This window comes from Pleurodeles waltl, chromosome 4_2 (assembly GCF_031143425.1).
Source record: "Pleurodeles waltl isolate 20211129_DDA chromosome 4_2, aPleWal1.hap1.20221129, whole genome shotgun sequence".
NCBI classification, from domain to species: domain Eukaryota; kingdom Metazoa; phylum Chordata; class Amphibia; order Caudata; family Salamandridae; genus Pleurodeles; species Pleurodeles waltl.
This window is the reverse complement of record NC_090443.1, coordinates 611,268,476-612,421,908: the sequence shown is the minus strand read 5'-3', so window position 1 is coordinate 612,421,908 and position 1,153,433 is coordinate 611,268,476. Positions and strand designations below refer to the sequence as shown.

Genomic DNA, 1,153,433 nt, shown 5'->3' with positions numbered 1-1,153,433 from the left:
GTGTCCACTACCACTGACCCCAGGTCCCTATTGTTGTTGGGGTGGTGGGTTAGCCTGGGTTCCGTGTAGTGGTGGACACACAGCTGATTGACGTGTCCTGGGGACAGAGGTATGGGCCCACTGGGTGGGTGCTGTGCTGGTGTTTCCAGAGGGGGGAAGCTCTGTAGTGGCCTGTGACTGTATCAGGGGAACCGACTGTCCTGAGGTCCCCAATGGGTCAGGCTGGTCATCTAGATCCAGTTGGACAGAGGTGCTGTCATCACTGTGGGCCTCTTCTGTTGGTGGTGTGGACATGTGTGCACCCTCCTGTCCGGTGACGTTGGGTAGGGGTCCTGCAGGGGTATGAAAGGATGGTTATTACATCTGTGTGTGTCATGGTGTGCAATGGGTGGGTGACCGTGTACCCCAGTGTTTGCATTTATTTGTGGGACCTCGTGTGATGATGGTTTAGGGGGGTGTTTGGGTATGTGCAGTGTGCATGCTTTAGTGATGGGAGTCCATGCTTTGTTGTTGCATGCAGGGCTTGGTGTTGGGATGGGTGGTTTGTGATGTTGGGACATTTGTGAGGAGTTGGAGTGCTGGGGGTGAGGGGTATGTGCTGGCATGCAGGTAGGGTGGGGGATGTAATAGTTAAGATTTGTCTTACCAGAGTCCATTCTTCCACCTACTCTTGCGAGGCCCTCAGGATGCAGAATCGCCAAGACCTGCTCCTCCCATGTTGTTAGTTGTGGGGGAGGAGGTGGGGGTCCGCCGCCAGTCCGCTGAACCGCCAGGTGGTGTCTTGAGACGACGGAACGCACCTTCCCCCGCAGGTCGTTCCACCTCTTGCTGATGTCCTCCCAATTTCTTGGGTGCTGTCCCACTGCGTTGACCCTGTCCACTATTCTTCGCCATAGCTCCATCTTCCTTGCAATGGAAGTGTGCTGCACCTGTGATCCGAATAGCTGTGGCTCTACCCGGACGATTTCCTCCACCATGACCCTGAGTTCCTCCTCCGAGAACCTGGGGTGTCTTTGCCGTGCCATGGGGTGGTGTAGGTGATGTGTGGGGTGGAGTGTGGGGTGATAAGTGTGCTGATATGTAGTGGGGTGTTGTGTGAGGTGCGTGGAAGTTCTGTGGGTGATGGTGTTGTGTGCCTGTGGATGCTAGTGTTCTTGCTGGTGCTGTCTCTCTCTGGCTTTTGTTCGTGAATTGTTGTCATAAGGGTTTGTGGGTGATGTGGGTGTGTGTTTTATATTGTATTGGGTGTGTGGGAGTGGTGTATGTATGTGTATCAGGTGTGTGTATTTGGAATTGTCCAATGTGGCTGTGTTTTGCAAATGTGTGTGTATTTTGAGCGCGGTGGTGTGTACCACCAATGGAATACCGCGGTTGAAAGACCGCCGCGTGGATTTGTGGGTCGTGATAGTGTGGGCGTATTTCTGTTGGCGTGACGGTGGAGGTTTTGTTTTCGCCAGTTTATCACTGACCTTTGGTATGGCGGACTTGTGTGGGTGTCTAGATTTTGGCAGATTCCGAACTGTGGGTCATAATAGCTGTGGCGGAATTCCGCGGCCACGGCGGTGTGTTGGCGGTCTTCTGCACAGCTCCTTGGTTTAACGCCAATGTTGTAATGAGGGCCTATATGACTTGTAGAAAGCCACACTTTATCACCTGGTTGATACTGAGGTCCCTCACAATGTTTCTTGTTGTTATGCTTTTTTGTATTTTTGTTTGGCTTTTTCTAAATGCTGTTGAATCAATTTCTGGGTTTGGTGAAGGTGTTGAATGGTTTACGACACAGCTGGTGTAAGAGAACTTTCTTGAGGGATCGTGATGGGCAAGGTGTTAGGATGATAGCCAAACAAGCCAAAAAAGGGTGTAACACCAGTGGAGGTGTGAAATGAGTTATTGTAGGCTAACTCAGCTAACCAGAGCATTGATGTCCAACAATGAAGTGCTTTCTCAGCGTAAGCATGCAGATATTGCTTCAATGCCTGATTTAGTCTCTCAGTTTGACCATCTGTTTGAGGATGATGGCTAGTAGATAGTGTGGCCGTGACTTGAAGTGTTCTGCACCATGTTTTCCAGAAATTGGAGGCAAATTGCGACCCTCGATCGGAGAGAATCCTTTTTGGCAGCCCGTGATAACGGACCACTTTATTCAGTAAGATGGTTGCTAGTTTGCTGGAGATGGGCAATTTCTTACATGCAATGAAATGTCCATATTTCACAAGGCTATCTAATACCACAAGGTTTACTGAATGTTGTTGAACCACTGGTAGTCCTGTAATGAAGTCTAAAGAGATGTGTTCCCAAGGTCGACATGGAGTTGGGAGCGGATGCAACAACCCTTTCGGTTTTGAATGACTTGTCTTGATGCGAGCACAGACTTCGCAGTTGTTTACCATTATTTTCATGTCTTTCTTCAGAGTAGGCCACCAAAGGTAGCGTTGGACTAATTCAAGAGTTTTAGGAGTACCTGGATGACCTGCCGTAGGTATAACATGCAACCAATGAAATACTAACTTGCAAAGCTTGATAGTGAGCACGAACAAGCGAGCGTCATGGAAAGGTAGTCCTTGCTTGATTGATCTTTTGGGATCTGCTTGAGCCCATGTCTGCCATTTCTCAATGGTGAAGGAATTACGGATGTCTTCAAAGAAATCTTCAGTTTTTATGATGCATAAGACTTTGTCTGGAGCAATGATAGCTCTGGAGGGTTGGACTGTAGGCAACGTGGTAGACTCTTGGCGGAACAAGGCGTCTGCTTTGCGATTGTCTTTACCAGGATGGAAAGTTACAACAGAATCAAATTCGGCAAAAAACAACATCCAGCATAATTGCAGAGGAGTCAAAAGTCTGGCTGAACTCATGAACTGGGATTGCGATGATCAGTATATACAGTGACAGTGTACTTGGCACCCAACAAATGATGTCTCCATTCTTTAAAGGCGTCACGAATCGCCAGAAGCTCTTTTTCAGCAATGACATAGTTCTGTTCAGCTTCGTTCAGCTTTCGAGACATGTAAGCTACAGGATGAAGTTGGCCAGTGTCTTTGCTTCGTTGTGACAAGACTGCACCAATTGCCACATCTGAGGCATTGGCTTCCACTATGAATGGACGATCCACATCAGGGTGAGTCAAGACTGGGTCAGTGGGAAAAGCTTCTTTCAAAGTTGAAAAGGCTTGATCAGCTTCTGGGGACCATACAAATTTTTCTTTCTTTCTCAATAACTCAGTGATTGGGGCCACTGTTTGAGAGAAATGGTTTATAAACCTGCGGTAAAAGTTTGCAAACCCCAAGAAACATTGTACATCTCGAACAGTCTTTGGAGTGGGCCAATCAGATATAGCTTGTACTTTCTTTTCTGCCATAACCATACCTTGAGGGGTAAGGATAACCCCTAAAAACTCAACTGTGGTATCATGAAACTCACACTTGGTTAGTTTGCAATATAAATGGTGCTTTCGAAGGGCTGCGAGAATTTTCTTGACATGTTGCACATGTTCGTTTTCATTGTCAGAGTAGATCAAAATGTCATAGTTTTAGGCTATTTCAAATATGTTGAGATACTCTCTAAGAACGTCATTCATGAAAAATTGAAATGCTGCTGCAGCATTACACAGACCAAAAGGCGTAACGGTGTATTCAAAGAGACCATATCTTGTCTTGAACGCCGTTTTCCATTTGTTGCGTGCTCTGTATACTTCGTACTTCGTACTTGTACATTGTACATTCTGACTAAATGATAAGCACCTTGTAGATCGAGCTTAGTGTAGATTTTAGCTTTCTTTACTTGTTCCAGCAAGGCAGGAATCAGGGGCGAGGGGTATTTATTCTTGATGGTGACCTTGTTCAAACCCCTATAGTCAATACAAGGTTGAAGATCTCCATTCGCCTTAGGAACAAAAAACAAAGGAGAGGCTGCAGGAGACTTAGAAGGGCGGATAAACCATTCTCCACGAACTGATCTAGATCCTTTCGTAAATATTGATTTTCATGTTCTGACAGGGCGTATACACGACAGCTGGGGAGTATTGCACCTAGGATTAGTTCAATTTGACAGTCATAAGATCTATGTGGAGGCAAGGTTTCTGCTTCTTTTTCATCGAATACATCTTCATAGGATGAATATTGTCTGGGCAACTTTATTTCTTTCTCCGCTGCAGTGGCTATGTAAGAGTTGCAATCTTTGGTTACTTGAGACGTCTGGAAGCATTTTTCTTTACAAAGAGCTGAAGAGAACCTGACCTTCCGTTCTGCCCAATTAATCTCAGGATTGTGATGAGTTAACCAGGGTAAGCCAAGGATAATTCCATACTGAGGAGAATGGATCATGTCAAGGATGAGTTTCTCTTTATGTTTGGTTCTTTGGTTCTTCCCCTCACAGATCACTGACAAGGGGACAGTCTGAAGAGTTACTGGGTCTCCAGTCAAGAGCTTTCCATCTACTGCTTGTATTATTTCTGGAGTCTTCTTCTCGATACATGGGATCCCCCATGCGCGGACCAATTGGGCGTCAACAAAGTTCCCGGTAGTTCCAGAATCTACGAGGGCCTTCTTCAAATAGTTCTTTTTCTTTACTTGAACCTTTATGCCCAGTTTGAGATGTCTAGACTGTGAAGGGTCCACGGTGACACCGAAGAGCAAACCTTCTTTACATCTTGGGTGATTTAGTTTTCCGGCTCGACTTGTGCATTGGCTGCAAGTTTCTGGACAGGACCTTGTTTGCTCTTTGGTTTGATTGGACATTCTTTGGTGAAATGACCCTTGCGCCCGCAATAAAGACATTGTCCATTCTTTCTACATAGGTCCTTTTTGTCTTTGGTCAAAGGCCTCCTGATTGTTCTGATTTCCATAGATTCTGGAGTTCTTTCTTTCTGGGTTCTTGATTCTCTATTATCGTGAACACTCCAGGAATATTTCTCAGTTTTTTTGCGTGTTCCCTTTCTTTCTGCTAAACGATGATCCAGTCTCAAAATGAGGTTTATTAGATCTTGACAGTCTGTAGGCTGAGGGTCTATTTGAGCAAGAATGTCTTTCAACTCCTCCTTGAGTCCTTTGTAGAACAAGGCTGCTTGCTTTTCTTCAGGCCAGGATGTCTCGGCTACCAGCCGGTTAAAGTTAACTAAGTAGGACACTAAATCCTGGTTACCTTGTCGCAAGTCTAATAATTCATGATCTGCCGACAATGTCACAGTTCTACGATTAAATACTCGTTCAAACTCACGAACAAAATTTCTCTAATTGTAAAGCAGGGGACTGTCTTTACGCACAAGAGGAATTGCCCAGGTAGCTGCGTCCCCAGTCAGGTATGATAACAAGAAAGCCACTCTGGATTGGGCATCAGGGAAAGTGTGTGGTCAGCAGGTAAAATGTAATTCCACTTGAACCAGGAAAGATTGCGCTTTCAAAGGATCACATGAGAAACGTTCTGGAGGAGCTAGGGGAATGGCCGAATGAACATTGAGGGAAATGTTCGTAGGAGGATTACCTCCAGAAGCCGGAGAAGAAGGACCAGGACAAGACACACCTAAAGGATTTTGTTCGTTCTTCTCTACCTTTTCCTGTAACTGAATCACTTTCTCAGCTAAGCTGGCTGCTATATCTATTGATGACACTACCTCTGCTTGGAGCTGCGTGATAACCTTGACTAGCTCGTCCAATGTGGCCATGCTGAGAACACACGCAAACCAGGAGGATAATTAATTTGTGGGCTCACTATTCTGTCAGGGAGACCAGATCCTTGTGGTCTGCACACGTTTTCAACATGTCCACCACTAGACAGCTCCAAGACTCTGATAGATAAATCACAGAGACTGAGAGAGTCCAGGCAGGGGAAAAGGGGATTAGGATGGGAAAAGCTGGGAAGGAGACCTGTAGGAAACAAAAGGTTAAAACACACAATATCAAGATTTATATCACATCGACATTTACTAGACTATGATTCTAAGCATTGTCAAACTGTAACCATGGATAACTTAAGAAAGGACTAATAACTAGGCCTCAAGACGTCTGGTTACCTGGGAAGGAATCAAGAATGATTAATACAACTTCTCAATGAACCTTTTCATGAAATGTTATACATTGACTAGGAATAGAAGAACCTTCTAGAATTATGTTTTCAAAATCAAACATGGCCTTTTTGCATGAGGACAGAAATAATCTGAACGTTTCCTGGAACACAATAGGAATTGTATTAAGGACTTATTATGCACATATAGTGTAACATCTAGAATTTTAACACTTAGGGGTCATTATGACCCTGGCGGAAGGCGGAGAAGCAGCGGTAAGACCGCCAACAGGCTGGCGGTCTCCCTTCATGGAATTATGACCATGGCGGTTACCGCCATGGTCATCCGCCGGTTCTCCGTTCCGCCTGCCAGGGCGGAGACGACCGCCGGGCTGGAGACCTGGGTCTCCAGCCCGGCGGCCGTCACCATACCGCTGGCGGTATTTGGACCCGGCTTACCGCCATGGATTTCCAGCGGTTTGAACCGCCATGAAATCCATGGCGGTAAGCACTATCAGTGCCAGGGAATCCCTTCCCTGGCACTGATAGGGGTCTCCCCCACCCCCCACCCCATCCCGACTCCCTCCCCTACCCCCCCACCACCCCTGCCACCCCCCAAAGGTGGCAGGGCCCCCCTCCCCACCCCGACCCCCAACATCACTTCACCCATTCCCACACGACACGCACGCAGGCACCACCTACATACTTACACGCACACACACCGACATACTGTACATGCCAACATCCACACGCACAGTCAGACACGCACACCCACATTCAAACATACATGCACACATCCATACAGACATACCCACAGACATACACGCACTCATTCCCATACCCACAGACATACCCCGCAAGCATACACGCACTCACACACCCCCTCTGCATACAGACGCACACCCCCATGCACCCACACAACACAACACCCCCCACCCCCTCCCCTCACAGACGATCGACTTACCTGGTCCGACGATCCTCCGGGAGGGGACGGGAGCCATGGGTGCAGCTCCGCCGACACCACACCACCAACAGAACACCGCCACGGCGAATCACAGGACGTGATTCGCTGGGTGGTGTTCTGTTGGCGTGGCGGTGGAGCAACCTCCACTTCCCCACCGCCCGCCAGTATGGCTGTTGGCGGCCCTCCGTCCGTAAAGGAACGGAGAGCTGCCAACGGTCATAATAGGCCAAGCGCCAAACCGCCTGCACTGGCAGTCTTCCGCACTGCAGCCCCTCGGCGGTCTTTACAAAAGACCGGCGAGGTCAAAATGACCCCCTTAGTTTTAAATGCAGAAAAATGAATCACGCACATTGCTGATTTCAACAAGAATATGCAAATGCCATGGAATGATCGCGCACACTGCAAACGATCTGAAACATCAAGTTTTAAATGCGGGAATGAATCGCGCATCTTGCCGATTCGAATGCCACCATGTAAATGCCAAGAAATGGTCACGCACAATAATTATCAAGAGTTAAATGTACGGAATGAATCACGCATCTTGCCGATTCTAATGTCACCATGTAAATGCCAAGAAATGCTTGCGCACAATGAGTATCAAGAATTAAACACAAGGAAATGAATTGCGCGTCTTGCCGATTCGAATACCACCATGTAAATGCCAAGAAATGGTAGCACACAATGAGTATCAAGAATTAATTGCAAGGAAATGAATTGCGCGTCTTGCTGATTCGAATGCCACCATGTAAATGCCAAGAAATGGTAGCGCACAATGAGTATCAAGAGTTAAGCACAAGGAAAGAATCGCGCGTCTTGCCGATTCGAATGCCAATATGCAAATGTCTAGAAATGGTCGCACACACTTTTGCCGAGTCAAATGCCAAAAATGAATCGCGCATCTTGCGGATTCGAATATCAACATGTAAATGCCAGAAACCAAGAGCACATTCACACGCACAAGGCAAAATCTTCCAATATGAAAATTAGGCCCAAGAACTCAAATGCCTTCGAAAATGGGATCGGGGGCCCAGCAGGACCTCCGTCTTACCACCCTGATCAAGGGTCACCAATACAATGAAGGGCAAGGCCTGGAAGATCAAGGCAGGCCTCTGGAACAGGAGCTCAGGAAATTGCTGCTGCTCTGCACCGGGACCTTTGAATAATGAGCACGTGGAGCTGGGCTGGCTCCCTTATATAGAGTCTGGCCCAGCCCAGTCATGCTGCAGAGAAAGCTTCTAGAAGGCCCTGGAAAGGGACCACACCCTTACACACTCTGAAAGCCTGCAGCAATGCATTGCAATTGAACAGTATTTACAAGCACCTTGAATATAAGTCTTCAGGATGAAACTCTGCAATGCAAAAGGTTAAACAACAGCATAGCAACATAATGCATGAATTACGATATTTCATAGGAGTTGGGTTTTTGCATCCCTGTCGCCCGTAGAGAGCGCACTGCCTTGATGTTGATACGTGCCCTACAATGTCTAAAAATCCTACTCCTTCGCAAAAGGACTTGCATTTTTCGACCTCATAGCTCTAGACGAAGAATCTCGGTTAGAGATTCAATGATGGATATACCATTTAGATGCCTGGAACGGCAGAACCATCTTCCCCTCTGTGCCCGATCTTGTGTTAGAATCAGATGCAAGCCTCACGGACTGAGGTGCCCGCTGTGGACCAATATTGACTGGCAGTATATGGTCCACAGAGGAGTCCAAATTGCACATAAACTGTTTAGAGATGCTTGCAGGTTCCTTTGCGATTCAAAGTTTCACAAAAAACTAAGTTCAGTGTTCTATCCTGCTTCGCATGAACGTTTCGGCGGTCCGGTACATAAAACACCTTGGAGGAACCAGATCAAAGCCTTTGGCCCTTCAAGCGAAAAGCCTTTGGGAATTCTGCCTCTCCCACCAATTTTCTCACCTTGCAGAATATCTCCCGGGTTCCCAAAATTCGATAGCAGACTGGCACTCCCGCCATCTCAAGGATACCAGCGACTGGAAACTTCATCCGTCTGTTTTTCAAATGCTCCTGAACAAGTGGGGTCCTTTTCACATAGATCTCTTTGCCTCTTGACTCAATTCCCATCTTCCACTCTTCTTCAGTTGGCACCCAGATCCTCTCACAATGGCAACAGATGCATTTTTGTTCAGGATTGGTCCCAATCACTCAACTATGCTTTCCCTCCATTCATTTTATTCAACAGAACTTTAGCACAAGTCAGATGTCAAAAAGCCTCTCTGGTCATCGTAGTTCCCTTCTGGCAGTCTCAGGTTTGGTTTCCTCCTCTTCTCAAATTATCCTCGGACTTCCCGCTCCTTCTCCCAGTTTTCCCGTCCCTCCTTCTAGACCCGTCTGGATCTCCCCACAATCTTGTTCTCAGCAATTCATTAACTCTTTCAGCTTGGAGGGTCTTGGGTCGCCTCGACAAACCACTCTTATTTTGGCAGAGGATTTAGAACTCATTAGTAACGCCTGGCTCCAGGCACAAAGAAAGCCTATAGATCAGCCTGGTCTCTTTGGACAGGCTGGTGTGTGGGAAAATGTATCAATCCCTTTTCAACAGATTTAAACTTAAGCATTAACTTCTTGGCTGCCCAAGCCAGTTCAGGTGAATCTTACAGAACTATAAATCTCTATAGATCTGCTATCTCCATGCATCACCAACATATTAACGGCAAACCTGTAGGAGAACATCCTTTAATGTGTCGCCTTCTAAAGGGAGTAAAATTGTCCAAGCCTCTGGCTTCCAAATACTCTTACCTATGGGACGTATCTCTTGTTCTAAATTTGTTTCTTACATGGCCGGACAATCCGGATCTTTCCCTAAAAATGCTTTCTGCTAAATTAACCATGTTGTTGTGCTTAATTTCCATTAAACGTGTGTCTGATGTTAAATCTGTAGATGTTTTTTCCCGTGAATTCTGCACAAAAACCAACCTACATTCAGTTTTCTATCCCTTTTTTCCTGACAAACCAAAACTCTGTGTGGGGCTCTGTCTAAAAGAATACGAAAAGGGAACTCTCAACCTCAGAATGTCCTCTCTCCACCAACTTTTGATTTCCTATCGTAAGCCCCATAAACCTGTCTCTTCCACCACGTTAGCTTGTTGGGTCAAATGGGTTATGTCCCTAGCGCATATAGATGTTTCCACTTTTGGGGCCCATTCTTCCAGAGGAGCCATGGCTTCTAAAGCCTTTTCAATAGGCTCCAGTTTAGAGGACATTCTCAGGTCGGCCCATTGGTCTAATGATAATGTTTTTAGAACGTTTTACTGTAAACCTGTTAAAACTGCAACTTCTTTGGTAATTGATAAGCTTTAAACTTGCATAATAGGAGCCTCCGGTCTTGTCATAAAATGTAGATTTTCCTAGTAATTTATGAAGGAAAGTCTTAATTTTTTTAAAGACACGGGGCGAGTATTATCCCACTGCTATTTCTACTAATATGTATCCTTTTCTCCCTCCCAGCGACTCCAGCATTGTCTTCTTCATCAGGATGATGCCAACCTTTCTTTGTCCTCCCCATTGTGTTCCGGACCACAGAATCCTCGGATTCCTTTCCATCAACACTTTTGTCTTCCTGCAAGTTACGCCTGGATTGTTTCCTGTTGTCAAGACTTTTTCTCTTTCATCCTTGCTTTGGCAATTATTGGATCAATCTTTCCTTTGTTTCGTGACTCTATTTGACCTGCCCACTCAAGAAAAGAGGGCTGCTTGCAGTCAAGGGTGTAGTCTATGGTACTCGGTGTCATTCTATTGGTGCAGTACTTGCCTATGTTTTTGTTCCCATTGGCTAGCCTGTTGCTGAGCCTTTTGGGAACTGTAGTTCTTGACTGCTGCTATTCTAATAAAGTAAGAAAAGAATGCATAATACTCGCTGCCGTGTCTTTAATAAAATTAAGACTTTCCTTCATAAATTACTACTAAAATCTAAATTTTCCATCATGTTTTCACAGTGATGGACCACAAGGAAACCAATGTAGTGCCGTGAGGCACTATCCTTTCTTCCCTCTTTACAGACCAGGACACTCCTTTACCCCTTCTCTTACCTCCTTTCTCCATCTGTTACTTTGGCTTTCACTCTTCCCTCTCTTCCTCTGTCACTTCCTTGCTCTCTACTTTGATTCACATCTTCCTATTTATGTTCTCTGCCCCAGCCTACTGCCATCCCTCCCTCCTACTCACAATTGCATTTCTCCTCATCCTTTCCACTTTCTATCCTTTCTTTATTCTCTATCTTCTCCCTCTTTTCTTCATCTTGCTCTGCTTCACCAGTTCTTTTCCTTCCTCCTGTTAACTTCTCTCTTTTTTCTCCCTCTCAGTCATCCCCTTTTTTTCTCTGCCCCATGCCTCATGTCCTCACTCAGTTCCAAACTCCCATGGGCCCCAAGCCTTGCCTTTCTCTCTTCTCCCTTGTCCCCCTGCTTCTGTCTTATAAATTCCCTCATTCATTCTTCCTCTCTCATTTTATTTCTACCCTCCTTTACTTCACTCCTTCCATGCTCTCTCACTGTCCTCACTCTTCCAGGTGTCTCTACCTTGTTCCTTCTAGCTCTGCTCTATATCCAACTTCTCCACCCTTTTCTTCATCCCCCAATCTCTCTTCCCCTCAGCTCTCATTTATCATCTTTGCCTCTTTAATTACTCTACTTTCTCTCTACTCATTTCACCCTGATGATATAGGGGTTTATTCCAACTTTGGAGGAGGTGTTAATCCGTCCCAAAAGTGACGGAAAAGTGACGGATTTACCACCAGCCGTATTACGAGGCCATTATATCCTATATATCCTATGGAACTCGTAATAAGGCTGGTGGTATATCTGTCACTTTACCATCACTTTTGGGACGGATTAACACTCCTCCAAAGTTGGAATAACCCCCATAATGTCCATTTGGATATGACCATGAGACCTGCTACTGGTGTTCTAGCTCCACAGAGTGTGAGTTGGGGCTGGGAAGAGGCATTGAACATGTCCAGGGGAGTGACTGAGCAGCATAAATACTATATATGAAGTACAGCGCCTGCTGTCAAACACAAGGGAAGGACCAGAACCAAAGGCATAAATCATGACACTGCAGAGAGCTGGCTGAGCCAGCATAAAGCTGAGCTCACTGTAGCCCATCCAAGGCATGAGGAGGGAAAGATACTGAGTGGCTGGGATGAGGATGGGTAGGCAGCTTGGAGTCTTGTGACTGCATAGCATTGAAGTATAAAGTGAGCCTGGCTTGTTTGCTCACTTGTAGATCATGATATCTTCTTAGAGCTGATTGCATACAGATCTGAGCATCAGGTGAAATGCGTTCCTGACCGCTTCTTGCAGAACTATAACCTTCAGAACGTTTATAATTCTGCAGTTGTTTAAAAAAAATGTTTTAATTTGCTAAAAAGCAACACTTCACTTTTTAAAATGTGAAACATGTAGTAATACAAAATATATTTTCCAAAGAGCCAATTTACCTTGGGTGGAGAGCAGTGACACTCTCAGTATGGACTCTTTGCTGTCCAGGTAGGCTATAGATGAAGGCTTAGCTTAGCTGCTCTCAGGACAGAGAAGACTTCAGAACCACTTGAGTAGACTGTAGCTCCTTTTGCAGTCTGGTGGCCACTTGCAGGGTGTCTGTAGTGGAGAAAGAGGAGGACAATAACCATTCTTTAACATCTGTGCCAAGACCTGGAAGGAACCCATAGGCTTGTCCGTTCCGAAATCACCTGTCGCTTTCACCAGCAACAGAGAAAGAGAGCGTAGGGGTGTTAGCCTTGGAAAAGCTCTTCAGTATAAGGTTTAACTCTCAGCCTACTTTGGTCAGCTGTGTTAGTCCTTAATTTGCATGACAATATTAAACATTGCGGTAATGTGGTGACATTACTGAAAATGTGTTACCCTAACAAAGAATCCTTGGCACGTGGCAGGGATAAACTATATTGACAATGCAAAGTATGTCTTCGGCCCTGCCCCTGCTGTCGCAATGGGCAGTTTTAAAACTGCAAATTTGACCTGGTAAAATAAACCTTTTGCCTGACTTAAGCCTTCCCTTTTAATGCTTATACGTTACCTTTAAGATAAGTCCTAAATGCCACAGAGCAGTGAGCATGGTATTTAAAAAGTAGGATATATGTACTTAACCATTATATGTTCTGGCAGCAAAACATCTACAAAGTCATTTCTTACTGTGGCAAGGCTAGCCCTCCCATAGAAAAGCCCTGAATCATATTTTAACAAATTATAATGCATAACTTTCATTTCAGAATGGCTAGAATAATGATTATAGGACTCAAATTATTATTGAAAATCCAATCTAAGGGCCAAGATAGATTTTACACTACATTTTGGAAAGCCACTTTTAGAAAGTTGGCATTTTGCTGCCTCAGCCAAATGTGCATTTCTGCCAGTGTTCAATGTCACCTGACTGTTAATGACTTTCCAGTAGTGACGTGTACTGCCCCCAGACTGTTGTCAAAAAGCCTTAAATATGGAGAGAGGTTTCCCACTGACAGGAAATCCTCAGATTCTCCAGCTCCTCCTATCCAGGTTTTGGGGGTTCTTCAAAGTTGGCGACACCCGCGCAATCTGCAGACTTCTTTATGGAGAGTTTCCTGGAAGCGGAGGGCTCTCAAAATGGCGTCCACTGAGAGTCAAGGTTGCCGCTCTAGTGTTGCGGCTGGAGGAGCTCTTGTGGAAAGCTGAATGATGTGAAGTGCGCACACAGCCTCTGAAGGGGCGCACTTCTCTGAGGAGATTTCAGAGACAGAAGCCTTTCTGGAGAAGTTGTGCATTTGTTTTCCTGACTCAATTGTTGCAGTCGCGCAAGTATTCTGAGAGAGAGAGAGAGAGAATGAATTCTTAAGAGTTCTGGTTTCAAGCCATAGAAACCTTTACTTCCTAGAGCATCTGTATTAGTCATGAGAAAATAGTAAAGAGCAGGAACAACAGTATTTTCAAGAACATTTGTTTTCTGTCATATTAAAAATAGTGAAGAGCAGTTATTTCCTAGAACATTCGTTTAGTCCTGAGAAAAGAGTACAGAGCAGGAAGAATAGTTATTTCAAGTATACTCATTTTTCTGTCATATGCAAAAGGTGAAGAGCAGTAATTCCTAGAACATCTGTTTTAGCCATTTTCAATAACATTAGTTTTAGCCATGAGAAAACTGTAAAGAACAGGAAGAGCAGTTATTTCAAGAACATTTGTTTTCTGTCATGTGAAAATTGTGAAGAACAGGTTTTCTCCTACAATACTTGTTTTCAATCAAATCCAGTGTGCTGAAGAAGAGGAAAAGAATATGAAAACAGAAGTTGTATAATCTCATACCAAAAAACTTCACAAGTAAAATGTCATTGAAAGTTTTATCATGAAGTGGAAACACAGAAGAGAAGCTAACGCCTCTGTACACTGGGGTAGGTCACACTAAAGGTTACCTTTTATAAAGTAAAGATTAATCCTATTTAAAAGGAATAGAGAAGGTAGGAATTAGTGAGAAAGAGTATTGGTGTTTTGCTTTATCGTACAGCCCAAGTAACATAACCGCTGAGTCCTCAAAAACAACAGACGAAGTGATAGATAAGTGCAGAATAGAGGACGAGGCAGTGTCTTCTTTCATCCGCAACCCCTTTCCCCTCTAAGAGTTTTTTAGTCTCAAGATAAGAATATCGTTGGGGACTGAGAACGTTAGAGAGGCATTGGGTTCAAGGCGTCATTCTGCTCCTCTGAAGATTTGAAATAGATACCGGTTGTGACACCCGGCAACATGCTGGCCATCTGAGCTGTGCTCAGGAACTTAATTTTATTGCAAGACTGAAGGCTCCTATTATGCTTCCTTTTCTTGCTTTAATTTAAATAGCAGCCAAGAAAAAAATGAGAACTACATATCCCCTGAACCTTTGAAAGAAATCAGTCATTTATAAAGTCATAAAGGAACGACCAATAGGAAGATCGTATGCACAATAACTGTCTTAATTGCGAGCAACAATCCCTCTTTTCTTGCTGCTCGCAGTCAAGATAAGTTATATATTTTTCATGTGTGTACTTCTATATTTATTTAGTTGTGGTGTTTGTGTTGACATTTGCTTAACTGTTTCATGAATCCTTTCATTAAACGCGATGTCCGTTGGACGCACAATCGTTTCCCTTTTTTTGTTATTTTATGAGGTGAACGTTTGTCTCTCTTTCTCTCACCATTTGAGGTGGCGCACCCCACTCGCCTGCCGCTTGCTGCCTGGAGCCTTTGGTTTTGACGATGCTTCTTGGTAGCGCGACTCCGATCGTTTCTCTGGTCTTCATCCTGTTCTCCCTCAGGGCAGAGTCAGCCTGGTGTGTCCCGCCCATTATTCAGCCTCTTTGGTGGTTTTGGGAGTGCCTTTGGGCTAGTACACTCCCCTTGCCCAGTCTATATCTTTAACCCCTTCTTAACTGCTGTATGCTTTTAGGGTAGTTTTATTTATTTATTTTTCCCTTTTGTTGATGCTTAATAATTAAGCTAATATGGGGATTTTTATTTGTGAGCTTTCCAGCCCTTTTGACTATTTTAAATATTTGTAAGGATGTCTAAGGACAGCTCTGAGGCGATTAATGATGACGATATTCAAGATTTTAGTGCTAATTTAAACACATTTATTCAGGACTCTGTCCAGCAAGCTGCTTCAGCTTCCATGTTACAGGTGTAAAAAAAATTGGAAATTTCTTTTAAAAAATTGGCTTCCCAAGATTATAATATTTCTGATTTAAATAAAGGGAAGAAGTGTACCTTTTGTAAGGGTCAATCTATTTCTTTCACGGAAGGTTCTTCCCAGCTTTCTGGTCCTTCCCTCGTAAGGAAGCTAATAAGGTGGAAAAGGGTCCCTCGCAACTTAACATTACCCAGTTGAGGGACACGGATGATGATATGGAGTTTGATGATGTGGATGACAATAATGACCAGGATTCTGACAATCTCTGGCAAGGGTCTCTAGAGAACAGGCACAAAATTTCTCCATCTGATTTGGATAACTCACCCAATAATGCTAATTTCACTGTTCTTGATTGTATGGGGGAATGATGTTTGATCCTACCTCAATACATTACCCGAATTCTTCAGAATGGTTCCTGTAGGAAGTTGGCTCTGTATGCACTATTTCAAAGTAAGGAATAGTATGCACAGAGTCCAAGGGTTCCCCTTTAGAGGTAAGATAGTGGCAAAAAGAGATAATTCTAATGCTCTATTTTGTGGTAGTGTGGTCGAGCAGTAGGCTTATCAAAGGAGTAGTGTTAAGCATTTGTTGTACACACACAAGCAATAAATGAGAAACACACACTCAGAGACAATTCCAGGCCAATAGATTTTTGTATAGAAAAATATATTTTCTTAGTTTATTTTAAGAACCACAGGTTCAAGATTTACATGTAATACTTCAAATGAAAGGTATTGCAGGTAGGTACTTGAGGAACTTTGAATTAGCAAAACAGCATATACAGTTTTCACATAAATCACATATAGCTATTTTAAAACTAGACACTGCAATTTTCAACAGTTCCTGGGGGGAAGTAAGAGTTTGTTAGTTTTCGCAGGTAAGTAAACCACCTACGGGGTTCAAGTTTGGGTCCAAGGTAGCCCACCGTTGGGGGTTCAGAGCAACCCCAAAGTTACCACACCAGCAGCTCAGGGCCGGTCAGGTGCAGAGGTCAAATTGGTGCCCAAAACGCATAGGCTTTAATGGAGAAGGGGATGCCCCGGTTCCAGTCTGCTAGCAGGTAAGTACCCGCGTCTTCGGAGGGCAGACCAATGGGGGTTTTGTAGGGCACCGGGGGGGACACAAGTCCACACAGAAAGTACACCCTCAGCGGCACGGGGGCAGCCAGGTGCAGTGTGCAAACAAGCGTCAGGTTTGTAATGGAAAGCAATAGGAGACCAAGGGGTCTCTTCAGCAATGCAGGCAGGCAAGGGGGGGGCTCCTCGGGGTAGCCACCACCTGGGAAAGGGAGAGGGCCACCTGGGGGTCGCTCCTGCACTGGAGGTCGGATCCTTCAGGTCCTGGGGGCTGCGGGTGCAGTGTCCCTACCAGGCGTCGGGTTCTTAGAAGCAGGCAGTCGCGGTCAGGAGGAGCCTCGGGATTCCCTCTGCAGGCGTCGCTGTGGGGGCTCAGGGGGGGCAACTCTGGCTACTCACGGCCTCGCAGTCGCCGGGGAGTCCTCCCTGAAGTGATTGTTCTCCACAAGTCGAGCCGGGGGCGTCGGGTGTAGAGTGCCAAGTCTCACGCTTCCGGCGGGAAACACGAGTTGTTTCAAAGTTGCTTCTTTGTTGCAAAGTTGCAGTCTTTGGTGAACAGAGCCGCTGTCCTCTGTAGTTCTTGGTCCTTCTAGATGCAGGGCAGTCCTCTGAGGCTTCAGAGGTCGCTGGTCCCTGTGGAAAGCATCGCTGGAGCAGTGTCTTTAGAAGTGGGGAGACAGGCCGGTAGAGCTGGGGCCAAAGCAGTTGCTGTCTCTGTCTTCTCTGCAGGGTTTTTCAGCTTAGCAGTCCTCTTCTTCTTAGGTTGCAGGAATCTGAGTTCCTAGGTTCTGGGGAGCCCTTAAATACTAAATTTAAGGGCGTGTTTAGGTCTGGGGGTTAGTAGCCAATGGCTACTAGCCCTGAGGGTGGGTCCCCCCTCTTTGTGCCTCCTCCCTGAGGTGAGGGGGGCACAGCCCTAATCCTATTGGGGGAATCCTCCATCTGCAAGATGGAGAATTTCTAAAAGTTAGAGTCACCTCCTCTCAGGACACCTTAGGGGCTGTCCTGACTGGCCAGTGACTCCTCCTTGTTTTTCTCATTATCTCCTCCGGCCTTGCCGCCAAAAGTGGGGCCGTGGCCGGAGGGGGCGGGCAATTCCACTAGCTGGAGTGCCCTGGGGTGCTGTAACAAAGGGGGTGAGCCTTTGAGGCTCACCGCCAGGTGTTACAGTTCCTGCAGGGGGAGGTGTGAAGCACCTCCATCCAGTACAGGCTTTGTTACTAGCCACAGAGTGACAAAGGCACTCTCCCCATGTGGCCAGCAACATGTCTGGTGCGTGGCAGGCTGCTAAAACTAGTCAGCCTACACGGATAGTCGGTTAAGGTTTCAGGGGGCACCTCTAAGGTGCCCTCTGGGGTGTATGTTACAATAAAATGTACACTGGCATCAGTGTGCATTTATTGTGCTGAGAAGTTTGATACCAAACTTCACAGTTTTCAGTGTAGCCATTATGGTGCTGTGGAGTTCGTGCATGACAGACTCCCAGACCATATACTCTTATGGCTATCCTGCACTTACAATGTCTAAGGTTTTGCTTAGACACTGTCGGGGCATAGTGCTCATGCACTTATGCCCTCACCTATGGTATAGTGCACCCTGCCTTAGGGCTGTAAGGCCTGCTAGAGGGGTGACTTACCTATACTTCATAGGCAGTGTGAGGTTGAAATGGCACCCTGAGGGGATTGCCATGTCGACTTAGTCGTTTTATCCCCACTAGCACACACAAGCTGGCAAGCAGTGTGTCTGTGCTGAGTGAGGGGTCCCCAGGGTGGCATAAGACATGCTGCAGCCCTTAGAGAACTTCCCTGGCATCAGGGCCCTTGGTACTAGGGGTACCAGTTACAAGGGACTTACCTGGATGCCAGGGTGTGCCAATTGTGGAAACAAAAGTACGGGTTAGGGAAAGAACACTGGTGCTGGGGCCTGGTTAGCAGGCCTCAGCACACTTTCAAATCAAAACTTAGCATCAGCAAAGGCAAAAAGTCAGTGGGTAACCATGCCAAGGAGGCATTTCCTTACAGTTCCCATATGACCATGTGGCTGATTATGTCTCGCTCCATCTGACACATTCATTGGATAAATCCACTAGAAACAAATTACATTGTGAATGTCCCCATTTCTCTCTTTCTCACAATATTACTTCCACTCCTGCTATTGATCCAAAAATGTTTGTATTTTTCTCTAAGTATGGTAAGGACTCTAAAAAAGGGGTGGATAGGGCCTCGTCAGTTTGTCAAGACAGGCTTTTGGTTTTAGTAGGTCCTCTGACTAGAATCCTTGATTTAGTAGAGGAGACTATGCCGGAAGGTTCACAAATAGATCCTGAAGTCTTATCTAGCTGGGCCTAAAGGGTGATATGCATTTTGGGCAATTCGAAGACCGCCATTTCTCAAGAGAGGTGTAAAAGTCTTTTGTTAAAGATGGACCTTAAGTTGGGCAGTTTGGCTACCAGGGAGGAAGGACAACAAGACAATGGATTCCTTTGTAAGGACTCTTTTATTAAAGAGCTGAGCAAATATGTATCTACTTTTGCCACTCTGGACAAAGCTCAGTTCTCCTTGAAAAAGATCCTCAATTCCAGAGTTCTTGGCAGGGCTGGTTAAGGGAGGAGCCGCTTCACCGGCCGTTATGCCTTCCGTGCTGGCAGGTACTTCAGAGGCTCCTCTTCCTGCGCTCATGAATACAAACCTCAGTTCTACCCCCAAAGGGGAAGAAGGTTCAGGAGCAGAGGTTTCCCTCAAAGAGGAGGACAGGTCTCAGGTAAGAAGTTTCAATTTTGGCCCTCTTCCTGTGGGAGGACGTTTGTCACACTTTCTTCCAAGTTTGGTACCAAATTACTGCAGATCCATGGGTTCTTCAAACAGTTCAAGGGTATTGCATAGACCTTTATCAGACCCCTTGTCAAACTCATCCTCCACCTCCTTTGAGATTTTCCCAAGAGCAAACCTGCTTAATCAGTCTGGAGATTCTTTCTTTGATTTTGAAGAATGTGAAAGAGAAAGCAGGTTTTCATCCATCGGGTTTTCTCAGTACCATTTTTCTGGTGCAAAAGAAAAACAAAAAATGTCATCCAGTGATCAATCTAAAAATGTTCAACAATTATGTAGTTTGCAATCATTTCAAAATGGAAACCATTCTCCATCTCAGAGACATTCTGCTGGAGGGCGATTGGTTGGTTTGCTTTGATCTCCAAGGCGCTTATTTCGCTATTCCTGTCCATCCACTCCACAGGAAATTCCTACAATTTCAATGGGAAGATTCAATCTTCCAATTCATAGCTCTTCCATTCAGGCCCGTTTCCGCACCCCAGTGCTTCACGAAAGGTAAGGAAACCAGTAGTGGCTCATCTAAGAGCACAAGGAATAGGATTGATCATTTATTTAGATGATTTTCTCATTATGGCCCAGAACAAAGATAGCCTATTGTGTCATTTGCACATTTGTCTTCATCTTTTGCCTTCCCTAGGTTTTCTAGTCACAATGGAGAAGTCTTCTCTTATTCCTTCAACTCCGATAGAATTTCTGGGGTTTCTTATAGATACCAAAACAACATCTTTGCCTCTCCCTCAGCATAAAGTAAATCGAATAAAACATGAACTTCAGCAAGTCTTCAATCTTTCTGTTCTTTCGCTTCGTCCCTTGCAAGAATCGTAGGTCTCTTGGCCTCTTCTATCCAGGCTATATTTCCAGGTCCCTTACTTTACAGAACCCTTCAGAGGCTGAAGATTCACCATCTTTGCAAAGATCTTCTTTATTTGGACATAATCCATTTAGACCGGGAGTCTCGGGCAGAACTACAGTGGTAGCTCGATCATTTGGATGCCTGGAATGGAAGAGCAACTTTCTCTTCGGCCCCAGACCTAGTATTAGAATCTGATGCAAGTCGGACAGGTTGGGGCGCAGGATGTGGCAACATCTCGACTGGGGGTGTATGGTCGGAGTCCGCACTGCACATCAATTGTTTAGAGATGCTTACAGTCTCCTTTGTACTGCAGAATTTCGCAAAGGACAAGGTAAGCTGTTCTATTCTTCTAAAGATGGACAATATCTCTGCGGTAAAATACATCAATCATCTTGGAGGAATTAAATCAAAACCTCTAGCGGATTTAGCCAAGAGTTTTTGGGAGTTTTGCCTCCTACGGAAACTGTCGGTCTGAGCACAATATCTTCCAGGAAAACTGAACACTATAGCGGACTGGTGCTCCCAACATCTAAAAGACTCCAGCGACTGGCGTCTTCACCCTTCGGTATTCAACAACCTTTCTTTGAAATTCGGTGTCAGGACAGTGGATCTGTTCACCTCTGAATTGAATTCTCACCTTTCCAAGTTTTACAACTGGAGACCAGATCCTCAAGCTCTTGCAACAGACACTTTTCTCCAAGATTGGTCTCTTCATCTGAACTATGCCTTTCCTCCTTTCATGATGATAGCCAGGGTCTTAGCCCAGGTTTGTCATCAACGAGCTTCCCTGGTTCTATTATCTCCCTTTTGGCAAACTCAGCCTTGGTTCCCTTCGGTTCTGGAGTTGTCAATCGATTTTCCAGTTTTAATTCCACCCTTTCCAAGTCTTCTTCTCAACCCGGAAGGTCGGTCTCACAACATGATTCTCAATCATTCACTAACTTTGGTAGCATGGAAAATTTCGGGGCAGCCTGGAGAATCCCTGGAATTTCAGAAGAAGCTGCCCAGTACATCCGCCACTCTTGGGCTCCGGGAACAATGAAAGCTTATAAGTCCGCCCGGCTGGTCTGGTGTATCTGGTGTTTGGACAGGAACTCAAATCCTTTTTAAGTCAATTTAACTTTAAGCACTAATTTTTTATCTGCTTTGGCTTCCCAAGGTAAGGCATACAGAACAGTAAATATTTATAGGTCTGCTATTTCTGCGCAGCATATTGAAGTGAATGGAAAACCTGTTGGTGAACATCCTTTGGTATGTCGTCTTTTGAAGGGAGTAAGATTTTCTAATCCTCCTGCTTGTAAATATAATCATTTGTGGGATGTTAATTTAATTTTGAATTTGGTTATATTTGGATAATGAATTTCTTTCTCTTAAATGCCTTTCAGCAAATAACATTGCTAGGTTTAGTTTCATTGAAACATGTATCTGATGTTAAGGCTTTAGATGTATCCTCAGCGCAGTTTTCTCCTACTGGTGTGTCTTTCAGAATTCATAGAAGAACGAAAACAAATCTGTCCATGGTTCATTATCCGTACTTTCCTTCACATCCTAAACTCTGTGTTGGAAACTGTTTGAAAGTGTATATGGTAAAAACTGCGGATTTAATTATGTCCTCCTCTCCCCAGTTGTTGATTTCCTTTTTGAAGCCTTTTAAACCTGTTTCTCCTCCTACGCTGGCTCTTTGGGATAAGTGGATTATGTCCCTCACGGGTATTGACACTAGTTCTTTTGGAGCACATTCCGCCAGGGGTGCTATGGCTTCTAAGGCCTTCTGGGAGGGTGCTCGCTTGGAGGACATTCTTAGATCGGCAGACTGGCCTAATGTTTCTACTTTTAGAACTTTTTTTTGTAAACCAATTTCAAATGCTTCTGATTCTGTTATTAATATGCTTTAAACAAGCATAATAGGAGCCTTCGGTCTTGTAAAAAAATTCAGATTTTCCTAACTTTAATGAAGGAAAGTCTATATTTTATTAAAGACACTGAGGCGAGTATTATCCCACCGCTTCTTGACAACCCTCCCTTTTTCTATTTCAGTGCCAGTTTCAACTGCACCACCTAATTCATCATAAGGACGTCTGTTCCACCACCATGCTCATTCCTCAAGATGTCTCTGCATCTTCGCCTCTACATGGCTGCCGTTATCTTCCCTCCTGTTGTCCTTTGGAACAGCTGAACGTGGTTTCTCCTTCAGTATTGGACGTTGCAAAATACTTTTTTAAGCTGTTACTGGAGGTTTCTATTGTGTTTGTTATTATTCCATTGTTCCGTTCTCCTTGACACGCTCTCGCAAGCAAACAGGGCTTGTTGCTCGCAGTTAAGACAGTTATTGTGCATACGATCTTCCTACTGGTCGTTCCTTTGTGACTTCATATATGACTTTTCTTTCAAAGGTTCATGGGATATGTAGTTCTCATTTTTTTCTTGGCTGCTATTTAAATAAAGCAAGAAAAGAAAGCATAATACTCACTTCTATGTCTTTAATAAAATCTAGACTTTCCTTCACTAAAGATAGGAAAATCTGAATTCAACTTCGAAAGGTGCCAAGTCTGTCACAAACAGAGGCAACTAACACATAGGCTTACCCCTTCATTGTCCTGACAGTCAACTGGGCACCAACCCCAGAAGGTGGAAGGTGGGCCCTCTGAACCTGAATGACCACAAGGGAGGGTTTGCCTTTTATGCTAGCCACATCTTAGGGTGGGTACAGGGAACTCTGTACAAGGTAAGAAAGAGTGTACCATTGTGGTTTTACATAAAGAGGGGCACTGTGGGATTGATAACAGCAAAACACACAGGGCCTGATTTATGAAAAGTTAGCGCTGCCTTTGCGTCACTTTGACGCAAGGCGCAAATGACGCAAATGTGGCGCTAACTTTTCGTAAATCAGGCCCATAATATGTAAAGTGAAATTAGGTGTGGGTCACCCCTGAGAACATTTACCCCATTGGTTAGGGAGTGGCTATGAGTTTTCCCTGCCCACAGGCTGGCAGTGGGGGATACTACCTTGTTTAGTTGTCTGTGATACTGGTGTTTAAGTGGGTCTTGTTTGAAAATTATAGAAAAAATGTGTATATCCTACAGATGATTACAGTGACTTATATTTAAATAATTTTGTGGAATAGGTGCATTGTCAATACAATAATAATTGATGTATTATTGTTAAATAAAATATATTGAATTTATCCCTCAAAGGTCAATGTTGTTTGCAATACTTATAAGCTGGCACGACTCATAAATATGGCAATCCCAGTACTCCTTTAGAACACTTATGGACCTGTGGAAGACAGAAAGACGGCACCTGTGAACCTGTTGAACTTGTGGAGAGAAACAACAAGTGCTGGTCCTGCTCCAACTTGCACCAAAGACATTAGAGCAGCTATTTAGATATCCTCCTGTTAACCTCCAGGAACAAAAAGCTGCAAGATGCCCAAACCTTTGCTGAGCCCAGCTTACCAGTTTTACCTGGATTTGTCCTGGACCCTACTGGTGCCTTCTGGGAAATTGAATGCCTAAAAGGTCCTGTACCCTGCACTGGTGTTAGAGTGGACTATTTCCCCCTCCAAAGGGACTACTACTGGAGAACCAATGTCAAACTGTCAGTCAGACTCAACTTGCTGGAATGCCCCACGTAAAGAATGCTGACTTCCACAAAAGTTTCTAAGTTTAAATGTTGAGGGCTTCCCCAGAGCCAAAGTCGAGCAGCATCCTGACAATGATGATGCCTTTTTTGGCCCTGATTTCGGACTTTGCCCACTCAGCACTTTCGCGCCCTCAACATCCAGAGCCTTGAACTTGCCACTGGTGCCAAGGCTTCACCTAAATCCTGCACGTCAACTGGTCTGGTCAATGACTCCCTCTTCAGATTCAGCTTGCACTTAGACATGCAGACAACCTCATTGATGGGTACTTTTCTCCAGAAAAATGACTAAGCCATAAGGTAAACTTTCGACTGGGACAAACCTGGTCCCTTAATCGGACCCGCGCTCATTGTAGTCCAACTTATCTTTAGAATTTGACCCATTCCATTGCAACCAGATTTCTGGTGTTCGTACTTTGTGTTTTTTGGCTCTAGAATCATCTACAATTTACAAAAATTATATCTCTGGTTACCTACATCATATTTTTGTCATTTTGGTGTCTGTTCATTTAAATGATCTCTATTTTTATAAATTGGAGTGAGATTTTTATTGTGTTGTGTTTTCTACATTTTAACTGGTCTGGTATAAATGTTTTACACATTTCTCCTAAGTTAGGCCTGTCTGCTCTGTGCTACAGCTACCAGGGGTTGAGCTCATGTTTAAATTATTCAGACATAATTGACCTAGCAAGGAATAGTGCCAGTATTACTTGAGGAAGGTTACTACCAAGTTCAACTAATAATCAATTTTCTTACAGGAACCACTTTTTATTTTTGATTCAGCACTCTAGGAGAGTACATGTGTTTTCTAACTGTCTCCCTTGTGTTCTGATCTCATTTTAGTGTCTTTCTGTGATAAATGTGCAGCACATCCAAAAAATCAGGACGGATATTGCCAATAATGCACCTGACCCATCTGTTCAGTAGTGCTTTAATTGATCTAATATTGCACATATTGGTAAACCCCAACATTTGGCTTCATAACTGTCCTCATTTAAAGAAGCCTCTCAATAAATTGATGAATGTAAGTCTGGTTGACATTTAGGTCTCAAGATCATCAAGTATATTGTTCTTAACATCGCAGTTCTTTACTTGTCAATTGAGGTCTAGCTGGATCAGCTTTAACAAGGTAAACCCTTACTAAAAAAAATCTAACATGGATCCACACGATGTGGCTTGCTGAAAGCTGTTGAAGTTCATCTCACAAGTTGTTCTGAATCAAACAATCTTGTTCATTATTCTGGAATTTGATTCCCTCCCCGCAAAAGCACTGAACCCACTTTACTAGCTGTGCAAGATGAATTTGTTGAGAGCTGCAGATCATACTTCTACTTCTGTTTTGATTCTTCTTGATGTATGCACTGCTTTCTGTTAGACTTGGAATCTTTGGAGTAGTCTCCCCTAACTTTTTTGCCTCTGTTCCCAGGTTGTTGATGTATGCTGGACTCTGTTTTTTCTGTTTATGTTACTCTGGGCACTTTACCACTGCTATCCAGTGCTAAAGTGCAAGTGCTTCTATATAAAATGTTTATGTAATTGGCTTTTCATGATCGGCATATTTGGTTTATTAGTAAATCCCTAGCATTGAGCACTAGAAGTGCACAGGGCCTTTAAATCAAATGCTACTAGTGGGCCTGCAGCACTGGTTATGCCACCCACATTAGTAGCCCTGTAAACATGGCTCAGACCTGCCACTGCAGTGTTTGTAAGTGCAGGTTTAAACTAAAAATTCGGTTTGGCAAGTGTACCTACTTGCCAGACCTAAACCTTCCCTTTTTATACATGTAAAGCAGCCCTAAGGTAGGCCCTAGGTAGCCCCATGGGCAGGGTGCAGTGTATGTAAAAGGTGGGACATGTACTTAAGTGTTTTACATGTCCCAACAGTGAAATACTGCCAAATGTGGTTTTCACTGTTGCAAGTCCTAACTCTCTCATAGGCTAACATGAGGGCTCCCATTAAATATAATTAAAATGTAGATTCCTTTTGGGAGCAGATAGACATGTAGGCTTTAGGGTCTCTGAGCTCACAAGTTAAAAATACACCTTTTAGTGAAGTTGTTTTTTAGATTGTGTGTTAGAAAATGTCACTTTTAAAAAGTAGGCATTTTCTTGCTTAAACCCTTCTGTGACTGTGTGTTTTGTGGATTCCCTGTCTGGATCAGTTTGACAGTTGGGCTGCTTGCACCTCTCTCTAGACAGTGACACAAAGGGGGCTGGGATGTAGCCTGCATATTCTGATGAGCCATCTGTGCTGGAGGGGAAGGGAGGAGTGGTCACTCACACCTAGCTGGGCTGTGCCTGCCCTCGAACAATGCAGTTTTCCAACCTCCTGGTGTGTGGCTGGGGCCTAGTCCAGACATGAAAGGATCTTACAGACACTTGAGACTTTACTTTGAAGTGGGGCTGCTTCAAAGGCAGAAAGGGGTATAAGAAGAGCATCCCAAAACCCCTAAAAGCAGATTACCTCAAGGATACAAGAGGAACCTCTGTCTGGAGAAAAGCTGAAGAGCTGAGGAGAAGAGCTGGTCTGGTCTGTGACTGTGCTGGGTTGGGCTATCCTGCAGTTGCTGCTTCTGCCTGTGCAAGGGGACAGAGACTGGACTTTGTTGCATTCCTGCTTGAAAAGTGACTCCAAAGGCTCAGAGTAAAGCTTGCCTGCAATTTTGAAGCCTCAGGGACAGCAAAGGCTTCACCAACCAGACCTGAGCCTACTTGCTGTAGATTCTAGCTTGCCAGAGGGTGCCATCCCAGTTCCCGGACCCCTGGAAGTGAATTCCTGGTGAAAAACCAGTCTACCAAGGTCGGACGACGCCATGCGACTTTGCAAAGGACGCCGCTGCCCAGAGCCTCAATGACGCATGACCCGAGGCTGTGGACCTTGTTGAGTGCTAATCCGATGACCCTGTGAGCTGACACTGCTACCTCAGAACCGCAACGCCACCTGCCCCGAGGTCATGGACCTCCTAGAAGTCCAACAGCTCTGTAGGCCTCGCGTCACTGCAATCTCTGATCCTGCCTGACTTCGCTGACACCGGTCATAAGTCCAATGTTCGTGACAATCCAATGCCTTCGAAGTTCCTGCAGCCCTGTGTCTTTAATAAAATCTAGACTTTCCTTCACTAAAGATAGGAAAATCTGAATTCAACTTCGAAAGGTGCCAAGTCTGTTACAAACAGAGGCAACTAACACATAGGCTTACCCCTTCATTGTCCTGACAGTCAACTGGGCACCAACACCAGAAGGTGGAAGGTGGGCCCTCTGAACCTGAATGACCACAAGGGAGGGTTTACCTTTTATGCTAGCCACATCTTAGGGTGGGTACAGGGAACTCTGTACAAGGTAAGAAAGAGTGTACCATTGTGGTTTTACATAAAGAGGGGCACTGTGGGATTGATTACAGCAAAACACACAGGGCCTGATTTATGAAAAGTTAGCGCTGCCTTTGCGTCACTTTGACGCAAAGGCGCAAATGACGCAAATGTGGCGCTAACTTTTCGTAAATCAGGCCCATAATATGTAAAGTGAAATTAGGTGTGGGTCACCCCTGAGAACATTTACCCCATTGGTTAGGGAGTGGCTATGAGTTTTCCCTGCCCACAGGCTGGCAGTGGGGGATACTACCTTGTTTAGTTGTCTGTGATACTGGTGTTTAAGTGGGTCTTGTTTGAAAATTATAGAAAAAATTTGTATATCCTACAGAGTCTGATGATTACAGTGACTTATATTTAAATAATTTTGTGGAATAGGTGCATCGTCAATACAATAATAATTGATGTATTATTGTTAAATAAAATATATTGAATTTATCCCTCAAAGGTCAATGTTGTTTGCAATACTTATAGGCTGGCACGACTCATAAATATGGCAATCCCAGTACACCTTTAGAACACTTATGGACCTGTGGAAGACAGAAAGACGGCACCTGTGAACCTGTTGAACTTGTGGAGAGAAACAACAAGTGCTGGCCCTGCTCCAACTTGCACCAAAGACATTAGAGCAGCTATTTAGATATCCTCCTGTTAACCTCCAGGAACAAAAAGCTGCAAGAAGCCCAAATCTTTGCTGAGCCCAGCTTACCAGTTTTACCTGGATTTGTCCTGGACCCTACTGGTGCCTTCTGGGAAATTGAATGCCTAAAAGGTCCTGTACCCTGCACTGGTGTTAGAGTGGACTATTTCCCCCTCCAAAGGGACTACTACTGGAGAACCAATGTCGAACTGTCAGTCAGACTCAACTTGCTGGAATGCCCCACGTAAAGAATGCTGACTTCCACAAAAGTTTCTAAGTTTAAATGTTGAGGGCTTCCCCAGAGCCAAAGTCGAGCAGCATCCTAACAATGATGATGCCTTTTTTGGCCCTGATTTCGGACTTTGCCCACTCTGCATTTTCCCGCCCTCAACATCCAGAGCCTTGAACTTGCCACTGGTGCCAAGGCTTCACCTAAATCCTGCACGTCAACTGGTCTGGTCAATGACTCCCTCTTCAGATTCAGCTTGCACTTAGACATGCAGACAACCTCATTGATGAGTACTTTTCTCCAGAAAAAGTACTAAGCCATAAGGTAAACTTTCGACTGGGACAAACCTGGTCCCTGTATCGGACCCGCGCTCATTGTAGTCCAACTTATCTTTAGAATTTGACCCATTCTATTGCAACCAGATTTCTGGTGTTCGTACTTTGTGTTTTTTGGCTCTAGAATCATCTACAATTTACAAAAATTATATCTCTGGTTACCTACATCATATTTTTGTCATTTTGGTGTCTGTTCATTTAAATGATCTCTATTTTTATAAATTGGAGTGAGATTTTTATTGTGTTGTGTTTTCTACATATTAACTGGTCTGATATAAATGTTTTACACATTTCTCCTAAGTTAGGCCTGTCTGCTCTGTGCTACAGCTACCAGGGGTTGAGCTCATGTTTAAATTATTCAGACATAATTGACCTAGCAAGGAATAGTGCCAGTATTACTTGAGGAAGGTTACTACCCAGTTCAACTAATAATCAATTTTCTTACAGGAACCACTTTTTATTTTTGCTTCAGCACTCTAGGAGAGTACATGTGTTTTCTAACTGTCTCCCTTGTGTGCTGATCTCATTTTAGTGTCTTTCTGTGATAAATGTGCAGCACATCCAAAAAATCAGGACGGATATTGCCAATAATGCACCTGACCCATCTGTTCAGTAGTGCTTTAATTGATCTAATATTGCACATATTGGTAAACCCCAACATTTGGCTTCATAACTGTCCTCATTTAAAGAAGCCTCTCAATAAATTGATGAATGTAAGTCTGGTTGACATTTAGGTCTCAAGATCATCAAGTATATTGTTCTTAACATCGCAGTTTTTTACTTGTCAATTGAGGTCTAGCTGGATCAGCTTTAACAAGGTAAACCCTTACTAAAAAAAATCTAACATGGATCCACATGATGTGGCTTGCTGAAAGCTGTTGAAGTTCATCTCACAAGTTGTTCTGAATCAAACAATCTTGTTCATTATTCTGGAATTTGATTCCCTCCCCGCAAAAGCACTGAACCCACTTTACTAGCTGTGCAAGATGAATTTGTTGAGAGCTGCAGATCATACTTCTACTTCTGTTTTGATTCTTCTTGATGTATGCACTGCTTTCTGTTAGACTTGGAATCCTTGGAGTGGTCTCCCCTAACTTATTTGCCTCTGTTCCCAGGTTGTTGATGTATGCTGGACTCTGTTTTTGCTGTTTATGTTACTCTGGGCACTTTACCACTGCTATCCAGTGCTAAAGTGCAAGTGCTTCTATATAAAATGTTTATGTAATTAGCTTTCCATGATCAGCATATTTGGTTTATTAGTAAATCCCTAGCATTGCGCACTAGAAGTGCACAGGGCCTGTAAATCAAATGCTACTAGTGGGCCTGCAGCACTGGTTATGCCACCCACATTAGTAGCCCTGTAAACATGGCTCAGACCTGCCACTGCAGTGTTTGTAAGTGCAGGTTTAAACTAAAAATTCGGTTTGGCAAGTGTACCTACTTGCCAGACCTAAACCTTCCCTTTTTATACATGTAAAGCAGCCCTAAGGTAGGCCCTAGGTAGCCCCATGGGCAGGGTGCAGTGTATGTAAAAGGTGGGACATGTACTTAAGTGTTTTACATGTCCCAACAGTGAAATACTGCCAAATGTGGTTTTCACTGTTGCAAGTCCTAACTCTCTCATAGGCTAACATGAGGGCTGCCATTAAATATAATTAAAATGTAGATTCCTTTTGGGAGCAGATAGACATGTGGGCTTTAGGGTCTCTGAGTTCACAAGTTAAACATACACCTTTTAGTGAAGTTGTTTTTTAGATTGTGTGTTAGAAAATGTCACTTTTAAAAAGTAGGCATTTTCTTGCTTAAACCCTTCTGTGACTGTGTGTTTTGTGGATTCGCTGTCTGGGTCAGTTTGACAGTTGGGCTGCTTGCACCTCTCTCTAGACAGTGACACAAAGGGGGCTGGGATGTAGCCTGCATATTCTGATGAGCCACCTGTGCTGGAGGGGAAGGGAGGAGTGGTCACTCACACCTAGCTGGGCTGTGCCTGCCCTCGCACAATGCAGTTTTCCAACCTCCTGGTGTGTGGCTGGGGCCTAGTCCAGACATGAAAGGATCTTACAGACACTTGAGACTTTACTTTGAAGTGGGGCTACTTCAAAGGCAGAAAGGGGTATAAGAAGAGCATCCCAAAACCCCTAAAAGCAGATTACCTCAAGGATACAATAGGAACCTCTGTCTGGAGAAAAGCTGAAGAGCTGAGGAGAAGAGCTGGTCTGGTCTGTGACTGTGCTGGGTTGGGCTATCCTGCAGTTGCTGCTTCTGCCTGTGCAAGGGGACAGAGACTGGACATTGTTGCATTCCTGCTTGAAAAGTGACTCCAAAGGCTCGGAGTAAAGCTTGCCTGCTATTTTGAAGCCTCAGGGACAGCAAAGGCTTCACCAACCAGACCTGAGCCTACTTGCTGTAGATTCTAGCTTGCCAGAGGGTGCCATCCCAGTTCCCGGACCCCTGGAAGTGAATTCCTGGTGAAAAACCAGTCTACCAAGGTCGGACGACGGCATGCGACTTTGCAAAGGACGCCACTGCCCAGAGCCTCAATGACGCATGACCCAAGGCTGTGGACCTTGTTGAGTGCTAATCCGATAACCCTGTGAGCTGACACTGCTACCTCAGAACCGCGACGCCACCTGCCCCGAGGCCATGGACCTCCTAGAAGTCCAACAGCTCCGTAGGCCTCGCGTCGCTGCAATCTCTGATCCTGCCTGACTTCGCTGACACCGGTCATAAGTCCAATGTTCGTGACAATCCAATGCCTTCGAAGTTCCTGCAGCCCTGTGTCTTTAATAAAATCTAGACTTTCCTTCACTAAAGATAGGAAAATCTGAATTCAACTTCGAAAGGTGCCAAGTCTGTTACAAACAGAGGCAACTAACACATAGGCTTACCCCTTCATTGTCCTGACAGTCAACTGGGCACCAACACCAGAAGGTGGAAGGTGGGCCCTCTGAACCTGAATGACCACAAGGGAGGGTTTACCTTTTATGCTAGCCACATCTTAGGGTGGGTACAGGGAACTCTGTACAAGGTAAGAAAGAGTGTACCTTTGTGGTTTTACATAAAGAGGGGCACTGTGGGATTGATTACAGCAAAACACACAGGGCCTGATTTATGAAAAGTTAGCGCTGCATTTGCGTCACTTTGACGCAAAGGCGCAAATGACGCAAATGTGGCGCTAACTTTTCGTAAATCAGGCCCATAATATGTAAAGTGAAATTAGGTGTGGGTCACCCCTGAGAACATTTACCCCATTGGTTAGGGAGTGGCTATGAGTTTTCCCTGCCCACAGGCTGGCAGTGGGGGATACTACCTTGTTTAGTTGTCTGTGATACTGGTGTTTAAGTGGGTCTATTTTGAAAATTATAGAAAAAATTTGTATATCCTACAGAGTCTGATGATTACAGTGACTTATATTTAAATAATTTTGTGGAATAGGTGCATCGTCAATACAATAATAATTGATGTATTATTGTTAAATAAAATATATTGAATTTATCCCTCAAAGGTCAATGTTGTTTGCAATACTTATAGGCTGGCACGACTCATAAATATGGCAATCCCAGTACACCTTTAGAACACTTATGGACCTGTGGAAGACAGAAAGATGGCACCTGTGAACCTGTTGAACTTGTGGAGAGAAACAACAAGTGCTGGCCCTGCTCCAACTTGCACCAAAGACATTAGAGCAGCTATTTAGATATCCTCCTGTTAACCTCCAGGAACAAAAAGCTGCAAGAAGCCCAAATCTTTGCTGAGCCCAGCTTACCAGTTTTACCTGGATTTGTCCTGGACCCTACTGGTGCCTTCTGGGAAATTGAATGCCTAAAAGGTCCTGTACCCTGCACTGGTGTTAGAGTGGACTATTTCCCCCTCCAAAGGGACTACTACTGGAGAACCAATGTCGAACTGTCAGTCAGACTCAACTTGCTGGAATGCCCCACGTAAAGAATGCTGACTTCCACAAAAGTTTCTAAGTTTAAATGTTGAGGGCTTCCCCAGAGCCAAAGTCGAGCAGCATCCTAACAATGATGATGCCTTTTTTGGCCCTGATTTCGGACTTTGCCCACTCAGCATTTTCCCGCCCTCAACATCCAGAGCCTTGAACTTGCCACTGGTGCCAAGGCTTCACCTAAATCCTACACGTCAACTGGTCTGGTCAATGACTCCCTCTTCAGATTCAGCTTGCACTTAGACATGCAGACAACCTCATTGATGAGTACTTTTCTCCAGAAAAATTACTAAGCCATAAGGTAAACTTTCGACTGTGACAAACCTGGTCCCTGTATCGGACCCGCGCTCATTGTAGTCCAACTTATCTTTAGAATTTGACCCATTCTATTGCAACCAGATTTCTGGTGTTCGTACTTTGTGTTTTTTGGCTCTAGAATCATCTACAATTTACAAAAATTATATCTCTGGTTACCTACATCATATTTTTGTCATTTTGGTGTCTGTTCATTTAAATGATCTCTATTTTTATAAATTGGAGTGAGATTTTTATTGTGTTGTGTTTTCTACATATTAACTGGTCTGGTATAAATGTTTTACACATTTCTCCTAAGTTAGGCCTGTCTGCTCTGTGCTACAGCTACCAGGGGTTGAGCTCATGTTTAAATTATTCAGACATAATTGACCTAGCAAGGAATAGTGCCAGTATTACTTGAGGAAGGTTACTACCCAGTTCAACTAATAATCAATTTTCTTACAGGAACCACTTTTTATTTTTGCTTCAGCACTCTAGGAGAGTACATGTGTTTTCTAACTGTCTCCCTTGTGTGCTGATCTCATTTTAGTGTCTTTCTGTGATAAATGTGCAGCACATCCAAAAAATCAGGACGGATATTGCCAATAATGCACCTGACCCATCTGTTCAGTAGTGCTTTAATTGATCTAATATTGCACATATTGGTAAACCCCAACATTTGGCTTCATAACTGTCCTCATTTAAAGATGCCTCTCAATAAATTGATGAATGTAAGTCTGGTTGACATTTAGGTCTCAAGATCATCAAGTATATTGTTCTTAACATCGCAGATTTTTACTTGTCAATTGAGGTCTAGCTGGATCAGCTTTAACAAGGTAAACCCTTACTAAAAAAAATCTAACATGGATCCATACGATGTGGCTTGCTGAAAGCTGTTGAAGTTCATCTCACAAGTTGTTCTGAATCAAACAATCTTGTTCATTATTCTGGAATTTGATTCCCTCCCCGCAAAAGCACTGAACCCACTTTACTAGCTGTGCAAGATGAATTTGTTGAGAGCTGCAGATCATACTTCTACTTCTGTTTTGATTCTTCTTGATGTATGCACTGCTTTCTGTTAGACTTGGAATCCTTGGAGTGGTCTCCCCTAACTTATTTGCCTCTGTTCCCAGGTTGTTGATGTATGCTGGACTCTGTTTTTGCTGTTTATGTTACTCTGGGCACTTTACCACTGCTATCCAGTGCTAAAGTGCAAGTGCTTCTATATAAAATGTTTATGTAATTGGCTTTCCATGATCAGCATATTTGGTTTATTAGTAAATCCCTAGCATTGCGCACTAGAAGTGCACAGGGCCTGTAAATCAAATGCTACTAGTGGGCCTGCAGCACTGGTTATGCCACCCACATTAGTAGCCCTGTAAACATGGCTCAGACCTGCCACTGCAGTGTTTGTAAGCGCAGGTTTAAACTAAAAATTCGGTTTGGCAAGTGTACCTACTTGCCAGACCTAAACCTTCCCTTTTTATACATGTAAAGCAGCCCTAAGGTAGGCCCTAGGTAGCCCCATGGGCAGGGTGCAGTGTATGTAAAAGGTGGGACATGTACTTAAGTGTTTTACATGTCCCAACAGTGAAATACTGCCAAATGTGGTTTTCACTGTTGCAAGTCCTAACTCTCTCATAGGCTAACATGAGGGCTGCCATTAAATATAATTAAAATGTAGATTCCTTTTGGGAGCAGATAGACATGTGGGCTTTAGGGTCTCTGAGTTCACAAGTTAAACATACACCTTTTAGTGAAGTTGTTTTTTAGATTGTGTGTTAGAAAATGTCACTTTTAAAAAGTAGGCATTTTCTTGCTTAAACCCTTCTGTGACTGTGTGTTTTGTGGATTCCCTGTCTGGGTCAGTTTGACAGTTGGGCTGCTTGCACCTCTCTCTAGACAGTGACACAAAGGGGGCTGGGATGTAGCCTGCATATTCTGATGAGCCATCTGTGCTGGAGGGGAAGGGAGGAGTGGTCACTCACACCTAGCTGGGCTGTGCCTACCCTCGCACAATGCAGTTTTCCAACCTCCTGGTGTGTGGCTGGGGCCTAGTCCAGACATGAAAGGATCTTACAGACACTTGAGACTTTACTTTGAAGTGGGGCTACTTCAAAGGCAGAAAGGGGTATAAGAAGAGCATCCCAAAACCCCTAAAAGCAGATTACCTCAAGGATACAAGAGGAACCTCTGTCTGGAGAAAAGCTGAAGAGCTGAGGAGAAGAGCTGGTCTGGTCTGTGACTGTGCTGGGTTGGGCTATCCTGCAGTTGCTGCTTCTGCCTGTGCAAGGGGACAGAGACTGGACTTTGTTGCATTCCTGCTTGAAAAGTGACTCCAAAGGCTCGGAGTAAAGCTTGCCTGCTATTTTGAAGCCTCAGGGACAGCAAAGGCTTCACCAACCAGACCTGAGCCTACTTGCTGTAGATTCTAGCTTGCCAGAGGGTGCCATCCCAGACCCCTGGAAGTGAATTCCTGGTGAAAAACCAGTCTACCAAGGTCGGACGACGCCATGCGACTTTGCAAAGGACGCCACTGCCCAGAGCCTCAATGACGCATGACCCGAGGCTGTGGACCTTGTTGAGTGCTAATCCGATGACCCTGTGAGCTGACACTGCTACCTCAGAACCGCGACGCCACCTGCCCCGAGGCCATGGACCTCCTAGAAGTCCAACAGCTCTGTAGGCCTCGCGTCGCTGCAATCTCTGATCCTGCCTGACTTCGCTGACACCGGTCATAAGTCCAATGTTCGTGACAATCCAATGCCTTCGAAGTTCCTGCAGACCTGTGATGTCATCGCAACCGTGTAAGGTTGTCCCAAAGCATTGTAACTCCACCAGACTTCACATCTGCTGCAAACCAAGGGACCGACTTCACATCCGACACTGCTTCACCTCCACAGCCCTGTAGAGAGGACACGATGCCGCTGCGCGACGCTGCAGTCCGTCTGCCCAGAGGCACCGGAACAGATGCTGCATCAGACCCAGCGAAGCCGCTCTCCTCAACTCCGTGCACCGGCTTGTTTCCTACTTGTTCTGAAGGTACTGTACCAGAGGTTTGACCGACTCCGTGAACGGCACCATTGGCATCGTATTGTGGGAAACAACTCCGTTACTACTCCGTATTTTACCAACTTGCAGTGTTTTCACCTCAAATCACTGTTTTCTTGCTTCTAAGTGCTAAATATGTATTTTTAACTGTGTATTATGGATTTGTATCATATTTGGTCTTGTTTATTTAGATAGAATATTTAATATTTTTCTAAACCTGTGTTGTGTCATTTTGTAGTGGTTCACTGTATTACTATTTGTGTTTGTACAAATACTTCACACATTGTCTCTGAGTTAAGCCTGGCTGCCCGTGCCAAGCTACCAAGGGGGTGAGCGGGGGTTAAGTGAGTGTGATTCTCCTTTACCCTGACTAGAGTGAGGGTCCTTGCTTGGACAGGGGGTAACCTGACTCCCAACCAAAGACCCCATTCCTAACACTTTCCATACAGTGGATCGTAAGTTGGCATTGCAATGCATTACTTTACAGCTATCTTGGAAAATCATAAGCAATGAGTAATAGATTGTGTTTCCACTATCTCTAAAAGCAGAAGGCGTCCATCAAGGGTTGGTTCTATTTAATTTATTATTTAATATCTACATCAGTGTTTAGTACATGTTATAATAAAGTATGGTTGTTTCGTATAATATTATAGAGATAACACAGAATTGATCTTGAAATCTTTTGGAACTGATGGTTCTTTGAATCTCCTTCTAGAATGTCTTCAAAACATAAAATCTTGGATGGATCGCTATGGTCTTAAGATTAATATGCATAAAAAACCAAGGTACACATTTTAGGCAATGATTTATTAGTATGGCATTCTGCCAACCGACCTTACAATTTGGGTTTCCATCCTGAACTCCAGAAACTGGTAAAGAGCTTGGGGATAAAAATGTACACAAGACTGAAGCTGGAATCACAAATCTTGGAGATGGTTCCACTACCTTCGTGTTGAGACTATTCTGGGGTTACTACCATAAGGTGCTACAAGGTTAGCAGTATCCACCACTATCAGTGCTAGGTTTGATTATTGTAATGCCATTTACTTGGGTACTCCCCCATATCAAATGAAATGCGTTCAACTGGTTCAAAACCAAGCTGCGTGTTATGTTCGGAAGGTTACCTGATTCTCAGAAGCAACACCTCTCCTAGCCAAACTACACTGGCTTTTGATTCTTAAAAGAGTGCTTTATAAATCCTTCTGTACTGCTCATAAATGCTCATTTGGTGATGTTTCAGACTTTCTTGAAACCAGGCTGATCCCATATACTACTGATAAATCCTTAAAATCTTCTTCAACCAATCATCTTTGAATTACTAGAGTTAAGAAAGGCCTTAAAGGTGGAAGGGCCTTCTCAATACTGGCCCCTACATTTTGGAACCCATTATCTCTAGAGTTAGGGCAGATTCACTTTCGTTTGTCTCTTGGGAAGAAGGTTAAAACTCTTCAGTTTTCTAGCTAAATGTCCTTCAATGACACAGAAGGCAAATGGGTCATTCCACATTTATCCAAACAAAAACAAGAATGTTTCATTGTGAACATATATGCGCCCACCTCCCGCTCCTCCTTATTCTGGTTCAATCAAATTAAAAGACTTAATGAAAACCCAAACAGCTCTAATTGACTATTAGGAGGGAACTTCAGCCTTCCTATGGGCCTACTGTTACATAGATTGTGCCTCTGCAAACTTAGACCAGGGAAATACCACAAGCAAATGAAAAACCTATGCTTGTCACATAACTTTACAGACATATGAAAGCTATTCAACTCCACAGGTAGCAACTTCACTTTTTACTCCCACTTACATAGCTCACACTTAAGGATCGATTACATTCCAACTAACCAAACAATTATCCTTTCCTGCTCCATTCCCAGGATTGAACCCATCATTATCTCAGACCATGCCTGTGTTTAATTAGACATTACAATATCCAACATCCAAAAGCCAGATAGACTATGGCGTCTCAATGAGACACTGCTAAATGACCCTATCTGCAATCATTAATTACTTCAAATAAAACGTCCCTTAAGGGATCTCTCCAGAAAGCCAGTAACACAACAATCAAGAGCAGAATGATCAGTATCATGAGCAACAAAAATAACACAGCCAACAGAAAACTTGAAGAACCAGAGTTAAACAACTTGAGCATCTTTTATTCTTCGATCACTCCTCCGAAATGATCAACAAACTGAAAGCCCCCCCAAAAAAATACAAGAAAATAATAAGCAAGAGAGCTCACATATGGCTGAACATCAACATAGCAAAAAAGTTATATGAATTCAACAAAGCTGGGAAATTCCTAGCCAACTACCCAGAGGTCAGAAGCCAGAACTCCTTGATAATTGCAGTCAAGGAAACAGAAACTGAAACTTAAAATATAGCCAGCTGCTTTGCACAATACTATAAAGGTTTATACAGTCCTGATTGGCAACCAGACATTAAGGATTGCGTAAAATACCTTCAAAATAACAAACTCCCTTCAATTAAAGAGGAAAACAAGACTTCTTTGAACAAACCGCTCAAAATACTACAACTAGATAAGGTGATCAAAACGCTAAAAATAAAGAAAGCACTGGGGCCTGACGGCGTCATAGGCAGTTTTTATAAAACCTTCTAACCACAACTTACACCGCACTTAAAACCCACTTTGATTATTACTCCCATAAAAGCAAAACAGGTCCAAACTTGTCAGAGACCATAGTAACAGCTATACACAAAGACAACAAATATATATTAGGTACCAAGAACTATATGCCAATATCCCTACATAATGTAGATTGTAAAATCTATGCAAAAGTCCTATATATAAGAATGGAAAAAGTACTCCCCTTATCTAATACATCACTCCCAAACTGGCTTCATAAAAGGAAAACTTTCCTCAGATAATACTAGACTCTTTGCACACATCCTAGAAAAAGGCCTTTTGCTCCATTCCCCGGTGAAGGCCGTGGACACCAAAAAGGCTTTTGACAAAGTTTCTTGGCCTTTCCTAAGATTGGCAATCCACACATCCAATCTAGGGACATCATTTGAGTGAATGGTATTCGTTCTATATGACAACCTATTAAATGGTTCCTTACCTGAGAGATTAAAACTATCCAAGGCACTAGGCAAGGCTGTCCCTCTTCCTTTTACCCTTTCTACTAGCAATCAAGCCCCTCCTAACTAAATTACATCACAACACTATCATAAAAGGCATTCAGTTTAGCTCCAATCTCTACAAGATTGCATCATATGCTGACGATGTCCTCATCTTCTCTGAAGATGCAGACACAGCCATACCCAAAATCCTAAACCTGATTAATGCCTATGCTAAAGCCTCGGCTTATGCATTGAAAGAAGACAAAACAGAGGTCTTCTGCTTAAATACACTCTGCACTCCTGCAATTCTCTGCAATAGTAACCTCAAATGGCAATACCATCACCAGGGCCTAAAAGTTTGTAAAACACTGGCCTGCTCTCATACACATATTGAAAACACCCTTCTTAAAAAAGTACAGGACCTCATCAACACATGGCAACTCAAACACATGACCCGGTGGGGCAGAATGGATTGCCCTAAAATGCGCTGCAGGTAAACTTCAAAATAAGAATGTTCCCTTTACAGCTTTCTGCTACCTTTTTTAAACTACTGAACAAAATTATCATCCAATTTATTTGGTGCAGTAATAGACCCAGATCCTTAAACAAGGTTCTATTACTGGACAAAGAGAAAGGGGGAATCAGCCTCCCCAGCTTCAGCAAACTCTAAATGGCATTCATACTCAAACAATCTATAATTTGGATACATCCAAACCTGTTGCTCCCCCCACCTATCTGGGTAGGCATGGAGGGAAGACTCTTCTTTCCATTCACCCTACCACCCCAGCTGCTATTTCAATGAAACACTTTAAGTCCCTACACTCCTCAAATATAATCAGAGGCACAATACTGGCAGTTAAACACTAAGGGGGACATTACGATGTAGCGTCCGTACCGCCAACAGGCTGGCGGTACGGAGGCCCTTACTATGACCGCGGCGCTACCGCCGGGGCCGGCGGTTTCCCGCCGTTTTAGCCCTGGCGGTGATAATCCGCCAGGGCAGCGCTGCCCTGGGGATTATGACACCCCTACCGCCAGCCTGTTTCTGGCGGTTTGCACCACCAGGAAGAGGCTGGCGGTAAGGGGTGTCCTGGGGCCCCTGGGGGGCCATGCACTGCCCATGCCACTGGCATGCGCAGTGCAGGGGCCCCCCTAACAGGGCCCCGGCCAGCTTTTCACTGTCTGCACAGCAGACAGTGAAAAGCGCGACGGGTGCAACTCCACCCGTCGCACGGCCGCAATACCGCCGGCTCCATTAGGAGCCGGCTCCTATGTTGCGGCCTCATCCCCGCTGGGCCGGCGGGAATGTCGTAATGGGGGCCGCGGGAGTGCGGCCGCATTGGCGGCCGCACGGCGGTTACCTCTTTTGCCCGCCAATGTCGTAATGACCCCCTAAGACAGTAAATGCATTGTCAAACTAAAACACTCTTCCTATGCCTCACTATGGCATATCCCACTAATAAAAATTCATGGTAAATCTCTCCACTGGCACACCTGGTCATCACATGATATTTTGGCCCAGATTTATGTTTGCCTTGCGCCATAACACGCCGCATTAATGTCATTTTTTTTACCCCAATGTGGCTTTGAAAGGGCAAAAACTCTACACCATATTCACAAAGTGGCACATTGCTTGCATTGTGCCACTTTGTAACCCCTTGCGCCACATTATGCCTGCGCCAGGCATAATGGATGAAAGGTGGGCGTTCCGGCCCTCGAGGGGCTGTAAAAATGGCAAAAAGGAATCTATGAGATTCCTTTGCGTCATCTTTAACAGCATGTTTTAATGCCTGCTAAGTGCAGGTGTTAAAAAGAGGCTCAACCTTTGTGTTTAATGGACCTCTGTTTGCTTTGCAGGATTAGCGTCTTGATTTTTGACACTAGTCCTGCAAAGTGTCGGACTAGCATCAACAATTATGATGCTAGTCCACCTGGCTACCGCCATGGTGTGTCTTATTTTAAATACAGCGCACACATGGTGGCGTTAGGGGTGGCGCTAATGGGAGCAAGAAAAGTGGCACTGCAATAGGTGCAGCACCACTTTTCATAAATCTGGGCTTTATACATTAAGGATGTGATCTATAGAGCCAATCCAATTCCCTTCTCACTCTTACAAAAAGTCTTTAACATTCTGGACAAGAAATTTTACAACTTCCTCAACTCAGAGTTGTGATTAATCAAAATCAATCCTACCTTACTCCAAAAAATCCAAGCATTCTAAAGAAACTAGGTTTAGTCACATCTCAAGAACACCCTCCCAACTTCAAATAAAAGTCTCATAAACAGGTGGTCCTGCCTTAAAGAAGGATATACCCATCTAGATGAGAAACACTGGTCCCACATTTGGAAATGTGACTAAGCTCAAAATCTCCCACCATCTCACAGGATAAATACTGGTTGTTACATATATCCTGCTGAACCCCAAAGTCTTTAGATTGGGTCTATTAAATTTAGACAAATGCTGGAACTGCGTAACCGAGGTCGAAGACCTCAAACACCTACCATTTTCTTGCCCTGTGCTCCACTCATGCTGGGAATATATCAACAAAGCCATTAACAATATGCTTTACTATCTGGTACCTTTGGACAAAGTTCTCACATGCGTCGACCCCTGGGTTCTTCCTAACCATCCCCACTTAACAAAGTAGAACACACTCCTACTATTTAACCTATTACTCACATTAGGAGTCAAAATAGTAATTTACAATTGGAAAGACTTCAAATCTATCTCTTAACACATTTGGTGGGCCTCTGTATGGTTTTTCAGAAGCCCAGACATCATTATCCTCAATCTAAACTTCCATCACAGCAGATCCAGACTGCTTTGGTTACCTCCGGACGCTTACCTGCAGACCATCACACCCCCGATACGGGTTCTTGGCCGAACGCCACTTAACTGCTTTTGGGTTCTAGGGTTATTCCTCCCCCACCTCCTCAATCTCTACTCTCTGACTATTCCTCTTCTTATCTTAGAATTTCCTCTTCAGTCTTTTCTTCTTTCACACTGGAAATATATCACCACCATCTCATAGGAGCTGACCATAGCAACTATATCATCCAATGAATTGTGCTGATTTGATCTTCAACGTCTTCAAAATATCATCTATGTAATCTGCAAATGTTTTTTATTGGCTTCTCATATAACATGTGTAATACCACTGTACTTTGTTTGCTTCTCGTATCCTTTCCTTTAGTGCATATCTGTAATGTTTTCACATGAAAATGCTTAAATAAATGTTTTTAAAAATGGGGAGATTAAGGCCCTCATTATGACCCTGGCAGTAAATCCCACTTACCGCCACGCTGACGGCCGCTAACTTACCGCGGCGGATATGCGTTCACCATATTATGACACACAAACACCAATCTGACAAAATTCTGCCACAGAGACAAATCCGCCAGACCAAAGGTCAGTGCTAAACTGGCGGTGTTAAAACCCACACCGTTACGCCAACAGAACAAAGCCCACCACATCACCACAGCAGACATTCAACGGCGGTAAACCATTGACAGTACATACCGCCGCAGTGACAATGGACACCCACAGACAAAACAACACCGCATTGGACAATTCAAACAACACACATCTGACACCCATACACACACCACACCACTATAAAACACGCACCCACATTACACACAACCCTTTACGATTACAAATCATTGGCACAAGACTGACACCAAGACCACTGACACAACTACATACACATACCACATACACCCACACATCCCTCACACACCCCACTTCACACACCCAAACAAATTATCCAACACACCCTCACCAACACACATCACATAACAGCCATGGCACCACAAAGGCAACCCTGTTTCACTGAGGAGGAGTTAAGGGTCATGGTGGAGGAAATCGTCAGGGAGGACAGGAGGAGGGAGCCGACTCTCCAGGAAGCGCTCTCTGAGATCCTGGGAGCCCATCAACATTCCCAGGACACGATGGGCCAGTTCCTAGACAATGTGCAGGAGAACAGGCGTCTGCAGGAGGGACAGTATCAGGGGATCAGGGAGGGCTTGCAGGCCATCAACAACACCCTGATCTACATTGCAGGGGTGCTGGCAGACATGGCCAACATTGTGAGGGAGGCAGTGTCACACCAGTGGGCCCCTGCCACTAGCCAGTCATCTGAACAGTCGTCCACTCCCGCTGCCGCTAGTGGCCTGGAGGCCCCACCACAGGACTCACAAGCCACCAGCACCCCTCCCCCTGCAGAAGGTGAACCACCCTGCACGCGTTCCCAGCGATCCAGACAGAAGTCAAAGACACTTGCCAAGACCCCCGCCAGGAAATGAGACTCTCCTGATTGTCCCCCTTGTGTCCCACTCAGTCACCCTGTCCACCTTGAACTGCCATTGCTCCCCTTTCTATGTCCCCTTGGACATGCACATGTGCTACAAACAGACTGGAACAATACCCTGGACTTTCCTCCATCATCATCCCATTCCATTGCACTTCCCCCTCTATATATTAGCACTACAATAAACACCCTTGAATAAAAATCAATTTCGAGTATGTCATGTATTTCAAATATGTATTGATTGAAACAGGTATAACCATTGCAAATCAACTGTACATAGAATGAGCATAGAAGCAATGACCTGTAGCTGGCTGCTGTGATCACACTAGGAGTATTTGTCAAATCAACAACATCTGCAAAATTAATATCCAGAGGTAACAGTAAGTGGGCATAGAAGTGGGAAATACCAGCATTCCTATGCCACACAGAGTACAACCAAAGTCATTGGAATGTAAAGTTGCACTGTCTCACCTCTGTGTCATTGGAAGTACTGACGGATTAGAGATGTTCTGTTGTCCACATCCTCATCCTTTGCCTCCTCATCCTCACTGGCTCCAGTCTCCTCCTCCTGCCGAAAAGGGACATGCCGTCTGTGGGCCAGGTTGAGCCAACATGCAGCATGCCACCACTATCTAGCAGACCTTCTTGAGGGAGTAGCACAGGGATCCACCCATCAGATGGAGGCACCGGAACCTGGCCTTCAGGAGGCCAAAGGTCGTTTCAATTATCCTTCTGGTTCACCCATGTGCCTCATTATAACGTTCTTCTGCCCTTGTCATGGAATTCCTCACAGGGCATTCCTCACAGGGGTCAGCAGCCATGATAGGTTTGGGTAACCAGAGTCACCCACAAATATTGAGAGACAACATTTAGCCACACACTATCTCATATGGCCAACACCATAGGAATACACCAACTTATACTGGGTGGGAACCAGGGCTCACCTATTAGCCACACCCTGTGCCTCTGTAGTTGGGCCATCACATTTGGGATCCTGCTATTCCTCAGGACAAAGGCATCCTGCACCGACCCTGGATACTTTGCATTGACGTGGGAGATATACTAGTCCACAAAGCACACCATCTGCACATTCATAGAGTGGAAACTCATACGATTCCTGAACACCTGTTCATTCTGGCGGGCGGGGGGGGCAAATGCAATATGTGTTTCATCAGTTGCCCCTATTATATTGGGGATATGTTCCATTACATAAAACCCGGCCTTCAGAGTGGCCAAATCCTCAACCTGGGGGAATGCAATGTAGCTGCACATGTGTTTTATCAGGGCAGACAACACTCTTGTCAGCACTATTGAGGACATTGGCTGTGGCATTCCTGCTGCCAAGCCCACTGTCCTTTGGAAAGAACCAGTTGCCAGGAAATGGAGAACTGATAGCACTTACACAAGAGGGGAGATCCCAGTGGGCTGACGGATAGCAGATATCAGATCAGGGTCCAATTGGGCACACAGTCTGTGATTGTGGCCCTGCCCAGTCTATAGTTGAGGTTAATGTGCCAGTCCTCCAGTGTGGCCGAGTCCACTAGGGGTCTGTACACTGGGGTATGTCTCTATCTCCTATTCTTCTGCAGTGGTAGGTATCTAAGGGACAAAAGAGTGAGGAGGCTGTCACAAACTGAACAATGGAGCCACAACAGTAGTCCGCAATCTGTAAACATGGTATGGGACAGTGGGATTTGTCATGTATGTGCCTATCTCTCCTGTGAGGCAGCATTATTCCATAGGCCTGCCCCCCCCCCCGAAATGGCGTCCACCTGTCCTGTGTGGAGGGACAGGTGGAAGTGAGGTAATGCCGCTGACATTGTGCACCATGGCGGGAGGCGGTCGGGAAACGCCATGCAATTCCTTATTGGGTAATATTGGGACCTATGAGGTACAGTGGGCAATGGTGATCTATGCCGGCGGTGACTGTATGCACCGCTGCGGACGGGACCACCATTTTCTATCATATTCCTCACTTGCTTGCTGACCTTACATAGGAGAGGACCTACACTGCATGTGCTGCTGTGACCTGTGTCTGGAACCTACCACGCCCTGTGTGACCGGGGAAAGGGTCCCAGCCTTCACTTCAGAGGAATTAGAGAGACTGGTGGATGGGGTCCTACCCCAGTACGGACTGCTGTATGGGCCTTCAGACCAACAGGTGAGTACACTGTGGGCAAGATGCATGTGGCATGAATGTATGGAGGTGTGTGTGAAGGCATCGTGTAAGGGGAAGGAATGTCCTCTTGGCTGGGTACACGTTGAGTGCTGGGCTATGTGTGTGCCAATAGTGATAGAAATTGGTATGGTGGGTAATTCATGTTACAGGCTGGACTGTTTGTCTAATGGTGTTCGCCTGTCTGAATTGCTTCTGCAGGTCAACGCCCATCAAAACAAGGGTATATGGCGTGCCATCACCAAGGAGGTGCGGACCCTGGGGATCTATGTATGGCAGAGCACCCACTGTCGCAATCAGTGGGAGTACCTGAGACGCTGGCCACGGAAGACTGCGGAGGCCCAACTGGGGATGGCCTCCCAACGAGAAAGGGCTGCCCCCCTGATGGCCCACATACTGGTGGTGGCCTATTCAGAGCTGGATGGGCGCTTAAGGGCATCACAGCAGCCACAAGAGGGTGAGTACAGTGGCCATTATTGAAGGAAATGGCTGGAGGGGTGATATCTGGATGGTGGGTGTGTGTCAGTGGGTGCCCCTAGGCCAGGCCAGACATCGCATCGTAGGTCCTCTGGTGGCTAAGGGTCTGAAGGGGAAATACTGCCATCCTAGCTTGTTAGCATCCACTACTGGTCAGGGATGCGTCGGTCCCAGGTGTGCTGCAGTTGGCGGTGTGTGCTCCTCCTCATGCCTTGGTGGCTAGCAGTATCACTGGTATTGCAATGCATAGTGTGTAGGCCTGTCCCCTGTGTGTGAGGGTGCTGTGTACACCAACGGTGGTGTTGGTGCAGTCATTGACCCAGTGTATCCTTTGTCTCTCTCACCCCCATTCTTGTTTTGTCATGCTGTCCTTATGTGCATTAGCATCATCTGGCAGAGGAGCAGAGGCACTTGTGACGGAGGGAGCTACATCCCACAGGACCCAGGAGGCAGAGTCCACCAACGCTGAAGGCACCAGTGGGACAGAGGGCGAGGAAAGCACCACGGCAGAGACTGAAGGGGACAATACAGACTGAGATACCTCCTCCGATGGGAGCTCCCTGGTGGTGGTGGACACCTCTGTGACCACCCCATCTTCAGGTACAGCCGCCACCCCCGTACCAGCACCGCCCTCCCAGCAGCTCCTCAGTTAGTTGCCCGTGCCCACTCACCCAGGAGGGAGGGCATCTCCTTCACTTCAGGTCAGCCCTGAGTGAGGACGCTATTGACCTCCTGAGATCCATCTCTGTAGGGCAATCAACCATTGTGAATACCATCCAGGGGCTGGCAGCCCAGATGCAGCAATCTAATGCTTTCCTGAAGGGCATTCACAATGGATTGGCAGCCCAACAGAGATCGATCCAGGCTCTGGCCTCCTCTCTGGCAGCCTTTGTCCCTGTTTCAAATGCCCCCCCTCCAACTTCCACTTCCCAGTCCCATTCTCCTCAACCCCAACCCATCCCAAGCACAGAGCCAGATGAGCATGCACACAGGACAAGACCCAAGAGTGTCACAGGCAAACACAAGCACCACACTTCATCCAACAGGCACTCACACACACACCATTCAGTTGCAGACCCAGCAACATCCACTGTTTCCACTGTCTCCTCCTCCTCCTCCTCGTCCTCCTCCTCCTCCACTTCCCACCCAGTTATGTCCACACACACACCTGCATGCACTACATCATCATCCACTACCAGCATCATCACCACACCAATCAGAACACACAACTCACTGGCAGACACAACCACGTCTTCCATGCACACATCCCCTGTGTCCTCTCCCACTGTGTCTGTCTCCCCCTCCTAAAGTATACAAACACAAGCAATCAGACACCCAATAGCCATCCACCTCACAACAGCATACAACCCATGCACCTGCACCCAAATCCAGCAGACAAACACCTCCAACAACCACACCCTCATCCTCCACTCCCATTACTTCTCCTTCTTCCTGCCCCAATGTCCCTAAAAAGCTTTTCCTTTCCCAGATTGGCCTCTTCCCTACCCCTCCCCCCATCCTGCACGTATGGGCAGGATATCAAGGACCCAGCCAAGCACCTCAGCCAAACAGTCCCCCGGGCACAGTTTCATGAGCACCTACTCGTGGGAGAAAGGATTCCAGGCCACAAATACTGAAGGGGAAGGAGCCTGCACCAGCCAGCAAGAAGGGGAAGGAGCCTGCACCAGACAGCAAGAAGGGAAGGAGCCTGCACCAGCCAGCAAGAAGGAAAAGGAGCCTGCACCAGGCAGCAATAAGGGGAAGGGGCCTGCGCCAACAGCTGTCACAGAGCCCCCACTGCTAGCCGTGGCTGTGCAGCCATCAGTGAGTGCAGGGGCTGAGCAGGAGTCTCCCACAACCACCACCACAGTGCAGCTGTCGGAGGGTGCAGGGGCTGAGCAGGAGCCTCCCACAACCACCTCCACAGTGCACTCATTGGAGGGTGCAGGGGGTGAGCAGGAGCCTCCCACAACCACCACCACAGTGCAGTCGTCAGAGGGTGCAGGGACTGAGCAGGTGCCTCACACAACCACCACCACAGTGCAGCCATCGGAGGGTGCAGGGGCTGAGCAGGAGCCTCCCACAACCACCTCCACAGTGCACCCATCGGAGGGTGCAGGGGCTGAGCAGGAGCCTCACACAACCACCACCACAGTGCAGCCTTCGGAGGGAGCAGGGGCTGAGCAGAAGCCTACCACAACCACATTGCAACCGTCACCGCCGCTGGAAGCCTCCATGGGCTGCTGCATGGCCTGCCACCACCAGACCCAGTGGGCAAGACACTCATTCGAGAGACAGTGGCCTTGCACTCCCCAGGACCAAGCACAGGGCATGTTTCCCCCTCCAGAACCAGTGGGCAAGTCACCCACTCAAGAGACTGGCCCATCACTCCCTAGGACCAAGCACAGGGCATGTGGGCAAGTCACCCACTCTAGAGACTGTGGCCTTGCCCCCCCCCTGACCAAGCACAGGGCATGTTTCCCTCTCCAGAACCAGTGGGCAAGTCACCCACTCAAGAAACGGTGGCCTTGCACTCACCAGGACCAAGCACAGGGCATTCTGCCCTTTCCAGAACCAATGGTACTGTTTCTGCATCCGGCTGAGGTGCCCCCCTACTCCTGAGGTGTCTGCCTATTTGCCAGCTGATGCCCCTGCAGTTTTCTCTCCGTATTGTGCAGGGGTCGAGTGTGGCCTTGGACTTTGCTTTGTGGCCATGTGCCCCCTGCGACCTGTGGACTGGGCAGTGTCCCTTTTTTGTACATTTGTACAAATCTGTTGCATTGCCAAATCGATTTTTTTATTTTTGATGTTGATCTTATTACAGTCACTTTAGTCAATTCCTGTTGTCCTTGCATTTTTCAGCCAATTTTCAAGGATAAATTGTTTTCTTGTGCAGCTGGTTGTGTGTATGGTGTGTGTGTGTGGGGTGTGTGTTGTGCGTGTGTGTGTGTCACTGTCGTTTTCCTCCCCCCTTCCCTTGTGCTAGGTGGCTCTACTCACTGTTGTCATCGTTGGTGTTCGTGGTGGAGCATGACGTAGAAGATCATTAGAAAGTCTTGCAGTTCTGGTTCCCTGGTGGCGTGGTTCTTTCCTGTGTCTCCAATGGTGAGTCCTTTGATATCTGAGCTCTGTTCCCACCAGGCTTTTGATGGCGTTGGTACCGACCCGGAAAAGGTGGTGGTTTGCCATGTCATATTATGGTGGGTGGTACTTTGTCTTCCCTCTGGCTGTTAAAGGCTACTGCTGTGGTGACTGATGTTTCCGCCCTGGCAGTCGGTGTGGTACACTGGCTGCCTCTCAGAGATATCACCGCCATAGTCATAATTTGGCGGTAGCTACCGCCAGCCTGTTGGCGGTATTACCGCCACTTTATCACCAACTGCCAGGGTCGTAATGAGGGCCTAAGTGATTTGCCAGAAGACACAGTATGTTGAAAATGCAGTGCTTGGAAACATTTTCTATTGGGGGACAATGTTGCCTTTCTTCCCCCTCAGTCTTACTGGGAGAAGAGGGGAAGTTGTACGTGCAGAGTGCAGTTTGAGTTAGCTATATTATAATACAAATCTTCAAATAGGGCCAACCACCCCTGGGTTTACTGTCCTGGAACCCCTCAAATGACAGCATGATCGCAGCCTCTCGCCTAGAGCCATCAGATCACATACAGACTTTCTGGATGCAAACTATTATGAAGGCATTTCATTAGCTTTTCTGGGGAAAAAAACCCCAAAAATTCATTTTTTGCAAGCCTGATTCAAACTCAGTTCCTAGGTGCAAAAGACGGCAGTGCTGCCATTACACCACAACGTCTCTGCAACTTTTTACAGGCCTCTGACATTAAGAGAGCAAGCAGCAAGTGTAGAAGCTGCAATGAGTGGAGCTTGCCTGGCCCGAATATGGCCGTGCTTTGAGCGAGCTCCTTCTGCTGCGTACATTATCCAGCATGATCCTCGGTCATCTGCTACTGTGAATCTCCCCAACTGCTTACAAGGCCTGCTGTGATTGCTGCTTGCCCCCACTGATGCCAGAATAAACCGCACTCAGGACCCTGCTCCAGGCTGCAGCTGTCTGCTGTACAGCAGTGCTCCAGTGCAAGCTAAGGGGCCTGCTGCGGAGGATTACCTGGCCAGAGGTGGACTCTGGGATAGCTCGGGGCTCTGAGGTCTTGGGGGGAGCCCTGCTGCCCTGCTGTGGTACCTCGGAGGTTGAGCGATGCACCGATCTGTGGAGGTGACCCCACCCGCATGGACTGCTTTCGGAGCTGTGTGACTCCTGGCTGCTTCACATGCTGGGAATCACACTGATGAGGGTTATCATACTGTGGAGACAGTGTGGCGTAATAGCCTGAGCTGCCACCTTTGGTGCTGGGGGGAACCAGGTTTGAGTATCGGCGTTGGCTCAATATCCTGTGATTCTGGCCAAAACCACTTAATCTCCCTGTGTCTAAAAATCAGCGCCTTGAGACCCTCACCGGTGATTTGCCACTCTTTATAAATCTGGGATTGATGTATGTATTCCGAGTCATGAGGGCGGCCCTTGTGTTGAGGACCATTACCTGGATGCTGGAGAGTAGATGAGCGAGCACCCGGGGGCCACAGATATCCAAGGTGGACAAGCAGCATAGGGCCTTATGCGCCACAGAGTATTTTGCTGCAGGTGGGCTGCAACAGCACAGTCTGTCAAGGCCTGCTAGTCTGCAACCACACATGGGCGCTCTTCTACAGAGGTGCAGAAATGGCCAACACATTGCTTATATACCTTGCCTCCAATCTAGCATTAATTGAGGAGCTCATTTGCTGCTGGATATAGTGGAGCTGCCCCCTTGCTTTTACATGGCGACATAGCTCCATGGGCCCCCATGAACTGACCCTCAATGGGTGGGTTATGAGCCTCCATCACTTGTGATGCCATGTGGGCAACTGCACATAAGGCCTGTGCTGAGTCATGATTTTTCTTGTGCGCCTCAAGCTGAGTGAGTCTGGCCTTGGAGCTTAGTGAAGCTCTTTCAGCTGCCCCCCCCCCCCACTCTGCCCTGCACAGACTAAAACTTTTCCTCCAGCTGTGACTTGAGCTACATCTGCCACAATGGATAAATCTGATAAAGCACATCCAAAGCTGCAGTTGAACCTGCGGAATACACCATGGCAATGCAAGGAAGGTGTGGGAGCACCTCAGTAGGAACCCGACACAACTGACCCGAGATGGGGGGTGAGCTATGCCAGATTTTAACAGCCATGCAGCACAGCCTCACCAAGATTGACAGGAAGATAGGTGCCTTCAGGTATCACATGGACAGAATGTCGGAACGTATCGACAAGTACATGGAGAGCCTGGACTTGGTGGAAAGTCGGGTCTCAGAGGTCAAGGATGAGCAAGTCTTGGCTGAGAGTGATGGGAAGCAGCCTGGAAAGATGCTACTAACACTGCAAGCAAAAACTGAATATTTAGAAGCCAGCTCCCCGTAATCTCTGCATCGTGGGTCTGGCAGAATCTACCAATGTCAGGAATATGGATACCTTTGTGTAATGCCTTCCCATAGAGCTGCTCGGTGAGATACCTTTTCTGACATGTTTGTGGTGGAGCATACCCATCGGTCCCTGGCACCTAGACCAGTGCTGGGGCCTGGGCCTCAAATGATTATAGCTAAACTGCTCAATTATCGAGACTGGGATGCAGCACTCCGCCGATCCCGGGAACTGCAAACACGAAGGCACAGAACTTTCTTTTTCCAGATTTTACAGCTCATGTGGAGGATGCACAGAGACAGTTCCTGAGAGCCAAGCATAAATTGCAGGAATTGAAAATTGACAATGCCATGCTATATCTGGCAGCTAGTGTGCAAAAGTGAAAGGGAAAATGAACAACTTCACTGACCCTAAACTCCTACAAGTATTCCTCAGGCAGTCAAATGGACAACGATGATCAACAAGGTCAGAGGATAGTGAGCCTGGGTCTTCCCAAGACCTTGAGGGATTAGACATCCAAATGTTGTCTACAATGCTGCTTGAGTATTTGCCTGCTATGTTACAAGCAAAGTTATGTTTATTTATCTGACGCCATTTTTATTTTTGTTTAATAGTCATCGTGTTCAATCATTTTTATGGAGCTGAATCGTAGATAGAGGTATCTCACTATGCTGTGATATTGTTGATCGAACGGCTCCCCACTTAGTGTGTTCTGAGAGCTTGTTCTGTCGCTGGATGGCAGGGCGTTGGTGGAATTCATACTGGCAATGTGGTTGTGACACGCATCCAGATCCTTATGAATTAAAAGTGAAGTTTAATGCATAAGTTTGTATATTGTGCAAATGACTAATTGCACACTTCGGATGTGCCCCCCATGACTTTTGGTTGTGGGGGTGATCGGCAGGCAATATCTCTCCCATGTGTATACCACATTGTTTCTCTGTAGGTCTTATGCTAGGGTCTTCTGGAGAGAGTGGGGTGGGTTGCAAATTGCTATGCACATGGTTGGGGAGCTTAGTGTGAGTGATGGGTGGGTTCAGATGAGTCAGTTCAACTAGACGGCATTACCAAGTTTTCACACTGTTGTGTGGCTCATGGCACGGCTCTTATTTGTTCATGGTAAGGAAGAGATAGGGCTGACAGCAGGCCGGACACTACTGCAGATGTAGGGTGACCATTATTGTTGGACTTTCTCACCTGGAACATCAGGGGTTTAAATGACACTAGAAAAATCTGCAAGGTGGTATTGTACTTGCAACGCCATAACACTGACTTTTCTATATTGCAAGAAACTCACTTAGCCCCTAGTAGTGTGTTATTAACACAGAGGCGGAGGAGGGGCACTTGCTATGCAGCTGGTTTCACTGTGCATGCTTGTGGGGTTCTGATCTGAACCAGGTGTTACTCTGTATACAAGATGTCCAGGTGGACCTGGATGGCAGCTTTGCGGTGGCCCATTGCCATAAAGAGCACTTCTCAATAGCTCTGGTCATAGTATATGGCCCCAACTATGACTACCTGCAATTTTACCACACACTGCAGCCTAAATTAGCCCAACACGATAATCTCCCTCCGATCGGGAGGTGTTGATTTCAATTGCGTCTTTTTGCCCAACCTTGACCACTACTGGGACACATTTAGGTGGCCCTCAGCTGTGGCCCACGCCATAGCTGTAGTGAAAGAGCAGTGTTGCCTGGTGGACGTGTGGCACCTCAGTGATCCCTGTTACTATCACTACTCAACAGTCTATGACATACATACATATATAGATTACTGGCTTGTGTTTCGCAGCTTGCTGTTGAAGATCTAACAATGTGACAACATACCAGGCATGTTCTCTGACCACTCCCCAGTACTGTTGGCCCTGGAACCTGGGGGTCAAAGGTGCCGGGCTCTGATGGGATGATGGCGTCCCTCTATTCAGCCTACCAGGACAGACATGCCACACTTGGTTAGACTCTTGGAAGAGATGGCGAGAGATGGGCAGATCTCCCCAATGATGCATGAGGCCTTTCTGGTCACTTTACTCAAAAAGGGTAAGCCAGCTGATCACTGCTCATCCTATTGGCCACAAAGTTTTGGCTAACCGATTGGCACCTTTGCTGCCAGGCATTGTTGGCCCTGAGCAGTCTGGCTTCATACCTGGCCATCTTTCTTATGCAATCTTCACACTTTTTTTGGTGCAATCACAAGCATTGACCCTGATGGGTGCTACTGCAATTTTCTTAGACGCAGAGAAGGCATTTGATTCAGTTGAGTGGGGATATATGCTACCAGTGCTGCGTTGCATGCGGTTGGGAGATGTCTACTTAAAACTGGTCCAGGTTCTCTATACTGGCCCCATGTCAACTCCAATACGAATTGCAAGAGGCATGTATCAGGGTTGTCTCTTCTCTCCTTTGCTGTATTTGCTCATAGCTGAGCTGCTGGCCTGTGCACTGCAGGATGCCATGCTCATCGGGGCATCTGTTTCACCCATTATAATCTAAATGTATCTACGTATGCTGATGATACACTCCTGTATGTTTGAAATCCTGAGCATAAAATGTTGCCAGTCCTTAGGGAGGTTGTCATTTTGGTGGGCATTCTGGTGTAAAACTCAATTGGGAAAAATCACTTTTATTCCCTATGACTACTGTTGCAACCTCAGTACTGTTGGAATACCTATTTAAGTGAAGGAAAGACCCAGTGTGGTGTCTGAGCATTCACATATGCACTGGCCCGGAAGGGATGATGCTGGAGAATCATGGGAAGGTGGTACAGTGCCTCACTGAGGACATAGACCACTGAATTTGTCTCCCTCTCACTGTATGCAGCCACACAGTGCTAATGAAAATTATAGTACTCCCTTGTTTCTTTTTCTTGTTCGCAAACATCCCTATGCTCTTCCCCGGCTTGGTTTTCCAGACCCTGCAAGCCCAGATGATATGCCTGGCAGGGACCAGTAAGCAGCCCTCAGTTCATTAGACATGCTCACAAGCTGTATGAGTTGGGAGGGCTTAATGCCCCAGATTTTGAAGTTTATTATAGGGTTGTGCAGTGCATGTTTGCTTACTTCTGGCTGCATGGCCTGGAGGACTTGCCACATCTGTGGCTGGAGTGAGATGCTGCACTTCTGCTATCACTTCCTCAATTCTTATTTAGTAAACCTATTCAGCACTATCATGCGGTTGACCCCATTAGCACCATGCAATGCCTCTGGAAGAAACCTGCAGACTCCCAGGCTGGGGCATTGCTCTACTCTCTACGGCTCACTGTGGAGTAGTGTACTTGGTTTCCAGTAGGGCAGGAGCGAGCAGCCATGGTGGCGGTCTGGGACTTGTCATACAGTGTGTGGGTGGTTTCTTTGACAATGGGGTTCTCCGCAACTGGCCACAGATCAGTGCTCAGTGTGACACGCCATCGGAACTCACGCAGTTCCATTATTACAGAGCTTGACACACATTGTGGGCCTTGTTGGGTGACACGTTGGTGGAACCAGTGGAGATGCTAACTCCTACTTACTCACTGCAGGTGACGTCACTGCAGAAAGTGGTTGCAACATTATATGCCTACTAACAGGAAGCCCAACGACCCTGAGGCATCAAGGCACGCCATCAATGGCAGGAGGATTTAAGTGAAGTTATCACTGGTAAAAAATGGGTTAACTGTTGCTCTGTGCTTCGTACTGTCTCTCTAAATGGGCACCATTGTCTAGTGCATTTCAAGTATCTTAAATGGGTATATTACACCGCGGTCAAATTGTTTTGTTACGGCCTCCTGCCATGTCTCCCACTGCCCATGCTGCAGCGTGGATGACACAGGTTTTGTGTATGTGGCATGGAGCTGTCCTGTTGTGCAGGGCTTTTGACAAGCAATATTTCTAGAGCTGCGTGAGATTACCAAAGAGACAGTAAACTACACTCTGCTGGTGGCGCTGCTGGGCTATGATTGGTGGGATGTGCTGAAGTGCTGTTGGTGGCTTATGGCATTGGGGCTACTGATAGCAAGAGGAAGGATAGCAAAGTGTTGCATGAAAGGCCCCCTTGCAACTGTACAGGAGTGGCATATTGTAACGCCCAATCGTTAGCTTTTAATGGCCCAATGCCACCCTGCATCCACCCCAAAGATAAATGGGGCCCATATCAGGAGTACTTGATGCGTGCACAGAAAGACACTGACATGACTGAGGAAGTGTGTAGAGATGAATCATAGACACTGCGTAGCATTCATAATTCTTTGTCAGTCAAGAGTTGCTCTGTCTGCGAGATGTGTGCTGTGGCGATGAGATGTACTGAATGGGATTCGTTGACTACTGTGTGGGCCACTGCAAGTGGGGAAGTTATATATTTGAACTACATTTGAGCAAAGCCTATGCACCTGTGTTGGAAAGGCCCATTACATATTTTCAATATACCACACTGTACTATCTGCATCATCTGTATTGCACACCAGTCTGTTATGTGCTCATCATGACTATGTTCATGTATACTTTAACTCGCCAGTGCTTAACAACATTAGTTACTGGCTGTTTGGTTGCTAAGCAAACTGAAAATAAAGTTTTTCAAAAAAAGTGTAGAAGCTGCAAGCTCTGTAACCTGCAGCATACCCCGCATGCCTGTGGCCAAACAGCTGCTCTTCTGCCCTGCCTTGCAAAAGCGCCACCACTGCTTCTCGTACTTCGCCAAGAAAGTGAAAGTTTTTCCGTCACTCATCATCATATTTATGTGTGGTTGAGAAATGAACTCTTGGTGACGAGCGCGATTTGTGAGTGTGTGTGTGCACTAAAGGAAGGCCATGTCCAGGTTGCTAAAATACGTACAAACCAATGGGTATCTTGGTTAATGTGAATGGCCTATTGGAAAGAAAGAAAAGCAAGACCTTTTTTTAACTTTTCTAATCAACTTAAAGATGATGTCATTATCGCCCAGGAAAACCAGTTGCCTTTAATTATCAGTAAATTTGGGTTCATAAGAACATCTGCTCTAAATCTAACACCAATAGGAGAGGGGCTGCTGATACTAAAAGGAAAATAGGATTTTTTAAATTTTGAGATCCTACCTGTAGGAAACTGGGGTTTTGTTGCTGTAGTCCCCCCACTTCTTTCTTGGTATTTGATGTGACTTTGACTGGAATGCACTGGGTTCCAGCTAACCAAGTACCCAATGCCAGTGTTCTTCCCCCAAAACAAGGTAACTGGTCAATTGTTCCACAATTTGCAAGATCTTTAGCACCTCTGTAAGTCCCTACTAAGTGGTTCCCCTGTTGTCTAGGGCATAAGTACTAAAGAGGGCCCCTAAGAGCGGCATCGTATCTTGTGCCACCCCAAGGGGCCCAGCACCAAATTCATGCAGACTGCACAAGGTACTCTAAAAAGTGAAAACACGACATGGCACATACCTTGTGTGCCATGTCCCCTAACACTGCACTGAATATTTGTAAGTCACCCCTACAGCAGGCCTTACAGCCCTAAGGTAGAGTGCATTATATTACATGAACAGAAATGCCCATGTGCTGGCCAGGTCAATTACTGACAGGGAAGCCATTTTAAGGTATTTACTGGGCACTGGTCAAAACGAGTTTCTCAGCTACATATTGGCTTCACTGAAGCCTATGGTGTTTGGTTTCACTGATTCCAGTGATGGATTTAGTAATACATGCACTCAGATGGTACCTTAGAGATATCCCTTGAAAACCGACCAACTACTAGTGTGCTGGCTGACTGGAACTGACAAGTCTGCCGCCACAGACAGGTTTCTGACCACCTGGAGGGAGAGCCTATGCTCTCTGAGGTGGACACAATGCCTGCTATGGCTGGAGGTATTGTCACCTCCTCCAAGCAGGATGACTGGTAATCAGCATATCAAGGTAGGAGGCTTTAAAAGCCTCCACCTCCTTCGATATGTGACCCTGGCTTCTCCTAGACAGGGGAAATGCCCTCCAACCACCCAGGGCCCATTTGGCACCAGGACAGGTGGTAAAATTAGCTAGCAATCAGGAGGTGTGTTCTCCTTCAGGCTAGTACCACCCCTAGGGTGGGATACCTGAAGTACACACGGCTAGACAGGAGACATCCACCACCTTGGTTTTTGGTGGGATTAGGCCCTCTGGGACCAGGGTTATGACGACAGGAAGTGGTCAGATAGAGGGTGCAGTCACCCTAAAGGTAGATAGCTGATTGGCTACTACTTGTCACTCCCTGTAATGCCCATAAATACAGTATTTAGGTGCTACCCCTGATGCCAGGAACTGAGATTTGTTGGATCAAAGAAGAAGAAGGACACTGAAGAGCAGCAAAAAGCAAGAACTGAGGAGCAGCAACTGACTTGTCCCCAATCCTGCCGGCCTGCCTGCTGCCCTGACTATTGCGCCAAAGTTGTCTCATCCTGTAACTGCTCTGCCTCTAAAAGCCTGGGTGGACTGCCAGCACTTTGAGGAACAACCAACATCTCCCGTAGAGTAGCGGAGCTACTACCCTTCAACCTGCAGGCACCCAAAAAGAACCATTTGAGTCTCGGACGGCGAAAACCCAACACCCAAAAGCACCACAGCACCGAGCCTTCCAGCCTGAGTAGAAGTGGACGAATGTGCCAACAAGGTCCTGAGACCCTCCAGAACTGAACCCCACCTTGGGTTTGGCCAGACTCGTCCCCCAGTCGCCACCTGCAACCTCTTCTGTGCAGGATCCAATATCCACGAGGAGTCTTCACCAGACAAAGACCCACTTCACACGCGCCCCCCAGCCCAAGTTTCTGTGGAATGATTGTGTGCTCACATGCCCAAGACCCTCAAGAATTGAGCTCCCCTTTGGGTTTGGTCACATTGGTCACCCAGTCCCCACTTGCAGCCCATTTTCCCCAGGAAAGTTTCCCATTAAAGTGAATGGGACACCTGCCCCTGTAAATCACCCCTGCACCTGGACACCTCAGTGCCTCTTGTAGTGACCTGTTATTGCTGCATGAGACCTTGCCTTTTACTTAACTTACGTCTGGAAGAACAGTCCTGTAAGTCATTGCCAAGTACCTGTATGTAGTATCTGTTCCTTCCCCATACAAAAACTTGAGAGCATCCAACACTGAAAAGCACCCCTGCACCTGAATGCCCGGTGCCTCCCGAGGTGACCTGTTGCTGCTGCTTTGGACCTTCTCCCATACTTACCTTAACTCCAGAAGAACGGTCCTGTAAGTCATTGCCAACTACCAGTATGCAGTATCTGTTCCTTCCCCGTAGGATAACATTAGGACATCAGATGCTAAAAGGCACCTCTGCACCCGGATGCCCCATTGCCTCCCGAACTGATTTGTTGGTGCTGCTTTGGACCTTGCCCCATACTTACCTTAACACCAGAACAACAGTCCTATAAGTCGTTGCTAAGTGCCCAAATGCAGTGTATGTTCCTTTTCCCACACAATAACCTTACCGCTCCAGATATTGCACTGTGTGAACTTTCAAAACCTATAAAAATTAATATCTCGAAAAGTACTTACCTCATTCCAATGGTCTTGGTATCTAAATTCTTATAAAAGTCTGTATTATTTTTAAAAATCGGTGTCAAATTTCTTTAGGTAGTGTGTATCACTTACTCCCTTTCTGTGTGCAATAAATGCCCAGGACTATCCTCTGATAAGCCTACCTACCCATCCCTACTACCCACACTTCCACAAAAGAGAGCACACAATGTATCATTTGTGCCTCTGTCAGCCAGTGGGGGTTTGCCTGAACTCTTTACACAGTGTACCTCGTTTTGGTCTACTATATAAAGAGCCAGCTTCCTACACTGCCAGTATATATGAGGTAGGTGACTGACAATACATATGTTTAAGTCATCCTAGAAATTTAATGTAAGCCTATTATTGTGGTTCAATAACATATGACTCCAGGTCATTGAAGGAACTGATACTGGAACTTGCTTGATTTCCTTCTCATGTAGTTTTGCAAAGAATCTTCAAAGCATCTATAAATGAGGTAGAATGACTTTCAAATACCAGTTCACGTAAAAGCATCTGCAGATAGTAGAGAATGTACAAAGAGATGCATGTTCTTCAGCAGAGTATATACTTGTCAACATAGTCACCTAGGTGTACTGGTAATGACCTTCCCACCCTCATACTGTTCAATTACTCCCCTATTCTATTAACATTCATTTTAGGTTCAGCGAGCCAATCCAAACCAGTGAAGGGTGCACTTGTCCTTTTGAGTGAATCTGTTTTTTCAAAGGGATATATGCTGGAGTTGGGTTCCACCCATTAAGTGTGCCTATTTAGTTTTTTGCTTTTTGTATCACCTGGCTTTGGACTTTTTACTGCGGGTGAGCTCACAGTACATGTGTCTCACCCACGGTAATCACATGGCAAATGAACTGCTCATGCTTCCACCAGTGTCTGCCTTTTAAGATAAGGTCAGTGCGGTGCAGCAAAGGGCACTTGGCTGGTTACACATAACATGTGTGTACACACATGTTTACTCTTGTGCAGGATGCACATTTGAGACTGTTGTTGCGTGCAGTCCAGGATCTGCTCAAAGGTAGCCAGGAGCAGGGGGATAGAAGGTTTAGATTTTGACCTGGGCTTGCCCTATACTTACCTTAACTCCAGAAGAGTTAAGGTAAGGGCTAGGCTTTATAATGTTAGTATACACTAATAGGGGAAGTGAGTGTGGTTTACTGTTTTTTCTATAGTGACACTTGATTGTGCACATAGGGAGGAAATTCCGTTAGAATGCAGTTTTGTTTCCCTTTGGCCTACAGGCTACAGTGATGTACCGAAATGGTATTTAACGCGTACGAGAAAATCAAATCTGCAAGTATCAAAAAGAAATCTGTACAAACTTATGGGTCATCTAGAATTGTCATATTTCTCTGGCTGAGCTCAGAATCAGAACTCAGGCCATTTGTTACCCTGCTGTACCAGGTTAATTACATTTCTCTCCAGCAGCAGGAACAAAGGCCTCCCCACACAAAGGGAGCAAATACCACTGCATCACTCAACTCCTGAGGAGGAAAAGGGCAGGTGGAAGGATCAACCAATCAGCTGTTACACTATACCAGGAATGGGCCTGCCCATGCCCACTGAACTAACGAGGGAGTCCAGTCCTCCGGAGCTACCAGAAGAGAGGACTCCCCTTTGAATATTTGGTGGGGTAGACCTTGGAAGTGATGTCAGCAAGTGGTTGTGCTGAGGCCCCCTTAGAGGATGTAACTAGTGACTCCTGGATGATGTCATCTTGAACTGTCATGGAATGCTGTGTAGAAGGGTTGTGATAGGGTTGGAGAGGTGACGTGGCACCCGAGAACTGACCAGGGATGCCTGGATTCTGGAAACGTCCGCTCCTCTTTAAAAACTCTTGCCAGGAGCGTGGCCAAGAGCGTCAAGATGGCTGTCACACTCTAAGAGTGGTCCGAACCCCTCCGTCATCCACTCTCATCCTCACAGAAATTGGGGCCCTCTATCACCACTTACTGTGGCGCAAAAGTCCCAGGGGCGGCCCACCATGATCTTAGATTCTAGCAGCTGCTCTGATGTGCCATAAGTGATCTGAGGCCCACCCAGCACCCACTCGCAAAATGACGGCGCTCTGAGGGAGAGGTCCCTTCACCAGCCACGGCAGAGGACAGAGACGGAGGTCTGCCGCAATGTGATACAACTAAATGCCTGGAGCCGCTGGTTGTGAGGTAGGATGTGTGACCGGCTCACAGCCCCATGAGAAGATGCTCGATCTGAATCTGCCTGCCTCGCCAAGTGGGCTGGCGGTGTTGCGGGGGCCCTCATCACACGAGCGAACTCCATTGACTCTAAGGCAACTCCTGACAGGAGCAGCAGCTGCAGCAACTCTTGCTGTGGCTGGGGTGCCCTGCCCTGCTCTTGTGTGCACAACAGTTCAGCTCGATTTCGGAGCAGGACTGTGCCATCAATACCATCCATCAGAGTCTGGGCTTAAAAGCCCTGAACTGAACCGCCAGGCGCCGGCTTGCTCCTAGCCCCATGGTTTAAGCTCGGAGGAGGTGCCACCTGGCCCATGCCACCTGGCTCTTGCCGCTGTATTGGGGCCCTCCATTGTGCTCCATGATGTTTTAGAGATGATCGACATGGGACTGTGCTAGGGACAGGGCCCTTCTCCATGTCTGATCTCTGTGTCTGCGGCCGCAATAAGAAGTTCTTTTCTCATCATAAAGGGCCCTGGCTGGCAATGGTGATGTTGCCAGGGCCCAACTGACTGACCTGAGTCTGCCTGGGCTCCCTGAAACCCCTGGTGATTAATCTTAAACCTGGGAACGAGGACACCATCTACATGAGTCATACCAGAGAGAGGGCCCTTAAGAGCCACTGTAGTCCATACCTATTCGAGGGAGGACTCCTCGCCCATTGTGAGCTCCTGATACTGTCACTCTCCTGACACCCGTTAAGGCTCATGAAAACACCATCCCACAGGGACCCATTTCCTTGCCTCCAACCCTGCTCAAGCAGAAGGGACAACATGCTGGCCCACTCAGATGACTCTCTGATTCAGACCCTAAAGACACCTCGTGTGGACCTGCATCCTGGACCCTGTGGGGCTAACATATTGGCCAGAGGATCAACAACTCGACTGGTAACACCTACCTCAACGCAATCATCCACGACTTGCAACATTACCCATATACTGCAGGATCTAGTACATCACATCGGCCAATCTGCTTGGACCTTACATGTAAAATGCCTGAATCCAGAGTTGTGAATCTCATCTCCTTCATTTGTCCTCAATATGCCTTGTGAATAGATGTCCTTCCAGTTGTCAGACTGAGATCCCTGGGTCTGGCTGCTTGTGTGCCTTTGTCACCACGATAAGCAGGTCAGACTCCCCGCAATAACCACGTGCACCAACCCACCTCCAGCAGCCATGAGCAAGGATAAGTACAGCCATCCAAAGACCTTGCAGACTCACAGTCACTAAACTACTATAGCACACAGCCAAGTTTTACCACTATATGAGGCAGAAAACGATTCTTAATTAAATAATCTGCGTTTCGTGGGAATACCTGAAAAGACGAAGCTTCTATAGGCAGCAGCCTTCCTAGAAACTTTGACTAAATCCTGGATTCCGGCAGACCGACTCTCCCCATCGTTTGCTGTCGATCAGGCACACCAGGCTCTGACACACAGGCCACCTCAAGGTGCACTCCACAGACCAATAATTGCACACATCCTTAAGATAGAGATGCCGTGCTGCAAGAGGCCCGTTCTTACCCAAACCTGTCATACCAGGAGAACAAAGTGCTCATCTTTCCAGATTATCAGTCATAGTGTCACTCTTATGCAGAGGTCAAGCAGATACTCTGCTCACTCAACCTCTCCTACAGACTGAAGTTTCCGGCCCGGCTTAGAGTAATTTTTTTTAAATGCCAGAGGTTGCTTGGACTTGGCTCACTGCCAAATTACCACTTTATACAATATACAATGACTTATGCTTCAACCTCTGCCCTGGGATGTGAGGGATCACACAGACAGGACATAGATCCAAAAACAAAGAGACAAAGTACTTGTTCGTACAAGAGGCACAGTGACAAGCGAGTGGCCTCTCCATCACATGCATCAGTGGACCAGTACTGCTGTGTTTTTTTATGAGGTTGTAGGTACAGCTATGCAAGAAATGCCACTCACCCAAGCCCTGTTTCCACACTCACAATGCCACTTACTAGACACTTTACCATTCCTCCTAATTGTTCCATGACATTTTGGTGTGTGGATTATGCACCCGCCCATGTCTACGCTCGCCACCACACACTACTATGGCCTTTCCTTACCTTAGCCTAGACCCCATGCTGATACTCTCCTGGAATGTCAATGAGCTCTTGGTTAGGGTGAAGCACACGGCGGTCCTAAAATAATCCTATAATTTCCTTACCGACACCCTGTTGCTCCAGAAGACCCACTTGCTGGGGAATCACTGTCCCTTTTTGGCAACAGAGTTTTGCATGCAGGGTTTACACGGGGTTCCTGGGGAGTAGCAATTCTCTTTCATCTTTGTTTTCCACTAATGGTGGCAAAGGAAATCAGAGACCCTCAAGGCTGCTTCCTGGCCCTCATGGGAGGGTACACAAATAATCTTATCTCTCTATGCACCCTCGGCAGCCCTGGACATCCTCTTAAATGACCTCTCTTCCACACTCATGGGCCTTCAAGAGGGACTGACAATAATTGGCAGTGACTTTAATGCAGTCCTGGCACCTGACCAGGACACCACTGGGATCCTATCTGCTGGTCACTGACTGGGTGCTACTTGCCTTTCGGACTGGGCCTCTAGGTTTGGGCTTTGTGAGGTATGGAAGACATGGAGCCCCTGACATCTCCAATACATCCACACTTCTGCGGCCCATCATAAGCACTCTCCCAGAGATCTCTTCCAGATTGCCGTGCCTTCACCCAAGTCCAAATCCTTTTGTGCGCATATCGGATGATGCCCCCCCTTCTTCATATTGGATCACCTACCAATGCTCTGCACCCCGTGTGGTTTCTCCAGGATGACGCCTATCGGCTACCGTTGGGCAAAGAAATACTAATCTACTTTCTGCTGAACGATGGCTCAGTCCAGTTGGCTGGTACATGATGGACTGCTGGCAAGGCTACTATTAGGGGATATGCAAAGAGTTACTCAGAGACAAGAACCGTGCACAATCCAAGCATGTCTCCCAGCTGGAGGCCCAAGCCCTTCATCTTGAGAGAGGGCTGACTTCGGGTGAACGAGATGACATGTCCTGGTGACTTGGGCTCATATATGAGGAAATCCGTCACATGTCACTTGAAACGGTAAGACAAATGTGGAGAGCTTCAACTGCCAGAATCTATGGTTGGGGAGACAAAAATAGTAAACTCCTTTACTGGCTCACCCCTGGTCTCCTAGTGAACAGAATAATATCCAACATAAAGGATGCCTAAGGTCTCACTCAAAACACCATTCGAGGTATAGTCCAGACAGTTGCAGTCTACTACTGCCCCATTTATCCAACGGCCCCACCGAAGAAACATGATCTAGACAACCCGCTCCACGAAGAGGTGCCTCTCCCGAGACTCTCCCAGGCTGAATCCCAACTATTAGATCAAATGCTCTTAACAGAGAAGATGGGCACAGCGATCTATGCTGATCAGTGCTGATCTGGAAAGGCACCGGGCCATGGCGAGTTCCTCATATAATATTACTCCATATTCAGAGACGTACTGACACCCTGACTTTATGCCTTACACCAAGAGGTGGCCAAGAACGGTGCCTTCCCCACCAAGATAGGCATGGCCACGACTACAGTCATTCTGAAAATGCAAGCCCCGTCAGCCTTGTCCTCTGACTTCCGTCCGATCTCACTCATTTACACCGAGGTGAAGATCTATGCCATGATTCTGGCCTCCCGCCTAAGACAGGCAATTAAAACACTCATCCACTCGGATTAGCGTGGCTTTAGCCCCAATAGAAGCACAAGACACTTCCTTCAATGGCTCCATGTTGCACTAGCTCACCGCCACCTCCTAACTCCCAACCTGCTTTTACTGCTTTAAGACTTTGAAAAGGCCTTTGACACATTGGACTGGGGATGTTTGGAGCAAGTGCTGTTGTAAAGAGGCTTTGGGCTGTGTTTTCACTGACTTGTCTGTGTGCTCTACTCTAATCCTTCAGCCCGAGTCCAGGTCAATGAAGTCCTATCAGACACATTCCCCATTAGATGCGTGATGAGATAGGGCTGCCCCCTTCCCACCTTCTCTTTGAAAATGGTGATCAAACCAGTGGCTCGACTTATCAGATGAAACACACAGATACGGGGTGGCACTGGGATAACACTCAAGAAGACTGCACTGCGCTTTATGCGCACAAAGTCCTACTATAACTGTCTGACCCCATGACGATGGGCCCTCACTGTCTCCAGATTCTCCATACCTTTGGCGAAGCATCAGGGCTGCGGGTAAACCCAGACAAATCAGTTTTCGTACTGCTGAACGAGTCCAGTGATTGTGCAGCATGGCAATCTGAAATTCCTATTTGTCATCTCAGTTTTCGATACCTAAGAGTCTGGGTCGCAGTCCTTTCAGAGCTCACCTGGTCCCTCAACTTTAATTCTTTGACCGGGACAGCAATGGAAGACCTCACATTGAATGTAATAGGGAGGATATCCCTATATAAAATGTTGATGTTTCCTAGATTGTTATATGCCTCTCAGAACCTCCCAATTAATTTGCCACACCATTGGTTCCAGACCCTGGATAGGCTTACCACTTCATTTCTTCTGAGCAACTCTAGGCCTCGTTTGGCTTCGGTCCTCTGCCAACGAGCTCCCTACGATGGGGGCAACAAACCTTTACTTCTAAGCGTCCCAACTCCTGGTGATAAATGACTGGTTCTCTAGGGGCTGGACTGACCCAAATTATCAGATGGAACTTGCATCCCTAGGGTTTTCCCACATTATGGCAATGTAATATGGCTCCCCAATACCCGTCACCCTACCAGAAGTGACTCAGACAATTTTTCTGACCTGGAGAGCTGCTCTCTTACAAATACCCTGGGAGGCTACACACACACTTAAGACCCTACTGTGGCAGGACACCTGGTTGAGGGAGGTAGCTACATTGGAAGGCTTCCAGAAATGGGACCTCATAGGCATCACATAATTAGAGATATATGTTCTGGATCCCATGTACGCTCCTTTCAGGAACTTCAAGACACCTACTTCCTGTGACCCACGCAGTTCTACAAATACCTGCAACTCCAACACACACCCATCTCCCATGTCCCAGTAAGGAACCCATATGAGAGTTCAGCCCAATAGAGGCCAATGTTCTGATGGGTGCACTGGAGAAGGGAGGAATTGGGCCTGTTGGAGGACGATGATTGGCACGATACACTTATGGCCCCTCAGGCCCTGACCGTATCATCCAGATTGAGATTAGCACAAACTTACTAGCTACACTGCGCCTATCTTACTCCTGTCAGACTACACTGCACGGGGCTTCTCCCCAGCCCTAAATGCCCGAATTGCTTAGAATCCCAAGCTGACTTTTACCGTATGGGATAGTTTTGTGCTGTAATCCATAACAACTGGATGGACATAGTGAGGGAGCTCACTCAGGTCCTGGGGTGGGAGGTCCCAGAACCTCTACTGGGGTATTCAAGGGTTCTAGGGGCTTTGGAGCAGTCAAGGCACTCCTGGGCACCACTACGATGGCAGCCAACATGATATCACAGTCAAATTGAAAAGCCCCAGTCATCCATCTTTGACACAGTGGAACAGGGGCCTAGATTGGTGTGCGATGCAGGAGAAGTCTGTATATGAAGCAAGAGACTGTTCGTCAAAGCATGAGCGAGTTTGGGGTAAATGGTTGTGTCAAGTGGGATGAAGCAAGCAACATAGGTGGGGCCTATGCTTTTCGGGTACCTTGCGATACTAAGTAGTGTCATGAATGTACAATATACACCATTAGGCATCAAGAAAGATGATCTAAATGTACTTTGTAGTGCTTGCGGTGAAGTCTGTACCACTGTTGTTGCCAATAATAAATTCAATAAAGTTGATTATCAAAAGAAATGGGGGTGACTTTCCAGTGGTTGTTTTTTTTCAGCACTTCACTGCTGAAACCAGTAGCTGCTATGAACACCTGGGAGGAGGAACCCCTGATGCCCAACAAAGGACTAAGTACTTTGCCCAGTTGACCTTAGCACAAGTGGGTCTCCCCAAGAGCTAGTGAGGCTAGCCACGTACACTCCCTGAGGGTCACTTGGAGAAAAGCCCTAGACTTCTGCACCTGGAGACAAAGACCAGGAGGATGCAGGCACAGGGAGCCAAGAGAACCAGCTCCCTGTTGATTACTGTCACAGGGTCCTTTCCTCTGGATCTGCACGTCCCTGGACAAAAGGCCCACCTCCCGGCATCATCAACTCAGAAAGCTATTATAGCAGAGTTATGATGAAGCCAGTCGGGATGAAGGGAATTAGGGAAGGGAACAGCAGGGAGAGAGATCTGAAAAGTAAAGGTTAGAACAAATATGCATTTACTCATTTATCAACTCTTGACTAAATGCGTCTCCGATATATCAGGTGGAGATCTCTTCTGAAATGAGGGCAAAGCCCCTTCTTTGAAACATGGAACAAAAGTAAAACACGACCTCAGAATCAAGAGATGGCAAGAACTTTGAACTATGATCATACACAGAATATCAATCTTGTAATATCTATGTATTCACAACATAAACCTTTGATCATGACTTAGAAAATCTCAAAGAATTAAATATGCTTTTCACATCTTAAGCTTTTCAAAGAACAATGAAAACTATGATTTGCTTATCTCCAGAAATACCTTCACATTCACAACAATAAATGGCAAACGTTTTTACTCATTGAACTTACAGTGCTTTACTTAATAATACCAGGAAGCGCTTTTACTCAAGTAACTGGAATCACTTAGATTGTTATGCCAAGAACCTTTTTCTCCTGTGAATTGAAGCGCTTACATCTGTGAACTGAAGCACCTGAATCATCATGCCAAAAGTGCTTTACATCTATGAACTGAAGCGCCTGACTTATCATGCCAAGAGCGCTTTACATCTAAGAACTGAAGCGCCTGAATTGTCGTGTCAAGAGCGCTTTACATCTAAGAACAGAAGCGCCTAAATTGTCGTACAAGGAGTGCTTTACATCTGTGAACGGAACCGCCTTGAATTGCTGTGCACAAAATCGCTTTACATCTGTTAACTGAAATGCTTTGCATTACTCTGCCAAAAGAGCGCTTTACATCTGTGAACCGAAACACCTTGAATTACTGTGCACAAAAGCGCGTTACACCTGTGAACTGAAACCCTTTGAATTACTGTGCCAAAAGAGGGCTTCACATCTGTGAACGGAAACACCTTGAATTACTGTGCACAAAAGTGCATTACATCTGTGAACTGAAACGCTTTCAAGTACTGTGCCAAAAGAGCGCTTTACATCTGTGAACGGAAACGCCTTGAATTGCTGTGCACAAAAGCGCGTTACATCTGTGAACTGACACGCTTTGAATTACTGTGCCAAAAGAGCGCTTTACCTCTTGGAAGTAATAACTTCCTCCAAACTGGGATTCAGCAAGGCCTTACCACTACGAGTACGACCTACTCATTTTTTAATGCACCAGGGACTTTGATTAGATGACACTCTGCCATTCAGGAACTCTGCTCTTCTCCAGAGAAACCCCCACGAGGTCTGGCTGCATTGAAGTCTTCAAAATAGTGAGCAATGTGCTTGGGTGTGGCTGGGCATTTATAGGCCTGCCACACCCCAAGATGGCTGCTGCCTCTAAAAACATGGGAATTGTAGTCCCTTCACAGAATAGCATTGATAAGTGCCTCTTGTCCACCAATGCCCTGAACCTGCAGCTCTATGAGTTTTGCCACAGGGCAGACAACGCTGATGGTCACCTTTGGAACAAGAGGGGATGACAAGTGATGCGCATAAAGCGCCGCAGAGTCACGCAGCGGAATTTCGGGTGAGACCTGGACCGCGCCTGGCCTTATTCCTGACAATTACACTGCTTTGGAGGTGAGGAGGTCTGGTGGCTAGAAATTACAACCAAAACTACACAGATCCCATGATCTTTTACATTTTCCCAATGGGGCCAGAGTTATGGTATTTTGAAGATTGGCTACCTTTGACCTATTATACTAAACAGAGCATATGGAGCTCAGCTGCATTTCCTACAGATACTCATGGAGTGGGGCAGGGTGCAGGGGTTGGTGCAGCATTGATTTGTTTAATTATTCCAGGGATGGAGCACACTTAGGGCCCCCTCCCCATTTCCACTTTCATCTTAAGGGCCCTCATCTCTCCAGGGGCCAGGGCAAAGAATGGAGGAGCACTGTCATGCTTTCCTGAGAGGAGGTGGGACCTGGGATCCCAACACCAAGCCCCAGCAAGGGTCAGCTTGACATCTGCTCCCCGTCTCTGGGGGAGCAGAGTGGCTACCAGAGATGAAATCTCCTTGTATGCAGGAGTTGGAAGGGGAGAAGAACTGCTGGCTCCCATGGGCAGGGGAGGGGATGCTGTCTATGCAGGGAGCTGGCATGGACTGCCAGGTGTGGTGTCCCTGAGCTCCCCACGCCAGGAAGTATGTGGGGTGCCCAGGTGAGACCAGGCACCCCCAAGATAGAAAAAAACAAAAGTAAACAAAGACATGCTGGCCTCCAGCAGAGCGGGAGACTTATTGGTATAATATTCGCTGCTTCTTGAGAGAAGTGCCTCATTATGCCTCAGGAGAGGCACATCTGCATGTTGGTTTTATTCTTGTGGTGGCCCAAGGAAGACAGCCTCCACCCCAACAAAACTCAAACATATTGAAGGGGGGGCTGTAAGAGGTACAGCAGCCCCTCTGAAGCCATTTTAAAGGTACTGACCCTATATATATGTGGGGTCAAGAAATCCTTTTTAATGCACTCCCAAAGATGGATCTTTTACTCAACAGGTGTGAATGCGGTACCCTCTGGAGGCTTGTTCTAGGGCTGCATTTACGGTGGCCTAAAATTGTTTACAAAAAGTTTATGTGTACAATGCTCTCTAGAAGCTCAGTTTATGGTTGCTTCTTCTGTAATCAAAAAGAAGTGCCCTCCAGGAGATTTTTTTATGATTGCATTTTCATGGTTGAGAAGTTTATGTAAAATACACAGACACGTGTTTTGCTCGTTTTAGATGCTTTGTTCATAAATTATGATAGGGATTCCTAAGCATGTCAGCCTAAGATGGCTGACCAAACTAACATGCGCACCTAGGGGCATATTTATGAACCCCTAGTGCCACCAGAGTGTCACTTTTTGTGACGCTCCGGTGGCGCTATGCCCTGCGTCGTATTTACAAGGTGGCGGTAAGCCACTTTAGGTGACTTAACGCAACCTTCTCAATATGACCACTTCAGACGCAGCCCTTTGCCTGTAAGGGGCGTGAAATGTGTGTTGCTGTGGGCGTGCCACAGCAACACCCATTGCATTTTGACGTTCCTCAGATTTACGAGTTTTTGCAAACCTTACACAGCGCCAAAATCTAACGCCATCCCAGGGGTGGCATTAGCAAGGCGCAACGAGGAGGAATACTTTTATTCCTCTTCATTTTTTTTCTGCAGCACGTATAGAAAGAGCAAAATGGCAGACATGATTCTTTATGTATGGTAAGGTGTCCCTTCCTGCATGTAAACAATCATTTCAAAATGACGCTTTGGCATTTCTGTGTGAGCTGCATTCTGCAGCACACACAGAAGTGCCAAATTGCCATTAGTGATTGCTTATGTGCAGAAAAGGAAACCTTCCCACACATAAACATGAATCCTAAGGAGATAAACTCCTGTAAGCATCAGCAGCATTGGAGCCAGTATTTCATATGAATTATTGTCACGCGTTCCAGGAATACAAAGAGTGTTTGCTTTTTTAATATCCATAGAACGCATATTGTTTATTATCTGATAAATGATACACGTTCTATGGAGATTAAAAAAACAAACACTTCTTGTGGCCCTGGCAAGCCTGGCAATAATTCATATGAAATACTGGCCCCAATGCTGCTGATGCTTACAGGAGATAAACTCCTGTAAGCATCAGCAACATTGGGGCCAGTATTTCATATGAATTATTGTCAGGCCTGCCAAGGGTACAAAGAGTGTTTGTTTTTTAAATATCCATGACAGAGGTGAGAGGTTCCGTGCCAGGTGCTGCTGCTGGCTTCTCACAAGGCCTGGATGTACTTCATAGCCACCCTGTGGCTTGCTGGAAGCAAGGAGCCATGGGTGTAGCTTAGTCAGTAGGACTGGAGGAGGGTGAACTTCAGATTTACCCACAATCACACTGGCATATAATGTTAAAAAACATTATATGACAAGCAGGGCACATGAAAGGGGCTTAAGAGGCATTGGAAAGGGAGAGGTATCCAAATTGGTAGGAATACTAAGTGAAAGAAACACAATACCTGTTCTCATCTATGAAATAATGATTATTTTTGGTCTTTCGAAACAGAGACGAGAGTGTATATTTGTCGGTGTGTGTGCATAAATGCCAGGTGAAATCCTAAAGACACCTTACCATATCCTACTGAAAGGAACTGTACCCATCTAGTCTTCAGAAAATACATTTATTGGGGGGGTGATAGATCCCAAACACCCCCCTGAAGCTATACCCTAGTGAGGAGCTGGTGATAGCGCTTGGAGAAGAGGCCAAGGCTTCCTGCAGGTGGCAATGCGCAGGTTGCTTGGCCTTTAGTAGCTCACGATGATTTTCACTGACCAGAAGTAGCACTCACTATAGAAAAGGCTGGAGACCCCTGTTTTAGTATTTTCAACATCATTTTTTGCGGCAGGCCCACCAGGCCTACATTTTTTCTGTGGAACCTATTTTTCAGAGTCATTGAAAGGAACCAAGTCGGAGGGTCCTTGGTAGTCTGGGGTTACTGGGTCCCAGTTGGAAAAACTGGGGTCTTTCACCATTGATGTCCTGGCCCCCCTTACTGTGGACCCCCTATCTGGAAACAAAGCACCCCTTTTCAACACTTTACTCTCAGGATAACAATGTAGTTTGAACTAACTCACTGTAGGTGCTGCGGGCTAGCAAACAAGATCTCAGCAATGCAGTAATGCAATGCAATGCTTTGTTGCCTCCATTACATGTACTGCTAAATACTAATCACAAATTAACAAATATGTGCAGAATGCCAGGTGGAAATCCACGTGGTAACAACTCCTGAAGGACTCCACTGACAACTGGATGCACACAGTAAATAAAGGTCTGTCGGGTCAGGTAACCCCTTAAATCTCCCCTGGGCATCTGTGCTGGAGGCACCTGCAGATCAGCAAGCGCTGGAACCCAAACACACAATGGGGCCCATTAACAAGTAAGTGGTGCCTCATAGATGATGCGCCACTTTTCTTGCGCCCCATACCGACACCTAACAACATCATGGTTGCACCGTATTTACAACACAATAGCGTCAACATTTTTTATGCTATTGTGACACTTTGCTACACTAGCATCAAACATTTTGACGCTAGTGCAGCAAAGCACAGGGAGGCCTATTGAACATAATGGGTGCTTCATTTTAATACCTGCTCTGCATTAAAAATGACGCAAAAAATGGCACAGTGAAATCTTGTAAATTTCACTGCGCCATTTGTTTGGGCCTCCCAGCACCGGAACGCCCTCCTTGCATACATTATGCCTGGAGCAGGTGTAATGTGCAAGGGTTCACAAAGTGGCGCAATTCAAGCATTGTGCCACTTTGTAAATATGACACGTCGGAAATGCCTACCTATTGCCACATTAGCAATGGCTTGTAAATATGCAGCCATATTCTCCCATGTGCCTAACACAACACAAGAAGTATGTTTAATGAAAGTTAGGCCTACTTTCTTTCCAAGTCTGTCACCACAATAATTAAAGGGAGAATAATGAATCAAGCATAGTGCAGAACACCTCAGGACCACTTTTCAATGGCATAGCATACTACATGCAGTGATTTACTATCAAACATACACATCTTTAAAATGTCCAGTGTTAGAAATGGGGTCTTTGGTTGACAGTCAGGTTACCCCCTGTTCAAGCAAGGACCCTCACTCTAGTTAGGATAAAAGAGAATCACCCTCAGCTAACCCCTGCTTACCCCCTTGGTAGCTTGGCAGAGCAGTAGGCTTAACCTCAGAGTGCTGGGCGTAAAGTATTTGTACCAACACACACAGTAACTTAATGAAAACACTACAAAATGACACAACACCAGTTTAGAAAAATAGGAAATATTTATCTAGACAAAACAAGACCAAAACGACAAAAATCCAACATACACAAGTCAAGTTATGATTTTTTTAAGGTTTAAAATAAAAAGAGTCTTTAGGTAGTTGTAACACCACACTAGCGCTGCTAGCGTGAAAATGTACCTGGTTTGCGGCAAAAATAACCCCGCACGGGCGGTGTGCGTCGAAAATAACCCGGCACGGGTATATGCGTCGAAAACAGCTCGGCTCGGCGAGGCGCGTCGAAAAAGCCAGCCACGCGACGGTCCGAAGTCCCGCGGCGCTGGTTGCGATCTCTCAGCCTTCGTCAGCGATGCTGCGCGTCGTTTCTCCTGCTCCGGGCGTCGATTCTCCGGTCGCGTCTCCAGCGGCGTCGTTTCTCAGCTGCGGAGCCGGCGTCGCGTCGTTTTCTCAGCCGCGATCGGATTTGCGTCGATCTTTTCTCCGCACGGTGCGCGGTGCGTGTATTTTTGTCCTTAGGCTGCCAGCCTCTCCTTTCAGGGTCCCAGGAACTGGAAGGGCACCACAGAGCAGAGTAGGGGTCTCTCCAGAGACTCCAGATGCTGGCAGGAAGAAGTCTTTGCTATCCCTGAGACTTCAACAACAGGAGGCAAGCTCTACATCAAGCCCTTGGAGATTTCTTCTTCAAGATGGAAGGCACACAAAGTCCAGTCTTTGCCCTCTTACTCTGGCAGAAGCAGCACTGCAGGAAAGCTCCACAAAGCACAGTCACAGGCAGGGCAGCACTTGTTCCTCAGCGATCAGCTCTTCTCCAGGCAGAGGTTCCCCTTGATTCCAGAAGTGTTTCTAAAGTTTGTAAGTTTGGGTGCCCTTCTTATACCCATTTTAGTCTTTGAAGTCACCTTCCTTCAAAGGGGACTCACACCTTCTTGTGAAATCCTGCCTTGCCCAGGCAAGGCCTCAGACACACACCAGGGGGTTGGAGACAGCATTGTCAGAGGCAGACACAGTCCTTTCAGATGAGAGTGACCACTCCACCCCTCCCTCCTAGCAGAGATGGCTAATCAGGAAATGCAGATCACACCCCAGCTCCCTTTGTGTCACTGTCTGGTGTGAGGTGAAAAACAACCCAACTGTCAACTGACCCAGACAGGGAATCCACAAACAAGGCAGAGTCACAGAATGGTTTAAGCAAGAAAATGCTCACTTTCTAAAAGTGGCATTTTCAAACGCACAATCTCAAAATCAACTTTACTAAAAGATGCATTTTTAAATTGTGAGTTCAGGGATCCCAAACTCCACCTGTCCATCTCTTCTCTAGGGGAATCTACACTTTAATCATATTTAAAGGTAGCCCCCATATTATCCTATGAGAGAGACAGACCTTGCAACAGTGAAAACGAAATTGGCAGTATTTCACTGTCAGGACATATAAACCACATTACTATATGTCCTACCTTATCCATACACCGCACCCTGCCCTTGGGGCTACCTAGGGCCTACCTTAGGGGTGCCTTACATGTAAGGAAAGGGAAGGTTTAGGCCTGGCAAGTGGGTACACTTGCCAAGTCGAATTTACAGTGTAAGAATACACATACAGACACTGCAGTGGCAGGTCTGAGACATGATTACAGAGCTACTTATGTGGGTGGCACAACCAGTGCTGCAGGCCCACTAGTAGCATTTGATTTACAGGCCCTGGCACCTCTAGTGCACCTTACTAGGGACTTACTAGTAAATCAAATATGCCAATCATGGATAAACCACTTACATATAATTTAAACAGGAGAGCATATGCACTTTAGCACTGGTTAGCAGTGGTAAAGTGCTCAGAGTTGAAAAGCCAACAGCAACATGTCAGAAAAATATAGGAGGCAGGAGGCAAAAAAGTCTGGGGATGACCCTGCAAAAGCAAAAGTCCAACACGACCCCCTACCAGCCTAAAGCCAGGGGAGAACAATCAATACCTTGATGTACTTCCCTGATTGGGGCGATAGAACAGGGACCCAGGCCCACAACAGCAGGGGCATGTTCCAGTTCTACGCCTTCCTGACTCCAGTTGGATCCCTCTGTCCATACTCTCAGGGCCCACTAAGCTAACCCATGGGGAACCCTTCTCCACATCTACAGACACCATCTGTGCAACACCTAACTTTACTTTGCTCACAGATGTATTGTAATGGGCAGATAGTACCACCAGGGCCAACACAGTGGTGTTGCCCACTCCACCCCCGGGGTGTGACTCTCGTCCTCCCCCCCCCAGGGGCAACTCTGTCCACCAGGACAGCAAGCCACAGTGGCCCCAGACAACTGTCAGGGATGAGAGCCCGACCTCAGGCCTCTCTAACCACTGTGACTGTGGAGAGTGGGGGGTGGTAGCCCCAGGTGCCTGGCACCCTTTGACCACTCTCTCTTCCACCAGGTCAGGGATGTTAACCTGACCCTGGTCCTCCCCTCTGGGGCTCTGTACCCTCCCCGCAGAAGCGGCACCCCCAGAGTCAAAAACTGTCAGGGTGCTTGTAGAAGCAGTCCTGCACAATTCTTCCATCAGTGCAGGGATGTTAACCGGCAACTGATCCTCCAACCTGGGGTCTGTACCTTCAGGTTGGACCAGGGCCAGGGGTGAGGCTTCCCTCCCCCTGCCCTCTCTTCTGGGGTCCTGAACCACCCAACTAGGAGCGGCCCCCCCAGAAGACAACAGGGTAGGGGCACTGTTAGCAGTAGCCCCTTCCTCCAGGTCAGGGGGGACACCCTTAACCTGGCCTCCCAATCCGGGGCCTGTACCCACAGACTGGATCACTGCCTGGCAACCCCGGACTTCCTGGGGGGCATACTTACCCCCTACCAGGTCAGAGTTTACCCTCTGAACCTGGTCATCCAACCCAGGGTCACCACCCTGCGGTTGAACCATTGCCTGGCACACCAGGACTTCCAGGGGAGCACACCTACCCGCTACCAGATCAGAGCTTACCCCCTGAATCTGGCAATCCAACCCAGAGTCACTACCCTGCGGTTGAACCACTGCCTGGCGCACCAGGACTTCCTGGGGGGCACACCTACCCCCCACAAGGGAAACACTTTCCCCAAGGGCCATACAAGAGTCTGGCTGGCGCAGGTCTCCTGACCTCTGCCCATCTGACAGAGTCTGGATTCCCCCCAGCCCAGAAATGGTCTCACCAAGGTCATTCCTGGGGGGCTCTGCACTCAGAGCTGACCCCTGACCCTCCAGGTTCTCCACTGGGGTCCGCAACCCCCTCTCAACCCTCTGTCTGGACTTCTGCAACCCCTCACTAGGAGTGGTACTGCCAGACACCAGAACTGGTGGGACGCTGGCTACAGCCGCCCCCCCAAGTTCTCCTGACACTGTGGGGTCTCCCTCAACAGATGGCCCTATGGTACAGGCTAGGCTCCCCTCCTGGGGTTCCCGCAGGGAACCCTCCAGGACCTGGGACCGGATCTCGGGCACCTTGGGCCTCAACCCATCCCCATTCCCTCTCCTCTGAGACTGGACATGGGGTCCCTCACCCATCCCACTACACAGGGACCTACCTGGGACACTACAATCCTTCCCTACCTCACCTGGTTGGGAACTACCTAGACCACTCCTCTCAGGAGCACCCCCAAATGCCTCTTCAGACTCTCTGGTACTCACCCAGAAGTCTGCCTCCATTGTAAGCTCCCTGGGGTCAGAGAACTCACACTCCACCTGGTGTTGGCATAGCTCTGGAAAATAAGGACTAGACATATGCTCTCCAGCAATTACATCACTCAGCCCCTCACATGAATTAACCAAAGTACCCTTCACCCAACCATCCAGTGACTCTGCCTTGAAAAAGCACCCCACATCACCCTCCTGAGACTGGTGAGACAGTACCTGACTGTCCCTGACACTCAACCCACACTCTTCTGGGATGTTTTCACACTCCATAACCAGGACTTCTACTTGGGGGGAACCCCTCTCCCTGTCACTCTCACCTAGAGTCAGTAGAGTGTCCCTCCCACCAGTAGGAATATGACTCCCCATGCCAGTTCCCCAATCCACCTCAGGGACCCTGTGCATCACTGGAGCTACCTCATACCCCTGAACCTCCTGGCGTGTGTTAACTCCCTCCTTCAAGTAGGGCACCACATCTCTGGGCATGTGCACTTCTGCAGCATCACTGGATATACAATTGTTGCTGCCACCATTCCAGCTGGACTCAGCCCTCATGACTTCCAGCTCTTTCAATTTAAGCTCGTAAGCATAAATCATTTTTTTAATCTCTAAGTTCCTCCTCCTTTCTTCCAGCTCCCAATCGAGCTTTTTCTGTTCCACCTCAAGGGTCAGCTTTCTCTGTTCCACCTCTAGACTGAGCCTTTTCAGCTCCAACTGGTACTCCCTCTCTGCCTGTCTGTCCTGTAACTCTCCAGGTGTCAGACTCTTGGAGGACACACTGCTACCTGCCCTGGAGATTCTCCCCTGAGACATAGCAGGCCCACCCACTACATCAGTGTGAGTGACTTGCAACTCCTCTTCCCCCTCTGGCTCCTCATCTGTGTGCCCCTCAGCTGCTTTGGCTGTCACCCAGGCCCTCAGCGCCTTTTGCAGCTCATCCTTCCTGGATGAGCTCTCAATGGGACAGCCAACATTCCTACAAAACTGCTTCAACTGAGCCACCTTGTAGCTCTCCAATTTCTCCAAATCAAAAGCAGTTTCAGCTAGGGCATCTCCAGACTGAGACATGATGAGAGGTTAAAAAGAAAATATGCACAGTTCCAAAAACAGAAAAGCAAGTTCTCAAATGAAGTTTCAGCAAAGTCAATCACGGGATCAGCGAAAAAAAAGGAACTGAATGCAGAGAAAAACAGTCCAAGTAAAAAACAAAAATCACAAGACTAGTAGTATGTGGTCACGTAGTGGTCTGAGATCAAAACAGTAGTGTACACTTAATCACTGTATGTCAAGTACAAATACAAGTCCAAATCCCGACCGCTGGTCACCAATGTTAGAAATGGGGTCTTTGGTTGACAGTCAGGTTACCCCCTGTTCAAGCAAGGACCCTCACTCTAGTTAGGATAAAAGAGAATCACCCTCAGCTAACCCCTGCTTACCCCCTTGGTAGCTTGGCAGAGCAGTAGGCTTAACCTCAGAGTGCTGGGCGTAAAGTATTTGTACCAACACACACAGTAACTTAATGAAAACACTACAAAATGACACAACACCAGTTTAGAAAAATAGGAAATATTTATCTAGACAAAACAAGACCAAAACGACAAAAATCCAACATACACAAGTCAAGTTATGATTTTTTTAAGGTTTAAAATAAAAAGAGTCTTTAGGTAGTTGTAACACCACACTAGCGCTGCTAGCGTGAAAATGTACCTGGTTTGCGGCAAAAATAACCCCGCACGGGCGGTGTGCGTCGAAAATAACCCGGCACGGGTATATGCGTCGAAAACAGCTCGGCTCGGCGAGGCGCGTCGAAAAAGCCAGCCACGCGACGGTCCGAAGTCCCGCGGCGCTGGTTGCGATCTCTCAGCCTTCGTCAGCGATGCTGCGCGTCGTTTCTCCTGCTCCGGGCGTCGATTCTCCGGTCGCGTCTCCAGCGGCGTCGTTTCTCAGCTGCGGAGCCGGCGTCGCGTCGTTTTCTCAGCCGCGATCGGATTCGCGTCGATCTTTTCTCCGCACGGTGCGCGGTGCGTGTATTTTTGTCCTTAGGCTGCCAGCCTCTCCTTTCAGGGTCCCAGGAACTGGAAGGGCACCACAGAGCAGAGTAGGGGTCTCTCCAGAGACTCCAGATGCTGGCAGGAAGAAGTCTTTGCTATCCCTGAGACTTCAACAACAGGAGGCAAGCTCTACATCAAGCCCTTGGAGATTTCTTCTTCAAGATGGAAGGCACACAAAGTCCAGTCTTTGCCCTCTTACTCTGGCAGAAGCAGCACTGCAGGAAAGCTCCACAAAGCACAGTCACAGGCAGGGCAGCACTTGTTCCTCAGCGATCAGCTCTTCTCCAGGCAGAGGTTCCCCTTGATTCCAGAAGTGTTTCTAAAGTTTGTAAGTTTGGGTGCCCTTCTTATACCCATTTTAGTCTTTGAAGTCACCTTCCTTCAAAGGGGACTCACACCTTCTTGTGAAATCCTGCCTTGCCCAGGCAAGGCCTCAGACACACACCAGGGGGTTGGAGACAGCATTGTCAGAGGCAGACACAGTCCTTTCAGATGAGAGTGACCACTCCACCCCTCCCTCCTAGCAGAGATGGCTAATCAGGAAATGCAGATCACACCCCAGCTCCCTTTGTGTCACTGTCTGGTGTGAGGTGAAAAACAACCCAACTGTCAACTGACCCAGACAGGGAATCCACAAACAAGGCAGAGTCACAGAATGGTTTAAGCAAGAAAATGCTCACTTTCTAAAAGTGGCATTTTCAAACGCACAATCTCAAAATCAACTTTACTAAAAGATGCATTTTTAAATTGTGAGTTCAGGGATCCCAAACTCCACCTGTCCATCTCTTCTCTAGGGGAATCTACACTTTAATCATATTTAAAGGTAGCCCCCATATTATCCTATGAGAGAGACAGACCTTGCAACAGTGAAAACGAAATTGGCAGTATTTCACTGTCAGGACATATAAACCACATTACTATATGTCCTACCTTATCCATACACCGCACCCTGCCCTTGGGGCTACCTAGGGCCTACCTTAGGGGTGCCTTACATGTAAGGAAAGGGAAGGTTTAGGCCTGGCAAGTGGGTACACTTGCCAAGTCGAATTTACAGTGTAAGAATACACATACAGACACTGCAGTGGCAGGTCTGAGACATGATTACAGAGCTACTTATGTGGGTGGCACAACCAGTGCTGCAGGCCCACTAGTAGCATTTGATTTACAGGCCCTGGCACCTCTAGTGCACCTTACTAGGGACTTACTAGTAAATCAAATATGCCAATCATGGATAAACCACTTACATATAATTTAAACAGGAGAGCATATGCACTTTAGCACTGGTTAGCAGTGGTAAAGTGCTCAGAGTTGAAAAGCCAACAGCAACATGTCAGAAAAATATAGGAGGCAGGAGGCAAAAAAGTCTGGGGATGACCCTGCAAAAGCAAAAGTCCAACATCCAGTATTTCTTTTCTCTCTGTGACAGTCTTTCTGCTGTAACCGCAGGACCTCATATAAAGGGTCATACTTTCTAGACCATTGAGGCAAAAGTATCATCTCTGAGTGAACCTATGAGCTAGAGAAGTATCTTCCAGACTCCATCATTTCGTCCCCAGGAGACTTGGGAAGACAAATCAAAATACACTGGGTGTTCCTATGGGGTCCTGCCATTCTCCTGGCAGACCCCAAAGCCAAATAAAATTGTTGCTGTGCCCCAACCCTTCCCTGTGTTTAAAGAACAAAGGGGCCCAGTAAACCTGGGACCTGGGTGATACAATAATACAAGGAACAATGGTCCCGTAAGTGGAAAGTGGAAATCTCAACTTCCTGGATTATAAAACATAACCACTTAATGATTGGACTTAAATGAAAAGCAAAGCAGTTTTATTCAATTAGTCGACATTAAAATCAAAAGAGAAATCCATAAAGCTTTTTCATTTGAAGTCTTTTAAAGATAAAGTGGTGCTCCTAACAATGCAACGGCGCAGTGAACGTGAAATGAGTGACTGTGGAGTGTGCAAGTGCTATACAGTGTATGTACATGACTAGTGGCTGTTAAGGATGTAGTGATGTTCAATACACACTCTAGAGCAAAGTGATAAGCTCCAAATCACATAAAAACAGTACACTATTATTGTGTCAACGTTTTGACCCCATACAGTTATTTGTGAAGGGTCATCATCAAGGCAAAGAAATACAGATAGGAAGCACCTAGGAAGGAGAAACCACATGTCTGTTGGCCTACGGCGTGTAAAAATACATGAACTGTGTGGTGGGTGGATTACATTACCTACTCAAAGGATGGTACTCCTGTGATGGATGTCTATTAGTTCAAAGCACAGAAGATCTATCACAAGGCTAGACAGATAGGTGTACAAAAGCATAGATGGATAATATGTAATTGAGTAATTGTGTAATGGCAAGTAGGGGCTCACCTAAACATTGCATCACCTACAAAATGTTTAGACTCTGCATGGATTCTTTGCAATGTGCCAGTCATGCATAAAGAAGGTGGAAAGTAGGCAAGATTCTCCCTTGTAGCTCTGAAATAAAGGGGCATGAATGAAACAGACTTGAGTAGAAAGACTTCTATCCAAGTCTATAAGTGTGCAAACAACATATTAGAAAGGACCAACATGTAGTGTATTATTATCATTATTATTATGAGTAGCAGTAGTGGTAGTATTTAGTAATTTATTATTAGTGGTAATAATAATAAAAATACAACTACTAATGATAATAACAGTGATAATAATAGTCGTAGTACCCTACGTGGGATCCCCCTGAATTACATTGGGGACAATAGGTGATGCATGGATTATGCCCACTTAATGTGATTAAACCGAAAACACATGATGAGGACGATGAAAGACCCCTAGGAAGGACCACAGTTTGGTTTGTTCTGTTATTGGTTTGTAATACAGTTAGATTCATATGGGCTGCCGTCAACTTCTAGCTTTCGAGAAGTACAAAGCCAAAAGACAAACGTAGTATTCAATGTTTTATGATACTATACGGTCTCCTACGATAGGATACGTGACTTAAACATCTCTGATCTTTGTGCTAATGAAGGCACAAACAGACCAGAATGCAGATAAAAATTATGTTTTTGTATGAATATGCACTGTGCTGTACTGTACTTCCTCACTGATAAGGCCAATAAAAATATGTTAAAAAAAAATAGTAATTGTCATAGTACCAGTAGTAGGTTGTTATAAGGAGACCACGTCCACTCTTCAGTGCCAGACTTTATTTTTCATCTCTACTGCTCCATCTTTGAAGCTCTCCACACGGCCTTCTCTTCATGACAAAACCTCACCAACATTCTACTGTCAACTCCTGTCTCTGTCAACTGTCGGAATGTTCCATTCTACAGGGGAAATGGGAGGTGGGACATACTACATTCTATAATAAAACCTACCAAACACTTTCCATAGACAAACATACTTACAGAGGAATATTCCCAGCATTATTTACACTTTCAGAGTCTTGCAGTGGTAGCAGTATTAACAGAGGAAAAGTAGAAGCAGTCATAATACATGTATTATTGTTATTGCTGGTGTTAGATATAATGGTGATGCTAATAAGAATTGTTGATATGTTGTGTTTTTTGTCGTCACACAGTAAAATCCATATTCTAGCCTGAAAACGCAATGGTTATGGATTTAGAAGTCATTACTGTTGTATGAACCGGACTCAGAATGAAAAGTATGCTGGGACACTGATACTACTGTAAGAACTTATTTTGGTCGCTAGAAATGGGGTGCAGGGTCATTCCATCGTCATGGTCATGGACTCATCACTGGCTGTCCATGGCCCATGGTCTGGACTATTGCTTGGTGTAGGCCTAGACCATATCATATTGTAGCAAACTCTAGAAGATAAAGGTGTATTTCTTACACATCTATGGAGGTAAGAAGAACGGTAATCTTATGACCAGATTCTGGAATATCAGAGTAACTTGATAAATACGACACCACCGTACTACGTAGTGACAAAGTGGCGGTTAAGACACAAACTTTATATGTCTCCCACGGTTCCAACATACTAGGACATCATCACAGGAGAATAAAGTGTGTTATACTTCCCACCTCTGATTTACAAGAGCAACCATCAGTATCAAACTTCGTATGTCTTGTTTAATGTAATAAGGATAAAAAATATTTAATCGTGTAAAAAATAAAATCTGAGGAGTACTAGTAAATCTGGGGGTTTCAATACTATTTCTCAAAGTTTGTCCCCAGTGTCAGATCCGTGCCAAACTCAAATCAGTTTTCTAGCTCAGTTAAGTATAATTTTAGGTGTTGATTAAGCTTGGGCACAACCTGCGTAATTTGTTATTTCATTATTACTCAAAATCACAGCAAACGTGATGCAGGATTATATGTAATTCAGCGAGAAACATAACCTAGCATTTCGCGCTGTTTTTTTGTGTGAAATGTAGCCTTGCACCCATTATGGTCTCAAGGATGCAACTGATTTTAGCAAATGCTAGGAAAATAATGCTAAATACAACAGAACACCAAGAACCAACAGCTGCTCCTGTTCACTAAGCCCATTGTTCCTGTGCTCCTGAGGTAGGATTTGTATGCAAAATTACCGATAATTATGCAAACAGGTGCAATTGTATAATTTTCGATAATTTGGCATCAAAAGAGTATTACAAATGTATGGAAAGAACTCTGATTACTCCGGCATAATTAAACATTCTCCCAGGCCTATTTATTCTTAATGATTACAGTTTTTATGTTTCAGCATATAACTTTGCAATTGTAGGAACTACGAGGATAAGACATATATACATAACCCACCACGCAAAACAAATCTTAACAGCAACACTAGAAACAGGGGCAGCACACGTGCAAATATGTTCAGAACTCAAAAGATCATCTCAGGGACTCACTCCAGCTCCCCTAGGATAATATTCATGTTTTATTACATTTTAAATGTAGCAGAAAAAGTATAAAACGTGTATTTTTGGCCTAATGCATTTCAGCTGGCTCGCATGCCTCTCTATCAAAGGAATACTGGCGCTATTTCCTCATCTATATTTAATTAATTAGAATTAAATTGATATCAGGTGCAGTGGAAAGTGAACTTCTATTATGGTCCACTGAAAAACTTGAAATAGATTTAGCTAATAGATACAGTATTTTATACTATGGCTTATTACTTAATGGCAGGGCCTGTTTCCTGAGATTAAGGTCACACCAAATGGGCAATACAAACCCATACTTAAATTCATATGGGAGAAGAAATCAAAGTCTAATGGGAGTCTTAGAGATATGTTCATCAGTCCCAGCAACCAGCCTGGAAACCTTTTCTTCTTTTTCTTAATGTTTTGACACTGTGATTATGATCTACACATCTGAAAAGGAGGATCATGGTGTTATCTCTAAGCTTGTAAAAGATGAGGTGGTGGCATTTCTGCTTTTAATAGCAATTTAATGTTTTATTTGTTATTATCAGTGGCATTCTGATAAGAGTTATCTTCGCATACCTTTTTGTCCACGTGGCCAAGAAGCGTGTGTTTGTGGCCTTGGGGTGTGTGCGTGTGTGTCTGTCTTTGTAGTTGTATGAGTTTTTGTGTTTGTTTCTATGTGTAAGAGCAATGAAATAGAAGGAAAGAGAAAGAAAGTGAGAGACAGAGTATGGGAGGCAGATACATATAACTAGTGGACAGGGTTTAATGTACTTCAGTTTCAAATGCCAACAATGGCAGATTGTGGGTGACATCTCTGCAACGTTGTAGGTCTGCAGGTTTGGGGCTTAGTACACAGGATTCAGTCAGGCTTGCACGAGACTGCCCTCCAGTGTTAAAGTGGTAGGGTGTAGTTTGATTTTCTGGCTGGCAGAGCTCAGCATACTTTAATGCTGGTAAAGGCAGATTGTGGGCCATATCACACAATAGGAATAATTAGCAAAATGGGACCAATAGCCTAGGATTCATCAAGGCTAGCCTGAAACATTGTGGTCATTCCCAATGTGGGTGGGGGGGTAAGTCTGTTTTTTCCTGGCGTGCAGGTCTTTTATTTTCTAATGCTGATAAAGGCAGATTGTGGGTCATTTCTTTGCAATGGAAGGGTCAGCAGGATGGGGTCCAATGCACATGAATCAGCAATGCTAGTCAGAAACATTATAACCAGCCTAAAGTGGTGGGGAGGGTAATTTGTTTTGTCAAGGTAAGCAGGATGTGTCATACTTTCATATTCAAACGTCAATAAAACCAGATTACGGTTATTTATCTGCAGTGGGAAGGGTCAGCAGGATGGTACCACCAGGAATCAGCAAAGTTAGCCCAAGACAGTGCAACCAGCCTTAATATGGGAGAGTGAAATCTGATATTTACTGTCTGGCAGGGCACAGCATACTTTCATCTTTTAACACAGATAAAGGCAGATTGCAGGTTGTCTCTGCACAATACAATGGGTCAACAGGACAGCATAAATTCCCTGGTATCCAGCAAGACTATCCCAGACATTGCAGTCACTTTAAGGTGGTAGAAGGTAGTTTGATATTCCTGGATGGCAGTGCTCTGCATTCTTTTATCTTCAAATGATGATAAGGGCAGATAGCAGGATGAAACTTCACAATGTGAGGGGGCAGCAGAGTATAGCCAAATACAGAAAAATTAGTGATGCTAGTCCAAGACATATTTACCAGCCCGAAAGTAGAAAGGGGGAGTCTAATTCTTCCCTACAATGTGCCTATAGGCCCAAGACCAGAGTTTCAGAATGAACAAGGCAGGCAAAGACTCTTCTCTCCCAGTACTCTCCCAGAGAAGATCTAAGCTGCAGCATTGAGTAAATTCAACACACTAGGCAGGCTGCAACCGGCATTCAGAGAGGTTAAATTAGGAGCTGTCCCAGACAGGAATTTAAACTTATTGGCTACTAATATTTCAGTTCAAAGACCCCTTGCCAGTAGTGACAGCAGAGAAACTGGAGGGGGAGGTTACTGGGAAGAGACCAGACATAGGAGATTAGACAGGAAGTTAACTTGTGGAGACATATATAAAAAGTAATTTTCACAAGGCTGAAAGGTCAGAGAAAAGCTGAGCTAATAATTAGCAAATGGAGAACTAACGAATGGGTGCCATGTTGCTGTCATAGCCAAAACAATGGAAACAGGGTAAGTCTGCTTTTACCACATTGTCTCGCTTACCCTGAAATTTCATTCAATACTATAAAGCGAACATTCAGTGAGGAAATTATATAGGGACTCCTTCCTTATGTGAACCATAAAGAACACAGATCTCAGAGATATAAGAAAAGTATTAGATGTGCAGGGGGGGCTGAGGACAACAGGGTAACATAAGCCAGGCCAATTCGCTCTTGCGCTGTCAGGACAAGATACCAAATGCTTCATCTTTCAGCTTGACATGTGCAGGGTTCCAGTCTGGCTGGAATCTGAGCCAAGACCCTACTAGAACTTACCCGGCCAGTGCTTGTCCACATTTGAGAGCCTTTGGGGGTTTGAGATGAGTTTAGAGCATGAACCTGAAATGTTTCTGGGTTCCTCTGGTCCTAGCCCGAGTATGTAGAATCTGTGGGCACTAACGTTTGTTTACTTTCCGCTCATGTTGACAGCCTTGATTGCTCCTCCACTTCCTACTTAAGGTGTATTTTCTCAGCAGTATACAGTATCACAACTTTTAAGATAGATGGACGAATAAATAATGAAATACATATTAAATGGTGCATTCCAGGTGCTTGTGTCATCAATTTCCATTCCTGTCCTTTTGGTGTCCTTTTACTTATTCAGCAGTATTCAACTGCCTGGTGCATGTTGTTGCCATATGAATTACCAGGCCTCCTCCGATTACCAACATTTTGGGTGTAAATGTTCACAGCATCACCTTGCCCTGTGGCTCAGCTGATCAGTTATTTTTATAATTGTAATTTCCATATCTATCTCTCACATACCCTCACCTATCACACAACCTGGCACTACATCCCATGACATTATAATTGCTTCTCAGTGGTCATAACACATGACATGAAAACACTTCCCACAAAAGCTCAAAACAAAAACAAGACCCTTCCAGCCACACACCCTACATGATGTAGATTGCATTATGTTTGGGTGAACACTTCAGAGCCCCACACAGAGGTGGTACAGGATCTACAAATTCAACGATACAATACAATAAATGGTGGTGACTGTGCCCTAGAAGACTGATGAAGCTGTCTGTGAATGAGCTTGCAGTCACCGGCCATATTCTATTAATAAACACAGGCATTAGCTTCATTCTATATGCAGATGAAAATGATCTGTTCATATCTGTCCTCAATAAATTGAGGCCTATAACATACATGTCTCAAACTACAAAATTACTCTAACCTAGAATGCCATAAAACATCAAACGAAAATGAAGGATCTTTCGGAAATAAACCAAGGGAAGACCAATTCAGTTTATGAAAAAGGGGGACATTTAAAAATATAACAACATACCATAATGTATTAATTACATTCAGCACCTCTCAGAATCCATGTCTTGAAGAGTCTGTAAATAAAAACGTCAGTTGCTGTGCCAAAACACTCCAAGTTCGAAAACCTGGACACAGGTGAAGATATGCATGTAATTATTCAGTGAGGTGAATGGACTAATATTACTGTAGGCAGAGACATTTTGGGCCTGACTAAAAGCAACATTACATGAAGGAGAACTTTAGAAAAAGAGAAACAGTCACCTGCAGTTCTGTAAATGCATACATCGTTCACAGTTCTGCCCTCAGTATCAGGGCACCCATTACCTCCTCAACCTTTATCTACTACCAATACTTACTCAAATGAGTTGTTCAACCTCTATCCAGGCATCATGTGACCTACCTTGAGCCAATCATAATTTTTTAGCACTAGAAACCCCCCAAACCTCTCGCACCAATCTGGTGAATAAAAGAGGATGGAGTCCACAACACATCCTGTCTCATCTGCTCTCAATGTGTTCTCCGCCGTTGTCTGCAGGCTTCCTCTCCTGGCCAAGGGACTCCTTCCGCTTTGTGAATGATAGCAAAAAAAAAATTCAAAGGCAGGCCGTCTCTTAAAAAATTTCAAGAAAAATTTTGTTTTTTCCTTTTTAAACGCATCCCATTTTCCTTTAAGGAAAACAGACTGCATTTTTAAAAAGTGCTTTATTTAAAAGCAATCACAGGCATGGTGGGTCTGCTGAGCCCAGCAGGCCACCGTCCCTGTGATTTCTGTGATTTCTGTGATTCCTAATGGGTCGCAAATTGCGACCTGCCTCATTAATATTAATGAGGTAGGTCAACTTGTGACCCATTAGGAAACGCTAAATAAAACTTATGGAGATTCACACATTCAAATAGCGATTAAGTAATCACAATTTAGACTAATGATACATATGGCCCTTTGTTTCCCACATAACGAGCTCCAGATAGGACCTACAGGAAATAGCTCATACAAAACTTGAGAGGGAAAGCAATTTGTTCCAAGTCTTAAATGGTGCAAAGTGAAAAAACTTTGCTAAAATCATTTGCACTCAAATTGTCTCTTTGAGCACCCCTCTAATATGAGGCCTATTGCATTTAGAAATATATGGAGCTCTGACAACCACTGCCAATAAATGAATAAATATAAAGGTATCTTGACTAACCACAATGTGTATATGCAGCTTGCACACATATTACATCTATAAATCTGTATATTCTTCAAAAATTGTCTGAAGTAGCTGATCAACCTCATTGCAGGAGTCCCTGACAGTTTCTGCAGAATAGCCTGTCCATCTCTTTTACACAGCTGTCCAGGAGATGGATTGCGTGATCGTCATCACCGTTTAACACAGCGATAATGATTTAAAGGGAAATCCATTTTGGAAATGTCATAAAATCAGTCATAAAGTGAGAAATGGCTTTGAAGGTCCTGTCTTCAATGTGTTAGGGAAGCTTCCAGGCAATGTTCTTCGCCCTCAAGATTTCTTTTTTCCTGTTGCACACCTTAAATCACGAGCTTAATTGAAGGCCGTTAAACATGATTGCATTTCTGGCTACTGAAAAAGGTAGCAGCATGCCAGCTAAAATAAATGGGTGGTGGCATTCTGTTTTCAAACTGCTGGTTGATGTCATGCGTGATTGAGTGCACACCACCTGGCTGTTGAGCTTGCCCAGAAAACAGGCTGTGTGCACGCTGTGTGTACAGTGTCTGTGAAATGCAGCTCAATGTACAATAAGCTACATCGTCTCCTGTTAGCAGGGACAGCTTACGCCTGCTGGATTTTCCAAAAAGGGAAAATAAAATGAATGAGAATAACGTACACTACGTTAATATCATTTTATTTTTCCTTGCAGTAAAGGAGGAGGCCTATGCACCACAATAGGTGTGCATGTCTGCTTGGCCGGCTTTGTAGGGCCGGCCAAACAGACATGCGCACTTTGCATGTTTTCCACCCGGCTGTATTGCACAGCCAAGTGGAAAACATGTCCAGGCTCCCATTCCCAGGTTGAGCGGTGAAACAAGCCGCTCAGACCAATCACGATGCTGCTGTTGCTGGTGACAGTAGCTTTGTGCTTGGCTGGGAGCCTGTGCAGCCAAAAGGAGGAAGAGGATGGAGGGGAGACGAACGTGGGGAGATTGATGCGTCTCCCCTCGAAGGTAAGTGTTTTGGTTTTTTTTAAGCACCCCCGTTCAGTGGCAGGCACCACTGCCTATTAGACCATTGACTAACAGCATGGACAATAATTTTTGCTAGAAAGTGAAAGGTAGCTTTGTATGACATTATTAAGAAAGTCAAGGCCTGATTTATTTTTTGAGGTAACTGCTTCTAGCAACTATTTCTGCCAAGTAGTACACATACAACAGTCTGTTGACAGTGCACGCATCACACTTAGGTGTAGTTATTATTTAACTTTTCAGTCACTACTTATTCTATGAGTAAAATTCAATAGCTTATCGGTAACGATGTGTATATTCACAAAGTCGAAATAGCTCTGTGACTTAAGCCGTACCTTCATTTTTTTGGTGGTAATTAAATGTCAAATTTCTACATTTTTAGCGTAAAACCAATTTTTTTTTAAAAACTGATTTTTTTACCCCGTTGTTGCGACCCTGATGCAGGAGTTATGGTCGCAGCAGCATTTGCTTTTAAGCTTTAAAAGCAAATATGATGTGATCTTCCGTCTGAATAGCATCCTCCCGCCGTCCCTCCTCGCTCTTCCGTGTTTGGAAGTCGCAACACGGGGAGAGGGAGAGGTGGGAGCACAAGGCAGTAACACGCTCCTCCACCTGCACAACGACTCAAGTTCCGGAGGCACCGGCACTGACTGCATTGCGCCAGTGGGGACTTTAAAAAAAACAATAAACAGGAGAGAGAAAAATTCAATGCCTATTGGCATTTCCTGAAAAAAAGGGTTCCAGGCAAAATGAGCACCCATAAGTCTTTGTAGGCTCCTGAATTTTTTTCATATGAGCAAAAGTGGTGCCCCAGGAAGGACGTGGCATCACCAGGAATCTGCAACGACTCAGGTAGTTGTTAGAAGAGCAGAGACCACACAGGCGCCCCACATTTTATTTTAGTTGGTACCCTAAGTCAAGGGTGACATGGGAAGTGTTCTTTTTGGTGAGTTTCCTCTAGGTTGTGGCTTTTGTTTTAAGTTTTTGGTATTTTGGGATCTTAGTTACTGTTCTGCTTTCCCTCTTATCTCATAACTGAGCTTACAGAACCTCTCTGGAATGCACTTCTGAGTTTAAAGAAGACATTTATTGTGATTAATTCCCCACCCACAAGTTCCTGAGAGACAAAATTAGTAAATTGGAAGCACACCTTCAAAAAAGTAGTCGCAGCAATGAAAGAAAAATATATCAAAGTACTTCTCAGTTGCAATGTACACATCAAATATAGGTGAAGACATTTATTATAGCATAACTTCAAAGCAAAGCATAAAAGTCAAAATTCATCACCGTATGGGCAAGGCGGTAGGGCCTATATTCAGCTTTATCTTTCTGGGGTCTGCAAGTTGATGACTCCGGTCAACTGCGAGAAAGAGATTCTCTACCCAAACAGGAGGCAGGCAACTGACGTCTAGTTCCTGTCTGAAGTCAAGCAGATTTAATCTAACTCACTGTAGCCCAGAGTCATCCTTAAAAGCAAACTCAGTGTGAGAGCCCAAGAACCTTGGAGAGTGGCCAATTCTCCCGAGCCCCCGCTCTCAGACTGGATTGCGAGGTAAACACAAAATCTACGTGCTCTAATCAGCTAAGGTCTGGTGTGAAGAAAACAGCTTGGTCCATCTTGTGGAAAAACTCAGCTTGATAAAACACAGCTCGGAAAAACACAGCTCATCTGCAATGTCTAAACTGCAATATCTAACCCCACGTTAAAGCCAATAGGCAGCTAACCTAAATATCAAATGTAATGTCTAATGTCATGTCAAAGCCAATAGGCAGCTAAACTGAATACAGAATGTAATGACTAATGCCATGTCAAAGCCAATAGGCAGCTAAACTGAATATCAAATGTAATGTCTAATATCATGTCAAAGCCAACAGGCAGTTAAACTGAATACAGAATATAATGTCTAATGCCATGTCAAAGCCAATAGGCAGCTAAACTGAACAGAACATATAATGTGCCACTGGTGAACATTGAGCAACTAATATGCGCAGTGGTGAAACACAAAGACATTGGTCAAACACAATTAATAGCATCACATTCCACCCTATGACCAGTGAATTTTTGTTTCACATCAAACAAAAACAAAAACATCAATACAAAAAACATTATAAGCAAATCAGATTTGAATGATCAAAGCAATCACTGTAAAGCAATGAAAGTGGATTAACATATTGATCTCATAACCTTTCACATCAGATACATCTACACAGAACAGTGTCTCTAAAATAGCAATTTGATGTAGCATGAGTTCTACTCATGTAAAGGTGCACGGTCCACCTGAAAGGTTTGCTGGCGAAAGTCAGAGTTCCACACGAAAAAACACAGACAGTTAACTGTTAAGGTTGCTTAGTTCCAGTGGAAGAATGTAATCAAACAAGTTGAACTTGAACTGAAGGCGCCATTTGCGCAAAATGGATCCATGGGGTCTGTACTTTACTCAAGCAGGTTCAGGTTGGGGGTTCGGTCCCTTCCCCAACCCCACACCCACACACCCGAAGGGAGACCACACAGCACACTCATGGTCAGTGGCAAAACGTGGTAGGATCTGCAAAAGAAAAAAGTATAACTTTACTTGCAAATAACATTTGTCATCTGAAATGTGCCCTTCCTCTTCCTTTCCCTGTTTTATAATCAGCAGGATGTTTTTGGGGCCCTTTGTTATGATTTTTGCAGGTTCTGGAGGGTCATCACCCACACCTCAGCACTGAGGTTTTTATCTGCTGCACCACAGCTTCCGTTTCCTTGCACTGTCAGAAGGGCTGGGACAGACTCCTTCTTTACCAAACCTCCATTCACTGCACGTTTGACAAGTTGGGCCATTCTGTCTCCAATTTGTATGAATGAATCAGATTCTTTTCTAGTTATCAGCATAATTTTAATTTCTCCTTGGTAATCTGCAGCAATCATTCCCCCTAAAACCTGATCAATTTGCCACATCTGTCCTGGTAACTTTCCTCTCCCCAACTGCTCTGTGACTGTTTGTGGGAAAGATCTCTCTTGTGCGTGCTGCACAGTTTTTTTTAAATCTAGGGGAATATGCATCTCTCTAATCTCTGCCCACCTGTAAGTGGATTTTTCTCCCAGATGTCCACATTTCTGGTGCACCCACTTAGCCATCCCCACTAAGTCAGAATTCTGGGTGGACACTTCAGACTCTGAATTTTTCTCTATAACATCTGCAAGGGAATTGAACCAGTTATGTACAAGCCATGTGGAAAACCAAACGGCGAAACCATTGGCAGTGAACCAAGAATCAGTGTAAAAATTACGCATCTCAAGCAGCTCTTGCTTTAAAGTCTGACACACATTGTACAACGCTGTTCCTTCTCCTGTGCTAGAAAACCACTTTTCAGTCCATGAATCATTAGTCAAACAAACATGCTTTTTATCCTCAGGCGACACAAATTCAAATGGCGCACTCAATTTCACTGTTGACTCTTTTACCTGTGGTACTCCCTGCACCCTCGCCACATCCTGAAAAGGGGCTTGTGACACCTGTTCATGTAGGGCTGCAGTGACTCTAGCCCTGTCTTGCATGTACCAAATCCAGTGTATGATACTAGCTTCCTGTACCCGTCCTAAACTGTGAGATTTAGGTGAACTCATCACCCACTGCATGCTTGATATTTCCGTTTCCATACTCCAAAGTTCCAGGGGCACTCTTATCCTCCCCTGTTCCTGATTTACATGCAAATCAGTGTTTCCCTCTTGCACTGCACAGAAACCTAAAGTCTGAATTATTTAATTTGCCAAACTAAAAGCGCGCAGCTGCTTATATTTTTTCCTAGTGACTTTATACCAAAGTGTTAGGATTTCACTCAGATGAGGGCTATACTGTTTCCAAAAATCAAACAAGCTAATGAAACTCGGTGTAGTGCAAACAGTAAGAAACTCTAAAATCTTTTGTTTTACTTGTGCCAATAACTGCACATTTTGCGACGGTACCTCTGCCATGTCCGAATTAATTTTTCTTTGCAGAAGCGGTCTGTAAATAACATTCTGAGCTCTTTTCTCAGTGTTATCAGTTAAGGAATGCACCTCAACTGTCAAAAACTGAGGGGTATTTTGTTCCATGCTAGGCTCACACGGCGGCTCAGACTGGCTCAATGCTGTCTTAACCCCCTCATTACTGGAATGGGAAAAGCCAGATTCTTCTAAAACAGCAGTTTTATAGATTTCAGCATTATCTTGCATTAATGTGTTCTGGCTAATTTGCTCACGCAAATTCCTATTTTCATGTCCCAAATGCCTACATCTCTCCTGCATTTTTCTGTAAGCAGATAAAAGTATCCAAACCCTTCTGTCAAGAACAAAAGGAACATTATTTCTTTCAAAAGGCACATTTTCTAAATATGCTTTATCACAGCAAGAAAACATGTTTCTCACAGCACCAGCAGGCAGTTTAACTTCACATGCATTTTCAAACATGGTCTGCCGTGCTTCTGTGATTCTCTAAACAACAACAAAAAATTACACTTTTAAACCGTGCACTTCCAATTTCCAATTTGACTCCCAAAACTGCTGACTATGCCATAATGTTCTGCTTTCCCTCTTATCTTATAACCAAGCTTACAGAACCTCTCTGGAATGCACTTCTGAGTTTAAAGAAGACATTTATTGTTATTAATTCCCCACCCACAAGTTCCTGAGAGACGAAATTAGTAGATTGGAAGCACACGTTCAAAAGCAGTCGCAGCAATGAAAGCAAAATATATCAGAGTTCTTCTCAGTTGCAATGTACACAGCAAATATATGTGAAGACATTTATTATAGCATAACTTCAAAGCAAAGCATAAAAAGTCAAAATTCATCACCGTATGGGCAAGGCGGTAGGGCCTATATTCAGCTTCATCTTTCTGGGGTCTGCAAGTTGATGACTCCGGTCAACTGCGAGAAAGAGATTCTCTACCCAAACAGGAGGCAGGCAACTGACGTCTAGTTCCTGTCTGAAGTCAAGCAGATTTAATCTAACTCACTGTAGCCCAGAGTCATCCTTAAAAGCAAACTCAGTGTGAGAGCCCAAGAACCTTGGAGAGTGGCCAATTCTCCTGAGCCCCCGCTCTCAGACTGGATTGTGAGGTAAACACAAAATCTACGTGCTCCTATCAGCTAAGGTGTGAAGAAAACAGCTTGGTCCATCTTGTGGAAAAACACAGCTCATCTGCAATGTCTCAACTGCAATGTCTAACCCCACGTTAAAGCCAATAGGCAGCTAACCTAAATATCAAATGTAATGTCTAATGTCATGTCAAAGCCAATAGGCAGCTAAACTGAATACAGAATGTAATGGCTAATGCCATGTCAAAGCCAATAGGCAACTAAGCTGAATATCAAATGTAATGTCTAATATAATGTCAAAGCCAATAGGCAGCTAAACTGAATACAGAATGCAATGTCTAATGCCATGTCAAAGCCAATAGGCAGCTAAACTGAACAAAACATATAGGGGGTCATTCCTACATTGGCGGGCGGCGGTCGCCGCCCGCCAAGCGGGAACCACCGAATGACCGCACCACGGTCAAAAGACCGCAGCGGCTATTCTGGCTTTCCCGCTGGGCCGGCGGGTGACCGCCAGAAGGCCGCCCGCCGGCCCAGCGGGAAACCCCCTTCTACGAGGATGCCGGCTCCGAATGGAGCCGGCGGAGTCGAAGGGGTGCGACGGGTGCAGTGGCACCCGTCGCGATTTTCAGTGTCTGCAAAGCAGACACTGAAAATCTTTATGGGGCCCCCAGGGGCCCCACGACACCCGTTACCGCCATCCTGTTCCTGGCGGTGAAAACTGCCAGGAACAGGATGGCGGTAAGGGGGTCAGAATCCCCATGGCGGCGCTGCAAGCAGCGCCGCCATGGAGGATTCCCTGGGGCAGGGGAAAACCGGCGGGAAACCGGCGGGAAACCGCCGGTTTCCCTTTTCTGACCGCAGCTTTACTGCCGCGGTCAGAATTGCCCCGGAAGCACCGCCAGCCTGTTGGCGGTGCTTCCTCCGTCCCCGGCCCTGGTGGTCCATGACCGCCAGGGTCGGAATGACCCCCATAATGTGCTACTGGTGAACATTGAGCAACTAATATGCGCAGTGGTGAAACACAAAGTCATTGGTCAAACACAATTATTAGCATCACAGGTACTAGTTCTTGTGATTGGGTTGCAGCCTGATTAAAAGCAAAATAAATTCTCATGTAATTTCTATTTATTGAACACAAAAAATATGCTACATGAATATTGATGATAGTAAATCATTGTGTATATAACTTACATGTCAGTACCATTTTCAAGTGTTTCAAATTGACTTGCAGTGTGTTTGGTGTTTCTACTTTACCTTTAATTAACGTGATGAATCGCTGTTAAAGTCAGTCGTCCTGCTTTTTTATTACATTTACTCATGTTGTTTTAGGGATACCCGGGGTGCATAGTGTTTTTATGGCTCAGGGCTTGCTGGTGTGCAGATCGTTAGAGATATCTTCAGTGCCGGGGGCAGGGTACATTTAGATGTGTACTTGATGTGTGGAACCCTTCTTTAGTGTCCCCCTCTTGATTGTGGGGCCCTTTAGAGTGTTTCACCAAGGATATTTGCACCTGCGTATGGTGTGTCTATTTGTTACGTTGTGCATAGTACACAGTTGTATTTATAACAATGCATACTTCTTTCCTTTATATAAGAAAAAGACCCTGATTGTATTGTGAATTATTGAGTGTTGTTTATTGCATAGCTGGATTCTGGGCCTCTAGTCCAAAGCACTTTCTCTGACTTAGCCTTGGACATTTCCTCCCTGCTACCCTGAGAGGCAAGTGCTAAAATGGAATACTCAGGGCCTGATTTATGAAAAGTTAGTGCCGCTTTGGTATAAAAAAATGACATAAAGACGGGGCTAACTTTGCATAAATCAGGCCCTTAGTTCCCAGGTGGGGATTCCGCAGTATGGGGGCCTGGTTACAGGTGGAGAAAGACTCCTGTTTTTTCTACTGGGTCCCAATACCCCTTTCTGCCCTGTGATTCTCTGGCCCATATTGAAATTACAGTTGCTCATTTCTGTTCTTCATTATTAGTTTTGAAGTTGATGAAGATACCAGGAATTCCATATCAGCACAGAGAGATCTTTTGAACCGGAAAGCCACTTTGATGTTTACACATTTCCAGGGGGATATTGAGAGCAAACCACAGAAGATGAGTCAAGTTATTTGTCATGTATTGTATTTTTCACAACATATTCACACAACATACAGTCCAACTACCTCAAGATAATATATAAGGGGCAGGTTTACTAACATTTTGGGCTGCATTTGCATCACAATAGTGATACAAACCAACTCAAAATGTTTACTTCCAAGGGCTTCCCACTGTTTGCATCACTTTGCAACAGGGGCATTCCATTGGTATAGGGGCATTCCCATGCAACTACACATGATTTTTTATGGAAAGGCCATCATGCCAACAATAGAAGCCAGTGTGTTTTGCCAAAAAATACCACTTCTTTGAGGTTGGCATTACGTTGAAAAATGCTTTTATTTTTCTGAACCATTCCAACTTGGCATGTGTGCTGCACTGTACAGCACACCTCCAAAGTGGGAAAGTTTTAATCTTTTTCTGGATAGAGTACTGAAAGGGTATAATCCAGTACAAAACCTATGCTAGATGTGAGGCAGACCCATTTCTTTAAGGTGCAAAAATGTGTGTGTGGTACCAGACAGCCTGATTGTGTTAGGGAGAGAGCAGGACAGTGTAATATCTCACTAGATATGGCGCTGTCCTGTTCTCTCCCTCTCATGCAACACAGCACTGTAATTTTGATTGCTGTTCTGCACTCATGACAATTTTCTAAATCTTCCCCAAACAATTTTAAACTGTATTGAATAGTTGGAACAGTTCACTTTTACTCATTTCCATGTGTGTTTATTACTACACATATTGGTGCTCAAAGTGCAAATTGTTTGATAAACTGGACAACCTGTCAATCAAATAGACCTCCTGTGTAGCTCCTGGGAGGACGTTCACACCTCAGTCACACCTCATTCACGTCAAGTACCAGCTGACCAGCTGCCAGGGGCTAGTTCTAATTTCTCTCCGAAAGGCTCAAGCAGAGAAAGGTAATTGACCTGTAACATTAATTTAAAATCAAACTTCACCTTTGAATTTTATGTTTGATCACTATTAAATATGGTGGTTTAACTATTTTTCTAGTTGGTCCTATTCCCAAGATAGTTATTTTACTATGGTAATCTGCACTCTGGTTTTCTACATAGGACAATTAGGCCTGCCAAGTGAAAAAGCCTTTGAGTCCTTGAAACTGTAAGAAATAGTAACATTAATTTTCTACATTTTTGTAAGCTGCCTTATGAGCTACAGTATTCAAAAGGGAGGTATTTACCTCTCAAAAATAGTTATTTTGACAGATCATGCTGCAGCAGTAACACTACACAAGGTGGGCCTGTAGCCACGTTTTCAGTGCCTCTGTAGCGGATGGCTGAATAGGTTCTGGAGTCCACAAGTGGCTTGTAGCCTTCCAGGCCGTTGTATTTTTCCACTGTTTGAAATTGGGTCTTTGGTTGGCAGTCAGGTTACCCCTTGTCCAAGCAAGGATCCTCACTCTAGTCAGGGTAAGTCACACACAATCCAAATTATCCTGTGCCCACCCTCTGGTACCTTGGCACTGAACAGTCAGGGTTAACTTAGAAGGCAATGTGTAAAGTATTTGTGCAACAAACCATACAATACCACACTATAACACCACAAAAATACACCACACAGTGTTTAGAAAAATGTATAATATTTATCTGAATAAATGCAGGTCAAAACAATTAAAGATGAAATAAGCAAATGTAGGGCTATCACTAAAAGTGATATAAAATGTCTTAGAGTTAAAGAATTAGTGTAAAAGCAATCAAAAGTGTCTTAATTTCTCCTAGAAACAACAAGTGTCTCTTACAGGGCAAAGTACCTGGTTTGCGTTGAAAAATCCTCGCAAGGGACCGCAGAGAATGAGATGCGTGAAAAACTGTGAGCGTGCATCCGTTTCGCCCCTTCGTGCATGGACTTGCGTCGTTATGTTCCACGTGGGAAAGACGTTGCATCGATTTCTGGCACACGGACTTGGATCCTCTTCTGGTTGCAGGGTTTTCAGATGCCCCGGGGACGATGCATGGAATCCTGGGTTTGCGGAGCAAAGTCACAGCGGCTGCGTCGATTCCTGTAGGCGATGCATGGAATTTTCTCCAGCACGGCAGGTGCTGTGTCGATTCCTCTCAGGAAGTCTGGTGGCGTCGTTCTGAGTCGGCTTGTGTCAATCCAGTAGGGCTGTGCGTTGAAGTTCTGGTCACATCACTGGCGCTGCATCGATCTTCTGTCACGAAGTTGGGCTTCGTCGTCCCGGACTCGGCGTGCAGTGAAATTTTCACCACGGACACGCTGTGCGTCGTTCTTGGCAGGCGGTGCATCGAATTTTCACCGCACGGGGATTTCAGCTGCAGGAGAGAAGTCTTTTTGGTCCTGAGACTTCAGGGAACAGGAGGCAAGCTCTATCCAAGCCCTTGGAGAGCACTTTTGCAGCAAAGCAAGACAGCAGGGCAACAGCAAGCCAGCAGTCCTCTTCAGAAGGCAGTCCAGTGAGTCCTTTAGGCAACCAGGAAGTTCTTCTTGTCAGGGTGCAGGTTCTGGTTCAGGTTTCTTCTCCAGGAAGTGTCTGAGGTGGTAGGGCAGAGGCCCTGTTTCTATATCGAAATGTACCTTTGAAGTGGTGGAGACTTCAAAGAGTGGCTTAGAAATGCATCAGGTCCCCTTTCAGTTCAATCCTGTCTGCCAGTAGGGGGTGTGGCAGTCCTTTGTGTGAGAGCAGGCCCTCCACCCTCCCAGCCCAGGAAGACCCATTCAAAATGCAGATGTATAAGATAAGTGAGGCTGAGTATCCTGTGGTTGGGGTGTGTCTGAGTGAATGCACAAGGAGCTGTCAACTAAACCCAGCCAGATTTAAGTGCAGAGAAATGCTCACTTTCTAAAAGTGGCATTTCTAAAATAGTAATATTAAATCCAACTTCACCAGTCAGCAGGATTCTGTATTACCATTCTGGCCATACTAAATATGACCTTCCTACTCCTTTCAGATTAACAGCTACAACTCAAACAATGTATGAGGGCAGCCCCAATGTTAGCCTATGAAGGGAGCAGGCCTCACAGTAGGGTAAAAACTAATTTAGGAGTTTTACACTACCAGGACATGTAAACTACACAGGTACATGTCCTGCCTTTTACCTACACAGCACCCCGCCCTAGGGGTTACCTAGGGCACACCTTAGACTTATATGTAGAAAAAGGGGAGTTTTAGGCTTGGCAAGTACTTTTAAATGCCAAGTCGAATTGGCAGTGAAACTGCACATACAGGCCTTGCAATAGCAGGCCTGAGACAAGGTTAAGGGGCTACTGAAGTGGGTGACACAATCAGTGCTGCAGGCCCACTAGTAGCTTTTAATCTTCAGGCCCTGGGCACATATAGTGCACTCTACTAGGGACTTATAAGTAAATTAAATAGCCCAATTGGGTGTGATCCAATGTTACCATGTTTAAAGGGAGAGAGCATATGCACTTTAGCACTGGTTAGCAGTGGTAAGGTGTGCAGAGCATAAAAAACAGAAAAAACAGTATCTCAAAAGTGGAGGGAGGCAGGCAAAAAGTTAGGGGTGACCATCCTAAGGCTGTCAGGTCTAACATCCACCATATGTTATGGCCTTACCGAAAAGTACAATGTGCCAATCAGGTTTTAAGCCAATTTTAAGATGTTATAAGGCTCGCATACAGTGGACAGCAGTGTCCCAATGCTAGGGATGAAGATTACCAGGAGGTGAGTCCCAAAAAAAATAAAAGACTGGGGGAGAACACTTAAAAAGAGGTTACTTTGCAAAAGTCACCTTTTCTACATCAATGGCTACAGTCATCGACATTTAGCTCTTGAACATTAATGTCTTGATCCAGGTGTAGAACTTTGGAATCCCTTTGTCTTGTTTCTTTTTCCACAGCATAGCCTATTGTATATTTACATTCATGTTTTGGGTTGCTGGTTGACTAAGGTGTGAACCCTAGTCAAGCAACAACCAAAATCCTCATCAGGATGAGCTTTGAGCCAACCCTAAATTACACTGTGCTCAACCCTCTGGTAGCTTGGCACAGAGCAGCCAGACTCAATGTAGAGACCATGTGTAAAGTTTTGTGCAACACTTCAAACAGCAATAATGTGAAAGACCACAAAAGAGAACCTTGAAGCTCAATAAAATCCCTGTCACCTGCCATGATGGTTCCATCATGTTTCCCATCATCTTAAACATCTACTTGGAGCCTGTTAGCAATTGAGTTTCTAGAAGGCAGAGGTATGTACCCTGTGCCAGCAGGAGCCAGAATCCTAGTCAGGGCAAATCACAAACATATCTTGGGTTTTTCTGTGCTCACCCTCGAGTACCTTGGCAGAAAGCAGTCAGGCTTAATTTAAAAGACAATGTGTAAAGTATTTGTTCAACACTTCAAACAGTAAAACAGTTAAAACACCCCACAAAAATCCATACATGTTAGGAAAATATACCTGTCTTTAAGAAATTAAATAAGGCCAACACAACCAAAATCCAATCAGTAGAACCAGAGATATGAAATTTTAAAGATTTCAGGGAAAATGGCACCAAAAAAGCACAAAGTGTAAACTCTGATTATCTGGTCGTGCCGGGCTGAGACAAGTCACAAGCTCAGGCCGACCACGATTGAGCATGAGCAGGCTACAGGGACCCAGTTAAGCCAGCTGAACAGAATACCTGAAATCCTGGTTTATGGAGTATTGCGAGGAATGTTGAGAGGATCTGTGATGAAGCGATGCGTTGATCCTGAGATGCAGCAACACTGTGATGCAAGGGCCTGCATCATCATCATCGAGGGTCCTGTCAATGGGGCTTGTATTGCAAAGTCCGGCATCAAGAATGTGGTGCACAGTCAGGGACGATGTCTTGGTTCATAGGAGCTGTGAGGCTGCAATGAGGAGTCTGGCATTGTTGTCAAGGCTGCCTTTGATGAGGAATGTGAGGGCTTGTGCCAAGGATGCACCATGCAGAGGTGGTTCAGAAGGCATTGCAGGCTGTGGCAGTGATGTGAATCTTTGTGATGGGTCCAATCCACACAGCAGCAGAGATGCATAGGATTTGCTCTGGGATGTGCTGCTCTGCAGAGAAGATGCAGTGGTTCTAGATCCAAAGTGGCTGGCTTAGCACATCAACCCTACTGCCAAGGGTGCAAGACTGGGGTGCGCCACTTGGCAGGGAAGAGTCACAGATGGCAGGGTTCAGGGTCAGATGTAAGGTTGTTGGAAGCCTGTTATGTCCCTGAGGCTTTAAATCACAAGGCAAGCCAACTAGCGCTTGGAGCCACTCTGGGTACTGGGTTCAAGAGATGCAGGTCCAGTCCTTCTCACCCAGGTAAGAGGGCAGCAGACAGCAGCTCAGCAATCCTTCAGCGCAGCAGTCCAGCAGAGTGGCAGTCCTTTCAGCAGCACAACAGTCACTCTTCCTGGCTGAGTATCCACAGGTCCAGAAGTCGAATCCAGAGTTGATGTCTGAGGTCCAGTATTTATATTTAGTCATGCCATTGAAGTGGGTAGAAATGTCTAGAGGCATGCCTTTGAAGTGCAGAGGTGCCATTTCTTCGTGGTCCTGGCTCCAGACTAATTACACGGGGTATGCAGCCCTTTGTGTGGAAGCAGCACACAGCCTAGCCAAGTGTAAGTGGGACTGTGCCCAGTACTGCCCTCCCATCCTGCCAGCCACGGCCCATCCAGTCACACCTATGTTCCCCATTTTGGGTCACTGTGTAGGAGGAATTCACAAAACCCAACTGCCTACCACACCCAGTCATATGACCCAGAGACAGACTAGGCACCAAGGGGGTCATTCTGACCCCGGCGGGCGGCGGTCGCCGCCCGCCTGGCGGGAACCGCCATTTGACCGCTCTGCGGTCAAAAGACCGCTGGCGGCATTCCGACCTTCCCGCTGGGCCAGCGGGCGCTAACAATGTTAGCGCCCGCCGGCCCAGCGGGAAGGGGGCCTACAACATTGAAGCCGGCTCCGAATGGAGCCGGCGGTGTTGCAGGTGTGCGACGGGTGCAGTTGCACCCAACGCGCTTTTCACTGTCTGCTAGGCAGACAGTGAAAAGCAGGCTGAGGCCCTGTTAGGGGGCCCCTGCACTGCCCATGCCAGTGGCAGGGGCCCCCAGGGGCCCCAGGACACCTGTTCCCGCCAGCCTCTTCATGGCGGTGTAAACCGCCAGAAACAGGCTGGTGGTAAGGGGGTCAGAATCCCCTGGGCAGCGCTGCTTGCAGCGCTGCCCTGGCGGATTTGCCCAGCCGGGGGAAATCCGGCGGGAAACCGCCGGCCCGGTTTTCTGACCGCGGCTTTACCGCCGCGGTCAGAATGGGCAGGGAAGCACCACCAGCCTGTTGGCGGTGCTTCCTCCATTCGCGGCCCTGGCGGTCTTTGACCAGGGTCGGAATGACCCCCCAAATGTCTAAGGCAAGAAAATGCTAACTTTCTAAAAGTGGCATTTTAAAAATTGTAATTTAAAATCCAAATTCACCAAAAGTTAGGATTTTAAATTCCAGTTCCAGAGACACCAAACATGCACAGGGTTACCTGTTCCCATTTCCAAATTATACTTATAAAATGTGATAAAGTAACTCCCATGTTATTCTATGGGCAGCAAAAATGAAGTCAGCAAAAACGGTAGGTCTGAAGGGAAAATGTTAGAGGGAAAACCACACCAAGGATGACAGGTTTAACACTATGCATATGATATGCAAACATATGACAACATATGGAAATGTCCATGCCATATGCATATGATAACATATGAACAACATATGCATAAAATATGCATATGGCTTTATTAGAGAGGATGGTACATTCTAATTTTATTGTGAGAAGCACATACATGCCAACACTCTAGCTTTGGGTTGGAGATTTCACCTACACTAACAATTCAACTACACCTCTTCAGCATCAATACAACTAAAGCTGAGTTTGGAGATTGTGTGCAGTGAAATTTTGTCACACAATCAAAAAAGTTGAATGGGTTGCAAAACTAAACAACTTGACAAAACCTACATACAGGCCTCAATACACTTGTACATTTCATCTAGAGTTGTGGTAGCAGATCTTCCAAATTTTCATCAAAACTTGTCAATGGACGTTTAAACATGAGCAGAATATTTCAAATGCACTAAAGCTAGTTCTGTGGGTCAAGAGCCCCTTTCACGATCTCTGTCTCAGGGCGAACAATATCTTTACTATAAGCAATCTTGACAGAGAGAGAGAGATTGGCAGCAACATTTTTAATGTTGACACCTGCCTATTGGACCTCAGCTGTTTTCCTGCACTGAATAATTATATATTTCAGAAAAAATATATAATAGCGCACATTTAAAAGAATATGGTGTGTCTTACAAGGAATACATGCTTATTGCTATAGACTGCTAGTTTCTGGAAAGCATTATTCGTTTCATAGGAAACTGTGCCTTGTTTTGTCCTCCTCACATCGCTACTACCACATTTTTTCCCACAACCTCCAGTTGCCCTTCTATGAAAGTTTCATGAAATTGGTCTTTGACTTTCAAATTTGCTGTGCAGGTATTCTGTTTGCCTTTTTTTTTTTTACACACGGGCATAACTTGTATAAAAAAGTGTTATGAGATACCAGAAAGAGAATAGTTTGATCAGAAAATGTCTCAAAGTGAGACATTTCCTGAACAGACCTACCACTTTTTGCTAAGAATTATGCAAAATTGCATAAACCAAAATTTTGAGAAATTTTATGAATTCTGAATGCAGTCAAATTCAGGAACCTCATAAACTGCAAGGCCATAATTAAAATATCACACACGCCTACACTTGTACTAAACTTTATACAATTTAGTCATTTGCAGTCCGGTAATATATTTCACCTGTTTTGTTTCCTGATTTGTGAATACAATTTTTGTATAACAATTTAAAGATCTTTAGTATGTCTTTCAAAAATGTTATTAGGTAACAAAAGTGTTTGTGTGTTTCAAGTTATCTACAATTCTCCAAGATCCCAATTGTTCTCTCTTTTGCTGGCCTCAATAATAGGTTCTGCCGTTGTCACTTTCTCAGTATTTAATTTGTACCATGGGTTGATGGTAGGGACCATTTGCACTTATTTTATGAGATTAGAATTGTTTACTGAACCCCCTACTCTAACACAGTTACGGTCTTTATCTCTCTTCGGCCTAGATTTAACTACATTTTTTGTAGTGTCTGTGTCACAAAAGGGATGCAAACCTGGCCTATAGGGCTGTGGTGGGATTTACTTACCAGCACAAATCATGATTTGTAGTGGAAAGTTATTTAAAATAGGGGTTTTCAAACTACGGCCACATCTGGCTCTTTACAAGATTTTATCCGGCCCTCTATTGTTTTCCAAATCTTCAGATTCCGATGTTTAAAGGCAAACATATATCCAATTCCTTTGACAGCCCGTAGGCAGCAGCAGAGATTCTTTAATCTTCTCGGTTGTAAATTTTGGACCTGCAATGTCGGGTATCCCAGATCTTCGAACAAAGCAGGTTCCTTGTACAGATAATACACATTGTAGGAAACTCCAGTTGCCAGGATTGTGTAGAAAGGTGCAGACTGAATTTATTTTTGTTCCATTTTTTATCAATGGCTGCAGTTTATTTTGAATTTCTTTGCTTTGTTTTACTGAAGTTCCTATATGGAGTATGTTTATTTTTCTTATTGTTGACTACAAAACTGGACAAATTCATGTAAATTTGTAAATTTGCAGTATTTAAAAATGAATAGCCTGTTTTTCTTATCTACAGTTAAGTAATTGATTTTTTTGTAGGGGCAGTTGCTAACAGTTAGCATTTTGACTCATTACGCATCATTTCTCAGTTTAGGCATAGCATTGTTTCAAATTGTCACATTTCTTTTTTGTTCTGAAGCATATAATGCTGATTACAAAAAAGATCCAAGTTAACCTTATTCAATCATTTAAATTGTAATCATTCATTTATAAAACTGTTTTTTTTTGTATTTGTAAAATATACAATGGCCCTTTTACTGAAAAGTTTGGAGACCCTGATCTAAAGTAATGCAAAATAGCAGTATGTAATAGTTTGTGCTACTTGGTATCAAGGGAGCACACCGTGGGTGATAGATTAGGTGCCATGCACCCACCTATGAGTATACATGCAAAATTCTATCTCCTAAGATTGGTAGTCAAGGATTTGCACAAAAAAGTGCACCTATTTGAGAAAGGCTTAACAGTAGAGCAATTTTTAAAAGTCTTCCCATATTTGCAACGATGCATGTCTTCTGCAATGTACAGCACACAAACAAGGTGGGGAAAGTTTAAAAGCATATTTTTTGTGGTTGGAAGGGTGTCCTTTCAGTTCAAAAACTATGCTTGACAGAGCAGTCTTACCCTTGCACAATGTGTACACAACAACTGTGTGCACTGGTGCATGGCAGCCTAAAGTGAACCACTGCTGTTTTTTTTCTCACCCTTTGATGCACTGCATTGCTCCAAAACATATTACATTGCCACTTTGTTTACAAAGCAGCAGGAAATCATCTTTCATTTCACAAATGTATATAACAATAGACAAAGTGCCCCAAATACAATAGTTCACTATTCAGTGTATTAAAACACATTTTCTATTTCCACAATAGAAAGGGGTAGTGGTGTATGCAGGGGCTCACATGAAGTCCTGAAACCTTGGATTTGGTTTCATTCAATGAGCAGCCACAGGCTCCTTGGAGTAACCCTCCCCAAAAGATCTTTCCTCTTTAGGCTGAACATGGAAAATAATGCACCAATGACGTAGAGCTGCTCTCAGTGATCCTAGGCCTCAATATTCACAGGCAAATGCAGGTATCAGATTATTTTGTCTCTTGGATTGGAAATGATACCCTTCCTATGGGGGCATCATGTTATTTATGTGCTCTGCGACTGAACGGCAATTCACTGAGGGCATGTCCAGCAAGTTTTTAGTTAGGGGCAGTGTTCCTCACCAAGCCTTGTTTCTGGGACATTCTCAAAGAATAGTCTATGGAAAATCCCTGGTCTACTCTCCATGCTCTTTCACTTCTTAGAAATGCATGGAGTTTGCATGAATAGTATGGCTCAATGAATCCATCAAGGGAGAGATTCTGCAATCAGGGATGCTCCAGATCCCAGCCGAAGATCAGGAATACTGCTGAAACACATGCTCTTTACTTCAACACCTGCGACGAAACCCCAAGCTCATCAAAGCCCTCCCAAAGCTGGTATGTATGGGGTATTGTACCAGAAGACGATGAACAAATTATAGGCTGACAGAAATTGTGTGTGACCCCATAGGATTCAGCAATTGAAAATCTACATTCAATTAGATATTATTTTTCTGAACAATATTTTTTTCAACAATAGTTTTGCTAGCAATATTCTGACATACAACCAATTATGGACATCCACTCTCTTGTGAGGCACAGCCCCAACTCTCTGTCACACAACAGTCCAGGGGCACAAAGACAATGTGAGGAATCCAGGTAAGACTATTTATTATTATTCACGTGATGTGCCCAGGGGTCAGGCTTACATATCATTCCTGCCTTACATGAAGATCCTCAAAGCCAGCCTAGGTTACTGGCACGCAGAAAATACTTAGCCTGCCATCTCAAGCCACTAGTTTCTTCCTGGCCCCGCCTGAGCTAGGATCATGGTCAATTCTTTCTTACCCTCTATCCATCTTCATTGCTTCCAAAACACATCTGCTTCAGATCAACCATGCAGATCCACTTCAAACATTTTCCTGTTAGCTTACTTCTACTTAATGGATCCTTAAGCCTCTCCCATCATTCTGGGGGACTATAATCTTTGGCCACTGATTATTTGCCTAACTCTGTCCTCTTTGGAACCCAGTTCAGTGACTGGTTCTGGGCTTCCACCCCCTTGTCCCTCCACCTCCCTCATTCTATTGTACCACTTCAACACGTTTGCTATCCTTTTCTCTTCACCTCTTATTGAGGTCTTCCAATTGCTTTTTTGTCTTAAAGAGAGGATGCTCATACTAAGATCCTCCAATTAGACTTAGTCAAGCACATTCATTTAAAGCCATGTATATTGTAGACATCATTAAGGCTAGGCCACTTGTTTTCCAGGCCCAGAATCCAGACATTTATCTGCACAGGTGGTTCTCCCTGCTCCATATATTATGGCCACCAACTCATGCAGTTGGGTCTGAGAATGAACAACACAGATAGCCCCCTCCTTCCAGTATTTCGTGTCTCAGTTTGCTCCCTCTCATCTAACCTCACCTCTAGAACAGCATTAATGTTTTTCAAACAAGGACACCAAGAGAAAGAGTGTCAATATTGCTTGTTTCACTCCTTGGATCAATGGCTTAACTTTTGTTGGCCCCCTACAGCATCTACATGTTTACTGTTTGAAAGGTTTCCCAGGTTGCATTACAAGCTGCTTAGCTGGGTGACCTTTCTATTACACCTTCCCTGATGCCTTCCATATGAGTCTAAGATCCTAAGACCTGGTCTCTAGTGTAGCGACACGCCGAGGCAGTGCCATGTCTCAGGTATGGCACATGAATATGAAGTACAAATTAGCAGTGTACCAGGATATCTTGATGAAAATCCTGTGACTACACACATAATGTTGAAGATAGGTATATAATTTTTTTCTATTTTCAATAATATTGTTGTGAAAAAAGTGCACAAAATTATTGTCATATTAAATACAGTTTACATTAATATTGTAATGTGTTTATAAATGTAAATTTTTACATGGGGATGTATTTTTAAATGTTATTTTTTGCCTTTGTACCAACTAAGTGTATACTTCTTTTTCTGGGTTCGGGCATATTAAGTAGTTGTGGTTGGGTAGTATTTTATTTTTAAATTATAATATAATGTATATTTCAGTTCTATTTTTTGTTTAATTTAATTGTTTTAAATGTAATTGTATTATATTTAATGATTATAATATATATATTTTTTTTTATATTTTGGAGTATTTTCGGAAGTATTTTTACAGGCTATAGGCTTCATTGGGGTATAGACTAATGTTAGAATAATTTGAATGGTCTGTTTTTGGAGCATTTAAGTATTGTTAACATGTTTGTCAGTCATTTTTTTAATGTTTCCATTGTATGTATATTTTGGGATACATTTGTTAGGAGTTTAAGTTTCAGTTTCTTTATTTTATTATCATATTTTATTTATATGGTATATTGATTGATACATGTTAGTTTCAACATTACATCTTTGTCCTGCTTTTCTTTTCTTAGGGTAGATTTATTCCTGGCTGACATTGTTCGTGTGTGAGTATTTGCGTGTCAGTGGTGCTGTACTACCTGTTTTGTCCTGGCAGCATGTGAGGTTGTGTGCAGTGCATTTGTCCCCCAGTGATGGGCGGGTGTTGTATGATGGGCATGTGTATGTTGGGGACATGTTGTTGTGATGGTATTGAGTAGTGTTTGTGTTGAGATGTGTTTGTTGCAGTGTTGTGTGCCTTTGTGTGCTTGGACTGTGTGTATGAGCATGTGTGGTGAATGGTATGTCAGATACATTGTGATGTGTGTTTGTGGGGTATGTCAAATGCTGCGTCATATGGTTGTGTGATAGTTTGTGTTTGTTCCCTGTTGGTGGTACGTTATGTTTTATGTGTGATTTGTCAATGGGTAGTGTCTGTTGTGGGTGCTTGCCAATGCTTCACTAGTTTTGCAGTTGTGGTGTTGTAGAGTCGTTTGGTGGTGTTGTGTGTTGTTGTGTGTGACTGTGCCGGTGCTTTGGTTCTGGGGCTAGGTGTGTGTTTTTGACATGTGTGTGTGTGATGGCCGTATTGTGTGTACTGTGTACGTGCGGGTGTGTATGTGGCTGTCTGTGAGTGCGTGTGTCAGTGTGAGGGTATGTGTGTGTGCACCCTCACCACCCGTTCCTGATTGGTATGTTGTGTGTGCGCAAGTTCTTTGACATTTTACAACATTGACAAGTAAGTGTGTGTAGTCACGGTTGCTGTCCTCATCGTCGCAGATTCCAAAGTCGTTGGGAGAGCAGGAGCAGCTGGAAGACATATATTTCTGGTTCCATTGCTGCTCCGGACGATTGTGGCTTTCTGAAGGTGTCTCTCCTTTTAAATAGTTAGTTTCCGCCTGGGTTTATGTGGTGGTGCATCCACGGTGGAAACCTTGGCGGTGTGAAGCATTGTAACCTGTCTGGGGGAAACACGGTCTCCTCCTTCCTGCAGGAGGCGACTGTCGTCTGTGGTAGCCTGACCATAGTGGCGGTGCCAGTGGTGGCTTAGCTGTATGCTGTTGTGAATACCACCATGGTCATAATTTGATGATCTTCTCCGCCAGTCTGTTGACGGTATGACCACCACCGACAATATGGCGGGCCTAAGACCGCCAGATTCGTAAAGAGGCCTCAAGTGTATTCCTTGTGGAGGCAGAGGTAACTGCCATGCTGTGAGAAGTGGTTTTCTCGAGCTCTCTGCTTCTCCCAGAGTTTGCTAACTATTCTTCCTACCTGGGCCCCTCTCCTTGTTGCACAGGGTGATCTGTTCCATACTGAGGAGCAGATGCTAAAGTCTGTGGCAACCCCCTATGCCATGATCTTCAAAATGGTGGCAGTAAGCTGAAGTGAGCCTCTAAGCTACTGGAGGGGTGATTGTGGTACTTACGAGGCATCCACGTGGGAGCTGCAGCTCATCTAGGACTTGCACTACACCAGAGGTAGCCTTTGAACCCCTACCATCTGCCTGATGGGTGCCATTAGTGGCATGCAGCAAAGATGTGAGTGAGGGTGCGGCCTGGGAAATGCTGCATAGGACTCACGGTTACAATGAGAGGGCATCTTGGTGCCTCCTGTGTCTTTCTGCTCTCCGACTATCAATTGTTGTCCAGACAGGGGCTGGAGTTGCCTTTGCTATGGAGAAGGAACCCTCTGCCTAACCTCATTGACTGTCAACCTGTGGTGCCACGTGGCATGCACACACTCCTGGGTCCAGTCCATCTTCCCTCTGGAAAGAGGCAGGCAGTAGTCTGCTGGATGGGTCCCCCCTGCCGCATGGCAATAAAGGGATAGTCCGCATCCTATCCTACGTGATTGTGGGGTGCTGGTGATTGCCTCTCCCCTTTGGACTCTTACCCCTCTCATAGGGTGTTGGATCTAGGGGCTGAGATATGCATGGATGGTCTTGTCTGTGTGTCTGCTTGCCCGCTGGGATCCTCTGGATGCCTGATATGCCTTCCTTTACAGTGTCCCTATACCCTGATTGCTACACTTACTCTCCCTCTAGGCAGAACTAACCTTTTTCTCTCTTCCTTCTATTTTTGCTCTCCTGCGCAATGTGGTGCACTCACTAGCTCAAAGAAGGGTCCCCTTTGCTCCCCCTGGCTGAGGAGACCACTTCAGACCCACAATCCTACCCAATGACTGCTGACTCGAGCCCCGCAGCCAGAGACAAACAGGATGTAATCCTGGCTGCTAAAGACTCCACAAGTTAGGTTCAGGAGAGCAAACCTGATTCCTTGGTGGTGGAATTTGGCCTAATGCAAGACGATCAATGGAAAATGGCTGACCAGGTGTACACAGTGAAAACTGCAGTGTCAGATGTGGAAAAAGTCACTAACGAGTATGCATGTACACTCTCCAATTTGTCCGAACACATTAAAGTCCTCGAAAACAAGATTGAGGATCAAGAGTGCATTGATTGATGCAACAATATTAAACTTGGTGGTCTACCAGAGAATATCGAAAGGGGCTCGGATTGCTTTTCTTGAGTGGTTGCCTCCAAAGTCTTGTCCAGGTTCTACACCCTTGAAAGAGTGCACAGGGTGCCAGCCTTCTCCCCTGCAATTGGTGTACCACCACAGCCACTAGTGGCCTCCTTCTGTATTTTTTAAACAGGGATTTCCTGCTATGGCAAGCACAAGTTGTGGGCCCTTTCCTGTTGGTGAATGCAAAGGTCTCAATATTCCCTCACTATACAACAGATGTAGAGTGGCACAGGACATCTTTCCTTGCTGTGAAAAAAGACTGTATGAACTATCTATCCCCTATGCTATCTTGTTTCCAGGAAGACTGTGGGTACAGCTTGATGGCAAGTCCACTATCTTTGACACTCTCACTCAGGCCTGAAACTAGCTTAACACTTATGATGCCCAAAGTCATCTTTAGCAGCTGCAGACACCCCGCTCGCCCAAGGAGGTGCAAACAAACGTATTCTAAGCAAAACAGGTGCATTTGCCCCACACAACAACAGGTCTAGACTAGTAAAGCTCATGTCCTAGCTACGGTCACTTGTTCGGGCCACTGCTGAGAGTAAAGGGTACAGGGCTTTCTCTGGAGATTCTTCTTCTTCTGGTATTGAGAGTGTCTCAAGCTCTGTCTTCACTGTTCTGCATAACCTATGACTAGGACTGCTAGCATATCATTTAGTGATTTTGCCCCTCTTCTAGGACTCCTGGGGAAACTAGTTCTTCAGGATTATCTTTGTGCATGTTTGCTATATAGGGCCATGTTGGCCATCTATCCTTCGAGATGATTATTGCCCTTGATTGGAGGCTTTGAAATGGGAAGGTTCGATCTGTGCATCAGGAGTTTCTTCCTCCCCTCTTTTCACCTTTGGTTGACCAGTACTCTGTGACCTTACTGAAGGTATGAATTTATGCTACTACTTATTTAGCATTTGCTAGAGGGATTTTGATATGGGTACTGCCTAATACTCCCTTTTATCACAAATGGAGAATATTGATCAATATTGTTGCTATATTGTACTAGGAGGGTGCGCTTGATGGTAGTGGCATCGCTTCCATAAATATGTACTCCCAAAAACTGATCAACCAATTTATTTGTCTAATTCTTGTACATCACATCACTACAGTGCTACACTATCCACTACTTGTTGGTAGGGCTTCAACTGTATTGCTGATGTCTGTCTGGGTAGATCACATCCCCTCTGCCCACCTTCCTGATATACAAGAGTGCTTGTCACCTCTGCATTGCAGAGTTGGTTTTCATTGTATCCTGGAGGGCCCACAACCCTTGGGGTGCTGCTTACTTGTATTATTCAGATATGCATCACCTGTCTGTCCATCTCAATAAATTGTTCTGCTATATACAAATGCACAAAGGGGTAACCCAAACTGAACCATAATCCACTAATGCTAATGTGAACATGGTATATTACCTGACCCTACATCCCAACCTGGAAGCTAAATATTGTCGCCCTGGATGACGAGGTCTTTATATCTGACCTAGAGAACTCAATCCACAACAACGGCTTCCTCCCATCTGGTGGAGTGGGAGGCATTCAAACGGGTTAGGCAGAGTCACAGCATTACTTAAATGGATGGGGTCCATACTCAATTACACATTGAGATAACTCTGTAGGATGACCTTTTAACTGAGCTGGAATTGCTTAGCACTGGTGCCTCAGCCTCTCTAGAATGCCTGCGGGTGGAAAGGGAAAAACCTTTTGAATTAATAGAATGGCTCAAAATTGATGACGACTTATATTGCCAAGGCTCATGATGAGCGCAACACAACCAGGAGGTTATTGGCTTGGCTGGCTAAACCTGACAGCCGGAGCTCCCAAATCCTCCAGATGCATGACACCAGCAACCAGCTAGTGTATATGCAAACTGGCATTAATGTGATTTTCTTATCATAGTACTCCCAACTCAATGCACAATAGGAGCACCCAGGCTCTTCACAACTATGTCATAGCCGCTGGGATGAACAGACTGCCCCTGTCACTGGTGACTTTCCTGGGAGGGTTGATTACGATCCAACAGGTAAAGGGAGCCATCAAGGTGCTGGCCAGGGAGAAGGTACTGATGGTCTGCTATCAAGTACTACTCGACCTATGTTGATGCCCTTGCTCCACTATTAACTACATTGTTCAATGATGCTGGACCCTCTGATTGCCTCCCTTCAATGCTATGTGAGACCTTACTTGTTACTCCCTTGAAGAGGGATAAGGCTGTTGATCGAATGACCTCCTATAGATTCCTTTCAGTGACTGATATGGATATAAGATACTGAGTAAAATCTTGGATAATAGACTGTCCTCCCATATACCTAACCTTGTTTATGAGTACCAATCAAGCTTTGTACCTAAACCTAGCATGAAACCTAATATTCAACAAGTACTGCAAGCTCCGCTGGCTGATTATCAAAGGCACTTATGATCTCTGTAGATATCCAGAAGGCTTTTGATTCTTTGAGATGGGTCTTTATCTCTGGATGGTCAGCATTGGGCTGAGTAGTGGATTCTTTGGCTGGACACATTTGATATACAAGATGACAATGGCTTGTGCAAAGACCAGTAATGTTAATTCAGACCCATGCTAAATAGAGAGGGGCACACAATAGGGTTGCTCTCTCTTGCCAGGACTTTCGCCCATGGCTATGAAGCTGCAGGATCTCATGGTTTATGCAGGGCAACACTTTCAGGGTCATCCGATCGATGCCCCCCCTACCAATTTAGCTTTATGCAGGCAACCTCCTGATTTTCCTCAGATGTGGAGTCACCTTTCAGAGTGTTAGAGGACTTTGGTTACACTCAGGGTTCTGAGTGATCTGGGACAAATTCAGTGCATTCCCACTACATATCTCAACAACATGGGCACCTCTCCCTGAAACAGGTTGTGATCTTCACTGAGGACTGGTCACTTTTCAATACCTTGGAATCAGTGTATTCCACACTGATAAAGAGATGCTGGCAGCACTCACTTTCTTGTGCCAATCTGTACAGTTTTGGCTGATCCCCCACTGTCTGTGATGGGCAGGCTTGCACCGATGAACATTTATTCCACCACTCTTTACTTTTATGCTCTCCTCCTGATTCTTATTCTCAAGTCCTACTTTAAGGAGATCAATAGCCTGTTGGTTAATTCCATCTAGGAGGTGGATCTTCCGGGGATCACTCTGACCAAGTTATGGCTTCCAGCGAACGAAGGTGGCTTAGCAGTACCGGATATGGAGCTGTGCTATCTTTCTGTGCAGGTGAAGGGGGAAGCCTTCTGGAGAGATAGGCGATGGAGCGGCCTACCCTACTGGTCCCTACTGGTCTTATTGCTGTCACCAGAACCCCAGCAATATGCATGCAGGGCTGGGCTTCTACTCTGTACTCTTTGATGTGCATAGGCTCGTGAACTTCAATGCAGAGGGGGAAAATATCCTTGTTTGATAGACCTCCCTCTATCAGCTCTATCACATATTCCTCACAAATGCAAATGGTCTGGCTTGCATGATTGGGAACAGAGGGGTATAACTACATCTGGAGACTGATATGCAAATGGGCAGATGTAGAGTTTTAAGAACCTGATGGACAAAATGCTTTCCCCTTCGCAATAATTTTTTCGTGCAGGGATGGCTGCAATTTGACAAGCATGGGAAGATGATGGTCAGCAACCTCTGGAACACAGTTGCATGAAAGACATTTCCACTATGGCTGGGCAAATACAGGTGATTACTCACCTTTATAGGTCAGTTCTTTCCCAAGCCAAGGGAAGCTATCTGGCCTCCGTGAGTGATGTGCATCTGATATGGGCACGGCGCTCATGAATGACGACCGGACTAATGTCCTGACCTATTTCCCCTTGAATGTCCTGTAATTCCTGATTCAAGTTGATTCAGTGTTATTACTAGCATAGAGTGTAACTGACCCCAAAATGAATTAGTTGCATGTTCCCAGGGCCACAGGCATCCTGCCCCCAGTGCGGGTTAGAAGGAATTGACTTCTATCATATGTGAGACTGCTCATTTTCCACATCTTACTGAGATACTGTACTCAACCTCATTGACACTTGCAGGGGTCAGAACTTGGATAAGACCCCAGAAGTATGCTTGCTAGGGTATTACCTAAGCCTTTAGCTAAGCTAGTTACTATCAGATCCCCAACTTAGCCCTTGTCCTAGCTCTGTGTCAATTATCCATGTTTTGGAAGTCCCCTACAGGCCCCACATTGCAGGGTTGGAGATGTGAATTGTCAAAATGGACTGAATGTGAAAGAGCTATGCTGACACTAATACAGAGGGGTTGAAGCAGCCCTGAGCATGTGCAGGTGTGGGATTTGACACTACAGGATTGTCCGCTCATTGATGAGGGAATACAATTGCTCTTCCTCTCAGATGAGGAATCATCTGACGAGTAACATAACAGCAGACCCTGGTCCTGAGGCCTCAGTTCGCTGGCTGCACTGGCCCAGTATCATGTTGCTGGGCTGAAGATATGCCTTGTGTACTCTCAGGCCCAAATCTCATCCCTGCCCTCTGCACAACAGTGTTATAATATCCTACTATGGAATAACACCTAACATGCAATTTGATGATGATGATTATTTTGTTTATTGTTTGACTACTTTATTTTCCCCATTCTCCACACATCTGATCCAGGCTTTTTGTCATACTTAGCCCTCATACCCTATTTGCACAAAAAGGCACTATAGTATTGTCTCCTTTTTATTGCCACAACTGAGCAGCATTTATTTATGCAATGTACTATTTAATTGATGCCAGATTCAACTTTTCTACTGTGGGCTTACATATTCCGGATGATGTTCCTATTGCACTGATGTAGAATATGCCTAAAAGCTTAATTAAAACTGTTAAAAAAAGACTAAGGGCCTTAGAACTCAGCAGTTGGGCTACTCCGTCATAACAGCAATCCCATCTGCCGAAATCTAAATCCCATTCTATCCAATGGGATTTATATTTCAGCAGAAGAGATATCCATCACTGTTGTGATGGAATAACTCATCTGCCAAGTTCTAAATCAGGCACTACGTTTATTCCATGCAATTCAATAGTAGATTCTCCTTTTGTGAAGTTATATGGGTTAGTTGGTTTGAACTTTTTGCATCTGAAAATTATGTAAACCTACATTAAAAAGAGGTAGAGGGATATGTATAGATACACAGAGATATAACATTTGATTTTGCTTTTATAATTAGATAAAGATATATTTGATATATATATGCACTTAAAGAACTAACGGTTACAGGGACGTTATAGTCAGGCTCACATTTTAAACGTACAAAACCGTAGAAATTCACTTGTTATATATAATTTCACCATAAGTCTACATGAAATTCCTCATCTTGATTGTGTCAATGAGGGGATTTTGTTCTGTATTTTATGATATATTTTGATTCTAACTGCCATAGAATTTGTGTTGGGCTCCTTCCCTTATTGGTTTCACTTGTAGCTCAACACCTCAGAATGTTCGGGGATGTTGCATCTCCACCATGAGCTGTATTATAGTGTTTTGCTATGGGATGTTTAATGTCTTTATTCTAATATCCTGTGGGTGTTAAAAAATTCGTTTTTGGAGCTGACACTTTGTACTCCCTATGTATAACAGGTCACAAGGACATTTTAGTATGTAAACCACATAAGTACTTTTGCAGGTGATCCTCTTCGTGATTTCATATGCTCTTCCTTTGATCTTCTACTTTTTTAATGAAGTCCCATGCTCTCCAGCTTTGCACTTCACACAGTCCTAAAAGTTGCCACTTTCTTTTGATCCTAGTCTTGATTTCATTTTATCTTGCTGTTTTGTTGAAAGAAGTGGATGGTAGTCAACATTCTGTATAAAGACAGTGCTCTTTTGAATGTTGGTTTGGGAAAGGGGCCAATTCTCTCAGTGAAGTCATAATCATGCCTTATTAGATGACAATGTTTCTTTGTGATCTTTCTTATGGAGTTCACTTCATGGCCAATCTCATGTTTTCACTTTTTTCAGTATTCTTTTGCTTCACAATATTTATTTCATTTATTAACTCCATCCTTGTTATCAATTGTGTACATTCTTCTGCTTGCTTTAATACCTTAAGGGGGATATTCTTGCTATAGAAACCTTCTCATTTTCTAAAAATTGCTTTCTAGTTCCGTTTCTGTTGAGCAATTCCTTTTTATTCTTAGCGTTTATCCATATGGGATACTCCATTTCAACTTCTAGTCATGATGGCTTGACACATGGATTTTGCAGTGTGCTGTGCCAGTAATCAACCACTTATGAGTGAATATTTATGTGTGTGTGCATATATCAATAGGGATTGTTCAGCTTTTTGACTCTTTTTAACTTTGCATCCAGTTGATGAATGTGTGTGAAACTTTGCAGACCAGCTGTCTTGGTTTCATTTTGGGAGGACAGAAAGTTTTGCAGCGTTTAGTCAAGGGGGTGCAAAGTGAAAATGGGGGTCCCCATACAGGCTTCAAATCCAATGCATTTTCCATGGACCTTTGCATTTCACATGGCACAAAAAACTTCAGTTGGATTTTTATTACATTTGGCAGTATTACATACTAGAAGATGTAGATGATTTTGTAGGGGCACTGTAGGTAAGAGGCATAAGTAAATGCTAAGTTATGAGGTTTTTCAACCTAGTGATATCCTGTAGCACAATACTACTAAACGTAGCAAGGAAGTTCAAAAAACAAAGTAGACTTCATATGTAAAGCTTCAGATTTACTACATGAACAACTGAAAGACCCATCTATGGTCACATTCTCATGGAAACCTGGAAACAAATACATAACTAATAGAATACATCTTACTCTACATACATTTTGCATGCTCCCTGGCTCACAAAATAAAACTGTGCCCAACAAGACAAACAAAAACCTTCTTCCTTATGTACTACTGTGCAACAAAGTGGAAAAAGTGACCTACCAGTAAGCTACACAGACTACTATATGGAGGAAATGATAATTGGCCATTAGGAAAAATATAATAATCCTCATTTTTATAACAATGATTGGCTTTCATTCAATTAGGCTTCATATTTAGCACAACCCTACAAACAGCAAAGAAGCCCAAAAAATAAGCTAGACTTCATATGTAAAGTTTCAGAATTACTACATGAACAAATAAGAGACACATTTATGGTCACATGATTATGTAAACCAATAAATAATTACATAACAAATACATCAGTGAAAAGAAAGAAATCACATTAAATCTGATTTCTAGTCTGTATTTATAGTTCATATTCCCAAAGATAGGAATTCATCTTCTATTATCTCCCTAATAACTTTCCACCAACCCCATGAATCACCACAAAACTTTACAGAGCTATAGCATTTTCTACATTTTGAGGCAATGTACATTTTTGTGGTGAATCGTTAAGGGGCTGGAAAGATAAAAGGGGGTCCCAAAACATATTTTTTGACCAATGCATTTTCCATAGACTATTGTATTTGATGCAGCTCAAAAACAGCTAAATGGATGTATATGAAATTTGGCAGAATTATACAGTATGGTACAGATGTGATGCTTTTGGGTACTGCAGTTAAGTAGGGTAAGTGTATTTAAGTTATATAGCATTTCAACATAGGGATATCTGTCACTGCGGTTCTTTAGCAGAATGTCACTACATTTTGTGAAACTATTGTGGTACATGGCCATAAAATGTATTTAAAAAATATATAAATACATTTCCCTACCTATTCATGCTTTAATATATGGTGATGGGTAGCAGGAAATGTATTTATATTTACATCCAAGGCCCTAACCCTGAACTCAGCCAAAGTGTAGCAAAAACAATATGGCTCCCTTTTCATTCTCAAAAAACAGTTGTTACTTAATTATATATTGGCTTGTCATCACAATGTCCCATGGTATAATGCAAAGATTTAATGGTATATCATGTCTCAAAATATAACTAAGGCCAAGCTGTATTACTGGAGTAGGATACCCCTGCGTCACTCATGGTGTTGCATGGGCAATGCAGTACTTAATTCAAATTTACAAAAGAACACAAGTCCGCCATGTGTTGCCCTGTGTTGATTGGTAAATCTGGGGAAATGCAAGGAAGCACAATTTGCTATTTTGCATTATTCTGTACACCACAACCTCCACTGCTGCTAAATTTCACATACATTCTTATGGCATGCCACTGTAGCTTCTCCACTATACGCTATTCTACTTTATGCCTCTCCACTATAGGAGACTCTACTCTATGCCACTTCACTCTATGCTATTGCACTGCACACAACACCACTGTATGCCACTTCAGTCTATGTCACTCCACTGTACGCCACTCTACTAGACATTACTCATCTATACGGTATTCCACTGTATGCCATTCTACTGTATGCCACGCCACTCTACAACTCTCCACAGTACCTTATTCGACTGTATGCCACTCCACCGTATGCAACACCACTCTACTCCACTACAGTGTATGGCAATCCACTCTATGCCACTTCATTCTACAGTATTCAATTGGACCCCACTCCAATGTAGACCACTCCACTGTATGCTATTACACTCTGCCCCACACCACTGTATGTTATCCCAGTCTACTGTGCTTTATTATATGCCACTCTACTGTACACTACTCCACTATATACTATTACACTCTACGCCACTACACTGTACAACACTCCACTCTGTGCCACTCCACTCTACGCTGTTACACTGTACACAACTCCACTCTATGCTGGTGCACTCTATACTATTACACTGCATGCAGCGCTAGTCTACACCTCTTCAATGTACACCATTCCACTGTATGCAACTCTGCTATATACTACTTCAGTATATGCTATTCCACTGTATGCCACTCCACTAAATGCTACTCTACTCCATACCACTCCAGTGTATGGCATCCGACTCTAAGTCACTTCATTCTACGTTATTTGATTGGACCCCACTCCAATGTAAGCCACTCCACTGTACGCCACTCCAGCCTATGCTACTCAATGTATACTATTACACTGTGTGCCACTCCACAGTATGCGACTCCTCTCTACGCCACTCCAGTGTACTACTATACTCTATACCACTCTACTAGATTCTACTCCACTCTATATGCGTACTCTCCCCTGTCCAAATTTGCACTCAACTCTATGACTGTACACTCTAATGTACAACACTCTACTCTACAACAGTTTCCAACACTGTTCGACACAGCACTCCACTCTATTGTATGAAACGCCACTCCAATTAACAGTTTCTCCAGCTCTATGCTACGCCACTTCAATGAATGCCATTCGACTCTATGCCAATCCACTGTACCTTTCTCCACTCTATGCCACTCCACTGTATACCACTCCACTCTGTGCTATCTCACTCTATGCTGCTCTACTTTTCTCCATTCTGCTACTCGCTCTACTGTGCACGATTCCACTGTATGCTACTCCACTTTACGGTAATCCAGTCTATGCCACTTTAGTGTAGTCCACTCGACTCTATGTTGCTCCATTGTATGACACTCTTCTCCACTCTATATAACTCCACTCGATAAAAGTCTACCACACTTCATGGCACTCTACAACATTCTACACTGCACTGTCCATCTCTGCACTACGCTCTATGCTCATACACTCTAATGTACAACACTCTATTCCACTATATAAAACTTTTCTATCAGAAATAGCACTCCACTCTACTTACAGTTTACTATCTATGCTACACCAGTGCACTCCACTTCATGACACTCTACTCTATAAAACACCAATAGACTCTATTGTACTTTACTCCACGCTACGTTACATCACTTCACTTTACTCTTATCCACTGAACAAGAATTTACCTCACACAATGCTGCTACACAACAATCCACTCTATGTAGCTCTACTGCTTCACAGACTACTGTACTCTATGCAACTCCACTCTACAATACTCTACTACACTTTACTCCTGTGTAAACCCATTCAGTCCACTGTACAAGAATGTATTATACTGTATGTGAATGTACAACACTCTATTCCAATCTATTTTATGATACTCTAGTCTACTTTGTACCACTGTATGAAACTCTTTGTATGCCACTGTACCTCAATTTACTCCACTCTGAACAAAAACTACACTCTACTCCATTACTCCACTGTTAGACCTGGCAGCTTTTGGTGTGTCTCCCCTGTCTTTTTGCCTTCTGACCTCCTGTTTTTATGCAATACTGGACTCTGTTTTTGCTGGTTTATTGTCTCTGCACACTTTACCACTGCTGATCAGTGCTAAAGTGCAAGTGCTCCCTGTGTAAATTATACTGGTGATTGGTTTATCCGTGATTGGCATAATTGATTTACTAGCAAGTCCCTAGTAAAGTGCAATATGTGTGCCTAGGGCCTGTAAATCAAATGCTACTAGGGGGCCTGCAGCACTGATTGTGCCACCCCCATGAGTAGCCCTGTAAACATGTCTAAGACCTGCCACCGCAGTGTCTGTGTGTGCAGTCTTGCACTGCCAATTCGACTGGGCAAGTGTGCTCACATGCCAGGCCCAAATCTTCCCTTTTTATACATATAAGGCACCCCTAAGGTAGGCCCTAGGTAGCCCCAAGGGCAGGGTGAAGTGCATGTTAAAGGTAGGACATGTACTGGTGTGTCTTACATGTACTAATAGTGAAATACTGTCAAATTTGGTTCTCACTGTTGCAAGGCCTATCCCTCTCATAGGTTAACATGGGGGCTACCTTTAAATATTCTTAAAGTGCATGGGGTTTAGGGTCTCTGGATTCACAATATTTAAAAATACATATTTTAGTGAAGTTAGCTTTTAGATTGTTAGTTTGACAATGCCAATTTTAGAAAGTAGGCATTTTCTTGCTTAAACCATTCTGTGTCTCTGCCTGTTTGTGGATTCCCCATCTGGGTCAGTTTGACAGCTGGGCTGTTGTGAATTCCCTCTAAACAGTGACATAAAGGGGGGCTGGGGTGTAGCCCAAATATCCAGTTGAGCCATCTGATCTAGAGAGGAGGGAGGAGTGGTCACTCACACCTGAAAGGGCTGTGCCTGCCCTCGCACAATGCAGAATCCAAATCCCTGGTGTGTCTCTGGGGCCTGGTCTGGACAAGGAAGGATCTTACAAATACTTGAGACTGTGCTTTGAAGTTTGCCAACTTCAAAGGCAGAAAGGGGTAAAAGCATTGGGCCCAAAACCCCAGACTTTTAGAATTTTTCTGGAATCAAGAGGAACCTCTGCCAAGGAGAAGAGCTGGAGAGCTGGAGGAGGAGTACTGTCCCTTTGCTGCGCTGCTTTGTTGGATTGGCCTGCAGTTGCTGCTTCTGCCTTCAAAGAGAGCAAAGGGTGAACTGCTGCTTGAGAAAGTTCTCCAAGATCTTGGAGTAGAGCCTGCCTCCTGTTGGAAGTCTCTAGGACACCAAAGACTTCAGTTTCCTCGACCTACAGCACTGGGAACGGTGTGTTCTGTGCTGTAAGAGAAGAAAAAACACTGTCAACGCCATCAATGAAGCTGCTGGCCCACGCATTGACCTGCCAATGCTGCATGGAGCCACACTGCCCCACTTCGTTCTGTGACCCTGGTCTTACTGACGCCGTCATCGGACGACTTCACCATGCCACTGCTCACACCGCGACCTGTAGGCCCTGCACTCCGGTGTTTGACTTTTTTTTGCTTATGCAGGGTCATTCCCAATCTTTTTGTCTCCTGCCTCCTATTTTTTCTGACCTGTTGCTGTTGGTTTTTGAACTCTGAGCACTTTACCACTGCTAACCAGTGCTAAAGTGCATGTGCTTTCTGTGTAAATTGTATTGTTGATTGGTTTATCCATGATTGGCATATTTGATTTACTAGTAAGTCCCTAGTAAAATGTACTGGAGGTGCCAGGGCCTGTAAATCAAATGCTACTGGTGGGCCTGCAGCACTGGTTGTGCCACACACATAAGTAGCTCTGTAATCATGCCCCAGACCTGCCATTGCAGTGTCTGTGTGTGCAGTTTTAACTGTAAATTCGACTTGGCAAGTGTACCCACTTGCCTGGCCTAAACCTTCCCTTTTCTTACATGCCAGACACCCCTAAGGTAGGCCCTAGGTAACCCCAAGGGCAGTGTACCGTGTACGGTTAAGGTAGGACATATATTAATGTTTTAAATGTCCTGACAGTGAAATATTGCTAAATTCGTTTTTCGCAAGGCCTGTCTCTCTCATAGGTTAACATGGGGGCTACCTTTAAATGTGATTAAAGTGTAGATTCCCTTTGGGAGTGGATATACATGTGGAGTTTGGTGTCTCTGAGCTCACAATTTAAAAATACATCTTTTAGTAAAGTTGATTTTAAGATTGAGCGTTTGAAAATGCCACTTTTAGAAAGTGAGCATTTGCTTGCTTACACCCTTTCCGTGACTCTGTCTGTTTGTGGATTCCCTGTCTGGGTCAGTTTGACAGTTGGGCTGGTTGCACCTTACACTAGACAGTGACACAAAAGGAGCTGGGGCGTAGCCTGCTTATCCTGATGAGCCATCTGTGCTAGGAGGGAGGGGAGAAGTGGTCACTCACACCTGAAAGGGCTGTGCCTGCCCTCACACAATGCAGTCTCCAGCCCCCTGGTGAGTGTCTGGGGCCTGGCTTGGGCAAGGCAGGATTTTACATTCACAAGTGACTTTGCTTTGAAGTAGGCCTACTTCAAAGGAGAAATTGGGTATAAGAAGGGCACCCAAAACTACAGATTTTAGAACACTTCTGGAAACAAGAGGAACCTCTGCCTGGAGAAGAGCTGAAGAGCTGAGGAGGAGTGCTGCCTTGCCTGTGACTGTGTTTTGTGGAGCTATCCTGCAGTTGCTACTTCTGCGAGAGTAAGATGGCAAAGACTGGACTTTGTGTGACTTCCATCTTGTGAAGAAATCTCCAAGGGCTGTTGTTTGAAGTCTCAGGGACAGCAAAGACTTCTCTCTGCTAGCACCAGGAGTCTCTGGAGAGACTCCTGCTCTGACAAGTGGTGCCCTATCCAGTCCCAGGGCCCTTGAAAGGAAAAGCTGGTGAAAATTCAAGGAAATTGACTTCGGATGGCTCCGGATCAACGCCGCTGCTGAATCCGGTGATGCTGCCTGCAACGCAACGACCTTCGAAGGCTCGACACCGCTGCAGCCACGCCGAAGTCCGCAACTCCGTGGAAGTCGCCGCACTACATCGTGACCGACGCTGCTCAAAGTGCACGGATTCAATGTTTCGCACAGACACCGCGATCCCCGACTTCGCGCATCAGCTTGTTTTCACTGTTCACCAAAGGTACTGTACCTGGGGGTCCGTGTGACTCCGTGGCCGGTGACGCTTGTGTCAAAGGGTTGGGAACGACTCTGTCACAATGCCGTGTTGACACCTCATCGAAGCATTTTGTTTTTCTAAGCGCTATTTTTTTTTATTTAATCTTTAAAAATTCATAACTTAACTTGTGTATTGTGGATTTTTGTCGTTTTGGTCGTGTTTTTTTAGATAAATATTTCCTATTTTTCTAAACTGGTGCTGTGTCATTTTGTAGTGTTTTCATTAAGTTACTGTGTGTGTTGGTACAAATACTTTATACTTAGCACTCTGAAGTTAAGCCTACTGCTCTGCCAAGCTACCAAGGGGGTAACCAGGGGTTAGCTGAGGGTGATTCTCTTGTGCCCTTACTAGAGTGAGGGTCCTTGCTTAAACAGGGTGTAACTGTCAATCAAAGACCCCATTTCCAACATCCGGCATCATCTGCTCTCACCGTAGCTGGGCCATCCCCGACCCCAGAGCTCCTGCTGACACCAGCGTGGCTGCCTGTACGGTGGAACATGGACACCGCTTGTGAGGAACACAAAGCATCATCCTATCCTGCACCGCAGCCATGGTCCACCGATGGCAGCACCATCGACTCCAGTATCGTCAACAGACATCCCTGTCTACACCGCAACCCGTAGACGCTGCCCGGAGCCGTCCCATACTGCACCGCCACCTTGGACCTACCGATGACAGTGATTCAGCAATGATGATGCCGCTGCCTGCACAGTGAGCTGGTGACATTGCACGTCGCACTGCCCCGCTTCACCCCACACCCCTGGTCTCACTGATGCCACTGGACGCCATCACCGAGCCGCTGCCTGCACCATGACCTGTGGGCACCACACATCGCATCATCCCCGCTTTGCATCGCAGCCCCAATGCCATCCACACCACCACTCCTGACTTCATCAGCCCAGAGTTTGATCCACAATGCATGTGACTTCAAGGGCCCGATGACCAGTGCACTGACTCTGGAACGAACACCAGCAACGCCGCTCTCCAGAGATCACCGTGAGGATCACGGCACCCTGCCAATCCAAAGGTACTGTTTGTGGGACTTCCCGACACCGTAGCTGGCCTGCAGCGCTGCGGCCTGCCTGAACAGTTGGTTCTGTTGATCACATCGCAGTGATAGCCCCGGGTGGAGCTAATGACTTCAAGGAATTGTATTCTTAAGTTAAATCTTGAAAAAGCCACATCTCTAGCACTGTATGTTCTTGTTTTGGTCTTGTTTTACACAGATAAGTATTGGCTATTTTCTAAAACTGGTGTGGTGTTCTTTTTTAGTGTTTTTGCTGTATTACTGTGTGTTATGTGCAAATGCTTTCCACATTGCTTCTGTGATAAGCCTGACTACTCATGCCAAGCTACCAAGGGGCTGAGCAGGGGTTATCTGAGCAGGTATCTCTCTTTTCCTGACTAGAGTGAGGGTCCATACTTGGACACAGTGCAAACCGACTGCCAACTAGTAACCCCATATCTAACATCCACTGTACACAACTCCACTCTACTCTGGGCTATGCTATTGTGCTCTGGAACATTGTATGCCAATCTACTCTACCACACTCTACAACACTCTGCTGTACATCACTCCACTCTACAAAAATCAACTAGACTGTATGCCAATGTCACTCTACTCTACTGTAGTCTACATCACTTTGCATTTGTGTACAACACCCCACTAAACTCTCCTGTACAACATGCTACTCCAATAAATTACACTTTACTCCACTGTATGCTAAGCCACTCCACTCTACTGCACTCCACACCACTACAGTGTACAACATGCACTCCAGTCCCTCACACTTCACTCTACAGTATCCCACTTTAGTGTACTCCACGCCACTATCATTCACTCTACTACACTTTATCACACTCTATGCCATTGTACTATGCTCCACTTCACACCCCTGCACTGTCTGACACTGTACTCCACTGTACAATACTACTCTGCACAAGACTGGCTGCCATTCTACTGCATGACACTACACTCTACTTTATTTGATAAAATATAAGAAGTCAAAAATAGGTATCAAGGAAACCTTTGTATTTCCAAAATGGGCACAAAATAAGGTGTTGAGAAGCAGTGGTTATTTGCACATCTCTGAATTCCAGGGTCCCCATACTAGCATGTGAATTACAGAGCATTTCTCAAAAAGACGTCTTTTTTACACACTGTCTTACATTTGGAAGGAAAAAATGTAGAGAAAGACAAGGGGCAATAACACTTGCTCTTCTATTCTGTGTTCCCCCAAGTCTCCTGATAAAAATGGGTCCTCACTTGTGTGGGTAGGCCTAATGCTCGCGACAGGAGACGCAACATGGACACATCAGAATTTTACATTGAAATCTGATGTGTTTTTTGGAAAGTGCCTAGCTGTGGATTTTGGTCTCTAGCTCAGCCAGCACCTAGGGAAATCTAGCAAACCTATACTTTTTTAAAAACTAGACACCTAGGGGAATTCAGAATGGGATGACCTGTGGGGCTCTCACAAGGTGCTCTTACCCAGAATCCTTTGCAAACCTCAAAATGTGGCAAAAAAACACTTTTTCCTCACATTTCGGTGAGGGAAAGTTCTGGAATCTGAGGGGAGCCACAAACTACCCTCTACCCAGCGTTTGCCCAAGTTTCCCGATACAAATGGTACCTCACGTGTGTGGGTAGACCCAGTGCCCGCATTAGGAAATGGCCCCAAACACAACGTGGACACATCACATTTCCCAAAGAAAACTGACCTGTTTTTTGCAAAGTGCCTAGCTGTGGATTTTGGCCTCTAGCTCAGCCGCTATCTGGTGAAACCTAGCAAATACATAAATTTTTTAAAACTAGACACCTAGGGAAATTCAGAATGGGATGACTTGTGGGGCTCTCACCAAGTTCTGTTACCCAGAATCCTTTGCAAACCTCCAAACTTGGCAAAAACAACACTTCTTCCTCACATTTCGGTGCTGGAAAGTTTTGGAATCTGAGGGGATCCACAAACTTCCTTCTACCGAGCGTTCCCCCAAGTCTCCCGATAAAAATTGTACCTCACTTGTGTGGGTAGGCCTAGTGTCCACAACAGGAAATGCCCCAAAACATTACATGGACACAACAAAAATATCAAATACAAAACTACCTTTTTTTGCGGGGCACCTGCGTTTTTGGTCCTGGTCTCAACAGCCATCTAGGGAAACCTACCAAACACAGACATTTCTGAAAACTAGACACCCGGGGAAGCCCAAGGAGGTGTGACTTGTGTGGATCCCCCAGAGTATTCTTACCCAGAATGCTCAGCAAACCACAAATTTAGCTAACAAATCACATTTTTTCCCACATTTCTATGTGGGATCACCGCACTGGCACAAATTTCCTAGCACCCAACATTCCTTCAGTCTCCCGATAAAAATTATATCTCACTTGTGTAGGTTGGCTAAGTGCCTGTGCCATGGAAGAGACAATCACCGCCTCAGGGCCAAAAACTGAAGGACAGGCCAAGCACAAGTACTGACTTTGAGAGGTCCAAAGCAGTGATCTTGCGCCAGTTACGGGACCCTCTACAGCACAACCAACAGTCCCTTCACCAGCAGTCACCACAACACTAAGCCTAAGGACTGATTTTGAACAGCAGGCCGTGAAGGACAATGCGGAGGTGAATGTTGAGGCTGGCTGCCATTGAACAGCAGGTGGCCACACTAATGGACATGGTAAAGAACTTGCAGCAAATTGTGGACCGGATTGATTCCTAAATTTAGGACTGCCTCGGACTTGCTGCCCCTACCCAGTTCCTGTTTAATTTAAGTATAATATTTTAGCATAGTTAGGGATAGTTTTTAGAATAGGGACAGGTTAGTTTAGATTTAGTGCTTTTGTAGCTTTTAATGTTTTATGGTTGTTAGTTGGGGATATAGGTGGGTAGGTCAATTAGTGGGTGGGGGTTCAATGTTTAAGTTGTATAAAAAAAATAAAAACCAATGTAAAAAAATGTAAATCTATGGATTGGTGTAGTGTAAGTTTGTCTTGTGTCCTAATATGCATTATGGGATGAGGGTGTTGTTTAATATGTCTGATGTGGTATAAAATTAGAGTTGGATAAGTTAAGGTTAGGTAGGTTAAGTTAGGTTAGGTGTACGTTAAGGTAGCATAGGTTAGTTAATCTAGGGTTAGTTTAGCCACAATTTACTTAGGATTTCCTAGCTAGTGGAGGTTAATTTTAGGTTAGCTTTTAAGGAGTTGTTAGAAATGTTTTTTTTAGTTTGCAAAGGTATACACCCTTGTCCAAGTAGGGGCAACAATCCTACTCAATGTAGTCACGCACAATCTAAATTATCCTGTGCCCACCCTCTGGTGGCCTGGCACTGAGTAGTCAGGCTTAACGTAGAAGGCAATATGTAAAGTATATGTGCAATAAATCATGCAATAACATAGTGAGAACACAGCAAGAAGACAGGACAAAAATATAGGATATTTATCTGAGTAACTTAAGGTCAAAACGATCAGGATATGTTAATCACAAGTTGAAATATCACTTTTGAAATGATAAGTAGTCTTTAGTTCTGAAAAGCAATAATTGTCTCTTGCAAGCATAAAGTGCCTGGTTTGTGTCAAAATTACACGCATGAAGGCTGCAGTGGAGGAGATGCATGGAAAAAGGTAGGTGTGCGTCAGATTTCCAGGTGCACACAGATGATGCGTTGTTTCTTTTCCACGTGGCAAGGGCTTTGCGCTGAATTCCAGTGCACAGGCTTGAAACCTCTTTGCGATGGGGGGTCTTTTGATGCCCACGGACGGTGTGTGGAAATTCTGGGCATGCAGGACAAAGTCCTGCATGTTCCATCAGCTGTTCCATCGATGTTCCACAGCTGTTCCATCGATCCGGTGGGTGATGAGGCAAAATTTCTGTCACACGGCTTGCGCTGCATCGATTCCTCTTGCAGGAAGTCGAGCTGCGTCATTCTGGCTGGGCAATGTGTCGATCCGGTGGGCTGTGCATCAAAGTTCCTGTTGCAACATTGGCACTGTGTAGGTCTCCAATCGGGGAGCCTGGCTGCGTCATTCCAGTTCAGCGATGCAGTGATTTTCTCACCTCTGGACAGGCTGTGCATGGATCCTGGCAGGCTGTGTGTCAATATTCACCACACAAGGAGTTTCTTTGCAGAGATGAAGTATTTTTGGCCCTGAGACTTCAGGAAACAGCAGGCAAGCTCAATCCAAGCCCTTGAAGAGCACTTCTCAGCAGAGCCAGAGGCCAGCAAGGCAGCAGGGCAACATCAAGGCAGCAGTCCTTCACAGCAAAGCAGTTCAGGTGAGTCCTTTGGGCAGCCAGGCAGCTTCTCTTGGCAAGTTGCAGTTTCTGGTACAGAATGTCTGTCTCAAGAAGTGTCTAATTTGGTAGGGTCAGGGACCCAGTTTAAATACCAAAAAGTGCCTTTGAAGTGGGGGAGACGTCAAAGAGTGGTTTTGAAGTGCACAAGGTCCCCTTTGAGTCTGTCAGGGTCCCAGTACGGGTTTGGCAGTCCTTTGTGTGGAGGCTGGACACTGTCCTTTGAAATGTACGTGTCAGGCCCAACTCCTTTCCAGCCCAGGAAGACCCATTCAGTATGCAAATGTGTGCAGGTATGACTGAACATCCTCTGTTGGTGGTTGTCTGGGTGAAATGTACAAAGGAGCTGTCAACCAGCCCAGCCCAGACATGGATTGGAGACAGTCTGTAAGGCACAGAAGGATGTAAGTGCAGAGAAATGCTAACTTTCTAAAAGTAGCATTTCTAAAATAGTAATAGAAAATCCAACCTCACCAGTCAGCAGGATTTTGTATTACCATTCTGGCCATACTAAATATGACCTGTTTACCCCTTTCTAATCAGAATCTACCACTCAAACTGTTTATGAGGGTAGCCTTAAAGTTAGCCTATGAAAGGAGCAGGCCTCACAGCAATTGGAAAATGAATTTAGGAGTTTTTCACAATCAGGACATATAAAACACAGAGATATATGTCCTGGCTTTTACCCACATAGCACCCTGCCCTCTGGGTTACCTAGGGCCTACCTTAGGGGTGACTTATATGTAGAAAAAGCAGGGTTTAAGGCTTGGCAAGTATTTTTAAATGTCAAGTCGAAGTAGCAATGAAACTGCCCACAAAGGCAATGCAATGGCAGGCCAGAAACATGGTTAAGGGGCAATTTATGTGGGTGGTACAATCAGTGCTGCAGGCCCACTAGTAGCATTTAATTTACAGGCCCTGGGCACATGCAGTGCACTTTTCGAGGGGCTTACAAATAAATTAAATATGCCAATTGGGTATGAGCCAATATCACCATGTTTTAAGGGAGAGAGCATATGCACTTTAGCACTGGTTAGCAGTGGTAAAGTGCGCAGAGTCCTAAAACCAGCAATAACAGTGTCAAAAAGTGGAGGGAGGCAGGCAAAAAGTTGTGGGTGACCACCCTAAGACTGTCAAGTCTAACAGGTGTCAAAAGTGTTTATAATAAAAATCTTTTAATCACTTTCTCAACTGTTCCCTTATTAACTATGTGGCAGTTGTCATATGTGCTTTTGCTAGATTAAGCACATGATGTGTGTTTCCCAGGCAGTGCTCGAATACATGGGTAACTAGGTAATCGAGTCACTTAAGGGATCATCCAATGTGATTGTGCCTTGAAAGTGACATTCTTGCTGTGATCGGCCACCTACCCAACACAGGTATTCACCTACTGTTATACTGTGTGTGTAAGTGATGCTACATGTTCTGTATGAACAAATAAGTGATGCAATTGTGAGTAATCAAGGATGTGTTGAGTCACACACTGTTGACTTACACACTCTCCCTTGAACCAATGTATTGTCACATCAGTGTTGATTGCTGGATAGTATCCATGAAAATGTCCCCCGTCTGGGCTGTAATATCATTCGGTCTTACACTGACTGATTGTTAATTGTAGAACTTCATGCATGTGACCTTGTGTAACTACTTGCTAGTTCAGATGTACAAAAGGTTCACATATACTTTTGCCTTTGGCCTGTGCTGATTTTGACATGGGTCTATTGAACACAATTCCATTTTGAGAATATGGTGGGTCTATTGGGTCATCACATCTACCATGGTCTACTCTGCCCATTCAGGAACAGACATACAACAAGCTGGATCCAGTAAGTGATTTTATTTACAGGTGAACCTAGGAGCAAGGTGCAAGTGGCAGTCCTTGGTTTAACAACCCCAAAATTGTTTGTGAGCCACAGGATATCCAGACAGAGTTCATGGGGAAAACATTGCATTGGACATGTGGAGGAGAGAAGTGTTCAGTGAGGAAGAGAAGGAGCAAATTGCTAATAGAGAAGATATGCCACATTTACAGTGCATAAATGGGTGAGATCAACACCTGGGATAGCAAATTGAGGACAGTACCAGTTGGAAAGTACACTGGCATGGTCATCAGCACTGGGAAAAGGAGGAACTGGCAATTTGGTGTAGAGAAATGCTACAGGGCAGTTTTACGTTAGAAAGAGGTGAAGTCCACTTCTTCCTCCTCTGATGTGTGTGGTGCTTCCCGTGAGGGGGGTGTTGTAGATGTCTGAGATGATGGAGGCACACAGACATCAAGGGCTGAAGACGTGGAGCCCGGTCCACAGAACCATTTCTCTGTACCAACAAGTAATGCAGTACTGCACCAAGAAGGGCCTGTTTGTTTCCCAGCAAAGCATCAATGTCACTGTGGTAGGCACCTATTGTGCTGATGTATGTGCCCTGCTTCCACTCCATGGACTCCAGGATGTTATGGATTGCCCCCAGCTGTTTGGCAACCTCGCTGGTGCCACTTTGGCAGGGCAGTTGTTTGTGCCTCTGCCTCATGACACCAGCGATGTCAGCCGCAAACTTTTCGAGTCCACAAAAGCTGAGGGTAGGTGGTGCTTCTTAAAGTGGCCTAGGTATCCTTATTGGGACTGAGGCACCTGTAGACAGCCTCTAGGGTGCCGCCTTGGTCTCCATACCCACCACACCACATTCTCCATCTCTGCTGGACTCCTACCACATGATGTTGGAATTCTACTTGGGGTCCTCGGAGTCCAGGGCTGGGGATGGGCCGGCAGGTGGTATTTGTTGGGTGATGGCTGGATCCTCTAGAGACCCTGCAATGCTATCTACCCTTCCTGCAACCTAAGATGGTGTGTCAAAGCAGGCCAGGATTTGTCAGAGGGTGTCCTGGTCAAGGGCTGGCATGCCATATCGTCATCCCGAACAGGCAGCTGCTCAGGAGGTGCGGTGCATCCTCTGCAATGAGAGAGAGAAATGCTAATGTTGTTCTATGTAGATGTTGACATGAGTAATCTGATTGATAATCTGACTTGCTAATATTTGACTTTTGATACAACATTGGGCGTAGGATGTCTGTTACACAAAGGTATAGTCCAAGTTGCACTGTTGTTGCCTTCCATATGGCAGTATCTCTGCATTCTTCATACAACCACAGTGTGACAAGGCAGACATTTTGTCTCATGGCACATATTGCAACATAGTTACACAGGTCGCTGGGCCTGCCACTCCTGGATCTAAGATATGCATTCAGGGCCACATCAGCCTAGCTAGTATTTTTCATAATGCCTGTGGTGATTGTGTTTTAACATATCAACACCACTACTGTTCAGATTGCACCTAATCCCCCGGGTGCCTGCATTCCCTGCAGCCAGTATTCAGTCCACTGCTCCTGTGTAGGTGATGTGGGTCCAGCCATGAATTTGTAATGATCATTCTATCTGGTTTCACACTGTACACTATGGCACTCTATATTGTTGTGTTGTCTTGCATGCACATTGTGCATTCATGTGGCCTTGGGTTGACTTTGTAACACATATCTTGCATAACTCTACACACCAAACAACCTTGCTACACTTCAGGAATACGTGAGGGCATGTACTTACCATGTAGTTCCTATTTCTGTCTACTCATTTGATTTGATTGGATACACTTTTGGCTTCATCATTGTGGACAGTGGGCACTGTACCAAATCTGAGGGTATGGGCCCTGTCACATTAGGTAGGTTGCTAGCACTGACACTCACCCCAGTTGATAATTGCTAGAGTTGTGAATCTCCATCTTATGACATATCCTTTGACTCAGGCCTGCTCACTTGTATATGTACATGCCTTCTCTGCCACTCCTCATTTGCGCCAGTGACTCACCTTAATGCCACCCCATGATGTAACCCAGATCATACATTGACTCTCATGTGCCTACAACACCAACAATATGTGTGACCATATACAATGTACTGACATGTCTGGCTGTTATTGAGGGCTATGGGTCAAGCTGTATCCCACACGGTAGTAGAGCTGGAATTGGTGACATTTATCTACCCTGATTTGCAACATGACCGGGCATATCCACCTCAGTCTCCAACCATCGCTGAATCCTGCCCTTTGTGGTGGTAGACTAGTTTTTGATTTCCTTTTCCTTACACCTCCCCAGGAAAGGCATAATGAGGCAAAATATATTTTTTTCTCCTTGTTTTCCCTCTTTCAATGTGTGCGGCATTCTCCAACACACATAGGAAGAGAACAAAGCCTAACATGATTGTTTTTGTGCAGGAAGGTGTCCTTCCTGCACAGGGACAAACCTGTCTGTAACGCTGGTATCCTTGTAACATGGTGCAAGGGTGCTTGCATTGGCGATAGGCAGCCCAATGTGCACCAGTGCAGAGGGATCTTGTAGGTTCCTCCTCTTCACATGTGGCACAGGGAAGTCCAGAAAGGTTAATTGCAGTGCTGCCCTGTGCCACTTACGTTTAGATTGCCCCCCTGTTTTATTTTAAGTTGTATTGAGGGACTTATAGTTCTAGGGACTCATGTTGTGCATTCCACTCACTTGCCAGTGTTCAAAGGTGGACTTGAACTGGTGCTGCACTTCACAAATGTAATGGAGAAACGTGATAGAGCATGACTGTTCTGTGCGAACCACACACCTGAATTCCAGGCATTCCGATGGGGCGATGACAATTCCCACATCCCGGTAAGGACTAACATGACCGCGATGAAGAGTACATTGCCATCTAGCAAGTCCTTAAGGGGAAGAGGGTTTTGTGAACAGAAAAAGAGAAAATACCAGCTTCTGCTTGGTGGACTGCAGAATCGGACTGCTGGAAGCTAGACTGTGTGTCATGTTGAGTGTCAGGACTTCTGATTTCTCAAAATACTGGGTTCTTGTTTTTTTAGGATTCGAAGCTGCAAAAGAATGACTTAATTTATACTTTAAACTTGCAAAAACTATTGTACATTGCATAATGTCAGTTATTGTTGACATATTGTGCGTATGTTTCTATAAGGCTGAAAAAGTCTCTTCCTCTTTTTTACAATACTTTCAGAGTCTCTGATGCAATGTCTATACTCAAAAACAACCAACTTGACTAAAGGGCTTCTTTGTGTTCTGGCGTACTCTCTTGCCAATAATAGTTCTGATAAACTTGCTCTATTTCCAATCTCCTAATTCTCAGGGGAGTGCCTGTTACAGGAAAGATGTCTTTCCTTAATGTCTGTTTAGCAGTATCTTGGATTCCCACCCAAATGATAAATCATGCTACTTCTTATTGTCATAAATTATTTAAAAGACAGCTCTGTTTTCCTCATCTTTCTTTACCTTGAAATTAAGTTACTTGTTTGAAAATTTCAAAAGAACCCCAACTGGTTTTTTTCACCTTTCTTATTTTCTCTCTTTTGCAGGAAATCACCAGCATAAGACGGAAGAAGAGAGCTGGGACTCCGCAGGAAGCAGACCGGAGGGTGAGGAAAACTGGAACTCAACTGGATGCAGGCTAGAGAACAAGGAACCTGACTTGGACTGGAACTCAACTGGAGGTAGGCTGGAGGATAAGGAACTCAACTTGACTGGAAACAGGAGAGCAGAACAATAGGTACAAAGCCAAGCAAGGCCTCACACTCACAAGCATCCTCAAATAATAAAATGTGCACATGCGCCTTTTGGCAGTTGATTGCTTGTTAAGGGCACAGTGGAGCGCTGGGCCATAGCTAGCTGCACTGCACCACATGAACTTTTTGCCCATTTTACCCTTGTTAATAATTACCCTGTGCTTGTCTCTCTTGTGCTGCACCGTCGTGTCCTGGTACTCCAGCCATCAACTCATCTGGGATTACAGTTAACAGTTACCACCTGCTCCTCCAAGACATCCATCTCCTCATGGGATGCTGGGCTTCCTCCTCTGGTCTGCCTTGATGCCTTCATCTTGTTGGCCAGTTTCTCCTTAGTCCAGCACTTATAATCATGCCAGCACTCCTTACAGTCAGTGATGGTCCTCTTTGTATGTCCCACACTGTTGGCCTTCTCCACTATGGACTGCCAAGTGGCCTCTTTTCTCCCTAGTGGCAATTTAAAGATGACAAAGAGCTGATGTTGGTGCTCTGTTACCTCAGTGATCAAGATATAATTCTCCTCCTCCCTGAAATTTCACTTCCTCTTCCCCTGGGAGTCTGCTTGGACATCATGACTGGTGCTGGGGTTGTAGTCTTGCTTCTGCTACCTGCTCACTGCTCCATGGCTGTCGTCTGTAAAATGGGCCATTTTTTTCAAATGAAGCACCATTTTTTGTACTTTTGTTTGGAAATTCTGCACTCAAAAGTCATGCATGGCCAGCTAGTATCACTTTACATGCCACTAGTTAGCACTGTGTCACTTTTGCAACAGAAACATCAAATTTCCGTATGACATGGCGCACACAGATGTGTCATTTTTTTCATGCAGCCAGGATCCTTGTGCCATGGTGTGCTGTACTGTAAATATGACGCAACCATGGTATAGGATTCTGTCATACCAGCGCACAAGTTATTTTGATGCATTGCTGCTGTAACACAACGATCCATCAGTTCTTCTAAACAAAAGTCCTGATTCTCAAGTTGACAGAGATGTGCATTCTGCCCAAGTAGGAACCATAGTCCTAGTCAGGGTAAGCCAGTTACACACCATAAATTTACCTGTGCTCACCCTCTGGTAGCTTGGCACAGAACAGGCAGGCTTAACCTAAGAGGCAATGGGTAAACTATTTGTGCAACACCTCAAACAGCAACACACTGAAAACACCACAAAAGAATCCACACTAAGCTAGGAAAATAGATTATATTTTTATAAGTAAAAGAAGACTAAAACAATAAAAATCCAATACATAGAAGTCAAGCTATGAATTGTTCTAGAATATCTGCAAATGTAGTGCTTAAAAGCTTCTCTGATCAAAGTAGTCTGGGGTAAATCTGAAAGTTGAGGCCGACCTCGATGGAGCGAGGTTGGCTCCAGGGATCAACTGTGTCCTGCTGAATAAATGTACCTGGTGGATGGAGGATATGTTGACATCAAAGGCTTGATGCTAGGAGTAGAGAAGGGGATGTGCAGGCGATGCATCTGTTCCGATTCATGCATCATTGGTGAACCATTGCTGAGGAAAGTGATGTGTCATTGTCGATCCACGCTGCTGGTGATGCAAAGGCGATGTGTTGGGCCTGGAGGTGATACAGTGATACTAAGTCATGCAGTTGGTGCTGCGATGTTCTCATCCTAAGCGGCAGTTGCGATGCGTTAAGGAGAGATGCAGCAGTTCCAATTAGTGGAGTAATGGTGAGGCATGCATTTTTGTATAAACAGCTGCAAAACCCACTTCCAAGAGCCCAGGACTTGACTAGCTGTGCTTGGCCGGGCAGGATCACAGTTGCAGAGGCCCTAGGCTTTAGCAGGGGTGAGTGAAGTCTTCGATGTCCCTGTGACTTCAGAACAGGAAGCCAGCCATCAAGCCCTTATAGTCACTCTGGGTTCAAGTGACATGGGTCCGGTTCTTCCTCAGCAGGGCAGAGGGCAGCAGGACAGCACAGCAGAAAAGCAGTTCTTCCAGAACAGCTGTTCTGAGTGGCAGTCCTTGTAGCAGCACAGCAGTCCTTCTTCCTGGCAGAGTTCTTCGCAGGTCCAGAGGTGTACTGATTTGGTAGGATCAGAGGCCCAGTTCTTACACCCAGTTGTGCCTTTAAAGTGGGGGCGACTTCAAAGGACAGTCTTTGAAGTGCACAGAGTTTCTTTCTTCCTGCCCTGGCTCCAGACTCACAACAGGGGGTTAAGCGTCCCTTTGTGTGGGAGCAGGACACTACCTATTCAGGTACAGGCGTCAGCTCCTCCCTCCCAGCCTATCCAGGATGACCCATCAACATGCAGATGGCCACTCAGTCACACCTACCCTTCATCTGTGTGAGGCTGTCTAGAAGAAATGCAGGAAACCAGCTGTCACCCCACCCCAGTTGTGCATTTGAGAAAGGCTGTAGGAACCCAGATCTAGGAGCAAACAAAATGCCAACTTTCTAAAAATGGTATTGTCAAAATTGTAATAATAAATCCAACTTTACCATTAAAGAGGATTTGTCATTACAATTCCATAGGTACTAACCATGATAAACGCTAATCTTTCTCAAGTAAGAATTCTAGATTATTTCATGTAATAAGAAATCCCCAATGTTAACCTTTGAGAGAGGTAGGCCTCACAGCAGGGAAAAAACTAATTTTAGAGCTTTTCACTACCAGGGCATGTAAAACTTGAAAGTGCATGTCCTATCTTTTAGTTACATGGCACCCTATCCTATGGGTTACCTAAGGCCTACCTTAGGGGTGACATATATGTAATGAAAAGGGAGTTTAAGGCTTGACAAGAGGTTTTAAATGGCAAGTCAGCATGGCAGAGTACACTGCCCACATAGGCTCTGCAATGGCAAGCCTGAGACATGTTTAAGGGCTACTTGGGAGAGTGACACAAGCAGTGCTGCAATCCCCCTAGTAGCATTTAATTTACAGGCCCTGGGAACATGTAGTGCACTGTACCAGGGACTTACAGGTCAATTAAAAGTACCAATTGTGAATATATCATTCAAACCATGTTTTAGGGAAGAAGCACTTTAGCACTGGTTAGCAGGCAGAAGGTTTGTGGGAAGACCACCCTAAGGTTGACAGGTCTAAAAGTCACACCTAGGGGAGGCCCTAAATGCCCTTAGGGCAGACTGCATGGCTTGTAAAAAGAAGGACAAGAATAATTTATGTTTTACATGTCTTGGCAGTGAAAACCTTCAAAAGTTAGCTTTCACTGTAGCAAGACCGGTGGTTCGATACGAAATCAATGGGTTACCTTATAGCAGCTTATAATGCCCAATTTCATTTTGGGAGCAGCTAGAAAAATTATAAAATGATCCAAAGACTTTTTTGTAATAGTAATTTAAAATCCAGCATAATGGTCAAGTCAGAGTTTATATTGCTATCTTTGAAATGACAGTTTTATAAAATTTTAATTTTCCTGCCTAAGCCAAAAGGACATTTCTGCCAGTGTCCGGTATCACTTGACAGCTGCTGGCTCCCCTGTATTAAGATATGGATTGCTCCCAGACAGTGGACAAAGAGCTTGAGTGTGGGGAGCTGTTTTTATTGCTTGGGCAGGATGGCTTAGAAATTGTGCTGAGCCCCTTCCTGAGCTTCAACTGATGCCTAGCCTGTCACTAGTAGATGTAGATCACATCTAGGCCTGCCCTCCCTATTGTCCTAGTAAGCCAGGCTCAATACTCAGTGGAGGAGGAGCTGCCCACAGAAGCACTTTTGAGTGACCAGAGGGGAGAATGTTCCCATATCCAAGGCCACACCTCTAGGGTGGGCCCAGAAGCTCTGCAGAAGGAAATAAAGGTTATACCATCATGGTTATAAGTAGAGGGAGGCACTATGGGAACGTTTGCAGTAGGGCACACAGGAACTGCTGCAAAAGTGGGTAGGTTTACCCCCCAAACCTTTTCTCTATTGGTCAGGCAGAGGCCAAGATTCACCCCCATGCACAGGCTAGTGTCAGGCATAAAAGTGGCACCCCTGGGTATCTACTGGACCTGCGGAAGAGCAGAAGAGGGACTGCATCCTGCTGTTGAGACCCATAAGGAGAGCCGTAAGGGTTGGACCTGCTTCCACATGTACTTTGCCACAGATCCCACTATGTTCTTTATTACAGCAGCAAATCTGATTCAGTGTCTCTGAGGCTGACAGGCTTCAGACGACATTGAACCCTCTTCAGCTACAGCCTGCAGCCTTGTCTCACTAAGGAAATCTGACTTCTAGAAAAGAGTCTAAGTTCAAAGGTAGAAACCTTCTCCGGGACTGACACTGAGCAGCATCCGATCAGTGCTGACTGTTTTGTGGGAACAGACTCTTCACTTTTCCCACTCTGAGCTTTTCCCACCTTTACTCAGACCTTGTCCCTTAACAACCCATCATCAAGTCTATTTTCAGATCCAGTCTGTACCTCTGCCCCACTGAGGACTCTACCTAATCAAAAAGTTTCTAAGTGCGAATGTAACTCTTGGATCAAACCATCCTGGTTTTTATCTGACCAGAGTTCCATCGTGGGGAGCCCTAGAACATACCTTTGTCCTGGTCTTGAACAACCAGTTGCCTGCAGTTGGTGCTTTGTGCTTTTTGGTGCTATTTTGTATAAACGTTTGAAAATTCATATCTGCAGATCCCCTTATTGGATCATTATTGTTTTACTGTCATTTTCTTCATTACAATATTCTCTGTTATTATCAATTACAGTTGGATTGTCTTTGTATTCTGTTTCTGACTTTTTAAACTCTTTTGGCACTTCTAATTGACTACACAGTTTCCTAACTTAAGCCTATCTGATCTGTGCTATAACTACAAGGCTCTAAGCTCAAGTTTAAAATGCTGAAACCTTTCCTGGACCTTAACACAATAGTGACATTAAAAACACCCACCCCACCTAATATTCCAGACACAGCCCTTTCTTTATACATTAGTTGTATATGGACATTCCTATTGTAAATACTCTGAAGGCAATTCACAAAGAAATATAAGAGTATGTGAAAGAATACTGATGAGTATTCCAAAACCCCTTTGTAAGCAGGCCCCATTCTGTTGAAAACAATATTTGGGGTTTTCTACATATTTGTCTTTGATATTGTTGTTTTACCAATATCTTCAGTTGAGATTTGCATTGCTGATATTTTATTTTTTTACACAGGGTGTATTAGAAATCAATATTTTTGTAGCTGAAACAATTGTTTTATCCTGATAATTATGTGGTTAATACTGTGACAAGTAAACATAGAAAAAACATGGGAAGCGACCAGAACAAAGAGTATGTTTCAATGTAACATGGGCCGCGATTTAAGGACCAATACTTTATTAATTACCAGTTTGCAGTTTTTACCCACTTTCAAATTGCAAATTGCCTAAACTGTGTGTACTTGGAGGAGCTAGGTTTGTTTAGCGAGTCATTAAGATTTGGTATGCCAAATTAGGAAATCGGAATTTGAAACCCGCAAGTAGTTGTAAATGGCGACTGGCACAGTTACTGATGACATTTTACATATGGATAGTGCCGAAACAGTAGACCTTAGAAAAACTGGAGAACAGTGAAGAGGACAAATGGGCCTATTGCAAGCACTATAGCAAAACAGAAAGCAAGAAACCAAATGAAAAGGATAACCCTGCCAGCAAGAGAAAAGGGAGATTACTGATCTTGAACTTGAAGTATTTGTGGAAGATTCTGTGCATGGACACTGTCTGGTAGAGTCCTGCTAAACCAAATATGGAAATTCGTGTAGCAGAGAATAAGAGCTACACGTGTTTCCAACAAACCATTGATGAAATTCGGAAATCTTATACAACCTGTATTAACGTACCTAGGACAGGTTAGGAAACATGGAGAAAATGCTCGAACAGATAATGGATCGAACAAAAGTTCACTCCGCCCTCACACCTCAGCAGAGAGCTCCTTGAGAGCACATTGATACCGAAGACACTTGTAAGAATGTCCTCACAAAGTCACATTGACAGTTGACTGACCCTCCTATTGATTGTTTAAATCACCACATCTCTCAGGACCAGACCCAACAGTGGGTTACATGTACTAATATTAGAAATAGTGATTTCCTAATTGTGACTTCCTGCAAATCGCTATTAGGAAATCCTTATAACTAAAGTATGAACCTCTTTAGAGTTTCATTTGTGATTCCAAATGGGTTGCAAATAGACATACCTCATGAATATTAATGAAGTCAAAATTAGCGACCCATTATGAATCGCAGCCGTCCCATGGGTGATGGCCTGCTGGGGTCAGCAAACCACCATGCCTGCCATTGCTTTTAAATAAAGCAATCTTTATTTTTTAAATGCAGCCCACTTTCCTTATAGGAAAATGGGACGTGTTGAAAGAGAAGTAAATTAACCTTTGAAGTTTCATTTTTTAAGAGAAGGGCATGCTCTAAAAAAAATATTTTACCAACCATTTTCAAAGGGGAAGGGCCCCCCCTTACTATTTGTGGATGGGTTACCACCAACTTTGAGTTAGTGGTGAAGTGCAAATGTTTTGCGACTGGTTTTCACTCCCAAAAAATGTGTACAGACCATTCTGATTTGGTATTAGGAATGGAGGCCCCTTCCAAATACTGAATTGCAAAACCCAAATTGCAATTTGGTAACAAGTTACCGAATAACAATTGGGGCTTTGTACATCCCAAAAAGCATTTTAATGGTTGCAAATGACCCAATTCTAAGAAGATGTATGTGATCATCTGCAACTGTTGAAGAACCAGTCTCCATTTACAACTACATACCATTAGCAAATTCCAATTTCCTAACTTGGCATAGCAAATCATACTGACTCTCTATACAAATCTATATTCTCCAAGCACATGCAGTTTAGCAATTTGCAGTGTGCAAGTGCGGAAAAGTACTTTGTACATCTGCCCAGTATTTTCAAAGTGTTGGAAACCCTAACACGGTGCACACCTTTATAGTCCATATAAAGTTGTGCTCTTGCAACTGGTGCACTACACAAATTGCATCATCTTCCCTGTAGTAGAAATGTTTTTTACCCCATAAAAAGCAGTAATGTGCAAGGAACATGTGTGTTTCCACAGAGAGATTGCTTCTGAGACCCATGTTCTATTTGCATAATATACCATTAAAATGTTGTGGGTCAAAAATACACAAATGGATGCACGTCTTATGGCATGTTTATAGAAGCACAGGTTTCACATAACATGGAAACCAGTGCCTCTGACATGCCGCATAGAACATTCCTCATCTACAAGACACTAGTTGTCTAATTATCGATGATGAGGATAAAATGCAGATACAAGATAATAGGACAGAGACTACATAGTCAGGTGGAGATCAACTAGTAGCTCCTTGTTGATGATAAAGGTGACAATGTAATGCTCAACTGGAGGCAGCAAAGCTCCAAGTGCAGCAGAGAATAAAATCAAAGTGGTTTTCGGGCAAGATGGTTTGTGAAGTCAAAACAACGTGTTTAGTAGATTTGACAAACATGCAGTATCACTGACGTGTCAGGCTGTATCATCTCTAATGACTAATATAGGCACAGTCTAAGACAAAGATGCATTACCAATGGTGCACTGATAGATTGATACAGAACGCTAGTCATTCTGTCAACCGATTGCCCGCTTTTGTCACTATCTATGCAGATGCACAGTCAACCTTCAAGAACAATTGGTGCCCACAGTGGTAATGTGTGCAGTGACAATAACATGGGAAAAGCTGAATATGACTGATTCTTCCGTCAGGGTTGTTCTGCCAGTAATGGAGAGCGAAGAGGCCTCCAGCGTAAGTATTATTTCTGTGGTGTAACGTGCAGTAGAATGACACACAAGAGACCGCAGTGGGGAAGTCAAGTGCCCGCTACAAGCTTCAACAGTGAGAGGTCTAATGCAGGCGGAGGGGGAAGGACATAGATCATTTCTATAACTTCTTGATGGCTATAACAAATTTAAGTTGATTGTCTTTGCAAGTTTATTTGTACTTTCTGTCCATTTTCCCACCTAGTACAGGTCCCCATTACCTTTTTATTTTGTTTTTATCACTTTGAATGAACACGAAAATTACACGAACACTGTACTTCCATTACTGAACAACATATTTTACCCAACTTAGAAGTAATTGTTGCTTATGTCAGTCTGGGGAACCCTGCTTTTGCAGCTCTCACTGCATTCTGTTCAGGGGTGGGCAAGGGCTAGAGTCTTCACCACCTGAACAGCCATCACCCATTTCAAAAGGTAGAAGGATAACGTTGTGCACTTGGCAGTGACTATGTAACCGGTCTCTTGGCCCCAATGCAAGGACCTTCCAGGTTTTGTGCAATCAGCAGGCTCTCCTACCCAGAGTTCCAAATATGCAAGTCACCACTGATCAGGCTTGTTTTTGTGCTGCCTTGTATCTGCGTTCTCTTGCATCTAAGGGTTCGCGTAGATTGTCAGTATCCATGGTTGTATGGCATATGCACTGTCACCTAAATTTGTTGTATGGTACATAAATATTCTTTACTTCTGGAGTCACTGAAATACAGCCATCACCTTGGCCTACTCGTGATAAACAAACATAAAATGTTGCATTGTGAAACATATAGGAGTTGTGTTCTTACTGGATAACAAGGCATCACGTTTGAGGTAATGTACTATGAATTGCAAACTACTTAGATGTTGAGGATGTGATGTCTCCTCCTGTTCTTGTGTATGTACTCAGTGTCAGTGGCTATATCAGTATGTAGGTCCCGTCCATGCAGCCTATGCCATTTAAATAAATGACAACCACATATAATATGACGTTTGGGTCCTGCAATTCTATTGGTGAACTGGAAAAGGCAATGATAGTGATTTGATTCTGAGTGAAAATGCCTTTGGGAACATATTGGTTGCTCTTGACAATGTACTCTGGTACATGCTTCCACCCCGTTGGTAACTTGCAAAGGCAAGAAGGTGTACTGCAAAACCTGCACCTGTGCTGAAGCCTGACTGCTTCAGGTTTTTATGCCTAGTATTTGCTGTTACTCGTGTACATTTAATATGACTTGCCTGCAGATCTTATACCTCGCACCCACGCCCTCTTCCTATTGGCCATAAAAACATACTTTTTCATGATATATTCTCCATTCACCTCATTTTCCTGTCTGGGCTCCAAAAACTATAATTCATTGTGAATCACATAGAAGGCGACAATCCCTCCACCACCAGAACCAGCTTCCACAGATGTATGACAAGTGTCGCTGATTGGATGAAGAACAGCTTCCTGCAGCTAAACACAGACAAGATGGAAGTTCTGATCTTTGGCAACAGCAGCAACACATGGAACTCCTCGTGGCCATCAGACCTAGGACTCACATCCACTTCCTCCGACCACGCCAGAAACCTTGGAATCACCATTGACAATAAGCTCACCATAAAATCACAGTTCAACACCGTCTCCTCCCCCTGCTTCCCCACTTTGCACATTGTACATAAGATCTTCAAGTGGCTACCTCTATACACGCACTGTGACACATGCCCTTATCACCAGCCAATTGGACTACGGCCACACCCTCTACGTAAGAATCGCTGTGCACCTCCTACAGAAACTTCAGACCATGCTGAACGCTGCAGCCAGACTGATCCTCAGCCTCCCCGACGAGCCACATCACACCCCACCTCAGGCAACTCCACTGGCTCACTGTACAGAAGAGATGCCAATTCAAGCTGCTAACCCACGCACACAAGGCTCTACACAACCAAGGACCAGCTTACATTAACCACCACCTGAACTTCCACCAACCGAAGAGAAGACTACGCTATGCCTCCCTTTGACTTGCCCATACTCCCCGCATCTACCGAAGCAGAAGTAGAGGATGCTCCTACTCATGCTGCAGCAAAAACCTGGAACAGCCTCCCCACACACCTCCGGAATATCACCTCACTTCCAGAATTCCGAATGGCCCTCAAGACCTGGCTGTTTGAATAAGCCTACGGGACCTGCAAGCACCTGGATACCCTACTGGGTGATTAGCCGTGCTTTATAAATCCTGATTTATTGAGTGTCAGTGTAAAACTCGGTGTTGGATTTTTGGTGTTCATTTACAGTTTGCACTTACAGTTTACTTATAAGTATCGTCTGCATCCGCTTAGCTTAATGGTAATTTGCAATTTTTCTCCCTTTTTGTTACGATTATTTCACTTGCTATTTGTAAATCTGTAATGAACATTACAACTATGTTTCTCAATTTGCATATTTCACCTATTTCTGATTAAGATTCTGTGACAATTTTGAGAATTCTTCTCTTCTGTTTCATACAGCAGTGCGTGCTGTTTTTGAAGTTGCGATTGATTTGCGAATCGCTAATGCTACATAATGGCCCATGGTACCCAGATTTGCTTGAAACCGTGGTAAATAAGGCTGTCAAAGTTAATGATGATTAGTTGGAACAATTGTTTATGGACATGTCTGTGTTAGGCTATATGACTTTAACAAAACATATGAATTTGTGTTAATGAAATGCCTTATAAAATACAGATGACATATACTATGTGTTTTATTCTATAGCTACTTAATGGGTTGACACTGAACTAGCGTTAGTATAAAGTCAATATGCGTTGATGAATGCGTGTAATTGAAAGGCACATATATGGTTTATGAGTGCTTGAATACTGTAGTCAATTATTTCCTGTGAAATCATCTGAACGAATAAATAGAATTAAAACTGAACTCTCATTAAATGCTAAAAAAAAGTATCCAGTTTATCGTATAAGGTTGAATGGATGCAGCAGTATTACATATCAGTCTGAAGATCACCAGATATTTTTCAGTGGTGTTCTTTTTACGTAACAAGAACAATTCGAAAAACCTAACTTAACAGGGACCGAGAAAACCTGTGATGTTATATTGCTCTCTGGCGGTCAAAAATCAAACATGCATGCCTAGTGCTGATTTAGAGTCTGTCGAAGAACAAGACTTGGCATTATTAAATCTATTGCTCGATTTAACATTTACATTGAACCAAAAGTATTTACCGGTGAATTTGTCTGTGCAGATGGTTTCTGAAGGTGGTAGGTTTGTCAGCCACATAAACACTGTTATAATTTGTGATGAGTTTATAAATGATGATGGTAATGATAATGATGATGTAGCTGGTTCTGAAGATGTTGCATACCGTTGGAGTTCACTCAGGGTTGGGTTGCTGTGGTCATGTTTCTTCAGGCCCTTGATGAGGCATACTGTAAAATGTAGGATACCCTTAAAGGGGGCCAGTGTTGAGTCTGGTAGACTGGGGCACAGGGTGTTGCAAATATCCAGGTATGAAAATACAAGGGTTTGACCAGCAGTTCGAAAGATAATACCTTGAAGGAATGATTTAACTTTCTCCAATAGAGAGAGCTGGTATGAGTCTGTCATGTTGTTCTTAACAGTGTGTTCTTTGAGAGTGATGTGTGTTCACAGGATCTGAATCTGAGTGACCTGAGTTGGGCTTGAATCCTCCTAGGTTTGTGTCATTGAATCAGGTTTAGGCTAATTGTTGCTAGCTGTTGCTTGTTGTTCTTGATGGACAGTAGGAAGTCTGCTTTGTTGGGGTTGACCTTAATATAGTACAGGACAAATAGGCTACAATGAGTTCTAAGGAGTGTTTGTGGTGTTTGATGGCTGGACCAGAAGAGACTTTCATGCAGAGCTCTGTATTGTTTGTGTATTGATACATTTTGTTGCTGTTTTCTTTGAGCGGTCACAGGGGCTCTGTCAGTCCTGACAGCCTTATGATGGTCTTCCTCCCAACGTTTTGCTTGCCTCCTCCTCTTTTCTGACCTCGTTTTTTCTGGCTTTAGGGTTCTGTGCACTTTGCCACTGCTATCCAGTGCTAAAGTGTTTGTGCTCTCTCCCTTAAATATGGTAACTTGGCTTAACCCCAGTTGGCATAGTGAATTTATTTATAGGTCCCTAGTAAAATGCACTACCTGTGTCCATGGGCTGTAAATTAAATGCTACTTGTGGACCTGCAGCACTGGTTGTGCCACCCACTTAAGGAGCCCTCTAACCATGTTCCGGGGCTGCTATTGCAGATCTTGTGTTTGAGGGTTTACACTGCATTGACAAACTGGCAAAATAATGATTTTGCCAGGCACAAAGCTTCCCTTTTTATACATATAAGTCACCCGTAATGTAGGCCCTGGACAACCCAGAGGACAGAGTGCAATGTATCTAAAAAGCAGGACATGTACTTTTAAGTTTTACATGTCCTGGTAATGAAAAACTCCCAAAGTTATTTTTCAGTACAGCAAGGCCTAGCTCTCCTATAGGATAAAATCGGGATTGCCTATTACATCTTCTAAGTGTACATCGCAATCTGGAAGTGATAAGTTTGTCACATTTGGCGTCTCTAGACTCACAATTCAAAATCACAACTTATGGTGAAATTGGATTTGAAATTGCAGTTATGAAAATGCCACAATTAGAAAGTTGGCATTTTCTTACTTTAGCCATTTGGTGCCTGCTGCCTGTCTCCAATACACATCTGGGGTGGGGTGACAGCCAGGCTTGTCCATTCCCTTTAAACACCCACAAACAAAGTGAGCTTAGGTGTAACTCATGACCATCACCAGCCTGATGGGCATCGTGGGCAGGATGAAAGCAAGGGGGTGACACTTACACCTGAATAGGCAGTGTTCTGTCCCCACACAAAGGGATGCATACCCCCTGTAGTGAGCCTGGAGCCAGGACAAGAAGGGAGGAACTAGGCACACTTCTATGACCTTTCTTTGAATCCTCCACCACTTCAAAGGCACAAAACTGGTTTTAAGTACTGTACCTCTGACACCACCAATACAGTACACCTCTGGACCTGTCGATACTCTGCCAGGAAGAAGGACTGTTGTCCGATTACAAGGACTGCCACTGTGCTACTCTACTGGGCTCCTGCCTTGCTGTGCTGACCTGCTGCCCTCTTGTATGGGAGTGAGAAGGACTGGATCTGCACCTCAATTTTACGTTTATTGTTTAGAAATTCATATCTTGACTTCTACCTATTGGACATTTGACATTTTGGTCTTGTTTTATTTATTAAATTAAGCTCTGTTTTGCTAACCTGGTGTGGATTATTCCTATGTGGTGGTTTCACTGTTTTACTGCTTGAAGTGTTGCACTAATACTTTACATTTAAGTTAAGCCCGGCTGCTCTGTGCCAAGATACCAGAGACTGCACACAGGTTAACCTAGGGTGTGTTTGTGACTTACCCTGACTAAGATTGTGGTTCCTGCTTGCAGTGGGTACACATTTCTGCCAACCAGAAACCCAATTTCTAGCAGGCTCCATGTACAATTTGAAGGTTATAGGAGCCATGATGGAACTGTTGTAGACTTGGCAGATGATAAGGATCTTATGGGGCATGAACGTGTTCATGTGAACCACCTACAGTCAGTTGGATATGTAGGTGGTGATGCAGTGAAAGACAATACAAGTGGATCCCATTCAAAATATCAGCGAGTGGATGAGTGTGAGAAGATCAACTGTGTCAAAGATAACTGAGAGATCTGACAATATCATGAGTTATCTTTTTCCGTGGACCTTATGACTTTGTCTACGATTTGTAATACAGCCAGCTCCTTGCTGCAGCATTTTCTTCAGTCTCATTTATAGTCATGCAGGAGATGTTTGCCATTGATATCAGACCCAACCGGACATTCCTTGTTACAAGTGTCAGTCACATTTTGGATCAAGCCATTTAACAGCCATTGAGATTTGTAAGTGTCAGTCATGACACATGAAGCTGTTCCTGTATACTGCCCTCTCTTTTGTAAAGCAGGTGTCGGTTTGAAAGGAGAGCCTGTACTATTTCATCTGTACCCAGCAGAGGTGCCTCCTTCTTGTCCTTAATCTGCATATGTCTGCTGGCCATTCAAGCTTGTGTGTGCAGCTTCTCCACTGACCTGTGAAATTCCTCAGAACTGCCTCTTGTGCTGTAGAGACACCACATATAAGTGTCTCTATTGGGAAATGTAAAACCACTACTCATTATGGGAGGCTGTGTTTTACTGATACCACATTCAGTTAAAAGCTATGGGAATTACCTAACAATAGACTGTCATACGATTTGTTCACAAACCTACAGCAGCGCTAATAAAAACACTGCATTTTTTCTCAAGAAACCTTTTTTTGTCTCCAAACAAAGCAACATCCTCTCAACACTCAGCACACAATAGGGCCCAGATGTGGGGCTGCTCTAGCAAGTAAGATCTTTTCTATGTGGGGTTTTGCGAAAGATAATCACATGAACTCCAGTGGATACCTGAGGACAGTGCTCAAATGAATATGGAAATGTAGTCAGGGTATTTTTGTCAGTAATATTTTGGAAAGGTGGATACTAGTTAATTCATGCAGACTAAAGTATGCCTAGAAAGCCTACTTAAGTGTTTGCTGCTTACTGAGAAATGGGATTTCCGGACTATGTGGCTTTTTCGTGTAGTTCATGCATGCCTGCTGACAGTGAATGCTTGCATGCAATAAATTGAAGTGTGCTAATGTGCGGAAGTAATCTCTGATGCTTACATACTAAGGCCCATATGTATACTTTTTTAGCGCCGCATTTGCGTCCTTTTTTTACGCAAAAGTGGCACAAACTTACAAAATACAATTATGGCCCATATTTATACTTTTTTAGCGCCTCATTTGCATCATTTTTTGATGAAAAAGCGGCGCAAACTTACAAATACTTGAAATGACATAAATGTGGCACTAAAAAAGCATAAATACGGGCCTCAATGCAGTAATTTGCGGTATATAACCTCTTTCAACTTGGGCCTAAGGTCCATCCTGACACTGCCTTCCTTGAAAACGTATATAATTTTGAGATTGTTTTATTATATATTTAGTAAAAACACATTTCGGTACAGGTCTGCTCTGTTCTTTATTCTTTGTGGTTAAAGGCGTTAAATATGCTATCCTCTGGCTGTTAGATGTGTGCCATGAATCGCCATACAATTCACTTTCTAGCCCTGACAAATCTTCAGTAAACTGGATTGGAGATCTTGTTACTGGGGCCATGTCGTCAGGACACGTGAAAAAGAAGCAAGAGCTAGGGATACGCAGTCTGCCCTCTCCGACGCTGAACACACTTCCTGCATGGGGAAGGACATGAAGTGAGGGGTCAAAGGTAACAGACTAGCATAAGGAATATAAGGATGGGGACAAGCTCCCCCAAAGGCAGATGAATAAGTAAGGGTTTTGGCAATATTGAGCAACTTGCTTAGTCAGTGTCTTTCTTTAATGGGACTTTCAGCCTTGTTTTTCAGGCAACAGAGTTCTGAGATGTCCACATGGACAGATAGCTTATCTCAATGTGCCAAATTATTCCCAAAGCTGGGTCCCAAAAAAGTATTTCACCAGCATGAACTTCAGGTGAGCTTTGTTATAGTAGGACTTTCACTAATCTTTTGGATTTATTCCACTGTAAAGGGCTTTGGGCCAGATGTAGCAAACACTAGCGAGTCGCAAATGGCCCGATTCTCTATTTGCGACCTCGCAAAATCCGAAATGGGATGCAAAAATCCCATTTCCGAAGTGCAAATAGTGATGCAAGTCATTACCGACTTGCAAAATTTGCGATCTGTTTTTGCGACCCGCAAATAGGAAGTCGCAAATTGCGAGCGCAAACCATATGCAAAAGCCAGTCGCAAATTGCGATAAGTCGCAAAAAAACCATTTTGCATATTCAGATTACCACTGATTCAGAGCAGGTGGTAACCAGAACCAAAGTATAAAAGGAGACCCAGAAGGCATCTGGGTTACTCAGAATGGCTGAACTGTACGTGATAGCATGGAGGAGGAGAGTCCAGGCCGCCCAGCAGAGGAGGAGGAGGCAGAGACAGGAGAGCATATACCGAACCAGGCATACACTGTTTCAACAAACTGAGGAGGAGATTTATGACAAATATAGACTGAGCAGTGCAGCAATTTAAGAACTAATTGAACTACTTAATCCTCAGCTTGAACGACAGACAATGCCCAGCAGCGCCATCCCTACACATGTGCAAGTGCTATGCTCTCTGCACCTCTTGGCCTCGGGTAGCTATCAGGGGGTGATTGCCGTAGAAGGTGGGGTATCCCACAGTTCACTCTCACGATTCTTCAGATCATTCCTAGATGCCATACTCACACACATGTCCAGATATATATACCTACCCAGGAATGTGGCAGAAATGAACAGCACCAAGTTGGAATTCTACAGAATTGCCAACTTCCCCCATGTAATAGGGTGTGTGGACGGGACACATATACAAATCTGCCCTCCTGCAAATCTGGAATATGTGTTCCGCAATAGGAAATGTACGCACTCACTAATCACCAGGTAGTATGTGATGCACATAATGTCATTACTGACATTGTAGCTAAATTTCCAGGGAGTACACATGACTCATACATATTCAGGCACAGTGGGATACACCAACGCCTAGAACGTGGGGAGTTTGGAGACGGATATCTATTAGGTATTGCTGAATACACCCTGAAGCCTTACATACAGGTCACTGTGGAAACCATTCATGCCCTGCTAAAATTGCTTATTTTTCTCAAACAGGTGACAGTGCATATGCTCTGAGACCATGGATACTTACCCTGTACCTAACACCTGGCAATGAGAACGCGAGGCGATATAAAAGTGCCCATCGGCGGACCAGAACTATCATTGAGAGGACATTTGGCTTGTTAAAGGCAAGATTCAGGTGCCTCCACAAAAGTGGAGGTGCACTCCAGTATGCCCCAGAAACAGCATGCAAGATTGTCGCCGCCTGTGCAATCCTAAACAACATTGCCACCAGACGTGGGCTACATCTCACCCCTGAAGACACAGACACGGAGGATGAGGAGCAAGAGCTACCACACCGACAGCCTGGGGATAGAAGCATCGCAAATCAAGGCAGACAGAGACGGAACCACATTGCAACCCAATACTTTGGCAGGTACGTGGCAACTGTCACCACACTCACTGATGTCAGACACACATAGCCCAGTTGTGTAGTGAAACAAACAAAACCTTTTTATTGCTAAACTATATGGGAAAAGAAAAGTGCTGTCTGTCACAGTCTGTAATTGTCCAAATGTAATGAAGACACATTATAAGTCATGTGCCTCATGTACAGTGCTGTATGGTGGCTCACACCCTCCTCCTTGAGCGGCCAGCATGGCTCATCCCTGGTGGGTCCCCTGACCTCTGCCATGCACTACCACTCCGTAGCACACGGGACTCACTGGTAGACATGCGACTGATGGTTGACCCCTCCTCGCTGTCCTGAGGGGTCTCCCCTGTGCCCCTTGCAGCCTGCCTACATTCCATCAGGTCCACCGCATGGCTGATGCGGCCAAGTCCTCGCGCCACATCCCCAGCAAAGTGCCCAAGTTCCACCTGTAGGCTGACTGTCCATCTTGAGAGGCCTGTAGTATTGGTTGCAAGACGCCCAATGGATGCAGCCAGGTGGTCAAAACGTGCCGCTGTGTGGCGCTCCCTGTGCCTTGCATGTCCTCGGTCTGCCACTAGTTCAAACACCAGATGGCGGATGGCCTGTGTCAAATCCCCCAAATGTTCATTCATCCTTGTGAACTGACTGTTCACATCCGCCAGCCAATTGGTCATGCTGCTCTGCATCCTGTTGAGGGTTCTTGTGATTGTCCTTAATTGTCTATTTTGCAGGCGCTGACCATGGATGAGGGATGTCTCCAAGCCCGCGGAGCCTGCTTCCCCTACCTCTTCCTGGGGCACTGACTGAACTCTGCGCTGGCGTCTACGCATTCGTCCAGCTGCTGGCTCTGATTGCCTCTCTGTGGGGCTGGGCCCTGCGGTTGTGTCAGCTGCCCCCATGTCCTGTGCTTGTTCCTCTATGGACCCTGGTGGTGTCCTGCTGGGCCCAGCAATTTCAGCAGCAGCCTCCTGCAGTGTCTCTGGCCCATGCTCTCCTCCCTGCCTGGTGTCGCTGCTGGGGGTGTCTTGTGGGAGACCTGTGGGACATAGGGGATACACTGTCAGTCTCTCACATCTGTTTTATGCCTCATAATAAACATTTGCCTGTATTCTGACTACTGTACTACATTTCCATAATGCACTATTCTAGAGGTTGCTAGACTGGAATGGAGCTAGTCTGGTGGTGCCTGCTGCTGTGTACTGGGAGAGTGTGTATACTGCATTTGTGGGTGTCAAAGCATATCTCTTGGTACTCACTTTTGGATGTCCCTTGCACTGAACTGTCCACTTCTCCCATGCCAATGACGGCCTCTGGCTCCAGGGTCTGCTCAACCATGCTTTCCATGGCTGTGGGTGGTGGGACAGTGGATGGGCCTCCTTCGGTGTCTCTCATCTCCCTCATGCACTCTGCAACCCTCTCCTTCGTACTGGAGCGCAGGTCATACCACAGTTTCCTAATTTCCTCAAGGGTGCGGTGGCTCACCCCTATGGCATTTATCTTTTCCTGGATCTGCTGCCATATCATTTTCTTTTGAGTGTCTGGGACACTCATGGCTGCCTTCCCAAAAAGTTAATCGTGGTGCAGGCAGCATTCTTCAGTCAGCACCTCCAGCTCTTTATCAGAAAACGTCACCTTCCTTCTCCTGCCAGCACTGCCTGTCTCCTCCATTGTTGCAGCAGCTCCTCTCTCCTGGGTGTGGCACAGCAGTTTAGAAATGGTGTGGTCCTCCCTCCTCTCAGGTGTATTTGATGACTTCCTGGTTCTGATGTCATCACCAAGAGCCATGAAGTGGATTTCCAAACTGTTGTGCAGCACCTGTAGGCAATTTGCGAGTCAGTCGCAATTTGCGACTCCCTTCTTGCAATTTGCGACCTCGCTTCTAGCGAGGTCGCAAATTGCGGTGCGACACCTATGCGACTCGCAAATTGGTATCGCAATTATTTCTTGAATTTGATTTTGCGAGTCGGAAATAGCGATTCGCATTGAGTCGCTATTTCCGATTCGCAATTTTTTACCTACCTACATCTGGCCCTTTGTTTCAGTGACTCATCCTTAGAGGAAATCACCCATAATGCAATCATGAAAATAGCAGGACCAGTCCTGCACGCCATGAGCTCTACTTGAGGCTAACCTGAATATTGACCAGAAAGATCTGAAATGCATAAGCACAGTCTAAAAGTCTTTGACAACTGCTTTTCTGACAGGAGCATGCGCCCAAATATTGAGAAGATCAGAGCACTAAACCACATGTCAGACTCAAGCAATGTATGGGCAATTTTAGAAATTGCACATCCTGCTTACGATAGGTCAAGCACTACGTAACAGTATTCACCCATTATAACAAATGAGGTTACGAGTTGAGATAGGTAAAATCCTACTTAAGCAGCAAACAAAACATTGTCAGCGAGAATTTTCAAGCAACCTCAAATTAACCTGTGCTACACCCTCCGTATCTTGTCATAAAAGCAGTCAGGCTCAACTCAGACGCAAGGTGCAATTTCATACATTAACAAAGTGCAACACAAGACAAATCCTACACTAATTAAAAAAAATAGACTACAATTTAATAAATAATATAAGTTCCCAGAGATATTCAGTTTTAAAGATTTATGTGAAAATAGCTCAAAAAAGCAAAAAGCGCCAACTGTGGACATCTGGTTGTGCTGGACCAGGACAAACTCACAAATTCAGGCTGACTGCATTGGACTGTGAGCCAGCTACAGGGATTCAGTTAGGCCCACTGAACAAGATTACCTTAAATCCTGGTTGTGTAGTGATGCGGAGTCCCATATTGAGGATGCATCGGTGATTCCTAGGAACTGCAAGGTTGTGATGCAAGGTCCTGCCTTGTCATTAAGGATGCCGTCGACGAGAGGCTTGCAATGCGGAGCCCTTCATCCAGATACGTCACACAATGGCTGATTCCTGGAAGGCTGTGAGCAGTGATGCGTTGGAAACAAATCATACAGCCGTCCCTATGCCTAGTTTGGTGAGGTGATGCATCGTGCAGAAGCTCAAATTCAAAATTTCTGGTCAGTGATGTATTGCGCTGTGGTTCCAATGAGTCAGTTCTGCTGGGGCTGGTAGAGCACCTTCACGCCCACTTCAAAGGGTTCAGGACTGCAGTGGCACTACTAGGGAGGGTAGGACTCACTGCTTGCAGAGTCCAAATGCTGGGCGAAAGAGGGAGGAAACCTGTTCTGTCCCTGAGGCTTTGATCAGGAGGCCAGACAACTAGCCCCTGGAGTCATCCTGGTGGTACTGGGTTCAAGATGCTAGCCCAGTCCTTCACCTAGGCAGGAGGGCAGCAGGGCAACAGGACAGCAGGGCAACACAGCATGCCCAGGCCCCAGACACATACCAGGGGGTTGGAGACTGCATTGTATGAGGGCAGGCACACCCCTTTCAGGTGTGAGTGACCACTCCTCTCCTTCCTCCTAGCACAGATGGCTCATCAGGATATGCAGGTTACCCCCAGCTCCCTTTGTGTCACTGTCTAGAAAGGGGGGCACACAGCCTAACTGTCAAACTAACCCAGACAGGGAATCCACAAACAAGCAGAGTCACAGAATGGTTTAAGCAAGAAAATGCCTACTTTCTAAACGTGGCATTTCCAAACACACAGTCTAAAAACCAACTTCACTAAAAGATGTATTTTTACATTGTGAGCTCAGAGACCCTAAACTCCATATTTCTATCTGCTCCCTAAGGGAATCTGAACTTTAATAATATTTAAAGGCAGCCCCATGTTAACCTATGAGACAGATAGGCCTTGCATCAGTGAAAACTGACTTTGGGAGTATTTCACTGTTAGGACATGTAAAACACATAAGTACATGTCCCACCTTTAAAATACACTGCACCCTGCCCATGGGGCTACCTAGTGCCTACCTTAGGGATGCCTTACATGTATAAAAAGGGATGGTTTAGGCCTGGCAAGTGGGTACAATTGCCAAGTCAAATTGGCAGTTTAAACCTGCACACACAGACACTGCAGAGGTAGGTCTGAGTAATGTTTACAGGGCTACTAAAGTGGGTGGCAAAACCAGTGCTGCAGGCCCTGGGCACCTCTAGTGCACTGTACTAGGGACTTACCAGTATATAAAATATGCCAATCATGGAAATCTAATTACACATACATTTTACATAGGGGCACTTGCACTTTAGCACTGGATAGCAGTGGTAAAGTGCCCAGAGTAACAAAAACAGTAAAAACAGAGTCCAGCACACATCAACAACCCGGGAAACAGAGGCACAAAGTTAGGGGAGACCACGCCAAGGATGACAAGTCAACATGTGTCCCCCCCAGCTGAAAGTGGGGAGCAACTACCCAAACTCATAGGAGTTCTCATCACCAAGGCGGAATAAATCTGGACAGACCATCAGCATTGGCGTGTTCTGTGTCAGGGCGGCATTCCACCGTAGGGAAATGGACCATCTCAACAGTTTTGGATTCTCACCCCTCATCTGCATTAACCATCTGAGGGTTCTGTGGTCGGTCTGAACCCGGAAGTGAGTCCCAAACAAGTAGGGTCTTAGCTTCTTCAGCACCTAGACCACAGCAAAAGATTCACGCTCTATGGCACTCCACCTACGTTCCCTGGGAAATAACCTCCTGCTAATGAAGGCTACAGGTTGATCCAGGCCCTCTTCATTAAGCTGTGAGAGTACTGCTTCTATACCATGCTCTGAGGCATCTGTTTGCACAACAAACTCCTTGGAGTAGTCAGGTGCCTTCAGCACAGGTGCTGTGCACATGGCAGCCTTCAGGGCATCAAAAGCGGTCTGGCAAGCCTTGCTACAGATTACCTTCTTTGGTTGCTTCTTGGAAGTCAACTCATTCAAGGGGGCAACAATGGTGCCACATCCCTTGACAAACCTCCTGTAATAGCCAGTGAGGCCCAAAAAGGCTTTCACCTCAATCTGGGTCTTGGGAGGCTCCCAAGACAGAATGGTGTCAATCTTTGGCTGCAGAGGTGCCATCTGGCCACTCCCCACCTGGTGTCCCAAACACCACTGAACCCTATTTGGCACTTGCTCGCCTTAATAGAGAGCCCTTCCTTTTGCAGGGCCTCCAACACTCTGCAGAGGTGCTCCCAAGTGATACTGAATACTGCAATGTCATCCAGGTATGCTGCACTGAAGTCATCCAGCCCAGTCAACACCTGGTTGACCAATCTCTGGAATGTGGCACGGGCATTTTTTTTTTCAAATGGTATCACCTTAAACTGAAATTGTCCATCTGGGGTACAAAATGCTGACCTCTCCTTGCCCCCCTCAGTTAGAGCAATCTGCCAACACCCAGACATCACATCAAACTTGCTGAGGTATTGGGCAGCTCCCAACCGATCTACGAGCTCATCAGCTCAGGGGATGGGGTGCGCGTCAGTTTTAGTAACCGCATTGAGATCCTGGTAGTCCACACAGAGTCAGAGTTCTGGGGTGGCACCAGGAGCAGCAGCCTTTGGGACCAGGACCACAGGGCTGGCCCAAGGACTGCTAGAAAACTCAATCACCCTTAGGGCTAACATCTTAGACACCTCATCTTTGATGCTAGCCCTGACCTTATCAGTCACCCTGTAAACCTTCTGTTTAATGGGTGGACTGTACCCAGTGTCCACATCATGGGTACACAGGTGTGTGACCCCTGGGATCAGGGAGAGCAGGGAGGCAAACTGAGCCAATACCTGGTAACAGTCCCTCTGCTGTTCTGAGGTCAGGGAGGGGTAGAGGTTCACTCCCTCCACGGACCTATCTTTCTCTCCAGCAGACAGGAGGTCAGGAAAGGGCTCACTTTCTTCCTCCACTCCATCGTCTGTTGCTAGGAGCATGGACAATTCAGTCTGCTCAAAGTGTGGCTTGAGACGGTTCACATCCAGGACCCTTAAGGGGTTCTTGGGAGTCCGCAAGTCTACCAGGTAGGTGACCTCACTCTTGCGCTCCACCACCTCAAATGGCCCAGTCCACTTGTCCTGGAGTGCCCTAGGCTCTGCTGGTGCCATCACCCACAATTTGTGCCCAGGCTGAAACTCGAGCAGAGTAGCATTGTGGTCATACCACTGTTTCATGTCTGCCTGGCTTGCTTCCAGGTTCTCTTGGGCAAGAGATCTGAAGTGGGCACTCTGGTTTCTGACAGGCCCATGATCATGCCTTTTAAGGTGTGGTTGAATCTCTCAACCAGACCATTGCTTTGGGGGTGGTAAGGAGTGGTGAACTTGTACGTTACCCCACACTCCTGCCACAGGGACTTCATATACGTGGATAGGAAGTTGGTACTCCTATCAGATACCACTTCCTTGGGGAACCCCATGCGGGTAAAAACCCCCATCAATGCACGACCCACCACAGGGGAAGTTTTTGACCGCAGAGGAATGGCTACTGGGTCCTGGGCGGCATGGTCCACCAACACCAGGATGAACCTGTTGTCCATGGCTGTCTTGGGATCCAGAGGAACCACAATGTCAATACCGACCCTCTCAAAGGGGGTACTAACCACTGGAAAAGGTTGTAGGGGAGCCTTACCTTTCCCCCCACTCTTGGCACCCGCCTGACAAATCTGGCAAGACCTGCAATGAACATCTGAGTGCCTGCACATTAGGGGCCAGTAAAAGTGGGTGACAAGCCATTCAAAGCTCTTGCCCTGCCCCAAATGTCTAGCTAAAGACACATCATGAGCAAACATCAAAGACACATCATGAGCCAGATCCTGGCTCCTTGCCAGCCGTCTGGTCTGCAGCCTGCTGCCGCAAACCCACTAGAGTAGGGCATGTCTTCTGTGCCTCACAGAATGCCTCCCTGGTGGGACCCCCTTCCTGCTGCCACAGCGACAGCTCAGGGACCTCACCCAGTTCAGCCATCTGTTCCCTTGTAGGATCTGGGGCGTCACCCTCAGGCTCCACCTCCTCCCAGACCGTGGGAACTTCTGGGGCTGGTTTCCCGTGGCCCCTGCCCTTCCTCTTTTTGGCATTCCCCTGGGCCATTGTTTCAGGCTCCAGAGGCTCTTGACCACCCTGACGGGCTGCCATTGACCTGGTGGATACGCATACCCACCCAGGCAGACCCAACATATCCAAGTGTGACCTGTGTTCCACCTCCTTCCGAGGGGAGTCCTCCAGGTCATTGCCAAGCAAACAATCCACAGGCATGGTTGGACTCACAGCTACCTTCAAGGTATTTGAGACCTTCCCCCATTCAAAGGGAACCTGAGCCACTATGCACAGGCTCTCTGAGTTGTCCACTGCAACTTCTCGGTGAAGTACCTGGGGATCTATCTGCTCTTCAGACACCAGGTGACTCCTCACTGTAGTCACACTGGCTCCTGTGTCTCTCACAGCCTCCACCCTCTGTCCATTTATGGTCACCCACTGCCTGTACTTTTTAGTGTTCTCCGGCACTAGGGTTCTCTGGACCATCTCACTGTCCCCTAGTGAGACAAGGGTCATCTTAGCTGCCTCCCACCCACCTGGAACCAACTCCTCCCCAAGCGCTACGCTAGCCAAACCCTGGGACTGCGCACCAGTGGGTGCCAGTGTACTCTTGGGGGTTTTGGGGTCCCCCTCACATGACCCAGCTGGTCACATGCATAATAACACTTATGTGAGGGACCACCTTCCACAGCTTTCACTTTGGAGAACCATGGCTTCTTTTCTCTGGGGGCTGGGAATCCTTACCATGGGAAATAGGTTGGGGTCCGTTAGAGAACTCCCCCTGTTTACCCTTACCCCCCCTTTCTTCTGAGAGGGACCTTGCCCACTCTTGGCGTGGTCTCTCCCATACCTCTTCTGGACCCTGGTGCTCTCCCAGCGGTCCGCTTCCTGTGGAAGCTTCCAGGGGTCAGTCAGCTTGATGTCAACTAGGTGCTGGTGCAGCGCTGGAAAACATAGACTGTACAAGTGCTCCCAAGCAATTAAATTGTAAATCCCCTCATACGTTGTTACCTTACTGCCCTTCCCCCAACCACCCAGTGACCTGCACAAAGAACACATTCCAACCATGTTTGGGATTCCTTCTTCTTATAGGACCTAAACTAGTCCTTGTACTGCTCCAGGGTGAAACCATACCTTGTGATCCGGGCATCCTTCATGATAGGGTAGGTGAGCCCCTGCGGATCCCCTAAGGATGTCAGGGTGCCCCTTCCCTCTACCTCGCTGTGCTTCCACAGACCTGCCCTCAATGAGCTTTAGGGACCAGATTCATATGCAGAGCAGACTCATACCCCTTAAACCGCAACAGAAGAGGAAGAGAGACTTCCTTTTTTAAGTAGGCCTACTTCAAAGGCAGAAAGGGGTATAAGAAGAGCACCCAAAAGCCCTGAAAATTAGATCACTTCTGGAATCAAGAGGAGTCTTTGACAAGGAGAAGGGGTGAAGAGCTGAGGAGAAGTGCTTCCCCTGCCTGTGACTGTGCTTTGTTGGGATATCCTTCAGTTGCTACTTCTGCATGTGAAAGGGGACAAAGACTGCACTTTGTGGTATATTCCTTCTTGAGAACAATCTCCAAGAGCTTGGACTGAGCTGTTCTTTAGTCACAGGGCCATCAAAGACTACCCCTAGCAGCACCTGGACTCTCTGCTAAGACTCCTGCCCTGACAAGTGGTTGCCCTATCCAGTCTCTGGGGTCTTGAAAGGAGAAGCTGGTGAAAATCCAAGAAAACCAACTTCGGATGATTCTGGACCGACGCCGCTGCCGAATCCCATGACTCAACCTGCAGCCGACACCGTGGTCCTTGCTGGAGTGCTATGACCTTCGCAAGCCCAACAACGCTGCAGCCCAGCCGAAGTCCATGACCCTATCAAAGTTGCAGCACCACACCATGCCCGACTCCGCCCGAAGTGCGTGGATTCAACGCTTCACACCGACACCACCTCACCTCCACCTTCAGCCCGCAGCACCAGAACCGACGCCGCCTCAGATTCAGTGATGCTGCGATCCCCGACTTCGTGCACCGACTTGTTCTCACAGTTTACTAAGGTACTGTACCTGGGGGTCTGTATGACTCCGTACCCTGCGCCATTGGCGTCGGATTGTTGGGAACGACTCCGTCATGACGCCATGTTATCACCTCATCAAAGCATTTTGTGTTTCGAAGCGTTATTTTTCTGTTTCATATTTAAAAGTTCATAACTTGGCTGGTGTATGTCGGATTTTTGTCATTGTGGTCTTGTTTTGTTTAGATGAATATTGGATATTTTTCTAAACCTGTGTTGAGTCATTTTGTGGTATTTTTACTATATTACTGTGTGTGTTGGTACAAATACTATACACCTGGTCTCTCAAGTTAAGCCTACCTGCTCGTGCCAAGCTACCAAGGGGGTAAGCGGGGATTAACCAAGAGTGATTCTCCTTTTCCCTGACTAGAGTGAGGGTCCTTGCTTGGACAGGGGGTAGCCTGACAGCCAACCAAAGACCCCATTTCTAACACTGGTGATCAGCCGTTGGGATTGGACTTGTTTTGTACTTGACATACAGTAATTAAGTGCACACCGTTTTTATTGCAGACCATTACGTGACCGCATACTACTTGTCTTTGTGATTTTGTATTTTCTCTTTTTGGATTTTTCCCTGCTTCCATATTTTTGGTGATTTCCTTTGTTGATTTTTGAACTTCTCATTGGGAACTCTCTGTTCTTTTTGGGACTTTGCATCTGTGAGTGAGCCTTACCAACATGCCTCAATCTGGGGATGCACCAGCTGTGTCTACAAAGGCTGTTTTTGAGTTGGGGAAGCTAGAGAGTTACACAGTTGCTCCACTGAAATTGTTTTGTAAGGATCTTGCCTGCCCCATCAGGAGCTCCACCAGGAAGGAGGAGCTAGAAAAGGCATTGAGGGCCTGGTTGGCAGCCAAGGAGGCTGGGGGGCACACAGAGGAGGAGGAGGAGGGTGAGGAGGTGCAGAGAGTTCATAATGGTGTAGTGGATGTACCTGTTACGCCTGGGGCGGGTCTCCAGGATAGATAGCAGTCTGTCATCAAGAGGTCTGACTACTGAAGAGTTGCAGGACAGACAGGAAGAGAGGGCTCACCAGTTGGAGTTAGAGAAGCTGAGGATGACCTTAGAACAGAAAAGGGTAATCTTTGCTTATGAGCTAAGATTGAGGAATCTGGAAGTCATGAGGGCTGAGTCCAGCTTAAATGGTGGCAGCAAAAATGTTATGTTCAGTACTGATGAAGAAGTGCACGTGCCCAGAGACTTGGTGCCCAACTTGAAGGAGAGTGTTTACACACACCAGGAGGTTCAGAGGTATGAGGTAGTTCCAGTGGTGCGCAGGGTCCCTGAGGTGTATTGGGGAACTGGCATGGGGAGTCATTTCCTTGTAGTGGGAGGGACTCTCTACTGGCTCTAGGTGAGAGTGACAGGGAGAGGGGTTCACCCCAGGTAGAAGTCTTAGTTGAGGAGTGTGGAGACACCCCAGAAGGGTGTGGGCTGAGTGTCAGGGACAGTCAGGTGCTGTCTCACCAGTCTCCGGAGGGTGATGTAGGGTATTTTGTTAAGGCTCAGTCACTGGATGGTTGTGTGAAGGGTAGCTTGGCTAACTCATGTGAGGGGCTGTGTGATGTAATTGCTGGAGAGCATATGTCCAGTCCTTGTTTTCCAGAGGTATGCCAACACCAGGTGAAGGGTGAGTTCTCTGACCCCAGGGAACTTTCATGGGAAGCAGACCTCTGGGTGAGTACCAGAGAGTCTGAAGAGGCATTTGTGGGTGTTTCTGAAGGGAGTGGCTTAGGTATTTCCCAACCAAGCGAGGTGGGAAAGGCTTGCAGTGTCCCAGGTAGGTCCCAGTGTAGTGGGATGGGTGAGGGACCCCATGTTCTGTCTCAGAGGAGAGGGAATGTGGGTGGACTGAGTATCAGGGCGCTCGAGATCCGGTCCCAGGTTCTGGAGGGTTCCATGAGTGTATCCCAGGAGGAGAGCCTAACCTGCGCCGTAGGTCCATCTGCTGAAGGAGACCCCAGAGTGTCAGGAGAACTTGGGGTGATGACGGTAGCAAGTGTCCCACCAGTTCTGGTGTCTGGACGTACCACTCCTAGTGAGGGGGGTGCAGAAGTCCAGACAGAGGATTGAGAGGGGGTTGCGGGCTCCAGTGGAGAACCTTGAGGGTCAGGGGTCAGCTCTGAGGTCAGGGCTCCTCAGGAATGACCTTGGTGATACCACTTCTGGGCTGGGGGAATTCAGGCTCTGCCAGGTGGGCAGAGGTCAGGAGACCTCTGCCAACCAGACTCTAACACAGCCCTGAGGGAAAGTGTTTCCTATGTGGGGGGTTGGTGTGCTCTCCAGGAAGTCCTGGCTTGCCAGGCAGTGGTCCAGCCTGAGGGTACAGACCCTAGGCTTGAGGGTCAGGTGCAGGGGGTAAACTCTGACCTGATGGGGATGTGGTTTTCCCAATCAACCCTCCCAGTGTGACTTCTAGGGGTATTCTCTATGGTGGGGGGTGCAGAACCCTGGGAGTAGGGACAGTTCAGTTCTATCCAAGGGAACAGACCCTGGATTAAAAAGCCAGGTTCAGTGTTTCCCCCCTGACCTGGAGAAAGGGGTTACTGCTAACAGTGCCCCTACCATGTTGTATTCTCGGAGGGTGCAGGACCCCAGAAGAGAGTCCCCAGGAATGTCTCTTATGTTTAAGGAAAAACATTGAAAGACGTCATTCAATAATTTTTTTAATACAAATTCTTCAAGTAACATTATGTAATAGCAATCAATCTTTACAATACTCTAGCCAGCACATGTGCCCTATAGTTTTGAAAGATGAGCAATATTACAACTGTGTGGTAAAAAGAACATTATTTTTGAGCTATCCACTTGACAATATTTGTTCTTTTTTCTCAAGACGCTTAAGATTTTTCTGGGCACCGCGAAATTTGTCATTTTTCATGCAGTAGTTGTATCTTCTATCACTAAATCAGTTCAATTACCTTATATCAAAACATTCTACCCGTTTCTGTTTCTTGTTGCATTAGTCTCAATGCAGCTCAGCGTTTTATAATATGCAATGGAAAATGCTTAATAGCATTCAGCATATGAATTGTCTCCTCAGTAAGGCATGCGGCTTGTATCATAATCCACATACCTTACTAAACCAACCCTGGGCTCCTCCAATGGTGAAAAGCTGATAGGCTGGCCATATATAAATTATACAGTTTGCCTGCAATGATTCCTCTGTACCAAAATGCTTGTAAAAGAACACTCCATGTCAGTTTTCAGACACAAAAAGAATGACAGAAATTACAAACAGACTTCACAGAAAGTGCGATAGGCCGACAGTCAATAAGTCTTTTACTTAAGGCTTCCTATCATGTCCTACAAGGTATCTTTAAGATATTAAGGAGACACTTCAACCCTCGCATGACTGCATGCTTCATCATATGTGTCTCTTCTCATCTGGGTAGGTGAAAACCTCCAAAATGGGTTCAGCCAAATTTGAGAAAAACTTTGGGGTCCCATGATATAGCATTTTTCTGGATATTAGCGCAGGGTTCTAGTTACGAATTACTACGGATAAAACCAAGATTTCTCCTTACTCAATGGGTAGCCATGTCATCATTTAAAAATGACTCGATGTCTACAGAAACATAATGGTTTTACAACCACAGTTATTATTTCCTACATGTTTCAGCCGAAGTCATACTATCCATGTGGGTCACTCGGCTTTCTTCATGGCTATAAACTCCCCGCCGGTAAACCCCTCACCCTAAAAGAGTCTAGAGAATAAGGAGATGTAAGACTCCCCTATTTGTTCTTCATGATTTGTTTAGAAACCTATGGTATTCCGAATCCAGTCTCATTGGTTCAGAGTAAAAGGGCATTTCCATGTAGTCACACTTTCGCCGAGAGTACAATGCCTCTTGAGCATCTATATTTGATTTGCTCTGCTGTGCTGGATCCAGCCTGTGGTATAGTAAAAAAAAACTCCTTCCTAATTAGGTGAATTAAAAAATAGGGAAGATTGGTGGGATTCTATCCTTATAGCAGGCATTGGAAATGTGTAAATTAAAAAGGATAACGTTCAGGGTACAGCTAAAGTAAAGTGCTTAATTTGAACACAAATTGTTTAGCAATTATCTGTTTTATGGACTGCAACTGTTTCAATTGTAATGTTACATAAACACAAAAAAACTGTTAACATATGTTAAAAATGTATGGGATAAGGTACGTTATAAAGGTGTTGAAAGTTACCAAGATATTCTGTTATCTAAAAGATGAATGAGGTCCCATGTTGAGCTCTCTCATAAGGTTACAGAACTGCAAAGTGATTTGCAACATTGTTTTAGGTCTCTCTATAAACAGCCGTCTGGGAGACGATGTGTTACTAATACCTTAAAAAATACATGTAGAACTAGAACAATAAGAGTGCCTTTTGGTCCTCCCACTTCAGCCATTGGCTTACATAGATTTTTCATGGCATACCATTGTCTGCAAAGGCTGTCCATCAAGGTCATGTCATGTTGTGAATTGTTACATTGTTCAATTTGTGTTTCCATAGGTGATGGTCCTCAAGAATACATTTTGTTAGACTGCAGGGGCAGTATGGTGTGTAGCTTGTAATTTGGTGTGATTGATTGTTTTTTGATGTATTTACTTTTTTCTCATATTAACATGTTAATTTCTGGTTTTTGACTTTTTGATTTTGTTCCTGTCCTTATTGCAAGCTAAGAGTATTGACTAATAACGCCTGCAAGTACAATTGTTTTACTTTGTCGTCTTAATAAATGGTTGTTGGATTTACAGCTATTTTTCTTAACAAAGACGTGCACTGCATGCACATTAACTTTCTTACAGCTGTACTGAAAATTCTGGCCCACTGTCAACAGAATATGTGTGCAATATTTTGGTACTTATGCCACTTAAGGTCATTGCTTAGAATGCAAATTTCATCTTCTGACTCATTTTTATAACTCTCTTTTTTGAAGTTACAGCTGAAATCTGCTCATGAAGTCCGTTCAACAAAATTTCCCTACTCCCAGTTTCCATATTGTTGTAGGCCAATACGTTGCAGCATTATGAGACTTTCTTTCTAGGACGACTGGAATTAACACACAATTATTATCAAAAACGTCTCCTAACAAAAAGCCAGACCTAATAGATTTGACAGTGTGTCTTTAAGAAAAGCTAGCCAATGTTTGTCATATAAGGCATAAAGTTATTTTATTCCCTATAACACATTGCAAACTATCACCCTTGGAAATTCTTAATCTCCTGTTTGTTGTAACCAAAGAGAAATTCTTGCCGCATAGAATGTATAACTATGAAAATAAGCACATCTGTAAGCAGGTATTCATTTCTTGTAAAAATATTACATGCCATGAGGTACATTAGTACGAAAGGTACGATTTTGCTCTAAAATGTGTTGATAACATGCAAGTGGTTTGCTGCTGCCCTGAACTAAACTACAGGAGTGCAATAAATACATGTTTTCCAAACAGCTAAAGAATATGCATGTTTAGGAAAGTAACCTCAGAACGAAGGGCCATAAAATGCTATCCTTTCCCAGTGTTTAATTTGTAAATAAAAAGAAGCCGGCGCCCAAAGCTCTCCTCTGAAACACGTGGCTGTTGCTGTTAAATGTGCAAGCACGGAATACTTAGGCACCGTAATCCTGAAGCCATTGCAGGCCTTTAGTCCATTTACAGCCACTCCCTGCCCTTCATCTCACTCTTGCAGCTTTCTGCTTTCTCCCTTTACGTCGCTTTTTCGTTATTCTCTTCCTACGTCTTTCTCGTAAGTCTTTGCTTGTATTAAATGCCTGAGGCAGAAAAATAGGTACCATCCCTCAAAAATAAGTGCCATTACCCCACGCCAGAAACCACTGACTCAAATTAAGCACTGCCCTTTCCTCGTTTAAAACAGCAGCTTATGTTATCCTCAGAAAGTTATTTTCACAGGTGTATTAGTTGTAGCAGCAGGAACTGGGATGTAGCAATTCAACATTGATCACTATGTAGAGTGGAAAAATGGAAATTTTGAAACTGCACGATAAACGAAGTCATGGTATTTGAAATTGTGAATACATTTGGCATAACATAATTATTTAACAAAAGTGTCCAGGCGTATCACAATTTTAAAAGTGTGGCGTATTTATTTGACACCAAGAATGTTGTCTACCACGGTTGTGGGTTACTTAACCTGTTGGTTAGAAGTACAAATTAATTTTTGCAACATTCTGTTCCCTTTGCAATGAATGCAAACTTTCCTAGTTTATGTTCACCCTAATTAAGACATGTTTCAGCACTAAGAAATCATTTTCACTGCCCATCAGGGTAATTTTCACTCTAAACAAAGCCAACCGAGGTAGAAAATAAGAGTAGCATATACCTTGGTAAATATATCTTTTGCAAAGCATTTCAAAACGACAAATTTTGCATATTTTTTCTCTCACATTTCAAGATGTTGCTATGCAAGTTGTAATTGCACGCCAAAAGAGCACTAATGGCTTATTATTGTTCAATACGGTAACTGTGACAAAAATTGTTGCAACATCTTAATCAACGTTCTCACATTAGAGGCACATCGAAAAACTTCTTAGCCAAAGTAAAGTTTCAATATTTTCCTTTGAACTTGAAAAAGTTGAGTAAACTTTGCCTGCACATACATAATTTAAACCACGCTGCTGCTCTTGTATAAGATTCCGTGTTGCCTTTGTGTGGGATATATATTTAAAGTTACTAGATCCCGTGAATGCCATGTTATTTTTAAATAGTGACCATACACCTGGGGTCTGATGTGCAACATGTTTTTGCATTTGAAAAGCCTGTGATTCACAAAATTACACCCTTTGCAACTGTAAAAGCAGAAGTGGCAACGCACTGAAGGTACTTTGTAATTTAGAAATGTGTTTTTGATTCATAAAGTGCGCTTTGAGATTCGTTCTGAATCACAACGATGAGTGGGCACAAACGGGACACACTCCCTATTTATCACAAAATCACGATGATATTTATCAATGCTTTGGGGCAGCAGTTGCAGACTCAAAACATTGACAGGTTACCAGTACCAGTTAATAAGATGGCAACCCATTATATTCTCAAAGCGCAATCTCTCTTCATGGGACAGCTTTCACAGTGTGAATGGTAGCTGGCAGCCTTCAGAGGACCGGAAAGTGGTCCATGATTTCCACCAGTCCCCCAACCCTCGACGTCATCCCCTGTATGTTGCCTACGATTTCAAAGCAGCTTCTAATCATTAAAGGGCCAGAGTATGCTATTTTTAAAAAGTCCACACGCAGAGAATGAGAATGCAGACTAGAGGTCTCCTGTCCCAAGGAGGCTCCTATCCCTGCATTCATATTTCGCAAAATATTTCTGCGGCATCGTTATTAATGAGGCTTACTTCGAATGTGAATTTTGTTATATTACTGATTAGTAGATCAGTTGTATCGCAAAATTAAAGGCGAGGCATACACCTGTCAATGTTGGTTTGCAACCTGCATTACTTAATTGCTATATGTTAAATTATTTATGCATGCAAACCAACGCAGCCATTTACCTCAAAGCTGATCTTGGACAATGGAAGGAACCTTTTTGGCAAAAATGCGTAATTTTCATGAAAACTATGCAAATTTCAGCACTCTTTGTGAAATGTATGCCCCTCGTATCTCACATTAAGGCCCATATTTATACTTTTTTAGCGCTGCATTTGCGTCATTTTTTGTGATGCAAAAGTGATGCAATCTTGCAAAATACAATTGTATTTTGTAAGTTTGCCCCATTTTTGTGTCAAAAAGTGGAGTAAATGCGGCGCTTAAAAAGTATAAATATGGACCTAAATTTGCAGTCAAACATATAAAAGCCATATATGATATCAGCAGGAGACTGGTTTGACGCAAAAAGGTTTTGGTGTTCCAGTAAGACATGTCCTGCTCAAACTAGTGTCCAGCAGTTAAAAAGACTCAGGATTTCCCGCCCACAAACCAACATGAAAACCTGCTAAATTCAAACAGTACAAAGTACTCACATTTTTCCAAGATTTCTCTCCAGTACTTAAAATTGTGCCACTGCATGATTTGAAGAACAATCTCATTTATTAGTTGAACTGAATAATTTCAATGGTAAGGCAAGTAAAACAAATTAATTAAAATGTTTACTACCATTTGTTGTAAAAATAAAAGGGCATATTTATTATTTTTTCATGCAATGCAGCACGGCAAGAGAACTTGCTGTGCTGTATTGTTTGAAAGAGAGAAAGCAGAAATGCTCTATATGTACAAAAATATGGAACATGTTTGCTCTCTCCTTGCAGTAGTGCACTGTGTGCTGCCGAGCACCACCGCAGGAATCCTTGCACTATTGTGCAATGGCGCCTGTGTTATAAACAGGTTGGTTTTGTGCAAGAAGGGACACTTTCCCGCACAAAAAATCCAAACAGGCATATTCCTCTTTCTATGGGTGCTGCGAAATTCAACACACGTGGAAAGAAGTATTACAAGCAAAAAAACGTTTCTCCTTGTTATGCCTCTTTCATCTAAGCACACCATTTTGGTGCAAACCCAGGTTTACAAGTCTTTGTAAAACAGAGTTGCATCAAAATTCATGGGTAAATGCATGAGAACACCCATGCTCCACCCATGAAAGGCCTACCCACCACAAAGTATTGCAAGGCAGAGCTGGTAGCTTATTTGCATTACTTAGTATTCAATAAACCACGCAAAGTGCTTTATCATGGCTTAGTAAAATGCTAAAAATGATTTTGCAGTGGGCCTCAACACAAAAGTGGCACAACCTGATGCAAAATAATAGTAAATCTGGGCCAAAGCACTTACCTTGACCATGATCTTATAAATATTTTGTTTTATTCATACCAAGGGTTAGTAGCACAGGGCCTCTAGGCCACCTTGTTACCTCATGCTGAAAGGCCCCGTACAATAACAGACAAACTAGAAGAAAAAATATAGCATATGCAGTCCATGGCCCATATTTACAAGCAGCCTGCCCCACTGGTGCATCACTTTTTTTGACACAGTGGCGGTGCCAGCTGCTTACCCATATCTACAAGGCCATTTAAAGCCATTCTGCATGGCTTTTCATGGCTTTGTAGATATGGAGTAAGGCAATGCAGCGCAAGTCGCTGCATTGCCTTACTTTGCATCAGGGAGGCGTTTCCATGGGTGTTTCAAGGGTGTTCCAACGCAACATCCATAGATTTTTCTGCATTCATAGATTACAAGTTTTTGTAAACCTGGGAATGCATGAAAAGCATATGCCAGCCCAGGGTGACGTTAGAGTGATGCAATTGGGAGAAATATCTTAATTCCTCCCTGTTTTTTCCTTTTTGTGTGTGAGCTGCAATCTGCAGCATACATAGGTGTAAAATGTCTCCATTGATTGTTTTTATGCAGGAAGTTGTGCCTTCCTGCACAAACATATTCATCCCCGCAACGCAGGCTCCCTTGAACCCTGGCACAAGGGTGTCTGCATTGGCGCTAGGCAGCTAATTTTGCACCAGTGAAGGGGAGAACAAAAGGATGTGCTGTACTGTATATACAGCGCATCCATGTGTTCTGGAAATCACACAGCTCAACACAGCAAGATTGCTTGCTGCCCGCACTGTGCCATTTCCTTGTAAATAAGCCCTGTGTTCTTTTAAAAGTAGCACAAGCTGAGGCACAGTGATGCTAATAGATGTGTGTTTGTGTGTGTTTTTCTACATTAAGCAGGCAGTGGACTTCGGAGTAGGTAGATTTACTATTTCTCCTCCAGTGTAAGAGACAATACTGAAACAGCTGGGTTTTCTGCAAATTACATATACCAATATAAGGTCAAAATATGTACTAAAACTCTTCTATTAGAAAATAATAAATTATAGTACATTGAACATATTAACAGAATATTCAAAATCAAAAATATAAAATCAATAAAATGTTAAAAAAAATATTTACAAAATATTATTTCAATTAAAAACCAAAATATACATTTAAGTCAACAATGTAATTTAAGAAATGTAATGTAACAAGTGAACGATTAACATATTTAATATAATTAATAATGCATTAATTATTTATTTACTGCAAATAAATACCTACCATTATAATTCAATTACGTTTAATTTAATTATCTTCCCATTCAATTACCCTAGAAACTCATGCCGGCAGTGAAATATAACATACTGTTAATAATATTATCATTAAAATATACATTAAAATTAAAATAATAAAAAACATAAACAGACAATTAGAAATTTAACATATTTAATAATAAATAAAATAATTTACAATAAATCTATATCATCCATGAATTCTAAATTAATTATAATTTCATTATGTCCCCACCCTATTTCTTTGCAACCCCAACAACCTGCTACTAAATTAAAACATACTATTATTAATAATAAAATAAAAATACACATTACATAAAAAAAAAAAAAACATGTAAACTAACAAACATTTTTTTTTTTATATATCTTTTATTATTTTTTTATAGCAGATATACAATACAAGCAATTGTCTCACAACATTACAGGATCATATCTATCTGGTTAATGTAACTTAGAAACAACCAAACCCCCCCAGTTGCACACCTATCGAAACATTTGTTACATTCATTACATTCAGTAATTATTTCCTTCTGCTTTGCTCAGATTATTATATTTTTGTTGCAGCTCGAGGAGGCCCTGTTTGTGGCCATTGTGGTGCTCCGGTTCCTATTTAATCGTGCCACGGGGATGGTTGAGTGCATTCTCACATATGTACGGAGTAGGTAGATGGAAGATATATCTGGTTCTTGTCCATTACCTTCCCCTATGCTCTGTCAATATTGCCCTTGTTCTAATTAGCCGCAGGTTTGATAGGTGTGGGGGATTACGCCCGTTGACTACTTTCTTGTCCTGATGGGCTCCCATTATATTATTTCTAATAGGGGTCCTGTTGTATTCGTCTTATGAGTTCTGCGGCCCCTTTCATGGAGGTTTATTATCGTTTTTTGTCTCAAGCTTAGTTACTAGTGTTTCCCAGATGTCGCACCCCGTGTGTGTCTGGCCATCCCGTGCCAGTTTTTTAAGCACCTGGAGCTCTGTGCGGGCCCAACGAAGTGTGAGGGTATGCCAGGACTTCTGGTCAGGGGCATTTGGCACTTTCCAGTGCATTGCTATCAATCTTTTATACATCACGTAGGACAGGTCTACAAACTTGTACAAGTGTCTGTGTTTTTTTGCTCCGGACCTCACACCCAGCAAACAAGATCTGGGGTCCCTTGTCAGCTGAAGCCCCGTCCATGCTGAAGTCTCCTTCACCACCTTTTCCCATTCTGTTTGCACCTGTGGACAGTCCCAGACCATATGGTAAAAGTGAGCCGATGGTTTCAGGCATCTGGGGCACGTCGGGGCCGTTCCCGGATACATCCGCTTTAATCTGGCCGGTGACAGGTACGTTTGGTGTATAAGGTTGAACTGGGTGTAACGGAATCTGGGGTTCCTTGAAACAGCCCGTGCATAAGACAGTGCTTTCGGCCAGTCTTCTAAGGGGATCGGGACAGGGAGGACAGAGTTCCATCTCTCCCTGGCCCTCTCCAAATAGGGTACCAGGAGTTTACTGAGTGTCTTGTACAAGTTTGATATTGCTTAGGTTTGTGCGTCGCCTTGCAGAATATGATATATTATGGGAGAAGTCTCTGGTTCTAAGGCACCTGCTCCCCATATTTTTTTAATTGCATGGCATATTGCGTAATATGCTAAGAATTGGCCAGAGTTCACTGCAGTGAGGGCCTGGATGGCTTCGAACGACATTAGTTTACCGTCCTCGAAACAGTCTCCCACTATCTGTACCCCTGCTTCTGACCATATCAAAACTAACAAACAAATAATAGAAGTAATGCTTAACTAAATAACTAATTTAAAAAATAATAACCAATACATTTAAATTAATTATAATTTAACTAACTTCCCATTCTATCACTATACAAACCCCAAAACCTGGCTCTAAATGTAAAATGCTAAATATATTTAAAAATAAATTACAAAAACCTAGAACTTACAAACTATAATTTTCAAAACAAATAACAATTACTCTAACACTATTCCTACCCAAATCTTATATATTAATTAAAGCATAATGAATTAATTAAAAAACAATGTTTTTTGTAACTATATTAATGAAAGCGATAAATATTTTTACATTTCTTACTACAAAATTAATATCCTTGACAAGGATATTCCATGTCACTATATTTCTGTACAATATTGTTTTAATGATATTTCCGCATCACAATATTTAGAACTCACTATTTTGTCCAAATACCGACAAGTGGTAACATATATTAACCCAGAGCAATGCTGTTACCTGGAAGGATCCAGTAGCATAAGAATGTAATGCAGGGAAATATTTTATTGTAAGTAGCATTAATCTTCCTATCCCTTTATGTACTTGTGTTAGAAATGGGGTCGTTGGCTGGCATTCAGGTTACCCACTGTCCAAGCAAGGACCCTCACTCTAGTCAGGGCAAAGGAGAAACACAACTGGTTAACCCCCACTCACCCCCTTGGTAGCTTGGCACAAGCAGGTAGGCTTAACTCAGAAGCAAAGTGTAAAGTATTTGTACCAACACACACATTAATACAGTGAAACACTACAAAACGGACACCACACCAGTTTAGATAAATAGGCAATATTTATCTAAATCAAACAAGACCAAACTGACAAAAATACAGCATACACAAGTTAAAATATGAATATTCAAAAGACGGAGGCCCTCATTAGGAGTTTGGCGGTCAGTGGACCACTGCGGTGGAGATGGCGGTTGCACCACCACGGGACTGGCAGTATAGACCACCATATTATAAGTACTGGAAAGGCACCTGCAGAACATAGCCAAGGACTTCTGGGGAGGTCTAACCGCTGCAAAACCCATTGCGGAAACTAACAACATAAAAGGAAGCACCCACCTTCTGGAACACAGGCATGTCCGTAGGCGCCATGGCATGTGAATTGCAAGTCTTTCCAATGCTCTTGCTGGCCATTGACATCCAGGACCAGCGATGCCAACATAGACACCAGCCGTAAGTACTCCATCCTAGCACACACTGTAGAGACAGACATTAGTACACACGCACAAACGCACAGTCACCATACATACATACACAAGGAAAGCCAGGACAAGCTATGTAGCACCAACACCAACAATGCCTTTGTAGATAAATATTATTTGAAATATCAACATTTCAATAAAATTACTATATACAAGATGCCACAAGGGCCATTGTCTCATAGTCCAAATGTCCCGGGCACTCTGGGCATGTGAGGACTGCCCAACTTGACTCCTGACTGCAATGTGCAGACCTCCACATGGCAGGGGCATCAATGGGGCATGCAGTCACCTCAGGGATTGGGGGGTGGGCGGTGTGATCAGGGTTTGGATAGTGGGTCCTTCCTCTTCTTATCATGCTTTTCCCCCTTACTGTCATGCTGTCGGGGGCACCTTGGCCTTGCCCCTCTTTCCTGCCTTCTTAGGTGTGACGGTGGTGGAGGCCACCACAGCAGGGGACCCAGATAGAGTGCCACCAGGGCTGGAGGTGGGAGGGGCAGGTGTGCCTGTTGTGGCAGCACTGCAGACTGCTGACTGTGATGCATTTCTCAGCCCAGAGGAGGACAGGGAGGTGGAAGGCAGGGCTCTGGGAAGGGTAGCAGGGCATTTGGGGGGAACATGGACTGGACCAGGAGACAGGAACAGGGAAAACTCATGCAGGAATCTCTTTTTAGGGGCAGCGGGCAGGTCATGTGTTAGGCATTTGGGAGTGGAGGGAGAGGGAATGGTTGATAGGTGTGTACGTGGATCTGGTGTGGGTGCTGGTGTGCATGAAATGTGTGTGCTGGGTGTGTGTTGTGTGGATGAGTGTGGGTGCAAAACATGTACTGGGAAGAGGAGCGGAGGAGACACAGGGAGATGGTAGGGGGATGTGTGAGTGAATGTTGGGGTGGTATGTGCAGCTAGGGTGGATGTGCTGCATGTGGTTGTGTTGACTGTTGTGGTGCATGTGGATGTGGTGTATGGGGGCTCATCTGTTGTGATAATGGTGACAGCCACAGGATATGTGTCTGGACCTAGGACTGATGATGTGGTGTCTGCATGTGTGAGTGGCGAGGTGACTGTGAAGGGGGAGCAGGTGGGGATGTCAGAGTAGGTAGTGGATGTTGGCATGTGCGTCTGAATGGTGGGTGTGTGCATGGCGGTGGTGGAGTCTGTGGTGCATGTGAATGTCCTTGCGCCCTGGGTCTGTTGGTGGGGATGCATGCTGGTATGAAAGTGTGCTTTGGATGGGAAATGGGAGAGGGACGTGGGAGTGGGAACAGGTAGTTGGGGGGGCAGAAGAAGAAGGAACAGTGGCTGCCGTCAATGAGGAGGCCAGAGCCTGAAATGATCTCTGATGGGCAGACAGGGCACTGTGAATGCCTTCCAGGAACGCATTGGACTATTCCATCTGAGATGCCAGTCCCTGGATGGCATTCATGATAGTTGTCAGCCTAACAGAGATGGACCTCAGGAGGTCAATAGCCTCCTCATCATTGAGGGCAGCAGGGCTGACTAGGACAGGGGCAGAGGTGCCTGCGGCAAAGGAGATGCCCACCCTTCTGGGTGAGCGGGCACAGGCAATTGGTTGGGGAGCTACAGGGAGCTGGGTGCTGGTAAGGGGGTGGCAGACAAGGATGGTGTAGGCATAGGGCCTGAAGGATCCTCCACCAGCAGGGAGTCACCATCGGAGGAAGAATCTGATAATGCTGTAGATGTTCCTTTCTCTCCCGTGGTGCTCCACTCATCCTCCGTCCCACTGGTCCCCTCGGCTCCGCTGGTATCAGCCTCCTGGGTCCCATGGGATGCCGCTTCCCAACTTGGTGGTGCCCCTTCTCCTTCGCCAGATGATGCTGTTGCACAGAAAAACAGAGGAGCAGAGTGAGGGAGGGTGGGACAGTGAGAGACAGGGTGGGAGGAAGAGAAACAGGGAGTAAGTGGTCAATGCCACAACAACAGCCACATACTAGACACTAGAACATACTCCAGTGCCATGTCATTACATGTCCTGCCTTCACACACACATTCCACTGCAATGACATCCCATGTGTGCCACCTCAGTCATGCTCATGAGTTACACACATGCTGACACACATTCAGTCCTGTACAGGATGAAAGTCATCCCCTGAACAGATGCACATTTCAACCTTTCGGTTGTCCTCACAGCCCACAGCCAGGTCCTTCCACAAGTCAATCATCCTCGTCCCAAGGCCCCCATCCACATTCGTACCACTCACAGACAGTACAATCATAGTGCACTCACCTGCTGCCCTGGTGCCCCATACAACTGCGCATACAGGGGTAGGACACCCTCCACAAGTTTCTCAAGTTCCTCCTGTGTGAAGGATGGGGCCCTATCCACTGCAGCACGTGGCATCCTGCCTACCAGTGGCAGAACACAGCAGCACATGCAGTGGAGGTCTTTTCAGCATGAGTTCCAGGAGTCAAGTGAACATAAGCACATGAAATGGCGGTCATGGCCACCGTGGACATTACCATCACCGCCGGCGGTGATTGTCATTGGCTCATATCTCCCATAGGCAACCATGTTAACCAGTGAGGAGTTGCATGGCGGTTACGACCACCTACCACCATGAGGTCCTATGCCAGTGGAATTCGCTCACTTCCATCTGTCCTGTGCATGCAGGACAGGCGGCTGCCATTTTACTACTACAATGTGTACAGAGGGGGTTTAGGAGGTGCATCATGGATGTTTAATAGTGGCCTGCGCACAGCTCTGCTGTGTCCATACAGTTCTTCATGCACAAAATGATTGCCACTCCCTCCTATTCCCAGGTATGGTGGAAGAATGATGGTGAGTAATGCTCCTGTCTACAGGCCCCTGGTCGATCTTGCCACCCTTGAAGAGAGGCACATCGTCAAGTGCTATCAGCTCAACTGTCAGACCATCATGGATCTTTTGAGGCTGTTGGAGCCGGATCTGCGGCCTGGAATTTGTCATCCAAATGCCATCACACCAACAGTACAGGTGTTGGCAGTCCTCCACTTCTTTCCTTCAGGGTCCTCCCAAATTATAGTGGGCTCGGCTGCCGGAATGTCCCAGACCATATTCAGTAACGTCTTGAAGAATATCCTATGTTCCCTACTGAAACATTTTGGCAGCCATATCAGGTTCCCCCAACATGACGATCTGCCCACTGTGAAAGCAGCATTCTTCGTGATCGGGGCTATTGATGGGACCCACATTGCCCTGGTGCCACCCAGGAGGAGTGAACAGGTGTTTAGGAATCGTAAAAACTTCTACTCAACCAATGTTCAGGTGGTATGTCTCACAGACCTCTACATCACTCAAGTGAGTGCCCAGTTCCCAGAATCAGTGCATGATGCCTACATACTGCGGAACAGCAGCATCCCATACCTGATGGCACCATTGCAAAAGGATCGTGCCTGGCTTATCAGTATGTATCATGTCATATGTGTGCCTCTGTATTCTGCACACTTTACACCACCTTTCAGATTTCCATACAGTTATCAATATGCCTATTACATCTGTGCACATAGGTGACTCTGGTTATTCCAACCTGCCATGGCCACTGACACCTCTCAGGTACCTGACTACAGCAGCAGAATGAGGCCCAGGGTAGTACTCGACGGGTAATTGAGCGCACCTTCGGAGTGCTGAAAGCCAGATTCTCGTGCCTGCACCTTACTGGAGGGGCCCTGCTGTACAGACCAGCAAAAGTGTGCCAGATCTTTGTAGCATGCTGCATGTTGCACAATTTGTCTATCAGACGTCATATCCCATTACTGGATGCTGAGGAGGGTGCAGCTGTGCCAGTGGCTGATGAAGGGGACATGGGGAGTGATGAGGAGGATGATGACGAGATGCAGCTCATTCCAGAGCAGAGCTGATACAACAGTACTTCCACTGACATAAAGGTATGTGTCAGAGCCATGCTATTTCACCAGTGGCATTGTCTGCCATGTGCAGGGCTGCTACCAGGGTTGTGTATTCAATGTGGGTGTAGTGTGTACACATTACATTAGATGTGATGCTGTAAACTGTATCACAGAACTTGTATGTAATTGCTCCCCCTGCTGGCACTGTTACATTAATTGGTAGGACAAGGGTCTTCCTGGTACATATGTGATGGCTGTACATAATGTACTCATGGTAGATAAAGACGTAGCCAGAAACTGTGCTCAAAGGTGTTTAATTTTATGATACAAATACGAGGGCTGATGAGTGGGCTTTTGGCAAGTGGGATCATCAGAGTACTTAGCCCACCTGTGGGGAGTCGTTGTCCAGTTTGATGTCTATGTGAAAAAGGTGTTATGACAATGGACAGTCCACAGGGTGTCGCTGTGACACACAAGGTGATATGTTCTGCAGTGGCTCACTTGCTGGCGGTGGTCTTGGTCTTGGCATCAGTGGAGGCTGTATGTCTAGTTGGATGTTCTCGCTTGCGTGGGTGCTCCTCAGCTACAGGGGAAGGGGTGCTGGTGTCATGTTTGTCCTGTGGCAGGGCCTTCATTCCACTTGTTGTGGCTGACATAGAGGGCTCAAATGTGATCTGGAATATGGTAGGGGCCTGCTATTGGGAGGTGGACTGACAGTGGATTGTGGTACGTTCCGACAGCACCCTTGCTATGGTGGTCATGGTAGCATTATGGGTCTGCCATTGCTGCATGGCCTCCTGATGGTTCTCCCTCTGTAGCCTCCTGGTAGTGAGGGTCTGGGCCATGGTGTCCTGGGTTTGGTGGTATGCACCCAGGACCTGGTTGAAGGCCTCCTGGCCAGTCTGATGTTGTTGCTTCCCCCACCCTTGGACAACAGATCCCCTCCCACTAGCCCTGCCCCCTGTGCCTGTACCCCTGCCGCAATGTGCCCACTCCCAGTAGCACCAAGGCCTTCATTGTCTGGGGCAGGTGCCCTTGACTCAGGCCCCTGTACTGTGGGGCACACCTCTTACTGAATGGTCACTGAGGCACAGGTTTGGGGAGGAGGGGCAAGCTGTTGTGTAGTAGCCACACAGGAGGGTGAGTCAGGGGTGTCTAGGTTGGGGCTGCTGGAGGTGGACTGGCCAGTCACCCAAGATGGCCCAGGCATTTTGTCGTCCTCCAGACACCCACCGGGGCCTTCATCCTTGGAGGGTTGTCTGACCCTGGCATCTTCTGCTGAATGGCAGTAGCAGGGTTCGCTGTGGATTTAAAGGGTCAGAGTTATTAGATGGACATTTCATTGTAGTATAATGGTGTGCCGCTTTCAGTGCGTGGATTTGTTACCCAGGGATGGCAATGACATTTGCAGCAATGCTGACACTGCATGGTGAATGGCCTTTGGGCCATGCTTGTCATGTCAATTTTAGTTGTGGGTTTGCTTACTGACATTGCTATAATTGCCATTGTTAGTGGGGTGGTGTTGGCTAGTAGTCTGGGTGGGCTGTGGGATGCATGTCCATGCAGGTGCACCATTGTGATTTGTGAGTGTGACTCGGATGCCTAGTGATGGATTGTGGGAGTGGTAGTTGAGGAGAGAGTGAAGGTTTAGCATGCATTGTGCGGGGTGGGAGTGGGGATGGTGGGAGAGGGGTAGTGTGGCATGCAGAGTAGGAAGGTGGGGTGATAGTGAGGGTACATTCTTGTGGCTTGTGATATGATAGGGAGTGGTAGGTGCTTGGGAGGCATGCAGGACTGAAGTGGTTAGTGCTCAGGGGGTGTAGGTTCCTTACCAATATCAATCCCTCCAGGGATTCCTGTCAGGCCCGCTGGATGCATGATGTCCAAGACCTTCTCCTCCCAGGTTGTCAGGTCAAGGGGAGGAGGTGGGGGTCCACCACCAGTCTTGTTGAGGGCGATGTTGTGCCTGGACACCATGAAATGGACATTCCCCGTGAGGTTGTTCCACATCTTTCTGATATCCTCCTTTGTGCATGGGTAGCTGCCAACTGCGTTCACGCTGTCGACGATCCTCTGCCCTAGCTCAGTTTTCCTGGCCATTGATGTTTGCTGTACTTATGCTCCCATCAGTTGTGGCTCAACTCTGACGATCTCATCCACCATGACCCGCAACTCATTGTCAGTGAAGTGTGGGGGCTTATGGTGTGACATGCTGTGGGGGTGCGTGCAAAGTGTAGATTCTTGCTCCTTGTGCAGTGGTTCGTGGGTCATATATCTTTGGCTTGTGGTGAAATTCACAAGGGTTTGCGGGGTGTGAGGGAGTATGTATCTTAGTGCGGTGAACAGGTGTGTGTGATGTGTGTATACAGTATGTTTCAGGTGTGGGGTAATCGGGCTGTCCAATCTGGTGTTGCCTTCTATTGGAGGTGATTTTCTAGCCCACTGCGGTGCGCACTGCCAATGGTTTACAGCCGTGCATGTTCTGCTGTGCTGAATTGTGACTCATAATATGGTGGGCAGAATGGTGTTGGTGTGGTGGGGCCGGCGGACGGATAGTGGCTCTTTTGCCGTCAGTGGCATTGGCATTGTCAGATTTCTGGCTGTGTTTCATCGGCTTGGTGTTTGTGTCTCGTAATACGGTGGACACTGTACCGCCAACATTGGCTGGATGGTGACAGGATTTTGCATGAAGGTCTTGCCCGAAGACCGCCAAACTCGTAATGAGGGCCTGAGTCTTACTACATAGAAAACAATGGAAATGTTGATTTTGCACAAAGTTCCTGGTTAGCCTCAAAAATAAAGCTGCACGGGTGAGCGTGTGTCAGAAAAGGCAGCGATGAGTCGATTCCTTCCTCACAAGGGGGGGGCCATGCATTGTTTCTTCTCTGGCCGGATCAGCGATGCGTCGTTTTTCTCCCTCGCAAGAGAGTGATGCGTTGATTTTCGGACGGGACACCTCAGATCTGCGCAGAGTTGGATTGACTTTGACTCCCAGGGACGATGTGTGGAAAGTCCTGTTGCATGGTGTTAGAAAACCAGGATGCGTGGGCTTTGCGTTGTTATCAGCAGTTGCAAGAGGGTGTTGCACATCGTGTCTCCAGCCGTGATGCATCGATCTCCCAGCCGCGATGCAGGTGGAGCATCGATTTTAGCCGTAAAGCCAGTGACGCATCGTTTATCAGCCGCATTGCTGATGGTACATCCAAAATGTTCTGTGCGTGGATTTTCAGCTCTTGTCTGCCAACTTCACCTTTCAAGGGTCCAGGGACTGGATAGAGTGCCACTTTGCAGGGCAGGAGACTCAGCAGAGAATTCAGATGGTAGCAGAAGAAGTCCTTGATGGTCCTGAGACTTCAAAACAGGAGGCAAGCTCAACTCAAGCCCTTGAAGATTCTTCACAAGCAGGAATATACCACAAAGTCCAGTCTTTGTCCCCTTTCACAGGCAGAAGCAGCAACTGCAGGATAGCCCAACAAAGCACAGTCACTGCCAGGAGCAGCACTCCTCCTCAGCTCTTTTCCTTGGCACAGGTTCCTCTTCGTTCCAGCAGTGATCTAATTTTCAAGGGGTTTGAGTTCAATACTTATACCCCTTTCTGTCTCTGAAGTAGGCCTACTTCAAAGGACAGTCTCTGTTGTTCACAATATCCTGCCTTGCCCAGGCCATGCCCCAGACACACACCAGCGGGTTGGAGACTGCATTGTGAGAGGGCAGACACAGCCCATTCCAGTGTAAGTGACCGCTTCTCCCTCCACTCTAGCACAGATGGCTCATCAGGATATGCAGGCTACACCCCAGCTCCCTTTGTATCACTGTCTAGAGGGGATTCACAAAAAGCCCAACTATCAAACTGACAAAGACAGGGAATCCACAAACTGGCAGAGTCACAGAATAGTTTAAGCACGAAAATGCCTACTTTCTAAAAGTGAAATTTCCAAACTAACAATCTAAAAACCAACTTTACCAAAAGATGTATTTCTAAATTGTGAGTTCAGACAGCCCAAACCCCATATTTCTATCTGCTCTCAAAGGGAATCTGCACTTTAATAATATTTAAAGGCAGCCCCCATGGTAACCTATGATAGAGATAGGCCCTGCAGCAGTGAAGACTGAATTTAGCAGTATTTTACTGTTAGGACATGTAACACACATCAGTACATGTCCCACCTTTAACATACACTGCACCCCGCCCATGGGGCTATCTAGGGCTTACCTTAGGGGTGCTTTACATGTATGAAAAAGGAACGTTTAGGCCTGGCAAGTGGGTACACTTGCCAAGTAAAATTAGCATTTTAAAACTGCACACACAGACACTGCAGTGGCAGGTCTGAGCCATGTTTACAGGGCTTCTTATGTGGGTGGCACAACCAGTGCTACAGGCCCACTAGTAGCAATTGATTTACAGGCCTTGGGCACCTCTAGTGCACTTTAGTAGAGGATTACTAGTAAATCAAATATGCCAATCATGGATAAGCCAATCACACATACATTTGACATAGGAGCACTTTACCACTGGTTAGCAGTGGTAAAGTTCCCAGAGTTTCCAAAATAGCAAAAACAGAGTCCAGCACACATCAACAACCTGGGAAGCAGAGGCAAAAAGTTAGGGGAGACGACGAAGTCTAACAAATTGCAAGTACTGATGTCTGTTTTCCAGTAGATAATTGGTGCTGCCATAGCTAAGCTGTACATGCTTATGATATGCTGTGTTCATATTGACACCAGGCAAGGTGTGGGCCAGTACGCTAGAGGTGCTCCCCTGTACTTTCTTCTTTCGTTCTCTGTGTGACATCCTCTCATGCATGATGTTCTGCAAAGTCCAGCAATAGCTACATTGGGCACACCAGCAGAAAGTGCACTATGGCTGCCTGCATCTAGCAGTTTCTTTTATGCAATTGGTGTCAATTATCCAATGGACAGGCATCAGGTCAACTGCAAACAGAGAGGCAAATATTGTCAAACTAGCCCTATTTTGCATCAAGTGGAGCAAACTTCACCCGTCTTGAAGGAGGTTTTGGTGAGTATTTCCCTCAAGAATATTTTTTTAAGTAATCAATGCTCTGTGTGCCCATACCACTCCTGCAGCCCTTGAAATTCATCTCTTACTACCCTGCATCACATCTAGGAATCCTCCCAGTACCCTTGTGGTGGCCCCGCCAGCTTGTCTGTGTGGTCCCCTCTCTCCTTTCTATGACATTGGCCACCAGGCTGCTCTGTCTGCTCTGACCCTCTAGAGACCCACGAGGCTGTGACTGAAGAACCCCCAACTGCCCTGCCGGCACCTGCCTCCTTTCTGTGTGTGTTCTCTGCCTCTCCTGCAGCTGCTGTTTGTGGCCCTCTTCCGATCTGCAACAACTATGTGTCTCACCTCTCTTCCCTGCAGTTTATATGCTTTCTACTGTCCCAGCAGCCCTTCTGTGGACCCCCGCTACCCTTGGGGGCATCACTGTGGCCCCAACCTTCTGCAGCCATTGTGTGCATCCCTACCTGCACTTCTGCGTCCTGTTCCCTGCAGTGCACCTGGTTGCCCCTGTCCCATCCAGACCCTGTGCGCAGCACTGACGCTCCCCTGATGCCCTGTGTGTTCCTACCTTCTGCCCCCTTGCATCTTCTCCGTCTTCCCCCTCTGCCTTCTATGTGTTCCCTGCCTCTCCAGCCACACTGTAGGTAGCCGAGCCACCCCTCCTAACTTCCAAGGAGGGCAAGATATACTAAGATCCCCTCTGGTGAACCATTTTTTAGTATGTTCGTATGTTTACAAATATTTGGGAGATATTTAAAAAAAGAAAGCATATGGGGAAATGGGTTTATTACATATCTGGCTTGGAATGGGCCATTAGAAGATGTTTGACTCTCTACTTTGTCAAATGGAAAGGGGGCTTCCTCAATAATTCCTACCCGCGTTTCCTAAGGGTGAACGTAGTATGCGCCATACTCCCTAGCACTGACCAAGAGGAGGTCGAGGTGCTAATCCCTTTTCCCTTCGCCATGCCCAAGGTTGAGTGGAGGTTAAAAAGGCCGATAGCAGATAACCTGTCACTCCTACACCCTGTTTCTCAATTGAGAATGCAGTTCGGGAGTGATTACCAGCTAAACCACTCCTCTATGGGCCGCACAATGCACAACAGGTCACCTGTCACCTGCCCCTACACCCTGTTCTTGGAAAACAGGGCACAGTGGCACGTGGACGGTGACCTCTCCAACATTGCTCAGCAACATGGTGCAAGCCGTGGAGAAGCAGGTCAGGATCACAGTACAACTGCGCCTGCAATTTGTTCCCAATCAAGGGCCGGGGTGAAGGATGGATGACAGGTGACGTAATTAAGTTGCTACCCAATTTGTGTCTTATTCCTAATTGGGAACACGGTGCAGCGCAGGTGGTATCGCACCTTCGTGCCTGTTTTTTTGCTGCACTTGGACAAACTAAGGTGAAGGGGGCAGCATTTCTGCCTCCGTTTGACGCTAGGAAAGGGGAGGGGCAACAGAGGCATTTATCTCCTCACCCTACAGAGAGGTTTTTGTTAACCACCCCTGCACCAGAGGTAAGGCAAGGGAGGGTATGCTTAACATTCTTTGGGACACGAGCTTTCCCCCCATCTCCCCGTGATGGAGTCACGGAGGTTAGCGTTACCTCCCCACTAATTGTTTTGACAAGGAGAGAGGGGTTGAGGCACACGCCTCGGCTGCCGAAGCTACCTCAGTGCAAGTAAAACATTCTCTCCACCCTTGGGCAAGACAAGACGGCACGGACTGCATGTGCCCTGTTCAGTCCTTAGACAGGGCCAAGAAAGGAATTTGACTCCTCCTGCCCTTGTGCAAGGCAGACAGGCAGTCATTGTCCTCGATCCTGGTCTGGGTGTTGCAGTGAAATGCTTCGTTTTGATTTGTCTCCCCCAGAATCGTCAAACAGGCTTGAGTAGATATTCAAATTGTACTCGGTCACCCATTTATGAATCACGCAGAATCTGCCCTCCTGCTTGCAGCTTTCTTTTTATTTTGATTTTTTCCGTTGTCTTTTGTTCTCCATATGCTTATATATAAGCAGAAAAGCATGTATATGTGCATACAAATTACCGAATGAATGTCAATGTAAAGCCATGCCCCGAGAGAAATAACGTCGGTTTTAATGTTCGGTTCTGGACAAAACGCACATCACTCTTCCTATGTCATTCAAGAGCTCTTCAACCAGCTTTGCTGATAATACTGTCATGCTAAATATGGCATCCTCCATTGAATCCTGCCCAAGTACTTCTCAAAAATCTAAGCAATGGGGCTGGAGGTCAGTCATACTCAACGAGGTCAGTGCTGCTCATTGCAATGGGCAACTCCTTTGCATTCAGGGGTTCCTAACTATGCTTAGGCTGTTGCAAGGAATGATGAACGTGGTTCAGTTTATTATTACAGATTCAGGCCTCAGGCTTTGTAGGGATCAAACTGGTGCTAAAATGCAGGTGCCAACTTTGCCACATTTTGAAAAGCACAGTTTCTGCACTTTCCCAGTATGTGTGACATCAGAATCCACACTGGGAGCATGTAAAGCACCAATGTCAGATCAGAACCACGCTTTTTATGCAAAGCCCCATTGACATGCCCACATCCAAATAGCTCAGAGATGAGCAGTACCATTTTCAAGGCAGAAACCAGATTTCACTGGTATGTAATGCACAACTGCAAAGTAAACTCCCACGTTGCCTGCGTTCTACAGCATCAGTTGGGATCGCGCTTCAATCCACAACATTCATATATAAACAGGGCTGTCCGAATAGAATTCGTATCACACAGGTATAAGCTCCCATGAATGCCATACCGAAAAATCTAATTACCTAACTTTATCCAAACCTCATTTTAGAGAAAGCACCATTATCAATCTGCTCGTTCCCCCACCTGACGAGCTCTCCCTCTCTCTTCTCATCACCCTCCTCCTTATCAGCAGCAGGGTAACGACAGATGTCAGAGGCAGTGCTTAATTTGTCAAAGAAAGTGTAGGTGCACGAAGATCTGCTCAGAAGCCAGTGCCTCGTGCATTGAATATCACGGCTGATAGTATTAAACCACCCCATTCCTATTTAATGTACTAATAGACACCCCTTTTCGCTTTTTCTCACTCGTTCAGATTTAAACGTTCTCCCTCTGTGACGGGTTTTCCGTCGTCCTATTCCTGTGTCTTTCTTATTTGTGCGTTTCCCCTCTCCTGCTCTCCTAATTATTTGATGCAAAATAATAAGTGCCGGCCCCCAAAAATGAGTACCGGGGCCACCGACTCAAATTAAGCACTGCAGCGGCTCAACGAATGGATCTGCACATACTTGGAGCTACAGGGGTTGCCCAACCACGAATAATTGGATTGGAAGCTACAGAGAACAGACAGAAGCCCCTGCATGTGTTTCCACTCTAATGTTCTGTTTTATCTCCTGTTGCGAGGTGCATCAGAACATCTGCTCTCGCCTCCCACTGTGGTCACCTACAGATGAAATATATATGCACATAGACATGAATGTGAACTGAAGGCCCGTTCTACATGTTGCTTTTTTCAGTCCAGAAGAAAACGGTGCTACCGTGAGTTCCGGTAACAAGCGGACGACTCAACCAAGCGGAAGGACTGGCAGGGGACGTATCTAGAAAGGGATGCTCCTTAGTTTCACGGATGATCACAGCAGCCCATCCAATTCTGAAAGAAGTGCCCTCCCTAGACTGCAGACTACTGTGGAAATGCCGGAGTGCCCATGTGGCCATTCTAAACATGCTCTTCTGGTGTTTTTCGGAGGTATCTGTAGGAATTCTTTGATCCGATTTTGGATATTTCCCTCTTTCTAGAAATCATTTTGTAATTTTGTTACTGATTTTTACCAGGACTATGTATGTATAAGATGCTATTTGTACAGTACAAACCTATCTCAAGAGAGATACCACACTGAGCTGGTCAGAGCACGTGGCCTCCTAGAAGAGATTATTTTTGGGGAGGGTCAGCCTTAGACTGGCAGGTCAGAGGCAGTTACCCTTGAAAAGGTAACGCTATTTTTTACATCAAGCTTAATAATAATGTCAGTGTCCTTGACAGTGTCAGACTTTCATTATTTTCAATGTTTTTTGAGTCAAACTCTGGAGTTATTTAACTCATTTCGTTCATAATGCTGTCGGTACATCTAATTCTGCAGCCTTTTACTGCATGCAGCCATTTTAAATAAAGGTATTGGATGAATTGTTATTCTACCCTTTGTCAGTTCTGCTTTCTTGGTATATGGAAGTGGATAGTTATTACACTACATTGCAAGCTACCGATCCTGATCCACTGGCCACATAATGACCAGGATTCTTCAATATCAGCTCGGTACTCGGCACTATATTTGGCCTAATTATGTGCATTCCTTTTCTTTAAATGATTAATGGGATAGATAAGAGGCTGGCGAGAGGCCCGCAAAGCTTCCTGGGTAGCAGAGTCGACTGCCTCTATTCTCAAGGTGGAAAACTGCCTGCCATATTTAGTGGCAACCAACTATGGATACAGCAGACAAACTGCGAGTTTGGGGAATCTAGACCACTGCTTAAATAGTGTATTTCTGAACGAAATACGCAAGAGATAGACATCTTCATAATTACATATGACACTGTAATGCTCTTAACTCTTCCAGGGAATGTCGGCTATAGGAGCTGTGCAGGTTTAACTGTTGTGGTAAGCATGCACGTGTTTTACGCAAGTCACAGGATGTATGAGTATATTCGGTGAGAAATAATTTACTAGCGGAACTGAAGTTCTTTCTTTAAAGAACGCGTCAGCTAAGGCAACGGGTCATCTTTAATCAGCGTAACTACTTAACTGGCAGGAAGCAGGTGAATTTAATCATTCTGCGACCCAGGCATGCTTAACTCCGGCTTTTGTCTGGCCTGCGCAGGTCTCAAGGGGCTGCAAATACTCCCAAGGTTTCACTTCTCAATGCATTCCCTTGACAGACACAATTTCGGTTTCGTATTTTAAATTATCAGGCAGGAGCAATTGCTGACCCTGACTCTTCAAACCCATATTACTCTCCCCACAGTTTCTTAATCCTCCCGAGGCCGCCATCTTGATGAATTCCAAACCCCTCATTGTCCTCTTGCATTATCCCTTCAGCTCCTGTCACATTATTTCATATTTTTCAATCATCCTATCTCCTTGGACAGTTCAGCCCCCTCCATACATTGCTTATCTGTTATACACCTGTGGGATCACCAAGGTGATTCAGATTTGTGGAAACTCATCCCACAGACAGCTGAAGAAAAAAAGGGCTTCTCCCTGGCTTGACAAACTAGTCATACATATGGAACATGCAGCCTGGCCTCCGCTGCATGCTAATGGCCACTACTGCGGGCGACGGGTTTGTGTGCCAACACTTGAAAACTCCGTATTTGTGCCACAGAAGTAGACAGAGGTGGAAACAGAAGGACTGACACTTAAAAAAGGCAGCATAGTTGAATAAATCTGCAATGTGAAAGCGAGGAGGTTGCTTTAAGCATATGTTTGTGAAAATAAAAAATGGTGATATTTCAAGGATTCAGCCATTTCAATTTTATCTTATATATTTTTTGAGGCGGTGCAGAGAGAGAGAGAGAGAGAGGAAGGAGCTGCATAGTAAAGAGTGAGAACTGTTAACCTTCCCCTTCAGGAATATGGCCACTTTTCCATAATTTTGGTTGAAAGGCATGTGTCCATTTACATTTGTAAGACCTTTACTTTGAAGACCAAGGAATGCCTTGTTTGCTTACCAGAAATCTTCAAATCCTACTTCTCCTGGTCACAGTCCTTACTCAGAAGGTGAGAAGGTGAGACCCTACTCCGAGACAGGCACTTGCTATCAACTTTGAAATATTCTTGCCACTGTCACCCATCATCAGTGCCATAAAAGGTGACTGGCATCCAAGACTTCTCTGTATGTCAAAAGTCTCAAACTTATGTCCCTCTACCTTATTCCAGTCCATCTCAATGAGGTTCACCAAAGTAGTCCTTCTTTGTATCCGGTTGTCCTTAATCAGACTACAAACACTGAGATACCAACAACTGCTATACATACTTACAACATCCGTGCTATCTCCGACTTGCAGGCAAATTTCAACTCCATGTGCAGGAACCCTGTGGGGTGAGTGCTATCCACCAATTGGCAGTAAAGTCTCATAAAAACAATTGCAGTTGCTCAACTATTTGCCCTCTAAATACTGCGAAGGTCATGCTCTGACTTTTTGTCAAAGATACTGACATACCCATTGTGGAGCATCTTTGAATACTAAAGGTTATATGGACATGAGCTTGAGGAACATGCACTGAGGCATGGACCCACTCTCTAACTTAGAAAGACAAAATAGGCTTTGATGTTCTGACCGAATGTGTAATACAACTCCTTTATTTTCAAAACCTCATTGCTGGACCTGGGCCTTCCTGCAGCGTCACCCAAGATTAGGAAGTTAATCGAAGGAAATTCTGTATCAGAGCCATCTCAATGGACTTCCTTTGCTGAACCCATTTTTGTTGGCTTATAAACCTCTGTGCAGTTTTTCCGTGCTAAGCAGAGGTAAAGTGCTCGTGCTCACTCCCTAAAACTTGTTAAAATTGCCCTACAGCAGAATTCTATATTTAATTTACTTGAATGTCCCTATATATGGTACTACATGTACCCAGGGCCTATAAATTAAATGCTACTAGTCGGCTCCAGAGCTCATTGTGCCACAAACTAATGTAGCCTTTTTAAAACATGTCTTAGGCCTGCCACTTCAGCCTGTATGTAGTGCTGTTTTAAATTGCCTATTTGACCTGCCAAAATAAATTTCTTGCTAGGCCTAAACATTCCTTTTTAAAACTTATAAGGCACCTCTAAGGTAGGTCCTAACCACCCCTAGGCCAGGGTGAATAGTTTAAAAAAAGTAGAACATGTGGGTTTAAGTTTTATATGTCCTGGCACACAAAAACTCCTGAAGTCGTTTTTCACTGTGGTAACGCCTGCCTTTCCCATATACTAACACTGGGGTACCATCCACAATGATCAATCAATGCAAAGTTTAAACGCAAAGTTTTTGTCATATTCACTACTTCAGCGGCATCTGCCTTGAAGGGAGCTTAGGAAATACCTGCAGGACTTTTGCCTGACCGCTGCTGCTGGGGGTCTACAATCCCTACAAGTCATATCTCTTTGCAAGAGCCCAGTAGGAGGGGCTTGATGCCACACAGCACTAGGGAATGGGGTCCTGCAGGACGCTTAACTGACTGCTCCAGCTGGGGGACTTCAGTCCCCTCAAGTCATCTCTCTCTGCAAGAGCCCAGGTGGAGGGGCTCAGTGCTGCAACAGCACTAAACAGCGCCTGTGGACCCAAGGAGCGTGTGTGGGATTCGCCTGGGCACATGCCCAAGTGAAGAGAGCGTCAAAAGCTAGCCTATCTTTGCCCATCATCACTTGGAAGAGGCAGGGCTAGCCCCCGAGCCCCCCAACTTGGTTCTGATACAGAATTGTCTTCGATTAACTTCCTAATATCAAGGTAGGCCCCTACATTTTTAATTTATTCTGTTTAAATCATGGGGAAAAGAAAGGCTGTATCCACAAAGGAAAGAATAGGTGATTCTTCTGTGCCAAAATCATCTTTTGCAAATTATTTGACTACTGTAATGGGAGTGATCTTATCTGTACTTGAAAATGTGGAGGAAACGATTGATGCTGCACAGCAGAAAGCACACAATCCATCATTGGAATCTCAGGTTATTATCCTTAATATGGAGGAACATTATCAGAATGCCTCAACCTGTAGTGAAAGAGCCTCACAGGGAGAAAGACTGGGATACAACTGACTAACGACAACTGCCCAATGAGCAAAGACCTTCCATCTCATGTTTTAGAGCAGAAATTGAGTACATCCCGGGGGGCAATATTTCAATGCTAGCTAGCCTACCACATTTAAAGAAGAGAAATGAGGTAAAGACCAGACCCCAGAGAAAGCTAGCAACTTAACAGTGTTTGTCCATATCGGCCGGAGGTAACCAAAGCTGCTGCAGGGTGCAACTCCTAGAAGGAAGAAAGCTGGGAAATGAAAGAAATGGCTAACAAAAGAAAAGATACTCATAAGTATATCACAGACTTTACAATCGTTTTTTCATGAAAACAGAATCATTAATAAATGACTTTTACAACAAAATGGTAGCAAGATCATGGCCCTTTTAAGGCAATCCCTGGCACAAGTAAACTCACTACCAATACTCTTGAATCATAAACACAATAGTGACACTGGTGGTGTTGACAAACTGGCCAATATAACCCCATTAGTTCCTGCAATGCCACGTTAGGGTCTAGAAGTACACAATGTTGATACAAACACAGTAGAGGAAACTCAAGTAAACCCTATGCCTGCCTCTCAAATAGGAGGTGTGGACAATCAAAAGGAAGTAATGCAAAAAAAGGGATTTTGTCCACCTCCTCCTAATATAAAGGCAGAAAACCTTAAATATCGCGAACATATGGAGTCCTTACTGTTGCCGCAGAGTGCATCTCTTATGTAATTGTGTTAGAAAATGTACCACCAGTTTTAACCCCTTAGCTGCTGGGCCTTTTCCCCCCCAGTGCTGAGCCCTTTTTTGGCTATTTGGGGTAGTTCGCTCTTAGGCCTTCATAACTTTTTGTCCACATAAGCTATCCACGCCATATTTGCGTCCTTTTTTTCCAACATCCTAGGGATTCTAATGGTACCCAGAGTTTGTGGTTTCCCCTGGAGGAGACCAAGAAAATGGCCAAAATACAGTGAAAATTTCGTTTTTTCCCAAAAAATGGGAAAAAGGGCTGCCGAAGAAGGCTTGTGGTTTTTTCCCTGAAAATGCCATCATCAAAGGGTTTGTGGTGCTGAAATCACTATCTTCCCACCTTTCAGGAACGGGCAGACTTGAATCATAAAACCACATTTTCCAACACAAATTTGGCATTTTACTGGGACATACCCCATTTTTACTATTTTTGGTGCTTTCAACCTCCTTCCAGTTAGTGACAGGAATGGGTGTGAAACCAATGCTGGATCCCGGAAAGCTAAACATTTCTGAAAACTAGACAAAATTCTGAATTCAGCAAGGGGTCATTTGTGTAGATCCTACAAGGTTTTCCTACAGAAAATAACAGCTGAAATAAAACAATATTGAAATTGAGCTGAAAACAACAGCCATTTTTCTTTATGTTTTACTCTGTAACATTTTCCTGCGATGTCAGATTTCCGAAAGCAATATACAGTTTTGTCTGCTGGACTCTTCTGGTTGCGTGGATATAAAGGGCTTGTAGGTTCATCAAGAACCCTAGGTACCCAGAGCCAATAAATGAGCTGCACCCTGCAGTTGGTTTTCATTCTATACTGGGTATACAGCAATTCATTTGCTGAAATATGAAGAGTGAAAAAGAGGTATCAAGAAAACCTTTGCATTTCCAAAATGGGATCAAGATAAGGTTTTGAGGAGCAGTGGTTATTTGCACATCTCTGAATTCCGAGGTGCCCATACTAGCATGTGAATTGCAGGGCATTTCTCAAATAGACGTCTTTTTTACACACTCTCTTATATTTGAAAGGAAAAAATGTAGAGAAAGATAAGGGGCAATAACACTTGTTTTGCTATTCTATGTTCCCCCAAGTCTCCCGATAAAAATGATACCTCACTTGTGTGGGTAGGCCTAGTGCCCGCAACAGGAAATGCCCCAAAACACAATGTGGACACATCCCATTTTTTGACAAAATACAGAGCTGTTTTTGCAAAGTGCCTACCTGTAGATTTTGGCCTCTAGCTCAGCCGGCACATAGGGAAACCTACCAAACCTGTGCATTTTTGAAAACTAGAGACCTAGGGGAATCCAAGATGGGGTGACTCGTGGGGCTCTGACCAGGTTCTGTTACCCAGAATCCTTTGCAAACCTCAAAAAGTGGCTAAAAAAACAAGTCTTCCTCACATTTCGGTGACATAAAGTTCTGGAATCTGAGAGGAGCCACAAATTTCCTTCCACCCAGCGTTCCCCCAAGTCTCCCGATAAAAATGATACCTCACTTGTGTGGGTAGGCCTAGTGCCCGCGACAGGAAATGCCCCAAAACACAATGTGGACACATCCCATTTTTTGACAAAATACAGAGCTGTTTTTGCAAAGTGCCTACCTGTAGATTTTGGCCTCTAGCTCAGCCGGCACATAGGGAAACCTACCAAACCTGTGCATTTTTGAAAACTAGAGACCTAGTGGAATCCAAGATGGGGTGACTCGTGGGGCTCTGACCAGGTTCTGTTACCCAGAATCCTTTGCAAACCTCAAAAAGTGGCTAAAAAAACAAGTCTTCCTCACATTTCGGTGACATAAAGTTCTGGAATCTGAGAGGAGCCACAAATTTCCTTCCACCCAGCGTTCCCCCAAGTCTCCCGATAAAAATTATACCTCACTTGTGTGGGTAGCGCCCGCGACAGGAAATGCCCCAAAACACAACGTGGACACATCCCATTTTTTGACAAAATACAGAGCTGTTTTTTGCAAAGTGCCTACCTGTAGATGTTGGCCTCTAGCTCAGCCGGCACCTAGGGAAACCTACCAAACCTATGCATTTTTGAAAACTAGAGACATAGGGGAATCCAAGATGGGGTGACTCGTGGGGCTCTGACCAGGTTCTGTTACCCAGAATCCTTTGCAAACCTCAAAAAGTGGCTAAAAAACACAAGTTTTCCTCACATTTCGGTGACAGAAAGTTCTGGAATCTGAGAGGAGCCACAAATTTCCTTCCACCCAGCGTTCCCCCAAGTCTCCCGATAAAAATGATACCTCACTTGTGTGGGTAGGCCTAGCGCCCGCGACAGGAAATGCCCCAAAACACAATGTGGACACATCCCATTTTTTGACAAAATACAGAGCTGTTTTTGCAAAGTGCCTACCTGTAGATTTTGGCCTCTAGCTCAGCCGGCACATAGGGAAACCTACCAAACCTGTGCATTTTTGAAAACTAGAGACCTAGGGGAATCCAAGATGGGGTGACTCGTGGGGCTCTGACCAGGTTCTGTTACCCAGAATCCTTTGCAAACCTCAAAAAGTGGCTAAAAAAACAAGTCTTCCTCACATTTCGGTGACATAAAGTTCTGGAATCTGAGAGGAGCCACAAATTTCCTTCCACCCAGCGTTCCCCCAAGTCTCCCGATAAAAATGATACCTCACTTGTGTGGGTAGGCCTAGTGCCCGCGACAGGAAATGCCCCAAAACACAATGTGGACACATCCCATTTTTTGACAAAATACAGAGCTGTTTTTGCAAAGTGCCTACCTGTAGATTTTGGCCTCTAGCTCAGCCGGCACATAGGGAAACCTACCAAACCTGTGCATTTTTGAAAACTAGAGACCTAGGGGAATCCAAGATGGGGTGACTCGTGGGGCTCTGACCAGGTTCTGTTACCCAGAATCCTTTGCAAACCTCAAAAAGTGGCTAAAAAAACAAGTCTTCCTCACATTTCGGTGACATAAAGTTCTGGAATCTGAGAGGAGCCACAAATTTCCTTCCACCCAGCGTTCCCCCAAGTCTCCCGATAAAAATTATACCTCACTTGTGTGGGTAGGCCTAGCGCCCGCGACAGGAAATGCCCCAAAACACAACGTGGACACATCCCATTTTTTGACAAAATACAGAGCTGTTTTTTGCAAAGTGCCTACCTGTAGATTTTGGCCTCTAGCTCAGCCGGCACCTAGGGAAACCTACCAAACCTATGCATTTTTGAAAACTAGAGACATAGGGGAATCCAAGATGGGGTGACTCGTGGGGCTCTGACCAGGTTCTGTTACCCAGAATCCTTTGCAAACCTCAAAAAGTGGCTAAAAAACACAAGTTTTCCTCACATTTCGGTGACAGAAAGTTCTGGAATCTGAGAGGAGCCACAAATTTCCTTCCACCCAGCGTTCCCCCAAGTCTCCCGATAAAAATGATACCTCACTTGTGTGGGTAGGCCTAGCGCCCGCGACAGGAAATGCCCCAAAACACAACGTGGACACATCCCATTTTTTTACAAAATACAGAGCTGTTGTTTGCAAAGTGCCTACCTGTAGATTTTGGCCTCTAGCTCAGCCAGCACCTAGGGAAACCTACCAAACCTGTGCATTTTTGAAAACTAGAGACCTAGGGGAATCCAAGATGGGGTGATTTGTGGGGCTCTGACCAGGTTCTGTTACCCAGAATCCTTTGCAAACCTCAAAAAGTGGCTAAAAAAACAAGTTTTCCTCACATTTCGGTGACAGAAAGTTCTGGAATCTGAGAGGAGCCACAAATTTCCTTCCACCCAGCGTTCCCCCAAGTCACCCGATAAAAATGATACCTCACTTGTGTGGGTAGCACCTGCGACAGGAAATGCCCCAAAACACAACGTGGACACATCCCATTTTTTGACAAAATACAGAGCTGTTTTTTGCAAAGTGCCTACCTGTAGATTTTGACCTCTAGCTCAGCCGGCACAGACTCGTGGGGCTCTGACCAGGTTCTGTTACCCAGAATCCTTTGCAAACCTCAAAAAGTGGCTAAAAAAACAAGTTTTCCTCACATTTCGGTGACAGAAAGTTCTGGAATCTGAGAGGAGCCACAAATTTCCTTCCAGCCAGCGTTCCCCCAAGTCTCCCGATAAAAATGATACCTCACTTGTGTGGCTAGGCCTAGCGCCCGCGACAGGAAATGCCCCAAAACACAAAGTGGACACATCCCATTTTTTGACAAAATACAGAGCTGTTTTTTGCAAAGTGCCTACCTGTAGATTTTGCCCTCTAGCTCAGCCGGCACATAGGGAAACCTACTAAACCTGTGCATTTTTGAAAACTAGAGACCTAGGGGAATGTAAGATGGGGTGACTTGTGGGGCCCTGACCAGGTTCTGTTACCCAGAATCCTTTGCAAACCTCAAAAAGTGGCTAAAAAAACAAGTTTTCCTCACATTTCGGTGACAGAAAGTTCTGGAATCTGAGAGGAGCCACAAATTTCCTTCCACCCAGAGTTCCCCCAAGTCTCCCGATAAATATGATACCTCACTTGTGTGGGTAGGCCTAGTGCCCGCGACAGGAATAGATCACACAACGGTCAATGTTGGTCCTTACGTGAGGCAGCTGTTGACCCTGGGGTGATCCATTCCTGAGGCAGGCACTAGGTGTAGGCACTCAAGTGGGGTAGTGTTTTTATCAGGACAGGTGAGGAGTCACTGGGTGGTAGGAATTTTGTGGATCCCAGCATATTCCTGTAGTTTGTGTGACAGAAATGCGAGAAAAATAGAGTTTTTATTCACCTTTTCAGCTTTGCAGGGTATTCTGGGTAATGTCTAGTTTCCAGAAATGTTTGGGTTTAGTGTGTTTCTCTATATGGCCGCCGAATCCAGGACCAAAAACACAGGTGCCTGCCTTACAAAACCAGTTTGTTTTGCCATGGATAATTTTGATGTCTCCACAATACGATTTGGGTGGTGGAATTTGGGGCCGAACTAAATTGGGGAGCTCCCAAGAGAGCACTCTCTCTCTCTCTGCTTGCCGCCGCATTCACCTGCTCTCTGGGTTGGGCTAACCCACTATTACCCAGTTGCACAAACAGCTTGTGAAGGGACAGCAGGACTGTCCTCATCACCTTCCTCATAATGTACTGGAAGAGGAGTTATCGAATGGGACTCCTCCGACTGAAAAATCACTCCCAGAGCCTGCGCCATTGTCCTATCCCTCAGATGCTGTCTCAGTATCTGATATCTCAGTCTCTGATCCTATGTCAGAGCGGTCCTCTATAACCCGAGTGCAGGCAGCAGTCATCCATCAAGATGCCATCTCTGCTATTGGCTAAACTGTTGCTCTAAAACACTAGCCTACGTAGACAGTCACAAAATTAGTGGTGTGTGTGAGATACGTGCAACAGTAGAGGCCACCTTACCTGCGCTTCTTCCCTCAATCAGCACGTTATTTCAAGACACTCAAAAAACACCTTGTCACATACCATTCGTCACAGTCTTTAGCACCTCCTGCGCCCAGTCCAACAATCATTATTGGTGCTCCCACTCCCTCCTCCTAGGATTCCCTTATTACCACTCAGCAAAAGTGCCCTTCATCTCTCCATAGCCGCCCTCCACCCTGCACATACATTTCATTGGTATTATAGCGCAGGTAATGGCTGACTTTACTAATGTACTCAGCTATTTACATAAAATACAGATTTGCTCTTTGCAGTAGGCATATAAACCTTCTGCACTTCTTTATGGCACTAAAACTGCCACTAGACAAGTCTGACCCTTTTCCCCCCAGGGAAACCACACACATATTGACAAAAGTGATATATATATGACAGCCAACCACCTGAAACTCAACTCAAGCAAAACCAAAATAATCCTCTTTGGCCCACACAAAAGCACCTGGTACCCCTCATGGTGGCCCACCATGCTAGGCCCTGCATCCACCCCCGCCAACCATGCACGCAACCTCGGCATCATCCTAGACTCCTCCCTCTCGATGACCCAACAAATCAACGCTCTCACCTCCTCATGCTTCAACACACTCCGCATACTGAAAAAAACATTCAAATGGATCCCCACAGAGACCAGAAAAACTGTCACTCACGCACTCATCAGCAGCAGACTTTATTACGGAAACGCCCTCTACGCCGGCACCACTCTAAAACTCAAGCGCAAACTGCACGCATCCAGAACTCAGCAGCACGACTCATCCTTGACCTCCCCGGACACATCTCTCCACACCTCAAATCCCTCCACTGGCTCCCCATTGACAAAAGGATCACCTTCAAGGAAACCTGAAAGTGTTACCTGGCCCCCAATCGCTGCTACCGGGGGCCAGGAAACACTTTCAGGAAGGCCTCGTAAGAAAGGGGAGAGTCTCCCCTTTCTTATGAGGCCTTCCCGAACGTGGGAAGGCCGTTTTCCCCATCGAAGCAGGAAGCGGCCGCAAGGGATGGGGAAAACACCTTTGAGGCGAGGCGCGCTGATGTCACAAAGGGGTGGGTGGGGGGCGGGGGGGAGACACGGAAGCTTCAGTGTCTCCCGGGGAAAGGTAAAAAAAATAAAAAAATCCTCGGGTGCGTCGCACCCGAGGATTTATTAATACCCTTCCTGGTGTCGGCCACTGGTCGTGACCCGCACCAGGGAGGGTGTGTGGGCGTCGTCCAGTGGCCGACGCCCGCACCAAAAAGGTTAAAGTGGGTCAGAAGAGAATTATCAGGCTTTAAAATGCAAGGCTGGTCATTGGTTACGGTTCAAAGCGGCTCACCATGATGACTTGCATAATGAGATCCTCCTTAGACGCAGTGTAGGATGGGTAGGACAAACTAGCAAAAAACCAAAAGATGACTGTGTTGTGATAAATGTCAGAAACGCAAAGCTTGTTTATCACTTACTACAAAGGCTAAGGGCCTATTGCGATTCGGTAATTGCGATTTTTAAGAATTCCCAATTACCGACTCGCAATGGGCCATGTATCACATTTGCGATTCGGTAATTGCGATTTCTTAAAAATTGCAAATGCAATTACCGAATCGCAAATTGCAATACTGGCCCCATTCGCAGCTATGGGCCTGTTGGCCCATAGCTGCGAATTTTTTGCATTTCGCAAATTGCGATTTCTGAAACAGAAATCGCAATTTGGGAAAAGCAAAGGGCCAGGGTGCTGGGGGCCTAAGGCCCCCTCTCCTGCACCCCATTTTTTTTTTTGCACATGTAAAGTACACACATGCCAAAAGGGCATGTGTGCTTTACATATCTAATTTAAAAATGCAGTTGTACTGCATTTTTTAATTTTGCACCAGGTTACCACCTGGTTGCAGGTCATGGTATTTTGCAAGTGCAAAATACCATTCTGCGAAAAATCGCAATTTGCGATTTTTTGCAGAATTGCCGTGCGACCTGGATTTTGCGAATCGTAAATTGCGATTCGCAAAATCCAGGTCGCAACGCCGAAAATCGCAATTTTTTGGTCTGCGAATGCAGTTGATGCATTGCAGACCCCGATTTTGCACTCGCAAACGGCCGATTTCGCTGTTTGCGAGTGCAAAATCAGATGATACATCTGGCCCTAAATTACCTGGCAAAAAATAAGAGGGCATACAGACGCATGCTGTAAGGAAATGGCTCCCTGTTGCAATTACCCCCCACTTTTTGCCTGATACTGATGCTGACTTGACTGAGAAGTGTGCTGGGACCCTGCTAACCAGGCCCCAGCACCAGTGTTCTTTCACCTAAAATGTACCATTGTCTCCACAATTGGCACAACCCTGGCACCCAGGTAAGTCCCTTGTAACTGGCACCCCTGGTACAAAGGGCCCTGATGCCAGGGAAGGTCTCTAAGGGCTGCAGCATGTCTTATGCCACCCTAGGGACCCCTCACTCAGCACAGACACACTGCTTGCCAGCTTGTGTGTGCTGGTGGGGAGAAAATTACTAAGTCAACATGGCCATCCCCTCAGGGTGCCAGGCCAACCTCACACTGCCTGTGGCATAGGTAAGTCACCCCTCTAGCAGGCCTTACAGCCCTAAGGCAGGGTGCACTATACCACAGGTGAGGGCATAGGTACATGAGCACTATGCCCCTACAGTGTCTAAGCAAAACCTTAGACATTGTAAGTGCAGGGCAGCCATAAGAGTATATGGTCTGGGAGTTTGTCAAAAACGAACTCCACAGCTCCATAATGGCTACACTGAATACTGGGAAGTTTGGTATCAAACTTCTCAGAATAATAAACCCACACTGATGCCAGTGTTGGATTTATTAAAAAAATGTACACAGAGGGCATCTTAGAGATGCCCCCTGTATTTTACCCAATTGTTCAGTGCAGGACTGACTGGTCTGTGCCAGCCTGTTGCTGAGAGAAGAGTTTCTGACCCCATGTGGTGAGAGCCTTTGTGCTCTCTGAAGACAGAAACAAAGCCTGCTCAGGGTGGAGGTGCTTCACACCTCCCCCCAGCAGGAACTGTAACACCTAGCAGCGAGCCTCAAAGGCTCAGGCTTCGTGTTACAATGCCCCAGGGCACTCCAGCTAGCGGAGATGCCCGCCCCCTGGACACTGCCCCCACTTTTGGCAGCAAGTCCAGGGGAGATATTGAGAAAAGCAAGGAGGAGTCACCCACCAGTCAGGACAGCCCCTAAGGTGTCCTGAGCTGAGGTGACCCCTGCCTTTAGAAATCCTCCATCTTGATTTTGGAGGATTCCCCCAATAGGAATAGGGATGTGCCCCCCTCCCCTCAGGGAGGAGGCACAAAGAGGGTGTAGCCACCCTCAAGGACAGTAGCCATTGGCTACTGCCCTCCCAGACCTAAACACACCCCTAAATTCAGTATTTAGGGGCACTCCAGAACCTAGGAAACTAGATTCCTGCAACCTGAAGACGAATAAGGACTGCTGACCTCAAAGCCCTGCAGAGAAGACGGAGACACCAACTGCTTTGGCCCCAGCCCTACCGGCCTGTCTCCCCACTTCAAGAAAAACAGCGACGCGTCCCCCAGGGTCCAGCGACCTCTGAAGCCTCAGAGGACTACCCTGCATCTAAAAGGAGCAAGAATTCCCAAGGACAGCGGCCCTGTTCCACAAAGACTGCAACTTTGCAACAAAGAAGCAACTTTTAAAGACCACACGTTTCCTGCCGAAAGCATGAGACTTTCCACTCTGCACCCGACGCCCCCGGCTCGACCTGTGGAGAAACAACACTACAGGGAGGACTCCCCGGCGACTGCAACCCTGTGAGTAGCCAGAGTTGCCCCCCCTGAGCCCCCCCAGCGATGCCTGCAGAGGGAATCCAGAGGCTCCCCCTGACCGCTTCTAAGAACCCGACGCCTGGTAAAGACACTGCACCCGCAGCCCCCAGGACCTGAAGGATCTGACCTCCAGTGCAGAAGCGACCCCAGGTGGCCCTCTCCCTTGCCCAGGTGGTGGCTACCCCTAGGAGCCCCCCCCCCTTGCCTGCCTGCTTCGCTGAAGAGACATCCAATACCGACTTCTGTTTCCAGCGCGACTCCGTGTGGTCTATAGAAACCAAACCCAATTCTTCGACCACCCGGCCACAGCTTGGACCTGGTTGACAGAGGAGATCCAGCTGGGCCTCGGCAAAGACAATGCTAGCCCCTGCAAGGTTTGCAGTCGAACCGATCGGGGGAGCAACGGCCCGACCGTCGCCGTCGCACACGATCTCAGCGACGCAAGGCACCGCGCAGATCTCCTTCTCAATCGCCTTCTAGAGCCCACCGGACAGAACCACAGAACCCACACTCGGACCTGGGTCCTGGGGGCTCTGAGGAAAGCCCTGACATGCCGGGTGGGGAACGGACCCATTCCGGGCCTCTGGAAGATGCGGACTTACCCCGCAGCCCGGTGCTGCGATACAGCAGACAAAGAAACCATCTGGTGAAGGCCACTACTGGGTCGACGGGGTTTATGTCAAAATAAACTTACCAACATTTATTGTAATTTTAGACTTAATCCGTAAAATGGAGGGGTCCATCACTACCGCTACCCTATCAGTTTTTAGTTCACCTCACCAGTTTTAGAAGGGAGGTACAATATATGGGCGACAGATGCTTCTGGGGGGAAGTATGGGGTGGGGTGGGAGTTGGGGGGCAAGGGAGTTTAGGCCTGGTTCCAAGGGCCGCTGTTACCACGTTTAGGTCACCAAAATGTTAAATTTTCAGGTCTAGCAGACAGAGCAGAAAATCTAGGGACTCCACTGGCTTTGGAGAGGCACACACCCCACAGAGACAGGGACCAAATAAAGGCTCTCCAATATACCCAGGTCCAATAAAAGGCAGCCCAAGCGGCCATGATGAGCACCTCTTACATACCCACCCCCCATGAACCAGACACAAATCATCTCATGGAACGTTAATGGCCTCCTGGATAAAATAAAACGCACTGCCGTATTTACTTACATACACAGACACAAACCGAACGTACTCCTATTGCAAGAAACTCATCTCCTGGGAAACAATTGTCCTTTCCTAGCCCGTAGGGGCTTTGACAGGGTATACCATGCCGGGTTCACGCACGGTTCAAGAGGGGTAGCCATATTGCTTCACTGGTCGTTCCCCATGACAAACATACAGGTACGTAGGGACCAACTCGGACGCTATATAGCCATTACAGGTAAAATTGAAGGGACAACGATTAATATGGTCAGCGTTTAAGTCCCCCCCACATTAGTCCGCAGAACTCTGGAAGACCTCTCCCAGCTACTCTTGGATCTGCCTCCAGGACTCACGATGATGGGAGGAGACTTTAACGCCACCCCAGACCCAACAGCGGGTGTGGCCGGCCCAATCTCCGCACATAGACACACGGCGGCGACGGGGCTCAGGGGTTGGTTTTCAGCGACGGGGCTCTGCGACGCTTGTCGAATATGGCACCCAAGGCGGCATCAATTCACCCACACATCAGCCGCTCATGGTTCACAATCCAGGATAGACCTGGTTCTGCTCCCGAGCACAGACTGCATAGCCCTCTCCCACATTGAAATATTGACAAGGGGTATCTCCGACCATGCCCCACTCCGATTCATTGTAGGTCACACACAATCTCAGATCCGCCCAATGTGGCGGTTAAACACATGGTACCTCCAAGACCAAAACCACATGAAGCAGATACGCAAAAAAATACAGGAATACTTTGAGCTAAACTAGGGGTCGGTGACATCCGCGGGCACTTTATGGGCGGCGGCTAAAGCGGTGCTGAGGGGCAGGGCCAAAAGCCTGGTATGGAGCCAGGAGCGCACGCGGGCTCAACATATCGAACAGCTGGAGCTCCGGGCTAAGGTCCTTGAAAACGAAAATTAAATAAGCCCGAACAACAAGACAATGCAACAACTGCTCTTAATCCGTGAGGACATAAGAGACCAATCCCTAGAGGCAGCTAAGCACTTATGGAGGGCAAGCACGGCAAAACTCTACGGGTGGGGGGTCAAAACCGGGAAAATGCTGCACTGCCTGGTATCTCACCTCCAGGCCTCTAGGATTGTCCCCGAAATTCGGGATGCAGGAGACAACCTTGTCGTGAATCACACAGAAATCGCAAATGCCTTTGCCACGTATTACCGAACACTATATCAGGCGTCAGGACGGGTCGACATGGGCTCGGCCAGCCAGTTGGAGGAAATCCCCCTCTCACGGTTGTTGGGGTCAGAAGCGCGGGCCCTGGATGAACCCATTGACGTGGAAGAAATCCAAGCGGCCACTTCGGCATTAGGCACTGGGAAAATCCTGGGACCCGACGGCCTCCCCTCAGAATACTACAAGATCTTCAGAGAAGAATTAACACCACACCTACTGAACCTCTTTATGGACGTAGACAACAATGGTATTTTCCCCAGGGAACTAGACACTGCCATCATTGTAGTGCTCCCTAAGACCCAGCCCCCCTCAACACACTGTGCGGACTACAGGCCAATCTCACTGATCAATACCGAAATTAAAATCTTTGCAACCATCCTTGCCGCCCGTCTCAAAAGGGTTCTGCCACAACTGATACACCCAGATCAATGTGGATTCATGGCTACTCACAGTACTCAGCATTGCATCTGTCAGTTACACATAGCATTAGCTGAACGTGGCCGCTTAACCAGAGACCTTGCCCTTTTACTCATTGATTTCGAAAAGGCCTTTGACTCGGTCAATTGGGGGTTTCTCCATTTGGTACTCTGACGCGCAGGCCTCGGCCTGAGATTTTGTCACCTGGTTCAAGCACTATACATCAACCCTACTACCCAGGTACAGGTTAACGGGACCCTGTCCTCAACTCTAGAGGTTCATCGGGGCACACGGCAGGGCTGTCCTCTGTCTCCCTTTCTGTTTACCCTGGCAATTGAACCTCTGGCCCAGGTGATCAGATCGGACTCAATATATCACGGTTGGCACTGGAGCCACTCCCAGGAAGATAGAATAGCGCTTTATGCCGATGATGTCCTGCTGTACATGGAAGAGTCCAGCATAATGGGCCCAAGATGCCTCAGTCTGTGAAGACGTTACGAACTGGCATCAGGACTAAAGATGAACCCCGCCAAATCAATACTAATCCCGCTTGCACACTCCCGGGACTGCTTTGATTGGCAAGATAAGATACCACTGCGCAGGCTAAGCTTCAAATACCTGGGTACCTGGCTGTCTCTGCTGCCGGAATTAACCTGGGCCAAAAACCTGACACTGTTGTTGTCACGCATCAAAGCAGACATGGCAGACTCTGCCACTAAACATAATGGGTCGAGTGGCTCTATATAAAATGATGATACTCCTGAGGCTCTTATACACCTTTCAAAATTTCCCTCTACTCATCCCCCGCTTCTGGTTTAAAGCTCTTGAAAGTGCCACATGGTTGTTTCTCTGGAGAGGTGCCAGACATTGAGTGGCGGCCCAACACTGCCGATGAGGGATATATGATGGAGGCTTGGGTGCCCCGGACCTCCACCTGTATTATCTGGCCTACCAACTAATAGTGATCCACGATTGGTTTAATGGGGGGTCAGGAGACCCAGCTTACCGGGTGAAACTGGAACTCCTGGGATTCCCACGCCTTCTAGACATAATGTATGGGAGTCCCCTACCCCAAGGAATGGGGGAGGTTACCAGGGCGGTTTTTCTGGCATGGCGTGCTGCCCTAACATTCACCCACTGGAACGCCATTGTTACCCGTCAGACACCACTCTGTGTCTGTGTATCTGTGGAGAGGGAAATGGCTAAGTGCGACTGCGGCATTGGAGGGATTTATGGAATGGGATTTGGTGGGCATCTCCCTGGTGGGAGATGTGTGGTCAGGGGAAAATATGAAATCCTTCCAAGACTTGAGGAGGACTTCCAACTAGCCCAGACACAATTCTTCAGATATCTCCAACTCAGACACGCTTTAAGAACCCACATACCAACAATAGGCTCTCTGCCAGAGTTTAACCCAGTAGAGGCCAAACTACTCATGGGAAACTTGGGTGGGAAGGGTGTCTCCCAAATCTACAAAACGTTGATAAATAATGCTCCTGGAGATTTGAACCCCATTAGATCTAGATGGGAGTTATGGGTGGGCGCCATAGAAGACACAGAATGGAAAGAAGCCATGATGGCACCCAGGTCATTGGCGGTGTCGGCTATTACCTACACAGCGCATACTTATCTCCTGCCAGGCTACACCACGCAGGCCTTCGACCCTCTGCCCAGTGCCCACGATGCTTGACCGTGTCTGCTGATTTTTTCCATATGGTCTGGTCCTGTTGAGTGATACAGCCCTACTGGGGCTCAGTGCTCCACAAACTGGGGAAAGTCTTGGGTTTTGAAATACAAAGATCTGCAAAACTGGTCCTACTGGGAGTGATGGAGGACATGGCGGAAGCACGGGCTCACCAGGCTCTGGTGGCCACAGCCCTGTTGATCGCCAAGAGAGATATACCCGCGACCTGGATCTCCCCCGAGGGCCCATCACTTCAAAAATGGAGAAAAGGGGTCGACTGGTGCGCAACCCAAGAAAAAGTGGTCTACGAATCTAGGGGTAGCTCTGGAAATTTGAAAGGATATGGGGGAGATGGATAGATTTGCTGCCATAATAAGAGACAAATGGCTGACTAAGTTGGCTACACCAGAACTATTGCTGTGGCCCATCCTCTGGCCTAGATCTTTATTCCCGCACTGCGATTGTTCGGATCCCATAACTGTCTTTGATATCTATTACAATGCCATATTGAAATGTAAATGCGCTCTGCTCGTTACACCTGTTCCTTTTTTGTATCCCTTATATTCCCTTTTTGCTATGTCTTCTTAAAAACAATAAAATATGTTTATAAAAAAAAAACTACCTTAGATGAGAGGAAAAATTAAATACAGTGTAAAGCCTGGAATTACCTCTCAGGGGGGAGGGAGGGCAAGAGATAATACTAAATTCTGGGAGGTAGTTAACCGTGCTTTGCCCCAAAGGTTGAGCCCATAACTACAGTGGGCGTAGGGTATCCCATTTCTCTACAATCTTCCAATGAGAAAGTAGGGGGTCCGTTGTACTGTTTTAGATAGTGGGTTGCATATGATTCTGCAAAATTCACTCAGCTCATCTAACCTGATAGCAGTTCAGGAGGTGGCTTTAGCTATTCAAAAGTGCTTCCCTGCGAAGGCACCCAGGCCAGATGGTGCAGCAATTGATATCTATAAAACCAATATCAATTTATGAGCCAGAGTGCTAACAAATGTCATATGAACCACTGTAACATGCCCCATCCCTAACACCTGGAGCTAAGGCATTCTTTTTCCCATCTTCAAAAAAGGAGATAGATCATCACCATCTTGGTATAGACTAATTTCCCGCTAGACTCCAGTGACAAGATTATGGGTTGTGTCCTTCTGTTGTGCTTGGAAACCTAGGCTGAAGAAAATAACATTTTGACAGTGGTGCAGACCAGGAAAAGGAACTGTTGAACAGTGCCTCAATATTTATCTTATAGCTGGGAAATATGTCATGGCTAAGGGCGGATGCCATACATCGGGCCTTTATGGACCTTTTGAGTGCCTTCTATCCAGTAAATTCCTCAAAGCTGTGGGCCCAAATGGGATAGGGGGTGTGGAAAAGGAGTTGCTCATCCTAATAGGATATTTGCTCCATGACACAACGGTCCCCTAGGTGGCACCTCCCAAATTAGAACTATCCAGTGTGTGAGACAGGGGACCATTCTGGCTCCTTTCTTATTCTTATTCAGTACAACTTAGATCAATAACCATTTAGTGGATAAGGGGAAGGACATACCCAAATGGGAACCCAGTTTATTCCCATTCTACTCTACGTGGATGACCTGGTGCTCATTGCCTGTACAGCAAGAGGCCTACAGGGCCTACTGGATTCCTTTTTAACTTATATGGAAGAGCAGGATCTGAGAGTAAACCTCTCGAAGTCATATATTATGACCTGTAGGCATGAAAATACCAAGACTAAGGGCTGCATTACATGTTCAGTGGATGGGAAGACCCATCCACAGAACTTCCGACAGGGAGGTTGCTGCCTTACCTGCGACATTGCGCTGGACCTATTGTGACTTTTCTGCTCCGCTGACGGGCGGAAACCAAGGTTTTCCCCCATCAGCCCCGCAGGAAAGCGGCGACAGCATTGTCACCAGCTCGTAATCGAGCCGGTGGCAATGCTGCCGCCCGCAGGGGACACCAGCACCCTTGTAACGTGCACTGTCTGCACAGGCAGGGGGACCCCTGCACTGCCCATGGGCATGGGCAGTGGGCAGTGCAGCATCCCCCATGTGGCCCCCTGCACCTGTTCTCCACCAGCCTATTTATGGTGCTGAAACTGCCATGAAAAGGCTGGCAGAGAACCAGGTTGTAATCAGCAGGGCGACAGTAGTACCCTGGCAGTCAGACCACGAGGGTCATCATATGGTGGTTGGACCACCACAGCAGCAGCGGTCATGTCTAGTGACCGCCAGACTCGCGGTGAGGCCCTAAGTCTTTCTACATAGGGGCCATACAGCTAGAAAAGACAAAAACGTTTAATTATTTGCTGAACTTTTTTATTTCCTTTTTTAGTTGAAATGCACTTTTAACTTTAGGACTGCAACATTTTAGCAGAAATATTGAAGCCATTTTTAGGTTTGCACATAGATTACAGAATAAACCAGTTAAAGAGATAATCAATTTCTACAAAAGTAAATGCATCCCAGCATGAGTTTATGGTGGAGGCTTATGGGATTAAACAAAGTGGGAGCTCTTCAACGTGCTGAAAATTGTTTTACTCTCAGATTACTCTCAGTTACCAGGGGCACCACCACTTTAATTTGTCATGAGGAACTGGGGTTAACATATCTGGAAGATACAATTGGGCTAGCACCATTGAGGCTATGGATTAAGAGCTGGGGCAAACCAAAGGTGGGTCTGATCAGAACTTTTATTGCTGATCGCTTAACACCATAAAGTGGAGGAGATTACTTAGTTCACATATTTAAGGAAAACATTTGCGGTGATAGGTAACCCACAACGAATAACTCTCAACCAGAAACAGAAACAGTTAAAGAGTGCAGAAGAGTTTTAAATAATAATGATGAAAATTAATGTATTTAACATGTAGAATTAAATATGTAAGCCTTAAACATTTTAAACACAAATGTGACCAGTAAGCTTTCATAGCCACAAGTGTTTAGCTAAAACTGTTGTTGAATGCATGTGTCTTTCTTTTACCCTGACCTAGGTCAGGAACGTGAGATATAAAACTTTCACTAACACAAATATGCTGAGACAAAAGATTTAATAAAGAATTATTATACTTCAGCTTTCTCGTAGACAGTTTTCCTAGAATACACTACTGTATTAAAATGTTTAGTTTGATTTCCATAGAATGTTTCTTCATGGACAAGTTTTGTCAATTGAAGCTTATGGACAAAGAATGGTCTCATATAGTAATGTAGAGACCTAACCATGAACTATTTTTTATCTTGTAGTAGGCTAATAGTGGGAAACATATTCCAGCTAACTAAATGTTTTATAAATGTTGCCTTTTTGAAGTTTTCATGTTTCAAGTCATTCTGTTTAGATTGCTTAGACAATGGAAGCTGTTCCCATGATGATACCGCAGTCTGATTGGATGAGTTGCTGAGAGATGGCAACAAGTTGTAGTGAAAAAATTATAAGAAAAACTATAAAAGTGGATGTTCCCAGAGTAGACTCAGAACTCTCACTTTCCAGACTCTGCGCAGAGCCTTTTGCTGAGACGCTTCTTTATTTCTGGGAGACCCTTTATTTCCCATGCAGGAATCTATGCTGCTCTAGGACTCTACTGAGTTTCTTGAACCTCTCTTTATGAGAAGTTCTCCTTATGATCAGCAAGTTATACTAAAAGCTTCATGCTTTTAAATCTTGAATTTAGAGCAGTTTATGGGTTTTGACTTATGCCTTTCACTCATTCTCCTTAGCTTTAGAATAGGGATCAACTTACATAGCATGCACCTTTTGTTCTGTATTGTATTGTCAATTTGATTGATCAATAAAGACATTCTTACTTAGAATCTTAATAAAGCTTGGAAACTCACACCAACTCTCATCATTGACTCCCAGAGATTGGATTTGTAACTGTGTTGAATGAATTAGTTTGATTTGCAGTTCCTGATTAATTCTTACTTATGGCAAAGATCTTTGTGGTGCTAAAGGTTTACAGATGGCCAAAATTCAAACATTTTTGGCAAAAAACTGCTCTGAGAACCTAGAAGAGACCGGCACCAACCTGCTTTTCTATTCATCCAAGGTGCATAGTCAGTCAGCCTGATTTTGCAGCAGTTCCTCCCACATTCTTCTCGGCAGCAACAAATCATATTCAGTGGGCCTTCACAGAAGGGGTATCCTGCCTTTTGGAGCCCTCCTTGGCTCCATACTCTAGCCTCTTTCCACTGGAGATTTTTAATTTCCACAAAAGAGACTAAGGGGCATATTTATGAGTCCATTGCACTGCCGTTGTATCACATTTTATGATGCAACAGCGGCACAAACCTCCAAATCATCTCTATGAGGCCACACAAAGCTACTTTGTGTGGCTATGAATGGCCTTGTAAATATAGAGTAAGGCAAGGCAGCGCAAATTACTGCATTGCCTTACTTTGCACAAGGAAGGTGTTCCATGAGTGTTGCCATGGGTATTCCCATGCAACACCCATGGATTTTGACAAATCCCAGATTTACCAACCACGGTAAACCTGAGGATGTGCCACAACCCTATGCCTCCCAAGGTGAGGCGCAGCAAGGAGAAATATCTTTATTTCTCCTCGTTTTTTCCTCTTTCTATGTGTACTGCATGCAGCACACATAGAAACAGGAAAAAGCCTTCCAGGATTGTTTTTATGAAGGAAGGAGTGCCTTCCTGAACATAATCAATCCTGTATGCAATACAGACACCCTTGCACCATGGTGCAAGGATTCTGGGATGGCGCTAGGTAGCCAAAATGGCACCAGTGCAGTGGGAAATGACAGGAATGTGCCTTATTGTGTAAATACAGTGCATTCCTGCTCTTTATCTTTGACACAAGGCAGCACAGCAAGGTGACGTGCTGAGCTGCCCTACCCCAAAAGCCCATAAAGTTTGCCCTAAGTGTGAACATGGAAATCATCACTGCAATTTCATCCAGTGGCTCCCCTATGACAATGCCCCTCCATGGATACTGCCTGCAGCCTTGCACCACTGAACTTCTACTTTTTCAGAATATTTTTGTTGAAATTTGTTCTAAGTTTGAAGATAAGTGCCTACCGAGCCCAATTCACTTTCTGTATCTGACTTGCACTCCATTGCGATTGGCCATATTTTTAGACTTTGACCCAATCTCTTGTGGCTAGATGCCCGTAGGTTAGTGGTTTGTTCTTTTGGGGTATAGTTTTCACCTTAAATTTAAAAATGCATGCCTTCAGGTTGTCAGTTTCTCATTGCTCTTCCGAAAAGATGGGGCAACATTTTTGTCTTGCTTGATACCAGCAAGAATCTTTAAGTCTGGCCCATGTCCCCTGCTCTCTAATTACCAGGCATCCCACAACAAGGGCATGCACAGACTAATGCATTCATTGCAGGAATCTGGATTTGACTCCATCATTGAAGGTTGGAATGCTGGAGGGTCCACTCAGCCTTTCATTGTCCTGATACTCAGCACATGATACTCAAAGACCAAGATTCCTTTTAAAAATACACGTTATTTTATATTCCATAATTCTCATTTCAGCTTCTCCATATTTTGAGTGAGGAATTCTGATGGTATTAAGGCTGCAAGCACGGATTAAGGAAAAACTAAATGTGGGAGGTGCTAAATGAATACCAAGAATCTGTAAAAAAAAAAGAGGAAATAAGGCACGAGTGTTGTTGAATACAATAAAACCAATAAGAAATTTGAATTGAAATAAATACAAGGATTGGCTGTTCCTGAAGTAAGATCAGTGACAGCGAAAAAAGGAGACTCCAACCTGCCCATAAGCCTTTCATTAGATGCACGGCCAAGATAGTAGATCACACGCTCACCTGTTTGGTGTAAACGGACACTCAGCAGCAGCTCTGGTTCCAAATCAGTATGACAGCCATCACACTTCAGTACCACACATCCTCCCCTTCACAAGAAAACTCAAACAACAAATAAATATGAACCTATAAGCCCAACAATATGTGGTTACATCATAAATATGGACTGTGAACCAAATCAGAACTAACAGGAAAATAGAAGTCCTGTCTAGGACACAGAGGCCCAGATTTACAAAGTTCTGGATCAGGTTTGCACTACCTTTTTTAATACAGACCTGATGCAGAATCAAGCTTTGGATGTACTAATTAACGCAAAAGGCAATCTGTGTTGGTTTGTAACAGAAAGTAACACAATGCAGCACAATGGTCTGCCTTGTGTTATTTTGCATCTCTGCATGAGTGCATGGGTGTTCCTTTGCATCCTCCCATGGATTCTGACACAAATCTATATCTACAAAGACTTTAGACATGGATTCATGCCGAAATCCTGCACCTACATAAGGCTGGCTTAAAAAGTAGAGATATATTTCTCCTCATGTCTTCCTCTTTGCGTGTGTTCTGCATTATGGAAGTGCTTTAAAGTCTATGCAATAGTTTTCAACCATAGTTTTTGAGCAGAATGGGACCTGTTACTGCATAAAAACTACTCACATCAAAGCACAGATACTTTTACAATATGGTGCAAATTTGCCTGCATTGGAACATAGCTACATAAAGGGGCATATTTATACTCTGTTTGCACCGAATTAGTGTCATTTTTTTTAACTCTAATTCGGTGCAAAACTAACTCCATATTTATACTTTGGTGCTAGACCCCTCTAGCACCAAATTTATGGAGTTAAAGTCATTTTTTGAAAGTGGAGACCTACTTTGCCTTAATGAGATGCAAAGTAGGCGTTCCCGTGCAAAAAATGACTCTATGGCCTTAACGCCATATTTAGGGGCATATTTATACTCTGCGTCATATTTATACTCTGTTTGCACCGAATTAGTGTCATTTTTTTTTACTCTAGTTCGGTGCAAAACTAACTCCATATTTATACTTTGGTGCTAGACCCATCTAGCAACAAGGCCCTGATTTAAACTTTTTTTGCACCGCATTAACGTCATTTTATGACGCAAAAGTGGCGGAAACTTACAAAATATTGGCCCTTATTTATACTTTTTGCTGCAAAACTGCACTAACTCAGTTTTGCACCAAAAAGTTTAGCACCGGCTTGCACCATTTCTGTGCACCAGCCGGGCACCATATTTATGGAATGGTGCAAGCCGGTGCAAATGGTAGGCTAGAGTTTTAAAAAATGACTTTAGTCGGGTGGGGCTGGCAGTATAGAAGAAGAGGATTTAGCACCAAAAATGGCTTTAGGTAGGTTAGAGTAAAAAAAAATTACTCTAACCAGATTAGCGTCATTTTATGGTGCTAAAACTACCATGCCTCATGACTCCTGCCTTAGAAAAGGCAGGAGTCATGCCCACCACCCGAGTGGCCAGCACAGAGGACAGGGGTCCCCTGGGCATGGCCATTGCACCCTGTGCCATGTATGGGGGCCCATTTCAGGGCCCCCAATGGCACTTTCAAAAATAAAATGCACTTACCTGTACTTACCTGGGATGGGGTCCCCCATCCTCGCAGTCCCTCTAGTGTGGGTGGGGGTGCCCCTAGGGCCTAGGGAGGGCACCTCTGGGCTTATTACATGGTGTTCCACCATGGAAATAGGGCCACAGGTCCCCTAACGCCTGCCCTGACCCAGGTCTTAAAAAATGGGGCAAAGCAAGCTTTGCCCCATTTTTTGACCCCTCCTCCCTCCCTTGCACCATTTTTACATGGGAGTATAAATATGGTGTTAAGGCCATAGAGTCATTTTTTTGCACGGGAACGCCTACCTTGCATCTCATTAAGGCAAGGTAGATTTCCACTTCCAAAAAATGACTTTAACTCCATAAATTTGGCGCTAGACGGGTCTAGCACCAAAGTATAAATATGGAGTTAGTTTTGCACTCAATTTGAGTGAAAAAGAAATGACGCTAATTCAGTTCACACAGAGTATAAATATGCCCCTTAGCGTCAACAAAATGATGCTAATCTGGTCAGAATAATTTATTTTGACTCAAACCTGCCTAATGTCATTTTTTTTTAAGCTAGCCTACCCTTTGCACCGGCTTGCACCATTCCATAAATATGGTGCCCAGCTGGTGCTAAAAAATGGTGCAAGCCGGTGCAAAACTTTTTGGGGCAAAACTGCCTTAGTGCAGTTTTGCACCAAAAAGTATAAATAAGGCCCAAAGTGTGCCAGCGTAAGGAGAGACCAGAGCAGCATCATTTCTTTGTAGATATGGCATACTTCTGCTTTCCTCAGTTCACACAAAGCAGCTGGAAAGGCTTGTGCTACAATAGAGACTTAACAAATCCGAATTGCCTGGTGATTTATCTTTACAGCTGTTTCGGAAGAAACCTGCATGGAGAATTCCCCTGCAATTTTAGCCAACCTCCGGAGATGCCACAACTGGCCACTTTTGATCCTAACACCATTATCCATAGTTGCCTATGTGCGCAGAGGGATATGGAGTTTTTTCTAAACCTTTCCTTCTCGGATGGACTCCTTGACCATGGGGTCATATGCAAAAAGAATGTTTGCGTTCAGAAACTGCCCAAACGGGCCATTTCCAACCTCAAAAATCCTTTTAAATATGTTCAAAATGCAAATTGTGATTCTGTAACATGCTACTTTATCACAATTTGGGTTTGTGATTTGGTATTTGACAGGGAGGGTGTTTTGGGTATCCCTGCCAAATACCAAATTCGAATGGGATCTAATAATGTTTTGCAACTGAATTCTGGTCTCAAAACATTAATACTTTACCTACTTCTTGAAGGAGGTGGTAAGCCCTTCACAAATGGGAAGGGATGCCAATGAGACCCCTTCCTCTCAAGAACGGAAAAAAATGTTTTTTTTTTAGCAGGCAGTGGCACCATGGATGACAGACTCTTATACAATGAAACTTCAACGTTTCATTTTCTAATTTTAAATGCATCCCGTTTTCCTCAAAGGAAAACAGGACACATTTTTTAAATAAGATTGCTCTATTAAAAAGCAATCACACACATGGTTGCCTGCTAACCCGAGTAGGCCACCATCCCTGTGAAGCCTATCTTCCTAATGGATCACAAACTGCAACCTGCCTCAATAATATTCATGAGGTAGGTCGATATGATGCCTACTTGGAATCACTATTTGAAAGATATAAGTTTTCTTATATCAGGAATTGTGATTTCCTAATTGGGATTTACTAAGATTCACAATTAGGAAATCACAATTCTAGATTTTTGTTCATCTGCCCCCCTAGTCTCAAACTGCTAACCTAAATGTTTCTAAATTCCGATTGCAAGAAGCAACACACCTTTCTAATCTGTGCTTGAAGTTGCTTTCAGCAGAGACTAATTTCTCTGAATGTTAGACTGTGCTGTAATTAATTTGGCAGTAGAGTGTGCTGTGATCATCCAATAAGGCCAGAACCCAGATCCAGCCTTTCTCCCCCACATCAGCTCAAAAAGACAATTTGCCACTAGAAACATGAGGCGCATGCCCGCAGCATGCAACAAACATGCTCACCTTTATCCTGCTTGCTAAGATACATATCTTCAAAAGAACACACTCCACAAGCACATAATTGAATCTCTCTACCTTGGCATTACTTGAGGCTGGTACAGTGGGATCTGCAAGTGCCTAACACTAAAACCCTTCAGGAATGTGCATAGAAACTGAGGAATGAATTGGACAGTATTGTTCATAACAACGACTTCAAGCATATCTTCCTTGACAAACACATTGTGCACAGAGCCCACAACACTATCCGCTTTGGGTTCACGTCAAAAAGTAACTTCAACCTACTGGACATGTGGTTAATCACTGCCATTGCCCTATGTTCCCTGGGCGCTCTTGGTGCCACCAGTGCTCTCTGCACAGTGGGCTGGGTGAGGGCTTATGTCCCCTTGCCCCTATAGCCCATTGTATCCCTGGTGGCCCTGGCAGGGCCTTATACTGTTTATAATCCCCAGCGGCCTCTGGGCTGTGCCACGTTCATAGTTGTGCCGTCGAATTACAGGTGCCACTTACGTACTGTTTTCGCCTGTCTCCCCGAGGCTGGCTGCTGTGACCACTATAAAAACCCTGGGCCGGCACCAATAACTTCTCCCCAAGGTCTACCACGCACTCCAGTGTTTGCTGCGTGCTGCCCTTAATTGCAGCATCAGGTGCGCACCTGTGCCGGCAACCATCAAGGGTTGGGCACGGTATTCAGACGACCACCCAAAGACTGGTGGTTGCTTGGCCCCGCCTCCCTTGTGAGAAAACAGATCTCTCCATTAGCCTTCAACTTGAACCATCAGATGATTGCAGGACTCCTGTTCAACTTACCTTCCTCCTGAGATCCCACAACATTTCCAGTAATGCCCAAAGACTGCATTGCGCTTGAGCTAAGGAACAGCTTTTGAGTAATACTGAAAGAATGTGCATTCCTCCACAGCAATTAGTGTGCCAGAGAGAATGGTAAGACATTATACAGAAACTGATATATGTATTTTCATGAAATTACCTGTGTCTTATTACTGCTGCTGGATTGGCTTCCCAACATTTGGAATGGACACTATTCAAAGTCTTGCAAGGGATATTATTATTATTGTTTGTCTAATTGGAATATAAGGATTGTGTAAATTATGCAAAAGAATGACATTGAAAAGGTCAAAGAATAATCAGAGGAGGGAAAAAAAGAAAAGGGAAAAATTGCACAGAGAAAATGCGAAGAGGAAGCAAAAGTATGAAGGGATTGATTTGACAGAATTTTAGCTGATGCAAAAATTTGTGTGTGGTAGTTAGTGTGATGACACATTTATTCATCAGAGGAGGGATTGCTAGCACAGGTGTTTTAATAAAATTATTAATGAGTGTTCATGTATTCTGAAAAATGGATTTGTGTAGAAAATATAATAACGTAGAAAATAAAGCATGCATTTGAAAATGTGATTCCGAAGAGTGGTCGCCAATGTTCACAAAGTGTGGTTACTAGTGAATTAATATTGTGAAATGTTGAATATATGTTTGACTAATGTAGTAGTATGTCATATTAAGGGTTATGCATTATGCTCTAGCTTTATTACTTGTAGCCCTTAACTTAGCGACTGTCTTGGCCTAGTTTGCCAGGCCTCATGTAAAAGCTGTATTTCTTAACACTTAATAAATGGCTGTCCTAGAGAGTTAAGCTGTGATTTTATTTTGCCTTTTTTAAATGTGCTCACAACAGATGTTTTCTCGTGAGAACCGACTGCTAGAAGATGCTGTTCTTGTTAATGTAACATTTTGTATGTAATACATGCAAGACTGACTTTATCAGGAGAAGAACAATGGAGATACTGACTGGAGTGGAAGCTGCAACAATATTGTTACCTGACAAGCCGGATGATGAGGACATTGGCAGACAACCAATCAACGAAATGTGAACGGAGTAATAGTAGAATTCATAGATTTGGGATTTTAGTTTTATTGGACAAGGTGTGAACATGCGATTAATTGACCAATAAGGATTTGGGAAGTAGTTTTAATGGTTTTAATTTAACGATGCTGCGATGAGAGAAGACAGCTCATTGCCCTGACTCTGCTTGCTGATCCACACTGAGGATGGGTATTATGAAATTAGAATGTTGATTATTATGCATATTTGCTTTTTCTTTTCTAGGTACCAACTGCACTGTTTTGATAGAGCCATAATTAGATGTTTTCCAAATTTGTGTTACTAAATTGTTTTGCATGAAGCCCAACATGCTGATGCTAATCGAATGTTAGTTAAGGATTCTCACTAATGAAATTATGCTAATAGGGAATAATGCTTGATGAATTTCTCTGCTAAACTTAAATGTACGTAATTACTTTGACGCAGTTGACTTTGGCATTGATTTGCACCGTAACTTTAGAATGTGTTGTAGTTTAAGCTTTGATTAGATTATGTTGCTTCCGCCACTTTGGACAGCCAGGATTGTTTCTGTATGTGTTTCATTTGATTTTGAGATTAATCTACATGACCTTAGCATTGTTAATATAAGGAAATAAATATTCTAACTTTTACTAAAAGTTGTGGTTATTTATGACTGAAAGGTCATGGTGCGTGATAATTACTGACTCCATTGATTATTATTGTTATTGATTGTTGGTGATTATTGATATTGTGTATTGGTTACTGATTATTGATTATGTACTGGAGCTATGGTAAGAACATCTTAATTTCGAGACAAAAGGTTCATCGACCTATTCACGTCCCCTTGTAAGTTTACTTATTAAGGTCAGATGCGCTAACAATATATGTGGCTGATCAGTGAACATTGCGGTGTCATTTTGAGTGAAAGTATATCAGTGAAACCAAGAGTGCTGAATACTCGATGAAGGGATTATTATAATGGTTGTTCGGATCTTCTATGCAGCAATAGAGTACCTTGTTTGTAAGTTAGCGTTCATATGTACCACTGTATGCGAAAAGCCAGAAGTGGTAATCAGGTTGTAACACCCTTTCATTCTCTTGTAGTTCACTTCACCATATCGCCCAGCAAATCCCATGTGTAGAGATTCAGTTGACCGGGCACTCTGTGGTGACGTAGCAGATCTGTAGCTGACCAAAAGATGCAAGTCTCTCTTTTTATTGTTTTCTCCAATTCCCCTGTTAGCTTCTGGGGCAGTGTCTGATTTGCGGTTTCATTTCCCTGATCAGGCACAAACCTTGGAGAGATAGGAGGTCCATCATGGTCTCTGCAGAAAGGACCATGTGAGTGGCATGACAATAATGACAGGCAGCTGTACTGGCAAGATGTGAAAAGATCTTAGAAAGTCCTGACCCACTTTTTGCCAAATCCTGTCCTATCAGATGCTTAGCAATGCCAGCACACTCCACGCATGCACCACTAAATAGTTCATCTTCCATGTGTGGCCACCAGAGATGTTTTAAGGGATTGCCAAAGTGCGCTATTGCCCATGGAGCTTTATTTGCTGCTCCCTGGGAAGGTGATTGCTCTCTTTATCACCTCAGTTTAATTCTCTATCTCAATTTCTACCCTCTCTATTGTAATAATAAGTATTTTTGGGGCACAGGCCAGACCTATATGAGCTGTTTTGTTTGAGTCAATTTCTGAAAAAATAGCAGTTTAATATTGTTGGACATTACACTAGCTTTATTGCACAAAATGAGTAATACAATTTAAAATAATTTCAAATGGGGGCCCCAAAACATAACTTGCTCAGGGTCCCAAAAATCCTTAAGACAACACTGGTGGCCACCAATACTCTTCCCTGATTCTCCCCTGTTAAGAGTGCACCCTACATTCCCATCATGAGTGCTTTTTAGTGTTCCTTCCATGCAAACGTCTGGGAAGTATTAACTTGTCACAGTGAAAGAGTAACCCATTCACCTCAAAAAGTCATCAGCAGACTTCTAAAAAAAGGCAGCAAGATAGAATTGAGCATTTGATCCTTGGCCAACTACCAAACATGAACCTCAAACTGCTTGCAAAGTGTAGTACTTAGACCACCTTTCCTTTGGGGTTTGCTTTCACATACCACAATATTGACCTCACATTCTGAAATGGTGCACTCTTCAGTGCCATCAATGTTCTCAACACCATCATCAGCATTGTGGAGTCTGAAAGGGTAGTCAGCTTGAACATTATGTCCACCAGTGATGCATTCAATACTGAAATTATACTCCAAACGTTTTATTGACAGCCCATAATTGTTCTAGTCTTTGCTCCTGGAAGTATGTCAACTGAAGGCTTGTAGTCCGCTTTAATTACAAACTATGGGCCAGATGTAGGAAACAAAATGTTTGCGACTTGCAATTTGCAAGTAGGTGCGACTCGCAAATTGCGACTCGCAAATAGAAATGCAGGTACAATGTCAGTGTTGAAATAGCGACTCGCACCCGGAGTCGCAACGCAGAGAGCGAGTCCGCTGATTGCGAGGTCGCTTTTTGCGACCGTGCAAAAAACGAACTCGCAATTTGCGAGTGGGTGTCGCAAATTGCGTGTACCTTGTAAATTGCTAACAGGTGCTACAGAACACTCCAGAAACCACTCCAGAACACTCTGATGAATGCTGTCAGCACTATGACGAATTATTTGGGAAGGCAGCCCTCAATGTGCCAGAAGCCACCAATAGACAACTGTGGCAGGAGATCCAGGAGAAAATCAACTCCCTGGGGGTGAGCCACAGGAGTGTTGACGAAATAAAAAAAAGGTGGTATGACCTCCGCTCCCGGACCAAGGAGAGGGTGGCTGAAAGGCTCCGGGAGATGAGAGGCGCAGGAGGGGGACCATCTTCAGTACCACCACCCACACCCCTGGAAGAAAGGGTGGAGGAGACCCTGGAGCAGGAGGCAGTATCAGGATTTGGAGACCTAGACACCTCAGAGCCCACCACATCAACCGGTGAGTACCATGTGATATGCCTGTACCCCTATCAATGCCATACCCCCACCCACCATGTAGACAGGGGCATGCTCAACCAAGATAGCTCCATTTCAGGGTAGCAAACACCAGAATGATGCATTATGGGAAATGTAGTCAAGTAGGCAGTTCATGGGCAATTGTTTATTAGGAAGTGTGCAACAGATAGTAGACACTGACAGTCTGTTCCCCATGTCCCACAGGTCTCCCACAAGACACCACCACAAACCACAGCAGCCAGCCCCATGAAGACAGCTCAGGAGCCGCCAGCACTCCCACCTGCACGGCCAACATCATCCCTGAAATGTCCACACCTGCTGCAACTGTGTCCCAGGAGGCTGCGCCAGCAACAGGCAGGAGTGATACAGTTGAACACACAGGGCAGCCACCGCTGCACAGGCAACGCAGGTACAGGAGATCAGGGCTGCAGGCTGCGTCCGGCCGTCAACCTCCCAGCAACAGTGAGGCACAGCTGCTGCATGGTCAGCGCCTGCAAAATAACATATTAGGGAGGATTAGTGGTGTGCTGCACCGCTTTGTCTGCAATAACGAGGCCAGCATGCAGCGTCTTAACTCCAGAATCGACATGATTGCCAAAAACACTGGGGACCTTGCCCTGTCCATGAGGGATCTGGCGGCAGGACTACTGGCCCAGGCCGAGGGTGGGTGGCGCAGGGACCATCAGCTCCTACAAAGACTAGATAGGATGGCCACATCCATCGGCAGACTGGCTGTGAACACCACAGGCCTGTCGAGGAGGACAGTTGGCCTCCAGGTCGAAATGGGCCATTTTGCTGGAGATGTGGCTAGGGGCCTGGGACGTATCACACACGTGATAGACTTAATGGAGGCACAGCATCTGTCCAGGGGCACAGGGGAAACACCCCAGGACAGTGAGGAGGGCTCTACAGTGAGCAGTGTCTCTGCCACTGACACTAAGGTGCTCCGGAGTACCAGGCAGAGCACAGCAGAAGCACCAGGGACCAGCCAGGCTGGCAGGAGCCGCAAAAGGACATAGACATTACCCTGGCCCTGTTGATGTGGCACATGACATCAATGTGCCCCATGCATGGTTTGCATTTACATGTCCATGAACAGTCATTATTTGTAAATAGTTCTATTTCTGCACAAATTAAATAGTTTTTTTGTTCCACTTAACAAATGGAGTTTTTGGTCATTAGGTGAGTATAGTTGGAGTTAACACGTACCTTCCAAAGTATTGTGTTGCGATGTGTTCCCGTCTCAGTCTGCCTTGATTAGCTATACTCCGATCCCCATGATGGCGATGTGGTTGCTCTTGTTCTTCATCATCAGGATCTGGGTCTGCAGGGGTGAGAGGTAGCCCACGTCGGGTGGCTATGATGTGGAAGATGGCGCATGCAACCACAATTTTGAATGCTGTAATGGGGGTATACTGGAGGGCACCTCCACTGCGGTGGAGGCATCTGAATCTTGCTTTCAGGAGTCCAAAGGTGCGTTCGATAAGGTTCCTGGTCCTCTTATGTGCATTGTTGTATCGCCTCTCACATTCATTGCTGGGTGTTAAAAACGGAGTCATAATCCATGGCCTTAGAGCATATGCACTGTCACCTGCTGGGCACAAACATTACACTGTTAGAAAGTTCTGGTTGGTGTGCACAGTGACCTGTCTGTATGTCTGCAAGGTGTATGCAGCTCTACCTAGGAGGTATCCGTCTCCAAACTCCCCACGTTCCAGGCGTTGATGTATCCCACTGTGCCTAAAAATGTAGGAGTCATGGGTACTGCCTGGAAACTTAGCTACAGTGTCAGTGATGACATAATGGGCGTCACAAACAACATGTATATTCAGTGAGTGGGTACACTTTCTGTTGCGGAAAAGATGTTCCAGGTTTGCAGGGGGGCATATTTGAATATATGTCGCATCTACACATCCTATGACATGGGGAAAGTTGGCAATGCGGTAAAAGTCCAGCTTGGTGCTGTTAATTTCTGCCTCATTCCTTGGTAGGTATATGAAGTGAGACATGTGTGTGAGTAAGGCATCTAGGAAGGCCCTGAGGAACCTTGACACTGCACTTTGAGATACCCCACCTGCCACAGCAATGACCCCCTGATAGCTCCCTGAGGCCAAGAGGTGCAGTGAGCATAGCACTTGCACATGCGTAGGGATGGCGCAGCCACGCAGAGTCTGGTGTTCTAGCTGTGGTTTTAGTAAATCAATTAATTCTAGTATGGCAGTGCTGCTAAGGCGATATTTGTCATAGATCTCTTCCTCAGTTTGCTGAAAAAGAGTCTGCCTTGTTCTATATATCTTCTCCTGTCTGTGGCCCCTTCTCCTCCTCAGCTGGGCGGCGTGGACTCTCCTCCTCACTGCTATCAGGTATATCTCCGCCATCTTGAGTAACCCAGATGCCTTCTGGGTCTCCTTTTATACTTTGGTTATGGTTACCACCTGCTCTGAGTTAGTGGTAAATTGCAAGTGCAAACTATGCTTTTTGCGACTAGTCGCAATTTGCGAGTTGCAATTGCATAAGGTTTGCGACTTGCTATTTGCGGGTCGCAAAATGGGGTCGCAAATTTTGCGAGTCGCTAACGGCTCACATCGCTTTTTGGAAGTCGGAAATGGGGTTTTTGCATCCCATTTCCGATTTTGCACAGTCGCAAATAGCGATTCGGGCCATTTGCGACTCGCAAAACTTTGCTACATCTGGCCCTATCTTCCTTATGCATATAATCTCAATTTCTCCACACCTCATACACAAGCCATAATTTCTTCCTCAATAACGTAGTATGTGCACTCAACAGGCTTTGGAGTTCTTGAAACAAATCCTGCCATGAACATCTTATGATGCTCAACTTGTGACAAAGCCACACTTTTGCATTCCAAGTAATATGGCTAATTATTTTTTTTCTGAAAGAGATTGTAGAGCACAGACTTCAGAGATCATTTATTTTTAATTTTGTTAAATGCCTCATTACATTCACCCTTTTCTTTAACAGTGCTGTATGTGTGCATGTGGCCTTCCAAAGTGTGAACCTAGCCAAAAGGCAGCAGAGTGCTGTACATGGTCAAAGAAAAGTCAATGAGTGACAGGAGAGGTTTGTAAACTGTTAATGCATTTTGATGTATTGTTCTTTTGTGAGGCATGTTTTCAATGTTTCCTAAATTGGAGTAGCATTGGAGCTGTCTTAATAGATAAGGGGATCTCGTTCCAGATCCTGGACGCATAGATAGAAAAGTCCTGCTGCCTTGATTTTTCTTGTTTACTGTTAGATTGCACTCCTGTGTGTCTTGGCACCATTGACGGTGAGCTGATCTGCAAGATGAGCCAGTGTGTTGGTAATGATGGCTTTGAAAATGACAACGTTGATTTTGAAGATGATGACGGAAGGCAAATAGAGTGAATGAGATCTCATCAGGATGGGGCGATTTGATCATATTTCTTCAGGCCCCAGATGAGAGATGTTCAGCTCTGTGTATAATGCACTTAAGGGTTGCAAGTATGCAGTGTGAGAAGCCATGAAGCAGAGTATTACCACCATGCATGCATGACGTTGTTTTCTGGAAACAAATAGTTTAACTCTCTTTAGAATAGAGAGCTGGTACCAGGCCACCTTTGGTTTTGACAATGTATTATTTGAGGGTGAGGTTGGTGACCAGGTTGATCCAAGCAACTTGCATTCAGTGAGATATGGGGGTTCGAAGCCATCAAGTTTCATGTCATTGAGGCAGGTTTCCCAGTTTCATGTTTGCAAATAACTGGTATTCTACCATGATTGGACTGACATTCAGGAAGGCACTGGACATCCAGGTTTTGATGATGTGCAGGCAATGTTTTAAGTGTTAGATGTCTGAAGCAGAGGAGACTTTCAAATGGAGTTGTGCATCAACAACACACAGGTGAATTTTGATGCAATTATCCATCAGTAGAGCACAAAGCAGCTCCATGATCAGGTTGAAGATGATAGGGGAATGGAATGGAACACTGGGAGACTCCACAGTTGATATGATTTTTTGGGACATGGAGGTGCCCATGTGTACAAACAGGTGCTGGTTGGAAAGGTAGGAGGATAAGTAGTGATGTACATTGCTAGCGGTTGCCATTCAAGACTCTAGCATGCATATGATGTTGGGGGATGCCCATATAGAAGGAAGCTGAGAAGTCCTGTAATTTTGAGAGGAAGAGGACATCTTCATGTGCACTCAGGAAAGCATCATCTACAATGTGTAAGATAGCTGTCTCTGTGATCTAAAACTTTCAGTCAAATTGGCAAAGTCCCTCAACCATTCTGAATTAAAACTCACAATTGTGAGAAAATACCTGAATTGATCCCTGTCTTAGTATGGCAGGGCATTCACAGTAAAACCCACTAACCCTGCTTGGGTTTGACACCACAATTAATTAGTAACATTCACTTGGTCCTAAAATGGCTTTCATCCTGTTTAGAGTAATTCCCCTTTCTTGCAAATCCCCGAACACTCTTTCAATGGCTGCATCACTTTGCTGTAAAGTTTCACCGAAGAATAGTATATCAATATGGAAGACACTCTTGGAATGCACTAGAGTATTTTAGACATGACCTTTCTAAAAGGAGATGCAGCTGAAGCTAAACCTGCATAACTAATAGGTGCCACTGGGTATAATGAAGGTGGTGTAATGTCTTAAGTCAGGTTCCAAAACTAGAACAAGGCTTCATTCAAACTCCTCAGGTCAACATAGACACGCAACTCACCTGATTTCTTGCAGGCCAAAATAAGCATGGACAACCATGGGTTCAATTACATCTTCACTCAACATTTCTGGAATCTGCCTGTGGAGATCTTTTCATACACTAAAACATACATTACTTAAGTTGTGCTTGACAGGGGAACAATTGGTCTTAACCCTGATATCATGTCTATATCCTTCAATACTACCTAAGCTGTTACTAAAAGCATCATATGTATTTAAAATGCATACAACACAAGGGCTCAGGCTTTATTTTCTCAAAGGCTTGAACTTATCCACTAGAGCAATTCTAAAAAAAGAATGTTCTTTGCGAAGCACCAGGCCCTTACCAAGTCACAATTAAGGTGACATAAACAACCTTGGTGCTGGAAAGTGAACCACTGCTGTAGCTTTGCAGTGCTTTGCATTGCCTTAGTAATGCCATTGCTGTCTCAAAGCCTTGATAAATCTTGGCCTAGTTGCCTTCTATATGAGCACAGATGCACACAGCGTACACCATTCCAGAAGCAGTGCTGAACCCTGCTCAGCACATCTCCCACAGAGTCCACCAACTTTGTGTTGAATGAACTCTCACAAACCAGAACTGTGGACACGTCATTCATCTCACAATAGAGGGAGATGATATCACAACACAGGTGCACAAGATGGGGGAGAGACACAGTCAAGACATAAAATGTCCTCTTAGAACCAACTCATAAGCAAATCATAAAGAACCAGACATTGCAACACAATAACATTAGTATATACAACTATTTAGTATTCAACCGCCCACATTTCTAAAGAAGACAAGACCATCCATAAAATGGTATACATTTAGGCAACTCTACAACTAGCACAGACAGAAAGCAAAAACATTGTCAACCTAATATGCTTTGCAATGTGCCATCTGATAGAATGGTGCATCACTAAGTGGGTCAAATGCCTGGATCCCGACATAAAACTGCCCATTTATAGATCAGGTTTTACTCTGCATTTCAGTGCCCTGCAACCTCTGATGAAGTGCTGAAGCTGCCAAACAACCACCCTGTAACTGGGAGTCACATCTTGCATTTACTGTTATTTCAGCCTAGGACTGCAACACATCGCCCCAAACACAACTCCCTTAATGGTCTCATGACCGGCAGCAGATTGTTAATGGCTCCGTACTGCTATGGGGGAAGCATAGTTTTATGACATTCCAATGCATCATGAACATCACTTTGTCTCACTATATATAAATCCCTGCTTCACTGGCAACTCACTGCAGTCTTGAGTCTCAGTTAGCCCCTGCTTCTTTTCTTAAGTAAATGGAACACTAATTAGGCAGCATCATTCAATTTAATACAAAACAGCTTCAACTTCTGCCTTCCTGATGCAAATGTTGTTTCTGCTCTCCTTGGGTACCTGATGATACAGTTGTGTTGGAATACTACAAACTTGTTTTAAAGGTCCTTAAGGCTCGCACCTTACAGTCCATGAAATACCTATTATTTCTTTTACACAGCAAAATCATGGACAAAATTAATTTCATTCCTCTAGCATTGAAAGATACGTGACACAGACATATTTGAATGGGCAAGGGCCCATATTTATAGGACAATGACAGAGTGCGACACTGTGCCCAAATTGGCAGCAACGCGCTCCATCATTTTCACATTTCCGTGCTATATTTAGGTGCCAGTGCCATTGTGCAAGGATGTCTGTGTTGAGGGGTATGATTGTTTATGTGCAGGAAGGGACACCTTCCCGCACATAAACAATCACCAATGGCGATTTGGCACTTCTGTGTGTGCTGTAGAATGTAGCACACACAGAAGTGCCAAAGCGTAATTTTGAAAGGATTGTTTACACCTTCCCGCACATAAACAATTATGTCTGGCATTTTGCTCTTTCTATGCTTGCTGCAGACTGCAGCACACATATTAAAAGCAACAAATTAGGAGGATTAAATGTATTCCTCCTCATTGTGCCTTGCTAATGCCAACCCTTGGGTGGCATTAGATTTTGGCGCTGCTTCAGGTTTACAAAAACTTGTAAATCTGAGGCAGCGTCAAAATGCAATGGGAGTTGCTGTGGCACTCCCACAGCAACACCCATTGCAAGTCCCTTCCACGCAAAGGGCTGCGTGTGAATGGGTTGTATTTACAAGGTGGCATTGAGCCACAAAAAGTGGCTTAACACCATCTTGTAAATACTGCACAGGGCATAGCACCACCGGAGAGTCACAAAAAGTGACCCCAATGTATCTTCAGTGAGTTCTCTCTTAAATCCAGTTCACTACACATTCCACGGGGAGCAGTGTTGACCCTTGCTCAGTCCTACTCACAGTTAGCCCTCCAGCTCTCTCCAGAAGGATTCCTCACAACTCAGGGCACAGAGAATAACAAGAGGTAACATACAGTTATTGCACCAGTTGCACATGAGATGAGCAGGTTTCATGTCCATGGCTTGGTCAGCATGACTGGCTCAGGGGCAACCTATTTTTAGGTATTGCCTGGACAATTCAGGCACTCTCCTGCAAGTCTATTATAATAAAAAAAACTCAAAAAGGGCTTAGAGCCCAGCCACTGCTTATCATTAGTTGGCTTCTTAGTCACTCTCATTTCCTTGCTCTTCATTGGTCAGCACATCCAGCCGTCTATCCCTCTTTCTTTTTTGTCTCTTCAATTGAGCCTTGCCCAAGTACAGATTGGTGTCTTTACTGGTGTTCTTCCACTGCTCATGCACCGATTAAGGTACTTTGGGGCATATTTAAGAGCTCCTAGTGACACCGGAGCGTCACTTTTTGTGATTGTGATGGTGGCTCTAGGCACTGCTCCATCTTTACAAGGAGGTGTAATGCAACTTTTTTGTGGCATTATGCCTCCTTGTAAATTTGGGCCACTCCAATGCAGTTTTCTGTATCAGAGGGGTGTGCAATAGGTGTTGCAGTGGGCGTTCCACCCACTGCTTTTGACGCTGCCTCAGATTTACAAGTTGTCGTATGTAGGAAAGTCCTCCTTTTTGCCCTCGTCACTTCCAAACTTTTTGAACAGATACTGGTGGTTACTGACCCTTGGCTGTGCCCTGGATACTGCTTACCAGTCCAAGGGCCGGTGCTCTGTGTAAAGTGGATATGCAAATTAGGTTAATTATAATTGGCAATAATAACCTTCCTATAAGTCCCTAGTATATGGTAGTGCATGTAGGTTTAGGGAACCCAGCATAGGTAGTGCACCCGGAGGAACTCCCTGTTTGCTACAGGTGAAAAATTGCCAACCAGAGACTCCTGTACCAACTCCTGAAGAAACTGACCAGCTGACCACTGTCCAGTGGCCAATTTGGAGTTTGCATAGGTGCATTCTGGGAGTTGTAGTCCGCACCCTCAAGGAGCATCTCAGAGCCTCTGCAACCTTGGGGTGAGCTGTGGACCTCAAAAGGACCTTAAAAGAACATCTGGGAGAAGATCCAGAAGTTTGGAGACGTTTGGAGAACTATTCTGGAAAAAGCTCCAGAAAGGGACCGACCCACAGTGGCAACTCTAACTGGCTTGCCTCAACCGCGATCTGGCCTGACTTGAGGGTATGTCCCAGTGAACAAAATCTCTGAAATAGTGGCTATGTCCGAATGTAGAAAGTTGACCAGGACCTCCAAGGCAGTGTATCCGAAGAGGGCTCCAAGGACGTTAGATCAAGATTCAGGTTTGCCCCAGTTGAAGGATTTTCATCTCAGAAAATCATCTAAGTCCGAATGTAGAAATCTCCACTGAAGGCTCCTGCGATGCTTAGCCGACGAAGAGGTCCAGGAGGTCGGACTGGACTGGCAACTTGGTCCCACTGAAGAAAATCTTCAGGAAAACGACTACATCCAAAGGTAAACAGGGCTCCATCGCGGTCGGCCTTGAACTTTGACTTTGCCCCAGTTGTGGTGCAACCAGATGACCAGATTGGAGCTATTAGTTTCTAAGTGCTAAAAAGCATTAATTCTTTAAAAATTCATATCTCCGGTTCCCTTTACCCAATTTTATTAGTTTTGGTGTTGTTTTAAGGCAACCTCGTAAACCTGAGGCAGCGCCAAAAACTAATGCCAATCTAGGGGTGGCGTTAGCATGGCAAAACGAGGAGGAATGCTTTTATTCCTCCTCGTTTTTTGCTTTTTCTATATGTGCTGCATTCTGCACATATAGAAGTGCCAAATCGCCTTTATAGATTGTTAGGGACACCTTCCCACACATAAACAATCTATCCTGCGTTGGTGCTAGGCAGCTTAATTCAGTGCAGGGGGAAATGCAGGGCTGCACCGTATTCCTCTAAATATGGCGCACCTCTGCATTTCTAAAGTGGCGCAACGCAGCTCTGCTATTTTTGGCACAGCACCGTGCTGCGCCACTTTAACATAAATCTGGGCCTTTATTTTATTTTTTTGTTCTACTCTAATGCTTTCTTGACATTAGCTTGCTCCGGTTTGTCTTATTCCGTTCTCTTGCTGGTTTAGATTAGACACACATCATACTCTGATGAGCTTCAAGCTATTTGCACTCAGGCATTTTACAAGTACTGCTGTCCTGAATAAAATGTTTGCTGTACGCCAACCTCCCCCCCCCCCCCCCCATTCCCACAAAAAAAATGAAAAATGTTGTTGCCTCTTGGTTTCAAATTTCTTAAGCATACTTTCCTGCAACCTTACCAATTTGCTTGTATGTGTTTCTGGTATATATCAGAGGGCAGCCTCTGCACATTAAGTGCCCTTTGCAGGCATCTCAGGGCTAATTACTTCCTCCAAGATATTTGCTACCAGGGCAGAAGAGGTCCTGTAGTTTCTTTGGGAGACAGCATAAATGTATTTAACAATTGGTGTTTCTCCAAAGTGCACACCATATGTTTGTGCAACGAGACACCCCGTTGAGCTGTGCTGGTTTATTTTACAGCTCTTGATCACGTGTTCTCTCTATATTGATATAACTGTGGTGAACAGGACTGCAACCCCCAAAATGCATTGAATTGTTAAATGAATTCTTATGACTGGAGCAATGTGTTTCTATTGACTAGGAATCATCTGGTAACCTTATTTATATGGAAACTGCTCACTCCCAAAATACCACCTGGGAACCTTTGCAAGTAGGCCCTGATCATGAGTTTAGATGTTATTTATCGTACATAATAAATAATTATGCCACGGGTACGTTATTTATTGTGTGCGATAAACACCTATCATGAGGTTGTGTAGAATAACGTGCAGATTTTTATGTTTAATGCACTAAACTCTGCATGGTACGGTAAATACCATACACTTTTCCTTGTTGAATTTCAGCAGGTTTAAACTGCCAAAGTTCAACGACACCTGAAGGTTTTTTCTTCATTCAATAATTATCAGATGTGTTAAATACAGTAAAACTTCTAATTCTGACCCATGCTTAAACAGGGTTTATGCATGGGTCAGAATTTACCGGCACGCTCGTAATCAGGGTCATAAAGTTGAAATTATTAATTGTGAATCTGAACTCCGCCAGACGTCACACGTGAATCTGCACCAGCACACCTGGCGGTGAGTGGGTCCATACTTACAAAGAGGATTCCCTGTGAATCTACACTTACTTGACATCACCTGGGTATCACCTGTTCAGTTGCCTATTCATTTGTAGGAGTGAAGGCTCTGATGTCCCATACCATGATAGCATTTAGAAGAACCCCTCCCAAAGACTGAACGTCAAAGGACCCCTTTCCCTTCCCTCTGACCTGCTGGTAACTGAATACTGAGCTCACAAGCTTTCCTCTGAAGAGTGCGCACAGGGACATCATTCAGACTTCCAACGCCACCATTAATTAGGATTTCATAGCTGACCTTCTAAATGCGCATCCATAATCAAATCTAAGTGGGCTGTATTTATCAGGTGCAAAAACAAGTAATTATGAGGGAAAGGCCACATAGTAGAATCAGATAAATTCAAGTAGTCATACATATACTTCTCTTTTGGCGCTCCAGGATTGTTCAAGATCATTTGAAACCTGATTCTTTAAAGTATGATTCTGCATCGTTTCAGACCTGTCAAATGACCCAATATCTCAATGAGACAGTCTTTTTATTCAGTTCCTGCCTGATATTTATTGTGTGAACCATGTGCCCGCATGGTGAAATTTATGTGAAATTGAATACATTTTATGGAACTCGAAATTCACATATTTCACCTGTGTGATTAAAATTAGGCAAGGGTCAAACTCCAGTTCTACCTATTATTTAGATGACTGGTTTGTAACTATGGAATGAGCACCCTGCATAAAAAGCTGAGATTACCTCAGTTGATTAGAGTGATGGCATCAACTTCTGTTGTTTTTCTACAACCACTGACAGTTAGAAAGAGGTGGGGCTTTCAGTGACATTAGAGTGACTGCTTCCAACACCATTGTTGTCCACATGCTGTTGATTATTTGCAGCTATCAGTTGCCCTTCACCTTATTTTGTAGTTAATTGTCCACCACACAATTACTGTCCAACTTTAGAGTTAAGGGCACCTAAGTAGAGTAGAGTAGGGGTGCTCCATCAATGTTACATTACCTAAGTCACCTAAGGAAGCTACGGGTGAAGGTGTGTTATGTAGTCAGTTAGTGTGAATTTTTGGAGCACATTGTCTCAAATATACTACTAAAGAGTCATTTACAGACAGCACATTTTTCTTTGAACTGGCCACTAAAACTCTATTGTGTGCAAATGACAATGTGTGGAAATTCGGTTTCAGTGCATAATTATCATCTGCACATCAATAAGTAAAGTGTCTTGGTCTAATTTGATCTTATTAAAATGTTTGCTACTATCAGACTTACAAAAATACTTTGTTCGTACTTTCTTAACTGCTTATATATTTTGAAATATTTGTGCTGTCCATTTGAAGGTATTCAAATGTTGTTTTAGAAAAAAATTGATATCATACAGTCTTTCCTTTCACGCTCCCTGTACTCCAGCAAGATTGCCACATGGCTAATTTTATGAGAATGGAAAATATATACTCCTCTTCATGTTAAACGCAGTATTTGACACAGCAAATGTGGCAAGATATAGACATTTAAAGGCATCTTTATTACTCACTCATCATCTGAACTCCAGTATAGTTATTTCTGGGATGCTGAAGCACCTTAGCATCCCTACAGCCAGCGCCTGATGAAACAGTAGCAGTTTAAAGCCCCAGGAAAGGGCATTGTCAGCTATAAACAGCATAAACAGTGGACAATTCTTCAGTAATGCTGTGCAGCTCCAACAGCTTTGAGTCTAGCATATGTCTGCATAAGGGACGTAAGGCCATTAAAGGCGCATGGACATGTGCACTTATACCTAACATGGTTTATTGTTTCCGAGTGCCCACAAACCAGCTTCATAAGCACCTTCACTAATTGGCTGTGAATGCAAATCACCAGCAAATTGGATGAAATGCAATCTGTAAACAAAATACAGCCATCTCCTAATCTCAAAAGTCACCTACTGACGCTGAACTTTTTTAATTCACGGTTCTTCGAGAAAATGCAGCTTTCTCATCAATATAGTCTCACTGGGACCATTCCCTTTGGTGCAATGTTCAGATTCGATAGTTTGCCATTGGGACCACTAGCAATTGAGTTATATGGGACAAATCCTAAATCTTCCAATGTCAACTTTGTATGTCATTAGATTTTTTATTCCTCCCTCTCTTCTTCCTCTGGGGTACAGCATTCTCGATTGATGCAGCTTAGTTAAGTGTTTTTAGACTTTTCATTCCAGACTTCCACTTTCACAATTTAAATTTGATTTGTAAGTACTTATCTTGTGGAAATGAGTTTTAGATAAGGAATAACATCCACCAGACACAAATATGCTTTGCTTAAATAAAGGCGAGCAAAGTAAAACACTGGTCAGTCAACAGAAACTAGACTGTTCCGGAGATATTGTTTTTCTCTTAATGGACACTAAAAACCAGGTAAACAATGGACAAATATTTTAGGATTATATCCCATTAGTGAAATATGGTTTTACCAAATTCGACACTGTGGAAGTGTCACATGATTTACATATAACAAATGGATGCTCACAAATGACAAACAGATGTGTCCTTTTTAAATACAACGCTGTAAATTTCCAAAGGGTTTCCAACTAGTACAGTGAATTTTCATATCTCTGAAATAGCAGTAATGATTTTTGTGAGGCTTACGTGAGAGGAGGTGGAGTTCAGCAGTAAAATTAACGTACAACCTAGGTTTCAGCCCCAACTTCCTCAGTTTATCAAACCGTGTGACCCTTGGCATTACACGTTATATCCATGCGGCTCAGTTCTCTTTTGAATAGTATGTTCTAAGCGCTGGAAGATGCCAAGCTTCATCTGCACTAGAATATGCCTGAATTCAAATTGTCCCAAGGTAGACTTTCTGATGCTCCCTGATGTGACTAGCTGGTCTCTTATACAATGGTTCCCTCGCTCTACCAGTATTTCATGGACAAATGTAATAATTTTCTTCTGAGCCGGATGTTGTCCGCTCCTTTTTGCAGTCCTGGTGTAGTTGAAAGGAGTACATGGTTACTGCAATCATCCTGCTCTTAGGGGACTATACACAATAAATGCACTTTTCCTCACAAATTAGATGTACCATTGTGCCGCACTGGCTTTCGCTGACTCCACTGCTTCTATTCAGTCCTGGGCAAAATGTAAATTATGCCGGCAATACTTGCTGAATTTTTCATTACGCTTGTTACTTGAAATGCTCGAAATTATGCAGTTACATCACTTTGCATAATTAAGAGCCATTAACTGAAAACATGTACATTGCATGCGCCATTTGTAATAAGAAATGTACCATAAACGCACGGGAACGGTAGAACACAAACAGCTGTTGTTTGCAATACTTTTGCTTTTACCCTGTTTTTTAAGCCAAATACGCCCCCTACATGAAAAATTGATAAAGTTGCAGCTGAAGTATAGCTCAAAATGATGGCTTTGCCTTTCAAATAATTGCGCGTAATTCACAAATGTTTCCGATATTTGTTGTAATTACACAAAAGCAAGCTGCAAAAATGTCACACACCCCTACTTCTGTCCCTAACCAACTTATTGCTGGTTGCTCTTCTGTGTTTTGACCCTAATTTCAAGAAGCCTGTAACATAAGTTGTTTTTCCAGTAAGAGCAGTTGCTGGTCTAATATAGAATTATAACTTATCTGATATAACGTAATTATTATGGACTGTTCATGATAATGAGGCTCTGTATACACAGACCATAAACAATTTCTGAGCAAACTATGCCCCAGCCCTTAGCTCGTTTATGCAGATTGGCGCCAAGGAATATCAACCACATTGCTACAGCAACAGGCGTACACTGTAAAGGGGCTGCTGCTCATCTATTTTGGCGATTCAAAACAGTTTGTGAAAACCCTTTAAGATCTAGATAGGTGTCGTTGACATCAATTACACTTTCGAGTATTTATGTAGGTATCCTGTAGATGGAGCCAAAGTCACACTGATATTGCAATTGGCCCTTCAAAATTAACTTGCTGGTTAAAGAAGTATGGTACTCCGGGGGGTAGTCTATAAAACACCCAAAATAAGACTGGTCCCGAAACTTGAGATACTGTGTGGTCTTTTTAATTCTCTCTGGTAAAATGAACGGTATCACAGTCTGCACCATAGACAATCGTTCCTACAATATTCCACTGTGAAAAGTTAAACTATTCCTACATCTGAGGTTTTAGTTTTGCATGCGGTCTAAAAATGAGCAACTATGTAAACGTCTTCGAAATATACATTTGAAAAATACTTCAAAATACTGTGCATGGTTTTGATTATAATAATTTGTTTTATATGGCGCTTCACACCGCACTTCAGTCATTTCTACGGTCTGTATCTCTGCAACACCAGCAGTATCATAACCTCTTTAAACAGATGCTTGGGGTAGCTTATAAAGGAGTTTTTAATCTGCTTCAAATATATTAGGCTTTAGGGAAAGTGGTAGAGTAGTACTCCCCGCCCTCCACCCCTCCCCAATCAAAGATAAAGTGTGGAGATGGATTCAGTGCTTTAAGTGGGCAGGTGCTGTCAGGTACTGAGTGCATGCACTTTTTTAATTAGAAGGGGAGAGTGCCTGCACTTCTCAGCACTGTTGTAATACATCACAATGGATGAGTACTGGCACTTCTCAGGAGCAAACAGGTACTCTAAACAGAGAGTACCTGCACTTCTGTATTTCCATTTAAAGCACTTGTCAAGGATTGACAAATGAATAGTGAGTTACAGCCCTGCATCAGTCGTTGGATCTTTGAGCCTGGAAAACAATGCATGTTGTATTTTAGATAGCTTTTTTTCCGCACTTCTGCCATTTCTAACAGCTGTAAATTCGCAACACCTAAGTTATAACTTCCTTAAGCAAAAGATTAGTATGATTTCTAAGGGTATTTTTAAAATTTTGGGCCAGATTTAAGAACCCCCAAGTGCCACCTTGCACCACATTTGCGTTATTTGTTTTAACTCAAATGTGGCGTTAAGGTGGCATTACCCCCACGCCATATTTAAAAAGTGGGGCAATGCATGCATTGCGCCACTTTATAACCCCTTGCGCCACGTTATGGCTGCACCAGGCATAATGTATGCAAGGGTGGGCGTTCTGGCGCTAGGAGTCCCGAAAAAGTGGCTTAATGAAATTTAACAGATTTCACTGCGCCATTTTTTCTGTCATTTTTAACCTCTGCTCAGAGCAGGCATTAAAATGAAGCACCCATTTAAATCAATGGGCCTCCTTGCACTTTGCTACACTAGCGTCAACATTTTTGATACTAGTGCAGCAAAGCACCATAATAGCATCAAAAATGTTGATGCTATTGTTCTAACTATTGCCATGGTGCGCAGTATGTTAAATACGGCATAACCAGGGTGTCTTTAGGTGCCAGTAATGGGGGAAGAGTGGGCAGAAAAAGTGATGCATCGGATCTGATGTACCACTCTTTCATAAATCTGGGCCTTAATTTATTTCAAAGATATTGGTAAGTGTTGGTAGAATAATGGGAGAAATGCTACATGAAAGAAGTACTAAAGGAAGTAGACTCTGATCTCCCACTACAAAAAAAGATAAAGTGGGGAAGTGCACTGAAGTTTTGCAATCCGACATGTGTAGCACAAATTCTACGTCACAGCTTAGTGTGAGTGACGAGACTGACTTGGAGTATGAAGAGCAATGTACTTAAGGGAGAGATTTTCTGTTAAAATGAAATGATTTTTTGTGTTTGGCCGAGATATGTTAAAATATTACTAATTTCAACTGATTGAAAACAAGCTGTGGAAATCTGGCAGCTCACTGATTGAAAACAAGCTGTGGCAATTTGGCAGCTTACTGGATGCCTTGGAAATGTGGGGTTGTGTACTTGAAATATTAACTGTTCATATAACAACCAACATAAACTGAATTATGTCCTTGAAAAACAAATGCTATTACAATTAGGTCACTGTAAAATGTTTGTTATGCTGGTGTAATCTTGCATAAAATCCGGCATTTCGTGTTGTGCTAGTTTTGTTAAATTCCTAAAATTACACACTGAGCCTGGTCTTTTAGTTAAAGACAGCAAGGCACAAGTCCTGAAAAAAGAAGTGGGGAGGCTAAACAGGTTAAGCAAAGTGTAAGTGACATCATGACAAGTGACATCACAGTGCGGCAACACAGGAGTGGCCACAAAAAGTGGCATCACAATCCATGACCTCACTGGAAGTGGCATCACTTAAAGTGACATCAGAGGTTAATACCTCACACATATGTTTAGCAGGTCTATCATGAGTACATTTAGGAGCATTACAGGATTTAACAAATGAAATGTTGTGTTCAGATTGTGCCAAAAGAAGCGATGCAACCCTGAGGCACAATGTGGGCCTCAATGTATACATTTATTTAAAAAAAACTTTGCCACAAAGAAATTGGCAACAAGGAGAAACATGGAAGTAGATTTGTTCTGTTCAACTGAGCGCAAAGTCTGCATTTTAAAAAATATCGTAGGGAATGAAGGCACCTGCTGCAGAAATCACTGTGGGGGTGATTCCAACATTGGCGGGCGGCGGAGGCCGCCTGCCAATGTTCCCCCGACAAAATACCGCTCCGCGGTCACAAGACCGCTGAGGGTATTTTGAGATTTGCCCTGGGCTGGCGGGCGGCCGCCAAAAGGCCGCCCGCCAGCCCAGGGCAAATCTACCTTCCCACGAGGACGCCGGCTCCGAATGGAGCCGGCGTAGTGGGAAGGTGCAACGGGTGCAGTTGCACCCGTCGCGTATTTCAGTGTCTGCTTTGCAGACACTGAAATACTTTGTGGGGCCCTCTTACGGGGGCCCCTGCAGTGCCCATGCCATTGGCATGGGCACTGCAGGGGCCCCCAGGGGCCCCAGCGGCACCCCCTACCGCCATCCTGTTCCTGGCGGGAGACCCGCCAGGAACAGGATGGCGGTAGGGGGTGTCAGAATCCCCATGGCGGCGGAGCGCGCTCCGCCGCCATGGAGGATTCTCCCGAGCAGCGGAAAGTCGGCGGGAGACCGCCGACTTTCCGTTTCTGACCGCGGCTGAACCGCCGCGGTCAGAATGCTCGACGGAGCACCGCCAGCCTGTTGGCGGTTCTCCCGTGGTCGGTGACCCTGGCGGTCACCGACCGCCAGGGTCAGAATGACCCCCTGTGTGTCCAGTAAATCTCAGGGATCAATAGTAATGGGTAAGATACCGCTAGAGGTTAATGCATTCCCTGGAGAGATGTGTGTTTTGTCTAGTACCAGATTTAAATCAAAGTAACATAGACGGTTATTGTGTCCACTGCAAAGCACATCATCTAACATGCAGATGACAGATTTTGATTCTATGTAGCTAGTTAAATGGGTTACTGCTTTTAACACAGAAATCCTTTTGTTGCTTGCTGTTTTTAAATTGTAACCCTTCTTATGCAGCATAGTGAGCTATGATGGAGATGTGGTCCTGCACCTCGTAATCCTCACTGTCTTATGTACACATTCAAATGACTAATTGTCATTGTATAATGTGTACATGTGATGTAAAGCACTCTGACACCCTGCAATGGCATGAGTAGCACTATAAATTAAATTAAATAGTGATATTTAAATTGTTATTTGTGTAAATACTGGGACACACCAACACACCTGGCATTCTTACAGTGAATGCACATTTCTTAAATACAAGGATTGAGCAGAGTCAGAACCATGCCTCCCTTAAATACTTGTGAAATAATACTACACTGGTTGCTTTTACTTCCCCTCCATTGCATTTGCTTATAGGTGTGAGGCTTCAGATAGATCCCAGCCACGGCAGTCGAACAAAGGGAGGTCAAATGGCTCCTTAACTTCGGTCTTTGTTTTGGGCCTTTGAGCCTTGCTTGATTTAAACTTAAAGTAACAAAGCCCCCTATCCGCCAGCAGGTTGCTGCTCAGAAAGGAAAGCAGGCAGCTTGTAGCGGATGCTGAATTTATCCCAGTGTAAGACAATTACACAGGGATGAGTTCAGCATTATAGAGTGGACGGAGGGTGTCCACCGCGAAAAAATAGTAGGTGGGCGTCGTCTACCCGCGTATACCCCAACTTGTGACCTGAAAGACTGTTTGCCCAAAAATTCTATCAGGGGAGCATTTGCACGTCTAGAACGTGAGCACCTTGTGTTCATGACACTGCGTCCTGTTGTCCAAACTGGCAACATTTCACACTAAAGTCCTATGACCTTTGCAGGCTGCAGACCTTAAAAGATTAAAGGCTGAGTAAAACTGCTGACTTGCAGGTCTCTGTGCAGGCAGTCATTCTAAAGACCTATCTTAGCGGACTCCTATTAGTTGACTGAGAATAGGAGGGCTGTGTCATTTGGAGATGGCCAAGATCACGAAGCTTCTAGTGACGACTTCCATCAAGCTTCTCTTGAATATATTTTTGGTGTGATGCTTAAAAATGAAGAAGGATGAGCCGAAATGAAATCCCCACTTCCCAGTGCCTGAATGTTTTTCGGTATCTGCCTGCAACACCAAACCTTAAACATTCGCTACATGCCCAGCGACATTTCGTTGTGGTATGTCGTATTACAAAACAAGAAAGCAAACGACTGTTTTTTTTGTTTATTTAAATAACCACTGCTACCATTTTTATGTAAGGCATCAGACCAGGGAAAAAAATGAATGCCATCATGATCGGATAAGATCCAGGCTCATTCAGGGACGTCACTTTGGGGTCGCAGCTGCTACCGTCAGCTTCCCCTTGCGACCTCTGGCACTGGCTTTGCCATCCCTGGCATCAGGGGTGGCAAAATCAGTGCCAGTAACACAGTGGCAGCTCGTAGTTATGGACGGCTGTGGCCCCACTCTTTTTGCTTTCTCTCAGTTTTTTCTATTACACTAACAGTGAATAATGTTTCATTATTCATCATGAGTGTAATAAAAAATGGAGTTCGATTAGCTGGAATATGACCTTCCCCGGAAACTAAGGTAAGTACAATAAATGCTTTTAAATGTATGTTGTGTGCGTGGTTGGGGGAATGCGATTATGTGAGAGAGAGAGAGAGTGTGTTTTAGTGTGCATGTGTATATATAGGCATGTGAGGGTGAGTGAAATTGAAGATCAAAGGGTATGTGATGTGACCTCCGCTACGCTGACGTCCACGGGGTCATGGTGTGTGATACCGAGGGGCATTGAACGTAGGACTTGTAGAGGTCGGTGTCCTCTCATGGGTGGTCCGTGGAGCTTCCTGACCCCATAGTCCCTCCTCCTCTGCTCCCCACTGACATTGTCACTTGTTATGATCTGGGGACTGAGCGACATTATTGGTAAAATAAGATTTCACTTCTGGGCAGCCATTCTGTGTTTTTATTTCCATGAAGGGAGCGAGACATGGGCTAATATTTGAGGACCGTAGACTGCCGAAATCCAAACAGAGACATGCAGAGTCCTTTGTGCTCAAATGACCAGCGCTCTGGCGGCTGCAGAGATCCAAGAGCCTAGTATGTCGAAGTGGGCACTGACCTGGGGCTAAGCTCTCGCGACCCTTCTCAATTCTAAATTAGACCCTGGTGACTATACCCTGAAGTCCGGTCTCCCGATCATCCAGCCGAAAGTGTTTAAACATGAGGAAAGTCACCTATAAGACTCCTTCTTATTTGAAATGACGCAGTTCTTTTTGCTTTCAGCAGCAACATTGGAACCCTTTACGTGAACAACACCATTTGCTGCCTTAATGTACCACTGGACAATAAAGTAGGACCGGCTACTAAAGAAAGTGCCACTAGAGGGCAGTCGCAGATTGGTGTAGACCCAACAGGACACCTGGCGAATCTTTAGGCGGTCTTATTTGCTCTCCTATGACTCTATGAGGCCCTTGCTTTCTGCGTAATGCGATCCAACGTCTAGAGGAAATTAAAAAGCATTGCTGGTCTGGCAGTAATGTGGCAACACATGTAATACACATTCATTCGCACATACTGTTTACCTATAATGCATGCACAAATGTTGTTTGTCACATTTAATCCTGCCTTATTAGCCTTACAAAAGCTGGGAGGAAGTAGCACGGGATTGCTATCTTTTGTAGTGCATATCACATATAAAGAAATGAATGTGACACACAGTGGGATGATTGAGTGTACTTTTCAGGTGTAAAATGCAGTTGCGACTCACAGGAGGGAAAAGGGGCAGGGTGGCACATGGTGGGGGGACATGCGAACAATTTATATAATATATATTTTTTTAACTTGCCTTTATTGCCGCGCCTCTCCAATCCGCTCTGATCCTTCACTGCAGGCACATGCTCCCAGCCTGCCCTGCGTCCAATCCGCAGGCAGCATGAAAGCAGCATTAGGATTGGACAGAGCGCCCATCCAGGGAGAGATTAATTTTCTGAAGTCATTCTTAATGTTGTGTGAGACACACATGGGACATGGAGCCATGAAAGCATGAGATAAAAGGAGTGAATCTCTTTTTTCCAATTACATCTTTCTGTTTACATTGTTTATAGCTCGTATTCTTTTTTATCTCCTGGCTGGATGTTGTCCTTCATATTATTGAATACTAGGGCTTAGATTACGAGTGGCCCAGAAAATTCTGATATGTGCAGTAACTCCTGTTAACACATATGTCAGAACTGTAAGTCCTCCAACAAAACTCTGCACAACACCCCCCACACACACACACAATTTTCCCCAGTTACTTTTCAGCAAGTCAAATTTATTGATCTTTACAGGAGAGTTGGAAACCTGGGGCTGTATTACACAAAGTGTCCTGGGGTGCAACAGGTGTGTGCACCCACTTTGTGTGACCCAAGGCACTTTGGTATTACAGAAGGGGCCATGGAGGTGGAGTTACAAAAGGTGTGCCATGGCGCAAACAGGGAAAGTGCACCCTGTGAGTAATATGGCCCCTAGTGTCAAGAGCAGAATGTCTTATTGCATTGAAATGGCCTACTACCTCAGGAACCAACACCAAACACAAGTTTGAAACTGGGAATCTAGTACAAGAAAAGAAATTTCAGCAGAAAAGAAAAAACTGGTGAGCAGAAAATCCTTCCAGCTGATAGACTAAGTAGCAAGACAAAGAGCAAGAACAACAGGAGCTGGAAAAAGTGGAAAAATCGAAAGAGTTCAGCAGGTGAGCAATCCAGCAAGACAATTTACAGTGCAACTGTACCAAAAACGGGTCCTCTTTTCATAGTCCCAAACATGATGTGATGGTATTTAATAGCAGTTCGGGCATCTTTACATATATCTATATAAATCTATAATTTAAATATCGAGCTACAGAAATATCAGAAAGGAGATATCACAATACAATATACAATATAATTGTCAATAATATTGATTTTTTTGGTAAGTAATATTGTTGTCAAGAGTATCTTTGTTGTCTATATCGTTTTCAATAATATAGTTGTAAAAATTATTGATTTTCAATTATCGTTATATGTTTAAGTTCATGTTCGTTATATGTTTTATGCCATTATTTTTGTATAATTGTTAAAAATAATTTTAAATATAGTATTTTTTCATTTAATTTGTGATAGTTATTTATAGTGGGTAGCTGGTTGCTAGGTTTGCAGGGGTATTGGGTGGGAAGTTAATTAAGTATAATTAATTAACAATTAATGATTCATTTATTATTAATATGGTAATTGATTCATAATTATGTAAGTTGGGTAATAATTATATTTTTAAATTATATCATTATTGCAATTAATTATTCCTTTATTTTTAATTATGTAATTGATTATTAACTAAGTAAATTGTGCAACAAATATATTTTTTAATAATATCTTAGATGTGGGCATCTGTTAGTTTTGCGTCGGATTTGCGTTAAAAAAAACGACGCAAATCCGGCGCAAACAGAGTATAAATATGCCCCTAAATATATATATATATATATATATATATATATATATATATATATATATATATATGAGTCACAGTCCTGCTCGATATAGACCTCTGCTCCCTTAGAGGGGTGGGCTGCACGACCAGACGAGCACACTGGTCAAAACATCAGCAGACCTCAACTTCATAAATAGCACCCACTCAGGCAAGGATATGGTAATCAAGGAAAGATTTTATTTTCCTTTGTGGCGCATTTCCCTGTACCGACGGCCTTGCTCACACAATCATTTTGCTGTGCACATCTCGTGAAATACACCGATCTCCTACATAGGCAGTGATGACGGACTAACATTAAAAACCAGTCCACACTCTGCCCTTTCGCGGGTGCCATCTTTGTATATACCTCGTTCAGTTGTATTGTATAGCTCAAGATACTCGGGCTCTCAGTCCTACTCCACCCTGTTAATTTTTTACTTTCATCTGCAAAAAATAATTTTTGACATTCATCTGCAAAAAAATCATACTCAATTCACTTATCAGCATTTCAAAATGCCCTTAACTAATACAGCAATGATTTACTGGACAACCTGTTTCGGGATCATGGACATATATTTGTAACATACCGATCTTAATGTGTATTCCTACCCCCTACGAGCCAATTGTCCAAATAATAAAATGCATATTTATACAATCCATTCTTAGTATGCCAGGAATCAGTTTTACATGCACCCAATGTATCATTTAAAGATTTCTAAGGGGGATGCTCAGTTTCTTAAATGTACATATGGAAATCAATATCCATAAATAGATTCAACCTCAGTGCTCCTAATGCTACCCTTATATATATTTTCATTCAGATGAACAGCCAGTTTCCCCACTGTTATATTCTTCTGTGTTGTCCGACATCTATCCTGATATACCAAGTGCTATGTAATTGCCCCACACCCAACGTGATTAGAAGGATAAAAGTAAAACATACAAATTAAAATCTACCTTACTACAAGGAAAGCATCAAAACATCTGAAATCAATTAATTCAAGGAACAGTGCCTATCCACGGCATGATTTTAAATGGATACCTTGATGTCTATCGTTTGCTAATACAAATGTGCACTAAGTCGTTCATCAAGATTGAGTCTACTTGGCATAAGGGTCTGCAGATCTATAATTAATTCAGATTCTCTTTTACGCAACTGCGCAACCCGGTTATATATATATATACCTAGTAGCTGTCACCACTAGGTAGTTAGGTAGTTATAGTTAGGACCATGTTTCCATAGAAAAATCGTTTTTTGTCTTGCCTATATCTTTGGCACAGTTTGACGAATCTTCACAAAATTTTCCAAAAAAGTGTGCCGGTGATTCTTGTTGCACACAGAAAGATCAGGGTGATCCATCAAGCAGGGGCTGAGAACAAGGGGGGGTCAAAAAAGTTGTGTTTCACATGTTAATTCCCATAGGACCTTTAGACATAATTACAGCCTGAACCACTGGACGGAATTGCACCAAATTAGTCAGAAAGCTAGCTTTCGGTACTTAGATTGTGCTTTCTCTGTTGGTCTAAATCCTTTCAGTAGTTTTTGAAATATTAAAGGGAGACCAAATATGTATATCTTTGGCTATGACATCTTCTTGAAGATTAAGAGCTATGGCATGGCAAATGCAGATCTCTCTGATTGGCTGCCAACACTTCAAACCAGGAAGTGTTCGGAGCCATTTTAAGACTCGCTTCAGTTGAGCCCCACAAACAAAAGGTAAAAAAAGGAAAAGGGGCCAGGGTAGGGACACCCTGACACCTAAGCTCTGGTGGTAGAGACCGAGAGGGACCCCACCCAGGGCTAAAAAACATTTTACTTTTTTTTTTTGCCGTGAATTCAGAAAATTTGTGAATTAATCGCAAAACGATTTTAGAAAACCAAGCACGGGCACCCACTCTTGTTTCTGTGAGGCCCTCATTTAGGCCAGTCCCAAGGGCATTCAGATTTTAATGTGGGGGGGCACCCGGCCCCCCCACAGCCCTGGGTGCCACCACTCCCCCAGAGCTTCAAACAATTGCAGCCAACCCTTGCTGCACACAGCCAAAGAGCATGCGCAGCTCAGGGTTGTGTGGGTATAGGTGTTGGCCGCAGGGCCTGGCCACAGGCCACAGCCTGGGGTTGGGTTGTCATATGGGTTGCCCACAGGGCCTGGCCGAAGGCCGTGCACGGTGTTGTTTGGATTAATGTATAGTAATGAAAATTATTTTACGTAAAAAAAACCAAAGAAATTCACTGAAAAAAATCTAAGTTTACAGTAATGTTATAGTTAGTAAAATTGAATGGCCTCCTCCACAGCCCAGGGGACCACCACCTCCCAGGGCTATAATGAACTTTGCAGCTGCAGCCAAGCCACAGCAAACACTTCTATTTTTGACAGCGGGACCTGTCAAACAGGTCCCACTGTCAAAAACGGAAGCTTTCATCTCTGTCCCCTGCACGCCTGCAGGGAACAGAGGTGAAATGCTTCAGCAAGCAGGGAGCTGCTGTTAAAAGATTGCTGAAGCAATGGAACTATGGGGTAAGCCTTGAGGCATACCCTGCTGTGCCAGATAGCCCTTAAAGGGTATTTTGCTAAATTAAAAAAAAAAAAAAATGTAGGGACCCCTGCAGAACCCTTGAGGGATCCCTCGCGGTCCCAGATAGCCCATAAAGGGCTAAAAAAGAGGAAGAAAACAAAGCAGGAGCTCATGGTGAAGGTCGCAGCCTAAAAAAACTTGTTACCTCTCTCCCTCGTACTTTCTCTCTCGCTCTGTCTCTCTTTTAATCAATTGCTCTCACTCACAGACCCACTCAAGCACTCATGCACCCACTCACAGATCCACTCAGACTCCCATTCACCCACTCACGGACCCACTCAGAATCTCACACACCCACTCAGAGCCCCAATGACACCCTCATGCACCCACTCACAGACCCACGCATAAACTGATGCACACACTGACGCACCCACTGAAACACTGATGTTCGCACTCTCACATCCAGACACTTTCATAGCCACTTTCACCCTGATAACCCTCTTACACCTATTCTCACCCCCAAACAGGCCTTGGCCAACTCCTGCTGCACATGCCCAAAGGTCGGTGCACAACATGGAGTTGGGTGGTCAAGGGGGGTGTTGGCCACAGGGTCTGGCTGAAGGCCAGGTCTTGCAGGCAACCTTTGCTGTGCGTGGGTGAGGGCCATGCATGGTGCAAGTTTGTGTGCTTATGAGGGGTTGGCCTCACCAGGCCCTGTGACCAACCTCCGCTGAGCACGTCCAAAGGCCATGCGCGGGAGTGGTTAGATTAACGTATAGTAATGAAAATTACTATACGTTAAAAAAAAAAAAAAATTCACTGAAAAAAACAAAGGTTAGAGGGATGTTATTGTTAGGAAACAGAATTTAAAAAAAACATAGAAATTCATTCAAAAAACCAAAGGTTACGGGGACGTTATAGTTAGGCTCACATTTTAAACATACAACAGCACTGAAATTCACCAGTTATAGTTAGAGTTACCTCAAGTAGCTATAACTCCTCCCCTAAGGTCCTAAGGTAACTATAACTCGTGTGGCTGGTTGAGAACAAGTGGAAAGGGTTACAGGGGGGCCCCAGCACTGTTCATGCCTGTAGCATGGGTAGTGCAGGGGTCCCCCTGCCCAGCATTCGTAATGTACACTGTCTGGTGAGCAGACAGTGCGTATTACGAGGGTGTTCGTGCCCTCTGCGGTTTCCGTCCATCAGCCCAGCAGGAAAGTAATAATGGGGCCAGCAGGTAGGTCGTCACTACAGTGGTGGCCACTCTCTCGGGTGTTTGGAGGATGGGTGTTCCTGTCTGCCAAACTGGTAATCAGTCAATTACAAATAATGCAAAGAAAGGTAACAGTGAAAACAGTCTAGTTTACACATGTCTTGTTATGCTGGAGTACAGATGGACACCATCTTAGCCATGTGAAATTTACCGGACCTCATCTCGATATTAGCAACAAGATCTCCAGGATTGCAGACATGAACAAATTGTTATGAAAAAATAAAATATATCATGAAAAATAATTGAATAACCTGATATAAATAATCAGCAACTTGTATGTCACGCTGCCCCACAACTCTATATTGACCGAGGAAAGAAATGGGGACCATTTCAAAATGTGGTAAAAAATTAAATATGCCATCACAAACACACAGGGCCTAGACCGTCAGGGTCACGGTCGCTGTCAGACTGCCACCTGTGACATTATGACCGTGGCAGAGCAGGCACGGTCCAACCGCCGACACCGCCAGACTACTGCCTGGCGGTCCCGGTGGTCCCGGCGGTTGTAATCCGTCAGGGCAGCGCTGCAAGCAGCGCTGCCCCGGGGATTAAGATTCCCCATCTGCCAGCCTGTCCATGGTGGTTGGCTGGCAGAATCGGGGACTCGGGGGGCCCCTGGGGGACCTGCACTGCCCCCATGCACAGCCCCAGCACACATTCCACTGCCCAAATTACAGGCCGTGGAATGTGCGACGGGTGCTGCTGCACCCGCCGCACCACCACATTGCAGCCGGCTCCATTAGGAGCCGGCTGCAATGTTAAAGCCTTGCAGTGAACTTCTTGGCCTGATGGCGGGAAAAGTTAGGTTGTCAGCCTCTGCCGCCCGCCAAACTCATAATGAGGCCCATAGTTAATTCCAAATAGTTCTGAGCTATTTTTACCCAACTTCTTAAATGTTACTCTCTTTGATGGATGTACAGAGAGACTGATATACCAGCACTTGGCATCCTGTGGTAACTGTCTACCAACTTTAGTTGCACATCAAAACACATTTTCAACTATAGTGATATTAATAAATGTAATCCTTTGGCATCCGTCTCACACTTTATTGTAACACGAATATCTCATGTGCTACTTAATTAATTTACTCCAGATCATAAGCATGGAATATTGTAAATACAATTCTAGTTTGATGCCGTGTGGTGCCATTCCACTCAACAGATTTCGCTGCACTAGAAAAAAAATATTCCTCCTGGAGCTGAAAAGGAAAACGCATCTTTTTCCCTTTAACTCTTACCCCAGCAGGGACGGCTCCTCCACTAGGTTGGAGGAGCGTTGCCCCCCACCGCCAGAAGCAGCAGCTTCAGTCCCTTTAATACAAACTATGTTTATTATAATTTTGTATTAAAAGGGGTGGTGCTACCGACAGTGATGAGCATAGAGGGGAGTGCACTGTGCACTTCCCTCAGAGCGCATGTATGTTTGGCCGGCCGTCTCGGGCCAGCCAAACACACATGCGCAGTGTGCTCTCTCAAGCCCGGCACTGTGTTGCCTGGCTGGAGACAGCATGCACAGGTTTCCAGTCTGCCTGGGAGCGCCCTGGCTGGGCGCTCCCAGCAAATCCTAATGTTGGTCTGAGAACTATGAGGATTGGCCGCAGGGCAGGTTGAGCATGTGCCTGCTGCAGTTGACTCGAGGATGGAGGAGCGGAGCAGTGCGCCGCAGAGCGGAATTAAGGTACTTTAAAAAAAAATTTTAGTCTATTTTATTTCTCCCCCCATGTGCTGTGCTGCACCGCGCCTTTTCTCTCCCACAAGCCGCCACTGCCCCCAGACAGTATGAAAATTGACTTACTGAAAATTAGCTTAATGAACCAACTGTGGTTCTAATATCGCACTTATTTTTCAAATAGTACTAAAATTACCAGCAAAGCAAAAAAAGAGTTTTCAGTGGTGAGTGAGAATTCACTCTACCACAGAGGTACTAAAACAACTCCATATAAATATAATTTTTTCCATCGTTAATCATTTTTATAGTTGCAACGTACACAGGATCATCCTTTATATTTCATGCTCCATATAATCTTTAGTAGACATTTGCTCCTTATAGTTTTATATTTAGAAAATGTCTCATTCTTTATGTGTAAACTAAGTTATCTTCTTTACCGTGTCTGCCTATTTCCAAATACTGTTACTGCTGTTTGTTTGTTCTTCCTCCGGAATTACTGCTTGCGAATGTTGTTTGACCTATCGTAATGCATCCTCCCCACAAAACTGTATTTGGTTGTTTAAACTTCCAAGAGCTATTCTTGATTTGGTACACAGTGCTTCAAAAGCAAACATATGATTCATGTGGGAGTCTCCTCTTCTGTTCGGAGGCATAACAAGTATTCTTGACTATGTATTTGTTTTATGGAGAAGCTTACCTCTCAAGGCTTGATTACATTAAAGGAACGAAAAATATATACAGATTTTTGTGACATGTTCTTGATAAATATTATTTGTACCATACAAAATGCACATGACATCAGGTCGGTTTTATGGAATGTATAACCTCTATCATAGAGCACAGGATCTGTGTAATTTAACCTTAAATGGTCGAGGTGAGGTTGGAAGAGAGAGGCTGGAAGTCTACTATGGAAACAATAATTACCTGCCTCAAGATCTGCCTCATCTTATTGTTTTTCCATAGAACTCAGATATTATGAAAAAAATCTTGGATGTATCAGTTAATTTGCCATTTTACTCTTACCTCAAATATCATGCCCTATGCAGTGGGCACATACCATGGCCCAGGCCCAGCCTTGAACCGAGGTAAAAGAAGAAATGTTTTTATTTACAATTTGACATAACTGTCACCTTGATAAGTCAAATGCTCCTTGCTGCCCCCATGCAGAGCTGCAATTGCAGATGTGGGTGGGAGGGGTGAAAAGGGATTCCAATACGCTGAACCATGCCGGGTCCGCCATTCTCACCCAAAAAATGTAAACTATGAACAAACTTGGAATGAAACTGAACAAGGAGCATCCAGGTTATGGCCACTGAAGGATGTACTATGTAATGTATCCTTTTAGGGGGGAGGGGTATTAAAGATGCACAATGTTTATGTTTCCATGGGAGGAAACAACAGAGGAAAGCCTGTCCTAGTAGCTCTTGAACAGGTTGTTTTGTTAATTAGATAATATATAAATGGCTGTACCCATCATATCATATTCGTTTGTGGTGATTGAAATATACCTCCTGTAAAAGACATGTGAGAAAGTGCCACTCAGGGAGATTATTCTCTATGGGAGATCCAGAAAAGAGATATGTGCCGGGGTGGGGAGAGGGAGCAATAGCAGTCGGGGGAAGTTTTGATGATAAGTGGGTTGTGCTTCCTGAATAGTAGAACTCGCTTGGATGTTCCAACAAGTAAGATCCATATTGCAGACAAAATAACAAGCTCATGGATTATATCTTGATTAACAATGGGATTTGGACAGTTTCTGTCAACATGAGAATAATGCTGCATCTTGAAAGCTATATAACCACTAAGGGTGTGGGGTAGTAGGGGTTGAGGGTGGAACTGAGTCAGTGTTCCCTCAATAGGCGGTATCACTTGGGTCGCCTTGAGATACGGAATAGAGAAAGCATGGGTGGAGAGTATCCCAGGGATGGAAGGCTGTGTTGTCCTATGGGGAGAGGGGGGGAGTTCCCTTACGGACTAGGTGGTCTCACACACATAATAGTGTCTTGCTTCATCATTTGACCACCTAGCCCCACCCAAGTAAGATGGTACTACTTGGGTGGACTCAACCTCTTGGTTAAAAGAACCAGAGGGAGTGCTGAAATTAAACTGACTGGATAAATTACAGGGATCCAGATGAGGTGGAGATAAAATTACCATCCATGTCACCAGTTGCTACTAGTTAAATTTTAATGGGGGTGCATGTAGGTAGGGTTAAAAACAGGGGAGGAGGCTCCTTTGAGAATAATGTCTCTTAGGGTCTAAAAAGGAATACGTATGAACAACATGTTTCTGCCCTCTCAAAGTGCTGGTGGGTCAGGGGCATTCGTCAGGGTCTAGGATCCCGGAGCACTAACAATAAGTGAAGTGCTCAAAGTGAATATTAAAGGGCATACCTGAACAGTTGGTTCATGGTATGGTAGGTCTGTAATGGCTAATAGATAAACCACAAATTAATAAGAGTGAGAGGTGGCACACCACAGCACACAACACAGCATAAAAAAGTGACAAAGTATGGGAAAAAAACACTCACCCACACATGCATTAATGACTTACCCCGGAGTCAGGGGTGGGTGGCCTCTGGTCTGGCTTGTGCCGGGGAGGGGTATTCCCTTGTAGTCACACTCTAAGGAGATGAAGAGTTTGGGGGGGGAAGACGAGAAAAAGCAAAAAGAAAAAGAAACAAAGGAAAAAAGGAAAAAAGAAGAAAAAGAGGGAGAGAAGAAAAGAAAGAAAAAACGAAGAGAAAAATAGAAAAGGAGAAAGAAGAAAAGATGCTAGTAAAGGGGGGAGAAAAGCAAGATGAAAAAAGAAAAAGAAAAGAGAAAGAGAAAAGAAAAGAGATATAAGGAAATGGAGACAACAGGAAAGGAGGGCTGTTGTCCAGAGGAGTTGTCTCTGGAACAGGGTAGAGAAGAAGTCCAAAATGCCATGTAGGCTTAAACTTACCACTCCAAAGGGATTACCGAGGAGAGTACCTACATGCCGGTGCCAGGCCGCTCTGGTATCGAGTGGAGGGCTGGCCTGGTATTTATGGTGATGCGGAAGGACATAGCCAATGAATGCGAGGCAAAAGGCGGCAAGCAATTAACATGTTAATTAAGCAAACGAGGTACAGATGTGGCTTGCCCCGAAGGATAACGTGCGTCCTGCGTAGAGGAAAACACCGGCGCTCTGGATGTCAACCAGAGAGGGGGGCGCGGCCGGGTGCCTGAAAGTGAGGCGCCGGGAGCGGTACGGAGTGAGCCACGCCGTGCTGCTGAACTCGTGGGTAATGGAGTCCCACGGTTAGGGAGGGCCGCGTCCAAGGGACGGACGAGTGGCCCACATTACCAAACAAGCGCTCCGACAACGTCCTGGCTGGAGGACGTGGTCGGGCGCCTCACGATGACGCGCCGCAAGTAGTGCGGCGCGCAAAGCTGGGCCGCGGGACTCTGGGAAAGAAAGTGCTGCGGTTGTAGCCCAGCACCCTGCGTGAGCCGTGGTGGATGTGCCGCGGATTGCCAGAAGGGGGGAGGAAGGGAAGGGGGTTGTTAAATTAAAAAAAAAAAAAGTAAAAAGAAGGGGGGACAAAAGGGAGAGAAAAAGAAAAAGGAAGGAATCCCAGATTTAAAGACAAAAAGAGGTTCTTTGGATGCTGCCAAAGGATGGGATAGTTATCTGCTGGATAGAGATCAAGATCATGCGAAGTATATCTCGGTAAGGATATACTTTTAATAAAGCTATTAGCCTAAGGTTGACCACTGGATATTGTCATTAAGTCCCATGGTATCGGTCCGCAGCCTTCATATCCATCTCTGTTCATATAGTAAGAGTTTCTGTTTGGTATTGGTCGTTGTAGGTTTTAGTTGGTCCAATACCACCCATTGCATGTGGTCTGGATGGTGATTGTTGGTGACGTAGTGTTCTGTGAGTCTCATGGCATCTCTTTTGCAGTGAATGGTCCTCCTGTGTTCGCAGATGCGTGTACCCACTCTTTTTGTTGTCATCCCAATGTATTTTTGACCGCAAGGGAATGTGATCATATAGATGACATTTTTGCTATTGCAGTTTGTTAGTTGTCTTAGTTCCCATGGTGTTCGTAGGCCCAAGTCTATTGTAAGTTTTTTTTTGGTGAAGGCACATACACTGCAGTTGCCACATGGAAAGTGTCCCTTGGGGGAAGGGAGATCCCAGAGGGTCTTTTGTCTGCTTCCAGCCGGGATCGCCCGTGGGCGGGTATGTACGATCATATCCCAGATGCTATTGGCCTTTCTGTAGGCGTTCATAGGTACCTGAAAGGGGAGACCTCCAGAGGTAAGGATTTTCCAGTCCTCGTTTATTATTTTTTTGATCATATTGGACCCTGGGTTAAAAGTGGTCACACAGATCAGTGGGTCTCACTTGTTGGTTCTGGTGCTGGGTTGGAGAAGCGTTTCCCTAGGGCTGACGCTGGCTCGTTTGTCGGCTCTCCTAAGAAGGTGGTCTGGGTACCCTCTTGCTCGGAGTTTGTTCGTGAGTTGCTGTGCATGTCTTTTGTAGTCCATTACTTAAGTACAGTTCCGCCGGAGGCGGAGGAACTGGCCCACTGGGAGGTTCTCCCTAAGAGAGCGTGGGTGGAAACTCTGGAACTGAAGGAGGGTGTTTCGGTCAGTAGGTTTGTAATATACCTCTGTTACGAGGGAGCTGTTCCTTTCGGTTATTAGAAGATCGAGAAAGGAGACCGCTGGGTCTCCCAGGGTGGCTGTGAATCTCAGGAAAGGGTTTAGGGTATTTAACCATGTGATGAATGTAGTCGCTTCTTCCCTTGTGCCTTTCCAAATAATCAAGATATCATCAATATATCTTTTCCATAACTTGATGTGATTGACATAAGGGTTATCTTCTGTGAGTACCATTTCTTTTTCGAAATGGTCCAAATATAGGCATGCCAGGCTCGGTGCGAAGGTACTCCCCATTGAGGTACCCTGGATCTGTAGGAAGAAATTCTTGTCGAACTCAAAGAGTTAACTAGTAGCAACTGGTGACATGTATGGTAATTTTATCTCCACCTCATCTGGATCCCTGTAATTTATCCAGTCAGTTTAATTTCAGCACTCCCTCTGGTTCTTTTAACCAAGAGGTTGAGTCCGCCCAAATAGTACAATCTTACTTGGGTGGGGCTAGGTGGTCAAATGATGAAGCAAGACACTATTATGTGTGTGAGACCACCTAGTCTGTAAGGGAACTCCCCCCCTCCCCCGTAGGACAACACAGCCTTCCATCCCTGGGATAGTCTCCACCCATGCTTTCTCTATTCCGTATCTCAAGGCGTCCCAAGTGATACCGCCTATTGAGGGAACACTGACTCAGTTCCACCCTCAACCCCTACTACCCCACACCCTTAGTGGTTATATAGATTTCTCTTGGGAGGTGGTGTGGGATAGCAACACTCCCAGTACTCTCTTTTCGTGTTCTATGCATCTTGAAAGCTGCCCAGATCTACTTATTGCACTTTTTCAACTTATTAACCCAAGTTATGGTAGGAGAGTGATCATCCAATGTCGACTAGAAACTTTATGCTAAGAGGGTAGTCAAGTGGAGATTGAGAGCAGACAGCTATGATAGCCTTTCTCATCTATAAAGCTATGAAAGACAATGATCTGGAAGACATGCTTTCTGCCAAGAGAAGGGTTTTGATTTGTATGACCAAATAATTTTGAAAAGTGGCATTGTTCCATATTAAGGTAAATTCTCATAAGGGATCTGTATGGAACAATTATAGCTGTGAGTGGTTTGACATTAATGTTGGACAGGTAAGCTGTCCTGAGCCCCAGCAGGATTTTATACATCCACTAATGCAGTTTATTAAATTATGTATGTGTGCATGTATGTATTCTTGTATTTATGTATGTATGTATGTGGTGTTTCTATAGCATGAGCCTAGCCAAAAGGCAGCTTAAAGTCAATGAGTAATAAGAGATGAAGCTGAGCGAGCTGTGGACAGTTAATGCTTTAGTAGTGTTCTTTAAGGAGGTGAGTCTCCAACTCAATGCTAAATTGGAGCAGCGTTGAAGAAATCCTGATGGATACTAGGATAATGTACTAGATCCTAGGTGCATAGATGGCAAAAGCCTTTTGTCTTGTTTTTCAGGGTCGAGCTTCTGAGTGCATGTTCTAGCACATGCGTCTCACTAGTGAGACTCTGTTGTAAACAGTAAATGGCTTGGAGCCCTCCGGTCACCACCATTTGTTGGCTTACATAACACTCTTCTTTACAGCTTCATAATTCGTCCACTTCAGGCATGGCATCATTTCTGTTCCTCTCTGTGACACAGGGACCAAGCACTGATTGATTCAACTTAATCAGTGCCCATCCGCTGCTCCTGATGTGGTCAAGGTACTATTTTGTTCTTTTTAACTTCTAGTGCCCTGCAAACAGAATGCTTGTGACTGGCAAAAATGTGCCAGCAGGACAAACAAAACTGCAAAGTTTTTTTATTTTGTTATAGCTAACTTTCTTTTATTTTAGCAAGTCGTCTTTTTTCACTCCTCACTCATGTTTTATTTTGTTTTTGCTTGTGGGCGCTCTTCTCAAAAGATTATTTTGTTCGAAATATTGCAATTGCTTCTTTATTATGTGTATTATGTGTAATTTCTGTCTGAAATGATGCTTTAACACACCATCGTGCAGTACACTCCAATCCACCCCACTGCAATCTGCCCAGTCTACCCACTTTACCCCACACCAATCCACCCCACTCCACTCCAAACCACTCACCCCAATCCAGTCCAACCCAGCCCACTCCAATTTTCCCAAACCACTCCAATCTAATCTGCCCCACTCCAATGCACCCCTTTCTAATCCAAAACAATCTGCTGCACTCCAGTTCAAAACAATCTGCCCCACTCCAATCCAAAACAATACACCCCACTCCAATCCTAAACAATATGTCCCACTCCCATCTACCCCACTCCGATCTTCTCCACTCCAATACAAAACAATCTGCCCCACTCAAATCTTCCCCAATCCAAAACAGTCTGCACCATTGCAATCTGCTGCACTCCAATCCAAAACAATCTGCCCCACTCCAATCTGCCCCACTGCAATCCAAAACAATCTGCCCCACTCTAATCCAAAACAATACACCCCACCCCACTCCAATCCAAAATAATGTCCCACTCCCATTTACCCCACTCCAGTCTGCCCCACTCCAATACAAAACAATATGTCCCACTCCAATCCACCCCACTCCATCCCCAATTCACCCAACCCTAATCCACGCCACCACATCTAATCCACCCCACTCCCACCCTAATGCAATGTGCCCCACTACAATCCAAACAATCTGCCCCACTATAATCTGCCTCACTCCAGTCTGTCCCATTCTAACCCCAAAATATCTGCCCCACTCCAATCTGCCCCACTCCAAAACAATCTGCCCCACTCTAATGGAAAACAGTTTGCCCCACTCCAATCCAAAACAATCTGCTCCACTCCAATCTGCCCAACTTTAATACAAAACAACCTTCCCCACTCCAACCTGCACCTCTCCACTCTGCCTCACTCCAATCCGAAACAACCCACTCAAATCCAAAACAATCTGCTCTATTCCAATCTGCCCCACTTTAATTTAAAACAACCTTCCCCACTCCAACCTGCACCTCTCCACCCTACCCCACTCCAATCCCAAACAGCCCACTTCAGTCCAAAACAATCTGCCCCACTCCAATCCACCTCACCCCACCACAATCCAGTCCACCCCACTCAAACTAAATTCACCCCAATCCAATCCACCACATTCCACCCCACTACAATCCAGTCCCCCCACGTCGCTCCAGTCCACCCCTTCTAATCCAATCTATATCAATATAGCCCAGTCCAATCTACCATAATCCAATCCAATACATCTCACCCCAATCCAATACACCCTACTACAGTCCAATCCACCCCAATTCACTCAAGTCCAATCCATCCCATTACTGTCCAATCCACTCCACTCCACTCCAGTCCAATCCACCCTACTCCCATCCATCCCACTCCACCCTACTCCAATCTAACCCACTCTACTCTAATCCAACCCACCAGACTCCAAATCAACCCTCTCCAATCAAACCTACCCCACTCTAGTCCATCCCAACCCACTCCAATCAAACCCACCTTACTCCAATCCATTCCACCTACACTGCCCCAGTTCATCCCATTCCAATATAATACATATTAATCCACCCTACTGCAGTCCAATCCACCCCACTCCAAGCCACCTTAATCTACCCCACTTCAATTCAGTCCACCGTTCTCCAATTAATACAAACCACACCAATCCAGTCCACCTCACCCCACCCCACACCAACCTACTCCACTCCAATCCAATCCAATCCAATCTATCCCACTCATTTCTATTCCACCACAATCCACTCCACTCCAATCCACCTACTCCAATCCAAAACAACATGTCCCACTCCCATCTACCCCACTCCAATCTGCTCCACTCCAATACAAAACAATCTGCCCCACCCCATGCAATCCATCTCAGTCCCCATCTCAGTCCAATCCACCCCACCCCACCCAATCAACCCATCCCACTCCAATCCACTACACCCCAATCCAGTCCACCCTTCCAATTCACTCCACTCCACCCCATTTCAATCCAATCCACCCCACTCCACACTAATCTAGCCCACCCCGTCCCAGTTAAATCCACTGCAAACCCATCTAATCCTGCCCACTCGTTCCAATCCACTCCACTCCAATCCACCTCACTCTAACCCATTCAATCCCAATCCAATCTGCCCCACCCAATTCCAGTTGTCCAACCCACTTCACTCCAGCCTGTCCACCCCACCACACTCCAATCCACCTTACCTCAATTCAATCCACCAAACTCAAATCCACTGTAATCCAATCCAACACACCCTGCTCCATTTCAAACCACCCCACCCCATTCCAATCTACCCCACTCACTCAATCCACCACATTCTACTCAAATCCATCCATTCTATCCCAATCCAATCTACCCCACTCGAATCCATTCAGCCCACACCACTCCAATTCATCCAGGACACCCCACTCCAATCCAACCACTCCAATGTAATCAATCCCACTCAAATCCAATCCACTCCAATCCAATCCACCCCAATTCATCCACCCACTCCAATCTACCCCACTCAAATCCAGTGAATCCAATCCACCCCACTGCAGTCCAATCCACTGCACTTCAGTCCAATCTAATCCACCCCACTCCAATCCACCCCACCTCAATACAATCCACCTCACCCCAGCCATATCACTCCCGTCCAAACCACCAAACCCCAATCCAGTCTAATCCACCCCACTCAAATCCACCCCAGTCCCATCCACCTCATCCTGTTTCACTCAACCCTACTCCAATCAACTCCACCCACATCAATCCACCCCACTGCACTCTATCCACCCAACTCAACCCAATCATCCCACTCCACACTATTCCACCCCACTCCACTCTACAACACTCTCTGTCACTAAACCACTGAACTCTACTCCCATACTCAACTCTACAGCACTCTACTCCTCCTACTCCATTTTACGACATTCCAACAAATCCACTCTATGACAGTCTACTCCCCCAATCCACTCTGACACTCCATGCCACTAACTTTTAGCAATTCTGAACAACAGCCACACATGGCAAAACACATTGTTAAATCCAATAGCTCTTGTATAACTACCATAGTTGGTGGACTTGTCTGCAAAATAAGCGGGGGTGCTGGTTATGCTGGCTTTGCGAATGATGCAGCTAGTTTTGAAGATGGTGCAGGCTGGCAAGAGGAAGCTAATTGAGTTCCATTATTGTGAGGCCCTGGGTGAGACGTACTGCAGCATGTGGGGTGCCCATAAAGGGTGCCAGTGTAAAATCTGAGAGGCAATAAATTGGGCATTACTGCCATCCAGATATGAGAGTACAAGTGTTTCAGCCACGGTCACTTTCTGGAATAAATGGTTTAACTTTCTTTAGAAGAGAGAGCTGTTACCAAGTTGTCTTTTTTTTGGCAATGTGTTACTTTAGGGAGAGGGTGGTGTGTAAGGTGAATCCACGTGAATCGGCAGAGTTGAGGTTTGAAACTATCAAGGTTCATGTCATTGAGCCAGGTTTGTATTGTAGAGTGTTTGTTGTTCTTCGCAAATAATAAGAATTCTGTCTTGTTTGGACTGAGCTTCAGATAGACGCCAGATATTTAGGTCTGAGTGATGTCCAGGTAGGGCGTGAGGCACTGGATGTCTGAAAAAGAGAAGGCTTTGAATTAGAGTTGTGTATCATTGCTATATTGGTGAATTTTGATACCGTAATCTGTGAGTAGATCACCAAGCGACTCCATGCAATGCTGAAGATGACAAGGGACAGTTTGGATCCCTGGGGTGCTCGACATGGCACAGGGATATTCTGTGACCTGGATGTGCCAATGTGAACAAACTGGTGTTGGTTGGAAATGTAGAAGAAGACCTAGTGAAGGACATTGCAGGTGAATCCAATTTGTGATGGGAGGGTGTGTATAAATGTGGGATGGTTGACTGTGGGACTGCTGCAAGGTCTAGCAATACCAGGAGGCAGGGGTCATCTGAATTTGTGGTCGAGGGCAATTTATACAATATGTAAGGCGGTAGGCTTCATGTTGCAGCATGATTTGAAGCCAGATTGGTAGTCATGCAATAGATAGTTAGAAGTGATGTAATCTTGGAGTTGAACATAGACTGCTTTTTCAATGATCTTACTGAAGAATGACAGGCGAGTGATGTGTTGGTATTTGGCAACATCATCAAGGTGTAGTATACGCTTCTTTGGGAGTGGAAGGATCTGGCCTGTCTCCATAACTTTTGAGAAGATTCCTTGAGTGATAGACACATTAACAATAATAAGTGGGGTTAATATTTAATTTCCAAAGACAGCTTTGATAAAGGACAAATGGTAAGACATCATCTTCATAAGAAGTGGCTTTTAAGGGACTAGAGTACGTAGCCACATATGGGAGAGTCATAACTTTGACAGTTCACCATTGTGGAATTCTACAGAAAGGGATGGGTGTAAGAGATGAAGCAGGCTTGGGCCCGTATTTATACTTTTTGACGCTAAACTGCGCTAACGCAGTTTAGCGTCAAAAAATTTAGCGCCGTCTAACGCCATTCTGAAGCGCCATGCGGGCGCCGTATTTATGGAATGGCGTTAGCCGGCGCAAGCAGACCGGCGCTGCCTGGTGTGCGTGGAAAAAAACCACGTAGACCAGGCAGCGCCGGCGTTGGGCAAAAATGACGTTAGGGCGTCTTAAAATGGGGCAAGTCAGGTTGAGGCAAAAAAATCGTCTTAACCCGACTTGCGCCATTTTTTAACGACGCCCATCCCCCATCAACATGACTCCTATCATTGTAAAGATAGGAGTCATGCCCCCTTGCCCAATGGCCATGCCCAGGGGACTTATGTCCCCTGGGCATGGTCATTGGGCATAGTGGCATGTAGGGGGGCACAAATCAGGCCCCCCTATGCCCAAAAAAATTATTAAAAAAATAAAATAAAATACTTACCTGAACTTACCTGAATGTCCCTGGGGTGGGTCCCTCCGTCCTTGGGTGTCCTCCTGGGGTGGGCAAGGGTGGCAGGGGGGGTCCCTGGGGGCAGGGGAGGGCACTCTGGGCTCATTTTGAGCCCACTTGTCCCTTAACGCCATGCCTGACCCAGGCGTTAAAAAGCGGCGCAAATGCGCCGTTTTTGGCCACGCCCACTCCCGGGTGTCATTTTTGCCCGGGAGTATAAATACCACGTAAAGGCCTGGGAGTCATTTTTTAAGACGGGAACGCCTCCCTTGCATATCATTAACGCAAGGAAGGGGTTCACGCTAAAAAATGACGCCCACTCCGGGCACTTTGGCGCCCGAAGCGTCTAACGCCATAGTATAAATATGGCGTTAGTTTGCGTTAGTTTAGCGTCGAATTTGCGTCGAAAAAAACGACGCAAATTCGGCGCAACCAGAGTATAAATACGGCCCTTGGTATCATCAACGTGCTGCCAGATGTTCTGTATTTCTTGGCTGAAGAAGAGGTTGTTAGCATTGCAGTTTTGTGTGGAGTGAAGAATAGGTGGGTTTGGCAGTGGGTTGATGCAGTGCATGATTATCTTCTGTTGGTGGCTTCATTGATGGTAATGGTGTGGTACTTTGTTTTGGCTGATGTAATGAGTTTTCTTTGCATTACATCGAGGGCCTTCAATATCATGAGTTCCCCAGGAGTTCTCTTTTTCTTCCATTTACTTCCCCGTTTATGAATGGATCATATATTGTCAGCAAGCTCTTTAGAATACTATGGTGCTAAACACGTTGGCTTGCAACTGAATGCTGTAACTGGGGAATGGACATTCACATAGCTTTACAAAACATTTATGAAGTTGTTTAGAAAGGTGTAGGCATTGGACATGCTGTTGATAGGGTGATAGATGAGTTCCAATATTAGGTTGTCTATGTAGAAATATTTGAAGGATTTGAAGGTTTGGTTCGGTCTTTTCTGTGGACCTTGATTTCTTGGCATTAAGCTGAGCAGGGCGATAGGGATGGTAGAGTGGTCTATCCAGTACATCTGTATGGGTGGTTTGCATTGGATTGTTGGTAATGCTGACAAGACAAGGTTAAGGATGTTGCCTTTGGTGTTTTTTGGATGTGTTACATGCTGCATGACACTGAGGGCCTCATTTAGAAAAATCTAATAATGTGCACATCCCCCAACGACGCCACAGATGTGCTGTATTTACAATACAGAGCTCCATGCCTTACGTTTTCATAGATGTGTTAGATATTCTGATGCATCTGTTGGTGCTAAGTTCAGGCATTGCAACTCCAGCAATGCAAAGAGTCTCCCATAGGAAAAGCCCTGTGTTAATTTTACACCTGCCTTGAGCAGGTGGTAAAAGTTAGACGCAGTGGAGTCGCAGAATGACACACTGAAATGTTGTAAATTGTACCCCTACCCTTCATACATTATACCTGATGCAGGCATAATGTGATGCAGGGCTTTACAAACTGACGCTTTGGGCCCAATGCATCAGTTTGTAAATATGGAGAGTGTAGTGCACTGCCAGAGCTACTGCTGTGTCAAAACAAAGAAATGACACACCGGTGGGGCAAAGGGCTTGTAAATGATGCCCTAAATGTATTGATGAGGTTGAAAAGGGTGCCTCTTGTCTTATTGAGCTTGCATTGTCTGAGAAGTTGAAGTCACCTAAGAGGTTGGTGTGGCCATGTCAGATGAATGATGTGGTGAGGAGATCTGAGAAATCATCGTTGAAGTCCTGCCTAGGAGGCCTGTAGATGACATGAGATGGAGTAGCTGTCTAAGTTGCAGAGAGAGGGAAATGCTATGTCAGCTGCTCCATGGAGTTGAGTGTTATTTGCTTGCCTAGTGTGCAGGACCAAGAGGTCTTATGGATGACAGAGACGCCTCCTCCTTTCTTAAGTACACTGTCCACACAATGGATGCTGTTGCCTGTGGGAAGAAGAACAGTTAGGATGTGAGCCATCTTTCAAGGGAACAAGAGGCCATCAAGTTTGTGATAGGTGATGAGGTCTGAAATATCTGGAGTATGCAGTACTGGAGAGTGGTCATTAGTTAGCATGAGTTGGAATTTGAATTCTGTAGTTTAAAGATGTGTGGTTAGTGAGATTTGTATGAGGCTGGGACTGGGTGTTGTGAAAAAGTGTATGTGAGTATCTAGAAAGTCTATGCTTGAATGTCATTGTGGGGATTGGCAGTATGGGGTACAGAGTGGGGCACATGATTATAATCTCACTTTGTAAGTTTCAGTGTGACAAGGTTTCTGGTCCAAGGATCATCTATGCCCTAATAAGCTCAAAAAGACAATGCCCTTGTCTATGTCCACCCTTTGCTGAGGGTGCCTGAAAGATGGGGCACACTGAAGAGTTGATTTAAATAGGGAAAAGTAGGAACTTATGTCACTTCCTGTGCCAGTGGGTGAGCGGGAAATCCAGTGATGTCACTTCCTGTGTAGATGGGTGGTGGGAAATTCAGTGATATTATTTGCTGTGCTGATAGATTATGAGAAATGCAGTTTTGTCACTTCCTATAAAGATGGATGATGGGAATTTATGACAGGATTATAAAAATATTATTCTTCAGAAGAAAAGCAAATGCAATAGAATTTATGGGACAACTAGAATTTTGTTGCTGAGTAAAACTCCCAGAGATTTTGGGAGCTTGTCTCGTGGGATTATCCTTGCTTTCCTAACTGTCAGGAATCATGCATAGGAGCATGGGGTGAACTAGCCATTTCACATGGTTGCATACAGCGAATCCAGGAGAATTAGTGGCATATTTGTCATGGTTCTGCATCACCCTTGTGTCAGATTTGCCCTGCATGGCTTGATAAATCTGGAGTAATGCAATGCAGCGCAAATTGCTGCCTTGTGTTACTCTGCCCCAGAGAGATGTTCCACTGGTGGAGCGTGGGTGTTCCCACACATCCACCCATGGATTTTGGCACATTCCCAGATTTACCAACACTGGTAAACCTGGGAACACATCAAAATGCTATGCATGCCAAAGGGAGGCACAATGAGGAGAAATATATTTATTTCTACTCTTTGCTTCCTCTTTCTAAGTATGCTGCAGTTTGCAGCACACTTAGAAAGAGGAACCTGCTTCTGAGGATTCTTTTGTGCAGTGAGGTGTCCCTTCCTGCACAAAAATAATCCTTCTTGCAAAACAGGCAACTTTGCCCCTTTGGTGCAAGGTTGCCTGCATTGGTGCTAGGCAGCACATTGTGCACCAGCACAAAGAAAGGACAGAAATGCAACATATCATGTTAAATATGGTACATTTCTGCCCTTTCCCTTTCATGCAGCACAACTCACCAAAGTGGCTTGCTGGGTTGAGCTGCATGAAACAATGATAAATTTGCCCTTTGGGTTTTCCAGAAGATTTGAATTTGGCCCAAGATGAGGTGAATGAGATGGCAAGTCCTGCCATTTTAGTTCCACGGGTCAAACTTCCTATTAAGAGCCAAAAGCCAAATATAGCAACTGGTACCACCTCAAGCTGCAGGATCTGTTTAGAGTTGAGTTGAAAATATGGGCACCAGCTCTGAAGATTTTCTGTGTTGCATTGGCAACTCTAATTATACCTAGCACTTGGCAGTCAGTTACAATTGCCCTGATATAGAAAAAGGGTATCAAACCAAACCTGACTATTATAAACCAATTTACTTGCAGAATTATACTGATAAGATCTATAGTCGAGTATATCTAAACCATATCCAGAGTTGGGTAGAATTCGAAACCATGCTGTCTGATATCTAGGCTGGATTCAGGAAGGATGTTAAACGTTGCATCCTTGGTGTGGTTTTCCCCCTAACTTTTTCAGACCTCCTGTTTTGCTGACTTCTTTTTTGCTGACCTTAGGAGTCTGCACACTTTCCAACTGCTAACCACCTAACCAGTGCTAAAGTGATTGTTCTCTATCCTTAAAATATGGTAGAACTGGTTTTACACCCATTTGGTATATATAATGTACCTGTAAGTCCCTAGTAAAGTGTCTCTACCTGTGCCTATGGCCTGTAAATTAAACACTACTAGTGGGCCTACAGCACTGATTGTGCCACCCACTTAAGAAGCCCTTAAACCTGTTCCAGGCCTGCCATTGCAGCCTGTGTGTGCAGTTTTAAACTGCCAGTTCAGCCTTGCAATGCCTTTTGCCCAGCCCAAACATTCACTTTTAATACATATACATCACGCCTAGAGCAGGTTCTGGACAGCCCAGAAGTCATGGTTCAACGTATTGAAAAAGTAGGACAAATGCTTTTACATTTCACATGTTCTGGTAGTGAAAAACTCTTAACTTCATTGTTCACTACTGAAAAGCCTACCTCTCCCATTGAATGACGCTGGAGTTACATTATTACATTTAATAATCTGTAATTTTCAAATGGGAGCAGGTAAGCAGTTCATTATTGGTGTTTTAGGAATTGCAACGAAGAATCCTAACTTATGCTGAAGTTGAACATAAAATTATATCTTTGAAAATGCCATTTTTAGAAAATTGTCATTTTTCTGCCTTAGTCATTTGGTGGCTGCAGCCTGTCTCTGGGTGACATAACTGGCTGTAGTTGACAGTTGGGCTTAGTGTATTCCTCCTAAACAGCCACATCAGTAGGGAAGTTAGGTGTGACAGGATGGGCCATCACTGGTAAGATGGGAGGGAGAAGCTGGGCACAGCCCCACTTACACTTGAATAGGCTGTGTCCTGCCTCCACACAAATGTCTGCATACCCCTCTGTGGTTGGTCTGGAGCGAGCGCAGGGAGGGCAGGGCACCTGTGTACTTCAAAGGCATGCCTCTAGATGTGTCTCCCCACTTCAAAGGCACAACTGGGTTTAAATACTGGACCTCACACACCAACTCATCAGTACATTTTTGGACATATGGATACTCTGCCAGAAGGAAGGACTGCTGTGCTGCTGAAAGGACTGCCACCCTGCTCGACTGCTGCTCTGAAATAACTGCTGCACTGCTGTGATGACCTGCTGCAGGATGTGCTCTTTCCTCGACCTGCATTTGTTGAACCCAGGACCACCAGAGTGACTCCACTGGCTAGTTTTCTGGGCTGCTGACTTGGGTCTCTGGGACAGAGGGCTCCAAGAACCTCATCCCCAACACCTGGACACTGCCGTCTGTGAGTCTACCTTACCAAGTGGTACCACACCAGTCCTGGACACTTGAAAGTGCTTTGCCCGCCTCTGTGGCTCCAGCTTAACCAATGCATCTCCTCTTCTATGCTACATAAGCCTGAGCAGAACAGAAACATCACTGCTGCGTGGATTGGACCCATCTGAAAAACCTTTATCGCTTTCGCAAGCTCTTTGGACCTGCTGCCGAACAATGCATCCTCGGCACAGACCCTCATATACCTCATCGACGGCAGCCTCAATAATGACAAACTCTGCATCACAGCCTTGCAGTTCCTCGGAACCGAGGCATCGCTCGACTGCACAATGCATCTTTGACACCAGACTCAGCATTGCAAGCCTTTGTCAATGGGATCCTTAACTACAGCACAGGACCTTGTATTGCAGACTTGCTACACCTCAGAACGAATGCATCAGTTCGGCTGCATGATGCATCTTCAACATGGATCCTCACATTGCTCTCCAAACCCCGATTTAGGGTACTTTGTTCAGGGGGCCTAACTGGGCCCCTGTACCCGGCCCATGCACCATCGCAGTTGGCCGGGACTTTGTCCAGGTCCGACACAACTAGATATCTACAGTTGGCACTTTGAGCTTTTTGGCACTATTTTCACTAAAATCTATAAAATTGTGCACCTCTGGTTCTACTGATTGGATTTTTTACCTCTTTAGTCTTATTTTGTTCATTAAATAAATCTATATTTTTCTAATTTGGTGTGGGATCCTTTTTGTGTGGTGTGTGGTGTTTTTCACTTTATTACTGTTTGAAGTGTTTCACAAATTCTTTACACATTGTCTCTACGTTAAACCTGACTGTTCTGTGCCAAGCTACCAGGGGGTTGAGCACAGGTGGATTTAGGGTTGGATTGTGCAACAATCCTGACAATGATTGTGGCTGCTGTTTGACCAGGGTTCACACCCCAGACAATCAACAACCCAATTTCTTACAAAGGGAATTGCGTGGAATAGGGTTTGCAATTATATCTGATTTTCATGGAACATGTCAACTTCAAAATAGTTTTGCTATACATGACTTTCGTAGATTTAAAATCAGCTTTCAATCTGGTTGCTAGAAATCATTCTTGGCTTGCATTGTCAGCAGGGCCTAAGAATAGGAGCAATAAAAAGCATCCACTTGGATATAACTGTTATGTCCGGTATGGCCCATGTCGGCAGTGCTCTAGGAATTTTTCCATTGAAGACAGGTATGTGCCATGGTTGTGTCTTTGTCCCTCACCCTCCCCCCAATTATCCCTCTTTTTTTAATGATGTTGGCATTTATGTGGGTGGATTAAACCTCAATACTCCCAAGCTTTACAATTAGAAAATTCTGGTATTCTGTTACAGTTGAATTAATTGTGTCTATGCACTACCTAATCAGAGGTTTCACAGAGTACTGCAGCAAAAACCAACTGATGATAAATGTTTCTAAAACACACATCATTATTAATAACCCAGTGTGCAACCTAAAACCTAAGTTGCTGGAGCAAGTTGACTTAGCTTTACCCTTTGACACTAAGGCCCAGATATGTGAAAATATGGGGCAAGGCAGTGCAGCAAGTCACCTTACTGCACTGCCCTGCATCACAGGTAAAGGGTAGGAATGCACTGTATTTCACCAATAAAGCGCATATCAGTCCTTTCCCTCTGCGCTGGTGCCCTTTTGACAGCCTAGCGCAAATGGAGGCACCTTTGCACAATGGAGCAAGGGTGCCTGCGGTGCATGCAGCATTGGTTTTGTGCAGGAAGGGACACCTTCCTACACAAAATCAATCCTGAGAGGCTTTCTCCTCTTTCTATGTGTGTTGCAGAAAGAGGAAAAAACAAGGAGAAATAAAAATATTTCTCCTTTTTATGCCTCTCCTGGGAAGGCGTATCTTTTTGGCACATTCCCAGGTTTACTAGGTTTGGTAAATCTGATAATGTGTCAAAAACCATGGGAGTTGTGTGGGAACGCCCAGGAAACACCGATGGAATGCCTCCTTTTGTGCAGAATAATGCAACGCAGTGGTTTGTGTGGCTTCAAAAATATGACTAAAAGGTTTGCGCCACACATGTACCACGTTGTGTGGTGCAAGCATGGTGCAACCCTCTATTAAATATGTCCCTAAGTTTACATGGGTTGAGCATGGCTTTATATTCGAGGCAAACCATCACAGCTCTGTTAAAATGCAAGTAGAACAAGTTAAATTAGCCAGTAAGCATATTACAAGTGTACAGAATGAAACCAGTAGCGGCATTTATTTATGGGATGAAATTTTGGGGCCATACAGATGTACAGTACTACAGAAAATGAAGAATAATTATGTGAGATTGCCTCTGTGCTTGGGATGGGATGCCCCCATGGGGTCCTTGCACTTTGAATTGGACATCAAACCCATTTCTGATGTAACTGCCTGTTGTGTTACACTAGGTTAGGTCCACACACATGGAATCCCCGATTTGGATCCCTGTTGAAGTGGCATTTCACACGGTGGTAGTTACAAATTGCTGACAAAAACACTCCAAGGATACTATCTCTTGGCTAACTCTGAGAAAATCACATTCGTATTAAAAGAAATGTGATTAAGCTAACCAAAAAGGATTCCTGGCCCCTCAAAGCCAGGGTAGCCAAAATTGACAGAATGGTGCTTGGTTACCTTATCTGCAAGAACAATCCTGATTTCTAAAAGTACTTATATAGGAATGCCCTGAAGCACAGCACACTTTGTACACTACATTTTTGCTCGCATATTGCCAATGAAAGCGTATAAACCCAAATGGGTCAAAGCAGGTGTTTTAAATGATCATTGGGATTGTAGTCTGGTGGGCAGAGAGACTACTTTTCGCTTTATGCTCTCCTTCTCCAAGATAAGATTTGTTTGTAGGTAATGGCTAGCCCCAATGTTTAAGTGTTATAGTGGACCAAAGTATACTTTTGCACTGGCATTGTGCCAGAAGACTGACCAATCAATCAATCAATGATCTGTTGTGTGATGGCTTGTTATAGTCGGGCTACTAGTAGTCATAAGCAAAAGTAATAGTTTTCCTTCTTTCTTTCCTAGTTGTAGAAACAGTACATTTATTTGTGTGTATTTCGACCGCATTTACCAAAAGTTGATTGTGGGTCTTGATGCTTAACAGGGGCCCTTTTTCACATAGGGCGCACTTTCTCTGTTTGCGCCACTGTGCACCTTAAAACAGGTGTGCAGGTGCAAACAGACAACGTGTGCTATATTACATTGAACGTGCTCTGCGCTCCCCCAGAGTAGCGCATTAAAGTGATAAATGGAGCGGCTTTGAAGCAGCCACTATGTGTTTCACTCTGCAGGCGGCAACCTACTTGCACTTGCACTTTTAAGGGAATTAGAGATCCCCTTGCAGGCGGGTGCAGTGACTGTACCTGACTGCAAGGGGATGTCTAGGAGGGTCCATAGGACCCCCTTTAACCCTTCCAGTGGGCTGCCATCAGGGTGCGCACTGACAGTGAACCACCTTATAGGGGGCGCACTGTCAGTGTGCCGCCTGACAGCTTCTTTGTCTCTGAACCCACATCTATTATGCAGCGCAGGTGCAGAGGCAAAGGGATTCTCTCATTTGCATGGGGCCACACCCCCATTCAAATGAGGGAACACCTCTGGTGATAGCACTATCGCTATATGTGCGCCAGCACTTTCTGAATTACAGAAAGGGCCGTACAAGCATCTGTGGCCCTTTCTGTAATACTAAAGTCCCCCAGGGGTGCACAAAATGGGCACACATGCCAGTTGCGCCCCCGGGGCACATTGTATAATACAGCCCCAGGTTTCATCATCCTTTTGTTCTTTCTTCATGTTTATTGTGAGATGTTGTTGTTGTTACGTTATCAAAAGTTAAATGTTTTAGATAGCAAAGACTGTTGTAAGCAAACTCCTGTTTTATTGATGTGACATATTTTAGAAACTTTTTAAATGTTTGTCAATATATGTATTAATATGGCTCAAGCTGACAACAAGCATTTGCAATGCAATGGGTCTCGCGTTTGCTCGAGTTAGAGCTATCAGCGTTGTAAATTCCTAACTGGGCTTTTCTTGCCACATAAATTGAAAAAGAAAAGTAAAACAGTCGACAGAAGCAAGCCGACTCAAAGCGTCACAGCGACAATGAGTGTGAGCGCGAAAGTCATTGGTTCCCTGCGTGAATGTCTAGAAAGGATCGTGTCTGGGATAAACGGCAAACCGAAACCGGAGGAGGGGACATCACACGTGTGCGGAGCGTGATGTAGTGTGATGGCCAATTAGTTAAATCGCCTGGGAGGGACATTTCACAAAACGCACTAATAAAAATGAAGCATTTAAGACAAGCACAACAAAAAATGAATAGCAAGAGTGGGCATGGTCAAAAGCCCACAGAGAGATTACAACAGGCTAGCACGCTTGTGCGCTCAACGCTAAAAATGAAGAGTACCACTAAGGTCTATACATTAAACCTAAACTAAATATGTCACCTGCTGATTCCACTCTCTTTTAAACTCTTATTTTACTATTTATTGCTTGCTTTTCGATTGTGTTAAAAGGCCAGTTTAATACTGTGGCTCCCTTGTCCCTCGTAAAACGTGCAGAGTGCCCTTTTTCCTGCCTGTGACCCAGTGGAGCCACAAAATGGGCACTTTGCACGTTTTGAGGTTCGCCCAACTATTTTCCTTCTCTTACAAATAACCCTCATCACAGTTTTCGTTTGTTAGCAAGAGTAACACATAGTTTACCACCATGCAGGACGCAGCTCAGATAGTCTGGTTTAAAGGCAGCATGTTTAACCTCCCACCGAAATGACTTTACGAACCGATTCCGGCGCTAGCTCTGACAGGGGGGTCACATGTGAAGCAGACATTAGGTCATTCAGTCAGAGGAAATGCTATTCATGGCAGAAGAATGGCATTGTTCAAATTCTATTGTTTTTTATCTGCAATCGATTGCTTACTTTGTCATATTTGTTTCCTCCCAGACAAAAACATAAATGTTGTCAGCCTTTCAGTGATGAGTAATACTATGATGAACGAGAAGCATGCTGTAGATCTTTGCAGCTGCATTCGATTACTCCTTTTTTTGGGTTCATTTCCATTTCCACATTTCCAATGAAAACAACGGGTTAGCCCTGGATCATCGAGCAGAGTTTATCTCTGTGCTAAATCTCTACATGCACATTCAGATTCTTTCATTGCTCATCTGTTATTGTGTCAGATATGTGAAGGGAGCAGGGGGGAGTGGAAGGCTAGGTCGGAAGCTGCAAAGACCAGTAACTGTTTAATTCAGAAAGAGGCCTCACTCTCCCGCATGGGTAGCCATTTCTGCCTGGCAGAGCTCCTACTAAACCTTCACACCCTATGTGCGGGTCACTTAAGCCATGTAATGTTCCTACAAAGAGTGCAAGTCAGTGCTGGAGGTGGAAAAAATTGGGGGACCAGATGTGGCAACGAAAAGAGTGTTGAGTCACGAGCGATGGAGAAACAACAAAAATGGCAAAAAAGACAAATGTTGTAATATGTCTATTCAGTCTGAAAAATGCTTTGTTTTAAAACGCCTGCTGCAGAGATATTTGTGTGCCCATCAATTTTCGAGAAATGTTCTTCTTCCCTAGAGAGAAGTGACGCTCACTTCTATTTTTAACATTATTTTATATGTGCTGTTTCAGGGTACGAGTTGACTTCTAATACAAAGTGCTTTATGCATCTAACTTCATCTGAAGTGCCCAAAAAGCAGCGTCAATAAAGCGAAATTATATTTATGATTCACAGAATCTTGCCCTCATACATATGATTTGTTTTGAAGGGAATTCTGCCAGCAAGGAGGAATTTCAATTTGAGAAGATTTTTTCCAGGGGCAAGTTTATGTAGCATTCCAGGGTTCGGAACCTTAGACTGTTCATCTATAAAATGGGGTGGACACCCACAAACTCGCAGGTTTATGGTTTTTTTCGCTAACATATTCACATAGTGTACCACCATAAAGGCATTTGCAGATTCACTCCTCTCATGAGCAGAGGTAAGTCTGTTTCAAGGTGGGGTTGGAGGGAACACGCTAAAGTTTACATAGGTGTAGTTGAAGGGACTTCTTCATGGCGAAAACTTGGGGTATATTTAATATATTTGATGCAGGGAAGTGCTGCCCTGTATCAAAAGAAAAGGGCAGGAATGTGCTGTACCTATAAGATACAGCACATTCTTGTCCTCTTCCACTGTGCTGGCACACAATTGGCTGCATTGTGCCACTGCAGGCACCCTTGCACCATCCCTTGCACCAAGGTTCAAGGGTGTCTGCATTGTAGAAATAATTGTTTTTGTGCAGGAAGGGGAACCTTTCTGCACAGAAACAATCAGTGGAGGTGTTGTCCTCCTATGTGTGCTGCAGAATGCAGCACTTTTAGAAAGAGGAAAAAAAGGAAAGAAATAAAGTTATTTTTCATCGTTACACCTCCCCTGGGAAGGCGTAGGCTTTTGATGCATTCCTAGGATCACAAATCCTTGTAAATCTGGGAATGTGTCAAAACCCGTTGGTGTAGCGTGGGAACACCCACCGCAAAGCCCATGGAAAGACTTTTTGACGCACAGTAATGCAACACAGCGACTTGCATTGCCTTACTCCATATCTACAAGGCCATGAAAAATCGTGCAGAGTGGTTTTGCATGGCCTTGTAGTTATGCAGCCGCAGGGTCTGCAGCCTGTGCCGCTGTTGTATCACAAAAAGTGATGCACCAGCGGCAGAAGCAGCTTGTACATATGCCCATTGGTTTCTGTTAGAAACTGGGTCTCTAGCTAGTAGAGTTATGCCTCCTGTCCAAGGAGGGAACACAATTCTAGTCAGGATAAGACAGCTACACACTATAAATTAACTTCTGCTCACACTCTAGTAGCTTGGCACAGAGCAGGCAGGTATAACTTAGGAAGCAATGTGTAAAGTATTTGTGTAACACTTAAAACAGTACAACAGTGGAAAACACCACACTCAATTGATCCACATCAGGTTAGAAAAATAGAGCTTAATTTAGTGATCAAAAACAAGACCAAAATGACAAAAATCCAATAAGCAGAAGTTGAGAAATGAATTTTTAAAGAATATCTGCAAATATGCAGCTTAAAAGCATAAAGTGGCAACTGATGCTATCTGGCCACACTAGACCAGGTGAAATCTGAAAAGTCAGGCCCACCGGGAAGAAGCATGGGCCAGAAACAAGGACCAACCTTGTCCCGACGAAATTAGTACCTTGGTTCAGGGTTGAATCAATGTTGAGGAGCAATGCGAGGATCAGTGGTGTCAATGCATTGTCATTGATCCTGGTGATGTAGATGATGCATCAGTTCTGAGCTGCACAATTGGAGATGTGTCAATGTTGAGCCCCTTAGATGCAGGTGATGCATCGTCGTCGGGTCACGCAGTCAGCAATGCAATGTCTCCTGTGGTGGTGTTAAAGGGGATGTGTCGGTTCCGATTGGCAAAACAACAGTGGGGCATGGATTTTGATAGGAAACAGCTAAGAACCCCCTTTCAAGGGCCCAGGGATGGATTGGCACCACTTGGCAGGACAGGATTCACAGAATACAGAGTTCAGAAGTTGCAGCTCAGTAGTTGGAAGTCTTTGATGTCCCTTAGACTTCAGAACAGGAGGGAAACCAGCAAGCCCTTGGAGTCACTTTGGTTCTGGGTATGTAGAGATGCAGGTCCAGTCCTTCTCACTCCCAGACAAGGAGGGCAGCAGGCAACAGGGTAGGCATAGCATAACAGGAGTCTTGCTAATTCTGGCAGAGTCCATCAGAGTGGCAGTCCCTTCAGCAGCACAGCAGTCCTTCTACATGCCAGAATGTCCTCAGGTCCAGAAGTGTACTGATTTGATGGTGTCTGAGGTCCAGTACTTATACCCAGTTATGCCTTGGGGAGACTTCAAAGAGAGTCCATTGAAGTGCATAAAGTCCCAGCTCCTTCCTGCCCTAGTCCAGACACACTACAGGGAGTTATGCAGGCCTTTGTGTGGGCGCAGGACACAGCTCATTCACATGTAAATGTTAGCTCGTCCCTCCAATCTTACCCAGGATGGTCCATCAACATGCAGATTGCCACTCAGTCACACCTAAGCTCCCGTTGTGTGTGGTTGTCTAGAGGGAATGCACAAAAGCCCAGCTGTCACCCACCCAGACGTGTATTCAGAGACAGGCAGAAGGCACTAAATGAAATTTAATTAAGAAAATCCCAACTTTCTAAAAGTGGCATTTTCAGAATTACAATTTAAAATCTGACCTCACCATAAATTGTGATTTCAGAGACAGCAAACGGGGGGGTTCCTTCTCTTCCCAATCAGAAATTACACTTATAAAAGGTAATAAGGTAAATCCCAATGTTGTCCTATGTTGAAACAGGCATTGCAGCAATGAAAAAATAATTTAAGACTTGTGCAGTACCTGGATATGTAAACATAAAAGTACATGTCCAACTTTATAGATACACTGCACACTGCCCTTGGGGTGACCTATATGTATTAAAAGGTAAGATTTGGGCATGGCAAGAGAGTTAATTTGCCAGGTCGACATGGCAGTTTAAAACTGCACACACAGGCTCTGCAATGGCAGGCCTGAGCCATGTTTGAAGGGCCAATGCAGTGGGTGGCACACTCAGTGCTGCAAGCCCACTAGTAGCATCTAATATACAGGTCCTGGGAACAGGTAGTGCACTTTACTAGGGACCTATAAGTAAATTAAATATGCCAATTGTGGATTAAGCCATTGTTATCATGTTTTATCGAAAGAGCACATACATTTTACCACTGGTCAGACTCCTAAAGCCAGCAAAAACAAGGTCAGCAAAACAGCAGATCAAAGGGCAAAAGGTTTAGGACAAACCACACCAAGGAAGCGAAGTCTAAGTATCCCTCAGGAGATTAAAAAAAATTAAAGTGCAAACATACTTTTACGTTCCATTTCCATATAAATAAATATACACAGTTAAGTTCTTGTGTGTTTGAAGGGTTACACAAATACGTTCCCTTGGTTATCTGTAATTGTTGCAGATTCTTGGATTAGCACAGGTATTTATTGAGAAATCCAAAAAGTCAGAAATTAACTCAAGAAAAGATCAAATTATTGTAATTAGAGTCTACCTGTACTTTCCAGCAGGACTTCAATGCAATTAGTGGGAGTGCATTGCTACTTGTAGAGGGGCCATTAGAGCTTTTAATGAGAGAATATGAATATGTAGCAGCAGGATATACATTTTTTACCGGGTGAGCATTGGTGATCCTTAAAAGCTCTCCAATACTTTTAATTGGTGAGTAGTGATACTTCTCAAACAGGACTGTGATGTTTTAATAGAAAACACTAATAGTCAACAAGAATGTATACTTTTAATCTGCAATAGCTGGTAGTTCTGAACAAGACTGCAATGCTGATATTTGGAGCATCCTAGTGCTTCCGTGAGGAATTGAACACTTTTAATGGAGTTGTACATGCACTTCTCAGAAGGACTGCAATTGATTTAATGGGAGGATATGTGTACTTCCCAGCGGACCTCTAATATCTGCTATTGAGCAACTACAAGTACTTTTCATCAGGACTTCATTAATTTTAATGGCAAAGGGAATGTGACTGACACCTCCCGACAGGACAGCAATGCATTTAATGGAGACTTGTAATACTTCTCTACATGACTCCAATTCCTTTATTAGGTAAATGTTAATCATAATCATCAGGGTTTCATTATTTGTAACAGGAGAGTATTGGCACTTAGCTACCACGTGCTAGTACCTTTGGTTAAAGAGTGCTTGTACTTCTCTATGGTCCTCAATGTTTGAAAAGGAAGAGTGCTGGTAATGGGGTACCAATCTTTAAATTAAAGAATAGTCATACTTTTTAGTGGTACTTCAATTCTTATATAAGGATATTAAAGCACTGGCATTCCTCAGCAGGATTCAATGGGTCATATTCACAAACTGCACTACAGTGCAAAATGTCACAAATTTAGTATAAATGTATTCTAGGCAAGCAGTGGAGTAAGCCTATCACCACACGTGGCCACTTGCAGTTATTGCAACACACTCCCATGGGAAATAATGGAGAAAGGGATGTAAAATAACACCACATGGGAAATAGGGTTAAAATAATAACATTATTTAAATGTTTTAAGTTTATATAGTCATAGTTTATAATTATTAGTTCAATTAAATAACAACATTAACTTATAGATTTTGTGAATTAATAACATTAGTTAAACTTTTTAAGTTTATATAGTCATAGTTTATAATTGTTAGTGCAATTAAATAACAACATTAACTTATAGATTTTGTGAATTAAAAAATTAAAAATCATTGACATTATTAAACATAGCATTTGATTAAATGTACTAAATATGAATTAAGAAATAAAAAATGCTAGGAAGGGTGGATTTTGTGTCTCAAAGTTAATACATTTCAAATATTTAACTATTTAACAAACTTTAGTTTTAGAGAACTATGTGCTGTAACATTTTACTTTGTTAGTTCTCCGTTAAAATATGAATTTTAAATTATTTTACAATTATATTTTACATTGAATAATTCTAAATAATTTTTAAAAATAAACCTTATTAAGTTTCACTATATTTCTCCATATGGCAATCTCCGCCTGATACGAGAGATCTCCACCTACAGGAAAAATGCTACTGATAGGAAATGTATACTTTAAATTCATTTGTGTTTGTCACTGTCTCCTGAAAATAGGTGGTGGAGACAGGTACATCTACACTTAGATGTACAACTGATGTAAATGTACAATCTGAAATGGTGACTATGGAAAAAGTGTAGACTTACACCAAGGTGTAGTAATAAATATACATGTAAGTAAATATAGATGTGCCTATTTACCTTTGTGTATAGGCTGCAATATGCTTACTGGGGAAATAGTAATACCAATGGTGAAACAAGGTTGCTGTGCACCCCAATGCAAGCAAGAACAGACATTTGCAATGCAATAGGTCTCACATTCACTTGAGTTGGAGCTATTGGTATTGTGAATGCATAACTGGACTATTTTTACCACATTAATTGGTCAACCCTGCCACAGAATGTGGTCTTTTCAGCCAAATAATTCCTGTGGCCCTGCATAGAACTAAAGGACTAGTAGGCCTACTGAAATATTTTTTAAACAAGGCCCTTATAACACTAACTACTCCCAGGTGCAAAACATTAACTTGGCAGTTGGTATAGGCGACATTGCCTGCGGGGTAGTGAGTAAATAATTGTACTCCAAGAATGCATGCTTACTGGATCACTGTCCATTTACTGCAGTCTGGGGAGTTGAACAAAATGCCCATGATTTTTCACATGCTTGAAGAGAGCCACCTCACATGACATTAATGATCCTCGATCAGTCTTGTACTGAAATATTAGTTATAAAATATTGACAATTGTACAGCATAATCAACTGTAAGCTTTTCTCAAGGTTAGTTTTAGAAATACACACACAGCTCAAGTTTCAAAGACTCAAACATGTGTAGTTCATCTAGTCAGGTTTCTGCTTTGTATTTGCAGCTTGTGTCACGTTATAAAAATAGAACTACAAGTTCCAGAATGCAGAAAAAAACGAAATCAGTAAATCACGCATCCAACTAAGGAGTTGAACAACTCTATGAATACAACTCCAAGGACTGGTTTCCAGCTTGTATCACATTATAAAAATAAAACTAGAAGTCCTAGAATGAATATGTGTGCTGCAAAGAACAGATACTAAGAAGATCAGAGTGCTTATATTGTAAAAATGTCAAAATAATTGATGAATGTTCATTTTGGAGATAGAACGTACTTTTGTCTAGTAGAAGTTTAGACTCATTATAAGTGTGAGAAATGGGGTCTCTGGTTGGCGGTCAGTTTGCACTCTGTACAAGCAAAGACCCTCACTCTAGTCAGGGCAAGGGAGATAGTCACTTAAGATAACCCCTGCTTACCCCAAGGTAGTTTGGCACAAGCAGGCAGGCTTATCTCAAAGGCAATGTGTAAACACACACAGTAACACAATGAAAACACTATAAAATAGCTCAACACCAGGTTAGAGAAATAGCCAATATTTATCTGAGTACAAGACCAAAGCAACAGAAATCCAACATACACAAGCAAAGTTATGAATTTTTTAAAGATTAAACTTCAATATAGCGCTTGGAAAACAAATGTTTAGAATTGGTGATATCACGACATCATGACAGATTAGTTCCCAACAATCTGACACTAATGACGCCAGTCACGGAGTCACACGGAACCCCAGGTAAAGTACCTTGTGAAAACAAGGAAACAAGCCAGTGAATGGAAGGCGTTGCTGGATCCAGTGAGGCGCTAGTTTCGGTGCTGTGGAGTGATGGAATGGAGGCGTCAGTGCGAGGCATCAGGTCCTTTCTGTGGAGCTGTGGAGGTGAGGCAGCTTTGGTGCAAAGAATTGGATCCGTGCACTTCCATTGGGGTCGATATCCAGCGGTCATGGTGTAGTGCTGTGAAGTCGGGGATCATGGATGTCAGTGAGCCGGCTCTTTGGGACTTCACTGAGTCATGGACTTCAGCAAGGCTGTGGCGGGCTTGCGGGGTCATCACACTCCAGCCAAGACCACGGCTTCAGTTGCAGGTGGCGTCACGGGATCTGGCAGAAGCGTCAGTCCGGAGTGGTCTGAAGACGGTACACCTGGTTCGTCTTGGTTTTTCACCAGCTTCTCCTTTCAGGGGCCCACGGACTGGATTAGACACCACTTGGCAGGGTAGGAGTCTCAGCAGAGAGTCCAGGTGCTGGCAGAGGAAGTCTTTGATGGCCCTGAGATTCAGGACACGGGGCAAGCTCAATCCAAGCACTTGGAGACACTTCACAAGCAGGAATAACACAAAGTCCAGTCTGTCATCTTTCAGGCAGAAGCAGCAACTGCAGGCCAACCCATCAAAGCACAGTCACAGGCAAAGGGGCAGTACTCCTCTTCCAGCTCTTCAGCTCTTCTCCTTGGCAGAGGTTCCTCGAGTCCAGTAGTAATCTAAAGTCTGGGGTTTTGGGTCCAATACTTACAGCCCTTTCTGCCTTTGAAGCTTGCCCAACTTCAAAGAAAAGTCTCTGTTGTTTACAGGATCCTGCCTTGCCCAGGCCTAGCTCCACACACACACCAAGGGGTTGGAGACTACATTGTGTGAGGGCAAGCACAGCCCTTTCAGGTGTAAGTGACCAATCCTCCCTCCACTCTAGCTCAGATGGCCCATCAGGATGCACAGGCTAGACCCCAGCTCCCTTCGTGTTACTGTCTAGAGGACATGCCCAAACAGCCCACCTGTCAGTCTGACCCAGACAAGGAATCCACAAACAGGCTGACTCACAGAATGGTTTAAGCAAGAAAAGGCCTACTTTCTAAAAGTGGAATTTTCAAACTAACAATCTAAAAACAAACTTCACTAAAAGATGTATTTTTAAATTGTGAGTTCAGAGACTCCAAGCTCTACATTTGGATCTGCTCTCAAAGGGAAACTGCAGCTAAAGGTTATTTAAAGGCAGCACCCATGTTAACTTATGAGAGAGATAGGCCTTGCAGCAGGAAAAAAACACATTTGGCAGTATTTCACTGTTAGGACATGTAAAACCACACGAGCAGGTTGAATTGGCAGATTAAAAACTGCCCACACAGACACTGCAGTGGCAAGTCTGAGCCATGTTTTCATAGCTACTCATGTGGGTGGCACAATCAGTGCTGCAGGCCCACTATTAGCATTTGATTTACAGGCCCTGGGCACCTCTAGTGCACTTTACAAGGGATTTACTAGTAAATCAAATATACCAATCATGGAAAAGCCAATTACACATACAATTTACCCAGAGAGCACTTGCTTGTTAGCACTAGGCAGCAGAGGTAAAGTGTCCAGAGTACCAAAAACAGCAAAAACAGAGACCAGCACACAGTTAAAACATGTAAAGTAGAGGCAAAAAGGACAGGGGAAACTACGCCAAGGATGACAGGTCTAACAATAAGGTAGCGCAGAGGGTTTATGTTCTTTCCGGAGACAGAACGTACTTTTGTTTAGTGGAAGCTTGGACTCATTATAAGGTAGTGCTGAGGGTTAATTTGACTGCTGCAAAGAGTGTGTGCTAGGCATCACAAAGTGCATATAATGTAAAATGTCAAAATAACTCTGGAAATTTAAGTTCTTCCTGGAGAGAGAACATACTTTTGTCTAGCGGAAGCTTGGAGTTATCTTAGGGTAGTGCAGTGGGTTAACTCATAGGGTGCCCAGGACGAGCTGGTTGCCCGGTGCTGAGGACGAGACCAGCTCGTCCTGCTATGGGCCATCAGGGAGAGCGCTAGCGCTTCCCCCAAGGGCCAAGCGCTCTCCTCCCCTGAGCAGAGATGGAAGGTGAATCGCTTCCCCTTCCACCCCATCCCCCTGACCTCCTCCCATGGCGTCTAATGACGTCAGTGCACAATCGCGCACTGACCTCATCAAAGGCCTTCTCCTCCACACTGGAAGCTAAACTTCCAGCACGGATCGGAAGAGAAATGCAAAAGCATTTCTTTTCCGATCACATGTAGGGGACAGGAGAGGCATGAAAGGAGAGGAAAAGTCTTTCCTCTCCTTTCATGTCTCTCTCAGCATTTCTGCTGCCCGATCACAATGCGATCAGGCAGTAGAAATGTCACTAGACACTAGGGAATTTTTTTTATTTTGTATTTACTCATAAGGGGAGCGGCCCCTTGCGCAAGGCCTGCACCACAGGGGGCAATTTATTTTATGAACCCCTAGACACCCGGGATCTTTTTGTTTGTTTTTATATGTGGGGAGCGACCCCTTAGGCAAGGGTCACTCCCCTGGGGGGCAAATTAATTCTAGGCCGTTTCTGTCCCCCTTGCAGATACAGCTTATTTTTATTAGGCCATCTGCCCCCCAACGGGGGCAGAAACCACTAGACACCAGGGATATTTTTTTGTCAGTTTCACATGAGGGGAGCGACCCATTAGGCAAGAGTCACTCCCCTGAGGAGGCAAATTTATTTTAAGCCATTTCTGCCCCACTTGGGGGCAGATCACCCCATTGTAATTAGGCCAATCTGCCCCCGGGGGGGCAGAAATCTCTAGGCCCCAGGGATTTTTTTATTTCATTTTTTTTATATGTGGGGAGCAACCCCCTAGGCAAGGGTCGCTCCCCTGGTAGCAAAATTATCTTTAGGCTATTTCTGTTCCCCTTGGGGGCAGATCAGCCTATTTTTATTAGGCCAATCTGCCCCCAAAGGGGGCAGACACCACTAGACACCAGGGATTTTTATTTTTTGCATCAAATTCACACAAGGGGATCAACCCCTTAGGCAAGGGTCGTTCCCCTGGGGGGGGGGGGGGAATTTATTTTAGGCCATTTCCGCCCTTCCTTGGGGGCAGATCAGCCTATTTTTATTAGGCCGATCTGTCCCCAAGAGGGACAGAAACCACTCGGCACCAGGGGTTGGTGTGTGTATGTTTGTGTTTTGCTTGGAAGGGCAGCCCCTTGGGCAAGGGTCGCTCCCCATGGGGGCACATTACTGTTGGCCATATGTGCCAGCCTTGGGGGGCAGATAGGCCTATTTTTGGAAGGCCCATCTGCCCCCAAGGGGATCAGAAAGCACAACAGAGACCAGGGAAGATTTTGTTTTTCAAAATAAAAGGGTGTGGGTATGGCAATACCCCAAATAAATGGGCCAAAGTTGTTCTGCCCACCTGTGGGCAGATGGGGCAAATACCCCTGATCCACACCCCGGGTGGGGCAGTAAGTCTACTAGATGCCAGGGAATTACAAAAATATATATAATGTGGTGGTGGCTAACAACCAGTATGGGCATGGTCATGCCCACACCCCAGCTAAAGGGGGGTAACAGTCTTTCAGCATACCCCCGCACACTAAAACATCTTATCTCATGGCAAGCAAGAGAATATTTGATTATTTTGGGTTTTGGTTTTACACTTGGGCCATGAGAGCTTGGCTAACTCTCAAAATCATCCCACTTGGAATGGTGAGGGCTGCACTTTTTGGACTTTGGGACGCTGCCATGTAGAAAAATCCACAAGACCTAGACACATCTGAAAACTAAACATCTGGGTGAGTCCAGGGTGGTGTGCTTCACATGCACTCTGCACCATTTTCTTACCCACAATGCCCTGCAAACCTCCAACTTTGCTGGAAATCACATATTTTTCCCACATTTTTGTGATGGAACCTTCCGGAATCTGCAGTAATCCACAAAATTCCTACCACCCAGCATTGTCTCATCTATACTGATAAAAATTCTGCACCACTTGTCAGCCTAAAAATGCTTTTTTTTAAAAACTGCCATTTTGGACCCGCTTTGGTTCCCTCTCAATTTTGTCATGTTTTTGGCTCTTCTCTGTCACAGGCACTTAGCCCACCTACACAAGTGAAGTATCATTTTTACCGGGAGACTGAGGGGAATGTTGGGTGGTAGGAAATGTGTCCGGTGCTGTGATCCCACACAGAAATGTGGGAAAAATTTGTTTTTTTTAGCTAAATTTGAGGTTTGCTGAGGATTCTGGGTAAGAAAACACTGGGGGATTCACGCAAGTCACACCTCTCTGGACTCCCTCGGGTGTCTAGTTTTCAGAAATGTCAGGGCTTGGTAGGTTTCCCTGTATGGCTGCTGAGCCCAGGACCAAAAACGCAGGTGCCCTTCCCCCAAAAGAAGGTAGTTTTGTATTTGATCATTTTGATGTGTCCAGATAGTATTTTGGGGCATTTCCTTTTGTGGGCACTAGACCTACCCATACCAGTAAGGTACCATTTTTATCTGGAGACTTAGGGTAATGCTGGGTGGAAGGAAATTTGGGGTCCTCTCAGATTGCAGAACTTTCTGTCACCAAAATGTGAGGAAAAAGTGTTTTTTGTTGGCCAAATTTTGAGGTTTGCAAAGGATTCTGGGTAACAGAACTTGGTGAGAGCCCCACAAGTCACCCCATCCTGGATTCCCCTAGGTGTCTAGTTTTAAAAAATACACAGGTTTGGTAGGTTTCCCTGGGTGCTGGCTAAGCTAGAGGCCAAAACCCACAGCTTGGGTCTTTACAAAAAACAGCTCTGTTTTCGTTGGGAAAATGTGATGTGTCCATGTTGTGTTTTGGTGATTTCCTGTCGCGAGCACTAGGCCTACCCACACAAGTGAGATACCATTTTTATTGGGAGACTTGGGGGAACTCTGGATGGAAGGAAATTAGTGGCTCCTCTCAGATTCCAGAACTTTCTGTCACCGAAATGTGAGGAAAAAGTGGTTTTTTTTGGCCAACTTTTGAGGTTTGCTAAGGATTCTGGGTAACAGAACCTGGTGAGAGTCCCACAAGACACCCCATCTTGGATTCCCCTAGGTGTCTAGTTTACAAAAATGCACAGGTTTGGTAGGTTTCCCTAGGTGCCGGCTGAGCTAGGGGCCAAAATCCACAGCTACACACTTTGCAAAAAACGGCTCTTTGGGAAAATGTGATGTGTCCACATTGTGTTTTGGGGCATTCCCTGTCGTGGGCGCTAGGCCTACCCACAACAAGTGAGGTACCATTTTCATCGGGAGACTTAGAGAAACACTGGGTGGAAGGAAATTTGTGGCTCTTCTCAGATTCCGGAACTTTCTGCCACCGAAATATGAGGAAAAAGTGTTTTTGGTAAACTTTTGAGGTTTGCAAAAGATTCTGGGTAACAGAACCTGGTGAGAGCCCCACAGGTCACCCCATCTTGGATTCCCCTAGATGTCTAGTTTTCAAAAATGAACAGGTTTGGTAGGTTTCCCTAGGTGCTGACTGAGCTAGAGATCAAAATCCATTGCTAGGCACTTTCCAAAAAACACATCAGTTTTCAGTGTAAAAATGTGATATGTCCATGTTGCGTTTCCTGTCGCGGCCGTTAGTCCTACCCACGTAAGTGAGGTGCCATTTTTATCGGGAGACTTGGGGGAACACAGAATAGTAGAAAAAGAGTTCTTGACCCTTGTCTTTCTCTACATTTTTTCCTTCCAATTGTAAGACAGTGTGTAAAAAAAGACGTCTATTTGAGAAATGCCCTGTGATTCACATGCTAGTATGGGGACCCCAGAATTCAGAGAAGTGCAGATAACCACTGCTTCTCAACACCTTATCTTGTGCCCATTTTGGAAACAGAAAGGTTTTCTTGATACCTATATTTCACTCTTTATATTTCACCAAATGAATTGCTGTATACACCTTATAGAATGAAAACCCATTGCCGGGTGCAGCTCGTTTATTGGCTCTGGGTATGTAGAGTTCATGAAAAACCTACAATCCCTATATATCCCCACAACCATAAGAGTCCAGCAGACTTAACGGTATACTGCTTTCACAAATCTGACATTGCAAGAAAAAGTTACAGAGTAAAACGTGGAGAAAAATGTCTGTTATTTTCAGCTCAATTTCAATATTTTTTTTATTTTAGCTGTTATCTTCTGTATGAAAACCTTGTAGCATCTACACAAAGGACCCCAAGCTGAATTCAGAATTTTGTCTTCTTTTCAGAAATGTTTTGCTTTCCGGGATCCAACACTGGTTTCACACCCATTTCTGTCACTAAATGGAAGGAGGCTAAAAGTAAAAGTAAAAGTAAAAAATAATAAAAATGGGGTATGTCCCAGTACAATGCCAAAATTGTGTTGAAAAATGTGGTTTTCTGATTCAAGTCTGCCTGTTCCTGAAAGCTGGGAAGATGGTTATTTTAGCACTACAAACCCTTTGTTGATGCCATTTTCAGTTAAAAAACCACAAGCCTTCCTCTGCAGCCCTTTTTTCCCATTTAAAAAAAAAAGCTATATCTTTATTTTGGCTAATTTCTTGGTCTCCTTCAGGGGAACCCACAAACTCTGGGTGTGGCTAGATTCCCTAGGATGTGGGAAAAAAGGCAACAAATTTGTAGTGGGTAGCTTATGTGGACAAAATGTTATGAGGGCCTAAGCGCGAACTGGCCCAAATAGCCAAAAAAGGCCTGGCACCTGAGGGGGAAAAGGCCTGGCAGCGAAGGGGTTAATATACCAGTTGCAAAGAACCTATACTAAGTAGATCAGAGTGCATATAATATAAAAACAATACCACAATCGAGTTTGCGCTGTGAGCCCCATTGCAGCCACGGAGCACAGACAAAATATGCAATTATTCCCGTTGCAGGGTTGGTGTCCAAGGCAGTAACAAAACTGTCCCAAGGCAGGGCAAACATAAAACATTTACCAATGACATCAAGTGATTGTTGAAAGGCAAGCCCACAAACAAATGAAAGTGATGGGTGTGAGGTGGGTGTGTTTAAAAGCCCACAATACTTACAACAGGTCAAAGCGCTTGCGCTGCAAGGGATTGCTTTCTTTGCAGGTTTTCATAAGGAATTAATTCTCACTACTGCACATTAGAGTGGGATATACTTACTATACTATTGACAATGTATGATATTACTCCACGGTCCCTCACTGCAACACCATAATTACTTTAACATTGCTTTCACCACATCACTTTGAAGAACACTGAGCAAGGCAAAACATACCTGTGACTACTTAAAATGTTTGAGCGATTTTCATCTTCCCACAACAAAGTCTTGCTCAGCGTGGCACTGCCTTTAGGCAAACTGAGCTACGTGGGGATTCGCACTTTATAATATTAAATTCACTTAAAAAGAACTGAGCCAGTCTGAGCACTTCATGCTGTACAGCATTTAGGGCCACATGTACAAAGCATTTTTCTTGTCGCAAATGAACCAATTAACAGAATCGGTGCATTTGCGACTAGAACTTGTTACCGAATCACAATTTGGGTTTTGCAATTCGGTATTAGGAAGGGGTGTTTCCAAGGCGTCCCTTCCTACTACAGAATCTAAACGGTATGACCGTGAATGCGGTTGCAAAACAATCACAGTTAGCACCAATTTCAAATTAGTGCTAACCCATTCCCAAAGGGGAAGCGGTCCCAAGGGTTCACATGGAATTGCACTAAGGAAATCGCAATACCAAATATTCGTACATGTGGCCCTTAGTGCTTTGGATCAGTGATGAGAGTATTTTAAATCAACACCTAAATGTATTCATTCAAGGACAGTGAACAGCATCCACATTAATGGGCAGGTTTCCTTCTCAAACGAGTATACTAATTACATGTTCGTTATATATACACATCCCACTAGCCTCCATTTTAAGATTCATGACATCAGAGTTTAAAAAGATACAACGCATTCAGGATTGTTGCTCTCTGAGCACCTTCTTAAAAACAACTGCTGCTTTGACAACACTGGATTGTAAACATGAACCTGCATGAAGAGTGAGACTAAGGACCTGATTTAGATCCTGGTGGAGGGGAATACTCCATCACAAACGTGATAGATATCCCATCAGCTATATTACGATCCCATTATATCCTATGAGGATTGTGATAGGGCAGACGGAATATCCGTCATGTATGTGACGGAGTATTCCATCCGCCAGGATATAAATCAGGCCCTAAATCTGTTCAAGGAGATTGAAGCACTCATCGTTGACTTCCTTTTTTGATTACATTTGTCATGTATAGGGCGATTATTTTCAACTAAAGACAAAAACCTGCCCACAGTCCATATTTGTAAATGAGGAGAGGAGAGGAGAGGAGAAGAGCTAGAAAAGAAAAGAAATACATAGACACAGAAACATGTTTTTCCAGGGGCACCGGGTGCAGCACTTAATAGCAGTGCAAGTGTTCTTCATATAAAAAGAGGTGTGTTGCATGCATGAGCAGGACACAAAAGCAGTAGATCGGACAGCAGCAGTGCAACAAGTATGGCACATGGCTCAGCAGCCAGTACAAGCTTCCCTCAAAAACAAAACCTTTCTCCTACTAACATAACCGAGGCAGAACTGCACTCTACCAGTGCTTAATTTGAGCCCGTGGTTGCCAGTGTGGGCCTCTGCACTCATGTTTGGGGACTGCATTTGTTTTTCCTCCTCAGGAAAAACACACAAACAGGAAAAAAGGAAGAAGATAAAGATGGTCAAAACTTCACAAAGGGTGAAAGCAAGAACCTGAGGAAGTGAGGGAAAGGGGAGGAAGTGTCTGGTGGTGGATTAAAGATCAATGAGGTGGACTCATGACTATGCAGAACCTTAGCCCGTGGTGCACTGACATTTAATACCACAGGCCTCAGGCTTTTGAGGAGAGCATTGGGCAACGGTTCTCATTCTTCTATAAATTAAGCACTGCTCATATTCTGCACAGAGGACTTATGGAACAGGCAGTTCCTATGCAAGCTTTGCTTACTTGCAGTTAAAGGTAAATTTCTGCAGTCACTGGGCTGATTCCGTCAAAGACTGACCAAGCATAGCCCAAATAGCTACCAGTAAGTTTTATTCACTCACAGAGCAGGTGTAGCAAAGGCAGTGGTAACACAAAGAACTGGTGTAGTACAGGTATCAGCACAAGCTTCATACACATGCACAAACACACAATAAAGCATAGGCAGGCGGTGGTGCGAGCTTACCCCTTAGAGACAGCAGGTAGTCAACACTACTCTCTTAGATGTGCTGCTTTAATACTTTAAAGAGCCCGTAGGCTGACAGTCACGCCCCACAAGTCATGTATCATACCAGATCACTTCCAGCCAGTGGTTCTGGAACAATTTTCAGAATGGAGGTGCTCCCACACAAGACATAGGGATTGTGAAAAATGCAAGTGTCACACAAAGAACAAATGAGCCATGCTGATTCAGCAGGAGAATGGTAAAGATGAGGTATGTAGCTGGTGGTGCATTTTGGAGCACACTCACAAATATTCTACTAAAGCATGGTGTGGTAGTGTACTGTCTTTTACAGGCAGAACAATTTTTCATTCAAATGGACACAAAATGTGCACAGAAGTACAGATTTACTGGTGCACAGATGATAGGGTATGAAAATCGGGTTTCAATTAATATTTATCATTTCTGCATCACTGATTTGTTTTGATCCTATTAAAAGGTTTCCATCTCACTTCAGAAGTACAAAAAAGTGCTTTATTTGTGTTCTGTTTTCTGCAAACATATTTTGAAACATTTGTACAGTCTATTCGCAGGTATTTACGTTTTGTGTAGAAAAATACATCATGCAGCCTTTCCTTTCACACTCCTTGTACTCCAGCAACAGTTTCACATTGTTCACTTTAAAAAAATCCTCTCATTTTGTAGTCATAGAATGAAACGTAATCACCAGTATCCATGTTAATGGAAAAAACAGCAATTTGACAGAAAACATAGCCTGACATTGGATCTCCGTCTTCAAGCAAAGCAAAGGGGAAAAATAAAGACAACATTTAAAGGAATCTTCATTCCTCCCTTACCTTCTGAACTCAAGCGTCATTGTTTCTGTTGCTTGCTGCAGCATCCGACCCCTACACACCCACCCCCACCACCAGCACTCTTACTTCCAGCTATGCTTCCAGCAGAAAATACAGCACTACAAATATGCTAACAAGAGATACTGCACTGCAGTGCAGTGGCCGTACATAATTCGCTCAGGCGCGCCCGTGGTACAATACAGTGCTGTGCAAGCATTCCTCGTACACAGAGCGGACAGACCGAAGCACTCAACCATATTTATACTTTTTTAGCGCTACATTTGCGTCATTTTCTGACGCAAAAGCGACGCAAACATACATCAGTGCGTGACTCACTCTCACACCCACTAAGGCACAGAGAGCAGGAGAGCGCGCATCCCTACCACATAAAAGAAATACACCTGTGTCAGTGCAAACTCTTGTTACACGTACATAGTAACGCCTGCCCGCAGATATACAGAAAGTAACTCCTGTGCCTGCCCCAAGTGGGTCTCATTCATATGATCCCATCTGCAGCCTCAAAAATCATTTACAGGAGAAAAAAAAAGATACTGACTTTGTAAAAGTTAATGTTAGTTTATGTGCACTGTGCAATAGAAACCCTTTATATGCGGCTATGGTAGTCAAGGAGATGGATGGATAGGTGAAGTTTGGTGGACGACGGACGGATGGATGCATTATTTAACGAATGACTGAATGGGCGCATTTATGAATAGTTTGGATGGATGGAAAGCCAGACATAGATGCAGAGACAGGTAGAGAAACAGGTGAACGGGCAGACAGACTAACACGGAGCGATGCCATCACACAAATTGATAAGCAACCAACCAGATATACAGATCGATGAACACGCACAGGTTCTTTGGTATTGAAATAGAGTATGAAAATGTTCCTTTCAAACACTGTAGACATGAGATATTACGCAAACATGCTCCTTAAAACATTGCTATATGTAGCAGGACTGACCACGTGCAACCGACTTCCACCACCCCCCTGGCTACGGTAAATTCCAAGATGAGGGAAATGTGTTACCTATGAGGACCCGGCTTGGTGAGCGTCGATCCACATGTACAGACAGTCATCATAAGGCAGCGCAGAGGGTTAATATGCCTGCTGCAAATAATATGTACTAACCAGACAAGGGTGCATATAATGTAAAAATGATACCGCCGATCGAGTTTGGAGTGTGAGCGCCATGGCAACCACGAAGCACAGACAAAACAAACAAGCATTTGCAATGCACTAGGGTCATGCATTTGTCAGAGTTACAGTTGTTCACAGTTGTAAACTCCCAACCGGATTATTCTTGCATTAAAAAAAAACAGCGCAATCGCGCTGCTACAGTTCACACTAATAATACCTATCGGCAAAAGTGCAATTAACTGAGTGACAAGGTCGATAGTATGCAAAGCGCTGGACTTCTGCCCAGCGAGATTGCGCTACGAAAACAGAGAAAAAGTAGTCCACAAACCCAGCGAGCCTCGCATGTTTTCTGTACTTGGTCGTTGCGCTCGAGGAGGGCTAACCACCGGAAAAGGCATGATGTATGCGTGCCTTCCACTAATCAAAAGAAGCGGATTTTAACAGGCAAGCCAACTTGCCAATGAAAAACACTGACGTGACGTCGACAGGGCTCCGAGCCCTTTTCTAATACCTAAAGCGTCTCGCTAGCGATACGCATGCGCAACCCTAAAAAGTAGTTTGCCCACGCTGAAGTATATATAGACAATCATGCAATTATCCCTTTAGAGGGTTGGTGTCCAAGGCGGTAACCAAAACCCCACAAGGCGGGACAATGTAAATCATTTCCCAATGCCATCAAGTGATTTTTGAAAGGCAAGCCGACGAACGAGTGAAAGTGACAGGCATGAGGTGGGCGTGTTAAAAGCCCATAATACTTACAACAGGTCAAAAATTGTTCCACGTTTGGTGTTAAAAGACACAAATGACTGGGACGAAAAGGACCCCTCACACCCGATACCCTGTATCACTAGACCTGGATAGCTAAGCCCGCAATGCTTTTCAGAAACAGTCAATACTTCTGAAGTGAGAGCACATGCAGTTTATAGCACATCTTAAAACGTGTAATAGCAGAATACTGATACTTCTCTGTAGGTTTTCAAAAATGTAGTGGGAGATTACTGGTACTTTTCAGCACGCCATTAATATTGGTGCTTCTCAATAGAGGTTAAATGCTGTTATGGGGCAGTACTGCAACCAGTACTATTAAATTGGGTAACAGTAACATGTTATAAACGGTTCCTAGAAAAGACAAAGGTTTGAAACATTATTTAAAAATTACAACCTAATTCAAAAGTATTGCAGTGTTCCTGCACTTCTGTTGGTTTTTTTTCATTCCAACCACTGGATTACGCATGCAGAGTGCGATATTTATTACTCCCTATACATTTTGACATATCTGTGACTGAAATGTATCAGATGCAACGAATAGCAAAAGATGAGGCATAATATCTACATTTTAATGTTTTACGCACCAAAATATGCATGTTCCTGTATTTACCAGGCATGTTTACCCTGGTAAATTGCACGGCTGTGGTGCTTGCTTCAAAAATCATAATAATTATGCTATGTGCAGTAATGTACTGAAGTGGCTATTAAGAAATGCATTATCAATTTCCGAAGCTTTGTCTGTGATTACAGAACATTTTTTAGAGCCTTCTGTCTTCCGTTGACTAGGATTCCGTTGATGTCGTATTGGTTCATGGATTCACCATTGTGGAATTTTGCTTCTTGTCCGTTAAACTCCATCAGAATTAATTCTGGGATGTGGCGGCTGGTAAGGTGGAAGCAGTCTGCATTGCTAAAATAATTGGAACATAAAGTAAAGTTAGGCCTCGTTGGTCCATGTGGGAGTGTGAATTTCGGACTGCACGTTTACACCATAGAGTCAACATGCCCGCGACAAAAGATTCTCCGTCCTGCCAGATTCCTGCCTCCGCATGCGCAAAACCACTTTTCCAGCTCGAGGTGATTGATGCCATGATAATGATCACGCGGCCCCACAGATGTCGTGGTGTGATTTCCTTAAGACGTCAGAGGAAGGGCCTGGAAGGAAAACAGATGAAAGCCAATCGTTGTGGGAAAGAGCCAAGTGCTGGAGAAACCAACTGCTCCTAAGCAGGAAGCAGGGCTGATACAGATACCGCACAATATCCAGTTTGCCGGTCATGTAATTCTCACGCTAACTGTCCTTATAGCAGTTGCTTCTTTTTGATATGTCACACACTCTTTTTTTGTCATTTATTCCCTAATTGCACGTGCCACTGGCTGATAAGCATTGATAAAGCCAGCAATTCTGGTCTTGATAAGCATACATTAATCTAAATTTCTTTGTTCAAACATATATAGAATGTTAAAACTGGCAAACAAAAATAACAAGCATTTTTAATGCAACAGGTCTCGCATTTGTTCGAGTTAGAGCTATTAGCGTTGTAAAGAAAAAAAAACACAGCGCAATTGTGCTATGTAAAATGCAGCGCGATCGCGCTGCGTGGAAAATAATCAGATAAAGTAGTCTGGACTCCAGGCTGAAAACATCGAGCCTCGTATGTTTTTGGTACTTTACTGGTGCTGTGTAGGTGGGCTAAACACTGGAAAAGGCATGACGTATGATGCCTTTCACAAATGAAAGCAAGCGGATTTTAAAAGGCAAGCCCAAGAACCAATGTACGTGACTGATGTGACATGGGTGTGGTTTCAAGCCCAAAGAGAGATTACAGAATGGACAGAGCACTTTGTGCTAATAATAAAGGAGTGACTCAGCAGCCCTAGCACATTAGCCCTGGTACTAAGGTGCACTGCTTACAGGAAGCTGTGCTCATGTGAAGAGGCAAAATGTTATCTAGCACAAGAGAACCAGTGGAAGAAGTAGGGTGACCCATCAGCCTATGGAGTGCATGCGTGCTATGGAGGGTGGAAGCAAAATGGTTAGAACAATTGTTTAAAAGGGCTGAACGATAGTCCATTTAGCTATGTCGAAAGGTGTGGATTTTTATTATTCTTTTTTTATTTGTAAAACATGAAGCTGACAACACAACTAGTGCTGTCCCCACATCAGACCTAAAAGCAAGCATTAGCAAGGGCAACGTGTCTCACTTAAGCCAAAGCTATTGGCTTTGCCAATGACTTTTAGACACGTGTACAAAAGTGTGAATGTGCAGCATAGCTAAAACTAGTGTTCAGCGACAGCTGCTGCAAATCTCAAGTGGAGGGGCGGGGGAACGGAGACAGAGGGGGGAAAAAAAAAGTTACCTTACCGCCATGTCCATCTCCTGCCGCCTCACGTTCCTCTTCCCTCCATGTGTTGTCCCAGCATTTGCTGGGACACCAGCACAGACTCCCCAGCAATCCTGGTGCTGCTTTCATGCCAAACATTGCATGAAAGCAGTGCCAGGACTGATCTGAGCAGCAGTCACTGCCGCTCAGTTACAGCCCTGGGGTCTGTGCAGTTTCTCCAGCCAGGCTGTGTACACAGCAGGGCTGGAGAAACCTAAGTGTGCATGTGTGTTTGGCCAGCCTCAAGAGGCCAGCCAAGCATACTTGCACACTTAGGCCTATATTTATCCTTTTTGCCACCAAACTGCGCTAACGCAGTTCTGTGTCAAAAAGTTTAGCGCTGGCTTGCTTAATTTACTAACGCCAGCTTGGCTCTGTATTTATTGAATGGCGCAAGCCGGCGCTAAACCTGGGCCAGCGTCTTAGAAGAAGATACTAGCCGGGTGGGGCAGTAGGGAAAGAGAGGGGTTGTGCACCAGAAAATGAAGCTAGCCTGGTTAGAGGCACAAAATTGCCTCCAACCAGACTAGCACCATTTCCTGGCGCACAAACACCAAAAACATGACTCCTGTCTTAGGCAAGACCGGAGTCATGGCCACAACCCCAATGGCCAGCATAGGGGACAAGTGTCCCCTGGGCATGGCCATTGCACGCTGTGCCATGCAAGGGGTCCCAAGTTAGGGCCACCAATGGCAAAAAAAAATACTTACCAGGGCTTACCTGGGAGGAGGTCCCCCATCCTCCGGTGTCACTCTGGTGGGAGTGCAGGTGTTCCTGGGGCTTGGGGAGGGCACGGTAGACCCATTCCAGGGTGTTTCACCATGGAAATGGGCCCACAGGTCCCCTAATGCCTAGTCTGACCCAGCCTTTAAATAATGGCGCAAAGCAAGCTTAGCACCATTATTTAGCCCCCTACTTCCACCCATGTGTCATTTTAGCATGGAGGATAAATATGGGGCTATGGGGATAGCACCATTTTTTAGATGGAAATGCCTACCTTGCATCTCATTGACGCAAGGTAGGTGCACGCATCCTAAAAATGGTGCAAACGCCTATCTTTTCACGTTAGACATGTCTAACGTCAAAATATAAATATGGAGTTAGGTTTGTGCCAAAATTGTGTAAAAAAAATGTCGCAAATTTGGTACAACAGGAGTAGAAATATGGGCCTCTGTGCACTGTCCCCTTCTCCCCCCTCCCACATCCCATGGTCCTGCCCCGCCCCTCCCGTACTGCTGGCTGAGCCAGCAGATGAGACAAGAAACAACAGTGGAACTTTCGTTTCATTTTTTATCTCCGAGCTCTGGGCCGGGGGTGGTGGGGAGAGGGGGTGGCATTTCTTGGACATAGTAAAGGAGCCATCCCTGATAGTGTTTAAAAAAAAGTGCTGGACGCATCATAGCACTTTTTTCTAACTTTCATTTTAGCCATGCTGCATAGCCACTCTGCAGCTCAACATGCCTAAAAGACATTGGCAAAGCCAAGAGCTTTTGCATCTGCAAGACCTGTTGGCTTTGTCGATGATTGTTTTTCATCTCGGTCTGAGAGAGAAGTGACCTGTTGCATGGTACATGTCTCTCTTTTACATGTATAAAGATAATTCAGTTAAGACATTACTGAACACTAACAGGAAGCTACCTTGGGTAGCAAGTGTAAAAATAAAAAAAAATTCACTGCAAATTAGTATATATTTCATGCTCCCTGTATTTTGTCAAAATGGCTTGTTGCTGTTCTGATAAAAAACAAATTACCCCATTTAACATCTTCTCTTTTCTGAAATGAAAATATTGGCAATATTGCTCGCTTCTGGGATAAACAGTTTTTGATAGTGAAAGGGTTTTGCCTCTCCTTAACTTCAGTTGCACTAAGTAAGTGTCTGGGGGTCACGTGACTGCTGGATGTGCCAGGGTACGCAGCTGGTTTTGTGTGCCAAGTGGGGCAGATGGGAATGGCATGAAAGGGTGGGAGGGAAAAGGGATGGTTAAAAAAAAAAGTGATATGACTAGCTAGTGGTGGCCATGTCACAATGTTTTTTTTTTTTCTTATGGCCGTGGGGAGGGGAGCACAGACAACGGGAGAGTGGGGACTAAGAAGCAACACAGACAAGGGTTGGGTGGGAGTGGGTGAAGAAGCAAAACAGGTAGGCGATGGGAGGGAAAGAAGCAACAGGGGTGAGAGGGTAAGAACCAACGTGAAGAGGAAGAATGAACAAAAAAAGTACCTGAAACACAGCAAGTAGTGGATGGACAGGGAAAGGGCACTAATTAAATTAAGTCAATCAGCACTTTGTCCATGCTCCAAACAAAAGAATACGATAAGACATCAGCCAGCGCTGGCCAATTAGGAGCCAGAAAATAAGGGTGACAATGAAGCCAACAACGATAAGCAGTGGACAAGCTTTCATCATAGACATCATTTGGGCATCACCAGGGGTAGCACTTGCGACCCCTGACCCCCTGGTACTGCCCTTGCGACCCATGGCCTCAAAGGAGGAAAAGGCACCACCAGAAACTGAAAAACAGGGACAGTTTGCTGTCCAAAATGCTCCTGCGTTGCAGAAAACAACTGCTGTTTGGGGTAGCACTGTTTGAGATTGTTACAGTTACGTCTTGCAACTGTTACATTCAGCCTGGGCAGCCAAGGTGTCTCCTGCCAACACAGTCCCTATTAGGGGCTCTCAGGCCCTGGGCCGCCTCAAGCATGTATAAATTTGCCTTCAACTGATGTTTTTCAGTATTGGTGTTGATATTCCACTCTGGATTGCACAGAAGAAAGAGTTGTGTCATAAAGTTTTCCATTGCTGCCCAAACATTTGTTTTTCTTGTGGGCAACCTGCTGCAATGAAACTCATTCCTGTACACAGCCTTAGTGAGTTATTGCAATATATTTTCTAACATTCACACCATAAAATGACTCAATTCAGTGCAAAAGGTTTATTTGAAATGTGTTCTTTACCGCAAAACATATTTCCTGCTGCAAAGAGCCTGAAAGTAATGGAAAGCAGTGTCATGCATTGTTTTTCTTTATTTTTCTTCAAGGGAATGTACCACAGTTGATAAGTGGGCACTCCCATGGAACCATCCATGTTTTTTTTATGGAAAACCCTATTTGAGTAAAAAAAGTAGACAAGGCTTTGCCTCAAAAAATAATGTTGTTTTAAACACTTGTGTTATGGAGTGCAGCACACATCCAAAGTGAGAAAAGTTTTAAAGTTTGTCTAGGCATGGTATTTTGTACTGGAAGGGTACACTTCCAGTACAAAACATATACATGCCAGACACCAGTGTGTGTGTCTCATTAGGCAGGCTAATTGTGCACCAGCACAGCATAAAGAGCAGGACAGGCCACATCTTATTAGATATGGCACTTTGTTGTTCTTTCTCTCTCATACAACACAGCACAACAACTTTGATTGCTGCACTGCATTGCGAGACATTTTAGTAACTATTCCCCTATGTTCTTAAAATACCATATTTCAGATTATTTTAGTCACTTCACTTTTATTCAAGGTGGTTCTCGTTCTTGGCATATGAGCTACAAAGATAAAAAGAAATGTAATTCAAATTTCGGGTGAAAGAGAGAAATAGAATATTTAGAGACTCACAAAATTGTTCAGGCTGTAGGTCAGTGTGAGTGTGCAGGGAATAGGACACACTCATAGAGCTCTTGGTGAGGTGTATGATTATAGGTCTCACTGTTGCTGCTAGTTGCTGCATGTTAGGGTTGAGGAGTATGATAGAGTGACCCATCAATGCAAAAGCAGTGCATAGGGGCTGCATGTCAGGATTGAGGTGAACAACATAGCAGCATGTTGGTCCCAACACAGGAAGAGAAATGGGTGAAGGTGGTCTAAGATGTGTTGTAGCACTGGTTTGATCCAGTACAGGTTGCCGGTTAGTAATGAAGAATCTCCCAGTACTGGTATACCAGGGAGTGGGTATACATGTCAGGACTAAGGTGTATGGAATATCTGGGTGTGTGTACCTGCACAGAAAATGCAGTAGGTGGGGATGCTACAGGTAATGATTTAGATGTTTGGCAGAAGCACATGTGGTCCTGGTACTTAAGCATCAGTGCATGGACGCTGTAAGTCAGCTCTGTAGTGTATGTGAGAGCTGAATGTGGACCCGACTACTGAAGTACAGTGGTGTAATATGTTAAAGATTAAATATTAAAAAATGAGGCACATGAGCAAACACTAATGTATTCTAATATTTTATTATCAAGGCATTCATCCTTCACAGTCTGGTTACTAACCTCTGTATTAAAAAAGGCTGAATATTGAGGAAGGGGAACTGATGCTGTCAGGCAGCGTTACACCACCCTCTCTATCTTTCACAGCATTTAAAATATATGTTATCTGATGGAAACCTCTGTAATCTGAGATCTGAACGTCTAAGATTGGTTTCATTTTATGGCTACAGCTACTATATGGCTACTTATATTAAGCTGTGAGATAGGAAAATTTGGTATCCAGAGGACCAAGGGCCCAATGAACAACGCAATTATGCAGTCGCAAAAGGTGAATTTCGTCTTTTGCGACCGCACAGTGGCCTTTCTGAATGTACAATCCCTACTTTGCAAGACGACATGCAAATACTGACTCGCAAAATAGGGATTGCGTCTCGCAATTAGGAAGGGGCTTGTCAAAGACGTCCCTCCCTAATTGCGAGTTGCAGTGGGATGTTTGTTTTGTGACCGCAATTGCAGTTACCACCAATTTATAACTGGTAGTAACTCATTCACAAAGAGGAAGGTGTCCTCATTGGACACCTTCCCCTTTATGAATGGATGTGAAAATATTTTTTTAGAGCAGGCAGTGGTCCCATGGAGAAAAAATGTCTGTTTTTTGTTTGAAATTCATCCAGTTTTCCTTTCAGGATAAAGGCTGCATTTAAAAAAAGCTGCTTTATTTAAAAAGCAGTCACAGTCACAGTGGTCTGTTGTCTCCAGCAGCCCACCATCCATGTGAGTGCAGCCATTCCCAGTGGGATAGAAAATTGCAGCCTTCCTCATGAATATTAATGAGGTAGGTCATTTGAGACCCCATTGGGAATTGCAAACTGTGTGAGTTTCACTGTTGTGCATTTTTGGTTTTGCGACTCATAATTTTCAACTCGGAAATGAGTTGCAAATTGATAGTCACAAAACTCAAGATCATACATCTGACCCGTAGTCTGCTGCCCAAAGTTCAGCCTGTAACACGTTTAACCTAAGAAATAGGCTTGCTGTCTTTAGTCTCCAAAATCTGCTTTCTCTTATGGACGCATCTGCTGTCCAAAGTCCTCCAGATCTCGGGACAGTAAAGGGGGAACTTGTTCTCTTGCTGGAACACTCTTGGTAAAGCCTGGGCCTGAGCATTTGAAACTATATTTGGACATTTGAACCAATGTATGAATGTTTAATGACTGTGCCTAGGCATTACAGGCTACAACTGGTTATATGTAGTTGTACGTGTGCATGCAGTTGGTATAGTGATGTATGTGATGGCTGACCCGGGGCAAAGTCTGGCATCCCATTAACTGATATATGGTTCCAAACTCAAATACAGTTTTACAAGCTTTCATAACTTTCTAGTGTTTTTTATTGACCTTGCACTTCTAATTTCCTTTGCTGTCTTCAAGAGCAAGGTCATGTGACATTATTCCTTGTGGTAACAAGGGGGGGATGAGACTTCTGATGTTACTTATTGTGATGTCATAGTGGTAAAAGGTCATGTGATATCGCTTTCACTACCCTGGCATTTTGATTAATCAACGCCTATGGCTTCAAGCCTTATGGTAGACAATGCATCTCACATCCCATTCACCTCTAAATGCCTGCATCTCTCCTAATGTGCTCTGCAAATATTGCACAGAATGTGGCTCACACTGAGTACTTAGGGCGTACCCTGTCTGACCATAATCCCTTATTTCTCATATGGAAGCCAACTGAGGACAGGCCCCCTATACCGCTGTGGAGACTGGGCCCAGCTGCATTGGAGGACCAAGCATATCGGGAGACACTCCGCTCCTATCTTGCGGATCACATTACTATTAATATAGGATCTGAATCGTCCAGAAGTGTGAAGTGGGAAACACTTAAGGTTGCAGTAAGAGGTCACTGCATGAGTCAGACAGTTGGGATTAAACACACGCTGGAGCGGGAGTTAATAGAGCTAGAAAAGATCATTCATGTAGAGGAAAGGGAGTGGAGCAATACCGGAGTGTAACAGACTTAAGGAGGCGAGGATCTCACATGCCCGGACTGAGGAGCAATTGAGGTGCCTTAGTGTGCAGAGATATTTGGCTTCGGTTCAGGCAGAGGAGGGCAGGTCGGGGAGGATGCTGGCATAGTTGGTTAGGCCGGGGTGGGAAGGGACGCCTATTGTGAGTGTGCGTGATATGAGAGGGGAGCACAGATCTACACCCAAAGATGTTAATGGAGCCTTCAGAGAGTATTATACCATTCTTTGTAGACAACCAGATACATTGAGGACTGAACAGTTCCAGGCTTATTTACAACCATTGCCGCTGATTGCTTAGACAGATGAGGAAAGGGACAGTCTGGGTGGCACGGTGACATTAGAGGAGGTCCAAGAAGCCATAATGCAACTAGCAGCGGGGAAGAACCCGGGTACGGATGGGCTCCCAATGGATTTCTATAAGAAGTACTCTGCACTTTTGGCTCCACAACTAGTTGAAATGTATGCAGAGGCATTCCAACTGGGTCTTCTACCTGATTCTCTGAGAGAGGCTCTGGTGGTCCCCTTACCCAAGTGGGACACCAGTGATGTCTTAGTGACAGACTTTCGACCGTTGACCATGTTGAATTGTGACTTTAAAATTCTAAGTAAACTCATAGCCAATAGACTCCTTCGATATGTCCCCAGTTTAATACACATAGATCAAAATGGATTTATCCCAGCATGAAACACCTCCCTGAACCTGAGATGCCTGTTTCCCCTTTTACATATGCCAAGAAATGAGAAACCCACCAAGGCGACACCATTGGCAATAGACTTTGGAAAGGCCTTCGAATCATTAAGGTGGGACTATTTGCGAACAGTGATGCTTCGAATGGGGTTGGGTGAAGGCTGGGTGCGTTGGGTAGACTTACTGTATGCGACCCCACTGGCAAAAGTGAGGACGGGCAGATCGGTCTCCAAGGCATACCCTGTACACAGGGGCATTAGGCAGGGATGCCCGCTGTCCCCATTATTATTTGCCCTGGCTATTGAGCCACTGGCGGCCCGGCTCCAATGGGAGAGTAGAGGCCGGGGAGTGGAGTGGGGACAGACTGAACACATTATCTCGCTTTACGCAGACGACGTTTTAATATATCTGAGAGGTGGCGAGACTGGACTGCCCTGTGCCCTGGGTGAGTTGGACAATTTTGGAGATCTCCCAGGACTCCACTTGAATAGGGGTAAGACCTTTGTCTTTCCCCTGACAGCGGATGGGGGGCGACCCTCCTCGTGCCCAGAGGGTATAGTGTGGGCCCTGCACACCTTCAAGTACCTGGGCATACAGGTGTTTCATGACTTGAGGCATCTCCGCAAGGGCAACATAGGCAGGGTGCTACGCTTGCTCCGTTCATCTGTGGGATTTTAGAGGTCATTGAGATTGACCATTTCGGCTAGGATATCCTTATCTAAGATGATCATGCTCCCACGCCTCCTCTATTTCTTTACTAATTTCTGGTATCTGTGCCCTCGACATGGTTTCATGAGTTAAACGCACTACTTAGGGACCTTACATGGGATGGAGGCTGCAGACGTACCTCACTCCCTGTTTTTTGCAGACCGGCACTTATGGGAGGCCTGAGTGTTCCAGATTTCGAACTCTACTATCTGGCATGTCAGTTGCAGTGGATCATTAGGTGGTTTACAGGGAAGGGTCACCTGGATAGGTGCACCGTCGGTGGGGTGAAGGATAGAGATTGGATATTGACACGTATGATTGCTCGAGGAGGGGCACACAGGGAGGAAAATATCCTCATGAAGGTTGCAACAGATTGCTGGAAGCGCTGCTCACGGCGGGTGGGAGTGGGAGTGCCTTACTCTCCGGCCCTGCCCTTATCGGTGTTAGTGCAGGACCCTGCGGATAGGTCATTGATAGGCTGTGGACTGGGAACCTGGGCGAGAGCTGGCATGGAGACCCTAGGTTATTTCTTCCACAATGGAGTATTGAGGTCTTTTACTGACATGACTGATAAGAATAGTGAACTGGGTGGACAGTTCTTGTCCTATCAATACTTGTCACACTGTATTAAGAAACATTGGGGTACAATCAATGCAGAACCTGATACACACAAGATCTTGCACCACCTCTTGACATCGGATGAGGACACTCACCTGGTTACTAAGTTGTACAAGACTCAAGTCGAGTGCACGATGGTTCCCTTACAATCGCTAAGGGAGAGATGGGAAAAAACGCTGGGGGGAGACTTGACGGAGATGGAGTGGAGGAGAGTACTTGCATATCCAAGAATGGTATCACGAAACACACGATTACGGTACATACAATATAATTACTTACACAGGATGTACCTCACTCCGCACAGGTTGAACATTATCTATGGGGGCGATCTTAGAAAATGTCCCAGTTGTAGTGAGCCAGATGCAGACCTGGATCATATGCTATGGCTCTGCCCGGGATTCCAGCGGGCCTAGGAAGTGGTACTACACAACTTAGAAGCACTACTGGGTGTCAGTTTGACCCTGGCCCCCTCAGTCTGCCTGATGGGCCTCTACTCAGGGGTACCTACTAGGACGGTCACTGCCCGGTTCTTAGATTTGGCATTAGTGCTTTATAGGAGACAAATTGCCTTTGGGTGGAGGTCGCCTGGGTGTCCTCATTTGGAGGCCTGGAGACGGAATGTTATGACGTGGTATAGGGCTGAACTACAAGTTCTGAGGCGCGAGGAGCTGAAGGGTATGCGCCGGAAGACCATCGCCCCCCTCTGGAAGGAGATCCTAGACAGGTGGGAACACACAGAACGTGAAAGGGGAACCCCTCCGAGGATAACCTGAGTGCCTATGGCCTAGGTAAGTGGGTGAAGGCACGCATAGTGAGGTAACACTACTGACCACTGGCTGATTATGCGGATCTTGACCATGTACTGTGAGTACAAAGGAGAGAGTGACAGATAACACCTAGAAAAAGCTGACCCTGTCCGGGACTGACTAAGATGGAACTTTAGCGTCCTAAATCCCACAATAAGAAACAACCCCTGATCAACTGGAAATCGGTGTGGTCGGTAATAATACAGAACCACGCGGACCGGGCCCCATTAGTTCTCCCCTCATACAGTAGACAATCAATACCCTTTAATCACCATTGTGTAAATAGTTCTGATTGGTGTTAGATAGAAACTTTTACACAATAAATGTATATGGAATATTCAATGTTAAAATGTTCCAGGGACGTTCAGAATCTAAGCTCGACTCCATAAATAGACACAAAACCTTGAAAGTACTTGAATGTTATAATGTTTGACATGATTGAACAACATTTCAAATTATGAATATTATATCTGTGTTGACAATGTATGCAAGTATAATATTAATAAAAATATATTTTTAAAAAAAATGCCTGCATCTCTCCATAGTACCTTTCATAGAGTTACCACACCACTCCATATATCCGGGTCTTGCACTTCATTTAGCAACGTAACACATTCTGTGCAATGGCATAGCGGAACAGGATAGGGCCCCCATAGAAGGAGGCCTTGTTGCGCCACTGATTCTGAGAGCTCCAGTCCTGATTCATTTCTATGCACTTGTGGCACAAACAAGACCCTGAGTCCAGTGGTCAGCAAGGCCAAACAACCTTATGCCGTCCATCACACTCATCCAGACCGGTGCTGAGCCATCAACTGGATTCTGGGTCTTGCAGTTATAAACTTGCATTATTAACATGGGCCTGCAATTCAGACTATCTGAGCAGGGCTGGCAGAAAACGCTCCTGGTGACCCGCTGACTTTGGCAATCCTCCACTATTGCCGTCAGTGTTTTTAGACAAACCCAGGTTTGTCTGTGCGTCACGTGCGCATTTCATGCAATCAAGAGCTACGGAAGTGAGCGAGGATGAAATCACAACTTCCTCGTGCGCCGATGGAAGGAGAGACATTCCTGCATTTTAATTCCTTTGTCTTCGGGGCATTTTTGGTATTTCCTTCAGGAAACCGTAGGTTATGACCTCGGGCCTTCCTCGGGGAGCAGGCTTCTCTTTCCCACAGTCCTACTTACAAAGGAATGGCACACTGCACTCTGCAAAAGGTAATGCTAGCGGATTAGTAGGTCGCGGGCCTCTGAGACCTGAAACACTAGTCTGCTAGGCAGCAGGGAGGGCAAGATGGCGAACATAAAAGTGCAGTATTATGACAGCTTCACGTGAACGTGTGCAAAAGAGGCAAATCTGCTGACCCTTGCACACAATGCCACCCATTCTGTCACTCTCATAATAGGGTTTTTAAACTAAAATAAAACTGAAAAACAACACCTGTCTAAAATTCCAATTCCCAGTGATTGCAAACTGTTTTTGCTTTAGCCAATTATGGCAAATGTGTTTATAACATAGCACGAAATGTATTTAGAGAGTAACAAAAAGCAGGAGAATTTCATCAGATTAAAAGAAATCTATGAACTCAAACTCCATAACCCTTCAAGACACAGCTGGAACCGCGAGCAATTATGGAAATTGGCTTTGGTGATCTCTGAATGGTTGGTAGCTATCTAAAATTATTGTTGAAAAGGTAGGACCCCTTTACATTTAAACAGATTGCAATGAATACATGTTAAACATTGGATACAACTTACAAGTGTAAAATCTCGTCCTTTCTAAGGATGCCTGCCACCCATTCAATTTAAACTAGTAGCTCGCACATGGTTCTCCTGTTAACTCAACCTGCGTAGTTAGTTATCTCAACCTGTGTAAGAAAAAGGCTTGCAAATACATTTTCCACAAAATACATATTTGTTTCAATTATAAAAGCCGCCAGAGAGTTTGGCAAACTCCCAACCGGGTGGCCACCGCCTTCGTGGCTACCACCCCAACAGAGTTATTAAGAGTTTCCCACTAGGTCGGCGGGCGAAAACCTCAGTTTTCGCCTGCCGGCCTAGCGGGAAACAGGGGAACAGTGGCCATGCTGTAAGACTGCAGGGTGCACCAGCACCCTCGGAGTGTGCACTGTCATGGTGCCAGGCAGATGGGCCCCTGCACTGCATGAGCATGAGCAGTGCAGGGCCCCCGCTGTGCCCCGCTTCACCTGTTCTCCACCAGCCTTTTCATGGCAGTGTTACCACCATGAAAAGGCTGGCGGAGAACAAGGCCGTAATCTGCAGGGTAGCGCTGTCCTGGCAGATTACGATCTCCACGACTGCTACACTGCCAGAATCCTGGTGGTGCTGGTGCTTCGCTAGCGGTCTCAGCACTGAGGTTTTAATGTGGTGGTCAGATCGCCACAATAGCAGTGGTCCTGACAGCCACTGAGAGTGTGGCGGTCTGAAGACTGCCTCACTTGTAATGAAGCCCTATATTTTTCTGTGATGAACATTACTTAAAAAGAATTGTGATGTAATTTTATAGAGCTAAAAATTAGAAGGCATATGTTTGGTTTCTGAGCAATAACAGCAGGGGTTGGGTTCAAGCTACAAAATTAAGATGCTGGAAGGTTGCAATGGGATATGACATGTTAAGAGATTTAAGGGCAGAACAGTAGATAACCTCAACTGCTTCACATCTAACGTTTGCATTGTATGCTTACAACTGACGTAAGGCCTTCACATCCCGCAGGCATGTGGTGTTTCATCAGAGATTTACCTTGTGAAATAGGAAGTTAAATGAACTGCCTAATCGGTGCCCTGTTCACAGCTTAACAGGGTAAGCTGTGTTTTCCTGTTTACTAAAGAGCACTGCAGACCACAGGTTGTGTGTACACTCTCGATGCAACCACATACCAATTTGTAGATGCTCACGAACCACACTCATACAATGGCATACTCTCAAAAACTACATACACACATTTTTATCTCAGCCGGAGTTCTAGATCACCCAAAATCCACAACCGGTAGTTCAATTAAAAATACAAAAATCAGTTTATTAAGGTTTAAAAGTCAATAATACTGTGTGCAAATTGAAGAGTACAAGTAAGGAACATTTAAATACTATTTTATAAACTAGAAAAAAAAACTCATTTTAATTGCACTCAAAATACGGCTACAAAGGCAGTTATGCTTCTAGAAAAATGCATCCCTCTTCTTCATCAACAAACTGCGCATTAAAGATCCACCCTGAACACCAAAGTCTCTGCCGCCTGCTCTCCTTATGCATTGTGGGCATAGAGTTTGTCACATTATGAATCATGTTCATCTAGGCAGAGGCGTAAAGGGAGGTTCCACAGGTTTAAATAGGCAGCATTAAATAGAGTATTAACACTGACTCTGCAGCAAATACATTCAGAGAATATAAACAGTACTGATGACAGGAAATTACAAAATGCATTGACGTCGCTGAAATGCTGAACGACCGCCTGAAACACAAATAATAGTATAAGTGCTGAAAACTGTGTTACAATGTGTTAAGGCAAGTGCATTAATAGGCCATCACAACTACTAATTTATTGCTTTCCCTTGTCTAGAACGTCAGTTTTTCATTTGTGTTTCCACATCCCACCTATGGGAGACTTTAAATGCCTGTTTAGCAAACCAGTGTTAATAACAGCTTGAAATAACATTGCTTAATCATTTCTTCCCCCTAGCAGACCTGCTCTTAGCAGAAAATAATGCCAAATCTAAGGGCACTGTCATTTATGCAACACAGCTGTCCACAGTCGCCTTGAGACACCGTTTGGAAGCAAACACCACGGACCTTACAAGCTGCTAAATACTTAGGGCCTAGTTCACAAAACTTTCTTGCAGGAGTAGGTGTAATGTGTTCCTAAAAATTCAGGATTATGTCAGAAGTAAGTCAAGAGAAAGTCACACGTAGAGAAATATAATTGAACTCAGCATACAAAATGAAACTACTTCAAATTCCTAGAAAGGCAGTGAGACACCTCATCTCTCACACAATATCCATCTGACATCCATTTCCCAGATTTCATGGAAAGTTTCCTCAGTAATGTATGGGATGCATTTTCAATATTTTGGGGCTATTTCTCAAAGATTTTCAGGGCTCACCTTTGACTTACACCAGGAAAAAGGCAGAACGGATGCATCTGTAAAGTATGCAGTATTCACAAAAGTACAATGATAAGGGTAAGTATTTTTTACATGGGCATATTGTGCACAACATATGCCTTCATTAAGCACTCTTCGTTTCCATAGTGGCATGCCAAAGTGGTCGTTCAGAGAGGAGTGTCAGTGGATGAACATAGAAAGTGCAATGCAGATGTAATTGCCACCCGCAAAGGTGTAATTTACAACCACACAGAGTTGGTTTTTAGTGAAGCTGAATGAACACAACCTGGAAAAAAGGACTGACACCCTGGAAAAAAGGACTGACACGTGTCAGTCCTTTTTTCCAGGTTGGGTGAAAGAAGAGTGCCATTTTAAAAAAGGGTGTTTAAAATGAAATAGGGCGTTGTGAAAGTTTCCCATTTTTTTAACACTAAGGGGCAGATTTAAGAAAAGTGGTGCTGCACCAAGTGCAGTGCCACTTTCCTTGCGCCCCTTAGCACCCCCCTTCTGCCACCATGTGTGTGCCGTATTTAAAATATGGTGCACCATGGAGAAGAGTAGGGGGCAATAGTGTTTTTTTTTTACGCTATTGATGTACTCTGAAGGAGTAGCACCAAAACGTTGACACTACTCCTGCATTATAAATAATGGTATGCCCCCTTTTAATGCCTGCTCTGAGCAGGCGTTATAGGGGCTGAAAAAAATGTCACAAGGAAATCTTTTAAATTTCCTTGCGCAATTTTTTCAGTCCCCCTAATGGGTAAACACCCCCTGCAAACATTATGCCTGGGGCAGGCATAATGTGGCGCAAGGGTTTACAAAGTGGAGCAATGCATGCATTGCACCACTTTGTAAATATGGCGCGGAGAAAAGGCTACTTTAGCGCTGCCTTAGCATAAAATAAATTACGCTCTGACGGTGCTAAGGTGGAGCTAGGAGCACTTAAATAAACCCCTTAGCTTGCAAAGTTGATGCACTGCATAAGCTAGGTACTTGTACTACTAGGAAATCGATATACATACCTCGTGTATGCTATGAGTAAATCATTCAGTTTTTCAAGTACATGACAAAATTAGGTATTGGTGAAATGGAAAGTTTGTCTGAAAGTTGGGTTCGACCAGTTTCATCAAAGATGGCATTTAAGATTGCCCAGCTCACTACAGTTGCATTTGGTGGAGCTGGGGCAGACCATCGAAATTCTTTCATCCGGACTACCCTTTCCGCTGTGAACTCTTGGACATAAGAAATAATTTTGAGCACAGCTGTAGTTGTACAGAGCTCGGCCATACTAACTGATGCTATTTCACTGCGCCTCGGGGCTGCCCTTGGCACTGGGGGGCAGTCGGTGAGCAGCCATCCCGCTAACCGATGTTCCGCCATTTGGAGGCAGGGTTCTCTGGTAGCTAAAACTTGCACTGGTGAACGAACTGCTGAGTAGCCACCATTTAACCACTGCTGCTCACGGCTCTGAGTGGCACCTGAAACCTCTTCAAAGTACTGTGCAAGGATGTTTTCTATCTCATTTTTGTGAACTTTGCAAATTCGAACTCCACTAAATGTTTAACATTTTAAATGATTACACAAAGTTGTGAGATGAAAGGTACTGCAACTTTGCACACAAAACGCTTACTTTATGCAAGCTTTGCAGGGAATGTACGTGAATACCCGGAAAGGCAGAAACTACACATTTTTGTGCTAAGTTATACAATACATACTTTACAGCTACATCAGGACTTTTGTAAATCACCTCTCAGTTGTCAAAGTGGAGTAAGTGCTGTTGGACAAATGGAGAGTGGAGGCACATGGAAGAAAGAGACGGTGAGGTACATGAGAGGAAGAGACACATTGAGAGGCACAGTGGCATAGGGCCTCCTTACAGTTTGGCGGACAGGTTACTCCACCAAAACTTGACCGACATCCTATCCACCTTATTGAAGCACCATAGGATATAGTGCACTTGTAATAAGGTGCGCAGGATATCTGGCACATTCGTGACAGAGAAACCCATCCACCAACCTTCAAGTCAGGCCCATTTAATGCATTTGTTATGCCATGCATGCTACCTGAAACCAGTCTTGGCTTTTTAGCCTGTGGCACTTTACTTGGTGGGGCTCATAATATTCAGAATGGGAATAACGAAACTACATGTCACAGGATGCAAAAGTGGAACTCACCAAAAAGATACACTGTTTCAGGGTATCATACATGACATGGGACCATAAAGCAGTTATGAGTGTGCAAAGGAGCCAACGTTTTTTGATGCTGACTCCAAAATGTCCATAAATGGACATAAACCCTAGGAACTACCAGAGATGCAGAACATAAATTTCAGCTGAAATGTGCCCCATATTGGAGTTGATTAAAATAACTATTCCTATGCATTTATCATACGGGTGTGTCACTTTTCAGGCCCTTTGCAGCTGAGTCCAAACCAATCTGTTATTTTTTACATAGTGCACTATTTAGAAATGTGCCCGCAAATGTTTTCCATTTGGGGCCAACTCAATCACTGGAGGGAATTCCCACCAATCATAACGCATGAGCCATTGAATGAGCAATCATATGGATAACTTTCACAGCTTCTGTTATCGACACTGTTGGTGGTTAAACACTGAGCAGTTAATCTGAACAATCCATAGCGAGCAGTGATTGCCAAAGTTTCTAATGGCGCCAAAGCTGCCCACAACCCATTTCCAAGCATATGGCATCTGAGCCATTGTGTGGCAACCACTAAGTAAAGTTTATCATATGTCTGTTACTCCAGCATAGTCTTAGGACTCTGTACCTCTAAGCTTGGGTCAGTATAAAACTGATGCTGGTTTCTATGGCAAAACGCCACAGTCTTCCAAAACAAAAACATACTGTCAGCCACTGTCCTCCATTTCACATCCCTTGTCCTGGAAGAGGCACTGCATACCACTAAAAGCCATGCAGATTCATACTTCTTCCTTGGTGCATGTCTGAAAGGTTTCTCAGAGCAAATTGTCCCCAGCCAGGACACTCTGTACTTCTCTGTGAACTTTATCCTTTCCATACTGATGTATCCATCCTTAACATGGATGCTATGTGTCCTGATACAGGCTAATATAGCATTCCTAGTTTAAGCTGGTGGTTTTTCTCAGAGCATGCCAAAAAACACTCTTCAGATGTTTCAAGAGGATGAGGTCATATTGCCAGATGACATAATAGTCTCATGGTGTCCCCCCTCCTCCTTCTGCGGATGGGAAGAGTTGTCCGATTTAGTCCGACTGAACTCAACCCCTGTGATGATGGGCCTCTTGAATTTTGGCCCAGAGGTTAGGGCCGAGCAGTCACAGGAGACCATCTTGATGAAGGCCCTCCGCATCTCCTTGTTAGTCAGTGTGTAGATGATAGGGTTGGTGGCAGAGTTCAGCACCGCCACAGCCAAGAAGTATTCCGCTTTGAACAGGACACTGCAGGTCTTCACCTTGCAACCCACATCCAACAGGAGCAAGATGAAAAGGGGCGACCAGCATATGATGAAAGCGCTCAGGACGATTATCACAGTTTTTAACAGGGCAAGGGACTTCTCTGAGCTGCTGCTGGACTTGACAGAGTTTTTCCTAAATGTAAGACTGCGGCTCCTAGTCCTTACCATGTGATAGATTCTGGCGTACAGAATGACGATGGACATGAGCAGCACGCTAAATACGGTGGTGCAGGCCAGGAGGTAATGCTTGTGGTAGAGCGGGAGCACAGTGGAGCAATAATGTAGGGCATTGATGCAGTTCCAGCCCATGATGGGAAGCCCACCAAGAATCAAGGCGACTATCCAACACGCGCTGATCAGAAGGAAGGATCTGCAGCTGTTGCTTCCGTTGTGGAGCTTCATTTTCAGCATAGTGATGTACCTCTCAATGGCAATTGCAAGGAGGCTAAAGACTGAAGCCGAAAGGGCTACAAACATGCTGCCTTCTCTTATCAACCACTGGGCAGGCGTCAGATTGTATGTGTTGTGCCCAGACAGCAAGATGTTGGCAGTGTAAACCGCACCAGCCAGAAGGTCCGAGAGCGCCAGGTTCCCCATGAAGTAGTACATGGGCCGGTGGAACTTCTTGGTTCTCCAGATGGTGAGTAGGACTAGCACGTTCTCCAAGATGATGAAGGCGCAGACGAGAATGAAAAGCACAGATGTCGCCTTCACCCCACTTTCTTGGCTGTTCTGCTTCAGTTTGCCCGTGTAGTTGTAATGCGTGGTGATGATGTCATAGTTGGTGTAGTCGCTGAGGAGGTTGGGGACAACTCTCACGGGTGGCACGTTTGTGGGCGCCATAGGTCCGGCGGTTCTCCAATCAAGCCACAAGGGGGCTCCTTCGAGCCACTGGTTCCACTGTACCGTTGCCTGGATGAGCCGAGCTGCAGGGGGGAATGCTTCCAAAGAGCTATCCCTCTTCCCGCTCTGAAACGACATGAAATTATTATGAGGACACGGGTGGAAAGGAAGATTGAAAATGCATTCAGTACAAAGCTGTTACATGCATCCCCATACCCCAAGCGTGAGGTTTACATGTATTGCCCTTCATGCGTACATGTCACGCTTCGGAAATTTGCGATATATGTAACATGACGCGCCGTCATTCATAAAATACTGCCCCATGGATACACAATTCGGATTTACAGTATCATCTGAAATCGCCGTGGTTATTTTTGTGAGAAAAATAGTAAAATCATAAATTCCCAGGAGTTGACTTTGCGATAGCATCACGTAAATGCGGCCCCTGCCACCAATCAGCATGACCTGTCGTCCCAACAAACACACCGAGTGCACAGTATTGCGCGAAATAATAATTCTGTCTCAACCCGCACCTCGAACCGACAATGCAACAAACATACGGGAAAGTTGTTGCAGCTGCAGCGTCCGAGTTTCACAGAAGTTCTGCAAGAGACGTTCGTTTCGTTACCAGAAGCCCACAAAGGAGGCGCGCCCTGTGCGGCTGTGTGAGACACACGCATAACAACCTTGAACTAGAAAGCCAGTCGCCCCTGCGGGAACCCAGGCCAGGTTTGCAATAACCTCACAGACGAGGAATTGTACCTGCCAACAACGAAACCACCAGACCTGCCCGCACCACATAAATGGCAGGTGTGGCCGTGCATAATTATGAGGCTTAAGGCGGCTTTTAAAGTCACCCCTAGGTCTAATGCAAGTGCAACATGTCCTGTGCGAAGGGTGAATTAAACACAAAGTTGTTCGACAACTACTTCCAACGCGAAACAAATCAACATTTACCGACAAAAAAAGAGGCTGCGACTGAAGTGCAGAAAGACCTCCGGGTCGGACTGGCTTGTCAGACAACCTTGGCAGTGCCAGAGGGGCTGCTATAAAAAGGTCTCTGTGTTTGTCGTTTGCTGTAGGTAGATTTGTACAGTCGATGTCCCTGATATTACCATAGCCTTTGCCTACAGCAACCACAGATGCATGCAGTATTATGACAAATTGCAAAACCTATACGGCGTGTTTCCAAGTTAAAAACTGCCCTGATTTGCAAAATGTGGGCCACGTTTCGCTTAGTTGTCTGATGCACCAATGGGGCTACATTTATTTTAGTGCTCAGGCTTTTTTTCTGTTCCATTCGACCCTGGCAGAGCTCTTACAGCATGCCACCCCCTTTCCACCCCATGTTTATTGCCCTCGGGTGCCTCACCTCGCTGTGCCGGGGATGCTCTTGGATGTTGCTCAGTTAGTTACCAAGGCTGCTTGCCTCACTGAGCCGGTTTCTGTCTGGGATGCGCTCAGAAGCTGCCGGTAGGGGTTGAAGTGCTGCTCATCAGATTGTCCGCGCTCCTCTCAGGCGCCTGAGCTCGAAGTGCTGGTCCTATCAGAAGATGCTCTTAGCAAACTGCCAGTAGGATGCACTTCGTAGCGTCGCTCCACACGGGAGATGCTCCCACGAGCTACCGGTAGATGCGCAGACTGGTCCAGGGAGCATCACCCCTCTGCACCGGTCCTTCCTGTAGATGCTGTCAGAGGCTGCCTGGGAGGTACCCGCTCTCTGCTGTCCTCGCAGTCCAGCCAGCTCTGATGCCTCTGCAGCAGGATGGGCTACACTTTACAAACACGTTTCCTCCCGGACTGGGGCGCTCCACCCTCCAGCTTCAGTTCATATCTCTCTGCCCCTTGTTTAACCTCGCAACGTCCTCTGCTTAAAAGAGAACTTACTGCTGCTGAAGTGACGCGTAAACGGAGTCTTTTAGGTGCTTGTGTGTTGAGGAGCTGGTCGTGGTCCACGGCTACTTGTGTGGGTTGGACGCTCCAACGTCAGTTGGCAACGATGCCAGCCGAGTTGCTCCTGTACTGCCCCTGCTGCGCGCACACACAGACGGCTGGAAGTTTGCTAAAGCACTGACATGGAAAGGGAGCCTGAGGAGTTTCTATACAGCGAGAAATCTCGGCTCCCCTCTCTGTCCCCGTAGCCCCTCCCTTCTCTTTCCCATTCAGTGCTCAGCAGCAGTGATTCATGTGGGAAACCAAGACAAAGGGGCTGGGGCCCGGAGACATTTTGTGGTTTTGCCCCCAATGATCCATGGGAGCCGCGGGAAGTTTTAACCCTCGCCTGGATGCCGAAGAGCGTTCACACATTACGCCCACACGACTCCTAACTCCACTGCACATAGACACAGGCTAAATCCAGGGATCACTGTCAAGATTACAGGCGACGAGGATTTGAAATTAGATTGAGGGTGTCAACGCTTTCCAGTGTTTTCTGTCCTGGGCACACGTTGTGTTAGTCCGGCCAGATGCGTAACACAGACCTGTGTTGCAGCATAGCCTGCCACCTACGCTTCAGGGCCCAGGGACACCATCTCCTGGGACCAGCGTAATTTTGTTGGGGTGGGGGGGATGCTTGGAGACCCTCTCCCCTATCCCCCAGAGCGCATGTGTAGTGTCCCAGTTACCCCTTTCCCTGGACACTGTGGTTCCTCGCCCGAGGAGTGCAGGCATACCCTGCCCGCACTCTCACTGGGAAGGGAATTCCTCCCCTCTAGGTAGGAGCAGTAAAAAATGCTGCCCCCCACCCACCACGAGGCAGGAGCAAAGGATTGGTGCCGGCTCCCACCTGCATCTAATATGTTACAGGGTGGGGAGCTGGCTGGTCAGTGTGGGCCTTGGGCCCTTGGGCCTTTGATTAAAAAATAAATGTGTCCTTGGGCCTTAGATTAAAAAAAAAAAAAATGAAAAGCATGTTGACAGCTCCTAAGCAGCCAATGAGCTAAGAATAGTAAACATATACTTACCTATATATACTTAACTTCACAATATTTCCAAAATTTCACTAGCTGCTATTTTGGCTATGATATTATTATTGTTACTCTGATTATTCATCACAGGACGCCCTTCCTACAAATTTGAATGATTTCCCTGTTTTTTGATCTATACACTAGGGATAGGAATATGTTCATATTCTACCAGTAAACCGTTTTCATTTTTCCTGCTCTTTTCTTTCCAATATGGGCTGTTCTTCCTTTAGTTTCTATTAGGTTTCCCAGTTTATCATGGGGATTTTTAGATAGAGTGTTTCATCATTTCTGCTTCCTGTTTTCTCATAATATTAGGGCTGAAGTTTGGTCGGAGGGTGCATCACAGCACAGTTGTGTTTCTTTGGCAGTCCTTTGCTCTCTTCCCCTGCTGTTTGCTAGTTCTTGTGCTAGGTGATAAATCTTCTGGAAATCTTTCGTGCACTCTGGATTCCTCCATTTGCTTTTTGGAGTTCTTCATCTTGCAAGGAGGATTTTTTATGCCTCTATGTTTTTCTACTTGTTAGACCTGGCATCCTTGGTGTGGTCTCCCCTAAACATTTTGACTTCTTATCCTTTTTATTGACTTCGTTTTTGCTGGTTTTAGGACTCTGGACACTTTACCACTGCTGCACAGTGTTAAAGTGCACAAGCTCTTCCCAAAACAAGTTATTATTGCCTTATCCACAATTGAAATATTTAATTAATTATAAGCCGGTAGTAAAGTGCACTACATGTGCAGAGGACCTGTAAATTAAAGGCTACTAGTGGGTCTGCAGCACTGATTGTGTCACCCACGTAATTAGCCCTTTAAGCATGACTCAGGCCTGCCACTGTAGAGCCTGTATGTGCCGTCTTAGAACTGCCATGTTGGCATGGCAAGTTAACCTTCTTGCCAGGTCCATACCTTCCATTTTAATACACATAAGTCACCTATAGGGAAGACCGGGACAGCCGCAAGTGCAGGGTGCAGTGTTGGACATGTACTTTTAAGTTTTACTGTCCAGGTAGAGAAAAACTGTTAAATTTGTTTTTCACTACTGCAAGACCTGTCTCTCTCATTGATTAACATTGGGCTTGCCTTCTTGCATTTTTAAGTGTACTTTTCAATTGGGAAGAGATGGGAGCCCAAAGTTTGGTGTCTCCAGAATTAAAATTTAAATTCACAAATTATGGTAAAGTCAAATTTTAAATTGTAATTCTGAAAATGGCACCCTTATAAAGTTGGCATTTTCTTCCTTTAAATCATCTAGTGCCTTCTTCCTGTCTTTGAATACATGTCTGGATGGGTGGCAGTTGGGCTCTTGTGCATTCCCACCAGACAGCCACACACAAAGGGAGCTTAGTTGTGACTGAGTGGCCATCTGCATGGCCATGGCCCATCGTGGGCAGGATGGTAAGGAGGAGCTGACACTTACACCTGAATGGGCTGGGTCTGAGCCCTCACAAAGAGCTGCATAACCCCCTGTAGTCTATCTGGAGCTAGGGCATGAAGTACAGAGACTTTGTGCACTTCAAAGGCTTCTCTTTGAAAAGTACCCCACATCAAAGGCACCACTGTGTATAAGAACTGGACTTCTGATCCTACCAAATCAGTATTTTTCTGGACCTGAAGACATTCTGTCTGGAAGAAGGGCTGCTGCACTGCTGAAGGGACTGCAACTCTGCTGGAACTTTGCTGGATTTTGCTTGACTCCTGCTTTGTTGTGCCTGCCCTATTGCATGCTGCTCTCCTTGACTGAGAGTGAGAAGGACTAAACCCGCATCCCTACATCCCCAGAACCAAAGTGACTCCAAGGGTTTCCTGGCTTGCCTCCTGTTCTGAAGTCTCAGTTACATCAAGTACTTCACTCCACTTTGCTACAGCTTCTGGACTTTGCCAACTGTGAGTCCTACCCTGCCATGAGGTGCCAATTCAGTCCTGCGCCCTTGGAAGTGGGTTCTGCAGCTGTTCTCAACAGAAATCAATGCATCGCTGTCACTGCACCATTTGGAACTACTGCATCTCTCCTCAATGCCGGGGCATCACGCAGTCACTGAGGACAACAGCATTTCATCACCAACTGCATGGCTCAGAACTGGCGCATCACCTTCAGCCCGATGCATTGCCTTCGCACCGCCCGCTGCGTGGCTTGATGACAATGCATCACCTTCATTGCAAAGGGTTCGATGCTGCACGGCTGCTTGAGGACATCACATTGACAACTGACACATCCCTGACTACACGGAACGGAACCAACACATTGCCTTTGCATCGTCCCCCTCTGCTCCTCGCATTGAATCTTTGATGTCGGCTCAACCCTCATACAAGGTACAGCAGGACAAGGTTGGTCCTTGTAGCCAGCCCTCGCTCCATGACAGTCAGCCTGAACATTTGGAATTACACTGGTCTGATGCAACCAGATAGCTCCGATTGGCGCTTTAATCTTCTAAGCACTATATTTGCAGATATTCTTCAAAAATTTAAATCTCCACTTCTACTTATTAGATTTTTGTAATTTTGGTCTTGATTTATTCATAAAAATATAATATATTTTTCTAACATGACGTGGAGCCTTTTTGTGGTGCTTTCACTCTGTTACTGTCTTAAGTGTTCCAAAAATATTTTACACAATGCCTCCTAAGTTAAGCCTATCTGCTCTGTGCCAAGCTACCAGAGGGTGAGCACAAGATTATTTATGGTGTGTAACTGACTTACCCTGAGGATTGTGGTTCCTGCTTGGACAGGGTGCATACCTCTGCTAACCAGAAACCCAGTTTCTAACATTACTGAAGACTGAGACGGTTTCTAATGGGCACCTTTTACCATATGTACCACCTGTGTGATTACATGGCTGTTTCAGGAATTAGTCACCTGTACCTCAGACTGTCCAAGTTGTCAGCTCTGAAAATTAACTCAGCATCCAGGTTTGAATAGAGCCCTTTGATGAAGCACAGCACTTCTGTGTGGGTGTGGGTGAGGGCTTTTGCGCTAAGAAAGGATTACTTTTTAAACAAATGAATGCATAGAATTACCCCATCCTTCCCATCTGCACTTGGAGTACTTGTTCTATATAGTTGTGGTTCAGTGTAGGAAAGTCCTCCTTTTTGCCCTGTTCACCCCCACACTTTTTGGACAGGTACTGGTGGTTACTGACTCTTGGCTGTGCCCTGGGTACTGCTTACCAGTCCCAGGGCCAGTGCTCTGTGTAAAGTGGATATGCAAATTAAGCTAATTATAATTGGCAAAGTTACCTACCTATAAGTCCATAGTATATGGTCAGGCATGGAGGTTTAGGGACCCCAGCATAGGTAGTGGCCCCATAGGTGCACTGCTGAGGTGCCCAGTGTCATTTTAAAGGCAGGCCTGCCTTGCTGGCTGCTTTTAAATTAAAATTACATGAAAATTCGACTTTGGAATTAAAAGTAGTTCCAAAGTCTTAAACTACCTTATTTTTACATATAAATCACCCCTAAGGTGTGCCCTGGGTGCCATGTAACTATAAGCAGGGACCTTATAAAAATAGTTTTATAAGCCCTGGTGAGGTAAAACAGGCAAATTCGTTTTCCCTCATTGTAGTGAATGGCCTCCATAGGCTAGAATGGAGAGACTTTATTTTAATTTTAAAAGTCCCCTTAAGTAACAGATACCAAGAGTTTGGTATCAAATTAATTGTTATAATAAATCCCTCAACTTCCAGTTGTTGGATTTAATATAACTTGCTCAGGTAAAGAGTTTTAAACTTTACCTGAAAAGTTGCCAACTTCAGCCCTGTAGTGTTTTTGCTGCTGTGCTCTGAATGGCCAGCCTCTGGCAGCCTGGCCAGGCTGCCTTGATGAGGTGTGAAGTGGCCTGGCTTCACACTAAGAGATGTGCCTGTGGGAGGAGATCTCCCCTCCGCAGATGGTGAGGCAGGAAGGGGGAGGGCTGCCAAACTGGTCTTCAAAGGCAGAGAAGGACATTCATTTGGAGCAACCCCCCAGCAATACCCCTACATCATGCAAACCCAGACAATTAGGTGCCCCCTTGATTAGATTAGGAGAAGGCAGGAGAAGGTTGTGTTTAGGATTTTTAGCCACACCAGTGGGTGGGCTCAGCCAGATGTAACCTCCAAAAATCACTTTCAGCCATGATGGATTTTTGAGGAATGTTGCTCCCCGGGATTTATTTTTGCCACACTTCCCAGGAAGTGGTCATCACAGGGGTAAGGACCCTGGACCTGATTCGAGAACCAGGACCCCCCTGTTTTTCACCCAGGAGCAGGGATAAAACTGACAGACCTGCACCCACACCTCAGATCCCCATCAGATTCCAACAAGGAAGAACCACAGGAGAAGAAGGACTGCCCTGCTGGACCCCTGGCCTGCACCTGGACCCTGCAATCTGAAGGACTGCACCAGCTGCACACTTGGGCTTCACCACAAGAAGGACTTTGCCTGGCTTCAACTGGTTCAAGGAGGAACTCCCTGTTTGCTACAGGTGAAAAATTGCTAACCAGAGTGCCCTGCACCAACTCCTTAAGAAACCAACCAGCTGACCACTGTCCAGTGGCCAAAACGGAGTTTGCGCCAGGTGCATTCATTGAGTTGTAGTCCACACCCCCAAGGATCATCTCAGAGCCTCTGGAACCTTAGGGTGAGCTGTGGACCCCAAAAGAACCTTAAAGGAACACCTGGGAGAAGATCCAGAAGTTTGGAGAACTTTTGAAAAAAAGGTCCATAGAGGGACCGAACCGCCGCGGCAACTCTAGCCGGCTTGCCTCATCCGTAACCCAGCCTGACTTGCAGGTTTGTCCCAGTGAAGAAAATCTCCAAAAGAGAGACTAAGTCCGAACGTAGGAAGTTGACCGGGACCACCCAGCCAACGTATCCGAGGAGGGCCCCAAGGACGTCGGATCAGAATCCAGGTTTGCCCCGGTCAAAGGATTTTCACCTTGAAAAAACGACTAAGTCCAAAGGTAAAAATCTCCACTGAGGGTTCCTGCGACGCGTATCCGGAGAAGAGTTCCAGGAGGTCGGATTGGACTGGCAGGTTCATCCCGCTGAAGAAAATCTTCAGAAAAACGACTAAGTCCGAAGGTAAACTTTTGACCGGGGCCTCCCGTGGAATGTAGCCGAGCCGGGCTCCATCGCGGTTGTCCTTAAACTTTGACTTTGCCCCTGTCGAGGTGCGACCAGATGACCAGATTGGTGCTTTTTGTTTCTAGGCGCTAGAAAACAATAATTCCTTAGAAATTCATATCTCCGGTTCCCCTTATTCTATTTTATTCGTTTTTGTGTCATTTTAAAGATGAAAATATAATCTATCTTTATAAATTGGTTTTTGATTTTTTAAACTGTTTCCTGTGTTTTATTTATTTACTGTTTTGTGATATTTGAATGCTTTACACTTTGTCTCCTAAGTTAAGCCTTGTCGCTCGTTGCCAAGCTACCAAGGTACTATTGGGTTTAATTTACTGAGACTTAACTGGATCTAAGTGGAGATTAGTGGCCTATTGCTAAGTGTAGGTATGTACCTGCCCTTACCAATAACCAATTTTCCAACATTCAGGGAGGGTGTTCTCTGGGTTTATTCCTCCCCTCTCTCTACATATTACAATATTGTTGTGAGTGACTCTCATATAGAGCCATTAGCATGAATAATTGTATTCTAAATCCAGTAAATCACTGCTAAGATGCATCAGCAGTGGGCAACAAAACTGTTACCCACTGCTGTTTTACCATAAAAGTATTCCAGGCTGCTCAGGCTGGGTTATGTGTGATCCTGTCAGTGTTGGAGAAGAGGGAGGGAACAGAAGGTATAGAGCAGTGGTTCCCAACCTGTGGTCCAGGGACCCCTAGTGGTCTGCAAAGCCTCCATAGGGGTTTGCAACTACTAAGAAAATTAAATAGTATTAACAGATTAGGTCCCCAGCTTTCAATAACAACTCAGTTGGGGTTCCCCACATTCCAATAAAGATTCAGTGGGAGTCTCTGGGCTCCAGTAATGAGAAAGTCGGGATCCACAGAAGTCAAAAGGTTGGGAACCACTGGTATGGTGGGTGTGGAGCTGGGGGGGGCGAGGGCCAGGGAGTGGGTGGCTGAAGGCCAGGTATTTCTCACATCTGGGATAGGGAGGAGAGTCTAGGTAATGGATTGCTTCTTCATTAATCTTCTGCCCCTGCATAGCAGTCGAAAGCAAGGACAGATGACTTTGTGGGCCACAATTATAGAAGGGTAAAAAACGAACTATGGGATGTCCCCTCTGTGAAAAACAATCACTGTTGCTCAGTGCTGAAAATTGAAAAATTAAAGTGCCGGTTCTCTGTATCAGAGTACCTGCTTGTTTCTAAGAAGTGACGGTACTCTCCAATTGAAAGTGTTACTTTTTTCTTGAGATGTGCCGGTACTCTCCCTCTCAAAATAAAAAAGTGCCGGTACTCAGTACCGTACAGTACCGGCCCATTTAAAACACTGCTGTTGCTGATCTAAAATTCTATACATTGTAGCATGCTATGCTTGTGCTTGCTATTCTTACAATCGTCATAGGTTGCTTTGTTTGTAAGCCCTACTATACATGCCGCTCATTACGTGCTTTTTTTTATATAAATCCTCCTTCGAAAAGTAGTGACAAAAATGGTAATGTTAACAATTCACTAAAAGAATAAATGTATCATATAAACTAATCAATCTCGGCCGCTAGTGCTGTATTGTAAACCTTTTCAAATTAGTTAAGAAAGGGTATGCATGACTGTGACTCTTTTTATCTCTGTTCATTTTCAAGCGTCTTCTGATATATATGGCAAAATCATCTGTTGGAGTTTTAAATCAGTCCTTGTGTGCACACATATTACTACGGAAATTCGTACTCCTGTAGTTTAAATGGGATTAACTAATGTCCTAGGGCATTCAAACTACTATTTCAAAAACGGATATTAACAATTTAAAGCTATCGTTTTGTTTTTCTCGATTCTCTCTCACTTTTTTTTAAGTAAGAGTATATATAAAGACGGGTAAATGGTATTCAAAGCTGATATTGTCACTCATGACCTATGCTCTGAAGTGGTATTTGCTAATGGAGCAGTGCTCATTAAGTTGCACTCAAATGAGTCAAAACGTGAAAATTCAGACAGTGTTTGTTGTACCGAGTTACATTTTTGTTTTCAACATGAAATTTTGGATGCAGCCTTTATTTGTGGCCATTTCTTAATGAGAATGTGATTAGAACCATACTGGCAACTCGTATTTGGAACAATACATATTACTAGATTGTTTTACTGGTATCACAGAGGCACAATGACACTTGTTGCAAACTTGAAATAAATCAATTAAGGGAATCAAAGATTACTCCAAAAAACACTTTCGATGTGTGCCAGTAAAATGCTCACAATAACTTTTGCTCCAGTCCAAATTGTTAGAAAGATATACAGTAAACGTGCCATAAAGACACCAAATTGCCAAATATACTCTTTTTAGTTCGAGCCTCCTAGACAGTGCATGCACAGTCTGCTGCAAGGCATATTGTGGGTCACGAAGAACATAGAGGGGATTCGAGCCTGCCCATTGCGTACCAGAGGTTTGCTTTCCTTGTCACTTTCATTTGTCTTATTTGTATTCGTGTCCCAGTTTGTCAGTCATGTATTTGTCCCTTCCCGTAAAGCATTGCTCGGTCACATTGTCTGGCATCGCTGCTTCCACTGCTTGCTTTTCAAGCACTACTTTTTATTTTTGTGTGAAGCACTCCATTAGAGTGCATGTATTTTTCGAGCCATCTCCCTCAGATACAACTCCCCCTGCACTCAGTGTTACTCTCTGTAGCCCAACAGCTTCTCCTCACCTCCTCCCTCTTGCGCTCATTCCTATTCTTCTCCCCATTCTCGCCCCATCCTTGCCCTCCATATTGCTTTTCCCCTACCTGAGAGTTGCTTTTGCTGTTATCCCCCATTTCTTGCTTGCCCTCTCCAACCCTTCCCCCTTTTGTTTTCATGACCCCTCCTGTGTTGCTTCGTTGTTTGCGTCCCACCCTCCTCCATGTTGCATTGCTCTACCCCCACTCTCCCTGTGTTGCTTCCACTCCCCTTGCTTTTCCTCTTTAAAAAATGCATTTGTACATTTCATTTTCCTTTTTGTAATTGATCCAACTTGTATCAATAGGTAAAAAGCATTCATTGTGCTCATGCCTAGAAAATGGCATTAGTGGCCACATCAAAGGCTTTTTTTGTTTGTTTACTTTAGCCACGCTTCACAGCGTGGGTGGATGCATGCAGACCTATTGGTTTCGCTAGTGCTTGTTTGTGGTTTATTGCCAATCTGTCCACCATTTTGCAGCAATATGGTACCATTAAGAAATCCTCAGTCCACACATGGAAGGGTTTATTGTATGTATATCTGTAACATATAATCAGTGGATCAGTACTTCGGCGAGGATTTAATTTTTTTCATAAACCTCATTGGTTAATGTTATTGGTAGTCAGTGAACTTGCACACTCTGCTCATGGACCTACCCAGTTCTGACTGGCTGATAGCACCTGAGATTTATCCTTCCATGTGCCATTTTGGATACACAGATGCTGAAAGTAGAGTGCAGGTGGTGGCAAGAAAAAGTTTTTACTGGGGTTCAGTGAAGCAATCCAAGACACATATGTACAAATAATAGAGGTACATTTGATACACTAACAGATACAGAAGTGTGTATTTCCTACACTAACATATCAGATTATTTGTTAAGGAATTTACAAACCCAGGGTGACCATGTGGTGATCACACTTACATATATTCTGAATACTTTATATGTGTAACTGTCACTGGATTCTGTCACAGCAGAGCATCAACAGCCCACATTGGCGTCTATGCTCTAGGTAAGTACATAGTGCTATGTCTGCTAAACAGGAGATAGGATCAGCAACCTGGATTATTACATGTAAGGTAGATCATCGTTGTCAGTGGAACTAGTTAGTAGGTAATACTACCATTTGGAGCATCTTGGTGGCCTCTCAAGTTACTCTTATTTGACACTAGTAGATCCTCTTCACCTAACAATCATACATGGGGATGTGAAAGGTCCTTCTGATCATATAAACCTGGCACTGTGGTAGGAAACAATATACCCTTGTTCTTTAGGTGTGCACAATACCATGTTTTCTTTACCAAATTAACAAAGCTACATGATCACAAAATAATATTTCTTCCTACTGTAGTACACTCTCTTTCATCAGCCTCCATGTTTTACACGTCAACCCACATCTATCAAGGGTTAGAAAATAACTTGAGGCTTACTCTGCTTTCACTCTGCTTCAGACCTGTCTGTAAAGGGCGCAGGCTGGTATAATTTCACAGCCTGCCGCCCGAGTGTCTCAGGAGCCGCAATAAAATACACACACACGCGCTCTGTAGTTCGAGCGCAGAAAAGACCTCGCGGCCCCACCTCCATTTATTTTTAAGCCCCTCGCTCCGGACTCCGTACTTCGTCACGGAGTGGGGCAGTGCACACAAGCAGCTCCCGGGAGGCTCCTTACAGCCCCCTCCCTGGTTTTAGTACTTCACAACCAACACCAGAACAAAATACAAATCACCCAAATCAAGTAGCGAAGACAGAGACGGAGAGAGAAAGAGAGAGAGAGAGAGAGAAAGAGAGAGAGAGAAAAAAAAGGATATATATATATATATATACAACAGTCCTCTTCAGCACAGGAAGTCCTTCTGCCGCTGGCTGGGATGGGGGTTCGGCCGCAAGTGGTACCTGGTCCGTCCATCTCGGGGCTCAGACCTCCCTGCAGGCTGCTCATCAGGGGAGCCGACTCTTACCGGGACATCGCGGCCCAACTCCTCGGTTCTTCGCGACTCTTCTGTCGACCGACCTGACTGTCAACCATCCCCGGTTATAAACTCTCCGCATTCTTCCTCCTCTCCGTCTCCTGTGCCAACACCCCGTTCCGAGGGCACCACCTTCCGGAACCACAATACATTCCTTGTCACCTGCCGTCCTCCTCTCGTAGCAGTCACCATGGTCCCTACGATGCTCTCCACTCTCCAAACATCGGGCTCGACCGGGGTGCGAAACTTCCATCCGGGGTGGCGGTCCTTCAGAATGACTGTGTCTCCGACGTGCAGGTCGGGCGCTTTGCCCTTCTGTTAGCGCTGGCTTTAGCATTAGTCACTCCTCTTTTCTCCTGCGTCCTGGATATGTCCAAGGCAGACGAAAGCCAGCCTCCACCCGCTGGTACACAGTCTCTGGGTGGCGAGCTGAAAAGCAAAGTCGCCGGGCACACCCCGTGGTGCTGTGGGGGGGTTTGATGGTAGGCCCTAAGGAAAGGGTGGAGACAAAGCTAGGGGTTCTCTTGCTGGCTCACACCTATTCGCAGGGCGCGATTCAATGTCCTCATGAAGCACTCAACGTCTCCATTCGCCTGAGGCCATTACGGGGTGATTCTTCTATGCGTTATGGCCAGTGAGCGCAAGTAATCATGGAACTCCTGACCATGGAAAGGGGGTCCATTGTCGGTTCGTATCTCATCCGGCAAACCCAACAATGCGAACGTCTTCTCCAGAACAGGGGCGGACGTGTTCGAACGCCGTCGACACCATCAACTCTGCCACGGGGAATCGGGTACACGTGTCGACCATCATAGCCATCAGACGCCCATCCAGGAAACTGCCAAAATCTAGGCTGATTCTGGACCAGGGACGAGTGCTGGGTGGCTCTGTCACGACAGGGGCAGGGACATTTTCCTGAGCGGTGATGGCACATGGATGACACTTGCCTATGACATCGTCCACCATGGTGTCCATTCCTGGGAACCACACCTTACTTCGCAGGCACGCCTTCATCTTCACGGTTCCTTGATGGCCTTGGTGCGCCAGATCCACCACTCGACCTTGTAGGCTACGGGGTATCACCAACCATTGCCCTCTTAGGAGAAGACCCTCAGGACTCACCAAGAGTTCCAGCCTCACTTTCCACAGTTATTGCATCGCTCTCCTCATATCTGTGTCAGACACCGATTGTTTGTCCAGGAAACGTTTCCAGGAGCGAGTGTGTAGGGCCTCCTTCACCCGGCTTATGAGGGCGTCTCCAGCTGAGGCGTCGGCAATTTCGCCTACCGTGAGAGCCGTAGGGCAGGCCATATCCACCATCATGCTTACGAAACTCTCTACCCACAAAGGATGTTGCGACAGATAGTCTGCGGGATTGTTAACTCCGTGGCGGTATACCACTTTGAACTGATACGACTGCAGACTCTCGATGCATGGAGGAGAAAGCCTGGTGGAGCCTGCAAAGAGGGATACCAATGGCTTGTGATCGGTGACGACTCTGAACTTGTTTCTGCAGAGATATAAGTGGAAATGCTGACAGGCCCACCTAATGGCTAACGCCTCTCTTTCGATTTGTGCGTACCGAGCTTCCGTGTTCGTGAGGGCTCGGCTGGCGTAAGCGACCGGCGTCCACTGCTGGTGCCTCTGTTTCTGCAGCAGCACTGCACCTAGTCCAACGGGGCTGGCATCTACTACCACTTCAGTTCTCCTCTGTGGGTGAAAATAAGCCATCATTGCAGTGTCTAGTAGGGCTGCCTTGACGGCCCGGAAAGCTTTGTCCTCTTCCGGACCCCACTCTCACGGAATGTTGGTCTTCGTGAGTCGCCGGAGGGGATCAGAGAGCATGGCAAGATTGGGGATGAACCTCCCGCAGTAGGTCGCCATCCAGAGGAAGCTCCTGACCTCTGTGGCGTTGCGGGGTATTGACGCTCCTCTTATGGCTTCCACCTTCTTGGGGTCGACTCTCAGCCCCTCCCTCGAGAAAATGTAGGCAAAAAAATCAACGGAGTTGCAGTAGAAGGCACATTTGTTTCTATTCAGCGTTAGCCCTGCCTCTGACAATCATCAGAGAGTGTCTCGCAGGTGCTTATGATGGTCTTCCAGAGAGCTGGAGAAAATCAAAATGTCATCACTTAAATTGATAACGCCTGGCCAGACAGAGTCTCTCAGATGGCGTTCTGGAAAATCACGCCCGCTGATGATACTCCAAAACCTAAACGTCTGTACCGGCAGAGCCCCACATGTGTTGAAAAGGTGGTAATATTGCTGCTCTCCGGGGTTAGCTCTATTTGGTGGTATTCTGAGTTCAAATCTAGCTTGGAGAACCATTGTGCTCCGTTCAAGTCCGCTATGATGTCATCCATAGTGGGTGTGATGTGGCGCTCCTGTTTGATGGCACTGTTGGTGAGGTGCATGTCCACACAGACATGAATGGCTCCGGGTTGTTTGGGTTTTGAGGCGATGACCAGAGGTGAAACCCATGGCGTGGGCCCGCTCACTTTCTCTATTACCCCTAGCTCTTCAAGGGTCCTCAGTTCATGTTCCACCTGAGGCCTCAGGTGAAATGGCACCCTCCGATGTCTCAAGGCCGTGGGGTGAACAGCGTAAATGAAACTGCTTGCCTTTCAGCTTCCCCAGTCCGCAGAAGAGGTCTGGGAATTCTTCTGGAACCACTTCTGCATGTGAATCGTGCACCTGGTGGGCGAAGAACACCAGCTCCAGATCTTCTGCCATGTGACACCCTTGGAGTGTGCCCTTTTTTCCTTCTGCCACGTGGAATTTTGCTCGTGAGGCATGTCCGTCACTGCTGACCGTGACTTCTATTGCTCCTCTGAGTGGAAGCAGCTCCACGCCACCATACACGTATATCTTAGTGCGCCATGGTTTAAGCTCTGGTGGAGGAGATAATCTGTTGTATTGCTCGATGTCCATAAGGATCACCTTCAAGCTCCTGATCCACGCACACAAAGCACTGCACAACACCGGACCCACCTACCTCAACAACCGACTCAGCTTCCACACCCCCACCCGAAGCCTCCGCTCAGCCAACCTCGCCCTCGCCACAGTCCCCCGCATCCGAAAAACCACCGCCGGCGGCAGATCCTTCTCCTACCTCGCCGCCAAGACCTGGAACACTCTCCCCACCATCCTACGACAGACCCAGGACCTGCTGGCCTTCAGAAGACTCCTCAAGACCTGGCTCTTCGACCAGTAGCACCCCCCCTCCCCAGCGCCTTGAGACCCTTGCGGGTATGTAGCGCGCTTTACAAATGCAGTGATTGATTGATTGACCGATGCTCCAGTGTCAATGAGTGCTGATATAGGTGTGTCGTTGACAGTTATGGTGCACATGGGAGGAGGCTGCCGCCTCTGATCCTGTCTGTCAGCAAAAGAGACCACAAATATTTCCTCTTTGTCCTCATCAACATAATGGGTGGTGTCCGGGCGTTGGTCCGCCGCTGCCACGGTTTCCGCCGGTCCGTCATCCAGCGCCAACCGCTTTACCATGGCCCTTCGCGCAGGAGTGGTTCCAGTACGAGGTCGCCCGCCTCGGCAGACCTTGGCGAAGTGGTTGGGTTTGCCACATCTGGAGAAGTTCTTGCCTCTTGCCGGGCACGCACCTGGCGTGCGGTGTTCACCGCCGCAATTGCCGCACCCCTTTTCCTCCATCCGGGCCTGCTGAGCCTGACGGGGTGAGCTATGGCAATGGGAGACGGCGGCCACCTGGTCCTCTTTTACAGGGTCCAGTTTGGCTGAGCGTGGAGCGATGGATGACCGTGCCAGGGCAGCAGTCATGTCTTTAGCATGGCTGCTAGATAGTTCATGCGATCGCGCTAGGATGAGGATGTCATCCAGCGAGATACCTGGCTGTCGTAGGATCAGCTTTCTCAGCGCTGAGGAACGACATCCCTGGATTATCTGCGACCGGATTTCTTTGTGTTGATTGATGCCTGTGCAGGTACTTGCCAGCTTGCGCAGACGCACGTAGAACATGTCTACCGACTCGGTGTCGGTCTGCTGGGCTTGCAGCAACTTGAATTTTTCGTAACCAGGGTTGCGCTGCGGGTCAAAGTACTTATTGAGTGCTACTACCGCTGTGTCAAAGTTGTCGTCATCCCCAGTGTCTGGCAGCGTTTCGAACATATCATAGAGCTCATCTTCCCCGAAGTGCAGCATCATAGACCGTTGCACTGCACCATCTGTCTCACGTGTGGTTCAGAAGTAGTGTCGTAGCCTTCCAAGCCAATGGTGCCATCGGGGCACAGCTGTGGTGGGGTCCGTCAGCTGGCTGAATGATGGCAGTGCCGTGACGGATGAGTGGGATCCATGGTGGTGGACTGGGCGGTGGGCGTTGGCATCTGGCGGGGAGCTCATGACCACGCTTGGGAATTAGCCGCAGTTCCCTTCGTGTGCCTGGTGTGGATGAGGAGTGGAGCGACGAGTGTAAGGGTACCTCCTTCCCTCGTCCTGAGGGATGCAGCTTCTTGGGCAGCGTAGGCACCCCACCTCAAGTCCACTGACTGGGGGTGACAGCCTTCATGTCTTGCTCCAGCACAGTCTGCCCCTGACAGCAGGACAGCCTCTGGTCAAACCACTCTGCAGGGCTGGCAGTGGGAGGGTCAGGTACGGGTCCTTGCACTCCAGCACACGGTGACAGGCAAACTGAGAGGAGGGGGGGCAGACTCACTCTTTGCTGTGCCGTGGAGATGAGTGTGTCCTCCAGTCTCTTCAAGGGAGAAGCAGCCAGGACACCCAGCAGACTGCGCCAGATACGTGCGTTGTGGAGGGCCTAGAGATCTCCTGAGGCCTGCCGGCCTGGTTCCTGCATTGGGTCCGAGGCCACTGGGACCGTGGAGCAGGATAAAGGAAAAAAAGTTCTGCTCCGGTGAAGTGGGCGCAGGCGAGCGCAGCGCATGGGCACCGCCTCTTCGCCAAATGTAGAGGGCGTAGGCCGGTATAATTTCGCGGCCTGCCACCCGCGTGTCTCAGGAGCCGCAATAAAATACACACACATGCGCTCTGTAGATCGAGCGCAGAAAAGATCTTGCGGCCCGCCTCTGTTTATTTTTAAGCCCGGTAGGCTCCTTACACTGTCAACTTCGACAAAAATCTCACTGTGTGAGGAAGGGGTGGGGCCTTGAATGGGGCTGGCCCTAGTGCCAAGAACCACCTAAGAGGCACTTTTACCCCCAACCTGGCCCCATGCCCCCTCCTCTAAAAAAGAAACAAAAACTTGCTGAAGCTTTTGCCAATGTCCTCAGGCCTTTTCATACCCACTGACGAACGTCCGAAGTTGAAAGACTCTGAAAAGTGGCTGAAAACCACTGTTTACATTGGTTTTCAGATCGTTTTCCTTGCCACCGTGTGATATCAGCTACTCAACGGATGACCGGGTGATGGAAGTGGCACCGTGGAGTTGGCAGGTCTGCTGCTTTGGATTTTAACATGGATTTGCTTCCTCCCGCCCACTCCTCAGCAAAGGGTCTATTAAACGTGAGCCATTTGTTCTAATTATCTTGCAGGTCCTGCGAGGGCCCCTACCGACGAGCCCAGGCAGCCTGTGGGCATGATGCCTTTCTGTATTGAGGCGATTTCCCCATATCTCATTTTTCTTTGATTTGCCCTTTCTTGAACCTGGGTCAAACTTTTAATAGCCCAAATATGACAGGAGTGGGCCTTTCCTAGTACAACATATTTTCTATGTCTCAAACTGTGTTTCTGTGAGATTAATATATTTTGTGTCCGAAGACCCAATGTGTGTTTGTCACTTCAAAATCTGTACAGATCATTGGGGCGATGGGCTGCTCTGCAGCCCTACTATTTTCCCCTTAAATGCCATCCTAGGGCATGCAGTACTCTGTAGGGCAAGGAAGTATTACACTTTTCAAGTTTGGTTGTACCTGTTAGTGAGAAAAAACCTATTTACAATTCTGGGTTCTGTAGAGTTTCCTGTTTCTCCCTCCCATGCTGAACATGTCACTATGATTCCCTGGAGCTTCTTGGGCACACCCCAGGATTTATTCACCCTTCATTTGTCCACCCTACCTGCAACCAGCCACCAGTCAGCTACTGGGAGCCCATTGAAGCAGTAGCGCATGGAAGATACAGGAAGTTCATCGAAAATCTTGGTTTCTGTGGTCTGCCTCTCACCAGTGGTGATTTCCAGCAAGAAGTGAGCGGCACAGTTGGGTCCCACATGACACTCTGAAGAATGGACCCATATTAACCTAGGGGTGTGAGGGGCCCCAGATATAGATTAAAACTTGTGCTACCTGTGGCATGATTCTGAATGAAGGTCCCTCCTCAGGCACCTGACAGGTAGACCATCCAGATTTCCTTCTCTCCACTTCTCCAAACGAAAACTACCTGGATCTCTCTCCATGAATCATTACTAATCATACTAAACATCACGTTGTGATATTACAAGCTCACCAACCTGTGATTCTGGGTAAAATTACAGCTGTAACAACCATTGCTCTATATAATGCAAATTACAGCAATAGCCCTTTTGATTCTTCAAACTGCACCCCCTCACACGTGCAAGGAGTAACTCCTAAGCCCCACACAAGCTGCAGTATACACTAGACCACCAGTACTAACCAAGGGTTAAATGTGCTATCTGTGGATGCCTTCCATGGACTCTGCAGGAAGTGAGGGATTATTTTTTACCATTACAGTGATCAAAATCAATATATGTTCATAGGCAGTCTGCAGACATCAAAGAAATATATACAAAATTTGATTACAAAATCCCAAAATTAACTCCAAATAGCTTACATTAAGGAACGTAATGGTTGAGATCTATGTAACATCGTAAAAAGACTGACTTTACTTGAATAGTTATGTTTATTGCTGTCTCTGGAACCATAACTCACTCACATCACACACTCCAATAAAGAGAATCTTATATTTGGAGTTGTTGGGGTGGAGTGTCAGGCTATCGCCTAAGTTCTCAAGGATTCATTTTCATCAAGGGCAGGGTTGTGCCTGTCACCACTTAGACATATGACTCCCTCTGGATGTCTAGTGGAAAGGGCTACATTCTGCTCAACACCACTTTGTGGTCTCAAGCACAGGTTGTCTCATTATAACTGGGTTAAGATTTGACCAGAATTACATTTTGAGGAACTCATTTTGGTTCCTAAACGTGCCTGAAATTTTTCAGGTTATGGCCATAATCTCACAAGATTTGAAGAACCATGGGATTTTGTGGCCATCGTGGGCAGAACACTGTTTTTTAAGGGCGCTCCACCCTTTCCACCCACTAGTCACTGTTGTTGCTGCACTGGGATAGCAGCGCACTGAAGAACTTCTTGAAGGTTGATATTTCAGCTTGAAAAAGAGGGTTACATCCAGGGAGGAAAAGACATCCAAGTTCTGGAATTGCTTTTATGCGGAAGGCTATTGTTTGGTGGGTCTGGTGATTGGAAGTTGGATTTCTGGTGATTGGCGCAAAGACGCCCGTATTTATACTTTTTTTGTGCCGCATTTGCGTCTATTTTTGACGCAAAAACGGCGCAAACTTGCAAAATGCCATTGTATTTTGTAGGTTTGCGCCGTTTTGCGCCAAAAAGCGGCACAAATGCGGCACTAAAAAAAGTATAAATACGGGCCAAGAAGTCTTGAGGAGAAAGTAAGACACTTTGCTATTCTTGGAAGAAAGTTTGGGTTTGCAGACGCTGTCTTGTTGGCAGCCCACAAAGGACATGTAAGAAAGGCAATTTCCTAATTGGACGATCACTGTTTATTGTTATTTTTTAAGATCGTTGAGAAAACTGAATTTGTCTCTGCACATTGACTGCATTGTAGACATTGGCAGAAAGGAGAAAATATATAGTTGGAGGTTTGATGTAAGGCATCTATTGGAAAGAATAACATTCTTATTTCCAAGAATCCTAAGGCTATTCTTATGACAGATTAAGGGTCTGATTTAGAGTTTGGCGAAGGAGGTACCTCGTTACAACAGTAACAGATATCCTGTCTGTCAAAATCTATATCCCTTTATTTCCTACAGGATTTAGATTTCGTCAGACAGGCTGTCCGTCACCGTTGTGGAAAGTAAACCATCTGCCAATCTCTAAATCAGGCCCTAAATCTGAAAAATGAGGCCTATAAAGGAATGTCATATCAGAAACAGAGATTTTTTACTAATTGTTGGGGTTAAAATTGCAAATTTTGAAGATCAAGAATAACTATTGTTAGTAATGACAGGGGTTCATCTCATCCTTCGCCCCCATTACTCGCATTGCCTTCCAAGGAGTAAGATATGTAAGATGGATCCTATTACTATCAGTCAACCTCATTAAGGGTACTGACAGGAATGGTCTCTTTTTATGTGCTCAAACGTTATATAACCAAAAGATTTCGTAATGTGATCTCCCTATCAATAGGATCTCGTGCTGTCCATACTTTAAACCCCACACTCTGAGCTTTGCAGTGGTTTGACATTTTGGAACTATTTTGTGCCTACCACTTTAAGGTTAGGGTGATGTGAACTTTAATTCTGCTCCCTTGTAAGCATCTACATCCTGACATATTAACAGGGCACCTGAGCAGAATATCTTTCCTCAGTGCCTCACTGGCCTCCATTTCTAAAACTCTAGAAAAAGTTCAGGTACGTTTGGCAGCCTCTCTTCAAACTTGTTTTGGAAATTTGCAGGCAAGGATAACCCTATTGCCATCACACACTCCAGTGGAATAAATTCCACTGGGGATCACATGCTTGGTTTCCCAGAATAATCCATTTGGAGCAGGCTTCTCCTCTGTCCCTATTCCCACTCTATCAGTTGCAAAATGAGAACACAAATTCCTCAGTGTTTGGCCTACCCCCTGTACCTTTGGTATGTCCAGAATGCTACAGGAGGGATGGGAAGACGTTCCAGGAGTTTTTGACTCCAATACAGTCACACTTTTCGTCCTCCGCTACCCCTTCTTGATAATGTTAATAAGGTTGACTTTTAATTTCTTGTCAATCTGGAAAGGCAGCTTCTTGTGTAATTTATTTTGTTCAAGTAATTAATCCTGTCCTTTACAATCGGCCTGCTTTTTTTAGCTGATTTCAGCCATATTTTATATCGAAAACTTGTTATTCAATCTATTGATAGTGAATTCATGGAAAGAAAATAAGAAAATCAAGATATTTTGACCTATCAGACTTATTTTAATTGACTGGTGATAGAATTGGGGCAGCTGGAAGGAAAAGGGGCTTTATTGTTCTACCATGGACTGAGGAATGATTTGAAGGATGCTGGTTCTGACACTGAACAACAGCCACAAAATTGTGTAGCACTAATAGATCTGGTATTATGTTTGGATCACCACAATTTTTTTAGAAAGGAAAGAGGATAATCGTCAAAGTGACCTTTGTTTCCGAGACCCAAAGTCTGAGCAAGAAAATGAGGAGGAACTCACACAGATTGATAAATATATTAAAGGACCACTAACAAAAGAGGAAAAGAGGACTAGAGGAAAAATAATCTGTATTTATTTAGCAAAAAGTCATTAGGGCATTTTGTTAAAGAATGCCCTACTAAACCTAATACAACTCCTTCTGGAAACGAAAAGCACCCAGCACTAGAGGGAGGGACTGCCAGAAATAAACATAGGGGCAACTTTATCATTCTTGATGCAATGCTATGTTGCATAAGAATTATTTGCGCTGTTTTGCTGCATTTCCCTGCACCATGGATACGCCGTATTTATGATACAGTGCACCATCGTGCAGAGTCCCGAGATGCATAAAAAACCGTGACTCAAAGTAATTGAGAAAGGCGCAAAGTGCTGTAACATGACTGGTACCTACGTGATGCAAAGTTGATTTGCATGCTGTAAAACACCTTATTTGCTGCAAATCAGCAGTGTGTCATATAGGAGTTGATAGAAATGGGGTCTTTAGTTCGCAGTCAGGTTACCCACTGCCCTAAAAAGGACCCTCTAGTAAGGGTAAAGGAGAATCACACTCCGGTAACCCCCGCACACCCCCTTGGTAGCCTGGCACGAGCAGGCAGGCTTAACTCAGAAGCCTTGTGTAAACTATTTGTACCAATACACACAGTAATACAGTGATAACAGCACAAAATGGACACCACACCAGTTTAGAAAAATAAGAAATATTTATCTAAATCAAACAAGAACAAAATGCTTCTAACATACAGAAGTCAAGATATGAACTTTCAAAAGAATAAGGCCCTCATTACAACCTTGGCGGTCGGTGATGAAGTGTCCAAACTGTCCCCTCCAGTCTCCGCCATGGTGCTCCCCTCGCCCTCCATCCTACTGGTGCCATCAGCGTCAGTGGACTCAGCAGCCTGGGTCCTGTGGGATGCAGCTCCCTCCCTCGCCGGTGCCTCTGCTCCTGCGCCAGATGATGCTAATGCACATAAGGACAGGATGACAAAACAAAAAGGGGGAAAGAGACAAAGGAAACACTTGGTCAGTGGCTGCACCAACACCACCGTTGGCATACACAGCAACCTCACACACAGTGAACACAGGCCTATGCACTATGCGTTGCACTACCAGTAAAAATGCTAGGCACTAGGGCATGGGGAGGGACACATACCGCCAACTGCAGCATACCTGGGACCCACACAACCCTGGACAATAGTGGATGCCTACTAGCTAGGTAGGAAGAACATCACCCCTGAACCCTGCCCAACATGGGATCTACTCTGCAATGTCAGGCCTGACCTAGGGGCACCCACAGACACACATCCCCCACCCGGATACCACCCTACCATGCGTAAGTTGTAATAATGGGCACTGTACTCACCCCTTGTGGCTGCTGTGATGCCCTTAAGCGCCCCTCCAGCTCCGGATAGGCAACTGCCAGTATGCAGACCATCAGGGGGGTCAGGGTTCGACGGGCACCCCTTCCTCATTGGGAGGCCATCCCCAGAGGGCCTCCGCTGTCTTCCGTTCCCAGTGTCTCAGGTCCTCCCACCATTTCCGACAGTGGGTGCTCCGCCTGCAGTAGACCCCAAGGTGCGCACGTACTTGGCGATGGCATGCCATATACCCTTAATTTGATGGGCACTGACCTGCAGAGAAAATACAAACAGGGAAAGGTATTACTCAGACCTTCCTGCCTGTTACACTCATGGCCCACCATACCCCTTCACAGACATGGCCTAGCACACAAGCTGCACGTCGCCCAAGGGACATACACCAACCTCCCTCTACACGAGGCCTTCCAAACACCACTCCATGCATTCATGCCCCATGCATCATGCTCACAGTGTACTCAACTGTTGGTCTGGAGGCCCTTACATCAGTCGGTACCGGGGTAGGACCCCATCCACCAGTTGCTCCAACTCCGCCGAGGTAAAGGCAGGGGTCCTTTCCCCAGTCACACGAGCCATGGTAGGTTCCAGACACAGGTCACAGCAGCACATGCAGTGTAGTTCCTCTCCTGTTGAAGGTTAGGTTGCAAGTGAGAGAACAGATAGAAAATGGTGGTCACTTCCGCGGCGGTGCATACCGTCACCACCAGCGTATATCACCATTGGCCACTGTACCCCACAAGGGCCAAAATTATCGAATGAGGCATTGCAGGCTGGTTCATGACCGCCTCCCGCAACGGCGCACAACATCAGCGGAATTACCTCACTTCCACCTGTCCATTCACACAGGACAGGCAGATGCCATTTCAGTGGGGGGGTGCAGGCCCTGGATTAAAACTGCATTACAGTTCACAATTGTACAATCTGGGCAAATGCAACAAATGCATTTCAAAATTACATCATGAATTGTACTGTTGTGGCTCCAATGTACAGTTTATGGCTGGCTCCTCACTCTTTTGCCCCCTAGATTGCAACCGCTGCAGATGAATAGAAAATGGAGACATACCCCCTTGTACAGACCTCTGGTAGACTTGGCAACAATGGAGGACAGGCACATTATCCTCACCTACAGACTTGACAGGCCACTATAACGGAGCTGTGTGCCCAACTGGATCCTGACCTGATATCTGATATCCGTCACCCCACTGGGAACCCCCCTCTTGTGCAAGTCCTATCAGTGCTCCATTTCCTGGCAACTGGTTGTTTTCAAGTGACAGTGGGATTGGCAGCAGGAATGTCACAGCCAATGTTATCAATTGTGCTGGCCAGAGTGTTGTCTGCACTGATTAAACACATGTGCAGCTACATTGTTTTCCCACCAAGTGGATGTTTGGCCACAGTGAAGGCTGACTTCTATGCAATGGGACATATCCCCAACATAATTGGGGCGATTGATGGAACACATATTGCATTTGCCCCCCCCCCCACCCCTGGCAAAATAAATATGTCTACAGATATCGAAAAAGTTTTCATTCAATGAATGTGCAGATGGTGTGCCTGGCAGACCTGTACATCTCCCACATCAATGCAAAGTATCCTGGGTCTGTGCATGTGTTAAGTGCCTGCAAGTCCTCCCTGATCCCCTGGTACTGTCCCTCCTGCAGCTGGCTGTTCTCCTGCACGTTGGCCAGAATCTGGCCCAGCATATCCTGGGAATGTTGGCATGCTCCCAGGATCTCAGTGAGTGCCCCCTGGAGAGTCGGTTCCCTGGGTCTGTCCTCCCCTGGCACACAGCAGTTCTCCCAGTTTCCCTGTTGTCTCTGTCCCCTGAACTGTGTGCCCACTGCCACTGACCCCAGGTCCTTGATTCTCTTGGGTGTCGGGGGGTGCCCTGGGGTCCCTGTAGTGGTGGACACTGCTGATTGACGTGTCCTGGGGACAGAGGTGTGGGTATGCTGGGTGGGTGCCGTGGTGGTGTTTCCAGAGGGGGGAGGCTCTGTGGTGGTGTGTGACTGTGCCTGGGTAACCGACTGTCTGGAGGTCCCTGATGGGCCAGGTTGCTGAGTCGCTGTCATCACTGTGGGCCTCTTCTGTGGGGGGACTGGTAAGTGCAGGCACCTCTTGTCCAGTGACATTAGCTGGGATACCTGTGGGGATGTAAATGGAGTGTTATTGTTTCTGTGTGTGACATATGGTGCATGGATGGCTTCCCCTGTTTGGTTGTATTTGCCCTGGCAGCTTTAACTTGTGTGAGCTGGTATGTGGTGGGCTAGCTGATTCTCTCCAGTGTGCATGCTTTAGTGATAGGTGTCCATGCAGGTCTGTGAGTGGTGTCCATGCATTGGTGGTACATGCAGGGCTTGGCATTGGGATGGGTGAGATGTGATGGTGGGGTGTGTGTGTAGTGGCGGGAGTGAGGGTGGGGGTATGTGATGGCATGCAGGTACGGGGTATATAGTAGTATAGAGTATAGAGTTGACTTACCAGAGTCCAGTCCTCCTGCTACTCCTGCCAGGCCCTCAGGATGCATGATTGCCAAGACTTGCTCCTCCCATGTAGTTAGTTGTGGGGGAGGAGGTGAGGGTCCACCACCAGTCCTCTGTACAGCTAGTTGGTGTCTTGCTGAACCTTCCCCGTAGGTTGTTCCACCTCTTCCTGATGTTGTCCCTTGTTCTGGGGTGCTGTCCCATGGCGTTGACCCTGTCCACGATCCTCCCCATAGCTCCATCTTCCTAGCAATAGATATCTTTTGCACCTGTGCTCCAAATAGCTGTCACTCTACCCAGATGATTTCCTCCACCATGACCCTCAGCTCCTCCTCAGAGAATCTGGGGTGTCGTTGTGGTGTCATGGGTGTTGTGTGAGTAGTGTGGGTGAGGGTGAGTAGGGTGATGTGTTGGGGTGTGTGCTGTGAGGAATCCCAGGACAGGTGGGTGGGTGGTGTATAGGTGATGGTGGTATGTGGCTCTGGTTGTGTGAGTGGTCTTGCTGTCCCTCTCTGGTGGCAATTATTTGTATTCATAAAGGGATGTGGGTAATGTGGGTGTGTGTTTTATAGGGGTGTGGGTGTAGTGTGTGCATGGATGTCAGGTGTGTGTAGTTTGAATTGTCCAATGTCGTGCTGTTTTGTTTGAGTATGTGTATTTTGAGCGCATCAGTATGTACCGCCAATGGTTTACCGCCATTGAATGTCCGCCATGGTGATTTGTGGGTCATAATGTGGTGGGTGTTGTTCTGTTGGCGTAACGGTGTGGGTTTGGATACCGCCAGCTAATCACTGACCCTTGGTGTGGCGGACTTGTATCTGTGGCAGAATAGTGACGGATTGGTGTGTGTGTCATAATATGGCGAACAGATATCCACCGCGGTGGCAGTATGTTGATGGCAGTCAGCATGGTAAGTGGGATTTACCACCAATGTCATAATGAGGGCCTAAGAGTCCTAATACATAGAAACAGTGAGAACGTTGACTTTGCACATAGTACCTCGTTAGCATAAAAATTAAAGCTGTATAGGTGAGCGTATGTTGGAAAAGTCAGTGATGCGTCGATTTCTTCCTCGCAATGGAGGTCGTGCATCGTTTCTTCTCCGGTCGGGTCGTCGTTTCTTCTCCCTCGCAAGAGAGTGATGTGTCAATTTTCAGCCGGGGCACCTCGGATCCGTGCAGAGTCAGGTTGATTTTGATGCCCAGGGTCAATGCGTAGAAAATCCTGTCAGAGGTTTGCGTCGTTATCAGCAGCCACAAACGGGTGTTGCACGTCATTTCTCGAGCCGCAATGCAGGTGGAGCATCAAAAATTTCCCCACACAGCATTCTGTGCATGGATTTTCAGCTCTTGTCTGCGAGTTTCACCTTTCAAGTGCCCAGGGACTAGATAGGACACCACTTGTAGGAAGGGCAGAAGTCTGAGCAGAGAGTCCAGATGTTAACAGAGGAAGTCTTTGATGGCCCTGAGACTTCAAAACAGGAGGCAAGCTCAGTTCAAGCAGTTGAAGATTCTTCACAAGCAGGAATATGCCACAAAGTCCTGTCTTTGTCCCCATTCACAGGCATAAGCAGAAACTGCAGGATAGCCCAACAAAGCACAGTCACAGGCAGGGGCAGCACTCCTCCTCAGCTCTTCTCCTTGGATGAGGTTCCTCTTGAATCCAGAAGTGATCTACTTTTCAGGAATTTTGGGTCTAATACTTACACCCCTTTCTAAGGAAACTCCCTGTAGCTCACAAGATCATTCCTTGCCCATGCCAGGTCCCAGAGACACACCAGGGGTTTGAAGACTGCATTGTGTGAGGGCAGACACAGCTCTTTCAGGTGTGAGTGACCACTCCTCCCTCCCGTCCTAGCACAGATGGCTCAGCAGGATAAGCAGGTTGCACCCCAGCCCACTATGTGTCACTATCTAGAGAAGAGATGCAAACAGCCTAACTGTCAAACTGACCCAGAAAGGGAATCCACAAACAGGCAGAGTCACAGAATAGTTTAAGCAAGACAATGCCTACTTTCTAAAAGTGGCATTTTCAAACTAACAATCTAAAAAACAACTTCACTAAAATATGTTTTTTTTAAATTCTGAGTTCAGAGACCCTAAACTCCACATTTCTATCTGTTCTCAAAGGGAATTTGCACTTTAATAATATTTAAAGGCAGCCCCGTGTTAACCTATGAGAGAGATAGGCCTTGCAACAGTGAAGACTGAATTTAGCAGTATTTCACTGTTAAGACATGTAACACACATCAGTACATGTCCCACCTCTAACATACACTGCACCAAGCCCATGGGACTACCAAGGGCCTACCTTAGGGGTGCCTTATATGTATAAAAAGGCAAGTGTGTACACTTGCCAAGTCGAATTGGCAGTTTAAAACTGCACACACAGACACTGCAGAGGCATGTCTGAGCCATGTTTACAGGGCTACTCATGTGGGTGACACAACCAGTGCTGCAGGCCCTCTAGTAACATTTGAGTTACAGGCCCCGGGCACCTCTAGTGCACTTTACTAGTGACTTACTAGTAAATCCAATATGCCAATCATGGATAAGCCAATTTACACACACATTTTGCATAGGAACACTTGCACTTTAGCACTGGTTAGCAGTGGTAAAGTGCCCAGAGTATCAAAAACAGCAAAAACAGAGTCCAATACACATCAACAACCTGGGAACCAGAGGCAAAAAGTTAGGGGAGACTACACCAAGGATGCCAAGTTTAACAGGGGTGCACTGTGTTGCTGCAATGTTTGAAAAAGCAAACAGAACAATGCAATGTACACAACCAATACCAACCAAAATATAAAAGCATGGAAGGAGCCTCAGTATACCAGGAGGGCAACAACTCGAACCCTGAAGACCTAACAACATCCCTTGGGAAAATGAAGAGGAAGTCAAACTTTAATTAGGAGGAGAGCCACATCCTTCTCAGTGAGGTGACAAAGAACAAATTGCCTTTAGAAAGAATGATGCAATCTGTCAATTCATAGTGGACAAGATAAACTGCATTGCACAAACAAGGACAGTACTGGAGTGTAAGTAGAGGTGGCATGACTAAGAAACTGACCAAGAACCTAAAGGCAGCTATAAGGACCAGAGGAGGACCCGAAGTCCAGGAATAGTTAGCTTCACTGGAGGAGCAGGTGGTATCCCTCATTCCAACAGAGTTGGTTGCTGGAGTGGAAGGGCAGGACAGTGCTGATGTAGAGGACCAGAAAGAAGTAGAAGCTGAGTGAAAAACAAGGGCCCATATTTATGAAACTATCATGCAGCCCCATATTTAACTGCATCCTGCAAGTAACTTTCCTTACCTTGGGAAGTAGCAATTTTACTAGCCCAGTGCTAATGCAGGCCCCCTTGCATGATGACCCAAATGTGATTGTGCTGGGGATAGACAACAAAAAGACTAATTTAAGTCTATGCAGTGTGGCCTTGTAGAGGGTCAACTTGTCACTCGAGAGGGTATCCAGGTGCTGAGTAGGTGCTTGCTATGAAAGTGGGATCAGTTGAACAGCCAGCTGTAAAGTCTCTTGCGCAAATCCATAATTAACACAGCTGTTCTGATGTGCTGATGGAGGTTGTTCCAGGTATAGGGGGCCATGTACAAGAATGTCCTACCTCCTGACTTGCCTCTATATAGATTGGGGGTGTGGGTGAGTGCAAATGATGGAGAAAACAGGTTCATGATTGGTTGGTGGAAGTATAGATGGTGGAGAGGTAGGTAGGACACTGGTATTGTAGTGCTTAGTAGGTGTGCATAAGCATCTTGAACTGGCAGTGTTTCTGAATGGGGAGGCATTGAATTTTAATGAGGTGAGGTATTATGTGCATGCAGCGAGGAAGGTTAAGTACTTGTATGGTGGTGATGTTTTGGATGGTTTGCATCTAGTGTAGCAGGTGTGCAGATATGCTGTAGCCCAGTCTCCATGTGATGAAGGTCTGGGTGATGGTTTTACAAGCTGGAGTGTAAGAAAAGATGGAAAATATGCAAGGAAAATATGTGAAAGAACATGGAGTTGACTGTAGTGATTTGATGTCTCATGGTGAGGTTAGCGTCCAGCATGATGGACATGTTTCTGGGGTCATTGGAGGGTGAGGCAGTTGGACATAGTCATGTGGGCAACCATGTGGAGTTCCAAGGTGAGTTAATGTTGCAGAGTATCCTCATTTCTGTCTTGTGAGGTGGAGTATGAGCTAGTTATCTCACATTTAATTAACCATGTTGGTTGATAATATAATGTATTAACTATTGGTGGTGTTGGTGTCTCCTGAGAGGAATTGGACAATATCAGTGTCATCGGTGTAAAAGATAAGGTAGTGTCCCAGGGTCTGAATAATGACTGCAAGAGGAGTCCTTTATAAGCTGAAGAGAGCAGTATTGAGTAAAGAGCCTTACAGAACTCCGCAGATGAGGACCTTGGGTTCTGAGGTGAACAGACGGAGGTTGACTCGCTGCGGGCTTCCGATTATGGAGGAGAATATCCACTTGAGAGTTGTTCCTTGGATTCTGGTATTGTGGAGTTTGGACATGACTGTGTGTGTGCAGGGAAACTACGGGATTCCCCTGAAAAATGTAAAAAATGGCACATGCATGTCCTTCCTCTTTCATGCAGTGCAACAAGGTGGCATGCTGTGTAGTGTTGTGTGCATGTTTGTAAAACATGACCTCTAGGGTGCTTAAATGCACAAACGGTGATCAAGACAGTACAGCAAGGCAGCTTTCTGTGTTGTGCTGCGTAAAAGATAGAGTGCCAGACTGTATGAGGCATAACATTATATGGTGCCTTACATCTCTTGGCTAGCGCTGGGCCACAAACTGATGGCTAGAGCAAATGCAGACACCCTTGCTACATGGTGCAAGAGTTTCTGCCATGGTGCTAGGCTGCACAATTTGCGTCTGTGCAGGCAGAGAGCAGAAATGCACTTTATAAAGGTAAATGTGGGCCATATCTGCCCCCTCTCTTTCAGGCAGGGCAGCTGTGAAAATAACAGAAATATGCCCCCTAATGAATAATGAGGTTGTGCGATCAATTAACATTTATTGCCATGTGAAAAGTAATAATAGTACAACATGGGCATATTCACTTGTAGAAGCATATGTTCCACATAGTCCTGTGTACTTGAAAGTGAAGAAATCAATGATGTCATATCCAATTATGGAATCTCTGTAACATAGCGCTATTTCATTCCAAAGGGACAACCAACATCTCCTGGAGATCAGCCTGTCTGTGATGCATAACCTGTTGACATCACCATCCTGCCCACATAGATGAAGACACCTTTCAACAGCTCCTGGACACTTTTGAAGCATCTCCTCCAGTTTTGGCAAGAGAAGACGGCGTTGCTCGGTCTTCAGATGAACCAATACAGACTGGACATGGAATCATCAACCTACCATATAACAAATGAGGACCCTAATGACCCCCAAGTTACATTTCAATGGAGTGTGGTAGGAGTCCAGCAGCGAATGGCTGATGAAGTCAGTTTGGGGATGGAGACCATAGCAGGCACTCTTGAAAGAGTATGTAGGTGTCTTAGCCCCAGAAAGGGGTTGACAGAAGCAATCATAGACACCTACTCTTGGTTCCTTGGGATTGATGACTCCCTAGCTGACATCACTGGTGTCATGATGCAGAAGGAAATTAAACACCCACATTCTACATTTGACCCAAGTAATGTTGTCATACATCTAGGAACCATGAATTCATCCATCCTGTCCTTGGAAAAAACCCTTGCCAGGGACTACCATTGCTGGCATTCACAAATGTAATTGGAAACATAAGTATTACATCTTCTGTGTCTGATGTTTGTGTTTCATCGGTCTCCCATTACAACACCACAACTTCCAGAAGAAGCAGAACCCTCATCAGAGGAGGAAGATGTCTAGTTCTCTTGTTTCCGAACCAGAACTTCTCAATAAGCATTTGTGAATGCCCCTTGACCAGTTTTATGATCTTTCCAGTGTAGGACATCATGCCACCTTCTTTGGAACTCACTACAGTACTCTATGTTTGTGCAGCTGTTGATTTTGTCCACCTGTTCTCATAAAAATCTGCAACATTAGCTAATGCCAATTTGTTCCTCCACACTTTACTCATGTAACACATGTAAATGTGAAGTCACAATTCTAGCTACATGTATTTGGAAGCACTAAACCTTGTAATTTGGCACTATGGCCCTCATTACGACCCTGGGGTCCCAATGACAATGTGATGGTCTTTCTACCACATTACGACAGCGGCAGTAGCTCTGTGGTTGGACCGTCAGTTTTCCTCCCCAGGATGGTCTGGCAATGCTGGCAGTCCTAATCCTTCAGGGCAGTGCTGCAAGCAGGATGGGGATTACGACCCCCATGTGCCCCAGCAGTTACATGGCTGTACCCGCATGTAAAGGCTGGCAGAGCCGGGGTGAAGGGTGCCCCAGGGGAGTCCCTATACAGCCTATGCACTTAGCGTAGGCAGTGCAGGGCCGCCCTGGCCAGCCCCATCGCAAAGTTCGCCGTCTTCTTTGCACACGGTGAACTTTGCAACAGGTGCTGGTGCATCCAGTGCACTACAGCTTTGCTGCCAGCTCTATTATGAGCCGGTGACAATGCTGTAGGCCGTTTCCCACTGGGCCCGCTCCACCCGATGACCCAGCGAGAAACTGGTAATGGGCCTGGCGGGGGACAGCCACACTGGAGGCAACTTACCCAGCTGGACTTCCACGGATGGGCTTTTCTGTTGGCTGAAGTCATAATGACCCCCTATGTGTTAATTATAAATATGTATACTCTTCACATGATGTAATGTGAAATTTTCAACCTGGTTAATAATAAAAAATTAAAAAACCCAGTTGAATCTCAAGAGTCTTCATACATAATGTACAAAAATACTGAAAACGTCTATTAAACTGAAGAAGAGGAATCCAATGTTAATAGCACATGCTGTCTTTGTATGTGCAACTACAACAATGACATCAACTGCAATGGTATAATGAGCAATGTGTAGTATCCCAATGGAACGTCAGAGTGAATCAACAAGCAAGATCTTCTGGATGGACACAGAGTGGGATTATTTCAAAGTACACAAATACCTACCACATATGAAAGGATGTGTGAGGTACGTGGCCCCAAAACAGTGTTCCACTGATCCATATAAATGCTGCTAAGTAAAAAGCCCAACATCATGATATAATCTGAATTCCTGACTGCTCACACAAAACGTTAACTACAATACATTACTCTGGATAGTTGTACCATTACTAGCCTGATATCCATGCTGATATTGCTCATGTATTTGCATTGTACTTGTGCCACACAAGGATGAAGAATGGCAATGCAATACCTTGACTGAGAGTTACTAAGACATGCAAGGGTACCTTGTGTCGCCCTGTGTATCATAGTAAATATAGAGTAATGCAACACAGGCCAAAATAGCAGACCTATGTTATACTCTGTCCCAAGGCAGGCATCATATAAGTTGAGTGTGAGTGCATCCTCACATCGACATAATAAATCATTCACAAACACAAAATTTACATAAGTGCCATATCAGGGAACCTGTACCAATGCTACATCTCCCCAAGGGAGGGCAAATTAGGAGATACGTGGTCAAAACCTCTTCCTGTGTGCTCTTTCGACATGAGCTGCATGATGCAGCACAATTAGCACGAAGTAAATGCCAATGTGGTCTTGTTTTGTCCAGGCTGGTGTGACTTCCTGTGCAAAAAATAATCCAGCCAACATCACAGACCCCCTTGCACTAGAGTGCAAGGGTGTCTGTGTTGGAACTAGGCAGCAGTTTGTGTCCCAGCGCATGCAGGGAGCAGGAATCTATAGTATCATGCCAAATCCAACACTTACCCGCTCTCTCCCTTTCATGCATGGTGCTACAGTGAGGAGACTACTTGTGTTGTGCTGTGTGTCAAATCAAATAGTGAGCCCACTTCAAGTGCCTAAAGTATGGAAGTGGGGCCATATATTATTCTAATGTTAGGAAGACCTACATGGCATGGCAACATTTTCCTACAATGTACTCAGGACTATTCAAACATCATGTACTCACCAGGAACATGTGACAAGTAAGTAAAATTCACTAGAAGAACAATGATTAATTAATTTAAATGGAAAACGTTAATATCTAAAAACACGAACTAACCCTAACTACCATACACTATCATTCAAACTATTCTATACTACCTAATCCAACACTTACCCTATCTTAACCACTATTAACACAAGTCAAACTTGAACCCACCCTCCTTTAAACACATAGATCAGTAAAATACACATATAAACTACACCCTAAACACATATTACCTACACATATAAGCCTAAACAAATATATTATTTGAAATTGTTTAAAAGATTTGTATACATTTTTTTTGTAATACAAAACATTGACATCCCACCCACTAAAAAGCTTACCATAATAAAAATGTTCTAAAAACATACTACATACAACATCACACTTACCTATAACTAACCAATACTATTCCTAAACCTACACTAAATACTAATTGTGAGCACTTAAAATACTAACTCTAAATGTAGAAAAAAACAGGGAAGGGATGTCCAGAAGGAGAGTCTTTGGCTCAGATTTGTGTGGAAATGTTCTGGAGTGCCTCCTGGTACTTCAACAATATCACACTCTGTCTTTTCTGTTCCTTTGCCATCCTGGCAGTTCTCTGGTCCATATGTTCCAACCATTTGACAAAGGTAACCTACATTTTGCTTGATGCAGTACCTCCTTTTTTCCTTTGCCCTGTAGCTTCCGGCTGCTGTCCAGCTGAGGGTCCAGGGGTGGGCTGAGACCTGCTTTGCAGCTGAGTGGCCTCCTGAGCTGTTTTTGTGGGGGTGTCTTCTTAGACTGGACCTGGTTGGTTTTCCCGATATGCCTGCTGCTTTCTCCTTCTCATAGGTACCCATCTCCTAGGCCCCATCTTACAGAATGCATGTGCCGTTTTTCGTATGCGGCCATAAACAACCTTCAGGAGATTACGAAATATGGTTTTAGACTAGGTTTCAGTACCAAAACAGCTTTGATCACTGTCTCGGAAGAGATTAAAGATATAAAAGCTAATGGAGGCAAAGCGACAGTGATTTTCCTTGATCTTTCTGCTGCATTTGACATGGTTTGCCACTCAGTACTGCTAAACCTCTTGTCAGACATCGGTATTTTGGGACTTGCACTTAAACTTATTGCCTACTTTCTAAACAAAAGGGAACATTCTGTGGCATTTGGGGATTAACGCTCAAAATCGTTTTCTCTTCCACGCCTGTGTCCCCAAGGGACATATCTTAGTCCCACCCTATTAATTATTTATGTGGCCTTTTTGGTTACATTATTCCAGTCTTTTGGCTTTGCCAGGGTTGCCTATGCCGATGATACCTAGATAGTTGTTTCCATCCCGAGCAATGTAGATGAAGCTGCTGACAGGTTTAGTATTTGCATGAAGGCAATAGTCACCTGGATGACCTCCAAATGTCTGAAACTCAGACAGGATAAAGGTCTTGATTTTGGGGAGAGAGTCGACCTTCTGGGGCCACTCAAGGTGGCCTCAGAATTTAGGACCTGTTCCAACATGGGCTTCCAAGGTAAGACACCTTGAGGTTATATTTGATTCTGACATATTCTTTGGAGCATGTGAATAAGGTTACATCATTCGTTTTTTTACAGCTCAAGATCTTAAAGAAGGTGCTACCTTTTAACTCATTTGAGCAGCAAGAATCAGCAATCATTACATTGGTTATGTCAAAGATTCATTATTGTAATACCTTATATTTAGGCATTCACCACGGGGTGCTTAAAAAGTTACAGGCACTACAGAATGCAGCTACACAGCTTTTAATGAAGGTACCTAAGTATATGTCAGTATCAAATGTCTTAAGAGATCCACATTGGTTTCCTGTGAAGAAGCGGGTTGCTTTTAAGGCACTTTGCCTGGCCCACAAGGATCTCTATAGGAGCAAACCCAGCTACTTGGCAAGAAAATTTAAATGGCATCGACCAAACCGAAATTTGTGATCGACAGCAGCCGGTTTTGTGCTGACCTCCAGGATAAATAAAGCCTTCTGGGGAGGACATAGGTGTGTCCATTCTGTCAGTCAATTATGGAATAAAATGCAACCTCATCTTAGAAAACAACCAAGTGTTCTCAACTTTTGTAAACTGTTCAAATTCTGGTTGTTTACATACTCCCCTAAATGGTTCGCCCAGCCAGTAAGGAGTGTTTCCAGTTTGCCTAGGTATTTCTGTGCTTTAGAAATTCTGCTCATTGATTCGTTCATTCATACTGTTCCCTTCTCAAGGCTACAGTTTTTGCCATGTCTGTTGTTGTATGTACATCACGTATTACAAAATCTAGCTGACATTATTATGAAATTATAAGTGCCAGTCCATACATACACCTAATACTGGTATAGAGAAATGTTCAATATACTATCTTTACAATGACATTATGAATTACAATGTCAATCTAACCAGATTAAGGTTAGTGTAGGTGTATAAAATTCTCTTTAGTCACAATATACAACCACATATTCCACTCATACCAGGGATCCCCACTCATACTGCTGTTTCAATGGAAAAATAATACCAATGGCCCAGATGTGTAAAACTTTGGTGGTGTTGTTGCATCATGTAAGGGGGGGCAAGGTCAAGGCAAAACCTAAGTGAGATGTGTTAAGGAAAGCAGGAGCAGCTTGTGTGGATCTGCACGTCTTGAGTAATCTGGAGTTTACGCAAGGCAGTGCAAATTGCTGATTTGCCTTACTCTGCAGCATGGCGCCATTCCATAGGTGTGTGTCTCACTGCATCAACACATTTATTTTGACAGCCTCACAGTTTTAGCAGCTGGAAACAAGTCAAAATGCATCAAGTCCACAGGTGGAATTAAACAAGGAGAAAAAAATCACATTTTGCATTGTTGTTACCTCATTCTCCCTGTGCTGCATTCTACAGTACGCGATGAAAGGTCTCTCAGCAGTGTGTTTGTGCCAGCAGGTGGCCCAAAAACGATTTAGCCTATAACGCAGCCCCCCCTTACAACATGTTGCAAGGGTGTCCCCATTGGCGCTAGGCAGGCAAAAGTATGCCACCACGAGGAAAGGACAGCATTGTGCTGTATAGTGGAATCACTGTGCATTCCTACCCTTTCACGCAGTGCAGCACTGCATGAAAAGCTTGAGATAAATGCCACATATGCCACATAGGATAGATACTGAGGATAGATACTGCCCATGAGGCTGGCATTGTTTTGCCAACATATGGGAAATCTAAGGCATATATCCTTCTGGCCAAACTTAGGAAAATTACTTTGTATCCATGCTGGGAGACCTACTGGAGCTGCATTGGTTTTTCAAAACTGATATTGCCAATCTGTGCTTTATCAGATACATTCATAACTGAGATATGCAGACTGCCATCATGGTACATGTGCTAGGACACAGCACAAGTTCCCTGCCATGAAGACATCTACCCTCACAGTATGCATAAGACTAGCTGAGAGTTATTGTTTTGAAGTAAACTTTGGATCCATACATAAATCTGCCCTACATCCATGCAGCCTCCAGGGCATCAGTGTAATAGGGCCACTGCCACTCCATTCTACGTTGGACTGACATGTACACCTCTGATGAAGGGTCAGACACCCCCGAGACAGGATTACAACAGCTATACCTGGAGTAAGTGGTAGTAGAGAGGAAATGTTTGCATGACATAGAAAAGTCTCACAGCCCTGCAGCAACACATGGTGGGTTATATCCAAGAAATAACTAAAGTTGGGATGTTACTGGCACATTTCCAGCATCTTTCTGCAATGATTGCTATGTGTTGACTAACCCGGTGACACTGTAATGAAGGTCTATATAAAGTATAGTTAGGTAGGACACAAATCATCCTCATACTTCAAGTGGGGTACGGCAGAAATACTTACCAACACCTATATTGGCACACCATTCACATTAACATGGCTCCTTGTTTATTTGATAGTATGTCAGAACATGTGATGTTGTGTTTGCTCAATAAATCAGAGTAATTTATTGCCCAGGTGGGGAATATCTCACCGTACACATTACACTGTTACTGCTATAATGGATCACACACACTTACAAAACTACAACCATGTTGTCATGGTACTTAGGCCCTCATTACAACCCTGGCAGTCGATGATAAAGCTGCAGTAATACCGCCAACAGGCTGCAACTAACAAAAATAGAATTATGACCACGGCGGAAACCGCTCACACAGACAGCCACTTTAACACACCATCCGCCACGGTGGTAACAACAAGCACCCCAGCAGTAACCACTAACAACCAGGCGGAAGACAATGCACCGCCCACTGTATTAAGACAGGACTATCCGCCACCTTTTCCGGGGCAGTACCAAGGACATCAAAAGCACGGCAGAAACAGAATACAGAAGTCAAAGGACTCACCTCTGGAGACTCAGGGAACAAACCACGATGCCATAGAGCCCGAGTTGCACATCTTCCCCATGCTTGTATACCTTTTCCTGCATTACGAACATCAGCACCTGCGAAGATGACCACGATGAGTACTGCTGCCTAGCACACAAGGAGGTGGGGTGAAAGAGAGTGACACACACAGGCAACATGCAACACCCACAACCCCAACACCATACACACAACCAAATGCACTAACATTAACATTACATATCCACCCTGTAACCCTCAGGAATAATGCAAGGACAAAAGGAATTGATTAAAGTGAGTGTAATAAGACAAAATAGTAGAAATACGTGCATCAAATTAAAAATATATATACATATTTACAAATGGAGGGACACTACCCAGGCCTCTATGTCTGTGGGCCATAGGGCCACTAAACATAGAGCAAGACCCCACCTCACCCATGTAACAATATGGAGAGAACAATGCAGGGGCATCAGGTTAAAAGTACACAGGCACCTCAGGGGGACGGAGAATGGGAGTGCACCTCAGCTGGAAGATGGTACAATGCAACTGGTCCTGGAGGGGGCTACATGCCCTGTACGATTTCCTGGGGAGTGCAAAGCCACAGTCTCTCAAGTGGGTGGTTTGCCCACTGCTTGGTCCTGGGGAGTGTAAAGCCACAGACTCTCAAGTGGGTGGTTTGCCCACTGCTTGGTCCTGGGGAGTGCAAAGCCACAGTCTCTCTAGTGGATGGCTTCTTCCATTGGTTCTGGAGGGGGCCTTGTGCCCTGTGATGCAGCACTTGGGGAGTGCAAGGCCACAGTCTCTTACCTGGGTGCCACACCCACAGGATTTGCAGGGTCCAGGGTGCACTACAGCCCATGGAGGCAGGACTACACACTGCCCGCCGACAGTGACAACTGCTCAGTGGTGGCAGTGGCGGCGCTGGTGTCCAGGCTGGCAGTGGTGGGGGGAGGCTCCTGCCCATCCCCTTCAGCCTCGGGCGGCTTCACGGTGGTGCTGGTGGGGATGCTGGCTGTGGTGGGGGGAGGCTCCAGCCCAGCCCATGCAGCCTCGGACGGCTGCCCACTGGGGCTGCTGCTGCTGGCAGTGGTGCTGGTGGCAGTGCTGGCTGTGGTGGGGGAAGCTCCAGCCCATCCCCTGCAGCCTCGGACAGCTGAACTACCATGGTTGGTGGTGGGGGCTTAGTATCAGTCCCAGCACCAGGCCTCCTGTCCTTCCCGCCTGCTGGTGCAAGCCCCTTACCCTTCTCTTTGGCAGCTGGTGGTGCCTCCTTGCCCTTCCTTGACGCACCTGGTGCAGGCACACTTTCAGTGCTGCTGCCTGGTTCCCTGGAGCCTTTGCCACCTGCAGTAGCTGTTAACACTACTGTGGCCCTGGACTGGGTGGCTGAGGTGCTCACCTGGGTTCTGACCACCCTGGCTCGACGTGAAGGACGGGGGGAGGAGTAGGTGGAAAGGAAAAGCTTCTTAGGGACATTGGGGCGGGAAGAGAGCGAAGGTTTTGGAGTGGAGGAAGAGGGAGTGGTTGTAGGAGGTGTCTGTCAGCTGAGTTTGGGTGCAGGTGCATGGGCTGGATGCTGTTGTGAAGTGGATGGCTGTTGGGAGTCTGAGTGCTTGCGTGTGGGTACTTTGGGAGGAGGAGGCACAGACACACTGGGAGAGGACACAGAGGATGTGTGGGTGGTGACTGCCAGTGAGGGGTGTGTAGTGATAGGCATGATGGTGATGGAGGTAGTGGATAAGGATGTAGTGCATGCAGGTGTGAGTGGAGACGCTACTGGGAAGGAGGTGGACGACGAGGAGGAGGGGGACACAGTGGAGGTAGTGGATGTTGGTATGTCTACATCTGGATGGTGTTTGTGTGTGTGCCTGTGGGATGATCTGTGGTGCTTGCGTTTGCCTGAGCCATTCCTGTGTGTTGTCTGGTGTGCATGCTGGTCTGCCTGTGTGCTTGGGATAGGTTGGGGTTGAGGGGAATGGGACTGAGTAGAGGAAGTTGGAGGGGGGAGGCTAGAAAGAGGGACAATGGCTGCCATCAGAGAAGAGGATTGATTTCTATCGGGCCGCCATGCTAGAGTGAATGCCCTCCAGAAATTCATTAGTTTGTTGCAAATGGGCTGCCAGCCCCTGGATGGCATTCACAATGGCTGACTGCCCAACAGAGATGGATCGCAGGATGTCAATAGCCTCCTCAATCAGGGCAGCAGGGCTAACTGGGGCAGAGCCTGAGGTGCCTGGGGCGAAGGACCCTCCTGGGTGAGCGGGCACGGGAAACACGCTGAGGGGCTGCTGGGAGGGCAGTGCTGGTATGGGGATGGCAGATGTACCTGTAGTTGGGGTGGGCACAGAGGTATCCGCCACCACCAGGGAGCTTCCATCGGAGGAGGAATCACTGTCAGAACTGTCCCCTCCTGTCTCCGTCACGGTGCTCCTCTCGCCCTCCGTCCCACCGGTGCCATCACCGTCTGTGGATTCGGCCTCATGGGCCCTGTGGGATGCAGCTCCCTCTGTCGCCGGTGCCTCTGCTCCTCCGCCAGATGATGCTAATGCACATAAGGACAGGGTGACAAAACAAAAAGGAGGGGAGGAGACAAAGGATACACTTGGTCAATTGCAGCAATAACACCACCGTTGACGTACACAACACACACACAAGGAACAGCCCTATGCACTAGGCAATGCACCAACACTCATAATGCTAGTTACCAGCCCATGGACAGGGATACCTAACACCAATTGCAGCATACCTGAGACCCACAGACCCCTACCCAGTAGTGGAATCCTACTAGCTAGGTAGGAAGTGGTGTACATCAGACCCATCCCCACCCGTAGACCACCCCACCACGTGCAAGTAGTATATTGGGAAACTGTACTCACCCCCTTGTGGCTGCTGTGATGCCCTCAAGCACCCATCCAGCTCCAGATAGGCCACTGCCAGTATGCAGGCCATAAGCGGGCTCATGGTTTGACGGCCTCCTCTTCCTCGTTGGGAGGCCATCCCCAGCTGGGCCTCTGTCGTCTTCCTTTCGCAGCGTCTCGGGTCCTCCCATCGTTTGCGACAGTGGGTGCTCTGCCTACCATAGACCCCCAGGGTCTGCACGTCCTTAGCAATGGCACGTCATATACCCATTTTCTGATGGGCGTGGACCTGCAGAAAAATACACATAGAAAAAAGGTATCAGTCACACTGTCCGGCCTGTTACACTCATGTCCCACCATAGCCCTCACATCTGAGATTGCCCACCGTACCTGCAGCACGCTGCCCAGGGCCCTTCCACCAACCCCCCCCCCACACGAGGCCCTCACACACAGCACTCCATGCATTCATGCCCCATGCACTGTGCTCACAGTGTACTCACTTGTTGGTCTGGAGGCCCATACAGCATTCGGTACTGGGGTAGGACCCCATCCACCAGTCTCTCCAACTCCGCAGCGGTGAAAGCAGGGGCCCTTTCCCCAGTGACACGAGCCATGGTCGGTTCCAGACACAGATCACAGCAGCACTTGCAGTGTAGGTCCTCTCCTGTTGAAGGTCAGGTAGCAAGTGAGTGAGCAGATAGAAAATGGCAGTCACGTCCATAGCGGTGCATACCGCCACCGCCGGTGTACATCACCATTGGCCACTGTAACTCATAGGGCCCAATGACAACCAATGAGGAGTTGCACGGCGGTACTTGACCGCCTCCCGCAACGGCGCACAAAGTCAGCGGCATTACCTCATTTCCACATGTCCATCCACACAGGACAGGCAGACGCCATTTTGGGGAGGGGGCAGGCAATGGCACCTAACTGCGTCACAGTACACATAGGCATCATTTGAGCCTATTCAACAATATACTGTTACAGTCACAACATGCAATGCAGTGTAGTGTTTGGAAATGTGGAATATTGACCAGCTGCTCCCCCTAGATTACAAACGCCGCAAATGAATAGGAGATGGAGACATCCCCCCATGTACTGGTGGACTTGGCAACAATGGAGGACAGGCACATTATCCTCACCTATAGACTGGACAGGGCCACAATCACAGAGCTGTGTGCCCAATTGGAGCCTGACCTGATATCTGCTCTCTGTCAGCCCACTGGGATCTCCCCTCTTGTGCAAGTCATATCTGTGTTACATTTCTTGGCAGCTGGCTCCTTCCAAGTGACAGTGGGCTTGGCAGCAGGAATGTCACAGCCATTGTTTTCAATAGTGCTGACAAGAGTGTTGTCTGCCCTGATTAAGCACTTGTGCAGCTACATCATTTTCCCCCAGGTGGAGGATTTGGCCACAGTGAAAGCTGACTTCTAAGCAATGGGACATATCCCCAACATAATTTGGGCTATTGATGGTACACATATTGCATGTATCACCTCCTAGAGAAATGAACAGGTGTTCAGAAATTGAAGGAGCTTTCACTCCATGAATGTGCAGATAGTGTGCCTGGCGGACCAGTACATCTCCCCTGTGAATGCAAAGTATCCTGGGTCTGTGCATGATGCCTTTATCCTGAGGAATAGCAGCATCCTATATGTGATGGCTCAACTCCAGAGGCACTGGGTGTGGCTCATAGGTGAGGCCTGGTTCCCACCCAGTGGATGTTGGTGTATGGGCATGGTGTTGGCCATAAGGGTTAGTGTGTGTCTAACAGGTATCCCTCAATATTTGCACATGACTTTGGTTACCCCAACCTCTCATGGCTACTGACCCCAGTGAGGTATGCCAGGGCAAGAGCAGCGGAACGTTACAATGAAGCACATGGGTGGACAAGAAGGATTATCGAGAGGACCTTTGGCCTCCTGAAGGCCAGGTTTTGTTGCCACCATCTAACTGGTGGATCCCTGTACTACTCACCCAAGAAGGTCTGCCAGATAATCGTGGCATGCTTCATGTTGAATTACCTTGCCTTGAGACACCAGGTGCCTTTTCTGCAGGAGGATGAGGCTGGAGATGGGCGTGTGGCATCAGTGGACCCTGTGGACAGAGAAGATGAGGAGGCAGAGGATGAGGATGAGAACAGAACAGCAATAATACGACAGTACTTCCAGTGTCACACAGGTAAGACACTGTAACTTCACTTTACATTGACAGTTTTGTGTTGGACATTGTACATGGCAGGCAGATTCTTCCAATTCTATGACCACTTACTTTACCCTTTGGCATCTCTATTTTCAGATATCTGCGCCCCACTCTGGCACCTGGTGTGTTGACTGCAGCCCGCTACAGGTCATTCCTATGTATACATTCCTGTACAGTTGTATTGCAGTGTTTATTGCTTGTTAAACAAATACCTAGTTCAATCATTTGACAGACTCCATACTTGTATTTTTTTAAATGGTGTTCATTTAAGTGCCAATAAGTAGAGGGGTATGTGCAGTGGGCTGGGGTGATGGTGGAGGAAAGTCCAGGATAGAGTCCAGTCTATTTGAATCACAGCTGCATTGTCCAAGGGGGCATAGGAAGTAGATCAATGGCAGTTCAAGGTGGACAGGGTGACAGAGTGGGACACAAGGGTGACAATCAGGGGAGCTCGATTTCCTGGCAGTGGTCTTGGCAATGTTCTCTGGCTTCTGCCTGGATCGCAGGGACTGTTTGTGGGATGGTTCTCCTTCTGCAGGGGAGGGGTGCTGGTGGCCTGTTGTTCCTGTGGCAGGGCCTCCTGTCCACTAGCGGCAGCGGAGGTGGAGGGCTGTTCATCGGTGTGGCTAGTGTCAGGAGCCTGGTGGTGTGCTACTGCCTCCCTCATGCTGTTGGCCATGTCTGCCAGCACCCCTGCAATGGTGACCAGGGTGGTGTGGATGTCCTTCAGGTCCTCCCTGATCCCCAGGGACTGTCCCTCCTGCAGCTGCTGGGTCTCCTGCAACTTGTCCAGTATCTGGCCCATCATCTCCTGGGAATGGTGGTATGCTCCCAGGATGTAAGGGAGTGCCTCCTAGAGAGTCGGTTCCCTGGGCCTTTCCTCCCCCTGTCTCACAGCAGTCCTCCCAGCTTCCATGTTGTCCTGTACCTCTGTCCCCTGAACCGTGTGCCCACTGCCACTGACCCCAGGTCCCTGATCGTCTTGTGTTTGTGGGGTGTCCTGGGGTCCCTGTAGTGGTGGACACACTGCTGATTGACGTTTCCTGGGGACAGAGGTATGGGCCCACTGGGTGGGTGCTATGCTGGTGTTCCCTGAGGGGGGAGGCTCTGCAGTTGTATGGGACTGTGCCTGGGTTAACCGACTGTCAAGGGTTCCCTGTTCGGCCAGGTTGGTCATCCAGATCCAGGTGTCCAGAGCTGCTGTCATCATTGTGGGCCTCTTCTGTGGGGGGACTTGATGTTGCTGGCACATCCTCTCCAGTGACATTGGGTGGGGGACCTGTGGGGTTGTAAATGCAGTGTTTTGTTACTGCGTGTGACATCTTGTGCATGGGTGTGTTGCCCTCTATGGTTGTGATTGCCCTGACAGCTTGTGTGAGTAATGATTTTGTGGGCTAGGTGATTCTCTATAATGTGCATGCTTTAGTGATTTGTGTCCATGCAGGTCTGTGATGGGGGTCCGTGCATTGGTGTTACATGCAGGGCTTGGTATTGGGATGGGTGGGTTGTGATGGTAGGGTGTATGTGAGGTGGTGGAATGTTGGGGGTGAGGGTAGGGTTGGGGGTATGTGATCGCATGACATGCAGGTAGGGGGGTGAAAGTAGTAAAGAGTTGAATTACCAGAGTCCTGTCCTCCTGCTACTCCTGCGAGGCCCTCAGGATGCATGATTGCCAAGATTTGCTCATCCCATGTTGTTAGTTGTGGGGAAGGAGGTGAGGGTCTACCGCCAGTCCTCTGTACTGCTAGCTAGTATCTAGCTATCACGGAAGGCACCTTTCCCCGTAGGTCATTCCACCTATTCCTGATATCATCCCTTGTTCTGGGGTGCTGTCCCACGGTGTTGACCCTGTCCACGATTCTCGTCATAGCTCCATCTTCCTAGCAATGAATGTCTGCTGCACCTGTGATCCGAATAGCTGTGGCTCTACCCTGATGATTTTCTCCACCATGACCCTTAGCTCCTCCTCTGAGATCCTGGGGTGTCTTTGTGGTGCCATAGGTGTAGTGTGAGTGGTGTGTGTGAGAGTGTGTGGGGTGATGTGTTGGGGTGTGTGCTGTAAGGTGCATGGATGGTGTATGGGTGATGGTGTTATGTGGCTCTGGTTCTGTGGGTGCTCTTGGTGTCTCTCTCAGTTGTCAATTTTCTTTCATCATAAAGGGTTGTGGGTAGTGTTGGTGTGTGTTTTATAGTGGTGTGGGTGTGGTGTGTGTATGTGTGTCAGGTGTGTGTAGTTTGAATTGTCCAATGTAGTGTTGTTTTGTATGTGTGTGTGTATTTTGAGCACAGCGGTATGTACCACCAATGGTTTACTGCGGTTGAATGTTCGCTGTGGTGATTCGTGAGTCATAATGCTGTGGACGTAGTTCTGTTGGCGCAACGGTGTCGGTTTTGCTACCGCCAGTTTATCACTGACCTTTGGGATGCTGGACTTGTGTGTGTGGCTGTCTAATGACGGATTCCTATGTGTGTGTCCTAATATGGGTAGCGGTAATCCACCCCGCTGGTGGTATGTTGGCAGCAGTCAGCATGGCAGTAAGCAGGACTTACCGCCAATGACATAATGAGGGCCTTAAATTCTGGATCAGTGTCCCTGAAGCTATCAATTTCACCTTACGAAAAAGGGCAATGTGCTCTTGCAAAACAAGTATGGTAAAATTGAATTAAAAATAGAGGAACAACACACAGTTCTAAATCTAAACTAAGCACTTTGACATACCAGTGTAATGGCACATTTAGACACCCTTTGACACATATATATTAATTTTCACACCATGGAACAAAGCTAGCCACCTTGCGGGCAGATCTGCCTGAAGGTGAAAGGCCAGAAATGTCTAACATCATTTGGCAAAATCATGCCCCATGCAGGTGCTGTTGTAAGAACTGACTGCTGTGCAGCTTCTTAATAGGCCCCTTTACAACACGACCCAATGCTGCCAGCATTGGCACTAGGCAGCCAAAAGTAAGACAGTGCTAGTGAAGGACAGAAATGCACAGTATTATGTTAATTATGGGGCATTCATGCCCTTTCCTTTCAAGCAGCGCAGCACAGCAATGTGACTTGCTGCGCTTCATGAGATACTGATTAATGTGCCCCTTAGTACATAAATGCTAGCCTTGCCACACAGACATAGCTTATATCTTGTGCAGAGTGGTAATTATATGTATTGTGAATCTAGCCATAGGGGCAAATTTAGCTACATGTTGTTATTTTTTTGTGTCACAAAAGTGAGGTAAAACAGCTCAAAATAAAAAATAATTCCAATTTTACCTACCAGCCCAAACCGTCTTCAGAGCAGGAGATTGCTAAATAGTAACCCTCATTTGGGCAAAGAGCTGCTTTGTATTACTTAGTGTCAAACATGCTAGCTCTCTGTAACACAACACAGCATTTATGCCTGATGAGGTGCTTTGGGTGACAGTTTGACACCTCTGGCACCTGGTGTCACTCTGCCTTGCCTTGTGTGTCACAAGGCATCCACACATCGCACCTAAACGCTGCTGTGAATTTGTACCTTAACTAAGTTATATACATTACTACATGCTGATAGTAAATTAATACATACCTACGGGACCTCCAATCTCCAGTTCCAGCAGGTGCTGCACATCGACTTCACGTGAGATTACGTCCTCCCATCTATGTGTCAGCTGTCACACCGAGCGCTCTTCAGGAGCTACCTTCAACATGTGCCACCGCAACTGCTACCATCGATCCTTCAGATCCTTGGCTTGGTAGCCTTGGCTGAGCCTTCATCCAGCAGCAAGCATCCTTAGCAAGTAGTGCACAATCAGCCAAACCAGTACACCTACTTTTCTCTCTGTAAAATTACATCCTCTTCCCTTTCTAGATATAGCCACAATGGCACAAGCCCTATCAATAATTATCCCTACAAAAAAAAAAACTTAGATCCCTAACTGTACCTAAGTAAATACTAACCTCAAAATATATTAACACCCAATATTACTGAGACAATGACAAATACAAACACAACACTTAGGCACAAGAACTACACAAGAAATACTTTACAGGGACAGAGCAGACACAGAATTCACCAGAAAAAGCCAAATTCCACCAAACACTCTAAGAACTCCTCACACCAAAGAACAGACACTAACAGAAAGTGGAAGTAACATTTACAATTCCTGGTATGCAGCCACACCCATTGCATCATTTCCTGGGGGTGATAGGTTGTCGTATTTTGCGTCTATTTTTCTTACGCATTACTAAACAAATGTACATTGGGTGACAACCTACTCTCTCCTAAAGAAAGCAAAGGTGATGTTATACCTATGTACCTATGCAGTGGCCTATAAATAGGGCACCCGGTTTTATGGTATTTATTTTTTTAAGCATTTGTCTGTAGTTATCCATATTAATTTTTTTACCATTTTTTCTGTATTTATCCATATTTAGTTTGTGTTTTGCTGATAAATAAAGTTGTAAAATTGTACATTTCCGTATGTTTTGAACGGATAGTTGTGTGCTGATACGTTTTAGCTATTTAAGCGGACAAATATTACATAACAGTACACTCACTGGTAGATATTAGCATTCTACCACAAATGTATATTAACATATGTCAGTATTTAAAGAAATTTCACCCTGTTTTGTAATTTCCCATGATATCCATCTGCTCAGGTGTTAGCCTATAATTGATGAAAGACAACACAGACAGCCACTTAAAAGAAGCCCAATTTTCTGTATTTAGCACCCGTCCCCAGCACATTAGTTTCTGTCTGTAGTTATCCGTAAAAATCTGAAAAAATTGTAAACTGGGAGCCCTAACTATATAGTATGACGCAAATAGCCATACAACACGTGTTTCCTATACAATGGTCTATATAGTGTAACGCAAATACCTACTCAGAAGCCTTCTGCAGCAATGCAAAGGGCCACACAGTAGCCCAAGTACAGCAATGCAAAGGGCCACATAGTAGCCCAACTACAGCAACACAAAGAGCCAACTCATATATTAATGATGTCTGATTTACCATCACATTGAAGAATCCAATAATATGCTTTGGTGTTATTCAGCAATATAGTTTAGCAGCAATGGGATACATTGTGATGTATATGGGTATGGCTACATATTGCATATGTACATGTGTGATTGCTTTGAAATGCACACAAAGAGCCATATGCTTGATCCATACCTGCAGCACAAAACAGCAAATCACCTTGATAGCCTGTGCTGTGTGAAAGGGCCAGAATGCTCCATATTCCTCCTTATATGTCGCATTCCTGTCCTTTCTTTGGGCTGGTACAGGTTTTACTACCTTCCACCAACACAGCCACCCTTCCCTTATGTTGCAAGGGTGCCTGCCTGGAAGGCAGGTTTTTATTTGGCACAAGAAGGTACACCTTCCAGCACATTCACAAACCCTCTGGGACATGTTCCCATTTGTGAGTGTGCTACTGAATGCAGCTCACTTAGAAAGTGCAGGCAAGGTGGAGAGAATGCAATGTTATCTACATGCACCTTTGGGGAGGAGTTGTACAACTAGGATGCAATGTTTGTCAATCTGGTGATGGGTTTGAATCCATGGGTGGATGCATGGTAACCGCCACACTCCACCTTTCGCACACCCCTCTGCTGCTGAGTAACACAAGTGTGCTTTTTATGCATACTTCGGTTCCTCTATTTTCTTCAAGCCACTCAAGGCCACATAAGGTGCCTTGGCAAGGCTTTACAAACCTCATTGAGTTTTGTGATTGCCCTTGTGTGGATCACCTGCGACACAACACTTAATGAATATGCCCCAAAGTGTTGCCATCCTTTGTGCACAAGTGTATCCATCATTCACAGGTATTCATTTATCTAACCATTTCATGGTCTACAAATGTTTCTGGTGTTACAGATGCTATTCTGACAATGCATGCATATGTGTAATACCTCACAATCTGCACACAGTTAACACTTTGAAACAGTTTTTTGACTCAGGGGCTAAGGATATTTCCAAACATGTATGTTCACCTTTCACAGCCCTTGTACACTCACACATAGGTATATGGTTCTTGATCACTGTAAGGTTAACATTAGCTTCCATCACCTCATGTAGCACAGGTTGACATCACAACATCCACAAAGACCAGCCTTTCTATGTTGAGGGCTCAAAGATACGCCCCCTTGGCTTAGTTGTATTGTTTAGGTATTATTTGAAACTGAACATCATAGATTCTGTGACTTTAACATGTCTCAATGAAAAGTTCAGCTGAGGTCTATGGCATGAAACAACATAGATTGATGTGAACTTCTATGAGCCATAAAATAGGATCAGGATGTGTGAAATTTATCATAATTGAGTAAGATAGATTCATCTATTAAATATCAGATGCCTTTGCACTTATACATAATTCAGGACTGTTTGTAATAAGTGGTCAAACTGCTGATGATCTACCTGTATGGTGGTATATGCAAGTTCTCCAAATATGACTTGTTGCCAAACCAAAGACTGCAATGGTATTGGTTTTGTCTTCTGAGCTCCCCGACTTCCTTATCACTCAGATTACATGTCATACCAATGCTCGTGTCTCAACCTTTTTAGTTCAGTGTGATTACCATTATACAAATTGCCATTGATTGTTATTCAGTTGGTATCTATGAAATGTTTATGTATCACTTTGTACACATACATGTCTTGTGACTTCACTGATTATTAGTGTCTTTGCATGATATAGTTGTAGTGGTACTTAGTGGTACTTTGTTCATTTCAAGTAAATGTGATGAGTATTTTCCCACTAATGTACTGGTGCACTATACATTGCCCTCAGACCTTAGTGTGGTATCCATCACTTTATCACCTTCAACATGGATACGTACAGATGAATGCACACACATCTACATTACTCAGTAGGTGACAGGCCTTGTCATCTAGTATCTTTGTGACAATTGCTACAGTACACAGCTGATTGTTGCTTATCTCTATCTGAGTGGGACATTGTTAGACCTGACAGCCTTAGGGTGGTCAACCTCAACTTTTTGCCTGCCTCCCACACTTTTTGACACTGTTTTTGCTGGTTTTAGGACTCTGCACACTTTACCACTGCTAACCAGTGCTAAAGTGCATTTGCTCTCTTCCTTAAAACATGGTGACATTGGCTCATACCCAATTGGCTTATTTAATTTACTTATAAGTCCCTAGTAAAGTGCATTACATGTGTCCAGGGCCTGTAGCTTAAATGCTACTAGTGGGCCTGCAGCACTGACTGTGCCACCCACATAAGTAGCCCCCTAACCATGGCTCGGACCTGCCATTGCGAACACTGTGTGTGCAGTGTCACTGCCAATTCGATGTGGCAGTTAAAAGTACTCGCCAAGTCTTAAGTTCCCCTTTTTCTATATATAAGTCACCCCTAAGGTAGGCCCTAGGTAACCCATAGGCCAGGGTGCTATGTAAGTAAACGTCAGGACATGAACATGTGTGTTCCATATGTACTGGTAGTGTAATCCTCCTAAATTCATTTTACACTGCTGCGAGGCCTGCTCCTTTCATAGACTAACATTTAAACTACCCTCATTGTTTGAGTGGTATATTCAGACCTGAAAGGAGTAAATAGGTCATATTTAGTATGGCCAGAATGGTAATACAAAATCCAGCTGACTGGTGAAGGTGGATTCAATATTACTATTTTAGAAATGCCACTTTTAGAAAGTGAGCATTTCTCTGCAGTTAATTCCTCCTGTGCCTTACAATCCAAGTCTGGCTGGGTTATTTGACAGCTCCCTTGTGCATTTCACTCAGACAGCGCCAAACACAGGATGCTCACTCACACCTGCACACATTTGCATATTGAATGGGTCTCCCTGAGCTGGGAGGGTGAAGGACCTGACAATTACATGTCAAAGGACAGTGGCCTACCTTCACACAATGAACTGCCAAACCCCCTACTGGGACCTTGGCAGACAGGAACTGGAAGGGGATCTTGTGCACTTCTAAGCCAATCTTTGAATTCTCCCCCACTTAAAGGCACATTTGGGTATTTAAACAGAGTCCCTGACCCAACCAACTCAGACACTTCCTGGGAAAGAAACTCTGCACCAGAACCTGCAACCTGCCAAGAGAAGCTGCCTGGCTGCCCAAAGGGCTCACCTGACTGATTTGCTGTAAAGGACTGTTGCCTTGCTGGCCTCTGGCTCTGCTGAGAAGTGCTCTCCAAGGGCTTGGATTGAGCTTGCCTCCTGTTTCCTGAAATCTCAGGGCCAAAAAGACTTTCATCTCTACAAAGAACTCCTTGTGTAGCAAAAATCAATGCACAACCTGTCAGAATTGACACACAGCCTGCCCACGGTGAGAAAATCACTGCACGCTGAACCGGAATGACGCAGCCTAGCTCCCCATCGTCCACGTGGATCGACACAGCTCCTGTGACTTTGTCCAGCATGCCCAGGATTTCTCTGCATCGTCCCCAGGGCATCCAAATACCCTGGAAACCAAAGAGGACCTAAGCCTGCGCACTAGAAATCAACGCAAAGCCCTTGCTGCGTAAAAAAGAATCAACACATCGTCTGTGGGCGCCTGGAAAAACCAACGCACACCTCTCCGTTTTCCACGCATCTCCTCCTCTTGTGCAGATAATTTAGACACAAACCATGTACTTTGTGTATGCAAGAGACACGTTGCTTTTTAAGAACTTAAGACTATTCTTAATGATATGAAAGTGATATTTTCAAATAGAGATGATCAAATCTTACTTGTTTTGACCTTAAATTAATCAGATAAATATCTTATATATTTCTAAACCTGTTCGGTGTCTTTTTGTGGTGTTCCACTGTGTTATTGCAGGATTTATTGCACAAATACTTTACACATTGCCTTCAAAGTTAAGCCTGACTGCTCAGTGCCAAGCTACCAGAGGGTGGGCACAGGATAATTTGGATTGTGTGTGACTTACCCTGACTAGAGTGAGGGTCCTTGCTTGGACGGGTGGGGTAACCTGGCTGCCAACCAAAGACCCCATTCCTAACGGACATGATTTTCTACGAGTGTCATATGTTTGATAGAACACATGGGGACTTATTTTAGAGACATGTCACCCTTTGACAAAGTTCTAGTCATAACACAGTCATTTTACATTGTGGAGTTAAATGATGCAAATGGCTCTTCTATGTTGACGAGTTGACAGCTGAACAGTCATAGAGATGTTATGGGATTATATTTTTTAGATCCATACACTGAGGGTCACATATTTATGTTGGCTCATATGTATGGCCATTCCAATCAGTATTTGTTGATAGTGGATCTGATGTCACACATATGTAATTCATTACTTAAAAATATTGGCTGTTCAAATTAGCATGGCAGGTCGCATATTTGTCTGATACGTCTTCATATCTTTTTGATGAATGTGACAGTGATTAGGTCAACATTTGCAAACAAAATTAAATGATGCAAAAGTGAAGATTTTTTTGATGTATGAAAATTGATTTATTTTTACTACCAAAAAATCATGGCTGAGTGACTATTGTTTTTACAAAGTATATGACAAAAGTGGCAACATTTGTTCCCAACTCAGACAACCTGTCGTCGGGTGCTCTATGTCTGAATCAGATTCATCATTCTCTTCATCTTCAGGTTGGATTGCATTCTCAATGTCTAATGGCACATTTGTTTTAAGACAGATGTTATGCCATATTGCACACACTTAAATAATGTTGCAGACTATAGAAGGCGAGTACAGAAGTCTAGCACGTGATTTTCAAGGCATTAAAAACAGGACTTTTGTAGCCCAAACATTCGCTACACAACATTTTGAGTTTTGCTCGAATGATATTTTATCTGCCAATGCGTCTAGGGATTTGGATACGAGGTCATGATCCAAGGATGCAAACCGTATCCTTGGTCACCTGAAAAGAGGAAAAATAAACATTCAATGAAATGTCTCATTGTTACTTAGACCTAACTAACAATGTGTATTATGTATGCAGGCAGTATAATACACATTTCTTTACTTTTAACTCATATGTGTTAGGTACTATTGAACACTGCTTTACACATGTATGTCCAACATATGTGGATCACTGTGCATTGTACATAGTGTAAGACATACAACATATCAACATGATAACTTTCATGTTTAGCCAGATTACTGTGATAAGTAAGTTAGAATATTTGTATCAGCTACATGAGAATTTCACTCAATATGGTTGCTATGTATTCAACTTAGAATCAGAATATCTTGCATATATTTTGAGCTGAGTAGGTAGTGAAAGTGGTAACAATTTTGACACACACATACTTTTGTACTTTTTTCACCTATGAAATCCTTGCTTGGCTGCATAACAGTTGGACAGCCTTAGATTAGTTTACATAAGTGTGCATGGCTAGTTGCTTAGTAAATGTAACCATTACTCAACATATAACATGGATATTTAAAATTGGGTTTCTTCATGCATCAGCTAATGCTTTTTGCAAAGATAGTTGTCTTGCTGAACTTAGAATGACACATAGATATTGCAATGTTGCCCTTTTTTGTATGAGACAAAATTATGTTGTGTTGAAGCACGACAGGGCCCACGCACAGCCTCCATTTTAGACTGCACATTTTAGCTTGGCATTGTTTTCTGATGGTGAACTTTTACATGCTTTTACACTCATGTAAAAATGTATGGGGAAGGCATTGTATGTGGAGCATTTTCCTTGTAAGCGAGGTTGCCAGGCAGTCTGTAAACTCTGTCCAAGGCTAGGCACACAGAATGAGATGGTCTTGTATCTTGATTGACAGCTCCATACTTGCAGACATATCATCGCATCAGCTCCACAACTCTGGCACAGTTCGATATGAGCAGTGCTTTCATTATAAAAATTACCTCTGTGCTACATTTGGCAGTGGAGCACTTCTGCTGGGATTATCCTGGAAATCGCTGCACTGTGACTGGGATGCAGCCCTGCTGACTCTGACCTCCATCCTGCATAGAATAATAGTCTGCACTAAACCAGACCGACTCTCTGGCTTTCCAGTACTTTTTACCCAGGTAGAGGGGTTAAGCTATCCCAATTGATCTGGCAGGGGGTACTCACACTATGGCCCTCATTATGACCCTGGCGGTGTTGCACCGCCAGGGCCAACGGGGCGGGAGCACCGCCGACAGGCCGGCGGTGCTCCCTTGGGCATTCTGACCGCGGCGCTTTGGCCGCGGTCAGAAATGGAAAACCGGCGGTCTCCCGCCGGTTTTCCGTTGCCCATTTGAATCCCCCATGGCGGCGCAGCTCGCTGCGCCGCCATGGGGGATTCTGACACCCCCTACCGCCATCCTGTTCCTGGCGGTAGGGGGTGTCGCGGGGCCCCTGGGGGCCCCTGCAGTGCCCATGCCAATGGCATGGGCACTGCAGGGGCCCCCGTAAGAGGGCCCTGCTAGTATTTCACTGTCTGCATAGCAGACAGTGAAATACGCGACGGGTGCAGTAGCACCCGTCGCACCTTCCCACTCCGCCGGCTCGATTACGAGCCGGCTTCATGGTGGGAAGGTCGTTTTCCCCTGGGCTGGCGGGCGGCCTTTCGGCGGCCGCCCGCCAGCCCAGGGGAAAAGTCAAAATACCCGCCGCGGTCTTGCGACCGCGGTACGGTATTTTGACGGCGGGACTTTGGCGGGCGGCCTCCGCCGCCCGCCAAGGTCCGAATGAGGGCCTATGTTCTCAATAATGTAAGTTTTAACAGATAGGAGTGCACCAACAGTCATGTTATAATGGTTGAAATATTGACATTTATCTCACTATTTTTATAATGCTGATTACCATGCTTTGTTTCATTTGCCTAATAATCACAACTCATACTTTCTATGCAAGAATACCATTGTTGCACTAAATGTTTGAAAATACATTTTTGTATCTCTCTTGTGTCTTTCCTTGGGCATGCAAAGTGACAATGAAGGAGTAGAATTGTTTCCACAATTGCCTTGGGAATCCGAGTAATCATGTTTGGGATTACAGATACCTTCTGGTACCCGGGTTAGTTTAGGGGTTTAGATGGGGCACTGTGAGCTAGCTAGGAATTGTGTCAACATTTCCTGATAGTGTAGATGGACCATATCTGTATTCACAATTTTCTGTTCACCTGATACACAGTCCTACTTATTCGTAGGAACTGTATGACAATGTGGAAATAAGTGACTTTGTACTACAGACCTGCACACAACACTTTCTGTATTAACATGCATAGATATATAAGATTTTGCCTCATTTGTGAATCTGTACTTATATGTTTTGATTCGTACACCATTTCTTTAACATGAGACAGTTCAATTTTTTATTGTGATACCTTACCTTGGTCACATTTTCATCTAGGTTATTTCCTAGTGTATAACATCTTTCATAGGTTATTTATTCATTGTGTCAGTATTACACCAGTGGACTGGGATGCAAGAAATGTAGCCAACTTGAGGCATTAAATTGTTCATCTGTCACATTAATGAAGTATGTCAATGTGTTTTTGTTTAAAATCTATGTGTATATTTGGAACTTGAATGTTGAAATGTCTGGGACATAGCTGCACTTTGATCTTTTGGTATCACATATGTACCTAGAGTACAAATTTAAACATGATAACATACTCCGCTTTCAGACATACATAGAACTTTGATGTCATTTTTCAATTTTCTCTCCTGGTACTTGGTCCAGCCTACAGGCATACTGCCATGCGTGACACATATGCTTAGGATCACAAGATTAATTCACCACAGTTATTGTATAAATTTACAATTAATCCAGACTTGCAACACCACTGCACATGCACAATTCTCAAACTGTTCTAATCTTTATCACTTGTTCTTAGATTGAAAATAATCGTGAACCACGTGATTTGTCAGTTGACTTTAACATTGCAGAAATTGTGGTTCTGTCCACTCACACAGTGTGACATGACACAATACTTCTCACTGTGGAATATTTCGTACTAACATTGCAGAATAAGCAAGGGAATCACACAATGGGATATCTAAGGCTACATGTTAGAGTAAGATACTACCTCTATGTGCACTGACACAAATCCAGATACCAACACAGAGACAACTCACACCTTACAACTTATTTGTTGATATATTGAATAGTTCTGTTTTCCCTACCAATGAGAATGTCATTCTTATATCTGCCATTCTAAAACTGCTCATTGATGGTACTGTGTTGAAAGATGTATGCATCACATGCACTTCCTGAAAATTTTGTAAAGATATTGATGAACATTCCATGGTGGCCCACTATTGCCTGAACATTTATCGAATAGTTGTGCTCGCGGTTTCTGTACAGGTGCGTTGTGGCTGCAGGGAGCACAAACTGCACATGTGTGCAATCAATTGCACCAAACACAGGAGGGAATCCAGCAAGGTTGTAGAAACCTTGCTTAGCCCCCATCTGATGTTGGGTAGTTTTTGTGAAGAGAAGATAATGGGTGTGAGTTTTATGATGGCATCCGACACAGATGGGAGATAGGCAGAAATTGCTCTCAGTGAAATGCCAGCCAATCTAGCCAATTTGATTTGGGAGGATTCTGAGGCTAACATGTGTAGGACAGACATCAATTTTACGTGCGCTGGGATGGCATTGGTCCTTGCATTTGCTGGCTGGAGACTTGGCACTATCTTCTCCAACAATTCCATGGTGGACTCCCTCCTCAGTTTGTAAAATTCTATGACCACCTCCTCCCTGAGGTCAGTGAAGGATATGTGCTTAAGGAAAACATGTTCCTTCCTTCTCCACTGACTACGTGGTTGTCTCTTAGCTGCTACCCATTGCAGTACAATGACCTCCGTGGCATAGTTGAGCTTGCCAAAGTGTACTGTGATGATGAGTTTTTTTAACTACAGCCACTACATCATTTCCTATGCCAGTGTTGCTGTTGTGCAGCACATTGACACATTTCTATTGTTGCATTACACTATGCCATTATGTGTGACACAGTGATATGATGATAAGTACCACTGGGTTACGTTTGCGTAGGATTTTCCACAGGAATGCCTACACTGCACATATTATTTCCTGCGTGACACAGCTGGGTTCAGTGCAGCAGTTGCACCATGCAATTTTCAGAGAATGACACATTTGAGCTCTTGCATCGTTTGTTAAATTTGGCTTTTAATCACCCTTGAGGCCCACCATGTGTACCAAGGCTGATGCAAGCCGTTGATAAATATGCCCCCTAGTTTTCAGTGGTCATGAATAACCTTATCTCCTCTGCAATCCGTGAGTAGTCTCTGTATGGGCTGAATGTGCACTCATAGTTGAACCAGCTGAAGTGATTGTAAAGCCCTGAGGCAGGTAAGAGTATGTCTTTTGCCAAGTAGTCAAAGACCACGCCCCAGAAATTCTCACATTTCTTATCATTCCATTGCAGGGCATATGTAATTTTCTCCATCCTCGACAAAAGCCAGTCTTTGTGGTACCAGTCATTCAGATGAGGGATTTGCTACTGTTTCCATTTCTCTAAATGTGCTTTTTTGGTGCCAGCAATAGGGAATCCCTGAGTTGAGAATGGTTCAGCCGTTCCCCCCATCTTGTGCCTGGCATCCACGTCAATATAAAATCTGCAGGTTCTTTGGGAATGGGAGCTACCAAAATTAATTATATACTCTGGTGTTCCTGTTCCTGAAATGCATGAGCTTTGTGCATTCCCTTAATATAAATCTTTCACCCTTCCCAGCAGCCAGGGAAATGTGCTCTCCTTATTTTGTGAAGGCGACTTGCAGGCCAGTGCCAAAGTAATGTGCTTGTAGCCTTCCTTCCTTTAACTTGTCTGACTCCTTAATAAGCAGCTCATGATAGAGCTAACGATTGATAACGTGAGGAAGACATACCCCGCTCCTTTTTCAGCTAAGTTGGTATGTGCTCATGTAAGTTGTGTGTCTATACTGCATCAATTTGCAAGTTTTAGATATCTGATGAGTATCTTCAGTGATTTTTTGGAGTAGCTTCTCAAATGCTGTAAATAGGCAAGTTGACACCTCTTTAATTTCTTCTGCATTATGCAGGGGCAATTCTGTAGGTATTGGAGCCTTTCTGTCTGTGGGCATCTGTAGTCCTTCGTTATTAGTCCCAATGTTCTAATCTGACCATATTTGTGGGTTGTCAAAAGAGGGTTGTGAAGAGCAATAAATGCCTAGTCAAGCCCCAGGATTCACCAATTGCATTACTGATCTGAACAGTCACAACTGTGACCAGTTCAACCATTCTATTAAGTAGCACACGTATGCTGGACAGTAATAGCTCCTAATGTGAGCTATGTCTGCTCCCAAATGAGATGGACTGCCATCCTGAAGGCTAGCCTAATTTTCTTATCTCCCTCTGTGAAATCAATGCAAGCTTTCTGTAATTGTATCATAATATGAGGGTCTTCAGAGATTGGGGTATAAATCACGAAAAGCATCCTTGATAGGATTGTCATTTTGATATGTGCCAAGATAGGGTTTTATTGTGCCAGCTGTAGAGTTGCCTTCTTAACTCCATTAGTAATGGGTGAAAGTCTGCCTCATGAATATTCTTGAGTGTGTTTTCCAGGCTTATTCCCAAGTAGGAGATAGATGACTAGTTCCTGAGAAACTGTTAATGGGCCTTCATCCCGTTCTTATCTTGCTTCATTATGTGGAGCCCTAGTAATGCTGACTTCAACATATTTCATTAAATCCAATTCTCTTTCCAGACTGAGCATGTTCCCCCTGGAATGGGGGCAATGATTGTTGGGAATCGGTCATCATCACTAGAATGTCATCTGTAAATAGCAAGAGTTTTATATGCAGGTCCATCTAGTCTTCAATGCGCCCCAAATAAAGAAGTCTCATACCATGATGATTCATTGTTTGCTTAAATAATTTGTGTCTGTGGAAGGAGAGAAATAAATGTTGCACAGCAAATTATACACTGCTTATGGAAAGGACAGGGTAAGGGGAAAATTAAATGAATGGGTACTGTTAGAGTTCATCCAAGGCCCTCAAAGAATCCAGTTTCATCAAGGCCAAGTTTTTTTTCTCCTTTACCACATATATAATTGACTCCCTCTGGTTGTCAGAAGGCAGAGTCCTTCTTTTTCTCAAGGCCAGGTTGTGGCCTCAAACATGTGCTGTCACATTTTAGCTGGGTTAAAGTCAGGACCACTGGAATCGTGCGGTAGGGGAGGGCCGAATTATGGGGCAGGGTAGAGTAAATTATGCAGCTAGAAAAGGCAAATTATGAGGCATAAAGCAGCACATTTTACTTCATTATTTTGTTATTTTTACACATGTTAACTCCGTCTGGGCATTGATTGCACCTCATTAGTGTTGTAAATTCCCCTTTTTGGCTAATCACCCCCCCACTTCTTGATGCTCTTGCTTTTGGCCTGTTGGTGTACTGAGGCCTGCTAACCAGACCTCAGTACCGGTGCTCTTTATCTTAAAATTGTACAGAGACGATTACCAATCCAATTGGAAAGGACTTTACCACCCCTGTAAGGCCCTAGTATATGGCACCAGTGGTTCGCAGGGCAGGGATAGTAAAGTGGTATCCAGGGCTGCAGCCCTGATTGTGCCACCCTGTCTGACCAGAGTAAAAGTAAACCTGCAGAACTGCCATGCCAGCCTGCATGGGCAGCTAGCTTGCTCAAGTTTGACCCTGCCCACACCACATGCAGGCAGAGTCCATTCACTGCCATAACCCAGGTCAGTCACCGCTAAGGCAGGCCTCCTATAGCCCAGGAGGCAGGGAGCTCTGTGTTACGAGTGTGGACATATATACACGAGGATATATGGCCCTGTGGCAGCATTTGAAACTTAATGCTATTGCAAGTGACTGGCGGTCCATAGGATAAAATGGGTTGACACCCGGGCAGTCTCCAGATGTCAAGCTCCATGATGCCTGACCAATTCCCCCATGTTTGGTATCAAACAGTCTTTTTAACCCTGAGCGTGTATTTTGTGCTCAGGATTAACGAGCATGTACCCTGTTGGCATCCTTAGAGGATGCCCACCAAGATACCAGCTTTCTCCTGCCTTGGCGGGCTTTCCTGAGCCATTTGCCACCAAGGCAAGAGTCTGCCCTCCTGCTGGATGTGCTAACGCTTCCTCAGGACAGAGACAAAGGACCTGGACAGGAAGGAGGTCACACCTCCTCCCTGCCAGGAAGGCCGGTGTTTATAGTAATCTCTTGTCCAGCACACGAGGACAAAGCCCTTCCCGTCCTGACCACACTGGCAGGTGAGAAAATTAGCTATTCAGGAGCTGTACACCACCCAAAGACTAGCCACACCTTTAAGGTGGGCTAGAGGGTCTGTACAGCCGAAGAAGGGCTCATGTTGGCAAATCCTAGGAATAGTGTTTTCTGCGTAGAAAAGTGACATACTCCCACAGAAAGTTGTAACTTCAGGGATGGGCTAGCCACAGGGACCAGTAGTCCATTGGCCTCCATCTCCCACACCCTTAACACCCCATAAGCCAGCACTTATGGGGCTCCTCTGGCACCAGATCTTCAGTTCTAACTTTGAAATCAAGAAGAGGCACAAAGAAGGCGCCATCACCAACAACAGGAATTCAGATTGTGTGATGAACGTGTGCCTGTGGTGAAAACTTGTTGCTCCCAGCAAGAGGGACTGCAGTGGATGCCAGAAACCTAAAGCAGACTCCCCTGACTGTTGGTACCAGTCACCTGCAACCTGCAGAAGTAATGGTGTGCTGGGTCCCCAGAAGTGCAACCCGTCGAACCCCTCAGGAATGAACCTAAAGAAAATCATAGATCTGCACCCTGGGAGTTGTAGTGAGGATCTCACCAAGGTTTGAGCCGCTACCCCCTTACGGATGACCTCCAGCCAACAAAGTTACAGTGGACTACTTTTGCCGCTGCCAAGGCTTGTTTGTCACCAGCGAGTTGACTGACAGCTTCTTGGACATCACCGACTCCAGAGCAGTTCCCCAGCATAGTGACCAACATCAGCAACAACCCCACTCATGAGAATCTGCATCTTGAAGGCAGCATCTTTGAGAAGAGCAGCAAAGCATTATTGGTGGGACCAGTCCCCATGATTGACAGCTGCAAGGCCACCTCTGCACCAGGAGCCGCTGGACATGGTGGCTACATTCTAGCTAGTGAATCCAGGGCCTGGGACTCCAAAGGCCTCTACTTCCCTAGGGTAGAGTGTGAGTCCGGAAGTGTGCGTTTGCCAAGTGCTGCATTTTCACAGCGCCAGTAACAAGGACAGCCAGAGCACCTCTGCGCTCAGACTACCTGGGCAGGGTAACTAGGAACTGACTGTTGAGTCTTGGTCTAGGGACCCACAAGATTTTAACTCCAAGTGGGTTCCCCGTAGCTCACCCTACAAGTGACTGCACACTAAGTTTTCCCCACTGACTTCACTGAGAGTCGTTTGACCATTAAAAGTACTCTAGTTTTCAATGCTTTAAAAATTTGCATCTCCAGTTGTATGTAAGATAAAAAGCTCATTTTGGTGTCTAAATTAAGATAAAGAATATGCTTTACTTTTCGAAATTGTTGTCGAATTTCTTTTGAGTCGTGCCATTTACATATAGTCCATGTAGTTGTTGTGAGATGCTTTACACATGTTCCTCTAAGTAGCCTGACTGCTCTTTGCCACTCTACCAGGACTGAGCTAAGGTTTACTAGTGTGAACTCGAGGTCCACTTCTGGGTAACGCGCTAGTATTACCTGGTAAGTCTCCCCAGTCATACCACATAATACTGCCACCTTGCTACAATTAGTACCAGTGTAACACTTAAATGTAGCAATAAGCAATAGAAAGATGACCAGTCAACCCTTCTTAGTAACTTTTCAACCATTTGAGTTAGAAAGATTTGTTTTGTTAAAATCTGCAGTTTATACAGTGGATGTTGGAGTATGTGGCAAATGCGTCAAATCTATAACTATGCGAAAATCTCTGCAGCTGCACAATTGCATAATTCCAGTAACCCTGGTTAAAGTTTACCCATCGCTGCACCTTAACAAAATAATTTTGGTTTCCCTAAAATAAGCCAAAATCTTGTGAGACACATGCATTTTTGTGAGATTCAGAGAACCATGAGATTTAGCAGCCATCTAGGGTGGAGCCAGCGTGTGGCATGAATTGGAATCGAGGCAGTATCCGGAAACATGGTTTTCGTCAAAAGAAAAAGGTGATAACTCCAAAGGGAGACACTGGAATTTTATGAATGGGGTGAGCTTAATATTAGATTGAACCTACATCCCATAGTAACCACATGTAGAGGAACAATCTGGGATGCCAGGATAAGTGGGCCGAGTGATCCCCTAATTGGCTGAGGCATTTAAGAAAACATCCAAGTTGGAGTGTCACCCTATGAACATGGCATTAATACCACATCTTTGATGTCTTTAATGTTTTCAGAGGAGAATATTCTGTTGTCCTGAAGAAGGTGGTGATAAGCTGTGAAAGCCACCAAAACTCATCGACCTATATGTGATACTGAATCAGTTGGATAGCATACTATAATTAGACAGAAATATTGATACAACTGTCATGTAGCATGCATAACAACTGTTTGGATCAGTAATATTGTGATTGACAATTGTGTGTAGTCTTACGTGGTTCTCCCATTTTTAGATAGTTGTGGGATTTGTTTTTTTAATAACACTTTATGAAAGTACAACTTGCGTTGTTCTGGGTTGGTTGTTGGCATTGGATTTTATCAAATCCGAATAATTTGTGTGCAATAATTGTACTGATTTATCAATGTTATTGAGTTGCATAAACTGCAAAATTAAAGGAAGTGTTTTCATACCAAAAATTCACAAAAGTGTGATCCTGATAGGGTTTTGGGCCTGCTCCATGTATTACTGTGTGGTATTGTAAGCATGTACAGTATGCATGTATGTGGAAAGAGTGATATGGTACATGTGATTATAGTGTGCACCCTTGATTATGGATGGGTAAGATACGGACAGACCCAGGGCACCAGTCTTCAGAGGGGCTTGTGAAACTACATGTAGTATGGAAATGCATAATCCTGTGAATCAGTGTAAAATACTTTTCATAATTTTTTAACATGCAGCAGGTGCTATTTTTAGCACTCCATCTGCCCCCTTCTTGCACTCTCATCTCCGTCTCACTCCCTGTCACCACAAACCAGTAACGCTCTCCGCTCGAAAACAACGTGGCTCCTTTAAAAATACATCATGCCTCAAAATTACACAAAAAAAACATTTTAAAACTCTTGTTTCATGTCTGCATTAAAATTGTAATTCTATTTTAAATCCGCAACATCTTCAAGAAAGGCTTTAAATTCAACAACTTCTATTTCAACAAAATGGCATCTAAGGATGTGTGACTTTTGTTTTCAATACAAGATGTTAAGACTCTGGTTGGTTGATCATTAGGATGCTAGGGAAAACTGCAGGTGATCACCAGGCAGTTATCTGACAGAAAGCTGCTGGTGTTGAAATTGTATGTTTCACTCTGCATTCCAGAATGTTGTACTGAAATGAATGAGAACGATATTTGAGAACTTATAGAAAAGGAGTCCTCATTTTAGCTTTGTAGTGCACTAACCACAATTTCTATGACAATAACCTTAATTTTGCTCATTTCAGAATGAAATGCTTTAGGTTGCATAGATTAGATCCCATCATGATGGCTTTTGGCATGCCACAGGTTTGTCATAAAAACAGAATGTCAGTGCTTTAGGTGTTGACTAGAACATTGTTTGAAGCTGCAGTCGAACACTGGAGACTCAACTGGTTATTTGCTGTCGAACGTACACGTTTTCCTCAGAATATCAGACTTTATTCTCACATGGATGAGGACGATATTGTGAAATTACAGAAACTGTGCTTTCATTTTAGCTTCTGCACACCTCCCATAGTCTCTATGATAAAATCATTAAAGAAAACAGTTTTATCTCAAATATGGTTCATCAAATCCCAGCAGGGTATCAGCATTTTTCACAGGGTAAAATCAACTTCAAACATTTCACAATTAAAAGAATCAGAATGACATATATTGTGACTAAGGTGGTCATTATGACATTGGTGGTGACTGTTAAAGTGGCGGTAATACCGCCAACAGGCTGGCTGTAATTACCGCCAACTTATGACCATGGTAGTAATACCTTCCATAGACAGCCAATGTACCACATCAACCGCCAGGGTGTTAACACCACTGACCACGGTGGTAGCCATCAACAGACAGGCGGAAGACAAGGTACCGCCCACCATATTATGACATAGCAAACGGCCAGGATTTCCGGGGTGATAACAACACCGTCAAAAGCCTGGCGGAAACATAACACAGAAAACAAAAGACTCACCAACAAGTACACAGAGGACTCCACCGCCGCCATTGTTCCGGAACTTCAAGTCTTCCTGATGCTCTTCTACGCCATGGCCCTCCTGCAACACCAACGAAGATGGTGAGTACAGCCACCTACCACACAAGGGAGGGAGGGAGGAAAAGGAGAGTGACACACACACACACGCACAACACACACCATTCACACACACACCATACACAGAACCAGCTGCAGAGTTAAACCAATGTCACAGGACACACGTTAAAATGAAACAAGGACCACAATGATAATCAACAAACACTGTAATTTGATGCCAACAGCCACAATATTGTCCATTCTAATACAAATGCAAGCGACAATGTCCAGAATGGGCCAATGGCCAGTCCAAAGTACAAAAGGGCCACAGGGCACAGTCCATGGCCGAACCCAGTCCAAAGTACAAAAGGGCCACAGGTCACAGTCCATGGCCGAACTTGACTCCTGACACAGTCCAGAATCCACTATTCAGGTCATCATTTTGGAAATGGGCAGGCACCTCAGGCGGAAGGGGGAGGGGCGGGGGGCACCTCAGCTGAAGTGGGGAACTTGCCCACTGGTTCTGGAGGGGGCTCCATGCCCATTTGTCTTTGGTAGGGAGTGCAAGGCCACAGTCTCTGAAGTGGGGAATTTGCCTACTGGTTCTGGAGGGAGCTCCATGTCCATTTGTCTTTGGTGGGGAGTACAAGGCCACAGTCTCTGAAGTTGGGAACTTGCCCACTGGTTCTGGAGGGGGCTCCTTGTACAACAGTCCCTGGACGGTGGCCTACATGCCCTCTGCTGGAGATTAGGGCTGTTGTGCCTCTGCTGGAGGTGAGGGCTCCTGTGCCTCAGCTGAAGGTGAGGGCTGCTATGCCTGTACTGGAGGTGAGGGCTGCTGTGCCTGTACTGGAGGTGAGGGCTCCTGTGCCTCAGCTGGAGGTGACGGCTGCTGTGCCTGTGCTGGAGGTGAGGGATCCTTTCCCTCTGCTGGAGGTGAGGGCTGCTGTGCCTGTGCTTGAGATGGGGGCTCCTTGCCTTCTGCTGGACATGAGGGCTGCTGTGCCTGTGCTGAAGGTGAGGGCTCCTGTGCCTCAGCTGGAGGTGAGGGCTGCTGTGCCTGTGTTGGAGGTGGGGGCTCCTTGCCCTGTGCTGGTGGAGTGGACCTCTTGCCTTTCATAGGTGGGTGAGTGAGCTTCTTGCCTTTCATTGGTGATTGAGTGGGCCTCTTGCCTTTCATTGGTGGTTGAGTGGGAACCTTCCCTTTCATTGGTGGTTGAGTGGGAACCTTTCCTTTCTTTGCTGGTGGAGGGGGATCCATGTGTCCCCTCTTGTGACGGGCCCCCTTGGCCTTTGACATGTCACTTGTGTCCTTGCCTCCAGGACTAGGAGTTTCCTTCACTGTCCCCGTTTCCTGTCCCTTACTTTTCACCACCCTAGTCCTCCTTTCTGAGCTGGAGATGTGCCCTCAGTAGGAGTGGCAGTCGTCACACTCCGGGGCCCCTTTGTGCCATCAGCTGATGATTTGATGGGAGCAGTGGCAGACTGTTTGGCTGAGGTGCTGGGCTGGGTCATTGGGACCCTGCTCTTATGGGCAGGACGGGGAGTGGAGGGGAAGGGAAGAGGTCAAGTTGGGCAAGGAAAAGCTTTTCCTCCGTTGGGGCGGGATATGGGAGGAGGGATGGGAGGGGAGGTTGAGGGAGTGGTTGTCAGAGGTGTATGTCTGCTGGACTTGGGTACAGATGCATGGACAGTGTGCGTGTGAGGTGGATGTCTGTTGGGTGTCTGAGTGCGTCCGTTTGTGTCTCTTAGGGGGGCAGACAGGGTGAGAGAGGACAAAGGGGACTCATGGATTGATGTTGTGGAGGTGTCTGCAAGTGAGGTGTGTGTGCTGCTTGATATGGTGATGGTGGTGGTGGCTCTTGATGTAGTGCATGCAGGTGCTGGCTGTTGATGTAGTGCATGCAGATGTGAGTGTGGATGTTACTGTGAGGGAGGAGACAGTGGAGGCAGTGGATGTGGTTGTGTGTGCAACTGTCTGTTGTTTGTGTGAGTGCTTGTGGCCTGAAGTGTGCTGCCTGTGTTTGAATGTGTTACTCATGTGTGATATTGTGTGTGCATGCTTGTCTGCTTGTCTGTATCTGTGCCTGGGATGGGTTGGGCTTGAGGAGACTGGGACTGGGAAGTGGTAGTTAGAGGGGGGATGGTAGTAACAGGGACACTGGCTGCCATCAGAGAGGAGACCAGAGCTTGAAACGATCTCTATAGGGCCGCCAACCCAGAGTGGATGCCCTCCACGTATGCATTGCACTGCTGCATCTGGTATGCCAGTCCCTGGATAGCATTCACAATGGTTGACTGCACTACAGAGATGGATCTCAGGAGGTCAATAGCCTCCTCACTGAGGGCAGCAGGGCTCACTGGGGCAGGGCCGAGGTGCTTGGGGTGAAGGAGATGCCCACCCTCCTGAGTGAGCAAGCACGGGCAACTCAATGGGGGCTACTGGGAGGGTGGTGCTGGTACTGGGTGACGGCTGTAACTGTAGCTGGGGTGGTTCCAGAGGTGTCTACCACCACAGGGAGCTTCCATTGGAGCAGGAATCAGAGTCAATGTTGTCACCTCCTGTCTCTGCCATGTTGCCCCCCTCGCCCTCCGTCCCACTGGTCCCCTCTGCGTCGGTGGGTCCTGTGGGATGCAGCTCCCTCAGTCGCCGGTGCCCCTCCTCCTCCGCCAGATGGTACTAATGTACACAAGGGCAGGATGACAGAAGAAAAGGGAGGGGGCAGAGAAAGGGAGCACTGGGTCAATTACAGAATACAAAATACAAAGATACAAAAGGGTAGTAGGGGTGATTGCAGCCGCACTTCTAGGTAGTACATCAATGATTAATAACAGATATATGAGATGAAGCAAAGTCTGGTGCAGCTTGGCCCAGTGCCCTACTACCCAGGAGGCACAATCACGGGTATCCAAGTACCCAAGGACAAAATTGAAACAAATTGGCCACAGCACGTGCGTGCTGTGGCCAATTTGTTTCAATTGGGTCAATTACAGCACCAACACCACAGTTGCCATACACATTACGGTCACACACGGAGATCAGGATTGAGCACTATGCATCGCACTGGCATTCCATTGGCTAGGTGCCACAGCAAGATGAGAGCCAACCACCGCGAACTGCACCCCTCCTAGCACCCACTAAGCCCTGTCTGACATGGAATGCAACCTAGCTAGGTTACTAGATTTTGCTATACACCCATTTACCTTGAGCTGGATCATGCAGCAATGGCTGAGCTGGCATTAAGGGGCACCCACTAACTGAAACCCACCACAAGGATCCCATGCCACCCAACAATTGTTGTTATGCTCACTGTACTCACCCCATTGTGGCTGCTGTGCTGTCCTCAAGTGCTTATCCAGCTCTGGGTAGGCCACCACCAGTGTGCGGGCCTTTAAGGGGGGCTGGTTCTGACGGTCTTCCGGGCCTGGCATCGCAGGTCCTCCCACCTTTTCCTACAGTGGGTGCTCCGCCTGCTATAGACCCCCAGGGGCCACATGTCCTTGGAGATGGCATGCCACAATCCCTTCTTCTGATGGGTGCTGACCTGCAGAGGTAATTCAGACAGGAGGACACCATTCACCATACAATCCAGTCTCTCACACATATGGCCCACAAATACCATTTCCATTCCATTGGCAAACAAATCACCTGGAGCCCTGCATGTACCCTACCACCAGACATACCCCCCACCCAACTCACACACTGCTAGGACACACATTTCCATGCAACCTTGTCACATGCATCGTGCCCATGGTGTAGTCACCTGTTGGTCTGGAGGCCCATACAGCTGTTCATACAGGCCCATCCACCAGGCACTCTAACTCCTCCGAAGAGAAGGCAGGGGCCCTTTCCCCGGTCACACGGATCTTGGCAGGATCCAGAAACAGGTCACAGCAGCACACGCAGTGGAGGTGTTGTCCTGTGGAATGTGAGAAATCAAGTGAGGTATTAGACAGAAAATGGCGGTCACATCCACGGCGGTGTACCATAGAGCCCCATTTTAGCCAATGAGGAATAGCACAGTGGTGGAAGACCGCCTTTTGCCATGACGTCCAACGCCTGCGGAGTTACCTCACTTCCCCCTGTCCATACTTACAGGATAGGCGGTTGCCATTTTATGGAGGTGGACACATTCAGAAATTAGAAACTGCGTCATTGCTGAAAATTGCACATACATTGCCATTCACATTTTCCGATTACATACATGATCTATGTACACTGAGGTGGTAGTTCCATTGTTCAATTTGTGACACCCTACTCAGTTTTGTGTCCCTTAAAAACCTACCACTGTGGAAGAATAGGAGGAGGAGACAAGACCCTGTGTATAGAGCCATTGTGGACTTGGCTACACTGGAGGACAGGCACATTATACTCACCTGTAGATTGGACAGGGCCACAATCACAGAGCTGGGTGCACAATTGGAGTCTGATCTGATATCAGCTATCTGTCACCCCACTGGGATTCCACCTCTTGTGCAAGTTGTATCAGTGCTTAATTTCCTGGCAACTGATTCTTTCCAAGTGACAGTGGGCTTGGCAGCAGGAATGTCACAGCCAGTGTTCTCAATCGTGTTGGCAAGGGTTTTGTCTGCCTTGGCCAAACACATGTGCACCTGCATCGCTTTCCTCTAAACTGAAGATTTGGATACTGTGTAGGCTGGATTCTATGCAAGGGAATATATACCAAATATTATTGGGGTGATTGACGGAACACATATTGGGGGTTATTACAACTTTGGAGGAGGTGTTAATCCGTCCCAAATGTGACAGATGTACCACCAGCCGTATTACGAGTTCCATAGGATATAATGGACTCGTAATACGGCTGGTGGTATATCCGTCACTTTACCGTCACTTTTGGGACGGATTAACACCTCCTCCAAAGTTGTAATAACCCCCATTGTGTTTGTCCCCCACCCCAGCACAATGAACAGGTGTTCAGGAATAGGAAGAGTTTCCACTCACTCAATGTGCAAATGGTGTGCCTGGTGGACCAGTACATCTCCCACGTCACTCCCACGTCACTGCCAAGTATCCTGGGTCAGTGCATGATGCCTTCATCCTGAGGAATAGCAGCATCCCAAATGTGATGGCACAACTACAGAGGCACAGGGTGTGGCTAATAGGTGAGCCAGAGTCCCCACCCAATGTATGTCAGTGTATGCCTCCAGGAGTCAGCCCGACTACCATTGTGTAAGGCTAATGTTTGGCCCTCAATACTTGCTGGTGACTCTGGCTACCCAAACCTATCATGGCTCCTGACCCCTGTGAGGAATGCCAGAACAGGGGCTGAGAAGCGGTATAATGATGTACATGGGTGAACCAGGCGGATCATAGAACGTACCTTCGGCCTCCTGAAGGCCTGGTTCAGATGCCTCCATCTGACAGGTGGATCACTCTGCCTCTCCCCTGAGAAGGTTTGTCAGATAGTAGTAGCATGCTGCATTTTGCCCAACCTGGCCCTAATATGAGGAGGAGGAGATTGGAAATGCCCCTGTGGCAGCAGTGGATCCTGAGGACAGTGAAGATGAGGAGGCAGAGGATGAAAATTGTGGACAACAGAACATCAGTTATATGTCAGTACTTCCAATGACACACAGGTGAGACAGTGGAACTGACTATTCCTCTGATTATTTATGTTTTCAGTGTGGCTGTGGCAGGATGGCATTAACTTCCTTTGCATCTTAACTGATTGTCACCTATGCCTTCTCATTTTGCAGATGTTGGTGTTATAACAACTGTGTGCGATGTGATGACTACAGACAGCTACAGCTCATTATTTGTATGCTATCAGAGATCAGGTCATTTTCACAAGATGTAACTGTTACCATATATGCACATTTTCATCACATAAAGTACCATCACTCAAGTTGTGTTCAAGGGTGTTTATTGTAGTGAAATTTATAGACGGACTAGAGCAATGGAATGGGGTGATGGTAGAGGTCAGTCCAGGGTATTGGTCCAGTCTGTTTGTAGCACAGGTCCAGTGTCCAAGGGGCCATAGGAAGGGGAGAAAAGGCAGGTCAAAGTGGACAAGATGACACAGTGGGACACAATGGGGACATTCAGGAGGGTCTCATTTCTTGGCGGTGGTTTTGGTCTTGGCACATGTCTCTGGCATCTGTCTGGGTTCTAGGGAATGTTTGCGGAATGGTTCACCTTCTGCAGGGGAAGGGGTGCTGGTGGCCTGTGGGTCCTGTGGCAAGGCCTCCTGTTCACTAGCTGCAGCAGATGTGGTGGGCTGTTCAGTTGACTGGCTAGCGGAAGGGGCCCGCTGGTTTGCTGTATATTCCCTCATTATGTTGGCCATATCAGCCAGCACCCCTTCTATGGAGACCATGTTGGTGTTGAGTGTCTGCAAATCTTCCCTGATCTCCTGATGGTGTACCTCCTTTGGCCGCTTGTTCTCCTGTAAGATGTCAAGAATCTGGCCCATCTTGTACCTGGATTGTTGGTAAGTTCCCAGGACTATAGTGAGTGCCTCCAGGACAGTCGGTTCCCAGAGCCTGTCCTCCCTCTGGTGCACAGCTGTCCTCCCAGTGTCCCTATTCCCCTGTGCCTGTGTCCCCTGATTGGTGTGCCCACTGACACTGACCCCAGGATCCTCATTGTCTTGCCTGTGAGGTGTGCACTGGAGTCCCTGTACAGATGGGCAACCTGCTGATTGACCTGTCCTTGGGACAGAAGTGTGGGGACGTTTGGTGGGTGCTGTGGTGTTGGATACTGAGGGAGGAGGCTCTGTGGTGGGCTGGGAGTGGGCTGGGGTGGCCGACTGCCCATTGGTCCCTGATGGGCCAGGAAGTTCATCCAGAGTTACTGTCATCACTAGGGGGCATCTTCTGGTAAGGGCCTGGAGAGCTGTGGCACCTCCTCGCTGCTGGGATTAGCTGGGGCACCTGCGGGAAGTAAGTGATGTATTATGCTTCATGTCTGTTACATTATCTACATCCCTAGCTTCCTCTACATTTTTGCTGTTGCCCTGCCTCCTTTGTTTCTGTCTGGTTATGGATTGTAGGATTGTTAGTTCTTCATGCTGTGCATGCATAGTTGGTGGGTGTACATGCAGGGCTGGGAGGGCTGTACATGCAGTGGGTATGGCATGGAGGGCTTGACATTAGGGTTAGTCATATGTTTAGGTGCACTGTATGGGGTGGAGTGTTGGGAGTGAGGGCGAGGGGGTGAAATGGCATGCAGGTCTGGGGTGGGTGATAGTTCGTAACTTTTGACTCACCAGTGTCCAGTCCTCCGGCTACTCCAGTGAGTCCCTCAGGATGCAGTATTGCCAAGAGTTGCTCCTCCCATGCTGTCATCTGTGGGAAAAGGGAGCTGGTGCCTTGCTGCCATGGAACATACCTTCCCCCGTAGGTCGTTCCACTTTTTCCTGATGTTGTCCCTTGTTCTTGGATGCTGTCTCACGGCGTTCACCTGGTCCACAATTCTCCGCCATAGCTCCAGCATCCTTGCTATGGATATTTGCTGTACCTGTGCTCCAGACAGCTGTGTCTGTACCCTGACTAGTACCTCCACGATGACCCACAACTCCTCATCCATGAAACAGGGTGCCTTTGTGGGGACATAGGTGCTGTGTAGTGTGTTGTGCAGTGGGTGTTGAATGATGTGGTGGGGTGTGGGATGCATGACGGATGGCTGGGTGTTGGTGGTGTGTGTAGTTGTGTCTGTGATTAACGTGTCTGTCTCTTGGCTATTTTTCGTGTTCGTAAAGGGTTGTGGGTAATATGGGTGTGTGTTTTATAGTGCTGTGGGTGGGTGTGGTGTGTGTATTAGTGTCAGGTGTGTGTTTTTGGTAGCTGCCAATGTTGTGTTGTATTGTTTTTGGGTGGCTATTCTGACTGTGACAGTGTGTACCGCCAATGGTTTAACGCTGTTGAATGTGCGCCATGGTGATTCGTGGGTCATAATATGGAAAGCGCTGTTTTGCTGGCGTGAGGGTGTGGGTGTTCGTACCAACACTCTACCACTTACCTTTGATCTGGTGGATTTGTGTTTGTGACAGTATTCTGTCGGTTTAGTGTGTGTGTCATAATATGGTGAACGGATGGTCGCCTTCGTGACGGTATGTTGGCGGCCGTCACCGCAGAGGTAAGCGGGATTTACCGCCAACGTCATAACGAGGGCCTAAATCTGTTATAATTCTTTATATATGCTTCTTTTGTAACCCTCAAAAACAGGCTTTCCCCTTATGCATTTTAATGAGGACCATGTCACTGAGTCCTCTAATGGCTACCACAACGTTAGCCATGTTCATACATGAAACATTTTAGAGCAGGAAAGTGGAGAATTTGAGACAACAATTGAGGTAATGTATTTTCCTCATTGACTTATAAAATATAGTCATTTTGGGCTTGAAAAACAGGAGTCTCCAGCTGCCTGAATCAGGTCTATTGGCATGTATGCAAGTTGTGACCAGCCCATCAAGGCGGGGGGGGTCTCTTTGGGACCACCCCACATGCACCTTGGGTCAGGTTGTACTCACCATGACCCTTATTTCTTTACACTAATTTTCAGGACACAGGAACCATGTCACTGAGTCCTGCCCTGGCTGCTACAACACGTTGCTTAGGTTGTGACCAGACAATCAGGATTCACTAGTCACATTTAAAGTGGCCAATCAAAGCATATCTGGATACTAACAGTTTAGATATATTTAACTTTTTAACCCGGTTGTGCCCAACCAATCCCCTTTTAAATGCTAGTTTCTCAAAAACTGGGGAAAACGGATTTAAAACAAATCACAAAAAACTGACTTTCTGAACAAAGTTCTAACTTTTTGCCAAATTCGGTGTAAGTCCATTAGGCTGTCTTTCCTGTAGTTGTGACAGACGGTTCCCATGGGAATTAACATGGGAAAATTTCAATTAGGATTCCCTACTTTGCAGTAGCCCTTGCTTTTATAGAAAATTCTGAAATATATAAATTATCCTGATTAGGAAAGAGTTCAGTTCACCACGTCTGATCACCTTAAAGTCAATCCTTCTAGCAGGAAGATACACAAATCCTTCTACAATGCTGATTTGGAAATATCTATGATGCCCCAGTGGATTCAGCCTGTTTCTACTACCATCAAATCTACGAGCAATGTTCCTACAGAAAAATATATTTAGCCAGTAATTTATTTAATCGAATTGTGATAAATCAATTAGTATCTATCGTTATTCGATACTGCATCTTCATTACATAAAAACTATATCAATCAGTGTCCAACAGTTCAATATATAAAAAGTAAAAATAAAATGCACAACAACGCATGAGAAAGTTCAACTCTTAAGATGTTCTCAGATGGAGTCATCATCTTAGTCAAGGTGTACTGAAAATCCTCCATATTTAATCCTCCTGGGAATTTGGATTGCAAGTCAATAATATATCTTGATTCCAACTTTAGTAGCTATTTTTTCCTACTTACGACATCTCTCCATCTGCTGTTTTTCCTGCTTACAACATCCCTCCATCTTTTCTATCCTATCAATAGCAACGATTGGCAATATTTAAGTACTCTTATCATTGGAGTCCAGAAAATGCCTAGACACCTTTCTTGAAGCCCTCAGTTGCGCTATTATTATCTTGCTTGCCTTAAACATGGCTTGAGCATCTCAGAACATATAAATAGTAATTCAAGGCACAGCTCATATATTTCCTAATTCTCCTTCATTGGCTCAATTGGCTTGTAGGTAACATGTATTCAAATACATTTGCACTATGTGTGCATGCCATGCATCTACTCTACTGAATTTTCAAAGCTGGATGTCTTATTCAGCCAGGTTTCTGGTATATGTTTCCCTTGGTAAATATGTACCAAGTGAGGCTATTTCTTTAAAGTTAGTCAAACTCTTTGGTCAGCTAATATACCAATTACATTGTCACCTTTCACCACCCTACCTCCTAGGCAAGAATGTTTCTATTGAAAACTCCAGCTCAGAGTACTTTGAAACAATGAAAAACGTTGCCTGGGGGTCATGCTTTTAAGGCACCCTGAAACTTGGGGCAAGTTTGTCAAATCATTCCTGGTGGCCTGCTGCACTCTCCATGACACATAAATAAATTTTTGCAAAATATACAAATACACCTGAGTATGAGGCCCTCCTCCTCGGTAGCTGTTCAGCCCTACTTCATGGCTTTGTGCTGTGTTCATTTTCTGTTTTTATAGGGGTATTCAGGCCTCCCCACCAGGTCACCCACACTTGCAGGAGAGCCTGAAGTCTCCTGTGACACTACAGAACCCTGAATTTAGCAGGAGATGGCATCTTGTGTGTACTGCTACCACCAGTGCTGTCCCCAACATTCGGGAACATGAGTGAGTATTTTGCCCGGCCCTGCATCATGAATGGGAGATTTGTGAGTAGGTCGCACCCTGCTTTTTGACTCACTGGCTTCCTTTCTCTCATGGGTGAGGTCTTTGGCACATAGTGGGTTCGCACCAGGCCCCACTTCTTTGTTCTGGGTCCTGGGATTCTCTATTGCTGTGCCAGCCACCAGGTAGATGGATACCCACAGGGACAGAAATCTGAACAGGGAGGGGTCCCCACACTTGCACTCTTCCCAAAATGGGATACATAAAATCGACGTTGTGCTGACTCCTGGGGCCTCACACATCACAGGGGTAGTGTTAGAAACAGCAGCAAAGCACAACATGCTCTGTTTCTCATTGTCTTAGGGTGTCAAAGGTAAACGGTTTCCAATTGCATTACTCTGGCCTCGAACAGGCAATTATGTTGATATTTGCCTCATTTTGCTCATGGTGGTAAACTCCTAAGCTCTAACGAGGAAAATGTGTGCAAAGCTGGGTCTTCTGGCTTTCTGCAGCAGCCATCTACCCTCTGCCTGCTTCTGGGTGCTCCCCTCGTGCTGGTGAAGACATCTTGAGCAATGGTTTGACAACCAGCCAGCAGAGCACCCTCCTGCCTGCTCTCTGCAGTCAGATAGCCTCCTGGCTTTCTGGAAGGGAACCCAGAGGCTTTGGAGGCCATGTTTTCCCCCACTTGTCCTCAGAGGACAAAATGGGGCCAGTGCCACTGGTCCTGAAGAGATCACTGTAGTTATGGGGGTGAGCTGGTGACAAAGTCTTTACTGAATCTCAGAGGGCATCAGGTGGCTCCTCTTTCCAAGTGGTCATTCTTCTGCTGTTTTCATTGCCAAGGTCTAGTTTCTTTTTTCTTGTCTCTCTCTTGTGCAAGGGTTTTATAAGTGGGAGTGGAAAGTTCTAGATGCCAGGCAACCCTGTCCAATCCTAAGATGTCACTTAATCCCTCCACCTCTGTTCCAACCATCCTGCACAGCATTCTGGGACAATCCAAAATAGCACAGTCAATTTTTCTCTGAACGGAGAAATGAGTACAACAGCTCCACCCCTATCTGCCATCAGTGCCAGATCCCTTTCCATCAAAACTTCAAAGGTGAGTCCCTCCTGTGTTGACTCCAGATGTCTTAGCTTCCTCTTTTGCTCACTGAAACAGGGCTCACCAAGCTCAGGTTCTGTGTGACAGCTAATTATCAGATGCAGATTTCTCCGACCCCCGCCCCTTCCTCTCCCAGGAACTAGATCAATCACTGATAAATGCTCCCTTTGTATGGTGAGGCACTTGTTCCTTCTGCTGGGGAGCAAATAATTAACTTAGCTAGGCAGGTGAGACAAAGACATGGAATCCAATTATGAGCTGAGCCAGAGAAATTGGACAGTTCTTGCCATTTCATAAGATGTATATGTGAAGTATTGGAGACAGTCAAATCAAACTCGGATGGCAAGTTTTATCCCAGTTTGACACCTTGCTAGAATGTGTAGACCTATGTGGAGTGAAACTGCACTTTAATGCAGGTTTCTCTTTGGGTAGAATACTATGAAAGCTCTACAAACATTCCAGTAAACTCTACTGACCTATCTATAAATTCCCATTAATATTATGAGGCCTATCCTGGGCCAGCAAAAATCCTGACAAAGTGCCTTCTGCGCAAGGTTACGTGGGTGCACCTACTGGACTGCGCACTATTGCAATCTCACATGTGCAGTGTGCACACATGTTCATATATGCAGCCTCACGTCCCTAACCCTTACTACATCACAAGGCCTTAACATTAAATGTGGAAAGTGGTAATCACACTCAGTCCAATTTCTGTGAAATTATCATGAGTGAGACTCAGGTAGTGAGACTTACCCACAGTAAAAATCAAAAAATTGGGCGGAACCCTCTGTGTGTGTGTGTTGGATAGCCATCTTGATCTTAAAAGGTCACTCTATGGTATGCTTTTTTTCAGTGGCAGGATGGTGACTGGATGCATGTAAAAGGCTATTTCCAACAATTTTTTGCAGTATTGAAATTAAACTTTGCAAATTCTTTCATATCACCGACCAAGATAAATATATGTATTGTCAATGTAGTTAATCCATAATGGGATGTGTTTAAACAATTGTTCATTAGTGTCAGTCCACACCCCCTACTTCTCCAATCAGCCCATGAACACATTTGCATACCTGAGGCCAAATTAGGTGCCCATGGAAGTCCCAGAGGTTTGTCTAAAATGCTCTTCCTCAAACGTGTATATTTTCATGTAAGTAGAATGTAATGAATTGTAACAACACTGAATTGTGAGAGTAGTGACTAATTGGGCTTCTTTTAAGGAAGTGATTGTATGCAACAAACCCTAATTATGTTTGATTGTTGTATATAAGGAATTTACATCCAATGTAGTTATTATGGGGGTCATTATGACCCCGGCGGTTGGTGGTAACATGGCTGAAGCCGACCCACCAATGTAGCACTTTGACTGAGATATCTATCTCCAGCCTGGCGGCCATCACTGTACTGCCTGCAGGATTATGACCCTGCCTTCCACCATGGTTTTTGTGGCTTCCTTACTGCCACGAAAAACCATGGCTGTAGGCACTATCAGTGACAGGAAATTCCTTCCCTGTCATTGATAGGGGTCTTCCCCCTCCCTCTTCAGAGACCCCCCACCCACCCTTCCTCTCCAACCCCCCTACATTCACACCCCTTCTCACACACACATGTACACACACCCATATACACATGCATCCACGCATACCTACATCCTTTCACACACACATCCGCACACACATACATACATACACGCAGACAAGCATTCACACAACACAACATACACGTACTCACACATCCATACATGTACACACATTCAAAACAAAACACACACCCACATACACGCACGCACAAACATTCACACACACAACGCCCCCCTCCCCTGTCAGAGCACCCACTTACCTGTGTTCAGGGGGTTCTCTGGCAGGAGACGGAATGGGGCGCTGCTGCCAGCAGCAGCGTCCGCCAGCCGAACACCGCCAGGCCGTATTATTGGTCATAATACGGCTGGCGGCGGTCTACTGGCGTAGCGCTGTTGCTGGCAGCAGCGCCACCTTACCGCCATCCACCGACATGGCCACAGCTGGATTTACACCATCCTTTCCGGCTGTGGTCATAATATGGTGGACAGCTGGTAGCCGCGTGACGGTCTTCTGATGGCCGTCACTGCAGCGGTAGGTGGTTTTTACCGCCAATGTTGTAATGAGGGTCTATATGTCTGGATTCTCACTCTATGTCCTGAATAATTTAAAAAACATCTGTAGTACCCCTAGAATATGAAAGTAGTGACACAACAAAGGGAAAGATGAAATTATGAAGGTAAAGGAGTGTGTTTTCTAGTAGCCACCCGCTGGAGGGTCTCCTAGGTGGGCTATTTGTGTTTCTGTGGATCTTGAATAATAATTAAAAACTTGGGTCCACATTTACTAACATTTTGGTGGTCATTACAACCCTGGCGGTCGGTGTTAAAGCGACGGTAAAACCGCCAACAGGCAAAACTATTTACATTTATACCATATACAATTATATACACCAAGAACACAAGTCCAAGGGATTCCACCATCATAGTCCGTGGATCACTGGGCCCAAAAGACATGGGCGAGGCCCACACTCAATACCAGACTCCAAACAGAGAGAACACTGCAGGGGCATCAGTTAGAAATAAAACAGGCACCTCAGGGGGAAGGGAAGGAGGGGCACCTCAGCCAGTTGAGTGCACGACGCCAGATCCACAAGGGGGCTCCATGTCCACTGTTCAATCCTGGGGAGTGCAAAGACACAGTCTCACAAGTCTCTACAGTGGGTGGTTTGCCCACTGTTCAATCCTGGGGAGTGCAAAGCCACAGTTTCACAAGTCTCTACAGTGGGGGGTTTGCCCACTGCTCAATCCTGGGGAGTGCAAAGCCACAGTCTCACAAGTCTCTACAGTGGGTGGTTTGCCCACTGTTCAATCCTGGGGAGTGCAAAGCCACAGTCTCTCAACTCTCTCCAGTGGGTAGTTTGCCCACTACATTATCCTGGGGAGTGCAAAGCCACAGTCTCTCAAGTCTCTCCAGTGGGTGGTTTGCCCACTGCTTTATCCTGGGGAGTGCAAAGCCACAGTCTCTCAAGTCTCTCCAGTAGGTGGTTTGCCCACTGCTTTATCCTGGGGAGTGCAAAGTCACAGTCTCTCAAGTGGATGCCTTTCTCCACTGGTTCTGGAGGGGGCTTTCTGCCCAGAGTGCTTCATCCTGCCAAGGACTGAGGTAGTGGATGCCTTTCTCCACTAGTTCTGGAAGGGGCTTTGTGCCCAGAGTGCATCATCCTGCCAAGGACTGAGGTAGTGGATGCCTTTCTCCACTGGTTCTGGAGGGGGCTTTGTGCCCAAAGTGCTTCATCCTGCCTGTGGCGGACTCAGTAGCATCAGAATCATTGGCGCTCACTGGCCTGCGGTGCTGCTGGCGGCGGTGTCCTGGGCAGCGGTTCAGCTGGTGGCGGTGTCCTGGGCAGCGGTTCAGCTGCTGGCGGTACTGTCTTGGGCAGCGGTTCAGCTGCTGGCGGTCCTGTCTTTGGCAGCGGGGCTGCTGCTGGCGGTCCTGTCTTTGGCAGCGGGGCTGCTGGCGGTCGTCTCCTGGGCAGCGGGGCTACTGCTGGCGGTCCTGTCTTTGGCAGCGGGGCTGCTGGCGGTTGTCTCCTGGGCAGCGGGGCTGCTGGCAGTCTTGACCGCCGTGCTAATCTTCCCAGACCTGCCGGTTTTACTGTGCCCCTTCCCTACCTTGAATGGTGTTGCAGCTGTCTCCACACTCCCAACTGTACACCTGGGAGCGGCTTTGGTGGCTGATTTCTTTCCCCTCTCCCGCCAGGCACTGTCCAACTTTTTATGCTTGACAGGTGGGGGACTGTCCGTGCTGTGGCTCCTTGCCACACTGGCTGCCCTGCTGCCTGGTGCACTCCATAATCCAGCGACTACTGGCACCACTGGTCCCGATGTTGTGGATGAGGTGCTAGGTTGGGACCTGGAGAGTCGGGCCCTAGGAGACTGAAGGGGTGGGGGAGGTGAGGGAAAGAGGTCAAGGTTGGACAGGAAAAGTTTCTTAGGAACACTGGGACGGGTAGCTAGAGGGGGTTTGGGAGTGGAGGAAGAGGTTGTGGCTGTAGGAGATGTACGTTTGGTGACTTTGGGTGAAGGTGCATGGGCTGGAGGCTGTCATGAGGTGGAAGGCTGTTGGGTGGGTGTGTGGCTGCGTTTGTGTACCTTGGGAGGTTGCCTCACAGACACATTGGGAGAGGACACGGGATGAGTGAATGGTAGTGGGGGGGTGACTGCACGTGAGCGGAGTGTGGTGGTGTGTGTGCTGGTGATGGACGTAGTGGCTGAGGATGTAATGCATGCAGGTGTGAGTGGAGACGAGACTGGGAGGGAGGAGACGAGGAGGAGGGGGACACTGTCGAGGCTGTGGATGTTGTTGTGTCTGCATGTGTGTGATGCTTGCGTGAGTCCCTGTGGGATGTGTGGTGCTTATGTTTGCCAGAGCTTCCCTTGTGTGTTGAGGTGTGTGCATGCTGGTCTGATGGTGTGCTTGGGATAGGCTGAGGTACAGGGGTGTGGGTCTGGGTGGAGGAAGTTGGAGGGGGGAGGCTAGAGACAGGGACAATGGCTGCCATCAGTGCTGCCTGACCAGAGTGAACGCCCTCCATGTATGCATTGGTTTGTTGCAACTGCCTCTCTACACCCTGGATGGCATTCAAAATGGTAGACTGCCCATCAGTGAGGGACCTGAGGAGGTCAATGGCCTCCTCACTGAGGGCAGCAGGGGTGACTGGGGCAGGGGCGAAGGTGATGCCCACCCTCCTGAGTGAGCGGGCAAGGGGGAAACGCTGAGGGGCTGCTGGGAGGGCAGTGCTGGTAGGGGGGTGGCGGCTGTACCTGTAGATGCGGAGGGCACAGATGGGGCAGCCACCGCTAGGGAGCTCCCATCAGAGGAGGAGTCCGTATCGCTGGTGTCAGCCCCTGTCCCCGCCGTGGAGCTCCCCTCACCCTCCGTCCCACTGGTGTATTCAGACTCCGTAGTGTCACCCTCCAGGGCCATGTGGGATGCAGCTCCCTCCTGCTCCGGTGCCACTGCTCCTCCGCCTGATGATGCTAATGCACACAAGAACAGGGAGACCACAAAAAGGGGGGGAGACAGAAGAAAGACATGTTCAGTGCATGCAATACCACTACCGTTGGCGGACACGACAGACACAGAAGCCCCCTGCGCTACGCGCGCACTTGGGGTCCACTATTCAATCCCTGGGACATGGCTTACAAGGCTATGGCCGATTTCTGCACACATGGATGTCACAGGAGCCTGAGTAGGTGTAGTTGGCACTGTACACAGGTGGGGTGGGGTGCCACAGGGCCTCCCTGAAGAAGGGAATTTAACTTCCAAACTCGCCCTGGCCTAGAGGAACCCACAGCCCACCTCCCCCAACCAGACACATACAATGTGCGCTGAATCAGCAGAATGAGAGTGTACTCACCACCTTGTTGCTGCTGTGATGCCCTCAAGCGCCCATCCAACTCCGGGTACACCACCGCCAGGATCCTGAACATCAGGGGGATCATGGTGCGACAGATACCCCTCCCACGTTGGGAGGCCATCCCCATCTGGGCCTCCGCCGTCTTCTTGCTCCAGCAGCGAATGTCCTCCCATCTTTTCCGACAGTGGGTGCTCCGTCTGTGGTAGACCCCCAGGGTCCGGACTTCCTTCGCGATGGCACGCCTGATGTCCTTCTTCTGGTGAGCGCTGACCTACAGGAATTGTACAGGGGAAAAAGAGAAGTAATTATCAACTGCACCGTCACAGTCATTGGCCCGCATCCCTACCCTTGCCATGAGGCACATGCACTCACCGTCGTTTCATGAACGCCTCATTCTCACCCCCCCCATCTTCCATCCACACCACTCCACACAGGCATTACCCATACAGCATGCTCACAGTGTACTTACGTGTTTGTCTGGAGGACCGTAGAGTAAGGTGTACTGGGGGAGGACCCCATCCACGAGTTTCTCCAACTCCTCCGTGCTGAAGGCAGGGGCCCTTTCCCCAGACACACGAGCCATTGTCTCGTACAGACTGAGGTCACAGCAGCACTTGCAGTGTAGGTCCTCTCCTGTCGTAGATCAGGTATCGAGTGATTGAACAGAGAGTAAATGGCGGTCACATCTGCTGCGGTGCGTACCGTCACCGCCGGCGTACATCGTCCTTAGCTCCTGGGACCCATAGGGTCCCATGTTAACCAATGCAGAATTGCGCCACGGTCTTCGACTGCCTACCGCGACGGTGTACAACGCCAGCGAAGTTACCTCATATTGCCTTGTCCCACCTTACAGGTCAGGCAGCCGCCATTTCAGGGGCCCACATGGCATTATTTTTGACTGCGTCACACATACCTAGTCCTTGCCTAAACACTCATACAGGCAAATTTTGATTTATGAGTATTTTCAGAGTAAGCTGTGTTTACGTACCTCAGAGTTGGTTGACCCTGTGCTCGCTGTTCTCCTGTTCTCCTCCATAGGCACCGTCCGCTGGGGCATGTGAGGAGATGGCGGCATCCTCCGGTGTACAGACCGCTGTTGGACCTGTCAACAATGGAGGAAAGACATGTGATCATCACCTACAGGTTTGATCGTGCCACAATCCAGGAACTGTGTGCCCAGTTGGAGCCAGACCTGATGTCAGCTATCCGCCATCCCACAGGAATCCCCCCTCAAGTGCAGTCAGTACTCCATTTCCTAGCAAATGGGTCTTTTCAAACAACAGTGGCCATAGCATCAGGGATGTCCCAGCCTATGTTTTCTAACGTGCTGTCCAGAGTGTTGTCTGCCCTGCTGAAACACATGCACAGCTACATCGTTTTCCCTCAGGTGGAGGATTTGCCTACAGTGAAAGGTGACTTCTATGCCCTGGGACATATCCCCAACATCATAGGTGCCATTGATGGGACACATGTGGCCTTGGTATCCCCCCGCAGGAGTGAACAGGTGTACAGAAACCGGAAGAGTTACCATTCCATCAATGTGCAGATGGTGTGTTTGGCAGACCAGCACATCTCCCATGTTAATGCAAAATTCCCTGGCTCAGTGCATGACGCTTACATCCTGCGGAATAGCAGCATCCCTTATGTGATGGGGCAACTACAGAGGCACCGGGTGTGGCTATTAGGTGAGGACATGGACCCAATACAGTGTGACTAGGTGTCTGGGTCTGGGGATGTCCCTAAAAGTTAGTGTGTGTCTAACAGTTGTCCCTCGCCATTTGCAGGTGTCTCTGGTTACCCCAACCTGTCATGGCTACTGACCCCAGTGCGGAATCCCAGGACAAGGGCAGAGGAATGCTACAATGAGGCCCATGGGTGAACTAGGAGGATTATAGAGCGGACCTTCGGCCTCCTGAAGGCCAGTTTCCGGTGCCTCCAATATGACAGGTGGTTCCCTAGTCTACTCACCAAGGAAGGTATGCCAGATCATCGTGGCCTGCTGTATGCTTCACAACTTGGCTTTGCGACAACAGGTACCTTTTCTGCAGGAAGATCGTCCAGATGGAGGTGTTGTGGCAGCTGTGGAGCCTGTGGACAGTGAAGACGAGGAAGCAGAAGAAGAGGACATCGAATACAGGAACATGGTGATCCTGCAATACTTCCAGTGAGACAGGTAAGAAGACAACACTGCCTGCTACATATAATTTAAATCTAATACCTCTCTAATGTCTGTCTTTTTCACCCAGTGTATGGTCTCGGAGTTGTCACTTTCCCTTACGATTTCACAGATGTGGGTCCCACTGTGTGACATCTGCCTTGTTTCCAAATGGACTATAGCTTTGTGACATACGTATGTTGACATTACATTTGAAAGAGCATTTTGGCACTGTAATTGCTAATACACTATTTCGAAATTACAGACAGACTCCAGATTGTTTTGTGCTTTAAGGGAGTTTATTTAAGTGCTCAATATTGGAGGGGGTTGTAAAATGGTGAAGGGTGATGGTGGAGGAATGTCCATGGCAGAGTCCAGTCTATTAGTCTCACAGGTGAATTGTCCAAAGGGGCATAGGAAGTGGAGCTGGGGCAGTTTAAGGATGGACAGGGTGACAAGGTGGGACAAATGGATGACAATCAGGGTGGTCTCATTTCTTGGCGGGGGTCTTGGCATCGTTCTCTGTCTTTTTTCTGGATCTCAGGGACCGTTTGCTGGGTGGTTCTCCCTCTGCAGGGGATGGGGTGCTGGTGTTGTGGTCCTGTGGCGGTGCATCCTGTCCACTAGCGCCGGCAGAGGTGGTGGGCAGTTCATCGTCCAGGCTAGTGTCAGGGGCCCCTTGTTGTGCCACAGTGTCCCTCCTGGTGTTGACGAGTTCCTTCAGTACCCCTACATTGGTGCCCAGGGTGGAATTGATGGATTTGAGTTCCTCCCTGAAGCCCAAATACTGTTCCTCCTGCAGCCGCTGGGTCTCCTGAAACTTGGCCAGTACCGTTGCCATCGTCTCCTGGGAATGGTGGTAGGCTCCCATGATGTTGGAGAGGGCCTCGTGGAGAGTGGGTTCCCTGGGCCTGTCCTCCCCCTGTCGCACAGCAGCCCTCCCAGTTCCCCTCTGGTCCTGGGCCTCTGTCCCCTGAACCGTGTGCCCACTGCCACTGCCCCCAGGTCCCTGTTGTTGTTGGGGTGGTGGGTTAGCCTGGGTTCCCTATAGTGGTGGACACACTGCTGCTTGACGTGTCCTGGGGACAGAGGTATGGGCCCGCTCGGTGGGTGCTGTGCTGGTGTTTCCAGAGGGGGGAAGCCCTGTAGTGGCTTGTGCCAGTGTGAGGGGAACCGACTGTCCTGAGGTCCCAGATGGGCCGGGCTGGTCGTCTAGATCCAGTTGGACAGAGCTGCTGTCATCACTGTGGGCCTCTTCTGTGGGTGGAGTGGACACGTCTGGACCCTCCTGTCCAGTGACATTGGGTAGGGGTCCTGCAGGGGTGTAAAAGCATGATTATTGCATCTGTGTGTGCCATGGTGTGCAATGGGTGGGTGACCGTGTACCCCAGTGCTTGCATTCCTGTGTAGGACCTTGTGTGATGATGGTTTAGGGGGATGTATGGGTATGTGCAGTGGCCATGCTTTGGTGATGGGTGTCCATGCTTTGGTGTTGCATGCAGGGCTTGGTGTTGGGATGTGTGGTTTGTGATATTGGGACATTTGAGGACTTGGAGTGATGGGGGTGAGGGCGAGGGTGGGGGTATGTGATAGCATGCAGGTAGGGTGGGGGATGTAATAGTTAAGATTTGACTTACCAGAGTCCATTCCTCCATCTACTCCTGCGAGGCCCTCAGGATGCACAATAGCCAAGACCTGCTCCTCCCATGTTGTTAGTTGTGGGGGAGGAGGTGGGGGTCCACTGCCAGTCCTCTGTACCGCAATGTGGTGTCTGGAGACCATGGAACGCACCTTCCCCCGTAGGTCGTTCCACCTCTTCCTGATGTCATCCCTAGTTCTTGGGTGCTGTCCCACTGCATTGACCCTGTCCACGATTCTTCACCATAGCTCCACCTTCCTAGCTATGGAGGTGTGCTGCACCTGTGATCCGAATAGATGTGGCTCTACCCGGATGATTTCCTCCACCATGACCCTGAGCTCCTCCTCAGAGAACCTGGGGTGTCTTTGCGGTGCCATGGGGTGGTGTGGGTGATGTGTGGGGTGGTGTGTGTTGTGATGTGTGGGTTAATATTTAGTGGTGTGTTGTGTGAGGTGCAGGGATGTTATGAGGGTGATGGTGTTGAGTGCCTGTGGATGCTCGTTTGTAGATGGTGGTGTCTCTCTCTGGCCTTCAGTCGCAACTGTTGTCATAGGGATTTGTGGGTGATGTGGGTGTGTGTCTTATATTGTATTGGGTGTGTGGGAGTGGTGTATTATGTGTATCAGGTGTGTGTATTTCGAATTGTCCAATGTGGTAGTGTTTTGTAAATGTGTGTGTAAATGGGTGTGTGCCGCCAATGGAATACACCGGTTAAAAGACCTGCGCGTGGATTCGTGGGTCATGATACTGTAGTGTGGGTGTATTCCTGTTGGCGTGACAGTTTATCACTGACCTTTGGTGTGGCAGACTTGTGTGGGTGTCTAGATTTTGGCAGATTCCGGGCTTTGTGTCATAATGACCGTGGCGGAATTGTGTTGGCGGTCTTCTGCAGGGCGGTAAGCAGATTTTACCGCCAATGTTGTAATGACCCCCTTTGTGTCTTGGTTGCACCACATTTGTGGTGTAGCAATGATGCAAAATGCAAATAGGTATTAACAAAGCCATGCAAAGGATGATTTTAGGTGCATTACTAGCCTCTGTCAAAAATGTAACATCTACTTGCGCTGCCTTGCTTTTCATTTTGTTCTGGGAAACATTCCATTGGTAGAGCATGAGCTTCCCTATGTATCCACCCATGGAGTTCACACAATCCCAGATTTAGAAAGGTTTGTAAATCTAGGATTGCGTGAAATCATTACAGCTCCCAGAGAACGTCATAACAAGGGGTAAAATCTTTTTTTCTCCTCATTATTTCCTCTTTCTATGTGTGCTACAATCTGAAGACCACATAGAAAAAGAAAAATGCCTCAAGGGATTGTTTTTGTTCAGAAAGGTATCCCTTACCGCACAAATTAATTCTCCTTGTAATACAGGCACCCTATCTTCATGCACTAGGCTGCCTGAAGCGCAGAAAGTTGCCATATCTACTAAGATGTGCACACTTCTGCTCTCTCATAGTGCTGGTGCACTTCTTAGTTCTCACCCTTTCAAGCAACGCGGCGCAGCAAGTTGCATGAAAGGTTGGTAAACCTGTTTCTTAGAGTTCTGGGTTTCTCAGTTTTCAGAAAGCAATATATGAGAATGTCATGTTCAGAATTCTTAAGTTTTTCCTTACCAGGTCTTAAGTTGTGCATCCAGCCCTCTTTGTTTTCTTTTAGTTGTGGGTATCTCAATTTTGCCTTTGTGACAAGACAGCCAAAATACCAGTGACAAAATACAAAGAAAAAAAGGACTAGCATAACTGTTTAAATTTGATAGTGAGAAACGTGGGACACATCATGCAAAGGATAACTAATATGTGTGGACTATAGCTGTCATGGTGACATAGCGTTCGGGGGGGGGGGGGGGGTGGCATGTAGACACACTTAAAGACGAGGAAATCATGTGAAAGCTGTTTCGAAGAATGAAAAGCATCAGAAGCCTAAACACACACAACTAAACTTCAAGTCTTCTACAAGTATATAGGGACAATTCACAAGCAATCCAGTCTATCCTTGAGAGAAGCAGACAGAGGCACAAGGTTAAAGTGAACCAGAGGCAATAAGAAGGACAATTGAAACAATTACTGCAGTTCCCACCTATCCAGTATGGGAAAGCCTAGTAGTTAAAGAGTGATAAATTATCTATTCTCCTATCAAACATAATGCGCTCTATCCTACAGTAAATAGGTTGACAGTTTGAGTACAGACCCCCTTTTGGCACAAGCCTCTAAAACTGACAGTCTTCCCTATCTGCCTGCAAAGTCCCACCACCACACCCAGTTGGAGAAGTCAGAAGCCATAAGTTCACGTTGGGGAAATGACAATTAAAATGTTCAACTAAAACAATTACAGTGAAAAATCTACTTCTGTTCTTAGCAGTCCAATACCACCAACTCACATGGTTTTCAAAAGTGGACTGCTTACTTTACTTTTTGCCCAGCCCAAATTAATTGAATTTGATATTCATATATATATGTTACGTCTTCCCTGGATCTTTTTGTCGAATTTGTGGATTTATTTCCTTTTTGTATTCTAACATTCACTTTACATAATTTTCAATGTTCCTTTCGATCACAAAAGGGTGTGAGGATAGCAAATACACACATTGAACTCCACAGCGTGATGTGCCACTTCCTGCCTATCCTTAGCCCATTACCATGAACACCGGAACCTGAGCTTTTGTATAGTCTACACGAAAAAGCTCAGTTTGGGATATTATTTGCTTTTACCAGAAACCATCATTCATAATGACATTTAGGCAGGTCATGATTAACATGAGAACTTTACATCTTCTTGCATACCTAGACCTTATCCATGCTAACTCTCCTTAATTTTTAGTCTAACTATTGTGATGTATCATGCATTTGTTTCTATTTAGCCCCTTCATTGCTACCTGCCTCAAATATTTGAAAGCCTTTGTGCAATATTCCGATTCTTAATCCTGTTCTAAATCTCACCAAGGTATAGCCTGTAAATCCAGTTTTCATTAGACTCTGTGTACATTGCTAACTAAAGCACTTCCGTCCAAGAGGCCGAAACATGCCTAATTAAAGATGCCATCTAGTGTAGAGGAAAAAATCTATTATTTTCCCCCAGTCCTGCATGTCTAACAATCATCAACAGCAGTCATTCCAGAAAGTTACTTTGATGATATTGGTGGGCGTTTGGAGTTGTATTGTGACATAATTCAAAATAAGTCTCATTCAAACATTTAAAAAGCACACTGGTGGAGCATTATGTAGTGTGGGTGTTAGTCTTCACCATGTAATACTCTCACAATACCCCAGAGATGGTCATTGGATTCACACTAGTAAATCCTTACTTACTTAGAGGAACATTAATTAAGCATTTCACAGCGCAAATATGGACAATATGTAATTGACACGACTCTAAAGAAAAGTGACACCAGTTTATAGAAATATATCTTATTTTTATATACATTTAAACATCAAAATGAACAGTATAGGTCCAGTAGAACCAGAGATACTGATTTTAGAAGAAACAGAAAATCACTGCAGAAATGGCATTTAAAATTGAGTTGAAGTCAATGGCAAAAATGGCAGGTGTTGCAAAAATGCAATTAAATGATGAGTTGCATGGAACACTTGGAGGGTTAAGTTAGTGCAGTCCCTGAGACCAGATCATGACAGTCAGTTCACTTCTACCAGGTCTGTGGGGTCTGGGTGCAGAGTTGTCCTGGCAGTCCGTGTGGCTGAACGGTGCTCGCACTGGTGCTAATTTACCACTGGCAAAACGGTACTGACAAGGATATGCAAAATCTCAGCTGGGGCTGGGTTGCAGATGTCGAATGCAGGTTGCACGCTATGACCAGCACCTCATAGTCAACTGAAGGAGTTAGTTACCAGGCTGGCAACCAACAAGCCTTGGCAGTAGAAAAGGTGCAGGAATCCTTTGGGAAGTGACTGGGGTCCAAGGGATTGATGCAGCAGCCAGAAACCTGGAAGTAGGCTGGACTATGACTCCCAGAAGACACCGGATCACCTGGTTTTCGACGATCCCACGGTGGACCCGATGGCTGGTAAAACTTTGGATTCTGCAGTCGTTTTTACCTCCAGTTTGCAGGGCACTGGTGCCACCAGTCCAGCGGAGACTGATGGGGCTTCAGGCTTTCCCAGGTGTCCCTCTGGTTGGGAGTGATGAGTTTCAACTCAGACGAAGATTGATCATGTAGTTCCCAGTCTGTTGCCTCAGGGACAGAATGTCCCTCTTTTGCTTTGAAGCAGTGGGGAGAGCCCAGTTATCGGTGATGCTGAGCATCTTCTGGTCCTTCATTGAAGTTGGACAATCAGATCTGAGGTTCTGGTGTCAGGGGTGACCCTTACATCCTGGATTTAGGGGAGTAAGGGGTGTGGAGACTAGTGGCCAATGGGCAGCTATCTCCTACAGCTAATCCCCTCCTGAGGTGACCACATTGGGTGGGCCAGGTAACCTTTAGCTACCTGGAACCCTCTATCCTGCCACTTGTAAGATAGCAGATGCTAACATTTAGTGCACAGACCGGGCTGCTCACCCTAGAGAAGTGGTCAGCCTGCTAGCGGGTGCACAGTCCTGCATACCTAATATCCCACCTGTTCAAGAGCAAATGTGCCCGGGCAGGGATGTTTTCTCACTGGATAGCAGCACTGATGGCTATCAGGGGCTGTGGAGCCTTTGAAGTGGCTCTCTTCACTACCTCTGCTGGGTGTGAGAGGTGTGACCTCCTTCTTGCCTTAGTCTGTTGCTTTGACCTCTGGAGCATCCAGGCTGCCTGGCAGGAGGACAAAAAGGAGTGTGGCAAACAGGTGGGCAACCTCTAGTGTGCCACCTGGGTGCATCCCAGCTGTCCCTCAAACACATGATTTGTGTTAGGGGAGAGAAGACAAGTTGTTTGACACCAAACTTGACATATCTTAGGTGGTATCATAATGGAGCTAAGTCCCGTGTTATCCTATGGAACAGCCTGCACTTATAGTGTACCTTAATGGAAAGGATGCTACAGAGACATAGAAGCTTGTGCTTATATGTCTGTACCTTAATTATAATGCACCCTGCCTCCTGGGTCGCAGAGGCCAACCTTAGAGGTGTCTGACATATATGTATGGCAGTGCATAGGACTGTGTCATTCATGGTGAGGGCACAGTCAAATTTGAGCCATGTGCACTGCTCTGACAGTCTGCAATGGCAGGTCTGCCGCCAGAACTTTGGGAAAGGTCGCTCAGGGAGCACACACTTGTGATACAGCTCTGAGGACCCCCTATACCACCTATGCCCTGGGTACCTTGGGGACCATCTACTAGCACCTTCTAAGAGGGTAAAGTCTTGCCAATCAGGTAATAAACAAGTTGACATAACAATGCTTGAATTTGATTGCCCACTTCTTCCATGACAGGATAACAACAATATACAGCAATTCCAAACCGAACCCACATCTACGGACTTCCTCGACAGATACGCTACCACTGTAATCGACACGGACCACATACTGACCAACTGGAACATCCTCTCCACCCAGGACATGACCTCCACCATGAAATTCACCCACTCATAATCTCCCAAAGACCCATGCCCACACAACATCTTCAACCTTGGAAACCAAAGGATCGGCCAGGAACTCACCACCCTATTCAACACCTCTATCAACACCACAACATTTCCCGAAGTCTTGAAACATGCTGAAGTCAGACCACTACTCAAAAAACCCTTGCTGACCCCAGAGAGCCCAAAAACTACAGTTGAATCTCCCTGCTACTCATTCCCAGCAAAGGTACTGGAAAAGATCATCAATAAGCAACTTAAGACATACCTGGAGCAGAAACAACTATCGATGCCTCCCAATCTGGCTTCCACAGCAATCAGTACACCGAACCTGCCCTGATCACAGCCACTGACGACATCCAAACCCTCCTCAACAGAGGACAAGCAGCAGCTTTGTTCCTCCTCAACCTCTCAGCAGCCTTCAACACCATATCCCACCACATGCTGATCGAAAGGCTCCACAACTTTGGCATCCAAGGGGATGCACTTGGATGGATCACCTCCTTCCTCACCAGAATAACCCAGGAAATCTACTTCCTACCTTTAATCTCTGAACCTAAAGAGATCACCTGCAGTGTCACCCATGGCTCATCCATCAGCCCCTCGCTCTTCAACACATATTTGATCCCACTGTCCAACATCGCCAAATCCCATGGTCTCAACAAAATGTCCTACGCAGAAGACACCCAACTCATCCTCATACTCACCGACAACCCCTCCACCCCCAGAACCAGCTTCCACAGATGCATGACGAGCGTCGCTGATTGGATGGAGAACAACTGCCTGCAGCTGAACATAGATAATACGGAAGTACTGAACTTTGGCAACAGTAGCAACACATGGAATGATACCTGATGGCCATCAGACCTAAGACCCACTCCCTCCGACCACACAAGAAACCTCAGCATCATTATTGACAACAAGCTCACCATGAAAACACAAATCAACGCCATCTCCTCTGCCTGCTTCCTCGTCTTGTGCATGCTACATAAGATCTTCAAGTGGATACTTGAACACACGAGACGCACCATGACAAAGGCGCTCATCACAAGCCGACTGGACTACAGCAACCTCCTCTACCTAGGAATTTCCACGCACCCCCTACAGACCATACAGAACGCTGCACCCAGACTCATCCTCGGCCTTCCCTGACGAACCCACATCACACCTCACCTCAGGCAATTCCACTGGCTACCCGTACAGAAGAGATGCCAAATCAAGCTGCTGGCCCACGCACACAATGCTCTACACAACCAAATACTCATGTACATTAACCAATGCTTGAATTTCCACCAACCCTCAAGAAGACTATGCTCTGCCTCCCTTTAACTTGCCCATACTCCCCACATCTACCGAAACAGAAGTGGTGAATGCTCCTTGTGAGGAAATGCCTCCTTAGCATGGTTACCCCCTGACTTTTTGCCTTTTCTTATGCTAAGTTATGATTTGAAAGTGTGCTGGGACCCTGCTAACCAGGCCGCAGCACCAGTGTTCTTTCCCTAAACTGTACCTTTGTCTCCACAATTAGCACAACCCTCGCACTCAGGTAAGTCCCTTGTAACTGGTACCCCTGGTACCAAGGGCCCTGATGCCAGGGAAGGTATCTAAGGGCTGCAGCATGTCTTATGCCACCCTGGGGACCCCTCACTCAGCACATACACACTGCTTCACAGCTTGTGTGTGCTGATGGGGAGAAAATGACTTAGTCGACATGGCACTCCCCTCAGAGTGCCATGCCAACCTCACACTGCCTGTGGCATACAGCCCTAAGGCAGGGTGCACTATACCACAGGTGAGGGCATAAGTGCATGAGCACTATGCCCCTACAGTGTCTAAGCCAAACCTTAGACATTGTAAGTGCAGGGTAGCCATAAAAGTATATGGTCTGGGAGTCTGTCAAACACGAACTCCACAGCACCATAATGGCTACACTGAGAACTGGGAAGTTTGGTATCAAACTTCTCAGCACAATAAATGCGCACTGATGCCAGTGTGCACTTTATTGAAAAATACACACAGAGGGCATCTTAGAGATGCCCCCTGAAAACATACCCGACTTCCAGTGTAGGCTGACTAGTTTTTGCCAGCCTGCCACACACCAGACATGTTGCTGGCCACATGGGGAAAGGGCCTTTTTCACTCTGTGGCCAGGAACAAAGCCTGTACTGGGTGGATGTGCTTCTCACCTCCCCCTGCAGGAACTGTAACACCTGGCGGTGAGCCTCAAAGGCTCACCCCCTTTGTTACAGCGCCACAGGGCATCCCAGTTAGTGGAGATGCCCACCCCTCCGGCCACTGCCCCCACCTTTGGCAGCAAGGCTGGAGGAGATAATGAGAAAAACAAGGAGGAGTCACCCCCCCAGTCAGGACAGCCCCTAAGGTGTCCTGAGCTGAGGTGACTCTTGCTTTTAGAAATCTTCCATCTTGTAGAAGGAGGATTCCCCCAATAGGAATAGGGATGTGCCCCCCTCCCCACAAGGAGGAGGCACAAAGAGGGTGTAGCCACCCTCAAGGAGAGTAGCCATTGGCTACTGCCCTCCCAGACCTAAACACACCGCTAAATTTAGTATTTAGGGGCCCCCAGAACCTAGGAAACTAGATTCCTGCAACCTAAAGAAGAAGAAGGACTGCTGACCTTTTCTCACTGGCTGATCTTAAGTTAATTTATGAGCTGCACAAGACAATGTTTTTTTTATAAACAAAAAGTAATATCAGAAAATTTGTCATGTACACATTTGAAAGTGTACTGCCTATCTCTGTGGAAGCGCAGGAGTGCAGCTGCTGTTGTAAATAGGAAACCCCCAGCCCGTGCTCACATCAGTCTCTCTCAGTGATCTGGTTTCTGAACGACCACACCTCCACAAATGACTCAGATAACGGGTCTCGCCTACTGCCGCTCGTGCCTAGGGCGCCTCCAGTTGCTTCAGAAGCCATCTTTTGCATAAGCATCCGTTAATGAAAAGACCGGCCAACGGCAAAACTCCAACACTCACTTGGCGCACACACACACACACCTGCAAGTGGCATGGAAATAGCCACAGCCTTAGACATGGCTTGTCATGCATGGTGTCAAGGGCTTGCATGGATGCCCTATCAGTGCTGGAAAGGGTCGGACTGGGGCAAAAAGTAGGCCTGGGCACTGAAATAAAAGTGTCCCCATTAATGAATTAGAAAGCTAAGCTAGCATGTTTGCAAACTGAGGCAGTTTTGAACTTGTAAAGACATGCAGTGTAAGTGTTTTGCAAGTTAAGGAAGACTGAATGGATTTTTACTTACTGCAGGGAACACTTTTTTCATCAGGGAAATAAATCAACTGTAAACATCTGCCCAGCTGACCATAAAACAGACCCACAAAAAAAAAACAGGCCGCACACTGACCTGTGAGAACAGCCTATCAGGCACTGCCTATGTACCGGCCTTTCTGGCAGTATGATACTACCAGACTGACCAAAGTACAAAAGTCAATTTGCATCAAATAGATAAAAGCTTCTCTACTGCAATGATCGGATGATTACCTGTTCGTTCACTGCAATGGAAGCGCTTCTTTTATTTACTATTGGAAGTCTATGCAATGGAATGCAAGGAGTTTGTGTGATGAATTCACCACGTACTTCCTGCTGATGAGTCAATTTCTTGAAAGAGTATTCAGTTGGATTCCACCTATGGTGCATATTCACCACGATTCTACAATGTGAAAAGTTCAGAATTCACTAGAACAGGGGTCTCCAACCTTTTCTGTGAAAAGAGCTACTTGTACTCAATGAAAATCATCCTGACCTATTAGTATTATTAGTGTTGTATTAATAACCACACCAGACAAAATTACAATATGGCACCTTATGCAAGATTACCATCAGGGGTCACCTCACTGCAGGTTTACTAGCAATGAACACTTCAATGCACCAGGAAGTGTAGCAAGAAACAATGTAAACAAGGCTTTCTCAATTTGCAATGCATGTAGAAAGGTGATACATAGCAGTCACAGCTGCAGTGACTCTAGCCCCCAGCAAATAATACTAGTAATGACTCTTCCCTAATGTTACATGGTTTATCACTTAAATATCAGCTTTAAAAATAATTTGGAAATTCAACTATGTTTCTCCAAACATCAGCTTATGAGGTATGAAAACTATGCATATTTTTATTCTCAGTTGCAAACATTTCAATTTTGGTATGCATATATAAATTCCAGGAAGCTAAACTACAAATTGAGTAGACTAGACTGAACACAGGAGAACTACTTACAGGTAGGTGGAGAGCTACTAGTATCTCACGAGCTACTCATTGGAGAAGTCTGTGGGGCATAACCTTAGCATGCCACAACTGGAAGGAGGTTAATCCTTGCCACCACTTTGATGTCGATATTAAGAATGTCAACCATATTTCTCTGGATACTGGTATGAAACCATGCAAACACAGCAAACGGCTCTTCGGTTCAGTACAGCACGTGCCTGCAATAGTGGCAATAGTGGCCATCTGAAATTACATGCTAATCTAGTTGTTTCAAAAATAAATGCAACAGAAAGTATTCTACAACTATTAAATACGATCATTCACGCACAAAACTACCCTACGGTGCTGACAATTGGTTGTTAAGCACTGGAGAATTTTGGAAACCTGTCACATGTAACACTAGTGTCTCAGTCAACCAAGCCAAAATCAAAGCAGTTCCGCTTCTTGTGTAAATTAAATTACCAAGCAAGAACAGTGACCAAGTGTGTAAAAGGAATGCAAAACAGGCACAACAGCATGAGTATCGACTCAGCAGTGTGTCAGGAGTTAAGGAAGAGAGACCATGCACATCCTGCACCACAAGTTTGATCCTTTGTCATAAACTTAAGCTCCTCAGCGCCTTCTATTTTCAACTCGTTGTTTGATGAAGGACAAGGAGTGGAAACTACTGACAAAAAAACACAACTCTTAGAAATCTGTTTACTGGGCTTTCCTTCCCCTGTCATTATGGCCATGAAACGAAGAATAGCAGGGACAGTGCCAGGGATACCAAAGGGAAAAGCAACTGCTAGGACTGGCTATCCCTAGATGACGTCCAAACATGACAGCGATTGAGGAAAAATATAGTCATGATGCCTGTTTGTTGCCTCATAAGGGTGAATGTGTATCGTGTACCAAAGGCTGAACCTACCTCATGGAGGTCGATATACACAGACGCGCACGTGGGATTCTTAAAACAGAACGTAACATCGTTTCTTCTCATTGTCAAAAACAGAAGCTTGTGTTTTCATTTGCACTGTAGGCGGGGCCATTGCCCTTGAGGTGATTTCACAGAGGGCAGGTCTTACAGTCTGGAGGTGGCTGCAGGTAGATGCTTGTGATGGTGTTCAAGTGTGTGAAATTAGACACCATGGCCATACTAGAGCTATGATGCTACACATGGACGTTTTGGGATCAGAGTGCAAAGTTCCAGCAATGGCTGACAGAACCAGCCAAGACTCCTACAAAGAGAGTTTTGTGTGGTGCTGCTCACTCAAATGAAGCAGAATTGAGCCTCTACCCGAAAATCGCCTGAAAATTAAAAATGGGGGAGGTGGTTACAGGTGGCCATTAGAGGCTAAGCCTGCACACTAGAGGTAGCTTCACACACAGACTCGTGTCTGAAGGTTGTACACTGACACTTATGAGGAGTGCCAAAATGAACAATAAGGTAAGTTTACACTATGACTCCACACAGTGGCATGCATGAGTCTGTTCCTACACAAGCACTGTATTATATATAGCCGTATGCATCATTGAGTTAGCAGTCAACAGAGGCTTGCAAGAATCGTGTCACACACATGCTCTGGAGGCTCACCCTGAATGTGGCCAACAAAAAGCCTTAAGGAAGTTTGGTCATATATGTGCACAAGCATGCACTGTACTGTACTGTTGAGGTGGCAACACAATATGCTTGGGAGTCTGATTAGACATTTCCCCCAAAGGAGGATGGTTTTGCACCTTAGAGATTGCAAAAATACTCTTATGAAAGACGTGGAACACATGCATAAAAAGTTGCCTTTGCATCCAGAGGGTGGCTACAAATCGAGATTTTTGGTGTCTGGTCACATATTTACAAGAAATTCTTCATGGGTGAGGCAACACACAACATGTCATCCATACCTTAGTGACATTGAATTATCTGCTTCAGATGGAGATGTCTTTGCATTCCCCATGTAATTGTCTTCCTTCTCTAGTGTTAGGCTACTCCCTGCTCCCTCTAGGCATGTTACCGCTTCCAGTGTCTTATGTTGTGTTATGCTATGCTTATTTGTAAGGCACATATGTCACCTGGATATTCTGGCTTCTATAGAAGGGGATGTGCAGCCTTGTTTGAGACCTATTGGAAGAGCCTTTCTTTCAGTTTCTTGTGGAATTCTAAGATGGAGCTGGTACCTCTAATAAAGTAGGGGAGATCATTCCTTGTTTTGGGGGACAGGTAGGTAAAGATATGGCCCCAGACTCTGGTTCAGTGGATGCAGGGGACATGAACGATGAGAAGGCTGACCGAGCAGAGGTGTTTGGTTAGAGTATGAAACTGAATGTGGCTGTTGACGTATGCTGGGCGTTGATTGTGTAGTGTCTTGTAGGTAAATGTGAGGAGTATGAAGAGGGCAAGTTTGGGCATAGGGAACCGGTGGAGGCGATTGAGGACTGGATATGTGTGTGGTGTGGTTGTTTCAGAGTGAGTCTCACTGCTGTGTTCTGTATGGCTTGCAGCCTCTTGTTGAGTTGATCAATGGTGCGATATAGAGGATGCTGCTGTAGCTCAATATGTTGACGATTAGGGCTTGTGTGATGAATTTTCGGTTGTCCAACAGGAGCAGTCTAAAGACTTTCTTGACGAACTTGAGGGAGAAGAAGCAGGTGAATGCAACTGTGTTGATTTGGTTTGACATTGAGATTTTATTATTGATCATGGTCCCCAGGTTCCTGGCTGAGTTGGATGGGATGGGTATCAGTCCTAGCTCGGAGGGCCAAGAAGACAAGGACCAGGGAGAGGCACCTTATTCCACAATCACTTCCATCTTGTCGATGGTGAGGTTTAAGCAGTTGCTATTCATCTAATTTACAACCTCAGACATGCAGCCAATTAAGTTCACTTGGTTGTTCAAGCGATCTTCGAGATCGAGAGAATGAGCAGGGTATTGTCAAAGTAAGACATGATGCTGAGCCTGTCAGCCTGGATGATGCTGGCTAGCTAGGTCATGTAGATGTTGAAAAGCATAAGGCTGAGTGAAGTGCCTTGAGGAACACTGAAGATCAGGTTGGAGGCAATGAATAAGAAGCTAAACTTAATGCTGTGGTACATCCTGAGAAGGAGTCAACCCATCGGAGAGCTGAAACATGGACTCTGGTCTTGTGTAGGCTTTGGAGGAGGTTGGGGTGTGAGACGTTGTCAAATGCAGCAAAGTGATCACATAGTATGAGTGCCGCTATGTCTTCCTTATCCATAATAAGACTCATGTCATCAGTGGCAGTGATGAGGGCAGTTTCAGTGCTGTGGTTTGGTCTGAAGCCAGACTGGGATGGGTCTAAAAGGCTGCTGGTATTGAGGTTGTCAATCAGTTGGTAGTTGATAAGGTTTAGTAGAGGACAAAGGAGATGGGTCTGTAGTTAATAAATATCCATGGGACCGCTGTGGGATTCTTGAGGCATGGAGACATGGTGGCATACTTCCAGGCATCTGGGGAGGTGATGGTGATAGTCACTGAAGATTGGTGTGAGGTCTGAGCAGATGGGGCACGGTCCTTTGGTGAAGATAGAATGAGGGCAGAGATCTGACGGGGCTCCCTAATGGATGGAGCAGATTGTGTTGGCAGTTTCCAGTTGGGAGATAGGTGGTGTTAGACTTTGCTTTTTCTGCAGGGTCATCTCCAAACATTTTGCCTTCTCCCTTCTGTTTTGCAGACTTTGTTTTTGCTGGCCTTAGGACTCTGTACACTTTACCATTGCTAACTAGTAAAAAAGTGCTAATGCTCTGTGCTTCAAACATGGTAGAACTAGCTAATACCCAATTGGCATAGTTAATGTACCTATAAATCCATACTAAAGTGCCACTACCTGTGCCCAGGACCTGTAAATCAAATGCTACCAGTGGATCTGCAGCACTGATTGTGCCACCTTCTTAAATAGCCCTTTAAACATGTCTTAGGTCTGCTGTTGCAGCCTGTGTGTGCAGTTTTAAACTGCCATTTAGACCTGGCAAAATAATCCTTTTGCCAGGCCCAAATCTTCTTTTTTAATACATAAATGTCACCCCTAGAGTAGGCCCTGATACAGTCCAGAAGGCAGAGTCAAGTGTATTTAAAAAGTTGGGCATTGTACTTTTAGGTTTTACATGTCCTGATAGTGAAAAACTCTTACATTTGTTTTTCACTACTGCAAGGCCAACCTCTCTCACACGATAACATTGACGTTACCCTATCACATTTAATAAGCTGTAACTTTGAAATTGAAACAAGTACACAGTTCTGCTTGGTGTCTTTGGAATTGTAAAGAAAAATCCTTTCTTACGGTAAAGTCAGATTTAAAATTACAATTTTAAAAAATCCAGTTTTAGAAAGTTGGCATTTTCCTGCCTTGGCCATGTACTGCATGCAGCCTGTCTCTTGGTCACAACACTGGGTGCAACTGACAGTTGGACTTTGTGTATTCATCCTAGACAGCCATACACAATAGGGCGCTTACGTTTTCCTGGGTGGGCCATCACTTGCAGTATGGGAGGCCGGACCTGGGCACAGCCCTACTTACACTTGAATAGGTTGTGTCCTGCCTCCATGCAGAGGGCTTTACACTCCCTGTAGTTTGTTTGGAGCCAGGGCAGGGGAGACAGGATACCTGCGCACTTCAAAGGGAAACCTCTAGAAGCTTCTCCCATTTCAAAGAGGAAGCTGATATAAGTATTGGACCTCAACTACCAACTCTTCAGTACACTTCTGGACCTGTGGAGATTGTGCAAGGAAGAGGAATGCTGTGCTGTTGAAAGGACTGCCTCTCTGCTGGACTGCTGCTCTGCTGAACTACTGCCCTGCAAGCAGCACCACCGTGAAGATCAGGTATGCCCACTCGCAATGGCAACATGATTTGTGTGCTACAGCAACGACCATCAGTGATGCCAGGCCTGCTCTTCGTGCTACATAAAAAAAATTCTGCAATGCTTCTCCGTTCTTTGCAGCCTCCTCAACCATAAATAGGAATCTTTGCGTAGGACTGAGAAGTAAACTTTTCAACAGGACCCACGGTCGACCTGAATGTGAGAAAGTAGCCTCTTTCTAGCATGGTTAGCCCCACTTTTGGCCTGTTTGTGAGTGTGTGTCAGTGTGTTTTTACTGTGTCACTGGGATTCTGCTAACCAGGACCCAGTGCTCATAGATAAAAACCTATATGTCAGTGTGTTTTGCCTGTCGCACTGGGATCCTGCTAACCAGGACCCCAGTGCTCATAGTTTGTGGCCTAATGTGTGTGTTGTCAGTAGTGCTTAACTGTGTCACTGAGGCTCTGCTAACCAGAACCTCAGTGCTAATGCTCTCTCTGCTTTTAAATTTATCACTGTAGACTAGTGACTGCACTTACCAATTTCATTTGGCACAATGGACCCCCCTTATAAGTCCCAGTATATGGTACCTAGGTATCCAGGGCATTGGGGTTCCAGGAGATCTTTATGGGCTGCAGCATTTCTTTTGCCACCCATAAGGAGCTCAGGCAAACCCTTTCACAGAACTGCCACTGCAGCCTGCGTGAAATAGTGCACACATTATTTCACAGCCATTTTCACTGCACTTAAATAACTTATAAGTCACCTATATGTCTAACCTTCAGTTAATGAAGGCTAGGTGCAAATTTACTAAGTATGAGGGCACCCTTGCACTAGCAAAGGTGCCCCCACATAGTTCAGGGCCAATTCCCAGGACTTTGTGAGTGCGGGGATGCCATTACACACATGAACTACATAGAGGTCAATACCTATATGTAGCTTCACAATGGTAACTCTGAATATGGCCATGTAAGGTGTCTAAGATCATGGATTTGTCCCCCCATTCCAAATCTGGTATTGGGGAGCCAATTCCATACATCCTGGGGGCTGCACCATAGACCCCGCAGTACTGCCAAACCTGCTCTCTGAGGCTTGCACTGCAGCTACAGCTGCTGCCCCCTCACAGACAGGGTTCTGCCCTCCTGGGGTCTGAGCAGCTCAGTCCCAGGAAGGCAGAACAAAGCATTTCCTTTGGGAGGAGGGTGTTACACCCTCTCCCTTTGGAAATAGGTGTAACAGGCTGGGGAGGGGCAGCCTCCCCCAGCCTCTGGAAATGCTTTCAAGGGCACAGATGGTGCCCTCCATGCATAAGCCAGTCTACAGCGGTTCAGAAACTCCTAGTACCTGTTCTGGCACGAAACTGGACAAAGGAAAGGGGAGTGACACTCCCCTGTCCATCACCACCCCAGGGGTGGTGCCCATAGCTCTTCCAGTGTGTCCCAGACTTCAGCCATCTTGTTTTCCAAGGTGTGGGGACACTCTGGTGGCCTCTGAATGGCCAATGCCAGCAGGTGACATCAGAGACCACTCCTGATAGGTCCATACCTGATAAGGTAGCCAATTCCCCTCTCAGGGCTATTTAGGGTCTCTCCTGTGGGTTTCTCTTCAGATTCTACTTGCAAGTTTCCAGCAGGAATCCTCTGCAACTACTACTTCATCCTCGGATCGACCGCAGACTGCTCCAGGAACCACTGTAACAGTAACAAAGTATCCACAAGGGCTACTTTTCCTCTGCAACTTCAGCTCCAACCAGCAACTGCTAGAGTTTCCATGTTGTGCACACTCTGGGGACTCCCTGTCTTCACCCTGCACCAGAATGACCAAAGAAATCTCCCATGGAGTGACAGAGTCACTTCCCTGCTCACATATGCACCTTCTAAGTCAACAATCGGTTCTCTTGGACTCCTCTCCTGGTGACGAACGTGCTCCTTGGAACACAGGTGGTGGACCCCTTTGACACAGACTGTCCTAAGGTCCTGCCGTCCCAATTTGGAGGAGATAAGAGCTTGCCTTCCCCGAGTATGACAGTACCCCTGTGCACCACGTCTTCTTCACCTCCTGAGGCCTCTGTACACTATTTGCAAAATTCCTTTTTGCACAGCCTGACCCAGGTCCCCAGCACTCTATTCTGCGTTGCTCAACTCACTGAGTTTACCTCCGGCGGCGTGGGACCCTCCTTTGTAGTGCTGCACCAACTGCATTTTGCACCTCCTTTGTCCCTGTGTCCTGGGACTCCTGTGGGTGCTGTCTGGTTGACTGAGGGCTCTCTAAAGTGCTGAGAGCCCCCTCTTCCTCCTCACATAGAGTTGAGGCCCCCAGGTCCCTCCTGGCCCCAGAAAGTGCCACTTTGACGCAAAACGCGACTTTGCCGAAACCAAGGCTTGTTGGATGAATCCAGCTCCAAAACTCACCTGCATCCAACATCTCTTCATGGGACATCGATTGCATCATGCAGGAACCCGCTGACAACTTCCTTGGGTGCATTTCTGCAGTCTTCGTCCAAATGGGGAGTCTTCTTTTGCACCCTCTTGTGGGTTGGCAGGGGCTCCTGTCTGTCCTGCAACTTCTTCCTACTTCTGGACTTTGCCTCCTTCTTTGCAGGTCTTCAGGTCCAGGAATCCACCATTTGTTGTTTGCAGTATTGCTTGGTTCTTGCAATAACTCTAATCACGACTTGTAGTGTGTCCTAAAGAAACTTGCAGTACTTTACTCCTACTTTCCTGGGCTCTCGGGTGGGGTAATTTACTTACCTGTGCTGCATTCTTACTCTCCCAGCGATCCTCTACACACTACACTTGTCTAGGGGGGAATTTGTGACTTGCATTCCACTTTCTTAGTATATGGTTTGTGTTGCCCCTAGACCTATTTTCTCCCATTGCATTCTATAGCATTTACTATTTTTTGCACTGTCCTATGTCTAATTACTTACCTTATTTGGTGTCTAGTGTATATATTGTGTATAATACTTACCTCCAGAAGGAGTATTGCCTCTAAGATATTTTTGGCCTTGTGTCACCCAAATAAACTACCTTTATTTTTGGTAACACTGAGTATTGCCTTTATTTGTGTATAAGTCCTGTGTCACTATAGGTGGTATTGCAGGAGCTTTGCTTGTCTCCTAGTTCAGCCTAAGCTGCTCTGCTATAGCTACCTCTATCAGCCTAAGCTGCTAGAATACTACTACATTTCACTAATAAGGGATAACTGGACCTGGTGTAAGGTGTAAGTACCCAAGGTACCCACTACAAACCAGGCCAGCCTCCTACACTGAACATGTGACTTTCTCCCTTTCTCACACGACCAGATAGCCGCGAGTGGGGCTTTGGGCATTTTGGCACTATTTTCATTTAAATCTTTAAATCTGCATATCTCCAGTTCTACAGATCGGATTTTTGTGGTTTTGGTTTTGATTATTTATTACATTTTGCACTATATTTCTAAATTGGTGTGGGATTATGCTGGAGAGGGTGGGGTGTGCCTTGTAAGTGGTGTGTCTGGCAGAGTATGGATATGTGTGAGATTGGGATTGGGGCTGGTGAAAGCAGGTTTGGGGATGTTCAGGAGGAGGTCCGAGGGTGTAGGGTGAGGGAGGTGTGAGGTACGCAGCAAGGGGTGCAACATGTGTATGTGCAGTACAGAGTGGGGGTGGGGTGAGAGAACATGGGTTTGGGCATGGACACAGAAGGCCAGAGGGTGCAGAATAGGCTGATACAGGAGAATCATCAAGAACACAGGAGAACGCACCTTCGGTGTAAGTGGGGGATGCCTGGGTACAACTCTAAAAACAACAAAGTGATGAAAGGAAAGCTGAAATCAATCCCAACCACTTGAAATCACTCTGGGCCACATCCCAGTTCATTTTTGTTCACCCAGCATCCCACCTCAGTTTGGACACAACCATATACAAATTAGTCTTGACCCTTTTCCCCATGGTAACAGTCCAGCCCAAACTGCCAGGCCTGGTCCTCACTGATGCAGAATATAAGCAACCCAAGACTGGCTTTGCCCTTGTTATGGACTCTTCAGCCACATATAGCTTGGTTTGAGTGGCACACTGAGCCCAGGATCCACATCTGGGCACTCCCAGTGCACTTAGGGCGTCAAATGCAAAAACAACACAATGATGGATGGAATGCTTGAATTATTCAAAGACACTGGCAATCACTCAGTGCTGCATTCCAATCCATAATTTGTAGCCCGCCATCCCACATCATTTTGGACCCAGCCATATGTTTGACCCTGTACCTCATCGGAACAGTCCAGGCCAAAGACCCAGTCAGGCACTCACCTACTCACAGACCTACTCAGACTCTCGCACACCCACTCACAGACCCACACAGACATTGACGCATCACTAAGACACTGATGCACCCACTCTGACACCCAGACAGACATTCTCACAGTCACTCGTAACCCCAGATAGAACCTCACACACCTATTCCCACACCCAGACAGGCTGTGACCAACTGCCACCGCACACGGCCAAAGGACCATTACAATTGGAGGAGGGACATGCATGGCACAAGATTGGGTGCTGATAGGGGGTTGGCCTCAGGTCCTGGCCACAAGCCATGCTCTGCGGCCACCCACCACCATGCATGGCCAAAGCCTGTGCACAGCAGTGGTTGGATTAATGTATTGTAATTAAAATTACTAAACATAAAAAAATATATAGAAATTCACTGAAAAAAAACAAAGGTTACAGGGACGTTAATGTTAGGAAACAGAATTTTTTAAAAACATGAAAATTCACTTTAATAAAACAAAGGTTACAGAGACATTATAGTTAGGCTCATATTTTAAACATCCAAAACCATAGAAATTCACCTGTTATAGTTATCTCAAGTAGCGATACCTCATGCCCTAAGATAACTATAACTCGAGCCCTTGCCATGCACTGCTAATTACCCCACAAATTACGACACTCATGACACCTTTGATAACATCATTAATAATATCAGTGTAATATTTTCAGTAAAATATTTGACAAAAAAACTGTGCATGGGGAGGGTGCGAGTTATAGTTAGCTTTTATTTTATATATATATATATATACATATATATATATATAGATATATATATTTGTTTTTAATAAAGAGCCCTTACGGGCTTCCTGGCATGGGCTACCAATGCTTCAGTAAGCAGGGTGTTGCTTTGACAGCACCTCCGTGCTTCTTGAAGCATTTCATCTCTGTGTGCAGGGGACAGAGATGAAAGCTTTGGATTTGACAGCGGGACCTTCTTTACAAAAACCTGAAGTATTTGCTGCGCTGCCCCCCTCCAATGAGTACATAGCCCAGGGTTTGGTGGACCCCAGGGTGCGGGGGTCCCAAAGGGACTCCCTTTCTTATTTTAAATATTTGCCCATGGGGGTGGGGGTCCTCAGGCAGCCAGGAGCCCACCCCCCCCGAGCTTTTTTCCACATAAGTCCCTGGGACTTGGCCTACCTGCGCTTTGTTTTTATTTGTTTTATTTTAGGGCAGGTTTGCGGATCCACCATGACTCTGGCAGTAAAACAAAATGCTTTTTAGCCCTAGGGTATCCTTTTGGGACCCCACACCAAGAGCTAAGGGGTCAGGGTGTTTGTACCCTGGCCCCTTTTCTTTATTTTTAACTTTTTTTTCAGGTATCGGCTTCATCATCTCTCCCACGCTTTCCGCGAGCGACACCCACTCCCCAGCCTTCAGATTTTAATTAGCTCCCTCTCACGCATTATAAATCGTAAGCATTGACTGGACTCATCTGCAGGTTGTCATGTGGCCAAGCAAGTGCATGTGGGCTCGCTGCATGGCAGGGGCGGATCCTGAGCAGATACCCCTGAGGGGTCGTGTTGGACCTGGCTTTTTGACAGGGACATCCCCAAACTTTTTGCCTCTTTCCTCCTATTTTTTCTGACCTGTTGTTGTTGGCTTTTGACCTCTGGGCACTTTACCACTGCTAACCAGTGCTAAAGTGCATATGCTCTCTGTGAAAATTGTACTATTGATTGGTTTATCCATGATTGGCTATTTAATTTACTTATAAGTCCCTAGTAGAGTGCACTATATGTGCCTTGGGCCTGTAGATTAAATGCTACTAATGTGCCTGCACACTAGTTGTGCCACCCACTTCAGTAGCCTCTTAACCTTGTCTCAGGCCTGCCGTTGCAAGGCCTGTGTGTGCAGTTTCACTGCCACTTCGACTTGGCATTTAAAAGTACTTGCCAAGCCTAGAACTCCCCTTTTTCTACATATAAGTCACCCCTAATGTGTGCCCTAGGTAACCCCTAGAGCAGGGTGCTGAGTGGGTAAAAGGCAGGACATATACCTGTGTAGTTATATGTCCTGGTAGTGTAAAACTCCTAAATTCGTTTTTACACTACTGTGAGGCCTGTTCCCTTCATAGGCTAACATTGGGGCCGCCCTCATACACTGTTGAAGTGGCAGCTGGTGATCTGAAAGGAGCAGGAAGGTCATATTTAGTATGGCCAGAATGGTAATATAAAATCCTGCTGACTGGTGAAGTCGGATTTGATATTACTATTCTAGAAATGCCACTTTTAGAAAGTGAGCATTTCTTTGCACTTAAATCTTTCTGTGCCCTTCAATCCACGTCTGGCTAGGTTTAGTTGACAGCTCCTTGTGCATTCACTCAGACACACCCCAAACACGGGGTACTCAGCCTCACTTGCATACATCTGCATTTTGAATGGGTCTTCCTGGGCTGGGAGGGTGGAGGGCCTGCCCTCACACAAAGGACTGCCACACCCCCTACTGGGACTCTGGCAGACAGGATTGAACTGAAAGGGGGCTTGGTGCATTTCTTAGACACTCTTTGAAGTCACCCCCACTTCAAAGGCACAACTTAGTATAAAACAGGGCCTCTGCCTTACCTCATCAGACACTTGCTGGCGAAGAAACCTGAACCAGAAACTACATCCTGCCAAGAAGAACTGCCTGGCTGCTCAAAGGACTCACCTGTCTGCTTTTCTACAAAGGACTGCTGCCTTGCTGTTGGCCTGCTGCCTTGTTGAACTCTTGTCTAGCTGTAAAAGTGCTCTCCAAGGGCTTGGATAGAGCTTGCCTCCTGTTCCCTGAAGTCTCAGGACCAAAAAGACTTCTCTTTTTCACTTGGACGCTTCGTGCGTCGAAATTTTCAACGCACAGCTTGTTCCGCGGCGAGAAAAACGCCGCACACCGACGCTGATCGACGCGACGCCTTTGGGACGACCGGAACTTCGACGCACGGCCTCGCAAGGACAACGCCGCCCGACTTCCAAGGAGAAATCGCGGCAACGCCTGCCATGAGAGTGGAATTCCGACGCACAGCCCCGCGGAACGACGCGCAGCCGGAAAACAAGCAGGAGAATCCACGCACAGATCCGGGACATCTGGTAATCCCCGCGATCCACAGAAAGAGACTGTTCGCGTGCCGGAAAACAAATCTCTTCTTCTGCGGCCCTTTGCAGAGATTTTCCACCAGAAACCAGGTACTTTGTGCTTGAAAGAGACTTTGTTTGCTTTTTAAAGACTTAAGACACGGTATTTCACTTCTTAGTGATATCTTTACAAATTCATATTGCAACTTTGATCGTTTTGACCTGCAAATACCCAGATAAATATTATATATTTTTCTAAACACTGTGTGGTGTATTTTTGTGGTGTTATATTATGGCGTTATATGATTTATTGCACAAATGCTTTACACATTGCCTGCTAAGTTAAGCCTGACTGCTCGTGCCAAGCTACCAGAGGGTGGGCACAGGCTAATTTTGGATTGTGTGTGACTTACCCTGACTAGAGTGAGGGTCTTGCTTGGACAGAGGGCAACCTGACTGCCAACCAAAAACCCAATTTCTAACAGGTCGGATGCCAACCACTGAGCCATCATGGCGGTTGGTTGGATTAGGCAAACGCTCAAATGGCACGTGCCAGCCTCTCAGCGCAGAAGTGGGACTCAAAGTTCTGGCAGATCACCTCAATTCTCCATAAAGCCCGCCAATTCCCTGTGCTTTTTCAGTGGTACTGGGCCCTGGCCCAGTCACAACTACACCAGTGTGCACCAATGCTGCCCTGTAACGTCTTCTTTTTCCCACTGCTGCAACCCATCTACAGGTCTCCCAACTCACCTCAGGTCTGATGCACAGAAGCTGTTCCAGCTATTCTAATATGGATATCCACAATGCTCTATTTATTCAGCTCAATTCTACTATGCAGAGTCATGATACTTGAGTACCAATCAAGAGCTTTGCGATTGCGCCTTACTATTGCACTGCATTTCTCTGCTATTCCCTTACCCATCCTAACACATCCCTCCACCAGTGCTTCTCAGCCCTATTGCATTGCACCTATTTGAAATTCCAGTGTTCATACCTATATCTAATCCGCTAGTTCTCTTCAGTCCTGCCTCCAACATTTCAGCCACTTCAATACCAGGACCAATGGACACCTCATCTACCCTAATGCACCTCAATTCTGATGTTCTGCATGGCTTTCTTCTGTACTGTCCCCTCATACACACCTGCCTAAATATGTCTGTGCTTCAACACTGCCTGTGTTCCTTTATCAAGATCCACACACTGCTCTCCCAGTGCAGCTCGTGCTGTACTGGGACCTATGAACATGTTTGCCATCAATCCCACTGTCAACTGGATTACACAATCACCAAGTTGGTCTTTACCACCAAGCTCTGCGGTTCCAGTGATCAGGGTTAATGTTGAAGGATAAGAAAGGTTAAGGGGAGGGGGTCCAGCCAGCATCCCATGCCTGCTTCGCCTACATAGGATCCCTCAGGGTGGAATGGGAGAACAGCAACACCTGGGCTCCATGGCTAAGGTACAGTAAAATCACAGAGCAGCGATATTCTCAATATCAAATAAATTCCTCCCAGAGAAAAAGAGGTGGGAAGAGAGATGATGAGGGGAGGGAGACTGAAGGAGAACAAGGAATAAGGGAGTGAATCTGAGTTAAAAAAGGAGAGGGACAAAAGAGACAAGGGGAAGAGGTGGATGCGTACGGAAGGAGGGAGATAGTTGTTTCAGACACAGGAGGGGATGATGAGGTTAGAAAAGGAGGAAAAAGGTGGTTTTCAGCATGAGAGCAGCTGAAGGATTGGTTGGAGCAGGCTAACCCAGTGCTCATTTTGAGGCTAGGGGCCTCTACCTGTAATCCCCCGGCTGTTTTACAGCACTGGGATTTCTGTGTCTGAAGTGCGCATGTCAGATAGGCCAGCTATAGAGAGCCGGCCAATTAAAAGGTCCGTCGGGTGAGGGGAACAGAGTGGCAAAGGAGGGCGAGAGTGAGCGGTGGGAAATGGGGAACAGGTACGTGAAAGGCATGACAGGTATTGAAAGGAGGCAAAAAAAGAGACAGAGCACACACAAGAAAAAAGCGGCAAGAGTCGAAGAGAAAAGAGCATGAAAAAAGGGAATAAACAAACAGTGCCAAAAACTGAGAAAGAGCAAAACAGAGAAAAGTGAGAAAGACTGACAAAATGGGAAAGTTTGCAAAACAGGACAATAGGAGATAAGAGTGAAGCAGGGAGAAAGTGATGCAGTGAGTAAAGGGGCAAAAGTGAGATGAGGAAGTGAAAAAAAAGAGAGAAAGGTGGGAAAGCCAGATTCATCAAAGCGTCAGAAGGGAGAGTGAGAGAAAAAGTCACAAAGCAGATGGAGGCTAGGGGACCTCAGCAAAGTGGAGTCCAACAGGGCCAAGCCTCGTCAGAGAACCAGGCACTTGACCAGCAGGTGAGGCAGCAGGGTAGGTAAGGTTAACAGGCAGGGCTGGGCAACACTTTATAACCAGGTGTGCATTTCTTCCAGTTGTTGTCTTAATTTGTGTGTTTTTTTCCCTATGCAATTTCTCTTTGATCTCTTCCTGGTCTTCCATGTCCTGGAGAGAGTGTTTCTGGTTCCTTTGTTTGTTTGTGTCTGACCTTAAGTGAAAAATGCTGCATCGGAAGCTGGTGCGGATGTCTGGGTAATAGGTAAAATTCTCACCATAACAGTGTAGATAGATAATGGGCACAGGAGCCCTGGATCTCCACCCTATTAATACTTAGTTGTCCTGGTACTCTTAATCAGAAGTTCTTGACTTGTTGCATTACTTCCTTCATTTTGTGTAGTACTGCCCTACTGTCTATGAGAGGATATGTGAGATATACATCAGTAGAAACCCGCTTACAATGCAGTGGTGAGGCAGGAAAAAATGTGAAGAGCTTGTGTGTATCAAGGAGTAGGTAGAAGGCTGGAGAGGTAAAGGAGGTTGAATGAGTTGAGGGAGAGAAAGAGAAGAGAAATGAAGTTTAAAAGGGAGAGAAAGATGGAAGGAAAGAGGCTGTAACATATAATGGAGTGTGTATAGGTGTGCTCAATAGGGGCAATGCGTTTGGGTGGGTATGGGTGTAACAAGTATGATGCTATATGTTTGGAGTTCATGCAAGAGTACAGTGTTGTGCACTTTCTTTGAGTGTGCATGAAGAGGGGACCATCTGTGCATACTATTTAGGCAGAAGGTGTTTGGGTGTCTGTGTGTAGTAAGTGTGACTATGCATGTCAGAGAATGTTTAGTGGGACCAGTCTGTTTTGGAGTAACTGTATGTACTGAGGGCTACATTTATCAAGGTTTTGTGTCACCCTTGCCCCACGCAAGAGGGCGCAACAGTGAATCACAACCTAAGTGAGATTTATGAAGCCAAGCAGGCCACCTTGAGTGGCCCTACATGGCTTGATAAATCTGGAGTGACACAAGGCAGTGCAAATTGCTGCCTTGCATTACTCTGCCCCAGGGTTGTGTTCCATGGGTGGATCATGGGTGTTCCCACGCATCCAACCATGGATTTTGGCTCAGTCCCAGATTTACCATTAGTGGTAGACCTGGTTATGCATGAAAATGCTATGCCTCCCCTGGTGATGCATAATGAGGAGAAAAGTTTCTCCTTGTTAATTCCTCATATTAGGTGTGCTGCATTCTGTAGCACACATAGAAAGAGGAAAATGCCTTTGGGGATTGTTTTTATGCAGGACATTGTCTCTTCCTGCACAAAAAAACAATGCTGCCTACAATGCAGGTACCCCTGCACCATGATGTAAGGTTGCCTGCATTGGGGCTGGGCATTCAAAAGTGTGCCAGCTTCAGAAAAAGACAGGAATGCACCATATAATGTTAAATATAATGCATTCCTGCCCTTTCTCTTTCACGCAGCACAGTGCAACAAGCTGGCTTGATGCACTGATTTGTGTACAAAAATGATAAATCTGGGCCACAGTATGGTGCTATCTGGTGATTGTGTCTGTGACATGGTACAACTATTTATCTGTTGTAACATATCACATTTACAGACTCAGCATTTTGGGTGTCTCGTTTATATAAATCAATGTACGTTATTCCCAGTGGAAAATATTCCACTGAAGTGGGCACAATGTATTAGCCTTTCACCAGACCAGTGAGAGTGTTTTCTATTGCCCAGTGACACAACATTCTGAGTGCGTGTGGAGAATCATTCCCTATGTTAATTTCAATTTCTTATGCCCATAAGGTATTTGGGTCCAGCTTAACAAACATTTTGTGCAAAGTAGCAGGACAAGTGAAGATACTGTGCTGTGTCGCTTAAAAGGGAGAGAGCCAAATGGCACCATATTTTCAAAGAAATAGTGCAGCTCTATTCTCTCCCAGTGCTGGCACACTTTTGGGCTGCATAGAGCCAACGCAGGCACTGTTGCTCCATGGTGCAATGGCTCCTGTGTAATGGGCAATAATATTTTGTGCACCATGGAGTACCCAAACAAGCATTTCCAAAGATGATAGATCTAGGTTTAATATGCCAACATGCTGTTGGCATACTTAAGCAATTTGAAGAGGCTCATTGACTTTGGCAATGCTTGTTTGTTTCACTGTTAACACAAATTAATGGTCAGATCACTGACACTTCGCAAATCCGAGGTTATTTCAACAGTGTACCCACACTTCAGAAGAATCAGAGATAGGTTGAATGAAATGTTATGTTGTAATATTCTGTAGAACAGTTTTTAAGGAATAGGAGATGTGTATCACATGTCACCTCTCTCATGGCTTCCAAATCCCTAATCCCTGCCCCAGCGCCATGCCAGCAGTTGTTATAAAAACCTTCCATCAGACTGCTCAGGGGACCACAAACTTGACTTTGCAGAGCAGATTCTCTTATCCCATTCCTGATCTGGGGGCACAAGATCAGTCGTTCAGCAGCATTTTGCCTCGAGATTTTTTTTATAACTTGCTCTAGTGCCTTTTTTTACAGGTTGCCCATGTTCTTAAATCAACTGCCACGTGATTTCAGGGTTGATATTAAAAATTGTATTCCATATTGAACGTCTCAGGGAAATGTACTAGAATTCTCTTCTCTGCCTGCCAACATTATTATGGTAAGACTATAGTAATTGTACGCACTTATGCAATGTACACACAGTTTACTGGCCTATAGTTTTAGAGCTTTTTAAAATTTATGAATTTGGGTAACAAATATTGGTGGTCATTACAACCCTGGCGGACGGTGTTAAAGTGACGGTAAGACCGCCAACAGGCCGGCGGTAAAAATTTTGGAATTACGACCGTGGCGGAAACCACCAACAAAGACAGCCACTTTAACACTCCGACCGCCACGGCGGTACAAACAAACAGCGCGGCGGTCACCGCCAACAGTCAGGCGGAGGACAATGTACCGCCCACACTATTATGACAGGCCAATCCGCCACCTTTTCCGGGGCGGATACACCGCGGATAAAAACACGGCGGAAACAGGAATTTTGAAGGGAAAACGCTCACCTATACACACTCCACAAGGAACGAGGACACCATGGACCCGGAACTCCAAATCCTACCAGTGATAGTCTTCCTGCTCCTGTACCAGGAGCACCAACGCCGGGGGTGAAGACCACGGTGAGTACTGCACCTACGACACAGGGGAGGAGGGAGGCAAAAAACAGGGACACACACACGCAACACCCCCACCCCCACCCTCACCCACTACAACACACACACTAATACATATCTATACATTATAGTTACACACCCCAAACCCCCCGGAAGAATGCAAAGACAAAAGGAAATGAGTGTAACCATTGTAATATATCAAAATGCAGTACGCAAAAATATACATATATACACTATCAACAAAATATACACCAAGAATAGTAGTCCAGGTATTGCACCACTCATAGTCCGTGGACCACTGGGCCCAAAATGCATGGGCTAGGCCCACACACAATACCAGATCAAAACAGAGCGAACACTGCAGGGGCATCAGATAGCAATACAACAGGCACCTCAGGGGTAAGGGAACGGGGGCACCTCAGCCGGATTAGTACACAACGCCAGATCAACGAGGGGGCTCCATGCCCATTGATGAATCCTGGGGAGTGCAAAGCCACAGTCTCTCAAGTCTCTCCAGTGGGTGGTTTGCCCACTGCATTATCCTGGGGAGTGCAAAGCCACAGTCTCTCAAGTCTCTACAGTGGGTGGTTTGCCCACTGTTCAATCCTGGGGAGTGCAAAACTACAGTCTCTCAAGTCTCTCCAGTGGGTGGTTTGCCCACTGCATTATCCCGGGGAGTGCAGAGCCACAGTCTCTCAAGTCTCTACAGTGGGTGGTTTGCCCACTGTTCAATCCTGGGGAGTGCAAAGCCACAGTCTCACAAGTGGATGACAGTCTCCACTGGTTCTGGAGGGGGACTGGTGCCCAGAGTGCTTCATTCTGTGAAGGACAGAGGTAGTGGATGCATGTCTCCACTGGTTCTGGAGGGGGACTGGTGCCCAGAGTGCTTCATCCTGTGAAGGACAGAGGTAGTGGATGGATGTCTCCACTGGTTCTGGAGGGGACTGGTACCCAGAGTGCTTCATCCTGTGAAGGACAGAGGTAGTGGATGCAAGTGTCCACTGGTTCTGGAGGGGGACTGGTGCCCAGAGTGCTTCATCCTGTTAAGGACAGAGGTAGTGGATGCAAGTCTCCACTGGTTCTGGAGGGGGACTGGTGCCCAAAGTGCTTCATCCTGTGAAGGACAGAGGTAGTGGATGCATGTCTCCACTGGTTCTGGAGGGGGACTGGTGCCCAGAGTGCATCACGCACCACATCACGGTCCCAGTTGCGTCAGTGCCCCTGCCGCTCATGGGCGAGCGGTGCTTGAGTTGGCGGTGCCTTGTTCAGCGGTGCTTGAGTTGGCGGTGCCCTGTTCAGCGGTGTTTGTGTTGGCGGTGCCCTGTTCAGCGGTGCTTGAGTTGGCGGTGCTCTGTTCAGCGGTGCTTGAGTTGGCAGTGCCTTGTTCAGCGGTGCTTGAATTGGCGGTGCCCTGTTCAGCGGTGCTTGAGTTGGCAGTGCCCTGTTCAGCGGTGCTTGATTTGAGTTGGCGGTGCCCTGTTCAGCGGTGCTTGAGTTGGCGGTGCCTTGTTCAGCGGTGCTTGAGTTGGTGGTCCTTCATTGCCCAGCTGGGCTGGGGCTGGTGGTCCTTCATTGGGCAGCTGGGCTGAGGCTGGCGGGGCTCTCCTGGGCAGCTGGGCTGTGGCTGGCGGGCCCTCCTGGGCAGCGAGGATGGGGCTGGCAGTGGCCTCCTGTGCAGCGAGGATGGGGCTGGCGGTGGCCTCCTAGGCAGCGTGGATGGGGCTGGCGGGGCCCTCCTGGGCAGCGAGGACGGGGCTGGCGGTGGCCTCCTGTGCAGCGAGGATGGGGCTGGCAGGGCCCTCCTGGGCAGCGGGGATGATGGCGGGCTTCTCCGCCGTGCTGCTCCTCCCAGACTTGCCGGGTTTCTTGTGCCCCTTCCCCACCTTGGGAGGAGTCACAGCTGAGTCCACACTCCCACCGGGACCCCTGGGAGCGGCTTGGGTAGCTGGAGTCTTCCCCCTCTCCCGCCGGGCACTGGCCAACTTTTGGTGCTTCACAGGGGGGGGACTGCCGGTGCTGTGGCTCCGTGCCACACTGGCTGTCCTGGTGGCCGGTGCACTCCACATACCTGTGACAACAGGCACCACTGGTCCCAGAGATGTTGTGGCTGAGGTGCTACTTCGGGACCTATGAGTTGGACAGGGGTGGGGGGGGGGAATAGGTCAAGGCTGGCCAGGAAAAGTTTTTGGGACATACTGGGACGGGTAGCTGGAGGGGGTTTGGGAGTGGAGGAAGAGGTGGTGGTTGTAGGAGGTGTACGTTTAGTGGCTTTGGGTGCAGGTGCATGTGCTGGAGGCTGTCGTGAGGTGGATGGCTGTTGGGTGGGTGTGTGCCTGCGTTTGAGTATCTTGGGAGGGGGCGTCACAGACACACTGGGAGAGGACACAGGGGACGTGTGTATGGTAGTGGGGGTGGTGACTGCACGTGAGCAGGGTGTGCTGGTGAGGGACGTAGGGGCTGTAGAGGTAGTGCATGCAGGTGTGAGTGTAGACGAGACTGGGAGGGAGGAGGGAGATGACAAGGAGGGGGACACAGTGGAGGCAGTGGATGTTGGTGTGTCTGTATGTGTGTGATGCTTGCGTGAGTGCCTGTGGGATGTGTGGTGCTTATGTTTGCCTGAGCTTCCCTTGTGTGGTGAGGTGTGTGCAGGCTGGTCTGATGGTGTGCTTGGGATAGGCAGAGGTACAGGGGATTGGGTCTGGGTCTGGGTGGAGGAAGTTGGAGGGGGGAGGCTTGACATAGGGACAATGGCTGCCATCAGTGCTGAGGCCAGAGTTTGAAAGGCTCAGTGAAGGGCCGCCTGACCAAAATGAATGCCCTCCAGGAATGCATGTTTGTTGCAACTGCCTTTCTACACCCTGGATGGCATTCAAAATGGTAGACTGCCCAACAGTGAGTGACCTGAGGAGGTCAATGGCCTCCTCACTGAGGGCAGCAGGGGTGACTGGGGCAGGGCGTGAGGTGCCTGGGGCGAAGGTGATGCCCACCCTCCTGGGTGAGCGGGCACGGGGCGAAGGCTGAGGGGCTGCTGGGAGGGCGGTGCTGGTAGGGGGGGTGGCGGCTGTACCTGTGGATGCGGGGGCACAGATGTTGCCGCCACCACAAGGGAGCTCCCATCAGAGGACGAGTCCGTGTCGCTGGTTTCAGCTCCTGTCCCCGCCGTGGTGCTCCCCTCGCCCTCCGTCCCACTGGTGTATTCTGAGTCCGTAGTGTGGCCCTCCATGGCCATGTGGGATGCAGCTCCCTCGTGCTCCGGTGCCACTGCTCCTCCGCCTGATGATGCTAATGCACACAAGAACAGGGAGACCACAAAAAAGGGGGGGAAACAGAAGAAAGACATGTTGAGTGCATGGATTACCGCTACCGTTGGTGGACAAGACAGACACAGAAGCCCCCTGCACTACATCGCGCTCTTGGGCTCTACAGTGCAATTCATGGGAAATGGCCTACAAGGCTATGGACGACATCTGCACACATAGATGACACAGGTGCGTGAATAGCTGTACTAGGCACTCTACAGAGGTGGGGTGGGGGCCACAGGGCCATGCCTTACGGAGGTGCCTAGACTACGGAACTCGCCCTGGCCTAGGGAAACCCACAGCCCTCCTTCCCCACCCAGACACCTCCACTGCGCGCAAAGTCAGCTGACTGAGAGTGTACTCACCCCCTTGTGTCTGCTGTGATGCCCTCAAGCGCCCATCCAACTCCGGGTAGGCCACCGCCAGGATCCTGAACATCAGGGGGGTCATGGTTCGACGGGCATCCCTCCCACATTGGGAGGCCATCCCCAGCTGAGCCTCCGCCGTCTTCTTGCTCTAGCGGCGAATGTCCTCCCATCATTTCCGGCAGTGGGTGCTCCGTCTGTGGTGGACCCCCAGGGTCCGGACGTCCTTGGCGATGGCACGCCAAATATCCTTCTTCTGGTGGGCGCTGACCTACATGAAATGTACAGGGGAAGAAGAGAAGTCATTACCAACTGCGCCGTCATTGTGAGTGGCCCCCATCCCTACCCTTGCCATGTGGCACATGCACCCACCGTCTTTCATACACGCAGAACTCTGCCCTCTTCCTTCTTACAACCAGCCCTCTCCACACAGGCATAGCCCATACAACATGCTCCCTGTGTACTTACCTGTTGGTCTGGAGGCCCTTAGAGTAGCGTGTACTGGGGGAGGACCCCATCGACGAGCTTCTCCAACTCCTCCGATGTGAAGGCAGGGGACCTTTCCCCAGACACATGAGCCATTGTCTCTTCCAGACCGAGGTCACAGCAGCACTTGCAGTGTAGGTCCTCTCCTGTCGAAGATCAGGTATCGAGTGATTATACAGATAGAAAATGGCGGTCACGTCCGCGGCGGTGCGTACCATCACCGCCGGCGTACATCGTCATTGGCTCCTGGGACCCATAGGGTCCAATGTTAACCAATGCAGCATTGCGCCGTGGTCTTCGACCGCCTACTGCAACGGTGTACAACGCCAGCGCACATCCCATTGTCCCACTTTAGAGGTTAGGCAGCCGCCATTTCAGGGGCCCACATGGCCTAATTTCCAAATGCGTCACACATACCTAGGCCTAGTCTCACCACACATACAGGCCACATTTTGTGTATGATTGGTGTTCTGTGTAGACTGTGGGTACATACCTCTGAGTTGTTTGACTCTGTGGTCGCTGTTGTCCTTCATAGGCACCATCCGCTGGGACATGTGAGGAGATGGCAGAATCCTTCAGTGTACCGACCGCTGGTGGACCTGTCGACAATGGAGGAAAGAAATTTGATTATCACCTACAGGTTTGACCGTGCCACAATCCAGGAACTGTGTACACAGTTGGAGCCTGACCTGATTTCAGCAATCCGCCCTCCCACAGGAATCCCCCCTCAAGTGCAGGTGCTATCAGTGCTCCATTTCCTTGCAAGTGGGTCTTTTCAAACAACAGTGGCCATGGCATCACGGATGTCCCAGTCTATGTTTCCCAACATGTTGTCCAGAGTGTTGTCTGCCCTGCTGAAACACAGGCGAGCTACATCGTTTTCCCTCAGGTGGAGGATTTGCCTACAGTGAAAGGTGACTTCTATCCCCTTGGACATATCCCCAACATCATAGGTGCCATTGATGGGACACATGTGGCTTTGGTCCCCCCCCACAGGAGTGAACAGGTGTACAGAAACCAGAAGAGTTATCATTCCATGAATGTACAGATGGTATGTTTGGTAGACCAGTACATCTCCCATGTGAATGCCATGTTCCCTGGCTCAGTGCATGACGCCTACATCCTGCGGAATAGCAGCATCCCTTATGTGATGGGTAAACTCCAGAGGCACCGTGTGTGGCTATTAGGTGACTCTGGTTACCCCAACCTGTCATGGCTACTGACCCCAGTGAGGAATCCCAGGACAAGGGCAGAGGAACGCTACAATGAGGCACATGGGCGAACTAGGAGGGTGATCGAGCGGACCTTCTGCCTCCTGAAGGCCAGGTTCAGGTGTCTGCATATGACAGGTGGATCCCTATTCTGCTCACCAAAGAAGGTGTGCCAGATCATCGTGGCCTGCTGTATGCTTCACAACTTGGCTTTGCGACGACAGGTGCCTTTTTTGCAGGAGGATGGTCCAGATGGTGGTGTTGTTGCAGCTGTGGAGCCTGTGGACAGTGATGAGGAGGAAGCAGAGGAAGAAGACATACAGAACAGGGACTCAGTGATCCAGCAATATTTCCAGTGAAACACAGGTGAGAATACATTCCTGCCTACTACATGTACTTTTACACTTCTACCTCTATCCTGTATGTCGTTTTCACCCAGTGTATGGTCACTGAGTTGTCACTTTCCCTTACGGTTTCACAGTTGTGGGTCCCAACGTTTCTCATCTGCTTAGATTCCTCATGGACTAGAGCTGTGTGACATTACTATTCAAGATCATTTTGTCACTGTAATTGCAAATACACTATTTCGAAATCACAAACAGACTCGAGATCTTTTGGTGCTTTAGGTGTGTTTATTTCAATACAAAATATTGGAGGGGTAAGTTAAATGGTGAGGGGTGATGGCGGAGGAGTGTCCATGGCAGAGTCCAGTCTATTAGTCTCACAGGTGCATTGTCTATATGGGCATAGGAAGTGGAGCTGGGGCAGTTTCAATATGGACAGGGTGATAAAGTGGGACAGGGGGATGACAATCAGGGTGGTCTCATTTCTTGGTGGGGGTCTTGGCATTGTGCTCTGTCTTGTTCCTGGATCTCAGGGACCGTTTGCGGGGTGGTTCTCCGTCTGCAGGGGGTGGGGTGCTGGTGTGGTGGTCCTGTGGCTGTGCCTCCTGTCCACTAGCGCCGGCGGAGGTGGTGGGCAGTTTATCATCCATGCTAGTGTCAGGGGCCCCTTGTAGTGCCACAGTGTCCCTCCTGGTGTTGAGTACTTCCTTCAGCACCCCTACGATGGTGCCCAGGGTGGATCTGATGGTTCTGAGTTCCTCCCTGAACGCCAAATACTGTTCCTCCTGCATCCGCTGGGTCTCCTGAAACTTGGCCAGTACCATTGCCATCGTCTCCTGGGAGTGGTGGTAGGTTCCCATGATGGAGGAGAGGGCCTCGTGGAGAGTGGTTTCCCTTGGCCTGTCCGCCCCCTGTCGCACAGCAGCCCTCCCAGTTCCCCTGTGTTCCTGGGCCTCCGTCCCCTGGACCGTGTGCCCACTGCCCCCAGGTCCCTGTTGTTGTTGGGGTGGTGGGTTATCCTGGGTTCCCTGTAGTGGTGGACACACAGCTGTTTGACGTGTCCTGGGGATGGAGGTATGGGCCCGCTGGGTGGGTGCTGTGCTGGTGGTTCCTGAGGGGGGAAGGTCTGTGGTGGCCTGTGCCTGTGTGAGGGGAACCGACTGTCCCGAGGCCCCCGATGGTCCGGGCTGGTCATCTAGATCCAGATGGACAGAGGTGCTGTCACCACTGTGGACCTCTTCTGGGGGTGGAGTGGACATGTCTGGACCCTCCTGTCTGGTGACGTTGGCTAGTGGTCCTGCAGGGGTGGAAAGGCATGATTATTGCATCTGTGTGTGTCATGGTGTGCAATGGGTGGGTGACCGTGTACCCCAGTGCTGGCATTCCTGTGTGTGAGCTTGTGTGATGATGGTTTAGGGGGGTGTATGGGTATGTGCAGTGGGCATGCTTTAGTGATGGGTGTCCATGCGTTGTTGTTGCATGCAGGGCTTGGTGTTGGGATGTGTGGTTTGTGATATTGGTACATTTGTGAGGAGTTGGAGTGATAGGGGTGAGGGCGAGGGTGGGGGTATGTGATGGCATGCAGGTAGGGTGGGGGTTGTAATAGTTAAGATGTGACTTACCAGAGTCCATTCCTCCACCGACTCCTGCGAGGCCCTCAGGATGCAGAATCGCCAAGACCTGCTCCTCCCATGTTGTTAGTTGTGGGTGAGGAGGTGGGGGTCCGCCGCCAGTCCGCTGAACCGCCTGGTGGTGTCTTGAGACCACGGAACGCACTTACCCCCGTAGGACGTTCCACCTTTTCCTGATGTCCTCCCGATTTCTTGGGTGTTGTCCCACTGCGTTGACCCTGTCGACTATTCTTTACCATAGCTCCATCTTCCTTGCAATGGAGGTGTGCTGCACCTGGGATCCAAATAGCTGTGGCTCTACCCGGATGATTTCCTCCACCATGACCCTGAGCTCCTCCTCCGAGAACCTGGGGTGTCTTTGCCGTGCCATGGGGTGGTGTAGGTGAAGTGTGGGGTGGAGTGTGTGGTGATATGTAGTGGTGTGTTGTGTGAGGTGCGTGGAAGTTGTGAGGGTGATGGTGTTGTGTGCCTGTGGATGCTAGTTTGTTGATGGTGGTGTCTCTCTCTGGCCTTCGGTCGTGAATTGTGGTCGTAGGGGTTTGTGGGTGATGTGGGTGTGTGTTTTATATTGTATTGGGTGTGTGGGAGTGGTGTGTGTATGTGTATCAGGTGTGTGTATTTCAAATTGTCCAATGTGGCTGTGTTTTGTAAGAGTGTGTGTATTTTGAGCGCAGCGGTGTGTACCGCCAATGGAATACCGCGGTTGAAAGACCGCTCAGTGGATTCGTGTGTCGTGATATTGTGGGCGTATTTCTGTTGGCGTGACGGTGTCAGTTTTGTTATCGCCAGTTTATCACTGACCTTTGGTGTGGCGGACTTGTGTGGGTGTCTGAATTTTGGCGGATTCCGAGATGTGGGTCATAATAGCTGTGGCGGAAATCTGCTGCGGTGTGTCGGAGGTCTTCTGCACGGCGGTAAGCGGCTTTTACCGCCAATGTTGTAATGACCCCCATTGTGTGTAAATTAGTAATATTATGATGACTAGTATTTGGAATTTATGAATTAAAGATGTATTTAAAACAAGTTATTAGAAATGCTTAGAAGAATGATTAATAATGCAGTTTAGTTATTTGCGTGAAAACACCTTTTTATTAATAAGTATTGGCAAAGTCAATAGGTTTCCCCTATGCAAACTATTGGCTTTGTCAATGTGGTTAACCATGCTGCTCAGCTGTTTGGATGGCCATATCATTGCTGGTTTTTGTTTAATTGCTGGTGGGATGCCAGACTGAGAGGCATCTTGGAGAGTGGGCGTGCAACACCGTATTGTGCAAGGAAGTACGACAGACTACAATGTGCAAATGGATGAGCAACAAAATAATTAGAGGGGTTTTCTGGAAAGAAATGCAGTGTTGGGGCAATGTTAAAGTGCAGACTAGAACACTAACAGAATATTAGCCCAACAGTTCAGGTCTTATATATACAAGCATGTATGCCACAGAGGTAGCTTTTAGAGCTGTGGCTATTTGGAATGTATCACCCAGAAAGTAAAAGAAATAAAGGAAAACAAGTAGCCTGGTGCAATGTCTTGAACAGCTGGTTTCATGTTTAGAGCAGCCTGCTGGAGGTTGTGAGCACTTCCAGAATGTACTTCATGCCCCACACAGTGAAAGTGAAAACAAAGTACCATGGGAATCAACTTGGTTAGTGGACGGAGAATGGCAGTGGACAGAAGGAGTACTTGGTCCAGGTTCGAACCGATGGCATGGATGGAAGAATGGCAAAGCAGCAGAAAGTGAAACCAAAAGACATGCTGGCCAATTAAGAACATGGAAATGAGATCGCCGTTGGGCTAAGCCAATGGTAAGTCCAGGTAAGTAAAGGGCTGGTTCCAAGCCCCTTTTAAGAATTAGTTTTTTCTATTCACTAAAGATTTTGCAAGCACAGCACGCAAAAATGGATGCAATTTCTAGTGTTCTGTTCATCAATCAATCAATCAATCAATTAATTTGTAAAGCGCGCTACATACCCGTGAGGGTTGCAAGGCGCTGGGGGGTGAGGGGTGCTGCTACTGCTCGAAGAGCCAAGTCTTGGGTAGTTTTCTGAAGGAAAGAAGGTCCTGGGTCTGTCGTAGATCCGGCGGAAGGGTGTTCCAGGTCTTGGCGGCGAGGTAAGAGAATGATCTGCTGCCGGAAGATTTGCGTCGAATGCGGGGGACGGAGGCGAGGGCGAGGTTAGCGGAGCGGAGATGCCGGGTGGGGGTGTAGAAGCTGAGTCTGTTGTTCAGGTATGATGGTCCAGTGTTGTGGAGTGGCTTGTGTGCCTGGGTGAGGAGCTTGAAGGTGATCCTCTTGTTGACGGGGAGCCAGTGAAGGTCTCTTAGGTGGGGGGTGATGTGGCAGTGACGAGGGATGTTGAGGATGAGTCGGGCGGAGGCGTTTTGGATGCATTGGAGGCGTTGGAGGAGTTTGGATGAGATACCGGTCTAGAGGGCATTGCCGTAGTCGAGTCTGTTGCTGACGAGGGCCTGGGTTACTGTTTTTCTTCTGGCTTCTTTCTGCTCATTCCTTCTCACAATCAATGTCCCCCTGCAAGACTTCTCTCCTCACAGTTTCCAGTGATGTGGTTATCTGATTTTTTTCTTCTAGAGAGCCAGTATTGTGAATTAAGCTTTCCATCATGTTTCTGATGTACCTCTTTCCTTGAAGGCCATTTGCGCCCGAAGTGCGGATATCGGGTTGCCTGCACAGTAATGTATAGATTTGTGTTAGAGAATGTTTCATATTAGGATTTGCATCTCCGGGCTTCTGTTGCTGTGGAAGATTTTTATTATTCTTAAAAGTAGAATAGTGCTGTAGACTTATGTGTGATTGCCCATTTTCCTGTTTCTTTAAAATATACTGTGGATGGGATAATCATGATTTGCTAAATCTGCAGTTTTTCTCATTGTTTATGCTTAAAAATTATATAAAAATCCCTGATTTTATGTGGGTGAGGTGACTTTTACTTTTCCTCCTGGAACTCTTTCAGTCTTGGGTTTATTTCTTCCATAGACCTCTGTTCACATCGGGGAGACTTTAAAGCTCCTCATACCTTTGTAATATTATCCTTTGAAAATGCTGTTAGCATTCTTTATTTGAACATGACAAATCTGAATTCTGACATTGTACTTTTGTATCTGAGCCTTGATGACAGGCATAGATTTATTTATACTGCCTAACTTAAGTTTGTACTAAATCTCTTAACTTCCCATTGATCTAGAACTCAGTTCTTGACTGGTCCCAGTGACTATTTTGATCTTACTCTACATTCAAAGGCCAAATGTTGTGTCTCTTATAGCTGGATCAAGAATGCTGGAGCCGGATCACCAGAGGTAATTTTGGGGAAACAAACTTTTGGTGTTAGAAATGGGGTCTTTGGTTGGCAGTCAGGTTACCACCTGTCCAAGCAAGGAGCCTCACTCTAGTAAGGGTAAAGGAGAATCACCCTCAGTTAACCCCTGCTCACCCCCTTGGTAGCTTGGCATGAGCAGGCAGGCTTAACTCCAGAAGCAAAGTGTAAAGTATTTGTACAAACACGCACAGCTACTCAGTGAAAACACTACAAAATGACACAACACAGGTTTAGAACAATAGGTATTATTTATCTAAACAAAACAAGACCAAAATGACAAAAATCCAACATACACAATTCATTATATGAATTTTCAAAAGAATAAGGCCCATATTTATACTTTTTTAGCGCCACATTTGCGTCATTTTTTGATGCAAAAGCGGCACAAACCTGCAAAATACAATTGTATTTTGTAAGTTTGCACCGGTTGTGCGTTAAAAGCGGCGCAAATGCGGCATTACAAAAGTATAAAAATGGGACTAGGGGTTCTAGCCCCTCATTATGACATTGGCGGGGAGTGATAAAGTGGTGGTAATACTGCCAACAGGCTGGCGGTAATTACCCCCAAATTATGACCATGGCGGTGATAACTCCCATAGACAGCCAAAGTACCACACCAACCGCCAGGGCAGAAACAACACTCAGCACGGTGGTAGCCGTCAACAGCTAGGCGGAGGACAAAGTACCGCCCACCATATTTTGACTCTGCAATCTGCCACCTTTTCCGGGGCGGTACCAACGCCATCAAAAGCCTGGCGGAAACGCATCACATAAGAGAAAGGACTCACCATCGGAGACACAGGGAAGAACGCCGCCGCTATAGAATTCGAGCTGCAAGTTTTCCCGATGATCTTCTACGTTATGCTCTAGCTGGGACACCAACGCCAACGAAGATGACGACGGCAAGTACAGCTGCCTAGCACACAAGGGAGAGAGGGAGGAAAACGAGAGTGACACACACACACACACTACACACACCAGACACACACACACCATACACACAACCAGCTGCACATGAAAAACAAATTGTCTCCGAAACACGTCAGAATAATGCAAGGACAACAGGAATGGATGACAGTGATTGTATTCAAATCAACATCTAAATAACTTAATCAATTTGATAATGAAACAGATATGTACACATGTACACAAAGGAACACTGCCCAGTCCAATGTTCAAAGGGCCCACATGGCCACAGGGCACAGACTAAGGCCCAACTTGAATCCTGACTTCATCCGGATAGTGCACTGCAGGGGCATCAGTAGGCAGGCACCTCAGGGTGAGGTGGGGCACCTCAGCTGGATGCAGGAACAAGCCCACTGGCTCTGGATGGGGCAACTTGCCCATTGTTCTTTCCTGAGGAGTTCAAGGCCACCGTCTCTGGAGTGGGTGACTTTCCCACTGCTTCTGGATTTGGCAACTTGCCCATTGCTCTTTCCTGGGGAGTTCAAGGCCACAGTCCCTCAGGTGGGTGACTTTCCAAATTGGTTCTAGATGGGGCAACCTGCCCATTGCTCTTTCCTGGGGAGTCCAAGGCCACAGTCTCTGGAGTGGGTGACTTTCCCACTGGTTCTGGATGGGACAACTTGCCCATTGCTCTTTCCTGGGGAGTTCAAGGCCATAGTCTCTCAGGTGGGTGAGTTTCCACTGGTTCTGGATGGGGCAACTTGCCCATTGCTCTTTCCGGCGGAGTGCAAGGCCACAGTCTCTCAGGTGGGTGACTTTCCCACTGGTTCTGGAGGGGGCAACTCGTACAGCAGCCCCTGGAGGGTGGCCTACATGGCGACCACTGGCGGTGATGGCTGCAGTGTGTTGGCGGATGGAGGTACCTCCTAGGCAGCCTCTGAAGGTGATGATGGCCGCAGTGTCATGGTGGGTGGTGGTGCCTCCTGGTCAGCCTCTGCAGGTGGTGATGGCTGCAGTGTCGTGGTGGATGGCGGTGCCTCCTGGGCAGTCTCTGCAGGTGGTGATGGCTGCAGCGTTGTGGTGGATGGAGGAGCCTCCTCTGCAGCCTCTGCAGTTCCTGATGTCTGCAACTCATCAGCTGACGGTGGAGGCCCTTGTGACAGCTGGTGGTGGTGGAGGTGTCACCCTGACAGCCTCCGCTGGAGGAGAGGGCTTCGTCTCCTCTATTACATGGGGCATGGATCCCATACCCTTCCTGGAAGGGGTGGATAGCTTCTTCCCCTTCCTAGATTCAGGTTCAGGCTCCTTCCTCTTCTTGCCTGGTGGTGCAAGCTCCTTCCCCTTCTTGCATGGAGGTGCAGGTTCCTTCCCCTTCTTGTCTGGAGGTGCAGCCTCCTTCCCCTTCTTCGATGGAGGTGTGATATCCTTTCTACCACAAGTAGGTGGTACTACCACTGTCCCGTGGACTGTTTGGCTGAGGTGCTGGGCTGGGTCTCTGGTACCCTGCTCATACGGGCTGGACGAATGGGAGGAGGAGGGAAGAGGTCAAGTTGGGAAAGGGAAAGCTTTTTAGGGACATTGGGGCAGTAGGAGTGATGGAAGTGGAGGTTGAGGAAGTGGTTGTAGGGTGTCTGCTGGATTTGGATGCAGGTGCATGGGCTGTATGCAGATGTGAGGTGGATGGCTGTTGGGTGTGTGAGTACTTGCATTTATGTCCTTTGTGGGGGACAGACAGGGTGGGAGAGGACAAAAGGGACGCATGCATAGCTGTTGTGGAGGTGTCTGGCAGTGAGGTGTGTGTTTTGCTTGGTGTGGTGATGCTGGATGTTGATATAGTGCATGCAGGTGTGGGTGTGGACGTGACTGGGAGGAGGTGGAAGAGAAGGGGGAGACAGTGGAGGCAGTGGATGTTGTCATGTCTGCAACTGTATGGTGTTTGCATGAGTGCTTGTGTGAGTAAGTGTGGTGCTTGTGTTTGCCTGTGACACTCTTGGGTGTTGTCTTGTGTGCATGATCATCTGTATGTGTGCCTGGGATGGGTTGGGGTTGAGGCGAATGGGACTGGGAAGTAGAAGGTAGAGGTGGGACGGTAGAAACAGGGACAATGGCTGCCATCAGAGAGAAGGCCAGAGCCTGAAACGATCTCTGTTGGGCCGCCAATCCACAGTGAATGCCCTCCAGGAATGCATTGCATTGCTGCATCTGGGATGCCAGCCCCTGGATGGCATTCACAATGGTTGATTGCCCTACAGAGATGGATTTCAGGAGGTCAATAGCCTCCTCACTCAGGGCAGCAGGGCGCACTGGGGCAGGGCCTGAGGTGCCTGGGGCGAAGTAGATGCCCACCCTCCTGGGTGAGCGGGAACGGGCAACTCACTGAGGGGCTGCTGGGAGGGTGGTGCTGGTACGGGGGTGCCTGCAGCTGGGGTGGTCACAGATGTGTCTGCTCCCATCGGAGGGGGTATCTGAGTCTGTGTTATCTCCTCCAGACTTCACCATGGTGCTTCCCTCGCCCTCTGTCCCACTGGTTCCCTCGGCGTCGGTGGACTCTGCCTCCAGGGTCCTGTGGGATGCAGCTCCCTCTGTTGCCGGTGCCCCTGCTCCTCCACCAGATGATGCTAATGCACACAAGGACAGAATGACAAAACAAGAAGGGGGGAGGGAGACAAAAGATACACTGGGTCAGTGACTGCATCAACACCACTATTGGCATACACATTACCGTCACACACAGGGAACAGGCTTAAGCACTATGCATTGCACTACTAGTGATATGGCTAGTCACTAAGGCAAGATGAGGAGCACATAGAGCCAACTGCAGCACTCCTGGGACCCACGATGCCCTGGCTGAAATGGACTGCTAACAAGCTAGGTTACCTGTATTTGCCATACACACATTACCCTTCAGATGACCCACGCTGCAATGTCTGGCCTGGCCTTAGGGGCACCCACTAACACACATCCACCACCCGGATACCTCCCCACCAGCCAAAATGTGTAATGATACCCACTGTACTCACCCCCTTGTGGCTGCTGTGATTCCCTCAAGCGCCCATCCAGCTCAGGGTAGGCCACCACCAGTATGCAGGCCATCAGGGGGGTCAGGGTCCGACGGGCACCCCTTCCTCGTTGGGAGGCCATCCACAGATGGGCCCCCACGGTCTTCTGTGCACAGCTCCTCTCACTCTTTCCAATAGTGGGTGCTCCGCCTCCCATAGACCCCCAGGGTCCGCATGTCCTTGGCGATGGCACACCATATTCTCGTCTTTTGATGGCCACTGACATGTAGAGGCAATACAGACAGGAGAACACCATTAACCAAACAGTCTAGCCTGTCACACAAATGGCCCACCATACCCTTTTCCATCACCATTGGCACACACACAGCTCAGCGCACACCATGTACACTGCCACAAGACATTCCCCCCCACCGCTACTTACACAGTGCTTGCACACACATCTCCCTGCATCCATCCCATATGCATCCTGCCCAAAGTGTACTCACCTGTTGGTCTGGAGGCCCATACAGCTGTGCGTAGTGGAGTAGGACCCCATCCACCAGTCGCCCCAACACCTCCGAAGTGAAAGCTGGGGCCTTTTCCCCAGTCACACAGTCCATGGTAGGTTCCAGACACAGGTCACAGCAGCACACACAGTGTAGTTGTTCTCTTGTTGAAGGTCAGGAAACAAGTGAGGAATCAGATAGAAAATGGTGGTCACATCCGCGGCGGTGTACACCGTCACCGCCGGCACAGATCCCCATTGCCCACTGTACTCCATAGAGCCTCATATTATCCAATGACGAATTGCACGGCAGTGCAAGACCGCCTACCGCCACGATGCCCAATGTCGGAGAAATTACCTCACTTCCACCTGTCCCTAAATACAGGACAGGTGGTTGCCATTTCAGGATGGGGAAACAGGCATATCAACAATTACTGTGTCACAGATTAGATTGGCACATACTTCGCCATTAACACCGTCCCAATACATAAGTACACCATGTTGACTGCAGTTGTGGTTTTGTTGTTCCACTTTTGACAGCCTACTCACTCTTGTGTCCCTTAGATACCTACCATTGCGGATGAATAGGAGGTGGAGACATTGCCCATGTACAGACCCTTGGTGGACTTAGCTACACTGGAGGACAGGCACATTATACTCACCTATAGGCTGGACAGGACCACAGTCACAGAGCTGTGCGCCCAGTTGGAGCCTGACCTGATCTCATCTATCCATCATCTAACTGGGATCCCCCTCTTGTGCAAGTGCTATCAGTGCTCCATTTCCTGGCAACATGTTCTTTCCAAGTGACAGTGGGCTTGGCAGCAGGAATGTCACAGCCAATGTTCTCAATCGTGCTGGCAAGAGTGTTATCTGCCCTGATAAAACACTTGTGCAGCTACATTGCTTTCCCCCAATTGGAAGATTTGGCCACTGCGAAGGCTGGATTCTAAGCAATGGGACATATCCCCAATATTATTGGGGTGATTGACGGTACACATATTGCATTTGGCCCCCCCGCCAGAATGAACAGGTGTACAGGAATCGTAAGAGTTTCCATTCACTGAATGTGAAAATGGTGTGCCTAGCGGACCAGTACATCTCCCATGTCAATGCTAAGTATCCTGGGTCGGTGCATGATGCCTTTGTTCTGAGGAATAGCAGCATCCCAAATATGATCGTGCAACTTCAGAGGCACTGGGTGTGGCTAATAGGTGAGCCTTGGTCCCCACCCACTGTATGTCAGTGTATGCCTCCGTTGTTGACCACATAGGATTATGGGTGGCTAAATGTTTCCCCTCAATACTTGCAGGTTACTCTGGCTACCCAAACCTATCATGGCTGCTGACCCCTGTGAGGAATGCCAGGACAAGGGCTAAAGAACGTTATAATGAGGCACATGGGCGAACCAGACGGATCATCGAGAGGACCTTCGGCCTCTTGAAGGCCAGGTTCAGGGGCCTCCATCTGACAGGGGGATCCCTGTGCTACTCACCCGAGAAGGTCTACCAGATAGTAGTGGCATACTGCATGTTGCACAACCTGGCCCTCAGACACCATGTTCCCTTTCTGCAAGAGGAAGAGACAGGAGATGCCCCTGTGGCAGCAGTAGACCCTGATGACAGTGAGGATGAAGAGGCTGAGGATGAGGATGAGAACAGAACATCAGTTAACCATCAATACTTCCAATGACACACAGGTGAGACTGTGCAACTGCGCATTTCTATGACTTTTGGTGTATTCTGTGTGGCTGTGGCACGATGGTATTAACCCCTTGAGGGCCAAGGAGGTAATGGTTACGTCCGTGGCTGCACCTTTCGGGTGCCACGTACGTCACCATTACATCCGATTACCTGCCCTCAGGGGAAGCGCTAGCGCTCCCCCTAAGGGCAGCCCCCCACCCCACAGGTCAGGGCTGGAAGGGGAATCGCTTCCCCTTCCACCCCCGAGCCCCCCAGTGACATCTGATGACATCAGCACGCAAGAGTGTCCTGACCTCATCAGAGGTCACCTCCCATTGCGCTGGCAGCATGCGGAAGAGAGCATTTCTCTTCAGCTCAAGAGGAGGGGGCCTGCAGAGGCATTAAAGGAAAGGAAAGGCCTTTACTTTCATGTCTCTGCAAGCATGTCTCCTGGACGATCGCAATGCGATCGGGCAGCAGAAATGCCCACTAGACACCAGGGATTTAGTTTTTCTTTGAAATGGACATTAGGGGGGCGGCCCCTTGGGTAAAGGCCGCTCCCCAGGGAGCCAAATACTTTTTAGGCCATTTCTGCCCTCCTGGGGGCAGATTGGCCTGATATAATTAGGCCGATCTGCCCCCGGGGGGGGAGAGAAACACCCTGGACACCAGAGATTTAAAAGAAATTCCCATTTTTGTGTGGGAAGCGACCCCTTAGGCAAGGGTCACTCCCTGGGGGGCCAAATTGTGTTTAGGCCATTTCTGCCCCGGGGGAGGGGGGCAGAAACCACTAGACACCAGGGAATTTTTTCTTTTATTATCCTTACACATAAGGGGAGCGGAAGCTTGGGCAAATAATTTTTAGGTCATTTCTTCCCCCCCCCCCTCGGGGGCAGAAAACCCCTAGACACCAGGGATACATTTTTTTTTCTTTTCATTTATGTGTGGGCATCGACCCCTTAGGCAAGGGTCGCTCCCTGTGTGGCTAAATTGTTTTTAGGGCATTTCTGCTCCCCCGGGGGCTGATCAGCCTAATATAATTAGGTTGATCTGCCCCGGGTCGCAGAAATCACTAGGCACCAGGGAGTTTTTTTTAAAATTATCCTATCGCATAAGGGGAGCGGCCCCTTGGGCAAGGGCCGCTCCCCCCGAGGGGCCAAAATATTTTTCGTCCATTTCTGACTCCCGGGGCAGATCAACCTAATATAATTAGGCCGATCTGCCCCAAGGGGGGCAGAAAACCCCTAGACACCAGGGATAATTTTTTTTTTCATGTGTGGGGAGCGACCCCTTAGGCAAGGGTCACACTTTTGGGGACCAATTTTGTTTTTAGGCCATTTCTGCCGCCGGGTGGGGGCAGAAACCACCAGACACCAGGGATGTTTTTTTTCTTATGATCCTTACACATAAGGGGAGCGGACCCTTGGGCAAGGGCCGCTCCCCAGGGGGCAAAATATTTTTAGGCCATTTCTGACCCCCGGGGGCAGATCAACCTAATATAATTAGACCGATCTGCCCCCAAGGGGGCAGAAAACCCCTAGACACCAGGGATAAAAAAAAATTCATGTGTGGGGAGTGAACCCTTAGGCAAGGGTCACTCTCTGGGGGACCAAATTGTTTTTAGGCCATTTCTGCCCCCGGGGGCAGAAAACCCCAAGACACCAGGGATACATTTTTTTTTTTTTTTTATATGTGGGGAGCAACCCCTTAGGCAAGGGTCGCTCCCCAGGGGCCAAATTATTTTTAGACCATTTCTAATTATATTAGGCCAATCTACCCCGGGGGGGGGGGTGGGCAGAAGCCACTAGACACCAGGGATTTTTTTTTTTTTTATACTAACGCATATGGGGAGCGGCCCTTTGGGCAAGGGCGGCTCTGTCGGGGGCAAAATATTTTTGGGCGTTTTCTGCCCCCCTTGGAGGCAGATCGGCCCAATATAATTACGCCTATCTACCTCTAGGGGGGCAGAAACCTTGAGACACCAAGGATACATGTATATTTTTATTTACTTTATGTTTTTATGTATGGGGAGTAACCCCCTAGGCAAGGTTCGCTCCCCTGGGGCCCAAATTGTATTTAGGCCATTTCTCCCCCCCTTTAGGCCAATCTTCCCCAAAGGGGGCAGAAACCACTAGACACCAGGGATTGGTGTGTGTGTAGGTGTGCGTTTTGTTTGGGGGGCCGCCCCTTGGGCAAGGGACGCTCCCCATGGGGCACATTACTGTTGGCCATATCTGCCCCCCTTGGGGGAAGATTGACCTATTTTTTGGAAGCTCCATCTGCCACCAAGAGGGGCAGAAAGCCCACCAGGGAAGATTTATTTTTCAAAATAAGAGGGTGGGCGTATGGACATATCCCCACCCCAAATAAATGGGGCCAAAGTTATTCTGCCCACCAGAGGGCAGATGGGGCAATTCCCCCCCGTTCCACACCCCGGGGCGGGGGCAGAAAGTCTACTAGATGGCATGGAATAAATAAATAAAAAAATAGTGGGGTAGAGGCTACCAGCCAGTTTGGGCCTGGGTATGCCCCCACCCCAACTGAAGGGGGTAACAGTCTTTCAGCTCTCCCCCGCACACTAAAACATCTTATCCCACAGCAAGCAAGAGGAAATTTGATTATTTTGGGTTTTGGTTTTACATTTGGGCCAGGAGACCTTGGTAACTCCCAAATCGTCCCACTTGGAATGGTGAGGGCTGCACTTTTTTGTCTTTGGAACGCTGCATGTAGAAAAATCCACAAGACCCAGACACATCTGAAAACTAAACATCTGGTTGACTCCAGGGTGGTGTGCTTCACATGCACCTGCACCATTTTCTTACCCACAATGCCCTGCAAACCTCCAACTTTGCTGGAAATCACACATTTTTCCCACATTTTTGTTATGCAACCTTCCGGAATCTGCAGGAATCCACAAAATTCCTTCCACCCAACATTTTCTCATCTATACCGATAAAACTTCTGCTGCACTTGTCAACCTAAAAATGTTTTTTTTCAAACTGCCCTTCGACCTGCTTTGTTTCCCCCTCAATTTTGACATGTTTTTGGCTCTTCCCTGTCACAGGCACTTGGCCCACTTACACAAGTGAGGTATCATTTTTACCGGGAGACTGAGGGGAACGTTGGGTGGTAGGAAATTTGTCCCGGTGCGGAGATCCCACTCAGAAATGTGGGGAAAAAATAATTTTTTCGCTAAATTTGAGGTTTGCTGAGGATTCTGGGTAAGAAATCAATGGGGGATCCACGCAAGTCACACCTCCCTAGACTCCATCGGGTGTCTAGTTTTCAGAAATGTCTGGGCTTGGTAGGTTTCCCTAGATGGCTGCTGAGCTCAGGACCAAAAACGCAGGTCCCCCCCTCAAAAAAAAACAGGTAGTTTTGCATTTGATAATTTTGATGTGTCCAGATAGTGTTTTGGGGCATTTCCTTTCGCGAGCATTAGGCCTAACCACACAAGTGAGGTACCATTTTTATTAGGAGACTTGGGGGAATGCTGGGTGGAAGGAAATTTGTGGCTCCTCTCAGATTCCAGAACTTTCTGTCACCGAAATGATAGGAAAAAGTGTTTTTTGGCCAAATTTTGAGGTTTGCAAAGGATTCTGGGTAACAGAACCTGGTCAAAGCCCCACAAGTCACCCCATCTTGGATTCCCCGAGGGGTCTAGTTTTAAAAGATGTGCAGGTTTGCTATGTTTCCCTAGGTGCCAGCTGAGCTAGAGACCAAAATCTATAGCTAGGCACTTTGCAAAATAAATGTCAGATTTTAATGTAAAAATGTGATGTGTCCATGTTGCGTTTCCTGTCGCGAGCATTAGGCCTACCCACGCAAGTGAGATACCATTTTTATCGGGAGACTTTGGGAAACACAGAATAGTAAAAACAAGTGTTATTGCCCCTTGACTTTCTCTACATTTTTTCCTTCCAAATGTGAGACAGTGTGTAAAAAAGACGTCTATTTGAGAAATGCCCTCTAATTCACATGCTAGTATGGGCACCCCGGAATTCAGAGATGTGCAAATAACCACTGCTTCTCATCACCTTATCTTGTGCCCATTTTAGAAATACAAAGGTTTTCTTGATACCTATTTTTCACTTTTTATATTTCAGCAAATGAATTGCTGTATACCCGGTATAGAATGAAAACCCATTGCAAGGTGCAGCTCATTTATTGGCTCTGGGTACCTAGGGTTCTTGATGAACCTACAAGCCCTAAATATCCCCGCAACCAGAAGAGTCCAACAGACATAACAGTATATTGCTTTCAAAAATCTGATATCGCAGGAAAAAGTTACAGAGTAAAAAGTGGAGAAAAATTGCTGTTTTTTTCACCTCAATTTCAATATTGTTTATTTCAACTGTTATTTTCTGTAGGAAACACATGAGGATCTACACAAATTACCCTGTGCTAAATTCAGAATTCTGTCTACTTTTCAGAAATGTTTAGCTTTCTGGGATCCAGCATTGGTTTCACACCCATTTCTGTCACTAAGTGGAAGGAGGCTGAAAGCACAAAAAATAGTAAAAATGGGGTATGTCCCAATAAAATGCCAAAATGGTGTTGAAAAATTGGCTTTTCTGATTCAAGTCTACCTGTGCCTGAAAGCCAGGAAGTTGGTGATTTTAGCACCGAAAAATCCTTTGTTAATACCATTTTCAGGTAAAAAGTCGCAAGCCTTCTTCTGCAGCCGTTTTTTCTGTTTTCTTTTTACTACTCCATTTTAAAAACCACAACCTTCTACTACAGACTTTTTTCCCATTTTTTTTAAAAAAACTAATTTTTTGCAGTATTTTGGCTAGTTTCTTGGTCTCCTTCAGGGGAACCCACAAAGTCTGGGTACCTCTAAAATCTCTAAAATAAAAAAAGGATGCAAATTTGGCACCTGAGGGGGAAAAGGCCTGGCAGCGAAGGGGTTAAGTTCCTTTCACCTCTACTTACTGTCACCTATGGTTTGTCATTTTACAGATGTTGGTGATAAAACAACTTTGTACTGATGTGCTGACTACAGCCAGCTACTGGTCATTATTTCTGTGTTCTCACAATGTACAATTCATTTGCAATGGATGTAACTGTTTCCATAAATACACATTTTCAACACAAAAAATACTAGTAGTCATGTTGTGTTCAAGGGTGTTTATTGTAGTGCTAAGAAATTGAGGGTAAAGTGCAACGGAATTGGGTGATGACGGAGGAAAGTCCAGGGTTTTGTTCCAGTCTGTTTTTTAGCACAGGTTCAGTGTCCAAGGGGCCACAGGAAGGGGAGCAATGTCAGTTCAAAGTGGACAAGGTGACTGAGTGGGACACAAGAGGGACAATCAGGAGAGTCTCATTTCCTGGCAGGGGTCTTGGCAAGTGTCTCTGGCTTCTGTCTGGGTCGCAGGGAATGTTTGCGGGGTGGTTCACCTTCTGCAGGGGGAGGGATGCTGGTGGCCTGTGGGTCCTGTGGTGGGGCCTCCTGCCCACTAGCAGCAGCGGAAGTGGAGGGCTGGTCAATCGACTGGCTAGTGGTAGGGGCCCGCTAGTGTGCTGTTGCCTCCCTCATGTACCCCTGCGATGGAGATCAGGGTGGTGATAATGGCCTGCAAGTCGTCATTGATCCCCTGATACCGCCCCTCCTGCAGCTGCCTGTTCTCCTGCATGTTGTCAATGTTCTGGCCCATCGTGTCCTGGGAATGTTGGTAGGCTCCCAGGATCTCGGAGAGTGCCTCCTGGAAAGTCCCTGGTCCTGTCCTCTCTCTGGCACACAGCAGTCCTCCCAGTGTCCCTGTTGGCCTGTGCCTCTGTCCCTTGAACGGTGTACCCACTGCCACTGACCCCAGGTCCCTGATTGTCTTGGGTAGGAGGTGTGGTCTGCAGTGCCTGTACAGGTGGGCACACTGCTGATTGACGTGTCCTGGGGACAGAGGTGTGGGTACGCTGGGTGGGTGCTGTGGTGTTGGATCCTGATGGGGATGCTCTGTGGTGGTCTGTAAGTGGGCTGGGGTGACCAACTATCCAGTGGTCCCTGATGGACCAGAGTTGTTGGTCCAGATCCTCAAGTCCAGAGTTACTGTCATCAGTGGGGTCATCTTCTGTTGGGGGACTGGATATTCGTGGCACCTCCTCTCCGCTGAGATTGGCTGGGGCACCTGTGGGTATGTAAGATATGTATTATGCTTCATGCCTGTGACATATGGTACATCCATATCCTCCCCTCTATGGTTGCTTTTTCCCTGCCACCTTTGCTTGTGTGTAGTGATGTATTGTGTGATTGTTAGTTTCCCTATGCTGTGCATGCTTTAGTGATGGGTGTCCATGCAGGGTTGGAAGGGCTGTCCATGCATTGGTATGGCATGCAGGGCTTGGCATTGGGGTTAGTGATATGTGTAGGTGGAGTGATGGGAGTGAGGTTGAGGGGGTGAGATGGCATGCAGGTATGGGGATGATAAGTGTTAAATGTTGACTTACCACTGTCCAGTCCTCCGGCTACTCCAGAGAGTCCCTCAGGATGCAGTATTGCCAAGACATGCTCCTCCCGTGCTGTGGGCTATGGGGGAGGAGGTGGGGGTCCATTGCTAGTCCTCTGTATGACGAGCTGGTGCCTTGCTGCTATGGAATGTACCTTCCCTCTTAGGCCATTCCACCTCTTCCTGATGTCGTCCCTTGTTCTTGGATGCTGTCCCACGGCGTTCACCGTCCAAGATTCCCCACCATAGTTCCATCTTCCTTGCAATGGATATTTGCTGTACCTGTGCTCCAAAGAGCTGTGGCTCTATCCTGACAATTTCCTCCACCATGGCCCTTAACTCCTCCTCAGTGAAACGGGGGTGCTATTGTGGGGACATGAGTGTTGTGTGGTGTGTGTTTGGTGAGAGTGTGTTGAGTAATGTGGTGGGGTGTGTGAGGGACACACTGTGGGTGTGTGTTTTATAGTGCTGTGGGTGGGTGTGGTGTGTGTATGGGTGTCAGGTGAGTGTTTTTGGTATTGTTTTGCATGTTGGTGTCCAGTCTGAGCACGACAGTATGTACCACCAATGGTTTACTGCCGTTGAATGTCTGCCGTGGTGATTCGTGGGTCATAATGTGGTGGGCGTTATGGGTGTTGGAACCGCCACTTTTGCACTGACCTTTGTGCTGGCGGATTTGTGTATGTGGCAGTATTCTGTCAGATTGGTGTGTGTGTGTCATAATATGGCGAACAGATATTCGCCACCGCAGCGGTATGTTGACGGCCATCAGCGTGGTGGTAGGTGGCATTTACTCCCAATTACATAATGAGGGCCTTAATCCTTAGAAAACAGTGAGAATGTTGTTATTTCACAAAAGTACCTGGTTAGATTCGAAATAAAACAGCATGGGCAAGTGTGCGTCGAAAAACGCCAGCGTTACATCCACCGGCAAGCTATGGGGGTTTCATCGTTAACAGCGGCTGCTGCGGGTGTTGCTTGTTTCTCCAGCCGCGTTGCATCGATCTTCCAGCCGCGATGCAGGTGGAGCATCGATTTTAACCACGAGGCCGGTGGCGTGTTGTTTTTCAGCTGCAAGGTGGGTGGTGCGTTGAAAGTTTCCCCGCACAGTGGTCTTTGCGTGGATTCCTGTCTTGTTCCACCAGCTCCACCTTTAAAGGGCCAAGAGACAGGTTAGGGCACCACTTGGCAGGCAGGACTCTCAGCAGAAAGCTCATGTGCTGGTGGAGAAAAGTTTTTGTTGTCCATGAGACTTCAACAACAGGAGGCAAGCTCAGTTTCAAGCTCTTGGAGATTCTTCACCAGTGGGAACACCCCTTCCTATTTGCGAGTCACATTCCCATTTTGAGAGTCGGTAACCAGGTTACCGACTTGCAAAATGGGAATGAGCATCCCAAATGTGCGTTTTGTATGGCGCAAACAGCGAAATTCGCTGTTTGCACCATGCAAAACGCTTGCTACATCTGGCCCTTACTCTTTAGCAATGGGCAGCAGTGGTAGTGTTCAGAGCAAACAAAAACAGCAAAAACAGAGTCCAGCACACAGAAGCAACCTGGGAAGTGGAGGCAAAAATTTAGGGGAGACCATGCCAAGGATGTCAAGTCTAACACGTGCCCCCCCATCTTAAAGTGGGGAGCAACTACCCAACCTAATGGGCGTTCTCATCACTAATGCAGAAGAATCTGGACAAACCATCAGCATTGGCGTGGTCGGTGCCACCGTAAAGACCATTCCCTGTAGAGAGATGGACCACCCTAACAATTTGGGATTCTCCCCCCTCATCTGCATTAGCCATCTGAGTGGCCTGTGGTCAGTCTGAACCCGGAATTGAGTCCCAAACAAGTAGGGTCTTACCTTCTTCTTAGCTGCCCCGACCACAGCAAAAGCTTCACGCAAAATTGCACTCCACCTACGTAGAGGACTTACTCTTAAATCAAACATGCCAATCATGGATAAGACAATATACACATGCAATTTATACAGGGAACACATACACTTTAGCACTGGTCAGCAGTGATAAAGTGTCCAGATCAAACAAAAAAGAGCAAAAACAGAATCCAGCACACAGAAGCAACCTGGGAAGTAGAGGCAAAAAGTTAGGGGAGACCATGCCAAGGATGCCAAGTCTAACAATTGGAGTTCAGTGATTTATTGCTGTAAGGAAATGCCTCCTTGGCATGATTACCCCCTAACTTTTTGCCTTTGCTGATGCTAAGCTATGATTTGAAAGTGTGCTGGGACCCTGCTAACCAGGCCCCAGGACCAGTGTTCTTTCCCTAAACTGTACCTTTGTCTCCACAATTGGCACAACCCTGGCACTGAGGTAAGTCCCTTGTAACTGGTACCCCTGGTACCAAGGGCCCTGATGCCAGGGAAGGTCTCTAAGGGCTGCAGCATGTCTTATGCCACCCTATGGACCCCTCACTCAGCACAAGCCTCACAGCTTGTGTGTGCTGGTGGGGAGAAAATGACTAAGTCGACCTGGCACTCCCCTCAGAGTGCCATGCCAACCTCACACTGCCTGTGGCATAGGTAAGTCACCCTTCTAGCAGGCCTTACAGCTCTAAGGCAGGGTGCACTATACCACAGGTGAGGGCATATGTGCATGAGCACTATGCCCCTACAATGTCTAAGCAAAACCTTAGACATTGTAAGTGCAGGGTAGACATAAGAGTATATGGTTTGGGAGTTTGTCAAACACGAACTCCACAGTTCCATAATGGCTACACTGAAAACTAGGAAGTTTGGTATCAAACTTCTCAGAACAATTAATGCACACTGATGCCAGTGTGCAATTTATTTTAAAATACACCCAAAGGGCATCTTAGAGATGTCCTCTGAATACATACTCGACTTCTAGTGTAGGCTGACCAGTTCCTGCCAGCCTGCCACACACCAGACATGTTGCTGGCCACATGGGGGGAGTGCTTTTGTCACTCTGTGGCCAGGAACAAAGCCTGTACTGGGTGGAGGTGTTTCTCACCTCCCCCTGCAGGAACTGTAACACTTGACGGTGAGCCTCAAAGGCTCACCCCTTTTGTTACAGCGCCCCAGGGCATCCCAGCTAGTGGAGATGCCCGCCCCTCCGGCCACTGCCCCCACTTTTGGCGGCAAGGCTGGATGAGATAATGAGAAAAACAAGGAGGAGTCACCCACCAGTCAGGACAGCCCAATAGGTGTCCTGAGCTGAGGTGACCCCTGCCTTGAGAAATCCTCCATCTTGAGTTTGGAGGATTCCCCCAATATGATTAGGGATGTGCCCCCCCCCCCCACAGGGAGGAGGCACAAAGGGGGTGTAGCCACCCTCAAGGACAGTAGCCATTGGCTACTGCCCTCCCAGACCTAAACACACCCCTACATTCAGTATTTAGGGGCTCCCCAGATCCCAGGAAATTAGATTCCTGCAACCTGAAGAAAGAAGGACTGCTTACCTACAAGCCTGCAGAGAAGGAGGAAGACAACAACTGATTTGGCCCCAGACCTACCGGCCTGTCTTCAACTGCGAAAACCTGCTCCAGCAACGCATCCGATAGGGACCAGTGACCTCTGAAGCCTCAGAGGACTGCCCTGGACTACAGGACCAAGAAACTCCTGTGAACAGTGGCCCTGTTCAAAACCAGCTAGTTCTTTGCAACAAAGAAGCAACTTCCAAGGACTTCACGTTTCCCGCTTGAAGCGTGAGACTCTACACTCTGCACCCAACGCCCCCGGCTCACCTGCAGAAAACCAACACCTCAGGGAGGACTCCCCGGCGACTGCGAGCCCGTAAGTAACCAGAGACGACCCCCACCTGAGCCCCCACAGTGACGCCTGCAGAGAGAATCCAGAGGCTCCCCCCTGATTGCGACTGCCTGTAACAAGGGACCCGATGCCTGGAACCAACAGTGCGCCCGCAGCCCCCAGGACCTGACGGAACCGAACTTTGATGCAGGAGTGACCCCCAGGCGACCCTCTGCCTTGCCCAGGTGGTGGCTGTCCCGAGAAGCCCCCGTGCCTGCCTGCACCTCTAGAGTGACCCCCTGGTCCCTCCATTGAAACCTACCTGAAACCCGACGCCTGCTTTGCTCACTGCACCCAGCCGCCCCTGTGCCACTGAGGGTGTACTTTGTGTGCCTTCTCATGTCCCCCCACCCCCGGTGCTCTACAAAACCCCCCTGGTCTGCCTCCCGAGGACACAAGTACTTACCTGCTGGCAGACTGGAACCGGAGCACCCCTGTTCCCCATAGGCACCTATGTGTTTTGGGCACCTCTTTGACCTCTGCACCTGACCGGCCCTGAGCTGCTGGTGTGGTGACTTTGGGGTTGCCTTGAACCCCCAACGGTGGGCTGCCTATGCCCCAGGACTGAGACTTGTAAGTGTTTTATTTACCTCCTAATCTAACCTTTACTTACCTCCTCCATGAACTGTTTATTTTTTGCAGTGTCTACTTTGAAAATATCTCATTGCCATTTTTACAAAGACTGTACATGATATTTTTTTATTCAAAGTTCCTAAAGTATCTAAGTGAAGTACCTTACATTTAAAGTATTAACTGTAAATCTTGAACCTGTGGTTCTTAAAATAAACTAAGAAAATATATTTTTCAATATAAAAACCTATTGGCCTGGAGTAAGTCTTTGAGTGTGTGTTCCTCATTTATTGCCTGTGTGTGTACAACAAATGCTTAACACTACCCTCTGATAAGCCTACTGCTCGACCACACTACCACAAAATAGAGCATTAGAATGATCTACTTTTGCCACTATCTTACCTCTAAGGGGAACCCTTGGACTCTGTGCACACTATTTCTTACTTTAAATATTATATACAGAGCCAACTTCCTACAATTGCCATTCAGGCTCCCACATTAGCAATAGTTCCAAAACAAGTGACTCCAACATCCCTGTGCATTTAAATGTCATTGCTTTGCAATATTGCCTCTTTCATGTTCTTGTAGTTATCAACTTGTAAAGGTGGTAAATATTGCATGATCTTCTGATCTCTACCTGTTAGGTTTGGTCTCAGTAAGATCAGCCATTGCTTAGTTGGTGCTGGCTTGCTTTTATGACTCCCTCAAACACTGTCAGCTAGTGTGTGATATCACCAATCCTCTCAGCTTGTTCTTAATTAGTTTTGGAGGTGGTTGGGGACCTCCAGCTATCTCAAGTCACGAGCTATCAACTTCACTAGCTACTCCAGGAGGTCCTTCTCACACCAGATAAACATGGACAGAAACAGCATATGCAGTGACATGATTTGTCATTGAGACCGCCTCATCCAAAGCTCTTTCCCTCCTGGCACTGCCTTTAAACAATAGCCTACGGAAACAATATACATCTGTTGAAGTCATCCATTCAGCAAACCACTGTGGGTGGGGAAATTACCTTCAACTTAGTCTTATTTTCTTTTCAGCAAATGTTACACGGAAGATGCAGGGATGCTTTGACCTTCTATATGGAATCCACAGATTTTTGCTTTTATGAAACTGAGGGCCATATTTATAACAAAGTAAAGCAGGGCCGAAATACAAGTGACCTCTGCCCTGCACCACAGGGAAAGGGCAGAAATGCACCGTATTCATGAACTACGCTGCATTTCTGTCCTTTCCCCCTGTGCTGGTGCACAATTTATTCCCTAGTTCCATTGCAGGCACCCTTGCACCATGGTGCAAGGGAGTCTATGTTGCACGCAGGATTGCTTTTGTGCAGGAAGGTATACCTTCCTGCACAAAAACAATCCATGGAGGCATTTTTCCTCTTTCTATTCTCATATAGTAAGAGGAAAAAACAAGGAGAAACAAAGTTATTTTTCCTTTTGTGCCTGTCTTGGGGAGGTGTAAGATTTTGACGCATTTGGAGGTTTACTTTGCTTTGTAAATCTGGGAATGCTTCAAAACTGATGGTGTTGCATGGGAAAACTCACAGCAACGCGCATGGAATGCACCCCTGATGCAGTGTAAGGCAATGTACCGACTTCCATTATGTTGCCTTATACCATATCTACAAGGTCATGAAAAGCCACACAAAGTGGCTTTGTGTGACCTGTAGATAGGAGTCTGCACTCTGCACCGCCAGCTCGTCAAAAAAAGTGATGCACTGGCAGCACAAGGGGCTTATAAATATGCTCTTGAGTTACTGCTATGGCCTTGCGCTGTGGGTACTGGGAGCTCCCTAAACACTTTCCAGTGCATGTGATCTGCCTATTAAAGGCGATGAAGTTGGCTGGCATCTGTGTTTTTTGTGGTCCTCTTTGGAAGGTTTTTGGTAAGGACACAAACTAGCAGTAACTTACAAACTTCCTTTCTCTGCTAATGCGTTTTGTCTGGCATGTTTAAAAATTCAGTAATATTTAAACATGTATTTGTTTTACTAAACTGGTTTAACATCAGGTGTTGTTTTGATGATACTTAAATACGTGAGTCAAATTTCTTTGAGAGAAGACCTGCTGTTTTGTGTCACGGCTACTAGGCATGTGCCCAGGTTTTCTCACCAAACTGCAATTAGCTAGCAAATTAATTAATTACTAAATTGTTTGGGAGTACATGTACTGCTTTCTTCACTTGATATACCAGGATCTCAAAGACCATCATTGTACATTTTGAAAATGCAAGGCATTTGATATCAAATTTCAAATGTTAAAGATATTTCAATTAGTAAGAAGAATATAAACTGCAAGAAACTCAAATTTACTTGACTGCTATGCCAAGACTGGGATGGCACTTGGGCCACCAAGATATCTGCAATAATACATGCGAAATAACTCCATCCTCCCAATTAATTCACATCTGCATTTAGCAGGGAGTAAGTAGAATGAAAGGAGCGCACAGCACGAAGAATAAAAGCAGCCCAGGACTGCTAACAAAAGTATTCCCCTCTAAGCTAAATGCAAACACAGAACTATGTCACTGCAGATGAATCTTACGTAAACAAACTTTGGCAAAGAGGTCTTACCTTTATTTTTATTTGTTTGCAGTTTTATATAGAGCAGGCACGGCCCAGAGGTACTGGAGTGCTTTACATGAGCAGCAGTTACATTACACAAAGCCAGATAAGACCACAGCACACAAAACATACATGGTTACAAACACAAATGTGAAGTCTGATGTGAGAGGCCCATTGGTGAATAGTATAGAACTCTTCTTTGTGTTCCAAAAAGATTTTTATTTGGATCAATAGTTGGATTAATTATAGTCAATGTATAGTAGTAGCCTTTGGAAATTGTATGTATTCAAGCACAGCCAACACGTGTTTTGTCACACAGTGACTTTTTCAAGGCTGTAAAAGACTTAGGGGCCTGATTACGACTTCGGCTGAGGGATTACTCCATCCCAAATGTGACGGGTATCCCGCCCGTCGTATTACGAGTTCCATAGGAAATAATGGACTCGTAATTCGGCGGGCACGATATCCGTCACATTTGGGACGAAGTAATCCCCTCCGCCGAAGTCATAATCAGGCCCATAGTATACATAAGTTTTAACTTAGTGTCAGTACACAGAAAATAGAAATGAAAAAAGGAAAAAGTGTTATAAATTTATCAAAATCCTTTTAGATATGAGAGGGCTCAGACATGACAGAGGTGACTAGATGTGTGGTAGTGGAATGATGAACTGTGAATTATAGTGTATGTGGAGAAAGGTAGAGAAAGTAAAGGAGTAAAGTAACTCAAAATGTCAGTGTTGTATAGTGTAGGAAGGTCCTCCTTTTTGCCCTGGTCACCCCCAAACTTTTTGGACAGGTACTGGTGGTTACTGGCAGGCGGGTTGGGAGCACACTGCCTCACATCCCAGTCGAGTTCGCCCCTTTGCATCCTGGTAAATGCAGTTCAAATTTAACGCTTACTTGAAAGTGTCCGTAGTTTTTCACTAAAGTTAGTGCAGTCATTGCTGTTCATCTCTATACACGTGTTTCAGGGTAATTGCCCTTCATCAGTAGAGAGTAGAAAGCATCAAAAAATATCTGGGGTTGCTGGAAATGCTGCCAAAATCGTCTCAGGTCTAGTACCACTCACAGGTGCGTCTCCAGAGCTCGTCAGCTCAGTGGCTCAAGGGAGCCTTTTAACAGGAAGGCGGGTTGGGAGCACACTGCCTCACATCCCAGTCGAATTCGCCCCTTTGCATCCTGGTAAATGCAGTTCAAATTTAACGCTTACTTGAAAGTGTCCGTAGTTTTTCACTAAAGTTAGTGCAGTCATTGCTGTTCATCTCTATACACGTGTTTCAGGGTAATTGCCCTTCATCAGTAGAGAGTAGAAAGCATCCAAAAATATCTGGGGTTGCTGGAAATGCTGCCAAAATCGTCTCAGGTCTAGTACCACTCACAGGCTCACAGGTGCGTCTCCAGAGCTCGTCAGCTCAGTGGCTCAAGGGAGCCTTTTAACAGGAAGGCGGGTTGGGAGCACACTGCCTCACATCCCAGTCGAGTTCGCCCCTTTGCATCCTGGTAAATGCAGTTCAAATTTAACGCTTACTTGAAAGTGTCCGTAGTTTTTCACTAAAGTTAGGGCAGTCATTGCTGTTCATCTCTATACACGTGTTTCAGGGTAATTGCCCTTCATCAATAGAGAGTAGAAAGCATGAAAAAATATCTGGGGTTGCTGGAAATGCTGCCAAAATCGTCTCAGGTCTAGTACCACTCACAGGCGCGTCTCCAGAGCTCATCAGCTCAGTGGCTCAAGGGAGCCTTTTAACAGGAAGGCGGGTTGGGACCACATTGCCTCACATCCCAGTCGAGTTCGCCCCTTTGCATCCTGGTAAATGCAGATCAAATTTAACGCTTACTTGAAAGTGTCCGTAGTTTTTCACTAAAGTTAGTGCAGTCATTGCTGTTCATCTCTATACACGTGTTTCAGGGTAATTGCCCTTCATCAGTAGAGAGTAGAAAGCATCAAAAAATATCTGGGGTTGCTGGAAATGCTGCCAAAATCGTCTCAGGTCTAGTACCACTCACAGGCTCACAGGTGCCTTTCCAGAGCTCGTCAGCTCAGTGGCTCAAGGGAGCCTTTTAACAGGAAGGCGGGTTGGGAGCACACTGCCTCACATCCCAGTCGAGTTCGCCCCTTTGCATCCTAGTAAATGCAGTTCAAATTTAACGCTTACTTGAAAGTGTCCGTAGTTTTTCACTAAAGTTAGTGCAGTCATTGCTGTTCATCTCTATACACGTGTTTCAGGGTAATTGCCCTTCATCAGTAGAGAGTAGAAAGCATGAAAAAATGTCTGGGGTTGCTGGAAATGCTGCCAAAATCATCTAAGGTCTAGTACCACTCACAGGCTCACAGGTGCGTCTCCAGAGCTCGTCAGCTCAGTGGCTCAAGGGAGCCTTTTAACAGGAAGGCGGGATGGGAGCACACTGCCTCACATCCCAGTCGAGTTCGCCCCTTTGCATCCTGGTAAATGCAGTTCAAATTTAACGCTTACTTGAAAGTGTCCGTAGTTTTTCACTAAAGTTAGTGCAGTCATTGCTGTTCATCTCTATACACGTGTTTCAGGGTAATTGCCCTTCATCAGTAGAGAGTAGAAAGCATGAAAAAATATCTGGGGTTGCTGGAAATGCTGCCAAAATCGTCTCAGGTCTAGTACCACTCACAGGCTCACAGGTGCGTCTCCAGAGCTCGTCAGCTCAGTGGCTCAAGGGAGCCTTTTAACAGGAAGGCGGGTTGGGAGCACACTGCCTCACATCCCAGTCGAGTTCGCCCCTTTGCATCCTGGTAAATGCAGTTCAAATTTAACGCTTACTTGAAAGTGTCCGTAGTTTTTCACTAAAGTTAGTGCAGTCATTGCTGTTCATCTCTATACACGTGTTTCAGGGTAATTGCCCTTCATCAGTAGAGAGTAGAAAGCATCAAAAAATATCTGGGGTTGCTGGAAATGCTGCCAAAATCGTCCCAGGTCTAGTACCACTCACAGGCTCACAGGTGCGTCTCCAGAGCTCGTCAGCTCAGTGGCTCAAGGGAGCCTTTTAACAGGAAGGCGGGTTAGGAGCACACTGCCTCACATCCCAGTCGAGTTCGCCCCTTTGCATCCTGGTAAATGCAGTTCAAATTTAACGCTTACTTGAAAGTGTCCGTAGTTTTTCACTAAAGTTAGTGCAGTCATTGCTGTTCATCTCTATGCACGTGTTTCAGGGTAATTGCCCTTCATCAGTAGACAGTAGAAAGCATCAAAAAATATCTGGGGTTGCTGGAAATGCTGCCAAAATCGTCTCAGGTCTAGTACCACTCACAGGCTCTCAGGTGAGCCTCCAGAGCTCGTCAGCTCAGTGGCTCAAGGGAGCCTTTTAACAGGAAGGCGGGTTGGGAGCACACTGCCTCACATCCCAGTCGAGTTCGTCCCTTTGCATCCTGGTAAATGCAGTTCAAATTTAACGCTTACTTGAAAGTGTCCGTAGTTTTTCACTAAAGTTAGTGCAGTCATTGCTGTTCATCTCTATACACGTGTTTCAGGGTAATTGCCCTTCATCAGTAGAGAGTAGAAAGCATCAAAAAATATCTGGGGTTGCTGGAAATGCTGCCAAAATCGTCTCAGGTCTAGTACCACTCACAGGCTCACAGGTGCGTCTCCAGAGCTCGTCAGCTCAGTGGCTCAAGGGAGCCTTTTAACAGGAAGGCGGGTGGTTACTGACTCTTGGCTGTGCCCTGGGTACTGCTTACCAGTCGCAGGGCCAGTGCTCTTTGTAAAGTGGATATGCAAATTAGGCTAATAATAATTGACAAAATTGACCTACCTATAAGTCCCTAGTATATGGTAGTGCATGGAGGTTTAGGGACCCCAGCATAGGTAGTGCCCCCATAGGTGCACTGCTGGGGTGCCCAGTGTCATTTTAAAGGCAGGCCTGCCTTGCTGGCTGCTTTTAAATTAAAGTTACATGCAAATTCGACTTTGGAATTAAAAGTAGTTCCAAAGTCTTAAACTACCTTATTTTTACATATAAGTCACCCCCTAAGGTGTGCCCTATGTGCCCCTAGGGCTGGGTGCCATGTAACTATAAGCAAGGACCTTATAAAATTAGTTTTATAAGCCCTGGTGAGGTAAAACAGCCAAATTTGTTTTTCCCTCATTGTAGTGAATGGCCTCCATAGGCTAGAATGGGGAGACTTTATTTTAATTTTAAAAGTCCTCTTAAGTAACAGATACCAGAAGTCTGGTATCAAATTAATTGTTATAATAAATCCCACAACTTCCAGGTGTTGGATTTAATATAACTTGTTCAGGTAAAGAGTTTTAAACGTTACCTGAAAAGTTGCCAACTTCAGCCCTGCAGTGTTTTTGCTGCTGTGCTCTAATTGGCCAGCCTCTGGCAGCCTGGCCAGGCTGCCTTGATGAGGTGTGAAGAGGTCTGGCTACACACAAAGAGATGTGCCTGGGGGAGGAGATCCCCCCTCAGCAGATGGTGAAGCAGGAAGGGGGAGGGCTGCCAAACTGGTCTTCAAAGGCAGGGAAGGACATTTGGAGCAACCCAGCAACACCCTCACATCCTTCAAACCCAGACAATTAGGTGCCCCCTTGATTAGATTAGGAGAAGGCAGGAGACGGGTGTGTTTAGGATTTTTTGCCACACCAGTGGGGGGCTCAGCCAGATGTAACCTCCAAAAATCACTTTCAGCCATGATGGATTTTTGAGGAATGTTGCTCCCTGGGATTGATTTTTGCCACACTTCCCAGGAAGTGGTCATCACAGGGGGAAGGACCCTGCACCTGATTGGAGAACCAGGGCCCCCTTGTTTTTCACCTTGGAGCAAGGATAAAACTGGCAGACCTGCACCCACAAATCCGATCCCTATTAGATTCCAACAAGGAAGAGCTACAGGAGAAGAAGGACTGCCCTGCTGGACCCCTGACCTGCACCTGGACACTGCACTCTGGAGGACTGCACCAGCTGCACACTTGGGCTTCACCACTAAAAAGGACTTTACCTGTCTTCTACTCCCTGTTTTCTACAGGTACAAAGGAGCTGCCCAGAGTCCCCTGCATCAAGTCCTGCAAGCAGAGCCCTGCTGACCAGCGTCCAGTGGCCATTTGAGGATTCTGACCAGGTGCATTCTGGGAATTGTAGTCCTAACTCCCAAGGAGCAACTTAGAGCTTCTGGAACGTTGGATCAAGTTGTGGACACTTCAAGGACACAAAAAGGACCTCTGGAAGAAGATCCAGAAGTTTGGAGACGTTTGGAGCAACTCCATAAGTTGAAGAGGTGCATTGTGGGAGTTGTAGTCCCAGACCCCAAGATGCACACCAGAGCCTCTGAACCCTTGGCTGGTGCTGTGGACCACTTTCCTGAATCAAACACTTCTGAAAGTAAGTGTGACAGTGTTACCTCGTGGGTGGCCTGAACTCTGGACTTTGTTCCTTTCCAGTGTGATCTTTTGTAACCCTTTGAGCGCTAGTTGCTTCTATGCGCTAGAAAGCATTAAATCTTTAAAAATTCATATCTCCGGTTCCCCTTATCTGATATTATTCGTTTTGGTGTCATTTTAAAGATAAAAATAGAAATCAATTTTTATAAATTGATTTCGGATTTTCAAACTGTTTCATGTGTTTTATTTAATTACTGTTTTGTGATATTTGAATGCTTTACGCTTTGTCTCCTAAATTAAGCCTTGTTGCTCGTTGCCAAGCTACCAAGGGTTGAGCTAGGTTTAATTTACTGAGACCTAACTGGACCTAAGTGGAGGTTAGTCGCCTATTGCTAAGTGTAGGTTCTTACCAATAACTTATTTTCCAACATATAGCTAGAGACACCCAAGGTGTTCAGAGGGAGCAACAAAAAATAAGATGGATGTGGATAGCTGAAGTACCCAAGTGTGTGGAAACAACTATCACGCGTGGAAGTAGAGAAGCATCCAATAATTGGAACCTACCTAGACTGGAGATGAAATAGCAATATGCCCAACTAGAAATATGGTGTGAGGAAGCTGTAACAGGAACAGAGAGAAAAGCAAAACCAAATAAGATGGAAAAATGTTGATGTGTAACACCTGTGATAAGGTACACAAAGGTAGATAGCTACTAGAATACGTACCTGTATCCAAGTTGGGCGAGCGAGGAAGTATGCTGGTCGGGTAACACAGAGCAAAAGTAACCGTGGGCCTGAATAAACCGTGTGTAAAAAGAGAGTCATCAAAGAGCGAGGGATTGAGGGACCTTACAGAAAGCCACATTTTTAGGCACAGAAAGACTAAGAAGAATATTTATCATATTTATTCATCATCCTTGGTGGCACAATTGTGATGCAAAACCTAGATGAGATTTGCCATGCAAGGCCACCTTGTCAGGCCCTGCAGGGAGGCGTTCCATGGGTGAAGAGCGAGTATTTCCATGCATCCACCCACGGATGTTGGCACATTCCCAGTTTTACCATGAGTGGAAGACCTGGGAATGCTTCAAAATGCTTCGCCTTCCAAGAGAAAATGTAATGAGGAGAAACATCTTTATTTCTCCTTGTTTTTTCTTAGAAAGAGGAAAAAACCTCAAAGGATTGTTTTTATGCAGGAAGGTGCCTTTTCCACCAAAAAAACATTCCTGCCAGCAACGCTGGGACCATTACATCATGGTGCAAAGGTGCCTGCATTGTTGCTAGGCAGCCAAAAGTGTGCAAGCAAAAGGAAAGAACAGGACTGTGCCATATCTTGTTAGATATGGCACATTCCTGTCCTGTCGTTTTCATGCAGCACAGCAAGGTGTCTTGCTCCATTGTGTTGTGTGAAAGATGTCCATAAGTGATTTGCTCAGGATCACATGACGTTGATCTGATGCTGTGATTTGAACCAGGTTCCCCAATTCCAAAATTAGCAGCTTTAGCTGTGGCGCCAGATACTCTACTCTATAAATTTTGAGAGCTAATTGCATTATCAACGCTTGCTTGGACAAGCTTGCAAACGCAAATGTCAAACCACATTTAGCAATTTTTTAATGGGTTTCCCTCTTACAAGAAACCCATTCCCATAATGGCTGCCCTATGTAATGATGCATGTGTAATGACATGAGTTAGGGCACATGTGCGCCGTGATGAGGACAGCACTCTTTGGGTGGTATTTTACAAAATCTTTTTGCACAAAAGCACATTTGAAGGAAGAAGAAGCCCAGCAGCAAATTGAAGTACCTGGCCCTATAACAGACAGGATAGAAAGGGTGTTACAGCAACGGTACCATTGGTGGAGGAAAGTAAAAGCTGCCAAATGGCCAGACCGAAGGGAGAAATGGAGGATTAGGGGATCTATTTATAGAAATAAAATAAACAGAAAAGGCTAGGCATGGAAAGCAGTGAGTAAGTGAGGGGTGAGGGGACGGAACACAGGGAGCAAGGAGAAGAGCAACAGAAGCAGAACAGAGATGAGCAAGAAAACACATTCACTGACATCCTATGGAGTGCTTAAAAGAAAATTAAAAAGTTGCTGCCTGAATGCAAGCAATTCCAAGAGTGGAAGGGTGCATGTCAACCAATCACAACACTGGACAACAGAAATGCTCCTGAGAGATGCAATTGAATCAAGAGGAAACATTTGAGATAGACAAAAGAATTAGCAAACAATCGGCAAGAGGTCCCAACTGGAGCACCCAAAAACTTTAAAATGTTGGGGTCTGTGAGGGGAAGCCTATGACTTCCATACTCCCACTAACTCACAGTCAGCACCCACCCTAGGTGCCTTCGGGAGGCGACAATTCTTTTTTTAAATTTTAGTTGGTGCCCTGGTCCCACCCAGGCCAACAACAACACTGAGAGCTCTTTAGTGCTACAGGGGGTGGGGCGTCCTAGGTGCAGGCAGGAGCGGACTGTATTAGTTTGCTACCGCCCTACTGGAGCAGCTTTTGCTTCAGCTCACATCAGGTGGGAGCAAACCTATGTCCTATGTGCCCGGGTGAGTGTGGGTAGAGAGTTAGATTTCTGTACCCTGCCCGAGGTTTCCCCGGCATGGAACAACACCCTGTAATGGGGGATGAGGGCCCCAGGACAGTGGCTGGATTTGGGCCCAGTGGGGCCATTTTATGGCTCTGGGAGGGGGGCTCAATTCCCCCTCCCCAATAAATATCTCAACTTGCCTCAAGGGAGGGGTCCCCATACCCATCAAAAGGCACCGGGAGGCTGCATGCCCCTGCCCCTTTATAACATTATAATTTACTGTGGCCTGAGGGATGGGTCCCAAAGGCCATTATATGTCTCAGGGAAGTGGGCTGCACGCCCCCTCCCCCTTTTTGATATAAATACATTTATGGAGGCCCTGGGGGATGGGGTACTCAGGGCCATTACATGGCTCATAGAAGAGGGCCATATAATCCCATCCCCTTACAATCATGTTGTGTGACGCTCCTCTCCCTCCAGGCCCTGGCCTTCCCAGGGAACTGAAATTGAAAAGTTTTTTTAAAGGTTTACCACAGTACCACAGGACATTTTTGGCCACAGGATGAGTCCTTCTGGGACCTCTAGAAGCCTTCTTCCCCAAAAAAGGTGTAGGAGATTAGGGTATATCTACACTTATATGGTATATATTTTTTATTTTAGGACACAGGGATTCAGTCTCCGACTCCTCAGATGGTTGTCACACATCTTTGTTGTTGTGAGGCAACTAATCAATTCTTATCCTTTGATCTGCCGGACCCACAGTACTATCGAGGCCTGATATATCTATACATTTTAAACATTGATTTCTCAAAAACTACTAAATTGATTTACAGCGAATCACACAAACCATGCATTCTTGGTAAGGATCTAGTGGGTGCCAAATTTGGTGTCGTTCCATTTAGCCATTCTAGCTATAGAGCTGGTTAATTTTCCTATGGAAATTGCATGGGGACAACACAATATAAGACCCACCCTCCTTTTTTCATGCCCCTGCTTGACAGATCACCCCAAAATATTTCAGGAAGGAGATGAGGTAAACGAATCCTTTTTATAGAAATTTTAGTGAAGATTCACCGAGCAGCACTAAAGTTATTAGCAAACTAAAAAAAAAAAAAATCCTATGGAAACACAGTCCCAGCTATAAATACACAGTCCCATTAGTTAGCCAGGGTCCCCCGGACAGTGTTTTCAAAAAAGGTATTGAACCCCCAGTCAGGGACAACAAACTCCCTTCTGGCCTCGGTGTGAGAAGCTGAGACTTTGCTTGGCTATACAAAAGTGCTAATGAATGCAAAAAAAGCTCTTAAAAACCCTGGTGTGGAATGTGCCACAACACCGGAACTCCATTGCTCAGTCTGTATTGCTATTGCACTGCACATGCCCTTACCAGGAGGAGGGGCTGAGGCTTTTCCTTGATGCGACATAAGTGCTTTTGCTTACCCCTGGCACGGCAAACCCAGGTACATGCCTGGGGAACTGTGCCAGTTGGAGGCTGGGCTGGGCTGGGCCAACCTTCTAGGCCCTGTGCTTCATTTCGCAGACTGGTTTGAACGTTCCTTAGTAGATTGTGATGGGCAAATGGAAGCTAAATGGCAGGGAAGACAAGTCACCCACTTCTGCGAATAGCATTGCCACTTTCCTCAGTAATAGAATGCAGTCAATAATAAGGAAATTTCAGTTGTTGAGGGCAGACTGGAGGCCACACAGTGCTCAGCCTCTGATTTACAAAAGCCACTTATTGTCTTGAGTGTACACAAAAGAAAAGAGTGGGAGAATCCATGTGTATCTTTAAAACCCCCAAGTCCCCCATAGAAAATCTTCCACTGCCTATTAAGAAGAAAAGAGATATGCAGGACAGCACTGATCCTATCGTTTTTCACTTCACGTTGGGAAATTGTGTTCTAACTTTAAATGTACTCTCAAATCCAATATGGTTCTGTCATCCGCTTGATAAGGCTACAATTGACAAGCTGCACTCTGCAATATTTGCTCTCGAAGAGCTTGTGAAAGAATCTATTCAACTTCATTTAAACAGGATCTCTGAGGTGGAAGCTATAGTAGCTGTCTAAGGCTGTCAGTGACCGTAAGCCTTTCGCACACTCCAGAAAGGTGGACACTAATGCGCCAAAACAATGGCCGCCACATGCTTAGTCATCAAAGGATGCAATTGTCAACTTCATTGGAAGGTGGCTGCTTTTGCGGTGGAGGAGCCACCAACTCTCTTGTCATTAAATAAGGTCCTAAAGCCCCAGCAAACTTTGCGCTGGAACGTTGAAGTTTACTCACCTATGCACAACTTGCCTGTTCTGATCTCCCACCACAGGCAATGCCTTATGCACTGGTTTTGGCGAATGTACCCACCTTGGCTCCTCCATATAGTGAGAGTGGGGTAGACCTTAAAAATAAATGATTGCATTGGATGGGTAAAACTGCGGGAAACACCAACATTCATGCGCTAGATCTTATAACAGCCTGTACAGTCCACTGGATTGGGAGAGGGCATAAAACACATGCGACGATTGTGTTATTCTGAATTTCAGGTCTCTGACACTGGTGGAAGGGTTGTTATCTTGTTTGAATGAACCTGGTTTTAGGTCTTCTGAGATTACTGTGTCGTCATTAGGGTTCTTTTATAAATCCGGGGAGGAATAGTACCTAAAAGATGGGATGATAGTCCTAAAACATCCCACAAGGCTCCGGGAAGTGCCTCTGGCATTCCCCTAACAAATCGTTTTACACCTCTTAATGCTCTTGAAGGACTGAATAACTTAATAAGGATTCTCTGAATTATGAATTTGATACAGGGTGTACTCTTTTCTTGAGTCAATTAGCATCTTATAAAGATACAGAGGTTTCTTCAAGCCAAACTCACTGTGCAATAACGGGTGGCTCCTTGTATTCCCCTGGGTATTGTGGTGTATATTGTGGTGTATTTGGTTGTACCTCCCCGAACCCTGATAACGCGTCCAGCCCTTATAAATTACCTGTACCTGGACACGTTGGAGGTCGGTGAATCTTTTAACCGAGTCGGGCTCTCCTCATCCTCAATAGTCGAGTCACTCAGATCAATAATCAATAACTGTTATAATCGGTTATCAGCACTCACTTAATAGATCAATATAACACATCAGAAATCAATAACAGTTGGTATTTCGGCGCACCATGACCTTTCAGTCATGAATAACCACACCAGTTTATTAAAAGTTAGTGAATTTATTTCCCTATATTAACAAAGCTAGCACGATATATATATGTCTCAAAACCAATTGATATGTATATGAACATTACTAGCTGTCCATAACGGCGGAAGAAACGCAATCTCCGTAAAATCTGAATAATGATACACTCTGTTATAGCAATGCAAATCACCAATGTGACTAACTGTATTTGACTAATTGCATACATTCGGTCAGCATAACAAGATTTCAATTCTTCATGATACATTGAATGAATACCTCGACTAACCTCTAATTAGCATTGGCATGTGGGACTTCATGCAAAACGAATTTAGTCAACACAAATTTGGAAAAGTTCTAGCTAGGATCCTATCAAAATAGCAGTTGGTACCTAAAAGGAAAAAAAACACAATGCATAATACATTTATCCTTTCATATTTACCAAATACAATCAGCATTCAAGAAAAGTCTTCGTCCTTCAGGTACCGGTTGATCAGCATGGGGCAAGTTTCAAAAGGGGGCAAAGTTAAGGGCAAGCTTCCTTGCAACGGCAAGGAGAATAGGGCAAAGTTACTGCATGGGCAAGACAGGGCAAATCAAAGTTAAAGTCTCTAGGGGGAGAATTCTTAAGTCTCTTTCTCTCAGATAGAGAAAAGGGCATCAGGATGTCGTCCAAAATGGAGTCTGGCATCAGGCTTCAAACTGGCATCGAGGAAAATGGCTGACTTCTCTTTGTCCGGTGGGTTTAAGTAAGAAACATTCCAAATTCTGTAGGGTCTTCCATTGGAGGGTTCATAGGTTGGCTTCAAATTGTCCAATCAAAAATTGTCTTTTACTAGCGCCCATTTATGCATACACTGTCCTTGGCGCCTTGGAACACAAATTGTATCATGGTTTGCCAATTATTTTACTATCTGTACCTTCATTGTCCGCACCTGCAGAGACTGACCTTGTATCAAAGGGGATGTAACCGGCCTAGCACGAAACCTTGGAGATAAGTGTACCAGCCAGTTTCTACTGGAAAAATACAACTTCAAGCAAGAATATATTTCATTAATTCAAGGAAGAAAAGAATCACGCAGTTAGAATTTGAAACCAAGCAACTAGGCCAAAGCCTGTACTAAATTTAAGCTAAGCAAAACAGTTTTCAAACAAGAAATCATAGCATACATTTGCGATTATGACGGATTCATACATTTTTAATACTTCATGATTAATAATGCTCGTTTATAATGATGGCGAACTGCCCCGAGGGCACAATTTCCCTTGTACATTATTTATTTGACTTAAAATCACACTTCAATATATATGTCGGTTACACAGTATACATGAATATATGTCGAACCCTCTTTTTCTGCGTCATCAACCCTCACGCGTCTAAGGGCAGAAGAGAGTTACTGAGTTTTTCCATTTTGCAGTAAAGCGTCCTTATGACGTATGACGTACCTTATGACGTATTAACATTGTGTAATTCCCGGACAAATTATCTATCCTGGAATATATCTGTTATAAAAAAGCAAACTCCACAATCCAAAACGGCATAGTGTGGTGGATGAATATTGTATTATTTGGCTCCAGGAAACGTGGGCAACAAAGATAGTAGATATAAATGGGTTTAAGACATGTTTCACCTCAGCACTTTCATCCCCGGTGGGCAGAGCCAAGGGTGGTTTGTCTACTTTTGTCCCCATTTATTTCCTTGAGCAAACTCACTTCCCGCCACTTTCAGGTGGTCACTCAGAGTACCCAAAGACTGCACACACTCTCTTTTTTATAACAATCTGCTCTGTTCGAATAGAGGGGATCTAATACATTGGTTAGATCATGAATTAGAGATTTGGGATCTAAGCATGGTGCAAAAAGTTATACGGTATGGGGAGAGGACTTTAATACACATGTATGTTCTTTACCTGCTGGAGGTCTGTGGACTTCAGGACTTCAATGGCTCTGCTCAATCACACTTTACTCGTGATTTGTATGGTGAGGCATTCTGTTTGGTGTTTTTGAAAAATGGTTTTGTTTCTGCAACTGAAACCTGTCCTATTCCCCTGGAATTTGAGTATACCTTTTCAAATAGAGGCGCGGAGATAACCATTGATTTCAATTTTGAGAACACAAAGTATATGTATGTTTTTTGAGTAATTTCAAAACACACACACAACATGTGAACACAATCCCCTCGGTGGAGCTTTTGCCCTCGATCGGGGAGAGTTAGCCACATAACCACAGATCATGTGACAGCTATTGACGGTGCAGGAGTGAATGGGGTGAACATTAAGTGGTGTAGGGCCAGCCCTGGGGTATTCGTGGCTCTTTGAATCAGGAGAAAAATGTTAGCTTCTAGATTTGTTTAGATGATAACGCTACTTATTTCAGTATTATCACCACGTTCATTCATATTTCCTAACATATTAAAGACAAATTGACGAGCTAGGGGTAAGTTGCTGCCCCAGGATAGGTTGGATAGTAACTGTACTAGGGCACAGAGAGCACTGAAAACCGCTGTAAATAATTCCATGAGAGGTAAAAGTGATATTTCCTTACTGAGACAGGAATACAGCGCTCTCCTAAAAGAAAGGAGAAAGGCTATTAAAGAAGAAGACTGGGAAGCTCTTGTGAAAGATAGACACTTACATTACAATGCGGCCTTCTGGGGAAGACTTTTCTTTAAGGATGTGTGTGCTCCTAGCTTACAGATCGCAAGTTGTCCTGGTGAATGGGTACACTATTTTAGTAATATTTACTGCCCACCCCCAACCCCGTAGACGACTTGGGCTGTTTTGTTGGAAACAGGAATGATACCACCAACTTAATACTAAGCATTATTCCCAGACTTTTCCTTAGAAGAATAGACCAATGTAATGAATATGAGACAAGGGGGGGAAGACCACAGGTCCTGATAGACCTTTTAAAGTGAAACTTGAATTCATGGAGCCCACTCCTTATGAATGTCCTGAGATCGATCTGCAGATGTATATAATGGATACCTGGTCAAAGTCTCTATTTGCACCTATATTTAAGAAAGGCAACAAAGGGGACTCCGGATGTGATTGCCCCACCTCCTAGTTAGATTCTCTCATTAAGGTGACTGGCAGAATCATGTAGGACAAATTACAAATTACAGTCACGGACAGACCAACAACACATACTTTCTAACATTCAATATGGTTTCCATAAAGGAGTTTGCACCATCGACAAATGCTCCAGTTTGCAGCTATCAATTGGAAAGTACAACAAACGTAAAGAGGCTACCTTTATTTTCTATTGACTTATCAAATGCATTTGACCTTGTCAACCTCTCTAAATTGTGACATTTGATGGGAGAGATGAGGTTTGATACTACTATAGTTTCTTTTCTTTGGGAAATGTTTTCAGGAACCACAGCTACAGGAGTGCGGCTTGCGGTGCTTTCTAGGGGCGGGACACGGCGGCGTGCAGGGGATGGAATTAATGAAAAAAAAACACTTACCTGGATTGTCACCGCCGCTGCCGCCATCACCACGCCGCTCCTTTAGCTCCTCTGCTGCAGGCACAGGCACAGGCTCCCAGCCTGCCCTGCGGCCAATCCTCACGTTGCTTAGAGCAGCCAGCCAGGGTGTTCCCAGGTGCCTGTGCCTGCTCTCTCCAGCCCAGCAACACAGTGGCGGGCTGGAGAGAGCCCTGTGCGCAGACGGCCGGCCAAACATACATGCGCATTAAGGGAAGTGCACAGTGGACTCCCCTCAGTGCTTGTCACAGTCTGTGGCCACGCCCCTTTTACTACAAAACGATAATAAACTTTGTTTATTATCGTTTTGTAGTAAAAGGTTTGCAGCTGCTGCTGCTGCTGGCGAGGGGCAACGCCTGCACAGCTAAGCTGAGAGAGAGCAGGTATGGAGCCTTTTTCTGTCGAGTTAGGCATCAGAAGGGGAAACAGGCAGGGGTGCTTCCTTTCTCCTTTTCAATTCACAATGTACATCGTGTTCTTTCTCATATTTAGGTGTTCTACTTGTTGTCAAGGGGTCATGGAGACAATTGCTTACAGCTAGGAGTCAGTAATACGAGAAAGCAGTAGCGTTCTTTTTTTGCTTTTCTTCAAAGCTTGGTATGAAAGTCCCTCGGTATATGAGAGTCATTTATTCTTCAAATTGCATTTCGAAGGCAATGTATTGGGCCAGTGTTTGGGCCTATACAAACCTAAAACCTCTGGAATCTGTAGAAAATAGTTGCCTGAGAAGATTGTTGGTGGTCCCACCCTCTTGTGCTAAATCTGTTTAACATAGAGAACTTGGTTTACCCTACCTTGTCGACTTAGTAAGGATCGTCCTACTTTTGTTGTGGCATCCGTTATAGACACAAGGGGAAACCTAATTCAACAGACTCATTCTGAAAGACTGTATGCCTTTAGACCGCTCTTTGGATATCCCCTGACTCAAATCTAAAAGTACACAACGTTACAGGCTGAATCTCCCACAATTTTTTACTGATCCTAAATCTTTGTAGGATTTGAGCTGAGGTGACTAAGACATTACGCCTTGCACATTTTGCAGATGAGAGACTGATAGATGACCGCACCAAATACAGTGTCCAAGAACATTTAGCTACTTTGGATGGGCTGCAGCCGTATCTCGAGTTTTTGACAAATAGTCACCGCATATTTCTTTTAACATGAATTGGACTAATTCTGGTTTCCCTATTGGTCATGTTTCAAAGACAAAATGATTGGGATATAATTTTAATTCCTTGCCCATGTGATAGGTCTTCAAAACAGAGTACCCTGCATGTTTTATGTTTCTGTAAATTCTTTGACATGGATAGAAGGACATATATCAAGCCTTTTCTAAAAAGGTATAGTTGTTTGAGGCATTACATAGAGGCTATGGGGGTTATGCAGCAACTGGGTACTCTTGAAGTTTGTACTGTGGTTCTGTCTTTTCTATTTCTGGCCTTGAAAACCCAAACTAATATTTCGGAGCTTTAATATCATAGGTTTTAGATTATGTCTAGGTTTTATATTATGTATTTTTATGTACATTTTAAGAATGCTTTTTAGGATGCTGTCATTTTTAACGTCTATTGGAGTTACTGCTGGTTTTAACAGCTCCTTTTTTTGAGTTGAATTAACAATAAAAGGCCAAATATGTAACCCAGTAAAGTCAATATAGTGTCAATGTAGTCTTCACACTATTGACATTTTGGCCTATCTCTGTCCCGTGCAGTAGGCCCACACAAACATGTGAGGTACTGTTTTTATCTGAAGATGTGTGGGAACACTGGATTGTAGGTTTTGCCATTTGCCTGAACAGCTGGAATTTTCTGCTACAGAAAATTAAAAACATGGTGTTTTTTGCCTTTAGTTTGAAATTTGCAGGGCATTCTGTATAATACAAATAAGTATACAAAACATATCACCATGGATTCCCTTGTTACTCTAGTTTTCAGAAATATCTGGGGTTGGTAGGTTCCTGTGACTGCCAGCCAACCCTGAACCCAAATACTGCAGGCAACCCCAATGGAATCATACTCATCAAAACCATTCATCTGTGTGTAGAGCAGTGGTGGGGCTCATACACTATGGGGGAGGAGCATTGCCCCCCGCCAGCAGCAGGGGCTGCAAACCTTTTACTACAAAACAATAATAAACTATGTTTATTGTTTTGTAGTAAAAGGGTGGGGCATTGGGAATGACAGCAATGAGGGGTAGTGCTCTGCACTACCCCTCATTGTGCATGTATGCTTGGCCGGCCATCTCAGGCACTGTGTTGCCGGGCTGGAGAGAGCCTGCAGCCTCAGGACTGGCCACGGGGCAGGTTGGGAGCCTGTGCCTCCTTTGAGTAAGAAGGAGCGGCGGTACAGAGCTAAAGTAAGCTTTTTTTTTTCTTTTTTTATTGTACTAATATTAACCCTCCCCACCCACCCCTGCACCTCCGCGCACCGCCCCACCCTCTGCAACCCCAGCAAACCGTGACTGGTATAGAGTATAGATCTCAGCTTAAACCCATGCAAATCCCACCCTTGTCTAGTAACCATATACTCAAAAAACTTAGAGGAAAACAGATTTGGGTCACATGTTGGAAAAAATCTGTTCCTATGTGTGGAAAACTGAAGAAAACTACCATGTTTTGAGAAAAGAAATATTGAAAATATGACAAATGTCTTGATCAGTGTGCTGTCCAGGCCATCCAGTCAGGGCCTGGGCAGCCCGATACCCAGTACTAAAAATGTTATCTCTACATATTAAAAATATAATGTTGCTGTATGTTTACCTACAGTCCATGAGTGAGACCTGCAACATAAAACAGGAACCTTAAACCGGAATTTCTCTTCTAATTTCCAAAATATGCTGCCCCCAGTTTATTGACTAGGAGCACCAGGAACCCACAGAAAATCCATACTTACTTGGCACTCCCATACTAAGGAAATCTAGAGGAAGAAAAATGGGGGTGAAGTCTTGGCAGAGATATGTTTCTTCATGAGGAAGTCCGAAGGAAAACACCAAGTGTTTGAAAAAAGGCAAAAAATCTAACGTGTCAAGTTCAGCATGATGTCCCGCCCAGCCACTCATGGTGAGAAAGGTCTGGCACTCATTGATAGAACCACACACAAGAAAGGAAAGCGGAAAAGCCAACAAAAATTGAGTTATATACTCTATTTTAGGAAACCGGAGTATTTTTTAGAGAAATTGCCCTCACCCTCTTAATAGTGGCATGTTTCGTCATACGACATGCTCCAACACCTCCGCTCAGACCAACACTTAGAATGAAGCAAAGTGTGTTCTGTGGAGTCAATGCATCAGTTATACAAGGGATCCACTGTGCAGACTAAATTTAAAACTGTCTAAGAGAGTACCCTCTCCAATGTTATTCTAGGTCCCTCTTGACAGGATTAAAAACTCTTGTTTGGGGTGAACTCGGGGAGTTAGTGCCCTGTCCCTCTCTCTACTCTAATTAATATGATTCAGTCCTGGTATCCCCACTCTTGGTCGTTTAGCCTTTGTCAAGATTTAGATCCTTTACCTCATTTTTGTATACCCCCTCTTTCTCACTTACTTAGTGGAGATGGATATGCAATATATAGCTATACTCACCCCTTCTTTTAACACCTTGGATCTTCCAGTAACTTCCTGAGCTTCAATTTGTTCTTTCCAAATCCACGGTAGGAATGGGAGCATTGCCTCTATAGTCCAACATTTGTCAAGGGTCTGACACCACCCAACACAGTCACTCGCTACCCTCTGATGGCTTTGTGAGTGTACCCATTGAAAGAAACCTTAAGATATGGGAGTAATAGTTTATGTCATATTATTTGGGACGATTGCAAGGATAAATCATACAGAATACGTGATATTGCATTCACACATATGTATATAATTTGGTTTATGCCCATACTGAGGATTTTATATAGTGCCTTTCTTTTTTCTTATGTTTGTTGAGCACTTTTGACTTTTCACTATGGTGGGTATTAGATATTATATTGTGTTCTTTGCTACTCTCTTTAAATAGTGTTTTGAGAATAGAGTTATTTCGTTAAGCATGCTTCCACATGGCGTGGGATGATTTTCGGGTGTTCATCTCTTGAGATGGAAATTGCCAATCGGCAGTTGTCAGAAGGAATTGGACCATTATTGCAAATTTCTGCATTCAGCCACAATTGGAATGATGTGATATAGTCCACTATGCGAGGATATGTCTTATTACCGATTAGGATGCTTAGCCATTCGGCAACTGATGTATTAGGTTTTTAGACAAAAATGTTTTGTAACAATTATGTGAATTTTTAGAATTAACTTGTGGTCTGATTACATTTTGGACAATAATTTGTCAAACAATTTTGTTATGAATTTATCACCTGATATAATTAATTTATCCAGTATTACTGCCACTTTTGTTGTTATGTTTTCACTTTGGTTAAACCCTGAGAAGGACATGTTAATAGTCCTTTTACTGTGTTGATGATGACATATTATATTTAAAGGAAGTGGGGTACTTTTCACTGTTGTGGCCTTGAAAAAGACTATTCCTGTCGAAAAGCGTCAGCCTCTGCAATAAACTATTACGGCAATTGATATCTCAGAGTGCAAGCTTTCTTCTGTTTGGATCTTCAATGCAGCAATATTTGCATCTTTAGTGGGTCCCGTGTCAGTGGCACTGATCCCAGTAGGTGGATGTAATAGAGAGTTTGCAGGAAGTAGCCAATGAAACCTTAAAATATGTATATGTTAAAAAGATATGGTTTTGGTATGTTTCCATACATTAATTGGCTGATATCTGTGAACAAAGACAATTACCCTAAACCAGGATTTTGCTTTCACATGGTTTTCTCTTTTCCAAAATGCGCTACACCACGGTCCATATTTACTAACATTCGATGCAAGTCAGTGAAGCAATTAGAGTTGCTGCTCTGCCTTGAGTGAATTCGAGAGAGAAACAATGTGCAATATCTATTAAGATGTATAACATTTTTTCTTTCCCCCAGCCCTGGTGCATTTTTGGCTGCCATGCGCCAGTGCACAAACATTTGCACCACAGTACAAGGATGTGTGTGTTCTCTAAAACATATGTTCGGTACCGGAAGAGGACCCTTCTATTATAAAAACTGTCCTTTAAGAATTTTCCAACTTTTTATTTGTGCCATACAATGCAGCACACATGCAAATTTGGAAAAATAATGAGAAATGAGAACATTTCTCCTCTTTATGCCTGACTCAAAAAGGCATACTGTTTTGTAGCAATTGAGTGGTAGCATGGGAAAGCCCATGTACTACCAATGGGATACTCCCTTGACGCAAAGTAGCAAATAACACAACTTTGCATTACTTTGGGATACCTTCCAGTGCAAATCCTGTTTGTGTTGGGTAGTATATCCCATTTCAACACTTTGCACTGAGATTGCGTAACAAAAGTGATGCAAACCCATATCAAAGAGTTAGTAAATCTGATCCCCAGTTTATTGCCGGGGGTCATCTTAAACCCAAACAAATCCTTAAACGTCTGACATCCCATGCTCAAGTGATGCAAAGGAATACATTTGGGGGTCAAGCCTCAACATGGATATATTCACATGCCAGGGAGACTTTAACAAGTTTTTCGATAAAGAATGTTAAAATTCTGAAAAGTGTCATGTTCAGCGAGATTTTGAAGCCAGACAATTAGGACGAGAGAAGTCTGGAATCCAGTGATAGAAATTCTAGGATATGCAGATGTTGTAAATATAGGATTGCTTCCATGAAACTCCAGGGTAATATCTGTGAGGGGTTCAAGTCTTGGCAAGGATATTTTTCTGCATGGTTTTGCCAGCCAAGATGGCGGGGGCAAACTGACAAAGCTCCGGGACGTTACCCCATTAATCCACCTTTAATCCGACACTGGGCGGCTGAGGGGTTGCTACACACCAAAGTGTGGATGAGCGGAGTCCACCGGGAACTGGCTGTGCTGCTCATGAAGCCGGAGGAAGCAGCATGGACGCCGTCTGAGCTGCCGACGTGTGAGGTGCTGTGGGAGGCGCAGCCTGACCCGAGGGATCTGCATGTGCGAAGCCCACCCGGGGGCACCTACGAAGACGTGAGGGGGAACGGCTAGCTGCAGTGACCTGGGCAATGTGGTTAGTGTAGGAGCGGGGCAGGGGCCTTGCAGCGGCGACGGCCTGTTTGATCCTGGTGGCCATTATTTCTACTCCCCCCACCAGCAGCTGGACGCGTGCCTAAAGTAAGGGCCGACACTGGGCCCGATGGAAAACACGGCTGTATAGGGACCTGAGGATACTGGGCCGGACTGCGCTCCGGTCTGCTAATCCCCCCTGCAACTAACCCAGATCCATGAAAGCAACGGACTGCAGCCAAGACCATGCAGTGGGGTAATTACACAACAGGATCCCTGAGATTCTGGCCACCGCGGGGGGTTGTTCGCGCTGCTGCGCCTTGTCCCACAGGCTGAACATGCAAGCAGGTCCTCCTGCAGCCCTTTCAGGCTGTGCCTCGCCGACGATTGCGGCTTTGGCACCTACACTGATGCACGCTACACCCTCGGTCCTCGCAACGGAAGGGATGGGCCTCCTTCGCTCTGGGGCAGGAGCTAAGATACAGATGCCGAGGACTGAGGCCTTGCATCCCGACAGTCATCATTTGGATGCTGTGCTGGCAGCTGTGGAGTGGATAGGCACTTCCCTGGACCAGGCTTGGACCTCGCTGGAGGGCTAGATCGACAAGGTGGCCGGTGATCTCACTCTGCTTCATGCGGACCATCGCAAGTTAGCAGACAAAACTCGCTCGCTAGAAGGCCAGTTGCATGAATAGGCGCCCAAGACAGATCAACTGGAGACCTCACTACAGATGGCACTCGACCGGATAGAGATGCTGGAATACCGTGCAGAAGACGCAGAAGGGTGCACCAGGAGGAATAATATCCATGTTATAGGCCTCCCGGAGGGCATGGAGGGCCCAGACACGGTCACCTACACCGAAACATAGCTTCAGGGGCTGGTCCCAGAGGGTTCGCTGACACCTTTCTTCTCCGTTGAGTGTGCTCACAGGGTCCCTACAAGGGCCCGACTGCTGGGCGTGCTGCCGCACCCCTTCTTGCTCAGCCTGTTGTACTACGCAGACAGAGATATTATCTTGCGTGCAGTGAGATCGCTCCCGACAATCCAAGTGGATAATGCCCAAGTTATATTCTTCCCAGACGACACCATCACCATACAGAAAGAACGTAACTCCTTTTTGTCTGTGAAACGCAAGCTACGTGCCCTTAACTTGACATGCTCCCTCCTCTTTCCCGCCAGGCTGCGAGTAGTAGCCGGCGGTAAAACACACTTCTTTGACACTCCGGAAGCGCCCTGGGAATGGCTGAAATTCACAGACCTGATCAGTCAGCGGGACACTGAATCAGAAAGACCAGCGACACGGGGCCGGCCAACCCGCAAATGGCCAAGTCGCAAACAGCGTGTGATTCCCCCAAAAGAAGTAAGCCATGCTCCTGATTTAGAACAGATTGTACAGGAGCGTCTTTCTGCATTGCAAACTGCAGCTGCTATCAGCGTTCCATCAGTCACCTCAGATGTAGACGCAGAGCTAACAGACTCTAATGGCAATGATGGATCCTCCCTTGAAACACACTTTGAGGTGGGGTCCTCCCCCCTCCCTGTAGTGACACCGCAGACGGCGGATGACCTTATCTGAACTTACTAGGTTGGCACACACGTCATTTAATCTGTCACTCCTTTGCAGTAATATTATGCGTGGTGACTGGAGGACTGAATCTTGCTGCATACCGGTTCTGCTTTTAAACAATCTCATTGTTTTGCCTCTGATCTAGCCGGTAGCTCTGCACCTTCGTCGCTTTCCTTAGCCAACAGCTGGTGTTCAATTAGTACTCTATCCCTTGTCCACTATGCTAAATGTTCTGCACTAAACCCATCGGCCGCCCACGCCTATGCTGTGTTGGAGGCTCTGTCCTAGAATTCATTTAACACCACTCACCCCGCCACTCTACTCCTCCACTTGTGGGTACTATTTTCTCACACTTGTTATGCCGAATAGGTGAATTGATTTGTTTGGGCAGACACTGGTTGTCCCTCTGATATAATGGTATTTTATCATGTTATTTTTATACTAGTTGTTGGTTTTAAGTTGCATTTGTTTGTTTCAGAACAGAGCCCGGATTTACCCTTCCTTCCTCCCCGTGGGTGTCCCATTATCGGTCACGTGGAGTCCCACATTTCTAGAAGTGGGGCTTTGGGGCCCTATCGAGCTACTGATACATTATGAATCCCACTACCATCCTCACATGGAATATGTGAGGCATACACATGCCAGCACGCAGATACTCTATATATTCATATCTTAAGAGACACTCGATTCATATAGCGTTTCTGTAGGAGACTCACGTAGCACAGCCAGAAATCACCAGGCTACAGCGACATTGGTGTGGCCAGCTCTTTGCGACAAATTACTACTCCTATGCCAGAGGGGCCCTTGTGTGGCAGAAGACCACACCATTGACGCGCAAGGGCGCTATGTTCTAGTACGCGATCGCCTAGCTGGCTGTGCAATTGTATTGGGGTCCATCTACGCTCCAAATACAGACCAGGCCTCCTTTTTCCGTACGTTATCTGGCCCCCTCTCTCGTTGGAGTGATCTTCCTTAGCTGATAGGGGGTGATTTTAACAGCATACTGGCTCCTAATCTGAACAGTTCTTTCCCACCATTGTCCACTGCGCCTGCCGTAGCAGCTGCACCCGCGATACGTAGCTGGCTCCAAAACTGCCAATTATTAGACGGATGGCGCCAATGTAATGCTAACACCAGGGTCTATTTGTTCTTTTCAGCCCCGCACCAGTTACATGTCCGCCTTGACAGAATATTATGCACAGCTAACCTGACCCCCGCAGTACTGAGGACTGACTATTTAGGCCGCACTCATTCAGATCACAGCCCACAGCTTATGCAATTGGGATGGGGCAACTCCCCTCCAGTTATTCCCACCTGGCGGCTCCGCCTGGAGCTGTTAGAGGATACAGTATTCCGGACATCACTAGATAGGACAATTCCTGTATATTCCGAACATAATAATGGCACGGCATCCTCTGATCTAGTTGAATGGGAAGCATTCAAAGTCTTCCTCAGAGGACACTTCATGGGCACGCAATGGAATCTGCGCAAATCCACTGAGCACGATCTGATTCGAGTGGAGAGATCCCTGATGCATCATGAACAAAATGCTGCCCAACACTCCTCAGGGACTTACCGACTGTTGACCACCCGAGCAGAACATTCATCTCTGTTAGAAAGAATGTGCTGCCTCATTTATACAGCTCACTCAGCACGCACACATACAGCTCACTCAGCACGCACACATGCCACAGTTTACCGGTCAGGCAAGCTGCTGGCCTGACTAATCCGTCAAGAACAAGATCACCTTCCTATCATGGAACTCCACTCAGCAATGGGGGATGTGCTCCACACCCCCCATGGAATCCATTCCGAGCTCACACAATATTATACGACACTTTACCACTCCTCTGCGGCAACGGATTTGGCAGACTACGACGAACTCTTCTCCCTGACCACTCTACCCCAGCTGACAGATGACCAGTGGGGGGAACTGGAGGTCCCCCTGACACTATCTGAGGTACAAGATAGTATACGTGCCTTGGCCGCAGTCAAAACCCCAGGTCCTGATGGCCTTCCATCTGACTTTTATAAGTTGTTCTCTGCAGTGCTCACGCCTCGCCTTCTCCGTCTCTATGAGGGGGCATTACAGACAGCGTCTTTGCCTACACCGCAATGAGAGGCACTACTGGTATCGCTCCCTAAACCTGGAATGGACCTGTCCGAGTTGGGCTCCTATAGACCACTGGTGATGCTCAATACTGACTACAAAATCCTGGCCAAAGCCTTGGCATTGCGACTGATGCCCCTGGTTCCTCAACTGGTTCACTCTGACCAGAACAGCTTTGTACCAGCTTGTGACACCTCTCACAACATCAGGCGCTTATTCAGAGTCATTAGGTATTCGACAGAAGTCTGGCCTCGCGCAGTGTGTCTGGTGCTCAATCTGGAGAAGGACTTTGACTCTTTGGAATGGCCCTACCTGTTCGAATCACTGCAACGATTTGGCCTCAGGCCCCATTTTCTGCGTATGGTGAGACTGTTGTATACCCAGTCCCAATACAGGGTCAAAATCGGCACAATCATCTCTGAGCCGGTTGAAGTGGGAAGGGGTACCAGGCTGGGTTGTCCCCACTCCCCGCTACTGTTTTCTCTGGTGATGGAGCCCTTGGCATCCCACTAGGTGACGGCCAACACACCATATCTCTATATGCAAAGGATCTTCTTTTGTACCTTAAAGACATTGATAACGTCCCCACTGAAATCGCGGTCGTACTGCAATGATTTGCTACACTTTCTGGCTTACGTGTTAACTGGGCAAAATCATGCCTCTTCCCCTTTAACCCTGACCTGCCAGACCCGTGCCTGTGACTTTCCGGGGTTTGTATTCCCTGGCAGCCGTTCCGATATCTGGGTATCCACATATTTCACAAGGAAGACGACCTTCATGATGGAAACCTCAGAAGAGCAGTGTCATCTATCCGTACCCAGATGAACTTTTTGCAAACGCTACCACTATCAGTAACAGGAAGAATTGCCCTTGCGAAGATGGTAGTGCTCCCACACTTATTATATTACTCCTCCAACTTACCCTACTATGTCCCGGCCAGTTTTTATTAGAGAGCTGGAATCCAGAATACAGGAGTTTATCCGGAACAAAGGCCGTTGCAGGGTGGTGTTGAAGCTCTACTCACCTTTGACTCAGGGTGGCCTATCGGTGCCAATTATGGAACAATACTACCTGGCCTCCCAGCTTCAATGGGTGATGTGGTGGCTGTCTGGCCTTCAGCTATTTGACACAGCAACCAAATCGCTACCCTCGATGCTCCCCGAGGTCCTGCACCTCTTTCACCTCCTCACGAAAGCGAGGACATCTGTAGAACTTCTTCTGTGTGTGGCTCATCATTGCTACCGCAGGTGTCTGCACCTCAAACACACGACCATGCCTTATGCTCCAGCACTGGCATTACTGAGTACACAACATGGTTCACAGCTCACAACCACTGTTGAACTGGAACCCTGGCACGCAGCCGATTTATACACACTGGGCGATCTCTATAGTGTGAGCAAACTCACTCCATTTGATGTACTGACAGGTGAAACAGGCCTACCCGCAAGGCAGTTTCTGTTGAACAATTCCCTGATAGCAACACTGTTGCGTCAGTGGGGGGATATGGCAACTGAGCCCCTAACACACTTACTAGTACAATACATACAGGTTATGGGACGAGGCAAACACCTGATACGGTGGTTCACTGACGCACTCAGAACACACACAATACATGCCTGCACTGCTCTGCGCACCAGCTGGGAAGGTGACTTAGCTGGGCCCTTTACTGATAAAGCATAGGGTGCAGCATTATCCAGCCACACTAACATCCCCCGCAACTTGAGATTCCGCCTTATTCAGTTTTATATTTTCCACAGAGCTTACCTCATGTCAGCCAACATCAATAAGTACTTCTGCACGTGGATGCTGCTTGCCCCCAATGTAGGATGATAGGAGTGGACATCCTCCACATGCTGTGGTCTTGTCCCTCTTTATACATTTATTGGCAAGGATTAATGACATGCCTATCGACATGCACGTCACGCCCCTTGTTACCCACTTGGGAATCCTGTATCCTGGGTGAGTTCCCGAGAGAGAAGAGACATAAAGCCTCCACGAGATTTATAGACCTTGGTCTCTTGACAGCCAAGTGCTTAATCACTAGGAGATGGAAGGCCACCAAACCTCCATCCATTAAGGCATGTGAGAGTTCTTTCCTGGTATGGGCGGAGGCTGAGGGAGTAGCACTAAGACAGGAGGATGCTCTGGGCTTGCGTAAATATCCCCTATCTGCCAGCTGGGACACGATGCTGATTCGACTGCGTGAACCGGAACATGGTGCGGACATGGCGGATGCAGACGCTCACAATACAGAGTTGGTGCTTGAATAAGCAGCTCATGCTCCAGGTTTGACAGCTGAGCCCTTAGTGGTGTACTCACCTGCATGTGTTGCTTCTGGTCTGGGAAGGCTCCATACAGGTTACATTGGTGGCGGACCCTGAGACCAGGTGGAGTGGCACCTATGCAGACACAGTGGAGGGCCTCTTGGGCAATGGGATGAGGGGAGTTTTAGCTGGACTCCGAGTTTGTTAAATGTTTTAATAATTTAATTGTTTTGTAAATTGTCAATGTTGAATCCTCATATTTTTTAGCGGTTATCCGTATACGTCGATCATTGCATAGATGCCCCAAGTGGACTTGTAAATTGTGGGAATATATTCGCCAGGTGGGAGATACCGAATTCACCCCCAATTCCGACCTCGCTGTAATCGTAGTTCATGTAAATTCCGACTGTGATTTGCCTATATCCGCTGATATGACACACCTGAACTGTGAATGTTGTTCCGACAGTTATATGCACTGTATCCAAAGGCTTCGAAACTGAATCCACACTCTGTAGTTATACTGTGATTTCTAACGCCAAGCCCACATGGAGAAAAAAGTTTCAAATGGACATTTTTTTTGCTTGAATCTTTTTATTATTATTCATAATAAAAAGATTCAAGCAAAAAAAAGTCCATTCTCTGTAGAGATATGGACCGCGTAACCTAAAAAAATGATTTTTTTTTTGCATGTGGGAGACTGAAAGGAAGAACCACATTAAAAAATGCAATATTGCCAAAAATGTGACATGCGTCAAGTTCTGACTATTTTACTGCCCACCAAGTAAGGGCAAAAGAGATTTGGCTTCCACCAATAGATTCCATCAGTCATCCACATCTAGAAAATATATAGGTTTTATACTTTCCATATAGTCCTGAGTCTGATATTTGTCATCAAATGAACAGTGTACCATAAACAGTGATACCTCTAAAATCTCATGATGTACGCTAACATTACATAATTGATTGTGAAGACTCTGTTCCCAAACAAAGACAACATGTTTCATATTCCTCAACTCCAGAAATGCAGCGCAACATTTCATTGATTAACGTTCCAGGATATATGTTTTTCCACCTGAGAAGTGCAACAAAATATTAAGCACGTTTGTTAAAAAAAAATGAAAGTATCGTAACCTATTTTATCATATCTTCAGGCTGCAATGAGATTTTAACGGTATTAATACATAGTGCTGCATAAAATGATAAAAAATACCATATAGTTTCTGTAGGTGCACCAAGAATAAAGCTCCGGCACAGAGGTGCAAATACACCTCGTCAGTGAAAGTGTTACACAAGTCACCCCTAAATGTGCTATGTAAGTTGTCATAACGAGATGTGCACTGTATAAAACGGGACATACTAAATATTAAAAATACATTTATTTTCACAAGAGTGAATCTTGTCAAAAGCGGTTTGTCAATGTGTGGGGAAAAGCGAGATTTCACTGAGGAGGCCTAATTGCGTCTGAAAGCCTATTTTTACAATTCAGCCTTGGATGATAGTGGAAGGGGGATTTTAATATTATTTTCCACTTTTATGTAAAATCTAATTAAATATTGAAGTACCTGTGGTGGAAAAGTGTGTTTTAAAAAGTACACCTTGTGCTGATTAAAAGCCAAACACAACGAAACCATTTCTGTGGGCTGCCATTCTTTCAGCGACTGTAATTAGTATCACAATAAGGTGTGAAGTGTTCGTTTGACAGAGAATAATGCAGTCACTTCCAAAGCCAGGAAACCTGCTAAGCTCCTCTTTTACAAGAATATCCTAATGGGATATAAGTAATAGAAGCATTTTCATCCGCAGAGACCTCTCAGAGATTGGTCGTTGCCGACAGGAGGGGAACTGTCTCCAGATTAGTGAGAGGGGCTAAACTTTCATTTTCATTTGGGTCGATCTGGGAGAAGACTCAGAGCTCCAGAGAGCGGAGCCTTACTAGAGGCATGTTAAATGAGGGACTCTGGGAAGGTTTAGAACTAAGGTGAAAGAGTAAGTTCTGAAAAAAGAGGGCTGAGTTTTGGTGAGAATTCAACCAGGATCGTGCCTACGAAATTTTCTAATCATTGGCTAGTGCACAGGATATAATATAATCTCACCGCCACCACCTCAGGGCATTGAAGGACCTGGAAGAACATCTGATGGAAAAATAACACTACTTGACTACTGAGGAAAAAGCCTCATTGACACCTGACCTCAGACGACACCTAAGGACTCACATTCTTTTCCTAGAGACATATGGTTGGCCCCCTATTTTACTGCTTTAAGGACACCAAAATGCACAGAACGGCCATCAAGAAGATCCACCTGGCCATTTGTGAGAGGAGTGCACTGGACCTTCAGAAAGGTCTGGGTGGAGATAGATCTGATGCCTGGAAGCCTTCCCTGGTTGCCTAGGGACTTAGGAGAAACCTGCGTGGACTTTGCCAGTATCAGGCTATGTATGGCTTAGTCATTTTGTTTTCTTTCTAGAGGAACACAGTAAGGCTCCAGGAGGAAGGCACAACCTGCTTGAATACATATTAGGAAGAAGTATAGTAAGTTGGACACTTATGATCTCAATAGGGAACACTCAATGAGTCAGCATAGTATGGTGGGGAGGAAAAGTGTGGATCAATAAAGAACAGGAACTGAAAACCAGAATAAACAGGTATGGTTAGTTACATACTAGAGGCAGTAATCGATACTTGAAGGTAGTGGCAAGAAAGATGAAAGAAATATGAGCCTAAACCACATGCAAAACAAGTGCCAAGCCTTTTCTGAGACACGCTGCAAATGGAATACAATTAACAGAGTGGTCTCAGAAATGCCAGAGCCAAGTTAATGCAACATGAACAAATAATTGAAGATGTCAAAAAATTGATTAGAACAACCAAGAAAGGGAACAAAGCTGCCAGAATTACCTTCACACCAGGAAGACAAAGCAGGCCCCAAGAGAACAGAATTTAGGAATATATTGAGCCTGTAGGGTAATTTCCAACATTATGCAGAGAGTTGAAAACACAATTATGGAAAGTTGAGGGCAAGGGAACAGAGTAACTTAGATACTTGATGGAAAAGCAGAAAGGAAAAGATGGAAAGAGACTTAAAAGGTAGCTCGTGTGGTGGAGGGTGCAGACTGAGATTCTGTTCTGGTAATGCAGCATCCACGGGTGCAAGCAGAGAGATGAAGAGATCAAAATATAAATTTGAACAACTCGAGCAATGCCAGCCCTGCACCCAAAGCAGAATACCCCTCTAAGGTAGTTGTTAAATCCTCTTCACAAAGACAGAAAGCAAGTACCAGAATGCAATATAGAAAGAGGATTGGTTTTGTTGAGACAGAAAACCTCGTAAAAGAAAGAAAAGATGATAAGATGGAAAGAGGGAATTGAACAGGTGTGGATAGTAAAATCCTAAGAAGAAAAAATAAAATAAAATCAAAGCAACGATAGTAGGACATTAAAAAACTATTAACGTCCAAGCAATAAAATAATGTATTAACTAACAAGTACTGAAAAGGGACAGAATGGATTGCATAGCAGATACTGATCTGAACATCTTACAATCAATCTATGGCCTAGGCATCAGGACACAGATGGAGCCTGGCTTGGGCCATCTGATTCAGAACATAGAACCGTGTTCACCCAGCCATGAGAAAGCACTCTAGAGCCTTGCTCAATTCAATGCTGCTTTTAAAGCTACCTATTACTCCTACTTACCATTTACAAAAGTCTTTCCGATGTTTAATTGTATGCTCTCTGATGCCCCCTCAGTGTGGTAACACCAAGGTGCAGTTAATTTTGCTCTTAAAAAAAATAGACATTAGAGATAGGTACCGGCTGGTTTTGCACTATCATATTAAATGCAAAGGTAATCAACAACAGAGAAAGCAAATTAGAGTCTGGTGAAGCTGGGCAGTAAATGGAATATAAAACACTTTGAAAGTTACAGAACGATGATCATGGAACAAGGCTTGAATGTATGGCTGAGCCTACTAGTCTGCAGCAGTCAAAATGAATTCAGCTCACAAGCTGCCTTGTGTGAAATCCAAAGGTTGTAACTATGCAGGGGACTGTCCACAAGGGAAATGACTTATGCTCAGTTATAGCTGCTCACAAGAACCGAGAGCTCTTCAAAACTCGGTGCTTTTAAAAGGTGGCTGGACCGCCTTTGGGTTTAGGGAGACTAAATCTGTTCATAAACTGGTAGGACTGCACTATCCGTGTTAAATTTGTCTTATTTATTTATTTATTTATTTATTTATTGTTAAGGTATCTAGATATTAGTGGTGACATACTGCTGTGAATTATCTACTGATTTTACTTACTGATTTGCTGTGTGGTGGCTTGGAAGGACATTTCTGCTATGAAAGGTGACAGGTTTTACATACTAGCACGACCACTTCAACAATGCAGGCAATGAACTACTCTATTTTCATTGCTATTTTTTAAAACCTTGTGGGGAGGGGGTGGGGGTATTCAATGACCCAACGTAAATTTAAACCTACAAAAAATGCAATTAAGCTGCTGTCTATTCATGGAATTAAGTATGTTTGGATTCCAGAAGTCAGGGACCATATCAGAACCCTGAATCCCGTGGCACGGGGGCCCAACCCACAGTAGACCCCCATTCAGGCAAAGATCTATAAATATCTGTCAGATAGGAGACTCTCATCACATTCTGCATGAGGGTCCCATGAGGTTGCATTATATCACTGTCAGAACCGTGCTCTCAGGGTGCCTTAGTGTTGCTTTTTTCACGGTGGCTTTTTAGTGGAAAGGACTAAAGGAGTGAGCATGAAAGTATGCCGTTAATTAATCGAAATAGGCTGTCTGCAAAAAATGATATTTTATGCTGAATCGAAATCGCAAAAGTTTCATGTATGAAACCATGTCAGCATTAGTTTTTTCTTTTTTTTAAGGAAAGACAATGGTTGTCTACAAATACTTAGAGAGACAAAACTATTCTTTGATAGTCAAAAGTATGAAGCAAATGCTACAGGGCATTTGGGCACGAGACATAATTGCTGCATTTTATCTTAGTGAAATATCGAAGCAATTTATCAGTTACGAGCAAAGCCACAATAAAGTAAAACAAGTTAAATTCTAATCGTTGTTGACTTTATTTGAAACGAGGCAATGGCAAAAACAGAGGTGCACTCTAGATTTTTTCTGTGGAACTTCAAATGTTTGCAATGACATTTGAGAGACATGTACAGAAGGTATTTCAATCAAACATGAATTATACATCTGGTGGCGTCGAAAACGAATGTTCCACCTACAGAATAAAATGCGCGGGAAACAGCAGGCGCGAGATTATTTCGTTCAGCAGTCAAACCATGAGCTCATTCCAGACATTAACATTATCAACTCATATTGCAGCATCTTCCAAATATAACATAGCGTCTCGGGGGAGAACTGTAACAATGAACTCCGCCTGGAACTAGGCAGGCAGATTATTTCCACAGGAAACGGAGACGGTGCAAAAAATGAGCATATGTATGCACACAATGACTTCTGGGCGTGCAGGCAAATGACACGAACGTCTGCCTTTCAGTGCTACAAATAATTCCTTCAAAGATCACGCTGTTGAAGGCACTTTGGCAATTCCAATATTGATTAATAAAACAATTTGCTGTCCAGTATATATTTCCTGCAATGGCTGGTCATTCCTTTAGAAACGAATCTACTTGGTAATAAAATCAGTATAAAAATGCTGAAAGACCCATTAATGTTTGCAAAATCAAACCAAGGGCGGATGGTGAGCCCTAATGTACATTTTCTATCGTAGTACTAAACTACCCATTCCACAAAGGGTAACTAAGATGAATTAGTTTTCGATTGATGTTCATAGAATCTAAACAATCCATATCTTTCTTCTTTAGATAAAAGTTGAAGACCTGCAGGAAAAAAAACATGTTGTTCATTAATAATGTACAAGTCAAAAATTATATCAAATTGAGTTTCAGGTTTGTAACAAATGCATTTGACCTAGCACAAAAGTTTAATTTTTAGCGAAACATCCCATTTCACACATCCTGAATGTTTTTTCACATAAAATAATGGAAATAGAAGCCCAAGGTTGAAAGGACACCACGAATTAGAATTGGTTGTACTACTGAATGTTATCCCGCAAAATATTGTGGTATGAGAATATCGAGGACAGTATACGGAGAACAAAATATCGAAAGGTGAGTGCATAGAGAGAAGTATAGATTTACTATCACTAAGATTTACTATTCTTAACTCCACATGTAAGAACCTTGAAGGTAAAGTATATATATATATATATATATATATATATATATACACACACATACATATTAATCACATAGTCACTCCACGAACAGACGAATCCCAGTCTTCCTCGGATTTTCGTCACATGTATGACACCGGCACCACCAATTCGAGTCCAAAAAGTATTCTTTAATTCACTACATAAAGTATAAAGTGCTAAGTGCAATTCCAAAATCAATGGCGACGCGTTTCGGCCTGAGCCTTCAACTGGCCATAGAGTTAGTGTAACAAGAGTGTATTTAAATCATGTGACCACCCCCATACACCAATTAAAATCCATTCCCTGCTAGATCGCTAACTATTTCACTATGTCAATGCCTTTCATTGACTTTTCTATTTATTATCTTTCCTTCTTCCTTTCTTTTGTTTTAATGTAGTTGAGGAGTTTAAAACAGTCATAATGATTTATAATAATTTATGATGTATGATATATATATATATATATATATCCTACTGGTGATAGTAGATAGTTATAGTTAGTTAGTTTTACCTATAACTTTAGCGCTGTTTGGCAAATATTTCTGAAATGTTCAAAACTAGTTTGCCACTCAGTTCAGCTGCCATGTTTAAAGTTTCGGAGTGACTCGTCAAGCAGGGCCAAGAAAAAAGAGGGTTCCCAAAATATTTTTTTCCCCTTGCAATTTCGAATAGTGACTTTGGAAATGACTACAGCTTGAACCATTGAATGGATTTACACCAAATTTTGCAGAAAGCTAGATCTTGGTCCAGAAATATCTCTTTTTGTGATTAGGTGAAAATCCATTCAGTTGTTTTGAAATTATTAAAGAAAACCTATTTTTGCATAACTAGGGAAGATCCCAAGCCAAAAGCAAGACCCAAATTGTCTGGCCTCAACCTGAGAGAAAAGTTGCGGCCTCAATTTTATTTGTCGGCTTAGCCAGGTGGGGCACGGAAAGTGACATAAGGGGTCAGGATAGAGGTATCCTGAACTTATAGGACAGATGGAGGGGTCACTAAGGGACCACTACTAGGTAAGAAATGTGCCAATTTCTTTTTTTTTTATGGGGGGGCAAACAAGGATTGACAGATCCACTACGGTGCTCAGCAAGGCCCCCAGTCACCACGGATTCACAGATCCTCTGCCCCAGACGGGATCTCTCTGCAACCCCGCCACCTGGCCTAATGGGACAGGGTATTCCCAACCCTGCCCCCTATGTCTTTTTTTGCATTTTGTTTTTGGACTTAAGACTGAGTCCCGAATCCTAAGATGGCTGTCACCACTTCCTGTTGATATGGTGGCAACCAATCACATCTCAGCAGGAGATCTGTTGGCTTTTCAGATTCTCTATGACATCATGAAATATACAACATTTTTTAGAATTAATTGCTCAACAACCACTGAACTGATTTACACCAAATCACACAAAGTACTATTTATGGACCAAGTTCTAGCTTTCTGCCAAATGTGCTGTAAATCCATTCAGTGGTTTGGGCTGTAGCTGTGTCTAAGGTTCCTATGGCAAAATGAATGAGGAAAATGTGTTTGGAAACACCCTTTTTTCTCAGCCCCGCTTAACAGATTATCCCAAAACTTTCCATGCACAATCTAGACAAAATGATCACTCTTTTGAAAAGTTTTTGGGAGATTTGTCAGACGGCATAAAAGTTATTAGATGGGTCACCAGGGTCTAATGAGGCTCGGGGAGGGAGCTGAGTGTCTCCCCCCCTCCCCTTAATCTTAGTGTTGTTTGGTAGGTGCCACCTGTGGCACCCACCTATAATTTAGGGATGTCTTGGGGGATGGGGTGCCTGGGGCATAATAGGGCTGGGGGAGGCGGGCTGCATGTTGCCCTCCCCTTGATATATATGTTTTGACCCCGGGGGATGGGGTCCTCTGGGCCTTATTCCAACACTACACCATGCACACCAAAGGCAGAGCATAAAGTGAGGTTGGCTGACTTTGGGTGGGTTGCGCACAGGGCCTGGCTACAGCCCAGGCTTTGTTTCCAAACCCTGCTGCCTAGTTTCACATATGTGGAGTTAGGAGAGAATATCTAGGCTTACCTGTCAATATTTTATTTTCAATATATTGTCCTCAATAGTGTTCCATCGATATTCTGGTGTCAATATTCAGGGTATATGACGTAAGAATTGACAGACTTTTGCCAGATGCATTTAGAATAATTTCATTACACTTAGTAGATTAATTGCATAGTGGACCCCAGGAAACTAATTTCAAACAACCTGAACTTTACAGTTGGTGTCCAGTAGCCCTTATTTGCCCTGTGACCATGTGAACGGTGCCTGAGACAGTCACAAAGCCTGCAATACACAAAGTCACAGGCTTTTTTAAAACTATAAAATAATAAGCTGCAATGCACAAAAAGCACCTTGTGAGTTGGAAAAATCTTCCCAGCTTCAAAATTGTCTTTTGTGATTCGTTATGATTTGAAAAAAGAAGGGGAAGGTGAAAGGACCATCAATGTTGTCAATGGCGTCTGCTAGCTTCGGGAGGAGCATGCAAAGGAGAATACTGCTGTCCATGTCACTTTCTGTCTGACTTTTTTTATTAAACGCATTCCCTTTCATTAAAGGGACAAGAGTCCCCTATTAAACTAGTGTCTGAATGCAGGAAATATGAATTCAGGAATAGAGGTCTGCTGACCTTCACAGGCCTCCATTTATTTATCTGCATCCATTCACAAGGTTTTGACAAATGTCTCCTGCATCATACATATAAATGAGGCAGACGATGATGTGCCTGCCAGCAAAATGGCATTTTCTGATGTTGCTCATTAGTACCCGAGCTGCATCGGAAAATAAATCTCAGAACACAAACCAGTCGGTGTGCAAAATACACCAACTGGATTGGGACCATGGCTTTCTTAATTAGCTTGCTGACCAATGGCATTTGTTTACCTCCTTCTGTGAGTTGCCTGGCACATCAGGCATATAGGGTGGCAGCAGGACTGCAGAATTCAGCAGTGGATGAAGGATGTCAGACATTTGGTTCTTCTGCATTTGTCAAACAAACGTCATTAATTCAATGAAAGAGTGGTGGATAAACCTTTTAAACTTCCAAGATGTTAGTCTGTCCATAGAATGTTATCTGGTGTTCCCAATCTAAGATGAAGTACAGTTTTTTTCCTTTGATGTCAGGTGCTTATTGAACATATATAAGGAGGACTTCCATTGATGGATTTGTGACAGTGTGTTCACAGAGCCCTGATTTTTCATAATATTCTTCATACCTTTGCTACAATTTTAATCCGTAATTTTTGCTTCTAGGATTTGGTACTTCTAGTGGGTTCTACTTATGGATATGATGCGTGACCTTTTCTCTTCTCTGGTGTCAGCGGGGGATTGGTGTCTATTTATTTTAGTATTCATATTCCAGGGCTACAAAATAGGCACCATTCACTATGTTTATCCTACTTACAGGGACCCTTTTGAGGAGTCACTTAACACCTTTCAAATTCACTTTTCTGGGCAGCATGGCACCATGGCTAATAGAAGGAGTTGACCTGCACTTGGGAAGATAAGAAGGGAACTCAACAGTGCTCTCAGAGTCCAGTCCATGACCGTCATTCTATTTTGTAGGGCACAGGTCAATGGGTACTCTGTGAGGGTATTCTGTTTCTTATTGTGTCATGGGAGACTTTTCTGTGGTTTCCAAGGGAGGGTAGCTCTCTGCATTATAGTATGTGTCTTGCTCTTACAGTCCTTCTGTATCGATCTTCTGAATGTGTATGCTTTTGCTTTGCATACTCTACACCATTGTTTGACTGCACTGCTATTTAAACTATTTGCTTCTTTCGTGGGCAGTCATATTAAAGCCTTGATAGATCTCTCCTGTAGATTCTTTATCAATTAATGGATGTTTTCTTCTCTGACAGTTAAATAACTGATTGTATCGGAACTCACTGACTTGCTTTCTTAGAGGTTGTTTTTCATTTACCTAAACATTCAGATACAACACAAAGCATCATTTTCATTTTTTTCTACTTGCATGGGGTACTCTTCTGCTTCTGTTCAGTTAAAAGGGCAGCAGTGGAATTACTTTAGACCTGTGAACATGTATACACTCCTTTGTATATAACAGTTACTTAATATTCATGCCTGATCGATCTACTCTAGGTTGGTTCCTGGGTCTTCCTGTGGTTCTGTTTGTTGACACTGTCTGGAGCTTGGAGCGCTCTGTATACAGGTAATGACGGGTCTTAGAGAACATTGACTTGGTTTTTATTTATGTTATTGCTTAGTCCTTTAATTGAGATGTCCTTACTCTCCACAGTCCGTGGTACCTACTGTCCTCTGACCTACCTCTAGTTTTGAGATTCATAAGGGTCCTAGCAGTACTTACAGACTACTGGCATCCAGACCACAGATTTAGCGAACTCCAGTTTTGTTTATAGGATCTAATCGTGTTAGAGCCTGGTGGATATAAGTTAGAATTATGTATTATCATTTGCTCCGCAGCTTCATGTATCTTTACTCAAACCAGCTGTCTAGATGGGGTAGACAGTAGGTTGATGGAAAACACAATGCAACAACTGACTCGATGGCTGGCAAGTCTAGCAGTAGACATTCAGGCTTGCTGCCATTTTATTAGATCTCATAAACCCGATACAAACCAGACTTGACCAAGATCCTGGTGTGCGTCCTGCAAATGCACCCCTGGTAGTGACATTGCACCACTGACTGAACTTGCTGTGGTGTATAACATTCCTTTGTCTGAGTTGCTTTATGAGAACCCCTAAGTCTGTAGCATTTCAAATCCAATACTTTTTGCATTTTTTCATTAACCTTCACCATTTTCTCACATGATTGTTGCATTTTGTGGTCAAACGTCATCTTTTTCCACAGAACACCCAAAAGTGATATTCATAATTACGAATCTATGTGGGGATAAATTATCATGGACCAATTTGTATTTGTGCCAGTTTCATACCGTTTTACAAAACTACTCTGCCTTTAGTTAGGAACTGAAACACAAATGTGAAGATTAATATGTCAGACAAACCTTGAGAGTGAACTACCTCATATTAAACAAGGAGTTACAGAGTTTGTTTCCTCCGTTGCACATTTTCACCGAATAACATTTGAAGTTTATTGTTCAAAACAATGGCAAATTATTGTGTTTCAATATGGGTTTTGTGATGAATGAATTACCAGATGCATTGACTCAGGTTAATTGGGCCCTCATGACTACTTCTAGTTTAATAGTGCTCATTACTCCAGTTTAATCACCATATGCAAGAAATAAGGTATAGGGCATCCAATGTTCTCCACCTTCAGACTCTTAATCCTATACTTGTGATGCTTCACCAACTCCAGTAGAATCCATGGAATTGAATGGAATAAGAAGACCCTTATCACCTGAAGAAAGAATTCACCGTAAGAGTGATCGCAATTTGTACTACTGTGGGAAGAAAGAATATTGTATGGGGCACTGTTATATTTTCACATCTGGAAATAAGGAAGCTCCGAAATAATATGAATGTTTCTGGAAATCATACCGTTTATTCCTGTATCTCCAATGATTATTTGCCAGTGGCTTCACATTTCTTCACTATTACACAGATAACCGGGATAGGGTGTGACTTGAAGGTTGAAGCTTCTGTTGAGTCTGGATCCACTGGAAATTATTCTTTTCAGGATGAAAGACCAGTCCAAAGCAATCCGTTTTGTGGATTGATCTCTGCTCACTTCAGGTTGACCTTTGGTAATCTGATTGTAGACTGGGACAAAACAACCCTAACTCTCCAAGAACTTTTCAAGTCACTCTATAATCATTTGGAATTAGTGCAAGAGGAGAAATAAGTGGTTGACATTACTGCATTGACCTATTAATGGATGAACCCATTCCCAATGGCAAATGTTATTGGCTATGGCCCGAAGATCAGGTATGCAAGAAATACATTGAAGAGAATTTGGAAAAGAGATTCATGCAGTGACGTGCTTCACCAGATGGAACTCCTCTGTTTTCATAAAAGATGGGGGCTCTTCATCTTAGTACTGTCATGATCTCAATCACATAACCATGAAAAATAAATATCCCTTAACTTGGTTTTTTCACTTGACAGATGAAGTAGGTGATACCTCCATTTTCTGCAAGTTAAAGTCAGAAGAGGACTATAATTTGGTGAGAATATGGCCTGGAGACAAGTGGAATATGGCTTTTTAAACTAGATATGGACACTGTGTGTATACAGTAATGCTCTTCGGTCTATGCAACTCTTCAGCACCCTTCCAGCATCGGCTAAATGATATCTTCAAGGACATTGCTGGTATCTATGTGGTGATATATCTAGATGAAAAATGAAATTTTGGTGTACTCGCATTCGTATGAGGGTCATATTTTTCATGTTCAGAGGGCTTAAAAGGTTTACTAATACATCAACCAAATGCCAAACTGGAAAATTCTCTTGGGACAAATTGAGTTTTGGGGATATGGTATCTCCCAACAGAGTTCCTGTAGATGCTTTAAAGGTGCAAATATTTTAGATTGACTTTATCCTGCAACCTTGAAGGAGCTACAACAATTTCTAGGTTTCTCAAACTTTTTCAGACAATTCATTGTGAACTAATTTCAGCTGCTTAAGCCTCACACCCACATCATTAAAAAATAAATATCACTTGCTTGGAATGAGGAGACTCAGAAGGTATTCGACGCTCTAAAAATGACCTTTTGAACTGCAACAGTATTAATTCAATCTAGCTCAGGAAAACCTTTGATTTAGAGACTCATGCTTCCAATACCATCTTGGAGCAATTCAATGTCAGTGAAATGAAGAAGGGGTTCTACATCTATTGCTTATCATTCTTGGACCATGTTAATTGCAGGATGTAACTTCACCACAAACTATACATTGTACTTGAGAAAGAGTCACCAGCAATAATCAAAGGATTCCTCTACTGGCACCATTAGTTGAAATGATCATCACTGCCTGCTCAAATCATCATATAATATACGAATTTGACCTTTTTGAAAGCAGGTAGACGTCTGAGTCCAAGTCATGCCCAGTGGTTGCTATTTTCTGGTCATTTCGACTGTTACATCTTTTCCTTACCAGGCTCTCAACATGGCAATGGTGTTGCCTTGTCACGTCTACAGGCAATTACGTATGTACCTGAACCATTACCTACTCTTCAGCTGAGGAAAATGGCACCAACAATTCAAAGCCATCAGAAGAATCCTGGAATTCTTTTAATGTTGGGTTTTGTGGCAATCCAGAAGAAAGAAAATTGAAGATTTTGTCAAGAACTGATATACTTGTGCTCGGCAAGGGGCTGCTTGTAACAAGTCTAGTGGATTATTTCGTTATCTGGAAACCCTATTGTGCTTCGTTAAATCTAACAATCAATATCATCACTAATCATCCTTTGGCAAATAAATACATTGTAATCTTGTTTGTAATGGAAACACATAATAAAATGAGTCAGTGTGCTCCTTTAACCAAAATTCCCAAAGCCACCTACCTAATCCTGTTGTTCCTACATAACAGCTATCAACTCCATGGATTGCCAGAGCTGACAATTAAAGACACGAGGTCTTAGTTTGCAGTGAAGTTGTGAAAAGATTTGTCCTAACATGTAGGCATCCAGATTCAACTACTTCCACCCACAAGGTAATCGGCAGATAGAGTGAATCAAAAATACATTAGAGCAATATTTATCCTCTTACATCTCTACTACCAAAGCTGACTATGTTGATCTAGTATTGCTAGCAGAATCACTCGCAGCAATACAGTTCATTCGTCCACCAAAGTTTCACCCTTCTATGGTAACTACGGAGGCATCCATCTATGTCACCAGAACGATTACATTGCCATGCTACATATGAAGAACCTGCAGCTCAAGGGCTTCAAGGTCGTGAGGCAGAAATGTCTCAAGAAGTTTTAGCACAAATAAATCACTGGATTTGCAGTCTCTGCTGCCGTGTGTGGATGGTCTTTGCTTTTATGGTTGAGTTGTTTTTTCTGTAAGTGAAACCCGAGCTTGCTCCCTTCGTTGCTGTCCCATCTCCTTGGCATGGAACGACTCACAAGCCAACTGGATAGGGTGAACCGGCGTCCCAGATCTGCACGGACAGTCCTATTTTTTGACCAGCTGTCCTGGCAGATGTCGGGAAATTTAGCTCATGTCCAGGTTTTTAGAGAGGTCCCGTGAAAATAATGGGAGGTGATTTATTTTGTTCTCCGAAGCAGAGTTAGTTATCAAGGGTCATCAGAAAGCAATGTAATTAACAGGCATTATACTGGCCCTACAAATTGCATTTTAGTGATGTTCTCAGTGCCTCTGCTGTAATTCTATGCTGATAAGTGCTGTCATTCTGCGAGCTCGGTTGAAGTAAAATTGTAGTCCTCCTATTTTTATAAAATGTCCCGGCTTTTGGCTCTCAAATTCTGGTAGCCCTATAAATGGACAGGTGAAAAAGAATTCAGTTTTATACATTCAATGTTATGTTACTTTAATTTATGTTATATGAACCTACCGACTGCATTGATACCAGTGTGTGACCTCGTGTTCCTGCCTGGAGCTGTGGTAAAAGCACAATGGGTGTTTGTATAGGGAACAGGAAGGTTTCTAATTATTTCCTGGTCTGTCTAGAATCATAAATAGAACAGAAAGGAAGTCGTAATTACGAAAGGAAGCGCTATTCTGAGGTATTTGAGCATCTCAGCTTTGATCGAGGTGTAATGTCCTTACCTACTAGTGTAGTGAAAAGCGTTTGCATTAAGAATTGGAGTGCGGGGCTCAGCTGCCTTTTGAAAACCAAATCCTGCCTTGTTAATTGAGCCATTAACTGCAGTGGAGTATATGTACTTCACTCCCAGGCGCGTCTGCCGCATCAATCACAGCAACAACTATGTAATTTGAAAGAAGACATCATATACTCTTATTCATCTTTCCCAGCTGCCTTGCTTAGGACAAGATCACACAATGTTCATGGTTGAAACAGTCATGATACTGGACCGCCAGCATGAGTTAGAGATCCACAGACAAACATACTTAAGCAAGTCTGGGATAGGTTACCATCAAAATGATTTTATGTACCTGAAGAGAAGGCTTTTGGCTTTTAAATACTATTTCCATACAACCATAAAAATAATATATTAAAAAACATATAATGAACCCCTAAGTCAAAGGATAGCGCCCAGCTATCACCTTCATCCACTCTGAGATATCGGCAGGTCTAAAAAAACTAAATTAAGGGCGGACATCATCGAATAATAAATAATAAAAGAGTGCTGAACAGGACCTCCGCTCCCAGAAGCATTTATTTATTTTTGAGAAAAGGCTGAACGTAAGCTATTATCCTTTTCAATAAGATTGCAGTTAGTTACTTTGATCATGTTAGTTGTTTTCTATGTACAAACGCCCATCCATCTGCTAGCACATCCTCCAACCATCTAACGTGATCATGTTTAGATTCCTGACAGATCCAAGTTACAGAAGTTTGGTGTATGGGTTACATGTTACAAAATACAGAATTACTGCCTGACATACATATTGAACTAGATATAATTTACCAATACAATGCCTTCAGGAGTAGATTATCCATTACTATCACTAATAGTGGGATATCTCCGTAGACAATACTTAGGACACAATAGATTTGTCAGACGGTATTCTGGCACCACACCATGTATCCAAGGAAGCTAAGATGTTTTGATCCCTTTGCATGAGCGATCAATGCCAGAATCAAAGTGTTAGATCAGTTACTGTGCTATGGTGGCTCAGCGTTCATGTTCTCCAAGGTGCACTAACTTCACCTGAAACATATTTTTAAAGATGAATCAAGGAACTAAGCTTCAAGTCCTATTATACTAGTCTTTATCATGCTACTCCTCCCTGACAATCTCTCCTGAGGTGCAAACATGATTAAAGTCAACTTGTTTAGCCTAGGCATCTTATCTTTCCAACTAAAAGTATGAATCAGTAAAGCTACTTTTATTGAGAAGGCCTGAAAAGACACACAAACTAAACAATCCCACTTAAACAATGTTACTCACATATCAGAATTACTCAGAAAGCCCTTTAATGTATTTCCACACAGGGGGAAAATGATTTCACACTGGTCAGGGCCGGACTGGGAGTCAAAGACAGCTCTCTATCGCTCTCTTTCCATCCATTCTCTGTCTCTTCCATTATTCTTCCTCGTTGTCTCTCTCCCACTTTTTCTCTCCCTCAATTTCTCTCTCTTTTGAAGGCCTGCCGCCCAGTACTGCATCTGCCCACTAGTTTCTCAGCAGGGATAGATAACAGAAGGCATCAGTGGGTAATCTGTTTCCCACTCTTCACAATGGTTAAGGGCAAGTAGAGAGCTGACAGATACGGACTCTCAGACTTTCTACTGAGCTACCTTTCACAGAGTTAGTGGTGAGTAATGAACAAGTGTTGAGTCCTTTCCCAATGTTGTAAATGTTTCATGAATACACGTCTCTCAGTATGACCAACTTTGTTTAATTAGCAGTTCTATAGATATCCAATAACCAAAAGAGCCAACATGTTCTGATCACAGCACCTTTGCTGTGATGTTATTCCTGTGCTATTTATTGACAGCTGCCCGCAAAACTGTAGCAAGCAATGAGTGGGTAGACGTAGACTCAAAGATTTTCTAATGAGAACAATTGTTCTGCAGAGGTGCTGTAAGCCAGTGCAGCATGACCAGAGTGCCTTCACAGTGATCTTCCTGTGTTACGTATTGATGGCCAGCTCCAGAGATTTTTTTTTTTTAACAATACGCTTGCATGTCGTTAGGTGGCGTCGGGCGAGTCCACGGGCCTCGTTGGCATCTCAGTCACTGTGATGACGTCAGGAGTAGTACATAGACGCCGCCTCAGCGCAGTGACATCAGTTTACTTTTCATAACTTTCCATGATAAAGCACAGAGCCGTGAAGAACACTGAAATTGGCGCGCCAGAGCTAAGGCCCTGAATGGGGAAGCCCTGTCCCTAGAAATCAGATTGCAAGTGGGGAGCATGGGTGGGTCGGTAAGGAATCTGCAACTAGAATATGTCTCTACCAGATATATCGTTCCCGAAGGTAAGTAACTTGTACATCTGATAGAGAGTTCTAGTTGCAGATTACTTACCTTAGAATAGATACCCAAGCAATGCCATCCTCGGAGGTGGGCTGTGAAGCAAGATGATACTAAAAAGTCCTGCAGGACGGAACAACCAAAGTAGCCGTCCCTACGGACCTGACTGTCCAGGCAGTAATGTTTAGTAAACGTGGGCAGGGATGCCCACGTTGCTGTCTGGCAGATATCCAGGACAGGAACTCTGCGTGCTAACGCTGTGGAAGCAGCAGTTGCTCGGGTGGAATGAGCTTCTTTGCCAAAGCGTAGAACATCTTGATGCAAAGAAGGACCCACCGTGAGATGGTACGATTTTGCACTGCCTTCCCTTTCTTTGCAAGCACATATCCAACAAAGAGTTGATCCTCCACCCGGAAATCTTTAGTACGATTGAGATAGAACGCCAATGCTCTTTTTGGATCCAGGTGGTGGAGTCTCTCCTCCTCATGAGAAGGATGTGGAGGTGCTTAAAAAGTAGGCAAAGTGATGGACTGGTCTACATGAAAATGTGTAACTACTTTGGGAAGGAATGAGGCCCTAGTGCATAACACCACTTTGTCAGGGTGCACAGACAAAAATGGGGGCTTAGAAGTTCACTTACTCTGCGAGCAGAAGTAATGGCAAAAAGAAAAACAGTTTTGAAAGTAAGGAGCCGTAAGGGACAATTGTGCAACAGCTCAAAGGGAGCACACATTAAGGAAGTAAGGACAAGATTGAGGTTCCACTGAGGCATGATAAACGGAGTAGGAGGAAATAAATTGGTGAAACCCTTAAGGAATCTACTAACAGTAGGAGACTTAAAGAGTGAAGAATGATCAGGCAACCTAAGAAAGGCTAAGATAGCTGATAAATAGCCTTTAAGGGTGCCCAAAACAGAGCCCTGCTGGGCCAAAGAAAGAATGAACAAAATAACCTCAGATAGGGAGCAGAGAGGGGATCAACAGATTTGTTGGTACACCATGCCACAAATTTATGCCGACAGGCATATATCGTTTTGGTGGAGGGATGCCTGGCTGCCAAGTTTACATAACAGACTTTGGGTGGAAGGTCAAAAGCTGTCAACTGCCGCTGCTCAATCTCCATGCATGTAGGCGGAGATTGGACAGGTTCGGGTGGAGAACCGTCCCCTGTTGCTGAGACAGAAGATCCTCCTGAAGGGGCAGTCAGAGTGGAGGATTGGTGTCCATGCTCATTAGCTCTGGATACCATATTCTCCGCGCCCAGTCCGGAGAAACTAGATGACTTGGGCCTGGTCGTTCTTGATCTTCTTGAGAACTCTGGACAGAAGTGGTATAGGCGGAAATGCGTAAAGGAGGCCGGAGGTCCACTTGAGATGAAAAGTGTTGCTGAGCAAGTGCCGCCTTAGAAGCTTCAATGCGCAAAACAGCTGATATTGCACGTTCTCTGCGGAGGCTAACAGATCTAACCAAAGCTCTCCCCACTGCTGAAAGAGACGTTGCTTCACCTCTGGATGGAGACGCCATTCGTGATCGGCTATGCATCAACAGCTGAGTTCATCAGCTCTAGCGTTCAGAGAGCCCGCCAGATGTTGAACCACCAGGGTGATGTCCTGATGTGCCAGCCATGTCCAGAGGTGCAGCGCCTCCTGACAAAGGGTCCAGGACCCTACTCCACCCGGTTTGTTGCAGTACCACTTGGCGGTAGTGTTGTCCGTGAACACTTGCACCACTTTCCCTTTGAGAGAAGAAATAAATGCTTTTAGTGCAAGCCTGATCGCCACGGAGCTCCAAAAGATTGATATGGGGACCAGATTCTGCCGGAGACCAGAGGCCTCTAATCTACACCTCTCCCATGTGGCTCCCCATCCCAGAAGTGACGCGTCCATCACTATGGACAGATCTGGTTGTGGAAGGGAGAGGGATCTGCTGTTGACTCAATAATGATTTGAAAGCCACCACTGCAAGTCTTTCGCAGTCCTCTCTGAGATCTAGACCATGTCAGAGAGATTTCCCTGATGCTGCGCCCACTGGAACTTCAAGTCCCACTGCAGAGCCCACATATACCATCTAGCATGTGTCACTAGCAGGATGCAGGAGGCCATGAGGCCTAGCAGCCTCAGAGTCATTCTCACTGAAACACAAGCTAGAGGCTGAAAGATCGGAATCATAGCCTGAATATCTTAGACTCGCTTTTCGGGAGGATAAGCCCAAAACTGCACTGTGCTCCGATGAAAGGGAGCGTCTGAGAGGGAGTCAGGTGTGATTTTGACATGTTTATAGTTAACCCCAGCGTGTGCAGGAGGTTTGCCGTAGTCTGAAGGTAGGAGATGACTTTCTGGGGCGAGTCCGCCTTCAACAGCCAGTCGTCGAGGTAAGGAAAGACTGAAACCACCAACCTGCGCAGATGAGCTGCAACTACCGCCATCACTTTCGTGAACACCTGAGGGGCACTGGTAAGTCCAAAGGGGAGCGGAGTAAAAGGAAAGAAGTGTCCTGCAAGTCCAACGTTACCATCCAGTCTCCTGGGTCCAAGGAAGACGGGACCTGAGTCAGGGTGTGCATTCAGAAAATCTCCTTCTTGAGGAAGAGATTGAGGGCCCGAAGGTCTAGGATAGGACGTGAGCCCTTGTCTTTTTTGGGCATCAGAAAGTAGCAGGAATAACAACTCTTGGCCAAGAGGGCTGCGAATTCCTGGCAGAGAAGTGCCAAATGATCCTCCGGTATACAGTTGTATGATGGAGGCATGGCTGATGGGGCAGTCTCGAAGGGGAGCAAGTAGCCCCTCTGAACGATCTGCAAAACCCACCTGTCCATAGTGAAGGATTCCCAGTGGGGCAGGTGATGGTGAATCCTGCCGGCTACTGGTCTCGAGTGGGGGGAAAGAACTAGGAGAGTTTGGAGGCTGCAGCAGGGGCAGGGGTAGACTGGGCAGACCTCTGGTTCCCTGTACCATGTAAATATTTATATAACTTAACTTTGATTATCGTGTTGTTTTGTTGTTGTACATACATAAGTAATAAACATAGGTTTTTGTATTTCATTTATCTTGATTTTTTGGTTGTTTTACATTGTAAATAACAGTGAACATTAGCTGTAGCTCATTCTTCTTTCTTGTATCCCTGTACCATGGCCACGTGGCAGCTCACGTCCCCGGCCACCCATGGGCAGAACCACATGTGTGGTGCAGTGGCTGGGAAAGAGACGCAACAGGGAGACCCTTCCATGTCCACGAAAGGGGTGAAAGGCGGACTGTTGGGGACGAGGGGCAGACAAAAGGCAGAGGGACCAAGCAGTAGCCCGGGACTCCTTGAACCTCTCAAGCACTGAGTCCATCTTGTCTCCAAAGGGACGGGTGCCATCAAAGGATATGTTCCTAATGGTCTGTTGGACATCCCGTGAGAAACAAGATGTTCTTAAACAGGCGTGGTGCCTCAAGGCCACTGTCATCACAACTGATCTACTCAGAGAGTCGGTCGTGTCCAGCCTACCTCAGATAGTGAACTTTGCCTTGTCTCTCTCATCAGTGACAGCTTGGGAGACGATACCATGGGCCTCCGCCGGTATTTGTGGCAAGACTTGCACAACTGTATCCCTCAGAGAGTGAGTATAATGGCCCAAAAAGCATGCGGTGTTCTCTGACAACTGCGCTAGACTGGAGGAAGAAAACATTTTCTTTCCAAATAGGTCCAGTCTTTTTGATGCAGAAAGGAATGTGCCAGAGGAAGAGGATGTCTGGATAACAAGGCCCTCAGATGTGGGGTGCTGGGACAGGAATTTAGGGTCTTTTGGGGCAGGCCAATGGCGGCGTGTGATTGTGCTGTTCACAGGAGCCCCTGTGTTGTGTCTGGAACAAACACCCAAAAGGACATCAGTGAGGGCTTCATTGAATGGAAGGAGAGGCTCTGGAGTGCAAGCCTCTGGTTGAAGCACCTCTTGCAGGAGATTAGACCTAACCTGAACAGTAAGCAGCTCAAGGCTGAGGATCTCAGCCACCCTACTGACCACCATAGAATAAGTAGCTCCCTCCGCCGTAGCCACGGTAGGAGGAGACAGCATGCCAGCGCCTGGAGAGGTATCCAGACCACTGGCCTTGCCCAACTCCTGTTACCAGTCCATGTTAGGATCATCCTGGTATTCATAAGGGTCCAGGGACCCCTCCAATCCTTCCCCGTATTCATATCCGTAAGAATAAGGGTCAGAATCCAACCTGGGGTGAATAGACCCCATTTAAGGAGGAGGCAGCTTTGGCCTGGCGCCATTCTGACTTTGAGTCATTGGGGATCAGGACTGGGTCAAGGTCGATAGTGGGCACCAACGACGTCGAGAGCGTTGAAAGTCAAACGGGTGCCGGGGAAAGTCTTGATGATACAACTGGTGTCGGTACAGATCCGGGAGCGGATCCGGAGGGGACCTTGGTGGCGCGGAAACCAAAGACCCTCCAACTGAACTCCCCTGAGCCCTAAGGTGCCCAAAAATGAGGCGCATGGCCTCATAGAATTACTTTAATTGGGCAGGGGTCACTCCAGCTCCCAGAAACTTGGGGAGGCGCAGAGCGGACCCAAAAGTATGCTCTGAGGATGGAGGCCTAGAGCATTGATGCTCCTCCTGCATCGCATCAGCCGAGTGACAGGGTGAAGTTGAAGGATGACACGATTTCTTCGACTTCTTCTTCTGCTTACCTTGACCCAAAGATTTAGAGGATGACGAATGGTGGTGGTGCAGCGAATGGTCTCAAGACCTTCCTCTCGAGCGAGAGCAGGAGTTATGCAGAGTCGAGCGCTAGGCCGTCATAAGCTTAAGGGACTGCTCCCTCAAGGCCTTCGGGTGCATGGCCCGGCACTCTGAGCATGACTTCAGGTCGTGGCCGTGCTCCAGACACCCCACAAACATACCTGATGTGGATCTGTCACCGATATCATGCGGTGACAGTCCTCGCAAGGTTTGAATCCAGTCTTCAGGGACATCTAGATGCACCAAAACGTCACCAAAAACACGACAAAAAGGTCAAAGCAGTCAAAAAATGACTAGGGTAGCTCTCTCCATGTCAGTTTTGTCACAGAAAGAAAAGAACTGAAGTCACTGCACTGAAGCGGGGTCTATGTACTACTCCCAATGTCATCACGGCGACTACAATGCCAATGACGCTCGTGGAGTGGACAGACGCCACATAATGACGTGCAAGGGTATTGCTCAAAGAACAATCTCCGAATCCAATCGGACGCCTGGGGAAAATTCTAAGGTAAGGAATCTGCTACTAGAAGTCTCTATCAGATCTATGTTTATTATTGTTTTATTGTTAAAGGGGTTGGTGCAATGGGGTGTGACAGGGATGGAGGGGGAGTGCTGTGGTGCACATTTGTGTTTGGCTGGCTATCTTGGACCAGCCAAACACACATGCGCACTGGGCTCTCTCCAACCTGGCACTGTGTTGCCCATTTGGAGAGACCAGGCAGAGGCTCAGGAACACCAAGTCAGAGCGCTCTGGCCAATCCAAATGCTGCTTCCATGCTGCCAATCAACATAAGAGTAGATTAACCGCAAGGCAGGCTGGGTGCTTGTTTTACAAAAGGCAATGATGGTCTAGGTCATGCACATTCCATTGTCTTACAAAAGTCCCAAAATTAAGACAGTCATATGCTACAACACACCTGTTGCCCTGATGTGAATAATCTAACCAGAATAAATTCTGCTAGAACTAATAACACAAAGTAGCAGAGCACTCTAGTTAAACATATATTGCTAACCAAGGGTCAGGAGCATATAGAATGTACACATTTTATTGTCAATTAAATATACATACAAATTAAATCAAAATACACTTTTGTAGTTAGGTCTATAGAATTACATCAATCAACACAAGATCAATTTTAACAACAAATTAGTTTAACGTGATACATAGTTCTTGGAATAATTGATGATTTATCCCAATAAAAATGTAAAAGCTCTGATCTGTATTGATGTCCTTTATCAAGTAGACAGTTCAGCCAAAACGTGTTTCATCCCTTATGAGAGACTTCTTCAAGGCAAAAAAGTACCACACAAAATTCTTTCAAAGATAGCAACAATGGATAAGGGTCCTGATAACATCCTCCTCCAAGGTGAGTATTTTAGAACAACTCCAAGTTGCGACGTATATAAGTCAAAAGCCGCCATAAGAATGGTGAAAAAGTTTGAAATTCGAGGAACAAGAGAAGATTGTATCCCAGATCAGTAACAGTCAATTCGGTAAGACATTCAAAATCCTATTCAGCAAGAAGTTCTACTTAATAAAGTGAGATGTAATTTGGTACGAGATGAAGAACCTTGATAAGTCTTCTGGCTAAAAGCTTAGTGAAACCGGAGTGTCGCTTGGCTAAGACGGCACCTTACATGGGTTTGGAGCCTGTGCCTGCAGTGGAAGCTGAAGACTGTTGTGGCGGGGAATCAGGTAAGTGTTTTCAAAAAATAATTTTTATTTTTTTCTCTTTTCCTCTAATCCCCCCACCGCCTGCCGCCCCACCCCTTTTCTGCACCGTGAGCCACTCCTGTTCAAAACTACACATCAAAATACACATTCCTAACTATTACCTACCTTTTTGGTATTAAAATCACTTACTAGGGACCAGGACCAACTTAATACTATTAAAGATGTGGCTAGTAATATTCTTTTGGCATGGCATCAAGAAGGCCATTAATAGGTTTCTGGGTGCTTCACAAGCATGAGATAAATCCCACCTCTCAATTGAGTTCGAGACATTTGAGGGAATGACTTGCAGCAGACTTTGTTCAGAAGAGAGGGTTTTACAGTCACTATAGGAATTATCCCACAGGCCCAATGATAGAGGTCCACCATTTCTATATACGTTATCGAGAAAATTAATCAGTGGTATAAAGCAGAATGTAAAATGCAGACCACATGCCTCTCACTTGAGAAAAGTCTATCCAAGAAGTGACCTGCAAAAGTTAATGTGCATGTGGTTTGTTATTAAAATCCAGATGACGTCTGCAGAGCATTAAGGATTGAACTCTCCAATTAGGCTTTTACATCGAATTTAATTTAGACATTTTTCACATCACAAGACCATAAGGAGTGACATGCATCTTAAGACCAGAGCAAAGAAAAACATTAGATATATTAGATAGGTCAATTGAACCTCTGGCCCTCGGGAATTTCACTATACATACATTTAAACAATGTATTCCTAGAATGTCAGGAGTGTAACAACTTCTATTCCTATTAACTTATAAACAACTTTATGTACATTCTAAAACTCAGATGCCAAACTTATTATTTAGAGAGAACTGTAACAGCATATAATGCTCACATGACATTGGCCCTCATTACGAGTGTGGTGGTCTTAAGACTGCCACACTCACAGTTGCGTCCTACCACTACGGGGTCAGCGGAAAAGACCACCGTATTATGAAGCCAAACCGCCACAATGCTGCCAGTACCACCAGGGCGGTCGGAACGCCGGGCCGGAGGTGAACAGCCGTGAGACCACCAGCAGTATTTTGACCCAGCAGACCGCCAGGCTTTCTCCATTCCTGTTGCCGGCACCCTCCCCCCCATGTCCACACACATGCACTCACCCTTCCCCACACATACATGCATGCTCCCTCCCCCCACTTCCACGCACTTGCAAATACCCTCCTCCACTTCCATGCACATGCACACACCCTCCCTCCACTTCCACGAACATGCAAGCACCCTCCCCCCACTTCTACACACCCTCCCTACCCAACCGCACACAACCATACACACACACCCCACTCGCACTCACACATAAGCACTCCCCCACCCCTCCACATCCATTCACGCACTCCCTCACCACATCCATTCACACACTCCACCCACCGCATCCATTCACGCTATCCCCCCTCCGCATTCATGCACACGCACTCCCCCACTCCGCATTCATGCACACGCACTCCCCCTCCACATTCATGCCCACACCCAGACACCGCATCCATTCATGCACCCAGACACCCCCATTTGCACACATACATGCACACACCACACACATGCACCCAACACCCCCCCTTTTGGGAGGGGATGGGTCCTGGCCTTTTCCACCGCCAGCACCGCACCGCCAACAGGACTCCACCATGCCGTAGTATGTATTGTAATATGGTGGGCGGAGTCTTGTTGGCATGGTGTCAGACTGAATCCAGAAGATTTTTCATGAGTAGTGCCCACGCGCTGGTAGGTGGAGTCGTTCAGATCCATGTGCATCGTCAGCAGCATCCACCCCAGATGTGATTGCCTGCTCTACCTATATAGACACCATCCAGATGCGCTTTCTTTTAACAACTTTCCACACCAGAACTGCAGAGCCATAAAGAACTCTGACCACTAGTATGGAAAACTAGGTCCCTGAAAGGGTAATAGCCCTGTCCCTAAAAATCCATTTGCCGAGTGAGGAGGATGGGTGGGCCGGTAAAGAATCTGCAGCTAGGTATAGTTTCTACCAGACAAGGCGTTACCAAAGGTAAGTAATTTGTTCATCTGATAGAGACTTCTAGCTGCAGGATCCTTACCTAAGAATACATACCCAAACAATACAATCCCCAGAGGTAGGTCTGTGGACCAATTTCAGACGAGGAAGTCCTATACGACCCAGCGGGCAAAATGCTCGTCATGACGGATCAAGGGCCCAGGTAGTAATATTTGGTAAACGTGTGCAGTCTGGCAGATATCCAGGCCTGGAACTCCACGTGCTAACACAGTGGTCGCAGCTTTGTCTCTAGTGGAATGAGCACATAAGCCCTCAGGGGGTTGCTTGTTGGCCAATAAATAGCAGATTTTAATGCAGAGCACAACCCATCTGGAGATAGCCCTTTTTTGCACAGCATGATCCTTTCTAGTTCTGACATACCGCAGGAAGAGTTCATCGTCCACCAAGAAATTCCCGTGTGCGGTGAAGGTAGAACAACAGCTCTCGTTTGGGGTCCTGACAAAGGAGACGCTCCTCAACCTTTGAAGGGTGAGGTGAAACGTAGAAAGTAGGCAAAGTGATGGATGGACCTACATGTAAGGGTGTGACCACCTTTGGAAGAATGGAAGCCCATGTGCGAAGCACCATTTTCTCAGGATGAATAAATAGATAGGGCAGCTTAGATAATAAGGCCTGTAGCTCACTAACTCACCGGGCAGATGTTATTGCCATGAGGAAAGCCGTTTTGATGTTGAGCAACCGCAGGAGAGAATTGTGAAGCACCCCTAAGGGAGCACACATCAAGAATGTGAGAATCAGACTTAAGTCCCACTAAAGTATGTTAAAGGGAGAAGGGGGAAAAAAATGAACTTTCAAGAAACTATGTACTATAAGAGATTTGAAAACAGAGGGTTGATCAGGTAATCTAAGAAAAACAGATAGCAGAAAGTTAACCCTTAAGAGTACCCAGAACAGAGCCCCGTTGGTCAAGCAATAGAATGAAGACTAGAACATTTCTGTCAGAACACAAGGCCACAATTTATTTCCAACGTCAGGCATATTCTGCCTTGGTGGAGGAATGCCTGGCTGCCAAGATGACAATGCAGACTTCAGGGGGAAGGTCAAAGGATTTCAACTGCTGCTTAATCTCCACGCAAGAAGGTGGGGACTGGAGAGGTTTGGATGGAGAACCCTACCCTGCTGCTGCAACAGAACATCCTCCCAAAGGGGCAGCCTGATCAGAGGATTGATTGCCAATCTCAGTAGCTTAGGATACCATACTCTCTGTACCCAGTCCGGAGCCACCAGAATAACTTGGATTCAGTTGTTCTTGATCTTTTTCAGAACTCTGGGCAGAAGTGGTATGGGTGGAAACACGTACAGGAGGCCTGAGCTCCACTAGAGATGAAAAGCGTCTCTGTGCGAGTGCCGCCTTGGAACCTCCTGTGCACAAAACTGCTGACATTGCGCATTCTTGGCAGCGGTAAACAGATCTAACCAAGGCTCTTCCCACTGCTGAAAGAGACCTTGCACTGCCATTAGTGATCTGCTAGGCATCTTCGACTGAGTTTGTCTGCCCTGGTGTTCAGAGAACCTGCCAGGTGTTTAATTACCAGGGATATGTCCTGATGTTCCAGCTATGTTCAGAGATGCAAAGTCTCTTGACAAAGGGTCCACAACCCCACCCTGCCCTGTTTGATACAGTACCACATGTTGGTGGTGTTGTCCGTGAACACCTGAACAAGCCTTCCCTTGAAGGAGGGTAGGAAGGATTTCTGTGCCAGTTAGGTCACTTGGAGCTCCAGCACGTTGATGTGGAGTCCAGATTCCACTGGAGACCAGAGTCCCCTGATCTCCACCTCTCCCAGATGACATCTCCATCCCAGAAATGGTGCATCTGTCACTACTGTGAGGTCTGGTTGGGGAAGGGTGAGGGATCTGCCCCTGACCGAGTCACGGTTCATTAGCCACCACTGCAGATCTTTTGCAGTTTCCTCTGAGATTTGGACCATATCGGAGAGATTCCCTGATGCTGTGTCCATTGAAACTTCAGGCCCCATTGTACATCCCACATATGCCAATGTGCATTTGTCAACATCAGGATACAGGAGGCCATGAATTTCAACAGCCTCAGAGTCTGAGTCACTGAAATCCAGGAAAGAGGCTGAAACATCGGCATCATAGCCTGAATATCTTGTACTTGCAGCTTGGGAGGAGAAGCCCAAAACTGCACTGTATCCAAAAACGTTCAGATGAAAGGGAGCGTCTGAGAGGGAGTCATGTGTGACTTCAGCATGTTTATAGTGAACCCCAGTGAGTGCAGGAGGCTCACTGTAGTTTGGAGGTGGGAGATGACTGCCTGAGGTGAGCCGGCCATCAAAAGCCAGTATTTGAGACAGGGGAAGACTGATAACTGTGATTTTCACAGATGAGCCGCAAACACCACCATCATACTTTGGTGAACACCCGAGGGGTGCTGGTCAGGCCAAAAGGGGGCACAGCAAACTTGAAATGCTTGTGGCGGACCGTTAACTGCAGGTAATGTCTGTGGGCAGATAGGAAGAAGATATGAAAATATGCATCCTGCAAGTCCAATGCTACCAACCAGTCTCCGGGGTCTAGGGCAGAAAGATCCTGAGCCAAGGTAATCATCTTGAATTTCTACTTACTGAGGAAGTAGTTGAGGGGCCGCAGCTCTAGGGTAGCATGAAGGCCGCCGTCCTACTTCGGCACCAATATTTAGAGGGGACAGCAACCACGACCTACTTCTGGCATTGGGACCCTCTCTATGGCTCCTTGGGCCAAGAGAGCTGCAGCTTCCTTGTAGAGAAGAAAAAGATGATCCTCATTCAGCCAGCCTTGAGATTGTGGCATGAGGGGAGGGGCAGATAGGAAAGGAAGGGAGTAGCCCTTTCAGGCTGTCTGCAAAATCCACCTGCCCGATGTTATGGAGTGCCAGTGGGGCAGGTGATGACATATCCTGCTACCAACTGGGTGCTCGTGATGCTACAGGGGCAGATTAGAAGGGCTTAGAGGCTGCAGCTGTGGGGGCAGTGGACTGACCCACCTTCTGATGAACGAGGTTTGTGTATACTGCACCTTAGGCTGTGCAGGGGAGAACGTACGGCACAGTGGCTGGGTGGGAACTGGCATGGTTGGAAGCCCCTTCGATAGTCATTAAAGGGGCAGAAAGCAGCCTAGGGTCTGAATGGGTCTAAAGCTAAGCCCTAGGACTGGGCCGCAGCCCGACTGTCCTTAAATCTCTCGAACATCAAGCCCACCTTGTCTCCAAAAAGATGGGAGCCATCAATGGGCATGTCCATCAAAGAAAACATGCTATCACCTGAAAAGCCAGTAGTCCTTAGCCAGGCATGGTGCCTTAGGGCCACTATTGATGAAACCTCTCTGCCTATTGAGTCGGTCATGTCAAGTTCACAGAAAATAGAGAACTTTATTTCATTCCTCCCATCTGCTACTCATTGGGAGAGCACAGCCCAGGACTCCTCCAGAACTGTAGGCATCACTTAGGCAACCGTGTCCCATGGAGCATGAGAGTAGCAGCCTAAAAGACATGCGATGTTGACAGACTGCAATGCCAGGCTAGTAAAAGAACACATCTTCTTCTCACGTGTCTCCAGCTTCTTGGATTCCCTATCCGGAGGAGCAGTAAGGACTGCACCAGTGTTTGCATGTGTGGTGGAAGCCTGGATCACCAAGCTCTCAGGGGTAGTATGCTGAATGAGGAAACTTGGGTCCACCAGAGTGAGGCAGTGGCAATGGGCAATTGTCTTATTCACACAAACCCCTATATTGGGTTTGACCAGGTACCCAAAAGGACATCTATGGGGGCCTCATTAAATAGAAGGAGCGGCTCAGATAGGGAGACTCCTGGCTGAAGCACCTCTGTCAGGACATTTATCTTGACTGCCACCAAGGGCAACTGAAGGTCAAGGACCTCTGCAGCCCTCTGCACCACCATCACAAAAGATGCTCCCTCCTCCATAACCACAGTAGCGGGAGAAAGCATACCAGTATCCGGGGAAGTAACCAGGCCACTAGCTTTGCCAAGTTCCACACACCAGTCCATATCTTTCATATAAGGCTGGACTTCTTCAGGGTCCAGTGACCCCCTCCCATTGCTTCTGAGACCAAGCCCATAAGAATAGGGCTCAGCATCAGATCTAGGAGGCAAGGTTCCCAATGATCTAGTGTGATACCTGGGTAAGCAATCTGCAGCTAGAAGTCTCTCAGATATGCTTGTGCAGAAGTCTTATACCAGCTATTACAAGCCCTAAGCCCCTTCGTTGTCTTCAATGGAGAGCCCACTATTCCAATGTTATAATTTCCTATATAAACTTACCATCATTATGCTACTCAATATTCGAGATTTGCTATTTTGACAGGATGAGATTTAAAACTTAGCAAATGAGAATGCACCCTTTGGTGTGTCTTTTTAAACATATCTTTATATTGTAATGTTCATCTTTCAATTTACAGACTTTAAGTAGAATCCACCAAGAAAAAATAATTCAACAGTCATACCTGTACAAAGATGTAAAGCAATTTCCTGGGGAGATGCAGTGGAGAAGTGTGGCTCAATGGTTAGAGCGGCAGACCCTGAAGCAGAGATCTGGCTCAAGACCAGGGTTCAAGTCCCGCTTCGGCAGGTCTTGGGCTCAATTCCCCTTGACCAGATCATTCTCGCCTCAGTGCCTAATCTAATTCATGGGTCCCACTCTGCAACTCTGGGCAATAGCTTGCTTAATCTCCACAACGGCCCCAACAGCGCTTGGATGCCTGGCTTCACCCTGGGGGTGCTCAGGAGTGGGCGCCTCACAGGGAAAAGCAAAAACAACAAGTGATGGACGGAATGCTGAACATTGTCAAACACTCACCCCCAGTCACAGATCTGGGTTTAATCCATCGTTTTTTTGCTCACCATGCCACCCCAGTTTGGACCCAGCCATATGCAAATCAGTCTTGACCCTGTTCCTCATGGGAACAGTCCAGCCCGAACTGCCAAGCCAGGTCCTCACTGGACCGGAAACAAGCATCCTGGGACCGGTTTCGGGGTTTCACCCCTCATCAGCCAGCCTAGCTTGAATCCAGTGGCATGGGAAGCACGGGACCCACGTCTGGGCATACCCTTCCCACTTAGGGCGACAAAGCAAAAACAACAAGTGATGGACGGAATGCTGAACATTGTCAAACACTCACCCCCAGTCACAGATCTGGGTTTAATCCATCGTTTTTTTGCTCACCATGCCACCCCAGTTTGGACCCAGCCATATGCAAATCAGTCTTGACCCTGTTCCTCATGGGAACAGTCCAGCCCCGAACTGCCAAGCCAGGTCCTCACTGGACCGGAAACAAGCATCCTGGGACCGGTTTCGGGGTTTCACCCCTCATCAGCCAGGCTAGCTTGAATCCAGTGGCCTCACAGGGAAAAGCCAGGAGGGGTTCCATAGCGGTATGAGTACAGCGCCTTGAGACCCTAACGGGTGAGTAGTGCGCTATACAAGTGCTAATTTACATTTACATTTACATTTTACACTCTACAGGACTGAGGTAAAAAAATATAGGAGGGATCTGATGGGTTCAATTTTAATGGCAGACCTGAACATATTAAGTATTCAAAACGGGATCTTAAATATGACATGTAAGATTATCTTTCTGTCTACAATTATCACTTGGAAAATATAAACTTGTATATAGGCTTTCAAATGAAAATCAATTGTCATCCTAAAAAAACAGGCAATGCTTAATTTGTTCATGGGCTCCATTTTTGGAATCCCCCCCCCCCCACCACCACCACTGGCACTGCCAAATACCAAGGCTACATCACTTTGATTCCACCTCCTATGTGTTTCTTTCACCATCCTATACATGCAGTCCCTTGAGCTCAGTCTTGCAGGTTCTTTTTCATCAATGGGTTTTCCCTTTGTCCCCCTTTTTCTATTTTTCTCTTCCTCCTCCTTTCTCCCATTTCTGCCTTTCATGCTCATGCCAGATGACAAAATATCCTTGGAAGGAAATGCCTCCTTGGCATGGTTACCCCCTGACTTTTTGCCTTTGCTGATGCTAAGTTATGACTTGAATGTGTGCTGGGACCCTGCTAACCAGGCCCCAGCACCAGTGTTCTTTCCCTAAACTGTACCTTGGCACCTAGGTAAGTCCCTTGTAACTGGTACCCCTGGTACCAAGGGCCCTGATGCCAGGGAAGGTCGCTAAGGGCTGCAGCATGTCTTATGCCACCCTAGAGACCCCTAACACAGCTCATGCACACTGCTTCTCAGCTGGTGTGTGCTGGTGGGGAGAAAAAGACTAAGTCGACATGGCACTCCCCTCAGAGTGCCATGCCAACCTCACACTGCCTGTGGCAAAGGCAACTCACCCCTCTAGCAGGCCTTACAGCCCTAGGGTGCACTATACCACAGGTGAGGGCACAAGGTGAGGGCACAATTGCATGAGCACTTTGCCCCTACAGTGTCTAAGCAAAACCTTAGACATTGTAAGTGCAGGGTAGCCACAAGAGTATATGGCCTGGGAGTTTGGCAAACACGAACTCCACAGCACCATAATGACTACACTGAAAACTGGGAAGTTTGGTATTAAACTTCTCAGCACAATAAATGCACACTGATGCCAGTGTGCAATTTACTATAAAATACCCCCTGAGGGCATCCTAGAGATGCCCCCTGAAAACATACCCGACTTCCAGTGTAGGCTGACTAGTTTTTGCCAGCATGCCACACACCAGACATGTTGCTGGCCACATGGGGCAAATGCCTGTGTCACTCTGTGGCCTAGAACAAAGCCTGTACTGGGTGGAGGTGCTTCTCACCTCCCCCTGCAGGAACTGTAACACTTGGCGGTGAGCCTCAAAGACTCACCCCCTTTGTTACAGCGCTACAGGGCATCCCAGCTAGTGGAGATGCCCGCACCTCCGGCCACTGCCCCCACTTTTGGCGGCAAGGCTGGGGGAGATAATTAGAAAAACAAGGAGGAGTCATTCACCAGACAGGCCACCCTCTAAGGCGTCCTGAGCTGAGGTGACTCTTACTTTTAGAAATCCTCCATCTTGTGGATGGAGGATTCCCCCAATAGGATTAGGGATGTGCCCCCTCCCACAGGGAGGAGGCACAGAGAGGGTGTAGCCACCCTCAAGGACAGTAGCCATTGGCTACTGCCCTCCCAGACCTAAACACACCCCTAAATTCAGTATTTAGGGGCCCCCAGAACTGAGGAAGAAAGATTCCTGCAACCTAAAGAAGAAGAAGGACTGCTGACCTGAAGTCCTCCAGTGATTTGGCCCCAGCCCCACCGGCCTGTCTCCCTACTTCGACGAAAACTGCAACGGCGACGCATCCAACAGGGACCAGAGACCTCTGAATACTCAGAGGACTGCCCTGCACCCAAAGGACCAAGAAGCTCCCATGAACAGTGGCTCTGTTCAAAATCCTGCAACTTCTTGCAACAAAGAAACAACTTAAAGGACTTCACGTTTCCCGCTGGAAGCGTGAGACTTTCTACTCTGCACCCGACGCCCCCGGCTCGACCTGCGGAAAACCAACACTACAGGGAGGACTCCCCAGTGACTGCGAGCCCGTGAGTAGCCAGAGTTGACCCCCCCTGAGCCCCCACAGCGACGCCTGCCGAGGAAATCAAGAGGCTCCCCCTGACCGCGACTGCCTGTAACAAGGGACCCGACGCCTGGAACCAACAGTGCACCCGCAGCCCCCCGGACCTGAAGGAACCGAACTCCAGTGCAGGAGCAACCCCTCTGCCTAGCCCAGGTGGTGGCTACCCCGAGGAGCCCCCCTCCCGTGCCTGCCTGCATCGTTGAAGAGACCCCGGGTCTCCCCATTGCTTTCAATACAAAACCCGACGCCTGTTTGCACTCGGCTCCTGTGCCGCTGAGGGTGTACCTTCTGTGCCTGCTTGTGTCCCCCCCGGTGCCCTACAAAACCCCCCTGGTCTGCCCTCTGAGGACACGGGTACTTACCTGCTGGCAGACTGTAACCGGGGCACCCCTGTTCTCCATTGAAGCCTATGTGTTTTGGGCACTTCTTTGACCTCTGCACCTGAATGGCCCTGAGCTGCTGGTGTGGTAACTTTGGGGTTGCCTTGAACCCCCAACGGTGGGCTACCTTGGACCCAACTTTGAACCCTGTAAGTGTTTTACTTACCTGTGAACTTAACAATTACTTACCTCCCCAGGAACTGTTGATTTTTGCACTGTGTCCACTTTTGAAAAATAGCTTATTGCCATTTTTGTCAAAACTATACATGATATTGTGATTATTAAAAGTTCCTAGAATACCTGAGTGAAATACCTTTCAATTGAAGTATTACTTGTAAATCCTGAACCTGTGGTTCTTAAAATAAACTAAGAAAATATATTTTTCAATATAAAAACCTATTGGCCTGGAGTAAGTCTTTGAGTGTGTGTTCCTCATTTATAACACTACCCTCTGATAAGCCTACTGCTCGACCACACTACCACAAAATATAGCATTATAATTATCTCTTTTTGCCACTATCTTACCTCTAAGGGGAACCCTTGGACTCTGTGCACACGATTTCTTACTTTGAAATAGTATATACAGAGCCAACTTCCTACAATCCTGGTCCACAAAAATGGGCCACTTTATATGTAACCACTGGCACAAATTAAGAATGGAGTGAATCAAATATTAAGTATTCTAATCATGTAGCACAAGTGGAAAATTGTAGGAGTATCAACTTTACAAACATTATAAGGACACTTTGGACTCTAACAGTGCTGTCTATAATATTTATAATCTTCTAGACACTAAAGGAAAGATTTATGAAAGACTGACTGCAAAGTCACAAAATGTGATGCAAAATGTTGCAAAACTTTGCACTGGAAAAGTTGCCAATAATCAATGCAAGTAGCGCTCCATGCTGGTTAGTATTACTGTGTGTCAAGAGTATGTTCCTTGGGTGGAACATAGGCATTCCAATGCAGGCACCCACAGGTTTTGAGGCAAATCCGTCTCTGTTAACAATAGTAGACAAGAATTTGAGCTACAAAAAATGCCTCCTCGATGCAGGTATTAAAAATTAAAAAAGAGAGATAATTGTATTTCTCCTAACTGTTCCTACATTCCATGAATACTGTACTGTACAGCACACATCTAATGTGGCAAAACCTTGACAGTTATTCTGAGTATAGATTTGTTTACTTTCCCAGTACAAACCCTTTGCTAAATATAACATACACACCCTTGCACTGTGGTGCATGGGTGTGAGCATGGAGCAAGGCAGTTTGAAAGAGTGCAATTACAGGGGGAGAGGAAAAACAGTGCCATATCTTTGTACATATGCACTGTCGTGCTTGCTCATGCAAAACAGCACACCAATTTTAGTTGATGTGCTGCTCTGCGTTGTGTGACATATTTGTAAATCTGACCCCATGTTAGTAAACTTGTGTCCATGGTGGTGTGTAATCAGGCATGCTATAAACGTGTCGACTAAAAAATCTAATTTCACAGTAGTCTTCCTCGTCGCGGATTGATACAATTTAATTTGATAGTCGTACATGAAACTCTATACAGTGCTAAAAATGACTGGTAGGCCACCGGGATCCTTCAGCCTTTGTTTTTAGGAGTAAGGGTCAACATTAAGATATGTACAGTAATCTATGAGTTTTAGTATAATCGTAGATTTTATGGCACATGTCCTCCTCACCCTTAAAGTTAATTTACGTTCAATCCCTTCACACCCTCAGGCGTGCCCTTCTCACCAGACCACAATCTCACCACACATCCGGCCTTGCACATCTACATTTCTCATGATAGAAAAGTAGTAAATGACTGCATTTGGTGGTGATGGGTTCCTGCTGAGGGGCAGGGCATGGAAGGTGAAAATGTTGCTTGCAGAAGGAGAAATTAAAAATGTCTGGAGCTGTGCTGAGTGGCCTCAACAAAAAGAAACAAGCATTTGCAATACAATCGGTCTCACATTTGCTCGAGTTAGAACTATTAGCATTATAAACTCCTAACTGGACTTTTCTTGCCACATAACTTGAAAATCAAAAGTAAAACGCTTGCACATAAGCTTGCCGATTCACAGGGCCAGGGCAGCCATGAGCATCAGCAAAAAGGAAAGACACAAAAGGAAAAAAGAAACTCGCTCGAAGTCAAACTTATTGGCAAAAGTGCAATTAGCCATGTAACACGGTCGATGGCCAAGGCGGTAAAAAACACCTCCCCAAGGAAGGACAAACGTAAACCATTTACCAATGTCATCAAAGGATTTTTGAAGGTCAAGCACACGAAGGAGTGATAGTGATGGGCGTGAGGTGGGCGTGGTTAAAAGCCCAAATACAAACCAACACTAGGAAAAGCAGCGCATGCGCACTGCTATGTTCGACCTAAAAATGGCTTATAATTTGTTGTTTCCAGTCACCTTTTATGGATACTTGGAGGTCACACACTTTGAATTTCTGTAGATCACTCTTTGCACATCAAGGAAGAATTGCAAGGGTCGTGTGAATGGCACATAGCCACAGAAGCTGTGCCTTGAACTTTCAGTGTTTTCGAACCCACAAAGATTTGAAAAAATAAGAACCAGAAGTCGCCTGAAGGGCTCCCTCCACACTTGCAGAAAAGCAGACTTTAATTAAGGAGCCTGGAGCTCCACTATGACTGTGATCACAAGTAATACGGCTTTAGAGACTGTGCAAAATACACACAGGACATGCTTTAAAGATGGATGAAAGGGTGTTCATGATCTGCAGATTTTCACAATTCACTGGATTGTTTATTGAAAAAACGTGGTGTACATGTAATAGAAAGGAGGCCGTATTTTAAAATGGCTTAATTTGTGTATATTCTAGTGATGAGCATGCTTCCGATGATCACAATTCTTGTTTTCACATAGAAAAGCTCCATCTTCTGGTATACATACCAACAGTAACGTATTTATATGCTTTCACTGACTCACTATGAAAGTGTATAGACAGAGGGATCGAACAGTTCTGATGAAGTCCATCGACCCAGAGTGGCGTATTAAGGTTGATAGAAACATGTTGACATACAATGGGGCAATGGAAGGGTGATAATGCCCAGAGGCCATCTATTTACGTTTTTAATCCTGTCCGGGGAACCCCAAAATAAAAGATCATAATTGATTGGGTATCCCCAAGACAGTTGTAATCACTGAGAATCAGATCCCCTTCTTGAATATAGAGCTTCAAATATTCGTATCAAGCTCCACCTCTATTGATGATGACACCAGGAGGGTAGAAGCATGCCTAATGATGAAGTTTGCCACGAAAGTGAGTGAGGGCATTTGTTCCTTAATGAATTTTACTAGAAGGTAAATAAGAATCTCTTTCGCAATCTTTATGTGTGAGACATTGGAAACTGGGAATTATTGGATGATTCGTTACCGCTCTCCTCCCTCTGTGTTGTATTGACATTCAAACAAATGCAACTTCCAGAAAAATATCAATGTGTTGGGGGTGCTGCTCATAATTTGTTTTAATGCAATGTTTACAACCAGAACATTTTGGTAAAGTGTCAAGGCTAGAATCAGATGTCAAGTATTCTAAATCATGGATATAGCCTTCCCGCAGGACTGAATCTAGTGATGGCGATTGAGTGGTGCTGCACTAAATTCAAGTGCTAGCATAAATCAGTGCAATTAGCCTTGCACTGGCTGTCCCATCCAATTACAAATACCACCCGTGTAACTACCTACTTACAAAACTTTTGAACTTTGACTCTCAAAACCTCCTTTCATCCATTGATTGGTCTCCTTCCTTGGCAAGGTTCAGTTTCCCTGAATAAGTAGTCTTTCTCCCAGTTCTCTTCAAAGTTTCGCATGTTCCAGCACACATTCCCCTTCCCCTTCAATTACACCAGCATGGACCTCAATATGAGTACCCCCTTATGCGTGCCATAAGTTGTGAACTCTAAAACAGCCAGGAACTCCAGAGGCTTGCGAAGTTAATGGCACTTATTCCCACAGTGCATAGTGAGATCTGCTGGATCATCACTGGAATGCAGGACTCATGCTCCTTAGCAGACATGAGGTGACATGTGCTCAAGAACTTCATGTCTGCATTCCTAGAAGGTCAGCAACCTTCAAAAGAATTCCCACAACAAAGCAGGTCTCCCTTAGACATGCCTCCTGCGACAATTGCCCGGAATATCTGTAAAAGGCAGATATTATCTTTACTGTTCTGTCCCCTGTGCATGTGATTGTGATCCCAATTGGGATTGTAATGACATTACAGTCAGGGGGTGAAAACATAAATTGCATGGTGTGCAGCCCACTGGAATGAGATCTGCTGACAAAATGAGAACATCAGAGGTGTGTTTTACAGAAAATCCCTGCAGTTGTACAAAGTGGTGCTGAAGGCAGACAACAACGCACAGCCGAAGTTGGCTTTACAAGGAAAACACCTGGGGAAGAGTGAGGGCAACTGGACCACATTGCCCTTTGACTAGGCTCATGGTATAGAAATACTATATGAATGCATACATACATTATCAGTACCTTGGTAAACAGCTAGCTAGGAATGTTGCATTCTAACAATTGGGTGCACAGACACTTCATTCCCAAATGTTAATCACACGTTCTGTGCTCATCTGCCTATCACCAATGGGTAATGCACTGCTAGTAGAAATGTTATTTCCAACCAGCAGTTATCTTTCTCCATTTTGCAACGTGGGTCCTGGTAACCTCACATTACATATACATTACTAAAACCCAATCTAAGTCATAGATCCATCCAGTCTGCATATTCTCTGGAAAGGGACTAGTACTGCCTTGGGGATGTTGGCTAATATAGTAGGATAAATTTCTGTGCCCCCCCCCTGTCGTTTGGCAAGTGTTTATGACGAAGCGTTGTCTTTGATTCCCATAGCCATGTGTGCAGCTATCATCAGCAGCTATGTAATCTCTTTTTTATACCCAGGTACATGGTGCTCTTCCTTCCTCAAGAACATCATCATTTGTCTCAGAAAGGTGGAAACATTTTCCAAACAGGTTTGCCTTAGGTCTCTTTCCATCTACAAATATTAACCTATCTTGGTGCCATGAGTGCGGTATCAAAGCAGCAGCCCGCTCAATATACTGTAAACGGCTGCAGCCTTGTTCTTAAACGGTGGCACTCAAAACCAGTCGTCTCGTTAACTGTATTAGCAGTGTATTGTCAGTTACTTACAGGTGATATGTAGCTGAAGCGCCAAAAACATGGATAACCTAAACTTACTGGACATTATCAGCCTCATTCCTTCTTCCTCAGCTACAACTCTAGTATTGAGCCAACTCTAAAGCTGAAAGGACGTATGGGGAGAGAGGCTCAGATACAGTTGAAGAAAGAGCACAGGGAAAGGAGAGCAAGTGCATGTAGCGGCATCCCTAGCTTCTTTGATGTACATCACTGTCACATTTAAAGCCCACTCATTGTTTGCATCTTTGGATGTCTACATTTTAAAGTGTTTTCTTCTTACGATAACTGTTAAAGCTATATATCGATAAGGGAAAACATACCAGCCCGGACATTAAATGCTAGTTATTGCAAGTGATTTCACAATGTTTTTAATAAGGGATCTGAATAGAGCCCCAGAGCTCTTGTTTTCCTTTGGCATGCTTTGAACAAGGCACACAGCACTGATAAACGAAAGTGACTAGCTGTACCTAAATATTTGCAAGTGCAGATTGCCTTTGGATTACATAAAAAAGACTCAGAGAATTCAATATTTACATAACCATATTAAGTTGCCGTATTGTAATGCAGGAAGCTCAACCTCTCTCATCACAAGTATCTCTTTTGCAACTTGGTTCTTGTTATTTTGCTTTTCTTGTTATAAACAGGACTACAAGTACCAGAGTGCAATGTACCAACTACTGACACCTAAAAAGGAAAAATTTGATGTCACTGTGTAAGATCTAATGGATGACGTCTTGTACACATATGCAGCATGGAAGCCTTTTCCTTCATTGTTTCCACAAAGTATGTTTGTGTTTTCATACTAGAATAACAGGAACATTCAGCATCACTGCAATTTTACTTTTCGTAGGTTTTTAAACTAAAATCCTTCTCTCAAGTATAACAAGGTAGTTCGTGTTTCCCGGGCCACTGAGCTTATACTGTATGACAGAACCAAATTATGCAGCAGGGCTGACTAAATTATGCGGCAAGAAAAGGCAAGTTACGCAATGTAATGTGGCACATTTTGTGATAATATTACTTGATAATTTTGTCATTTTTCAACAGGTCAACCTTGCCTTGCCTGGGCAAATGGCTGACCTCACTTGTAACAGTTTAACACACAGAAGAAAGCAACAGAAAGGTGACCAGTCAACTTTTGCATAGGTCCTTCCACTGCATGACAACACTTGTCACTGAGATTTAATAACTTTTGATCCCTTTGAGCAAGAAGCATTTTTTTGTTCAAATCTGTTCAAAGCAGATGAGGAGTTATGTGGTAAATGCAGTCCATAATAATGCAGAAAACAACACAGCAGCAGACTTGCATAATTCCTGTGCCCCTGTTTATAACTCAAAAAAGCAATTACCCATATCTCCCATGGTTGTTTCGGCCATTCCATACATCTGCATTTTTATTCTCTAACATGTTTAAAATACCACTAGCCAAACTATCAGTGGTGTCCCTAGAAGTGAATATTAGGGCGGAACACATTCAGTCACAAATAAACTGGTCCTACACCTGGGCACTCAAAACAAGGCATTAAATGGAAAGGGGATCTGCCAGTCTCAGAATCGGAGGCCCACAAGTTTATGGTAGATTAACTCGCTCTGCCAAAGTATAAATAACCCTCTTAATTTTCACCTTTTAGTGGCTAGATTTAATTTGCACATCCCTTACAAATCTACTCCCTTATTTAAGCAGCAGTTCTGGGAACAACCACTGAATCCCTAATGTTGTTTGTTAATAAAAACAATAATAAGATTATAATAAAACATATTAACACAACTCGGACCTGTTTCACAAAGGTAACATGTGTAGTAAAGTTACAAGTGCTGAGTCTACACACTTGGGGCAGTCTCCGTACTGCAGTGCGGTGAATCCTTCCCGTGTGTGGAGACTCCGCCCCAAGTGCAAAGACTCAATAACTTTACTATACGTAAGTTGCCTTTGTGAATCAGGCCTATGGTTTTTAATGTGTGAGTTCATCCTACAAAATAATTTTTTTTCTCTTTGAAGCTCAACTTTTCATGGAAACTCCTGCTGATGTCATGTGCATGCAGAAGGCAAAGGTGAAGTACTTCTATTAGGTGGTTGGCAACTGTGAGTGAATGGGCACTGTGGGGGTCCCCTCACCTTTCCGTGAGGGGGACCGCTAAGTTTTTGTTATGCCACTGCCTTTGCTTTATCTGGTGTTAACTCACCTGCTCCATGAAGTTTTGGTCTGCTTAGCTCTGGTACTCCTTTGTTTGGTTCTCCTGGATTTAGACTTCTTGTGGTAGTATGTATCTATGTATGTATGAATGTATGTTTGTATATATGTATGTATTTTTATGCTATTTCTATTGGGCAAACCTAGCCAAAAGGCATCTAAGCACTGTATATGTTCAAAGGCTAGCTGAAAGTCAGCGAGTAATGGAAGAGGAAGCAACTTTGTGGAAGATTAATGCATTGTGCTGAGCATTCTTTAAAGAGTTGAGCCTTCAACTTTTTTCTAAATTTGGGTGGTCTTGATAGATACAGGGATGTTGTTCCAGGTTCTGATAGATGGAAAAGGCCTGTTGTCTATTTTTTCTTTTTTTGCACTCCTTTGTCTGCAGTATGATGATGTTCCAGTTGCAAGTGTGCCAAGAACCACCAGAAATTGTGTGCTTCCCTTCAAGATAAGGGGGCGCTGGTTGTGACGGCTTTGTAAATGATGTAGCTGTTTTTGAAGATGGTGAGGGAAGGAAACGGGGGCCAATAGAGTTCCATCAAGGATAGGGAGATGTGATCATATTTCTTCAGGCCCTTATGAGACATGCTGGGCCTATGTGATACCCTTAGGGGATGCCAATGTAAAGTCTGGGAGGCTACAGAGTAGGGCAATACTAACATTCAGATGCGAGAGTACAAGGGCTTGAACAGCAGTTCTGCTGTTGCTTTCTGCAAAAAACTGTTTGACTTTCATTAGGAGAAAGCACTGGTGCCAAGCATTCTTTGTCTTTTTGGTAATGTTTTCCTTAAAGGAGAGATTGGTGTCTATTGTGAATCCAAGTGATTTGGCATTAGGTGAGAGTTGGGGTTCAAAGCCATCAAGATTCATGTAATTTAGCTAGATTTTTACTGTATCTTGTTTGTTGTTCTTGGCAAATAATAGGAATTCTGTCTTGGCTGGGTTAGGCTTCAGATAGGCGGAGGACATCTAGTTCCAGGTGATGTGCAAGCAGTGCTCAAGGAGATGGATGTTTGAAGGAGAAGAGGCTTTCAAGTAGAGTTGAGTATCATCAGCATATTGATGAATCTTGATGCTGTTGTCTGTAAGTAGAGGACTGTGTGGCTGCATGTAAAGGTTAAAAAAGACAGGAGACAATATGCAACCCTGGGGGACTCCAAATGTGAAAGTGATATTTTGTAGCTTGCCTTAGTTTACCTAGCCCCCTGGTCCTCCTGATCCTAGTTCTACTTGTCCTCCATGTACAATGGTTTACCTGGTCTGCCTTGTTCTTGGTCCTCTGACCCTGATACCCTCTGCCCTTATCCTCCTAATAGTGGCTCTCGTGAGTCTGGTCTTTTTTGTCCTGGTCCCCGGCATGGTAGAGCCCTGGCCATGGTCGTTCTACTTCCTGAGATGTCCTGGTCTATGTAGCCCTTGTTATGGTGGTTTTGGGTCTTCCTGAGTCTGACCCTTAAAGACATTTTAGTCCTGGTCCAACTGGGCCTGGACTTCCTAGTCCTTACTATTCCTCCTGGACCTGCTCATCTGGACCTCTTGGACATTCTTGCTGTGTGCCTTCTTGGTCAAGGTCTTACCAGCACTGGTCCTTCTGCTTCTGGTTTCTTTTCCCTCATTGATTTAATATCTATGTTCCTGGTCCTCCTGTTCCGAATCCTGCTTTCACATGATGCATGGGTACTGGTCCTCTTGGATCTGCTACGTCTTGGCTTAATCCTTCTTGTTCCTCTTGTCGGTGCGCTCATATGTTCCTAGGCCTCCTCGACTTGCTGGTCCAGGGCTTTTTGGTCCTCCTTCCTGTGGTCCTTCTGTTCTTTCTGGTCGTGGTCCTCTGAGTCCTGATCCCCCGTTCCAAATCCTAATATTCCTTCCCACCCTAATCTGGGTATTCCTAATGCCTTGCACTGATCCACCTTGTCCGTTTGCTCACGGTCCACTCTAGCCTTAGTCATCCTGGTACTTGTAGATTAAGTCTGGTCTCATGACTCTGATAAAGGAAGCAACCAATATGAAGTGCAGAATGACTCATGCCCTCAAATGTTATTCAAAAGGATGGTCATGAAATTAAAAACATTTTTAAAAACGTAAAATGTTTAATTCTCACAAGTGAAGAAAATGTTTCTCCTACATGTCTTAATAAGTACTCTTTACTCTTTGTAGACATACATTTAAAGAGGCATATCTAGACTCCAAGACTTCAGAACCAAACATCTGTTTAATGTTAACTGTACTCTTGAAGCAGACATTGGATATCTAAATGTTATTTTAATTTTATACCACACTTAGCTTAATTCATGCATTTACTTTTGCATATACTGCTTACATGTGTATAAGCACTTACTTTCAAATACTTCACACACTTTCCTGCACCCCAGTTGCAAGATGAACACCACAATGCTATAGCTTGGAGTCCCTTTTTATCCGTAAATAAAAAGTTTCTTCACACCTTTTGTCCTATCACCGGTCAAACAGTACATAAACTCTGCTATTTAGCTAGTGGCCAGACAAATAGTGGTTTCATATATTGATCCAGCAGCTGGCTAAATAGCAGAGGTTTTGTTCTATTTTGCCACCACTGGATGATCAAAAATGATGTACTATTTAGCCAGCAACCGGATAAATAGCCACTTCCATGTTAACTGTGACCCTTTTTCTGAAAATGTGAGCATAATTTAATGTTGTTAGTATGATGCAGGCTTAAATTAGCAGAAAATGGGATATCAAATTCACCATTGTTCAATGGGGAGGGGCAAGAAATGTGTAAAGACGTGCCATGAATATCCTTAAAATTACACCGAGTACTAAGCAAACATTCGAGTTATGTATTATTTTAATTAGTTATCTTCCAGTTTGGACATTTGAGTTGCTGAACGCATCACAAGCAGCAAAACTGAACTATGCAGATAGCAGTAGAAAGCAGACACGCAAGATCAAAAACCATCATTTTCCGAAAGTCAAACAGGAAGCTGCTTGGCAAGCGACCCACTGTTGAGAACCCCACCCTTCCACCTTCTGTTTACCTCTTCGGCTTTCCTGAGCTATTGTTTCGAATTCGCGGCCATGCCCTCACTGATGACTGGGTTGTATAACAAACGTGGCAGAGTGGATGCTCATTCGATGCAGGGGAGACGTGCACTGCGAAGAAAGGGCTTTGGCTTTAAAAGCTCTGGAGATAATTCTTCCACAAGAACACGTGGCGTGTGTGCACTAAGACAACGTTAGCGATGGTAAACGTGTATGGCCTCCGGTCACTCGGAGGCCTATTCTACAGCGTCAGTCTCTGTCAGCGGCACGGCCTGTGCACTTTGGAGAATGGGGGATCATTTCTCAAATCTTGCAGCTTCCTTCACACATTTTCTCACAAACTCGAGGATTTATCTACACATAAAAACATTAGATGGAAAATTTTAATAGCATAAAAGCATAGCTAGAGGCTTTGAATTTCCGAGTTCACCTCGGTCAGGTTTCTGGAGCTGAAGTCTCCGCTCCACACTTCACATATAGTGTGCTCTTTATCCGCTCCCATTTCCACTCTTCTCGGCCCCTCTTACGACCACCTTCATACTCCAGTTTGGTGTCTGTGTACGCAAACCTCTAAAGACTGACAACGCATAGGCTCATTTAGAGGTAAGGGGGAAAAGAAGGTGAAGTGGTGTTTGTTAGTCGGAAATGGCACCAGTGTATCTGGGGTGCATGAATATTGAAGTATTTGGACATGATCGCCAGGACTGTGCTAACATTTGCAGACTATTTGATGAAACATAAGGTGAGGCACGTGGAAACACCATGTGTATCACTGTTTTGCAGATACTAAAACTGCTCATGGGCAAAAACACAGGAAACGAGACCTGCACTCAAGAGGCCTCAAGAGATCACAAAAGAGGAAGGGCTTCGATATGTGAACCTTCCCAGCCCCTGATTCTTCAACCATGGACAGCTGCCTATTCAACCACGCACCACTGATGGGAGACATGGCAGGCAGAGAAAGCAAAGCCAGTTGATGTTGTTGGAGTGTGACCTTTAAAATTAATACTAACATGAAAGCTTGCAATATAATGTGTAATGAAGCTGCATCGAAAAATAGTGTACACGTTTGAAATGTGCCCACGGGGAGTGGCCTCCAATGTATATGATGATTAATGAAACTGACTAATGATGAATTAACAATGTACTAATGCAAGACTTTGTATTAGCATTAAGGGTTGTATTAGGGTTTTGCTAAATTACTCATTAGGCCTTAGTTAGCGAGGGTCTGGGCCTAGCTGCCTGGTCTCATATTAACTGAGTTTTCTAACGTGCAATGTGCTACTTTCCTGAAGGACATGAAGCTGTACTTTTCCAGAAGCTAGAGATGTGTGTGTAGCCGTAGTAAATTCTTTCTCATGGGACCCGACTTGCTCAAGGAGACATTCTTGCCGAATGTAACAGTGTAATTCGCAACAGGTGCAAGGCCGCCTTGACTACGGGAAGACAATAGAACAACTGACTGGAGCGTAAAGTGTAACTTTTCTTACCTGACATTCCACCCATTGAAGACGTCAATCACAGGAGTCAATAGACTGCATGAGAACTGTGTTTTGTGGAAAATTCTAGTAAGGTGCGTGGAGAATTATTGGACAGAGATAATGATGCACCAAAATTTATCCAGTAAGAAATTAAGGACTAGTTCGACAGTTTTGATATAACGGCGTGACCCGAGGAGAAAATGATTCATTCTTAGCCATTCTTCATCATCCCTTGCCATTCTGAGAGACTTTGGGGGTCATTACAACCTCAGCGGTCTTTTAACAAGACCGCAGAGGGACCGCCGTGCGGAAGACTGCCACTAGTGGCAGTTTGCCGCTCGGTGTATTATGACTGTTGGTTGCCCTCCATCGTTTTTCCGACGGTGAGCCGCCAACAGCCATACTGACGGGCGGCGGGGAAGTGGAGGTTGCTCCACCTCCACCACCACGCCAACAGAACACCGCCCAGCGAATCACGTCCTGTGATTCGGCACGGCGGTGTTCTGTTGGCGGTGTGGTGTCGGCGGAGCTTCCCCCATGGCTCCCGTCCCCTCCCGGAGGATCGACGGAACAGGTAAGTCGATCGTCCGTTAGGGGAGGAGGTGTGGGGGAGTGTTGTGTTTTGTGTGGGTGCATGGGGGTGTGCATCTGTGTATGTAGAGGGGGTGTGTGAGTGCGTGTATGCCTTCGGGGGTGTTGCGTGTTTTGGGAATGAGTGCGTGTATGTCTGTAGGTATGTCTGTATGGATGTGTGCGTGTATGTTTGAATGTTGGTGTGCGTGCCTGTGTGTGTGGATGTTGGCATGTATGTCGGTGTGTGTGCATGTATGTGTGTTGGTGGTGCCTGCGTGCGTGCGCAGTGTGTATGTGTAAGGTAATGTCGGGGGTCAGGGTGGGGAGGGGGGTCCTGCCACCTTTGGGGGGTGGCAGGGGTGGTGGGGGGTGTAGGGGAGGGAGTCGGGGTAGGGGTGGGGGAGACCCCTATCAGTGCCAGGGAAGGAATTCCCTGGCACTGATAGTGCTTACCGCCATGGATTTCATGGCGGTTAATACTGCTGGAAATCCACGGCGGTAGGCCGGGTCAAAATACCGGCACAGTATTGTCACGGCCGCCGGGCTGGAGACCCAGGTCTCCAGCCCAGCGGGCGGAATGGAGAAGCGGCGGATGACCATGGCGGTCATAATACTCAAAAAAAGACCGCCAGCCTGTTGGCGGTCTTACCGCCGCTTTAACACCGTCCGCCAGGCTTGTAATGACCCCCTTTAGCCGTCTGATACTTTAAACCAGCCTCATCTTACTTTTTGTCCGATATACACTTCACCTCCTTATGAGGGAAGAGCCTTTTTCCTTATCTATGCCCTACTGAGACTTGCCTGTCCTATCTTTTCTAGTGGTGAATCGACTGATGTCCTGAGGACGAAGACTGATGCTGTTTGCTGGCTCATTGAGATGGGTAACTATCTGATGATAATTGAAATTGTCTGTTTGCCTTTACTTTCTAGGTACCAACTGCTCTTTTGATAGAGGCCAAAGCTAGATGTTTTCCAAATTTGTGTTGCCAAATTGTTTTGCATGAAGCCCAACATGCTAATGCTAATTCGAAGTTAGTTAAGGAATGCACTAACATCGGATGCAAATAGACAAATGATCGAATTCTTGCTTTGTTGATTAATGTACTAATGATGCTCTGCTAAAGTTGATTCATATTAACGTTGTGCTTTTTTCTAATGTTCATGATCTATGCTTTGAAAAAGTTTTGCTCTGATAGCCAAGTTATAATGGTTTTGATGTGCTTGTTGTTGAAACTCATAAATATGATTCTATATTGTAACTATTAGGGAATAAATATCCTAACACATATTAGATTTGTGTAGTTATTCATGGCTGAAAGGTCAGGGTGCGTCTATTGTACATATTGATAGGGTTATTGACATATTGATTGTGATGCCAAAAGATATCTCGTTCTGGGAAGTTTCCAAACGTGGTCAAAAGGTTCAGTGGCCTAGACGTGTCTCCTTGTAAGTTTACTTAACAAGGTTCTGACGCGTTATCAATGTTCATCGAGGATATTTTCAAGAAGAGGAGGATTTCAGGAACAAAACACAAATAGTTAAAAAATATTCTGCACAGGGTTACTGCAACGACATTTTCCCATCCTCACATGACAACCTCATGAAGTGGCAAAGGATCTTACCAGGCTGGTGTGAAGCAGATTAGCAAAACACAGGTTACAATGGATCACTGAGGAGTGAAATTGCATTTAGAACAAACTAACATTGAAAGTAAAAAATATTTGGCCACTCCTCCCCTTTTAATTTTGTCCACGCTGAAGGATGTGCACGAAACCTGAAATGTCAAAACACTGGGAATCATGCAACTTGAATACACAGTTTTGTGCAGATCCATGAAATGGTGGCAAATTTAGAAGCAAACCAAGAAAACCTTTTCCTATGAAAGAAAATCTTAACCACAACCGCACAGTGGTTACCTCCACTTAAATCTAAGACTGAATTCTGGTGGTCTCCTCAGTGGTGGCTGCCACTGAAAGAGGGCGGCGGGGGGATAAAAAAAAAGAATTAAAAAACCACTTACCTGTTTCCTCCTGAGTTGGGTTTGTCTCCTCTGTCCTCCTCGTCCAGAAAGTGAACAGGTTCCCAGACTCCCCTCAGCCAATCATGAAGCTGTTGTCACCAGCATGACAGCAGCATCGTGATTGGTGAGAGTGTCCTGCTTCGGCGCTCACAGAGCGAGTGAAGGCCTGTGCAATACAGCCAGGAGGAGAAATGCAAAGTGTGCATGTGTGTTTGGCCATCCGAACACGGCCGCCCAAGCACACATGCGCACCTTTGATACACAAACCACTCCTCCCTCCAGCCCTGTCCTGCCCTAACCTGGCTCAGCTGAAAAATAAAACGGTAGTAACACTCCGTTAATATAATTTTATTTTTCCTTCTGTTGAAAGCAGTGGGGTGACGCTCCTCTGCCTTAGCGGAGGAGCCGCCCCTTGGTCTCCTGACCACTACCACCCCTTATAGTTGAGCACTTCTGTGGCGGACATGCCCACTCACCATACCTTACATTAGACCCGCACAGCGAGCAAGAGAGCCCAGCTGAAGACATTTTCTTCTCACTATCCCAGAGGTGCACAACTGACTGCATTGTTCCTCCTTTCATCTTGTAGACTTGCCCATGGGACCTCCTGCCTGATTCTGTTCCATTGTCCTATATATGCATGGATGCTGTAGCTTTCTAATTCTCCTCACAAACTGCCCTACTTGTACCAGGAGCCTGTAAGTTGTGCTGGAAGGTGATGCAGTTTGCAATTGTCACATAGACATGGATGTTCTTATGTCCTCCTCTTTCCCATACCAAACAGTCCCATTTATACCCAGAAGCCTCAAACAGTGCTGGAGGTCTGTACTGAAGAGAAGATCCATGTCTACATCATAAAACCTGGCCCAGCCCCAGCGATCCCATTCACGTTTGGTGGGTCCTGCTTTATCTCACTCCGCTTCCAAACCGCCTTGATCACATCGCATAGATGACAAGCAGTCCTGGAGGACTAATAATAGGTGGAGGAGAAATTCAACAGTCCTGGCCACACCAAAAACAATAAAATCATGTTGGGCGGATGATTTGGTCATTCGGCCCATCGCAAGACACACATGAAATTGCACTTCTAGAGCTGCAACGGTAGCCATTTTTCTGCAGATGTCCCTTGACTCTCTAACTACTTCTTCCTCTCATGGCCCACCCACCCCTCTTTCTTCCACTCTCCAAGTCACCATATATACGGACAGTACACATAACTTGTGGTATTGCTACCATTTGCAAGCTTCACAGAGTGCAAGGAACACTCTCATGAGCTGCACATGGAGATGGTATTCTGACAGTGAGGTGAGAGAGTCCAGTTACAAAATTCACTAACCTCTTCATGGTGTGACGAAGGTCAAAGCCACGACCTTGAACTAAGAAGCAGACATTTGGATGAGCTTAATGCATGTTTTCATTATGCAATGCATGACGTTGCAAATCTGTTGTGTATATAAATATTGAAATTTGCACAAGTACAACTGCTCACAGAGATAGTTGAACTGTCTACTGATATTTTATCCACTTCCTTTATGGAAGTTCCACTATCTAGATACAAACGGTCTACCGTAACAGTACTATGAGAAAGGAAGAGCCATTAGCCACCACTGGACTGGCAACAGACTGCAATTACAACCTACTGCGTGTGAGCTAATGGAGATTTTGTTTGTAAAGAGCTACAAACACTGATATGAGATTCATCGGAAATGTTTGCACGTCTTCATATTACGGTTCATTTTCTGATCAGAGACAACCATAAAAATACATAATTCATCCACATTCACTACATAATCACTTTAAAGGAAAACGTATCATCAGAATTTTTCTAGAGGTGATCTTCCTGAGATATACAATTGCTCAGTACCGGCCAGTTTGGGAGCCCATCTGCTACTCTCCTCAGTGTGCTGAGTTTAATAGGGCATGAGAGTGTCCTGTAGATCCGGAGAGGCCAGATTTGTGCCTGCTTTTCAGGACTTCCACATGAGACACATTGCACACAGCTATTGTAAACATGGAGACGAGATAACTGCCTTTAGCTGGCTAACAACATCAAATTTATCTTCAAATTTTCCAAACTAATGACCTTTCAATATCGTACACATTCTAAAACAAGAGGGAACATACAGCGACATTTACATATGCATTACACACTGTTTATGATGTCAAACCTCACAAATCAAGTCAAGTATTTTTGTGGAGTATGTGGAAGTAAACTACAAACTAGTTAGACTGAACGTTGAATGTTAAACGGGGTTTATTTATGTCCCTCATACCCTGTAAGCCGTATTCACGTATGTTAAGCAAGTTTGGAATGATAGCAACTCATTTAAAGGTACGTGGTACGTCAAATGTGGGAATTGTGTGGTTATGGGTGTTAGAGGATAGGGTAAAACATTCATTTTAACAGAGATCCAACAAGTGGTAATTGCACCTTTTAGTAAGCCATTTTACAGGGCCGAGAACATCATAAAAAAAATCAAGATTCCTTTGTAAAAAAAAAAAAAAACATTTCTAAGATCAAAGTAAATTGTCTGTTATCAGGTGTCTCAGCGAAAGCGTGCATCCAGATTTTCTCCATCTAACACTTGGTCGTCTTACTCTGTCGTGACATGCAGACGTTACTCCATGCATTAAAAGAACCTTGATTGAGTTGTCTTTATTTCTGAGTAAAAGGAGAGTTGGTTTTGTCTTTCTCATCAAAGAGAGCAAGTGGCCAGACATGCATTCAATTTCGCGTTTGGAATTTGGGAAAATCCAGATATTGCATTTAATTTACCATAAATATATTTAACCTTCGACTGGTATTTGTCTGTTAGTTACGGACTTAAATGGCGTACACACAAAAAAAACTGAACCATTCGAAACAGGTGGGAGAAGAACCATCATAGTTCAGACCATTATATTGCAATTTTATCTCTAGAGCAGTGGTTCTCAACCTGTAGTCTGTGGACCCTTAAGGGATCTGGAGGCCTGCTCAAGGGAACTGCAACTGTTTACAAAATTAAGGCCCTCATTCTGACCCTGGCGGTTTGTAACCGCCAGGGCAGAGGGCAGAGGAAGCACCGCCAACAGGCTGGTGGTGCTTCCGGGGCAATTCTGACCGCGGCGGTAAAGCCGCGGTCATAAAAGGGGAACCGGCGGTTTCCCGCCGGTTTTCCTCTGCCCCAGGATATCCTCCATGGCGGCGCTGCATGCAGCGCCGCCATGGGGATTCCGACCCCCTTCCCGCCAGCCTGTTCCTGGCGGTTTACACCGTCAGGAAGAGGCTGGCGGGAACGGGTGTCGTGGGGCCCCTGGGGGCCCCTGCAGTGGCCATGCCACTGGCATGGGCACTGCAGGGGCCCCCTAACAGGGCCCCATTAAGATTTTCAGTGTCTGCCTAGCAGACACTGAAAATCGCGACGGGTGCCACTGCACCCGTCGCACACCAGCAACTCCGCTGGCTCCATTCGGAGCCGGCTTCATTGTTGCTGGGGCTTTCCCGCTGGGCGGGCGGGCGGGCGGCCTTTTGGCAGTTGCCCGCCCGACCAGCGGGAAAGTCAGAATGACCGCCGCGGTCATTTGACCGCGGTGCGGTCTTCTGGTGGTCTCCGCCCGGCGCCCGCCGGGGTCGGAATGATCCCCTAAATATTAGAAAATGAATAAAGTATATACATAAAAGGCAAAATGTAAAATAAGTTTTAAAACATTCTGTGAATGTGAATGAGTTTTAAATTGGATGCTAAACATTAATAAGTTGGTATCATTAGGTTGAATTGTGAGACTAATGGAAGTACAGAAAACAAAATGTAATATGGCTGCTTGGCTGTCTCAACTGAAGCACTGGTAGTTCTTGACAAAACACCGGAGCATGCATTTACAGCTAAAAAAGGCAAAGTGAATAAGTGACATGCTAGAGTCTAGCACTTCAACTTGTAGAAATTAAACTAAATTTCGAAAAGCAACAACATTCCCATTGAAATTTACATTTTAACTTTGTATTTTAGTTTTTGTGTAAATTAAAGTGTACAATAATTTGTAAATTTGTTCGATCTAGACTTGTTTCCGTATTTCTCTGTATTGTTTTGAGGTTCAAAGTTTAGACATTTCTTGGGCTGGAATCCCGGGCTTCAAGTAGTGATTCAGTGGGCTCCCCAGAAGGCAAAGGGTTGAGAACCGCTGCTCTAGAGCCTTCTATCATATGTTGCATATGCACTAGTTGTATAGTTTAAGTGATGGTTCTGACTCATTATTAAAGACTGGTGGTTTTCCTGTGTTCGCTATTTGTAAGCTGATTGATGTTCCTACAGACGAAGCTTCTTAATTGAAATTTAGTAGCTGCGCCCCAGGACTTATGGTAGGAGCGATGTACCATCTTTGTTTGCCATTTACATTGCATTTATCATTTCATCCCCTTGGTGGGCCATGGGATATTCTGTCAAGTCTCTAGTGTCCTACTTTCCCCCCTATTCCTACCTCTGAACTGTCTTCTTCCACAATGTTAATGAAGGGGGAGATTTGCCCTTCCATCTCATCATTGTAACCGTTTTAGATATAAATAAGGTTAAATCAAGAGTTTATCTTCGACTTTGTGGGTTTTACTAGGTTTAAATAGCCCCAGGAAGGCGTTTTTCTATTTTGCAGGTGGTCTCTCATTCCATAACTGCTGTTAGTGTTAGTGGCACCATTCCAATAGCTGTCTAACTTGGGACAGTCCTACATCTTGTGCATAAAATTAGCCTGCACTTCCTGGCTTTACAGACCATTCAAGAATGCTCCATTAAGTTTGCTAGATCCTGGCCCTGTTCAGCAGATTTCAATAAACATAGTTAAACCTAGCAATGACAGAAAGTTTATGTAGGTACACCAGGATTGTTTTCCCTTGTTTTCAATGCAATACCCAACCTAATTCAGCTTTCCATTTTCCTCCACGGTCAATTAATGATATTCCTGTTTGAATTTGAATGGATATGTTGCCCTGGCGGAGTAATCTTCTGCCATCCTCCATGGTGTGCAGGGCTTGCTTCAATGTATGTGTCTGAGACTAGGTCCTTGTTAGTGATGAACCAGTTTGCGCTCATCTGTCTTACCAGCCTCAGTAGGTTAAAAATTGACTATCATGTAGAACACAATTTTCAGTCAACCTCTTGAGGCAAGTTAACCTACCATCTAATAATAGGTTGATCACCATCTTGATGCCCCCATCCTCCCAATGAATCAAGTTTTTCCTAGCACTGTGGCTGCTAACATCAAGAATACCAAGTAGTGGGGTCGCAGGTGCATTGGGCAAAACTTGTTTTGTGATATGTAAGCAATATTTAAGATAATCTGAAGCTACCTGCACCAGTCAGGGTAGCCCCCTCTTGTATAGGGTCTAGTGGGAGAAAGATTATTTAGTTGATCCTATTAACCCTATCTTCTTCAGTGTCCAGAGAGTCACTGAGTGCTCCATTGCAACTATGCAGCCAGATAATACTGACCAAAGTCAAGTGCGCCCAACCTGCCTTCTTCTACAGTATTAACTTTGCCACTGCCAATCTGCACGTTCTGGTATTTCATATTAATTCACCCACGAGTGTGTCTAATTCTTTAAAGATCCTCCTATACATCAGGAGTGGGAGGTTCAAGAAATAGCAGGGCAGTCGAGGGAGCATTACCATTTTCCTGATTGTTACTTTTCCTGCAATTTTTATGGGTAAGGTTTTCTAGAATGCTATACAGGATCTCAAAGTACTTACTACTTTAGCTAAATTACCCACTAGTGTATTCTCCTGTGTGGTACACTGTGACCCCTAAATAATGGAATGTTGAGCGCTTCCATGTAATGGCTCCCACACCCAGCTCCAATCTCTGTTCCAGTATACCCTGATTAATGGAAAACATGCATGCGTTTGGCCAGTTTACTCCCAAACTGCGCACTTTTCTGAATCCAGGAAGATCCTGTCTAATCCAGGTTGTCAGCGCTGACATCTTCAATGAATAAAAGCAATTCTTCTGCATACTGACCTTACCTCTTCTGACAAGTGCATCTTGCACATCGAATTGAGCAGCGATATGCTTGCCCACTGCTCTAGCTGATATTTTCATTAATTAAAATTGTAGCTACTTAATCATTTGCTCACCAAAGCTCAACTCACCGAGGACCCTGATCTAATGTTACCAATTCAGAGTATCAAATGTTTTCTCAAGATTGAGCATTAAGCAGATTGAGTGTGGCCAGAGATAAGTGGGGCTCCCATTATCCCATTATGCGATATTAGTGCCTGATATTCTCATTGCTGAATATTAAGGCTTCTCAGAAGGTGGGAGACAGCTCTTCTAAGATGCGGCAAAGATTAAAATGACGTTATAGTTAAGTATGGTAAGATTTTAACTTAAACAGAAATTCACTAAAACAACAAAGTTAGTTGAGGTTATTGCTAGGTTTTGAAATGAGGTAAGAACTTAAGTTAAAAAAACTGATATTCACTTGTTATAACTTAGTGAACTAACATTAAACTTGTGCCCCCATCATGTACTGCTTATGATCTCACATATTACATCACTCATGACATGATAAATGTCATCATTGATCACATAGGACATCTCAACAGTAGAAGTGTAGAATGGAGTGTTGTAGACTGGAATACCGTAGAGTGAAGTGTTGTTGAGTGCAGCTGAGTAGAGTGTAGTGGGGTAGACTCTAATGGGTACAGCTTTATAGTGTACTGTGGACTGGTGTAGAGTAGACTGGTGTACAGTGGAATAGAGTAGAGTGGCGTGGCATACAGTGGAGTAGCGTACAGTGGAGTGCTGTTGCCCAGAATATCATTGAGTGTTACTGATGTACAGTCTAGTGACAGAGTGGAGCGGTATATATTGGAATAGTGTAGAGTAGAGTGGCATAGAGTTGAGTGTCATACAGTGGAATGGTGTGGACTGCAGTACAGTAGAGTGAACTGACCTATAGTACAGTAGCACGGAGTGCAATGCCATACAACTGAGTGATGCACAGTGTAACAGCATGCTGTGAATTGTAGCAGAGTAGAGCAGCATACTGAGGAGGGACGTAAAGTGCACAGTGCAGTGGTGTACACTGAAGTGGCATACAGTGGACCCCACCATGCACTTTTTTTTCAATAATTTGTCTTCTGTTTCATTTATATTTTTATTGATGTTATAAAGGTTGTCATGAGGGCTGTACTATTCGGGGTAATTAGCAGTGCATGGCATGGCGCGAGTTATTGCTACTTTAGGCTGTGAGTTATAGTTACTTGAAATAACTCCAACTATAAGTGCTGAATTTTTCTAGTTTTGTGCAAGTAAATTCAGAACCTAACTATAATGTTTTCATAACCTTTGTTTTTTTAAAGTGAATTTCAATTTTTTTAAATTCTATTTACCAACTATAACGTCCCTATAACCTTTGTTTTTTCAGTGAATTTCTATGTTTTTTTTTTAATGTAAAGTCATTTTCATTACTATACATTAATCCAATTACTGTGTGTGGGTCTGTGAGTGGGTCTGTGAGTGGGTATGCAAGTGTCTGAGTGTGTCTGTGAGTGGGTGCGTGAGTCTCTGAGTAGGTCTGTGACTGGGTGCATGAATGTCTGAGTGAGTGTTTGAGTGCATCTGTGAGTGGGTGTGGGAGTGTCTGTGTGGGTGTGTTAGTAGCTGGGTGAGTAACTTTGTCACAAAGGAACCTCACCTGCCCTTTTATCCAACAAGATTCCACAGCTTTGCACACACTATCTACCCAAGTGGAGTTCTTTCTGCCTCCTTGGTTAAATGTCCTGTATGTATTCTACACTACAACTGTGTAATGGAGCACAAGGAAATGTAACCAGTGACCTTGTGTGCGTTTTGGCAACATAATTGTTCCTGTTGCCTGTTTCTCTAGAATTCTGTGGTAACATGAATCCTCCTATAAAGAGGCCAAATATAAACGTGGCAGGTGCCCCAGATGAACTTCCTCTTCTTGAGAGGACAAATGATCCTAACTCCTGTGCTTGGGGCAGGCAAAGCGAATGTGTTTACGCAGCAATTCCATATTGAAAATGATCTGAAATCCTTCATGGAGGTGAATGCATAGTTGATCTATTGGAGCACAATCTGTGTGGGACTGTGAATAGTGGGTTCTTTCTAGTCCTTTCCTGGGGATTGGGGGATCATGCGGCCCCCCTTTCCTGGCCCAGCTCTATTCAATGAGGGTGTGCTGTGTGGCCCCCTACCCCAGCCTATTTCGGCCCTCGGGACCCCATCCTTTGGGGCCCACCTCAATTAAATGGAAGAGGAGGCTGTGTGGCCCCCCTACCCAGGCTCATTTTGGACATTTTAGATCCACGGGCCCCATTCCCCAGGTCCTGGCCTTATAATATATTTTATTTTTTTGGGGAGGGGGTCTGCATGGCCCTAATCCCCTGGCAGATTTCCACCCTGTGGGCACCATCCTCCGAGGTCTGGCCTTAACATATATATTTTCTGGGGGGGACTGTGGCCGCGTGGCACCCTAGGCCATTCTCGGCCCTGAGGACCTCATCTCCCAGGGCCCAGCCATCTCTCCTGAGTGCCCACTAAGGCACCCACTATGCAATGGGACCCCAGGGGAGCCTGAAGACCCTGTGGTACCGCTGGCTCCCCACCTCCTGTGGGAGCTGGCATTGCGGTCACAGACAGGGAGCTTCTGAACATGCAGCTCCCTGTCTGTGAGAGCAACTTTCCTCTGTTTCCCTGCACGCATGTCTGCAGGCAGGGAAATAGAGGAAATCTCTGCTACCAGCAAGCAAGAGCTGTTTAACAGCTCTCACTTGCTGGGAGCAGACATGTTGATCTGATTAGGTGAGAGCTGTCAATGCTCCGCCAAGTCAGAGCAAACAGCTATGTCCCAGGGGTGGGCACCCCAGGACAGAGCAGAAGTTGGCCCTGTGGGATGGGGGACCGTGGGTCATTATTGACTCCACAAGAGGGGGCCAGGTGCATCTCACCAACCTCAAACTTTGCCCTAGGGAAGTGGTGGTCCCAGGGGCTGGGGGTTCACAACAGACACACTTCATTATCTTATTTCAGCCACAGGGAGGTGGCGGTTACCGGGGCTGTGGTGAGGCCATGTGCTACCCACACCCCCTTAATTGTACTAACTTACCTCAGGGTGGTAGTAGTGCCTGGGACTGCAGGAGGACGCGCGGACCATAGAAAAAGCATTTTTTGTATTTGCTTATAACTTTGGTGCTGTTTGACGAATCTCCACAAAATTTTCAAAGTAGTACGCCAGTCGATTTATCTGCTGCGTGGGAAGTTTCAGGGTGATTTGTCAAAAGGGGCCAAGAAAAAGAGGGGGTCTCAAAACGTGTTTTCCCTATGCAATTCCCTTTGGGATTTTAGACATGACTACAGCATGAACCATTGGACGGAATAACACCAAATTCAAAAGAAAGCTAGCTCTAGGTCTGGAAAGTGTACTTTTTGTTATTTGGTGTAAACCTTTTCAGTAGTTTTGGAGTTATTAAAGGAAAAAATATATAGATATCTAGGGATGCAGACCCTTTGTGGAACCACTAGCAGAGGAGCCGCGTATCCAGGGGAAAAGCAAGGGCCTGATTGGCTGGCTGCAACCTGAGAGGAAAGTTGAGGCTGCCATTTTCTTTTTCGCATCTGGCCCGTGGAGGAAAAAACACAATAAACTGTGAATAAGACCGAGAGATCGAAACGTGTTGGTGGTGTCGTTTTACACTTTTTGGATAAAGAAATAAATTCTCCTGGAGTGCAGTGAGTCAATTGCTTGACAATTGTTTGTTTTTGAGATAGCAGAGGAACGGTCCTTTCCTCACGTGTGCACCCGTGAATTTGTGCGCCACAAGGTGGACCACCATTTGATAGAGTATATATATATATATACATAGAGAGAGAGAGAGAGAGAGAGAGAGAGAGAGAGAGAGAGAGAGAGAGAGAGAGAGAGAGAAGTATGCTCAAACCTGCATACACAGCTTCATTCATCCACATCTTCCTCCATATTTCTTTAAATAATTCTTTATAAAATTTCTCACAGATCCTCTCTGAACAAACACACATCACTGTTACTAACCATTTTCTTACAGATTCACAATCTTCTAAAATATAGTGAAAAAGCTTTTTAAGTGAACAATCCACAACAACCAACATACTTTGTTTTCTTTCCTTCAATGTCAGCACACAAAGAAAAAACTAACAGGAAAAACTATATTTTATTCCCCAAAATATGGCTACAGTAAAAACATTTAATAACTTTCTATGTAAACCAAATTTAAAATGGCTGCCTCTTACATCACAGAACGATGGAAGCCCAAGGAGTTCAAAGCTTTTACCCTACTGAGAAAATCAAGCTTGTGCTGTCCAGTGTGTGTCGTGTGACTTCACAACATCGCTACCAAGCGTGTGCTGCCCCATGCGTGTCTTAATTTACATAATGCTACTAATATCTGAATAAAACCACCTATACAATCAACTATTTAAATAATATGATAATTGAATGCATGCTGATTGCATAACATTGCAATCACATTTTTCAATTGTAAATACACAGCAGACAAGCGAGCCACTCGCCTCTGAGCACAGAACATATCTCAGCCGGTGCACACCTCACTGAAGACCACACATGCAATTGTCAAAACTCAACCGATGCGCGCCTCACTAAAGACCGCACACGTAACTGTCAACGAAACGAACAAAATTCAGCTGTTACGCATCTCTCCAAAAATGCCAGTTTCAGATTAAAATATTCAGTCCGTTCAGCATACACCACAGGCAAGAAAACACAATGCGCATTCTTCGATTACTTAAAATATAACTTTTCCAAATAATAAAATAAACCCATACTTGTTATACTATGATAAAAATACGGCACAAGTAACTCTCATAAATACGTTCAATCAACAAATACGCCTTATACATCAATATAAATGAATACCTAAGTAGAAAGGATTAACCCTCTGAGTTCTTATGCGGTGAGCAGCAACAAAAAAGGAAGATGGCTGCCATGGGATGGGATATGGGATTAAAATGTTGTTTAGATTTTTGTTTTGAGTTCTAAATGTGAAAGTTCTACTTGCTGCTGTCAGTGGTAATAAAGAGGACATGCATAATATTGGCTTCCGGGCCGTGCCATATAATTGAGAACTGTTTTGAGTCCTGCCTTTTCTCTTTTTCTTCTCCCAGCTACATCAGATGCTCTTTATTCATTGACTCTCCTCTTAGTCACACCCTTAACCACATAGGGTTATTGCACCGTAGCCCATTATGGAAGCACAGTTCAGACAGGAGTACAACAGAGGAGTCCTGCAAGGGCTTGCAATGCTTCTAATGTAATCCTTGGTTCCCAAATCGATGGATGAATGTTTTATTTTGGGTGTGGACCAGGAGCTGTTTTAAATTCTTGGAAGGTTAAGCTATCCCCCCCCAATGGCCACTTTGGATATCCTGTCATAACTGTTTTATGACTAGCAAGACTACGCTTCCCTGTCCATTAACACCTAGTGATATTTTAGTTGAAGTGAATTAAATTTGCACGTATACATTATGGTTACATTGGAAAATTAGTTTTAACTTTACATTATAAAACCCCCTTGAAATTCAGTGAAAGAAACAAAGATTATAGTGATTTTATAGTTAGGTGTACAAAAAAAGACCTAAACTTACATAAAAATCCCTACAAATTCACAGTTGGACTTTGTAGGAAGCCGGCTCTCTATATACTATCTCAAAGTGAGAGATAGTGTGCAGAGTCCAGGGGTGCCCCAGGAGTCTTGACAGAGGCAATAATAGATAATAGTGATGCTCTATTTGTGGTAGTGTGGTCAAGCAATTAGGCTTATCAGATGGTAGTGTTAAGCATTTGTTGTACACACACAGGCAATAAATGAGAACACACATTCAAAGACTTAACTCCAGGCAAATGGGTTTTTATATAGAAAAATATTATTTTCTTCATTTATTCTAGAACCACAAGATTCACAATTCAAGTAAGTACATAAATTGCAAGTTACTTGGCATAGGTAAATATAGAACTTTGAATGAAAACATTAATGTACACAGTTTGGTGTAAAATGGCAATAAGCTATTTTAAAAGTGGACACTGCAAAATTCAACAGTTCCTGGGGGAGATAAGTTAAGGTTAGTTTATCAGGTAAGTAAAGCACTTACAAGTTCAGTCTCTGGGGCACAGGAAGCCCACCGTTGGGTATTCAAGTTAATCCCAAACACCCAGCACCAGCAACACAGGACCGGTCAGGTGCAGAGGTCAGAGAGGGGCCCAAATAAAATAGGCGCGTATGGAGACTAGGGATGCTCTAGTTCCAGTCTTCTAGCAGGTAAGTACCTGCATCCTTGGGGAGCAGACCAGGGGGGTTTTGTAGAGCACTGGGGGGTCCCAAATAGGCACACAAAATACATCCTCAGTGGCACTTGGGCATCCGGGTGCAGTGTGTGAACAAGATGTCCGGTTTTGTGTTGAAATCAATGGAGGGACCCGAGGGTCACTCTGGCGATTCAGGCAAGGCACAGGGGGGTTTCTCGGGCCAGCCACTGACTGGGCGAAGATGAGGGTCGTCTGCTGGTCACTCCTGCACCGGTAGTTGGTTCCTCTCTGGCCTGGGGGCTGCAGGTGCAGTGCTTCTTGCAGGCGTCGGGTTCTTTGTTACCGGGCAGTCGCGGTCAGGGGGATCCTCTGGATTCTCTCTGCAGGCATCGCCGTGGGGCGCAGGGAGGTCGTCTCAGGATGGACACATCATGGGAGCCACGTGGGGGTCCTCTCTGTGGTGTTGGTTTCTCTGGACACGGGCCAGGGGCATCGGGTGCAGAGTGTCGGGGACTCACGCTTCAGGAGTGAGGTGAGAGTCCCTTTAAAAATAGTTTATTCTTTGTTACTTTGGACAGAGCCACTGTCTACAGGAGTTTCTTGGTCCTTTGGGTTTGCAGGACAGTCCTCTAAGTCGGAAGAGGTCGCTGGCCCTGCTGGATGTGTAGCTGTTGCAGGTTCTTTGAATCTGGAGGCAGGCCGTTAGGGTTGGGGCCAAGGCAGCTGTTGTCTCTCCTTCTTCTCTGCAGGGTTTTCAGGTCATCATTCTTCTTGTTAGGGTCACCAGGAATCTGGGTTCAGGGTTGCCCCTAAATACTAAATTTAGGGGTATGTTAGTGCTAGAGGGCAGTAGCCAATGGCTACACTACCTGAGGCTGGCTACACCCTGCTTGTGCCTACTCCCTTTGGGGAGGGGGAACACATACCTATTCCTATTGGGCTAAATCCTCCAAAACAAGATAGAGGATTTTCCACAGAGGGGGTCACTTCAGCTCTGGTCACCTTAGGGGTGGACCTGGCTGAGGGGGTGACTCCTCCTTCTTTTTCTCGTTATCTCCCGGACTTGTCACCAAAAGTGGGGGCTGTTTTCTGGTTAGCGGGCATCTCCACTAGCTGGAGTTCCCTGGGGCATTGTAACACAAAGCCTGAGCCTTTGAGGGTCACTGCTAGGTGTTACAGTTCCTGCAGGAAGAGGTGTGAAGCACCTCCACCCAGTGCAGGCTTTGTTTATGGCCCCAGAGAGCACAAAGGCTCTCACCCCAGGGGGTCAGAAGCTCATCTCTCAGTGGAAGGCTGGCAGAGACCAGTCAGTCCTGCACTGAATGATTGGGTAAAATACAGGGGGCATCTCTAAGATGCCCTCTGTTTGCATTTTTTTTTATAAATCCAGCACTGGCATCAGTGTGGGTTTATTATTCTGAGAAGTTTGATACCAAACGTCCCAGTATTCAGTGTAGCCTTTATGGAACTGTGGACTTCGTTTTGGCAAACTCCCAGACCATATGCTTAATATGGCCACACTGTACTTACAATGTCTAAGAATGGACTTAGACACTGTAGGGGCATATTGCTCATGCAGCTGTGCCCTCATCTGTGGCATAGTGCACCCTGCCTTAGGGCTTTAAGGCCTGCTAGTGGGGTGACTTACCTATGCCACAGACAGTATTGTGTGTGCATGGCATCCTGAGGGGGATGCCATGTTGACTTTGTCATTTTCTCCCCACCAACACACACAATCTGCAATGGCAGTGTGCATGTGTTAGGTGAGGGGTCCCTTAGGGTGGCCTAACACATGCTGCAGCACTTAGGGACCTTCTTTGGTCACAGGGCCTTTGGTACCAGTGGTACCTTTTACAAGGGACATGTGCCAGGGGTGTGTCAATTGTGGAAACAAAGGTACATTTTTAGTGAAAGAACACTTGTGCTGGTGCCTGGTTAGCAGGATCCCAGCACACGTCTTAGTCATGTCAGCAGCAATATCAGGCAAAAAGTGTGTGTGGGGGGGTGAGGTACTGCAACAAGGAGCCATTTTCCAACAGACTTGTCCCTCTCTGCAGGGTCACCGCCAACTTTTAAACTTCACCCTTCTGTCTTCTTAACCTACTTTCTGTTGGCTTTTAGAACTTTGCATTTTATCACTACTAATCAGTTCTAAAGTGAGGTGTGTGTGCTCTCTCCTTTAAACATGGTAAAACTGGCTTATACCCAATTGTCAGGTTTAATGTACTTGTAAGTCCCTATTAAAGTGGTACTACATGTACCCAGGGACTATAAATTAAATGCTACTAGTGGGCCTGCAGCACGTATTGTGCCACACACTTAAGCAGCCTTTTTAAACCTATCTCAGGCCTGCTATGGCAGCCTGTGTGTACAGTTCCAAACTGCCAAAGTAAACCTTTTGCAAGGCCTTAACCTTCCTTTTTAATACACAAGTCACCCCAGGGCATGACCAAATCAGCCCATAGGACAGCAGGGTGTATTGTACTCAAAAGGTTGGGCACATACCTTTAAATTTCACATGTCCTGGTAGTGAAAATCTGTCAAATTCATGTTTCACTACTGCATGGACTACCTCTCCTATAGTATAACATTGGGTTACCTTATTACATGTAATAAGTGCTAATCTTTGATTGGTAGCAAACAGTAAAGTCAAGTTTGGTGCCTGAGAAATTGGAATGTAAACTCCTTTTTAATGGTAAAGTTGGAATTGAGTCACAATTCTGAAAATTGCACTTTTGGAAATGCATTGAAGATCCTGTTAGTTAGATAAGGCACTGCCTGAAATTAAGAACGCTTTTAGGAAAGATAGTCATTTTATCAAATTCATCCGTACTGCTAACATAAACAAAATGGAAGGGCATTCCATGCTCTAAATTGCGTACGTATTTTGTTTCACCATATATTTAATCTATATTTTCAATGCCCAGTATCAAATTATGTTTAAGGGGCACTGTTATCACAATGTTTAATTCCACTAGGAAACATGTCTGCACCAGACATTATCATTTTCACCAGTGTTTTGCTGATTCATTTTGTATACAGCCAAAGCTCTAAATTCCAAGGTCAGTTCCAGGGTTTTCTGCTCATTGACTAAGTCGAGTCAAATACAAGGCCAAATCATCAGCATCTAAATTTATTTTTGCCATTCGCTGCCCGGAATATGGCTCTGTATTCTAGTCCAGACCACAGAGTATTTGAGGAGGTGTTGGAAAAGTAATATTTACCAACATGATAGTTAATCACTCTATTTGTGCATTTTGGGTAGTTACATTGGAGCATGCCAAAGGTGGGCAGAAGGCTTTCTTGTGGGCTTTTGCTGGCTCATGCACGTTTAACTGTGGCAGTGTCAGCGGGTGTAATTTAGTCCTGTGTGAGACTTCTCAGAAGAAGAGCTGAAGACAAACCTAAAACTGCCATCTTTGAGTCGTGTGGAAGTGTCAGGATATTCTACCATTTTGTGTGGCTGGGTGATGTTCCTCGATGTGTGATGTAACAAGTTGCATGTCACTAGGTGGAGTTTGAGATTAGTTTGCAATCGGCATCCTTCCTAGTCAACGTTTTGGGAAGTAGGGAAGAATCTACGAGGTATATTACAGAATCAATAAATCAGTAGATTTGTAGAGCTCTTCCTGTCACCTGCGGGAGTATCCAGGTGCTGGCAGGGTCCATTTGATTAGACACAAGGCCAAGTATTCAGGAACTTTTGAAACTCTGGGAGAGAAGGCGAGATCCACAGATGCAAGCGTAACTCGTTCCATGTCTTCGGTGCTAGGTAGGAGAAGGAGCGATTTCCACATCTGATAGGTCAGATGCAGTGGGTGAGGGTTAAAGAAAGGGAAGCTGAGGTGTCTGGTGGGCTGATGAAAGTTCAGGCGGTGGTTCAAGTAGGCGTGTGCACAGCTGTGTAGGGTCTTGTATGCATGGGTCAGAGCTTGAACTGGAATCTTTTCTGTACAGGGAACCAATGGAGTTCCCTGAGGTAGAGGTTGATGTGGGTTCATCTAGTGAGATGGTCTGTAGTTGTCAGAGGAGGTGAACTGCAATCCCTGCATAGAGTGTTGCTGTAGTCCAGTTAACTGGAGATGAGGGCCTGGGTGATGGTGCATCTTGAGCTTTGGGGTAGCCATTTGAATATCTTACGAAGCATGCACAGAATGAAGAAGCAGGAGGAGGAGCTAGAGTTGACCTGAGTCATTACAGTTAGCTTGTTGTCCAGAATGAGCCTAGGTTCCTACCATGGTCACTTCAGACAGGAGTAGGTCCAGGTTCTGAGGGCCACCAGGATGTGTTCCATGGGGAGCTTCTGTTTCCGAAGATCAGTACCTTTGTCTTGTCCGTGTTGAGGTTCAGGCAATCTAAACATCTAGTCAGCAACAGACACAATTTGACTACCTTGCTTTCTATCATATTACCTGCACAAAAAGCCTCAGCAAATGTGGCCTATGCCACTGGGCTTTATTGGCAGTGAGTTGTGGTAGATTATGTTTATATTTAATTAGGATGTTCTGTCTCACTTGCTTAGTAAGATATTGACTGATCTGAGGTAGAGGGGTGTTAGATCCCTCAGACACGATTTTTATGAGACTGGTGTTGGCTGTGCATAGATATCTAGTGTTTAATGCTGTGACGCTGATTTGAAGTAAGATTTAGTAGTTGAGTTGCGTGATGAATACCATGGGGTGGTGCATGGTGTGGAGTGGTTGAGGGTCATTTATAAGTATCATATCATGACAAAGATGCATACTTATGAAGAGCACATTCACACAGAAGAATATCTTGGCCCTGAATAACAGATGTTTACCAAACTCAATCATGCTCATTTTATCGACTTTGGACTGATAAATGCCACAGTTTTCTGCAGAGGGCAAATTGGTCCACTGAGCCACCAGACCAGTCTGTCAAGGGTTAATATGTAGCTGTTAAGCAGGAAGAGGAAAACTAAGGAAACATAGTCTAACATAATTACTGCTCTATAAATTGCACCCAAAACATTGGTGTAACGCATAACCAGAAGTGATACTGCACGCCCGTTATATATTTTCCTCATTACATGATGTGTTTAATAAATCAAGAGAAAGATTTGTACAGGGCATAATAATGAGACTGAAATGTATCTAATGTATTGAGTATGTAGTAGACCAAGGTGGGATCGGGTGTAGTATGTTGTTGCGTATGTCGTGGAGCAAGGCGGGATCGAGTGTAATATGTTATTGAGTACGTAGTAAAGTAAGGTGGGAAAGCGAGGTGTAACTAGGTGTAGTATCTTTTTGAACATGTAATAAAGCCCTGTGGGATTATAAGGTGAGGGTATTGATGGTGGCGTACAAAGATGTGCAATGTTTCAGACTTTCATGCTGCTCGTTTCTCTGTAAATCCTTCATGCTCTGTCAGTGTCACACTGTTCCCTGTGTCTCAATAAAAGTGTGTTATGTATGTCGTGGGCAGCAACATTTAAAAAAAGCATTTGCAAAACAATAGGTCTTGCATTACGTCAAGTTAGAGCTATTAGCGTTTTAAACTTCTAATCAGACTTTTCTTGCCACATTAAGTGAAAAAAAAATTCACATGTAAAACACAGCGCAATCGCGCTGCAAAATAAAGAGAAAAAGTAGTCCAGAAACCATATGGAAAACATGGAGCCTCGTATGTTTCCAGTAGTTTACCAGTGCTCTCGAGGAGGGCTAAACACCGGGAAAGGCGGTACGTATGCATGCCTTTCACAAATGAAAAAAATCTGATTTTAAAAGGCAAGTCCACGGACCAATTAAAGTGACTGACGTAACGTGGGCATGGTAGAGAAACGGAGCGTTTGCGCTCGCCCCTAATAAGAGCACCTAGTCTTTTGGTTTTGAACCACAACGGAATAAGTGTTACAAGGTTTGTTACAACAAACTTGAGTCTATACATGTAAAGGACAAGCGTGCTTGTAATGTTTATTCCTTATTCAAGTTTTAAATTATCTAGGTGACAGTAAATGGTGCCTCCAAAATGTGAGAATATGGTTAACATAGTTTAAACAGTACATATTCATTTGGGATTTTCTAAATAACACAGTTTATGATAGCGATATTGTCTGTTTTGAGCTGAAGTTAGCTCAGCTCCTTCCTTTGGAAGGAAAACTATCCAGTACCCGAGGACGAGGCTGAAGCCTTCTCTCTGGTAAGCATGGGACAGCAGATTGAACCTAGCTTTTGGGGAGCCTTTTACTCTCCTGGGGACAGAGCTCAGATTAAAGTAACTTTTTCCTGATGCTTGACAGTTAGCTGCACACCTCTGGTCATGAAAAAAGAAAAGGGTCACCAGCCGAGCCACAGAGTCTCATGTTGAAACAAGCAAGTGCCTCGAGACAGGTGCTTTGTCCAAAAATCAGAGGGACTAGGAAAGCTAGTGCCCCTGCGTTATGATAACCACTGCACTAGACACTTTTATTCAGTGATGTGCAAAAAATCCTAAGATCGCCGTTCTGAGTTTCTCTATAAAGCTGCTGATTGTTTTCTTGCATAAAATTGAAAACACATTAAAGCCGTATGCAAATATTTATATTAGATGAGCCATTTTATCAGATGGGCTATCAGCACATGGGCAAACCTCATGCATACGTGCATAACTGTTAGACCTGACAGCCTTAGGGTTGTCACCCCTAACTTTTTGCCTGACTCCCTCCACTTTTTGGATACTGTTTTTGCTGGGTTTAAGACTCTGCACACTAACCAGTGCTAAGGCACATATGCTATCTCCCTTTAAACATGATAACATTGGATCATACCCAATTGGATTATTTAGTTTACTTATACGTCCCTAATAAAGTGCAGTATATGTGCCCAGGGCTTGTAGATTAAATGCTACCAGTGGGCCTGCAGCACTGATTGAGCCACCCACGTAAGTAGCTCCTTAACCATGTCTCAGGCCTGCCATTGCAAGGCCTGTGTGTGCAGTTCCACTGCAAATTCGACTTGGCATTTAAAAGTACGTGCCAAGCCTAAAACTCCCCTTTTTATCATTACAGGACACCCCTAAGGTAAGCCCTATGTAATCCATAGGGCAGGGTGCTGTGTAGGCAAAAGGCAGGACATGTACCTGTGTAGTTTACATGTCCTGGTAGTGTAAAACCCCTAAATTTGTTTTTACACTGCTGTGAGGCCTGCTCCCTTCGTAGGCTAACATTGGGGCTACCCTCTTATACTGTTTGAGTGGTAGCTGGTGACCTGAAAGGTGTAGGAAGGTCATATTTAGTATGCCCAGAATGGTAATACAAAATCCTGCTGACTGGTGAAGTTGGATTATTATTACCATTTTAGAAATGCCACTTTTAGAAAGTGAGCTTTTCTTTGCACTTAAATCCTGCTGTGCCTTACAATCCACGTCTGGCTAGGTTCAGTTGATAGCTCCCTTGTGCATTCACTCAGACAACCCCCAAACACAGGATGCTCAACCTCACTTGCATACATCTGCATTTTGAATGGGTCTTCCTGGGCTGGGAGGGTGGAGGGCCTGACACTTACATGTCAAAGGACAGTAGCCTAGTCTCACACAAAGGACTGCCACACACCCTACTGGGACCCTGGCAGACAGGATTGAACTGAAAGGGGACCTTGTGCACTTCTAAGCCACTCTTTGAAGTCTCCCCCACTTCAAAGGCACATTTGGGTATTTAAACAGGGCCTCTGCCCCTACCAACTCAGACACTTCCTGGAGAAGAGAACCTGAACTAGAACCTGCAACCTGACAAGAAGAACTGCCTGGCTGCCCAAAGAACTCACCTGACTGCTTTCTGTGAAGTACTGATGCCTTGATGTTGCCCTGCTGCCTTGATGCTCTCTGGCTTTGCTGAGAAGTGGTCTCCAAGGGCTTGAATAGAGCTTGCCTCCTGTTCCCTGAAGTCTCAGGACGGAAAAGACTTCATTCATGCAAGAAGAACTCCCTGTGCGGCAAAAACCGACGCACAGCCTGCCAGAAACGATGCACAGCCTGCATCGCGGTGAAAGATTCATCGCACGCCAAACCAGAACGACGCAGCCCGACTTCGCAATGAGAAGATCGATGCAGCACCATCATAGCGACCGGAAATTAAACGCATGGCCCACTGGATCGACGCGCAGCCGAGCCAGAATGACGCAGCGCCTCCCGTGCGGTAGAAATTTCCAAGCAACGCCCACCGATCAACGCAGCTCCTGTGACTTCGACCTGTCATCGCCGGATTTCAACGCATCATCCCCCGGGTGTCCGAAAAACCCCGCAACCTGAAGAGGATCCAGGACCGAGCTCCAGAAATCAATGCAATGGCGTCCTTGGGTGGAAAATTAATGATGCATCGCCATGTGTGGCCCGTGAAATCAACGCACACCTCCCTGTTTTCCACACATCTCCTCCTCTGCGGTTCTTTGTGGAGATTTTGAACGCAAACCAGGTACCTTGTGCTTGCAAGAGACATTTATTGCTTTCAAGAGACTAAAGACACTTTATATCATTTTTACATTGATAGTCCAAAATATACTTATTGCATTTTAATCGTTTTGACCTGCATTTATTCAGATAAATATTATTTATTTTTCTAAACACTGTGTGGTGTATTTTTGTGGTGCTCTACTGTGTTATTGCATGATTTATTGCGCAAATACTTTACACATTGCCTTCTAAGTTAAGCCTGACTGCTCAGTGCCATGCTACCAGAGGGTGGGCATGGGATAATTTGGATTGTGTGTGAGTTACCCTGACTAGAGTGAGGGTCCTTGCATGGACAGGAGGTAACCTGACTGCCAACCAAAGACCCCATTTCTAACAATAACCAAAACTCAATTCCAAGCCCTGTAAAGCAGCTAACGCTAATTACGAAGAACGGGCACACCGAGGGCACTCTTGCAGCTGCATTGTTACTCCCCAAATTTGCAGTAGCGGCCATTTAGTTGCCAGAGCACGCCACAGACGGCACCAAGCAGGCTCCAGATCGTTGAAAATAATTTAGACCTCCTTTTATCTAGTGGAGCTTTTCTTTCACATTGCCTCGTGTTTTGCAGTGGACAATCCAGAGATAATAGCTGGCTAGCATTTTACTGCATCTCATTTTATGGCATGTGATAAGATCACATGGTAAAACTCACATATGGTTATATTGCTAATGGTCCTAACTCATGCAGTAAAACCACCTTTGGATTCAGAATAGACTGATACAATTTTAACTGCCATTTCAGCTCGACCAATGTGGTAACCGAATGGATCAGAGCAGGGATATAAGTGTCTGAGCTAACTCAAGAGAGTTATGTTTTATTGATCTCATTTTTGAACTGCCATGTCTAAAACACCAGACCTACTTCAAAGTATTTCTTTATACCTTCTGCAGGGCTCCCGCTGGTGCTGTTCGAGTTCATTGATCCTGTTTGAAAACCAACAGCCAGAAAACAAGGCTCCAGGGAACTTTGTTTTTAAGAACCAAAAATGAGAAGAACAGACTAGGAGAAACACAGTGCAGAGGTCGGCAGCTGCACATTTTGCTGTTGCCTTCTGAGTGCCTTCTGCTGTCTGGAGCACTTTCCTTAGCTCAAGGGCTCAGGTTTCACCAATCAAACATGCTCTGGAGATTGTCTTTGGCTTGGTAACCTTTGCATGATCTGAGCTCCATGTTATCTTCAGGTTCTCATGGTAACTATTTTCCACAAGACTAACAACTTTGTTTTTGTGTTAATTGGTAAAGCTGTTCCAGTTTTAAAGAAGCTACTTAAGCCTGCAACAACATCTAATGTTTAAAAGAACTTCATTGGCTTCCGGTAAAAGGAAGGGTAGTCTTTACGGCTGTTTGTGTAACCCATAAGACCTTGTATGGTACTACATCCACCAGCTTGGTTGGAAAAATAAGGTGGTATCAACATCAGAGAAAACGTAGGTCTTCTGCTGTATCATCTGTTGTAGTTCCCAGGATAAGTCTCACTTCTTGGGATGGTCACAGTTTTGTGCATACCACCTGTTTTCTGCGGAACAGAATGCCAACATTCCTAAAAACGCAATCCAAGTTTGTCATTTTTCGCAAGCAACTGAAAACCTGGTTGTTTCCTGCTTAATTCAGGGGCATGCCCCCCTGCTGTTTCTTCTCAGAGGCCGTCCTCGGATTTCTATCGTCAAGACACCTAGGGGTATTACTGTGTTTAATAAATTAAATCGCAAAGTCATCAATTGGGAGTACGTGGTCAGATTTGCCCAAAAACCAAATGTGCAGTAGGTGCATTTGCTAATAAAATTTGAATATATTACCTCTTTTTACAGAATTAAAACTTGCGTTCCATTAGTGCACTTGTCTATAGGCTTAGCATCTAAGCTAAACTGACCTTCTCAAGTTTAGCTTAAAGGGGTAAGTAGTTCACTTAGCTATGGTAGGCGGACCGCCAACCAGCTGCAGTGCCAAAGTCCCAGCTTCTGCCAGCTCAGTGCACATCTGCCCAATGTATCTAGAGCTCCCTGCCGAAAGTACAGGGCATTTTTGCCAGAACTAGATCAGAGAACCTTTGGCAAAAGTGCAGACATATTGTCTGCCACTTCATGGTGGTCCCTTAGAATTGTTATTATTTCGCACAACACTCCAGCAAATAGAGCGCATCCTTCTGTGAAACAAAATAGCAATAGCCAAGAATTTTGGGAGTTTTCCCGAGGACGTGATGATTTTCCCTAAATGGGACAGTCATGACTTCCTTGGTGGATGCAGGTAGGAAAAATAAGCATCACAGTCTTTGAGCTGAATAGGGAGGGACTTTAATATGTTCTAATGTCTTCACCCAGTGGCTTTAGGAAGGGGCATAGCTTTTTCAGTAAGATTGAGGGAGTGTGAGCTTCAGATTTCCCAACAATCATGCCAGCATATTTTGTTAAAATACATTATGAGAAGCAGACCACGAGAGCAAGGCTTAAGAGAAAGTAGAATGAGAGAGGAGTGCGTATTGTTAGAGGTATTTAAAACACAATTGTTTTTAAACTAATCAAGTTGCAAGGCAGAGACAAGAGAGAACAAGCATTTGCAATGCAACAGGTCTTGCATTTCTCCGAGTTAGAGCTATTAGCAGTTGTAAACTCCCAACCAGATTTTTCTTGCCACATTGAATGGAAAACAAGAGCGCGATCGCGCTGCTACAGTTCACTCGTAGTGAAACCTATCGGCAAAAGTGCAATTACCTACGTAACCGGCAAAAGTGAAATTAACTATGTAATAGGGTCGATGTTATGCAAAGCACTCGACTTCTGCCAAGCGAGATAGCGCTGCGAACAAAAGATAAAAAGTAGTCCACAAACCTGACAGGAAACAGCGAGCAGCGCACGTTTTCAGTACTTGGTCGCTGCGCTCGAGGAGGGCTAACCACTGGAAAAGGCATGACGTATGCGTGTCTTCCACTAATGAAAGCAAGCAGATTTTAACAGGCAAGCCCACGAACCAACAATGAAAGACACTGACTTGACTTGAACAGGGCTCCGAGCCCTTTTCTAACTGCTAAAGTGCCTCGCAAGCGAAACGCATGTGCGAGCGCATGCAACGCAGGCTCGACCCTAAAAAGTGTGGCTGTTTTTGTTTGTGTGTGCATCTAAACATGCAGGGTGAAATCCGACACACACCTCACCATAATCAACTGAAAGCACCTGTGCACAACTATTTACTATAGACTACTTTTTTTAGGTGGTTGTAACACCCCAAACCCTTCCCCTCCTTTAAAGCTATGCTCTAGGCTATGGGTGTGTCACAGCACAGCCAGTGGCTAAAGCTCTACAGTAAGGAATCCAGTAGTTCCCCTCACTCTACATGAGGCACAAGATACAGTGTGTGGTGAAACTGAACATTCTCCAATTTACACCAGGTGTCCCAAGTCACAACATTCTAATTGAAGTGCTTTATTCGAATTATTGTGTACATCTGTGTGAGAACTTTTAGTTTACACAACAGTTGCTCCAAATCAGAAAAGGTCTAATCAGAAAATATGTGTATATGGAATTACTAAGTGGGATGTGAATTTGAAACAACCATTGACAAAGCCAACAGGTCTTCCCTTATTAGTCTATGCAGCATCTGTAGAAAGCAAAATGCATTTTGTCAATATTTTGTATTATATGCACAAAATAAAAAAGGAAGGCACACTGGCATGATCCCATTGTTCCCTTCTTACACATTCATGCCCCTACTGAAGCAGAGAGGAAGCAGTACATGAGGGAGAGAGTAACATGGGGTGGGAATAAGCACATTAGGTATAGAGAGTGCAGCACACAAGGGAGAGAGCAACTAGGAGCTTGGCTATTTGACCGGAGGACGCACACAAGGGGGAGTGCGAGAAAACACACAAACTCTCATAGTGTGCTATACTAAAAAGAAAAATAGTAGTTCCTTAAAAGGGAGCAATTTAAGGATACAAGTCTACCAATCAAAAGAATTGTAAGGGGGTTATGATCAAAGGGCACACCAAGCACAAGAAGAGGAAAGCAAGTCATCGAATAATCAAGCAAATGAGAGTGACAATAAAGCTAACCAATGATAAGGAATGGGAGGGATGTCAGCCCGGTGTAGGCTCTTGGTAAGCCTACAAAATGACTAAAACAATCAAATTATAGATCATTGCCTCAATATAGGAGGTTAACCCTCTATGCCAGGCTCCTTATATCCCACGTCACTATTTCCCAAACTTCTTCCACAAACGCAAACGAGCAGTGTGTCAGCTAGGTATTCCAATTCTTTTACCCTATTTTATTCTCCAGCTTTATATTTGGAAAGTGCTAACTGGGAAGTGCTGATGTGTGACATTTGCACATAACAATGTCTTTGTTTTCATTGCAGTCTCCTCTTTGCGGGTGATGCGTTTTATTAGCAAATAACTTACATATGTCAACGACATAATGACGAAGACAACGTGGGTCATTCCATAATGTTTTTGAAACTTGATTCAAGAAAGAAGCTTAGGTCCAGATGTACGACTATTTGTTTTGTAACTCGCAATTAGCGATTTCTTTGCTAATTGAAAATTGAGAAGTCGCAAAACAAAATGTACAACAGCGTCTGAGACACTGTTAGCAATTCCCAGATGGGTCGCAAGGGACCTGCCTCATTAATATCCATAAGGTGGGTCACAATTTGCGACCTATTTGGGAATGGCTGCACTCACAGGGATGGTGGCCTGCTGGGGTCAGCAGACCACCATGTCTGTGAGTACTTTTTAAATATAGCAGGTTTTATTTTTTTTAATACGGCCTGTTTTCCTTAAGGGAAAACAGGATTAATTTCAAAAATAAAAATTAAACGTTTCAGTTTAATTGTTTCAGAGTAGGCAGTGGTCCGTGGGAGCACTGCCTGCTCTGAAAAAATGTTTGCACCCCCATTCACAAAGGGGAAGGGATCCCTTCCCATTTGCAAATTGGTTAACACCAATTTAAAATTGGTGTCAACCGCGATTGTCACAGTCACAAAACAATCCTACATCCCCCCCCAGTGAGTCGCAATTAGGAAGGGTCGCCCTCGGGATGCCCTGTCCTAATTGTGAGTCGCAAACCCTGTTTTGTGAGTTGGTAATTGCATACTGACTCGCAAAATAAGTATTTGTACATAGAGAAACACTTTTTTTTGGTTGCAAATGAACCTATTCGCGAGCAACAAAAAGCCACATACATTTGGCCCTTAGGGCCTCATAACGAACCTGGCAGTCACAAGACTGCCTGGTAACGGATGGCGGTCGGACTGTCGCCAAATGACGCAGTCCGAGTGCCATATTTCAACCTTGGCGGTTGGGCTGCCAGGGGACCGCTAGCTCCGCCAGGATCAGAGATCCCCACGGTCTGGAGGAGGTGGCGGTCCTAATCCACCATGGCAGCGCTGCAGGCAGTGCTGCCCTGGGGATTACAATCCCTTTCCCCGCCAGCGGTTTCATGGCGGTACCACCCCCATGACACTTCTGGCAGAGACAGGTGCGTGGGTACCTAGGGGGGCCACTGCACTGCCCCTGCACTGCCCATGCGCAGGGATAGTGCATGGGCCCACCTGGCCAGCACCATCGCAATGTTCACTGTCCCACTGACCTAGGGGAAACTCTTAATGGGTCTGGCGAGGAGGTAGCCAGTGTGTGGGCAACCTCCACCATCAGAAGTTCGGGGGACGGTAAAAACTGTCTGCCAAACTCCTTATCAGGACCTAAGTGTTTACAATTAGAATAAAAGGTAGAGTGCTCAATGAGTATTTGCAGGTTAAAGATTAACTGGAACATTTTGATCCAAATTCACAGACATCTTTTGAAAAAGTGAAACTCTACTCCTGTAGGTTTGCTCATGCATTTGGTGGACATTTTCAGCTTTTTGAAGATTTACAAAAGTCATCTGACCTATTTAGCAAAATCTGCAAATCTTATGAAATTTCTTGAGAGCTCTTCCTAAATAATACTTTCTAAATGAAATTGCCTATTAGGGAGATAATCTGAATGAGAGGCGTACTGGAGATGTGCTTGATATGTGACATTGTTTTCTTTTTTCCTACAAAGAGAAAATGGCTTTCCCTCTCTTCACAATGTGATAAGATATGGCAGTGTTGTGTTTCTTTTCCACACTGAAAAGAACACTCACATCTATTCTTGAAGTTTTTGAGATGCTCCTAAAGTCAAATTCAAAAATTCAAATTCAAATTCAAATAGGCTTTATTCGATTCTTTGATAAAATCATAAAAGATATACAAATTGAATAACAAATAAAACAAAATTAAAAACCCATAGAAAGACATAATACTTTGATATGTACAATGGTGCCATAATAAACCAGTTCATACCGGATCACATTTAGCCTAATGCAACAAGATCATTACAGACGGATAACAATTTCCTCTGATTTAACACATATGGTAAATTCATAGACATGATACAGCAAATCAAGGTCTAGGGTAGGTACTGTAGGAACATGTATGCTCAATGATATTGTACATGTTTACGCAGGCAGGGTACTAGAATTCTCTGTCTCAATCCTTTATAAAATTGACAAAATAAAACTGTGTGCATGCTAGTTGGAGCTGATATGTTGTCACAGGGGCATTTGGTAAGTGTTTTAAACCAATCATTGACATTAGGAAAGGTAATCAACTGGTGAAATATATCCAGCCTAAATATGGTTAAAAGAACTCTGTGTCTTGGGTTCAGTACAAATTTGACAGAAGGCTGAATCTGATAAGTAATCAATATCCTCTGATTTTTTAGAACACTAGGTTTTATCAGCTCTGTGGTCAATCTGAGATCGTCAAACAAGGAGAGGCAGGTCTCTTTCAGATTGTTCCTACTAGTCAACATCATGGTCTCAGGGGAGTTAAAGTACTCAGGGTGTTCCAGGTCCGAGCACAGGTTTTTGACATAATTCAACCAAGTGGTTTGTAAATAGAAGGTTGAATTAAGACAATCTCTAATGATATCACAGTTGAGAGTGGTGGCATCCGAGGTCCATACTTTAGGCCAAAGAAGGATTGGCTGGGATAAAAGGAAACACCCAGTTCTGAATGGCAAATTACCAGTGAGCTGCTTTGAGCAACAGACAATAGCTTCCAAAGATTTTTTTTTCACCACTTGTAGAGGTTGGCAGTCAGAATAACTCCACATCCCAGCCCATATACAAAGGATGACAGTCACTTCGCTCAATAAATGGTTAACATTTCCCTAAGTGTCTTCCTCCCTAGTTTATTCACCAAGTTTGAGAGTCTAGTAATGGCCTTCATAAAGTGTTGCTTTCTGCTGGAAATCGCCGGTTCCCAAGTTCCAGCTTTGTTGAACAAGATACCCAGATATGAAAAGGTGGTAGTGAAGTTAAGTTTAGTGCCCCCAATCATAATGTCCGGGCATTTAACATGCCTCCTGGAACAATTCATAATAAACATTTTCCCTATGTTGTCTAAGAACCCTACTTTCTCCATGTAAGCTACAAAGCAAAATAAAATCCTCTGGAAGGCCAAGGGGAGCGTGCCATTAAGATTACATTGTACACGTACAAGAAAGTCGGAATCAGACGATGACCGATTTGGGGGAAGTCCATGCAGTTCTTTGATAGAACTTTACCTAGATTGTTAATGTATAAGGTAAACAGGAAAGGAGTGAGTATGCCCCCCTGTCTAACACCCCTCTCCACCCCAAATGAGTTAGTACATTCATCCCCATTCCATATTGGACCCTAGCCCTACTCTGTGGACTCACCTCCCTCAAAATACTGAATAATGGGCGAGTCCACACCAACCTTCATCATAATTGTACACAATTTATCATGCAAGACACAATCAAATGCGCTGGATAAATTGACAAAAGCTAAAAATAAACTGATCCCCTTAATATAGGGCTCAAATTGAGTCCTTGTTCAATTGTCCCAAGCCCACTGTGGGAGCCATATTGTAAGTCTGAAAGAATCCCATGATTTACAGCCTAATCTTCTAATCTGTCACCAAAATAATATAGCCAGCTACTTTCACCAGGGAATCAAGCAATGAGATTGGGCGGTACCAGGATGGTGAAGAGCAATCTCCCTTCTTGAAGATTGGAACAATAAGGGACTCTGAACATGTACTCAGGAAACGAACAGTACAAGATGCTCCCAGAACTTGAGTGAACAGGGGCCCCAGAGTGGACCTAGAGCCTTCCCTCTTTACTAGCCATGAGAGCTCGATTAACCTCCTCCAAAGAAAATGTAAGAGTGGAAAGGCTGCTAGGAAGTTCTGTTGTAGCAGCAGCATTGGAAGAGAATAATTTTTCTGCTGAATTATTATTTTGGTTTGAATAGATGTTGGGAAAATGGTTCACCCACTCAAGATCTGCTATGGCAACCTCCAAACTAGGGGTGGACTAATTTCTCAGAAAGGGGCAATTAATCACAGTCCAGAAGGCTGCATCATAATTTCAAATAGCTTCAAGTAGGGCCTCCCATACTTCATCCTTAAGGGCTAGTTTCCTCACCTTAAGGGCTAGTTTCTTCACCTTAAGGGCAGACTTCTACTCACGCCTCCTGGCCTGCATTTCCTGTGGACATCTGGGAGTTTTATGTAGGGCTTCTTTAAGGCATTTGTGGGCCATGGTACAGGTTGAATCAAACCACCCTTGTCGAGCCCGAAGAGGGTGTTGCCTCCAAGCAGATGTCCTTCCTTGATCGCCTTTGTAACATGCATGTCAATTCACTAGAATGCCAGGTGAAGCTGAAGTGACATCACACGCCCTTTGACCTTCACTTTGACTCATACACACATGCTTACACACACACGCTCACATAAACACAGTCTCACCCACAAGCACGCACACAACAAACATTTAAAAAGCATTTTTAACACTTACCTCAGCTGCAAGGGAAGGTCATATTCCTGCTAACTGAACTCAGTTTTATTCACTAATAGTGGATATATATATATATCCAAATTTCCTCTTGATTATACGAAAGCCGGGACACCTCCAAAATGTTGACGATATAAATTAAATTTTATTAGGAAGAAAAAACTCCCCTTGAAAATTTCAATTTTGTTTTAAACGTATACTTTGTTAGGTTCAGTTGCTGTGTTGAAAGTTTCGGGGTGATCCGTCAAGTGGGGGCAGAGAAAAAGGGGAGGTCCTAAAACACTTTTTCACCATTTTTATGTCAATGGGATGTTTCAAATTTTTGAACATGACTACAGCTCGAACCACTGGAATTACACCAAATTCGGCAGAAAGCTAGCTCTTGGTATAGAAATCATGATTTTTGTGATTTGGTGAAATCACTTCAGTAGTTTTGGAGAATACAATTAGAGTTTTAAAAATATAGATATATAGGGACACGGATTCTCCACGGATCCAGCTCTCCCCGTGCTGATATCTGATTGGCTGCCAACACTTAAACCAGGAAGTGTTGTCAGCTATCTTGGGACTCGGCTTCAGCCGAGTTCCAGAAAAAAAGTGTAAAAAAAAAGAAAGAAAAGGGACCAGGGTAGGAACTCTCTGACCCCTTAGCTCTGGTGCTGGAGCCCCGCCAGAGCTAAAAAGGTTTATTTAAAAAAAAGAGAAATGTTTGGAAAAATCTGTGGATCTGGATAGGGGGATTTTTCCAACATATTGAAAAGAAAATAGGTGATTTCCTACCCTTTTCTTTTACTGAAGTCCCTTGGTGGGTCAGCTCCCATGGGCATGCCAAAAATAAGAAGGGGGCGCACAGGGCCCCCCTCCTGGACTTACAGAAGCCTCGGGGATGGCCACCTTCCTGTGGCAGTTATTAGACTGCATGGGGGGGGCTCCCCGTGCCCTGGGAATCACCACCTCCACATGGCAAAATGCTTTTGTTAATGTACGGGGGTAATATCTGCGGTAATTAGCAGTGCGTGGCAAGGGCGCATGTTATAGTTACCTTAGGGTGCGGGCTATGGTTACTAACTATAACGTCCATATAACCTTTGGTTTTTTTAAGTGAATTTCTATGTTTTTTTTTATCCTATTTCCTAACTATAACCTCCCTCTAGCCTTTGTTTTTTTCAGTGAATTTCTATATTTTTTTTAACATGAAGTAATTTGAATTACTATACATGAATCAAACCACTGCTGCACCCTGCGAGGCGGGGGTTGGCTGCAAGGCCTGGCCTGTCATAGGTACTGCTGGACCATGAAAGTTTCTATACCCATCAAAATGTACAGGATCTATGGTCCAGGTTTCCTGTAAGCATAGAATCTGGAAATGAGCAACGAAATCAATCTACAACGTTAACCTTCTAGCGTAATTCTGCCACATTCCAGAAAAGTAATCTGCAGGTTGAAGTTGGAGTACTTTCCTCAAGGCATATATTAGGGATAAGACAATCAGACCACTTATCGGCGGGTACAAGCAGGGGGGAACTTGACCTATCAGGAGACACTACTGGTGTTAATGCGGGTAAACGCGATGCCCCTCCATTCACATCGTCATTACTACCGGGAGTGTAAACCAAGTTATGAATGGTGGGAAATGGGATCTGACTGATGAATTGATAAATGAGATAATAGATACCCTCCATACGTTGTGGCACTGTCATGTCTAGCAGTAGCAGTTTGATATACTTTTAGCAGTCAGTCAACCCTATCTAGCAATGCTAATCTTTTAAAGCGATTATGTGTTGGGATGGCAAAATGTGAGGGAGTGGAATAGGCAAGGGAAGAGGGTGGATTAACATGGGTATTATGTATACCAGTGGATAAATGTGGTTGATATAAAAAGTAGAGCGGGAGAACTGATATTTGATGTGGTACATTATGGAAGAACTAGATCTATTCAAGATAGAATGCAAAAGTCTAGAAGATTTAAAGTGAGAACACTACAATTGCCCAGTAACTTTTCTTGGTGCTTTACCCACCCTTTGCACCTTTCTTGCCATTTTGAAATCATCAAACAATGCCCCGGTCAGGCCAGTTTTATTGCCCAACCAGTTTAGGGACTTGTTTTTTTGCAATGATTCCCAGCTAGAATGAGTACATTAGCCAGAATTACAACAGATGGTGTTGCTTCGGGGGTTAAGTCCAACACAACACTTGTTCTTTCCACCACTCCCTGAGTTGTCTCACGCTTTAAAAATGGCATGGCCAGTAGGTTGACATAAATGGCTGGGATTAGATGAACGTTGGTTGTCTTTGACCATAGCCAAGGATAAAGTGTCACTGCTATGTTGCCGATTGTGTGCTGTATAACACTGAGGCTGGCATTGGATTGCATTATGGGACAAGTGACCACAGGATGTAAGGAGACAGTGGTAGTCACAGAGGGCAGAAATCCAGTGCTAGACAAAGAATGTGCAATTATAGGGGAATCGTGAGATTTCAGCAAATCCAGACCGCTCAAAGTGATATTCTCAACCTGGGTTAGTCTGGTGACAATGGCATCCAAACAGGCCTTGACCGAGGATTCCAACGCTTGAAACATAGTGCACAATCTTTTGAGTGCTCCCAAAGTTGGCCTGGGGTTTGTTGCTCTAGGTTTATTAGGAATTAGTATGCAAGATCTTGCAGGCACCTTAGATTTACAAGAAGCCACATCCCCCCTTGATTGATTACTCTTCGTTACACATGAAGAAGGTTCCGGCATTCATTAGGGGTGGTCGTAATCTAGAGTCAAGTGGGTCAGATTGGGATATATGAGCTGACTTGATATGTGAAGATAATGTGCAGGCATTTGCCCCTTCTGCAACTGCGGTCCCTGGAGATATTGCAGGGTCATTGCATGCAGTGTTTAATTTGTAAATAAAAAACGTGGCGGTGCCCAAAGCCCTCCTCTTAAACACGCTGCTGCTCCAATTAAATGTGCAAACAGGGAATACTTAGGCAGCGTAATCCTGAAGCCATCTCGGGCCTCTTCAATCCATTTAAAGCCAGTTCTTGCCACTTCACTCACTCTTGCAGCCTTCTGCCTTCTCCCATTGTGACGATTTTTTGTTTTTTTTCCTCCACCATCTTTCCCAGATGTGTATTTTGCTCAAAGTAAATGCCATAGGCAAAAAATAAGTGCCGGACCTCAAAATAAGTGCCGTAGGGTGACCACCTGGCATTGAGGCAAAATCTGGACAGGACTGTAAAATATTCAGGACAATGGGTCAAAATTCAGGACAAAAATTCAAGAACAAACACCAGTGTTACAGACACACGCGAGAGGCCATGCCTCACCATGTTGTCAGTGCATTCATTTACTCTTTTTTAACACAGCACTACTTATTCACTGTGGTCTTTTTGTGATTGCCTCCTGGTATGCTACATTCAGGTGTCATATTATGTCCTTGTTCAGTAGTAAATTAATGCCCTTCAGTACTGCGGCAAGGCCATCACCCATACCCAAATCTACCCAATCTTTCTTGAAGAGAAAGTAACAGCAACATTTTGATTATGTTTCTGAACATTGTAAGACCCCTGGCAAACAGGTTGGGAAACATTAAGGTAATTAACCTTATGCTAATTTAAACAAATTGAACAAAAACATCTTGGTTGTACCAACCGCCCATGGACTTTCAACATAAAAAAAAATTTAAGAGGTAGGGCAGATGGTGTGGGCAACAGTCTCACACCTAATGTCAGGATGAGAGGTACCCACAACTTGTCTGTAGTCTCAGAGCACTAGAGTGTATGTCTGTGACTCTACATTTATCTCAGAAATGGGAGCCCAGACTACCAATCAAAGATAATAAAAGAGGAGGATAAAATTGAGATCAAATGGGAGATCCACGGCAAGTGATTCAAAGGGTTGTTCCTAAGAACTGGATAAATAAGGAAGAGAAGAACAAGGTGGGACAATTCCTAAAATCAGACAAGATGGGTCCACCAAGACTATCGGAAGGTATTGGGTACCTGGTGAGTTGTCTCTGCAAACAGGAGAGAAACAGAAGCGGCTCTGTCAAGTGGTTGAACAAGCAACCACCATCCACCTTGGCAAAGTCTTCTGGTGCAATGGTCTGCTGTTCGTGCTTGTGAAGGGTGAGCAGAGGCCAGACCCCTTGCAAGGTTGTGCAAGGCAATTGCCCGCTTTGTCTATGTCTTTAAATGGTTTTGAAATTGAGCAAAAGCCAAACTAGTGATCTGGGTTATCCATAAGTGTCAAGTACACATACAATCTTCAAAATATTTGGGATGTAAATTGCACAAACAAAATGTAAACATTTTAAAATGTAATAAGTGTTTCTTTAACATATGACACTGTTTTCCCCCTTTTATACAATTAGATCTCAGATTGAACTGGGAACCAGTTACCTTTTGATACCTAGTGATTAATATCTACCATTCTCCCACTGATTTCCAGGATGGAAATCTCGGCAGAGCGTCACGGTCCCTCCAAGCCCAGTTTGCTTTTTGGTCTTCTCTTCTGCTTTCTGTAGAGGGCCACATGGAACTAGAGAAGATGGTGTGCTACCCCAATGACGGTATTATTTTGCAAACCTTCCCCTGCTCGTCCTTCATTCCTTCTTCAGACATGTCACATATCTGATTTGGTCACAGCAGCGCCGTCGGGTAGCTCTTTCCACTCTAAAGCTACTGGTGGATTAGGTCTTCTGGACTTAGAATTCTATTATTCAGCTGCACAGGTCCAATGGGTGGCTCGCAGGCTTTCTGCCCACCTCCCTGCATGAGATGGGATTTACCAGTAAAGACTTTTAAGGAAGGCTTACTGCGCTGCTCATTGTTTCCTACTGACCATTCTACGGATCACCATTCAGGGTTATCATGCACAGCTTTCTCTTGCCTTGCTAGAACCTGTAAACTCACTGACACAAAGAAACCCTGTGCTCCTGCACTACCTTTGCTAAAGCTTCCCACTCACACAGGACGGCTGTGCTCAGAGCAAGCCCATCAGTGGCATGCTATAGGTATCTTAAAATTGGGGGATTTGTTTCTGGACGGCAAGCTACTAAATTTCAAAACCCTTGTGGCAGACTACCATCTTCGCCCCGGTCAACTCCTTACTTACAACCACCTTAAATAATAAATAAATGCCCTATTTCATGTCTGCCACCTAGCACTAGTGTGCCAGAAGCTCTACACCATAGGAACTGGTGGCAAACTCATAGAATGGGTGTACAGACCTTTCCTGCAACATGGAAACCACTCCAGGTCTTCTCGTCGTACTACCTGGGCGATTGATTTGGCCAAACCTCTGCAAGATAGAGACTGGACTAAAATACTGGACTTTCCCCACAAAGTATCCCACCGCTATCACTTTAAGTGCATTCATAGTGCTTCCTTGTGAATTAATGCCACACATTGCTTGCCATTGACCTTGTGGTTTGTAACTCACATTTTGTTGCTTTCAATTTGCTGGCTTTATTTGTTTTAGGCTATGCAGCTTGAGTTCGTCCCTTCCCTTGTCAAAACCTTATTTATTGTATCCTTCCGAGTGCTCCCTTGATGTAAACAGGCCTGTAAATCTTGTTCTTATCTCATCACATTTGCTGTGCATTCAAAGAACAAAGTCAAATGTCACGATCTGTATTCAATGGGAACTTAGTGTTTACTTTTCATTCTCTGACTTCAAAGTGAGAGGATTTATGCAACAATCTTGCTGGATACTGGGGTTGGGAAAGAGTTTTTTCTGTCACAGGACAACATCTAAATAAACTTCTGAATATATCAGAATTAGGAGTACAAATGAAGCATATTTTTAATTCTGAACTGTACTGGAAACAAATACCTTTATATGATTAAAACAAATCATTGCATTAAGTGATGCAATTGTCACACATCATCGTCTGTGCACAGTATAGTTTGGTTTGAAAAACTGTATATTTTTGCAAGTGTAATGGTCATTTCAATCAAAAATGTGTTGTCTGTAATGGCAGTGTGTTACCACACCATGCATACTCCATTCTACTCTGCTCTGCACCACTCCACACCACTGCACCCTACTCTGTATCACTCTACTTTACACCACTCCATGCCACTGCACTGGAGTCTTCTCCATTCTGAACCACTCCACATTATGCCACTGCACTCTATGCTATTTCACACTATGCCTCTCTATTCTACTCTGTACCACTCTACACTATACCAATGCACTTTACGCCTCTCTACACCACGGCGCTCTCTTCCTATACACGCTATACCACTCCAGTATTGGCAACACCAATCTAGTCCGCACAAATCCACTCTATGCCACTCTGCAACACTGCACTGTACGCCACTGCACTCTAAGCTAATACACTCTATGCTAGCGCACTTTACTCTGTAACATTCAACTCTATGCCCCTGCACTCTACATCAATACACTGTATGTCACTCAAATCTACTCTGCACCTCTGCACTCTACACCACTTTGTTCTATGCCATCACACTCTCTGCCACTCTATGCAACTCCACTCTACCCTGCACCTCTCTACTCTAAGCCACTTCACTCTACTGTGAAACAACCTACTTTATGCCACTGCAATCTGTGCCACTGCACTCTACCCTGCACCTCTCCACTCTATTCAACTGCACTCTACTCTGAAACAATCTATTCTACGCCACTGCACTCTATGCCACTCTGACCACTGCACTCTGGTTCAATGCACTCTATACCACTGCACGCTGACACTCTACTCTTGAACACTGCACTGGTCGCGACTTTACTCTACACCATTCTACTCTGTACTACTACATTCTGCACCAATACACTCTATTCCAATGCACTCTATGCCACTCTACTCTACTCTGCTCTGTGCCACTGCACTCTACAGCAGTGCACTCTAAACAACTGCACTGTATGCCACTGCCCTTTACTCTGCACCACTGTACTCTCAACTGTTCTCTGTACCACTCTACACTACTGCACTAACACTCTACTCTGCAACACTGCACTCTACACCACTGTACTCTGTACTACTGCATTCTATGCCACTGCAGTCTAGGCACTATACTCTACTCTGCACTGCACCACTCTACTCTGCACCATTCTACACCACTGCACTCTATGCCACGAGTCTACTCTGCAATCTATGAAACTGCACCACTCTGCATTCCTGCACTCTCTGCCACTCAATTGTGTGCCACTCTACTCCACTGCACTTTATGCTACGCTACCCCATGCCACTCTATGACACTGCACTCTGTGCCAATGCACTCTAAACAACTGCACTGTACGCCACTGCCCTCTACTCTGCACCACTGTACTCTGTGCCACTGCCTTCTGTGCCACTCTACTCTACATCACGGCACTGACACTCCACTCCACTCTGCAACATTGTACTCTCTGCCACTGTATTGTACACCAATCTACTCTGTACTACTGCATTCTGCGCCACTACACTCTACATCACTCCACTCTACGTGACTGCACTCTACAGCACTATATTGTACTCCGCACTTCACCACTCTACACTACTGCACTCTGCCACATGAGTCTACTCTGCACTCTGTGCCACTGCACCACTCTACACTACTGCACTCTTTGCTACTATATTGTATGACACTCTACTCCTTTGCACTCTACGCCACTTTACTCTGTCCCACGCCACTGCACTCTAAACCACAGCACTTTACGCCACTGCACTCTAAACAACTGAACTGTACTCCACTGCACTGTACTCTGCACCACTGGGCTCTACGCCACTGCTCCTATGCCACTCTTCTCCACTCCACACCACTATGCCACTAACTTTTAGCCATGCTGAACAGCAGCCCATGGGGACCCCTTCCCGTTTGCGAATGATTTACCATCCACTTCAAGTGGATGGTAACTGCTAGTTGATTTGCGACCGCTTTCGCGGACACAAATCAACTCTACATTGCGGTGCGACTCGCAAATAGGAAGGGCACACTCCTTCCTATTTGCGAGTCTGAAACACATTTTGCGAGTCGGAACCGACTTGCAAAATGTGTTTCTGCATCGCGTAAGGGCTTTTGCGCCTCGCAAACGGCGTTTTTCACGGTTTGCGAGGCGCAAAAGCCTTCCTACATCTGGCCCTCAGTGTGTTCAGTGTTTATAAGTTACTAACGCAAAACAGACATGTTGTTTAGACGTCCAAAAAATTTGATTAAAGGCTGTGATCCAAGCCTCCAGAAACAGACAGCAGTTCACACATCAATGTTCTTAACATTTTCCAATCTAAAATCAAAAAGAGCTTTCCATCAAAGTTACATGTTACACGGCTATACACACACACATACACACACACACACTCCCATATATATATATAGATATATATATATATATATATATATATATATATATATATATATATATATATATATAGATAGATATATATATATACTGTATATATAGTGTAAAGAGCTTCCATGCCAATGAAAACAAACGGCCATCGTTATCGAGCTTCACCAAGCTGCACTGCAATCAACAGAAACCATTCATCAAAGTCACTTTGCTCTTAACATCTCGTGAAAAACAGGAAAATAAAAGATATGAATGTGTTTTCCTGTTAAAGAAAACAAAGGGCAAGAAGTGTGCCATAGCTGATATAGAAAACACCGTTGTAGAGAATACATATTTTCAGTCAGTATCACGAAGAATGCTGGCTTTCCTAGCTGCAGGGGGCACCAACTCCTATAGGAAAACCAGCAAAGGTGTACAAAGCTATTACATATCTTTAGAATTATCTTTATTTGTGGAAGAGAAGAAAAGTAAGACAAACATTGTGAGTTTCATTTGCACTGAGCAACAGGTATGCACTGGGGCATCTTTACTGGATAAACACTATGCAATTAGGTACGTAGCTGTCAAATAGAGCTGTTGCTAACAACATAGAGTAGCATCATCACCGGTGGTCCTGATCTACAAGACTGCCCCCCACCCTCCTCTGTTAAAGGCACAACTGGCATGTCCCAGTCAGCCCCGAGGATTGGGACCTCTTCTCTCTACCCCTGCTTTCTAACAGGCAGAATAACCCAGTCGCATTGTCACAGTGGATTGGGCACTGCTTTCAAACCCATGGAACCCCTAAACTCCAAAACTAGCACCGTGAACACAGAGAGTTACTAGTGTTGCTGCAACCTAAAAGAAACAAATAAGACCCATAAATGCAAAGAGTATTCTACAAACCAAATCTGCAACACCTAGAATCGGTACATAACAGTGAATCATAAATTAAAATAAGCATGCTTGCCTAATAGTCTTACATTGTTAATGTGTGCCATTATGACACTATAGTTATGGTTGCCCTGTATTCAAATGGAGAAAGTGCTATTCTTCAAACTAATACATTAAAATAAAAAACAACTAGGTAAAATGATGAATTTTGTCAACTTCTCTCAAATTGTTTGTATTTTGAAAATAAGTTCAAGTCATGTTTAAAAAAACAGAGAATCACATAATTACAGACCTATGCTCAATTTCATATTTTTTAAGTTTGAATTCAGGGGGTGTTCTTTTCCAATTTAGGGGAGTCAGTCCCCGAGTCCTAAAATGGATGCCAAGCATTTTTGTGGATGTGAGGCAGTCAATCAGATCTTTTCTTTTTGATCTGCTGGTCCAACAGTACTACCATGGCCTGATATCTCTAAACATTTTGAGTCTTAATTTCTATAAAACTATTGAAAGGATTTACACCACATCACAAAAAACACATTTTGTGGGTAAAAATCTAGCTTTTTGACAAATTTGGTAAGTTTCTTTCAGCCAGTTTTGCAGCAGGGCTGTTCAATTTTCCTATGGGAAATTGCATGGGCAAAACACATTTTGGGACTCTCCTTTTTCATGACCCTGCTTGACAGATCACCCCGAAACTTTCCAGGAAGGAACTGAGGTGGATGACCCTTTTGTGTTTGGAAAGTTCAGGTGAGATATGTCAAACATCACCAAAGTTATATGTAAGCCACAAATCCATGTTTTCATTTTTTTTTAATAGATAAGTGTTTTGGTACTACAAATTAACAGCTTTGCAGTCAGCGTAAACAAATATCTCTCTTGGCGTTTCCTTACTGGATGAATATACAAATAAAAAACCTCATTAGCTCCACTAAACTCCAATTTCCCATTCCTAAAGAATACATTTAACTGTAGGAAGAAGTTCACTTCAGTGATATTTGACAGGTTACAACTGTAAACATATTCCTCTTTCAAAATAAAGGGACCCTGCAAGCAGGAAGTAGGATTAAAATTAGACAGTTAATTCCTTTTGCAATAATAAAACACTCAAAAATAAGGATACCTGCTTACTCGTCTGGAAATATCCAACCAAGCTATAAAGTAACAGTGCATTGCTACAATTTAACTCATCTCTCCTTTGGAGAAAACATGTCAATGCTTTTTACAGAAGGTACGTATATTACATTAAGTGAGCCAATGCAATAAAGTGGCAGTTCTCACATAACACAATTAATGTGGTTTTCCCAAGAGGAGAGAATGGAGTGCGGAGTACAGGAAGCCTTCAAGTTGTCCTCTGGAAAAATCTGCTCAATACTAAATCCAGCTAGCGCACAGAACTGGGAGAGGAAAATCTACTTTCCCCTTTCAGAGAGCAAAGAGCAAGGAGTGTTCCCAGTAGAAGTGCTGCTGAAGTCCTTCCTTATTTCCGTATGCTCCCTTTAGTCTCTTGCAAGTTGGCGCTGCCCCTAAAATAGCAGTCACAACGCACTACCATTACTTCACACAAGCCTTCTTGGTCTTACCTCCACTTTGGGATCCCCAGAAGACTCTCACTGCCAAAGGGAGATAGTGGTGTGAGGGGGGCTAAAGACAGGCAGCTGGGTGTTGGGGGCATGACCACAGCACATAACACATAAAGGGGGGCAATAAGGGAGATCAAATAGGCGGGAAGTGTCTCTCAGTTGGTTTTCCCAGAGTACGGCGCTGCCAGAATTACCTAGTCCTCAAACTAAAGTTGCGTTTGTCTAGAGACTTGCTCTTGTCTGGGCCTCTTATCAGAAGAAGAGAATAAAGGGTTTTAGCAAGGACATCTCCAAGAACATGTGCAGACTATGACCAGGACTAATATGCTAATCGCTTGTGATGAGTGTTCCTATACCATTCCAGATGCCATGATTCCTCCCATATTGCACATATGCACAAGCAAGAGTAGCAACAACAGTGCAAATCCATGCACTCACATAAACTGGACACTCTGGCAAGATTAGACTAAACAAAACATGCACACGTCCCTTTGCTGAAATCTCAAACACTCATTCAGGCACAAACATTTGAAGTTGTTATTGGATTAGATATTACTTATGTAATCTCTAGTTTCCTAAGGACTACAGCTAAAGGTTTACTGGCCAAGTCACTCTAATACGAAACCCCAATAATTCATATATATACAATCAATGTCAATATGCAGTGACTGCTCTTAAACACGTTTATTACAGTTTACTGGAGAGTAACAAACCAGTTTTAAGAAAAGTCTCAAACCTTGTTGTCTACAAAATATTGGTTGGGTCCCACGAAACATGGCGCCCATCATGCATTCCATTTATCATTGCCACATCCTCTTCGGTTAGCGTGAAACTGAACACCTATGAGAACGTATGTGCGGTGTGTTAGTAAATGTCCACAAAATACATCCGTCTAAGCAAATATTAAACAAACATTCATATGGCACAGACAAAAGTGCTACCCTTTCTGGTACCTCTTTCTAGAGATAACAAATTCATGTACCTAGGTTTGCATTTACTTTTCTGTATTTCTATCTAAACAGTAACTAACCATTCCACAGTTATCACACCTTGTATGTAGTCAGTGACATAAACATTAATGTTTTGTTTATAGGTAAATACTGTTCCTCAAATTAATTTAGGTGAAGCTTCAGAAGTCCTCAGATGATAATATATATTTAAATGGTTCATTTGATTTCTTCTTAGATATAAGTTCACTGTGATGCCAGGTTCGCCAATCGATGAACTTCTAGAGCCAGGCCTCTGTCAAGCATGTTGGAAACTGCACGCCCCTGATGTGCCATGCCCTCCAAGAGTTTGAGTGTCCAAAGGTGATTACTCCCACGTGGCATATGTAAGCAAACCTGCAGTTCTGTCAACCATGGCACCCCCACTTCAACGACCAAAGCAGATTAAAAGATTGTGCTTCAATAAAGAATGGCTACACCAGAAATAAATGTTTTAAGTGTGTTAACGCTGAAATTTTACTAATGAATATTCATGTGTTCTGAATGTTGATTCTGCATAGAAAATGAGTTAATGTAGAAAATAAATACACAAGTTTGAAATTGTGCCTACTTGAGTGAGCACAAATAATCACAAAGTGTACGTATTAACAGCTTATTAATGTAAAATGTTGAGCCTATATTTGGTTTAATGTAGTAATATATCATTAATGGTTATGTATTATGTATTTACTTTACTAATCATAGGCCTTAATTTAGCGAGGTCTTGGGACTAGTTACATGGCCTCATGTCAAGTTGCAATGCTTAGACAAATTATAAAATGTCCGCTTTCATTGGACTAAACGTAAACGGACGATTCTTTCGCGCATGTCTGCCCCTGGCTGCCTGACCTGAACATGAAGAGTGTCTGTCAGGCTGACCTTTGCTCAGCCTGACCAGCACTCTTCCTGAGGGGCAAAAGGTGGGGGGCGTGGCCCCTCTGCTCTAAAGGAAGGGCTGCGCCTGACAAATGCACTTGGTATTGTATTGTAGCCCAAATCCAGTTGAAAAGAAATTAATTCAATAACAGACAGAATTTGAAATAAGCAGGCAATGAATGGCAGAATGTGCATGGGAAGTTTTGTTTTAAAGTAGAAAGAACATTCATTGTTTACAGTGCTTCACATTTATGTGGAAAGCTGTTCTCTGTAGTTTCGAATCACCTTTGCTGGCTTGGTGGAGATGCCCATGAATTCTGACCAACATTGCGAGCCTGACAGATGTGACCTAGACTATGTCATAAGAATTTCTGACTTGCTTATATTCAATTTGGGCAAACTCACCAACTACTACCCAGGCAAACGTGTTTAGATGAACTCCTCATCACTTGCTCTTTCTGCAATGAATGCATGCTTCCCTTAATGGAGAAGTGCTGCTTTCTCTCGCTCTCAACACTGTCACCAGTCCAGTCATACTCAATAACTCTCTATCTTCCTTCCTCCACATACAGTCTCTGCATCTCTCCCTAACACATCCGGACATGTTATGTGTAATGGACAGCAACAGTAAACACCAGAGCGTTCACAACTCTGCTACCCCTGGATGTATTTCACATTAAAAAAAACAGCTGACATGCTTTTTAAATACAATACTGATAATTAAAGTTTGGACATTCAAGCAACTGGTATCACCTAACATTTATTAAACCACACAGAAGATTTACTCAGAATCTCCATATTGACTATAACAATCATAACTCAGAAGTGGATTTTTCATTTCGGCCATAGGAAACAACAAACATCATTAAACATGTAAAACTGAATATGCAGATGTATCCCCCTCTATATGATCTGTGCGCTCAAAATGAAAATGTAGTCTAGATATTTGTTGCTGGCTCATCTCCTTCTCTTTTATGGGATCCTCCATTGCTCCTTGCACCATCCATCACTCCCCATTTGCATATCCCACCTCACGCCACCCATCCCCTCGCTAAAAAAAATAGATATACAGCTTTCTCATCCTCTTTGCAATCTGCCAGGTCAAATGAAAGCAGAGTCAAGATTGTTTTTGTCAGTGGCTCCTCTCCTCCTTCCATCCCATACTCATCCTTCTCCTTGCACTTCCTATCCCCTTCACCTCTTCATTCAATACATATTCCACCCACTCCTCATTCACCTATCCCTTTCTCTCTCATCCTTCCTTCCAGCCTGTGCTCATCCTCCCTGTACCTTTTGTTTGGTTACGTGCTCATTATCTTATTCCCTTTCCTTGCTCCACGTGTCTGCCTCCCTTCGCCCATCTGATCCCCTTTGCCTTTCCCTTCACACTAGAGAACTAGTGCCTTTCACATTACAGACTACATAATAAGCAATAAGTTACAAACATAGGTAGACTTATATTCTTTTACATAATTATTAGGCTCATTAATCATTTATATTTTTAATTGAGCAAGGTACTGTTATGTGAAATGTGAAAACATGGCACAACAGCAGACAGCACTAGAAAGCATCACACACCTATATGTGGTGAAAGAACAGTGCAGTCCACAAACCCGTGTTAAGGAGAGAAAGGTGAAGTGTTCACTTGAAAGTAGAATGCATGATCAGCAAGTTCATAGTTAAAGGAAAACATGTATTTATGAGCCTGAAGGAATTTATGGCCTTAGCACACGTACACTTCTGTTATCCTAATTAAACAAGAATGCAAATGAAGGTGTTTGAAGAATAGAAGCAGGAGACTGAATGAGTAAAAGGGTACACAACATCTAATAAAAGGTCTTGGGAGCAGAACGATAAAGCATATATACAAATACACATGTATTCAGACATAGAGAATGGCTAGTTTGTTAAGCAATGTTAGACCCACAATAAAGGATATGTAGTGAATTAGGTTAAAGTTTAGGGTTATAGGGTCACATGTGGCATGATGTTTTTCCATAACTAATGTGTAACTATGACATGATTCATTGTTTAACGTTTTGCAATAAAGTATTGTCTGACTCTGTATAAAAGAAGCTGCCAGTGAAGCAGCAAATTAAGACCGGCTGCTTATAAGTGTGGACTTGCTACTCTCCCTGTCACAACAGTAAAGAGCTGTTTTTACATTGCCAAGAGAAGACTGTCCTTTTCTTTACCTTTAAGTTACCCTGCAACAGTACTCTCGAAAGTGCTCTGTTTTATTCATTCATGTGAGACACTATCCTAGATGATACTGCTGAGTTGCTCAACCCAAAGAAATGAACAGATTTCTCAGTTTATTTACTTTCCTTTGGTATCCAATCCAGAGAAGCAAGGCAACTGTTAGACCTGTCACCCCTAGGGTGGTCTTTTCCCAAACATTTTGCCTGCTGTGCTTCACTTGTGCTGATCTGTTTTTGTTGTCCTTAGGACCTTGGGCACTTTACCACTGCTAACTAGTACTAAAGCTTATGTCCTCACTCCCCTAAAACACAGTAATAATGGTATATGCACAATTGGTACATGTATTTGTCTTATAAGTCTCTAGTAAAGTGCACTATATGTGCCCAGAGCCTGAAAATTAAATGCTACCAGTAGGCCTGCAGCACTGATTGTGTCACCCACATAAGCAGCCCTTGAAACATGTCTCAGGTGTATACAGTTTAACTGTCATGTTGGCTTGGCATTTAAAACCCTTGCCAAGCCTTAGACTCCCCTTCTGTTACACATAAGTCACCCCTAAAGTAAGCCCTAGGTAGCTAATAGGGCACAGTGCTATTTAATTAAAAAGCCGGGCATATACTTCTAAGTTTTACGTTTCCTGGTATTGAAAAACTCTCAAATTTGCTTTATCCTACTGTGAGACCTACCCCTCTCATGAGATAACACATTTGATCCCTTTTTTCATTTATTAAAGTGTTATTCCTGATTGGGATGTTCTTTTTTGATAGTTCATTAGCACAGAGATGTTTTTCATAACAGGAACCAATGTACTGAGGAAGGCCATCTGACCCTAAGAGGCAATGTTCACTGGCCGCAACATGTTGACACAGCAGCATATTTGAGGGGTGATTGAGTAATGATTCCCCAGTATCACCATCACAGTAGTTTTTAATCCAATCCAGAGTTTCCAGGAATAAAATTACATGCGGAGACTTATGAGGTAGTTTTAACTGTTTTGTGTTCTACAAAGTTGGTCCCTGTGTGTTTGTGTTATATTGCCACAATTCACCTTCCTTTTTGCTCCATCCCTGACATTGGCATCGCAGGGATGTTGTGGCAAAGCCCAATGATAAAGCATGCCACGATAAGTGGGTGAGGGCAATTTTTAAACAAACCCAGCTTTGCCTTATGTTTAGGTAGAACCAGAATGGTTTGTGTGATGTCTACCTTAGATCCTTGTCCTATTTAGCGGTTTGTGTCTAGAGTTTTGAGAGGACAGACAAGGACCTTGACCTCTCTCCCCTTTTGTAGTGTTGAACTCATATTTGCACTCCTTCATATATTATGAGTGATGTATTTTTTCCTGAATAAGCCTTTAATGAAATAGTCATTAAACCACCCTGATTGGCCATGTTAAATACTCTGCTAGCCAGGAGCTAGATCAAAGCCTTCCCCAGACAAACATCCCATTGGAAGAGGATTACCCTGCTCCTAAGAGAGGAAGAAAGTAAGGACAAAATTGGTATGGGTTAATTACTTCACACTTACTAATAAGCCTGAGCATGCTCTTTCCCAGAGAAACCAAGGGATGTAGCCAGACCTCTACCACGACTCACAGAAGGAGTTCCCTTTTTTAAATTTTGAAGGAAGGGGCCTGATTGCAGTGTCAGTCAGGGGCTTAGGCAATAGCTCTTGTACAGTTGTAACTGACAATTTTGTTAATTTCGTTATCTTAGAAAATCCCAAGATGCTTTGTAGAGGAGTGGATCTGAGGTGTAGCGATGATGTGGCAACTTTGCATTGGGCAGGCCTTCGCGCCTTCTAGGAATCTCCAGCTCCACTTCTAGACCTCTGAACAAGCGGAGAACTCGGAGACACATTGGGACTATATAGGAAGAGGTAGGAAGGACCCTGCATAAACAATCCCCAGTCTGCAATGATGGGACCCTCTGTACTTGTACTTCCCTGGATTCTGTTGGATCACTGTCTCCGGTCCGTTGGACTACAATGAATTAAATACGGAGGCTAATAGAAAACAAAGGTACATTAGGGGAATAGAAAAAGCATGTTAAAAGTGAGTAATTAACTTAAGCATTCAAACATATGTCTCCTGCACTATCACATCCCACATCAATGAGATTGTTACTGCATATGGCATTACTGTAGTCTAAATATATTTGGCTAAAAATGTAGGTCTGTAGTGAAAATTATTAGGGGTGGGTGGAGCTCATCAAGTTACATTAAATAATTCATAAGATTCCACGGAGTTCTGCCAACAGGTAGAAAATATGCTTGCTAAGCTGCTCATGCTGCAATTTAGAGCAGTTTGAACAACGCAGAGAAATCAGCATGAACGGCAACATGCGATGCACAAGAGCGTGCAGCCATTTGAGTTGATTTTGCTGGCGCACAAGTAGAAAACCTACTTGAGAGGCAGCAAATCTACTCGAGAAGCAGCATTTTGACCATGACGGTCCATATGAGAAAATGACATTAGGGGACACCAAATCTCACTCGTGATTCCTCGGGAGCCTCACAGGAAAGAAATTCTACAACGCAGTGATTGACGGAATTTGGCCGAAATGCTGCATCACCAAATTCCACAAGCGAGCGGATTCAATCATTCCACCCACCTCTGCAAATTATATAGGGTGTGATAACCAACACTTCAACCCCTGAGACACTCCTATTCAAGGCTTTAAGCATATGACTCAATGCTTAAGGATGAAAGATTTTGGAGCATTTTGCAGAGCTCATTTAGACAAAAGTTCATAACAGTCAGTACATAGACATTGTTCCTTGATAAATCCTATCACAGCTCTGAATGTTTCTATGAAGCATTAATCACAACTACTGGCCAGTTGAGATTTTCATAGCTATCCATAGTTAGCCTATGTTCTGAAGACATAATTCTGAATGTCGCCACCATTTTTAAAGCACCTTGTGCACACCTGCAGTTGATATCCTCAGTATGCATCTACATTGAACAACTGAATCTCAATTCACTTAGGACCCTAAACTGGCATAGAAATCCAGTGTCCCTTGTTAATGAAAACACTGAGCAGACTGACAAGAGCTTTTCTAAAACAGCATAGAACTGACATGGCTGACAAAGGTACAGTCCGGAACTGTGAGCATAGTTGAAGTAAGACTCATTTCATTCTAGACATGACCAGAGTTATGGGAGAGGGCAGTTAAGGTAGGAATGTCAACAACATTAGACTAACTTTAGGATTGTGAAAGACTGCAACACGTGTCTGGAGAGTAGGAATGGCACTGTACTGAGGCCAAATAATGCATCATTAAAGTAGACAGTCATTTATAGGTACAACTTACCTCCCAATCTATAGGGGGAAGACTGGGACAAGTGGGCCATGAGTTTGCTATGCAGATGCACTCAGACTGACCAAATCCTATTCTGACAGGACATTTATAATCTATACTAGATCTGATACAATATGACCGTGCCAGGACTTCACACCATCACACCAAAGCCCCAGGCTCCTGATAAAGCTACTACTACAACAAATCCAGCCACCAACAACTAAATTATACAAAGTGCCTAAGGACAACAAAGCCAAAGAAGAACTCAACCACTGCAGTGGCCATTTACAATGTTGCTTACAAAGAAGATCTATAAAATGTGATGAAGTGAGGGCCCATGAGCACCTATTCAGTCCTGTAACTTCAGCAATGCTCCTTCTCAAAAAGAACCTTATCAGCCAGCCCCACTGAACCCAACTCCACTGAAACCCAAGGGATCCTAAACATTGAAGACATTGAATACTTCCTACTGGTCAACTGTCAACCCACTCTAAACTTTGCCTGTTCTTTCCTCTTGTGTGATAGAAAGCATCCCAAAAATGAGAGGTTTAAGGACACTTTACTAGTTGCAGTGGCCATGACTGTACTAAACCACCCAACCTATAAATCCTTGTAAACCTCAACACTTGGTTTGACAAAAGATATTTAATAACACCCGCAACCATCACATCCAATCTCATCTTCCAGCAACTTGTATCTGGTCCAGCTCACTCTGCAGAGCACACAATGGATACCATATTTACACTTTGGGAAAAGTGTGAGTTCATCTAGAGTGACCACTACATCATTACCTTTAATTCAATATACCAATCAATAAGAAAATCTCAAAGACATTGTTAGCCATCAAAAGTAATTCTGCATGCAGAAAATGGAAAAACAGAGCCTACAACGCCACTAACACAACAAGACATCATTTCTCCATCTGTATTATTGATGCTGAATGCCCAACAAAAGAATTCCACAAGGTACTAGCAGAATTCTGCAATCAAGCATCCACTACATAACCATAAGCCATTTGTAAAAACAACTAAAAAATCTGAAAGATAGAGAACTATTTTAAAGACAAAATACCTAATCATTCTCCTAGTCATGAAAGAACCACCGGAAAGATGAACACCACCTGCAATCTCTCGCTGCCTTCAACACTCTCTCCAATATAGAATTCTATAACATTATCAATGCAATCAGACCATCAGAGTCACCTTCTGACTCAGTCCCCCAAATATCTTCAGAGATACTCTTCAGATAGCTTGTGCAGGGGAAGTAGCCAGAATTATACAAGTTCTTGGGACCAGAATATTTCCAACAGAGTTGAAAACCTTTAACATGAGACTGCAACTCAAGAAGAAAAAAACTAGACCCATCCAACCCCATAATCTGCAGGCCAATATCTAACTGTATGCACCTAGGTAAATTCATGGTAAGAGCAGTTTTAACTCAACTCTCCAATTTTGCTTAACACAATAACTTGATGTTAATCTGGATTCAGAATGGAGAAAGGCACAGAGTCAGCCCTCATTTCCACTTGAGATGTCTAGAAATTCACAGAGGACAAGTAAGGAATGGCTTCCTTACTGCTTAGTGATGTATAGGCGACATTTGGAATTGTCCATCATCAAAGGCTTCTTCAAAGATTTTTATCAATCTGGAATACATGAAAATAATCCACAACAGACTGCCTCCTACCTCAAAGATATACAGAGAGGGCATTCTTTCCACATTTCATGTTCATCATTCACACTAACTTTGTGGCGTTCCTCAGGTGTCCATCATTTCTCCTTTCCTGGGCACCGTTTACCAGACCATGATGAGATCATTCAGTCTTGTATGTAACAACTATGCAGATGATACACAAAGCATTCTAAAAGGGTTTCACAGAAGACCCCAATGTGCCAAGGCTTGATGACTGCCTCCACCCCATAGATGCTGGATGATGAGGAGCTGCCTAAAGCTCATCACTGCAAAGACAGAGACAGGAGGACTATGGCCCAAGGAACTTAATGTCCTGTCTGCTACGTCAAGATAGGTGAGGAACCTAGAGATAACCATAAACTCAAATGTGCCTGTGATACCATATGCCAACAATGTCAAAGCAGCATCTTCTAGACATTGCAAACATTGCAACACACGTTCCCATACCTTGGATGCTAAAACAAAAACTACAGACAATTGTAGGAGGCTGACCCTCTATGTAGTATGCAAAGTTAGGCACGCTGTACAGGAGGTCCAGGCAACCACACGTTGGTTTACAGAGGTAAAATCTAAATCAACCACACATTCGAAGGAATAACTCAAGACCAATTTATAAAAATACTTCAAATTGCTATATAATTTTTAAGACCAAGAATATAAAAATTGGTTAAGTAGTTTTTGAGATATGGATTTTTGTAGTTTAAGAAAAATATTCTTTTGTGAGTAATTATGCACCATAGGAAACAAAGTAAAGTCACCTTTAAAAATACATATAAAATCACACAGTTGCTTTAACAAGTTCTTCTTTTGCAGGTTGGCTGAGGTCATTGGTGGGCACACTATTCCAGCTAGAGAAGTTTGGGCGGCTCCTGGTTCCGACGGGAGCAGTGGTGAAAGGTCTCTGGAGATGGTGTAAGGCAACTGTGGGGGACCTCCTGGAAAAGGTCTGTGCAGATAAGTTTAGAGGTGGTTTCTTGGGGTCCCTTTCAAGTGTTGAGGTCGCAGGGGGTGAGGGACCCTTAGGGCACAGCAGGTTGTTCATAGCAGGGTGCAGGGCAGCCGGGTGCAGAGCAAATTGGTGAGCTGTGCGCAAAGATGCCCCTTGGATCTGGAGGTAAGTCATTTCAAGGGTATTTTGCAGGACAATGGGGGCACTCTGGCAGGATGTCTAGGGTACTCCTGAAGTTCCTAGACTGGGGCTTCCTCCTGGTACTTTTTCAGCTCCAGCTGGGCTGGTTTTTCCGATGTCAGATGACCAGTACCCAGGGTATTGGTACGGTTCGGCCATTGGAGGGCACAGTGCCACAAAACTTGCCACACTTGCAGGGTATGTCCCCGTGGTCATTAGTATGTTCAGGTCTGGCTGCGACTTTCGGTTCGGGAGTTACCAGACAGTCAGTGAAGTGACCCTCACTGGGTTACTGGTTTCTTCTTTGTTGCAGAGTGGTATCTCTACTCTGGAGGGAATTCTTGGGTGATTGATGAAGCCTGGAGGTCCTCTGGGGTTCTTGAGGTCAGTCCAGTTGTCAAGCAGTTCTTCAGCAGCGACTGCCGGGTCCTGGGTGCAACATGCAGGGTTTGGCACCTTTTCTTTGTGCAGCAGGTACACAGTTCTTGAGCACTGGATCTTCTTTGTGCTTGTGTTCTTTATGGCCTTTGAATCTGCTTACTTAGTCTAGGGATGCCCCTAAATACTGAATTTAGTGGGCTTTTTAGGGGGAACCTGGTAGTGTCCAATGGGACACCTACCTTTGGGTGGCTACACCTACTACAGTGACCACTTCCTATGGGAAGGGTCACTTCCCTATCCCAGATTGGCTATTTTGCTTCCATCTTAGATGGAGGAAAATTAAATGGAGTGCCCTCCTCACAGGCAACACCTTAGGGGTGGTACATGCCAGGTGGGGCCACTCCTCCTACCCTTTGTGTGGTTTCCCATCTTTGCTCCCGCCAAAAGTGGGGGTTTGCAAAGGGAGTGGCCATCTGCTGCTAGCAGCAGGCCTGGGGGTCAAGTTTCTAAGGCAGCAAGCCCTTTGAAGCTCACCAGCAGTGCACATTCCTGAGGGAGGGGGTGTTAGCACCTCCACCCAAGAAGGGCATTGTTCTGATACCCAGAGAGCAGGAGCTCTCACCCCAGGAGTTCAGACTTGTGTCTGGAGGTGGCAGACTGGTTGGGACCTATCAGCAACCATGCCAGGGTAGTTAGCCTTTGCACTGGGCATCTCTAAGGTGACGCCTGGGTACATTTAGGGATAAATCCAATATTGGTACCCGTTTGGATTTATCACTCTGAATTGTTTGATACCAAACAACCCAGGGTTCAAAGTGGCCATCAGGTAGATGAGAAACTCGGGTTGACCAGTGTCCAGCACATGTATTAAAATGGCTGCCATGTTCACTCACTACGTCCCAGGTTTGGCAAGGACACGAGGCATATTGCTCATGCAGCTACACCCTCACTTATAATATTGTGCATACAGCCTTAGGGCTGGAAGACCTGACAGAGGTGTGGCTTATCCATAGTGTATGCAGTGTATGGTGGTCAGGGCACACAGGTAGTGTGCCAGGTCAAGTTTGTGTTTTAGGTTTGCACCGGGACACTCAGCCTATAATGGCAGTGCTGGGTGCATCTAGATGCGTGGCCCTAGAGGGTGACGCAAACAGTGGTGCTTCCCTCAGGGGCCTACCCTTAGTACCCCATGCCCTGGGCACCTAAGTACCTTTTACGAGGGACCTATAGTGGTAGCTAAAAGCGTTTCCAGTTACCTTTACAATGTTTTAGGGATAGAACACTGGTACTGGTAATCTGGTTAGCAGGATCCCAGTGCACTCCAATCCAAGTTGCATTCAGAAGCCAGGCAAAAAGTGTGGAAGGGGCACTGCAACAAAGTGCCAGTTTCCAACAGCAATACTTGGACTTATGATCTCCAAGCTTGGCTATGCCATTAATTCAGAGTTTGAAAATCAATTGTGAAATAACTTTTAATATCTTTTCCAGCATTTTCCCAGGCAAATACTGAATTAAATATTGTAGTCACACATAGGCCTGTTCTATGGAAAATGTAGCTGAATTTGTTCAGTGAAATAGAGTTTAGGCCTTCAGTCCGTGTGAGTGCACACTTTTTAAATGAGCATTGCGCCAATGTTTTATATATTAGGCACCCTGCCTCGTGTAATTTCAAGGCACAATGTGGGAATGACTTAAAAATAATAAAAAATAGGGTTTCCTGCATGGTGAAGACACTTTTCCTCGATGTGTTACTGCAGTGGCTTTAAACTGCAGCCCAGCCAGTGCGCTGTGGTGCCCAGGACAGACGTGCACTTTTGTCTGTGGATGGTGTAAATACACACTGCCACCCACGTATGGCATTTAACCTTTCATGACATAGGTGCTTGTTATGAATTATCTACAATGGACCTGTAGGAACATAAACAAAAAGTAGAGAGTTCCAAAGCACAGTAGGTGTTTTGAGGGGAAGTTCAGGTGCTTTGCAACTTTTTTTTTATCAATGGTTAAGTGCAGTGTGTTCTAAAGCCAACAAAATGAGAAAAGAAAAAAGAGTGGGCCACAACAAAAACAAGCAATGACAAATCCAATAGGTTGGGTCGCACCATGCTGGTGCAGTGGTTGCAATGGTTAATTATTTATATTTAAATTTTTTATTCCACGTTTATGCTGCAAAAAGAAATAAAGAAGAAAACAGGATGCCACCTACATGTGACCACCACCCGAATGCCATAAAAAAGCTAAATTCAAACAAAAAAACACCGATGTTGCTATTTTACTAGTGTATATATATGTATATATATATATATATATATATATATATATATATATATATATATATATATAAAAACAGCGAGCCTTTCAGTTGTACCATCCTATTATTTCTTGCGACGGCAACAAAAAGACACCATCACCCAACCAAGCCCTCAAACTGCAGGTAGCTACAGCGTTACCAAAACACTTTCTAACACCAACTTTAGAAAGGAGATAGGAAATAATCCACTATCAACCTGGCACCTGAGGTAGAGGCAAAAAAGCCATTTTTTAGAGGCAATATTGAAAATTAACATTAAGGAATCATACTTTGAAAGAGCACTGTCAATGAAAAGAAAGGAATTATTTGTAAGCATATGTGAACAATGTCTAGACGTTTCATGCAGTCACTCAAAGTGAAAGGAGCCAATTGATAAAGTGGGCTGATCGACTGCCCCGTGGTCTATGATGTTGTGGGTGATAGCAAAATGTGATTGACATTTCAACAGACATATGGATGAAAGCTGTTAACGAAAAGCCTATCTTTGTATGTATACTATCTATGTTTTTGGAAAACAATAGACTGACAAGACAGCTAAAGATCTCTTAAAGGCCAGCCCTATTAATGTAATTTCCTACCCGAGTGCTTATCGTCAAATCTACGTACAGCGAGGTAGCAAAGGCCCCTGAAGTGCAGGGTGCGCCCAAGGTCCAGAGGGCCCCTTCAACACAGCACCCTCTATGTTCTTTGTGGGGGAAGGGGGTCTCCAGTTTCGTTACGCTACTGTCTACCTATTGGATGTCCCATAAAGGCATTGAAAAAAGGAGCACATTACCACTGTCTAGCAAGGCAGCTGTATGAATTCCCGCTCTATTTCTCCACATCTGTTACCTCCATCAGATCCATACTATCTCATGCTGGACGACATCCTACCACAGCAAGAACAGGAAATCAGACTGAGAACATCATAAAAAAGTGAAAATTACCAGCACAACAAAGAGACCTGCTGAACTAATCAGAGCTGGCTGAACAGCACGAACTATAATAATGCGCACCTATCTCACTTCCTCACCCATCACACCAGCAACCACTGCGTCCCATAAGTTAATAACCGTACCTCAATGGTCGTTATGCATGAAATGGAAAACACTTCCCACACAGGATCCGAGCAAAGACAACACCTTTTCAACCACACAATCCAAACTGTGTAGTGTGCTATGTACGTGGGTAGGAACTGCTGCGCCCCACATAGGGCAGTAATCAATGTAACTGCTACAATAAAATATTAGACATGCAACTTAAGCAGCCAACTTGAGGTGCAGTCACAAGAGGGTACCAGATTACATTCATAGGCCTCAGGCATGGTCCGAGGAGGCAACATGTATTTGGCCTAGGGCTCAATTGATTCTTGTACTGGAGCACTTTTGGAAGAAGAGAAAAATATGAGCCAAACCACTCCAGGATTTAAATTCCTAGAGCAATGCTGTTGTACGAATTACTGGTATTTAAGTGGTTTATGCGGAAAGTCTCAATGTACGCTTGGGCATGCCATAGCAAAGGAATATGAAAATCAAATCTCACCTCACAATTTTGCTCTATCCGTTTGGGTTTCGTAGATTTTGGAATAGTAACAACCCCATTCTGAAAAAAAACATAATACAAATGTGTCATAGTAATTCATATATTTTAAATTGCAATACATCTAAAGAACATTAGTTACAAAGTATCTATAATGCACTCATCTGTCCCAAAAGTTAATTTTACTTCCACATTTTGAGACATTTTCATCATTAATATTTTATTTAACAAACCATGGCGTAAAGGGCATGTTTTTGAAACTGATGTTTCATACAAGGGGCTTTCTGTATATCGGGAAATTGTGGCCCCCGCTCGCCAAGCATTATTCCTAAAAGTGTTGATGCTAACAACAGTATTGGTTGATAAATCCAAAACCCCTTTCGTGAACCTCCTACTCTTTGTTGCATATGTTGGCTTGCTCTGCATAGGATATTACAGTGAAGGTCAACACTGCCAATTGAAGGTTCTGTTCTTTCTGTTTTCCTGTTTATGTTAAAAACAGTAGCACCACGCTTGACGTCTAGAAAAGCCCCGCACACTCCAGTTGAGTGCCTGCGACGTAAGTGAGTAGAGATTGTTTATATGCGTCACTCTATTGGAATGTTCCCTTGGTTTCCCTGAGAAGCTGTGAAACTCTTTCTGGCGACATTTCCATCAAATTTAGGAAAATGCATCATATAATTAAAATAATGGGCCAAGCTAACTTTATTAAATACACGTAGGGTGGCAAAATCAAAGAAATAGGTCAACAAAAGGCTCAGGCTTTTCAACGCAAGTGTTCCATCGTTCACACCCAGCCTTTCCTACGCCCATCCTCGCGTAACTACACATGGGCCCTGGTGTGCTGTTCCTCTATGCGCTGCAACACCGTTAACTCGGCGCGTCCCGCTAAATTCGAGGCAGCGGTTGCAGGAGGGAGGCATCGGCGCTCATTTTTGGCGACTGGCACTTAATTTTCAGATATTTAGCAAGTGAGGGAAAATCACACAAAGCAGAAAGACACAGGAAGGGAAATATGTGAACACCGTCACAAAGCGAGAAATCATGAACCTACAAGAGTGACAAGGGAGACAGGAGTGTCTGGCAGTGGGTCGAAGAGGCAGAAGGTGGATTTAAGACTAGCAGCCTCGGTATCCAGCGCACCCACATGTAATTGCACCAGACGCGAGCTTCGGCACCAGCACGCAGTATTTTACAAATTAAGCACAGGGCACGCTCTGCACGGACTGGGGCAGCCTGTCCAATTATTCCCAAAATTGCACTGTCCTCAGCGGAGGCGTAAACTCAGGCCTGCACTGAGAACACTTTACTGAAAGGCAGGGCTCTAGTTTGAAACCACTTCTCCGCCTTCTACAGGAAGACCGGCCTCCTTTGGAGAAGGAGGTGCCTCGTGGGGTCCCTCTGACTCCTGCACTTCCCTCCATAGGGGGCCCTCAGGGTGCACTGACTGTGCGCCTATGTGACGCGCAGTCAGTGGGCCTCCAGAAGGCTTCTTTACATCTGCGTCCCCCCATGTAATATAAAGCGGCACAAAGGCAAGATTTCCTCGTTTGCATGATGCCACATTCCCATGCACATGAGGTGAAACATATTATGGTTGTGATCTGGGGATTATCATAACATAAAATCCATCCGCAGTGTTAAATAATAGCTGTTCTTAAGGTACCACCCAGCCTCAGACAGTGAAATACATAATCTGGTAAAACAATAATCAAATATAAAGTTACATATGTCGGGTCTTTTAACTTTCATATCAGGTATTAATGAACTCACTCTCTTTTGTTCCAATAGCTTTCTTCATACATGTAGCATTGCCCACTGTCTCGTATTACTCTTTATGCAAGGCATGCAGGCAGCAGAATACAGGGAGTGCAGAATTATTAGGCAAGTTGTATTTTTGAGGATTCATTTTATTATTGAACAACAACCATGTTCTCAATGAACCCAAAAAACTCATTAATATCAAAGCTGAATATTTTTGGAAGTAGTTTCTAGTTTGTTTTTAGTTTTAGCTATGTTAGGGGGATATCTGTGTGTGCAGGTGACTATTACTGTGCATAATTATTAGGCAACTTAACAAAAAAATATATATACCCATTTCAATTATTTATTATTACCAGTGAAACCAATATAACATCTCAACATTCACAAATATACATTTCTGACATTCAAAAACAAAACAAAAACAAATCAGTGACCAATATAGCCACCTTTCTTTGCAAGGACACTCAAAAGCCTGCCATCCATGGATTCTGTCAGTGTTTTGATCTGTTCACCATCAACATTGCGTGCAGCAGCAACCACAGCCTCCCAGACACTGTTCAGAGAGGTGTACTGTTTCCCCTCCTTGTAAATCTCACATTTGATGATGGACCACAGGTTCTCAATGGGGTTCAGATCAGGTGAACAAGGAGGCCATGTCATTAGATTTCCTTCTTTTATACCCTTTCTTGCCAGCCACGCTGTGGAGTACTTGGACGCGTGTGATGGAGCATTGTCCTGCATGAAAATCATGTTTTTCTTGAAGGATGCAGACTTCTTCCTGTACCACTGCTTGAAGAAGGTGTCTTCCAGGAACTGGCAGTAGGACTGGGAGTTGAGCTTGACTCCATCCTCAACCCGAAAAGGCCCCACAAGCTCATCTTTGATGATACCAGCCCAAACCAGTACTCCACCTCCACCTTGCTGGCGTCTGAGTCGGACTGGAGCTCTCTGCCCTTTACCAATCCAGCCACGGGCCCATCCATCTGGCCCATCAAGACTCACTCTCATTTCATCAGTCCATAAAACCTTAGAAAAATCAGTCTTGAGATATTTCTTGGCCCAGTCTTGACGTTTCAGCTTGTGTGTCTTCTTCAGTGGTGGTCTTCTTTCAGCCTTTCTTACCTTGGCCATGTCTCTGAGTATTGCACACCTTGTGCTTTTGGGCACTCCAGTGATGTTGCAGCTCTGAAATATGGCCAAACTGGTGGCAAGTGGCATCGTGGCAGCTGCACGCTTGACTTTTCTCAGTTCATGGGCAGTTATTTTGCGCCTTGGTTTTTCCACACGCTTCTTGCGACCCTGTTGACTATTTTGAATGAAACGCTTGATTGTTCGATGATCACGCTTCAGAAGCTTTGCAATTTTAAGAGTGCTGCATCCCTCTGCAAGATATCTCACTATTTTTGACTTTTCTGAGCCTGTCAAGTCCTTCTTTTGACCCATTTTGCCAAAGGAAAGGAAGTTGCCTAATAATTATGCACACCTGATATAGGGTGTTGATGTCATTAGACCACACCCCTTCTCATTACAGAGATGCACATCACCTAATATGCTTAATTGGTAGTAGGCTTTCGAGCCCATACAGCTTGGAGTAAGACAACATGCATAAAGAGGATGATGTGGTCAAAATACTCATTTGCCTAATAATTCTGCACTCCCTGTACATTGTCCCTGAATTGTACATATTGCACTGCAAAGATCACTTACTTGAATGCTCCACCGGATACAGATTTGTGCTGGGGTTTTGTTGTACTTCTTGGCTAACTGAATGATAACAGGATGAGTCAGAGCTTCCCCCTTGGCTAATGGGCAATAGCCTTCAAAAACAATATTATTTTTTCGACAGTAGTCCAATAGCTCTTGGGGTCTTTGGAACGGATGGTATTCAGCCTGGAATAAAGGATAATAAACCATATCAGCATCTACATTATATGAACAGCCTGTACAATGTTACGTTTACTTTGGAACAAATAGTTTTCTTTACATTTCACTATAAATTAAATACGTGATGTACCTTTCTCTTCTGTTTCAGTTAGTTTAGTAATTTTCCATTCTGTCCTAAAGAAGTTTCAAAGACTCATGCAGCCACCAATTTGAAATATTAAACAGATTAGGATTTGTGCAACAACAATTCAGCAAAATGTATTTAATAAACTCATATGCTTCCCTTAGCCCTTTCGCTGCAAGGCCTTTTCCCCTCCTGTGCAAAGCCTTTTTCTTGGCTATTTGGGGTAGTTTGCGCTTAGGCACTCATATCATTTTGTCCAGATAAGCTATCATGCCAAATGTGCATCCTTTTTTTTCAACATCCTAGGGATTCTAACTGTACCAAGAGTTTCTGGGTTCCCCTGGAGGAGACCAAGAAATTAGCCAAAATACAGCTAAAATGTAGGTTTTTGGGGAAAAATGGGAGAAAGTGCTGTCTAAGAAAGCACATGTTTTTTTCCTGCGAATGGCAAGGGTTTGTGGTGCTAAAATCACCATCTTCCCAGCTTTCAAGAACTTACTTGAATCAGAAAAACACATTTTCAACACAGTTTTGGCAGTTCACTGGGATATAACCCATTTTTACTCTTTTTTGTGCTTTCAGCCTCCTTCCAGTTAGTGACAGAAATGGGTATGAAACCAATGGTGGATCCCAGACAGCTAAACATTTCTGAAAAGTAGATACAATTTTGAATTCAGCAAGCATTCATATATGTAGATCCTTCAAGGTTTTCATTTAGAAAGTAACAGTTGGCATAAATAATATTGAAATTGAGTTGAAAAAAACCCAGCCATTTCCGTCTACGTTTTCTTTAATAACTTTTCCCAGCTATGGCAGATTTTTTTAATCGATATACCATTACGCCTGCCGGACCCTTCTGGTTATGGGGATATAGGTTCATCAAGAACCCAAGGTACCTAGAGCCAATAAATGAACTGCACCTTGCAGTGGGTTTTCATTGTATACTGGATATCCAGCAATTAATTTGGTAAAATATAAAGAGTGAAAAATAGGTATCAAGGAAACCTTTGTATTTCCAAAATGGGCACAAGATAAGGAGTTTAGAAGCAGTGGATATTTGCACATTTCTGATTTCAGTGGTCCCCATACTAGCATGTAAATCACATGGCATTTCTCAAAATGACTTCTTTCTTAGATGGAAAGGAAGGAAAAAGACAATTGGGAATTACACTTGTTCTTCTATTCTATTACCCCGTGTCTCCCAATAAAAATGTTACCTCAATCATGGGGGTAGACCTAGTGCCAGCGACAGGAAATGCCACAAAACACAAAGTGGACACATCACATTTTCCTAAAGAAAAAGGGCGCATTTCTTGCAAAGTGCCTACCTGTGGATTTTGGCCCATAGCTCAGCTGGCAACTAGGAAAACTCAGCAAACGTGCATTTTTGAAAATTAGACACCTAGGGGAATTCAGGATGGGATGACATATAGGGCTCTCAATGGATTCTGTCATCCAGAATCCTTTGCAAACCTCAGAATCTGGCTAAAAACACCTTTCCTCAAATTTCAAAGCTGCAAAGTTCTGGAATCTGAGAAGAGCTACAAACTTCCTTCCACCCAGCATACCCCATGTCTCGTGATAAAAAGCCTTTCCTTTCATGCTTCTCTGACCCCCCCTCCAAAGGAGAAACTAATCAATTTCTCCTAAGGATGCTCTGGAGGCATAGGTTCCTGTGCGTCTGGGCCATTTCTGATGATGTCAGAGGTCACGGAGGGGGGTTCGAGGGTGGCAGCAGAAGCACTTCCGCTGCCATCCCTGCCCAGGGGGTGGGTGGGGGTATGGTGGCCATTGCGGGTCACAGCCAGGACGTAATGGTTACGTCTGTGGCACAGAAGCACTGTACCACTGTCTGTAACCATTATGTCTTTGGCACACAAAGGGTTAAATAATCATTCAAATTACGATTGTTCATTTGTAACAAAAAAACTAAAATATTGCAAGATAACAGTGCATCAATCATGGACGTCATTTAGGGGTCGCCAGAGACCATAGTTGTGGCCCCTAGCTTGCCCTGTGCTACCCCTGTCACTGCCTTTGTGACCTCTGCCTTCAGAGGGAGCAAATTAAGTGTCAGGAGCACAGCGGCAGCTCGTCCTTATGGACGCTGGTTGGGGCTCCACTCTCTTTGTGTTTTAAATTTTTTATTACACAAATAGTAAATAAAAACACATTTTTTACTTTTAGGTTAACAAAAATGGAGTACAATTAGCCAGAATGTGCCCTTCCATGGCATTTGAGGTAAGTAAAAATGCTTTTAAATGTACGTTGTGTGCTTATGAGAGAGGGAGTATGTAAGTGTGTAGTTGTGTATTTGTATAAGTATGTGCGTGTGTGTGAGTGAAACTGGAGGTCAAAGCATATGCAAGGTCACTTCCTCTACCCTGGCATTTCAGGGAACTGACATCCATATTGCCAATGACACAAGGAGCATTGACTACTTCCAATATAGATAGACATTTAAGCCTCCTTCACCCAGTGATCTTTTTCCAAAGTCATTTTGCAATTCAAGGCACCTCTTTCGGCTCTCCAGTGAAAATCACTCAATAAGATACTGGCAAAATCATAAGTCTGTGAATTAGACTTCAACACAATGTGGTCATGTCATATAAAATCCTGTTTTCTACTACACTATCCAAACCCTCTGCTAAAAGAACTCAAACACAACAATGCTCACATGAAATTTTTCTCAACAAGTCCTACCACATTATTCTTCTCACTCTTATTCGCTACCTACCACCTTAACCAGTTTGCACCTCAGCGTAATAGTCACCTAACCCACCTCAAACCTGAAATACTATCACAGCACACTACTAGCACTATCTTCTCTTGCTTATAACTCACACAACCTTTTCACTTACTTCTTCCACCCCTTGCAAAGCATCACAATAACATAATCGTTAAAGATTTAGGCCACCTGCAGCTGCTTAAAAGGATTCATAAATTGCTCTATAGAACATACTTCCCACACTTCTGCTGAGTGCCCTCTCAACCCCACCTCATTTGAAAGATGGTTCTCTAGTTTAAAATACAACACATTTAGGTACAACATATTCAAATTGTGCACCTTACACTATCAAACTGTGTTAAAGGTTGTGGTGAGCAGGCATTTGTTGTGTTATGGGGGCATAAGAAAACCTTATTATTGCACAATGGAAGCTGTGGTTCTCTGCTGGGGAGTCAGCGGTGCCTTGGATCTCAGATGTGGTTGTTGACCTCGTTCGGAGAGGTCCACAAGACAGTCAGAGGCTTTGGAGCCACAAATGTGGTAACTGAAGTTATTCCCTGTGGTGTCATAGGGCCTGTTCCAATATGGCTGTGCAAGCTGGGACAAGTAAACCCATTCAACACTAGACGCTCAGGCTAATAAGGACAAGAGATGAAAGTTTTCTCAGGGAGGGATTGTTGGGGGGTAAGAGACTCAGAACTCAACGGTAAGCCAACAGGCACAATATTTCACTATCAATGTCAGTGTTTGTCTTAACTAAAAGAGAAGTAGTTTATTAAAACAAAAAAATACACACAGTGGTGGGACTTAAGCTGCAGGTTTCTGCAAAGTCACTAGAGGTCTTAGGGCAGTTCTACAGTTCTAACACCAACACAGGGATCTTGTAGCAATGAAAACATGGTAGATATGAATCTGGAACAGGTGCAAGCTCATAATTAGGCATGGACAAGCAGCGATTCTGATTGGTAACTCATAGGCCAATTTGTTATGTTGCTTGAGCAGAAATAGTTAATGTTGGCAAAAGTTATTCTCCCTAATCTTTCTGAGTTAAAGACATGGGGGGTCATTCCAATGTTGGCGGGCGGCGGAGGCCGCCCGCCAGAATTCCCCCCTCCGAAATACCGCGCCGCGGTCAAAAGACCACGGCGGGTATTACAAGTTTTCCCCTGGGCTGGCGGGCGGTTGCTGAAAAACCGCCCGCCAGCCCAGGGGAAAACGACCTTCCCACGAGGATGCCGGCTCGTAATCGAGCCGGCGGAGTGGGAAGGTGCGACGGGTGCAGTGGCACCCGTCGCGTATTTCAGTGTCTGCAAGGCAGACACTGAAATACTTTGCGGGGCCCTCTTATGGGGGCCCCTGCCGTGCCCATGCCATTGGCATGGGCACGGCAGGGGCCCCCAGGGGCCCCGCGACCCCCCCTACCGCCATCCTGTTCATGGCGGCTTTCCCGCCATGAACAGGATGGCGGTAGGGGGGTCGGAATCCTCATGGCTGCGGAGCGCGCTCCGCAGCCATGGAGGATTCACACAAGCAGCGGAAAGTCGGCGGGAGACCGCTGACTTTCCGCTTCTGACCGCGGCTGAACCGCCACGGTCAGAATGCTCGTTGGAGCACCGCCAGCCTGTTGGCGGTGCTCCCGTGGTCGGTGGCCCTGGCGGCCACCGGCCGCCAGGGTCAGAATGACCCTCATGGTCTCCTAGCCCTACACTTCAGGCCTGATGTTATCTGTTCGCTGAGATGTGGTTCAACACTTGGTGGTGTGCCCTTCGCAGTCGCATATCATCTTCTTAGCTAGTGCCTGCAGGAACAGTGTAATGTCCATGCCTCTTGGACATTGCCACCTGGGAAGAACAGCATGGCGGTTTCTTTAGTGGCACACTTCTTTGGCAGATGTGGATACCAAGCAATTGGGGGGTCCTCTGGCTAAGGTGGTGTTGCTGAGCCTCTGAGAACTCACAGCACAGAAGGGGCAATGATAGAACAGATACCTCTAGTAATATTGCAATAGGCATGAAGGATTCACTTTCCACCAAGATCAGCAGGCCTCAGGTGATGTCTCCTCTTTGAGACAGGCTGTCAGGCAGTCATCAGCCTTTCCTTGGGGATTTCCCTGAAACCTTTTGCTTTTTCCTCCCACTTTTTTTGCTGACTCTCTTTGCGTGGCCTTAAGACTTTGGGCACTTTCCCACTGTCCTTTAAGGAGAAAGTGCATGCGCCCTTCCTACACATGCCAGAAGGGGGTGCTTACGTGATTGGTTCAGGGGCCGTACCCAGAAGTGTCCTGTAAAAAGGTACCCAACATACCTGTGGAGGGTACTGCAGTGGCTACTAAAGAGATGTTGCATTGAGTGTGCCACCCACCATAATAGCCTGTAAAGCATGTATCTGCCTGACAATGCAGGCCTGTGGAGGCGCAGTTGCACTGGTGCTCAGACTGGCACTTTTAATTTCGTTGCCAGTCCTGAGTGAGCCCTCCACTACCCCTAGAGCACCCCTTGAAGGGAGAGGCAGGTGGAAGATGGAAGGCTGGACAGATACACATGGGTGCCCCTTTCTCTGGTAGTGAAGAACCCCCACATGGGTTTTCCCTACCTTGCGGATCAGCTCTTCCCATAGGGTTTTGCTGATTGTCTTGCCTTTGGCCTTAGGGCCATGGGCACTTTCCCACTGTAAGAACCGTATGAAAGTGCATGCACATTTCCTACATATGTTAGGAAGTGGCACTGGCCAGTGTATGCTTGAGTGCCCACTGGTGTTCCAAATATGTGTTGAGTCTGTCATAGCAGGCTTGCACCAATGGTGTTCTCAAACATGTCCTCCCTGCCAATGCAAGCCTGTGTGTGGGCAAGGGCAACTATGCCCAGAGAGTGAAGAATACCCATGTGTTTTTACTACCTCTGAGAGCTGCTCTGTACATAGTTTAACATGGGAGAAGTTTACAATTACTCCTAGCTGCAATAGAGGATTGTAGTGGAACAGCCTCATAATGTTTCCCGTCTTTACGTTTGTCCTGACAAACCCCTTTCTATGGTAAAGATGGTTCTGTCAATAATAACTTCCAAAAAGTGGGCATTTCTATGCTCTAAAATGCTTTTGTGTGCCTTTGGCTCTAATCCACACTGGAGGCTGGGGGAGCACATCTGTGCATTCCCTAGCAACAGCTATAAACTGTGGGCACACAACTGGAATGACAGACCTCTGCCATTTGAGGGCCTGGCGGGATCAATTGGAGGGAGAGTTTTTGACACTTGGCCTCTTGGGCCAGATCGTGCCCCCACTAATGATTAAGATCTGCATTCCATGGCCTCATTTAGGGAAGACATCTGTGGTTCAAAGGGAAACCTTCTGAACCTACCCCAACTTCAAAGGCACACTACAGTATAATTACTGGTGCCACACTGCAACAAACTAGAGATAAGCTTGTGGGGGATGCAAGACCGGAGATACTGGACTCTGTGGTGCACACTGCTAGAGGAATCTGTTGTGTACAAGAGTATTTCCTGCCCTTGGAAGGGACTGTGCACCCTTCCTGATTCGTGGTGGCCTGTACAGATTGCCTGCTACTGTGTGGCACCAAAGTGTGCCCTCCGAGGGCTTGTTGGCTTGCTCCCTTGACTCTGATGGAGGTCTCAGGGACATCAAAGGCCTCCTGTGAGGGACCTACACCTTCAACCTGTGACATCTGGAAAGCAATGCCCTCCTAAGTGCCCACATCGTCTGCTGGATTCCACTGGGTAGCAGCGGTGTAAGTGAGGAATGAAGTATTGTGCCTGGAGACCGGATTGCCTGGTGCGGAGCCCTCAAATTACTGCCCGCATTCAAGGAGTGTGGCCCTTCATCATGTGGCCTTGACAATCATAAGCATCATGTTGGTGGTGAGCAGATTCACCAGTTGCAGGACCCTGAATGGCCCGCTTCGTCAATCCTGCCGCACTTGTCTTGTGCTATACGCTGGCTGCATTCTCATTGCGTGTAGTGTCCGATTGACTGGTTGCAACCCTTGGAGGTGGGGTGTACCTGTAGCAGTGCCGCGTTCTACCTCACGAGGCACCGCTGAACTTGTGCCTCTTTGTGACAAGAATTGTCTGGCAACTAAAGTCATCGCACACCAAACATTGTGCCTCATTCCAGGGAGGTACGGCATTGGTAACTCTTCATGTGTGACTGGAATTGTCTTGTGCGACTCAAGACATCGCGCACCAGCTGCTGTGCCTCAGTCCAGGAAGGTACTGGATTGGTAACTCTTTGTGTGTGACAGGAATTGTCTGGTGTGACTCAATTATTCACGAACCAGATGTAGTGCCTCAGTCCATGAAGATAGGGAATTGGTAACACTCCAAGGGTGACCGGAATTGTCTGATGTGACTCAGGTCATCACACACCAGACATTGTGCCTCATTCCTGGGAGGTATGGAATTGGTAACTCTTCATGTGTGACCGGCATTGTCTGTTGTGACTCAAGTCAATGTGTACCAGACGGTGTGCCTCAGTCGAGAAAGCTACAAAATTGATAACTCGTCAAGGGTGACTGGAATTGTCTGGTGCGACTCAGATCATAAGACACCAGATGCTGTGCCTCATTCCAGGGAGGTACAGGGTTAGTAACTCTTTGTGTGTGACCGGATCTGTCTGGTGCAACTCAAGTCGTTGCACACCAGACGCTGTGCCTCATTTCAGGGAGGTATGAAACTGGTGGCTCTTCGTGTGTAATCAGGGGTTGAGTGTCACATTTAAGCAAAATTGTACACATGTAGGGTCAGTAGACACCGCATTCTACCCGAACCAGGACTAAACCCATGGACCGCAATGTACACTTGGTTTACTCCTCCTGGTCACAGAATGTGTTATGGACTTCAAAATCATCATGGACAGGCCTAAGACTCAGCACACATATGGGTTTAGCATGTTACCTGGGCCAGAGATGAAAATATGATACCAGTTTCACATGTAGTCTAGCCACTCAGAGCAGGATTACACAACTCTTTCCCACACGGTATCAGGCAATTTTCAGACGACCAAGACTGGTCAAGATTGGTCTTCAAAAAAACACTGTACCTTTAATAAGACTTGAGGCACGCAAGCATTTTGTTCTGTTCTCCTGTTTGTACACTTATTTTATTTTGTTCTGGCACTCTTAGTTGCTGAAGAAGACCTTAATATTACACCCTGGGAGCTGTGGTTCACAGTTTGGAATTCCACTGGAGACCAGAGGCTGAGTTATGCCTTCAATGCTGAAGGCAAGCTTGAAAGCACATTTTGCACCACTCACCCGTACCTCAATTAAAAAAAAACAGATAGCCTGCAGAAAAATAATGCAATTGTTTAAGACATATAGGTTTATTTTGCATTCACATATTTGCACATAGTTCACAGTTTCAAACACCATGCTGCGGGGGACTAGAGCTGGTTGAGGCCTTGAATCCCTCCATTGTATCAGGCACAGTTTGCACTGACAACTAACAACATGATAAAAGGATGGTTAAATGATGTGAGGCAACATCTCTGATTGTGCATGGCGTGCTAAGGCAGTTTGGTTATTGGGCTGGTATTATTCTAATCATTTTAATTCATAATGGAAGCATGCTGTAAAAGGAAAATTACAACATGTTTTCTTTATAAAACTGAAGTTATAAGCCAAGCTAAATATATACTAGTTGGGATTTCCAAAAAGCTTAAATGTATAAGTTTGCTGCTGCTATAAAATCAAGTTTGGATGAACGTCTAAATAAAGAAAAGCTCAGTTGTAACCTCTAAAATGTATCTGCCCATTAAGTACAATTAATGACCATTAATACATCTAAGGAATTGATATATTTTGATCTTCAGATGTTCAAACATAAAATGCCATCAAACATAATCATATAAAGGGGACTGAAGATTGCTCTGCTTTTGGGAGAATTTTAGTTTCACCACAAACCTGTCCTAAAGCATATATGGAATCCTCTTTGCATAGTTCAATGTTGAAATATTCCTTTGGTTACTTAATTGATATGAAAAATGAAACTTCACTGAATATACCTTCAAACTCTTTTCAATCCAATTTCAAGGAAGCACAAGGTTATAAAAGAATCAAAAGGACGATAATTTGGATGAGAGCAATCAGCATTCACTGGATTAACTGACAAATTTGCCAAGAGTACTGACTGATCTTATTAAGAGTTGTCAGTCTAGTATATGAAGACAGAAGAAGGAAGCTGCCATGATAAGCATATAACTGATGGTTTCCTCTGATTACAAATCTGGGGATCTGATAACTTTTACATCACTCCCTAAAGTAGATAAAAGTCAAGCAAAGTTATTTTCTCCCCTCGTTTCAGACCTGGCTCGCAAAAGTAATTCAGTTTGGCGGAAACCAACGGAAAAAGGAAACACCAATCCACTGATTTATATTTCTCGTAAAGCCATGTTAATTTATCATTAGACTTAAAGAAAGCGTCTATGTTATCATAGGATAACAATGTTTTACTAATTATGCAAGGATAACCCTTCTGGCGAAGAAAACTAAACTAAGGGATGCGTCTAATGAAGCAATTAGCAACACAGAAGTATCAAGGTGGGCCATGAAGACTCCCGTTCCTCAAAATAAAATATCTATGTATCAAAGGTAACTCAAAACAATAATGTATTAATATAATCACAAGCATCTTAAAGTTGTTTCTTAGTAGAAAAGAGCTAAATACTGAACAGTATGAATCAGCAGCCATCACCTCTAACGCAGATTGTGATAACACAAAACGCAAAGGAGAGTTTAAGTGATGTTGGTGAGTTATTTAGGTCAAGATTAAAGAACAGAACTTTAAGTATTTGGTTTATGTTCATGGATGAACAAATTGAGGAAATTAAGACTATTTAATCATCATAAATTACTATATTTTCCTGAATTTCTACATGAAAAATAATTTCTAGTCATGATTTAAAATGTGTAGGATATGTGTCTTCTGGTGATCAGGAATTGATCTGAACATTCTCTAAAGCTGTAAGTTCTGTGATAACAAGTGCCACTGAATTGTTTAAAAAGGGTAGAAGTATGGCGGAACCACACATGCATTTAACCATGTGTTGAAGCAGATATGCTAAATAGAAATTATTAATGAATGTTTATTTGTTTTGACTACTAAGAAAATGATAGAAAAAGTGAATGTACAGAAATTTATGTGCACGTTTGAAAATGTGCCCACAGAGAGTCACAGCCAGTTTATATTAACTTGTACTAAAATGATAAAAAATGTGTGAAATAATGAAAATGTGCAATAATAACAAAGTAATATGACATATTAAGATGTATAACCTATGTTTTGTATTATATTGTAGAGTTAACTTAGCCTAAGTTGTGGCCTAGTTGCCAGGCCTCATGCAGAAAAGTACTGGTGCACTGTAGAGAAGCTGGTGCATTGAACTAACCTTGACCACTTGTGTTAATAAAATCTGCTTAACTAGAATTTTCTGCAATGTACCAACGGACAGGAGATGATGGAACTAGACATGTAACAATTTTGGTCTAAGACAGACTCAATGTACTTTCCCAGGACTCGAACAATAGAGACAGTGACCGGAGAAGAAGATACAACATGTTCGATACCTGATGAGCCGGATGATGAGGACATCGTACAGTGAACCAATCAACAAACTGAGAACGGCGTAATACTAGAATTCATAGATTTGTTAAATTAAACTTATTGGTTAGAGTAATAACTGGTGATTGACTGACCAATTAGGAAGAAGGGGGATGGACTGTAAAACTCTAATAAAAAGTCATGACAAGGGGTGAAAACATCAGAACTGTTGGGGAGAGACCGCTGCCGAAATTGATGCGAGATTCTGTCATTGGGCTCATGCTCTGGAGAGCCTGATGCATTACTGATCGATTGATGACCTGAAGATAAAGACTGACTTTGTTGCTTGTTGCTGATCCATTCTGAGGATAGGTAGCTATGACAATGTGCCTTTTCTTTCTAGGTACCAACTGCGCTGTTTATAGTTTATTATCTTAGCTAGATGCTTTCCAAATTCATGTTCTAAATTGTTTTCGCATGAAGTCCCACATGCTAATGCTAATCTGGGTTAGGTTAGGTTTCCTTTGTATGACGTTGACAGTGACAAATGATTGACAAATTGATTTCTGAACTCTGCTATTAATGTCGATATATTCATCTTTGTTGATTTATGCTGAAGCATTAGAGCATATGTTTTTTTCAAGTTCTGATTAGATTATGTTATTGGTGGTCACTAATGAGCTAACTTTGAGCTGATTGAATAAAGTTTGATCGAACATGATGAATTGTAACAAATAGGGAATTAAAATTGTTAAAACATTTGTTGAATTGTGGTTATTCATGAAATGTTGATATAGTGTCTAATATTTAATGTTTCTCTTAGTGATTATTGATTGGTTATATTGAATATTGATAACATTGGTCACTACATGGCTAGGATACTCCATGCGATCCAAAAGGTTCATCGGCCTATACGAGTCCCCTTGTAAGTTCACTTACTAAGGACCAGGCCCGCTAGCACAGGCATGCCTTTACATAGCGGTCAGTACAACACATGTGTCATTACTGTTAGCGCGTCATTACCATACATGAATTTACAATGAAGGTTTTTACCACACATTTGCCTTTATCACGAAAATTTCATTGTAAAGGCATGGTTGGTAAAGGCATAAGCATGATAAAAAGTAAAGTGGTAACTATAAGTATTATATATATATATATATATATATATATATATATATATATATATATATATATAGAGAGAGAGAGATTATATATATATATATATATAGAGAGAGAGAGATTATATATCAGAGTGGTGCTCGCTAATAGGTAGTTATACTTAGGACCTAGTTTCTATAGAAAAAGCTGTTTTTTCTTGCGTATATCTTTATCGCGGCCTGATGAATCTTCACAAAATTGTTCAAAACAATTTGACAATCATGTGAGCTGCTGTCTGGAATGTTTCAGGTCCATCAATCAGAGACTGAGATAAAGGAAGTGTTGGCACCACTTCACTGGGGCACAACAGTAGTGACCTATGGGGTGGCACCCCCACCTCCCCCCCACATCCCCTGGGACCACAACCTCCCAGGGGCCCAGATTTAGTTGTGTGCGGGAGGGTGAGTGGCCCACCTGCAGCTCCTCCGTGGACCACCACCTTCCCTGGGCTAAAATACCATGAGGGGGTAGGGTCTGTAACGAACACCACCTTCCTGGGGCAATACACATTGGAGGGCGGCTGCGCGGACTCCCTCAATAAGCCAATGAGGGGTGTGTGAAATTTAGAGTGTTTTCAATGTTAATTCCAATAGACAGAATTAGACGGAATTGGGCAGAAAAGTAGCCCTTGGTCCAGAAAGAGCCCTTTTTGTTATTTGGTGTACATCCATTCAGCAGTTTTTGCGACCTGTCTCGTGCTGAGATCTGATTGGCTGCCAACACTTCAAACCGAGTCCCAGAAAAATAATAATAAAATGTACTAAAGGGGCCAGGGTATAAACACCCTGACCCCTTAGCTCTGTTGCTGAGGTCCCAAAGGGACTCCCCCTGGGCTAAAAAGCATTCTTTAAACATTTTGTTTTACTGCAGAATCAAATCCACTCCTGAGCTTGTTTTGAAAAAAGCCCCAGTGTGGGCCAGGTCCCTAGTGCTCACTTTTCTTTTTATAAGGGGGGACTCCTGGCCCCTCCACAGCCTGAAGACCACCACCTCCCTGTGGTAAATAATAAAAAACTAGCAGGAGGGCCATGCAGCACCCAGCACCTGGGGGACCACTACCCCATGGGGTAAAAATGCTTTTGATAAGTGGGGGAGGCCTGATGGCTTCCCCCGTGCCCTAGGGATCACCACCTCCCCAGTGCACATACTAAATAATGTAAAGCGGGTCCGTTTCAGACCACATTAGCCCCAGGGTTCACAACCTCCCTGGGGCTATGTGCACGTTGGGGGGGAGGAGGGGTACTTGTGGAGCCACAGATGGACCTGGATTCAGCAGTCCCCCAGGGTCGGCTCCTGCTATGTCCTGGGTTGCCCACCCCCAGGACACAGCTGTTTGCTGTGGTTTGGACACAGCTTTGGAAAGCTCCGTTGTTTGACAGCAGGACCTGTCAAGCAGGTCTCGCAGCCAAACAGTGGAGCTTTCATCTCTGTCCCCTGCACGTGTGCAGGGAACAGATATAAAATGCTTCAGCAAGCAGGAAGGTGCTGTTAAAAGCAGCTCCTTGCTTGCTGAAGCAATGGCACCACTAGTGAAGCCTTGCGGCTTATTCCGTGGAGCCAGATAGCCTGTAAAGCGCGTTTGGTTAAAATTAAAAAAAATATATATAAATAAATATTTAGAGACCTCGGGGGAGCCCTTGAGAGCTCCATCGCAGCCCCAGATAGCACACAAAGGGCTAAAAAGTTAAAAAAGGGAAAGCAGTAGCTCAGTGTGGAGGTCAAAGACCTTTACACTGAACATTCAGGGTTCGAGTCCAGCTGGACTCGCTCCCTTTCTTTTTTTTTTTTTTAGTACAAATTATTTAAATTATTAAAAATGACAGATATGTTTTTTTTATTTCAAATTGTACAGAAATATCACATTCTAAGAATATCATGCATCAAAGCCTAAAAAACTCACTATCCCTCTCTCACTTTCTATCTCTGTCTCTCTTTCAATCAATTTCTTCCACTCACATACCCAGTCAGACACTCAGGCACCCACTCACAGACCCACTCAGGTCCTTGTGCACCCACTCACAGCTCCACTCAGACTCTCACACACCCACTCAGAGATGGACTTACAGCCTCATGCACCCACTCACAGACCCACACACACACTAATGCACCCAGTAAAACACTGATGTACATACTTTCACACCCAGACAGAAACTCTCACCCCCAGATAGCCTTCTTACACCTATTCTCACACCAAGGGAGACCACAGCCAACTCCTGCCACGCACACCAAAAGGGCCGTATACAGCATGGGGTCGGGTGGTTAAGGGAGATTGGCCGCAGGGGGTGGCTGCAGGCTAGGTCTTGTGGGCAACCTTTGCTGCTCATGGGTGAAGGCCATGCATGGTGCAAGGTTGAGTGCTTATAGGGGGCTAAGCTTCTGTAGCCAACCGCCGCCACACACGGCCAAAGGTCATGCATGGCAGTGGTTGGATTAACGTATACTAATGAAAATTACAAAAAAAATAGAAATTCACTGAAAAAAACAAAGGTTACAGGGACATTATAGTTAGGCTCACATTTTAAATGGTCAAAACCATAGAAATTCACCAGCTACAGTTAGTTACCTCAAGTAACTATAACTCGTGCCCTAAGGTAACTATAACTTGCGCACTCGCTATGCATTGCTAATTACCCCCACACATTATATTACTCATGACATCTTTGATAATATCATTGATAATGTAATATCTGCAATAACATTTTTTGTGAAAAAAATGTACTTGGTGGGGGGTGCAAGTTATAGTTGTTTTAGGGTACGAGTTATATTTACTTAAGGTAACTAACTATAACTGGTGAATTTCTATGGTGTCGCACGTTTAAAATGTGAGCCTAACATCGCTATAGCCTTTGTTTTTTTAAAGTCAGTGTAAATATGTATACAAAAAATCACCTTGCCTTCCAAAAACGCATACCCACCCTAAACCCTAAAAATACCCATACCTACCCTTAACACCCCTTACAATCCAAAAACCCATGCCCACCCTAAAACCTAAAAACCCTTAACACCCAAAAAACTATACCTGCCCAAAAATCCATACCCACCCTAAAACCGCCATACCACCAAAAAACCCATACCCACCCTAAAACCTAAAAATGCCCTTCCCACCCAAAAACCCATACCCACCATAAAACCTAAAAATGCCCTTACCACCCAAAAACCTATAATCCCTACACCGTAAAAACCGCATATACATATTTATGTATGTATATAAAACCTACTGGCGGACACCAGTAGATAGTTATAGCTTGGATCGTTTTTTTCCATAGACAGAGCGTATTTTTTGTTTTGCCAATAATTTTGGCACTACTTGATTAATCTTCACAAAATTTTCAAAACGGATACTTTGGTCAGTTCAGCTGCTGTTTGAAAGTTTTGGGGTGATCAATCCAGCGGGGCCAGGAAAATGGGGGGTGGGGTTTCAAAACACTTTTACCCTATTTTATGTCAATAGAATGTTTCACATTTTTGAATGGGACACCAGCCTGAACCACAAAACAGAATGACAGCAAATTTGGCAGGAAGCTAGCTCTTGTTCCAGAAAGCACAGTTTTTGTAATTTGGTGCAAATCCCTTTAGTAGTTTTGGTGAAATTAGAGTTTAGAATACAGAGATATAGTGACGTGGATCCTCCACAGTCCCAACTGCCCCGCGCTTATATCTGATTGGCTGCCAACGCTCCAACCAGGAAGTGTTAGCAACCATCTGGGGGACTCGGCTTCAGATGAGTCCCACAAAAAAAAGTTTAAAAAATGACATCCTAACCCTTAAGTTCTGGTGCTAGGGTCCAAGAGGGATCCCCGTCAGGGTTAAAAAGCATTTTTTTAAATTAAAAAAAGGGATTTTCTTACCCTTTTCCTTTCCTGAAGCCCCCGGGTGGGCCAGGTCCCAGGAACATGGCAAAATAAGGATTGGGGTGCACCAGCCCCCTCCTCCTGGGCTTGCTGAAGCCTCAGGGACAGCCTATTCACAGGGGAGATTGTCAGATTGCATGCGGGGGGTGTGCAGCCCGTGCACCCCTGGGGACTGCCACCTCCCTCGGGCCAATGTAAAGTGATATGCGGTGGCGGCAACCCCCCTCCCTGCAGCCCCTGGGACTTCCACCTCCCAGAGGCTAATGTTTAATTAAATGTGGGGGGCCAACTGCTCCCCCCGCAGCCTCAGGGACCACCACCTCCCTGAGGCACAACAGTAGTGACATGCGGGGGCGCCCACACTCCTCCCCCCGCAGCCCCGGGGACCACAACCTCCCAGGGGCACAGATTTAGTTGTCTGCGGGAGAGTGAGTGGCCCACCTGCAGCTCCTCCGGGGACCAACACCTTCCCTTGGTTAAAATACAATGAGGGGGTAGGGTCTGTTACGAACACCACCTCCCTGGGGCAATACACATTGGAGGGTGGCTGCACGGCCTCCCTCAAGGAGCCAATGATGGCCCTGGGGACTGCTAACCCCAAGGCCTCCTGTTATGTCCCGGGGTACCACCAAGCAAAAGCAAACAAAGTTACAAAGTAACTATAACTCGTGCCCTAAGGTATCTATAACTCGTGCCGCAGTCATGCACAGTTTTCACATCGATAATTTTGCTGCAAATGTTACAGTGATAATATCAATGTCATAGAAAATGCATGAGTGATGTAAAATCTGGGGTAATTAGGAGCGTATTTACTTGAAAAAGCTAACTATAACAGTTGAATTTCTATTTGTTTTGTGCGTGTAAAATCGGAACCTAACTATAACATCCCTGTAACCTTTGGTTATTAAATGAATTTCTAAGGTTTTTTAATTCTATTTCCTGACTATAATGGCCCTGTAACCTATGTTTTTTCAGTGAATATATCTATATATACATATATAACAATTAAGGGCTTGTTTTGACATTCAACTCTGTTGTCCATGGTTTTGGCACCAACCACATTTCCAGACACAGTGTGGGAATCCTCCATAACATTAGGTTTGCACACAACCTGCCACTTTCCACCCTCACCAAACTCTGACATTTTGGTGATGTGGTAACATTTGATACACTCCTCTCACTCTAAACTGAACTTTTGACCTTATAAAGACGGTCTACAGAGAAATCTATTTTTTGTTCAATGCAGAGCATCGTATCCAGAATTGATCTTCTCATAAAACTTGATGATCCTTTCCTGAATGCCAAATCAACTCTCAGGCAATTTGTCAAATTTGTCTTGAAGCAAACTGGTCATCAGTTTGTTCACTGGCAAGTAATCCCTCAATAGCACATAAAGCCATACCCCATAGCGGCATGCACAGTATTATGGCAACTCCAAACCTTTTTCTTAACTGCTTCCTGAATAATCAAACCCCATGATAAAGTCGACTAAATAGGTTAGTTCTCCATAGTTTGACTCTCAAAAACAGAGAAGAAGCCAAACAGAGTTCCACAGCTCAGATATCTGGTCAACTGTAGGCAGCAGAAACCTTAAACACAAGCTACAGGCAAATGCACAAGGCACATGCTGAACATTCTATAACCACAAGAATAAATGTATAAAAGATATCACACCTGTTCACCTTCATAACTCCTGAATTGACTTAACTGCAAATTTGTTTCTTAGAGACAAATCAGTGCTGGATTCATGTCCTTCGCCCTCCTGGGTATATGTCCTGCAACCTCACGCCCTAGGGAAAGAGAGCAATCGTACTGTTCCTTACCAAACCAGGCTGGGCAATCTTCTCCCTTAAATTGGTCTACAGACCTCCAGTGGTCTTGCTAGAAGAAACTATCTCAGTAATATTTTGCCAGTGTAAATTTTATCCTGATCTCCAAAGGCTCATTTACCTCCCTCGCACCAACACCTAATGCACAATTTTACAAAGTGACCATTGAAATCACGGTACAATTTTAAAAACAATTTTCAGGCCAAGAACATACCAGAATACACGTGATAATAAATATCAACTTTACAATCTATATACGAGAACTTTAATGAATTACACGTGTCATAGTTCACACAATGAACTAAGCTCTTTGAACATATAACCATTACTCTTCCCCACAAATGCACCTTGTAGTTTAAGAACATAGGGTGAATTTAAAAAATAAAACGAAAAATATGCAAATTATGCTTCAGTCGAAACCAAACATAAAATGAAGAACATTTATCATAGAGCCCCTCTGTGAAAGCAATGCAGGGTTGAAAACATTAAATACCTAACAAAGGATAATGAAAAAGATATGATACATTAGACTAGGTTGGAGTGTCAAACGTGTCTGGTGAAAGTTCCAGCTGGCTTTTTACAATTATCTTACTTTGGATATAAATGTAGCTTAAAGTTTCAGGGCATTCAACTAGACTAGTGGGAGAAAGTGGGAGACCAAAGACCTCCTTACCTTCAGGAAACTTCTCAAGACCTGGCTGTTCAAGCAGTAGCAGCATCACCCCCACCACCTTCTCAGCGCCTTGAGACCCTCACAGGTGAGTTGTGCGCTTTACAAATTCCTGATTGATTGATTGATTGATTGGTTGAAGTAGAATTCTGCTAGTCAATTAACAGAATCTAGTAGAAACCATTTATAACCTTTTAAGGAGAGTGCTTAACTGTGTTGCAATAACTGCCTGACCCACACATATGTTTATAAGTTAGGGTAATCAATTAGTATTAGTGAGACTAGGATTGAAAATCCTAGACTGATTTAAATCAAATATCTTTTAATCATAAACTATCCAAGAATATTGGAAAAAATACAAATGCATCAGTTCCTATACTGTGTTTCTACCTTGAGACACACAAATGTATGCTATTGTTGGCGATCCACTATCATACTATAGTCATAGCCCGTAAAGGAAATATATATTTGAAGCAAGACACATTCTCTGAACAATAAAGCCAAATGGAAAAACAAACAAATCAAACACTTGGCACACTGCATCTGCAGCTGTTCAATCCCATGGGTATCAATGGTGTGATGTGATGCAGAGCTTCCTCTTGTTTCTCAGTGTCTTTTGCAGCTCTACAGAAGTAAGAATGTCATATTTGTTACCAATGAAGGCTTTGGCAAAATTATATTAGTGTGTGTCCCACAGTTTTAAAGTAGAGCAAGACTGAATATATGAGACCCCCGATGCCCTTCCCTTTCTCACCCAGGTATGCCTGCTGACTTATAGCTGAGAATGCTTTCTACCTTTGCAATCTTTTTTTACTGCTTAAGTGCGAAGGCTTCATGACTATGCATCTTCATTCTTTCATCAGAACTTTTCATTCTGGTTTCTGAAACTGACCCCTTACTGTACTATTGAAGAAACTGACCAGGGTTTGGTGGGAGATACTGGGGATGCAGAAACTATGTTAACAGCCGGTTTTGCTACACCAACTGCTGACCACTATGAGCTTTCTTTCTGAAAAGGGGAAAAACTTCTCAAACACGGATTTACCAGTTGATTTAGGGGGCAATTTTCAATAATTTCAGCAAAAAACAGACATTTTTTACATGCTGTGAGCAAGCAGAAGTTGTCAGAGGGAATGGTAGCGGAGAGGAGAAGAAACAGAGGTGCATAACTTGCTTTTGCCTGTCTGGCAGTGCTTAATTTGTGCTTTTTGTTTCCGGTGTTGAGCACCGGCACTTATTTGTGAGGCTTATTCTTATGCCTCAAGCATTTGCTGCGAGCAAAAGACACATATGGGAAAGACGGAAGAAGAAAAAACTAAAAAGCGTCATAAAGGGAGAAAGTAGAAAGTTGCAGGATGAGCTGAAGGGGCAGGCGTGGCCGTAAATGGATTGAAGAGGCCCGAGATGGCTTCAGGATTACGCTGCCTCAGTATTCAGTGCTGGCAGATTTAATTACAGCAGTTTCGTGTTTAAGAGAAGGGCTTTGAGCACCGGCACCTTTTTATTTACAAATTAAGCACTGCTGTCTGGGGAAGCAATAACTACTCCCCCAGGCTGCTGCAAGATGTGGATGTGGGGTGGGCAATGCTGTTGCCCGCAGCACCTACCCTGTTGCAACCATGACAGGTCCAGTCCAAGACCCCACACCCTGGGTGAAATACTCCCCCTCAAAATAAGGCTTTTAGTGTTTATTTAGGGGTTGGAGCCGCGGGAGAAACATCATTAAATCGTGATTCTCCTGCCATGCCAAATGCACACATTCCTTGTTCTATTTAGAATTCGGGAAATCACTGGGTAACTGCTGATAACTTAATTGCAGCAGTGTGTCCTCTACAGGACCACTGGGCCCCAGTGAGGGCCAGTCTGCTCTATTTAGAGCAGAAACGACCACCACTCATTTTATCGGCACATGCCCATTATTTGAAGGAAGGCGGACACAGAGGAAGAACTAGAGCAATGGACCCCACACACAGGAAAAAAGCTTTCCGCGTATTGGGGCCGTTTTTATTTTGGTTCTGAAGAAAAAATAACTCATTCTTTGTTTCTTCAAAACAAAAACAACATTTGCTGGGTGGGCATTTTCCACACAGTACCCACTAACCAAGCTTCACTGCTATTAAAGGATCACCATACCAGCAGTTCCCTTTGCAGCATTAAAATCCCCTCCAGCCAGACAGGAATTTCTAAATATGATGTCCTCAACAATGAATGTATTATGACCTCCGCCCTCCTGGTGGAACGGTGGATAACTGCCACAGGTTAAATAAGGCTCTACTTTTATTAGTCTTCATTTTAACTGCAGCAAAGGTGCGCATCATAGAAATGAAGAAAATGGGCATTTTGAGCATGTATATCTGTTCTCAGAAGTGGAGTTGGTGGAGGGTAGCAATAGCCTTAAATTCCTATATGCTTCTGTCAGCCAATAACTGTTAACTGCCTGTTATCTTTATTGGTCCACAAATGGGGGTGGGCAGTTAACAGTGGATGATACTCTGAACATGAGCTTCAGTAGCTCTAGCGCTGACAGCTCACTATGGTACCAAAGAGAACTAGGTGTAAATGAAGGTGAAATGTTCTTTGCAATTTACTCTTAACTTTTCTCCTGTGTACAAACAGCCCTTATTTATTTAAACACACACTTTCTCTGCTGCCACATGGCTCACAATGCTAATTATAGGCCATTGGTAAACTGGGCTGCATTTGAGAATAATGATACTAAGAATTAACCTGGGTTCCTGGAAGACTTTGCAATAATAAAGCACTGTTTTGTTCCTAGAATTGTGAGTAACATGCTAATGACTTTTAGCATGGCACTAGTGAATAATGCTGATTTGAACATAGGAATTTTGGGAGCTCCACTGAAGACAATGAAGTGGCTCAGGGACAATAATGCATGGTACAGATGTTGTAGTTCAACATTCCACTCCTGTCCTTTGGTTTCTCCCTTTTGAATCTACAACATTCTACCCTTAATGGGTGCAATGTTACTATAAAATTATAGCCCTTCCACCTCAGGCAACACAGGTATACAGGTTGTTATAGGCTCTCACCATCGTTAAAGATTAAACTGTTATTGCCCTATGCAGCGCCATGTGATGCGGTTTGAAAACACTGGACCGATGGGAGCTGCACTGATGATAATGACGTGTCTACAGTAAGGACCAATAACGGCTAGTAGAGACCATCTGCTTCTCCCTTTTTAACTTACATTCTACCTTCTGTGGATGGAATGCTCTAATAACATTACAGCTCTTCTGCCTCATGCTGTATGTGCAGTTAAAACCACTCACCCTTGCAAAATGCCCTCTCCAGCAGTTAGTCCAGGGCTCTTAGCAACCCTCATTGCCTTTGGGAGAGGGCTATAATGAGTGACCATTATGAGACTGGAATGCTGACAACTCCATTGATGGCAATACAGTGGTAGAGTGTCAGTAATGCCTGCGCCAACATTCCAGTGTTTGTCTTTCTGTTTCTTCCTTTTTAATCTGGAAAATTATATCCTCTTTGGGTGTTCTAGTAGCATTACAACCCTTCAGACTGGGCTATACTGGTCGCAAGTGCCATACCCTCATTATAGGCCCTCACAAACTCAGGTTCAGGGCTTTTAACAACTGTTATAGCACTCAGCAGTGAGCTATAATGCCATGTTACTACGATATGTTGACTGCAGAGATCAAAATTCTTAGATTGCTGACACTAACTCCTGTTGTTTACCTGAATTCTAGGGTAAGGGACATGAATCAAATTAAGATTGTTGGCCTGCTTATTTGACCATGCTGGTGGTGATGAAGGGGTAGATTTGATGAAGCAGAAAAAGAAAGACTAACAAATGTTCATATATCATGTAACAAAATCGTATAAGGTAGTGTGATTTTAGCAAAGAAAAATAATGTATGTGGGAAAATGTGCCCACGAGGTAGTACGCCATTATTATAAACGAGCTTAATTAATCATGAAGAATTGACAATGAAGTAATCCGTCATAATTGCAGATGTATTCCATGATTTTTTTGTTGAAACTGTTTTATGCTTAGCTTAAATTTAGCAGAGGCTTTGGCTTAGTTGCCTGGTCTCAAATTTAACTGCGTGGCTTTCACTTGTATTAACAAAAACGTATTTTAACTTTAAGGTTGTATTTTTCCAGTAGAAATGACTAATACACTTATCTCAAGGTTTCGTGCTAGGCAAGTTTCATCCCCTTTGAAGCAAGGTCAGTTTCTGCAGGTGCAGACAATAAAGACACTGATACTGAAAATAATTGGCAAACTTTGTTGCTACTTGCGTTCCAAGGCTCCAAGGACACCTTATGCATAAATGAGTACTAAGAGAAAGACACTATTCATTGGTCAAAATGAAGCCACCCTATGAACCCTCCAATGGAAGACCCTGAAGAATTTGGAACGTTTCTTACTTAAACCCACCGGACAAAAAGAAGTCAGCCATTTTCTTTGATGCCATTTTGAAGCCAGATTCAAGACGCCATTTTAAGTGACACTTTGATGCCTTTTCTCTGTCGCAGAGATAGAGACTTTAAGAATTCTCACCCTAGAGACCTTAACTTTAATTTTGCCCCGTCTTGTCCATGCAGTAAAATTTACCCCATTCTCCTTTCTGCCGCAAGGAAACTTGCTTTAACTTTGCCCCTTTGAAATCTGCCCCATGCTGATCAAACCGGTACCTGAAGGACGAAGACTTTTCCTTGAATGCTGATTGTATTTGGTAATTATGAAAGGATAATTGTATTATGCATTGTGTTTTCCTTCTTAGGTACCAACTGCTTATTTTGACAGAGCCCAAGCTAGAAGTTTTCTAAATTTATGTTGATTAAATTCGTTTTGCATGAAGTCCCACATGCCAATGCTAATTAGAGGTTAGTTGAGGTATTCATCTGCTGCACCATGTTGAATTGAAATCTTGTTATGCTGACCAATGTATGCAATTAGTCAAATTCAGTTACTTGTATTAGTGATTTGCATTGCTATAACCAAGTGCATTATTATCCTGATTTTGCGTAGATTGCGTTTCTTCCATCGCTATCGACAACTAGTAATGTTCGTATACATATATCATTTGATTTTGAGACTTACTTATATTGTGCTAGCTTTGTTAATATAGGGAAATAAACTCATTAACATTTAATAAACAGGTGTGGTTATTCATGACTGAAAGTTCATGGTGTGTCTAATTACTGATTTTCTGTTTAACAAATTCGTTGTTTGATTATTGAGTATTGGGTATTTATTATAAATGGTTATTGATGATAGATTTGAGGGATCCGACTATTCTTGGATGAGGAGAACCCAATTCGGTTAAAAGGTTCACCGCCCTTCAGCGTGTCCAAGTACGAGAAATTTATAAAGACTGGACACGCTATCAGGAGATGGTAGCAGAGATTGATGGTTTCGCCCTTTGGGACCCCATCCGAACAATAGACGGATTCAAGTTAGAATTTTCTTTGATAAAACAAGTTGGAGAGATGATGATGCCCTAAATCCCCAATGACTTTCCCGGAATCTCGGAGCTTGCGAATGGAGGAAATGGAGGTGTGAGAATGTTTTCAGCAGTTCTAGTGACAGCATGAGTGAAGTTAGAGTTTCGCGCTTGCACAGCTTATGCCGCAGATGAATTGTGAAGTTTGTGAGGATTTTAGGGGGTTACGAACTCCAATCAAAATTATTTTTTAGATGAGTGATACTCCAAAGTGTAGGGAAGTCATTGAACTTCATATGTGTGTAGCGCTTTGTGCAGAAAAATTGTCCACGTGGTTGTTGATGTTGAAACGGGCCCTGCGAGGTCAAGAGACTCCAGAGTATGTTGAAAAGTGTATGAGACACTTGATTGATGTTGTAATTTGTTCGGTTTAGTAGGTTGATCAGGGCGTGGTCAACAAGTCAGTACGAATGTTGAGGAATAAAAGAAAAACATTTTCGACTTTGAGATTTGACGAATTCTAAGGCGCGCTAGAATAGTTCATTGATCAGTTGAGAGTAAAGTTTGCGGGTCAAATTTTGCTTGCGAAAGTGGGAAACCGAGAAAGATGGAATAACTGTCGAGGCTAGTGAAAAATCCCTAAGGTTTATGAAGCGATTGTATTACCCTCCCTGTAATAAACCGACAGATTTGCTTTCTTCTTTTTGGTTAGTGTTCGCGGTATATTGCAGAAATTAGTTTTGAGTGAAGCTGAATGAAGGAGGACAAGCTGCGAGACTTTGTCAGCTGCAGTGTGCAGGTGTGACGTCACTAGGAGCCGCGCTGCGATAGGTTGATTGGTGAAAAGGGTCGCGCACGGTTTGGACGCAGTCCGTGAAGCGCAATTGGTGGGGAAAGGCAAGCGAAGAGTATTCCGGGAATTAAAGTCACTTATTGATTACATTTTTTTAAAGAAAATAAAAGACGGAAAGATGAAATTTTTCAAAGCACTTAAGAATGCCTTGAGGGGAGATGTATATATTAAAGCAAATGTAGGAGAAGAAACACCACCTGAGGGTACACCAGCTTACATCATGATTGAAGAAAAGGGTGTCGCACCATGTCTTTGGTTAAAGCAATGGTGCAAATTAACAGAAAAGCATGGAAGTGTAGCGTTCCCTATCCACGGGTCGTTTAATCTAAGAGTTTTGGAGAATCTAAGATTTCCGCTATACGACATGAAAGTACCTCCAAGACCAGCACAGTTTGAAGCACTAGGAATTTGGGAGCAAATGGCTAGAAGGCAACTACAAAAGAAATTTGAAACAAGAGTGAGAAAAGTAGAAAAGACACTAGCGGATGCTAGATGGGATAGTACTCAAAAGGTCTGGAGATCAGATATATTGCAGGGAATGAAATTGTTTCCAGCAATTACTGACGAAGCAGAGACGGAGGGAAGGAAAGCTACCTATAAAACAAACAGGAGTCAGTCCAGAGATAGAGAAAACATTAGAAATTTGGAAAGGTCAGACGAATCAGACGATGAGGAGTTCATTCTGCAATTGCTAAATGACCGCCCGCCACCATATGTGGAAAGCGAAAATGGCCCAAGCACTAGTACTGCCCCTCCAGAACCAATACAGGGTACAGTAACACCGAACTTGAAAATATTGCAGAGGCGAAGTAGTCCTGATATGCCTTTTACACCGGAAATACCACAAGTTCAGAGAATATATCGCGACGTGCCTAAATTGAAACCTGTCAATGATTATCAGCCCCAGGTTGAGAGGCGCTATTATGACGAGCATAATTTGGAAATTACTTCTAATTTAATGGCGCAGGGAGGACAGAGTTACCAAAGACCGACATTGATTCAAGCCGAATCAACACAAATTTTGATGCCTCAAAAGCAGATGCAAGAAGTGCCGAAATACATTCAAATAGCTGAAAACCAGTTAGACATGCCAGCAATGATGAACCATAATGTGGGAATTAACATGCCACAGAATTCGGGGAACAGACAGAATCCGGATGCAATATCTTTGCCTATCACTGTAGGTCCGCCAGTGCCATTGTATATACAGGCAATGCCGAATGTATGCGACCAAAGGGTAATGACACAAAATGAGACAGGAAGGAGATGCATAGAAAATACTCAAGAAACGACTCCGGTAGCAACACTGCCAAATAGATCGGGGTCCTTGTTGGAATTTAGTCCAATTCCAGCTTGTGCTCCGTCAACTGTGGTAAGGTCAAGTCCACCACTAATAGTACCGCTAACTTAAAAAACAGAAATGTTACAGAAACCATCAGTAGCAGTAGACGTAAATGCCACATTAATGGGACTGAACGCACAACAGTTAACACAATGGTTGAACAGCCTGAACTCCCCACAGAGTACACCCAGCGGGAAGGGAGAAGAATATTTGAATAAAATAAGATTGGGCATGGAAGCAGATGAACTAGTAGAGGGAACGATGGGTCTGAACAGGTTAGAATCATACACAGAAGAAGAGGTGAGATACATTTGCCCTAGAATCACAAGGGAAGTAAGCAGCATACATAGGAGGTTACAAGAAATTGCAGATAGATACAAAGTAGACATAGCTAAAACCAAACAAAGCAAAAGTTACAGGTTAGACTTTGGGACAAATGATTTTGAACACATGAGGTCTGCAGGAATGGAAACACACCTTAAAGAGATACTGCAAAGGGCGCAGGTTTGGAGATGTCTAGACAAGTGGGAGAGCAGGTGGGTTAAGAAAAAGGATAAGAAGAAAGAAAGTACCCCAGATCGGAATGAGAAAGCACAACAGAATGATGATCTTATAACGATGTTACCAATGAGACAAAGAGCAGGGGGAAAGCTTGTCCATGTACCATGGCACAGGTGTGATATTCAATCCTTTACGGATGACTTCCCTAAATTAAGAGAGAAACCGATCGAATGGTACCAACAAGATAGATTTGTGAAACTCGCAAAATGTCTTTGGGAAGACCTGAATACTCTATTTGAAATTGTAGTTCCGGCAGATTTGTGGGAAGATTGTGAAAGGGCTGTAGGTTGGCCAACAAGTGAACCAGCAAGAGATAGTGACACAGGTGCACCATCGCCTACGGTAATGAATTTATACCATAAGGTGATTGAGCATTTAAGAACAAAAGTTGCGTTGAAAAATGTGGATTGGCAGAGAATTGACAGAACAGCACAAGAAATTAAAGAGTTGATACATGCATACTATGAGAGATTGTTAAAAGCATTTAAAAATTATAGTGGCACGGAAACGATTGAGGCAAAGGACATGCTCCATTTTGTGTTCAGATTCGTGGAAGGATTGAGACCCGAAATCAGCCAGATGATTAAAATGCATTTGATTTGTTGGCAGTCAAAATCGATCGATGAGGTGTTGAACTATGCAAAATACTGCAGTGATGAGATTGAGACAAAACAGAAAAGGTTGAAAGAAAAAGTGATGGTGATGCAGATTAGAGCAGCTCAGACAGGTTTGCAAGGTTTGCAAGGTTTCCAACAACAGTTGCCGCAGCAGCAACAGCAGGGAAATGCTATGTTTCAGCCACAAATGAGAGGCAGAGGCCGAGGAGGTTTTGTGAATAATGGTCCTGATTTAAATACTGTCGTGATTCCAAATGGTATACAGGCAATGCAGAAGGTGATGCCATGTCACACATGTGGAATCGTCGGGCATTGGAAACGAGAGTGCCCAATGTTGGTGCAGGAAGGTGTAGGTCAGCGAAACAATGATGTCAATACTTTTCAGAATATGAGAGGACCGAAATTGAGAGGTCCAAATCCAAATTTCCAAAATAATGTGAATCAGATGCAGGGTCTACAACCCATACAACCACAGCAGGAGCAAATGCCCTGTGTACAAATGGTACAATCGCAGCCAATGCAACAGCAGTTTCCTATGGAACCTAATCAGCAAATGCAAATACCCTTAGCACCAATGAATCAGCAACAAGTAATGCTTCCTCAACAGGTCACGGGTCAAGGAATGAATCAAAATGACACAGTACACCAATTCCCGTTACACAGTGAGAATGGAATAAACAATGTTTGGGAGTGTGAAAGTTCAGATGAGGAGGGAAATTGTATGCTTGCAGCATCTTTGGAAGTTGATCAAAAGGGACCGTATGTGGAAGGAAGAGTTATGGGTCACAGCATTTCATTTTTGGTAGACACAGGACCTACACGCTCTACAGTCAGAAGTATCGAAGTACCAAATTTGCCACTTTCATGGAGAACAGTTCAAGTAGTGGGAGTATCAAATAGGTATCTGACAAACCCAATCACAGATCCAGTGCAAGTCAGAATTGGTAACTTTCAAGGGTCACATAAATTTGTGGTGTGTGACTCAAGTCCGATATCCCTGTTAGGGAGAGATTTATTGTGCAAATTGGGATGCTCGATTATGTGCTCAAATTATGGAATTAAAATTCAGACAAACAGTGATGAGGAAGAAGAGGACAGTTTAGGAGGGGACGAAGTGGAAACTGTCGATGAAGAGTATCCCCTGATTACTCTTTATCCAATGTTCACTGAAGCAGATATTCCTGCTGAGTTTCAGGAAACAGTTGAGGAAGAAGTGTGGGATATGACAGGGAAAGAAGTAGGATTGGTTAAAGGAGCAGAACCAGTGAAGGTGACTGTAAAACCCAATGTAAATTTTCCTCAGACTCCACAATACCATATGTCACAAGACACTCTCATGAGAGTCGCCCAACTCATTGATGAGTTTGTGAAACAGGGAGTACTGAAAGAAGTACTAAGTAGTCCATGCAATTCACCAATCATGGGACTAATAAAACCAAGTGGAAAGGTCCGGATTGTTCAAGATTTGAGAAAAATAAATGACATAATAGTCAAATGTTGTCCAGTAGTACCAAATCCAACTGTGATAATGTTTCAAATTCCCTGTGATGCAGAGTGGTTCTCAGTCATCGACTTGTCACAAGCATTCTTTTCTGTGCCTCTTCATGAGGACAGCCAATTTCTCTTTTGCTTCAAATTCTTAGACAGAGTCTACAGTTGGTGTCGAATTCCTCAAGGGTTTTCGGAGTCACCATCAATTTTCAATCAGATTCTAAAGAAAGATTTGGAATCATTGGAATTACCTTTTGAATCAACCTTAGTACAGTATATTGACGATTTACTGATCGCATCCAAGACAGAAAATGACTGCACGGTTGACACTATTGCCTTATTGAACCATTTGGGAAGGAATGGACACAAAGGCGGTCATTCCGACCCACCGCCAGGGCCGGGGTCCGCGGGAGCACCGCCAACAGGCTGGCGGTGCTCCTTTGGGCATTCTGACCGCGGCGGTACAGCCGCGGCCAGAAACGGAAAGTCGGCGGTGTACCGCCGACTTTCCGCTGCCCAGGGGAATCCTCCATGGCGGCGCAGCTTGCTGCGCCGCCATGGGGATTCCGACCCCCATACCGCCATCCTGTTCCTGGCGGTTTCGGCCGCCAGGAACAGGATGGCGGTATGGGGTGTCGTGGGGCCCCTGGGGGCCCCTACAGTGCCCATGCCAATGGCATGGGCACTGCAGGGGCCCCCGTAAGAGGGCCCCACTTAGAATTTCAGTGTCTGCTTAGCAGACACTGAAATTCGCGACGGGTGCTACTGCACCCGTCGCACCCCTTCCACTCCGCCGGCTCCATTCGGAGCCGGCTTCCTCGTGGAAGGGTGTTTCCCGCTGGGCTGGCGGGCGGTCGCCCACCAGCCCAGCGGGAAACCCAGAATGACCGCCGCGGTCTTTTGACCGCGGTGCGGTCTTCTGGCGGTTCCCGCTTGGCGGCTTACAATTCTGCCAGAAGAAAGTGAAATATTTGGGTCACCAAATAGAGAAAGGGTCGAGAAGAATCATGAAAGAAAGGATAACAAGTGTACTTCAAATGAGTCCACCCAAGACGAGAAAAGAGGTGAGAAAGTTTTTGGGAATGGTAAGCTACTGCCGCCAATGGATTCCCAATTTCTCAACTCTAGCCAAACCTTTACTGAAACTGACCCAGAAAGATGCGCTGGATGAAATAGTGTTGAAAAGAGATGAAATGGACGCTTTTATTGAATTAAAGGAATGCATGTGCAGAGCTCCAGCTTTAGGTATGCCTGATTACACGAAGCCGTTCACATTGTTTTGTCATGAACGTGATGCATGTTCCTTGTCTGTCTTTACTCAAGCCCATGGTGGCATAAACAGACCAGTAGCGTATTTTTCAGCTACTTTGGATCCAGTCGCAGCAGCCTTACCAGGATGCTTGCGTGCTGTAGCAGCAGTTGGTATAAGCCTAAATCAGAGTGAAGGGATAGTGATGGGACATCCTTTAACAGTCATGGTCCCTCACTCAGTCGAAATACTTTTGACACGTTCCCGAACACAGCACATGACCGATGCTAGGCTTACAAGTTACGAGACAATAATTTTGGGATCACCCAATGTGCAGCTGAAAAGGTGCACTACGTTGAATCCAGCAACTTTGTTTCCCAGTGAAAATGTCGAAATTGAGAACGCCGAAGACATCGAGCACGATTGTCTTCAGGTGACTGAATTTTGCACAAAACCAAGACCTGATATCAAAGACACCCGATTGGAAGAAAATTATCAAATTATTTTTGTTGATGGTTCATGTTTAAGAGATGCACTAGGAATATTGAAAGCAGGATATGCTGTATGTACAATAACCGGTGTTCTGGAAGCATCTTGGCTTCAGGGAGTTTACTCTGCACAAGTGGTGGAACTAGTAGCCCTTACTAGAGCTTGCCAACTTTCCGCATTAATGAAGGTCACCATTTACACTGACAGTCAGTACGGATTCGGAATAGTGCATGATTTTGGACAATTGTGGTCACAGAGAGGCTTCATGACCTCTTCAGGATCACCTAGTGAAAAATGGTGAAAGAATAAGAGAATTGTTGCATGCCATCCAGTTGCCAGGAGAAGTAGCAGTGGGAAAATACAGTGCACACTCGAAATCACAAGATTTTGTTTCTTTGGGAAACGGATATGCAGATCAAGTCGCAAGGTTTTGCGCATTGAACTGTATATTGCTCAGAGACGAATGGAACTTGATAAATGAGCCAGAACTTGAACCAAGTGAAGCCTTTGCTCTAAAGGTTGTAGATACAATTGAAGAATTGAAATTCCTACAAAATAATGTCAGTAAGGATGAGAGACTCTCATGGAGCAAATTACAATGCGTAAAGAAACCAGATGATTTGTGGGTTTCAAGTGAAGGGAGATTGGTTCTGCCAGGCAGTCTTTTGACGCAATTAGCCAGGTTGTATCATGGACAAGCCCACCTTGGATGGGATGCCATGATTAGAATATTCAAAATTGATTGGTTTAATCCCAAATTCCGTCAAGTTGCTGAGGCAGTTTGCCATTATTGCGTCATTTGCCAACAAATAAACGCAGGGAAGGGGACAGTAGTAAATTTGAGCCACTTTGGAAGAGCAGGTGGGCCATTCACCAGGATGCAAATGGATTTCATCGAGATGCCTATGCATGCAGGCTTGAAATATGTGTTGGTGATTGTGTGTATGTTTTGTCACTGGATTGAAGCATACCCTACACGCAGAAATGACAGTCTCACAGTCGCAAAACTACTCTTGAGAGAACTAATACCACGTTTCGGATTCCCGATCTCTTTAGAATCAGATAGGGGAAGTCACTTCAATAACGAAGTAATCAAATTGTTGTGTGCAGCACTGAACATTGAACAACAATTGCATTGTAGCTACCGCTCTGAAGCATCAGGACTAGTGGAGCAAATGAATGGCACATTGAAATCGAGGATGGCGAAAATATGCGCATCCACAAGCTTGAAATGGCCTGACGCGTTGCCCTTGGTGTTACTGTCAATGAGAAACACACCTGATAGAAAAACTGGACTATCACCGCATGAAATCCTCATGGGCAGAGCCATAAGACTTCCAGCAGTTCCTGCAAATGCTCTTGTAAATTTTACAGATGATGTGGTATTGGACTACTGCAAAGGTCTGGCTGATGTGGTCCACTCTTTTTCTCACCAGGTGGAGGCAACCACCTTGCCACCGATCCAAGGTCCAGGACACGCCCTGAAAGCAGGTGACTGGGTTGTGATAAAGAAGCATGTGAGCAAGTCGTGTCTGGAACCCCGTTGGAAAGGACCTTTCCAAGTGATTCTGACAACTACCACCGCTGTAAAGTGTGCGGGAGTTCCCAACTGGATTCACGCCAGTCACACGGAAAGGGTGACGTGTCCCACAGAAGAGGAAATTGAAGCGCTGAAATTACCAGCAACTGACAGGAAAGTACCAGGCACTGAGACAGAACAAAGAGAGCCTGAAAGCGAACAAGCAGAAATCGAGACATAAGAAATATTTTCTGAGGAAGACGCAGTCGATCCTTTTGAGGACAACAGAGAAGAAGCCTCAGGAAGTGACAAAGATCCTGGAGGTGACAAAGATCCTATCTCAGGTGAAGAAGCAGGGGAGACTGATAAGAGGAGGGCTTTCCCAGAAGCAGACGATACAGGAAAAGAAGGAGAAACCCTGATTGACCTCCTTGGGGAAGGAGACTAGACAGGGCAGAGTGAAATTGTTCAAATTCTTCCAGAACCGGTTGCAGGTCCATCAGGTGAAAATAGCGTGAAACGAAGACAAAGCATATCGCCAGTGAAGTCAAAGACTAAAGAATCATTAAAAGAAAATGAAGGGCCAAAGTTGAAGGAGAAAAGAAAAGAAGTGTCTATCGTAATAACAACACCGAATGAAGAAAAAGACACAGCCAAAGAACAAGACATTAGCGAAAGAGAATCAAAAGGAGATGCAAAATTGAAAAGGAAAAGAATACAGAGCAGAAGATAGTCTGGTCCAGAGTGGGCATACACAGCCACTAACGATTGGTCAGACAAATTTCTATCTCTCAGTCTTGAAAACGAAGAAGCAGAACAACACTTTGGTACTTGAAAAGTGAAACTTTATGAACATTACCGAATAAGACATTGACAACCTGATTGACTTTGAACCGGATAAGACATTGATAACTTGATTGACTTTGAAACCAATTTTGAGACAAAGCTGCCAATCTGATAAGAGACTAAGCTGCTAAAAGAAAACCGTGTGAACATTGAACTCGTTCAGGTTTATATATCTATATATATCTGCAAAATCTGATTTAATAAAGTGTCTTCAACTTTCTGATTCTATATAGATCATGCCAGGCAGTACTACAAAGGGACATAAAATGAAATGTTGTAAATACATGTTTATAGGTCTAATAACTGCATGTGTACTAATAATTATAGCAATAGTTCTTGGACTGCATGGAGAGAGTGAGAGAGACGCAAATGATGCTTCTACTTCTAAAACTACTACTGAATTAACTCCTTTGCAGAAACTCGAACAGGACGAGAAATACTTACACGACAAGAAAGAACTCTCTTCCAACGTCTTCTATCGCTTGCTGAATGAGTATGTTGAGACAATGGATGCGAAAGATTGTGATGTGTGCACACAAATACCAACCTCAGTAATAGAAGGAGTGACATATCATAGCATGCCTCTTACGTATGGAATATCATGTAGCTTGTTACTGACCAGATTTTATGGCCAGGAGTCTATTCAATGCTTCTATTCCAATCATGATGTCATGTTTTCATATGTCCCCATAATAGAGTACTTAAGTAAAGTAGCAAGAGATTATTATATAAAAATAGTAAGGGGTTTCTTTGAACCACTATCACCTTTTTCCACAGCTCAAGCTCATAGAGAAAACCTTACATGCTTGCTTTCATCGGTAGAGAAAAGCTTTTTAGATCACACTGAAGATAGAAGGAAAGTGGTAAAGGAGAAATTCGAAAAGGAATTACACAAAAGGACATCTGTAGATAAATATGCTTTTGCCACAATAAAGACACAAGGGAAATTAGCTTTAGATGCAATACACGTAGGAAAGTTTTGCATATATAGACCTAAATCATATTATGACACAATCTTTGTGGGAACGAGTGAATGTAAACACGTGTTTTTGTTTCAGGCTAAATGGACGTTCATGTTAAATGGCCTAGATCCAGCTACTCCAGGAGTATAATATATTTGTGGACTCAATGCCTATTATCGCCTGCCAAAAGGATGGTATGGGAGATGTTACTTGGGAATAGTATTTCCAAAGATTTTTCAACTAGACGACTTAAAGACATTTCCAAAGCTGTCTGAATTACATCGCATTCAGAAAAGAGAGACAGTTTCTGGTGTGGTAGGTGATATATTTGGAGCAATGATTCCTTCTGTAGGAGTTATACTGAATTCAATTAAGATACGAAAGTTGTCTACTATTGTGGATAACATGCTGACAAAGTTCTCAGGAGCCATGATCCTGATTGATGCTGAACTTGCTGCAGAAAGAGCTATGACTCTTCAAAACCAGCTTGCTTTAGACATTCTTTTAGCAAAGAATGGCGGCGTTTGCAAAATGCTTAGTGCACGTCACTGTTGTTCTTATATACCGGACAACAGTGGGCAAATTAGTAAAATGCTTACAAATTTAACTAACGAGAGTGCAGATTTGAAAGAATTGAAAGAACCAGGAGTATGGGAAAAGGTTGGAAAGGATTTGCTTCCGTGGGATATTGGCTCAGCAACATTTGGAACGGAATATTACTAAAAATAGTAAAAGGAATATTAATAATATTAATTTGCTTATTAGGTATTTGGGGAATATGGAAAGCTATTAATATACTGAAATCAAGAAGCAAAAGGAAAAGAGAAGAGAAAGAACAAAATAAAATAGTAGAAATATACAGGGAAAAATCAAAGGGAACAAAAAGGAAGAGGGAATTGACTGAAGTGCCAAATTACTAAAACAGAATTTTAATGAAATAAAATTTGTGATGGAAGATTTAATGTGATGACATAATTAGTCATTAGAGGAGGGATTGATGAAGCAGAAAAAGAAAGCCTAACAAATGTTCATATATCATGTAACAAAATCGTATAAGGTAGTGTGATTTTAGCAAAGAAAAATAATGTATGTGGGAAAATGTGCCCACGAGGTAGCTCGCCATTATTATAAACAAGCTTAATTAATCATGAAGAATTGACAATGTAGTAATCCGTCATAATTGCAGATGTATTCCATGATTTTCTTGTTGAAACTGTTTTATGCTTAGCTTAAATTTAGCAGAGGTTTTGGCCTAGTTGCCTGGTCTCAAATTTAACTGCGTGGTTTTCACTTGTATTAACAAAAACTTATTTTAACTTTAAGGTTGTATTTTTCCAGTAGAAATGACTAATGCACTTATCTCAAGGTTTCGTGCTAGGCAAGTTTCATCCCCTTTGAAGCAAGGTCAGTTTATACAGGTGCAGACAATAAAGACACTGATACAGAAAATAATTGGCAAACTTTGTTGCTACTTGTGTTCCAAGGCTCCAAGGACACCTTATGCATAAATGAGTACTAAGAGAAAGACACTATTCATTGGTCAAAATTAAGCCACCCTATGAACCCTCCAATGGAAGACCCTGAAGAATTTGGAACGTTTCTTACTTAAACCCACCGGACAAAGAGAAGTCAGCCATTTTGTTTGATGCCATTTTGAAGACAGATTCAAGACGCCATTTTAAGTGACACTTTGATGCCTTTTCTCTGTCGCAGAGAAAGAGACTTTAAGAATTCTCACCCTAGAGACTTTAATTTTGCCCCGTCTTGTCCATGCAGTAAAATTTACCCCATTCTCCTTGCTGCCGCAAGGAAACTTGCTTTAACTTTGCCCCTTTGAAATCTGACCCATGCTGATCGAACTGGTACCTGAAGGACGAAGACTTTTCCTTGAATGCTGACTGTATTTGGTAATTATGAAAGGATAATTGTATTATGCATTGTGTTTTCCTTCTTAGGTACCAACTGCTTATTTTGACAGAGCCCAAGCTAGAAGTTTTCTAAATTTATGTTGATTAAATTCGTTTTGCATGAAGCCCCACATGCCAATGCTAATTAGAGGTTAGTTGAGGTATTCATTTGCTGCACCATGTTGAATTGAAATCTTGTTATGCTGACCAATGTATGCAATTAGTCAAATTCAGTTACTTGTATTAGTGATTTGCATTGCTATAACCGAGTGCATTATTATCCAGATTCTGCGTAGATTGCGTTTCTTCCGTCGCTATCGACAGCTAGTAATGTTCGTATACATATATCATTTGATTTTGAGACTTACTTATATTGTGCTAGCTCTTTGTTAATATGGGGAAATAAACTCATTAACATTTAATAAACAGGTGTGGTTATTCATGACTGAAAGGTCATGGTGTGTCTAATTACTGATTTTCTGTTTAACAAATTCGTTGTTTGATTATTAATTGAGTACTGGGTATTGATTATAAATGGTTATTGATGATAGATTTGAGGGATCCGACTATTCTTGGATGAGGAGAACCTAACTCGGTTAAAAGGTTCACCGACCTCCAGCGTGTCCAAGTACAAGAAATTTATAAAGACTGGACGCGCTATCAGATTCAATGACTGAGTAATACAATTCTGAAAAGTACTAGTAGCCTTAGAGATCACAAACTGTCAAATAATAACATAAATTGGATTATCTTTTCTTCATTCATCCTTACTGTAAGCCAGGGTCCATAACTGAGGGATAGTCACTCTCCCGAGGGCACTAATTCTTAATTAACAGTCATAATGGACTGCTGAGTCTGCAACAATGTTTAGCCTGTGTTAGGTGACATTACAGGGAAAAGTGGTAAGAACCTTATTGCCTACAAGACATTTAATATTAGCAACAGTAAATTGCCCTTCTCGTCATTAAGCACCCTTGGCTCAGGGCCATGATTGCAAGGCAGGCAATCAGCAGCGGTAAACACCTGAGCAGAAAACAATAGCACATAAGTATTGCCCTGAGCCAACTCTCTGTCCCTCACAGTGGCCAAAGGCACAATAATAGAGCAAAATAAATAGTGGATTTAACTGAGTCCGAGTTCAGGATTCTTGAGTGTACCAGCTCTGTCACTATTCACTTCTCCTGTTCTTTTACAAAGCCACTTGCATGTTGTGAGAGGTGTCCTGTTTTCAGGTTCTCCAGATGCATTTACTTGGTTGTAATTTGTGTTTTTTAACTTTTGGAATATACTTCACGGAAGGATTAAGGGTGGGCTCTCACACCTGCCCCTATAAGCCTTTGTCTTTACTGTCCGTGAACCCCTTTGCAAAAACATGCAAAATAATCAAATTATGAGTCAATGCCGATGCAATATTGTTGATATGTTAGTAAAATAAATGTAAAAGGTCTTATTTACAATTTGTAGGATGCAGAATGTCAGCTCCATTTGGCCATGGCATGAAAGTTAACCTCAGCTGGGCTATCCGGCCAACTATGCGACCAGGCTAGTGGAGTCAACTCTGCACTTGTAACCCTACTTGTGCTGGTGGATTCACTGTGGCAGTTGTACCCTCAATTGAGTGGGCGCAGGCAGTCCCAACTTATGCAACTCCGGCAGCTTCAGCTCCAATTGGTCCGACTTATATAGTTGCAGCCATTATTGGGCCAATCTCCTCACAAAGGTTTGAAGAAGTTCCTACCAGATACTTTGGCCAAGACACTAGAGGGACCTTCTGCAGCATGGGTCCTTCCTGGCTTGGCTTTCAAGTAGTCTACTTCCTCTCAGTGTCCCTCAATCACTGTACCCTGCTGGCTTCTCCTCCCAGACAGTCTCTCCTCCTGCAAGCCTTGGCAGACTCCATGCCTCTTTCAGCAGCCATGCAGGCTTTCTAGCAATAAGGCAGACCCTCAGCTCTTCCACTAGAAAGTGCAGTCTTAAGATTATATCCCCTCACATCTGAGAGACTGACTGCCAGGAAGGCCCCAGCCCTGGACATGCAAAAGTTATTCAAGTACTTTAGAAAGTTTGGAACTGGGACAAAGTGCGGTAATTTGGGTCTCACATTTATAAAGATTTTACAGACAGATGATCTGGATCCACTGTCTTCAAATTCAGAACCAGTTTTTAATGGTTCTCGTTACATAACGTCTTTCTCAGGCTGCTCTCCAGACAGCCTTTGTAAAGAAAGATGTTTCTCACACTAGGGCTATCTCCAAAGAGCACCCACAACAAAGGCACAGTGAAACGTGGAGTAGGTGCACCTGGCTTTTATCAGCCTTTCTGAAGCAGTACTCGGGGTAGATAAAGCAGTAGGCCTGACATACAAACGTTTTCACCAAAATGAACAGAAACTGCAGTGACACACTTTTTCTCTACCATCAACCAAATGGCAGTGCTCAGGAAGAACTAATCAGCAGCCCCTTGGTAACAAAAAAAAATTCATTTCTTAAAACAGCTTTGTTTCCATTCCCCTCACTTCAGTGTCTGGATCTCCACCTTCCAGCCACAAGAATGCAGGCAATATGTGTATATTATCTGGGGAAGCTGTCCTCAATTTTCATTGTGTGCTGTGCCAAACAAGGGGTATCCAAAATTGATTTCCTAGGCATCAGTACTCAGATTTACTCACACTTAAGGCCTTATTACTGAACATGTGCTACATGCCTGCTGTACATGCATACACACTCCACATTCACATAGGATGCCAGGGCTAAATTCTGGGCATACATATAACATCTGAAATTTGTACAAGAGGGGCGTTTATAATCTCACACTCAGTAAAATTGAAAAAAAAAGGTCTGGTCACACTATCAACCTCAAAACATGATATGCTGTCACCATCATTTAATGTTTAATACCTTCGAAAGAGACAATACTCCTCTGTCCAATATGAAGGCAGGCTTGGTGCACACCACCAGGCCACGGACCTAGCACAGGCAGGGACCGGCTAGGGCACTGCACACATGCTACATCAGCATGATGCTAGACCGGACATAAAAGTCAGGATACCAGTGTTACACATAATCTGGCACTCAGGGAAGGGAGACATGCCTTTAAATTATGCAGGGGGCATTCTCATACCAACACAGGACACCTGCCAAAAAGCAGTGGACTTTCAACCAATCACATTTAGACCATATATGGCATCAATGCACTCTTAATTGGTCAGACGGACCATCTGCAAAATGTTTGGTGTAAGTACCACATCCATCAAACTTTAAATTAGGCCTAAGTATTTAGTATTGTTGATAGGTGGAGATGTAAACATTGGATGAAGTAATATCTGTAGACGTAAGAATTTAATTGTGTGATTAATAAAAACCACTACAATGCAATGATTTATAATGATAAACACAAATGCAGGCATAGGAAGGTTTAGAAGAAATCATAGAAGTAATTCACCAGTCGAACCTTTAGTGATGCAAATTTACAATTATGTCAGTCATGCATTGAACTTGCTAAACTAACAACAGAATTTGCCTTGATTATAAATGACAATCAAACCTTCACTGAGTCACAGACGAAAGTACAATAGTGCCACACATAAGAGTTTTCAGAAACTATTACAACAAAATCAAATAATTAAATAATATTTTCCAAGAAACTGCAAGTCATAGGCTCCCTAATTGTATGGGTACACGTACATCTTAAAGATGGTTGAAGCAGTATAATAAAATTGATTCTTAACTCTAGCCTAGGAGAGGGATCCAAAATAAGCAAGCTACTTCTGATCGAGTTGCACATATCGTACAGCAGCTGCGTGCAAACATGCTATTGTTCAGGACAGCATAGGGGCTCTGGGTTGGCGAGAAGGCAAAAGTGCATATTACTGTATTTTTGGTTTGAATAAAGGAATCAACAAATAGTTCTGGTTGTTATTCTCCACAAGTACAACGTGGGTGTATGATGGCTTCTTAGTGGAAATCTGGATAATTCACAGTGAGTCTCTGAAAACAATAGTCTAATGCAACTAAAACCAAAAAGAAAAATCACCAAATAATGATTCCAAAATTGGGCTGCTGGTAGGTAGAGGAATCAATCTCTGCTCATAAAATTGACTTACAAATTGCTAGTGAAAACTTCTATTTTTAGTATGATCCCTGCATGTCCACTGCAAGTAACAGCATCTCACACTCCAAACGAATTTGGTTTTGAGGAGCAAGACTGATTTAATCGAATTCACTGTCGGAGAAGAGCAGATAACAGCGTGTGAGCACAACTGTTTATCAGCAATGGAAGGAATGTGGCTTTAATTACCTTATTCAGTGAAGCAAAGATAGGACAAGAAAGCATATTCACCCACCTACTCACGACAAATGATAGGGCAGAAACCGTAGATGTTTTTGTATGTGGCTAGAATTTGTGATTGACCATCCTTATAATGCAGAATTCCAAGTAAGACAGACACCAACTCGGCTTTCTATGAGCCAATGAAACAGGTAAAATCAACAGGTCTTATTAACGAAGGGAAGCATCTCAGTTTTAGAAATGGTCATCTGAAAATCATTAGCACAGGTATAACTCAACAGCAATTCAAAGGAATCTTACAATTTTTATCAGAATGACCTAGGAATGCAGTATCATCCCCAAAGATCATGGATTGAATCACACTTTTACCAAAGTTTGGGGATGGCAGAATCTAATATCCTCCATTGTATGGCAAATATCAGCAGCATAAAGAAAGGAGTGAGGAGTGGCGAGTACACACACGCTGGAGGGATTAAACCCTCATCTGCCTAACTTACTCCAAAGTAAAGCAATATTTATGCCATGAAATGTGCAGTAAAATCAAATAAATACTCCTAAATATATGTTCTTTGGGTTTCCAGTTAGCATCAACAAATTAAAAGCATTGTTAATGTTTTAATCTTCAACGTTGTCTGATGTGAGTTGTGTTTGGTATCAAGAAGGATTATCGTACAATAATTGTGTGGCTTAGCAGAATTGCCCTTCTTAAAAACTAGATGAGGAATAAAGCCCTTCTATGAGTCAGGAATAACACCAAGCCCGTGTTGACTAAAGGTATGAACAAGGGGACCTCAACAGTAGGATCACTTTTATTAGACATTGGGACATCACTGGGCCTAGGCCTAAATGTGGCCTGGCTCTTTTCATGAGGTTCACTAGAGCATCAATATCAATATCAACCGATGAATCGTCTGATATCAAAAAGATGTGTGTAGACAGTGTCTATGTTGCAAAGAGAGTAAGGATGTGCTGTTCCTAACAAGTTATGGACACAATTTATTCTATTCCGATATTGATATACTACCTTGGGCGTTTATGAAACACCAGAAACATTTTCATTGCTGAATTTAGAAATCTTCAAAAATTCCAGCCATTTTCTTTCCAGTCACTCCCCTTTTGTCAGCCCTACTGTTTTCTTATTGTTCACCTAGTGTTCAGTATCGGCTGGTGATCTTTAAGAGTGGCGGGGCATAATACTGGCCAGCAGTTCACCCCATTTTTTCAAAATATACCTGACTCACACTCCTTCTCACATTTACTCTCTGCCCCCTCACTCAAACTCATATTCTCACTCTCATTCACTCCCACTACCTGTAAGTCTCTCTCACACACACACACACACTGATACTCACTGGTTCTCTTTCTCATTTACTAGCCCACTTACACACACTCACTGACTGAGCCCAGGTGCAGCTGCACCTGCTGCACCATTCATAACTACATCCCTGACTTCCACTTCTTCTCACGACAAATCAATCACTCAGTCTAACACACTCAAACTCCTTCACTCACTCCCATGTACTTACTTCCAACTATTCATATCTCAAAGTCAGATTCTCACTCATCGACACTCCCAAACACACTCACAACACTTTCACTCAATTCCTTCACACTCAATCGGTCACAAACATGCTCACATACATATATACATTGACAAATATATTTTTTTTTACTTACCTTGCTCACCAAACAGGCAACCCGGAGGCTTCATGGCAGCAGCGGAGTAGGAATATGGTGCTGGGCATTGGAACCAGCAAGCAATGATTCCCAACGAGGTGTTAGATGGAATAATAAGGGAAGATTTGAAAAGGGGGAGATCCATCTCAAACCCTCTTCCAGCTTCTTGACAGGACTAGAAGCACAGCCTTGTGAGAAGCTTGGATAGTGCTTGGTATCCTGCCCCTTTTGTCCTCTCTGGCTTTTCATTGGCTTCAGAGATGCACTGATGTGATGCCTGAGGTATGCATAGTATGCCTGCTAAATAAAAATGGATTATGAGGAGAACTATGCCCCTTATACATGTGCACTTCAGGGTGTACAGCAGCATCTGGGTGGTAAACCAGGAACAGCATATCTCATTGTATGCAGATGACCTCCTTCTTTTCCTATGAGACACAAAGGGGGCTCTGTCGGGGGCTGGCTGACTCCTGAATCACTTCAGTGATCTGTAAGGGCTACAAATAAATTGGAAAAAACCTGCGTATTCCCGGCAAAATCCCCACGGACCCCACCGCCACATTTGGGACCTCTACGGTGGGAGGCCCAGTGCCTCTCATATCTAGGGACACGCATAGACCACAAGCCGGAAGACATGATGGGGGAAAGCTACACGAGGTCTGCGTACAAGCTTAGAATTTTGGGGCACACTTCCGCTCTCTGTGGCGGGCTGGGTGAAACTTCTGAAATGTGGCTCTGCCATGATTGCTTTATTATTTTGTGGTACTGCTGATATGGATTCCCCCCTCGTGACTTACTGACCTCAGCTCAATGACAACGGGATATCTGTGAGGCACGGGCCATCGATGGCTTGCACCTGCTAAACTCCAAAGACCGGTGATGAAGGGGGGAAGGCCATCCCAGATGTTGGAACATATTACATAGCCGCACAGCTGCAGTGGCTAACTCAATGGATAGCGGTACGTTTATCGCCCAACAACAGGCGTTCTGCGACTCCCCTGACATTGAATGAGTTGGCTGGTGTCATTCTTCGACCGGGGACCGGGTTCCAGGAGGGACACCAGAGGTTCTAGAGGCCTGAGGATGATGGGATAGATGTCTTCCTACAAATAAGATTAAAATGCCATATTCCCCTCACAACCCAATGAGGTTCTTGCTGGCATTACCCCACAAAAGAGACTGGCGGAGATTCCACAAGTGGTTTGCAGCGGGGACAACCACAATGGGAGTTCTGTTTGGGGTGGGCACCATCCTGCCAGTTGCAGACTTTCACGAGTCATACTCTTTAACTCCCAGACATTTCCTCCTACACAGAGCAGTGACCGCTATTATATGCCAGTGTTGGAAACGAGGCTTGGTGGAACCACCCCCCTGCCGGAGGTACGGCAATATTTGGTAGTGGCAAGTGGAAAACACAAGCCAGTTACTTGTCTGTATAGGAGGCAGAGACAGGAGTTAAACCCACCGCTACTCACTCTCAAGACAAAATGGGAGGAGGAGCTGCGTAACCCCAGTGATACAGACGGGGAACATATCCTAGAATGAGTTCCCAGAGTGTCCCACAATGCTCGCTTTAAGTTAATTAACCTCTATATACTACACAGGGCCTACCTTACACCGGCAGGATCAGTCGGTACATTGGGGACTTGGAGGCAAAGTGCCCCTTCTGTGGAGAGCTGCAAGCGGAATTCCTACAAATGTTCTGGACCTGCCGCCACTTAGTAGATTATTGGGACAGAATCACTGATATGATGGCCTTGGTCACAGACCGAGCGATCCCCTGTATCCTGGGCCATTGCCTTCTTCATTGGTTTCCCCATACCTCCAAAACTAAAATAACAAGTCAGTTTCTGGACTTGGCATACATCATAGCCAAGAGGGAAATCAGTTGATTATGGAAGAACACCAGGGATCGCACTTATGAGGGCTGGAAACGGGAGATGCTGAAGTGGGTGGGATACGAGGGAGTGATTAAAAGGCAGGAGACTCAAAGACGACATTGAGCCCGTCTCCCCTTAAATATTTCCCCCCGACTCGAACAGTGCAGAGACCACCAAAGGCTTGATAGTGCACAAGGACCGTAATAGTTCACAATAGGAGCAACATTTGGATAAGACAAGAGCGAACCAATTTACTTCCTCATATGTACCACTGCCAAACAGCTGCGAAAGGAGGGCACGAGGGAGCAGTGCAGGGGGGGCAATGCAGTAAGGGGAGCATATGTTGTAGACATACATGATGGACAGAAACCACAAGAGGAAGGTAGGAGAGGAAGCATCCAATCGCACACACTCCCCATCTAAATGGAGGAGTGATTAAGGAAGATGATTATGAATGTACTGCTTATAATTAAATGAAAATTAATTTTAAAAAATGTGTTAAAAAAATACATGTGCATTACAGACATCCAGCTACAGAGTGCTGTGTTTTACCAGCAATTTGTAGCTGGATCATGCCTCCTCCACCGGCTTCTCCTCCTCCACCTGTAATCAGGAGCCTGGAGACGAGGCAGAGAGGGCTAAGACAGACCCTTGTGTGTTCAAGAATGCTGTTAAATTGAAAAATGAGCAGGACCTCACAGGAGGCAAGGAGGCTGCACTATGAAGCCCCTGATAAGGACCCAACGCTGCTAGATATTGCTGATTTTTGAATGATCAACAACATATGGGAGGTTTTTAGCAATGTTACAAAGATAATATTGTGCATTTGTTTTTTTTCCCCAGCAGTAATGGTGAAACCCTCATTTTAACATGCATCTATACCACTGTAGATCATATGCACCTTACTAAGTGCATTCCATTTCTACAGGCTACCAATCAGAATGCATCATACAAATCATTAAATGACAACAAGCAAACACATACTTCTAGGCTGTTTCAAAAAGTCAATTATGGACAATACCTCACGCCCTAAAGTTTAGAAAACATAGAACTAATCTGCAGATAAAGTTAACTTGAGTCGGAAAATTATGAATATTTGTGTATGATACTAAAAGTGGCCATAGGCATAGTCACCTAGCTATATACAAACAACTGAGTTCTGCACACAAAAATATCAACCAAACTCCAGTCTTGCTTTCCAAGAGATATTCTGGCTTTCTAAAAATCTCTATTGTTGGCTCAAGTCGCTAGATTGATAAAAGAAAAGACCATAGCAAATTTCAAGGATAGGAAGATGGTTATGGGCAGTCATATTAAACATATTCTTCATGGTGGGCTAATGAGTTATAACACTGGAAGTTTAAATGAAAACGTGAAAATGTTTTGGGTGAAAGAGTCTACAGTATTTTGGTCATGCTGTGAAGAGTCTTGTTTAAGCAGCAGCAGAAAGTAGACAATGCTTGACAAATACTAGGACATTTTTAACAACTGTATAGTATGAGGCTCCTATAGTGATAAACTGTGAAGGGGATGGAGTGTAGCACTAGAAGAACAGGATAACTAATTTGGGTTGTTTGTTAACTCAAACGCTTTTAAGGGCTATTTGTACTATAGTACTTCTCCACTTTCATTAATTGTTCATCTTTGTGTTTAACATATGCTCTTAATAGAAATGGATATAAGAAATTGATTCATTCTCAGACTTGTATTCCACTGAATAATTTGAAGACATTTCCTAATGGTTCAGCCCTATGTGAAATGGCCCGTTAATGTCCTATTCTTCAACAGTGCAGGTAAAGATACCAAAGATTGAACTCATGTCAGCAATTTTATTTCCCAAATGTCTGCTAGATGCTATTAAAATAATCCTGTTAATAATAGGTCTGGAAATGCAGGGCTTTAATACCTGTAAGTAGTGATCACCAAGGACCGTCACTGAAATCTTAAATCAACTTTTTGACCTAAAATATCTTGATGTAGTAAAATCCTCGAATCACACCCAATTCCCTTTCTCTGATCAAGTATGCAGCAAATGATATGTTGTTAAAATGATTCAATACCCTATTCAAATCCAAAAGCTTTGTAGAATAATTGATAAAGATGTCATCAAAGTCACCAAAGTGGCTGGATTAATGAAAACTAATCGACAATTTAACGTGGATTATCCTATTTGATGGAGAGAGTGAACATTTACGTCTAGCCTTTAAAATATTTTATTGCCACATTATTATGCAAATTGACTACCCTTTTGTGGTAACCAAATGGTGATAGAAAATGTTACAATATTCTATACTGAAGAATTAATGTATATGTTTTGGAAGTCAGTACTAAGGATGGATCGGGTATGTCAAGTCTACGAATCCTAATAACAAGGGGCTGCACAGTGGTGGAAGGTTTAGAGGGCATAATGCATAAAGATATTCTTTGAAATGATATGGCTTTGTAACCAAAAAGGTCAGGACTGGGGTCAGTGTCCATAATGACCTGGAGTTAGGTGGACCCCTTATGGGACATCCCAAGTTAGCTTCATGTTTGAGAACAACTTCTTTTTAGATGTAGAGCAGAAATCTAGCCACAAACACAAGTAAATCATTGGTATAGCAATAAGTATATTTTATACAGAACTATTGATTCTGTAATTAAGCATTTTAGCACAACAACAAAATAAATTAAGCATTGCAGATGTGCCCTTTAAATTTATAACCATGGTGTATTTGTTAAGAGAGACAAATGAGTACATTTTATCAGTTCTCAGTTATCAAAAACCTGCACAGCGCTAATTTATCATGTGGAAAAGTGCTGATACAGTACAAAGATTGAACTGAAACAAATCTATCCGCAGGTTCAATAGTTTCATAAATTGAAGAGTATCACACACATACAAATCTTAAGCCTTTGTATTTTAAACAGATGATGATCTATTTGTGAATGCAGATCGGATTAGGAGACATTTTACTACAAATAGCAGGAACTAACCTTGTAGAAAGTCTTCCCATGGGTTTTAGACTAATCAGCAACCTCACCAGTTTAAATTATACCTTAAAAGAATTGTTCCTCATGAGCGGTCTCTGAATTGTTTAGCTTATTATCCAAAGCGTACTTCATGGTCTCTTATCCCCTCAGTCCTATGTCTTTCCTGCTTACCCCATTGTCTTTTCCTTCCTTCTGGTCATCTTGATGCCCCGCTCTCTGATTAATTTTTTATCTCCTAAGCTGTTTACTGAGTGGCTACGATCACCTCTCCTTGCTATATCTCTCTGTGCCGGCTTACTGTGCATGTACACTGACCCCTGGCACTTGTTGTGTGTTACAAAAATAAAATATTTCAATTAAATCGGGAGGGGAATCTATTATTTTCTGAAGGCTACAGTAATTTTAGTATTGGATTACCTTCCAGATAGTGCACCCTTTCCATAAATTAGAAGGTTGCCCATTGAAGCCTAACCCTAAATATATCCGCTTCCCATTTTGTAGATACCTTTTTCCCTTTGTACATGTCACAGTTCTCCACATAATATTATTTCACAGCTGAACACCTTCATAGAGAAACAGTGTCACCCTGTTTTCTTTCATAGTTTGTTATGGGACCCATCTACCCCTTGTCAGGAGAAACAAAATCCTGAATACACTTATCATTGTAGGTTCTTCAAAATTCACTCAACTGCCGGTTTCATGGTTTGCTGGTGCAGACAGTTGCTGTATACACCTGTGTATGTTGTCAGTCTTTAATCTAGGGAACCCCTCAAAGATCTTTGAAACGGGGTCCAGTGGGTCACTTAAACTCCCTGGTGATGCAGACCACATCCTGGTTGGTGTTCATTTTCCCATTTTTCATCTTAATACAATGGCGACCTGCCTGCAGAATGTAGCTTGATTGAACAAGAATGAGGTCAAGTAGAACACATTACTTTTTATTGAATATGTCAAGCTTTTCAAGTTGTGAAGAATTCACATGTCTATCGTGTCTAAATGTTAGAAACAGCCTAACTGTTTGGCATATATACAGTTATACGTTGTTCTACCGCTGCGCTGGGGCTGACAGTACATATGGGGCGCTTTGTAATTTTCAATTAGTGAAAATATACACAATGCAATGCCATATTGCAGGCATGAAAGGTCAGATAATGGCACATCTGTATTATGTATTTGTGTGGTGCTACTACTGCAAACCCGGTGTTGTTGAGGACATTTTGCCATTACTTCAGCCGATAAAAAGTGTGTTTTATACGCACACCCAGTTTTTACCATTGCCGCCTATGTCATTCACTGAAAACCCTGGGCCACTCGGATTCCGATTAAGGGACTAGGCTGGACACCAGCTGCAGTCTATATCTCAACCCATTCTCCCCAGACATCGGCTACAATGTAAATGTGGGCATCATCTCTGACTGTTCCACCCGCAGGTCAATCACATTAATTCAAACCACTATTAACCTTTTGTCATAGTACAGCTAATCTTCATATTTGGGTAAACTAGAAACTAGAGTAAAACGCGAAAGGCTTGCCTTCTTGAGCTAGAACTGTGCCATGTTCATATGCAAAAAATGAGGAAGTTAGAGATACGTTCGTTTGTGTCACTGAGACCTCATAGTTAAAAACTTGGAAACTTAAATATCACAGATAAAATTTAAATGGGCATTATTGAAATGACTACGCACTTGAGCATTTAAGTAAACGGAGGAAAAGATGACAACAGCACACGAAAGCCATAAAATATTTTCCACCATAATAGGGGAAAATGAACATTTCCTGTGGAATCTCTGTAGGACATCGTGTGTGTGCTGTGAAACAATAGGCTGGCTTGTGTTCAATGTATACCAAGAACCACTGTATCTCGAGGAGGCTGGGCTGAGTCACTCAGTGCCTTCTATGATCAAAATATGTGGAAAGAGTGAGGACAAGGTTCAAGAAGCAGACACATCCGTGTCTGTAACCTCTGAGATTTCTGTAACCTCCGAGAAATCTTGATCTCAGAAAATAATGTATGCTTACGTGCTTAGACGCTCTCAAAAGAGATTTTTTTTAATGGAACACTACACAGGCACTTCAGAAACACAAACAGAATACAGAATACAGAATTCATCATCCACATAAAACGTGGACAAAAGATTACAAAAATGTAATTGTAGATCAAACTATCTATTGACAATGTGGCATATGAGAAGAATAGCTTGCGTCTTACATCTGGTGAATTGTTCAGGTTTTTTTTAAAACAACAACGACAATATACTGACATTGTCCAATTTACTTTAAAGGCTCATCAGCAGCAGCATAAATTTTTTATAGCGCTAAACACATTACTGAGGTATCGAAGCACTTCACAGACTTCCAGATAAAATTGCGATGTACTAGAAAATCCGTTGGGTCAGTTTAGGAGAGATCGATCCACAGTTTGGTAGTATTTGTTTTGATTGATCCTCAACCAATTGCATCCTCTTTACTTTTGGTATTTTAAGCAGCTTTTATCATAGTGCACTATACTAGATAGTGAACATAATTTCAGTGAGTTGCAAACTCATTCTGGTCCTCACTGGTAACCAGAGTAGTGACCTGAGAAACGGAAATGTATGAATTCAGTAGAGATGTTAGCTTGCTGCTGTGTCCTACCTCACCTGTATTAAGCACGTCTGCTCCTAAAACACTGCTACCATTAACAAACTGCAGAGTTGTTGTCTACTATGATACGATTGCTCAAACTGCTTTGTGTTTCCTGAGAGCTGGAACGGAGTACAGCATTGTGAGCTGAGCACAGTGGAATTTCCATGTGGATTAAACTCCACTAGATCATGAGTGGGCCGCTGTTCCTGATTTCTTGGGTGTAGGAACAGCCGGCCCGATTTTACCGTGGGCAGAGATGCATTGTAGCCCAGACCCATTCTCTGGCCCTCACCGACACTCAGAAAAACATATGCGGGGCATTTATTGGTTGACCTTGCCAGCCAACCTTCTCCCATAACCTGGGCATAGATCGTCAAATTCAGCGAAATTATAGGTATGGATTGGTTTCAAAGGCCACGTTTGTGTTCCAACATCACCAGCTTCTCTCCTTCTAGACTGTGAAGGCTACACAACTCCTAAAGAAATGTACTTGTACAATACTCCTAAAAATTTCATCAGTTCCATGACCTACTATCATCCACAGTAACAATTCATACATTGCAAGAACGTCTAAGGATTAGTTAAACACAAGTGGTCCCCTCTCTTGAAATCACAAAGCAATGCTTAAAACAATTTGCTACTGCTCCCACAGTGACAAAGCATTTCAGTAGTTGATGACAGCATGAAAAAAGAACTGAAATTTATTACTAACGAGAAAAAGATAGAACACAGACTTCACAGGAGATACCAAAACATTAAAAGGAAAAAAATACAGAATCACTGGTATTTGATAAGCAACAGGATGGGAATGAGGTCTGACAGTCGTAGATAGCATTTCGAGAGCACACTGAGCAGAAACACCAAAGGGGACTGCAGCATGCAGACGAAGTTGAGACAAAGGGCAGAAATTCAAGGGACAGAGGTGCAGATGAGTAATGCGCCGAAGGTTCAAGTACAAGAGACGGCTCTTAAGAAGTGCCACTGGGGGATATTGACAATTTTTGTGGAGAAGGGCTTCTTTTTTTATCATCAGACTTTGAGCGTGCAAGAACATATTCAGAAAAGGGAGAAAGAACCACGAAAAGCAATATTGAAAAACAGTAAAAATGAGAGAAGCTAGGGATAAAAAATAATTTGCAAGAGTGAGATAGGAAGTTAAAATGTTGGGTGATGAAGAAACAAACTTGTGAACGAAACTGTAGGAGGCCACTTTGATATTTAGCCTCTCTGGCACTTGGCAGAACCATGTTCAGACCCCCAAAAGAAATATTCAGGCTCCCAAGATAAACGTTTGGTCCCTGTATTTATTTTCTTGTAAATTAAGCACTGACTAGAGGCACTGGACTGTGAAAAGCAGGGTAATAGAGGTACTATGAACTGAACAACTAGAATCCCAGAGTCCTAGGTAACTAAATAGGTAAAAGTGGCAAGAGCAGAGCTGGGAGAAGAAAGCACATATTTGAAAAAGGCATAATATTTACCAGAGTGAGCCAGTACCACTTCTATTTAGCAAACATCTTGCGTTCTGTCAGCTGTAGATCTGCTTTCTCAATTAGGAGTGTGGCCCTAAGTGTCCACTATAAAACTTGCAGAAACCGAACTGGCGTAAGGTATCATACACGACATGAGACCGTTCCACATCCCTGTACAAATAGTGAAGACATCAGAATTCACCCAGGCAACGCAATAAAGGCCCAACCGCGAACATGTCAGAAGGCGTGCACAAATGGAGAGCAAGAGGCCCCGAAATATCTGCTAAGGGCATTCCTTCCAAAGGAAACGCCCTGTGCAAGACCATGCTGAGAGCATTGACATGGAGAGCCACATGTGACACACTTGACGTGAAATTAGAGCTGCTCCTTTGTTTTTTTGTCTTTCTTTTTTATCATTTCGGTGGGCATAATGTGGGATTAACAGCAAACGCGTGCTTTCCCCCTAGTGACACACAGGCCTCGAGCTTCTCTAAGACAATCAGAACATTTATTATAAAGACTTTGCAAAGTCTTTGGCTGCTCGAAGGATTCTGACAGTATCTGTGTGAGTGAAGGAGGGGTTAACATCAGGAAAAGGAGCCAGGAGAAGGTGATTTAAACAGAACTGGTCAGTTGAAGTTGTGGTCTGGTCTCTGCATTCCTAGGGGAACAGTCAGTCAATCAGTTTCCATATTAGATCGAGTTCGACCTGATATGAAGATTGATGAACTGTACCCCTCTGACCACAGTGACCAGATAATCCCTTCCTGTCTCCTTTTCTCTCCCACATTATGCCCATCGAAATAAGAAAACTTTAAATAAAGATAGGGAAAAAACTACCTTTAGAATGACAGCCTTGGGCACCTAAGGGAGCGGGAAGCGATCCAGGGAAGCGCTGTGTGCTCTCCTGTTGTCCTACTAGATTATATCACTTTTTCTTTTTGGTTTTCTGTTAAATTGCAGTCTTTGTCCCCAAAAGGGACAGGGGCTGCAACTTTTTGCATTTTGCAAATGTCAGTAAAGGCATGGAAGTCTGCTGATCCGCACTACAGGATGCTCAGAACAATTCACTTAATATTCCGAATTAATGTGGTTCCGTGTCCCTGATGCTCTTATATTTACCATCAGCATACAGCAATCTGGACTGACAAATTTTGCTTGAACACTTGAAAACTGCTCCCAGGGTGTTCAATACACCAAAACATTGTTGGACCTGGCCCTCCCAGTAGGGTCACTCCCAGATTGTTTCCTTCCATTACTGACCTAATTTTTGTTGGCCTTAGGACTCTGTGCACTTTACCACTGCTAACCAAGGCTAAAATGCTTATGCTCATTCCTTAATACATTGTAAAATTGGTCTATGCCTAATTGGTACCTTTAATTTAATTGTAAATTACACTACATGTAGCTAATGCCTGTAAATGGAATGTGTTAGAACTGTCAGCCTTAGGATGGTCTTCCCTCTAACTTTTTGCCTTCCTCCTCCATTTTTGCCGATCTCGATTTTGCTGGCCTGGGGACTCTGCAAACGTTACCACGCTAACCAGTGATAAAGTACATGTGCTCGCTCCATAAAACATGGTAACTTTGGCTTATCCCCAATTGGCATATTTAATTTACTTATAAATCCCTTGTAAAGTGGTACAACATCTACCCAGGGTCTCTAAATTAAATGCTACTAGTTTGCCTGAAGCACTTCTTGTGCCACCCACTTAAGTAGTCTTGCAAACATGTCTCAGGGCTGCCAGTGCAGCCTCTGTATGCAGTTATTAAACTGCCATTTGTACTTGGCAAAATAAACCTTTAACAAGGCCCAAATTTTACTTTTTAATACATCCAATCCACTCCTAGAATAGGCCCTGGACAGCCCAGAGGGCAGGGAGCAGTGTATTTGAAAAGCAGGGTAATGCACTTTCTAATTTTACATGTACTGGTAGTGAAACACTCTCAAATTCGTTTTCCACTACTTCAAGGACTACCCCACACCATACCATTGGCTAACATTGAAGTTACCTTATTACATCTAATAAGTGACAATTTCCGAATGGGAGCAGGTCAACAGTTCATGTTGGTGTCCTTGAAGCGTAATGAAAAATCCTCTCTCAGGGTGAAGTCATATTTTAAAATACAATTTGGAAAATGGCTCTTTTAGAAAGTTGGTATTTAGTGCCTGCAGCCTGTCTCTGCATTACGTGACCAGGTGTAGCTGACAGCTGGACTTTGTGCATCCTAGACTGCCACACACAATAGAGAGCTTGGTTGGGCCTGGATGGGCCATCACTAGCAGGCTGGTCACATCCCTCCTTACACTTGAATAGGCTGTGTCCTGCTTTCACATAAAGGGCAACATACCCTTGTAGTTAGTCAAGAGTTAGAACAGTGAGGGCAGGATGCCTAGGGACTTCAACAAGAAACCTCCAAATGTTTCTTTCATTTCAAATAAGGCACAGGTATACATTCTGAACGCCAGACACCAACTCTTCAGTACACTTATAGACCTGTGGATATTCTACCAGGAAGAAGGTCTGCTGTGCTGCTGAAAGGACTAACACTCTTCCAGAATGCTGCTCTGATGGGCTGGTGCCCTGATGTGCTGTCCCGCTGCCCTGCTGTGCTGACCTTCTGCCCTTTTGCCTGAGTGAGATAGACTGGACTTGCATTTGTTTTAAAAACAGGACCCTAAAGTGACTCCAAGGGCTAGTTGGCTGGCATCCTGACTAGAGCCTCACGGACAGAAGGCTCCAACATCTTTGAACCCGGCAACTGGCCTATGACAGCTGTGAGTCCTACTCTGCCAAGTGGTGCCACCCCAGTCCTAGGCCCCTGGAATAGCACAAAAGGTGCTCTGCCAGCCCATCTGTGGACCCGGCAGAACCAACACATCTGCTCTGCTGAGGGACACAATCCTGAGCAGAACTGACCCATCGCCTCTACTGTGAGGGTTCTCCGGACGCAAAGCACTCCACAGCAACCTCAAAGCCCACATACGAACTGCTGCATGTGCGAAGCCTCCCTGAGGCATCGCAAATCCCCAGTGGAAAGCTGCCTTGACGATAATGCAGGTTCTCACATCGTAGCCCCACAGCCCTTCTGAACATCATGTCTTCTCAGTGATAAACTCCTAAAGATGTAGTTCACTCTTATAAAGCTATCCCTTCTACAAGCTAACACTAGGTTACTTTATTACAATTAATAGAATGCTTACTTCGAATTAGAGGCAGGTAAAGAAATACTTCTAGGACTCTTTTGAATTGTAATTTCAACTTCTCGTTAATGATAAAATCAGATTTTATATCACAATGCTAGAAATATTTTGAAAGTTGCCATTTCTCTGCCCAAATCAACAGTGCCTTTCTGCCAGTAACAGTCTCCCCTGTGATGGGTTGTAGATTCTTTCCAGACATGGAGACAAAGGGACATATGTGAGGATAAGATGGGCCATCCTGGCAAAATAGATGGAGAAGTACCTAGTCCTATTACGTTTCAAATGGCTTTGTCTGCAGCACACACAAAGGAACCTGACAGCAGGCCTACCCTTGCTTTTGTCACCCTGACAGTTAGAAGCCAGCCCTAGGAAGGATAGGAGAACTGAGCAGAACTAGTTTGGGAGGGAGCCGGAGATTGTTCCCACACACAAAGCCTGGCACTGGGGATAAAAGGTTGCACTGTCAGACCCCACATCAGATCACTCCTGGACCTGTAGAAGATTCAGAAGAAGGACTGCCCTGCTGTTAAAAGAACTGCCTTGTTGGCCTGCTGTCTGAAGAAGGAAGATTGTACCTGCTCCTTTGGGCCCAGGACCACCAGAGTGGTTCCCATGGCTAGCTGGTTAGCCTCCTGTATGAGCTACAGGAACACAACAAGCTTCCAGAGGCCTCCCTGCAACTGCCTAGCTGACCAGCTGCAATTAGGCATGGCTGGACCTGCCTGAGCTGTTGGGCAGGCCCTACTGGGCTGAGTCCTGATCCTCAAGAGGTGCTTCCCAGGTCCTCGACCCATTGTTGGCATCAAGGTGTACTCCTTCTGATGGAAAGGAGAAAATCCTCACGTTTGGACTCTTCGTGACCATGAACAAGCCACCACGTGCCAAGACTCTGCCACCTGTGATGACTGCCAACTCAAAGACCCAGCAAAACATGCTCTTTACGCTAATGGTGACCGTCCACGGTGACTGTCCACAATGACAAACAGGAGACCTTCATTTCGCGCTACAGTGACGACAACCTGCAGGGACCACCAACTCAAAGCTCTGGTGTCTATTGACTCTTTGCGCTACAGCGACGACCCTCTGTGATGCTTGACCTGCTCATCAAGTCTAAATCCTCCTTCTAGTGGCCTCCTGCAATTGGAACGGAACTGGTTGTGTTGGACTTAAGCTACCTTAACATAATTTTTCAACAGGATTGGCCTGGTCCCTGTATCAGGCCGTGCTCGATAAGATTTTTGTCATTCTGCCATTTTATTTTTTTAAATGTACTAAATGTTTCTAAATTGGTTTGTTATTTTCTTTGTGTTGTGTTTTTACTTTATTACTGTTTGTGTGCTGCTGAAGTACTCCACGCATTGCCTTAAGTTGAACCTGACTACTTTGGGCCAAGCTTCCCCAGGGTTAAGCGCAGGTCAATTTAGGGACTTTTGTGGTTCACCCTAACAAAGATTGTTGTTACTTCTTCCATTGTCCTCAATCAATAACCCAACTTCTTAGAATTGGCTTTTCTCAATTTCCACTACTAGGTCAGTGAAGTTCAGGATGAGAGACAATGGAAGCCATCTTCATGTCGCGTCCTGCAATTTCTTGATTTTAAGCAACCTAATTTGGGTGTCTGACAAGCAAAAAAGGATGCTTCTGATCAGGGACTTTATTGAAGAAATGAGTGAATTATCTGTTGTTATGAAGTTATACACCAAGCTGTGCAATTAAAGCACAATTGGTGAATGCTATTTAATGTATACATATTTCTATGTAATAAAACATGGTAAGCTGTTACATGACACTGATTTGTATGTCTGGGATCTGCTAGCTGCAATGAATGTATTTTGTATTAATGAATCAAAACTGAAACACTTGATAATTTAGGCAGATGGTTATTAATAGCATGGTTTCCCTTAAGTAGCCAGATCAGTCTGTCTCTGAAAACTTTCACATTTACTGCACACCCTCCCGTTTCTAGAGGCAACCCTTGCGCATCAGTGGTTGGAAGGTCGATGCCTGTCAGCAGGGTTGGCTTTAGTACTGGTGGTGTCCAGTGTGACAATCTTTGTTGGTGCCCGCCGTCCCCCAAAACCACCTTCTCCATGAAAGTCCTCACTTCCATGCTCCACAGTGGCATTCATTTCTCCGTAGCCCCCTCTGTCACACATATTTAAGTTGTTTTATAGCACTACTCATACCAGTGTAGGGAGTCCTAGCACTTTACATCACACACACATTATACAGAGCTAATGAATCATACATGTGTAAGTCAGTCTTTAGCAAATGTTACATAAAACAATAAGGATTGCAAGTTCTAGGAGTTACATGTCACTAATTCTGGTAGGCAGTATATTTTATGAGTGTTTGGTCTAGAGGAGCACAAACTCAGGATTTTAAAACGTACCACAGTTGGTGGGGTCGGCGTTACTAATAAGAATGGGTTTCTACCCATGAACCCTTTTAAGCAACATTAGGATAATAAAAAAACATAACATTTTAACCTATATTACGCAGTTTGAATGTGGCTCTTTGATGACAGTTAATAGCTCACTGTGCTAGATTAGGGCTGTAACTTATGAACTGCAAGTAACCAAAGGAGCTCTATGACAAAAACAGTAACTCACTGAGCTATCTACATAAAATACAGACTAGGAGTTCAGGCGGCTGGTGAGCCTTAATCCAGATAAACCATGGAAGGAAGTTTATTCTGAATTGTGGATGCAGGGGATATCATCTACACATCCACGGCTTCTATGTATATGGCGAGCGGCCTTCCAATTAAATACTGCCCCTTTCTGCCCCGTCCCACTCAACAGGAAGCGAGATATGTGCCTAAGCCAACAGGACCCAATGTTGGGGCGTGTTGGAGCTTCAGTAAGGGTTTTTGCTCGAGACACCCATGTAAGTTTAAGCACAAGTATTCAAAATGTTGGTGAAGGCACCCCATGATGCAGTGTTTCACACTCGCCAGTCCCACGGAATAATGGAGGGCAGCCAGAGGAAGGGGACAGCAGGGTCCAGCTGGGCCAAAAGTGTCCTACACCTATTAAATTGGAGGGTTTGCTCACATAGCTCACGGTCCACCCAGTCAGGAAGGCAGCTTTGAGGTTGGAATGGGGTTTCCAAGAGGGTTTTTGTGTTGGTTACCAGAGCCCTAGAGGACATAGGTAGGCGGGCAATTTACGACCATCAAAGTAAGTCTCTGAAGTGGTGGCTGCAAACTTGTGGTAGGAAGTGTAAGAAGGGAGTTTTGTAGGCTCATTTTTTTAATGGCCGACTTCATTATATCCACGCTGGGGATAGTGCCTAATAAGGGAGATGGGGAGTTCAGAATGATAGTCTATTTGTCGTGCCCAGAAGAAGTTTCAGTCAATGATTTAATTGCTGTGGAAAACACCAAAGTGGTATATGCATCAGTGGATTACGTTATTAGTTTAGTGAGGAAGTGTGGGCAGAGCTAGCAAAATGCAACATCAAATCTGACTTTGCCTGTTGCCTATACATCCAGATGATTTTCCATTGTTAGACATGCAATTTGGAGCTGCTATTTACATGGCCATTTTGTGTGCATTGTTTGAGGTTTTCAGCACATTTTTGCAGTGGGTATTCTCTAAGAAGAGTGGGCATTGGGAGGAGTCCCATTATTTGGATGAGTTTTTTGTTCACTGGCAGGAAGGATTCTGGTGATTGCCTTAGGGCTCTGGGACAATTTAAGACATTGGCAGGTGACCTGAGAGTTCTGCTGGCTCTGGAAAAGACAGAAGGCCACAGTGAGGTTTTCACATTTGTGGCTATTGAGCTGGACATAGACTTGTTGATGGAACTGTTGCCTTAGGCAAAGGTATAGGACATTTGACAGGTCTTAACTGAGGTGATTGGTGCATGGAGGATTGAGTTGGGGATGGTGCAGAAGTTGTTGGGGTTCTTGCATTTTGCATGCAGAGTGATTGGGGTGGACAGATGTTTTGCAGGAAGTTGGGCATGGCGATGTTAGGGGCTGTGTCATCACATTACTGAGTGAGGATTTCTTTGGCAGTGAGGGCTGACCTTTGTGTGTGAAGACCGTTTTGGAAGATTTCAATGGAGTGTCTATATTGTTTCTGGAGGAAAATATGGTTTGGCAGGTACAGATTTTTCAGATTTTTGGTATGGAAGTAGGTGTGCGGAAAAGTAGCTGCCACATTAGTTGCAGCAGGGATGGAATATTGCCTTTCTGGAATTGTTTCAGTTACTGGTGGCCTTGATAGTGTTCGGAGGGATATTGGCAAACAGAACAATGATGTTTAATGTGGACAACATGACAGTAGTGGAGTTGGTGAAAAGAAAGAGTGAGAGATTTGAGAGTTTTGCGATTGTTGAGACAGTTTATGCTGGCTTGTTCGCGTCTGAACAATGATATAGCAGATTCATTATCTCATTTGCAATGGCACTGCTTCTGTAGATTGGCACAAGGAGCTGAGGCAGTAAGAGGCCATTGCCTGTAGACATTTGGTCATGGGAGGAAAGAGAGTAATTGGTCTGGTTGAGAGTTTGAGGTACGCCCTCTGAATGCAATGATACAGGATCACGCTGAAATTGAGAGAGAGTGTTACATTTTGTTATGTTGTTAATTGAAAAATGTTTATTGCCCATGACCATTGCTGGAAAGTTAGCAGCATTTTCTTTTTATGGGAAATTGTATTGGGTTTTGACCCGATCAGGGATGAGATTTTGGGGAGAATTTTGAAGGGGTGGGGCAGGGTACTAGGGGGCCTGTTACAGGAGGCTATTATGATTGATTGGTTGCTTTTACAATGATTTTGAGGTCGCTGTGTACAGGTTATGTATGATTTGGATGTTATTTGGTGCTTTTTGAGTGTCTGAACTGTTAGGGTCGGCCCAGGAATCAGCGGTGCAACATGGTGAGATACATTTGTAGCAGGGATGAATGGGAAATTGGCTGAGAGAGTCCAAGATGAATCAGGCAGGGAAGGGCAAGTGGGTATGGTTTCATGGAAAAGATAGTCTTGAGGTGTGCTCAGTGAATGAGTGGTGCAGGTTTTAGTCTTGGCCCGTGTAGGAGGATGACTCTCTATGTAGTGTGCAAAGCTAGGGACACAGTGCAGAGAGTTTAGGAAACCACATGTTGGTTTACAGAGGTAAAAACTAAACCACCTAATGCTCTAATTTGTATGGTAGCTTGGTTGGGCATTTAGACTAATCTTGGAGAAGTGCAAAGCATTTGTTGTACTCATAGTATCAAGCAATGGGACCACAAACTCAAAAGAATAACTTGAGACCACTTTGCTACAATACTTCAGATTTCTATACATATTTTAAGACCAAGATGATCAAAATCAGGTAAGTACTTTTTAAGTTATGATTTTTGAGGTTTTAATAAAAATTGCCTGTGCGTAAGTACGCACCATAGGAATCGATGGAGAAAATACTTTGAAAATGCATATAAAATCAGACAATGCATGCATTTAGCAATGTCTCCTATTGCAGGTATGTCGAGGTCATCAGTGGGCACTATGGACCAGCTGGAGAAGTTCGGGCGGCTCCCAATTTGGGCAAGAGCAGTTGCAGAAAGTCGTTGGAGCTGGTGCTAGGCCACTCGGGGGGACCACTTGGAAAAGCGCTGCACAGGTGGACTTAAAGGTAAGTCCGGTGGGTCGCCTTGGAATGTCAAGGTCGCAAGGGGTGGGGGAACCTTACGGCACAGCTGGATCTTCGGTGCAAGGTGGCCGGGTGCAGAGCAAATCGGTGAGTCAGGAGCTGTGTGCAAGGGTGCCCTTGGAAGCAGGAGGTAGGTCTCTTTGAAGGTCGTTTGCAGGTCAGCAGGGGCACTCTGGTGGGAGTTCCTAGTGCTTTCTGAAGTCCTCCGACTGGGGCTTCCTCCTGGTCCTTTTACAGTCCAGAACAGGCTGTACTTCTTGGTGTCCGGCGTGGGGTGACCAGTATCTAGGGCTATTGCACGGTTTGGCCACTGCTGGGTGCAGTGTCACCAGACTTGGCATACTTGCAGGGTTTGTCCTCACGGTCCATTGGATGGAGTTTGGTCCAGCTGAGGCATCCTGTTCCTTGGTCAGCAGCCGGTCAGTGAAGTGGCCTTAACTGGGTCTTTGGTCTTAGGTTGCAGGAGAATGATGCCTTCACTCTGGAGGGAGGCCCTCTGTCTGAGGGTTTGTAGAGTCCATCCAGTGTCCAAGCAACCCCTCAGCGCTGATTGTCAAGTCCTGGGTGCAGCATGCAGGTTTTGGAGCCTATTCTTTGTTCAGCAGGACTTCAGTTCTCGAGCCTTCAGTCTTCTTTGTTGCTGGTCTTCTTTTGTCCTTGGAATCTAATTTCTTGGTCTAGGGATGCCCACTAAATAATTGTTTTAGTGGGCTTTTTGGGGATTACCTGGTAGTGACCAATGGGTCATTTACCGTAGGGTGGTTACACCCACTAAGTGACCACTTCCTGTGGCCAGAGGTCACTTCCCTACACTTGATTGGCTATTTTCCTTCCATTCAAGATGGAGAGAGGTAACGTCCCTTGCAACACCTTAGGGGTGGTGCAAGCAGAGGATGGCTATTCCTCCTTTCCTCTGTGTGGTTTCCCACCGTTGCTCTGACCAAAAGTGGGGGTTTGCAAAGGGGCAGCAATCCACTACTAGCAGCAGGCTCGGGGGTTGAGTTTCAAGGGTGGTAAACCCTTTGAACCTTGCTAGCAGGGCAGTGCACATTCCTGATGGAGGGGGTGTTTGCACCTCCACACAGGAAGGGCTTTGCACCTCTAAGATGACCCCTGGGTGCATTTTGTAATAAATCCAATACTGATACCCATTTGGATTTCTCATTCTGAGTTGTTTGATACCAAACAGTCCAGGATTCAGGGTAGTCACCATGTAGCTGTGAAACTCATACTGACCAGTGTCCAGCACATGCATTAAAATGGCTACCCTGTTCACTTACTATGTCCCAGGTTTGTCAGCAACACAGTAAGAGCATATTGCTCATGCATCTATGCCCACACTTACAGTATAGAGCACCATGCCTTAGGGCTGGAAGGCCTGCCAGAGAGGTGACTTACCTATAGTGCGTGCATTGTGTAGTGGACAGGGCACACAGGCTGTGTGCCATGTTGAGTTTGCATTTTAAGAATGCATCAGAACATTGAGCCTGCAATAGCAGTACTGGGTGCTTCCGGATGCATGGCCCTAGAGGGTGGCACAATCTGTGCTGCTGCCCTGAGGGGCCTACCCTTAGAACCCCGTGCCCTGGGTACCTAAATATCATTTTCTAGGGACTTATAGTGGAAGCTGAAGGTGTTGCCAACTGTGCCAATGCAACACAACAGTTTTAGGGAAAGATATCTGGCCCAGGGAAAATGGTTAGTAGGAGCCCTGGCAACTAACAACTTTGAGAACTCATCAATTACCAGGCAAAAAGTGGGGGCTAACCATGACACAAGAGGCCTTTTCTCACAGCCCAGGCACAGATACAAGGCTATATTTCTTTATGAAAGAGGAGGTAGGGTTACTGTATTTCAGTTGTTGGCAATTTTGCAAATAGCATTGCATAAGCTAGGTAGGAGTCCGTCCAGTTTTGGGACACACTCCTTTAGGATTGGGGCAGCGACTGCAGCAGTGCATTTGTGGTGGGATTCGAGACTGATAAGACAGGTAGGTAGGTAGGTAGGTGGAGGTCAAGATGTTATCAGTGCTATGTGCGAAAATAAGGGGTTTCTGCATGACAGACGGTGTGGGAGAGTGCAGCCAATTCTAATTCCTTCTTTTTTACCAGAGAAGATGCATGAGTGGTCCTGGAAGGAGCAAGCTGGTGACATGGACTGTTGGACATTCTTTAGTGCACTGGGCAGTGAAGTATGAGGACCAGCAGATGTATGGACAAAGCATGAGACTGCCCAGCAGCAGGCATGAGGTGTTATGGTGGGGAAAAAGTGGGATGCACAGGGGGAATTTATTGGTGAGATTGGTGTGGAACAAGAAAATTTGGTGCAGGAGGATGTATCTATGAATTCTTTAAAACGCAGCAAATGCGGGCAGTAAAACGCCCTATGGGGTTTTCCTGGATGGCAGTATTTTGGGGAGCGGAGAGTCGCATGTGAGTGTTTCCATTCCTTGGAGGGAGGGGTGAAGGGAGCACGACGAAGGTAGACGGTGTGCAGGATTCTTCGAACAAGTCAAAGAGTTTATATTGGAGGATGTTTGGTAGGGGAAGTAAAAGAGAGATTGGGGAATGGAAGGAGGTCAGTGAGTTAAAGGGGAAAGAATGAAGCAAGGTATGGGGGCATTGGGGTGAAAGCCTGGTGAGAAGTGAGAAGGGTTCGGTGAAGAAGGGAATGACAAATTAAAGAGGTTTTGATGTAATGTTAACTGTTGTGTTAAGGTTGATTAACAGTTTTGCAACCCTGTCCTAATAAATGACCTTTTACGCTACATGGTGGTATGGTGTGTGATTATTTCATGATCATTTGTGAGCCACACATCCTATGATCGCAGTGTTTCACATGAAGCCCCCCCTCTTGTAGACAACCCATGGACAGCGATACAGCAATGGAACTGATGAGTGGAGGCATCCTCTTGAATCCAAATGTTAAAAGACCCAAGCAATGTTTTTACAACATTGACTACAGTTCACAAGCAGTTGTAGTCACAACTTAGGGACACTTAGACCAAACATGGTCACCATGAGGATAAACTATATTCATATTCAGGGCACTCCACGTATTTATTAACTGCACTGTAAAATCACTTTTCAAACATAAAACAAATCAAACACACAGCTTGCGGGGGGATCATCATTTCCAATTTGTGATTTGCGTGTGTTGTCACACAGTAAACGGCATCTGCAAGCAACATCAGTACTATATGAGATCTAATGGTTGTCAGAAATTTTATTTACAGATTGCAGATGAATGACCTATAAGGAACACTTCTGACATCATTAAGACTCAATCACTATGCAGGTTGAGATTACAGTTCATTTACTTTTTGCACTTTCCAGCAGAGAGGGTGCCTCGTCCTGATTAATGCTACTGACACCTCCTAGTATGATTGTTTAAGGCAGAAATATGTTGACCTCCACAAGTGGACACAGTTATTCAGCACATTATTTTTAACCATACCACTGGCCGACACAATAAAATATAACACACCCACACACATACTTTCCCCTCTGCACAGCATCATCACACCCAAATAACCTTTTATAGGTTGACACACATACATTCACACCCCAACAGAAAACAAACCCTCCTAAAGCTCCCTCTAGGTTCAGTGGGTATCAGCTTGCACATTGATCACCTAGGTTGGTGCCAGGAAGGGCCAGAGGATGAAGCATGCCACCTATTAGGTGGGTGAAGGTCTTTGTCCTAAAACACTGAAGTACCCCATCATACTCACTGAAGCTATATTTCCGTTCAAGTGGCATTCAGGTCTTGCACGTTATGATATCTAAGGACATTGAACTGAGTGTCCCTATAAATTCTGCAGACCATAATGTGTTTTGATGGCTACAAATACAATAGACATACAGAAAAAAAACGTCCACATGTAGAAACATGAATATTCACATTGCTGTATTTTCGTGAAAACAACGTAGGGTAACTGACAAAGGCACTAATGGAAATGTGGTGCAGTACTATAGCAGTAATAATTCCCTTTCACTTTCTGGAGATCACGTCTGAAAGGAGAAGGTAGGGAAAATTGTGAGAAGTGAGGAAGCTGATGAAGCTGTGGTGCAGTGCCCTGAGTCGCAATAGCAGTGCTCTGTGCCAATCATGGCCCCAAATGAGGCATGGAGGAGATAGCAAGTGAACTGTTGTGTGGTTGTTTCACTCTGAACTCCCACTGTGTGACTCCATGTTGGCTCTTCAGTCTTAGGACTAGAAAAGGTGGAGCAGGGAGTCAATTTAGAAGCACAGGTCAATGAAAGGATGTGAAGCACCTAACCTTAGGACACAACCTAAGCATGTGTACTGAGGGAAAAATAAAGAGCATAAAGAATACTGTTGACAATCTCCTTCCTCAGACCCAGCAGGGTAAAATATAAGATAAACAACTGTTCTTTGGAAAACTGAGCACAATCAAAAATATGTGCAACAGAATCTTTATACGCCCACTAATGATGTAGGAACCTTCTATGAACAATCATCTCAACTAAAGACAACTCCAACCGGAAGTCACATATACTTACCCACCCTGGCTGGTAGTTCTGTAAATGGTGAGGCAACAACTAACTCTGCTAGCCAGTGTAGGTGTGTCAATCCTCTGGTCTGCCTATCATCATCATCATCCTAAAACAAGAAATACAAGGCAAGTGGCAACTACTGTGAGTCAGCGTCTATGAAAAGAAGCCCCTGAGGTATCTAAGCCCATGTCTAGAAACTCACCCACAGGTTGATAGACCTTACTGGTGGCTCACTGTATCACCCACTTACAACCAAGAAACTAAAGGTCCAGGTCCAGGTTCACCTATCCATGCCCTTCATCTTGGTGTGACTCATATCAACAGACTCCTCAACACAGAAATCCTCAAAGAGTCTCTCCACACATGCGGCCTTTTGCCAGGCAATCCAGCCCTTCGGAGCTCTTGGTTTGGTCCATCCTCTCAGGCTCGGTGTGCTAAGCTATCAGGGACCCTATAGGATGATGCCAGGTCCAAAAATGCTAGCCTTTGAAGGGCAGAGACCCACTTAACTGCCTTCTGGTCAAACTCTATGAACATTGCCTCATACACTTTACAGGCACATGTGTCTTTTACAAATCAAATGGATTCTTCACAATCTAGAATGCAAATAGCATTGCATCTATGAAACTTATTTTCAACCTGAAGTGCAAATGTTTAATCATTCTTCTATAGGTACCATTGAAACTGCTAATGCTGCCTTTTGGCATCATGTTTATTGCTCCAAATATGGCCACTGCCATTTCTTCTATAATAAACTAATTTGAAGACGCATTGACATCAGAGTAGTCATGATCAGTTTTAAATTGTAATCAGATCACATTCTCTAGAATGAAATCTCTTCTATCTCGTCACATATGATCTGGAGAGTTAACCTGAGCTAACCTGAGCCCTTTGGGATCCTTTATCTATGAAACTAACCATTTCTTTGGTCTGCTTCCCCATCTTTGTATTGACAGCTTTCCTTATCTGGTATCAAATAAAAGGCGCTCTGGACCCTCTGCCTATATTTATGAGGCCAAGCTGCACCATATAATTTTGTTCATGGAGTTCACACAGACTAGATCAATACAATTCACAAGACCTTAACAACGTGTCCAATTATTGATTTCCTTCTCAACTCCCCTTTCTAGCAAATTGTTACAAAGGGTAGTTTTCTCTTAGTTGTATATTCGTGTCAGAAAAAACAATCTTCCACCCAATGCAAGCAGGCTTTCACCCCAGGTGTGGTATATTAATGATAATTTTGTCCGTTCTTGACAAACTTTGCAGCTGTGCAAACTAAGATGTTTTAGTGGCCCTAATTTCTGCACATTTTGGTGGTATTGACCAACAGATTCTTTCGTAAAGACTGGCTGGTCTTAATATCAAGGACCTGGCCCTGACATGGTTGGAAGATTTCTTGAGGAACAGAGCTCAACCAGTTATTCTATCTCGCTCTAACTCCTGTAATCTCTCATGTGCAGCATCCTAAAAGGCTCCATCTTGTCACCTCTACTTTTTGATATTTACATACTTTGCCTGGCACATCTTATTCAATCGTTCAAGTTCGATCAATTTATGTATGCTCATGACACAAATTATATTAAAAATCTCGGATAAGAATAACAGCTGTACAGCAAATTTGCATGTTTTTTTGGCAACAGTGGAAAAGTTAATGTCTTTCAGCCAACTCAAGTTAAATGGTGAGAAGACTGGGATTTAGCTTTCTTTTTTATAACCACCATTTAGGCCACCGTCCCTTGGCAACAACCTGATCCCTGTCTTTTGTGTGAAACTTTCAGATTCCTCTATTACTTTGGCAAATCAAATCAGCCCAGCAGCCAGCTCATACTTTTCCGAACTTTGCACCATAAACCAGATTCTTTCCATGAAGTACAAACCCTAAATACCTTTATTTCTTCATGTTTTGATTATTGTAATACTGTCTATTGTAATCTCCTGCAGTCTTCCCTGAGAAAGCTTCAGACGGTGCAAAACCATACTACCAGGCTAGGGCTAGGGCTCCGGAGAAGTGATCATATTTCTCCAGTTCTCACCTCCTTGAACTTGCTCCTCGTTAAAAAACAGATTTTGTTTTAATCACTTTGTTTAGTGCACACAGCTTAAAAAAGTTACATTTACTCTATAATTCAATTGGTACATCCCCAGACGTTCCATAAGATCCAGAGGCTTGTGCTTCTTTAAAGTTCACAGATTTTGCTGACAGGCCTCAGGAAGCAGTGGCTATTTGGTGGCTCCGTCTTTTAATGGAACTCTCTTCCATCAGCATCAGAGCCCTGCCTGCTGAAGTTTAGGAAAGCCTTAAGCTCTTTCCCCACCTTACTGGGAATTTAATAAACCTTTTTGTGAAGAAATGCTTCTTTTTGTATAATCACTCCCATGTTTTTGGCCCGATGCTGCTGGTTTTTTGACTCCGATAGAGCACTTAGTCCAGCTAAGCGGGCCTCGGTGCCAGCCCTTTGGACCTTAAAAAGGTACATGTCTAATTGGCTTACCCACAATTGTCATTAGTTAACTTACTTATAAGTCAGTTGTACATGGTACCCGGGGTGCCCAGGACCTGTATTTTAATTGTCTCTCGTGATATGCAGCACTAATGTGTCACCCCCAAATGTAACAAAGTAAAGCATAACTCCCAGTCTGCCAATGCCGGCTGGCAGGGTAATTTTTAAACTGCTAAAGCGACTTTTCCATTTAAACCAAAGGCCAGACCTTCCTTTAATATTTATAAACCACCCCTAAAGCAGGCCTTCTCAGCTCTAAAGGCAGCGTGCATTATATTAAGAAGATGGTCCTGTGTTTTGTTAACTTTACATGTCCTGATAGTAAAAACTCTGTAATGTCATTTTACTACGGAAAGGCTAGTAGCCACATTGGTAAGAATAGGGTTACATGCTGAAAACCCATCAGTACTGACTTCTAAATGGGACTACTGAAGTTGGTACTTCAAGCTATCAAAGAAACATTACATTAAAACCAACCTGCTGCTAAAGTCGAATTTAATGAAACTTTTGTACAAAGGCAACTTTAGAAAGTTCAAACACAAAAATTATGACTAACCCAAAACCTGGAGTCGCAGTAGATTACGAAGCTTTATTGCAGTATTAAAAAGCAATGATTTATTGTTTCTTTGAAAATTCATACCTCTGGAACACTTTGGTGGACTTTTTTCATTGAGGTGTCCATTTAATTGCTGTTGGATTTTTATTGTGCTGTTTCTTAATCAACTGTTTTGATACTTCTTAGTGCTTAACACTTGTTCTTCTGAGAAAGCTTGACTGTTCTGAGTCCCAGCTACTGAGGAATGAGCTGAGGTTTTTCAAACAAACCTGACTGGACCCGATATGGAACTGTGACTTAACTACACAGTGAGGTCACACAACCACACCATCTAATAAACCGCTTTCCTCACACATATACTCAAAGATATTCATTTTTGCAAGTATTTAGTCCTATAGATACCAGTTAGGTAAATGCAACACTCGATGAAAACCTAACTTATACCTGTAGCTATCCAATATCCAGATTGATGGGTTCTCCATCAGCTTGCCATCATTCTTCCTTCCTGGAGAATATACAAATTAACTCATTCCCAGGCCTCCTTGCTCAAAGCTCGCCTGAGCTCAGCTACATAATCACCCGCTGCAGTCACAAGTCTTACATATGCACGCTAACACAAGCATGTGATTGCTGCAACTGGTAAGACAGTAGTGCCTTTGGCTGCCCGCAGGACTGGTGATCATCTTTGATTTGTTGAGAGCTTAAGACTAGACTAATCCTGCCAACTGAATTACACTTGTTTGTTTAGTTTGTTTTTTTGTTCATAAAGTACCAGATATTACAAACAATTAACATCTTCAAGGTGCAATAGTGAAGACCTCCAAATCACTACTACTAACAAAATAAACAACACCACGCCCTCAGAACATCATCTAATAAGCCATTAACATGCATCATATGCACAATCAACAAACTTTAGTCAAAAAGTAAGACTTCAAGATGTGTTTATAATAAAAAGGAAGTGATGTCTCACAAATATGATTGATTGATTAATTGTAAATTTATAAAGTGTGCTGCTACCCAAGATCAGGCATCCTGGAACTGAACTTCAAGAAATGAACACTGATACAACCTAACTAAAGATATGCATGTTTATTTAAATCCCCTGGCATGATTAGTTGATTCGTAGTGACTGCCAGACAGGTGACAAAATCTGAAATGGCATTACGACAAGAACAAATGTAATGTAAATATTGGCATTTATAATAAGCTCTGCTATCAAGAATTCATAGTTGTGAAAATCTGGAGGGGTGCAGAGGTTCAAACTGATTTCTTCTGTAAAATAATCACTACATCTCCACCCCTGGGGTCAGGGTGTTCTTGTTTTAGGATGTCTAGCAGTATGGCGTGTGCTAAGGCCGGATTATACGTTTCTGTTACCCAAGTCTCATTGATAAAGGCTGTGTCTATGTTACAGTCAGTCAAAAGCTTGTAGACCTCAGTTATGTGTGGCCACGCATTCAGCAGTACGCATTTCACAGGGGTTACAATGGGTCTCGAGTAAGAGGCACGGGGCATGGTCATTGGACCACCCAATAGGGGACCAAGGCACTTAAGCCTTTCCAAACTTGAGCAAGGATACCTGTTTAGAGAAAATAAACGACTTCTGAAGTAAGTTAAAGGTAATGCCCTGCCTAAAGGAAAAGTGGCAGAATCCTGTGCCTATCTGGTGTGCAGACGGGCACTGATGGACTTAATATATCTTTTTCTATGCAACTAGGCACATCTAAATCAGACACCTAGAGCACTTACGTCACTGCTACCCCCATTATAGCTGCTTCCTACCTACCAAGGTGTTGTCTTTCGGCTGCTAAGTGTGGCTCTATTGTTCTTCTTACAATCAATATAAGAAGAGAAAGCCAGACACACTTCAAAAAAATTAATAAACATAGCGCCTTCAACCGTTTACCGAACTCAATCAATCAATCAGGCGTAATTTGTACAGCGCAGCTTGTCACTCAAGTGGGTATCCAGGCACTTGCTGCAGGTGTTTATTAAAAAAATCAGGTTTTCAGTCCCTTTCTGAAGTGAATCAGCGAGGGTGCAGTGCAGAGGTGGAGGGCTTTCCAGGCATTGGCAGCAAGGTGGGAGAAGGAGCATCCTCTGATGTGGCAGTGATGTATGTGTGGTATCTTTGCAAGGGCAGTGTGTGCCGAGCAGAGGTTCCTGGTGGGTTGGTGAAGGTGGTGGTTTAGGTAGGCAGGTCCTTGGTTATGAAGGACTTTGTAGGCATGGGTCAGGAGCTTGAAGTGGCATCTTTTCTGGATCGGGAGCCAATGGAGGTCCTTCAGGTGCTGGTGATGTGGGTTCTCTTGGGCAGGTTGAGGATCAGTCTGTCAGCTGCTTTCTGGATCATCTGGAGTCTTTACATGACTTCGGTGGTGGTGCCTCCATAGAGTGCATTGCCATAGTCCAATCCGCTGGTGATGAGGGCCTGCGTCACTGTCTTTGTTGTGCCCATGAGCGGCCACTTAAAGGTCTTGTGGAGCATGCAGAACATGTGGAAGCAGGCTGAGGAAACAGCGTTGACCTAGCATTTCATGGAGAGTTCACTGTCAAGAATGGTGCAGAGGTTGCGGGTGTGATCTTTCGGTGTGGGGTTGGGTCAGAGCTCTGCTTGCCACCAAGAGTCATTCCAGAGGGTTCAATGTCTTCTGAAAATCAGAACCTCTGTTTTCTCTGTGTTGAGCGTCAGGCAGTTGTCCTTCATCCAGGCAGATACATTCTTCATACAGCTGTGGAAGTTGGTCTTCATCTTGGTGGGGTCTGTTGAGAGCGAGGACGAGCTGCATTTCATCGGGGTAGGAGATGATGTTGTGGAATCTCACAATGTCTTCAATTGGTATGTAGATGTTGGGCTTATAGAGGAGCCTTGGGGGACGCCGCAGATGGTGTGCTTGACCTGTGAGGTGAAGGGGGAGGCAGACTCTCTGGATGTGTTCCATGAGGAAGGATGTCATCTGTCTGAGCACATCATCTGTGACCCTAAACTGGCATAGTCGGTTGATCCGTGTGTGGTGGGAGACGGTGTCGAAAGTGGCGGAGAGGTTGAGCAGAATCAGCGCAACTGCTTCTCCTCTGTCAAGCAGGGCACGGATGTTGTCTGTTGTAGCGATCAGAGCTGCCTCGGTGCTGTGATTGGCTCTGAAGCCTGATTGAGAGGTGTCTAGTTGGTTGTTTCTCTCAGGTGTTTGGTGAGTTTGAGGTTGGTGGCCTTCTCCAGGACTTTGGTAGGGAATGAGAGCAGAGAGATAGAGCAGTAGCTCTGGAGCTCACTAGAGTCTGCAGAGGGCTTCTTGAGGAGGGGTCTGATCTCTGCGTGTTTTCAGGCATCTGGAAAAGTGGTCATGGTTAAAGAGCCATTGATGATGGTGTGAGCTGGTGTCTAATCTCGTTTTTTCTGAGGTTGACGATGCTATGGGGGGAGGGGGCCATGGGTGCTCTTGAGTGGATGGAACTCATGAGTGTGATCGTGTTCAGTGTGCCGAGTTGTCCCCATGCAGTGAGTGGCTGGTCGTCAGTGGAGGTTGAGGGGATGCTGGGGAGAGTGGAGGGTTGGGGATTGAAGACACCGTAGATGGTTTCTATCTTGTTGTGGAAGTGGTCGTCGAGGGAATCACAGAGTTCTTGGACGTGGGGATGGAGTTTTCGATGGGTGTTGAACAAGCAAACTCTTTGATGATGGTGAACAGTTCTTTGGTTTGGTTGGTGCTGATCTCAATCCGGTAGATCAGGGCATCTTTTTTGTGTGGCTTTGATCTGGCAGTGGTAGTTGTTGAGGGCCATTTTAAAGGGGGCTCAGTCGGTGTGGTTCTTGCTGGAGTACCATCTTGTCTCCAGTTGTTTGCACCTGCGTTTTGATTTGTTGAGTTCTGAGGTGTACCATCTGGCATTTTTGGTGGTTGTATGGATCTTGACTAGTACGGTAGGGGCGACCAGGTCAGCGGCGCTGATGATCCAGTCGTTAAAGTTCTGTAGTGCCTGATCCAGGTTGGTGGTGACGTTGGGCTGTGAGGTGCTGAGGGAGTCAGTCCATTGCTGCTTAGTGACCTTGGTCCAGCTGCGGGAGTGGGTGCTGTGGCAGAAAGGGTCAGTGCCGGGGGTATCCGGCGCGGATGAAGTGTACGAAGTAGTGGTCTGACCAGGTGAGTTCCGTGGTGTGACTGTAGCTGATTCTGTTGCTGGATGTGAAGATGGGGTCCTGCGTGTGTCCTGCTTTGTGTGTGGGGCACATGACCAGCTGCTTGAGGCCGATGTTGTCCAGTCGGTCAATGGAGTTAGTGTTGGTGGGGTCATCCAGGTGGTAATTGAGGTCTCCCAGAAAATGTAGTGTTCGGATTCAATGGCGAGCAGGGTGATGAATTCAGTGATGTAGTCGCTGTGGTTGTTTCTTGGTCCTGCTGGTCTGTATGCAAGAGTGCCTTTGATGGAGGTGGTGGTGTTCTAGGTGTGGAGCTGGAAGTTCATGTGCTCCATGATGGTTGTGGTTTTGTCATTGGTGATGGTGCAGGAGATTGATTCCTTGTGTATGAAGGCAATGCCACCTCTGTGCCTGTTGGTGCTGTCACGGTGTTTCATTTCGTAGCCGGGGTGTTGCTGTGGCGATGTCCAGGGCTGAGACAGCGGCCAGGTCTCTGTGATGAAGGTTACATCAGGGATAAGGGTGGAGATGGTATTCCAGACTTCAGTTCCGTGTTTGCAGAGCGATCTGGCATTGAACAGGATGCACCTGAGTTAGTTGAAGGCCGTCTCAGCGAGGCATTGGTGGCAGTGATGAGGGTCAGTTGCGGGGTGGAGGAGTATCAGCAGTGGGTGCAGGTGAATGGTTCCATTGTATTGCGGGGTGATGCGAGGCAGCAGTTGTTGTTGCATGCGGAGTTGAGATGTCACACAGCCCATCATTTCCCTCACCAAAGACCCGGACACGGCCAAATGGAACTTTCATGCAGGAGTGGAAGCGGTCGCCACCTGGATGAGAGAAAGCTGCCCCAAGCTCAACTCCAACAAGAGAGAGCTCATAATCTTCAGAAACTCCACCTGAGCTTGGGATGACTCCAGGTGGCCCACATCCCTCGGCGGCCCCCTACACCAACTGAGCACGCCCGCAACTTAGGAATCATCCTCGACTCTTCCTTATCCATGACTCACAAGGTAAATTCTATCGCCTCCTTCTGCTGGCACACACTCTGTATACTTCGGAAGGTCTACTGATGGATCACAGCAGACTGTTGCAGGACAGTCACCCACACCTTAGTCACGAGCAAGCTCGACTACAGCAAAGCCTTCTACGCCGGCACCTCAACTAGGAACATCAAAAAAAATTCAACTTATCCAGAACACCACCACCACACTCATTCTGGACCTCCCCTGCCGGAAACACATCTCCCAACACCTCAGGACCCTCCACTGGCTACCAGTCGACAAGCGAATCACCTTCAAGCTTCTCACCCACACGTACAAGGCCATAGACAATGCAGGAAAAGCCTACCTGAACCACCTTGTCTCCTTCCACACCCACGCCAGATCCCTCCGCTCCGCCCAGATGGCCCTGGCCACTGTCCCTCGCATCCGCAAGACAACCACCAGAGGACGATCTTTCACCTACATTGCAGCAAAGAGCTGGAACAACCTCCCCCTGCACCTCATACAAAGCCCGTCACTCACCATCTTCAAGAAGAACCTCAAAAATGTGGCTCTTTGGATGAGGCCCCTCCCCTCCCCCAGCGCCTTGAGACCCTCACGGGTGAGTAGCCTCACTCTGCAAATATTGATTGGTTGACTGAAAGCACAGAGATCTGCAGAGGACTATCTGTGGGGGTTCCTGGTGCTGGGCACAGTCCAGGTGCAGACTAGCACATATGGGCTTGCCTTTGGCAGTTACACAGCGGCCTCCATAAGTAGTCCTGGGAGGTGGGAGCGGCTAGCAGGAAGGCGGGATGGTGGCTGGCGTGGGAGGGAAAAAACCAGCGGGAAAAAATGGACAAAGTACAAGTAACAACAGGGAACAGCAAGGAAGAAAATCAGAGTGAGGCAACTAGGGGTCCAGAAAAATGAGATGATAATTACACTTCACAAAAAACACTTTACAAAAAAACAATTACCGTAACAGCAATTACACAAGGTGGTGAGTCAGTCCACATGGACCACAGGATCGAACCGGAGGCCTTATGTGCTGCAGCAAATACGAGGAGCAAGGCAGAGAAAGAAAGCAGGGGAGAGCACTGAAACTGGTATCAGAAGCCACCCCTCTACAACTAAACTGACAGCTAAAAAATTCAAGCAGATATTAGGATGGCAGCACTTAAGTTTTTTTTTTTTTTTTTTTTTTTTAAGTTTTATTAAACTGATTTTAAGAATTAAATCTTCAAAGCAGCAGCAATTCGTTTCAGCACATACAGTCTGCAATCAATCAGTTAGTTTCTAGGCAGATCATTTCAAAGTTCAACACCCACAGTTTTACGTCCTCCCCTTCCCCTGTTCCCACTTTTGAGTGAAGACATTTTTGGCAAATTTGAGTGTGACCTAGAAGGTAGCTGCATCATCTGGGCACTGATGACAGCTTTCACATGAGCGCAACTCTAATGTGGATTAATTTGGCTTTGTCACAGCACTTTCCTGGCAGTTCAGGTTTCTGTGTTATTTTTTAACATTAATACCCCTTCCCTCTAAGTAATTGCGTACTTATCATTGGAGTAGTCACAAAAAAAAACTAACATCACATTACAGACTTAATATTACATTTTACAAAATCTTAGGTTTCTGGAAAACTTTTGCCTTCTTATTGCCCAGCAAATTTTACTTGCTTTTCCCATCCACTGTAGGTTTCATGTTATTGTGTCAATTATTGTAAGTGCCTTAAATATATATCCATTAATATTCCTCTGAGGCAATCCCCTCTCAATTCTGCATATGTTCTGCATTTGGATGTGCTTTAATGTTATGATTCGACAATTCATGTGAGACTTTTAGTCAGGTCTCAATACAATTTTGACTGATGCTATTACATGCCCCTAATGGTAAGGTAGTGCTCAGTGGAAATACCTTCCACCATCATATTAGCAAAGTAGATATATGGTGGTGGTAACGTGTAACAAGAATAATTGTATATATTTAATTAAATTGATGGCATTTGAATTACAGCAAGACCCCAGCACAACACCATAGTACAATAACAAACCACAATGACAGCAATACAGTACAACAAAACAACATAACTCAACAACAACACATATCAATACAACACAGGACAAAAAGAACAACACAGTGGAAACATAAAAACTAAACTCAACAATACAACATAGTACTAGAACACAACATACCAACACAATACAATGATACACAAATACAAAATAGCACAGCAGCACACATTTTCATTTGTGTTGGGTTGGTGTTTGTGTTGTGGTTGTACTTATATTCTGTTTTGTTGTGTTGCTTCCTGACACATTACTGTGTTGTGGCAAAAGTCCTTATTGTGGTATATGGTATGCTCAGCAGAGTGGGGAAAATGACATCACACTTTTTGATTTTTGATGACACCAAAGGTTGACACGACACCCTGCCACTCCCTTTAACTATCAAAAGCCTCCTAAATCGAGCAGAAGGTCTAAGGTAAGGACAGGAAATAGAAACAATTACATTAAAATATTGTGCCCTAGAGTCCTGTTTACATTATCTATTCTTTCCTCCCCACCCATGATAATCCCAGCCCCCGATATACCTCCATAAAAAAACTGTTGCATGGGAATTTTTATTTTTGATTTGTGTTTTGAGAATTCATTTAACTTGGGTAGACATAGCTGATCCGGGCTGAATTCTTCTGGATGACATTTTGTTTTAAATGGCGGACGTGTTGCAGTGATGATGTAATATTTCAGGAACCATGAGGCCACTATACTTACATTTTTCTGTCAAACATATGGTTTTGGGGGTCACGTAGCATATAGAGACAGAAAATAACTCCTCAGAGCAACCCTTCTGCCATTTTCCAAAACGGTGGCCATAATAAAGGAAGAAGAGTCATATATAGAAATGAAACAAATACTAAAGTTTTTTAATTCTTCTGTGTATACACCAAACAATGTTTATGATCTGAATATTTTTAAAAAATGTATCTCTCCCCTGTTTTAGACACATTTTCATAGTTGACTATTTGTTTCGGCAATTGCTTATGGTACATTTGCAGAATGTTGAACATTTGAGTGGAGCATATTGACAGGTACATTTTTTTGTAGCACAGGTTTTAGCAAGTGCATGTAAGTGTAAGTTCGGTGGGTAGAGGCTTTAAAACTTTTGTAGGTTTTAGCATTTTCAATAGCTTCCCAACCAAATTCACACTGATCTTTCTCTACATATGTGTGATCTGAAACATTTACAATCTTCTGCTCAAGTAGAACTCTTTTTTAATGTGTCCATGCACAGAATATGACGTCGGTGGAAGGTCACTTAGAGGAACTGATCTCTTGAACTCACTGTACCGAAGATCCTCAAATGTGTGACAGTCAGAACTCATTTTTCACACACGCACAAGGTATTTTTCTGCATCTCTAAAGTTTCTTCTTCTGTCTCAGCAAATCCTTTTAGAAACTTCAAAGGTTCAGCAGTTAAAGCTCCAAGCTTTGTTCCAAGTTTGCTCATAGTGTCATCACCCATAAGAATATGTGCCTTCATGAGAACACTGGGCATCTCTGGGTCTAGTTTCTTGTCCAGAATATGAAGTGGGATTAAGTGTCTCTTCTCATCTGTTCCATAACGTATCCATAACTCTGACAATTCTTGACTTATGAACATTGCAACAATAACATCTGTGTCACATGACAGTACATGACTCAATTGGAACCATTTAGAACAGCCTACTCAAAATGCGGCACAACACGAAGGTCAGCTTCCTCCAATTTGCTGTTAAGTTCTTGAACAATATGACCCATACCTTCTGAATATATCTCTGCAGGCAGTAGCTCCTCATTGACAATCATTGCACTTGCAATAATTGGAAATTCACTGTTCACTGATGCAGCAATGTTTTGGTGAGTTAACATCTCCAAGTTCATCTTGTTTGATGTTGATGACCACAATTTATCAAGTTGCACAGGTATAGGTGTTGAATGTTTGATGCAGGCAAGGTCAATTGTTCCACTTGTAGACATTCATCTGACTCTCTCACTTTCTTTGATAGATAGTTCAAGATAACTGTCAAAGACAGACATTCATCTGACTCTCTCACATTCTTTGATAGATAGTTCAAGATAACTGTCAAAGACAATGTGCAGTTCTTGCAAGGTGCACACTGACTTTGATATCTGTAAACTAGTCTGAATACCATCTCCGAAGTTTTGCATGGATGAGATCTTGACCATTCGCAATTGTTACATACAGTCCACAACAACAGCAGTTTTCAATGAGGACACCTTTTCAAATTGAAATTCTTCAGGTGAAAGTTTTTTTGGGATCTCCTGTATTAGTTTAAGCTTCACTGGTTTGGTTGAAGCGCCTCCAACAAATAATGGGGGTCATTCTGACCCTGGCAGTCGGTGATAAAGCGGCGGCCAACCCGCCAACAGGCAGGCGGTCAAAAAAATGGAATTCTGACCCTGGCGGGAACCGCCAACACAGCCCGCCACTTTAACACTCCGACCGCCACGGCGGAACAGACAAACAGCGCGGCGGTCCCCGCCAACAGGCAGGCGGCAGACAATGTACCACCCACCCTATCACAACTCACCAATCCGCCACCTTTTCCGGGGCGGGAGCCCCGCTGATAAAAATACGGCGGAAACAGACTACGAATGGGAAAACGCTCACCTATACACACTCCACGAGGAAGGAGGACAGCATGGAACCCGAATTACACATCCTACCAGCTATTGTCTACCTGCTCATCTACCAGGAGTACGAACGCCGGCGCAGACGACAACGGTGAGTACTGCACCTACGACACAGGCGAGGGGGGGAGGAGGAAAGCTTACGGGCACACACATGCGCCATACACCCACCCCCCCACCACAACTACCTACACCCCAATGCCGAGCAACAAGTCAGAGTGACACCACACAAACCCCCCGGAATAATGCAAAGACACAATTAAAATGATCTATAAAATATATGTAGAAATAGCTCCATTGAAGGTATGGGAAATATGCCATATAAAAGATACAAAAATAAGGAATGAACATATTCAACAATATATACATAGGCAAAAAGTCCTGCACATTCAGTCAAAGTTCCATAGTCCGTGGGCCAATGTGCACAAACACATGGGCAAAGCCCACACAGGAGACCAGATACCATTGGAGAGAACACTGCTGGGGCATCAGATGATAAAACTACAGGCACCTCAGGGGGAAGGGAAGGGGGGGCACCTCAGCCACATGAGTCCACAACGCCAGATCCACGAGGGGCCTCCATGCCCACTGTCCCATCCTGGGGAGTGCAAAGCCACAGTCTCACAAGTCTCTACAGTGGGTGGCTTGCCCACTGTGCCATCCTGGGGAGTGCAAAGCCACAGTCTCTCAAGTCTCTACAGTGGGTGGCTTGCCCACTGTTCCATCCTGGGAAGTGCCAAGCCACAGTCCATCAGATGGATTACCGACTCCACTGTTAATGGAGGAGGCATGGTGCCCAGAGTGCTTCGTGAAGCCCTGCTCGACACAGAACCGGCACTGTCAATGGGCCAGCGGTGCTTGAGACGGCGTTGCCCAGCGGAGCGGTGCTTGACAGGAAGGGCCCAGCGGAGCGGTGCTTGAGATGAAGGGCCCAGCGGAGCGGTGCTTGAGACGGGGGTGGCCAGCGGAGCGGTGCTTGAGACGGCGGTGGCCAGCGGAGCGGTGCTTGAGATGAAGGCCCCAGCGGAGCGGTGCTTGAGATGAAGGGCCCAGCGGAGCGGTGCTTGAGATGAAGGGCCCGGCGGAGCGGTGCTTGACAGGAAGGGCCCAGCGGAGCGGTGCTTGAGATGAAGGGCCCAGCGGAGCGGTGCTTGAGATGAAGGCCCCAGCGGAGCGGTGCTTGAGATGAAGGCCCCAGCGGAGCGGTGCTTGAGATGAAGGGCCCAGAGGAGCGGTGCTTGACAGGAAGGACCCAGCGGAGCGGTGCTTGAGATGAAGGGCCCAGCGGAGTGGTGCTTGAGATGAAGGGCCCAGCGGAGCGGTGCTTGACAGGAAGGGCCCAGCGGAGCGGTGCTTGAGATGAAGGGCCCAGCGGAGCTTGAGATGAAGGGCCCAGCGGAGCGGTGCTTGAGATGAAGGCCCCAGCGGAGCGGTGCTTGAGATGAAGGGCCCAGCGGAGCGGTGCTTGAGATGAAGGGCCCAGCGGAGCGGTGCTTGAGATGAAGGGCCCAGCGGAGCGGTGCTTGACAGGAAGGGCCCAGCGGAGAGGTGCTTGAGATGAAGGGCCCAGCGGAGCGGTGCTTGACAGGAAGGGCCCAGCGGAGCGGTGCTTGAGATGAAGGGCCCAGCGGAGCGGTGCTTGACAGGAAGGGCCCAGCGGAGCGGTGCTTGAGATGAAGGGCCCAGCGGAGCGGTGCTTGAGATGAAGGCCCCAGCAGAGCTGTGCTTGAGATGAAGGCCCCAGCGGAGCGGTGCTTGAGATGAAGGCCCCAGCGGAGCGGTGCTTGAGATGAAGGGCCCAGCGGAGCGGTGCTTGAGATGAAGGGCCCAGCGGATCGGTGCTTGAGATGAAGGGCCCAGCGGAGCGGTGCTTGACAGGAAGGGCCCAGCGGAGCGGTGCTTGAGATGAAGGGCCCAGCGGAGCGGTGCTTGACAGGAAGGGCCCAGCGGAGCGGTGCTTGAGATGAAGGGCCCAGCGGAGCGGTGCTTGACAGAAAGGGCCCAGCGGAGCGGTGCTTGAGATGAAGGCCCCAGCGGAGCGGTGCTTGAGATGAAGGGCCCAGCGGAGCGGTGCTTGAGATGAAGGCCCCAGCGGAGCGGTGCTTGAGATGAAGGGCCCAGCGGAGCGGTGCTTGAGGTGAAGGCCCCAGCGGAGCGGTGCTTGAGATGAAGGGCCCAGCGGAGCGTTGCTTGAGATGAAGGCCCCAGCGGAGCGGTGCTTGACAGGAAGGGCCCAGCGGAGCGGTGCTTGAGATGAAGGGCCCAGCGGAGCGGTGCTTGAGATGAAGGGCCAAGTGGAGCTGTGCTTGAGATGAAGGCCCCAGCGGAGCGGTGCTTGACAGGAAGGGCCCAGCGGAGCGGTGCTTGAGATGAAGGCCCCAGCGGAGCGGTGCTTGAGATGAAGGCCCCAGCGGAGCGGTGCTTGACAGGAAGGGCCCAGCGGAGCGGTGCTTGAGATGAAGGGCCCAGCGGAGCGGTGCTTGAGATGAAGGGCCCAGCGGAGCGGTGCTTGACAGGAAGTGCCCAGCGGAGCGGTGCTTGAGAAGAAGGGCCCAGCGGAGCGGTGCTTGACAGGAAGGGCCCCTGTTCAGCGGTGCTTGTCCCAGCGGGGCCCGTTCAGCGGTGCTCCTCCCGGCGGGGCCCGTTCAGCGGTTCTTGTCCCGGCCGGGCCCTGTTCAGCGGTGATCCTCCCGGCGGGGCCCGTTCAGCGGTTCTTGTCCCGGCGGGGCCCATTCAGCGGTTCTTGTCCTGGTGGGGCCCGTTCAGCGGTGCTCCTCCCGGCGGGGCCCGTTCAGCGGTTCTTGTCACGGCGGGGCCCTGTTCAGCGGTTCTTGTCCCGGCAGGGCCCTGTTCAGCGGTGCTCCTCCCGGCGGTGCCCTGTTCAGCGGTGCTCCTCCCGGCGGGGCCCTGTTCAGCAGTGCTTCTCCAGGCGGGGCCCTGTTCAGCGGTGCTCCTCCCGGCGGGGCCCTGTTCAGCGGTGCTTGTCCTGTGTGTCTAGGGAGCCAGACCTGGGCAAGACTTCCCGCTCATTCACCATCCGAACTTGCGGTTGCGGCGCCCTCCTGTGATGGAGTCCTGGGCCCGTGGGTGTCGTCCGTCACACCAGGGGGTGGGCTGGCTGTCCCCTTGCTGCTGGCCGATGTTCCTGCCCTAGGATCTGGTGGACTCCAATAGCCCTGCACTTTGGTCACAGTAGATGCAGGGCTGGTGGTGGCTGAGGTGCTTTCTTTACTCTTACCAGATGGAGGGTGTGGGTCAGTGATTGGAACGAGCTCAAGGTTGGAAAGGAAAAGGACTTTGGAAGGACAGGGACGGGTAGGTGTTGTGGGTTTGCGAGTGGAGGAAGAGGATGTGGTTGTAGGAGAGTCAAGTGTGCTGTCTTTGGGTGCAGGTGCCTGTGACGGAGGCTGTCGTGAGGTGGATGGCTGTTGGGTGGGTGGCTGCCTGCGTTTGTGTGCTTTGGAAGAAGGGGTGACAGACACACTGGGAGAGGACACAGGGGACGTGTAAATGGCAGTGGGGGTGGTGACTGCACGTGTGCGGACTGTAATGGAGGGTGTGCTGGTGATGGAAGTACTGGCTGATGGTGGTGTGCATGCAGGTGTGAGTGGAGATGTCACAGGGAGGGAGGAGGGAGATGAGGAGGTGGGGGACACTGAGGTGGTAGTGACTGTTGGCATGTCTGCATCTGGATGTTGCTTGGGTGAATGCTTGTGGGATCTGTGGTGCTTATGTCTGGATGAGCTGCCCTTGGGTGTAGAGGTGTGTGCAGGCTGGTCTGATGGTGTGGATGGGATAGGCAGAGGAACAGGAGACTGGGACTGGGTGGAGGGAGTCAGAAGAGGGAGGCTGGAGACAGGGGCAATGGCTGCCGTCAGTGCTGAGCCCAGAGCGTTGAACGATCGCTGATGGGCAGCCTGACCCGAATGAATGCCCTCCAGGTATGCATTGCTCCGATGCACCTCCCTTTCTACACCCTGGATGGCATTCAAAAGGGTAGACTGCCCAACAATGAGTCTCCTGAGGAGGTCAATGACCTCCTCACTGAGGGCAGCAGGGGTAACTGGGGCAGGGCCTGAGGTGCCTGGGGCGAAGGAGATGCCCGCCTTCCTGGGCGAGCGGGCATGGAGCGAAGGCTGAGGGGCTGCTGGGAGGGCGGGGCTGGTGCGCTGGGTGGTGGCTGTACCTGTTGTGGCGGTGGGCACGGATGTTGCCGCCACCGCTAGGGAGCTCCCTTCCGAGGACGTGTCGGTGTCGCTGACGTCTCCACGGGTCCCCGTTGTGGAGCTCCACTCGCCCTCCGTCTCACTGGTGTACTCGGAGTCTGTAGTATGGCCCTCCGGGGCCATGTGAGATGCAGCTCCCTCGTGCGCCGATGCCACTTCTCCTCCGCCTGATGATGCTAATGCACACATGAACAGGAAGACAAAGAAAAGGGGGGGGGAGAAATCAAGACAGGTTGAGTGCATGCATTGGCAACACCGTTGTCGGAGAGGACAGACACAGAAGCCCCCTGAACTAGGCCGCGCAATGGGGGTACACTACTCAGTTATTGTGACTAGGCCTACAGGTCTATGGATGACAAATGCACACATGGGTGAGGCCGGACCATGGATAGCTGTACTTGGCACCCTACAGAGGTGGGGGGCGGGGGCACAGGGCCGTGTCTAACGGAGGGGCCTAGCCTACAGAATGAGCCCTGGCCTGGAGATAGCCACAGCCCTCCTCCCCCACCCAGACACCTTCACTGCGCGCAAAGATAGCAGAATGTGCTGATACTCACCCCCTTGTGTCTGCTGTGATGTCCTCACGCGCCCATCCAAATCGGGGTAGGCCACCGCCAGGATCCGGGACATCAGGGGGGTCACTTGGCGGCTGGCACCCCTCCTACGTTGGGAGGCCATCCCCAGCAGAGACTCGGCGGTCTTTCTGGTCCCGCGGCGGATGTCCTCCCACCTCTTTCGGCAGTGGGTGCCCCGTCTGTTGTGGACCCCCAGGGCCCGGACGTCCTTGGCGATGGCACGCCAAATGTCGATCTTCTGATGGGCGCTGACCTATGTGACATGTACAGGGTGGTAAAGGAAATCGCATCAGTTTTCTGCCTGGTCAATGTGAGTGGCCCCCCCCCTCCCCAACCTTGCCATGTGGCACATGCTCTCATCTTTCGTGCGTTGCACTCCTCATTCGCTCCCCTCCCCACCATCTTACATACACCCCACTCAACACAGGCATAGCCCATTCAACGTGCACCCTGTGTACTAACCTGTTGGTCTGGAGGACCGTAGAGTAGCGCATACTGGGGGAGGACCCCATCAACAAGTTTCTCCAATTCTTCGGAAGTGAAGGCAGGGGCCCTTTCCCCAGTCGCAGCAGCCATTGTATCTCCCAGACCGAGGTCACAGCAGCACTTGCAGTATAGGTCCTCTCCTGTGGATGATCAGGTCTCGAGTGATTAATCAGATAGAAAATGGCGGTCACGCCCGAGGCGGTGCGTACCGCGGCGGTGCGTACCGCGACCGCCGGCGCACATCGTCATTGGCTCCTGAGACCCATAGGGTTCAATGTTAACCAATGCTGCTTTGCGCCGTGGTCTTCGACCGCCTACCGCCACGGTGTGCCACGCCAGCGCAGTGACCTCACATCCCACTGTCACACTTCACAGGTCAGGCAGCCGCCATTTCAAGGGCCCACATGGCATGATTTCTACTGTGTCACACAGGCCTAGGCCTTGCATTGCCACTCATACAAGCCATTCAATGCATAGCGATTCGTGTACTGTGCAAGCTGTGTGAACGAACCTGTGGGTTGCTTGACTGTGTGCTCCATGTTGTCCTTCCTAGGCACCGTCCGCTGGGACTTGCGAGGAGAAAGATGAATCCTCCCGTGTACCGACCGCTGGTGGACCTGTCGACAATGGAAGAACGACATATCATACTTACATACCGGCTTGACAGAGCAACTATACATGAACTATGTGCCCAGCTGGAGCCAGACCTGATGTCCCCCATCCGTCAACCCACAGGGATTCCCCCTCTGGTGCAGGTTCTGTCAGTACTCCATTTTTTGGCAAGTGGGTCTTTTCAGACAACAGTGGCCATATCATCTGGGATGTCTCAGCCTATGTTTTCTAAGGTTTTGTCCAGAGTGTTGTCTGCCCTGATGAAATACATGCGGAGCTACATTATTTTCCCTGAGGTGGGCGATTTGGCTACAGTGAAGAGTGATTTCTATGCCCTTGGACATATCCCCAACATCAATGGTGCCATTGATGGGACCCATGTGGCTTTGGTTCCCCCCAAAGAAAGTGAGCAGGTGTACCGAAACAGAAAAAGTTATCATTCGATGAATGTCCAGGTGGTCTGTTTGGCTGACCAGTACATCTCCCATGTAAATGCCAAGTTCCCTGGGTCAGTGCATGACGCGTATGTCATGCGAAATAGCAGCATCCCTTATGTGATGGAACAGCTACAGAGACACCGTGTGTGGCTAATTGGTGACTCTGGTTACCCCAACCTGTCGTGGCTACTGACCCCAGTGAGGAATCCCCGGACCAGGGCAGAGGAACGGTACAATGAGGCCCATGGGCGATCTAGGAGGATCATAGAAAGAACCTTCGGGGTCCTGAAGGCCAGGTTTAGGTGCCTGCATATGACAGGGGGATCCCTCATGTACTCACCAAAGAAGGTGTGCCAGATCATTGTGGCCTGCTGTATGCTTCACAATCTTGCATTGCGACGCCAGGTGCCTTTTCTGCAGGAGGATGATCCAGATGGTGGTGTTGTAGCAGCTGTGGAGCCTGTGGAGAGTGAAGAGGAGGAAGACGATGGGGACAACAGGGAGACAGTCATACAACAATACTTTCAGTAGCACACAGGTAAGAATCAGCCACCCCATTTTACATTTACTTAAGGCCTCATGCGTCTCCACTGTCTGTGTTTCCCCCCAGTTCCTGTTAACTGATTTGTGACTTTCCCTTCCCTTTTCAGAGCTGTATGACCCACTGCCTGACTTCAGCTTTGTTTGCCCATGGACTAAAGCTTATTGAAATTGGTATGTTGTCATCACAAAGTAACTGGACATTATAGCACCGTTATGTGTAATACATTTGTTAAGAATACAAGCAGACTCCTGTTTTTTTAAGTGGAATAAGTGATTTATTTTAAGTGCTACATATAGGTACATGATTGGGAAACGGTGATGGGTGGGGGTGGAGTAATGTCCATGGCAGAGTCCAGTTCTCAGTCGCACAGGTGCATTGTCCATATGCCTGGGGAAGGATGGAGCAGGGGCAGTTCAAGGTTGGACAGGGTGACAATGTGGGACAGTGGGATGACATCAGGGGGTATCTTAGGCTGGCGGGGGTCTTGCAATCCTACTCTGTCTTCTTCTGACATCTCAGGTTCCGCTTGCGGGGTGGTTCTTCTTCTGCAGGAGGTGGGGTTCTGGTGGCCTGTCGTTGTGTGGGGGCCTCCTGTCCACTAGCGCCGGCGGAGGTGGTAGGCTGTTCCTGGCCTGGGCTAGTGACAGGGGCCCTTTGGGGTGCCACATGGTCCCGCAATGTGGTGACGATCTGGGTAAGGGCCACGACGATGGTCCCCATTGCGGAACCGATGTTCCTCAGTTCCTCCCTGAACCCCATGTACCGTTCCTCCTGCAGTTCCTGGATCTCCTGGAACCGGGCCAGTACTGTCGCCATCGTCTCCTGGGAGCGGTGGTATGCTCCCATGATGGAGGAGAGGGCCTCTTGGAGAGTCGGTTCCCCGGGCCTGTCCCCCTCCTGTCGCACAGCAGCCCTCCCAGTTCCCCTGTGTTCCTGGGCCTCTGTCCCCTGGACGGTGTGCCCACTACCACTGCCCCCAGGTCCCTGTTTTTGTTGGGGTGGTGGGTCAACCTGGGTGCCCTATAGTGGTGGACACACCGCTGATTTACGTGTCCTGGAGACAGAGGCATGGGCCCGCTGGTTGGGAGCTGTGCTGGTGTTCCCAGAGGGAGTTGGGTCTGGTGTAGCCTGTGGCTGTCTGTGGGGAACCGACTGTCCAGAGGTCCCCGATGGGCCGGGCTGGTCGTCTGGCTCCAGGGAGACAGAGCTGCTGTCATCGCTGGGGGCCTCTTCTGGGGGTGGGATGGACATCTCTGGACCCTCCGTGGTGGTGTGGTGGCGTTCGGGTCCTGCAGGGGTATAAAGGTATGGTTATTGCTTCTGTGTGTGACATTTCGTGTGATGGGTGGGTGTCCGTGTACCCATGTGCAGGCATTTCCTTGTGGGGGCATTTGTGAGGGTGGCTTGTGGGGGTGATGTGTGTGTGCAGTGGGCATGCTTTGGTGATGGGTGTCCATGCTTTGTGGTCGCATGCAGGGCTTGGTGTTGGGATGGGTGGGTTGTGATGGTGAGCCTTTTGCTAGGGGTTGGTGTGATGGGGGAGGGAGTGAGGGTAGGGGTATGATTTGGCATGCAGGTGGGGTGGGGGTGGGAAGCAGTAGTGAAGATTTGCCTTACCAGAGTCCATTCCTCCGCCTACTCCTGCGAGGCCCTCAGGATGCAGGATGTGCAAGACTTCCTCCTCCCACGCGGTAAATTCTGGGGGAGTAGGTGGGGGTCCGCCGCCAGTCTTCTGCACCGCAATGTTGTGCCTTGATACCATGGAACGCACCTTCCCCCGTAGGTCGTTCCATCTCTTCCTGATGTCCTACCGATTGCGTGGATGCTGTCCCACCGCGTTAACCCTGTCCACTATCCTTTGCCATAGCTCCATCTTCCTGGCAATTGTGGTGTGCTGCACCTGTGCCCCGAAGAGCTGGGGCTCTACACTGACTATTTCCTCCACCATGATCCTGAGTTCGGCGTCACTGAACCTGGGGTGTCTTTGGGGTGCCATGGGGTGGTGTGGTTGAGGTGTGGGGTGGCGTTTGTGGTGATGAGTGTGGTGCGTGTGGTGGTGTGTGGTGTTTGGTGCGGGGATTCTGTGTGGGTGATGGTGTTGTGTGCCTCTGTGTTGTGGGATTGTCTATTCTGTGCTCTCTCTCTAGCCTTCGTCAATGATTTCGGGTCGTAGGGGCTTGTGGGTGATGTGGGTGTGTGTTTTATATTGTGTTGGGTGTGTGGGAGTGGTGTTAGTATGTGTATCAGGTGTGTGTATTTCAAACTGACCAATGTGGCTGAGTTTTCTATGTGTGTGTGTATTTTGACCGCAGCGGTGTGTACCGCCAATGGAATACCGCGTTTGAAAGACCGCCGCGTGGATTTGTGGGTCGGAATGGTATGGGCGTATTTCTCTTGGCGTGACGGTGGAGGTTTGGTCATCGCCATTTTTTCGCTGACCTTTGGTGTGGCGGACTTTTGTGGATGTCGGGTTTTTGGCAGTTTGCCAGTTGCGGGTCAGAATGACCGTGGCGGTTTGCCGCGGCGGTGTTATGGTGATCTTCTGACCGGCGGTAAGCGCCTTTTACCGCCGAGGTCAGAATGACCCCCAATGTGTTTGTTGGAAAAAGATTGTGCAACAGAATGTCCTTGATTAAATTAATCCTTTCTTTTGCTACATCCATCACTCTATGTGCTTGCGAACGTTGTTTTTTTGTAACCTGTTTTGTAGTGGCTGGTTGGACATCTGTTCCAATTTCATATCGGGAGCAGCAGCATTGAACCTTCCCTCTCTGTCTTTCACCACAAAACACCTTTGGATGCATTTTCTGTAGAGGTATGGTTTTTCCACCTCCAGCTTTTTCACTCTTCCAAATACCAGAACCCATATCTCGGGTAGTTTATGCAATCGAATTTGTGAAAAACAGTAATTAGTGACTCCACAGTCTACACATGCAGCTCCTAATCTCCTTCCTGCTCAGCATTTACCAAGTTTTTCACTAGAGTTATCATGTGTAAAACATTTCCCCAGTACTTGCAAAGTTCTGATTTTCTTCACATTCTTTGAAAAATTCTACAAACTTGGTTAACTGATTTTGATCTGAGTTTATTGAACATTTCCTGGTTTTGCATTATGTCCTTTGAATGAAGTGCACCCTGTGCCTTATTCACTTCTACGATAAGCTATGCAAAACCTACTTTGTCATTCTTGTTTCAGAAAGCATTCCAATGCAATCTTTCTATAGCCTCAGATTGTCACGGTGTTCACTGGGCTTACCGTCGAAGTTGATGAGGGTTGGGGAACGACCCCGGTTCTGGCAGGTTCTGCTCTGGCCGAGGTAGGGGCGACCCCTTCTGGTAGCCACGGTGCTGTTTGACAATAGCAAGCCACTACAGTCCGTGCCCTCCAGAAGGAGTCCCAGAGGAAAAACCCCAATAGGGTAAAAAACCTCCAACAGGAACTCCCTGAAACAGAAGGAGGACACAAGGGCGTTAGAACTGAAGATCCGAGAGTACAGGAAGACTGGAGACGAAGACAGGTCAGGAAACACTGGATACACAAGAAGAAACCAGCCGGAGCTTGACTACCACCGAAGGAGTGTTGCAACGCAATGAATAAGCCACTGAATTCCCCTTATATACCCCTATACAGGAAGTAGGAAACAGGAAGTAGAAACACCACCATCTTGGATTGAGGAAAAGAGTATAACAGTGAATAAAGAACATGCGTCCAAACAGAGAGAAACAATGCATGCTGGGAAGAGAAGAAGTGGGCAGCATGCTGGGAAAGGGAAAAGGCATGCATAAAAACACCACCATGTGCAGGTATTCGGCTTTTGCCTGTTAATACTGGTAAGTGGTGAAGCAGAAGGTTCTATAATCGATCTGAATGTAAAGCGCACTAAATGCGCTATGCACGGCAGGTCTGAGACCCACTCGCGGTCTCAATTCCTGCCGCGTCTGCCCTTGCGGCAGAAACAAAGAAAGGGGGCGCGGCGAGTGCTGCGACCCCTGATCAGACTCGATGCTTCTCCCGCGGCCTGTCTGCAAGCCGTGGCCTCTCCCGTGGTTTGCCTACAGGCCGCGGTATTCATCAAATGCCGCGCTGCGGCGACCTGAGCCTGCGGCCGCGGCCACTGCATCGTCACAGTAGGTCCACCCCACCCCCGAGGCCCCAGGTTTGTGAGGGAAGAGTCGAAAAAAGCAACGTACCAAAAGAGGGGCATGAACTGAAGGGGCATCCTCCCAGGAACACTCACTCATAGGGTAGCCTTTCCAATGAATAAGATATTGGAGGCGTCCATGGAAAAACCGAGAGTCGCAGATTTTCTGGACCTCGTACTTGGGCACATTATCAACCAACAGAGGGGGAGGACAGGAGAATTGTCTGTGAAAAGGATCAGGAAGGTAAGGTTTAAGTTGAGAGACATGGAACACAGGGTGTATCTTCCAAGTCCGGGGCAGGCGAAGACGCACAGACACTGGGTTAATCCTTTTGAGAATCAGGAAGGGACCATAAAAACGGGGTTTGAATTTGTTCTGAGTAAGTCGGAGAGGTAGGAACTTAGAGGAGAGCCAAACTTTATCATGGACCTGATAGTGAGGAGCCGCACAACGTCTCTTATCAGCTATCTTTTTCATGCGAGACTTAGTGGCCACAAGGTTGGAATGGAGAACACGTTGGACACCCCGTAGCTGTCGAACATAGGAAGAGATGGCAGGAAGATTGGAAGTATCTTTCAGGGGAGTTGGAAAGGCCTTAGGATGGAAACCGTAGGAGCCATAGAAAGGGGAGACCTTCGAGGTGCTGTGTATGGAGTTATTGTAGGAGAATTCTGCAAGCGGTAAATAGGTAGCCCAATCACTCTGCGTAGCATTGCAGAAGCTACGTAAATATTGTTCGAAGCCTTGATTGAGCCGTTCCGTCTGTCCGTTAGTTTGAGGATGGAACCCTGATGATAAGGCCACTTCGATTCCCAAGGTCTTACAGAATTGATTCCAGAATCGGGAGATATATTGAGGACCCCTATCCAATATAATGACCAGAGGTAATCCATGAAGTCGAAAGATTTCTTGTGTAAAGATTTGACCTAATTCTTTTGCCGTTGGCAACTTTCTTAAGGCCGTGAAGTGAGCCATCTTAGTGAAGGAGTCCACGGTTACCATTATTACGTGATTTCCCATTGAAGAGGGTAATGAGCACATGAAATCTGTGGAGATGGTGTGCCATGGACCTGGAGGAACTGGTAGTGGGCGAAGTAAACCTACTGGTTTAGTACGGGGTGTCTTGGCTTGAGCACATATAGGACAGGATGATACATATTCTTCCGTATCTGTCTTGAGAGTTGGCCACCAGAAGTAGCGAAGCAGAGGTTCTTGAGTAACTTTCATTCCTCGATGACCTGCAATGGTGGAATCATGGCACATACGTAAGGCTTCAGTCTGTACTAGTTTAGTGGGTAAGAACAGGGCCTTATCATGATAGTAATACCCTTGATCTATATGAAGTTGCGGACGCAACTTATTCAGCTCTGTGTCTTCTAGACGGGCATATTCGGACCTGACTTGGTCTAAAAAAGTCTGTACTAAACCAATGATTTTGTTATTGTCAAATAGGTTCTGAACAGGAGAATCACTGCACTCAGGATAACGTCGGGACAAGGCATCCGCCAGGATGTTCTGAGAACCAGGGATGTATGTGATATAAAAGTCATATTGGCTGAAAAAGAAAGCCCATCGAGCCTGCCGGCTATTCTGACACTGAAAGTTTCTTAAGCACTGTAGATTTCTGTGGTCTGTCCGGGCTTCAAAGGGTTCTTTTCAGCCCATCAGAAAGTGTCTCCATTCTGTGCATGCGGTCTTTAAGGCGAGTAATTCACGTTCTAGCACGGAATAGTTCAGTTCTGAGTCGGATAAAATGTGGGAAAGGTAGAATACCGGGTGCTCTAAACCATCATCGTCTTGTCTTTGCAGTAAGGCAGCCCCAATGGCTCTTTCGGATGCATCTGCGACCTCAATGAATTGTTTGCTGGTGTCTGGGTGTCGTAGAATGGGGGCTTGAATATAGGCTTTCTTTAAGTCTTGAAAGGCTAACTCTGCGTCTTGTGTCCAACAAAAGCCCTTTTTTAGATGGTCTTTTTTAAGGGTTTGAGTAATATAGCTGGTTCTCTGGGCAAAGTCTGCTATAAATTGTCGATAGAAGTTGTCTAATCCCAAAAAACACTGAGGGGGTCATTCCAACCCTGGCGGTCATCGACCGCCAGGGTGGATGACGACGGAAGCACCGCCAACAGGCTGGCGGTGCTTCCCTGCCCATTCTGACGTCAGAAAAGGGGATACAGCGGTTTCCTGCCAGATTTCCCCTGTCTGGGCTGAATCTCCATGGCGGCGCTGCCCCCTCCCGCCACCCTGTTTCTGGCGGTTTTTACCGCCAGGAACAGGATGGCGGGAATGGGTGTCGTGGGGCCCCTGGGGGCCCCTGCACTGCCCATGCCACTGGCATGGGCAGTGCAGGGGCCCCCTAACAGGGCCCCAGCATGATTTTCACTGTCTGCTTAGCAGACAGTGAAAATCGCGACGGGTGCAACTGCACCCGTCGCACCCCTGCAACACCGCCGGCTCCATTCGGAGCCGGCTTCTATGTTGCAGGGCCTTTCCCGCTGGGCCGGCGGGCGCTCCTTTGGCGGGCGCCCGCCGGCCCAGCGGGAAAGCCAGAATGGCCGCCGCGGTCTTTTGACCGCGGAGCGGCCAAATGGCGGTGACCGCATGGCGGGCGGCTACCGCCGCCCGCTGCGGTCAGAATGACCGCCTGAGTCTCCTTGATGGAAGAAGGAGATGGCCAATTCAATATAGCTTGCACCTTGACTGAATCCATGGCGACTCCGGTTTGATTAATGCAATACCCCAAGTATTTTACTTCCGTCTGGTCAAACTCGCACTTTTCAGGTTTGCAAAATAAATGGTGTTGTCGGAGTCGCTCTAGAACTTGGCGAACATGCTTAGAGTGTTCCTCTGGGTGAACAGAAAAAATTTAAATATCGTCGAGATAAACCACTACTGTTTGTTGCAAAAGATCGGAAAAGATGGAATCCATGAACCTTTGAAAAATGGAAGGGGCATTGGTGAGACCGAATGGCATTACTTGATATTCGTAGTGACCAAAAGGTGTTCTAAAAGCGGTCTTCCACTCATCACCTTCTTTAATTCTTAAAAGATGGTAGGATCCTCTGAGATCCAGCTTGGTGAATCTTTTTGCCCCTCTGACTGCTTCTAGGATGTCCTTAATGAGGGGTAACGGGTACCGATCCTTAATAGTGATCTTGTTTAATCCTCTAAAATCAATACAGGGACGCAAATCTTTAGTCTTTTTAGGAACAAAGAAGAGAGGAGCCCCTGCAGGTGAAGAGGAGGGAGCAATCAACCCGCTCTGTAGGTTTTCACAAGGTATTCCTTAAGAATCTGCTTCCCAGGTTCTGTGAGAGAGTACATTCGCCCGAAAGGAACCACTGTATTTGGTTCTAAAGGAATGGCACAATCGTATTCTCTATGGGGTGGCAGTTCAGGTCTTTCTGGCTTCTGGAATATGTTGGCATATTCTTGATATTGCCTGGGAACTCCCTGTAGGACGTTACTAGAGCATCCCACCTTAGGGGGTGCAGTTAGAAGACTTTTTGGGGACCAATAATCCCCTGCTAGGTAGCAGTGGTGCTGGCAAAAGTGAGAGGATAAAGAAATAGTTCTTGTTTCCCAGTTGATGTAAGGGTTGTGCCGTGTGAGCCATGGAATTCCCAGGATCATGACGTGGTGTGGTGATGAAATTAAATCAAACAAAAGATTTTCTTGGTGTTTCCCAAACTGTAGACAGAAAGTAGGGGTGGTATATTGTACGGGTCCTGAGGCCAAGAGTGATCCATCCACCGTGTGTACTTGTTCTGGTACTTCCTTAGGTAATTGTGCTATCTGTCTTTCTTTGGCCCATGCTTCATCTAAATAGATGCCACTGGCTCCGCAGTCCAATAAAGCCAGGGTTCTTTCTTCCCGGCCATCAGTTAAGTGAAGGATAACCGGTAAAATAAAAAGAGCAGTTCCTTCCTCCCTGGAAGAACAAATGGAAGGTATTTCACGATATCCCGTCCTCACCCTTCTCACTGAGGACGGGAGTTGGCGTTTCCCAAAGGCTTGGTAGGTGACCAGCTGCACCACAATATAGACAAAGTCCCTTACTTCGTCTGTGCTCTCTTTCACTAGCTGACAAAGGTCCTCGAGCCGTATCAATTTGCATTGGCTCTTCCTCAGTAGTCCCCTTAGGTTCAGGACGGACTTCCTCGGTACGATGAGAGAAGGTGCGAGATGTCACTGAGTGTGATGGCAAACGACTCTTCTTTTTCTCCATTCTTCGTTCATTCAACCGATATTCTATCGTCAGAGTCTGAGCCATCAATCCTTTTCTGTTCTAGCAGAGTGCACCAGTTCGTCCTTAATGTCCTCTCTGAGACCTCTGCGGAACAGTGTCACCAAGGTACGTTCCACCCAGAATGTTTCTGCTGCTAATTGTCTGAAACGGGTGATGTATTGTAATACATCTTGATTCCCTTGTTGGATATCGCAGAGAGCTTCTTCTGCTGAAGCCTCGAGTCCAGGGCGCTCAAACATCTGTTTAAAGGTAGTGATAAAGGTGGAATAATTAGACAGGCAGGGATCATTTCTTGTCACTAAAGGAGTGGAGTGTAGTGAATAAGCCACTGAATTCCCCTTATATACCCCTATACAGGAAGTAGGAAACAGGAAGTAGAAACACCACCATCTTGGATTGGGGAAAAGAGTATAACAGTGAATAAAGAACATGCGTCCAAACAGAGAGAAACAATGCATGCTGTGAAGAGAGGAAGTGGGCAGCATGCTGGGAAAGGGAAAAGGCATGCATAAAAACACCACCATGTGCAGGTATTCGGCTTTTGCCTGTTAATACTGGTAAGTGGTGAAGCAGAAGGTTCTATAATTGATCTGTATGTAAAGCGCACTAAATGCGCTATGGGCGGCAGGTCTGAGACCCACTCGGGGTCTCAATTCCTGCCGCGTCTGCCCTTGCGGCAGAAACGAAGAAAGGGGCCGCGGTGAGTGCCGCGACCCCTGATCAGACTCGCGGCTTCTCCCGCGGCCTGTCTGCAAGCCGCGGCTTCTCCCGCGGTTTGCCTGCAGGCCGCGGTATTCATCAAATGCCGCGCCGCGGCGACCTGAGCCTGCGGCCGCGGCCACCGCAGCATGACACAGATAGGGTGAGCATACCTTGTAACAAATGAACATAATATATTCTGCTCAATATTGACTGGACAGTTTTGGTTCCAAAGATTTCAACCTTAATAAGTGTGTCATCTATGCCACATCTACTGCAAACTTCCTGCACACCACATAGCAACTTTTGTCATGTGGAAAACGCCCATCATTGGATAAGGATCATCAGATTCTACTGGATGCTTCTTAAAAATGTCAGCTACAAAACGGAAAACACCTCCATCACAGAAAAAAGGCAGGATAGGATGGTCTTCAAGTTCAGCGCGCAAATGTTGAGCATGAAAATATTTTACAGTTGTGTATACTGTTGCACAGTTTGCGACTGGAGATGGTATTAGTGGTAAAAACCCAACCTTCTCCAGTGGGACGGTATTATGGGAGGTCACAGCATGCATTTCCAGCCCACTGAGGAACTGATCGTTCTTCATCCCTTAGTCCACTCTAATTTATCATATTGCTTACTCAATTTAAAAAAGACCTGTGGACTGCAGCATCAGGTAAAAGAAGATCCATGTCCTCAGCTATTTTGAAACTTTCTGGTAGACTGGGAAGTGTTGATGGCTTATATTGAGTTTGCACATGTTGACAAGGCAGTTGGGTTATAAGTTTGCAGCTTTGTTTGTTTATGCCTACAGGGGACACAGCTTGTTTTCCAATAGTTGCTTTATTGGTACAGTCTTGAAAAAGCACCATGGCAGCATCATGTGTGCTGGATGTTCCAGACAAAGAAGAGCTGTCATCAAAATCAAAATGATCAAGAGCAGCAATTGTAAATCCTTTCCTGGTACATTGAGTTGGAAGTGGTGAGTGGTTGGATTTACAAGATTGTACAGCATGAGCTGTTAACAAGTTCCTCCTCCATACTATATCATTATAGCTTGTTGATACACCAGTCCTATTAATTGAAGTGATTAGTTCTTTACTTTTTCACTTGTCATAGATTGAGTGGGCAGTCATCATGTGTAGCAGTGTTTTCTTTTTGCTATGATGTATTCATAAAACATGACTTGGAAAGACAGTACATTTGTACAGCATAAGCCTGTCAGTTCATGGCACTGTCTTCCACTTCTTTACTTATATCTTCATAGCCATCATAAATGTTGTCAGCTTCTGTTTCGAACTCAAGAACTTTAGTTTGTAACAGTTTTGCTTTGCAGATATCAAACAATGATGTAAAAATGTTAGGACAACATCAGACATTCTTGTTGACTCCCATTATTTGCAGAGCTTGGGGCATCTCAAAATCTGTCATTAAGTCGAAAATGTAAATCTTTCAGGATGTTTCTTAAAATGGTTCCTGCTGATTTTACAACATCCTATGATCTTATTTTGGCAGCAAGAACTTCAGGAGTCAAGTCAGCTGAGGACACCATAAGTGGCTCATTCTTTCTATTAGACTGACAAAAACGAATTCTGTCATTGTACATTCTCACCAGAAAAATCTTAATTTAATTAATTATGGATCAATACAGTTTAATCAATGTTGACCATTATTTCCCTGATCTCACTAAGTATGAACCCGTAACCAGCACTCAAGAGTGGCTTTAAAACTTAATTTTCTTTTTCAATGAGTGCAAACTTAACTGAAGGCTGGCAGTTACGTTGCAACTGGGAGCTCTTGAACATTCATATTTTCGAATTTATGCATGCATGCAGTTCGGGTGGGCATACAAATCTGCTGCAAATACATTTACCTCACTGTTTAGATCAGCTACTCGGCTGGAAACTTCATCTTGGAAGAAACTAGCTGTAGATAAAAACATGTTTGCCCTTTGAAACTCACATACTCTACTTTGTTCATTCATCAGTCTTTTTGGTGCTTGTTCTGGCTAAACCACAGACAACACATTGAACATCCTCTGCTTTCTGATTCGTTGTTGGAGGCGGATGAGGAGTAGCCATCGATCTTCTAAGTAGATGGGCATTGGGTTTGGTTGTCGTCGCTTTCTCAGAAGGCTTGAATCCTTGTGATTCACTGGTTTCCCCTATTTTTTGATGATTTTTTTCCATGCTTTCTTTCCACTGTGTACAACTTGAAGCACTTGTTACAAGTATAAACTATTTGATCCTCTTCGCCCATCAGTTTTAGGGCCAGATGTAGCAAAGGTTTTTACCCATTCTGTGTCTATGGGAAAAAGTGTTTGTACATATGGCCCTTAATCTTTTGTGAACTTCATCTTGCCGTATTTCTGCAGCATCTCAAACTCACTTCTGTCCACCCGCAGTGGATGTTGGCTTTTCTTTTGGAATAGTCTGTCACATGACACATTTTTCTTTGTTGAAGGAGTCCTCAGATTTTGTAGTTGGCAACACCATGTCAGGAGGTAAAGATCCTCTACTACCACCTGCTTTGCTCATGTTTACGAATTTGAATCAACAGAAAACCTGAAACAAAAGCAATATTAAAATAAATTACCAATATGATGGCTAAAACACATCACCATTTTGGAAAATGCCAGAGGGGTCGCTCTGAGGAGTTATTTTTTGTCTCTATAAGACTACTTGACCCCCAAAACCTATGTTTTGGCATTAAAATGAAGTATATAGGTCTCATAGTTACTGAAATATTACATCATCACTGCAACACATCTGCCATTTAAAAAAAAAAAATTCCAGAGAAAATCGGCCCAGATTAGCAATGTCTACCTGAGCTTAATTACTTCTCTAATGGTACAAAAACACAAATCAAAAATGAAAATCTCTGTACAACATTTTTATTTGACATAGGTATAGCAAGGGACCAGGACTACGACCCTCGAGGCTAGAGGTAGCAAGCGCAGTGCCAGTGTTACCAAAGTGAGAGCTAAGGTGGCTGCCACTCCTGGAAACCCTTACATGATGGCCATGGTCTTGTAACCAGGCTCTAGAAACCTAACCTGACATATTGCCTCTAGGTCTGTGAGAGCAATCACAGTGGCCCTTGGTGGAAGATGTGTATGAGTTTAATCATAACACAGGTTACTGCAGGGCAGTCATCTCTGAAAAGACTGAAAAGCTGCACCAAGAACAGACTCTTTGGGCTCTGAAACAATAGGCCTGGATTAACAGCAAACATTGTCGGGCAGACATTCTTCAGGTAATTTGTTAGTTAAGGTTAATTGTGGCAATGTTGGTAAATAGACTTATTGCGGGGCAAAGTAAATGCAACTTGGAACTGAAATTCAGTTGACAGCCACAAGATTGTTCTTTGACCACTTTGTATGGCAGTTTCAGATGCCTAAAGATACAGAGGTCAGCATCTACCATTTTGGATATTCAAAGTTATTTTCCTGTGTGAAATCCAATTAGCCTTTTAATGTGAGGGGGTGCGGGGAAGCTAAACCCACGGAGTTCGAAGCAGCACTAGAAGGGGTCATCCAGTGAAGCACACAATGAGAGGCCAAGTTCAGTACTATAGCGCTGTGAATGGGCTTTCTTAAGAAATCTATTCCACTGTTGCAGTGATTGCCATTAGGCAGTGACAGAAGGTAAAAGTAAAGCCAGTGATCATGCAGTACCTGTTCCCTTTTCTAATACTAGCTCAGAGAGAGAGAGAGAGACAGCAATTCAGTGTAGGGAATGTTTGAGGCATTTGATAACTTGGAGGTAGTAGCTGAGAAGTCACTAATGTAGTGACCAGTAAATAAATGGCCATTATTTTCTTTAATTTCTGTGAACATCAGCAGACATATTTAAGGTCCATTGTTTGGGGAGGGGGTACATAAAGGTACCAGGTAACTCCATGCTATCAGTGACACCACATGGTAATCTAGATTTGCTTCCGTTTTCTGCTTACCCAGATACAGACTATTCACTTATAGATCATTAGTTCACTTTGCTCAACAGAGACAAACGTACTAAAACTCCCAGGGAGGACTGGTTTGTTAAATAAGAGCCCATGACCTGGGATCTGGTGACCCTGATAACATGAAATCATCTAATAAGTTTGGGATCAACTCTTACCACCAAAATTTGTGTATTTTGTGTGAGGGGTTAATTCGACAAAATAAAATTCAGAGACAGCTAGCCTTTGGGACAACTTTGTAATGACAGAAAATGTTACAGAAAATCAGTGTGTAAATAGCTAGCTATATAGTAGTTGTTGGCCATTGAAAAAGATACACTTTCAGTTTCCTACTTTCAGCATGAACCCATTCACTATGCTAACTTAAGTTCTTGAATAAAAGCTTGAAGAAGTCATGTTCTGTGTTCAGATTGTATGTGCTTATCATCCCTTTAGAAGTTCAGACCAGGGGTTTTCCCTTGTCGCTCATTCTTTTCAAAATGCATGTCTGCTGAGATTTAATTGAAATTGATGGGTGATACAGTGTAGTCATCTGTAGGGCTAAAAGGGTATCTGCACCCATGATTTTTAGAGAATGGCGTAGAGACTTTGGGCCTCATTACGACCCTGACCATCTTAAGACCACCACCAGGGCAGCGGTGGCGGTCGGACAGAAACATTATGACTGTGGCAGTTGCGCCACGGTCAGACCGCCACCACTGCCAGTTTTCCACCACTGGATGGACCGGCAGTGCTGGCGGTCCTAATCCACGAGGGAAGCACTGCAAGCAGTGCTGCCCTGGGGATTACGAGTCCCTTCTCTGCCGGCAATTACATGGTGATAGCCCCACCGTGCAAAGGCTGGCGGACACAGGGTGTGGGGGCCCCATAGGGGCCCCTGCACTGCCCTCGCACTAAGCATGGCCAGTCCCATTGCGCTTTTCACAGTGAAAAGCACGACGGGTGCTGGTGCACCCTACGCACTGCAGCAATGCTATTATGAGCCATCATCAATGTTCTGGGTTGTTTCCCGCTGGGCCAGCAGGCACTAACTCTGTTTCCGCCTACTGTCCCAGTGGGAAACTCGTAATAGGGCCCACAGGAAGGGACCACACTGTCAGTAACTTGACCGGGGGACTTCGGCAGACGGCCTTTTTCATCTGCCAAAGTCGTAATTAGGCCCAGAGTCTCTCAGCAACTCTTAATGTCAAAAATGCAGGTGAAGGAAGCAATGGTTTTCTTCTAGTTTGACCTTGCACTTTAATTGCTTCTAAAGTGGGATGCCTGCCCATTTATCAGCTACCCACAAATTACTTGAGCTCTGAAAGACGCAAACATTTAATTATTTTTCTTGCTGCTCTTCCTCTTTTTAGGTATCTGCTTACAGTGAACCATAAAGAGACTAGGTTTAGGCTAGCATTGCAGGATTTTTATACTATATATCTTTATTGCATCTATGTTGGGTTTTTTGAATGGTTGACTTGCAATGATTTTGATTAATCTTTCAAGAACCTTGAACCTTCTAGTTTGACTGTGCTGATTGTATATAGTTGGGCATAGCACTGAATTCACTGCACAGACTTTAATCTATACAAAATGTGTTCCAGTTACTATCGTGTTAGAGGCCATTCATTCAGCTCTCTTGCACATTAATTAGCCCCCTTTGAGGCGGTACCAGAAAATCACTGCGCCTCACACTAGACACCGGACAGACTATTTGAGTCACAGAAAAATGCTAATCATGAAAACACTTTGGCCCTCATTAAGAGTTGGCCATATCACATGCGATAATTATTGCACCAGATAAAAACCAACACCACGTTGTTTAGTATTTGACGGGTGCAATATTTATCACCAATCAAATTTTTGGGGAGTAACGTGTGGCTTTTAGTACCTATCACACCAAAATCTGCATGTTATGATCATGTTTCCTTAATGCTTGTCAGCGGGTTTGACCTCCTGACATTTAACACCAAACTCATAATTTCAATATGTGCAGTAACAGAAGTTCCGCACATATGGAATTTATTGGCCAACACGTATTGTGGGCCTTTGCCTTTAATATAGCATTTTTTATCTAACACATTTTAAAGACATGTTAAATACTACTGTTATCCCATAATCAAAATGGGTTCTCTTGGTATTCTGACCCTATTTGATTGGAACTTGTGAACCTTCAGACTCAAGATTTTGCATATTAAACAAAAAATAGTATTCTCATAGGCTGGGTAACTTCATGCACAACCTCCATTTCTAAAGACTAAAACAAGCACTAGCAATGTTAATAGGTCGGGCTTTAAAGGCATGTTATATGGTAATATGAAACATTACAAGTAAATAGCATGGAAAAAGATTATATATTTGTGCGGGGACAAAGAACTATAGAGGGGCAATGCTCCTCCATTAGAGCGGAGTAGCATCGCCCCACTAACTAAAATGCCCCCAGAGATGAAAAATATAATGGTAATCAAGTTAATTTACTACCATTTTATTTTTCGTCAACCAGTCCTGAACAGTGTCAGGATGGGGCAGGGCCTGCTGAGTGACAGCAAAAGGGAGGAGTGGTGGGCTGCCTGTGAATTTAAGTTTAAAATGTGCATGTCTGTTTGGCTGGCTATCTTGCGACAGTCAGCCAGACATGCACACTTTAAACCTTCCAACACAGCTGTCGGGACAACTGGGTTGAGAGCAAGCACAGGCTTTCAGTGTCCTCTGGAGTGACGAGAGAGGCCGTTCCCTTCAATCTTAATGCTTCTCTCATGCTGGTTAACAGCAGGTTTGGTTATAGGAGTTGGCTGAGGCCCATGCTGGATCTTGATCGAGAGAAGAAGAGGACCGGAGCGAGGAGGACGTGTCCTTATGCAGCATTCAAGGTAAGTGGCTTTTTATTTTATTTCATTGCACCTTGCATGTAGCACACATGCATGCACCCACCCACCACTCATTTGCCCACCCCACCACTCTCGGAGTTTCAATCTGCCACTGGAACTATAGAATAATATCGGTGTAGGTTAAAAGGTCAAGGACAGTGGCAATGTCAAGCAGGTTCTAAAAATCCATGTAGGTTAATGACTTCTCTCCTCCCATCAGTGCTACTACCAAAGAAGAATAACATACCTTATCTTGTTATCTATACACTTTATTAGAACATTCTGACCTCTAGTGGCAGAATATTCTAAAAGCCTTATAGTCCTCCGTAGCTTGGCTATACCAGCATTAAAGTCCTGCTTCCTTGTTAAAGGCCCTCGCATTCGGCTTGGGCCTTAAATGCTGGAGTGAGCTTTTAATGGCTGGTACGCCCACTATGGAAGGTTATAAGGCTATAAAAGTATTCCAGTGTTATGCGTGTGCCCCTGAAAGTTCAACATTAAGCAGCTGAATAAATAAACACAACTATAGCTGTGTGGAGGGCGGGCACTTTTTTGAGAAAGCACACAACTTCTGCCAAATCAAAACATGTACTCCTGGCACCTAGCATATGGGTGGAGCCAAAGCTCCTCTCTGGTGATGCTACATAATTGTCTGGCAATACCATAAAAAGCCTAAGGAGTTGCACTTCATGAATTCCCACTTCATAATTTATTTTAGATGAAGAAACAATTGTAAGTCACTTTAAGATGCTACTTACATGTAACGTGCACCTGGCTCATGTGAAAAAAAACCTCAAAACTGTTAATACAATACATCGCTTTCAGTGATAGTTCATGTCTGATCACTCACTCACCTGGTTAACATGAGGAATGATGTCACAGTCTTCCTTCAGCTGCTCCAAGTGAGGTATTTGAAAATTACTTACTCCGATGGCTCGACAGATGCCTAATTAAGAGAAAAATGACATGCTAATCAAATAAAGCAATTAAAATGAATTTCATGCAGCTTTCAAGTTGGTTCATCCAACTTTCAAGTTTGGTGTGCTACACACTACACATGAGAGGAATGAAGTGTACTGAGTGGCTCGTCGTGGACAGGGCAATCCTGTGTTGCGCTTTTATTTAACAAGTAATTGCATAATGGGATGTGTTATTGTGCTGCACCTTAATTGCACCAGATAGAAGAACATTCTAGAATAAAATGGTTTGTAGAATTTGAACTAGACTGAAACATTGAATCTCTGGTGCCATGGAGGCCCACGGTAGCTTTATAAAAAGTGATAGGTGAAGCAGAAAAGCGGGGTTAGGCTCCACGCTTACCGTCGCACAGGGTAGCGCAATTTCTTCGGTCACTTTTAGGGTGAGGTTTTGTACTCTAAGCACACTGGCTCGGAGGGGGTGGGACTCCCTAGGCCATGCACACACAAAAGTGCCTGCCAGCTACATTCTGGGAAAAGCTAATGCAGTGTAAGCAACGGACAATGGGAATCAAAGGGAGGAAATGGCGTCCTGAATAGCCTGCCAAACAAACAAAAAAGTGGAACATTTGTGGAAGACTAATAGGGCGTGCATAATGCGGCGCAGGGACACAGAGTACGAGAGTGCTGCCCAGTGCTTGCAGCTCAGAGCCAGGAGGCAATACTCGAACTGGCGTCACACAACTATCATGATGACCATCTGAAAATGAGGTATTGTTATCAAGCATAGCAGCGAAGAAACACAAAATAAACTGCCTTCGTTTGTCTTTAGTTTGGGTAACGTGCTAGCCTGCAAATATTTTATGTCTGGCTAAATTATTCCTGTGTATAACAAACACCCTTAAAAGATTTCCAAGTTAGGAGCCACGCGGCAGCATATTGGTGACCCATCTGTGGAAAACAAGCTGCCTTTTTGTCATTGGTACCACAAGAACTGATTCAATATCAATACCGTTGACAACACTGAATCCCTTTTTAACAACATCCAATAGAAAGGAACATCAATAACAATACTTTGGTGTCTAGAATTTGTAGTCTCACTATTTCACAGTTCCCTACGATAGAACTGTATAAATACGCACAACTTGGAGAGAGCAAACGGAACAATTTATAACTCCTCAATGTATTTATTTAGAAGTTTTTTTAAAGAGGTGCACATCACCTCGTTCACTTCAAATCATTAGTGTGCACCTAGGATAGAAGCAGTAAGCACCACTCATTCCAGGAGAGTTTAGCGGGATGAATTAGTAGATCTATATTATGCCGTCTGCAGATGTTCCCATGAGTATTTTGAGTTTGGTTGAAATCCTGTTTGGGGAGCTTGGTTTTCAAGTATTGCCTCACCTCAAGGAAACCAGCTTCAGAATTGAATTCAGGCCCTGAAATATTACGTCATTTTACATTACATCAAGGATCTGCCCCCATACTTGGATCTTTTGCAGGGGCACTGATTGATCAGAAAGGCTAACAAGAGTGGAGATTTCTGACAGGACATACTGACGTGCCAGATTTTACAGGCAGTCAGGACATCTGCCTCTGAATACAACTGAGAGCTAGAAGAGCTCGCCCAGGGCTGTTTTGAAGTGGCCCTGTTCTCACACAGGTAGGCACATTGTGGCTGCCTGATTTTTTTCTATTTGTAGTATGGCCATGAGCTAGGTTTTAGGAAGGCCACCAAAGAATATTTTCCAAAAGTCTACAGAGACCTTGACCAGAACGTGTTTTAACTCGATATGGTAATTTTGTTAGAGTAACAGGAAGATTCTCGAGAGGCCAGAGATTGGAAGTTATTTTCCTTAGCCACTGCATTACATTATGTGAAAAGGTCGAACCCAATTCCAAAGTTTCTGACCTGTTAGGAGTGGGAGGGGTGCCCAGATTTGGATGCAAGTTGTAAAGTACTGAGTCTGAGTGAAGCCCTCCTTTCACTATGTCTTTCAGCCATTCAGATAAAAAATCCTTAATCTAGAATTAGACACATTCTAGGTACTCCGCATTGCCAGCATGATTCTCCTTGACATCTGAGATGGATAAAGTATCCTGGTATGAGCTGCATACATACGTAATGTTGCCAAGTGATGGCTTATTACTCTAACAAGGGGAAGCTTGCAGATATTGAACAATTCTGGGGAGCATGATAACCCAGGTGGAACTTCAGATGGGACTTTTCAAAAGGAGTAAAGAGAAGATCATATCCAAATTTGGTGGCTCAGATTGTGGCGAAATTAATAAATCCATTCTAGCTCATTCAAGCTCTGACCCTAATATGTCTGTCCATTCTTAGAGCCAGAGCAGCAGGCAGTGTGGTTACAATATAAGCAGCTCAGATGCCAAACAGCACCAGGGCAGCAAACTGTCTCTATCAGAAAGACTCAAATGTTTGCTAAAGCAGATTCTGTGCTTTGGAAAGGCCTGAAGCCATATTGTGCAATAATAAAGGTGAGGTTCTGCTCCATGTGATGCTTCAATTTTCTGATGAGTTTTTCTTTTGGTTGGGTATGGGAGGTTTGTGATTGGCCAGAAACTGAACAACACTTGAAGGCCACTTTTAGGAGAGGGATATTGTTTGCCAGATTCAAAGAAGCAGGAAAGTTGCCAGTTTGAAGAGAAAGTGTTGCCAATGCTTGTGATGTCCAGCAAAATGGAGGAAAGGTGTTTCATGAATACAGGGAGCACCGATTCCACTCCCTGGAGGGAGACAGGAGGTTTGAAGCCTCAAAGGTTTTTACCTCTACCACTGTGAGTGGAATGCCTCATGGCTCCCACTCTATTAAACATCTCAATAACTGGATCCTTAGACTTCATCCTGTCTGGAACATGTGTGAGGGGTGTCTTTGTTGAATGTCAAGAATGTGGGTTTAAAATGGTCTGAATGGAAAGGTGAGTTCTGGAACCCACAACACTCCAAGAGAGGGTGTTTCACAAAGGGTTGTTTCTACTGTGCAAGACGGTGTCCAATTTAGAGTTTGGTGGACAGGACACTGTCACAAATCTGATGGAATACCATGCCCACCAAACCCTCATTTAGTGACAGACAAACCTTTATTTTTTCACCAATGGATCCCATGTTGGCTCTCTTGATAAAAAGCTTCCTCAGACAGCTCAATGGGCTAGGGGTCTTCGGAGGAAGCACATTACACAGCACACCCTATTTAGGGTGAACTTTGTAATAAATTTTATTATCTGTCCATTACACCAGGAAAAACTTTACGGTAAGGGACAGACAAAATAATAACCACCACACCCTGGGAGAGATATCCCTGGGTGTGGGAGGGTCATTATTTTTTTTTGTTTTCCAAAAACAAACTACTGCTCTGGGAGTTTATTTCTGAAAAGCAAAAAAAAAAAAAAAGTTTGGTCAACAGCAGTCAAAAGCAATAGGTCCACCACATTTTTTGTACAATTTGTACGCCAGAACGATGGTTGCTTTCAATGTATAGAGATGACAGCTTGGCCTGCAGTCATCTCTAAATTTGATAGATGGTAGTCAATTAAGATGGCAAAGGTAATGTTCTCCAACACTCTGATAGACTCAGTACCACTCATCAAACACCTAGGCCCCTGTTTCCTTTTTTATTTTATTTTTAACATTCCAGGCGGCAAATACATATCTCACGTTCCCTTCCAGAAATGAGATGTACAGAAGGGTGGAAGATGGAGCCTACCCATTCCAAGCCAACATGGCAGGGTTTCTGCTGAAAATAGTCTAAACATAATTGCCATTTGTAAAGAACAAAATCAACAAAATGCAATCAAATCTAAAATTTGGAACGGCAAGCAATAACGAGTTTTAAACATTCGTATTGGGAATATGGAAAATAGCAAGGCACAGGACAGAAGATTTTAGTATCTTGCAGTTAGCTCTCACCAGTTGGAGAGAACACATTTTAGGACTATTCTGGATAGGTAAGGATAGCTGATCTGTGTGTCTTGCACAATAAAAAACAGGTTTTAAAGTTACAATATCACATCACTGCCCGTTCTAATTTCCAACCGTGGGCAGTGGGTCTGAACAAAGGTGTTTTTGTCTCACCTAAGTAGGTGGTAAAACAGTCTTATCAGAAAAGACAACACTCTGTGGAGGTGGTCTGTATGATGTTACCCCCCTCTAAAAGATACCTTGGGCATTTTGGGTCCCATCCCCATGGACAGGGAATCACCCTCCCAAATTCTTGCATGTCTTGGGGAGAACTATCCGAAGCCCAATGAAAGAACTAACGAGAAAAGACCAGCAAAAGGCTGGGTTTACGGATGGAAGTGGTATTTTTGCACCTGCCCTTTTATAATGCAGGTTTATGCGGAAGCAGGGGGCAGAGCCATATTTCATGCAACTATAGGTATGCTAATCCATAACAGACGAACTGTATGTCACGCCAGTGGGAAGAATCGGCAACGGATCATATTGCTCACCATCCTTGCCCCCTCCATATTTGAAAGGATGACCTGGCAGACGATTTCCACAGTACCAGCTCTATGAGTGCCAATCCTCTGTTCCATAGCAAGGCCTTCAGAAGTTTAAACAGAGATTGTCGAAAAACCGGCGTCCTGATGCTGGTTCAGGACATACTTTTAATGTAACTTAACTTTTCTTGACAAGCCAGTATGATTTTCCTTATCTGTCTTCTGAGTTATTTTTTTCATGGCAATTCCACGGTACCGAGAGGAGAATGACTAACAGGAATGATGCAGAACAATTTTCTTGCACTATCCTTTGGATGGAAAAACCTCTAGATAATAAACATTGCCATGCTAAAGGCCATTTAGCAGAAGCTAAGTTCTGACATTGAGACTTTTTCGACCACAACCCATTTTAAGCACATCTAATTTTGGAGAAAAGCAAAACATATTACACGAAGGAATAATTTTCATGTAAAAAATAAAATAGCATTTCGTTTTCTGGCCACAAAATGTAGATTTAAAGAATGTGCACTTGCCGATGCTGTGAGCATTCTTGAGTCCATAAACAAACTAGTAGCATATTATGAAACAGTGATCAAATATGGGTGCAATGCAAAATACATCTGTAGATGGCAATGACACTGGAAGAACAAATCAGTCCCTGAACCTTCCACAGGAGTAGTGTCGACACACCCAATCGAAATACTTCCTCATATTAGAGTGCTCTGCAACTCCATACACACTTGCTCCAGCCAGTGCTGCTCATTTATATATAGCTGTTACTGTTCATTGGGCAATTCGGATGTAGGACTCTGTTGTCACACTTTGTGACGTACTCTATTGCACCTGTGGTTTTGTCTGCACTTTCTAAATCACAGGTACCCAATTTTGGTACTCGACTACAAGCTCAAGGATCGATTTTAAAGATATCCACATTGAACGCATTCACATAACATAGAAAAATCGAAAGTATTCATGTATGCATAGTCTGTGGGTGTTCTGAAAACCTTCAGTGGGACCAGAAGGGGGAGGGGCAGCAAGCCACAATGCAATTTGACTTTTAAATCAGTAGCCTGTATAGTGGGTGCGGGCAAAGGTATACGAAATCAAGATATTTTGACCTTCACCAGAACTTGCAGTCTCACAACTTCTCATATTTTGCAGATAAGAATTCACTGAGCATGAAATGACAAGTTATTGCTCGAGTATGTCCCAGGATGAATCATTCTACCGCTGGAAATTGTCTTGTAACGATTTCCTCCTCCAGGATGTCCCCACCACAGGTCATCTTTGAGCAGGAAATTGTCATAGAATGCGTTCCCTCTCCATGATATCCCATGGGCGGGAAATCCAGGAGCAGGTTATCTGCCTGACCCCAGCAGCAGTAAACTGGATTAGGTAAACTAGGGAGGGCTTCAGAACATGCGTGTGTGGGTGGGGACTTGTTGTGTCAGCAAGCAGTGGGGCTGTATCACTTCTGGTGTATGGTGGATTAAGGTTGTCTCATAACGACGGATTCAGATACTGATACTTCCCTGGGGGAGGGGGTGGGCAACAGGACTTTGCATGTTGTTGTGACTGGGAGTGTGACTGGCAATGGGACCTTGAGGAGGTGAATACTTTGCACCTTCTCACCCTCTATTATATTGTGCTTTAGCCCTCACGTCTCGTGACATCCTTAAATAACTCAAAGGCATGAAATGCCGAGACACTGTACCAAAATTGAAATCCTTGTCCTTCAAGTTGCACATGGATTTCTTCAAAGGCTAAATGACTACACTGCGCTCCCTACATTTTGGTCAAATAACTGAAGCAGGCAAGGGCTTTAACATGCAGCGGTGAAGGCAATAATGTGGATGCTACTTTGGAAATTAGGGAATTTAGTATTATTTATGAGGTATACGGGCAACTCTACATACGAAGGTGACAAAGGCCTGGTAAATAGTGAGTGAACGTTTGCCTGCAAATGTTTAGAGGGATATCTGAAAGTCATAATCAACATCATCAAAAAAGACTAGTTCCGGTGTAAGGCGAACATTTGTGAACCGAGTTAAAAAAAAGTGTGGTGTTGTGCACACTGGAGTTTAGATAAAGAAAAGTTATGGTAAACCACCTTCTTATCCATGGTGGTATTTCACATCTGCCTAATGCTTGCGCCGCTGCTGTTCAGCAGCGCAACTGATCACAGTCATGTGGCAAGTGGTAATCGAACAACAAACGATCAGGCCCCTAAAACCTAAGCCAAGCAACGGTTACTATCGCCAGAAAAGGGCATAAATAGAAATAATCTGGCAGAATAACACTGTTTTACAACAATAGGGTTTCTTATCTTTCTGAAGCAGGACTCGGTAGTTTTATCAGGACATACACCATCCCACAAGCAGCCGCTGTCTAAGCTCAGAAAAAGTGCTGTAGTAAAATATGCATGACTGATGTTGCTAAAGTGGTACTTGTGTTTATATAATGGGTCACTAAAGGTCAGCTTCCCCAATGCAACTGCAGGACATGGCCTGGACCCAGACAGCAGTGAATTCTCTTTTGATGGGAGATCAATTGGGAGTAAGTAGAGCTCCTTGAAAACAATCCATGCCACACAATGGGTAATGTCTCTGTGCCAAAAAACATTCTGGAAGTTCAACAAAGAAGAAATTATGCTCAAGGCCTTGAATAGACGTTAAATAAAAGCTAAAGGGATATAAAACATGAACACGACCTTCTAAACAAGCACGTGATAACCACCTGGATGAATACACTTTTTCACAATGTGCACACTACTTAACCGTGGGGAAAGCAGCTCAGAGGTAGAGCGCCCACTGCAGGTATTTGCGTGAAACTGTACAGCACAGGTACAAAGGCCAGACGCATGCAATTACTCCCTCTTAGTAAGTGTGCCCTGGAACTGGACCATAAAACACAATTTTTGTATTACAAGACATTTTTTTCCGTGCTGCATGCTTTATAAATGGCCGCAATGTCTATTAATATTAATGTCAACATATTGTTAATGTATGAAAAACAAAACCATTAAAAGTCATGCAACTAAAACTGTTTGTATTTTAACTGTGATGGAATTAATGAAGAATTTCGAAGTGAAAACCTTACACCAGCAGTCTGAAGGTTTAAATTGCTTCAAGTCAGGGAAGAGTAACCGAGACACAATTTATAGCCACAATTAGCATTGTGGCAGCCGTGCCTGAGAAGATGGTGGGTGAAAATGTTTCAGTCAATCTATGCCACTGCCAATCAGTCTGGTCGCATTTAATTCTACTGTTTGATAACTCAGCTCTGCCATTACAGATAGGGATCAACTACAGCATATCAGTCGTGGCCCACGCAACAAACAGGATAGCTTAGGAGGTTAAACGGTGGTGTAACGCCCCCTCCACCCAGAAAACAAACACATGGAAAACCAGTTGTGTTATGAACTTGTCATGCCTCATCATCACGCCTCTTTTGCAGAGCAGGCTGGAAAACAGAATTGCCAACCTGTATTGGTACGTGTAGTGCTACCTCTTCAGAAAGACCAACCACAGGCAAATTAGCTTTGGTACTGCCCCACTAGGAACATTCTAGCTCAAACTGCCGAGGCTGGGCTGTTCCTGTTGCCGCTGGAGCAAGCTTGATTTGCCTGTGGCTTGTCTCTGTCTAAAGTGGAACTGGGGAGGAGTGTGAAAGACAATGGACTGGGATGCAGCCTGCATGACTTCCAGTGGCTGAAATTAATTTCAGCATCCCTTCCATCAACTTGTTGTTTGTTGCGGATGTAAAAGTGAAGCAATGTGTAATACAATACGAACTCTAAATAAATAAATGATATATACATTTCCAAATTAAGTCCTGTCTTCACTTATACACAGTGCTTTTTTTGTAAATTAAAACGTGCCGGTGCTCAAAGTCCTCCTCTTAACACACGGTTGCAGCAATTAAAGGTGCGAGCACAGACTACTGAGGGAGCGTAATCCTGAAGCCTTCTTGGGCCTCTTCAATCTATTTAAAGCCACTCCCTGCCCCTTCATCTCACCCTTGCAGTTTTGTGTTTTCTCCCTTTGTGGCGCTTGTTCATTTTTCTCTTTCTCTGTCTTTCCCATATGTGTATTTTGCTTGCAGTAAATGCTTGAGGCAGAAAAATAAGCGCCGGCCCTCAACAATAAGTGCTGATGCTTAGCACCAGAAACAACAAGCACAAATTAAGCACTGCTCATCATATATACCTGTTCTCTCTTTCCACCTTGGCAGTTCAAAGGAGACCCTGAAACGTCACCAACTCTCCTGTGACCAGGCGCTGCGGCCAGCCTTCTGCTGTGCCTAGTGGTGGATGGCCACAAACTATTACTGCACTGCACCCAACCCGCTGTTGGCAGCCAACCACCATTGAGCATGGTCTTCAGCTGTGCACAGCTGGGTATGGTCGCGAGAAGTGGGCTGGCATGGCTAGCAGCCAACCCCCATTTCACACCGATCTTGGCTGCGGGGTCTTGCGCCTTATGCTAGGCCTGCCGCCAACTCGCCATAGGCAGCAGTGCTGGATCTTATATTTATTAGAGACAAGCACTTTGTTCAATTTGTTGTTGTCTCTTCTTCTCAGTCCAGCATCTCATCTGTCATGCTTGGCAGGGGATCATTCTCTTCTCTCACTGCTTTGGATCTCTCCCACTGGCGTTTTAGGTACTCCCTCTCATTCTCCGACCTGAGGTGTCATCACATGGTCAATCACTCACAGAAGTATAGTCCTCAGTGGACTCAGGTGAGCATTTGCTCACAACGCATGCTGGTGAACATCCAGGATTTTAGTTTCTTTTCACCTAGGAGACTGGCAAAGGCCTCCCAAGTAATGGAGATCTTTTTCAACCTCTCCTGTTCCACTCTCTCTGTAGTAATGGCTACCTCTTCATCTGAAGTAGGACCTTCAAGTGCTGATTAGGCTTAGTTTTCACTGCCATCTTCAGCCTGAAAGTGAGCAGTCTCCCTTTCTCACAAGTATTCAGGCCTACTGATCTTTTCAAAATTGCAGATGTGCTTCCTGTTGCCTGGGAAAATGGGCTTTTTGTTGTGCTGGGAGCATATGTGGCTCAGGAAATAGGACTCTCAAATTGTTCATTAAAATGTAAAACAGTCCATGGGCATCTGAGGATTAGATAGAAACTAAAGTCCTCACTGTTAGGCATGCCTGGTTTGAGGTCTTAGAAGAGAAGTTCAAAGTTCAGTAATAACGACTCCTCAACATTTTAATCTGGAGCCAGGTCTAAGTTAAGTAGGTAATTTTATGTAGGGAAAGTTTTTTTTTTTTTTAATTGTATGAGGCCCCCAACTGTTTCTGTAGTCTTTGGTCTACTTTTTAAAGCAGCAGACTTGACACACCCAAATGATGCAAACAGTCCATAGCCTTCCCAACTTGACCATGGAATGGAAATGCTGAAGATGACCTTGACAACTACAATGCGGACTTTTGGTGCCCTATTAGGTGTTCAGAATCAGTGGCCTACTTGTAGATACAGTGGACTATGGAAGCACCCTCTGCCTTTTACCTGTTTCCTCCAATGGTGCACAGGCCAATTTCCTCATCCTTATGCTTTGGTTGTTTATCTGTTCCTTTGGGGACTATTTAATTACTTCTTTCCAGCTCATGTTACAGTTTGGGTGCTTGTTGTCTTTTGTATCCTACCAGAGCGCACTGGCTCTTAAATGTCTCATCTCAACCTCCTTCAGTATTGCGCATTAAATAAAGAAACATTGCAGAAGGTGGGTTGAAAGCTTTCCACTGCACATGCATCGCTTGTCCACAGAGCTCCTTTGGGCTCGCATCTCCATTCTTGTAGGTTAAATACATCGCTGAAATCAGAGCAAGGCAGGACCAGCTGTAGCAGGCATCAGGCATTTCCCCTGGAGGCTATGGGCTGGTTTTGTAGCAGTGCAGCAGTTTTAAAAGCAATGCAGGTTTCCTTGTATATCCAACAGTTTTCAGGCAAAAATAAAAGTGGTGAAATAACTCTTGTGATTAGTGTACCTGCTGGCGAAATACCAGAGTTTTGTCTAGTGGTAGTTTTGACTCATTTAAGGTAGAACAGAGATTTAATATACCTGCTGCAAAGAGTGTGTACTATGCAGATCAGAGAACAGTATTTTATGTGCATAGCTCAGTGGGTTACTGCTCTTGTCATAGAGATCCTTTTGTTACTGTGCAGTTCATAAATTACAATCATAACCTCGGTTAGAAAGTGATGTTTTTTTTCCCCAGACTTTCATTATCCTAATTTTGCTAAAAAGGGTTTGTTTGGGTATAAAAAAAATATTAGTAGTAAAGTCAGCTTTAACCACTGTGTTACATTCTGAATCCTAAGTTTATGCTTCCCCAGACCAAGCACTCCTACAAAATGCCTCCCAGTATGGATGACAAGTGAATCCTACACCTTGTGGTCCCCTTTGTCTTATGTAACATTTTCTATACACTGATTTACATATGTATGATTCATTGTCTTTGTATGTGTGTGTGATGAAAAGTGCTCCAACACCCTATGCGGGTAAGTGAGGTGCTATAAAACAGATGAAATACATGTGAGAGAAGGGCTACAGAGAGATGCAAGGCCATGTTGGAGGGTGATAGTGAGGGAATCATTGAAGATCCCCAATAAAGATTGCTGTATCCTGGTGAGCTTTAAGGTCATCATTTACTATGCTTAAAAAATAATACAATTAAATATATAATTAAAAATGTGTTGTAGAATGCACCATTTTTCTGAAATTTTCTTGGCTTGGATAAGCCCCCGCCAACCCTTCTTGTAGTGGTCAGGCTCACTCGCTGCTCTCGCTCACTATGCACCATATGAGGGCTAGTCTGACAAAACTTGCCAGGCTGCTTTAGGTTCTCAGTCTGCCCCTGGATAGGAGGAAAGTAGATAGAGGAAAGCTGCGAGGAGAAGCTCCTGCTCTAAATTCTGCTCAGTGTTTTTTATATATGCTCCTCTGAATGAAGGACGCCCCTCCTACTGCATGCAACAGAAACCGCAATACAATAGGAATCAGCAATAAAAGATGAAGCAAAGAAAAATGACTGTGCAGTTGGCCACTTGTGAAAATATTAAACTTACTGAATCAAAAACGTTTCTACTCAATTTTACTGCAATGTACAAAGAAACTATGTGTAGCGTGGACATTGTATTAATAATATGACATCTACTACAACAATATATGTAATATTGCACATGGTAAATAACTATGGAAGACAAGCAAACATTTCCGTTCACAATTTGTATGATTCGGACGTATCATATGTTTTGGGCAGTCAAGCTGTAGAGTAATTAATGGTGCAGCAACATGCTACCAGTTGGCCGACCACGTGTGATGCTGCCTCAATGATTGTAGGTTGGTATGATGGTGTTTCTGCAAGTCTTGCCCTCCTGCCTTTGGTGTCTGGAGTAGTGCCAGTGGTATCCCTCCACCTGCTTTAAGGAGGTGGTGTCCAGCCTCTGCTCATTGTGATGGTGGCAGCAGCGAGAGGAACATCAGCACCATTACACACACATGAGGCAGCTCTGCCAGAAACCTCACCGCTAGTCGCCAGGACTGTGTTCAGTTTAAACTCATTCATTATGATTTTTTACCCTCAAGTTGTTCCGATTGTTTTCTCCTGCATGTAAGCACACCTCACAATTAAACTGAGACTTGAAAGTTGTTTTAGACCCACCTGAGTAGTTGAATGAAAACTTTTTATTTTTGTGACAGCACCGCTGTTTTGAAAGAACCATAGCTTACTGAGGACGCTCCACTGTCTCTGCTTATTTTTGAGTGGTCTCCGAGCGTGTATCACACCTTGCAGAATCAGGGGGTGCAGTTTCAGTTCATCCCTCTCCTCATAAATCATATCACCCGCCCTTTTAGTCCTCCTTTTACTTAAAAGTTCTTTGTTATAGGCCGATCTGGTTTTTCATATCTCCCTATCTCCATTGCCCCCACTAGGAACCATCTCTTTTTAATAAAAAACATAACCCCTTCTCCTTCACATCTATGAATTGTGACAGCACTCTCACGCTCTTCTAATACTACTGACAGCACGCCACTCTTCTGCTACTAACAGCACTCTTGCACACTTCTGTTGCTAACAGCACTCTCACGCTCTTCTAATACTACTGACAGCACGCCACTCTTCTGCTACTAACAGCACTCTTGCACACTTCTGTTGCTAACAGCACTCTCACGCTCTTCTAATACTACTGACAGCACGCCACTCTTCTGCTACTAACAGCACTCTTGCACACTTCTGTTGCTAACAGCACTCTCACACTCTTCAAATACTACTAACAGCACTTTTGCACGTTCCAATTGCTACTGACAGCACAGCACACTATTCTAATAGTACTGACGGCACCCTTCACTTTTCTTATAATACTGACAGCACTCGACTCTTCTGATACCACTGACAGCACTCTCATATGCTTCTAATACTACTGACATCCCTCTCACATTCCTTTAATACTACTAACAACACTCACAATATTCTGATATATACGTCTGACAGCACTCACACTATTCAGATACTACTGACAGCACTCTTCACTCTTCTAATACTACGGACAGCAACTTCACACTCTTCTAGTATTACTGACATCACTCTCACACAATCTGGTCAGTAACTAATTAGGACTCTCACACTCCTCACACACTAGTAGTCTGCCAATACATATAGCACTGTCACATCCCTCAAAAAGTAGCAGTTGTATGGTACTAACTGCACTCTTTCAACCCTCACACCAGCTACCTCACACTACTGACAGCACTCTTGCTGCCTCACAGAGTAGCAATCTCAGACAACCAGTAGCAGTATAACAACTGCCACAGCATCCTCACGTCTTTCCAAAGCTATTAATCACACATAAATGACAATTCTCATACCCGCACACCACCATCGAACAAACCCCATGCAAACTATCAGTCACACACTTCAGAAAGCTGTTTTTCACCATTCATAGACTATCAGTCAAGTCAGTAGGTCATCCTGTGCCTGCCACCCTCCCCTCTCTCTGCATTCCCCATCCCGTTCTGGTGTAGAAAGCAAGGAGTATTGGTGAGGAGGCAGGGAGGGAACCATAGGAGTCACATTTCAGTCCGAAATCACGGGTCCTCATTTAAAGTGGAAACAGGGTAATGCAATCAGATTATTTTTGAGACTGCAATACAACGCAGTGAAAGGTGGCAGTCCATGAACTCACATATAGCAAGGTTCGTGCACTGCTCAAACAATTAGGCTTTTGTAAATTCAGTGCATAGTTTTCAGCGGGACATGTGTTATATCTGTCATCTTATTGTGTCAAGCATAACTTGCTCCTGATGCGGATTCTTCAGGCTGTTCAATACTCTAGTGAACCAGTCAAACACAAAATATTATAAAGCTGTTAACTTGGATTGAGGCACTTGTCTTACCGCCTGTGTGTTAAAAGCCTAGGGAATGTGTTCTTAAATGTTTCCTAAGGCAAACCTGTGTGTAGTAATTGTTTAGCTCTTCAACTCCTGGGGGCACAGCACCCAGGGTAATGTACTGCATGGCTAAACACTTATATGGTTCCAAAGGAGAGACCTGTTGGCTATGCCAATGCTTGTATGGGATATTTCGACCGTACCCAACATACTGTAATGGTAGTCACAAGAGAAAATGTTCTGATTGCATACCAGAAGTAAGTGTCAAGAGCAAAAAGGGCCCTCATCCATTGGAAGGCCTTTATTTTTCAATTTTGGTCCATGGGTAGTTCACAAACCAGCTCGCTGACTGTCAGCAGATGGTCTACAGTCTTGCTCACTGCCTGTCCCCCTGGACTACAACAGCCAAAATAGATAAAAATCCCACTGAACAGTTTTTAAAACGCTAATTTCTCAAAAACTGCAGAATAGGTTAACACCAAACCAGCAAAAAACACACTTTCATAGCCAAATTCGGTGTAAATTTCTTCAGCAACATCGGCTCTAGGTATAAGCAAAATGTCTTATGGGAGCTGTGATGGAAAACTGTATCAAAATCTGAAAGCACTTTTCAAAGACGCACTTAGGAAAGAACAGTCTTATGGACCCACTCCAAAAAGAACTTGGTATGAAAAGCATTCAAGATACTTCAGCTATGCTACTAATTAGGTACTGACCAGATTGTGCCCAACTAGATTGTGTGTACTATAAAGGATTATTATCAGATAATTCAAATTTAAAGGGCTCAGTGAAAATTGCATGTCACACTCAGGTTAACAAGCATTATGCAACTGAGCAGCAAAAACAATTTTAGGATAATTAAAGATTTGCCGCATTTGACACATAATTCATCATCTGCTGTATAATCTTCAGATTTTAACAAAAAAATTGTTTCTATCATAAATGGTTCAAAATGTACTAAAAGTGTAGAGACACATGTTGTCGTGCAGTGGAAGGTCATTTGAAAAGATTTTCTCGTTGCTTATTGCTATTTCTAGGTGTTAAAATGAGGTGTAACCAATGCCTAGACAGTATTAGCTAGTGTAAACATGACTAATTAACAAAGTGATACTATCACAAAATGTGCCTCATTAAGTCATATAAATTGCCTTTCATTGCTGCATAATTTACTCAACCCCGTCACATAATTTGTCTCTCCCCATTCATATGTCCAGTGGCCCTGGTCACATTAATGTGAGGTGTAGCATGTGTGAAACTGGCCTCTCATACAAGCGCATTCCAGAAAACATTAACCTCTTAGCTGCTGGGCCTTCCCCCAGTGCTGAGCCCTTTTTTGGCTATTTGGGGTAGTTCACCCTTAGGCCTTCATAACTTTTTGTCCACATAAGCTATCCACGCCAAATGTGTGTCCCTTTTTTCCAACATCCTAGGGATTCTAATGGTACCCAGAGTTTGTGGTTTCCCCTGGAGGAGACCAAGAAAATAGCCAAAATACAGTGAAAAGTTAGTTTTTTCCAAAAAAATGGGAAAAAAGGGCTGCCGAAGAAGGCTTGTGGTTTTTTCCCTGAAAATGCCATCAACAAAGGGTTTCTGGTGCTGAAATCACTATCTTCCCACCTTTCAGGAACGGGCAGACTTGAATCAGAAAACCACATTTTTCAACACAAATTTGGCATTTGACTGGGACATCCCCATTTTTACTATTTTTGGTGCTTTCAGCCTCCTTCCAGTTAGTGACAGGAATGGGTGTGAAACCAATGCTGGATCCCGGAAAGCTAAACATTTCTGAAAACTAGACAAAATTCTGAATTCAGCAAGGGGTCATTTGTGTAGATCCTACAAGGTTTTCCTACAGAAATTAACAGCTGAAATAAAAAAATATTGTAATTGAGCTGAAAACAACAGGCATTTATCTTTATGTTTTACTCTGTAACTTTTTCCTGCGATGTCAGATTTCTGAAAGCAATACACCGTTTTGTCTGCTGGACTCTTCTGGTTGCGGGGATATAAAGGGCTTGTAGGTTCATCAAGAACCCCAGGTACCCAGAGCCAATAAATGAGCTGCACCCTGCAGTTGGTTTTCATTCTATACTGGGTATACAGCAATTCATTTGCTGAAATATGAAGAGTGAAAAATAGGTATCAAGAAAACCTTTGCATTTCCAAAATGGGCTCAAGATAAGGTTTTGAGGAGCAGTGGTTATTTGCACATCTCTGAATTCCGGGGTGCCCATACTAGCATGTGAATTGCAGGGCATTTCTCAAATAGATGTCTTTTTTACACACTCTCTTATATTTGGAAGGAAAAAATGTAGAGAAAGATAAGGGGCAATAACACTTGTTTTGCTATTCTATGTTCCCCCAAGTCTCCCGATAAAAATGATACCTCACTTGTGTGGGTAGGCCTAGCGCCCGTGACAGGAAATGCCCCAAAACACAACGTGGACACATCCCATTTTTTTGACAGAAAACAGAGGTGTTTTTTGCAAAGTGCCTAGCTGTGGATATTGGCCTCTAGCTCAGCCAGCACCTAGGGAAACCTACCAACCCTGTGCATTTTTGAAAACTAGAGACCTAGGGGAATCCAAGATGGGGTGACTTGTGGGGCTCTGACCAGGTTCTGTTACCCAGAATCCTTTGCAAACCTCAAAACATGGCTTAAAAAACACGTTTTCCTCACATTTCAGTGACAGAAATTTCTGAAATCTGAGAGGAGCCACAAATTTCTTTCCAACCAGCGTTCCCCCAAGTCTCCCAATAAAAATGATACCTCACTTGTGTGGGTAGGCCTAGCACCCGCGACAGGAAATGCCCCAAAACACAACGTGGACACATCACATTTTTTGACCGAAAACAGAGCTGTTTTTTGCAAAGTGCCTACCTGTAGATTTTGGCCTCTAGCTCAGCCGGCACTGAGGGAAACCTACCAAACCTGTGCATTTTTGAAAACTAGAAACCTAGGGGAATCCAAAATGGGGTGACTTGTGGGGCTCTGACCAGGTTCTGTTACCCAGAATCCTTTGCAAACCTCAAAACATGGCTAAAAAAACACGTTTTCCTCACATTTCAGTGACAGAAATTTCTGAAATCTGAGAGGAGCCACAAATTTCTTTTCAACCAGCGTTCCCCCAAGTCTCCCAATAAAAATGATACCTCACTTGTGTGGGTAGGCCTAGCGCCCGCGACAGGAAATGCCCCAAAACACAACTTGGACACATCCCATTTTTTGACCGGAAACAGAGCTGTTTTTTGCAAAGTGCCGACCTGTAGATTTTGGCCTCTAGCTCAGCCGGCACTGAGGGAAACCTACCAAACCTGTGCATTTTTGAAAACTAGAGACCTAGGGGAATCCAAAATGGGGTGACTTGTGGGGCTCTGACCAGGTTCTGTTACCCAGAATCCTTTGCAAACCTCAAAACATGGCTTAAAAAACACGTTTTCCTCACATTTCAGTGACAGAAATTTCTGAAATCTGAGAGGAGCCACAAATTTCTTTCCAACCAGCGTTCCCCCAAGTCTCCCAATAAAAATGATACCTCACTTGTGTGGGTAGGCCTAGCGCCCGCGACAGGAAATGCCCCAAAACACAACGTGGACACATCCCATTTTTTGACCGAAAACAGAGCTGTTTTTTGCAAAGTGCCTACCTGTAGATTTTGGCCTCTAGCTCAGCCGGCACTGAGGGAAACCTACCAAACCTGTGCATTTTTGAAAACTAGAGACCTAGGGGATCCCAAAATGGGGTGACTTGTGGGGCTCTGACCAGGTTCTGTTACCCAGAATCCTTTGCAAACCTCAAAACGTGGCTAAAAAAACACGTTTTCCTCACATTTCAGTGACAGAAATTTCTGAAATCTGAGAGGAGCCACAAATTTCTTTCCACCCAGCGTTCCCCCAAGTCTCCCGATAAAAATGATACCTCACTTGTGTGGGTAGGCCTAGCGCCCGCGACAGGAAATGCCCCAAAACACAACGGGGACACATCCCATTTTTTGACCGAAAACAGAGCTGTTTTTTGCAAAGTGCCTAGCTGTGGATTTTGGCCTCTAGCTCAGCCAGCACCTAGGGAAACCTACCAACCCTGTGCATTTTTGAAAACTAGAGACCTAGGGGAATCCAAGATGGGGTGACTTGTGGGGCTCTGACCAGGTTCTGTTACCCAGAATCCTTTGCAAACCTCAAAACATGGCTTAAAAAACACGTTTTCCTCACATTTCAGTGACAGAAATTTCTGAAATCTGAGAGGAGCCACAAATTTCTTTCCAACCAGCGTTCCCCCAAGTCTCCCAATAAAAATGATACCTCACTTGTGTGGGTAGGCCTAGCGCCCGCGACAGGAAATGCCCCAAAACACAACGTGGACACATCCCATTTTTTGACCGAAAACAGAGCTGTTTTTTGCAAAGTGCCTACCTGTAGATTTTGGCCTCTAGCTCAGCCGGCACTGAGGGAAACCTACCAAACCTGTGCATTTTTGAAAACTAGAGACCTAGGAGATCCCAAAATGGGGTGACTTGTGGGGCTCTGACCAGGTTCTGTTACACAGAATCCTTTGCAAACCTCAAAACGTGGCTAAAAAAAAACACGTTTTCCTCACATTTCAGTGACAGAAATTTCTGAAATCTGAGAGGAGCCACAAATTTCTTTCCACCCAGCGTTCCCCCAAGTCTCCCGATAAAAATGATACCTCACTTGTGTGGGTAGGCCTAGCGCCCGCGACAGGAAATGCCCCAAAACACAACGGGGACACATCCCATTTTTTGACCGAAAACAGAGCTGTTTTTTGCAAAGTGCCTAGCTGTGGATTTTGGCCTCTAGCTCAGCCAGCACCTAGGGAAACCTACCAACCCTGTGCATTTTTGAAAACTAGAGACCTAGGGGAATCCAAGATGGGGTGACTTGTGGGGCTCTGACCAGGTTCTGTTACCCAAAATCCTTTGCAAACCTCAAAACATGGTTAAAAAAACACGTTTTCCTCACATTTCAGTGACAGAAATTTCTGAAATCTGAGAGGAGCCACAAATTTCTTTCCAACCAGCGTTCCCCCAAGTCTCCCAATAAAAATGATACCTCACTTGTGTGGGTAGGCCTAGCGCCCGTGACAGGAAATGTCCCAAAACGCAACGTGGACACATCCCATTTTTTGACCGAAAACAGAGCTGTTTTTTGCACAGTGCCTACCTGTAGATTTTCGCCTCTAGCTCAGCCGGCACATAGGGAAACCTACCAAACCTGTGCATTTTTGAAAACTAGAGGCCTAGGGAATCCAAAATGGGGTGACTTGTGGGGCTCTGACCAGGGTCTGTTACCCAGAATCCTTTGCAAACCTAAAAACTGGCTAAAAAAAACACATTTTCCTCACATTTCAGTGACAGAAATTTCTGAAATCTGAGAGGAGTCACAAATTTCTTTCCACCCAGCGTTCCACCAAGTCTCCCGATAAAAATGATACCTCACTTGTGTGGGTAGGCCTAGCGCCCGCGACAGGAAATCCCCCAAAACACAACGTGGACACATCCCATTTTTTGACCGAAAACAGAGCTGGTTTTTTCAAAGTGCCTAGCTGTAGATTTTGGCCTCTAGCTCAGCCGGCACATAGGGAAACCTACCAAACCTGTGCATTTTTGAAAACTAGAGACCTAGGGGAATCCAAAATGGGGTGACTTGTGGGGCTCTGACCAGGTTCTGTTACCCAGAATCCTTTGCAAACCTCAAAACGTGGCTAAAAAAACACGTTTTCCTCACATTTCAGTGACAGAAATTTCTGAAATCTGAGAGGAGCCACAAATTTCTTTCCACCCAGCGTTCCCCCAAGTCTCTCGATAAAAATGATACTTCACTTGTGTGGGTAGGCCTAGCGCCCGCGGCAGGAAATGCCCCAAAACACAACGTGGACACATCCCATTTTTTGACCGAAAACAGAGCTGTTTTTTGCAAAGTGCCTACCTGTAGATTTTGGCCTCTAGCTCAGCCGGCACATAGGGAAACCTACCAAACCTGTGCATTTTTGAAAACTAGAGACCTAGGGAATCCAAAATGGGGTGACTTGTGGGGCTCTGACCAGGTTCTGTTACCCAGAATCCTTTGCAAACCTCACAACGTGGCTAAAAAAAACACGTTTTCCTCACATTTCAGTGACAGAAATTTCTGAAATCTGAGAGGAGCCACAAATTTCTTTCCACCCAGCGTTCCCCCAAGTCTCCCGATAAAAATGATACCTCACTTGTGTGGGTAGGCCTAGCGCCCACGACAGGAAATCCCCCAAAACACAACGTGGACACATCCCATTTTTTGACCGAAAACAGAGCTGTTTTTTTCAAAGTGCCTACCTGTAGATTTTCGCCTCTAGCTCAGCCGGCACATAGGGAAACCTACCAAACCTGTGCATTTTTTAAAACTAGAGACCAAGGGGAATCCAAGATGGGGTGACTTGTGGGGCTCTGACCAGGTTCTGTTACCCAGAATCCTTTGCAAACCTCAAAACGTGGCTAAAAAAACACATTTTCCTCACATTTCAGTGACAGAAATTTCTGAAATCTGAGAGGAGTCACAAATTTCTTTCCACCCAGCGTTCCACCAAGTCTCCCGATAAAAATGATACCTCACTTGTGTGGGTAGGCCTAGCGCCCGCGACAGGAAATCCCCCAAAACACAACGTGGACACATCCCATTTTTTGACCGAAAACAGAGCTGGTTTTTTCAAAGTGCCTACCTGTAGATTTTGGCCTCTAGCTCAGCCGGCACATAGGGAAACCTACCAAACCTGTGCATTTTTGAAAACTAGAGACCTAGGGGAATCCAAAATGGGGTGACTTGTGGGGCTCTGACCAGGTTCTGTTACCCAGAATCCTTTGCAAACCTCAAAACGTGGCTAAAAAAACACGTTTTCCTCACATTTCAGTGACAGAAATTTCTGAAATCTGAGAGGAGCCACAAATTTCTTTCCACCCAGCGTTCCCCCAAGTCTCCCGATAAAAATGATACCTCACTTGTGTGGGTAGGCCTAGCGCCCGCGGCAGGATATGCCCCAAAACACAACGTGGACACATCCCATTTTTTGACCGAAAACAGAGCTGTTTTTTGCAAAGTGCCTACCTGTAGATTTTGGCCTCTAGCTCAGCCGGCACATAGGGAAACCTACCAAACCTGTGCATTTTTGAAAACTAGAGACCTAGGGAATCCAAAATGGGGTGACTTGTGGGGCTCTGACCAGGTTCTGTTACCCAGAATCCTTTGCAAACCTCACAACGTGGCTAAAAAAAACACGTTTTCCTCACATTTCAGTGACAGAAATTTCTGAAATCTGAGAGGAGCCACAAATTTCTTTCCACCCAGCGTTCCCCCAAGTCTCCCAATAAAAATGATACCTCACTTGTGTTGGTAGGCCTAGCGCCCGCAACAGGAAATGCCCTAAAACACAACGTGGACACATCACATTTTTTCATAGAAAACAGTGCCTACCTGTGGATTTTGGCCTCTAGCTCAGCCGGCACCTGGGGAAACCTAGCAAACCAGCGCATTTTTGAAAACTAGAAACCCAGGGGAATCCAAGATGTGGTGCCTTGTGGGGCTCTGACCAGGTTCTGTTACCCAGAATCCTTTGCAAACCTCAAAATGTGGCTAAAATAACACGTTTTCCTCACATTTCGGTGACAGAAAGTTCTGGAATCTGAGAGGAGCCACAAATTTCCTTCCACCCAGCGTTCCCCCAAGTCTCCCAATAAAAATGATACCTCACTTGTGTGGGTAGGCCTGGTGCCCGCAACAGGAATAGATCACACAACGGTCAATGTTGGTCCTTACATGAGGCAGCTGTTGACCCTGGGGTGATCCATTCCTGACGCAGGCACTAGGTGTAGGCACTCAAGTGGGGTAGTGTTTTTATCAGGACAGGTGAGGAGTCACTGGGTGGTAGGAATTTTGTGGATCCCAGCATATTCCTGTAGTTTGTGTGACAGAAATGCGAGAAAAATAGAGTTTTTATTCAACATTTCAGCTTTGCAGGGTATTCTGGGTAAGAAAACTTTGGGGAATCCACACAAGTCACACCTCTGTGGACTCCCCCGAATGTCTAGTTTCCAGAAATGTTTGGGTTTAGTGTGTTTCTCTATATGGCCGCCAAACCCAGGACCAAAAACACAGGTGCCTGCCTTACAAAACCAGTTTGTTTTGCCATAGATAATTTTGATGTCTCCACAATACGATTTGGGCGGTGGAATTTGGGGCTGAACTAAATTGGGGAGCTCCCAAGAGAGCACTCTCTCTCTCTCTCTCTCTCTGCTTGCCGCCGCTTTCACCTGCTCTCTGGGTTGGGCTTACCCACTATTACCCAGTTGGACAAACAGCTTGCGAAGGGACAGCAGGACTGTCCTCATCACCTCCCAGATAATGTACTGGAAGAGCAGTTATCGAATGCGACTCCTCCGACTGAAAAATCACTCCCAGAATCTGCTCCATTGTCCTATCCCTCAGATGCTGTCTCAGTATCTGTAGTCTCAGTCTCTGATCCTATGTCAGAGCTGTCCTCTATAACCAGAGTGCCAGCAGCAGTCATCCATCAAGATGCCATCTCTGCTATTGGCTAAACTGTTGCTCTAAAACACTAGCCTACGTAGACAGTCACAAAATCGATGGTGTGTGTGAGATACGTGCAACAGTAGAGGCCACCTTACCTGCGCTTCTTCCCTCAATCAGCACGTTCTTTCAAGACACTCAAAAAAACCTTGTCACATACCATTCGTCACAGTCTTTAGTACCTCCTGCGCCCAGTCCAACAATCATTATTGGTGCTCCCACTCCCTTCTCCTTGGATTCCCTCATTACCACCCAGCAAAAGTGCCCTTCATCTCTCCATAGCCACCCTCCACCCCGCACATACATTTCATTGGTATTATAGCGCAGGTAATGGCCGACTTTACTAATGTACTCAGCTATTTACATAAAATACAGATTTGCTCTTTGCAGTAGGCATATAAACCTTCTGCTTCTTTATGGCCCTAAAACTGCCACTAGACAAGTCTAAACCTTTTGTAGCAGAAACATAGTCACAATACTTACTTGACTTTTTTATTGCTGCCTAAAAGCTACAGTTGAAAAGCGTCAGTTGAAGTATGTGCATTGCTTTGAAGACGCAAGCTGCAACTGCAAGACAACTGGCGGCAAATCTATATATATATATATATATTATATGTGGGTCTGGTTTTCCTGGGGGGCGATCGCAGCCCCCAGGGAAACCACACACATATTGACAAAAGTGATATACATATGGCAGCCAACCACCTGAAACTCAACTCAAGCAAAACCAAAATAATCCTCTTTGGCCCACACAAAAACACCTGGGACCCCTCATGGTGGCCCACCACGCTAGGCCCTGCACCCACCCCCGCCAACCACGCACGCAACCTCAGCATCATCGTAGACTCCTCCCTCTCGATGACCCAACAAATCAACGCTCTCACCTCCTCATGCTTCAACACACTCCGTATACTGAAAAAAACATTCAAATAGATCCCCACAGAGACCAGAAAAACTGTCACTCACGCACTCATCAGCAGCAGACTTGATTACGGAAACGCCCTCTACGCCGGCACCACTCTAAAACTCAAGCGCAAACTACAGCGCATCCAGAACTCAGCAGCCCGAATCATCCTCGACCTCCCCCGACACGAACACGTCTCTCCACACCTCAAATCCCTCCACTGGCTCCCCATTGACAAAAGGATCACCTTCAAGATCCTCATCCTCGCACACAAATCACTCCACAACACAGGCCCTGCCTACCTCAACAAGAGTCACCTTCCACACCCCCACACGAAACCTCCACTCAGCTGACCTCTCTCTCGCCTCTGTCCCCCGCATCAAACACACCACCACCGGGGGCAGATCCTTCTCCTACCTTGCACCCAAAACCTGGAACGCCCTCCCAACCCACCTTCGCAAGACCCAAAACCTACTTCTTTTCAGGAAGGGCGTCAAAACCTGGCTTTTCAAACAGTGATCCTCCCAGCCCCTTTCCCCCCCCACCCCCAGCGCCTTGAGACCCTCACGGGTGAGTAGCGTGCTTTATAAATCTCTTTGATTGATTGATTGATATATATATATAGATCTATCTCTCTATATATATATATCTATCTACATAGATATATCTATAGGTAGATCTATAGATATATATAGATATATATCTATAGATGTATCCATGTACATAGATATATCTACATATATCTATCTATCTATATATATATTTTTTTTTTTTTAGTTGTTGTATGGTTTCCTTGGGGGCCAAAATGGCCCACAGGGAAACCCTACAACATCTAAAAAAAATATTGCCCCCACAGGGGGTCGCCCATTTATATTTATTTGTATTTATTTTTTGGAGAAAAAAAAAAAATTCCCCTGGGGGGGGGTGCGATTGCACCTCCCCTCCCCTCCCAGGGGGAAGCTACCTTTAAAAAAAAAAAATATATGCTCGGGGGGAGCGGCCCATTTTCCGAGGGGGCCGACCCCCTTAAGTGAAATCCCTGGCGTCTAGTGGGGTTTCCTGGCCCCCGATCGCAGCACAGCTGCGATCGGGGGCCAGGAAACACTTTCAGAAGGCCTCATAAGAAAGGGGAGAGTCTCCCCTTTCTTACGAGGCCTTCCCAAACGTGGGGAAGGCCGTTTTCCCCATCGGAGCAGGAAGCGGCCGCAAGGCTGCTTCCTGCTCCGATGGGGAAATCAACTTTGTTACATCAGCGACCGTCACAAAGGGGCGGGTGGGGGAGCGGTGGAAAGACACGGAAGCTTCCGTGTCTCCCAGGGTTAGAAAAAAGAAAAAAAAAAACTCCCTGGTGTCGGCCACTGGTCGTGACCTGCACCAGGGAGGTAGTGCGGGCGTCGGCCAGTGGCCGACGCCCGCATTGAAGGGGTTAATAAGAAAACTCTGTGGTTAAATCAAAATACTAGGATTATTTAAATGATACGATTCGTAGAACGACAGTTACCAAAATTATGACAACTGTATATATCCAGGGGCGGCTCCTCAGTTATGGCGAAGGAGCTTTGCGGGCCCCCCCTCCCCGGCAGTAGTAGCAGCTGCAAAACGTTTAAAGTAAAAACGGAATAAACTAAGTTTATTCCGTTTTTACTGCAAAAGGGGCGAGGCCACTGGTGTGACAGGGACAGATGGGGAGTGCACAACACTCCCCCTCAATGCGCATGTATGTGTTGCCAGCTACCTCGGGCGAGCCAAACATACATGTGCAGTAGGCTCTGTCCAACCCGGCACCACAGTGCCGGAGTGGAGAGAGCAGGTAGAGGCTCCCACGCTGCCTCAGAGCGCCCAGCCAGGGCGCTCCGTCCAATCATACCGCTGCTTTCATGCTGCTGCCAGCATGAAAGCAGCAGTAGGATTGGACGCAGGGCAGGCTGGGACCCTGAGCCTGTCCCTGCAAATGAGGAGCAGTTCGGAGTGGCGCTGCGAAACAGGTAAGATTTTTTTAAATTTATTTTTTGCCTTTTGTATCATCATTTTAAGGAAAGAACTTGCTGGTTTTATCTTTCTAAAGGACTAACTTAAAATTTAGTAATACTGTAAGTAATCTCTGTGTATATACTACTGTGCCCCTGTATCATATTGTGTGAAAAATTCTGTCTTGGTTTTGGAAGACCAGGAGACATATGTGACTTGAGCAACCAGGTTATTTCTGGTTTCTGGAGACATTTTATTAACATAAAATAGCAAAGAATTTAGATGTTTAATTTTGGGGTTGAATATATTATACTTGTTTTTAGTATTTTTGATACCATTTTGTGACGTGCTTATATGAATTGCTGAGTGAAGCTTTTCTCACTGTATCAGTCTTTAGCTTAACAATAAAGTTTTTTAGATTAGCTACACCAGAATTATAAAAAGTGAGTTAGAGCATAGTATCAAAATTGCAAGGTAGCATTATGCAAAACGATAATCTAGGAAGAAAAAAATAATTTCCTACAGACCTGAGGCTGTTTATCAATCAAGTGGTTTTCATTTTTTAAGATCAGTTCTCAGATGATTCTCACCGTCAGTGCCCTTGCCCCAGACTGTCTTCAGCTCTTCCTTCCTGACACAAACAGTGTCTGTGTCTGGCTATTTTCATGGGCGTTTCCTTTTTCTGCATTCATTTAAAAAACCCAGCTGGTAAATGTGTGAAAAGAGATTTCACAGATAAATGTCCAAGTATGGTAAACAAGGGCATTAATGATCTGTTATTCAATGGCTTTTCCTGGATGTGTGATGCATTTTCATGTAAGAATGGCACCCGTCCTGAAATTTCATTTTTATTTTAAAGTGCTAAGTTAAGGCGGGGCCAAAACAAATTTCTTTAAACTTAGAACTATAAAACTGTTATAACTGAAGATACAATTTCGAGTAATCCTAAGAATGTAGTTTATTTGTCAATAACAACCCAAAAACAGAGCTCATATCCGGCTCCCACTGATCCAACCGCCAACGTCCTACCCGGAACTTCGGCACCACCCAGGCTCCAGAACGCGAGTCTCGATGCTACCGAAATTCCAGGCTTAGCGCATGTATTTACATTCCAAGCATTACAACACATCCCCCCTCCCTCACAAAACATCCCAATGACAAACAATGATAAACAATATACAAAAGAACAAGATGATAACATTTTTCCCAAAGTGGTTAAACGTAACTTGGATGAATTCTTGAGAGTGGTGACACCTGACGTATTCTTGAGAGCGGTGACACCTGACGTGCAGCAACAAAAACATAACAAGAGAGTCACGTGGTATAGTCTTTCATCCAGAGAGGTTTGGAACGTAATCTGGATGAAGCTTTAGTGTGTGATGACTCCTTAGATGTCCCCATGAACTTTCCTCTTTGTTCTTGCAAAACAGGAAAGTTGGAGTTTTCCCCCACTCCTTTCCACTTCACGATCCTAGACATGCTCCATGTATCTCCATTGTCCAGAATCACAACGTTTCCCTTTATTTCTTTAATACAAAAAGGGCCTTTGAAGAAAGATTTCCCTTTGGTTGTAAAGCAAGGGCTCTTTACTAACACCACATCCCCAACCTTCCACTTAGCATTAACACCGCAATGTTTAGAATCGAAACGCAATTTGTAATTACATTGATATTTCTTCCTGAGACTAGGTGCCATGTCAAATTTCTCCTGATTAAGATCAAAACGAGCTGAATTGTTAACAACCCAAGCTGGAAACAACCTAGAGCAACCTAACCTTCCTCTCATGTATTCAAAAGGAGCTATGTTGGTGATGCTGTTCGGAGTGTTACAATATGCCCACCACAAATCCCTTAGAAGACTATTCAAAGGAGTTCTAGTCTCAATAGCTTCTTGTACACAAGCTTTGACCATTCTGTTCATGCGTTCAGCTAGACCATTAGCCTGTGGTAAATACAAAGCCGTCTTCAAATGCACAATAGCTAGAGAGTCCAAAAAATGCCTCATCTCTTGTGAAGTCAACTGTACTCCATTGTCTGTGACTAAATGGCTAGGTATGCCCTCCTTAGAGAACTCCTCCTCGAGAAACTCAATCACGGTACGAGTATTTACAGAATTCACACATTTGGTCACTACCCACTTGGACGTATAATCCACCAAAAGCAAAACATAATGTTCATTCGCTGGTAGGAGATGGAAAGGACCCATAAAATCGAAACCTAATTTCATCCAAGTTCTCTCAGGAACTTCTACAGGAGACAGTGGAGCTCTCGTCACAACTTTGCTTTTGTCATTACTGGCACAACTCAAACAATCCTTCACTACTGCCTCAGCCTCACGGTCCAACCCTGGCCACCAGTAAATGGCTCTAAGTCTAGACTTAGTTAAACTCCTACCTAAATGCCCTTCGTGAGCTAGATTCAGAATCTTGTTTCTCACACCCTCAGGAGGTATGAGCTTGCCTCCTCTAAACAATTCTCCTTCACTAAGAGAGAGTTAATTCCTCACATTCCAGAACCCTTTCAAAGAGTCAGGAACATCCTTATACTCTGGCCATCCCTTGACAATAAACCCTTCAAGTTTATGTCTATCCAAATCTCTAACCACAGCCACCTTCCATTCTTCTTCATTAATAGCCTTTTCTCTCACCCAGCTGATAGTAGTCTCCTCACTCACATCTTCGTTACTGTCGACTGAGGAGCGGGACAGAAAATCTGCTACTATATTCCTCGGACCAGGTACATACTCTTTAACAAAATTGTACTCCAATAAACCCTCCGCCCACCTTCGTAATCTAGGAGTCAACATCTCACTCTTTTTAGGGGTGAAAATATGTACGAGAGGCCTGTGGTCAGTTCTCACTACAAAGTGTAGTCCCCAAAGATAAAACTTAAAGTGTTTGATCGCCCACATACACGCAAGAGCTTCTCTTTCTATGACAGAATAATGTTGTTCTGTTTCATTAAGGGAACGGGAAGCAAAAGCAATTACTTTATCTTCACAACCCTCCTTCTGGGTAAGAACAGCCCCCAACCCTTTAATACTCGCATCAGTGTACAGGTATGTTTTAGCACACACGTCAAAATGCCCTAAGGTAGGCATCTTCCCAATACTACTCTTTACAAGCGAAACAGCAGTCTCACACTCCTCACTCCAAATAAATTCACAACCCTTTTTCAACAATGCTCTCAATGGTTGAGTCACTCTAGCGAAATTGGGAATAAATTTGGAATAATATTCTGCCAACCCTAGAAATGACTTCACACCATCCTTATTCTCAGGCTCAGGAGCACGGATTATGGAATCAACCAATTCCAACTTCGGTTTGATTCCCTCACCAGAGATGGTATGCCCCAAGTATGTTACCGAGGTAACTCTAAATTTACACTTTTCTTTTTTTACAGTAAGACCGGCCTCTGCTAATTTGCCCAAAACTTCTCTTAATATTTTGTCATGTTCTCTCACCGTTCCACCGTGAATCAATATGTCATCTTGAAAACATAATGTGCCAGAAAAACTCCCTAAAATCTTCTTCATTATGCGTTGGAAACACGCAGCCGCAGAGGCCAGCCCAAAAGGCATCCTCAAAAACTGAAACGCACCTAAAGGTGTTACAAAGGATGTGAGATGCCTGGACTCAGGGTGCAACACTATCTGATGATAGGCCGAGGATAAATCCAACACACTGAATACCTTAGATCCACCTAAACATGATAACTCTTCAGTAATATTAGGTAGAGGTTGACGGTCTATCCAAATACACTTATCAAGGTCCCTGAGATCAACACACAAACGGATCCGTTTTCCATTGTCTTTCGATGCCAAAACAACGGGGGCAAGCCACTCCGAAGATTCTATCTCTTCGATGACACCTGCCTCTAATAACTTGTCAAGTTCAACCTTCAATGGCTCTATCATCAACTTAGGTACTCTCCTGACTTTGTGAACAACAGGGGATACATTTTTCTTAAGGATAATTTTATGTTCAAAATTTGTCAAACAACCTAATTTGTCGCTGAACACGCTAGGGAATTCCAAACAAATTTCTGAAGGTTCATCTACCTCTGTCACCACCATAACCTGGTTCTCTGAATTAGGATCCAACTTAATACCCATGTCTCGTTGGTGGCGCCAACCTAGTAAATTATTGCCCCGTTTGGCCACATAAACCTTCCCCACAGTGCTTCTGTTTTGAAACCGAATTTTCATAACCTTATACCCCACTACATCAATTTTGGCACCTCCATAACTGACAGGGTTGATGTCAGGTTCAATAAGCGAATTCAAGGTCTCTCCAAAAATTGTCTGCCAGTTCTTATCGCCAACCATGGTATATGGAGAACCCGAATCTGCTAGAACAGATACAGCCTTATTGTCAAGTTCAATAATACATTCAGGCATGACCACTGGCCCACCATCAATCATACTAACGTTATGTTCCATTGAATCAACCTCTTGCCCAACATATAAAACAACTTTGCTAATACTTCCATTGACCGAATCTATGCTGTTTTTGTCATTGTTGCACACCCTGGCATAATGGCCTTTCTTTCCACATTTTCTGCACACAGAGTTTCGTGCAAAGCAACTAAGACTATTAGCTGCATGACCCATGTTACCACAGCGGTAACAACGTAAAGATTTACTGTCTCTTTTTTTGTCTTGATTAAATGTTTGCGTCTTGTTGTCTATGCCAACTCTCAAAACTTCTTCTTGGATTCTCGGTTCTTGAATCACAGAGAGATTGTCTCCATCAGAATGATTCATTTCTTTGATCCAGTTACTCGTACTTTCCATGCCTTCAACAATTGCAATTGCCTCTCTCAAATCGGGATTCTTAGTCAACAGTTTCTCCTGTACTCTTTTGTTGTTGGTGCAACGCACTAGTTGATCACGTATAAGAGAGTCTGTAATCTCACCAAAGTCACAAGTGCGCGCTAATGTACGCAACGCAGCAATGACATTTCCCACACTTTCAGTATTGCCTTGGGATCTGGCAAAGAACTTATGTCTTTCCAGAACAACGTTTATTTTGGATTCAAAATGGGTTGCTAACATTGCTACCGACATCTCATAGACATCCCTGGGTTCACCATCAGCTCCACCGATTGTCAAAGGTTCCAGATTGTCATATATGTTCCTGCCTTCAATCCCAAGATTGTGTAGAAGCACAGCTTGTTTTCTAGCTGGGGAGAACTTTTCACCACCTATGGCTATAAGGTACGAGTCAAAAAGATTCTTCCATCGCTTCCATGGAAGAATTGGATCACCTTTGTCCAGTAAAAAGGGAGGTGGTTGAGACATTGTTGGTGTAGCCATGGCAAACAATGAAAAATATATATATATAAGTATATAGTGAGTAACCCTATATTCCAACAAAATTCTTAAGGCAGTAACGCAGTAATGAACATTTCTTGTAGTATTTTGTAAAATAATTTAGAACTACAGTTAAGAAATCACAACAAGCTACTCATTGCAAATATTTCAACACTGGATGTAAAATTCCCCCAAAACGAGTCAATGGACGTAGTCTAGTTTATTTCTCGATGTTCGAAATTCTGCCTAACAACAGCTGAGGCCAGAAAACACGTAGCGTTGAACCAATTGCAATTGTTGTAAAATAAATATCCACACGATGAACAACAGGATATTACCACAGAATAACAAAGAACAGCTGACCGTGAATCCGGAAGAAATAGGCAGCGTCGGGCAGCGGCGGCTTGAATAAACTGCGTAGCAGCAACGAAATCAACCACGCGCTCACATCCAAAAGCGGCAGCTTGACGGCTAGAAAATGCTCAAAAATGCTCAAGAAACGGAAGAATGAACACTAAAGACCTTCAGGAACAGTGGTTATTCCCAGTATGAGAGCCGGTCGTCAGATATCCAATTGAAACCTGCAGCTCGATTCCAAAGCAAAAACAGTACGTGGGTTCCGGGTTGTTAGTCTCCCTCGTCGCCAGTGTTATAACTGAAGATACGATTTCGAGTAATCCTAAGAATGTAGTTTATTTGTCAATAACAACCCAAAAACAGAGCTCATGTCCGGCTCCCACTGATCCAACCGCCAACGTCCTACCCGGAACTTCGGCACCACCCAGGCTCCAGAACGCGAGTCTCGATGCTACCGAAATTCCAGGCTTAGCGCATGTATTTACATTCCAAGCATTACAACACCATTCTAAACGTACGCATGTAGAATTTGACTCCAATCTCTGCCCTACTGCGTGTGCTTCTCTTCGGCAGTTCTAATAGAAATAAATTGTGTCTGTTACTCAGTCACCTCTTGTACCAGTATCCTACCATTGCTTGTCACCTTTAGTACATTTTAGAGCCACCCAGTATTTTTACTATTTTCTTCATGCAACTACTGTTGATCATAATATTAATTATCATTGCATAGCCTGTCCTAAATTTGTCTTTTAGCGCATTTTAAATCTAGGAAGCAATACTAATTTCTTCACAACAGCAGTGGTCCTGACTCTACTAAAAATATACCCACATTTTGGGCTTGGATGACAATTTTTTTAGTATTGTGAGCACTGAAATTCTACTAATAAATATTTTATGTATTTTGAACATGCATAGAAAATGACTTAACATAGAAAATAACATGTAACTTGTAAAATGTGCCCACTTGAATGGCAGCCACCTAATATAAAAATGTCGTATTAAAAGATATTGTTTATTCAAAGTTTATATTAGTAATAAAATGTAGTAATATGTGATATTTGCGATTAAATGCTATGTATTAGCTTACGCTAACTGTAGGCTTCAAGCTAACAAGGCCTAAGCCTTAGTATTGCACTACTGTTTATTAGGAAAAAGCAATGTCAGAATAAAATGTGATCTCATGCTTGCTGAATAATAGAAAAGGTAATTGTTTCAAATTTGAAGGTTGACCAAAACGTATGAATGAGCAAATGTTTTTCCTGTCTTCATAAGCAACTGTGTATTTGGTAATGTGTGTGTAGAAACATGAATGTACTAAAATTGTTACAAATATTAACTTGAGATGTATGAGAAAGTAATGTTCTCAGGAGCTAACAATGGATGTACTGAGAGAAGGAACGAAAAGACACTAAGGCGGTGATTCTAACCGCGGCGGGCGGCGGTCGCCGCCCGCCATGCGGTTACCGCCAAATGACCGCACCGCGGTCACAAGACCGCGGCGGCCATTCTGGCTTTCCCGCTGTGCTGGCGGGTGACCGCCAAAAGGCCGCCCGCCAGCACAGAGGGAAAGACCCAGCAACGATGAAGCCGGCTCCGAATGGAGCCGGCGGAGTTGCTGGAGTGCGATGGGTGCAGTAGCACCCGTCGCGAATTTCAGTGTCTGCTAGGCAGACACTGAAATTCTTTTTGGGGCCCTCTTACGGGGGCCCCTGCAGTGCCCATGCCATTGGCATGGGCACTGCAGGGGCCCCCAGGGGCCCCGCGGTACCCCCTACCGCCATCCTGTTCCTGGCGGGAGACCCGCCAGGAACAGGATGGCGGTAGGGGGTGTCAGAATCCCCATGGCGGCGGATTCACACGGGCAGCGGAAAACCGGCGGGAGACCGCCGGTTTTCCGCATCTGACCGCGGCCGAACCTCCGCGGTCAGAATGCCCTGCGGGGCACCGCCGGCCTGTCGGCGGTGCTCCCGCCGACCCTGGCCCCGGCGGTTTCAGACCGCCGGGGTCAGAATGACCCCCTAAATGTTACTTCTTGACAAAGTCAACGGTGTGCGTAAAGGGAGAACAACCAATCATCAAAGTGAGAAAGACTGTCTATCTCTGATTTAGAATATTCATTTTATTGGACTAATGGCTATCGTATGATTTTCTGACCAATGACAACGTGGGAAAACTTTAACTTAACCGCACTGCACCCAGAACTTGTGTGGCCACTCACATGAGCTCTTCTTTGGGTCACTTTGATACTTTTCTACTGAGAACTTACTCTATTGTTATCTTTGTGCTCTATGTGTAAATGCTGTTGTTCACTCTTGTGCTCGATGCGCCTTTGCTGCCTGCCTTAGAAACGTCTTTTAAATGGTTAGGAAAGTTTAGAGTCCCCAATTCTGAACCATTACCTCTTCCATGTTCTGTTGCTGATGCTGCCTGAACTGATGCCCCCCTGACGAAGACTAATCACTGCTTGCTGATCCATAAAAGGAGAGGTATCCTAATCTGCAAATGTCATTACTACGAGGTACCAACTGCTGCCTTTTGATAGTTAGATGTTTTCCAAATTTATGTTGACTAAACCTTTTGCATGAAGCCCAAACATGTTGATGCTGACCAGAGGTTAGAGAGATTTACTTCCATTCTACTAAAATACTGATTTTCAATGTGTTATTTCTATTGCGCAATTACTCTTGCTGTTGATCTGTCCCTTAGTTTTAGAAATACTAGTAATTAATGCTTTAATTAAGTTGAGATTCTTTAGAAGATTTGGTCAATCAGTGTTGTTTTAGTACTTAAATCATGTGGTTTTGAGATTAATTTACGTTGATACTAGCATTGTTAATCCAGGGAAATAAACTTTCTAACTGATTCTAAAGGTGTGGTTATTCGTGACCAAATGGGTCACGGTTTGTGAAATTTACTGCCTCTAAAGAATTTTATTGATTGTTTTGTTGACATTCATGATATGCACAGACTTCCAAGTGAGAACGTCTTAAACGAGTCCAACAGGTTAATTGACCCAATATACACGTCCCCTTATCAACCTATTGCAATAAACCAACAAGGTCAGACGCGCCAACACTATCTAATTCCGTTCTTCTCTAAAATTCTTGAAAGTTCAGTTTTTAATTATCTTGCCATCTTCCTCACTGCAGATAATCTGCTAGACCCCTTTTAATTTGAATACAGGGTGTTGCATTCTATTGGCACTGCCCACACATCTCTACCTTTATAACATTTGCTGCACACAATCAACTCTCTTTTGTTCTAAAATTCCTACACTTTCCCTCACTAGACCAGCCAAGCTAACCAACTATAGCTCTATTGGATCAACTCTCAAATGGGTCTCATCCAATATCTCTGATTAATCTTCTCAGCTACTTGGTACTGCTCACTTTTCAACCCTACAGCCCTGCACCGCTGCTAGTCAATGTCCTGCAAGTCTCAGTCCTGGGTCCTCTCCTCTCTCACTCTACACCACATCTCATCAATAACATCACTTCATCATTTCCTACTTGCAGACACAGATTTTAAAATGCTTTCTATCTATCTGCATTTGAATGGTCGTTTACTCCCTGTTACGTTCACCCACAACTGATAAAATTTACTTTATTGGCAATTCAGCACCTGTATATCTCTGTGATCTGCTAAGGGAACTCCAAGTCAAGAATTCACCTACTATATCCACTTTCCCGAAGCCACATCACAATGAGGCAGAAATCCTTGAACAAACAGGGATACATTAATAAACAACACTCTTTACCAAATATTCAGAAAATATGCTCTACCAATTTTCTACAGATAGCCAAGGTACTCATCTCCCTGTTCGTCCATAGGAAATTTAGCTATTGTTCCGGTCTAATTGTATGTCTCCCTTATTCAAAATAAAATTCTAAATCCAGTGATTAGTCATCAGAAACATCCTTTTCTACAACAACAATATGCATTAGGTAGGTTTCAGTCCTTTCTCACTACACCTGTACTTTCTTCCAACTGAAATTTGATATGTCACTCTGCATGCATTAACACAGCTCTCAATAAACACCTTATCTTACCAGAAGCATTTTAATCAACACATACACACATAAATCACTGTCTATTGGCATATGAGATATGTATATATTCTCCAGCATTGTTAATCATTCATCGTCCTCCATGTGCATCTCCCATGTCGATGTACACACCCAAAAATGCTAAGATGTCCAGTGTGCTGTGTTTGTAGCTGTGTGCAGTATATCTTGTTGAAATTCTCTGTTATATGCAACTAAATAAATAAATAATATTCAGCAAGTCAGTGTTTATTTTTGAAACATACTAAATATAGTTTATAATCAGCAGTCATAAGTGGGTTGACTTTGATGGTCAGGCATTCGAGCATGACCTTAAATTCTTCTGAACGATTGACAACACAGGCAATGATGCCTTTGAAGCCTTGCCAGTGGTGTTTCCGAATTGGGTAAAAGACAAAGGGCTTGATCTAGAGTTTGACAGATGAGGTTACTCCATCAGAAACGTGACGGATATCCTGTGAACCATATTACGATTCCATTTTATCCTATGGATGTCAAAATACTGAAGACGGGATATCCATCACATTTGTGACAGAGTAACCCGTCCTCCAAACTCTAAATCAGGCCCAGAGTATGCCGTCATTTTGATATATTCTCAAACCTCAGGAATATTAATGCCCAATTCACAAATGTTTTGTCAAATCTACATGTAATATCATCTCAAGGTCTTTGACAGTGCGGTCTCAAAGACATTGGAAAGGATGGTCATGTGGCCAAAAAGAGTAGAGAAAGGGCCAGTTAGAGAAAGACATCTCCTGATGGCCAGTGCTGGACATTCCAAGGTGCTTGGTCAGAATCTTTTGGTCCATTGTTTTCTTACAGAGTTGCTGAAGCATTTCAACTTCCAGTTGGTGATGATCACAGGCTCAGGCTAAAGAGAAACCTCAGATTCAGATGAGGTTTATGACATCTGTTAGGACTGGTATCCATGGCATGTTCTCCCCTACCTTTTTGCCCTCTGACCTCCTGCTTTCTTGACTCATTTTAGCTGACATTTAGGATTCTTGGCATTTACCAGTGCGGACTAGTGCTAAAGTGCAGGTGCTCTGTACTCTAAAACTTGGCGACATCAGCTTATCCACAATTGGCATATTTAATTTACATGCAAGTCCATAGTAAAGTCCACTAATGTGCCCAGGACCTGTAAATTAAATGCTAGGAGCGGGCCTGCAGCACTGATTGTGCCACTCACTACAGTAGCCCTATAAACGTGTCTCAGGCCTGCCACTGCAGTTGTAAGTCTGTCATTTCGACATGGCAAGATTACCCACTTAACAGACCAAAACCTTCCTTTTTATTACATATAAGTCACCCCTAAGGGAGGCCCTAGATAGCCCCAAGAGCAGGGTGTTGTATACTTAAATAGCTGGACATGTACTTATGTGTTTGGGAATGGTTACCACCAACTTGAAGATGGTGGTAACTGCGAATATTTTGCAACCGCATTCACTGTTGCAAGACATTCCTACATGCCAGTGCGATTCAGTATTAGGAAGGGACGCCCTAAACACGCCCCTTCCTAATACCAAATGGCAAAAGCAAAATGCAATTCGGTAAATGAGTTACTGAGTCACATTTTGTTCTAGTACCTAGGAAAAAGCATTTTTCTGGTCGCATTGGGCCATTTGCAACTGAAAAAATGCTTTGTATATCTGGCCCCAAGTGGACCAACGAGCGGCCACACTCCTAGTCTTCTTCACCTTGGGACAATGATCTTAAATATAATATGGGATTGTAGGGGTGGATCAAATGATGTAGAATTTGCAGCCCCTTACTAAACAAATCATGATGGGCCAGGCACAAAGCTTTAAACTGAAACCTTTTTGTGTAAGCAGCCAATGTAATGAGGCTAATGCAGGTGAAGTTGTCTAATGCTTTGGGATTTCCAAAAGAATCTGGATGGCAGCATTTTGGATCACATGGACTTTCTTAACCACAGATTTCAGACAACTCAAACATTACGAGTTTCCATAGTCCAGCTCTGATAGTAGCAAGCCCTGTACAACCACTCTTCGTACAAAACTTGGAAAACACCGCAGAAGCTTCCTGAGGGTTCTCAGAAGACCAAAGCAGGATAATGACAGCTATCTAGCCTGGGCTACCAGAGTAACTTTGCTGTCAGTGATGATGCCCAGACTTTTGACTTCTGACTTGGAAGTTGGGAGTTCTCTTAGAGACAACTGAGATCGCCTCATATGGAAGAATTATTGCCAACTACTAGTACCTCCGTTCTGTCGCCAGTAAGTTTCAGGCAAATGATTCTCATCCAATCTGCAACTTCAGGTAGAGAGGAATTAAGTTGGTGTAACACTACCCCGGTTTTGAGAGAAAGGGAAACAATAATCTGTGTATCATCTTCATATGACAACATTGCAACTCCATGAGAATATATAATGTCTGCAGGTAAGCAGACAGAGATTAAAAAGTGCTGGACTCTGTGAAGATCTCTATGGATCCCCACATTTTAGGTACTAGGATGCCGAATAAGGTCCTTCACTGACTTCAAAACATCTAATGCTTAGGAAGGAGGTAAACCATTCCATTATAGTGCTAGACTACACAATCCCCACTTCTTCTAGTCTTGTAAGCAAAACTGGGTGGGAGACCGTATCAAATGCTGCACTCAGATCTAGCAAAATGAGCACAGCTGATCACCCTTCACCGAGGATCAAGCTGAGTCAGGAAGCTAATCCAGTGAAGTTGAGAATAGCTCTTCTGCTTCTTTACTAGCTATATGGTTTGTGGGGACAGCTTGTTAAATTTATTGGCAAAATCAAAATTGTCCATCAGAGTAGTACTCCCAAAATTCAATGTGTGTTTTTTTGTGTGAAAAACATGTTAACATACTCCCTCCCAATCCAAGAGGACGATCACATCTTTGAAGCCAATTCACCCTTGTGCTCTTCTACATCAAAGGCAGTGTGAGCTGTCAGAGACATTGGAAGGTATCACTCGTTTAGTTAGTAACCATCGGTCAGAGCTCATGTCTTAGAAATGAATTCACCTGTCATCCGGCTTCTCTGCAACTTCATGGGTCTTACTTCATGCACTGCCAATCAAGGAATTTGTTAAGCAACACAATCGGCATTTAGATGGGCTTCTTCAACGACTGTCTCGGGTGCAGAAATAAGCAATGCTAGAGTGACTGTTATTAAGTCACCATGTGCAGACATTTACTAAAGATCTGAATGTTTTATTAAAAAATACCTTTTACAAATAAGAAAGATAGGGGGGACACCACAGAGATCTTAGCAGAGGCTCTAAATTAATTTTCAGAATTATTCACTCATGGAACATAAACTAGCAGACCCAACACAATGGCAGAACAATGCTCACGGAGGGAATTCTTCTAGTGGGCTGCTTTACAATCTGCATAGGGCCTAGCAGGAACTTCTGTCCAAAAGCATATCAATTTGAGATGTAACTTTAAAACATATATTCCTGTGAACACAATAGGAGGTATGATTTGAACCAGTCTACACTCTTTTTACTTCTATGGATATTTTGGGGTGAAGGTTTTTTCCAATATATAGAATGTATGAAATGATGAGGTGTAAATACAGTCATCAGCCATCAGTAAAAGTCAAATAACAGGGTACGCAAAGGTAGGCAACCCACATTGGCTGTATACTTTGGGGTGGGGGTCACTGCACATGGGCACGGGACCACTGCAGCCATATACTGTACATGTTACAGTAGTTTTTTTAAATGACTGTGACATGCATATGTTGGGGACAAAAGGGCCAGGCACAGGTGGGGACACACTGGTACACAACACATTTCGAATACATACACAGATGTCATTATGGTGTCAGTATTCATTGCCAAATTAATGCTGGCACCACAGTGATGATACATTCACACTTGTCAGCTTTGCCGATTTGTGCGCATTGCAAGGGTACATGTACCTGTCATGTTGTGCTTGAGTTGTGTGTGTGATTTAGTAAATACATATGTGTGTGATGTGATTGGCTGGGTGAGGTGGAGTGCGCTTGAGTGGATCATGTGGTTGTGTCAGTAAGTGTGTCAATTGCATATGCTGTGGATGTTGTTGTGTATGTTGTGTTGTGTTACTGCATGCAGAACTCACATGCATGGAGTTGTGCGGCGGTCACTGTCGTGATGTTTGTAGTTGTGCTTGTGTGGGCATGTGTTTGTGTAGATGAGTGTGTTGGTTGTTGTGTTTGTGTCGTGTGGGTGCAGTGTTACTAGTTTGTGTATGTTGTGTGATGGGTGTGGTTGCAACACATGGGTGTTGTGTTGTTATGGCAATGGATAGTCATGTCTATGTGGTGTGTTCTGTCATGTGTCATGCAGGGGGACGCAAATGTGAAAGGTAGAGTGTGTCTGTGTGACTTACCTGTATGCCACGGCCACTGGCATTGTCCGATATCCATTGGGTCCAGCGATGTCCTACCTTGTTCAGCAAACTGTCACTAGTACACTGCCTGTCCAACTGTAACATTTAAATACGGCCAGCGGGAACCCGCCTACCTGACAGCTAGGGAAAGCACGCCATTGTGGTGATCTGCAGCTCAGCCACAATACAGCTAAATAGGGCAAGTGGGACACCGCTGACGTGATGGTCTTTTCGGCCCCACCACTGATGTGGCTTGAGGGTAATACTGCCAAGATCTTAATCAGGCCCTGAGTCTAGAGGCACATATTGTGGGGCTGACTCACTGATTAAGAGCCCCAAACACTGACCGCAATCCATGACTTGATTGTTAAATTTAATACAGGGCTTTTAGTAAGATGCAAAAAGTAGAGGGGTGTCTAAAAGGGACTTTACCTGTGTAATTAAGATCTTGGCACCTAAAGCAAGCTTGGACTATTTGCTTTGCCAATGGCTATTAGCTGTTTCAGATAAATGGGTAACTATGATTTTGTTGGAAATAATTCATATAGAAAAAGTTTCATTTCTGATGGTGAATTAAACATTGTCGAGGAATGTGGTCTTCAGTGTATCTCAATCACTGTTGTATCTATTTAGGCACATATGTCCTTTCCCCCCTCCACATCTCCTCCATCTGTTTGTCTTGCACCTCCACAGTTTCCTCTTCAGCACCCTCTTTTCACTTTCTCCTAAGAACACTTTCTCGCATCTCTTTCACTTTACCACCCCCAAACACACAATGCACCCACTCACCTGTAAGCACTGTATTTTCTGTTACTTTCACCATGTCAATATTTGCACAACTGTGTACTTCCTTCAAATACATTTCCACAGAATCACAATTGCAACTAGAACATGTGAACATTACACTGTGTTCTGAAGAGTAGCCAAGGATTGGATGACCAGGTATTTCGAACACCTTTTTGATCCATTGACATACACTACAAGAATCTTGCACAGTCTTCACCGTTCACTCTATTAGGTTTCAATTGTGGCCCATTATAAACACCTAAAAGTGACCCAGTTTAATATATATGCACCATGCAAGAGTAATATGCAACACAAAGAATACAGAAACACAACATCCTGGAAATAGCTTGCATTTTAGGGAATGCAACGTTAAGTAAAACACATAAAATATATAATTCAGTGTCCAGAAAAGAATCAGTGTTATTTACAAGTGAAGTTAAGGAGATGAATTTAAGGCCATTTGGACCCATTTCAATGTTGTTTTTAATTACTATCCGGTATGACCCACTTAAAACCCTGATTTCAACCATATTAACAATGCGAACTGCATGTTAATATACTATCCTCTGTGAGAGCTGACATTTTCTTGATAAATGTTGTCTTTACGTAATTATACTTACAGATTAATGTGTGAATTAATTTAATAATAATATTGTGTTTATGAGAATTGTGACTAACTAAATGGCCACCATCGTATGTAAGGCCTATATTTTGTCCATGCTAACTTAAGCTGATGGAATTATTTGTCTTTACAAAAGTGTGTTTCTTAACTAAAAAAAATGTCAGAATTAAACGTGCATTTAGTGGCCTCCGCTGGACTAAAATAGAAGCAGATGCAAGGTCAATGGGCAATGCAAGCTGTATAAAATGTTTCTAGTGAGTTCCGTAGTTTGACTGACTTCATTGTTTGTAGTTATGTTTCTAACTTGTATGTCTTTCCTCAAGGGGAAAAAAATGGTGTGGTAACATATTTTGTAATCTTTTTCCTGCAACTTCGTATTCCAGTGGAGGGAAAACAATGGATCCACAGATGAAGCTGGAGAAGAGGAAATACAGGATACAAATGTATTCATTTGGCTTTTATCAATGAAAGAACAGCAAATAGAGGAGCTTAGAGTGAACTAATTATATAATTTGATATCTGTTAATATTCTGATTGGTCATAACTTTCTCACCTCATGCTTTATCCAAACATTTTCCTTTAACGAGTTTAATTTAATGTTCAGTCACCATTGATCGTGGTTCATTCTTTCTTGGGATTTTTGTGTATCCTGAGTTTAAGAGATTCTATTACTTTATGATCTGTCACTTTGACATTTCATGTTTTCCAGATAGTCTATTGACATTCTGGTATTTTATCAGTTTACGTCTGTTCAACACTGAACCTATACTTAGATGGTTTATTATATCTTGTAGTCCAAATTTCGAAACCATCACCCCTACCGTTATCCCTGTTGCTGTCCTGATGTTTGTGCCTGATGTTGCTGTCCCACTGACGAAGTAAACATTTTTGCTGATTACCATAGTGATTTGGTAAATGTATGAGCTGTGAATCGTTATTTGTCTTTTTTTTTTTCAGGTACCAGCTGCAAATGTTTATTTACTGCTGCTTATTATTTTTCATTTTTGATGCTGCCATAGTTAGATGTTTTCTAAATTTGTGCTACTAAAACCTTTACATGAAGCCCAACATGTTAATGCTAATTTGAGGTTAGTTGGGCATTACTCACATGCTCATGAATTGTCATTGATATTTTCGTCTTATCATTAACAGATGTATTCAATTTCTCTTGCTCAGATTCTTTTGCTATGGTTTTGTGTGATACCAACTGAGATAATTTGTCTTTTTACATTGATTAAACTTAAATATATCCTGCGTTCAAATCAGCCTTTATTGTTTCTCTACATGTATCATTTGTGTTTGAGAATTATTTTTGTGACCTTAGCGTTGTTAATATATGGAAATAAATCGTTAACTTCTTATTAAACAGGTGTGGTTATTTTAGGCTGAATTGATTATCATATGATATATGTGATGTTGAAGTTTATGACGTATTTCGAATGACACTTTCGCTAAAGCAGATTCGGTTTGGTTCATCGACCTAGTGTGTGGAATCCACTATCTAGTCTCTTGTGACTAAAATATAGCTAGGGTTTCTCAGCGTCAACAGTTTTGGTAGCAGAGGATGGTTACGTATCTTTTTGGATGATGCCATTGCTTGCGTCATAAGCTGTGAAAATTAATTGGTTTGTTTTGATTTTTTTTTTTAAGAATGTTGTTCAAATTTGATAAAATTCATTGCTAAATGCCTAAAGTGAATTCCCCCAGTCCTCAAAGGTTAGATTGGTAGGGAATATTCTCAAATTCTGTTGTTAGATTGAGTGAATAGAATATGCACTTGCACAGCTTCAGCTAATTTGCAGTTAACTGAGTTGTTGAGATTTTAGGGCGTACTCCAGAAGAAGAAATAATGTTAAAAAGAGAGTTGGCATACCCTGAAGTATGTGAGTAGGTAAGTGTAGGAGGCTGGCCTGGCTTGTAGTGGGTACCAAGGGGTACTTACACTCTGTACCAGGTCCAGTTATCCCTTATTAGTGTAGAAGAGGTGTTTCTAGCAGCTTAGGCTGATAGAAGGTAGCTATAGCAGAGCAGTTTAGGCTGAACTAAGAGACAAGCAAAGCTCCTACTATACCACTGGTGTCATATGCACAATATCATAAGAAAACACAATACACAGATAAACTAAAAATAAAGGTACTTTATTTTTATGACAATATGCCAAAAGTATGTCAGTGAGTACCCTCAGTATGAGGATGCCAAATATACACAATATATATGTACACAATACCAAAAGTAAGCAGTAATAGCAAAAGGAAGTAATGCAAGCAATGTAAAGTTACAGTAGATTGCATTAGGAGCACATAGGTATAGGGGCAACACAAACCATATACTCCAAAAGTGGAATGTGAACCACGAATGGACCCCAAACCTATGTGAGCTTGTAGAGGGTCGCTGGGACTGTAAAAAAAACAGTGAGGGTTAGAAAAATAGCCCACCCCAAGACCCTGAAAAGTAGGTGTAAAGTGCACCTGTAACCCCCAGAAAGCACAGAAGTCGTGATAGGGGGTTTCTGCAAGGAAGATCAACACCAGCAAAGCAACAACAGTGGATTTCTGGACCCGAGTACCTGTGAAACAAGGGGAACAAGTCCAAGAGTCGCGACAATGTCGAGAGTGGGCAGATGCCCAAGAAATGCCAGCTGAGGGTGCAAAGAAGCTGCCACCAGATGGAAGAAGCTTTGGTTTCTGCAAGAACGAAGAGGACTAGGAACTTCCCCTTTGGAGGATGGATGCCCCACGTCGTGAAGAAGCCTGCAGAGGTGTTCCCATGCAGAAAGACTGCAAACAGGCCTTGCTAGCTGCAAGGGTCGCGGTTAGGGTTTTTGGATGCTGCTGTGGCCCAGGAGGGACCAGGATGTCGCCACTTAGATGAGGAGACAGAGGGGGCACCCAGCAAGTCAGGGAGCCCTCACAGAAGCAGGCAGCACCCGCAGAAGTACCGGAACAAGCACTTAGAAGAGGAGGGAACCGGAGTCCACCAAAAGTCACAAAAGGGAGTCCCACGACGCCGGAGGACAACTCAGAAGGTTGTGCACTGCAGGTTAGAGTGTCGGGGACCCAGGCTTGGCTGTGCACGAAGGAAATCCTGGAAAAGTGCACAGGAGCAGGAGCTGCTGCAAATCACACCGTCCAGCAATGCAGTCTAGTGTGGGGAGGCAAGGACTTACCTCCACCAAACTTGGACTGAAGAGTTACTGGACTGTGGGAGTCACTTGGACAGAGTTGCTGAGTTCCAGGGACCATGCTCGTCATGCTGAGAGGGTACCCAGAGGACCGGTGATGCAGTCTTTTGTTGCCTACGGTTGCAGGGGTAAGATTCCGTCGACCCACGGGAGATTTCTTCAGAGCTCCTGGTGCAAGAAGGAGTCAGGCTACCCCCAGAGCATGCACCACCAGGAAACAGTCGAGAAGGCGGCAGGATGAGCGATACAAGGTTGCAGTGGTCGTCTTTGCTACTTTGTTGCAGTTTTGCAGGCGTCCTGAGCAGTCAGCGGTCGATCCTTTGGCAGAAGGTGAAGAGGGAGATGCAGAGGAACTCTGATGAGCTCTTGCATCCGGTATCTGAAGAATTCCCCAAAGCAGAGACCCTAAATAGCCAGAAAAAGAGGTTTGACTACCTAGGAAGGAGGATAGGCTAGTAAGACAGGTAAGAGCCTATCAGAAGGAGTCTCTGACGTCACCTGCTGGCCCTGGCCACTCAGAGCAGTCCAGTGTGCCAGCACACCTCTGAATCCAAGATGGCAGAGGTCTGGGGCACGTTGGAGGAGCTCTAGGCACCTCCCCTGGGAGATGCAGGTCAGGGGACTGGTCACTCCCCTTTCCTTTGTCCAGTTTCACGCCAGAGTAGGGCTGGAGGATCCCTGAACCGGTGTAGACTGGCTTATGCAGAGATGGGCACCATCTGTGCCCATCAAAGCATTTCCAGAGGCTGGGGGAGGCTACTCCTCCCCAGCCCTGACACCTTATTCCAAAGGGAGAGGGTGTAACACCCTCTCTCTGAGGAAGTCCTTTGTTCTGCCTTCCTGGGCCAGGCCTAGCTGGACCCCAGGAGGGCAGAAACCTGTCTGAGGGGTTAGCAGCAGCAGCTGCAGTGAAACCCCGGGAAAGGTAGTTTGGCAGTACCCGGGTCTGTTCTAGAGACTTGGGGGATCATGGAATTGTCTCCCCAATGCCAGTATGGCATTGAGGTGACAATTCCATGATCTTAGACATGTTACATGGCCATGTTCGGAGTTACCATTGTGACGCTATACATAGGTAGTGACCTATGTATAGTGCACGCGTGAAATGGTGTCCCCGCACTCACAAAGTCCGGGAAATTCGCCCTGAACGATGTGGGGGCACCTTGGCTAGTGCCAGGGTGCCCACAAACTAAGTAACTTTGCACCCAACCTTCACCAGGTGGAGGTTAGACATATAGGTGACTTATAAGTTACTTAAGTGCCTTGGTAAATGGCTGTGAAATAGCGTGGACGTTATTTCACTCAGGCTGCAGTGGCAGGCCTGTGTAAGAATTGTCAGAGCTCCCTATGGGTGGCAAAAGAAATGCTGCAGCCCATAGGGATCTCCTGGAACCCTAATACCCTGGGTACCTCAGTACCATATACTAGGGAATTATAAGGGTGTTCCAGTATGCCAATGTGAATTGGTGAAATTGGTCACTAGCCTGTTAGTGACAATTTAGAAAGCAGAGAGAGCATAACCACTGAGGTTCTGGTTAGCAGAGCATCAGTGAGACAGTTAGTCTTCACACAGGGAACACATACGGGGCACACTTATGAGCACTGGGGCCCTGGCTGGCAGGGTCCCAGTGACACATACACTAAAACAACATATATTCAGTGAAATATGGGGGTAACATGTCAGGCAAGATGGTACTTTCCTACAGTAAGTCGGCCAACTTTACATGTGTATGGCGCTTGGTGCTCGGAAAATTTGTCCATGTGGTTGTTGATATGACAGACCTGACAGAAGAGTTCTAAAACTCAGGAGTATATTGAAAAGTGTAACGAGACACTTGTTTTTTGTTGTAATTTGTCTATTTAGTAGACCAATCCGGAGTGGTTGGTAAGTCGTGTTTGTGAGTTAAATTGAGTGTTTGGGAATTTTCGTCTGAGATTTGGCAAGTTCTATGGGCACCAGGACTGACTCCATTAATCAGTTGAGGGTGAAATTTGCAGGTCAATTTTTGCTCACAAATCTGGGGAACTGAGGAAAAAGAATAACTGCAAGAGAGAAAGCCAACAGAGAAATTTGGAAGGTTCCTCAAGCGATTGTGTTACCTTACCTGTAGTAAATAAACAAATTTGTTTTTTATTGGTTTTGAAGAAGTGCTTTACGATTCATTTTTGTATTGTTTGAGTGTTTTTGAGTTTAGGAGGACAAGCCACAAGACTTTGCCAGTAGCTGTGTGTAAGTGTGACGTCCGTTTTGTGTCATGCTGGGATAGGTTGGTAAGTGGGAAGGGTTGCACACGGATTGGTAGATAACCGTGAAGCGTAATTGGACGGGAAGGGAGTTGAAGAGGATTGTGGAATTGTAGTCACTTCCTGATTATCGATTTTTTTAGTACAAATTGTGAAAAATGAAGTTTTTCAAAGCTTTAAAAAGTGCTCTTAGAGGAGATGAGTATATTCTGGCAAGAGAAGAGAAGGGGAAATTTGTCCACCAGAAGGTACTTTGGCATATATTGTAATTGAGGAGAAAGGTACCGGAGCATTTCTTTGGTCAAAACATTGGATTAAGATCACAAAAAAGGAAGGTTGTTTAGCTTTGCCTGAAAATGGAACATTTAATTTGAGGATTTTGGAGAATTTGAGACAGAAGATGTATGGTCTGAGACCTCCACCAAAACCAGCTCAGTCTGATGCCTTAGAGATCTGGAAGTTAGTAGCTAGACAGCAGCAGTCTTTGAAATTTGAGAGAAGAATGAAAAGGGCAGAAAAGTAACTAGTGGAAGCTAAATGGGACAGTGAGCATAGACAGTGGAGACTCGATCCTCTACAAGGGGTTAGGTTGTTTCCAGCAATGTCAAAAGACAATGAGAAAGAGACAAACAAGATTTCAAAGAAGTTTAATAAGAGTTCTTCAGCAGTCGAAGAGCAGACATCCAAAGAGCCTAAAGGGGTTTTATTTAATGATGATGAATCAGACGATGATGAGTTTATTACACAGATTTTGAGGAATGGTCCACCACCATATGTGGCTCAAGAAGGTTCTTGTACCAGTGGTATAGATCCTACTGCACCGATACCAGCTGTAGTGACACAGAACTCAGTTCAGAGTGATCATAACTCAACAGAGTTCTGTATGGGTTAATCCTACTGTGAACTACAGTTCTGGACAGACTAGCCCTTTAGTGCCAATACCGATGCAGAGTAGCTTTAATCAGTCAACAGACAATAGACAGCTACCAGGGATTAACGTTCCTGTGATTTATCCAGATGTTCCGTTTGTGAAAACAACTACTAATTTAGTATTGTCTTCGGGACAGGATCCACAGGAGCTTAGATTGATTCAGAAAGAGCCTACTCCGATATTATTACCACAGATGCAGAATACAGGAATATTACAGTCTCAGAATGTGGAAACCAGGAGCCCAGATGCAATTTCAGTACCAATTACATTTGGTCCACCTATGCCTTTATATGTTCAGGGCAACAGGAGTGTAGCGAATCAAAGCATTCAAAGTCAGAATGGAAACATTGGGTTAATGTCATCTTTAGGACAGACCCTAAACAAGTTGAGATCTTTAATAGATTTGACTCCAGTTAGAAATTCTGAAATAACTGGATTATGCAGTGGCTAGGCGAGGAGATTGTTAACTCCCCAATGTGTAAGTTCAACGCAGCAGCAGTTAACGAGTGTTCAGCCTGATAATATTTTATTAAAGGGTCTGACTGCACAGGAAATAACAAAATGGTTAGAAGATTTGAATTTTTCAAAAGTCCCAGAGAATCAAAGTAAAAGAAATGAAGTTTTAAACAAAACGAGATTGTCAATGAAAGCAGGTGAACTTCTTGAAGGGACAATGGGAGTAAATAGACTTGAATTATATACTGAAGCTCAGTTGAGATATTTGTGTTGATTAATTACAGAGGGAGCAGCTGAAGTGCATCAGCAATTACAAGAATTAGCAGACAAATAGGAAACAGATCTTACAAAAACAAAGAACCTGAAGAGAAGTTACAGATTACATTTTGAGACTGAAAATTTTGAACACATGAGGTCTGCAGGGAAACAAATCTTAGAGAGTTACTTGAAAGAGTGCAGATCTGGAGAGCATTAGAAAAATGGGAAGATAGATGGGTCAAGAAAAGAGAAAGGATGAGGAAAGGTTCAGATACTCCTCTTGTAGATGTAACACAAACAAGAGAATCAGTAAAAAAAATTGCCAATGAGAGCGACTCCAGGAGGGAATTTTGTACATGTACCTTGGAGCAAAAGTGATATTTTGTCATTTACAAGTGATTACCCTAGGTTGAGAGAAATAACAGTGGAATAGTTTCAGCAGACAGATAGGTTTGTGAAACTTGTGAAATGCCTGTGGGAGGACTTGAATACTCTTTTTGAAATAGTTGTTCCAGCAGATTTTTGGACTGAGAGTAAAAGGAGTGTAGATTGGTCTACAAGTGAACCGCTAAGAGATCAGAAGCAGGTGCACCATCTCCTGAAGTAATGAAATATTACTATAAGGTCATTGAGTTCCTGAAGACAAGGATTTAGCCAAAAAATATTGATTAGCAACACATAGCTAGAACAGCTCAGGAAGGGAAAGAATGAATTCATGCGTACTATGAGAAGTTGTTAAAAACGTTGAAACATTACAGTGCTACAGAAACAATCGAGCCGAAAGACATGATTAATTTTGTATTCATGTTTGTTGAAGGATTGAGACCAGAGATTAGCCAGATGATTAAGAGTCATTTGATTTGTTGGCAAGCAAACCCGATTGATGAGGTGTTGTAGTATTGTAGTGTGTACTGATGAGATTGAATAGAAACAAAGAAAGTTGAAAGAGAAAGCAATGGTGATGCAGATTAAAGCTGCACAGACAGGCATTCAAGGAATTTTCAGCAGCAGCCACAGGGAAATGGTATGTTTCAGAATCAAGGCAGAGGTAGAGGACGCAGTGGAATGACACTTACAGTTGTTAATCGAAGTGTGGATTTGAATTCTGTGATTATGCAAGGAGAGCAGCAGGGAAAATTAATGTTACCTTGTCATGTTTGCAGGGCAATTGGACATTGGAAATGGCAGTGCCCAATGCTAAATCAGGGAGTTGTTGTTCAACAGACAAATGTTATGAATACTTTTCAGAGCATGAGAGGACCAAGAATGAGAGGTCAAATTCCAAATTTTCAGAATGATTTAAATCCGATGCAGGTTTTCCATCCCTTACAACCAATGCAGCATATGCAAAATGTACAACCGCAGGTACAACAGGTACAAATGCCCCAAGTACAGCAGATACAGCCACAAGTGCGGATGGTGCCTGCACAACAAATTCAAATGTCTAGACAATTGCAAATACCACAGTGCCCTATGGATCAGCAAAAGGTGATGCTTTCTCAGGGGGCCACAAATCAGAGATTAAACCAGAGTGACAATACAGTACATCTATTTCCTTTACATAGTGAGAATGAAATAAACGATGTATGGCTGTGGGATAGTTCAGATGAGGAAGACTATGTGATGACTGCATCATTGGAAGTGGATCATAAAGGTCCTTATGTTGAAGGGAAAGTACACGGTCACAAAGTTTCTTTTCTGGTTGATACCAGAGCTACATGCTCAATAGTAATATCTGCAGAGGTTCCAGATTTACCCTTGTCAGAGAAGACAGAACACAATGTTCAATAACTTACACAGATGAGGGAATTGAGATTCAGCAAACAGTGATGATGAAGATCCAACACTAACTGTTAACAATGAGTCGGTATCTGGGGAATTTCCTTTGATTAGTTTCAATCAGCCCGAGGTTGAAGAAGCACCTTTGATTAGTTTCTTTCAAGTTTTTGAAATAAAAGATCTTCCAGTTCATTTGCAGAAAACTGTTAAATCTAAAGTTAGGAATCTTTCAGGAAAGGATATTGGGTTGATCAAAGGAGTAGAACCAGTTAGGGTTGCAGTGAAGCCTAATGTGGTTTTCCCTCAGACTCCACAATATGTGATGACAATTTAAGAAATTGAAGGTGTAAGAACTTTGATAGAGAAGTTTGTGGAGAAAGGAATTTTGAAAGAGATCTTGAGTAGCCAATGCAATTCACGAATAATGGGTTTGAGAAAACCATGTGGAAAAACTCATCTTGTACAGGGTCTGAGAAAAACGAATGAAATTGTGATTAAGTGTTGTCCAGTTGTGCCAAATCCAGCTGTGATTATGTTTCAGATCCCATGTGATGCTGAATGGTTTACTGTGTTAGACGTGTGACAAGTATTTTTCTCTGTGCCTCTTCATGAGGACAGTAGATATGTATTTTGTTTTAAATTCTTAATCAAAGTCTACTGTTGGTGTGGAATTCCACAGGGGTTTTCAGGGTCATCATCTATTTTCAAGCAGATCTTGAAAAAGAAACTAGAGTCATTGGTGATTCCTTACCAATCGACATTGGTGCAATACATTGATGACCTATTGATTGCATCAAAGACAAAGGAAGGGTGCAAATATGATACAATTGCATTGTTGAATTTCCTGGGAGACAATGGTCATAAAGTTACTCTTACTAGATTGCAGTATTGTCAGAGAGGTGAAATATTTGGGTCATCTAATTGAGAAAGGAACTAGGAGAATTTCGAGAGAGAGTGAGAGAGTTGTGACAATTTTGCAGATGAAAGGACTGAGTACACAAAAGGATGTGAGTTTGTTTTTGGGCATGGTTGGTTATTGTCGCCAGTGGATTCCAAAGTTTTCAGTTCTTTCAAAGCCCTTACAGAGACTGACTCATACAGATGTTTCCGATCCTATAATGATGGATGCAACTTGTGTGACAGCATTCAATGATCTGAAAGAGAGTTTATGTCAGGCTCCAGCTCTAGGTATGCCTGATTACACAAAGAGTTTTCTGTTGTTTTGTCATGAATGTAATGCATGTTCTTTGTCTGTTTTGACTCAGACACATGGTGGTGTCAATCGTCCAGTATTTTTCAGCTACTCTGGATCCGGTCGCAGCAGTTGTACCAGGATGCTTGCGGTCCGTTGCACCAGTAGAGCCGAGCTTCGCTCAAAGAGAAAATATTGTGATGGTTTACCCTCTAACTGTGATGGTTCCCCATTCAATAGAAATCTTACTGACTTGTTCAAAGACTCAGTATCTGATCAGTTATAGACTGACCAGATATGAGACTGCAATATTGGGATTTCCAAATGTGATGATCAAAAGATGTACAGTGCTTAACCCAGCAACTTCACTTCCAATTGAGAATGTGGGTTCATATAAATTGGATAATACTGAACATGATGGTTTGGATATTACAGAGTTATGCACAAAACCCGGAGCAGACATTAGAGACATCTGCCTGGAAGATAATGATCAAATTATTTTTGTTGATGGTTCCTCCTTGAAAAATAATGTGGGCACTTTTAGAGCAGGATATGCAGTGTGTACTATCACTGGCATACTGGAAGCTTCGTGGCTTCAGGGAGAGTTTTCTGCAGAAGTAGCAGAATTGGTAGCTCTTATTAGAGTATGCCAAATTTAGAGTCAGATAAAAGTGACAATCTACACAGATAGCCAATATAGATTCGGCATTGTGCATGACTTTGGCCAGATATGGTCGTAGAGAGGTTTCTTAACCTCTTCTGATTCACCAGTAAGAAATGGTGAGAAAATTCATGAGTTGATACAAGCTGTTCACAAACCAGAGAAAATTGCTGTGGTGAAATGAGGGGCACATCGGAGATCACAAGATTACGTGTCATTGGGAAATGCATATGCTGATCAAGTCTCAAAGTTTTGTGCCTTGAATGGCATATCTTTCAAAGGAAATTGAGAATTGTTATCTGAAAATGATGAAGTGTATACAAATTTTACTATGCAAATTATTGATACTTTAGAAGAGCTGAAGGCTCTACAAGATAATGTTCTTAAAGAAGAGTGCAATGATTGGCTCAAACTTAAATGTGTCCAGAGGGAGGATGATGTCATGGTGACCGAAGGGAAGGTAGTTTGGCCAAATTGTCTACTGACTCAAATGGGTGGATACTATCATGGTCAAGCACACATAGGGAGAGATGCAATGGTTAGATGTTTTAAGCAACACTGGTTTAATCCAAACTTTAGACAAGTTGCCAAAGCTGTTTGCCATAGACGCATTGTTTGTCAACAGATGAACGTTGGCAAAGGAACAGTGGTTAATATGGGACATAATGGCATGGCAGGAGGACCATTTAGCAGAATGCAAATGGATTTCATTGAAATGCCTGCATGTGCTAGTTTGAGATATGTGTTGGTGATTGCGTGCATTTTCAGTCACTGCATTGAGGCTTACCCTACAAGGAGAAATGATAGTCTCAGAGTTGCAAAATTACTGCTTAGAGAGTTAACTCCACGTTTCGGTTTCCCGGTCTCTTTGGAATTAGATAGAGGAAGCCACTTCAACAATAAAGTGATAAAGTTGCTATGTTCAGCTTTAAACATTGAGCAGAAACTCCATTATAGTTACCGCCCAGAAGCTTCAGGACTAGCATAGCAGATGTACTTAACTCTTAAGTCCAGACTGGCAAAGATGTGTGCATCCACGAATTTGAAATGGGCAGATGTTTTGCCGTTAGTTCTAATGGATTGTCGTCCCCTGAAATCCTCGTGGGTAGAGATATGAGACTACCAGCAGTACCTGCAAATGCTCTTATAAATATTAAAGATGACATAGGGCCTGATTCTAACTTTGGAGGACGGTGTTAAACCGTCCCAAAAGTGGCGGATATACCACCTACCGTATTACAAGTCCATTATATCCTATGGAACTCGTAATACGGTAGGTGGTATATCCGCCACTTTTGGGACGGTTTAACACCGTCCTCCAAAGTTAGAATCAGGCCCATAGTGTTAAACTATTGCAAAGGCCTAGCTGATGTGGTTCAATCTTTTTCTCATTAGGTGGGAGCAACCACACTTCAAGAATCTCAAGGCCAAGGGGACAACTTGAAGGCTGGTGATTGGGTCGTTATTCATAAGCAAGTGAGGAAGACGTGATTGGAGCCAAGGTGGAAAGGACCCTACCAGGTGATACTAACCACAACTACAACCCTGAAGTGTGCAGGTCTTGCCAACTGGATACATGCAAGTCACACTCAGAAAGTGAACAATCCAACAGAGCAAGAGAAAGAGCTGTTGAGATTACCTGCAGCTAAACATATTCCAGGACAAGAAAGACAAAGAGAAGAACTGGACCTGGAAATGTTCCAATTGATTTCCCACTCCTGTATCAGACAAAGTGAAGAGTATCCTGGAAGAGGAGGGTTAATCATCTACAAATTAAGTAGTAAAAGAACCGGTCCAAGGAGAACAAGAGAGAGTATTGGTCGAGAGAAACACTGCTCAGAGGAGGGTGTCCTCAGAAGCAGGTGGACTGATGAACCAGACTGAACAAGTGACTAATCCCATTGGAAAAAGAGTTGAGACAGATCCAAGACAAGAATGGTTTGACTCCTCCTGAACCAGTTGCAGCAACGTCAAAGGAGAAGAGTTTGAGTTCAATTCTGAAAAGATTATTAACAAGAAGACCTTTTGAAAGGTGACAACTGACCAGAGAAAAGCTCAGAAACAGGGAAGATAAACCTGGTTCCACCAATTAAGGAAGAAAACAAGTTAAACGAATGGGAAGATCTCAGGGACGAATAGGCTGGTAGTAGTCTAAAAGTGAAACGAAAGACATTTGCAAATCAAAGATACGCTGATCCCGAATGGGCATATGTAACTACAAATGAATGGCAAGAATTTTTGAATTTTAGTTTTGACAGAGACATTCTGAGTTCATACTTTGGTACTTGAAGAGAAAAGAAAAGACTGATGCTGAATTTTTGAAAATTACATGAAAAGACTTTGATGAAGTCATACCTAAAGAGACTTTGATAACCTGACTTGACAAGCAGCTACACTGGTATGACACATTTTTACAGAATTTTGACAAGAAGGATCACAATAGTGTGAATGAACTTTTGAAAGAAAAAAACAAACAAAAATTAGGAGGGATTAAAACTGAAGATTGACGTTTGAAAATTGAGGATTTTTTAAATGTTAAAATGTTTGTCTTTTGTTTTTGTTCTGCTTTTGAATTGTGCTGCATAGCCATAAATGCTTTTGTTTACTTCTATTTTTTGATTCTTTACAGACCTTGGGAAACTTTATGTATAGGTATCGGTTTGGCAATTATTTGTTTACCAATATGTTTGTTTTTGATTGTGAGTGTGATTGTTTTTGGGACAAATGGAGCACTCACAACTATTAGTCCTTTAGAGTCTACTACAACTCTTTCAGCAATAGATAGGTTTAAAATAGTTGAGAAATACTTACACAAAGAGAAATTGCTTTCTTCTAATGTTTTCTATTGCTCGTTGCATGACTATGTTGATGTAATGGATGCAAAAGACTGTTATGTCTGTCTGCAGATTCCAGCCTCTGTTGAGGAGGGAATTGCTTATCATAGTTTACCGCTTACTTATGCTATAAGTTGTAGTCTTTTCCTAACACGATTCTATAACCAGGAATGTATTCAATATTTCTTTTCAAACTATGATGTAGTATTTTCTTTTGTACCTATAATTAGATTTTAAAAGTAGAGTAGCAAAGTATAATGACATAGTTTTAGTACCCTGCATTAACATTTGGAACAGCGTTTGCACATCGAAGTAACCTTACCTGTTTACTTTCACCTGTAGAAAAGAAGTTTATAGATAACACAGAAGATAGGAGAAGAGCGATCAAAGCTACAATAGATAAGGGAATCGTTTACCATAGACCTGGGATTGATCATGCTTAGCTGACATCACTAAACAAGGTAAGTTAGAATTAGATGCACAACATGTAGGAAAGCTTTGTATATATATGCCACAAAGTTACTTTGATAGAATATACGTGGGTACGAGTGAATGCAGGCATGGGTTTTTGTTTCAGAGTAAATGGAATTTCATGTTAAATGGTCAGGATCGTCCAGTGCTTGGAGTATATTATATTTGTGGGAAGAATGCTTATTATCTTCTTCCTACAGGATGGTATGGCACATGTTATTTGGGAATAGTCTTTCCGAAAATGTATCAGCTAGAAGACTTAAGTAAGTTTCCTAAATTTACTGAAATTCAGACGAGACACAATTGAGAATCAGTTTCAAGCATTGTGGGAGACATACTGGAAAAATAATTCCTTCAGTGGGAGTTGTTCTGAATTCAATAAAAATGCAAAAGTTGTCTACAATTGTGGATAACATGTTAACGGACTAGTAAACAGCTAATAGCACAGCACTCAAAGCAAAAATATTTACAAACACAATATCGAAGTCTGATGAAAAAAGTCCATCTGTAAATAGTACAGTAATCTTCTTTATGTTCAGTAAGGTATTTATTTGGATCAACAATTGCTCAGTATAGTCAGATCAGTCATAGGCAACGTACAGTAGTAGCCTTAGATCATATATATATTTATACACAGCCAACACGTGTTTCGTCACACAGTGACCTTTTCAAGGCTAAAATGTAGACAAAATATAAACAGTCCGGCTAGATATATAGTGTGACAGAACTGTGTCCAAGTTTGGAGAATGAGGAAGTTTGATGTATGGATATTTCAAATAGATTGTAACGACCGGTATATATCACAAGTGTGGAATAGAAAGATAGAAAAGTTGTGAGACCATGGTAAATCCTGTGGAGCTGTTCTGCAAGCACCTGTCCGGTGCACAAAATTCTTGTAGCCAGTATGTGTTAACACACTAGTCAGGAGCTATTCTCCTCTTAGATACTGAAATGGCTGCTACAAGAGCAATGGCTCTTCAGAACCGCCTTGCGTTAGGCATACTTTTAGCAAAAGAGGGCACAGTTTGCAAATTGCTTGTTCCGCGTCACTGTTGTTCTTACATAGCAGACAATAGTAAATTAGTTAGAGGCTTGATTAACAATTTAACAAAAGATAAAACAGAACTAAAAGAATTAACTGAAACTACTGTTTGGGAAAAAGCTGGCAAAGGAATTACATCAGTGGGAAATTGGCGTGGCAACTTGGGAGAATTTATTATATAAAAATTAGTCAAATGGATTTTGATTATTGTGTTTTGTTTAATTGGAATTTAGGGAATATATAAAATATTTAAAATAATTAAAAGAAGAAGATTTGAAAAAATTCAAGGAGGATAGATGTTCAAATGGAAAGATTTTATGGGAGAAATTCAAGAAGAAGAAAATTTATAAAAAGGTGGATGAATCAATATTCTGAATTATAAAATGAAATACATTTATTTTGGGTTTTCGTGTGATGGCATATACAGTCATCAGAGGAGGGATTGTGAGAGCTGAGATTTTCTTGATAAATGTTTGGTCTTTACGTAGTTAGACATACAGATTAATGTGTGAATTAATTTAATAATAATATTGTGTTTACGAGAATTGTGACTAACTAAATGGCCACCATCATATGTAAGGCCTTTATTTTGTCCAAGCTAACTTAAGCTGATGGAATTATATGTCTTAACAAGAGAGTGTGTTTCTTAACTAAAATGAATGTCAGAATTAAATGTGTATATAGTGGCCTCCGCTGGACGAAAGTAGAAGCAGATGCAAGGTCAATGTGCAATGCAAGCTGCATAAAATGTTTCTAGTGTGTTCTATAGTTTGACTGACTTCGTTGATTGTAGTAATGTTTCTAACTTTTATGTCTCTCCTTGAGGTAAAAGAAATGGTGTGGTAACATTTTATAATCGTCTTCCTGTGACTTCGTATTCCGGTGGAGTGAAAACAATGGGTCAACAGATGAAGCTGGAGAAGAGGAAATTCAAGATACAAATTTATTAGTTTAGATTTCGTCAATGAAATAACAGCAAGAAGAAGAGCTTAGAGTAAACTAATGATATAATTTGATATCTGTTAATGTTCTGATTGGTCATAACTTTCTCACCTCATGCTTCATCCAATTATTTTCCTTTAACAAGTTTAATTTATTTTTCAGTCACCATTGATCGTGGTTCATACTTCTTTAAGATTATCACGTATCCTGAATTCTAGAAATTCTATTTCTTTATGATCTGTCACTTTGACATATCATGTTTTCCAGATAGTCTATTGACATTCTGGTATGTTATTAGTTTATGTCTTTTCAATACTGAACCTATATTTAGATTGTGTAGTGTATCTTATAGTCCACATTTCTAAACCATCACCCATACCCTTATCCCTGCTCCTGTCCCGATGTTGGTGTCTGATGTTGCTGTCCCACTGATGAAGTAGACATTGTTGCTGATTACCGTAGTGATTTCGGAAATGTATGAGCTGTGAATGGTTGTCTTTTGTTTTTCAGTATTGCTGCTTATTATTTTTCATTTTTGATAGTGCCATAGTTAGATGTTTTCTAAATTTGTGCTACTAAAACTTTTACATGAACCCAACATGTTATGCTAATTTGAGGTTAGTGAGGTGTTACTCAAATGCTCATGAATTGTTGTTGATATTTTTGTCTTATCATTAACAGATGTATTCAATTTCTCTTGCTCAGATTCCTTTGCTGTGGTTTTGTGTGATAACCATAGAGATAATTTGTCTTTTTGCATCCGGGATTCAAATCAGCCTTTATTGTTTCTCTACATGTATCATTTGTGTTTGAGAATTATTTTTGTGACCTTAGCGTTGTTAATATAGGGAAATAAATCATTAACTTCTTAATAAACATGTGTGGTTATTGAAGATGAATTGATTATCATCATATGATATATGTGATGTTTATGACGTATTTTGAATGACATTTTCTCTAAAGCAGATTCAGTTCGGTTTATCGACCTAGTATGTGAAATCTACTCTCTAGTCTTTTGTGACTAAAATATAGCTAGGGTTTCTCTGCGTCAACACTACAACTAATGTTCTTATGTACAAAGTTTCCGTTCAAAATTCCACTGACAAATGCCAATGACAAATACATACATGGAAAACCAACAGCAGGGAAAGTCATAGTTTATACCACAGTCTACCTTTGCTGATACAAGTGGGTGCCTTTCTACCAGATAAAATATGTCATATTCATGTCAGCCATATTGTTTTTACTGTATGGATCATTGGTATGACATTACTCATGTAATTATGTGCTACTAACTATATTCATGCAACTAGTAGAGCAAGCTGTATTCTTATACATTAGCAACCACTGTTGCTTTCCTTCAAACCTTGATACCGTTCTTGTTTTCTTCTGACACTATTTAGTTCTCCTATTTAGTGTCACCTCCGATATCACTGTACCTCACCATCCTTTTGTCTGAAATTGACACTGTTTTATTTATTTTATTGAATTTTTTCATAAAATCTAAGACTCCTGTCTTGGTCCAAATTTCCACTTTACATTGTCTGCTGCTTTTAGAAAACAGTATTTTGTACTGGGATACCAGTAACTGCAGAACGCTCTCAAAGAGAACAAGGAGCAGCAATAAACCCCGTTCACAAACTAGAGCCAATTCCAGTAAGGCCTGACCAATGAAAACACAAAAGAGGTTCATGACCTACACAGCGAGAGCACTGGCAAATCCAATGAAAAGCTCTCCCCTTTTAGTACCATTCCCCATGCTGCTAATTAGGGACTTTAACATCAAGCTGATCAAAGCACGAACCCAGGAAACATTGTATGAACAAGTCCTTAATGTAATAAATTGGGATATCAGTTTAGGGGAGTGGCAGTCCAACTTAGGGAACAGACACAGTCCTTGTCAGGGCAAGTCACAAAAGTCCCTAAATGAACATGTGCTGATCATTTTAGTGTCTTGGCACAAAAGCAGTTGGGCTTAACTTAGAGGCAAAGGGTAAGTATTTTTGCAGCCCATGAACAGTACAAAACAGTACAAAAGTGAACCCACAACAAAAGAAAAATTGCAAACCAATTTAGAAAAATAAAGTACTTTTTCATAAAATAATACCACAACAACAAAATTCAAACTAGAGATATTCAATGTTAACCCCTTCGCGACCAGGCCTTTTTTGGCTAACTGGGGCAGTTTGTGCTTAGGCCCTCATAACATTTTGTCCACATAAGCTCCCCATGTCAAATTTGCGTCCTTTTTTTCCAACATCCTAGGGATTCTAGAGGTACCCAGAGTTTGTGGGTTCCCCTGAAGGAGACCAAGAAATTAGTCAAAATACAGCAACAATTTCGTTTTTTCAAAAGAATGGGAAAAAAGGGCTGCAGAAGGCGGCTTGTGGTTTTTTCCCTGAAAATGGCATCAACAAAGGGTTTGTGGTGCTCACCATCTTCCCAGCGAAAACCCAATTTTCAACACAATTTTGGCATTTTACTGGGACATACCCTATTTTTACTATTTTTGTACTTTCAGCCTCCTTCCAGTTAGTGAAAGATATGAGTGTGAAACCAATGCTAGATCCCAGAAAGCTAAACATTTCTGAAAAGTAGACAAAATTCTAAATTCAGCAGGGGGTAATTTGTGTAGATCCTACAAGGTTTTCCTGCAGAAAATAACAGCTGAAGTAAAAAATTATTGAAATTGAGGTGAAAATAACAGTCATGTTTCTCCACGTTTTACTCTGTAACTTTTTCATGCGATGTCAGATTTTTGGAAGCTATATACCATCTGCTGGACTCTTCTGGTAGCGGGGATATATAGGGCTTGTAGGTTCATCAAGAACTCTAGGTACCCAGAGCCAATAAATGAGCTGCACCTTGCAATGGGTTTTCATTCTATACCGGGTAGACAGCACTTCATTTGCTGAAATATAAAGAGTGAAAAATAGGTAACAAGAAAACCTTTGTATTTCTAAAATCGGCACAAGATAAGGTGTTGAGAAGCAGTGGTTATTTGCACATCTCTGAATTCTGGGGTGCCCATATTAGCATGTGAATTACAGGGCATTTCTCAAATAGACATCTTTTTTTACTCACTGTCTTACATTTGGAAGGCAAAAATGTAGAAAAAGACAAGGGGCAATAACACTTGTTTTGCTATGCTGTGTTCCCCCAAATCTCCTGATAAAAATGTTACTTCACTTGCGTGGGTAGGCCTAATGCTCACGACAGGAAACGCAACATGGACACATCACATTTTTATATTTAAATTTGACGTGTTTTTTGCAAAGTGCCTAGCTGTGGATTTTGGCCTCTAGCTCATCCGGCACCAAGGGAAACCTGCCAAACCTGTGCATTTTTTAAAACTAGACACCTACGGGAATCCAGGATGGTGTGACTTGTGGGACTCTCACCAGGTTCAGTTACCTAGAATCCTTTGTAAACCTCAAAATTTGGCCCAAAAAACACTTTTTCCTCATTTTGTTGACAGAAATAAGAATCTGAGAGGAGCCACAAATTTCCTTCCACCGTGCGTTCCCCCAAGTCTCCCAATAAAAATGTATCTCACTTGTGTGGGTAGGCCTAGCGCCTGTGACAGGAAATGCCTCAAAACACAATGTGGACACATCACATTTTTCAATATAAACAGACCATGTTTTTTTGCAAAGTGCCAAGCTGTGGATTTTGGCCTCTAGCTCAACCGGCACCTAGGGAAACCTACCAAATATGCGCATTTTTCAAAACTAGACACCAAGGGGAATCCAAGATGCAGTAACTTGTGGGGCTCTCACCAGGTTTAGTTACCTAGAATCCTTTTCAAACCTCAAAATGTGGCCAAAAAAACACTTTTTCCTCACATTTCGTTGACAGAAAGTTAGGGAATCTGAGAGGAGCCACAAATTTCCTTCCATCTAGCGTTCCCTCAAGTCTCCCGATAAAAAATGGTACCTCACTTGTGTGGGTAGGCCTAGTGCCCGCGAAAGGAAATGTCCCAAAACACTATGTGGACACATCCTACATTTCTGTGTGGGATCACCGCACCGGGACACATTTCCTACCACCCAACGTTCCCATCAGTCTCCTAGTAAAAATGATACCTCACTTGTGTAGGTGGGCCAAGTGCCTGTGACAGGGATAAACCAAAAACATGTCGCAAATGAGGGGGAACCAAAGCTGGTCACAAAGGGCAGTTTGGGAAAAAAAACTTTTTTAGGCTGACAGGGGCAGCAGAATTTTTATCGGTGTAGATGAGACAATGCTGGGTGGTAGGAATTTTGTGGATTCATGCGATTCCAGAAGGTTCCATCAAAAAAATGTGGGAAAAATTTGTGATTTCCAGCAAAGTTGGAGGTTTGCAGGGCATTGTGGGTAAGAAAATGGTGTGGGGTGCATGTGAAGCACACCATCCTGGAATCACCCAGATGTTCAGTTTTCAGATGTGTCTAGGTCTTGTGGATTTTTCTACATGGCAGTGTCCCAAAGTCCAAAAAGGGCAACCCTCACCATTCCAAGTGGGATAATTTTGAGAGTTAGCCAAGCTCTCATAGGCCAAATGTAAAACCAAAACCCAAAATAATCAAATGTCCTCTTGCTTGCCATGGGATAAGATGTTTTAGTGTGCGGGGGAGAACTGAAAGACTGTTTCCCCCTTCAGTTGGGGTGGGGGCATAACCATGCCAATACTGGTTGGTAGCCACCACCACACTATTTTTTTTTAATTCCCTGGCATCTAGTAGACTTTCTGCCCCCCCCCCCCCGGGGTGTGGATCGGGGGTAATTGCCCCATCTCCCCATTGGTGGGCAGAACAACTTTGGCCCCATTTATTTGGGGAGGGGGTTTGGCCATAGCCCCACCCTCTTATTTTGAAAAACAATTCTTCCCAGGTCTCTGGTGGGCTTTCTGCCTTCCTTGGGGGTAGATGGGCCTTCCAGATAAGGCTGATCTGCACCCAAGGGGGGGCAGATATGGCCAACAGTAATGTGCCCCCATGGGGAGCGACCCGTGCCCACACACACACACATACACACACATACACACACACGAATCCCTGGTGCCTAAGTGGGATCTGCCCTCCGCCGGGGGCAGATTGGCCGAATAAAAATAGGCCGATCTGCCCCCAAAGGGGGGTAGAAATGGCCTAAAATAAACTTGCCCTCCAGGAAAACCACCCTTGTCTAAGGGGTCACTCCCCTTGCATGAAATTGACATAAACAATAAAAATCCCTGGTGTCTAGTGGTTTCTGCCCCACCTGGGGATAGATTGGCCTAATATAAATAGGCCCATATGCCCCCAAGGGGGGCAGAAATGGCCTAAATACAATTTTCCCCAAGGGGAGCGACCCTTCCCTAAAGGGTCGCTCCCCATACATAAAAACGTAGTTAATAAAAATATATATATAGCCCGGGGGGGGGGGCAGAAAAGTCCTAAAAATATTTTGCCCCCCTGAAGAGCGGCCCTTGCCCAAGGGGCCGTTCCCCTTATGCTTAAGTATAAAAAAAATCCCTGGTGTCTAGTGGTTTCTGCCCCACTTGGGGGCAGATTGGCGTAATAAAAATAGGCAGATCTGCCCCCCAGGGGGCAGAAATGGCCTAAATACAATTTGCCCCACAGGGGAGCGACCCTTGCCTAAGGGGTCGCTCCCCATACATGAAAACATAAAGTAAACAAAAAATATATATATATCCCTGGTGTATATGGGTTTAGGCTAAAAATATTTTTTGGCCCCTCTGGGGAGCTACCCTTTCCCAAGGGGCCACTCCCCTTATACGTAAGTATGAAAGAAAAAAATCCCTGGTGTCTAGGGGTCAGTTCTGCTGCCCGATCGCACCACGATCGGGCAGCAGAAATGCTTACAGAGACATGTAACGAAAGGATACGCCTTTCCTTTCCTTTCATGCCTTTGCCTGCCCACTTCTCCCAAGCGGAAGAGAAATGCTGAGCATTTTTCTTCTGCATCACGCTGGAAGCATGCTTCCAGCACAATGGGAGGTGACCTCTGATGAGGTCAGCACGCGATCACATGCTGTTGTCATCAGACATCACTGGGAGGGTTAATCGGGGGGGTTGGGGTGGAAGGGGAAGCAATTCCCCTTCCATCCTTGATGGAGGGTTGTGTGCTGGGTGCGGGACGAGCTGGGCTAATCCTCGGCACATGGCAACTGTGGCCGAGGGTGAGCCCTTCTCGTTCCACGGCACCCGAGGGGTTAAAGTTTGAAGTGACAATAGCACCTAAAAGCACAAAGTGCCACTCACATTCTTCAGGTCATGCTAGACTGCCATAACTGTGGGACAGTCACAAGTTCAGGTCAACCACAAGAGATAATGGGCTACATAGAGGGACCAGATTAGTCCTGTTGAAATGTCACCTTCTTAAGTCTGAAGCGAACAGTTCTGTTCATGTTGGAGGGGGCTGCAAGGAGGACATGTTCAAAACAAAACAACAATGCTGTAGTGTGGAGATCTGTTAGTCCCTGGAGCTTCTTGTTGGTGGTCGTCGTGGGCTGTTGTGGCTGTAGCACTGAGTGCAGGTCTTGTGTTGCTGGTCGTCACGGACGGTCAATGAAGAGCGCATCTCACCGGAACTTCACATTGGCAATCATTGTAGGCAGCAGAATTTTGGCATCAACAGTTTAGTTCACTGTCAAGAGGAGCTTCCACTGATGCCAGTCATACGACCATCACCTGGAGGGTACCTCTTGAGGATCAGGAGTCAGCCCAACAGAGGTCAGCAACAGGGCTAAAACAGGTCCTGGCAGGTCCAGCTGCAGCTGGTCAGCTGGGCAGTTGCAGGGAACCCTATGAAGCCAGCTGGGTGCCGGTAGCTGACACAGGAGGTCAGCCAACTGACCCTTAGACTCACCCTGGATAGCCTGGCAGCAAGGCCATCTTCAAGCAGCAGGGCAGTCCTCTGGCAGCAAATCACTCTTTCTTCTGAATATTCCCCAGGAGTGTTCTGATGAGTGGCTCTGGAGGTTCAATATTTATACGTGATGCCACTATGTGTGTGTGTGTGTGTGTGTGTGCGTGGGGGCGGGGGAGTCTCTGTCCTACACCCAGCCTGGTTCTGGAACATTGTTTCCCTTTCCCTGGTCAAGGTTCCAAACTGTCTTGGGTGTCAAAAGGAAGAGCAGAACTAGTGTCACTTTTCCTTTGTGTGTGCTATAGATAAAGCCCTTTGTAGTGTAAGTGAGGCTGGGTACAACCCCTCCTCAGTCATCCTTTCCACACCTAAGCGCCTGTTGTGTCACTGTCTGCAATTAATACACAAATCCCGACTGTAGAACCATTCATAATCAGATGACCCAGAGTACTGGCAGACGTCAGAGTTGGTTGGGGCAGAAAAAGCCAACTTTCTAAAAGTGGTATTATCAGAATTGTATCTTAAAATCAGACATCACTTTTAAACAGGTTTTAAAATTGCAATTCATTTGAGTTTAAACAGCACATTTCTATCTGTTCCCAATCAAATATTACCACTTATTAAATGTAATAAGGTAACCCAGTGTTAATCAATGTGAGAGATAGGCCTTACAATATTCGAAAATGACTTTAGGAGTTTTAAATGCCAGGACATGTAAAACTGAAGTACCCATGGCCTATTTTTTAAATACCATACACCCTGTACTATTAGCCTTTAGGGCCTGTCATAGGGCTTTCTTATAAATATTATAAAGGATGGTTTAGGCCTAGCAGAAGGTTTATTTTGCCAGGTCAATATAGCTATTTGAAACTGCCCACCTAGGCTGCAGGGTGATAAGCCTGACATTTTTTTAAATGCTACTTTAGTGGGTACCACAAAGAGTTCTGGAGGCCCACCACTAGCATTTAAGTTACAGGCCCTCTGTACAGGCAGTACCATTTACTAGAGTCTTACAAGTACATTAACTGTGCCAATTCAATGTAGTCCAAATGTTACCATATTTGAAGGAGAGAACGCAAGCACTTTAGCACTGGTTAGCAATGGTAAAGTACACAGTCCTAAAGCCAACAAAAAATAATTTAGCAAATAGGAGGGGTGAACGCAAAATCTTGGGGGGAAACGACGCCAAGGATGTTAGGTCTAACAATTAGTCTTTTGCTTTACACCAATTCCTCGTAATTCACCTTGCATCCGAGAAATATGAAACTGCATCATATTGTGTAAACACCTGAGGATGCTGAGACACACAGATTTCTATAAGAATATGCCCAGTCCAGTGCTTATTTTGTAAAAAATAATAATAATAATAATAGTAAGTGCCAGGACCTTTGTCAGGAGGCCACTCCCGCTTGCATCACACATTGCCCCTCCCACTGCTGCCAATGACAGTACCAACACAATTACTAATCCTCACTCTCCAACAAATGTGACAGTTTGGCCTTCTCCGGGCCCCCAAAGCTCTAAGAATTACTTGGTCGGCAGTCAATAGTTATTTTTAAAATGTATATTGAATTAATAAACAACTATTGTTTTGCTCATCTTTAAATTAGACAGACAGCGCCACCATGTAGAATACAAATCCCCAGCTGAGCCTCTAAGCTCCCGAGTCAACTGGTGGACCTGGACCAGCAGCATCGTGGAGCACAGCAGATCGCAGTAGTATTACGATGCTCACGATCCTTGCAGTCACTCTTTCCAGCACCTTCTATCCAACGCCGACTTCAGTCATGCAAGCCCTTTCTCTTGTCTTTTTCAATAGGTCACTTATGCTTAACACTGCCTTACAGTGCTCCAGAAGACAGAGACTCACCAGAGCTCTGAACAGACATGTCTACTAAGAGCCTGGCTAACTCTGCCCATTTTTTCTGCTTTTTTAGAAATGTGTGTCACATGTATTCCTTGTTATCATTCCACTCTCTTTCCAATTGTAGCATACTCATCTATCTCTATAGTACCTTTTTCCCTTTTCTCCTTCAGCATATACAGAGCCCTGTATATGTCCATTTTTTGTAGCACACAACTGCACAGTAACGTCATTGTTTGTTCATATTTCTTGTTGAAAGACCATCGTCTCATTCTAGTTTAATTGTTTCCTAATTCATGAAACAGTTAGATCTTACACGCAGGGCACAAGTCTGGAGTACAGGGCGTCTACCCACTATGTTCACAGGGTGGGCGCTATCCAGCCTGCAAGAAGTGGGCCCCACTGAAATATGCTGAGCCTGTTCCAGTGTACTAATTTTCAGACACCGGACACATTCAGCAGTGTCTGCACGTTGTCTGCTTTTGTTTGGAGCAGCAACATGCAGGCGGAAAGGGGGTCTTTCCAATTCAAAACTCCGGCTGAGCCCATAACAAAGGCCAAATTTAAGGTTTTGTTTTCACTCTCCTGACTGGGAGGTATCTGAGCCTCGCACCTAGATGCAAGGGAAGGGAAACAAAGGCACACAGCTTGTTGTTGTCACTTCACAAATACTTGAGAACTGTGCTTTTTAGATTCTTCAATCCCCCTATATGAGATATGCGTGCACTGTAAGAATGTGTTAGTCTGTTCAAGGCTTTACACAATAATTTAAATACCACTATTTCTTTTTTTTACTATGGTGCTCATCCTGAGGCAGGATGTCAAAGAGCTTTACATCAAACGTACATAAAATATATTGACAATAAATCCTATAAATGTGTTAATCAATGTACAAAATGTGTTACATAACACAGTGAGGGTTACATGGTTAAGATTCACATGCCCTTCATAGTTTACTATGCTATATTAGAAGAATTACAATTTATGAACTGCCAGTAACAAAAGGATCTCTGTGTTAGAAGCAGTAACTCACTTACCTAGCTACATAAAATAAAAAAGCTGTCACCTGTATGACATGCTTTGCAGGTGACGCATTGACCCTCTACACTACTTTGATCCAAAACTGCAATGAGAGAAAACACAAGTCTGTCCAACAAATGTGTTACCTGCCAAAGTTATCTTACCATTACTACTGTTACCTGGGAATTTACTGGGCACACAAAGATCTGTGCAGTTGGTGCCTTAACACCAGGAGTTATTTTAAAATGTAGACCTTGCAACCAGTTTTGCATAATAGATTTAGTGTTATGTTTCCCCTTGTTGCCAACTTCTTTGTGGCAGATTTTTTAAAAATAAATATATAAATTGAGGCCTACATTTCGCATTGGTGTTGCGCCGCTTTTTTGTCACAACCCAGGTGCAAAATCACATTTGTTAAATCTCATAATTTGCTCAAATGTACCCATGATAGACCTGCAAAACGTCTATGAAGCGTTAAGATGTGATGTCATTTCTTGTGATGTCAGTTCCTGTAAGATGTTGGGTTGTGATGTCACGTGCTGTGATGCCGTGTTGTGACCTGTGATTTCATGAACCATGATGTCACTTGTATACTGGCTAACTTAGTCCCCCCTGCTTACACGTTTGAAACGGATTCACTCATCCATTTTACACTGTTCATATGCATTAATAAAAGGACTTAACAAATATGAATAAACATAACAATAAAAATACAAGCGTAATTAGTTATTCCTGCAAATTCAGCAGGTCATTAAAAAAACTAAACAGTTGCCCTTAAAATAATATGCATACTCTCACATAAATAGAGGTCATAACTTGCGGCGAGAAGTGGTTGTTACTTTGTAAAAGCCACATTTTAAGATGAGCATCACTGTGGTTAAAAAAAGGACCTCCATCTCAAATGAAAGCTAGTCAACAAATCGAACGCCTGTATGTGTATTCATTGGTCTTATGTGAAGTGGCTAGTGCTTAATTTGTGCTTGTTGTTTCCGGTGCTGAGCACCAGCACATATTTCTGAGGGCCGGTGCTTAGTTTTCTGTCTCAAGCATTTACTGCTAGCAAAAGACACGTGGGAAAGACGGAGGAAGAGAAAAACAAAAAAGCGTCAGAAAGGGGAAAAGCAGGAAGCTACAAGAGTGAGCTGAAAGGGCAGGGAGTGGCTATAAATGGACTGAAGAGGGCCCAGGTGGCTTCCGGATTACGCTGTGTCAGTATTATGTGCTCGCACTTTTAATTGCAGCAGCCGCGTGTTTAAGAGGAGGGCTTTCAGCACCGGCACCTTTTTATTTACAAATTACGCACTGGAAGTGGCTCTTTATAACATAATAAATATAGGAGGATAGTGTATGTTCGCAATGAAACCGCCACATATCAACCTGAAGGAACTTGGATGAATTCAATAATTTGGTGCAGTAAGCACAGCAAGTGACATAATGTCATGGAACGCATCTGTGGATGAGCAGCACTGCAACATGCCTGGTTTCTCCTACGGGCTCCACCCCTTCCCCTCTGTCTCACCTGCCAGTAGAACCTTCACAATGGAAAAGGTGTCGGCACTCTCACGTCAGGACACACAATTTCTCCTATGGCGTTTTAATAGCAAATGAATATGCAAACCTACATAGTTCAGGTTTATGCCTCTGATTTGCATAGATTTCTACATTTCTGGTGATTATCAAACCTGAACGATCAGGCCGGCGCTATGCATGGGAAGATACTCGGGGCCCCGCATTCGGCACACCAACTTGGGACCTGGCACAAGTGCGACACAGCCAGGCCACGGCACACCTGTCCTCTTGTGCGCCCGGCTTTCCAATCGAAAGAAATGTGTCTTGTTACAACTGGGCCAGGGGAAGGGCTGGCATCGCTGCTATGGTGTGGTGGGTGAAACCAGGGGGGGGGGGGGACTGCAAGGAGACATGTTCTGCAGGCTTGTCCGGCAATTAGGCCTCCTGCCCGCCTCCCTCCTTCTGCTGCCCACACAGAGGCAGGGGGGGCGTTCCTATTGTCCTGCTGTTTAGGACACTCTTGTTAGTGAGACGCAACCTTCTCACCTTCAGCCCTTAATGAGCTGTTAAGAGGTGCTTGTAGGCAGCTGAGAGGGAGAGGGTGCAACTTAAGAGGGGTCTACATAAAGTTGCTTCGGAGCTTCAGGAGCAGGGACATCTATTGAGATGCAATCAACCCTGAATGTGTCACTCTGAAGCAAATAAGAGGGGCCTAGCACATTCCCTTTTTGCCTAGAGCCCCAAAAATCCTAGAACCAGCCCTGCGAACGAACGCCAAAAAAGGTACATTTTGGGTGTACATTCAGTACTGCATGCAAGCTCCAGTGGATTCTTGACACAACTGAAATGTGCGTGTGGTGGATGTGTGCACATGCTGATTTCTTCCTCCAATGAATAAATCTTTCTTTGTCAAGAGTGGCTGGTTATTTTATGATCCAACTGCAAACTCCCATCTCCATCCATGTGCTAGCTAGCACCCATCTGTGCAAAGATCACAATTACATGTGGTGTGGTGGTTATTGCACCCAGTAATTACTAGGTGTGACAAAGTGAGCACCCTTCATTAATTTTCAAAAGCTCAAACCTGCTGGAATTTAACGCGGGGGGAAAAGCCCTGTATTTACCAGGACAATGGGATTTGGGTGCAGTAAGCAATAAAGTATGCATGTTATGCCCCAAGATGTCAGAATAGGCAATCATTATCTGACTAGATAAATTCTAGCGATTTTAGCGAGTGCAATAATTATTGCGTTCAACATGGGCCACTCGTGAGTGAATCTGAGGAGGTGGTCATGGGGCAAGGGGGTGCCACAAAAGACTTTCGCACAGGGCGACACCGGTGCTAAAGCCAGCTCTGCTCGTGACCAGGCCCTTAGTGTGTCTTAACATCCATATTTGTCATGTGCAGTTTGCCTCCTGGTATGGTGGAGCAGAGTAACAAATGTGAATCCTCACCCAACTCATTAGTAACCGTTTTACCTCAGGAGTCTGAAAGGTTGAGTAGCTCGGCCAGGATTGAAACCTGTGACTATGGGGTCAAACACAAAGCCCTACAGTGGATGCATTAGTCCAGCTATCACGAGTGATATTCTTAGTGTAGTGGTCAATTTTATTTAACTTTATTATTTATTAAACTGAAGTGGGTAACTGAAAAGATACATTTTCTCATTGAGATTTGGTCAACGATCTCATCAATACCAAAAATCAGCATAAATGGTGTTAATATAGTATAATATAAAAAAAATCCCATAATTTCAAATAGCTGGTTTAAAAAAAAACAGCTAGTAGAATAGCTCTGTCTCCGTCCAACGAATATGGACTTGACACATGAACATTTTTTCAGTAGATTAATTCCCAAAAAGTACAACACGCTAGAGGGCTGGATTAAGGCATAATAAAATAAAGCGATTTGCGTAGGATCGGAAGTGCGGAGGCCAGGATTTAAACCCGAGTATCCCAGCTCAAAGATCCGCAGCTCAGTAATTGATACATTACCTCCCAATGAACACTGCTGTAAAGTTTGATTTCTCACCATGATAAAATACATGAAAATAATAACTTTTGGACTTGGGTAAGGCCGCAAAAAATCCACGCTGAGACTCTGATAGTAAAACTCAAGCAGATGTAAACCTTAAGCAACTCTATACCACTCCAGTCGGATTACAGACTGTTCTGAGCCCTGATTGCGATAGAATTTACATTTTTTTTTAGATATGATCAATTTGTAAACACAAAAAAAGGACAGACCGTTGTCATAGAGTTCTTCCAAAGCTCGCCAAGTCTCTGCTCTAGCTTCACGACTGCTTTTCCCAGGAATTTGTGCATCAGGCCAGTGCATTAAATACAGATCTAAAATAGAAAACAAACCCAATTTAAAAACAGCAACGGGTCCATCAAAAATCAAGGTTCTACTTGTTTTTTTTTGCCTTTTTTATAACCCTTGCAAAATCCATAGCGGAAAAGAGAAACATTACTAGCTGTGCTTAAGTCAAGTCAAAACTTTCAAAATTTAACGAGCATTCTGCATCTACCCAATTTACATTTCTCAAGCTAGAAATGGATATGTCGCATATTGGCTTAGTCTCTATGTTTTACATACACTTGCTTGGCATAAGAAAATGTTCAACAGCTTGATCATATCAGATTCTACATTTGTATTGCATTCTTCCACATGAGCCTTGGGCATGTCTCCTATGTAGTCTCAACAAATTTATCAATTTTGACAAGCTTTATCAATTTTATAAAAATCACAAATGAGACATACTGTGAAGTCGGTGCAATTAGTGCAGTATCTCACAGAAATAAAATGGTGCAACCGTAATTGATCTGCACTATCAGGAATGGTAGGCAATTTCTTATGTAGAAATTTGACAATTTTTTATTTTTACATGTTCAATGAATACATAGTCCTCAGGTGACGTGTCTCATTCTCACCAAACAGGAAACACCTGCTAGATAGTTCTGGCAATCAATGCCTGCATACACAGCAGCACACACAAGTTTAAAAGTTGCCCCTACAGAGCCAGGACAAATATTGATTTTTAGGTTTTGCAGTTGACACAGTCATTTTTTAAATCATTTAGATATAATCACAACTGGCACAAATGATGTTTAATATCAGGACACCGCCTTCGCTGCCAGATACATACTTCCAGCCATAAAGGCGGCATCAGACTTTTCTGAATCTTTATATTTTTTTCCTAGCAGGAAATGCTAGAAATGCTAGCAACTCCTGATGCAGAGCATGGAATGAGGAAAGGTGGATGAGGAGTCGACCCGCCATATTTGTCATGCAAGATGTTAGCAAAGTTACAGCCAAATTGTTTGCCATGCCCTTAAGGTGCAGTGAGGCAAGGACTGCATTAAGGCAGCTATGCTATAGCTGTGGCAGTCTAATGCTCATTTGCTCTGCTTCCCCATTCTCCGAGGGTGGTCTGGGTGCCTCACAGGACCCTTCTATGATTGTCAGACTACTCCATTATACCACTTGTTCACTGGGCGACACTGGGGAAGTTTATGCAGAATGGGGCTCCCTGGCCCTAACAGGATCTCTTCTGATTGACAGCACCCAGGATGTCTGGGTTTTCTGGTCAATTATTTGATTTGGTTTAGTGTTTGTAGAGTGCACTAACATCAAAAGGTTTTTTTCCCTAAACTAGCAGGAAAGAGAGTGAACAGTAGAACATAATTATATGAACAAAATGGATTCCACAAAGGCTAACAATTGTGAGATCAGTTTGAAGGATAGGCGGCTAACTCCACATCTTTGCTTCCAGAAATTTGAATAAGCAGCTTCCCAAGCGGGGCTTATTTATTGCAGAAAAGTACAACAGGCCCAAGACCTCCGACTGAGGTGGCTGAGATGATTTAAATGGATTGAAGACTGACACTAGACACGATTCTTCTGGATGGTAGTAAAATGTATGTATAGGTTCATCAGGTTTTAAACAGGTGAAGCTGTCTGCTGGTAGCTGAAACACGATTACACCTTCTAAAGTGATATAGTTTAGTTTAGTTTTAAGGATTTAAAAAGCGCGTAGTGACCCGAAGGCATCCCAGCGCTAAACCTAACCTGACCAGTGCTAGCAATGAATATAGGAGATGAACCGCCACATTTTCACCTTCTGGAGCTTCTGCAAGTTAACCGCAGTAGGGTTTAAATACTTGTTGTTGCGGTAGTCCAGTCTGGAGGAATGGCAGGCAAAGAAAATTGCGCATTCAACTTTAAGACAATACAGCAGTAGATGTCTGAAGATGGAAAGGTGATAAATACCACTACAGTGTGAGTTTATCTGCAATTTCATAGATAACTCAACATCCAGAATGAATACCAATGGTTTTGCCTTTGGCACTGGCATGGCAGGAGTGCCTGAATTAGAATACCAAATTGCTGTTGTCCAGCAATCCTTCATCTTCCCTAAAAGTAGCAGTGCCAACGTATTGGCATTCAGTTTGAAAGAACTGAATGGAATCCACTGCTGGATGGCCTGATGACGATCACAAAAAGAAGAGACACCGGGGCCTTACGATGAAGATGATTAACAACTTGCATGTCAGCTGCACATAAATAGGTGGTGTATCCAAATACAAGTGGGTGCTCTGATGATTCCAAGTTATTTTGCATTTGGGACGAGTTTTAGCGTGGGCGATTATAAAATGGTGGATCTAGTCTCTGGCATGTTCGTGCTATGTGCAACACATTCAACGTTGTCACTTGCATCACTAGAGGAGTCTGCAAGTAAGTGAAGTAAAAACATATTGTTGCACTCGAGCGTAATTGATGTACTACAGGGAACCCATCTTTCATCTCACTGTATATGAAGGCTATGCCAACTTGCCTAAGCCCTGTTTGCATTCAGGCAGCGGTCCCCACGCTCAGCAGGCCACTCTAAATAAATTCACAGGGTAACAGGCCACCGGCGTTGACTGCGCGTTAGCAACATAGTGTGCTGCCAGAATCACGGTCACTTGACAGGACTTTCACTGCAACAGAAGAGGGCTAATAGTAGATGTTTGGGGGCGAGAGTGAGCCACGGGCAGAGTGTGAGAGAGAGTCACCAAATAAGAGAAGTGGAATAACACCAACATGGACACTGGAGCACGGAGACCCGGATAATGGGACATGGACAATTAAAAAGAGAAAAAGTTCCCCAGGATATGGAGACACTGGCATCGATATAAGTAACAATGTTCACCACGACAGAGATGCATACCCAGTAAAAAAACAGATTTAGTCATCCTGACAAACAGTCATGGCCATAATGGCCTTAAGGACAGAAAGGCCATTTTCAACTCATTTGAATTTTCACTGTAGGCACATTTACCACTGAACACTAATAGTAGAAGAAAGTAGCTAAATGCATAAATCTATTCATATTTGAATATATTCATATTTTGGATGAATGGTAGCAGCATGGGTCAGAGCAGAAAACCCGCAAACCGAAGTTACTCCAAGAATAAAAACAATAGCAATGTGGCAGGCATATTAACAAAGAGACCACTGTAACTGTGTCATCCGCTTTTTGGAATAAAACAGTACTCTGTACAGACCACGTTTCTGAAGAAAGCTCAAGGGCTGAAAATATTCTTACAAATGGAAATGTACCTAAGTTTGATGGACTGAAAATGAAATGCAGAAGTCACTTAATGGTGTAGTCTCCGCTCCTCTTCAAAACACTGTAATGTATGGGCAGTAAGAAGAACCATAATCGAGCACTAGAATATAAGGGATAAAGTACTCCCTACCGTACATTAAATGGCTATTGCAATTCACCATGGATTTCCATAACCATAAATAGGAATAAGGGCGAAGCCTAAGTTGCTTTATAAGGTTATGGAACTCAGAGGTAACTTGCATTATCCTAGCATGTACGCCAAGGGTTACTTTATGTCATGTAATACATGGTCACCCACCACCTTTCCCACAAACCACTTAAAACCTTGGTGCGTAGCTCTTTCAAATGAAAGAGCGAGCATGTTTGCAAACATGAAGAATAGAAATAAAACCTCTACCGCAAAGTTAAACACATTAGAAACCTGTCAAATATTTGTTCCAAACAGATATTAAAACAATTCAATACAAGTCAGCTTTTTTATTAAATTAAAAGCTAAATTCAAAATGTCATAAGAACGATATATCATTAACTAACCAAATTTGAAAAGCCTGCTGTATTTACTGTAGAAGGGAAAAAACCCTTAACTGACCACATCACACACACCCCAAACAAGTTATTCAACTTGTGTGCATTGGCTGTAAGTACATTATGTTGTTTAAAAACATATGTGCTAAACTTACTGAAGTATTCTGGTTATTGATAACAAATTACTTTCTTTAGACCCTCCAACACATTAGGCATGAATGATATTTATCTCCTCTGTTGTTCAATTTACATAATAATAAACAACACCTAAAATCATGAGCCAATAATAATTAACTTTAGATGTTGGCAAGCACACAGAATTTCCACAGAGGTTTATAGTGACAAAAGTCAGAGCTCATCCACAAACCCAGATGTGAGCATTAGTGCCTCTATGGTGCATAAATTATTATTGGTATAGCAATAAATATCAATACAGAGCAATGTAGGTAAAAAGATGATCTGTCCTAGAAATGGACTACATAGCAATGAGCATCCATTATCATCCATCCATCCATCCATCCATTTCCCTGTTATTGGAGTCATCTATGAAAACTTGTCACATATTTCCTAACATTTTTTCAAAGTGAATACTATTTAATTCCAGCTACCTCTTGCCATCATAACCAACATGACTCATTTTAAAACATTGTTTATTGCATGTTTTCCCCGCCATGAAAGTGTACATTCATATTAACAATTCTTAAGAAATGTCTGAGCAACTTATCTTCTGCTATGGAAAGTAAGCATGCACGAATATCGAGACAGTAAATATATATACAAAGGGCATGTGGCACCAAGCTTTTAAATTACATTTGGAAGGCAACTTTGGGAATACATTATATGACCTAAAAAGTAGCCATTAAATACGCCTATTTTGGGCTTACCTGTCCTAGTAATTCCAGTAATGCAGAGGAGCTGCTATGCCAATCTACCAACAATGTCCCATCTGCTTTGTAAGCAGGACGTGCTGCTCTTTTTTGCTGGGTACCATGTTGCAATTTATGTTAGACCTGTCAACCTTAGTGTAGTCTGCCATTTTGAACTGTCAAAATCAAACAGACCAAACCTTCCTTTTTAATACATATAAGTACATATAAATCACCCTTAAGGGAGGCCCTGGACAGCAAAGAAGGCAGGGTGCAGTGTATTTAATAGGTTGGAGATGTAATTTTAAGTTTTGCATGTCCTAATAGTCAAAAACTCTCACATTCCTTTTTCACTATTGCAAAGTCTAACACTCCTATAGGATAACATTAGAGTTTTCAAATTACATTTGGTAAGCTGCAACTCCAAAATGGGACCAGGTAACTAGTTCACGCTTGGTGTGTTTGGAATTGTAATGAAAAATTCTCTCTTATGGTAAAGTCTGATTTTTAATTACAATTTTGAAAATGGCACTTTTGGAAAGTTGGCATTTTCCTGCCATAGCCATTTAGTGACTGCAACCTTCAGCCTGTCTCTAAGTCACATAACGGGTTGTAGCATAGTTACTTTAAACCTTGCAATAATGTACATCAAGGAAAACAGAATTATTTTAAAAAGAAAAATATGACAACATATCTGTATATTTAGCAACTATTGACAATTTTGCTTAAATGCACAAGGCCTTTACAATGAAATACAACGGACAGTAAAACCAAAAATACACATAGTTTTAAAAGACTAACTTGCGTCAATTTTTGTGGTGGCTATAGACAATTTCAAATAGAAGTAAAGAGTCACATCAACCAGGTAAAGTGCAGAATGCAGGTTAGATGATTTTGAGGAAGGATGCATCCCCAGCTTAAGTGCATATAGTTAGTTAAAATGTAACCTGGGCACACAAGCGGATTCAGAACTGCTGGACAAGACCACCACAATCATGCAGACGACAGCTAGGAAAGCATAGCAAGCAGCTATGGTGCTATTGGCCATCAGCCATAAGAATTGATAGTTCTAATAAGACCTGCATTGCTGAAAATGTATAGGTGATTAATTAATAACTTGATTAGGGACTCCCCAGTTAAAATGCAAATGATTCATAAAAGTACAAACTGGACACATTCAGACTTTTTACTGAAGTAGAGAGACAGAGAACAAAGCATGAGACCAGGGTGTAAACAGTTCAATAAGGTGCAAGCAGGTTCAAAATTGCTAATCACAGCCGTCACATTCACAAAAAGAGAGAATTTGAGAGACATAATATGCAACTGTAATGCTTTTAAGTCATCAGCCATTGAAATAAACAGCTCTGCTAAGGCCAGCATTGCAGAAGAAATACAAATCTTTCATTAAAGAAGAAGGTAACGTAAGTCAGTGCAAGTTCTATCACCCTTTTCAGTAGCCAAAGACAGTGGCCACTGTGGTGCCAATGTTCAGTAAGAGCAGGCTAGGCTGATTCAATTGTGCCAATTGTACAGCTCATTTGCACATGTTTAGGAAGAGGAGTGGTATGTAGACACTTTCTTTTCCACCCTTAGATATTTTACCAGCCCGCAATTCAGCTGCCAGTCCCCTGGCTCAAAGCAAGTCAACGTGGCTTGTCTCCACATGTGTATTCCTCTTTGACTGAGGAGGACTCTTAGCAGCTGTCTCCCCCAACAGCTCCTTGCAAGAACATAGTAGATATAATATATCTTCTTTTGAGGTGCCGCATAAGGGGCACCCATTCAGTGTACCCTTCCACTGCCAGGGGGGAAGAAGGAAAAGAGAGGGGAGCAGCCCTGGGTGGTACTTAAAGAACCTCTTCTTGACTGCCCTGGTGTACCCAGTGTTAACATATTTTGGGGATGGCGTGTTCTGTGATTATTTAGAGTCAGCCCATCATGGGCTCTGCATGCTAGAGCAGCCATGTCTTCGATGAGTGAGCAAGTTTTTATTGTTTTACAGGCTGTTTTTTAAAGGTCAGGTGGCTGATAGAAGTTTTCCAGAGCTGGGTTGGCCCAATGACTGGCAGTGATCCCTGACGGTAGACTGTGGCAGACGAGGACGATCTACTATGCAGCTCCTGCCATAGGAGGAAGTTGAATGTGTTGGAGTCCACCTTTCTGATTCTGTTCCAATAGCTTATATAGGTCCCTCATCTGGCCAGGGCCTGTTTTTTCAGGCCAAACTCCAGCCTGATCTGAGCCGGAGAGGTATAGTTCTGAAGATTAAAACTAATTCTGTATGTCCTTGTCATTACACAGTCCAGTACTTTGCCATCTCTTCTTCTCAATAGTTCACGCCCATTCGTTAAAGTTGGTAATAGCTTGGCGTGTGTAGCCCAAAGCAGTAGTGACAATGTTGGGCCTGCCAGTTTCTTTTTAAGGTTTTGAGGATTGCAGCTTATGCCAAACCCTTCCTTTTAATGACATCTTTCTTGGCAGCAAATGAACCGTTTTTGTCAATTATGGTCGCCAGATATTTATATTAATACTTATATAGGTGTTTATATTCATCAGCTGTTTCAATCTGTGAATTGGCACAGTACCAGGTCGGTGTTCTTTTTTGTTTTTGTTGTTAATGGTCATGGTTCTTGTTTTCCCAAAGTTGATGGTCAGGCAATTTTCAGTAGAGTATTCATGTGTGGCAATAAGCAGCAGTTGAAATCTCACCAGAGTATGGCTCACTAGGACCACGTCGTTAGCATATGGAAAGCTGGAGAATGTCATGTCCCCTAATTTTGGGGCATGGGTAACAGGTGTTTAGCTTTTGTGTCAGATGAACCAGTAACAGGCTCAACAAGGTAGGCCCTAGAACACATCCCTGCTTCAGCCCTTGGGTTGTTGGTATTTTCCTGGAGAGCTGTGTTCCAGTGCCCAGCTTGACCTGAACCAACATTTTTCTGTGAAGCAAGATGAGCATGTCCAGTAGGGCCTGAGGGATATTCCATTGAGCCAGCTTTCCCACAAAGTTTGCCCCGGCTGAAAGGGTCAAAAGCTGCCTTATAATCAATAAAGCAGAATCTATCAGGAAGGATATTACCAAGATATTGGTTTTGATGCCTGATGACTTGAAAAACCCCATCTGGTTGAATAGAATCGTGGCACTGTAGGAGGTCCAAATTGTTAGTTCCTCGAGCAGAGGCCCAGCAAAATATTTTGCCTTGTTATTGATGAGTGGAACGAGGTGATAATTAGTTGCCAGGGATTTGTCCCTGCTCTTGAAAATGGGCAAGATCATGGAGCCTCTACGAGAGGCTGGCAATGCACCCAAACACCTGATTTGGGGGAAGACTGCTTCCAGTGCCTCTGCACAGTACTTGGCATTATACTTTACATTATACTTAGAGATGGCAGGAGGAAAGCTGTTTGGGCCTGGTGCCCCTTCTCTTCTGCCTTTTGCTATCTGACACCTGTGGTGTTCGGAGAAGCTGACCTGCAATAGTTCAGAGCAAGACTGGTGTAAAACTGGCTGCCTTGAAATGGATGTCATTTGGGGTTGTTTGCAGGATTCCCACTGGTTCCTGGCTCGTGATGCTTCCGGGAGGTTGCTGGTTGAAGTAGTCAGCTAGAAATGTTGCCCAGGTTGCCTCCTGTATTTGAGAAGTGACTCGTCCATGGGCTGGGTGTGATAGTTTGCCGTCACCCAAAAACCTGCAGGGTTGTTGACAGTTTGACCCAAAGGTCATCTTCCTGGGACCTTTTTATGGTCCACTTCTGTCTCTTGAAAGAGGTCTTCTGTAGTCTTAAGACTGTGTGAAAGCCAATATTCCCCTGTCTATGTCAAAAAAGTGATTATCGAGTGGTATTCACCTCCTTTTCAAGTAGCTTTAGTTGTGTTAATTGAGCCTTGGGTATGCTGCCCTGTTGTCCGATATGTTTATGTTGGGGCCATATTTTAAGCAAGGTGTCATGTGTGGCTGCTAACACTTGAGTGAAACACTCCCACACTTTTAAAGCATTGCTGGATGATGCACTTGATTCTTGTAGCAATTCCTCCACTGATGCTGACAAGACCCTTATGGTAGATTGTGAGTATTTTAGTCTCTTGTAATTGGCAGCAAATAAAGAACCCAGTAGCTCTGCAGTATGACTCAATGCAGGCAGAGTTGCCTAAATACTCACCTCTTGTGGAAGGTGATCACTGTCTGCTTTGTTACCAAGGTGAATTGATGGACCCGGTGTAGCGGGAGGGTAACAAAGGTGTAGGTGTAGTCTAATGTTGAGCTGGTTTGAATGAAATGAGACTGCCAGAGGATAATCTACAGCCCTCATGTGGATCACCTCCTTCCTTCCAGGATGTATGCAGAGCATCCTGCTGGATCTCTTCACCGAACCCAACAACATCATATGCGTACTCCACGGATCAGCCCCCAGCCCCACACTGCTCAACACCACATGATCCCCCTCCCGGACATCGCAAGGTCGCACGGTCTCAACATCATATCCTACTCAGACTACACACAACTTATGCTCACGATTACCGAAGACCCCACCACCACAACACCAAACTTCTGTGACGCCATGACCAATGTAGCCAACTGAATGAGAGCCAATTGTCTTAAACTCAACTTTGACAAGACGGAAGTACTGATCTTCGGGAGAAACTCATTTATGTAGGACTACAACTGGTGGCCAACCGAAGTCGGACCCACAACCATGCCAATAGACCACGCAGGCATCATCCTTGACAGCGCACTGACCATGAAGTGACAAATCAATGCAGTGGCATCCTCCTGCTTCCACACTATCTGCACGCTTCACAGAATCTTCAGATGGATACCAATCAACACCAGAAAGATCATCACTCAGGCCATTGTCACCAGTCGCCTCGACTATGCAATTCACTCTACTTTGGCATCTCCACCCAGCTCCTCAAAAGACTCCAAACCATACAGAACGCTGCAGTCAGACTCATCCTGGACCTCCCCAAATGGACCCACGTCAGCCCTTACCTCAGAAATCTCTACTGTCTCCCCATCCAGAAGAGATGCCAGTTCAAGATTGTCATGCACGCCTACAAAGCCCTACACGATCAAGAACATGCTAAACTTCCATCAACCCACCAGACACTTGTGCACCTACTCACTAGCCCTCACGCACACCCCCAGCATCCGTCGCAGCCACAGAGGTGGGCGTTCCTTCTCCTACATGGCCCCCAAGATCTGGAATGACCTGTCTCTCCATCTTCGAACAACAACAGTCTTTGCGGACTTCAGAAAGAAACTCAAGACCTGGCTTTTTGACGGAGACCCTGCACCTGAGCTCCCAGGTACCCCAAGGGGTGACAGTGCTGCGCTCTACAAATGGGGATTAATTGACAGATTGTTTAAATCATTATCTTCTGTGAATCTGCCATTGAGGGCCTTGAAACTAAGGTATTCTAGGTCGACCAATAGTTATCTGCCGGTTCGGTTTGAATTCCCATAGCTATTTCTGCCTTGCAACGGTACGCCCCATTATGAGGATTGGGCTAACGCAGAGTCATCCAAGGAGGAGCCTAGGAGATGAAGGTTGAAGTCGCCTGAAAGAACAACATTTGAGGTTCCTTCCTCCTCTGTCTACCTCAAAAGCTCCTCTACCAACAATCTTGAGGCCTTTGGTCTACTTTTGTGGTGAATGTAGACATTAGTGATTGCTGGTGACTTAGAATCCAGTGCCTTTACTGAAACTGCACTTGTTCTAGAGACAAAAATTGCCAGGCTACCCAACAAGTAGTGTGGTCGGCCTCCTAGCCAGCTGGAAAAGAAAAAACTGTGAAGCCCTGTAAGTTAAATGGTTCAGCGAGCCAGGTCTCCTGCGAGTGGATAATGTCAAAAGTTTGCACATACTGAAAGAATTAGGATTTGATCTTTTCCAGGAGCACAAGCGAAAAAGGCCTTTTTTGTCCTTAAGGAGTATGCCATGATCTGAATTTGGTCATGGACTACGAGTCGAGAAATGTATTGTCCTCGAGATTCACCTCAAGTCGAAATCCAGCGGTCCAGTTATATTCAGTTTTTGCCTTTGTTGACAATTGGTTACTGCTGTCTTCATTGGCGAGAGTCCCCGTGCTCCCTTGAGCACAGAAAAGGCAGATTTTTGTGGCTGTGGTACAGCTCTTGATTGATCTGAATGGAGCAAAGGTGAAGGGTAGCCTGGTTCTTACTAAGGGGTAAGCTTTATTCCCCATCTCCTAAAGGTGGGTCATTCGTTCAGCACGTTTTAGGCAGTTGCAATGGTGCTTCAAGTAGCCCTGATTGCTTTGCTCTCTCAGGGGTCGTTAGTGCAAACAAATTCTATCACCATGAGGTCCATTGATTTTATACGGCTAAATTTCAAAATGATGATAATAGTCTACGAATATTGCCCCTATTCAGAACATCACGATTGCCTTTGCATTTGTACTCAGGGACAAAAGTTGGTATTTTAGTGTCTTCCAGCAGAACCTGGTTTTGATGTCTGAATCCCCTGGGGCACTAAGTAGGTGGTGACTGGTCCTCTAAAACAGTTTGCCCGTTCTCAATTGGTCCGCAACCTTTGAGGTTGTAGGGCAGGCAGGAGCTAAACGTGCATGCGCTTGCTCAGTGCCAAGCCCAAGTTCCGGGATGGTAGGCCTTGTTGTCATGTCTGGACTGCACCTGGGGTGTTCTGCTGAATGCTGCTGGGAAGGGTGCTATCATGCGATGTTGCACCATTTTTATTACCGCCAGTGCTTCTGTGATGTAGCCTTGAGGGCCCTGATGAGCAAGTGTTTGCTTCTTCTGACTTCTGAGTTGCACCCCTCGTACCTTCAGCTGTTTCTAATTGCATAGAGTAGGGGCAAGGTTGCCCCTTCAGGACCTTGTGACTATGATGCCCTTCACCAGCATTGTTAGTAAGCTGTCTGTCTGCTGTTGAATTGCCTTGTGTTCAAGGGAGCCAGTTCCTGGTGTCCGTTTTGTTTGTCTGGCTGCTGGTCTGAATCAAGGGAGGGTTCCAGGGGAAGGTCCAGTGGGTACAGTGCAAGCAATTCCTCCCATTCCAGGGCTCCAAGGTACGAGAGAGCCACTTGGGCCCCATTCCCTTACCAGTTCTCCACTCAGTAGTTTCTTCTGTCGCTTGTGAGAGTTGACCAGTTCTGTCTGTTTACAGAATTCAATGATCTTTGGGGATTCTTTCTGGGTCAAGATTGATAATTCCTTTCGCAGTAGTTCCCAATTCCTTTGTTCCCAGGGGTTGCACCCCGAACTCACATTTTGAGTAGGGAGTGCTGTTAAATGCTCTTCATAATGGTGCTGGGGGAGAAGGATACTAACACATATGGGTTGGTCATAGTATCTGCCCAGGGCCTGAGTCAATGGGTCCTCCCTTGTGGGGATTAGTAAATCCAGCCTGCTTATTACTGGGAGGGTCTTGATCGCAAATAGCAGCTCCCTCTTCAGCAGTTAGCCCATCTGCAATGTGTGCACAGGGTGACTAGACAAGGGCCCTTCCAAAGTGACTGGCTGTCGCCTGTGGCCTTCGTGCTCCAGTGCCGTAAGCTTAACTTGTGAATTTCTCCAGGGCTCACACGGCGAAATAGTCGCTAGAGGGCTGGTCTGCTTTTTGGTGCTATTTTCACTTAAATCTTTAAAATTGCATATCTCCGGATCTACTGATTAGAGTTTTGTCATTTTGGTCTGTTTTTTTAATTAAAATCTACTCTTCCATAGTGTTTTAATTTTATTACTGTTTGAAGTGCTGCACACATACTTTACACATTGCCTCTAAGTTAAGCCTGACTGCTCTGTGCCAAGCTACCATAGGGTTGAGTTGAGCATGGGTTAATTTGGGGACTGCTTCTGTAGCAACCTGACAGGGATTGTGGCTGCTGCTTGAGTAGCGTTTCACCCCCTTCAACCAGTAACCCAATTTTCAACAAGGTGGGAGGACAGCTATTGCTGAGTATGGACAATTGACAATTATTCGTTATTGGTACACCTGTCAAGGTTTTGAGAATCTGTTGGTGTGTATCTAATTACCACAGTGATATACATGTGGTGCCAAAGTTGACTTACCTTAGCATATAGCTTTCCAGGAATGTCATGGATACAGTCACACACGGTATAACTTGACTGAGAGTATGTGCTAGTGTGATAAAGTGTTCAAAGATCAGAAAGACACTTGGCATAAGCTTTTTAGCAGCTATGCTTTTCTGTTTCAAATCATAAATAGTTATGATTTATAGGAAATGTACACACACACATACACATATATAATGTGAGAGAGAGGAAGCAAGAGAGAAGTAGATCAGTAACCCATCATTCATAACATAGGGTGTTGCTTGAAAAGGTTGGTTTACAGCTAAAGTCAGACATGCAGAACGTATGGATCCTGCCTGAAGTAAACCCGGATGCAATTCAAGACCCCAGTGCATAGCAGGAGAAGGACTGTATCTTATCTTGGCCATAATTAATTCAAGACCCCAACCATAGTGATGCTGCTGCTGCAAACGTTATGACATTCACCAGAGATTTAGTAGTGGTCAACAGGCATCAGAAGGGTGCTTGACCAGACCTCCTTATGAAGAACACAACATGTCTTGAATGTGATGCGGGCCAATAATGAAAGCCAATGGAGGTCTCTTAGGCTAGATGTGATTCTGTCATACTTCCATAGTCCTTTGATAAGGTGGGTCCCACCATGAAGGATGCTCTTGAATATGACGTTATTCCAACTAGCAAGGAAATTCCTTCATCTAAATGGCGCATGACTCGTTCATCTAGATTGGCTCTGAAATCTAATTCAGTTTAAAAGCCCTTCACTTTGGAGATTGGAGACAATTAACGCCAGGTGGTTTTTGTTTTGTATGCAGTGCCAGCCTTATTAATGAGATTGGTGTCCAGCTGGAAAGCTAGGGATTTAGTGCAGTTGGCAATCTGTAGAGTGAATGAGTTTAGATTCATTGATAAGAGTCAACTGCATAATTGTTGTTTGCTATCATACAGCACTGCTCCAATATGGGAAAGAGATGAAGACTGACCTCTTTAAACAATATGATAAAATGATACCGTAAGTAGCTACAAACCGGCTACCCTTTCTATCACACATTGACTGCGTCTTTGTCTAGGACTCTGTGCAGCACTCCTCTGCCTTTCAGCTAGGTTCACGCTATAAAAATACCACATACAAACAGACATGTGCTGATGAACACAAATTCAGTCTCTGTATGGCAGAGTTTTAAAGAGGCCTTTGACATCTATGTTTCAATTGGGACAGAATAGCCTTTTGGGTAAAATTATGTAATGAACCAGCAGAGACCTTCAGGTAGAGATGAGTGTCATCAGCATACTGAGGAATCTCAGCATCTTTGCTAACCAGCAGAATTTTTTGTTCCTAAGCAGAACTCTCAGGAGTTCCACAACTTGAAAACCACTGGTTCAAGCACACAGGCTTAGAAAAAACATAAGTAAGGGAGATCGGCTTGTATTTGAAAGAGCACATCTGGAAGAATGGGACTCTGTCAGAAGTAGTTTATCATGTTTTAAGTTTAAACCTATAATACATTATAAAATGCCACTGAAATGGAAAAAGTGCTCATCAGTGAGAACATATAAAACCCCTGATAAACACCAGCACAACCACAAACTAAAATGCCGTTCAAAGAAAGGAAAGTGCAAGAGAATGACTCATTTTCATTTCTTCCTGAAGGGCCCAGCACATTGTAACTTTGTTAACAAGCTAGCAGACAGAAAGATTGGCCTCAGGTTACCTCCTTCACTTAAATTTTGTTTCTTCTTCAAGTGCCCCACCCCAGTTTTGTGTGCCTGGATTAGCTATGCAGGGTTTAGAAGTATGCTTTGGGTCTGATCTAATTATTTTATACACTGTACAGAATGTGGGAATATTAAAATCATATTTGATCTTTTGGTTGTGTTTAATTATTTCACTGATTGGTGAACTGGCTGGCTCATTCAATCTTAGCCAACATGTACTACCACACTTACTCACAGCCTGAGAATGAGTAAAATCTTTTAGCATCAGCCTCCTTTTCTAACAAGTCAGTATTTACAGCAGGTCAACCCCCAAACACCCCAGGCTTTAAACATTCAATAAATATGTAGTGGCAGGTACCTGTGAAAAGTGTCCTTTTATCATGCACATAGAATAGTGTCCCATTGTTATGTGTAATACCTTCAATTAATCCTGGCTTTTTACTCAACTGCACATTACTGCTGAGGTTTGTAAGCCCATAGTTACAATGTTAATAGCAAAATCTCAAGTCCCAGAATACAAAGTGAGCTCTGTGAAATGTTCAGGATTGATTTAAAGTGAGGCATTTGCCGTAGTGACACTTGGTAGCCATGAATGTCCACACAACAGCAGCACCATCTTTTTTTTTTTTTAAATCTCTTTATTGAATTTTACAGTTAGCAGCTCTTACATTGATTTAATAAACGTATTTTTTTATGCAATTGTGAGTTTCTTTTTTTTTTCCATTATTTTGCTTCTGATCATTTTATACCTTTTGTTCTATATATTTTGCAGTTAGAATCTTTATTGCATTTTATACAAAGAGCATTATAAAAATAATGAAAAAACTGGAAAGAAGAAAACAAAAGATAAAGAAGTCAGAATGGGGCTATGGAGACAAGGTTATGTATATATTGGGTTGGGGGGAGGTGTGAAAGATGCTAGCGATGGAGATGCGTTGGCGGGGGGGTTGACGGTTACTTTGTGTATGTTTGTTAGGCTGGCGAGGTCCGTGTGGGATTTGGGGGGTTCTATATTTCAGTCTTGTGTGTTTCTTTTTAGAAGAGTATTGCGAGTACTTGTATATGGTTTGCGGTTGTAGTGTCTTGTTGCTGTAGTCATTTGCCGTTGTCTTGCACCATTTTTCTAAGGTGGGCGGGTATCATCCTTTTCGAGTAACTGCTCTAGGAAGGTGTCCCATGTCTCTGCCTTTTTTACTACAATCCCTATGTCTTTTAATGAGTCCAATACATGTTTTTCTGCGTTGGCCCAGTGTATTAGATCTTTATACCATCTGTTTATATCCGGGGTGCCCGGAGATTTCCATTGTGTTGCGATGAGGCGTTTAAAGATAATAAACGCTAGATCTGCGCATCTATGTTTTTGCCTGTCTTTATTGCATCTGTGTCGTATGCCCAGTATGCAGGATTCGGGTGCAGGATTCAGCTTTAGTCCCGTCCATTTATTTGTCTGTTGTGTAACAGTGTGCCATGTGCGAAGTAGTGGTGGGCAGCTCCAGGTCATGTGACAAAAATCTGCTTCCATGGTTCCGCAACGTGGACATTCAGATGTTGCTTGTGGGAACATGCTTTTTATGCGAAGTGGGGTTAAATGTGTCTGGTGTAAATAATTTAGTTGGGTGTATCTGAAGCGGGCGTTGCGATAAATTTCTCGCGTGGTCGTTAGGGCCATGGTCCATTGTTGCTCTGTGAGAGGTGTTTGCAGAGCCTTATCCCAGTGCGATTTGGCTTGTGCTTGTGTTTTTGCAGGGTAGGCTTGTAGTATTTGGTATATTTGAGATATACTTGGTGGCGTGTTAATATCTGCTAGTAGTTCGTGTAGGGCGGGGGCTGTTGGTGGTTCTGAGTTGCCTTGGCCCATACTTTGCATATCAGTCCTTTGATTGCCCCGTATGTTATAAATTCACCTGGTCCTAGGTTGCATGTCTCTGCCAATTTTGTATATGTTATGTAATGCTCGTCTACATATAGATCGCCGACCTGCTGTATATCTTTTGTTATCCACGACGCTAAATACAATGTTTTGTGTAGTTTATTTATTCCTGGTATGGCTAGTAGGGGAATTTTTGGTGAGTATTGTGGTGGGCGGGTTCCCTGAGATACATTTCGATTCCAGGTGTGTATGGCAACTGTCATTAGTGCGTTTTTGTGATGTGAGGTGTGTGTCCCTCCTATGAGCCAATCTAGAATCTTTGTTCTCCCTAATTGTGTTCTCACTTTATGTCCCTCCGGACTTGGGGGATCTTGTAACCAGGTCATGAGCCAATGTAACTGTGCTGCTGCATAGTAATGCTCGAGGTGCGGTACCCCCATTCCTCCCTTTTCCATTGGGAGGTAGAGTTTATCAATAGCTACTCTTCTACGACCATTCGCCCATATCAGTTCAATCAATAGTTTGGTTAATTGTGTAAAAAGTGTTTTTGGTAATATTAGTGGTAGTGCTGTGAAGTAATAAAGTAGTCGAGGTAGTACTATCATTTTGGCCAGAGCCATTCTTCCCATAGGTGAGAGGGGTAGTGAGCACCAGAAGGGTATTGAGCTTTTGATTGATCTAATGGCTCTGTCTAGGTTGCCTTCCTTTAAGTCTATAGCGCTAGGATAGATGTGGACTCCTAAGTATTTAAAAGTGGTATGTTCCCATTGTAATGCATCATCAGTTGACGTTTCGGCGTGTGGCGTTGGGGACGGTCGCATGGGGAATATGCATGATTTGGACCAGTTGACACGCAGACCAGATAAGTCTCTGAATGTGTTAAGTAGTTGTAATATATGTGGTAGAGATTCTGTATGGTTGCGTAAATATATTAGTGCATCGTCTGCATATAGTAATATTATGCGGAATTCTTCGCCATCTGGGATACCCCATTGCACTGTTTCATTGCGTAGTCTTGCCACAAGTGGTTCTATTGAGAGTGCAAATAGTAGTGGTGATAACGGGCAACCTTGTCGCGTTCCTCTTCCTATGTCGAATTTCTCTGAGATGATTGCGCCGGTCTTAATCCGTGCTTTGGGGTTAGTGTATATTATGGATATCCAGCGTTTAAAGCCAGCACCAAATCTCATTTTTTGTAACGTTGCCGTCAGAAATGGCCAGCCCAGAGTGTCAAAGGCTTTTTCCACATCTAGCGACACCGCCACGCTGGATTGATCCTGTTCCTGAGTCATGGACATAATGCGTATTAAGTTTCTTATATTAATAGCGGTATTTCGCCCTGGTATAAAGCCAGATTGATCCGGGTGTATTAGGGTAGTCATTAACGGCAGGAGGCGATTGGCTTGGATTTTCCCCAGAATTTTATAATCCGGATTTAATAGAGATAAGGGTCTGTAGGAGCGGACGTTTAAAGGGTCACGACCTTTTTTGTGTAGGACTACAATTGTCGCTTCCCTTTGCGTTTCTGTGAGTTGTCCTCTTTCATATGCTTCTTGTAACATAATTTGGAGTCATGTGATTATCTGTGGTGTGAAAGTTTGGTAGTATTCGATGGGGAGACCATCTGTTCCTGGAGTCTTATTGTATGCCAACTGTTTTAATGCCTGTAGTATCTCTTCCCTTTCGATTGGTCTATCAAGGTTAGTTATTTGTTCTGCATTTAGTCTTTTCATTGGGGCTTGTTGAAAGAACTTTGCCAGTTGTGTCGGATGTGGGGGAGGTTCAGCTGTGTACAGTGTGCTATAGTATTGTTTGAATGTGTCGTTAATCTCTTGTTGTGTGTTTATCATTGTGCTTGTGTCTTGGCGTATAGCGTTTATGGGAGTAACTTTCTGTGTCTCTTTTGCTAGCCACGCTAACAATCTGCTAGAGTGGTCTCCTTCAGCGTGTAAACGTGCTATGTAGTGTTTATGATCGAATTTACGCAATCGTGTCTCAGATGCGTTCCATTGATTTTTGAGGTTAGCTAGTTCATTACTATTGCCTCTCCCCAGGGCCATTTCACATTCTGTGTTGCGAATTTTGCTTTCTGTTTCATGTAGTTCTGCACTTAATGCACGGTGGACCCCTCCTGCCGTTGCTATACACATGCCCCTTATAACTACCTTGTGACCGTCCCATTCTACAGCACATGATGTTGTTGTCTTTGTATTAATTGCGAAGTATGTTTCTATTTCTTCTGCTATTTTAGCGCGGAAAGGGGGGTCTCGCAATAGGGTGGGTTGTAGGCGCCATGTTGGTATGCATGTTGTTTGTCTGCCCCATTTTAATGTTACTAGTAGCGGTCTGATAGGGTTTTGGCGAGGTATGTTGCGTTATGTATCATATGTGCTAGCCCGTTAGTACATAATAATAAATCTATTCTCGTATGGAGATGGTGTACTGTGAGTAGAAAGAGTATTCTCTATCTGTGGGGTGTAAGCGTCGCCATATGTCTTGTAGTTCTCTTTCTTGTATCCATTTATTAAATGCACAGGACAGTGTCTTGCACTGGGTGTCTCTCATTGGGGGGTGTGATCTATCTAGTGACATCTCAATTACATTATTAAAGTCACCACCCCATATAGTGGGTATGGTCGGGTCATATGGGATTTGCGTGGTGATAGTTCGGAGGAATTCTCCCTGTCCCATGTTGGGTGCATATAATCCAATTATCGTTAGTTGCTTTCCGTCTAGCTCTCCATCTAGACTAGTGTATCTTCCATTGTTGTCTGTATGTACATTTTTGATTGTGTACGGTACACCCGGAGCTACCCTTATTAATACTCCCTTCGCATATGTCGAGGTTTTGGTTCCGTGTGTTATTCCCGACCATTTTTTGTCTATTTCATGCAGTTCGTGTGCTGTGGCATGCGTCTCTTGTAGGATAGCTATATGTATTTTGTGTCGTTTAAGGTATGAGTGTATCTTATATCTTTTAGTCTTATTTGCTAGTCCCCTAACATTCCAGGTTACTATATTATATACCGTCATTTTGTGTGGATTGCTTAGCATAGTGTGTTTCACGTGTCCAGGGTCCCAGGTCATTACACACGCCACGCCCCAAATCTCCTTTGTGTGGGATATTAAGCATCTTGTGGGAGAGAGTAAATGTAAAAAAAAGAGTAGAACTTACATTGGTTAATCTTATTGGGGGTTGCAAGGCACAACTGGTGCAACTTTTTACATTTGTTACTGCAAGGTCCTTTCGGTTACCTATTGGGTTGGGGGGAGGGGCGTTGTTCTGTTTCCCAGAGTGTCTCTGATTTCCAGCCCGATTGTTTTTACTTGCATCCCCTCACGTGTTCTATTTGTGTCAAGTCTGGTTGTTGCTCCAGGCTTACTTGATTTTTGGGGGAAGAGTTTCTGTGATATTTTCATTGTTCTGCTTTTGTTCCTTGAGTTCTTGAGTGCGCACTGAGGAAGTCCCACTATTACAGAGTTAAAGGTCATCCGCCGAGCGTGGGGTATACGTTGGCCCCATGGTGAGTGCCGATGCAGTTAGGCCTTGTTGGCTGTTCGTTGAGTCGGAATCTGATTTGTTTGTGTCTTGGCTAGATCGAGGTTGAATGGATGAGAACCTGTTCGCTAGTTTTAAAACTTGGAGTTGTTCCTCCTCTGCTTGCGATTTCGTTGGACCCGATTCTGTCCTACGTGTTTTTATTTTTTTTGCGTCGCGGTTGTGGAGTCAGCCATTCTTTTTGTTTTCAGGTCTCAGCTGTAGGGTCTATCAGTCCTTTCGCGTGTATCCAGGTCCATGCATCTTCTGATGTTGGGAATATATACGACCTTTTCACCGTCCACTACCCGCAGTTTGGCTGGGTACATCAATGAGTATGAATAATTTTTATCTCTCAATATTTGTTTTGCTGTGTTGAAGGTAGCGCGTTTGCGTTGGACTTCAGCTGTGTAATCTGGGTAGGCCGTGATTTTTTTTTTCTCTATGTCAATTGGGCCTGTTGTGCGGAAGTTTCTTAGTATCTGGTCTCTGTCTCTGTAGTTAAGAAGTCTCGAGATTAGTGGTCTTGGTGGGGCTCCCGGACGGGGAGGGCCCCCTGGAACTCAGTGTGCTCGTTCCACTATTAATAGTGGTGGGGGGTCGTTTGTAAATATGTTTTCACTAAGCTTGCGTTCCAGGAATAGTTCTGCATTTGGGAGTTCGATCTTCTCCGGGAAACCGAGGAATCTCACATTATTGCAGCGAGAGCATCCTTCCGCCTCGTCGGCCCGTTTGTTTAGGCGTAGTATTTCAGTTTCCTGTTGTTGAAGCCGTTGTTTTAGGTCTGTTATGTCTGGTTGCGTCGATTTAAGGGTTATTTCAGTTGTTGCGACCCTTTCTGTGAGTTTTCGTTGTTCCATTCGAAGCGTGTTGACTTCAGCCACTACAGTGTCTATTTTTCCTTCTAACGATGTTTTGGTGTCATGTATTGCTTGGAGTACCTTTTCCATTTGCACGGAGTGGGCGGCTAAGGTCTCTGTTACTTTGTGTAGGACATTTGGGTGGGGTTCTATGTCCATTTCTGAGGCTGATGAGGGTCCAGTTTCAGTTTGTGTTTTCTGTGCTTTCGGTTTCACCATTTTTATACTAACCTTGAGTTCAAGTGTATCAGATTCTAAGTTTATGCAGATTGCCCTCCACGGTAGCAACCCGTCTCGGGACCGTTGATCAACAACGTCGCTCTATCCGGTGGTCTTGATTTTATAGTTATGATTGCTTGTGTGTTTGGTGCTATGTCCCGATTTTGGGGTTAGATGAGGTCGAGATCACCGCCACTCTGCGCGGTCATGCAGCGGTCACCCCGCGGGTGGCCCAGTTCCCCTCTCAGCCGTGTCTATCCTGTGATATCCGGCTCGTGCCCCTCTACAACTTACACATTAGTGAGCCTCTCCATGCCAGCCGTAAAAGAACTGCAGAAATGTGCAACTATAGTGGTGTGGCGCCGCGCCGCGTGCTTCGTCCGATTTATCGGGTTGATTTAAGCGTTGGTGCTTATTGCACACGTCCACCGATGTCGGTGTCGTCTATGGGTTTCAGCGCGTTCAGCGGCCGGGGCTCGATCTCACCTCCATCGGTCCTTTAGGCCCTTTGCTCCGTACCACCCCGCCGATCGCGTCCATAGGTGTTTCCGCTCGCCCAGAGCCTAGTTTCGCAAGCGGTCTCGGCGCTGTTAGTGGCGTTAGCAACGGCACGAGTCAGGGCCTCGATATATGTCTCGGGGTCGTGCGCTCCTCACCTCCGTCTCATCCCGCTGCGGCGGTCGGATTCCTCCCGATTCGAGTAGGCCCGCGTGTGGGCGCCGCCTCGGCTCCCTTGCCGGTCATCCGGTCTGTGCTCACTGCGTCGTGGGTTTCCGTTGTTCGGTCTTACTTATTGTGTTTTCCATATTGCACTAATTTGCAGCAGTTTTCATGTGCAATATCTGGGATTTCTTTGCTTTATCAGGATCTTTTGTCGGCTGTGGACGGAGCTCACTTTAGAGCGTCCTTTCACGTCGCCATCTTGGCCACGCCCTCCACAGCAGCACCATCTTAATGCAGTCATGCAAAGGGTGCAGAAAAACAGTGGTGACCATGCTTAAAGCATCAAGTTTCATGTGCCTTAGAATGCAGGGGGCTCTAACATAAGTCTATTGGACACACTGCCAATGAGAATAAACTTCATATGTTGCATTATTTCTACTTTAAATTAAATATGTGCTTTATAAAAATCACTGAAAAACATGTTTTGTGAACACTGGATAACATGTTTTTCGTCCATTTTAGGGGTTATGCAGCTGAATAAACACTGTTAAGCACCGACTTCAAAGCCTTTGGAAAACACCACTGAAATCCACAAAAAATAAATACTGAAAAGAAGAGAACCTACCCTTAAGAAAAAAAACTACTCATTGGATAACAGTATTACTGTTAGCCATTCAGGAAGAAGCAGAGATGAGCAGGGCTGCATGGTTAATAGTGCTGAAAGCTGCAGAGAAGACAAATAAGGTGAGGATTTGCGGGGTCCTGTTCCCTCTTTGTAGATCAATGATGAGAAATATATTGAAAATGTTCAGGCAGAAATAGTTTGATGATTTTCAACCTACGAGATGAAATAAAATGTTGCCACGTTAAGTGCTCCTCATATCTTAAAAACTAAACCTTTTGAACTGTTTTTCAGTAATTTGGTGTCACATAGCTGCTGCCCAGTCTTGTCCTAAAGGATGCACTGGTCATGGTCAAGGGATAACAGAATACTGGCCAAACTGATTGTTCGACCTGGCCATTTTAGCAAGGTCACTCCCAGATTTTTGCCTTCTGTTGGATGACATGTTCTTGTTGGCATCAGAACTCTGTGCACTTTGGACCATGAACGTATACTCCCCAGGCACCTTCCCTGACTATTTGAGCTCTCCCCTCCCAAGACATGCAACGTATACCTTCATGAGAATACACTTTGGCCCTATTCCCCTAAGGTGCTATTGGCTTGGGCGTAAGGAGGGGGAAGACAATAAAAGATGCAGATTGTTTGGTGCAATAGAGGAGACCTTAGTACATGTGATTTTTACCTGTGAAGCCCTAAAAAACTGAGGCGCCATTGGCTCCGGCCGATATTTCACACTTTAAATTTGAGAACCTCCTGGGCAGCAGTCCTAACCTGTTGAAAGGGGAATTATGCCAGCTATCGGGGCTCTTCATAAAGTATATGACACCAGCACTTGGAAATCTTGAATGATTATGATGGCCACACCATTTTAGCCCGGACTGCATGACATTGGTCTAGAGTATCTTGAACTGCCAGGAGATAAATAGAAAGTCACACTTGAAAAAGTCCTTTAAGGTGCTCACTCTGGTGGGAGTTTGAGTATGGTGCATTTTGATCCTGATCTTTCAAGGCCACCTTTTACCGGCATGGAGCACTTTTTTCTAGGAACAATGTTAGTCCCTGGAAGCACTTATAGCCCCTAATTCCATGAGAACTACTTGTTGCCTTATGGCCCTCCTGACCTGTGTACTGTATGTGATGAAATCTTATTATAAACCAAAAAGTGATGTCTAATCTGAAATCAGTTCTGGCTTATGAAATATTGTATTTTATCTTTTCTTGTGACAATCAGCTCTGTTTATGATCTACTTAATTTCACCTTCTTCATCTTGTTACATACCTTTGATATCCCAAAAAGTAATTACTAAGATGAAATCTGGATCTTATATGGAATGTTGCTTTATATCTCATTCTATTTTTTATGCCATGATGTAACATTTCTTTTAATCTCTTTCTATTATTTATGTTATGACGCCATTAATTGTACATCAATAAATAAATAGCAGGGGAAAATGCACAGATTGATAACCAGTGGTAAAGTGTCTGTGCTCTCTTCCAAAAATATGGTAGAATTGGCATCTACCGGATTAGTACATTTAATTTACTTTTAATTCTCTAGTGAATGGTACTACAAGTACGCATGGCCAGTAAGTTCAATGCTATTAGCAGGCCTGCAACACCCATTGTGCTGCCCACTATAACTGCTCTTAAAAACATGCACTGCAGTCAGTAGAGCAGTTTTAAATTGCCATTTCAGCCTAAAAAAACAACCTTTTAAGAGAAAGCAACCTTTTCATTTTAATATTTATAAGTCATTCCTAAGGTAAACCCTAAAGGCTCATAGGATAGGGTGCATTGTATTTAAGAAGTATAACATGTGTTTACGTTTTACAAAACCTGGGAGTGAAAAGTCACTAAAGTAATTTTTCACTGTTATAAGGCCTATCTCTCCTGTTGACTAACACTGGCTTACCTTATTACATTTAATAAGTGCTAACTTTAGATTGAAAGCAGACAGCAATATTATGTTTACACTCCAAGAAAGTGTAATTTAAAATTCTCTTTAATTGTAAAGTCAGATTCTAAGTTACAATTTTGATAAGGCCACTTTTAGAAAGTTAGCATTTTCTTGTCCCAACTTTTTGTGCCTTCTGACAGTGTCCTGGGTCACATGACTGTGAATGACTGCTTTTGTGTATTACTTACAGTGACACAAAGGGGGCTTAGGTGTGGGAAGAATGGGCCTTCCTTGCAGGATGATTGGGCAGGAGCTGTATCCAGCCTCACTTACATTTCAAAGGGCCTGGCCTACAGCGCACACAAAAGACACCTGGACTGCCCTGTCTTTTGTGGTACGCAGGAAGTTTGGAGCCTTGACCAGAGAAGGGGAAGAACTTTCCAGAACTAGATGTGGGGGGGAGGGATAGGGGGTTGCCCTGCAGAAAGGCTTGCACCAGGTATAAATATTGGATCTCCAGAGTCAATAATGAGAACACTCCTGGTCCTGGACCAATGGACATTACAGAAAAAAGACTGCCCTCTGCCAGAAGGCTGCCCTGCTGCTTGAAGGACTGCCATGCTATCTCAGAAGGAAGACTGGACCAGTTTGCCTTCATCCCGTGCTAACCAGAGTGACTCCAAGGGTCAACTGGCTGACCTCCTATGTGAGCTGCAGAGACACAACAAGCTTTGAGGCCTTCCTGCAACTGCTCCGCTAACCTGCAGTGATTGAACCTGCCTGGACCTGCAAGTGGACCTGCATGAACCCTGCTAGCCCTGATCCCCAAGAGTTGCTTCCCCAAGTCCTGGACCATTGGCAGGCATCAGGATGTACTCCTCCTAAATAAAAGTTGAAAATCCTGAAGTTTAGGATCCGGGTATATTGCAAACAGGCTCCGTCATGCCAAGACTCTGCTTCAAAGGAACCCCAATGTAAAGTCCCAGTGAGACCTTGTCTGCACGCCAACAACGACAGTCAAAAATGACAGGCAACATGAGAGCTACATTTCGCGCTATAACAACAGCCCGCAAGGACCAGCAAGGAAAGCTACAGCAACAACCATCTGAGACACCCGACCTGCTCTTTCTGCTACAGTGACAAGAGTCTGTGACACTCAGTCTCTTCCTCACACCCTCTTCCAAGTGAAGGGAACACTTTGCCCCAGACTATGAAGGTAATTCTTCAGCTGGACTAACGTGGTCCCTCTATCTGGCCCATGCTTCATCGCAGTCGGCCTGAACTTGTGACATTTCTCGGTCTAGTGCAACCAGATAACTGCGAGTGGCGCTTTCTACTTTAAGTGCTACTTTCACAAAAAAAGTAACATTGCATATCTCTGGTACTACTGATTGGATTTTATTTTTCTGATATTTTTTATTACATTTTACTCTATTTTACAAAATTGGTGTGGCACCTTTCTTGTTTTGTGTTTTCACTTTATTGCCGTTTGTGTGCTGCATAAATACTTTACCCATTGCCTCTAAGAAAATCCCCACTGCTTTTGTGCCAAACTGCCAGAGGGTTGAGTGCAGGTAAATTTAGTGAATTTTGTGGGTCACCCTGACGAGGATTGTGGGTCTTGCCTGAATGGGACTTTACACTGATAAGGATAATCTCTTTTTCTGATGCAGTGTACTGTTTGCAACTTACTTTAGCTTACACATATTGTAAAATTACTTGCGCTGTCAACCTATTAACTGTGCCACAAAAACTTTGTAAAGTTCGAAATTAAAGCGTTTTCTGTTTTGTACACTTTCGTATGTGTGCCACTCATTGTCTGTTCCTCGCACTCTGTTTCACCAGAATCTCTAGTGAACAATTTTTTGCTCTAAATGTACAGAACATACAAGGACGTTTACTGTTCGGAACAGACTATCTGACAGGATAACAGACAGACACATAAACTGGAACACGAAAACACTGATTATCTGACATCTGCGTCACTCCTGACCACAACTTTTTGGTGTCTCCTATAGTTTTTTTTTGGACAGGTTGAGTTTGACAGCCCTCTAGCAGACACAACACATAAATCTAAACTGTGTAAAGACATTTTTCTCTCTGCAGAAAAATGTCTTACAGCTGCATTGCAATTTAAAAAACCGCACCTTTATACATTCACTCTTGGAACCTCCGTTATTTACTGACATAATTTACCACTCCAGTCTAGAATTTCTGTACCTCACCATGATTGAGGTCAATTACTGCAGAATTTCAACATGAAAAGTTTTATTTTACTCGGGAAGAAACAAAAGTTGACATTCTCTTTACCACTTCCACGTGTATGCCTCGTTCTAGGGAATACACTGATATGAGCATTCTACCAGATCTCGAAATGCCACGGAAGGACTTTACCGGGTGCTATTAGGCTCCTGACCTCATTTGAAAGAGCACTTTGACCCTTACTTGGACAGGAGCGAAAGCTGTGTGCGAGCCCTTCCTGGTTTGGTCAAAGTTTATGTGGTGGGAGAGCTCCTGTCAATCAATTAGAAAAGCTGGATATGTCTGACAGAACATGTCTAAACGGTTGAGGCAGGAGTTTGACCGACAGATGGTGCATCCGTATTGCATGCGCACTGGGGGCAGTGCTTAGTTTGTTAAAAAACAAATAATAATACATTTAAAAAAGTAAGTGTCTTGGCCTAAGGTATTTTCTCAAGAGACCATCAAAAATCTCATAAAGGCTTCAATGTTTCCGATTTCTATGGATAGTTGGTGCTGTGAGACTCCTCCAGTTTATGGAATCCGGAGGTAAAGAAACACTGGAGCGTAAACACACTAGTCCATAGTAAAATATTTGATATTGGGCAATCCCCACTCCGTTGTCAACGTTTCGGCCGACAAGTTCATTTGCATGAGTTGGTTCGACTCAGGCAAATCATATGAGCAAGCGTGGAAGAACTCAGTTACCGGGTCCACAGCTACTGGCGCCCACAGTAGAGACTGGTAAACCCTGGGAGAAGGGACCTTTGTTTAGCCCATTTAGAGACCTCTACAGGTGCAGGATATTCACATCTGAGAGGTGCTTTGTCAGGTGGAGTTTTTGTCCTCAGGAGACCCATACAAATGAACCTGTAGGTCAGAGTGTCAACACTGGAGTGGCGATTGTCCAATATGGAATAGTTTTCAATTTGGATTATGTGTAGTAGTCTAAACTGTTCGTATAGTGCACGTCTACAATTGTCCTTTTTGTTGGAATTGCTTCCCGTTGGGTCTTCTTGTTTTAATGTTCTGTTATGTTCCTTCTTTCCTAGGTTGTGGTGGACTCCTGGTCACGTCTCTCTCTCTCTCTCTCATGGGGTCCCGGAAAAACAAGAAGACATGAACAGGACAACTGGTAAGTGGCATTGTGTGGGGTTTTTCGGGTTAGGTTAGTAAGGGAGAGGGAGAGTGAAGGAAAAATACTGAGGCTGGTGTGTTAGGGTGTGCAGGTATAGGGTTATACCCTTGTGAGGCTGTGGCAGTTTTTTTTTAGGGTTAAGTGGTTTCACACGGGTTTTTTGGTGCTCAGCCCAGCCTGTCCCCCTTTAATGCTCTGTCCCGATGCCTCTATTCCCCCCAACCCCTCCCCTTTTATCCTTATTGTGGCACCTCTCCGAATACGGCTGTCCTTTCAACAGGGACCGTACCTTGTTAAGCCACGACCCTCCTGGGTTGTGGCGGGGCTTGTCTCCTTCTCTGTCTTTGTTTCCTGCTCCGGTTTTTGTCCGGCGTGCCGCCTGCTCGTATGCTTCGGCTCCGGCGTTTTCCTCTCTTGGCGTTCGCTCCTCGTTCCCTCTCGCGGGCTCTCCCCCTTTCTCCGGGAAGTCCGTCTTTTGTTGTTGTTCGGCGATCCGGAAATCCGGTGCCGATGGTTCGTCCGGCCTCCACGCGTCTCCATGGAGACGCGTAAAGGGGTCGGACGAGGCGCGCGAAAGGCGTCATTCCGAAGAGTCCGTAGACGAGGGCGATGAGACCCGTCTACACTCCCCATCCCAAGATCGGGACTGGTAGAGGACCGTAGAGTCCGGACAGCGGGAGAGAAAATCAGCAGGGCATTGACAGGTTCCAGAAATGTGGCGGACCTGAAAGGTAAAAGGCTGGAGCTCAAGAAACCAGCGCAAAACTCTTGAATTAGTGTCCTTATGGGAGGCCAACCACGTCAAAGGGGCATGATCAGTGTAGAGGACAAAAGGTCTGCCCAAGAGGTAATACTGTAAACATTCAATGGCCCACTTTATGGCCAGGCATTCCTTCTCGATAGCAGGATAGTAAACTTCTCTCGGGAGGAGTTTGCGACTAATGTACATGATAGGGTGATCATGACCCATATCGTCGGGCTGAGCTAAGACGGCCCCGAGACCGACGTTGGAAGCATCTGTGTAGAGGTGGAAGGGTTTGGAAAAATCTGGACACCGTAAAACTGGTTCTGTCGTAAGGGAATCTTTGAGTAAGTGGAACCCCCGAATCTGAGAGTCTGAAAAAGGGGGAAGTTTGGTGGGGAAATGTTTCTTCAGAAGGTTGGTGAGGGGGGCTTCAATGGTGGAATATTGTGGGATAAATCTACGGTAGTATCCTACTAACCCTAAAAAAGAACAGAGTTCTTTCTTGGTTCTGGGAATAGGTATCTGTATAATAGCGTCAACCTTATCTTTTTGGGGACGTAGGACCCCCTTACCAATAATGTAGCCGAGATAAGAAATTTGAGTTTGTCCTAGTACACATTTCTTGGGATTGGCCTTAGGCCGGCCCTCGCTAATGTGTAAAACACTGTTTCTAGATGATGTAGGTGTTCAGGCCATGAATCGCTAAAGATGACAATGTCGTCGAGGTATGCGGCCGTGAACGCTTGGAACGGTCGTAAGAGCCAGTCCATTAAGCGCTGAAATGTAGCAGGTGCTCCGTGAAGACCAAAGGGAAGAACAGTGAAATGATACAGACCGGATTGGGTTGCAAAGGCTGTCTTCTCTTTGTCGGCCGGGGCCAAGGGGATCTGCCAATAGCCTTTCGTTAGGTCAATGGTAGACATATATCGGGCTTCTCCTATTTTTTCCAGTACCTCGTCTACCCGGGGAATAGGATACGTGTCGAATAGAGATATGTCGTTTAGTCTCCTGAAGTCATGGCAAAACCGGATGGACCCATCCGGTTTTGGAACAAGAACGACCAGGGAACACCAAGGGCTGGTGGAGGGTTCAATAACTTTTAAAGATAACATTTTCGTTATTTCTTCTTCGATGATATGTTTCCTTGCCTCGGGAATCCGGTATGGCCGTAGGCGTATGGTCTGGCCCTCTGGTGTTCTAATATGGTGTTGAACCAGAGACGTCCGTCTGGGAGTCTCTGAGAAAAACTCGGAGTACTGTTGTATCAACGCGGTTAATTGGCTTTTTTCTGTCTTGTACAGGAAATCATTGATACAGGGACTTATGTGTTGTTCTCTGTTTGGCGTGGGATACAGGTTAAGACCTAACCCAGTGGTTGGTGTTATTAGGGACCCAATAGCCGGGAGGTTAGGGTTGCTTTCAGGTTTTTCCCATTTTTTTAGAAGATTAATATGATAGATTTGGGTCCGTTTTGGATGGTCATTGATTTCAATAAGATAGGTGACGGGAGAAACTGCTTTTATTACCCGGTAAGGACCTTGCCATTTAGCCAGTAATTTATGTTCAGATGTGGGTCGCATTATTAGAACTTGATCGTTGGGTTGGAGAACCCGTAGTTTGGTGCCCTGATCGTAATACATCTTTTGTGTTTCTTGAGCTTTTTCTAAATGGGTGTCGCACATCTTCCCAAACCGTTTGTAGCTGTGCTTTTAACTTGTGGATGTATTCTAGTAGGGGTTTTTCTTTGTTATCCTCTTCCTCCCACATTTCTGCTGCCATGTCAAGTAAGTTACGGGGTTGTCTCCCAAATACCAGTTCGAAAGGACTATGTCCAGTGGAGGACTGTTCATGCATCCGGATAGCATAAAGAACCAGGGGTAGTTTTTGGTCCCAGTCTTTCCCAGAGTCATCTACTATTTTCTGTAGTAGTGTTTTAATGGTGCGGTTATATTGTTCCACTAAACCATCTGATTGTGAATGGTATACTGCGGTTTTTATCTGGGAAATCCCTAGTGTTTTGCATATCTGTTTCATAAGACCGGATACATAGGGGGTACCTTGATCAGTGAGGATTTCTTGAGGGAAACCTACGTGGGAAATTTTTTTTATCATGGCTTGGGCGACTGATTTTGTGGTGGTGCTGGTAAGAGGGACCGCCTCAGGGTATCTGGTAGCGTAGTCTACTAGGGCGAGTATATACGTATGACCCTTAGAAGATGGTAAAAGAGGACCGACCAGATCCATACCCACGCGTCTAAAGGGAGGGTCTATAATAGGTAGAGGTAGAAAAAGGGGCTCTCCTCAAAGCTCCTGATTCAACCAACTGACATCTAGGACATTGTGTACAATACTTTCGGATGTGTGCATAAACACCGGGCCAATAAAAACGCCTCAATAAGTATTCTTCGGTTTTCTCTCGGCCATAATGCCCACCACCTGGCTGGTTATGAGCTAGGAACAAGACCTGAGTCTGATAGGCCTCTGGTACCACTAGTTGTTTCTTCTCCCCGTTTGCCGTCATTGTGACTCTATATAATAGGTTTTTATGGACTAAGAAGTATGGACCTACCTCCCCGGTAGAATTGCTTTTGGCATTCTTCCAAGCATGTACGAGGGTGGGGTCCTCCCGCTGGCTAGTTCTAAAAGAGACTGGGACACTGTCAATGCTGGCTACCCTCTTTTCTGGGGAACTCTCCGTCCTGTTTATGGCATATTTTCATTTCTCTTCTCTTTTTTCCTTCCGGGTTAGTTTCTTCCAGTCTGGAGAACCCTCAATGTGACTGGTAGCAAATGGGGCATCCAACCACCAATCAGTGGTTGGCTCGGGTTTTCTCATTTGATCTAAGAGATCAGTGAATCTAGAATAATCAGTGCCAATAACGCATTCTTCTATTAAGTTGTCCATTAAGCCTATGGGAAGGAAATCATGATATGTTCCCCATTCTATTCTGACCAGTTCAAGGGGGTAGTTGGCCCTGTCTCCATGGATACAGCATATTGTAACCCACTGACTCAGAGTCGGGCTTACGGTTTTTACCACATCTCTGCGTATCACCGACTGGCTACAACCCGAGTCAATCAAGGCCTCTACTGGGGTTCCATGTATCCTTATGATTTGTTTGAAGGTGTTATTCCCTTTCCCAATACACAACACCCTACCCCGGGTGACTCCTATTTCCATAGGTTCAACTCCTTCATGTTTTTTAGGACATCCTCTTGCGATGTGGCCCCATTCGCCACAACTGAAGCATTGCGGTTGTTGCATGGGGTTATGTTCTCCGCTGCGGGAGGGTCCAGGTTCCTCGAGAGTTCGCCGGGGTGTATACTTGAGGGGTCCTATGGATGGCTTGCTTATGTTCCTGGGAGCTAGGGCCTTAACATCCACAACCAGTGGTAAGCACAGGCCAGGTCGACTGCCAGTTCGGTATCTATCTTAGGGTACTGTTGTATTCAATTTTGGGTACTCCCGGGAAGGGAGTCTAGGTATTGTTCCAAGATAATGGCTTTAATAACGTCTTTGCGGTCGGTCCCTAATGGCCCCAACCACTTCAGACCTAAGTCCTTGACCCGGAAGTAGAAGGTACGGAGATCTTCATTCTGTCCCCATTTTACTTTCCGGAACTTCATTCGATAGTATTCGGTGTCATGACATACTCTCTCTAGAATACTTTTCTTAATGTCCGTATATGGGGTAGTGCCCCCGGGATTCGCAGCCTGATAGGCGGTTTGAAGGATACCTGTCAAAAGGGGGGCGATATATTGACCCCACCGGGCTTCAGGCCATTGAGCTGAAGAGGCCACCCTTTCAAAGTTTGTAAAGAAGGAGTCAGGGTCTTCTCCTTCCTGATATTTTTGTAGTACAGAGCTGGGAACGTTTGGGTGGACCTTGCTGGCTGCAATGGTGTCTGTCAATTTCTGAAGCGCGGTCTCGTGCACCAGCTGGTTATTAGCCATTATGGTGGCTTGGCTTTTCAGAGCTGTTTGAAGGGCCTCTCGATCTTCTTTAGCCTCCCTTTGGTGTGCCTCCCATACCAATTGCAGGTGGCGTTGGCCCTCGGCCAATTGTTTTATCATATCCTCCAATGTGGGTTTCTCTCCCATGGTATCGGGCCTTCTGGTCTCTTCATGGAGGCGTGGGTTCAAATCTCACTTCTGACACCACTGTGGAAGGCTCGGCGGTACAAAGGACTCGGACCCGTCTTATGGGTTACCCAAAAAGGGGATTTTTATTGGATTATGTGTAGTAGTCTAAACTGTTCGTATAGTGCATGTCTACAATTGTCCTTTTTGTTGGAATTGATTCCCGTAGGGTCTTCTTGTTTTAATGTTCTGTTATGTTCCTTCTTTCCTAGGTTGTGGTGGACTCCTGGTCACGTCTCTCTCTCTCTCTCTCTCGTGGGGTCCCAGAAAAACAAGAAGACATGAACAGGACAACTGGTAAGTGGCGTTGTGTGGGGTTTTTCGGTTTAGGTTAGTAAGGGAGAGTGAAGGAAAAATACTGAGGCCGGTGTGTTAGGGTGTGCAGGTATAGGGTTATACCCTTGTGAGGCTGTGGCAGGGTTTTTTTAGGGTTAAGTGGTTTCACACTGGTTTTTTGGTGCTCAGCCCAGCCTGTCCCCCTTTACTGCTCCGTCCCGGTGCCTCTTTTCCCCCCAACCCCTCCCCTTTTATCCTTATTGTGGCTACTCTCCGAATACGGCTGTCCTTTCAACAGGGACCATACCTTGTTAAGCCACGAGCCTCCTGGGTCGTGGCGGGGCTTGTCTCCTTCTCTGTCTTTGTTTCCTGCTCCGGTTTTCGTCCGGCGTGCCGGCCTCCTCGTCTTCTTCGGCTCCGGCGTTTTCCTCTCTTGGCGTTCGGAAATCCGGTGCCGATGGTTCGTCCGGCCTCCACGCGTTTCCATGGAGACGCGTAAAGGGGTTCGGACGAGGCACACGAAAGGCACCATTCCGAAGAGTCCGTAGACGAGGGCGATGAGACCCGTCTACAAGGTGTAACCTAGAAGACGCAGCTTTCACACTATGGTCTAGGAATGTCCTTCATTGATTCATGCCTGGACCCAGATAATGAAACGGACATCTTCAATTATCGATGTGATGATTCCTCCAACTTCCCTCATATGTATACTAGAGGTTCTGGCATTCACTAAACACAACAAACGTTATCTGCAATTCGTTGTCTTGGCGACAGTCCTTTACAAAAGATTAGTTGCCATGACTGACAGCTGGCTTCAGGGCGACCCATAGGTGGGCGCTAGTGGAAGCAGTAGCCATGCTGAGTGATCGGAGATCTCGAGGTGGTAATAATGTGGCCACAGCATGGGACATGTTTGCCCTTCAGTTGTTTGATAAAATGCACCCCTCTCAAGATAAATGATGCTTCTATAGGGATTGCACTGCAAATGGTTTGATTATTCCCCTCTGTAAAAACCTGACACAACTATGATTCCAATGGGTTACTTACCTTATGCCCACAACATATGCGATCATGTGAACACAGGGGCCTCGTTCCCCCCCCCACCCCCAAGGGCTCACCTGGTGGGGTTCCGTTCTGCGCCCAGACCTGCCCCTACAATCCCTAAACACTGAAAGGGACACAGAGCACCTGTCACAACACACTATCCAGACGGCCCTTTTTTATATTTATTTCATGGTTAGAACATTCTTATATTGTTGAGAATATGGTGTATAAGATGTCTATTTGCTTATCCTTCGATTACCTGGATACACTATGCTCCTGTACACACCATGCATAATTACCCCTCTCAAATTCTCTTGACTCTATATCTTGTTTATAATTATTTGATAAAATCTAATGGAGATTTATCAACACACGGTGTATGTTTCAATGCCTACAATCCATACCTCTGTACATGTTTGCTGCAATAAGAGTGGATGCCACTAAAGAAATAAAAAAACGTGAATAAGAGTGAATGTTATTAAAGAAATTAAAATATATATATATATTCTGGGTGTAGAGGACTGCACCACTCTCAATGGCAGGGTAAACTCTCATTTGAATGCATGTGAAGGTAATAAAGGTTTTCAATGTCCTTTTTAGGTGTTTAATGTGTCCTTTTTAGGAGTTTAAGGTCACAAATCAAACAAATCTGAGTTAGTGAATGATGTAAAATGCTAAAACAAACAAGTTATACGAAGAGTGTCATTCAAAGTAATGATAAGATGTCAAGAAAGCCTGAGGCCCTCATTAAGAGTTTGGCGGTCAGTGTACCGTTGAGGTGGAGATGGCAGTCGCACCACCGCGGGCCTGGCTGTATAGACCGGTATATTATGAGTACTGGGAAGGCAGCTGCAGAACACAGTCAAGTTTCCATCTGGACCGCTATTGGGGATGGACCGCTGTTGCCGGCGGAAGGCCTCTTCAGGCTGGCAGTCAGACAGTTTCCACCCACCGTATTGCAAGCTTGTATACCACCAGGACTTTCGGGGTGGTCTAACCTTCGCGAAAACCATGGTGGAAACTAACAACATAAAAGGAAGCACCCACCTTCTGAAACACAGGCACATCCATAGGTGCCATGGCATGCTAATTACAAGTCTTTCCAATGCTCCTGCTGGCCATTGACATCCAGGACCAGCGACGCCAACAGACACCAGCCGTAAGTACCCTAGCCTAGCACACACTAGATGGAAGGACATTAGTACACACATGCACACACACACACACGCACAAATGCACAGTCACCATACATACATGTGCAAGGAAAGCCCGGACAAGCTATGTAGCATTGACACCAATGGTGCCACTGTAGATAAATATAATTAGAAATGTTTAAATCTTAATAAAAACTATTCAGATGGAGTGCTATCAGGGCTGGAGGTGTGCCTGTTGTGGCAGCACTGCAAACTGCTGTCTATGGGGCATGGCTCAGCCCAGAGGAGGACAGGGAAGTCGAAGGCAGGGGTCTGGCAAGGGTAGCAGGGCATTTGTGGCAAACAGGGACTGGACCAGGGAACGGGAAGAGCGAAAACTCATGGAAGAATCTTTTTTAGGGGCAGCGGGTAGGTCATGGGTAAGGCATTTGGGAGTAAAGGGAGAGGGGATGGTTGACAGGTGTGTACGTGGATGTGGTTCAGGTGCTGGTGCTGGTGCGTGGGTGTATGATATGTGTGTGCTGGGTGTGTGTTGGGTGGATGAGTGTGGGTGTATATGTGTACTGGGAGGAGGAGTGGAGGTGACACAGGGACATGGCAGGGGGGGATTTATGAGTGAATGGTGGGGTGGTGTGTGCAGGTAGGGTGGATGTGCTGCATGTGGTTGTGTTGACTGTTGTGGTGCATGCGGATGTGGTGTATGGGGTGCTTGTATGGGATCTGCTGTTGTGGTGACGGTGGCAGTGACGGCACGGGGCTGGAGCTGAGACTGATGTTGTGTCTGCATGTGTGAGTGGCAATGTGACTGTGACGGGGGAAGAGGTGGGGGGGTCAATGTAGGGAGGGGATGTTTTTGTGTGTGCGTCTGAATGGTGGGTGTGTGCATGGCGGTGGTGGCATTTGTGGTGCATGTGATTGTCCTTGCGCTCTGGGTCTGTTGGAGGGGATGCATGCTGGAATGAAAGTGTGCTTTGGATGGGAAATGGGAGAGGGATGTGGGAGTGGGGACAGGTAGTTGGAGGGGGGACAGAAGAATAAGGAACACTGGCTGCCGTCTATAAGGAGGCCAGAGCCTGAAACGATCTCTGAAGAGCAGACAGGACACTGTGAATGCCTTCCAGGAACGCATTTGACTGTTGATTCTGGGATGCCAGCCCCTGGATGGCATTCATGATGGTTGTCTGCCCAACAGAGATGGACCTCAGGAGGTCAATAGCCTCTTCAATGAGGGTAGTAGGGCTGACTGGGGCAGGGGCAGAGGTGCCTGCGGCAAAGGAAATGCCCAGCCTTCTGGGTGAGCGGGCACGGGCAACTGAGTGGGGAGCTACAGGGAGGACGGTGCTGGTAAGGGGGGTGGCAGACAAGGATGGTGCAGGCATAGGGCCTGAAGGTTCTGCCACCACCAGGGAGTCACCATCGAAGGAAGAATCTGATGATGGTGTAGATGTTCCTGCATCTCCTGTGGTGCTCCCCTCGCCCTTCATCCCACTGGTTCCCTCAACTCCGCTGGTATCAGCCTCCTGGGTCCCATGGGATGCAGCTTTCCCACTCGCCGGTGCCCCTTCTCCTTCGCTAGATGATGCTGATGCACACAAAGACAGAGGAGGCCAGGGAGGGAGGGTGGCTGAAAGAGAGACAGGGAGCAATTGGTCAATGCTAGCACAACAGTCACACACAAGTCACTACAACATACTCTAATGCCATGTCATTACATGCCATGCCTTCACTCACACATGCCAGTCCAATAACAGCCCATGCGTGCAACCTCAGTCACACACATGAGTTTTACTCATGTGGACACACATTCAATCCTTTACAGGATGAAGGCCATACCCTAAACACATAGCTGTACCAGCCCCTTGGGTCATGGTTCTTGACGATCACAAGACCCAAACTAAATACTCTATGGGCATTTGGAGGCTTACTTGCGCAGCCACATAACCCATGCACATTTAGCTGTGTGATGTGAAACTTCAGACTTAGCAGACTACACATACACCACATGCCAGGAAATTGGGATATGGCCCCAGCAACACTGTTTGGATAATTGGGAGCACAATGTGTGTGAACTCCAGAAGCAGGAACCCTGTCCACATCGAATACCCTGCTCATCTACTACACAGTTGCCATGTCATCAATACTACTTAGCAGTTAAGTTGACCTCAACGCACATCCTGCATGGCATTTTAACAAATGGATGTAGCATATCCGGCCTCTATGTGTCCCAAGCCTAGTCCGACAGTAGCTATCTAGCACACATTCCACAGCCTTCACACACTGCACAGGCAGCACCTATCACTCACCACATAAGCTAAGTACGAATGTGAACTCACCCCCTTGTGGCTGCTGTGCTGCCCTCAAGAGCCCATCCACCTCAGGGTATGCCACCGCCAAAATGCGGGACATAAGGGGAGGTCAGGGTCCGACGAGCACCCCTCCCTTGTTGGGAAGACGTCCCCAGCTGCGACTCACCGGTCTTCCTCACCCAGCGTCTCAGGTCCTCCCACCGATTCCTGCAGTGGGTGCTCTGCCGGGCATGGACCCCCAGGGTCTGCATTTGCTTGGCGATAGTACGCCAAGTCCCCTTCTTCTGATGGGCGCTCACCTACATGGATGACACGGAGAAAAGGAGACAGTCGTGTAGTGTGCCATTTTAGGGACTGTATTGGACACAACACATCTCCTGAACATACACACATTTCAACATTACAGTTGTCCTCACAGCCCTCAGCCAGGTCCTTCCACAAGTCACTCATCCCAAGGCCCCGTCCTTATTCGTACCACTCACAGACAGTACAATCATAGTGGACTCACCTGCTGCCCTGGTGCACCATACAACTGGGCATACAGGGGTAGGACACCCTCCACAAGCTTCTCTAGTTCTTCCTGTGAGAAGGCTGGGGCCCTATCCCCTGCAGCATCTGGCATCTTGGCTACCAGTGGCAGAACACTGCAGCACACACAGTGGAGGTTTTCTCACCACGAGTGCCAGGAGTCAAGTGAACATGAGGACATTAAATGGTGGTCACGGCTTCCTCGGACATCACCGTCACCGCCGGCGGTGATCGCCATTGGCTCATGTCTCCCATAGGCAAACATGTTAACCAATCAGGAGTTGCACAGTGGTTGCGACCGCCTACCGCCATGACGTCTTACGCCGCCAGGATTCACTCACTTCCATCTGTCCTGTGTATGCAGGACAGGCGGCTGGCATTTTACTTCTACAGTGTGTGTAGAGGGGTTTATGAGGGGATGTTTTACAGTGACATATGCACAGCTCCACTGCGTTCACAGTCCTTTATGCACATAATGATTGCTACTTCCTCCTATTCCCAGGTACGGTGGAAGAATGATGGTGAGGAATGCTCCTGTCTGTAGGCCCCTGGTCGATATTGTCACCCTTGAAGAGCGGCACGTCATCCAGTGCTATCAGCTAAACCTATAGACCATCACGGAGCTTGTGAGGCTGTTGGAGCCAGATCTGCGGCCTGGCCTTTGTCATCCCAATGCCATCAGACCCACAGTACAGGTGTTGGCAGTACTCCACTTCCTTGCCGTACGGTCCTTCCAAATTACAGTCGACTGGGCTGCCAGAATGTCCCAGCCCATGTTCAGCCATGTCTTGAAGAACGTCCTGGGTGCCCTACTCAAATATATAGGCAGCTATATCAGGTTCCCCAACGTGACAATCTGCCCACTGTGAAAGCAACCTTCTACACTGAAGTACATGTACCACATATGATCAGGGCTATTAATTGGACCCACATTGCCCTGGTGCCACCCAGGAGGATTGAACAGGTGTTTAGGAACCGTAAAAACTTCTACTCAACCATTCTTCAGGTGGTATGTCTCGCAGACCTCTACAAGTGACTGCCTGGTTTCCAGGTTCAGTGCATGATGCCTACATTCTGAGGAACAGCAGCATCCCACACCTGATCGCACCACTGCAAAGGGATCATGCCTGGCTCATCGGTATGTAACGTGTCGTGTGTGCCTCTGTATTCGGAACACTCTATACCACCTTCCAGATTTAGCTGCAGTTTTCAATATTACCTCTGTACACACAGGTGACTCTGGTTATCCCAACCTGCCATGGCTACCTACACCTCTCAAGCGTCTGACTACAGCAGCAGTGGTAGGACCTGACGGGTCATCGAACGCACCTTTGGAGTGCTGAAAGCCAGATTCCGATACCTGCACCTTACTGGAGGAGCCCTACTGTACAGGCCTTCAAAAGTGTGCCAGATCAATGTAGTGTGCTGCATGTTACAGAATTTGGCTCTGAGACGTCAAATCCCATTACTGGATGCTGAAGAGGGTGCAGCTGTGCCAGTGGCTGATGAAGGGGACATGGGGAGTGATGTGGAGGAGGATAGGAGAATGCAGCTGATTCCAGAGCAGAGCTAATGCAACAATATTTCCACTGACATACTGTTATGTGTAAAAGCCATGCTATGTAACCAGTAGCAATGTCTGCCATTTGCACGGCTGCTACCAGGGTTGTGTGTTCAGTGTGGGTATTGGGTGAACCCATTACTTTAGATCTGTTGCTGTTATCTGTATTACAAAACTTGTAAATGATTGCTCCCCCTACTGGCACTGTCACATACATTGGTAGGACAATGGTCTGCCTGTTACACGTCATGGCTGTATATTTTGTACTCATGGTAGATAAAGGCTTAGGCAGAAACTGTGCTCAAAGGTGTTTATTTTAATTATACAAGTGCAAGGGCTGATGAGGGGGCATGGTGAGTGGGATCATCAGAGTACTTAGCCCAGCTTTGGGGAGTTGAAGTCCAGTATGAGGGCCATGTGAAAAGGGAGTTATGATAGTGGACAGTCAACAGGGTGTCGCTGTGACACACAAGGGGGTATGTCCAGAAGTGGCTCACTTCCTGGCGGTGGTCTTGGTATTGGCATCAGTGGAGGCTGGATGTCTGGTTGGACGTCCTCGCTTGCATGGGGGCTCCTCAGCTACAGGGGAAGCGGTGCTGGTGTCCTGCTGCAGAGCCTCCATTCCACTGACTGAGGCTCATGTGGAGGGCTCAAATGTGATCTGGCTAATGGTAGGGGCCTAATAGTGGGAGGTGGATTGACACTGGATGGTGTTTAGTTCCATCAGCAACCCTGCTATGAAGGCCATAGTGGTACTGTGGGTCTGACATTGCTGCATGGCCTCCTGATGGTTCTCCCTCTGAAGCCTCTGGGTCTCCTGCAGGGTAGTGAGGATCTGGGCCATGGTGTCCTGGGTTTGGTAGTATGCACCTAGGACTTGGATGAGGGCCTCCTGGCCAGTCTTATGTTGTTGCTGCCCCCTCCCTTGGACCACAGATCCCCTCCCACTAGCCCTGGCACAGAGTGCCCACTCCCAGTAGCACCAGGGCCTTCATTGTCTGGGGTGGGTGCCCTTGACTGAGGCCCCTGTACTGTGGGACACACCTCTAATTGAGTGGTCCGTGCAGCACCGGTTTGGGTAGGAGGGGCTAGTTGAGGTATTGTAGCCACACGGGAGGGTAAGTCCAGGGTGTCCAGGTTGGGGCTCCTGGGGATGGACTAGCCAGTCGCCCCAGATGGCCCTGGCAATTCGTCGTCCTCCAGACATCCACTGGAGCCTTCATCCTGGGGAGGGCTGTCTGACCCTGGCATACTCTGCTGGGTGGCAGTAGCAGAGTTAGATGTGGATGGAAAGAGTGAGAGTTAGTATGTGGAAATGCCGTTGTAGTGTCATGGTGTGCTGCTTGCAGTAGGTGGATTTGTTACCCAAGGATGGCAATGACATTTGCAGCAATGCAGACACTGCATGGTGAATGGGCTTTGGGCCATGCTTGTCATATCACATGTAGTCATGGGTTTGCTGCTTGACATTGTTGTAATTGCCATTGGTAGTGAGGCGGTGTTGGCTAGTAGTCGGGGTGGGCTGTAGGTGAATGTCCATGCAGGTGCTCCATTGTGAGGTGTGAGTGTGACTCTGATCTGGCGTGCATAGTGATGGATTGTGGGAGTGGTAGTTGAGGAGATAGTGAAGGTTTAGCGTGCATTGGGCAGGGTGGGGGGGTGTATGGTGGGAGAGGGTTGGTATGGCATGCAGAGTTGGAAGGTGGGGTGATAGTGGGGGGTGCATTCTTATGGTTTGTGATAGAATGGGGAGTGGTGGGTGCTTCTGAGGCATGCAGGACTGGAGTGGTTAGTGCTCGGGTGGAGTGTTGCTTTCTTAACAGAGTCAATCCCTCCAATGATTCCAGTCAGGCCATCAGGATGCATGATGTCCAAGACGTTCTCCTCCCAGGATATCAAGTCAAGGGGAGGAGGTATTGTCCACCGCCAGTCTTCTTGAGGGCGATGTTGTGCCTAGACGCCATGGAATGTACCTTCCCTCTGAGGTCGTTCCACATCTTTCTGATGTCCTCCCTTGTGTGTGGGTAGCTGCTGACTCTGTTCACCCTGTCGACCATACTCTGCATAGCTCTGTTTTCCTGGCCATAGATGTTTGCTGGACTTGTGCTCCCATCAGTTGTGGTTCTACTTTGACGATCCCGTCCACCATGACCCGCAACTCATTGTCGGTGAAGCTTGGGTGCTTGTGGCGTGACATGATGTGGGGGTGCGTGCACTGTGTGCAATCAATCCTTAATGTGCAGTAGTTAGTGGGTCGTGTGTCTCTGGGTCATGGTAGCATTCACAAGAGTTTGAGGGGATGTGTATTATGGTGCAGTGAACAGGTGTGTGTAGTGTGTGTATGTGTTTCAGGTGTGGGGTACTCAAACTGTCCAATCTGGTGTTACCTTCTAATGGCGGTGATTTTCTAGGCTGCCGCGGTGCGCACCGTCAATGGTTTCCCGCCATACATGACTGCTGTGCTGAAATGTAACTCATAATATGGCGGCTGGAATGATGTCGTCGTGGAGGGCGGACAGTCACTCTTTCGCCATCAGTGGCACTGGCAGTGTTGGATTTCTGGCTGTGTTTCGTCGGCTTGGTGATTGTGACTCGTAATACGGCGGACACTGTACCGCCAACACTGGCGGGATGGTGGTGGGATTTTCCATGGCGGTCTTGCCCGAAGACCGCCAAACTCGTAATGAGGGCCCGAGTCTGCAAATTCTCATTTACGATTGGGTGCACATTAAGGAAGGACTGCTACTAAGGAAGGGTTTATCCAAATTCAGAGAACCTATACAAGTGTTAGAGAACAAGGGTAATATAGTCAGATTGATGAATGGCCAATAATGGAATGTTGCCTGGGTTGCCCAAGTGCAATCAGGATATGGCATGGATTATGACAAGATTGTGAACTTATTCCAGCTTTCGTTTGAGACATGAGTTTACCAGAATCTGCTATGGAGGATAATATCAGATGACCAATACAAGAAGAGATTATACTATTTCTTCTGCTTGCCACAACTGTAGGGCTAGCAACTATCTGTGGACTGAAGAATTAGTGAATGTTGTATCATATGTTTTTTCCAGATTCTGTGGAAATTGTTGGATTAATGATTTCTATGATATTTTGTTTAAACTTTTTTTTTTTTAAACTCTTCTTTATGTTTCTTATTATAAAATTAAACACTATGCTGTTTGGAAAGGAGGGAGGTGTGAGGTATTCTGAACTGGACTTTGACTTATCTCATGATAGATCTAGTGAGTGTTTTGTTATGCAATATGGATGTTTGAAGGCCATGTGTTCAGGATGGACGATTTTCCTTGCCAACTGACACCACATAGCAATTGTTTGTTAACAGTTAAAGACAAATACGGCACTGAAGAAAGCACAAGGGCCACATTTTTTTGTTTAGTAATTCCAATACGGATGAAAGTTCACCAATCCAAAATAAGGCACTGTCTGATGCAAAGGCTGCTGTGCCTGCAAAGTTCATTTGAAGTTCATTCAATGTTCTTTTGAGTTTCTCGTGACAAACGTTGCCCATGCTGAATCTCACAGTATTTGGACCTATTTGGGACTCTCCTCAATCATTGCGAATTTTTACCATTCTGTGTCGAATTTGACATGTTGGGTTGAATTCTGAATGTGGTTTCTCCTCCAAATTTGATGCAAAATTAAAGAATCAGCTAAGCCAATGACAGTTACAGAACTGAGTAAGTAGGTGCTGTGTTCCGAAGTGGCTATTAATTGGTTATGTTTCAAACTTGGTTGGAGGTGGTGTATTCTGTGCAGTAAACTGGCAAGGGACTAGTCTCCAAAATGAAGGGAAGGGACACATGAAAGCACCTCTGGGGGTGGACACCTCCAGAACCTTCTCCTGCTTCAAAGCGGGCACCCTCAGACCCAATTCTTCAGTACACCTCTGGACCGTTGGGAGACTCAGAAGGCCTGCTGTGCAAGATGGGTAGCTATTCTGTTACCCTGCTGTATCACTGCCTGATGCTCTGCTGCCTGAGTAAAAGGACTGGACCTGCATTTTGAACCTAGGAATACCAGAGTGACTCTAGCTGCCGAGTTAGTCGCTCTGACTGCTGCACTACTTCCTCTCCATAAGGCTAGTTGGCTGGCCTCCTGATCAGAGCCTTAGGGACAGAAAAAGCTCCAGCACCTGGACTGTCCACTGTGAGGCCTACCCCCAAAGTGGTGCCACCTCAGTCATGGACCCTTAAAGTTGGCCTATAAAGCAGAACCATCGCAGCACTATGCATTTCCTTGCAGGTTCATTGTCCCAGGCTCACTCTCAACTCATCCTGGATCATCTTTGTGCATGCAGGTACTTCGATCTTGTAATAAATGCTGGGAGTAGCATCCAGGATGGAACATCTTCCTTGATGTGACGCATCCCTGCTTACGAACCTCGCATTGCAGCCTGCAGTTTCCTAGGAACCACCACTGTCTAACACATCCTCGATGCAGGACTTCGTATCGCGAGCCCCTCATTGAATCTCATAACGCTCTGCAAACCAGGATTTAAGGTACTTTGTTCAGCAGGCCTAACTGGATCCTTGTATCTGGCCTGTGCACCATCGCAGTCAGCCTGAACTTGTGACTTTGTCTAGGTCCAAAGCAACCAGATAACCACAGTTGATGCTTTGTGTTTCTAGGCACCATTTGTACTTACAAAATTGAAGTTGCATATCTCTGGTTCTACTAATTGGATTTTTGTCCTTTTGGTCTTAAAACATTTATCACATTTTGCTCTATTTTTCTAAGTTTAAGTTGGTGTGGAAATTTTCTTGCGTTGTGTTTTCACTTTATTGCTGTTTGAAGTACTGCATAAATACTGTACACATCACCTGTGAGTTAAGCCTGACTGCTTTTGTACCAAGCTACCAGAGGGTTCGGCACAGATTCATTTGGGCTTTGCTTGTGTCTTACCCTCATGGGGATTGCGGTTGCTGCTTGAGTTGGGTTTCACCCTTCTTAACCAGTAAGCAGGTTGCCAACAATGCGTAGAGGGCAGCTAATGCTCATTGAGGACAACTGATAGTTAACTGTACACCTGTCACGTTTTAGAGAATCTAGTAGTGTGTGTCTGATTACCAAAATGATATATCTATGGTGCAAAAGTTGACTTACTTTAGCACATATCTATCCAAGAGTGCCACAAACTTCATAACTTGACTGGGAGTATGTGCTGATGAAGTGTAGAAAGATCAGAAAGACGCTCCTTGTTAACTTGCTTAAGCAAGATGTATGCCCCATTGTTTCTTCGAAGTAAAAACATTAGGTAATGAAGAAAATGAATAGATCACTATTAGTCTTAATGCACGGCGGACTAAAACATCTTATCTTCAGAAAAAAGTAATGGTTACACTTCGAGGCTATTACTGTGACAAGGTGTGATATTTTTCTCAAACACGTTTGTGAGCATTGCAAATCTATTTATAAAAGCAGCGCAGCTAGTCCCACTGTAGCAAGGTATAGGCATTATCTCTGTTTGCAGCTGGTTGTATACACTTCCTTTCTGTCTGATCTTTCGACTGCTGCAGCTAAAAATCTACATTACTTCCCTTTTGCTTGATTTTATGGCCACCAGTTTGACAGCTTATGAGACCAACTAAAATTAGAGGAAAAGTCGAGTAAGTGTTACCCTTAATGTGTCACACATGGCATGAAATTATAAGAATGTCAACTAAAAAGGAGCACTGATGATGAAGTGTCAACTGCTTTCAAGAGTATTCTCTTGGACGGTAAATGAGAAATAAGACCCACTGTAGTGGCAGATGGAGGATGCTATGCTCCCGCAGGCAGGCGCTGATGAAGCCATGTCTGGTTGAGTAGCCAGTGAAGAATTGTGGATGCTTACTAATAAACTGAAAAATGCAATAGCACAATGGACAATATGACCTCTGGGCGACTAAAGGCAAAAATCACAAAGGTAAACGCACTTTGTAAGTTTACTACTTTTTGGAATTCAAAAACAATGTGCTGAGTTTTATTATTTTACACTCCCTATACTTACGTGTGCGGAGTTCTCCACACTTGGGGACTCCTCAGGAATAATGAGTTTGTGAATACCAAAAAGTAGTAAACTTACACAAAAAGTAAGTTTACGTTTGTCAACCAGGCCCTAAAAAGGGCTTTGCCATTTTGCACTACATCGGTGATTGCCTGTTTCTCCACTCGAATTCTAGCAATCAAAGAAAGTGGCGCTAAGCAGAGCATTTTCGCAGAGAAAAGCAGAAGAGGTCCTAAAGTCGCTGGCAACTACCATTAAGGCCCGCATCTTTATTTTTTTCAGCTCCATTTCTCAAAGTCCTCAATATACTGGCAGCATTACAAGTCCTTGTAATGATATGCCTGCCTGTAACATTTGGAGCTGATTTGGTGTGCACTATAGCATTACAAAAGCCATTAATTAATTCATCCATCAAAAACTGAATACTCTCATTTATTAAGAAGTTGTAGTACAGGATAGTAGTGCAACTTGGCATGGGGTTATTTGTGACATCTGCCCTCTCGTGTAAACCCACCTACTGGGGACAAGATATAGGCGTCAAGAAACCACTATGGAAAGAACAAAGAAATCCCGAGGGACCCTGCAGAACAGTTACAGGAAGACCCAGAGAGCTCTGATTCGATGACAGACAGGCATGTCTACCTTTAACCAACCTTTATTCAGTGATACGACTGGAAATCAAGACGATTTAGTGGCAAGTTTGAGACGGCAAATATATATTGAGATTACACTCAAGATCGGTCAACTGATACCGTTCTGAACAATCCGAAGAGCGGCACAGTGGCGTGCACATTCCCAAAACGAGTTGTGTCTTGCACTTAATATATCCATCCTGATTAGAAAGATAGAAAAAAAATAAAAGAATAACCTTCTTAGGGTTTTGTTTGGTCTGGATGAGATCCTGTAAATTGGTTTAAACTTTTAGGGATGCTGATACAGTTGCAAATGTACAGACAATCCATATAATTGTTAAAAGACCTCGCCTGCTTGGGACAGTATCAAAAGAGAATCTTTACACAGAGCAGTGCTAAATTTCTAAAAAAAAAAAAAAAAAGTGCCAGGGGCCTCCTCAGGGGACCTCAGCAGCTTGCACCACATATTGTCACTGTCAGCGCTGCCAGTGGCAGTACCTATACAACTCCTAACCATCAGAGTGCTACAAGTATGTAAATTCATACTGTTCGATGCCCCCAGAGCTATACAAATGTTGTGAGGCAGGTATTAGTTGTTTACAATATATACTGAATTTGTAAACAACAGTTATTCAGCTCACCATAAAGTTACAAAAAGCAGCGCCACCATGTGGCAGCTGGCAAGTGCTGTGTCAGCAATTAAGTGTTAGAAACCACCAGCCCAAATTAAACACAGACAAAGAGTAGCTATTCAGGTTAAAAGTCAGGTGTTAAAGTTTCTCCCACCTCTAAGAATAAATGACACAGGTAGCCATCAGGCAAGACATCTGCAGACAAAAGAACACACTTGTCTTTCAGCCTAACTCACATGTAGGACCCACAGTATGGGTCTATTTCACAATAGTTTTCTGAGAGCCAGCATCAGGGGACATATCTACCCTTCCTTCTTTTCGCAAACAACACCTCAGCAGTGAACACTGAGAACACGTAGAAATATATATGCATTCAAGCAGAACATAAAGGGGCACCCAGGTATATCAACAACTTACGGGCACATAAACCTTTCCTACTCCCTCCTTAAGTAAGGCTAGTTACATGAGATATAGCTATGAAACTTTCAGCATCAACACCAAAACAGGTACACAAATAAACCTGCATAGGTGCTAAGGAGCAGACCCCAAATCATGCATGGCAGCTTTAGTCTCGACATCTGGGCATGCAAAGTTCTATAGACTATGACCTGATGAAAATGTCACACATAATAATTACGTCAAAATACAGCACTGAAATAATATGACACGTAATATCATTGGCAGCAATATATAGCTCTAAGTCTGTCAGGTTTTTTAGTCTGGACTGGATTAAAAACTTTGGAGCTCTACCTCAGAAACTGGTGTGGGTTCTCTTGGCCTAAATGTTTCAGAGGCTCCTTGAAGATCACACGCTTGTGTAAAAGTGCATATGACGCTCAGTTCACAGCTATGAAATTCCAAAGTTTATGTGTTCTGCAACGCTCCCTCACCCTTGATGTTTAGTAATAGGAACACTTGCCTCCATTCAAAGAGGTGTTTTACATACTACTTGCTTAATGTGCTTTCAAATGTATTTTACAAAAAAACCTTATTAGGTAAAGAGTTGGGCTCTGGCAATAAAAAAATATTTTTTCCCACTCCAGTCTAAATAACAATAGGGAAAGCGTTGGATTTTGGAGGGGTTAGATTTACTATTCCTACTCCAGTCAATGCAACAGAAAGGAAAGTGTTGGACTTTGGAGGGGTTAGATATGATATTCTTAACGTCCAGTTTCCTGTTTATATTCTCTAAACGTGCCTGTAGGCCCAACTGAATGTTGCACATAACATTTTATCTGGTCCTTGTGGCCGACTTTTTGCACTCAATTTTCCTAAAGTAGTAGGCATGCAAACGATTTCAAAACATAATTGAGGCAATTCCTGTTAATACAATTATCTGCTTGCAGCTGAAATAACAGTAATTAGGCAAACCGCTGGAAATATATTATGCCTAGTTACACTGAATAAACAGTGCAAAACACATCATGGTCATGGCTATGAGAATATTAAATTTGGTATATGTTGGGATTCGTCCACCTACACAAAGAACACTGAGGATAGTGCAACTCAGACTCTACTACATACTCCTGTGATGGTGTCTGACATATGAGAGACAGGGTTTGTAGCATACCTGTTTTGGTGGCATACATACAAACCAGTTATTTACATCTTCAATTGCTCTGTTGGTGTGCATACACCCAGATTGTGCAGACCAAAAGGCCAGTTTCTGGTTGCACAAAAAAACCTGCTTCTGGTACAGTCGAGGACATCCATATTCAATTGTTCCTTTGGGAAGAGTGGTCAGTTTAAATGCCCAGATGTGTATATTTGTATACAGAAATTTTATAGCACGAGTGTAACCAAAAAGTAGTGGAGTGCAGTACAGTTTCAAAAGACAAGCATAAATTCAACAAGAGATAGGAGAGGTGGCTGCATTATGAAAGGTTGATGTATTGCAATGCAGTATTTTTAAAGTGGTCTGCCTTCCACTCTTTTCTAAACTGGAGTATAGTTGGACCAGTACTGATGAATATAGGGGTAATGTTGCAGATTCTGTGTGCATAGATGGAAAAGGTCTGCTGCCTGTTTTTTTTTTTTTTTTTTCATTTTTACACTTCATAGTCTGTGGTATGATGGTACCCTGGCAATGGGTGTACCAAGATCCACCGGATATGACAGTTTGACAAAATTGGATTATTGGTTCAGGAGGTGAAACCCTACTCAAGCAACAGTCTCAATCCTTGTCAGGATGAACCACAAAAAGTCACAAAATGTACCTGTATTTAACCATATATTAGCTTGGTACAAAAGCAGTCAGCCTTTACTTAGAGGCAATGTGTAAAGTATTTCTGCAGCATTTAAACAGTAGTAAAGTGAAAAGACAACACAAGAAAAATCCCACACTAATTTTGAAAGATAGAGCACATTTTAATAAAAGATTTGACATACAAAATTACAAAAATCCAATCAATAAAACCGGGGTAAGGAATTTTTAAAGTTTAAAGTAAAAATTAGGACTTAAAAGATCAAAGTGCCAACCGAGGACATATAGTTGGAGGCTGGGGAAAAGATGAAAGTTGTGGCCAACAGCAATGGACCGCGGTTCGAATACATGAAGTGTATTTGGCCCGGTCTCCGCTTATCTTCAAAATTAGAAGAAATTACAAAGAAACACGGCAGAGAAGGTAAAGTTCAGCAGGGCAAAGCAGCTGGTGCCGGCCGAGGAGGTGCCATCATCATCTGGGAGACGCTGATGGCCTGATTCCCCTGCTGTGAGGAGCCGCTGAACAGGATTTGCTGATGCAGAAAAGGAAGTAGAAGGAGCTACCTCAAAGTCAGGCCTACTGATGATGCACCTCAGCCAGATCAGTGAGAAGTGTGGTCCCAGTCTCTTCTCAGTACTCAGGGCACTTTTTGGCTGAAAGTTTCTAAGTTCCAAGTTATGGATTTGGGTACCTTTAACACCACTTCTAAGGGTCCAGGACAGGAAGGACACCACTTGGAGGGTCAGGGCTCACTTAGGCTGGGTCCAAATGCGGGTTCAAGATGGTTGGGGCCTTTTCTGTCCCTGAGGCTCTGATTAGGAGGCCAACCAACTAGCCCTTGGCGTCAGGGCAGTCCTTGGAGGGCACAAGGCAGACTTCAGGCAGCTGGACAGTCTTCTTGGTGCAGCTGGGCAGACCTCTGAACCATACCGCAGGCCACAGGGAGCACTGCAGTCCTCTGAGAGTCCTTCCGCAGGTCCAGTAGTGAACTGATGCTCTAAAGTAAAGAAAGTTTCAGAGATTCACCCCCCCACCCCATAAGTGTTTGGACTTTCCTGCCGTGGTACCAGGTTGTCTGGAGTCACAAACGGCTAGTGTGAACTTCTTAGTGCAAGACCTGAGCACAGCTTTACCCCATCATCCTGCTAAAATGGCCCATCCTGTCCACACCCATTCCCTCTATTCTGTGAAGATTAGGAGGAATACACAACGTAAATTAAATATGTCAATCAAGTGTAACCCAATTTACCATGTTTTGGGAGTTGGCACAAGCACTTTAGCACTGGTTAGCTGAGGTAAAGTGCACAGAGTTCAGTTCAACAAAAACAAATTTAGTAAAACAGGAGGGGAGAAGACAAAATGTTTGGGGGAAGACCACCCCAAAGCTGGTAAGTCTAATAGTGAGCTTGTCTGCAAGATAAGAAGGGGTGTTGGTTGTGATGGCTTTTAAGTAGATGCTTTTGAAAGTTGATGTGGGCAGCAAGGGAATCCAATAGAGTTCCATCAGGATGGGGGTGATGTGCTAATAATTCTTCACGCCCTGAATGAGACATACTGCAAAATGTAGGAGGCCCTTAAGGGGTGCATGTTTGGAGTCTAGATGGCCATGTAGCAGGGCATTACCACGGTACAGGTACAAGAGCTTAAACAGTAGTTCTCAAATCACTTTCTGAAAGAAACGGTTTCACTTGCTTTAGAAGAGAGAGTTGGTACCAGGCCAGCTTGGTTTTTTGGGGAATGTGTTCCTTGAGGGTGAGGTTGGTGTCCAGGGTGAATTCAAGTGACTTGTCATTCCATGAAAGTTAGGGTTCCTAACTGTCAAGGTGGATGTCCCCATGCGAGGTTTGTACTGCTTTTTGTTTATTGTTCTTACCAAATAACAGGAATTCTGTCTTGATTAGATCGAGTATCAGGTAGGCACTAAACATCCAGGGTTTGGGGGGAGGGGGTGCAGGTAGTGTTTGAGGTACTGGATGCCTGAAGCAGACAAGACTTTCAATGATAAGTATGTATGTCTTGTCTTGTATGTAACATTTATATAACACGTACTACCACTATGTGGGGTAGTTAAACTCTTGCCTACATAAGTAGCACGATACACCTTGTAGAATGTTTTGTTGGAAGTGCGTTGTCTTTGTTTTAATCCTGTGTCGAACACGTTTCCATGTCATGGGTGAGGACCACCGAGGCGCAGTTATTGTATCATGTTACTGCTCACAGCAGTGTGATGAATGAAGAAGTGTTAGAGACAGGCGGTACATATCCACATATACTACGCAGTTGAAACCTACTGAAAATAGATTTTAAATCACTCTTATGCCACTGAGTGCAATTAGTTGCGGATTGATCTATATGGTATTATTCCTGGAACTGGTAACCAGAGAAAGGCCCTAAGGCCCTGATGTGCAAAGTGATTTAGTGGTCTCAAACTCAAAATTATAGAGTTTGTGACTGCTAAATCACTTTTTCTGAAGTACTTACCCCATTTTGTGATTCAGAAAACGACTTCCAAATCCCAAAATGGGTTTGGAAACCCATACTGAATCGCAATTCGGCAGGGGCATGTTAATGGCATTCCTTGCAAACTGAGAGATGGTAAGGAATGTATCTGATAGAGACTTCTAGCTGCAGCTTCCTTACCGTAGAATTCCCTGGCATCAGCTTTGAATCCAGAATTTGTTCTGCTGAGAGGTACCCTGCGTCGTTTGGATCCGAATGCATCGACCAGCTCCGCATGCATCGTCAGCATCGTTGGAGCCGTCTATGACATAGACGCTGTCTCGGCACGCGTACGGCAGTTCTTTTCCTTCCACGCCGGTTAAGTGCAGTTCCGGAAAGAGCTACCCTTCTTCGACTGTTTGTCAAGGCTTTTTTGACTCATTGAAGTCATGTCTTCAAGAAAGACAGGGTTCAAACCATGTGGTGTGTGTGTCATCGCACCATGTCGGTGACGGACCCGCACCGTGTTTGTCTTTGGTGCCTGGAGAAGGACCACGATTCCACCTCGTGCTCCGACTGTCTGGCCATGGCTCCGAAGACCATGAGGGAGAGATCCCTCACGCTTCTTGCGGCCCGACATTCATCCTCAGTCGGCGTGACTCCGCGGAGGTCACGGTCCCGCAGTAGGAGGAGGTCGCGGCACCGCTCCCGGAGCCCCAAGTCCTCTTCCTCTCATTCAAGATCATCTGAAGGTAAGAGGCACAAGAAGAAGAAGTCCAAGCGGGCTTCAGTCCAAGCGGGCTTCGTCTTCACCACTCCCATCGACCGACGAAGTGTCTGTGGAACGTTGACATTCCGAGCGCGGTTTTGTAGAGCCGTCACCAGGGCCGACTCCACGTCATCCCCCAATTCTGGGGACCGGATCTACCCCGGCTCAGATAAAAGAATTTTACGAGGCCATGTGTCTCGTTTTTGAGCGGGCTGTACCCGTGGAAGGGTCTTTGGGCTCCGTGGGGTCAGCAGGGGCCCCTTCGGATGTGACACCGGTGGGCGCCGGTGGCGGAATCGTCGACGTCGGAACCGGCACTGAAGGTGGTCGACTGTGAGAGACCGGCGCTGGTCCGGATCCGGTATCAGATCCTGGGGTCCCCAACGGCGCCAGTCTCTCACAGTCGACCTCCTTCGGCGTCGGTTCCGACGTTGACGATTCCGCCACCGGCGCCCACCGGTGGTAGCCCCATCCTTATTCCAGATGATACGGAGCCGGAGCGACGTCGACTCCGACGGAGCCAATTCAACCCAGATCATTGTCTGAGCATTATTTAGATCCGCCAGACGCAGGAGAGGAATGGGAGGGGTCTGAGGACCCTTTAGAATATGGTTTGCAACAGGACTGGTATAAGGATCTAGGGGAGGCCTGTGGACTGGACATGTCTCCAGATACTGGTATGCTCTCTCCTCCTAATGTGGATACGGAGGAGGGTGCTTCATTTGCTATGGTGGTGCTTAGGGCAGCTGAGGTCTTGGACCTAGATTTGTCTACGGTGCCAGTCAGGACGAATATCCTGACAGAAGTGCTTCAACTGGGGGTGACAACATCAGAGCCGATATTGCCCTTCAATGAGGCTCTAACAGACGTTCTTTTGGGTACATGGTCCAAACCCAGCACAGGGGCTCCTGTGAATAGGACGGTCGGCCGCAGCCATAGACCCGCTCCGAGCGACCCTACTTTCTTGACTCAACACCCCTCTCCTGAGAGCTTGGTTGTCCAAGCCTCTACTTCCCATGGTGCCTTCCCTTCCGCTCCACCAGATAGGGAATCCAAGAGGCTGGACCAGCTTGGGAAGAAGATGTTTTCTTCCACCAGCCTGGCATTGAAGTCTGTAAACACCTCTTGCCTATTGGGCCATTATTCCCATACTTTATGGGATACAGTGGCATAGGTGCTGCCCCAGGTCCCGGAGGGCGTACAGGACACTCTCTCCCAGGCTGTCAAGGATGGGAGAGATGCAGCCAAGTTTACAATCAGGTGTGGTTTGGACACGACCGACTCGCTGGGCAGAGTGATTTAATCGTCAGTGGCCCTACGTCGGCACGCCTGGCTAGGTTCAACTGGTTTCTCAGGGGATGTCCAGTCCAGCTTGATGGACATGCCCTTTGATGGCTCTCGCCTTTTTGGTGAAAAGGCAGACTTCCCGCTTGAGAGGTTCAAGGATTCTCGAGCTACAGTCAGATCCTTGGACCTTTCAGCACCAACACGACAGCAGTCTGTCTTTCGCCCCTCTCGAGGCTTCGGAAGGGGCGTGGTACCACGCCAGCCACAGTCTAGCCACCGATCTCAGGCTTCACAACATCCCGGAAGAGGACGTGGTCGTGGTACCATCAGACCCAGAGGGTCTGCCCAGAGGTTGGCAACCACACAGCCCCCCTCCACTGCGCCCAAACCCTCCTAGTGTGGTTCTGCGGGATCACGTCCATAGAGTTGGAGGGAGGATTCATTTTCATCTCCCTCACTGGCTTTCCATCACAACGGACAAGTGGGCCCTGCAGATCATACAGAAGGGTTACTCCCTTCCCTTCCAGTCTTTCCCTCCTTCTATCCCTCCGACAAAGGAATGGCTGATGGACGACCATCTGGTTTTGCTCCGCGAGGAAGTTACGGCTCTCTTGGACAAGGGAGCCATAGAAAGAGTCCCGATATCAGAAGTAGGCAGTGGTTGTTATTCCCGCTACTTTCTGATTCCCAAAAAGAACAAAGGCCTTCGCCCTATCTTGGATTTAAGGGACATCAATCTCTTCCTCAAGAAGGAGAAATTCAAGATGCTTACTCTTGCTCAGGTTTTGCCTGCCCTAGACCAAGGAGACTGGATGGTAGCGTTGGATTTGCAGGATGCGTATTTCCACATTCCTATCCTGCTAGCCCACAGGCGTTACCTGCGGTTCAAGATGGGCCACGAGTACTTTCAGTTTACCGTGCTTCCTTTCGGTCTCACCAGTGCCCCTCGGGTGTTCACAAAGGTGATGGCGATGGTGGCAGCTCATCTGCGCAGGTCAGGGATTTCAGTCTTCCCCTACCTAGACGATTGGCTGCTGAAGGCTTCTACGCCCCAGGCTCTCGTCACCCACCTCCAGACGACGGCGGACCTCTTGCATTCGCTGGGGTTCACTATAAATGTGCCGATATCACACCTGACTCCCTCCCAGAAGCTCACTTTCATCGGAGCTGTTCTGGACACAGTGCAGTATCGAGCTTATCCTCCCGAAAAGCGGTTCCAGGATATTCAGGTTATGATACCGATGTTTCGGCCTCTATCCTGGATTTCGGTGAGACAGACTCTGAGGCTGTTGGGACTCATGGCTTCCTGCATCCTATTAGTCAAGCATGCCTGATGGCGCATGAGGGCTCTGCAGTGGGACCTGAAGTTCCAATGGTCACAGCATCAGGGAAATCTTACCGACGTGGTTCAGATCTCGGAGGGGACTGCAAAGGATCTGCAGTGGTGGTTAGTGAACTGCGACTGAGTCAAAGTCAGACTCCTCTCCCTTTCCCAACCAGATCTCACAGTAGTGACAGATGTGTCACTTCTGGGATGGGACGGCCATCTGGGAGAGGTGGAGATCAGAGGTCACTGGTCTCCGGCGGAATCTGGGCTCCACATCAACTTGCTGGAGCTTCGGGCGATCTGACTAGCATTAAAAGCATTTCTTCCTGTTGTGAAAGGGAAGGTGGTGCAGGTGTTCACAGACAACACTACCACAATGTGGTACTGCAACAAGCAGGTCGGTGTGGGGTCGTGGACCCTTTGTTAAGAGGCTTTACATCTCTGGACATGGCTGGAACAGCAGGGCATGACCCTGGTGGTTCAACACCTTGCAGGTACTCTGAAAGCCAGGGTGGACAAGCTCAGCCGAAAATGCTTAGAGGATCCCAAATGGTGTCTCCATCCGGAGGTGGCGCAAGGACTCTTTCAGCAGTGGGGAGAGCCTTGGTTAAATCTGTTCGCCTCTGTAGAGAACGCGCAATGTCAGCAGTTTTGCGCATTGGAGTTTCCAAGGGGGCTATCGCTAGGCGACGCTTTTCGTCGCAAGTGGAGTTCTGGCCTCCTGTACGCCTTTCCGCCTATACCACTTCTGCCCAGAGTTCTCAAGAGAATCAAGAACGACCGGGCCCATGTAATCCTAGTGGCTCCGGATTAGGCATGGAGAGTTTGGTATCCAGAGCTTCTAAAAATGAACATCGGTCCTCCAATCAGGCTGCCTCTTCGGGAGGATCATCTGTCGCAGCAGCAGGGGAAGGTTCTCCACCCGAACCTATCAACTCTGCGCCTTCATGCGTGGAGATTGAGCGGCGACAGTTGATGGTTTGTGACCACCATCCCGAGGTGTGTGATGTCATTCTGGCAGCCAGGCGTCCCTCTACTAAGTCGATCTAAGCCTGCCGTTGGAAACGTTTTGTTTCATATTGTACAGAGAGGTCTATTGATCCTCTTTCTTCTTTTGTTTGTATTGTCTCTTGCCCAACAGGGTTCCTCCTTAGGGACTCTCAAGGGCTATCTTGCAGCCTTATCGGCCTTTCTTCAGTTGCCTGATCAACCATCTTTGTTTAAATCACCTATAGTACAGAGATTTTTTAAAGGGCTTGTGCATTTGTTCCCCCCCTGTGCCTTTCGTTATGCCCCAGTGGGACCTTAATCTGGTTCTTACCTTCCTTATGTGTGCTCCCTTTGAGCCCTTACATAACTGTCCTCTTCGGCTGCTCACTATTAAGACAGACTTTTTGGTGGTAATTGCATCTGCCAGAAGAGTGAGTGAGCTACAGGCTTTGTCATCATAACCGCCGTATCGCACAATCTTTCCTGAAAAAGTGGTCTCGGAACTCGTGCCTCTTTCCTCCCAAAGGTGGTGACCCTTTTCCATCTGGGTCAAAGTATCACCCTGCCCACCTTCTTTGCACTACTGCATCCATCTAAGGGAGAGGAGCGTCTCCATCGGCTGGACCCAAAAAGAGCGTTATCGTTCTGTCTTGACTGCACTAAAGAGTTCCGGGTGGACGACCAACTCTTTGTGGGGTACGTTGGTGCAAAGAAGGGTCGGGCAGTACAGAAACAATCCATTTCGCGCTGGGTCGTTGTAAGGAAATGCCTCCTTGGCATGGTTACCCCCTGACTTTTTGCCTTTGCTGATGCTAAGTTTTGAATTGAAAGTGTGCTGAGGCCTGCTAACCAGGCCCCAGCACCAGTGTTCTTTCCCTAACCTGTACTTTTGATTCCACAATTGGCACACCCTGGCATCCAGATAAGTCCCTTGTAACTGGTACCTCTGGTACCAAGGGCCCTGATGCCAGGGAAGGTCTCTAAGGGCTGCAGCATGTATTATGCCACCCTAGAGACCCCTCACTCAGCACAGACACACTGCTTACCAGCTTGTGTGTGCTAGTGAGAACAAAATGAGTAAGTCGACATGGCACTCCCCTCAGGGTGCCATGCCAGCCTCTCACTGCCTATGCAGTATAGGTAAGACACCCCTCTAGCAGGCCTTACAGCCCTAAGGCAGGGTGCACTATACCATAGGTGAGGGTACCAGTGCATGAGCACTGTGCCCCTACAGTGTCTAAGCAAAACCTTAGACATTGTAAGTGCAGGGTAGCCATAAGAGTATATGGTCTGGGAGTCTGTTTTACACTAACTCCACAACACCATAATGGCTACACTGAAAACTGGGAAGTTTGGTATCAAACTTCTCAGCACAATAAATGCACACTGATGCCAGTGTACATTTTATTGTAAAATACACCACAGAGGGCACCTTAGAGGTGCCCCCTGAAACTTAACCGACTATCTGTGTAGGCTGACTGGTTCCAGCAGCCTGCCACACTAGAGACATGTTGCTGGCCCCATGGGGAGAGTGCCTTTGTCACTCTGAGGCCAGTAACAAAGCCTGCACTGGGTGGAGATGCTAACACCTCCCCCAGGCAGGAGCTGTAACACCTGGCGGTGAGCCTCAAAGGCTCACCCCTTTGTCACAGCCCAGCAGGACACTCCAGCTAGTGGAGTTGCCCGCCCCCTCCGGCCACGGCCCCCACTTTTGGCAGCAAGGCTGGAGGAAACAAAGAAAACAACAAGGAGGAGTCACTGGCCAGTCAGGACAGCCCCTAAGGTGTCCTGAGCTGAAGTGACTCTAACTTTTAGAAATCCTCCATCTTGCAGATGGAGGATTCCCCCAATAGGATTAGGGATGTGACCCCCTCCCCTTGGGAGGAGGCACAAAGAGGGTGTACTCACCCTCAGGGCTAGTAGCCATTGGCTACTAACCCCCCAGACCTAAACACGCCCTTAAATTTAGTATTTAAGGGCTCTCCCTGAACCTAGAAACTAGATTCCTGCAACTACAAGAAGAAGGACTGCAAAGCTGAAAACCCCTGCAGAGGAAGACCAGAAGACACCAACTGCCTTGGCCCCAGAACTCACCGGCCTGTCTCCTGCCTTCCAAAGAACCCTGCTCCAGCGACGCTTTCCAAGGGACCAGCGACCTCTGAATCCTCTGAGGACTGCCCCGCTTCGAAGAAGACAAGAAACTCCCGAGGACAGCGGCACTGCTCCAAAAGAACTGCAACTTTGTTACAAGGAGCAGATTTAAAGACCCCTGCAACTCCCCGCAAGAAGCGTGAGACTTGCAACACTGCACCCGGCGACCCCGACTCGACTGGTGGAGAACAAACAGCTCAGGGAGGACCCTCCGGCGACTCTACGACTGTGAGTAACCAAAGTTGTCCCCCCTGAGCCCCCACTGCAGAGGGAATCCCCAGGCTCCCCCTGACCGCGACTGTCTTAGACTCCATTTCCCGACGGCTGGAAAAGACCCTGCACCCGCAGCCCCCAGCCCCTAAAGAAACGGAACTTCTGTGCAGGAGTGACCCCCAGGAGGCCCTCTCCCTTGCCCAGGTGGTGGCTACCCCGAGGAGCCCCCCCCCCTTGCCTGCATCGCTGACGAGACCCCTTGGTCTCCCATTGAAAACTGAAGGAAACCCGACGCGTGTTTGCACACTGCACCCGGCCGCCCCCGCGCTGCTGAAGGTGTACTTTCTGTGCTACTTTGTGTCCCCCCCGGTGCCCTACAAAACCCCCCTGGTCTGCCCTCCGAAGACGCGGGTACTTACCTGCTGGCAGACTGGAACTGGGGCACCCCCTTCTCTCCATTATAGCCTATGTGTTTTGGGCACCTCTTTGACCTTTGCACCTGACCGGCCCTGAGCTGCTGGTGTGATAACTTTGGGGTTGCTCTGAACCCCCAACGGTGGGCTACCTTGGACCAAAAACTGAGAACTGTAAGTGACTTACTTACCTGTGAAAACTAACAATAACTTACCTCCCCCAGGAACTGTGAAAATTGCACTGTGTCCACTTTTAAAACAGCTTATTGTGTTTTATGTGAAAAGTATACATGCTAAAGTAATGATTCAAAGTTCCTAGAGTACTTACCTGCAATACCTTTCAAACAAGCTATTACATGTGAAATTTGAACCTGTGGTTCTTAAAATAAACTAAGAAAATATATTTTTCTATAACAAAACCTATTGGCTGGATTTGTCTCTGAGTGTGTGTACCTCATTTATTGTCTATGTGTATGTACAACAAATGCTTAACACTACTCCTTGGATAAGCCTACTGCTCGACCACACTACCACAAAATAGAGCATTAGTATTATCTCTTTTTACCACTATTTTACCTCTAAGGGGAACCCTTGGACTCTGTGCATGCTATTCCTTACTTTGAAATAGCACATACAGAGCCAACTTCCTACAGTCGTTCTCTGTATAAAGATCTGCTACGCTTTGGCAAAGAAGCAGCCTCCTGAGGGCTAGAGAGCTCATTCTACTAGGGGGAAAGCTGCTATCACTGCGTTAGCACGTGGTGTACCTGTGGTGGACATCTGTCAGGCTGCAACGTGGGCTTCCTTGCACACATTTGCAAAACACTACTGCCTGGATAGCCAGGTGAGAACAGAGGGGCATTTTGCCCGTTCTGTCTTGCAGGACTTCCTGGTATAAAAATCTCCTTCAGACCCACTTCCATGGGTTATAGCTTGGGTATCTATTCTAAGGTAAGGAAGCTGCAGCTGGAAGTCTCTATCAGATGAACAAGTTACTTACCTTCGGTCACAAGGTATCTGGTAGAGACTCTATCTAGCTGCAGATTCCTTACACCCACCCAAGCCTCCCCCGCTCTGCGGATATTTTTGTACAATTATATATATATATATATATATATATATATATATATATATATATATATATAATGTTGCCATTTTTGCCTTTCTTAAAGGCATGTAGGAATTTTTACTTCAAACGGTCAAATAAAGAGGTAAAATCCATAACTGTTCGTTCTTCCATGACTCTGCGCTTCTGGCGTGGAAAGTTGTGGGAAAAGAACTGACGTACGCGCACCGAGACGGTGTCTATATATACAACTGTGACATCATAGACGGCTCCAACAACGCTGCCGACGCACGCAGAGCTGGTATACGCATGCGGATCTGAGCGACGCCGCCCGACGGCATGAGCAGGGTACTGCTCAGCAGAAAAAATTCCGGATTCGAAGCTGATGCCAGGGAATTCTAAGGTAAGGAATCTGCAGCTAGATAGAGTCTCTACCCGATACCTCGTTAACGAAGGTAAGTAACTTGTTCTTCAATGGTTTTTAACCAAAATTCTGATTACAAGCCATTGATCTGTTACCGAACCCCAAGTTGGGATGAAAACTGGCTCACAAAAGGGAAACAGAATTTCCTTTGGACCCTTTCCCCCTTTTAGAATCAGTGTGGCAGCTTCAGAGGGAGTAGTCAGTGACCCAGTGCGCAATTGCCTGTGCTAGCTGAATATTTCCAAAATGGATGAGATGTTTTTCTTTTTAAAGTAGCCTTGGTTTTCTAAGCAACTCGGGCGGCTTTTGAGAATTTTTTTTTTTTCTGTTTTGGAAGCAATTACAGGGATTTTCTTCAGCTGTTTCCTGAAGGCCAACATGATTGTAGCCAATCATAGGGAGTCACAAACTGTGACCTGCCCAATGAATAATGTTTAGGCAGCTTTTTCAGCAACCCTCTGAAGTTCGGTATGTGTAAACAGACCTATTTCTTGGTTCACAAAAGCAAACTCCATTCGCAAAATTGTTTGCTCAAGTTGCGACCACATTTTGCAAATGTAATCTTTGTACATTAGGCGCTAGGTAATTTAATTTCAAAATGCTGTGCATGCTAGCAAACAATCAATCACAAAGGTCAGCAGCAACCCATAAACACCTTTATGTGGGTGGGTATTATACTTAAAACTTAAAAAATCCATATCTCCAGTCTCCTTCTCCGATTGTGATCAATTCTGTGCATTTTTGCTTAAGCCAGGCTCACCTGCTCCACTCACACAGTATTATTCAGGATGGGTATTTACTCACCTCCTGTTTCGAATGCAATCCGCTTCCACTGGCGATTAAAAAAGTTGCATGGCACAATCGAATGAATGCTGCCCTCCATACACAACAGCAACGACTACAGTGCAGCCAACTTCCACATGCCACCTTTTATGAAGTCGCATCTTTAGTTTTAAAAACTGTCTTCTGTGGCTACTGCAAGCAATTTGCTAAAGGAATGACAAGCAACTGCAAGGCAGAATGGTTCTTGTACATAAGGTTCATTAGAGGAGAAGGCTACTGGGAAACTAAAGTTCGCAAATATTGTACCTAACTCTTGAACATACAAAGAGCACCCGTGTATGTTGCAAAGAAAATGTTATTGGAATTGTTTTTGTTTTCCAGGTTGATTACCTAAACCAAATTGTCGTCTGAAGAAATAGGTATTAGCCATGGGTTTGCAACGTCCATTTGGTTTGTAGCTTTGACCATAGGGGTGCAGGCAGGCCTTTTGATGAAAGTAAGTGATGCCACAGATAAAAGGCTACATAGTAACATAAAATGTTTAAGCTACCTGCAAGAAACTTCATTCCAAACCTTTTAATAGTAATCTCTTAACTATTAGAACTTCAATAAGATTGTTTTAGTAAAGTTTGGATTAAAAATAAACAGGTTTAAGTTACATTTTGTTATACAAATAGTGTTTGTACAAGTAGGTACACAAAGAGATTTGGGAGGAATGTAGATTAGTAAAGATTGCTTAAATTGGACCTCTCAATTGAACTCTTGCTCTTTCTAGTGAGATACAAGCGATTTGCAGAAGAGATTTCTGGACTCACACAGGACTTTCCTTACCTTTCTTTTACTTCTTGAGGTGACCAAACGAAAATAATTTAAAGCACAGAGCATCTTCTTACTCCACCAAAAATGTGGCCTGGAATGTATAAATATGCCCACAGATCGCATATCCATCTACAAAACGTTGGTTTACTTAATATCCTTGGACATAGAAAAATCTCAGAAGAAGCCCCTAGGCTGTGTGACTGCTTAACACAAACAATTATATAAATTCAATTTAAGGAAATGTGTCACTAATAGGACACGTATCACCTGCTGAAACGTCATGGGATCCATGGCACGTTTATGTCAATTACCGTTTATGGTTTATGGCTTGGCTATCAACTCTGAATTACACAAAAGAAAAGGGATTTTTAGACTACCAGAGTTTTAAGCATCATATAAACTGCAGTTTGTGGCATCTGAGGTGCTCATTCCATCCAGGTACAGGGTATTCGGTATATTGATAGCATCCAGACAGTATAGAAATTACAATTGGCTTTTACCAGGGCTAGACTGGGACAAAAAATAGCCGGGGCACCAAAATAAAAGTATCCTCCATTAGTGAACAAGACATCTGAAAAAGTGGCCACACTTGCAAATCAAGCCACTTTTAAACTTGTAAGGGCACACCGTATGTATATTTTGCAAGGTATGGGAGACTGCATGCATTTTTGTTTGCCTCAAGCAGAGCCTGTGGCAATATTAGTGACATCAACCGGAAAATACCAGCCCATCTGACTATAAAACAGGCCCAAAAAGTGCTTTGACAAAAAACGGCACGCACACTAATGTATGAGACCATCTCATCGGGTATTGCCTGATTACCCTAAAGGCCAGTCAGTCCCTGCCTCTTAACCATTTGGAAAGTATAAGAAGCAATTTACGGCCTGAATTAAGGACTCGGCGGACAGGTTACTCTGCCACAACGGTTATGGATACCCCGTCTGCCAAAATTTGAATCCCATTATATTCTATGGGATTTAGATTTCGGCGGACGGGATATCCATCACCGTTGTGAAGGAGAAACCTGTCTGTTGAACTCGAAATCAGGCCCTTAGTCACAAGTCAAAGAGAACACGGCTTTTACCAGGGAAATACTGGTCGTGGGAACAAATTGACAGGATCTGCTTTCAAAGCTGGGCTGAGTAATTGGTTAGAAAAGTGGTGTTGAAAGGTTGTAGACCAGTTTAACATAGGAAAGGAGAGAGGATTCCTACTAGTTTGAACAATGATTCATAAGCCTACCCCCTATGGCACTGTTATAGATAATATGCTTAGTATATTGTCTGCACTCACTTAACTGCAGGAATATGTAACAGAGAAACTTCATGAGGTCTCTGCCAGTGTTTCAAAGAGAGTGTTACAAATAAAGGTGGGGATAGGAAGATTTGTGGTCCAGTGTATGCCCTCCAGTCAACCTGATAATATAATATAATACACTGTTCCAAAAACTAGCGGGAGGAAAGAGAGAGGGAGTCCTGATAGTCAGGAGCAAAAGAGAGTGACCTCACAGTATTTCGGTACATTTGATGTAGTACGCTTTATGTGCCCCATGCCCCTTTTTTTTATATCCACTTTATTATTGCTTTTCCTATGCAGGGAACATTTTTTAGAACATTGCCACAATGCCCATGTGATGGTGTATACAGGCAAAGCACATGTCACTTTATGCTCTTTTGCACTTTATCTTCTGTGCCTTGTCGCTTGTTTTTAGTCCCTATTTTATGCAAGAGTAAAATCAGATCACATAAACTAGCCCTGATAAGCTTACAGAAATCAGATGCATCAAACACTTGTTTTGCTGTTTAAAATATGATAAAAAGTGCAATTGCTATTAGGAAAATATATAAATCAGGCGCATGCATTTTATGAGCTTTTAGTGTACAAATTAAAAGAAACTTTGTATACTGCATCATTTGCTATATCATTATCTATATACTGTATTAGTATGTGTTGTGAATCTTTGCTCTGTTACAACTGTTCTATAGCTGAATAAAGATAGAAACAGTGTTACAGTGATATGCATGGAGGAATACCCATGTTCAATAGATTCTCGAGTGCCTGAAATCATGTTCGTGGCACACCTCTACTTTGACTATAAGGATATGTTGGATCTATATGAATTCTTCCTGCCGAGGTAGTTCCAAAGAGCCTGCTCTGAGCAGGTGTTAAATAGCGCCAGTGGTTTCTCTGCAGGGCAGAAGTGGAGAGGAGGGCTGGCAGGGCAGGAGAAAGGTGTTACCTCCCTTTCCAAAGAAAAAGGCTAGCATGCAAACCTCATGCAATTGTACCTGCCAGAATTTCGGGCCAGTAAAATCAGGACCTGTGTTCCCACACTCAGTAAAAAAAAAAATGTGTCTGGGAACACTGGGCCTTTCGTGATCAGACAGAGTGGTAACCTGCCCAGGAATACCACTCTACCTGACTTGTAATGAGGAGGCCTGTAGTACAAAAATACATAATAGATAACATGTAATATGGTACCATAATGCCAACTTGGGGATCTGTAGCCATTTCAAAGCACTCAACATTCTATAGAGTTCTCCCCAAAATACTGGTGTTGGTACGAATGGTGTGGCTGTGAGCCACAGCATTCATATTTTGCCAGGTGAGTGGATGAACTGTGACCTTCAAACAAACAGGAAAAGGGCAAGACACACGATTTTTCACTTTCTAGTCTTGTGGTATGAGCTCTTAGAACACTTCAAATGTGATGATGTGGGTCACTCAATAGTGCATTTCATGGCAGGTGTACATTGAGAAGAGATGTTTAAGCCTAACAACTTCTGTGATTATCCTAAACCTACGCTGATTGCCCTTTTAAAAATAGGTATAACATCATGAAGGCATAGAGAAATGCTTGCACCCCTCAAATTCAAGGCAAATCACTTTGATTTCTTTAAGGCTGCAAAGACCCTTATATGTCATATTAGGAGATTAAATGGCTTGGTTTATGAGTGAAAATTCGGGGTTTTATTCACAAAAGATTCTACGCTGATAAAGCAAGCTCCTTACACATAAATGGTGTAGTTTTACATCTAATATGGACAAGGTGTAGGTGCTCCTGGGTACGCATGCCTTCGAATGTAGGTGAACACTCAAACATGCAAGAGTGTGGCTATTGCACACATTTGTACAGCACATTTCAAACCATGACTAGGACAGAAATATGGGATCCAGGTTTTTTTCCCCCAACAATATAAATTCACTCTTGCAGGCTTGGATCTGTAGTTAGAGTACGGTGCTGACTGCAAATCACAAAAGTTTTCTGGAATACTCCAAGGACTTACAACTGTTCAATTTCACAGGAGCAGTTCTGGATTTAATTTGTAAACTGTGAGTTGCCCCTTGCGAAGTTCTTTTCACATATGTAAATGTAATATATTTACATGTACTCATCCATAGACACTTCAATTAATGTGACAGCCGTTTGAAAACATATTTTTTTATGTGGGGAAAACATGCTTGAACACATTTCCACTGCCTCCCCGGGGGGTTCCCCTCTTAAATACTATCGTGGATAGATACTTAGGCAACCAACTGACAAGAGCACATTTTTGGTTTTGCCCATGGGATGCAATGTGTCATGCGAATGTTTATGAATAGAAACAAATTTGCACATTTGCGGGTGTTCATCTACTTCGAAAGGCGGCCATGTCCTGGGTCGCCCACTTCTCTATTCTTTGAGCAGGTTTGTTAACATGCAAAAATTACACCTTCCTTATGTTACGTGTGAATAAATCTGAATATATTACTTTAATTCTACATAGTTAAACCAAGCTCATGGAATTACCTAAACTGAACATAGGTGTTAAAATGGCTGGAGTGGAAAACATAAAAAAAATGTTAAAGTGCAATTGCACTACTACAAGGTATAAAACAAGCACAAATGCACACCTATTACATTTATGCATGCTAGCATAACTTTGATGGGGAGGAACTTGAAACGCAGAGAACAATTCAAGACTACTTCTGTGAAATTGCGACTATCACAGGCTACTGTAATTCAAAGAAATTCTGTTTGAATTTTAGATAAGCCAAACATTTGCATATATGTGACCGTCTGGGAGTACATGTTTGATTTTTCTATTAAAAAAAGGACAAAAACGCCCCCTTTTGAATTCAACCATAACATGACATCGGATTGATCAATTTCGTTGATAATTAATTGCCTCAAAATAATAGTTTTTCAGCATAACACTATCCAGAAACTTTCTAGTTTTTTGATCAAACACAATATCATACAACACGGCACAGCACACAGAATCAAAGTTTGTACAGTAAACCCCTCAATGTACTCCTACATCTATAATTGGAACGTTGTAACATAAGGCTTCTGTTTGTTGATTTATGGAAAACATCACATTTCATTAAACTATAGAAAAATATCAGAGGAGCGTCAATAAACCCCAACCAAACTTTAGTCCAGTCAAGTATCCTGGGAGTATTGTGATCTATAAAATGCTTCTCATGTGAGATCAATGATTTGCTTAATTTTACTGTGACTAGTAAGCACATTGCTTGAGGGATTAAAATATACCTATATAGTCAACGCCAAGCCGTTCACATGACTCTCGACAGGCCTGCAGTGCCTTTTCGTAGCCATAGTCGCTAGGCCAGAGCTTTGTTGTTATCCATAGGTCCTGTCGTGGTACACCGCTTTCTCTGATGGCTTCCTTCAGGTGGGACTCACAGCCGTATCGCTTCGCTGTATCAATATGGCGGATGCCGCACTTCTGAAGAGCATACACAACAGCTTCATGAGAGTAGCCCCCTTGATGGGAAGTTCCTAAAGAATAAAGCAAGGTGTAACAATGAGTCCTTGCGGCAGTCTTAACACTTATGTTTACAATACTTATCAGAGGCACTATGAACCGTTAAACAGGAGAAAATAAAATGTTTCAGAAAAATAATATTGCCAATGCAAACATCTCACCGACTAAATGCATATTTGTACTACTTTAATCTAAAAAAATAACTTTCAGCATTCCTAGGTATGACTGGAGGGAATCAGTGCTTAATTTTAGCCAGTGGCTGCCAGTGGTGGCCATGGGCACTTATTTTGGGAACCAGCACTTATTTTTCTGCATCAGATATTTACCTATTGCAAGACAGGACCGAGCATTGGCAAAACCAATAGGTCTCGCCTGTGCAATTGTGTTTTAGCCATGTTGTACACCAGTGTGGTGCTGTTCAGCATGGCTAAGTGTTAGTGAGATGGAGTGGGGTGGAGTCGAGTGGAGAGGGGTAGACTGGGGTAGAGTGGAATAGGGTAGATTGGAGATAGAGTGTAGTGGGCTAGGTTTGCATAGAGTGGAGTGGAGGTAGAGTGGGGTAGAATGCAGCGGGCGGATTGTGGTAGATTGGAGTGGGGGAGTTGGGTACATTAGCATGGTAGATTGGAGTGGGGAAGATTGAATTGGGGTGGAGTGGGGTAGATTGGATGACGTGGGGTACATTGGAGGGGAGTAGATTGGGGTAGATTGGAGTGGGGTAGGGTAGATTGGGAAAAAGTGAAGTACAGTGGATTCGGGTAGGTTGGATTGGAGTAGATTTGATTGTGATAGTTTGAAATGGGGTAGATTTGAGTGGAGTGGGGTAGATTTGAGTGGAGTGGGATAGATTGTAGTGAAATAGATAGGAGTGGGGTAAACTGCAGTGGATTGGAGTGGAGTGGGGTAGAACGGAGTGTAGTGTAGTGGGGTGGAGTACAATGGAGTGTGGTAGATTGGAGTGGAGTGGGGTAGATTAGAGGAGTTTGATAGATTGGAGTGGGGTTGAGATTGGAGTTGAGTGAGATAGATTGGGGAAGAGTGTAGTGGTAGATTAGGGTGGAGTGGGGTAGGCTGGGCAGATTAGAGTAGGGTAAATTGGAATGGAGTGTGGTAGATTGGAGTGGAGTAGACTGAAGAGGGGTGACTGAAGTGGGGCAGTTTGGAGTGAAGTGGGATAGATTAAGGTGAAGTGGGGTAGATTAAGGTGGAATGAGGTATATTGAATTGAGATAGATCAGAGTGGGGTAAATTGTGGTGGAGTGGAGTGGAGAGGGGTAGACTGGAGTGGAAGAGGTCAGAGTGGAGTTGAATAGAGTGGTGTGGGGTAGATTGGGATGGGGTGGAGTAGATTTGGATGAGTGGGGAAGATTAGAGTGTGAGTAGGGTAAACTGGAGTGAAATGAAGTAGATTGGAGTGGAATAAACTGGGGTAGATTGGTGGAGGGGGGATTGGATAGGGTAGAATGGAGAAGTTTAGATGGTGTGGAGTGGGGTAAAGTAGATTGGAATAGGGTGGATCTGGGGGAAGTGGGTTAGACTGGAGTGGAGTGGAGTGGAGTAGACCTGAGAGGCATTTGGTTGTATAGGGTGAAGTGTGGTGGGGTAGATTGGCAGAGTAGAAGGAGTGTGGTAGATTGGGGCAAAGTGTAGTAGGGTACAGTTGAATGCCGTGGAGTTGGATAGACTGGAGTGGAGTTGAGAATGCAGTGGATGTGAGAATGGAGTGGTGTAAGATAGATTGGTGAAGAGTGAAGTGTAGTGGGGTACATTATGGTGGAATGGGGTAGACTGGGTGGATTAGAGTAGGGAAGATTGACTGTAGTGGGGTAGATTACAGTGGGGTAGATTACAGAGGGACAATAGGAGTGGGGGAGATTAGAGTGGGGTGGGGTGAAGTGGGGTAGAATGGGGTAGAATAGATTGGAGTGGAGTAGATTGGAGCAGAGTAGAGTATGGTGGGGTAGATTGGGGTGGGGTACATTGGAGTATGGTAGATTGGGACATAGTGGGGTGGGTTAGATTAGAGAGGTGTGGATTGCAGTGGAGTGAGTTAGATTGGAGTGGGGTGGATTTTATTGGTGTGTGGTAGATGGGAGTGGGGAAGGCTGGAGTGAAGTGGAGTGGGATAGATTTAGGCAGCATGGAGTGTGGTAGAGTGGAGTGGGATACATTGGGGGAGTGGGGTAGATTGGAGTGGTGTGGGGTAAATTGGGATGGGGTGGGGTAGATTGGGGTAGACTGGAGTGAGAAAGTGGGGTAGATTGAATTAGGGTGGATTGGGGTGAAGTGAATTAGACGGGGTGGAGTGGGCGAGACTGGAGTGGAGAGAGGTAGATTATATTTGAGTGTGGTAGATGAGAGTGGTGTAGATTGGAGTGAAGTGGAGTGGGATAGATTTTGGGTAGAGTGGAGTGTGATAGAGTGGAATGGGATAGATTGGGGGCATGGGGTAGATTAGAGTGGTGTGGGGTAGAGAGGGGTGTAGTGTAGTACAATGGGATAGAGTGGGGTAGATTGGAGTGAGGCACATTGGCATGTGGTACACTGGAGAGAGGAAGTGGGGTAGATTGAATTGGGGTGGATGGGGTGGAGTGAATTAGACTTGATGAAGTGAAGCAGACTTGGGTGGAGCGGGGTAGATTGGAGTGGGATAGATTTGGGTAGAGTGGAGTGTGGTAGAGTTGAGTGGAAGAGATTGTGGGAGCGGGGTATATTGGAATGATGTGGGGTAGATTGGGAGGGGTGTGGTAGATTGCAGTGGGGTGGAGTGGTGGAAGGTGGAGGGGGATGGAGTGGGGTAGAGTGGATTAGATTGGAATAGAGTGGGGTAGAGTGGATTAGATTGGAATAGAGTGGGGTAGAGTGGAGTGAGGTACACTGGAGTGGGGTACACTAGAGTGAGGAAGTGGGGTAGATTGAATTGGGATGATTGGGGCAGAATGAAGTCGACTGGGTGGGGTGTAAGACTGCGATGGAGTGGGGTAGATTGGAGTGAGGTAGATCGGGGTAGAGTGGAGTGAGATATATTGGGGTAAATTAGAGAGAAGTTGGGGTAGTGGGGTGCAGTGGATTGGGGTAGACTGGAGTGCAGTGGGGTAAGATTGGAGTGGTATAGAGTGGAGTGGGTTTGACTGCAGTGGAAAGGAGTAGCTAGGAGTGCACTGGAGTAGATTGCAGTGAAGTGAGGAAGATTAGGGTGGAATGGGGTAGAGTGGAGGGGTAGATTGGAGTCGGATAGCTTGGATGCATTATTGTGGGGTTGACTGGAGTTAAGTAGGGTAGGCTGGAGTGATTGGGGTAAATTAGAGTGAGATATATAGGAGTGGGGTAGATTGGAGTGTAGGGGGTAGATTGGAGTAGAGTAGATTGGAGCTGGGTAGATTGGAGTGGGGTGGATTGGATGGGTAGGCTGGAGTTGGGTAGTTTAGGGTGACATGGGGTAGAATAGATTGGGGTGGAGTGGGTTTAATTGGAGTAGACTGGAGTAGGTTAGAGTGGAGTAGATAGGGGTTGATTGGGGTGGGCTTGATTGGGGAGGGGTAGATAGAAGTAGGGTACATCGGGTGGGGTGGGGCAGATTGAAATGGGGTGGATTGGGGTGGAGAAGGTTAGCGTGGAGTGGTGTAGATTTCAGTGGAGTGCGGTAGATTGGAATGGGGTTGCTTGGAATGGAGTGGAGTGGGCTGGATATGGACAGAGTGGAGTGTGGTGGAGTGGGGTAGATTAAAGTGGAGTGTGGTAGACTGGAATGGAGTGTAGTAGATTGGAGTTGCGTTGACTGTGGGAGACTGACATGGGCTAGATTGTGGTAGAGTTGGGTAGACGGGAGTGGAGTGGGGTAGAATAGAGTGGAGAGGAATCAGATACATTGCACTGGATTCTGGAGTGGATTGGGGTAAATTGGACTGGGATAGACAGGAGTGTAATGTAGTAGACTGGAGTGGGGTAGACTGAAGTGGATTGGGGTAGATTGGAGTGGTGTGGGTTGGACTGAGGTACATTAGAGTGTGGTGGATTGAGGTTGATTGGAGTGGGGTAGGCTGGAGTGCAGTGGGGTGAACTGGGGTAGATAGGAGCACACTGGGGTTGATTTGAGTGATTTGCAATAGATTGGGGGTGGAGTGGGGCACAGCAGACTGGTGTGGGTTTGACTGGGTTAGATTCAATGGAGTGGGGTAGATTGGACTCGAGTAGAGTAGCTTGTTATGGAGTCAAAATGGGGAGCACCCTGTCTTCCATTCCAGCATTTGTGACCCCAAGGCATCATGGTAAATGCAGTCATTAGCACGAATTTGAAAAGAGTTTTGAAAGTTTTTCACCAAAAGTTGGTGCGGCGAGTGCCGTATCTTCGGACACGTGTTTCTGGCTATTTGGCCGTCATCAGCGAAGAGCAACGTGTAGCTGGCGGGGTTGCTTGAAATGCCGCCTTGAAAGTATTCACAGGTTTAAGTACCACTCAAGAAGGCGCACAGGTGCTTCACCCGAGCTCGTCAGCTCAGAGGCTCACGGGAGCCTTAATTACATCAGTCAAAATGGGGAGCACCCTGTCTTCCATTCCAGCATTTGTGACCCCAAGGCATCATGGTAAATGCAGTCATTAGCACGAATTTGAAAAGAGTTTTGAAAGTTTTTCACCAAAAGTTGGTGCGGCGAGTGCCGTATCTTCGGACACGTGTTTCTGGCTATTTGGCCGTCATCAGCGAAGAGCAACGTGTAGCTGGCGGGGTTGCTTGAAATGCCGCCTTGAAAGTATTCACAGGTTTAAGTACCACTCAAGAAGGCGCACAGGTGCTTCACCCGAGCTCGTCAGCTCAGAGGCTCACGGGAGCCTTAATTACAACAGTCAAAATGGGGAGCACCCTGTCTTCCATTCCAGCATTTGTGACCCCAAGGCATCATGGTAAATGCAGAGGTGTGGTTTGCATGTCTAACCTTAATTTGCAAATTTCAATGGTTTTTGGCTTAAATTCATATGCAGAATGGTATTTTATCTGCGTTTTTTATTTAAAGTACATTTCTAAGGTTTTTTTTAAACATACCTTAAGAAGTTATAACCAAAGCTAAGAATAACTTCATATTAACTATGTTCAGTGATTTTCTTTTATCCCAGCCATCTTCCTCTCTGTGCAGGACTTTGAGAAAGTGAAGTGTAAACAAGGCTGCTTTTTTGGGGTGGGAGGGACTTCAGAGACCCCAATTTGGGTTTACCAGCCCACAAAGATTGGTGTGTGCTTTTTTGTTTGTTGTACATCCTACTGGGTCCACACACCCAGTAACGAGTCTGCAAACTCTGCTGTATATAGAACAGGGACCCATCGCTCCAAGTTGGTTATTGGACCCTAAGTCAAAGGCTGTGAATCCAAGAATGGGTCTGAAATGGGTCCAGGAGCTCATACTGGAGGTTCACAGACCCAAGCTGAGGTTTTTGGACCTTATACCCATATTGGGACCTGCAAGCCCAGAGACAAAATGTTCTTTCTTCTAGGGGATGGCTGCACGTCCACCTGACCCAGGAGTCAAAGGGTGTTCCTGCTGCTCCCTGCAATTGATGTTTCTAAGCTGTTGCCAACCATTCGGAAGCTTTGAACCTACACACTTAGTTTGACTATGGCACTGGAAAGTGATGATATGAAAAAGAGATCCCTCATCAAATCATATGTATTTATTTTTTAAATTTAGTCCATGAATAGTCTGCAAAAACAGGTTCACTGACCATCCACAAACTACTGGTCCAGATATAACTTCATATTAAACACTAATTTCTTGAAACTTGTACTGAGCAGCTGACACCAAACCAAAAAAAGCATTTCCTTGAGTAAAGTTGTACCTCTATATCTAATTTGATATAATGCCTTTCAGTCTTTATTTCTGCAGAGGACTGCAAAGAATGCTATGCCACTTAAAATGGGGAAAGACATGTTTTGCCACCACTCATCCCCAATGGATCTCCACGAACCTTGCCATGTCATAACCAAATTGGATACAAATTTGGGGAAAATTTCTTGCAGACATGTTGGAATGTGTCAAAGCTATTAACAAAACAAAAAATATCTCTTTAAGGGAAACTCTGACATAACCATAACTACACTGTCACTATTGTTGACTAAGAAATATATAGTGTATGTGCAGATGCATAGAGTGTTATATGCTGTTTTTTTACCGTTAGAAGGGACCATGACTCACTAGAGGTGAAGCATAGAGTGGGTGATGATGCCCCTTCCCTCCATCAACAATGGCAATAAATAGCATATTACACCACATCTGCATATATGGCTTCTGCCATGACATGTTTTGTCATGGCATGAATATCCAGGATGGAAGGAGTTAAATTTGTGTAAAGTTATTGTAATATCCAATATGTGAGGCAGTATGGTGTGCTTCTCACGGGAGTCTGGCCTACAGTGGAAATAAAGCAGACTTTGACCTTTGCACTGCAGAAATAGATAGATAGATAGATAGATAGATAGATAGATAGATAGATAGATAGATAGATAGATAGATGTTGTCAAGTTCAATGTGATTCATGTGTTACCACAAGTCCTCATCAATGTCAACCACAGAAATACTGAGTCAGTCATTGCTGTAGAACAGTTATTTGCTATAAAGTAAGCATCAATGTTGTGTTAAGAATTACAAATTGGAAAATATGATGTTTGTGCGTCCTTTGTTTTCTTGGAAAAGACAGCAATGTTTGCACTCTTTGGGGATTTCTGAATGCTGTGAGGTTCTATAATTTCCACCAGCATTAATAACGTTTTAGGAAATTCAAATGAAAGTCCATTCTCACATGGGCATTTTCCACCGGTTAAACTTCTAACTCTTTCCTTAGCCGCCCGCTCCTGTTAGTAAAACTATAAGCATCTTAGACTGATTTTTTATAAACTTAGGTTGTAAAATAGAGTCTAGGTAAAGTTGGAATTGAGTCATAATATGGTTATTATTTCCCCTGTAAAGTACTCAATCGCATTCACTGCCCACTCATTGCTCTTCTCGTTATTGTATATTGGTACACAGTCGTCATGACATATAAAACATATAAATTACTTATTTCTTGTTATCTAAGTGCTAAAAAAATATATATATATAGTGTACAATCCATTCAGTGTAGTGGACTCCAGCATTACAGTAAGACTGTTGGTCACAGTGACAAGCCACTGATCAAGCTTCTAGGCCTGATCTGTTTATAAGGAAAAGTTATGATAAAATGCAGTAGGTCTGACTTACTTACTGTGAAAAGCATATGTTAACGTCAACAGGTCTTTAAGAGCACATTGTCATTGCACTGTGTCAAGGTATTTTGTTACAAACTACCATTACAGGCAAGGGTTTTAAGCATGTCTTATTTACTCTAAAACACATATATGACAGACAATAGTTGTTCAAGGTTGTGTTGTTATTGCCCTTTGTTAAAGCCTTTAGACAAACACTCTGTTATATGGATTTTCACAAACATCAGTAGAAGGCAAGGGTTTTAGTGATGGTGTCACCCTCTGACAAACCCTGTGTTCAAAACATTTACACTTTGATAATCTGTGTTAATCCTCTTAAAAAGGGTTGCATATTGTTTAGCAAATTGTAATTTGGCGTATATTGATAGGTTCCTGGCTACATGCCTGAGCATAGGAAAGCGTATGCAGAATCAAGAGGGCCTGATTTGTTTATAGTGACAACCGTTGTTTAAGGATATTGGGATGATTGTGTCCTTGGGAAACTATGGCAAATGCCAGTTCTGGTATGTTTATTATGCAAATGTATGACAAAGGCAGTAAGCCTATATTGTGAATAGCATTGTTAAAAACCAGTAGGCCCATAACAGTGGATTGTCATTACAGTGTTATAAAGGCAGTAGGCTGATATTTTTGATACATAGTGAGAGAGATCAAATTCTACTATTATATTAGTGGCATAGAAGTTAGCATATGGTGATTAATTAACCTACATTTAAAGGCCTAACAGAGAAAAATAACATGAGGTGTAAAATGTACACGTTTGAATCATGGTGAACCTTGTGGCATTGTTTTCTCATCATAGTCTTAACTGCCCTATTCTGTTATGTTGTTCAGTATTAATAAGGCCAATTAATTCTGAACTGCTGATGTCTTCTATATGCAGCCCGTGATCTGCACTGTCCTGATGCTGCTGTCAACTCATCCCGGAAGAAGGTGAATGCCCTGCTTGATGAACTACTATTGTCTGCTGTCCCATGAGGAGAGGTATAATTAAATGTAGTTACTTCTTTCCTTTTCAGTTAGTTACTTACACCAGTGTATTTTTATAGTGAGTTGCTCTACTTAGATGTTTTTCCAAATTATTTTTGTCTTTCTTTTATTTTACTTTTGCCCACGTGTTAGCCCGTTCCCACACATGCAAGTTCAATTTCGCGTTAGTGATAGGAATGGCCCAGCTCTGAAACCTGAAATTTGAAATTGAATGTTAAACTGTATTGTGATGATTTACTGATGTTGCCATCATCTGCTTTGAATTGTAATAGTAATGTGCATATTATGTTGTTGCTAATCTATATTATTCTTTTAGAGTGTTTAACAGTATTGATGTTTAATAGGCTAAATCCTTTCAGATGTTTCGGTCAGCCTATGTTTTTTATGTACGTTTATAACTTAATTTTGTGCACCATATATGTGACATTGCTCCTGGGGTTGTAATAATGTTTTGAAACTTTATTCAGTTTGGAGTTTGATTTAGTGTTAAAATTGTTCATGGTGTTTAGTACTGTTTATGTTATAACGTCATTGATTTATGATTGGATGATTCTGAGTACTACACTCTTCGCCAAGTCCAAAGATTTCAGTCAACATCTATTGGTGATATTGTTGATGTTGTCTCATCTGAACGCTGATAGTTGTTGAACCCGGAACCAGGGAGAAGGAATTCTTCTCCAGGGCCCAAGCACTCCCACAGTTTTTGGTAGCAGAGGATGGTTTTCAGTTATTGATTTGTCGTAGCATTTTTCTCAGTACCTTTGCAAGAGGATAGTCAATTCCTCTTTTTATTTCAATTCTGCAACTATGTGTATTCATAGTGTCTCGTATTCAACAGGGTTTTTCGGAATCAACATCTATTTTAATCAGATCCTGAAGAAAAACTTAAAACCTTTGAACATGCCATTTCAGTCTGCTTCAGTACGGTACACTGATGACCTGATGGTTGCGTCCAATATACGTGAAGAGTGCAGACAAGATACATGGTGTTATTGAATCATTTGAGTGAAAACGGACAAAAGATTTCTCCTGATAAATTACAGTATTGTCAGAAAGAAGTAAAGTATTTGGGTCACCAAATTGAGAAAGGTCCAGAGAAAGAGTTGCAGTAATTATGCAATTGAATCCCCCAGTTACACAAAGAGATGATAGAATGTTTTTGGGAATGGTGAGCTGTTGTTGTCAAGGGATCCCGAATTTTTCAGTAATTCCCAAACCGTTGCAAAAGTTGGCACACAAAGAAGTAACAGAGCCAGTCCCCTTCAATGAAGAATGCTTGGATACTTTCACTGAGTTGAGAGAGAATTTGTACAGAGCTCCAGCTTTGGGAATGCCAGATTACACGAAAGGTTTTGCACTGTTTTGTCAAGAACGTGATGGTTGTGCTGTTTCTGTTTTGACACAGTTGCATGGAGGAACAAACAGGCCAGTGGCATATCTTTGCACCACAGTGGATCCTGTTGCTGCTGCTTTTCCTGGCTATTTGAAAGCTGTGGCCAGTGCTGGTGTGAGCATCAGTCAATGAGAAGGAATTGTGATAGGAAACCCTTTAATTGTTTATGTCCCACACTCAGTTAAAGTTCTCCTGACCAGATCAAAGACCCAATATTTGACCAAGTCCCTACTTACCCATTATGAGCTATTGATCCTTGGATCTGCAAATGTAACAGGCAAGAGGTGTGAAGTCTTAAATCCTGCCACGTTAATGTCGGTAAATGTTGATGAGTCAAATGATGTTAGTGAAATTAAACATGACTGCCTCAATGTCACTGAACTGTGCACCATACCCAGACCTGATATTCAGGATACTCCTTTAGAGGAAAATGATCAAGTTGTTTTTGTGGATGGCTCCTGTTTTAGAAACAGTTAAGGTACTCTAAGAGCTGGCTCTGCAGTTTGCACCCTCTCGGAGTGGTCAAAGCCCCAAGGAGTCATTTCTGCCCAAGTAGCCAAATTGGTTGTGTATCAGAGCAGGTCAAAGTGACGGTATTCACAAATAGTCAAAACGAATTTGGGGTTGTCCACGATTACGGGCAGTTATGGCACCAGCGAGGTTTCATGACCTAGTCTGAATCTCCCATTTGAAATGGTGAGAAAAGCCTTGATTTGCTGAATGCTTTACAGTTACAGGAGAAGATTGTTGTTGTAAAATGTGTAGCCCACCTGAAGTCTAATGATGATAGAACATTGGGCAATGCTTATGCTGATCAAATTCCCAGATATTGTGCACTCCATTGTGTCACCATCTATGAAGAGTGGAGTAATGGAAATTACATCAGTGAGAGAAATCAAAATTTCTTGATGTCAGTGGTTGATACCAGGGATGAGACTACGAGGTTGCAGGAAGAAGAAACTGCGGAAGAACACAGATGTTGGATAAACGCAGGTTGTGCTCAAAGAGAGGAAGAGGATGTCTGGATTTCAAATGAAGGGAAGGTCTTGTTACCAGATTGCTTGTTGAACTCAAGGGTGAAGTATTATCATGGTCAGGTTTATCTCGGCAGAGATGCAATGATTCACACATTCAAACAGACATGGTACAACCCGACATTTAGATTGGTCGCAGAAGTGGTTTGTCACAGATGTGTTACATGCCAACAAATTAATGTAGGGAAACGTCCAGTGGTTAATTTTAAGCCACGTAGGCAGATCGGGAGGTCCATGTAATACCACTTGATTTAATTGAAATGCTTTCTTGTAATGAATTGAAATATGTATTGGTTATTGTGTGTGTATTCTCCCATTGGGTTGAGGCATATCCAACACATAGGAATGAAAGTCTCACTGTAGCTAAGCAGCTGCTGAGGGAACTAATACCTACATATGGATTCCCGACTTCTTCGGAATCAAATCGAGGAACTCATTTTAGTAATGAGAACATAAAGTTGTTCTGTGCAGCGCTGAACATCGAGTATAAATTGCACTGCAGTTACAGACCAGAGGCATCTGGATAGGTGGGGTAAATGAATGGAACCTTGAAAGCTCGATTGGCAAAGGTTTGTGCCTCTACAGAGTTGAAATGGCCTGATGCATTGCCACTTGTCTTGATGAGCATGCCCAGCACCCCTGACAGGAAGACAGGACTGTCTCCCTAGGAGATTCTGATGGGTGGTGCAATGAGGCTACCAGCAGTACCTGCAAATTCACTTATGAACATAACTGATGACTTAGGGCTGGATTATTACAAAGGTCTGGCAGGTGTGGTTCGCTCTTGGTCTCATCAGGTAAAGCAGCAACAGTTCAAATGCCCAAGAACAGTGTCACAGCTTGATAACTGGAGACTGGGTTGTGGTAAAGAAGCATGTGAGGAAGACTTGCTTAGAACCAAGGCGGAAAGGACCATTTCAAGCTATCTTGGTGACGACAAGAGCTCTGAAGTGTGCTGGTCTTCCGAACTGGGTACATGCAAGCCACATGCACAAAGGTCTGTGTCCTCTTGAAAACACAGAGTCTGATCCTGCAAGAGCGAATGCTGATAAAGAAGAAGTTCAACTTGACCAAGCTGTGAGGAAGGAACCAGTAGCTGAATTAGAAAACATGCAACATGGTTAAAGTACAAGCTGCCTGCATACATACAAAAGTGTAGGAGGGCAAAGGTGAAGTCAACTGATTCCTGCCAGTGCAACAAACGTTGTGAAAGCAGTTGCACCTGAAAAGAGATCTGTGAAAGGAGATAAATGGCCTGTAGCTGCACTTGAACTAGTTGCTGATTAACTCCCATCTATAACAGAAGCATTTAAAAGGTCATATCAGAGTGAAGATGAAGATGGTGCTGTAAGGAGAACAAACACCAAAAGGATGCCAACTCAGATACTCTTCACCTGAATTGATCTATCTTGTCACAATTAATGGGAGAGCAAGTTTATGGCCTTTTGTTTTGACCGTAAGAATTCAGTTGAATATTCTGGAACTTGAAATCACATTTGAACTGAGCTTTGAAATAACCTTGCCAAAAGACATTACACTCAGGAAGTAATAATAAGTGATAATCAGACTATGTTCTATTGAAAACGAACATTGAACTTTTTGGAACCTTTTAGTTGAATCTGGAAGAACTTTTTTGAAGATCGAGAAGTGCTGTAATAGTGCAAAATCGGTTTGTTTCTTATTTTTGTTTGCTTTTATTGCTATATTTTTTATTTTCTCCTCCAATTCTACAGAAGCTATGAATCTTGGATAGGGCAAAAACAGTAGATGTAAATATGTGTGCATTGGTTTGATAATAGTATGTATGATTGCGTGTACTTTATTGATTGTGGGAATGAGTGTTTCAATGAAAGGAAGGGTGCAAAGTACAGCAACTCCAGCACGGAGCGTGACAACATCCAAGCAGGATACGTTTTATGGGGATGAGGGATTGCTTCATTTAGATGACACAAAGAAAGACCTATCTTTCAACGGATATTATAGTTTGCTGTATGAGCATGTGGACACAATGAATGTGTGTGGTTGTTATGTGTGTCAACAAATTCCTTTGTCAGTAGAAGAAGGAATCACTTGTCATAGCTTACCACTAACTTATGGTATTCGTTGAAGTCTATTATTAACATGTCTGTACAATCAAGAGTACATTCAGTACTTCTAGTCTAATTACAACTTAGTTTTCTCTTTTGTTCCCATGAACGAGCATTGGAGCAGCATTGCAAAGGCTAGAATCAGATATAGTAGGAGGATTCTTTGAACCTACACTGACTTTTGGCACAGCATATGCACACCGGAATAATTAACATGTATTTTTACACAGGTAGAAAAGAAGTTCATTAATCAAGTAGATCATAGAAGAAAAGCAATGAAAGAATAGATAGATAAGAGTATAGTTAGCAAAAAGAAAACAGTTCACAACACACCTGATACACAGGGACGCTTGGCTTTAGACTGGCAACATGTAAGAAAGCTTTGTGTATATATAGGTCACAATCAAAAGCTGACAATACATTTGTAGGAACGAGTGATACAGACTTGTCTTCCTGTTCAAGAGTGTATGGGATTTTATGTTAAATGGACAAGACCCCGCTGTACCTGGTGTTTATTACATCTGTAGTAAGAATGCTTATTACAAATTGACGAAAGGTTGGTATGGTACATGGTATTTGGGAGTGGTTTTTCCAAAGATCTACTAGGTGGACAACATTGACAATACAGAAGGGACTGAGAGACCTAAAACTGGATCTCAAAGAGAAGCAAGTAGTTCAGAAATTACAGGAGATATTTGTGGAGCATTTATTTCATCAGTGGGTGTGATCTTGAATGACATTAAAATAAGGAGGTTATCAATGATTGTAGATAAGATGTCAACAGATTTTTCATGTGCAATGCTCCCAATGGATACAGAAATGGTTGCGGCAAGGTCTAAGATTCTCCAGAATCACTTTGCGTTAGACATCCTTTTAGCAAAAGAGGGCGGAGACTGCTGAATTTTGAAATCACAGCACTGCCACACTTACATACCCAATAACCACAAAGAGATAAGGAGATACTTGTCTAATTTGACAAGTCTGAAAAATGACTTAAGAGACAAATGTCTGGGAAACAATAGGTAAAGGATTCGCTAAGGTAGGATCTATCTTGTACAGAAACGTGGGAAATGGTTTTGTGAGAATGATCTTGAAAACTTTATTGATTGTGACACTGTGCATAATTTGTGCACTTGGATTTTACTAAGCTCACAATTTCTGGAGAAAACAAAGAGCAAAGACTAAACAGAGGTGGGAAGAAATGGAAATGGAGCATATGAGAAACAGGTATTATCAGACGATGAAGAGAATTGATCTAGATCTATGCGTTATCAAACTAAAAGGTTTTGACTTCTCTCATTGTAAATGAAAATAGTTATTTTGTAACAGCATATTTTGCCATCACCGCAGGGACTGAGAGAGATCAACTTCTACTAACATATTAGTGGCATAGAAATTAGCATATGGTGATAAATTAACCTACATTTAAAGGCCTAACATAGAAAAATAACATGAGTTGTAAAATGTACACATTTGAATTGTGATGAACCTTCTAGCCCCCATTCGTATTAAACGCCACTTTTTAACATGAGAGTTTTGCATTTAAATCAAATGAAAATACGAAAATGAGCTAACATTAAATATTTTTTTTATTAAAATGTAGATTAAGAATTGAAAATATTAAATGAATATTAATTCATTGAATTTATATTGAATTAAATAGATTTTATGAATATGTGTTACATGTGTGCAAAACAATAAATGCATGTTTAAATTGTTTTAACATTGTTACAAACAATGTTTACAATTAAATAATTTGCTTTGCATATATGAATTGTAAGGTGCACAATAGGTTTATCAATGTATTAAGACAGTATTTGTTCTAGCTGTCGAACAGGACAGGAAACGTGTAGTTCTCATGTGAAAAGTATTGGTTTAGCTCATGTATCAAATAACCAGAGAATGTAATATTTTGTGAGAAACGTATGAAATCATCCCATGACAATGCACTTTTGCTGAGAAGATTCAGAAAAGTGGCAAATTAGATGGTGCCATCTGCAGCGATTGGATGCTGCAATTGATGGCCAAAATGTGCCCATCTGAAGGACCAATGAATGGATTGTGCATACTATTAATTAGTGAAGAACTTTGAAACTGAAGTCAGTCTGTCCTGAGAAAGTCTTAAAGTTAGTTCTTCTCCTGCCTTGAAGCTGTCCGGAACCCTGCTTAATTCTGCTGTCATCCTCCTATTCTCTTAAGTTCCCTGATGAGTTTTCTCTTCATATTCTTAACTGCCCTATTCTGTTACGTGGTTCAGTACTAATAAGGCCAACTAATTCTGAACTGCTGATCTGTGCTTTGTGCAGTCTGTGATCTGCACTGTCCTGATGTTGCTGTCAACTGATGCCGGAAGAAGGTGACCGCCCTGCTTGATGAACTACTACTGTCTGCTGTCCTATGAGGAGAGGTATAATTAACTGTGGTTTCTTGTTTCCTTTTCAATTACATACTTACACCAACGTATTTTTATAGCAAGTTGCCCTAGTTGGATGTTTTTCCAAATTATTTTTGTCTTTCTTTTATTTTGCTTTTGCAGGCATGTGTTAGCCTGTTCTCACACATGCAAGTTCAAACATGTGTAAGGGATAGGAATGGTCCAGCTCTGAAACCTGATATTTGAAATTGAATGTTAAACTGTATTCTCATGATTTACTGATGTCACCATTACCTGCTTTGAACTCTAATAATAATGTGCATATTTTGTTGCTGATAATTTATATTCTTTTAGAGTGTTTAACTATATTGATGTTTAGTAGGCTAAATCTTTTCGGACATTTTGGTCAGCCTATGGTATAACTTAATTTTGAGCACCATATTTGTGACATTGATCCTGGGATTGTAATAAAGCTTTGAAACTTTATTCACTTTGGAGTTTGATTTAGTGTTAAAATTGTACATGGTGATTAGTATTGTTTCTGTTATAAAGTCGTTGATTTAGGATTGAATGATTCTGACTACTATACTCTTTGATAAGTCTAAAGATTTCAGTTGACCTCTATAGGTGAGATTGGTCAAATTGTCTCATCTGAGCGCTAGTGGTTGTTCAACCCGGAACCGGGGAGAAGAAATTCTTCTCCAGGGCCCCAGCGCTCCCACAATAGAATCTCACAGAGTACCGTAATTGGCAAGGGTTTTGGTGCTGTTACTCCCTCTCACAAACACTTAGAGATGATGTTTTCCAATAGGATAATTCTGGTGAGATACTTCACAGAGGGGTTGTATACTGGTTTGTGAACTGTAATTATGACTAGATTTGTAATTTTATAACTGTGTGCCTCATGGTTGTCAGATTATGTGCAATAAAAGATGCCTCAGTTGGTTATGGTGACAAACCAGTGATGAAGTCCTCCGGCTTAACTGGTTCATTGGGAAAAGATATGTCAGTTGCCATAGGTCTGATCAGATTGGTATGGAATGTCACAATAAAAGAAGTAGGCCTAATTTACGTGCTATGAAATGCATTTATAAAGCCAACAGTTGTTCAAAGTTGTATTGTTATTACAATGTATTGTGCTGAATGGAAATCACACCGATTAATTTAGTAAGCAAGGATTTGTTAGTCCCTCAGATAAACTCTTGAGGTAAATTATTTGTGCGTTCCTAATCCTTGCTAGACCTTCTTAAAAAGGAGTTGTATATTCTTTTGTCTGAAGTAGTTTTATATGTTGAATAGTGATTATTTTTTCCTCATGGCTGCCTTGTGAGAAAGATTGTGCTTGATGTAGTAGTAGTGAGTTGAAAATGGCACAAGCCAACAATAAAGGTCTGATTAAGTTATTTGGGAATGTTTTATTACATACCAGAAGACTGATCTGCTTACTATGAAAAGCTAAGACATAGGCAGTAGGCCTGACATATTTATTGTGACAAACATATGTAAAAGCCAATAGGCCTTTGACTGTGGATTGTCATTGGAGTGTTAAATTGTCTGTAGACAGGCATTTTGTTACATGGAATCTCACAGGTTACTTTACTATACAAGGCTTTTGATGTCAGTTACTTCCTTTGACATACCCTGGAGGTAGAATATCTGTGCAGTGATAATCCTTGCTAAACCCTACTAGGATGCCTGGTGGGAATAGCTCTCCTACAGGCCCCTGTAATACAAAAAGTTCGAACATCTGTATTTATGTATCCATACATAGAGGATGTTTGTGTCAGTCCTCTTATGTCTCTTCAAGAGACAGTCGCATCCTGCTTCTACCCATAAAAGCATACTGCACAGGGGAATGAGTTAGCCTATTTCTGCCCCTGGCTCTATTACCTTTTTAGTAATGGTATTCTGCCTGATCACATGTGCACATCTGCCTGAAAATGAGTGTGCTATACTGTCTGGGCTAGTAGCCAGTCCCTTAGTTTTAATTTTTCTTTTCATAGAGCTCCTTTTATTTATTTATATCTACTCCTTCAACGTGGCTACTGCTTCTAAACTGTATAGTCATATTGGAGTGGTAATGTCCATAATCTAACATTGTTTTATCATTTCAAGATGACTTTCATGTTTAGAAGAATGATATTAGCCAGCTTGGATCAGTACAACAGTAATACCTTATACACTTTAACATTTGATGATGCCCATCAGTATGATGTTGACCATCTTGGAATGGCTTTGTGCACAGAGTATCATTGTATTCATCACTCTAAGATGAACATAATGCTTCTAAACATGGCAGTTTAAACTGACGATACACTATGTACAATAGCATAGCAAGATGGATGCCTGCTGTTATATTTAATGGAGTTTTGTTTAGCATGCATTTTTAAGTGATGCCATGTTTTCTTGTTCGACTTTTATAATTTTAAATTATCAGCCAAATGTGTACTGGGTTTTTGTGTCTATTTTACTGTGAATGGATAAGTAGTTGAATGTAAGAATGAGTTAGTGAGTGGATGATATACTATACGAGTGGTCTGGCTCATAACTGAAAGTTCCTTTGTAGACATTGCAAGCCTAGGCACCTAATAAGTCATCTTACATGTACTCTGTCAGTCATTCTTGCTTTTGGTATTGCCAATGGTTTTATCCTATTAATGAGAAAGTGGCAATCCATTGACCTACATTGATGTTTTTATTGAATTCTATATATTAAAATATTTAAAGGAATATTATTTAATAAACCTCATTAGAATTATACATTTGTTGGAGTTTTAAATCTTTTCCATAAATACACTAGCATTGTACAATTCTACCAGATGATTCAGAATGAACTGAAGCAACAATTGGCGCATAAACAGACCATAGGATTACTGCCATAGGGACTAAGGAGTTTTGTACGAGTGAAAATTAAATCACCAGAGATTTAGGATGGTGCAAGCTTAAATATTAAGAATGTTCGGATTCAACAAGATGGTTGCGTCTTCACACATCAGAGAGAGCAGAAAAGAAAAAAAGAGGAAGAAACGAGATGCTCATCAACCTAGTTGGCAAATTTAAGAGTTTTGCTTACCCTATTTTATTTGATCTCTTCAGTGGTAAATGACTAGTGCAATGTTATTTCATCCCCTTCGGGAGCCTTACGTTTACAGACAGAGAAGTGATTTTCTCGTAGCTCTTTTGCAAAATATTTGTAGCACGTTGTGTATATACATGTATGACTTTTCACATGGAACACAGATCAATATCACTTGTTTTAACAGACCTATTCTTACAGTAACCTACGAATTGTTAACTTTCAATCTCTGGACATGTGCAGTCTTTGTACAAATAAATATTCTGAAACCATATGCACCTTCTGAAATTGGGGATTTATAAGTGTGCGGGAGAGTTGTCACTGTGCTTTACTATTTTCTACAGCGGTTACACCACCTGGCAAAACCTGTAAAATAACCTACAGTACATCATGATAAATCCAGCACTGCGTCAACCTTTGTGTCTAGTTTGTAGACACACTGCAAAGAATGTGCATGTTTAGAATCAAGGTGGAAATTACTCAGCAATGGCAATCATGAATTGACCCCCAAAATAAGCTTAGTGATGGCAAGAGTGCCTGTTAATGTGACCAGGGTGCCAGCAAAAAAACGGAGATCATTTGAGACCTTTTCAAATAACATTGTGATAGATATACAGTTCCATATCAAAGAAAACAAAAGCAAATATAATGACAAAGTAATCACTTAAGATAAAGGTTGAAATCTGAAATAGTCTAATAAGCACACAACATTATCAGGAGGAGCTAGTGTTATTTTGGAATTTTCGAATGATTATATGCAAACAGTTAACTATGCCAAATTGAGTGTCATAGTTGAGCAGTCCAGACCAGAACTTTGTATGTATGAATTGTCCCAGTGACACAGGTCTCTTTTTTGTATTTCAACAAGTGAACCTCACTGACAACCACTTACATTTCAGCACATAAAAGACTCCCTTCATCAAGTCATTAGTTATGAAGTTGAACATAATCAATCTGACTCTGAAAACTACAGACCAATAGCAAATGGACCATCTCTGGAAAAGCTTATTGAAAGTGCATCTCTCATACAGATTGCTGATTTCTTCGAACCAGACCTCATCCTCACTGACAAACCATCTGTTTTCTTCCTAGGAAAAAGGGCCAATCAGTGCTAATTGCAATCAAAGATGACCTAATGAACATGTTGCACTTCAACAGCAGCGGCCCACCTCCAGCTTGTCATCAGCATTCACCAATATTGGCAATCAACTAATGCTCCAAAGGCTAACAATGGAGTCTAAAGAACAGCACTTACTTTGTATTAAGACCTACCTGGCCAAAAGGACGCAAGTATGTAGGTATATGGTACTTCAATAGTACAAACCTAGTCAAAGGCAGCAGTGCTGCACAGGATCCACATCTTCATGCTATATTCATTCTAAGGGCCACAATTTAACCACCAGGTTAAGGATTGCCATTCCCAGATATCATTGTCAATTTCAGAACTACTTTCTACAACTGCACAGATAACAACCAGATAATCAAAAAGCCGGAATCACATCAGAGATAGACACCTAAAACTTAATCAGGGCTTGTGGGCAATAGCTTTGTGGGTGCAATAGAAACACCTGATGGTCAATGCTTCAACTTAAATTCAGATATTCTTTTTTGTAGAGTGCACTAAAAAATATAACGGTTGCCATTTGGCCTAATAAAATAGGAGTATGCCATGCACTTTTACCCAAGTAAACAACTTCATTTCTTCCTTGGGAATAATATGCAGAATCTTCTTCCACCTGGGATTCTTGCAAAGGGTTCTGGTCTCTAAACTCTATTCCTGTTCCACCTACACTTATTCTAATGGGCTTTATATTTAACTAGTAAGACATCTAATTAGCAAATTATAATAGATCAAGAACAATGCAGCAAGATGGTTACTAAACGTGAGTAGTTGTAATAATATCACCCTTGTCTTTTAGGCCCAGTGCTAGCTCGCCATGGATAAAAGAAGATAATTTGAAGCTATCTGCATCACCCACCAGCCAATCCATGAAAGAAGACTCATCTTTCTGCAATAAAAACTGACACTACTGCCAAAGGAGGAAACGCAGAACCAGTATAGCTTTGCTTTTGATTAAGCTGAAACATCCTTAAACATAATGCCAACTGGACAGAACCCAGAAGAACTACTGATCTGTATAAGAAAGCTGCAATGTTATCTTTCCAAATCCTTATGTACGTTCCTCACATAACAAGCACTGCAACATGCCTGCTATAGCACAATAAAAGCACACTTCCAACCCTCATGCATAACACCAACAAATGCCTTTACCAAACAGAACTGCAATTAACACTCTTTTGACCTTGTACAACAAATGGAGTAGGTATTTACTCATCCACAAAGAAGGTGCTTTGGGACTTTGCAAGGGGTAAAAAAGTGCTATAGGAAATCCCAATACAATCAGCAAATATTGTGTATCTTACCTGCACATACTCCCACGGTACATGTAGTTATTAACTTCCAATGTCATCAACCTGGCCCTGCGTCCAGAAAGAGGTTCTTAGTGGATTTTATGATTAACAAATACTCCCAGGGTGGTGAACGAAAACTAACACCACATTCTGAAAAGTGTAAAAGTGCCAGTCTTAGCCTGTTCAGAACAGCTTGCTCCTGTCATTTTGCTCTATACTATTTTATGACTAGATCAGAAACCTGAACAGCACACATACATGAACACCGGGCCAGTGTGTCAGGTTTCTACCTTTCCACAGGAGTGAAATGGACACGACATTGTTCCTCACTTCCCTATGAAGCAAGCGGACCACTAAACATAGTCATGCCTAACCCAGCGGGACGGAGGAGCAAATCTTGACCAGGGCCCAACCAGACTTCCACCAGGCGATGAAAATGCCTTTTGGTTTCTAGACACAAATAATATCCTTTAGAATTTAGAATGCACAACACACTTCTTTCAATCTTACATAACCCATATTTGGTATTAACACCTCCCTAAATGCATGACTGTATGAAAATAAGCAACCCCATTTCTCTACAATATCAAGGTTCAAATAATGGTTCATAGAATTATCAGCTTTTCATCTCCTCAATGAGAGTCTTTGTATAAATGTGCACAAACACTGAATATAATAATTAATGTATTATCATTCTTTTTAGATGAAGTGTTCACAAAGAAATGGTTAACGTCACCAATCTTTGCCACAGAGTTTCATGAGATAAGCAATTCCTTTTTCTTGCCTATTAGCAATTCGTAGATGTTACCCAGTTTGTAGATTACTGCTTACATGATGTTGTTTTTGTGTTTGGCAGGTTATCCACAGAACGCAAGTAATTGAAGCAGGGAACTGGAGTCACGAACGAGAGGATAACCGCCAAATAAGAACCCTGGGTGCTCCGAGGACACGACACGGAGAACGCCGAGTCAAGCACAAGTGAGTCAAAAGGAGGGGGAAACTGACGATGAGCAATCGTCATGGTGCAGCACGTAGCCTTAAAGGCTATGCGCTCCACCTTAAAAGCTATGCGCGCCACCTTAAAGGGACCGCACAGTAGTGTGTGGCGCTCAACAGTATACCCTCCCCAAAGCACCTCTCACAGGTTTGGGTTTTTCAGGGTACCGTCGATGGAAAAGGCGCAAAAGACGGGGGAGGTGTACATGACACACAGGTTCCCTAGTGCAGTCCTCAAGTCCATAGCCCTTACAATCAATCAAGCAGTACAATCTGTGTTTTTAATTAATAACTTGACTTGTGTATTTTTGTTTTTGTTTTATATAGATAAATATTTTCTATTTTTCTAAACCTGTGTTGTGTCATTTTGTAGTGTTTTCATTCAGTTACTGTGTGTGTTGGTACAAATACTTGACACCTAGCACTCTGAAGTTAAGCCTTCTGCTCGTGCTTAGCTACCAAGGGGGTGAGCGGAGGTTAGCTGAAGGTGATTCTCTTTTATCCTGACTAGAGTGAGGGTCCTTGCTTGGACAGGGGGTAACCTGACTGCCAACCAAAGACCCCATTTCTAACAGTGGCGGATTGAAGCGTTTTAGAGGTGAAACCAAGATTGTGAAACCTTTGGTTTTGGCATACCGATATTCAATAGCACCAGTTGTGATCTTCTGAGAAGAACTCTGGGCCTCAGCACTTATTCTTTTACAAACTAAGCACCAATGTGATCACATAAAACAAAACTGATTTTGGCATCCTTCCTTAGACATCAGAGATGCCTGTCTTTAATGAAGAGGTAATTATGTGTTTTTCAAACAGACTTTGGCTGGCTGCTGCTGGTTTTCCTGCTGCCAATGCTCAGGCTTGATCTGTTGACTTCTAGAATACAAGAGCTGTGTAAATCTTGGAAACCTGTTTGCTGAGTGGGGCCCAGAACAAGGAGATGATTTGCTTAAGTGCTGAACATGGGCTCTTTCGGGATACATAAGTCTCAGGTTTGTGTCCTTCTCAATTCTAAAAGGTGACATAAGGGGACACTATAAACATCCCCGCTGGGACGGGAGTATCAAATCTAGGTACATCCTATGCACCTCGTTGGACTATCGCTCTTCTTGTCACAATCTTTTTGACTTGCTTTTCTTTTTCTATTCAGCACTCTGAAGTAGCCTCGGGGGCATGTATTACTTTATAAATAAACTTTACACTAGCGCAATTGAAGCACAGGCATTTGCCCATGTGTAATACATGTGCAATAGGCAATGAAGCAATTGAAAGAGTTTCACCTGGTCAAAATATGGTCTAACCTCAAATGACAGAATTTTTCCTGCATATATTTATTATGCATGATGTTGTCAACGAACCAGGTTTGATCCGTTAAAATCTTTATGTCACGCCTTTAGATATACAAAGGTATGTCTAGAGCACGTTTTTCAATGCTTTCACAATTTGTGTCTTCTATTTGCCATGATGAATAAATGTTAGACAAACATAGATGAGAGAAAAACTGTTAGGCCCGTTCCCTGCCCTCAATCAGCAAGAATGGCCCAAAATTAAATAGCCCTACTTTTTTTATTTACACCAATGGAAATATATTACATTTTGACTTCTAGACTTACAGCTGAAGCTACTAACTGGCCATGAAAATGCACTAAAATAGAGTGAATGACCTTGCTCACGTAGGTATACCCTTTTCAATTTGGGTGAAAAAATAGTGGCATTCACAATATGGAAGTAAAGGAAAGCAGTTTATTTTTTTGGAGTTATGGGTATTGCTAAGCTTATGGGAAGACTGTGAAGAGATAGGTTTTGAGACATTTTCTAATTTGCAAAGCAACATTGAGGTGCACAGATAGTCTTGGTTCAAAGTCAGAGAAAGCCTGTTTATGAGTAACTTCTTTATGAGTCGTTTGGACTTCCAGTCTTTGCAGTGTTTTGCTGCTAGAAGTGAAAGTACCATCAGAAGTCCTGAGTTTGTAAATAAGGTAGTCTGCTTTACTCATATGGCATAACATACTAAGCAGAAAAAAGACTTTGATGTGGATTTTGGCAGGGAGAAGGGGCCAATCATGTTCTTTCAAGGTAGGTGAGATATGGTAAAACTTTCCCTGGCTGTCAATTAACCAAGCCACTGCAGGAAGAACAGCTTTAATTGGTTTCAATGAGGACTCTTGAAGACCAGAGAAGAGAGTTAACGTTCCCTTCCATTGCAGTGTGAAAAGCACTGTGGCCTGTGACCGGCAAATTTGTAGAAGACCAAAAGAGATTAGGTTTGTGAGAAAATGCAAGCTGGAGCCATACTGTTGTTTTCCTTGATTGAGTCCTTAAAGGACAGGTAGGTTTAAAGGAGAAAGTCTGGACATATTGCAGAGGATTAGAGGTAAAGGAAGAAGCCACATAAGCTCATATAGTTGAGTTATACATGCATAAGAGCTTGTAGTTTCAGACACACTGCCGACACGTGGCGACAGATCAAATTTTTAGGATGTCGGTAGGGGATGACACTTTAAGGTGTACATGTATAGCATCAGAGTTTATGTAGCCAGCAATGTCAAGCTTGCTGGGAAGTACTCCCTGTGGTAGCCGTGGCACGTGGTAATCCTACTAGCAGTGGCATTACAGTTTCTTAAAAGTTCAAGTACAATGTACTTCAAATGTATTCCCCATTTCTTACTTGCGTGCAGCACTGCATAAGATCCAGACTTTGTCGATAAAAGATTATGAACTATATCTCTGAGAACATGTTAGCCCTAAAAGTAAATTTTATGCTTAAGATTTCACTATGTTTAAACAAGAAATTGGCCCACAGTGACAGTTCTCTGTAATTTGGTGCTTGCTGCCTGAAGATCATATTGTATGAATCTTAGGGAGAGAGCTAATATAACCTGTTTGCACAGCACATGTAAACTCAAAGTATAAGGAGGCCAAAGTGAGCACCAATGCTTCCTTATTTGAGTACAGACAGAATTTGGAAATAACTCTATATGCTGAAAACCCTCAGTAGTAGCAAAGGTAATTAAAATACCACAAGGCAGCAGTCCAATAGTCAGAGGAACAAGTTTATTGAGTACAGCTGAGCAAAGACCCCAACCACCGGTGCTCTCAACTGACACCTCTCGCTCCCTCTCGATCGATCTCTCCACGCACGTACAAACATTCCTTTATGGAATCTAGACAGATTACATAACAAGCATAGGTAGGACACCACACCACCTCCCTCACTTCACCATAAAATAACTTAATTTACATTTTTTTTCAATACAATTTCACCCTTAAGTTGTAAAATTAACATAAACTGAGAAAAAAACATCTAGTATTGAGATGTACAAGCTATGCATATAATATTAACACTTTACAAGTCATAATCCTTCATATAAGATGGACTTTTCAAAACACGTTGAGGTCTGCATCTTGGCACAGAGTTGCTTCCTGAAGAATTACTACTTGACATCCTCACTGCCAAGTCATTCTCACTGACTGGAATAAATTTTGCCACTCTGTTCAAGTTCCACACTTTATGATCATCGAGCTTCACTGCATTCCTAAATACTTTGATCACACTGAAAGTTTGACAAAATTTAGATAAACCTAGTTTCTTAGGTGACTTTATCTTCACCCAGTCTCCCACTATCACTATTGTCTCTTTAACTGCCTTTCTCTCATCAAACAACACCTTTCTATGCAACATCTTCTCCTTCTCTCTCTCTTTCCGCTATCCAGTATCATCAATCTGCTTGTCCACCAAAAACCTTTTCTCAGCAACCCATGAGGGCATAATGTGAGTATTAGGTCTCCTTCCTCTGAACAATTGAAATGGAGAAACTCCAGAGGAAGAATGTGGAAACTCCAGAGGAAGTGATAACCTTTTCACTTATGGTAACTTCCCAATTACCACCTGAAGACAATGCCAACTGTATACTTTCCTTCAAGACCTTAACAAACCTTTCCACAACACCATTACTCTCAGGATGGTATAGAGCAGCCCTTCTATGTCTTATCCCTCTGTCTTGAACAAATTTCTCTATCTCACTCGAGGTAAATTGTACCCCATTGTCCGATAGAATTGAAGCAGGAAAACCTTCCTTCTCAAACAAACCTTCTAAAAATCCAATGACCACTCCACTGAATTCACCATTTTTACTTCTGGCCAACGTGAATACATGTCAACGCATACGAACACATACCTGTCAAAAGAGTTAATTTTTATGGGTCCCAAGATGTCAAGTGCTATATCTGACCACGGACCACTAGCTTGCTCTCTTAAGACCATCAGTCGTGTCCTGCACTTCAAGCTTTTATCACTCTGAGAGCACTCAACACACTTACTAACTAATCTTCAAACTCTCTGTCCATGGCAGGCCACCAATATCCTTCCCTCACTCTTTCTTTAGTTTTGGCTATGCCCACATGGCTAACATGAGCATGCTTCATCACACATCCCTCACACCAACAGGTGGAACCAACTTCGTGCCCCTCATGAGTAGTCCGTCCATCACTGGTAATTCATTTCTGACTTGCCAAAATCCTCTCATACAATCCTCACACTTATTCTTCTCACACCAAGCATTACGTACACTGTGAATAACCTTCATCAAAACCTCATCCTTCTTTAACTCATCCTTCCACTGTTCCTCAGAGACAATTCCTTCCGAAATCTCACAAACTTTAATTTTCTTATTCAGGGGCCTCACCATCCTCACCCAACTTGCTATCAACCTCCACCGTCCTTGAAAGGCAATCCGCCAACACATTATCTACACCAGGGATATACACTACTTCGAAACTAATATCCTGCAACGAAACAACACATTTTCGTATCCTGTGTAACGCTAAATCAATCCCTTTCTTACCAAACACTTTTTTCAGTGGTTTGTGATCCGTCTTAACCAAAAACTGCCTTCTCCACAAAAATTTACTCAATTTGCGTACTGACCAACACACGGCAAGCGCCTCCTTTTCTACCACTGAATAGCTATACTCTGCTCCTCTCAATGCACGCGAGATGAACAAAATTGTCCGTTCCACCCCATTCTTCTTTTGCATTAGGACTGCTCCCGATCCTTTAGAACTTGCATCAGTCACCACCCAGGTTTCATCTCTACTATCGAAGATGCCCATATTTGGAGCAGAATTCAGACATTGTTTCAAAAAACAAAATTCTTTCTCACATTTTTCTGTCCAAAGGAATTCCTTCCCTTTTCGCAACAGTTCTCTCATGGCTGTAGTTCTTTGAGCCACATTAGAAATAAACCTACTATAAAAATACTTCCTCCTTACTTTGAGGAGATCTCAGACTGTTAATAGTATTGACCAGGTCTTCTTTTGGCCGAATACCTGTGTTGCTTATTACATGACCCAAGTACTCAATTTCTCCTATATCAAACTTACTTTTTTCTGTCTTCAGGGTTAACCCCGCATCTCTCAGTCTCTACAACACGGCTCTCACCCGCACATCATGCTCCTTTCCACACAAACCCACAATCAACACATCATCCTGGCAAACTCTTACACCTTCTAGACCACTGAGAACATGTTCCATGATTCTTTGAAAAACTGCAGCAGCAGAAATCAGCCCGAACGGCATTCTTGCATACTTGACAGTACCAAACGGTGTAACAAAAGCAGTTAATTCTTGACAATCTGGATGTAACCTTATCTGATGGTATGCGGAGGCTAAATCTAGGGATGAGAAGTGGTTAGCACCATCTACGAAACACAACAACTCAGATATATTAGGCAGAGGGTAGTGATCCACTACTACCATTTTGTTCAACTCCCTCAAATCCACACATAATCTTACTCCCCCATTAGCCTTGCAGGCCATAACCATGGGAGACAACCACTCTGTATCCTCCACCTCCTGTATAATTCCTTCACTTACCAACCGATCCAATTCCATCTTCATACTGTCTCGTACCGATAACGGCACCCCTCTAACTTTAGCTACCCTCGGGCTGGCATTAGATTTCAGTTTTATTAGGTGCAAATAATTCTTAAGGCATCCAACTTTTTTGGTAAATACTTCCGGAAACTCTTTCGTCCATTTCACACCACTTTATAGATTCACCATTAGTGTATTTTCCTCCTGCACATTAACTGAATCAACACACACAGACCTACCCATCCTCTTCTTACTGCACACAGGGAACTCAGCATTCGGATCTAAGAATACGTTAAGGTCACGCTTGTGTAACCAGCTTATTAATGAATCACCCTTCATCAAAACATATATCTTTCCCGGAATAATCATGTCACCAAATTCAATGGTTCCCCAGAAATATCCTAACAGGCGCATTGGAATACCATCATAACCTTTAGGTTTGATGTCTGGCTTAAAGATTTGAACACGTCCAGCCAATTCCTGTTCATAAAACGTTTTTGCGATCAAAGTTATCTTGGCACCCAAATCAAAGAGCATTTTAACTATACTTCCGTTGACTTTGACTTGTTCTATTGGACCATTCGGAGAAAAGCCTTTAACTTGAAAAATATTGTACTTTGCATTCGGGTCACTTTCACTTAAATCTATTTCTTGGACTTTTTTTTTTAGTCTTTAACGGATCTGCAAAATCTGGTGAACTGTCCTTTCTTTTCATAGGATTTACACGTAGCCTTCCAACCAGGACATCCTTTGTTGTTTGCAAAGTGGCCTTCTTTGCCACATCTGAAACATTTTCCTTGCTGTAAACCACTGATGACTTTACTAAACTCAGTGCTTTTGTTGGTAAATTTTGACTTTTGTATGGTATGTACAAAATCTCCTTTTCTATTTCCAGAATTATTATAGATCAATGGCATTTCCTTCTTTAAAACTTCAGTACAGGCTTTAGAATGTTCAAAATTATTTGCAGTAATCAACTTGTAGAGATGGATTGTCTTTATGCCACACGCCCTCCCAGGCCTTTTCATAACTGCTGCCCAGAATCAACTGATCTCTTAGTCTTTCTTCTAAAGATGCTCCAAAATTACATGTTGAAGCCAACTTACGCAATTCAGTGATATACTGTTCAATTGATTCCCCTGAATGTTGAGTGCGTCGCCCAAAATGAAATCTTTCAAGGATTGTGCTAACTTTTGGCAGATAGTGTAAATCCAATTTCTTAATACAAATTTCAAATTTGTTCAGGTTTGTGGCTTCTTGGTCTTGAAGGTCTGGAAGATGTTCAAAAATGTCCTGACCTTCTGACCCCAAACAATGCATTGGAAGAGAGGTTTTCCTTTCGGCACTTAATGACGTTCCACACACTCTGGCATAATGCAAGAACACCTTCTTCCACTTCACCCATGGAATTGGTGGTTCAATTGGAGAGGACAAGAAAAATGCTGGTGCAGGTACATTCTGCATTTCCAAATAGATGGTAACAATGGAAGAAAAAAAAAATAAGAAAAAGAAAACAAAATGTATATATATATATATATATATATATATAGTGAAATAAAATACAACAAAGTATGAATTTTCTTTTCCCTTTGACTAATATTCTTTTCCAGTTTAATTATCCCCTTAGCTGCTGGGCCGTTCCACCCCCCCCCCCCCCCCCCCAAGTGCTGAGCCCTTTTTTGGCTATTTGGTGTAGTTCGCGCTTAGGCCTTCATAACTTTTTGTCCACATAAGCTATGCACGCCAAATTTGCGTCCTTTTTTCCAACATCCTAGGGATTCTAATGGTACCCAGAGTTTGTGGTTTCCCCTGGAGGAGACCAAGAAATTAGCCAAAATACAGTGAAAATTTCGTTTTTTTTCCCCAAAAATGGGGAAAAAGGGCTGCCGAAGAAGGCTTGTGGTTTTTTCCCTGAAAATGGCATCAACAAAGGGTTTCTGGTGCTAAAATCACCATCTTCCCACCTTTCAGGAACGGGCAGACGTGAATCAGAAAACCACATTTTTCAACACAAATTTGGCATTTTACTGGGACATGCCCCGTTTTTACTATTTTTGGTGCTTTCAGCCTCCTTCCAGTTAGTGACAGGAATGGGTGTGAAACCAATGCTGGATCCCGGAAAGCTAAAACTTTCTGAAAACTAGACAAAATTCTGAATTCAGCAAGGGGTCATTTGTGTAGCTCCTACAAGGTTTTCCTACAGAAAATAACAGCTGAAATAAAAAAATATTGAAATTGAGCTGAAAACAACAGCCATTTTTCTTTAGGTTTTACTCTGTAACTTTTTCCTGCGAATATCAGATTTTTTAAAGCAATATACCGTTATGTCTGCTGGACTCTTCTGGTTGCGGGGATATAAATGGCTTGTAGGTTCATCAAGAACCCTAGGTACCCAGAGCCAACAAATGAGCTGCACCCTGCAGTTGGTTTTCATTCTATACTGGGTATACAGCAATTCATTTGCTGAAATATGGAGAGTGAAAAATAGGTATCAAGAAAACCTTTGCATTTCCAAAATGGGCTCAAGATAAGGTTTTGAGGAGCAGTGGTTATTTGCACATCTCTGAATTCCGGGGTGCCCATACTAGCATGTGAATTGCAGGGCATTTCTCAAATAGACGTCTTTTTTACACACACAAATATTTGGAAGGAAAAAATGTAGAGAAAGATAAGGGGCAATAACACTTGTTTTGCTATTCTATGTTCCCCCAAGTCTCCCGATAAAAATGATACCTCACTTGTGTGGGTAGGCCTAGCGCCCACGACAGGAAATGCCCCAAAACACAATGTGGACACATCCCATTTTTTGACAGAAAACAGAGCTGTTTTTTGCAAAGTGCCTACCTGTAGGCTTTGGCCTCTAGCTCAACCGGCACCTAGGGAAACCTACCAACCCTGTGCATTTTTGAAAACTAGAGACCTAGGGGAATCCAAAATGGTGTGACTTGTGGGGCTCTGACCAGGTTCTGTTACCCAGAATCCTTTGCAAACCTCAAAATGTGGCTAATAAAACACATTTTCCTCACATTTCGGTAACAGAAAGTTCTGGAATCTGAGAGGAGCCACAAATTTCCTTCCATCCAGCGTTCCCCCAAGTCTTCCAATAAAAATGATACCTCACTTGTGTGGGTAGGCCTAGCGCCCGCGACAAGAAATGCCCCAAAACACAACAATGACACATCCCATTTTTTGACAGAAAACAGAGCTGTTTTTTTGCAAAGTGGCTACCTGTAGATTTTGGCCTCTAGCTCAGCCGGCACCTAGGGAAACCTACCAAACCTGTGCATTTTTGAAAACTAGAGACCTAGGGGAATCCAAGACGGGGTGACTTGTGGGGCTCTGACCAGGTTCTGTTACCCAGAATCCTTTGCAAACCTCAAAATGTGGCTAAAATAACACGTTTTCCTCACATTTCGGTGACAGAAAGTTCTGGAATCTGAGAGGAGCCACAAATTTCCTTCCACCCAGCATTCCCCCAAGTCTCCCGATAAAAATGATACCTCACTTTTTTGGGTAGGCCTAGCGCCCGCGACAGGAAATGCCCCAAAACACAACGTGGACACATCACATTTTTTCATAGAAAACAGTGCCTACCTGTGGATTTCGGCCTCTAGCTCAGCCGGCACCTGGGGAAACCTAGCAAACCAGCACATTTATGAAAACTAGAAACCCAGGGGAATCCAAGATGGGGTGACTTGTGGGGCTCTGACCAGGTTCTGTTACCCAGAATCCTTTGCAAACATCAAAATTTGGCCAAAAAAACACTTTTTCCTTTCATTTCGGTGACAGAAAGTTCTGGAATCTGAGAGGAGCCACAAATTTCCTTCCACCCAGCATTCCCCCAAGTCTCCCTCACTTGTATGGGTAGGCCTGGTGCCCGCGACAGGAAAAGATCACACAATGGTCAATGTTGGTCCTTACATGAGGCAGCTGTTGACCCTGGGGTGATCCATTCCTGACGCTGGCACTAGGTGTAGGCAATCAAGTGGGGTAGTGTTTTCAGGACAGGTGAGGAATCACTGGGTGGTAGGAATTTTGTGGATCCCAGCATATTCCTGTAGTTTGTGTGACAGAAATGCAAGAAAAATAGAGTTTTTATTCAACATTTCAGCTTTGCAGGGTATTCTGGGTAAGAAAACTTTGGGGAATCCACACAAGTCACACCTCTGTGGACTCCCCCGAATGTCTAGTTTCCAGAAATGTTTGGGTTTAGTGTGTTTCTCTATATGGCCGCTGAACCCAGGACCAAAAACACAGGTGCCTGACTTACAAAACCAGTTTGTTTTGCAATAGATAATTTTGATGTCTCCACAATACGATTTGGGTGGTGGAATTTGGGGCTGAACTAAATTGGGGAGCTCCCAAGAGAGCACTCTCTCTCTCTCTGCTTGCTGCCGCAATCACCTGCTCTCTGGGTTGGGCTAACCCACTATTACCCAGTTGCACAGACTGCTTGCGAAGGGACAGCAGGACTGTCCTCATCACCTCCCTCATAATGTACTGGAAGAGGAGTTATCGAATGGGACTCCTCCGACTGAAAAATCACTCCCAGAGTCTGCGCCATTGTCCTATCCCTCAGATGCTGTCTCAGTATCTGATGTCTCAGTCTCTGATCCTATGTCAGAGCTGTACTCTATAACCCGAGTGACGCCAACAGTCATCCATCAAGATGCCATCTCTGCTATTGGCTAAACTGTTGCTCTAAAACACTAGCCTACGTAGACAGTCACAAAATCGATGGTGTGTGAGATACGTGGAACAGTAGAGGCCACCTTACCTGCGCTTCTTCCCTCAATCAGCACGTTCTTTCAAGACACTCAAAAAACACCTTGTCACATACCATTCGTCACAGTCTTTAGCACCTCCTGCGCCCAGTCCAACAATCATTATTGGTGCTCCCACTCCCTCCTCCTCGGATTCCCTCATTACCACCCAGCAAAAGTGCCCTTCATCTCTCCATAGCTGCCCTCCACCCCGCACATACATTTCATTTGTATTATAGCGCAAGTAACGGCTGACTTTTCTAATGTACTCAGCTATTTACATAAAATACAGATTTGCTCTTTGCAGTAGGCATATAAACCTTCTGCGCTTCTTTATGGCACTAAACTGCCACTAGACAAGTCTGACCCTTTTGTAGCAGAAACATAATCACAATACTTACTTGACTTTTTTATTGCTGCCTAAAAGCTACAGTTGAAAAGCATCAGTTGAAGTATGTGCATTGCTTTGAAGACGCAAGCTGCAACTGCAAGACAGCTGGTGGCAAATCTATATATATAAATATATATATCACTTTTATATGTGGGCCTGGTTTTCCTGGGGACCGATCGCAGCCCCCAGGGAAACCACACACATATTGAAAAAAATGATATATATATATTTATATATATATATAGATCTATCTACATAGATATATCTATAGATCGATATATATATATATATATATATACACACACATATATCTATATATATATCTATAGATCTATCTATAGATATATCCATGTACATAGATATATCTATATATATAGATCTATATATATAGATCTATACATATATAGATCTAATATATATAGAGATATTTTTTTTTGTTGTTGTTGTATGGTTTCCTTGGGGGCCAAAATGGCCCCCAGGGAACCCTACAACAACTACAAAAAATATTGCCCCCACAGGGGGTCGCCCTGCCCACGGGCGACCACCTGTCCATTTATTTTAATTTTTGTATTTAAAAAAAAAAAAAAAAAAAAACATTGCCCGGGGGGGGGGGGGGATGGGGGTGGGAGGGGGGGGGGCGCGATCACGCCCCCCCACACCCCCCAAGGGGCACCTACCTCTTTAAAAAAAAAAAAATATGAAACACTTTCAGAAGGCCTCGTAACAAAGGGGAGACTATCCCCTTTCTTACGAGGCCTTCCTGAAAGTGTTTCCTGGCCCCCGATCACAGCTGTGCTGCGGTCGGGGGCCAGTCTCCCCTTTCTTACGAGGCCTTCCCGAACGTGGGGAAGGCCGTTTGTGGCCGTTTTCCCCAAGGCTGCTTCCTGCTCAGATGGGGAAATCAACATTGTAACGTCAGCGCGATGTCACAAAGTGGCGGGGGGTAGACAAGGAAGACCTTCCGTGTCTCCCAGGGATTAAAAAATAATAATAATAAGTCCTCGGGTGCAACCCCCTCCCTGGTGTCGGCCACTGGTCGTGACCCGCACCAGGGAGGTAGTGTGGGCGTCGGCCAGTGGCCGACACCCGCACTTAAGCGGTTAAGATAAATGGCTAGAATGGTCTACTTATATTTGTAGATCAGTGTACTGCACACTGATAGAGAAAATGCCGTCTCAAAAAAATATATGGCAACCAAAATGTTCCTCTTATTCTGTAGGTCAGCGTGCTACACGCTGACATAGAAGGTAAAGTCCCTTGTTAATTTCTTCTTTCAGCCTGGAACCGGAAGACAGGATATTTGCGTCCAATAGAAAATAAAGTCCCTTGTTGATAGCACGAGAATTAATCTCGAGAGCGTTTGCAAGCCTCGAGTGAATGTCTGTCGAGAGGCTTCTTCGTGCCGTTTCTCGCGCTTGGGAGCAAGCGCGAGGCTGAAAGCGGCCGTTAAAGGTATTTCGAATATCAGCTTAGTAGGAACAAAATGTTTGCGATAAAGTGCTGCAGCGACTTATAATTACTTCGCAAAAGAGCAGACAGCGTGTCACTCACAGCCTTTATGCAGGAATCCAGGCATTCCTCACTGATGTTTTCCTGGTGTTAGGGCCTTGCTTGCTGGGTTCGTAGGATGCTCTTCACCAAGTGTAGTAGAGAAGTTAATTAAAATATCACAAGGCAGCAGTCCAATAGTCGGAGTAACAGGTTTATTGAGTACAGCTGAGCAAAGACCCCAACCACCGGCACTTTCAACTGACACCTCTCGGTCCCTCTCGATCGATCTCTCCACGCATGCACAAATATTCCTTTATGGAATCTAGACAGATTCCATAACATGCACAGGTAGGACACCACACCCTCCATAAGATTTCCTAAATCACATATAATGTGATCGCTCAATATAGAGAATATCATAGTGCAAAGTGTGCGATACTGGCTGTAGTGGCACGCTGTAGGCCTAGCAGCGTGGCTGGGCCTGGTTTTGGGACGGCCGCAACAGATGACACAGCGCGCAGTATAACAGTGTCTTGAAAAAAGACCACAAGGGCCATCGGTTCATTTACTTTATAAACTTTCTGGGCAAAAGCCCAGCCTCTCAGCAGAAAGGCAAAAAAGTATAGGAGAGCCCGGGTGGCTCTCTACATCCCTTCCCTATTTACGCCATAAGCCACCACCCTATCAACAGTGTCACAAAATGAGAGAGAAAAGAGAAATAGAGAGAAAGAGATGCATAGCAGAACATTCGTAGTATCATGCCAAGTCAACATAAAGGCCCTCATAATGGCATAAAGGCTGGCGGTCATTCAACTGACCGCCAGCCCCCCTGGGACCCTGCCGGCCGCATAAAGAACATTCTGCTGGGCAGAATGCAAGACCGGGACATCTGTGCAGCGGGAGCAGCTGCACCCGTCGTGCAGATCACTGCCTGTAAATCGGGCAGTGACCTGCGCGATGGGGCACTGCACTGGGGCCCCTGCACTGTCCATGCCAAGTGCATGGGCAGTGCAGGGGCCCCTGGAGCAACCCTTCGGCCAGCCTTTCCCTGGCGGGGGAACACGCCAGGGAAAGGCTGGTGGCAGTAGGGATCATTATCCGAGGGGCATCAGCACTGCCCTGTGGGATAATGATTCCCTCCACCATCAGGCTGCCTGTCGGAGGCAGCCTGGCGGTAGAGGAGGGCCGCCAATGGCGGGCCTCCATGTCTACATTATATGGCAGTTCAGCCCACCATGCCGGTGGCGGTCTTTTCACCCGCCGCCGGCATGGTGGGCTGAACCACTGGGGTTCATAATGACCCCCAATGTCTCGTAGCTGCTGACTAGGCTTCGGGTTAGGCCGCAAGTTGTATCTCTCACATTGTTCGGGCAGGCCCCTCACCAACCAGTTCAGGATGAGAGGGTCTCACCTGTTCAGGTGAGGTGCTCCGTCTCTCATCCTGCTGGGCCTCCGCCAGACACGCCGCCCGCACATCATTGCCTCCGGCATCCTTCTCGCCCTCATCACAGGGCCAGGCATCCGTACCGCCATCCGACAGAACCACCCTTAGGAACCAAGACATTGCGGATGACATGCCACCCATTTCGGCTGGCCGTGATCATTATTCTTTCGACTTTCTCCACCACCCAGATGTCTGGTTCAAAAGGAGTCCTGAACTTCCACCTGGGATGGCAATCGTTAAGGGCGACCTGGTCCCCCACCCGCACATCGGGTTGTTTTGCCCGTCGACTCTTGTTGGCCTTCAAGTTCATTTGGAGTCTCTTCCTCTGTGCCCTGGCTACATCTAGTGTCGCTCTTCCTCAGTCGGGATGCAGTTGCAGGGTAGCTGCCGGAATAACAGGGCCCTGGGGGCACACTTGGTTGTGCTGTGGGGCATCTGACGATAGGCTGACAAGAATTTATGCAGGCAACATTCAGCATCCTCGCCTTGGTCTACCCCTATCCGCAGGGTTCGGTTGAGTGTTCACATTACCAAGGTCGTGTGCTCGGCGGTCCAGTCACCACAGGAGCATGGGGCGGATACTCGACAGTTATGGCACAGGGATGGCATTTCCACACCTTCTTGTCGACCAAGGCATCCATCCCAGGGAACCACACCTTGCTTCGGAGTTGGGCCTTGGTTTTTGAAGCCCCTTGGTGCTCTTGATGAGCCAACTCCACCACCTGACCTTAGAGTGACTGTGGTATCACCAATTGCTGGCCTCAAAGTAGAAGCCCCTCACGGCTCACCACCAATTCAGACCTTACCATTCAGACCAGTTGCATTGCTTTGCGCTCCTGGGGGAATCGAGGGGCCTGGAACCATCTAGGAAGTGCTTCAATTGATGATTTGCCAATGCTTCCTTGGCCTTGCCAATGATCCTGTCTTCCTTGGAGGCATTGGTGATCTCCTGCACCTTCAGGACTGTGGGGCATGCCAGCTGGACCACCATGCTCACAAAGCTCTCTGTTTTCTCCAAGTCATCTTCTCCTTGTTCATGGAGGGTTGGCACTGGGGGCTGTCGTGAGAGGTATTGTGGGGGGGTTGTTAACCCCCGGTCTGTAGATGACTTGAAATCTGTAGGGCTGAAGGACCACTGCCCACCTTTCAATCCACGGTAGGGCAAGCTTGGCGGTACCAGCGAAGACGGTATGCGAGGCTTGTGGTTGGTGACCACGCAAAATTCATGCCCGCATAAGTACAGATGAAAATGTTGACAGGCCCACCTGGTGGCGAGCGCCTCCCTCTCAATCTTGGCGTACCGGGCTTTCGTCACCGATAGCGCTCTTGAAGCAAGACTCCCAAGTCCGACGGGGCTGGTGTCTACCACTACTTCCGTCCTCCTTTGCGGGTGAAAGTAGGCCATGGTTACTTTGTCCAACAAAGCCCTTTTTATGGCTTTGAATGCGCTGTCAGCCTCATGGCCCCAGTCCCACTTAGTGTCAGCTCTCGTGAATTATCAGAGAGGTTGGCCAGCAGGTAATGAACCTCCTGCAATAGGTGGCCATGTCGAGGAAGCTCCTAACTTCTGTGGTGTTCCGTGCAACTAAGGCTTCTTGGATGGCGTTTACCTTTTGTGGGTCAACTTGTAGTCCGTCTCTCGAGAAGATGTACCCAAAGAACTCGACAGAGTTATGATAGAATGCACACTTCTTCTGGTGTAGCGTTAGGCCTGCCTCAACGAGTCTCTGGAGCGTCGATCTCAGGCGCTGATGGTGTTCTTCTAGTGTGTCTGAGAAGATGAGGATGTCATCACTGAGACTGATTACACCCACCAGCCCTGACAAAGTCTCTCTGATTACATTTTGGAATATTTTGGCGGCTGAGGAGACCCCGAAGCTGAGCCGCTTATAGCGGTGGAGCCCCACTTGTGTGGAAAATATTTTTTTCATTTGTGTGGTGATGCTGTGAGCTCTAGCTGGTGGTACCCAGCGATCAGGTCTAATTTGGAGAACCACTGGGCTCCATTGAGGTCCGCAATGATGTCATCCATAGTAGGGGTGATGTGACACTCTTGTCGGATGGCGTCATTGGGTAGTCGCATATCCACACACAGGTGGATGGCTCTCAGCTGTTTTGGCTAAAGGCGATTACGAGGGGTGACACCCAGTGCGTCAAGCCCGTGACCTTTTAAATGACTCCCTGTTCCTCTAGAGTCCGGGGTTCTTGTTCCACGAGGAGCGGTAGATGGAACAGCACCTGCTGTTGTCTCAAGGCAGTGGGCTTGATCACCGGGTCAACAAGCAGCTGCAACTGTTTTCCTTTTAGCTTGCCCTGCCCTCTGAAAAGTCTTGGGGATTCTGCCAGCATGGTCTCCACGTGGGAGACATGTATTTGTCTTGCAAAGAAAACCAGCTCGAGGTCTTCAGCTGTGTGGCAGCCCAGCAAAGTCCCCTTATTTCCCTCAGCTACATAGAATCTCCCTCTTGTTGAGTGACGGGTACTGCTGAGGTCTACCTCAATTACCCCTCTCTAAGGTATCGGGTCTTGGCCCCCATAGGTGTAGATTTTTGTGCAATACGGGTGGAGGGGAGGCAGGGCGACAGCTTGTGGAACTGCTCCATGTCCATGAAATTTATGCCGGTGTCGGAGAGCGACTACCTGAGGACCACTGATGTTCTTGGTGCATTGGCGGTGGCTTCCATTTCTGCTTTGGCCTCCCTGCAAATGAGATGACGAAAATGTCCTCATCCTCTTCGTCCTTGTACTGCACACTCCCTGGGCATGTCTCTGAGGCCAACGTACCATTGTAGGCCTCACAGCATGGCCGAGCCTTGTGCCGGCCCGGCCGCAACAGACAACACAGAGCGCAGTATAACAGTGTGCCGGAAAAAAAAACACAAGTGTCGTCAGCTCATTTATTTTATAACCTTTCTGGGCCAAAGCCCAGCCTCCCAGCCGAGAGGCAACAAAGTATAAGAGAGCCCAGGTGGCTCTCTATACCAGCATCTCCACCCCTTATTACAGATGTTACAAGTTACTCCACCCAGAATAGGAAATAAGATGTGCAATCAAGAATACCGGGCCCTGTTCCACGTCATTCCCTCTTCTATGACCAATTAGGGGTGCTTTTCTGCTGCCAATTTCCCCATGCTTTCCGCTGGTGGCAGCTGGTAGCAGGGGAGCGCTGGAGGTCAGGTTGAGGGTGGTCAGGAGCTGAGAAAGGGCTCAGTTTGGCAGGGTGTTGTCTGCTCTCCTGCGGTGCAGCACCTGTCAGGTGGGGCGGGCTGTGCCTCTGCATTCAGCGAAACCTGGCCTGGGAATTCTTGAACTGGATTACCAAGGCCCAGGATTTGCAGGATTTGTCATTCTAGGACTGGAGTGTTACCCCAGGGGAATACCAATCCGGGTAACTAGTAATGAGGTGCAATGCACAGTTTTCTGGTATTTGGATTGATAGGTATTGTGCTTTCAGCCTGCCAAAATTATTTTGCGCCAGATAATAAACCCAGAGGCCCAAATTAAGGCAATGGCTCAAGTGGTTATATCATTAATGGAAGCCATTTCCACTAAACTTTAAGCATACTCATTTTTGTATGTAATACCTGGCAGGTATATTGCTTTGGCTTCCAGATAAAAGTTGTGAACGTTAGTGGGAAGTGTGCGGTATAAACCACTAATTAGTGCTCTTTACAGCACAAGCATATTAATTGGCCAAATTATTTAGAAAAAAGCTTTGAAACAACAATCATTAAATATTTCCATACATTGTGGTTTGCCAAGCAAGCCTGATATTCCTTGGAAATTGTGTAGGTTCACCTGCCCTAAGAACATTTTTAGACAATCATGCAAGATGGTGCCTTTTCTGCACCCTTTTACTATTAACTTATTATAACAAAGGAAATACTTTCAACTAGTTTAGTATCTTAACAGTGATAACAGTTCGCAATTTTTTTTAACCAAATCGCAGCTTCCAGTTTCATTATGGGAATAGACAGGATCAGACTGGCCTATGGGACAATCAGGAGGTGTTTGAGTGGCTGTCTGATAGATTGGTGTGTTTGCCAATTATTTGGAGGTCTTTGTGCCTATTTCATGGTATGGTGGGCAGGTTTGTACTGTTGATTTCTCTGATATTACCTCAAAAGTTTTTTCCAGTGTTTTAGTTTTCTCTGAAATGGAAACTGCTCTTGGGTGAGTTCTGAGAGGAAGACACTCTAGTGTATGTCGTCTTGCACAACAGCATGGTTAGACTAAATATTTTAAATACACACTCATCACCAACCTACACAGCACCATCCCAGAACACAACTCAACACCAGTTTCTCCATCCTCATCTGCAGTTGTCACAGCTCAACCTACCCCTTAGTAGGTAATGTACTGAAATCTCCTGTGGTCTCCAGCTTTCATCTCAAAGGAGGCCTCAGTAACATGCTACTAACCCAAAAGCATGCCTTAGACAGTCATGACCTTCTAGTTCAAAATCAACTACCATGAGATGGGTGTCACAGAAACATGGTTAGCAAACAATGCAGTGACCATTTTCAGTGATCTTCTGACAGAAGGTTTCAGATTAGCTTACAGGAACAGAATGTTTAAGCAAGAAGATGGGCTAGCCATTGCTCATGTTACCAAAATGAATTGCTCGAAACATCCCAATATCTCCTTCCCATTGTTTGTTAACTGCTCAGCTATTGACGTGAATAGATGTTCATTATGGGAGTGATATACCACTCTCTGGCCATAGTTTCTGATTCCATGATGAATTCCTAGAACGTATACCAATGTCTAATTAGGCATTAGATCTAGATGAGGATATGCAGGCACTAGATTTCACCAAGGTAGTCCAAAGCTTGGGACATCTAGTGGGCTACATATTTGACCGAGCAGCGTTCCCACAAAAAATAATAACTCTCAATGAGCAGCCACATACATGATCATTCCAAATTTTTATTTCCCTCCTATTTTCCAACCGCAGTATCCTCCCGCCCCCTGCTTTGATTGTATCTCATGAATCATTGTCACCAGAAACTATTAAAAAGCACAAGTGCTGAGTTCAAAACAACATATGCTAGTACTAAGAAGACATGTCACAACAGCTCAGACTCCAAAGAACTAATTCAATGTGTCTACCGCAATATATCTTCTACACTAGATAAATTGCCCCTCTGAGAATAAGAAAACTTATGACAGAAATGAAAATGTCAGACAAGTAGTTTAATGAAGAACTGGTTGAACTGAAATGAATCAACCATAAGCTTGAACATCAACAGTAAAAGACATTATTAGACCTTGGCAAATATCAATGTAAAAACACTGGAGAATGTATTGCAAACTCCTAAAAAAAAGGTAACAGAGCATACTACAACAAGAAGATCTGTGGTGCTCCAAACTAAACAGTCAACTTACAAACTCAGGCCACAAAAAGCATACCATTCATGACTAGTCAAGAACTGAAAGGACCTCTTATTATTATATCCAAAACACAAGAAACCGTCTCCTGCAACATCATAAGTTTACATTTTACTATCATCTCACATCTTCATCCTCCACCAACTTACGAATGACCAAGGGGGATAAAACCAGAGTAGCACAAAACAAATCAAAGCATAAAACCTGCCACTAAAGTCTTACCATGCGGGTAACGATTCCTATCATCTCTGGAAGACGAACTCACACCACTGGTCAATTCCTCTTATCATATCATCTTGGATTTTATTTTGAGGACCCCTAAACCTCATTACTCCTCTCCTTTAAAAAATCCAATGTTGTTTCTACTGACTTACCCAAATCAAGCAATACCTAGTAGGGTCATCTAAAGGAAGCAACCAGATATCTGAATGAGTATGCTGAGTACAACCATGTATCGAATGAAAACTTGTTGAGGTTCAGGTGATATCTTCCATCATACGTTTTAACTTCTCAGCAGCATACAATACCATGGACCACCACATTGCAATTGAGTTACTTGAGGAATGTACTGAAATGTATATCCAGATCTTGATAAGATTCCCCCCTCCCCAACTGCAGCCAGGAGGTTTAATCATGGTTATTAAAATTATTAATTCACTTGGTAGCCTCTTAAGCATCTCAGCATTTACACATTTCTCCTAGCTCAAGTCCTAGAATCAGATGAATCTCTAAATAAACACTAATAATAGGTAAATCATTTTTCTGGAATACTGGAAAACAGGTCTACAAATAAGATCAGTTTTTCAATTCCTGTTTGGAACAGTGACAGAAGCAAAACTGAGATCCTGATGTTGTATAATACAATGTAAGAAAATAATTTGGTGAAGAGTTCTCCTTCAGCCTCAGGTTAATGCAGTGGTTGAGAGAATCAACTTACAACTCACCCCTTTTCAAATTATCCTCCAACTCCTCCAGTCAGATCATCAACTGGAGCAGACAAGCGCTTTAGTGATGGCAGTACTAAACTATTACAACATAGTATACATTGGATCACCTCTAGAGTTCATTTTCATGGTACAAAGGCAACTAACTTATCTCTGAACTCGAAGAGGCAAAGATCATGTACACAGCTTCCTGTGAAAGCTCCACAATTGATCCCAGTAAAAGCCTGAATCAAGTTTAAAGTACTTTGTGTCATTCACAAGGCCTACAGAGGCAAAGAATAAGCAGATATACAAACATTATCCACAATACTAAAACCCTAACAAGAGCTTGAGCTCTACAATTAGGCATCTAGCCATCCAAAAACATTCAACTGTATCAAATGGAGATGCAAGACTCTGAGAGGTCAGGGTCCTAAAGTTTATATCACAATGAGCCCAAAACTGTTTGCAGAGCCCACCACTTCAGGAAATGACAGACAATTAAACTATTCAAGCTTGCTTTCAACATCTGCAGGATGAAATAAATCTATCTTTGGGGGGCACACCTCATCAATGTAACTGGGTAGATGATAATGCACTCAGAAAATTACTCTTTTAAGAAATTCTGTAATGTTTTCTACAAAAAAAAAACTTTCTGGCCCTCATTATGACTTTGGCAGTCTCTAAGTAAGACCGACAAAAGCCATGGGCGCCAGAAGACCGCCAGTGCTGGCGGTCTTCTGCCCATCATATAATGGGTACTGCTGGATTTCTGCCATACTGTTGCTACCACCTGCACCGCCCCGCCAGAATGACTCCACCAGCCGTATTAAGACCATTAATACAGCCTGGCGGTGTCCTGCTGGCGGGGTGCTGTTGGCAGTGGCAGCGCCCCTGCCCGCTCCCTGCCAGACGACCTCCTCGCCGGGCAAGGTAAGCTGGGCATCCGACAGGGGAGGGGGTGGGAGGATGGTGGGTGTTGTGTGTGAGTGTGTGGTGTCTGCGTGTGTGCACGAATGTGTGTGTGTGTGAATGCAACTATGAGTGTTGTGGTGTATGCATGGTCGTATGCACGAGAGTGAATGCGACTATGAATGTTGAAGTGAGTGTGTGTCTGCATGTCCGTGTGTATGCGTGTGAGTATGCGTGTTTGGATGTTTGTGTGTGTGCGTGCCTGAATGCGTGTGAGTATGTGTCAGTGAATGCGTGTGTGAATGAGTGAATGTGTGTATGGATGAGTGTGAGTGGATGCGTGTATGGATGAGTGTGAATGGAAGAGTGTCTGTAAGTGTAAGTGAATGGGTGTATGCGTGGTGTGTGTGGGTGTATATATGTGGGGAGGGAGTGAGGGGCGTCATGTTAGTAGGGGGCGCTGTGACTGTACGGGGTTTGGATACACTGTCTGTGCGGGGTGGAGGGGCAGGTGCTTGCTGGGGTGGGGAAGCCGTCTACTGGTGACAGGGAAGGAGTTCCCTGTCACCGCTAGCCCTACTGCCATTGTTTTTTTGGCGGTTCTAGGGCAACTGTCTATAAAAAATTTACTGGTGTAATTATCTAAGCTGAAAAGGAAACAAAAACTCACATTTAGTGATACCTCTCCTCATGGACAGCAGGCAAGAAAGTTTCATTGAGTAGAACGTTCATCTTCACATGACCTCAGTAGACACCAGCATCACGGACAGTGAAGAACATGGCCTGCACCTAGGATGGGTCAGCAGTTCAGAATTGATTGGGCATATTAGTACTGAACAGCATAAGTGGGGCAATCTTTACTAAGAGAAACTCATAATATAAAGATCAAATATGGCAGAAGGCTTAGAGGGAAACAGGAGGTAAAAACGACAGCAGCAGTCTCAAGGCAAGAGTAGAATAGACTGACTGGCTGACTACTAGACAGACTAATTCAAAGTTTCAAAGTCTCTCACTAATTAGAAATGTCCATAGGCCTTTCGATTGGTACTTCAGGCGGGCTCATCTTACGCACAAGATTCAGCATCCAATGGTAGCCGCTGACATCATCAACTTTGTAACTATTCAGGATTTTGTAAGTGAAAACATTTAGGGGGTTATTACAACTTTGGAGGAGGTGTTAATCCGTCCCAAAAGTGACGGTAAAGTGACGGATATACCACCAGCCGTATTATGAGTTCCATAGGATATAATGGACTCGTAATACGGCTGTGGTATAGCCGTCACTTTACCGTCACTTTTGGGACGGATTAACACCTCCTCCAAAGTTGTAATAACCCCCTGTCATTTCAATGAATTCATACAGTTCCACCAAAATATTACCTTTTCTTGTTGATTGTTACTTCAGGATTCTTTCTCAAGGTACACAGAATGAGCTAAATAATTCTCACACAAAGTTAATAAAAATGTCCTGCCTTGTTTGACAGCTAGAACAAATATTGTTACATAGGTATCATTGAAACATGTTCTTCATCTTCAATACAATAGGACATTCAACATCACATCAGCAACCTAGGGAAAATTTCAGGCTAGAGGGAACAGAACAGGCAAGTAATTGTCCTCTACTGCATCAAAAATGAACCTTCGCGCCTAGTCCAGCTAAGAAAGCCTTAATAACACATTAATATAATTAATATACGTATAAAACCTATATTGCGCACCTTACAATTAAAATCAAATATGCAAAGCAAATTATTTTACTGCAAAGATTATTTAGGGCATTTTAGAAACAAAGTTGCAGAAAAGCTCAGGGGTCCAGACAGAAAACTTCCTGTAAGAAATGCCGTTTTGTAAGACTGTGGGAACTTTTCACCAGAGGGCCTGGGCCCCAGCCCTCCTAAAGTAGAAATACTGGACTATAAGTTAGTGAGATCCCACTTAAACAATGTCAGAATTCAAGATCATCATATTGTTTATTTGTGAAATAAAAGGCTTTAGAGTAAACACGAGAATCGTAGAATAGTCTTTAATTCAAAGTTCATTAAAGTATCAGCCGACACGTGTTTCGCCCTTTGTTGCAAGTACGCCAGGGCTTTCTCAAGGCTGTGAAAATATACATACGAAAGTATAATGAAACACTGGGTAGAACGAATGTAATCAAACGGTGCTACCAAAAAACATGAATAGTATAGGAACACGCTGAAAACCCATAAAGTCTCGCCTATAGTGCTCCCCAAATAGTGGAGAAAAAGTACTAATTGCAAAGAAAACTCTTAATAAATTTCAGAGACTAAAAAAGCCCTCGTCTTCGAAATAATTAGTCAACGAAAGGTGGAAGAAGAATGCATTATAAGTGAATATATTTACAATATAAAGAAATAATTGACACCGTGGTTTAAACTAAAGGTGGGTTCTTATAAAAAAATTAAAGTAAGTGTAAATACTATGGCTATCAAAGAGAGACATGCTGGCACACTCGTAATTTTTAGTAAAGAGGTAAGAATGGTTAAAAGGGTGTCTAAATGTAGCATGGAAAGATATAGATAAAGAGAAATAAATAAAATAAATAAAACTAGTTCTCCACTATTTGGGGAGCACTATAGGCGAGACTTTATGGGTTTTCAGCGTGTTCCTATACTATTCACGTTTTTTGGTAGCACCGTTTGATTACATTCGTTCTACCCAGTGTTTCATTATACTTTCGTATGTATATTTTCACAGCCTTGAGAAAGCCCTGGCGTACTTGCAACAAAGTGTGAAACACGTGTCGGCTGATACTTCAATGAACTTTGAATTAAAGACTATACTACGATTCTCGTATTTACTCTAAAGCCTTTTATTTCACAAATAAACAATATGATGAACTTGAATTCTGACATTGTTTAAGTGGGATCTCACTAACTTATAGTCCGACATTTTAGAAACAGTTCAAATGTTTCTAAATGCATTTATTTTTCCACACACATGTAACTCATGTTAATAAAGTCCATTTAAATCAATCTAAGTATGATTAATTAATGTTCATTTAATACTTCTATTCTAATATCCATCTAACAAGAAATATTTTTATATTAATTCATGTCAGCAGCTTACTTGAATTTAAATGTCTTTCATGTTAAGACGTGATGTCAAAATAAGAATGGCGGTCACATTGTCCAACATAATTTAAACATGCACATTTCACATTTCCACATTAATTTCTCTGTTAGGGTTTTATATGAAGGTTTGTAAGTCACCATATGCTAACTTCTATGCCACCAATGTATTACTAAAATTTGATCTCTGTCAAGTGTTTGCCAATATTTATATTATGTAATTATGACATACTTTCATAAGGTGCTAATATGCATTTAAGAACTCATACATCACACTAAAAGCAAGGATATTTGTTTTAATATGAGAAATTGATTCATTGTTCAGTTATATGTATATGAAATATTTGATTTGCATTATTTCTCCTGGTCCAGATCTTCAGTACTTCAGTAATTCACTGTTATGACACTTGAGTAGTGTGACATTAGTTTAAACGTGGAAAGCCTAGCAGCACCATTGTGCTTCTCAAAATAAACAGAATCTTCATCCTATGGATTGATTGTTTTGTAAGCAAGTATCCTGGGCAACTCCTGACAGAAGCTGTTGGTGTGGAAATATACAGTTGTGAAAACCAAGCAGAAGCAGATTAGAGACACTCGGTCTTTGACAGATACTGATTACCTGAATTGAACTGAAAGGTTTTCAGCTTTCATAGTCAGAAAAGACATCCTATGTGAAAGACAGCACAGAACATAAAGAACGTTTCATTGTAGAAACTACCATGATAAATTGAGGCCTGTTAGAAAGGGGGAGTTGGATGACTGGGGTGTGAGATCTGGTAAAGCAGCAACCACAATCCTAGTGAGGGTAAAGCACACGCAAACTGCAAATTAACCTGTACTCAATCTCCTGGTAGCTGGGCACACAGCAGTCAGTCTTAACATAGAGGCAATGTGTGAAGTATTTGTGCAACACTTCAAACAGTAAAAACAGTGAAAACACCAATCAAAAATTATCCCAATCCAGGTTGGAAAAATGGATCTTAATTTAATAAATAAAGCATGACCAAAACAACAATAATCTAACCAGTAGAACCGGATTTCTGAATTTCTAAAGAATGAACTGAAATATAGCACCATCCGTGGCTATCTGGTGTTGTGGACCGGGTCACAGTAAAAAAATTCAGGTAAATCGTGATGGAGCACAGGTTGGATACATTCCCAGGTTAGTCCCACTGAAGGTTTACCTTTTCAAGTTTTGTGCCAAGTTTCCTGTTCACCTTGGAAGGTGAAGAGGGTCATGAGGAACAAGGAGAGTGTTGTATACAGTAGTTTGCATGGTGCAACGAGCAGGCCGGGCATTGTAGACAGGCGTGGTGGAGCTTCATACTGGTGGTCCTCCACGGGTTGTCGATGCTGCTGTGTGAGGAGACAGACTGGCGGTGGCTTGCACTGAATTTCAGTGTGAGCAGAGCTGTTCTGGTGTGAACAGGCCTGTTTGCAGTTCTGAAGAGCTCAAAATCCTAATTTCAAGAGCCCATGAGCCACACCAAGGGCCCAAGACCTGAGAGGCACCATTTGAAGATCAGGGACTTAAAGACATGTCCTGGAGTTGTTGGGGAGCATTTTATGTCCCTGAGACTCGGATAGATCAGGAGCTCAGCAGAAAAGCCCTTTGAGTTACTCTGGGGTCCTGGGTTCAATAAGTTACAGGTCCAGTTCTTATTCCCCAGGCAAGAGGGTTGCAGGGAGCATGTCAGCACAGCAGTTCCTTCAGAGCAGCAGTCCAGCAGATTGGCAGTCCTTGTAGCTGCACATCAGTCCTTCCTAATAGACTATCCACATGTCCAGAAGTGCCTTGAAGAGTTGGTGTATGAGGTTTTTCTTTTGTACATAGTTGTGCCTTTGAAGTGGGGAGAAGCTTCTAGAGGCATGCCTTTGAAGTGCACTGATGCTCTGCCTTCCTCACCCTGGGGGTATGGAGCTCTTTGTGTGGAGACAGGACAGAGCCTATTTCTGAAGAGCACCAGCTTGCTTGACGTAGAGACGAAGACGCAGACGCGGGAGGGCGGGTTCACAAGCAGCAGCGGCCGTGAACGCTGCGTATGCCAATTCCTTTTTCTCTTTGTCTTCCTGCCGCTTCACCCTCCAATGTCAGGGGGACAGGTGGTGGCACTGACAGGCTTTTGCACCCGATTGGTCATCTGGGGAGGTCTGGCAGGGGCTGAGGCAGTCAGGGGTCCCCATGGGGTTTCTTGGCTCCTCTGGTGCTCCCTCTTTCCTCACTGCCTGCCACCTCCCCTGTTCTCCCTGGAATTGGGCCAGACCTGGCGTCAGGAACCACAAACCAGGATCCAACTGTCGTGGTCCCAAAAGGCAGGGAAATGATGTCCAGTTGGGGGCCCAGTGTGTCAGAGTGTTGGCGGTTGGTTTCTCTGCCGGTTTCTTCTCCCGCAAACTTTGGAGCTGGTGGCGGTGAGTCTTGGCCATAAACATAGATGAGCATAGCTTTGTTTTTGAATCGCCTTCAATCTTTGTTACAATTCACAGAATCCCATTTTTTAAAGATCAATGTTTCGAAGAATAAGATTTTGTGCTTCCATGGAAATAGGAAAGCAAAATTCACTAATTTCCATTGGACATTAGGTAACCAAGAATTGGAAACTGTGAAATCATATACTTTTTTAGGGAAAAGCATATGCAGGAATCTTAGTGATGTAGCCCTTATCACTTCTAATAAATCTAAAGCCTATAGTCAAGCAAGAGGTTTGGGGGCATTTTATAGGGCCTATCGAGCTAAGATCCCAGCTTCTCTCCTCTATGGCCTGGAATTCATAGACTGCTCCAAATGGAGGTTTTCGAATCTCCTGGAAGGTAGGATCCTCAGAAAGCTCCTTTAGGTAAATACAGCTGTACTGGTGGCTGCTCTAAGGTTGAAACCGGGCTTAAGAAGTGTGTTTGTCCAGGGACTAGCCGGGGTTATATGTTTGGCTGTTCCCCTTCACAAGGCTGTGGATAATACTCTGAGGGCCTTATTGCAAAGAATAACTTTTTGCAGAAAATAATGCCTTTAGGTACACCTTCCGTAAAAACTTTATGTTCGCCCTAGAGATGCTCGAGGTAGAGCTCATTCAGGTCTTGACTACCCCCTCTTTGCAAATGAAAAGCGTTTTAAAACAGGCAACATGGTCCTTAAGTTATCGATTGGATGTAGAGAGCTGTTCAAAAAGAAGCTTCTCTTCGATTCTAGTAAAATCCTCAGTAGTCAAAAAAGCACAACCATATGCAACATGGAACTTGCCGGATGGGGTGAGGCGTTTTTAGCTGTTACTGCGTCTAGGTTTGCTACCTCTGAACATGCTGTTGGCAAAATGGTATGGCTCAGCTAAAGAATGTAATTTTTGTCTTGCCAGCATCCAAGATTCAAATCATGTTTTATTTGATTGTTCTTCCCTTGCTCCCTACCGATGTAAATGGTTAAGACCCATTTGTTTCCAATATTCTGTGATGTTGGTTTCTGAGTTTCTCCATGCCTTGAATGCCCCACCAAATGAACTATTCTGTCAGAGTTTTTAACTTTTTAAATGTTTTTTACACTTACTTTAAGGATTATGCACAACAGCACTTTATGAGTGTTGGGAGAAAGTTATCAGGGAGTTTTGTTGTTGTGATTCACGATTAACCTGTATTTTGATTTTGCACATTTTGTGAAGCTTTGCAAGGTTATTATATATTTTAGAGGCTTTTAACTAATAATGTCTTGGATAGTTGTGTAGTAGGGGGCGGTGTATGTTCTATCTTGCACGCCCCCTTTGGATGGATCCTGCTCAGCTGGACTGTAGAATATAGTGCTTTATGTTATAGATGGAGTGTGGGGGCAGTTTTTGGGGTCATTGATTTTCTTTTATGCATGTTTGTGATCTATGGATGTATATTTATTCTTGTTTTATTATGTGGGCCTTGTTTAAGAGTTCCTAAGCATAAATAAATTAAATTGAAATTGACTGAGCCAATTTAAGTGCAGATCTGTGCCCAGCTCCTCCCTCCCATCCTGCCAATGATGGTCCATCCAGGTACACCTAGGCTCCCATTGCGTGTGGCAGACTAGAAGAGATACACAAAACCCAACTGTCAGCAACACCCAGTCATGTGACCCAGAGTCCAGCTGCAGGCACCAAATAGCTAACGCAAAAAAAAATGCCAACTTTATAAAAGTGGCATTTTCAGAATTGTCATTTATAATCCAATTTCACTGTAAATTGGAATGTTAAATTATGAATCCAGAGACACTAAACATGAATTGATTATCTCTTACCATTTGTAAATTACACTTATAAAATGTAACAAGGCAAATCCAATGCTATGTTATTGGAGTGATATGCCTTGCTGTAGTGAAAAACAAATTTAAGAGTTTCTTCACTACCAGGACATGTAAAACTTGCAAGTACAAGTCCTACTTTTCAAATGCATTGCACCCTTCCCTCTGGGCTGTGAAAGGCATACCCTAGGGGTGACTTTTTATGTATTAGCATAGAAACTTCACTCTGCTTGACTACTGTCTTGCTGTGCTGCTGCTTTGCTGTACTTGCCTACTGCTTGCTGTCCTCCTGCCTGGGAGAGAAGGATTGGACCTACATCTCTCGAACCCAGAACATCAGAGTGACTCTAAGGGATAGTTAGCTGGCCTCCTGATTTGAGCTAGAAGACTCCAACAACCTTGCACCTGCATCAGGACTCTGCCATCTTTGAGTCTATCCTACCATGTGGCGCCACCCCAGTCCTAGACCCTTTGGAAGAGGGCTTACGGTGCATTGCCAAACTCTGTGGATCCAGCGAAACATTTGGAACCACCGCTGCATGATGCATCCTCAGCGGCTGCAAGGCCCTATCCTATATTTATGATGGTCAGCTTACCATTAGGCTAGACAATCATGCTCTGTGTCTAAGCTGAGACTGCAGAAATACTTGGAAGCCAATCAACAGCCAAGCCATAATGTCCTGAAGTGCTATGCTAGCAAAACTAAGGTGTTTACTCCTGGTAACTGTGTGTAGTGGTGGGGCCATGCTCTCTAGCTGTGGCTGTTGGTGCATATCTAAAATCAGCTACTAAAGTCATGGGCTTGGGGTGTCTTTCTGGATCAGTTGAGGCGATGTCAGTGACAAGTTCCTTTATGTATTTGCTGGATCTCCTTAGGTGGGTCCTCTCTTTTCTCCTCTTGGGATTGTGCAAACTTTCCAGGTTCTACTACTGTAACATTTTGTACTACCGTCTGTCCACCAATTTCACGTCCATTCTACAACAAAGAACAAACTGTGCCAGTGGGACAGTAGGTAATATGACGTTTTGACCATGTTGTTGCAGGGCAGAGGAAATGTATTGGTTAGCCGTAGAGCAAAGAGTAGACTTTAAGTGCTCCTAATTGGCCCCATAACCCATTCTGTGGATCTGAACATTTGGAACTAGTCTGCGTTCTCTGCAATACAGCCCGGCCAACTGCTGCATTTTGAAAATCTGTTTTTGCTCCACACTCCTTGGTTCAAAAAGTAATACACCAGAAGACAGTTTTTTAGATATTTCACTCACAGAATAGGGCATAACTTACCAATAGAATTGGGAACATTTGAAAAACAGTTGGTATTTCAAAGGCTCTGAAGATATTTTTCCAGTAACAACGCCCGCACTATGAATACTGCTGGTGAGGGCAGTTTTGTTGACTGGGACAGAACAGCATTTTCTGCCTGCAGGACTTTGGTGAAAGCAGTCTGTCATTCAGACAACACTTGTTCCAAAACCATTTGTTTTTCATTTGGTTGGTTCGGTCTCGTGCAGGGTCATCATGAACAGAACTGACCTTCAGAGATGAAGGGAGGTGAGGGGTTTAGCATTGCTAGTCTCAGAGAGTCCATGACATATATAAAGACTCTTCAAAATTCAAACCGGTGTACTACTTTAAAATGTGGCAGATCTGACACATTTCAGTTAAGAATATTATATCATACTAGTACTCTAAGTAACTATTGTTATAAGTGATTCTAATCATGAATTTAGCAACATTCATGCTGCTCTGTCACAGACCTGACAACGATGCTATTAGTGAACAAAGAGTGAAATCAGTTGTCTTTTGTCCTCTGTATGTGGACTTTGGTGTTAAAATACATGGAATAACATTACAGTATTTTGCTTTTGTGGGTCGCACATCCTGAACTGATGTAATTAAAGGTAGTCTTGTGTGATGATCAAGGAAAAGAAGATACTATGAAAAAGGTGATTGCCTAGGACCATACCATGTGGTCAATTGGAAGCCTGAAATGATGCAATATTTCCTGGTTTCTCGTTGTGTAATTTAGCCACTACATGGATATTTCTTTCTCCTTTTAGATCAAAGCTTAATCCTTTGTTTTTAATTCGCTGAGGTGCTAAATCAGTGCAGTGTGTTAAATACTTTCAAGCTTTGCATATTTCACAAGGATTGACAGTGGCGGGGTTTGGGGAGATGATGTTTTAAAAAAGAAACTAAAATGAAAACCACAGTACTCGGCCTTGGTCAGTGCATTGGAGACCATTTTTTTTAATGTAGCTAAAAATGTTATTCTTTCTCACCAAATCTTTAAATAATTCATCCTCCCACTACTCACCAATCCAACTCTTCATTCATTCATTGAGTCACGTCACCAATCTCCTTCCATCCATTCAGTGGCTGCACAAGGTTCTAGAATGAAAAATGTGTCTCAAAAAGCATCATTAATAAAAACAATTTTCTGGGAAGACCCCTCCAAAGCCACCTTTCAGTGTGAAGCTGTCTTGCTATGTGCAGAATAAGGGCTTGTCTGACAAAATTTGCTACCAGTCCGGTCCTGCTAATAACGCCCGGTCGTTTAAGTCTCCTACTGTTTGTTTACCTACTCTGAATGCGTCTTGGCTTCTGAGTGTTTTACAAATAACAAAATAAATGCAAACTAACACCTGCCAGGGTAGGTGGGTAGGTGCATACAAGTGTTCTGATCTCCTGTGTGTAATAATTGCCCTCTCTTCCAACCCCTTGTAATATTATTTTGAAATTTCTATAAGCCCTGTTTTTTCTGTTTCCATACAGAACAACTTTATGGCCATAGAAAAGCAAGATATTTTATATTTTCATTTATTTCATGTGTATTGTACATACATGGCGAAAAATGGCTTTAAAATGTAAACAAATAAAGCACCAATAAAACAAAATGCAGTAGCTATGGATTAACAAACAACAAATAAAGTAAACAGCAGAAACATAGTTTCATAACATCATGAAAGTTATAATTTTAATGCTTCCAAAGACAATAAAAATAAATATGTTTTTATTAATGTTTTTATGTGACAATATTTATGTAAAGATATGCAATATTCGCTATACTTGTAATCCATTCATTACTTTATCACTGTTTTACACTTGTAGAGACAGTTCTCGGTAGAGACTGAAGTGAACAATAACAGTCATAGCGGTTTGTCCAGCTGTCAGCATGATAGTGCTGAATAAATTCACCACTTTCATGTAAGCCAGTCCTTGGTCCAAGCCAACATCTTATCTATTAAACCTGGACATTCATTGTTGTTCAAGAAATTAAGAATGGCTTTCCTTTCCCTTTTTTTATCTCCAGCACAGCCCCCATACCCCAAATAAGGCCCTTATTACAAGTATAGGTGCAATTTATTGCACCCGGTAAATAACAAAACCACAGGGTTTATTACTTATTCTGTGCGATAAATAGCACCTATTATGAGTTTCTGGGGAATAACAAGTCGGATTTTGGTATTTTACAAGCTCAAATCTGCATGATACAGTAATTACTGTACGGTTTTCCCCAATTAATTTTCGGCAGTTTTAACCTATTGAAATTTAATGAAGGTTGACGTTTTTAACGCATCCAATAATTATTGGATTTGTTAAATAACAATGAACCCGTTTTTACAACCCATGCGTAAACAAGGGTTTACACACAGGTGGGAATTAACTGCCAAACTCGTAATCAGGGTCTTGTGTAGCAGTAAGGTAGTAGTGGTCGACATTCTTCTGCTTGCTTAAAGTAAGTAAAAGTCCTATTTTTTTTTTATTGCAGGTTTTTGACAGCCTGAGTCTATGGACCAGATGTACAAAAATGCAATTTTGTAATTCTTAAAGTGCAACTTCATAGAAATCAGTATTTAGGAAATGCAAAATGCTATGTACAGAGATCAAGATTTACAAAGTAGGAATCGCTATTAAGAAATCCCATTGCATTTTAGTCAACGGGACAGTTTTGCATTTCCTAAATAGCAATTTCTTATTAAGAATAGCTATTTAGGAAATGCAAAACCAGGGATGGCAAAGGGAAAAAGGACCCCTTGGTGCACCCCAAAAATAGGGGTGCACCTGTAGAGCACACATATGCCTAAGAAGCTTGTGCGTGCTCTATTGCAATTTAAAAAAAGCACCTTTGGGTGCTTTTTTTTTTTTTTTTTTAATTGCATCTGGTTACCACTGACTTCAAGCTGGTGGTAATTGCATCTCCTAACAGCCCAAGTCGCATTTAGGAAATACTTTGTACATCAGAATAGAAATCGCAAATACGAAATCCCTATTTGCGATTTCCTATTCTGGGAATCACAAATTGCGATTTCTACAAGGTAGAAATCACAATTTGTGATTTCTTAAAGGCCTTTGTACATAAGAAAGGGCTGTTTTGCATTTCTTAACTGTAGGAGGCTGAACTGGCTTGTAGTGAGTACCAAGGGGTACTTGCACCTTGCACCAGGCCCAGTTATCCCTTATTAGTGTATAGGGTGTCTAGCAGCTTAGGCTGATAGATAATGGTAGCTTAGCAGAGCAGCTCAGGCTGAACTAGGAGACGTGTGAAGCTACTACAGTACCACCTAGTGTCATATGCACAATATCATAAGAAAACACAATACACAGTTATACTAAAAATAAAGGTACTTTATTTTTATGACAATATGCCAAAGTATCTTAGAGTGTACCCTCAGTGAGAGGATAGGAAATATACACAAGATATATATACACAATAGCAAAAATATGCAGTATAGTCTTAGAAAACAGTGCAAACAATGTATAGTTACAATAGGATGCAATGGGGAAACATAGGGGTAGGGGCAACACAAACCATATACTCCAAAAGTGGAATGCGAACCACGAATGGACCCCAAACCTATGTGACCTTGTAGAGGGTCGCTGGGACTATTAGAAAATAGTGAGAGTTAGAAAAATAACCCTCCCCAAGACCCTGAAAAGTGAGTGCAAAGTGCACTAAAGTTCCCCTAAGGACAAAGAAGTCGTGTTAGAGGAATAATGCAGGAAAGACACAAACCAACAATGCAACAACTGTGGATTTCCAATCTAGGGGACCTGTGGAACAAGGGGACCAAGTCCAAAAGTCACAAGCAAGTCGGAGATGGGCAGATGCCCAGGAAATGCCAGCTGCGGGTGCAAAGAAGCTTCCACTGGACAGAAGAAGCTGCGGTTTCTGCAGGAACGAAAAGGGCTAGAGACTTTCCCTTTGGTGGACGGATCCCTCTCGCCGTGGAGAGTCGTGCAGAAGTGTTTTCCCGCCGAAAGAATGCCAACAAGCCCTGCTAGCTGCAAATCGTGCGGTTAGCGTTTTTGGACGCTGCTGTGGCCCTGGAGGGATCAGGAGGTCGCAAATTGGACCAGGAGAGAGAGGGGACGTCGAGCAAGACAAGGAGCCCTCTCAGCAGCAGGTAGCACCCAGAGAAGTGCCAGAAACAGGCACTATGAGGATGCGTGAAATGGTGCTCACCCGAAGTCGCACAAAGAAGTCCCACGTCGCCGGAGAACAACTTAGGAGGTCGTGCAATGCAGGTTAGAGTGCCGTGGACCCAGGCTGGACTGTGCACAAAGGATTTCCGCCGGAAGTGCACGGAGGCCGGAGTAGCTGCAAAAGTCGCGGTTCCCAGCAATGCAGTCTAGCGAGGTGAGGCAAGGACTTACCTCCACCAAACTTGGACTGAAGAGTCACTGGACTGTGGGGGCCACATGGACAGAGTTGCTGGATTCGAGGGACCTCGCTCGTCGTGCTGAGAGGAGACCCAAGGGACTGGTAATGCAGCTTTTTGGTGCCTGCGGTTGCAGGGGGAAGATTCCGTCGACCCACGGGAGATTTCTTCAGAGCTTCTGGTGCAGAGAGGAGGCAGACTACCCCCACAGCATGCACAAACAGGAAAACAGTCGAGAAGGCGGCAGGATCAGCGTTACAGAGTTGCAGTAGTCGTCTTTGCTACTTTGTTGCAGTGTTGCAGGCTTCCAGCACGGTCAGCAGTCGATTCCTTGGCAGAAGGTGAAGAGAGAGATGCAGAGGAACTCGGCTGAGCTCTTGCATTCGTTATCTAAAGTTTCCCCAGAGACAGAGACCCTAAATAGCCAGAAAAGAGGGTTTGGCTACCTAGGAGAGAGGATAGGCTAGCAACACCTGAAGGAGCCTATCAGAAGGAGTTTCTGACGTCACCTGGTGGCACTGGCCACTCAGAGCAGTCCAGTGTGCCAGCAGCACCTCTGTTTCCAAGATGGCAGAGGTCTGGAGCACACTGGAGGAGCTCTGGACACCTCCCAGGGGAGGTGCAGGTCAGGGGAGTGGTCACTCCCCTTTCCTTTGTCCAGTTTCGCGCCAGAGCAGGGCTAAGGGGTCCCCTGAACCGGTGTAGACTGGCTTATGCAGAATTGGGCACATCTGTGCCCAACAAAGCATTTCCAGAGGCTGGGGGAGGCTACTCCTCCCCTGCCTTCACACCATTTTCCAAAGGGAGAGGGTGTCACACCCTCTCTCGGAGGAAGTTCTTTGTTCTGCCATCCTGGGCCAGACCTGGCTGGACCCCAGGAGGGCAGATGCCTGTCTGAGGGGTTGGCAGCAGCAGCAGCTGCAGTGAAACCCCAGGAAGGGCAGTTTGGCAGTACCAGGGTCTGTGCTACAGACCACTGGGATCATGGGATTGTGCCAACTATGCCAGGATGGCATAGAGGGGGCAATTCCATGATCATAGACATGTTACATGGCCATATTCGGAGTAACCATTGTGAAGCTACATATAGGTAGTGACCTATATGTAGTGCACGCGTGTAATGGTGTCCCCGCACTCACAAAGTTCAGGGAATTGGCTCTGAACAATGTGGGGGCACCTTGGCTAGTGCCAGGGTGCCCTCACACTAAGTAACTTTGCACCTAACCTTTACCAGGTAAAGGTTAGACATATAGGTGACTTATAAGTTACTTAAGTGCAGTGTAAAATGGCTGTGAAATAACGTGGACGTTATTTCACTCAGGCTGCAGTGGCAGGCCTGTGTAAGAATTGTCAGAGCTCCCTATGGGTGGCAAAAGAAATGCTGCAGCCCATAGGGATCTCCTGGAACCCCAATACCCTGGGTACCTCAGTACCATATACTAGGGAATTATAAGGGTGTTCCAGTAAGCCAATGTAAATTGGTAAAAATGGTCACTAGCCTGTTAGTGACAATTTGGAAAGAAATGAGAGAGCATAACCACTGAGGTTCTGATTAGCAGAGCCTCAGTGAGACAGTTAGTCACTACACAGGTAACACATTCAGGCACACTTATGAGCACTGGGGCCCTGGGTTACCAGGGTCCCAGTGACACATACAACTAAAACAACATATATACAGTGAAAAATGGGGGTAACATGCCAGGCAAGATGGTACTTTCCTACATTAACGGCCTGGAATACCGATTCGGACCCTTAAGAAATGCAAAAAGGCTTTGTGCATCTGGCCCCAAGTGCTTCTGGTCCATGCATATAGGGGAAACCAAGACCAAGAACATATACCTGAGCAGAATGCACCAGACTTGGTCCTCCACCCCATCAGCTGAGGGACTGCACCTCACCCACCAAAAAAATATTCCAGTGCTCACCAGAGCTGAACTGGTAACCCAAAGCAGCCCTGACAAAAATGCTCAAACCAGCCCCTCTCCTTTTGTCGCCTTGAGCACTTTCTCTCTTTACATCCATCCTTTCTTTCTTTTTACCTTCTCTGATCGCTTTCTCTCTTCATTTTCCTTTCCTCCTTCTCTTTCAGTCTCTGTTAAAGTCGTTTGTGCCTGCTGCAATTAACCTTGGGGAGCTGAGCACAATATTCACATCACTGGATATACAATAGGAAAGTGTTGTGTTACGAAACTGAGAAAGGTATAGCGCACCCAATCACGCTGAACTCTAAAGCACATTGTCCTACTGGTAAAATTAACTCACTGGAGTGCACACTTTATCTTGGACCCCCTCTGTGACACTGATAAAACGTGCTTCCCCCATCACACAATTAAGAGGAAACGGTAGACTGGTCGTGGCAAGCGAACTATTAGCAATAGGCAGATTGGAAGTGAAAAAGTTAAAGATACTTGGTGATTTATTTGACACAAATAAACATATAACACTGCAAGGACTGGAAGATCAAGCAGTAGTAGCCCAGTAGATATCTTCTTATACCATAGGCTACAATGAGCCATCAAGAAATTATATTCAGGTATATCAGATGAACCACAAGAATGACATCTACTCACTATAATTGCCACAAACCATATTCCATACAGACTAGTCACTAAAATGTACCACAAAACTCTTAATAGTCTCATACCAAAGCCAGTGAGAAATGGCCAATAGATATAGGTGAGGATATATCACATGGAATCCGGCATTCTGTTGCCAACAGACCAAAGATATATCCAGAAACTGTAGACACTGACTCACCCACTACAAACCCATGCACAGAGCATATTAAATGTCGCAAAGCCTGGACTCACAAATACAGTTGAAGGCACAGGATGTGGAGCGCCAGATTTGGGATTCCTTCATCCGACCCGGTTGGGTCTAAATGTATGAACATACTGGGAACAGGTCTTATTGCATTACAGGAGATGACAGTTGTTCACCTAAAGACAATAGTGTAGATTGAACTACGGTGGTATGTAAAAGAAGCTGATAAACAATATAGTGAATATATTGCAATGGCCCTAATATTAATTAAACATAGAGTAGGTAAGAACTGCGGATAAACAATGACTCCCATGATAGGTGATTGAATGAAAGTTCTTTCCCAATGTAATGCAAAGGATGAAGTATACGACGCAGTACTACCAAGCAAATCCAGACTAAAAAGGACATTGAGCATCCCCTCAGAAAGTACTTGGCTGACCAATAGCCTGAACTAACAGCCAATGGAGCAGAAAACGATCATATGGAGTAATCAGCTATATGTTGAGAAAGGGGAGTTGTAATGAATTATCTAATGACATGTTAGTGAGTTATATTTTCAGTTGGTTAATCAGATATTGTTATGATGGGATAAAAAACTATTGTAGCAAATGTACTACCTATTTCCTGGAAAATGTAAATAAAGTTGAAGGGAAAAAAAACAGGGAGTTGGGGAAAGTGACAGAGGCATGAGAGCGGCCCTGGGCTTCCAACACCATCCTCCAAGGGCTTCAACCCACGGGGGAAATGCCAGGTGAAACAAAAGGCTCAACTGGCCGTGATACTGATGCTCACGTTCCTGATATAAGCATCGGCCAATCAAAGGTTCACTCTCACTAATCAAATGGAGTTCCAGATCTTTATTGGAACATATACCTGGTAGACGAGCTCTGACTGGCAGCAGGGAGACATGAAACAATCATAAAAGTATCAAAATAAATCATTAAATGCATTTATCGCACAAGTTGATGTGGATGACACTTCTTTTTTGTAATATAATACTTGCAGCAGTTTAATGCAGTAAATTCTCGCTGTATGTGTCTGTTTCGTATCTACAGGTCTGACGTCCAGCAGGCAACTGAGTTATGTAGTTTCATTGATAGGTGATATTAATTGCCAACTAAATGGTGTTTAAATCAAAGCCAGCATAATGAAATCCTGACTATGGTCAACAGAGATTCAAATCCCCCATTTTCAGTTTCCACATGAGTCTCTGGGGGGTTCACTTCATGGCTGGCATTACCCATGAGTGAGTGATATTTTTACACAATTGTCCTGGCTACCAGCACACACCCAGAAAATATGATACTCAATTCTAGACAACAGGTTGCAGTAAAGGGCATTATCCAAATGTGTTACAGGTGTAGGAGGAACAAGTTTGAAACTTATGGATATAGGACTGCTCGGCACTATTATTGCACCTTTGTCTGCAAATCAAATGTGCACTCTTAGTGTGTGCCTGCACACCTTCATAGGGCATTCTCGTGAATTCTCCACTTATACCAGACTGGTGCATTTACTTACATAGACCTAAAATGAAGATCAAGAAATACATGAAGACAGAGTTCGCCTCTCGTGGGAGAATATACTTTCGGAGGCCATTCAGTACCTCGCTGGTGGCATTAAACTGGAAACAAACAAAATAAAGATGGATTGCAACACATATAAAATGGTTGGGGGTTATAGGACATAACAGCACAACCCATCGGCCATCTTCAGTGTTTTCATACTTTCAAGAAGGCCTCCACATTTTGTAATGGAAAGTGATGATGCAATGAGGCAACCATCTTGAAGTTACAGAAAACAAATCTTTCAAAATGGCCACCACTTTGAAAGATGCAAAGTGATGATGCAATGCAATGACCATCTTGAAAGTGTGAAATCACGGTTTTCAACACCTTGAGGATGGCCACTGGGCTGGGCATATTTTCTATACTTTCCAATAAAGAAAACTATTTTTTCATACCTTAACATGGCTGGCCACTGCTGTTATTTTTGCCAATGTTGGTGCATTTTAAAAGTATTTGGTTTTGGTGACACTAACAGCAGCAGCCACCATTCAGCAGGAGAAGGGTGCAAGGGAAAGTGAGAGAAAACAGGGGGAAAAAGAAAGCAGGCACAGAAAAATGCTGCAGGTAATCAACAAGGCGGTTTGGCTGGTGCAATCCACAGAGGAGTAGTGTAATGGTCAGGGAAGGCGTTAGGAAAGAGACTAGGTGGGGAGGTTTGGAACTGTGTGTCAAAATTTAAGGCATCACCACAACTGTCATGCAGCTCCTGATGCCCTACAGAGGAGTACTGGGAGGAAAGGCAGGAGAGGAGAAACGGGTTGGAGGAGCAAGGAAAAAGCCCAAGCACACTCTTAAGCATGGTGTGCTAAATAAAGAATGAATCTGGAAGAACAAGGAAAAGTAGTTCCATGATGATGTCAGTGAAAGGCTACCCGTTCTGCAATCCAAGGCAATGGCAATAAAGAAACGGTCCAGGGGCAAGACAAAAATCCAAGATTAGGGAGGAAAACCGTCCAGTAAAGAACAGGAAACTGAGATAGACAAGAAAACTATCTAATTAGAAAGGGGCTGGTCCAAGCTCACTTTATGTAGTGCTCTACACAGTGCTGTCTATGATGAAGAGATGAAGCTGTATGTAAGGCTGCAAAAATGTAGATCTTGCTTTACATTTAAATAGGGTTTTAGTTCATCTCATTTTCAAAATCATTTTAGATTACTAGACTGCACCTGTACTCGACTGTTTCTTGGACTTCAGGTAGTGAGTGCATGGTAATGAGGGGGTTTAAGTTTGTGTATTTTCAAGTTACCAAAATGTAAACTTTTTGCAAATAACAGCAAAGGCTTTAGATGAGTCAGCAAGGTAGAAAGTTGGTGATGGATAGGGGAAGAAGGGAAAGAATGTCCTTAGCTAATTTAAAATTCTTCTGGCGATTGATATTCACAAAACCACATTTTCACCTCACATTTCTCACATGCTAACTAATCAGTTTCCTGTCTCCTGGCAGCAAGTTACATAGACCCGGGCAATTTCATAATATTGTACGTGTTTATTCCTGTCACTTGAACTAACCCTTCACATGTTAAACCAAATAATTAATATCGTGTTCTTTGAATCGGTTTAAACATTCAAAGACAATATTTGTGACATATAACATGCGAAGAATGTAATACATATTTAATAAGTTAGATACCTTATTTAAAACACCAGTCATGTATCTGAAGAGTTGAACTTAGTCCACATTTAATAAAGCAAAGACTTCAGCTTTATAAAGTGTTTTACATGTTAAGAAAATATCATCCTTCTCTTTTTCCCCATATTCTGCCGCATTCTTTACTTTTACAGAGAGCGGGAGCTCTCAAACTGGAACTGGCACGGCGAAGAGAAAGCCACAACGTGTGATCCACGGAGACATTTCATAAGCCGAACTGCAGAGCGCACTCAATGAAACGCCTTCATGGACTGGATTCCAAACTGTGAAGCCCTTTCTTCCAACCCACACTTTCCCACCGATGGGGGAACCATTTCTCATTAACAACCAAATTGTTTTCAGATGCTACGCTATGGCTGTTTCCTTGGAAACGGTTCGGTAAAAGACGGCGGCTTTCTTCCTTAGAAATCTCCAGCAGTGAAAAGGCAGATTTTCTGGCATAAATCAAATCCGATTTCTAAGGTTCGCTAAACCCTTTCTCTGGCGGATAATGTTTTGTGTCTAGATCTTAGCAGTTAATAGCATACAAAAGGTTGCTGGTGTGAACCGGTATAAAATGATTTTCATGATCTGTATTTTGTGGCTGAATGGAAAGAACTTGCAGTGCTAGGGACACCTTTCTGGAACATTATCTGCATAACCAAAAACATTTTTGTGAAGCAGTGGGGGTACATCAAAAAACGATCTCGACGATAACTTGCATTTTCTGTGCATCAGAGATGTCATTACATTTAAAAATTGCCATTTTTGTAGAGGTGCCTAAGACATCTGACTCTAATTCAGTACTTATGGGTAAAAGTGTGGTATTCCTTTCTTGCAGAAGCTGTCTAAGGCTTTTGTAACATCAACATTGATGTCAGGGGGATGCGATATGTGATGTCACTCTTAAAGTTATCACTCATTTCATGTGTGATATTTGCTGTGACTATAATAACATCGTACAAAACTTTACAGGCACAGGAATACCTAGCAGCAACCTTCAACCAGTTGCTGAAACATCGGTTCATGCTTTTCCGCTTTGGGTTGCTGGAAACGAAGGATATGGTCCCTTCATGGAGACAGCAGGATCTGACACATTCCTGTCGACTGTGTGGGTACAAACAAGAGTCACTGGAACACATTTTTTGTGCGTGTCCAGCATTGCTAGGCCTCAGGATATTATATCTAAAAAATATTTTTAATACACTGAACATACGCTCATGCAGACCGGCCATTATAAGCTGGCTCAGCGGACTTTCAATCCAGTTTTCCTGTTGAGGGACCAAATTCATGGTACAGGCTTAGAAAGAATTAGTGAATAAAGTTGAAGCTGAGTGTGCAAGGGCCATTATTGTATGATTAGTAAAGCTCTGAAAGTTTAATTCCAGCCAGGAAACAGCCCTAGGTACTACTTAGGATTCTCACTCAGCTTCACTCATTCACTATTATAGTGTTTGAAAGGGAGTAAGAAAGTCCTAAAGTTAAGTTCTAGACCAAGGTTGGAATTAAGTGGAGAACATTTTAGCTATGCACAACTCTTTACCATGATATGTTTTAGTTTCAAATAAGCTTTTATGTTTTTATTATGGGTTCCTATTAACAAAATGAGAAGGCAAAGTATCTTTATTATTATTATGCATTTTGGAATTGCGATGGTTTTAATTAACCGAGTCAATAAACTTAAACTTGAACTTGAGCTGTGAGATTGTGTGTAATGTCATACACATAAATGGGGAATGTCAATGTTTTTACATTTCGGTTCTGAGTCATACATCCCCAGTAGAGAGCAGGAAATAGCAACTTTGTCGATAGGTTAAAATGTGGTTTTCATTGGAAATTGCTTTCTACTAATGACTTTTTTTCGTAAAACAGGTTTTATTACATTGTTGATATTTCATTGTTGATATTCCAAACAATTAACCAAAACCATTAGCACAACTGCCCATTATAGCATGTCCATATTTCTCTTAAAATCACAAACCTAGACAGATATTCAAACAAGACAATTATTATACCATCCCGTAAAAGGAGATAATCTCATGCATACATCTTTCTAAATATGGTCTGCTCCACCATACTGTTGACATACGTAAATAACACCCGAATTTTTATGTGTTGTATTCAAAACTTCTATTTATTGAGTGTTTGTTTTTAGTTCTGGCATACAAACAGCTTTAGCTGTCTTGCCAGCCTAATGCATTCCAAAAAAATCCTAATAAAAATAAAGACGTGTGTATATGGAGATGCTATTGGTCAGATAGTATTTTCTTCTTTATTTAAGTACAGGTACTACAGGACGAGCTCTCTGAAGAGGAATTCACCATCTCTCCATTCAACTGTAATCCCACCAACTGCCAACCCTCCACATTCCATTGCATCACAGTACCCAGGTAAACATTCTAATGTGAAAGACCGACAAGATCTTTCCATCCATTGGTCTGTTCAAGTATAGTTCCCATTTTGTTTTCACCCACCACAGCATACATCATAAAGTTGTAGCCCAGTTAATTTAAACCACTGGCTGTCTTCCCTGTGAGTGATGACTTTTTTCTTGCACATGTGCAAATCCGCCTAAGAACTAGTCCACTTCAGTGGCAGGCCTGATAAGTCAGTTACTGCTTTCATTTTAGTTTTCATTTTACGATTTTTTAAAATCTATTTTGGGATGGGTCATTTTTTTGTAATATGCATTGCACTTTTAATGAGCTTTATAGTTACGTTTTGTTTCTTTTACACTTTTAATATATTTTGCAAATGTTTGCAAAAAAGAAATTTAACTTTAAAAAAACATCATAACTTTACAAGCACAGATCTATTGGTTTTGCCAATGGCTTTTTCAAATGTCTTGGGTCTGCTCACATACGCACCATTCTCTTCACATCCATGCACCGGTACTTACTTGTACACCTACAATTCACCCACATTTGTGAGCAAAAGATGCGATTAGCTTTTGATCAGCCCGTAACTATAAGTAAGAGGTGCTCACACCGGCAAGTCAAGATTCGTTCCTAATTCCTTAGAAACATTTTCCCTAAGTCCGTCACAGAAACTCTGGCATTTAGGACACTGTTGAAGGTGTGAAGGCTGGTATTGTCCTGGCCATATTGAGCCTTGTAGTACATAAATCACTTTTAGCCTCACCTTTGAGAAATATGTGGAATTCTTATCTGGAACAATATGAAACTGCTATTTAATTAATCCTTCCCTAGGATACATCAGGGCTTCCTCCTAATCAGGCACCACCATTGTTTCCATGTTCTTTTGGCAGCTGTCTCTAGAGTATGTTCTATGAAGTCTGGTGTTTTATTCATTAACGTGCTCCATATCATTGTCTTATACAACAATACTCATGAGAGGGGAGCATTCCAGCAGCCCCACACTCACGTTAGGTAATTCATGTTGACGACATAGATACAAACATTTTCCAACTTGGCTTACATCCGTAGTTCAGCTTAGGCAGGCCTATCAGGTCCCACTGTCTAAACTCCCTTAAGCTTCCAATATTCTACAACTTGTTACTAAGTCAGATGGGAGACTTCCCTGTCTAACTCCATGTCCAACCAATCATAGAGCTGGCTGCTCCCCATACCCATATTCCCAAAACCATGGGTTCCAGAAGTCTAGTGTGAGACCGCTTTGATATACAGAAGCGGGTAATCCCCACCACCCCTCTTCGTAGATCGGTCTATTCCCAGAAAGGGTTCACTTTTACAGATAAAGGCCAATCTATTTGAGACAGGCTGCTATGATGCCCAGTAATACTCTTGATATGAGGGAGTGAAGCTCCCGAATAGATATTATTGCCTAGTCTTTTTGAGGAAATTTGAATGCACCCACTCCCATGAACATGCAGCCCTAAGCGTGCTTGGTATATGTTTTTTTCAAGCAGACTAGCACTGGGAATATGTTTGGGCCCAACTATTGCTGTCACATCTGTTTCAAGGACATCAAATACTACTAACAATGATCAGGGATGGTGGCAATGGTTATATTAGTGCCCTCACCAAATGTTCATCTATAGGTATGTGGAAAGAATTGAAGATTTGAAGATAACCTAAACAATGTTCATGGTGGAATGCAGGCTTTCTGCACAAGCTGTTGTTCTAGGTGTGTTTCTACTGTCCAAACAATAGTACAGTAATGGCATCAACTGCACATCTGGACAAAAAAGTTCCATAAATAGAGATGGGTACTTAATATGCTGAATGATCATCATTTAAGGATCTTTTATTTCTCCTCCAACCAAGAACATGTTTTTTTAAAGCCTGAAACATTACAGCCAGTATCCCATATAGGTCAAAGCCAAACGCATGGTATGTTGTGTCTAAATATGACTTTCTCAAGGTTAAACATAAGTATTTAATATGAGGAGAGTCTATTGCCAAGGCAGCATCGGAAATTAGAAGCATCCATACATCCATCTCCCAACAGCTGGGTACATGGACGCTTAGCACAGCATTACACCATACTTCCTGCGCCACTTTGTGCATACATTACTACCTCTTGCCAAGGGGTCAATGGTGGACTCTGAAGTATTTAGATGCTTCCTCCTTACATGGGGATCTGTGATGTTGTAACTTCTGACAAGAAATTGAAAACTTGCTGGGAGAGATTTCTAATATACAGTATTCTAGTATAACACAAACCCATTGATATTCTGAAATTATGCTTAGCTAAGCCTTCTTAGTATCCCAATGCACTCACCATGACATCACAGATGATCCTAGATGATATCACACATGACATAATTGATGCCACTAATAGTGACATGCCAGACAACATCATCAATGACATCACTAATGGGAACATTGATGCAGCATCATATTTTACATCACATTGAGAAGAAACGCAATGAGATCAACTGAGAGGCAACAATTGTCCATAGATAGACTGCATTGAGAAAAAATACTGCTTTTTCATTGACTGACAATAGATGTCCTTATAGAGATTACATGGAGTTGAAAGTCTACTGGTCATTGACAGCAGACAAATGTGAAAAATTGTACTTTGAATTTTATCTGCAGATCCAATGACAGCGAACTGATTTTCTCAAGGACACAGCATAGAAACAGCATTCTGTGCATTCCAACAGCTGTCATCCCAAGGACTGCATTACATGGAAGTGAAATGCTGGATTTCCACTCACGGCAATCAAATGTACTTACCAAGATTGTTTGGATAGTGAAAATATACGTTTCATGGCATTGAAAAGATGCCATAATTTTATAAACGTAGAGATATATAATGCAGACACAAGAGAAATACATAAGACTGTGGTTCAACAATCAGTCAACAAATGTCCTTTCAGAGATTACGTCAATAGGAGAGGCGGTTGTTCAACTTAAAGCCTAAGTAGGGCCCCAAAGACATTCCATTGACAAGAACTGCTGCAACATGGCAAAGTTAACTCTGAATGAGTGATGTCACTGTTTTCATGTATGATGTAATGAACAATGAATTGAGGGCATTATGGCTGAATAGCCAACAGCAACTGTGAAATTAGATTTTTATTTGGATTTTACTCAACACCTGTTCAACTAAGGTTTGTGCAACAATTTATATATATAACATATAATAATGTGTGGTCCTAGTGCATCAACAATAATGCCTTTGAAAGATGTTAAAGATTTTCAATTAATTTCTTAAGTTTTTTGACAATATAGTTCATCCATAATCTCTAGAACTTGTAAGGTGTTGCCATTAGCCAGTCGATGTTCTTTATGAATCTGCCGACACTACCCTCCGGGTCGATCTTGCTCTCACATGAAGTGGCCAATGGCACAGTACACGAACAAAGATCAAGCATTGTGCCCAGGCTCCCTATTGATTGGTCAATGGGCAAAGGTATGTTCTTTGGCAATAGTGTGCACTTGTTCCTGTGGTTGTTCCATGCCTTGCACCAAACCTACAAAATTTAGTGGACAAGGCCTGCAGACAAGCCGAATACCTCTAGCCATAAAATAGAGTTGTAACTTACAGACTGGCACCAGGGGTTGGAGCCAGTAAGAATAAACAAGTTACTTACCTTTGGTAAAGATTTAGCTGGTACAGGCATTTCTAGTTGCAGATTTCTCACATTGGAATTTCCCCCAGGTGTCACTCTGGATCCAGAGATTTTTCTTTGAGCAGTACCCCTGTGCGCTGTTAAGTATTGTTGGGCGACTCTGCGTCCTCCGTTGGCGTTGCCGGATACCCCAGTGAGGTGACGTCAGTTTCTTTTCACAACTTTGCATGCCAGTTTCACAAAGCCATGGAGAACACTGACCCTAGTGCCTCAGAACTAGGGCCCTGAAAGAGAAATCAGTTCAGAAAGCAGGACGGATGTGTGGGTCGGTAAGGAACCTGCAACTAGAATATGTCCAAAGGTAAGTAACTTGTTCATCTGATAGGGAGTCCTGAATGCAGATTCCTTACTTTAGAACGGATACCCAAGCAATACCATTTCTAGAGGAGGGCTTGCAAACCAAGATCACACTAGAAAGTCCTGCAGGGCTGAAGGGGCAAAGTAACCATCCCTACAGACCTGACTGTCCAGGCAGTAGTATTTGGTGAACATGTGCAAGGATGCCCACGTTGCTAGCTGGCAGATGTCCAGGACTGGAACTCTGCATGCTAACACAGTGGGTGCAGCTGTTGCCCTCGTAAAGTGCCCGCGCAAGCCCCCAAGGGGTTGCTTTTTTAAAATCAAATGCATAGCACATTTGAATGCAAAGAACAACCCATCTAGAGATGGTTCTCTTCTGCACAGCCCGACCTTTCTTCGCACCCACATAACCCACAAAGAGTTGATCATCCACCCGTAACTCTTCGGTACTATCCAGATGGAACACCAATGCTCTTTATTGGGTCCAGGCAGTGGAGTCTCTCCTCTTCGTTAGAAGGATGTAGGTGTGTGTAAAAAGTAGGCAAAGTGATGGATTGACCCACATGAAAGAGTGTGACCATCTTAGGTGGAAAGGAAGCCCTGGAACAAAGCACCACCTTGTCAGGCTGGATGGAGATAAAAGGTGGCTTTGAGGAAAGAGACTGCAGCTCGCACACTCTGTGGGTAGAGGTGATGGCTACCAGGAAGGCTATTTTCAGAGTAAGCAGGAGACGTGGTCCGTTGTGAAGTGGTTCAAAAGGAGCATACATCAGAAAAGTAAGAACTAAGTTCAAATCCCATTGGAGCATTATCAGTGGAGGAGGAAAAATATGGGTAAGACCCTTAAGAAATCTTCCAACAATGGGATATTTAAAGAAGGAGGGTTGGTCAAGCAATCTGAGGAAAGTAAAGATGGCAGACAAATAACTCTTGAGGGCGCCCAGAGCAGGGTCCTGCTGGGCCAGAGAAAAAACAAACAGACCTCAGAAAGATGGGTAGAAAGGAGGCCAACAGATTTGTCTGTAAACCATGCCACAAATTTGGTCCAACAACAGGTGTGTACCGTTTTGGTGGAAGGACGCCTGGCTGCCAATATAACATTATAGACTTTGGGCGGAAGGTCAAAAGATGTCAACTGTCTACTGCCATGGCTCAATCTCCATGCAAGAAAGTAGAGACTGGACAGGTTTGGGTGTAGACCCGTCCCCCGCTGCTACAACAGAAGATACTCCTGAAGGGACAGCCTGATCGGAGGATCGATAGCCATGTTCAGTAGCTCAGAACACCAGACTTGTCGTGCCCAGTCCGGAGCCACAAGAATGACTTGGGTCCAGTCATTCTTCATCTTCTTGAGAACTCTGGGCAGAAGTGGTATTGGTAGAAACGAATAAAGGAGGGCTGAGTTCCATTAGAGACAAAAGACATCCATGAGTGGGTGCCGCTTTGGAAACTCCAATGCACAAAACAGCTGACATTGCGCGTTGTTTGCAGAGGCGAACAGACCTAACCAAGGCTCTCTCCCCTGCTGAATGAGACCTTGCGCCACCTCCGAATGGAGATGCCATTCGTAATCGACCAGATGTTGACAGCTGAGTTTGCCTGCTCTGGCATTCAGAGAACCCACCAGATGTTGAACCACCAGGTATATGCCATGATGTTCCAGCCATGTCCTTAGGCGCACAGACTCCTGACAAAGGGTCCACAACATCACCCCACCCTGCTTGTTGCAGGCGGTGGTGTTGTCAGTGAACAGTTCACCATTTTCCCTTTGAGAGAAGGAAGAAATGCTAGCCTGATTGCCCCGAGCTCCAAAAGACTGATATGGAGCTCATATTCCGCCTGAGACCAGACGCCTCTGATCCATGTGGCCGCACCATCCTAGGAGTGACGCATCTGTCACTACTGTCAGATCTGTTTGGGGAAGGGAGAGGGATCTGCTCTGACCCAATTGCGGTTCAAAAGCCAACAATGCAGATCTTGTGCAGTCCCCTCCAAGATCTGGGCTATGTCGGAGAAATTACCCTGATGCTGCACCCAATGAAACTTCAGGTCCCATTGCAGAGCGCACATATGCCATCTGGCATGTGTCACCAGGAGGATGTAGGAGGCCATGAGGACCAGCAGCCTCTCAGTCATTCTCACGTAAATCCAGGATAGAGGCTGAAACATCTGTATCATAGCCTGAATATCCTGGACTTCCCATTCGGGAGGGTAGGCCCGAAACTGCACTTTGTCCAAAATAGCTCCAATGACTGGAAGCGTCTGAGAGGGAGTCTGGTGTGACTTCGGCATGTTTATAGTGAATCTCAGCAAATGCAGGAGGTCAACTGTAGTCTAAAGGTGGGAAACGACAGCCTGGGGCGAGACCACCTTCAGGAGCTAGCCGTAGAGGTAGGGTAAGACTGAAACCCCTAATCCGCGCAGATGAGCTGCAACCACTGCCTTCACTTTGATGAACACTCGAGGGGCTCTGGTAAGGCCAAAGGGGAGCACGGTAAATTGAAAATGCTTGTGACCTACCACTAACTACAAGTAAGGTCTGTAGGCAGTCAGTACGGGAATATGGAAATATGCATCCTGCAAGTCCAACTTTACCATTCAGTCTCCTGGGTCCAGGATAGAGAGGACCTAAGCCAGAAGGAGCATTTCAAACTTTTTGAGGAAGAGATTGAGTGACCAAAGGTCTAGCATAGGGTAGAGGCCCGAATAGCAACCATGACCCACTTCTGGTACAAGAACCCTCTCTATTGGTCCCTTGGCCAAGAGAGCCGTAACCCCCTCGCAGACAAGTGCAAGGTGATCCTCCGTCATCTGATCGTAGGATGGTGCCCTGGATGAAGACGTAGCCTCGAAGGGGAGGAAGTAGCCCCTTCTGACTATTTGCAAAACCCACCTGTCTGAGGGACAGGTGATGGCGAATCCTGCCCCCACTAGTCCCTGGTGGGGAAGTGTCAGACTAGAAAGGTTTGAAGGCTGTGGCTGGTGGGGAGGGCTGGCTAGACCGCTGGCTCCCTGTTCTGTAGCCACAAAAGGAGCAAAAAACAGACTGAGGGGGCGGGTGGCCACTGGAAGGCCAAGGGACCGGGCCATAGCCCAGGACTCCTTAAAACGCTCAAGCGTAGAGTCTGCTTTGTCTCCAAGGAGACAGGTGCCATCATAGGGCATGTCCAACAGGGTAGATTGGACATCCCCAGAAAAGCCAAATGTCCTTTACCAGGCATGGCATCTCAACGCCACCGTCGAAGCAACCAATCTGCCTAGAGACAGTCGTATCCAGCCCACATTTGAATGTGAACTTAGCTGCGTCCCTCCCATCAGCAACATCTTGAGAGATAATGTCTCTGGCCTCCTCTGGGACCTGTGGCAGCACTTGCAGGACCGTGTCCCATAAACTATGGGTGTAGCAGCCCAAAAGGCATGCAGTGTTCACAGACCGCAATACCAGGCTGGAGAAAGAAAACTGCCTTTTCTCAAGATGATCCAGCCTCTTAGATTCCCTTCCCGGAGGAGCGGAAGGGAACACACCATAGGATGTTGAGGCTTGGATGACCAAGCTTGCGGGAATATGGTGTTGTGTCAGGAAAGCCTGATTATCAGCTGCAGGCCTACGGCATTGGGCTATCGTCCTGCTGACGGGAGCCCCTGTGCTGGCTTTGGACCAGGTCCCCAGCAGGACACCTGTGAGGGCTTCATTAAAGGGCAAAAGGGGGTTCTGATTTGGAAGCCCTAGGCTGAAGCACCTCAGTCAGGAGGTTAGTCCTGACACCCACCGAAGGCAGCTCAGCGCCCAAGACCACGGCAGCTCTCCGCACCACCATGGTTTAAAATGTCCCCTCCTCCAGAGCCACGGTAGGAGGAGAAAGCATACTAGGGTCAGGGGAGGTATCCAGACCACTGACTTCACCGAGTTCCTGAGTCCAGTCCATAGGGTCTTCAAGCTGGTGTTCTAAAGTGTCCAGCAACTCCCCATACACTCACTGAACTTGAACCCATAAGAATTAGGGTCAGGATCTGACCTAGGGAGCAAGGTCCCTACTGAAGTTGTAATCGGCATTGAGCAACACCACTCAGGCTCTGTATCTGAGTTGGCAATGACTATGGGGGTCGATGCTGACTGCGGGCCCGGGTGGCATCAGATGTGGCGATGCTGGATCCTTCATCAGGGAAGGTTGCAATGGTACGGCCAATGCCGGTTCGGATATGGAAGCGGGTCCCTGGATGCCCCCCTGAGTCGAGGCCTAAGCTGCTGGCGCAGAACTCGAAGGGGCCCCTGCTGGCCCTGTGGGGCCTAAAGGCGCTCCGACAGGGGCAGACTGCCCAAAGATGAGGCTCATGGCCTCATAAAATTCCTTCAATTTGTCAGGGGTGGCTCCAGAAACTCAGGGCGGTGCGGAGATGACCCAGAAGTAGGCTCCAAAGACAGAGGCCTAGAGCGATAATGCTCCATCACCAGCGTCGCCTCATCCAACCAACTTCTTCTTGTGCTTACCCAAATGTCTTGATGATTTTGAATGTGACGACGACGAGTGGTGATGGCTCCACGAGTGGTCTCAGTACCTTCCTCTCGACGGAGACTGGGACCGATGTGGAGCCAGACGCAGGCCATAAAAGTAGATGTAGGGACCAAAGCCTTCGAGTTCATGGCCCAACTTTTGGTTGTGGTCGCGCTCCAAACACCACAGAGACACAAGGTACGGATCCATTACCGACATCATCCAGTGAAAGGAGCTGCAGGGCTTGAAGCCAGCCTTCCATGATGACATCCTTGATGCCCCAAGAAGATCAAAATTTTGACAAAAGGTCGAAAGGCCAGTCAAAAAGCAACTGTAGGGATAGCTGTCTTTGGATCTGCATGAAGGCTGGCATGGAAAGAAAAGTACTAACGTCACTGCACCGGGTTGGCACCTATATATATGACCTGCAACGTCCTATCCAGTGATCACAATGCCAACCACAGACGCTGAGTTGACCAACGCCACCTAACAGCATATAGGGGTACAGTTCGAAGAAAAATCTCTGGATCCAGACTGATGCCTGGGGGAAATTCCAAGGTAAGGAATCTGCAACTAGAAGGCTCTATCATATAGGAAACTACTTGAAACAAATAATGAGCAGTTGAATTCACCCAACTGAAAGCAGTAAGAACTAGCTGAGAGAGCCCTTATCCCTGATCCCTCAAAACATTTTGGTCACATCCTTGTCCACTTACCCTGTCAGTAGTAACTAGTAGATTTGGCATGTCAACATGGATAGCAAACAGTAGGCACAATCATACCCCCAGTGTCCATTAGACAGAGGGATGCTTTGTGCATAGGTTCTCTGTCCTCACTTCAACTTGGCATGGAATGCAACAAACAGCACAAGGTTTAGTATTTCACCGTGCTCTGTATCCAAACCCACAGCACTCAGTGCCTACTGTCCACAGCCTTTGGACATCAGGTTATGCATTATCACTTTCTAAAAAGTTTTAATGGAACACCCACCCATACAACTTCATCTGTATTACCGCTCTGCACATAACTTTCATAGACCAAACTAGGCTGGACAAATGCTTAATGTGAGTCGTATACTACTAAGGGGCAAACATCAACACCACTGAAGCTAAAGGTACCAAGCAATGAAAAAATTCCATAACAGTTTGCAAGCCATAGGTTGGAATCATGAGTCCTGTGGCAAATGAAGCCTTTTTTCCCCCCATGGAAAGGGAATTTTCCAAACCTCAGGATATAACTATATCCTTTTTGTCAATTGGTCTTCCCCATTTTACAAGTCAGAATTGTATATACATTTACAGAGGAGTCTCAATTCAGAAGTTATTGACCTTCTCATTCTGTAAAATTGCTGAAGTAGCATCCAAAAATCCCATAGAATCATTATATCAGAAAACAACTATTTTTGTTTTTTGCCTGAAACTGCTGAACTGATTTACACCAAATTAAAGTAAGGGCTACACTCTGGTCAAAGTTTTTTGTAAATGAGACCACCACTTCTGTTTATTTACTGGGCCAAACTTCCTAAAGAAAAGATATTCTCCTTTCCCACCGCTGAGGGTTATCCGCCCTTTACCATTCTACACAAAACATACCACAATTAAGTTTACATGCCTTTACACATTCATCACTTGAGCCAAATTTAAAAACCATCACAAATTCACACTCTGTGTACCAATAGTTCTGGTGAAAATTCAGTAGCCCAACAAGAAATGGATTCTACTATATTCTTTAGTATAATTGTTCTTGGGCATGTAATGATCCGTTGAAGAGAAGTTTCCAGTTGCATCTTGGAACTGGTTAACAATACCTAAATGTGTATATTGTTATTGACTGGATATTTTTGAATCTGGTATAACTAATGTTCTCTTTTCTACTGGAGCCAGATAGTGCAATGTCCACACAGGAGGGCCAGATATACTAATCATTTTAATGGTCACAAGTTCTCCAGTTTAGAATTTGAGACTGTTCAAATGCTTTTTTCTTGTGAACTAATCCCATTTTAGGAGACAGAAATGTTTTTCTGACTCCTAGTATGGAATTGTGTATGGATTCTGATTTGGTATGTGGAAGGGGTATGTTGCAGACCTCCCTTCCTAATAGTGAATCTGTATCTTAGGTAGAAATGTTTTCTGATCAACATTTGTTTGCTAAACATTGATATTTATTGACACCTCAAATACAATGTTAATGCATTCGCAAAAGGGTATGGGTCCACTTGAATCCCATTCTCTTTGTACGAGAAAAAGGTTTGTTGATGAGTAGGCAGTAGTCCATTCCCAATTCTTAAACAAAAATAAATAAACTTTTTTTTTTTTAATGCAGTCCTGTTTTCTTTAAAAAAGTTTGTTTCATTAAAAAGCAGTCACATGCATGGTGGTCTGCTGGCCCCAGCAGGCCACCATTCCTGCGATGGCCTCCATTAGTAGCGAATTGCAGTTTGCAATCTATGTCATTAGTATTCATGAGGCAGATTCAGAGTTGTTAGAATTCAGATTTTTAAGGATTTTAAGAATTCTTTACAAATTATGTAAATACTGGTCTCAAACAGCGACAGCCAGGAAATAAAGCATCTGTCCCAGAGATCTCAAGTTGACTATGCCAGTGATTAATATTTTTTCTAGTGCCTCATGAATTGTTAATCCAGTCACAAAATGTTGTCGCAGATTGCACACCAATATTTTGTGAATGGAATGCTTTTTAGTGAACCAACCTATGTATAAATAGGCCTGTTCATAAACTACCGAATCACATGGGGTCATAGAACACCTGCTTAATTAAAATTCATTAGGAAAAGTCACAATTTGCAAACCCCGGCTATTGGTTACAATAACAGGGATGGTGGCCTACAAGAGGCAGCATACCACCATATCCTTGACTGTGATTTAATAAAGAAAACATTTTTAGGTCGCAGTCTACCAGACGGTGCAGCTGTCTGGTTTGCTAAATACTTCACAGCTGTCTGGTTTGCTAAAGACATCTTGAGGACATTCAGAAAGTTGACCTATGAATGCATTCTGCCCATTGCTTGACATTGACTTTGTGGTTTTTAACTCACATTTTCTTGCTTTTCATTTGCTGGCTTTATTTGTTTTAGGCTGTCCAGCTTGAGTTCATACTTTCCTTGCCCCAATCTTATTTACATTATCCTTCCGAGTGCTCCTTTTCTGTAAACAGGTCTGTAAACCTTGTTTTTATCTCAACACATCTGTTGTTCATTCATAGACTGAGGTCAAATGTCAGGCACTGTCTTCCCAATGGCGCTAGTTTGCTTTTCTTTCTCTGACTTTAAAGTGAGAGGATTTATGTGATAATCTTGCTGATTCAGAATTTATCAGAATTAGGAACACAAATGAAGCACTTTTTTGTAATTTCTGAAGTGTGTTGGAAACAAATACTTTAAAATTATCAAAACAAATCATTACACTAGGTGATGCAATTTCCAAAATTTTCTGTCTGTGCATTGTATAGCTTTATTAATAATAGTCTATGTCTGTGCAAATGTAATAGTAATTTCAATTGAAAATGTGTTTTCTTTAATGGCATTGTGCTACCACACCATGAATACTCCACTGTATGCCACTGCACTCTACTCTGCATCACTCCACACAACTGCACTCTTCACCAATGCATTTTACTCTGTAACACTCAGCTCTATGCCCATTCACTCAACGCGAGTCCACTGTATGCCACTCTGAGCTTCTCTGCACCTCTGAATTCTAAGCCACTGCACTCTACTACACTTTATTCTGTCATTTCACTCTATGCCACTTTATTCAACTGCATTCTACCCTGCACCACTTCACTCTACTCTGAAACAATCAACTCTACACCACTGCACTTTACTCCGCTCTGCGCCACTCCACTCTATGCCTCTGCACTCCACAGCACTGTACTCTTACCCACTGCCCTCTCAACCACTGCTCTATATGCCAGTGCACTTTACACAACTAGTCTGTGTCACTGCACTCTACACCACTGCATTCTACTGTGCATCACTGTACTCTACGTCACTGACTATTATGCCACTTTACTCCACTGTACTCTACACCACTATACTCTACTCTGCACCTCTCAATGCTACTCTACACAACTTTATGTCACTGCATTTTATGCCACTCGGCTCTACTCAGCACTCTATGCCACTTGACTTTACTCTACGCCACTGCCCTATGCATCACTCAACTCTATGCCACTCCACTCTGCACCACTCTATGCCACTCTATTCTACTTGTGCCACTCCACTATACTATGTACCACTCTAATCTACGGCACTTGATTCTACGCTGCTGAATTCAATGCTACTGCCTTCTACACCACTCAGCTTTGCACCACTCCTCACCAATGCGCTCTAAACCAGTCCACTCTACTCTGTGTCACTCAAGTGTATGCTACTCTATGCAACTCCGCACTATACCACTCCAATACACGACATTCTTTGCCACTCCACTATACAACACTCAACTCCACTCTTTGCGATTCCACTCTACAACACTCCACGCCACTCTACTCTACACCACTAACTTTTAGCCATGCTGAACAGCAGCCACACTGCTGTACTACATGGCTAAAACACACTGGCAACGCCAATATCTCTTGCAAAGGTGAGACCTATTGGCTCTGCCAATCCCTGTTAAAAATGAAACCCATTTTCTTAAAGGAAACAATACGTTTAAAAAACAATTTTCTTTTTTCAAAAAGTTTCAGACAGAGTTGAAAGCGGTGACTAACACCCTATTGACTACCGCCCATTCAGCCTGAAAGTTTTCTCAAGAATCAGAAAGGTGAAGAGGGCCCAAAGGGATTCCCTTCCCCAATAAGTTATCACCCCAACTTGGGAGTCAGTAACCTTTCAATGTTTAGCGATCGGATTACGATCACAAAACATTTATACATCAGGATCTGAATAGCTATTTGGAAAGAACACCCAAAACACATCACTTCCAAATGGCAATCCTGAAACAATTTCTAAACTCACTAAGTGAGCTGCAAAGCCTTTTCTGAAACACTTAATGAGTTTAAAACATTTGAAAAAAATAGTTTTTAGAAAATGTTCGATTTACTGAATTAGAGAGTTTGAGAACGTAAAAACTCATTGTGCATGATATCTTTTCTCCTGTTTTTGCTCTGTACTCCATTACTGGAATACATTATGGTCCTGCTTTTACTTACAAAACTCGACTAACTTGGGTTACCTTCAGATCTCTACCAAAACCCATATGCTGAAACATAATCCGAGATAGATAAATAGATAGATAGATAGATAGATAGATAGATAGATAGATAGATAGATAGATAGATAGATAATGCTCTCTCTGAAGAATGTCTGCTTTTTAACTTGTAAACAATTTACTGTGATATTATAGTAAAATATGCATGATAATAAGGCAGATTTACTATTTTTAAGGAAAATTAGGGTGAGATATCTTGAGGCACATTTGCGTAAAATTGTCATTGCTGTTTGCCGAGAAACAGGTGTAATAAATGGTATGGACCAGCAATTGAAAGAGGGCGATTGTGATAGAATGTCAGGAAAGGAACTGTATCCTATTCATAAGCAAATTTAAGAGCATGGTACATTTCCGATCGCTTGCGCTGCATGTTAGATTGCGTGGGTCCTTTGAAAAGTAACTATGTAAGAATGACTAACTTCTGAAAAAAATCAGGTTGCTGAGGCTTAATGTAATGTGGAGATCAGCTATCCATCACAAGGGGCATTGGGAGGCCAAAGCTCCATTCGATAAACAGTTGTACCTCAAGAATTCTGCTCCAATAGCCAGTCTAGACTGTCCAGGAAACGGTAAATAATCTGAGGTTTTATCTGCGCCCCAAAATGCAAATAAGGCATGCCCTACCCAGCTGCCAAACGGCTAGACTGACTCTCCTCCACTTTAACCGACCTCCACTTTACATGGCTGGAAATAGTAACACATTAATTACGTGAAATCAAGTGAAATAGAATTGAAATGAACGATGAAGTCCACCTGGGAGCAAAAATGGTAAACACAACATAATGTCGGGTCATGATTAGAGTTTTCACAGATGTGACTTTAAACTTTCAGGACTGGCATGTGATGTGGGATGCAAATGACTTCCTTTTGTTCATTAATCATGGGGAACTGATCACGTCTTCTTGTTTTCACTGGCTGTGTGAACGCGGGCAATAGGAATTCCTCCTCTGCATCTGCAAGACGTTTCCTGTAATTAGGTTCACATTTGTGTAGCTTGAAAGGCATTTTGCTACCGTGAATGCCCATATATTTCAGCTCATTTTATGTCATAACACAATTGTAATGTAGCAGTCATCTTTGCAAAAATGGCAACACACTGTAACATGCAATTATTCAGATTAATCAAACATGTTGTCATTTATGTGGTGTAGAGTTGGAAGGGCATTTCCATGTGTTGTTGATCAGCCATGTTTTAAATAAATATTGGCATTGTGATATAAAGGCAATATTAATAAATGAAGGGATATATATATATATATTTATATATATAAGCTACAATCATATAATGATAGGAGGGCGTGCTGTTTAATTCTTAAAGGTCGCGTGGTATTGTATACATTGAAACTGTTTTGCTCCATGCTTTACGTCCTCTGATAAGTGCCATAAACAGGCCTTAGCAGCGAACAGCATTGCTGGGTAAGTGAGTAAATGGTGTACATGACCCCTCATTTGTACCTTAATAGAGTGTGTGTGCGTGGCTGCAAGTGGGCCAGAGCCAGGGTGTCCTGAGAGCGGATAGTCGAAAGTGGAACAATGCTACGACGAAGCTTCTGAGTAGGTTTTTGCATTGCACCTCCATGGTTATTAATTCACAGAAGGCACAGCGTGAGAGAGCTGATGCCACAGGTTGGGGCAGGATACAGGCATAACCAAAGAGTGGGGCAGTCGGCCTGAGTCACTGGTGGCAGATGCTAAAGGAGAGCCTGTCCCCTTACCAGTCTGAAGAAAGGAGTGGCCCAAACCTGTTTGCAACCCACGCCGTTATAACTGCTCACCATAGGCAAGGCTAAATATGTTTGCAATTCACCTGTTTTGGCTCCCCATTCTTTTCCCCATTAAGTTTTCTTAGTCAGGGCATAGGAGTGGTTTCCCTCAGTCCGGACATACGTCACCTGCACGGTCCAGCACAGCAGACTTATTTTAACTGTTCCCAGTTCTCTGAGGATCTAATTCCTAACGAAACATTGGAGACCAGGAAATGGGGTAGCTTAGGGAGCATGGCCTGACTAGTTATCCAGGGTTGTCACGTGGTTTCCTGATTCCATAATCCAACATCCACGTATATGGTTAGGAGCAAGAAGGAATGTAAGGGATATAGTAGCTGCTCTCAAACTCACAAACCGCTGCATGTGTTCATGGTGTATTAATGGTATCTTCTAGGGTGGAGCATACCACGCAGGCACGTACGCTTCCATGTTACTAATAAAGGATTTCCAGAAAAAGGTCTAATGGCAAATAGACACGATTGCAATTTCAAGCCCTTCAGCCCCCAAACCTTGAGAAATTAGGTGAAACGTAAATGACAGGGGCACAGTGACATATTTACAGCATTCATGATTTAGAAAAAGATATTAACCACCTAAAAAGGCTTTCTTTTGAATTGTTAAGTTTAACTAAACTTTGGTGGAAGAGGTACACCTTTACTATGCAAAGAAGAAAATTATTTAGAGTACTAGGTGAGTTATTCTTTATATTTTCAGCTTATGCACTCCATTGCATTTCATAAACTTGATTATATTTGTTTGAGTGCACGGTGTTCATTTATAAAGCACGTTACATTAGGACTGTTTGCGCATGTACACCATATATCATTTGTTTTATTATACTTTGATAGTTCAGCAATAATTCATTTATAAATGTAATCATATGATTTAAAATGATTTGTAGATTTACGTGAAGGTGCAGCAAGATTAATATTTCTTGATTTTGACAATTTTGCCTTTTTCAAAATAATGAGAAATCTGTATTTAAGCTAGTTTCGTACAAGTAGGAGATAGAGATGAAATCTTTGGCTTCGTAAGTGATCAGATCGAGTATGCAGAAGCTGTAAATACCCTTTGTGAAGGCCAAAGGTAGGTATCTCGCAGCCATCCTAGCCTTATCAACTTGGTGGAAACCCCACAGCTACCAAGCAGAGATAGACAATTACCTTCTGTTAGACTTGTCTTCCTTAGGATGGTCTTCCCCTAAACAATTTTGCCTTCTCACCTCCTATTTTTGCTGATCTCATTTTTGCTGGCACTTCTAACCAGTGCTAAAGTGTTCATGCTCTCTCTCCTACAAATGGTAGAATTGACTTATACCCAATTGGCATATTTAATTTACTTGTAAGTCCCTAGTAAGTGGTATCCCATGTACCCAGGGCATGTAAATTAAATGCTACTAGTGCATCTGCAGCATTGAATTGTGCCACCCACTTAACTAGTTCTTCTAAACATGGCACAGGCTTGTCCTTGCAGCCTGTGTTTGCACCCTTAAATTGCGATATTAACCTTGCAAGATAAAACTCTTGCCAGGCCCAAATCTTCTTATCTTCCTTTTTAATACATATATGTCACCCCTAAGGTAGGCATTGCACAACCCAGAGGGAAAGGTGCATTGTATTTAAAATGTGGAACATGCACTATTAACTTTAAATGTCATGGTAGGGAAAAGTTTTTACATTTGTTTTTCACTACAGCAAGACCTACCTCTCCTACAACATAACATGGGGTTACCTTTTTACATGTAATAAGTGATAACTTTCAATTCAGAGCAGGTAGACAGCTTGAGTGTGGTGTCTAAAGAATAGTAATTAAAAGCCCTATTTAAGGGTTAAGTCAGATTTTTAGTCACAATTCTGAAAATACCACTTTTAGAAAGTTGGACTCTGCATTGCAAGCCCCGCATCTTATGCAGCAACAGTCAGTGTGTGACACAAGTCGATGCAGGACTTGGCACCTCATGCCCCTCATCAAAGGCACTCGTCGATTATCATGCAGGAACTCGCATTGCAGATTTGCAGTGCCTATGAATCACTGTTGAGGACGCGTTCCCAAAGCGGGACACTGCATCACTTCGCAATCAGGAGTTAAGGTACTCTTGTTAAACTGGCATAACTGGTTTCCTATAATTGGCCAATGCTCCATTGTGGTCGGCTTGAACTTGTGACTTTAGCCTGGTCCAGTGTAACAATAAAACCAAAGTTGGTGCTTTGTGCTTTTTGGAGCTATTTTCAGTTAAAAACATCTGATTGCATATCTCACGTTCTACTGATTGGATTTCTAACATTCTGTTCTTAAATTATTTATTAAATTTTTCTCAATTGGCGTTTGATATTTCTTGTGTTGTGTTTCACTTTATTACTGTTTGAAGTGCTGCATGAATACTTCACACATTGCCTCTTAGTTAAGTCTGACTGGTTGTGTGCCAAGCTACCAGAGGGCTGAGCACAGGTTTATTATTTAGGGTTTACTTGAAACTTCACCCTGACAAGGATTGTGGTTGCTGCTTGAGTAGGGTTTTACCCCCTCAACCAGTAACCAAATTTATTATGTCTTCTTTACGCAGCATAACGGGCACAGGCCCTTTTGGAACTAAGCCAGCTTAGTTAAGGGCAAGAAGGGAGTGACTGGAGGGCAGAATAGACTCCCTCTTTTCATACAAAATAATTTGGGATTCTGAACCACTCTGATAATGTTGAAATCCCATTTAATATTATATTTCTTAATCATTTTCATTGCCACGGTTTAGTTCATTTTTATAGTTACAACTGTACACAATTTAGGTTAAATGAAAACAGATGTGCCACTTTAACAAAATTGCTCAATAAATCAGTGACTAGAAAGCTACTTTTAGAACACCCTTACTAAAAGAGGATACATCTGGATTCAAGACATTAGCAGCTTTCTTCGCATTTCCCTGTTACCTAACATGGCTAAGCTCTTGAACAAGACAGTGATGGTAAGTCTACAGACCTTTGTGAATGAGAATGGTTTATTAAGATATATCTGTACCTGATGGTCTGTGACCCCCAGTGGATGGTGGTAGTATTGAGGCACTTGAGGCTTTTATTTTATTAGACCGGTCATCTGTCTTTGACACCATTACCCACCATCTGCCCAGGTCTGGTAATGGACTGGCTTAAAGGTTTCCTCATAGACAGATCCCAAATAGCGGCCTCTTTCCTTCAAATTTCCTCTCCCTGTGAGCCTAAGTGGAGTGTCCCAAAGGTAAAATTTTGCTTCTGGTGTGTTTTCCTCACACCCTCACAGTGTATTTTTATATTTGTGCAGATTACACACAGGTCAGGTTTGGTAAAGGAAGTAATGGATATGCTTCTTTGCACAAAAATCTATCAATCCTTCTTACGGCCTATCCAACAGTGGTGATATAATGGATGCCTGATCATTGACAGACGGGGCTGTGTTGCCTGACAACCCCTCCCATCTTGTAATCTGTCATCTGGTCTGTGATCCTAAGTGTTCAAACAACTGCCGTAAAAATGTGGTGCAATTTGGATCTACATCTTAAGTGAAACCAGTTTCCTGAACCGCAGGTCACCTTAGTCTTCACCTTCCCACTCTTCAATTAATTCCAAGGTATTACATCGAATATTACCTTTCCTTGATATTTGTATATGTGTGACTGTGGTAAAGTCTTTGATTCAGTCAAGTACAAATGACCATTCCCATGCAGAAAGGGGCCTAGTTCAAGCCCTTGGCTTATTCAATAACTCAATAAAGTTATCTACGCGTAGACAACATTTTCATGCCTGCAGAAATCAGCTTAAGACGCCCTGTCAAACACTGAGATCAGCCAGATTGCCCAGCTACAGGTTCCATCTAGATACATTGTCAGAATGGGGTGAGAGCCTTTTTTGTGGTGGCATTCAAACTTTGTAACTTGCTTCCCATGGACCTTCACGGGGATCTGTTCCTTGTAAAGTTATAAGACTAATTAAAAGCTGGGTATACCCTCAATTGAGTTAATGTCTCTTCAGCACTATAAACTTTTGCATATGTGCACTTTAAATATGAAAAGCTATGTAACATAACCACCATTCCAATCCTCCCACCTCTCTGCACAATTGTAACGCGGAATAAAAGGGCAAGACTATAGTACCACTGTACAAAACATGAACTGCTCCTGATTTGCTTGTGAATGACTCTTAATTTGACTTTCAGTTCTCAAAGGCACACATCCTATATCAATTGTTTAACCACAGTAAGCCAGTTTCCTTCCTCGACTCTCAAAACAGGGTTACATTTTGGAAGCAGCATGCAACTCTCTGCCTTCATTTAGTTGGCTACGTATGGCTGATACTTTCATGTAATTCGACATATTAACACTGAGAATGTGTTCTCATCTCAAATTTCAAATCACTATTAATCCAGTCGATGATTTACAATCTCATTTAGAGCGTGGCTTGAAGTCCATTTTATTTGGATGACCCCCACCTAACCGAGAGGGATTTCTAAAGCGGTCACTCCAGCCACCACAGTGGCCACAGTAAAGGCTACAAATCTTGCTGAGCAGGCTCCGTGTTGTTGCACCCACTGACACAAACTACTGAATTGGGGTTTGTTGCTGAAACAAAAACAACAAATACTCTGTTGTGATGGGGATTTTCTCCCTGTGCGTGGGAGAGTAATTTCCCCGTCTGGGAACAGTGATCCCAGGCCGAAAATCTAGTCATGGTCTTCCCACCCCAAACACGATGGGACACAACCATCACGGTAAATCAATGAATAATGTATTGCACAATTATTTAAAATCATTAAATACAAAAAGTAAAACAATTTATAAAATCACTTTGACGGAGGTCAAACCTTATTAACATTGTTAGAATCAGATGAAATTATCATGATTAAAACGATATCCATGAATTTTAAAATGCAGCCTATTAAATGGGGGTCATCGCCACTTAAGCATGCTTTCACTGTCTCAGCGGATTTCCTGATGTTTAAGCGAAGAAAGTGATCAGTCCTCATTTTCTGTGCAAAATGTGTAAATAGTGTCCACTTCACCTTATAGGCAGCCATACCGGAAGACTTGAATTAACCTTCTCTTCCTCTCAATGCTGAGTTGCAGAGCCCAGTACTTTTACCTTGTCGTGTTTGCCTATATACTTAACACCACTCAACTGTGTTTTGTTTTCTTCAAGACTGTAAGGTCTTCGGAAAAAGCTATACGTTTAGCTTTTTTATGGCTAGTTTTGTTTGTTTGTGTTGATGGTAAACATATGTTTCAAATATGACACCAAGATTCCTTGTTGGAAGGATTTTTTTTTATTACCTGCTATAATACATTTTGCGATCCTTCTGTCAATGCTCTATGCTCTGAGAATACGGGCTACACAAGGGGCCTTAAGGATGAGAGATTGTTTATGTGGATGAAATTTCAAGTGCTCCTGGTCTTGTGCTGTACAGTCCAGATGTCTAAAAAGAAGTCTGTATGAGAGGTATTAGCCAGTGTCTACCCATTTCGAAAATTATCTATCTGTTAATGTGGGCATTAGTTTACTCCCAATCAGCTCGATTGGGCACAAAATCGGATCTGGCAGCGTATTAATTAATTGCTAAAAGAGAGGTGTTGAAGCTGTTTTCATGCCACCAGGTGCAGGGTAATGCTGCCAAGTTCATCCAGCCATAAACCCAGCTATTTATTCCCATACTGTTGTGTAAATGTCGTCTTCCTTTTTAAAGATCCTCGGGCCCAGATGCTCTCTTTTATAGATAGCTTTACTTACTTTCCCCCTAGGAGATGTGGAGGGAGGACTCCTAATAGAGTGTTAATGTAACACAGTATAAATGTGGAGATCAGTATCTAATGTATAAGGTCTAAATATACGATGTTTATAAGCTGCTTCATTACATTGTCATTGTAAATGTTTGTTTGAACTTAATTACAAAAATGTAAACATTAAAATAAAAAAAATCTTCGGGCAAAGACTACTACTTTTTACCTTATTGTTTATGTGAAAATTGTTGTTAATGCAGTATTCACATAACTTATCTAACTTGTTCTTCAGACCAATTGCAGTTTTCGCTAATATCACAGTATGCCGCCATCAGCATCAGCGTGAAGAGACACACGAAAGGAAAAAGAAGTTCACTCGCAGTCAGACTTATCAGCAAAAGTGCAATTTGCCATGTAACACGGTCGATGGCCAAGGCGGTAACAAAGCCTCCCCAAGGAGGGACAAACGTGAAACAGTTATCAATGTCATCAAAGAATTTCTGAAGGGCAAGCCCACGAACGAGTGGTTGTGATGAGCGTTAGGTGGGCGTTGTTAAAATCCCAGATACATACCAACATGTCGGAAAAGCAGTCCTTGTGCGCTGCTATGCTCGACCTAACAAACTGGGGCTAAAACTCAGTCTTGCTTCATACTTTTGCTAGTGTTGATCTTATGCAGAAACCATATCTGGGGCTAGTCTGACTTAATCTAGGTGTTTGAATACAGGCACTGATTGCATCCAGGAGCCTTAAGGGAGTGCTCCAGTCAAACTGTTGTTTCCGTAGTTTACCACGGTCTATACAACTGAAAGCCGTTAGAAAATCAATGAATGCTGCAATGAAAGAATTACCCTTCTAGTAATTGTTTGTTGCATCAATGTTGACAATGTCAATAGGTTACCCTCAATACTACAGCAGCTTTGAAAGCCTGTTTGATAGAAACGTGATAGACTTTTACTAGCATCTCGTTCGTCTAGATGCCTCAAAAGGCTTTAGCAAAACATTTCCCTTCTTTTTGTAATAAAGCTATCAGCCAATAGCTGAATAGGAATACTGAACTTTTTTTATGAATAGGAACTGAGAAAGAACCACACTGGTTGTCTGAGAATACATTAGTTCCTAGACAATGAGCATACAAGTTAATGTCGTGATAGCTATCGCATGGTTATTGTAATTTTATTCCGGGATAACAACAAGTGAGCTGCCAACTGTAAAATATAGACTGTTTATGTAAGTCGTAACTAGAAGTTGTGCTGGACTTTGCATTGCCAAGAGTTAAATAGCCAACTTTCTTCCTCGTCTTTATGTTTTGCTTTCCAGATTACTTTCCTGCAGCTGACTCTAACCACTTTTATTTGTTCCTTTAGTGTGAGTTTTCTAGTTTGGGCTTTTTTGAGTAGCTGATTCAAAAACTTCTTCATAGTCTTTCTTTCATTAAGATTTCCACTGGGCCTTTTAGGGCCCTTGGACTAGTAGGAGAAAGACATGTCATCCAATAAATAAGACATATGCTCCTGCCACTTAGCAGATTGGTTCTGGGGATGCAGGTCCAGACCTTCTCACTCCCAGGCAAGGAGGGCAGCAGGCGGAAGGGTAGGCACAGCAAAGCAGGAGTCCAGCAACGTCTAGAAAAGTGGCAATCCCATTAGCAGCACAACAGTCCTTCTTGCTAGCAGAATGTCCTCAGGTCCAGAAGTGTACAAATTTGGTGGTATCTTAGGTCCAGTACATATACCCAGTTATGTCTTTGAAGTGGGGCCTTGCAGTAGTGAAAAAATTATTATGAGGTTTTCAGTACCTGGACATGTAAAACTCAAAAGTGAATGGCCAACTTTTTAAAAACACTGCACCCTGCCCTTGGTGCTATCCAGGGCCAACCTTACGGGTGACATATGTTTAAAAAAGGAAGGTTTGGGTCTGGCAAGTGGGTTAACTTGCTGGGTCAACATGGCTCTTTAAAACTGCACCAACAGGCCTGCAATGGTAGGCCTGAGACATGTTTAAAGGGCTACTAAAGTGGGTGGCACAATTAGAGCTGCAGGCCTACTAGTAGCATTTAATTTACAGGCCCTGGGCACCGGTAGTGCACTTTACTAGGAACTTACAAGTAAATTAAATATGCCAATTATGGATAGGCTAATGTTACCATGTCAGCAGTGGTAAAGTGCCCAAAGTCCGAAAGTAAACAAATTCAGAAAAAAAGGAAGGAAAAAAGTTTGGGGATGATCCTGCAGAAAAGGCCAGATCGAACATCTATAGAGCAGCGAAATAACAGAACTTAAAACAGCTCCCGTCGCTCCACTGCCTCCACCCTTCCTCCCTTTATATCATAAACATGTGTGTGCAACTCTTGTGTACACAGTTTATATCTCTTACACAGCAATGCTTGACATTGCAAATCAACCATCAGTTACATGGGTCTTAGGGGACAGTACCCTATTCAGTCCCTTAAGGAAGGTATCCCATTGGTCCATGAGTTGACATCTCCCATCGCTGGCCCTGGCATAACTGCAGACCGCCAACTCTGCAATGGTCCACTGGACCACATCCCTCACCAATAATTGAATAAGCAGAGCCGCTGCCCCCGTCCAGGACATGGTGATGCAGTGTTTCGCGAGCACCAGAGCCAGGCCCTGAAACCCAACCAGTTGCTTTCTCCTCCTATTCACACACCCTAGTATTGAGAATGCAGCTGGCTAGGTCCTGAGGGAAAAGGGTAGCCATAACATCGAAGATACAGTGGCTCACAGTGGGTAACAATAGGAGGGGAGGCCTATGTCATATGGAGGAAGTTTGCATTAACCCTTTGACATCTAGGACAGATCACCCTTACTCCCACATACATCTTCCCTCTCTTGTCTGGTGACAGATATCTAAGGTGTATGTAACTGAACTGAGCGAAGTGGAGGTGGGCATTCCTTGTAATTGTCTTAATTGATCCAGACATCTCCTCCAGTCTGGCTCCAAGGAGTCAATCACCGTTTGTTCCTCCCAGCACCCCTTCAGCACCTGGGTGCCTGAGTTACTGTGGTCCTTAAGTAAAGCTCCACAGAGACTAGACATCACTTGCTTCAGCTGATGTCACCATCATTCCCAATGGCCCTGCCAGCAGACCCAAGTCGCCAGTGGGGCCCTACATCTCACTTTCCACCCTGTGTAGGGCAGAGTACAGCATGAATTGTCCTGGGTCTAGGTTACCAGCAGAAACCAGATACTTGATCCCTCCCCTCCGATACTACATCACCCAACTTTGTTTAGCCCACTTCGGTCCAGTGTCCAACCTGATATATCAGTTGTCAGCCCCCTGAAACCCTGAAAAGCCGGGGGGCCTACTACAGCAGGCACAGTGCATATGGTGTCCCCCTCTTGCCACAGCAAATGTCCTTCTTCCAGCACAAAACCGCAACTTTCAAAAGCACATTCGGGATGGTGCAGAAAGGGGGATATCCTAGAAAATACTCCAAAAGTGATGTACCCTGAAAGTCAAAGCTGAGCATATCCCGTTCGGGGCAAGAGGCATCCCCCATCCAGTGCAAGGGCTATTGGAGCTGTGCCGCAGTGTAAGAAAGGTGATAATCAAGCGCTCTTAATTCCCCATTCTCCGAAGCAGAATATAGTGTAGTAATCACAACCATATGTCTCTTGTTCCCCCAGATCAAGGAGACCAGCGGCCGCTGTAAGTCCTGGAAGAATGATTTTGTCAGCACTACCGGCAATGCCGCAATGAAGTACAGGAGCCATGGGAGGACCAACATTTTCACTATTGACACTCTACCTATGGGTGACAAGGGCAACTGGATCCAGAAAGGCAACACCTGACGTACTGATGTAAGTGCTTTACCCAAATTACCCTCCACCAGATCATGTTCTGTGTGGTAGATCTGAACCCCAAGGTACTTAATGGAATTGTATTGCCAGAACAAGGGACCAATCCCTCCCGTCTGACGCATACGTTTCAGCACCCTTTTCCAAATTGATGCAAAGGTTCTGCCTTCAAATATATCAAGGTGTCATCAATGTACATGGACACCACATGAGTAAGACCCTCAACCCATACACCACACTGACAGGCCCAAGCACGTAGCAGAGGGGCCAACGGCTCCATGGCCAGGGCAAACAATAGGGGGATAGGGGACACCCCTGGCTGGTGCCTGCATGACGTCAAAGCTTGCAGAGATGAATTTACCCATATGTACCCTGGCCAGAGTGGGCCCATAGAGGCTTCCTATCCACCTATGAAACTCCTGCCCCCATCCCCATTTTAGCCAGCAGAGACTGCAGATAGGCCCATTCTAGCGTATCGAATGCCTTCTCTACATGGAGTGATGCCACCCAACAATGTGTGTCGGTACAGCTTGCCCATCCCATGGCATAAAATAGGTGCTGGAAGTTCAAAAACGTGTATCTACCCAGGATAAACACGTCCTGGTGTACTACATTTAGAACAAGGGAAGTCATACTGTATGCCATTACTTTACCCAGCACCTTGTAGTCAAGATTGAGTAAAGGGAGGGGGCGGTGAGAAGCCACCTCAGGTGGGTCCTGCACTGGTTTCGGGAGCACTGCTATCAAGGCATCCCTCATGGTTTTATATTGCCTACAACAGACCCTGGCCTGTTCATACACCTGCAAGAGCAGGGGAGTCAGTTGCGCACAGTATGTGGCATTGAAATCAACTGGCAGCCCACCGGTGGCTAGCATCTTACCCCTGGTCATTTTGATTTCCTCAAGTGTCAACAGAGATTCTAGCTCCAGTCTACACAAAGGATAGAGGAGAGGTGTTTCTATGGCCCTCAACTCAGTTGCGATCTCCTCCTGATTCAATTCACCTGGGGCCTGATACAGCTCCCTGTAATAGGCCTTGAATTCCTCATTTATAGCTAACTGAGAGTTCATTATCTTGGCAGCCCTTGACCAAATCTCAACGACAGGGGAGCAGTACTGTTCTGATCTCAGTAACAAAGCCAAAAGTCCACTAGCCTTATCCTCTAACTTGTGTTGGTGCTTTACCAATGTCTTGTAGTCCTAGTTGGACAGTCTTTGAAACGTCTCCTTGTACTCCCCCTTGACCCCTTCCCACTTGGATTCTAACGCATGATCGGCCACCCATTCCCTTTCAGCCATTTTCATTCGACCTTTAAGCCCTAGTGTTTTCATCTGCAGCCTTTTCCTCATACCATACTGTGTAGTCATGATTATCCCCTGCATTACCAACTTAAAGATGTCCCATTCCACCACCATATCTTTGCCGAACCCCTTGTTGTCTTCTGTAAAAAAAAAAACGATCTGAGTTAAAATCTCAGGTGACCAATACGGCACTGTCTCGATATACTGCTTTCAAATCATTCCATGTCTCAGGTAGCATTTGGGCAGTCTCATTCTTGCTGTTGTAGAAGGATTTACTTAAATACTGCAAATTACCAGTCTTTGTCACCTGGCCTATTTTGCTAAGGGAAGACTAATTAAACCAACATCAACATCATAAAATCTGCATTAATTCAAACCTGTGAAATGTTATACTAAAGATGTTTTACTACATATAATGAGAAGTCCACAGAGGCGGGACCCAGTCTTTTTTCCCCCCATTGGGTTTGAGTCTTCTTTGTATCCCATCAAAGGAAAAAGTTCCAGAAGGTTCCAGTGCCCAACTCACTAGGGGACAAATATTGTCATGGTCTTTTATAATTATCCTGAAGATAGAACTTGTGGTTATTTTCCTGATGCCACTTATGCTCCAAGAATAAATTAACAACTTGATCCATTTTGAGGCTTCCCACTTGTATGGGCACCGCTTGAATACCAATGGTAGTCATATACAGTTTCCTACTGACCACTGGTTTGAGATACAGACACTACTCCTATTCTATGTTTTACTTATCAGAATTGATAGCTTATTTTCATCTGTGAATGGCATACCTTCCAATTCCCTGTCCCGAGGAGTAACAATGGATCTATCTTTTTGTAATTAAACTAGTCTTGGTTATTATATTTCCTCGAAGACATAGGTATAGCTTTCAATCTCTGGTGTCTTGGTTTTAATTCCCCAGTTCAGAAAGTGGGATGTTCTAGGTTTGAACAACACTTCAGTTGCTTTATTTGTTTGTCCATTCTATGACTATAAGAATGCAAAGGAGTATATCTCTTTACAGTCTACATATGATAATGATGAGGGAGCTTTGAACTAGTTATCTTTCCTATGTTTAAAACATCAGTGGTTCCCCTTGAGCATTATCCTGTAAAAAAATATTTGGTCGACCACCTCAGATTACATTGGTAATTCCAGTGAGTCATTCCAGGTTTATCAGGATTTATTTTTTTTATAAGATTTTAGGTATTGTCAAGGTAATTTCATCAGCGGGACCTTTTTTTTTTTTTTTTTTTTACTGAATTTGCTCTTAGTTCTTTTCCTTAGCCATTCTCAAATACTGGAGTGCCAATATTTAAGTCACTTCAATCCCACTTCTCTGTTTTCAGTATAGCATCATTCTTTTCTACTGCTTAAGGACAGAGATCTAATGTCAAGGGATCCACTGCAACTTCATTAAAGCTGGGCATGTGCCAATTTGAGTTAGAATGAGACTGTAAACGGGGTATTTGGCTCATGATATCATATTCTTTATTAGGGATTTTCAGTTGCTCATTCCAATTATCTATATTACTAACTTACTTATGTCCAAGGCTTGTTGAAGGAGTTCCTGATGATTTTTTGCTTTAGTCTCCTTTTTTTGGGCATCAGATATAAAAGAATAACACAGTAAGAGCAGAGTGGTTAAGCCTATGTAAGGTTATATCCCATTCAACTTTTCATTCGGTTTCTTTAGTCTGCTTTTATTCTCCTTACAGAGTTTATATGAAGTGGAAGATTCAGTTTGATGAATTATTGCAGTATTAAAATGCTCTTGAGGTGAAGTTAGTTGAACTTGCTCCGTACTATTTTTGCACTGAGAGTCTTGAGAAACTGTGGGTTCTGTTAATACTTTCATTTGGTGAAGGGGTAAGCAAGATAGTTGGCCAGTAATGGCATCTTCCATAAGATGTTCTATTTGGAACAATTTACATCCTTCTCTAATGCAGTTTTATTATTGTGATTACCTTTAGTTATCCAGGATCTAAGCTCTCTTCCTATACATATTTCCTTTTTTAGATCTGCTTTAGATCTTCCTATATGTATGCCCCCCTGTTCTATATATTATCTCTGGGAATTATGTCATTTACCTAAGAGTGAGGAACATGAACAATGACACTTTCTATATTTAACTTCTCATTTAGCCCAGTTCAATAGAATTTAATCCCCCAACTTGGTATCAACTAACAATATCTATAGAAGGTCAACCTGCACTTCTATTTTTTTTTTTCATATATCGTTACTATGTTCACAATTGCCTCAAGGCAAGAGATCACTGCACCCTACAATTCACACTACAATTCATCCTGATGTACATTGCTGCCATCAATATGCTAATTATATCCCTTGTACTCGGATCTTGCACTTGTGAGAGTGGTATACTATTTTCCATGCCGCTTTTGCTAAGGAATCCTATATTGGCTTGTAAACAAAACAAAAAGCATGGTTTTACAGAGGACAAAGGAGTAGTCGTTTCTAGTGGATCTAACTGTAACTGGCACTCAGACGGCCCGATAGTAAACATGTTGTAAGGGAGGCTTCTGTGTTACCGCCCAGTTAAGGAGATATTGTCTTATAAGCCGATTTTTTTTATGAATATAGTTGGAGACAGAAGAACCATAGAGAGAGACTTAAGGAATGCTAATTTTGTTATTTATGGTTAATGATTCATTCAAAGGCGGTGCATTTGAATCCACATTCTTTATTTTCAGAGAAGGGGTGAGGTTTTGATAATGCTTTCCATTTTCTCCAGTCAGTGATCAGTCAATTTTCAGCAGTAGTCTTTGGGAGCAGATTGAGTTAGTACAAGTGATGAACTACATGTGCGGATTAGGCTGCTGTGTGTCAGTAAGCTTATGCATGTCAGTAAGCTTATGCATGTCAGTAAGCTTATGCATGTCAGCAACGGGTACGAGAATAAATATGAAACACTTCGGGCCTATATTGTTCTTTGATATAAAATTAATGTTAATGTTTTAAAACCACACCGAACAAATGAAATTAATAAGTGGTGTAAATAAATAATAAATAAATACTGGTGGACGCTGCCTCGCATCATGTTAATGCCAGCCACGCTTCACCCGTATCCTGCTGAAAAAAATGAAGACATTCTGGGAAACTAATAATCCATACATTGTTCAATTTGTGACTAGATGGCGTGGCTCATGTGCCCACAACTTTAATTGCCAGGGCCTGTTTTGTGCCAAGCACAGTACCTGTCTGTCTGCCTGCATCCCTACCATCAACAAGGAAGAGGCCCAGACTCCACTGGGTTACAGGGAATGCTGAGCCACTAACACCAGAGCTAGAGGCAGAGGCAACACATCAGGGTGAGGAAGGACAAGGCAGCATGCAACCAGGCAGGCCAATGGCTGTTTCTTCATCTCTGCACCTACGACAGCCCCTAAAACTCTCATCTACCAACTGAGAACAGCTGAAGTAGAATATCCAATATCCTAGGTCGAATATTCAAAATGTTCAAAGTTTTCTGATGAGTCTTATAGCTGAACTCCGGAGCTCCGAGGCTCCAAAACACTGAGCTTGCATTCACCTGCCCCACTGTGGAGGCAGGATCAGTAGAAGTGCCAAATGTCTCACGTCTGTTATGATAGCTCTCCTGATGCCCTGAGTTAGATACAAGCATGTCAATATAGTACCACCTGACATGTTGGCATAGTAGTGGATGGGCTGTCAAATCAAGTTTTCTCCCAGCAGCGCGGTTAAGGTTCCACCAATGGAAACCCAGCTGTTCCCCACCTTGAAATGGCTGGGGGGACTGCGAGTTTGGCAGAAGAGGAGCACCCCTTATTTATGGTGATGGTCACACTCTGGCAAATTTTACATGACACCCTCAGGGCCTTATTTATGATTTGGCAGAGTGAAAGGAATGGATAAACTCTCAGTCCTCCACCTTGCTAAACCTGCAGTTTCTATTCTCTATTTAGAGTTGGGGAAACCACTGGATTTCTGTTGGGGTAGCTCAACTTTTCAGTAACCCTTTAGCCAACCATCTATCCACCACAGATCTATTTGGTTACAGTAATGGGAAGAAGTCACTCATTTTCCATCTCAATGTCGGCCATGGGAGGCATGGTGGATACCAACAGGGAAAAAGTTCAATGGCCCAATGCAGAGGGAAATGCTTCCTGCGCATTTTAACCATTAATTTCTTGTTCAGAAAAAACAAACTTCCGTTTTGGAAGTGTGTTTTCTCTGAAAAAAGAAAAGTATGCTGAGCTGGTGCTTTAATTATGGTGGCCACTCAGCAAACCAGTTCTGTGAAGAAGATTGCCCCTTGAGGCAACTCCATTTACATCAGAGCAATCTCCACCTGGAAGGCCGGGATCTCTAAATACAGCTGGCAACCCTCCATCAAGGTGGCAGAGGTCATGACCTCTGGCAGTTCAGTGAGCCACCTGCCAGGGCCTAAATAAGTCTTTGACAAACTGAACTAATGGAATATCAGGCATTAGTTTTTACTATGTACTAAGCCCATTTTGCGATTCGGTAGATTGTTAGTGAATTGCAAAAAGGGTTTAGAAATCTATAGTGAATCTCAATTTGAAAGAGGAGTGTTAAGGGTGTCCCTCACTAATTGCAATTCGTAGTGCAATTTATCAATGGTTTACACCAGCAATTTTGGTTGCAAACTGTTGAAAAGTTACTTATCTCTCAAAGGAGGTGGTAACCCATTCGTAAAGGGAAGCCCTTTCCCTTTGTGAATGCTGAAAAACGTTTATTGGGCTGTTGGCACTGGCCCACTGCCAACTGTCAAACAAACTTTTAAAAAGTAAACTATTTCTTTAAATGCAGACCTATTTTTTTAAGGAAAACGGGCTGCATTTGAAAAACTACTCTATTTCAATTTAAATGCAATCCAAGACATGATGGTTTGCTGACCCCAATAGACCAATCCTGTGATTACATCCAGTTGAAGTAATATTCAATAACATTCAAGGTGACCTAATAGTACATAGTCGTATTCCAAACTCTCATTGGATTAACAAAAAACTGGAGCTCAATTTGCGACCCCCTTTTGCAAATCCATTGTCCTCAGCTTTGCAAAAAGTATGTTCAACTTTCAGGATCCTCTCTAACCCCTTCTTACATACACCAGGCTTGGAGGACCAAAGTACACAAAATGGCTCTTTGCAAGTATTTAAACGTTTCCATAACCTTTAAAGTCCATAACTAGCTCTGGCCCCCTCACTATACCACAAGTTGCTCTATTCCTCTCTCACGTACACCTTTCTCCAGTAGCCAATGACTGCGCAATTAAGATTTGAACTTCTTTCTCTCTTTCACTTCACCACTGGAATAACCTTTTTTATCAATGCTGAGGAAACCACCTTCCTGAACATAATCAAAAAAGCCATCATCAGCAACACAGAACAATCTGAATATCTAACCACATACCACACATCTCCATAATCGTACAAAGTGATTTTTTTTATCGTCTGCATTTATCTTAATCTGTCCACTCATCGTCACCACTTTCTCCACTGCAAGACTATGTCACCACCTACAGAGCTAAATCTTTAATCTCTATTTGAGTGCAACCTCCGGACATCATCAATGATTGGCTTACCGATAAATACAATTACAAATTTCTACTTTCCCAAAACCTATTCTTTATGGAACGACTGCTAATGTTCTAAAACTTAATGTTTTGCTGAACAGGAAACATAGTTGAGCTCTAGATCAGGGTCTGTCTCCTTTTACTGTGAACACTCAATCCGGCTCAACTCTGGGAGGAGGAGGAGGAGGCAAGAAAGGGAAGAGGAGACTCAACTGCAGTCGCACTTACATAGCAATTGCTAAATATGTGTTCTGTTCTATGAATTAGACCATCAAGGCTGACCTAATTAGGTTACATGGATGTGAAAAGATTATCAGGTAGCTGCTACAGTACATATGCCAATCCAATAGGATAAGCAAGTGCAGATCTGTGGGATCAGAATGTACTGTTCTTCAGACAGCCCGTTTCTGGTCAGAGATGGAAGTGGGAAGTAGAACTTTATATTCATCTTGCCATAATACATGCAAGTAGGAGTTTTAATTGATTTTAAAGCATATACTGTACACAACTTCGTACTCATGTATATGTATTCATCCGTTCCACATGGTCTGTAGTAATTTGCTTTCTGTAAAGCCTGCTGAATGTCTTTGGTTTTTTTAGGAAGATAAGCTCAATGCACCAACCATGTTGCTGTTACCCATTTGAGTTACAATATATTGGTAAATAATACTAAATGTAAGAATCCCTTGTCTGTTGCTTGCACAATAAATGTGTTGACATCAACACTGCAAATATATCGGTTTAAACAGAAAGCAAAAGAGAAATAGTAGTTTAACATATGTAAATGATGCAAAGGTCTCAGATCTAGCCTGTTTGTGCGATACAGGACAACCTTGTAAAATAGTCCTATATTGCAATCAAGGGGGTACTGCTGAGATTATAAACCAAGGTGCCAAAGGCCAAGAAGTTTGGAAATGTCATAAAAATACACAGAACACAGGAAACGATTGCATGTTACTCATCTATTTTTTATGTTGCATCTTTATCTTGGTGCACTTGGCATGGAAATTTAGATTTTTTTCAAAGAGGGCAATTATAGTTGAGCATAAGTGATATACCGTCTATAGTGCCTGCTTGTCTACATTAAAAGGAAGGGAACATTTTTTTATTATGTGTTAAAAGTTGAAGTATTTTTAGAAAAAAAAACTATTTTTGCTCTCTTAAAAATTATGTCTGAATGTTTTTGAAGCTGCTGTCTAACAGGACTACCTAGGTAATACATATTTCCCAGAAATTATGTATGTGATATCCAAAAATAATATCAAATTCCTTTGAAATACAGGGTTTAAACCACTGTCTTGTGCAATAAATGCCAACAACCATAGAAAATAAATCTGTATATATGTAGGAAAGTACCATCTTGCCTGGCATGTTACCCCCATTTTCACTGTATGTATGTTTGTTTTGCCTATATTTCACTGGGATCCTGCTAGTCAGGACCCCAGTGCTCATAAAGTATGCCCTGTTTGTGTTCCCTGTGTGGTGCCTAACTGTATCACTGAGGCTCTGCTAACCAGAACCTCAGTGATTATGCTCTCTCTGCTGTTAAGACTGTCACTGCAGGCTAGTGACTAATTTTACCAATTCTACTTGGCTCACTGGAAGACCCTTATAATTCCCTAGTATATGATACCTAGGTACCCAGGGTATTGGGGTTCCAGGAGATCTCTATGGGCTGCAGCATTTCTTTTGCCACCCATAGGGAGCTCAGACAATTCTTACACAGGACTGTGTAGTATGCATGAGAGGATAGTAAGAGAACCTTGAGGAGTAGTGTAGAACTGGGTGAGGTCATAGAACTGTGAGGTAGGAGAAGAGGCTGTGAGTTGAGCTGGCAGTTGGATGCTGTTTGGATGGGACCTCTGTCATTGGAATAAACTCATATTGGATTACGTCTGTGGCATCTTTCTTTCATCTTGGAGCAGCTTAAAGAACATTACACTGGCGACGAGGATGGGATCAGAGTTTTTTTTAACCCTGTGCCTCCATCATTCCATCGTAAAAAGGGGAACAGAGGTCTCAACAAGGAACAAGCAACAAGGAACAAAGAACGGTGAGCGTCTTTCCGCTTTCAAGGAAGTTTTACATGTTTTTTCTGTAAGCGCGTCCATTTAAAACAATTTTTGACGCTTTTTGGCTGGAGCCGGCAGTTGGATGCGTGCCGGCTGTCTCGCGTCCATCGCCATGGAAACTGTTTAGCTCCAGGCGCGCGTCAGCTGAGCCGCGTGCATTCCATGAATATTTGGAGCATGCCGCGCGTCAGCTGTGCTGCGTGCGTTTCCAGGGAGATGTAATACGCGCGCCACTTCGCTTTCTCGATGTGCATAAAACAGAAGCCGAAACTAGATATTGACTTCAACTGAACTGTGCGCCAGCTGCATCGTCTGTATTTTTTTATAGCTGTAGCTATAAGCGGAGTGTCTACTGGGTTCTACAAGGATCTAAGGAGTAACCTGACATGAAATTCCAGAGTGCAGTGAATACCACAAACAAAGCAGATAGTAGTCGGAAAGGGATAATAATTCACGATTTGCACTGTGAATTAGTAAACAAATTAGGAATACATTCCTAATTTGTGAGTCTTTGTTTTTCAACCGTGTTGTCCCAGTAAAAGACTTTTGGAGGCTGCTTTGGAAGCTGCAGTTTCTTTCAAACAGGAAGTTCTTCATGATGCAGAATGTCACTGCACCTTCTTTTTTTTTGGCCATGCCAGGAGAACCACCTATTAAATGGCAAAAGTGGAAGAAGGTTTTTGAGAGATATGCAAAGGTGTGTGCCGCATCTTTAAGCATTGAAAGGAAGACTGCGCTACTTTTACATAGTTTAGGTTCAGAGGGTCAGGAAGTGTTTGATAATCTTCCGGACATTTTTGATGAGAACCTAAATGAATATGAGATTTGCCTAGAAAAACTAGATAGACATTACATTCCAAAAATTAGTACTATACTAGAAATATATCATTTTGGCAGGAGGAATCAAGAAGAGTGTGAAACTGTGGAAGGGTATGTTACAGCCCTTAGAAAATTGGCTTCATCTTGCAAGTTTGGACCTTTGTCAGAGGAGAGGATAAGAGATCAGTTTATGTTGGGCTGTAACATAGAAAGAGTTAGGGAGGAAATTTGGCAAAAGGATGATCCATCATTGGATGAAGTCTTAGTGTTAGCCAAGAAAATTGAACACTCACTGATGTGTGTTAAAACAATAAAGAAGGAAGAGGACAAGAGGGAAGAGGTACAACTGGTAAAGGACAAACGAGAGATTCCAGCAAAGCAGAATTATAGGAAGGAAAAGAGAACTATTTTTCAAGGGAAGTGTTTTCGTTGTGGCAAGCAGGGTCACATGGCGAATGATAAGAACTGCACGGCAATTAAGGTGGTTTGCAACTTGTGTAAAAAAGAAAGGGCATTTTGCTAGTGTGTGCAAATCCAAAAATAGTGTATATGGTGTCAATAATGATTCAGACACCAATGATAGGGACGAATTCGAATGTGGCCAAATTGTCCTTCAGGTTGGAGGAGAGAGAAGAAAAGGACCTGTTGATGAAGTTTTGGTGGATGGTGAAAGAACTAAGGTTCTGTTCGATTCTGGAGCAAAGATAACCATCATTTCAAAAGAGTTGTATTTGGGAAAACTCAAAGACAAAGTAAAGTTATGTAAACCAGATATAACGCCTCATGCATATGGTGGACAACCTATTAAGCTGCATGGGTATTTTTGGGGTATACTTCAATATAAACACAAATATACTAATGCGAAGATTTATGTATCCAAAAAGGGTGACAGTGTTCTGAGTTGGTTCCATCAGAAAGATTTGGACGTGATACTTGATCCAAATAATGACCCCCCTGTGAAAATTAGAGATCAAGTGGGGGTGAATGAGATTGTGGAATCTGGAGGGGCTACTGCTCAACAAACCACAGGTAATGTTGATTTTGTGGAAAAACTCAAATTGAGAGTTCCTGTGATTTTTCAAAATAAACTGGGGTGTCTTCGACACTATGTGCATCATATTCGCCTCAAAGAAGGAGCAAAACCAGTATGCAGCAAAGTTCGTGGTGTACCAGTAGCTTTGCGGGAAGAAATGAAATTGGAACTCGGGAGACTTCAGAAGGAAGGGATCATCGAAGAAGTCGAGGGAACTGAATGGTTGGCACCAGTGGTTGCAGCCAGGAAACCAAATGGGAGTCTTCGCTTATGTGTGGACTTGAGAGATAAACAAACATGTGATTGCAGATAGATATCCTTTGCCAAACATTTCAGATATGTTGATGTTATTGCAAGGAGCAAAAGTGTTTTCTACAATAGATCTGACGTCGGCATATCATCAGATTAGATTAACTGAACAATCTAAAGATCTCACTGCTTTTATCACTCCATTTGGAACATTTAGGTACACCAGGTTACCATTTGGGTTGATATCTGCAGCCTCGGTCTTTCAAAGGATGTTGGAGAAAGTTTTGAAGGATTTGGAGGGTGTTAGAATTTACCAAGACGATGTCTTGGTATTTGGGAAAAATAGTTCTGAGCATGAAAGAAGAGTATTGGGAGTCTTGGAGAGGCTGGGAGAGTGTGGTTTGACCGTTAAAATGGAGAAGTGTAAATTTCAAAGGGACTCCATTGAGTATTTGGGACATACGATCACTGGAGCAGGTATATCACCAAAGAAAGAACTGGTAGATACCATTAAGAAGTTACAGTCACCACTTAATAAAGAGGAACTGATGAAGTTCATTGGGATGGCTGAGTATTATGGGAAGTTTATCAAGAATTTTGCGGAATTGTGTGTGAATATGAGGAGATTATTACGGAAAGGAGTAGAGTTTGTATGGAGTGAGGAGTGTGAAAGTGAATTTAAAGGAATTAAAGAGGAGTTAGTTAAGGCTCCCAAATTGAAGAATTTTAATCCTAATCTTTCATCAGTTTTGATCACTGATGCCAGTGCGAAAGGTCTTGGAGCTGTTCTGCAACAAGGTGATCATAAGTCTGAGCAAGTGGTTTTGTTTTTGTCGCGAGCTCTAAGAAATGCTGAGTTGAACTACTCAGTAATAGAGAAGGAAGCTTTAGCAGTACACTGGGCTGTGAAAAAGCTCAAGAACTTGCTGTGGGGCACCAAGTTTGAGGTTAGAACAGATCATAAACCCCTTTGTGAGATCTTTAAAAGGAAAGGAATTGATGCGATATCAAGTAGGATCACGAAGTGGGTAGTATCATTACAGGACTTTGATTTTGAGATTAGATACATTCCTGGAGCGCAAAATAGGGTGGCTGACACATTATCAAGGCTGGTACGCTTGACAAAAGATAACCAGTTGGCAGAAGGGAGTGAAGAGGATTTGGATGATGAGATGGTATGTGAAATTGAAGGAAGTGGGTTTGATGACAGTGTTGTGACTAAGGAGAGATGGAGGAGAGAATGTGAATTAGATTGCACAATGGTTGAAATACTTTCCTTGGTAGAGAGAGGTTGGAAAAACAGAAATGAAGGGAGTTTGGAGACGCAGAAGTTTTGGCATGTGAGAGGGGAATTGTCAAGTAGAGATGGTCTGTTGTTTAGGGGTACAAGACTAATTCCTCCCATCACGTTGAGACAGGAGCTTATTTCTCTTGCCCACTCGGGTCATCAAGGTGTTTCAAAAACCAAAGGAAGATTGCGTTTGACATACTGGTGGCCAGGAATGGACAGTCAGGTAGAGAGGATCATTAGAGAGTGTATGCAGTGTGTTATGAGCGAGAAATCTATCAAACCCAGGGTCCAACCCATGGAGATTAGAGATCGTCCCACTCAACCGTGGGAGGAAGTTGCGCTTGATATTTTAGGACCTATTCGTGGAGAGGGTTGTGATGTATATCTCCTCGTACTGGTGGATGTTTTCTCAAGGTGGCCGGAGATTAAATTTACCAGGGGCATTGAGACAAAGCATGTCATTGGTTTTTTGAAAGAAGTGTTTGGCAGAGAGGGTTTTCCCAAAGTTATCCTCACTGACAATGGTGTGCAGTTGGTGTCGAGGGAGATGGAACAATTTTTAGCGGACTGTTCCATACGGCACAAGAAGTGTGCGTTTTATCATCCCGAAACCAACGGTATGGTAGAGCGTTTCAATAGGGTATTGAAGGAGACTATAGCGCTGGCCAAGGGTAGTGGATTGAATTGGAGGAAAGAAGTGACGAAAAGGGTTGAGGCTTATAGGGTCTCACCTCACTCCACTACAGGTAAAACACCATTTGAATTACTCAGAGCCAGACACCCTAATACCTTGTTGTCTCCCAGGTGGGTGAATGATATGGAGTCAAGGACAGGTGTGATTTTGTCAGATGGATGTTGGAGAGAGGGGGAGCAAAAGAAAATAGAAGCTCGGAAAAAGTATTTTGATTCAAGAAAGTCAACACAAACAACTAAAGTTAAAGTAGGTGATTGGGTACTTATTCGGGGACCTTTGAACAAAGGGAGAGGCATGAATAAGTCTAAGCCTATAAGAGTAGTTAAAGTGTTCAACAATGCGGTAAGAACAGAAGATTCTAAGATGTGGAATCTTAATCGGGTGGTGGTTCTCAGATGTAATAGGTTTAGGAACACTATTAATGATAGTTTGGTCAATTTTGTTAATTAGAACATATGTTGTAGCAATGTTATTTTCTTCATGCTTATTATTGAACAAATGTATATAGTAATTTTTGTTTAATTTTTAGTTATTAATGTTTGGTTTTTTATTTTTAGTTATTATTGTTAGTTGATAAAATGGGGAGGTGTGTAGTATGCATGAGAGGATAGTAAGAGAACCTTGAGGAGTAGTGTAGAACTGGGTGAGGTCATAGAACTGTGAGGTAGGAGAAGAGGCTGTGAGTTGAGCTGGCAGTTGGATGCTGTTTGGATGGGACCTCTGTCATTGGAATAAACTCATATTGGATTACGTCTGTGGCATCTTTCTTTCATCTTGGAGCAGCTTAAAGAACATTACAGACTGCCACTGAAGCCTGAGTGAAATAACATCCACGTTATTTCACAGCCATTTTACACTGCACTTAAGTAACTTATTAGTCACCTATATGTATCACCCTCACTTAGTGAAGGTTAGGTGCAAAGTTACTTAGTGTGTGGGCACCCTGGCACTAGCCAAGGTGCCCCCACATTGTTCAGGGCAAATTCCCCAGGCTTTGCGAGTGCGGGGACAACATTACACGTGTGCACTACATATAGGTCAACACCTATATGTAGGGTCACAATGGTAACTCCGAACATGGCCATATAACATGTCTAGGATCATGTAATTGTCACCCCAATACCATTCTGGTATTGGGGGGACAATTCCATGCATCCCCCGGTCTCCAGCATAGAGCCCGGGTACTGCCAAACTAACTTTCTGGGGTCTCCTCTGCAGCTACCGCTGCTGCCAACCCGTCAGACGGGTTTCTGCCCCCCTGGGGCCTGGGCAGCCTGGTCCCAGGAAGGCAGAACAAAGGATTTCTTTTGAGAGAGGGTGTTACACCCTCTCACTTTGGAAATTGGTGTGAAGGGCCTGGGAGGAGTAGTCTCTCCTGGCCTCTAGAAATGCTTTGAAAGGCACAGATGGTGCCCTCCTTGCATAAGCCAGTCTACACCGGTTCAGGGATCCCCCAGCCCTGCTATGGCGCGTAACTGGACAAAGGAAAGGGGAGTGACTACTCCCCTGACCAGCACCTCCCAGTGGAGGTGCCCAGAGCTCCTCCAGTGTGTCCGAGACCTCTGCCATCTTGGAGGCAGAGGTGTGAGGGCACAATAGACAGCTCTGAGTGGCCAGTGCCAGCAGGTGACGTCAGAGACCCCTCCTGATAGGTGTTTACCTTTCTCTGTAGCCAATCCTCCTCTGTGGGCTATTTAGGGTCTCTCCTGTGGGCATCTCACCATATAACGAATGCAAGAGCTCAGCAGAGTTCCTCTGCACTTCCCTCTTTGACTTCTGCCAAGGATCGACCGCTGACTGCTCCAGCACGCCTGCATAACCGCAACAAAGTAGCAAGAAGACTACCAGCAACATTGTAGCGCCTCATCCTGCAGGCTTTCTCGACTGTTTCCTGGTGGTGCATGCTCTGAGGGCTGTCTGCCTTCACCCTGCACTGGAAGCCAAGAAGAAATCTCCCATGGGTCGACGGAATCTTCCCCCTGCTAACGCAGGCACCAAACGTCTGCATCACCGGTCCTCTGGGTCCCCTCTCATCCTGACGAGCGTGGTCCCTGGAACACAGGAGCTGGGTCCAAGTGTCTTTAACAGTCCAGTGGCCCTTCTGTCCAAATTTGGTGGAGGTAAGTCCTTGCCAGACAGGAATCCTGGGTACTGCGTGAACTGCAGCTGCTCGGGCTTCTGTGGACTTTTGCAAGACTTCCTTTGTGCACAGCCTAGCCCAGGTCCCCAGCACTCCGTCCTGCATTGCCCAACTCGCTGAGTTGGACTCTGACGTCGTGGGACCCTCCTTTGTTGTTCTGAGTCGACCATCGTCCTCAGATCTTCTAAGTGCCTGTTCAGGTGTTTCTGCAGGTGCTGCCTGCTTCTGCATGGGCTCTCCGTGTTGCTGAGTGCCCCCTCTGTCTCCTCCTCCAAGGGGCGACCTCCTGGTCCTTCCTGGGCCCTAGCAGCACCCAAAATCCTCAACCGCAACTCTTGCAGCTAGCCAGGCTTGTTTGCGGTCTTTCTGCGTGGAAACAACTCTGCATCCTCCAGCACGCCGTGGGACATCTTCTGACCAAAGGAGAAGTTCCTGGCCCCTTCCATTGTTGCAGAATCTTTGGCTTTTTCCACCAAGAGGCAGCCCTTTTGCACCTTCATCCGGGGTTTGGTGGGCTCCTGCCACCCCCGGACACTTGCGTGACTCTTGGACTTGGTCCCCTTCCTTTACAGGTCCTCAGGTCCAGGATTCCATTTTCAGTGTTTTGCAGTCAGTTGTTGTCCTTGCAGAATCCCCTATCTCGACTTTACTGTCTTTCTGGGGTAGTAGGGTAACTTTACTCCTACTTTTCAGGGTCTTGGGGTGGGGTATCTTGGAGACCCTTAGTGTTTTCTTACACTCCCAGCGACCCTCTACATACTACACTAAGCCTGGGGTCCATTCGTGGTTCTCATTCCACTTTTGGAGTATATGGTTTGTGTTGCCCCTAGGCCTATTTCTCCCTGTTGCATTCTATTGTGATTACTCACCTGATGTTGGTTTGTGTGTATATATTTGGTGTATATTACTTACCTCCTTAGGGAGTATATCCTCTGAGATACTTTTGTTATATGGTCACTAAAATAAAGTACCTTTATTTTTAGTAACTCTGAGTATTGTGTTTTCTTATGATATAGTGCTATATGATATAAGTGGTATGGTAGGAGCTTTGCATGTCTCCTAGTTCAGCCTACGGTGCTCTGCTATAGCTACCTCTATCAGCCTAAGCTGCTATAACACCTCTAATCTACTGATAAGGGATAACTGGACCTGGCACAAGGTGTAAGTACCACAAGGTACCCACTATAAGCCAAGCCAGCCTCCTACAATATACCATCAGTAACCTGCATGTATTCAAAGATGGCAAGACTGTTGCGACACAAACATTCAATGCATAGTAACCCAAAAAAAACTCATATGAGCAAAACACAAAAACGAACATGTTTTAGTAGATGCTAATTAAAGCAATTTAGATTAATTATAAGGTAGGCAACCTGTGGCTCCTCCGGCACTGGAGTTTGAATGGCGCTTGCCTTTAAGATTTAGCCCCATTCGTTTCCATACATCGCTATAAAACAATCGAATATTCTGCTCACTAAGATTGGCTCCAAGGTGGAAATATTTATGTAAGAAGTGGCTGAGGCAAAACGTCATGACGTTCCACGATTTTATTCTGACATGCAAGAGGGTTAATTCTACGCAGCGGTAGTTACTTCAGGAGAAGTCTCTCTCAAAACTAATTTAACTTGCTTATTATACCTATTATTCTAGAGTTCCATCCTTGACTGTGTCTTTTCAAATTACAATGTTCAAAAGCAATTAGACAGCATAAGAGAAAAGGACCTAATGTATCATTTTCCAGTAACAAAGTAGGAAGTGCAGTTTCCACACCAACTTGGTTGCAAATAGGATTTCAGTTTGCAATACAAATTATGCACTAACAGTTTGTACTGCAAATTGTTCACTGACCGGGGTCACTAAAGGACCTGCCTAATGAATATTAATTAGACCGCTTGCAATTTGTGACCCCATATGAATTGCAGTCGTGGCTCACGGGAGGGAAAAGAGGCAGGGCGGCACAGCACGTGGCGAGGGGAAACAAAATAAAATCATTTCATTTTTTTTAACGTAACTTTCTTGCCACGCCACTCTGATCCAGTCCTCCACTGCAGGCAAAGGCTCCCAGTTTACCATGCGTCCAATCTTAACGCTGCTTTCTTGCTGCTGACAGCATGAAAGCAGCATTAGGATTGGATGGAGTGCCCAGCCAGGGCACTCCGAGCCAGAGTAAGAGTCTTTGTCTGCTCCCTCCAACCTCGCAACGCAGTGCAGAGTTGGAGAGAGCCTAGTGCACATGTATGTTTGGCTTACCCCAGACAGCCAGCCAAACATACATGCACACTGAGGGGGAGTGCTGTGCACTCCTCCTCTGTCCCAGTCACGTCCCATGGCCCCACCCCTTGAACAGCAAAACCATAATAAGCGTAGTTTAATATGGTTTTACTGTAAATGTTTTGCAGCTGCTGCTGGTGGGGTGCGGGCAATGCTCCTTTGCCATGGCGGAGGAGCTGCCCGTGGTGAATTGGCTGAGCGTGCAGGGATGGAGACAGCAGACCTCCATTCTTCCTTTCCATTTCCAAAAAAGAAACATTTTCTCTTTTTAAAAGCAGACCATGTCATTCAAGAGACAGGTACTGCTTTAAAAAAAATCCATTTGGGTTCACATCAGGGGGTGTAACAAGCAGTGGTCACCTTTGCCACTGCATGCTCTACCCAAGGTGGCTGATAGAAGTACCAAAGAGACTCTGTCTCACCGATACAAACCCATCTTTGATCACCCCAGCTCGTGATCCAATACCGAATCAGTAGTTTGTCACTACAGTACGAGTCATAAACCATGCATGCATTCATTTCAAATCACATTTAGGAGGATGCCTTTTTCACAGCTCCTACTGTTTGCAATTCGTAATGGATCGCATGCGACCTTTTACAGTTTAGGGAGAATTTTCTGCTTTTCAAAAGGGATTTGATACATTTTATAATGTATTGTGCAGTCGCAAACTCTTTGTTCTTGAGAACCACAGGCAGTGCCACAGCAAAACTCCTTTGCATATGAGAATCAAAGATCCTTAAATATGACTCGCTTATTTCAATTAGACTTTTTTTTTACATCAATTTGTGAACACTTATTAACATTTATTTTAAATTTGGAACTTCGTATGATCAAGACACAACATGGACTTGCTTAAAAAAAGTGCGGCTTTCATTCCAGGAGTATTTAGTAGTCCATTTGTCAATGTTAATTATATGCTTAAAGGACTGGGTCCTTATCAGGGTGGAATATGAATGACCATTAAAGTAACTGAAGGTACCTTCCATTGTGCAGTGATGATGGATTAGGCTCCCACCAGTGGCACAATCACATTGGAGGTGTTCCGAACCATTACCACCAGTTTGACCTCTCATTTGGATGGTGGTACTTCAAAAGCATGGAGAACCAGGTCCTTGAGACCTGCTGTTGTGTCATGAGGTCACCAACCTGGGTCCCAAAGGTCAGCCTCCCTAGGAGTTTTCCTCTCATCCAACTCTGCCCAGCAAAGACATTTCCACCAGGCAGTTTAGCAGGTTGCCAAGTGGAAAAGACTGCAGGCAACAAAACGGTCCAGTTGCAACTCTTCTCTTGAACCCAGTTGGCTTTAATCTAAGGATTCTAAAGCAGGTCCACGATGGCTGGGTTCATGTTAGTATCTCAGAATGAAAACTGACAAATGTAAGTCAAATCTACTTAGATTCATGTTCTGTGAATTTATTATATGGGGATAGCCTTAAAATCGGACATGGATGTGACCATTGTGGCCATATATTGGGCATGCCTTCTCTAATGCCTCTCTGACTTAGCGTTGCCGCCTCATCAAAGCATGTATTGCCCATCGAAGCTGGTGACACACTTTGAGTAATAAAAAAACAATGTTTCTGGTCCTCTCTTCTAGCAGGTAAAGGAGCACGGAATACTTGTTTTGTTTCTATGATCATTTTTCATTTTGAATCCACAAGAATATTCTTTGTCATTTAAGGAAGATATCCTCACAACGACGTATGGGCCCGATTTACCAAGGAATTTTAAAAACAGCAAACCCCATCTTAAATCAAGCATTTGTACCTAGCTTATTACAGTATTCGAGCTGCCTTGGGACTGGTTAACATCTGAGTATATTCTGCCATAACTTACATTTCACAAAAGCAATTTCCTGGCTTACACCTATGAACAGGAATAGCGTACACTTTTGAAATTAACACCATGTTCACAAAAGTTCTTGTTAAGTGTCACTTCATGGGGGCTGCAACAGGAAGTGGTTTGGGAAGTTCATGGCTGTAAAACTTTGGTAGCTTTTCTCTTTTTTATGAATTTCCTTCAGACGCAAGTGTGCCTTAATCAGGTGTACGTTCCCTTGTTAGGGGAGCAAAGCTTTACCTATCACTCGAAACATAAGAACAGGTGTAGGTTTAACTTAAACCAGTAGCAAGTTAAATCTCTCATCGCGAATTGACCATGACTCCCTGCTCGCTAGTTGTGCAGAACAGCAAGGAGAGGGAGATGGGTGTTGTGAGGTATTTATCAAGCCCAGTAAATACCATGAGATGAGCCCCATCTCCTAATAATGCAGCAGCAGAAACGGTACCGGGCTACTAATTGTCAACCACAAACTGGTGCAAACTACGGGCGGATCAAAGGTATCTTTACAAACGCCCGAAAGTGTTTTGCTTTCACTGGGGTTTTCAACCACATGACAGAGCTTGTAAGTGAACGCCTAGCAGGAGGCTTGCCCCTAACAGTTAACACATCTTTGATGAACGAGTCTCAAGTGTAACTTCTAAGGTTCCTTTCCGCCTGAACTTTAACCACCCATGCCATTTTTCAGCTAGACAGCTCTCGCTTCCTTGCCAAGGCTGCCAGAAAATGTCATCTCTTTTCAAACGGGGTTTAGCAGACTGTCCAGCGTGATTAATCTGAATACGGATAGTCCCACTGGAATGAAAAAGAGGCAGTGCGGTAAGACAAAATGTGTGGCAAGCTGTGCCACTGCTGCTGAATGTCTTGGGTGAAACAGAGTGACTGAGAGACCCGCACTGAACCACAGCAGTGAAGTGAAACTAACTCCAAGCACATGCTGTTCTCTGCTGCGCTGAAGGGGAGGTGCTCCCTGCTGCTCAGGCAGAGCTTTAGAGAAGAGAGCATGATGGAATACCTGCGAACATCATACAATGAACCATAGTTACACAGTGGGTTTAACGGAGGGAAGGTCCAGCAAAAGATTGCTTTAGTGTGCCTTATTTAGGTCTGGCCTTTGTGGTATCTTTAGCTGTCTCGACAGTCTATTGTTTTTCAAAGAAAATACATATAATACGTATACAGAGGAGCGTTTGACCAAAGGACTTGATTCATTAGTCAGTTAAATTATCATTGACTTTTAACTTCTGCCCAACTCGGCAGATGGCATAGGAAAATGGGTCAGCCCATTTTACCCACTGGCTGCTTACCCTTTGAATGGCTGCACAAAACCTGGGCACATTGTTCACGTCCACCAAAAAGCAGTTCCTTTCTCCTTAGTAGCAAACCTAGCTCAAAGTGCGTTTAATAAAATGCATGGCATAGCTAAAAGGTTTGTTATTTTTTTTTAAATATATCATTTGTAGCATGGTCACATCTTAGTGAATATTATTTAATATTTAATTTATTTTAATGTAAACATATGGCGACTATGTTTAGGTGCCAGCATGTTTTTTGTTCTATTACTTTTGTGAAATGTGTTTGGAAAAAAAAAAATGTAACCATGGCACCAACTTGCCGAGGGCAGACCTATGGGTTTTGCCAATGCTTTTTTCACTCATGTTTCTTTTTGATCCCTGCTTTGTAGTGCATATGTCTATTTCTTCACAGGATAGGGAATCTCCTTTTGATAATCATTGCTCGTGGAAATGTTTAATTTTTACGTGTTCATTTATCCTGTCATGTTAGTGCTATATTATAAAAGGACATCATCCTTTTTGTAGTTCTAGTCTAATAAAAATATACCTTATAAAAAATCCAACAAATAATAAACCATCTAGAGCTCCTGTCCAAGCAAGGACCCTCATTCTAGTCAGGGTAAGTCACACACAATCCAAATTATCCTGTGCCCATCCTCTGGTAGCTTGGCATTGAGCAGTCAGGCTTAATTTAGAAGGCAATGTGTGAAGTATTTGTGCAATAAATCATTCAATAACACAGTATAGCACCACAACTATACACCACACAGGTTTGGAAAAATATATAATATTTATCTGATTAAATGCAAGTACCAATAGAAAAATCACTTTAGGAAATGATAAAAACAGTCTTAAGTTCTTAAAAGAAACAAATGTCTCTTGCAAGCACAAAGTACCAGGTTTGCATCTAAATTATCCGCAAGGGGCCGCAGAGAAGGAGATGTGTGGAATACGGGGAGTTGTGCGTCGGTTTCTCTGGGCACACCCAAGGATGTGTCGATATTTTTCACACGGCCAGGGCCTTATGTTGATTTCCGGCACATGGACTTGGATTCTCTTCGGGTGGCTGGGTATTTGGACGTCCCTGGGGATGATGCAGAGAAATCCTGGGAGTGCAGGACGAAGTCACAGGAGCTGCATCGATCCGGTGGGCGATGCGTGGAAATTTCTGTCGCACTGCAGGCGCTGTGTCGATTCTTATTGCAGGAAGTCGGGCTGGGTCGTTCTGGCTCGGCTATGCGTCGATCCAGTGGGCCATGCATCGAAGTTTCAGTTGCAACACTGGCGCTGCATCGATCTTGACCCGGGGAGCCTAGCTGCGTCATTCCGGTTCACCGTGCGGTGATTTTCTCACCACGAGGCAGGCTGTGCATTGAATTTTCGCCGCACAAGTAGTTCTTTGCAGAGATGAAGTCTTTTTGGTCCTGAGACTTCAAGGAACAGGGGGCAAGCTCAATCCAAGCCCTTGGAGAGCACTTCTCAGCAGAGCCAGAGGGCATCAAATCAGCAGGGCAACAGCAGGGCCGCAGTCCTTTGCAGAAAAGCAGTCAGGTGAGTCCTTTGGGCAGCCAGGGAGCTTCTCTTGGTTGTGGTGCAGATTTTCTTTCCCAGGAAGTGTCTGAGTTGGCAGGGTCAGAGGCCCTGTTTAAATACCCAAATGTGCCTTCAAAGTGGGGGGGATTCAAAGAGTGGTTTAGAAGTGCACAAGGCCCCCTTTCAGTTCCATCCTGTCTGCCAGGGTCCCAGTAGGGGGTTTGGCAGTCCACTGTGTACCAGGCCACTCTCCTTTGACATGTAAGTGTCAGGCCCTCCACCCTCCCAGCCCAGGAAGACTGTGGTAGATTGAGTGAGGTTGATTGTGGTAGACTGAAGTGGGACAAACTGTGGGGGAATGGGGTAGATTGGAGTGGGGTATAATAAAGTGCAGAGGAGTTGGACTGATGCAGTAGAGCGGTGAGTGGAGTGAGGTAAATTGGAACGGAGTGGGGTAAATTGGAGTGGAGTAAATTGGATTGGGATAGACTGGAGTAGTTATGAGTGGGGCAGATTGGAGTGGATTTGGGCTGAGTGGAGTGAGTTGGATTGAGATACACTGGAATGGGGTATATTGGTGTAGTTTGGAGTGTAGTAGAGTGGAGTGGGGTAGACTGGGGTAGATAGTAGCAGAGTGGGGTAGAGTTGAGTGGAGTGCAGTAGATTGGGGTGGAGCGGGTAGACTGGAGTGGGTGGTGTTGGTTGAGTTAGATTGAGTTGGGTGGGATAGTTTGGATTATGCATGGTGTGGTAGCACACTTCCAATAAAGAAACACATTTCAATTAAAATGATCATTACATTTGCACCAAAATACAGCTGTCACGATAATGTGTGCAAATGTCATCACCTAGGGTATTGATCGCATTCAAATATTTGTTTCCACCACACTTCAGAATTACAAAGAAAATGTGCCTCATTCGTACTAATTCTGATACATTCTGAAACATCAGCACAATTAATTTTTTGTAGTGTCCTAGAAAAAAAATCATCCTTTTTTTTCTTCTTACATGGGTACTCAGTGAGATTGTGACATAAATTCTCTCACTTTTAAGTCAGAGAAAGAAAAATAAACACCAAGCTCCCTGGAAGGCAGAGCCTCTGTCTTTGAATGTACAGCAAATGTGACAACATAAGAACATGATTTAAAGGCCTGTTTACAGAAAGCGAGTTTGTGGAAGAAAACAGTAAACTCGATTTAGGCACTGGGAGGGACAAACTGAATCTGAAGAGCCTAAAGCAAATAAAGCAAGCAAATAGAAAGCCATAAAGTGTGAGTTACAAACGACAAAGCCAATGGTAATCAACAAGCAGAATGCATTCCTAGGTCAACTTTCTGACAGTCCCCAAGATGTCTTTAGCAAAAAAGACAGCTGCGCTGTCTGGTAGGCTGCGACCTAAGAGGGTCAAAATAACAGGACAACATACCACAACACAATACCATAGTAAGAAACTGCAACACCAAACAACATGACTTAACCACTCATGAAAAAAAAAGGCACCAGCAAACTACCAATATACAACTAAAGAATAACATTACAAAAACAACCCAAGTTAGCAATACAACAAACTAAAACAACAGACCTGTACAAAACTTAAATTGTGTTTTTGAGTTTCATTTGTGCTGTTGTGTATTGTTTTTGTGTTGTGTGGACTATTGTTGCGTTGGTGTTGCATTACTGCATTTTGCAAGGATTTTATGTACTGCTGTAGTGTTTTTTTGTGTTACAATTTTCTATGGTTTTTGAGCTGGGTTGTTGTTTTGTGGGTTTTGGTTGCTTTCTGTAGTGTTTTCGTGTTGAATTTTTTTGTTGTGGTGTTCTACCACATGATTTACATTTTAATATCAACCTGCACTTATTTTGACTCCAAAATATCGACTACTAACATTGCGACAGTAAGTAGATGTGAACTTAAGAATTGTAGATGCACCCTTCTCTGTATATGCTCACCATGCCAATATGTTGGTAGTCATCATTATGGAGTCAGTATATGTGCAGCTCAGTATTATTAGCTCACTGTTGTAACATACAATATTTTGTTGTTCATATAAGGTCCTTGTTTTATGTTTTCAGTTTGGGTTTGTGTGTGTGTGTGTTGGTACTAAGTTGCTTTGATGCAAGAGTACTGTGCTGTTTTGTGTTGCACTGTAGCACTGTTTTATGTTTCACATGTTGCTGTTCTGTGTTATTTAACTTTGTTGATTATTTGTGTGGTGGCTGTGTTGTGCTTGTTGTGGTCAGAGGTGCACTTTTTAGTTATTGGGTTATGTTGTTTTCTATATTGTGGTTCAGTTGCTATGCTGTGTTGTGTCTTGTTTTTTTGTGTGGTTCTCGTTCTGTCATGTTTCTAGTGCGTTGTACTATTTCTTTTTGTGTTGTTGCTGTAGCCCGTTATTGCTGTGTTAAGCAGCCTTATCTGCAAACGTCAACTGAACTAAGGGCATACTTCTCTAGTCTAAAGCAGCACATTCCATTAACTTCAGAGTAAGTGAGGGTTGGTGACATATGAAAATGGTGGGGCACTACACGCGCAGTTTTTTCTTTTAGCGTGCTGTGCGAACTCGAGTCAAAGGTATTGCAGAGAATAACGTGACCACCAGTTACATTACATTAATTACATTACATTATTTACATCTTAACATTTTATTAATACAAATAAAATGTTTAACCTACCTTTAGCAGCCTGCCGCACAACCCTTGATGTTCTCCAATACGTGGCTCTGAGTGCGAGGTCCCACAGCCAACTCCCTTAACCATTACAGATGCTGCTCTCATGCTGTTATTAATGTTGAGCAGCATAAGAGAGGTACCAGGATTGGTTGGAGCAGGCTGGCTCAGCACTCCTACAGGCACTCAAGGCTTCTGCCTGTTCTCCACCCAGCTGCCTAAGACCGCTGGGGTTGGAGAGGTTTGAACTGTGCATCTCAGACTAGCCATGGCAAGACAGCCAGCAAAACCAAACATGCACACTTCAGAATGAAGTGGCCACTCCTGCCTGCTGCTAATCAGCAGCAGTGGCCCATTGACCCTGGTTCGCCTTCACATTTGGGTCAGGCTGGCAGAGTAAAAAATAAAATGGTAATTGTATAATTTTATTACCATTTTATTTTCCACGCTCTCTGAGCTCGCAGCTGGGGGAGGGGGGCTTGGCGGAGTTGGATCAGTCACCCCAAAATCCTGGCTCAGATAATTTTTTACAGAGCTCTCAAACATTCCAGGTTTCGTGCGTGAGTAGCTAAGTTAATTCACTGGGTATTTTTTCGATTCGGGGATATGTAGTCTATTTGATGTCACTGTAAAATTCAGACTACCAATCCCATAAGGCAAACAAAAAACCTGGACTGGAGGATCTACTCACGTATCAATCTGGAAAATATGAGAGCTGTGATTTATACAGCACTTCCAAAGCTAAATTTACGAGATTCACCCAAAGATCCGACCCACAGAGTACATAGTTGTATTACTTGTTGCCACTGTTATTGCTCCAGCTGTCCCAAGACCTTGGGTTCCGTTGCTTGCAATCGACTAGCCAAGTGCTCTCCTTGTGCCCTTCCCCAGTGCTTAATTTGTAAATAAAAAGCCCTCCTCTTAAACACGAGGCTGCTGCAATTCAATATGTGAATATGGAATACTGAGGCAGCGTAATCCTGAAGTCATCTCGGGCCTCTTTAATCCATATAAAGCCATCCCCTGCGCCATCAGCTCACTCTTGCAGCTTTCTACATTCTCCCGTTGTGACGGTTTTTCGTTTTTCTCTTCCTCCGTCTTTCCCATATGTGTTTTTTGCTCGCAGGAAATGCTTGAGGCAGAAGAATAAGCCCCGGCCCTAAAAATAAGTGCTGGTGCTCAGCACCGGAAGCAACAAGCACAAATTAAGCACTGCCCTTTAGTAGTTGCAGTGAGTGAGCAGACAAGGCTTATTCTACGATTTGGTAGGATTGTGTTCGGAAGGGACATTTTGCCTCAGTTAATTACATGCAATAAAAGTTCGTGAACAGGCAAGTAGATTTTGATATGGAAGAACATAACTCTACCCAAAAAATTGAGCTGTTCCAACATATGCAACAAAAACACTTGCGGTTTCTTACTGTGAAGGGGCAGGGATATGACTCCAGAAAGGATGACAGCGCATACGAATCCTAAAGCAGTAATAGTCTCTTTGCCCCAATAGCAATGCTTTTCTATGCGCAATCAAAGGCAATCACCAAAAAATCTTGAATGTCCTTGGAAATTGTGAACTGAAGTGATCGGTATTTCACCTTATAATAAAGGTAGTCTCTGAAACAATGAATGAAAGGCAACGATTTACAATGGGTGCCAAAACTGGAAACATAGTTTCAGTGTTTAGTCAAGGAAACTTTGTGAGATTAGGCTTCCACCACTAAACTCAGGGAAAACATCCAGTAAGGTCCCCCCAAGAGCAAATAGCCAGGAAGGATGAGCAACTGCTACTGCCGGCTCAACACTACATTGTGCATCTCCCTTCTGATTAGACAAGCTGCTCTACACTGTTGACTGCATGCTGGATCTCTTTTGGGCACCCCAGCAGTTCTCGGTTGGCCTGGTCACCTAGTCTGATACTCCGCAGCTGGCATCATCTTCTTGAAGGGGATGCTCCGATTCCCCAGTCAAGCCCCTCAGTTACCAAAACACTTCAAATGAATACTTTTTTGTGGTGACTTTAGGATATGTAGGCAGGCTTGTCAGAGCACAGTAGCGCTGCTGCCTACTGCTTTGTTCTTCCAGCCATATGTTTCCTTGTTCCAGTGAAATGTGATTCCTGTTAACTGGCTGCCAGGGGGGAGTGAGTCAGTGTCTTGGGAGCCTGGGTGGTGGTTATATTTGATGCGTCTTACTGGTAAAGAGGAGTTACCCACTGAGCACGGTGCAGTAATATGCCTTTTTAATTCCTGCAGTTTGTTGCAATGTACACTTCTTGTTGGCACCGGCACTGGTGGTGGGCACATACTGGTGGGCTGTCTTGGTTGTGCCACGTTTCAGATATGTGTGGTAAATAGCATGCTGGTTATTGGACTGGTCCAAGCTCAATAATACATCGGAGGTATTTTGTGTTCTTTGAGCTGCTTGCGCTTTTTAAAGCTGTAAGCGGATCTGTGGATCTTTGGCATAGACTTAGCAAAGGTGATCATGAAGTAGAAGCATTTGTCTCATCTAGATATTGTGAAGAAGTGGCAATAGGAATCAGTCTTTGGGCTCTTGACATTATAAAATCCAGGCTGATGACTGATCGTGGCCACCTGAAACTCTTCACTCCATATGTGAATGAATTCGTGGATTTAGCCCATAGCTTACATCAATCTCTCTCTGTCATTTATAGCAGACAGAACATTTGTGTTTAGCAATATAGTCTCAGTCCCTTTGCATGGTCTGAACCACGTTTGACACTCATGCAATATGTTAGTTTTCTCTACAAAGTCTGGAAGTCGATTGGCCAATTACAGTTGGTTAATAGGTAAATTATTGCGATTGGTGTGTTTTGATTCAGGAGCGGGGTAGTGATTGCGTGTTTCAACAAGTAAGGCAAGAGTTCTAATGAAACAAGCATAATGAATTGAGTCTCTAATGTAGAAAGGTGGGTAGGCCATTTCTTACGTGAATGTAAGGGCAATTGGTAAACGAGAAATGTTTTATGGTATTGTGGGTTATTAAAAAAAATTACATTCAGCTGTTAGCCTGGCTTGTGGCTGCTCTTATGTTTTCCCTTTTTTGATTAAAAATTCAATAGCTTTTCTATGGCTGCTGTGATGCCACCAGCCTTTTAGGTATTCATGCTTAATCACAGTGCAGACATTTTCAAGAGCATGGTCATCTGTTTCTCTGCTTCTTAAATCAGTGATGGAAATTGTGCTTTCTTGGCATTTTCTTTCACCACTCGTGTGGACAAAGCAGCAAACGTTGATTATTATATTTATTTTTATGTAGCTCTTGCCTTATATAGTGCAAACACGACCTAACCATGTTTCAGGACTCTGTACCTGAAAGTCAACCATTTATTGACTGTGGCATCATATGAACAGCATTTGTTATTGAGCTTTATAATGGTAGTAATGTTCAACAAGACAATAAACAAAGAACAAAGAAAAAAACACATAATGTTTGTCAGGGAAGAGAAGGTTTATGAGTAAACAGCCAACATGAGTCCATCCACTCAGGGTCCCCATCAGACCTGTCCCCACCACAGCTACTCCAGAGGACTGCAAACTTTCAGCACATTCTCACACCTATTCTGAATGCCTCCATCTCTTCCGCGACCTGCAAATGTCATCCCTTGCTGAAGAAACCCTCCATGGACCCCTCAATGCTTGCCAACTTCAGACTGATCGCTTTGCTACCATTTCCAGCCAGGGTCTTAAAGAAAATCATTAACAGCCAACTCACCAAATAACTCAATGGCCACCAACTCCTCATCATGACGCAGACTGGTTTCAGACCCAACCACCAGTAGTGCCTGCCCTCATTACAGCCACTGCCACCATGAAAGACATCCACCTGACTCTGGACAGAGGAGCTATGGCGGCCCTCGTCCTCCTGGTCCACACCGTAGCATTTGACAGTCTCCCACCCATCCTCATCCAACACCTACACAACATCAGAATCCAAGGACATGCACTCCAATCAGTCTGTTCCTTCCTAACTGGAAGGACCTAGTCAGTCAGCCTAGCACAGTACATCTCGTATGCCCGAGACCTCATCTGTGAAGTTCTGCATGGACCCTCCCTGAATCTAACCCTCTTCAAAGCAAACATGAACCCTCTTAGCCAGCATCATCTGCTCTCACAACATCAGTAACCTCTCCTGCACCAACAACATGCAACTCATCCCCTCCCTCATGGCCAGGACCCAGATCAAGCTCAAAAAATTAAATTGCCCACTGGATAAAGATCAACTGTCCAAAGCTGAACACAAACAACACTGAAATTATGATCTTCAAAAGGAGCACTTCACCTGGTGGCCAACAGACCTAAGACCGACACCCACACCAACCTCAGAATCGTCATTAACAGCAAACTTGGTATGACTGCCCAAGTCCATGCCATTATAACCTCATGCTTCCATACCCTGAAGATGCTGAGGAAGACTTTCAAATGGCTGCAAATCAGCTCCCCAAAAACCATTCAGACATGCCCTGGTAAGAAGCAAGCTGGACAATGGGACAGCCCTCTATGCAGGGATCAACAAAAGTACTCACCAGAAGGTTAAAGACAATTCGGAATTCAACAGCCAGGATCACGTTCAACCTCCCATGTTGTGTCATAACACACTGGAGAATTCTCTACTGGCTCCCCCTATGCAAATCAATACAATTTAAATGCCTAACCCACACTTCCAAGGCACTACATAACACTGCCCAGCATACCCCAACAATCGCATCTGTTTTCTCAAACCTTGCAGACACCTCCACCCGTCAGGCCTGCTAATTGCACACATGCCACACATATGGAACACCAGATCTGTCAGTCAAGCCCTCTCCTACATTGCTCCTAAAGCATGGAACAACCTGCCACTACACATAACAGTCCACTCTTCATTTCTTGAACTTCAAGAGAAGCTGAAGACCAGACTATTTGAGAAGTTCATATAGACCTTAGGTCTGACAAGGTTCACACCTGCTCATTGCCACGATATCCTCCTGGGTGATAGTGCACTCTAGAGATCAGCATTAGGGGCCAGATGTATGAAAGGGTTTTACCCATTCTGTGTCTATGGGAAAATGCTTTAGTACATATGGCTCAACATAACATTACATAACATAACATATGAATAATCAATAAAATAAGGAAAATACCAGTGAAGGAACAAAATTAGCCAAGGAAGGAAATGAGGCAAGAAACTGATCATTTCAGAAAGGTTAACCTACTATATCTTGTTATGTACAACTGCCTATAACAGATTCATTTAAAAGGAGGGATAAAGCATGAAGATCCACACAGAGCAGTTGGATATGTTGTTTTATACTGAGCCCGTATATTAATACTATGTACACATTACCATACATATTTCGAATGACATCATTCATAAACGTTATTTTTTTACTTATGTAAGAAATTGAAAACGTGGATAACTATTGTTATAATTTGCCAATATGAACTATTATGCTATTTGATATGGATGTTTGTATCGATTTACCTCTTATTTAATGTTAAATGGTCCATTGCATGTGATATGCATGATCCAACTTCTATGTGCGTTGCAATATGCCTTGTGTCAATTTTACTATGGTAATGGTACTCTATCTCTTTTTTTCTATTGCCCCGTATAGATTTTTTCTTTTATGAATGGTTATTATAGGATGTCATCACACATACAGCCGGCTACGCCCCCTCCAATAGCAATCTGTCACAACAATGCAGTTTCTTTTGCACTTTTGCATGACATTGTCCTGTCTTAGTGTTTGTTATGTCGATACATATACCTTTAAATCAATCAATCATTCATAGCATTTGTAAAGCGCACTACTCACCTGTGAGGGTCTCAAGGTGCTGAAAGGGGGGCCTGCTACTGCTCGAACAGCCAGTTCTTGAGGTGTCTCCTGAAGGTTAGCAGGTCCTGTGTCTGTCGCAGGTGAATAGGAAGAGTGTTCCACATCTTGGCGGAGAGGTGGGAGAACAATCTGCCACCAGCAGTCGTTCTATGGATGCGTGGAATGGTGGGGAGGGCAAGGTCAGTGCAGAGAGACTGGCAGGTGGGGGTGTAGAAGGTGAGTCATCTGTTGAGGTATTCTGGTCTGGCCTTGTGCAGTGCTTTGCGAGCATGGGTGAGGAGCTTGAACGTGATTCTCTTGTTGATGGGGAGACAGTGCAGGTCTCTCAGGTGGGCTGTGATGTGGCTGTGGCAGGGGATGTCCAGGATGAGGCGTGTGGAGGCGTTCTGTATGCGTTGCAGTCTTTTCTGGAGGTTGGCCGTGGTTCCTGCGTAGCGCTCCAAAATGCCTCAGGAGAGGCCTAGTACCATATTTATCTTGCCTTGCAGTGGCCTCGGGATGGCCGAGGCATCACCAACATTAAAAGGAAAGTGGTGGGGGTGGGAGATACATAAATACAGCAGCCTACCCTCCCCCCCACCCAAAGAAAAAAATAATTTAAAAACTGACCCTATGTTTTTCGAGGTCAAGGAAATTATTACCTCTCCTCTCCAAAGGCTGGAGCTTTTGCTGTAACACAGAGAGTTTAGTGACCTCTGATGGCTGTTTCTGTGGCTGCATTGTATGTGCCCTGAAAGGTGTTTAAAAAAAAAAAAAAAAGACAGAGGTGCATGTTAAGGTCTTAGCAAAGCTTTACTGACTCTTTTTGCTCACAGTGATTTTGACGAATGTTAAAAAGTTTTATTGAGATGGATGATTGAATTAACACATGATTAATGACTATGGTGAAATGTTGATGATTTTTAACCTGTGGGTGGCTTGCCTATTTACTGATGCACCTCTGAAGAGGCCAATAGCCCTACCTTTGTGAAGACCCATTGACAAAGCCAATAGGCCGGTTTTATTTAAGGTGATGCTCCCTTCTATAGTCATGAGCTTTTTAGTATTAGGAAGAGGGGGTACTGTAATTTCGAGAGCCATGACCTCATAGAGGTCAAAAGTGATTATAGAATGTTATCTTTGGTATTTTTAATCTGTTTTATCTATATGTTTGTACATTAGTGTGTAGTATTCAGTGGTGTGTGTGTAATAAATGTATTTTTCCTTTTCAAAAGAAAAAGCACTGGATTGCCAATCATTTATTGAGCGTAACTACTGGGTGCCAGGAAATGGTGATTTCTAGCTCCCGCCACTACTCCCGAGTAGGATTTTGGACTGCTCTGCTTTGCTATCATGGTTCGGTCAAGTGCTACAATGGGATGTTGGTCTCCCAGTGAAGGAGAGATTGTGGACCCATTAACTTTGCAGGCCTCACCTCTTGCACCATTAGTAACCCAATTTCCTAACCTGCTCCTGTGCGGAGCTGCTCCCATTAACTCTGCTGTCATTTCATCTGGAAGGAGATGGTGAACCAGTGGTAGCTCCTCCATTTGGGCGGAGGAGCGTCACCCCCCCCAGGGCCCCCCCCCCCCCCGGAAACAGTGGCAGCAGCAAAACTTTTACCAGAAAATGATCATAAACTTTGTTTCTGATCATTTTCTGGTAAGGGGGGCGGGGCCACAGGAGTGAAGGGCAGCGAGGGAGAGTGCTCAGCAATCTCCCTCACTGCGTATGTATGTTTGGCCAGCCATCTCAGGCCAGCCAAACACACATTAGCCGGGCTTGAGAGACCCTGCACAGGCTCCCAGTCTGCCTGGGAGCACCCTGGCTGGGCGCTCCCAGCCAATCCTGACAATGCTCTAAGCAGCGTCAGGATTGGCGCAGGGCAGGCTGGGAGCCTGTGCCTGCAGCATCCAGCGACTGAGGACAGCAGCGCGGCGGTGAGGAAAGGTGTGTGTTTTATTTTTTATATTAAATAAAATAAATGTTTATTCCCTGCCTCCAAATCCCCCTCTAAGCCCCCTCTCCCCCTGAATGCCACCCTGCCCCTTCAGTGCTCCTCAAGCCGCCACTGGGGTTGACTTCTGCTTCCAGTTTAACATTCTGATAATGGTCTTTTGCTGGAAAGCATGGAACTAAAAAGAAGTAGGTGGCAAGTGGTCCGTGTTCTGTGTTACAACCAGTCCTTCAATTTTAGATGTTAGCATCAGTGTTGTACTGATCTGCAAGGCACTCTGTCTTTCTGGCACTGCCGAATCAGCCTACTTAAAAGTAACAAATGCCCCTCCTCCCTCCAACTTCAAGGCAAAACTTTGGTACTTGATGGAAAAATATGTTATTTCAAGCAAAATGTTAATATTAATCCTTTTGATTCTGCAGAACATGAGTACTAAATACAAAAGCACACAGCTTTCTAAAACTGCAGGATGGACTATACAAAGGTGATATTGTAAGAGGATGTTCCTTTCTCTTTTTAAAGACGAATAAAGGGAGGAAGCAATGTCAAGCGAGTTCGAAATTGTTTTCTCCATCATTTGGCATGAATCAGAAAATAATGTACTCCTTAACCTGTTTTTCCAGGAAGCTAACAGTCTGCCTGCTGTTACTATGACGCCAGGACATGTAATGAGGCGCAAAACACATTGCACTCATTTTAAATGCAGTAATTTTAGTTTAAACCACTGGACAGTACATCGTGCTGGTGTCATGGTTCAGAAGGATAACCTGATTCACTGAAAAATTATTCCACTTCCTACCAATGAACTGCTTGATTTACAAACGAGCAGCTGTGTCAGAACTCATACCAAAGTCGTTTCCCTTAAGGATCTATTCTCTATGTATTGCTAAACCCCTGGAGTCCAGCTTCAAAGTTGCCCTTTTCTGAGGTCAGAATATATGTACAATAAAATGAAATGCAAATATTATAATAAATGTGCATCAATTATGGGTTGCCATGGTAGCAACTATACCCGCTGGCTTGCCATGTGTTTTGCCCCCGGCACCACCCTTGTTGCCTGGTCTTAGGGGGTCAAGAAGGCAGTGGCGGGGACCGATCGTAAACAAGGATTTCCTTGAGTCCTGTTTAAGTTCATTGGTTCCCGCACCTTTCTCCTCCTTCCGCCCATCGTCAGGAAATAAGAACAAGCAATAAATATCAAAGGCAATAGGTCTGGCCTTGGCAGATCTGCAATGGGTTTTATTAAATTTATGAATTTATTTTGTAAAAATGCAATTGGCAGTAGAAGTAATAAAACACAACCATGAAGTATTTTTGTGATGACATCCTATGTTCGCAAAAAGAGTAGTTAAAAAAGACCATTTGCAAAAAAAATACCCTAAAAAAATGAAAATTAAATTAAAGTAGAAATTAAAGCAAAAATTGGACTATTGGTCCTTGGTTTTAGGTGTGCTACTTTTTAGGAAGATGTATGCATGTGTCTAAGCAAAACGTCATTGAGGCCCTGAGACATTTGGTTTTGGTCAGTCCAAGTCACACATCTTGTGTGTCCTCAATTTCCAGAAGGCAGAGGCCTCAGTTTCTAAAAGACAAGGGCATTGTCCCTCCATTTCCCACCTCACCTATATTATGATGATATGGTTGTAATACACTATGGCAGACGAGAGTGTAGCTCAGTGTAGGGAAACCTTAGGACTGGTACATCAAGGGGCTGAAATCTGTACTAAAAACAGAAAACTGGGAACACAAGCCTTGTGGAAGCCGTTGGATCTATAGTCAACTGAAATGTGAAAATGTCAAAAAATAAATGTATATTTTTTAATGTGTAAGTCTAATAGCATATGGAAAATAACCATATCAAAACTGATCAATATCTGCGTTTTAATATTACATTCACCCGCCACTGGACGAATGACGACCTGACACCCGTGATTCCTTCAGCTATGAATTTATCTTCTGCCTTAATGAGAACAACATCATGTCTAAGAAATAAATGGAAATGAGTTACTAAAATATACCACACCCATGTCCTGACTTCATTTTTCAGCTGCAGCTGCTATTTTGCTACCCATTGAAACTTCAGTATTTCCTAGTAACTGAACAAACATTCCGTGGGTCAAGTAAATGCTGCATGTATGAAAAATGGATCCGTAAATCTAGAGAAGATGAGCTCAGTCACTATTTAAAGCAGTGAACTAAATCTAGCATCATAGAGCCATCCATCAGCCTTGCCTTGTTTCTAACCAGGGAACAGCACTGACAGAAGAGCCCCTCCTCCCTGGCACAACCAAGCAGAAAGCGATCTAGGTCTATGGAACATGTAGTACAAAATATTATTATTATGTAAAGTATTTTAATATTGCTTAAAAAATAGTTTCCCTTTGTGCAGTTATTAGATAAAATCATTTGAAGGACAGCAAGAGGTGGAAGAACAATGAAGCCGCATGTAAGGTGTGGAGGTTTTACAGAAGAAAACCACACCATAGGAAGCAGCACATGACGGAGAGAGCCAGGAGGAGCTCGGGGGTGAATATTTGGCAAGGGAGAAGCACACTAGGGAAAAAGCTGTAAAACACATGCACTCATAGTGTTGAATGAAAAAGAAAAACGTAGTTGCCTAAAAAAAGCAGTGAAAGGATACAAGTCGTCCAATCAAAAGGATGGTAAAGAGACTGTGCACCAAGGGTCGGAGAAACATAAGAATAGGAAGATAAGCAAAAGCAAACAAATGAGAGGGACCGTAAATCCAAGCGCTTGCTCTGTCTGAGGGGTGAGCACTGAAAACAGGACCCAGCGTTGATTCCTCACTATTTACCAATTTATCCTCTTACATTCTCAACTTCCTATCATTAACAGTCCAATTCTTACACTACTGTCATAGTATCAATCAATCAATCAATCAATCAAAACATTTATAAAGTGCACTACTTACCCGTGAGGGTTTCAAGGCGCTGATGGGGTGGCTGCTACTGATCGAACAGCCAAGTCTTGAGGTGTCTCCTGAAGCCTGAGGATATCTAGTAAACGAATTAGATATCCTCATGCTTCCCATTCAAAGAAAGAGAACAGTATGTTACCATCAGTATATTAAATTGATTGTGGCAGAGTGTATTAATACAGCCTGTGTATATTCTTTCCCTGTCACTTCACTTTAAAATCAAATACAACACTCCATAAAGGAGCCTTCTTGCCATTGGTTAGTTAACTCTTTATTGCCTTTTTAATTTCTTTTCTCGTTTTTTCTTTGTTCAACAAGACCTAAGTTGAGTTTCACATATTTCATAAAAGCCTGTGGGCCAAAAGTGTAAATAAATAAAGTTAAAAAAATGTAAAGTAAGCGATCCAAAAATAACCACAAAAATACAACAAAAACACGGAATGAAAGGAAATGAACAACAGAACAAAGTAAATAAAACCTAAAAAGAATCCAGTAAACAACAAAATAGTAAATTTTAAAGCTAGTTCTAAAAGAAGCACTAAAACATTGTTTCAAAATAACTGTAACAATAAACGACTTAAATTGAAAACTACTTTCGTACTTTTGTCTCCCTCTAATTTGCCCCAATTTGGTGAACATCCCTCCTGCTCTAATTAAGTCCACAAAGTACAAACAAAATCGTCGGGTTAATTATTTCTGCATCATCGAACTCGCCTGAACCTCAGGTCAATACAGGATCTTGTAGTACTTTCCACATCACACTTGAACTCCACAACTTTCTTCAACATTACCGAATCTCCTTAGGCATTCCCACGGAGTTGTAGGTCATTTCTCGATGGAAGTTCGCACAGGCTTAATTTACTTACAGGTTATTTGTTGAAGCAATTCCAATAGTTTAAAAGTAACCCTTAGTAGTACCCATTGTTGGTGTTTAAAAATGCTACTCGTTTTCTTGCTAGAAAAAGATTATGCAGCACATTCGGAGGCAGTATTACTGAGTTATATTTTTCACACTCGAACACCCAATAGTACAAAAGAGATCCGGACAAACGTTTTTACAAGCGAGCCCGGCACTAGAAATTACATAAACACGAAGTACTTTACACAAATTCAACAGATCATTTTGAAAACGTTCTTCACCCCCAAAGGTTTTTTTTCCTCTTTTATTACCTTTTAGGTCTTGGTGGGCCAGCTGCCTTAGATCTACAGGCGCTGCTTCTGCTGACCCACTACGTTTACAGTTTGTAACTTTCTCGATGGTCTTTTCCACCAAACTTGCACATGCCCTCCATGGCAAGAAAGTCTCAGTTCACCTCAGTCTCAGCTAATTTGCCATGCGGTAGTGGCATTAAGGACTTATCAGCACTATTTTTTATGCCCGGAATGGGAGTCACTCTTTGGAAAATAAAATACAAATGTCCCTGATCCACAGGAAGAAGTCTTTCTTGTCCATGGGCACTTTTCTGATCTATGCATAACCACGCTGACCACTGACAAAAAAAAACTTCAGCCAACAGACAATGCAGCAGAAAGATCACCATAAATAGGAAGGTCATTAGAATGCCATGCGTATTAGCAGTTGCTCAACAAAGATTTTTCCATTGAGGGATCTGGTTGCGGCTCTGCCATCAAGAAAACTACTACCTCCACACCTCTAAATCAGGAAGTGAATGCACAAGGTGGGCAAATTGGGCAGCCTCCTCGTGGCAAATTCACCTTTTCTGCAAAGTCACCCTAGATTGTGTGCCTTTGACACTATTCGTGCTGCTATGAACACTCTGTGCACTGTGACACAGCTATTCTGAGCCAAAGTACATGTGTGCTGACCCTGAAAAGGTACTGGTAAAATTGGTATCAGCCAAATACTTTATTTAACTTGAATGGCATGGAAGCAGTCCCGGTCCACGGCACGCTGAAGGGACAGTGCGACACGCTATTTATTAAAATAAATTAATAAAAAAAAACATAAATGCTTACCTTGGCCGCCCCTGCACCGCTCCATCTGCACCTCTGCTGCAGGCAGGCACAGGCTCCCAGCCTGCCCTGCAGCCAATCCTGATGCTGCTCAGAGCAGTGTTAGGATTGGCTGGGAGCACCCAGCCAGGGCACTCCCAGGCAGACTGGGAGCCTGTGCATGCTCTCTCCAGCCAGGTAACTGTGTTGCTGGGCTATAGAGAGGCTACTGCGCATGTGTGCTTGGCCGGCCCAAGATGGACAGCCAAACATACATGTGCTCTGAGGGGCCCTGTGGTCCCACCCCTTCACAAGAAAACGATAATAAATAAACACTGTTTATTATTGTTTTCTTGTAAAGATTTTGCAGCTGCTGGCGGGGGGGGGGGGCAGTAACGCTCCTCCACCCTAAAGGATAAGACAGGTATTTCTACCCCACTGCCGCAGAATATTCCTGGACCTGGGAAGACTACAGCCAAGGAATGCCCTGCTAGAAGAAAGATGACTCTTGACTACTGCCGGAGGAAAAGGACTTAAGTAATCACGGACTCTTGGTGGCACCCAAGGACTGGAACTGCTCTCCAAGAGTCATGGGGATGGCCTGCTTCACGGACACAAAAAAGCAAATAGACTCCTGACTTCAAGAGAGTGCAGCTGACCACAGAGGACTGGATCCTTCAGAAACTCTAACTGGAGCGAGACTAGTGCCCAGATGCCTGCCCAAGCACCTGAGGATGAAGGTCTGACTAGAAAGAACTATCCAAGCAGTTGAACAAAAGTAAAACTTAGTAATTTTTTCCACCTACTGAAGATCTGGATAAGGTGTTGAGGCTTGCAGAGGGAGGTCTCATCCAAGGCTGGCTATAAAACTAGGTTAGAACCATTCAGTCTTTTTTTGCTGTGCTGAAAAGGGAAATGGCATTCACAACGCATCCGGTGCCACGCAGGCCGTAAAGCATGCAAGCGCTACCACGCTTGCCCTGAACCACGCATGTGCCTGAACCGCACAAATGAATTTGCATCGTTCCGGCACACAGGAGGAACAGCCGGAAGAGGAACGCAGTGACCAGGTCAGTGGGGCGGGGCGGGTTTGAGTATCTTTAAGGAAAGGGTAGGGTAGGTTTTAGGGTTCAGGGCAGGATCGGGGTTCAAGGTAATTTTTAGGACAGGGTGGGATAGTTTTTAAGACAGGATGGGATAGGTTTTAGGGTGGGGGATCAGGATAGTTTTGGGACAGGGCACGGTAGGTTTTGGGGTTTAGGGCGGGACTGGGTAGTTTTTACAACAGGCTGGGGTAGTTTTTAGGATAGTGTAGGTTTTAGGGTTTAGGTTGAGGGGATTGTATCACACAACCACGCATGGTGTTACCAAATATGCCTTTACTAGGCATGCTTTTACAAAAACAAAAAAATGTAAATTCATGCATGGTTAAGACGCGGTCTTTATTCCGACCGCGTTGTTAAGCCATGCGTGGTTCTGTCATACAACCTGCTGAAAACAACTTCAGTGAGACCTTGCAGTTTATTTATCGAGCTTCATGAAACCCTGTTGGGTCCAGCTTTGAACTCTGGAAACTGCCTCACCAAGGACCTGTTTGCAAACCCAAACGCCCACTACCACCCCCTCAACCGGATCTACCTTGGACATACCAACCATAACTGGTGGGGCCCTTTTGAGGCTGTGCAATCCTGTATCCTAAGAAAACAAATTCTCTTTAACAAACTTACCTCTCCTATCTGGAGGGAGTTTGTTTTTTAAGCATCATTGATGGTCTCACAACTCCCTATGCTACAATTAACCATAGCGCTATAGATGGAACACTGACTATAGATTCACATAATGGAAGCCATCTCCAAGTCTGGTACTATTTGAATTCTATTTGAATTCAGCCCTGTACCATGTCAGGCACGTTGAACCCCCCCAACCAGCTCAGCAGCTGTTGTTCACTGAGGCCTTAAAGGTAGGCAAGTAACTTATCTGAATGGAAGAAGCTACTCTAATGGACTTAAATATGAAGGTAATTTTAAAACTTGACTCCACAGTCACAGATCTCTAGTCAGGTGTGCGATCTATTCAAACTAACATAGACAGAATCTTTGAGAACGTGGTCCCGCATCAATGCTTCTTATAACTGGGGACAAGACATCTTGCACTTGAATAGAAAGGTGATGATCTTGAAGGATAGAGCTTGTCAAGACAATGTTAGAATTCTTGGCTTGCCTGAAAAAAACACGAGAAGGACCATACTCAGGGTTTCTTGTCTTTATTTATTTCACAAATTACTGGAATTAAATTCCAATGAACCATTAGAATTTTAAAGGGTAATTAGAACTACAAAGAGCACTTGAGATCTGGTCACATTTGATATTTTCAGCACAATGAATTGGCATTACAAGCTGCCAGGGCCCACAATTTTAATAATGATCAAATCTTAATTTTGGCTGAATATTATGTGACAAACAATGCCAAGCGATGGTGTTTCTTAGTGTTAGGGCCCTACCTAATAAAGCTGGAACTGAAATTTGGATTCCTCGACCCCACTGTTATGTTGGTCTGTTATCAAAATAAAACCAATGAACATGATGAAGTAGAAGACCAGAAAAACTGTTGCCACTACCTGGAATTGTCAACAATGGACATGACATCTCCGGATGCTGCACAAAAGTGACTACATGACTGTTGGACCTGACCTTCTCAGCAGGGTAAGCCCCAAACTTTTTGCCTTCACTCCTCCTGTTTGTTGAATTTGTTTCTGTTGGTTCTAGGACCCTGTCCTTCTTACCATGACTAAAATGTTTGTGCTCACTCCTCTGAACATAGTAAAATTGACGTATACCCCATTGGCGTACTTCATTTACTTGTAAGCTCCCAGTATTCTGGTATACCATAAACCGAAGGCTGGTGAATTAAATGCTACTAGTGAGCCTGCAGCACTTATTGTGACGCCCACTTAATTAGCCCATCTCAGGTCTGCCATTGTAGCTTTTGTATGCAGTTTTAAGCTGCCATTTGGACCTGGCAAAATTAACCTTTTTCCCGGCAGAATCCTTCCCTTTTAATACATTGAAGTCACCCGTAGGGTAGGCCCTAAATAGCCCATAGGGCAGTATGCATTGTATTTAAAAATGTACTTTCATGTTTTACATGTCCTGGTAGTGAAAAACTCTAAAATTCATTTTTTCACTCTTGCAAAGCTACCTCTCCCTTAGGATAACATTTGGTTACCTTATTACATTTAATGTGTGATAGCTTTTGGTTGGGAGCAGGTAGGAATTTCATGTTTGGTGTCTGAGGAATTGTGATATAAAACCCTTTTTAATGATAATGTCGGATTTTAAGATACAATTCTGAGAATGCCACTTTTAGAAAGCTGACTTTCTGCCCTAACTGTTTGGTGCCTGCAGCCTGTTCCTGGGTCCAATAACTAGGTTTAGATGGCAGTTGGAGTTTGTGTATCCATCCCAGCCTGCTACACAATAGAGGGTCTGGGTATTAGCATGATAGGCTATACTGACAATTAGGTGGCGGAACGGTCACCTGTCACAAATGCACTTCAGAGGGTCTGCCTCAGCTCACATGCAAAGGACTTCACAATAGCCTGTTGTGTTTGCAAAGAGACTGGGACCAGCACAGGCAGGGAGAAAATTCCAGACACTTTTGTAGAATTATAGAAGGAAGACTCCAGATGTTTCTTCCACTTCAAAATAGGAACCAGGCCCACTCTTCAGAAGTATCTAGACCTGTGGATACTACAAAAGAAGGAATGCTGCTTAAAGCCTGCCCTTCAGTCTGAGAAGGAAGATCTGACCTGCATCCTTCATCCGAGGCTGAAGGGAATCCAAGGGTCAGCTAATTAACCTCCTATTCTGAGCTAAAGGGACACAAAAAGCTCCAGAGGCCTCACTGCAACTACACAGGTGACCTACTGCACTGTTAAAATGATCCTGGGGACATAGGGCATTGATCAGCCATGGGGGAACCGAGGCAGAGGGGGAGAGGAGAATGATTGAATATTCCGTGTGGAATGATCTAGATCTGGGACACCTCATGGTAGTCTGGAACACGCCTGAACATAAGGTCTATGCAGGAGTGGGTATGGTGCTCTGATGAGCTGTAGGTGTATTAACGATGACGAGGATTCCACACCCTCCACACATCACAAAGACTGAGAGCAAAGGTCCAGCCTGGGAGATGGCGAGCACCGGCCCAGCAGGAGACAGAGGGAGTGCAAGTGGGGTCGATGTCTGGGACTTTAACCGCATTAAAGTAGCCTCCAACCATCATCAGCCCCTCCGGAAGGGCCAACAGTACCTTGGAGAGGTCTGCACGGAGGGCATCTATGTCTGCAGGGGGAGCATAGGCACAAATGAGGTTAACTGTTTGATCCTCAGCTAGTCCGATAAAGGCAAGGGAATGACCCTGGTGGTCACTCGTCTCCTGAGTGGCAGCTATGAGGAAGGAACAGAGGGGCAGCAAACCTCTTCAACCTTGTGCATAGCTAGAGTGGTGGACTCTGTCATAACCCTGGTGTGCCAGGATTGAACAGTGGTTCCCCATCAGCTGGGTTTCCTGAAGCACCAGGGTGTCAGGGAGGAATTGGTGCATGCATCTCAGGATTATGGCATGCTTTACACTGTCCAGTAGCCCTTTAATGTTCCAGGACAACACCTATAAGGACCCCATGTCTGTGTAGGGGTGTCTTGCATGAGCCGAGGGACAGGAAGCACCTAACCCCACAGGGAAGGTCAACTGGAGCCTTCACCCAGTATGTGCATTGAGTGGCAGAGTGTACTCAGAATATGGTGTAGGAGCTGCAACATAAGTGTGCCTCTGAGTGCAGTGCAAAACAAAAGAGAACAATGAAACAAGCAACCCCCCAAAACATAACATTACGCAATCTCAACACCCCAACAACCCCCCACCCATACTTCCAAGCCAGAAGCATCTGTCATCCACTGACTAGGAACAAAAACCCAAAACAACTTGGTATCGGGAATGAAGTGGTGGACCTCGCCATAGTATAAGATTAAATCCAACCATCAGGAGATGAGAAGTGTAGCACGTTGCAAAGTACAGTGCTAGGCTCCTGCCAGGAGTCAGGGAATCTGATAAGTCATATCATGGGGCTCTGTGACAAGTCAGTGTCTGCCATTTGCTTAGTACAAGGAGTGGAGATCGCAGCTTGGAGGCCATCCTGACTTGACGGAGAGTCCACCATGGTGATAGGCAGGGTTGAGTGTGAAGAAGATGGCGGTGGGTCTCGCACATGAGGGGACAGAGAAAGAGAGATATGTATTTTTGCGCCGCATCCTTTGAGAGAGGGAGTGCAATTTCTTTTCAGTTTCGGAGCTGCGACCATTATCATCAATTCGGAATGCCTGGTCTCTAGAAAGGGGGAGCTGCTCGGCCTACGGACCAGCCGCTCCTTCGTAAGCCATGTTCAGGCTGTCTGCGAGTTGTCAAAGAAATTAGTCTTTTTTGCGTATACGGCTCTAAGCCAGCCCATAAATATTAGCCTGTAGGAGAGGTTTAGTGCTTGAAGCTTCTGTTTAACTGCCACATACGAATGGTGCTGCAGTTGCACATCTCTGGTGTAGTCTGGAAAGATGAGCATCCGTGCATCATTGCGTATAAGGTCTGGACAAGAGAGGACCTCTTTCAAGATAGCGTCTCTGTCTTTGAAGTTGATGTGGGCGATCATGGGTCTATGTGGTGCTCCTGGAGATGGCTTGCGTGTCAGGGCTCTGTGTGCTCTTTTGATCGCAAGCCAAGGGGATAATGGATCCAGAGGCATCCAAGATTGAATCCACTTTCAAGAAATTCTGCCGCTTACAGAGGTTCTACGCCCTTAGGTATATCCACAAAGCACAGATTGATGTGCTGGAAGCGATTTTCAGCGGCCTCGCTGTGGAGTTCTGCAGTGTGCAAGAGGAGTTGGGAAACTTGTGATTTTAAGTTGATGACATCGTCTTCCTCTGTGGCAAGCGGGTCTCGGCCTCAGTGATTCTACTTGTGGCATTGCACAGGTCTTAACGTAGAAGACCCACATCAACCTGCACCTCTCTGATCTTGGTTTCCTTGACAGCGTGGGAGGTTTGGGTGGCTTATATGATTGTAGCCAGGTCACCCTCTGATGATGGTGATTTATCCACATTACTCCCGGCTTGTTCATGTCCTGTAGTGTATTGGTCCATTCGCGTCTGGGAGGCAGCTGGCCGGTTGGGTTTGTCTTTGTCCATGGTGGAGACGAGGTGCTGTGGTGGATCTTTTAGAAGTGGTCCAGTCTGCTTGCTGTGGAAAGGCGGCAGCACGAGCAGCCGGACACTGGGGGCAAATGCCCCTGTCCAGATCAATCCCAGCCATGAGCTTACCTAAGGCACCAGGTGGCCCACGATGCTGAAACCATCAGCAACGCAAGACGTTGTGTCAGGGGCAGAGGTTATATGGCTAATTGTGTTGCCTTTCTCCAATTGCCATCCAAAGTGTAGGCCATCTGGAGACTCCAGGCAGGAGCATCCAGTGACAAAAGCACTCTAGCAGGGCACTTCCTCCAACCACTGCATCCGGGATCCACACGCCACCCCCCCCCCCCCCCCCGAGATAAGCAGCAAAGATGGCTCTGAGCCCTCGGCACCTCGAGATTCCAGGGCCCAGTCTGATTGGGTGAGTTGTGCAGTGTCTTTTAGGGCCTGGTAGGTGAATACCAAGTTGTGCATTGGCAGCAAGGACAACCATGGAGCAGAGTGCTATGCAGTCTTAAAGAGGCACACAGGTAAGCCAGCTAAAGTCCCACATTACTGAGGACAGTGTGTGCTGGAATGGTGCCACTACCTTGACAGACTCAGGCCCTTGTAGAGTTCTTCCCATTTCCAGGGCCACAGGACGCAAGATATCCAAGTCCTGACACCACTACCCCAAATAAGTGATAAATGAGTAGATGGGAGGGGGGGGGGGAGAGGCACCAGGGGACCCAGTGTCAGTAGGGAGGCCCCCCTCAAGATTGTCCCCAGGGGGCTAGTGTCTAGGCGCTGACATACCTGCTGTCCATGGAACGATATAGGGCCCTCCAGGAGGGTCTGATGGTCAGGGTGCCCACTCGCAGCCTCTGCCGGCAGGCCCAGGCCATAAGAACCGGATGCCGTCACACAGGTAATCCAGCATTGGGAAGGCCTAACAGAAGCCACAGGAGTTTCAGGGCCTGGGTGGGACATCTCTCCAGGGGAGTCAGTGGGACCCTGCACACCTGGCATGGAGCCCCCATCTTGCAGCAATCAGTCTCAGGGGCGGGCAGGCACCCAAGCACTCACACACTTCACAGTCCTCACACACCTGGTCCTGCTGTCCCCCTCCCCCTGGGGCACATGGGTTGCAAGGGCCTGCTCCACTATGTGTGTCGACCCCAGTGTGGGAGGCAGGAAGAGGCTGAAAGGAAGGGATTGGTCCCCCCAGCAGGCAGTGATCGGGACTCCCAGGCAGCAGCTAAAGACGATGCACAGTGGCTGTGACTCAAGCCGCACCACTGACTAGGTCCAACGGAACAGTAGCAGTATTCCTATCCCCGCCACTATGTTGAGAGGGAACAGGAGCATTGTGGCATGCTAGAGCGATGGGACCCTGGCACCTTTGCAAGAACAGGCAAGTTACAGGGGAGGTCCAGAGTCCCTGCAAGGCCCCTCTGTGGTGCAAGGGGCAGCCTACCAACCTCCGCAAAACCAAAGACCTCCTGCTCTTCAGAAAGAATCTCAAAACATGGTTGTTCGAACAGTTAACCTCCTGCCCCCCACCCCCAAGTGCCTTGAGACCCTCACGGGGGAGTAGCGCACTTTATAATTTTTTTTGATACATTGATTGATTAATGGCTTGTGTATGGCAGTGGATGACTCATAGTACGACTGCCATTTTGATGCTCCAAGCCACGCCCCTCCCTGGGTAGATTAAGAGAGATGTTATATTTTTCTCATGGTCCACATCATGAAGTCTGTCATTGTTTTATGTTCAATTAATGCCTAAATTACTTGTGGACACCCTTTGTGGCTGTCATTCCAGATTATTCTTTGTTCAACCAGAAATCATAAGAGGTGCTTCAAACGTTGTTCTTGAACACTCGCTCAATAAAACCAGACCAGTGGATAAATCCCATGGCAATGATAGAGCAGCACTGAAAGATTTAATGAATATTGTAACCTGCTAAATATAAGGCAGCTTCTACGCCAGACTTCTTGGGAATATATATTTTCGTCTGGTGTTCACAGCTCTTCTTTTAGGCTGGATTATTTTTTTGTAATGGCACTGTACTCACTGACATAATAGATTGTTGCAGTTTGGGAGGTGTAGTGACAGATCATTGCTCCATCCTCCTTTCACTCGATTTCCAACCTCCAAAGCCCCCACATTCTCACTAGTGAATGAGAGTGGATACATATAGGACACCATAGAAGAAAGAGACCATTATAACGCATGTGAAAGACTACTTGACCTTAAATGCAGACATTGCTGTCATCTGCCCGGACTTTGGGGGGCGGCTGCACAGCCCACATGGAGAGGTGACATTATGAAAGACTCTGCTATAGTTAAGAAAGGAGCCAGGGGGAAAAATAGACTACCAGCTGAATGGCAAGTGCATGATCTGGTCAAACAATCTATTCTCCAACCTCAGAATCAAGGTAAAAAATAACAGTCAGAAAAAATCTTCCTAAATACTTTCCCTTCCAACATTGCAGTTGAAGCTTTGACACTATGAGAGAGGGGGAAAGGTTGGCTGACTACTAATTGCACAGCTGAAACAAAGATAATCCGATTTGGAGCTCTCTGCAATTGAGTCAGCAACCAATGCCCTACTGACACACCCCATGGAAAGGATTCATTGGAATGTTCAAGCTGTTGGCTAATAACACTTAGTGTGAATATGCAGATTCTGGCGAAAATGTTGGCCACCAGAGTAAAGACCTTCCATCATTGACACTTGAATGACAAGTGAGATGCATCCCCTCCAGATCAGCAAGAAGAGATCAGTGCTCAGATTATCCAGGGCTGCAGGTCCAATGACTTAAGAAAGCTTATTCTTCGACAGCAGGGTATGTCCCTTGACGAAATTCTAATTCTTGCACGGTCCCATGAACTGTCTGCGGTACGGGCAGACGCAATGGCGGCTGTGAGAGGTCAGTCGTTGGCTGCAGCGTCGTCTACCCGTGCAGTCCAAGTGAAAGAAGGGCAGGTAGATGTTGTTCAGGCACGCCCGGCACCACCGCGCAGGCCAAATCTCGCCAGACCCGGTGAACGTGCCTGTGGGAGCTGTGGTTACGAGCACAGAGCTAACATGGGGTGCCCAGCAAAAGGACAGTCTTACAACCGCTGTGGTAAAGCAAATCATTTTGCAAAAGTGTGCAGGTCGAGGAAAAATAAGCGAGGGGATCAAAAGGGAAAGGATGCTAATGTCAGGACTGTGTCCAAGAGTGCTGATGAGGTGGGAGACCACACAACGTCGGGTAGCCCCGTTTTTGAGGAAGTTGAGGAAGAGGACATTTTTGTGATTTCATTCACTGGCGGGAGGCAACAAAAAAAGAGACCGCCTCCCATGAGTGACGTACAAGTCAATGGCACGTTGGCATCAGTACTTATTGACACAGGGGCTTCAGTTAACGTTATGGATGAGACCCTATTTCAGCAGTTGACCCCCACACCGCCACTTACCCCGACTGCTACCAGGATATACAACTATGGAAGGCGAGAGCCTCTTCCTCTAAAACGAACTGTGGAAGTGTCAGTGACCAGTGGGGATCGGTCAACAGAGGCAAAGTTCTATGTGGTAGCAGGAGATCGAGGCACTCTGTTAGGGTGTCACACGGCAGAAGATTTAGAGCTGGTATTCTTTGCACGTCAAGTTTATGACTCTCAGGTGGAACGCCTCCTCAGTGAGTTTCCACAACTCATTGAGGGGTTGGGACGGTTAAAAGGAAAGCGTGTTAAACTGCACATAGATGCGTTGTTCCTGTGGCTCTGAGGCATCGTCGGGTGCCATTCCATTTGCGGCCTGCCGTCGAAAAAGAATTGCAACTGCTTGAAGACCAAGGAGTCATTGAAAAAGTAGATGGGCCCACGCCCTTGGTCTCACCGTTGGTGATAGCGCCAAAACCCAAACAACCTGGAGCTATTCGCCTCTGCGTTGACATGCGCTTGCCTAATAAAGCTATTCGAAGGGAGAGACACATAACGCCCACTATGGATGACATCATAGCAGATCTGAATGGGGCGCAGTGGTTCTCAAAACTGGATCTTAACGCTGGATATCATCAGCTGGAGCTGGATCCTGAGAGCAGGAACATTACCACTTTCTCGACGCACGTGGGGCTACGGAGATATAAGAGGCTGAGTTTTGGGGTGTCCTCGGCCGCCGAGGTGTTCCAGAATGCTATCAGAGAGACTTTGTCCGGATTACCGGGGGTAATCAATTTGATTGATGACATCTTGATACATTCCAGGACAAGAGAGGAACATCATCGTCATCTAAGAGCGACGTTACATAGACTAGTGGAAGCTGGACTAACACTTCACAAAAAGATGTGTGCATTTTATCAAACGTCAGTAGAGTTTTTTGGTTACATCTTCTCAAAGGATGGTCTACAAGTGGATCCACGGAAGGCTGAAGCAATTCGTCAAGCCCCAACTCCCCAAAATCCCACGGAAGTACGCAGTTTCTTGGTGATGGCCACGTATTGTGGGAGGTTCATACCACAGCTTGCCACCATGTCAGAGCCTCTTAGACAACTCACAAAAGGGCAACACCGCTGGAGGTGGACTCCCGATGCACACAAGGCGTTCGAAGACATTAAGGCAGCGTTGTTGGATAGGTCAACCATGGCTTATTTTAACCCCGGTAGGCGAACAGAAGTGGTGGTGGATGCAACCCCTGTTAGGCTTGGGGCTGTTCTTCTTCAAGAACAAAGACATCAAGAGTGGATTCCAGTTGCATATGCCAGCCGGGCTTTGTCGGCGGTTGAAACATGGTATGTGCAGATTGAGCGCAAAGCTCTAGCTATACGATGGGCATGCCGGCATTTTCATTTATATCTGTATGGGCATGAGTTTCAAGTAGTAACTGATCACAAGCCTTTATTTTCATTGTTTGCGGGTTGCCCACGTCTCGCACCTCCGAGGATTGAACGATGGACTGTTCTGCTTCAACCTTATCAATTTACAGTCATTTATCAACCTGGGGCAAACAACCCAGCAGATTATTTGTCTTGCCACCCATGTCCTAAGGTACTTGATTCTCACCAAGAGCAAGATGAAGAAAGCACTGAGGTTTTTGTCAGCATGGTCGTGCAGTCGGCATGTCCCAATGCTCTTCTCATAACCGACATTGTGAACGCTACCCAGGATGATGTGGTACTGAATCAGGTTAAAGAGGCGTTGAACTATAAGAAATGGAAACACTTTCTAGAGAAGACAAATGTGTCCAGCTCTGACCAGAAGTTGGCTATGCAGGGCATATGGAAGGTGCGTGATGAATTGTCCACAGATAATGCCGGACTGATCCTGAGGGGAAGGAGAATTGTACTTCCTCAGTGTCTATGGTCTCGGGTGATCGAGTTGGCTCATCAAGAGCATCAAGGTGCTGCCAAAACCAAAGCCAGATTACGTGCCAAAGTGTGGTTCCCTGGCATGGACAGTCAAGTTAATGAAATGGTGGGGAAGTGTCACTCCTGTATCATCACATCGGTGGAACCGCTGAGCTGCCCGGTGGTGACTGAACCTGCCACTTTGAAACCATGGACCAAGGTGAGCATGGACTTTGGGAGTTTTCCGGATGGGGGGCTGACTGCTGTTATGATAGATTCCTATACAAAGTTCCCTGTGGTTGAGGTCATAGCATCTACGGTGTTTGAAAATGTGAGGCCAGTTCTTCAGAAGACTTTTGCATTGTTCGGGCTACCTGACGAAATTAGAACAGACAATGGGCCCCCATTCCAGGGGCAAGAGTTTCGCTCTTATCTTGATGGGTTGGCTATTCATCATCGTAAGATCATGCCGTACTGGCCTCAGGCAAATGGTGACGTTGAAAGATTTATGCGAACCTTGAATAGGGCTCTCAGGATTGAAGTTGAGCAAAGGGAGGAAAGCAAACAGTGCCTACAACAGTTCTTGAGTGCCTACCGTCAAACGCCGCATAGCACCACTGGGTGTGCCCCCTCCGCCTTGATCAGAAAGCCAGGGGAAAATGAAGAGCCAAGTATCGAGAGTTTCAGGAAGGTGATCGAGTGGTGGTGAAAAGTCGGAGAGGAGGAGGAAAGTTCCGGACACCGTTTGAACCTGAAGTCTGGGAGGTCATCGGTGTACAAGGAGCAATGATAACAGCGGCCAGAGTAAGACAAAGAGTGACACGAAATGTGTCACATTTCCGTAAAGCTGGTGTTGTTGTCTCGGCAGAAGGAGGAGAGATGGAGGACGTCATAGGTGTTTCGCCGAGGAGACCTGAAGAGACTCAGTGTCCCGGGGGCCTGTGCTTGTTGAGCAAACCAGGCCTTGTGTTGCTCCTGGACATGGGGGTTTGCGTACCAGAAGTGCGAGGTACGATTTATGCCCCAATCCTGTCTCCAGCAGCCAGTTGAAAGATTTTGCCTGTAAAGCAGGCTGTTCGCGAACTGTGTTTCGTTACCATCTTCCGTTGACTGAAGACTGATGAAGCCTGATATTGATGGTATAAGAAGGTGTCCAGAGGTTAAAAGTGAACAGTGTTAGTGTGTGTGGGAAAATGTTTTTTTTTCCTGGATTATGTTATTCAGTTCTGTTGTTCTTTCTATTATCTTCCCTAACACATTCACCCCTTCGGGGGTCTGTGGGGTAATGTTCAATTGTTTGTTTTAAGTTTACAGATTAATCCTTGTCCGTATGAAGTAAAACATGGGAGGGATGTAGAGAGTGTGCGGAGAGCCATTCGGGCTCTCCTCTGATGTACAGTGTGCTCTGCGTGTCCGGGAGGGGCACAGAGCACAGGTATAAATAAAGTGTGAACTGCGGTGACGCAGTTCCGAGTGTGCCAGCATCCAAGCACGACCTCCGTGTCTTTATTTGTGAAACCCAAGGGCGACGCTACACACACTAGAGTCTGCGCATTCACATTCACTCCTTCCTGCTGGGAAACATCTCTGGTGAAGAGTAGGAGGCACTAGGGTAGCAACTGTATTTTCCCCAGGGCCCAGGTGTGGAAGTGGCCGGCTGCACTCAAATTATGTTTTTTTCTTACAAACCACCAAAGGAAACAGAGGATCCATGGTTGCATTAGGGCCTTTGGCACCCTTCTTATGCCACTGCCAAGAAGTATCCAACAATCATATGGACATTTTATAATTCAAAGTGCTTCTTCATAGATTGGTGAGTTTAACACCCCATTTAGCAAATGATCCACAAGAAGGTGTGATAATTAGCACCAGTCACGAATTTTGCCCTAAAAATTGAGCATATCGGAGAGCCATAGAGCTTTCCTCACCAAAATCTGCATCGATATTTACCTAGCATTTAATTCCCTGCAAATTTCGTCGTTTGCTGCCAAACTCACGATTACAATATGTACACGAACAGGCCTTACCAAGAATATTGGGATTGGCCGGGTCACTCGTGGAAAGATGAATGACTGAGTGACAGAACATGGCTGGGGCCTAGGACAGTATATGTGTGAGTAGCGGTATAGTGTGGGGCGCGATGGATGGATGGAACTATTTCCATACACACGCCCTGAATGGTGTCAGTGGGTGGGGAAACTCACTGGAATGGGTGCTTGAGAACAATGATCAAGTATTGACAGTGCTTGACTCGTAGATGGTGGTGTTGGGTTCCATGTAAGCAACAAGAGTGGTGTAGGCATCCATGTCACCTCAGTGGTAAAGAAGGCATCAATGGGACGTGCTCCTCCTGCAGCTGTTGCAGTTGCTTCTCATCTTCACACCTCAGACTCAAGAGCTCTTGCACAATCTTGTGTCAGGTGGGTTGCGGACTAGCAGCTTGTGTGTCGCCTTCTTTGAAATCCTTACTGCGCTGCTGCAGAGGTTTCAGTAGATGGTCTACTCCTTCTTGATTGGCTCCTAGAGCTGCTGCACGCCATGCCACGTAACTCCTCTCCACTAGAAAATGCAGCACTTTTACCTGCTGACTGGTGGAAGCACCTCCCCACAGCACCACAATCTGCTGCACTAACTGCAACACGTGTGCTGCTGCCAGCATGGTGGAATGTGTTCCCTTGCCATTCTTGCCTGAAGCTTCTTCCATAGTTACTCGGGCTCCTGTTCACCAGGGAGTGAATGCAGGCCATTGGCAATGGCGTTTTAAGGATTTTGGGGGCCCGGGCAAAACATAATTTGGGGTTCCCTGTTCATAATAGTGCTGCATTTTATGCTAATTCAAGCTCTCATGATGCCAAACAAACTTTATTAATAGGGGTTTACCCAAAATCAATTGAAATAATTATTTCCTGGGCCCCAAAAAATCCTCAAGATGCCACAGAACAAACCGAGAAAGACTCAGAGGTAGGCAGATGAGAGAAGATGACATGTTGAAATGGACTGAGGCTAGCTAGATAAATATAAGGTTTACTTTCCTTGGAGGGGGGGACTTGGAAGGTGGTGGCCCAGGGCAATTGCCCACTTTGCCCATGCCTCAGCTGCTTCAAGTGAAAGAGAAGAGCATGCATGCGTGGAGTGTGTTGCTCTCAATGTACGTGCGCATGGTTGGCACAGTCAGCTTCTCGGGAGCTGCTGCTTTTACTCTGTAGCAGGATCACAGTACTGCACATTCGCTAGCAAACTCTGTGAGCATACATAAAATAAACAAAACTATTTGAAGGGCTCCCATCGTTTTTACAAAGTGGCAGCTACACACAAAGTCAGGAGAGTGTGTCTGTCATGGATGTCATTTAGGTGTTGCAGCTGCGACCCTTGGCTTGCTCCCTGCGACCCCCAGCACTGCCTTTGCAGCCCCTGGCCTCCGAAGTGGCAAAACCAGTGCCAAGAAGACAGGGGCAACTTCGTCCTCCTTGTTTTCAGCTCATTTTTAATTACCCTAACAGTGAATATTTGGATATTATTCACCATCAGTAAAACAAAACAAAAAAATGTGTTTAACGTATCCTGTGCGAGTGATTGTGGGCGAGTGTGTTCGTGTAAAAGGAAGTGTTTATGAGTAAGCGTGTTTATGTGAGCTTGTGTGTGTGAGTGAAAGTGACAAAAATAGGAGTGGCAATACACGAGTTTAAATGTCAGTGAGTCAGGGTGAGTATGAATGATAGAGTGAAAATAAGAGTGATTGCATTATCAGTGTGAGTGACTAGGTGTGGATTGATCAGTGCAAGAATAAGTAACAATGTGTGCATGAGTGTAAGTATGAGTGCAAGAGATAATGAATGAGTGCAAATGACTGAGTATGTTTAGGTGTTAGTGGGAATGAGTGAATTAGGGAATATAAATTAGCATGAGTGAAAATGTTGTGGAATGCTTGCAAGTCTGTTTTTGACACTGGCAAAATACTGGCCTTGGCAAACAGGAGGCACATACTAAGAGACAGGGACCAGGCATACTAGAGATAATACTTGAAATATGGGACATCAATGGCAAAAGGCTGGCATAGGCATATTGAAGAAAATTCTTGGTATGGGACACTTGTGGCAAACTCCTGTTGTTTGCACAGTGGAGGTGATTCTTGGGAATAAAAGATGACAGCTGTGGCATATAGGAGGAAGAAAAACATGACAAAATGCTGACCCTATCATTCTAGAGGTAAATGTTGACATATGTCACCCATGGTACATGGATGACATTAATACATAAATTCCGGGACATGCACATTATATGTAATTGTTGGCATAAGGGGCCACCCTTGGCATATAGGGGCTCTCATGGCAAAATGCTGGCCCTTGAACAAGGGTGGTTATTTTTTAGCACATGACGGCACCCATAGCACATTTTAGAAAAAAGGAGGTTTATCTCCTGTGTAATGTCAGGTTTCATTGGTTTGGCACACCATGAAAGGACTTAGGGCCTGATTTACAGTTTGGCGGATGGGTACACCTTATTACAAGTGCCTTATATCCAATGGAACCTGTAATACCACAAACGGGATATCTGTTATGTTTGTGGTAGAGTAACCCGACCGCCAAACTGTAAAGCAGGCTTGTTAGACCTGTCATCCTTAGGGTGGTATTACCCCAAACGTTTTGCCTGCTTGCCTCACATTTGTGCTGATTCTTTTTGTTGGCCTTAGGACTCTTAGCACTTTACCTCTGCTGACCAGGGCTAAAATGCACGTGCTTCTCCCCTAAACATGGTAACACTGGTGTATACACAATTGGCATATTTCATTTACCTATAAGTCCCTTGTAAAGTTGTATACCATATGCCCAGAGCCTGTAAATCAAATGCTGCTAGTGGCCCTGCAGCACTGGTTGTGCCACATAAATAAGTGGCCCTTCAAATCGGTCTCAGGCCTGCTTTTGCAGGGCCTGTGTGTTCAGTTTGCTGCCACTTCGACTTGGAATTTAAAATTACTTATCAAGCCTTAAACTCCGCTTTTATCTAAACATAAGCCACCCCTAAAGTAGACCCTAGGTAGCCCTAAGGGCTGGGGGCTGTGTAAGTAAAAGGTAGGATCTGTACTTTTGAGTTTTACATGTCCTGGTAGTGAAAAATGCTCAAAGTCATGTTTCACTAATGTGAGGCCTACTGCTCTCATAGGCTAGCATTGGGAGTTCCTTAATACACTTTTAAGCTGTAATTCCCGATTACAAAAGGAGTAGCTGCTTCATGAATCCATGAAGCTGATGTTTCATGTCTTTGAAATGGTAATGATAAATTCTCTTTAATGGGAACGTTGGATTTAACATTACTATTTTAGAAATGCCACTTTTAGAAAGTGGGCATTTCTTTGGTCTTGCTGCTCTGTGTGCCTTGCAGCCTGTCTCCATTACACGTCTGGGGTGGGTGGAATTCCCTCTAGACAGCCACAAACACAGGAAGGGTAGGTGTGCCTGAGCACCCATCTGCATTCTGATGGCTCTTCCTGGACAGGAAGGGAGGAGGGGAGCTGACACACCTGTAAGCACACAAAGGGCTGATTACCCCCTACTGATAGCTTGGAGCCAAGGCTGAGGAAGAAAGTATACTTGTGCACCTCTTAGACCCTTCTTTGAAGTCACTCCCACTTTAAAGGCACTTTCGGTTATAAATACTGTTTCTATGACCCCACCAAATCAGACACTTCTGGACATGTAACTGGACTCTGTCAGAAGAACTGCTGTGCTGCTTAAAGCACTCATCTGCTGGACTGCTGGACCTGGGAGGCTCGCTTTTCTCTTGTGTTGCCCTGCTGCCTGCTGGACTCTGACCCTGCTGTAGGAGGCCTGGACTCTGCCTTCTACATGAAGGATGCTTCAAGGGCTTTCTAGCTTGCCTCCTGTTGCTTGAGACTCAGGGATTTCAAAGTCTCTACACCTGCTCCTGTGCCTGGTTCACTGGAAGTGAACTCAGATACTTTCATCATGGAAATCAACATATTTCCTGTCTGCATGTAGCAGAACTGGAGCATTGACCCTGTTGCGGAAGTAGATGCGGTGCATCGCTCACGGCTCCAATGCTTTGCCTGCAAAGCCCGGCACTTCGGAACTGCAATTCGCAGCTGCAGTAGTCTACGGAAATTGATGCATCACTTGACTGCATTGAGAAACCTGGAGCATCACACTTCGGAAACAATGCATTGCAGCTCCAACACTTGTCTTCTGAAATGACGCATTGCCTTCACTGCATGGGACAGATTGACACATTGTCATCCCTGCAAGGACTGGGTCGACACATCTCACCACGCATCTCGCGAACGCGACCAGGAAAGGTACTTTGTTCACAGGGGCCTGCATAGGCCCTGCAGCCAGCCTACATTCCATTGAGGACGGCCCAAACTTTTACTTTCCCCTGGTCCAGTGCGATATAAAGTAACCCCTAAAGCGCTATTTGCTTCTAAGCACTAGAACTCTTCATAATTTGACTTCTACTTATTGGATTGTCATTTTGGGCCTGATTCATTTATGAAATTGTCTATTTTTCTAAATCTTTGTAGAGTGTTTTTTGGTGTTTTAGTTGTGTTACTGTGTGCGAGTGTGTGATGCACAAATACTTTACACATTGCCTCTCTATATAAGCCTGACTGCTCTGTGTCCATGCTACCAGACGGTGAGCACAGGTTATCTCTAAGTGTGGATCTAGCTTACCCTTACTAGAGTGGTAGTTCCTGCTTGTACAGGGTGCATACTCTGACAACCAGAAACTCCATTTCTGACAAGGTTCACATATTTAACAAGTGCCCTTTCATCGAACAAGGGTTTTTAGCACGTTTATGTGAAAAGGTTTGTTTTAAATTGCACTATTGACCAACTTATTTTCAAAATTTGCTGGTGGTGTGAACCCACTTACCCCAAACCCATTTAGTTATTATTCAGCATAGTTAGGCGAGTATGCATTGCACAGTAGGTGCACAATGGAACACAACAGCTATAATATTGCGTCAGCCAAGTGGGCCTAATGAAATGGAAAGAAATTGATAAAGGGCTTGACATTAGCCAAGATACTTTATGCAAGAATGGGAAAGTCAGCGGTCAAGATGGTGACACTGTTGTATTATTTTTGTTGGTATGACCTGTGGTGTCTTGGGGTCTATCTGTTTGGTGATCTCCCATGGTGGTACTGATGGAGATATTTTTTATATTAAGAGTTTTGAATTCTTATCAACAATAACATGTTACATGCACATGTATTGATTGTGTGTTATTCATGTTTAGACTGACTATAGCTTATGTAGGCCTTTATTTTAAAATAGTTATCACCTGGTTGCCATCTTGCTTCACATAAAGTGTCTTTCTTCGTTTCAGGAAAAGCTGACATCTCATGTACCATTTCGATGTTCCCTTGGTTTCCTCTTCTCATGTGAAATGTTTTCTTTCACGTGCTATTTGTACAATGTACTAACAAGCTGATGTAATGGGCCTGCAGAGTACAGATTGGTCCGATGTATCTCATATTGTTGCAGTTAACAGTTTGAAGTTTGTTTAGAAAGCCTCATTGTGAAGTAGCTTAAGAAAATAACGATCTTATTTATCTATTTGTGCCTTAACTGTGATTAGTTCATTAAATGAGATCCATATGCAGGTGTAAAAATGTTATGATTGTGTAATTTAAGCTATGGCAATTTAGATGATAATCTAGCATTTCTCTTCCCTGATTTACTAGCAGAACCCTTCCCCGATTTAGCAGAGTAGGTTGCTTTCTTTATGGGAGCATTGATGTTGCCTCACTTTCTTTTTACAACAACTTTATAATGACTTTTAGATTGTGATTGCTTTGAACTACATATTGAATAATGCATTTATGCATTGATTATTGGTTGAAGATTTTAGTGCTTATCTTTGTTAATTCTTTAACACACATTTATGGTTTGAAACTTAACCACTCTCTGTCTTCCTTCCTAATGTGCTTCACATTATTTAAATGTATTGAAGTTTGATGTTAAGCTTCATTTGGAAATACAGAGTCACCAGAGAGTGCTCTGCAGGGCCTCAAATTGTACTAGAATGTTGACTAGAAAACACTCAAAAAGTACTTCTCTCTGTAATTTAAATGACACTCAAGCTAGTCAGTAATGACTCTGCTGAATATCATGAAATGTTGTGAAAGGGCTGGTGTTCTTTAGATGTTTTCCTTATACAAGGGTTTCTGTTGGGCATGGCCCTTTCTAAGAGTCATCCCCAAACTGTTTGTCTTTACCCTCCTGTTTTCTGAACCTGTTTTTTGTTGGCTTCTAGGAGTCTGCACCCTTTACCACTCTTAATGTGCTTATGCTCTTTCCTCAAAACATGGTACAATTTGCTTTTATCCAATTGGCACATTTAATTTACATGTTGAGTCATTAGTAAAGTGGTACTACATATGCCCAGGGCCTGTAAATTAAATAATACTAGTGGGTCTGCAGCATTGATTGTGCCATCCACCTAAGTAGCATTTACACGTCTTGGGTCCACCCTTGCAACCTGTGTGTGCAGTTTTAAACTGACATTTTGACCTGGCAAAATAAACCTTTTGCCAGGCCAAACCTTCTTTTTCAATAAATATAAGTCACCATTAGGGTAGGCCCAGACAGCCCAGAGGGCAGGGTGCAGTGTATTTAAAAAGTTAGAGATTAACTTATAAGTCTTACATGTCCCGATAGTGAAAAACTCTAAAATTCGTTTTTCACTATTGCAAGGCCTATCTCTCTCATAGGATAGTTGTGGAGTTACCTTATTAGATTTAATAAGCTGTACCTTTTGAAAGGGGAACAGGTAACCAGTTTATGTTTTGTGTCCTTGGATTTGTAATGAAAATTCCTCTCTTATGGTAAAGCTGGATTTTAAATTACAATTTTGAAAAAGCCACATTTAGCAAGTTGGCATTTTCCTGCCTTAGCCATTTAGTGCCTACAGCTTGTCTCTGGGTCACATGATTTAGTGTAGCTGACAGATGGGATTTGTGCATTCCTCCTAGACAGCCACACACAGCAGAGGGATAGGTGTGTCTAGATTGGTCATCACTAGCTGGATGGGAGGACAGAGCTGGACACAGCGCTAATTACACTTGAATAGGCTGTGTCTTGCCTCCACACAAAGGGCCGCATACCCCCTGTAGTCTACAGCCAGGGCAGGGGAGGCAGGAAACATAGTATAAATAATGGACCTCACACACAAATGTTTCAGTACACTTCTGGGCCTGTGGAGACTCTTCCATGAAGAAAGACTGCTGTGCCGCTAAAAGGAGTGCCAAGCTTTTGCCCTTCTGGGCTACTGTTTTGCTGGACTGGTTGCCTGCTGGATTACTGCCCAACTGCCCTCCTGCTTGAGTCAGAGGAATTGGACCTGCACCTGAACCCAGGACTTCCAGAGTGACTCCAAGGGCTAGTCTGCTTGCCTCCTTTTCAGAGCCACAGGGACATAACAGAGTCCAAACCACCTGAAGCAGCACCCAGATACATCTGGAATAGATCCTGACCCCAAAATGGCACCCCTCAGGCCTTCGAACCTTTCTGAGGGCTCAGTGGAGCTGTAGTGAAGATGGTGGGCTCTTTTTGACCAAGAATGAGCCAGCTGGCACCAAAAGCAAAGTTCTGTCTGCCCTCCCCTTCGTGATACATCATCGACCAGTAGCAGGGAGCTCCAACACAAACCTCTGGTACGACCGATCATGACAACACCAGGATCTTTGTGCTACTACGACGACTGTCCGCAATGCTTCCCTGCACCTGGCAGCCCCCACCACCATGAACGTGACTCTTTGCGCTGAACTGAGAAAGTAATTTTTCAGCAGGACTAACATGGTCTCTGTATTCAACCCACGTGCCATCGTGGTCGGCCTGAACATGTGACTTTCTTCCAGTCTCGCAAAACCAGATAGAAGTGAGTAGAGCTCTGGGCTTTTTGCCACTATTTCCACCTAAATCTCTAAAATTGCATATATCCGGACCTATTGCTTGGACTTTTGACATTTTGGCTCTATTTTTCTAAATTGATGTTAAGATTTTTCTTGTGTTTTCACATTATTACTGTTTGGAGTGGTGCATAAATACTTTAAACATTGCCTCCAAGTTAAGCTTGCCTGCTCTATGCGAAGCTACCAGAGGGTTAGTTTAACACAGGTTAATTAGGGGTTTGCTTGTGCCCTACTCTGCCAAGGATTATGGTTGCTGCTTGAGTAATAGTTTCACTCCCCTGAACTAGTAGCCCGATGTCTCACACTGGTAGCAACTGTGGGATTAGGACTTGTGTTTGTGCAGTGCCACACAGTGATTCTGTGTTATACTGAAAATCCCAGACACATAATTTGAGACCAATTGAGTTTTAAATTCTCCTTAATTGGCATTTTTGCTTTTTCCAAATTCACCCTTATTCTACCTGACTTTGTCCCTACAGCTTCACCTGCAAGAATGGAATATGAGCTCTTTAATCTGGAGAGCTACACTGTGGCTGAGCTCAATTAATTTTTCAAGGAGAGAGGAATGCTCGCCAAAGGAGAACCAGGAAGGTGAAGCTCCAGAAGGCTCTGAGGGCATGGGCAGAGGCCCACCATTTGACAGTCACAACAGATGACCGAGATGGAGAGGATTATGTAGAGGGGCTAGAGCAGAGCCTCAATATCAACCATGAGGTGCAGTCATCAGGGAGGAGATTGATTCATGTCCTGAGTTAGTGGAGCAGACAGCAGTGTATCTTCTCAAGTCTTGTCCCCAGAGGAGCTGGGGGACAGGAAGGCTGCAAGTGGGACAGATAAACATGAAGGAAAAGAAAGTGGTCAGGGAGGCAGAGCAAAAGAAGCTGGAAATGGAAGAGGAGTAAAAGAAACTGGCCTCGGAGAAAAATAAATTGGAAACTGGACATGGAGGCAGAGCAAAAGAAACTGGGCATAGAAGAGGAGTAAAGGAAACTGGCCTTGGAGGAAAAGAAATTGGCCATGGAGGCAGAGGAAAATAAACAGGCCATGGATGCTGATAGAGACTTGCGGGACAGATAAATGTTGTTGGATCATGAACTAAGTTCTTAAGGAGATGGATATCAAGGCCAGACAGTCAAGGCTCAATCAATCAATCAATCAATCAGTCCATTTATAAAGTGCACTACATACCCGTGAGGGTTTCAAGGCGCTGGGGGTGAGGGGGGAGCTGCTACTGCTCGAAGAGCCAGGTCTTGAGGTGTCTTCTGAAGGTGAGCAGGTCCTGGATCTGTCTTAGGTCAGACGGGAGGGTGTTCCAGGTCTTGGCGGCGAGGTAAGAGAAAGATCTGCCGCCGGAGGATCTGCGCCAGATGCGGGGGATGGAGGCGAGGTTGGCGGAGCAGAGATGCCGGGTGGGGGTGTAGAAGCTGAGTCTGCTGTTCAGGTAGGTTGGTCCGGTGTTGTGAAGTGCTTTGTGTGCGTGGGTGAGGAGCTTGAAGGTGATCCTCTCGTCGACGGGGAGCCAGTGTAGGTCTCTTAGGTGGGGGGTGATGTGGATGTGGTGAGGGATGTTGAGGATGAGTCGGGAGGAGGCGCTTTGAATGCGTTGGAGGCATTGCAGGTGTTTGGATGGGATGCCTGCGTAGAGTACATTGCCGTAGTCGAGCCTGCTGCTGATGAGGGCCTGAGTTACTGTTTTTCTTGTTTCGGTTGGGATCCATTTGTAGATTCTGTGAAGCATGCAGAGGGTGTTGTAACAGGAAGAGAAGATGGCGTTGACTTGTTTTGACATGGAGAGGGATGAGTCGAGGATGAAGCCAAGGTTTCGTGCATGGTTGGTTGGTGTCGGTGGGGTGCCCAGCGAGGCTGGCCACCACGAGTCGTCCCAAGCGGAGGGGGTGGGCCCAAGGATGAGACCCTCTGTTTTGTCCGAGTTCAGTTTCAGCCGGCCTTCAAGCCCTTGTGGAGGTTGGTTTTGGCGGTGTGTGGGAGAGGATGAGTTGGGTGTCGTCGGTGTAGGAGATGATGTTGAGGTTGTGTTGACGGGCCACTTGTGCGAGGGGGGCCATGTCGATGTTGAACAGCGTCGGACTGAGGGATGAGCCCTGGTGAGCGGGTACGCCGCAGATGATGTTGGTGGCTTTGGATTGGAACGGGGGAGGCGGACTCTCTGGGTTCTTCCGGAGAGGAAGGATGTGGTCCAGTCGAGGGCCTGGTCTTGGATCCCTGCTTCGAGGAGGCGGATTTTCAGAGTGTGGTGGCAGACAGTGTTGAAGGCAGCCGACAGGTCTAGGAGGATGAGGGCTGATGTTTCTCCATTGTCGAGATGGCTTCTAATGTCGTCTGTGGCGGCGAGGAGGGCGGTCTCTGTGCTGTGGTTTCATCTGAAGCCAGACTGGGAGGGGTCGAGGATGTTGTTGGCTTCGAGGTACCGGGTGAGCTGTGTGTTGACGATTTTCTCAATGACCTTCACCGGGAATGGGAGCAGGGAGAAGGGCCGGAAGTTCTTCAGGTCTTTGGGGTCCGCCTTTGGTTTTTTGAGTAGAGCGTTGATTTCGGTGTGTTTCCAGCTTTCCAGGAATCTTGCTGTTTCGAAGGAGATGTTGATGACCTTCCGTAGGTGTGGTGTGATGGCTGCGTCTGCTTTGTTGAATATGTGGTGTGGGCAGGGGTCTGATGGTGATCCAGAGTGGATGGAATTCATGGTCTTGAGAGTTTCGATGTCGTTGATGCTGGTCCAGGAGGTCAGGTGGCTGGAGTTCGTGGAGGGCGGGGTAGGTGTTTCCGAGGTGTGAGGGGTATTGAAGCTGTTGTGGATGTGTGCGATCTTTTGGTGGAAGGCGGTGGCTAGGCCATCGCATATTTCTTGGGAGGGGGTGATGTCGTTGACGATGGCGCTTGGGCTGGAGAGCTCCTTTACGATGTTGAAAAGTTCTTTGCAGTCGTGAGCGTTGTTTTCTAGGCGAGTTTTGAAGGAGGATCTTTTTGCTAGCCTGATGAGTTGGTGATGGTTGCTTGTGGTGTCCTTGAGTGCTGTGTGGTTGTTAGGTGTGCGTTCGAGGAGCCATTTTTGCTTGAGTTTACGGCAGTTGCGTTTGGAGGCTTGGAGGTCGTTGGTGAACCAGGTGGCTTTTTTGTTGATTTGGTTGTTGGAGGGTTTCTCGAGTGGTGCGAGGCGGTTGGCGCAGTCATTGATCCATAGCTTGAGGTTGTGGGCGGCGATGTCAGGGTCGGTGGGGTTGGTGGGTGGTTTCTGGGCTAGGGCGTTGGTTAGCTGATCTTCGGTGTCTTTGCCCCAGCGTCGGCAGGGTGGTTGCTCAGTGAGGTGGTGTTCGGTTTGTTTCTTGAAGTTGAAATGGATGCAGTGGTGGTCGGTCCAGTAAAGTTCGGTGGTGTGATTGAAGGTGAAGTGGTCGCTTGTGAAGAAGATGGGGTCTAGAGTGTGACTGGCTGTGTGGGTGGGTGCGTTGACGAGCTGTCTGAAGCCGAGGTTGGCGGTCAGGGTCGTGGAGTTGATGTTGTTATTGTTTTCGAGGTGAAAGTTCAGGTCCCCGAGGAGGATCTAGTCTGTGGAGGTGAGTGCTGGCGAGGTCGGCGATGGCGTTGCTAAACGGTGCCCTGGGTCCAGGAGGTCTATAGATGAGCGTTCCTCTGAGGGTGGTGTTTGGGTCGGTGTGGATTTGAAAATGCACGAGTTCAGCAGAGCTGAGGGAGTCGTCCAGGAGGGTCTTGACTTTGAGGGTGGCATTGTGGATGATGGCTATACCTCCTCTGGTTCTGTTGGTGCGGTCTCTGCGAGAGATCTTGTACCCGGTCGGAATGGCTATGGCGATATCAGGTGCTGAGGAGTCATTCCACCAGCTTTCGGTTAGGAAGGCTACATCCGGGGTGGTGGAGTTGAGCAGGTCGCAGAGCTCGATGGCGTGCTTGCGTGCGGAGCGGGTGTTGAGGAGTATGCAGCGGAGGTAGTTGGTCTTGGTCCTGGGAGGTTTGTGGGCTTTGACGCAGGTGAAGCTGCAGTTGTGGCAGGAGAAAGGCCCGTGTGTGCTCTTCGGAGTGGCCTGGAAGCAGGTGGTGTCCTGGCGAGAATTGAGTGCGCGGAGCATGTCGCGTCGTAGCGGCGGCTGGAGAGGTGGCTGTTGCGGGGTCCAGGGGTTCTGGCGCTGGGCGCGGTCCAGGCACGGACGGGTGCAGATGGGCTTGCCTTCGGCACGCCAGCGGCGCGCCCAGTGCACGGTCGCGCAGCTACCATCATTAAGAAGGGAGGCAGGAAGGGTGAGGGAGGAGCAGCTGGGAGGCAGGAGGTGCGGGCGAATAGGGCCGCGGGGGCAGGGGGAGCGGGAAAAGGAGTGGGAAAAAAGGCGCAAAAAGTAAAAGAGGGCAAAAAGGCCTGAGATTAGAAAAAGTTAGGGAAAGGTTGAAAAAGGCAAAGAGTAAAAGGTTGAAAAAGGCAAAGAGTGAAAGGTTGAAAAAGGCAAAGAGTGAAAGGTTGAAAAAGGCAAAGAGTGAAAGCCGAGAAAAGGCAGAAAGAGCAGAGAAAGACCGACAGAAAAAAGAAGAGAAAAACCAGAGAGATACTCTAGCAGATCGGGTCCTGGAGGGCCTCGATCCCTAGAAGCAGCGAGGGTGGGGAGGGGGAGACATGGGCACGGCTTGGTGGTGCTGTGCGCACGGGGAGTGTATTACCTGGCCTAAACAGGTCAGGAGACACTCAACTTAGCGCGCAGCGACCGTCATTAAGAAGGGAGGGGGGAGGGAGGAGCAGCTGGGAGGTGGGACGTGCAGGTGGATGGGGTGCGGGGAGCGGGAAAAGGAGCAAAAAAAAGGCGCAAAAAGTAAAAGAGAGCAAAAAGGCCCGAGATTAGAAAAAGTTAGAGAAAGGTTAAAAGAGGCAAAGAGTAAAAGGTTGAAAAAGGCAAAGAGTAAAAGGTTGAAAAAGGCAAAGAGTGAAAGCCGAGAAAAGGCAGAAAGAGCAGAGAAAGACCGACAGAAAAAAGAGGAGAAAAACCAGAGAGACACTCTAGCGGATCGGGTCCCGGAGGGCCTCGATCTCTAGAAGCAGCAAGGGCGGGGAGGGGGAGACACGGGCACGGCTTGGTGGTGCTGTGCACGCGGGGAGTGTATTACCTGGCCAAAACAGGTCAGGGTTCAGCAGTGATGGTGTCAGCATATCTGCAGTTCCCTCTGGAGACAGAGAGTTCATATTCTTAAGTATCTGGTGCATGACTTTCTTGTGGGGAACAACATTGATAAGTGGTTTGAATCGTATGCATAGAATCCCTGAGGCGGATTGGAGGGCTAGCATCTGTAAACATATCCCTGGTGTGGGGAGGGACACCCTACTGGCCCTAGAGAAGGGGGACAGGATAAGGTATTCCCACCCATGAACTAAACCCTTGACAGGAAATACGACCTCACTCCTGAAAAGTACAGGCAGAACTTTAGGGACAGCCAGAGGCTGCCCCTTCAGTCCTGGGTAGATTTCCTTTGCAAGGCACTGGAGTAGGTGAATTATTACAAAGGGCTGTAAAATCTATTTGCTAGAGATCACAGGTTCAATAATGGCTTTCCAGAGCTGTGCCAACACCTCATTATTAGTAAACTCACTGGTTCGAAGGCGCTTGCTAAGGAGGTGGACCTCTGGCTCAGCACAAGGATCCATAAGAAAGTCCCTGGGAGTAACCCCAAAAAGGGTGGTTCAGGGTCCCCTAGCAAAGTAAGAGGGAGGTTAAAAGTGACCTAGACAAGTGTCATAATCAGGGTGACGGTGAGGGTTTCCATTCCCCTTCTGAGAAACAAGGAGGAGGGTCTGGTGAACAGTGACCCAGAGTGGCCCATTTCCAACCCAGCTGCTTTGATTGTTCTCAGCTGGGATGCAAACAGGGGGACCCTGTCTGCTCAAAGGTGACACCCACTGGTAGGACCACTATAGGAGTGGCCAATATGTCCTGCCCCTGGGTAAGTAGTCCCCAGGGGCAGGAGGAAGATCATAACCTAATCTCCTTTAGTTGGAAGATTAAATCAGAGGGTAGAATGGTGATCCCTAAGGATGGGAGTACTCTCTCTCTCAAGGCCAAGCTGATTGGTGCCCCTGTCCCTTCTCTGGGGAAAACCAGGCCAGCCAGACCATGGTAGTGGAAATACTGGTTTCCCCTGAGCAGTGCACCAGCCAGGTGTGCAGGATAACTCAAGCAGATTGGCGGGTCTTGCCCGCCCTCATGGCCTTGGCATCCCTGGAATGAGGTGGGGAGGTGACACAGAGGAGGGTCTTAGTTAGTCCCCAGATACCCATAGACTGAAATCTAGGGAATGAGTTGTCCTCGGTGTCTGAGGGTGCAGCAGCCAGTGTGCCCTAAAAGCTCTGGCTTCTGGGGGTACTGCTCCAAAAGGAAGAGTACAGAAGCCAGGATGGAGGGGCAGGAGGTGGAAACATCTCAAGGTGGGAGGGCCAGTGTATCAGGGGTTGCAGTTTTGCGGACAGAGCACCCCAAGGCTGGCCCTAATGAGGACACTTCTGACCTGGGGGTGCTCTCTGCACTGAGATAAAGACAGAGGGCTGGAGCTTGTGCCAGACAGACTCCTGCATGACACAGACAGTGTGTTACCCTTTGGGGGTGGTGCTTACACTCTGGAAGTCTTGGCTCACCTGGTATATGTTCAGCCTCAGGGTAAAGACCCTGGGCTGGCGAGCTGGTCTTGGGCTACCACCCCTCGACTGGTGGGCAGGAGAGTGGAAGTAGGGGGCCTAACACCTGGGGTTATTTCCTACCACTCTGAGAAAACTCAGAGGCCCAAGAATCTTGGATGGCTTGGAGTCTGGTTATTGACACTGACAGCTGTCAGTAACCTCTCTTGGCTGCTGGGCTTATGGGCAGAGTTTTCCTTGGACTGCAGACAGAAGTCTAATCAAAGGGATAGAGTGAGCCACAACACTATGTTGCCCTTGGTGCCTACTTGAATGCGTCTGTGAGCAAATTAAGGGTAGGTTCTTCACAGGTGGGGTCCACCAGTGAGGAGAAGTGATCCGCATGGGTCAGTCCAGTGGCTCAGGAGAATGTAGACAGAGGCAACCAACTACGTCCCTGAGGAGTAGAGCTGACAAGCGTCCTAGCATAACAAGGCCTTCATCCATGTTCTACCACTTAAACAGGGGCCCCCATCAAGATATTGATTAGTCTATCCATGCTTTTGGCTGGAGGGTGTCATGCTGAACTTGGCCCTTTCTACACAAACATTTTGCCTTCACCCTCCTGTTTTCAGAACCGGTTTCTGTTGGCTTTAAGGACTCTACACACTTTACCAGTGCTAAACTGCTATGCTCTCTCCTTAAAACAAGATTGAATTGGCTTATACCTAACTGGCACATTCCATTTACATATAAGTCCCTATTAAAGTGGCACTACCTGTGCTTAGGTCCTGTAGATTAAATGCTATTAGCACTGATTGTGACACCCATTCAAGTAGTCTTTAAGCATGGCTCATGTCTGCCATTGCAGCCAGTGTGTGCAGTTTTAAGCTGACATTTCGACCTGGCAAAATAAACCTTTTGTAAGGCCCAACGCTTCTTTTTTAATAAATATTATTCACCCCTACAGCAGACCCTGGACAGCCCTGGCGGTTTATTTAAAATGTTGGGCATGTATTTTTAAGTCTTACAAGTCCTGTTAGTGAAAAACTCTTACATTTTATTTTTTTTATTGTGAGGCCTACCTCTCCCATAGGATAACCTTGGAGTTACCTTATTATATTTATTTATTTATTAAGCTGTAACTTCCAAAACGGGGAACAGGTAACCAGTTAATGTCTATTGTCTTTAGGATTGCAATGAAAAATCATCTCTCATGGTAAAGTCGGATTTTAAAATACAATTTTGAAAATGCCCCTTTTAGCAAGTTGGTATTTTTATCTGCCTTACCCATTTGTGCCTACAGCCTGTCGTTGAGTCATATGACTGAGAGTAGTTGGCAGTATTCCTCCTAGACAGCCACACACAATAGAGAGTGTATATGTGCCTGGATGGGCCATCACTGGCAGGATGGGAGGGTGGAGCTGGGCAGAGCCTATTTACACTTGAATAGGCTCTGTCCTGCCTCCACACAAAGGGCTGCTTACCCGCTGTGGTTTGTCTGGAGCCAGGGCAGCTGGACCAACTTGGTCCCTGAATCTGATCCACACTCCAATCGCAGTCTGCTTCAACTTGTGATATTCACCTGGTCTCGCACGAACAGGTGACTAAGAGTGGCACTTTGAGCTTTTTGGCACCATTTCCACTTAAATATGCATATCTCAGGTTCTACTGGTTGGACTTTTGTTGTTTTGGTCTTGATTTATTAATTAAATTGTGCTCCATGTTTTCTAAATTGGTTTGAGATTTTTCTTGTATTGTATTTTTACTTTATTACTGTTTGAAGTGCTGCATAAATACTTTAAACATTACCTCTAAATTAAGCCTGACAGCTCTATGCCAAGCTATCACAGGTTCAAACTGTCGCGCCGCACCGCGCGGCGCGAGCCGAGCGTTCGGCACGAGCCGAGCGTTCGGCACAAGCCGCGCGTTCAGCTCGGGCCGCGCTTCGCGTCCTTAAGACGCGGCGCGCCCCGAGCCTTTCCTGCACCCTACGAGGCCCCAGAGCTTACTTGGGGCCTCGCTCTGTTCTCTCCCTCCGTTTCTGTTAGTATCTCCTACCCCTCTTACCTGTTGTGGCTTCTTTCTTCTTTCTTCTGTTTTCTTTCTTTTTGGGTCTGTTTTTTGCACTTTCCTTTATGTCTTTTCCCCTTCCCAGGTTTCCCTTGTCTTCCCAGCATTCCTCCTTCCCTATTCTCTATGGTTTCTATCCTATTCTATTCTATCTACTTTTCCCTATCCAAGATGGTGTCCTTTTTCTTCCTGTGGGTCACTTCCTGTTTTATGGTATTTAAGGGTGGTTTTTTCTTCTCTTCATTGCGCTGCAACACTCTCTGTTCAGATGGTGTCCTCGCTCCTGATTTCCTAGCCTTTGGTTCTGGAATTCGACATTTCTGTGTTATTTACGTCCGTTCTTTTTGATTCCTGTTCCTCTGTTCTTGTTTTCAGGAATCCTCTGTGAATCTTCTCTTGGAGGTTTTTTCCCCTTCTTCTGAAGGGTTTTTTTTTTCCCTCTGGCGCTACTTTCTTTAGGTCACGGTCTGTTCTTGGCGTTCCATTGCCTACAGCACCGTGGCTACCAGAAAGAGTCGCCCCTTTTTGGGCCAAAGCCGAACCCTCAAGATCCACGCCTCAAGATCTGCAAACTCCAGGCGCAAGCAGCACGTGAGTCGTGACACAAACACATTAATTTGGGGTTTGCTTGTGCCTCACTCTGACAAGGATTGTGATTGGTGCTTGTGTAAGGGTTTCACCCTCCTCGAACAGTAACCCAGTTTTTCATAGTTTCTTTAACTACCTCCCCCCAACAGATGACGTATATGCACTTGTTCATTTGTGAGAGTTATTCGTTGATCAGGCATTGATCTTGGTAACTTCGCAATTTTACCACATACTTATAGTGATGCTGAACTGTCCTTAGGAACTTTTTAGTGATTCTTTTTCCAAATGTACTAACACTCTAATAATACGGTTCTTATAAACAAAAAAAAAAGAAGCAAAATCTTACAGGAATATTAACGTAAAATTAACCTGTGTGGCTGTGGCGCCTTTTCGCGTGTACAGAGAAAAAAAACTCTTTACTTCAGTGAACCCATGGTAGGTAGAATAAAATAGCTAGTGTTTCCCGTGGAACTCTGCGGATCAACTCCTTAGGCAACTGTGTAATTAATAAGACGGCTCAGGAAGACAGCATCAATTGTGAGATCGGCAGATGAACCGTGGAAATTAGACCTGCCCTTCCCCAGGGGTATGATTAAAATCCTAACCAGCTCTGAGATCCGTGTTTTAATTGGGGTATTAGGTAATGTCACAAAGCGGGAAGAGAAAAGGGCACATTCACTGCGACACGGCAGAAGCCTCCTGTTGCCAGAGCCTTAAAACAAATGATTGTCTGCAGCTTAGATGCCTACTGCATACATTTTCAATGCATGTTCACGAGCAATTCCGTCGTATTACTAAACTGTAAGAGCACTTCATTCATAAAGGGTATTTACATGGCGCACAGTGGCGCTGAATAGGAAATACAATTATTTCCCGCGATTTAACGAATTTTGTTGGCAAAAAAGGATGAAACGCTGGGCGCGCCCTACAGATGCAATTACTGTATAATGTGTCCTGCAACTATTTCTTCCGTGGGTCCTCAACACATTGAGCTATACTGACACAAATAATACTTGAAGCAACAAAACATCAGTCAAAGATACTTCTGTACACACTAAAATTCGGAAAAGCACATACAATCCCTGTGTTTTATGAAATAACTACCACAAAGAGGTGTGATTATTTTTTCATTTGCATTTGCCTCATGGCACAAAATGATATATGCCGACGATGTCTGTGTTGATCTAACCAGCGCATAGTTTAATCAGATATGCACACAATGGGATCCTGCTATTCAATAACGAGGGTATACGAAAGATGGAATTTGTAAGACTGTTAACAAATGTTAATACAAGAGTGTCTTGATGCTCCTGGAGTCTAACCCCGAGACAATAACCCGTTTCACGAGGGCCACTGATTCATACACCTGTAACACATGCTCGTTGTGAGCCCTCTTGGGCATCACAAAGCATGGTAGCAATTTTTAACTTACTGTAATAGCATGGTCGATGGCCTTGTCAAAAGGGCAAACTAATGTTAAAGAAAAACAAAGAACGGATCAGGACAAAAAATTGGAGGGAGAGGCTTGAAAGCACTTCACAACTGCTTGGACCTTTGTGTAAAAAATGTAAATATTAGCCACTGGGTACTTATAGTTAGGATATTATTTCCATATGAAATGCATTTTTTGCTTTGCTAATAACTGGTACATTTGGCAAAAAGCCACCAAACCTTAAAAAGTGTTTTTTTGCCTAGTTTGTGCATGGAAAGATTCAAGGTGCTCCATCTAACGGGGGCCAAGAGGGTCCCAAAACACGTTTTACCCATTCATTTTCCAATAGCAACTTTAGCCACAGTTATAATCTTTACACCAAATTAGGCAGAAAGCTAGATCTAGATCCAGAGATAATGCCTTATGTGTTTTGGTGTTAATCAGATCAGTAGTTTGAGTGAAATTAATGGAAAATAAACTTTGTATATCGAGGGAGGCAGAGGATCCACGGATCCCAACAGAACTCAAACTGAGATATGTCTGACTTCCACCACTTCAACCAGAAAGTGGTGGCAGCCATTTTAAGACTTGTTCCTGAGTCCTATAACAAAATTAAAAAGGCACAAGGGTCCAGGGTGAGGTCCCAAAGGGACCCCGCCCGAGGCCAAAAGTTGTTTTTTTTGCCGTGAATTAGCAGAAGATCCCCGAATCTTTAGCAATTTTTTTTTTTTTTTTTTTAACAAGCGTGGTCTCTAGCTCTTGTGTTTTTTTTTTTTTTTTAAGCCTCCCAGGTGGGCCAGATCCCCAAAGGGGAACATATTTATAATTTTGGAGGGGAGGTGGTTTGCCCCCTCCTCCCCAAGGCGATTTTTGCACCCTCCAAGGTGCATTTCGGCCCCAGGGACCCCATCCTCTGGGGCCCAGCCAAATATGAAAAGGAGTAGGGGCTGCTCGACTTGCCCTCCTAGGTCCAATTTAGGCCCTTGAGACCTCACCACTTCTGCAAAGGGGAGGGGAGCCATGCGGCCCTCTCCCTCGAGTCATTAATGGCCCTGTGGGCCCCCATCCCCCTGAGCCGGTTCATGTTCTATGTCCCAGGATGCCCACCCCCCAGGACATAGCTGTTTCCCCTGCCTGCACTGGCAAGGACAGGGAAACAAGTGTTTGCTCCTGCTTGGTGGGAGCAATTACAAATCTCCTGCCAAGAGAGAGCAAACATGAAGTCCGTTACCAGGGGCTGAACAATGAAAACCGTTCCTGCCCACTGGGAGCAGACTTCAAATATGTTTTCCATCCCACACTGATGCAGGCAGGGAAACAGATCTGAAATATTGCTTACACCCGCAGGAAAAAGCATGTTTTAACTGCCCCTGCAGGCACGAGCAATGCCGGCCCCTGCTGGATATGGGGAGCTGGCTGGGACTGCTAGGGCCCTGGGGCTCCCCACACACACCCCCAACGATAATGTTGTGGGTACCCTAGGTGGGCACCAAGGCACCCACACTTTGCTGCCCCTTCCTGCTATGCATATTTGGCTCGGCCCCAGGGGATAGAGTCCCTGGGGCTGAAAACAGCCAAGGGAGGAGGGACGCATGGTCCCCATCCCCTTTTCATATTCAGCTAGGCCCTGGGGGATGGGGTCCCTGGAGCCAAAATTGGCCTGTGGTGGGGGGTTGTATTTCCCCTTTCCCTGTAAATATAGTGCCGGTCCAAGAGGGATTTGGTCCCTGGGGCCACAATCTGCCTAGGGATGGGGGGGCTCATGCCTCCCTCTCCCAAAAAATGTTTCAGGCCCCGGGTGATGGGGTCCCTGTGGCCAAAAGTGGCCGGGGGGGGGGGCACATGATCCTTCCCCACAAACAATGCACTGGACCCTGGGGGATGGGGTCCCCAGGGACAAAAAAACAGTCTGGGGAGGGAGGATGTGTGCCCCTTCCCTTTAGTTTTAAATTAATGGCCCTACGGAATGTAGTCCCCAGGGCCTAAAGAGGCCGGGGGATGGGGGCCATGTGGCTCCCTCTCCTTTAGGATATATATGGCCCGGGGAGATGGGGTCCCCAGAGCCATAAAAGGTTCGGGGAGGGTGTCCCCAGGGCCAGGATTTGTGGCAAACCCCCTGCCGCACATGGCAAAGGCCATGTGTGGTTGGCTGCCTTTGGGAGGATTGACCACCAGGCCTGGCCCCCGGCCACAGGCCTCAGGCCATACAATCAACTCAGACTGAAAAGAATTAATGTAAGATGCGGAGAACACCAGTAGGCCTAGCAGTACTTAATTTGTAAAACAAATTAAGTGCCAGGGCCCAAAGTATTTCCTGGGAGTCCACTGCAGGTGGCACCAGCCCAGCTCCTGCCATTGATGCCAACTGCCAGTTACAGCTGTACATATTGCTAGTTTAAAGTATATTAAATCACCACTGAGGAATTCTACTAAAACATAGTCCACAGTGCCAACATGTGGTGAATAAATTGGTGCAGGTGTTTAGAAGGAGGTGCTGGTGTCAACCACAGGCAAATTAAGCACTGCAGTCTAACTTAATGAAAACAGGAAAAACAAAAGTGTTCAAAAAGCATCTTTGTCCAATATCATTTGACAACACTGATCACATTATTGCTTGAAAGGCTAAAAATGGCCATATTGCTGTGGACAGTGGTTGAAGCACTTCCTGGAAGATTGTTCACTGAGACTCTGTTTAGGTAACATATCTGCTTTCTGTGCTCAATAGAGTTGAACATTTATTGTAAGCCCTTATGTGGCATCGACATGGATAAAGGCATGTCTGTCTTCAATTTACTGTGATTTAAAATGGCTTAGTCAAGCTTAAAGGGAAAAGATGATTCCTTGAACTTAAGAGCTAACATCCACACAATAAAATATTGTCTTTCCATATGCTGACCAGGTCAACATTAAAGCATAATATATCGCATTCCTATCTGTTTCTAGACGTTGTTCTTAAATCTCTAACCAGTTGACTTCACCATTTCTATTGTGAACATTCTCTTAAAACCACATTGAAATGTTGAGTAGCTATTTAGCCACCACCTTGAGCATAGATCCCTCAAATTAATAAACTATATAAAAGTGACAATTTCAGTGTACATGTACCAAACAAAAGATCCGATTATGTCTTAAGGAAAGACATAGCAATTATAATTAAGTTAACACTTGGGGTCAAATTCGCCAAAAGAATGTCCTCTAATTAGCAATGAAAAAACAAAAATCAGAAGATGATCCAGAATGTACTGCCCTGGGATGTCATCAGAACCTCGAAACTCAATGGCAATAACCATCCACATAAACCTAAGCCCACTCCTACCTTGTCTGGGTGTGATCTGCTGCATAAGGCAGCCAGAAGTGTGCAAACTCATCAATTTAGATGATGTCAACACAATAAAAGTTAATGTCAGTCTAGTTTTAACATCTCTGCTACCCTGCAATGCAAAATTCCGTCACACTTGAGCTGCAGTGTTGTGCTACAGTTAAAAGGTTAACTATTATGCTCTTGACTTAGTCAGCCATAAAACAGCCCTAATCCACTTAAGAAATTCAGTGTGCCAAAGATCACTTGCAGACAGCCAAGCCTACCTACCACATACAGTGAGTGGTACAACATCAAGTCAGTTTGCTTCATTTCAGCATATCTTTTGGTGTTTTCTTGATAAAACAGGAGTAAGAAAGGGTAATGAATGTATTACATGCTTCACTTAGTGGACACTGAATTCTGAGCCACCATACTCCTGCACCTGTCACCATCACCCCCGCCCTTCACATACTTCTCAGCCTAATCTGCTCCCACTGCACAAAAAAGAAACGGACAAGCCTGGACATTCATAGGAAGAGCGAGAGCTGAGCCAGGGTCTGCCATGGCTCTAAGAGCCAAAGCACGAGCCGAGCCATCCAAATATTCAGCATGAAAATGATACAGCAGATGTCCAGAAGAGACATGATAAAGACTCTTTCAGATAAAAAGTAGTTTCATTTTTGAACACCTGCTTCTCTTCGGCATATTAGATTATATTAATGCATTGGTGTCTGTTGAAAACAATAGTTTTTAAACATAAACCTTTCCCCCAGTGTCACGACAATGCTGCCACGGGGGAACAAGAGACGTAATTTTATCATGTGCACTGTGTATATAGATATATATTATACAGTTGATAAGACACTACTATCTACAAAACAGTACCTAAGTGAGGTGTTTACATATCACACAGCTTGAACTGTGTTCTTTAGGTTGGTCTCGGGTTTGCTGCTCAAATAATATGGGGCACTATGAAGTAAAGTGATTTGCATAGGATCACACAAGTTGGGCAAATGTGTAGGCATGGATTTGAACCCAGTTTTGGTGCTGATATAAAGTGCAAGGTTAATTACTGCATAAATGCCTCCGACTCTCTTTCTGTTATGGCAGAGGCTTTTAGTCCCATTATTTCTTAAAATAAAATATTAAACTGTGTTCTTTGCATACAGGTATCACAGGTTGATTCAATCTGGCTCCATTTATGTGTTAAATGTTAAAATGTATTTCTTGAATATCTTGAACAATATTTAATGAAAACAGGAGACATATTAATGTCACTGTCTTCACTGACTTAAGAAGCAGTACAAATGTAGGAAGCGAGCACCCCAATGACAGCAATTTCAGTAATTACTAAAAACAAAGGGGCTGTGTTTTTACGCAAGTCTTCATTGGGACACCTGATTTGCAGCTCAGATCCACTGCAGAAAAGCACCTTTTTACATTTGCTGCACTCTGATGTCTTGCATCTAATAGGTTTTGCCTTTTAAAACACAATAGGGAGTTGACAATGTAGTGCCTTGAATGTTTGACTAAGGTGTACTTTGGATCTCCAGTACCCAGGGGAGACAGAGCCGACCCGGAGCACTAACGCAGACCCTTGCGTGGCTTTCCCACCTCTAACAGAAACAAACATATACAACAGTTTGAAAATGATAATAACCATGTATAGAACACCATCGTATAAATAACAGTCAACAGGGGTATATTTTCACAAATCCTAAATAAAAATGTCAATATCATCATTCAAAACAATATCATCGATAACTCTTACTGCCCTCTTGGTATCCAAGGGGTCACTCTGTACTACTCAGAAAAAATCTTCCCAGTTATTGGCAAATATCACTCTTCAGTTCTTCATATTACGACTGATTTGCGAATAGGTACCGTGTGCGATATCATACATCAATTATGTACTTGAAATAATTTCGTAAGCAAAAAATGTAAAACAAAGGGAAGGAACATATCAGGAGAATCTCCTAATTCATGCCCCTGTAAAATCATGAGCACCCGCTTTATGGAAATAACTGCATTCATGTAACAAGGTAATAACTTTTTTTTCACACCACCATGTCACAGCAGAGGAGGGGTTAACATATTCGCCTAAGGTGAAGAGTAACCCCGACGCCTTAAGTTGATAATTGGGTGTCTCGTCTGTGAGATAATTGCCTTCACGACACATCAGAAACGATTCGAGGACAAGAGAAAAGGACATCTTTTTGAATTTCGATTTTGCTTTTATCCTTGTTATTCGACTATTATTTTGCCCTTAATGCTCCATTCGCTACCTCTCCTCATAAACAGCTCGAGTAAATTATTCTGCCAGGATTAGCAGAGAATAAAAAAAAATCTAGCATTCGCGCTAAGAATTTTTCAATTCTATTAAGGACACAGAGGCGAGGATTATGCTTCTCTTTCCATGCTTTATTTTAACAGCAGCCAATGAAAATCATGGAAAGTAAAAAACTACATGACCCAACATTAGTCATATCACATGATCAACCATAGAGGAGGAAGCCTATAAAGTGTTGCATCACACCCAGCCACTCCTCTTTCTTTGTTCAAAATTCGCAACAGAAAAGTAAAAGATTAAACGAAATCCTCCAACGAAAAATCCTGAGAACAGATGAACTGACATCCGACTTGACCGGACGAAGAACGAGATCGCGGCAATCCGCATTACTTCTCATCATTTCCTAGAAAAAATGAAAAAGTCCAGGCCATAAAAACTGAATAATACAATAAATATTTATATAGACATTATTCAAACGGGAGGGAAACACTGAAGTACAGTCATTAACATACAAATCAAATAACATGAAACTTTACAATTATGTATACATATTTTACACAGTGCGGCGGGATAATCCTCGCCTCCGTGTCCTTAATAGAATTGAAAAATTCTTAGCGCGAATGCTAGAATTTTTTTTATTCTATGTCAGGACCGGAGGCTCAGATTATGCTTGTTCAAAGCTGATTCACCACCACCGATGCTATATCCACAATAGGTTTATAATAAAACGTTTTAAAAGTTGAAGGCGAGGACCAATCCGCTGCCTTTAAAATGTCCTCTAAACGAGAACCCAAGCTTAAAGACTTCGATGCCATAGCTCCTCTGGCCGAATGAGCACCAAATTTAGAAACATCAATACCTGCTTCACTCAACAACCAACGCATCCATCTAGCGAGAGTGGCTGAGGAAACAGGATGATATGGTTTAACCAAAGAAATGAGTAATTGACCTCCCATATCAGAACGAAACTCTTCTGTACTCACCTCGTAAGCTTTAAGACATTGTACCACACAAAGCTTGGGATTGTCTCCAAAACAGGGGTAAGATACAGACTTCAAATTGCATTTTGTTCTACGCGAAATGGAAAAAGATACTCCTTCAGGAGAAAACACTCTCCCAGCCAAATCCAGAGCCCTAACATCAGAAACTCTCTTACAAGATATCAAGCACAATAACATAGTGAGTTTAGCTGATAATTGTTTTCTAGACAAAAATCTATTAGCTGGCCAAGATTCTAAAAATCGAAGAACCACATTAACATCCCAAAGGGACGAATAACGGGGACGAGGGGGATTAGCTAACCTAATACCCCTCATTAGTTTGCATACAATAGGAGACTCTCCAATGGGCTTACCCTCCACCGGCACATGACCAGCTGAAATAGCGGATCTATAATTATTAATAGAACGGTAGGCTAACCCAGAAGCTGCTAGCGAGGAAAGAAAATTCAAGACCAGACAGTTGCCTGCTGAAGAAGGATCTGCACTCCTCGCACTACACCAAGCACTCCATCGCTTCCACGCTGACGCATATCGTTTGTGAGTACTGGAGGACCAGGCACCCGCAATGAAGTTGGAAGACTCCTTCGAAAGTCCTGGGAGGACCCATCTTTCCCTGAAAGACGCCATGCCATCAGGGATAACTTGCCTGACAGGATCAACGGATGCGACAGACCCCGAGGGTCCTGGAGAAGATTCTCTCGGAATGGAAGAAGGAGCGGATGAGCACAACTCAGCTCCATAGCCACCGGAAACCACGCTTGCGACCTCCAAAGAGGTGTCACCAGAACTAGGTCCGCTTGTTGGCGTCTGATCTGGGCCAAGACTCTGGGAATCATCAGGAAAGGAGGAAAGGCATAACCCAGTTCCCGAGACCAGTCCTGAAGGAAAGCATCCGTCCTCGATGCCTCTGGATCTGGTCTCCAACTGAAAAAACGTTTCATCTGACGATTGAGTCGAGATGCAAACAGATCTATCGAGAAGGGGCCCCACTTCGCAGAAAGCATTTGGAAAACTCTGGGATGTAACCTCCAATCGCTGAAGTCCCTGAGGTGACGGGAGTTCCAATCGGCCACTAGGTTGCTGGTCCCCGGAAGGTATTCCGCCACCACCGAAATCCTGTGTTGAAGGCAAAAATGCCAGAATTCCTTGGCAATCTCCGCCAGAATGAGGGAACGAGTTCCCCCAACTTGTTGACATATCTCACTGCTGAGATATTGTCCATGCGAAGCAAAATACAACAATTCGTCCTGACGGGGGAAAGACTCTTGATCGCAAAGGAGCCTGCTAGAAGTTCCAGGCAATTTATGTGGAGATTCAACTCCGAGTTGGACCATCTGCCTCCCGTGGAAACTGGTCCGCACCGGGCTCCCCAGCCCCAACGACTGGCGTCGGACTCTATCACTACATCTGGGAGAGAGCTGAATATGGCTCTGCCGTTCCAGGCTTCCATATGCTCGAGCCACCAAAGCATCTCTGCCCTGGCTTCCTCTGACAGGGGAATCTGGTCTGCATACCGAAGCCCTTTCTGAAGGTGAGATATCTTCAAACGTTGAAGGGCTCGGTAGTGCAATGGACCCAGGAATATCGCCTGAATCGAAGAAGAGAGCAGGCCCATCATGCGAGCAATCGCTCTCAAGGAAACAGTCTGTTTGGATAATAGACACCTCAATTCTCTCTTGTTTGAACGTATCTTCCCTGATGGAAGAATCAGAAGGGACTGCAGCGAGTCTATCTGGAAACCCAGAAAGTCTATACGATGAGAGGGAACCAGAACCGATTTTTGAGCATTTATTATAAAACCCAGATCTTGCAGTAGAGACACTGCCCATTCGAGATGATTTGACAAGAGGTCTCGATCCTGGGTCATGATAAGAATGTCGTCTAGGTATACAATTAACCTGACCCCTCGAGAACGAAGGAATCCCACTACTGGACGCATAACCTTTGTGAAACACCAAGGGGCGGAGGAGAGACCAAAAGGGAGAACCTTGTACTCGTAAAAGTCCATCCCCCAACAAAACTGAAGAAAACCTCAGATGGGGAGGAAAAATCGGAATTGTCAAGTAAGCGTCCTTTAGATCCAGTCGGACTAACCAGTCTCCTTCTTGGAGAACATCCCTCAGTAAATGGATACCCTCCATTTTGAAATGGAGGTATAGTAAGAAACCGTTGAAGTCTTTTAAGTTGAGAACTAGGCGCGAGCCGCCCCCTTTTTGTCTACCAGAAATACTGGACTGACAAAACCTGACGGATGATGGGGAACTCTGATAATGGCACCTTTTTTGAGAAGAGACAAAATTTCCGCGGAAATAAGACTGTGTTCTTGAAGGGAAAAAAGTCCCTGCCTGGGAAGGCATACCTGATAAGGGGATATTCGTAAAATTCCAGCTTGAACCCCTGAACGGTCTCTAGGACCCAAGCATCCGATGAAATCAGATGCCAATTCCCCAAAAAAATTTGAGTTCTGCCCCTCAAAATCACATTTGAATTCAAGACCAAGCTCACCTGTGGCTCCCGACTCCTGGGAGAAAGATTGTTGACCTTTGGCTCTCCCTCTGCGGAATCTGCCTCGGCCGTACCTAGGCCTTGATGGGTAGAAGGTAGCTGTGGAGGGATCGTATCCCTGATAACCTCCTCTTCCTTGTTGGAAGGAACCACGATGGGGGCCTTGCTGATTGAAACGGCCGAAAGCACGCCCTCTGTAGCGTCCGGCCCCACGAAAAAGTGGACGTAGCACTCTCCAGATGGATCCTTGTGCTTTGTCCAGACTGGCGTAGGTGGATACAAATTTAGATAGTTCCTTCATGAAGGGCGAACCAAAAAGTAAACCCTGTGCCACGGGTCCTGATTCTGAAAACAGCAAGATCTGCTAGCTTGGGATCCAATTTCATCAAAACCGACCTGCGTCATTCAGACGTAATGGCGCAATTAGCATTGCCCAAGAAGCATAGAGCTCTCTGAGCCCAGCCTACCAAAATATCAGGGTTAATAGGATCACCCGATTCCTTGGCCTGAAAGGCTATTTCGAGGATCTTGGTTAGTGGACCAGAAACGTCTAAGAGTTTATCTTGGCAGCCACGCCATGCGCGATCAATACCCTTCTTGGGGTCTTTAGTAGATTTTTTGAGAAAGTTACTAGGGTAGGGTCTAACTCCGGAGTCTCTGTAACTTTGGATGGAAAATCTGGTCTTGGACACTCTGATCTTAATCTCAAGCGAATATCTTTATCAAAGCCATGCCTGATATGTGCCTCGACATAATCCGCCACCTCAGGGGGCGGTAGCCAAAGTGAGGATCTGGGGTGAACAATGTCCTCTGGTTCGAAAGTTAACACCTTAGGGGTGGGAACCTCCTGGTAATGGACTTTCTTCTTACGTTTACGAGGAGGCGCGTCCTCCTGTTCTGAGGAGGGCTCTGAGGAAGATGATGAGGGTGGAACCTCCTTACCCTTTTTATGCAAAACCTGCATTGTAATCATGCTCTCTAGCCATATTTCTTATCAGGGATTGGAAATCTGCAGCATGAGGGTTGGAAAGTTGCTTTTCGGGTTGTGGAATTGCCGCAAAGGAGGGATCCTCCAAGGTAGAAGCGCTCCCAGGCGCTGCCCAAACCTGTTGTTCTACTAGGCCCAAGAGGTGATGTTTGAAGGGCTGAATGGCCTGAACTAAGGCCTGATTAACTGAGTGACGCACATCTGCGTCAAGCGCATAAACTAAGTCCTGGTCAAAAGAGCCAGCAGTATCATCCATGTAGTACAGTTCCTCGGCTGGGTCATCATAGCCAGCCATACTGAATTGCAGCAGATATAAGCTCCAGAGGAGCAGTATAAATAAAATAGTAACAACAGGAAAATAAATCAGGACAGTAATCACAAAAAAGTCTTTAAGATGTGGAGGGACTTGTCCTGAAAGGGTTAAAACCCTTAAGTCAGGCCCAGCCTGAATCAAAATTGTTCCAACCCCAGTGTCCCAGCACTGGGGCGTAAAACAGGAGCTGAGCCGGTGTAGGAATTTCTCAGAGGGTCTTAAAAGCGATGTAAGATGCTTAGGGGGAGAGAGGTAACACCTCTAAATAAGTTTCCCAACACTGGGAAAGCTATCTGCGCAGGAGCGCCAATTATTCTCGAGGCAGTGCCTCTTAAATGCCCTCTAGATGCTAAAATGGAAAAAACTGGGCCGCGCTCCGATCGAGCGTTTCAGTCCGACCCGGGAGAAAAAATTAAATAAATATGCCAAGCGCTCCGAGCGAGCGTGGGAATCGGGCAATAAACGCTCCGACCGAGCGTGAGGCAAAAGTAGAAGAGATGGCCCCACCGAAGCACTCCGCTCGCAGCAGAAACGGAGGTTCGGTAAGCAGGAATGAAGCCGGCTTCACACGCGCGTCCAATACACACGCGGTGGAGCCGAAAACAGGGAGATAAACGCGGGTCATAAAAACGCGCTCACGCTGAGCGCCGATCGTAAAACGTAGGAAAGGAAAGGGGAAGAGAAACCTCACCGGCTTGTCGATGGACTGCGCTGGAAGCGCGAGACCACGCTCCCTGCTCCCACTCCACTAGACTTGTAAGCGTTCCGAGAGACGCTTAATGAGGGAGGGGAAAAGCCCGCTCCAACGTCATTTAAAAAACACAATACAGTTAAGCAAATAGATAAATCACACTTATCTGGCTGCGAAGCAGCAAAGAAAGAGGAGTGGCTGGGTGTGATGCAACACTTTATAGGCTTCCTCCTCTATGGTTGATCATGTGATATGACTAATGTTGGGTCATGTAGTTTTTTACTTTCCATGACTTTCATTGGCTGCTGTTAAAATAAAGCATGGAAAGAGAAGCATAATCTGAGCCTCCGGTCCTGACATAGAATGGCGGCGTCGCCCACAGTATTCCAAGTTCATTTGAATATATATTGCACATTTGATATATTTCACATGTTGAAGGACAGTTATCATATGTAAGGATTAATACGCATAAAATACAAGACTGCAAAGGGACATTAGACGGACGCACTATGCTTGAACACATCACCATAACCCTCGGGTAGCTCGTCAAACTGCTTCAGATAGGCCAAACTACAAACAACATATTTTCAACTACGCGCGCCCAGCAAAGAAGAGAAACCCACCACAGAGGGAGAAAGCAGGAACCTACAAGAGAGAGAAAAGGGGGAAGAAAGTGACGTAGTAGATTAAAGAGGCCTGAGGTGAATTGACGGCTTCACGGCTGTGGTATTCAGCGTGCTGACGTTAAATTGCACCGACAGGGGGCAAAGTTTCGAACACCGACACTCATTTACAAATTAAGCACTGGGCTTGGAGGTACGGAAAGTGGTATATAAATAGCAATAAAACAGAATACAACATTCGGGTACTCATCAGGAGTGCCTCTTAATGATCCCCGTTATTTGCTTCCCCAGTGAATCCATTACTGGGGGGAAAGCGGCTAGTAACTCTGCAAGTGGTGCACGGTGGGGATTACAAGCTTTTGAGGAATAACCTGCAGAATCTGCTTTCCTAAACCGATTCCCGCGCGTTTTCCCCTAGTACTCCACCCGTAGATGGCGTCTGCTTCCAGCAGCTGAAACCTCTGGTTGAACCGCACAAAGCGGACTATGAAAGAAGAATGTACAATTTCGATTGGGTGGTAAAAATAAATTACCGCCCGCATCAGCATTATCAGGCCACTTGTAATGAGGGCTAATGTAGGCTAACTGTATGCTAGACATCACAAAGTACACATACTGGTAGGATTCTTGGCAGTAAGACAATATACATACTGCCACTGCACGCAACAGAATGTGCAATTACATGAAATGGAAAACCAGCACTAATATTTTAGTGTAAAACGACTCCGGATGCGAGGACATATTACACGCTAAAAAAATGATTGCCCCCAACAGAAGTGCTGCAAACACCGGCTGCTGCCTTCTGGTTATTTGCATTCTCCATGCGAGTTCGTGATACGTTTTGCCACAATCGTCACGGCTGTTGTACAGTGGCGAGATTTAAAGAAATGTACCTAAAAAGTGTAATGCAAATTAAGAAAATTACGGCAGATTATGTCCATGTAATGTAATATGTGTTCATACAAAGAAGGGTGCCATAAGGAGAGGATATTGTCGATCCCGACGTTAATTTGAGAAAACGAACATTACAATTCTTATCTAGAACAGATAACATTGATAGAAATGGAAAACAATGTCTAGGTCCTCACAAGCAAGTGTTGGAGGTCAGAGGGCTTCATGTGTACTCCATGAACTAATCATTGTACTGCCCTGCCATTCCCCACATGACAGGCCCAGTAGGGACAATCAGTGATTATGGCCTACCCTGAGTGGGACAAGACTAACGCCACTGTAACCTAATATCCGAGACCCTGACAAGCCACCAGGGTAAGGATTTTGGATGGTTGGGGCAGTTGAGGCTTCACTATTGGAAACCCAGAGGTTCCCCCATTTTTAAATGCGTCAGGGGAACCATTTATGTGGCAGGGCATGTGTGCTCTGCAAATTTATGGCGTCTCCTGTTCTGCAAAACTCTAAATGAGATCTCCAGTAATTATATCGGTCTTCCATTTTCTATTATTATTTTTATTTTCTTAGAACAAAAGGTTTCTGCACTGTGATGTCAGGTGAGCTGTACGACCCTGACCTCTTTTTTTATCTTGACTATTTTAACCGGCTGTCTGGGGAGAACATTGGATACTACACTCCACAGGCTCAGTCCATGTAGAAAACTGGATGGTTTTTGTGTTAAACTCAACTGATTTTCTTCTTTTTGTTTGTTACCTCCCTTTCTGTGTTTGACCCGCCCCACAGGAGCTTTTTGGTTTTGCCGTCGGTAGATTTGTCATGCTTCCTGCTCTGAAGGCAGCCTTGCAAATAAGGCTATGTTTAAACAACACCAATTTGCTGCCTTTCATTGCAACCTTGTGGTCACTAGACAAATTGCAACAGAAAATTGCAAGATACAACATCAATCTTGAGAGACAACTATAAAAAAGTATTGGCAATGCCCATCGGTCTCGCTTTTATGTAAAGGTAAGCAAGACCAAGTGGTTGCTAATGCTTTCTCAATTTGTCACTTAGTCCTGAATTTTCCAACCAGTGTTCTCAAGTCAATGAGACACCAGTAGGCCATCTCTTGTTTACTTCCTACCGGGGTCAACTCTGTTCTGAATTTTGGGGTCAAAAACACAGCCTAATGAATAGCCAAGAGGATTATATTCCCCACTTACACATTCCATAGCATGATTCTTGGTTAATTGTAGTTCAGCTTAATATTAGGACACAGTTGTTTGTTTTGCTGTTATCACAGGGGTGATGTCTATTCAACTCTTAAAAAAAAAAAAAAAACAGAGTTCCACATAACTGGACAGTGTATTACCTCAGGGGTGGTGTTGACAGGGGCAACAAGGGGTGACTGTTTGTGTGTTGACCAATGCACAGATGCTTTTCCAAAGACTTACAATACATGAACAAATGGTGATTCCTCAGCAGAAGAGTCTGTCCCTGCAGACGTGACCCAGTGTAAGTAAAAACTATCCATGGCTTCCCCTTTAAAAGTTGTTTTGTAGAGGTCTAACTGAGTGCCCATTTCATATCCTTCCTCTTTGGTCTCAATCACCTTCTACACTGATTGACTTTCCAGTCAAACTATGAATAAAACTTAAGGAATGAACGGAGCTGTATCCCTACTTGAATCTTTTGAATAGGTACCAAGCATTTGCAGTCAGCTGTTTCAAACACTGTGGGCTTGAAACTGACACTCTGCAGGCCAGAGACTGGAGATGATTTTTCCAAGAGCATGCCCCTGTTTTCCCCGCAGAGTGTGACCAAGCATGTTAATGGAGCTTTTACTTGTAGTTTCCTGCTGATCAAGCAGACATCAACAGAGCCCCAGGAGCTGTTCATATATTTAAAGTTGCCCCAGACCTGTATTGATTCGTAAGTGAATACAGTTTCCAACTACCAATCGTGGTTATCAGGGTTAAGAATATTAATGGTAGGCACGGCTGATTATTACCCCCTACAAGGGCACCTAGATCCCCAGGGCAGCAGAATAGAATATTTCAGCCATGATGGGAGACTCAGTGATTTTACCCACATTAAGCTCCTACCTGTCACACAGATAAAGTGAGCTGCCACTAGCCAGTTTAAGTATATCAGCTCTTGAATATTTCCCGTAGAATCATTCGAACAAAATTAGCTCAGCAAAGGCTCCACGGTCAGAGAAACCTGCAACAACAGCTTCTGTAAGAAACCCTCCGAGAAAGCCCTAGTCGTTCCACTCTTTGGGACTATCCCATTTGGGGAATCTAACTGGACTGGCTCAGCTCACAGCAGGAACGTTAGCACACTGCGCTGCGTTGATACAGAGGGAAATCTCAATTGTAAAACATGGCTGAGCTGGCATCTAATCCAGCACTGAGGTTTTTATTAACTTATTCAGACACTAGGATCACTCTGGGCGATACACACATTAACTTTGTGACGTTTTTAATGACTGCAATCATTTACCCATAGGAAAACATTACCCTGTGGATGAACACGTTTTTTTTAAATTTAACTTTGCTTTCTAAGCTGTAATTGTTTCACTGGTAATTTCTTGTCTCTCGTAAAACTTCTAGTTACATCTTATTTCTGATCCCAAACATACGAGACAAAGTCTAAGTACAAAGTCTAAGTATAAGTTTCATGATCCAAATAGTAAGGATGTGTGGAAACCAGAAATCCAAATTTTTTATTGGTGTGAAACAAAATCAGTTCATCCAAATCTACAGATTCTTTTCACAACAGCGGACCATGTTTCCACATTTGTGACTTTTCCAAGGCTATGAAAAATTAGAAATTAGTCCAGTCTGGAATCCATAAATAGTCCTATTGGTTATGTTTAAAAAAACAAGAAAGCTGTCATAACCACTGGGAGTGCATGCGATGCGCCACAAGAAAAACTGTCAGAAAGGATGTTAGTCTCCATGAATCGTTCATATCAGTCAAATTCAGTACTTGGGCAAGAAAGGTATTCTGAAGGAAGGCACTTATACTAAAAATGAGAATAGTTCTTATATAGTTGAAAATTATGCAAAAGTACACCTTCAAAATGGTCAGTGTGTATTGAAAATGTCAAAGAATAGTGCCACGAACTAAGTGGTCTGTATAGTGTCCATTTCCTAAGAAGCTGTCCATTGTCCTGTGAAAATCGTAGGAGGGTAATAATTCAACTATGGTGTGGACCAATATTAGTGTCCAGCTGAAATGCGGAGTCCTCATTCCAGCATGCCAATCTAAATGTGAACAGCACATCTGATTTCTGAATAAGACCTAATTTTTCTGAATGTTGTACATAAAGTTGTGTTCAGTTATGCAGAAAATCCACCGACTGGTCGTTGACTTTCACTGTGGTTGATTAGGTGTGACATGCTGTAGCAGGAAACAAACACGTAAACACTTCCAAGAATGATCCTGACCACGTCTCCACATCTACCCTTGGAGAATATAGGACACAAAAGGACATTCAACTAACCAATTGGAAGCAACATTATTAGAAACTCTGAGGCATCATGATGAAGGACAATTTTGCCTCTGGCACTAGTCAGTACTCAGGGCCCATTATTACCAGAGAGAGAACAAGTAAAGTGGTGAACATAAAACTGATTAAGGGAATCAACAGGAGAGACATAACTTTAGAAGAGTTCAGACTAGTGTGCCAATAATAAGATAAAAATGCAGGGCAAGCAAGCAAGCTAGACTCAACTCTTCAATATCAGGAATAATCAGCAGTAAACTACTTCTACATCAGGTACCAAGCACACACTCTGAAATGTTTCCTCAACCCATAATCACTTCCCTAAATGCACCCCAGCCATTCCTACCCTCTTTACACCCCAAGTTCTTTTTCCACAGTTTCAAACAATAAACAAGCAACTGCTGATATGCAACAGAGGGGCCATGAGATCGAGAAATGGATATTAGATGGGTCCACCAGTGAAAGGAAAAGAAAGGAATGTAATGCAGGGAAAAAGCTGGAACTGGGATATAAATGAAATGACTAGAGCTAGAGGCCACTGAGTCAGTATTGAAGCAGCCTGCTCACCCATAACAAGTAACATACAAATAAGTACAGGTAAAAAACAGAGATAGTGAGGCACAAGAAGTGGGTAGAATCGCAACATCAGAAGACTGCAGTATAGTCAAAGAGGGAGTGAAAACTCACTCCCAATGCAGAAAGGGGGAGTTGAAATGATCAATGTTGTGACAAATCTCGCAGACTAGACTTTAACTCCTGCAGAAAAATCAGTTTTGAGTAAAGCACTTAATTTTGTAACTTCTACACACTGATAAGTTGCAAGTCAAGGCAGATCTTTTGAGATTTACAAGAAAGTTGAAACTCAAAAAAGTTTTTGAGAAAGTACCAGAGAAAAGAAATCAAACTGCAACACCCATAGATCCAAGTCCTATGATCATCAAATACCTTACAGACATTTCCACCCTAATGAGTCTTGATACAGAGATGGAGATGGGTACTGAAGATCTAGAGGACAAATTGGAATTATGAAAGTTGCACCTGATGCTTCTGGTCAGAAAAAGAAATCAAAATGTATACCTAATTTGGCAAGTGATAATATGATGGATGTCTTTTTTCATTTTGGTTATTAATGATTTAGATTCTTTTTTCCAGGTGTAAGAGTAAATTGAATTTGAATAAAATAAAATATGAAGCAGTTAAAACCTTGCAGGATGTTACTTCCATAGTTATCAGGCAAACTGATAAAGGGGGAAATGTTTTAAATTATGCAGATTATAATTTGGAAGCACAGTGACAACACAAAGTAATTTAAGAGTGCTGAAGCGAATAGACTCCAGGATTCCAAGAAGCAGTCAAAAGAAAAGTTAGGATTACATTATGTTAAAAATTGTTTACTGAAGAGGAGCACGAATATATGATTGTAACTGATTTCAAAACACCTGTAACATACTTTTTTTAACCTAAAAATCACAAAGGTGGTAGAATTCCACCTAGGAGACTGATTATTTCAGGTATTGACTTCCATACTGAAAGAATTTCAGAAAACATACCTTTTATTACATTACAGACACAAAAGATCTTTTGAACAAATCTTTGATATACCCTGGGATGAGGAATACTATTTGGTCACAATGGATGTGCCAAGCTTGTATACTGACAGAGACCATGAGATGTGGCTTGAAGCACTTAGATTTTTTCTTTTTATGAAATCATCTAGCTACTTGCAACATTCTATGATGACACTTGACTAAATTTGTTCTTGCAAACTGTTTCTTCTCATATCAGGACAAATGATACCATCAGGAACTTGGGACGTCTATGGGTTCCAGGTTTTACCCCTCTTATACAAACCTATTTAAGGGTTTTTATGAGAGTGAGCATGCCTGAAAAATGAGAATTAATGCTCAGAGGAGATGATAATTTGGGGGGTGATATACTGGCAATATATTGATGATTTGGGAGGGAACTAAGAAAGAACTTAGTTATCACTATCAATATCTTAATCATTTTAGATCCAATGTGACTCTTAGTCTTGCATACCACCAAAAGGGAGCAGTATCTCTGGATACTTAATTATATATTGAGAATAGCATGCTACTTATACATATGTTTTGGGACCTGTTAAACCTGGCATCCCTGGCGTGCTTTCCCTCAACTTTTTGCTCTCTAGCCTCCTGTTTTTATGACTCATTATTGCTGGCTGTGAGGATTCTAGGCCCTTTACCACCGCTAACCAGTGCTAACATGCAGGTACTCTGTACCCTAAACATGGTAACATTGGCTTATCCACAATTGGCATATTTAATTTCCTTGTAAGTACCTAGTAAAGTACACTATGTGTGCCCAGGGCCTGTAAATTAAATGCTATGAGTGAGCCTGCAGGACTGTTTGTGCCACCCACTACAGTAGACTTACAAACCTGTCTCAGGCCTGCCACTGCACAGCCTGTGTGTGCAGTTTTAAACTGCTATTTTGACCTGGCAAATGTGCACACTTGCCAGACGCAAACCTTCTGTTTTATTACGCATAAGTCACCCCTAAGGTAGGTCCTGGTTTGCCCCAAGGGCACAGTGCAGTGTACTTAAGAAGTTGGACATGTACCTTCTAGTTTAACATGTCCATGTAGTGAAAAGTTCTTACATTTTTTTTCCGCTGCTGCAAGGTCTATCTCTCCCATAGATTAACATTGGAATAGCCTTGAAACATCTCTTAAGTGTAGATTCTAAATGAAAAGGGATAGAAACATGGAGCTTGGTGTCCCTGGACTCACAATTTAAAATCACACCTTTGGTGAAGTTGGATTCTAAATTGTAGGTCTGAAAATGCCACTATTAGAAAGTTGCCATTTTCTTACTGTAACTCTTCTGTGCCTCTGCCTGTCCAAGAATACACATCTAGGGTAGATGACGGTTTGGCTTTGAGCATCCCCTCTAGACAGTCACACACAAAGGGAGCTTGGGTGTTACATTGGAACCCTGCTGGGCCATCACCTGGCTGATGGGTCTTCCTGGGCTAGATGGGAGGGAATGCTAACCCCTACACCTGAATAGGGCTGTGCCTCTCCTCACACAAAGAGCTGCATACCTCCTTGTAGTGTGTCTGGAGCCAGGGAAGGAAGGGAATCGGACCTTTTGATCTTCAAAGGCCTCTTTTTTTAAGTTGCCCCACATCAAGGACACATTTTGGTATACGTACTGGACCCCAAATCCCACCATATCAGTTCACATTGGGCCCTAAGGAGACTCTGCCAAAAAGAGAAGCTGAGATGCCAAGAGGCACTGTCAATATGCTACTTGCTCTGTTGTGTAGGCCTACTGCCTGCTGATTGCTGTGCTGCTAGGAGGGACTGCCACTTTGATACATACTCTGCTGTGTTCGCCTACTGCCTGCTGATTTCTATGCTGGTAGGAGGGACTGCCACTTTGCAACTTGCTCTGCTGTGTCAACCTGCTGCCTCTTGCAGTGAGAAGGACTACTCCTGTTCTACAACCTCAAAGAAAATCTCAAGTAACTCCAAGGGCCTGTTTGCTTGCACCTGTTGGAAATCTCAGGGCCAAAGATTTCAACTGCGTACCACTACTGTGGGACTCTGTCACCCTGGAGTCCAGAAGCAGTACGCCTCAACAAGGAACCATGCGTCTGACTGCTCTGAGAGCGTGATATGCTCTGTATAATCAGCGCGTGTCAAGCACTTCTTCATTCACCAAAATCAGAGCGTGTAGTGAGCTCCTTCTTTTACCAAAATCAGCATGTGTCAAGGCATTTTTGTCCACCAAAGTCAGCGCATATCAAGCGCTTCTTCGTTCACCAAAGTCAGCGCTTCTTCGTTCACCAAAGTCAGCTCGTGTCAAGCGCTTCTTCATTCACCAAAGTCAGAGCGGATAGCGCATCGTTATTTGCCAAGCCAGCGCGCTCAGTGTCTCTTCATTTACCAAGCTGTGTGTGCCCAGCACAGCCCAGCATTCTGCACCACTGTACTACGTCTGGCCCTGCTGCTGCAACTGTCCAGCCACCAACAAAGGACTGTGAGTAAGGAGAGCGGGCAGACTGCTCAGCCTCCATGAGTGCACACCCAGCGAGACCCCATACCGCAGCTCAGGGACATCTGTTGTGTATTTCTGCCCCACATCGACTTCCAATCTCGAGGGGCCGTGGAAACCGAGATCCCCTGCAAACCATTCTGGTTGGGAGACTGCATCAGAACTTTCAGTGCAAGTGCTTTCCTAGTACTCCCTATAGAGAACTTACTGAAACTCCCTGAAAGGGAATGTCCACATCTTTTTTAGGACTGTGAGTTTCAATACTCTGCTTGAACTGTGATAACCTATGCAAATGTAATTAGATGTTTTCTGTTTAGGTCTAGGTTCAATCAGATATTCCCTATTTTTCTAAACTGGTGTGGAGTCTTTTCATTATGTTGTTACTGTAATTCAAGTGTTGCACAAATACTTTACAAATTGCCTCTTAGGCTAAGCTGCCAAATGGGGAGCGCAGGTTAATTTACTGTAACTGACTTATCCTGACTAGGATTGTGGTCTCTATTTGGAAAGGGTGCATACCACTGGTAACTAAAGACCCAATTTCTAACATTGGTGATCAGTAGTGAGGATTGGAAGTGTATTTGTGCTATAACTTACAGTAATTTGGTGTACACTATTTTTCACATTTAGACCAAATCGAATCATTTGTCTTGTGGCATACTTTTTTTCCCTACTCGCTATAATTGGCACTGTTATTTTTCATTTATCTCTGACTGGCATTTTTGCTTTTTATTCTAACTAACTGCACCTGCAAAACTGGAGTTGGAGTTGTCTATACTGGAGAAGTACACAGTGCAACAACTCAAGGATTTTTTTCAAGGAGTTTGGGGTTTCTACTAAAGGCTTCACCAAGAATGTGGCATTTCAAAAAGCGCCGAGGGCCTGGTTGGAATCAAGCGATGTAACCCATGTGACCCAAGAGAAGGATGATGTGGAAATAGAGGATGACAACAAAATGGACCAGGCTTCACTGGAGAGTTTAGGATTGTCTGCGGGACATGGGGCAACCAGCCTGCAAAGACTGATGGTTCCCCCCAAGGTAGGAAGGAGTGTATCCTCTAAAAGCCTGACCCCAGGGGAGCTGGAGGACAGGAAGAAGGGGGGAAACTAAAATTAGAGCTGGCTAAGCTCAGATTAGAGAAAGGGAAGGCCTTGGAGGAGGAAAAATTGGCCATAGAAAAAAAGAAAATGATGTTGGCTCAAGGGCTGAGCATCAGCAACCTGGATATCAAGCACAAACAGGTAGAGTTCAGCAGTGACAGTGGCAGCAATTATTCTGCGCCCCCTGACAGGAGGGTCCACATACTCAAGGGTCTGGTGTCAGATTTTGTGGTGGGGGACAACATAGACAGATGGTTTGAGACCTATGAAATTTCTCTAATAATGCATAAGGTCCCAGCCGCAAATTTCGGAAGCTAGCTTGTGGAGAGATATCCCTATCGAGGCAAGAGACACTGTACTGGCTCTAGAAGGAGTGACAGGATGAGGTATCTCCTCATGAGGGAGGCCCTAATCAGAAAGTTTGATTTGACCCGAGAGAAAATGAAACAGAAATTCAGGGATAGTTGAAGATTTTCCTAACAGACCTGGGTGGATTGTATGGGTTCCTTTTGCAAGGCACTGGATGGTTGGGTGAAAGGCAATGAGGTAAAAGAATACCACAAGTCATATCATTTGTTTTCAACAGAGCACCTGTTCAGTCTTTGCTTTTCAGATCTGCACCAACACCTTGTTGACAGTAAGCTCACTGACCCCAGAAAGATAGCTAAGGAGGCGAATCGTTGTGTCAGCACCCGGGTCCCCAAGAAGGTACCTGGGGGTGGGAGGGGATCACACCAAGTTTTGGAAGGGTCCTCACCAGAAGAAGGAGGGGGAACAAAAAGAGTAAGGAGTTCTCTAAAGGACCCCAGACTAGTTCTCCGGGATAGGGTTCCCTTCCCCCTCTGAGACAAAATAAGTGGTGCCTTGAGAACAAGTCTGCAGGGAAAGCCCCTGTGAAGCGATATGCGTGTCAACAGGAAGGGCACTACAAGGGAGATGCAAAGTGTCCCAAGTGGGCAGAGCCCCTCACTGGTGGACTACACCGGGGCTGGCTATTGTAGCGATTGGGAACGAGATGTCCCTATATAGTGCTGGGAAGTGTGTACAGTTAACACTAGTGTCTCTGGGTGGTGGAGAGATGGTACAGATAACCCACACACCAGACAATACTAGAAAGTACAGTCAGTGGGTGCCCATCAATGGGCAGAGGGTAGAGGCTCTGAGAAACACAGGAGCCAGCATGATAACTGTCAGGTATCATCTGGTGTCCTCAGAGCAAGTAGTCCCTAACACGTTCCACCAAGTTGTTGCTACTGACAACCGTGAAAGCCACTAACCAGTGGCTATGGTCCGCTTTGAGTGGGGGGGGTATCAGGTCTGCTGAAAGTAGCTGTCAGTCCATCCATGCTAGTGGATTGCCTGCTGGGCAACAACCTGGAGCACACCAACTGGAAAGAGGTGAAGCTTAGGGCACACTTGGAGATGACTGGGTTACCCGAGTGGGTGTGCCTGAGCATATGGTTCATGGCAGCTCAAGATGGGGGTCAGAAGGACCTGGAGCCTGGAAAAATGACCCTGTCAAAAACAGAAAAGACAAGGGGCACAGAAAGCCCGCTTCTCAAATTCCCACAGTCCAGAAGAGGCTGACCCTGAGGGTGACGCCCCGGTACCTACAGGGGAAGACATAGGTGAACTGAGGAACCTGCCTGAGCTGTCCCACTGGCAGCAGGAAGGGTGAAGTTTTGTAAGATGCATAGAGAGTGTCCTACTCTTGTGGTTCTTCAGCAGCAGGCTGAGGCCCAGGCGGCTGGTGACGGCCCTGGAAAGCATCTGATTTGCTGGGAGAATGATCTCCTGTCTAGTGAGCTAATGGATCCTGAGCCTGGTGCAACACATGTTGGTGGTCTCCCAGTGCTACATGTCCTTTCTACTGGGTTTGGCTCATGGTGTGCCACTGGCAGGTCATTTGGGGCAAGACAAGACCTATGTCAGGCTTGTCAATCACTATTAATGGCCTCAAATGAGGCTGGCCTCAGCTGCCTACTGTAGGTCGTGTATCACTTGCCAGGCAAGTGGCAAGTCAGGGTGGAAATTCAAGGGCCCCCACAACCTTTATCTGTCATTAGCACCCCTCTTCAACAGGTTGCCTTTGACATCCTGGGGCCTCTAGATCCCAAGACAGCCATGGGCAACAGATGTGTTCTGGTCTTGGTGGACCATGCCACCTGGTTCCCTGAGGCAATCCCTCCGAGGACAGTTACTGTGCACACTGTCGTCAGGGCACTAATGGAGAATTTTTCCCCATGTGCGTTTTCCCAAAGAGGTGGTACCTGACAGAGATACCAATTTCTTGTTCAACTACATGAAGGCCATGTGGAAGAAATGTGGGGTAATCCACAAGTTCTCCACTCCTTACCACCCCTCAACCAACAGGTTGGTTGAAAGGGTCACCTATACTCTAAAAGGCATGATTATGGGTCTACCTGAACCCATGAGGTGTAAGTGGAACATCCTCCTGCCATGTCTTTTGTTCGTCCTAAAGGAGGTACCACAGAAAGGGATTGGTTACAGCCCCTTTGAACTTCTGTATGGACATCCTGTGAGTGGGCCTCTCACTCTGATGAAGCAGAGCTGACAGCAAACTCCCGGGGGAGCCCCGCAGGATGTGGTCACCTGCATGCCAGCACTCTGTAACCAGACGGTTTGGTGGAGTTTTAGCATGGCCAAAAAGTGTGGGTCGTGGAGCCTGTGAAGTCTCGTGCTCTACAAGACACTTGGTCTGGGTCCTATGAGGTCAAGGAGGGTAAGAGCGATGTAATCTACCTCATGGACATCAGAACTCCTAGGAACCACTTGAGGTTCATGCATGTGAACCACCTTAAGCCCCACTTTGTGAGGTCTGAGATTGCCATGGTTTTGGTAACTGATGATGGGCTGGAAGAGGAGAACGAACCTCTTCCTGACCTCCTATTTTCCAAAGAGCAGGATGGGTCAGTGGAGGGTATCAGCCTCTCCCCTATACTGACCTTCGATCAACAGAGAGACTGCCGCCAGCTGCTCTGGCTGTATGCCTCTCTCTCCTCACTTACTCCAGGACTCACTACATGATGCACAATATTGACAGTAGGGACAGTACACATGTGAAGAATACCATTTACAGGTTGTCTGACAAACTGAGGGCTAACATTAAGAAGAAGGTCTCCAAAATGTTGGCACATAGGGTTACTGAGCCCTCCAACAACTGAGCCCTCCAACAGCCTTTGGTCCAGCCCAGTGGAGCTGGTCCCCAAGGATGCCCCTCCAGTTGTGTGTGGACCACCATGGGCTCAATGCAGTCACCAGGACTGATGCACACCCTATCCCTAGAGCTGATGAGCTCACAGATTGGCTTGGAGCTGCTAAGTTTCTCAGCACGTTTGATCTAACATCTGGGTACTTGCCGATTGCGTTGACCGATAGGGTCAAAGAGAGGTCTGCATTCTCTACACCAGAGGTGCACTTTCAGTTCCGGGTCATGTCCTGTGGGTTAAAGAATGCCCCTGCAATCTTCCAGAGGTTAGTAAATCAGGTTCCAGCAGGACTGCAGAACTTCAGTGCCACCTAACTAGACAACATTGCAGTCTTCGCCGCCTGTGCCACCTGAGGGAAGTGCTTCGGGCTCTGGAGAGGGCAGGCCTGACTATCAAGGCCAGAAAGCGCAAGACAGGGCAGGGTTCTGTTTTCTACTTGGGTCAAAAAGTTGGATGTGACAAGATGCTGCCCCTCCTGGCTAAAATTAGGACCATTCTGGCTTGGGAGCCCCTCAAGACCCAGACAGAGGTGAGAGCATTCTTAGGCGTTATCGGATACTACAGGAGATTCACTGGGGGCTATGGCCCCTTTTGCCTCCTTGACAGACCTGACATCCAAGAAGCAGCCACGTCGGGTGATCTGGACAGAGGCATGCCAGAGAGCTTTTTACAACATAAAAGAAGCCATGAGCGTGGCACCCATGTTCAAGGCCCCAGATTTCTCTAAAGAATTTGATTGTCAGGTGAACACCTCAGAGTATGGCACAGGGGCTCTGCTCTCACAACTAAATGAAGAGGGCCTGGATCAAACCACAGCTTTAATCAGTAGGAGGTTACTTCCCAGGAAACCGAGGTAGAGCGCAATTGAAAGGGAAGCCATTGCTGTGGTCTGGGTGCTGAAGAAGCTAAGGCCATTCCTGTTTGGCACTCACTTCTGGGTTCAGACAGAACACAGGACCCTCAGATGGTTAATGCTGATGAGGAGTGAGTATCCCACACTGTTGAGGTGGTCCATCTCCCAACAGGGAATGAACTTTACAGTGGAACGCCGCCCTAGAACAGGTCACGCCAATGCTGATGGTCTCGCCAGGTTCTTCCGCCTTAGTGAAGAGAACTCCCAAGGGATTCGGTAGCTCTCCTCTCTTTCAGCTGTTTTTGTGACTAATTTTTTCCGACTGTAAGGATTCTGTGCACTTTACCACTTCTAACCTAACAGGTGCTAAAGTGCAGGTGCTCAGTGCCCTAAGCTGGTAACATTGGCTTATCCACAACTTGCATATTTAATTTAGTTGTAAGTCCCTAATAGAGTGCACTATGCATGCAAAGGGCCTGTAAACTAAATGCTTGAAGGGTATCTTCACAGAAGGATTTCAAAGGTTTTGTGTTTATTTGTATGCATTTTACAATGTACCTTACATGTTTTCTTTTTCTTGATTTTTGTGGGGGGGGCATAATTTTAAATCTATTTGAAATTGATCTAAATGACAACAATAGTAATAGTAAACTAATTATATTAGTTGGAAAGAAGAGAATCATTTGGAATTGTGACTATTATTAATATCATTATCATGATTACTGATTGTATGGGAGGTATACATTATAATGGTCCTGTGTTATCGTTTTTAGAGATACCAGCATGACACAGGTCTTCAAAAACAAAAAATGGAATTTGCTACATTTTGGATATTTTCGATGCACAATTTGATAAGGTAGAATTCATTCAAGTTGCCTAGTATTTCAAAGAGATAATTCTCTCTAAAAAGTTCATTTTTTAATAATGCTTTTTGTGTAGGACTTTTAATGATCAGAAAGATCTTGTCAGTAAAACAAATGACAACAAATTACTTAAATTGGCATAATTTAATTATATAGGGACATTTGTCTGAAATTTCATGACTATTTTGTGCATGAAATATATTGTGGCAAACATATCAATATGAAGGATCATTGGGGGTCACCATCTTTACCAGTGATTTATGAGGTTTAGGAATTGACATGTATGATTGAATTGTGACAGTTGATATGAGGTCACATGTTTGAAATAGATAGCAACAGCTATTGTGTAGTCTATGACGTTTATCCTTCCAGTTGAATTTGAAAGGATGTATTGCATGATCCTGTTTGGGAATTTGTACTTATGTATCATAATTTTAATTCTAGTTTTTGTTAACATGTTTTTTTTTTAAATGTATGGCTCTGCTTTTTGTTTATCTAATTTTGCAGCTCTGAAGAAAAGGATCATACCTCGAAACACGTGTTGGCTGTTTGTATGAAGATCTCAATAACGGCTGATTTTTACAAAAGCACTAGGATTTGGATCTAATTGGATTTAATTGTGCTCAAAGGAAAATAGTTCAATGCTATTTGTAAAGTGCAAAGACTACTGAGATATTGATGTGCCTCCAAGAAGGTTGACAAAAATATTTTGAACTCAGCCCCTGGGGTTTGGTCCTGTAGGAAGTAGCGCTGGGCCTGTTATCCCTTAACTCTATTTTTGTTGGTTAACATGCCATTTACACCTTCACCCCAGCTCAACATTTCATCAGAATTGATAGGGACCTGCACCATTGATGTGGATGTCTTAAGCTGGTTTGAAAAGTCTGAGTTAGCATTTAACATGCAATGAATGATAGATAAAGACACACAATCCGACTGGAAGTACGTAGAAACGCTGTTAGACTATAACCCGCGAGTTCATCTAGGTGCCCTTCAAAAGGCAGGACTGCATCTGAGCTCCTATGGGTGGGTAGCAAGAGACCACCATTGCCCATGAGAACACAGGGCCACAACTGGACACTACCTGCTGGGTTCCCTTATTTTGTCACCCACAGGGGCGAATGTATAAGGTCCCAGTGTCAACCTCAACCCAGCTCAGCCTGAGCTTTCTAGTGGAAGACCCTTCAATGCCCATCCACACGAGCAGCAGTTCACTACCCAGCTCGTAAAGGAGGACAATGGGCGCATCCACCCAGAACTGCTCTTCATCCCCAGATATACACCAAAAGGCCCCATGGGCACCCTCAACAGGGAAAACCTGCTGCGGCTGTTTAGCCACATCCCCGCATTAAAGAACATAATCTCAGAGGACCTTGATTGGATGAGATTTGACTTGCCATTCTTAAACGTTGAAGTAACCTTGTCATTATGGAAGGAAGAGACCCAAAGGGGTGCAATGTGGGCTGAAAGAGCCACTTTTGAGGAATGGGGCATTGATCTTCATATACTCTCACTAGCAAAATACCCATATGTCCTCCTAAATCCATACTCAAGGCAAATAGGAATGAGTGTGCTGAAAGGCTCAACTGGAGTGAAACATGGCTGGGCCTTGGAATCAGAGGGATCACTTGTGCCTATAACGCATAACCAGAGGGAGGTTCGCACTGACACTAAAGCAGATGCACATAGGTGCTTGGGGGCACAGGTGTCAGCTGTGCCTAAAGACAGGAATATCGTCCATAGCCTTTTGTGGATCCACAGAAATTTGACTCATAGATTAAACTCAAAGTTATCCGTAGTCCAATGGAATGTGGCTGGCCTGAAATGTGTTAGATTGAGCAGGGAAGCAATGACCTACCGAGAAACAAGTGACATCCTCTGCCTCCAGGAGACATGGGCGCTCGCCCCTAAGACTTAACCAGGCATTTATGAGATCTTCACAACTGCACTACGATCAAGCCAGTTCCGGCACCAGCCTGGGGGGCTAAAATCTTCATCAAGCACTCAAGCAACTTAGAGGTCGATACACTGGATCTTGCCAGCACTGCAGCTCAAGCTGTCTCCATCATAGGCCTAAAACTTAATCAGAAAGCCACCAGCTTGGTACTTGTCAACTGTTATTTCAACTTTGCAAAAAAATGCTAAGCTGATGATCGTCCGAAAACTGCTTGCTAGTCTAGGGTTGCTCATTCTGGATCATCCTGGTCATGAAATCAAAATCGTGGGAGATTTTAACATTTGTGGCTTGGGGCGATACCGGGCAGTGCCTGCCAAGAGAGAGTGGGGCACACCATACAGAAATTTATGTAAACGTAAACTTCGAACTTGACCTATAAATTGACATCTGCTCAAAGGGAGACTGCAGTAAAAGAAAAGGAATGGTTGTTTCCCCCGACTTGTAAAGGCCGATCAACTATCGATTATATTTTTCTTTCAGAGTGCCTAGCCACGCAGCTAGCCCACTTTGAAATTGAAGAAAGGCCAGAAAGTGATGTAACCCTCTATAATGCTTCCTGAATTTATTAGTACAACCATCAATGGAGGGCAGGCATTCGGGTATATCGGCATGGGAAGAGAAAGTAAGCACTAATTAGAAGAATAAAGTGGAGATCAGAGCACACAGCAACAACTATTACCTGGCTAAGCAAACATGTGCTTGAAGTAAAATCAAGGCAACTGGATCTGGCCCTACATTGGGGGATGGACTGCGTCGATGACCTTAGATCTCTCCTGCCGGGAGACAGGACCAAGCCCATCACGTTGCAACCTAGAAGCAGCGTGGGTCAGGTATATAACAGCATTATAAACTGACAATCAGGCACCCTCGCCGGTAACCAGCTATCCTGTGGCAACGAATTATGAGCAAACCTCCACTAAGGTTGCACCTGCTGGGAAGTCAGTCACCTGGCACCTTGACTCATTTGGACGAGTCCCAGTGCACAGTAGTTGAACACGTAAGCAGCAAGAAGGTCAAAAGCATCAGGAGGCGCTTAAGAAAGGATGGAACCCCAGTGCTAATGGTCTACCTCAAGAGTGTTTAAATGTGCCTCTGATAACTTGGCAAGGTTGCTGACTTCACTGTTTAACTGTGCTTTCCAAACTGTGACTGTCCCTAATGCCCGGAGAGGATCTATTCTCTGCCCTATATACAGAAAAGGGTGTCTGGTCGCAGGCCTCAAATTATCGTCAGATTGCGCTCTTTGATTTGGAGGCAAAAGCGTATGTCCCAGTCTTGTTGGAGCAGCTAGATGCATGGGTTCAAGAGCAAGAAATCTTACCGTTTTTTCAATCAGGCTTCAGGGCCGGGGCATCAACCATGGATAGCATCCTCGCACTATAATTTCTGAGGTATCAAGTCACCCAAAACAGCAATATACCTCTTTCTTGTTGCTTCATCGATTATAGTGCTGCATTTGATAGGGTTGATAGCACAACGCTTTGGAGGAAGCTAGATGCATGGGACATACCTCCTACGCTGCTTCATTGTACTGTACTCCGGGGCATAGGTCTGAGTGAAAACAGGACCTTGTACTGTCACTCAATAAATCAGAACAAATCATGGCCTAGAGCAAGGTTGTGTCTTGGCTCCCCTGCTGTTCAATCTGTATACAGCTGATTTAGGGAAAACCTTGGAGCTTGGATGCCTGGCCCCTGCCAAGCTATGACACATCAAACTGCAAATATTTCAATATGCAGACGACATATTGTGCATGGATAGTACTAAAATTGGATTACAGTGGGCACTGAATGCCCTGAACATCTTTAACCCGGCCAACCATCTCCAGGTAAACTAGGATAAACCAAATGTCCTACTATTCGGAAGATACAGGAACAAAAGGAACATCTCCTGGTGCCTGGGCAGCAATACAATCAACACAGCAAGGAGGTACAATTACCTGGGTGTGTGGTTCAGCGAAAACAGTACATCAGTGGCAAAAGTTAATGCTATTAAAAAAAATGAGCCGCAATCTCGTATGGGATCGACGAACTGAACCGGTTGCTCAGCAGCGCCTCGGAGGCCCCAATAATAGGGTAACATTCCTACCATGCTTTACAGTACAACCATTGTGCTTACCTAGTAGCCCTAATTCAGCCATGGAACAAACCCACTGTAGAATGTACAGGAAAAGTCTCCAACACCTGCGATACGCTTGTCACTCTAGGTTAAGGCTGGAACTAGGTCTGGTGATTCAAACACTAGATTGTCAAGCCTCCAGGCTGAAATTTTACCTCAGGACCAGGAAAGCAGAGACAAAATCATTAAAAGGTCATCTAAAATTCCTCTTCGAAACCCCAGGTAATCCCTAGTTCACTCAAGTAAGAAATGCTATAAAGACTCTCCAGATAGAAGAAACAGTCCTTCAAGCAGGGGACTTCCCATATAACACCTGGAAAAAAGCTATCAACCAGCAACTAAAGATGACCTCAAGGGAGCAAGAAATATTATCTAAAGATAACTCGTTACTGGTTCAGTCTCGGAATGACTCCTATCTTGCAGAGAAACCACAACCATATTTCCTGGAAGCCATAAACGAGGAAACCCCGACGGCAGACACTGTGATGGTTGGCACTGCCAGTCACAGATTTAATGCTGTCTGGGCGGGTGGTGGAGACAAACGGGATTGCAGGTTATGTACCTACTTACACTAATCATGGTTACACTTGCTATGATGTTGCCCTTCTTTAGGTCATCAGAGGAGACTATCAATCAGCAGTCTTCCTGGCCCTTGGGGTGCGAACTTGCCAAGAAGCATCTTCACCTTGTTTTAAGAACATTGCTCCCTAGGCTCTAGTGAGATGTGCCAAATTAGTCAACATACTCAGGCAGCGCCTCTCTGCACCCACGGTGAGCGGTCACATGCAAGGAGCAACAGTTAATAACAAGCTTTTGCAATGCAATGGGTCACGCATTTGCTCGAGCTATTAGTGTAAACTCCTAACCAGATTTTTCTTGCCACATACAGTTTACATAAGCGAGCTGATTCACAGCGCCACGGCCGCCATGAGCATCAGCATGGAGAGACACACAAAAGGAAAAAGAAGTTCTCTCGTAGTCAAACTTATCAGAAAACGTGCAGTTAGCCATGTAACAGGAGCGATGTCCAAGGAGGTAACAAAACCTCCCTAAGGAGGGACAAACGTAAACCATTTATCAATGTCATCAAAGCATTTTTGAAGGGCAAGCTCACAAACGGGTGATAGTGATGGGCGTTGTTAAAAGCCCAGATAGATATCAACAGTCGGAAAACTGGACCTAAAACATTATGCAGCCCGAGTAGTGTCGGCCGAGTGACAACTGGAGACGTCAATCTTCCGCCCTTTATTTGTTACCAAGAAAACAGCTTAAACCGCTATGCTAATTTGACTGCCTAGTGCCACATTCTCTTATTTAAGATAATATTGTTACATTTTAATCCTGTGATGGAGTCTGTCAACTCACAAAACCCTTTTCTGTCATAAAAGCAATTTGGAAAGTGTAGCATGTCTAATCCTTTACAAGACAGTACTTCACAGGACCAGAATCTTAGTTTAGGTCTCAATGAAGGTCATGGAAAAGTGAAATAGTTGAGGGTAGGTGGTAAATTATCTATGCATGCTGACAACAACTGGCTTCTATGCACCTCAGCCTCGTGTACTATTTAGAATGTTGGTACTGAATCTAGTAATGTGGCCGTAGGTATGCAATATAACATACTAACCGACTGAATCGAAGTTGAATTATTTAATGCAGCCATTGTTGCTCAATAAGAAAATAATCTAATGATTTGTAATACTTTACAAGGCGCAGTTTAGTGTGGAGCTATATAGAGCAACCGTTCTATTCTGGTTAATTTTGAGATCACTAAATGTTTTTGTTCTACACTAGTGAAGTAATGCTCCTTGTCAACAACCCAGAACAGATTAAGAAGGTGTTAAGAGCAGGCTAACAAGCAGAAGCCAGTTTTCTTGTACTGTTGTGTTCCATCTGTCGCACTGCTCCAGTCAAGGTGTTTTTTTGTTCTGTCTTGGTCAGTGCTTTAAGTGGGACGAAACATAAGGGGGGCTCAAAAAGGGAGTGGCCAAAGAAGTGCAACAAGGAATCTTCTGGAAGAGGTGTGGTCTTCATAATTAGGGCTGCTGCTTGAACCATCTACACTATAAGCCTGTGCTGCAAACAGTATCTGTCCTTAGCAGTATTTGTGTGCCTAGCCTGTAGTTCTCTATTATGGCATTCAGACATGTCACTCAACGAACACATTCCTTAAAGAAGCCACACCTTTTTGGCTTTGCCAATGTATGTTTACAGTATCAGGTGAATTAATAAAAACAATGATTGCGCTGTGAATGATTACATTTGAAAATGTTTCAATTTCTGAAAATATAAGACTGAATTAAACATTACTAAGGGATCTGAAAGGGGCAGTGGTCTTAGGAATGTCTCAATCACTTCAGGTGTCCCCTCTACAACACTGTCTTCTGCAGTCTCTCACTCTGTTGCACACCTTTTTCTCAACACCTCTTTCTAAAATCATCCCAATTATTAGTACATATGTGACCATCTGGATCTGTAGAGCTGCCAAAGATTGGATGTGCATTTAGTCAGTACACATTCATGACCCACTGACTGGCACTGTGAGTAACTCACCCTTATGTCTGCCTCCACTCCAGAGCTCTTAATCTTGTGCTGTCATGAACATTTACCCACAACCTGAACTCACTTAGACACCTGGTGGCAACGCACTTAAAAGTATGCACTATAGAAGACCCATGAAAAACTACAAAATATCTTGAAAAAAACAAATACTCTATAGGGAATGCAATATGAAATAAAACGTGTGAAAAGTAAACAGTGATAGCATCTCTTACATGGAATAACAAACATTGTTTAAAAGTCGATGTGTTTTTGTCAGTAAAGTTGAGGACATGAATATAAGGTCTGGTAGGGATCCGTTTCAAAGTCAGACCCGGCCCTCTTAAAGCAGTGGTCATGTGACACTGTCCCTTGTATTACAAAGTTCCCTTGCAATTTGATGTCCTCTTTTCTTGTAAAGCTTGTGATTCTTTGTTCACAGGAAATGCTTAGGGGCCTATCCAGTTCGGTGGGTGGGAATCTGGTGTGATCCAGCAAAGATGGGCGGGTGGCCTTGGACTCTGAGGTGAGGACAGCAGAAGAGCTGCCAGCCTGTCATATCTGTGAGTGCGAGTGCAACAGGCTACGTGCCGCACGACAGATGTGCTTCCTTCCAGATGTGACACACATACAACAGAATCCCAGAACTGCATAACAACCTATGAATCACTCGCAATGAGTAAAACTTGGCAGTCAGAGCGGGCATTCTGTTTGGGATCAGCTGGTTCTGGAAGGTGGCGAGAGGGTGAAGTTCATACAGAAAACTTTAATGCATGTATCCAGGAAAAAAGCAGTTCACTTCCAGTTTGAGAGATCACTTGATTTTTCCTACTGAAGTTTAAAATCCCATAACATAACATGAGCAAGAACTTCCACTAAACTCCACGCTGTTTCCACACATATTATTACCTGATGAAGGGTATTTTGTTATTTAAAAGCTCGGATACATTGACTGAATATCTACATTAAATGGCATTAGATTAGATTTTATTAAAGCTTCTGGCTTAATGCTTTTCACTAAAACAAAACATTAATACATCCAAAAATGTAAGCACCAAAAATCATTCTTACATACATCCACATGGTCTATTCTCTACTGAGACAAAACAGTGTTAAAATCCTTTATTTGCCATGGACCTCATTTTGAGTAGGGGCTAAACGTACACTTGGTGGTTATACCGTGATGTGATCCTCTTATCAATTTTTTCTACCATTTATGCAGATTCTAAATAAACATGCAGATGTGCTTTTCACACATTCCCAATCACACTGTATGTTTGCATGTTGTAAATTTACCAGTTTACAGTGACTACCACTTAAACTCGGTTGAGCCGCTGTAGGTGCAAGCCTAGCTCCGGCTCAGAACAAAGGGCCAGATGTAGCAAAGGGTTTTAACCATTCTGTGTCAATGGGAAAATGCTTTGGTACATATGGCCCAAAGTCCTCTAGCACCCGAGAGCTAAAACCGACCGGTGCTTGTTCTGTCTCTGCATCTTCCTGGAATACAGGCCCTCGATGGTCTCCAGCTTTTCTCTCACTTCTCTTGGTGCACCATCAGAGTAACAATAAACAAGCATTTACATTGCAAAGGGTTTCGCGTTTGCTCATGTTCGAGCTGATCGCGTTGTAAACTCCTAACCGGACTTTTCACCTATCGGGCAAAAGTGCATTTGTGTACACAACCCGAAAAAGTGAAATTAACTATGTAAATCGCTAGACTTCTGCCAAGCGAGATCGCGCTCGTAAATTAGAGAAAAAGAAGTCCACGAGCCCAATGGAAAACAGCGAGCCTCGCATGTTTTCTGTAATTGGTCGCTGCGCTCGAGGAGGGCTAGCCACCGGAAAAGGCATGACGTATGCTTGCCTTCGACTGATGAAAGCAAGCAGATTTTATTAGGCAAGCCCACAAACCAATAAAAAACACTGACGTGAAGTTAACAGGGCTCAGAGCCCTTTTCTAAATACAAAAGCGTCTCGCTGCGATACGCATGCGTGAGTGCATGCAACGCAGGCTCGACCCTGAAAAGCAGCGTGCCTGAACTGCCAACACTGCCCTCTACCCCCCATGGAAGAACGCTTTGTGTGCTAAACTTATAGCTAGCTTAGCTAAAACGAAGCTTTCTTTTGTAAAGCTTGAGAATTGAAGGAGGCCAGGCCTCATAATATAGTTTTATGGTGTTTTTTTAGGGCTGGCGTTAGCCAAGATCTTTTAATTGTACTAAATTATACATATAATATACTTATGTAAAGGGACTTTCAGCCACCTCTCTTCATCCATTGGTCTGTTCTTGTGTAATTCACATTTTGCTTCCACCCACTACGGCATGCAGCATAGGGTAATGGGCCAGCCTACATCAATCACTAGAAAATTACACCTTGAGTGACTGCATTTAGTCATTTCAAAAGAAGCACACCTGCATATAAGGTAGTTCTCCTTTCAGTGGCAGTGCTTGGTGTGACAGCGGAACCCTCCTACCAGAAGAGTGCTCAGGGCACATTCTCACTATATGAGTTCCTATCTTCTGTAAATGAGTTTGATAATGCCTTTTGAAGTGGCCTTTGTTTACCAGGCTGATGCTTTTCACAGCTTATTAGCAGCTCACATGAACTCTTAATATAAGCTTATGAGGGTGCTTTATCTTTGGAACTGTCGGTAATTCCTTCTTCCTTTCCTTCTTTCTTTTGTCCCTCTTTCTTTCCTTAATTCTTTCCTTGTCTTCCCCTTCCATTCTTTGTCTTCCTCTTCCCTTCTTTCCTTTTACTTTCTTGACTTCCTCTTTTTTTCTGTTTTTCCTTTCCTTTGTGTTTTATTCTTGTGTTTTATTCCTTGCCTTCTTTCTTTCCTTCCTTCCCTTCTTTCTTGCCTTCATGGTTTCTTCTTTGTCTTCCCTTCCTTCTATTTTCTTTCCATCTTTCTTACATTTCTTCCTCTTTCTTTCATCCTCTTTTGTTCTGACTTTTCTTAATTTCTTCATTCTTTCCTAATTCTTTCCTACTTTCTTTCCACATTCTTTTTTTCCTGGTTCTTTCCTTCGTTCATCATTCTTTCCTTCTCGCTTTCATTTTTCTTTTGTTCCATTATCTCCTTCTGTCATTGTTTTCTTTCTTTCCTCATACTTTTCTCCTTCATTCGTTCCTCTTTCTTTCCTGCTTCTTTATTTCCTTCCTCTTTCTTTCCAAGTTCTTGATATGCTCTTTCTTTTTTCTCCCCACTTGAGCTATTGGCTAACGACTATAAATTATGGCCTAATGTGAAACATACACAATGCCTAATCAATAACAAAGTGACAAAAAGTTCCTTATCAATAATTGCAAGAAAATAAATTGGGTTACTGGTTGAGGGGTGGGGGAGGTGAAACTCTACTCAAGCAGGAAGCACAATCCTTGTCAGGATGAAGCACAAGCAAACCCCAAATTAATCTGTGCTCAACCCTCTGGTAGCTTTCCACATAGCACTCAGGCATTAATTAGAGGCAATTTGTTAAGTATTTATGCAGCACTTCAAACAGTAATAAAGTGAAAACACAACACAAGATAAATCCCACACCAATTTGGAAAAACAGTGTAATTTTTAATAGATAGCTCAAGATCAAAATAGCAAAAATTCAATCAGTAGAACCGGGCAAATGCAACTTTAATGTTTTCAGTGAATAGAGCTCCAAAAAGCAAAAAGTGCCAACTGTCGATATCTGGTCATGCTAGACTGCGACAAAGTCACATGTTCAGGTCAACCACGATAGAGCCCAGACTGGCTACAGGACCCAGCTAAGCCCTCTGAACAAGAGTACCTTAAATCCTGATGGTGAAGTATTGAGGAGTCCTGCTTCGACATGCCGTCGCTCAACCAAGGTGATGCGTCAGTTCCAAGGAGCTACATGGGTGCGGTGTGAGATGCTGTGTCGTCGTCGAGGATCCGTTGATGAAAGTTTGCGATGCGAAGTCCAGCGTCGAGTATGTGTCGCATAGTGGCAGTTCCGATGGGACCGCAATGTGAGGTCCTTGTGTCTGAAAATTCCACGCAGCAAAGACAATGTGTCCATTTTGCTTTGGGTTGTACCACGCAGCAGAGGAGATATGTTGGTTCTGCTGGATCCACAGATGAGCTGGCAGAGCATCTTCAGGTTCACCTCCAAGGGTCCAAGACTTGAGGGGGGGGCACTACTTGCCATGGAGGACTCACAGATGGCAGAAACCAAGGTTGTTGGAGCCCTCTGTTCCTGAGGCTTTAGTCAGGATGCCAGCCAACTATCCCCTGGAGTCACAGGTTCAACAGATGCAGGTCCAGTCCTCCTCACCCTGGCAAGAGGGCAGCACATCAGCACAACAGTGCAGCAGACCTTCAGAGCAGCAGTCCAACAGAGTGGCAATCCTTTCAGAAGCACAACAGTCCTTCTTCCTGGTAGAGTCCACAGGTCCAGAAGAGTACTGAAAATTTGGGGTCTGAGCTCCAATATTGATACCTGGTGCTCACTTTGAAGCGTAGGAAGCTCCTAGAGGTTTCCACTCCTGTGAAGTGCCAGGAATCCCCTTCCTTTCTGCCCTGGCCTCAGCTTGTCTGAGGTCACAATAGACTAGTGACAATCCCTTTGTGAGAGTCCTTCAATCAATCAATCAATTATAATATTTGTAAAGCGCGACTAGTCATGTGCTAGGGTCTCAAGGCACTGGGGGGGGAGGAGTAAGTGAGAGGCCGTCGATGAACAGAGGGAATCAGGTGAAAAGCCAAGTTTTGAGATCCTTTCTGAATTGTGATAGAGTGGGAGATCTTCCGAGGTGGAAGGGAAGGGCGTTCCAGGTCTTGGCAGCATGGTGGGAGAAGGATCTTCTTCCGGCTGTGGCCTTCTGGACGCATGGGACAGCAGCAAGTGTGAGGTCAGTGGAGCAGAGCTGTCTGGTGGGTGTGTACAAGTGGAGCCTTTGGTTGAGGTATTCTGGTCCGGCATTGTGGAGGGCTTTGTAGGCATGCGTGAGAAACTTGAATGTGATTCTCTTGTCTATTGGTAGCCAGTGCAGGTCTCTCAGTAGACCGGAGGTGTGGCTGTGTTTGGGGGTGTTCATGATGAGACGGGCGGAGGCTTTGCAGTCTTTTCTGTACCTTGGTGGTGGTTCTGATGTAGAGTGCGTTGCCGTTGTCTAGGTGGCTGCTGACGAGGGCATGGGTGTCTGTTCTTTTGGATTTGGTTGGGATCCATTTGAAGATCTTCCGCAGCATGCACATGGTGATGAAGCAGGCAGAGGAGACTGCGCTGACTTGACAGTTCATCAACAGTGCTGAGTCCAGGATGAAGCCGAGGTTGGGGGCGTGGTCGGTGGGGGTCGGAGCACTTCCGATGGCAGTGGGCCACCAGGAGATGTCCTAGGCTGAGGGGGTGTTGCCGATGACGAGGACTTCTGTTTTTCCGGTGCTGCTTGAGGCAGTTCTCCTTTTTTTGAGGCAGTTTTGGCTGTGTGCAGGTCATTGGTGAGAGAGATGATTAGCTGAGTGCTGTCTGCGTATGAGACGATGTTGAGTGTGTGGTGTCTGGCGACGGTGGCTGGGGGGCCATGTAGCGGTTGAACAGAGTGGGGCTCAGAGAGGAGCCTTGCAGGATGCCGCAGATGATCTTGGTGGCCTCTGAGTAAAAGTGGGGAGTCGGACTCTTTAGGTCCTGTCGTAGAGGAAGGAGGTGATCCATTCTAGTGCTTTGTCTCGGATGCCGGCGTCGTAGAGATGAGTCTGTAGCGTGCGGTGGGAGATGGTGTCAAAGGCAGCAGACAGGTCAAGGAGGATGCTCACCCATAGGGGATTAGAGCATAGCCTCTTGTTTTTTTATGGCCCTAGAATTTCTCATTTGCGCGGCACCATTAATAGGACCCTACAGAATGGCCCCATAAAAGAAAAGGTAAAAACCCTCCACCAGCATAGCAGCCTACCCCTTCCTCAAGCAGCTGGATGTGCAGAGGACATTATTGAACTCACCACTTCTCTCACACTTAAGCACCGATTTATAATGATGAAGCTGCCTAGGGCAAGGCGTGGGGCATAACCTCATTGAATGTGGCAGATCTGCGCTCCAAGCTAGAAAATCCAGACTGAGCAAGGACAGTGGAGCAGTATTCAATCACCTGTAGCCAAGAGACTTGGCCCAGAGATCCCCCTCAAATACATAGTTATGTAATTTACCATATCCCTGCTATCCCCTCAAAGTCAGGCCAGGCACAGGCACTGTGGCAGTGGCCAGTATTACACTGCAGGAAGTTGCTATTACATTCTATCTTCATATGCTTTCAATGCATGTGCAGAAATCTTTTGATTTGTCATTGATCAATTACTATTATAACATATTTGATACAGTTGTGACTAAGGTGGTGGATGCTCTGGAGGAATTTCTACACAAGGAGCAAAATTACCATAAGAAGGATCTTTAAATTATTTGGGTGGGAAATTATAATATTCAAAGAAGCAATCTTAAAGTTATGGCATCATGTGGCATCTGTGATGAGTTAGAACAACCTCTCACACATGTCAGGCATACCCTGTAGGGGGACACGTTGAGTAGAGTTGTTGTTGCTAATACTTTGATATTTGTTCAAGATTTTGCAAGAATAGACCACAAGCAAACACCAACATTTGTGGGTTAGGTTCAAGTTCTGTTATTGAATATATATTAATTTCAAAAGGAATTGCCCTTAGTTTTTAAAGGTTATAAAGTTTTGACTACTTGCATTAGCGATCGCAATCCCCTAACAATGGTTTTAAAAGTGGATCTGGTAGAATTTAGTAAAAATAAGGACCTGAACATGAAGTGGAGAAAAAAAAACTGACAAAGATGGTTTTCTCAAAGATTTTTTAATGAATAATCAAGCCCAGATTGCTACATTTTTGCAGGATGATGCCAACTCCCATACAGGCTTACTCCTCTTTCAATAACTATATGGGAGCAACACTAACGAAAGGTATAACGAAGACCAGCAACATCCCCCATTGTTTAACAGGACTTGCTCTCAGATCCATAAATCCCTTAAGCTGGCTCTCAGTAAACAACCGCGAGACCAGGTAGGGGTAACAATGGCCAGGAAAGCCTATAAGAAGCGATCACTGCAAGAAAAGGTGAAATAAGAGAAACAGCCTGGGAAGATCTTAGGATAGCATGTGCCCTGAAAGACTTGCACGTCTTCTGGCAAGTTGTTAGATTCCCTAATCTAAGAGGAGAAGAAACGCCAAAAGTAGAGATGGTTATATTAGCCAAGGATTACGTGGATCAGTTCTCCCAAATTTTTGGCCTTGGTTATCAGACTGTTGATATGGCAGAGGGAGCGGAAGTGCCCTATGATTTGAATGCTGCTATAGCCCACAGTAGTCAATTGAGGTTTCAGATATAATTTTAGCTATGCAAAGGAGCCCATCAGATAAAGCTCCAAGTCTGGATAGAATCCAGTCTGACATATACAAATGCCTACCGCAATTCTGGGGCCCACTAATCACTAAAATCACAAGATCTGCGATCGTGGGTCCCCTAGTTAGGCATGGCAGGAGGCTATTATTGTCCCCATTTTTTAAAAGGAAAATACAAACCAGCCTCACTGCTTTCGCCCAATCTCCCTGTTAGACAGCATGGTGAGCATACTGGGGAAGAGTAATTCTGGTGAAATTGGAAAACTGGGCAGTTGAGACTCAGAGATTTTCATATGTCCAGTTTGGGTTCTGCCCTATTCTAGGAACCATTGAGCAGACCTTGAACTTATCCTTTATTGTACAAAAAACATGAAGGCCAAAAAGGCTGTGTCCGTTTGGCCTTCATGGACCTAACATGTGCCTTTGACAGAGTGGATCAATCCAAATTATAGTCAATTAGGCCACAATTAGGGAACGATAATGCAATTATTACATTGCTCTGAGGACGCCATGCACACACCACAGCCAAAGTTCGCTACAGCAGGGAGGGGATCTATTCGAAGAGTTTTCTACAGTAGCTGGGGTAAGGCAAGGTTGCGTATTGACCACTTTTTTTTAACCTATATAAAAATGGACTTGAGGACTTTTTATGCAGTACGGGGAAAGACATTCCAAAAATTAATTCACATCAAGTCCCTGTACTACTGAATGCAAACGATACGGTCTGTATAAAGAGAACAGCCAACGGCCTCCAAATTTTAATGGATGCATTTAACAGTTTTATGAACAACATGGGCTTTCCGACAAACTGAACAAAATCATTTATAATTAAATGTGGTCCAAAACTAGTTAAAACCAGAAAATGTATGCTTGATGGTACAGAGATCATTAAAGTCCTCATTTTACCTATCTAGGTGTGCCTGTTGATGTTGATTTTAATAGGAAATTTTTATCGAACACTAGAGACTTACAATTCCAAAGATCCATGGATGTTGTTTTTAGATATTCCAAAAGGTTGGGGCATAAACCAGTGAAAGAATTACTCGGTGTTTTTAGGAGTAAGTGTTTATCCATTGCTTCCTTTGGTGGTGGAGTGTGGGGTTATGCCAACAGAAATTCCTTTCAAACAATTGAAAATAAATTTTTGAGAAGGCTGCTGGCAGTGCTGCAGCCCACCCCACGTCTTTTTGTCATGAAGAAGTTGGGATTGGACTCACAAAAGACTATATTAAATTACAGCCTTTGTTACTCTGGCACAGAATTTGGAAGAACCCAGAGACCAATTTCTGTAGATTACCCTCTGGGATTTATATGTATTTAAAAGGAAGGTTTGGGCCTGGCAAAGGGTTTATTTTGCCAGGTCCAAATGACAGCTTATAGCAGCCCACACAGGCCACAATGTCAGGCCCGTGGCATGTTTAAAGGGCTACTTAAGTGGGTTGCAGAAAAAGTGCTGAACCCACTAGTAGTAATTAATTTACAGACATTGAGAACAGGAAGAACCAATTTACTATGGATTTATAAATAGATTAAATATTCCATTTGGGTGTAAGCCAAATTCTACCATATTTAAAGGAAGGAGCACAAGCACTTTACACACATTTTACTAATTCTGACCAGTGCTAAAGTCCTAAAAGCCAACAGAAACAGGATCAGAAAACAGGAGGGTGAAGACAAAATGTTTGGGGATGACCCAGTAGAAAGGGCATGGTCCAACAATAATGCAAGAACAAAGAGACAAACATTCCTAATCAATAACAAAAGTGGTGAAAGAATGTAACGCACTCAGTTAGTCTACAAAAGGAAGTTCAAGTTATGTCCTCCATATGTCAAATCATTTAGTCCCGATGTTTACTTCAAGTCGATAAATTTCTAACATAAATGAAATTTCAAATGTCCCCATTTTGTCTCTTTCTTATTGATTAGGCACTGTGTATCTTTCACATTAATGGGAAATTTTGATTTTGGGTTTCATTTAAACAATTGTATTAAGTCACATATGCACAGAGGAAGTGAATGATAGAGCCTGATGAAAACATGAAAAAGGAATTTTAGTAAAAGTAATAAGATATGACATGAAGAAAAAAATTCACATCTGTTTCTTGAAAAACAAGTTTATAATTGATTGTGAATGAGTATTTTTTACTACTGGTTATGAAAGGTACCCCACCGACATTCTCCGAAACCAGATTACAGAGCCTAGCCGGGAGTCCACTCTGCCTCCAAGTGCCCTTGCACAAGAGGAGCCCTGAAAATATTTTGCATGTAAATCATGCAATAAACATCATGTAAGAATATGGTAAGGTGTCTTCAAAAATTAAAAAAGGTGTGTTTCTTTAATACATGAAAGTGTTTTACCTTACTACATTAGATTGTATCTCTGCATGGAGAAGTATTTATTATACGTGAAAAATATTCCTGCTGCAATGCCAATGCTGTTAGTGAACTAAGAGGCAAGTCATTTGTCATGTGCTGGACCTCCTGGCCCTTTTGCAGGGTCATCCCCAATCTTTTTGCCTCCTTCCTCCTATTTTTTCTGACCTGTTTTTGTTGGCTTTAGGAATCTGGGCACTTTATCACTTCTAACCAGTGCTAAAGTGCATATGCTTCCTGTGTAAATTGTATTGTTGATTGGTTTATCCATGCTTGGCATACTTGATTTACTAGTAAGTCCCTAGTAAAGTGCAGCAGAGGTGCCAAGGACCTGTAAATCAAATGCTACTAGTGGGCCTGCAGCACTGGTCGTGCCATCCACATTAGTAGTCCTGTAAATATGGCTCAGACCTGCCACTGCAGTGTCTGTGAGTGCAGTCTTGCACTGCCAATTCGACTTGGCAAGTGTACCCACTTGCCAGGCCTAAACCTTCCCTTTCTATACATTTAAGGCACCCTTAAGGTAGGCCCTGGGAAGCCCCATGGGCAGGGTGCAGTGTATGTTAAAGGTCGGACATGTACTGGTGTGTTTTACATGTCCTAACAATGAAATACTGCTAAATTCAGTTTTCACTGTTGAAATGCCTGTCTCTCTCATATGTTAACATGGGGACTGCCTTTAAATATCTTTAAAGTTCAGATTCACATTGGAAGCAGATAGAAATATGGAGTTTGTGGTCTCTGAACTCACAATTAAAAAATATGTCCATTGGTAAATTTGGTTTTTAGATTGTTAGTTTGAAAATGCCACTTTTAGAAAGTGGGCATTTTCTTGCTTCAACCATCCTGTTACTCTGCCTGTTTGTGGATTCCCTGTCTGGGTCAGTTTGACAGTTGGGCTATTTGTGAAACCCCTCTAGACAATCAATCAATCAATCAATCAATCAATCATGACATTTATAAAGCGCGCTACGTACCCGTTAGGGTTTCAAGGCGCTGAGGTGGGGGGGGGGAGCTGCTATTGGTCGAAGAGTCAGGTCTTGAGGAGTCTCCTGAAGGTGAGAAGGTCTTGGGTCTGCCGCAGGGGGGTGGGGAGGGTGTTCCAGGTCTTGGTGGCGAGGTAGGAGAAGGATCTGCCGCCGGAGGTCTTGCGTTGAAAGCGGGGAACGATGGCGAGGGATAGGTTGGCAGAGCAGAGTTGGCGGGAGGGGGTGTAGAAGTTGATTCTGTTGTTCAGGTAGGCGGGCCCGGCGTTGTAGAGTGCCTTGTGGGCGTGGGTGAGGAGCTTGAAGGTGATCCTCTTGTCCACGGGGTGCCAGTGGAGGTCTTTCAGGTGGTGGGAGATGTGGCATCGGCGGGGTACGTCGAGGAGCAGTTGGTGGAGGCGTTTTGGATGCATTGAAGTCGTCGGATGTCCTTTGCTGGGATGCCTGTGTAGAGTGCGTTGCCGTAGTCTAGTCTACTGCTGACGAGGGCCTGGGTCACCGTTTTTCTGGTTTCCGTCTGGATCCATTTGTAGACTCTACGGAGCATGCGGAGGGTGTTGTAGCAGGAAGAGGAAACTGCGTTGACCTGCTTGGACATGGTGAGGGCGGAGTCGAGGATGAAGCCAAGGTTGCGTGCGTGGTTGGCTGGCTTAGGAGCGGGTCCCAGTGCGGTGGGCCACCAGGAGTCATCCAAGGCCGATGGGGTGCGTCCGAGGATGAGGACTTCCGTCTTGTCGGAGTTCAACTTCAGGCGGCTGTTTCTCATCCATTCGGCAATGGAATTCAGTCCTTCGTGGAGGTTGGCTTTGGCGGTGGGTGGGTCTTTAGTGAGGGAGAGGATGAGCTGGGTGTCGTCGGCGTAAGAGAGAATGTTGAGGTTGTGCCGACGGGCCAGTTGTGCGAGGGGGGCCATGTAGACGTTGAACAGCGTCGGGCTTAGAGAGGAGCCTTGGGGTACGCCGCAGATGATGTTGGTGGCTTCAGAGTGGAAGGGTGACAATGGGTGCTGGGGTATAGCCTGCATATCCTGATGGGCCATATGTGCTAGAGTGGAGGGTGGAGTGGTCACTTACACCTGAATAGGCTGTGCCTGCCCTCTCACAATGCAGTCTCCAACCCCCTGGTTTGTGTCTGGGGCCTAGCCTGGGCAAGGATCTTGTGAACAACAGAGACTTTCCTTTGAGGTTTGCCTACTTCAAAGGCAGAAAGGGGTATTAGTAGTGGTCCCAAAACTCCAGACTTTAGATTTTCTTCAAGATCACTTCTGGAACCAAGAGGAGCCTCTGCCAAGGAGAAGAGCTGAGGAGGAGTTCTGCCCCTGCCTGTGACTGTGCTTTGTTGGGTTATCCTGCAGTTGCTACTTCAGCATGTAAAAAGGGACAAAGACTGGACTTTGTGGTATGTTCCTGCTTGTGAGGAATCTCCAAGGGCTTGAACTGAGTTTGCCTCCTGTTTTGAAGTCTCTGGGCCATCAAAGACTTCGCTGCCAGCACCTGGACTCTCTGATGAGACTCCTGCCCTGCCAAGTGGTGACCTATCCAGTCCCTGGGACCTTGAAAGGTGTATTTGGCAGAAAAGGAGCTGAAAATCCACACACAGAACACTGTGCGACCATATTTTCCATGCATCGTCCCAAGCCATCTAAGTCAACCTGACTCTGAGAGGATTCGAGGTGCCCCATCTGGAGATCGAAGCATCGCTCTCTTGCGAAGGAGAAAAGCGATGCATCGCCGACCCGACCAGAGAAGAAACAACGCACGCCTCCCTTGCGAGGAAGGAATCGATACATTGCTGCCTTTTCCGACACATGCTCGCCTGTGCGGCTTTATTTTGGACACTAACCAGGTACTTTGTGCACAATCAACGTTTCCATTGTTTTCTATGGAGTAAGACTCTTATCCGTTTGAAAATTCATATTTCGACTTGTGTATGTAGGATTTTTGTCATTTTGGTCTTGTTTGATTTAGATAAATATTACCTATTATTCTAAACTGGTGTGGTGTCTATTTTGTAGTGTTGTCACAGTATTACTGTGTGTGTTGTACAAATACTTTACACATTGCTTCTGAAGTTAAGCCTGCCTGCTCATGTCAAGCTACCGGGGGGGGGAGAGGGGTGAGTGGAGGTTAACTGAGTGTGATTCTCCTTTACCCTGACTAGAGTGAGGATCCTTGCTTGGACAGGGGATAACCTGACTGCCAACCAAAGACCCTATTTCTAACATCATGTTACCCTATAGTTCTAGATTCTTATTATACAGAGTTTATATTTCATTAAATCAAACACATAATATCTGCAGAAAAAAACATGTTGGCGGTCAGAAGGTGAATAAGTAACAAAGATGGTTTTAGATTTTGTTTGTTTTTGTCTTGTCATATTTCTGTGCTTTCAAAAACTGAGGCCAAATATCACACTATGTTTTCTGACAAATTGCAGCTTATTCTTTTAACATGGAAATTGATGTTTATTTTTCATTCTCTTACTACAAAGTAATAGGAGTTTGTAAGGTGACCTATGTGACAATCCTGCTGCAGTAGAGGGGGTGTGAAAGGAAATGCTGTAGGATGTTATGTGCAAATCATAATTATTACCTGAAACCCGATATTCCACACATTGTTATTTTATAAGTAACATTGTGTGTCTGTGCAAATGTAGTGGCTATTTCAATGCAAAATGTGCTGTCTGTAAATGGCAGTACATTACCGCACCATGCTTTAGTGCTATATTTGTGACGGTTTGTTTTAAAATGTACCACAGAGCTACATACCACACTCTTACCACTCGCCTGCTGAATGGTCATGGCTCACTTGTTCTTTGTACGATGCTTGGATATTTCACAAAGCCTATGATGTCAGTGATATAAAATTGATGGCAGGACCCCCACTCTCGAAATTGTTCCAGCATCACTGCTACGCTATGTGATAACGAACAAAAAGGAGGCTCAGTGAGAAAGTATTAGTCTATGATCACACGATTTGGTTAAGCAGGGAAGCATCCCAGATTTTCAGTTTCATGCTATGCAATTCAGGTACTAGTTTGGTATCTACCTCAACGTTAAAGGTCAATGTTTTTTCTTTCATTTTCAGGCAAGGAAATGATGGCATGGATAAGAGGCAGAATGAATATTTTATCTTTGGCAGTTTCACAGCAAGTGAACGCATTTTGCCCATGGACCGTGGTCTTTAACCTTTTTAATGCCACAGCCCCCCAGTGGAAAAAAAAAATCAATGCGACCCCCCTCCAAATTTTTTAGCACAATTTTTCTTTTAAATTGGCAATGTTTAAATATGTCTATCTTATTTAAGCATTGCAGTTAAGTACTGTTACTGTATAAATATCAAATACATGATGCCAAACATCTATTCTGGTTAGGAAAGCCTGTGTGTAAAAGTATTCACAGTGTGATTATTAGAAGTGGGGGTTTTGAAGTGTATTTGGAGTCCCTTCCCTTTTGGCACATACTCCCAGCTTGGATATAAACAACAAAACATGTTAGTGATGGTCCATTACAGAGTGGTTTACTGCTGCTCAGTTTATGCATCTTAAAACAAAGCCCTGTTATTAGCAATTATCATAAATGCTTCTTCTGGCCAGAGCCTGGAGCCCCTTCTCCCACTGTGTCCTCTTCAGGCCCACGGAGGCGGCCAGCCCCCCGATTGAAGACCCCTGCCACAGACATAGGAGATCTTCACTTCAGACACAGGGTACTTTACATGTTTGTTTTAGGACACAAGGAGATTTGGATGATTTACAGAATGAGGAGCCTTTTTTTATTTTACTGAGCAGATTTTGAAAAGATACACACTTTTTTTTTTTTAATAGGACCATCATCATTAATCCTTAGCATTCTATTATTCATCAATTACTTACAAATCATCAACAACAAAAAAAGGAGTGCCACATTGTCCTATAATAATTTTGTTACATTATTATATTCTGGCTCTGAAATAAGGTGCTTTAATACTGCTAGAGAGATTGATTTCACATAGCCATTCCACAAATAGGTTACAACCATTGCTGCATACTACATAAAGAGTTCTGAAGCAATAAAAAAAAAAGCATTCCGAAGCTCTGATATCTAGATATTTAAAGTGCATTGAAAAAACAGTACTTGGATATACATGATATTAAAGTGCATTGAAATGCCGCAGGGAAATATACACCCTCTGTCCCATAAAAAAAAGCTTAAAGTGCTTATTGCAGGTACTCCGTCGAAATGCAGTTAGTAATCTTAAATCCTGCTTCAAGATGATGTGCACTCCTGGATATTTAAATGCATATTTAATAGATCGATTTATACCATCAAGCTCATGAAAGGGGAAGAGCACGGGGCAATAATTTCGCCGATATACAACTTTTAGATGACATACAATCTTACTACAAAACCATGGCCCGGGGCTTAATTAAGGTGCTTGCGGAATGTTTCTTAAATCCCTGAAGCAAAATTAAACATTTGATTTACAAATTAGCAGAATCAGAGCCTTTAGACCGACTGAAAAGCTACCTGGATTATAATGATTTCCAGGTTGGGGAGCCGTGAACGGGATTCAAACCCGGTTCCCCGTGTTACATTGTTGGAAACTGTAACCACTAGTGGCGGCGGAGCCACTTAAAGAGAGAGCCTGATGCTGTTGCTCAGCTGAGGTCCTCTTGGAACCTTGAACCCAAAATTAGCTGCTTTTCATGTGGCTTCTGTCCCACTCTCGCGCTCAACATTTGAAACAAAGTATTAATATTTGTGGTGAAAATGAGAGAGAAATAGATACACATTTACTGGTTGATTTAAAGTGAAACTCGAAAACGGGGATTAAATTCCGGTTTCCCTGCATATAATGCGACTGAAAAATGTATATATGTTGCATATTAAAGAAATGCACTTTTTCAACTTTGAAGAGTATTTAGCATATTTTACGTGATGGGGCATAAGCGCTCGGTTTGTGCAGGGGCTCTTAGAACCGCGCCAGACCCTTGGCTAGGCTCTCCTTTAGTTTAACACTCGTCCACCTCTAGTAATCACTAAACCACAAAGTCTCCTGGAAACACTGTCCGTTTTGGGCACTAGACTCCAAGAGGACTTGTCGCTGAGCTAGAGCCAAGCATGCGGCTTGATCTTTCAGAGGCTAGCCCGCCTTTAATTTAAAATACTATACAGTAAACAGCACTAGCGTTTCGAGTGACCTGGATCGCATTTCTGTTCCATTGATAAATTTAGAAATACCTATCTGTTATGCCTTTTCAATCAGTCGAGTTTAACTATCCATCGCCCCTGCATGCCTATAATTTAACGGCATTTTATGGGGGAAAATCCCTAGTGCCTTTAAAACTAATTCCGTTAATCTACCGTTGAAAGGGAACAAAGCGCATTACGTAAGGGATGAATAATTTAGGTTTAACTTTATTTACTCCCGAGGCCACCGATCATTTCTGCAGATCGTTGGGCTCTGTGAGAGGGAATCCTGGTTTGTGATTTTCGTTTCATCTGTGCAGAAGCAGCTGTCTGTTACAAGCTGCCTTTCAGTTCTTGTACATACATATGCATCCTCTCGCCGGCCTCAGGTTTACAACGGCGCGAATGCTGCAGACAAAGATACCACGTTTCTCAGGCCCATATGCTGTGCTGTTCTGCTCCAGTCCATGTTCTATGTTCCCCGCCCCCGCATTCTGAAGCGTGTAATCCCGATTTATAATGGAATAAAACAAAACTACAAATCCCAGAATGCAAAGAAAAGAAAACAGGAATGGAGCAGCAATCACGCATGGCTCTGGGAAACGTGATCGGGCTGTGAGCACATTGAATTGTGTGCAGAAACCATCGTTTGGTGGGTGTTGTAATTAACATTAACACAGAAACAACAGAAGTGTTAGGGGTGTTAATATCTAGGGTGGGTCACTGCCCACCTGAATTAGTTGCCTGCGACACTTACCCAGCCCTAGCATGGGAATGCTGAGGCCATTGGCGAGTGCAGCTGTGGGATAACGGAAGTCCTTGTTAACCTCGGATGTCATGATGGGGAAAGCGGGAATGGGGCAGACACCGAGCGACCGAACTCAAAACTCACAAACTTCCCACGGTATTCGGTATCACCGGAAGTCGAAGGGAGGCACAGAAATACGGTTCCGTATCCGGTGGGACTTGATTCTTCAAATTTCTATTTTCTCCGTTTGGTCTGCGACGTAAAATCGTAGGCTGCATGTCCTTTGTTCATTATTAAGTATGTTAAGAGTTAATAAGTCACCTAGTTTGTGACATGGTTTTAGGTATATTGGTAACGTATGAAGTGTAGAACTGGAGAGCATCTTAGTGACAAGGGATTGGGTTTGAACGGAAATTCGTGTAAAGCGGGCTATGCCCTTGGGATACGTTCCCGTTATATGAACACTGTAACTAAAAAAATAGAATGAGCCGTTATTGACTGGAAACCAAAAAATATACAGTTAAGTCAATGATTGGAGTTAAACACAGCAAGTCCACACCAAGAAAGCACTACAGCGCAACAAATTCACAACACAGCAGCAGCACGACACATCTGCAATGCAATACACACAACAACGACTGTACATAAGACAATGAAACAACACAACAAAAATGCACAATATTTTAAAACGCAGACAAAACATAATAAACACGCCAAACATCAACACAAAAATACAGCAACACAACCAAACACAGACGCAACATCGACAATGTTATTTATGTATATGTAAGATCACACAAATGTTGAATTTACATTTGCATACGTTTTTCACGCAATTCACAGTGGCTGCAGCTAATTTGCTGCTGCCAGGGAGTGCACTTAAAACGGCAAATACATGCCAGTGGTTGCTCCTCCCATCAATTAATCGTATGCAGCGGTGGTCAACTATTTCTTTAAGAAGAACACAGCTTTGCTTCTTTTTCTGAGTTATGTCCTGGAGAGAAACACGTTCTGCAGACATAGCAATATATTGTTAAAATTATCAAAGTCCGGTTCTAGTCCGTTTAGACTTCTGCAGGACATAATGATATGGTCACATTAATGTATTGTACTGCTGTTTTGTTGTGGTGTTTTTGGTTGTGGATTGCTTGGTTGTATGTTACTGAATTGTGCTCGTGTATTTTTGAGTTGTTGCTTTCTGTTCTTACACTGTAGTACTGTTTTTAGGGTCGAGCCTGGGTCGGATGCGCTTGCGCATGGGTTTCGCTAAGCGAGACGCTTTAGTAATTAAAAAGGGCTCGGTGCCCTGTCCACATCACGTCAGTGTCTGTCATTGGCTTGTGGGCTTGCCTGTTAGAATCTGCTTGATTTCATTAGTGGAAGGCATGCACATGTCATGCCTTTTCCAGTGGATAGCCTTCCTCGAGCGCATCAACCAAGTACAGAAAACATGCGAGGCTCGCTGTTTTCTGTCCGGCTCGTGGACTACTTTTTCTCTATTTTCCCAGCGTGATCTCGCTTGGCAGAAGTCGAGCGCTTTACACAGTTAATTGCACTTTTTCGGGTTACGTACATAAATGCACTTTCGCTGATAGGTGAAAAGTCGGGTTAGGAGTTTACAACGCTATCCGCTCTAACATGAGCAAACGCGAGACCCATTGCATTGCAAATGCTTGTTTAATTTGTAGTTTTGTGATTTTGTTGGTCTATTTTTAGGCAGAGTTCATGCACTGCTAATTGCAAGACATTTTGTTTACTGTAAGGGGTTGGAGTCCGCCCATTGCTTACCATTCATTGGCTCTGTCATTCCCATTTGCTTCCTCCTCATTGGGCAGCACATGCTTGTTTCACTTTCTCTTCTTTCATTTAGAGCATGGAGTTAGTACTGATTGCTTCATTTTGATTAGTGTCCTTCTGCTGCTTATGCTGTGTACTATTTTTTCATTCTTCTTCCCCAGTTGTTGTTGCCCATGTTGCTACTTCCTTCCCTCCCCCCATTGTCCCTGTTCCTTCTTCCTTCCCATGCTGCTTCTTCCCTCCCACCCTCCCATTTTCAATGTTGGTTCTTTCCTCCCACATCTCACCCTGTTGTTCATGTTGCTCTTTCCCTCCCATCTCCCACTGTCGACTTTGCTTCTTCACTCCCACAACTTCCCACAAACCGTGTTGCGTCTTCCCTCCCACTCTGTGGTTGTCCGTATTGCTTGTTCTCTCTCTCACTACATCCATTTGTCCGTGTTGACCCCCCCCCATCCACCTTAAGAAAAAAAAGTAGTATGACGTGACCACCACTGGCTGCATCAGAAAGCTTTTTTACCCCCCTGTGCTGTTCGTGTAGCCTGTTCCCTTCCACCTTCCCTTTGTTTGTGTTTCTAGATCCCTCCCATTGTCCGTGTTGCCAGTTATTTTTTCTGTTGCCAGTTAATTGTCTGTGTTGCCAGTTGCCTCCCACCATCCCATTGTCTGTGTTACCAGTTTCTTCCCACCCTCTCATTGTCTCTGTTGACAGTTTCGTCACATCCCATTGTCCGTCCACACGGCTGTACAACACGGTTAAAAGACACTGCCAGAGCCAGTAGGCCTTGCATATGCAAGAACTATTGGCTTTGCAAATATTTGTCGCATTGTGTCTCTGGCTTAATACCTTGTGGTAATGGGTTGGAAAATGGCCCTCTCTAAAGTGTCACCCCAAACTTTTTTGCCCTCCTCCTCTTTTTCTGACCTCACTTTTGTTGGCATTAGGACTTTGGGCACTTTACCACTACTAATCAGCGCTAAAGTGCATGTGCGCTCTCCCTAAAACATGATAACATTGGCTCATACCCAATTGGTATATCTAATTTACTTGTAAGTCCCTACTAAAGTGCACTACAGGTGCACAGGGCCTGTAAAATAAATGCTACCAGTGGGTCTGCAGCACTGATTGTGCCATCCACATAAGTAGCCCCTTAACCACGTCTCAGACCTGCCATTGTAGAGCCTGTGTGTGCAGTTTCATTGCCACTTCAACTTGGCATTGAAAACTACTTGCCAAGCCTTAAAGAACCCATTTTAGTACATATAAATCACCCCTAAGGTAGGCCCTAGGTACCCCATAGGATAGGGTGCTATGTAAGTAAAGGGCAGGGCATGTACTTGTAAGTTTTACATATCCTGGTAGTGAACAACTCTCAAAGTAATTTTTCACTATTGTGAAGCCTGCTTCTCTCATAGACCAGCATTAAGAATTTCCTTATATACCTAGAAGTGGTAATTTCTGATCTGAAAGGAGTGGCGTTGTCATGTTTGGAATGGTAGTGAAAATTCCTGCTAACTGATAAAGTTGGATTTAACATTACTATTTTAGAAATGCCCCTCGTAGAAGGTAAATTCCTAAACACAAGTGGGGTTGGGCTCGATTCGGAATCAGCAAAGCTAAGCCACAAATCATACAACAAAAACGTGGCAGTGCTAACCAAACTCTTACATTGGTGCTATTTTATATTCAGAACCGCACACCTTAATCAAGGTGATCTACAGATATTATGCAGCAAGCCTCATACAAGAATATTTGAATACATTGTTATAAATAGAAAACCACACTTAATGACATATTGATATACAAAGATTTTGTAGGACCTTAGACCTTAAAACGTGAAAAACACTCAAGAACAGTACAAAATTTGTAACAAATGGACAAATATGTCTCAGTTCTGAAATTTAATACCCAAAAGGGGCTTGCATCAAGTTCATTTTACGGCCTTGACCAATGGAATAACACCAGAGGGAGCAACATAAAACAGAGTTCACACGATGGTGCCAACAACAGGGATAATTCCTCTATTCAATTTAAGTTCAATATTTCCTGTGTGACCATCCAGTCCACTCTCTGTTGTCGGGAGTCGGCACGTTTCGAACCCTACAAAAATTCCAAGGTTCTCATCAGGACACAGAACTGACAATCAAGATATGAGAATTTCTCAGGTGTAAAGTGTGATCCCGGAGCGACCCACTCATTGATTGTTTGAATCTGGCACACTGGTCTATCAGTCAAAACTATATCTCTGTCATTGGCCCAGTTATACATTTAAGTTGATCCGCTTGTGACATGAACAGCCTGCTGAGGTCCTCTGTCCATATTGCAAACACAAATGGACTCTTTTCAGCATAATATATTGGTTGTCAGTTCTGTGTCCTGATGAGAACCCTGTCATTTTGATCTTGTTTTATTTATAAAATCTCAATCTATTTTTCTAATCTGGTGTGGAGTCTTTTTTTGTGGTGTTTTCAGTGTGTTACTGTATGCTTTACACATTGTCTTCTAAGTTAAGGCTGCCCGCTCTGTGTCAAGCTACCAGAGGCTGAGCATAGGATAATTTAGGTTTTGTTGTGACCTACCCTGACTAGGATTGTGGTCCCTGCTTTGTCAGGATGCATGCCTCTGCCAACTAGAGACCCAATTTCTAACAGTGTGCTTACTTCATTTTTCATTGGTGTGTTGTGTTGTTGATTTGTTTTGTTGTAGTATTGTTTTAGTGTTGGTATTTTGTCTTGGACTTGTGGTCATTGTGTTAGTGTATTGTGTTATTTTGCTGTGTTACTGTTTAACTTAGTAAAATGAGAACAGTGTTTTAAGAGCGCACATTACACCTGCGGTTTTCTTGGTACTATAAGTATGGCGACTCCTTAGTCTGGTAAATGTTTAGTAGAAAAGAGAAGTTTTGAGAGCCTCACAAAAGATAATGTAACTTTGGATAAAGACCAAGAAAGAGGTAAATGATTCCATAGCTGAGGTGCCAGAGCTGAGAAATTTCTCCTAAAGTGGGGAGCTTAAGAGATATAAGCATCTGGAATGTAGTGCAAGACACGGTGCGAATAGGCATCTTGAGACTGGAGAGACCGATGGTCATAACATGATTTCCATTCAATTAGTTTAGCCACCCGCAAGTAGTGAAGACTAAGGCCCTCATTACAACATTGGCGGCAAAAGCTGCTTACCGCCGTGCAGAAGACCGCCAACACACCGCTGCGGTCCGCCACACTAAATGTCAGTGATAAACTGGCGAAAACATCCACCGTCACGCCAACAGAAATACACCCACATTATCACGACCCACAAATCCATGCAGCGGTCTTTCAACCGCAGTATTCCATTGGCGGTACACACCGCCGCGCTCAAAATACACACACTCTTACAAAACACAGCCACATTGGACAAATCGAAATACACACACCTGATACACATACACACACCACTCCCACACACCCAATACAATATAAAACACAAATCACCCACAAACCCCTATGACCAAAATACCGAAAGAAGACCAGAGAGAGACACTACAAACTACTACCAAGCATCCACAGGCACACAATACCATCACCCCCATAACTTCCACGCACCTCACGCTACACACCACTAAATATCACCCCACACATCACAACACACACCAACCCACACATCACCCCCACCACCCCATGGCACGGCAAAGACACCCCAGGTTCTCTGTGGAGGAGCTCCGGGTCATGGTGGAGGAAATCGTCCGGGTAGAGCCACAGCTATTCGGATCACAGGTGCAGCACACCTCCATAGCTAGGAAGATGGAGCTATGGCGAAGAATAGTGGACAGGGTCAACGCAGTGGGACAGCACCCAAGAAATAGGGATGACATCAGGAAGAGATGGAACGACCTACGGGGGAAGGTGCGTTCCGTGGAATCAAGACACCACCTTGCGGTTCAGCGGAGTGGCGGCGGACCCCAACCTCCTCCCCCACAACTAACAACATGGGAGGAGCAAGTCTTGGCGATTCTGCATCCTGAGGGCCTCGCAGGAGTAGATGGAGGAATGGACTCTGGTAAGTCAAACCTTAACTATTATATCCCCCACCCTACCTGCATGCTATCACATACCCCCACCCTCGCCCTCACCCCCATCACTCCAACTCCTGACAAATGTCCCAATATTACAAACCACACATCCCAACACCAAGCCCTGCATGCAACACCAAAGCATGGACAACCATCACCAAAGCATGGCCACTGCACATACCCATACACCCCCCTAAAACACCATCACACAAGGTCCCACACAGGAATGCAAGCACTGGGGTACATGGTCACCCACCCATTGCACACCATGGCATACACAGATGCAATAAACATCCTTTTATACCCCTGCAGGACCCCTACCCAACGTCACCGGACAGGACGATCCACACATGTCCGCACCACCAACAGAAGAGTCCCACAGTGATGACAGTAGCTCTGTCCAACTGGATCTAGATGACCAGCCCGGCCCATCTGGTACCTCCGGACAGTCGGTTCCCCTCACACTGGCACAGGCCACCACATAGCTTCCCCCCTCTGGAAACACCAGCACAGCACCCACCCAGCGGGCCCATACCTCTGTCCCCAGGGCACGTCAATCAGCAGTGTGTCCACCACTGCAGGGAACCCAGGCTAACCCACCACCCCAACAACAACAGGGACCTGGGGACAGTGGCAGTGGGCACACAGTCCAGGGGACAGAGGCCCAGGAACACAGGGGAACTGGGAGAGCTGCTGTGCGACAGGGGGAGGACAGGCTCAGGGAACCCACTCTCCACGAGGCCCTCTCCAACATCATGGGAGCCTACCACCATTCCCAGGAGATGATGGCAACGGTACTGGCCAAGTTTCAGGAGACCCAGCAGCTGCAGGAGGAACAGTATTTGGGCTTCAGGGAGGAATTCAGATCCATCAATTCCACCCTGGGCACCATCGTAGGGGTGCTGAAGGAAGTCCTCAACACCAGGAGGGACACTGTGGTACAACAAGGGGCCCCTGACACTAGCCTGGACGATGAACTGCCCACCACCTCCGCCGGCGCCAGTGGACAGGAGGCACCGCCACAGGACCATCACACCAGCACCACACCCCCTGCAGAGGGAGAACCACCCCGCAAACGGTCCCTGAGATCCAGGACAAAGACAGATAACAATGCCAAGACCCCCGCCAAGAAATGAGACCGCCCTGAATGTCATCCTTCTGTCCCACTTTGTCATCTTGTCCATCCTCAAACTGCCCCAGCTCCACTTCCTATGCCCCTTTGGGCAATGCACCTATGAGACTAATAGACTGGACCCTGCCATGGACATTCCTCCACCATCACCCCTCACCATTTTACAGCACCCTCCAATATTGAGCACTTGAATAAACACCCTTAAAGCACAAAACAATCTGGAGTCTGTCTGTGATTTTGAAATAGTGTGTTAGCAATTACAGTGACAAAATGCTCTTTCAATTGTAATGTCAACATACCAATGTCACACAGCTCTAGTCCATGAGGAAACAAAGCAGATGTCACACAGTGGGACCCACATCTGTGAAATCGTAAGGGAAAGTGACAACTCAGTGACCATACACTGGGTAAATACGACAGACAGTAGAGAGGTAGTAGTGTTAAAGTACATGAAGTAGGCAGGTTTGTATTCTTACCTGTGTCTCACTGGAAGTATAGCAGGATCACCGAGTTCCTGTTGTCAATGTCCTCTTCTTCTGCTTCCTCGTCTTCACTGTCCACAGGCTCCACAGCTGCCACAACACCTCCATCTGGACCATCCTCCTGCAGAAAAGGCACCTGTCGTCGCAAAGCCAAGTTGTGAAGCATACAGCAGGCCACGATGATCTGGCACACCTTCTTTGGTGAGTAGAATAGGGAACCACCTGTCATATGGAGGCACCTGAACCTGGCCTTCAGGAGGCCAAAGGTCCACTCTATAATCCTCCTAGTTCGCCCATGGGCCTCATTGTAGCGTTCCTCTGCCCTTTTCCTGGGATTCCTCACTGGGGTCAGTAGCCATGACAGGTTGGGGTAACCAAAGTCACCTGCAAATGGCGAGGGACAACTGTTGGATACACACTAACCTGTAGGGATATCCCCAGACCCAGACAACCATTCCCACGACTTGCTTCCAGGTGCTCACCTAATAGCCACACACGGTGCCTCTGGAGTTGACCCATCACATAAGGGATGCTGCTATTCCGCAGAATGTAAGCCTCATGCACTGAGCCAGGGAATTTGGCATTCACATGGGAGATGTACTGGTTTGCCAAACACACCATCTGCACATTCATCGAACGATAACTCTTCCGGTTTCTTTACACCTGTTCACTCCTGCGGGGGGTACCAAAGCCACATGTGTCCTATCAATGGCATCTATGATGTTGGGGATATGTCCCATGGCATAGAAGTCACCTTTCACTGTAGGCAAATCCTCCACCTGAGGGAAAACGATGTAGCTCCGCATGTGTTTCAGCAGGGCAGACAACACTCTGGACAACACGTTGTAAAACATAGGCTGGGACATCCCTGATGCTATGGCCACTGTTGTTTGAAATGACCCACTTGCAAGGAAATGGAGTACTGACAGCACCTGCACTAGAGGGGGGGATTCCTGTGGGAATGGCGGATAGCTGATATCAGGTCTGGCTCCAACTGGGCACACAGTTCCAGGATTGTGGCACGATCAAGCCTGTAGGTGATAATCACATGTCTTTCCTCCATTGTCGACAGGTCCACCAGTGGTCTGTACACCGGAGGATGCTGCCATCTCCTCACATGTCCCAGTGGGCGGTGCCTATGAAGGACAACAGCGAGCACAGAGTCAACCAACTCAGAGGTACGTACACACAGCTTACACAGAACACGATTCATAATCCGAAATTTGCATGTATGAGTGTTTTTGGGAAGGCCTAGGTATGTGTGACGCAGTTAAAAATTAAGCATATGGGCCCCTGAAATGGCGGCTGCCTGACCTGTAAAGTGGGACAATGGGATGTGAGGTAACTGCGCTGGCGTTGTACACGGTCGCGGTAGGCGGTCAAAGACCGCGGCGCAATTCTGCATTGGTTAACATTGGACCCTATGGGTCCCAGGTGCCAATGACGATGTACGCCGGCAGTGACGGTACGCACCGCCGCGGACGTGACCGCCATTTTCTATCTGTTCAATCACTCGATACCTGATCTTCGACAGGAGAGGACCTACACTGCAAGTGCTGCTGTGACCTCAGTCTGGAAGAGACAATGGCTCATGCGTCTGGGGAAAGGGCCCCTGCCTTCACCACGGAGGAGTTGGAGAAACTCGTGGATGGGGTCCACCCCCAGTACACGCTAGTCTACGGTCCTCCAGACAAACAGGTAAGTACACTGGGAGTATGCTGTATGGGCTATGCCTGTGTGGAGTGAGGTGGATGAAAGATGGGGGGGCGAAGGTGAGTGCATGTGCCACATGGCAAGGGTAGGGATGGGGACCAATGACTGTGACGGTGAAGTTTGTAATAACTTCTCTTTTTCCCCTGTACAATTCATGTAGGTCAGCGCCCACCAGAAGAAGGACATCTGGCGTGCTATCTCCAAGGACGTCCGGACCCTGGGGGTCTATCACAGACGGAGCACCCACTGCCGTAAGAGATGGGAGGACATTCGCCGCTGGAGCAAGAAGACGGTGGAGGCCCAGCTGGGGATGGCCTCCCAACGTGGGAGTGGTGCCCGTCGCACCATGACCCCCCTGATGTTCAGGATCCTGGTGGTGGCGTACCCGGAGTTGGATGGGCTCTTGAGGGCATCACAGCAGCCACAAGGGGGTGAGTACACTCTCATTCAGCTGATTCAGCGCGCAGTGGAGGTGTCTGGGTGGGGGAGGTGGGCTTTGGGTTTCCCTAGGCCAGGGCGAGTGTGCTAGTTAGGTCCCCTTCTTCTGGCAGACCCTGTGGCACCCCACCCCACCTGTGTACAGTGCCAACTACACCTAGTCAGGCTCCTGTGACATCCATGTGTGCAGATGTCGGCCATAGCCTTGTAGGCCATGTCCCAGGGATTGAATAGTGGTCCCCAAGTGCGTGGCGTAATGCAGGGGGCTTCTGTGTCTGTCGTGTCCGCCAACTGTAGCGGTAAGGCATGCACTCAACATGTCTTTCTTCTGTCTTCCCCCCCCCCTTTTTGTGGTGTCCCTGTTCTTGTGTGCATTAGCATCATCAGGCGGAGGAGCAGTGGCACCGGAGCAGAGGGAGCTGCATCCCACATGGCCCTGGAGGGAGACACTACGGAGTCTGAATTCACCAGTGGGACGGAGGGTGAGGGGAACTACACGGTGGGGACAGGAGCTGACACCAGTGATACGGACTCGTCCTCTGATGGGAGCTCCCTTGTGGTGGCAGCCACATCTGTGCCCCCCGCATCTACAGGTACAGCCACCACCCCCCCTACCAGCACCGCCCTCCAAGCAGCCCCTCAGGCTTTGACCCGTGCCCGCTCACCCAGGAGGGTGGGCATCACCTTCACCCCAGGCACCTCAGGCCCTGCCCCTGTCACCCCTGCTGCCCTCAGTGAGGAGGCCATTGACCTCCTCAGGTCCCTCACTGTTGGGCAGTCTACCATTTTGAATGCCATCCAGGGTGTAGAGAGGCAGTTACAACAAACCAATGCATCCCTGGAGGGCATTCATTCTGGTCAGGCAGCCCTTCACCGAGCATTTCAGACTCTGGCCTCGGCACTGATGGCAGCCATTGTCCCTGTCTCTAGCCTCCCCCCTCCAACTTCCTCCACCCAGACCCAATCCCCTGTACCTCAGCCTATCCCAAGCACACCATCAGACCAGCATGCACACACCTCAACACACAAAGGAAGCTCAGGCAAACATAAGCACCACACATCCCACAGGCACTCACGCAAGCATCACACACATGCAGACACACCAACATCCACTGCCTCCACTGTGTCCCCCTCCTCCTCGTCTCCCTCCTCCCTCCCAGTCTCGTCTCCACTCACACCTGCATGTACTACATCTATAGCCAGTACTTCCATCACCAGCAAACCCACCACCACACCACGTTCACGTGCAGTCACCACCCCCACTACCATTCACACGTCCCCTGTGTCCTCTCCCAGTGTGTATGTGATGCCACCTCCCAAGGTACACAAACGCAGGGACACACCCACCCAACAGCCATCCACCTCACGACAGCCTCCAGCGCATGCACCTTCACCCAAAGTCACCAAACGTACACCTCCTACAACCACAACCTCTTCCTCCACTCCCAAACCCCCTCCAGCTACCCGTCCCAGTGTTCCCAAGAAACCTTTCCTGTCCACCCTTGACCTCTTTCCCTCACCTCCCCCACCCCGTCAGTCTCCTAGGGCCCGACTCTCCAGGTCCCAACCTAGCACCTCAGCCACAACATCTCCAGGACCAGTGGTGCCAATAGTCACCGGATTCTGGAGTGCACCAGTCAGCAGGGCAGCCAGTGTGGCAAGGAGCCACAGCACGGACAGTCCCCCACCTGTCAAGAATCAAAAGTTGGCCAGTGCCCGGAAGACTCCAGCCACCAAAGCCGCTCGAAGGGGTACAGGTGGGAGTGTGGAGTCAGCTGCGACACCTTCCAGGGTGGGGAAGGGGCACAAGAAACTCAGCAAGTCTGGGAAGAGCAGCACGGCGGAGAAGACCGCCATCAGCCCCGCTGCCCAGGAGGCCACCGCCACCAGCCCCGCTGGGTCAGACAGGACCGCCAGCACCAGCCCCGCTGGGCCAAACAGGACTGCCAGCACCAGCCCCGCTGGGCCAGAAAGGACCGCCAGCACCAGCCCCGCTGGGCCAGACAGGACCTCCAGAACCAGCCACGCTGGGCCAGACAGGACCGCCAGCAGCTGAGTCGCTACAAATGAGCCCACCGCCACAAGCACCGCTGAACAGGACACCGCCGCCATAAGCACCGCTGAACAGGACACCACAGCCACAAGCACCGCTGAACAGGACACCGCCGCCACAATCACCGCTGCCAAGGACATCGCCGCCACAAGCACCGCTGAACAGGACACCGCCGCCACAAGCACCGCTGAACAGGACACTTGCCCATGAGCGCCAAGGGCACTGACGCTACTGAGTCCGCCACGAGCAGGATGAAGCACTCTGGGCACAAAGCCCCCTCCAGAACCAGTGGAGAAAGGCATCCACTACCTCTGTCCTTGGCAGGATGAAGCACTCTGGGCACAAAGCCCCCTCCAGAACCAGTGGAGATTTACATCCACTACCTCTGTCCTTGGCAGGATGAAGCACTCTGGGCACAAGCCCCCTCCAGAACCAGTGGAGAAAGGCATCCACTACCTCTGTCCTTGGCAGGATGAAGCACTCTGGGCACAAAGCCCCCTCCAGAACCAGTGGAGAAAGGCATCCACTACCTCTGTCCTTGGCAGGATGAAGCACTCTGGGCACAAAGCCCCCTCCAGAACCAGTGGAGATTTACATCCACTACCTCTGTCCTTGGCAGGATGAAGCACTCTGGGCACAACGCCCCCTCCAGAACCAGTGGAGACTGTTATCCACTTAAGAGACTGTGGCTTTGCACTCCCCAGGATTGCACAGTGGGCAAACCACACACTGTAGAGACTTGTGAGACTGTGGCTTTGCACTCCCCAGGATTGCACAGTGGGCAAACCACCCACTGTAGAGACTTGAGAGACTGTGGCTTTGCACTCCGCAGGATTGCACAGTGGGCAAACCACCCACTGTAGAGACTTGAGAGACCGTGGCTTTGCACTCCCCAGGATTGAACAGTGGGCATGGGGCCCCCTCATGGATTTGGCATCGTGCACTCAACCGGCTGAGGTGCCCCCCTTTTCCCTTCCCCCTGAGGTGCCTGTTTTATTTCTATCTGATGCCCCTGCAGTGTTCTCTCCGTCATGTTCACGTATTGAGTGTGGGCCTCGCCCATGCAGTGTGGGCCCAGTGTTCCACGGACTTCAATGGAGCAATACCTGGACTACTATTCTTGGTTTATATACATTTGTTTATAGTGTATATATATATTTTTGCGTACTGGATTTTAATAGATTACAATGGTTACACTCATTTCCTTTTGTCTTTGCATTCTTCCGGGGGGTTTGGAGGGGTGTAACTGTAATGTATCATGCTGTATTAGTGTGTGTGTTGTGGGTGAGGGTGGGGGTGTTGAGTGTTGCGTGTGTGTGTTTCCCTGTTTGTTTCCTCCCCCCTCCCCTGTGTCGTAGGTGCAGTACTCACTGTGGTCTTCGCCGCCGGTGTTCGTACTCCTGGTAGAGGAGCAAGAAGATAAGGGAAGGGAAAACGTGAAGCTCTGGTTCCATGGCGTCCTGGTTCCTCGTGGGGTGTGTAGAGGTGAGCGTTTTCCCTTCGAAGTCCTGTTTCCGCGTGTTTTTGTTTGCGGTGAATCCGCCCCGGAAAAGGTGTCGGATTGGTAGGTTGTGATACTGTGGGCGGTACATTGTCTCCCGCCGGTCTTACCGCCGCTTTAACACCGACCGCCAGGGTTGTAATGACCACCTAAGTCATATAGTCGGAATGTGATTGAACTTTCACAGGGTGATAACTAGTCAAATAGCATGTTTTGGATTGTATGCAAATTTGTAATTGTACTCTTTAGTAGACATTGATAAGAAACATTTGCTTAGTCTAGTCTGGACAGAGTGGCCAAAAAAGCCTTTTAGAGCTTGCAGTACAATGGAATGAATGGCACGATTTTTCTAAGTAGCCTTATCTGTAGAACACAAGTGGGTACCACCAAATAACCTGATTCCTTAATTGCAAGCCTTTGTGCCCCAAAACACCTATATTCATGATAGAAAAGATACACCAACCTTCTGACATAGGGCCAGATGTAGGAAAGAAGCAAATTGCGACTTGCAATTTGCGAGTCCGTGCGTCTCGCAAATTGCAAGTCGCAATTTGTTATGTAGAAAGGTGTCTCAGACACCTTCTGCAACTCGCAATGGGGTCGCAAAGACCCACCTCATTAATATTAATGAGGTGGGTCGCAGTTTGCGACCCCATTGCGAGTATGGGCACTCACGGGGATGGTGGCCTGCTGGAGACAGCAGACCACCATGTCCGTGACTGCTTTTTAATAAAGCAGTTGTTTTTTTTCCATCTGCAGCCCGTTTTCCTTAAAGGAAAACGAGCTGCACTTGGAAAAAAATACCGAAACCTTTAGTTTCGGTTTTTTTCAGAGCAGGCAGTGGTCCATTGGACCACTGCCTGCTCTGAAAAAATATTTTTGTTTCCATTCACAAAGGGGAAGGGGTCCCATGGGGACCCCTTCCTGTTTGCGACTGGGTTACCATCCACTTCAAGTGGATGGTAACTGCGATTTCATTTGCGACAATGAAATTGCATAGCGTTGCGAGTCGCAAATAGGAAGGGAACACCCCTTCCTATTTGCGAGTGGGAAATGCATTTTGCGAGTCGGATCCGACTTGCAAAATGCATTTCTGCATCGCGGAGAGGCTTTTGCGCCTCGCACACGGCGTTTTTCGCCGTTTGCGAGGCGCAAATCCTTTCCTATATCTGGCCCATAGTCCTTTAAATCTCAGCCCACCACAGATGTACACTTAAAAGCCCCCCAGGACCTCAGTGGACACTCTTAGAGACTCACAGGGTGCCAGAGGGAGGCCAACAGCATGGTCCATGAAGATCCTGTTGCCACTGGTCAGGTGGGTATTTCCAGGAAAAGGCCTCTTACAGATTGCTGTCTCCCTAGAGCCACGCAGGAGTTGACCCTTGAAGTCCACTTCCTTGTGCTGGGTACAAGAGTAAGCAGGTCCAGTCTTTCAGAGCTCCTCTCAGGTCATAACAGCAGCTGTTTTTCTGTGGGTCCAGATGTGTTCTGAAGTGTGTGCTTGGAAGTGCCACATTTATACCTGGCACTTGCTAGTGGGTGGGTATTACTCCTGAGCACACCCTAACTAGTGAGCTAAAAGTTCGAAGGGCCAATCCTACACAGTTGGGCATTTTCAAGATTGCAAAATTCTTCAGCCACACTAAACTTGAGCTTTGAGGTCTGTAAGTGTGTATGTGAAGAGTGTACTATGGTAATCCTACTGTCCTCCATCATCTAACACTAAAATCCAGTTTGAAGCAGCCACTGTACCCCCAATAAACCCAGAGACAAACCTCTGGTAGGTTGAAAGCAGGATTATTTAGCAACTAGGCAGTGGATATACAGGAGTTGTCTTGGTATTCTGTTCTTTCAAGTATGCCCCAAGTGTTATATGTGAACTCCAGCAGACATGTTGAGCAGGCTTTAACACCCAAGCAACAATTTACACGTGAGTGTCAAAAAGAATGCCCAGAGCCCGCTTTCTACATATTCGAGGAATTCAGAAGAGTCCTTTCTGCCCATTAATTTCAGTCTGTTATTTGCATCTGAGTGGCATTACACACCTATTTAAGACTGGTTACTGGTGGACAGAAGCTAAAAAAGCCAAAGCAAATTAACCTTCAGGAACCACAGGCAGGATAAAGGTAATTTTCTACAAGTTGCCTTTCCTTCATATTGATAAAAAAATCTGACTTCATTATTTATTTGGATTTTTAATAACTACTAAACAAATTGTTTAGTTGTTTTTCTAGCTGGTCTCATTCCTGAGATACAGTATTAGTTTATCACCTTCTGTGCCCAAGACGTAACCATTACGTCCTGGGCACAGAGCCCAGAGCCCAGAGCCCAGAGGGAGCGCTAGAGCTCCCTTAGTGGGGTTCCCCCCCACTCCCGAAGGCAGGGATGGAAGGGGAAGCCCTTCCTCTTCCACCCCGACCCCCGCACCCCTGTGACATCAGCGCGCAATCGCGCGCTGAAAGAGAAATGCAAAGCATTTCTCTTCCGATCACGTGGAGGAGGCCGGAGAGGCTTCAAAGGAAAGGAAATGAAGCAAGCAATCCGGCTGCTAAAACGCCCACTAGACCCCAGGGATTTACTTTTTTTTTTACGAAATTGGCATGCGGGAGCGACTCCTTGGGCAAGGGTCGCTCCCGGGGGGTGTCATTTTTTTTAAGGCCTTTTCTGCCCCCCCTGGGGACAGATCGGCCCATTATTAGGCCGATCTGCCCCCAAGGGGGGCAGAAACCTCTAGGCACCAGGTATAAAAAAATTTTTACATTTTTTTTTTTAGAGGTGGGGAGCGACCCCTTAGGCAAGGGTTGCTCCCCTAGGGGGCAAATTATATTTAGGCCATTTCTGCCTCCCTTGGGGGCAGATTGGCCTATTTTTATGGGGGCAATTTGCCCCCAAGTGGGACAGAAACCACTAGACACCAGGGAGGTCTTTTTTTTCTTCATGAATTTCACGCAAGGGGAGCGACCCCTTAGGCAAGGGTCGTTCCCCTGGGGGGCAAATTTATTTTAGGCCATTTCTGCCCCCCTGGGGGGCAAATCAGCCTATTTTAATTAGGCCGAGAAACCACTAGCCACCGGATATTTTTTTGTTGTTGTTGTTTTACAGATGGTGAGTGGCCCCTTAGGCAAGGGTCGCTCCCCTGGAGGGGCAAATTGTATTTAGGCCATTTGGCAGATCAGCCAATTTTAGGTCAATCTGCCCCCAAGGGGGGCAGAAACCACTTGGCACCGGGGATCGTGAGCGCTAGGCCTACCCACACAAGTGAGGTACCATTTTTATTGGGAGACTTGGGGGAACGCTGGGTGGAAGGACATTTGTGGCTCCTCTCAGATTCCAGAACTTTCTGTCACCGAAATGAGAGGAAAAAGTGTTTTTTTTGGTCACATTTTGAGGTTTGCAAAGGATTCTGGGTAACAGAACCTGGTCAGAGCCCCACAAGTCACCCCATCTTGGATTCCCCTAGGTGTCTAGTTTTCAAAAATATGCTGGTTTGCTAGGTTTCCCCAGGTGCCGGCTGAGCTAGAGGCCAAAATCCACAGGTAGGCACTTTGTAAAAAACACCTCTGTTTTCTGTGAAAAAATGTGATGTGTTCACGTTGTGTTTTGGTCCATTTCCTTTCGTGGGTGCTAGGCCTACCCACACAGAATAGCAAAACAAGTGTTATTGACCCTTGTCTTTCTCTACATTGTTTCCTTCCAAATGTAAGGCAGTGTGTAAAAAAGACATCTATTTGAGAAATGCCCTGTAATTCACATGCTAGTATGGGCACCCCGGAATTCAGAGATGTGCAAATAACCACTGCTTCTCAACACCTTATCTTGTGGCCATTTTGGAAATATAAAGGTTTTCTTGATACCTATTTTTCACTTTTTATATTTCAGCAAATGAATTGATGTATACCCGGTATAGAATAAAACCCATTGCAAGGTACAGCTCATTTATTGGCTCTGGGTACCTAGAGTTCTTGATGAATCTACAAGCCCTATATATCCCGGCAACCAGAAGAGTCCAGCTGATGTAACGGTATATTGCTTTAAAAAATCTGACATCGCAGGAAAAAGTTACAGAGTAAAACGTGGAGAAAAATGGCTGTTTTTTTCACCTCAATTTCAATTTTATTTTTATTTCAGCTGTTATTTTCTGTAGGAAACACTTGTAGGATCTACACAAATGACCCCTTGCTGAATTCAGAATTTTGTCTACTTTTCAGAAATGTTTAGCTTTCTGGGATCCAGCATTGGTTTCTCACCAATTTTGGTCACTAACTGGAAGGAGGCTGAAAGCACAAAAAATAGTAAAAATGGGGTACATCCCAGTAAAATGTCAAAATTGTATTGAAAAATGTAGTTTTCCAATTCAAGTCGGCCTGTTCCTGAAAGCTGGGAAGATGGTGATCTTGCCACCGCAAACCCTTTGTTGATGTCATTTTCAGGGGAAAAACCACGAGCTGCATTCTGCAGCCCTTTTTTCCCATTTTTTGAAAAAAACAAAATTTTCACTGTATTTTGGCTAATTTCTTGGTCTCCTTTAGGGGAACCCACAAAGTCTGGGTACCTCTAGAATCCCTAGGATGTTGGAAAAAGAGGACGCAAATTTTGCGTGGGTAGCTAATGTGAACAAAGAGTTATGAGGGCCTAAGCGCGAACTGCCCCAAATAGCCAAAAAAAGGCTTGGCACAGGAGGGGGAAAAGGCCTATCAGCGAAGGGGTTAATGATCTAAATTTTGATAATGTAAGTAGGGCATTTAAGCCTGCCACTGTGAAAATAGCTTCCGGGTACTAGTCACTGCAAGGACAGGTTAAAATTAAATGTCTATATGTCCTACTTTTAAGTAGCATGAATCCTGAATTATAGGCAGGATATTTATACTAATTAAGAGTATGCTAATTCAACCGTGTTAAAAGGGGAAACACAGGCCCTTTACTACTGGTTAGAAAGGGATCAATACACAGAGTTCTAAAGCTAAAAAATACAGGATGCAGCAAAAGTTGAAAATCGGGAGTGGCCACACAGAAAGTTGGATTTTCTACAGTTTTGATCTTGAATCCTCACTTCTGTTTTGCTGTTATGGAGCTGTTGAAATTGTTATTCATCCAGTTTGAATAATAAAGAACCAGAACTGAAGAGAATGTTGGAGCTCAGAAAAGGTTCTATTAAATGTAATGCGAATCTATATAGTTGATTACATCACATAAAAGGAACATATATATGTATGCATGAGTTTGTGCATACTGATTCTTGAAAAATACAAATTTGAATCACAGCTGGATTTATAATAACATTAATAGAGATCCACTCTACATTTTGTACCATTTAAATTTTACCAGGAAAATTCATGAGCAAAATCTCTGGCCAGTTTTTCCCCATGGGAATTTTATCTCTTCAGTTGATCCCTAGCAATATGAAGAGCTTCATCAGGAAGGTTAAGCTCATCCAGATGTACAAACATTGAGGAAATTCACGAGAAAAGGACATGAACAGTTCTTTCTCCTGGGTAATTATATTTCTATAGCTGATCCCTAACAATATAAAGAGATCTGTCAGGAAGCAGTAAGGTTAAGCCCATCCAGATATACTGTCATTGAGGAAGAGGGACATAGGATGAAGCATGCCACAAAAAACCACAGGTAAGAGTCCTTAAAAAACCCTAGGTTGGTGTCTTTTGCAGGGCGATTATAACCGTGTAGGGTTTTTACCCTACAGACGCATAAATCAGTTGCCTTTATACAATACATCACATAGATTACCTTCCAGAAGATAAGCTTTTGTTCAATCCTTTCATCTCTATCAAATTTTATAATGTATAACATATGTCATGTTGCTTTAAACAACACCATCTTGTTTGCACGTGTTAACCATAGCTGTGCAGGCCATACCACTTCTAACATAGTTAATCTCACTCCTGTGGCATCACTAAGCAAGGATTCAGAAGTAGTAAGCTCAGCATCTGTAAGTTTACATTAGTTGTATCTTTTCTCAAGGTCTTCTGCACCTTTCTCATGACAATGCTGAACACCGGCTGTGATCTGAGCATTTTAATTTGTGTCTCATATATTGTTTTGGTGCTGTTATGAAAAATGTCTACTAGAAACTCCATGTTTGTGTGGGTGGGATGTTAGCTTCAGCTGATTAAAGCTATGAGGGGAAACCCTTGATGCTTTGCATTGTGCTATCACACTTTGCTTATTTTTGCTTAATAAACTTTCTCAGAATTTAAGTATGTGTATGAGCAGATTCTTCTTCAACAAATCTGGCGCTTAGACTGGGAACCACCTACACGCAGTTGAAGTGGAGACAGAGCTAGAGCGGACTCCATATGACAACCCTAGTTGAGGGTGCAACTTGTCCAGGGAATAGAGGGTGAGGCACACCCAGCAATTGACCCTCCAAAAAGGTCAGACTTACCATGATTACATTTATGAAATGCAAAGTTTGATTATCTTTATTCTTTTCAGCATTTTTTTAGGTAACTTGAGGGTGTTGTCTTGGTAGATGACAACAGATCTAAAAGGTTGTGTGTAGCTATGGGGGGGGGGGGGGTTTAGGACTTAAGAGTGTGAATGTATTCCCTGGTGTAGGGCAAGTGGGCTCTACAAAAAAATTCAGAAAGACGAAGATAGGCAGGAGTGCTCCACCTAACCACAGGCCCTATAAGGATGGATTTGTATGTGTGTATGTGGAAGAGGCTCATTGATCTAGCTGCCTTGGACCTCTGTGAGCTTCACAGCTGAGACCAGAGATTTGCAAATGCAAGGGAGACGGTCTGCATGGCAGGAAGACACCTTGCTACCACCCTCCATGAGGAAAGGTAGAGAAGGAACTGGAAGGTCCTGCCTTCCATTTTCCCCTTTTATCTAACATCCCTTAACAGTAAGAAAGGATGGCAGCAAGACAGTCTAAGCAAGAAGAGCCCCTGACAAACAGGACGCCTGCCCAGGTAATGTTCCACCAATATGTAAAAAGCACTTGCAGATATCTGAAAGAGTGGGTGGGACTCACTAACAAGGATGGGAAAAAGGCCTTTCTGAAAGAAGGTACCTTTTATCTAGAGCACTTAAATAATTTTAGAAAAAGATTCAAATATCATAAGAATAAGATAAATTCAGAACTGTGACCACTGTACTAGAATCTGTGCAAGGAAGCAAAGAAATGAAAACTCGAGTCACAGGTGTCAAGAATAAAACAAACCCCTGAGAGACTTTGATACCAAATCAGTCTTGAGGGGCATGATCATGACCTGTTCCCCTACATCCCGGGCTCCTGTTTACCTATTTCCCCAGATTACTTCAGAGAAACAAGGACAAGAAAAAGAGAAGGAAGATTGTATTTTAGATGTTCTACATTTCCATATTCTAGTTGGGGATGTTGGGAATATTCTAGTGGAAATGTTAGAGAGCAAACATTATTAATAAAAATATGAGTTAATAAATCATATAAATAATGTGTACTAAAAGGCCAAATTAGAGAAGCTCGTGCTACAAATGTAAAACATGCGTGTTTGAAATGTGGTTGACATGGTGTCCACCATGTTGAGTTTTATGTGAAATAATAAATAACTTTGAAAATGTATTTTGATGAATCATAACCATTTGTACTGACAAATGATGATTACTATTGATGAGAAAAACTAATGATTTGAACTCATTATGGATTAATTAAATAATGCACTAATTATGGTTTGAATATACCATTTGTTTTTTTCTTCACACATTAGCATTAGTAAAAGGCCTAAGCTTTAGTATTTTTCCATAGTACAGTGTTTGAGATTGTATGCTGATCCTATTGAAATTCTTTTACAACCATTGTTTATTAGCAATCCCATTGAAAGCTCACTGTGGAAATCTACTGCTTTTTCACTCTGCCCATTCTGTACTTCCTTGTGATAACTATTGAAAGTTTTAACAATGGGCTTTAGTTTTTGGTGGCAAGTAACATTAGTAAAAATATCATGTTCTGTGGGGTTTTCTACAATGTTATTATTCTGGATAAACTGTTCTCTGAAGAAGTGTCAACGTGAGCTTATCTCGAGGAAAAAGAGGAGAAAGCCGAAACCAGAGAATTCAATTCGTTGCTCATTATCGCACCTCATAGTCTTGTCCAATAGGAGTCTAGCTAGTAACTTTTAGGACTTTATTTAAGCAAAATTCCAGATGATGTATTTCAGTTGAGTGAGAATTAAATGTTATAATGTTTAGACTTATAAGCTTATGATTTTAACAGTTCAGATACTTTAGGCCCAACTTTACTGAACTGTTACCCCTTTCCATTTTCCTGATACCAAACATTGAAGATCTGCTGTTCCTGTGCTCTGCTGATGAAGACTCTGCTAATTGCTGTCTCTTTTAGGAGAAGTATAACCAACATGCGTTGGTTTTTCTTACAGGTTTCTCCTTAGCAATTCAACTGCATTTTTGTTAGCACCACAGATTAGATGTTTTCCAAATTTATTTTTCCATGTGACAAAGCCCAGCCCCACACATGCTTTTCAAATTAGAGTTTGGTAGCAAGGATGTCCAACCCAATAATTAAATTGAATGTTTATTATTTGATTATGATTGATTAAACTACAAAATTAATAAAATATGTTATTTCTCAAATAATTTTGTTTTTATTCTGTATAAGTGTTTAATAGTGATTGCTCTTGTCAGACTAAGATTCTTTAGACGTTTTGGACAGCCTGTGTTGTTTCTATATTGCTATCATCTGGTTTTGCATATTGTTTACGTGACTTTAGCACTGTTAATATAAGGACAATAAATGTTTAAACTTTACTAAACTTGTGTGGTGATTCATGGCCGTATAGGTCATGGTGTGTAAATTACTGGCTCCTTATTGTATGTTGTTATTTCTATTGGTTCCTTAAACAGCATTAACCGTTCCTGTCACAATTGGTCCAGTTGTTTCTTTGTATGCTCAGGGAAATAATGAGAGCAATATGCAGATTTCTAGTTCAGTAATACTCACTGCTATTGCAGGAGTCATGTATCCTATGAATCAGACTTTTGACAAACCAGGTCCACTTATAGACATAGCTTGTCCTGTGATTTCACAAACTTTGGGGTCTCCAAATTTGGTTCTGGGTCACCTAAAGGAGTGATAGGTCCACTATCTAATACTCCACAATGTGTGCCAAAAGTGGATAATAATGTTTCCTTGCAGGGCTTGACAACCCAACAATTAACGGAATGGTTGAAGAAAGTGAGTGGAGCATCTGCAATGAAAACAGTTGCTTAAGGGGAAAGAATACTGAATCTGGCAAGACGAAAAATAGAATTGATTGAAATGATTGAGGGAACACTTGAATTAAATAGAATTGACTCATATAACGACGATGAGTTATGCTTCATGTGTAAGGATGTTACAAACAGAGCAAGATTAGCACATCAGAGATTATCAGAATTTGCTGAAAAATATGAGGTGAATATTGAGAAATCCAAACCATTAAAGAGGTGTTACAGATTAGAATTTGATTCAAAAGACATTGAAGACATGAGATCACCTGGAATGAAAATTCATATTAGAGAATGAATCCAAAGTATTCAAACATGTGGAGCATTAGATCAATGGGAATGGGTAAAGAAAAGAGAGCAGAAGAAAACAGTCTGCGACTTCAAACTCTACAGACACTTAGCGGACTGATAGTTCAGTTAAAATATTACCTATAAGAGAAATTCCTGGAGGGAATTATGTTCATGTTCCTTGGAGCAGGAGTGGTATTTTGTCATTCACACATGATTGCCCGAGATTGCGAGAGAAGCCAGTGGAATGGTATCAACAGACAGACCAGTTTGTGAAACTTGCAAAATGTTTCTGGGAGGATTAATTAAAAGTGGATCAGAGTGGTCCCTATGTAAATTGAACAGTTATGGGTCATGAAGTTTCATTCCTGATTGACACAGCAGCTACACGCTCTACTGTCGGAACTGCAGAAGTTCCCAATGTGCCACTTTCTGGGAGAACTGTACAGGTTGTAGGGGTAGCAAATCAACACTTGACATATCTGATTACTGAAATAATTCCAATTAAAATTGGTACTTTTGATGGCATGCACAAATTTGTAGTCTGTGACTCAAGTCCAGTATGTCTGCTGAGAAGAGATTTGTTGTGCAAGTTAAGATGTTCGATTACTTGCACGAATGATGGAATAACAAATAGTGATTTTTGGAAATGGCCTTTTTTGCAGGGTTATTCCCAAACATTTTGCCTTCTTCCTCCTATTTTCTCAGGTCTGTTTTTGGTGGTTTATTGTCTCGGTGCACTTTACCACTGCTAATCAGTGCTAAAGTGCAAGTTCTACCTGGGTAAATTGTATTGGTGATTGGTTTATCCATGATTGGCATATCTGATTTACTGGTATGTCCCTAGTACCGTGCACTAGAGGTGCCCAGGGCCTGTAAATCAAATTCTACTAATGGGCCTGCAGCACTGGTTGTGCCACCCACATTAGTAGCCCTGTAAACATGGCTCAGACCTGCCACTGCAGTGTCTGTATGAGCAAAGTGTACCCACTTCCCAGGCCTAAAGCTTCCCTTTTTATATACCCATAAGGTAGGACCTAGGTAGCCCCATGGGCAGGGTGCAGTGTATTTAAAAGGTAAGACACATGTCCTAACAGTGAAATACTGCATAATTTCGGGTTTCACTGTTGCAAGGCCTATCTCTCTCAGAGGTTAACATGGGGGCTGCCTTTAAATAACTTTAAAGCACACATTCACAAATATGGAGTTTAGGGTCTCTGAACTCACAATTTAAAAATGCATCTTTTAGTGAAGTTGTTTTTTGGGCTGTGAGTTTGAAAATGCCACTTTTAGAAAGTAGGCATTTTCTTGCTTAAACAGTTCTGTGACTCTGCCTGTTTATGGATTCCCCGTCTGGGCCAGTGTGGAAGGCTATCGGCGGTACAGAGGACTCTGAGCCGTATGTAGATGGTGAAATATTTATTAAAGATTTAGGAAGGTGAAGCTAAAGGTAATGTAAAGGTACGGTGGTAACAACAATTCCTGTTGATTCTTCCTCGTCTTTAAAGGTCTCTGATCTTTCTCTTCTTTTTAGGTCTGGAGGGCGTCAGCTCATGCGGTCTTGGTGAGCCACGAACCTCCAGGGTCGTGGCGGGAAGTGTAGACCTCCGGGTCTTGGCTTCCTTTTGGATCTTCTCCGCGGGGCTCGGAAATCGTCTCCGGTCCGTTCGCTTCCTTCTCGGTGCGCAGTGTCTCTCTCGGCTCCGCCTTCCGCCTCTCGGGTGGAAACTCCCCCTTCTCGTCTCTCCAGTCCGTCCTTTCTTTTGTTTGGGAAACTCGGAAATCCGGGACCGAAGCGTCTGGAGGCGTTCCCATGTTACCATGGGAACGCAGGAGTTCTTCGAGTGAGGCACGCGAAAGGCGCCAGCCCGAGGAGCTGCAAGACGCGGTCGTGGAGACCCGTCTACACTCCCCATCCCATGATCGGGACTGGTAGAGGACCGAAGAGTCGGGAAACCGGGATAGATAATCGGCAGGGCCCTGCTGAGAACCCGGAATGTGGCGGACCTGAAAAGGAAAAGGTTGGAGCTCTAGAAACCAACGCAGTACTCTAGAATTGGAGTCCTTATGGGAGGCCAACCAAGTGAGAGGGGCATGGTCGGTGTAGAGGACGAAAGGTCTGCCCAAGAGGTAATATTGCAGGTTCTCCACGGCCCACTTAGTGCCCAGATACTCCTTTTCAATAGCGGGGTAGTGACACTCTCTGGGAAGACGTTTCTGGCTGATGAAGACAACGAGATGCTCGTGTCCCTCACTGTCAGGTTGAGTGAGGACAGCACCCAGACCGACGTTGGAAGTGTCGGTATATAAGTGGAAAGACATGGAAAAATCTGGACACTTAAGCACTGGCTCGGTTGTGAGGGACCGTTTTAGTCGTTCAAAGCTATGGAGTTGAGAGTCAGTAAACGAGGGTAATTTAGTGGGGTGTTGTTTTTTTTAGGAGGTCCGTGAGAGAGGCGGCAATCGTGGAATACAGGGGAATGAACCTGTGATAGTATCCCACCATTCCTAAAAAGGATCGCAGTTCTTTCTTGGTCTTGGGCACCGGTACCTGCGATATGGCCTCAATCTTATTTTTCTGTGGCTGTAGAATCCCGTTACCTATCAGGTAACCTAGATAGGATATTTGTGTGTTTCCTATAGCGCACTTTTTTGGATTGGCCATAAGGTCGGTCTCAGCCAAGGCCTGGAACACTTCGTTGAGGTGATGTAGATGATCAGCCCAAGTGTTGCTAAAAATTACGATATCGTCCAAGTAAGCCGCTGCAATCTCATGGAACGGTTTTAATAACCGATCCATTAAACGTTGAAATGTAGCTGGAGCCCCATGGAGACCAAAGGGCAGGACAGTAAAATGATAAAGGCCTGACTGGGTTGCAAAAGCTGTTTTCTCTTTGTCGCTAGGGGCGAGGGGGATTTGCCAGTACCCTTTCATTAGGTCCAGGGTGGACAGATATCGGGCCCTCCCTAATTTCTTCAGTACATCATCTAAACGTGGAATAGGATATGTGTCAAAGAGAGATATGTCATTTAACCTACGGAAGTCGATGCAAAATCGAACAGACCCATCTGGTTTTGGAACGAGAACCACCGGGGAGCACCATGGGCTCATAGATGGTTCGATAACCTTTAGGGCTAGCATTTTCTTTATTTCTTCTTCAATGAGATGTTTTCGTGCTTCGGGGATTCGGTAGGGCCGGAGGCGAATAGTTTGGCCCTCCGGTGTTCTAATACTGTGGTGGATTAACGTAGTTCAACCTGGCCTCTCAGAAAAGAAATGCAAGTGATTTTGTAACAGGGAAGATAGTTGGGACTTTTCAGCTTCGGTAAGAGAACTATTTATACATGGACCTACCCACTGTTCTTCGCTCATGGTGGGATAGAGGTCCATACCTAAGGCTGTGGTGGGTGTTATGAAAAACCCGGTAGCAGTGGTGTTGGGGACGTTTTCTGGTATTTTCCATTTTTTTAGTAAATTGATATGGTATATTTGGGTCCTCTTTGGGTGCTGATTTAATTCGATGAGGTAGGTGACGGGGGAAACTGCTTTTATCACTCTGTAGGGCCCTTGCCATTTAGCTAACAGTTTATTTTCGGAGGTTGGTCGCATTATTAGGACTTGGTCATTAGGGTGGAAAGATCGTAATTTGGTCCCTTGATCGTAATACGTCTTTTGATTTTTCTGTGCCTTCTCTAGATGTCTTCGTACATCTTCCCATATGGTTTGTAAATGGGATTTCAGTTTATGGACATACTCTAGTAAGGGTTTTTCTTCGTCTCCTTCTTCTTCCCACGTTTCTGCGGCCATATCAAGGAGACTACGTGGTTGTCTCCCAAACACTAATTCGAAGGGACTATGTCCCGTGGAGAATTGTTCATGAGTCCGGATGGCATAGAGGACCAGAGGTAGTTTCTGATCCCAGTCCCTTCCGGAGTCATCCACTGTTTTCCTCAGCAGGGTTTTGATGGTGCGGTTATAGCGTTCTACTAAACCGTCCGTTTGAGGGTGGTATACAGAGGTTTTTATCTGAGTGATCCCTAGTATTTTACAGATCTGCTTCATCAGGGCCGACATAAAAGGAGTGCCTTGGTCGTTGAGGATTTCTTGGGGAAACCCTATTCTAGAGAAGAAGGTTATCATGGCTTGGGCTACCGATTTCGTGGTTATACTGGATAAGGGAATTGCTTCTGGATATCTGGTAGCGTAGTCTACCAATACTAGTATATAGGTGTGGCCCCTGGATGATGGAATGAGGCCAGATCCATACCCACACAACAAAAAGGAATCTCGATAATGGGTAGGGGTTGTAAAGGGGCTTTCCTCGGGGCTCCTGGTTCTGTTAATTGACACCTAGGACACTGTAAGCAGTATTTTCTGATTTGAGCATAAACTCCTGGCCAATAGAACCGCCTTAATAGATACTCCTCAGTCTTTTCTCGACCGTAATGCCCACCCCCTGGCTGGTTATGGGCTAAGAATAGGACCTTATTTCGATAGGGTTCAGGTACCACCAATTGTTTCTTCTCTCCGTTTGTGGACGTGGTAACTCTATACAGAAGATTCGTATGAATTAAAAAATAAGGACCCACCTCCTTTGTGGACTTCGTTTTGTCAATTTTCCAGGCGCGACAGAGAGTAGGGTCCTGTCGTTGGATAGCTCTGAAAGAGATGGTGGTGTCATCGGTACTGGCTACAAGTTTTTCGGGGTTCTGCTCAGACCTTGACCCTTGATACTTTTGTTTTTCTTGTCTTTTTTCTCTCCTGGTTAGTTTTATGCGAACTGGAGGACTCTCAATATAACTGTTGGAAAAGGGTGCCTCTACCCACCAGTCTGGAGATTGCATGGGTACTCTTGTTTTATCTAGGAGATCATAGAACCGGATATAATCCGTACCGATGATACAGTCTTCTATCAGTCTGTCCATAATCCCTACCGGAAGAAAATTGTGATATTCTCCCCATTCTACCCTGACCAGCCCTAGTGGATAATGCTCTTTGTCCCCATGAACGCAACAGACAGTAACCCAATGACTCGGTGTCTGCTCTGTCTGGTTCAATAAGTCTCTGCGTATTACTGACTGGCTACAGCCCGAGTCAATTAAGGCTTCAATGGGGTTTCCGTTTATTTTTATGATCTGTTTGAACTTACGGTTCCCTCTGCCCGTACATAATACTCTACGCCGGGTGACCCCTATTTCCATAGGTTCGACCCCGTCACTTTTTCTTGGGCACGCTCTCGCAATGTGTCCCCACTCTCCGCAACTAAAACATTGGGGTTGTTGCATGGGATTACCCTCTCCGTGTTTGTGGGTTCCTGGTTCTTCCACTGGGTGTCGGGGAGAATATTTTAGTGGGGCCACGGGCGGTCTTACAATGGTCCTGGGGCTTAAAGTCTTAACATCCGCAGATCTGTGATAGGCGCAGGCTAGGTCTATAGCCAGTTCCGTGTCTATCTTGGGATGTTGTCTTATCCAGTTCCTGGTACTGTTCGGGAGAGACTCTAGGTACTGTTCCAGAATAACCGTTTTAATTACATCTTCCCGGTTTGTTCCTAGGGGTCCCAGCCACTTTAATCCCAAATCCTTAATCCTGAAATAGAAAGTACGGGGATCTTCACTCTGTCCCCATTTCACCTTTCTGAACTTCATTCTATAGTATTCCGCGTCGTGAACGACCCTTTCTAGGATACTACTCTTGATATCCTTGTATGGGGTAGTACCTCCGGGATTAGCGGCCTGGTATGCTGTCTGAAGGATTCCCGTTAGGAGGGGTGCAATATACTGTCCCCATCGGTCTTCCGGCCATTGGGCAGAGGAAGCTACACGTTCGAAGCTTGTGAAGAAGGAGTCAGGGTCTTCTCCTTCTTGGAATTTTTGCAAAACTGAGCTCGGAACATTAGGGTGTACTTTGCTGGCTGCTATGGTGTCAGTTAATTTCTGCAGCGCAGTTTCATGCACCAGCTGGTTATTAGCCATGATAGTGGCTTGGCTTTTTAATGCCATTTGAAGGGCCTCTCTGTCTTCTTTTGCCTCTCTTTGATGAGCCTCCCACACCAGTTGGAGGTGTCGTTGTCCTTCCGCCAGTTGTTTAATCATATCCTCTAGCGTAGGTTTCTCCCACATTTTGTTCGCCTCTTTGTACCGCCTCCTGTCTTAGATCCCACTTCTGACACCACTGTAGTAGGCTATCGGCGGTACAGAGGACTCTGAGCCGTATGTAGATGGTGAAATATTTATTAAAGATTTAGGAAGGTGAAGCTAAAGGTAATGTAAAGGTACGGTGGTAACAACAATTCCTGTTGATTCTTCCTCGTCTTTAAAGGTCTCTGTTCTTTCTCTTCTTTTTAGGCCTGGAGGGCGTCAGCTCATGCGGTCTTGGTGAGCCACAACCCTCCAGGGTCGTGGCGGGAAGTGCAGACCTCCGGGTCTTGGCTTCTTTTTGGATCTTCTCCACGGGGCTCGGAAATCGTCTCCGGTCCGTTCGCTTCCTTCTCGGCACGCGGCGTCTCTCTTGGCTCCGTCTTCCGCCTCTTGGGTGGAAACTCCCCCTTCTCGTCTCTCCAGTCCGTCCTTTCTTTTGTTTGGGAAACCCGGAAATCCGGGACCGAAGCGTCTGGAGGCGTTCCCATGTTACCATGGGAACGCAGGAGTTCTTCGAGTGAGGCGCGCGAAAGGCGCCAGCCCGAGGAGCTGCAAGACGCGGTCGTGGAGACCCGTCTACACTCAGTTTGACAGTTGGGATGTTTACACCTCCCCTCATGACAGTGACACAAAGGGAGCTGGGTTGTAGCCTGCATATCCTGATGAGCAATCTGAGCTAGAGTGGAGGGAAGAGTGGTCCCTCGCACCTGAAAAGACTATGCCTGCCCTCACACAATGCAGTCTCCAACCCCCTGGTGTGTGTCTGGGGCCTGGCCTGGACAGGGAAGGATCTTGCAAAAATTTAGACTTTGCTTTGAAGTTTTCCAACTTCAAAGGCAGAAAGGGGTATAAGACGAGGACCTAAAGCCCCAGCCTTTTAGAATCTTTCTGGAATCAACAGGAACCTCTGCCCAGGAGAAGAGCTGAAGGAGGAGTACTGTCTCTTTGCTGTGTTGCTTTGCTGGACTGGCCTGCAGTTGCTGCTTCTGTCTGAAAAGGGTGAATTTTGCTCTGCGTCCTGCTTGAGAAAGTTCTCCAAGGGCTTGGAGTAGATTTTGCCTCCTGTTGGACGTCTCAGGGACACCAAAGACTTCAGTTTCCTTGACCTGGAGCACTGGGAACTGTGTGTTTTGTGCTGTTCAAGAGGAGAAACCACTGCGCCACCGCCAACGAAGCTGCTGGCCTGCACCGTGACCTGCCGACGCCACACGGCAGCGCACTGCCCCGCTTTGCACCGTGACTCTGGTTTCACTGCCGCCATCATCGGACGACTTCACCAAGCTGCTGCTCACACCGCGACCTGTGGGCCCCGTACTCTGGCATCACCTGCTCACCGCAGCCTGGGCATCCCCGACGCCGCCGCTCCTGCTGACTCTGGTGCCGCTGCCTGCACCGTGGCCTGTGGACAACACTCGTGAGGTACACGAAGCACAGTCCCGTCCTGCACCGCAGCCCTGGTCTACTGACGCCAGCATCATTGACTCCAGTGTCGTCACCAGGCATCTTGCCTGCATCGTGGCCTACGGACACCGCTCTTAAGGGTCACGAAGCACAGTCCCGTCCGACACTGCCGGCTTGGGCCTACTGATGACAGCACTTCAGCAACGATGACGCTGCTGACTACACCGTGACCTGGTGACACATCGTACCGCCCCACCTCACACCGCAGCCCTGGTCCCACCACCGCCGTTGGACGCCGTCACCTAGCCACTGCCTGCACCGTGATCTGTGGGCACAGCACATTGCATTGTCCCGCTTCGCACTGCAGCCCCCACGCCATCCCTGCCAGCGCTCCTGACTTCATCAGCCCAGAGTTCGATCCGCAACACATGTGATTTCGAGGGCCCGACGACTCCCTCACTGACTCTAGAACCGACAATGCGGCACCAGTGATGCCGCTCTCCGGAGCGCACCGCAAGGATCACAACGCCCTGCAGTTCCAAAGGTACTGTTTGGGGGTCTTCCCGACACCATAGCTGGCCTGTGATGCCACGGCCGGCCTCAACTGTTGGTTTTGTTGATGAGTGTAATATTAGTAATTTTAAGAAATACGTTCATAAAGAAAAAACAGTATGTACAATATATACAATATATACAAAAGGCGGGACAATATCCACTAAAAAATTGTTTGTGGCCCAATGGGCCAAAACACATAGCCAAGGCCACACTTGACTCCTGCCTCAGTACAGAGAGAACACTGCAGGGGCATCAGGTCGAAAACACACAGGCACCTCAGGGGGACAGGGAATGGGGGGGCACCTCAACCGGAAGATGGTACAACACCACTGCTCCTGGAGGGGGCTCCATGCCCACTGCTTGGTCCTTAGGAGTGCAAAGCCACATTCTCTCAAGTGGGTGGTTTGCCTACTGCTTGGTCCTGGGGAGTGCAAAGCCCGAGTCTCTCAAGTGGGTGGTTTGTCCACTGCTTGGTCCTGGGGAGTGCAAAGCCATAGTCTCTCTAGTGGGTGATTTGCCCACTGCTTGGTCCTGGGGAGTGCAAAGCCACAGTCTCTCAAGTGGGTGGTTTGCCCAAGGCTTGGTCCTGGGGAGTGCAAGGCCACAGTCTCTGGAGTGGATGGCTTCTCCACTGGTTCTGGAGGGGGCATTGTGCCCAGTCTGCTTCATCCTGGCAAGGAGGGGCTGAGTGGATGCCTTCTTCCACTGGTTCTGGAGGGGGCATTGCGCCCTTGATGCAGATGTTTTGGAGTGCAAGGTCACAGTCTCTCACCTGGGTGGCACAACTACAGCTTTTGCAGGGGCCAGGATGCACTGCAGCCCATGTAGTCACCACTATACACTGCTCTCCGGCGGTGAAGAGTGCTCAGTGTATGCCAGTTGCGCTGCAGGCATTGGTGGTGGTAGCCTCCAGGCCTTCACCTGCAGCCTCGGATGGCTGCCCACTGGGGCTGCTGCTGCTGGCAGTGGTTCTGCTGGCGGCAGTGCAGGTGGTGGTGCTGGGGGCGGTGCAGGTGGCGGTGCTGGCGGCGGTGCAGGTGGCGGTGCTGGCAGTTGTGGTGGTAGCCTCCAGGCCTTCACCTGCAGCCTCGAATGGCTGTCCACTGGGGCTGCGGCTGCTGGAAGTGGTGCTGCTGGTGGCGGTGCAGGTGGCGGTGCTGGCAGTTGTGGTGGTAGCCAGGCCTTCACCTGCAGCCTCGGATGGCTGAAGTGTCATGGCTGGTGTTCTGTGCCCCTTCCTGCCCTTGCTTCTGCCAGTTGGAGTCTTTGACTTGGCCTTGCTGGCTGGTTGTGCCTCCTTCCCCTTGCTGGCTGCTGTCCCCCTTCTTGCCCTTGCCAGGTGACGGACCCTTCTTGGTCTTGGCAGGTGTTGGTGGCACACTGGCAGGGCTGACGGGTGCCTCCTTGGAGCCTCTCACAGCTGCAGAAACCACAGTGGCCGTGGACCGGGTGGCTGAGGTGCTGGGCTGGGTTCTGGCCACCCTGGCCCAAGGTGAAGGATGAAGGGGGGATTGGTAGGCAATGGGTCAAGGGTGGTGAGGAAAAGCTTCTTAGGGATACTGGGGTGGGAAGAGGGTGAAGGTTTGGGAGTGGAGGAAGAGGGAATGGTTGTAGGAGGTGTCAGTCTGCTGTGTTTGGATGTAGGTGCATGGGCTGGATGCTGTTGTGAGGTGGATGCCTGTTGGGTGTGTGTGTGCTTGCGTTTGTTTACTTTGGGAGGAGTGGTCACAGACACAGTGGGAGAGGACACAGGGGACGTGTGAATGGATGTGGGAGTGGTTACTGGCAGTGAGGTGCATGTAGTGATAGGCGTGCTGGTGATGGAGGTAGAGGATGAGGATGTAGTGCATGCAGGTGTGAGTGGAGATGCTACTGGGAGGGGGTGGATGAGGAGGAGGAGGGGGACACAGTGGGGGCAGTGGATGTTGTTGTGTCCGCATGTGGATGGTGCTTGTGTGAGTGCCTGTGAGATGAAGTGTGGTGCTTGTGTTTGCCTGAGCCACTTCTGTGTGTTGATTTGGGTGATTGCTGATCTGAAGGTGTGCTTGGGATAGGCTGGGGTTGAGGGGATTGGGACTGGGTAGAGGAAGTTGGAGGGGGGAGCCTGGAGACAGGGACAATGGCTGCCATCAGTGCGGAGGCCAGAGCCTGGAATGCTCTCTGTTGGGCCGCCACACCAGAGTGAATGCCCTCCAGGTATGCATTTGTTTGTTGCAAATGCCCTGCTACAGCCTGGATGGTATTCATTATGGTTGACTGCCCAACAGAGAGGGATCTCAGGGGGTCAATAGCCTCCTCACTGAGGGCAGCAGGGCTGACTGAGGCAGGGCCCGAGGTGCCTGGGGTGAACGAGATGCCCACCCTCCTGGGTGAGCGGGCACGGGAAACACGCTGAGGGGCTGCTGGGAGGGCGGTGCTGATACGGGGGTGGCGGCTGTACCTGTTGTTGGGGTGGGCCCAGAGGTGTCCACCACCACCAGGGAGCTTCCATCAGAGGAGGAGTCACTGTCGGTAGTGTCCCCTCCTGTCTCCGTCGTGGTGCTCCCCTCCATCCCACTGGTGCCCTCACCGTCGGTGGATTCGGCCTCCAGGCCCATGTGGGATGCAGATCCCTCCATCACCGGTGCCTCTGCTCCTCCGGCAGATGATGCTAATGCACACAAGAACAGGGTGACAAAACAAAAAGGGGGGAGGGACAGAGGATACACTTGGCCAATGCCAGCAACAACACTACCGTTGGCGTACACAACGCACAGGGATCAGCCCTATGCACTAGGCCATGCACTACCAGTTACAATGCTAGTTACCAGCCCATGGGGTACAATGCCTAACCCGATTAGCTGCACACCTGAAACCGACAGGACCCTGCCCAGTAGTAGATACCCACTAACACTATTGAGGTTGGAGTGCATCTGATCTTGCCCATCATTGAACATAGGCCCTGGTCTAGGGCACCCACAGCCCACATCCCCCACCCAGGTAAAACCTTGACGCGGGCAAAGTCATGATTCTGACTCTGTACTCACCTCCTTGTGGATGCTGTGATGCCTTCAAGCGCCCTTTGAACTCCGGATAGGCCACCGCCAGGATGCAGAACATCAGGGGGATCAGGGTACGACGGGCACCCCATCCTCGTTGGGAGGCCAGCCCCAGCTGGGCCTCTGCTGTCTTCTTTGCCCAGCAGCTCAGGTCCTCCCACCGTTTGCGGCAATGGGTGCTCCGCCTGTCAAAGACCCCCAGGGTCCGCACCTCCTTGGCGAGGGCACAAAAAAAGTACCCTTTTTCTGATGGGCGCTGACCTGCAGAAAAAATACAGCAGAAAGGGGATTAGTCATACTGTCCAAACTTTCTTACTCATGGCCCACCATATCCCTCCCATCCCCTTGCACACATACATTCCCCACCATACATGCAGCACTCTGCCCAGGACCCCTCAGACCCCCCCTACACGGGTCTTACACACACAGCAATCCATACGTTCATGGGCCACGCATCATGCTCACAGTGTACTCCGCTGTTTGTCTGGAGGACCATAGAGTAAAGTGTACTGGGGTAGGACCCCATCCACTAGTCTCTCCAACTCCTCCGAAGTGAAGGCAGGGGTCCTTTCCCCAGAGACTCGAGCCATTGTCGCTTCCAGACACAGGTCACAGCAGCACTTGTAGTGTAGGTCCTCTCCTGTTGAAGGTCAGGTAGCAAGTGAGTGAACAGATAGAAAACGGAGGTTACGTCCGTGGCGGTGTGTACCGTCACCGCCGGCGTACATTGCCATTGGCTCCTAGAACCTATAGGGCCCAATGATAACCAATGCGATGTTGCGCGGCGATCTTCGACCGCTGACCGCAACGGCACACAACGCCAGCGGAATTACCTATGTAACGAAGTGGAACATGACTGCCTGGATGTTACTGAACTGTGATATTCAGGAAACACCTTTAGAGAACAATGACCATATAAGTTTTGTTGATGGCTCCTTTTTAAGAGACAATGCAGGAACTTTGAGAGCTGGTTATGTGGTGTGCACCATCTCTCCTGTACTCGAAGCTTCATGGCTTCAAGGTCTATTTTCTGCACAAGTGGCTGAATTGGTTGCTCTTACTAGAGCATGCTGTATTTCATCACAGCTCAAAATTATGATTTTTACAGACAGCAAATATGGATTGGTGCATGACTTCAGGCAGTTGTGGTCCCAGAGGTTTTCATAACCTCTTCTGGCTCACCTATTAGAAATGGTGATATGATTCCTGAACAACTGAAAGCTTTACAATTACCTGAGAAAGTTGCAGTTGTGAAGTGCACGCAAAGCAAATGATTTTATCACGATGGGTAATGCATATGCTGACCAAGTTGCTAGATATTGTGCACTTAAATTGTGCCACTTTCAATGAAGAGTGTAAAAATGTGACAAATACTGATGAGATGAGTCAAAGCTTTCTGTTGATAGTGGTTGATACTTGGGAAGAAATAAAAAGATTGCAAGATGAAGTACCAGACAATGAGAAAATAAGCTGAATACAATTGGGTTGTAACCAAAGAGAAATTGATGAAATTAGGGTTTCAAATGAAGGGCAGGTACTCTTGCCAAACTGTCTACTGACACAAATGGCTAGATACTATCATGGTCAAACTCACATTGGCAGAGATGCAATGATTCGAACATTTAAGCAATCTTCGTTCAATCCACCATTTGGACCGGTTGCAGAAGCAATTTGTCTCAGATGCATTACATGCCAGCAAATGAACGTGTGAAAGAGAACTGTTGTCAATTTGAGTCACATTGCAAGATCAAGTGGGCCATTTAACAGAATGCAGATGGATTTAATTGAGATGCCTGTATGTGGTGATTTTAGATACTTGTTGGTGATTGTCTGTATATTTAGTCATTGGATTGAGGCCTACTCTACATGTAGAAATGATTTCCTCACAGTAGCAAAGCTGTTACTGAGGGAGCTGATCCCAAGATTCGAGTTTCCGGCCTCTTTAGAATCAGATAGAGTAAGTCACTTCAGTAATGAGGTGATAGAAATGCTATGTTCTGCGTTGAACATTGAGCAGAGGCTGCATTGTAATTACCCACCTGGAGATTCTGGATTAGTGGAGCAAATGAAAAATGGTACTCTGAAAGCTCGGTTAGCAAACATATGTGCATCTTCTTCTCTGAAATGGCCTGAAGCTTTAGCTTTGGTTCTGATGAGTATGTGAAGTACACCTGACAGAAAGAATAGACTCTCGTCAAAGGAAATACTGATGGGCAAAGCCATGAGATTGCCAGCTGTTCCTGCAAATGCACTTGTAACCATAACAAATGACTCAGTTCTGGATTACTGCAAAGGTCTAGCTGATGTGGTTCGTTCTTTGTCTCAAGAGGTGATGCAACAGCCGTGTCCACCATCCCAAGATCAGTGTCACAGTCTACGGGCTAGCGATTGGGTGGTGATCAAGTAGCACATGTGGAAGACTTGCTTGGAACCTAGGTGAAAATGATCATTTCAGGTCATACTAGTGACAACTGCTGTGAAGTGTGCTGGAGTTCCAAACTGGATTCATGCAAGCCATACTCATAAAGTGCCATATCCTTTGGATGATGAAGATCCAGTGTTCCTCAAAGCACCAGCAGAAACTATACAGGCTCAAGAAGAGCAAGTGACAGAGTGACAGAAACAGAGCAAGAGACTGAAAAAATAAAAACAGTGCAATCTGGTGAAGATTCAGATCCAAGTACTCCTCTGACAGTTGAACTTGAAGAGAATCCTAATACTCCTTTATCAGCAGAAACAGAAGTGGATGTAGAAGGAGAGCAAAGTCTAAGCTGGAGGACTCTCCCAGAAGCAGACGATTGGGGTAAAAGAGATAAAACAACTAGTCTTTCCTTAAGTAGCCGAAAGTGGAGTTAAGTTGAATCTAAATCACACAGATTTGAATCCTCCTGAAGTGGCTAATGGTGCAGGTGAATAAAATCAAAGTCATAGAGGAATTTGTCAGATCCCTGCTAGACCAAGAAGAATTGTAAGACCAGTTGTATCATCACTGTCTAGAAAAACTGTGAAAGGAGATAAATGGCTTACTTCGATTGCAGCTGAAAAGGTTTCTGATGTGTTGTCAAGTATAAAGGAAGTGGAAACAGCAGAAGGAACAGATCTGAGTGAAAGAGAAATAAGTAAAAGTCGAAAAACAAAAAGGAAGATAGTTGCAAGTCAAAGATATTCAGGTCCTGAATAGGCGTATCTTGCAGCCACTGAGTGAGAACACAAGTTTATGTCCTTTTGTTTTGACCATGAGAATCCAGTTCAACAATCTGGAATTTGAAATCATAATTGAGCTGAGTTTTGAAATTACATTGTCAACTGACCAAGAAAGACATTGTACACTGGAAATAATAGTTAGTGACCAGCAGACTGTGATCTACTCAGAGTCATTTGAAACCGATTTTGACAAAGCTGCTAAAATGATTTTGACAAATTCTGGAAAGTCTGAACGTTGCTGTATATAATCGCAAAGAAAACTGAAGATTATTTTTTTTTTTTGTTTTTTTTTGTGGCTGCATAGTTAACTCTATATTTTTCTTCCTTCCAATTTTTGATTCTTTACAGGCCATGAATTTAACCGCAATAAAAACAATGAGTGCAAGTATGTATGTGTTGGATTGGCAGTTGTACGTGTGTTGTTAACTTTGTTGTTGATCATAAGCATGAGTATTTCTCATAAAGCTGAAATGACTTACACACCTTCTCCTATACAAGAGATTACTACACTTTCTGAGTTAAACAAGTTCTGTAAAAATGAGTTACTTACACTTAGACAGCTCACAAGGAGATATTTCTTCTAATGTTTACTATTGGTTGCTGTATGAATATGTTAAGACTATGGATGCGAGTGGATGTTATGTGTGTACACAAATTCCTTCCCCAGTGCAAGAAGGAAGTGCATATCATAGCTTACCACTAACTTATGGGATCAGTTGTAGTCTTTTATTAACAAGGCTTTATAATCAGGAACACATACAATTTTACTCAAATTTTGACTTAGTCTTTTCTTTTGTCCCAGTTAACCATCACCTCAGTAGTATTGCTAAAGCTTGAAACATATACATGGTAGGGGGTTTCTTTGAGCCTACACTGGCATTCGGTACTGCCAATGCTCACAGTAATAATTTGCCATGCATGCTTCCACCAGTTGATAAAAGTTTCTTGAATCAGGCTGATTATAGAAGAAAGGTAATGAAAGAGAAAATAGAAAAGAGCTTAATAAAATGCAATTATAAGAATCAGCATGCATATAGCATAAATAACACACAAGGAAAGCTTGCTTTAGGTTACCCACATATAGTGAAACTTTGTGTGTATACAGGCCCCAATCCAGAACTGATACTAGGTTTGTGGGAACTAGTGAATGCAAACATGTATTTCTATTTAGGAATATATGGGAATTTATGCTAAATGGACAAGATCCAGCGATTCCTGCTAAGTATTATATTTGTGGTAAAAATGACTTTTATCGTCTCCCTAAGGGATGGTATGGGACTTGTTACCGGGGAGTAGTTTTCCCTAAAATGTACCAGATTGACAACATAAATCATACTGATGACAACTTAGGATCAAAAAAGGCAAGTTATTAAAAAATGATTGCAGATATATTTGGAGCAATTATTCCTTCTGTAGGAGTTGTTCTGAATCACATGAAAATTAGAAAATTGACAACCATTGGGGATGGAATGCTGACTGATTTTTCTGGAGCAATACTTCTTATGGATACGGAAATGATTGCGGTCCGTTAGATGGTTCTTCAGAACCGTCTTGCATTGGACTTCCTTTTAGCAAAAGAGGGTGGAGTGTGTTGGATACTTAAGGTGCAACATTGTTGCACTTTTTTCCCAGACAACATTAAAGAAATTAGAATTAAAATTGTGACTTCATTTTGAGAATCACAAATTGTGATTCGCAATTAGGTAATCGCTAAATGAATGTTTGAACTGTTCGCAAACTACAAATGGTCGCAAAATGGGGATTTCGCAACTCAAATCAGGTGGTAATCAGGTGCAACTTATATAAAGAGGCCCAGAGTGCATCAGCCCTTTTCAACAATGGCTGCACTCTACGTCATGGCAAGGAGGAAGAGGATCCTGGCAGGTTTGAGGAGAGGGAGGAGGAGACAGGAGTGCATTTTAAGAGTGTGCATTGCTTTGTTTGGCTAAACAGAGGAGGATATTTATGCGCAGTACAGGTTGAATTCTGCCATTATACTAGACCTAATAGCAGATTTACAACCACAACTTCAGCAACACACACACAGAACCAATGCCATACTCACTCATGTGCAGGTGTTATGCTCCCTCCACCTCTGAGCCTCAGGAAGCTATCAGGGGGTACCAGCAGCAGCTGGAGGTGTGTCCCAAAGTGCACTCTCATGCTTCTTCCATGCATTCCTGAATGCAATGTTATCAAAAATCAATGAGCACAGAAAATTCCAAACACCCCACAGGACTTGCAGCACACAAAATTTAAATATTATCAGGTAGCCCAATTTCCACACGTCATTGGCTGCATTGATGGGACACATGTTGCAATCTGTCCATCTGACAATGACTACATCTACAGAAATAGGAAAAATAGCAATTCCATGAATATACAGGTCATCTGCAAAGCCTCACACATCATCACAGATTTAGTGATCAGATTCCCTGGTAGCACACATGACTTCTACATCTTCAGGCATAGTGGAATATAGACACGGCTACTTGGTGGAAAGTTTAGAGAAGGATACCTACTTGGTGATTTACCACAGAAAAAAGTAGTATAGTGTACAGGTGAGGTCAGAGATGACAATCACTCAATATTCACTTCTGTCATTGTAGGAGAGAGTGCATGTGCCGTGAGGTCCTTCATCCTCACACCATACCTCAATCCTGCCACACCAAGTGAACGGCGTTACAAGGCGGCACATAAGAGGACCCAAAGTGTCAGTGAGAGGACCTTTGGCCTGCTGAAGAGTCGCTTCTGGTGCCTGCACAAAAGTGGTGGGGCACTAAAATACAGTACTGAGAACTGCTGCAAGATTGTGGGCACATGTGCTATGTTGCACAACATCGCAACTTCAAGAAGCATACTCCTGGAGCCCACAGATACAGAGTCAGATGACGATGATGACCCATTACCACCCCCTCAACCAGCAGATCGATCCAGAGCAGCAGAAGGCAGACAAAGACGTGCAGAGATTGCGCACAATTATTTTTGATGTAAGTAATGAAAATACCATGTATTGTTCTTTTTTTTGCAACATGTATCACATTTATTACCTTAACTTTTGGTCAAATATGTGGACATAGAACATAGGTAGTCCAAAAGCACTATCTGTACTTAAATCAAATGATATACTATTAATACCATATAAGTAGTGCAATGTCATATAACAACAAGGACCAGAACATGTCCTCATTACTTTTTGCGTCCACGCACTCCCCTAGAACGGTCATTGGGCTCAGCGTCATCTCTTGTTGAGGCTTCTGAGACAGTACTGTTTCTGGAACTGCAACACCTATGCTCCATCACAGGGGCAGTCACACTACTGAGGCTAGAGAGCTCCTCACTATCCATACTACCCAGGTCACTGTTCGCAGTGAACCGAGCTGTCTGCACGTTCTCAAATGTATTGGTAATCTACACCAATCCCCATGCAACCTCCCCACTGTAATGTGCCATTTCCACTTGCTTGCCCACAGCACATCCTGACAGCACAGCAGTTGCATTAATTGGTGATGGCGCCTACAGTGGGTGATATGGTCCTGCTGCATTACTGTGCAGAGTTCCTTAATTGCATCCATCATCTCTCTTAGATTGTCTGATGTTGCTTTCGGTCCTTCCTGCACTGTTGCATTCAGATGGCACATGTTGTGATTGAGAGACACGAACTGCCTGTGCTTTGATTTCATGTACTTACATTGTAGGTACTGCACCTTTGACATTGATGCCTTCAGACCATCAAACAGAGATGGGCCCCACCTTCCTCTGAGCTCTGTCTGACATCTGTTCTACATCTCCTGAGGGGAGAGTACTGGTTCTGGAAAAGGGACTGAGATCTGTGGGTGTGTTTATCATCAGTAGGTGCTGTATGCAGGTCTTTTAACAAGTCCTCGAAGTCCCTGAGTAAACTCAGGGAGTGGTTCCACTGTTGCCCTGCATCTGGGTTGTGCAGGTGTAATGGGCACAACGCTGTTGGTCTCAGATCATCGCTGGCTTTCCTCTTTCCCCCCTGTTTCTGTTTATGCTGCATCTGGTGCAGGAACATCTTCAAGATCAATGAGCAGTTTTTCGCTTACAAAGTACTTTTTTATAACTCAGTTCACAGTTCCCTTTTTTGAGTAAACGGTTTCCCTAACATAGTGTTTCTAATTGTCATTTGTCGTATCTATCTGTATGGTTATACACAATGCTGCAAACTTTGTTCTAGGTTCACAGTTGGAGTATGGACTACCACTCTTATAAGGCATTATTGGAAGTTGGAGTATGGACTACCACTCTTATAAGGCATTGTTGGGTTGCTGGAATGAGTGGCATGGACTATTTTTTAACAGTGTGTCATACCATGGCTGGTGCCTGGTGTGGCTGAGGTGGCTATGTCTGTGACACCAACTATTGTTTCAGGCTGCAGTGTTGATTCCACCATATCCTCCAAGGGGGTGGATGGTGTCTGGGTGGATGGTCCTCCGCCAGTGCTCCTTGCCTCCTTAAGCCTGGTTGCTACCCTCTCCTTAGTACGTGTACGTAAATTGTACCAGTGCTTGCGAATCTCCTCAATTGTGCACTGCACAACTCCCACCGCACTGATTTTTGCCTGGATATCAATCCACGATTTTATCTTCTCACTCTCCCAGACATGGAGTCAGTTTTTACTGAAGAGCTTGTCATGACTCTTCACCACCTCTTCATTGAGAACCTCCAGTTCCTGCTCACTGAACTTGAGCTTCCTCTTTTTTCCTCCTGTCTTCTTGCCATTCCCCTCAGTGGCCATGGTGTCTTTGGGTCCTGGCTGGCAATCCTGAGTGCCTTCCTGGTGCTGTGCTCAATGTCTGCCTACTCCTGTGGCTCAGGCGCCTTGAAACAGCATGAACTGACTCACTTCCTGGTTGTGATGTCATCATGCTGCTCCAGAATGCAAAAATCGCAATTTGCGATTACTAAATAGCGATCCGCTATTTTACCGAGTCGCTATTTGGTAATCACTATTTGCGAATGCGAATATTTAATACTCGCCAAATATTTTGCAATTACATTGTTACATTGCATTTTGCAAATTCCAAATAGCGATTCGGTAAAAATCGCTATTTGGTAATCACAAATGCGGTGTTTCGTATATATGGCCTTTAGTGCCCACTGTCAGTGTATGTAATACTGCTAATCTACTGATCAGAAAAATGGGTAAGGCTGCTTTCCATTTCATAAAAGAGCTTTGTGCAATAAATAATGTTGTAATACAAAATTTTCCCTATGGTATCGAACCCTGCTACCATTTTGTCATTTATCCCTGGCACTGCCAGAGGGCTTACTGTTGTTGATCTTTGTTGTGCCTTCTTGAGACATGGATACCCTTGTTTTTGCTGAAGGTTCTACATTGGCACAATATGTGGATGATGTGTTACTTGCTTCTGCCACTCTAGACTAATGCAAGGTCTACTCACTTTGCCTTCTCATTGAATTTACGAAGTAAGGGCATAAGGCCTCTGGAGAAAAATTACAATTTTGTCTCCCTCATACTTGATATTTAGGTCAAAATGTTGGCTGGAGAACATCTGTCCACATACAAGATCAAAGTCATCTGTAAGTTAAAACCACTGAGTCAGCGTCTCCTAGGTAGCATCTTCTTGGGGATGGCTGGTTACAGCAGACAAAGGGTGTTATGTATTGCCGGGCTAGTCAAACTCCTCCAGGATTACTCTGAAAAGGATCCCCTTGAAGCCCTGCAGTGGACTCCGGGTGGAGCAAGCATTCATAGAAATAGTATGTATTATCAAGAACAAGGTGGGTACATTCTTGGGGTATTAGTGCAAGATCCTTGACACCAAAACAAACCAGTAGGCTACTAGTCATCCTCCCTCAACCCATAGGATAGGTAATCTGCCCTGTTTGAGATATGCAGCTACTCCTGTCTACTTGGTAGAAGCCTCATAAATCATTGTCCTTGGCTCCATCTTTATGGTGGTAATGCACCATTGTTTAGCTGCCTTACTGTTTCCCTCAAAGACCCAAGACTCATCCACAGTGAGACTGTCTCGTTATGTGATACTTTTGTTATCTGCCTTCCAAATTAACCAGAACAGCTGCCCTGCACAGAACCAAGCTTCCCTGATGCCTGTGACACAAGAGAGGGATCCATACACTGTTTGTCATAGCCTGTTTAACCAAAGTCAAAATTGTCTATTTGATGTGCCAATATGCAACAATGAATTCATATATTATTTACATGGCTCTCAGGAATGATGCTGGGACTCTTGTAGCTGTTTACACTGTAGGCACATTTTATGAGGTTTTTGAAAGTCACCACTTACCTCCGGTCCGCTTTACCAAGGTAGAGCTAATAGCTCTTATCTGTGCTTGTATCCTCTCCACATAAAAGGTGATTACTAGACTCACTAAGTCTAAATATGCATTTGTTGTTGCTCATGACTTTTACCTTTTATGGATGAAAAGGGAGGTTCTTATCTTTGATGGAGCACTCATTAAAATGGTGCCTATATAAAGAATTTGTTAGCTGCTCTTATGTTACCATGTAGAGTACCATTTGTCAAACAGTAAATGCCGTTCACCAGTAGTCCCAAGATGAAAAGTCTCATTGTTATACATTTGCAGACAGAATGCTAAGACAACTACTTTGTCACCGGACTCTGATGGTGTAACACTGTGTATTAGGCTATATGAAGCATTTCCTGTACCTATACTGAAAGATTTGTGTTATAGGAGCGAGCACCCAAGGCTGGTAACAAGCATGGATCAGACAGAACTGTAAAGGACGCTGCAATGGAGTGTGAAGGGACTAAACCAGGAGAGTTGTAGTCCTGAATTTTCGGCCCCCGGTCTCACATTTTTGTATCATGGACATGCCCTTTTTGGAAGGGACAGCATGATTCGACCCACTGGTTTGAAATCTTCTTTCCTTTTTCGCCAATCAATATTTCCATTCTATTGCCATTTATCCAGCCCACAATTTTAGAAAGGCGATTGACTGCCCCGCTGCCTACCCTCTATGGAGGCCCTTCGTTCATCTACAGATGGACTTAATTCAAATGTCGAGGTGCTGTTCCTATGCCTATGTCCTCATGATTGTGTTTATGTTCTCAGTCTGGGCTGAGGCATACCACTGCTTGCGTATGGCCACTATCACGGTAGCCAAAAGATTGTTTAGGGATTCATGGTTGGATTGGGAAACCTTTGTTGTTGTTCGGTGACAGAGGAACCCACTTTGTCTTTTCTGTAGTGCAGGAACTCTGCAAGTCTTTAGGCAATAGACAAAACTTCAAATCCGCTATGACTATCACATACTATGTATGTGGTAACAAGGCATATGCATTGGTGTCAACATACTGGTCTAGATCATGTTACCTGTCATGTGCAGTTCCAGCTATCTGACACATACCATTAGAATCCACTTTTTGAAGCAGACTGCTTAGAAAAATAGCAGAGACTATAAGGTTTTCTGTAATTCTGTCCCCAAAGTATACAAATGGTATCACTATTTATTAACTTGGTTGAAAAGGCAAGAAGTAGCAAATGTCACTGCCTGTCCTTGGTGCTTATCTAAGACCAAGTTAAAAGCACAAGGAATTGTGATCCTGCAACATCTTGTGGCTGTGGATGCTGTCCTGCGTGCTAATGGTAGTCTTTGTGCCATTGTGGGGACAAAGGGCCAGATGTATGAAGAAACCACTTTGCCATTCTCTGATAGCGATTTTTAAGAAATCGCTATTTCTGATTCGCAAAATGGTATGTATCATATTTGCAATTCGGTAATAGCGATTTCTTAAAAATCGCAAATGCTATTACCAAATCGCAAATAGCAATTCTGAGCCCATTCGCACCTATTTACTGCAGTGAGGAGGTGAACGCCTATACACCCCGAAGATTCAAGCTCTAAATCTCGGGCATGGCTGCGTCATAGCGATTAATAATGAAAAAATCATAAAACGGTACTTACAAAAACTGGACAGGTACTGCGTTGGAGCACCTACCCATGGCCGCACACACGGAAGTGGAGAAAATCTCCGACTGCCAGGTTAAATGTAACACATACTCCGCCAATGGCCCAATTGAAAGAATCATCAAGTGGCTCAGTGGTGGGGTATAGAAATCGAAAAAAGACTAAGCGGCATGAAAAGTGAACAAAACAGGAAAGAAAGCATTTAGCTGACTCTATCTTGGTTGAGATCAATGTAGCCGAAAATACTCCCAAGACTACACTGTCAGTAACTGCCTTTAAAAATCGTCTGGCTGAAATAAATTCAGAACTTAATGAGAACAAAGAATATCTGACCCAACAGAAGATATCCAAATTACAAAAGGACATTTCCAAATTTAGTAAAGAAAAGATCTACCCATACATCAAGGATGATTACGAGCTAGACATTCAATCTCGATCTTCTGATGATTCTGGTTGATCCTTTAAGAAACCACGGACTTACAGCACCAGCTCATCATCAGACGGTGGGCCAGAGGAAGAGGTCGACATGTACACTGGGGCAGAGAGGAGCCTCAGATTGTCACGAGGAGTCAAGGCGAGAACCAGATGAAGATTAATTTGTCATTGAGGGAATTCTACAGATGAGGAACGTGCCCTTAATAAAGGTTTGGGCTTCGTCCGTACCCCCAAAGAAGATTTTTTTCGTCTGAACTGTGAATTGTCACAATTCTTTAGGAAGATACGTTTACAATTTTTTTTCAAGCGCAGGCCAAAAGAGCTCTCCCAGGAAGATTCGGGTTTGAGGAATCCTCCTACGTTCCTTCCTCTATCGACATCTATGCCGTGCGAAGTGTTAGCATTTGAGAAAACGGTGTCCCTCGATGTCAATAAACTACGTCCTAAACATCCCTTTGTGAACATTCCATCAAAAGAGATGGTTGCTCTAAGGACACTATCCACCGACCCAAGTATAGTTATCAAATCTGTGGACAAATGGGGCGCCATAGTGATCCTTGATTTACAAGAATATAGACAAGAATGCTTTTGCCTCCTTAGTGACTCCTTGTATTATCAGCAAATTCCACAGGATCCCACTGAGAAACTACAGAAATATATTCAATCTATGAGTCAGAATCTAATACGTGGATAACGCGCAAAGAAGCCGAATTTTTGGATACTCCCCACCCACGTATACCATATTTTTACTGTCTTCCTAAGATTCATAAGAACATCCAGCCTCCCCCTGGATGTCCCATCGTCTCAGGGATAGGGTCCATATTAGAACCCCTTTCCATGTTTTGTGACCATTTTTTTCAACCTCTAGTTAGAGCTACATCCACATTCCTGAGAGACACCAAGGATGTGCTGAATTTGATCAAGTCGAACAATATGACCTCCACTGTGAATGCCCTTATCACTTTGGATGTAGAAGCATTGTGTACCAACATTCCTCAGGAAGCCACTCTTCGTGTTGTTGAAGATACTTTAAACACCAATACTTGGTCCTCTTCTACACCAATACAGTTTATAATGCAATGTGCTACTGTGGCTCTCACTGAGAACTATTTTCAGTTTGAAGATCAGATCTACCATCAGATACGAGGAACTTCGATGGGAAGTACCTTTGCACCGAGCCTGGCATGTCTGTATGTTTCATTTTGAACAACTATATATTCTCACCAGTTGCAACCCCTTCAGTAGCAATATTAGACTCTGACGTTGACACATTGATGACATTCTGATTGTTTGGCAGGGAGGGCTGCAACAGGGTGATTCTTTTACAACTTGGGTCAGTAGTCTCGACCCCTTTTGTAAATTTTCCGCAACAGTGTCTACCACTCAGATTTCCTTTTTGGATCCACAGATTTCCATCAACCAGGGTAAACTGGAGACCACCCTAAATCATTAAGGGACAACTTACTTTTCTGGCATTTCTTACGATTACGTCGGACATGTAGCAGCATGTTTACCTTTGAAAGACAAGCAGAAGAATAGGCTCAGAAACTCGAATACAATCATTACCCGCGTCAAGTCATCAACACAGCCTGCAAACGGGCTCGCAACAATCATAGAGATGCCTTACTGACCTCCGAACCTAAGGACACGGACCCAAAATTGACCTGTGTATCTACCTATACCCCTTTTTCCAAAACCATTAAGAAAATAGTTAACAAACGGTGGTCTATTTTGGAAAGTGGAGGTTACAAGATATCAAAACCTTTATTTGCGTTCAAACGCACCAGAAACATTCAAGACATTGTGGTTCATACTCGGCCCAAGGCAGTTATTTTGGAACCTAGACAGAGGACTTTATGACAACTTCCACCAGTCCAAGGTCACTATCCATGTGGCAACTGCTCATTATGTCCACTGACCAAACATGTAGACTCACTGGATTTGGAACCTATCGGCATGTGGCATCTCACCAAACACACTAATTGCAACACTCGAAATTGCATTTGCATGATCACATGCCCTTGTGACTTGTGTTACATTGGTATGACTACAAGACCAGTCAAGGTTAGCATCAGTGAACATCGCAGTAACATTAGGTGTGGGCGTTCCGCCACAAAATTGAGTACACATTTCATCGACATTGAACATTCACCCAATGATCTCTGGTGGATCGTCATTGAGGCATTTGTTGGCCCTAGGATAGACCCACTAATTCTATTAAAAAAGGAACAGCATTGGGTTTTGAAGCTCCAAACCCACATTAAGGGCTTAAATGATGATATTCTCTGAGCCAACTTTTGCCTTAGGAGGTAAAATCATAATCCTGGTATGACTGATTTGTAACCCCCAAAAAAAGAATACATTTTGTTGGGTGGCCAGTAATCTTTACTTCCCTGTGCTGACATTGTCCTTCAATTTTTTCCGCATGTTGACAATTTTGTAGTTGCCATTTCTGAAGGAGACATATATTTTTTTGTCCATATTCTTTATCCACATTGTCGCTCCGAGGGTTACTTTGGATTTTCAGGCATCAAGGGCTAGATACGATGATAGCCCATTGACCTATTGTTGCCTTAGGAGCAAAAGAACAATTTCAAAACTACCAGTCTCAGCCCCCTAAACAGGAAAGATTGTTTGTTTCTTTCATGCTAAATTAACCATATCTGTCCAGCAGATCTAGTAAAATTAGCCTGTTTCTGTCTTTTTTTGCACCAATACGTGCCCCTCCTTTTTCCTCCCTGTTTTAAATTAATAGCCTTAGAAATTAACAGTGCTTTTTTGGTTATTTGATAGGACTCTCAGCATTCCCCCTTATTCTTCCCCGTTTTGTTCACTTTTCATGCCGTTTCGTCTTTTTTCGATTTCTATACCCCATCACGGAGCCACTTGATGATTCTTTCGATTGGGCTGTGAGTGGGGTTTGTTTTACATTTAACCCGGCAGTCAGAGATTTTCTCCACTTCCGGGTGTGCGGCCCCGGGTAGGTGCTCCAACACGGGACCTGTCCGTTTTTTTAAAGTACCGTTTTACAATTTTTTCATTATTAATCTTTGATGACGCTGCCATGCCCAAGATTAAGAGCTTGAATCTTCGGGGTATATAGGCGTTCACCTCCTCACTGCAGTACAATACGGATCACTATGGGCCTGATTCTAACTTTGGAGGACGGTGTTAAACCGTCCCAAAAGTGGCGGATATACCACCTACCGTATTACGAGTCCATTATATCCTATGGAACTCGTAATACGGTAGGTGGTATATCCGCCACTTTTGGGACGGTTTAACACCGTCCTCCAAAGTTAGAATCAGGCCCTATATGTTAAATATTTTTTCCCTACCATCTCCAGAGTCGGTGGTGGGCAGGGGTTTATGCGTGGGCTGTGACCATTTTCACCTGTATGCTCCTTTTTGATTCTCACGTTGTTTTTTACAGATATATCGGCCACCTCTAAGAACACAAATTTGATTGTTCTCTCCCTTCTTAGTTCGTTTTTGTCAGACAGGTGGCCTGACGTAATAGCGACATTGTGATTTTCATTAATTTATTGTGATGCCGCCCTATAGTCCTGACTTTTAACTATCTGCTACCTTTTTGGTTTTCTTTTGACTGGGCAATAGATAGCAGCGACACACAAATGATATGATTGCTCTTTAAATGGGATTTGTTCATGTGATAATGAGCATTAATTTCAGTTAGGGTGAGAGCCAATGTCCGCTATATCCTATACGTTAATGGCCAGAGTTTAGGAACATTATTTTTCCGATGCTCTCTGTGTTTTTAACCCTGCCCGAGGACCACCACCCCTAATAAATCTGATTTTGGGTGGTTCTCGAGTCAATTTCATTTTTGTTCTCTCTGCTCTACATAGTAGGTCTGATTTCTCTCCAGCTTACGTTTGAGGCACGCTCACAATAAAAGATCTCCACACAGAGCCCCTTTACAGGGGCCCGTCGGGCATTGCAGCGCCAGCCCGACGAGGAGCAGACCCAATGATGAAGCATGACATCCAACGGATGTGTGAGGGCTCTAGCTTCTAAATTTAGAAGTGCCCATGTGTCCTTTCGATTCTCTTTTTAGGAACTGTGTGCCCCATTTGATTGCTATTTATTGACTAGGGAGACTGCACACTGGACCTGTTCTAAATTCTCCTTGTCCCTTTCTTTTTTTTGATAAACAAGGGTTTACCCGTGGGTCGGAATACACCAACCGACACGTAATCAGGCCCTCAATGTTTCCCTTAGTGCTCATGAGCCAACAGACATCATTAGGGAAAGTGTAAATAAACAGTGGGTTTGATCTTTCTGAGTAGAGTATCTGGTCCTGTTGAAGGGCATCTTTTTTGGATGGGTTTGAAGATTATTTAAATAATACTTGTAATTTTGTTGTCCTCTTTCTTATTTACATTCTTATACTAACCTGTGCCGTTCAGCACTTTACTAACAATAAACTTTCATACCTGTGCCTCCCAATAATTAGTCCTGAAGGTAAGGTAATGATGGCATTGATATCAATTTTGAGTATGATTAGGGGTGGGCAAAACTCGCGTAATCCTGTGTAGCATATTCACGTAGAATGAACCAAAAATTCCATGAGATAACGAGGAATTACATGAGAAGAGAAATTCTGCATTTAGCGCTTGTTTCACAGTGCAAAATAAACCCTTGCATCCAATATGGAAAACAAAACAAAATAGCACATAATGCAACTGACTATAAGCAGCAGAGCAATCAGCCACTCGTGCTCGCTAAATGTACCATTGCTGTAAGATTTTTTTCTCCCAAATTACTCTTAAATACGTGAGCAGGAGTTATTGTGTTATTATCAATAATTTTATGTCAAGAACGGAGGCTCCTATTATGCTTCTCTAACTTGCTTTATTTTAAATAGCAGCAGTCAAGAAAACTACAACTCCCATGAGGCTTAACAAGTCCAAAGCCAATGGGAGAAGAACAGGAATAACAGATGCACCAATCACCGTACACCGTGCTACGTAACCACTAAGTTTGACTGCGACCAGCCCTCTTTCTTGCTGCTCGCAGTCAAGATAAGTGGTGTTTTTATTTTATCCTACGTTCTTTCAGTGTTTCTTGTTGTTAGATTGTAATTATTAGTTTTATACGAGCGCTTACTTAACTCCGCGCTTTGACTCCGCGCTTCAACGGTCTTCGCGGCATGCTTTTCCGCTCTCCGCAGCGTTTTCTTTCAGCCCCGAGGCTTCATGAGCTGCGCTCGCGCGCGTCTTGAGGCATTTTGCCTCCATTACACGAACGTTCTAAAACGAACGCTCCTTACCGCCGTGTGCCGGGTTTTTTCTTCCCACACGCCGTTCAGAGTCCCAGAGCCTCGCCTCCTCATCTCAGCTCTCGCATTGTCCTTTCCTGACCTGGACACGCCTTAGGGGCGTGTTTTTTTCCTTTAGCTTCCCATTACTTTCTGGTTGCTTTTAACCCTTTCTACAAGGGCTCTTTTTTCTTCCTCCCTGATACAATTGTATTGGTTTTTTTGCCTGTATCATTCCCTCTATAATGGATCCTCAGGATTCGCCTTCAGTCAATATGGAAGATTTTGGAACACTCATTAATGAGGCTGTGGTAAAAGCTGTTTCAGCTTCAATGTTAAAAATGTCAAAACATTTTAAGACCACTGTTCAAAACATGGTCCACAAATCCTTTCTGGCCCATTCTGCGGGGGATAGCAGAAAAAGAAATTACAAGGATTTGTCTAACCAAAAACCATCTGCTAGCGCTGTTTTAACTGGTGAAGCTTCTTCACCCATAGATGAGGACGAGTTTCCTCCCAGGCCTCTTTCTCAGGAGGGGAATAGTAATGTTTTCATTAAATGCAAATCTAAGGTTAAACATTCTGTTACAGCGCCAAAACAAATTGTTGTCTCCCACATTTCAGATACCGATGACGACGTCGGTGATGCAGATGAGGCAGATGACACCTCTGACATATGGGGTTCACAGTCTCAGGCTTCCCCTGCTAAAAAGCCTAAATTAAATGTTTCGGACCCGTTTTTTGCCAAAACCATTTTAGACGCGGATGGTAACCCCATGTTCGACCCATCACTTCTACATCACCCTAACTCCACAGAGTGGTCTCCGTCTTCTCACGTGGGTAAATACATTGCTTCCAGGTTGAGAGTTCCTCTCGATCAGCAGACAAGGTCTAAATTGAGATCTGAATGCCCCAGACCATCACTTTTTCCCCAGATTACAGCGACCCCTACAATTGACGATTCTATCCTTACCTTTTTCTCTAAATTCGGAAAGGACCGCCATAAGGGGGTAGATAAAGCCTGGTCAAGTTGCCAGGACAAACTGCTCAATGTTGTGGGTCCTTTGGCTCGTATTTTAGATCTTGCTGAATCAGCAAGAATGGATGAGGCGGACATTGGTCCGGCTGAGCTATCCTTATGGACACAGAGAGCCATTTGCCTCCTTGGCAACGCTAACGCCTCCATCATTCACGAGAGAAAGAAAGGTTTACTCCTAAAATTGGACCCCAAGTTCTCAAATCTGGCCAACATGGATCCCGGTGTTAAAGCTGATGGTCATCTTTTTGGGAATACCTTCGTTAAAGACTTGGGAAAATTCGTTTCTACTTTTTCCTCAATTGATAAGGCTCAACAAAATATCAAAAAAGTATTCAATCATCGGGTTTTTGCCAGGGGCGGTACAGGCAGGAGCCGCTCTACCGGCCGTCCCTTCCAAGGAAACAGAGGCTCCTACTACTCCTCTCAGTCCACCTATCCATCTCAAACCTACAAGCCCCAGTTCTACCCTCAGCCTGGCAGAGGCTACAGAGGTCGTGGGCAGCGTGGATTCCGATCCCACAATAACCAAGGTAAGCCCTGTTTCTGGCCTTACTCCAATAGGGGGACGTCTTCGTCATTTCACCCAAAAATGGCGCTCGCTGACTTCAGATCCTTGGGTTCTCAATACCATTATGGGTTACCAAATAGAGTTCTATGCCAATCCCGTCCAAAAGTACTTTCCCCCTCCCCCTCGTTTTTCCACAGAGATGTCTTCCCTGATTTCAGAAGAAATAGCTTTGTTGCTTTCAAAGCGAGCCATCCAAAAAGCCCCTCTAGATTCCTCTGGTTTCCTCAGCTCTCTCTTTCTGGTGCGAAAGAAAAACAAAAAGTTCAGACCTGTGATTAATCTCAGGGATTTCAATCAGTTTGTCGTTTATCGACACTTCAAGATGGAGACCATTATCCATCTCAGGGACATTCTTCTTCCTTGCGATTTCATGGTACGTCTAGACCTTCAGGACGCATACCTTTCAGTTCCCATCCATCCAAATCACAGCAAATACCTTCAGTTTCAATGGCTAGGCCAGACGTATCAATTTTCCTCCCTTCCATTCGGCCTTTCTTCCGCACCTTGGTGCTTCACCAAGTTAATGAAGCAGGTCACGGCTCACCTCAGGTCATTAGGCATCAGACTTCTAATTTATCTGGACGATATTCTCATACTACATCAGAATCGTGCTACTCTCTTATCTCAGTTACAAATAACTTGTTCCCTTCTCTCCCAACTCGGTTTTCTTCTCAACGAAGCAAAGTCCAATGTTCTCCCTTCTTAGGGTTCGAGATAGACTCTTTGTCCGCTACTCTCCATCTCCCATCACAAAAAGTACATACCATAAAATCGGAAATTCGGAAAACACTCTGCAGGTCACTGATCTCCCTCAGATCTCTGGCCAGGATTGTGGGCCTTCTGTCGGCTTCCATTCAGGCCATTTTTCCAGGCCCTCTCCATTACCGTGCTCTCCAGAGATTAAAAATCCGTCATCTCAGAAGAGGTCTTGCGTATTCAGAAATGATAGCTCTCGATCACGAGTCTCGTTTAGAACTCCAATGGTGGATAGACCATTTAGATGCCTGGAACGGCAGGGCTATTTTTCCATCAGCCCCCATCTTGTATTAGAATCCGATCCAAGCCTGATGGGTTGGGGCACCCGCTGTGGCTCAATTTCGACTGGGGGTACATGGTCACTCGAGGAGTCCAGATTGCACATCAATTATTTAGAGATGCTTGCGGGCTCCTTTGCAATCAAAAGCCTGGCAAAAGACAGGGTGCAGTGTACCATCCTCCTCCGCATGGACAATGTTTCGGCTAAACCATCTCGGAGGGACCAGGTCGAAACCCCTTGCAGACCTCGCAAAAAGTCTTTGGGAGTATTGCCTCCTCAACGAGATTTCCCTCTCAGCAGAATATCTACCAGGTTCCCTCAACCAGACGGCGGACTGGCACTCTCGCTTCCTCAGGGATTACAGCGATTGGAAACTTCATCCTTCAGTTTTTTGTTCTATATGTCGCAAATGGGGCCCTTTTGCCATAGACCTTTTCGCTTCCCGTCTCAACTCCCAGTTACCCCTCTTTTTCAGTTGGCGCCCGGACCCTGTAGCTTTGGCCTCCAACGCTTTTCTACAGGACTGGTCCCAAGCAATCAATTATGTGTTTCCTCCTTTCTTAATGATCACCAGGGTATTGGCCCAGATCAGACGCCAGAAAGCCACATCAGTACTGGTAGTACCTTTCTGGCAGTCACAAATGTGGTTCCCACCCCTTTTAGAGTTAACAATCGATTCCCCTCTTCTTCTCCCGTCTTTTCCTTCCCTTCTTCAAGATCCTCACGGAAATCCTCATCCCCTTGTCATCAACAACACACTTCAGCTCTCGGCATGGAAGGTGTCGGGACTTCCCGACCTTCCGTCCCGATTTCGAATGAAGCTGCGGACCTCATCAGCAAAGCCTTTGTGCCCAGGCACCAGAAAGGCATATAGCTCTGCTTGGTCGCTTTGGTCTAGCTGGTGTGTGGGAAGGGACCTCGATCCAGTTTCAGCAGGTATAAATTATGTCATTAATTTCTTAGCGGTGCAAGCTGGTTTGGGTAAGTCATATAGGACGATTAATCTATACCGATCAGCAATTTCCATGCACCATGATCAGGTCAATGGCAAGTCCGTCGGAGAACATCCTCTCCTTTGTCGCCTGTTAAAGGGAGTAAAATTTTATTTTCCTCCGTTACCCAAGTACTCAAAGTTGTGGGATGTGAATGTAGTACTGAATCTGTTTTTATCTTGGCAAGATAATTATGAGTTGTCTTTAAAATCACTTTCTGCCAAACTAACCATGTTACTCTGCCTAGTTTCTATCAAACGTTTATCTGATGTTCGAGCGTTGGATATTTCTTCTCGACAATTTGCCCCTTCAGGTGTATTATTTTCAGTTCATAGACGCACAAAATCTAATTTACATACAGTTTTCTACCCATACTTTCCCAATCAACCTAAGTTATGCGTTGGTCAATGTCTTAAATGTTATGAAGAACGCACGGCTGACCTCAGGACGTCTTCCTCTTCCCATGTGCTCATTTCCTTTCGCAAACCCCACAAACCTGTTGCTTCTGCTACGCTTGCCAGATGGGTTCGCTGGGTTATGTCTCTGGCAGGGATTGATACCTCTGTTTTTGGGTCTCATTCCACTAGGGGTGCGATGGCCTCCAAGGCCTTTTGGGTTGGTTCTAGCCTGGAGGACATTCTGAGGTCAGCCGATTAGTCTAACGATAATGTTTTTAGAACATTCTATTGTAAACCAGTACATACTGCAACTTCTGTAGTGATTAATATGCTTTAAAAAAAGCATAATAGGAGCCTCCGTTCTTGACATAAAATGTAGATTTTCCTAGTAATTTATGACGTAAAGTCTTAATTTTATTAAAGACACGGAGGCGAGTATTATCCCGCCTCGAGTGCGACAAACTTTCCTAATTTTTTGTCCTTTCCCTCCCTTACAGCAACATCTACAACAGCGCAACCAGCTACTTGATCAAGCCCTGGTTATGCCGAACTCGAATGTTCCTTTTGATCTCCAGGATTCATTTCAGCGGAATTCACCGGACATCTCCCGACTTCCTCCTCGTCTCTTCTTTTGCCTGCACTTACTTCAGGAACTTTGTTCTTTGGTTCTGGCAATTGCAATCATTTTGACTATTTTTCCGTTGTTTTCACGCATAGACTAAACCCTCGCATCAAGAAAGAGGGCTGGTCGCAGTCAAGCTTAGTGGTTACGTAGCACCGTGTATGGTGATTGGTGCATCTGTTATTCCTGTTCTTCTCCCATTGGCTTTGGACTTGTTAAGCCTCATGGGAGTTGTAGTTTTCTTGACTGCTGCTATTTAAAATAAAGCAAGTTAGAGAAGCATAATACTCGCCTCTGTGTCTTTAATAAAAATTAAGACTTTCCGTCATAAATTACTAGGAAAATCTACATTCTGCTTCAAAGACTAATGTAGAATTACTGATATTGCTCCAATTACTCCAGTGTAATTAAAAATCCATGCAGGCCTAATTATGACATTGAGAAATGCCAAAATGAAAATACAATGAGCCAAAAAGTGAGTAAGCTGATGTCAATAGAATTGATTTGAGTTGCACCATAAGGCTGCAAAATTGAGGGACTGAGAAATCGCACATATTTGCTTTAGCATTACAATGATAGCTGAAACCATATTGCCTTAGCCATTGCCACCTAGTTTGTCTGTGTTAACAATAGCTGTGCAGGTCATACCATTTTGTCGCATACCTGCGCTTGACATCACTATGGCAGAATTCACCCGTAGACAGCTAGCCCCTGAAAGATTACATTATTTGTACCTCTTCTCAAGGTCTTCCACACCTTTCTCATGAGTACGCCGTACACCTGCCTTTATGTTAGAGTTATGATTTCTATCATGTGTATTATTTTGGGGTTTGTATGCAAACTTCTTAAACAAAACCTCCATGCTGTGAAGGCAAATCATTATCGCTATGAACTGGGATATCACACTCTGCTTATTTTGGCTCAATAAACTTGCTCAGACTTCAAGTAGGTGTATAAGTAGGTTCTTCTTCGACACCTGCATGGTGGATAGAGAAGGAAACCTGCTGTTGAAGGCTTATGGAAGCATAGGAGTCTAGCAAAGGTTGTGTTGACTGTAGGTCCGACTCATCCATCCTAATCTTAAAGTCATGCAGGACAATTAACCTAGATGCGACCAGTGCAAATTCTAATATGATTATGGGCATTATGACCCGAAAGCCAGCTTTTACTCAGGTGGAGAGTAGACGATAATCCCAGTAACCCTATTGGTTGGTATGGGAAAAACTTAACATCCAAGTATTCTTCATCTACCACGTTACTCTTAGAAACCTAAAAGAGTGCCCAGTAGCCTCTGAATATTATGACTACACCTCTGTCCCCTCTACAGGCATGGAAGCATTCCAAATCTAGGATTCAGTAATAAAAATAGACCAAGCTTATTGTCAATAATGTAGTCCGTGGATTTGCTACCATGTTTAGCTACTGACCAAACATTAACTAAAGCTGATATGAAAGTGCGACGTCTATTAGAAGCAACTCTTTTTCAGCGGGAGCAGAGTATGCAACTTCATTCATAAACACTTAAGCATTAACTGAGGTAGCAGTAGAAGGAACTTAATAGTTGGTGTAATGTGGTTGGAGAGAGGGACCTGTAAGTAGCAGGTGAGAAAGAATCCAGTCCTGCAGATTTGGGGAAACTTGAACTTCTAAAAGCTGTTTTTTGCTCTCTATATTATGTTATGAGTGTGGTACTAGACAGAGAACAGAGACAGGACATGCCATGGCATAGTTTGGGTTCCAGACATGTGCAGGCGGTCTTGCCTTAGGTGTGGTTTTGTCATACAATCAGTATGCACACTGCACACATTGCTGCATACCCCTGCAGGCCATGGACTAAAACAGGCCACTTTTATCTTCACTGTATGTAGAAACACGTTATCAGGTTAATAGCAAAATACATGAAAGCCTTGGAGTTAACATATAGAATCCCAAAGCCTGAGCAGATTTCAAATCTTGAAATCAGGGAAAGCAAAAAACAAAGAACCCTAGGTGGTTCCAATAAAGATGTACTGAACTTACTGTACATAGACTTAACTTGAGTCTCATTTTCACAGTATCCATTCTAAGTTTATTGGTGACTGCAGGGGCACACTTATGGCATGCCTCCAAACTGATGACTGATAACGTTGACAGACTCTTACTTATGACTGTCCTTCTCAAGCATTGTCTTATGGACTTCACTATATGAGTTTTCGGGTTGTTCGACTGTCTCTTACAGACTTCAGTATATACATTTTCTGGTTGTTAGGATGTTGGGGATTGTAGCAGAAATGTCTTCTGAATGCACACTCATGTTTTGTGTGCACCCAAGTCGGTTTGACTTGTTAGGTCTTCTCTCATCAATACTCGACACCAAGCACCACCATGAAAGTGCGCAGTGCTATTGTGGGAATGTTTGTCTTGGGTGAGGAGGATTAGTGCTGGAGTTGCTCTGATTTGGCATACTGTAGCCTGATTGTTCTACTTTGCTAATGTGAGCTTGCAGAATTTGTTGTGAGTACATGGCCACTTAATAGCGGTTACAGCCAGTGATGGATAGAAGAAGCACAGGAGCTACTGCAGAGGTGCTGTATGCAGCACCAGGAGCAATGGAGACCAAGTGATAAAGTGACATTGCAGTGGATGGACTATAGTAACTACTAAACCAGAACACAGACAGAGGTGTGTGGTGGGAGAAGAAAACTAACCCCTTAGCCACAAATGGAGTGAGACTGAAGTGACCAAGCATTTGGTGACTGACTTGAGAGCGCTTAGATGTTGCACAAGGGTTCTGTCAATAGCTGATTTGCAGTGCTGCTTGTCATGCTCTCATTAAACGCCTATTGGCCCTTCCATTTTTATTACTTTTCCAGCAACAGTATATTTGCCTGCCTTCACTTATCCTGGATTATTCCACCAATGCCTCATTAATTGTAGTTGTCTATGCACGTTTTTCTATGTGCACATTGACATGCCTATATCGTTCATGTTGACTCATGGCATGAATCACAGTCTAGCGCCACAGCCCTGTTCACCTCACTCAACAATTCTATTATCAACCATACACAACTTACCCACTTCATGAATACCTTAGTAAAATCATTACTCTAGTAAAGGAGACAAGCAATTGCTGTTTTCTCTGTGTTATCTGAGGAGGGTAAATAAAAATACAGCACCGCCCCAGTAAAGGGAACTAAAGGAAGGACAACACTTGAAATTCTCAGGTAAGACCGAGAGAAGGGGGACGGAAACACAAAACCACACACACATGTTTACACCGTACAGTGATCTCTGTTACAAATGGCTAATTACTTGCGGCGACTGCCCCTTATCTATTTTTTGGTTGAAACAGACATTTGAACTTGCTAGAAATATGCCATTTGATAACACATTTGCATCTTTTCCATCACATTTAATTGGAATATTCTCATGCAGAGATTTGGAACTCCACACTCAGCACAACAGAATGTATTGTTTTAAAAGTCGTTTTTATCGACCCGGACAGGGGAACAAAACAATATTTAACATTTTCTTATAGTGACTTGAAAACTAACCATGAGTCCTTTCCAATTTGAAAAACTAAAAAAACAGCATGCTAAATATACCGTCAGCCAATGATGGGCATATAGTTTCAAAATACAATCTCACTTAGTTAAAAAAGAGAAAAATCCTGTACAATTTGTAGTCACTCTACCTAGCAATTAAAACGATCAAAACATTTGGCGTCAGAGGCTTCTTTAAAAACAAAAACATTCAAAATTACAACAAAACATGCATATAATTAATAGAGAGGCTTTGTGGCACCCTCTATAACGTGTGATTTGACATACTGCCTTTATAAGAGGGGCGCTATACTTGAAGAGACTGCCACTGCAGATCATTTAGTTGTCAGTGTTGCCTGCAAGGCTCAGACCAGCACTTGTGAACACGCTAACACTATGGACTTTCTAGGAGTGCACGGATTACAATTCCCATCACACCTGCAGAAACAGCAGCACATCTGGCTGTCGCTTTGCACATCTATGTGCGACAGAGGACGGCCTTATCCTGCCGCATCCGCGTCCCTTGATAGTGTGATGTTCGCACTGGCCACGGAATCTGGCCTAACCTCCCCTGTGTAACAAAGTTCGTGTACCATGAAATACCAGTGGCGTGTATTAAGTGTGGCATCCCAGTGGTGTGTAAGAAATGCGTGTTTCCTGGGGTCTTAGTGGTGTGCATGTTGTGTGTGTACCGTGGAGTCCCAGTGATGAGTAAGAAGTGCGCGCACTGTGGAGTGTCATTGCCGTGTGAGAAGTGAGTGTATTATGGTGTCCCAATGGTGCGTAACAAGTCCGTGCACTGTGGAGTACCACTGGTGTGTAAGAAGTGCTTATACCTTGGAGTCCCAGTGGCATTGGCGTAACAAGAGCCCCCGCAGTGCGTCCCCCTTCAGCACAGGACACAGTGCATGGACGGCAGAGCCCTGACTGGGTCCAGGGGGGAGGGGGCCCCCTCAAGTTTCGTAACGCCCCTCCCCAGTGTTGTGTAAGAACTGAACGTTATTGTAGGATCCTGCGCGTGTAACATGAACAGCGTTGCTTGCTGGTGCATGCGCGTGTCTGTAATAAACAAACATGGTTACTGCACCCTGTGCGGGTGTAATAGATTAATTTAAATGAGCAATATTCCAGGATCTTGCCGGTGTGTGTGATCCGTGCTTGCATGTTTGTATTTGTGTGAGCAATAAACGGGCATAAATTAACACTACTAAAGGACCCTGCGTGTTTATCTTTCTGTCTAAGTGATAGATGAACTTAAACGAGCAATACTTCAGAATGTATTACAATGTGTGCTTGAAATACATTACGAATATTGCTTGGTGTGTCTGTATGTGTACTTTAGAGACATAAATCTGTGTGTGTACATTCGTGTGTTTGTGTGACTAAAACAAAATATAACGGTGTAGTTCAGGATCACAACTATATGTGTAATGAACACAAATATACAATATTACAGGGTTGTGCATGCTTACAATAAATGAGCAAGGTTTACTGAGTTTACATATGTACTAAATTAGCAATATCGCTTTCTTCTACATATAGGTTTGATAAACTAATAATATTCTAAGACCCTGTTTATATTTAATGCATAAATATAATGATCACTAGTGCAGCACCTTGGAAGCGTTTAGTAATACCTCCAGTATTGATGATATCGTAGGCCACGTCCAGTATATAATATTTAAATAACATCACGGTATCCTATGTATCTGATAATAGGTGAACGATGAATAGCGTAGTGTCCTGTATGTCTGATAATAGCCGAACTATGACTATTGCAATGTCCTATACAAGCTATTGATAAGCTAACAATATGGCCGCCCTTGCACAGTCTTCTTTGAAATCTTTGCTCTGAGCAGTGTCCCTCTTTCAAGCGCTCGTGTTAAGTGTTGGAAAAAAAACGAGGCACTGGTGCAACATGCAAAATGTTATATCTGTCTTTTAAAAATAGAAATGCTGCTTGTTTACTTTCCTTAAAACACCAGCACTCCCAACCTATGGCGGGACCATCACCTATTTGAAAACAAAAAAAGTAGTCCTGAAACAATGCAAGAACATGGGCACTGCGTATGTTTAGCAGTAATTGGGTGGTGCGCTCAGGCAGGGCTAAACACTGGAAGAGGCATGACGTATGCATGCACTTCACAAATGAGTAGAACACAAAATGGAGCAACGATGGTGCCAGAAAATGGCAAGCCTATGTGCGGACTGAAGCCCATAATGTAGATACAGCATGTCTTGGTTTGAGACAGCGCAGGGTCGCTGTCTGCAGCTGAGACCTACAAAGAAGGAAAAGAGCTCTCTCCCTGCCCCTCAGATAAACACGTAGAAAAGTAGGAAGGATGGTATATTTTAGTTATCAGTCCCGACAGCCATCTGTGCTAAGCATGTGTATAAAACATAAAGTTCCTATGTAAAAGTAATACATTGAAAACCTAAGGATTTGAGTCTTGCCACGTTTTGGGAAGTAGGTAATATGAAGCCTTGAAGTGAATGTAGTTTGTAACAACAAAAACGATATGCAGACACTGTACACCTGGCTCAGTCGGGGGAAGACTGGGACGGCCAAGTTCTGCATACAAGTCCTAACAGGGGCACCGTTGTGCCGCCTTTCCAATGCCCTACATAATGCGGTGTTGTATAGGCAGAAGCAATTAATGGCACTGCAACCCTACACCCTTGGAACAGTAACCGCTCCACATGACCCACTGCTCAGTCCCAGCACAGGCCCGGCAGCTGGCCATGGCTGCCTCCAATGAGATGGGCAGAGGCTTAACAAAGCCCCAGCAGTGTGGGGGCCCAAGCTCCAGGGGACCACCTCAGCACAGCACAGGGCCTGAGTGAGTCCGGAGGGGGGCACCCTCCATGTGCTATGCAGGGGGCCCCTTCCACTTTTGTTACACCACTGGGGATGGACTGCTAAATGCCAGCACTTGACCTGGCACCCGGCCTCGACCCAGCTCCAATAGGATGGACAGCTGACTGCTGCAGAGATGTGCTGTTCTGTCACATGTTTCCCGAGAGAAGGAAATAATATACAAACTGTCAGGATATCATGGGATGGGTGCTGAGGCCGATTCTATGCACGCTGGAGCTTAAGCACTAAGCATAGGAGCAAGCACTTCATAGAAGTAGTCCCTGATAAAACAGGAAAGAAGGACTAGGCAAGGAAGAAACACATGAGCTAATCTCAGATTTTGGAAGGCTCCATTATTCCCTCACGAGGCAAGCTAGCACCATGTTAAAGCAATGTTATGGTACATCTAGCCAGTGGGCCCGTACTAGTTAGCAGTGCATGAATGTTTCTGTGATATATAGTTTTAAAACTTCATTCAGGGCGGGGTTGACATTGGATTAAATTAAAAATGTTGGCTATTCACATTTTTTTTTCTGCAACAAGTGTATATGTGGGGCAATATTTGATGGCATAGGAGGATGTGTGTTGTTGTAAAATTTTTATAGTTCAGTTCTTTTTCATATTTTGCATTGCTCAATTAATGTCAGTGTTTTCCTCAGTGTTAACATCATGCCTCCTTTTTCTGGCCTGTGTGTGTATTTGTGTGCTGATCATCAGCCACCATTTGTCTTTGTTCTCCCTGCCATGTGGCCAAGGGCCTTTTGGTGTAGTCTATGTCCATAGGCCTGAATGTATTCTTTGTTCTCAATACTTCCTTGCTCGTTGCTGTTGTTTGACCATGAGGCTGGCAGGCATTTTGTGCACCCAGTCAGTGTTCCTTTGCCGTAGGCTTGCATGTGTTCTTTATTCTCCATGCCTTCGTGCTCTCTGCTGTTGTTGTTTAACCGTGTGGATGGCTGCCATTTTGTGCATCCAGCCAAAGTGCTTTTGTGATAGGCTTGCATGTGTTCTTTGTTCTCCATACCTCTTTGATCTCTGCTGTTGTTTAACAATGTGGATGGTGGCCATTTTGTGCTTCCAGCCAGCGTGCCTTAGGCTTAGGCTTGTATGGATGTATGTGATACAAGTTTAATAAGGTGCTTGGGGATCATTGTGGAGTGTGTATTCTAAGAATATGGTTTTGATCAACAGTGCTTAATTTTTTACATTTTTTTTAAAAAAAATGATTTTGCACCTCCTTGCCACACAGTAGGTTTATTTCTACTTGTCATAAAAACATCGGCAATTATAAATCTTTTTTTTATTGAATTGTTATTTTTATATTATTATTTTAATTTTTTTATTTTTTTATTTATAATTTTAGGACCAGATGTAGCAAAGTTTTGCGAATCGCAAAGGGCCAAAATCGCTATTTGCGACCCTGCAAAATCCGAAATGGGATGCAAAAATCCCATTTCCGAATAGCAAATAGCAATGCGACCCAGCACCGACTCGCAAAAATTGCGACCTGATTTTGCGACCCGCAATCAGGAAGTCGCAAATTGCGAGTCGCAAACCATATGCAAAAGCCAGTCGCAAATTGCGACTAGTCGCAAAAAGCCCGTTTTGCACATCCAGATTACCACTGATTCAGAGCAGGTGGCAACCAGAACCAACGTATAAAAGGAGACCCAGAAGGCATCGGGGTGACTCAAAATGGCTGAACTGTACGTGATAGCATGGAGGAGGAGACTCCAGGCTGCCCAGCAGAGGAGGAGGAGGCAGAGACAGGAGAGGATATACCGATCCAGGCAGACACTATTCCAACAAACTGAGGAGGAGATTTATGACAAATATAGACTGAGCAGTGCTGTTATCTTAGAAATAATTGAACTGCTGAATCCTCAGCTTGAACGACAGACAATGCGCGGCAGCGCCATGCCTACACATGTGCAAGTGCTATGCTCACTGCACCTCTTGGCCTCAGGTAGCTATCAGTGGGTGATTGCAGTGCCAGGTTGGGTATCCCAAAGTGCACTCTAACGTTTCTTCAGATGTTTCCTAGATGCCATACTCTTACACATGTCCAGATATATATACCTACCCAGGAATGAGGCAGAAATTAACAGCACCAAGTTGGACTTCTACAGAATTGCCAACTTCCCCCGTGTAATAGGGTGTGTGGACAGGACACATATACAAATTTGCCCACCTGCAAATCTGGAATTTGTGTTCCGCAATAGGAAATGTACCCACTCACTAAACATCCAGGTGGTATGTGACGCCCATAATGTCATTACTGACATTGTAGCTAAATATCCTGGGAGTACACATGACTCATACATATTCAGGCAGAGTGGGCTACACCGATGCCTAAAACGTGGGGAGTTTGGAGACGGATATCTATTAGGTATTGGTGACTACACTCTGAAGCCATACATACAGGTCACTGTGTAACCCTGTGATGCCCTGCTAAATTTGCCTTTTTTGTCAAACAGGTGACAGTGTATATGCCCTGAGACCATGGATACTCACCCCGTACCCAACACCTGGCAATCAGAACTAGAGGAGATATAACAGTGTACATCGGCGGACCAGAACTGTACTTGAGAGGACCTTTGGCTTGTTAAAGGCAAGATTCAGATGCCTCCACAAAAGTGGAGGTGCACTCCAGTATGCCCCAGAAACAGCATACAAGATAGTTGACGCCTGTGCCATCCTACACAACATTGCCACCAGACGTGGGCTACATCTCACCCCTGAAGACACAGACACGGAGGATGAGGAGCAAGAGCTACCACACCGACAGCCTGGGGATAGAAGCATCGCAAATGAGGGCAGACAGAGACAGAACCACATTGCAACGCAATACTTTGGCAGGTACGTGGCAACCGTGACCACACTCACTAATGTCAGACACACAGAGCCCAGTTGTGTAGTGAAACAAACAAAACCTCTTTATTTCTAAACTATGATATCATTAGAATTGTGCAGTATGCCACAGTCTTGAATTGTAAAAAGTCATATAAGACACATTAGTTGCATGTGCCTAAGTAATAGTACATTTTGGTGGCTCACAGCCTCCTCCTACTGCGGCCACCATGGCTCACTGCTGGTGGGTCCTCTGACCCCTGCCGTGCACTGCTACTCCACAGCACACTCGAATCAGTGGCAGACACACTGCTGATGGTAGAGCCCTCCTCGCTGTCCTTCATTGTATCCCCTGTCCCACTTGCAGCCTGCCTGGTCTCCATTATGTCAACCGCATGGCTGATGCGGCCAAGTCCCCGTGCCACATCCCCTGCGAAATGACCTAGTTCAACCTGCAGGCTGACAGTACGCCTTGACAGGCAGGTGGTGTTTGTAGCCAGGTGCCCAATGGATGCTGTCTGTCAAACTGGGCTGCAGTGTTGCGCTCCCTGCGCCTTGCCTGTGCCCTGTCTGCCACCAGTTCCCTGACCAAATGTTTGATGGCCTGTGTCAGGTTCCCTAGATGTGTGTTCATGTGTTGGAACTGATTGTCCACATTAGCCATCCCATGGGTCATAGTGGTCTGCAGTCTAGCAAGGTTCTGTTTATTGACCGCAACTGTCTGTTTTGCAGGCGCTGACCCTGTACCAGTGATGCCTCAAGTCCCGCAAACTCAACATCTGCGACATCATCCCTGTGCACAGACTGCACTCTGCGCCGGCGTCTGTGCACTGCTCCTGCTGCTGGCTGTGTGTGCCCCTCTGTAGGGCTGGGCCCTGGTGCTACCACTGCTGCCTCCATGTCCTGTGCAGGATCTTCCATGGACTCTTGTGGCATTTCCATGGGTGGTGGTGTCCTGCTGGGCCCTGCTGTGTCACTGGCAGCCTCCTCCTGTGGGTCTGGCCCATGTTCCTCTCCCTGCATGGGTTCGCTGATGGGGGTGCCTTGTGGGAGACCTGTGGGACATAGGGGATACACTGTCAGTCTTGCACATCTGTTTTATGCCTCATAATAAACATTTGCCTGTATTTGGACCACTGTACTACATTGCCCATAATGCACTATTCTAGAGGTTGCTAGACTGGAATGGAGCTAGTCTGGTGGTGCCTGCTGCTGCGTACTGGGATAGTGTGTATACTGCAATTGTGGGTGTCAAAGCATATATCATGGTACTCACTTTTTGATGTTTCAGGTGCTGAACTGTCCACCTTTCCTATGCCCAGTACAGCCTCCGGCTCCAGTGTCGTCTCCACCATGGTTTCCAGGGCTGTAGGTGGTGGAACGGTGGATGGGCTTCCTCCAGTGCCCCTCATCTCCCTCTTGCGCTCCGCAACCCTCTCCTTGGTCCTGGAGCGAAGGTCATACCACCTTTTCCTGATCTCATCTAGGGTGCGGTGACTTACCCCAATGGCATTGATTTTTTCTTGAATTTCTTCCAAATTCGTTTCTTCTGAGTGTCAGGGACACTCATTGCTGCCTTGCCGAAGAGTTGGTCATGGTGCAGGCAGCACTCCTCCGTTCGGACCGCCAACTCCTTGTCTGAGAATTTAAGTTTTCTCTTACTGTCAGCACTGCCTGTCTCCTTCTCCATGGTTGCTGCAGCTCCTCTCACCTGGGTATGGCTCTGCAGTTTGGGCTGGGTGTGCTCCTCCCTCCTCCCAGTTCTATTTGGTGACTTCCTGGTTCTGATGTCATCACCAAGAGCCAGGAAGTGGGTTTCCCAACTGTTATGTTGCACCTGCAGGCAATTTGCGAGGCAGTCGTAATTTACGACATCGGACCACACCCTTCGCGCAAATTGCGAGCTCGCTTTTAGCGAGGTCACAAATTGCGACATCGCTAAAAACAGACGTCGCAAAATGTGGTGCGACACCTCTGCGAATCGCAATTTGGTATAGCGAGTCTTTATTGCATTTGGTTTTGCGAGTTGGAAATAGCGATTCGCATGGAGTCGCTATTTCAGATTTGCAATTTTTTACCTACCTACATCTGGCCCTAACTTTCTTAGTTTTTAATTTAGTTTTTTACTTTGTATTTTAGATGTTTTAATTTATTTAATTTTATTTTGTTTTTATTTTTTAAATGTTTTTTTTGTTGTTTTTTTTTGCCTCTATCCATCCATCCACCTTAGGTGCACAGCTGCACTACAGCATTCAGTTTCTTTAGGTACAATTCCATTTCCTCCTGGGCACCCTGGCTGTAGTGCACTGCAAACACATCAGCAGCATCATTCATTTTTTAAAAGATTATTCCATTTTCCCTGGACCACCTTACCACCATATGTTTTTTAAGGATTATTTCATTTACCCATTCACCTCTCTTCTTACCACAGGTGTCTCCTTTAAAATGGATGGAGCTAAAGCAAAGAGCTATATCTGTATGTTGTGTTGCCTGATCGGTAGTCAAATTGTATGGTGGTGCTGTAGTTAGACCTTACAATGTTTGGATAAATTGTTATTTATTACATAAGTAACCAATCGCACTTGCCTGTACTATTTTTTCTTGCTTGGTTGCTTTTAGGTGCACAAGAGAAGAAGAGACATCACCCACAATACTATCCAAAGAAAAGGAGAACCCCTTTATTCTTATAGAGAGCATTCAACAGGGGAAAACCGACTTTGAAAAAACAACCAATACTGCATCTCCCTAATATTACTAATTAGAGTAAGAATAACTCAAACTGATGCACACATGGAGCAAGAAAATGAGCACTTGAAAAAGATCAATAAATGCAAGTTTTATTCCACAAAATTCATAATGAATATTCATACTATTACATAAACTAAATAGATGAACAGTTTTTATAGTGAATCTCAATTCAACAATTACATACCGTGGGTATCTCCCGCTCCCAAACTCAATCATACAGACAACTTACATTCCAGCATACACTCATAACTTACATACCAACATACACTCACTTACAACTACAAGCAACCAATAAAAGCCATCTAAAAACCATAAACTACCCATATAATAACAAAAACATATGGGTATAAATTTATAAGATAACGTCGAAATATCAACAAAATCACAATCCAAAAGTGATATACTTATTTATCAAATTCACATTTGACATAATCAGTTTCTGATACATTCATATCACTTTATCTGTATTGAATCAAAAATCTTGACTATACATCCATCCATACAGATAATCAACACCATAGTCCACGGCTGATGTCACAACTCCATATAAACGCCAATGCGCATTTCGGTGGAATATCGCCAACAGCGGGAACCACCTTCCTCAGGGCGTGACCATTACAATGAAGGGAGAAGGATCCCAGGTCTTAATATAAATACATAAAACAATTAATCAACATTGCTCCATATAATTTTAATTGTAATAATAATAATAACACTGCAATAGATGGGGTAATTCAAGCTGTAACTAAAGAAGTACTAATACCATCTCCACATAACATGCAAAATGTGCTACCTTCACCAAAAGTGCGCTAACGAAATTAATGTCAGATAGGGACGCCACATGCTATATATTATGTCTATAAGAGTTTAGTCTACCGACCTCTCAATATGTACAATGAGGGTTACTGCCTTCACTAGTATGCAAAAAATTAAAGTGCACAGGTTAATACTTTTCAATATTCAATGAAGAGTAGAATGTAAGATGTGTATCACTCTAAATATAAACAACATTACCGTTTTCATTAAAATGATACAAACTGTGCACCATTACTTGTGGGTAAGCTTTAAAACAGATGAAGATAACCTACCTTGATAAGAGAAAATGCCTTATCAATCCCGACAAGTAGAGGAAAGATAGAAAAACCGAAGACCAAATTAAGAGAGGCCAGATTAATGAGCGACACCACCTCCTGAAAGGAAAACGGAGCGCTAAAGGCTCTACACAAGACTATAAAAAACACTGCGCAACAGAATGGCCCTTAAAGTACAGGAGTCACTAAGTGCATGGTCTGTAAGGTGGAATAAGCCCAGTAAGGACTTATGCTTCTCCTGTACGTAGAGGCTATAGAGTGCACGTGGCAGCTACATAAAGTAAAACATAAAACATGAACAATAAAATGTAAATCCACTCGCAACACCATACTACTCACCGTACTCATTTGATGGAATTAGCCTTCAATAACGGTGCGAAGGCCCAAATATCTTTAGGGCAAGTATGCAAAAAGGGCCTAAAAGATCAAGAGGCCAGCCACAGACAGAAATACATATCGCCCCACTTTTAACGATCAACTAAAGCTCCAGCATAACCTGCTCTGAGGTACGATAAGAAAAAACAAAATAACAATCCATTACTTTCGTACTAGTCTCTCATCTAGTGTTGCGGCTGAAACAAGACCACTAAATACTGCAAAAGGCTCACACACAACAACAACCGATAGGAATAAGTAATAAAAAAAATAGGTAGTTAACCAAATGCACACCCAGACTCCCATTCTAGTGCCTCATCAAGTGTTAGAAACTTAGGCACTAAAGTAAACCAGGCTGCTAAGAGAACAGTTATGGTCTTTGAGCATTGTACTTCTCCCAAGATGGTGGCCATTTCTTTGTTTTTCAATAGGCTGTTGTTGATCTTTACATTTGGTTATATGCCTAATTTGAATACGTGGCTTATTCCTATTTTAGGACTAAGCGGTCCATGGTCCTTTTTATGGATTATCCTAACTCCAGTAGTTTGGAATTGTCCGGCTATAGGCATAGGTTTATTGTGCTTAGAGGTAAGTAGCTGATATCTCGGCAGTGTTTGTTCATGTGTTTTACCTCGTTGTGAGTCCCGTATTGTATTTTTATCTTTATTTGTATTTTTATTTTCGGTTATATGTTTAATTCGAATGTGTGGTTCCATGTTGTGCACATCAAGATTGAGTTTCTTAAGGTGCAGTACTGTGTTCGAGCATTGTATTTATTTTAAGATGACAGCCACCTTCTAGTTTTTCATTAGTGTGTTGTTTGGTTTCAATGGTTGCTCATATCCCCAATTTGAACACGTGGCTGAATCCTATTTATAATAGTACTTAGCGCTCTATGGTTGTTTTAATGGTTCATTCCAACCCCGTAGTCCGGTACCGTTGGGCTAAACATTCTACCAGAAATATAAGTAAATACAAACCCACACTAGGCTAATAAAAGAAAAAAAGAAGTAGCCACCATCTAGAAAATAAAATATAAAAATCAAAAGACATAACTATAATAAAGTCAAAATACGAACCAAGGAGCCCCACTGTTAGACCTGACAGCCTTATGGTCGTCATCCCCCCAACTTTTTGCCTGCCTCCCTCCACTTTTCTGACACTGTTTTTGCTAGTTTTAGGACTCTGCACACTTTACTACTTCTACCAGTGCTAAAGTGCATATGCTCTCCCTACAAACATGGTAACATTGGTTCATACCCAATTGGCATATTTGATGTACTTGTAAGTGCACTACACGTGCCCAGGGCCTGTAAATTAAATGCTACTAGTGGGCCTGCAGCACTGGTTGTGCCACCCACATATGTAGCCCCTTAACCAGGTCTCAGGCCTGCCCTTGCAAGGCCTGTGTGTGCAGTTTCACGCCCACTTCGACTTGGCATTTAAAAGTACTTGCCAAGCCCTAAACTTCCCTTTTCTACATGTAAGTCACCCAAACGGTAGGCCCTAGGTAACCCATAGGGCAGGGTACAATGTAGTTAGAAGGCAGGACATGTACATGTGTGGTTTATATGTCTTGGTAGTGAAAACTCCTAAATCGGTTTTCCATTACTCTGAGGCCTGTTCCATTCCTAGAAGAGCAGTAGGGCTACCCTCATATACTGTTTGAATAGTAGATTCGGATCAGAAAGGGGAAACCCAGTCATATTTAGTATGGTCAGAATGGTAATACAAAATCCTGCTTATTGGTGAGGTTGGACTGTGTATTACTATTTTAGAAATGCCACTTTTAGAAAGTGAGCATTTCTCTGCACTTAAAATCCATCTGTGCCTTACAACCTGTCTCCAATCTGCATCTGGGCTGGGTCGGTTGACAGCTCTCATGTGCATTTCACCCAGACAACCACAAACACAGGATACTCAGTCACACCTGCACTCATCAGCATATTGAATATGTCTTCCTGGGCTGGGAGGATGGAGGGCCCACCACCCAGACACTTCTGAACCTGCAACCTGTCAAGAGGAACTGCCTGGCTGGCCAAAGGACTCATCTGGACTGCTTTGCTGAGAAGGATTGCTGCCCTGCTGTTGCCCTGCTGCCCTCTGATTTTGCTGATAAGTGCTCTCGAAGGGCTTGGATTGAGCTTGTCTCCTGTTTTCTGAAGTCTCAGGGCCAAAAAGACTTCATCTCTTGAGAAAACTTCTTGTGCGCCAAAAATAGACGCACAGTCTGCTGTGCAACGAGAAAATCGCCGCACAGCTGAACCAAAATGACTCAGCCCAACTTTCTGAGTGAAAATTCGATGCAGCGTCTGTCCTGTGGCCGGAAATTCGACGCACAGCCTTCCAGATCAACGCACAACTGAACCGGAATGACTCAGCCCGACTTCTCGAGCGAAGAATTGATGCAGCGCCTGCAGTGCAACAGAAAATTCAACCCATCGCCTACCGGATTGACGCAGCGCCTATAACTTCTTCTCGCACGCCCAGGATTTTTCCCGCATTGTCCATGGGCGTCAAAAAGATCCCTGCATCACAGTAAGGAACCAAGACCGTGCACCGGAAATCGACACAAAGCCACTTGCAGTGTGGAAAGAAACAACGCATCGTCTGTGCCACACTAGAAATTCCGACTCACACCCCATTTTTCCACACATCTTCTCCTCTGCGGTCTCCGTGTGTGTTATTTTTGACGCAAACTAGATACTTTGTGCAAACAAGAGACAACTGTTGATTTCTAAGATTTAAGGCTCTTTTTAATCTTGCAAAAGTGATATCTCAACTTGTGCTTATTGAATTCTTATCGTTTTGACCTTAATTTAACCAGATAAATATCCTATAGTTTTCTAAAACTGTGTGGTGTATTTTTGTGATGTTTTCACTGTGTTACTCTATGATTTATTGCACAAATACTTTACACATTGCCTTCTAAGTTAAGCCTGACTGCTCAGGGCCAACCTACCAGATGGTGGGCACAAGATAATTTGGATTGTGTGTGACTTACCCTGACTAGGATTGTGGTCTCTATTTGGACAAGGGTTTATACAACTTCCAACTAGAGACCCCATTTCTAGCACCCATTTAATCGTATTCTCCCACAGAACATCCTCATGTAACTCCTTGTGTACGTGTCAGGAAAATAAGTCCAAAAAACTTCACTTCTTTTCCGTTGGGAGTGGATCTCTTGTTCTCTGGACACACAAACCCTTTCTAAGATAGTCCACCTAAATTCTTTCTCAGTATGACCGCCTGATGGCCAATGAGATTCAAGGAGGGCATGACTTTTGCCAGTCCTAATAGCATATTTGTTCTCACTAAATCTGATCCTCCATTCTCTAGATGTTTCTCCCACGTAGCCAAGGCCACATGGGCAGATGATCGGATAAACCACATTCTTGGTTCTACAGTTAGTCATCATAGACAGCTGTACTGTCTTATTATCTAATTTCACTTCATTTGACACAATAGCTCCTGAACAGGCTTGGCAAGTGCCACAGCTGTGATTGCCACTAATGGGTGGTTGACCAGTCAACGACTTTTGAATCATTTAGTCAGAGATAATAGTAGATGACTTACCTAACATACTTCTCAAATTACAATTTCTTTTAAATTCAAACACAGGTTTGCTAAGGAAGTCTGATTCCGAATTGGTGTTCAAAATATGCCACTGTGAATTGACCATATGTCTGATCTTATCATTAAGGTTAGAGTGATGAACTACACGCACCAACCCTGTGCCACTCTACTTGATCCACGCTACAAAAAACATTCCTCTCACTTTCATTCCTTTTTCTGAAGGGGATTTTTCACAATATAAGAGGTGGATTGTTGAGCAAGCTGGAGACCTGTAAGAAGAATGGCAGGAACTTAGAGTCCCACTCTGCAGTTCTGGGGTGCCACCTTCAACACCCAGAGAGGGCGGTCTTGTTCCTATTCTGAAACATGGAGGATCAATCATTCTATTTAGCTCTTTTCATGGATTCTTTAACTAATCGTAATGGATATCATCGTCAAATGAGTTTACGGGCCAGAACTTCTGTATGCTGTAAAAAATCTCTCATTTTAGTATAGTTATGTCGTAAACGGAGAAACTGACTTAACAGTATCCCTTTTCTCTGGCACCTCGGATGGTAACTGTCAAAATGTAGCAATGTATTTATTCCTCAACATAGGTTTTGTATATAGAGCGACAGTATTATGACCCTCTTGATGTTTGATCCAGATATCCAATAATTCTACTTGAGCCCGGCTGTGTTTAGTGATAAATTTTCAATTGGGGTCACATAGATTGAGCCATAAAAAACTCATTGAATTGCTTCTCTGAGTACTGCCAAAGAGAAGGCCTCTACAGTGATTTCAGTCCTCCAGTCCCTTACGTGTGTACAGCTTAGTGCCACTGCCAACTGAAAGCTTTAAGATGGCTCCAAAGCAAGTTTCTCCCTAGAAAGTAGTCAGTGAAAAGAAGCAGGTTTCCATCAGTGGTATGCCAAATGCAACCTTGTTCGGGAGACGAGTGCCTGCCACACCTGCCTCTGGGGAGGAACATGGGAGGAGCACTCCTGCACCAACAGCATCACCCCTGCCACCTAAGCCCAGGACATGTCTGTCAGTGAGGCAGCCATTGCAATCATGATGACGACGACGTGCAGTGACGTTGAATTTGATTAGTCCCTTTCGCTAAGTGGTACCCATTAGTTTCAGCAAACAGAGCAAAGTGGATAGCAGTGCAGCCAGCAATTGAAGATCTTCCTGAAGTTGGAGCAGAACAGGAGGTCGAGCTTTCTGCTGAGCAGGAACCTCCTCTTTTAGAATCATTGGCTCCCATATCTTCAGCAAGGAAAAGGAAAGGTACTATTCCACCATCTTCTCGAAGCACCACTTCTGATGATGATGATGATAGGAACATGGAGTGGACCCCGGCAGAGTCTGGGAGACACCAGGAGAGGAAAGAGAAAATAAAAGTTCCTGAAAGCCTTAGAATCATGGAAGGGGATGATGAGGAGGATGACGACAAGCCAGTCATTTTGGAAGCTGGCACACACAAGTCCAACATTACTATCCAACCTGCTTCGAGGGATGTGGCATCACTGCCAGCTCCCATATTTGTAAGGCCCCTGCACCAACCCCTACCTCCATAGAAGTATGCACCGGAGAGAGCCAATTGACACACCCACCTACCTCTAGTTCTTCTTAAGGTATTGGAAGTGACCCAGTAAGAAAGTACCTGTCCCCAGTTTGGGACTATTTTACGATTAGCAAACAGGAGGAGAAAATTGCAATATACTCCATTTGCCATGCAAGTGTTCGTTGAGGTAAGCCTAAGTGACATTAAGGTACTGGAGGCCAGATGACCCATATGAAACAAATTGTGCAATCCGGTAGGAAGAGCACCTTAAAACAAGTGCTGAACATGGTTGGGGTGGTGAAGGTGAAGGTGAGGAGAGCCAGGAAACACCCGCTACAACTAGCCAAGTCACGGTGGAAGGCGAGGAAGAAGAGGGTGACATGCTCACGCGAAGCAGCCCTGCCCCAGCAGTGCACCAAAATCACCTGTCTCAGCAATGGCACAAGAAGACTCAGAGTCAGATGGAGACACCATAGCATACAGTGACTGCCCCACTATGCACATTTAGGCTACTACCACCTACTTCTCGAATGTCACCTGGGTGAGTTGCCCCAGAAAAGAAGAAAATCCAGGCTGCTTTTATGGACATGTTTAGGCAGGAGAGGCCCTACGACCACAACCACCGAACGGCACATGTGTACAATGGGAAGCTGGCAAAAATGTTAGCACTGAACCTCCAACCTTTTTCTTTTGTAGAAGGAGTGGGATTCGTAGAATTTGTGGCAGCCATCTGCCCAAAATGGAAGGTTCCCAGTCGGACCAATTTTGCGAGAGTTGCTGTTCCAGCGCTGCATCATGATGTGCTGCAATTGGTTGGATAATCTTTGCAGCAAAGTGTTGTCAACACTATCAACCTGAAGGCAGACATGTGGACCAGTTGTCAGACGACTGGTTACATGTACATCACTGCACACTGGATCTCTTTTGTGGTTGTAAAAGAAAAGCTATCTACAGGTCTTGGGCCTGAAGGAAGTTTTAAGAATGTTCAGTGGCATGCAACAGTAGCGATGTTCGTCAGCAAGGTGTCTGAATGGCTGTGACCCAGAGGTCTTCGAATTGGATTTGTTGCCACGGACAATGGCAATAACATAGTCATGGCCATGTCAGACGGTGGCTATTTCAGAAGAATCTGCACTCATTTAAGCCATTCCTTTCAAGCCCAGAAACAGTTGTAGATTATTCAGCATGCTAATAGAGTACCAGTTAAAGTCCTGATACAGAAAGTATCAACACATTGGAACTCAACCTATTGTAGTTGCAACGGCTGTTTGAGCAGTACAGACAGATCATGACTATGTCATTCAAAGAGGAGGGGGTGCAATTGGGAAAGGTATGACCATGAATGCTGACAAATGAGGCCTAGTCAAATGCCTGACACAGATGCTGCTCCCTTTTGAGGTTTTCACACGGGAAGTTAGCAAGGAGGACTGTACAACGGGCCAAGCGATCCCGTTGTTGCATCTGCTATAGGACCAGCTAAAGAAGGTGCCTGAAAGTTTCTCACATGGAGGTGTGAAGGAAAATACAGAAGTGCATGCTTTAGATGCTATCACATGGCTGCAAAATGACATTAGTTTATACAAAGATAACATTTGTGCCATCCTACTTGCTCCACGCTATAAAAGACATTCTTCCCACTTTCATTCCTTTTTCTGAAGGGGATGTTTCACAATATAAGAGGTGGATTGTTGAGCAAGCTGGAGACCTGGAAGAAGAATGGCTGGAACTTAGAGCCCCACTCTGCAGTTCTCGGGTGCCACCTTCAACACCCAGAGAGGGCAGTTTTGTCTCACAGCAGCCAACACCAGCAACAAGAACACCAGCAACAATAGCAACAGAAGAATCAGACCCAGCATCTGCATTGGCTTGGTTTTAAGTAACAGGTCTTAAGTCCAGTCCAGAGACAAAGGCAAAAGAGGTCGAGCAAGTGGCAGCTCCAATGACCATTCAGAGGACGTTCCAGGAGAATGTGGATGACACAAACCCATTGGGGCATTGGTATGGGAAGATGCGCTAATGGCCACAGCTCAGGAGGCTGACAATAAAGTATCTGGCTTGTGCTGTAGCCAGTGTGTCTGGTGAGCATGTGTTCAGAGCTGCTGGTGCAGTTGTTACAGTGACAAGGACCAATCTCTCGCCTCAAAATGTGAAGAGATTGACCATGATCAAAATGAACCATCATTTCATACCACCTGATTACACCGTTCCTGAAACACTACAGGAGGAGGAGGAGAATGGCTGGTCAGAGTCAAGTGTGTTAGTTGACCAACTTCCGGGTGAACCACCTGAGTTTGAGGATGAACTCTACTTCCCGGACAGAGTATTCCAGTGCTACTATAGAACTTTTAAATTATTCTTCATTGTACTTCTTTCTTTGCAAAAATAAAAACATTCTTTGTTTTTGGATTTAATTTTATGCTGACCCACCATTTTTTGTCACATATATGGCTGAATTGGACTTGGATCAGTGTGCATTGAAAAAGCCTTCACAAAAATACCTTCATGACATTGGAGAGGATGCCTGCCTTCCTCGCATGCCTATACTTTTTCTGCATCACTTAGCAGGGCTATCCTAGAAAACCCTTTATTTACAAGAGTGCAGATACCAAATTCCAAAGTGTTGACTGTCAAGGATTTAATTGTGTACCTAACCTACCCATGCTTGGATTGGAAGAGGTAACTATAACTAAGTACAACTATTGCAACAATGAGTGTGTGATTGTGAGTGATGATTGGTGCTTTATGTGGTGGCAGACAGTGAGGGAGCTTGTTCAATTATTAGTAAACTTGATTTTGTTAAATTGCAATGTTTGATGCCTGATGGGTGACCATGTTTCCTGAAGGTGATTGGCCTTTACAAATTTACTAAGCGAAAATTTACCTGAATGGTCTACTCCTTTTTTGGATTCTTCAGAGACCAGACCAGCCGCAAACACAAAACTATACAACAACATACTGCAATTCAGTTTCTCCATTTGTTCTTCAATAGCAGTGCACTACACGTCTATCTTGCTCGTGTCAGGACTGGGACAGAGTTACTCATAGTCAGGAGGAGGATGGAAGGGCTCAGGTTTGGACTACCTCATCAACAACAGCTAGAAAAAGGGAGTTATTGACTTCAAATGGAAACCTTGACTCTGAGTACTAAGCTATGTGACTTCCCATTGATTTGGGAAAGGCTGATGAGTGTGTGTGTTTCACTGAAGGCAAAAGTGTAACTCTGAGTCCTCTTGTTTTTTGCTATGCCTCTGAGGTACACCCCTCATGAAGCTCACCTTCTCTCTGTCATTCTCTTTCACTCAACAATACAGTTACTACTTTACAATCTGCAGGCCTTCTCCTCACCTGCATGAACGAAAGGCAAAATGTGCGCTCAACACCCCTACTTACCTACCAGACCCTTCTTGAGATAGGCACCCAAGAGTGATGGACATTCTGAGGATAATGCAGATGCACTGTCCAATTTGGCAATACAGTATAATTTTTCTTTTAACAATAACAGTTTTAGAAGTGGGTGGGTTCAAATCACTTCTCCATTTCAAACCTAGATGACAGAGGATCTATTTTATACCTTGAGTCTCTGGGACAGAAGTACTGTAATTGAACGGTGTCATACTCATTTCTTCATTCATTTCCTTCCCGAAATGATTGATGATGATGTGCTGCTCATCGCTCTGATGAATACTGTTGTGTGTATTGTGCTTCTTTGTCAGGCCTTTCCCATCCATTCATTAAGCCCCTAACCTTCTTTACCCAGGCTGTGTGATTTATTGAGATGTGACTTAAAGCAATGTATACCAAATAAATCCAACACGTGGTGGGGCGGACGTGGTTAAATGTGATACCAACTCACGGCAGGATCTTCTATTACCTGAGCAATAGCCCACACCAGCCCCACTTACCCAACCACACATAACTAAGACTGAATTTCATTTCTCAAAGTCACCACATCATCATTCATGCCTTTGTTATTTGTCAATAAACCACTTAACCTTGTCGATTATAGACTACAAAGTACAGACTTTGTATACATTTTTCATGACTTGAGGATTTATCTTTGGTTTTCAAATTCCATGCTAACCATTGCTCAGAATACTTTACTATTAATAGTCTTTGATGTGTCATGGTGATAGTAGTCTGTCCTCAGTCTTTCTAAAGCTATAATACAAATGTCTATGTAAAATCTACTAACACTAATTTTTTCTTTCAATTTAGTTCAGTTTGATCTTTTTGATTAATCTTACAGTTGGAGATCAGCTAGGTGGGAGTAGGACCTTGCTGTAATGCCTTCCCTGTTAGTGCACTGCCACTACCATAAAGAAGGCGCCTTGGGAAAACTTTCAGTAAAGTGTTGGAACTTAGAAGATTGACTGAGGGAGCAGCCACCAGCCATCACTTCATCTTTTCAGGTAAGAGAACTTTGGGGTGCAGTGAACTACTTAACTTAGTACGTAACTAACTTATACTGCAGTTAAGGTAAGTGCCTGGTTGTTTATCCATCTTTCTGTAGGCAATATAGGGGATGGCAACATAACCTCCTAACTGGCATAAACTTAGAGAAATGCATATTAAAAAGACAGGCTGCGTGAAAAAGCATCAGTGCAAAGTCAAAGTAAAACTGAAAAAGTAAAACAGAAAAAAAACTTCAGACGGCCCACCTGCGCCAGGTCGCGCAGCATGTGGCGATAGTAGAGGCAGTCTGAAGGTGGGGTGGCCGCACGGGTGCTGGGACAAGCAGCTCCAGGCTGGCGATGGTGCTGATGTGGTCTGGAGGCTGGAGGTGCAGCCGGTTGTCTAAGAGCAGGGGTATGTGCCAAGCCCTCCTCGTCCACCACCCACTGATAATGTGCCCTTGTGGCTTCCTGTCTCGGTCATCGGGCCACAATCTACTGCCAGGTCAGTGCACCAGCAGGAGTAGCTATATCAAGAAAGAACAAAAATTAAGACAAATTGTAAAGAGCGTTCTGTGCAAACACTTTTTAAAAAAACAATTACACAGTGGCACACTATTAGTACATTGCTGCAGGTCCCTTGGGGCCATTGGAATTTTTGATGTGTTGATTACAAAAGTCAGTGATAGAGGGTACATGATTACAACACATGCCTCAGAAAACCACTGACTGGCTGAAATAAAGCAATACTATTTTTTTTTTTAAGTGTTTTTTTTCTGGTAAAGGATTTCCTACTACTTTGTGTGGGGAAAAAATAAAAAAAACTCTGTTTAATGAGTGAGGCATCATCCACTATGGAGTACAAGTATTCTATTCTTGCTGTTCTAAATGACTGGCAGCATGCTATCTAGCTAGCCCATCAGGTACCCTACAAATCTGCTGCTCTCTGTAGTCTGCAGCTGGGGCAGCTGCAATGGACAAAATATTATCTTTGATGCCAATGGCCTTGCTCTTCTCCAAGTGCCTTTCAATTCTACCCAGACCACAAGAGGCAGATGATGATTATATGTCTCACACATCATGTATAACATGGGGATAATAGATATCTGGTCTGGGTTAATTAGATGGTGGAAAAAAACGAGGCACTGCAGTACAGGGAAAGGAACAAGATATATAGATTTTTTGGGTACCTTCACCACAGAGTATCCTATCTGCAAAAGACAAAATCACAAACACTTAATCCCACTTTACTTCCTGGCATCACCCTCAAACACAAATTATTAAAATCAAATACATTCACTTGGCAGTAAGGGAATGGAAAGCAAACTTGAGTTAGGGACTGATTTAGTTTAGTGAAGGGGTTACTCCGCCACAAATGTGACAGATATCCCATCCGCTGTATAACAGTTCGTAATATGGCAGATGGGTTTTCAGTCACATTTGTGACGGAGTAACCTCCTCCACCAAACTCTCTCAATCAGGTCCTTAGTCTGCTTGCAGCAGGTTGAGGTACAGGGAAAAGTCCAGGTAGGCACCATATTGGTTTTGCTATACTGGCTGGGAGGAGTGGTGGTTCAATAATGATGTAGCTTAGGCTTAGTCAGTCACTGTAGTTGAAACTGAAAGTTGATGAATGTCAAATTTGAGCAGGCGTAAATCCATTATGGAATCTATATGAAGTATGATGAACCACTTGTCCTGGCCATAACAGTGGCACATGCCAAAAATGTTTTTTTCTCAATGTGGACAGAAGTTAGTAACTACAGTTGAGTTTAGAGTATCTCCTATCCCATCTAAAATATCATTTTGCTGGCTGACAATGTTAGAAAAGGCAGTAATCAAGCCAACCAAAATGGAGGGGCAGAGATAAGATGATGACGGTAAGTTATTTGAAGTGCAATGAAGGGGTAGAATAAATTAGTTAAAGAAGGACATATGGTTTGGTTTTGGTTGTCAGTATTGGCAAATGCAATGGGACCGTTCTCATACTACGTTACTGTCATGGTGCACTGTTATTGACATTGCTGGGATAATACAACACAGCACTGGAAATGGTCGGATGCACCATAACCTTGGCCACTTTCTAGTCATTTGAGAAGGAACATGAAATAGAAATCCTTCTGAACAAACAACCCTAAAAGAGCTTTCTTGGGTCTGCAAACTTTGCAATATTCACAGTAGACTACCTAGTCTAGTTTCTTAGGGCCATATGTACGAACACATTTTCCCATTGACACAGAATGGGAAAAAACATTTGCTACATCTGGCCCTTAGTCTTACAATACCAATCCACAGGGTAAGGCTAGGGGAGAGAAGGACAGCATAACCAAGCAGAAGAAAGCTTAAGCTACAGATTACAGAAACAGCAGGACATCAGCTACACAAACAAGAAATACAGAAATAAAGATAATGCAGGATGGGATAACATGAATAAACACTGAATAGAATGAAGAGCATTTGAAGAAAGAGTCTCAACATAAGAGAAAGGAGAACAAAATAATTTAATTGGGGAGAGTTAAAAGTTAGATAAATAAATATTATCAAGAACGTGGTGGGCCCAGCAGAGCTGTGTGCCACAGTGCTGGTCCTGGCAGTGGAACTTCCACAGCACTGGTGGTGGCATCTTCCTCGACCCGACCCTCTAATGCTCTCCTCTTGCCCTTGGGTTCTGATGTAAGAAATAAAGAAGTTAACAAACTTAGATTAGTGGCACAGTTAACCTCCTAGAAAATATTTTGACAGGCAAATAAAGTAACATATTAACATTGTACTTTTCTGAATCAGATTGCCTAATACCTATATGATCAAGTTCACCTGTTCCAAATTTCTAAAACCTTACCTGAGCCCTATTTCAAATTTCCTAACCTACATTTGCAAATACTAATGCAGTGCAATGAATTATCTTTGCTTTGAAATCCCATTTGCAAACCCCCTTTGAATGGACCAATTCAGTCAGTTTCCCTTTTCAATGCATAAATGCATGCATACGTCACTGAAAGAATGCTTGGGACTGTACGAGTAACATAAAAAGAAAGGCACAGAGAACGCTAATTCACTGATCTATAATACCTACTTCTACTACTGCCACCACAGTAGCACTATCTTAATGACAGGAAGGCAGAGAAGTCAGCATAACCGGCATAATTAGCAACAGCCCAAGCGAGTGCCTACAGCAACAAGCAGAACTAGGTGGCACCGAGCACCTGGTTTGCTCAAATTTCATCACATAAAAGCCGTTACGTGAACTTAATTTATCTATGAGTGTGAGCAGCATACTAATTGAAAAAAAAATTGCATTATGTGACAGGACATAACTAAATAAGTAATAATGAGTAATTACTAGTATTCACCAAACCCCACATCCTGGATGCCCAGCAGGTTGATCAGGTCCCTCTCCCAGTCAGTGATATTGGCCCAGTGGTGCATCAGCTGCTGCTTGGTGCGCCGATTCCCAGTGCGTCCGCAGATGCAATGGCTCACAATTTCTCCACAGCAGCTGATGCTCCCGCAGGCCATACCCACTGCCAGGCCTTGCGGCCTGCTGCTAACATGCAGGGGAGGTGGCACTGCACAAAAAACACAAGTGCGTCCACCTACCCCTCACTAAAAATGGCTGGCTTAGGCCCGGCACCATGCACAAAATAGGAAAAACAAGATGGCCATGCGTGCAGGCAACTGTGTGGTGCTGTTCGTGTTCACGTTTGCAACGCAGAGCATGCAACTTGCACTAATCAGCGTGAATGGGCGGCAAGCTGATTTCACTGAGTGTTTTCTTTACGGAACTCCACAAACTCTGCCCAGACATAAAGATTATCTTGTCAAAGCCATCTGCCTTTAAAGAAGTAGGGGGTTGCTTGATATAGGCATTCTGTAGTGCTTGTACTAAAAAAGCAGGATGATCTGCACTCAGACTATACTGGTGCTCCCACATCAGGCATACCATTACAAGTAACCATGTAGCCTGCCAGTAATATTACTAACACTTGGGGTCCTTATCATCAACTACGACTCTTACAAATGGCAGATTGCTAATAAACAAAGAACTTGTCTCCCTGGACAGTGACTTAATTAACAAACCAAGATCACCCTTGAGTAAATCACACACTCGAGAAAAAATATTCTGTCATTAGCACTGAAAAATAAGTTAAGAATATGTTGTACCAGGGTATTTTTTATGTGACCCATTGACACAGTGAAAAACAGCCTGAAACACTGAAGCTATCATTACAATTCAACCCCAGGAAGGAGAAAGAAGCAATATATAAAAAGCGAAAAAAGTTTGAATTGGGATGGTCATTGGTGTAAAAAATATGGTAAACCTATTCATATAATCTGTAGTAGCCATCTTTTAATGGGCCCCACCAAGGCACTAACTGAAAGACTTTACCTAATAGTGAGATGAGGGTTGTACTTGGGATCTAAGAAATAATTTTTCAAACATTAGTGCGCTATGCAGCACAGTTATTAGCAACTGAGCAGATGTTTAGGATGCAATGAGAAGTTAACACTAAAATACAACTAAAATACAACTCTTTTTAGGTCATGGTTAGTAATTCCCGACCCTGGGATTAGTGCTCAGAGTGAGAAGTCACTTATTCTAAATGTTACCACTATCAAAATGACAGCACAAAGACTGGCTTGGAACAATACTAGAGACACAGGTATAGAAAAAGGGTTCCCCTCTATGAATGAGAAAGAATAACCACGAGGACCCTCAGGATGATGCCCTTATCTTTTAGCCACTTAATATCCAAGCATTGGTACAGGAGGGACAGTCACTGTCCACTTACCTTAGACACTGGCCAACTGCCATAATGTAATTAATCAGTTTCCCAAGTTTAGATGAGATCTCCAAAAGTACAAGAACTCCAGACTATCATTAAATGTTACAATCCAAATAAACAACTAGTTACTGAGGGTCAAAATGTCTGTAGATGTTTGAAATGGCTGATGTTAGAGACAGGCGATAGTAAAAGAGGCATGGACTCAACAGACTACTTTAATAACAATAATGTTGAACACATAGAGAGAAAGGAGAGTCTTATAGACCCCATAGTTGCCTCTAGGATCATACCATATCACAACATGATGTGGTGAACTGCCGAGGATGAGGAGGGGTATGTTAGTGTCTACTTGTCCTGGGTAGAAGCTCTAACTTACAGCATTTAGGAAATTGGATGAGGCGGTCTCATCCACGTAATGTAGCATGCTCCATCATCAGCTACCTCACCCCACCCTGGTAAAATAGTACTACCAGGGCGGACTCAACCTCAAGTAGTTTTTGAGGGAGTTCTTAAACATTATTTTTCTGGATAATCTTCCTGGGATACATTTCTACTTAGTTAAGAATACCTCAAGGCAAACCACAACGAATACTTTTAAAGGTGTTACCTTGGATATGGATAAAAATACTGAAAAGTATGATCGGAGGACGTTTTTGAGTGCAATGACCATTATTTACCTCTGTTCCGCCAACATGCTTCTACCCCTAAATAGCCTAAGCTGGTTTCGGGCATTCATCAGGACTCTCACACCGATTCCTAAACTATCTTTAATAGTGGTACATTAGGATAAGGAAGAGGACCTACCTCCCCTCCAGCATCTCGGGTATGTTTACCTAGAGTGAAAACATTAAACATTATGGTAGAGAATCATCCATGAACAACTTCACATTTCATGCAACAAGCCTAGCAAAGTGTAGACATGTGTAAGCAATTATTCATCTTTCAAGAGCTAGTTCAGCTATCTTACACTCCCATTGGGAATACCCTGTATCTTATGGTCTGGTCAGAGGGAGCAACTCCTGTTGTCACACACTGTAGAACATATATGTTGTTGCTTAGAACATAGGGACATGATGAATTGTTACAGTATCCGAAGCTGAAGTGCACATAAGCCTTCGTGACCTCTATTTTTCTACCATGAAGTCAGTGGTTAAAATTTATGGGGAAAAGGGCTATAATCTCGCTGTGTTGTATGGTAGCCAATAAAATATTGTGGATAGCAAGGTAAAAGAGGCTCCCCCCATCTGAAAATGCATTTATCAGATTCCTTATCATGGAGACGCGCCCTGTGGAGTCCTACTCTGCCCCTGTGTTTAGCTGACTGGTAGAATCTTAATGGGACGGAGTTAGCGTTTTTATGTCGGTCGTGGTCGCCATCTTAGGTGTGTGTCTTGCATGATTACGTACCCCGCTCTCACCTAAATCTGCTGAGTTCTCAGAAAATTACATGTGATACTACATAATGTTTCAGAAATTTGTGTGACATCTTTAATGTTAGGTGGGGATGATATGCCTCATATTGCCTCATATGCATTATATTAGCTCCAGGGGAGAAATTCCCTATGTGTTTTTTTTTTTCAGAACCCATGTATGTAAGCACCTGGAAAGCATGCATCATGGGAGGTGTTGTTTTTTTGGGTCCTAGCCACACCCTGAGCACTCCCTGGAAGAAGCAAGGGGACTGTGGTAAAGAAAAGTACTGGAAAACACCACTTTATTACTTTTGTATGCTGCAAGGAGGTCATCTTTTGCCTTTTACTAGCTCTTTGGGAGATAATCCCTGTGTATGTTTTTTCATGGGAAGTGTAGTTCATCAATGGCTGTGACTGACTATAGGCATTTTTCAGCCTTGGTGCAGCTACAGGGGCCATGATAGAAGGAAACACTCATACAAGGAGGTGACCACCACCGACATAAAAACGCTAACTCAGTCTCATTAAGATCCTACTAGTCAGCAAACATGTGAGCAGGGTAAAAATCCAGAAGGCAAATCACTTTGACGAAGTAGGTGATAAAAATGCATTTCTGCATGGCTAACACACAGCACAGCAAGTTCATAGGCCTCCTCCCCTTAACTCCTTGTGTGTGCCGAAGATGGCTCCATGCCATCTTCTGCACAAGTCCTCATGTGCTGAAGATGGCTACGTGCCGTCCACACACATGAGGCAGGAAATCCCTATGGTGGAAGCACCAGAGGGCTTTCCATTAACTTAAAATAGCTGTGTGAGCTGGTAAGAGCTTTCTCAGCACCTGAGGCTATTTTAGTTTTTTCACTGTAATGACCATCAGTGCGCATGTTGCGCTGAAGTCATTACAATGAAAAAGAACGTGAAATTAGCTGATGTTCACCTTTCACTGCATCAGTGCTTGGAGGGAGACCCCCTGAGCACCGATTCAGACCGGAGAGGTATCATTAGGAGAATCTCCCATTTCCAGTGGTACCATTCCTCAGGGGATTCATATTTCGAATTGCCGCAGGAGGGCAATCTTGAAGCAGGGATTTACTAACCACCAAGCCTGAGGGACATTGGGGAGCAGCCCCTTAGGCAACAGCTTGTGCTCCCCCTACCACATGGAAGGTTTTAGTCTTTCTGCCCCTCCTGTGAGGTATATGATGGCAATTACCCCCACCTGCCCCTCGCGGCGGACAGCAAGCCCACTAGACACTAGGGATTATTCTTTTTATATATATTTGTTAGGGTGAGGGCTGCCCAGCATGGTCATGACGATGTCCCCACCCACAATAAATTTGCAAACAGTCACTCTGCTCCTTCTGGGGGGCCGAATGGGGGAAATAACCCTCATCTGCACCCCAGGAGAGCGGAAAGCCCAGTAGACACCAGGGATTACATTTTATTTTTATTGTAGGGATTGGGGCCTGCTCACCATTTGCGTGGCCATGTCCCCACCCCCATAACAATGGAAAAAACAACTTTCCGCCCCTGGTGGAGGGGGGGCGTATGGGTGCAAAGCAGTCCATCTGACCCACCACCCGGGGAGGCAGAAAGCCCACTAGACACCAGGGATATTTTTTTCAGTTTTATTTGTAGGGGTGGGGGCTGCCCAGCATGGGCATAGCAATGCCCCATTCCATAAAAATGGGGAAACAGTATTTTTGCCTACCTTGGGGGCAGTGTGGGATAATTACCCACAAGCTACCTCTCAGGGGCCAGAAAGCCCAGTTATTTTAATTTAGGGATGGGTGGCTATGCTCCCACCCCAGGTAAATGGGGCAACAGCCTTTCTGCCCCCCACGGGCATAGGAGGTAACTAACCCCGATAGTCACCTGGGAGGGCAGAAAGCCCACTGGATGGCAGCAATATATATTTTTTCCCAACCTAACATCAGGCCCCACCCTCACCCCTAAATCCTCACCAGTCTTTATTCTTCTCTGTGGACTAAAGCATCCCATCACAGTGGCAGCGAAGAAGACATTTGATTATTTTGGGTGTTATTTTTACAAATGAGCCAGGAGAGCTTGGCTAACTCCCAGTGTCATCCCACTTGCAATGATGAACAGCTGCACTTTTTGGGCTTGAGAAGGCTGCCACCTCCAAAATCCGACTAGACCCAGAGAGTTCTGAAAAATATACATCTGGGGGAGTACAGGGTGGTGTGCTTCGCATGAATCCCACACCGTTTTCTTACCCACAATGTCCTGCAAACCTCAAACATTGACCTACCACACAGCATTCCCCCAAATCTTCTCATAAAAATGGTACCTCACTTGTGTGGGTGAGCCAAGAGACCTTGACACAAAAGGCCCTAAAGTGCTACGTGGAGAGATCAGCAACACGGGTAGCTGCGGGATTTGGGGTCATGCTCTGCCACCACAGATGGAAACCTACCAACCACAGACATTTTTTATAAGTACACACCCAGGGGGTTCCATAGTGGTGTGTCTTGTCTAAATCCCATGAGGTTTTCATACCCACAGTGCCCTGCAAACATCACACTTGGCCTGAAATCACATATTTTCCCTAGATTTCTGTGATGGAAACTTCCAGAATCTGCAGGAATCTACAACATTCCTACCTCCCAGCATTGCCCCACTTGTACTGGTAAAAACGCTGCATGACTTGTGCACTTGGGCCTAGTGCCAACGACGGGAATGGATCCAACTGTGGTCAATCGGTGTCCCGACACAAGGGCACTCATTGCCCTTGGATTGATACAGTATGTTCATGTCTCAGCCATACAAGTGGGGCAGCATTTTTATCAGCACAGGTGGGGAAATGTAAGGAAAATGCATTATTTCAGGCCCAGTTTGAGGTTTGCAGGGCATTGTGGGTATAAAAAACCTCATGGAATCCATGCTAGTCACCACTTCCTCGATTTCCCTAGGTGTTTAGTTTTAAAAAATGTACAGGATTGCTAGGTTTCCCTAGATGCCCGCGGAGCTAGGGCGCAAAATCCACAGCTCGGCACATTGCCAAAAAAAAGGGTCCGTTTTCAGTGGAAAGATCTGATGTGTCCATGTTGGGTTTTGGCCCGTTTCCTGATGGAGGCACTATGCCTACCCACACAAGCGAGGCACCATGTTTATCAGAAGACTGAGGCGAATGCTGGGTAGAAGGAAGTTTGTGGCTCCCCACAGATTGGAGAACTTTCCAGCACAGAAATGTGAGGAAAATTTGTTTTTTTAGTCAAAGTTTGAGGATTGCAAGGAATAATGGGTACACCAGCCTGGTGAGAGCAATGGAAGTCACCCTATCCTGGATTTCCTTAGGAATTCCCCCTAAATCATGGCACACAATCAGCATGGATTTTATTACAGTCTTACCAGAATCTAACAAACATACTACTGTGTTAGTTGTAGTAGACCTTTTGTCAAAAACAGCACATTTCGTGCCACTCAAGAAATTACCAACGACTACTGAGCTTAGCACTCTGTTCCTGCACCACATAGTCAAACTCCATCACTTGCCCATGAAAAGTATTTCTGATTGTGGAAGTCAATTCACATCAAGATTCTGGAAGGCCTTTTGTTCTTCACTTGGCATAGAAATAGCCCTATTATTCCCCTAGAAATCAGAAATGCCCTATTATTCCCCTAGGTATAAAAAATGTACAGGTTTCCTAGGTTTCCCTAAGGGCCAGCTGAGCCAGGGCCCAAAAACCACACCTACCCACTATGCAAAAAACAGGTCAGTTTTGAGTATAACAATGTCATTTATCCATGCTGCGTTTTGGAGCCTTTCCTGTCACGGGTACTAGACCTACCCACACAAGTGTGGTACCATTTTTAGCAAGGGATTTAGGGAAACACAGAATAGTAGAACAAGTGTTATTGCCAATTGTATTTATCTTTATTTGTGCTTTCCAAATGTAAGTAAGTGTGTAAGAAAGAAGATTTTTTGAGAAACGCCCTCTAATTGACATTCATATAATAGGTACCTACAGATTCAGAGATGTACAAATAACCACCTCTTCTAAACTCCATATCTTGTGCCTATTTTGAAAACACATAGGTTTCCTTGATACCTGTTTTTCACACTTTATATTTTACCATATGAATTGGTCTATACCTGGTACACAATGAGAAACCACTGCAAGGTGCAGCTCAGTTATTGGTTCTGGGTACCTTGAGTTCTTGGAAAACCCACAACCCCTATATCTCCCCACAACCAGTAGGGTCTAGTAGATGGAATGGTATATTGCTTTTGTAAATCAGCCATCATGATGAGAAGTTAAAAATAAAAATGTTTTCACAAATGGCCATTTTATTCTACTAATTAAAAAAAAAAAATTTCAACACTTAGCTTCTTTCGGAAAACCTTGAAGGATTTACACAAATGACCCCTTGCTGAATTCAGACTTTGTCTAATTTTCAGAAATGTATAGCTTCCCAGGATCCACCATGGGTTTCACACCTGTTTCCACCACAAACTGGAGGAAGGAGGTTGAAAGCACAAAAAAATAGGAAAAATTGACTATGTCCAGTAAAATGCCAAAACTGCCTGTTCCTGAAAGTGGAAAGATGCTGATTTTAGCACTGCAACCTTTTGCTGATGCCATATGTAGGAAAAAACAGACACTTTCCTCTGCAGCACTTTTTTCCCATGTTTTCCCCAAAAACTAAATTAGCTATATTTTGGCAAATTTCTCGGTCCCCTCCAGTGGAATCTACAAACCCTGTACCTTTAGAATCCCCAGGATATTGGAAACAAGGATACAAGTTTGGCATGGGTAGCTTTGGTGGACAAAACGTTATGGAGACCTAGGTGCAGACTACCCCAAATAGCAAAAAAAAAGGCTCAGCATTGGGGGAAGGCGAGAGGGTAGAGGCCTACCAGCACTGCCTCTAGCTAGAAAAATCGAGGTCACGAAGGCGTATATGCACTACAGTTTCTGATTCTATAATGATTCATCATGTCTCTATATCCTTCCAAACAACACATATGAGATACAGAGTGTGACTACTGGAGTCGCTCCCGCCCTCCCTTGATCAGACCATGAGCTGCAAGGATATCCCCAATTGGGTGAGATACTTGAACCAACACTTGGACAATGCATGATTGCCTACTAGTGTGTGTCTATACTTTGCTTCACCTGTTGTGTGTGTGTTCTGTTTGCAGTGTCTTGTATGCCATAATATACCACATGTTTTTAATGTTTACAAAAAATGTGAAGCGGTTCATGAATATGATAGTCTACTCTAATATTTTAATGTCTTCATTTGAAGTAAAAATACATGAGATGCTTGAGGGGTGGTAGGTCCTTTCATGGTCTGACTAGAGTTTTGCCAAGTTACATTTCCTAGACAGAGTAGACAGCTGAATGAAAAATGAATGGGGGTAAGAAATACCTTTTATATCTTTTTCCTTCCTTGTCAGTGGAACCATGCTGTGATATGACACTGGAAGGAAGAAGACGATTCACTGTGCCGGGGCCGGGCAATTTATGCGATATAACTTATCCTGCAGGCGGCGGTCAAGGGAGCGGACCCTTGAGACTCCCCCCTGGGGACCCCAACGACGCTACGCGAGCCGGGTTTGGCTGCTGTGGGCGCCCGGGAGCTGGATTTGTGCTGAGGGGCCTGGCGCCGGCAGTCGCCCGCGCGCGCTGACTCCTGCAGTGCGTGCGGAGAGGAGAGACGCTGAGGCTGCTCCCGGCCGAGGGGAGAGGAGACAGGAGTGCAGGGGAGCCCGGGGAGCCTGATCGGCGGCTGCTTTGGGCCGCGGCCCCCCCCCCCTTTCTTTCGCTGTTTGCTTCTGGTGTGCTGGGGATGCCGGCCTCCTGGGCCTCTTCCGACCCTCGGCCGGGGAGTTCTTCTGAGCTTTCCGATTCCCGGGCCCCCGGCAGGTGTGCGCTGGGCCCGGTCGATAATAAGTGCTCTCGGAGCGCGCTGAGACTGGGGGAGGCGAGGGCCTGAATTCGGGGCCCTGGTGGAGAGATGACCTGGGGGGACCTCGGTTTGGCCCCCGGTTGCCTCCATACGAACATTGCTGGTGCCCTGCGGACTGCATCGGGAGCCCTGCACTGCCTTGGCAGCACGAATCCAGGTGAGGGGCGATGCGAGGGGTGAGGCTGGGGGCGGAGGCCCTGGCTGGTACGGCAGCGTGCTCCTGAGTTCTCCCCTGGCTCGTGGGGCTTAAACATTCTGGTTTTGGAATCTGGTGCCCGGCTGGCCCCCCTCCCCCTTTCCTCCTGTGCTGTGTGGAACTCCCTGCTGTTGGAGGGGTTTGTGGAACCCCTATACTGGAAACGGATTTGACCTGGGAGGCGGAGAGACTGTAAAGTGCGCCTGAGGGCTGCCTGGTGGCCTGGTGAGGAGAACGAAGTTGCCGGCCGGGTGAATTTTCGGAGACAGAGACCCGCAGTCTTGGTTAGGTCCACTTGGACTAGCGCTAGTTGCATTATCCGTGAAGTATTGCAAGATGGGCAAGGCAGATAAGCGTCAGGCTAAACTCTCCTTCTCTGGAGGAGAAAAACGCAGTGCCCCTCCCGCCTACCAGCCTGGAGACGCAGACGCCGAAGGGGAGTCTCCAGAGATGTCTGTGAGATCCATGTTCATGGAACTTAAGACCAGCTTGGCAGGTATAGACGCTAAGCTGGACCATGTATCGGAGTGGCTTGACTGCATCAGAGCCCGGGTGGATGACCACGATGCCAGGTTTGAGACTCTGGAGACTCGCACATCTGAGGTAGAGGATGCGCGCAGTGGTGATAGAGAACAGATTGCGCAGATGGAGCGTCTCCTGGAGGTGATACGAAACAAAAATGAGGACCTGGAGGTCCGGTCCCGACGCAACAACATCCGTATCGTGGGGCTGCCGGAGGCAACCGACATGGGCCGCATGGAGGACTTCATCGAGAATATGTTACAAGAGCTGTTTGCTGGCGAGCTCTCTCGGCTGTTGGTGATTGAGAGGGCACATTGCTCCTTGGGCCCTCGCCCCCCTCCTGGCACTCCTCCACGCCCAATTATTGCACGACTATTGAATTATAGGGACCGAGATACTGTGCTCCGGTTAGCTAGGGAGAAAAGACCTCTAGTATATAAGAACTCCGAAATTAACTTTTTTCCCGATTATACCCCAGGTGTACAGGCCCAGAGGCGGGCTTTCCTACCGACAAAGCGCCTGCTCAGCCAGGCTGGAGTTGGGTTTGCCCTGTTATACCCAGCTAAACTAAGGGTGCGACATGAAGGCAAAGTGCTGTACTTCTCGGATCCAAAGCAGGCGACTAAGTTCGCTAGACGATTACCCAAGCAGTCGGGGGCGGGGGGGTTCAGGGGGAGTGGGTGCTGAGGACGCCTCTCTCAGTGACAATGATTAAGTGTCATGTGCAAGACACCATTACGTCTGAAGCTGTGGGGGTGTGTGGGTCCGCCCGCGATCTGGCCCCTGATGTGTAGCTGTTGCTTGGCCCGTGGCCCCTCTCCCCTAGAACACCTGGGTGGAGAGTCGATTGGCAGGCTTCTGCCCCCACGGATGAGTCCGGTTGCTACCTGTTCTATGTTTGCAGTGTGGGCTTTGGGGTTGGTTGGGTGGGTCACTACGAGGGTCCGATTGGGGGGCCTGGGTGGGTGGTGGGAGGATGGGGCTAATTGGGGAATGTATCAGGTTCCCTATTTGTTAAGTTCTTGGCAGGTGGAGAGCTGTGTTCATGCGCAGTGTTGTATGACTGCGGTTCTGGATGGGGGATGATGTTACCTCTGCTGTGAGATGCCTGACATGGAATGTGCGGGGACTTAATGATAACCGAAATGCCCGGCTGGTGATGGCTTATGTTAAGCTTCATGGTATTGACATCTGTATGATACAAGAAACGCATTTAATGGCATCGACGGTTGGCAGGCTGAAAGCTGGCTGGGTCGGGGAGGCTCACTATTCTACATATTCTAGCTACGCTCGTGGGGTTGCAATCATTATCCGTAAGGGGTTGCAGTGGCGTACGCGTGAAATTATTTCTGACCCCAATGGCAGATACGTAATACTGAGTGGAGTGTTGTTGGACAGGGCTTGCCGGCTAGTGGCTGTGTACGGGCCGAATGTAGATGACCCGGAGTTTTTCCTGGAGATATGGCGCCTAGTGGAGTCGCTGGGAGCTGGAGTTGTGATCTGGGGTGGTGACTTTAATGTAGTCCTAGATGCTTGGCTGGACCGAGAGAGTGCGGCTAGGATGCAACATGTTTCTTCAGCGAGATCTCTGACAGCAGTAATGGATAGCGGTGCGCTGGTGGATCTGTGGAGGCAGAGACATATAGGAGTGCGCGAGGGCACCTGCTTGAATTACTTCCATAGCAATTGGTCTCGTATTGATCGATGGCTGGGCACTAGAGATGTGGAGGCTTGGACTAGAGCAATAGACCATCTTCCCCGCACGCTGTCAGACCACTCACCGGTGTTATTAGACCTGGCGATACCTAGTGACTTACAATAGATAGTGATGTGGCGGCTGCCCAGCGGTGCTCTCCGGGACGACATCTTCCGAGAGGAAGTACGGGAGGCTGCTCGGTTATTTTTTGAGGAGAATCTAGGTTCGGTGGACTCCCCCGGCACTGTATGGGAGGCATTTAAAGTGGTTATCCGAGGGGTGTGTCTTGCAAAGCAGCATGGGATAGTGAAAGCTTTAAGTCGGGAGATGGCTGATATCGAAAAGAGGCTTGGCGATCTGGAACGGCGCTTAGAGGTGACATGGTCAAGCGAGGTACTTGCCGAAATCAGGCGTGAGGTGTCCCTATATGAGGAGGCCTCTCTAAGAGAGGTATGTTTCCTTGGGAGACACGCACAGGCTCGCAGGTATGGTGAGGGTGAGAGAGCCGGGAGGACACTAGCGGGATTATTGCGTGGCCCCTGGGCCAGTAATTACGTTACTGAGGCGATAGATATTGAGGGCGGCAGGGTGACCGGATCGGGAGGCGTGATGCGGGTATTTACAGAATATTTCTCGCAGCTATACGCGCCACCGTTGGGTCTTAGGGAGGCAGATATGAAGGAGTATTTTGAGAACATTGCGCTAGTATGGTTTGAGGAGGCACACAGGATGTATCTGGATATGCCGTTCACAGTAGAGGAAGTGGCGGCGGCGATTCGAAGCCTACGCGGAGATAAATCTCCGGGCACTGATGGTTTAACCCCTGCTTTTTATAAAGAATATGTGGACATCCTTGCTCCCTATTTGTTGGAGGTGTATGAGGAGTCTCTGGTGACTGGGTCACTCCCGACCTCCCTCCGGGAGGCTTTAATAATAACTGTTTTGAAGCCTGGGAAGGACCCGACACGATGCGATTCGTACCGCCCACTTTCCATGATAAACATTGATAACAAGATTCTTGCAAAAATGATAGCGACTCGACTACAGCCACTACTCTCTAGAATGGTGCTTCCGGATCAATCAGGCTTTATCCCTGGGAGATCCACGAGCCATAATCTGCGTACTTTCTTTGCGGTACTGGGATCATTAGAGACAGACGATGATGTAGCTGCAGTGTTTCTTGATGCAGCTAAGGCCTTTGATTCCCTGGCTTGGGAATATATGTTTGCGCTTCTGAACTGGGTGGGTCTCAGCGCGCGTTTTGTGAACTGGATCAGGTAGCTGTATACCCTGCCCACTGCCAGGTTGCGCCTTAACAGAGGTGTATCGGCCCCATTCCTGATCTCGCGGGGTACGCGACAGGGCTGCCCGCTGTCTCCGCTTCTTTTCGCGGCTGCGATGGAGCCTCTGGCGGCGGGACTGCGACAGAAATATAGCAATAGCGGCTTACAGTTCCGGCAATGCCCTGTCTTGATATCTTTATATGCAGATGATATCGCGATATACGTGCGAAACCCCGGGCAGAAATTAGACATCTTATTAGATGAAATTGTTCGCTTCGGGAATTTTTCTGGGGTCACTATTAATTGGTCGAAATCAATGATCCTGCCACTAACTCCTAGCGTGGAGAGATTTGACTCGCGATACCCGTTGGTTTGGGCAGATGGACAGGTGCGTTATCTGGGCATACACCTGTGCTGCGACGCGGAATCGCTTCGGCTTGCTAATTATGGGACAGCGCTGACATGGCTAGAGGAAAAGGTGGAGGTCTGGAAAGCTTTGCCACTTTTGCTGACTGGTCGCATTGCTATTGCCAAGATGGTGGTACTCCCTAAATTTTTGTATTTATTCGTGAATCTTCCCCTTCCACTTACTAAGGCCTATTTCCGGCGCCTGAGATCTGCGCTTGTTCGGCTGGCGTGGGCGGGGCGACAGTCCCGTATCGCTTGGGAGAAACTGACGCTGCCATTTGAGCGGGGCGGATTGGCAGCCCCAGACCTGGAGTTATATTATCACTGTGCACAGGCGCATTTTGCGTACTATTGGCTGAATCCGACCCGTTATATGCCACACCTTGCACCGGAGAGTGATTCTGTCTGGCCTGACGGCTTGGTATGCGCGCTCGGCAGTCGGGTTCCCCCCCGTTCTGGAGGAGTTGACACAGTCTCCTGCACTGCGGGAGCATGGAGAGCGTTAATGCAGCGGGCTGGGATATCTGCACCCTTTGCTCCTTCGCTGCCTGTTATGGCAGTGGCTGATGCCCAGATGTTTCGAGATGGAGGGGTGCGCGCGTTTCTACGAGACGCTGGCTTGACGGTGCTGGGAGACTGGGTAGTGGACGGTCGGCTGTTGGATATTCCCGATGCACTCTCGGAATGCGACGGCACCCCGTTGCAACGTTTTTGTGCTCTCCGGGTCCGCGCTTTGTTACAAGATCGATTTTTTGAAGTGCCGGATGCTCCCTTGGAGTTTCGTGCTCTGGAGGCACTTTGTAGCGCGAGATCCCCCTCCAAGCTGATAACTAAGCTGTATAATGCTGTGCAGGAGCAGGGGAGTGGCCTTGTGGTGTCCTCTAGGACTGCATGGGAGAGAGATGTGGGGGAGCCTATCCCGGAGGCAATGTGGCGTAGTTGTTGTGCTCATATGAGGACACTGTCCCCGAATTATAGACTGCGCCTGCTGCATTTTAAGTTTCTGCACCGACTATATTATACGCCCAAGAAACTACATTCCATGGGGCTGCTAGCGGATACATGCTGCGCTCGTTGCGGGGCTCGGGACGCGTGCTTCTTTCACCTGGCATGGGAGTGCGCGAAAGTGAATACGTTTTGGGACGAGATAAGACGGACGATTGTTGAAATGATAGAGGTGGAGGTCCCCCTCTCCCCTAAGATAGCGCTGTTGGGATATATGGACGAGGTTCAGGGCCCGCATAGACGCTTGGTGGGCCTTCTCATGCTGCTGGCTAAGCGTAGAGTCGCAATGTGTTGGGGTCGGGGGAGAGCCCCCGTAGGTCTGATTGGTTACGAGATGCTGCTTTTTGTCATGATCAGCTGTTAGTATTCTGGGAACTTATGCCAGAGGGATCCCGCCCCAAAGATATCTGTGCCCCTCTAAATGAATATCTGGCGACGCAGACTGAGGGTGCTGTGTGACTGATGTCTCCCATTTGCGCGTTTCATTCCCCCTCGGATCATGCGAGTTACCTTGTTGTATGATAATCCTGCGCGATGTGAATGTGTGCTCCACCTGCCTGTTTTTAGAGATTTTCGCAACTGTTATTTTTTGCAGTTCTTCCGGCTCGACGATGTCAGATTAATACCATTGGGTGTGTCTGTCCTTATCCTACTCTGGGGTGGCGGACTTTTGCGCTCCTCCGGTGTGGAGGCTCTTTTTTGGAACGGATCCCTTGATATCAGCATATAGAGAGAGATACTGGCAGAGACCCACCTGCGATTTGGGATTCCACAGTAGTTATACGATTTGTAATGGTTCTCATATATCCTTATCCTCTCGTCGAGAGATCTGCTGTATTAATGTATGTTTATTTGGTTTGTGTTTTAATGAATAAAATAATAATAAAAAAAAAAAGAATTAAAAAAAAAAGGTTGAGTCCGCCCTGGTAGTGCTACCTTACCAGGGTAGGATGAGGGTGCCGAAGCATGCCACATTATTTGGGTGAGACCACCTCATCCAATTTCTTAAATGCTCTAAGTTAGAGCTTCCACTTAGGACTGGCAGAGAGTAACATACAAGAGTGAGGCACAGGTTACCCCTCCTCGTTCCTGGCAGGTCACCACATAATGTTGTGATATGACACTTCAATACCAGACCACTTAAGATACCACTTTGAAGACAACACTTGGTAACGCTTTTGAAATATGAAAAAAACAAAACAAACTAGACAAAACCAACATTGCCAAAAGAAACAAGGGCTGATCACTTGATACTGTTGGAATATATATTTGGCAACATTCAGTATTCAAATGCTTCTGAAACAATGGCTGAGGCTGTGGGGGAAGCTTTGGTTCAGCTAGCTACCTCATAAACTTCAGGGCAAAATTACCTGTCATTAGTGTGGTTGGCAAACTGAAACCCTCTCTGAAGGACTGTAAGTAAAGAACATCTTCCTAGCCACAAAGGAGAAAAAAGGGAGAAGGAAGGGGGGAAAACACATGGCCCTGCAGATGCAGTCATACCACACAGAAGACAGAGACGCTAGGATGGAAAGGTTCATGGAGATAGAAGGAGGGGTTTTCCCACCCAAGAATTTTTGTTGTTACATATGTGGCCAATTATGGCACTCAAAAAAGGGCTTACAAAATTGCCTCAGATTTCACATGAGAAACTTGAACAATCCAGCTTTCTTCCCCCTCTTCCAAATAGGGTCCCTCCCTCCAAAGTGAGAAGATAGCAGACCTATGCACATCTTAATCCCAGTTGGTGTTTGCACCCAAACAAACTCTGGAGGTCAAAGGATAGCAAAATAGTGGCCAGAGAATGCAGTTGCATAATGTTGCATAATGGTAAAATGGTATAGCATATGTTAGCAAATACTAAATGATTCTTGCAGCTAATACCCAGTGGTTGCTTCTCGTTTTCTTACAGTGTCGCAATGGTACTATCACTCATTCACTCTCTGTTGTATAATGTTAGTAAACGTGTCAAGATGTCCAGAGCTATCTATCTGATTTCAAAGGGATCTTTCACTCATGTATAAATCGACATCATTGAGATGTCCCATTTTTGTTCTTACCTGTTTAAAATGACTATTGCTTGAATGTTTTATGCATTGGTTGAGGCTTTTGGTGTACAAGGGCAGATGCTCTCAATGTAGCTAAGAAACTGAATTGGAACAATACCCTAAGATTCAGAATCCCCTTCAAAATTGAAAGAGACAAGGGCAGACACTTTGGGCCAGATGTATCAAAGGGTTTTACCCATTCTGTGTCTATGGGAAAATGTGTTGGTACATATGGCCCTTTGTATCGTCATTAGACCAATAACTATCTAAAGCCGTTAGATGCAACAATACTTCCACTGCGCCTACTAAGCATAACCTTTTAGTAGAATTGAATGCTTCAGTGGAACTCTAAAAGGACAAAATAAAAAAACTGACACTGTTTTTGAAATAGCCTGGTTTCTTATTTGTAACCCTCATTTGAAAGAGAGCCACTGCCAATGTACTTGCTCATGAAATACTGACAGGAGGATATGTGGTTTTCTGCCTCTAGTGTCTCCAGCACTGCTAAATATACGCCTATGCTGATGTGTTGAGCTAATGAAGGCAACTAATTACATGTCTTAATGGATTGGGTCCAAGAAGCTATGTCAGCAAGGCCAACAGAGGCCTGCCCTAATCTGCAGCCATGAGAATAGGTCACGTTAAAGTTCATCATTGCATATCATCGCTCCAGCTGAGGTGGAGTGATCCATTTCCGGTGCTGTTCATACCAACTTAGCTGTGAAATTCCAAGGGCGGAAGAGAAATAGTGGTCCTTTGCACCTGAGCAATGTCATGAGTGGCTGCAAAAAGATGTTAAATAACTGCACGAACAAGGGAGCAGCCTGAGAACACTGCACTCTCGAATGGAATAGAACATGCAAAAAAATAACCACACTACTCTAGAGATAAATAAGGAGAGAAAAGGAGAGAAAAGTAGTGGATATGTACCCCTGTATCAAAAGAAGGCACTTTCACCAGAAACACCCAGATCATCATACAGCACAGGGCAGGCACAGTTTCCGTCGGATACATGGGCACATAAGAGAATGATGGAGGTCCAGGTCTAGTAGATTCAATCACAGGGCAATTTGTTCTATTACTTAGCTACAAATGCGAAGATTGCATTGTATTTTGAACATCGAACACACATCGCACAACACATCAATTTGTTGAAGTATGGATATGATGAGAAGAGATTGTTCAAATGCAGGCCACTGGTTGGAGAAATTAACCTCTTTCTTCCCTCTGCTATTGGTTCTATGGTGTTTCTACCCTTGTTATTAAATAAAACATTAGAGAAGTTAGCCAATTTTAGTGGTGGATGGGTCTCAGTAATATAGGGAAGGTTTTTATATTGTGAAACAGTTACCTAGGCCGAATAAATACAGAATCTATACTGATGTTAAAAAATCTATCCACCTTTTCAGCCTGATCCACCGTCACCATGCAATAATGGCCCCACCGCTACTGATTGTTAATACTATGACTGTGGTAACTGGACTCTACCCGAATACTGGGTCCCTTGTTGATCTGGCCTGCTTTCTTTGGTGCTGCATTGAGTGCCTGGTTAGTGGTGGGTGTAGTGTCTTGCATAAATTAGAACAGAACCTTTCTGGCTTTATGAGGACTCTATCAGTGTATTACGTAATCACTAGAATAGAATGTATGAGAGCTTGCTTTAGAATGTTAGACTTCAGAGATACACGCAGAGGACAAAAGAAGTGTGATTTACAGCTCTGTGTCTTGTCCAGTCATTCAGCTCGTACCAAGGTGGGGAGGACACTACAACTCGCGATGAGACAAGGGGATAAGTAACCAGAAGAAGAAAGTGCTCTCTTGGAGAGTTTGCGTGGTCCAAGCAAACTGCTCATGGGTGCCACGTGTGCCTTTGTCAAAGTGCTAAGTCGACTGTTGGTGTATTTGAAGTCAAAGCACAACTCCAGCATGTTAATGGAAAAGGGCCTTCATAGAAAAGTCTATGCATCATTGGTCAAGAAACTAAGACCAAGATCCTACAAAATAGGTACTGCACTGCCACGCAAAATAAAGTTACACAATATATGTAGCGTTAACACTAAAGGTTGAATCAACCAGGTTTACAAAGTGCAGTTAAAGACAATTATCACTTATAAAATCTTGCATAATGTGGATCAACCAGGTGTAAAATAATATGAACTGAAGTACACAAAGAATAAAGTAAAGGACTTACCGAGAGCCTGCTAAAGAGAGTTGCTATATCACAGCCGATGCTGGACGCAAAAAGCACAGGGGTTGCGCTAAAGAAGCGGTCCATATTCACAGCAGCCAGAAACTTGGCAGAAGGATGTTCTGCTGACAGAGCCCATCAAGGAAGACCCTGAGGCTAGTCAATCGCAGGGCTAGGGCCGGGTGTTTTGTGGGAGCTACTCACCTGAAATCAAGGCGTACTGATGGGGCGATGACGATTCCCCAATCCCGGTGAGGACTAATGTGACCGCACTAAAGAGTACATTGCCCTCTTGCAAGTCCTCAAGGGGAGGCAGTTTAGGGAAGAGAAAAAGAGAAAATAACAGCTTCTGCTTCGTGAACAGCAGGATCGACTGCTGGACCCTGGACTGCATGTCGTGTTGGGTGTCAGGACTTCTGATATCTCAAAATACTGGGTTCTTGGTTTTTAGGATTCTGGGCTGCAAAAGAATTACTTCATTAATACATTGAACTTACATAAAGTGTCGCGGAATTATACATTGAATAGTGTCAATTATTGTTGACACATTGTGCATACGTTTCTATAAGGCTGAACAAGTCTCTTCCTCTTTTTACAATACTTTCAGAGTCTCTGAAGCAATGTCCAAACTCAAAAACAATCAACTTGACTAAAGGGCTTCTTTGTGTTCTGGCATAATCTCTTGCCAATAGTAGTTTTGATAATCTTTCTCTATTTCCAATCTCCCAATTCTCAGGGAGCGCTTGTTACAGGAAATACATCTTTCCTTAATGTCTGTTTAGCAGTATCTTGGATTCCCACCCAAATGATAAATCCTGCTAGTTCTTATTGTCATAAATTATTTAAAAGACAGAGCTCTGTTTTGTTTTATTTAAACAATTGATCTTTTTTTTACCTTGAAATGAAGTTACTTGCTTGAAAATTTCAGAAGAACCCAAACCAGGAGATTACAGGGATGGGTGCCGGTGGGAAAATAAAACAGTGAGCACCCTAACCCTGAGTGGATCAAGTTATTATATGTGAATTGTGCCAATGGTAGGGCTTGATCCCAAGTCCCTGTTAGTGAGGACAGGAGGCACCCTGTAGTAACGAGGCCACACACTGAGAGGGAGTGAATAACGAACACGAAGATTTATTCATGAGAACAAAAGCGATCCTCCTACCAAGCCAGCCACACTTCAACTGCCTCGGCAAGAACAAATGCATCACACCCTTCCCATTCCAAATGGAATGCTCATAAATAAACATTACACTGACAACCAACCCACGCTAAGAATATAACAGATCCCCCTCCCTTTCAGTTTTCCAATAAGCACATAAAAACCCACAAAGACACAAATAAAAGAAAACAAAAACAAGCAACCAGTAGAAAAAAGTAAACAAATTGCAAGTTATCCTGTGCATAACATGTTGGTCTGTGAACTTCAAGACCGCAACTTTAAACATATTGCCCATAATCCTGCAAATATCATGGTGGGCTGCGAACTCTGACCATGACATCCATCTACCATGCCACCATGTGGTTAGGAATGTGCACTCTCTTACATGTGATCCATACCTCCAAATCCCAAATCAGCACCCTGTTTCACTACACTCTGACATACCTTTCCATCAGACTCACCAACCAAATCCTCATTACTTTAACCAGACAAAGGAGAGTTGCACTGAACTTTCACACTACCTTCACTTCCTCTTTGGTAGACAGCTACCTTCCTTTTATTCCATTTATTGCCATTCTCTAACGCCATATAATTTCCTCTCACCTTCTTGACTCTAAATGGGCCCCAAAATTTAGAAAGACCCCCAGACATTCTACCATGTCTGATCTTCACCCAATCACCTTCCATCACATCCTTCTTCCTTACTACCTTATCCTCACAGCTTGAGTCTCCAACACTACCATGCGTCAACCATGCCAGTAGTAAATTAGAGCCCAGTTGCCTACCCCTCATCTTCTCAAAAGGAGTTGTACCTGTGGCTTTGTTCACCGTGGTCCGATGAGCCCACACCATTTCATCCACAATTTTCTTTACGTCCCTCCCACTTTGAATGCCCATCAGAATTGTGCCTTTTACTAATTGAATTATCCTCTCCACCATTCCATTGGCTTGTGGATTGTATAATGCTGTACGCCTATGTATGATACCACACGTCTCCAAAAAACTTCTTCATCTCATGAGAGGTAACTTGGGTACCATTATCATGTATTAGAACCTGAGGAAAACCTTCCTCCTGAAACACTTCCTTCAAAATCTCAATGGTACTCCTAATGCTGATCTCCTGCACAAATTTTACAACCACCCATCTTGAGTGGACATCGACCATGACCAAAGCATTTCTATACTTATTCCCTAAGCCTTGCATAGGACCAATAAAATCCATACACACAGCACTCCACAGTAGCCCAGGATCTTCAATATGTCCTTGTACACCTTGTGCACCAGTCTTCAGTCTTTTCTCACTCTCCCTACAGGTCGTGCAGTCTATCACCCATTTGGAAATCATGTCATCCATGCCCGGTTACCAGAAGTTTTCCCTGACTCTTTTCTTAGTCATGGTTCGACCTAGATGACCCTCATGCGCCAGCAAAAAAATCCTTTTTCTTAAACCCTCTGGTGGAATAAATTTATAATTTCTCATAACTAAATTCTCGTCCACAACAGAGAACTCATCCACAAGTTTTAAATAAGGTCTCAAAGATGGAATAACAGTACTATCTCTCCTCTTCCTTTCTGCAATCATACGTACAAAACCTTTGAGAACTGAATCATTTTCCATATAAGTCCTCCATTCCTCCGCAGAAAAAGTACCTTCACCCCATTCTTCAATGTCACTCAACCAAGCTACTGCTCCTTCCTGTTCTTTGAGCAAATCATCCATCTTGTCTGCACTCTCCGAGTCCAAAGGTAGCGTAGAGAGACAGTCTGCGTGTGCATTTTCCCCCCAATCAGGAATATATCTCATTCTAAACCGATATTATTGAAGCCTAGCAGCTGACCTCGCTAGCCTAGCAGAACCTTTACCTGCTCCCCCAGGACTCAACACTTTAATTAACGATTTATGGTCAGAACGTAAAGTAAAATCTATGCCCCAATGAAAGGTCCTAAAATATTCCACCGACCACACTGCAGCCGATGCCTCACGCTCGATTACCGAATAATTCCGTTCACATACAGTCAAAGAACGCTTTGCTTCTTTTCCTTTACGTACTTGTGTTAGTACTGCTCCCAAACCACAAGCACTGGCATCAACCGTCAAGATAGTCTTAAGACGGGTATCAAAAGGTGACAAAATACTAGCTTCACAGATGTCTTTCCTCACAGCATCAAACGCAACTTGCTGGTCCATTCCCCATTTAAAGTTGCACCCCTTCCTCAACAACATTCTTAAGTTTTCGGTCTTTTGAGCAAAACTTTCAACAAACGTATTGTAATACTCTATGAGGCCCATGAACGAATGCAACTGATCTTTGTCACATGGAGTGGGTGCAGATCTAATAGCTCTTAACAAATCTTCCTTAGGTCTGAACCCTTCTCCAGAAACAGTATGACCTAGATAATCTAGTTTCTTCCACCAAAAATTACACTTGTCTCTCCTCAAAGTCAAACCAGCTTCCCTCATTCTATTTAATACTGATCTTAGAACTACATTGTGTTCTTTTATGGTTCCGCCAAAAATCAAAATGTCATCTTGGAAGTAAGTCACGTTCTGTACCCCTTTGAATAAATTTGACATAACCCTTTGGAACACACTGAAAACAAACCAAATGACATTCTGGTGAACTGGAATGTGCCCTCCATTGTTAGGAAAGCAGTGAGTGCACAGGACGCATCATGTAATTTGATCTGGTGATATGCACTCTTCAGATTCAACTTAGAAAAAATACTTCCCCCCCCTTTGAGCAGAGACAGGAGTTCATTGATGTTTGGAAGAGGTAAGGAGTCTGTGACCACAAACTGGTTCAAACTTTGCAAATCCACACAGAAAATAAATTTACCATCACTTTTTTGTAATAACTACTGGAGAAATCCATGGTGAGGCTTCAACTGGTTCAATTATACCTTGATCCATCATGTCATCTAACATTTTTTGTTTTACTCTCACTACCACCGATACTCTCCTCACTTTGTGTTTCATTGCAACAGCACCATCTTGCAGTATTATTTTATGGACATACCCTTTAAACTCCCCCAATTTCTCATCAAACACATCTTTGGCACCATTAAGAATCTCTTCCAGACACCCATCCTCTACTATTAAAATCTTGTCACCAGAATGTGGGTCAATGATAATATGTAAGTCATATTGATGCTCCTACCCCAGTATCGATGGGCCAGATACTGCTACATAAATTTTCCCTTCAACACTTCAAGAACCACATTTTATAAGAGAACCAAAATACCCTAAAACATTGACCTCTAATCCTTGATAACCTCTTGGATTGATGTCCTTAGGTAGCAATGTAATATCATGCCATTTCTCGATCCACAATGATTTTGGAATAAAGGTAAACGATGAACCAGCGTCAATCATTAATTCCACCGCCTTGTCTGCAATAGTAAAAATTCCTTTCGGTCTGGTCTCTGTTCCTTTTCCCACCACGGACGATTGTACAACAAGGATATGATCATCAACACAGCTTTCTTCTGCTTGATCTGCTACAGCCACACGTGACTTGAAACCATCCTTGCAAATCCGAGCAAAATGCCCCTTGCGACCACCCTTCCTATAATCCTTCTTAACAGCAAAACACCACTTGGCGTCACTGGTGTGTGCTGAGCTCCCACACCTTGAGCAACATTTGTATTTGGACGACTTTTGATCTTTGTCCTCTTGCTTATTGTTTGTTGAATTACTGTGTTTGGGAAGAACATATTTTTTCTACTGCAACTTCATCTTCACCTTCACCACACCCACTTCCTTTCTTGTTGATTTCCCTCATACACCTATCTGATTCCTCTACAATTTTTGCAATAGTAATCGCATCTTTAAGTGAAGGATTCTTTGCTGCCCATAAACGCTCTTGAGTTTTTTTTACTTCTGCACTCCACAGTAAGTTGGTCACAAATCAACTCATCGGTCATAGGACCAAATTTGCACTTCACAGATAGTACACGTAGACTTGAAATAAAGTCATCCAACGACTCTCCTTCTTTCTGTGGTTTAGTATAGAACTTATAACGTGACATTGACATTACTATATTCTCTTCTTTTGCAAATCTCTTCTCTAAACTTAATTTTTCTTCCTCATACACATCTTCCAAAGGTTGGCCATCATCGTTACTAATTTCTGGTAGGTATTAAAACATGTGGTGAGCTTCTTTGCCAATAGTGATCAATAATAGTGCTTTTTCCCTGAGCGCCGAAAATGTTTGACCATCTAATGCTATTACATAGTTCTCAAAAAGATCTAACCACTCTTTCCATTGGACAGATGGTCGAGACCTCTGATCTAAAAATGGAGTAGGAATGTTAATTGAAGAAGCCATAATGAAACACTTGCAAAAACTGTGAAAAGTAAGACAGACTAAGGGGGTCATTCCTACCCTGGCGGTCCGAGACCGCCAGGGTAGGGGACGGAAGAAGCACCGCCAACAGGCTGGCGGTGCTTCTGGGGCTATTCTGACCGCGGCGGTGAAGCCGCGGTCAGAAAAGGGAAGCTGGCGGTTTCCCGCCGGTTTCCCGCTGCCCCAGGGAATCCTCCACGGCGGCGCTGCAAGCAGCGCCGCCATGGGGATTCCGACCCCCTTCCCACCAGCCTGGTTCTGGCGGTTTTCACTGCCAGAACCAGGCTGGCGGGAACGGGTGTCGTGGGGCCCCCTAACAGGGCCCCACATTGATTTTCAGTGTCTGCTTGGCAGACACTGAAAATCGCGACGGGTGCACCTGCACCCGTCGCACACCAGCAACTCCGCCGGCTCCATTCGGAGCCGGCTTCCTCGTTGCTGGTGCTTTCCCGCTGGGCGGGCGAGCGGCCTTTTGGCGGTCGCCCGCCCGCCCAGCGGGAAAGGCCGAAGTTAGAATGACCCCCTAAGAGAGCATATACTGGAATCCTTTTTCTCTTTCCTCCACTTGTTTGCTGCTAAGGGATTTTCCTCTAATGTAGCCAGGGGTGTGGAGTTCCCGAAGGTTGCTACAGTCCAAGCTCATGTGCTTCCTGAAAGCCGTACAATCGTATACACAAAAGTCTGGTGAGCCTGAAATACGACCAAGACCACAGAGGAAGGACCGCTGGGCTGAAGTGCATTGAGCACGAGGATACAGCGCAAGCACAGGCAAACAGTAAGCGCGTGAAGGCCTAGGTATACTACAATCAATAGGTGCGTGCACTTCACCATTTAATCATGAAAGTTGGGCGGCGTCTCTCCTCTCCGAATTAGCCAGATTCCTGCTCCTCCTCCGAATTAGGCAGATTCCAGCTCCTCTGTCTCAGCACTGAGACCAGCTGACTCCATCTGAACAGCACCAGAGTAGGCCGTTCACTCACATTTCCCGAGACACGCAGGTTCAATGGGAACGTGGTTGTCTCACTCTCAGTGCAAAAGCAAATATGTGTGACTGGCGCTCACCACCAAAATGTAGTAACGAGGCCACACACTGAGTGGAAGTGAATAATAAACATGAAGATTTATTCATGAGAACAAACACAATCCTCCTACGAAGCCAGGTGCACTTCAACTGCCTCAGCAAGAACGAACACATCACACCCTTTCCATTCCAAATGGAATGCTTATAAATAAACATTACAGAAACCCACGCTTCCATGATCAGAGATAATTTTCGTGGGTAGGCGATGGAGTTTGACTATGTGGTGTAGGAAAAGGGTGCTAAGCTCAGTAGCCGTTGGTAATTTCTTGAGTGGCACGAAATGAGCCGTTTTTGAATAAAGGTCTACTACAACTAACACAGTAGTATGTTTGCTAGATTTTGTAATAAAATCCATGCTGACTGTGTGCCATGATTTAGGGGGGATTGGCAAGGGTTGGAGAACATCAGCGGGATCAAGGTGTGAGAATTTATTCTGAGCACAGGTTGAGCATGAATTTACATGGTCATAAACATCTTGAGGCATGGTTTTCCAACAACATTTTCGTGAACAATTTTCTAAAGTCTTTTGTATACCTGGGTGTCCGGCCAGAGCGGAATCATGACTCCAGACTAGTACTTGATGTTGTAATTCCTGCATTGGGATGTACAATTTCCCTGCATGAAAGTAGTAGTCCTGTTCGATTGTATTATATGGTTTTCTGAGCCACTGTTCATGAGATGCCTCCTTGACATTATCCATGAAGGCATCTATTGTGGTTAGAGCTAGCACTTTGTCTGCATGTATTATACTGGGCGGGTTACAAGAGCTAGCATCCTGGAGGTGTCCTATACATGTCAAATCAAAATTGCTGAAGAAGTGAAGCCAGTGTATTGTCTAGGAGTCAAAGCCTTAACTGAACTAAAGGATTGCAAATTCTTATGGTAGGTGTAGATCATAACAGTGTGCTTTGCTCCCAGCAAATGATGTCACCACTCTGTACATTTTGTTTTAAAAGCTAATAGTTCTCTTTCAGCAATGTTATACTTTTGTTCAGCTGGAAAGAGTTTTTTAGAATAAAAGGCCACAGGATGAAGATGCTCTGTTTGTGGATCTTTTTGCAATAACACACCTCCCAGAGCGAATTGAGAAGCATCAGCTTCAACATAAAGGGGGTCATTCTGACCCTGGCGGTCCATGACCGCCATGGCAGAGGGCGGCGGAAGCACCGCCAACAGGCTGGCGGTGCTTCCTGGGCGATTCTGACCGCGGCGGTAAAGCCGCGGTCAGAAAAGGGGAGCCGGTGGTTTCCCGCCGGTTTCCCGCTGGCCCAGGGTATCCGCCATGGCGGCGCTGCTTGCAGCACCGCCATGGGGATTCCGACCGCCTTCCCGCCAGCCTGTTTCTGGCGGTGTCCACCGCCAGAACCAGGATGGCGGGAACGGGTGCCGTGGGGCCCCTGAGGGCCCCTGCACCGCCCATGCCACTGGCATGGGCAGTGCAGGGGCCCCCTAACAGGGCCCCACAAAGATTTTCACTGTCTGCTTTGCAGACAGTGAAAATGGCGACGGGTGCCACTGCACCCGTCGCACCCCTGCAACTCCGCCGGCTCCATTCCGAGCCGGCTTCATTGTTGAAGGTGCTTTCCCACTGGGCCGACCGGCGGTCTTCTGGCGGTCGCCCGCCGGCCCTGCGGGAAAGCCAGAATGGCCACCGCAGTCTTTCGGCGGGAACCGCTTGGCGGGCGGCGACCGCCGACTGCCGCGGTCAGAATGACCGCCAAAATGACTGCTCAGGATCTGGGTGATGTAAAATGGGAGCAGGGGTGAAACTTCCTTTGAGAGTTGTGAAGGCCTGTTCCACTGCTCTAGACCAGATAAATGGTTGTCCCTTCTTTAAAAAGGTGGTTATAGGGACCACTATTTGTGAGAATTGTGTGATGAAGCGCCTAGAGAAATTGGCGAAACCAAGAATCTTTTGGACATCCTTAAAAGATGTAGGGGTTGGCCATGAAAGGATATTGTTTACTTCTTTGGGGTCAATGGTAATGCTGCTGGGTAATAAGGGATTTCTAAGGAATTCTACTGTGTCAGTGTTAAAGCGACATATTTATAATTTGGCATACAGGGAGTGTTCACGTAGACATTGCAGAATGGCCCTAGCTTGCTGAGTGTGTTCCTGCTTATTTTGAGAGAATATCAAAATGTCATCTATATAGATGACAGCACAGACATCTAAGAACTCATGTAATAAACCATTGATAAAGTATTGGAATGCCGCCGGGGTGTTGCAAAGCCCAAAGGACATCACAGTGTATTCAAAGAAACCAAACTTTGTCTGAAAGGGGGTCTTCCATTTGTCACCTTCCTTGACATGGATTAGGTGATATGCGCCGCGCAAGTCTAGGTTGGTGTAAATGGTGGACCCCCCAGACTTGGTCCAACAGGACCGGTATCAGAAACAAGGGGTAACGATTTTTGATAGTTGCTTTATTAACCATTCTGTAATCAATAAAGACCCACAAATCTCTGAATTCTTTTGCCACGAGTAAAAGAGGAGACAAAATGGGAAAAAGTAGAATGTCTTATGAACCTCAACTCCAAAAACGTATCCAAATACTTGTGCAGATATCGATTCTCCGCTTCTGTTAATGCATATATTCTACTGCAGGGAAGGACTGCTTTAGGAACTAGATCTAACGACAATCATAATCCCTATAGGGTGGCAACTGAGTTGCTTTGACTGGGTCAAAGATGTCTTGGAAGTCCTGATATTCTTCTGGCAGAATAGTGGGAGAAGGTTCATTGGTTGCAGCACAAAGTAGGGGTGTCACAGGACAGCAGGCTTTTTGATAGCACATGGTCATTCAGAAGGAGGAGTCCAAAGTGACCCAAAACCCAAATAATTTTAGGATTATGGTGTTCCAGCCAGGGAATACCAAAAATAACGCCAAAGGTGGAGGTATCAATTAAATCAAAGATTGTATTTTCTGTATGACCATCGTCACATACTATGGTTAACTGGTTAGTGTGAAACCAAATAAGTCCAGAGGACAAGGCTGAGCCATTAAGTGCCCTAACTGGTTCGGGTACTGCCATGGTAAAACGTGACACTCCCAGCTTGGCAGCTAGGGCCAGATCAAGGAAGTTACCAGCAGCACCTGAGTCTATGAGCACTGACAGACTTTGGCCCTGATTCTAACCCCGGCGGTCTTCGACCGCCGGGGCGAGGGTCGGCGGGAGCACCGCCGACAGGCCGGCGGTACCCCGCAGGGCATTCTGACCACGGCGCTTTGGCCGCGGTCAGAAAGGGTAAACCGGCGGTCTCCCGCCGGTTTACCGCTGCCCTCAGAATCCCCCATGGCGGCGCAGCTTGCTGACCCCCCCTACCGGGAAAGCCGCCATGAACAGGATGGCGGTAGGGGGGGTCGCGGGGCATGGGCACGGCAGGGGCCCCCGTAAGAGGGCCCCGCAAGGTATTTCAGTGTCTGCCTTGCAGACACTGAAATACGCGACGGGTGCTACTGCACCCGTCGCACCTTCCCACTCCGCCGGCTGGATTACGAGCCGGCATCCTCGTGGGAAGGGAGTTTTTCCCTGGGCTGGCAGGCGGTCTTTTGGAGACCGCCCGCCAGCCCAGGGAAAAACTCATAATACCCTCCGCGGTCTTCTGACCGCGGAGCGGTATTATGGGGGCGGAATTCTGGCGGGCGGCCTCCGCCGCCCGCCAGGATTAGAATCACCCCCTTTGTCTTTTATGAGGGGATAGAATGAGGGTTACCCTTATGGTTGTGTCTAGGTACACGGTTTAGCACATTGGTCAAGTATTAGGAGATCTGGTTAAGAGACCCTCTCGGAGAGGCTATCTCAGTTCTCTCCGAGAGCATTATTTTCCTGCTGTACTTCGGGAACACTCAAACTAGCGGCATCTTATTTCTTTTTAGGTTTAACTGTGCTGTCTTGTGCGAAGTGGCCGGATTTACCACAATACAGGCACAGATTGGCCTTACAGCACCGTTCCTTCTCTCCAATAGGTAAAGGACCTCTAACTTCCCCAATTTGTGTGGGTTCTGGTTCCTGTGCTTTTTCTTCAATTTTGTTTTTGTTTTTAAAACAACTACTCTGGGTTCACTCCGACGACATTCAGATTTCCTGTCTGTTAACCGATGATCTAGTCTTGGTAATTCAATGATAAGGGATAAACTATCTTTCAAATCATCCCTCAGGCCTCTGTAAAAAAGTGAGGTGCGTTTTTCTTCAGACAATCTAGTCTCAGTAATTAAGTGGTTGAAAGTAGTAATGTAAGTGAGGAGGTCCTTGGACACGTGTAGTAAATTTAATAATTTGTTATCACAAGACTGGATAAAAACATGTTTCGCAAATAATTGCATTAGGGCTGCATTAACCCCTTCGCGGCCAGGCCTTTTCCCCCTCAGGTGCCAAGCCTTTTTTTAGGCTATTTGGGGCAGTTCGCACATAGGCCCTCATAACTTTTTGTACCCATAAGATACCCATGCCAAATGTGCATCTTTTTTTTCCATCATCCAAGGGATTCGAGAGGTACCCAGAGTTTGTGGGTTCCCCTGGAAGAGACCAATAAATTAGCCAAAATACAGCAAAAATGTTTTAGTTTTTTTTCAGTAGGAAAAAGGGCTGCAGAAGAAGGCTTCTGGTTTTTTCCCTGAAAGTGGCATCAACAAAAAGTTTGCTGTGCTAAAATCACCATCTTCCCAGCTTTCAGGAACAGGCAGACTTTAATCACAAAACCACATTTTTCAACAACATTTTACTGGGAAATACTGCATTTTTACTAGTTTTTTGTGCTTTCAGCCTCCTTCCAGTTAGTGACAGAAATGGGTGTGAAACCAGTGCTGGATCCTGGACATTTCAGAATACTAGACAAAATTCTGCATTCAGCAAGGGGTCATTTGTTTAGATCCTACAAGGTTTTCCTACAGAAAATAACAGCTGAAATAAAAAACATATTGCAATTGAGGTGAAAACAAACAGCCATTTTTCTCCACGTTTTACTCTGTAATTTTTTCCTGTGATATACAGTTACGTCTGCTGGACTCTTCTGTTTGCAGGGATATATAGGGCTTGTAGGTTCATCAAGAACCCTATGTACCCCGAGCCAATAAATGAGCTGCACCTTGCAATGGGCTTTCATTGTATACCAGGTATACAGCAATTTATTTGGTGAAATATAAAGAGTGAAAAATAAGTATCAAGGAAAACGTTGTATTTCCAAAATGGGCACAAGATAAGGTATTGACAAACAGTGGTTATTTGCACATCTCTGAATTCCAGGGTCCCCATACTAGCATGTGAATTACAGGGCATTTCTCATATAGATGTCTTTTTTACACACTGTCTTACATTTGGAAGGAAAATATGTAGAGAAAGACAAGGGGCAATAACACTTGTTCTGCTATTCTGTGTTCCCCCAAGTCTCCAGATAAAAATGGTACCTCACTTGCATGGGTAGACCTAATGCCCGTGACACGAAATGCAACATGGACACATCACATTTTTACATTGAAATCTGACGTGTTTTTTGCAAAGTGCCTAGCTGTGGATTTTGGCCTCTTACTCATCCGGAACCTAGGAAAATCTAGCAAACCTGGACATTACTGAAATCTAGACACCTAGAGGAACCCAGGATGGGGTAACTTGTGGTGCTGTCACCAGGGGCCAGATGTAGCAAATCAGCAATTTGCGACTTGCAAATTGCGAGTCCCTGCGACTCGCAATTTGCAAGTCGCAAATTGCTATGCAGTACGGTGTCTCAGACACCGACTGCGACTCGCTATGGGGTCGCAATGACCCACCTCATGAATATTCATGAGGTGGGTCGCAAATTGCGGCCCCATAGCGAGTATAGGCACTCGCTAACATGGAGGCCTGCTGACGTCAGCAGACCTCCATGTTCGTGACCTGCTTTTCAATAAAGCAGTTTTTTTTTTGTTTAAGTGTAGCCCGTTTTCCTTCAAGGAAAACGAGCTGCACTTAAAAACAAACCGAAACCTTTTGTTTCGGTATTTTTTCAGGGCAGGGAGTGGTCCCTTGGACCACTCCCTGCCCTGAAAAAATATTTTTGGGTCCAGTCACAAACTGGAAGGGGTCCCATGGGGACCCCTTCCAATTTGCGAGTGGGTTACCATCCACTTGAAGTGGATGGTAACTGCGATGCCATTTGCGACCGCGTACGCGATCGCAAATGGTATTGCGTCCCACTGCGACTCGCAAATAGGAAAGGAACACCCCTTCCTATTTGCGAGTCGGAAATGCATATTGCGAGTCGGTAACGACTCGCAATATGCATTTCTGCATTGGGAAACGCGTTTAGCGAGTCGCAAACGGCAAATTTTGCCGTTTGCGACTCGCTAAACGTTTGCTACATCTGGCCCCAGGTTCTGTTACCCAGAATCCTTAGCAAACCTTAAAATTTGGCAAAAAACAAATATTTTTTCTCACATTTCGGTGCTGCAAAGTTCTGGACTCTGAAGGGAGCCACAAACTTCCTTCTACCTAGCATTCCCCCAGGTCTCCCAATAAAAATGGTACCACACTTGTGTGGGTAGGCCTAGTGCCCGCAACAGGAAATGCCTCAAAAATACTATCTGAACACATCAAAATGATCAAATACAAAACTATCTGTTTTTGCGGTGGGGGCACCTGGGTTTTTGGTCCTAGGCTCAGCAGCCATCTAGGGAAGCCTATCAAACCCAAACAGTTCTGAAAACTAGACACCCAAGGGAGTCCAGGGAGGTGTGACATGCTTGGATCCCCCAGTGTTTTCTTACCCACAATCTTCAGCAAACCTCAAATTTAGCTAAAAATACACATTTTCCCCACATTTCTGTGTGGGATCACAGCACCAGCACAAATTTCCTACCACCCAACGTTCCCCTCAGTCATCCAGTAAAAATGATACCTCACTTGTGTAGATGGGCCAAGTGCCTGTGACAGGGAAGAGACAAAAACATGTCGAAAAATGAGGGGGAGCCAAAGCAGGTCCATAAGGGCAGCTTGAAAAAAAAATGTTTTTAGGCTGACAAGTGGGGCAGAATTTGCATAGGTATAAATGCAACAATGCTGGTTGGTAGGAATTTTGTGGATTCCTGCAGATTACGGAAAGTTCCATCACAAAAATGTGGAAAAAAATTGTGATTTCAAGCAAAGTTGGAGATTTGCAGGGCATTGTGAGTAAGAAAATGGTGTGGGGTGCATGTGAAGCACACCTCCCTGGACTCACCCAGATGTTTTGTTTTCAGATGTGTCTAGGTCTCGTCGATTTGTCCACATGGCAGCGTCCCAAAGTCCAAAAAGTGCAGCCCTCACCATTCCAAGTGGGACGATTTTGAGTTGAGTTAGCCAAGCTCTCATGGCCCAAATGTAAAACCAAAACCCCAAAAAATCAAATGCCCTCTTGCTTGCCATGGGATAAGATGTTTTAGTGTGTGGGGGAGAGCTGAAAGACTGTTACCCCCTTCAGTTGGGGTGGGGTCATAACCATGCCCATACTGGTTGGTAGCCACCGCCCACTATTTTTTAGATTTTTTAAATTCCCTGGCATCGAGTAGGCTTTCTTCCCCCGCAGGGAGTGGATCGGGGGTAATTGCCACATCTACCTACCGGTAGGCAGAACAACTTTGTCCCCCTTTATTTGGAGTGGCGGTATGGCCAAACCCCCCAGCCTGGCCAATAGTAGTGTGCCCCCATGGGAAGCGACCCTTGCCCAAGGGGCTGCCCCCGCAAACAACACACACACACCAATCCCTGGTGCCTAAGTGTTTTCCGCCCCTCCGGAGGACAGATCGCCCTAATAGAAATAAGCAAATCTGCCCCCCAGGGGGGCAGAGATGACCTAAAATAAATTTGTCCCCCAGGAGAGCGACCCTTGCTTAAGGGGTTGCTCCCCTTGAGTAAAATTAGCACAAAACAAAATCCCTGGTGCCTAGTGGTTTAGCCTAATAAAAATAGGCCGATCTGCCCCCAAGAGAGGCAGAAATGGCCTATAATAAAATTGCCCCCAGGGGAGTGACCCATCTTTAAATAAAAAAAGAAAAGAAATCCCTGGTGCCTAGTGGTTTCTGCGCCCCTTGGGGGCAGATCAGCCGAATTAAAATAGGACGATCTGCCCCCAAAGGGGGCAGAAATGGCCTAAAATAAATTTTCCCCTCCAGGGGAGCGACCCTTGCCTAAGGGGTTGCTCCCTCATGTGTAAAAAATTAACAAAAACAAAAAAATAATAATCCCTGGTGTCTAGAGGTTTCTGCCCCTTGGGGCAGATCGGCCCAATTACAATAGTCCGATCTGCCCTGGGGGGGGGCAGAAAAGGCCTTAAAGTAATTGTTCCCCCCTCGGAAGCGACCCTTGCTCAAGGGGTCACTCCCCTCATGCCAATTTCTAAAATAAAAATAAAAACCTCCCTGGTGTCTAGTGGGCATTTCTGCAGCCCGATCGCTTCATGATCGGTTTGCAGAAATGCTCAGAAAGATATCAAAGGAAAGGAAAAACCTTTCCTTTCCTTCGATGCCTCTCCCGCCCCCAAGCCGTGATCGGAAGAGAAATGCTTTGATTACACTGGAAACTGAGCTTTCAGCGCGACAGGAGTCGACCTCTGATGAGGTCAGCACATGATTGTGTTCTGACATCATCAGACATCACTGGGAGGGGCAGGGGTGGAAGGGAAAGCGATTCCCCTTCCATCCCTGCCCTGGGGGGGTGGGTGTGAGGCTCATGGGGGAGTGATTATGCTCACCCCATAAGCCGGGGGTAGGACAAGCTGGTCTCGTCCTTGGCACACGGCAACTGTGGCCGAGGGCATGACCAGCTCGTCCAGGGCACCCTAGGGGTTAAAGGCAGCAAAATTATATAGGGTGGGTTCATTGTTTTCAATAAGTGGAATAGACCAGTTGGTGGCAACACTACCAAGATAGGAAACTACAAAAGCTACCTTAGCAACATCAGATGTAAATATTTGAGGTTTCCCCCAAAAATGCAATTGGCATTGGCTCATGAAAGCATCAAAACAAAAACTATTCCCAGTGAATTTGTCAAGGTTTCCCAACAGCACAGATGTCAGAGTGGTCACTGTTACATGTAGTTTCTGGTCAGAGGGATTAGCAGGAGTGGAAGTGGAAGGTGGAGTACCAGATTTTGGATGATTAATAGTGGACCTTGGACCTGAAGGATCCCTCCATTGCGTGAAGGATGTGGAGCATGTTAGAGTCTCTGTGAGTTCTTGATTCTCCGGTTGTAATTTCAGGACTAGTTCCTGTAAATTTTGTACTAGTACTGCCAACTGCTCAGTAGGAGTTAAATCATATAAATCAGAAACAGACTCATGGTCCATGATAACTTTGCCCCAAGGGAACTTTAATGTTGTGGCTTGGCTTTCTGTTCTGTGTGAGCTACTCACCTGAATTCCAGGTATTCCGATGGGGCGATGTCAATTCCCCAATCCCAGTGAGGACTAACGTGACGGCGATGTACATTGCCCTGCTGCAAGTCCTCAATGGGAAGGGGATTTTGGGAAGAGAAAAAGAGAAAATACCAGCTTTTGCTTCGTGGACTTCAGATTCGGACTGCTGGACCCTGGACTGCGTGTTGTGTTGGGTGTCAGGACTTCTGATTTATAAACATTCTCGGTTCTTTTTTCTTAAGATTCTGTGCTGCAAAAGAATTACATCATTAATACATTGAACTTGCATAAACTATTGCGGAATTATACATTGCATAATGTCAATTATTGTTTCCACATTGTGCATATGTTTCTGTAATGCTGAACAAGTCTCTTCCTTTTTCTACAACACTTTCAGAGTCTCTGAAGCAATATCCAAACTTCAAAACAATCAACTTGATGAAAGGGCTTCTTTGTGTTCTGACATAATCTCTTGCCAGTAATAGTTTTGATAATCTTGCTCTATACCTGATCTCCTAATTCTCAGGGGAGCGCTTGTTACAGGAAATATGTCTTTCCTTAATAGATGTTTAGCGGTATCTTGGATTACCACCCTAATGATAAATCACGCTACTTCTTATTGTCATAAATTATTTAAAAGACATAGCTCTGTTTTGTTTCATTTAAACAATTAATCTTTCTTTACCTTGAAATGAAGTTACTTGCTTGAAAATTTCAGAAGAACCCAAACAGGTTTTTTGTCACCTTTCTTATTTTCTCTCTTTTACAGAAAATACGGCATCATCGACAGAAGACGCAAGAGGAGAGCCAGGACTCTGCAGAAAGTTAACCGGAGGGCGAGGCTCGCCAAAACTTGATTGGAGGCTGTCCGGAGGATGAGAAATGCTGGAACTCAATTGAAAGCTGGTCGGAGAACGAGGAACACTGGAACTCGACTTGAGGCAGGCTAGAGGACAAGGAACATCACTTGCACTGGAACTCGACTGGAGGCAGGCTGGAGGACAAGGAACTTGACTTGATTGGAAACAGGTGAGCAGAGCAATAGGTATGAAGTCAAGCAAGGCCTCAGACTCACAAGCATCCTTAAATAATCAAATGTGCACATGTGCCTTTTGGCAGTTTTTTTCTTGTTAAGGAAATGAGCAATTATCCTTCTGATTGTGGCACATGTTAAATACATATCACAATTGTGAAGAGCACATGTTTTGGCAGTTATAGTTGGAGCAGGTGGAAAGGCAGTTGGTTGCTTGTTAAGGAAATTAGCAATTATCCTCCTGATTGTGGTACATGTTCAATACAGATCACATTGAGAAGAGCACATGTTTTGGCAGTTACAGTTGGCACAAGTTTAGCAGGTGGGATACAATGTGCATAATCAACAAGCATTGGTTATAATAAATGAAACATTTAGCAAGCATTGGTTATCGCAAACTTGATATTCAGTGATGTAATGAATATACCCAAATAAGTCTGAATGTTGCAAACAACAGCACCTTACTGTAATCAAGCTCTTGGGTGTGCTAGTGTATACGCAGCACTGTGGCATGAATGGAACTGATCCTGATTTCCAGGCTGAAAGACCAGGGAAAACATTACTTCCAAGTCAGTAAGTTCAGCACTGGTGTACAATGCTGCCACCTTCCTCAAACCACTATTCCATTTGACACAGCCAAAAAGCAAAATATTTGTGATAGATGGATTGATAGATAGAGACTTTGAAGATTTCATTGATGCATTTGAAGAAACTGATAGCAAGAACATTTTCCAGTATCTCAAAAATCTTGCTGGTGTGGTGTGAAAGACATCATAAAGAAAATGCTAAGAACTGACAAAATCACATACCATCAGATTTAGAATGCTTTGAATCTCAAGTTTAATCTCCTAACAAACGTTAACTATGAATAATATTTTTTCAGTCAAGAACATCAAAGAGTTGGTGAAACAATCGATGAATTTGTGGAAAGACTCATCAAACACTGTAAGTTGAGTTAATTTAATCATGAAGAAGCCATGAGGTATAGAGCAATTGGTGGATGCTTGTCCAATTCATTCAGATGACGAATGTTGAGAGAAACTCTTGGTCTGGAGTGAGTGTTGCTGGCTGCCAGAGCTAAACAACGTGCTGAGAGACAAGCTGCCCACATGGAGGACAGAGGTGTTTAGAGCAAGTCAGTCATGAGTGTGAAAAGTAATTCGAAATGGAAGACTGAAGGATACAAAGTAAAGTCTACACACAAAAAGAAGTTGTGTTTCAGATGTGGATTTGCATTTCCACACAAAGGAAAGTGTCCCTTCACTGGTCATACATGCAAAGGCTGCAGTAAAGAGAACCATTTTGTGACGCTGTGCAGAGCGAAAGAAAAAGAAAGTATGTCACAACACAGAGAGAAATTGGCCACCAAAATGTTCCAGAAGCAACATTCGATACATCCCCACAAGGCCAAGCGCCAACATCAGTTGATGCAAAAATAAATACTAAACGAAGTCGATCGTCATCTAAGTCATTGTCAAAAAGTTTTTCAGCCTGTGAAAGTAAAAAAAGCAATTGTGCTATGTCAATGCTCATCACAGAAAAACTGGCACATGTTGGACTAACTGCCTGTGAGGAGAAAAGTCAGTCAAAAAGCTGACGTCAAAATAACAAAATCAAACACACACTGTCCAAAGATCACATTGAAAATAAATGGATGTTGAATATCTTTCATCGTCGATAGTGGTGCTTCAATAAATATAACGCCTGAGGAAAAGTACAATGAACTGTCTCTGTTACCGCAGCTCACGCCGTCAAAGACCAAAGTATACAATTGGGCTGCATCGACACCCAGGAAGAGTAAAGTTTCCTTTATGGCAACAGTAAAACAAAAGTCCAAGCACGGAATCAAGTACTTCAAGGTACAGCAGCAAGTGCCGGTTTTCTCAGTTTCAACATGGCTGCTGACATGGGACTGATTTCAGTGAATTACAACATGAATGCTCATCACAAGATAGTAAGTAAATTCCTTTTATTGTTTTTTTGTTTAGGAAAGTCTAAGACTATGAAAGTAAAACTGCATAATTATGAGGATGTTCGTCCTGTTGCTCAGACACATAGATGAATTGCTTTTCATTTACAAGTAGCTGTTGAAAAAGAACTCTGGTCACAGCGTTAGCTGGTCCCATGAACAGCAACAATGCTGCTGTCTTACGTCATTGAAAACCAAAGTGTATTTGTGGGCTACATCAACGCCCATAAAGACTCAAGGTTCATTTGTAGCGGCAGTGAAACATAAGAAAACAAAGGCACAATGACCCATCCATGTGCTTCAAGGTACAGCTTCAATTGCCTGTCTACTCAGTTTTAATACAGCTGCTGATATGGGGCTGATTTCTGTGAATTACAACATGAATGCTCATCACATCATCATTGATTTATGGTTAGGGGAAAGTTAAAAACTATTAAACTAAAACTGCATATTAATGAGTATGTCCGTCCTATTGCTCAGAGACATAGACAAGTTGCTTTACACTTACAAGAAGCTGTTGAAAAAGAACTTAAATCATTGCTGAAGCATGATATCATTGAATGTTACACTGGTCAAACTCCATGGTTTCTCCCATAGTAGTAGTGCCTAAAACATGAAGGAGCTTTTGCGTATATGTGTTGACATGTGCCAAGTGAACAAAGCAATTGAACGAGAGCTGCACTTTGCAGACATCATTATGCAATCATATGGTGCCCAGATATTTTCTCAACTTGATTTAAATAAAGGTTACCATCAGCTAGAACTAGAAGAGAACTGCAGATATATTACAACCTTTGCTACACATGTTGGTTTGTTTAGATACAAGTGACTTCCTTTTTCAAGACCTTATACGAGGCATTATACAACCTGTTGTGAATGCATTTAACTATAGCGATGACATATTAGTTTTTGGAACTACACAAAAGGAGCACAATGGAGCCTTTCACAAGTATGTCAATTACTCAGTGATGCAGGTTTCACTTTCAATGGCCACAAATTTTCTGAAGAGAGCATGATGCCTAATCTGCAAAAGTACAAGCTTTAACATGTACTGAACCCCCACAAGATGTTTCAATGGTATGATCCTTTCTTGTAATGGCCAGCTACTGCTCACGATAAGTAAAGGCCTTTGCCACTGTCAGTGCTCCATTACAAGATTTAATAAAGAAAAGTGTTTCATTTAAATGGTCATGAGAATGTAAAAAATGTTTCAAAAGAAACAAACAGGCAATAGAAAATGTTACAGAAATGGCATACTTCAATCCAAAGCTCCATATGAGATTGTGGTTGACGCTAGTCCTTTTGGGTTAGGTGCTATACTTGCACAGCAACGTGGATGCCCAAATGCAAGATGACATATTGTGGCCTATGCTAGTAAACATTTATCTCAAACAGAATATGCTTACTCACAACTTGAAAAGGAAAGTTTGGCTGTAGTATGGGTTTGTGAACATTTCCTTTTATTCCTGTAGGGAAAGCCTTTTACACTGGTGACTGATCATCAAGCCTTGCTGACGATCTTCGGTAATCCAAAGCCCAAGGTGGGGAATACTATTCTAAGAGTACAATTCTACAATTGTGCATCGACCAGGGAAGGATCAGGATCCTGCTGACTATTTTTCAAGAATGCCCATTCATGGTCATGTCACTCCATTCAAAACAGTTGAGGCCTAAATCAATTTCATTGTCTAATCAAGTACACCAGCTGCTGTATCGCTAGCCCAGATTGTCACTGCTACGATTCATGATAGTGACATGTCAAAGTTAAAAGACCTAATTACACATCAGTTGTGAAACAGACATGATAAATCTCTAAGTAATGATGGTGAATATCAAAAGTACAAGAATGTCAAGGATGAATTATCCATAACTCAGTAAGGGGTAATTCGGCGAGGATCTTGATTCCAAAGAGTCTAGAACAAAATGTGAAAGAAGGATATTGTGGTATTGTTGCTACAAAGAGAGCTGTCTGGGTTTGTTTCCCATACCTAGATGAAAGACTTTAAAAGGAGTTCAAAGCCTATCACATATGCACCTGCCTGTCAACTACAGTCACTCATAATAAGCTAAGCATGTCAGAACTCCCCACACATGCCTGGGAGAAAGTAGTCATCCATCGATTTCTTTGATCCACTTAACAATGGACATCGTTTAATGGTGATAAAAATGAATATTCATGTTTCCCATTGGTCAAAGATCTCTCACCCATGACACATGAGTGAGTAATCGAAAAACCTGATTGCATATTTGCAACATGAGGTTTGCCAGCCATTGTGAAGTTTGACAATGGTCCACCCTTAAACAGCAAAGAAATTAAGGAATTTCTTGAGCATCTGAACATAAAGCATCAGAAGATCACTTCCTTGTGGCCACAGGCCAATGGACTTGTTGAGCGTTTTATGAGTATGCTAAAGAAAGCAGTGCAGCGTGCAACTCTTGAGAAGCTCAATTAAACAATAGCAATAAACTCTACTTTGCAAGTTTATTGTTCAACGCTGCACTCGACCACAGGTGAAAGTCCTGTTACTTTGATGTTCGGGAGAGCAATGGCAATTAAGATACTCAAATGGACCACTGAGAGAGATACTAATAAAAAATTGATTCGTATGAGGGACTTAGTTAAAAAAAAAAATCTAAATGTATGCAGACAAGAAGTGACATGTGAGAGACCTCATTTTAACAACAAGATTTGGTGATTGCTTGACAGCTACGGAAAAGAAACTCAGATGCTCCTTACAATGCTGAACCTTCTCAAATAGAATCGACCAAAGAACACATGGTGACTGCCCACTGACCAGGAAAGTACCTTATCAGAGACTCTTCTCACTTCCGCCGTTGTGTTTCATCAGCCGTCAACTTGAGATTGTCAAAGAAGACTGATTTTGGAAGCTCCATGACTGTTGCTGATTCCTTATCATCATTGGCAACTTCCAACATTGAGGGCGTTTACAACTTTCGGCAACAAGGTTGGGTCAACAGATCAAAGCACCAAGAAGATTAATTGAAGAGATTTAATTGTACATGTTTCTATATATGTAGAAATTTGTGTTTGTCTCATGATTTTCTAAAAATTTGCAATTTTTCATTTAACAGAGGGGGATATGTAGTGTCTTGCATGATTTAGAACACAACTTTTTTGGTTCCCGAGGACTCTGTGTCAGTGTCTGACGTAATCACTAGAATGTACAAGAGCTTACTGTATACTGTTGGAGTTCAGAGGTACACCTAGAGTAATACATATGTGTGATTTACAGCTAAATGTATAGACTAGTTATTCAGTGGGTACCAGGCTGGGGAAGACGCTACAGTGGGGTACATCCTCACTGAAAAATGGGTGGAGAGTCATTGTAAGATCTAATTGTGCTGAACTTGTTATCACATGGAGTTGCTGCTACACCAATGAGTACTACTACTCCGTGCTGTTGCTGAAAAGTGTATATAAATGGTTAATCTTTTATTCATGTTAGAGTTGCACACCCTTGCTTGTGGATATAGTGGGTAGTGTACTTTTATTTGATGTGCCCATCAGTTACAAAAACACTTGCCTTGTTTGCTTCTACCATGGGCACCGACTGAAAGTGTATGCCAGCATATCCCCTACTTTGTATCAGGGCCTTGAAAAATTTAACAATCCTTTTAACCGAAACATGCCAGATGTGGCTCATCTTGCATTAATTGGGTTAGGACTTATCAGTGAGCACTATAAAGCAGGCATCTCCAGTGTTTTTATTGGAGACTGTAAATATAACCTGATTGTGGAGAACATTCCTCTCGGACTGCCCTCTTATAAATCCATTCTTCCTCATAGACTGCTATTTCACAAGTGTCATGTGGAGGAAGGCTATGCATACTTCATTTTTGGATGCTGGGCCTATCTGTGAGTCCTCTTAAATTGGACTGGGACATTTTATTGAGGATATATTATTCCTGCATTGAGATACTTTGATGATCACTGTTTGTAGAAAAGGAGGGACAAGTGGGCTTCCTCCACTACTTCTAAATCCTCATGTGCCCTAAACCCAACATATAGAAGAGCAGTTGCCATAGATGGAGAGAGAACATATTCAACGATCAAGGAAGAGATTGCTAACTCAACTGCATTAGTCTTCGGACTTGTGTTAGGCCAAGATGCTGATTCAGAATAGGATGACATTAGTTTACATATGAGCTGCAAGTGGGGGTGCTATTGTAGGATCTGCATCCTGCACTCATCTTCCCAATATCTCACTCAGGGTACATGAGCAAATAGTCCACATTACAGAACGGGCTAGATTTTAATCAGTGGCATCTGGATGTGGTTAGGTTGAATATTTGTGCATTAGGGAATAACTATGTTTCAAATATTCATTGAGACCACCCTAATTTTGGTTGCTCTGTATGTGTTAATAAAATGAATAATGTGCATCATCATATGCACTTGCACAAATAAAGGAATTGTGAACACCTTTCCCCTTGCTACAGATGAGGATGATGACAACTGTAATAATGAAGGTGTGAAAGCAGAAGTTGTGAGATTATTTGCGATCGAATAGTTGAAAATAAATGTTGCCCCCTAGAAATAAAAGTGGGGAGGGGCGAAAACCTAATCTTATAGTCCTATTGTTTTAATGGCAATGCCCCTTTGTATCTGCATGTCACAATATGCACTCATATATTTTATGATCAAATATGAATGCTGTTTTCTTATTAGTTTAAAATACCCTTTAGCCTCAATATACCTGTTACGTTTCATGTACGTAGCAGCCCTGCTACCCGTTTTAGTTGAGGTATTACATTTGCACATGTCCTGTTTGTCATAGTAAATCATAGCCACGTTTTTGATATTTGTGTCCAGAAGCTCAATTTTAAGAAATTAAGTCAGCAGAGAGATGTTAGACTTTTGGCTTTCTGGTGTGTTGTAATTTATTTTAAAATGGATACTTCACTTATAAAAATGTTTTACACTAAGTGCAGTCTGATTGTACACTATTAAAACATATTTATATTTTGAAAGCACTTGCTTAATCTTCAACAGGAAATCTTTTTGCACATTTTGCAGCTGCTTGGCTTACACTGTGTGTAATATAAATTTCAAATAATGGTTCACAGTGCTTTCTGATGCAGACCGACACTCCTCAGCAGTATAAATACTTTACTGTTCCCTGCTGTGCCAACCAGGATTCAGTTCTTTGAATCTCTCTTTACACATATAGACACCTCCAGTGGTTGCAAGAACCATTTGGGCTTTCACAACATAAAAGATGCATTTCCAACTGATCAGTTTAACTTTTATTCTTTTAAAATATGGTATATTTTGTGTACAGTTACCTGAAGTTAAAAGGCCAACAAAACATTTACATAACATTATGTTCTCTTTAGCCATGTTGGTAATGTGATTCCCCATTGCACTGAGGATCACAGTTTCAATTCGTTGTTTTTTTTTACAACTTCAACAGCTCCCTAGGGCAGAGGCACAAATATAAACAAGTTTGTTTTAGTGGATGATGGGAATCAAAGTGTGGAATCCCACAAAATATTTGAACAGGATTTATTAGCACTCAGGTGGCTCCACAACAGGTGACACCCTCAGCCTTTCCTGAATTCTCAGGTGTCAACACATTGCACACTGGCATATTTAAACTGACACCTATAATAGGAAAACAAAACTACAAATACTGTAATATAAACTGTGAGGTACATATCAAGAACTGGGTGAAGCATATGACATGGAGCCTTTTCTCAATTAGTCTGCCCGGCCTCGCCATCTCATTGAGGTCCCAGACCCAGCTCTACCCGTGCTGCTGCATGGCTCTTGCTCATATCTTCTTCTTGCTTCCCTCCCCTCCTTTGTTTTTTGAGTGCCTTTTCCTTGCTTTTCCCTCATTCTCACTGCTTTCTCCTTGCTTTTCTCCCATTTTTTGTGTGCCTTTACCTTGCTTTTCGCTTGTTTCACTGCTTTCTCCTTTCTTTTTCCTTGTTTTTTTGTGTGCTCACTCTTTGCTTTTCACTGCTTCCCCACGCAACTCCAGACCATCACCTCAACTCCGGAATTTCAAAGGGCCCTCAACACCTGTCTGCTTGAATGAGCCTCCGGGATGTGCTTTACAAATTCTGATTGATTGATTGCTATGTTGTCTTTTGGTTTAGCAGGTTATACTAGCTGTCACCTTTGTTTTGAACAGTT

At 44.7% G+C, this 1,153,433-nt stretch overlaps 2 protein-coding genes across 4 annotated transcripts; both read right to left on the bottom strand.

Moving 5' to 3' along the window:
- Positions 1 to 302,195: 302,195 nt before the first annotated feature.
- On the bottom strand, positions 302,196 to 309,671 carry S1PR1 (sphingosine-1-phosphate receptor 1). 2 transcript variants are annotated; one of them, XM_069232185.1, is made up of 2 exons: positions 308,969 to 309,671; positions 302,196 to 307,722 (listed from the first exon to the last, which is right to left on the bottom strand). In XM_069232185.1, exon 2 carries the CDS (start codon positions 307,594 to 307,596, stop codon positions 306,454 to 306,456), a length of 1,143 nt encoding a protein of 380 aa, XP_069088286.1. In that variant the 5' UTR covers positions 307,597 to 307,722; positions 308,969 to 309,671; the 3' UTR covers positions 302,196 to 306,453. The 2 variants fall into 2 exon arrangements, with proteins under 2 accessions (XP_069088286.1, XP_069088287.1); XM_069232186.1 differs by having other exon boundaries at positions 309,484 to 309,668.
- A 172,549-nt stretch (positions 309,672 to 482,220) lies between these two features.
- On the bottom strand, positions 482,221 to 1,028,818 carry LOC138293144 (uncharacterized oxidoreductase ZK1290.5-like). 2 transcript variants are annotated; one of them, XM_069232184.1, is made up of 8 exons: positions 1,028,550 to 1,028,817; positions 820,040 to 820,288; positions 754,033 to 754,134; positions 683,676 to 683,767; positions 583,518 to 583,700; positions 580,050 to 580,109; positions 566,385 to 566,488; positions 482,221 to 483,016 (listed from the first exon to the last, which is right to left on the bottom strand). In XM_069232184.1, exons 1-7 carry the CDS (start codon positions 1,028,629 to 1,028,631, stop codon positions 566,393 to 566,395), a joined length of 864 nt encoding a protein of 287 aa, XP_069088285.1. In that variant the 5' UTR covers positions 1,028,632 to 1,028,817; the 3' UTR covers positions 482,221 to 483,016; positions 566,385 to 566,392. The 2 variants fall into 2 exon arrangements, with proteins under 2 accessions (XP_069088285.1, XP_069088284.1); XM_069232183.1 differs by lacking the exon at positions 566,385 to 566,488 and having other exon boundaries at positions 1,028,550 to 1,028,818.
- Between the last annotated feature and the right edge of the window lie 124,615 nt (positions 1,028,819 to 1,153,433).

Bases quoted from the DNA above. Each gene is read 5' to 3' on its own strand.
- LOC138293144 (XM_069232183.1), bottom strand. From the start codon at position 1,028,631: ATGACATCCGAGGTTAACAAGGACTTCCGTTATCCCACAGCTGCACTC. The intron at 683,768-754,032 runs GTCTGTCCTTTT...TCTCTTAATTAG, and splicing joins GGAAGAACTCTATGACAACG to GCATCTGTCGAGCCATCGGA. The intron at 583,701-683,675 runs GTGAGTGAGTGA...CCTTTATTCCAG, and splicing joins TCATTCCTCATGTTAACCAG to GCTGAATACCATCCGTTCCA.
- S1PR1 (XM_069232185.1), bottom strand. From the start codon at position 307,596: ATGGCGCCCACAAACGTGCCACCCGTGAGAGTTGTCCCCAACCTCCTC.